Source organism: Pristiophorus japonicus, chromosome 11 (assembly GCF_044704955.1).
Source record: "Pristiophorus japonicus isolate sPriJap1 chromosome 11, sPriJap1.hap1, whole genome shotgun sequence".
NCBI classification, from domain to species: Eukaryota; Metazoa; Chordata; class Chondrichthyes; family Pristiophoridae; genus Pristiophorus; species Pristiophorus japonicus.
The window spans coordinates 193,049,964-194,203,396 of NC_091987.1; the positions used below are offsets into that span (position 1 = coordinate 193,049,964).

Sequence of the window (1,153,433 nt, forward strand, 5' to 3'; positions counted from 1 at the left end):
AAGCTAACAGTGTCCTTCCTATACACCGCCACAGCTAATAATGTTCAAGAGCAATAAGTGACTAAATTTTAATTTTCTTCTAAGTTACAGTGTTTCAATCAGCAACTTCAGTAACAAATAGAAAAATAAAATAAATTATGATTTTATATTTCTGGAACAGAGTGGAATACAAGCAACAGAAAAATACTTTTTTTTCTCTCCAATATGTACAACTAGCCTTTAGTCTCCACGTAGTCGGATGGCTGTAAAAGTGGTTTTTGGGCACTATTATTATGTGCCTGTCACTAACATCCTAAATGCACAAGGCTGTTTCTTTTTATCCATTTCAGTTGGGAATGGGAGCAGACAGTGCATACTGTGATCTCCGCTGGATTCTCTGCTATTACCTTGAAGAAACGGAACAATGACTGTAAATAATCTCACGATGATATGAATGTCTGCATTGTTTTTGCTGCTATTTTTATATTTTTCAGTTGAAAATTCTCCCATTTTTAATTATTCCCTTCACACCCCCCACCCTTTTTTTAGGCAGCTGATTTCCCAACTGAGGCAACTGAGCAACTGAACTGTCCCTAAGCCTCGGCCAAACATTATCTTTTCATGCCTTACAAAATCAGAACTAAAAGTGACCATTCACTTCCCCCACCCCTTTAATAATCTTCTGTACTCTGTAGCCTTTTCAATTTGTGTAAGGTAACAATCAGAGCCTAGGAACATACACATGAAATATTCCCTCTGCTGTTCTCCAGAAACAACATGTTGTCAAGGCAACATCCCCAGCATGCTGGCAGTGAGTGAATCACTGACTGCCCCTACACAGAAAGGTCTGTGCACATTAAATACCTTTCTGCAAAGGTCTAAATTTGACACAAGAGGCGAGGTGGAAGGCAAGTGGCATTTGCTAAACAAGGAGCAGCTCCCACGGGAAACATCTCGAGTGAGAAACGTTCCTTAACGCGAGCTTCCCTTCAGTTTTATGATCATAGATGCCTTTCCTTTAACCGTGTAAAGCAACCAGGACTTAATTCTCCAAGCAATGTCCTCACACAATTCATGTTGAAAATAAAGGAGTTCTGAAATATGTTATCAAAGAATACATAACGTTCAGTTGCTGTCCTTTCTGTATGGTAATTTGATTACAACGCAATGATATTCCATGCGGTTAATGCTGTAGTTGAGAAACCCAATAGGATTCAAGGGCAAAATGACCTCAAAATGCCATGCCATGCTGCATGAAGAGAGAAACATTTGATGCGACCTGGTTGATTATAAACCAAAAATTTGAATTAATTTAAGTTAGTTAGTAATTTTAATTTAATAGAAATAAAAATTGGGTGCTATCTATAATGGGCGGCAAATCCCCAATGGCAGTTCTACACCCAGGTGGCGTTGACAATCTATCCCAATATCACTCTCTGTCCGACAGTGAGTGAAATTCCTTTTTCAAAGAAAAATATGAATTCCCTGTTTTTCCATGTAATGAACGACCCATTGATAACATCATAGGATTTGCAGGCCTTTAAAGTTAACAGTTTCTAAGAATTTAAATTTTCTTAGTTGGTCATTAACTATCATTAATTAAGATTTCTTTTGAATAACATTTCCAGATTAGTGAAACTGACATGAAGTGACTTGAAATGGAGACCGAAACTGGAGTAGGAATAAAAAGGGAGGTCCAGTAAAACGTTTGGTCCAACTAATGCTTTGTGGAATGTCAGCAAGACTTCCTTGGATTTGTCGTCTGGATACACCTTCAATTTTGGATAAAGCCAAAGATTATTTTGAGAGGAGAAGGTGAAAGTAATGAGGAAACTGTGCAGCATAGGGAACTGAAGGACAGAGTATTGGTGTAAGAAGGAAGAAAGGAGGTATATTCAAAGGGGAGTTAGATGTGGCCCTTACGGCTGGGGGGATCGGGGGTGTGGAGGGGGAGCGGGAGTGGGGTGCTGGGTTTGCGTGGTCAGCCATAATCATATTGAATGGTGGTGCAGGCTCGAAGGGCCGAATGGCCTACTCCTGCACCTATTTTCTATGTTTCTATGTTTCAATGTTTCTAAGATGGAGATAGATAGATTTTTAAACGATAAGGGAGTCAAGGGTTATGGGGAACGGGCAAGGAAATGGAGTTGAGGCCAAGATCCGATCAGCCATGATCTTATTGAATGGCGGAACAGGCTCGAGGAGCCGAATGGCCTACTCCTGCTCCTATTTCTTATGCTCTTATGTAACGTTAGAGATTCTGATGAAATGTGTCTTGACAGATGCCACAGAGACAATGTGGATTGAGGTCAAGGATAGTAAAGTATTTATTATTTTTATAGATTTTCTGGACAGGAGGGGTGCATAAACCAGGTAATGTTTTGCAAATCAGAAATCTATAAGGCGGCCAGAACATTAATCATGGCGATTTCAATTACTTTGGTATCGACTGGGAAAACAGAGCAAAAGCTAAGAGTCAGTAGTGGATGGTAAAGGCACTGGTTTCTTACTCTGTTGTACAGCCTATACAGTCAGAAGCTATTTTGTATCTAATCTTTAATAATGATACAGATATAGTATAGAAGGTAGAAGTAAGAGAGCATCTAGGATCCAGTGGTCATAATATAATTTAAGCAGAAATGCTTGTGAGGATATTTAAAAAGAACAATGGCCCAGATTTTGCATTGTGAATAACGGTGGGGCTAACAACGCTCACCTTTATTATGGACATCAAGTTCCGGAGTCCGCACATGCGCAGTTAAACGCAGAAATCCGGACGTTGCTGTTCGAATTACCTTGCTCCTCCACAGGCTGCGCTATAACAGTACCTTGGCGATAGACTCGACATTGGAATACATGTAAGGGCGTGAGGTTGGGGTATTTACCATTATTACCCACTAAACATGCCAGAAAATGTTAGGGCTGGTGTATTCAGGTATAAGTGAATTTTTACTGGCATGATCATGTTACTATAAATTTAAATTCAGATAATGAATAAATCTGTAATAGAAAGCTAGTATCAGTAATGAAACTACCGAATTGTCGTTAAAAACCCATCTGGTTCACTAATGTTCTTTAGGGAAGGAAATCTGTCGTCCTTACCCGGTCTGGCCTGTTTGTGACTCCAGACCCACAGCAATGTGGTTGACTCTTAACTGCCCTCTGAAATGGTCTAGCAAGCCACTCAGTTATATAAGGTGGCTCACCACCTCTTTCTCTAGGGCAATTAGGGATGGACAATAAATGCTGGCCTTGCCGGCGATGCCCACATTCTGTGAATGAATAAATATTTTTTTTAACTTCCCTGGCACTGAAAATTTTATTTGAAGATTTAAAAAAAGAAAATAATGTTTGTTTTTACTTTTTCTGTCTGTCTCTTTTATCTCTTTCTCTTAATCCCATCTTTTGTCCCCTCTCTTTATTTTGCTTTCTGTACATGAATTAAATCTAATTTATACTTCCTGGTTTAGATTCTGCGCGTGTCAGTGAAGATTCTTCAATCTGATTGGTTGAAGAACCTTGCTGTTGCTTGCTTTGCTCACAAACACCACAGATCCCCTGTATAGGGTGCCACACTGCATCAAACAGCCGGTGACAGCAAGACTCCGTGAGCAGCTGTCAGTATAGTGATTGGTGAGCACCGTTCATTCACTGCTGACTGCAAAATCCGGGCCCTTGACACAAAAATGTTGGACTTTTTTAAGAACGGACTTCAAAGGTTAACAAAACGAGTTTAAAAAAATGTTAATTGGACCACAATAATAGTTGGAAGATCTACAGTAGGAAAGTTAATAGAAGATTATCGATTTGATTACCTCTCAACCTTCTAAATTCCCTTGGCCTTGGAAGGGGTACAGCACAGGTTCACCAGAATGATACCAAGGATTTTAAGGGTTAAATTATGTGGACAGATTGCATAAACTTGGCTTGTATTCTCTTGAGTTTAGAAGGTTGAAGGGTGACCTAATCAAGGTAATAACATCTTCTATTTTTAGAATATTACACTGTGTATGTATTATATCTACGTTTCATTTCAGAACTCCTCCATTTATTTCAACAAGCTGTCCGCATGTTGAACAAGAAATGCCAACCACCTCGAAAAAATGTCTGCTACACTTCATTCCCTAATTTCCACATCAATAAATACATCCCAAAGCTTTACCATGCAGCAGAGCAATTCTGCTAAACAACTATCTTAATATTCTACCATTTAGTTCCTTTGTACATATTTTCCAGGCTAATTTCACTTCCAGTTTCTTCTACTTTTCTTCAAAGTATACTTGACTTTCGAGTTGCATGCATCATTAATAAAGCATCTGTAAAAATGAACGTCTCAGTACATAAAAGATTGTTGCTACAAAGAGAAAGTGTCCCTATCCAACACTGTTGAGGCAGATGCCACACTAATTATACTGTTCTATAAATATATCTCTCATATTTATCAATTCAGAACTTTTTCTGAATAATCATTTTTTCTTTAAAAATGTTTCCACACCAAGCCAAAAAGGATTTAAATACAGAGGAGGAAGTCATTATTAAAGTACATTTGCACTTCTCTTTTGACACCGGGGATGTACTGATTACATTTGGATGATATGACGGAAAGGTCTTGTCTCTCGGTTTAAATTATTCAAAGGTTTAAAAATATTGCAGAATGTCATGAGTGGGATATTCTTGCAAGCCAGCATTCACTAACAAGTATTCCATTCATACCATACACGCCGATGTTAAAGGAATTTCAGATTGCGCTTTTTAGATTTTAACAGGTACTGTCAGTAGCGCAAAGGCAGTGTGAACCAAGAGATAGATGGGAGTCATACATTCCCATAGATATGAATCACTGCAGGCTGTTTATTGGATATCCCACCTGAGACATTGAGTTATGGCAGTTCTTTCACAAATGGGTCACTCCCATGAATTGATGAGCATCTCATTCATCTTTGAGAGATTGAAAGAATACCAATGCATCATCAACATTATTCCAAGGGTGATGACTTTTTACGTTGTAAATGAGCTTTTGCAGTTTAACGCACAAATCACAAGATTTGGTTATAATTCATTAGAGAACATTATCATGTTCGATATCAAATAGCATTTTATTGGCCAATCATTATTATGCAAGAATTCTGATACAACATTAAGTTGCAGGTTGAAAATTCCTTTTTTCTGTTGATTACTGAGCATCGTTTTAGGATTTCGCTAAAATTCTGTTGGCTTGCATCGGTTTGATGCACATTTTTGTCCACACAAAGAAATGCTGCTTCCTGAAAAGGAAAAGGCAGTATCACAAAGAGGGACAAGTTACAGCTGCTTGGGGCTGTCCTAAGTTGTGAAAGCGTAATGGTCAATGTGCATTCACAAGTCTTGTTTATTACTGAAGTCTGATAGAAGAGGGAAGAAAGTGAATTCTGGCTATCACAGTTATATATTTTTTATCAATAACCCCTGCTCACTTCACTTTCTCCCCAAAATATTTAAATATAAAAGCTGCTAAAGCTGAATAATTCACTTCCTGATTGTTTATTAAATGCTAGATTCACTGTGATAATGGAAATAGTCCATTCACATTTTACTAATTCATGTCTGAATCATGTCGAGGAGTACTAGGCTAAGTTTGCTATTGCAGTATCCATTCGGTTATCAAAGCTGATTAGATACTGTATATCAAATATCTAATCAGTTCTGAATCTGCAATATTCAAAGAGGTTCAACCTTGCAATATTAGACCAATTTTAATTTTGCTACATCCAACCAATTTCCTTGAAATAAAATTCAATCGATCCTCCGACTGGATATTGAAAGCCAAATAATGTAAACAAGTAACTGGATTATGGTTCTCATACAAACAGGCACTGACAATGGCAATAGCCTTGAGGTCAGATTGCTTACCAGTACCTAATGTATGGAGACCTGTTCTCTTATCGAACACCAGGTTTGATCTCCATGGCCAAACAGGTCACAGGATCAATGATGGAATTTTCTATCCCAGTGACAGAAGTTAGCTGCATGGGTAAAAACCTGCTTTATTGTCATTATGATTGTGCAAAGACAGTTACAGGGCTTTGCAAGTACAGGAAGCGGTGAAAGGACTGAACTAACCCATTTATGATCGTTTGACTCAGGCAACAAACACTTCTGGTAAACTACCAAATATGAAATTAAGAATCTGACTGACAACAGTGAAAAAAGCTAATGGGTTAATCCACTACTAAATGCAGGCTTCAGAAGAGAAAGCCCATAATAATCTTTTAAAGAATACGATTGTCAGTCCTGTTTCAGATGGTGTAACAATCTTAACACCATCTTGAACAAGATAATCCTTCACCTGCTTATCTGTACTTAATGGAATGCTCTACAACACTGGTTGGGAGAATTTCCAATATTTTGTTGCATACCTTTTAAATCCAGTTTGTCTCATTCATCGAATATACATCTATAAAAACTGGCGTTGGAGCAAAGGAGAAACCCATAAAACGTAAAAGTAATTTAAAGCCACCTTGCTCAGTGGCAATTTTGTTGAATCTATTTAAATAGAGATTAACAAAGTAACTGCTGGGGCATTTCAGCAGAAATAATACAAGGGGCAGAAGAGTATTAACAAATCACAGCAAGCATTATAAATCTTACTGTATGTGATGTATTACTTTCACTGTTCAGATGCACTGTACAAAAACAATAAACCTGACATGGCGCCATCTTAAGTGGTAGAATGAGATTGAGCAAATGTACCTATTAGAAACTGTGACATCGTAAAGCAGCAAAATCTTTCTAAGCACATATACCAGTTCACAGGATATATGCCATCATTGACTGACCTGTCACATTGATGTTCTGAAATCACCTTGGAGGGGATATGACATTATTGATGGGCAGATAAATGTTCCCCAATTAGATGTGTTATCATATTCTTGGCATAAAATTATTCCAAACTACATGTTTCTTCGCACCAATTTTTTCAAGCACTTAAACTAAGTAGGTTGGCAAAACAAAATATTGCCACCCTTTAAATAGACCTTTCAAGGGATATATATGAATACGGTGCTGATCATTTTAATTGTGGAGTAGAAAATAGCACTGTAGCACTGCTGTTTACACAACTGAGACCACAGGGTCTGTACTCGACTTCTCTAAGCAGAGAAACACATTCTGCACACTGATTCACAAATCTCGTCAAGTATTTTGTTAAACTAATAACTATTACTAGAGCAGGGTTGCCTGCCCATCGGGTTCTTCATGATCCACCTTATCCAGAATGGCCATTTCATCCTCAGGCTGGTGTCTGCACTTGTGAAACTCTTCTTTCATGGCAGAAAAATAAGCATAAGGGTCCTGATGGGAGTGTCTCTTCTTCTTTTGGAGGTAGAGAATGCCTTGGGGCTGGAGAACCTGAGATTCACCGGGCTGCTGGACCTGTGAGGTTGGAAAACCTAACCAAAAAAAAAAAATGTAGTTAGATACTAACTAAATCTCAGTGACAGTTGTGTGTAGTAGGCCTTAACTGCGTTAGATAGGAATTAAGTTTGGCCTTGCAAGGTGTTACCAATAGCAGTTGGTTGGGGGACACCATACATTGTAGGAAGTAAGTCTGCAAAATAATATTTTTTTTCTGTAGAAACAATAAGCCAGCTTCCCATTTCCAGCACAAGAGTTGAATTATTACAAATGCACAATGCTGGTAGAAATCGATCTTCAAATAGCCCCTTTTGCTAATTTTCTCACCTTCCCTTGTGAAGGTGCTGACTCTTGTTGGGTTCGGGTTCCATGTGCACCAGATGCCCTCCAGCATCTGGCCCAAGTGGATGGTCTTCATGTTCGAGCCTACACAAAGCGTTGGAAGATCATTCAACTGCAGGGAACATCACAACAGTGACTAATCCCATCCTCACCCAACATTTTCAAAGGCACATTGATTAGCAACCATAATTGGGAACCCTGACTACGTTTTCTTTCCTTAGCTCTGGGGTGACAAAGCCAATTGTTGAATCTCAATTGCTGCCCTGGCCAGAGTTCAACTAACCTAGCATATAGATCATGAATCCCGGGACCTGTGGGTCTGTATGATTCAGTTGTGCACTGCACTGCCTCCACCATTTGAATACTGGGGGCCCAAGAGGAATTATCTTTCTACCACAGTGCTCATGGTGAAGACACGGTAAGCTTATATCAGTAAATACAAATACCAATTGGTGGATTTACTGGTAGAGAAAAACAATTGAATCAACAAAATAAAAAAAAATGCTAGAATTTATAACCTCAATAATGATTCTATGCCTTTGGGGCTTACTGAAAAGTTAAGAGTTTTCCTGAGATATCTTAAGGTTGTATCCGCCATCATTTAGTTGTTTCCCTCATTTCTATGTATGCTTTTGTCATACAATGTAGCCTAGCTCAGAGGCCAGATCTGTTCCTAGCCTTATACAAATGTAGTTCTGTATTTTCCTGCTAGGAAGGAAGTCACAACAATTGTTCAGGGTAACCAATGTATCACGATTTCCTCTCCCCCTCTAGGGAAACACTTAGTCGCTATTCAACTGTTGCCTATGGTAGTCTGGTTGTTATAGAGAACTCACCAGCATGTTATGTCACCAGGTCACTCAAAACTTTACTACATCATAAAAACCCAGTAGGTGGTAAGACCGAGGATGGGGAATCAATTTTTTATAATGACGGAAACAAAGCTGAGCTTTGAACACTGGTAAATCCCGATGTTATTTGACATTATCTACAAACACCTGCCTCTTATCTAATTTTGATGGTAAAATACAGCAGTAGGGCAGTGGATGCAATGTTAAACCAGAGAACCCACTGCCTTAATGATATATGCTGTTGGCTTTCTACCACAGTGCTTATGGTGAAGACTAAAACACAATTGCAAGGCTGTATCAGTAAAACAGATAGCAACTGATAGATTTACCAGTGGTGAAAAATAATTGGGTCAACAAGAAACAAATATTAGAATACATCCTCAATAATTATTCAATGCCTTTAGGACTTACTGTTGACTGCTACTGAATACATTACACTGACTGTGGTCCCAAGTGTGTACTCTAAAATATGTATATTATATTACAAAGTCAGTTAGAAAAGTGCACGATATCAGCGAGCTGTCCATGGTACTAAGTATCGAGTAATATCACTGGTTGATGAAATTGCAAAATACAATAGGAAAACACCAATACCATCATATAGCGTGTAAGATAAGAACAAAGAAAAGTTTATTCATTTTTTCAAGCTGACCTCATTGTTTAAGTCAGAGGGGTGAACTTAAATCTCATGAAAATCAGAGAGCAGTATAACTAAAGTTGTAAGCAAAATCTCAAGCTTCAATATACTTGAGCCACAGAAAGTTAATAAATTGGATCCTGTTTTCTGCAGTTGATTAAATGCTTCTGTTCTGAGTTGAAGGCCGAGTCCCATGTTTGAATGAGCTGTTTTGCATTTACAGTAGCCTCAGAATTGGAAAGATGGAAATATTGCAGCAGAAATGTTCATGCCAGCAAGCATGCAAGGATGAAACGGTCTAGAGATGATTGCGCAATACCTTAGTTTCTAGACCTTGGTCGCATCACCAAAGGTTTGCAGTACAACTTGGTGCTTACGCGCGATGTGACCTTGGCCTGCAAAACATGAATTGTGCAATTAACCGCACAGCCTTTCCTCTGATAGAAATCATGCCACGGCTATCTGACCTGCTTCAAGAGAGAATATGCTCACGAGGAAATCTTTGAGCCACCCTCTCACACTCTGTATTGTGATTTCTTTCATTAAGCCATGCATTGCTTTCAAGATCTTTCGCCTAGTTAAATAAGCAAATACTGGCCAATTGTACTGGAAGGATGCAATAATTAGCTAGAATCACTTAGTCACTTCCAGTTTGCAATTTGGCATTGATTAATCATAGTTCACATGTTTTATGGTTGTTAAGGTTATATAAATTAGTAACCTTTTATTGTAACCATTGCAAGTTGGATATTTATGTAAATACCACTGGGAGAGGTACAGAGTATGTACATGAATATCAAGGCAAGACACAATATTACTAATTGTAATCTGTCAAGCCAGCCCAGAGAGATGAATGAAAATCTCTTTCTGATGGTGGTTAAAGGTCTAAAATGAAATGAGCTTGCAGAATCTCAAGTAATTCCTCATGGAGCATTTAGTTGCTGCAGCTTAATATCAATTGGACATTCTCATCCAGAGATGGCTCAAGGGTGGATAATACAGAAAATTGAACTATCATGGTAGTGCAATTAAGGGTGCAGCTCTGTGCTTGAGGTTATACTGAAGCATATTTTAGGGGGAGCACAGCAGAAGCTCTACACTGCTTATAACAATTGTGACAACTGATGTCGGAGTGCTTGATGTTGACACTGAGTACAAAAAGGAACCAAACCTGTCAGCAATAAGCACTTTGGTATGTTTTCACAGAGAAACTTATAGGCAGCAGCATAACATAAACTTCCCTAGCAATGTCAGCCCTCGCGCTGATGAGTACAAAGCCAAGCAAAGTTATTGCAAGCGGCATATTTGTGCAGTTTGAAATGTGCCTTTTTCTATTGTATTTACATGTATTCAGAGTTGACTATGTCAAATCCATTTTGAAATTATTCCAGTTAATTCAGGCAGCTCATTGATTTTAAAAATGATAGCTTTCAAAAACCAACCTTTTTACTTTCCTACAGCAATTAGGTTTGTGCACCATTTCAATTGTTCTGTTTTTTGCCTTTTCAAAAAAGTAGGACCTTGTTCTCTCTGAAATATACTTCTAGTTTTACAGAATTATTATTACCTGTCTGATTGAGAACAGGTTTTACTTGATGGCTTGTTACGTGGCTCTGAGACCTGTAGAAGGTCCTTGGCTTAAAGCCTATTCTGACTTCAGTCAAGGAAGGTAACGATATAGGTCTTAACATCTTCTGTTTAGGAGGGAGAAAATACGCTAGGGTTTTCCTGATGGTCGATATCCAGTGACGTTCCCTGGAAGTCTACTTGCATTCCTGTCAGATTATAGTAAATTCACCAGGATGAAGCCAGAGATGAGAAATTCTGGTTATGAGGAGAGACTTGGGATGCTGAAACAATTTCCACTGGAGCAGAGAAGTCTAAGAGCTTGAGAATATTCTCCTATTTCTTATGTTCTTATAGAGCTGTTAAGAGCATGGAATGCTTTACTACAGGGAATAGTTGAGGCAGAGCCAATTACATCTTTTAGCAGAAAAGTAGACAAACATTTGAATCAGAGGAAATATATGGCTATGGGGAGAAAGCAGAGTTGTGGGATTAGTTTTGCAATTCCATAGCAAAGAACTGGCACAGAGACGATAGGTCAAATGCCCTCCTTCTGTGCTGTAAATTTCTATGGTGATAGGTGGGGACAGAATTGATGATTTGTGATGACCCACACAGTTACATCACCTTTTGATGCTCAGGTTTATATATGAACATAGCCAATTGAGTGAAATATTGAAGGGCTGTCATCACTTGTGAAGCTCAACCCTCACATGAGTTGCTGCCTTTGTGCGTCAGATGGGACAACTGGAGGAGACAGAAAAACAGAACACACTCTGAGGAATATATTTCCTCACATAAAATAGAATTAAGCTTCTGAAATGAAGCACACAATTAGATGAAATGCTGAAATCTGCATGGTGAAGGGAAGCAGTGAGGAATTAAATGAAAAAAACACAATTTATTTGACAGAAACTCATGTATTTCTTATCACAGAACTCTATATACCAGTTGCATAAGCTAAAAAGAATCAAAACAGATTCATTTCCTTAATTATGATTTGAAGATTGAAATTCCCTTTTCCTTGAACTTTGGGTTGAAATTTATATAACTAGACAGTCTCAGGCTATCGAAGTATTGGTGAACCCAATGGCCCGGAATTTGCGGTTGTAAAATGGTGAGGCTGTCAGAGCTCACCGCTATTACTGTGTAAAACTGACAGAAACTTCTGTCGGCCGCGAATGCAATGAAACACGGAAATCTGGAAGTTGCTGTCAATGATACCATCCTCTTCCGCAGGGTGCATTGTTGGAATCAAAATAGAAATCACTGATTTGTCATGAACTTCAACTATTTATCCAATATTCTCATTGTACAAACCAATGAAAAAGTTAAACCTTCTTCAATCAGGAGTATCTGAGTTTTTAAATGGCATACTAAGTAATAATTACTGCTGAACAACCTCTCTGGCCCTGATAAACTAATTTTACAAGTGTGGAGTCTTATACCCTCAGAACATTTAAAAAACTGCAGATTTAAAAATATATATATATTTTTTAAGTTTGTGTTCTGATATTTAAGTTTTTCCCTTAACCCCATGTGTATGTCCCAATCTTTATTTTGCTTTCTTTATAAGGTTTGAATGTGATTTAAATTCTCTGCTTTTTACTTTCTGCTTTGCCGTCTGTGAGAATTCTTCAATCTGACTGGCTGATCAGCCTGTCTGCTGCCTGCCCTGTTATTGGATGCCACAGATCCCCTGTAGAAGGCACCAAATTCAAACTGACATTGGAAGAGAGGAAATCTGTGCTCTGGAGCGTGCTTAAACTTTGTGAGCAGCTTTGAGCGACGTCAATGGTGAGGCCTGTTCCTTCACTGCTGATCACAAAATCCGGGCCATTAAATTAAAATTTTAGAAGCACTGATGGTATCAGGAGATCTTAATCAGTAATTTCCACAGGGTTCTCATGATTGCCCACTGTACGTTTAGCGGAGGATCAGTGGGGACTCTGGAGATAACGTGCCAAAAGGCCCTTTTTGCCATTTCTCTGAGGATTTCCACCAATCTCCCACTAAAGTGATGGAAAGAGATCGGGAATCCCCCTTAGACATTCTACCTGCCCCCGCTCTACTCAACTGAGCATTCTGTTCAATCAATGCATGGCAAAAATATGCTACAATACATTAGGTTTTTAACATGTTGAAAGCACTACTGGGTTTAGCCAGGGTGAAGAGATGGATTATGTAGGGTTGAATTTCATATGAGAAAGGCTACAAATATGTTTTTACAAAAATTGCTGAATAGGTAGATCTGTAGGGTTACTAAAAAGAAAATACCACAACAATTAACGGGTAGAAAATATTTCACATAAGTCTAGTTTTAGGCATGATGTGGGCTGCAGTTAGACATGAGCTTCCAGTCTCGGGCCTGCCTTTGTGAAGTGCAATGCATGGCTGGCAGACCAGAGTTATATTGCTAGCTACTTTGCCACCCCGTCACATTATAATCGGCTAGAAAGAGGTTCTGCACACACGTGTGTGAATGTATGCACAGAGCTCAGTTTCCTACATTGATAATTTTTAATGAAAGGTTAACTCAGGGGAGTATCTATTCAGTAAAAAGTTTTAAAGGGTCCCATGCAGTCCAATAGATTACCGGTGCACTTATTTTGGCTTTTCGGCTGGTACAATTGCACTGAACTTGAACCGAAGTGAGACAGCCTCCTGCCATGGTTGCTTTTAGTGCACTTGGGTGTCACAGCGGGATCTGACACTGAAGTTATACTGCTAATTTCCACATGCACCCAAAACTACTTCAAATTGACCCAAAAATGGCAGTACAACTGTTGCCTTAAACTGAGAACTCAGTTGAACTGCATGATGCTGGGCGTTGGAAGTGTCCATAATTACAGTGGACACTTTGCTACTAACTTTACAATACATACTTACTTATTTTCTTTCCATTTAAACTTTTGTTCCTAACCCACTCGCGCCTCATACAAAAACCTCTGACTAAGAGGGCAGAAAGAGAACCACAGAAAAATAACTAGTATTTTGCAAAATGAGAATTTTAAATATATTTTCGAAAATGTCTTCTGAAAAATAGCAGCCAATGTTTGTTTTAGGCAGATATCAGCACTGCCCGATGTCACCTGCAAGAGGTGTGACAAATGTTTATAGTCAGGAGTTGGAACTCATTAACGTTCCGCCGTGGAGCTGCTCAAAATGCAGGAGCTGATCAGAGGGGCCCAGAAATCCTGTGCCTCGATAGTGGATTCCAGCAGGTCCAGGTAAATTAAAGTGGGGGTGGGTGAGGGGGGCACATCATCCTAGGGAGGATTGTGGCAGGTTGGGCATCATGAGGATTCATTTTCGTGGGACCACGCGGACCATTAATGCTCCTCATGACCCCACAGAAATCATTGACAGACAAACCTTTTTCATGAACTTTTCCTGAGTGCCCGGCAGTGGTGCCTTTATAGACTGCTGGTCAGGTTGCTCAGTGCAAAGTACCAACAGCCAGAACATGTGTGGTGGCCCTATTGACATCAAAGGACCTCCGTTTGCATGGGCTAATGAGGCTCCCATCTGTTTCGGGTAGGTGCGTGGGTCAATCATATCAAGAACCATACTAAAATCACAGCTGCTAGGACAGCAGCAAGAATGTGTTAGTCAGTGACGTGCCTCAAATTTCAACGCGCTACCACACCATTCCTGTCCAACAGAGCTGGTGTAAATCCGCCCCATAGTGTTCTAGATATAACCAAACTACTCAATAGATATCCTATTTTTGTAACAAAAACAGAAAATGCTGGAAATTAAGAGATTTTGATGTACAAAATTGGATAGATGCTTGTACCAGTGTAGAACTTTTCTATTATATTTTGTCCACTACTTATCCTATTCCAGTGAACCAAACACAGACAAACTTTTCTACTTAAAACAAACTATTTTGTGAGTTCATGTTTCCTAAGAGTAAAGGATGGTTGACTAGGTCAGATTTGACTTTAATGTGGCTTGCTTGATGCTTTCCTAGATTTTGTTCTGAAGTAAAAGCTAGCCCAATTATCTATTGGATAGCTTTATTCCACAATGAATTAGCAAAGTTTTTCATCAGATGAAGACAAGTCATACCTGAGTAGAACCTATCAAATTGATCAAAGTATCACAAAAGATATATTTTAGTAAAAATATCCCAAAATCTGAATTATAAGCCCTTTGGTGGAGAAATTGGCCTGCTTTGCTCCTCCAGTTAGCACCTGCGGGAGGTGGGAACGGTGTGCTAAGGGGTTACCGACCGGGCGCAGTGAATTCAGCGATGCCCATGAACTTCCCTGGTGGTTTTGCATTGGCGCTAACACTTACCGCCTCGCTCTCTTGCGCCCCGGAGATCGTGATGACAGCCAGTGCGTAGCGCCCCGTTACCACCCCAGATGCAATATTCGGTCCCGCCCCCTGCAGCATCACCAGGCTAAAACAATGGCAACTGCAGGAGGCGCTGTCACCTCGGCTGGCTGCTTGGGAAACGCTAATTAAAGGCAGTGGTGGTCAGGTAGGGTAACATTTATTTCTCTCCCCATTGTGGTGTTTTGTGTTTTTTTGGACCCCACGGTTGCTCAGCCCTGCGCACTTTTAGAGTGTTTGGAGCTGCTATGGACGTAGCACAGGTGCTGTGGAAATTCAATCACCGCAGCATTGGCCCTGCGCTTTCAGGGAGGGAAGGAGCCTGTACAGATGCCAACGCTGCACTGAACATTGTGCAGCACTCTGCCGATACCGCCCTTCTCACTCCCTTTAGCGCTCTAAGGGAAGTGATAGCGCTTGATTTAGCACTCCACTTCCCTCTTGGAGTGCTAAAGCGGAAGTTCCCATCCGCTGAAAATCTTTATCAACTGCCGAAAGTTATTGCCCCAAACGGAGCGATACGCAATTTCTAGCCCCGATGTGTTTGTATAAATCTTTTCATTATTCTTAGGGCTGTGATAGTAATGAAAAAAAAGGAACTAAAGCCTAGGAATGACGGGTTGAAATATAGATCCAATACATTTGCAAGGGAATTCCCTGCCTTCTCTTTCAAATGTGGCACTCACCTAATTACAGTAATTGGGTTAGTCAATAGGTGTTAACAGTGGATAGAGAAATGTTACATGAATGTGTTAATGCGCAATGTTGATATTGCAAATAAATATCTGATATCTGTGCTATCCTAAAGATACAAAACAGGCTCTTAAAATCTCTTGGCGAGATCTGAACGCATCATTCATTCATACTCAGATCATCTTCAAAGTTATCTAGCGCTCAGCCCTATTTTTGCTCAGTATGTCACTCACTGTTCTTTTGCCGTGCCTTTGAAGTGAGCAGGGTTGCCTTCTTGGGCTTTCGCACACGCTGATATCTCAGTACTTCGAAACTCTCAGGTGCAGCAGCCGCACCATGTGTATCTGGAGGCCTCCTGTGGGATCAAGAGAAACAGAGAAGGGGATGGGGAAAAATTCAACTTCAACAGTTAGTCAGTCTGACTTGCAATTGTCTACCATCATTGGACGATAGCTTGCTAGAGTAAAACACCTTGTACGATATTAACTACAGTACCTGAACCAAAATTTAACCATGTAGTTGGACAGACTGGGTCGAAGATATTCAATCAAGTAGAACCAATTAAAAAATTATCCCACATCCAAGCCACATTACCTGCACTCAGATAGTTTTTTTTTTTAAAGTGTTCTATTTTCTCACTTTCCTCCCTCTTCATCTCCTTCGGCCTGGTTGACCATCCTACCCAAAAAGAGCAGTCGGATGATGCACTCCCAGGACTCGGGCAACCCCTCTTTATGACCAATCACTTGGTACGGTAGCGCGTTGAAATTATTGCTCCATCCTCATCGGAAAGTGGTTGCCTTCTGCTGGGTGTTTTACTACAACAAAAATTGAGATCTAGGAGTCACCATGTAGGGAACTGCAAAGGCAAACCTCAACCTCTAACTGTCTATTGCATGGCAAGTTGGAGTCCAACTTGTTGTGTCAGTCTATCAGATGCTGGTTTTCTCTAAATAGGAAAGAACTTGATGGGTAGAAAATCATTACGGACCATTTTGGGTTGCATGGAGCATGTGCCCCAACTGTGAGGCCTGAGGCTCTCCTGAAATCGGGCCTCGAATCTCGTTTGCTTAATTTGGGTGAGCTAACAGCGCCTGTTGTGCTTCTACATTCAGCTCGCCTACTTTGCCTCCACAGCAACGGCCTGAAGGAAAGTCCCAAAATGAGGGGGAGGGGCCGAGAGGTAATGGGAGAGGGGCAATAGCAAATAGTGTGGCATTGGGTCAGCACTCCGCTTAGAATTGGATAGGCCCGCACCTGGTCCACCATCAACCAATTCCTGCATTGGGACCCAGAACAGGCGTGAGGTTCCTTACATATGTCAATGACAGATCCAACGCCGTTTTTTTCGATGGCTCTAAGGGACACCCAAGAAATGGCCCAACAAATTTTCGGGTTGGACATCTTTCAGATGTTCTTGGGTTGCGGGCACTGGTCCTCCAAATATTGTGTTTTGTTCCGGTCGATTTTTGCACCTAGAACTGGCACAATAAAGTCCAATTTTCTATTCTAGATTTTTGTTATTCTTTCATTCCAAAAATTCTTTGGAGAACTCAACATGATACAAACTGTTGAAACACAATAATGATGGGACACTGCTGGTTATATGCTACAAATCACCTCAATGGTTTCATGGACTGTTCCTCAGTTATGTATTATCTTTTCATCCCAATATTCTGTTGCCTCTTTTTTGTTTTATGTATTCCTATGCCACAAACCACTCTCAAATGGGAGGATAGGTTGGTGACCTGTTGCCACACCTCTGCCCTTGCTGCTCTTGAGTCAGGTGCTAGGAATGCTAGGGTGAATTTGTTTTCTTATTTTCTCTTTTCTTTCCTCTCTCTGAGGTCAGGTAACTCATCATGTAGCAAACACATGCGTAAACCCAGATCCTACAACTCAAAGAGACCTGACAAGTCATCGACCGAGTATGTAGTTGGTATGGGGTTGGTTCAAAGAAAATGGAAATTGATCAAAGACGTTAATGAAATTGAGCTTTGGTAGTTTCAGTTCTTCACAGATGTCAGAACAATACAATTCTGTTAAGGCTAAAAATGAAATGCAAGGCGACAGCGATGTCATTTAAAGCAACAGGTTGCCAGGTGAGGAGGCTGGCTCACAGGGAATGGAATGGAAGCGACATTACTGTACAGTGTTGGGAAACCGCAACATTACCACCAAACTAGACTACATCTTACCTGGAACTATTTCACATCATTGTTACAAACACTAAGCTTAGAAAAGGTGTGTCTCTATTTGGCATTCATCAATTAAATACATATTAAAATGGTCGGTGGGTTACAACATTCCATTTCATCTGACCCTTACTTTGTTCATTTTAAATTACCTGCAATTAATGCAATGACTGTAAGTGGTGCTGAGACCGGAATTAACAATGATGAACTACTATCACGCTAACTTTTAATTCTGTACCCAAAGCTGCCACAATAATATTAACTTGTCAGCCAACTTGCAGTTAATCTATGAAACTACTGGTTAACACAGGATTTCAGTTCCCCCATGGGGCCCTCATATAATGACCCAATGCTTACTCTTCCCCCCACAACATAGAGCATCATTTTGGAGATCCAACAACCTCCTGTGACTTCCCCCTCCCCACTGACCATAATTCTTGTTGATATGAATCCCTGGTACTATCAGTCCACCTTTTCCACCAGCACCTTCCCTCACCAAGCAGTTTTTTGGCTTCTCCACTCCCCTTCCCTCCTCACCCCTCCCATTTACCTCCCCCTATCTTGCCCCTGCCTTGGTCTTTGGTCCAATTATCTCCATGCCTTTTAACCCTCTGCTTGGTCTTGACTCCCTGTCTGCCGCACCATGGAAGATTTACTAGTAAATTTATTAAATATATTTCCTTTGTGTTCTCTAGACTTTCTGCTCAACTACGGTCTTATTTTTTGTCCAGGGGATATGGGTGTCATTGGCAAGCCAGAATTTAATTCCCATCTCTAATTGCCCTAGAAAAGGTGGTGGTAATCCGCATTCTTGAACCGCTGCAGTCCGTGTGGTGAAGTCCCACAGTGCAGTTCGCGAGGAAGTTACTATAAAGGATGTCATCATATAAATCTATAATTAATTATATAGTACAAAATTACTTATGGTGGGATTAACATCACACAGATGGGTGATACCATGGAGTGGCAGGGTTTGGGCTCCTGCTTATGAGTCTTAACAGAGAATGTTATGGAATTTACAGCACAGAAAAAGACCAATCACTCCAATTGGTCACTGCCATTGTTTATGCTCCACACGCGCTTCCTCCCACCGTACTTCATCTAACCCTATCAGCACATCTCTCTACTCCTTTCTCCATTACTTATCTAGCTTTTCCTTAAATGCATCGATGCCAGTCGGCTCAACTGCTCCACATTCTAACCAGTCTCTGGGTAACGAGGTGTCTCTTAAATTTCCTATTGGATTTGTTAGTGACTATCTTATATTTATGGTCTCTAGTTATGGAGAGAAACTGGGGTCAATTTTGACCAGTGCCCGGAAACCAGTTCCAGTGGCGAAGGGCCCCGGCTCCATGACCTCATTTTGTGTTGGAGATAGAATAGAATTGAAGTCAATGGAGTATAACATTGCGTGTGCCCGACCCTATGGGTTTCCTGCTAAATGAGTTAAGGTTAAAATTTCCCCCTCTACATTTTGTCTCTATAATCATTCCCACACTGTTGGCACTGACTTCAGATAATGAAAGTATTGATTATTAGAACAAATGGTCTCCTTTTTTAGTCATAAGGTCAGACAACATTTAAATAGATTGTGTGGAGAGATACAGAGCAGAAAGATCCCAGACTTGGTCCCTGGTTTGTACTGAGTTAGCATCTCAGTTTGCTGTGGCGGCAGAGATGCTATAATTAGCCTCAGCGCCCCGGGTCAGGGAGAAAAAAATAATCAACTCCCAATTATTACATAGTAAGAACTGCTGGAAAGTACGACAGGCGAGGATGAGATCTCCCATGCTGACAATCAGATTAGGTTAGAAGGATGACCACTTCCATGAGGTACCAGAGAGGAAGCCAACTCCACTTTCAGTCATCGCCTTCAGGATGTGAGGGGGTGAGGGCGAAATGAGGGGGAGCGAAGGAAAATTTAAAACAAGTTTCTCTAATCGCCTTTAGTCCAGGCTTTTTAACCTAATTCACCAAGCGGGAAAACCCATGAGATTGGGTGGAATGCTCGTTTTGCACCCCGCCTAATATTACTCTCCAATTTTTCAACAGAGAGTAAAATAGGACGAGGTGTAAAACCAGTGTTGTACCCAATCCCGTCAGTTTCCCCACGGGCAGATTGGGTTAAAATTGCCCTGATATTGCTCAGTCCCAGAAGTGTTTCATTCCGGACTCTAATATCTCCTTCTTTATAAGCCTGATAATCCTAAGCAAAGTTGGAAACATCAACAACTAGTATTAAGCAATCCAATGCAGTCTGAAAGGAGTTAAATTACTATAGCATCAGCCTCCAGTGGCAATTTCCCACTGCTGTACACATGATTATTTAAATGGAGAAAGATTGCAAAGTGCCGCAGTACAGCGGGACCTGAGGGTACTTTGACAATGAAACACAAAAGGAGAGTATGCAGGTACAGCAAGTGATCAGGAAGGCCAATAGAATCTTGGCCTTTATTGCAAAGGGGATGGAGTATAAAAGCAGGGAAGTCTTGCTACAGCTATAAAAGGTATTGGTGAAGCCACACCTGGAATACTGTGTGCAGTTTTGGTTTCCATATTTACGAAAGGATATACCTGCTTTGGAGGCAGTTCAGAGAAGGTTCACTAGGTTGATTCCGGGGATGAGAGGGTTGACTTAGGTTGAGTAGATTGGGCCTCTATGCATTGGAATTCAGAAGATTGAGAGGTGATCTTATCGAAACGTATAAGATTATGAGGGGGCTTGACAAGGTGGATGCAGAGAGGATGTTTCCGCTGATGGGGGAGACTAGAGCTAGAGGGTATAATCTTAGAATAAGGGGCCGCCCATTTAAAACAGAGATGAGGAGAAATTTCTTCATTCAGAGGGTTGTAAATCTGTGGAATTCGCTACCTCAGAGAGCTGTGGAAGCTGGGGCATTGAATAAATTTAAGACAGAAATAGACAGTTTATTAAACGATAAGGGGCTAAGGAGTTATGGGGAGCGGGCAGGAAAGTGCAGCCGAGTCCATGATCAGATCAACCATGATCTTATTGAATGGCGGAGCAGGCTCGAGGGGCCGTATGGCCTACTCATGTTCCTATTTCTTATGTTCTTATGTTATGTTCTTATTATTTAAGAAAGGACCATGAGGCACAGGGCCTTGGGTAACATTTATCATAGATGCCACTTTGCAAATTGAACCTTATTGATTGCATGTGACTTCATGTTGGTCATTCACTGTCAGCGATCCAGTTATATCTATTTTATCAAGTTTGAGTGGAGCTCTCTCAAACTAGTATGTAAAAATATTTAATTTCTAAAGATATCAAAATAGGCATCTTGAAGTACAGATCTAATATTAATAATCAAATGAATTAAGGTGTAAAGAGTCCAGCTACATTGTAAAATATTAGAGACCTAATATATGTGTATTCAAAATATTTATAAACTATATATTCAGGACATAGAGCACTTATACAGCATAGAAGTAAAATATATTTATGTTAAAATATTTTCTGTGCAGCACACTTAATAAAATGTATATTTTGCATAGAAAATATTATAGGAAGACTTCTGTTGTTTGCAATTTGTGACAAAACTGTCAAAAGACACATTAAAGCTCTCACTATGCAGAGCAAGTGGAAAACCTCCCCCTTAGAGACCTTTTAAATTGTGCATTTCATATGCCTGTTGCAAGTAGGCCAGTTGCATTGTTACTGAAACCTTCAGCGATCATATCTATTTTTGGTCACCAGGGTGAGGGCAATGAAGAAGGAATCATGCCTGCAACTAAGTAAAACAGAGATGTTTCAATATGAAAAAAATCATGTCCAGGAAAATGTATGTGATTTATTATTTAAGGAAAGCATTTAGTGGGATTTATCTGGTGATGATGGTAAGTAGCACATTGCCTTTTCCCCTCACAGGATTTACTTTACAAGCTGATCAAGACCAATGAGATGAACGGCTCCTCTCTAAAGTGTAAAGTATGAATATGAATGTACGAGTATAAAAGCATGTGTATAATCCTACTATACAGTGAAAATCTCCTTTGGTGAATCCGATATGATATTGTTGCATATTTATGGCTTAAGAGGGGCACTTAAATGGTCCCAGAGGTGTTCTTGGTGTAATATGACCCAACAGCTCCAAATTGCATATCATTTAGCATTAAAAACCAGTAGTTGCACAGAGAGGTGTAAAGAAATGTAAAAGAAATTGCTCTGGTGCAGTAGGTGATCTTTTGAGTTGAGTTTAAGGCAGAGGTGAGATCGTTCTGCTCTGCATCTGGACCATGCAATTCTTGATTTGGGTTGCTTGATGCTTGAAAAATTGAAAGAGAGTTCTATTTTCTAGCACCAACAGCCTTCACCATGAAGAGATAGGGTCACCATTCCTCTTGCCTCTACACAAACAAATGGTATTTGTCATGGTTCTTTTTAGATGTTGCATTTATTTATCCAAGGAAAAATTCATCATTATGAGTCTGGACCTACTAATTGTTTAAGTGGAACCTCAGTCTGTTTGATGTACCCGGCATTTGTTTTTAGTTTCATGTCACCAAATGGTATCCAAGGAGTGTTATCCAATGGGTCTAATGACCCAAACTATCTGTGGAAGAAACTTGGCCATTAAGTTTACTTTTGTTGTCCCTGCATCGTAACTCCACCCTACAGAGGTTTAAAGAGTGAACTGCTTGACTCATGGTCTTGAACCTCTGAATGGAGCTTTTGGCTGCTTGACCATTTTTCCTCATCATATCCAAAAATTATTACTATTACAGCAACACTGTGTAAATTAGAAGAAATATCAGGATTACCAAAAGTTAGAAATAAACACTCTTTTCACCTATTTGTGTGTGCTCATCAAAGTGAGGGGTATCGGTGCTGGGGGAAAGAAATAATTTTTGACATTTGCAGTGATGGAATCATATGTAAGCATTCAGGGGTAATACAAGGATGCTGCTACACTACTCTGTTACACGAGATAAGCCTCAGGATTGCATCTGCTATTTCATGAGCGTGACCCTCCCATGCCCTGCCCTTAATCCTCCAGCACAACCCTGTCAAGGCAAATTTTAAACTGTCATGACAACCCTGCCACTTCTCCATGAATTCATTTCCTACAGCCTGCACCACACAATTTAAATTGACTTTATGTACACTAACACACACATGGGAGTGTTCATCAAAATGGCAAATAACTATATCTGATACGTCCTTACTATACAGTATAAATGCACACGAGGCCTATGCTTGAGAGGTCACTCTGTGACCTGTCCTTTATTCCTCAGCACTCAAGTGATGAAGGTGGGTGGAGCTTCCCCTTTTATACCTGAAGGTCCAGGTTAGGAGTGTCTCCCACCTAGTGGTCATTGTTCTCACAGTGTACAACTTAGGTCAAATTATACATGGGTTACAATGCTGGTTGAATACATGACATCACCTCCCCCCCAAAGTCTTATTGGGATCACAGGTTGATTCTCTCTGGTGGTTTATGCTCTCTTGTAGAGCGCCTGAGTTGGGGCTCCGGTTGTTGGGCGCTGGCCTGAGTGTCTGCTGTTTGCGATGTCTCAGGCCTATCCAGACTGCCCACAGTGATTGGGCTCTCCTCCCTTTGGTTCCGGTGTTTGGTCACCTGTGGTGGAGTGAACTCGTGTTCTTCCTCTGCTTCTTCTATGGGGTTGCTGAACCTCCTTTTTGTTTGATCCACGTATTTGCGGCAGATTTGTCCATTGGTAAGTTTAACTACCAGAATCCTATCTCCCTCTTTGGCAATCACAGTGCCTGTGAGCCATTTGGGCCCTGCAGCATAGCTGAGGACAAAAACAGGATCATTTACATCAATACATCGCGCCCTTGCATTCCTGTCATGGTAGTCATATTGTGGCTGGCGCCTGCTCTCGACAATTTCTTTCATGGTGGGGTGTATAAGGGATAGCCGGGTTTTGAGCGTCCTTTTCATTAGCAGCTCTGCGGGTGGAACCCCTGTGAGCGAGTGTGGTCGGGATCTATAGGCCAACAGGAGGCATGATAAGCGGGTTTGTAGTGAACCCCCTTGGATTCTGAGCACCCCGTTTGATTATCTGCACTGCTCGTTCTGCCTGGCCGTTTGAGGCCGGCTTGAATGGTGCCGTTCTGACATGGTTAATTCCATTGCCTGCCATAAAGTCCTGGAATTCAGTGCTTATGAAGCACGGGCCATTGTTGCTGACCAAGACGTCCGGTAGACCGTGGGCGGCGAACATTGCCCGTAGACTTTCTACCGTGGCAGAGGCTGTGCTTGAATTTAAAATGACACACTCGATCCATTTGGAGTAGGCGTCTACTACAACCAAAAACATTTTTCCCATGAAAGGACCTGCGTAGTCCACATGGATGCGTGACCAAGGCTTGGCGGGCCATGGCCAGGGGCTAAGGGGGACTTCCCTGGGCGCATTGCCCAGCTGGGCACACGTGTTGCACCTGCGAACACAAAGTTCCAGATCTGCGTCTATCCCTGGCCACCAAACGTGTGACCTGGTAATTGCCTTCATCATGACAATGCCCGGGTGCTCATTGTGGAGTTCTCTGTTGAACACCTCTCTGCCCATCTGGGGCACGACTACGCGGTTTCCCCACAGTAGGCAATCGGCCTGAATCGAGAGTTCATCCTTGCGCCTGTGAAATGGTTTAAATTCCTCAGGGCATGCCCTGTACGTGGCTGCCCAGTCCCCATTCAGGACACATTTCTTGACTAGAGACAATAGCGGGTCTCTATTTGTCCAGAATTTAATCTGACAGGCTGTCACGGGTGAGCCTTCGCTTCCGAAAGCTTCAACAGCCATGACCATCTCAGCAGCATGCTCGGTAGCCCCCTCAGTGGTGGCTAGTGGGAGCCTGCTGAGTGCATCGGCGCAGTTTTCGGTGCCCGGTCTGTGCCGAATTGTGTAGTCATAGGCGGCTAACGTGAGTGCCCACCTCTGTATGCGGGCCGATGCATTTGCATTTATGGCCTTGTTGTTGGCCAAAAGGGACGTTAGGGGTTTGTGATCTGTCTCCAGCTCAAATTTCCTGCCAAACAGGTACTGGTGCATTTTCTTTACAGCATATACACATGCGAGCACCTCCTTTTCTATCATCCCGTAACCCCTTTCTGCCTGGAACAGACTCCTGGAGGCATAATCTACCGGCTGTAACTGACCCTTGACATTGACATGCTGCAACACACACCCGACACCATAGGACGACGCATCGTACATTAACACAAGTTTCTTACATGGGTCGTATAGTGTTAACAGAATGTTGGAACATAACAAATTGCGTGCTCTATTAAAAGCCCTTACCTGGCTGTCCCCCCAGACCCATTCGCGACCTTTGTGTAGGAGCACGTGTAGCGGCTCTAGCAGCGTGCTCAATTTGGGAAGAAAGTTACCAAAATAGTTCAGGAGCCCCAGGAACGAACGCAGTTCTGTCATGTTACGGGGTCTGGGTGCTCTCTGGATCGCTTCCATCTTGGACGCATCCGTCTGCTGCTACCCTCATCCCCAGGAATTCTTCCTCTGGAGCTAGGAAGATGCACTTCGCCTTTTTCAGTCGCAGCCCTACCCGGTCCAGTCTGCATAGCACCTCCTCCAGGTTGTGGAGGTGTTCTTCAGTATCGTAACCCGTGATGAGGATGTCATCCTGAAAAACCACCGTCCCTGGAATCGACTTGAGGAGATTTTCCATATTTTGTTGGAAGATCGCGGCGGCTGAGCGAATCCCGAACGGACATCTGTTGTACTCAAACAATCCCTTGTGTGTCGTGATGGTGGTCAGCTTCTTCGACTCACTCGCCAGCTCCTGGGTCATGTAAGCTGAGGTCAAGTTCAATTTTGAAAAAAGTTTGCCACCGGATAGCGTCGCAAAGAGGCCCTCCGCTCTCGGTAGCGGGTACTGGTCTTGGAGTGACACCCGATTGATGATGGCCTTGTAATCACCACATATCCTGACCGACCCATCCGCCTTGAGCACCGGCATGATCGGGCTCGCCCAGTCACTGAATTCGACTGGCGAGATGATGCCTTCCCTCAGCAGGCGGTCCAATTCGCCTTCTATCTTTTCCCGCATCACGCACGGCACCGCTCTGGCCTTGTGTTGTACTGGCCTGGCGTCCGGGTTTATGTGAATCACTACCTTGGCCCCCATGAAAGTGCCGATGCCGGGTTGAAATAATGAGTCAAATTTGTCCAGGATCTGTGAGCATGATACTCGCTCCACAGAGGAAATTGCATTGACATCGTCCCATTTCCAGTTCATGACAGCAAGCCAACTCCTCCCCAGTAATGTGGGACCATACCCTGGGACAATCCAGAGTGGCAACCTGTTCTTCGAATCTTTGTGGGTCACGACTACCGTGGCGCTGCATCGGAATGATCTGCTTTGTGTAAGTTCATAGCTGTGCGTCAATCGGCGATAATTTTGGCCTCCTGGCCTTGGACGGCCACAACTTTTCGAACTGTTTGATACTCATCAGGGACTGGCTGGTCTCCGTGTCTAGCTCCATTGATACTGGGATGCCATTGAGGAGCACTTTCATCATTGTCGGTGGCATCCTGGTGTATGAACTGTATACGTGCTCCACATGAACTCGCTGAACTTCAGCTTCCAGCGATTTCCCCCAGCGTTCACTTCTGCAATTTCTGCAGGTATTTTGCTCATCTCTGCAAACTCCGGCTGAGTGTGTGCCTCCACGCCTCAACATGAGCTGTTGTTTGAAACAAAAGGTCCCTTGCCAGTCGATCGTCCCTGACTGCCCCTGTGACTCTCCTTGAATGCGCCATTAACAGGTGTTGATGGCCCCATTGTCCCTTGCAATGGCGTGAATTGCCGTTCAGCTTGTCATTGTCTCTGTCGAACTCCCCCTCTGGGTTCGACTACATGTTGGGGCATGCCTGATTGCCCTTGTCTGCCTGGAGAACTGTGTGCTGCTTTAACAATGTTGAATCTCTGTCCCAAACTTTCCTTAACACAGTACCTCTCGTCTGTTCTGCTATTGGCCATGCTCGCGTGGTTTAAATCCCAGTTTCTCGTCGCCATTGATATGTCCTTACCATACAGTATAAATGCACACGAGGCCTATGCTTGAGAGAAGGTCACTCTGTGACCTGTCCTTTATTCCTTAGCACTCAAGTGATGAAAGTGGGTGGAGCTTCCCCTTTTATACCTGAAGGTCCAGGTTAGGAGTGTCTCCCACCTAGTGGTCATTGTTCTCACAGTGTACAACTTAGGTCAGATTATACATGGGTTACAATGCTGGTTGAATACATGACACTATCCCTCACAAAAGTGAAAGCAGTCCACTTTATCAATCCTAGTGACTTATTAAAGAGCAGCACTGTCAGGGTCTAGGAACAAGTCCCCGACTCACCCTTTTAATTGGGAAATGGTGAAGGGAAGAAAATCACTTCAAAATGGGGATGAGGAATTAAAATAAAATGAGGTCAAAATTAGACTTAAAGGGAAAGTGATTTTAACAGTCCAAAGCTACTCCAGATCTGATCATGATTTAAAAAAAATTTCAGGAGCAAATTTCCTGTGACTTTCTTTATTCAGACAAAAGGATTTCCTAAGATTTTTATCTTGTACTGATGAGTAGATTTCCCGTAGCATTGCCCATGGTAGTTTGGAGGATGTGCTGTTTTAGAACAGGAGCATAATATCATGTAACTATTGTGTTACTAAAATGTAGCTGTGGGAAATTGTTGCTCCTTCAAGGCCACAGGGCTGTGCATAGAGGCTGAATAGACTGAGCACATACTCATCTCAATTAGAAGTGAGGCTGACTTTCTTTTTTATACTTTCTCTTGTTTGACATAGAAATTTACACATAGGACAATGAAATCTGAAGTCTGAAGGACAACATGAGCACTAGATGCAACAATTAAGGTGAGTCAGAGGATACGCTGTTTTATACTATGTCATGTATAATATCAAGGCACTGATTTATGGAGTTTGAATAAGTGACATTGGGTAGCTAATCGTCTGGGCCTTGTTTTCAAGCTCAGAATTGGCACTGCGCAGCCAGCGTGCATCATTCACATGAACGCGTCTACGAAGCAAAATTGCTGGGGGCTCCTCTCTATCATAAAAAAGGCAGGCTGCTTCCATGATGAACACTTTGATTGGTGGATCACCGAATGATGGAGGGGGGCGGGAAAATCAGGCGTCTCTGACGCCATTTAAAGGCAACTTGCACCTCATAAAAGGAAGGGTTACTGCAGCTACAGGAAACATATTCAATTCAACTTGCCGAAATGGCAGGTGGAGGAGAAGATGGAAGGCCCCCCAGTTTTCGAACGCTGCACTGCAGATGTTGATGGAAGTGTTGGTGGAGATGGTGGGCAGGAGGAGGGATGTCCACTTCTCACCAGGCGGTAAAGGTCTCAAAACAAGCTGCTCGTTAGTAGTGGGTAGAGGTGCCAGGAGCATACCCCCATGGACCTGGCTGTAATGCAGGAAAACGTTTAATGATCTGACAAGGCCTGCTAAATTAAGACACCTAACTCTTAATCTCTCAGTACTTACTGCTTAACCTTGCACTAGTTGTAGCCCCAACAATTGCAACCCTTTCCTTCCCAATTGCCACCACTCTCCTCCAATCACTGCAGCGCACTTCACTCCTTCTGCTCTGAATGCCACTCTACACCCACAACTTCCCCCACTATTACTGCCTTCACCTACTAATTTCTCTGCCACCCTTCACACACCAACACCATTATTCTACCTTGACATGCATATCCTCAAAGCATCTCATTAGTCTACACCCAACATTCTCCCTTCTTTCTTGTAGTGGAAGCTCGCACGCACTAATAGGGAGCAGCTAAGAACATGAGCACTTCCATTGAGGAAGAAGTCAGAGGGTGGGGTTGGGTCTTGTCAGGGGGTGGCAAAACTGGAGAATGCGTCCTGCAGGGCTCTTAGCCATTTTGTCCTCTTTCCTTTCTCATTGAAACCTCATGCTCACACATTCTGCAGCACAAAGTGCAGCTGCTTTCAGAAGCCACTCAAGTGTCTCTGCTTACCCTCGACATTAAATGTTAAGTCTTGTCCTCTCTTCCCTTTCAGGTGCAGCACATATAGAGCCCTCCAGTGGTCAACGAGCTGGAGGAGGACCGTACCCATAAAGACACACTGCCACTCGACCTTACCCTAGCAAATGTCAGCTCAGAGACTGGTACCCTTTGTGGTTTAGAGGATAGGCTAGACAGATCTGCACCGGGAGACTTACACCCAGTACTAGTGCACAACAGTATGAGCAGGGAGATGAGACGGCTCAGGAAGCACCGCGTTGGAGGGAGATCTTGCATTCTAGAGCTGTTGCAGAGGGCAGAGGTGAAGATCTTGAGGGTGCAGCCTACAGAAGACAGCTGGACACCAGGAGCTCGTGAATGACATTGGCTCCTTGGGATAGACTTAGGACCCCGATTTCCATATTAAAGTGGGAGTAGCACCTGAAACAGGCAGGCACTTTGGACACCCAGCAGGAGGCCCCTTTCAAAATTGAGCTGGCTTCATCGCTGGTGTTAACGGGTGGGATGTCCACCAACTGCATTTTGAGGCTGTTACCGCTCCGTTAATGTCGGGCAAAAGCAGCCAAAATTGACCCCCATGTGCGGATATTGAAGACAAGGTCAGATGTGGTAGTGATGTCCTATAATCAAAAAGTTTGTTGACATTTGCTGTTTGGCTTATATGTGAAAGAGAGGCTACTGGATAGTGACTAGCACCTGTGGAACTGGACCCCACCCAGAGGTAAATGCTTCCGAAAGAGAGCAGAAAACCATTGGGAAAAAAGGGGGAGTAGAACAATGATCTGTTTGAGAGAGGCATGTTAACCACACAGCATCAGATTTACTAACAATCTGATCGGTTAATATCAATCACACTTTTATGGTATTTTAAAGCTATTAAATTCAAAAATATCAATAAAATTTAGACTATTTCTGTATTTATTTTACGGTATAGTTTTTGATCAAACATACTATATTCACAGTTCGCTCATTAATTTCTGGGAGGGGATCTTGACGACACAAGGACGTTAAATCTGCAGGAAGATGTGGAAGGTATCTACAGGTTAGTGGTGACAGGAAATTTCAGATTCCAACCAACCAGCACTCATTGTTTTCGTGACATCTTCCAAGGGAGAGAATGGCAAGTGTAAATTTATTCTCATATTTAACCCCATCTTTATAGATAACTTTTAGACACATTTACCAGTCTGTACATAGTGCCTGTAATAAAGAAGTCAGTTTGAGCAAATGAAATATAGTGAACATAAAAGCATGCAGGTATTAATTGTTTGACATGCAGTTTGAAAAAAACACATCCCGTGCTATAAACAAGCCAGTTTCAGTGTAGGAGGCAAATTTACAGAGCCACTTTCAAAAACATTTCTGTACGCCATATATAGCATTATTTTGACTCATGTCATTGCTACCAGAGAGGAAATGGTCCATTTATTCGGCTTTGATTCAAAAATTACTCCACAGGTTGAAATAACAGTGTTCCAAGAGCCGGTGCTGTCTAGTCTCCTTATATTTATTTCATTACTTAATGTGGGTGATTTGTTAGTTAATCTGAAGGATGGGTTGGTCTTGCTTTCACAGGAATGTACGGTCTTTGGGTAGGATTGAAAAAGGGCTCTCTCATAACATGGAATAGGAAGGTAATGTAATATACTGTGGTGTGGGCTGTATTACCAATTGGGTTTGAAGAATTCTTTCAGCTGCCATTCTTTGCTTATTTGAAATCTGTGCCACTTCCATAAGGTTACATGATTCAGAAAGTCAAAACCTTTTTACTTTCAACAGATCCATCGATAACAGACAGCTTATGATGCTTTTATTCAGTTTATGCAATATCACCTCATCAGTTCAAAAATAATTCCACTGAATTTCTTTTGACAGCCTCTAACAATTTGCTGCAATGCGAAATTAATGACAGTTAGTAAATGATTACACCGCTGTGCAATAGAGCGTCACTTGTATGTGTCTAACGACATAAATATTCATCTACAATGGGCTTCACCATGCTGACAGAGGGGGAGGGATGGCAGGATTAGGGAAAATGCTGAGGAACAATCACATTGAGCCACTCAGAAGACAAACGCAACAACGTTTAACTAGCGGAAGCATGCATTGCTTGAGCAGATGTGACTTTAAAGGGGAATACTTGAACTTTCAACAACGCAAGAATTTGCTTTCTTAAGTGATTTATTTTTCTGTTTAGCCATAACAGAGAAGACGGTAAGTCCAAGTGGATCAAAAGTGAGTTATGTCATGAATAACAGGGGATGGGGAGGGGAATTTCAAAGCCGCAATATGAATAGAGGTAAACATATTGATGTCAATTATTACCATTTGAAATATTTTGTTTCAGAAAGCCAAACACAGCAAAGTGTTTGTGGACCATTGGCTTGGCACTTAATTGGGTACGATAGTGGCAGGGCTTAACAGTCCTGAGAAATTACTGCCAGTCCTCCATGCCAAGACTGAATTGTGCAAATATCACATCAAAAATACAGCATTGTTTATGTTGTGCAATTTACACATATAGGTAGATCCCATTTTTAAAGTATTTGCATTTTCATGATGAAATATTCACTAAAAATCTATCACTTTGAACCACTGAACAAAGATCTGTCTTATTTGAACATATTTTACAGTAGACCACATAGTATGTTAAATGGCAGAATGGTTTTAAAAATAAAATTGATGTTTGCGATTGGGCAAATATTTCCATTTTCTTGGCAGCTGATTGACGGCAGATTTTGCACTGTGTTTTCTTGAAGATATTACTGTCTTTTCAGATTTTATTCAGAGTTAAGTTTAGCTGCCAGCATTGGCACATAATCTTATTAAAAGTCCACTGACACTATAGAATCATTCAGCACAGAAGGAGGCCATTCAGCCCATCGTGTCTGTGCCGGCTCTTTGAAAGAGCTCTCCAATTAGTCCAACTCCACTGTCACAGAGGTTAAAACAAATGGAACATGTAGTACAGCTCAATAAGACAATGGTTAAAGGCACTTATTTCCTGTGTGTTGTTCCTTACACTCCAATCTGCCAACCACACTAATGGTGGCTTTTATTTGTTCTTGATGTGCCCCAGGACGATCAATTGCTCCCGTTTACGAAATGACTGACCACAAGGGTCGGTGGATGGCTAAAGGGAGTGGGGGAGGAAATGAAAAAGAACGCTGACCAATTTGAGGCCCACCTTAATCAGTGGGGAGCTGGCAGCAACAATGTTGGGTTTGCGAAGAAGCTCGTGACTCGCTTTCCATGTCCATCCAACTGGAAGCTGAATAGGGCAGAGAGTTCATCAATTGGAAATCACATGGGAAACAAAAAAAAGGAAGAAAATTGAATGCAAAAATGGAAAATGATGGCAGGTCAATAACGTTCCAAGTATTGTATTCCCCTTTAAAGGAAAAATGAGTTTAAAAGCCCCACCTGCTGCCCCCCCCCTTTCAGACATGGATTCGACCCTTACCTATTGAGGTGTTGAGGACCTGGTCACAACAACACTGCCGTGATAGCTGAGATTAATCAAAAACAAAGCAGTTAAGACTCTGAATGATCCATTTAATTTGAAGAATATTCATTAAACGAATGAAGACATTCAGGTACACGAGCAGAATGCTCAATGATGTCAGTGGGTTCCACACACACTGCAACTGACATCGATGGAAATGGAACAGGATCTTAAACAAAATGAAAAAACACTTTCAGGTCATTTTTAAAGAAAATAAATACAGCGTTCTCAAGCACAATGACAAGACATGATAGCTTTACCTGCAACCCACTCGAAAAGGGAAAAATGGAACACTTATGTGATGATTGAGATCTTCAGGCAGCCTCGAGTTATAACGTTTCAAGATTGATTAATGTCAACCTTCAAACTCATATCATCACCCCCTGATCGATTGTATCTGGTCGAGTGGAGACCTGAGCTATGAGACCTGGAGTTCATATTGTGGCAAAGGACTAATTCAAATCAGCAATAATAAAGTAAAGAATTTTGGCTGACATTTCTATCTTATCTAAAGGAGAGAAGAATATATCAATGGCCTCAGTGTGTGCACTCACAGACCTAAAAGCACAGTGTCCTTCTGCAGCCCCTCCAGAATTATATGCAATACAATAAATAGTGTGACTGCTTTTCAAAGGCCTCTGATAAAGTTCCAAGAGTACTTCTTAAATTTCCTTTTCATTTGCATGCTTTCCTTCTTTGGCTAGGCTCCCTAATGAATTCACACTTGTGAAACTGTTCATAATAAGTATCGGCTCACCAACAGAATTGAACATAATTCTCTTTGCACTTATTAGGAGTAAAAAAACAATGCTAGGTTCAGGTGGACACAGAAACAAGACATCGTTCCCTACATTGGTCTGAAAAAGCTGTTATTCTATAGTCCTCTGACACCTTTACCATCCACCAACTGAAATTAGAGTGAGGTTTTCGTGTTCCACACTGTATATGCTTGTGCATTACCCGAGTAAGGAGATCAGTGTCACTAAGAAAATGTTAGTGTAGTTTTGTCCTTCGGTTTCGAGTCCACTAAGGAATGAACAAGGGATTGCCGGACATGACTCCACGTACAGTCAGGCTCTGGCTCCTGGTGTAATAGATAAACTTTCTGACTGCGCTGTAAGTGAAGTAATCTTAACAGGTGCAAGAGACTGGGGACAGTCACTCCATCTCTCTTGGCCTTGTGTTTCAATTCAACCCAGGACTGAATTGAGATTATTCCAGCCATTTCTGAACAACATGCCATCCAGAACAAGAGTATTATTAGTATGGACTTCTGAGAACATATTTTAGAATTGGTGGGCATAACTCAGGACTCCTATCCTAGGCATGTTTCTTCCTTGATGCTAACGTTTGGATTTCCATATTTAAGTTCAATCCCCGGGTGTCTTAACATTGGAAATGATGCATCCATATAATGGTACGGGCTGGTGCAGACCAGTAGTCGCGTATGTAGTAGATGGAAAAAAATCTAAGTATCATCTCCAAATGTAAAGAATCAACACAGCTGGCGTAACACCTTCCCTGATGAGAACAAACAGCTGCTTATGGGAGATATTTCTGAAGATAAATACTTAGTGGCTATATCAGTGTTCAGGGCAAGTGAAGTTGACATTAGTAATACTCCAATATTTACACCAGTGAGAGTGTAAGGCAGCTACCAGCCTGTCTAAATGCCCATAAGGCTGGGAAGCAATTACTGTTTTAGTGAGTTACATGGGATACTGGGCCTCAGAGGCCTGATATTACCATCTGAAAGCCAACTGGCAGCCCCAAAATTTCCAACTGGCCTTCTATAAAATACAAATCTCCCAAACTATCTGGGAGGAACCCTGATGACCTGTGCTGAATGTTCTGGCTCCCAAGTGTTACAGTTAAACTTTCTGACCGTACTCTTGGTCTACTCTATCTGGATTGGGATTGGTGATTGGCAATTGGCATAAGGGATTTGGGTGGAGAAATTGGGTGCATTTGCGCCTCCGTTAAATTCGGCGTGGGTTTAGCAGCGACGCTATGGCGTTGCGTCCTGATCTCCTGCGCCCGGAGATCATGACGTCATCGCTGTGCGCATCACCCAGTTAGTGCCCCGGCCCCTAAATTGGGTATCGCCACTTGAAGCTGCACCGAGCGCTAACAGCAACAGCTTCAGGGCACATGTACTGGGCGGCCGGTCGCTACTGAGGCGAAGATTAAAGGGGAGGTGGCTGGCTGCTGTGAAAAAAATGTACCCTTTTCGTTGCTGCGGTTTGTTCGCGGGGTCGGCGCCGTGATCATTCAGCCTGGCCCTCTGCTGATTGTGCGGCACCCCTGCTCCCCAGTGGTCCAGTTGGGTTGCTTCTTCTTTGGCAGAGTATACAACTTGGACCCTTCCCTTTAATTGAGGAAAGAGCCCCTCGTACGCGGCAGCGCTACGAGGCCCAGTGCGTAGCGCTGCTGAGGCGTGCACCCTGTTACACTTCCTTCTGGGGGCGGTAACACAAATTTAGCGAACGGGGCGGGACTTCCGAGCCTGGCGCAAAATTTTCCACCTCCCGGATGCCGATAATGAATTTCTGGAACTTGGTCTCCTCACAGATGCCTTGTAGGATTATAGCAATGACTGATTAAAAATAGAGTCTATAGCACCTTGGCCGGTGAGGGGGTTTATTTATTTATTTTAGCTATGCCTTAAAATTAAAGAGAAATGTGTGACTGTCTCAGTACACCATTGTACATTTCTTGCTTACTGATTCATGGAGGAGCAGATCATCGTAACCTGTAATGTAGGAGGTGTGCACACAGCCAATACACACGGAAAGGGGGGACTCAAATTGTTTACAGCACTGGAGCAGGCTTCAGCCCACACCATGTCGATAGCTTCACAAACAGCAGGCTTCACAGTCGGCAACATCGACAGGCCCACTGCACACGTGACTACACTTCAATGCAGTGTAGGGCCAGCATTCCACTCAGTTCTTTATGATGGTGATTGAAAATCTAGTTTCTTTTACGAAGGGAGTGATCAAAAGAAGAAAATCAGTTGAATCCAAAATAATGACTATGTTGCTGTGTCTGATCTATCACAGGCTAAAGGTCAAGGTAAATGGTTTTGTGGATAAGACATATACACATAGGTCAACAAACAGTTATGGATGATGGCATGGTTTGATCATGTCCAGTTCTTTATTTAACATCTAGACTATTAAATCCGAATGCACAATATCCGTCAGTTCCATTCTATGATAAGGAGACAGAATGTGGGCTCTTGTAGGGGAAGGCTTATCCTGCAAATTTTTGTCAATCCTCACTGAAGAGATAAAGAAAGACTTGCATTTATATAGTGCCTTTCATGACCACCGGGTGTCTCAAAGTGCTTTACAGCCAATGAAGTACTGTTTGAAGTGTAGTCATTGTTGTCATGTAGGAAAAGGGGCAGCCAATTTGCGCTCAGCAAGCTCCCACAAACAGCAATGTGATAATGACGAAAGAATCTGTATTTGTTATGTTGATTGAGGGATAAATATTGGCCAGGACACCGGGGATAACTCCCCTGCTCTTCTTCGAAATAGTGCCACAGGATCTTTTACGTCCACCTGAGAGAGCAGATGGGACCTCGGTTTTACATCTCATCTGAAAGACGGCACCTCCAACAGTGAAGCACTCCGTCAGCAATGCACTGGAGCGTCAGTCTAGATTTTTGTGCTCAAGTCCCTGGGACTTGAACCCACAGCCTTCTGACCCACTGAGTCACAACTGACACTGTGATGGAGTGGAGTGTAATGTAGATGGATCACATCTGTGGCTCTCTCTCTTCAAGTGAGAGTTGGACGTGTTTCTTGCTGGGGTGGATATCAACTCTTACAAAAGGTTGGTACTTCAAGGAATTGAGGGCCAGAATGATATCCTGAACTAGTTTTGATCGCCTAGATGGGCCGGAAAGGAATTTCTCAGATTTCGCCCCCCCCCCCACCCCCCACTCTAAAATTGGGTTTTTATCTGGTTTTGCGCCTCTCCCAACATATCACATAGTTTTGGGTGGGTGGGGAGTGTATATAGTGAGATATACAAGGTATCACAATCGTGTGGGATAGGCTGGATGGACTAAGGGTTCGTTACCTGTCTGCCATTGTTTGTATGTTCATAGTACCACGCCATGCTCTGCCTGGTAGCTCGAAAAATATCTCCATTGTTGATTACCAATTTTCCTTGGATACTGATGCACCCAGTCAAATACATTAAATAATATCCTGCCATCAATTAAAAATACTGCCTTTTCAGATGACAAATAAGGGGGAGGGGTGGGGGAAACTCAGTACTGAAAATAGAGATTACCTAGCTGTATACCAACTAAAGGCTACATGAAAATGCATGCACAAACTACATTTGACTATGAAATAATCTTTGAGGAGGAGGCAAGCAGGATCACTTTTTAAGGTGGGATTGCCTTCAAAATTATACATCTGTGATAGGACATTGGAACTGAGTCGATGTTCTAGAGTTGACTTGGTAATCTGATATCTGCAGCAGGAAGGTCAGCACTACTTCAGGGAGCTGCTGATTCACCAGGCACTTTGGCTTAGTGATGGAACATGGAAAGTTAAACCAGTCTTCCAGGGACAGTCTTCCCATTCAACTAAATTTAACTCTGCAAGCCAACGGTCTAATGAGGCTTGGCAGAACCAGGAGTGGGAAGCTTATCAGTGGTTTATGTTGGTAAGCTACACGGTTTTCGCCAAATTTCAGCAGTGATTGCACCTACACTCAGGGGAGGGGGTCTCGAAGCTTTGGCTCTTGGCCTATGTAAAATGTCAATGTCCCTGAGGAGAAGCAACACACCTCATATCAGGCATATACAAACTCTATTTATGTGGATTTACAAATTGTGAAGTTTTGAGCCTCAAGCATGATGATGGGTTCCCATGTGTTTCAGATATGGAAGACTAAAACCATTCCACTTGTCCTTTAAATGTTTGGTATTTTTCCAAATGAAATTTTATATCTTCATAGTAAATTTACAATTATAACACAGAATAACCCTTGTGTTACATCACCAACAGAATGCTGGGCATTGATTGGACACTACAAGGGGTGATCTCTGGTTCAGCATGTAGCTTTTTATTCTCCACAACTTAAACCCAAGACCACAGTAAAACACAAACTTGTTGAAGTAAAGGATTGGGCCTGCTGGGTTCTTGGAACTAGCCTGAGACCAACAAAAGGTAATTTTCCCATGAATTCCATCAGTCACTAAAGAATTGCAACTTCCGTCATTCAATCCTAGATTTAAATTGCTTAGACAAGATAGCTTTTGGATGGAATTCCTAACACTCTAATTCTACCACAAGCTGCCAATTTAACCTAGAACAATAGAATAGCACAGCACAGAAGGAAGCCATTCGGCCCATCGAGTCTGTGCCGGCTCTTTCGAAGAGCAGTCCAGTTAGTCCCCCGCTCTTTCCCCATATCCCTACAATTTTTTCTCCTTCAAGTATTTATCCAGCTCCCTATTATTTAGAAACAAAATTATGAAGAACAGATGAGGTGTTCTCCTTCTACTTTTCTAGAACCACCATTTTCTTTTCAAAGCAGGCCTGTGGATTATATTACAGACGAGCATTGACACCCACTTGCAGCCTGGTGTCTTATTTTTTTTGAAGCATTATTTCTAACACCGACAGATGCAATTGGCTGACTATCATTCCTGTCACCGTACTTGAACTCTCAGAGGCCAGTGGAACAGACTGAATTAATAGTGCACAACCATAATTAAATCATATATATTATGAAAAACATATCCAGAGATATTCAGGTAGGCATACTTCTTATAACACTGAAGAAAAATTAATGAGTTTTGCCCCTTTACACTCTTGGCTTCATAAATGGAAGACAATGCCCCTCAGCTAGAGGAGGGTCAGTGAAGACAGATATCCACCAGGGGGAAAAAGGATAAATTAGTCACTTTAGCAGAAATATTCAGTTTTCCAAATTACGTTTTGTATCATGCCTGCAACTGGATTCCTCAATTATACCAATTGTTACCTGAGATGGAAAAATAAATTTAAAAAACACTTCAGATGAATGCCACCATTTTAAAAATAGACAATATGAAAATAGATATGCATGTACAATGATGAATGGGTGGTACTTTAGAAGATGCAAATACATTCGAGATCCATAAACATTCCTGGGATGAGGAAAAAACTGGGTCAGAAATTAGAGATAGTACAAACCTGATTGTGTATCAAAGGTTTGACTCACATTTCTTGTAAAATAGTACAAGTTGCTCAGACACAAAGTCTGAATATAATATTGGTGTAGCGATAATGTTAGCCGTTTGGATCTACCTTATGTTCTATGGCTGGGATCAGCCTAAGTCGAACATGAATACATTATTTGAACCCTGGGTAGTTTACTCATCCCTAAAATGTCATTATGCATCATAAAAGAATTTTAGCAGCAATAATTCATAAAGAAAACAGCTGATAATCTTCCAAAATTACATTCAAGGCCATTTTGTAGATTATAAAACAATATATAAAGGAGGCGTAGGGAAAGAATTAGTCCACTGACTCACACTGAGAAACAAAGATATAAATTTGAGATAATATTTTAAAAATTATGTTGGGATAAATGAATTGTAATGTTTCATAATTAGCAGGGTGGAAGGTACGGGTTGACCTCGACTAGCTCCGATTAGATATCAGAACCTGAAGCCGGCTCAGCTAATGCAAAGCCTGATATGGAAAGGAGGAATCTTGGCACAAAATCTATATGCCATCGGTATTTAAAAGAATATGTATTCTTTCCATTTAGATAGTCCATTTGCTTATGCATTTGAATCAGTCAACACACGGGGATATGCTGTCCCAGCCCAACCTATCCCATTGCCATGTGCATTTCCCTAAAAATAGACTTTAACCTCCAGTCAGGTTGAGGATGGTCCTGCTGCCAACAGCAGTTTGAAATATTGCCTGATAAACCGGATGGGCAGTTTCCAATTTCAAGAAACTTCTGAACCTCTAAAACCAAAACAATGGATATCCCAATAAATACCCAATGATATCAGAGCTAGGAATAGGTACCTGTGAACCACATCATGCTAATATAAGGTTGCACAGGACACATACAGTGCCCCGTTTTGCAACTACTTTTTATCCCATCTGTTAGGAACACTGGCGAGAAAGGTAGTGTTAAGGAAGCGGTTATGTTAAAGACTCCATTTTGTAGCAAACAGACATCTTCAAGAAATGGCAGCAACAATGTTCTGGAAGATGTCCAAACCAACACAGACCCACAGGGACTCTCCGTGGCTGGTAGAAGTTGGAGTCATAAAGACAGTTGTCTGTTCTTTGTGCAGTTCTAACCTTCTAGTAGATATATCTGTCTTACAACTATACAAGGGTTTTTTTTTTAAAACCTCTCCTCTAGATGTAATCAGTTAGACTATTTCTTCAGCCCACCATAGACGTAATGAGTCTATATTTCACCCACTAAGGGATAAATGTGAGAGGTTGTAACGCAGAGGTAGGAATTTGAGGGCTGATCATCCTACTATGGAGCTGTGACTGTAATGTGAAGCCTTCTTCACCTGACACATCACCAAATATGTTGTCTGTGAGTATGTTGTCCGCCACTAAATTTATAAGCGTAAACCCTAGCGACTAGGACTGTCTTTCAGGCACATGGACAAATAAGGACTCTTTTGTCTAGGTCAACGCCCACTTTTCCTCCTCTGTCTTGCTAGATCTTCTTTGCATTATCGAGCTTCTGCGTTTATGAGACTATGACCACGACAATCATGCTTTCTAATCAACAACCAAGGGATGTACATGCAGTGAGGCAACTGTGAACATGTCCTTTTCCCCCCCTCTCTTCCAGATGAAATGCTTGGCTGAAATTGACAATTGTTCTCAACGGGGCAGATGAGCTTGAGTGACTGGCACCCCAATGAAATATGGGACCATCTGACTGGAAGGCAAGCACTCCACTTGGTACCAAAGCCACCGACAGCATTTTTTTTTTTAGAAGTTTAGTAACTTCATAGCTCAGATCTGAATGTTCTGAACTCTTCTGAGTTACAATGTGAGAATTGGGGACAGAATTAATGTGGAAATATATATTAAAAATTCAGATCACCTTAATATTTGTTAAAGAACATATGTCATAATTCACTCTAAAAGGAAAGTCACACAACTTGTCACTGCAGTGGCTCACCTCCAATCATCCTGTGAAAAAGGTATTACATATATTGCATTGGCTCTTGAATACAATTTTGTGATTGATTATCCTTTGGTTTATAAAAATAAATTCATAAAGCAGAACAATTTCCCTGCTGCAAGCACGCATATCATATTTTACATTGATTTGGTTTGGTTTGGTTCAGGTATGCTATGATCATCATAGATTAGAAATGACTATTTGCAGTATTAGTGTAAGAATGCATAACACATATGCATGAGAGTTCTATGCCCAATGTTGTAATAGATGTGCCAATTCAGTTAAAACAAATGAATTGATACCTCCATTAAAATAGCAAATAGTCAAAGTGTATATGGCATTCTAGGACTAATGTGGCAGACAATCATTTCTAGGATCATTAGCATTTGTGAGTAGATTATAATGTAGACTACAATCTAAATACTGACAGTAATTTCAATGACAACCCATCATTTGGGATAACAAAGGGAAAATGCTATTGCATGGGAGCCACATGCAATTGCTGCTCCAATATCAGGGCACTGTTACTGTCTATATAACCACGGGGTATTGTTCCAAGTTGGCAATGTTATCGTCTGTCCATTATAAAAAAAAAACAACAAATCCTGACATATATTGCATAAGTGGCTTTTGAGGAAGGGTTTAACAATAAATAATCTTCTGATGATTTACAATTGCATTGTAGCCTTAGCCAAATTTAGAATGTTATGTAGTCGTGACATCATTTAATGGTCTGTTTTGTTGGAAGCTCCTTCCCTGCCCAGCTTGACATTCAGGACCAACTTTATGAATGTGCCTTATTGGCCAGGAACCTAACCAGCTCCCTGCCCAACATTTGCTGTCCATTAAAAGGATGGGATGGAGAATCATGGGCAGTATGCTGTTGGGGCTGCCACCAATAGCGCGCACTCATAAAACTGGCTGTTTTTATCCTCTATATAATAAACCAACATATTGAACAGGATCCTGCAACAAACAGCAATCATGAGCTTCCAGTGAAAACTGTAGAGGGCAAATTTAAAACATCTGAGTTTCAAGAGTACTTCCACCCTAATCAATGTTGAAAGGTTAGTCTCAAACACTACATGTAGTCTAACTGGGCTCTGGGAAACTGGGGTTGCACCTATGCCCTTTTTATAGAGCTCTGCTCTGAAACATTCTTTATAGCATCTGAGAACAATTGGGAAATATTTTGACTGTTTGAACTGATTTATTTTTGCTCATGTCTAGTTTCTATAAGTGCCATCATACCTGCAATGTGAGATTCACCCACTTCAGCAGAATGAAAGACTTATATTTATGTAGCACCTTATCATGTTCATAAACAATTCACTGCTTTCCAGTGAAGTGGCAGTTTTTTTATCGGCAAGCACTGTGGCCATTTTGCACACAGAGAGGAGGTAAATGACCAGTTCATCTGCTTTTTGTTGAGCGGTGAATGTCAGCCAGGACACCACACGGACATTCAGCTCTTCTTCAAATAGTGCCACTGGATCTTTAACAGCCGCCTGACCCAGAATAAATACATGGAGGCCCTAAGTTTAATGTTTCATCCTAACTATGGTACCTCTGACAAATCCCCTCAGTTCTGTACTCGAACATCAGCTGAGCATATGTGCTGAAGTCCTGAAGTGGGCCTTGATCCCACGGGCTTCTGACTCAGAAGTGAAAATGGCACCAACGGATCTAAGCTGATCTTTTCATAAAGATGTGCAAACTTTGGCTTTCATATTTCATAGCTCACACGACAGAGATTCTGCCTGTGAGTCGATATGAATGTAGTTAGTCACAAATGGAAGGAAATGTTGCACTGGAACTTCCTGTCTGCTGAACCCCATAATCATAAGAATAATACAAATTAATGTTTTGGACACAATTCTGAAAAAGCAAAGCAGAATGGTATTAATCCACCATTTGAAAACTGGATGAACTAGATGCAGTTTCTGACACCAGAAGCTTTGCTCAATTGAATGCAGCCAAATACTAACTTAACGATAAATAACTTTAAAAACAATCTTATGTACAGTTAATAGAATCTTGGAACACAGGAATTCCACAATAACTGAACAATAATTAGTCATATGGAAGAAATCAAATTGGCTTTCCAACTGATCTGGATCAACATTCTTTATCAAATACCTACCCTGAAGTAGATAAGTGTGAAGGTGGGTGTTCATAAGGAGGAATGTCTTCACCTCTCCTCCTTTGGGAAGGGATCTGACTATAAAACTCGCTGCGCTCTGTTGCAGGAGAAAGGGATCCTGTGTAGCTGCCTGTAGAAGGTGTCAGTGCCATGTGAGGTCTATAACTGGGGCTTCCTCGTCTGCTGCCCTGGCCAGCAGTGCCGCTTTGTGCTGGTGAGGAGGACGGAGAGGACCTTCTGGATAAGCTAACGACAGCAGGAGGCTGAAGGGTAATTTCAGACATCTCCACAGAGATACCTGCAGGAAAGATGCCTCGGGAGAGCTGCATGACACTGGGCCGAGGCCGTGGGCGGGATGAAATCTCTGGGGAGGCGTGACGGGAACTCATAGGACTCTGACTCAAAGGGGAGAGCCGGGAAGGCTGTAGAACCACCTGGTGTAAACAGGCCTCAGTCCTTCTGCCTTGCCTAGGGCTGGGTCTGGGCCGGGGTCTAGGTTCATACCACCTGGTGTCCAGGCTGAATGTGCTTGTGCCACTAGGACCGGCCCGTTTGGCTGATTCAGTGTAAGGCAATGTGGGTGCACTTATACCATGGCTGGTATGCTTTAGCTGCCCATGACTGGTCTGTTGCATAGGTTGATGTGGATGTTTTTGAGAGAGAGAGACAGGTCCTTTAGTTTTGCTGGAAGCTTTGCCAGTCCGACTCTTTGGTGCCTCCAGTTGCAGCACGCTATGGTAGGGTGCTGGGACCTGGAGCGAGGAAGGGGGGCCACCCCTTGGAAGACCAGCCTTTGGCAGTGTACTCTCAGGTGTATCTTGATGGTGTGAAAACATAACTGGAGAGCTTTCAATGCTGCTGATAGACAATTCCTTCCTTCTCCATGGTTCAGGAGACCTCATAGTGGTTGGCGTGTGAGTCAAAGGCAGAGTGCTACTGGAAGCGACCAAATGCTGTATTTCAATATCTCCGTGATCCGCAGGGAGGGTGGGATGACCATACGATCCTTCAGCCAGTAGTAGAGGTGAAGACATCACAGAACTGAGGGGACTGATATCTGGCATGTAAAATGGCTGACCATCTTGGTCTACAGAGCTACTGCTGAGATAGCCATAAAACTGGCTTTGAGGGTAACCTTTGGCAGGTCGCCTGATCTGACCGGTGGCCTGGAGCCTGGTATCTAAGCCTCCCATGCTTTCGTCTGGTTTCTGGAACGATGGGCTGTATGCTGGTGGCTGTAAGTATGACTCTTGACTGGATGAAAGAGGTGAAAGTTGAGACTTCAAGCCCATGATGGCAGTTGGAGTTAGAGTCTCGTTATTCTCCTCGTCGGATTGCCGGAACTCGGGATAGGTATCCGACTCCTCTGCGAAAGGAAAGCCCTCAATCCGCCTCGTCTTCAATGATGTCTCCATCTCGGTGGGATCCATGATGAAGCGTCCATCAGGGCCTCTGCTGATGAGCTCGATGGGGGTGGTTACATCCGCCTCGGCCTCGTGCTTGGAGACGCTGTACTTCCTGCTGGTTATTGCTCGCTTTGTCTTTTTGTACAGGGACATTTCCCTCTCTCTGCCAGGACTCATCATCTTGGCATGTATGGCTTGGGCATCTTCAGAGGAGTCTGATGGAGCTCGAAGGGTCCTGGCGCTTTCAGGACTCACCTTTCCTGAGGAAGATCTGAGAGACCAAAATCAGAGGCAACAGTAACCCTGTATACTTTCATGTTTACAAATTTGTCATTGTCCAGTGAAGTAACCCATTATTTTATTGCTGTGGCTGGGCGTCACTAGGATTTAATCATTAATAACAACAGTGATTTAGTCTACTAATTTAATGAGTCATCAGTTATGAAGTTGTGGCAGTTAGAATAAATTTCATGATGTATTTAGCCCTCATTTGGGAAACATATTATCATCAGTTAAGCAACAATATAATGAAAATAATGCAATTTAAAATAATAGTCAAGAAATTTATAATTTGATTAATACTGCCAACTGATGCATGTTATTACAGCAATTGGATAGCAGAGCCATTTAGCGATGAATTAATGGCTCTTTTGTACTGCATATTGATCCGTACCAAACTACGCAGCAGGGCATCTGTTTATGAAAACATAACTCTAAGTTACCGCAGTATTTTTAAAGGTATTAAGAACAAATCCTCCAGTATCCTGTAGGAAAACTGTAAATTATACAGGGATTTATTCTCTCACTTTATAAAATTTAACAGGATCTAAGGATTTATCCAACTAAGGCTGCCAGACTCAATTCATTTGCAACAGGCACAATCAGAGGCATCATTATGGAATGACCATTTTATTCTCTATTCTATTAGTTGTAAATCAAAGTCTAGTGTTAGGCTGATGAGGGTTTAACTTTACAGTCTGACTACCATCTTCGAGAAAGTGTATCAAATCAACCACATCAATTTATCACACATGAACAAACACGGACAGAATTATAGAAGGGGCTGGTTACTTACGGGGATTCCACACTCTTTCGGCAGTGTGTTATTGAGAGAGGAGGATCTGGAGGAGAACAAGCATGCATATTAAGCAGCTAGAAGAGAATCAAACCATTTAGTATTACATATACTTTTTGTACAACAGGTGTGACCATAATTTAGACACATCAATGTTAATCACATTGCAGTGAGATATGTAGAAAAGAAAAAAAATACCTGGTAAGATAACACAGGCTGATTTTGATTTCGTCCGGTAATGTAAAATGGGTGATAGCGAGTCTGCAGCCCGGTTTATATGTCTGCAGATTCCATTGGAAAGATGAAAAAGGGGCTGCCGACATGCTATCATCCGTTACACTATCACACGTTACACCGTCACCCGTTACACCATCATCGTTGCACCGTCACCCGTTATACAATCACCCATTACACTATCACGTGTTACACTGTCCCCGTTACACCCTCATCTGTTACACCGTCATCTGTTACATCGTCCCCGTTACACTATCACCCGTTACACCGTCACCCGTTACACGATCATCCGTTACATGATCACGCATTACACTATCACGTGTTATACTGTCCCTGTTACACCGTCACCTGTTACACGATCACCCATTACATTATCATGTGTTACACCGTCCCCGTTACACTGTCATGCGTTACACCGTCACACAAAGTCAGGATCTACCCCATTGAGTCTATAAATATATGACAACACAATACTTCAATGGTCCTCATAAGAATGAACAAGTTGAGGTATGCCTCTTTCCGCTTCCATACATGTTCTTATTCCTAATACTTTAGGCAGTTGTGCCAACCGCTGTCTTTGTTGCAACTCTTCCAATTTGCTGGCCATCTCCCACAATAGTTGTACATTTGATTATGCGGGAACGGTACTGGTGGCACAGTGAGTAGTGCACACATCGTTCATCCGTGATGCCCGCATTCCAATATAGCTCAGACTGATGGATCTGTTTGCTCGCTGTAAGACTCCACGTGAAATAAGTTTGGGCAATCACATTCCAAGTGGGAGTAGGCCCATGGCACAAAATGGACCCTAATTTGGCACTAAATGAGCATTCTTACTTAGATAGACTGCAAGGACCCTGGAGTCAGAAATGGAAAATATCACAGGTGTTCTTCAGGTGCTCTTCTGTGGTTGAGAATAAGGCACATTGTGTAGAGTTGATCTTCTTTCTGCATCTGACCTGTGTAAGTTATTGATGCTAATATAGGACCATTGATTTCTCAATGGCATTATCCAGTTTAATGTCAACATTAAAAGGACACCGATTGGAAAACCAGGCATGGGTATCTGAACTGGCACTGTTCCATTTCTCAGGGCAAACATCCCTTAACTTGATAAGCACAAATCGTCACCAAGCAGAGAATAAAAGTTTGAGTTCTTCTTGAATTCCCTTTGCTGCCTCATGTTCTTTTCCAGTTATTACCATACTGCATAATAATTAGCATTTACATCTGCCTGAGAGAGCAGAAGGAACCTCAGTTTAATGCCTCATCTAAGAGATGGAACCTCTGACAGTGCAGCACTCCCTCAACACTGCACTGGAGCATCAGCCTAGATTTTTGTGCTCAGGCCTCTGGAGTGGGCCTTGAACCCACAACCTTCTGACTCAGAGACGAGAGTGTGCCACAGCTGACATTGTAATGTCTATAATGGCAGGTCAACCATATCAGCTGGCTAACAGCAGGAAGTTAACAGAAATCAATCGTGCTTTCATAGAACTTACAACTTGTCTAACCTGCTTAGAATACTTTACTGTAGTGAGGGCAAGGCAATGGCTATTGCATAACTTAATTCAGGAGTTATGAAGCCAGCCTCACTCAAATGGAATAAACACTAAATCATACCCATTAAATAAATATGTACATGGAATGTCAAAATAGTTTAGGTACAGATCTTTTTATTCTTCTGCATCTGCCTTTGCTCATTGAGCATGACAGCACTGGAGAATGAGCAAACTTTCCATTCTGTGGCCAGGTTCAGCAATTAAATTTGAATACAGGAATTGCTCAATGCAGACTTCACCTGCATGACCTTAACCGAGTGTCTTAATGACAAACTCAGAGCATCACCCCACGAAGCTCGAGTGTGTCCTACACTCTCTGTGGTCCTTTGAAAGAGCTTGGGGGCTGAAATTCTAATCACCAAGGTTGGGTGGGCTGAAGGCGAGTCGGAAGTGAACATTTTTAAAATCTTAGCACAACCCCAACCCGCTCACTTCCAGTTTTAACCAAGCCGGGTTGGGGGTTGGCAGGGCGGCCAATCAGCTCTCAGGAGGCGGGTCGGGGGGGGGGGGGCGGCGGCGGCCAATCCGCTCTCAGTAGGCGGGTTGGGGAGGGGGAGGGCGGCCAATCAGCTCTCAGGAGGCGGGTCGGGGGGGGCGGCCAATCCGCTCTCAGTAGGCGGGTTGGGGAGGGGGAGGGCGGCCAATCCGCTCTCAGGAGGCGGGTCGGGGGGGATGGGGGTGCGGTGGCCAATCCGTTCTCAGTAGGTGGGTTGGGGAGGGGGAGGGCGGCCAATCCGCTCTCAGGAGGCGGGTCGACCCACGCAGTAAAAGTTTTTAAGGAATCTGTGCGCCTCCATTTTGACAGGATTTAAATTTTTAACCCGTGGAGGCTGGGTTTCCCGAGAAAGAAGGAGGCAAGAAGGTAAGTACATTGACAGCACTGCTTGTGGGCCAGGAGGAGTGGGAAGGTCTTTATCTGGCCCAACAAGCAAACCTCTTCACAGACCCCGCGATCGGCCAACCCTCCTCAACCGCACGATCTCCAACACCCCCCACCATACCCCACGCTCCCGGACTCCCCAGAACAGAACTAGTATGTAGCTAGCAAGGAAATGGACATATTTTGTTTCAATTTTTCCCTTTCATTTTCTTCAAGAAAAGGCTTTTGCTAGGATTCAGTTCTGTGGAGAACAACTCTCTAGTGTTTGGTTAAGTGACCATTCTTCACGTGAGAGTCTGGCCATTCAGGGTTGGCAGGCTGATTCTCTCTAGAGGCTAACACAGTGAAACCGAATGCTGCCCTTTCTTGTCCTCGCCACAATCCAGACTTGGGGCTAATTTTGACTTTATACAGCAGTGTAAAGCATATGATACCAGCTTGGCTGCCCGTCATTGCAAACAAAAATCGGGAGAGGCGTTTAACGAGTGGCCGAGCCGATATCGCCCATTTCACATCATTGTCTAAAGCGAAAATTAACCCTTTGATTTCTTCCAACAGAACAACAATTAGGAACAGGAGCCATTCCTGATGCATATCCCCACTCCCTTCTTCAGCTGGTGAAACAACTGTAGCACCACCATCTTGGGTGAGATTAGCAAATTCAGCACAAAGCAAGACTGAAAGCTGAAAATTGCCTGGTCTATGTGGATCAGTGCCTTACCACAGAGTAACATTATTCACCGAGCCCTTGAAAGGAGTTCATGGAACGCTAACCACCAACCCTCTCTCCCTCCTTTTCAGCCCTATACAGTGCTCCCTTATATTTTGATATGCCCTTTCAACTGCACTGATCATCAAAACTGTACCTGTACCTCAAATTCCTCCTCAATTCCTGTTTATATTATTCCAACAGTGCTTAAAACAGTGAAGCCTGCCGAATACTATTGGTGTGTGTTGAGGGATTAACGGAGTGTTACTTTATGTTTTGGATAATTGCAACTACTTCAATACTTGCACAGCAGGCCATTCGATGGAGCGGCACAGCAAAAATTCTGACATTCAGCAGCGAAGTGCAATTAGGAGCCATTTAAAGAGCTGAAATAATGCTGGGGAGGTCAGGGCAGCTATCAACTGAGCAATATTATTGGACACTGCCAACTGAGGCAGCAAGACATAAGAAAGAAGGTGCCTTGCTAGAGCCCTTTGTGTCCTGATGACTGCATTCATTGGCCGTTGAAGAAATCTGCAAAGGTAAGCCAACAATACAACAGTTATCTGTCACAAGTACACATGCCAAAAACATCCTCTCTGTTAACCTTTAACCCTTAAATGCTGAAAATCCGTGGGTACCTTACCTAGATGAAGTACTGCTATAATAGAATCATGGCAAGGAACACTTTTGCTTGAACAGGGACACAGGATGTATGATAGTTATAACTAACAATGCATATGCCTTCACCCAAAGACTATGCATCCTCACTTTTTGAGCCAAGCCCCTGCGTGACACGGTCCCTGTGTTATACGTCTGCACTACTGTTCGTCTTGCAGGTCAAGAGGATCTTTGCACACCGCAAACAAACCCATGTTGGAGGTGGCCCAAAGCAATTTCAGTCACTGTATCCTTTTGAAGTAGTCACTCTTGAAATTATTGGCCTTGCCAGCATCCAGGTAATTCTGGAGGTTTCTTCTGAGTACCATAATGCTCATGTCAAATAACGTCGTCTTACTAAGTGACTGTCACACAGCCATGCTCTCAGCTTGAGTAGCATCACACAGAGTATGCATTGAAATTCGTGCTTAAAAGGTGGCTCTTTGAGACAACATTTTGACATTTTGTTCTTTTCTGCTTCCTTAGGAGTAGAACAGACTGGTGTCACACCCCTGAGTAAGTCATCACCTTGCAGTATCCTATGTCACTATCACCACCTCGGCCAGACACCAGCATAGCTACACAAACCATGGGAGATGTAGCTTGTGAAGTTCGCGAAGGTAGCACAGGGTGTGTCACAATGTGCAGGTGAGGAGGAGCAAGTGGTTGTGGTTGCTGAAGACAAGGGACTTTGTGGCTGGCTGGCCAAAACGAGGCTCCTGCCTTTGTTACACAGCTCGGAATTCAGACCTCACAGGGTCCACAGAGCAGGATTGTCCACGTCAGTCACTTGTGTCCGTGCAAGACACACTGGGAGGTCTGAATGGAGGACTCCACTACTTGGATTTGCACAGTCATCGATGAATAGTTGCACTGCAATCTGCCATAGTGCACGTGGGAACACCTATGGAATCTGCAATGATGACCAATACAAGAGCAGGTGGTTGGACATGGTTATTTTGCAGATTTAAGAAGTGGTACCTGGCGCACCAGTCCTTTCTCCGGCAACCCTTATTCTACAGCTAATTCCTTATTGCCACTTTCACCCTCCTGCCTGGCCATGCCTTCACTATCCTGTTCTTTGGTCTGCATGCAGCTTGTTTGCAAACTTGTAGCAGAGGACAATTAATTGTGAAAGTCATGTTAGGGGACGATTACACTGTAGGGTTTCTCCAATCAGTTGAGAAATGTAAAAGCACTGTTTGAAGATCCCAATGGTACATTTGATAATCATACTGTTTGCACCAGGGCTCTGACTCTGTCTTTGGTTGATGCGTAGGTGTCATGAACCAGGGTTGTAGAATGTATCCTGAGTCTCCCACCAACCGTCTGTCCGTTCTTCTTTTTCCTTCAAATAAGGGTGGCATGGCTGCTTTCCTTAAACTTAAGGCATCATGACAGCTTCAGGAGAAGAAGTTATTCCTCTGTATTATTCTGTGTCGGACATTGAGAGATTAAATTCCCTTTCAGTTCATATAGCACCGTTCATATATGCCCAACTGGCAAGATGGGTCCAATTTGGGAGAGCCAGCAGATATGTAGAATTATGTTGCTCGATTACATTGCTGCTGTTGGTCACTAGCAAACATGACGAAGTTGTGTTCAAAATAATCCTGCGGAATAATGGACCTATAATCTCCTTACTCCACCTGCTTGCTGCAAACTGGCTGAAACTGCAAATGTGCTCAGTGATAAACTGGAAAAAGCCAGACACATTAAAAATTAGGGCAGTGGTGACTTTGAACAGCACTAGCGATGCCATGCAGATGTTGGATCTTGTCTGGGCGTCTTCATTGGACAGATGACATGGCTAAATCAAGGTCTTCAGCCTCCTTTGTCATTCTCAGGTAGCTGTGCTTAGTACGGTAGACATGTTGTGCTGCATACAAGTGGGACATGACCACATGTCTTGCATGCTATCTGACATCATGGACAATCCTTTCCTGCTCTTGTTAGTCCATATCTGACAATTGTAATGGAGAACTGAATCCAGTACTTATAGTTTGTCAAAAAGTATAGGTGTCAGCTGAAGTACACAGCAGTTTACTTTTCAATTAAGATTTATGAAAACAGACGGGAGACTCTGCAGCAACACTGGTTGAATAGGAGAACTAGTAATACAGTGTATGTGCAATTCATTAGGCCATGGAGTGCTTTCCAATTAATTATCTATTATACTGGCAATATACACTGCTAAAATGAACTTTCCCTAAACAGCAATATGGCTGCATGAGCAAAGTTGAGGTCAACGAGGATCAAGGGGAAACGCCCCAGTGGCAGAAGTCACACCTGACACACGAAGATGGTTGTGGTTGTTGGCGAGCAATCATTGCAGCCTCAGGATATCATTGTTCCTCAGCCATCTTCAGCTGCATCATCAATGACCCGCCTTCCATCATAAGGTCAGGGCTTGATGATGATGCTACAGTTTTCAGCTCCAGTCAGAACTCGTCCGATAATGAAGCATTGCATTCCAGTCTGATATCTGGACAACGTGCAGGCTGGGGTTTTCACCTTTGAACCACATAAAATGTTCAACATCATCGCCATTGTCAAATTCCTCCACCATCAACATCTTAGGGTGATCACTGGCCAAAAGCTCAACTGGAGCAGCCATATCTACATTGTGGCTACAAGAGTAGGGAATAGGCTGGATAAGCTGCGACGAGAGGTTATTTTCCTGAGCCTTCAAAGCCTCTCCACCATCTATAAGGCTCAAGTCAGGATTGTATGGAACGCTCAGCACTCCCCTGACTGCAGCAGCAACAACACTCAAGGAGCTCAATGCCATCTGTAATGTATGTACGTGTGAGTAAGCTCAGGGGTATAGAGCATGGGCGCGGTTACATCCGAGCCAGGGTGTCCCTAGAGATGGAGAACGTGGTGTCCACCGGTACGCTCGCGGCCTTCCGTGAGAGGTAGGCGCCGGTGGGATTGGAGTGTATCATCACCCCCGGCAACCAAATTTTATTTTGATTTTATATGTTTTAAAGTTTAATTTGTTTTATTGCCGGGTTTTAGTGGCCCCCCCCTCCCTTTTTAGCCAGGGGGTACTTGTAAAATTTGTGTTTTTTAGTGCCCTATATAAAAAAAAAAGAAAAGAAAAGGCACTTGAAAAGTGTTTGGAGTGTCCCTCCCCTTTTAATCAGGGGGCACTTGACTTAATTGATTTTTTGTTTTGCAACAAAAGAGTTGTAGAGCACGGGCGCGGTTACATCTGAGCCAGGGTGTCCCTGGAGATGGAGCACGCGGTACGCTCGCGGTCTTCTGTGAGAGGTGGGCGCCGGAGGGACTGGAGTGCATCATCACCCCCGGCAACCAAATTTGAATTTGAATTTAATGGTTAAAATATCATTTGTTTTAATTTGCCGGTTTTAGTGCCCCCCCCCTCCTTTTAGCCTGGGGGTACTTGTATAATTTGTGTTTTAGTGCCCTCAAAACCCCGCCCCCCCCAAAAAACAAGGGGTCACTTGAAAAGTTTTTGGAGTGTCCCTCCCCCTTTAATCAAGGGGCACTTTATTACTGATCACAACTTAAAATAGTTGTAGAGCATGGGGCTGAAATTCACCCCCGCTGGAAAGCTGGCACCCCTACCGTTTTAAAGTTGGTTTTACCGTCGCGTGTGACGAGGTGGCCTCTTTGGCGAAATCCCGCTCTTTGGCATTGGGCCGGAAGTGCGGCAGTAAGTACTGTAGAGGGGCGGTAGTGGGGGCGGGACAGAGTCTCCGCCGCAATACTGATGTCCGTGCGCGTGTGTGTCAACACGTTTCTCCCCTCATTTAAAGGGCAGGGAACTAGCGAATATTTAGCTTCGGCCCACTGGGCCACCAGGGAGGGCCCGGCCGAACCTGGGGCCATAATTGTCCGGCCAATCGGGAAGTCGGCCGGCAAAAAAAGAAACATGGCGGCCGCGGCAGTGCGCCCACCTCTTGAAGGACCGCCGCGCTGCCGTGGCTCACAGAGTGAAAGGAAGGTGCACCAACAGAAAAAACGGCGGATCTATGATTTTTCCAGCTAAATTTCACGGGAGGTGCCGTGGAGGTGCGGGAGATGGGTGGTGCCCCCTTTGATGATGCACTTAGGAGAGTTGCCAGCAGCGGGGCGGAAGTGCGGACCGCCAGAAAACCTTGCTAGCGATGGTCATTGGACCGGAAGTCGGCAGCTGCTCAACTGCGCCGCCTGGCCACTGCATTCCGGCGGTAACGGGCCTATTGGGACCCTGAATTTCGCCCCATTGAGTTGTGAGTGGCTTAGCCAGTCACCTGATGTTTACAAGACTCAATAAAACCCCAGCCAGTTGGGTTCAGGGGATCCACGATGAGGCAGGTGGCTGTGAGCCTGGTGGATGAACTGGTAATGTGTAGTGTATTGTTAAACCTTTGCTAATATACCAACTAGTTCTTAATAGCAATGCGTTGCTGTGAATTCTTAAGCAAAGAACCCATGAAGCAAATACACGACACCATCCAGGACAGAACAATCTGCTTGATCAGCACCTTTGCCACTGAACTCAATAACCACCTCCTTCACCACCAGTACACTGCGACTGCACACTATCTACATGATGCAATGTAACAATTCGCCAAGCTTACTTCAACAGCATCTCCCAGCCCCAGGATCTCAACCATCAAGAAGGTCAAGAGCAGCAACGCCATAGGAACACCATCACCTCAAAGTTCTCCTCGTAGTCTCAGACTGACCTGACTTGGATATGCATCGCCATTCTTTCATCATAAGTGGATCAACATTCTGGAATTCCCTTCCTAATATCATTTTGGAAGCACCAATATCACAAGGTGTGCACAGGGTTTACCAACAGCTTCTCGGGGCATCGACTGATTGGCAATAAATGCGCCCTTGTGAGAATTGCTCACAGCTGAGAATGTGCCCTGGACAGCGGCCCCAATATTACGGAGCTGTAATGGTGTAAATATCTCCGGCTTTAGGCTTAGATTTCCAGGTTTAAGCATTGTAAAATATGAAAAAATCTTCTCCTCAATATTAAAAAAAGGTTGAAATGTTATTTTTATTTCGGATTTCCAGCACCAAGTTTAAAAAAAAATAATTAAAGAAGGAATGGTTCATTGTTAAATACCGTGTTAACAACTTAAAGATTTATTTGAAAATAAATATCCTCACTTTCTGTTCTACGCTGCATGAATGAATATTGATTAATGTAAAATAGGATTTATTTCCAGTTTACACCAATCGCACTTTGTTACATATGGACCGGAATCATAGAATGGTTACACTGGGCTCAAGTTCCCCCCCCCCGCCACTCCCCGCAAAAGCAGCGCACCTCTGTGTGGTCCGGCGAATTTCCGGTCGGAAAAGTGTGCAGAAAAATTAACTCACGATTCTGGCTGATCCTCGGGTGTTGTTTACCCGCAGCGTGGCACAGCACAATGAGAGGGGCGCGGAGCTAGGGCCGTGCTGGCTAAACAGAGCCGGCAAGGGGGCGTCTGTTTCAGTGCCGGCAGCGTTGCGCATGCGCGATGGTGTATTAACATGCATCTCTTTCCTGCCCCGCCTTAAAAGGCCGCGTTTAGCACCCAACACCCCCAGCCCCACCCCAGCCTGCCGCGCCCGCTTAAGATGCCACATTCTCCCGCACCTACCCCAGGCCGAAGGGACTCCCGCACGGACAGCTACTGCCGACTTTAGTTCAAGGTAGGATTTACTTCAGTTCTTTACTTGTTAATTTAATTATTTACCTCAGTTCTTTATTTTTTATTGAATGCTTATTACTTTTTATGCTTTGTTTGGTGCTTGGTGGTGCTTCAAATGTAGTTACTTGTGCCAATTCCTTAACTCTAGGTAAGGTTTTTCTGTGCGGACGGAAGTGCCAACATGCGCTGGCCTAAATTAGTTTGGAGAAACTTTTAGCTGGCCAAACTCACTTAAATGACCAAAACAGGCGTAAGTGGCTGGGAACGCCCCCTTTTGAAAAAAAAAACAAAACAAAAAAAAACCTAACTAACTCACTTACACTGGCGCAAATTAAATGGGCAGAATTGCAACTAAAAAGTTAGTCCAGGAAAATTAAGTTGCTCCAAAAAAAAAAAACAGAGCAACTCCTGGGGAAATTTGGGCCCATTGCGAGTTAGTTAGGTTTTTTTTTTTAAGTTTTTTTTTTCAAAAGGTGGCGTTCCCAGCCACTTACGCCTGTTTTGGCCATTTAAGCAAGTTTAGCCAGCTAAAAGTTACTCCAAACTAACTTAGGCCAGCGTGAGTGGGCACTCTTGTACGTTTAGAAAAACCTTGTGCTGACATAAGAAATCAGCACAGGCAGCCAGAGATGGGGGTGCGGGGAGGGGGGGGAGGGGCGGAAGGGGATGTTGCAAAGCACTAAACACCTTCACAACAACATTAAAGAAGCATAAATACATTTAAAACACCAAGCACTAAACAAAGCAGTACATTTGCATCAAGCACTAAAAGTAATAAGCAATTAATTAACAAATAAAAAATAGAAGGAACCCTGCACCTAAAGCACCAAGACCAAAGTAATAAGCAATCAATCAATCAGTAAATAACAAATAAAAAATAGAAGTCCTACCTTAGGGCATACAGCGGGCCGCCGATGAGGGAGCCCATTTGGCCAGGGCTAGGGACGGCCTGCTTCGGGCCCCTCCCACATAGTCTACAGCGCGCACTCTCAGATTCGGCTTGCCAGGAGCTACTGCACATGCGCTCAGACTCTAGTGCGCATGTGCAGAGGTCCCTGCACTGTTTTCAGCGCTGGGAGCTGGCTCCGTCCCCAATACACTGGGCCACGCTATGCCACGACTGAAGAGAGGCTGGGGAGCGGCCAGAATCGGGAGGAAGATTTTCGGCGCGCTTGGAGGCGGACAAAAGTGGCGCCCCTCGGGTGAGGGCGCCAGAAAAAGGGGTTGGGGAAATCTGAGCCCAATGTAACTAAATATGACAGAAAATAATCTAAAAGTCAAGATATTTCAAATATCAAATTGATGTGGATTTCTTTGCAGTTTCCGTTGTGGTGTCACTTTCTATTAAAACCAAACAGAAAATAAATAGAAGCATTTAACTTCTGTTGTATCTATTCTCATTGAGAAACTGTTGTCAGATGTTCACATGACACTCGTGTTTATACAGCTTGCGAAACCACCCCATGTTTATTCGGGACACTTTCACGAGCTGACGAGTAAAAAGAGTTGCATTTATATAGTGCCTTTCATGACCTCAGGAAGTCCCAAAGCACTTTACAACCATTGAAGTACTTTGGAAGTGTAGCCACGGTTGTAAGGTAGGGAAAGCGGTAGCAGCCATTGAGCCTGACTACTCCCAATCCGCAATGTGACAGGCCTGGTTTAATAATCTTCTCCAGTTTTTCACTCAGTTCGTGCTCATGCATTAGAGTGAAACGGGAAGCATGATTGCACCAAATGGCCAGTCACTGGCAGTGGAATGAATATTTAAGCTGTGCCTGTTTTGGGAAGCAAAATAAATTTGCTTGCAAATTGGTCGAGGCCTTGGATGTTAAGCTCAGGTAAACTTAAGCCAATTTTGATCTTGGGAGGTCAATTCATTTACATTTCAAACCAGATAATGGATTTGTCCGAGTCGAACCTCATTTTGTAAACTATGAGAGGCAGCACCATCGACAAGGAAGTGTAGCCTCCATCATATCGACATACTCCCAGTACTACACCATCCACCATCAGCAAGATCAATTAAATGATTTAATTCAATTGAATTTGAAACATTGCCCTGAAAAGAAGACAATCTATAAAATAAAGGTGACCTGCTCCAAGTTGCAGCGCAGAAAGAATGAATAATTTTGGAGAGCTTTGTATCAGACTGGTGGTACATGCTGAGTGGAAATCTTTCATCTGAACGTACATCACAGACTGTTCCAAACGGGTTTTATAAAGAGTGAATTTTAAAGGTATCATCACAATCAATTATTCAGTCTCTTAGTGAGTCAAACAATATCTGAATATTTCTTATAGGTTAAATATGAAAATCAATTATTTACTCTTTGATCAGAGCAAACATCCTTTCTTCCTCATTTCTCCCTGAGCCACTGTGTGTGTCCCAAAGGCTGGGATGGGGAGCTAGCTCTTGGACTGCTGCCAGCACTGGCCTAAATAGACTCCAGGAGCTGCAGGAGGCTGGTCCTGTGGAGTCACGTAACCTTATTTCCCCTCCATCCCGACATTAAGTTTTCACTTGGTTCCTTACTAGGCAGTGTGGCTGACATTAGAAACTCAATGGAGTAAAGATATGAACCCGTGTTCCTCTCTCTACTGGTACTGCACATCAATGCTCCAATTTACAGCATCACAGTGCCAACTTTGTTCATTTAGCCAATTTAAATTGCGATTTTCAGACAGCATGAGCGACTTAGCCTTTTGAGAGTCACTGTAGGCTTTTCTGAATGAAAGTATTTTAAAAGTACAGCTCCTGCTTACCCTTCTTTCTCTTGTTCTTCCGTTTCCGCTGCCTGTTAACAAAGCAAGCAGCCAAGGTACTGAATAAAATGGCTGCCGCCAGGAAGCAGATGGTGGCGACAATCCCAGCCACGACTGGCCGGGCCAGGCCTTCCTCGGGCACTTCGGGTGGTGAAAAGACATCTAAAACAGAGAATGTGTAAACAACAATGAACTTACTGGCCTTACATCTGAACAATTTCTAACAACCTTTAAGAGTTTGCCTCATACAGAATGTTCATGCGTCTCACCTGAACTAGAAACCCCAACTATATTACTTGGCTCACTGATCAGGTCCTGCATGACAGCCATTATACGGAATTCGTACCAGGAGTCCTGACAGAAAGAGAAAAAAAATATCTGCATCTCATTTCCGTCATCTGCAGTCTTTACACCAATATTACTTTCATAGTTCCATTTTCTTTTACTAGAACCATACACTTTATAAGAAGCAGAAGGCCTATTTGCCACTCACATATTTGAAAAAGAATTGAGTTTATTTGTGGTCACAGGAAACTTGAAGAGAAGCACTTTTCAAACATTAAAGCAGGTTGGCCAGCCGTTGACAAGCCAATGCCCCATCAGCAGCCATGTCACCATTCCGTTTCCAACAGCTGCCATTACTTTGGCATCTTGTCAGCTGTGGCTCAGTGGGTAACACACTCGCCTCTGAGTTGGAAGGTTGTGGGTTCAAGTCCCACTCCAGGAACTTGAGCAGATAAAAAAAAAATCTAGGCTGATGCTCCAGTGCAGTACTGAGGGAGTGCTGCACTGTCAGAAGTGCCATCTTTTGGATGGGATGTTAAACCGAGGCCCCATCTGCTCTCTCTCAGGTGGACATAAAAGATCCCATGGCACGATTTAGAAGAGCAGAGGAGTTATCCCCGGTGTCCTGGCCAATATTTATCCCTCAATCAACATAACAAAAACAGTTTATCTGGTCTTTATCATATTGCTATGTGTGGAAGCTTGCTGTGCGCAAATTGGCGTTTCCCAGATCACAACAGTGACAACACTCCAAAAAAGTATTTCATTGGCTGTAAAGCGCTTTGAGATGTCTGGTGGTCGTGAAAGATGCTATATAAATGCAAGTCTTTCTTTTTTTTTCTTTCTTAGAATGAAACTGCAAAATTATAATCAATCCAGTGCTGATGACATGCCCAATGGGCTGAAACTGGGTTCTTGCTATTGAGGGAGTGCAGCAAAGGTTCACCAGACTGATTCCAGGGATGGCTGGGTTGTCATATGAGGAGAGACTGGATCAACTAGGCCTTTATTCACTAGCGTTTAGAAGGATGAGAGGGGATCTCATAGAAACATATAAGATTCTGACGGGACTGGACAGGTTAGATGCGGGAAGAATGTTCGCGATGTTGGGGAAGTCCAGAACCAGGGGACATAGTCTAAGAATAAGGGGTAGGCCATTTAGGACTGAGATGAGGAGAAACTTCTTCACTCAGAGAGTTGTTGCCCTGTGGAATTCCCTGCCGCAGAGAGTTGTTGATGCCAGTTCATTGGATATATTCAAGAGCGAGTTAGATATGGCCCTTACGGCTAAGGGGATCAAGGGGTATGGCGAGAAAGCAGGAAAGGGGTACTGAAGGAATGATCAGCCATGATCTTATTGAATGGCGGTGCAGGTTCGAAGGGCCGAACGGCCTATTCCTGCACCTATTTTCTATGTCTATGTTTATAGAAGCCATTCAGCCCAGCAGAGAGAGAGGACAACAGGCTTAACTTATTCATGCGCCATGGATTCGATATCGGATCCCAGACATGAAATACGAGGATGTTAATCCACTGCACTGTCCAGTTAATGCTTAGTCAGTCCATGAACATAGAAAAAAATATTTTGAAAATGTTGAGGCAAATCTTCCTCTTCACCGCAGTGTGGTAATCGGGCGGAGCAGCTCGTCCGCCTGCTGAAATCAGTGGAATGAAAATCAGGCGGGTTCTGGACTGGGCGGGTGATTTGTAGCACCATGCGGTGACGATGAAAATTTACCCCATCACATGTGGTATTGGAGGAGTAAAATGATCGTCTGCTCTGCAGGTGGGATAACGCACAGCACGGCAGGTAACACTGCTACCCAATCCTAGCCGTCTCGCACTTTCTTCACCTTTGATACCTCATCGGTGAACAATCCAGTTGATGAGTCCCATTCTATTTCAGTTTTCTACAGTTAAAAAAATTACATATAATTCAGAATTACGACTTTAGAGACACTGGGGAAAATTTCGCTCTTCAGCACCTGGGGGTGGGGGAGGGTAACCTGGCTGAGTGCACCATTTGATGGTTCTTGAAGCCGCCCGAGTTTTATTCCATTGATTGCGGGTAGGTGATTCGCTCTGCCAGGTTACTGCCTAGGCGACGAAGATAAAAACATTCCCCACTGTTGGGTAATAAACCTTGAACTTTTTTTTTTAAGTGTAGATGGCCTAAGACACTTCTCCTGGTCTGACCTTGCTAAGAGATTGATTGCTACGACTAGTCAACAACTTCACTATCATTGTATCGTGCGACTGCTGGGATGGTAGAAGGCGAACTAGATGGACCTTGGACTGTTTCTGTCTAGCAATTCCTAAGTTCTTGTGTTCCTCCCCGTCTCTGAACATCCACAGGCACGATAGTAAGTCTATTGCAGTTGTCACTCTGCCATGCGTTACCTGGTTCACAGGGTCAGTTTGCAGGTGGATGCAGGAACAGCTCAAATTAGTTATACATATGGACTAGCACTTAACTGAAAAATCATTTTGCTTCCCTATTTTCAGTATTTTTGGTAGACTCACAACGATTGATTTTGAGGCCATTCCGCCTGGCAGGAATGGAGTGATAGTACCTCGAAAATGGCGGAGAATGACTTACTGCCCTGTTCCCACCGTTGCTGCGGCTGTTGCAATCGTCCCCAGGCCTACCACTGGGCAGTTGGAATGCCCGCCTCAGTCAGGCTCATTCAAAATGGCGTACATAGCAGCCGCTTACCATGGGCGGAGCGTGGACTGCCCATGGTCTGCTCAGCATCAGCTGCCTGTCCAGCCGAAGCAGAGCCGACGGGTACGCTGCTGGCTATTTCTGTGGGCCCGGGAGGGGTAGGACTTCTCCTCCGAACTCGACAAAACCAAGCCCCGGTCCCAATGTCACTCCGGTTCCCCACCCTCTCCTGGCCCCAGAGAGCAGCTGGAGCACCCAATATTGTGACGGGCTGAAATTCGGCCCATAGCCCGCCAGCCAAATGCTACTCAAAATGAACTGGGCCGTCCAGCAAGAATATCGGGGGGGGGGGGGGGGGGAGGGGTGGCGCGGGGAGGTGGCCAGCTCGAAATCCAATCACTTGAGCGGGGAAATCGACTCCACAATGTTATAGATTCTGTTAACAATTCAAGGAAGGCTGGTTAAGTATTGACAAATGACTGGGCAAGCACTAAAACCCGCAAACAATAGGTTGCAAGTGGCAGCAAACAGCTGTCCATACTGGAATTTGAAAATACCTACAGGGCGATTGAGAGGAAAATATTAATTTTTGAGCCGGTCATCATTATTTAAACCTCCCATCAAAACATTCGCTCCGTTTATTTTAGAAGCAGCTTGGCGATGTCTTACCAGAGATAGCTCCTTGGTCAGCAATTCGGTTTCAGTCCCTGGTATTGCTTCGTCTAAAATCTCCCACCTGTCTCCCAGATGGAACTCCATGATATAATGGGTGATCGGATAGCTATGGTTGGCCGGCGAGAGCCAAGATAGCAATACGCCTTGCTGTGTTCGATTGGCTGTTAGGCACCTTGGTGGAGAAAGCAGCACCAGTGGTTCTCGGGTGGCAATAGGAAAAGCTGAAAGAACAATCAAGATTATCGACCCTTCTGCTGCACGCATCTTTGTAATAGTGACAGTATCATGAAACACCCCCTCAAGCTGATTGTCAACGCACAGCCCCTGACATGTCCTGCATTACTCACTTCAGTGCTGAGACTAGAAAAGCTGGGGTTGATCTCCTTGGAGCAGAGAAGGCTAAGAGGAGATTTGATAGAGGTGTTCAAAATCATGAAGGGTTTAGATAGAATAAATAAAGAGAAACTGTTTCCATTGGCTGAAGGGTCGATAGCGAAGGGGGCACAGATTTAAGGTGATTGGCAAAAGAACCAGAGGCGACATGAGGAAAAACGTTTTTACGCAACGAGTGGTTAGGATTTGGATTGCACTGCCTGATAGAGTGGTGGATACAGATTCAATAGCAGCCTTCAGAAGGGAACTGGATAAATACTTGAAGGAGAAAACATGGCAAGGATATGGGCAAAGAGCAGGGGAGTGTCGGACTAACTGGATTGCTCTTTGAAAGACTAGGTGCAGATTCGATGGTCTGAATGGCCTCCTGTACTGTACTATTCTATGATTCTGTTAATTATTTTTTCACATGTTTCCACCATATCTCTTGCTTCCCTATTCTTCATGGGGTGTTGTCTCTATTCAGTCTTTGTACAGTTGTGGATGGTGGAGGGGGTGGGGGGGTGAATTGTTGAAGATTGAGCAAAATTTGGGTGTTTGTATCAGATCCTCGGTGTTCAAATGAACTTGAACTTTTCTCTTGCTCTTTTATTTAAGAAACAAGGTACGTGCATAAAGTCCCGAGCAGATGTAATTGTGCTTTTTAGAAAGCTTTCATACAAAACTGAGAAAAATCTAAGTTTAGTAGACCTCCCAAGCTCTCAGTGAGCGGGATGTGGTCCTGAGCCATGTAGTCCACAATGATCCAGATTTGATCTTGATCTGCAACCCGGTTGCCTAATCTTAACTAGGGTTCTAATTGGCCTCAAGGCCCCTGGTTAGCTGTGGCTCAGTGGTAGCACTCTTGCCTCTGGGCCAGAAGCTTGTGGGTTCAATTCCCACTCCAGTGATCTGAGCCCAAAAATCTAGCTGCAGTGCTGAGGGAGTGCTGCACTGTCAGCGGTGCTGTCTTTCGGATGTGACGTTAAACCGAGGCTCCGTCTGCTCTCTCAGGTGGACGTAACAGGTCCCGTGGCACTATTTTGAAGAAGAACAGGGCAGACCCAGGTGTCCTGGCCAATATTTATCCCTCGATTAACATAACAAAAAAAAAGATTAACTGGTCATTATCACATTGCTGTTTGTGGAAGCTTGCTTGTGCGCAAATTGGCTGCCGCGTTCCCTACATTACAACAGTGACTACACTCCAAAAGTACTTCATCGCCAGTAAAGCGCTTAATCTTAACTAGACATTGAGACTCACCACAAGAATGTTCAGCCATGAACTCATTGAATGGCGGTGCAGGCTAGAAGGGCCGAATGGCCTACTCCTGCACCTATTTTCTATGTTTCTATGAGATGTTCAGTGGTCGTGAAAGGCGCTATATAAATCCAAGTCTTTCTTTCTTTCTTCTCTCTTAGGAAGGGCAATAATCACCCAGCTTTGGACTTTCCTTGTAAGCATGTGTGTCGGGCATTGGGTGAGGGGAGCAGCTGGCACAGGTGTAGCTCTCACCCGATATGATCAAAAATTCTGTCAAATCTCATCCTCTAGGCTCACACATAAAAGACGGCTACCTGGGTAAACTGGCAAAACTCTGGAACTACAACAACATTGGTGAATACTGCCCACCTTCAGGAGAGGAGGGGATGAAAGAGGAGACAACTGGAAACAGAAATCTAAGTGGGTTTGGTGCCATTTGGTGAATACTATCCAGATCCAAACTTTAGAGGCTCAGTCTTTGAGTATATTCAAGACAGAGATCGACAGATTGTTGGCTATTAAGGGAACCAAGGGATTTGGGGATAGTGCAGGAAAGTGGAGTTGAGGTAGAAGATCAGCCATGATCTCACTGAATGGCGGAGCAGGCTCGAGAAGCCGAATGGCTTACTCCTGCTCCTAGTTATTATGTTCTTTAGCTCAGACATTGAGACTCACCACAAGACACTTCATAGCATTCCGATTGGAATTCTGACAAGTCAAGTCCCAGAACAAAAGGAATGATTAAAATATGAAAGTCAATATTGTAGCGAGATTACACCTTTGACCTTTGATACATCATGAATAGTCCAATTGATGTAGAATAATGGTATTCTATTTCAGTTTTATACATTAAAAAAATACTTATAAGGCAGACTAATCATTTTATGATGGAATGAAAATCAGGTGCGTTCTACAACGGGTGGGCGACCCGCTCGGCTACATTACTGCCCAGGTGGTGAAGGCAAACATTTACCCCATTGCTTTCTAATAAATATTTAATCCTTTTTTTAAACATAGTTGGTCTAAGAGAGCATTCCTGGTCTGGCCTCTCTGCTCCCTATCCCTGAAGTGCCGGGCATGATAGCAAGCCTATTGCAACCGTCACGTGTTACAGGGTCAGTCTACAGGTGGATTCAGGAACAGTTCACATTGAGAGGCACCACTTTCCATCCTTCCAGGTGACGAGTAATTCAACAGTAAGTCTTGCCATCTAGTGGTTACTCTAGGAACTGCTAAGAGTTCGAGTTAATGACGTAGCCAGGTTCAGGTGACAGTCCTAAAACTGAAACTTACAGCCATGTGGTTGCGGAGCAGGCACTTTCGTGTCTGGGGTTGAGAACTGCCAAAGTGACTCTTCTACGTTTAAGCACAACATTCAATACCAACACAACTTTCAGAAGAAACTCTTTCAATACCTGGACTGTAGCATTTTGTGTCATGCTTTTCCAGAGACTGTGTGAACACTGAATAAAACTCCAAAAAACCGACTGAGTACTGTTGGACATTTTGTTATCAGCCTTGGCTCACTGGTAACACTGAGTCAGAACATCATGGGTTCAATCCAGGAACTGAACACATAATTCAGGCTGACACTTCAGTACAGAGGGAGTGCTGCTGCATTGTTGAAGGTGCTAGCTTTCGGATATTAAACCGAGGACCTTTCTGCCCTCTCAGGAGAACAGTACTTGAAGATGATATGGGGAAGTCGCCTGGCCAATATTAATCTCTCTAGCGACATCACTAAAACAGATTATCTGGTTATTTATCTCTGCTGTTTGTGGGGCTTTGCTTTGGGAAAGTAGGCCGTCACATTTCCTACATTACAACCGTGAATACACTTCAAAAAAATACTTCATTGGTTTGTGAAGCACTTTTGGGATATCCTTATGGTGTGAAAGGCGCTATATCATTTATCATTGCAAATTCTTTCTTTTTGTACAGAAAGTTGTTAAAATTGAGAAAAGTGTACAGTGTTACCATCTGATGTAGCAAGTATACAAAAATAATATATTTCAAATAGACGTTTATTCAATTTTTGCGGGTGTGTGGGGGTGTAGGGGGCGGGGATGGGAGGCAGAGAAGGTAAACTCAGTTTATGGCTCAGCCAAAGGAAACCTGCCCGAAGATATAACGAGAGCTCGAGAACAGTTTGAGCTCCTATAAAATTGGTATCTTCTGCAATTAAATTTTTCCTAAAGTTTTGGCTTTTCATATTTTGTTTGTTTTAAGAAACATAACGAAACCTATTTGATGGGTAATGCAGTCATGTCACTGCGCTCGACATCATTAAATGTAACTGTGTTTACAATTCCGGGAAATTTTATCCTGATGATCCTCATTAAACATGCAACCACCGCCTAATATCACAACACTATTAATATGGGATTTAAGATGTACAATGTGTTCCATATCACGGAGATCATCGGCACAAGTTGCCAATTAGAGTGAGTAAATGTATGGAATGCACAAAGGAGGTAACAACAATTGAAGTGCTGAATCAGGACTATTGTACACATGCCCCGAGGGCTCTATTATTACATCCTTATCACTATGGGCACTCAGGTTTCTTACATCTCACCGATGCCAGACATAAGTTCAATTACTTAGCCTCCCGAACCACGATTATCTGAGATGTAATTCAATGACCAAGGGTGTATCATGCACGCAAAAGTCTTCCATTATTGGTCTGCAGTCAAAATATTAAATGTAGGATTTAAAAAAAATCGATATTCATTATTTTGGTATTTTTTTGTTTAATTGATTTTAATTTTTAGCTTTTTGTCAGCAACTCTTTTATTGTGAGACTCAGTTTTAGAGGTAGGGCGTGTTGATACTTCATTCTCCGTTGAGAACAATGGGAGCAGGCCTTAATTATAGAAATTACAGTACAAGAGGCCATTCAGCTCACTGCTCCTGTGCCAGTATCTGCACTAATCCCATTTCCCCATATCCTTTTATATGTTTTCCTTATCCAATTCCCTTTTAAATAATGTTATAGTCCCTAATTCAATAGTCACTTGTGGTGAAGCATTCCATGTTCTAATAATCCTCCGAGGGAGAATATTTCTTTAACTTCCCCTTTGTATCAGTGATAACCATCAGCTTATGTCCCCTTGCTCATCATCATCATAGGCAGTCCCTCGGAGTCGAGGGTGACTTGCTTCCACACTAAAAATGAGTTCTCAGGTGACTGAAGAGTCCAATACAGTCTCTGTCACAGGTGAGGCAGACGGTGGTTTAAGGGGCGGGTGGGGCCTGGGTTGCCGTGCACTCGTTCCGCTGTCGATGCTTGGCTTCAGCGTGCTCTCGGCAAAGAAACTTGAGGTGTTCGGCGCCTTCCCGGATGCTTTTCCTCCACTTTGGGCAGTCGTGGGCCAGGGATTCCCAGGTGTCGGTGGGAATGTTACATTTTTTCAAGGAGGCTTTGAGGGTGTCCTTGAAGCGTTTCCTCTGCCCACCTGGGCCTCGCTTGCCGCGTCAGAGCTCCGAGGAGAGCGCTTGTTTTGGGAGTCTCGTGTCAGGCATGTGGACGATGTGGCCTGCCCAGCGGAGCTGATCGAGTGTGGTCAGTACTTCAATGCTGGGAATGTTGGCCTGATCGAGAACACTGACGTTGGTGTGCCTATCCCAATGTGTCCCCTTGCTACCAATTTATCAACCAATGGATCAGTCTTCTCACACTCCCACTCTCATTCGATGTAAGCGTATGAATAGATATCTCACAATAATATCTGAGAAATTACAGACAATCTGAGTAATGTGATGGAACCATCATATTTGGAGTGGGCATTAATAACTATTACCACAATGTAAGGGGAATTCTACCCAATTTAAACCAGTATTTGCTGGTACCAGCCGGTCTGGCATCTATATCTGAGTAACAATGAGGGAGGGAGGCGAAGTAATAAATATGGAATAAAAGACAGCTATTGGCATTTTACCACAGTTTTGAAATGGTGGGAATGTCTTTGATTAGTTGTTGCGCACTACAGTTAACCTCCCATCCCTATACATTTTTTACACAATGTGTCTTCTCAAGCACATTCCCACACAATCTGAAAGAAATAAAGCACAATTATGGTAGCCTCGTTTTATAGCATTGGGCTTCTTCCCAGTAGCCACTCAACACTGAGGCAGCAATAGTAGCGGACCGTGTAACACCTAAAAATGGCTGAATCCATTGAATTTACTCAAACAAATAGTTCTGTGAAGTCTGTCCAACCATTTGCTGCTGTGTCATGTAAACATACAGTTCATTTGTTGACCACCTTGGAGATATTATTGCTTCTAATTCCTGCAGTGAATTCTTGGTAGGATATCATGTGGTTTACTGGAGCCCATGGCCGTACGATTCACGAGGAGAAATTGGTGAATAAACAATAAATTTAATGTCAGAGCCAGATTAAAAAGTGACGCTGCTAATGGCCACTTATGGCAATATGGTTGTCCATGGTGGCTTAAAAAGATCAATACACATATAAAGGCTCATAAGGATATCAAACCTATAGCATTACTTAACATGGAGCTAAACCAGCACTCCAGAACTGAACGGGATAGTACACACTTAGACTGAAGGTAATTTTACTCACCCAGTGTGTTCACAGTGACGACTTCACTGAAGGGCCCTGTGCCCAGTTTATTCTGTGCTAGCACACTGAACTGGTATGCGGTCTCAGGCTCCAGGCCCTCCACCAACAGCCAGGTAAGGCCTGTGGATACAGGCAGCGATAGCCAGTCATGGGGTCCCAGCATAGCCCTCTTTACCCTGTGGCAAATGCAGAACTAGATAGTTAGCGGCGGCTCTTGAGCGAGGTGCATGCTCAGGTCAGGTTGCGGTTTGAGATATGTTGAGAGTGAAACAGGTCTCGTGGAATGAAACAGCATTGAAATCATACAGTCTGTTACAGTGGTTTACCTTTCCAGCAGTTCATTTCATTAATGAGAAGGCTCTTCATTTAAACCTCTCCTGAGCTCACTAATTGAGCTACAGCATGCGTGACATATTTTTCCACTCGTTATCGAGTGGCAACACTAAGGATTTCCAGCTCAGACATCGTTGCAAATACTGGACTCCCTGACATTCCACTCAGGCACAACGCAATTCCAGCTTCCGAAGATCATCTCACTTCTGCATCAATTCGCTGACTACCTACCATCCTGGGCTTCTTAAAGCTAGACAGTTTAAAAGAAGTGACCAATATTAGATGTTAGAGAGGAAACATTCATTCCTAACGTTGACTAGATACCAATAGGGGTCAATTTCTTCATTTTTAGACATAAATTTGAAAAAGAGTTAAATGCCATAATTAAAATCTTATTTCTTGATGACCAGGTCTTGGTTGAATTGTCAGTCTTTCTTTTGAAAACATACAAGGGGAAGAATTCTTCTGTCGCAATGTGTAGCAAAATCACAACTCCTTCTTTCTGAAAGTGTTTACAGTGTACCGACACATAGCAACCTGAGCAATTCTTCCCCCACAGTAGTACATTGGAATTGGGGAAATATTTGAAGGAGAGAAAATTGCAGGGCTATGGGGAAAGAGCAGGAGAATGGGACTTAGTGGAGAGCTCTTTCAAAGAGCCGGCACAGGTACGATGGGCCGAATGGCCTCTTTCTGCGCTGTAAGAGTCTATGGTTTTATAATTGAAGAGGTGAAAGGCATAACTTAGTGTTGCTTAAAATAGGGGAGCAACAGGTTGCAGGGGTAGAGGCTAAATCCATGATGCAGTGATCATACATAGGCTCTGTATGTATAGGCTTAATGGGCCAAATGGCATGTTCTCACTTCATACTTTATGTAGGCTCTTAGAATGATTCACCAATACCTGATATTGTTGGGTCAGGACACAAGCCCCTGGGCTATCCCATGGCACATGCAACAATTCATTTTTCATAATATGTTGAGATTTATGGATCATGTCACTGGAAATTGCTAAGTGTAAGCAACCTAGTGACTATCAGTTAGCCTATTTTTATGGCACATAACTCTTAAATAACCTTTGACTTCCCTTTTCGCACATTTTATAAATGAGAAATTCAAACATTCATTGATTGCACAGCAGTAAGGAGGCACCGGTACAAACCTGGCATACTGGCTCATACTGTGGTTCTGGTGAAGGATGCTTAGCTCAAGCTGGCATGTACAGTACACACTGGGTAAAAGCATGCAGTTCACTCACATGTTCCACTTCCTCAGTTTGCAAACTGGGTCCACTTATACCCACCAGTGCGGAGCAATCCATATCTGAGAGCAAAAGGGGCTGAGACGCTTCAACAGCAGATCCATTGGTATGTGTATGATCCCCACATCAGTGCTGACTTTTACACAGTGTATACTAAAGATCAGTGTCAATGATAAAAGTTAGTAATGCAACTTAAATCTAAAAACTACGTGCAATGCAGAAATGTAGGAAAAATAGGAAGCACCGCAGTATTAGAGAGTGGGGCGTTGTACAGTGAGCATCCCTCAAAATCACTGGGCTCCAATATATTAAAATGCATTGGACTATCAATTTGTGTAAATACATCAGTAATTAAATTAATGTGACTCGGTACAGGATTTCAAATGTGACTAAGCTAAAGAGCCATTCATTATTCTATTAGTGACATATGAAAGCTTTGTAAACAGAAGCGCGGCACGCAATATTTGCTGCTGACAGCTTTGGCATTTATTTAAAACAATATATACCTATACGACAGCTACATCTCAACGGTTTAACTTGCAGCTGGTCGAGCAGCTGCTACATCACACGCAGTCTGCGGTCAATACGGCAGCGCTAAAGGCAGGGTTTTCCGAGCAAGCTGTTCCAAGACGAGACCTCGTCTGAAAACTCCCTCAAAATACCCCAGGCCACAAGCTGCTGCTGTGCTAACTATTAAAGTGTCAGCCTTGGCTCAGTGGTAGTGCTCTTGCCTCTTAGTCCGCAGGCCCTGGGTTCAAGCCCACTCCAAGGGACTGGAGCATAACATCTAGGTGTTACCTCAGCGATATTACTGAGGGATGGCATTTTAAACTTGTCTTCCAACTCAGTTGCACACAAGAGATCCTCTGTAACTATTTTGAGAACAGCTGGGGAATTGTCCATGTATCCTTCAGCCACCACTTAAAAAAAGAGATTTGGGACCTTCCTGTGCATTTGCCTACTTTAGCAGAGACTACACTTAAAAATTATTTAATTGCCCGTGCAATGCTTTAGAATACCTCGAAAGGCACTACACAAGTGAAAGCTCTTTCTTGTCAAGCTAAGCTTGTTTTCCAGTTACTTCCAGTTTCATCTCCAGCTTGAAGGAACACAATTTCAATTTGCTTTTAAGACCATTTTCTCCGGATGCTTAGATATGCAACGCAACGGGGGAGCAATGTGATGCTCGGTACAGTAGCCGGATTTAATTCACACTTGTGATCCTCACGCACTGGATTTATCAACTCAGCCTCTCTGTTATCTATGCCTTTATAATGTCTAGACTTGACTATTCCAATGCACTCCTGGCTGGTCTCCCACATTCTACCCTATGTAAACTAGAGGTGATCCAAAACTCGGCTGCCCATGTCATCTCGCACCAAGTCCCACTCACCCATCATCACTGTGCTCGCTGACCTACATTGGCTCCCAGTAAAGCAACGCCTCGATTTCAAAATTCTCATCCTGGTTTTCAAATCCCTCCATGGCCTCGCCCCTCCCGATCTCTGTAATCTCCTCCAGCCCCACAACTCGCCTCCCCACCCCTCCAAGAGATGTCTGCGTTCCTCTAATTCTTCCCTCATGAGCATCCCTGATTATAATCGCTCAACCATTGGTGGCCGTGCCTTCTGTTGCCTAGGCCCTAAGCTCTGGAACTCCCTGCCTAAACCTCTCCGCCTCTCTATCCTCCTTCAAGACGCTCCTTAAAACCTACCTCTTTGACCAAGCTTTTGGTCACCTGCCCTAATTTCTCCTTATGCGGTTTGGTATCAAAATTTTTGTCATAATATTCCTGTGAAGCACCTTGGGATGTTTCACTACATTAAAGGTGCTATATAAATACAAGTTGTTGTTGTTGTTACACTCCACAGTGAGCGAGGGAACGTTAACCTGGGCTGATCTCATATACTCCCTGGGAGACCAGCTCTGGAGAAGCAGAGAAAGGCCCTTGTTAAAAAGGGGCTAGGGGTAGGGGGGCGGGGCGGGGGGGGGGAAGCCAACACAGTCTCACCCCCATATATTCCCCCCTTTCTCCTGACAGACATGAGCATTTGCCCAACATTCTCAACCTGTCACCCAAGTGGAGTTCCAGTACTGCACCAACAGAGGGCAAGCTTTGGGTCTAATGGTACATGCATCTTGTATGTAGCCAGTAGGTGAATGTGTGGCATTAAAAGTAACCAATACAGTGTTGTCCCAGTGTTCTATCATTGACATAAAACCTGGGCAGAAGCTTTCCTCAGTGTGTTCATTGTAGCAACATAGATTTAGGATTTAATTAAACAAGAGTGCAATTTTACTCACAGGAAAGTGCCAACTTTTCCCTTGCATTTTGTGCTGAATGAGGAAATATTTGTGATAATTGCCTTTTAAATTACATGCCCCACTGATATAGACAGGATGGTGTTAATACTCACTGGAAACCAAATGTGGTTCTCAAATGGTTCAATGAGCGCAGAAGAAGAGCAAAGTGAAAGAGCCATTTGGAGCTGTGAGGATATCGACTGGAGATGATATTTTCTTCTTATACATTTTAATAGTTTGAAACACTGCTTCGAAATTGTTATGGAAAAACCTTTGCGACTCCCTCAGCTCCTCCATTTTTATGAGGCTCCCTTTCAGATCTGCTGCTCAAGGAGTTTTTGAAATGACAGAAGTAGATTTTCCAATCCAGTGCAAAGCACTCTCGCTGCATACAGACACTGTCCTTTGTGGTGGCTGCTGTGAAAGTCATTACGTGAACAGCTTTCCAATCAGTGGCGGCTTTAGCGACATCTATTTTAGTTAAATGTAGTAGGTTACTTTAACCTCTGAGCAGATCCTCGGTCAATAAACTACATCATTAGTACAGAGGCACCCTGAATGACAAGGACTCGTTGCTGATCTCTTAGCTGGTTATTCTGCTGCCTGACAGCTAATGCTTGAAGGTAGAGATTTGATTTAGAACAAAACACTGCATGACCTCCAGGAGATATTTACATGCATTATTTTTTTAATTTCAAACTGGAGTCGGTTCGGATTCTCAAAGTCAGACTTCACAAACCTGTTTTATTCTGCGCAAGGTGCTCTTTTAATGGCTCTTGGTCTAATCTACAATTATGGACTGCCTGCAGGGGCTTACAAATCACACCTTTCCCCCTCAATTTACAGCTTCCCTTCCCGTGTTTCTGCAGCCTCCTGTGGCTGTGAATTGAACAAACCGCGTGCATCTGTAAGCAGAGGTTAGCAAAGCTGCTGTGGGTTCAACTGAATGATTGAGGCGTGTTGGCTTTGAGGTGGGATGACTGTACTTCAGTCAATATAAAGTAGAGTTGACTGAAGCACGTAGCACCAAATAGAATTCGATATATACTCAAAAAGGAAAACAGGCACAGGGCTATGGAGAAAGAGTAGGAGAGTGGGACTATTTGGATAGCTCTTTCAAAGAGCGGGCACAGGTATGGTGATCAGAATAGTCTCTTTCTGTGCTGTATCATTCTATGATTCGCACAAGGACTAAAAGCTTCATTCATCTCTGGCGCTGTACATTTCATGACCGTATCAATAAAAGAAGAACTTGCATTTTTATAGCGCCTTTCACAACCTCAGGATGTCCCAAAGTGCTTTATAGCCAATGAAGTGCTTTTTGAAGTGCAGTCACTGTTGTAACCGACGTTGAACAAAGGGGATAATTTTAACCTAACTACTTCTTGGCGGGAGACTGACTGGATTGGGTTGGTGGCCCGTTGTACACCCTGCCGGTCAATGGAGAATAAAATTGGGCGGGGCGTAAAATGGGCGGCCAATCTAATTCCATCACTTTCCCACTGGGCGGGTTCGGCTAAAATGACCCGCTAGGTCTCATCGGCGAACACGTGGCGGTTTAGGATGGATTCTGGATTCTCACTTTCTGAATGGGAAGTGGTGCTTGCAGGAAGTGTATTGCAGGTGCACATCCCATGATTTTCTGGCTTTCATTTTAAGCGGTCCCCCAAAAAATCAGGGGCTGTTGTGACAGTGATTTACCATGATGCACTCCCTGGGAGTGGCATCTGTACTTTTCCTCCTATTGAACTGTAACAACCTCCCCCACAGCCACAACCCCTCCCCCACCCCCGCAACCACCCCACCCCCCCCTCTCCACCCCTCTCCACCTGCACCCTACCCCCCCCTCTCTACCCACCTCTCCACTCCTACGCCCCTCCCTCCCACCTGCCATTTACAAAGCCAGGCAGAGTTCAGGGCACCAGCACATCATCAAAATAAGCGTGCATGTGGAACTGCTGAAATGTCACAATGGATCTTTTCATGGTCCATGGACCCTGGATCTGTTCCAATGGCAGTAGGCAATCCATACAGAGCTACAATGCAGAAAGGGCAGTGTCGATTTGCGCTGGCAGACCGAGTGCTTCGATTGCCCGTGGCCAGAAAAACAATAGTATGCACCAGTTCATATTGTGGGACACGGTTATTTATGTTTGCCTGCATTTTGCCCTTGGCAATACGGGGAAAAATAACAACATTTAAGATGGCACTTCACGTCACTGAAGCTATCTGTGCCGCATTAGTTATATTGCAACTGGAGTCAGCGTTCCAGTGACAATGTTATAGTAAAAGAACATTGTAAAAAGATTTTCCCCATCAGTGGCTGTATGCCCTCAATAATCCTGTAGCTTTTCATCTGATTTCTCCTTCATGCATTGTCTATGTGCCATTAATATGCCTATAGTGCTATGCATTTTTGACAGGCACTGACATTCGGATATTGGTCAGCCTGAATATAATGCTGTAAATCTCAATGTGTGCTTCAGAAGCCATTTCCTTCGAGTCCAATTCTGTCAAAGCCAGCCAGTTTTCATTGTATTCACTTCTTTGACCCACTTCTCTGCATATTAAACACAACCGAGTCGAATATGATACAGCGCTGCCTTGTACACAACTTACAGCTGCAATATCAAACCGATCTAACACGATAGTGCATTGCTAATCTCTTACATTTTTTTTTAAAGTCAATAAATTCCATGCATATGAATGAGAGTTTCATTGTAACAGGGAGTTACAGCTGCGGGATCTCTTATTTAAAGCCAATGCTGCAACGATCAAAACCCCATATTTCCCTTTATACCACACACTGTAGGAAAAAACACATTTCTGATTTAGATGCGAGTTTAGGTGGATCAAGTTCATAATTTTGTATGGAGTGGAGTGGAGAAGCGATTTTAACTCTGCCCGCCTGGTGGGAAGGGGGTGGGTGAGTGGTTAAAATGGCAGTCAGGCAATTCCTGCTGCATTCCCGACGCGTTTCGTGCCCGCTGCCATTTTTACTGAAGAGTTTTCTGAAGCGTCAAGGCTGCCGGCCACTCAATTTCCGCTCACGTAGGAAGCTAACCAAGGGGGAGGCAAAGTGGTAACGAGTAATCATAGATAACGAATATTTTTGTTGACAACTTTTGATGATAGTTTCCGTGCAAAGTAGACACCGTTTCACCATAGGTTGAGAGTTCAGTTTTGTGTATACTTGCTTAGTTTTTGGACCTTGACTGCAAGGGATAGCTCTGATCACCAATCAACCACCCTGATGCATGCTACTGAGTCGTGAAGGCTGCTATAGTGGATTGCATGTTGGAAGGGCTGTGATTAGCAGGTATTCATGTGGAGGACAAGGTGACTGGCATTGCACACCAGCTTCACATTAATGGAATGAAAGCTTATCTTATGCACAAAATTGATGGGGTTCTCATATGAAGCTTTGAGTGTCACATGCATTCCATCAGTTGCCCATTACATCTGTGGGAACCCTACCAATCTGTAGAACTCAATACTCCTCTACCTGTCGGTTTCTCTAGTTCCATTGGGAAGGAAATGAACTGCACAGCCCTCAAAATAGAGTATAAGTGATCTTCTTTATACAATAGTTAGCTGCTGCCTGATTATCATCATCATCATCATCATCATCATAGGTAGTCCCTCAGAATCGAGGAAGACTTGCTTCCACTCTAAAAGCGAGTCCTTAGGTGGCTGAACAGTCCAATATGAGAACCACAGTCCCTGTCACAGGTGGGACAGACAGTTGTTGAGGGAAGGGGTGGGTGGGACTGGTTTGCCGCATGCCCTTTCTGCTGCCTGCACTTGATTTCTGCATGCTCTCGGCGATGAGACTCGAGGTGCTCAGCACCCTCCCGGATGCACTTCCTCCACTTAGGGCAGTCTTTGCCCAGGGACTCCTAGGTGTCCTGGCGATGTTGCACTTTATCAGGGAGGCTTTGAGGGTGTCCTTGTAATGTTTCCTCTGCCCTACTTTGACTCATTTGCCACGAAGGAGTTCCAAGTCAAATCTGCTGCCTGATTAATGCAGTAAACGTCTCCATATGCTGCCTGGAAGGGTCTAGCAGCAAATAAATTGAAGGCAGTGGTAAATTTGACTGGTACAGACAGTGCAAATCTGCTGGTGCCAATTGGTTACACGTTGCTGGAAGATCTCTCCGATTGCCTCTGAGGAGAATCACAGACATCTGGAGGTACTGATGTGCCACACAGTCTAAGTAAGGCCGCCTTAGTCTATAAACCCCGTTGAGTGGGCATCTCTATGTCAGAAACAAATGCTTACTGTAATGTCTCGCTCTGGATAGCTCCAATCTAACCTCTTCCACTTCGTAACATAGAATAAGGGAATTCCCACTGAGAAATCCATGTCCCAGTCCAAAACTACTATTTGGAAAAATAACTAAAAGTTTCAGCACAAAACCTGACAGAACTCTAAAACAGTTTAAGATGCAGGCAAAGTAACTGCAACCTTCAGCTGCAACACACAAAATGGCCTCTTCAATGCAATATCCACCTCGGGGATAACTTGGCGGAGCTCATACCAACACTTAAAGTGACGGTCAAAATCTGGGGCAGGTTTGGGGTGGAAGTTGAGGTGGGTTGGAGGAGCTGTCTACATCCACTTTACTGCACTGAGTTGCTAATACAACCCAACTACGCTGATAAGGGTATAAATGTATATTTATATCCCTTAAACATATAAAACTTACACACTGGTATAGACATTACGGCACAGGCCATTCAGTCCATTGTTTCTGTGCTGATACCAGCTCATTAACTGGGTTCAGTCTAAACCTATTTTCTTGACCCTTTCCTGTATCCTTTTATATTCTTCATTTTCAAAATACTTATACAATTCAATGTCATCAGTGTTGTAGGTTCTGCCCATGCAGTCACTTATACTGAAGCATTCCAAGTTGTGTAAAAAAAAACTTCTTCTAACTTACAGAATGATACCAGGGCTTAGATGGTTAAATTATGAGGACAGATTGCATAAATTTGGTTTGTATTCGCTGGAGTATAAAAGATTGAGGGGCGATCAGTTTGAGGTGTTTACCTTCTGGTTAAGCAACGCCTTGATTTCTCATTCTTATTTTCAAATCCTTCCATGGCCTCGCCCCTCCCTATCTCTGTAATCTCCTCCAGCCCCACAACCCCCCTCCCCTGAGATGTCTGAACTCCTCTAATTCTGCCCTCCTGAGCATCCCTAATTATAATTGCTCAACCATTGGTCGCCATGCCTTCTGTTGCCTAGGCCCCAAGCTCTGGAACTCCCTGCCTAAACCTCTCTGCCTCTCTACCTCTCTTTCCTCCTTCAAGACACTCCTTAAAACCTACCTCTGTGACCTGTCACCTGCACTAATTTCTACTTATGCGGCTCGGTATCAAATTTGTATCGTGTAATACTCCTGTGAAGCGCCTTGGGCAGTTTCACTATGTTAAAGGTGCTATATAAATACAAGTTGTTGTTGTCGTTAAAAGCATTCGATAGGGTAGATACAGAGAAACTATTTCCTCTGGTGAAGGAATCAAGAATGAGGGGAAATAATCTTAAAATTAGAGCCAGGCCATTGAGGAGGGAAAGCAGAACGCACTTTTCCAGAAAAAAAGGCAGTAGAAATCGGTAGTTCTCTCCCCCAAAAGGTTGTGGATACTGGGTCAAATGGAACTTTCACAAATCGATAGATTTTTGTTAGGCAAGGATATCAAGAGATATGGAACAAAGGCAGGTAAATGGAGTTGAGGTACAAATCCGCCATGATCGAATTGAATGGCGGAGTAGGCTTGAGGGACTGAATGGCCTATTCCTGTCCCTATGAAGATTTTTATGCTAGAAATAGCAATTGGCAGTAAATCATTTCATAAGCCTCTAACACAGTGACCAGTGTAATCCTGCCCCCATTCGCCTGTATTTTATTATTTATATTTTAGGTTTAATTTATACATTGTCTTGTGGTAAATAAAACTCCACTTACAATTAAATAATCTTTTCTTTAAGAGAAAGCCAACAAAGTTACGCCCCCCTTTACCCATGACCTGCCAGTCCTGTGGTGACCTGCCAGTCCTCTGGTTCTAGCTGTTCCTCAAAGAGACTCTGGCTTTCTACAAAAGACTATGAACTTAATGTACAAACTTGAGTTAAGTGCGCAATGTAATTTTGTGCTGACTCGTGGATGAAGATACTTCACTGCTATCATCTGACTACAATCCTTACTACATTATGACAGGACCGACATATGTAAAGTCACTGATACATAGGTTTGATTGGCATTACTTCTCAAATGCAGTATGTGTGTATGTTGACAGGTTTGGCTGTGTTAGCATTAGAGTAGCAATCATCTTTAGGTTGTCATATCCCACAGCTGTTGGGATGAAATTCTGACATATCTAAGGGATGAAGAATGCTGCCTGTTAAAATTTCTTCGTTTCCATTGTGATTTATTTTTCTTCAAAATTAGATCTATTTTCTGAGCAGAACTCGCCATTAGAGCTCTATATTTCTAAGCCCCAAGTTCTGGCTCTGTTTCGAATATGGTCTATTGTCATTGAGCCCAAACTCCTCCCTTTATCTTTGGGCTAGTTTTTGGATGGTCTAGTGGGTTAGGGAATTGGATAGATGCTTAAAATGGAAACATTTGCAGGGTATGGGGAAAGAGCAGGAAGGGTGGGACTAATTGGAGAGCTTTTTCAAAGAACTGGCACAGGGACCGATGGGCCAAATGGCCTCATTCTCTGCTGTAACATTCTATGATTTGAAGTCCACTGCACAGGACTGGTACCACTGGTGCTTTTGCTCAGAGAGACCACATGGATGGTTGATATTTGAATAGCCTTCGACTCCAGCCCAAACTGGTGGGACGAAAGTCTTCTGTTGGCTGCAATGGTTTGGATAGTTTCAACACAGCATTTCATGGGCACAAACCTACAGCTGTGATTGGAGGAAACAAGCAGAGGTCAGTGAAATGGGGACATAAATTTACCTCCATCATAAAACCGAGAGTATGCAGATGGAGCTAGCCAGCCTTTGCATTGTGTAGTTTCAGGCGAACCGTTGCATTCATCAATGGGGGACATGTCTATGCTGAGGAACAAACATTTTCTACTATTGACTAGATGTTTAGTATTTCAAAATATCAACCATCCCATGTGGTCTCTCAGAGCGAAAGCACCAAGTGATGCCAGTCCTGTGGACTTAGAATCATAAAATAATGATTTGCAGCAGAGAAGGAGGCCATTGGGCCCATCGGACCTTTGAAAGAGCTCTCCAATCAATCTCACTCTCTCTGTTCTTTCCCCATGGCCCTGCAAGTGTTCCCACATCGAGTATTTATCCAATTCGCTTTTAAAACTATGATTGAATCTACTTCCATCGCTCCTTCAGGCAGCGCATTCCAGATCACAATAATGGCATTGAAAATATCCAAACCTTTTTTAATTGATATCACTACTGCTGACAGGAGGCATTCAACCCAGCAGTCTGGGCTAGCTTTGAAGACTAACCCACAACACCATCTAGTTACTGCCCCCCAAGGCAACTTGCATTTTAATCGTGCCTTTAATGTAAAAAGTCACAAGGCTGGTCAGAAATAGGCGGAAGGAAATGGACAACCTTAAAATAGTGGACAGAAGAACATTTGTCAAAGTGATCAGTGTGATTATTATCCGGACATATATAGGCATATACTCGGGGGAATATTTTGTAACAATGATGGGCACAACAGTTTAAACTAGCCATAACTGAGCTTATTATTAGGGGGAGCAAGACAATTTCTTCATTCTTCACTCTCGTACTTCAAGGTACAGAACACACAAGCAAGCACTAACCTCATCTGGAGTAGCACAGAGTTATCCCTACATTATCTGAACAATGGTCTCTTTACTTCAGCTGAACTCTCACATGCCTTCTTTACTTCCCACACTATCATAATGACCGTTCCAACTAAGATCCTGCATTAATGCTAACTAGCTGAGTCTAGAGACAGTGGGTTTACTGTCCATTCATGTAATTTCAAAGAGACCACTTGAGAGCCAACAGAGAAAGGAAAGCATCACTTCGTCTGGCAGCGCTGAATTTTCAAAAAGTTGTGCTCAGTCAGGATGTTAATTTAAAAAAAAAAATTCATTCATGGGATGTGGGCTTCACTGGCAAGGCCAGCATTTATTGTCCATCATTAACTGCCCTTGAGAAGATGGTGGTGAGCCGCCTTCTTGAACCTCAGAGGGCAGTTAAGAGTCAACCACATTGCTGTGGGTCTGGAGTCACATATAAGCCAGACCAGGTGAGGACAGCAGATTTCCTTCCCTAAAGGACATTAGTGAACCAGATGGGTTTTTACAACAATCCAATAGTTTCATGGTCACCATCACTGATACTTTTTATTCCAGATTTATTGCCATGGTGGGATCTGAACTCATGTCTCTGGATCTTTAGTCCAGGCCTCTAGTAACATAACCACTGTGCTACAGTTCCTGGTAAAAGCTGACCAATGAAACTTTCCACTTCAAGCATCATGCACTCCCAGGTCAGGGACAGCACAGAGTTAATCTCCCTCCACTTTGCCCCAATCTCGACCTCAGAAAAAAAAACACTTACTATTTTTCCATGTTTCACACCAGGCATCCTGTGACCTCTCCGAATGAGATTGCCAATACTGGACTGAGATGGCCCAATGCCATTTCAGGCAGGACCCTTGAAGCCAAGAGACAGACGAAACGTTCATCTGATAGCCTGGGCTGGAGTTGAGCCCAGAGTTCCAGAGGTGAAATGTGCCTAACTTGTATCTAATCCGCTGCAGCTCCCAGCTGTGCTGGGTTTGAAACAAGGTATCCTTCTGTGGTATATAACACGATGGGATGAATTTCCCTGGGGTTTTCCCACTCATCCGCTGTTACTTTGGTGGAAGAGCCGCAGAAAACCTGGGAAAACGGCACAAATGCAGTTCATGCCGGATGTGTGTGAAAATCCTGGGGATATGAAACTGAACATATGAAATTGATGGGCAGGAAAAGACCATCGAGCCTGCCCCACAATATCTTTAATGTGAATTATAGAAATTACTATATTATAGATATAGTATAGTGTATAATCCTGAGAGTCTTTTCTTAAGGGAGATGGGGAACGAACGGACATTTTACTTTCTGCTCCCATGTCTTCAATTAATATGTTCCAATTCTTTGAACAATTAGTAGACATTGGTACGCACATGAATGACCTCCTCAATTCTACTTGTGGATTTCTTTGATATTGTCACTACACGTGGTTTGGGAATCATTGAGTGAATTACAGCACTCATTTATAATGAGCCAAAGTTTAAATCAGCAGTTCTGACGAAAGGTCATCGACCTGAAATGTTAACCCCACCTTCCTCTCCCCACACAAGCTGCCTGACTTGCTGAGTGTTTCAGGCATTTTCCGTTATTTAATATCCGGCTATTTTGACCGATTGTATTCCGGTACCCTTAAGCTGCTCTGTTGGTGGTTTTTAGCCCTTTGCTGATGAGCACAACATATCTTATAGCTCTCTTGCAAAGAAACATACTGGGCAAAAAATGTTCTCTTGTGTTCGAGGCGAGTTGTGTGTGAGTTGTTTGCTACTTATCCTAATTGGGAGAACATAAAATATACTCTGGTTATCCATCTTTCTTTTAGATATCATAAGTGTCTGGATTTGTTTTTTTTGTATCTTATGTAATATTTAGAATCCAAGCTATGCGGACAATTAGCTAGGTTTTATTTCGAATAGACTGCAGTGTAACGGCAACTGTGTATGCTGGACACCGGGATCAGTGTGCACCACGCCAGCCCCCACAAATACAATGATCCCCTGTCAGCACGGACCGTTTTAATAATGACCCCCATGTCATTTACTTTTTTACCTGTGAACCAACAAGTCAGGAGTTTGAGCGGAGGGAACATTTTCTTTGGCTGCATTGTGGATGCATTAAGAAATGTGAGATTATGGTGTCGCTCTACAGTGACAGGAGCAAGGCATCCCCCATGTTAGCAAACCGATCAATATCTTGTCAGATCTGAGTATCCTTGGCATCGTCTCTTTGTCTCTCATACTGTGCTCCGCCTCGCAAGTCATAACTAACGATACGACTGTAATTATAAATAGCTTGTAGCAATGGAGCGGCCCTAAGTGTAGCAGAGGGTGGCACCGGACCTTTAAGAGTGGTATTTTTGTGCTGGTATATCAAGGATCAAGTGTGCATAAAATGAGTGGTAAAATAAGTTAGGAGGCAGTTCTGAGGCACTACCATTTTACCTCCAGGATCAAGGCTTGAATTTAGCCTAGACAATGGGGATAAAAGCTATCGACTATTCGCAGGTCACAATGAGTCCGGACAGTTTCATTGTAACAAGGGTTAAGGAGCTCCACTCTCCTGCGAGCATAGCAGAACCACTCAACTAGAAAGGAATGATAAAGGACAAATGGAATGTCAAGGCAGTTAGTAAGCCCAAAAAACTATTGAGCCAGCACAGCCTGTTTGCTCGAAATCAGCAGCCTGCAGCTATACAACTGCCAAGCGATAACAGCACAGAGCAAATGATTGTAGGAAGCCTAATGCATACAGAGCAAAGATCGGAGAAGGAGAGGGCGGAAAGCAAAGCATGCTGGGATGACTCACACAGGGCCATACCAGACTGTGAATGTCTGCTCATATCCACCATCATAACCTGGGTCCCAGGAGGCGTTAGCAGAGGTCATCCTGGCTGTGACTCGAACGTTGGTTGGAGCGTGTGGACTTGTGCCTGCAAAGAGGGAAATAAAAAGTGACAACTTAGCTATCACATAATCACAGCTTATCTTACCTACAAAATCCCTCATCACGAGATTGATAATACATGTGTTCCGATGCTAGATCCCTAATTGAGAAACCAAAGAATGCAATCTCTCAAACATCCAGGATATAAATCAGGATGTTGATAGTTAAAAGGATAGGTAGGAAGAATCTTTTTATCCAAGGAGCAATAAAGCTGTGGAATAACTTACCAGGGAAAGCCTTTGAAGCAGACAGTATATATGGGTTTAGAAGATAATTAGCTACATTTCTGGAGAGAAGAGATTGAGGACCATGGTATGAGATTAGGGTAGGCTCCTTGGGCCGAATGGTCTTTTGCCTTGCTTTACCCAATTGGATCAGACCAGAAAGTAGACAATATAGAGTTACTATTAGTAACGTGTCCTGATCAGTGCTATTGGATCAACTTTTCACACAGGGCTTTCCAGAGTATAACAGAAAGTGACGGGCCATTTGCACGATCTTGGTATGAGATCAGGGTTGTAGGAAAATCAACTGACAGGAAGAGTGTGTCTAAATGAAAATAAATACCTTGGGGTCAATTTTCAGGAGACTGGTTCCATCAGGCGGGGGCTTGGGAGGTAGCTGGCTTGAAGCCGTCACCCATCAGGTAGAATTCATCTGAGGGATGACCAAATTTCACGGTCATTTCGATACCCTCGATGCATTCCAAGAAGCCCATTAATCATGGGGGGCGGGGGGGTGGTGGGTATCCCTGGAGTATCCAGGAATTAAAGATTAATCTCCAACCCATTGCTGTAAAATAATTGGAGCATTAAAAAAGTGTTCTTTTCATTTCCTTTGAACACTTTTGTTTACTAATTATGAAGGAATTATGAGGAAAAAGAAAAGGGTAAACAAGAACAAAATCACAACTATGTCCTGACCATTCTTGGAGGGTGTGACGCAGATTTTTAAGGGAGAGACTCCTTTTTAAAGATAGTGAGGGGAAAATCGGACATGGACGCAAAACGACCACGGTTCGGCAGTTATACGATCTGCCCCATATTCAAGCCCATGGACTACAATAGAACCGACGATCGAGCGTGCCGTACAGTGGCTGGCAAATGGGATTCTGCCCGTTTTGCGACCCGCCTGTGTTCAGTTTCACCCCCGGTTTCTCCTTGCACCACATACCATCGCCAGCTAGGTGAGAAGGTGAACTGCTCACTGGATTCCACCAGTACTGTTCGGAACCTGCCGTCTGGGAATGGCCCGAGGTGGCTTCCTGCATTTCCCTCGCCCCCCCAGGGACGTACCTGGCCTCTGCTCTGCACCTTCCCACGGTGGCACGCTGGCGATTAGAATGTGGCAGGCACCTACCCACTGTGAGCTTGGCACTGGGGCTCCAGTGTGCCGCCTTTCCATTCGCCTTGGCTCTGCTCATTTCGAACAGTCGTGCCAATGTAAGACTTGTGATTTTCACACACGCCGGGCTTGGTGTCTGCTTTTCTCAACAGCTGGGCATTGATGAATATTGGACATGGGATGCACAAGGGAGTTGAGAATGGCAGTGATTAAATCCTGCAATCACAGTCCAGTGATGTGCCTTATCAACCAAACTGCGTGCGGGTACTTTAGCATTAAATCAGCTTGACAAACGTAACCTTCTACGCGATGAGCTTGAACCACACCGTCACTGAGTATTTCTGTGTCCGTTAATAATCCCTTCATCAGCACAAAGCTAAACTTAGATTGGAACTTGGTGGCATCAATCTCGATCTGTGTCTGCATTGTAATTTTAATTTATTTTGTTCAGCTAATAAAACATGTCTTCACATCGCTGTGTGGTTGCAATACAGATGTTGCTCAAAAGGAATTTCAGCAAAATCACACCAGTGTTAATTGAACAAGCAAAAGCATCAAATAGAGCAGGCCATCTCTCATTCTTAATGGCTTACCAAGAGTCCCTGTGGACTCACGATTGGTCAGTAAAGGGGTACTGTAAATCCTTATGGAGTTTTTAGCATACCTCGTATCCAGGAATACCTGTTAGCAACTCGCCAAGGTTTTTTTGACAGCACCTCCCTAACCCACGACCTCTATCACCTAGAAGGACATGGGCAGCAGGTACATGGGATCACCATCACCTCCAAGTTCCCCTCCAAGTCACACGCCATCCTGACTTGGAAATATATTGCCGTTCCTTCATCGTTGCTGGGTCAAAATCCTGGAATTCCCTCCCTGACAGCACTGTGGGAGTACCTTTACCACACGGACTGCAGTGGTTCAAGAAGGTGGCTCACCACCACCTTCTCAAGGGAAATTATGGATAGGCAATAAACGCTGGCCTTGCCAGCGACATCCACATCCCATGAATGAATAAAAAAAATGAAAACTCAGCTAAGTTATTGACATGTTGATGTCTGTGCAGGAGCTGTACCTATCACAGTCTGTCTCCTGTTCTCTACTCACTAGGCATCGGCAGCCCTGTGGTACCTCACCTAAATGGCCATACCTCATCCCATTATCATCATAGGCAGTCCCTCGAAGCGAGGATGACTTGTTTCCACGCCAAAAAGGGATGAGTTCACAGGTGTTTCAATGAAGGACCTAATATTCCAGATCCCGAACTACATCGTGAAGGGTGGAAGATGCCTGCGCGTGGATATTTTTAACATGTGGTGGCCGTTGCACACCAGCCACCACACGGGCTTGACGGAGCTAGGTCTTGGTCCAGTGGCAAGGGTTAATCAAAGACGGCTGGAGACCAGCTCTGCTGCACGGACCTAGCGCGCACACATATCGCAGTGTGGGCTGGTCTGTGCTGTCCCAGGAGCCCCAAACTCACGCCTCTCCTGGGCCCTGGCCACACCTATTGTTCGCCTATCACCATGATTTTACAAACCTACATTGAACTTAAAATCTTCATCCTCAAATCCCTTCACAGCCTCCCCCACTCCCTGCCCCCCACCACCCAACCACAGTACCACTGCAACCTCTCCCAATGTTCTATCCTCTCCCACATCCATCGGACCTCTGAATCTGACCTTTTGTGCATCCCGCCCTCCCTTCACCCCATTAGTGACAGAGCTTTTTGCTCCAGAATGCCTTCTCCACCTAAAGAACCTACTCAAAACCTAACTGACAAAGCTTTTGGTTACCTCTCCTGACTTTGTATGGCTTGCCGTCCATTCCTTTGTAACATTGCTGTTTGTGGGAGCTTGCTGTGTGAAAATTGGCTGTCACGTTCCCACAGTATAACAATGATTACACTCCGAAAGTATTTAATTGGCTGTAAAGCGCTTAGAGACATCCGGTTCTCATGAAAGGCGCTATATAAATGCAAGTAATTCTTTTATTATTATTTTCCTTTATTTTTTTTTATTCGTTCATGGGATATGGGCGCACTAGCGAGGCCAGCATTTATTGCCCATCCTCAATTGCCCTCGAGAAGATGGTGGTGAGCCCCCTTCTTGAACCACTGCAGTCAGTGTGGTGAAGGTACTCCCACAGTGCTGTTAGGGAGGGAGTTCCACGTGCCGATGAAGGAACGCCAATATATTTCAAAGGTTCCTGATCCCATCTGTCACTAGATTACACACTGAAGTTGTCGGGCTCGAAATGGGAGTAGTGTGGAGCTGCAATATACTCAGTCTATCTATTGTCAAGCTTGTGACCCCGACACAGTATCAGAATTATTACACTCTTTGATATCAATTATTTTAATTGGCTAGAAGTTGGAAACATTACACGATGAACAATACCAATTTAGGAATTGCCGTTTGCGTGTGTTTTTATTTTGATTTGTATAAACACTAGCATTTGTATCGAAGCATCATGTTCCCATACACTACACTAGGCAGAGAAAACAACAGCACCCCTGCACTTAGAGCAAAACTGAGGCCCAGAGGGAGTGCGGCAAAGCATCAACAAATCTGTGCACCATTTCAAACATGGTCATGAAATTGGTCCTAAAGCACGGGGACATAATTTAGGTATAGAGGAGTCATGAAATGGAGAAGCGCCACTCCAGTATCAAAACACGATAGCAAATCACTTACAGCAGGGGGAAGCTTTTGGCCAGTGGGATAATTTCTAAATGACCAGTTCATTTTTACTCGTTTAGATCTTTTTCATGTTATTCCTCCTCTCCCTCGGTCCCTCTGGCTGAGGTGCTGTCCCTCAAGTCAAGACAGCAGGAGGGCAACCTATCGTGCCTGCTAGTGCCAGACACTAAGAGGGCAATGGCAGTGCCCGGGATGATTCACCTTCTGCTCCTTCTCGCACTCTCTGTTGCACATCTCCAATCAGGAAATAGCTATGGGGCATGGCCAAGGGGGCCATCAACCAGTCCAGGCAGCGGGCGGTCGAGGGGGTCGTTCAGCCCGACTGCCTGCCTCTCTTCCGCGGATACATTCGAGCCAGGGTGTCCCTGGAGATGGGGCACGCGTTGTCCACTGGTACGCTCGTGGCCTAAAGAGGGGCAGGTTTGGCAGATCATTATTCCTGGCTACAGGATTTTTAGACAAGATAGAGAGCGGGGTAAAAAGTGGCGGGGGGGGGGCTGGTGGTGGGAGGTGGGGTTGCGGTACTGATTAAAGAAACTATTACAGCGGTGAGGAGGGATATGTTAGAGGGATCATCAAATGGGTCGAATTGAAAAATAAAAAAGGGGCGATCACACTGCTGGGCGTGTGTTATAGACCCCTAAACAGTGGGAGGGAGATAGAGAAGCAAATACGTAGGCAAATTGCTGTGAAGTCCAAAAACCATAGGGTAGTAATAGAAGGGGATTTTAACTGTCCAAATATTGATTAGAACAAATTTAGTATGAAGTGGAATTCTTGAAATGCATTCAAGAGAACTTTTTTAGTCAGTAGGTAGCAAGCCACGAGAGAGGGCGGCCTTGGATTTAGTTTTGGGGCATGAAGCTGGGCAGGTTGAAGGGGTATTAGTGGGGGAGCACTTGGGTGCCAGTGATCATAATTCAGTCAGATTCAAGTTGGTTATGGATAAGGACAAGAATAGGCCTGGAATAAAAGTTCTGAATTGGGACAAGTTAATTTTGCTAAGTTAAGGAGTAATTTAGCCATAGTGGACTGGAAACAGCTACTTGTGGGTAAATCAGTGTCGGAACAGTGGGAGGCATTCAAGGAGGAGATCCGGAAGGCTCAGGCCAAACATGTGCCCTTAAAGAAAAAGGTTCGGAAAATTAATTCTAGAGCCCCCTGGATGTCCAGGGATTTACAGGGGAGGATTAAAAAAAAAGGGACGCTTATGTCATATACCACGGCTAAATACTTTAGAATCTTTAAAGGAATATAGAAAGTTAAGAGGCAAAAATAAAAAGAGAGCACGAGAAATTCTTGGCCAGTAAAATTAAGGAAAACCCTAAGATGTTCTATAAATATATTAAGAGTAAGAGGGTAACTAAAAATAATGGGTAGGGCCTACTAGAGACCATGAGGGTAATCTTTGTGTGGAGGCGGAAGATGTTGGTAGGGTTCTTAGCGAATACTTTGCATCTGTTTTCACAAAGGAAAGGGGTAATGCAGATACTGCTATTGAAGAGGAATGTGATATTCTGGATGAAATAAATATAGTGAGAGAGGAAGTATTAAGGGGTTTAGCAGCTTTGAAAGTAGATCAGTCCCCAGGCCCGGATGAAATGCATCAAAGGCTGTTGAGCGAAGTAAAAGAGGAAATAGCAGAGGCCTTTTCTAGTCCTCTTTGGATCTGGACATGGTGCTGGAGGATTGGAGGACTGCTAATGTAGTACCCTTGTTTAAGAAGGGAAAAGGGGATAGGCCGAGTAATTACAGGCCTGTCAGCCTAATCTCAGTGGTGGGAAAATTATTGGAAAAAATCCTGAAGGAGAGGATAAATCTGCATTTGGAAAGACAAGGATTAATTAGGGACAGTCAGCATGGATTTGTTAAGGGAAGATCATGTTTGACTAACCGGATTGAATTTTTTGAGGAGGTAACCAAGAGGGTCGATGAAGGTAGTGCGTATGATGTTGTATATATGGACTTTAGCAAGGCTTTTGATAAGGTTCCACATGGTAGACTGATCATGACGGTTAAAGCCCATGGGATACAGGGCAAAGTGGCAAGTTGGATCCAAAATTGGCTTGGAGGTAGGAAGCAAAGCGTAATGATTGATGGATGTTTTTGTGATTGTAAGGATGTTTCCAGTGGGGTTCCGCAGGGCTCAGTACTGGGTCCTTTGCTTTTTGTGGTATATATCAACGATTTAGATTTGAATATAGGGAGTATGATTAAGAAGTTTGCAGGCAACACTAAAATTGGCTGTATAGTTGATAATGAAGAGGCAAGTCATGGGCTGCAGGAGGATATCAATCTACTGGTCAGTTGGGCAGAGCAGTGGCAAATGGAATTTAATTCAGAGAAGTGTGAGATGATGCACTTTTGGAGGGCTAATAAGTAAATGGTATACACATTAAGCGGCAGGCCACTTAATAGTGTAGATGAACAAAGGGACCTTGGAGTGTTTCTCCACAGATCCCTGAAAGTAGCAGGTCAGGTGGATAAGGTGATTTAAGAAGGCATACGGAATGCTTGCCTTTATTGGCCGGGGCATAGAATATAAGAGCAGGGAGGTTATGCTTAAATTGTATAATACTTTGGTTAGGCCACAGCTGGAGTACTGCGGCAGTCTGGTCGCCGTATTATAGGAAGGATGTGATTGCACTAGTGAGGGTGCAGAGGAGATTTACTAGGATGCTGCCTGGGATGGAGAATCTTAGTTATGAGGACAGATTGGATCGGCTGGGTTTGTTCTTATTGGAACAGAGGAGGTTGAGAGGAAACCTCATTGAGGTGTACAAAATATTGAGGGGCCTGGACATAGTGGATAGTAAGGGTCTATTTCCATTGGTAGAGGGATCTATTACGAGTGGGCATAGTTTTAAGGTGGTTGGTGGAAGGTTTAGAGGGGATTTGAGGGGGGTTTATGCAGAGGGTTGTGGGGATCTGGAACTCGCTGCCTGGAAGAGTGGTGGATGCAGAAACCCTCACTACTTTTAAAAGATGGTTGGATGGGCACTTAAAATGCCGTAACCTACAGGGTTATGGACCTAGAGCTGGTAATTGGAATTAGACTGGATGACCTTTTGTTGGACGGCGCAGATTTAATGGTAAGTACTGCAGGGAATAGAATACGGCCAGGGTGATCTTCTGGATTAGTTTCGATCGCCTGGATGGGTCAGAGAGGAATTTTCCCATATTTTTTCTCCCTAAATTGGCCTTGGGTTTTTATCTGGTTTTTGCCTCTCCCAGGAGATCACATGGCTCTGGTTGGGGAGGAGTATAGAATGTTTCAGTATAAGTGGTATTGCAGTTGTGTGAGGTGGACTGGTTGGGCTAAGTGCTCTTTGCCTTTCCGTCATTGTTCATAGATTTATATGTAACCTTTAGGGCTGCTGACCAAGGGCCGTGCGGCTCTTTGTCGGCCGGCGCGGACACGATGGGTAGAAATGGCCTCCTTCTGTGCTGTAAATTTCTACATTTTTATGAGAAGTGGGTGCCGGAGGGACTAGAGTGCATCATCACCCCCGGCAACCAAATTCTAATTTGATGAAGGGTTTTTGTTAGTTAGTTAACAAATTGTTAATTTGTAGTTTCTAGTGCCAAAAGGAGGCACTTGATTTAAAGTTTCTACCAAAAATAGTTGTGAGAAATTACAGGTTTGAATCTACAGCTCTGTCCTGGCAGATGTTTTCGTTCATTGAGGATCTACGTTGAGTGAATTTTGATAACTGTGGTCTGTTCTTCCTCACCATTTAGCTCTGTACATTCAATAGCAAATTTGGCAGTTGTGTATGTAAGACAAATATCGCAATGCTCAGGCTCTGTATTTTCATGTTAATTGCAATACTGAAGTGAGCTTTCTCTCAGCACTATCTTGCTGCGTAAGCTAATGTGATTAGCAAGTGTGATTGAGTTGTGTTCCCAAGGGTGTTTGCATTAACCAGTGTCTACTGTGTAAAATCAGCATGGATCAAACTGATTTGTTTTAATATTACACGGAGGGGGTGGGGGCTTATCGCACAGGCAGAATTAACTCAGGAAACTAAAAGCCAGAGACGGAGATGAAAGTCTTCAACTAAAAATAGTCTTGAGTAGGAGTTGCACAGGCAATTGAGCTTATTTAGAAAAGAATGGTGAGTTGGGACATGCAGCATTAAAAAGGATATGAGCTGGTATTTGGGTTACAGCACAACATGGGACTTGTTGCATCATGGGCAAGAGAGCTTGCAGGACCACATGAGACATATGTACTTTAGAGCTCCACCTAATGAACTACTGCGGTAATGCAGCCATTGCTGCTTATACAATAAAAGCATCAGGTGACTAGGTAGAGAATGTACCACAACATAAACCAATGATCAATGAGACATGTTGGGATGGACGGATATTGAGGAAGTTACCACCAACTGACTTTTCTCGAACATGCTAAACAAAAGCTTCCTGCAGCATTGCAAGTAACATGAAAGTACTGAGGTTGGCCACTGGTCATACTCTACTGCCAAAAGTTCAATTGAAGTTACCGAGCTAAATTGTGATAAAAAACTGACCACAATGAGAGGAAAGTAGACCACAGTGATAACCATTCTGGTCTATTCCCGAATTTTCCTCTGTCACTTTTTTGTTATAGCTGTCAAATCAATTGTAATTATATTCTCTAATGGATCTTGAAACACAAAGCATGTGTGTAAAAATAACAATTCAGCCACAGAGATCCTCAATTTCAATTTGATTACCTACGGCCAAACAGGAAATGATGTACAATAACTTCCTTTAGACAGGTCTGATACTCCACAACTGACGGATTTGCCAAGAATTTCCAGTGGCAACACCAGACAGAAGTAAAGAAAGACTCACTGTAGTGACTGAGCTTTGAACATAATCACAACTACAGTTTACTATTCAAAAACGTGTTGTACCAAACCTGGATTTCATAGCCACTTGCCTGGAGAGATTTAATTATAACTGGCGTGTACTTCTCCTTTAAATACAAAACACTGGTGTTTGTAAACCCTAGGAGATGATACGATTATGGCTCAGCATGTAAATTAATTGGGCAAATATATGTACCGATGCGCAAAACAAGACTCAACATTTCAACATTCTAAATCACGCTCCACTTTAGCTCCAAGGGAGCAGAATAACAAAAAAAAATACAGTTCATGATGGGCATAAACTCTCATCTAAATTCCAGTGGCCAACTGAAGAAATGGTGACGGAACATAACCTTGACAAATGAGAGGAAGTGTGGAGGCAGCATTCAGTCAAGCGTGAAATTAGATTGAAAGCCTTTGCTGTAGAAGTCACTCTGCTCATAAAACCCACGTCGATAACGATTGGCCTGAATCCAAAAGTCTCTTTGACATGTTATCAAAAGGTAACTGGCCATACCTCCAGCTAGCAGCATACAGTGAGGAGGGTACGAATCGCGGACTGACATTCCAGTGTTAACAGCCCGACTGTTGGCAGAGAGGATTTCAGGTGGGAAATAAAATAACAAATGTAAACACAAGCACCTCGTCAACCGAGATGAAGAAACCAACGGGGAATTATGCTTAGACAACTCACTCAGACACACTGCTTGCTAGCAGATCAAGGAGTCTGTGAAGGGCACTTAATCCACTGTGACTGACATACTTCAGAGCTTAGAATTCAAAGACATTGAAGGCTGCCTTGACATGAAATCAGGAATTATTTTCTTGCAAAATTAAATTTTCTCTTTGTTGATGTAATGATGCCATCAATCAACACTGGTAACATGATGGGGGATGATTTCCTCTGTGGCATGTGTAACAAAATTGTAAACCCGCTTGACAAAAAGGGGTTTCTGATTTATTGCATGTAGCGCAGAAACATAATCTTCCCTCCCATGTTGGCTGCGATGTATGGACAGCTTTGGAGACAGGAGCAATCGTCAACAGCACTAATTTAAAAATAACTTGTAAAAAAAATGAATTAAAGTGAAAACTATAAACTCCTAATAAAGCAAGTGATGCTTTGTTTTTATTTTTAGATAGTGAGTGAAAAGTGGATTTATATCCTCAGAAAAGAACAAAAATTCTTAAATTGAAGGATTCACTTGGATTTTATTACTACAGACCTGCAGGACCAGGGAAAATGAGACACACTGGGGTTTAATTTCTTCTGCAGGATATTTTTGGCGCACTGGTTAATATGTTTGTGTCATTTTCAACACACAATAATGATTGTGTTAAATTAATGAGGACAAGAATTTAATGTGAAGAAGTTAACTAAAAGCAGAGCACAGAGGAAATGAAACTCCTTCACCAATAATCTTCTAATGGTTTATCCTGAAACTCATTATCCTGCTTAATCAAAAATACTTATTCAATGTCTGACTGAATTCTTTCGCTTAAAGTCCTTTTCGAATTAAAGTTTAAGTTCTTATTGCCTGCGATTAAAGGTGTAAGCTCTGCTTTTGCTGGCAGAGCAGTCATGTGACTCCATTTCATAGAATGTAACAACACAGAAGGAGGCCATTCAGCCCATCTTACCTGTGCCGGATTTTTGAAAGAGCTATGCGATTAGTCCCACTTTCCTGCTCTATCCCCATAGCCCTGCAAATGTTTCCTTTTCAAGTATATATAAATATACATATATACAATCAATTCCCTTTTGAAAGTTGCTATTGAATCTGCTTCCACCACCCTTTAACTTCACTTGCCTATCAGCTCCATGCTCAAATGTTCGATGCTCACACCGCAGTTAAATCCCAAACGGCAGTGGGAGCCTGAATTCTCTCACTAATGTACTGTTTGTACATGAGGGATGTAGCAGGCACTTACTCTGGGAGTCAGGTGAAGCAGTCATTTTGAACATTATCCCTACACCTTTGAGATTCCAGCTTAATGGGATTTTGGCTGTTAACGGTTCCAAGGCATTTACAATGGCTGTTAAAGAGAATGATATGAGCTCTTGACAGCTCGGAGGAATTCCGACGCACACTTGAGGACCTGAAATTCAGGATTCTCACAGGCAGTATCTGAAAATGTGGGATTATGTTGAACTTTGCTGGGTTAACCCTTTTCAGTATTGATAAGGTTGACACTGTTCTACCTTAATCAGGCAAGCATTGACTGGGGAGAAATCTCTTTTGTATGGGGTTGAGAGCTTGGGCACTCTTGTTCTACCAGAAGACTGGGAGGCGAGTTATTTCTGTGAATCTTTACGCTCGACACTCCGATACCCACAACCTGGCCTCCTCCCCAAGCAAGGCTGGAAAGGTGCAAGTTTGTTTCACTAAATTGTTTCTTAATGTAAACAGCAGAAATGTACAGGCGCACACAAATAGTGCATATCTTTGCAGATTGTGTATATTTATTTAGGATAGAATTCCTAGGTGATTTTTGAAAGCTGGGAAGAACATTCAAGGCTCTCAAAAGAATCTCTCACTTTCCGTTGAGAAGTAGCTTCAATAATTCATTGAATGTCACTGGGAAAAAAGAAAATCGGAGTTCAGAACAAGGTAGATTCTGGTGACTCCCTGTAGGTGTGACATCCCAATCAAAACACTATGGGGTAGACTTTTGGCACATCGTTGCCTATATAAGCGCTGAGATTTAGGCTATCGCCCATATTTGATGAAGTGGAAACTAGCGCCCGATTATCGCCGGCCCAACTTTCAGCACACATGAATGAGCTGCATCGCCCGGCCTAATTTAAAAAAAAATATGACGTTATCCACGTGCAAGGCCTAGAATAGTGCTGAAAATGGAAACTTGCACCGTATAATTGTACAGCCACAGCTGAGTAACAATTTGGCTGTATTTTCATTTGTTGTTAATGGTTACTGAGGTTTATTTGAATTCTTAAATCTAATAATGTATGGGGCAGCTGAGCTTTCAGGAACTAGTGCTATCTAATGTTTGATGATTTGGTCGGTGTTATTTACAGGACCTTTAAGGGTATCTAGATTGACTCTAGTCAGTTCACACAAGTAGCAATCCAGAGCATGCAGCATTTACACTATTGTGCACCGCAGACATCAAACAGAGTGCTGATGTCAATACTGTGACTTGAAAATCCTCATAATTGCTTGACTTATCATCGAGAGACAGGTGGGCACATTAAAGGCTCTTTCTAGCATGAGATCAGGTACCTACATTACACTGGAGTTACGGCAGTGCGGTACCTGCATCATAAGGCTGAGTGTTGGCATATATTCAATAGTGAAATGCTAATACTCCATTTATACTGCCAACCTGCTTCCAGAAAAAGTGGTTCTGCAGTCTGATCGGTTCCCATTGTGCTAAATTTGGCGGGAATTTACACAGTAGGCAGGTTCAGAGACCAGCAGAAACATCGGCGAATTGTGCACCTGCGAGTCTGCAGTTGCCCCAAATCACACCCGCCACTTTATTCTTTCGGCTGAGGACCTCCTCCGGTCTGGGTGGCAGGTCCAGAATGTCAGGATGATGCTACTGGCTAAACAGGTGGCCGGAGAACAAAAAATGGCAGCCTCAGTTTCCAGCAGTAGTCCTGGCCGCTACTTACCATGCAGCAGAGCAGATCTCCGGTCATAGAAACATAGAAAATAGATGCAGGAGTAGGCCATTTGGCCCTTCGAGCCTGCATCACCATTCAATAAGATCATGGCTGATCATTCACCTCAGTATCCCTTTCCTGCTTTCTCTTCACACCCCTTGATCCCTTTAGCCATAAGGGCCATATCTAACTCCCTCTTGAACTGGCATCAACAACTCTCTGCGGTAGAGAATTCCACAGGTTTAACAACTCTCTGAGTGAAGAAGTTTCTCCTTATCTCGTCCTAAATGGCTTACCCCTTATCCTTAGACTGTGACCTCTGGTTCTGGACTTCCACAACATCAGGAACATTTTTCCTGCATCTAAGCTGTCCAGTCCTGTCAGAATTTTATATGTTTCTCTGAGATCCCCTCTCATCCCCTCTCAAAACTATGCCCCCTCATGATAGAACCCTCCACCAATGGAAATAGGCCCTTACTATCCACTATGTCCAGGCCCCTTAATATTTTGTACACATCAATGAGGTCTCCTGTCAATCTCCTCTCTTCCAATGAAAACAAACCCAGACTATCCAATCTGTCCTCATAACTAAGATTCTCCATCCCAGGCAGCATCTCCTCTGTACCCTCTCTAGTGCAATCCTATAATACAGCGACCAGAACTGCACGCAGTACTCCAGCTGTGGCCTAACCAGTATATTATACAATTTAAGCATAACCTCCGTGCTCTTATATTCTATGTCTCGGCCAATAAAAGCAAGTATTCCGTACGCCTTCCTAACCACCTTATCCACCTGGCCTGCTACTTTCAGGGATCTGTGGAGAAGCACTCCAAGGTCCCTTTATTCAACTACACTATTAAGTAGCCTACCACTTAATGTGTATACCCAGTGCAGGACATCTTGGTAATCCTTGCCACTGGACCAAGACCTAGCTCTGTCAAGCCCGTGTGGTGGCTGGTGTGCAACGGCCACCACACGTTAAAAAAATCCATGCACAGGCATCTTCCACCCTTCAGGATGTAGTTCAGGATCTGGAATATTAGGTCCTTCATTGAAACACCTGTGAACTCATCCTTTTTTGGCGTGGAAGCAAGTCATCCTCGTTTCGAGGGACCGTCTACAATGATGATGATGATGACTTACTGCTACTGCTGGTGGTGGTTTTCTCAGCCCCTGGAGAAAGGCAGACCACCTTGCGTGTCTCCTAAGGCAGTGCTGCTGGCTAAAGCAGGGCCATAATATAAATGGGGCATGTTTGCTCTGTCACAGACTCACTCTGGCACACACGTGGCAGCATTCACGAGGTGGTGCATAAAGCTTCCTCATGCAGTGGTAGCATTGAAAGCAGATAGATTTACAAAGCATCCCGCTTAAAGCTCATTAAGTCATTGGGTGAATAACTTGCATTACACACGCCAAAGATCTTGGTTTTTTCCCTGCATGTTACCAGCTAACAAGTTGTCATTTTTAATCTATTAATTAGTGCCTTTGTGTTCTATAAAATTTACATTCTCTGCTGCTCTACAATAGAGATTGTAAATCACTTAATTTGTGAATTAGTAACTGTATAATTTTAAGTTTGTTAATTAAAATATCCTGTACTATTTTCCGATTACTGAATAGACTGAATGAACATTTCAAACAGTCAGCTTTGACTAAGCAGTTTGCCTATGTAATGTGACAAATGTTGCAACTCTGAAAACTGAGCTGAACTTTGCTCTGGTGAAAAAAAGTGTAAAATGGCCGTTTCTTCCAAGAATGTAATTTTGTTACAACCTAACAAAAAATAGCAGCAAGATCGAATGTATCTGAAACATAGCTCCTTTAATATTTCTCACCAAAACCCAGGCCGCGACTGGCGCGTGGGCAGGATTTCCTCATGTCTAATGTCTCCATCTTTGGCTCGGTGTCAATTTTTCTCTGATTACACTCCTATGAAGCACCTTGGGCATTTTACTATGTTAAAGCTGCTATATAAATGCAAGTTGTAGTTAAATTACAAACATTCTAAAACTGGGCCAAATGGAAGGCACATGCAACATTCAGGTACAAGGGAATAGGCTGCAACAATGACGCTAGTGCAATGCTTATAGGAAAATCAAAATACATGTTTACAGTTAGTTGTATTGCAGGTCAGAGATTTTGTGAGATTTAGGCATATGCCCAATTCTGTAAAAAGAGTGGGTGAATTTTGCTTTATTACTGAAACAGTTTGGTTTCCTAGAATGCAGGTGTAATAAGCGGTTTCATGAAAGGAACACCTAAAACATCAACAATGAATAATAGTACAACCCAGTTTACCAACTATACATTGGCCCCCAAACCAGCATTTAATTATTATTTCTGGAAACAACTAATTATACACACAGTTGTTCATATATGCCAGAATTCTGTAACACATGAAGTAGCAACAACTATATGCCTCATGATCCATGTGAATTAAATGTGTAGTGTGCGGACAAGTTATACCCTGCTGTACCTACCGATTACCGTTAGATGCGTGCTGGCAGTGATGCTTGTGACAACATTAGTAGCGACACATTCCCATTGTCCGTGGTCCTCTTTGCTGAGAGCTTTGAATTGCAGGCTGCCGCTTGGAAGGAGGTTGTGCTTGCTTTTACTGGGTTTCCCTACCTTCAAAAAGTCAACAAACCAAAGGCATACGTCAGGTCAGGCCAGGGAATTCCAACGTTCTCAGATCCAAACACTTACTAAACAGAATTTACACTTGCTTTATGTTTTATAATTATACATACATATTTGAAAGAAAAAACTTGCATTCATATATCACCTCAGGTTGTCCCAAAGTGCTTGCCAGTCAATTAAGTACTTTTGAAGTACAGTCACTGTTGTAGGCAAACGCGACAGCCAATTTATGCACGGCAAGGTCCAACACACAGCAATAAGACAAATGGCCAGATAATCTATTCTTTCGTGGTGTTAGTTGGGGGATAAATGATTGCCAGGAAACTGGAAGAAGTCACCAACTTTTCTTTAAAAAGTGCCATGGGATCCCTTCTATCACCCTGAGAAGGCAAATGGAAAACTGGCCGCTCGTACTTATCCTGGTTAGAAACCGCATCACATCTCAAAGTGCTTTGCATAAAATGAATTCATTTTTAATGTAGTAATTGTTGTTATGGAGGAGATTGTGGTGTCTGTTTTAGACAGCAGTGAGGAATGACGTTAATTTGTCTGGTATTGTCGGTAAGGGAGGGATGTTAGTGAGGACAATGGGAGAACGCTAGTTGCATCCTTAGGTCTATTGTACCTCTAGACAAGGTCATTGGGTTCTCAGTTTAATGTCTCATCTGACAGACAGCACTTCTGACAAAGCGGCACAATGTGAATAATTCACTGAATGTCAGCTTAGTTTATGTACTCAAACCCAGATGCGAACGTTAAGACTTGAGAAATCTTGTTGGTATGATTAATGGTATCCATGATTCTTACTGTGGTTCTTCTTATTGTTGCAGCTCACATATTAGATGCTTTGGAGGTTCACCAAACTCACAAAGGAACAGGCTGGACTTTGCTCTCGTAGGGAAGGTTGTAGCTTTATATGAGTTTGCAGAGCATCGTATGACTCAGAGAAAATCCAATTACATTAGTTTCATCGACTTAAATAATGTTTATGGCCTACTGCTTCTTGCAGCCCTCATGAAGCTGGAAAATATGGCAATAAATGGCCAAATCCTGGATTATATTTGTAATGTGCATTCCAGGATCCATGTTTCATGTAAGAGGAACTTATTTATCTCAAAAATGTGAAGCAACGTTATCCACGGTCACCCAGCCGATTCAATGTCTTCTCAACAATTTTTTGGATCGGTTTGAAAGGGTCAACCTCAGTGTCTGTTGTGGGCACTCCTTTTCACAGAAAGCACTGTGTATTTGGTGGCCTCACCGAGGGATCTAGTATGTTGTAGTGCGCTTTTTGAACAATGGGCTAGCCAGTGAGCTATGGTGCCTCCAAGTGTATTATCACACATTTGCATGATTCAAAGGTGTTGCTTGGAAAATACTCAGCCTGTTGACCAGATAGCCTAGCTCAATAGTGCATCCATCAGTAGGGTTTGAGAATAGTTCCAATCAGCTGCAGTGAACTCCCGATTTCATTGCTATCGTAATTTATGATTAATAAAATTAGTGAATAAATGAGGTTTTGATACTGTGTACATATCTAAGAAAAAGTATCAGCTGTGGCTCAGTGGGTAGCATACGCGCCTCTGAGTCAGAAGGTTATGGGTTCAAGTCCCATTCCAGGGACTCGAGCACGTAAATTTAGGCTGACACTCCAGTGCAGTGCTAGGGGAGTGCTGCACAGCCGGAGGTGCTGTCGTTCAGATGAGAGGTTAAACCGAGGCTCCGTCTGCTCTCTCAGGTGGACGTAAAAGATGCCATGGCACTATTTTGAAGAAGAGCAGGGGAGTTATCCCCGGTGTCTTGGCCAATATTTATCCCTCAATCAGCATTAAAAAAAACAGATTATTTGGTCATTATCACCTTGCTGTTTGTGGGAGCTTGCTGTGCACAAATTGGCTGCCGCAATTCCTACAACAGTGACTACACTTCAAAAGCTGCTTCATTGGCTGTAAAGCGCTTTTAGACATCCGGTGGTCATGAAAGGCACTATATAAATGCAAGTCTTTCTTTAATAGAAAATCAAAACCTTCCTTTTGATTGTATACTCTGGGAAATTTGTTGGTACTTGTTCAATTGAGAAACTGAATCATTTTATTCTTCATTTGCATGAAGAAAAACATTTTAAAAACTGTTCGAAAGGAAAGGTGATTTTCTCGATAACCTTCCTGCTGCACGGAATCACCTGGCAGGTGCTTATATGACTGTCGAAGCAGAGCCTGGAAATGGTCTTGTAATGTAATCACCGTCTGAGTTCGGGATGGAGCCAGGCATATTCTACTGCACTTTTGCATGTGGGTTAGTGACAAGGCAGCACGCAACAGACCACTGCGAATCGCACAAGTATAAAGAAGGTACAAGACAAGAAACAGATAGCCACATCAATTTCATCTCAGTTGTGTGCACAGATAGCTCAATTGAAGGACTGGAAACAGCCAGAAGAGGCCTGAACTCACTAACACCAGCACAGAATCAGCTTTGCGTCCCGAGCTGATCAGCATCTTACTCTCTCAAAAGCCGAATCCTCGCTGTCTTCCTGCTCCCTGAAGCAGCTGAGCTGGCAGATGGGTTCCAGCAGACATGCTTTCAACATTTTACAACTGATTACAAAGCATCTTCCATTTTACATTGTTACACGCTGCACCTTTGTTACTGCTTCATAAAACAGCCATTTGGGTAGTTTTTTTTAAACTAGGCAGTGATTTGCGGCATTGAGCTCACCTGGTATCCAAAGCCATATTGGGAAATCACCCAGGGGGAAGAGGGAAACAAAATAAGGTCTTAAAAATAAACTACCCTGCAGCATGCAATTATATTCTGTCCTCCTGGGAATGCGGAAAACAATATCACAAATCTTTTTAGGTAATGTACAGTCAAGAATCATACATGTAATTGTATAAACAACTAGGACGCATTCCAATTCTTAATACACAAAATTTCAATCTGCCCGTATTCCCTGAAGCCTTTTTTATTTTATAGAAAAATGGTTTAAATGAAACGGAGAAATGATCCGTCCCCTGGGTGAACATTTATACGCGCTGTCTCTCAGTTTTAAATGTGCTATTTTCCCGTTTATTAAAGCTGATTCTTGCAGATGTTAAGGAATATTAGGAATTATCTGCATTTAACAGTTAACGCCTTAGCTATCAATGTATAACATTTAATGGAAAGCCTCCTTCATATAAAATTGTAAAGTTTGGCCTACAAACCTAATTCACTGATTAAAATGTCTTTATTTTGTGGCAATTACGTGAGTGAGCGGGGAATTGGGACTAACTGAATAGCTCTTCGAAAGAGCCGGTGTAGACTTGATGGGCTGAATGGCTTCCTTCTGTGCTGTACTATTCTATGATTCTATCAATAGCATAGATACATTCAAGGAGAAGCTAGATAAGCACATGAGGGAGAAAGGACTAGAAAGGTATGCTGATGGGGTTAGAGAAAGAGGTGTAGGAGGAGGCTTGTATGGAGCTGTTGGGCCGAATGGTTTGTTTCTGTGCTGTAAGTACTTTGTAATGTTCGCCCCTTCTCTCCTGATGGTGCTGGCTTGAGCGTTTGCGCAGTTCCAGAGGTGTTGGCCTCCCTTAGGTATCTCTAATCAAGTGACCAGTTTTCATATATAATCCTGACTGACATTTCAGTGCCATACAGATGGAGTGCTACACTGTCGCAGGTGCTGTCTTTCAGAGGAAATGTTAAACCAAGGACCCGTCTGCCCTCTCAGATGGAGGTAAAAGATCCCATGGCGCTATTTGAAGAGGAGCAGGGCAGACCTCCCAGTGTCCTGGGCCAATATTTCTCCCTCAACCAACAACTAAAGCAGATAATCTGGTCATTTACTTCATTACTGTTTGTGGGACCTTGCTGTGTGAAAATTGGCTTCTGCGTTTTCCACATTACAACAGCGACTGAGTTCAAAATAAAAAGTATTTATTTGGCTGTAAAGCGCTTTGGCACATCCCGGGGTCTTGAAAGGTGCCATTTAAATGCAAGTCTTTCTTTATCTTTATCTATGTGCAGGATATTCAACAACGGCAGATCTCAATGTCTAGCCTGACCCTGCCCTGACCCGACATCCTCACACCTGCCCTTTCCGGTGTGGTTCACTGGATAACCATCAGGAATGGGGATCTGGTTGATTTTCCTTATGCTACCCCGGGGGTTTGGGGACTAATTGTAGCTGCCCAGCTGCTGCCTGACTAAGATCAGCCAACTCTGCACAGAGTTGGGAATCGGAGCATGGACCGGTTTTAAATCTGAATCAAATACATTTAATTATCTTACAGAACCATATAGTTAATCAAACTGCTTTTCTCAGAAGTCTATCTTTCCATCATCATTCGTAGTGCAAACTTGAACATAATTAAGTGCCTTTATAGCTGGCGTGCTCCACAGCAGTTGTAAATTGATTTTCCCAATGCACAGAGCAAGGAGTTATGGATGCAGAGCTGTTGAACGTTCTCCTTCTGCCATCTCTTGAGAAAGTAGCTCTTCCTGGCAGAAGTTGGATTGTGCACCCTGCTCCTCAACTCACGTTCCTTGAACAATCACAGATATACGACGAGGAGATGAAGAGCAGAGATCCACATGTGAGACACGCAAACATGGGAAACCAGCTGCGCTATAAAATAAACAAAATAAACTCCAAACAGATGACGCTCGGAAAAGCTTCCTCAACAGGGCAGGCTCCTTTGGGGCAGGAGGTCTAAAAACTCAAAAATCTTGCCATCTCTACATGTAAAAGCAATCACAATAGAAGAGTTCAATATGTTTGGGCAACACAGCACAGTAACGTGATTGTCCTGTGCAATGTTTGTACAATACTAAAAGGAATTCCATGAGTAAAGCACCTCGAGTTTGCATCCAGCTCTTGCTTAGATTTCCATGTTTTAATTCTTTCTCTGCAAATAAAGCTGGTTTCTACCCCACGTTCCCTCAAACCCTCTCCCATGACATCCAGCTCCTCTCTCCGCAATTACCAGTACCAAATTCATGGATATTTGAGGCATTTTAAAAAAAATTCATGAAGAAGCATCCACAAGGTGGAAGTTCTGATCATTGCCTGTAAAATAATCTCTTTTCCCCCCATCAAGTTATGGTGCATTATATGGCACCGTGTATTCCGTTCCAATGTTATTTTTTGTTTACGAGAATTTAAAAAAACCTTAATTCAAAAAAAGTTCAAATAAATCAATGATAATTTATTAAACACAGCTTGAGCATTAAGTTCTTCCAATTTAGCTTCTTCAGCGGGTGCAGGATCATTGCAAACATTCAGGAAGGGAGCTGGACAAGTCCCGAGAGGGGGCTGATATTAAAGAGTCACAGGATTCATTGTTGGAATTCATGAGCAAGGCCACTGATTGGCCATTTCCATAGAAACATGCACAGAATCCACCAATGGGATCCAGCAAACAATGTTCGAAGGCCCAGGATCTGATGTGATAAAAACAGAATTCTCTCACTCAGCCATGTGGCCTTGCTCATGTGTTCTGTAACTGACCTACAAGTGAAGGGCAGGCAGACAAGGCAGCGCCCCGACAGTTTAGTATGAGTTAAATAAAATAGAGAAAGGCTCAGCTACCTTCCTCCAGGAGATGACTGGGAATGGATCACCGGCAGCAGCACATGGAATGACCAATTCTCGGCCGACTTCCTGCCGATACTCCCAGCCTGGTAGCACCGTGAAGTAAGGAGGATCCTGGCAAACAGAAAGGGTTTGAAGTTATTTTTCACCGGTGATGTTTTACTTTCCATTGCTGCAAAGTAGCAATCATAGGAACTGTGAAAGCACAAATTGTCACTTATTATTTTAATTACCCAATATAATAATTCTCAGCCTATGATTTTCATTAAACTCTTTTTCTCTCGCTCTCTATATATACCATTTACTGTAATGTTCCCAATTTAAATGCTGAAGGCTTCCCATGGAGGTGTAATTACAATATGATAAGTTTAACCAAGGGACTTAGATTAAAGTAATCGGTCAATAACCAGGGGGCATAGAGTTAAAGTAATTGGTAGAAGGATTAGCGGGGAGTTGAGGAGAAATGTTTCCACCCAGAGGATGGTGGGGGTCTGGAACTCGCTGCCTGAAAGGGTGCTGAAGGCAGAAACCCTCATCACATTAAAAAGTACTTGGATGTGCACCTGATGTGCCGTAACCTACAGGGCTACGGACCAAGAGCTGGAAAGTGGGATTAGGCTGGGTAGTTCTTTTTCGACACTATGGCTGAATGACCTCCTTCTGTGCCGTAAAGTTGTATGATTCTATGGTTTACATAGGCACTTTACATTAGAAATATTGATATAGGAATTTATAATGGAAATATAAAGAAAAGTGAAGCGTACATGACATTAAAATTCAGACTGAATTACATATGCGCTCCCTGGTCCGATTATTCAGCCCTCGAACCTAACTTCATATAAAGACAACACTTGATCTTGACTCCCGGGGCCGTAATTTCCATCAGTGAGAAATTGGGGAGGGCACTTCGTATTAGCCAGAGATTTCGCACCCGGGAAGAGCCAGAAAATTCAGCTCTTTAACTCTGACACTGCCTCCCATCGCTTGGGGGCACTGTTGAAGGCGGTATCGGGGCAGGAAGGGGTTGGGAGCGGGGTGGTGTCCATCTCTGCGACGCGGACATGCTGCGTCGCGCTGACACGTCGCAAAGTCCCTCCCCTTCACTTAAAGGGGAAGGGCATTGCGAGGCCGAGTGAGGCCTCTGTGGAGTCCACTGGGCCACCAGGGAGGGGTTCAGTCGAACAAGCGGCCACCATTGTTGGGCCGACTCAGGAGTTGGCTGACAATTGAAACAAATTGGCGGCTGCGGTGATGCAACCTCCCCTTTAAAGGCGGCCGCACCGCCCACACTGGTAGCTTCAAGCCTTGCAAAGCTGTCGGGGTCACCGATCGGTGGTGGCTGTGCCCCCACGGGGCAATTTCCCCCGCAAGGCAGAAAAGGGGTTCCCGCCTGGCGGTAAGGGCACGCGGCCGACAATGGGTTGGAGGGCCGGCCGGGGCGGAAACGCAGGGTGCAATTGCACGTGGTTTGCACCCTCCGCCTGCCCCCGGTCAGTAAGGCCTTATTGACCCGTTAGCTCTTAGAGGCAGTAACGGGCGTTAAAAAAAGGGGCAATTTTGGATCCCCAAGTCCAACAGCATGGGAGATTATTTAGAAGTAAAATACTTGTTTTATTAATATGCCATTGTCGAATAGCCTGCAAATACTTGTGGTCCACGGTCAAAAAGGATGTCTGGTTGGACCTCGTGCTCGCCTGATCATGGTCAGCTTTATCCGTGCGTTATGAGCTTTCCCTTCAGCCCCACTTATGGTGATATTTAATGCACTGCTCAGTTGAATATCATCTATCTATCTCGCAATGACAACAGAATTACATATATATAGCACCTTTAATACAACAAAATGGCCAAACCACATCACAATTTGGGTTTGAACATAAACATGAGGAGAGGAATCATGGGAGGTGACCAAAGGTGAAATCGAAGGGGTCGCTTTTAAAGGAGACTTTGAATGTGGGAGAGATGAAGCAAGGTGGGTTAACTGAAACTGTGCCAGCATCACACTCTAATGCAGCCTGCAGTGCTTATCTATAAAGAAAACAATGTAAATAGCCTTTGCAGCACACACCTCACTGGAATGCACTTTGTGATTGTCTCCAAAATACAGCCTTACAAAGGGGATCTGGTGAACACAGTTACCTTAGCTTGCAAAATGGTAATATTAGAACTACAGGTCACAACCAGATCAGCAAATACTGGAAAGCAGATTAAGACAGCAGGAAACTAATACTTAATAAAAATGAATTATTGATATCTGTTGACATGAACTGAGTGGAAAGGGTATTTATAGCTCATCTTAACATCAATCATTGTATGCTTACAAAAAAAATATTTCAGCATGAGAATCTGTTTATTGTCCAGGGAAATACAAATACCTTTTAAAATGCTATTGATCAATATACACTACAGCTCATTCTGCCTGCTCATTGGTCCCTGTGCTGGGCTGCAATATTCTGATGCTCCGGTAGGTCTCATTGCATCGCGGTGATTAGCTGAGGCTCGCTCAAACTCATTACCAATTAATAGGTAACATTTCTCCTGAAAGATTCCAGTCAGTGCTTAATCAGAGGCTGCAAGCGAAGGCAGGCTTTGAAGGAAAAAGCCTTGAAGAACACACACACTAATTGTCGAGAACTGCTCGGTGATGGTTAGAATCCAGCATTCTGTTATCATGGACCATCCCCACCCTGCACCACGACCCACCGGGCTACATTCTTCAGGAGAACCTCAAAGCTAAGAGACTGAATCAACAGTCAAGTTCCACATCAAAAGGTGTTTAATGGGATGGTATTTCTACCTTTCAGATGTATTAAGCTTTCAAATGCCCAGATCTTTTCATTTGGCGTTCTTTTAACTTTTATCGCACACAGATCTTGAAATATGAAATGCTTGCAATTTTCATTCTATGTATCGGACAGAAAGTACAGGAATATGGAAGGTACAGGAAAAGTAGTTTCCTTCCTTAATCCTTCAAAAAGTCTCCCGACACAGTTACCCTCCTTTCTGCATCTTCACTGTGTTGCAGCGTCCTACTCTTGTCTGTACCATGACCTCATCTCTTAGGCGGTCCCTCGTATCGAGGGTGACTTGCTTCCACGCCAAAAAGGGATGAGTTCACAGATGTTTCAATGAAGGACCTAATATTCCAGGTCGCGAACTAAATCCTGAAGGGTGGAAGATGCCTGTGCGAGGATTTTTTTAACGTGTGATGGCCGTTTCACACCAGCCACCACACGAGCTTGACAGAGATAGGTCTTGGTCCAGTGGCAAGGGTTAGCCAGGATGGCTGGAGACCAGCTCTGCTGCACGGACCTAGCGCGCACACATATCGCAGTGTGGGCTGGCCCGTGCTGCCCCTGGGCCCTCGCTTCTTTTGGGCCCCGAACTCTCGCCTCTCCTGGGCCCCGACTACATCGCTCCTCAATCTCTCACCGCTCCTTCATCCCAACCTCGCCGCTCCTCTGCTGCTTGCTGCCTCTCCTGCTGTACTTGCCCATACTCCTCCGATCAGCGATTTGGATTAAGGTGACTTACAATCCAGTCGCCTAACTCCAAGTCATCGCTCTCCTGAACCGGCTCACGCTGTCCCTCATAACTATGGAATTGCTTACTATTCTCAGTTTTCTTATTCATTCATTGGATGTGGGCGTCGCTGACATAGCCCGCATTTATTGACCATCTCTAATTGCCCTGGTCATGGTCATGGTGAGCCATGTGGTGAACGTACTCCCACAGTGCTGACTTTCTCATAAGAACATAAGAAATAGGAGGAGGAGAAGGCCATACAGCCCCTCGAGCCTGCTCCGCCATTTAATATGATCATGGCTGATCCGATCATGGACTCAGGTCCACTTCCCTGCCTACTCTCCATAACCCCTTATTCCCTTATTTTAAGAAACTGTCTATTTCTGTCTTAAATTTATTCAATGTCCCAGCTTCCACAGCTCTCTGAGGCAGCGAATTCCACAGATTTACAACCCTCTGAGAAAATAAATTTCTCCTCATCTCAGTTTTAAATGGGCGGCCCCTTATTCTAAGATTATGCCCTCAAGTTCTAGTCTCCCCTATCAGTGGAAACATCCTCTCTGCATCCACGTTGTCAAGCCCCCTCATAACCTTATACAGTTCGATAAGATCACCTCTCATTCTTCTGAATTCCAATGAGTAGAGGCCCAACCTACTCAACCGTTCCTCATAAGTCAACCGCCTCATCTCTGGAATCAACCTTGTGAACCTTCTCTGAACTGCCTCCAAAGCAAGTATATCCTTTCGTAAATATGGAAACCAAAAAGGCCTCACCAATACCCTGTACAACTGTAGCAAGACTTCCCTGCTTTTATACTCCATCCCCTTTGCAATAAAGGCCAAGATTCCATTGGCCTTTCTGATCACTTGCTGCACCTGCATACTCACCTTTTGTGTTTCATGCACAAGTACCTCCAGGTCCCACTATACTGCAGCACTCAGGTACAACTGAGTGGTTTGCTGCGCCATTTCAGAGGGCAGTTAAGAGTCAAACACATTGCTGTGGGTCTGGAGTCACATATCGGCCAGATTTCCTTCCCAAAAGGACATTAGTGACCTAGTTGGGTTTTTACAACAACAAAAATGTCACCATTACTGATACTAGCTTTTTATTTAATTAACTGAATTTAAATTCCATAACTGCCAGGTGGGATTTGAACTCACATCTCCAGATTATTAGGTCAGGCTTCTAGATTGCTAGACCAGTAACATAACCACTATGCTACCGTACCCATGTACATGTAGTTTAAAAGCCAAGAGTAGCTTAATCATTACTTAACTTCCTGTATTCCGGTACATTCTGTTCGCTGCATTGAATAAAAATTGCAAGCATTTCATATTTCAAGATCTGTGTGTGATAAAAGTTAAAAGAATGCCAAATGGAGTCACCTAATCATTACTTAACTTATGCTAGTCTTCTCTCCTACTGTTTTCAACCTTGGTGGTGTCCAGCACCATGAACCTTAACCCTTCACCTCGGTCTCGCAACATTAAAAAAGCTGGTCACTTTTCCAAAAGAGTTGACCATCTACTATTTATAGTAAGCCAGTTGAAGATTATGAAGTAAAGGAATCAGTTGTTACATTTTGACCTCCTTTGGCTTGTAATGGAAAAACAAGGGATTGTTTTTCTTTCACCTATGCTATACCTAATTCTTACAGCCAGATATCACATGTGTATCGTATGGGAGCGATATTCAATTCCAGAGGACAGTCACCAACCATATTTCTATCGAGGTCAACAGATTACAGTAGCAGTTTTTTGGTGCTAATCTATGGCACTCTGTACATTTCTATGACTGTTGTACATGGATGATGGTTTTTCCATGAATGGGACTGGCCCTCTCACATATATTAGCTCTTCTGAGTTCTGGGGTGTGCAATGCAACTAGCTGTATATTGTACATGTATAGGAATTGCTGCCGAGACAACATTGAGCCACGCAGCACCATATGGGAGTGAATGGACACTCTTTCTCAATTGTTGCATGAGCTATACTCAACCCAGATCCACCACATCTCATGAGTGTCCCATGCATTGCTTTTCATTTGTTCTTTTAAGCTTTACAAACACACTAATGTAAAGAAGCTGAGCAAGACAAATTGGACAAGAAAACAGAGTATTCTTAACCATTGAACATTATTAGTTTGAGAGGATCCTTTAAACGTTAACAATTTGTCATTTGTAACTGTAGCTGGTGATATATTTCAACAGCCTAGCTTCTGAATAATGTACATTCATCATTTCACACGGACCCTGAATTCAGAGCTTCCATTTTAATTGAACTAATGAGCACTGCAGATGGTTGTCTGTGTGAGCAAAGAAAATCTTATTCCATTAAGCTCTAGACGAGAATGGATTAATCAGTTTGAGTTTACCTTAAGCACCAGTCGAGCAGGGGTAGATTGTCCCATGGTACCTAGAGTATTGTAAGGCACACAGGTGTAAGTGCCAAGAGCTTCTTCTGTAGATTCCTCCAATGTGATGGTCCCGTCATTGAGTAAATTCCAACCGTGAAACTGCCGGAAAAAGTTACTGCAAATGATGAAAACCAACCAACTAGGATACAAGCAGAACACCCTAGTAAAGCAGTATTTTAGCAAGTCTTTTAATATTGTTGCATCAGCTAGATTTTGTGCTAGATAGATCTTGTGTCAGGTGCCAGATAGATTTTGTGTCAGGTGCACACCCTACTGTGGTAGAAGTTCTTTCAGTTCAAAGGCAGGATTTCCTCGTTAAGCCGTGCCTACCGTTGGTGTAAATCCTATCAAGTGTCAGCTTGGCTCGGTTGTTAACACTCTCACTTCTGGGTCAGAGGTTGTAGGTCAAGCCCCACTGTAGTACCAGATCACATACTCTAGACTGAAACTTCAAATGAGATGTTACACTCAAGCCCCTTCTGTCTGTTCAGCTGGACATGAAAGATCCCACGGCACCTTTCTTTTGAAGAGCAGGGAGTTTTCGTGGTGTCCTGGCCAAGATTCATCCATCATTCAATACCAGAGAAACAGATGAAGTGGTCATTCAGCTCAATGTTGTTTCAGAGACCTTGCTGTGCAAAACTGGCTGCTGCATTTGCCTGGGAAACAGCAGTGACAACACGTCAAATGTAATTAATCAGCTGCGAGATGCTTGGAGATGGCCTGAGGCGTAATATAAACACAATGGGGCTGAAATTGCCCCTTTTTATAGTCCCTTTAGTGCCTCCGGGGGGCGCTGATGGGGCGCAATGGTGTTTTCGCCTAGGGGAGGCGGTCACTAGTGCCTCCGGAGAAATTGTCCCAGAGGTTTTGGGGGTGCTACCCTGGCAGCGCTGCTCCCCACGATTAGCGCCCTGGGCTGGTGGGTAACCACTGATTATGTCATCGCAGTGCGTGCCGACCTCTTTGCGGCCACCAAAGGGCCTGCAGGGTGCGCAGCTGCCCTCCCCTTTAATTAAAGCGGAGGGGTGTTGTAGTGCATTAGCGCTACGTGGGTGCTCCATGTGGTGCTGGCCTCCTCCACCAAAGGAAGAGGAGTGCCAGAGACAGTGCTCCGCTTCTTTTGAGGGGCATACGGCCCAATTCCACATCGGGGGTGGGATTTCCGGGCCGGGTGCAGGAAGTCAATTTCGGGGCCAATGTCTTTCTTTCTACGTATCTCTGTGTCTCCTACTCCAAAAACAACTTGAATGACCAAAAGATAGGGCTTTAGGGATAACTCGAGTGGGCCTATTGTTATCTGGTGGGTCTGATGCAGCAAAAACCCATGTTTGAGTGTTCTTCTTTGGTCCAACCACAGCAAAGGAAGAACAGCACCTGATTTAAGGATCACTTAGCTTTGTATTTCAGTTAACGGTTGCAAAGCCAAAATATATTCCTGTAACCATTGGCAACCAGCAACATGTTTATTTAAAGTTCACAAAAATAAAGTTCAGATTCACATTCCAGCCGAGACAGCATAGAAAGTAGGGTGTTCATTTTATTATCTTATGGGCATGAGTTTGAATACTGAAAAAAAAAATCGGACTATTTAAAATAACGCCAATTGACCATTTATATGTTGGATCAAGCCCTGCGGCCATTTTTTCCAGTCAATGCATTTTTCAATATGGCCGCTGACACTGTACGATTGCCTACAAACTAATTGGCTTAATACCAGAGTGCTAATCACACGGTGGAAAGGTCAGCTGCTTGTGCATGTCGACACTTTGCCTTTATTTGTGCGACTTTGGCTCAGCACAATAGAAATGGGAAAATAGGCCCTTCGATGTTTTAACAATTGGCAAAATGTCACTCCTGATTCCCTTTGGCAACTATCAAGAACTGATATGAAGTGCACGATACCAGCAGTAGACTGGTACAATGTCCATTGGGACGCTACAATAAATTGAGATCCATGGAATAAACTGTTCCATTTCAATTCAGAGTAGATTACAAAAGCGCTGAAGAGTTAATGAATATTCTGTAGTTCTTAAGGTGCAAAACAAGTTTATTAATTATGCGTGTCTGAATCGGGTAAGTAAGCATTAAGGAATACTCCTGCCCTGAGCAAAGTAGGCGACTATATATAACACATGATATATTTGCTGTTCATTTGCAACCCTCATACCTTTGGAATAATTCTTACTATTTAAAAATGGCTTCCCAATACTTTTTAACAATACTGCAATGTTGAGTGATCTGTTGCTATCTGTTAGTTACAGATCAGATTTAAATCTCCAGCTGAGAGATGAGATGGAACCTGGCAGCACAGAAGGTAAAATTTTCATTTTGCAACCTAATGGGAACGGATTCAAGAATTGGAGTAATTGACATTAGTAAGTGCCAGTTACACTTGGCACGATAGTCGTCACTTCTCAGTTGGATGGGCGCACCAGATGCCTTATGGTAGAAAACAATCTAATCTTGAAGGGAAAGGTTGGCATAAGCCGCCTCGTACTATGGCAAATTGTTGAGGACAAAATGGTAATGCTTCTAATATTGTGCAGAACTTTGGTTTCCTTCCAAGGATGCCCTGCTGAGGTGAGAGACAACTATAGGGCGAGTTGTGATTAAGTGAAGTAAATTTGGTGTGGAAAGTAGGCAGAGTGGTTCTGCCAGCTCACTGCTATGCATTCTATGGGCCAAACTTTGCCCAACCCTTTCTTTCGGCGCACTTACCTTAAGTGTGGCGACTTTGCGTGCTGGAAACGGCGGCGGAAAAAAATCCTGGCCGCTCTTCCAAGTCCCCAGAATCCCGGCGTGGTGTGCATTCTGAAGTGGGGGGGGCGGAGCAACAGGCCAGCGCCGAAAACAGTGCCGGCATCTGCGCGCATGCGCAGTGACGTCTGCGCACATGCTCCTGCCCTCCCAGCGTGTCCTGCGGGCTGTGAGCAGGACCCGATGCTTGCAGCCCCTATCCCAGGCCGAAGGGATACCCTGATCTCGCCACACCCTATCCCCGGCCGAGTGGCCTCCCGCACCGGCCGGCTGGCCCGTTGAGTTCCCGGGCGAGATAGAACTTCGATTTTATTTTTTATTTATTGGTTATGCTCGAGAGTTTTGATTGGAGGGAGGAGGAGAGTTTTGGGCAGGGGGGGGTTGGGGAGAGAAAGAGTATTTTGGTGGGGTGGGGGGAAGAAAGAGTGTTTCGGGGGTGGGTGGGGGGGGGAAAGAGAAAGAGTGTTTTGTATACCAGCATCTCTCTCTCACTCTCTGGCTACCTCCTCCCCCCGCCCCACCTCCGTGAATTCGCGGGCAATAGCTCGCATTTCCCTGGTCGCTCTGCGGGTTGAGATGTGGATACCATAATGTTGGTGGCAGTGATTGGTGGCAACACCATGGAAAGGGAGCCACTGAGTTGGCAATCATAAAGAATTTAATTAATATAGCGCCTTTCGCGACCACCAGACATCTCAAAGCGCTTTAAAGTCAATTAAGTACTTTTGGAGTGTAGTCACTGTTGTAATGTGGGAAACACGGCAGCCAATTTGAATTTGCACAGAAGCAAGCTCCTACAAACAGCTATGTGATAATGACCAGAAAATCTGATTTTTTTGTTATGTTGCTTGAGGGATAAATTGGCCAGGACACCGGGAATAACTCCCCTGCTCTTCTTCAAAATAATGCCATGGTATCTTTTATGTCCACTTAAGAGAGCAGACAGGGCCCCGGTTTAACGTTTCATCTGAAAGACGGCACCTCCGATAGTGCAGCACTGCACTGGAATGTCAGCCTAGATTTTTTGTACTCAAGTCCCTGGAGTGAGACTTAAACCCACAACTTTCTGATTCAGAGGTGAGAGTGCTACCCACTGAGCCACAGCTGACATTGACAATCAAATGGACAAGGGTGGATTGCAATTTAGGGATCGTGTTTGGGAGAGAGATAGTGCATGTGGCAATATTTTTTCCATTGTAACAAAAGGTCTAAACACTAGAGTGCCAGCGGAGTAAGTTTGAAGGGATCTTGGAGTGCCCTGAGAGGAAAATAATTTCACAATCAACATTTTTGCTTACCTTCCTTTACCAAAATGGCTGCTGGTTAAAACGTCAGGCTGCTCCACAGTGACACGTGCTGGCCACAGACTGCAACTGCAGCTAGACGGAAATGGCTTTTTGGCTATTTATTCTTAACCTGCCATTTGGCAAGTATTTATTCAGGATCTAACGTTACGTGAAGTTAACATTAAACATTTCTGTCGCAGAGCCATCTACATGTGTAACAGGCACTGCAGTTAAATGTTGTCGAATTTATGATGGGTTTGCCGATAGATAGAACCCGACAATGTAATTTGAAATGAAATGTCGCAACCCACACAGAAACTTTAAATTAGAAATTGTAGCCTGTTACTTGAGTGGCCATGGTGATAATTAAATAATCCAGGTTTTCCACTAAGTGTAAATAATTGTATTAATTTAAATGATTTGTGAATCAGAATAAGAATTTAAGAATAAAAGTAATCAAACACCCATGTTGTTTGCTCCACTGTTTAGACACTCATTCAAGACCTGCACCATTTAGTTTCAACCTTGTCACCAACCTTTGCTCTCTCCTCTTTGCTCCTGAAAACATTGACCATTGCTGGGGTAGTTTCAATTGCACCAACAATCCTCTGATACTTCGCCCTTAGTGACCACTCTTCACATGCAAGCGTCTGCAAGCGACTTGCTCCTGGAGAGCATCAGAGCTGAGACAGTTTTGACCTGTTGGCAGATGTCCGCACCCGCATACTTTGCAGAAGAGGCTGACGTCCAGCCTGGCTAATTCTTCCTCTCACCAGCCCAAGAGCAGGGAGGTCAATCGATGCAAGCTGAGACCAGCACAGACTGGGCATTGGAGATGTCTGGTCAGTGTGACTTACCATCATACTGGGTGGTCCATTTATGCACCCCATCCCTTCTGAATACCATTTCGAAACAGATTTTGGTCGATGTGAACTTTGTACTTGATTCACTGGTGTCCTCAGAAAGAATAATAGGGCAGAAACTGTGAGGCTCTGAGCCTCACTATCAGAAATACGGCTACAACCTTGCAGCATTGATTCCGCACCCTGCGGTCATGTCTGACAAGGTTCTGCATTATCATTACCGTCGAATGATTTCTGCCCCAATGTATAACAAACTACTTTCTGTAGCAGCTCAGCTTTGAGCAAGATGCAGTACGGCACTGTTGCTCACACGCTTTTGGTTAAGGGTCACTATTGCAATAAGCCGCACCAGAGTGATGGGAAATACACCTGTATCCATAAAACACACACAATTTCCTGATTGTCCCATCATGGATAGTTTCCATAGGGAGGCTAAACACTTGCCCACAGAAAGAGGGAAAAAAAACAATATAATCAATAGTTCTATTTTAACACAGCCCATAAATTGATCGATGGAAATTGAGAGAATTTTTTCCCCAATCATAAAAGCATAAGAATTAGGAGCAGGAACAGGGCATATGGCCCCTTGTATCTGCTCCAATATTCAATAAGATCATGGCTGATCTTCGACCTCAACTCCACTTTCCTGCCCAATCTCTATATTCCTTGATTCCTCAAGAATCCAAAAACCTATTTATCTCAGCCTTGTATATACTCAACGAATCAGCATCCACAGCCCTTTGGGGTAGAGAATTCCAAAGATTCACAACCTTTTGAGTGAAGAAATTCCTCCTCATCTCAGTCTTAAATGGTCGACTCCATTTCCTGAGACTATGCCCCCTAGTTCTAGACTCTGGAGCCAGGGGAAATAATCTCAGCATCTATTCTGTCACTCCCCCTCAGAATCTTATATGTTTCAATGAGATCACCTCACATTCTTCTAAACTCTAGAGATTATAGGCCCAATCTACACAATCTCTCCTCATAGGACAACCCTCTCATCCCAGGAATCAAATTTCCTCAGCTTATTTTGCTGGAGATCAAGAAAGAGAGGGGAAATAATACTCAATGCAAATTCAGTCACCATACCCATAATGGGGTAGGCTGGGAATTGAGATCCAGGGATATGTGGAGCCACAATTGTGTGAGGGTCATGAATGTAGAAGAGGCAGATCATATCTGGTCTGGGCCATATTATGAGCACCACTGCTGTAATGTATGAGGAAATATTTATTTTTGAATTACATTGGGCCGCAAATTGCACACCCGCCTGAAGAGGCCCCGCAAGTTCCGAGTTTAGATCCGGCACTTGCGATCTGTCAAAATTTATTAACGCATACGAAAGTAAAGGGCCTCCGTGGGCAGAGAATGTCCTTAAAACTTTTACGCCTGTTAAAAGCGTAAGGGCCAGAGTTTGGTCGACTCACTGATGGCTGCCGCCGAGTTTTCTCGGCGGTGTCGATGGTTTTTGGGTGCTCTCTCCTCCGAGCGAGTTTGGTCAGGTCCTCCTGCCGGCGGGGAGAGAAGACTGCTGGGCAAGAGTCCTCCCGCCCACTGAGTCCCCAGTTTATTCCGGGCGGTCCTCTGCTCCAGCAGGGGAAAAGACTGCCGCATGGAGGCAGGTCTGACCTCAACGGTAAGTATGAAGACCTGCAAGAAAAGGTTAGTCCACTTCTTTTCTTTATTTCTTCTGCAGGAATTTAGGTGGATGGGGTCTCCTGAAGGATTTCTGGAGTTTTTTTTTTATTGTTGTGAAAATGTTTTATTTTACCCATTCTATCCTCGGCGGTACTTTGCCAAGGATCGCATTTGCCGCCCAGAATTGGTGTGCAAGGCCCATTTTTGCCGCCGGGCGGTCTTTCCCATATTTTTTCACCAAACCTCTGCCCAAAGAACCATCATGGTCTTAGCGGTCCTTTGGATGGTACTTGGGCGGAACTTGGGTTTCACCAAACTCGGGACTCAAGAGTTTTAAACGATAGAAGTGTTAAATTTTATCACTCATTTTTATGTTAAAAACCCTGTCCATTAAGGTAAGTTTATTTTTAACCCTATTAAAACATATTAAAAAAAATCAAAAAAATATATTTTTTCTAAAACATTCAATTTCAATTAATTTTAAATAGGTGAGATTTTTTTTAAAATTTATGCATTGTGTTTCGGTGTTTTGGGGTATTCCCATTCATGGTAATGGGAGCTCCGTACAAATGGAACTCACCATTACTATCAATGAGAATACTCCATGTCCATTGGTGGACCAGGCCCATGTGATCCCAGTGACACGCTTACGCTGATGGGATACGTGAGCCGCTGCGCATCTAGGCCTCGGAGCCAAAGTATTCATTCCTCCGGGACCACCAGGTACATTCGTAAAAATGTTTGCGGTCGGACGCATCCGCCCACGGGAAGCCTCCGGCCGCAATTTCTGGGTCAATAATTTCTTTATTTATTAATCTATTTATCTCTTGAGACTCAAATGTTTGACTTTGGCAAAGCAGAGTAAATGTCATCAACTTAGCATGGGCCATCCAGTCACTGGATCTCACACTATGGTCCTCAGTACAAACTCAAGCTGTTGCCCATAAATCCTACAGTTTACCTTTTCAATCCTAAGTGGTCGTCCATCTTTGGTCCACTTGACTTGTGTTGCCGGAGGATCGGCATCCACCGGGCACTTGATATATCCAGGCATTCCAACTGGCAGATAAATGATGGCAGGCATGTTGACAACTCGTGCTGGATCTGAAAAATAACAAACAAGCTGGGGTCAAATCTTAAATTGAGGGCCGAATCTGTTGTCTTCCTGTGTCATGATTAGATGGTTCCTACACACCATATGTTTCTTTGTGGGTTTTTTAGTGCGTACATGACAAAATACCAGTGTTTTTTGCTTTGTTCTTACTCGTGTATATACAGAGAAAAAGACCCAAGCTAGTTATAAATACAATAGTCAGTTATACTATAGATTTTGTATTGTATCTTTCTTCAGCTGCATACAAGAAATAGGAGCAGGAGTAGGCCATACGGCCCCTCCACCCTGCTCCGCCATTCAATATGATCATGGCTGATCTGATCATGGACTCAGCTCCACTTCCCTGCCCGTTCCCCATAACTCTTTATTCCCTTATTGCTCAAAAATATGTCTATCTCCACCTTAAATATATTCAATGACCCAGCCTCCACAGCTCTCTGGGGCAGAGAATTGCATAGATTTACAACCCTCAGAGAAGAAATTCCTCCTCAGCTCAGTTTTAAATGGGCGGCCCCTTATTCAGAGACTATGTCCCCTAGTTTTAGTTTCCCCTATGAGTGAAAATATCTTCTTTGCATCCACCTTGTCTAGCCCCGTTATTATCTTATATGTTTCGATAAGATCACTTCCCATTCTTCTTAACTCCAATGAGTATAGGCCCAACCTATCTTCATAAGTCAAACCCCTCATCTCTGGAATCAACCTAGTGAAACTTCTCTCCCACAGCCATTTATATACACAGCCATTTGTCCATAGATTCCCAGCTTTCCCTACTTTTGTATATCGCTTCTTAAAAATAACACAAGCAACACCTTAGGAATTGAATGCTTGCTGTGAGACTGATGGCTGCTTTGTGTATATTCAGTAGTTCTGAATGTGTGAGAGTACATTAGGTTGTAAGTGTGAATTGCAAAGTGGGTCAAATTATTCAATCAAAACTACTGCCACGAATTACAATTACAAGTCCATTATTGTGATTCAATTATAATCTCTACTTTTTTGAAGCGTGTGTGTCTCGGTCGGTAACTGTGAGCTCTGAGATAACGCAGCGAGGTTTGAGGCAACCATGTAAGGTGGTAGCTGTGTTGAAGAGATACTGGGGGCAATTTTAACCAAACTCTCCGGGGGGAATACTGACGGGATCGGGCCCAACCCTAGCTTTACATCCTGTCCAATATTACTTTCCTATGACTTCAACGGAGAAATAAATTGTGTCGGAACGATGAGCCTGCTGGTCTTCTCAACCTTTTCCCATTGCTGCCATCATTGCACCCGATTCGATCAGTTTCCCGATGGGCGGGTTTGGTTAAAATGGCCCCCACTGTCTTTAAGCAAAAGTAATTGATAGTAAGAGCTGGGTGTCATTATATTGTGACAATTCACTGAAATAACATGGTGATACATCCCATTTTGATCTGCCATTCTGTTTTGTGTTAAAAATAAATGAAAAAGGGTTACCAAACACTCTTTCATAATTATCCTGCCTCTTCAACATTACCCAGGAGTTTGAGATTGTTTTTAATATAACAGGGGAAAAAACTAGCAGCAGCAACAATAAGCTCATCACATTGGGTTTGTGCGCTCCTAACCTGAAAGGAGCCAGGAGGTTAACGGTTCAAACCCAGGTGTGTCCACAGTTAGTTTCATGGGCTGAAGGTTAGTTATGCACGTCTAGTGATACATCGCGGGTAACCATGCTCTCCTGCAACTTGCTCGCTTGCCTTGGGGATGCGGAGAGGAAGTTTTCCTGAAATTGGCCACAGATTCTTTTTTGCCTCGCCCAGGAGCTACTGTGACTAGGCATTGGTTAGGGTGGTGCATGAGCTAACACCATCTAACAGGGTGAATATTGATGGGCCTGATGGTCTTCTCAACCTTCTCCCATTGCTGCCCCGGTTGATATGGCCAACGGCAGGGATTGGATGTGGGAGCTTGCAGACGAGTATGGATTAGCACATCATACTCTGCATTGATTAACTGAACGACCGGGGTTCAGGCCTGACTGACTCGATGACAGAATAGGTCATTGTGCAGTGCAGCAGTCAGAATCATGATGCTAACGCCTTGGACAATCGCACGATATATTTGAAGGTAAATCAATAAGAGTTCAAGGGTTTTGCTTTTGGCCCTCAAGTAAGTTATGGAACATTTCATTGTGATATATCTTATTTTAGAACAGTTCAGTTGACTGTTGGAAAGCAAAAGGAATTGTTCAATCAGTCAAGAAGTTAATTAGGCACGAAAAATTGCCAATCTCTTAGTTGTTACTGTCCATTACGCAGAACACTATACGAGGCCTGGCTACACAGCAATAAAGCTGAAACGCAGAACCACAATATAATGCTGTCAGGTGAGGACAAACAGGGACATTTAATCAACAATACTCGGCCTTTAGAGGGGGACATCGCTCCAGGTACCAGGCTTGGAAGTCAGCCAAACTACTCCCGTTAATTTTTTTACCTCCCTGCTGTGAGGAAGTAATGAGATTACAGTAAGTGCAGCAGTCAGTACTTCTGCCTCTCCAGCTCATATCTATCCGATTTAGAGCCAAAGTTAAAGCTAATGAGACTTATTTATATTCTGTGCTACGAAGAAATGTAATTACTTTCTTGAGTGAGACCGTGATATTTCATTCTAAACATTCAACAACTAATAATCAAACTGAAGTCTCACACTCATTGTTCTGAAGATTGTTATCCTGATGCTTGTGAGCAGCACATGTACTAGCAAGAAAAACTAGACTGAAGAGGAACTAAAATGTCTGTGATAAAGAGCAAGAACAAAATTACTGAAAGAGATGTGGCCACTGCTACTTAACTCTATACATTAAATTTATCAGCTGGGCCACAGTGCAGTTTGTGACTTTTTAATATGAATCACTGATGCAGTATGGTTAATGAAAAGAGGAAATCAACAAGCTTAGGGAGAACACCGCAGGAATGGGACAACAAGGCACGACAGTCAGGTGTGACCAGGTTCAGCTGTTGCCCAGCTTATTGAAGAGGTCATTCATGGACTTGGTCTATCTTATAGATTAATATTTGGAGAAATTTGGACTTCAGATTCAGAAGGTTCAAAATTCAGGTTTGCATCCTCCTAATGAAGCAGTCAGTGTGTTCCAAGGAGGGCAAACTCCTTAAAGGGTCAAAAAGTTTAACATATGGCACCAATTGCCTACCAGTGATCAAACACGTGCCCATACATAGAAACCCTACCCTGCACACGCCTAACATGAGGGTATACACAACACCCCATTACATTGTCAGAGTTTGCATGCCCAATCCCACCCCAACTCCTCCTCTCGTGCGGCCTGAGAGATTGGGGCATAGTTTTATTAGCACAGTCCAATACTCACTACACGCAGCTGTTGTGCATTAAACACACTGCATCCCTCAGCCCTGTCATTGATTGAAAACAGAGAGCTCCAATTTTCTGTACCTAGCACCCTGTGTGCATCAGTTACTGGAGCAGTAGGAGAAGGAAGAGGGGCAAAGACCCATGATGGCAGTTGCTCCAACCTGTTTATCATGCATTTTATGAGGCATCCCTGACGTGGGCGGGAAGCTCCTGTTTGTAACAGGCAGGAGTATTTAAATCGTATGTAAATGATGTGGGTGTGGCTTCCCAATGCCTCTTACATTACTTCCCAGGGATTCTGCCCCACGGACTGCACAAAAAACTGGGCATTCGAGGTTCTGGAAGATTTGTAAAAGGGCAACTAGCAACTTCTCCTTACCTCAAAGCAGCAGGGTTGTTTCTGTAGGCAAAAACAAAAGGGCAAAGAGTTTACACTGCTCTGAGCCTTCAAGCTCTGCAGCAGCATAAAACCTCTCTCCCCCCCCCAATATGGAGCGGGCACAGAATCCCTGATTGGTGGTCTTGCCTGGTGCACTCCCAAGCCAGTTAAATGGGTTGAGCTCGAAAATACATCCAGCTTCAGCTGAGCTCAGGTCAAGTGCGTGCATAAAGTGCATCGCCCAACTTATGCTGGCTTAAGGGATGGAGGAAGCAAGGAGCAAAATGGGGCCATTGCCTCGCTCGGTTGATAACCATGAAATGGATCTATTTTCCACCCCTCCAAGTTGATTGTCATGGATTAGATCCAATTTCTGGTCTAGCCAGTGACCTCTCAAATGATTGGCTGCATTACCCCCCCAACCCCCGAAGATCGTCAACATTAAATGTATCAATACCCCAGTAGATGATCACAGATTGGATGCACCACTTCTTCAGATACAATACCAGCAGATTTCCTTGGATTGGACAGATTCCTCCCCTCCCCCAGTAGACATGCCAGAATTCAAATGTAAGCTTTTTTTTGCTTTAAATAGATAAACTTTGGACCAATATTTTGGATTTGTGCACAATGATCATCTCTGGCTGGTGTCAGCAAGCTGTACACATGCAGTTCCAAAGCAGCCTAAAATTAAATCACAAGCTAATAATATAACAGCTTGCTTTAATAGCATCCTGGCAGCTTAGTAAAACCCAACGTAACAATCAAGCAAAAACAACAGCCGTTGCACTTAAATTTAAGGTCAGTCTAGCTTCACATTCTGGAGATGAAAGTGGAACGAACAGTGACCAAGATTCAAACCTATTGAAATTTGACTTTTCAGTGGAGAGTACAATTTAATTGTGTGGGTATGGAGTTCGGGATTCTCAATGGCAGGGCAATAACCATACTTCTTTTTGTTTTAATATTCTCATATTGTCTTAATAGCACCAACAAACATTATTAGAGGACAAATCTTATTTAAATTAATCTGGTATCATTCAACTTGTAAAAATATTCTTTCTTAAACATGGATGACACAGGCAAGGCCGTATTTGCTGCTCATCCCAAGGGCATTAGGAGCCAACCATAGTATGGGGCAGGAATCATGGGTAGATCAGACTCGGTGGGGCACTCGTGAACCAGTTGTTTTTTTATGACAAAGCAGAAACATTCATGGCTGTTTCTTACCTGGCGTCATCCACAATTTACCGGCTTTGTCACATGTCATAAATTGCCATGGTGAGATTTGAACTCATAAACCCTGGTTAACTAGTCCAGTACCACAATCACTAGGCTACCATTCCTAATTAGTGGGGCCGGGGGTCAAATTGGAGCTCCCACTGTTTTACTGAATGTTGCTCATGGATTCATGCGCTTTGCATCAATGTGAACTTCATTTGAAACAAACAGCAGCCGTGCCTCATTCTCCTCACTCTCATACACCTGGTAGGCATTTTAATTCTTTCAAGCAAGAGGGATTTTTGAAAAGTAAAACTTTTGATTGCATTATGTCCGTGGGTGGAAGAAGCGTCAACAATAGTAACATTTGACTTTTTCCAACGGTTTATAATTAACTTATTGGCATTCTGACAAACCACTTTCAATAAGAATTAAGAAATCAGGACCCAGCATATAAAAGAACACAAAATGTGATGGAACACTCGACCGTGTTAGACATAGCATGTGAGCGAAGTGTTTGGCAAAATGAAGTGGTTGTTGTTTGTTTGTATCAATGAAAAACAGCCTAGCAGCAGAAGCGATATGTTAGCAACATTTTGTTTAACAATCTTGAATAAAAAACTAAAAATAAATTGAACTTTTCTCTGTTACGTTAGGTATTGGATTCCCTCTTGCTGATCACAGCAGCATTAACGGAGTTTAACATGCTGATGTCTAGTGAATGCAGCATCATTGGTGCCAACCTCGAAGCAGTGCCCCTGATTGCTGGCTGCACAAAGTGTTAACTTCCAATAATCGCAGACCATTCGAAATAGTTGAAAGAAACATCCCATGTGATTGACATCTTGAAGTCTTTTTGAGGAAGGAGGTTTGATTAACAGTTTTGTCTGGGAACCAAGATCGGTCTTCGGCCTGTGAGGAGACAAGGCCAATGATTCTTTGTAATCCCTATCCTCAATATCCAGAATGGGCCTGAGATGACCACAAGGAGTTTTGACCTGTGATATCCCTGATAGTGCCATTGCTGGTTAAACAGATTGACTATTAAATCCACCTGTTGGATAACTGGACCTTCTTGCAGATTATGCTGCAAATAGATTGCAGTAATTTTGACATTGGACGATAGCGTAAAACAGGCGAGAACAATGGGTGTTTGATTTAGCACAGATTTATCATATTTGAGTCACTCCACCTAATTTAGATGTACATAAATGTGTTGTTGGACAACTGGAAGGGAATACAGTGTATCCCTTAATACTATGCCATTCTCATCAGTCAGTTATACTTGCAAATTCCCTGTTAAGCTTTCCACAGTTCAGTACACATCATCAAGTGAGATTAATGTCATTGGTAGTTCAGTAGTGGCTACATTGGCTTCTCTACATTGGGGCAGAAATTGCGGTGTCTTCGACGGCATACACTCAGCGTATGCTGTCGTAAGCCTTCTGAAAGGCCCCGTAATTTTCTGGTGGTTTGTCAAGGTACACCTCAACAGATCAAATGGACAGACTGGAAAATCAGTTTCGCTGGCAGAGAGTTGGGCTATTTGCTCAACAATTGCCCACAAAACTCTTACAAGCTGGTAAAAGCAGGCATAGGGCTTGCTTTCATCAGTGTAAGAGTTATTATAAATCTTAAATTAAACATTTAAAAATAAAAAAGGATGCACAAATACTTAAATTAGTTTATGCAAATATTGGCCCGGATTAAAATTATTTTTCAGAAATTACATTTTGTTGTATTTGGTGTAATATTTTTCATTACATTTGAAAATCAGAACATTTATATTTATTAGAATTGTCTAAGTTGTTTAATTATTTGGGGATTCCACTGCATGTCATGAGGGGATTCCGTTCGGAAATTACTGCAATGGAATCCGCCTTTGTCATTGGCGGACTGGACCCACATGTTCCCAGGGACGCTTCTGAATCACCTGAATCCCTGGGATCCTCGGGCCTTTACACAGGTGTATGCCTGGAGGCCCAAGACCCGAATTCTCCACAGCCTAGGAGTAAAATTCAGAAATGTTTTGTGGATCGGAGGTGTACTCTGGAGGTACTCTGGAGGTACACCTCCGACTGCAATTTTAGAACCATTATTTTCACAGTGGTGTGGAGCTGCAAGTGTAAACAGAATATTCGAGTCTGAAGTCCAAGGCTTTAATGGACATGAAAGCCACACACCATTTTCAGTGGTTGATTAAGAATATAGAAATAGTGCAAGTTAAATCCTTATGCCCTGCCCTTCAATCCCTCCCCGCAAAGACCACACTCACACTGGACTGTCAAGTAAGATGAGGCTGAAGGAGAACGACCAAGGCTGTTACTAGGTACACAGGTGTACTTCCCAGAATCTTCAGGCTTGACTTGGAAGATGATCAAGGTTCCATCAATCAAAATCCGCACCCTCAGCTTCAGATCACTGTTGGAGACAAAAAGAGGAACACAAAATGTTATAATTCTATTCAAAATGTACCAAGCTTTAGTCTTTCGGTGTGGTTATGGCTACAGATGGTCAGTAAGCACACCTTCACAGTATGCACACACTTCCATAGAGGGAAGTGACTGGGGCCCAGGAGAGGTGTGAAACTGGGGCCCAGAGGAGACGAGAACCCAGGGGCAGCACGGGCCAGCCCATACTGTGATATGTGTGTGCGCTCGATCCGTGCAGCAGAGCAGGTCTCCAGTCATCGTGGGTAATCCTTGCCACTGGACCAAGACCTAGCTCTGTCAAGCCCGTGAGGTGGCTGGTGTGCAATAGCCACCACACGTTACAAAAAAAAAAAAAAAAAAAATCGCACAGGCATCTTCCACCCTTCACGATGTAGTTCGGGACCTGGAATATTAGGTCCTTCATTGAAACACCTGTGAACTCATCCCTTTTTAGTGTGGAAGCAAGTCATCCTCGTTTCGAGGGACTGCCTATGATGATGATGAAGCACACCTTCAGGGAACTTAACATGGGTTGACACTAGCAATGTTCACTGGAAACATCTTTAGCCTACACAAACTTGCCCCTCTCTTCCAGTAAAGGAGACGAGGGGCCTTATGGGGAGCAGCGGTGAGTGGGGGGGGGGGAGGGGTACACTTACAGAGTGACAGTAGATACATTGAAAAGTTTTAGAAGATGCTCCAAGCATCTAAAGTGTGGGACTGGCTTGATGGACCAACTGACCTTTTCCTGCCCGCCATTTTCGTATGTTTGTATGTCCGTAAATAATAAAAGTAGATTATAAACTGCAACACACTCCGTGGTGTTTGATATATTTCATAATATTTAATGATTTAAAAATTATTTATATTTTTGGCCAGTTCTTTTTGTCGTCATCACGATTAAGGAAGTTAGTGCAGGGGAATGGAACCTTTTCCACTTTGGAACACACGGTCAGCATGGTCCAGATTCACAGTAAAGGAGTGTCTGCTCTGCACCAACAAAGTGCCTGTGCCCCAACTTCAGAAGAACACCTCCTGGCTCCACCAGTGGGACACTTCATAAGAACATAAGATGTAGGAGCAGGAGTATACCATTTAAAATCATGGCTGTTCTGATTTTCCATTTCTTGTCCCAGTTATCTTTTCTGATATCTCTCTGAAAGACAATTATGAATTCAGTTATCATTTTGTTGCAAATTATGGGCAGGTTTGTGCTAGATGTGCCTTAAATTCACTGACCACAAGACCATTGTGACAGTCACACAAAAAAAAGGCTGTGGTATTGAAGTGGTAAGCACACATACACTGCAACAGGTTTCCGTGACAGCAGATCAGTAAGAGACTGGTTAAGAGATTGGATAATCTGCCGTGCAAAATTTTCGGAAGCTATAATGATGAATTGGAAATGTTACTGAGACAGTACTACATAACATATCAGAAATAGGAACAGGAGCAGGCCATACGGCCCCTCGAGCCTGCTCCGCCATTCAATAAGATCATGGCTGATCTGATCATGGACTCAGCTCCACTTCCCCGCCCGCTCCCCATAACCCCTTATCCCTTATCGTTTAAGAAACTGTCTAGTTCTGTCAAATTTATTCAATGTCCCAACTTCCACAGCTCTCTGAGGCAGTGAATTCCACAGATTTACAACCCTCTGAGAGAAGAAATTTCTCCTCACCTCAGTTTAAAATGGGTGGCCCCTTATTCTAAGATCATGCCCTCTAGTTCTAGTCTCCCCCATCAGTGGAAACATCCTCTCTGCATTCACCGTGTCAAGCCCACTCATAATCTTATACGTTTCGATAAGATCACCTCACTTTCTTCTGATGAATTAGAAACCACACTGAAGAATTGGAAATGCTACTGATGAATTAGAACCCTTTGTTATAACTAAAAGCTCAATGCAAGAAGGAATATGCTGAAGTAGATTCACAACTTGCAGTCTGGGGATAAAACTGGCACTGTGGGTTGGCAGTCTATTATAGAAGCTGGCTGATTTTCATTCCATTGAAATGAAAGGAAATAAAAATCCGAGGGTTTCTATAGTGGTCCACAGTATGCGTTTTGCCCCCTGGCAGCAAGTTAAAAATCTACTTACCTGTTTCAAAACAGTAAAAATTAAATTAAAAAATACAAATGAATTCAAGGACGTATAATATTATCTCTGACATATGTAAAATGAAAATAAACATTCTTCAAACAAAATGTATTCAATTAAAATCTAATTCTCAATCTTCACCAAGAATTACCAACCCTTCATAATCCATAACTGAACTCAAACATCTGACCTCTAGGAAGGTATTGAGTGAAAGCTTAGCCTGGTGACCTTCGAGCTGGGCAAACAAGCCTGTCCCACTCGACTGAGATCCAGTTAGACTGATGGAGTTGAAATATGGGTCACTGTACTAATCAATGTCATACGTTGCATTTGTGCAGCTTAAAGTTAATTAAACAGACATGAAAGACCAGATCTACATTTCAGTTTAAATCTGGTCAAAAGATAAAACGTGGTATTGCTAGTCACTCTGGAAATACCATTGTTATTTTTAATAGGATCTCACTTTGTTCAGTAATATTTGTTAGAATTATTACTTTTTTGTATTTTGACCCCTAATATGTCGTTACTATACAGTACAAATGCACACGAGGCCCATACTAGAGAGAAGGTCACTCTGTGACCAGTAACCTTTATTAGCCAGCAATGAAGTGGAGAAGATGGGTGGAGCTTCCCCTTTTATACCTGAAAGTCCAGGTTAGGAGTGTCTCCCACAAGTTCACCACCTAGTGGTCAGTGTTCTCACGGTGTAGAACTTAGGTCAGTTTATACATGGATTACATAACATCACCTCCCCCCGAAAGTCTTATTGGGATCACAGGTTAAGTCTCTCTGGTGGTTTACGTTCCCTTGTAGAGCGTCTGAGTTGGGGCTACGGTTGTTGGGCGCTGGCCTGAGTGTCTGCTGTTTGCGGTGCCTCAGGCCTGTCCGGACTGCCCACAGTCACTGGGCTCTCCTCCACTTGGTTCCGGTGTTCGGTCACCTGTGGTGGAGTGAACTCTACAACGTGTTCTTCCTCTGCTCCTTCTATGGGGTTGCTGAACCTCCTTTTTGTTTGATCCATGTGTTTGCGGCAGATTTGTCCATTGGTAAGTTTAACTACCAGAATCCTACTCCCCTCTTTGGCAATCACAGTGCCTGTGAGCCATTTGGGCCCTGAAGCGTAGTTGAGGACAAAGACAGGGTCATTGATATCAATACATCACGCCCTCGCATTCCCGTCATGGTAGTCACATTGTGACCGGCGCCTGCTCTCAACAATTTCTTTCATGGTGGGGTGTATAAGGGATAACCTGGTTTTGAGCGTCCTTTTCATTCGCAGCTCTGTGGGTGGAACCCCTGTGAGCGAGTGTGGTTGGGATCTATTGGCCAACAGGAGACGTGATAAGCGGCTTTGTAGGGAACCCCCTTGGATTCTGAGCATCCCTTGTTTGATTATCTGCACTGCTCGTTCCGCCTGGCCGTTTAAGGCCAGCTTGAACGTTGCCGTTCTGAACTGGTTGATACCATTTCCTGCCATGAAGTCCTGGAATTCAATGCGAGTAAAGCACGGGCCATTGTCACTGACCAAGACATCCGGTAGACCATGGGTGGCGAACATTGCCCGTAGACTTTCTATCGTGGTAGAGGATGTGCTTGAATTGAGAATGTCACACTCGATCCATTTGGAGTAGGCGTCTACTACAACCAAAAACATTTCACCCATAAAAGGATCTGCATAGTCCGCATGGATGTGTGACCAAGGCTTGGTGGGCCAGGACCGGGGCTAAGGGGGGCTTCCTGGGTGCATTGCCCAGCTCGGCACATGTGTTGCACCTGCGAACACAAAGTTCCAGGTCTGTATCTATCCCTGGCCACCAAACGTGTGACCTGGCAATTGCCTTCATCATGACAATACCTGGGTGCTCATTGTGGAGTTCTCGGATGAACGCCTCTCTGCCCATCTGGGGCATGACTACTCGGTTTCCCCATAGTAGGCAGTCGGCCTGAATCGAGAGTTCATCCTTGCGCCTGTGAAATGGTTTAAATTCCTCAGGGCATGCCCCGTACGTGGCTGCCCAGTCCCCATTTCTTAACTAAAGACAGTAGCGGATCTCTATTTGTCCAGACTTTGATCTGACGGGCTGTCACGGGTGAGCCTTCGCTTTCAAAAGCTTCAACAGCCATGACCATCTCAGCAGCATGCTCGGTTGCCCCCTCGGTGGTGGCTAGTGGGAGCCTGCTGAGTGCATCTTCGCAGTTTTCAGTGCCCGGTCAGTGCTGAATGGTATAGTCATAGGCGGCTAGCGTGAGTGTCCACCTCTGTATGCGGGCCGACGCATTTGCATTTATGGCCTTGTTGTCGGCCAAAAGGGACGTTAGGGGTTTGTGATCTGTCTCCAGCTCAAATTTCCTGCCAAACAGGTACTGGGTGCATTTTTTTTACTGAATATACACATGCAAGCGCTTCCTTTTCTTCCATCCTGTAGCCCCGTTCTGCCTGGGACAGACTTCTGGAGGCATAACTACTGTCTGTAACTGACCCTTAGCATTGACATGCTGCAACACACACCCGACCCCATAGGACTACGCATCGCATGTTAAAACAAGTTTCTTACATGGGTCATATAGCGCTAACAGATTGTTGGAGCATAACAAATTGCGTGCTCTATCAAAAGCCCTTTCCTGCACGCTGTCCCCCCAGACCCATTTGCGACCTTTGCGTAGGAGGTTTGTGTAGCGGCTCTGACAGCGTGCTCAATTTGGGAAGAAAGTTACCAAAGTAGTTCAGGAGCCCCAGGAACGAACGCAGCTCCGTCGTGTTACAGGGTCTGGGTGCTCTCTGGATCGCTTCTGTTTTGGATACGGTAGGTCTGATCCCGTCTGCTGCTACCCTCATCCCCAGGAATTCTCCCTCTGGAGCTAGGAAGACGCACTTCGCCTTTTTCAGTCGCAGACCTACCCGGTCCAGTCTGCGTAGCACCTCCTCCAGGTTGTGGAGGTGTTCTTCAGTATCGCGACCCGTGATGAGGATGTCGTCTTGAAAAACCACCTGTGGAATCGACTTGAGGAGCGAATCCCGAACGGACATCTGTGTGTCGTGATGGTGGTCAGCTTCTTCGACTCACTCGCCAGCTCCTGGGTTATGTAAGCTGAGGTCGGGTCCAATTTTGAAAAAGGTTTGCCACCGGATAGCGTCGCAAAGAGGTCCTCCGCTCTCGGTAGCGGGTACTGGTCTTGGAATGACACCCGATTGATGGTGGCCTTGTAATCACCACATATCCTGACCGACCCATCCGCCTTGAGCACCGGCACAATCGGGCTCGCCCAGTCACTGAATTCGACTGGCGAGATGATGCCTTCCCTCAGCAGGCGGTCCAATTCGCCTTCTATCTTTTCCCGCATCACGTACAGCACCGCTCTGGCCTTGTGGTGTACTGGCCTGGCATCCGGGTTTATGTGAATCACTACCTTGGTCCCCATGAAAGTGCCAATGCCGGGTTGAAATAATGAGTCAAATTTGTCCAGGACCTGTGAGCATGATATTCGCTCCACAGAAGAAATTGCATTGACATCGCCCCATTTCCAGTTCATGACAGCAAGCCAACTCCTCCCCAGTAGTGCGGGACCATCCCCCGGGATAATCCAGAGTGGCAACCTGTTCTCCGAATCTTTGTGGGTCATGACTACCGTGGCGCTGCCTAGCACCGGAATGATCTGCTTTGTATATGTCCGTAGCTGTGCGTCAATCGGCAATAATTTTGGCCTCCTGGCCTTGGGCGCCCACAACTTGTCGAACTGTTTGATACTCATTAGGGACTGGCTGGCCCCCGTGTCTAGCCCCATTGATACTGGGATGCCATTGAGGAGCACTTTCATCATTATCGGTGGCATCCTGGTGTATGAACTGTACATGTGCTCTACATGAACTCGCTGAACTTCAGCTTCCAGCGAGTTCCCCCAGTGCCCATTTAGCCTCGTAGGGCTTACATTGGGCCTGTCCTCCTCGCACAACAATCTGGCTGCAGGCTTCCTGCACATACGCGCCAAGTGACCGCTGACGTTGCAGTTTCTGCAGGTATATTGCTGATACCTGCAAGCTCTGGCTGTGTGTTTGCCTCCACATCTCCAACATGAGCCGTTGTTGGAAACAAAAGGTCCATTACCAGTCGATCGTCTCTGACTGTCCCTGTACCTGTCCTTAAACGCACCATTAACAGATGCTGATGGCCCCATTACTGGCCGCATTGTCCCTTGCGATGGCATGAATCACCGTTCAGCTAGCCATTGTCTCTGTTGAATTCCCCCTTTGGGTTCGACTACATGCTCGGGCATGTCCCATTGCCCGTCTGCCTGGAGAACTGTGTGCCGCATTAACAATGTTGACTCCCTGTCCATTTGCTGCATTTAAACCAAGATTTTTGTCAAACATCATTCTGGTCTCTTCCCTGAGATAAATGTCTGGGCCATCAAAGCTGCCGTTTCCAGGGTCAAGTCTTTGTTCTCAATCAGTTTCCTGAAAACCCCAGCATGCCCGATGTCCTCAATGAAAATGTCTCGCAGCATCTCCGCTCTGCATGCATCTGGGAACTTACATAGGCTCGCCAGTCGCCGGAGGTCTGCCACGAAGTCTGGAACGCTTTGCCCTTCTCGCCGCCGGTGCGTGTAAAACCGGTGTCTCGCCATGTGCATGCTGCTTGCCAGTTTAAAGTGTTCCCCGATCAACTTACTGAGCTCTTCAAAAGTCTTGTCCGCCGGCTTCTCTGGCGCTAGAAGGTCCTTCATCAGGGAGTACGTCCTGGATCCACAAACCGTCAGGAGATGAGCCCTGTGTTTGTCGGCCGAATCCAGTCCCAGCCATTCCTTAGTGACGAAACTTTGCTGTTGTCACTCAATAAAATCGTCCCAATCATCACCAACACAGTACCTCTCGTCCGTGCTGTTAGTGGCCATGCTCGCATGGTTTAAATCCCAGTTTCTCGTCGCCAACAATATGTCGTTACTATACAGTACAAATGCACACGAGGCCCATACTAGAGAGAAGGTCACTCTGTGACCAGTAACCTTTATTAGCCAGCACTGAAGTGGAGACGATGGGTGGAGCTTCCCCTTTTATACCTGAAAGTCCAGGTTAGGAGTGTCTCCCACAAGTTCACCACCTAGTGGTCAGTGTTCTCACGGTGTAGAAGTTAGGTCAGTTTATACATGGATTACAATGACAGTTGAATACATGATAACCCCAACTTCACCAATAAGGATGAACCCACAATTTACAAAGTATTTACCCCACAGAAACAGGTCCATGCCGGTGTTTATGCTCCACACGAGCCTCGTCCTACCTCTTTTCATCTAACCCAACATATCCTATTCCTTTCTCCCTCATGTGCTCATTTGGATGTGGCTCAGTAGGTAGCACTCTCACCTTGGAGTCAGAAGGTTGTAGGTTCAAGTCCCACTCCAGAGACTTGAGCACAAAAATCTAGGCTGACACTTCAGTGCAGTACCGAAGGTGTGCTTCACTGCCAGAGATGCCGTCTTTTGGATGAGGTGTTAAACGAGGCCCTGTCTGTTCTTTCAAGCGGGTGTAAAAGATCCTATGGCACTATTTTGAAGAAGAGCAGGGAGTTATCCCCGGTGTCCTGGCCAATATTTATCCCTCAATCAACATAACAAAAACGGATTATCTGGTCATTATCAAATTACTGTTTGTGGGAGCTGTGTGCAAATTGGCTGCCGTGTTTCCTACATTACAACAGTGACTACATTTCAAAAGGTGCTCCATTAGCTGTAAATCGCTTTGAGACGTCCGGTGGTTGTCATAGGCGCTATATAAATGCAAGTCTTTCTTTCCCCTTGAATAAATCTATACGATTTGCCTCAGCCACTTCCTGTGGGTTCCACATTCTAACCACGTTCTGAGTTAAGAAGTTTCTTCTGAATTCCCCAATTTACAAAAGGATGTTGCCTTCCTTCATTGTACCGCCAGCCAACCTGAGATGTACGACTCTGGATACTACTCTAGATCGTCCTATCCAAGGAGGTGATATGTTCCCATACTCTTAACTGGGAAAAGTTCTTAGAATGGGGTCTCCCTCTCTCTTGAATATAAATAACAGCAGCCTCACCAGTTGTTGAGGTTAATTATCTTGAAATGATGGTGATGGCAGACATTACCCAGCATTCATCCATCAGCAACACTTGACATATATATGTATCAGAATTGCCGTTGTGTGTGTAACGTTGAGCTACCATAAATCTGAATGTGAGAGCTTTTATTTATTACTAAAATCCCGATGCAATATTCCAAAAAAGTAAAAATAAAAAAAACATTTAAGCACTATTTTCTCACTTTGATACATGTGAAATGAAATAAAATGTCTGAAACTATCACATCAAATTATCACCATCTCATTAACACACGGTGTAAAGGCACACACAGGGGCTGAGAGACCTACTTAACTGTGCTGCAACTAAATCTAGCAATAATCAAAGAGAGTTGTGCGCAAGTGGGAGGATGAACCAAGACACTGATAGTTTGGTGTTGGAATAATCTGGTACGTACACGTCTTTGAATTCATCATTGCTATTAGATTCCATGACCCACTTACTGATCTGTAAAGAAAAATATCAATTGCAGCCGAAAAGTTCCTTTTTGCTGATTCCAGCTACGATCGCAATGTTTTCTTTTCAAAGCTTTCGAATGACTATTTGCTGTACGATCAGCAGGGAGTCTCTTTACATAGAGTTAGGCCGAAGGCACAGTTAACATTTTAAATCTGCTCTCCTAGTACGCCAGGGTAAAGGTGGCACGTGTGCAGGCTGCTTTCTGGGACCTCACCCAAGTGATCATTCTTCACATGCAAGATCAGATAGTGATAGTAAGGCTATTCTGCCATGAAGGGCGTGAGCTAAGATGAGCCCAATCCAATTCTCATTCAATGTCCAAACATGTACTTTCCAGAAAAGGCCAAGTGAATGTTATCAGGAGTGGGGACCACGGTTGGTTTTTCCTTCCCCAGCCCAAAAGCCTGATGGCCAATTGTTGTGTCTGAACCGTTGTCCTACCCGAGATCAGCCTGCGAATCAAACTCGGAAACTTGTGGTCTATATGGCTTAGTACCACACCAGTTGGTGCGTTTGCCCACTAAGCCACAGGGAAGCCATAGTGACCATGTTTTATATAAATTCTTCATTCATTTAATGCTTGGCTATGTGTATTGGCGGGCTCTGGCCAACTAAACTGCAGTTAAAATCTTTACCCGTAAACCTTAAAAACGCTTAAACCTTCAAAAGAAAAGATAAATTCATAACAAAATCACCAACTTCCTTTCCTTTCCTCACTCAGTACTGTCTGATAATGACAGCCTTGTAATATCTATTGGCCTTCACAGTTCCCCGCAATCAACGACAACTATTGCTTTATAGGCTTGCTGTTATGACACCACAATCATTACTCCTCTTCTGCAAGTGTAACAACACATCAACTCCACAGTTTCACCATTGTGCCAGCAGAAAATGGACCAAGAACAGAATGCATCCCATGTAACTGAATTCACATTATAAATGTTGTGTTCCTAACACAGATGAGACTGCACACAGGGAGGTTAAAGTAACAGTGACCTCAGTCTTTATTAAGACACTCCAGAGTGAGGAACAGACCTTAGGGACCGGCTTAAGTACAGTGCTCCCAAGGGATGCTGGGATCCCTTGGGACTTCAGAGGATGCACTCCCTGGTGGCGGAATGTGGGAATGCATGCTTTACAGATACACAACATCACTCCCCCCCAAAGTCAAAGTGAAAACTATTTACAAGGTGAGGTGGTCGGGAGCCTTTCTTTCCCTGGTGGACCGCCTCGGTACAAATACTTGTTCTGATGTGTTGGCTGTGCCCTCGCTGGGCCCTGCAGGTCTGCTGGGTCCTGCAGGTCTGCTGGGTGAGCCTGGCCTCGCTGGGCTGTTGGGCGTGATGGATTCAATTTCCTGGTCCAGCGTGGTGTCGTTGATCCTTTGGGTGTGTGTTGTGGGCTCGAAAAAGGTGGTGTCTGCTGTGGGTTGTTCAGGGCAGTCTGTGAACCGCAGCCTTGTTTGGTCCAGGTGCTTTCTGCAAATTTGTCCATTGTCTAGTTTGACTACAAACACCCTACTCCCTTCTTTAGCTATCACCGTGCCCGCGATCCACTTGGGATCATGTCCATAGTTTAGCACATACACAGGGTCATTCAGATCAATTTCCCGTGACACTGTGGCGCGACGATCGTTTACATTTTGTTGCTGCCGCCTGCTCTCTACCTGATCATGCAGGTTGAGGTGAACCAGCGAGAGTCTGGTTTTAAGTGTCCTTTTCATGAGTAGCTCAGCCGGGGGCACCCCTGTGAGTGAGTGGGGTCTCGTGCAATAGCCGAGCAGTACTTGGGACAGGCGGGTTTGGAGTGAGCCTTCTGTGACTCGTTTAAGGCTCTGTTTGATAGTTTGTACTGCCCGCTCTGCCTGCCCATTGGAGGCTGGTTTAAACGGGGCTGAGGTGACATGTTTGATCCCATTGCGGGTCATGAATTCTTTAAATTTGGCACTGGTGAAACATGGCCCGTTGTCACTGATCATTATGTAAGGCAGGCCGTGGGTGGCAAATATGGCCCTCAAGCTTTCAATGATGGCGGTGGCGGTGCTTCCTGACATTATTTCACATTCAATCCATTTTGAAAAAGCATCCACCACCACCAGGAACATTTTACCGAGAAACGGGCCTGCATAATCGCCATGGATCCTCGACCATGGTCTGGAGGCCCAGGACCACAAACTTAGTGGTGCCTCTCTGGGCGCGTTGCTCAACTGAGCACACATGCTGCATTGCTGTACACAGGACTCTAAGTCAAAGTCGATACCAGGCCACCACACGTGGGATCTGGCTATCGCTTTCATCATTACTATACCCGGGTGTGTGCCGTGGAGATCCGAGATGAACGTCTCCCTGCCCTTTTTTGGTAGCACTACACGGTTACCCCACAACAGGCAGTCTGCCTGAATGGACAGCTCGTCCTTTTGCCGCTGGCACGGCTTGATTAGCTCTTGCATTTCAATGGGGATGCTGGCCCAGCTCCCATGCAGTACACAGTTTTTTACTTGGGACAGCAGAGGATCTTGGCTGGTCCAAGTCCTAATCTGGCGGGCCGTGACAGGTGCTTTATCATTTTCAAACGCTTCCATGACCATCAACAAGTTTGCAGGCTGCGCCATTTCCACCCCCGTGGTGGGCAATGGTAGCCGACTGAGAGCAACCGCACAGTTCTCGGTGCCTGGCCTGTGGCGGATGGTATAGTTATACACTTTTGTATGCGGGCTGAGGCATTAGTATTTATCCCCTTGTTTTCAGCGATCAGGGATATGAGGGGCTTGTGATCGGTTTCCAGCTCAAATTTGAGGCCAAACAGGTACTGATGCATTTTCTTTACCCCGAATACACATGCTAATGCCTCTTTCTCAATCATGTGTAGGCCCTCTCGGGGAAGCAAGCTCCTGGAAGCATAGGCGACAGGTTGCAACTTCTCCGCAACGTTATACACACCCGACTCCGTACGACGACGCATCACATGCTAGCACAAGTCTGTTACACGGGTTATACAATACAAGCAGCTTGTTGGAGCATAAAATGTTTCTGGCTTTCTCAAAAGCAATTACTTGGTTTTTTTCCCCATATCTAGTTCTCACCTTTACGCAATAACACATGTAGGGGCTAAGAGGATGCTTAACCCCGGTAGGAAGTTACCAAAATAGTTGAGGAGTCCCAGGAACGACTGCAGCTCCGTGACATTCTGTGGGCTGGGCGCATTCCTGATAGCCTCTGTCTTGGCGTCTGTGGGCCGAATGCCGTCCGCCGCGATCTTTCTCTCCAAAAACTCCACTTCTGTTGCCATGAAGGCGCATTTCGACCTCTTCAGCCACAGCCCTACGCAATCCAGTCGCTGGAGGACCTCCACCAGGTTTTGTAGGTGCTCGACGGTGTCCCGACCCATGACCAATATGTCGTCCTGAAAAACCACCATGCATGGTACCGACTTGAGTAGGCTCTTCATGTTTCTGTGGAAGATCGCTGCAGCCGACCGAATTCCAAACGGGCATCTGTTGGTAGATGAACAGTCCCTTTTGTGCGTGTTGATGCAGGTGAGGCCCTTTGAAGACTTTTCCAGGTCCTGCGTCGTGTAGGCCGAAGTCAGGTCAAGCTTGGTGAACGTCTTGCCTCCTGCCAGCGTCGCAAATAGATTGTCTGCCTTAGGTAGCGGGTATTGGTCCTGTAGCAAGAAATGATTAATAGTTACTTTATAATCGCTGCAAATCCTGACCGTGCCATCACTTTTGAGTATTGGAACAATTGGGCTGGCCCACTCGTTGAATTCCACTGGGGAGATGATGCCCTCGCGTTGCAGCCTGTCCAGCTCGATTTCCCTTATCATGTGAGGTACCGCTCGTGCCTTGTGGTGAATGGGTCGCGCCTCTGGCACCAAGTGGATCCGCACCTTTGCCCCGGAAAAGTTTCCAATGCCTGGCTCAAAAAAAGAAGGAAACTTGTTCAGAACCTGGGTACATGAGGCCTCATCGACATGTGATAGCGCTTGGATGTCATCCCAGTTCCAACGGATTTTGCCCAGCCGGCTCCTTCCAAGCAGTGTGGGGCCATCGCCTGGGACAATCCAGAGTGGCAGTTCATGCACCGTGCCCTTGTAGGTGACCTTGACCATGGCGCTGCCCAGGACAGTGATAAGCTCTTTGGTGTACGTTCTCAGTTTCGTGTGGATGGGGCTCAGGACTGGTCTGAGTGCCTTGTTGCATCACAGTCTCTCAAACATCTTTTGACTCATGATGGATTGGCTAGCACCAGTGTCCAAGTCCATGGCTACGGGTAAGCCATTCAATTTTACGTTTAGTATTATAGGTGGACATTTCATCGAAAACGTGTGCACCCCATGTACTTCAGCATCTGCCTCCTTTCTCTGAGGCTCGAAATTGCTTTGATCCACCATGGACCGATCTTCCTCTGCCATGTGGTAGTTAGCAGCTTTTGCAAAGCTTGCAGCTCGTCTGCAAGCTCGTTGGAGGTGCCCCATTGTTCCACAGCTCTTGCAAACATACCCTTTGAAGCGGCATGAATAGGCTGAATGGAAGCCTCCACAACGCCAACAACGTGTGAATTGCCTTGCATTCATCCTTTGTTGCGGACTCAGTCATCTGGGCCACCTGAGGCCTGCTGGCAGTTGCAGACTCGTGGTTTCTGCCCTGTACATTTCTGCTCGCAAACACAGTTCCAGTTAATTTATGAACATTGCTAGCACTTGTGTGTGGAGAGATTTGTTTGGTGTTATCACTGGTGGACATAAACGCCTATGCTATCGCAATGGCTTTACTGAGGGTCGGTGTCTCTACAGTCAAAAGTTTTCGTAGGATGGTCTCGTGGCCAATGCCCAGTACAAAAAAGTCTCTGAGCATTTGCTGCAGGTAGCCATCAAACTCACATTGTCCTGAAAGTTGCCTTAGCTCGGCGACGTAGCTCGCCACTTCCTGACCTTCAGATCGCTGGTACGTTTTGAACCGATACCTTGCCATCAGCATGCTCTCCCTCGGGTTAAGATGCTTCCGAACCAGTTTACACAGCTCCTCAAACAAATTATCTGTGGGTTTCACCAGAGCCAGAAGATTCTTCATGAGGCTGTAGGTCGGTGCCCCGCAGACCGTGAGGAGGACCGCTCTCCTTTTTGCAGCGCTTCCTTCTCCGTCCAGCTCGTTGGCTACAAAGTACTGGTCTAACCGTTCACTCTCTGAGAACTTCTCCAGGTTGCCCACAGTTTGCAGCCTCTGTGTGTTGGATTCATGTACTCGTCACCAGTTGTTGTGTTCCTAACACAGATGAGACTGCACAGGGAGGTTAAAGTATTAATGACATCCGTCTTTATTAAGACACTCCAGAATCAGTAACATGCCTTAGGGGCAGGCTTATGTACAGTGCTCCCAAGGGATGCTGGGATCCCTTGGGACTTCAGGGGATGCACTCCCTGGTGGCGGAACGTGGGAGTGCATGCTTTACAGATACACAACAATAACAAATACAGACCATGGCTTGATTTCACAGCAGTAATCTAATACCAGGGTTCACATGATAAATAATAATCATGGCAGTTTCATTCTCATAGGTTGTTGCATCATAAGAAGGTAAGAATTAAGAGCAGCAGGAGGCCATACAGCCTCTCGAGCTTGCTCCACCAATAGATGAGATCATGGCTGATCTTTGACCTCAACTCCACTTGCACACCTGATCTACTTTCCTGCCTGATCCCCATATCCCTTGATTTCCCTGGAGTCCAAAAATCTATCCATCTCATCCTTGAATCTACTCAATGACTGAGCATCCACAGACCTTTGGAGCAGAGAATTCCAGAGATTCACAACCCTCCGAGTGAAGAAATTCCTCCTCATCTCAGTCTTAAAAGACCAACCCCTTATTCTCAAACTATGCCCCCTAATTGTAGACTCTCCAGCTAGGGGAAACAAATCTCTCAGCATCTATCCTGTCAAGCCCCCTCAAAATTTTATATGTTTCAATGAGATCACCTCTCATTCTTCTAAATACCAGAGAGTATAGATCTAATCTACTCAATCTCTCCTCATAGGACAACCCTCTCATCCCAGGAATCAATCTAGTGAACCTTCATTGCACCACTTCAAAGGCAAGTATATCCTTCATTAGATAAGGAGACCGGAACTGTGCACAGTACTCCAGGTGTGGTCTCACCAAAGCCTTGTACAATGGTCGCAAGACTTCTTTAATTTGTACTTCAAGTGATGCTTTCAGAGATACAAGATAATGGATAGACAGGTCAATTACAGTATGATGTCCTGTGTTGGCATGAGATGTATGACTTGGAGCCAACTCGTGGCTACATGGTGCATGTTTGTAGTTCACTACATCATAGTGGACATGGAATTTCTCAGTACGTTATTTCTCAATAAACTGACAGTAATATCATAATTGTTAAACATTCAGTCTCAATCAACCAGAACAGATCTGGTGATTGCACGACAGCTATTAACTACTAAAAGCAAAGCCAAATTAAGTTAGACCAATGTCTTTACAGTATAAACATGGCTGCTTTGGAGTGGTTTCAAGGCAATGATTGAATCCCAGCACTCAGTCAATAGTTAAATCCCATCCCCATTTTGCTGTATACCACCAGAATCCCTTGACTTGATAACTGTCTTTTATCAGAGCCTGAGACACGAGTCCCTATAAGAACATAAGAAATAGAAGCAGGAGTAGGCCATATGGCCCCTCGAGCCTGCTCCGCCATTTAATAAGATGATGGCTGATCCGATCATGGCGTCAGCTCCACTTCCCCGCCCGCTCCCCATAACCCCTTATCGTTTAAGAAACTGTCTATTTCTGTCTTAATTTTATTCAATGTCCCAGCTTCCACAGTTCTCTGAGGCAACGAATTCCACAGATCAACAACCCTCTGAGAGAAGAAATTTCTCCTCATCTCTGCTTTAAATGGGTGGCCCCTTATTCTAAGATCATGCCCTCTAGTTCTAGTCTTCCCCATCAGTGGAAACATCCTCTCTGCATCCACCTTGTCAAGCCCCCTCATAATCTTATACGTTTCGATAAGATCACATCTCATTCTTCTGAATTCCAATGAGTAGAGGCCCAACCTACTCAACCTTTCATCATAAGTCAACCCCCTCATCCCCAGAATCAACCGAGTGAACCTTCTCTGAACTGACTCCAAAACAAATATATCCTTTCGTAAATACGGAAACCAAAACTGTACACAGTATTCCAGGTGCGTCCTCACCAATACCTTATATAGCTGTATCAAGACTTTCCTGCTTTAATACTCCATCCCCTTTGCACTTGCTGTACCTGCATACTACCCTTTTGTGTTTCATGCAAAAGTATCCTCAGGTCCCGCTGTACTGCAGCACTTTGCATTCTCTCTCCATTTAAATAATAACTTGCTCTTTGATTTTTTTCTGCCAAAAATTTTCACCTTACATTTTCCAATATTATACTCCATCTGCCAAATGTTTGCCCACTCACTTAGCCTGCCTATGTCCTTTTGCAGATTTTGTGTGTCCTCCTCACACATTGCTTTTCTTCCCATCTTTGTATCGTCAGCAAACTTGGCTACGTTACACTCAGTCCCTTCTTCCAAGTCGTTTATATACATTGTAAATAGTTGGGGTCCCAGCACTGATTCCTGCAGCACCCCACTAGTTACTAGTTGCCAACCAGAGAATGAACCATTTATCCCGACTCTCTGTTTTCTGTTAGTTAGCCAATCCTCTATCCATGCTAATATATTACCCCCAACCCAGTGAACTTTTATCTTGTGCAGTAACATTTTATGTGGCACCTTGTCAAATGTCTTCTGGAAGTCCAAATACACCACGTCCACTGGTTCCCCTTTATCCACCCTGTTCGTTACATCCTCAAAGAACTCCTGCAAATTTGTCAAACATGACTTCCCCTTCATAAGTCCATGCTGACTCTGCCTGACCAAATTTTGCTTTTCCAAATGTCCTACTACTGCTTCTTTAATAATGGACTCCAACATTTTCCCAACCACAGATGTTAGGCTAACTGGTCTATAGTTTCCTGCTTTTAGTCTGCCTCCTTTTTTTTGCTTCATTACATTTGCAGTTTTCCAATCTGTTGGGAACTCCCCAGAATCCAGGGAATTTTGGTAAATTACAACCAATCCATCCACAATCCCTGCCGCTACATCTCTTAAGACCCAAGGATGCAAGCCATCAGGTCCAGGGGATTTATCTGCCTTTAGTCCCATTATCTTACTGAGTACCACCTCCTTAGTGATTGTGATTGTGTTAAGTTCCTCCACCCATCTCCTAGACTATCCTCTGTCAGAATATTGTTAGTGTCTGCTACCGTAAAGACCGATACAAAATATTTGTTCCGAGTTTCTGCCATCTCCATATTCCCCATTACTAATTCCTGGTCTCGTCCTCTAAGGGACCAACATTTACTTTAGCCATCCTTTTCCTTTTTACATACCTATAGAAACTCTTGCTATCTGTTTTTATATTTTGTGCTAGTTTGCTTTTATAGTCTATCTTCCCTTTCTTAATAATTTTTTAGTCGTTCTTTGCAGGCTTTTAAAAGCTTCCCAGTCGTCTGTCCTCCCACAAGTTTTGGCCACTTTGTATGTCCTTGTTTTTAATTGGATACCTTCCTTTATTTCTTTAGTTAGCCACAGATAGCTATCTTTTCTCTTACACCCTTTTCTCCTGATTGGAATATATTTTTCTTGAGAGTTGTGAAATATCATCCACTGCCCTACACTTTAATCTATTTTCCCAGTCCACTTTACCCAGCTCTGCCTTCATACCTTCATAGTCTCCTTTATTTAAGCTTAGTACGCCGGTTAGAGATCCAACTTCTGAAAGGACCCTCCATCTGAATTTGAAATTCAATCATGCTATGATCACTCATTCCGAGGGGATCCTTTACTAGGAGATTGTTTATTAATCCTGTCTCATTGCACAGGACCAGATCTAAGATAGCCTGCCCCCTGGTTGGTTCTGTTACATACTGCTCAAGGAACCCATCCCTTACGCACTCTATGAACTCCTCCTCAAGGCTACCCTGATCAATTTGATTTGTCCAATCAATATGGAGGTTAAAATCACCCATGATTATTGCTGTTCCCTTTTTACAAGCCCCCACTATTTCCTGGTTTATGCTCCGACCAACAGAGTTGCTACTGTTAGGGGACCTATAGATTACGCCCACCAGAGACTTTTTCCCCTTATTGTTCCTTATCTCCATCCAAACTATTTCACCACTCTTATCATTTGAGCCAATATAATTTCTATTGCAGTGATTGCAGCCTTTATCAATAGAACTACCCCACCTCCTTTTCCTTTCTGTCTGTCCTTCCGGATTGTCAAGTACCCCTGAATATTTAATTCCCAGTCCTGGTCACCTTGCAACCACGTCTCTGTAATAGCTATTAGAAGCACTATGGATTCTCATATCAGGCAGCCATACATCTTTTGATTTGCGAATGTGCCTGTTCTTTTAAGCTCTGTACCAACATTACAAAGTTTTGTTGTATTTTGTTATGATTCCCTATAAAAAGCAATGTGTTCTCATATTAGACAGCCGCACATAATTTGCAATGCAAGATAGCGCTCTCTGTCTCTTTCCACTGTCACATTATTGCAGTTTTATGGCACCTTCTTCCAAATTTCCTACTGCACTCCTTTGTTTCAGATAGGAATGCGTCCGTACCAAGCTATTATTCAATAGAACATTCTAGTCTTTCAGAAACAATCAATCTGCAGACGGATGGCACATGCATTCTTCAATATTTATACCCTTTCTGAAGCGCACTACTTTTGACAGATGAAAGGGAAATCAGGAAATTTGGAGCTCATGTCAACTGAAGAACCTTCAAAGTACTGTACTGTAAACAAGGGCCAAATTCCAGCAGAATGACTCCACATTTGGATTTAATTCCCACCAAAATGACCTGTAACCATGTCTGCGTTCTCCACCCAAGTACCAGCAACCGCACCAAATGGTTCCAACATCAACCAGGTTGCAGCTTATAATCTGGCAATCTCCCTGCAAAATGATTTCATCTTTTTCGACTCTACCAGCTGAAATTAAACTACACTGAGTATTGCTGCATTACAAGAGAAGTTAATGAAAAAATGCAGGAAGCCAGCACCTGCTTACCATCATCATCATAGGCAGTTCCTCGAAATCGAGGAAGACTTGCTTCCACTCTAAAAGTGAGTTCACAGGTGACTGAACAATCTAATACGGGAATTTATCATATAGGTGGTCCCTTGTATCAAGGATGACTTGCTTCCACACCAAAAAGGGATGAGTTCACAGGTGTTTCAAAGAAGGACCTACTATTCCAGATCCCGACTATATCCTGAAGGGTGGAAGATGCCTGTGCGTGGATTTTTTTAACGTGTAGTGACCGTTGCACACCAGTCACCACACGGGATTGACAGAGCGAGGTCTTGGTCCAGTGGCAAGGTTTAACCAATTGACTGGAGACCAGCTCTGCTGCACGGACCTAGTGCGGGCACATATCACAATATGGGAATTACAGTCTCTGTCACAGGTGGGGCAGACAGTGGTTGAAGTGGATGGGAGCCTGGTTTGCCGCACGCTCCTTCCGCTGCCTGCGCTTGTTCTCTGCATGCTCTTGGCGATGAGACTCGAGGTGCTCAGCGCATCTCCCGGATGCTCTTCCTCCACTTAGGGCGGTCTTTGGCTAGGGATTCCCAGGTGTCGGTGGGGATGTTGCACTTTATCAAGGAGGCTTTGAGGGTGTCCTCGAAATGTTTCCTCTGCCCACCTGGGGATCGCTTGCTATGTAGCAGTTCCGATTAGAGCGCTTGTTTTGGGAGTCTTGTGTCGGGCATGCGGACAATGTGGCCCGCCCAACGGAGCTGATCAAGTGTGGTCAGTGCTTCGATGCTGGGGATATTGGCCTGATCAAGAACACTGACGTTGGTGCATCTGTCCTCCCAGGGGATTTGCAGAATCTTGCGGAGACATCGTTGGTGTTATTTCTCCAGTGACTTGAGATGCCTACTGTATATGGTCCGCGTCGCTGAGCCATACAGGCTTACCAACACTGACATAAAAGCATGCCAATAAAAAATCAAACTCCTATCATAATTGGGATCAAATTGCTAGTTTCCGTCTATCATTAAATCTGATTTTTTTGGGGTTGTACAAGCGGCTGTTTAAGTCACTGTCCAATATAAAGAAACATGGAACAGTGCACAGACTGCCCACATTTTATAGTCGCTCTGCGCAATTTTTCAACATGCATTAGCACAGCTTGTTGCTAATCCAATGCCCTGCAGCCTCCCTCCTCGCAAGAGTCAGACTTAAAGCAGCAATAATTAGTAAGCATCCTCTTTACAGAAGTAATTGTGGGTGATGTAACTTCAACGCAAATTATTTATTTATTCCTTAGTCTTTAGCTTTACATGTTCTTGCTTAATTGTACTGGCAACGCTACTTGCTGTGCCACAGATATACACCTGGGGGCTGAAAATCTGCAGGACATTCCATTGGTCTCCCATTGTAATTCCAATGGGAGACTGGTGAAACCATCTCGAATTTAAACCTCTTGCTGTGCATTTTGAGTGTGTTCCTCTATTACACTCTTCATGTTGACTATTACCATCTTGAAGATACTTTAAGGACAAATCCATACTTACACATGTCTTTTGTAAAACCAATTTTCATAAGAGTACTTATCTCTCACTCTTTGTTCCTTGCAACATGATCTGGGAGAGCAAGATATTCAAGGGAAGACAGGCTCTGATGATTGATCCATGCTGCTAAATTATTCATGTGTGTTGTCTGGAATTGACAGGGTTTCAAACGACACCTCCAAATGCTCAGCTCGTCTCATTCATTGTTGAAGATGTTCAATTAGCTTTAAAAACTATAAAGTGACCTCTATGCTGCCCTACTTCAGCCAACAAGACACAACCAGCGCAACCATTCAGTTCATACCAGTTTAGGTCTGTGACTGCTCTGCAACCTTGGTTACTGCTACATTTCAGCAGGTTGCAGAAGCTATGCTTCATTGGATGGGATATGTTCTCTGACTCTGGAAGTTTGCTCCAGCGAACGGCCTAGTGCACAACCAATAATTCGCATTGTTTATTCCATTCAAAGGCTAAAGGTTGAAAACTGGAGCTACTGACCCTTTTATTTTTAGCTATTTCCATAAGAATATTCTTTTCCTTCACATTCCTGTTACACATGACTGAGCCACATTACAGCCAGGGATTGGTGGGTGGGCAGATGACCAATCCCCATCACAGCCAGGGATTGGCGGGTGGGCAGATGACCAATCCCCATCACAGCCAGGGATTGGTGGGTGGGCAGATGACCAATTCCCATCACAGCCAGGGATTGGTGGGTGGACAGATGACCAATCCACATCACAGCCAGGGATTGGTGGGTGGGCAGATGACCAATACCAATCATAGTCAGGGATTGGTGGGTGGGCAAATGACTAATCCCCATCACAGCCTGTGATTGGCAGGTGGGCAAATGACCAATCCCCATCGCAGCCTGTGATTGCTGGGTGGGCAAATGACCAATCCTCATCACAGCCAGGGGATAAGCAGTCCGACAATCATGACCAATCCGCTGATGAAAATTTGGAGAGTTTTGTTCCTGTCGAGTTTGTGAAAGACAACTCAATAGTAGCAACAGCACACCAACACGATACTTGAACTGGCGTAGTTTAACACTTCTCAAGCAAAGCAAATAAAAATTAAAAATATCATTAAATTAACTGTGGAGTGAGCAAAACTTAGCATTGATGGCCCAATGAAGATTTAGTGATTTCTCCAACAAATTCAACCCAACCTTGATTTCCATTGTCCTGACCCAATGCAATCCCCAACTGTAACTCGCACATAGTTGGATTAACTTGTAAGTCATGAATGCTGGGTGTAGCGGGCCAGTGGGGTTAGTGGGTCCCGGCCACTACAAGGATCTTGGCATCCCACTGCAGCAGCTGGGCTTCCTGCCTGGGTGTTAAAATTCCCCCGATAGACGTCAATGTATGAACTTGTGACGGCCATATACAGGTACAGTAAGAATAGTGGAAATGCCCATTACCATTATTGATCACCAGTTTAGTCATCTTTTTTGTTAAAGAATGAAGGATTTATATAGTGCCTTTCACCATCTCAGGACATTCAAAAGTGCTTCAATGTAGTACAGGGAAGTATTTTCTGAAAGTGTATGAAATGCAACAGCTAATTTACGCACAGCATGCTCCCACAAACAGCAATAAAGGAAATGGCTAGATGATCTGCATCTCGATGTTGGTTGAGAAATAAATGTCGGTCAGCACACCAGGAGAACTCCCCTGTTTTTCCACCAATAGTGCCGTGGGATCTTTTACATCTACCTGAAGGGGCAGACGGGGCCTCGGTTTAACATCTCATCTGTAAGACAACATCTACCGCCAGTGCAGCACTCCCTCAGGGCTGCACTGGAGTGTGAGCCTGGATTATGTGCTCACATCTCTGGAGTGGGACTTGAACCCACAACCTTCTGACTTAGAGGCAAGTGTGCTGCCCACTGAGCTAAGACTGACAACCAGAACACCCAGAGCAAAACACACTCCTTTTTCTGTTTTCTTTATACCAATAAATTATAAACACTGCATGGTAGAACGACAATTACTATCACTCAAATATGTTAGCTTTTAAAAAACAACATCCAAACAAACTGAGAAAAATACAGAATTTGAAAGGCAGATTACAATAATGAGAGAAGCAGCGCATCTGAACATCTCTTAACACTTTGGAATTTGGTTTAATCATATCCAGATAAATGTGATGGAAATTTCCCCCTCCCTTTTAGCAGCTGTTATAGTCCTAAGAGAAATAATTTGGACAATCTCAATCCAGCTCCTGAAGAAGACATTGGCTCAAATTTGCTAATAACTCAGGACTAATTGGCACTAAATCTTTTAATAGAATTCAGAGAGCTCATAAAGATCTATCAGACAGGAAACACAGTGCTCCCCATCTCTAATGAGATCTTTGTAATATACAAGAACTCTGTCCAAACAGAATGAATTTCCATTGAAAGTCCATTTATACAGACTTTCCATAGTCACCAGTGAACTCATAAATGGCTCACTAAGGTTAGCTAGCATGTGCAGCATTTTAAAACAATTTAATTTGTAATTTGTTTCTCGATCTCTTTTTTTAGCTCTCAGCACTCTATCCTCCATTGCTGTGTGTGGGTGTGTAGTGTGTGAAAGGCCAAATGGGTATACTCACAGGAATGCAAGAATTGCTGGATTAAACAAGACCAAGGCTCATCGAGTTTGCCTTCTACCATCCTGGTAGTCGCATGAAACAATGATAATGGAGTTGTTGACTATTCATAGAAATCGATCTCTATCAATTAGTTGGCAGCAGACCCAGGCATGAGGCGAGGGAACCTCATTGGTGTAGAGCTTTGGGAACCATAAGTCCGAAGTCACCTGTTCCACCCAAGCCTGCACTCCTATACCTTTAATGATGCCACTCTGTTTTTGCTCACTTGGAGATGTGTGAGAGTTGCCCAGAAACTCTCCAATATGGCTGCTTCCTCTTTAGGGAATGGTTAACTTCTACTCTGTGCATCAAAATGATCGCATGCCTGGGACTGAGGGGTCACCTTGTGAGGGATAATGGGTGAATACCATCATCCCACTGTTCCCTATTAAAAAAGAAAGACTTGGATTTATATAGCACCTTTCGTGACCACCAGATGTCTCAAAGTGCTTTACAGCCAATGAAGTACTTTTTGGAGTGTAGTCACTGTCGCAATGTGGGAAATGCGGCAACCAATTTGCGCACAGCAAGCTCCCACAAACAGCAATGTGATAATGACAAGATAATTTGTTTTTGTTATGTTGATTGAGGGATAAATATTGGTCAGGACACTGAGGATAACTCCCCTGCTCTTCTTCAAAATAATGCCATGGGATCTTTTATGTACACTTGAGAGGGCAGACGGGGTCTCAGTTTAATGTCTCATCCAAACGACAGCCCCTTCAACATTGCAGCGCTCCCTCAGCACTGCACTGGAGTGTCAGTCTAGAATTTTGTGTGCACAGTTCCCTGGAGTGAGACTTGAACCCACAATCTTCTGGCTGAGAAGTGAGAATGCTACCCACTGAGCCACAGCTGACACAACGATTGAAGCAGATTGATGCTACAGTGACAATCCCACCATGCTGTTCAAATCCATATTGCTCTCAGCTCACAGTACTTAACTGAGGAATACTATACCCTGGACACTTTGGCATATCCAAAATCCACAAAAAGATGATCACAATAATGCTGACGTTTGCAACAAACTCAAATAGCCCGTAATTTTTACAAGGGAACGTGATCACACAAGTCGGCTCACAAATTTCTTATCACAAACCTATTGAAGATAACAGCAGTATCTTTGCACCAAAATCAAAGCACAATTAAACCCTATTGCATTACGTTTGTGTTGTTATGTTGAATGACTTTGCCACAGTTTTCACTGAGGAGATTGATATTGAGATTATAGAATCATTAAAAGGTGAGAGTAAAGTGTTAGTGGAGGTGAGTATTCAAAAAGAGACATGTCATTGAAGAAGTTATTCAAACCCCAGGTAGACAAATCACTGTGGTTTGACTGTTTATATCTGTTAGTACATGCTGGAGATAGCCACGCAACAGTTGAGGGAGAGAGAGAGACACACAAGGCCGGATTTTTGAGAAGCTAGCGACTGGGTTTTCGCCGCGATTTGACCCTCCGTGGCGAAAACCTGGTCGCAAAGCCCAGGCGGGATCCTCGGCTCGTTGTTTGTGGCGGCAATGGGACATACCACCGGGGAGAGGAGCGCCGACGCGCAAAAAAAAAGAAAATCTGCAAAAAAGGCAAGTTAAAGTTTAAAAATTTTTTTTTTCCAGTGGTGCGATAGATAAATGTCTTGTAAATGGTTTTTGAATGTTTTTTGGAATTCCCGCCCCGCCCCCCCCCACAAGCCTCTGTCGTAGTGCTCCCGGCCCCGGACTAAATTTGGCAAAACACACGTTTTTGCGCCGCAAATCCTTACCGATGTGCTCCGTAAAACCCGAAAGTTCAGTCTTAAAACGGTACCACAGTGAAAATGATAAGTTTCACGTATCGCTACTGTTTTCGCTGAAAAAACCCAAAAGCTGAAAATCCGGCCCATTGAGTTGCCTTAGCCTTGCAACAGCCAGTGTTCGCATTCAAAGTAAACCTTGGATATAATCATAAGAATGTTTAGATCAGAAATATTATGTTCATGAAAAAATGTCTGGAGACTAGAAGGGTTATGCTTAAAACAGCAAGGACACGGCATCTTACGTGCAAGGTTGTTGATGTATGTTGAAGAAAATATAGACTTGTGTCTCTGTACTATGCAGTAGCCAGAGATGACTACTGCAATGGGGAGTGGGAACTTATAATGGGGAACAAAGAAATGGCAGACCAGTTGACCAAATACTTTGTTTCTGTCTTCACGAAGGAAGACACAAATAACCTTCCGGAAATGCTAGGGGACTGAGGGTCTATTGAGAAGGAGGAACTGAAGGAAATTCTTATTAGGTAGGAAATTGTGTTAGGGAAATTGATGGGATTGAAGGCCGATAAATCCCCGGGGTCTAATAGTCTACATCCCAGAGTACTTAAGGAAGTGGCCCTAGAAATAGTGGATGCATTGGTGATCATTTTCCAACAGTCTATTGACTCTGGATCAGTTCTTATGGACTGGAGGGTAGCTAATGTAACACCACTTTTTAAAAAAGGAGGGAGAGAAAACGGGTAATTATCGACCAGTTAGCCTGACATCAGTAGTGGGGAAAATGTTGGAATCAATTATTAAAGATGAAATACCAGCGCATTTGGAAAGCAGCGACAGGATCGGTCCAAGTCAGCATAGATTTATGAAAGGGAAATCATGCTTGACTAATCTTCTGAATTTTTTGAGGATGTAACTAGTAGAGTGGACAAGGGAGAACCAATGGATGTGGTGTATTTGGACTTTCAAAAGGCTTTTGACAAGGTCCCACACAAGAGATTGGTGTGCAAAATCAAAGCGCATGGTATTGGGAGTAATGTACTGATGTGGATCGAGAACTGGTTGGCAGACAGGAAGCAGAGAGTCGGGATAAATGGGTCCTTTTCAGAATGGCAGGCAGTGACTAGTGGGATGCCGCAGGGCTCAGTGCTGGGACCCCAGCTATTTACAATATACATTAATGATTTAGATGAAGGAATTGAGTGTAATATCTCCAAGTTTGCAGATGACACTAAGCTGGGTGGCAGCGTGAGCTGTGAGGAGAACGCTAAGAGGCTGCAGGGTGACTTGGGCAGGTTCGGTGAGTGGGCAAACGCATGGCAGATGCAGTATAATGTGGATAAATGTGAGGTTATCCACTTTTGGGGCAAAAACACGAAGGCAGAATATTATCTGAATGGCAGCAGATTAGTAAAAGGGGAGGTGCAACGAGACCTGGGTGTCATGGTACAACAGTCATTGACAGCAGGCGGTGAAGAAGACAAATGGTATGTTGGCCTTCATAGCAAGGGGATCTGAGTATAGGAGCAGGGAGGTCTTACTGCAGATTCATAGGGCCTAGGTGAGGCCTCACATGAAATATTGTCTTCAGTTTTGGTCTCCTAATCTGAGGAAGGATGTTTTTGCTATTGAGGGAGTGCAGCGAAGGTTCACCGGAATTATTCCCGGGATGGCAGGACTGACATATGAGGAGAGACTGGATCGACTGGGCCTGTATTCACTGGAGTTTAGAAGGATGAAAGGGGGTCTCATAGAAACATATAAAAGTCTGACGGGACTGGACAGGTTAGATGCAGGAGGAATGTTCCCGATGTTGGGGAAGTCCAGAACCAGAGGACACAGTCTAAGGATAAGGGGTAAGCCAATTAGGACTGAGATGAGGAGAAACTTCTTCACTCAGAGAGTTGTTAACCTGTGGAATTCCCTGCCGCAGAGAGTTGTTGATGCCAGTTCATTGGATATATTCAAGAGAGAATTAGATATGGCCCTTACGGCTAAAGGGATCAAGGGGTATGGAGAGAAAGCAGGAAAGGGGTACAGAAGTTGCATGATCAGCCATGATCTTATTGAATGGTGGTGCAGGCTCGAAGGGCCGAATGGCCTACTCCTGCACCTATTTTCTATGGGGCCAAGTTTCGGCCTGAGTTGCTCCTTTTTTTTTGGAGCAACTGGTTTAGAATGGAGTATCTTAGAAATTGCAATTCTCAGCATTTAGTTTACTCCAGTTCTAGTCAGTTAGAACAGTTTCAGTTTGGAACAGATTTTTTTTCAAAAGGGGGCGTGTCCGGCCACTTACGCCCGTTTTGAAAGTTTAGGTAGTGAAAACATACTCCAAACTAACTTAGAATGGAGTAAGTGTAGATTTTTGTACGCTCAGAAAAACCTTGTCTACACTTAGAAAATCAGGCGTAGGTTACAAATCAGGCATACGGAATGGGGGGGGAGGGGGGTTTAAAGGGAAGTTTACAAACATTAAACACTTCAGTTTTACAAATAAAGAGCCATCATCAATAATAAATGATAAATACATCAATAAATCAACCAATAAATCAATCAAAAAAAAATTAATAAAAAATTAAAAAAATTAAAAAATCAATAAATAAAACATTTTCTACTTACCGACTGCAGCACCGGGAGTACCCCCCCCCCCCCCCCCCCCCCTCAGTGTGTCTCTGTCAGTGTCTCTATCTCTCTGTCTGTCTGTGTGTGTGTCTCTCACTTTCTGTCTGTCAGTGTCTGTGTTTCTGACAGCGAGGGGAGGGGGTGAAGGGGGGAGGGGAGAGGAGGAGGTGGCGGGGGAGGTAGAGGGGAGGGGGAGGAGGAGGAGGGAGGGGAGAGGGGGAGGATAGGAGGGAGAGAGGGAAGGAGAGAGGAGGGAGGGGAGGAGGCAGGGAGTGGAGGAGAGAGGGAGGGAGGGAAGGAGAGAGTGAAGGAGAGAGGAGGGATGGAGGGAAGGAGAGAGGAGGGAGAGAGGTGGGAGGAAAGGGAGGAGGGAGAGAGGAAAAAGGAGAGAGGAGGGGGGAAGGAGAGGGGGAAGGAGAGGGGGAAGGAGAGGGGGAAGGAGGCGAGGGAGAGAGGGGAGGGAGGAGAGGGGGAGGGAGAGAAGGAGGCTGAACGGCCGGGCCCGAGACTTCGGGCTGGATTTACAGGTAGATGGCGTAGGGGCTCGGGTCCGGGGGGTTTACGGAGGTCAGGGGGGGGTCGCGGAGGTCGGGGGGAGGGGTGGGAGAGTCGCGGAGTTCGGGGGGGGGGAGTTGCGGAGGTCGGGGGGGGGAGAGAGTTGCGGAGGTCGGGGGGGGGGGGGAGAGAGTCGTGGAGGTCGGGGGATGGGGGAGAGAGAGTCGCGGAGGTTGGGGGGGAGAGAGTCGCGGAGGTTGGAGGGCGGGGGGGAGAGAGTCGCGGAGGTCGGGGGGGGGGGAAGAGAGTCACGGAGGTTGGGGGGCGGGGGGGAGAAAGTCACGGAGGACGGGGGGGGGGGGGGAGAGTTGCAGAGGACGGGGGGGGGGAAGAGAGTCGCGGAGGTCGCGGGAGGAGAGAGTCGCGGGGCGGGGGGGAGAGAGTCGCGGGGAGGGGGGGGGGAGAGTCGCGGAGGACAGGGGGGGGGAGGGAGAGTCGCGGAGGACGGGGGGCGGGGGGGAGAGAGTCGCGGAGGTCGGGGGGGGGAAGAGAGTCGCGGAGGACGTGGGTGGGGGGGAGAGAGAAGCGGAGGACGGGGGGGAGAGAGTCGCGGAGGTCGGGGGGGGGAGTCGCGGAGGTCGAGGGGGGGGAAGAGAGTCGCGGAGGTCGGGGGGGGGAGTCGCGGAGGTCGAGGGGGGGGAAGAGAGTCGCGGAGGTCGGGGGGGGAGTCGCGGAGGTCGAGGGGGGGGAAGAGAGTCGCGGAGGTCGGGGGGGGGAGTCGCGGAGGTCGAGGGGGGGAAGAGAGTCGCGGAGGTCGGGGGGGGGGAGTCGCGGAGGTCGAGGGGGGGGGAAGAGAGTCGCGGAGGTCGGTGTGGGTGGGGGAGCAGAGGTCAGGTCGCCGGGGTGGAGGGGAGTGGAGGTTGGTGGGGGGGGGGGGGGGAGAGCGCGGAGGTCGGGTCTGGTCGGGCGGAGGTTGGGTCGCCGGGGGGGGGTGGGGGGGGGGAGCGTAGATCGGGCTGCCTGGGTGGGGGGGGGGGGGGGAGGGAGTGGAGGTCGGGTTGCCGGGGGTGGGGGGGAACGGAGGTCCGGTCGCCGGGGTTGGGGGGGGGGGGTTGGTGGAAGAGCAGGGGTTGGGTCGGGTCCGGGGAGCGGGAGTCAAGTCGGGTCCGGTCGGGTGGGAGGAGCCTTATCCAAACAGCCCCGGTGAGGCCATTCGGCCAGGGCTAAGGGCTGCGTGCTTCGGGCCCCTCCCACAGTTTTTGGCGCCTGGAGCTACTGCACTTGCGCGCCCACTGTAGCGCGTATGTGCAGAGGTCCCGGCACTGTTTTCAGCACAGGGACCTGGTTCCACCCCCCACAGCTCATGCTGCACCGCGCCCAGCTCCAGAGGACCTGCAGGGAGCCGGAGAATAGGTAAGTTTTTTTTAGGCGCACTTTATGGCACGAAAAACGGGCATCCAGGTCTGTGCTGCGCCGTTTTAGGCGCGGCCCGAAACTTGGGCCCTATGTTTCTATGACCATATAAGGCCATGCCAGTCCCAGTTTGATACGAAACAATGTATAAAAAATAAGTTCTTTGTTCTAAGGAGGAGAGAGAAACGAACCAGGATGAGCACATGTCTATGTTACAATTCACTGACAAAACTCCGTTTGTAAGTTGCGTTATACTTTGAAGAAATTATACTCCGCTGTTATAAAGTAGAAAAAAATTGATTGATTATAACCATAAGACTGAATTTGTTACTACTCAAGTGAACAACAGAAGGATGTTCAAAACAGCAATATTCAAGGATCCTGAGGAAAGCCAGAGAAGATATAATACAGACTCAGACAACAATTGTCCAAAATTCTTTAGTAACAGAAATTGTGTTTGAGGGCTGGAGAGTGACAAATGTGACATCACTTTAAGAATAAATAGGAGGCAATGATAAGGCAGGAAATTATTTCAGTTGTCAGCAAATTACTAGTCTACAATACAAAATGTAATTACTAAGCACTCAGAGATACAGAAGTTAATCAAAGCCAGTCAGCATTTCTGAAGAGGAGCTTGTGCTTGACCAACTTTATAGAATTATTTGAAGAAATAACAGATAAATAATAAAGGAAATGCAGTGAAATTGTTTATATAGATTTTTCAAACAAACACACTTTATAAGATACCACGTAGGAAACTTATGGCAAAGACAATGGCACAAGGAATGAAGGGGAGTATGGAATATGGACAGAGATGGTTTCAGGGGAGAAAAAGAGGGGCAAGGAAAATTGAAGTTTCTTAGACTGGATAAATATTGAGCCCTCTGTGTTGGGGCTGTCCTTATTTATTATATACATAAGTTATCTGGGCTTAGGAATCGAGGCAACAATCTCAAATGTGCTGATGACACCAAATTGGGGAGTATGGTAAACTGTAACGAGGATATTAAAAGACCATAGAAGAACATGGATAAGGTAGTTGGATGGGCAGATGTGTGGCAGATGCAGTTATTGTCAAAAATGTGAAGTAATACATTTTGGAATTAAGAATAGGGATAAGAAGTACACTTGGTCTTGCATCTCATGGCATAGAATACAGAAACAAGTATGTAATGTTGAACATGCACAAGATAGTTAGGCTGCAGTGAGTGTTATGTACAGTTATGAGCAGTCAATTACAGGCAGGATATATTAAAAAGTTGCAGCATAGATTTAACTATGATGCTACCAAGGATGCGGGATTGCAGTTAAGAGAGAGTTGAGAGGTTTGGGCTTTTTCATTACAACCGATAAGTTCAGTGGTGACCTGATACAGGTCCTGAAAGATATGAAGGGTTAATATGGTAAATAGTCATTGATTATTTTTCCTCAGCAATGAGATGGTGACGAGAGGGCATAAATTTAAGACAATCACAAAACCATTAGAGGTTGGGAAAAGGTTAGAACGTGGGACCCTGCCACAAACTGTTGACAAAACAAAGTTCATCAATTATTTTTAAGAGGAAATTAGAAAATTGCTTCAAAAATATGAAAAGGAATGACCAGGAAAGTGGGATTAGACGGGCCGCTCCTGTGGGGAAAACCAACAGCCCGAGCTGATAAACCCAAATGGCCCCTTCTGTGCTGTAACATTCTACCATTCAGTGAAATGGTGGCAAGTAGCTAGTTGGATATTTAGTTATAGGAAACAGTCGCGGTCGTGATATACAACAGACATGAAACTGATGGAGCTCTTCAACAAGCGGCTTCATTCCGGAGATTGGCTACTTCCCAGAGCTGAACTAGAGTGAACACTTCTAAAAAGTATAATGAAGAAACATAATTAGCACACTGACAAAGATTATGGCGCCAAATTCGTTTTTTAACGCCATGCGTTGCCACCGGAGAGGGGCGGCTAAGTCCTTACCGTCGGCGGCAACCGGGTTCCTGGGCTGCCTGGAAATTTAGTTGGGCGGTGGGGGCGGTGGCAAGACATACCGCTGTACGCTCGGCCACCACCCACGTGGTGACGTCATCAAGCGTGCAACGTCCCCTTGCCGCCGTGGCTGGGAAATTAGGTAAGGTGGCCTTACAGCCTGGGAACGCTGGTGGGACATCAGGCATCCTGGGGCCGTAGCGTCCAGGGAGCAAGGTAAGTGTTAATGTTTATTTTTGCATTTCAGTATTAATTGGATCAGTGGGTAAGTGTGGGTGGGGGAAAGTGACAGCAACGTTTTTTTTTTCATTTTTTTTTTAAACTCGCATGCTGGCAGCCTACCGTCGGGAAATTCAGTCGGACTCCTGCGATGTCGCTCCGTTAGCGCCCGAGGATGAGTGTGCAATGCCACTTTTAGCGCTGCTCTCTCATCTTCGGGCGGCAAAACTGAATTTTGCAGTTTCAGGCGGCACCTACCGCCACCGCCTCAAAAACGGCGGGACCGAATTTGTGACCCCTAAGTGCTTTATGACTAAAGGCCCTAAAGTCCATTGATCTTTTAATTGTAACTGGAGTGTTATTTCATTCCGTTATGCGGCCATTCAAAAGTGTTCACAATAAAGTTTTACTATAGCCAGATTCATTATGTCGATCAAGTCGACTAATATTTTGTTTATTCCAAGATTTCTGTGAAAGAAGAAATCTACCTGGGTTCTTTATGCCTTTTACTTTTACTTTATAACAGCTGTCTGTAGAAACTAGCAGGAACCATTTTTTTCAGAGGAAAGGTTGTATACCCTTTGAAATTTGTAGAGATTGTTCGTATTTAAAAGAAGTCAGTCCCATAAGACAAAACATTTGTGGAATGGGTTTTGGTGCAAAAATATCTAGCTGAATCATTTCAAGTAATGTGGTAGCAATTTAGTTGATACGGTCCCGAGTAACTTGGACACAACTGAACCCTGTGGCATTTCCCATCCAATAGGTAAGGATCATTATTTAAGGCCAACTGGCATTGAGGTGTTATTGATGTGTTTTAAAACTCATCGTTGCTGTGCCGCAAGAAACCTACACCAGCGTCACACGACTGCTGTGAATCAGGAATTATTCCAAATGGACTGCTCTGCCTCATTAATATTAACGAGCGCACAATGCAAAATTATTCACTGCACCAAGAGACAAATGAACACTGCCTGAAGCTTGGCTTGAATTTTTGCTCGACTCCAGCCCTGCAGCATTCACACCACAGGGACTGTAATGCAAAACTCTCTGACATTTACTACAGTAGGTGTACTAGATACTGTCAGCGCATCAAATTCAATTTCAAACACATGGGTTCGCATTTTTTTTGTCTGCCGAATTTTGTGCCAGTCTAACTGATACGCATTCGCGAATGCAGATTTGTTGCACCCCGAGACTTCAGGGATTTTAAAGTCAGATACAGCAGAGGCTGGCTGCAGAGTAAAGCACCCCTTATTCTGCCTTCACAAATGTCCCGTGGGCCTGAATGGTTCGACCCACTGCTGCCGGTGTGACATGCCGATTTTAAACATCAATTTTCATGGCCTCCCTGGGGCCAATTTTCACACCACCAAATCGCCGGTTACATGCTGGCAACGGCCACAAAGTGAGGTTGGGTGACTAACCGCCTCACTAATGCTGGTGCTCCAGCCCCCGTCATTTTCACAAGGCCTTCCATTGGGCGGCTGATGCATCTGCCTGCTTCAGGTAGTCGGCCTCGTCATTCTGCAAATTGGGGTCCTATGATGAACGTAGGACCCCGATTACAATTTGCAGGGACAGATGGGCGAAGCATGTGTCGTGCACAGCCCGCCCATGTGTTGTGGCATCATGTGGCCTAACCTGTGGTCCTCAGCTGGCTGCTCCAAAAATGGCCCCAGAAAAGTTTCTGGTGCAGTGAATAATTTTGCATTGTGCACTCGTTAATATTAATGAAGCAGAGCTGTCCATTTGGAATCATTCCTGATTCACAGCCTGTACTAGCCCTTGTCTGCCTTTGCCTCCCAGATTGCAGGCTGGCGCGGGGTCTGAACTGCCCGATGTTGTACCCGCCCAGTGCTGCTGAGCTGCTGCTGCATCCCCGTTTGGGGCGAACAACTTGCCGACGAGATTGGCTCGTGCGTCTTCACCCAATTGATGGGGGCCTCCCAATAAGTGAGAATTGGCCCCTCTGAATCAGATTGCCAACTTAGTGCCAGTTAATGCTGCACATGGGGGCAGGTTTACGTTGTGAAGTTGTGCCCATCAGAAACTGGAGGCACTTTGCCTAAATGCATTTACTAAAACCCCCTTACTGTCAGTAGAGGGGTGACTCCTTTCTCATCGAGGTGAAAGCATAATATGCTAATACACTGCTCTGTTCACTCCCTCAGCCAAACTGAGCCTGGTCTCCAATATAAATCGGATGCATGTTCTGAAGTCTGATATACTTTTGTTTAAATATGAATAAAACTGTAATTCTGCAATTTTGAACAGGAGTCACTGTTGATTAGCAGAAGGAAACTTTTATCAAGATCATTTAATAAAACTAACTAAAAAGAGAGGGAAAGGATTTATCCATACTTCCAACTGTTCATATGATCTGTACTCCTACTAGTCAACATCACTTAGACCAGCACTAATCTATTATTAGCGAAGTACAAAGCTTTAGAGAGCCAAACACTAATTATAGAAAGCCATCAATGGTTTCCAGACTGTGCCACTATAATCAGTATACTGCGCCTAAGTAGTTTAATGGAACTGAAAAGCAAATTAGTACATCTACAAAAAGATATTTTTTATGCAATTACCAGACTCGGGTATGTGATTGCATATGGGATCCTATCACAGCACAAATGTATCTGTATAGATATCAAAGAGCATCCTAACCTTACCATAATTCATGTATTAGAAAATAGAACTGATCCTACAACAGATATACAAGAGTATTGCAACTCACAAAGAAACTATAGGACACCTCAGCAAAATACTATCTTACAATTGATTGGTGCTATTAAAAACTTGGCCCTGTATCTTTCTTTTATCGGGAAATCAGGATGAAGGACCAAGGCTAAAAGCACAAGACACGAGAGAGGTTGAAAGAGTAGAAAATAATGGCAAGATAAATCCAGAAGTCATGGTGAAGTTTGTAAAGCTAGAAGACTGAAGGAGGAAAGTGTGGGAACTGAGGGACCATAAATCTTCCACAATTTTGAAGTCCTGGTAAAGAACCAGGTAGAGTAGGAGTGCATGCGAGAGAGCTAGAGCGCAAGAGGGAGAGAGAAGCGAGGGAGAGCGCTAGAGCGAGAGAAAGCACGAGAGCGAGTGAGAAAGCACGAGAGAAAGAGACCGCGTGAGCGAGCACGAAAGAGTGCGTGAGCAAGCACAAGTGCGCATATGAGCAGTCAGGAGAGAGTGCGTGAGCGAGCGCGAGAATGAAAGAGCGCAAGAGAGGGAGCGCAAGAGGGTGGGGAAGCGGGAGCGCTAGAGAGAGCGGGGGATCGGGAGAGTGATCAGGAACGGGAGAGGGAACGCGAGAGAGGGGGGGAGCGCGCGAGAGAGGGGGGGAGCGCGAGAGAGAGAGGGGGGAGCGCGAGAGAGGGGGGAGCGCGAGAGAGAGAGGGGGGAGCGCGAGAGAGAGAGGGGGGAGCGCGAGAGAGAGAGGGAGCGCGAGAGAGAGAGGGAGCGCGAGAGAGAGGGGGGGAGCACGCGAGAGAGAGGGGGGAGCGCGAGAGAGAGAGGGGGGAGCGCGAGAGAGAGGGGGGGAGCGCGAGAGAGAGGGGGGAGCGCGAGAGAGAGGGGGGAGCGCGAGAGAGAGGGGGGAGCGCGAGAGAGAGGGGGGAACGCGAGAGAGAGGGGGGGAGCGCGAGAGAGAGGGGGGAGCGCGAGAGAGGGGGGAGCGCGAGAGAGAGGGGGAGCGCACGAGAGAGAGGGGGAGCGCGAGAGAGAGGGAGGGAGCGCACGAGAGAAAGGGGGGGCTCGAGAGAGAGAGGGGGAGCGCGGGAGAGAGAGGGGGAGCGCGGGAGAGAGAGAGGGGGGGGAGCGCGGGAGAGAGAGGGGGGGAGCGCGAGAGAGAGAGGGGGAGCGCGGGAGAGAGAGAGAGCGAGAGGGGGAACGCGAGAGAGAGGGGGAGAGCGAGAGAGAGAGAGAGAGGGAGCGCGAGAGAGAGAGAGGGGGGGGAGCGCGGGAGAGAGAGGGGGGGAGCGCGAGAGAGAGAGGGGGAGCGCGGGAGAGAGAGAGAGCGAGAGGGGGAACGCGAGAGAGAGGGGGAGAGCGAGAGAGAGAGAGAGAGGGAGCGCGAGAGAGAGGGGGAGCGCGAGCGAGAGAGAGGGGGGAGCGCGAGAGAGAGAGAGGGGGGAGCGCGAGAGAGAGAGAGGGGGGAGCGCGAGTGAGAGAGGGGGAGCGCGAGAGAGAGAGGAAGAGCGGGAGAGAGGGGGAGCGGGAGCGGGAGAGAGAGAGCGGGGGAGCGCGCGAGAGAGAGGGGGAGTGCGAGAGAGAGAGAGAGGGGGAGCGCGAGAGAGAGAGGGGGAGCGCGCGAGAGAGGGGGGGGAGCGCGAGAGAGGGGGGGGAGCGCGAGAGAGGGGGGGGAGCGCGAGAGAGAGGGGGGGAGCGCGAGAGAGAGGGGGGGAGCGCGAGAGAGAGGGGGGGAGCGCGAGAGAGAGGTGGGGAGCGCGAGAGAGAGGGGGGTAGCGCGAGAGAGAGGGGGAGCGCGAGCGAGAGAGAGGGGGGAGCGCGTGAGAGAGAGAGGGGGGAGCGCGAGAGAGAGAGAGGGGGGAGCGCGAGTGAGAGAGGGGGAGCGGGAGCGCGAGAGAGAGAGGGGGGGGAGCGCGAGAGAGAGAGGGGGGGGAGCGCGAGTGAGAGAGGGTGGGCGCGAGAGAGGGGGAGCGCGAGAGAGAGAGGGGAAGCGCGCGAGAGAGAGGGAGAGCGGGAGAGAGGAGGAGCGGGAGAGAGAGCGGGGGAGCGCGCGAGAGAGAGGGGGAGCGCGAGAGAGAGGGGAGCGTGCGAGAGAGAGAGGGGGAGCACGAGAAAGAGAGGGGGAGCGCGCGAGAAAGAGAGGGGGAGCGCAAAAGAGAGAGAGATGGTGAGCGCGAGAGAGAGGGGGAGCACGAGAGAGAGACGGGGAGCGCGCGAGAAACGGGGAGCGCGCGAGAGAGAGAGAGGGGGAGCGGGAGAGAGAGAGAGAGAGGGGGAACGGGAGAGAGAGGGGGAGCGCGCGAGAGAGAGGGGGAGCGCGAGAGAGAGAGAGAGGGAGGGAGCGCACGAGAGAAAGGGGGATCTCGAGAGAGCGAGAGGGAGCGCGGGAGAGAGGGGGGGAGCGCGAGAGAGAGGGGGAGCGCGAGAGAGAGAGGGGGAGCGCGAGAGAGAGGGGAACGCGGGAGAGAGGGGGAGCGCGAGAGAGAGAGAGGGGGAGCGCGAGAGAGAGGGGGGGAGCGCGCGAGAGAGGGGGGGAGCGCGAGAGAGAGGGGGGGAGCGCGAGAGAGAGGGGGGGAGCGCGAGAGAGAGGGGGGGAGCGCGAGAGAGAGGGGGGGAGCGCGAGAGAGAGGGGGGGAGCGCGAGAGAGAGGGGGGGAGCGCGAGAGAGAGGGGGGGAGCGCGAGAGAGAGGGGGGGAGCGCGAGAGAGAGGGGGGAGCGCGAGAGAGAGAGAGGGGGGAGCGCGAGAGAGAGGGGGGAGCGCGAGAGAGAGAGGGGGAGCGGGAGAGAGAGAGGGGGAGCGGGAGAGAGAGAGGGGGAGCGGGAGAGAGAGAGAGATGGGGAGCGCGCGAGAGAGAGAGAGGGGGAGCGCGAGAGAGAGGGAGGGAGCGCGAGAGAGAGGGGGGGAGCGCACGAGAGAGGGGGGGAGCGCACGAGAGAAAGGGGGAGCGCGAGCGAGAGAGAGGGGGAGCGCGAGCCAGAGAGAGGGGGAGCGCGAGAGAGAGGGGGAGAGCGCGAGAGAGAGGGGGGAGCGCGAGAGAGGGGGGAGCGCGAGAGAGAGGGGGGGAGCGCGAGAGAGAGAGGGGGGGGAGCGCGAGAGAGAGAGGGGGAACGGGAGAGAGATGGGGTGCGCGCGAGAGAGAGAGAGGGGGAGCGCGCGAGAGAGAGAGAGGGGGAGCGCGAGAGAGAGGGGGGAGCGCGAGAGAGAGGGGGGAGCGCGAGAGAGGCGCGGACCGAGAGAGAGAGAGAGGGGGAGGAGCGTGAGAGAGAGAGAGAGGGGGAGCGCGAGTGAGAGAGGGGGAGCGCAAGAGAGAGAGGGAGAGCGCGAGAGAGGGAGAGAGAGAGCGGGAGCGGGAGAGAGACAGCGGGGGAGCGCGCGAGAGAGAGGGGGAGCGCGAGAGAGAGAGGGTGGTAGCGCGAGAGAGAGGGTGGTATCGCGAGAGAGAGGGGGAGCGCGAGAGAGGGGGAGTGCGAAAGAGAGGGGAGCGCGCGCGAGAGAGAGGGGAAGCGCGAGAAAGAGAGGGGGAGCGCGCGAGAAAGAGAGGGGGAGCGCGAGAAAGAGAGGGGGAGCGCGAGAAAGAGAGGGGGAGCGCGAGAAAGAGAGGGGGAGCGCAAAAGAGAGAGAGATGGTGAGCGCGAGAGAGAGGGGGAGCACGCGAGAGAGGGGGAACGGGAGAGAGAGGGGGAGCGCGAGAAAGAGAGGGGGAGCGCGAGAAAGCGAGGGGGAGCGCAAAAGAGAGAGATGGTGAGCGCGAGAGAGAGGGGGAGCGCGCGAGAGAGAGGGGGAACGGGAGAGGGGGAGCGCGAGAGAGAGAGGGGGAGCGCGGGAGAGAGAGAGGGGGAGCGCGAGAGAGAGGGGGGACCGAGAGAGAGGGGGGAGCGCGAGAGAGAGAGGGAGAGCGGGAGAGAGAGAGGGGGGGGAGCGCGAGAGAGAGAGAGGGGGAGCGCGAGAGAGAGAGGGAGAGCGGGAGAGAGAGAGAGCGGGGGAGCGGGAGAGAGAGAGAGGGTGGGAGCGCACGAGAGAAAGGGGGAGCTCGAGAGAGAGAGGGGGAGCGGGACAGAGAGAGAGAGGGGGAGCGGGAGAGAGAGAGAGAGGGGGAGCGGGAGAGAGAGAGAGAGGGAGGGAGCGCACGAGAGAAAGGGGGAGCTCGAGAGAGAGAGGGGGAGCGCGGGGGAGAGAGCGAAAGAGGGAGTGCAAGAGTGAGAGAGAAGCCGAGAGAGTGCGCGCGAGATAGAAAGCGTGAGACAACGCACAAGAGCAAGAGAGAGAGCTCGCGAACGCAACAGAGATAGAAGGCGTGCAAGCGCACGAGAGCGAGCGAGCGCGCGGCCGGGGGAGCAAGAAAGCGAGAGAACATTTATCGACTAGAAGTGAAATAAAACCCTTATTATGGTGAATGAAAATGGCAGTGTTTGGAGGGATATGAACAATTAAAGCTTGAGTAAGGAAACTCACTAATGGAAGAAACATCACATGTATTTAAAAAAAGAGTCGCCAGGGAGTGTATTTAAAGCTGTAACACACTGGAGAGTCAGATGCTATTTGCTCTCACAGCTAATGACATAATCTAAGGCCATTTTGTGTGCTGCACATTCCCAGACATCTGTTATTCTGCGTTAAGAAAAAAACCATAAGCAAGTGACTCGAGGCACAATTTCATTTGTTGGGTTAACTTAATTTAGGAAGTGACATTTTGTCGAAAGTTTACTCAGTTGGTGGCTAATTGTTCTGAATGAAAATGTTTAAAAATAAGGCCATTTAATTAATGCCGGTTTATAAACATATTTCTTCATTAAAGGGATTTATTATCCTGCAATAACAATGTGCTCCCTGGACAGAAACTGTAGATGCATCCAATTCAGGCGCATACAAATTTCAGGCTGCTGTCATTTCCGATTTTCAATAGGATCTTTGAAGCTGATGAAAAATAATGCTGAAGATTACAGCAGTCTGATAGTTTCAGTGCCAGGCTGCACCACTTCCAAGGTAAGAACTGTGGAGGTAGCAGGCTAGCTTGTGTCCACATGCAGTTTTTTCAACCTCCCAGCGATGTTGTAGTCTGTCACTATGGAGAGTCGGGGGAATATATTTCCGCATTGTTGAGGCAACGTCTGTGTAAATACATTGATCTATGAGTTACGATTTCATTACACACAGCACAGGGGAATCCTTCCCTTCTGCTGGGCTCCCACTGACACCACCATCGCAAAGACAGAAAGGGGTTTACACTGTGCTGATGTTTACTATAACAATTAGAAAGGCCTCACTTACCTCCCTGACTCGGTTCTTTAGGATGCTGATTTCTGAGTTTTTCCCCCCATTTTAAGCCCAGTGACCATGGAGATAATTACACCTTAAATCTTCAGTTTGGTGTGAAGCCATCTCTCCCCAGCACTGAGCCTATATTCCGTCATTTAAAAAATACATTTCAGGATGCGAGCATCGCTGGGAAAGCCAGCATTTATTGCCCATCCCAAGTTGCCCTAAGAAGGTAGCATAGCGGTTTAATACAACGGAGCGACTTGCTCGGGCACTCCAGCAAGCAGTTATGAGTTAACCACATTGCTGTGGGGCTGGAGTCACATATAGGCCAGACCGGGTAAGGACGGCAGGTTTTCTTCCATAATGGACATTAGTGAACCCGTTGGGCTTTTACGGCAATCCGATGGCTTCACTTTTACTGCAACCAGCTTTCTATTTTCAGATGCCACAGTGGGATTTGAACTCTCATTCCCTCAATTGTTGTGCAAGCTTCTAGATTACTGTTCCAATAACATTACCATTGCACTACTGTATCCCATTAATACTTGGTTCAGTTGACAGCACTCTCGCGTTCAAGTCCCATACCAAGACTTGAATGTGTGAAATAAAGAAGACGATGAGGTGATCTAATTGACGTGTTCATTAAAGGAGTTGATAAAGTAGAGAGAGAAAAACTATTTCCTCTGGTGGGGAAGTCCAGAACAAAGGGGCAGAACCTTAAAATTAGAGCTAGGTCGCTCAAGGGTGATGTCAGGAAGCACAGGTCCGAAATTCATCATCCGCGGAGGGACGGTTACTGCGGGGTTTGGGCGTTCGGGTACTTTTCCCTCCCAGAGCCATAATCAGTTCGGGGGGGGGGGGGGGGGGTGGTGGTTTCAGCGGTGCTCTCTTCCGCCGGAAATAGTGGGTGAAGCCGGAGTAAAGCAAGATTTTTGTGTGGGAAGGGAAGCAGTGGCCAGGCCACTGGAAATCAGCCGCCACCTGGATTCTCACCTATAAAAATGTGAGACTTCTTCAGGCAGTGCCCCCGCGAGGTATTCGAGTCGGTGCTCGAACGCCACACCGCTGGAGTGCTGCCGCGATCGGGGTCCTTTGCCAAGGAAATAGTTTCATTAAGTTTTAATGTGAATTTAAAATGCAATAAGTTGTAGTACAGGTTGAGCATCTGAAATTCGGTGTTCCAAAATTCGGAATGTTCCGGAATCCGGACACCGGGCCGATCCGTGACGGGGTCCTTTGGAAACCGGAAAATGTTCCGAAATCCAGACTCCCCCCACCTCGGCGACCCGACTTCGCCCCGGCACTCGGCGGCCCTACCTTGCTCCGGCACTCGGCGGCCCTACCTTGCTCCGGCACTCGGCGGCCCGACCTTGTCCCGGCCCGACCCTCAGCGACCCGACTTCGCCCCGGCACTCGGCGGCCCTACCTTGCTCTGGCCCGACCTCGCTCCGGCCCTCAGCGACCCGACCTTGTCCTGACCCGACTTCGCCCCGGCACTCGGCGGCCCGACTTCGCCCCGGCACTCGGCGGCCCTACCTTGCTCTGGCCCGACCTCGCTCCGACCCTCAGCGACCCGACCTCACTTCGGCCCTCAGCGACCCGACCTTGTCCTGACCCGACCTCGCTCCGGCCCTCAGCGACCCGACTTCGCCCCGGCACTCGGCAACCCGACCTTGCTCCGGCCCGACCTCGCTCCGGCCTTGGCCCGGCCCGACTTCGCCCTGGCCCTCGGTGGCCCGGCCTTGCCCCTGCCTGACTTCGCCCTGGCCCCGGCTCCCCCTTCTCGCCCTTACCTCGGCTGCCCGACCCCACCTACCTCAGCCCAGGCAAAGACGTTCCAAAATCCGGAAATATCCGGAATGGCCTCGGTCCCGAGGTTTCTGGATTTCGGACGCTCAACCTGTAATTGTTTTGGCTTCATTAAAGCTGCTGAGTGCTGCTCAGAGGTTTACACAGACTTTTGTACAACTTTCACTTCTGACTGTTTAGTGGAGGCCTGTAAGCCTCATTGTGGGCTGCAGAGACCTGCTGGGCAGGGTTCACCCTGAGGATGGGAGGAATGTTGTGAGAGCGACACCTGGTACACCTGGTCAGAAGTAGGTCAGCATGCAGGGGAAGGCGTCGCTGTCAGCACCGTGCAGAGAGGCAGCGGGCAAGGGTGGCAGCAGCCATGGCTGCACAACAGAGAGACGGGCGTGCAGATGTGCGCAAACCTGCAGCTAGAGAGGGTGGCCAAGAGGGAGATGGCATCAGGAGGAGGGTGAGGGATGCTGCCCCCCGCCCCCCCTCCAAATACTGGGAGAGGAGCCTTTCCAGCAAGAGCCTCCAGAGGAGCCCGAGAATGAGGAGGACCAGGGAGATGGCCAGCAGGCAGCTGCCAAGGGAGGTGGCCAAAGCAGACATGGGGGAAGGAGGCCCTACCCTCAAAGGGTCTACAGACCTCAGTTCTCCTTCCTCCAGCGCATTGATGAGCATAGAAACATAGGTGCAGGAGTAGGCCATTCGGCCCTTCGAGCCTGCACCACCATTCGATAAGATCATGGCTGATCATTCCCTCAGCAATGCCTGCGAAGGCTACGATTTTGGAAATAAGTAATCAGGGAGCTCTGCACTGTCCTGCGAGAAGATCTGCAGCCCCAAACTCAGGACTGCCCTCACTGTGGAGACCAAGGTCACCATCGCCTTGAATTTTTACACCACGGGGTCTTTCCAGTCTGCCACTGCAGACATTGGCAACATCTCCCAATTCTCGGCACATCGGTGCATCTGGCAGGTCACAGATGCACTGTACAGGAGAAGGGTCTCCTTCCCGATGACAAGGGACAAACAGGTGGAGCGTCAGGCCGGATTTGCCCGAATGGCAGGCTTCCCGAGGGTGCAGGGTGCCATTGACTGCACACATGTTGGGCTGAGGGCGCCACATCATCACCCCGAGATCTTTGTGAACCACAAAGGCTTCCACTCTCTGAACGTGCAGCTCGTGTGTGACCACCAGCATCGGATCCTGGCAGTTGATGCGAGGTACCCAGGCAGCAGCCACGATTCATTCATTCTGATCCAGACCAGTGTGCCCACGGTCTTCACCGGCCCGAATTAGGATTGGGGTTGGCTGCTTGGGGACAAAGGATATCCCCTGTCCACTTGGCTGCTCACTCCACTGCAGAACCCCAGGACAGTGCCAGAGCATGCAGACAATGACGCTCATTGTGCCACCAGGTGTATCATCGAGCAGTGCATAGGCATCCTGAAGCAGAGGTTCCGGTGCCTGGACCGCTCTGGTGGCACCTTGCAGTACTCTCCTGAACGGGTCTCCATAATCGTCTTGGTCTGCTGCATGCTGCCATTATGAGGGATCAGCCACTGGAGGTCGAGCTAGTAGTACCACCTGAGGAGGAGGAGATGCAGGAGGAGGATCCCCGTTGCCCCAGAGCTAGTAGGCGTCACCCCCATCGCAACCCTGCAAGGGGGGGTGCAGCTGCGTCTCATAGCTGCTCGCTTCAGATAATCCCATCCACACATGACCCTTCAGCTCCCACTTTCAATGGCCATCGCAATGAGTTCCTTAACGTAGAATTACCCACTGCCAAATGAAACACCTGGCCAGATATATGTGCCAAAAATAAAGATTTATCAAATTATCCAAATCACTGCAAAAACAGAACATAAAGAATATAATAATACTGTAATCATTTTTTTACCCCTGTGCATCTCACTATAACACCTATTACGTGTGACTACCCTAACACTACACCTAACTGTCATCCCTGTGTCTGCATCATGGATCCGGGAAGGTTGCTGTGGGGGGTTGTTGTCTGGGACCTACAGCTGTCCTTCTAGGATGCCCTGGAACACCTCTGGGCCTGGAAGGGCCGGGTGCAGACTGGCCAGCACCCTCCTGGGAGGGTGCATCCTCACATACATGGAGGTGCCTGACACCTCCCCCCGCAATCTCCCTCCATGCATTATGTACCGGTGGTCTGCCAGGTCTCCCCACGTCAGGAAACAGTATTCTTCTTCTGTCCTCCACACCGTCCATCAGTGTCTCCAGCTCCATATCAGTGAATCTGTTGGCTCTCCTTGCACCTCTTACACCAGCCATCCTTCCAAACTCCTTCCCATTCAGGGCCTTGCTGCAAACCCGGGCCTTTAAGGCCAGGGAGCAGCTGGCTCATTAGAAACCCTTACCTGCATGCTGAATTTCTCAGTGGTGATAACACTCAAATTAAGACAGCCACACCACTGAAAAAAACACTTTGGAAAGGTTCATTAGCGCTGGAACCCATTTGTTCACTTTTGGAGCAGAATATGGGGTGGCCCAGCCATGAAAGATTTTCGGTGCTAATGGCCACAGAAATGTGGGGGGAGCACCAGCTTTCCAGCTGTACTGAATTTTGGGCCCCACATCTTCACACAAAGGGTAGTGAAAAACTGGCACTTTCCCAAAAAACTGTTGAGGATACAGCAATTGAATATTTCAAAGCTGAGATTGATAGATTCCTGTTCGGCAAGGGTATTAAGGATTACGGAACCACGGCGGGTCGATGGAGTTAAGATACAGATCAGCCATGATTTAACCGAAGGGCGGAAGTGGTTCGAGGTGCTGAAGGGCCTAGTTCTGTTCAGTACTGAAGGAGTGCTCAATTGTCAGATATTGTTCTTTGAATGTCCATTGAAAGCAATGGAAAGAAAAATCGGGTGGCATGTAAAATGGGCACCGATCTATTCAAGTCAGCCTCCCACCAGGCGGGTTGAGCTAAAATGAACCCTACTGGGTTTGTGCCATTTTTGAGAGTTCTCTCTTTGCTCAGAGGTCCAAGGTCAAATGACCGGTGTTTGGTGGAGAGGTGTGACCTGGGCAAGCCATTCCCTAGGGCAGGCTACAGTTTCTGGCTGCTCTGGTCTGGCGGGTACTGGTGACACACCCGGTGTGGTGCTCTCTTGTGGTACTAAGGCGCCATCCACCAACTCTGGCAGGGTGAGAACTGGAGGGTACCGGTGGAAGTGATCGTGGGGCAATCAGTGGCATTGAGATCGGCAGATTCTAAGTCCCACAGTCTAAACTCTTTAAAAAAAATTCAGTATTTTACAAAATAGCAAATTTCAGAAACTCAACCTTCCCAAGTGGAAATCTCGGGATCACTCGATTTATGGACTTCGCTTGACGCTTGCGTTTTGTTGGTCCCCTCACCAGGCTTATGGATTTTCCAATATGGGCAACATTGGAGTGAAATATTGAAATGAAAAGTAGAAGAATGAAGATGTCAACCGTCTCAAATTGTACAGGCACTGTGCGAGACTGGCACTGGTACACAGGTATACTGACGTCTCGTCATAAAGGAAGGGCTGTTCCATTTGCCCTTGAGCTATACACAGTTTGGACAGTTTTCTATCTGAGATAGCAGAGACATGCATACCAGCAACCTCAGCAGCAGAGAGGCAGCCTAAAGCTCGAGGTTCGTGAATCTGTGGAATTCTCTGGCCCAGAGAACTGTGGAGGTTGGGTCATTGAATATATTTAAGGTAGAGATAGACAGATTTTTGAACGATAAGGGAGTCAAGGGCTATGGGGAGCAGGCGGGGAAGTGGAGCTGAGTCCATGATCCGATCAGCCATGATCTTACTGAATGGTGGAGCAGGCTCGAGGGGCAAAATGGCTGACTCCTGCTCCTATTTCCTATGTTCTTATAACCTTTCATAAGAATTGACCTAATTTTCCCTTTCGTGCAATATTCCATCTGCTTTGCATTTCTGGTATTTTGTTCATTTTCTCATCCAGTTTTCTAATATTTGTAATTTTCTTTTGACATCCTCAGCTTGTCCTGCTCTCAAACTGCATCTCCTTTTCTCCCTGGGTTTTTAACACTTTCCAAGACACAGGTGAACCACACAGCGCCAGACTCAAGCCAGCTGCCTGCTGGGTGCTGCAGCCATGTGCTGAATTCAGTTCTCTCGAAGTACAGAGGGTGGTTTGGAGACAATTAGCAACCAGGCAGATGAAAGCCAGGGTAAAGAACTTTTTAAAGTTACAAACCCATGAGCACAAATAGAAAAGACATTTCTGTCTATATTTCAGCTTAAATATGCTGTTTTTTACTTTATCGCTCAGTTTTCCTTAATATCTCAGAACAATCACGAATGTACAAAAAGGCACAAACCCGTCTTGTTGCCTAATTATTCTCTGCTCAGAATCTCAGAAAAAGGAACATTAGTGTTTTGATTCAAATGGTCTATGGGGATTATTTGCTGGTATCTCTGATTCATTAATGCTGTTTTGTAAGTGCCTGCCACTGTAATTACGAAAGTGCATTTAAAATGACCATGTTTGCATTGCAGCACAAAGAGATCCCGTTGAACGTGCACCCCCTGAATGCCACCACAAGATGGCAGGGTGTCCATGTTTCTGCCACTGGCTACTGGTAATATATTCAATTGGGAACTGTAGAATATACAACTTATTTCGCAGTACAGGTGCAACGTCCCGAATCCTCTGAAAACCGGAATTGTCCAAAAAACAGACATTTTGCGCATGGCTGATGGAGTAATCGGAATTATTGTCTGAAAACCGGACATTTTTGAGGCAAAACCTGAAATCCGGCATGGATTCGGTCGAGGACTCCCAATTTCAGACAAGGAAATCAAGTCTGAAATCCGGAATCCTCGACCGAATCCGTAGTGGATTTTGGGTTTTACCGGATTTTGGACCTCGCCGCTCAAAACCCGGCATGGATTCAGTTGAGAATTCCGGCATGCGCCTAAACCCGGAACCTGCGATCGGTCAAGAATCCGGAAGTAAATGGCCTCTGTGGGTGGAGATTAGCCCAACTCCTGTCCAGTGAATGCCCTTTAAATTCATCAGTGTAGGACTTTTAAAGGATAGAAAAATAAATTTTTTGCAATAATTTCAACATTTAAAATCCTATTAAATAAGGTAAGTTTCTTTTTAGACTCTTTAAAATATGTAAATGTATTTTACAAAAAATTAAATTTTTGTTTTAATAATTAATAAAATACAATTTTGATTAATTTTAAATAGGTAATGCTTAAAAATGAATATCATTTAAGTGCTTGTGTGTTTTTGAGGTATTCCCATTCATACGTACATACGGAACTCACACAAGTATGAATGGGGACCCCTCTACTTTGAATGGTTGGGCCAGCCCACGTGATCCCAGGGACGTGCAAAAAATGCTTAAGTCCCTGGATTACGTGGGCCTCTACGTAGCATCAGAAGTCTCCAAACCTCTGGGACCATCAGGTAAATTCTGCCCGCGGGAAGCCTCCGACCGCAATTTCTGGGCCATTATTTGGTTGAAATTTGTAGTTTTACTTGCATTTGATTGCCTCCTTTAGAAATGTAGGCTTTACAAAAAAATGCAGATTGTGCATGATTCAGTGAACGGTATAGACTCAATGAGCTGAATGGTTTTTCTCTTCATTCCACATTTTTATTTTCTTATGAAATTGCTCCCTGGTGTCTGATAATAATATGGCTTCCATTTTATGTGGCGGTTCTGTCCAGTTTCTGTGCCAGCAGTTCCCTGTGGGATGGGCACCAATTGTGCTGGCACACTTTGCCCTCTAGTATAAACACAAGAGGCATTATGATAGTGAAATAATCACTGCCAAGTTTATCAAGAAGCTCCGAGCAATTTATGATCAGGAATTTGTACATCTGTCCAGAATACGTGCACAAATATATGCAAATCTTGCAGTCAGTGAGTTTTGGAAGGTGCCAGTGTGCGTATACTGCTGAAGTCTGACAGAGGTGAACTGTGTTGTTGCTGAACAACTTCTAGCCTGTGGGTCAGAACCATCCACTGGCCTTGAAAACCGAGTTTTCCACTTCTGTACGTGACAGCCAGCAATGACTCACCCAAGGAGAGAACGGGTGAGCGCAGAAACCCGCAGTGAAAGCCTGATGGACTGATTTATTCCTTAGCTGCAGGAAGAGACAGTTCAACCATTTTCAATCCTTATTTGAGCCGTGAACTGGCCCTGTACACTTGCACAGGTTTGAGCTCCATGTCCACCTGGGCGCTCTGTGTAACGAAAATATAAACCCATTCATAAAGAACAGGTTTATGGTTATAGTGCACGGAGGAAGCCTTCCCCTATGTTTAGAAAGCTCATGAAGGGAATCCCAGGTGGTAGGGAGGGTTAGAAGCATGCAGCAACTCCCACAATATGTTGCTGCCTGGGTGCACATCTCAAAATAATTCAGTAACAATTTGGAGACTGATTTTTGGCTCATATGTTTGGCCAAAACTGTTAGCCAAACCATGCATATTTACATTAAAATTAGCTCTGTATTAATGGGTGGGATATGAGGCAACAGTAGAATTTCTCAATGCAGGAAAATCAAACCATGAGCTCTCAAGCCTGAGTGCTATAAATGACTCCTGTTTCAAAGTGGCCGTTTGTGCAAATTGGTTGAGGAAAGGATCGGGCTTGGTTGTGATGCCTCGCATGGAGAATAGCCAATGGGCACTAACTCACGATGAATGGCCAATTGGCTGAGGCGCTGCAGGGTGGCCAGCAGACAGTAAACCATAACACAGCGGGGGGGGATCAGTACCTTCAGGAGAGGAGTGCTGGGGAGGGGGGTGGGTAGGGGGAAGGGCTCAGTACCTTCAGGAGAGGAGGGCTGGGGGGGGTGGCCGTCAGGAGAGGAGGGCTGGGGGGGGTGCGGTGAGGGGGAGGGGGTCAGTACCTTCAGGAGAGGAGGGCTGGGGGGGGTGGCCGTCAGGAGAGGAGGGCTGGGGGGGGGGGGCGGTGAGGGGGAGGGGGTCAGTACCTTCAGGAGAGGAGAGCTAGGGGGAGGGGCTCCGTGCTTTCAGGAGAGGAGGTCTGGGTGTGGGGGGAGTTGGGGGGTGAGGGCAGGCCGGAGGGTGGTTAAGAATCTAAAGGGGAAATAAAATATACATGTCAAAAAATGCAAAAAAAAAGGATATAAAGGATCAAGTGCTAAAAAGCATTAACATTACTGCCACTAGATGAGAAGCCGCAGGAGAGAGTCACCTGCTGGGAACACAAACGTGAATCAGTACTTTAAAAAACAAGAACAAATCAAGACTTTACTTCTTAAAGAAGACGTTTTCTTCCTCCCAGAACCAGGTGTATGTCAGGTTGCCAGGATACGCTTCTGCCTGACAGGTGAAGAGGGCATCTTGGGATATGTTTACGGTAATATTTTCCGGTGGGGAGATGATGAAGGGTGGCCCTAGGAGACAACAGAAAAGAATCAGCAGGTTAAACATTCCAGAGATACTCACACGGCAGCAAGGATGAAACAACAGATCAGCCAACAACTGCAACAGAAGATTACAGCCAACAATAAAACCATAATTGTCGGGATTTTAAATGTTTTTTTCACATTGTGTAAGGGCAGACCGTGGAGATACTTTTGGAACATTGCACCGGGGTAATATATAATCCTTGTGAGCACAAGTACAATTTACTAAAAAAAAACTGCCCTTAACTTGCCCTTTCCATGATTGCGGATTGATCTCGGAACTGATACATGGAGATTCATTGCTTTCAAACCACGTGCTTTTCACTGGAGAAGCTCACAAATCACAGCATGGCAACGATTCAAAATATACAGCAAAATCCATTGGCTAGTTAGGCAGTTAAACATCTTGCTCAGGTTGCTTGAGCACGCTTGTTATCGCAGGCTGTACACCGGATGGAAGAGAATGGCTCATCTGTCAGCGAACCGCCTCGCTTTGCTCGGAACTTACTCCATTCAAGCTGGATGTGGAACAAACTTACTCTTAAAGGCAGACTGTCACCACTTGGAGAGGGATTTTCAATTGCTTGTTTGTGGAGCAGCCAACTGACACCGAACCAGAGAGCAGATATATTTAAATCGCAGATGGAAAAAGTACAAATCAAGTATATTCCAGTAAGGAGAAAAGGGGAGTATAGTGAAGGTTGGGCTTCCATAAATGAATAGGGAGATTAAATATAATTTGAAACAAAAAAAAAAGAGGATAATTACTGGGCAGTTGATACAAAGACAAAGCCAGAAAAAAATATAAAGAATATAGGAGAGCAGTAAAAAAATGAGAAAAAATGAGCAGAAAACATGGAGTAATAAAAATACTTTCTACGGGCAGTTTTGAAGCAAGCGGATAGTCAATGCAGGGTTACAATGGCAGAGAACTGGAGGAGGCAAGCTGGAGATCGAATGTGAGGGAATTTAAAAAAAAAATCAATCCAGGATGTGGGCATCGTTGGCAAGGCCAGCATTTATTGCCCATCCCTAATTGCCCTTGAGAAGATGGTGGTGAGCCACCTTCTTGAACCGCTGTAGTCCGTGTGTTGAAGGTACTCCCACAGTGATGCTTGGGAGGGAGTTCCAGGATTATAATCCAATGACGATGAAGGAACGGCGATATATTTCCAAGTCAGGATGGTGTGTGACTTGGAGGGGAACTTGGAGATGTTGGTGTTCTCGTGCACCTGCTACCCTTGTCCTTCTAGGTGGTAGAGGTTGCGGGTTTTGGAGGTGCTGCCGAAGAAGGCCTGGGAAACCTGGCTGGCAAGGAATAAAACTCTGACACACCGAATAAGTTTTCTCCAAGAAAATGAATATCGGGATTGTCGAACCAGCAGAGCGGAGTTCAGAACTGTTGGCAAAGGTTATTACTAAAGAAATTTATTCAACCTTAAGGCAGGCAAATCATAGGAACCTGATGGCTTACAGCTGAGGATCTAGAGAGAAGTTAGGGAAGAAGCTGTTTGAAAAAGAGGATTGTGCCTGAAGAATTGAGGATGGCAAATGTGACTCCTCCCTTCAAAAAAGGAGGCAGGGATAAATCAAGAAATGATAGGCCAGCTCATATCAATTCTTTATCTCTTCCTTTTAGGAAGTCCATAGAACTCCTGGACTAATAATCCAGAGAACGTAAATTCAAATCCCTTCAGAGAAGGAAACCTGTGCCCTTACCTGGTCAATGTGGTTGACTCCTAAATGCCCCTGTGAAGTGGCCCAGCAAGCAACTCAGTTATATCAGCACCTTCTCTCGCCACCTAGGAATGTGCTATATATGCCGGCCTTGCCAATGATGCCCACATCCTGAGAATTATTTTTTTTTTAAAGAGGTGGGACCACTTGGAACATGGGCTGGCCCTTAAATTCACTTCACCTGGCTTGCGAATAAAAAGCAGCCTTTACCCATCCTCCAGGCCCCAGGACGTTCAAAGAATATTCAACTATGGGAAAGATGTAAAAGCAATTGAAAAGGTGCAGGCTAGATTAACTAGGATGTTAACAGGAATAAGGGGGTGTGGATTGAGCAGGAGAGTGGAATTAGACTTTTGGCATGTCGAGAAAAACACTGGCACAGATTTCTTAGGTCAAACCTGTTCCTGTGCTGTAACACTATGATTCTATTCCTTGTGGACCCTGGTTTGAAAACCTATACACTGTAACACTTGATAGTATTGACCCAGTTCCTTCTAAAAGGGTACCAACTGGCTAACTGCTTTTTCTGGCATTCTGTTCCACATATCCACTCTCCTCTGGAATGTCTTACGTTTTTCTAATGTCTAATCTTGCTCAAGGTTTGTGAATTTCCCATCTGTGTGAAAGGTTTCTGAATCTTCGCAAACCTCTACAAATCTATTCCACTGGAGATCCCACTAGCAGCTAATTCACCCCTCCCACTCACAGTGCTAAAGATGAATCCTTTTCTCATTATGCAATACACAGGCTCATGACGTTAAGTAATATACTCCGACAACAGCTTTCACAAGCGCATCCAGCGGCAGTGGCAACGTATTCCGTGAGGGTAACGTGATCTTCTGACACACAGCAAGTTTCCTTCCCTTGTTCAGGTCTCCCTTGACAACATGTTCTGTTTGTTGACATGCTGCTCACAGATAAGAACCAGACAGTTCCATTAGAGAACACTATGAACCGACAACCTCTCCGCAGGAAGAAGACGACCACTTTGTGAAAGCCTCCACTTAAACCCTTGAGGATTCTGTATTGCCATCTCTCACATGAGTAAGCGACAATGTGCATTTGTTATCAGTGTTGATTGGCTGCCAGGTCCATCACATTGTTATTCGGACCACGGTGTGCTACGAGAACAGTAGGTGACACACGAGCTCTGCATCCTCCCCTGTAATGTATTTGCTTCATGGGGACTTTGCTTAAGAATTCATAGCAATACATTGCTATTAAGAGATAGTTGGCTTATTAGCAAAAGGTTTAACAATCATCCTACACATTACCAGTTCATCCACCAGGCTCACAACCACCTGCCTCATTGGGGATCCCCTGAACCCAACTGGCTGGGGTTTTATTGAGTCTTGTGAACATCAGCCTAAGCCACTCCCAACTCAACAGCTCTACAAACCTGTGAGCATATTCACAGATGCATACATTACACTCCTTTTCCTTTTGTAGAAGTTTGCGCTGGTCCTTACTGCCTTGGCTCGGTGGTCGCCTTCTCACCTCTGCGTCGGAAGGTCATGGGTTCAAATCCCACTCCAAGTGCTTTAGCATATAAACTAGCCTGACACTCCCAGTGAAGTACTGAGGGAGTGCTGCACTGTTGGTGGAGCCGCATTTCTAATGAGATTTTAACCGAGGCCCCGTCTGCCCTCTCAGGTGGACGTAAAATATCCCATGGCACTATTTTGAAGGAGAGCAGAGAATTTCTCCCCAGTGTCCTGGCTAATATTTATCCCTCAACCAACGTCACAAAAACAGATTATCTAGTCATTATCACATTGCTGTGTGCGAATTGGCTGCCGTGTTTCCTACATTACAACAACGATTAAACTTCAAAAGTACCTCATTGGCTGTAAAATGCTTTGGGACGTCCAGAGTTCATGAAATGCGCTATATAAATGCAAGTCTTGTTTTCTTTCATCCCTGAATACACCCACACATTTAAGCCGGAATCTTCCCAGCCCTGCGAGTGCGGGTTTGGAGGCGGGCCCGCTGTCAAAATGGCCGTGATTGGCAGCGGGACAAGATCCCGCTCTAAACCCACCTCCTGGTCTGTTTCCAAAGTGCCGGGTCTGGCTGCGGTTCACAGACCCGGCACCAAGTGGCGGGCCAGCCAATTAACATAATTAAGGGGTACTTTAAAGGTCTTTAAAAATAATTTGACCAGATACTTAACATTTATCCAACTTTTTCAGGAGCTTCCCGTTACTCAGGCTTCACGTCAGGTAAGTGTGTAGGGTTCTCAGTGACTCTCCATTGCTTTGACTAGCTGACAGCTGCAGAAGTGGTATAAAAGCTACCATTTCACAGCTGTTCACTTTCCAATCTCAGAAGCAGAAGCCTTCAAATTTGAAAGACACTTTTGAGCTGTATGCAGTGTTTGCAGTGAACTCTCCATCTACTATCCTTGGAGCAACTTCTCTCACCATTGACAGATCACTTCTGTCATCTCAACTTCAATCTATTGCATCTATTCCATCAGCATGAGAGCCCTTGACAAAATCTCACGTTGGCCCTCAGAATCCCACCACAATCAGCCCCAACACCAACATTGCTAAACACACCATCATCACCACCAACACCACCAACCTTCTCCTCAATCACCTGATGCTGTACAGGACACAGGGCATCAGCAATTGACCACATTGCTGCCCTGGATGCCAGGGATGGCCTCACCATGGCCACATTTACTTCACTTGATGTGATGCGCCAGATTGGCACCACCCCACACTAACACCACAAAGCATCCCTGCAATGCCCAAGCCATTCCTTTCACACTCATCACCATTGCGGGGGGGTACCCTTATGTCTCACCATTCACTGCAACTCACTAAGCCACTTCCAAAGGTTCAACTAAATCTGTCCAAGAACGCAAAGTGTTGAAAATAAAGATTTCAATGTTTGACTACAAATGAGCAGAATCTCTACATGAACATTGGCTAAAATATCCAAGTGTGTTGTTAATTGGTATGATTTGACAAGGATGATGGTGAGTGTAAGGGGTGGCTAGTGAGATGGGGATATGATCATATAAATAGAGAGAGAGGGATGGGTGGAGGTGCAAGGTAAGTTGGTGTGAGTAAGGATGTGCAGGAGAAGGGTAGGGAAGGCAGAGTGATGGGGATGTGATGAGTGGCACAGCAGGATGAGGTTGAGTATGGCTTTATAATAACATTTCCTGATCTACTGAGATAATTGAAAGGTTTGCGCCACTGCAGTAGGTCCTCCTGATGACATCCTTGCTTGTGTCCTCCTGTGCAATGTGCAACCAGGCTGTGTTGGTGTCCAGGGGAGGTCTCTTTTGCCCATTGGAAGGGAAGAGAACCTCCCCGCATGCTGTGACTCCCTCCATAAGCATCTGGAGGGTGTCATGGGAGAACCTGGGTGCAGATGTGCACCTTTGTGCGATGCTTGTCAGTGTTTGCTGCACCTCAATGCTGCAGAACACTGACCGAACAACTGTCAAAATTGATGTGACAATGATTCCTTTAAGGATACCAGCTGATGACGCGTCATAAGTGATGTCATCAGACTCGCTTCATTTTAATTGGCTGGGGACCTCGCTTAACAAGCCCCATCAACAGAAGAATCTTCACACAGTGCGGGCTGGAGCCAGGAGCGGGGTTGCCACCTGCCACCGACCCTGGCCGCCCTGGACTTGCCACGGTTGGCGAGATCGCAGACTTAACCTCATCCCACAGGCGTGCAGTCATATACAGAGAATTGAATAAACCTCAGCAATAAATGTCCTCGTCTTTCTCTGCTGAAATGTTCAGTTCTTGTTTAACTGGTTCCATGCTTGCAACTTGAGATTGAGATAAATAAACTAAACACTAATGAGACTCCATGGATGAATAAAGTCATAAGGGAACAACTGAGGGTAAGGAAAGAGGCATATGTTAAGTACCTAGACAGCAGTGGAGTGCATGATGAGGGAGAATACAAAGAGATTAGAGAAGTGAAAAAAATAGGAAGTCAAAGAGAAATTATGAAATTAAATTATCAAGGAACATAAAACAAAATAGTAAAATATTTTACAGGCACATCAATAAAAAAGGAAGGTTGGGATGGGAATAGGGCCATTAAGGGATAGACAGGATAATACCATAGGTAACGACAAAGAGATGGCAGAAATATTAAATAATTATTTTGCTTCAGTAGTTACCAGGGAGTTAGAACTGGTGGACATGACATTGGATGATGATATTAGTAATGAGATAAGTATATCTAAAATAAAAAGAGGAGACATATTAAATAAACAAATCAAATTCAAAGAGGATAGAACCTCTGGTCCGAATGGATTGCATCCACGCTTTTTAAAATAATTTAGAGAAGAGATAGCAGAGGCATTACTACACATAGTTAATCATTTGTTAGAAAAAGATGTAGTACCAGAGGACTGGTGGATAGCTAACATAATACCTATACTTAAGAAGGGGGATAGAACATGTCCAGGGAATTATAGACCAGTCAGCTTAACATCAGTAGTAGGAAAAGTAATGGAATCCCTACTAAAGGAAAAAATAGAAGAATATCTAGAAACCAAAAATATAATAACGAACAGTCAACATGGATTTCAAAAGGGAAAGTCTTGCTTGACCAACCTCATTGAATTTTTTGAAGAGGTAACACAGAGAGTAGACAATGATAATGTACCAGATGTAATTTATCTAGATTTTCAGATAAGGTACCCCATAATAGACTGATGAACAAGGTCAGAGAATACGGAGTCAGGGGACAAGTAGCAGAAAGGATAGCTAGCTGGCTTCAAGACAGAAACAGAGAATAGGGGTTAAAGGTAGCTATTCACAGTGGCAGAAGGTGGGTAGTGGTATTCCACCAGGATCAGTGCTGGGACCACTGTTGTTCACAATTTATATTAACGATTTAGACTTTGGAATCAAAAACACAATTTCTAACTTTGCGGATGACACCAAATTGTGGGGGGGGGGGGGTGGGGGGGGGGGGAGGTTGATAGAGCAACAAGGGGATCTCGTAGTATAAATACACAAAACACTAAAAGTTGCGACAAAGGTTAGTAAGGCCATAAAAAAGCAAACCAAGCACTAGAGTTTATTTCTAGAGGTGTAGAATTGAAAAGTAGGGAAGTTATGCTAAACCTATATCGAATCTTGGTTAGACCACACTTGGAGCACTGTGTACAGTTCTCATCATCATATTATAAAAAGGATATAGAGGCACTGGAGAGGGTGCAGAGAAGATTTACAAGGATGATACCAGAAATGTGAGGGTATACATATCAGGAAAGAGTGAATAGGTTGGGTCTCTTTTCTCTTGATAAAAGAAGGCTGAGCGGTGACCTAATACAGGTCTTTAAAATTGTGAAAGATTTTGATAGGGTGGATACAGAGAGAATGTTTCCACTTGTGGGGAAGAGCATAACTAGAGGCCATCAATATAAGATAGTCACCAAGAATTCCAATAAGGAATTCAGAAGAAACTTCTTGACCCAAAGAGTGGTGAGAATGTGGAACTCGCTACCAAGCTAGACAAGCATATGAGGGAGAAGGGAATAGAGGGTTATGCTGATAGATTTAGATGAGGAAAGACGGTAGGAAGCTCAAGTGGAGCATAAACGCCGGCATGGACTGGTTGGGCCAATTGGCCTGTTTCTGTGCCGTACATCCTATGTAAACAATTACAACTTATCTTCACACTTCTTAAGACTATTTCCATCTATTTCTTGAAATCTTGTATATGTAATACATGATATTAAGTTTCCACTGTTGTCAATCAGTTCTATGAGATCACGTGGTCAGCATGGATCAATAACTGGAAATAATTTCAAATGGCCCTGCAAGCTTCCCGTTCCTCTTTAATCCACCATCTGGAATTTTACCCATTTTGTCCAGCCTCTGCTCTGCATTTGGTCCAGGTTCTATTCCCTTCAAGGGCTCAGTGACGGCTCCAGTTCTGCTCACTGCCCTACCTCCCGGGCTCACCATGAGTGCTCAAGGTCTGGTTCCATTCCCTGCCTCCGACTGAGGCTCACCCCAAATACTCCAGTTCCACCTCTTTCTTTTCACCAACACTCACCCAAAGTGTCTGGTTCTGTTGCCTGCCTCTCATCGAGGCCCACCCAAACAATCCAGCTCCACTCTCTCTGTGTCAGCCTTGGCTCACCCCCAGCACTCCAGTTCCATTACCCACCCAGAGGATTGTAGCTTCATTCTCTCCCTCTCATTAAGCCCCAGCCAAGTACTTCGGCATGGGCTGTTCTCCCACCTCCCACGGAGGCCTGTCTCGAATATTCCAGCTCTATTCCCTCACTCCTAGTAATTTACAAGTGTCTGCTCCACAAGGGGTCCAAGCACCATTTCCGCTGCTCTCCCGAGCTCTATGTCCACTCTCGCTACTCTCCCCAGAACTGAAATCCACTCTTGGCCTCCATGCTACAGTCCCACCACTCTGATCCTTTCCACATGGCCCAATGTCGCTTTACGCCTGGTCTGACCGTATGGCCTGCTTTGCTGCAGCCCTGCTCACTGGGTCCTCACTGACCTTCTGCTTACAACTTAAATTAAGACTTGCATTTATATAGCGCCTTTCACGATCACCGGATGTCCCAAAGCGCTTTGCAGCCAATGAAGTACTTTTTAAAATAAAGTGCAGGCACTGTTGTAATGTTGAAATGTTGTAATTATCCCTTCTCCCTCTCACCTCTAATTGGAAGCTCCATTCTATCCCTACCTCCTCCTGGACTAGCAAGCCACTCACTTGTATCCAGGGTAACTAGGGTTAAATGCCGGCCTTGCCAGTGATGGCCAAATCCCAAGAATTAATTAATTTTAATTACCGGTAGTTAATTTAAAAACATGCACACTCTATTGGCTCCTGGCTCTGCAGTGGTTCAATCCATCTTGAAATGCAACACAGGAGAAATGATTTCATAAGAAATAGGAGCAGGAGTAGGCCATTTAGCCCTTCGAGCCTGCTCCACCATTCAATAAGATCATGGCTGATCTGATCTTGGCCTCAACTCCACTTCCCTGCCTGCTGCCCATAACCCTTGACTCCCTAATCATTTAAAAATCTGTCTATCTCCACCTTAAATATATTCAATGGCCCAGCCTCCACCGCTCTCTGGGGTAGAGAATTCCAAAAATTCACGACCCTCTGAGAGTAGAAATTCCTCCTCATTTCCGTTCTAGATGTGCGACCCCTTATTCTGAAACTATGCCCCCTAGTTCTAGATTCCCCCACATTCTGTCCATCTTTCTGGCAGTAAACACCACCTTGAAGCAGTTTGATAAATAAAAAGTGTGAATAAAATATACAGCAATAATCAATTAGGTTTAACCTGTCGCTGTGTTTCAGATCTGCTTCCACCATCACCATTGCACCTCAGAATCAATAGACTGCGATTTAAAATGCAGATTTTCAACATGGTGTGAAATGGTGCAAGGTCACAGATTGAGTTTGTTGCAATACTGTACCTAGACTGTTGGCACACTATGTTAAATAGTCAATAGGTTGTTAAATTCCCACTAATTTACTATCTACAGTGTTGGAAAAAAAACAGCAAGTAGGGATAGTCCAGCTATACATCACTACAAAGTGCACAGGCAGTTAAGAACCAGAAGTTTAGATTTCGATCAGGGCTTACTGTAGGTTTTGGGGTTAGTAGCAGATTGGCCAACATGAGTATCTTGGATAGATGAAGTTAGCCAAAATGAATACATGCTGCTGGGCACGTACACATAGTGGATTTCTGCTGACACAGAAAGACAATCCTTGAGCAGTTCAGTCAGGCAGGGGGAGATAAGATGGAAAGCAGAAATCCAGGCAGCTGTGGCAGCTTACAGTTAGCCGGAATGCAAACTAAATTAAGAATGAACAATAGAAGGAACTAGATTAAGTTAGCAAAGTGCGATTTTAATGAACTAACACGATTGACAGAAGGCAGGAAAGTTTAAGATTAATGGAAAAATACTGAAGGAAATTGGAATGAGCCCAGTCTAGCAGGATCAAGGCAACCTTGAGAAATATAGATAAGAATGGGTCTTAGTTTAACTCCTTGAAACAGTCAGGAAGTCAGGGGGCATGGCATAGGGGGTATAAAAACTAGTGCATCCTTGTTCAATGTGGGCAACTTAGACTGAAGACACGGAGGCCAAGCTCAGGGTATGCTACTTTCATCCAACAGGTTGTCTGCTTATAAGTATATAGATGTATATAACTTGCTCGCTAAATATGATTGATTGTATTCATATTTCTGAATAAAGTGTTGTTAAAACTATTAGGGGGTGAAATTGCCTCCCGACCAAAAAGTAGGCACACTCACCGATTCAGTAATGTTTTCTCTGCCCCAAATCTATGTGGCGGAGATTGGACCAATATTCAGCTCTTTGGCTTTCATTTCCGGTCGGGGCGGTGTTGAGGAGTGGAAGTGCCCTTGGAGCGAGGCGACCGTCGCTCCGAGTCATTAGCGCTGCTGTCGTGACGCGTCGCACTGATGTGTCACAACGTCCCTCCCCATCAGTTAAAGGGGAGGACCGCTGTGAACTCGGCAATTAATTTAGTTTGGCCCACTGGGCCACCAGGGAGGGTTTCGGCCGGGTTAGCGGCCCGGTAACCAAGAGGGTATGCCGGGCTGCATGTTGGCGGCCCGGCCGAACCCGTGGCCACCATTGTCGGGCTGACCTGGCAGTGTAAATAACATGGCGATCGCAGCAGCGCGCCCTTCCCTTTAAGTGCGGATGTGCCACCCAGCCGCACACAGCTTCCCGACTGGGTCAACTTCCCGACCGGGTCAAATTCCCGACCGGGTCAACTTCCCGACCGGGTCAACTTCCCACGTGGGGCGGAAAGGGGCCGCCGCTGGTCGGAAAGGGGTTGGCGCGTGCCCGATGGGGCGACAGCACGGACAGTGCGGAAACCCATTCCCGCCGCTCCCAGCCCGGGGCAATTTCGGACGGGTCAGCCCATCCGTCTGCCCCCGGTCAGTGAAACCGATAAAGCGGGAATGGGCCTTATGGAGGGGGGCAATTTTGGCCCCTTAAAATCTTACACTTACCAAGGAACAGTGAACTGAACATGACCCGCAGCATTTCCACGAATGTGGGCTTACAAAGATTGTCAACAATTAAGGGTTATAATAGTTCCAAATGTGAAGTGGTGGGGAATAGCAGACAATTAGTCTACAGCAAACTATAATTTTTTCTACTTTGGCCCAGCAATATAACCTAACTCCAGCAGACCGTGACTGTGTGACATCCAGCTTCCCACACCAGCCATTCTTAAGCCATGTTTTTACCAAAATGCGGGTAGTTTTTTTTTGCTGTAGGCCAGCGCACATCAGGAACAGAGCTACAACTATCCAACCCAAACTTATCTTCCTCAAGCTCCTCAGACCTAGCTTGGAGGGGGGGGGGGGGAGGGAGGAGAATGCCTGCCTGTCTGGGTTGGTTTTAGAGCGAGGGCCTGGGTCCTGGGGGTGAAAGGGCAGTGCACTATCCTATTGTGATGTGGATTACAGCACAAAGTCACAATATAACAGAGGAATGAGAATGCAGGATTGAAGAGGTTATCTGCAAGAGCCATTAGCTCAGCAACATCCTGACAGGATTCTCTTGGCACTTTAGTGTGAAACAAATCTTCAGTTACAGGAGCGAGGCTAATTGGCTCCAGCCAGTCCTTCATTGTGCTGAGGAAATATTGCAACAGTTAACCGCGTCAATTGCAGGCTTCAATTTACTAAAGTGTACTGTCCAAGACAATATCGGTAGATCATCCATTTCCTTAATAGATTAGAGCATCAGCGTTGGTATTCTCCAGACAGATGTGTTTCAATTTCCCAGAGAACATGTAACAAAGCGCATTGATTCTCGGCTTTGTGTAAAACGAGAGAATTTCAATACGGCAGAGGGACGATCACAATTACCTCGACATTAGTTGCAAATAATTTTAACTTCAATTTTATTTTGTAATTTCTCCCATTATTTGGCTCAGCATTTTTCTTTTTCCATTGTCTGACTGCACCATAAAGCTGGCCCACAGCCTTGCTCTTGGCTCTCTCCCAAGAATACACATTAGCCAATAGTTAGCAATCACTCTCTGATGCTTCTTCCTTCCTCCTGGGACTGCCTGGCCTCTGTTCAGCATCTCTTACCATAGGAGAGTGGAGATCGGTAATGCATCATGTGGTAGATTATGGGAATAAAGCCACATTCTCATTCTAAAGTGCAATGTGAAGGAACCTCAATGCGTTACATCGATACCAGTATCACCTTTTATTGTCACCATTTAGGTCACGTTCTACCCTCGAAGTTTCTTTGTGGCACTAACTATTTCACACTCCCCTCCCCCCACTCCCAGTTCTCCTCCCACCAAAAAAGATAGCTTCTACCCAACCTATATAGGGGCCGAAATTCTCCGTCCATGAAAGGACGGCTACCGCGGGGTTTGGGAGGCCGATCGTAAAAAATTGATCGGTCGCCAAGGTTGGGCGTTTCTCTCTCCCCGAGCCATATTCAGCTTGGGGGGCATTTGAATAGTGCGATCTTCTGCCGGAAACAGCGGGGTGAAGCCACGCTAAAGAAGTTAGTGTCACGGTGAGGTCATCAGCAGACGGGCCACTGGAAAACGGCCACACCCGCGATTTTCAGCTACAAAAACGGAGGACTTCTTCAGGCAGTACCCCAGTGAGATTTTCCTGTTGGTGCACGAACACGACACCGCTGGAGTTTTGCTGCGATCGGGTCTGTTTGGTCGGGAAATAATTTTATTATATATTAGTGTTTTGATTTCAGATTCCAGCATCCGCAGTATTTTGCTTTTGAAATAGTTTTATTCATTGTTTTGGCTCCATTAAACCCGCTGAGTGCTGCTCAGAGGTTTGCAGATATTTTTGTACAACTTTCAGGTCTGACTCTTTAGTGAAGTCCTGTGGGCTGCAGAGACCTGCTTGGCAGGGTTCACCCTGAGGATGGGAGGAGTGTTGGGAGAGCGACACCTGGTCAAAAGCAGGGCGGCACGCAGGACCAGTGTGTCCGCCGTCTTCACCGGCCCGAATCAGGATTGCGGTTGGCTGCTTGGGGACAAGGGATATCCCCTGTCCACTTGGCTGCTCATTCCACTGCGGAACCCCAGGACAGCGCCAGGGCATGCATACAATGACGCTCATTGTGCCACCAGGTGCATCATCGAGCAGTGCATAGGCATCCTGAAGCAGAGGTTCCGGTGCCTGGACCGCTCTGGTGGCACCTTGCAGTAATCTCCTCAACGAGTCTCCATCATCGTTGTGGTCTGCTGCATGCTGCACAACCTGGTCATCATGAGGGGACGGCCTCTGGAGATCGAGCCAGCAGTACCACCTGAGGAGGAGGAAGGGGGGAGGAGGCACAGGAGGAGGCGGAGGAAGATCCCCGCCGCCCCATCGCAACTCTATAAGCATCTCATAGCTGCTCGCTTCAGATAATCCCATCCACACATGACCCTTCAGCTCCCACTTTCAATGGCCATCGCAATGAGTGCCTTAACATAGAATTACCCACTGCCAAATGAAACACCTGGCCAGATATATGTGCCAAAAATAAAGATTTATCAAATTATCCAAATCACTGCAAAAACAGAACATAAACAACAATACAATAATACTGTAAACATTTTTTTACCCCTGTGCATCTCACTATAACACTATTACGTGTGACTACCCTAACACTACGCCGAACTGTCATCCCTGTGTCTGCATCATGGGTCCGGGAAGGTTGCTGTGGTTGTTGTCTGGGACCTACAGCTGTCCTTCTAGGATGCCCTGGAACACCTCTGGGCCTGGAAGGGCCGGGTGCAGACTGGCCAGCACACTCCTGGGAGGGTGCATCCTCACATACATGGAGGTGCCTGACACCTCCCCCCGCAATCTCCCTCCATGCATCATGTACTGGCGGTCTGCCAGATCTCCCCACGTCAGGAAACAGAATTCTTCTTCTGTCCTTCACACCGTCCATCAGTGTCTCCAGCTCCATATCAATGAACCTGTTGGCTCTCCTTGCACCTCTTACACAAGCCATCCTTCCAAACTCGTTCCCCCTGTAGTGTCTCTGCACTGTATTATAAAGTCACATGAGGCATATACTGCAGACAAGGTCACTCATGACCTGCACCTTTATTCCCAGGACCAAGGAGTGCTGAGCCTGCGTGCAACATCCCTTTAAGTACCTGGCTGACCAGGTGAGGAGTGTCTCCTACAAGTTCACCCCCTGTGGTCAAGGTGTGTATTTCACAGTTGTATACAGTGTACAGTGTTGTTACATATTGGTTACAGTTATGTGAAGGTTAAAAACATGACATCACCTACCCCGCAATGTCTTTGGGTCAAAGATTGAGTCTTTCAGGCGGTCGACGCTCTCTCGTGGAGCGCCGCAGTTGTGGCTCTGGTGGTTGAGCCGTGACATGCGTCTCTGTGGCCCGAGTTGGTTCCAGCCTGTCCGGGCTGGCCGCAGGGACTGTGCATGCTGTTGACTGTCCTTGTTGCTCATTCACTGGCAGTGGTGTGGTTGACATCCTATGGTCTATTTCAGGTTCCTCAGTGTCCATGCTGAACTTTTTCTTTACCTGGTCCAGATGTTTGCGGCATATCTGCCCATTGTTTAGTCTGACCACTATGACTCTATTCCCCTCTTTGCCTATTACAGAGTCCTCAAGCCACTTGGGTCCCAATGCGTGATTGAGAACGAATACAGGGTCATTGATTTCTATGCATCTCCCCACTGAGTTGCGATCATGGCACTCAATTTGAGACTGGCGCTTGCCCTTAACAATGTCCGACAGAGCAGGATGAATGAGGGACAGCCGCATTTTAAGCGTGCATTTCATGAGTAGTTCCGCGGGCGGGACTCCCGTGAGCGAGTGCGGATGGGACCTATAGGCCAGCAGGAGGCGCGATAGGCGGTACTGAAGGGAGGGTCCTTGGATCCAGAGCATGCCCTGTTTTATGATTTGAACCGCATGTTCCGCCTGGCCATTGGAAGCCGGCTTGAACGGCGCTGTCCTGACGTGTTTAATACCATTACCCGACATAAACTCCTGGAATTCATAGTTAGTAAAGCACGGGCCATTGTCGCTAACTAGGATGTCTGGCAAACCGTGGGTCACAAATACCGTGCGCAGACTCTCCACAGTGGTGGATGTCGTGCACGAATTCAATATGATGCACTCAATCCATTTCGAGTATGCATCAACAACAATCAGGAACATTTTTCCCATAAACGGGCCCGCGTAGTCTACATGAATGTGTGACCATGGCTTGGAGGGCCAGGGCCACGGGCTGAGGGGGGCCACCCTAGGGGCATTTCCCAGCTGAGCACACGTCGTGCACCTGCGAACACAATGTTCCAGGTCTGAGTCAATTCCCGGCCACCATACATGTGACCGGGCAATGGCCTTCATTAGCACGATGCCTGGGTGCTTGCTGTGGAGTTCCCTGATGAAAGCTTCCCTTCCTTTCTGAGGCATGACTATCCGGCTGCCCCATAGTAGGCAGTCGGCTTGGATGGAGAGCTCATCTATCCGTCTGTGAAACGGTCTGACCTCCTCGGGGCACGCTCCGTGTGCGGGTGCCCAATCCCCAGTCAGGACACATTTCTTTATCAGTGACAGGAGGGGATCGCTGTTGGTCCAGAGTTTGATCTGGCTCGCTGTGATAGGGGAGCCTGCGGTGTCGAAAGCCTCAACGGCCATGACCATCTCTGTGCTTTGTTCCGACGCCCCCTCGGTGGTCGTCAGTGGGAGTCTGCTGAGCGCTTTAGAGCAATTTTCGGTGCCTGGCCGGTGCCGTATGGTGTAATCATACGCAGCCAACGTGAGTGCCCTTCGCTGTATGCGAGCTGATATATTGGCATTGACAGCCTTGCTGTCAGACAACAGAGTTGTTAATGGCTTGTGGTCCATTTCAAACTCAAACCTTCTGCCAAAAAGATACTGGTGTATCTTTTTTACCCCATAGACACATGCGAGTGCTTCCTTTTCAACCATCCCATATTCCCGTTCTGCCTGGGAGAACGACCTGGAGGCATAGGCCACAGGTTGAAGTTGGCCCTCATCAGTACTCTGCTGCAACACACACTCAACCCCATAGGGTGATGCATAACACGTTAAAACCAGTCTCTTACAGGGGTTGTACAAGGTCAACAGCTTATTAGAACAAAGCAGGTTTCACACCCGATTGAAAGCCCGTTCTTGACAGTCTTCCCAAAACCATTTGCAACCCTTATGCAAGAGCACGTGTTGAGGCTCCAACAATGTACTTAAGTTCGGCAGAAAGTTCCCGAAGTAGTTTAAGAGTCCCAGGAATGGCCGCAACTCCGATGTGTTGCTGGGCCTGGGTGCACGACGGATCGCCTCCGTTTTGGATTCGGTAGGCCAGATCCCATCTGCGGCAACCCTCCTGCCCAAAAACTCGACCTCAGGGGCCAAAAAACACACTTGGGCTTCTTTAGTCGCAAGCCTACTCGGTCCAGTCGGCGTAGCACCTCCTCCAGGTTGTAGAGGTGTTCCTCGGTGTCTCGACCTGTGATTAAGATGTCATCTTGGAATACGATTGTGCCAGGAATGGATTTAAGCAAGCTTTTCATGTTCCTCTGGAAGATAGCGACCGCTGAACGAATGCCAAATGGACACCTGTTGTAAACAAATAGCTCCTTGTGCGTAGTGATGGTGGTTAGTAGCTTGGATTCTTCAGCCAGTTCCTGGGTCATGTAGGCTGAAGTGAGGTCCAACTTGGTGAACAGCTTGCCACCTGCCAGCGTGGCAAAAAGGTCCTCCGCTCTCGGAAGCGGGTATTGATCCTGTAGTGACACTCGGTTGATGGTGGCCTTGCAGTCGCCACAGATCCTGACCGAGCCATCCGCTTTAAGGACAGGAACGATGGGGCTTGCCCAGTCACTGAATTCAACAGGCGATATTATGCCCTCTCTTAGCAGCCTATCCAACTCACTCTCAATTTTCTCACGCATCACATACGGCACGGCTCTGGCTTTGTGGTGCACTGGTCTGGCGTCCGGGGTGATGCGTATCACTACTTTGATGCCCTTGAAAGTCCTGACCCCAGGTTGAAATAGTGATTCGAATTTCTGTAGGACCTGTGAGCATGAACTTCGCTCCACAGATGAAATGGTGTGCACATCCCCCCATTTCCAGTTCATCTCAGCTAGCCAGCTCCTCCCCAAAAGCGCGGGACCATTCCCCGGGACAATCCAGAGTGGCAGCTGGTTCTCTGATCCATTATGTGTGACCACCAAAATTTGCACTGCCGAGCACTGGGATGATCTCTTTGGTTTACGTTCATAATTGCGTCTCAATACGTTCTCGTTTGGGTCTGCTAGCTTTGAGTGGCCATAGTCTTTCGAATTGTTGGACACTCATAAGTGACTGTCTAGCTCCTGTGTCCAGTTCCATGCGTACCGGGATGCCATTTAACAGAACTTTCATCATCATAGGCGGCATTTTAGTGTATGAGCTTGGATGTCTGCCACGTGAACCCGCTGGACTTCAGCATCCATGGCTGTGCCCCAAGCATCCAACTGCCTTGCAGACTCTTCGTCTGGTTCCTCTGCCTCGTAAACTAACCTCACTATGGGTTTTCTGCACATTCTGGCCAAATGTCCCTTGAAATGGCAGGTTCTACAAATAAATTGTTGAACCCTACAGGTTTTCGCATTGTGTCTGCCACCGCATCTCCAGCATGAGCTGAGATTGTTGTGGACAAAGGGACTGTTACCATACATTCCTCTCTGATTGTCTCTTTGATTACTCCTGATCACTCTGTTGCTGTGTGTCAATGGTCCCATCCCGGGGCGCATTGTCCCTTGTGATGGTGTGAATTGCCGATCCTCCTGCCATTGTCTCTGTTGCTGTCCCACCCTGGAATCTGTTGCTACCTGGGCAGTGTCAAATTGCCCTTGCCTGCCTGCCTGGGCAGTGTCAAATTGCCTTTGCCTGCCTGCAGGGTTCTGTATCGCTTTTACAACATTAACTCCCTGGTTCATCGCCACGTTGAAACCAGGGCTGCGTGCGTAAATTATCTTGGTCTCCTCTTCCCCTGCCAAGAAGGTCTGAGCTATCAAAGCTGCCCTTTCCAAAGACAAGTCCTTGGTCTCAATAAGCTTCCTGAAAATCCCGGCATGACCAATGCCCTCAATGAAGAAATCCCTTAACATCTCCTCCCCTGCAGGCATCTGTGAACTTAGAGGCTGGCCAAACGCCGAAGGTTCGCAACGAAGTCTGGTATGCTTTGTCCCTCCCGACGTCTATGTGAATAGAATCGGTGTCGGGCCATGTATACGCTGCTCGTCGGTTTGAGGTGCTCACCGATCAGTTTACTGAGCTCCTCAAAGGTTTTGTCCGCTGGCTTCTCAGGTGCGAGCAGGTCTTTCATCAGCGCGTACGTCTTAGGCCCACAGCTGGTCAGTAGATGCGCTCTTTGCTTGTCGGCTGCTGCCTCTCCCAGCCAGTCCTTCGTGACAAAGCTCTGCTGGAGCCTCTTAATGAAATCGTCCCAGTCCTCATCAACACAGTACCTTTCATCTGTGCTACCGGTAGCCATTCTCGTGAGTCATTGATTCCCGTTTCCCGTCGCCAAATGTAGTGTCTCTGCACTGTATTATAAAGTCACATGAAGCATATACTGCAGACAAATTCACTCATGTGCACTCCCCTCAGGGTCTTGCTGCAAACCCTGGCCTTTCTCGTTAGAAACCCAAACCTGCATGCTGAATTTCTCAGCGGTGATAATGCTCAAATTAAGACAGCCACACTGCTGAAAAATCCACTTTGGAAGGGTTCATTAGCGCTGGAACCCATTTGTTCACTTTTGGAGCTGAATATGGGGTGGCCCAGCCACGAAAAAAATGTTGGCGCTAATGGCCCCAAAAAGGTGGGAGGAGCAGCAGCTTTCCAGCGATACCGAATTCCGGGCTCATAATCTCTTGAGGGAAAATATCACAAAAATACTTCCTGATGTGCAAAGAAGAAAAACTCTGGAACTCTTCCCAATTATGTCACTGACACCCATTTAAAAACTGGTGGGTACAGATCAGCTATCATCTATTTGAATGGCGCCACAGGTTAGAGGGGCTGAATGGCCTACTCCAATGTTCCTATACACAACAATCGAGGCCAATAATTTACGGTTTCCACTGAACCGTGGAATGGCATCCCCAAAGCACCAGTAAAAATCTCAGAATCCCATGTCGTAATCAGGATTCAACCTATTTAAGGAGCTTTTCCTCCATGGGCGACCAGTGGATGCTCGATAGGTGCAGCACATTACATCGAATGTAGAATTAGATCGATCTGCAGAGGCTTCAAATTTCCTTTATTATGGAGCAAATTTTGCTTTTCGCCCCCGGTGTCAATGAAGTACAATCGGTCATCTGCCTTTTCAGACACATGAACACTCAGTGCTACACCAGTGAGAAGGCAGCTGCCCCTTTTCCACCCCTGGGCCACGTGTATACCCTGGGGGAGCTCCAGGTGCAGATCTGTCCCTGGCTGGGCTCTGAGCTGAAACATTAGTAGGAAAATTGCTCCACACTTTTGAGATTGGAAGCTTTTGTCATGTCAGCTGTGGCTCAGTGGGTAGTCTCTGAGTCAGAAGGTTGTGGGTTCAAGTCCCACTCCAAAACCTTGAGCACATAAATCTTAGCTGAGACTCCAGTGCAGTGCTGAGGGAGCGCTGCACTGTCAGAGGTGTAGTCTTTCGGTTGAGATGTTAAACAGAAGCCCTGTCTGCTCTTTCAGGTAGATGTAAAAGATTCCATGGCACTATTTCGAAGAAGAGCAGGGGAGTTATCCCTGGTGTCCTGGCCAATATTTATCTCTCAATCAACATAACAAAAACAGATTATCTGGTCATTATTACATTGTTGTTTGTGGGAGTTTGCTGCCCTATTTCCCACATTACAACACTGACTACACCACAAAGGTACTTCATTGGCTGTAAAGCCCTTTGAGCCCTACGGTGGTCGTGAAGGGCACTATATAAATGCAAGTTTTTTTTTCTGGCTGCTGAAAGCTCTGGGTGGGGAAGAGGGGGATGAGTTGAAAAGGAAATCCTGCCCACCTGGGGCTCGCTTGCCGTGTAGGAGTTCCGAGTAGAGCGCTTGCTTTGGGAGTCTTGTGTCGGGCATGCGGACGATGTGGCCCGCCCAACGGAGTTAGTCGAGCGTGGTCAGTGCTTCGATGCTGGGGTTGTTGGCCTGATCGAGAACACTGACGTTGGTGCGTCTATCCTCCCAGGTGATTTGCAGGATCTTGCGGAAACATCATTGGTGGTATTTCTCCAGCGATTTGAGGTGTCTGCTGTATATGTTCCATGTCTCTGAGCCATACAGGAGGGCGGGTATCACTACAGCCCTGTAGACCACAAGCTTGGTGCCAGATTTCAGGGCCTGATCCTCGAACATTCTCTTCCTCAGGTGACCGAAGGCTGCGCTGGCGCACTTGAAGCGATGTTAGACCTCGTCATCGATGTTTGCCCTTACTGATAGTAGGCTCCCGAGGTATGGAATGTGGTCCAAAGCAGCGCCGTGGATTTTGATGACCGGGGGGGGCAGTGCTGTGTGGCGCGGTTCGTTTGGTGGAGGACCTTTGACTTACACTTGACTTTTGTCAGCACAGGTGCTGTCCCCATTGTGTCCCGTGAGGAAGAGCCAGAAACAGCGGTGGGATTCAATGGAGATGAAGACATGATATTATGGGTCTCTGCCCTGTACCAAGGTAACACCGATTCCTAAAGCACAGGGCAAATGAAAATCTCCCTATGCATTCATCGTAAACCAATACCTCGGACAATATTTCCAAAATGTAAAGGTATATAGCCCAAAAGCAAAACAAAAATCATGTTATCGCTAATTTTAATATGACTGAATGTGAACTAGTGTCAAGGCTCTATCATGTCGGCCTTTCATTCCTGTGACTGAAATATTTTACTCAATATCTTCGTGTAATAGTTCTCTCCATGAATTATGTAAATTTGATGGTTCTAAGATTGTGTGGAGCAAGGTTTAAGAACAGATATGAAATATCAGCTCACAGGGCAGATTTTAGCCTGGTCTAGTGAATAACGTACAATTTGCATTATCCTTTTCCTGTGCCTTTACGATTGTTAAAAATAGAACATTTTACCAGCACTGTGGGCATGAGTAAGATATTCAGCCTTTCTTTCCAGTGAAGTAATAAAGGTTGGATTATACTGGCTGGTGTAGTAATTACTTTTTTTTAATTATATCTGCGCAGCAACTCCTTACAAAAAGCAAAGGGGACCAGTAGCACTGCACCTACTGATATATTTACTACTCAAAGGAATCCTGTGAAATATGGCAGGAACTTTGAAGAGTTGCAGAATGGCTTTACTCCCAAATTCTTCTTTGTAAAGTCCAAAAATCTACCTCTTTGACCAAGCTTTTGGTCATCTGCCATAATTCTTACGTGGCTCGGTGTCAAATTTATTTGTTTTTTCTTATAACACTCCTATGAAGCGCCTTGGGGCGTTTTGTTACGTTAAAGGCGCTATATAAATACAAGTTGTTGTTGTTGTTGTCGATTCAATATTGTGGATGTTAAGGCAGTGGCTCGAGAGGGTTCCGTTGGTCTCCGACTGTACACCCGCCAGGAAACTGGGTCTCCACCGATTCTGGGATTTTCCCACCGCTTACAAGGCAAATGCTGTCGGGTGGTGGTGGGGGCGGGGACGGAGTCAGGAAGCAGGGACTCCCTATGCCGGGAGTTCCTGTTTTCTTGGCTTATTCGGGAGGCAGCGCAGTCTTGCTAGCAGATAAGCTGAGTGAGATGAGATGTACCTTCCCACAGATAGGCAGAAGTAAACCCCCACTGGGGAAAGTCCAAATCAGGCCAACAGCGCCCCCAAAAAAGGAGCAATTTCTAAAAATAAAAGTGTTTTGATTTCCCCCCTTCCCCACTCACATAGGGGCTTATGGCGAGATAGCCAGGGTAAGTGGGGTTGGTCAAAGCCCCCTCCCCTAATGGTGGGCAAGTGGCAGACTCTCCGGCTCCATGGGGCTAGCGGGCTCTGGAAACACATACGTAGTGGCGCTTGCACCGGCCGATGCCACGCGAATGAACTTCCTTCCCACGAACCCTGCAAAAACCAGCGGGTTCAGTGCTGGAGGGCATCGCTGGGCACAATCCTGGCCGAACAGCCAGGTATCAGGTATTTGCTACTACTGAATAAATTAAACAGAAAAAATATATAGTGGTGCGGCACCCCTGAATAGCATCTTTATTAGAATTTGGATCTGTTGGGTTGCAGTTTAAATGGGGGTTTTATTTCCTTTAAACAGAGAGGCAGGACACTAGAGTGTAAGAATGTGCATTATCCCATCCATGGTGTCTCTGGTGAGACCTGGCCCATCAGAGGCAGATGTAGAATGACAGAGAGGCACTTCCCAGAGGAACTGACGGAAGGAAGGGGGCATTTTGTTATTTGTTCATTAATGCCCATCCCCAATTGCTCTCGAGAAGGTGGTGGTGAGCCGCCATTTCAGGGGACAGTTAAGAGTCAACCACATTGCTGTGGGATTTGAACTCAAGTCCCTAGATCATTAGCCCAGGTCTCTGGATTAGTAGTCCAGTAACAGAACCACTGAACCACTATGCTACCATTCCCAAATCAGTAAGTGTACCAGCTGCCTCGAAGAGGCCAATTCAGGAGCAGAATTGAGACAGGTCAAAGAATGGGCCACATTTCCATCTTTTTTAATCGGGCAATGATAAATGGCGAGAGGGAACTTTAATGAAGGAGAAGAAAGTAATTTACAAAATAAGGGAATCTCTCCACACCCCTTTCTCCATGAAAAATAAATACTACAGTGGCACGAAGGCAGAGATATTTTCGATTCAGAGGAGTTTGAACCGGAGTGAGTGAAGTCTGGACTGAGAGTCACGGACATATTTGTAAGCAATGCCTTGTCAGTGCATTTCTTTACTGGGGCTTGCAGTTCAAGTACAGGTCAGCAGCAAATTTGCTCTGAGCAATGGATAGACATATGGATCACTGTAAGGAACAAGCTTAATCTTGTTTCCATTAATTATTCAGGATCTACAAATTGAGAAAATGGTGCATGATGAAAATTGTAAAAACGACTGGGTTTCGCGCTGTGCAATATCAGTCAGAAATATGCTTACCCCTACCTCAAAATAATGAATGAAGCAGAATTTCATATGGACCGACTAAATGTCTATTACTAATAAATATACTGAGCAGTATAATTTTAATCCATATGGATCGAGGGATCTTTTACATATTCCCCAGTATGCTCAGAGCATTGAGAATGCAAATGTGTTAAATACATACTTTTAGTAAGTGTTTTCTTGGAACAGTTGGGAGGCGAAACAGAAAGAGAGATGCTGAGCTGGATGGGGGGATGGGCAAGGGGGGCGGACGATTACGTCGGTGGGGAGAGTTTCAGCCGACAGTCCGGGTTTACCAACATGCTGTCTGCACAGCATGAGTCTTTTGTCCTCGACATGTTAATCCTCCGCCCGCCCCCTCCCCCCCCGACACACCCCCCCCAGAAGTTGGTCTGATTGACAAGCTTGGCTTCCAGTCGGGAGGGGAGGAAACTGGAGCAGGCAGGTCCGATCCCCAACATGGGGGTCTTTTTATGGGCTGGAGAGGGGTGGGACAGTGAGGAAAGCACTCCTGCTCCTCCTGGCCCACAAGCAGAGCTGTAAAGGCACTTAGCTTCTCGCCTCCCTTCAGCTGCCGGGTTTCCCGAGGCCTGGGAAACCTGGCTGCCCACCGTTAAACCTGCACCGGAGGTTAAACCTGAGGCTGCCAGCCCCATTAAAATATTTAAATTGCCAGTCCGCCTCCTGGAAATGGGTTGTCTGCCCGCCCCGTGTCCCACTTCTGTTAAAGCCAGAAATGGGCGGGTTGGAATTCAGTTTCAGATTTTTAACATTTTAACATCTGACCTGACCCCAACCCATTTTTGGGTGTTAAAATTCACCTCACTGGTTTGACTGAGGTTAGCAATAAAATCACTATTTATGGGATGATCTTAGAAGTGTATAAAATAGTACATGGTATGGAAATGGTAAATCGAAATATTACTTTAAATGAAACTGTGGGAGTAGGACAAGGGAACAGAGATTCAAACTAGTGAAAGCCAATTTTAGGACGGGTAACTGGAGGTTCTTCCTCATGTCAACATTTAGAATGGATTTCCAGATAGAGTGGTGGTGATGAAACTGCTGGAATGATTTCGATATTGCAACGAGGGACTGTGAAGTGCTTCTGAGTGGATGAACTAACATGGGTTGAATGGTCTTCCTCGTCCTTAATTATCTCGTGATAATTAAAATAACATGCCATATACACTCTGAAAGGCTGCCACCAGAACTTGGCGGGTTGGTGGTGGTATCACAATATTTCAATTTCCTATTGAAGTATTGCTGGACTATCATTTCTTTTCACAATAACAGTGATTATGGGCACGCTCTAGTTTGATGCTTTCTGAGCTGCTTCCTTGGAATTTCACTTCAGGGACGATGTGGCACTGAAGGTGTGTGTCCACTGGTGTAGACTGAACACACTGTACTCTGAGTCTTCACAGATATCAAAGAGATAGCTGGGCTGGAGTCAACTACAGCATATTGCATTTATATAGCGCCTTTAACATAGTAAAATTGCAAGTTCACTGTTAATCAGGCTGACTGTACGATGCTGACAGGAACATTAAGATGTAGTGTATATCAGATACAGAAGGAGTTTCATTCACTATCTCTTTACCAGTCTGTACAAAATAAACTATTCAGTTTAAAAGCTCAAATGTGTTAAAAGGAGAAGATTATTATACAAAGAGAAAAGTAAAGTATTTATCTTTTACATCTTCGCTGACGATTAGATGTATGGACTTCCCTGTACCAGTAAAAGAGATCCCCTTCTGGTCTAATCATACTGTACACCATTACTTCGAGCTGAGTCACGTGTTATTTCTATCTGAGTAACATGATACTTAACTGGGAGGTGACTGTTGGTGACCCACAAGAAACCCACTGGTAGTAAAATCAATGTATATTGAACACAGGAGATACAGAACGAATTTAGAGAATGATATTGCCTTGTGACGTGCAGAGGAATCACCGCCTGTACTGCCAGCGGGCAAGTCAAGTGATTTGATTACGAGAAGTCCCTGTCTGCCACAACACTCAATGCTGACAAAAAACATATAGAAAGTTAATGAAACAAATTCCCCCTCTTCTCCTTCTGATCGGCACCAGTGGCTAGAATTTATTTCAAAGCGGTAACACATCTCCAACATTCAAGCAGTTTATCCCTTGAGCCATCCTATACTTATGACTTGGGTGCATCGTTGCGCTGTTAACCCTTCCCATTCACAAGATCAATGTAACGGCAGCTTTCAGTCATGTGTTTCCATTCACATAAACATTGGTTGGTTGGATTTACTGACTAGGAATTGGGAAAATGAGTGGAACCACACAGGGAAGGCCCACACAGGGAAGGCCCACACATTGAAGACCCACACAGGGAAGGCCCACACAGGGAAGGCCCACACATTGAAGGCCCACACATTGAAGACCCACACAGGGAAGGCCCACACATTGAAGACCCACACAGGGAAGGCCCACACATTGAAGACCCACACAGGGAAGGCCCACACAGGGAAGGCCCACACATTGAAGGCCCACACATTGAAGACCCACACAGGGAAGACCCACACAGGGAAGGCCCACACATTGAAGACCCACACATTGAAGACCCACACATTGAAGACCCACACAGGGAAGGCCCACACATTGAAGACCCACACAGGGAAGACCCACACATTGAAGACCCACACATTGAAGGCCCACACAGGGAAGGCCCACACATTGAAGACCCACACAGGGAAGGCCGACACAGGGAAGACCCACACAGGGAAGACCCACACAGGGAAGGCCCACACAGGGAAGGCCCACACAGGGAAGGTCCACACAGGGAAGGTCCACACAGGGAAGACTCCATATTCTAGCAGCTGGGATACAAATGTCACATAGGACAATGGAAAGGATGCGATTGGCTTTATTGAATGCTGCAGCGAGGCGGAGGAAGGCCAGTGCGCCACGGTTACAGTCAGCGAGGATTCTGTGTGGCTTTGGTCAGGGCAGTCTTGGTGCTGCCAGTCGGTCGGAAGCTCGACTGAATGGATTCAGGCAGTCAATCTGGGCAAAGGTGTGCATGGCGCTGGGAGGCGAAGCGTGGACCTTCGAGAGGAGAGGAAGGTTAGAGTTGTGAAGGTGGTTGGAGAGGAAGGACAGGTTGAAAGTGGGATTTTTGAGGGGGTGATGATGACGTTCTGAAATTGAGTCGGACAGTATCGGAGCAAAGCGAGGCCCTGACAATGGTGACAATGGCGACAAGCACAGTGCAGAGAGATTCTGTTGTGCTCTAACGTACCAAGTTTTTATACTCCACATTAGAGATGGGCAATAAATGCTGGCCTTGCCAGCGATGCCCATATCTCAGGAATTAATAAACAAAAGTAGAAGTGGTAAGAAAAACCTGAAAATGCTGGAAATCTGAAATAAAAACCAAAAATGCTAATAACTCACAGGGGTGCCAATATCTAAAGAAAGTGAGGTTAATGTTCTGGTTGGAATCCAGTTCTGCTGAAGTGTCAACAACAACAACAACTTGTACATTAATGATTTAGACGAGGGGATTAAATGTAGTATCTCCAAATTTGCGGATGACACTAAGTTGGGTGGCAGTGTGGGCTGCGAGGAGGATGCTATGAGACTGCAGAGTGACTTGGATAGGTTAGGTGAGTGGGCAAATGCATGGCAGATGAAGTATAATGTGGATAAATGTGAGGTTATCCACTTTGGTGGTAAAAACAGAGACACAGACTATTATCTGAATGGTGACAGATTAGGAAAAGGGGAGGTGCAACGAGACCTGGGTGTCATGGTACATCAGTCATTGAAGGTTGGCATGCAGGTACAACAGGCGGTTAAGAAAGCAAATGGCATGTTGGCCTTCATAGCGAGGGGATTTGAGTGCATGGGCAGGGAGGTGTTGCTACAGTTGTACAGGACTTGGTGAGGCCACACCTGGAGTATTGTGTACAGTTTTGGTCTCCTAACTTGAGGAAGGACATTCTTGCTATTGAGGGAGTGCAGCGAAGGTTCACCAGACTGATTCCCGGGATGGCGGGACTGACATATCAAGACAGATTGGATCAACTGGGCTTGTATTCACTGGAGTTCAGAAGAATGAGAGGGGATCTCATCGAAACGTTTAAAATTCTGATGAGTTTAGACAGGTTAGATGCAGGAAGAATGTTCCCAATGTTGGGGAAGTCCAGAACCAGGGGTCACAGTCTAAGGATAAGGGGTAAGCCATTTAGGACCGAGATGAGGAGAAACTTCTTCACCCAGAGAGTGGTGAACCTGTGGAATTCTCTACCACAGAAAGTTGTTGAGGCCAATTCACTAAATATATTCAAAAAGGAGTTAGATGTAGTCCTTACTACTAGGGGGATCAAGGGATATGGCGAGAAAGCAGGAATGGGGTACTGAGGTTGCATGTTCAGCCATGAACTCATTGAATGGCGGTGCAGGCTCGAAAGGCCGAATAGCCTACTCCTGCACCTATTTTCTATGTTTCTATGTTTCTATTTATATAGAGCCTTTAATTTGTAGTAAAACGTCCCAAGGAATGTTATAAAACCAAATTTGACACTGAGCCACATAAAAGATATTAGGGCAGAAGAGTGTCTTAAAGGAAGAGAGAGAGGTAGAAAGATGGAGAGGTTTAGGGAGGGACTTCCAGAGCTTAGAGCCTCGGTAACTGAAAGCATGGCCAACAATGGTGGAACGATTAAAATCAGGAATGAGCAAGAGGCCAGGATTGGAGGAGCGCAGAAATCTCGGAGGGTAGTTGGGGTGGAGGAGGTTACAGAGATAGGGAGGGGCGAGGCCATGGAGGGATTTGAAAACAAGGATGAGAATCTTAAAATCGAGGCATTGCTTAACCAGGAGCCAATGTAGGCTGCAAGCACAGGGGTGATGGGTGAATGGGACTTGGTGCAAGTTAGGGCATGGGCAGCAGCATTTTGGATGACCTCAAGGGTTCAAGATGGGAAGCCAGCCAGGAATGCGTTGGAATAGTCAAGTCTAGAGGTAACAAAGGCGTAGATGAGGGCTTCAACAGCAGATGAGCTGAGGCAAGGGACGGAGTCGGGCGAGGTTATGGAAGTGGAAATGGACAGTCTTAGTGATGGCATGGTCAGAAGCTGATCTCAGGGTCAAATACAACATTAAGGTTGTGAGCAGTCTGGTTCAGTTTTAGACAGTTGCCAGGGAGCAGGGCAGAGTTGATGACTACGCAACAGAGTTTGTGGCAGAGGCCGAAGACAATGGCTTCGATCTTCCCAATATTGGAGAGAAAATTGTGGTCAGAGGCCTCCTTCGTATGAACACCTGCGATCCCCAAAAAATCTACAAAAGTACCTGATGGTCCCGGAAGGAAGGCAGGATTCCGGTCAGAGACCTCGATTCGCTGTGCAGCGCATGGGGAAATGTCTTTCACATACGTACATGTTGGAGTCACGTGAGCTTGGACCACCAATCACTAGGCAGTATTCTCATTGATAACAATGGGAACTCCTTTTTTACTAGTTCCTGTTACTATCAATGAGAAAACGCCCATAAACACCGAAACACGGCATAATAAATAAATAAAACACCTCACATATTTAAAATTAAATGAAATTTAATGTAATTAAATATTTTAGAAAAAAAATATAATTGTAGGAATTTTTTAAATGTGTTTTAATAGAGTTAAAAATGAGCTTACCTTAATGGACAGGGTTCTTAATATAAAAATTAGTGTTTAAACGAAATTATTTATATGTTTTAAAAGTGTTACTCTGATAAAAGTAAGCTATGCGCCTGCTTTTGCCAAGCGTAAAAGCCTGAAGGACATTAGCTGGGCATGAGTTGGGCACATAGCACAATCTCTCCCGTGCGGATGTCCTTCTCCCAGGGATGTGCAGAATCCGTACGGAGAAAGCTTGACAGATCGGAAAAGCTGGTTCTCGGCGCATGCGCATCGTGCCCCGAAAACCGGCTTTTGCGAGGCCTCGCCGGGTCCATGCGCACTCCGTACAGACCCAGTGAAGCCGGAATTTTCGGCCCATTTAGTTGGAGGAAATTTCTGAACATCCAGTACTGGATGTCGGACCAGCAATCAGACAATTTAGAGACAGTGGCAGGATCGAGAGAAGTGGTGGTCAGGTAGAGCTGGGCATCGTCAGTGTGCATGTGGAAACTGACGCTGTGTTTTCGGATGATGTCGCCTCTGAAACATTTGGATATTTCTCATCCAGACACTGACTACTCTGCAGTTGATTTCCAGCATTGTATTTTCTCACTATACTCCATATTCTAGCAGATTGGAAACAAATGTCTCATTGGAGGTAGGTTAATATCATTAACTGAGTGCAGCACTACACATGTTCCAGGGATAAATATTGAAAAGGTTCTATCAAGGAATTGGCTTTACATGACATTGTCTGCAAGCATTCAATATTCACCGTCAATGCACTGCATATCCTTTCATTGAACCGTTTTAGGTTATTCAGAGCCTCTAAAATGCACACCCTTCACAAGAAATGCAGGACTGACTTTCTGGAGAGATAAGCCTCATAAAACGGACTGCGAGAGCTGCACACAACAGCAGATAGTATTACTGTTATAAACTAAAGCATTGCAATCTTGTTAAATTTTACTTTGACACAGATACATTCTTGCTGTTTTATCTGGGAAAAATCTCCACTACATCAACAACATGACAAGAATTATTTAAACCACTCTTATACCATTTAAACCTGTGCACTCCTTCTACCAGATGCAAAGCAGTCTTGTTCGCAGTCTCCCTGCTTCGTGAGCTTCTGGCTGTGACTTCCACACTTTCAATTCTAACTAACCTCTGGCTATAATTACAGCAAATCTACTTTCAATGCTTTAAATACTGTTCCTATTCTGACCTAATAAAAGTTAAGTTATCAGAGTGAACTCTAAACACCTAGGTGCAGCCTTTCATATTTGTAAACATCTTGCTAATCCTATTAAAACAGGCATGTTTAGGGCAGTGGACAGGTTCGAAACTCCGAGTTCCCTCTTACTCTCGGTGTCTCTTTATGTATAATGCAGTTTACTTTTCTGAAAATGTTATACGAATCTTAAAAAGATGTTTTGATCGCGGTTTAGAATTTCCGGCAAAAATTCTGCTCCCGGTGCAGTGTGGGTAAGATTTGAATGGCGCATCCTACATCTGTTTAACAGCTGATGACCTGGCTGGAAATCCCAAGGCCAGTTCATTTGAATAAATCTACATGCTCCTTGGGAACACTGGACCAGCAATGGGGAGCATGTAGATGGAGAAGGTGCGGTTTTCTTGCAAAGCAGCAGCTCTTAAAGGGATGTTTGCATTTAAAGGGACGTGGCTACTTAAAGGGTAAGTGGTTGCACAAGGGGACAAACTTCTGTGAGCCTTAACAGTATCTCCAAATAGATTTTAAACAAGTTGCTTATGGTTGCTTGGCAGTTGGGGTTTGTGGGGCGGAAATGGTTTGACAGACAAAAAACAATGTGGAGGCGTGAAACAAAGTCTATGGGTGCGGCAAAGGGTACAGCATCATATCCCTGGCAGATGGCTGGCAAATGAGCAGTGTTGCTGCATGTTGAGTGAGAGGAAGGTTGCCCTGTTTGGCACTGACAGACATCCTCCCCAGAAGATGACAGTAAACTATGCCTGACAGGAGCTGTTGGGCAGACTCAGTCTTGTTTACAGTATGTACAGGGGAAAGACGAGAGAGAAGATGGCAAACTTTAAGTAATCTGACAAAGTAAGAGTATCCGACAGTTGATAAATGGCCCAAGACTGCGTGCCATAAATATTACCTGTCAAACGGCTCCATATTTACTTCCCACCTATGCAGAGCTCTCACATAATCTGACAGCGTTTTCATAGCATTTCATACATACCCTTACTCCAGCAGCACACATTCAGACTACAGCTCACAATTAGGCAAGTTTTGAAGCACTGACAACGTCTAAGGGTTTTCACATCAATATACAACACTACCAGCTGCTTGATGCATGCTGACGTACTGACACCCAATAAAAGCAAGGAAATTGCACCAAGTATTCAATCAAATATTTCTGCACGCATTCTGGGACCTTAACGAGACAATTGCATGCAATGTGCGCTTGCACTCCAGTACACTCCATCTGGCCAATCATGGGAGAGGGAACTGGTGCAACACATGCCTCCGGTTTGCTCGTCCGGTTTTCCAATCCTGTTTGGAGGCGGATACATCGAGTAAGAAGCACGGCCTCCTGATGCAGGGAAGTGGGACAGCTGGTGGGTAATTTATTTCATATTATCTTTGCTTGACTATCTGAAAGCTTGCACTAACTGGTATAAATGTAATCATTGCAATCTGAAACTGGCAGTGTAGGTGGTGCAAAGCTCTGGTGTTATCATCAACCAAACAGCATCCCACAACTTTGTCCATCACTGTACAGCAGCCCAACTCAATGGATTTGTCACACCCTCGTTACTGTAAATGGCATAAGAAAGAAAGACTTGGATTTATATAGCGCCTTTCACGATCACCGGATGTCTCAAAGTACTTTACAGCCAATGCAGTACTTTGGGAGTGACGTCACTGTTGTGACATAGGAAATGCGGCAGCCAACTTGCGCACAAGCAAGCTCCCACAAACAAATGTGATAATGACCAGGTAAGCATTTTTTTTGTTAGGTTATTTGAGAGATCAATATTGGCTAGGACACTAGGGCTAACTCCCTGCTCTTCTTCGAAATAGTGTCATGGGGTATTTTACGTCCACCTGAGAGAGCAGATGAGGTCACGGTTTAACATGCACCTGAAAGACAACACCTCCAACAGTGTAGCGCTCCCTCAGCACAGCACTGGAGTGTCAGCCTAGATTTTTTGTGCTCCAGTCTCTGGAGTGGGACTTGAACCCACAACCTCCAAATCCTCAAAAGAGGTTAAGCTTGGTCTCTGAAATTGGAATCTAAGGATTCAACATCCTTTAAATTTACAGTTTGAGTATTATGGCTAATGAACAGGCACAGAAACAGCCACTTCTAACTATCCAGTGACTCTCAAGTTACCAGGTTTGAAGCATAGCTACCAGAAGAATGCATACTTTGTCTTACTAAACTGGCTGAGATTTAACATATTCACCAGGAAGTCTTATACACCTTTCCTACTCAAGTACAATTTATCTGATCAGCACACACCCATCATGAGAGCATGTACCTACCTCTTTCCTCAGCTGATCCAGCAGATCACACAATGATTCTGGCAGGATTAGGCCGGAATGGCTGCAAGTTCCATCAGGACCCAGATGCACTAGGTCCCAGATTTGCCCTGGACTTTCCCATGGGAAAGAGCCTCCACCTGTCAGAGATGCAGCCACTAAAGTGGCGAGGGCAGGGCAAAGGATGGAGACTGCCTACGTTAAGAGTTCCCACATATTTGTCCTTGCAGGGACTCAGGGACACTTGGAGGCTAGTACAGAGAGTAAGAGGCATACGGCCCTTTTCATGGATGGGAATGGGTCCCACTGGAGGGGAGGGCGGGAGCGGGGGGGTGGGTCAGAAAGTATCCTACACCAACGGGATCAGTGGTGGGCACGACCCTGGTATAACTACTCAGGTCACACCCTTAGAAATTGCGGCCTCCAAGATTCAGGCTTAAACCCGTGAGCTCGGGTGGTCATGAGTTAGTGCACTATCCCTTCATTACTGGCTTGAATCCAACGGCAAGTGAAGGAAACAAAGTATCTCGGGGTGCAAAGTGAAATGCGTGTGCAATGATTAAATATTTAAGGGCCCCAAAAGACCTATAATTTGACACGAGGTCTCAAGCAAAGATGTCACAAGAATGCCCGGTGTGGGAAATGCATACCAGTCGAGGAGAGAATGCTTTTCTGAAGCTGGATCTCAGCAGAGGAACTTTATTTCTGACCTATGTTTATTTGAGGTGGGGATGCTTGATACTGATCCTGGGTGAAAAGGAGATAAATGTGGTGGAGAATTGCCTTGCCATTTACAGTGGGACTTGTGGTTTGTGGGGCAATCGCAGGAAAATAGGTGAGACAAAAGTCCTGTTTCGGGAAATTGCTTGACCCATGCCATTTTGCTTCCTGGAGCCCTCTGCTCTATTCTGTCTGGCAGTGACGACTTTCATTTGAAGAACATAAAAACTTGTGCACACAAAAACACTCCTGCATGAATTTATTATTATGCATCAATTTGAAACAAAACAACAAAAACAGCATCTATCACACTTAATGGCCAAGATAAGGGGAAATGGGCAGGACAGACAGACAGACAGACAGAGGTGGACCTTTTTTCCTCTGCGTATATAGAACTTGTACATTTGCTGGTGATGTTTTAGCATTTGCTGTCCAGCGTAAAGTACATGGGTGCATGAAGCATCGGTGGCAAACAGCTGCAACTGAACAACAGCTGCTCCTGTCTATTTCTCCACTTCCTTTTCTCAATCTATTCATAATGCTCCCATGGCACCTTCTACTGGTGTCTATCTAGTCTGATTTGTGAGGATTTTCCCAAGTGCACATTCTCTGTCAGTACATTTGTGTTTCTCCCTACGGGCACAATGAGTTCCCTACCTTTCTTCCAACATCAATTTATTTATCTACGATTTTGTGCAAGCATGACAGATTGCGCACAGTAACTGCAATTAAATGCGGATTTGGAATTGTTTCAAATAAACAGATAGACATTTCGTGCATGGAATTCAGTTTTCATTGTCTCTTAAATTGCTTCAGTCCATCTCACTTCGGAGCAATTACTTTTTGCAGTGGGCACAACGCTAGCTACAATCTGCATGTGGCACAAGCCCAGAAACACCAACAACTACTTTTCCAAGCTGCAATGGATATCGGTAAAAATATAATGAGATTATCACCAGCCCCAAATCCAATCCCAACCCCCTCACTCCTAGCCTCAGGCCCAACTGCAGCCCTGGCTCTGCCACAGGGCCCAGGCCTGGCTCGAATCCTCATGCAGACTCTTACAAAACCTGGACAACTCTTAGGGGCCGAACATGCTGCTTTATAAGAACATAAGAACATAAGAATTAGGAACAGGAGTAGGCCATCTAGCCCCTCGAGCCTGCTCCGCCATTCAAAAAGATCATGGCTGATCTGGCCGTGGACTCAGCTCCATTTACCCGCCCGCTCCCCATAACCCTTAATTCCCTTATTGGTTAAAAATCTATCTATCTGTGATTTGAATACATTCAATGAGCTAGCCTCAACTGCTTCCTTGGGCAGTGAATTCCACAGATTCATAACCCTCTGGGAGAAGAAATTCCTTCTCAACTCGGTTTTAAATTGGCTCCCCTGTATTTTGAGGCTGTGCCCCCTAGTTCTAGTCTCCCCGACCAGTGGAAACAACCTCTCTGCCTCTATCTTGTCTATCCCTTTCATGATTTTAAATGTTTCTATAAGATCACCCCTCATCCTTCTGAACTCCAACGAGTAAAGACCCAGTCTACTCAATCTATCATCATAAGGTAACCCCCTCATCTCCGGAATCAGCCTAGTGAATCGTCTCTGTACCCCCTTCAAGGCTAGTATATCCTTCCTTAAGTAAGGTGACCAAAACTGCACGCAGTACTCCAGGTGCGGCCTCACCAATACCCTGTACAGTTGCAACAGGACCTCCCTGCTTTTGTACTCCATCCCTCTCGCAATGAAGGCCAACATTCCATTCGCCTTCCTGATTACCTGCTGCACCTGCAAACTAACTTTTTGGGATTCATGCACAAGGACCCCCAGGTCCCTCTGCACCGCGGCATGTTGTAATTTCTCCCCATTCAAATAATATTCCCTTTTACTGTTTATTTTTCCAAGGTGGATGACCTCACATTTTCCGACATTGTATTCCATCTGCCAAACCTTAGCCCATTCGCTTAACCTATCTAAATTTCTTTGCAGCCTCTCTGTGTCCTCTACACAACCCGCTTTCCCACTAATCTTTGTGTCATCTGCAAATTTTGTTACACTACACTCTGTCCCCTCTTCCAGGTCATCTATGTATATTGTAAACAATTGTGGTCTCAACACTGATCCCTGTGGCACACCACTAACCACCGATTTCCAACTCGAAAAGGACCCATTTATCCCGCCTCTCTGCTTTCTGTTAGCTAGCCAATTCTCGATCCATGCTAATACATTTATATAACGCCTCTGGCTGCCTGAAAGCGGCCGCCACGGGTCGGTGTGGAATGGCCGCCGAGTATCCGCGGTGGGGCCGCCATTTTGAAAATTGGCCTTCCTCAAGATTGGAGCGGTGTACGGGATCACTCCATCCGTTTTCCCGCCATGGTGTGCATGTGCCAACCCCTTACCGACTGGCGGCACGATGACATCATCAGTGCAGCACTGATGCCTTGCAGCGTCGGTCACTCCGCTCCGTCCCCACTTCCGCCCCGCTCCAAAAAAAACCCCGAAGTGCTGAATTTCTACGGAATGGCTCCCCATGCATTGGGGCGGCCAGTACACTTTGAAAACGGTAGGTGGGCAATTTCGGCCCCTTACATTCTCGAAAGTGGTATACCCTTTTAACGAGGATTACATACATTGGTGGAAGATTTGTGGGAATGTTTTCAGTTACCAAAAAGTGCAAGGCCTAAGAAACCAGTCTCCTAAAGAGCATTACATCCAGTGACACTCTAAGCTTAGCTGACAGATCAAAAGAAATGCATGAATGCTGGACTTCTGAACTAAAAATTGCAAAATCCAAATTGATGAAGGCATGATGGATGCAGAGTATGTCCTCCATCGATTGGGAAAAGATTTCTGTCATATATTTTTTCATGTAGAACATTAGAGAGACAGGTGTACGCAAATTAAAAGTTGGCTTCAGACATCTGCAGCTGGGAAAACTGCACTTTTGTCTGGTGGGACAGAGTGGAATGTAGTCAATGTATGAAACTGCCCTAATTCATTCACATTTTCAATGAGAGGCAAACTGTTTGTGTGAGTGCAGTTGGCTAATTCAGCCAAATATACAGAAGCTTTGATCTAGACAATAACTGATGGGGGGGGGGGGGGTGGCGGGGGCAGGGGCGGGGGGTGATTTCCCCCAGAGATGGCCAAGATGGGGACTTGAGCTGAAAGGCTGGTTTAGCCTGTGTGCAAGATGCCATCTTGGTAAAGGAGTTTGTGCTAGGAACGGCTGCCCGGTGAATCATTAACCAGCTGATTACTACTTAAATTCCCTGCTAGCACTCATTAAGGAGTCTGTACTGCATTTTGGTGGCCAGCGCTTGAAGTAATGCCCGGTCCCAAGAGCAACCAGTTGATTGGAAGTAAACTAGTCATTGCAGAGTATTTCAAGTGATACTTAAAGGTATATCACCTTTTACTGTTCACTTGCTGCTGAAGGTTTGAAGAGAACTTTTGAAACACATCGGGAGACGTCTGGGACACTTTGTCAAGGCTTCACCAACACTCGAGCAACATTTATTCCGCAAATCCTCTGAGGACTTCACCTACAATAAAAGAGCAAGTGCAGTGCTACTCTACCTTATAGGAGTCACCAGGAGAAAGGGAGTACTTGATCATCGCCATCTTGCTAAGGGTCCCCCTTGGTCTGCAGGAGGAATGCAAGGAGGAGATGAGGCCGGGCAAAGCAGCACCAGCTGCTGCATGAGAGAGGGACAGGACGGGGAGGTGGACTCCATCCCCCCCTGCAGGTACAGGACAACCCTCTTCCTCTGGACCTCCTCCACCAGGACCTCCAGTGCAGCCTCCGAGAACCAATGCTCCCTCGAGCTCAGTCCATGGACCATCTGGACTGTGTCGCTGTGTGCCAGCCAGCCCACGCCACACCTTCAGTGGGTGTGTGGGGCCCACATACACGGCTCCATGAGATAGTGTCTAATTAGTGCTGGAGTGCTAAACCTGCAGGCGTCTCTGTTTTAGCACCTTCTGGCAAGTTCAAATTATGGTAATCAGCATTAGGACCAAAACTGCGTGCTAAAACCAGACTTTCAAACAGATGTGTTTTATTAGCACAGCACCAATTTAGCGTCTGTTTTCAATCTTTGGCCAAAATAACCCCTGCGGTCTCTTGGGCAAAAACCATTAGGAATAGTTACGACTGTTGGCCAGCATTTCGGTATGCATCACCACCGCTGGTCGGGGCTATAAATAGAGCTGGAGCGCCGGGCCCTGGAACATCGTGGCGGAGGTGCGGCGAATGAGGACACAGGGCCCAGAAGAGCCGAGGGCCCAGGGGCAGCACGCACCAGCCCACACTGCGATATGTGTGCGCACTAGGTCCGTGCAGCACAGCAGGTCTCCAGTCGTCCTGGTTAATCCTTCCCACTGGATAAAGGCCTAGCTCTGTCAAGTCCGTGTGGTGGCTGATGTGCAACGGTCACCACACGTTAGAAAAAATTCACGCACAGACATCTTCCACCCCCTCAACTGGAGTTCAGGACTGGAACATCGGGTCCTTCATTGAACCATCTGTGAACTCTCGTGGAAGCAAGTCATCCTCGTTCGAGGGACCGCCTATGATGATGATGTGAGTTTTCAGGGTTGGGGGAGGGGAGGGGGGAGCAGACAATTTCATTATATTCAATAGATAATCCAGCACAAGATGTGCTCGAGAGGAAGAGGAAGAAGTTTCCACATGATTTGCTCCTGATTTTTAGGAGCAACTGGTGTAGAACGGAGTATCTTAGAAATCGGAATTCTCATCATTTAGTTTGCTCCAGTTCTAGTCAGTTTCACTTTGGAACAGAATTTTATTTTCAAAAGGGGGCGTGTCCGGCCACTTACGCCTGTTTTCAAAGTTTCGTCAGTGAAAACTTACTCCAAACTAACTTAGAATGGAGTAAGTGAAGATTTTTGTACGCTCGAAAAAACCTTGTCTACACTTTAGAAAATCAGGCGTCGGTTACAAATCAGGCGTAGGGAATGGGGGGAGGGGGCGGTTTAAAGGGAAGTTTACAAACATTAAACACTTCAGTTTTACAAATAAAGAGCCATCATCAATAATAAATGATAAATACATCAATAAATCAACCAATAAATCAATCAAAAAAAATTAATAAGAAATAATTTTTTAAAAAAATCAATAAATAAAGCATTTTCTACTTACCGACTGCAGCACCGGGAGCCCTTCAACAGCGTGCTGGGATGCTCCCCCCCAGTGTGTCTCTGTCAGTGTCTCTATCTCTCTGTCTGTCTGTGTGTCACTCATTCTCTGTCTGTCAGTGTCTGTGTTTCTGACAGCGAGGGGAGGGGGAGAAGGGGGGTAGAGGGAGAGAGGGGGGGAGGGATGGGGGAGAAGGGGGAGGGATGGGGGAGAAGGGGGAGGGGGAGAAGGGGGGAGGGGGGAGAAGGGGGGATGTGGGGAGAAGGGGATAAAGGGGAGAAGGGGGGGAAGGAGATGGGGGGGGAAGGAGATGGGGTGGGGAAGGAGATGCGGGGGGGGGAAGGAGATGGGGGTGGAGAAGAAAGAGATGGGGAGGAAAGGAGATGGGGGGAAGGAAATTGGGGGGGAAGGAGATTGTGGTGGGGTGGGGGGGAAGGAGAAGGGGGAGGGAGGTTGAACGGGCCGGGCCCGAGACTTCGGGCAGGGCCCGTCCCCAGCACCAGATTTACAGGTAGGTGGCGTTGGGTCGGGTCGGGGGGGGGGGGGTGGTGGGAGGGAGGTCGTGGGAGGGAGGTCGGTTCGGTTCGGGTCAGGGGGAGGGAGGGAGGGAGAGGAGGGAGAGGGAGAGGGAGGTCAGGTTGGGGAGAGGGAGGTCAGGTCGGATCCAGTCCGGGGGCGGGGGGAGGAGCGGGAGCGGGAGTCGGGTCGGGTCCAGTCGGGTAGGGGGGGGGGGCGGGGAGCGGGAGTTGGGTCGGGTCGGGTCTGGGGGGGGGGGGGGGAGGAGCGGGAGTCGGGTCGGGTCGGGTCTGGGGAGGAGGGGGGGGGGGGGGAGGAGCAGGAGCGGGAGTCAGGTCAGGTCCGGTCGGGGGGGGAGCGGGAACGGGAGTCGGGTCCGGTCGCGGGGGGAGTGGGAGCGGGAGTCGGGGGGCGGGGGGGGGGGGGGAGCGGGAGTGGGAGTCAGGTCGGGTCCAGTCGGGGGGGGGGGGGGGGGAGCGAGAGCGGGAGTCGGGTCGGGGCCGGTCCGGGAGTTCGGTCCGGAGGCGGGAAGCGGGAGTCGAGTCGGGTCGGGAGGAAGCAGGAGCTGGCCGTGGGAAGCAGCCTTATGGACGCAGGCCCAGTGAGGCCATTGGGCCAGGGCTAGGGGCTGCGTGCTTCGGCCCCTCCCACACAGTTTCGGGCGCCTGGAGCTACTGCACTTGCGCGCCCACTGTAGCGCGCATGTGCAGAGGTCCCAGCACTGTTTTCAGCGCAGGGACCTGGCTCCGCCCCCTACAGCTCGTGCTGTGCTGTGCCGAGGGCCAGAGGACCTGCAGGGAGTTGGAGAATACGGAGGTTTTTTTTAGGCGCACTTTGTGGCGCGAAAAACGGGCGTCCAGGTCGGGACTGCGCCGTTCTAGGCGCGGCTCGAAACTTGGGCCCTTAATGTCTCAAGATTAACACCTGTGACACGACGGGCTTCTTTCGGCATAGGTATGCATTGTGAGAATGAGTGTTCACATTGCCTGGGTAGCTCAAATAGTCTTTTTGCACAGTCTGTGAGACCAGCACACGATGAATTAAAAGTTAAACCAGCTATGTGCTGAGCGTGTATTGTAAATTGTGTAAGGGGGTTTAACGCAAGGATATCTGCACTGGAAAGTAAAAGAGCAGAATGTGTGAGTCATTCAGCCATATCTGTAATGGTCTGGAATATATTAGTTTGATTACTTGTGTTTAGGGAATGAGAAGAGTTTTATGACGGCAATAAAATAATTAAAACAATGAAGTGCCTGGTTGGTCAGTATATGTTGTTATTATGTTGGCATGTATATGTATCTTTGATGCACTATGATTTATTGGTGGTATTATAGAATGTAGTGATCAAAGGTGAAATTTGTTAAAAGATTGTGAGTGAATGTGTGTTTAGCAGCTCGCACTGGAATCGTGAAGTGTTTGTCCCTGCAGCTCGCTCTCAAACTGGAATGGTGTAGTAGGAAAAGACCTGTGCACTCATATTAGTTGTGGATAATATGAGGTTTCAATAAAAACCTGATTCTGCATTGCTACAACGGAGTGTGTGTGTGTGTAATCTGGCGCTTAAAGCGACAAGATGGCAAAGAAGAAGAAAGCATTCCAACATTCATCTTCATTTCGGTGCTCAACATCTTGAGCCCGATTCAGGTCACTTTCTGGAATTAACAAGTGGATTTTGTCGGCAGCTTCGGAATGCTGATTGATCTGCGGTGAATTTCCAGCATTTTCTGTTCTGAAATGATGGCCATTTGTGCTGAGGGATGATACAGCGTTTCTCCTTCCTTGAGGTCAAACCACGTGGCTTACAGTCACCCAGACTTACAGCAAAAGAAGTGACGAGAGCACTTGACAGCTTCGAGTGTCATGCTGCACTGAGCCTTGAACCGAGCAGCAGAAGTCATAAAGCGGGCATTCTAATCACAGCATTACAGGGCTGCAGTGGCACAAGATAACCTCCAGGAAGGTTCAGTATGGTAATACTGACAGCGCTGTATTTCACTGTCCCCATTTCCTACAGTTTTCAATTATAGATAGGATCTCCTCCACTGTTTGTTCTTAAAAGCTTTTAGAACTGCAAACAATGAGATTGAGGCAATGAATTAAAATTAAAATAGCACTGTCAGCATTACTAGTGCTAGAGCTGTCATTTACTTAAATCAATTCTCAATCACTGATAGATGCAAAGGAAATCTAGAACATAAACCAGTAGCTCAAAGTTACCACAAAGGCCCTGGATTGTGTAAAGCTATGCACATTCACGACATAAACCACCCTAGTCAGAAGTCATGAAAATCATGAACTCTCTTTGCACCCTTGGGATCAAATCTACTCTAGATGGAGTGGGATGGGATAGGGTGGAGTGGATGGGATGGGATGAGACGAAAGTCTTCCCGCTGGCTGTGGGTGCCACATCAAATTAGTTGGAGAGGTCTCCATTTACCACCTAGTGGCTGGAGACCACAGCAAAAAACTGGTTTTAATTGCAATGCAAACTGCTTCTAAACAACTTCACACGTAGAGACCACAGGATGGCTGGGGGAAGGATGTACAAAACATCATACTGGCGCAGTGGGTTGTTCTTCTGAGGCTGGGTTAAGTGAAGTTTCCTTGGTATTTAATTTAATTTTGTTTGACCTGGGACCATTTGCTGCTGAGTCGAGGGTCTGAAAGGTATTCGATTGATCGGCGCTGATGTGCTAGCATCGAAAGCACAAAACATGCAGCAAAAAGTCAGCATCATCATAGGCAGTCTCTCGGAATCGAGGAAGACTTGCTTCCATGCCTAAAGTGAGTTCTTTGGTGGCTGAACAGTCCAATATGAGAGCCACAGACTCTGTCACAGGTGGGACAGATATTCATTGAGGGAAGGGGTGGGTGGGACTGGTTTGCCGCTCGCTCTTTCCGCTGCCTGTGCTTGTTTTCTGCATGCTCTCGGCGTTGAGACTCGAGGTGCTCAGCGCCCTCCCGGATGCACTTCCTCCACTTAGGGCGGTCTTGGGCCAGGGACTCCCAGGTGTCAGTGGGGATGTTGCACTTTATCAGGGAGGCCTTGAGTGTATAAACACAATGGCTGTCATTTCTGTGACGGTTCTCCCGATCGTCCAGCCTAACTACAGTGGAAACCAAATAAAAACAGACGTTTCTCCGAGGTTTCCCCCAACCTTCCATCACAGTTACGGTGGGAGATCGGGGACCTCGGCAGAAATTCTCATCAGTAAAGTATTAAAACAAAAAGTATGTTGATTCATTTCTGCATCAGCAATCCAACAGGATCTTGCTTTGGTATGATTGATGGTGTCCCTGGTAACCACAACAGTACTATGATAAAGGAAAGGTAACTGCCATCCTGATTTTAACTGCAGGTGGATTCCACGCTCAGGTCGGAGTTAAAATTGGAGTCAGGTTTCAATGATGTCAGTGGGCTGCAACATGCATATGTAAAGAAGGACCCTATTGGCTCCGGGCATTGAGGGCAGGTTACAATTGCCGATGTGCCGATAATGTTGGCTTTCGGACAGGTAAGCGCCAAGGTGATTTTAACTGCCCACCCGCCAGGTTTGTGCCGAATGAGTAGGGTTAACATCCGCACCCCCCCCCACCCCCCCGCACCCCTCCGGTCTGTTTAAGATTGGCACTGCAATCTTCTTACTTCTGTTGCCCTTTACTCAAAGTTTAAGGAGCCCTAAGTAAAGGTATTTCCCACGAAAATAAAAAATAATACACTGGGTATGACATATCATACTGAGAGCTTCTCTTCAACACTGACTGGTGAGGCTCCAGACAGAGTTGGGCAGCGTGTTTTAACCTAGAGTTGAATGCAATGAACATCAGGGAAGTTCAAGCACCAGCCTGGATTAAAGTTGTTTGAATCTATATTCTTAACCCGCACTAAAACCACAGCTACAAACCACTGAAGGGTTTCCCTGTTCCAAATCCATATAAAGCCAATAGTACTACTTATTGTGTGGCACGAATCCCACTGAGAAAAGTGTGATTCAAAGGCCTTACAGATATGCTTTGCACCCACTGACAGCACTTTAATCTTTAGCATGGCTACAGCTTCCAGATATGCTCAGGATAAAGGGCATTTTACACAATAGAACAATGAGTTCAGAAGATGAATACATGCTTCATGTAGACATTATGCGGTGTGGGCACTATTGATCAGCTCGGAGATTTGGCCTCAGTCTGACAGTCAGTGTCAAAGTTCACCCGGGTATTCTAACATTAATAGAAAATCCCTGACTGGCTGATAACCTACAGTGGTGCGGTTATCAATTAGTTTTCTCTGCAAAAGTTTTGATAGATATGTGAAGAGAAAAAGATTAGTAAAGACAAACGTAGGTCCCTTGCAGTCAGAATCAGGTGAATTTATAATGGGGAACAAAGAAATGACCGAGCAGTTGAACAAATACTTTGGTTCTGTCTTCACGAAGGAAGATACAAATAACCTTCCGGAAATACTAGGGGACCGAGGGTCCAGTGAGAAGGAGGAAATGAAGGAAATCCTTATTAGTCAGGAAATTGTGTTAGGGAAATTGATGGGATTGAAGGCAGGGCCTATATCCCCAGGGCCTGATAGGCTGCATCCCAGAGTACTTAGGGAAGTGGCCCTCGAAATAGTGGATGCATTGGTGATCATTTTCCAACAGTCTATTGACTCTGGATCAGTTCCTATGGGCTGGAGGGTAGCTAATGTAACACCACTTTTTAAAAAAGGAGGGAGAGAGAAAACAGGGAATTATAGATCGGTTAGCCTGACATCAGTAGCGGGGAAAATGTTAGAATCAATTATTAAAGATGAAATAGCAGCGCATTTGGAAAGCAGTGACAGGATCGGTCCAAGTCAGTATGGATTTATGAAAGGGAAATCATGCTTGACAAATCTTCTAGAAATTTTTGAGGATGTAACTAGTAGAGTGGACAAGGGAGAACCAGTGGATGTGGTGTATTTGGAATTTCAAAAGGCTTTGGGCAAGGTCCCACACAAGAGATTGGTGTGCAAAATTAAAGCATATGGTATTGGGGGTAATGTACTGACGTGGATAGAGAACTGGTTGGCAGACAGGAAGCAGAGAGTTGGGATAAATGGGTCCTTTTCAGAATGATAGGCAGTGACTAGTGGAGTGCCGCAGGGCTCAGTGCTGGGACCCCAGCTATTTACAATGTACATCAATGATTTAGATGAAGGAATTGAGTGTATTATCTCCCAAGTTTGCAGATGACACTAAGCTGGGTGGTGGTATGAGCTGTGAGGAGGATACTAAGAGGCTGCAGGGTGTGACTTGGACAGGTTAGGTGTGTGGGCAAATGCATGGCAGATGCAGTATAATGTGGATAAATGTGAGGTTATCCACTTTGGTGGCAAAAACACGAAGGCAGAATATTATCTGAATGGTGGCAGATTAGGAAAAGGGGAGGTGCAGCGAGACCTGGGTGTCATGGTACATCAGTCATTGAAGGATGGCATGCAGGTACAGCAGGTGGTGAAGAAGGCAAATGGTATGTTGGCCTTCATAGCTAGGGGATTTGAGTATAGGAGCAGGGAGGTCTTACTGCAGTTGTACAGGGCCTTGGTGAGGCCTCACCTGGAATATTGTGTTCAGTTTTGGTCTCCAAATCTGAGGAAGGACGTTCTTGCTATTGAGGGACCAGACTGATTCCCGGGATGGCAGGACTGACATATGAGGAGAGACTGGATCGACTGGGCCTGTATTCATTGGACTTTAGAAGGATGAGAGGGGATCTCATAGAAACATATAAAATTCTGATGGGACTGAACAGGTTAGATGCAGGAAGAATGTTCCTGATGTTGGGGAAGTCCAGAACCAGGGGACACAGTCTAAGGATAAGGGGTAAGCCATTTAGGACTGAGATGAGGGGAAACTTCTTCACTCAGAGAGTGGTTAACCTGTGGAATTCTCTACCTCAGAAAGTTGTTGACGCCAGCTCGTTGGATATATTCAAGAGGGAGTTAGATATGGCCCTTACGGCTAAAGGGATCAAGGGGTATGGAGCGAAAGCAGGAAAAGGGTACTGAGGTGAATGATCAGCCATGATCTTGTTGAACGGTGGTGCAGGCTCGAAGAGCCGAATGGTCTACTCCTGCACCTATTTTCTATATTTCTATGTTTCTATGTAAACTCTTGCGAGCAAAAAATGAAGGTGAACAGGAACTTGACTGTTATAAATCCACAGAAGCACGCACTGCACACCAGTCTTTAAAATGGCAGATCTTCCAGAACAGTCTGTGAAAGCTTGTGGAACTTCCAGCTTCTTGTCAGGTGACCTATCTTTTAGTAAACCCACTATTTGCAGTAACATAATACGTCCACAGTGTAGAGCTACAGACCTTACACTTCTCCCTCCTTAATGAAGAAGTTATTATAACAATAATTATCATACATAACTTGCATGGTTACATAACAAAAGATATGGACTTATTTTCCCATATTTACAAATTAAGCTTAACCACTTGTTTTCTGTATCGAAGAGGATACCTTCGCTCTCGAACAGAACCTTCCAAACATGTTGTCGAATTCAAACTCATTTGAGGCTGATCCAGAGGAAAGTTTTCCTCCAAGGGATGCCCTTGTTTTCCATTTGAACTCACTCTAACTTCAGACTCTTTGTTTTCCTGACTCGGACTCAGACTTAAATTCTGATTTTCTCTTGGATTTGTTTCCAGTACATTAGATGTAGGATATGCTACTGGTGTATCAAAACTATCTGATGAGTCAGAAATAATTGAATCATTCCCCCCCTTCAATTCCTTCCATGTCTTTAGGTAAAATATCAATGTGAACAAACCTAACCTGTCCATTATCAAACATCTTGAGTAAATATGTGCGAGGACCACATATCTTCACCACCCTTCCTAGTAACCACTTTACCTATTTATGTTGATGGTTCTTCATTCTCACCTTCTGATTTAATTTCACACTTCTCTCTTTTACTCTACCTCTAACATGATTCTCTTTCTGTCTTAATTGTGTCTCTTCTACGGACTGTGCCAAATTTGGTTTTAACAATGAGAATCTAGTTTGTGGCTGTCATTTGAGAAACAACTCTGCTAGTGTTCTACCAGTAATGGTATGAATGGTATTACAATACATAATTAGAAAATTAGGCAATTTGTGATCCAATGACAACTGTTGTTGCTTTGGATTTGAATCCAACATTTGTTTTATGAGAGCATGTTTTAAAATTTGTACAGTGTGCTCTGCTGCACCATTCGAAGCAGGGTGGTACGATGGAACCTTGGTATGTTTCACACCATTTTTGCTCATGAACTGTGCAAATTCTTCTGAATGAAATTGTGGTCCATTATCCGAAACAATTTCTTCTGGGAGGCCAAATGAAGAAAATTAATTTTGCATAATGTCTAATGTTTTACTTGTTGTTATTTTCCACATTGGAAACACCTCAACTCACTTCGAATGGCTATCAATCACAATGAACAATTGTTGTCCTTCTAGTTCAGCAAAATCGATATGTAGCCTTTGCCACAGCCTGGGAGGCCATTTCCATGGCTTTAATGGTACTGATGGTGGTTGCTTGCTTACCGATTGACATGTCGTACACTGACTCACGATGTACTCTATATCTTTATGAAGACCTGGCCACCATAAGTAACTACGTGCAAAACTCTTGGTCATGCACATTTCCAGGTGCTGGTCATGGAGGTCTCCTAATAATTTGGACCTGAATTTATTTGGTATAACCACTCTTGCACCCCAAATGATACAATTTTTATTGACTGATAATTCATTCCTATGAATGAAGAATGGATGAATATCTTTGTCTGTTACATGGTTTGGCCATTCATTTGCACTATATTCATACACCTTTGACATCACTGGGTCACGTTTGGTTGCTCTACCAATCTCTTCAGCTGTGTCTGGCAGTTCATCAATGTATGAAAAATAGAACACTTCTTCCCTATCGGGTGTAACTTATGATGGAGAAGGCAATCTAGACATTGCATCAGCATTACTGTGATCAACTGATCAGCTGTATTCAATATCATATGTATATGCTGACAAAATCAAAGCCCATCTCTGCATTCGGGCTGCAGCTAATGTTGGAACTGGGAACTTTGGATGGAGGATTGCTGTCAGCGGCTTATGGTCCGTAATGATGGTAAACTTATGACTATACAAGTATTTGTGGAACTTTTTGACCCCAAAAATGAATGCCAAAGCTTCCCTTTCGATTTGCGCATAATTACTGTCACTGGCACTGAGAGTGCGTGAAGCAAAAGCAATTGGTCTCTCCTCCCCACCACGTAATACATGAGAGATCACTGCCCCAACTCCATACAGAGAGGCATCACATGCTAGCTTAATCTCCTTAGATATGTCATAGTGAACTAACATGGTGCTCTCTACCAATTTGCTTTTACACTCCTTGAATGCTGTATCGCATTCTTTTGACCACTTCCAATGGATCTATTTTTTCAATAGTTCATTCAGTGGATGTAATATTGTAGCCAAATTTGGTAGGAACTTCCCATAATAGTTCAAAAGACCCAAGAATGATCGAAGTTCAGTGACATTCCTGGGAGTGGGTGCATTTCTGATTGCATCCAGCTTTCCCATGTTTGGATGTAAACCATCTTTTTTTACTCTGTACCCTAAGTACTCCACTGAGTTTTGAAATAACTCACACTTACGAGCAGACACTCGTACTCTGTGTTTCTCTAGCCGTTTGAGGACTTCATTCAATATGTTATTATGAATTTGCCTATTTGGTGCTGAAATTAGTATGTCATCTAAATAACATACTACCCCTTCAATACCTTGCAAAATCTGGTTCATCACCCCTTGGAATATCGCAGGAGCGGAAGACACTCCAAACGGCAGCCTATTAAATTGATATAGGCCTAGATGAGTATTTATAGTCATGCATGACTTGGACTCCTCATCTAGTTCAAGCTGTAAGTAGGCATTCATAAGATCCAGTTTTGAGAAGATCTGACCACCTGTTAGTGTTGTGAACAAATCTTCTATATTTGGCAATGTATTGGGGACATTATCCTCTAGAACCTGGTTTACAGTTACTTTATAATCTCTACACAATCTTACCTTACCATTGGACTTAGTTACAACAACAATGGGTGTAGTCCAATTACATCGATCTATCTTAGAAATAATGGCCCCAAGTTTCCACACGCGACAAAACAGGCGCCCCTCCGAGCTGGGCGCCCGTTTTTCGCGCCGAAAACGGCGCCTGAAAAAAAACGCGCTATTCTCGAGCGCTTTGCAGCTCGATGTCAGCTTGGCGCGGCGCGCAGGGAGCGGAGCCTACCACTCGCGCCGATTTTGTAAGCAGGAGGGGGCGGGTACCATTTAAATGAGTTTTTTTCGTGCTGGCAACCCTGCGCGTGCGCGTTGGAGCGTTCGCACACGCGCAGTGTGAAGGAAACATTGGCACTCGGCCATTTTTGTAGTTCTTTGTAGCTGTTCAATTTTTAACATTTTTTAAGAAAACCACATTGCCCTTCCATGATCAGCACTGAGGCTTCTTGCAGCAGTGAGAAGGCTGCAGGAAGCCTCAGAAGTTGAGGCAGCCGTTTCTCGACGGGCCCGACTGACGGCAGGGGGGCCTCCCCCCTCCCTGCCGTCGTGAATGGCTGCCTCAATTTCTGAGGCTTTCTGCAGCCTTCTCACTGCCTCCCCCCCGCTGCCGTCAGTCGGGCCCTCACTGCCTCCCCCCCTCCTGCCGTCGGGAACGGCTGCCTCCTCTCTGCCTCCCCCCCACTGCCGTCGGTCGGGCCCTCACTGCCTCCTCCCCGCCCCCCTGCCGTCGGGAACAGCTGCCTCCTCACTGCCCCCCCCCCTGCCTCAACTTGTGAGGCTTCCTGCAGCCTTCTCCCTGCCTGAAGCACTTTCACACAGGTAGGAACATGGTTTATTTAATCTTTTCTTTGCTTATAAATTTTTATTCAGGTTGGAATTATTTGTATAATATTTGTATAAGTATAACTAAGAATTTATTGTAGAATGTAATGACTTCCCTCCTCCCCCCCACCCCCCACCTCGTTCCGGAAGCCTAATTTGTACCCTGCGCCTGATTTTTTAATGTGTAGACAAGGTTTTTTCAAGCCTACAAAAATCTTCACTTGCTCCATTCTAAGTTAGTTTGGAGTACGTTTTCACTGTGGAAACTTTCAAATCAGTGGTCGGACACGCCCCCTTTTGAAAAAAAAATTCTGTTCAAAAGTGAAACTGTTCTACATGACTAGAACTGCAGAAAACTTAAATGTGGAGAATTGCGATTTCTAAGATACTCCGTTCTCCACCAGTTGCTCCTAAAAATCAGGAGCAAATCATGTGGAAACTTGGGGCCAATGTTCTCAGTCTCTAGTCTTTTGAGTTCTTGCTCAACTTTCTCCTTGAGTACATATGGTCCGGAACGTGGCTTGTAGTAAACCGATCTAGCGTCCTTTTCTACCCTGACACTCACCTTGAAGCCTTGGATCGGACTGTCTGTTTCACAGAACACCTTCGGATAACTCTTGATAACATCATCTGTTGATGCAAATCTTGTTTCAACATGGGAAAATCTCACTCCAATCCAGCTTCAGTGATCTCAACCAATTTCTTCCTGGTAAGGCAGACTTGTCTTCTTTCATTATTATTAGAGGCAAGTTCTGAAATTGATCCTTGTATCTCACCAGTACAGTGATACAATCTACCACAGGAATGTTCTCTCCCGAGTAGCCTCGCAGCTCCATCTCGGATTTCTCCAATGGGAAGTCACACAATTTGTCGAGATATAGCGATTCCGGTACTACACTCACGGATGCACCAGTGTCAATTTCCATTGGTATCTTGAATCCCGCAATATCCATGTGGATTTTGATACTTTTCGAATCGCTGTCCGTTAATCTCGTGCTCCTGATGACGTGTAACTCTGACATCTCCACATCCTGTTGTTGTTCTATGCTATGTAGTCTCTGGAGATTTCTACTCATAGCTTTGAAAACTGGACTTATAGCTTTGAAAGCTGGTTTACACTTTAGTCGGCATGCTTTCGCAAGATGCCCAGTTTATCTGCAGAAGAAACACTCTGCCTTCACATATGGACAACTTTGAGCAATGTGTTGTCCCAGGCACCGATGCTTTGTTCAATGCTTTGTTACAATTTACAGTTTCTGAGGGGTTGGACCCCCACCGCCTTTTACTTTGAACCTGCATGCGATTCACCTCAGTTGTCTGACGACTGTAATTATTAAGAAATTCTCGGGAATATTGGTCGGCCATGCCCAGCTGTCTGACAAGCAATATCAAAAGTCAAGTCAGGCATTGTCAATAACTTTCTTCTGATTGCATAATTTTTCATCCCACAAACAAAACGGTCCTGCAATGCTCGGTTTTGAAAAGTTCCGAAATTACAGTGAATAGATAGCATTTTTAATGCTACAATGTACTCACTGATATTTTCATCAGCCTTTTGATTTCGTATACTGAAACGATAGCTTTCAGCAATTTCTAAGGGTGCTAGATTGTAATGCTGCTCCAGCTTAGTTAAAATCTCCTTAAGCGTCGTGTACTTTGGCTCGGCAGGCACAAGCAGATTGATCAGCGTTTCATACAACTCAGGGCCAGCTTCAGATAAGAAAATCACTCTTTTTCGGTTCTGGTCAGCATTGTCTGGAACTTTGATTATGTTATTTGTAGTGAAATACATTTCTAGCCAATCCACATATGCTTTGAATCTTTCCCGGTCATGTTAAAATTCACCTAAATGCCCCATCACTCCTATAGGTGCAGCCATTTTGACTCTAGCAGTTCACACAGTGTGCTTGTAATTTACCTCGAATTTTGTAGCTGTTTCCAAAAATAGAGAACCTTCCAATGTCTCTCTGTCAGCTGGCTGAATCCTTCACCAACAGAAATGTCAGCTTTGTTCATCCAAAATATCCCATATTCACCGCCATTGTGATAAATCCACAGAAGCACATACTGCATATCAGTCTTTAAAATGGCAGATCTTCCAGAACAGTCTGTGGAAGCTTGTGGAACTTCCAGCTTCTTGTCAGGTGACCTATCTTTTATTAAACCCTCTAGGTGTAGTAACACAATACGTCCACAGTGCGGAGCTACAGACATTACTGCAGTTAGTTGGAAAACAAGGATAGAGGTGCCTGGGAAAACAAGACGACGTGGCAGAATATTAATGCAGGCCCAACTTGTGCTTCAAATGTTAGAGAAAGAAAAATACACGAGGGGCATGAGTTCTAACGGAGGATCAGCTACAATGTAACCCACCGTTGTGCTGAGGTTACTGGCAGAAGCTGGGATAACCATAAACAGTGGAGTTTGAGAGATTAGAATGATTCCAACAAGCGTATCCCCTTCAGAATGGGAGCAGGAACTTCCCTTCTATAACTTCCTGTTTAGGTCAGAGCCAAGCAAGAGTTAGATATATTTTTTTATAAATTCTTGCTACTTTCTTTGTTGACAAATCATTGTGTTGAAGGAATGTATTATTAAAAGAATGTAAATAATTCATTTACCAGAAGAATTGAACCTACACTAAATGCTGAATGAGGGAGTTTATAAGAACATAAGAAGATAAGAAATAGGAGCAGGAGTCGGCCATAAAACCCCTCGAGCCTGCTCCGCCATTCAATAAGATCATGGCTGATCTGATCATGGACTCAGCTCCACTTCCCTGCCCGCTCCCCATAACCCCTTATCCCCTTAGCTTGTGACATACAGAAGCAAACACTAACTGCTTAACTTAACATCCCTCTGTTTGCTATTTTGGGGTGGTGGTACTTGTGTATTTGTTAACATTGCAGCTATATTGTCTAAGTTTAAATTCACACCAGGCGAGTGTTTCAAAGTACTTTACATGTAAACTTTCATCTTTCAGCATTGTTTCAATGAGGGACGGTCTTGGATCTAGCCTGGAGGTGATGATGGTTGAATAGATTCCCATTGGTTCTATAGTTTAGTTCCACTCCAGCTTGTTGAGCGTGAGATGGAGTATTGCAGCAAGGAAAATCGAGAAGTGGGTTGGCACAATAACACAGCCTTGCTTCACCTCGGTCGGAAGTGGATTGGGTCTGTGGTGGATCCATTGGTCAGGATCACGGCTTGCATGTCATCGTGGAGCAGGCGGAAGATGGCGACAAACTTTTGAGGGCAGCCGAAACGGAGGTGGACGCTCCATAGACCCTCACGGTTAACAGAGTCAAAAGCTTTTGTGAGGTCAAAGAAGGCCAGTACAAGGGTTGGTGCTGTTCCCTGCATTTCTCTTGCAGTTGTTGTGCCATGAAGATCATGTCCATTGTACCTCTTAGTGGACAGAATCCACATTGTGACTCTGGGAGGAGCTCTTCAACCACAGAGAAAAGACGGTTGAGGAAGATTCTAGCGATGACTTTCCCAGTGGCCGACAACAGGGAGAATCCACTGTAGTTGCTGCAGTTGGACTTATCCCTTTTTTTAAAGATGGTCACGATTATGGCATCTCTGCATCTCTGAGCCTCCTTCCAGATGAGAGAGATGAGATCAAGCATTTGCGCCAATAGTGCCTCTCCATAGGTGTGGACCATATACAGTAGACACCTCAAATCGCTGGAGAAATACCACCAACGACGTCGCCGCAAGATCCTGCAAATCCCCAGGGAGGATAGATGTACCAACATCAGTGTTCTCGATCGAGCCAACATTCCCAGCATCGAAGCACTGACCACACTCGACCAGCTCCGTTGGGCGGGCCACATTGTCCACATGCCCGACACAAGACTCCCAAAGCAAGCGCTCTACTCGGAGCTCCTACACGGCAAGCAATCCCCAGCTGGGCAGAGGAAACGTTCCAAGGACACTCTCAAAGCCTCCTTGATAAAGTGCAACATCCCCACCGACACCTGGGAGTCCCTGGCCAAAGACCGCCCTAAGTAGAGCAAGAGCATCCGGAAGGGCGCTGAGCACCTCGAGTCTCATCGCCGAGAGCATGCAGAAAACAAGCGCAGGCAGCGGAAGGAGCGTGCGGCAAACCAGACTCCCCACCCACCCTTTCCTTCAATCACTGTCTGTTCCACCTGTGACAGAGACTGTAATTCCAGTATTGGACTGTACAGTCACCTGAGAACTCACTTTTCGAGTGGAAGCAAGTCTTCCGCGATTTCGAGGGATTGCCTATGATGAGGGATGATGGCTCCAATGAGGGTGAACCAATATAAATAACCTGCGATAGTACAGCCCTTCCCAAGGCTGCACAGCTAAAGACTGTGCCCTGAAACATAGAAACATAGACATAGAAAATAGGTGCAGGAGTAGGACATTCGGCCCTTCTAGCCTGCACCGCCATTCAATGAGTTTATGGCTGAACATGCAACTTCAGTACCCCATTCCTGCTTTCTCGCCATACCCCTTGATCCCCCTAGTAGTAAGAACTTCATCTAACTCCTTTTTGAATATATTTAGTGAATTGGCCTCAACAACTTTCTGTGGTAGAGAATTCCACAGGTTCACCACTCTCTGGGTGAAGAAATTCCTCCTCATCTCGGTCCTAAATGGCTTACCCCTTATCCTTAGACTGTGTCCCCTGGTTCTGGACTTCCCCAACGTTGGGAACATTCTTCCTGCATCTAACCTGTCTAACCCCGTCAGAATTTTAAACGTTTCTATGAGGTCCCCTCTCATTCTTCTGAACTCCAGTGAATACAAGCCCAGGTGATCCAGTCTTTCTTGATAGGTCAGTCCCGCCATCCTGGGAATCAGTCTGGTGAACCTTTGCTGCACTCCCTCAATAGCAAGAATGTCCTTCCTCAGGTTAGGAGACCAAAACTGTACACAATACTCCAGGTGTGGCCTCACCAAGGCCCTGTACAACTGTAGCAACACCTCCCTGCCTCTGTACTCAAATCCCCTCGCTATGAAGGCCAACATGCCATTTGCTTTCTTAACCGCCTGCTGTACCTGCATGCCAACCTTCAATGACTGATGTACCATGACACCCAGGTCTCTTTGCACCTCCCCTTTTCCTAATATGTCACCATTCAGATAATAGTCTGTCTCTCTGTTTTTACCACCAAAGTGGATAACCTCACATTTATCCACATTATACTTCATCTGCCATGCATTTGCCCACTCACCTAACCTATCCAAGTCACTCTGCAGCCTCATAGCATCCTCCTCGCAGCTCACACTGCCACCCAACTTAGTGTCATCCGCAAATTTGGAGATACTACATTTAATCCCCTCGTCTAAATCATTAATGTACAATGTAAACAGCTGGGGCCCCAGCACAGAACTTTGCGGTACCCCACTAGTCACTAGAAACGGACAAGTTGGCTCAGACTGTGGGACAAACAAGAGGGTTTTACAGTGAGGCTATCGTCACCTGTCCCCTAAACAGGTGCATCTGGACAATGAAGGGGAGAGAAGGCTGGACCATGTAGAAGTCAGTCAGACAGCATGTGCAGAGAGCTGCAGGAAAGCAGGGCTGCACAGCAGCATTGCAATGTGGGACTGCTCATTTGTCTTTCTGAAGGGATGCTTGATTGAACTTCTCATCACCAAACAATGCTTGGCATCAGAAATTTTAATCAATTCGAAGAGCTGATTTAGCTTTTGACTAATTGTGCATGAAATAGCAGTTCAATATTCAATCTCATAGTGTTAGCTCTCAGGAGTCCCCAGAGCTTCGGCAAGAAACTGAGCAAACTCACAATCTATTAGGGTATTTGTCTCAGTGTCGTCGGAGTCAATGTCTCTCTAACCCACAGGAACAAGGTTCGAGCCCATGTGAGGTATTAGCTTGCATTATCTCATTAACCCAGATAACCCGCTACATATGTGGACTGGCTGCAGAAAGTACAACATCTTTTGAGGGGTAAACATTTTAACGGCCTTGATGTCTGGATTCAATTCACTAAAGTGCAGTCTTTAAAACATTATCAATCCCTGATGTATTTGCTCGGTATCACCAGTGGCATATTTATTCAGCAAATGGACGAATCTTGTGTTCCTAGAAGAGACTGCCTGAAACACATTGGTCAGAATCCCCCTCCCCCCACTCCCCCCACCACCGCAAAAAATGGGTGGGTTTGGGGTTTGGGCGTGGGGGGCAGTTGAATTGTTAAAAATGGGATTCCCAATCTGATCCTGCCCACTTCCGGTTTTCAAGGGGTGGGATGGGGGGACGGGTGACTAATGCGCTCGCAAGGGGCGGAACGTCAATTTAAATATTATAATGAGGCTGGAAGACACTTTTTCAACCTCCATTTTGTTTTTAACTGCAAGTGGATGGGTTTCACAAGATACGTGAAACATGGCAGTTAAGCTGAGGCAGGGCTGCTGCACCTACCTCCTGGATCCAGGGCCCCTGCATAACCCACACCCCCCGCCATCGGAGACCCGCTCATGAGACCTCTGATCACATCCCCAGGACTCCGGGTCCCACCATGAGGCCTTCCCCACCCCCACCCCACTGATGATGCTGAGGCCAGCCCCGACCCGATCCTCTCTTCCCCCCCACTGATCCCAAGATATCGTTTTGAAAAACACTTGACAAAAATAATCAGATATTTCAAATCTCTAGCTAGTGACGCTAATTTCACTTCAGATCATTTTGGATTTGGATCAAACTATGAAGCCAAGCCCCAGTGAGACTTTCCGGGGTGTGTTTTAACAGGTGGGTTGGGGTCAGTTCAGAGGTTAAAAATTTTAAAATCTCAAACCCAACCCCGACCCACCCATTTCCGTGTTTAGCGGAGGCGGGACAAGGGACAGACAGCCAACCCGCTCCCAGGAGCTGAGTTGGCAATTTAAATATTTTAATGAGGCTCCAATTTAATCTGCATTGAAGGTTTAAGGGTGGGCGGCCAGGTTTCCCAGGCCTCTGGGATCCCAGTAGTAGCAGCAGGCTCCCGACCTGCTTTTGCATCCTGCACAGGAATTCTCCCCACCTGACTGCAAGCCAAGACTGTTGATCAGACTGACTTCTGGCCGGGAACCAGTCAAGGAGAAAAGTTGCAAGCTGTGGAGTTAACAATTGTCTGAAACTCCTAACACCCCGCCCGACCCGGCCCTGCTCCGCCCCGCCATCAATATCAGGGCCTTCAATTTACATTTGTGTTTAGGATACTGTTACTGTGTAATATAGGATGATACACAACACCCTTTCATGGCTGCACAGTGTATTGGTGCTGTAATGTTATTTGCCAAGAAGTGACAGGGTGTGATCACCCACATTTGAGTTTCCAATCCCAGATTTCCCATGGGAAAGACCGCTTGCGATATTTCCTGAGAAGGCGGAGAGAAAAAAAAAATCAGTCTGAAGAGCCATCTTCGGGTCTTATGTATTTTTGAGTGAGTAATGAGAGAATGGGCCCGAAATTCAGTATCGCTGGAAAGCTCCCCCCCACCTTTTTGTGGCCATCAGTGGCGAAAATCTTTCGTGGCTGGGCCACCCCATATTCAGCACCAAAAGTGAACAAATGGGTTCCAGCGCTAATGAACCTTTCCAAAGTGGATTTTTCAGCGATGTGGCTGTCTCCATTTGAGTGTTATCACCACTGAGAAATTCAGCATGCAGGTAAGGGTTTCTAATGAGCCAGCTGTTCCCTGGCCTTAAAGGCCCGGAGTTGCAGCAAGGCCCTGAAGGGGAAGGAGTTTGGAAGGATGGCTGGTGTAAGAAGTGCAAGGAAAGCCAACAGGTTCACTGATATGGAGCTGGCGACACTGGTGGATGATGTGGAAGACAGAAGAAGAATACTGCTGCCTGACGTGGGGAGATCTGGCAGACCGCCAGTACATAATGCGTGGAGGAAGATTGCAGGGGAGGTGTCAGGCACCTCCATGTATGTGAGGACGCACCCGCCCAGGAGGGTGCTGGCCAGTCTGCACCCGCCCTTCCAGGGTGGCGATAGGTCGACGCCTCCTAACTCTGGGGCAACAGGGATCCTCCTTCTGCTCCTCCTCCTCCTATGCCTCCTCCTCCTCCTGTTCCTCCGGTGGTACTGTTGGCTCGACCTCCAGCGGCTGTCCCCTCATGATGGCCAGATTGTGCAGCATGCAGCAGACCACGACGATGATGGAGACCCGTTGAGGAGAGTACTGCAAGATGCCACCAGAGTGGTCCAGGCACCGGAACCTTTGCTTCAGGATGCTTATGCACTGCTCGATGATGCACCTGGTGGCACAATGAGTGTCATTGTATTCATGCTCTGGCGCTGTCCTGGGATTCCGTAGCGGAGTGAGCAGCCAAGAGGACAGGGGATATCCTTTGTCCCCAAGCAGCCAACCGCAATCCTGATTCAGGCCGGTGAAGACGGCGGGCACACTGGTCTGGCGCAGAATGAACGAACCATGGCTGCTGCCTCCCTTGCCCGCTGCCTGTCTGCACGGTGCTGATGGCGACACCTTCTCCTGCATGCCGCCCTGCTTCTGAGCAGGTGTCGCCCTCCCAACACTCCTCCCATCCTCAGGTCTCTGCAGCCCACAGGACTCCACTAAAGAGTCAGACCTGAAAGTTGTTCAAAAGTACAGGGGTATGTGCAAACCTCTGAGCAGCACTCAGCAGGTTTAATGGAGCCAAAACAATTAATAAAATTATATGAAAAGATAAATACCTGATGGAAAATGAAATAAAAACAATAATAATAATAATAATTAATAAAACTACAGGAAACTCTCGTTTATCCGGATTGCTCGGGGATTCGGCAATTCCGTGAAGGCGAGTTTACAATTTAAATTTAAAACTTTAATGAATAAGCTACAATCAGCTACAAACAGTAATAAGGCAGTTAAGTATACAAAAGATGGACATTACCAGCATGCATGCTCCGCCGGACTGTAATCGCAGAGGGACGAATGCTGCACTAGGAGTGGTTGCAGGTGGCCTCGAGGAGGAGATTGTCTAGCTCCGGGGTTCCGGAGCGTGCTCTCTGGGCTGCGTTCTGTGCCTGGAACCTGGTGCCGGCACTGCCCCTGTTCCCAACGTCAGCGCCGGCCGCGAGAGACAGCGGCTGCAGCAGCGCACACATACACACACACACCAGCAAAGCAGGGGCAGAGGAGCGATTTGCAACGGAAGGATCTACAACAGGTGGGTGATTTGCTCTTCCAGGTTACCGTTCAGCTGGCAAAGTAGAAAATTAAACCTATTCATTGGTTAAAATGAACTCCATGCTAATCAAAACAGCCGGTGAGAAGTGGCGACGCGATATTTTAAATTCCGTTACAGCGCGTTTTCCGTTAGATCCGTATCCGGATAAACGAGAGTCACCGGTATATGAAAAGATAAATATTGTGGATGCTAGAGAATGAAATAAAAACAATAATAAATAATAAAACTTTTTACCTACCAAAGGGTCCCAGCGGTGTCGCGTTCTAGCACCGCATCGAAAACCTCGCGGGGGCACTGCCGGGAAAAGTCCTACCTTTTTCTCGGTGAATTTCGCTGTGCTAGTCCCTTTCCAGCGGCCCGCTTTACAGTGGCTTCACCGCGCCGTTTCCGGCGGAAGTGAACACCACCGAAACCCCCCCCGAGCTGAATACGGCTCGGGGGGGGGGAAGTACCTGGTCGCGGCGGCCCATCGATTTTTTCAATCGACCGCCCAAACTCCGCGGTAGCTGTCCCTTCGGGGATGGTGAATTTCGGGCCCAACAATTTTGAGAGAAGATTAATAGCATGGTTTCTTCCGAGCCTCTTTAGCTGGTGGAAAGCAGAAACGAACAAGAAGAATGGACTTGTATTTACACGGTACCTTATCAAATCTCTCAAAATACAGTCCTATGAATGAACATCCAATAAATTACGTTGGAGTGCAGTGAAGAATATGGACAAAGGCAGCAGCTATTTTGCGCACAGCAATGGCCCACAAGCAGCAATGAGATAAATGACCAGTTAATTTGCTGAATACTCACCAGGGTGGACCTTTTGCTCTTCTTAAAAGTGGCACAGGATTTGTTAACATTCCCTTGAATGACAAGAATGGGTAGGTGGGGGGCTCAGTTTAATGTGTCGTCTGAAGCACAGGACTTCGTACAATGCGGCACACCTCCAGCACGGCATTGGAATGCCAGGCTGGATTAGGCAAGTAAATCCTAGAGTGGGGATTGAACCCACAACCTTCTGGTTATAAAGAACGAGAAATAATAAACTGGAGTGAAAAAAACTGAAGTAAATATATACTCTGTATCCCAAATATATTCGGAGTGCCAATATTTGCATACTCCAACAATAGATTATAACAAGCAATGTTAATTCGGGCCAGAATTATATGCAAAGAAAGTTACCCCGAACTGACAGACAAATTGGGTCAAGACAATGTAAAGAAATATTCTGGGTTTGAATAGCTACATATTTCACTGAATTATATAAAACCGCTTTGACGCCCATTTGCAGCATATTACCTTCAGACAGCTGCATGGAGGTTATCACACAACTGCAAATGAGACTGTCTAGTATCTTTGCAGCTTCTGAATAAGGGTCCTCAGCATGACAATACAACAGGATAGATCTCCAGTTTTCTCTGATGTGTATGATACATATGACGTCTCACACAAAATTATATTTAGCACAAGAGTTTCAACTGACAAATCAATTTTGAAAATGCCAACACATTTCACATAATAGTGATATATTTTCAATACAATCTCAGTTTCTTGAAGTACTGGATACTACATTTTGGGGGTTCGGTCCTGTTAAACCCGGTTTCCGACCACAGAATAACTAGAGATTTCCAACACGGAATAATTAAACAGAATGGAAGAAATGCAAGGTACCAGCTATCTAGTGGTTCACAGTTCTTTCCGGGATAAATTTACAAAATCTCGTACAAATTTTTCCTGCTTCTGGCTGTACTTATTAAAATGCTCAAATGAAGTATTTAAATATTGAAACAAAGATAATTAACTCCAGCCAGAGATATGGGTAAGAGTTACCTTGAACCAACAAACGGGTGGTGTGTACAGCCTCTCCCTGAATACTGTAGGCTCGGCAGGTGTAGGGCCCCCGATCGTTCCGGCCCACCGATGAAATGGTAAGACTTCCATCGCTTACCTGTAAGAGATAAACAGTTTAGTATTTGGGGCTGCAGTTATAAACAATAAAGAGGCGATTCCTTTTTTTCCCCAATTTCCTGCATTCATTATCATCAATTTGAATTGAACCTATATTTATCAGCAACAGTTTATATTTATATAGCGCCATTAATGTAGTAAAATGTCCCAAGGCACTTCACGGGAGTGTTACAAGACAAAAATTTGACACCGAGCCACATAAGAAGAAATTACGGCAGATGACCAAAAAGCTTGGTTCAAGAGGTGGGTTTTAAGGAATGTCTCAAAGGAGGAAAGAGAGATAGAGGTGCGGAGAGGTTTAGGGAGGGAGTTCCAGAGCTTGAGGCCCAGGCAGCTGACGGCACGGCCACCGATGGTGGAGCGATTAAAACCAGGGATGCTCAAGAGGGCAGAATTTGAGGAGCGCAGTTATCTCAGGGGGGTTGTGAGGCTGGAGGAGATTACAGAGATAGGGAGGGGCGAGGCCATGGAAGGATTAGAAAACAAGGATGAGAATTTTGAAATCAAGGCGTTGCTTAACCGCAAGCCAATGTAGGTCAATGAGCGGGACTTGGTGCGAAGTTAGGACACGGGCTGCTGAGTTTTGGATGACCTGTCAAGTTTTATCAGCGACTTTTACATACTCTAGTAGATTGTGCGTGGGAAGGATAGTTACTGATGGGCATGAAATTTAGGCATATTCTGGCACCAGTAGGATTATACAGCCATAGAATCTTGCAGCACAAAGGAGGCCATTCGGCCCATCATGCCTCTGTTGGCTCTTTGAAAGAGCTGTCCAATTAGTTCCACTCCCTGCTCTTTCTCCATAGCCTTGCATTTTTGCTTTTTCAAGTGGATATCAAATTCCCTTTTGAAAGTTACCATTGAATCTGCTGCCACCGTTCTTTCAGGCAGTGCATTCCAAATTGTAACAACTCGCTGGATAAAAAAAAATTCTCCTTATTCTCCTTGGTTCTTTTGCTAATTATCTTAAATCCATGTCCTGTTAGCAACCCTCTGGTCAGTGGAAACAGTTTCTCCTTATATACTCTATCAAAACACTTCCTAATTTTGAAGACCTCTATTAAATCTCCTCTTAACCTTCTCTGCACTAAAGAGAACAATCCCAGCTTCACTAATCTCACCACATAACTGAAGTCCCTCATCTCTGGTACAATTCTAGTAATCCTCCTCTGCACTCTCTCCAAGATTTTGACATCCTTCCTAAAATGTGGTGCCCAGAATTGATCACAATTCTCCAGCTAAGGGCTAACCAGTGATTTATAAAGGTTTAGCATAACATCCTTGCTTTTTACTCTATGCTTCTATTTATAAAGCCCAGGATCACATCTGCTTTTTTAAAAAAAAGTCTTATTTGTCCTGCCACCTTCAAAGACTTGTATATGTGTACCTGCACCCCCTTTAAAATTGTACCATTTAGTTTATATTACAGGTTCGACATCACGGGTCCGGCAACCTCGGGACCGAGGTCGAGCCGGTTTTCGTGTTTTTCCGGACTTCGGAACATGTTTCTGACGTTCCGAAGTCCGGAAACGCCCGAGCCCAGATTCGGGTATTTCTGGATTTCCGGATTTCGGATTTCGGAAGCACGTCAGAAGCACGTCCCGAGTCCGGAAATGCCTGGGCCCAAGTTGCGATATTTCCCGTTTTTGGACGTCATCTTGTAGTTCTTCTCCTCGCAGGCCTTGTAGTCCTCGCTTCTTCGCAATGCATGGTAAACCTCCCTCTCTTGTTTTTGCAATGCAGAACGCCTGTACTCTGTAACTGTACTTAATGGGAGCTTCCCGGCCTGTATCTTCAAATTTGAAAAGGAATGTACTCAAAGCATGAAATATAATAACGGTTTTTATTTGTAAAACAGTTAAGTTATGAAATACAGTATAACAGTAAATGAAGGCTTTTATTTGTTAAACAGAGTGAAAATAAACAGGTACAGTTACAATTGGCTGGAGGTTGTGCTTGAGGTACAGGGCTCAGCTATGATGTCTGGGGCTGATGATGGACCAGCAATAGGATTATCAAATGTGGAAATTACCGGTGTAGTTTCACGCTGTAGATCTTGGGCCTTTTGTTGCGACCTCTTTTGAAAGATATTTAATATTGTTGTTTGTTTAAATAATTTGGGCTCACTAATCTTTCCCGAATTCTGTAGACCTGCAGTATTTCTTCTTCACTTATGAAGCTTCGTTGCTCTAAGGCATAAATTAATTCTTGACAAAGATTGATTGCTTTGTCAATCGGCACTTTTTCGACTTGATCACAGGCATCATCATCCTCAGTGCTTTCATCCTTTTCTTCTGGATGCAAAACCCTCTGCATGATTTCTTCATCTATCACTGCATGCACAATGGGAGCATCGTTTTCTATGTCCACGACTTCTGCGACATTGTCCTCAATCAATTCCTGCACAGCTTCGCAAGTCAGCCCTCTTGCTGAATCTAAAAGTTGAGCAATCATTGCTTTCTCCCTGGACACTCGAAAGCCTTGAAAGTCCTGAGGAGTATCATCAGCATCATCGTCAGCAAACATAGTTGATGGCCAGATGTTATGCCAAGCATTGACCAAGGTGTCTGCAGTTACCAAGTCCTATGCATCTGCAGCTGCCCATATGGCATCCTTGATAGAGAAAGCTTTTGAGAATGCTTTTATTCCCATGCCTGTGTTCACAGCATGAAGCAAACACTTCACAAATACGTTTTTGTGGAGACACTTCATCGATCTCAAAATTCCTTGGTCCATTGGCTGTATCAGTGATGTAACATTTGGAGGTCAGCAGATTCCATGGACATTATCCTTTACCAGAAGCTCAGCATTCGGGATGTGCTAAGCAATTGTCTAGCAGCAAGAATAATTTGCAGTTTACTTCAAGGCCAGCTTCCATGCAATGAGCACGTGTCTGAGGGACAAAATTCTTCTCAAACCAGTTCAGAAAGATTACCCTGGTTACCCATGCTTTCTAATTGGTATAATAATGCACTGGCGATACCCTCAAACCCGTGAAACATCTTGGATGCTGGCTTCTCCTAATGACCATAAGCTTACACTTGTGTGTCCCAGCCACATTTGCAGCAGCAAGCACAGTCAACCTATCCTTGGCGTTTTTTACACCTGCTGGCTGCGCTTCTTCTGCTGCTGCTAATGTCTTTCGTGGTACGTAACGCCAAAACAGTGCTGTCTCGTCAGCATTGTTCATTTGCTCAGGTGAAAGGTTTTCATCGGTAATTAGTTTGATGAACTCATCAATATAATTTTCAGCTGCCTCATGATGTGCTGAGGCTTTCTCACCACATACTTTCAGTTGCCTGATGCTATGACGCCTTTTAAATTTGGCTAGCCAACCAGAAGAATACTTGCATGGAGTTTCAATCCCCAGTTGTACATGGAATATTTTAGCTTGTTGCACCACCATTGGGCCAGACAAAGGAACCATTTCACTTCGCCTCTGTCACCACCACTCCATCACTGCTCGATCCACATCTTCACATCTCGGCTTATGCATACTTTTTCTCTTACTCATTTCCTTATGAACATCACTTTCCGCATTCTGTTTTCTGGTATCATAGATGGTAGAGAGTCCAACACTATATTCCTCACTCAATCTTCTCACTGAAGCACCTCTATCTAATCTCTGGAGTAACTCAACTTTTTTGACAATTGAAAGTGAACTATGCTTCCTCTTTCCTTTATCTGAACCCATTGGGGTACAGGTACCTATATCTGTTGGCCATTTTGACAGGTTTACAATGACAACACAAATTCACAATCTTTATCTGTGCAGATCTTTAAATCGGGAAAAACACCACAGCAATGGAGTCAGGTTGAGTGGGGTCTGATCATGGGATGTAGGTGGGTCATCTGGGGTAGCCCTATAATGTTTAATGCCACTCATTTTTTTTAAATGCTGACTTTAAAAGTACAGGTGCAGGTAGTATTTTTTAATTTCAGGTACATGTACAGGTGTGCAAACTTAAAATCGCGGTGAGGTTGGGTCTGCTCGGGTGAGGTCGGGTCAGCTCCGCTCGGAGTCATGGGGCGTGGCGATCGCATGGTTGCTGCTTTGGAGAGCTGCAGTGTGCTGTGTAGTTGGTTCTGGCCGGGGACTTGTGCGCGGGCGGGAGGGGACTTGCGCGCGGGCGGGAGGGGACTTGCGCGTGGGCGGGAGGGGACTTGCCCGCGGGCGGGAGGGGACTTGCGCGCGGGCGGGAGGGGACTTGCCCGCGGGAGCTCGGTTGGTTCTGGCTGAAGGGTCTGTGTGCTGTGCCGAATTGCTGCGGACCCAGGAGCAGCAGTGCGGTGACTGTGAAGACCTGGCCTGGAACAGGTAGGATTGGCGTTTTTATTCCTGCAATGTTATTAACTATACAGTAGTTGGATTTCATTTTTTGACCTTTCACTAGGCCCAGCTGGCGGTAGAAACGGTTTGAAAGGGTGTCCGGATTCTGGAACATTTTATGGATTCCGGATGACCCTGCCACCAATCAGTCCAGAGTCCGGATTCCGGAACATTCTGGATTCCGGAACTCCAGGTTTTGGAGGTCGGAACTGTACCTCATTCTTCCCTCCAATACCAGTTCTGGGTACTTGCACTGCACAGCTGATATTGATTACCCCTGAACTTGCAAACGATTCTCAATTGAGGAATAATGTGGCAATTATATCTCAGATAAGGAACTCATAGAGGGTGGGAAAATAGTAAAGGCAATAAAAAAGCTCAATAGGGTGGCTAAATCAAAACTCAATACTAATACAAGTCGATTAAAGTGGCACCCAATCACTCAGCTTGTCAACTCTCTGTCATTTGGCAGGAAATTTCTGGAAGATTACATTCTCCTGCCTCAGAATCATGATCCTGTGTGTACATGTCCTGCACTGGTTAAAAACCCCAGCATTACCTTTTACCTTATCTCTGCCTTTTGGATGAGACGTTAAACCGAGGCCCCGTCTGCCCTCTCAGGTGGACATAAAAGAACCCATGACACTATTTCGAAGAGCAGGGGAGTTAGCCCCAGTTTCCTGTCCCAATATTTATCCCTCAATCAAGATCACTAAAACATATTATCATTTTCATAATTGCCATTTGTGGAAGCTTGCTGTGCTACATTACAACAGTGACTAAACTTCAAAAAGTACTTCATTGGATGTAAAGTGCTTTAGGACATCTGAGGTCACGAAAGGCGCTATATAAATGCAAGTCTTTTTTTTTCTTTCTATGTTGAGCAAGTGTAAAAAATGAGGCCACAATGAAGTTGGGGTATTCCCAGAATTCACAGTAATAGCAAAGTCCTCTATGAGAACTAACAGTCTCACAGATTTAATAGAGGGCTCTCTCCATCACTCTGGATGCTGGGGTAACAATGCCAAGAGGAATGAAGAGAAACATGATGTTGTTGTTTGAACAACCCCTGGGATACAACCTGCTACTGTTAGCCTTTGTGAAGACAATGGTCACCTTGACTGTATGGACGCGGCTGAATATCACACCTCAAACAGTTGCTCAATGGAAAACACAGTGGCCCTGAATTTTGCGGTCGGAGAATTTCCGTGGGGAAATGCCTCCAATCCGCAAATAAAATGCCTGCGCACCTGGGGGTCCGGGAGGTACGGAGATTCGCGGTCCTGGGCCTTTCCGGGTACCTGCGGGTAGAGGCCTAGGTATCTCAGGGGTGCAGGCAGTTCACAAGTGCCCCTGGGATCACGTGGGCTGGCCCAACCAATGAAAGAAGGGAATTCCCATTCATACTTATGGGGATTCCTTCTGTACGGAAACCCCATGAACATGAATGGGAATACCTCAAAAGATACATCTACACATCAAATAAATTTTAAAAATTAAATATTTAAAATTAATTAACATGCCGTTTAATTAAATATTTAAAACAAAATGTAATTTTTTGAAAGAATAAATTTAAATGTTTTAAAGAAGCTAAAAAAACCTCACCTTATTGTTCAGCTTTGTTAATGTTTAAAGGATTGAAAAAATATACTTTAATGTTTTTTTAAACTCTTACTGGTAAACACAGGCGTAAGAATTTCACAGGCATTCGCTTGGCAGAAGTAGGACAATAGCCCAACTCTCTGCCCGCGGAGGCCCTTTCCCCGGGATGGGTTGGATCTGTCAATTCTTGACAGATTGCAGGTTCCAGGTTTTTGCGCATTGCGTGCAAAAATCCTGAACTTGCGCGGCCCTTATGGGCGCGTACGCAACTCATACACATTCGTAGAGGCCTCAAAATATAGGCCATTAAATTATAAAGAAGGTGGAATCCCAGGATTGGGAATGAAGCATTTAAAAAAAAATACAGTAAAATATTGATCGAAGACCTAGGGAAAAAGATTCATTTTCTCAGTGGAACATAAATAAGACAACACAGATAAAGCAGTTGCTTATCCTGTCATGTAACTGGACTGACTGACAGACTATGAGGAAAAAACATGGAAGAGTATTCTGCAGCACCTGTACTAAAAAGCTGAATCTGCACTTCACTGTCAATGGGCAGCAATGTCGTTGAAGCATTAAGTGATCTGAATGCAATTAGTTCAGAAATAATGAACAGATTTAGATCTCGGCAGATTTCAGACAAAGGGCAGAGCTCAAATGCAGATTTAATTTCTCACATCCAACTCTCCCAGATTCACAAATAAACATCACTCCTATGCGTACCAGAAACAATCACCGACTGATTGAGGGCTGCAACAGGACAAAAACGGCAGTCCGCAATTTAGGACATGGATAATCTGGCATATGATCTGGCAGATTCTTTGCGTTGCAGTGTCCCTGCAGAAATAGAGGACACCGGTTTTAAATTAATGTGCCCCAAGCAAGCCTGAAAGACCTTCCCCTCCCCCACTAACACGGCTAACAAGCGCCCAGCAAACGCTGCTGATGTTGCATTGATTAACTTAACAATACAGCTGGATAAACATCTGGAAGGGAACACGATTAAAGGTTCAGCTTAGACTGAGATGATTAAATAGTCCGTGAAGTTGTGGAGTTGCCGGTTGTGGGGCAGCCAACCAGGCTGGAAAGGAGGACCTGCGAGCACGGTTATTCTGGAGTTGTGTTTGATTAATTTGGGGGATTAGGGAATGTACACAAAGAACTTTCCTTCTTTTGGATGAGAGGTTAAACCGAGGCCCCGTCTGCCCTCTCAGGTGGACTTAAAGATCCCGTGGCACTATTTTGAAGATGATCAGGGGAGTTTTCCCCGGTGTCCTGGCCAACATTTCTCCCTCAATCAACATAACAAAAACAGATTATCTGGTCATTATCACATTGCTGTTTGTGGGAGCTTGCTTGTGCGCAAATTGGCTGCTGCGTTTCCCACATTTACAACAGTGACTACCCTCTAAAAAGTACTTCATTGGCTGTAAAGCGCTTTGAGATGTTCGGTAGTCATGAAAGGCTCTACATAAATGCAAGTAGTTTTTTCTTTCTTTCTTTCTTTCTTTCTTTCTTTCTTTCTTTCATGTAGAGGTCATGGTGGGGCGGTTTGTGTGTGCACTCTGCAGAGGGGATGAATAGTCCTTTTCTGCTTTTGTGCTTTTCTTTAACAGCTATGCTTCCAAACTAAATGAAATGTTCTTCTTTTAAAATCAAAGTCATGGACTTTTGAGAACAAGGGTCAACAGAATGAGAAACTGAACATGTTGCGACTCGACGCACTAATAGCGATTATATGTACTCTCAGACTATCTTTATAAGAACCAGCGGATGTCCTGCGGCATTGTTCCGGATGAGTTGAAGGGCACCCTGCTTTATTCAGGCAGCAACAAGTCATTAGGGAAAACAAACTCCTAATTATTGCTACAGTATCTTCATGTTTTGGTCCAATTACTCCCTGTCCTCTAACCATAATTCACCTGAAGATTAAATTTGGTCTTCACTCCATGTGTGCACTGGCAGAGGAAAATGACTAGTTTTCTTAAATTTTTAAAAATATTTTTACTACGCTAACATCTTAAATATGTAATAAATATACCACCAATGCTATCTCCGCAATATCCTGCAAATCCACTGGGAGGACAGATGCACCATCGTCAGTGTTCTTGACCAGACCAACATCCCCAGCATCGAAACACTGACCACAATCGACCAGCTCCGTTGGGTGAGCCACATCATCCGCATGCTCGATCGAACTCCCGAAGCAAGCGCTCTACTCGGAACCCCTGCACGGCAAGCGAGCCCCAGGTGGGCAGAGGAAACGTTTCAAGGACACTCTCAAAGTCTCCTTGATAAAGTGCAACATCCCCACCGACACCTGGGAATCCCTGGCCCAAGACTGCCCAAAATGGAGGAAGAGCATCCGGGACGGCGCTGAGCACCTCAAGTCTCGTTGCCGAGAGCATGCAGAAATCAAGCGCAGGCAGCGGAAGGAGAGTGCGGCAAACCAGACTCCCCACCCACCCTTTCCTTCAACCATTGTCTGTCCCACCTGTTACAGAGACTGTAATTCCCACATTGGACTGTACAGCCACCTGAGAACTCACTTTCAGAGTGGAAGCAAGTCTTCCTCGATTCTGAAGGCCTGCCTATGACGATGATGTTATAAACTATAATTCCAGCAGTAAGTGTATTGCTCAGTGTAGAATCTAAGATTGCAGTCAAAAGCAATTTGAATGGTTCCCCTTTTGCTCCTCGATATGGATAGCTGGTGCTGAATGTTAATTCCTGCTTGCCAATATTCAATTGTATTGTCTTGCTGTTTTATAATGAAGCATTTATATATGTGTAACGGATTAAATAAATGTGTACATGATCAAATCAGTTCAAAGAAATTTGATTATTAGGAAGTGTGACAGAACAAGTGCGACAGCGAAAGTGTGGTGGACACATGGCAAATGTGTATAGTCGTGTTAGTTTTATTATATCACTCACAAATCTCCCATACACTGTTCAGATAGATCAGAGAGGGAGAAGTTTCATATGGACAGGAAAATTATACCACGTAAAAGGCCCTGAAATTCCTGGGGTTTCTCCCAGTTTCTCACCATAACTCCAAAGCAAGCGCTCTACTCGGAACTCCTTCAAGCAAGCGAACCAAAAGCGGGCAGAAGAAACGTTACAAGGACACCCTCAAAGCCTCCCTGATAAAGTGCAACATCCCCACCAACACCTGGGAGTCCCTGGTCAAAGACCGGCCAAAGTGGAGGAAGTGCATCCGGGAGGGCGCTGAGCACCTCGAGTCTCATTGTCAAGAGCATGCAGAAATCAAGCGCAGGCAGCGGAAAGAGCGTGCGGCAAACCAGTCCCACCCTCCCTTACACTCAATGACTATCTGTCCCATCTGTGACAGGGACTGTGGTTCTGTTAGTTTAGCCACCTAAGGACTCATTTTTAGAGTGGAAGCAAGTCTTCCTCGATTCCAAGGGGCTGCCTATGATGATGATGATGAATGGGAGATGGTGGCATCCACGGGGAAATTGTGTAAGCGGCTGTTCTCTACATACTTTCTCTGGAGATTCTGCCATCTCCCGCTAGACCTATGGCAACGATGTTTTCTGTTAAATTGTAGATGCCTGTTCCTTTGAGGCTACAAAGTACAAATAATGTTAAGTAAATCATTAGTTCATTCAAAGATTAATTGTTATTCAAGCTGGAGATCAGAACCTTGGCTTTGTTTGCGGGAAAGTAAAGATGCGGATATTTTGGGTCCAGTATATTGTGCTCCTGCGGAGGTTTCCCTGTAGATTTGGCTGGATTTTCAGTCCTCTGCCGCCCCTGTTAGTGCCCTGGAGGGATGGCAATGGTGGCGGCAATGGTTTCTGGGCAGTGCCCCGCTGGGAAATTGGTTGTCGGTTTTGCGGGGGCGCTGAGCAGCACTGGCCGGGAGTGTCGAGCCGGCGTGGAACACCACCATGTTCGACTGCGCTTCAATTTTGAATTGATGCTGAGCCTCCAGCACCCCGTAGCGCGCCCCCTAGTGGGACCTACTGGAAAACCAGGAGATAGGAGCTGTCCCGGCGGCGGTGAGTGAAGTAAGTAATGAATGAGGTAAGTATGATTGTTTTGTTTCCTTTTATTTTTGCGATTTATGCTAATGTGGGGTGGTCAAGGCATTGGGAATGTTTTTTGTGTGTTTTGTGCCGATTTTTTTGTTCTTCAAGCAAACCTCTCTTAGGATACTCCGAGGCCTGCTCTTTAGCTCGGGATTTTCAGTTGCTTAGTCGGCCTAGCGCCTTAAAAGAGGTGTGCAACGCCTCCCTTAGCGCCCCGCTCCACACTCAGGGCCCAGCTGATGAATTTTGTGGCTGAGGACACAAACCATGTTCCGCCGCAAAATTTACCGCCCTGAAATGACCAGAACTGAAAATCCAGCCCATATGCTGCCTTTAATTTCTTTTCCAGTTGTGATGCAGAGATTTAGATTAGACAGGGTGTGACGTCTGAAGTCTGATAGTCACCTAAAGTATGATGAACATGAAGTGCAAACGTGCAATAAGATTTTCGCATTCTACAGGCAGATTTCCTTTGGCATTTCTCACAGTGACTGACAGCTTGTTTTATATAATTTAATGCAATGGGAGGGACCCTTCTAAATACATTAATGAAATAAAAGCAACTGTAATTGGGTCGGCCATTGAATGAAAGCGGCTTCCCCAAATTTATTCAGATGCAATTGAATAGCGGAACAAGTTGAAAGTGCTGAATGGCCAACTCCTATTGCTATTAAATAAAAACGGTGTTAACTGGGGAACAAGTTCTAACTACGTTAACCCAGGTTTCATGGCAGCAGGAGGATAAATCTGGTGAAGAAATTCAAATTAAATAAACTTGGCAGTGGAATGGAAGAGGAAAACTAAATTAACAAAGTTTCATGGGAAGCAAATGAAGGGGAATCATAGATAGTATAACACAGAAGGAGGCCATTCTGCCCATCGAGTCTGCGCTGGCTCTATCGTAGAGTAATCCAGTTAGTCCCACTCCCCCGCTCTTTCTCCATATCCCTGCAATTTAGGAACATAGGAAATAGGAGCAGGAGTAGGCCATTTGGCCTACTCCTGCTCCGCCATTCCATAAGATCATGGCAGATCTGGTCTTGGGCTCAGCTCCACTCTCCTGCCCGCTCCCCATAACCCTTCACTCTCGTATCTTTCAAAAATCTGTCTATCGTCACCTTAAATATATTCAATGACCCAGCATCCACAGCTCTCTGGGGCAGAGAATTTCACAGATTTACGACCCTCTGAGAAGAAATTCCTCTTCATCTCAGTTCTAAATGGGCAACCCTTTATTCTGAGACTATGCCCCCTAATTCTAGATTCCCCCACGAGGGGAAACATCCTCTCTGCATCCTTGTCAAGCCCCCTCAGTATCCTATATGTTTCAATAAGATCCCCTTTCATTCTTCTAAACTCCAATGCGTATAGGCCCAACCTACTCAACCTTTCTTCATAAGTCAACCCCCTCATCTCAGGAATCAACTGAGTGAACCTTCTCTGAACAGCCTCCAATACAAGTATATCCCTCCTTAAATAAGGAGACCAAAACTATATGCAGTACTCTAGGTGTGGTCTCACCAATACCCTGTACAGTTGCAGCAATACTTCTCTGCTTTTATACTCTATCCCTCTTACAATAAAGGCAAATGGATTACTTGCTGAACCTGCATACTAACTTTTTGTGTTTCATGCACAAGGACCCCCAGATCTCTCTGTACTGCAACATTTTGTAATTTCACTCCATTTAAATAATAATTAGATTTTTTATTTTTCCTGCCAAAGTGATAACCTTACACTTTCCCACATTACACTCCATCTGCCAAATGTTTGCCCTCTCATTAGCCTGTCTATATACCATTGCAGATTTTTTGTATCTTCCTTGCAACTTGCTTTCCCGCTCATCTTTGTAGCATCAGCAAACTTGGCTATATTACACTTGGTCCCTTCATCCAAGTCATTAATATAGATTGTAAATAGTTAAGGCCCCAGCACTGATCCCTGCAGCACACCATTAGTCACTGTTTGACAATCGGAAAATGACCCATTCCTCCTGAATCTCTGATTTCTGTTAGTTAGCCAATCCGCTATCCATGCTAATATATTACCTCCAACACGGTGAGCTTTTATCTTGTGCAATAACCTTTTATGTGGCACCTTATCGAATGCCTTCTGGAAATCCAAATACACCACATCCACTGGTTCCCCATTATCTGGGATGGCTGGACTGACATATCAAGAAAGACTGGATCAACTGGGCTTGTATTCACTGGAGTTCAGAAGAATGAGAGAGGAACTCATTGAAAAGTTTAAAATTCTGACAGGTTTAGACAGGTTAGATGCAGGAAGAATGTTCCCAATGTCGGGGAAGTCCAGAACCAGGGGTCACAGTCTAAGGATAAGGGGTAAGCCATTTAGGACCGAGATGAGGAGAAACTTCTTCACCCAGAGAGTGGTGAACCTGTGGAATTCTCTACCACAGAAAGTTGTTGAGGCCAATTCACTAAATATATTCAAAAAGGAGTTAGATGTAGTCCTTACTACTAGGGGGATCAAGGGGTATGGCGAGAAAGCAGGAATGGGGTACTGAAGTTGCATGTTCAGCCATGAACTCATTGAATGGCGGTGCAGGCTCGAAGGGCCGAATGGCATACTCCTGCACCTATTTTCTATGTTTCTATCTTTCTATCTACTTTGCTTGTTACATCCTCAAAGAACTCCAGCAAATTTGTCAAACATGATTTCATAAAACCATGCTGACTCTGCTTGACTGAATTATGCTTTTCCAAATGTTCTGCTACTGCTTCCTTAATAATGGACTCCAGCATTTTCCCAACAACAGATGTTAGGCTAACTGGTCTATAATTTCCTGATTTCTGTCTGCCTTCTTTTTGAAATAGGGGTGTTACATTTGCAGTTTTCCAATCCGCTGGGACCACTTCAGAATCCAGGGAACTTTGGTTGATTACAACTAATGCATCAACTATCTCTGCTGCCACTTCTTTTATGACCCTGGGATGCAAGCCATCAGGTCCAGGGGACTTGTCCACCTTTAGTCCCATTATTTTACCAAGTACTTTTTCTTTGGTGATAGTGATTGTTTTAAGTTCCTCCCTCCCTATAGCTGCTTGATTATCCATTATCGGGATGTTTTTAGTGCCTTCCACCGTGAAGACCGATACCTTGAAGACTCAGTCTTTAGCTCACATGCTGCCTTGTCACCCGATGACCATGTTTGCTCCTGCACAGGTGCAGGTGGCGCAGTCTTTGGCGGGGCCTTCATGGGCTTCAAAACCCAGAGGACATCGGCCAAGAGCATCTCAGCAATCCGAGCAGGGATCTGAGCAGCCTGCCACTACCTCTGCTGATCAGCAGTACAGCGGGTGCACCACGTAGGAGTAGCAGGAAAAGGAAGAGTAAAAAAGGAAGACTGTTCTCATTGGTGGAAGGGTCAAGACCAGAGGACACATATTTAAGGTGATTGGCAAAAGAACCAAAGGCGACATAAGAAAAAAGCGTTTTTGCACAGTGCGTGGTTAGGATCTGGAATGCACTGCCTGAAAGGATGGTGGTGGCAGACTCGATCACTGCTTTTAAAAGTGAGTTGGATAAGTACCTGAAAGAAAAACATTTGCAGGGCTATGGGGAAAGGATGGGGGAGTGGAACCAGCTGAGGTGCTCTTGTAGGGAGCTGGCATGGGCTCAATAGGCCGAATGGACTCCTTCCTTGCTGTAACCATTCTAAAATATTTGTTCAAAGTCTCTGCCAATTCCCTGCTCCCCATTATTAATTCCCCAGTCTCATCCTCTAAGGGACCAACGTTTAATTTAGCTACTCTCTTCCTTTTTATATACCTGAAGAAACTCTTACTAGCTATTTTATATTTCTTGCCAGTTTACTCTCATAATATATCTTCCCTCTCTTTATTATTTTTTTAGTCATGCTTTGCTGGTTTTTAACATTATCCCAATTCTCCGACTCCTTTTGTCTCCTTCAAGTATTTATCCAATTTTCTTTTGAAAGCTACTATTGAATCTGCACCCACTATCCACCACGTTATCAGGCAGTGCATTCCATCTCCTAAACATTCATTGCGTACAAATGTTTTTCCTCATGGTTTGGGTTTGGGGGTGGAGGGGGGGGGGAGCTGCAAAAGGAAATTAATTAGAGCTTGTGGGGGGGAAATTGTAAGTAAATAAATTTGGCAGCCAATTGGGAGAAAAAATGTAAAAAAAATGAAAGTGGAAAGGTTGTGGTGAGAAGTAAATTTGATGGTGGGCTTCAACAACACCCAGCCAGCAGGGAGGCAAAGAAAATGGCGGGAGCTTCTACGGCAGCTGGTTTCTCAGACAGAAGTGATTGGCACGGCAGTCTTGGGCCGATATGGATTTCTTGACAATGGTGGCGGGATAGTTCTGATGGTGAGCGTTTGCAAAGATGGATTACCAGGTAGTTATCATTTGTTACGCAAGGCAGCAAGGACTAAATAGCTGCTTGGGTTTCTCAGTCAGCGGTGATTATAGTTAAAGATGCAGATATGTCCCAATACTGCTGTACATAGAAACATAGAAACATAGAAAATTTGTGCAGGAGTAGGCCATTTGGCCCTTCGAGCCTGCACCACCATTCAATAAGATCATGGCTGATCATTCACCTCAGTACCCCTTTCCTGCTTTCTCTCCATACCACTTGATCCCTTTAGCCGTAAAGGCCATATCTAACTCTCTCTTGAATATATCCAATGAACTGGCATCAACGACTCTGCGGTAGGGAGTTCCACAGGCTAACAACTCTCTGAGTGAAGAAGTTTCTCCTCATCTCAGTCCTAAATGGCTTACCCCTTATCCTTAGACTGTGTCCTCTAGTTCTGGACTTCCCCAACATCGGGAACATTCTTCCTGCATCAAACCTGTCCAGTCCCGTCAGAATTTTATATGTTTCTATGAGATCCCCTCTCATCCTTCTAAACTCCAGTGAATACAGGCCCAGCCGATTCAATCTCTCCTCATATGTCAGTCCTGCCATCCCGGGAATCAGTCTGGTGAACCTTCGCTGCACTCCCTCAATAGCAAGAACGTCCTTCCTCAGATTGGGAGACCAAAACTGAACACAATATTTTAGGTGAGACCTCACCAAGGCCCTATACAACTGCAGTAAGACCTCCCTGCTCCTAAACTCAAATCGCCTAGCTATGAAGGCCAACATACCATTTGCCTTCTTCACCATCTGCTGTACCTGCATGCCAACTTTTAATGACTGATGTACCATGACACCCAGGTCTCGTTGCACCTCCCCTTTTCCTAATCTGCCGCCATTCAGATAATATTCTGCCCTTGTGTTTTTGCCCCCAAAGTGGATAACCTCACATTTATCCACATTATACTGCATCTGCCATGCATTTGCCCACTCACCTAATCTGTCCAAGTCACCCTGCAGCCTCTTAGCGTTCTCCTCACAGCTCACACCGCCACCCAGTTTCGTGCCATCTGCAAACTTGGGGATATTACTCTCAATTCTTTCATCTAAATCATTAATGTATATTGTAAATAACTGGGGTCCCAACGCTGAGCCCTGCGGCATCCCACTAGTCACTGCCTGCCATTCTGAAAAGGACCCGTTTATCCCGATTCTCTGCTTCCTGTCTGCCAACCAGTTCTCTATCCACGTCAGTACATTATCCCCAATACCATGTGCTTTAATTTTGCACAACACTCTTTTGTGTGGGACCTTGTCAAAAGCCTTTTGAAAGTCCAAATACACCACATCCATTAGCGTTCTCCTCACAGCTCACACCGCCACCCAGCTTAGTGCCATCTGCAAACTTGGGGATATTACACTCAATTCTTTCATCTAAATCATTAATGTATATTGTAAATAACTGGGGTCCCAACGCTGAGCCCTGCAGCACCCCACTAGTCACTGCCTGCCATTCTGAAAAGGACCCGTTTATCCCGAATGGTAAAAACAGAGAGACAGACTATTATCTGAATGGTGACAGATTAGGAAAAGGGGAGGTGCAACGAGACCTGGGTGTCATGGTACATCAGTCATTGAAGGTTGGCATGCAGGTACAGCAGGCGGTTAAGAAAGCAAATGGCATGTTGGCCTTCATAGCGAGGGGATTTGAGTACAGGGGCAGGGAGGTGTTGCTACAGGGCCTTGGTGAGGCCACACCTGGAGTATTGTGTACAGTTTTGGTCTCCTAACTTGAGGAAGGACATTCTTGCTATTGAGGGAGTGCAGCGAAGATTCACCAGACTGATTCCCGGGATGGTGGGACTGACCTATCAAGAAAGACTCGATCAACTGGGCTTGTATTCACTGGAGTTCAGAAGAATGAGAGGGGACCTCATAGAAACGTTTAAAATTCTGACAGGTTTAGACAGGTTAGATGCAGGAAGAATGTTCCCAATGTTGGGGAAGTCCAGAACCAGGGGTCACAGTCTAAGGATAAGGGGTAAGCCATTTAGGACCGAGATGAGGGGAAACTTCTTCACCCAGAGAGTGGTGAACCTGTGGAATTCTCTACCACAGAAAGTAGTTGAGGCTAATTCACTAAATATATTCAAAATGGAGTTAGATGAAGTCCTTACTACTAAGGGGATCAAAGGGGTATAGCGAGAAAGCAGGAATGGGGTACTGAAGTTGCATGTTCAGCCATGAACTCATTGAATGGCGGTGCAGGCTAGAAGGGCTGAATGGCCTACTCCTGCACCTATTTTCTATGTTTCTATGTTTCTCTCTTGTCCACTCTACTAGTTACATCCTCAAAAATTCCAGAAGATTTGACAAGCATGATTTCCCTCTCATAAATCCATGCTGACTTGGACCGATCCTGTCACTGCTTTCCAAATGTGCTGCTATTTCATCTTTAATAATTGATTCCACATTTTCCCCACTACTGATGTCAGGCTAACTGGTCTATAATTACCCATTTTCTCTCCCCTTCCTTTTTTAAAAAGTGGTGTTACATTAGCTACCCTCCAGTTCATAGGAACTGATCCAGGGTCGATAGACTGTTGGAAAATGATCACCAATGCATCCACTATTTCTAGGGCCACTTCCTTAAGTACTCTGGGATGCAGACTATCAGGCCCTGGGGATTTATCGGCCTTCAATCCCATCAATTTCCCGAACACAATTTCCCGCCTAATAAGGATTTCCTTCAGTTCCTCTATCTCACGAGACCCTCGGTCCCCTAGTATTTCTGGAAGGTTATTTGTGTCTTCCTTCGTGAAGACAGAACCAAAGTATTTGTTCAACTGGTCTGCCATTTCTTTGTTCCCCATTATAAATTCACCAGAATCTGACTGCAACTGACCTATGTTTGTCTTCACTAATCTTTTTCTCTTCATATATCTATAGAAGCTTTTGAAGTCAGTTTTTATGTTCCCAGCAAGCTTCCTCTCATTATTTTCCCCCTCCTAATTAAACCCTTTGTCCTCCTCTGCTGAATTCTAAATTTCTCCCAGTCCTTAGCTTTTCGCTTTTTCTGGCCAATTTATATGCCTCTTCCTTGGATTTAACACTATCCTTAATATCCCTTGTTAGCCACGGTTGAGCCACCTTCCCCGTTTTATTTTTACTCCAGACAGGGATGTACAATTGTTGAAGTTCATCCATGTGATCTTTAAATGTTTGCCATTGTCTATCCACCATCGACCCTTTAAGTATCATTTGCCAGTCTATTTGAGCCAATTCATGCCTCATACCATCGAAGTTACCTTTCCTGAAGTTCAGGACCCTTGTCTCTGAATTAATTGTGTCACTCTCCATCTTAATAAAGAATTCTACCATATTATGGTCACTCTTCCCAAAGAGGCCTCGCATAACATGATTGCTAATTAGTCCTTTCTCATTACACATAACCCAGTCTAGCATGGCCAGCCCTCTAGTTTGTTCCTCGACATATTGGTCTAGAAAACCATGCCTAATACACTCCAGGAAATCCTCCTCCACCATATTGCTACCAGTTTGGTTAGCCCAATCTATATGTAGATTAATGTCGCCCATGATAACTGCTGTACCTTTATTGCACGCATCCCTAATTTCTTGTCTGATGCTGTCCCCAACCTCACTACTACTGTTTGGTGGTCTGTACACAACTCCCACTAACGTTTTCTGCCCTTTGGTATTCAGCAGCTCCACCCATACAGATTGCACATCATCCAAGCTAATGTCCTTCCTTACTATTGCGTTAATTTCCTCTTTAACCAGCAACACTACTCCACTTCCTTTTTCTTTCTATCTATCCTTCCTGAATGTTGAATACCCAGCCTTGGTCACCCTGGAGCCATGTCTCCGTGATGCCAGTTATATCATATTCATTAATTGCTGCCTGCACAGTTAATTCATCCTCCTTATTACGAATACTCCTCGTATTGAGACACAGAGCCTTCAGGCTTGTCTTTTTAACACCCTTTGCCCCTTTAGAATTTTGCTGTAATGTTACCCTTTTTCATTTTTGCCTTGGGTTTCTCTGCTCTCCACTGTTACTTTTCTTCTTTCTATCTTTTGCTTCTGCCCCCATTCTATTTCCCTCTGTCTCCCTGCATAGGTTCCCATCCCCCTGCCATATTAGTTTAACCCCTCCTCAACAGCACTGGCAAACACTCGCCCTAGGACATTCGTTCCGGTCCTGCCCAGGTGCAGACCGTCCAGTTTGTACTGGTCTCACCTCTCCCAGAATCGGTTCCAATGCCCCAGGAATTTGAATCGCTCCCTTCTGCACCACTTCTCAAGCCACGTATTCATCTGAGCTATCCTACGATTCCTATTCTGACTACATGGCACTGGTAGCAATCCTGAGATTATTACCTTTGAGGTCCTACTTTTTAATTTAACTCCTAGCTCCCTAAATTCATTTTGTGGGACCTCGTCCCATTTTTTTACCTATATCGTTGGTACCTATATGCACCACGACAACTGGCTGTTCACCCTCCCCCTCCAAAATTTCCTGCAACCACTCCGAGACATCCTTGACCCTTGCACCAGGAAGTCTCGGTTGCGGCCACAGAAACGTCCATCTATTCGCCCTACAATAGAATCCCCGACTACTATAGCTCTCCCACCTTTTTCCTCCCTACTGTGCACCAGAGCCACCCACGGTGCCACGGTACCCTCAAAATTAGAAGAGCATTGCATTGTATTTTGCTCATACATCAAGATGACATTTTCATTTAATAAATGTTTGATCTTTGTAACGTTGCTTAGCTAAAGTGATAAATTAGGACCAATTACTGCCAAATTAGCGGGCAGTTTTGTATTGTGTCCACTGGGACTGCTTGAGTTTATTTTGCTTAAGAGCTTTAATTACCATCAGGAAGTTAAGACTTTTGTCCAGTCTGCCAGCGATGGATTTAAAAGCAGAAGGGAGAGACATCACTCTCATCTCTGATGCAGAAGCTACTGGCATCAAGCCCCACTTCAGGGAGCGGAGCACATAATCTGAGATGATATTTCAATCCTGAGGGCATGCCACATTGTCAGAGGTGCCATCTTTCAGATGAGGCGTTAACCTGAAGCGCTGTCAACATCTTCAGTTGGATATAAAAGATCCCATGGAACTGTTCAAAGAAGAGAAGGGACGTTCGACTGGTGTCACTCTTATCCCTCAACCAAAATTATGAAAGAAGGTTAACTGGTTACTTATCTTGTTGCTGTTTGTGGGACCTTGCTGTCAATATATTGTTTTGCCACATCGCAACACTTCAAAACGACTTCATTGAGTGTGAAGAACTTTGGTACATCCTGAGCACATGAAAGGTGCCATGTAAATATAAGATATTTCTTTCACTAAACTCATGTTCATGGCTATCTAGCTTAAAGTTGTTATCTGTGTTACAGTTTATGGCTCATCTTTATATCTTGCCATTAATTCAGCAGCTTCTCATGTCATTGTCCTCTCTCCCAATTTGTCCCCTCTTCGTATCAATGTCTTCTTTCCCTCATCGTGCATCCCTATCTACTTTTTGTTAATAATTTCATTCTATCATGTGTAGATAGTCATGCACTCATCAAGACCCCTAACCTCAAGCAAACCTCTTACATCTTTGATTTGCTAAATCTGCCTTCAAGAAGTTTGGTTTCCTCTTTCATGACAAACATTTCTCGTCCCCTGAACAATTCTTAACTTTCTATAAAGTAGAAGTTCATCCAAGGTTTGAGTACGACTTCCAATGTAGAGAGACTCTTGTAACACTCCTCTCGCATTCCTGGACAGGACACAAGAAACATTTTCTCATTGATGTTTGTGGGACCTTGCTGTTCACAAATTAGCAGCCATGTTTGTCTGTAGAACAATTGTGACTGCATGCCAAAAATAATGTCGTTAGTGTGAAGCACTTTGGGATATGAAGGTCACTATACCATTGCTAGATCGTTATTTCTTTCATTTGATATGTGATCACTATCTCACTGGGAGCCTCCAATCTCCTTCTCTCCCAATCATAATCTTTATGGTCTTTCTCTGTTTTTGGTCATCATTCTTCTCAAATGCATTTCCGTGTTCCTTCTAAGCTCCAAATATAACATCTTACACATTTTACCTTCTCATTTGTTGAAATCAAGGCTCATTTTAATCTCAGAATTGAATTCATCTTTTTCCCAGGAATTCAAAACCTGAACTTCTTTTTCCTCATAAAATCTTTAGACTTTTAAAAACCAAACTTGATATTACCTAATCACAACTTCTTGATTTACTTTATCCTCAATTTTGCTCTTTTCGCCCTTGGTGGCCTCTTGCATTATTCATTTTGAGCCTTCAATTTGGTTTCTCAAGAATAAAAAAATAAGAATGCCACATCAGGAGGAAGGTCTTGTAATGACAACTCATCGATCATAGCAGCATTTGAGAGAGCTAAATAATGCCACAGAATCTAAACCTGATTCTGCAATGACTGTTGTTTATCTTTAACATAATGCTACCCATAATGCTCGATTTCCAGGGCAAATTTTAAAAACTGTAATGTGCTGGATGGCAATCTGCACCTATCATTCCTGACACTGTGAGCTTCAAATCTTATCTAGGCCTTCAGGAGATGCAGTCATTTCAGTTCAAGGAACAGGGAATCAAAGGGTCACTTGATACAGGGAGCAGACGGTGTGGCTAGCCTTTGGGAATGTTATGGGAGTGGAGAGCTTACAAGAGTGAGAAAAAAATTATTAAAATTGGAGGAGAGGAATTTAGAAAAGGGCAATTTTAATAGTCAGGTATAAATCTCGAAATACTATTGAAAATTAACCTCAATTTGAAAAAGCTGTATATTCACATTCCTTCTGGGCATATATGTTGTATTCTAGAGATGAAAACATAACATCAGCACTTAGCTACAGCAGAGCACTGGCAATATTATCAGTCTGTATGTTAATAGTCAGGGTCTGTTCCAAGTAGCCCTTGCAGAATGTAGAACAGACACTTTTACTGATGTTGCACATTCACAGTTCACATGCGCCCATTAGGGGCTGAAAGCTCCATTCTGCGGATGCTCTTGGTATCTGATGCTAATTGGGCCACAACGCTCCGCACAGTGTGGCTGCTTACACAAAGCACACTTTATACTGAAGTTCACCAGTGGCTCTGCTGGTCTTCAGCAACCTCCTGTGTTCGTTCTGCCGAGTGTCTGGCACTATACTGAACAACTTCAATGTTCACCATTCTGACAGTGCATTATGATAAGGTCAAACCAAGTTAATTTTAGTTCCGTTATCCTCCTTAATCTTATATGAATAAATAATGAGCCTCCATTTTTATGTAGAAGAGCCGTACCTATAGTAACACTTGTAATCACTTGCTCACTTTGCGAGATGAGTAGATTTTATGGCAGAAAATGTTAAAAAGACATCCCTTTGACAAACAGTGAATTCAGATTCGTTCAGTATGTCAACATTTGAGACATATGTGACTATTTGGCAGTTAACTTTATAGATTACATGTCTTATTTGATTATATCATCAGTACTGGATCATCTAGTGATGGCAACAGAATTGGCACCATGCGTTTCTCACTGCCCTATATATAAATCAGCCAGCTACACATGATAAGAATCTAGTATTTTGCCGCAGGTGAGTGCGAGTGCGATTGTGAGCGTGAGAGTACACATGCGCGTAAGGTGAAGTGGGGGGGCTGGAATTAAAGAAATTAAAGTCTTGCATTTATATAACGCCTTTCATGACTTCAGAACGTCCCAAAGTGCTTTACAACCAATTAAGTACTATTGAAGTGTAGTAACTGTTGTAATGTAGGAAGTTGACAGCATTAGAATAATGCATTTTGTCTCCTTCACCTTCAAAGCAAATTACCCTCTTGTAGCACAAATGGAAGAGAGGGGAGTGAAGAAAATAGAAAAGAGTAAAGGGGAATCTAGTGGATAAGACATTACTCTTCAATTAACAGAGCAACCGAAACATTATTGTGAGGGATTTACTTCATCGTCAGAGCAGATTAACAGATGATTCTAGTTGAGGATCCCAGCTACACATTTTCTTAGTTCAACACTTTAATAATGACCCCTTGCTGCTTTGAATCTGCTCATCTCTGCACCACAGGGAGAGATATCAGACTGGCTGAGGTGCAGGGCACACTGATGTACCTGCTTCGAATTTCCACAGCTTGTCCTGTAGCTCAACCATGAATCAACAGATACAATTCTAGCAGTATGTCTGAGGAATCTGTTGTGTCCAATGTCGTGGTGCCTTACTCCAAGCCACACTCCAGTAAATAATCCATTGGAGTACAATTTAAAACTCAAATGACTTATCGGGGATAGAGTGGATTAATAAAGCAAATAATTAGCGGTGAAAACACTATGGGCTAGAACCTCCACTTTTTTTGCCTGGTTAACCCCCATATATCGCCCATTTTGGCACAAAATGGAAATTGGCGGGCATTTTTCGGAAATTTATTGCCAAGCGTTACTTTCCTCATGTCCTTAACGCTGAGAAAAAATATTACCTCCCGCCCACTTTTTTTGGGCGGAATCAGCAGAATGGACGAATTCAACGGCCATAATATTGTCCAGCGTTACTTTCCGCACAGATTTAACGCCGAGGTTCAATATTAACGCCCGCCCACTTTCTTTTGTCGTAAAGAGTATATTTACCGAAACTAACGGCCATGAGATCGGCCAGCATCAATTTCACCGTCTCGCACACATATCGCCCACAATATCGCTCGCCTCGACTTGCCCGACACCACCTGCCTTCGGAGACTGCGCTTCCACAAAGAGGTTATCACTGAGGTATGCCAGCTGATAAGGGCAGATCTGCAGCCTGCCAGCACCATCAGTACTGCACTGTTGGTCGAGGTCAAAGTCACTGCAGCACTGTCATTCTACGCCTCGGGTCCTTTTCAGGCCACAGCTGGCGACATTTGCAAACTTTCTCAGCATGCCGCATATTGCTGCATTAGACAGGTCACTGAAGCCCTGTACGCATGCAGGAAGGACTTGATCAGCTTGACCAGGAAGGAACAGAATGAAAGGGCTCTAGGATTCTCCAGAATTGCAAACTTCCCCAAGGTACACGGAGCAATAGACTGTACGCACATCGCGATGTGGGCACCTTTTCAGGATGCTGAGGTTTTCAGGAACTGCAAGGGATTCAACTCCCTGAATGTCCAACTGATTGTCAACCACCAGCAAATTATACTGGCAGTGAATGCTCCTGCGTGAGAGCACTGTAGCTGACTTGTTTAACAATGAGCCACAAGGTCAATGCTGGATGCTTGGTGACAAAGGATATGGCCTCGCCACCTGGCCTGATGACCCTCCTGCATGACACCCACACCAAGGCCGAGAGGCGATTCAACGAGAGCCACAGAGCAACTCGCAATATCGTGGAGAAAACCATTGGAGTGCTGAAGCAGCGCTTTAGATGCCTGGACCATTCAGGAGGCGAGCTCCACTACCAACTTGAGCAGTTAGCTCAATTCATGGTGGTCTGCTCCATGCTATACAACTTGGCTATCAGGAGGGGACAAGAATTGCCTGATGAGTCTGACAGTCCACCTCACCAGAGAGAGGAAGAGGAGGACGAGGAGGCGGACACTGACATTGGCTCAGACAATCAGGCTGATGCTGAATCATGTCCCCGCCCCCCACCCCCCCTGTAGACCGCATGAAAGGGCCCATGGTGGCATGATAACTGCAAGAGCTTTACATCAGGAGCTCATCAATGATCGCTCTGCCTGAAAGAACGTTGGTGTTATTTTCAAGGCTGACACACTGCTGGGTGTGCAGGTCATACATCAATGGTGGGTATCACCTTAGTGACAGTTAAAGTTTAAGTTGATTGAAGTTAAGTGTCATTATACCCTTTGATGTTAAGGAATCACCAGCGTGTAATGGTGCAGCTATCTGAGCCAATGTGCTACAAGATTTTGCTAAATAAAAAACATTTAAACCGAACATTTGTCTGAAATCATCAGTATTTCTGTACAAACAAAACCTGCTTCCCCCCTCCGCCCACCCCCCCCCCCCCACCCCGCTTCTCCTCCCCACCTCTACCTCTTCCCCTCCTGACTCCAAGCCGCCTGGCTGAGGAGGTCCTCAGGCAATGCTTCATTGGGGGGGGGGCGGGGGGTGGTGACAGCCGAAGTGCTGCTTGGACAGATACGGGAGAGGATGGTCCCGAGGTTGGAACGTGCTCCGAGCCAGAAGCAAGATGTTGATGCTGGCTCTCATGTGTGGTTGGCAATGGAGGTGCGTCACCTTGGGGTTCAGTGCTGCGCTCCGGGACCACTGGAAGCCCTCTGCCACCAGTGTTCCTGGCTACCAGCTCCAGGGCCTCCTCCATCCTTCCATGTTATATCTTATTTGTTGGACAAAAACTCCGTGCGTATGACGACACCATCCGGCAGCGGCTCGGCACCGAAAACTGCGCTGACGCGCTCAGCAGGCCACCACTGAGGGGGCAGCGGAGCAAAGCGATGAGATGGTCATGGCTGTCGATGCCTTTGACAGCGCAGACTCCCCCATCACAGCCCGCCAGATCAAAATCTGGACCAACAGAGAACCCCTCCTATCCTTGATTCAGAAAATGTGTCCTGACTGGGGATTGGGCGCCCGCACACGGAGCATGCCCTGAGGAGGTCAGACCGTTTCACAGATGGATGGATGAGCTCTCCATCCAAGCCAACTGCCTACTATGGGGCAGCCGGGTATTCATGCTCCAGAGGGGCAGGGAAGCATTCATCAGGAACTCTACAGCGAGCACCCAGGCATCGTGTTGATGAAGGCCATTGCCTGGTCACATGTGTGGTGGCCGGGAATTGATTCAGACCTGGAACACTGTTCGCAGGTGCACAACGTGTGCCCAGCTAGGTAATGCCCCAGGGAGGCCCCGCTCAGCCTGTGGCCCTGGCCCACCAGGCCATGGTCACGTATTCACGTAGACTACGCGGGCCCGTTCATGGGAAAAATGTTTCTCATTGTGGTTAATGCGTACTCGAAATGGATTGAGTGCATCATTTTGAATTTGTGCACGACATCCACCACCATGGAGAGTCTGTGCATGGTCTTTGCGACCCACGGCTTGCCGGACATCCTTGTTCGCGATAATGGCCCATGTTTCACAAGCTACGAATTCTGGGAGTTCATGTCGGGTCATGGCATTAACCATGTCAGGACAGCACCGTTCAAGCCGGCCTCCAATGGCCAGGTGGAACGTGCGGTCCATATCATAAAACAAGGCATGCTCTGGATTCAAGGACCCTCCCTTTAATGTTGCCTATCGCGCCTCCTGCTGGCCTATAGGTCCTGACCGCACTCGCTCACGGGGGTCCCGCCCGCGGAGCTACTCATGAAACGAACATTCAAAACTCGGCTGTCCCTCATTCATCCAGTTCTGTCCGACATTGTTGAGGGCAAGCGCCAGTCCCAAAATGAGTACCATGACCGAAATTCAAGGCGGAGATGTATAGAAATTGATGACCCCGTATTTGTTCTCAATCACGCTTTGGGGCCCAAATGGCTTGAGGGTACTGTAATAGACAAAGAGGGGAATCGGGTCATAGTGGTTAAACTTAACAATGGGCAGATATGCCGCAAGCATCTGGACCAAGTAAAAAAAAGGTTCAGCATGGACACTGAGGAACCTGAGGAAGATCATGAGATGGTAGTCACACCACCGCCAAGGAACGAGCAACAAGAACATTCAGCAGCATGCACAGTCCCTGCGGTCAGCCCGGACAGGCCGGAATCACCACAGGTGACAGACACGCATACCAAGGCTCAACAACCAGAGCCCCAACTGTGGCACTCCACGAGAGAGCGCAGACCACCCGAGAGACTTAACCTATGATCCCAATAAGATGTTGAGGGGGAGGTGATGTCATGTATGTAACCTGTATATAACACTGCAATACTGTATATATGTAAAAAATGCACACCTTGACGACAGGGGGTGAACTTTTGGGAGACACTCCTCACCTGCTCATCCAGGTATATAAAGGGAGGTCCCACGCAGGGTCATCACTTCTTGGTCCTGTGAATAAAGGTTCAGGTCATGGAGTGACCTTGTCCATAGACTGTGCCTTGTGTGGATTTGTGATATTGTGTAAGGACTTTACAGGGGGGGTCCCAGTGAGGAGCTGTTCGGGCGGGCCCCGCTGCGGAGTTGATGTTCGGATGGGCCCCACCATGGAGGTGATGTTTGGGCGGGCCCCACCACGGAGGTGATGTTCGGGCGGGCCCCGCCGAGGAGGAGGTGTTTGGGCTGGCGGGCCCTGTGGAGGAGGTGTTCGGGCGGGCCCCGCCGCGGAGGTGATGGTCGGGCGGCCCTCGCCGAGGAGGAGGTGTTCAGGCGGGCCTCGCTGAGGAGGTGTTTGGTGGGCCCCACCGAGGAGGTGTTCGGGCGTGCCCCGACGAGGAGGAGGTGTTCGGGTTGGCGGGCCCCGCGGAGGAGCTGTTTGGGTGGGCCCCGCTGCAGAGATGGTATTCGGGCGGGCCAGCGAGGAGGCCCCGAGGTGAGCAGTGGTGATGCGAGGCCCGAGGTCGGGCAGCGGCAGTACCCCGAGGTCGGCCAGGTCCGGATTCCGGAACGCCCCTGCCACCAATCGGTCTGGAGTCCGGATTCCGCAACATTCTGGAACTCCGGATTTTCGACGCTGCACCTGCAACTGGACTCGCAACCCAGAAATCATGAGTTCAAATCTCGCTGTGTCAAGTTTGGAATTCAATGAATCTGCTCGTTTGTGGGCTTAAACCAGATAAAATGACCATGCAAGCTGCTGTTTTGTTGTAAAAACTATCTCATGAATGTCCTTCAGGAAAGAGACGAGGCTCCCCTACCTGAATTGACGTGGTCCACATTCTGTGGCTGACTGTTAGTGATCGCAGGGTATCTCGGAATGGCAGTAAATACAGCCTTGCCAAGGTGACCTCAATCCTATCAACAAATAAAGATGTGTGGTGCGAGAACTCTGTTTCTCCACAGCCAGATGAGTGGTTAGGTGCTAACTCGGCTAATACAGATTTTTAAAGCTTTTTTTTTACTTTTCATATTTTCATTTGTCATGTTTGACAGCACATGAATATTTTCAAGCAAAATAAATTGGAGGCACCACCAGTGCCATCAATGTGCATTATTGTTTATGAGTAATATGAGGGCTGTGATCCACCCTGTACAGAAAAATATCTTGACACAGCCATAGATCAAATAATATTATATTATATATTATGTTTTTAGCTATGAAAAATAGCAGTCACTATTAATAACTGCATTTGTTTGTCAGTTGCGATTCCCTTCTGCTTTACACAGTGCGAATAATATTTCAAAACTGTTTTGGGGCTAACAGAGAATATGAAGAGCAACTACTCGATAATGCTGACCCACAGTTTGTCTTGTCCTCGCTATTAATTATTAAGAGAGTGTTGGCATCAGTACCTAAAAATCAGGTTTCTAATTTCCTATAAAATATCCTTTTCCCCATCTCCTTGTTGATATATTCAAAATATTTTTGACCAGTGTGTTCATGACATTTGGGGAAAAACTGGACTGAAAGCATGTGAGCATGACTGTGCAAGGAAAGATTTAAGGTACACAGTAGAGATGTCACAATAGCGAAGAACTCTAAATGGATAACCGTGGGGTGATTTTCAGATGCAACAGCGCTGCTGTCTGATTAATGCTGATTGGAAAACGTGAAGCTTGGCAGTGAGGGCACTTTTGGTGCTTCTATCACTACACTGGAGGTGAGAAGAAAGATTTATGATACAGCAGTAATAGATTACCACTCGTGAATGGAAAATGCCAAATAGATCAAACATTGGGGAGGTGGGGGAACTTGAAGCTAATCTTACATGAGTCAAAATGCCACTTTCCGTTTTTTCAAATGTATTATTCCACGAGTGGTACAACTCCAGCCGAAGCAGGCTTTAATACTTCCCAATGGATTAAACAAATACTTCCTGAGATTTATAACCGTATTTAAAACAGGCGGAATAGACTGACAGAGAGAAAAGTGTGAGGATGTGCTCTGAATAATTCTAATGAAATCTGACTCTTATTATATAGGGCCATAAATTGCGGTCGGAGGTTTCCCACGGACGAAAGTCTCCACCCACCGAATGCGACGCGCGCCTACCTGCGCACACGGACAATCCCGTTTTGAACCGGCAGAGTCCTTGGCAGCGCATAATGTCACGCCGCCCACAAGGCCGGTCACAAAAGCTCATTTGAATAGGCCCGCCCCCGATTTTTTAAACTGCAGTCTTGTTGTAAGGAGCTGCCATTACTATTAATGGGAATACCCCCAAAAACAAAGAAAACACTTTACATAAATAAAAAAAACACCTCACTTATTTTAAATTAATAGAAATTGAATTAAAATAAATCTTTTAGAAAAAAATGATTTCTTTGAATTTTTTAAAATATATTTTGATAGTGTTAAAAATAAACAACCCTTAATGGACAGGGTTTATACTGTAATATAAAAATTAGTCATACAATATATTTTTTTCTATCTTTTAAAACTCTTACACTAGTGACTGTCTGCCCCACCTGTGACAGAGACTGTAATTCCAGGATTAAGCTAAAAAAAATTCCAAACCTTCCCGTGATTGGACTATCATTTGACTGGCTCAAGGCAGGCTATCTTTGACATGAATATAGGAATAATATCACAGCCAAAATGCTTCACTGATTGCTTAGTTAGTAAATTCCCTGCCTAATGAAGAACTGAGCCGCACAGAGCAGGCAGATCCTGAGTCCAATCCCCAGTGTATGTATAATTTGTTGATATTATATGGGGCAGTAGTGTGTCAGGATTCGTTGTTTATATGGTCTACCTCCCTCCACTGCTGTCAACTGATGACAAAGATGCTGAAGATAATCCCTTCCAGGGAAGCCATTATTACAAGCAGTGTAAGTAATTCAATTTTTTCAGATAAAAGTATCAAAACTATATTAACAAAATACTGTACATTTACTGTGAGAAGCAAAGCTTTGGCATTGTTTATTTCTAATCCCAGTTGATTTCCTCTAAACAGTCTGCCCAGCACTGACGGTGATGGAGAGGCCCTCAGTGAAACCACCTTTAGTGGCTGAATAAAAGTAGTTATTTTACATGCAAATCCAATTCTTGTGCCTAATTGTGAGAGGCAGAGAGATGTGCATGTGTAATCAAAAAAGGAGCTCTTAGGGTCAAGTTTCGGCCCGAGTTGCCCCTATTTTTTTGGAGCAACTAGCTTAGAATGAAGTATCTTAGAAATTGCAATTCTCGGCATTTAGTTTGCTCCAGTTCTAGTGAGTGAGAACAGTTTCATTTTAGAACAGATTTTTTTTTTCAAAAGGGGGGCGTGTCCGGCCACTTATGCCTGTTTTGCAAATTTAGGCAGCGAAAACTTACTCCAAACTAACTTAGAATGGAGTAAGTGTAGATTTTTGTACGCTCAGAAAAACCTTGCCTACACTTAGAAATCAGGCAAAGGGCGGAAGGGAAGTTTACAAACATGAAAAACATCACTTTTACAAATAAAGAGCTATCAGCAATAATAAATGATAAATAAATCAATAAATCAACCAATAACTCAATCAAAAAAAATAATTAAAAAAAATCAATAAATAAAAAATTAAATTTCTACTCACCGACTGCAGCACTGGGAGCCCTCCAACAGCGTGCTGGGGCAGGCCCCCTCCCCCCCCCCCCCCCCCTCAGTGTGTGTCTCTCTCTCTGTCTCTGTCTCTCTCTGTGTCAGTGTCTCTCTCTCTCTCTCTGTCTCTGTCAGTGTCTCTGTGTTTCTGACAGTGAGGGGAGAGCGGAGGAGGGGGGGAGGGGGGAGGAAGGGAGGGGGAGAGAGGGGGTGAGAGGGAGGAGGGGGGGAGAGGGAGGGGGAGAGGGAGGGAGGGAGAGGAAGAGAGGGAGGGAGAGCGGAGGGAGAAGGAGGGAGAGAGGGAGGGAGAGGGAGGGAGGTAGAGAGGGAGGTAGAGGGAGGGAGAAAGGGAGGGAGAGGGAGAGAGAGGGAGGGAGGAGAGGGGGGAGAGAGGGAGGGAGGGAGGGAGGAGAGGGGGGAGAGAGGGAGGGAGAGAGGGAGAGAGGGAGGGGGAGGGGGAGAGGAGAGGGAGAGGAGAGGGAGGGAGGGGGAGAGGGAAAGGGAGGGAGGGGAAAGGATAGTGAGGCAGGAGGAGAGAGAGGAGAGGGAGGGAGGGGAGGAAGAGGAGAGGGGGAGGAAGAGGAGAAGGAGGGAGGGGGAGGGAGGGAGAGGAGAGGAAGGGGGAGGGAAAGGAAATGGGGGGGAGGGAGTGAGGGAGAGGGAGAGAGGGAGAGGGGGAGAGGGAAGAATGAGGGGAGGGGGGGGGAGAGGGAGGCTGAGTGGGCCCGGCCGACGAGAAGAAGCCGGGCTGAAGATTTTGGGCGGGGGCCGCCCCCAGCAAGAGCCCCGCCGAAGATGTGGAGAGGGAGTGGACTGGACCTGAGGGGGGGGGTGGGGGGGGGGGAAGGCGGAGCGGAGCGGGAGCTGGCGGGGGAGTGTCAGGCAGCGGAGCGTGAGCTGAAATGGGTTGCCGGGGGGGGGGGGGGGGGAGTCGGAGCTGGAGCTTTAGGAGGGAGGTGCATTCCAATCTTCGCTGCCCCAGTGAGCCCATTCGGCCAGGGCTAGGGGCGGCATGCTCTGGGCCCCTCCCCCACAGTTTCGGGTGCCTGGAGCTACTGCACATGCGCGCCCATTGTAGCGCACATGTGCAGAGGTCCTGACACTGTTTACAGTGTAGGGACCTGGCTCCGCCCCCCACAGCTTGTGCTGCGCCTCGCCGAGGACCTGGATCAACCTGGGAGTGGAGAATACCGAGGTAAGTTTTCGGCGCGGTTTTGAGCGCGGAAATCAGGCGTGGCTCGCGGGGCTGCGCTGTTCTAGGTGTGGCCTGAAACTTTACCCCATAGAAACAGAACTTAAACTAACTGCGTAGAACTCATAATGCCCAGTTTCATAGTGAAAAGTGCCTCTTAATCTGGGAGAAGTACATGTATTTATTTATTAATGTAACTGTGTATGTGGTGGGGAAAAAAGTACTTTTTAATCTATAACTGCATCATTTATTTACCAGGAACCAATCAAAAATACACTTATTTTGATAGTGTCAGCTATGGCTCAATGGGTAGCATACTTGCCTCTGAGTCAGAAGGTTGTGGGTTCAAGTCCCATTCCTGGAACTTAAGCACATAAACCTAAGCTGAGGGAGTGCTTCACTGTCAGAGGTGCTGTCTTTCAGATGAGATGTTGAACCGAGGGCCCGTTCACCCTCTCAGCTGGATGTAAAAGATCGAATGGCAATATTTTGAAGAAGAGCAGGGGAGTTATCCCTGGTGTCCTGGCCAATATTTATCCCTCAATCAACATAACAAAGAAACAATTTGACTGGTTATTATCACATTGCTGTTTGTGTGAGTTTGCTGTGCTCAAGTTGGCTGCCATGTTTCCCACATTACAACAGTGACTATACTCCAAAAAGTACTTCATTGGCTGTAAAGCGCTTTGACACATCTGGTGGTTATGAAAGGCGCTATATAAATACAAGTCTTTTTTTTTCTTTTATTTTGTTATCTGACATATATCTTGCAAACTTCTTTTCAATGGCTGTGTGCATTCCTCCCTCAGTTCCATTCTCCAGCACATCCTTGCAACAGGTCAGTCATCCTGAGCAACAGCATGCGAGTGCTGCTAGAATTCTATAAAGATCTTGCGTTTAGCGCATATCCATCCGACCTCAATGGGCCACATTACTAACTCTTGCACTGACAAACATGTAACCTTTGCTCCTGACTGGTATAAATACCATATTCTGAAACAGAAAAAAGGCACTGAAAGAAAAAGAAAGCAGTTATTTCCTGCTGGTTTCTTCTGTTCTTCATAACTTGGCCCCTTTCCAAGGAGAAGAGCTGGTAATTACAAGCCTCTCTCTCTCTCTCTCTCTCGAGGAACTTCCCTGAGCAACCCCAATTAGTCTCCAACACATCTCACCATTGCACCAAAAGAAGCCGCTGAGGAAGGGCCTTATAGGGGCAGACCAGGTTAAATAGTGGCCAATCTTAGCATCTAAACATTGCAACAAGGCCCATACTCAGACTACCCGAGAGCAACGTCACAAAAGATCAGTTAGTATTTGTTTCTTCAAGGTACAGCGCGAGCTGGTGCAGGAGAATGACGGCAGCGAAGAAGGACGTCATCAAGGTCCAGCTCGGTGATTGGAGCGTGGGCAGGTACATCGGGAGTGGCAATGTCGGGGCGAAGGAGTGGCCACTGGACCAACACCTAGCTCTGTCAAGCCCGTGGGGTGGCTGGTGTGCAACGGCTTAAAAAAATCCACGCACAGACATCTTCCACCCTTCAAGATGTAGTTCGGGATCTGGAATATTAAAACACCTGAAACATTGAAACACCTTTGAACTAATCCCTTTTTGGCGTGGAAGCAAATCATCCTCGTTTCGAGGGATTGCCTATGATGATGAGTATTTGTTTATTATTGATGCAGTACTAAAAGGTCAATGCCCACTATTTTTGCCAAGGAGGCGGTCGCTTAATAAATGCCGTGCTACTCTTCTTCAGTGTTTCATGCCAGAGGTACGATTATCAGTGTGAAAGGATTTCTGATGTCTCTGAAGAGACTCGCAGTTAATGGCTTTGTCCAAAGTGACAAGGTTTTGCCTGTGAGTGTCTCAAACTGATAGCCACAAGCAAAGCTATCTCATTAACTATGGCATTATTTAGGGTAATGGAGCAATCTATAGTTCTTTGTCAACGCCTTTTGTTTGAAGCTATTATCAGTGCAAGTCAAGAGTGCTGGTCTCAGAAGAAACGTTACCAACATTGTTTGTTTTCTTCTGATTTACTCCAATTAAAATAATTAATTCCGTTGATTAAATATGATGTTTAAAGATGGCAGATCATCGTACTAATTCTGCACCTAGGAGACTTTAACATGAAAATGTTCAATTGTGCATGTTCAGATTAAACTTAGACCTTGTACTTTGCCAAAAGTATCTAACTGTGTAATTTTCCTGATACAAAGCTAAAATGTTTGAATAGGTTCAAATTGGGGGAGTGGGGTTATATTATCTTGTGAAGAGCCAAATTATAATCCCAAATTGTGAGGGCCTAATAATTTCCAAATAACTTCACACAAATGACGCTCTAACAACAACTTGTATTTATATAGCGCCTTTAACATAATAAAACGTCCCAAGGCGCTTCACAGGAGTATTATAAAACAGAATCCGACACCAAGCCACAGAAGGAGATATTAGGGTAAAGAGGGAAGTTTTAAGAAGCGTCTTAAAGGAGAGAGGGGTAGAGAGACGGAGAGGTTCAGGGACGGAATTCCAAAGCTTAGGGCCATGGTAGCTGAAGGCACAGCCACCAGTGATGGAGCGATTAACATCAGGAGGCTCAAGAGACAGAATTGGAGGAGAGCAGATATCTCGGAGGGTTGTAGGGCTGGAGGAGGTTACAGAAATAGGGAGGGGTGAGGGCATGGAGGGATTTGAAAACAAGGATGAGAATTTCAAAATCAAGGCGTTGCTTAATGATCTAAATACCAATGGTTCACAAAACGCTGCAACATGAATTTGAATCGACTCCTTTTTAAGTCAATTTCCAACATATGTTGGAAATACTTCAGAATATATAGGGCATGAAATGAAGTAGGACTAACCAATTTAGGGGTTTCATTTATTCTTTGCTCCACTGAAAATGAGTTACATAAGAACCCATCATCAGATCTGTTTAACTTTATTCTGGGGACTTGTGCGAACGCAGAATCCAGCATCTTGAACATCCACCTGGCCTTCTGAGCTGAGCGGTCCTTATCCAAGAAGCTCCTCTGTTACTAGACCAATAGTTGGAGAGATTGGGTGTCATCTATCCTTAATTTAAATCGAATTCTATGTTAGCTGGTGTTGACAATTTCCGAGCACAGACATGCTCACCCAACTATGGAGGTACTTAGTTCATTTTGATGCAGGCAGAAAGGCCCATTACTATCGGCCCAGTGTCTCCGTGCAGAGTATGAAGTTCTAATGTATGCCTTAGCCCCCTGTATGCTAATATTCGTTTGGTTTTGCCTGCTTTATTGACTCTCTGTATGGCTGTCTAGGAATCGAAAGGCTTGGTCATTGTTGTCACCACACAAACTGCAGAGTATAGTTTTTATTTCTTTTGTATGCTTGACCTGAAAATGAGCACTTGCTCCAATATTATCTGGAGATGTGTTGCAGGTGGCGACTGGCATCAATCGTGTAGGCATCTGAAAACTTGAAAAAGAAACACAAGCCACTAAACCCCAGATTAATGCTCGATAGTCTAATGTCTATCTAATCTAGTCACTCCTGTTGAGAGGCTGGAGACATTGTTCATAATTTTTGATGATGAGATGTCTAACAGCAAGAGGAAAGAACATTTACTTGTGGGAAAATGAATGGTACGTGGTAAGTACATTATGTAGCACCACCTAACTAACTTCCCGCTGACTGTTTCATCATGTGTGCTGAGTATGTGGTTCCCTAGATCCTTTCATGCTAAGGTATATCCATGTTGTATATGGATTTGTGGGATGAATAATTGACGACTGCCTGCCTGTTCTGTTTCATTCCAATCAATGATGAAAATCCTATCTGCAATATCAGGATCTCTTCCAGTTATACTCATTTCGGTATTTTACTCTCTCCTCAACTAACTGTAGTCCTTCAATTGCTAACAATGATTTTAAAATGTAACCACTCCTGAATATGATGCCATTGCATGAATAGGTGTGACTGACTCATTGATTACTATTCTGTGGTGTTCTGGTATTAAACCTTTCTGAGCTCTTTGTTGGCTTCAAATGTGAAAAATGAAGGCAGATCTTTCAGGCAATGACCATGATATTGCCTGTTGATTGCTGCTTCTATGAGGTATTATGAACAACAATTTTTCGTGGGTGTGCACAGCACCATATATCATAGTCAGAGCTACCTTAATGCCATTACTGTCACTGTCTGATCAATGGTAGGGTTCTTAGTTTACAGTTCTGGTACAGATTCTGCAGCTACTGTATTTGTAAGAAAAGATACACAAAGATGTTTCTCCATGTGAGATTTCTAGCACTATTCTCTTTCTTCCTCGCTGCTTTGAAGTTCAAGAACAGTTTCATTCTCAGGGGGCAAATGATCTAATTTATATCTGTGTACGATATTGGAATTTTTCCTTACGTTTCTGAGAAGCGATCAATGATTATTCATTAAGAGAGTACAAGCACATTCTATTAATAACCATATTAAGTGATGTCCACATTCAGTTCTCAAAGCTCCCAGCTTGCTTACTATGCAGGGAGAGGTTCAAGGAAACCACGTTAAGTGTATTCTATGCATTTTGTCAAACGTTTGAATTGCTTGTTTCATTGCTTGTTTTAGAGCAGATAGTTTATGCTGACCAAAATATCAAAGTGATTTATCTCTGTAGACAAGTTTGTATAATACTCTGTGGTATTGTTTGAATTCTGTTTTATTCCACAGTTGCAAAATGAAATTAGGATTACATTTGTATATGGCAGTCTGTCCATTAGGTTAAATTGAATGTATGTAGAAAATACTGTTTGTTTTAAAAAGTTCTTAAACATATATTAAGAAGATCTTATTTACAACAACAACAACTTGTATTTATATAGCGCCTTTAACATAGTGAAAAGTCCCAAGGCGCTTCACAGGAATATTATGCAATAAAAATTTGGCACCAAGCCGCATAAGTAGAAATTAGCGCAGATGACCAAAAGCTTGGTCAAAGAGGTAGGTTTTAAAGAGTGTCTTGAAGGAGTCGAGGTAGAGAGGCAGAAAGATTTAGGCAGGAAGTTCCAGAGCTTGGGGCAACAGAAGGCACGGCCACCAATGGTTGAGCAATTACAATCAAGGATGCTCAGGAGGGCAGAATTAGAGGAGCACAGACATCTCGGCGGGTTGTGGGGCTGCAGGAGATTTCAGAGATGGGGAGGGGCGAGGCCATAGAGGGGTTTGAAAATAAGGATGAAAATTTTGAAATTGAGGTGTTGCTTAACAGGGAGCCAATGCAGGTCAGCGAGCACAAGGGGGGGGGGAGGGGTGATGGGTGATACATTACCTCACTACAGAAACCTGCCTTCTTTAACCAGTCGGGTCTATATATTGCCATCAACAATACTGACTCTGGAGTGGCCTAGCAAGCCACTCAGTTTATCAAACCATTGTGCAGCAGTCCAAGAAGTGACACCATCGTCTCAGGGTAACTAGGGATGGGCAATAAATGCTCGCTTTGCCAGCGACGCCCACATCCAGAGAATTAAAAAAAATTGCTTATGGAGAATATGCAGGAACCTACCACATTCCCTTATCACCTCAGAAGCAGAAAATAATATGGCCACTTGAATATTGTGCACAGGCTGAACTGCTCAGTACAATCAATGGGAAATGATGGCAATTCAACCTTCGCTTCTGTGGCAACACCTTGATGGGATTGTCATCCTGTGATTATTCCAGAGTAAATATTATTCCCAGTGTAAACGTACCACTTGTGTTGCATTATTTCAGTGAATAGAATAAAATTTGCCGTCTCAGACAAACTAGTAAAAAAAATCCAATGAATTACTTCCGAGAAGTAGCCCCTTAAACGGGTAAATTAACTTGAAGCTTCTCAATGAAGGGGTGTTTGCCATTTGTATTTTTATGTTCTGATTGAATATTTTATGTTAGGCATTTCAGTCGGTTATAGTTGAACAGAGTCATTGGGCTAAAAATTCGTTTGCTTAGCGCCACCCATTAGCGCCCGAGAGATTACTGCCCGAGCATCACGCTGTTAGTGCCTGCTGCAAACTTTATTGGTGGATTAGCGGCGACGCTGCGCACTCTAGCGCCACCCACTTGGTGACATCATGAGTGCGCAATGACACGTTAGCGCCGCGATCCCAAACTTCACTTCGTTCACCTGTCGAAATGCCCGGCGCCATCACCGTCAGGGACAGCAGGCATTCCGTGGATATTATAAATCAGGAGCCGGTGGGTGTTCAGTGTAAAATCTTTTACCATCGCTGTGATTCTGTGAGCTCCGATATACTGCTGCTGATGTTTCCAATGCTCCAGTTAACTTTCTCTCATTTTTTGGGTGGTCCAGCTGACCTCCCCGTTAGCTGCTAGGATGCCGGTTTCCGAGCGCCAGAACTTCATTATGCCCGCAGCAATACCGCCTCGTAACGCTCTAAGAGTAAAGTGGAACGCTTCCCTTAGTGCTCCGCTCGCCTGTAGGGGCGCTAATAGTGAATATCCCGGTCGGAGACGGTAAACATTGGCCGGCGCTAAAAATTAGCGCCCAGGCGGTGTTACCGCCTCATACTGGCTATAACGAATTTTTAGCCAATATTGAGTGATACCCTGTCACATACCAGTGTGAAACATCTGACTTGTACTGTGGCTCTCAGATTCTCCTTGACAAGAGCTCTCTTACGGTATTTATTAAGCTGCCCACTGAAAATTGGACGTAAAAGAAAAGAGCTGAGGATTCTTTATGAAGTCTTTGTTATCCATTCTCCCATGCTAGGATGATACAGTTTCCTAACCCCTGGAGGATATGTTTTATGCCCTGCTTTGAAATGGGTCATTGGGGTAAATGCCCAATGACAACCAGTGTAATATTGGTTAGCTGGGTGCACTTCTGCCCTGGAGAGGCTGGTTTACTACTAAACAATAGCAAAATATTTCACCCCGGTAAATTTACAAAGTGGACTGGCCTTCCCTGACTGTCAACAGCTAACCCTTTCAAAGCAGAAATGATTTATTTTGCTGGCTGCTGTGTAAACAGTTGGCTAGAAAGGTTGAGGCAGTCTTGTGGACGTAAATTATAGCAGGGGTAATTGATATGCAAGCTCTTATATCAGATCCATCTCTGTAATTAATGGCATAACAGTTCACATCTTCAGGAACTCATACCCTGATATCAGGTAATGTATTTAAGAAAGGAAAACCATTTCTCGTTCTTAATGGCTTACGTTTTGCATGCAGTTAAAATATTTTACAAAACATGCATATTTAGGAAATTTTGTAAGATTTTAGCAACCTTAAGATTACAAAACCATGGCAACAGGTATAAGCAGGATTCAGGTCGAGTCTCAGAACTGTGTCGTTCTCTGCAGCATTAGACTAGGTGATGGAGATATGTACTGAGATCATTTCCTGGTGAAAGGACCAGCTAATATTGTTACATGGTTGAGTTATAGAGGGCCCGAACTTGGTGGAAGCTAAGTTCTGCCCAAGTGCTGCCCAAAGGACCGCTGAGATACCTGATGGTACTTTGGGCGGGAGTTTCGTTAAAAAGCCCTTGAATGACCGCCCGGCGGCAAAAAAACGACTTACGCTGGGCGGCTGCGGGCGGGAACTCCCAATCTCGGCGGCAAATGCAATCCTCACCAAAGTGCCGCTGAGGGTTGAGTTGGACCCAGGGAGGAGGAGCACAGAAAAATAAAAATGTACACAAAAAGCACCTACTGGAAAACCTTCAGGGGACCCCATCCACCTGAATCGCTGTGGAAAAAAAAAGAAAAGACGTTTACTAGCCTCTTTTTGCAGGTCTTCGTACTTACCGTTGAGGTTAGACCTGCCTCCACGCGGCGGTCCTTCCTCCTGCTGCCGCCGACTCCCGCCCGGAGCAAACTGGCAGCTCGGCGGGCGGGAGGATCACCCGCTGACGTCAGTTGTGCGCTGGCAGACGTCAGCGGGTGATTCCCAGCGGTATTCCCCTCCTGCCGGCGGAAGGCCTCCACGAAACTGTCACCGAGGGGAGGCCGCCCAGCAAAACTTCGCGGCAGCAGGTGGTGAGTCCACCAAGTTCGGGGCCATAGTCTCTCATTCAGCAGGATCAGTTATAACCTCTTTGCTCTCAAGTCTAACTAGGTATAAAGTGCAAAAAATAAATACTGTGGATGCTGGAATCTGGAATAAAAACAGAAAATGCTGGAAATCTCAGCGGGCCAGGCAGCATCTGTGGTGAGGAAGCAGAGTTAACGTTTTGGGTCGATGCTGCCCGACCTGCTGAGATTTCTAGCATTTTCTGTTTTTATATTAGGTATAAAATGCATTTCATTACTGCTGACCTATAAATATTCCAATTCCAAATCCTATCTTGTAAAGACAGGGTTACTGTATATTGATCAGTGATGGGATCAATACAAACCAATTTATGTCTATACAGGGCAAATAGTTTATCTTTTCTTACAAGACCAATTATGGTCTTGTTTCTCGTAACATACTTTCCATGTAACTCTCGAAATGTCTCCATCTATTGGCTTCCTGTACGACTAACCCACATTTTTGGGCAGACTGTTACATTATCTCCGGGCTCAGGTTATGTGCTCATGAATCCTGTCTTTTTCTTGCTCGCCTTATGTTACTGTACCATCACTGTAGCAGGGACCGCAACAAATGTTTGACTCCTTTGGTCTGTGGTACTCTGTGAATCTATGGCAGAGTTTACCTGTAACCTGTCCTGAGTAAGTGTTTTCTCTTGATGTTCTGGAAGAGTGGAACAGACCACCTACTGCTGCATGTAGGGAAACAAAGGTATTCTCAGCAAGAGGCAGTTGGTAATCATCCCTACTGATAGGTCAGGGTTCCAATTGCCTAACTCTTATGGAAGTCCTCCATTTGACTATAATTTCTAATAATCAGTGTAGGTAGAACATTTTACACATTACAATGACCTATAAATTACGTGGAATTTGATACATCAGTTGTGGATCAATGGTAACACTCCTGCCTCTGAGTGAGAAGGTTGTGGGTTCAAGTTCGACTCCAGAGGCTTAAGCACAAAATCTAGGCCGACACTCCAGTGCAGTACTGAGTGAGTGTTGGAAGTGCCGTCATTCAGATGAGACATTAAATCTGGGCTCCGTCTGCCCTCTCCAGATGGATGTAAAAGATCCATGACATTACTTTGAAATAGAGCAGGGGAGTTCTCCCTGGTGTCCTGGCCAATATTTATCCCTCAACCATCATCACTAAAACAGATTATCTGGTCATTATCACATTGTTGTTTGTGGGACCTCGCGGTGCACAGATTGACTGCTGCGTTTCCCATCATCATCATCATCATCATCATAGGCAGTCCCTCGGAATCGAGGAAGACTTGCTTCCACTCTTAAAATGAGTTCTTAGGTGGCTGAACAGTCCAATACGAGAACCACAGTCCCTGTCACAGGGGGGACAGATAGTCGTTGAAGGAAAGGGTGGGTGGGACAGGTTTGCCGCACGCTCTTTCCACACTATGTTTCCTATATTACAACAGTGACTACACTTCAAAAGTACTTCATTGGCTGTAAAGCAATTTATGGCGTCATGAGATCGTGAAAGGCGCTATAGAAATGCAAAACTCTTTTTTTTTTCCTTTTTATATCCTTGCACTCTGTACTATGAAGCATTACTTTCACCACACAGTACAGGATCTATAGAATGGGCACAAAGTTAGTTAACGAATCACTTGAACAGACATGAATATATACCTCCTGATTAACACTGTTTGTATGGAGTAGGTCGGAGCGATTAAATCATAAATCCATTCTTCATAGATAGGTTTGCAATTTGGCTGCACCTCGAGTAAGGAGGAAATTGTTGAACTATGTTTCTATCCCAATAGGTCAGCTTATTCTGTAATCTTTATTCACTGACTTTCACTTCATTTTATTTTATTTCATTTGTGTCAACTGTCCAAGGGAATCCTAAAGTGAGGTTGGTCAAGTACGAGGAAGTACGTTAAAGAGAGCTTTGAAGTAACTTTGTCTAATTCTTACATGTGCAGAGGTTGGTCGATAAATATAGTTGTCAGCTACCAGTCAGTGTAATCACTGTTTAAATGCAAGGCAAAAATGCAATATGTAGGCAATCTCTCAACAGAAGTGAGCAAAACGTTTCTGCAATGCTTGATGCTGATTGCGAGGCAGGAAGATGACCTCAGGCAAAACAGCCAGGGGCAGCAGCTTTCACTGAGGCAGAATATCACTATGACATATCTGGAGAGAGATGTCACAATATAATATTAACGACTGGTACAATAATTGTTTAAAAGGTATCATGACATATAAATGATACTACTGCTGCCAGAGATCATTATCCCTTATAGCACTAGAGCTCCAGGGAATTCTGTGCTCTCTGGCCCAGACGTTATTTTTTAAGTATCAGCTCACACAATGTAACACCTAAACTCTCCATATATTACATTAATGCTGCTCAGATGTCAGGAGCAGTCTGATTAAAATATTATTAAATCTATATTACTTAAATAAATAATTTTAAATAACACATTTTCTTCTGTCTCTTGTCTCTCCTCCTCTGTTCCTTCTACTTTCCTGAGGCTTGCCTCGACTTTAGCCTTTAGGTTACATTATTTCGCTTTTCTGTAATTGGACCATAAGAATTAAAAGCAAGAGTAGGCCATTTGGCCCCTCGAACCTGCTCCGCCAGTCAATAAGATCATGGCTGATCTTCTGCCCTCAACTCCACCTTCCCGCCATATCCTTTGATTCCCTTAGCGCCCATAAATCTATTGCTCTCAGTCTTGCATAAGCTCAACGACTGATCACCCTCTGAGGTAGAGAATTCCAAAAATTCACAACCCTCTGAGTGAAGAAATTTCTCTACATCTCAGTCCTAAATGGCTGGCTTCTTATCCTGATACTATGAGCCCTACTTCTAGGCTCCCCAGCTCGGGGAAACTACCTCTTAGCATCTACCTTGTCAAGCCCGTTATACTTTAAATATTTCTCCAAGGACCAGAACTCCATTCCTGAGCTGGGGTCCATATCACTAAAGTTTGGTCCCTGATTAGGTGAATACTGACTCTAAAGTTCAGGACAACAAAGACAGATTTGGCTACGTTGTAGATGACAAGTTTTTTCGAGTAATGTTGGGTGCTTTGATCAGTGGGTTATCTTGTTATCGGTATCCTTGAAGATATCCTTCAGCCAGTTTTCTTCTAAAATGTGGTTCTCCAGTCAAAGCTTTTGTTATTCTGTCATGATTATTAAGGTCTACAATTATCCATATCATTTTATTTTGCCCAAAGATTGCTTACCTTGAGTAGACTAGGCCTATATTCTTTCTGAAGTTTAGAAGAGAGGTGATCTCATATAAAATTCTTACAGGGTTCGACAGGGTAGATGCTGGGAGGTTGTTTCCTCTGGCTGGGGAATCTAGAACTAGGGGTCACAGTCTCAGAATAAGGGGTCGGCCATTTAGGACTGAGATTAGGAGAAATGTCTTCACTCAGAGGGTGTTGAATCTTTGGAATTCTCTATGTATGATAGCTGTGGCTGCTCAGTCATTGAGTATATTCAAGAGGTCGCTAGATTTTTGGTTACTAAGGAAATCAAGGGATATGGGGATCGGGCGGGAAAGTGGAGTTAAGGTCGAAGATCAGCGATAATCTTTTTGAAGGACTGAATCTCCTGCTCCTAATTCTTGTGTTTTTAAGTATATTCTTTTCCATTCAAGAGTAATGGCAGTGATACTGTGCATGCTTGGGAGTTGCTTAAATAGGAGTTTTGATAACATCACTGAAGATCCTTTCACTGCAATCTTCCATGTAGGAATGGGTAAATATATAGATAATAAAAAACACATCATCGACTAGTGTCACGCTTGAGTCTGCTGCTGTGAACTCAGGCTGCAATCATTATGAGGCAGCCAGTAGCGGATAAGCTCAGCTTTTTGAAGGGATTTGTGCATAAAGCTGAAGAGTAAGACCAGTTCAAAACAATCGGCAGCATGTTTGTCGGCCAAGTATGCAGTTTGCAAAGAACTGAAGGCCCTACGGAGCACAAGTGGAACCAAATGCGTTAATCTAAAAGGAAACAGCTGGCCTGATGTTCACCTTGGTGAATCTGCTTAAGGTACTGCAGCTGATGATTGATTATTCACTATCTCTTACTGAATATTTTTGAGACTTGAATCTGTACATACAACAAAAACCAAAGAAAGTGAAGACATCTAACTGCTTTCATTATTCACAAAGGCTTGTTCATTTCTGCTGCGTATTCATGATCTTAGTTCAGCGTTAATAAACTGGCAATATTACAAGAGTTACAGGGCAAACTGGACAGTATGGACAAACATCAGTTGAAATAAGTTATGCCTGAGCACACAATACTTCATATTAGTAACGTTGGGCTTAAATTTAGTATTAACAAACATCAGTTTAGAAAGAGAAAGATATGATTCCTTGGTTACCTGGTTGATGCAACTCTCATTATTCTGGTTGTTCATACAGCACCAATTGCATCATCAGTCGATAATCTTTCTTGGCACTTACTGCACGGCCTCGAGAGCTTTCACCAAATTACTTTTGTTAAATCTTTGCGATAATCTTATGTACAACATGAAGCATATCAGTGGGTAACTGGTGCTGTTTGAACTTGTTTTCACATTGCCAAGTAAATGATCTCTGAAGGTTCTGCTTCAAGTAATGTGCCTATGATTCAGGTTATGGGCTTGAGGCTGTACTTTGACACAAAGGGTGATAAAAGTTTGGAACTCTTCCACACACAGCAATTGATGCTAGATCAATTGTTAATTTTAAATCTGAGATTGATAGCTTTTTGTTAACTGTTGTAGGCATTAGGCACCTGCTGAATATATCAAAACCTAGGGCAACGACACCTGTAGCATAAGGTTAGAACTACACCTGTAGTATAAGGTTAGAACTAAATATGTAACTCTAATACCATAAAATGGCTACCCGTGAGGCCTCAAGGGATTTCTGTTAGCTGAAATGGACCGCATTCCTGGAAACTGATAATTGTTGTTTCCCACACACAGGAATAACAAACAAATTCTGCAGATGTCTCTAATCATTCAGGCCTCCGAAGGAGAATGTTCTGGTGGATGTAAGAACAATACGACTCTGTAACAGGATTAAGATAAGGAGGCTACCCAAGGACAGTAAGATAAGGGGGGCCTGGACTATGTCTCAGGATACATGAGTCGTTCCTAGCAACACACTCCTTAGCAACACATCTCTTAGCAACACATGAGCCACTTTATGTTTAGAAACTAACTCTATCTATTGGTCTAGTTGAATTCATAATCTATATGATTGGATAGTATCCAGCCGAAATGGGTTGATGTAACTGTAGTATAAACTGTTGTAAAACATATAAAGATCCATGAAACCCTTTGTTCTGCGGAGAGAAGCCTGGATCCAGTCCTGAGGCTTCCTCCCCGCTGGCGTTAATAAAGGTCGCATTGTCGTTGGAACCGACTCTGAGTGTTGAGTGATTCTTCTGATAAAACACTAACACTAACAGTGGCGTAGTCGGCAGGATTTCCCGGAGTCGCTGGACGCCCTTGGAAAAACCCGGGTGAGTGTAAAAAACGATTTTTAATTATAAAGGGTGCTGAAGGTGGAAACTGGTTGATCGACACGAGGAGACGGTCTAATATCTCAAACGCCTAGCCTGAGCCTGAATTAAGAGGACTTTTGTCCCACATGACGGCCAGGAACCAAGTAGGCGTGGGGAACACACTTAGACCGTGGGATCGTGATACTGAAAGACATCTTCCGGACCCAGCAGAGTAATTTGAAATATACCCCGGGGTAGAACCACGCGGTGTACAGCAGCTAACGGAATCCAAACCTGTGAACAGGGTCGGACCAACAGGCAGAGCGGTGGTAGGTAGTCGTTAAGGATACGTAGAGCACTGCGGGAATTGCTTAAACGCGTTTTAAGAATTGTATAAGTTTGTGTAACAGCAGACTTGTGACCTGACAGCAGCCCAGAGACGGTCTACTACAAGTTGTGCGAGGTTAAAGGCAAACCTCTGAGAGTAGATTCCTAACAGTTCTACTCCTACCCAGGAATGGCCAGATAAAGCAGATAAACTCGAGTGGGAATCAGAAGGGTCCCTTACCCGCCATCTGGCGGAAAAGCAAAAGAAACTAATCGAGAAAATGATTAGAGCAGGATGGGATCCTCAGGACCTGCCAGCAGCCCAACGGGAATGGTGGGTGAAGGAACGGAAAAACCAATACCGGTAGTCCACTACAAAAGTTAGGTGAGGAATTATTTCGATAAAACTACGAATTCGCTGAAAGGTCATGGATCCAAAAATAGAGCCGGCCAAAACAATGAATAGGAAAGAAGAGAGACTGTTGTAAATGTCTGGTCGTTGAGTGAGAGTCCCTGTGTGATTTTGTGACTGCGGAATGAATTTTTATGTTGTCATGTTTCTGAAAGCCTGGTTGGAAGAGGAATGCAAGTGTCTGTTTATTTTAGCTAACCCTTTGTAGTGTTGTCCTGTATGTGGGAAGTTTTAAGACATTTTAAGTTAGAAACGCAGGTGTGGATTTATTCGGATAAGTTACGGAGCTAGGAAATGTACAAAGGATAGGTTTGTTGAGCAAAAGATAAAAAATTGATTACATTGGGTTGAAAGACATAAATTTAGTCTCGGAATGAGATAAAGAATGCCTTTTAAGAAAGCTTCGAGCTCAAAACAAAAAAAAAGGTTTGAAATTACAAAATTTGAATTGGGATTTTGAGATATTCAGAGAAGGCACAGAAAATACTGAGGTGGATTCAAAAAAAAAAAATTATTAAATTAAATCTGATCAGGTCAAACTCCTGGGTGAGTGGCGAGCTATCTGCGAAGGTGTAAAAGGAACTTTTGGAAAATGTTAAAAACAGCAAGCTTTAGCAGTTTAGAAGAGACATTTTAACGACTTTGAAACTGGAGCACTTTGAGATAACGAAAAGCAGCCCTCAAACCCTCAAAGCTGGACTCCATTCCAGTTATGGAGAAAAGAAAAAGATAAAGACGCCACTTTGAAAGTAAACAAATGATTTTAAATTAACAAATGTGTTTGTGATGGAAAAAGACATAACTTACTAAATACTAGTTGATGTTTGCTGTGAAAAAGATATCGGTTTAATTAGAAGAAAAAAAAATTGGAAGAGGTAAAAAACACTCTACATAGATTCGAATTTAAATTATGAGAAAGTTTCAATGCAGTTTGAAAAGATTTCCAAAATGGACAGTGTTTATCAAGAAAAGTCCCGAACAGTCTAAACAAGCAGGAGGGTTTTGAAGATCTAAGCTATGCGATCTCAGCACAGAAAAAAAAACTGGGAATTAGAGAATCTTACTGAATTCTTAAATTCTTATAGAAAATTGAATTTCAGTAAACAAAATTGCTATTAAAAATGTGTGGTCTCGTTTTAAATCAATTTAAAAAAACAAGAGAATTTTTCGGATGATTACGTGAAGTCACGTAATGACATCAAGCTTTCTTACAAACCTGTAAAGGAGTTAACCCTTTCCATTGACAGCTGTTTTATACTGGACATTATTAATTTGGATTTCTTAATAAAATAAAGAAGACTCACCTGACAGACAGAGGAAATAGTGGGATATTCAGAAAAAAATTAAACGGAACTAGCTGGTCAAGAGTTAAAAGCTAAGATAAACAGGCTGGAAGAGATGTTTAAAAAAAAAGGGACTAGACGGATAGTGCAGTGCGCAGCCATAGCACCATCACCTATGGCAATAGAGCCAATGTACCCCACAGTGGGTAGGTGTAGTCCACAAACCCAACCTAACGGTAAAGCAGACAGCGATGTTTGGAGGAATAATGGTGGCATTGGTGTTGATTGGAGTTTGGATAATATTTAGATGGGTCATCGTGCAGGCTCGAGCACAGCAGGCTCAAACGCAAAACCGACAGCAGCCCAGACAGGGACATGAAGTGATAGAGATGGTACGACTATAAAGAATATGGTTAACCTAATCCTTACCTTCGATTCCACAGAGTGACAGCGACACAAGTAGACCAGAACCTAACACCTGGTGACGACCAGGCTATCTGTTTAAAATTTTCAGATCAAACACTCACCAAGATGGGACCGCAGTGGTGACTTCGACACTGGGGACTCATGATACTGGGAACCTCAAGACCCACGCAAACACTGGATGGTACCAACGGATTGCAGCGCACTCAGGAAATAAACAACTACATGAACTATGGAGTCTTGTTTAATTTAACGGATGGAATGTGCATCCCAGCAGCCAAGGATTGGAGCAAGGACAGGACTTATTTTAATGCATGGTTACAATTAAATCCTAATAAGAACCGGGTATGTGTACAGTGCTCCACGGGTATAAGGAGCAGCTGCATTAAATGGAGAGATGTCAAAGGGCCCGATGAATGTACTTTCGGCATAATTTGCGCACCTCCGGGACAGTCCCAGCAATCAGTCATCTGCAAAAAGGGAGTGGGGCTGTGTGGGTACTACGAGGAGGTGTGGGCGGCTGCAATATCATTGTATGTATGCTTCTCACCCCCTCCGACACCACACCCCATAAGAACCACTACATTGCCCGAGGAACTGCCTTGTCCCATAACTACTAAGGGACCAGAGAATGGGATTGTAATGTACAACGAAGGGGAATTATTGTATGATAATGTTAAACATGAAATTGTGCCTGTCCTGATCAATATTTCAGGCATCCAGATGCCGGAATACTGTACAGAACAGTCAAGGAAGATGTACAATGTATTAAGTAAAGTTGTAATGCAGCAGGCTGCCGATGCAATGGGTGCAAGTAGATTCTGGGGACAGGGATCAGCCCCCAGGGTCAAGAGGGAAACAGTTAATGATATTGCCACCGTTTTCAATACAGGGACCTCCGTAGTAAACTCGATAGATATACAAGGGTTAAATGAGATGGTGGAACAGCTTAGAGGGGTGATGAAGGGGTTATTAGAGAGGGTGGAGCAAAACCAGGAAGACCAAGCCAACCTAGGAAAGGAGGATGCCGAAATCCAGTTGGATGGCATCTCAGTCCTGGAAGCTCACGCCAAAACCATCAATCATCTTATTGATAGAGAAAAAGAAGATACGGGAAAGCAAAGACAGGGGCAACTCTGTCACGCTTATGGTCTGTGGATGGTGGGACAGATCCGCCACAATCTCGACCAGATCCAACGCGGGGAAGTACCCGATTGGATAGACAGTTCACATTTAGCTCAGTTGGCTAACCAGAGGGGGACACTGGATAATTGTCCTCTGAAGGAACTGACCCGAGTATACCCAGCAATTCTAGATTGCCAGATGGGTAGGACTACTGGGATAGGGATAGTCCTGATGATCCCTATAGCCACGCCAGACTCAGGGCCGTTCCCCCTGTACCAACTAGAGAATATCGGAGTAATACGGGAAAATGTCTCCATACGTTACTATCTGACCACCACCTCTGCCGTTCGTCGAAACAACATACTTACCGGGATTTCCCTAACAGATTGCAAGCAAAGGGGGGGGAATCACAGTATGCCCTCACCCGGTAGGCCGAGGTGAGCTAGACGAGTGCGGGTTTAACCGAACCGACGGGTGCGTACTAGAAATAGTGCCCGCACACAGACACTTCGCGAGGGCAGGCTACGGAGGAAAGGGAAGATACTGCGTCTCTACCACAGAGCGTTCATACCAGTATAATGACCTGCAGTGCCCTATACCACAGCCATACTTTTGCTTTACGCCACTACGACCTGTCACGATCGGGCAAGCGCATATCACCCAGGTTAGGTGTCGGAAGTCCGAAGTTATTGAGGTAACCGATCAGCTCCATGATCATTTGCAGGATTATGATGAGCCAGATCAGGTCCCTATCCCACATCTAACCGAAGTATTACAAGAGTTGAGGCTCAGAGTGGATCAATCCGTAAATCTCGACCACCAACTGCAAACTAAAATCAAAGTACTGGAAGAAGATATCGATATAGACTTACAAAGTCAGAGTTGGTGGAGAAAGGTCTGGGACTGGGGAATAAATGTGAACATCCATCCTTGGATTCAAATAATTTCACACATACTGGTCGGGATACAATTGATCTTAGCAATAACATGGGGCATAATGGCCTGCCAGGCATGCAGGCACCAAGCACGACGAAGAGGGACCCATGACCGGTCCCCAAATACTAAACAAGCCTATCTTGTAAAGGGGAAGAAGGATTTGACCTTTGTCAATTTCATCTAAGCAACCGGGACTTCTGAAACCACGTGACTGGCCAGCACGTTGAGGCAGGAAGTACCGGGCCGTGCACAAAAACTAACAAGTGTAGGGCGGTCGGTTAAAGGGGGACTAAGACTAGCCCCTTTACCGAAAGGAGGGAATTGTTGTAGGCATTAGGCACCTGCTGAATATATCAAAACCTAGGGCAACGGCACCTGTAGCATAAGGTTAGAACTACACCTGTAGTATAAGGTTAGAACTAAATATGTAACTCTAATACCATAAAATGGTTACCCATGAGGCCTCAAGGGATTTCTGTTAGCTGAAATGGACCGCATTCCTGGAAACTGATAATTGTTGTTTCCCACACACAGGAATAACAAGCAAATTCTGCAGATGTCTTTAATCATTCAGGCCTCCGAAGGAGAATGTTCTGGTGGATGTAAGAACAATACGACTCTGTAACAGGATTAAGATAAGGAGGCTACCCAAGGACAGTAAGATAAGGAGGGCCTGGACTATGTCTCAGGATACATGAGTCGTTCCTAGCAACACACTCCTTAGCAACACATCTCTTAGCAACACATCTCTTAGCAACACATGAGCCACTTTATGTTTAGAAACTAACTCTATCTATTGGTCTAGTTGAATTCATAATCTATATGATTGGATAGTATCCAGCCGAAATGGGTTGATGTAACTGTAGTAAAAACTGTTGTAAAACATATAAAGATCCATGAAACCCTTTGTTCTGCGGAGAGAAGTGCCTGGATCCAGTCCTGAGGCTTCCTCCCCGCTGGCGTTAATAAAGGCCGCATTGGCGTTGGAACCGACTCTGAGTGTTGAGTGATTCTTCTGATAAAACACTAATACTAACATTAACCAAAGATATTCAGGGATATGGGCCAAAGCTGGGTATATGGGGCTAGACTTTCCACTATGATCGTTTGGGCGATATTTCCAGCCTTAGTGCTTTTTTTTTCAGGATTGCTGGAATATTGGCCATTTAAAAAAACGCTAGTTCCGCCTTTTTAATTTGGGCGATAGCCTTAGCGATATGAAATAGGCGATAGCGATGTATTCAGTCGTGCAATGCTGGCGTCCCTGTTAAGATTTGGACTGGGGTCGGAACCTGCACTCTTTAACTCTAATCTTGCTGAGAGGCCTTAAACTTAATCGACAGTATTAATTATTATTTAAACACGATTGAAAATTGGGGCCAAAGGAATGACTGGAAACAGACAGAGCGCAAACACTCGGCATTTCTACCACTTTAGTTTAGGAGAATTATTAAATTATATCACTGCTTGTGTGCTGTGAGCAACTCTTTAACTTGGGCACCGTCTCCTTTTTGGTTAGGTTGGTGGATGGGGCACGACTGAGCGCTGAGGGGTCTGGTCAGCTTTGTCCAGAATGTGTCAGTCTCTCCGGCTGCTGTCAGTCACACAGTGACCCAGCCTGGACTGGGGGAGAGCTGCCCTGGCTCACTGTCTGCTCTGGGGCACTTTGGGACATTAGTTCCGGCCACACGGAGGTCTCCGAGCACAGCCCAGGGACACGGTGCTCCCTCCCATTACGGTCCTGTCATTGTCGAGCTCACCAGCGGTCCTGATTCCCCCCAACCCGGGGGACATCTATCGATTCTAATAAGCCGCCTCCCTCCCCTCAGGCGCCGAATGGCAGAGCCCGTGGATAAGGTCTTTCCTGGAGATTGTATGCGAGATGTTTGGTGTCAAGCATTAGTTCCTAAACACGATCTCATCAAATATTTTCTCTGAACGTAAATGTTATAACCATGCACCCATCGGATACAAACCGTATTAGCATATAACATTAACGTTAACGATGAATAGCATGTGGGGTGACTAATTGTTGATTACAATATCTGTTGTGTTTCCGTAATAGTACCTAGTCAATTAGCTTATGCCATGCTCTTGTCATGTTTGCAGAGGAAGATATCTAAGAATCAAGCGAAGCGGAGGCGGACCGGAGGTGGGCCTGCTGATCTGCACCCTCTGACTGATCTTGCGGAGTGTGCCACAGCACTAGTGGGCAGGCATAATCGTTCTGCCACCCGTGGTGGTGCAGATCCCGTTGTTGCGCCACGTGAGTAATGTGTAAAGCAGTGGTAAACCAGTAGTAATTCAAAGTAATTTTATGCCATTTGATTATAATATATGAATGATGTAATGTTATGCATGCAGCTTCTGTACTCTTCTGTACTCTCATGTTAATCATACGTAATGTCTCTCGTTCACATTTATTGCAGTACTGTTGCTCCTCGTACAGATGCCTGCGCAGCACAAGCATTCTCATGTCTCCCCGTCTCTTCTACTAACCTCAATTATGTTTTCCAGCTCCCCAGGCGCAATGGGAGGCCCCTGGAGCATCACCATTACCACTGCAGGTCGTGCTCACCACAGGGGAAGAATAAGATACAACTGAGAAGAAGGAAAATGATGAGCCCGAAATCTCATCTGTAGTACCTGCGGCCACGTCATCCTCAACGGATGAAGTAACGGGGCCAAGCGGCTTGCGGGCGGCCACTCCGAGTTGTCCAGTGCCCACGCCAACCACCCGGAGATTGAGTTGGTGAGGTAGGCACGTGCTGCGACGGGCAGATGTCAACGAGGACATGGTGTCACTGTCGAGGACGAGCGTCGACATGGGTCGAAAGCTCCTCCAGACGGTTGGTGGGTTGACCGGCAAAATTGCCACACTATCTGCCAGAATATCGGAGGGCACGTGACAGATGTTTGTGGCAATGGGGCGAACGACCGACTCTGTCGATGCCTTGTGGCACGCGATAGTTTCAGGATACAGCACTGCATCCCAAGGTGCTGTACCACCAACCAGCACGACAGATGTGAGACAGGAGGAAGAAATTTCTTCTGACTTGGAAGAGCTTTCTTCGCAAACGTCTTCTCCTCGATCCACTGAGGTTATTCTGCCCTTGAAGTGTTCTGCTGCAAAAGGTCTTGGTCCTGTTACTAGGGGAATAAGTGGGAAAGTGGGGGTTGCAATGAGGGCGGAGTCAAGTTAGAGGAGGGAAGTAGGGGGGGGGCCGTATACTATTGTTTTATTATTATTATTTTAAAAAGATTGTTGATTGTTGACTGTTGGAGATGGTGCGAAGGTATTCTCGTTATATTATTAAAAAATGTTGTTCACTGTTGGGGTTTGGGAGGGGGGGGGCGTGGGGGTAGGTGTTATACGTGTTTGCTAAATACATTTTAAACCAGTTGTAAATTATTAAAAATGTTTATTTAACTTTACAATTGTTGTGAAGTGACTTCTAATAATGTATGGTAAAACCTCAATACAAGGGTTGCAAACAATGGCCAGGCCAGGCCAGGCCAGGCAAGGATGAAATGTAATGTAACTGTCACCAACATAACTTCACGCAAAGCATTCATTTCAGTTGTGTAACTACCACGGGGCTTTACCAGTGGTGTGGGGGGGGGGTGCATGGGGGCATGGGTTCATCGCCAGGCTGATTGTCCTCCCTGAGGTCCTCGTCCTCCTCCTTTCTCCTGAGGTGGACCAGCAGTCCTATCTGGCAATTGTGGTCCTCTCCTGATAGCTAGGTTATGCGACATACAGCACACCACAATAAACTCAGCGACCTGCTCAGGGTCATACTGTAAGTTGCTACCTGTGTGGTCCAGGCATCTAAAATGAATTTGTCTTTTCGACGATATTACATGTAGCTATATGGCTTTCATTGTAGCGCTTCTCGGCTTCTGTCTGGGGCTTACGCAGGAGGGTCATGAACCAGCTGGCAAGGCCATATCCTTTACCCCCAGCATCCGACCGTGACCTTGTGGCTGATTCATAAACAGGTCAGAGACAATGCTCTCACGCAAGATGTGCGCACCATGGATGCTCCCTAGTAAATTTGGATTTACTGCCATGATTATTAGCTTGTGGTCGAAAATGAATTATACATTCAGGGAGTGGCAACACCTCTGCATCCTGAAAAGGTGCTCACATGGTGATGTGCGTACAGTCTATTCCCTGCAGCTTGGGGAAGGTTGCTATTCTTGAGAACCCCAAAGCCCTCTCACTCTGTGTCTCCCTGGTCATAGGGAAATTTATAAAGTCAATCCTGCATGCGTAAAGGGCTTCAATCACCTGTCGAATGCAGCAATGTGTGGCGTGCTGAGAGATACTGCAAATGTCGCCAGCTGAGGCCTGAAAGGAGCCTGATGCGTAGAAGGAAAGTGCTGCAATAACCTTAACTTCAATGGGCAGTGCGATCCTGATGGTGCTGGTAGACTGCAGATCTCACTTAATTAGCTGGCATATTTCACTGATGACCTCCTTTTGAACATAAGAACATAAGAATTAGGAACAGGAGTAGGCCATCTAGCCCCTCGGGCCTGCTCCGCCATTCAATAAGATCATGGCTGATCTGGCCGTGGACTCAGCTCCACTTACCCGCCCGCTCCCCGTAACCCTTAATTCCCTTATTGGTTAAAAATCTATCTATCTGTGACTTGAATACATTCAATGAGCTAGCCTCAACTGCTTCCTTGGGCCGAGAATTCCACAGATTCACAACCCTCTAGGAGAAGAAATTCCTTCTCAACTCGGTTTTAAATTGGCTCCCCCGTATTTTGAGGCTGTGCCCCCTAGTTCTAGTCCCCCCGACCAGTGGAAACAACCTCTCCGCCTCTATCTTGTCTATCCCTTTCATTATTTTAAATGTTTCTATAAGATCACCCCTCATCCTTCTGAACTCCAACGAGTAAAGACCCAGTCTACTCAATCTATCATCATAAGGTAACCCCCTCATCTCCGGAATCAGCCTAGTGAATCATCTCTGTACCCCCTCCAAAGCCAGTATATCCTTCCTTAACTAAGGTGACCAAAACTGCACGCAGTACTCCAGGTGCGGCCTTACCAATATCCTATACAGTTGCAGCAGGACCTCCCTGCTTTTGTACTCCATCCCTCTCGCAATGAAGGCCAACATTCCATTCGCCTTCCTGATTACCTGCTGCACCTGCAAACTAACTTTTTGGGATTCATGCACAAGGACCCCCAGGTCCCTCTGCACCTCAGCATGTTGTAATTTCTCCCCATTCAAATAATATTCCCTTTTACTGTTTTTTTTTCCAAGGTGGATGACCTCACACTTTCCGACATTGTATTCCATCTGCCAAACCTTAGCCCATTCGCTTAACCTATCTAAATCTCTTTGCAGCCTCTCTGTATCCTCTGCACAACCCGCTTTCCCACTAATCTTTGTGTCATCTGCAAATTTTGTTACACTACACTCTGTTCCCTCTTCCAGGTCATCTATGTATATTGTAAACAGTTGTGGTCCCAGCACCGATCCCTGTGGCACACCACTAACCACCGATTTCCAACCCGAAAAGGACCCATTTATCCCAACTCTCTGCTTTCTGTTCGCCAGCCAATTCTGTATCCATGCTAATACATTTCCTCTGACTCTGCGTACCTCTATCTTCTGCAGTTACCTTTTGTGTGGCACCTTATCAAATGCCTTTTGGAAATCTAAATACACCACATCCATCGGTACACCTCTATCCACGATGCTCATTATATCCTCAAAGAATTCCAGTAAATTAGTTAAACATGATTTCCCCTTCATGAATCCATGCTGCGTCTGCTTGATTGCACTATTCCTATCTAGATGTTCCGCTATTTCTTCCTTAATAATAGTTTCAAGCATTTTCCCCACGACAGATGTTAAACTAACCGGCCTATAGTTACCTGCCTTTTGTCTGCCCCCTTTTTTAAACAGAGGCGTTACATTAGCTGCTTTCCAATCCGCTTGTACCTCCCCAGATTCCAGAGAATTTTGGTAGATTATAACGAATGCATCTGCTATAACTTCCGCCATCTCTTTTAATACCCTGGGATACATTTCATCATAACCAGGGGACTTGTCTAACTTGAGTCCCATTAGCCTGTCCAGCACGAACCCCCTAGTGATAGTGATTGTCTCAAGTTTCTCCCTTCCCACATTCCTATGGCCAGCAATTTTTGGTATGGTTTTTGTGTCTTCCACTGTGAAGACCGAAGCAAAATAATTGTTTAAGGTCTCAGCCATTTCCACATTTCCCATTATTAAATCCCCCTTCTCATCTTCTAAGGGACCAACATTTACTTTAGTCACTCTTTTCCGTTTTATATATCTGTAAAAGCTTTTGCTATCTGTTTTTATGTTTTGCGCAAGTTTACCTTCGTAATCTATCTTTCCTTTCTTTATTGCTTTTTTGGAATCTCAGCCTTCTAACGTACATGTTATTGGACAAGTCCAGGTTTGATCGCTTATCCCTGTGAATGCGTTGGGTCTCCTCCTCCTCAGCAGTTTGCCACCTCCTTAATTGGGCACATAATGCTCTTCAATGAACCTTCTCCCATCTCTATTCTGCAGCATGTGAGTAGTCATCAATACAGGTTTAGAAATTACAGGTCCCATCACTAATTGCCCTAATCTGTCTTCTTAAATTGTCCTCAACAAATACAGTGATTAGATGATTGGCAAGATTCAAAAATGCCCTTAAAATTACTCACAAATTATTTCTCCTCCCAACCACTTCAAGCAGCCTTTTATTAAAGATCCTCCGTGGCATCCATACTGCCGGGTTAAGGTCAGGTGAGTGCAACTTTTCTTCAGCGTCTTTTTGGGCCAGTGATCATTTGGGAGAATTATGGGTGAAAGTAGTGCTCGGCGATAATCTGGGTGATAATCGGGCGTTAATTTCCATTCTAAGCAATATTCTGGGTCTTGCACAAGGATGACATCATTTAAAAAAAATAGGCTGGGCGATGCAGCTCATTCCTGTATGCCGGCGATATACGGGCTATAATCGGGTGTTAGTTTCCATTTTTCATCAAATATGGGCGATAGCCTGAATCTCAGTGCATATATGGGCTAAATGGGCGCTAAATGGGCGATGATGTGCCGAAAGTCTAGCCCATGGAGTTAGGTCGCAGATCAGCCATGATATCATTGAATGGCTTAACGGGCTCGAGGGGCTGAATGGCGTACTCCTGTTCCTATGTTCCGAGGAGGCATCTCAACAAGCAGTTGTCCTTAGTTATTGATTGATTCAGTTAAGGCATATTCTATGGTATGAATAGAAGTATTTGCATATGTGTTGGCTGTAGAAAAATGGTATTCATAGCCATAGAGCAAGAAGTTTACCTCATCATGAAACCTTGGCAAAATTAACCATAACAAAAGGGAACCAATTTTGGAATATTGGCAACTCATAAGATCACCAACCAATACATTGAGAAAAGTTTTGGTCTCCTTATCCAAGGAAAAATATACGTACAATGAAGGTTCACCAGACTGATTCCTGGGATGGGGGTATTGCCCTATGAGGAGAGATTGAGGCCTATATTCTCTAGAGTTTAGAAGAATGAGAGGTGATCTCATTGAAACATATAACATTCTTACAGGGCTTGACAGGGTAAGTACAGGGAGAATGTTTCCTCTGACTGGGGAGTCTAGAACTAGGGGCTCACAGTCTCAGAATAAGGGGTCGGCCATTTAGGACTGAGATGAGGAGAAATTTCTTAATTCAGAGGGTGGTGAATCTCCGGAATTCTCTACCCCAGAGGGCTGTAGATACTCAGTCATTGAGTATGTTCAAGACAGAGAGCGATAGAATTTTGGCTATTAAGGGAATCAAGGGATATGGGGATATTGCAGGAAAGTGGAGGGGGTGAAAATTCAGATCCGCCTCTGTTGCAGAGTTAAACCAGGCGGAGCGGTAAACTTTGCTCCGGGAAATGGTATGTGTCTCCAGCTGCAAAATTTACCAGCTGGGCCGTGAGTTTGGAGCGGAGTGCTAAGGGAGGCGTTGCACACCTCTTTTAGGGCGCTAGGCCGGCTGAGCAAGTGAAAATCCCGAGCTAAACAGCCGGCCTCGGAGTGCACTAACAGAGGCCACCGTGGAGAAACAAAAACCTGAAAAAAAGACAACAAAAACATTCCCAATTCATTACTGATGTGACCCCAACATAAATTACAAAAATAAAAAAAATAAAAGCTATCACACTTACCTGAGGTAGAGTTGTGTACAGACCTCCAAACAGTAGTAGTGATGTTGGGGAGGGCATCAAACATGAAATTAGGGGTGCGTGCAATAAAGGTGCAGCAGTTATAATGGGTGACTTTAATATGCACATAGATTGGGTTAACCAAACTGGAAGCAATACGGTAGAGGAGGATTTCCTGGAGTGCATAAGGGATGGTTTTTTAGACCAATATGTCGAGGAACCAACTAGGGGGGAGGCCATCTTAGACTGGGTGCTGTGTAATGAGAGAGGATTAATTAGCAATCTCGTTGTGCGAGGCCCCTTGGGGAAGAGTGACCATAATATGGTGGAATTCTGCATTAGGATGGAGAATGAAACAGTTAATTCAGAGACCATGGTCCAGAACTTAAAGAAGGATAACTTTTGAAGGTATGAGGCGTGAATTGGCTAGGATAGATTGGCGAATGATACTGAAGGGGTTGACTGTGGATGGGCAATGGCAGACATTTAGAGACCGCATGGATGAACTACAACAATTGTACATTCCTGTCTGTCGTAAAAATAAAAAAGGGAAGGTGGCTCAACCGTGGCTATCAAGGGAAATCAGGGATAGCATTAAAGCCAAGGAAGTGGCATACAAATTGGCCAGAAATAGCAGAGAACCCGGGGACTGGGAGAAATTTAGAACTCAGCAGAGGAGGACAAAGGGTTTGATTAGGGCAGGGAAAATGGAGTATGAGAAGAAGCTTGCAGGGAACATTAAGACGGATTGCAAAAGTTTCTATAGATATGTAAAGAGAAAAAGGTTAGTAAAGACAAACGTAGGTCCCCTGCAGTCAGAATCAGGGGAAGTCATAACGGGGAACAAAGAAATGGCAGACCAATTGAACAAGTACTTTGGTTCGGTATTCACTGAGGAGGACACAAACAACCTTCCGGATATAAAAGGGGTTGGAGGGTCGAGTAAGGAGGAGGAACTGAGGGAAATCCTTATTAGTCGGGAAATTGTGTTGGGAAACTGATGGGATTGAAGGCCGATAAATCCCCAGGGCCTGATGGACTGCATCCCAGAGTACTTAAGGAGGTGGCCTTGGAAATAGTGGATGCATTGACAGTCATTTTCCAACATTCCATTGACTCTGGATCAGTTCCTATGGAGTGGAGGGTAGCCAATGTAACCCCACTTTTTAAAAACGGAGGGAGAGAGAAAACAGGGAATTACAGACCGGTCAGCCTTACATCGGTAGTGGGTAAAATGATGGAATCAATTATTAAGGATGTCATAGCAGTGCATTTGGAAAGAGGTAATATGATAGGTCCAAGTCAGCATGGATTTGTGAAAGGGAAATCATGCTTGACAAATCTTCTGGAATTTTTTGAGGATGTTTCCAGGAGAGTGGACAAGGGAGAACCAGTTGATGTGGTATATTTGGACTTTCAGAAGGCTTTCGACAAGGTCCCACACAAGAGATTAATGTGCAAAGTTAAAGCACATGGGATTGGGGGTAGTGTGCTGACATGGATTGAGAACTGGTTGTCAGACAGGAAGCAAAGAGTAGGAGTAAATGGGGACTTTTCAGAATGGCAGGCAGTGACTAGTGGGGTACCGCAAGGTTCTGTGCTGGGGCCCCAGCTGTTTACACTGTACATTAATGATTTAGACGAGGGGATTAAATGTAGTATCTCCAAATTTGCGGATGACACTAAGTTGGGTGGCAGTGTGAGCTGCAAGGAGGATTCTATGAGGCTGCAGAGCGACTTGGATAGGTTAGGTGAGTGGGCAAATGCATGGCAGATGAAGTATAATGTGGATAAATGTGAGGTTATCCACTTTGGTGGTAAAAACAGAGAGACAGACTATTATCTGAATGGTGACAGATTAGGAAAAGGGCAGGTGCAAAGAGACCTGGGTGTCATGGTACATCAGTCATTGAAGGTTGGCATGCAGTTACAGCAGGCGGTTAAGAAAGCAAATGGCATGTTGGCCTTCATAGCGAGGGGATTTGAGTACAAGGGCAGGGAGGTGTTGCTACAATTGTACAGGGCCTTGGTGAGGCCACACCTGGAGTATTGTGTACAGTTTTGGTCTCCTAACCTGAGGAAGGACATTCTTGCTATTGAGGGAGTGCAGCGAAGGTTCACCAGACTGATTCCCGGGATGGCGGGACTGACCTATCAAGAAAGACGGGATCAACTGGGCTTGTATTCACTGGAGTTCAGAAGAATGAGAGGGGACCTCATAGAAACGTTTAAAATTCTGACGGGGTTAGACAGGTTAGATGCAGGAAGAATGTTCCCAATGTTGGGGAAGTCCAGAACCAGGGGACACAGTCTAAGGATAAGGGGGAAGCCATTTAGGACCGAGATGAGGAGGAATTTCTTCATCCAGAGAGTGGTGAACCTGTGGAATTCTCTACCACAGAAAGTTGTTGAGGCCAATTCACTAAATATATTCAAAAAGGAGTTAGATGAAGTCCTTACTACTAGAGGAATCAAGGGGTATGGTGAGAAAGCAGGAATGGGGTACTGAAGTTGCATGTTCAGCCATGAACTCATTGAATGGCGGTGCAGGCTAAAAGGGCCGAATGGCCTACTCCTGCACCTATTTTCTATGTTTCTATGTTTCTATTTCTTCAATCACTTCGGCCGCCAGCTTTAACTGGCATTCCCACCAGGGTACGCTACAGGGCGGGCGTGATCCAAATATCGAACCGGTGTCGCAACCAGAACCAGAGGCAGTACTGTTCTGCTCTCCCCCCCCCCCCGTAAACCCAACACCGAATGTCCTGGCGGGCGCTGGAAGCTGGACACCCGGGCGCAAGTGCTTTCCGCCGCCATTGCCGCCCCCCTCCGGGATGCTAAGAACGGCGGCTAAAGACCGAAAATCCAGCCCCAGTTGAGGTAGAAGATCATAAGACCAGAAGAACATAAGAAATAGGAGCAGGAGTAGGCCATACGGCCCCTCGAGCCTGCTCCGCTATTTAATACGATCATGGCGGATCCGATCATGGACTCAGGTCCACTTCCCTGCCCGCTCTCCATAACCTCTTATTCCCTTATCGGTTAAGAAATTGTCTATCTCTGTCTTAAATTTATTCAATGTCCTGGCTTCCACATCAGTCATGATCTTATTGAATGGTGGAGCAGGCTCTAGGGGCCTACTCCTGCTTCTATTTCTTATGTTCTTAACTCACTTACTGGATATTAGCAATGATGTTGAATATTGAACAGGATGATATGATGTTTGCTGATGTGTCTCCTTTAAGGACAAATGAGAGTGCGTCTGTTTTTCTCCATAAGTAACGGACTACGAATAAAATCACGAGAATACGTGACTTTCAAACAGTCATTTTTTGCGAATGCAACATTGCTGGCAGGTCATTAATTAGAGAGAAAGGAAGCACTTTCTAATCTTTAATTAAAAGATGAATTTTGCCACTTGCTCATGCAAATCATCTCTTTAATTCAAAAATTGATATACAACACAAAGACACAGAGCGACTTATCATGAGTGCTAATGGCTTTGGTGCTGCATCAGAAGAGGGATTTCAAAGCGTTCGTTCTTCTTGTCGGGCCAAAGGACTGTCTGAGATGATTATGATTACTGTGGAGTTGAGATAGATTTTTTGTTCATCATTTTTGTGCATCTCAATTCATAGGTATTCCCAAGTACCGTTTGAATGCTTCTGAGAAACAAACACAATGGGGTAATGTCAGTTTTAATCATTTTGCAGTGCCAGTTAAGTCGCTCGTTGGAGTATCAGGCAGTCTTGTGTAAAGTTATAGAGTGCATGTTTTACTGGTAGCATGGGTTGGATCCCTTGCTTTATTTCACCGTATATACACATTGCCGTGTGCATTTACGTGTGCGCTTTTGTGGGTGCATGTTAGATTTTGGTTACAGCTGTGCAGTGCTGCTTGAGATGTCAGCTACGTAAAAAAAAATGTCACACTGTATTGTTCACAGTGAGGGATATTATAACTGATAGGGGATTGCAGAATAGAAACCGAACATTCCTAAAATGGTAGAATGTAAAATCTAAGGTGAGCGCTCAGGACACCAGGTTACTGAACATTTAAGTATGGAGGAAGTAATAACATTGGATGCTTAAAAGACACTCAGGGCTGGATTTTCTGCTCCTGGCTGCCTCTGTTTTCACCCCAGAGGGGTGGCAATGGCGGCGGTGAGCTCTTCTGGGTAGGCGGTAAGCTTCCAGCGCCCCGCCGGGGTTTTCGAGGCCGATTTTGCGGCGAAGCAGAGCAGCACCGCCAGGAAGAGCTGCGCCAGTGTGCAACACCCCTGGTTGTGACACCGGCATGGTTCTTGACTCCTGCATGACCCATGCGCCCCGCAGTGAACGCCTGGGAAATCGGACGGGGAACCGATACCGACTGCAGAAAGGTAAGTAATGCAGTGCGATTGTTTTTCTTTCAATTCTTTTTGCGATTTATGTTGTGGTGGTGTGGGCAATGTTTTGGGAATGTTTTGGTGAGGTTTTTTTTCAGGGTGTTTTTTGCTCCCGACCCAGCTCTTTAGCTTGGGATTTTCCCACGCTAACGACCAAGCGAGGTGTGCAATGCTTCCCTTAGTGCTGCGCCCCAGACTCAGGGCCCAACTGCCCAATTTTGCTGATTGAGGCGCAAACTATTCCCGGGCGCAAACTTTACCGCCCAATGCCATTAATGCCCCGAAATCTTAAAAGCTGTATTAACAGCCCTAACATTGCAAACAGCACACAGAAAGATTATCATCCTCCAATGAGTAACACTTACCCTGAGCCATAAGAACCTATTGTAATAAACTGTTTAAACAATATTATATACAAAATTCTTACATATATGGAAACCATCATTTTGTTAAGAAAGAGTGAGCTTGTGACTAAATGGTTTATGCCTTGGCCTCAAGAAAATCCATCTTAATTTCAATTTTATTTTTCAATCCCATTTAATAAAATGATTTAAAAAAATCATCTTCAGTTAGTTTTAGGGAAGCTCAAAAAGCAATACAATTTATGATGATAAAATCTTTTCGTTGAAAAATAAATGGCTTGCTTTTCCAAGCCTTTCTGTTCTGTTTCACCATTTATCTGAACAGCTTAAGAGTTTTTCAGCATGCAATGTGTCATGTTACAGTTAATTAGACAAGTGTTATCCTTTCAGGACATCATCTGACATTGTTGGCTCCTGCACAATGACAAATCTCTATTTCTTTTCTACAGCGTTGTCCGTCTCTTCCCTGCTGGAGGTGACTTCAAGCTTTCAGATCCCTAACAGCAGCAATAAGGCTATACAAGGTCACCTGGCTAAACCAAACTCTCCTGCCCTTGTCTTGTTCCAGCTTAATGCTTGTGGGCTACTGATTCCAGAGTTACTCCACATTCCGAAGAGGATGCAAGGTGAATAGCGAACACTGGGGGGTGAAAATTCGGTCTTCTGCCGCCCCGAGTAGCGCCCCGAAGGGACGGCAATGGCGGCGGAAAGCAGTTGTGCCCGGGCGGCCAGCTTCCAGCGCCCTGCCGGGACATTCGGTGCCAGTATCGACGGGGGGACGGAACAGTACCGCTCGGGTGAGGCGAGCCGGTGTACAACGCTCCTGATTGCGACACACACCGGCTCAGTATTTGGATCGCGCCCGACTCGGAGCAACCCGCGGTGGGAACGCCTGTGAAAGCTGGTATTCTAAGCTGTAGTGGCCACAGTCAGGTTCGTAATGCCGACCTGAGGTAAGTGTGATTGTTTAAAACATTTTTTTTTTGCGATTTATGTTGTGGTGGCGTGAGCTATGTATTGGGAATGTTTTTGGTGTTTTCTTTGTCAGGTTATGGTGCTCCGAGGCCGGCTCTTTAGCTTGGGATTTTCCCTTGTTCAGCTGGCCTGGCGCCCTAAAAGATTACGTGCAACGCCTCCCTTAGCGCCCCGCTCCAAACTCCACACCCAGCTGATGAATTTTGCAGTGGCAGACGCAAACCACTTGCCGGCGCAAAATTTACCGCTTCGCCCGGGACACCGCCCCAACTGAGGCGTGACCGAATTTCCACCCCAGTGAGCTTATGTTTTGGTGCTTAGTAATCTCAGCAGCATTCCTAGATATAAATGAGATGCCTGGATTTATTGGGAAAGCTGATGTGAATACGAGTGAGCTGCTGGTGCCCTCAATGGTTCAGTTGGTTAAGCCATTGGTCAGTGTGGAACTGAGCTATGCAGATAAGGGATGCCGCAAGTTCTGACCTGTGCTGAGGTGGCAGACCTCAAGTGTCAGGGGGTTTACAATTTGCCTCGGGGGGGAAAAAAATCAACTGGGTTCCTGCTCTTGATCAACATGCAAGGCCTCCCACTAGAAAATTCGAAAAGTAGGTACGGATGGATTGGACTTGGCTGTGGTACTCCCAATGTTTGACCAACTTCCCAATGGTTGAATAGTCAGTCATCTGACACATGAAAAGTAGGCCTTTTCAGTGTCTGTTGAATCTAGTACAAATCAAATCTTTAAGATATTACATTGGCGACGTGGGATCAGATTATTGGATACCCTAGCTGAAGTTTTTGTTGGTGGATGATCCAGCCAAACAGAGAGAATAGAGAGGTCCTTTGTGTTGCAGAACAGCTAAAAATCCAAGGTAAATTACAATGCTGATCACAGTAATGCTGATGCTATGTCTAGATTGCCTTCTCCATCACAAGTTACACCTGATAGGGAAGAGATGTTCTATTTTTCATACATCAATGAACTGCCAGTCACAGCTGAAGAGATTGGCAGGGCAACCAAACGTGACCCAGTTATGTCAAAGGTGTATGATTATATTGCAAACGGATAGCCAAACCAGGTAACAGACAAAGATATTCAACCATACTTCGTTCGTAGGAAATGTAGGAATGAATTATCAGTGGATAAAGATTGTATCATGTGGGGTGCAAGAGTGGTTATCCCAAATAAATTCAGGTCCAAATGATTAGGAGATCTTCATGACCAGCACCTGGGAATGTGCTTGACCAAGAGTTTTGCATGCAGTTACTTACGGTGGCCAGGTCTAGATAAAGATATAGGGCCCAAGTTTCCCCAGGAGTTGCTCCTTTTCTTTTGAGCAACTTGATTTTTCTGGACTATCTTTTTAGTTGCAATTCTGGCCATTTAATTTGCGCCAGTGTAAGTGAGTTAGTTACGTTTTTTCAAAAGGGGGCGTTCCCAGCCACTTACCCCTGTTTTAGATGTTTGGCCAGCAAATAGTTGCTCCAAACTAACTTAGGCCAGCATATGTTGCCACTTCTGTCCGCACAGAAAAACCTTACCTAGAGTTAAGGAATTGGCACAAGTAACTACATTTAAAGTACCACCAAGCACCAAACAAAGCACAAAAAGTAATAAGCAATCAACAAACAACAAATAAAAAATAGAAGGAACCCTGCACCTAAAGCACCAAAATCAATCAGTGAATAACAAATAAAAAATAGAAGTCCTACCTTCGGGCCGCCGATGAGGGAGCCCATTCGGCCAGGGCTAGGGACGGCGTGCTTCGAGCCCCTCCCACACAGCCTGCAGCACGTACTCACAGATTTGGCCTGCCAGGAGCTACTGCACATGTGCGCAGACTCTAGCGCGCATGTGCAGAGGTCCCGGCACTGTTTCAGCGCTGGGACCTGGCTCCACCCCCAATCCATTAGGCCACGCCGCGCCACGACTGAAGAGAGGCTGGGGAGCGGCCAGAATACCGATGCCTTTTTTCGGCGCGCTTGGAGGCGAACAAAAACGGCGCACCTCAGGTGAGGGTGCCAGAAAAACAGGTTAGGGAAACTCTAGCCCATAGAGTACATCGTTAGTCCGTGTACAAGATGTCAATCAATAAGCAAGAAACTACCATCAGTACCATTACAGCCATGCAAATGGCCTCCCAGGGTGTGGCAAAGGTTACATATAGATTTTGCTATGTTAGAAGGACAGCAATTGTTCATTGTGATTGATAGGCATTTGAAGTGGGTAGAGGTGTTTCCGATGCGGAAAATAATAACGCATAAAACACCAGACCATTTGCGAAGCTTATTTTCTTCATATGGCCTCTCAGAAGGAATTGTGTCTGATAATGGGCTGCAGTTTTGTTCAGAAAAATTTGCACAGTTCATGAGCAAAAATGGTGTGAAACATACCAAGGTTCCACCGTATCCCTGCTTCAAATGGTGCAGCAGAGCGCATAGTACACATTGTAAAACGTGCCCTCATCAAGCAAATGTCGAATCCAAATCCAAAGAAACGGCAGTTGTTGTTGGATAACAAATTGGCTAATTTTCTAATTATATATCATAATACTCATACAACTACTGGTAGAACACCGGCAGAGTTGTTTCTCAAATGACAGCCACAAACCAGGTTCTCGTTGTTAAAGCAAAACTTGGCACAGTTAGTAGAAGAGAAACAATTAAGACAGAAAGAGAGTCATGATAGAGGTAGAGTAAGAGAGAGAAGTGTGAAATTGAATCAGAAGATGAATGGTTAAAGTGGTTACCAGGAAGAACAGTGAAGATATGTGGTCCTCGAACATATTTGGTCAAAAATTTTGATCATGGACAGGTTAAGTTGATCACATTTTAAAGATGTGGAAAGAATTGAAAGTTGGAATGATTCGATTATTTCTGACTCATCAGATAGTCTTGTTACAAGTAGAGTACCAGTAGCAAATCCTATATTAGAAGTAATATGTCCTTACTATACAGTATAAATGCACACGAGACGCATACTTGAGAGAAGGTCACTATCTGACCAGTAACCTTTATTTGACAGCACTGAAGTGATGAAGGTGGGTGGAGCTTCCCCTTTTATACCTGGAAGTCCAGGTTAGGAGTGTCTCCCACAAGTTCACCACCGAGTGGTCAATGTTCTCACGGTGTACAACTTAGGTCAGTTTATACATGGGTTACAATGACAGTGGAATACATGACATCACCTCCCCCCAAAGTCTTATTGGGATCACAGGTTAAGTCTCTCTGGTGGTTTATGCTCCCTTGTAGAGCGCCTGAGTTGGGGCTCCGGTTGTGGTGCGCTGGCCTGAGTGTCTGCTGTTTGCGGTGCCTCAGGCCTGTCTGGACTGCCCACAGTGACTGGGCTCTCCTCCGCTTGGTTCCTGTGTTCGGTCACCTGTGGAGGAGTGAACTCTACATCATGTTCTTCCTCTGCTTCTTCAATGGGATTGCTGAACCCCCTTTTTGTTTGATCCACGTGTTTGCGACAGGTTTGTCCATTGGTCAGTTTAACTACCAGAATCCTATTCCCCTCTTTGGCAATCACAGTGCCTGTGAGCCATTTAGGCCCTGCAGCGTAGTTGAGGACAAAGACAGGGTCATTGACATCAATACCTCGCGCCCTCGCATTCCCGTCATGGTAGTCACATTTTGACTAGCGCCTGCTCTTGAAAATTTCTTTCATGAGGGATAACCTGGTTTTGAGCGTCTTTTTCATTAGCAGCTCTGCGGGTGGGACCCCTGTGAGTGAGTGTGGTCGAGATCTATTGGCCAACAGGAGGCGTGATAAGCGGCTTTGCAGGGAACCCCCTTGGATTATGAGCATCCCCTGTTTGATTATCTGCACTGCTCGTTCTGTCTGGACGATTGAGGCCGGCTTGAACGGTGCCGTTCTGACATGGTTGATACCATTTCCTGCCATGAGGTCCTGGAATTCAATACTTGCAAAGCACGGGCCATTTTTGCTGACCAAGACGTCCGGTAGACCATGGGTGGTGAACATTGCCTGTAGACTTTCTACCGTGCCAGAGGATGTGCTTGAATTGAGAATGTCACACTCGATCCATTTAGAGTAGGCGTCTACTACAACCAAAAACATTTTTCCCATGAAAGGACCTGCGTAGTCCACATGGATGCGTGACCATGGCTTGGCGGGCCAGGACCAGGGGCTATGGGGGGAATCCCTATGCTCATTGCCCAGCTGGGCACACGTGTTGCACCTGCGAACACAAAGTTCCAGGTCTGCATCTATCCCTGGCCACCAAACGTGTGACCTGGCAATTGCCTTCATCATGACAATGCCCAGGTGCTCATTGTGGAGTTCTCTGATGAACATCTCTCTGCCCATCTGGGGCATGACTACTCGGTTTCCCCATAGTAGGCAATCGGCCTGAATCAAGAGTTCATCCTTGCGCCCGTGAAATGGTTTGAATTCCTCAGGGCATGCCACGTACGTGGCTGCCCAGTCCCCATTCAGGACACATTTCTTGACTAAAGACAGTAGCGGGTCTCTGTTTGTTCAGACTTTAATCCGACGGGCTGTCATGGGTGAGCCTTCGCTTTCGAAAGCTTCAACAGCCATGACCATCTCAGCAGCATGCTCGGTTGCCCCCTCGGTGGTGGCTGCTGAGTGCATCGGCGCAGTTTTTGGTGCCCGGTCTGTGCCGAATGGTATAGTCATAGGTGGCTAACGTGAGTGCCCACCTCTGCATGCGGGCCGATGCGTTTGCATTTATGACCTTGTTGTCGGCCAAAAGGGACGTTAGGGGTTTGTGATCTGTCTCCAGCTCAAATTTCCTGCCAAACAGGTACTGGTGCATTTTTTTTACAGCATATACTTCCTTTTCTACCATCCCGTAGCCCCGTTCTGCCTGGGACAGACTTCTGGAGGCATAAGCTATCGGCTGTAACTGACCCTTGGCATTAACATGCTGCAACACACACCCGACACCATAGGATGATCCGTCGCATGTTAAAACAAGTTTCTTACATGGGTCATATAGCGTTAACAGATTGTTGGAGCATAACAAATTTCGTGTTCTATCAAAAGCCCTTTCCTGGCTGTCCCCCCAGAGCCATTCGCGATCTTTGCATAAGAGCATGTGTAGCGGCTCTAACAGCGTGCTCAATTTGGGAAGAAAGTTACCAAAATAGTTCAGGAGCCCCAGGAATGAACGCAGCTCCGTCGTGTTACAGGGTCTGAGTGCTGTCTGGATCGCTTCTGTTTTGGACACAGTAGGTCTGATCCTGTCTGCTGCTACCCTCACCCCAGGAATTCTATTTCTGGAGCTAGGAAGATGCACTTCGCCTTTTTCAGTCGCAGATCTACCCGGTCCAGTCTGCATAGCACCTCCTCCACGTTGCGGAGGTGTTCTTCAGTATCACAACCCGTGATGTGGATGTCATCTTGAAAAACCACTGTCCTTGGAATCGAGGAGGCTTTCCATATTTCGTTGAAAGATCGCGGCGGCCGAGCGAATCTCAAACGACATCTGTTGTACTCAAACAACCCCTTGTGTGTCGTGATGGTGGTCAGCTTCTTCGACTCACTCGCCAGCTCCTGGGTCTTGTAAGCTGAGGTCAGGTCCAATTTTGAAAAAGGTTTGCCACCGGATAGCATCGCAAAGAGGTCCTCTGCTCTCGGTAGCGGGTATTGGTCTTGGAGTGACACCTGATTGATGGTGACCTTGTAATCACCCCATATCCTGACTGACCCATCCGCCTTGAGCACCGGCACAATCGGGCTCACCCAGTCACTGAATTCGACTGGCGAGATTATGTCTTCCCTCAGCAGGCGGTCCAATTCGCATTCTATCTTTTCCCGCATCACGTACGGCACCGCTCTGGCCTTGTGGTGTACTGGCCTGGCGTCCAGGTTTATGTGAATCACTACCTTGGTCCCCATGAAAGTGCCAATGCCAGGTTGAAATAGTGAGTTAAATTTGTCTAGGATCTGTGAGCATGATATTTGCTCCAAAGAAGAAATTGCATTGACATCGCCCCATTTCCAGTTCATGACAGCAAGCCAACTCCTCCCCAGTAGTGTGGGACCGTCCCCCGGGACAATCCAGAGTGGCAACCTGTTCTCCGAATCTTTGTAGGTCACGACTACCATGGCGCTGCCTAGCACTGGAATGATCTCCTTTGTGTATGTCGTTGCTGTGCGTCAATTGGCAATAATTTTGGCCTCCTGGCCTTGGACGCCCACAACTTGTCGAACTGTTTGATACTCATCAGGGACTGGCTGGCCCCTGTGTCTAGCTCCATTGATACTGGGATGCCATTGAGGAGCACTTTCATCATTATCGGTGGCGTCCTGGTGTATGAACTGTATATGTGTTCCACATGAAGTCGCTGAACTTCAACTTCCAACGATTTCCCCCAGTATTGTAGGGGAGGACGAAAACCCCCTCATTTTACCCAGAAGGAAAAGGGCTGTGGGATCAGTCTGTGCTGTGAATTGAAACCGATACAGTTTGACCTTGGCAGAGCAATGATTGGACGGGGAAGTACACTGGAGGGCCAATGGTGGGACAGAGTCAGCCTGAAGCATGGGGCTTTCACGCCAATGGGAGAGCACTTGCTCAAAAACTGTGGGACTGACTCTCAGCCATTATCAGACTATTGTCTTCCCCATGTTTACACTATGGAAGGAAATTATGCAGACCTTTTGAAAACTAGGGAACCCAAAACAACCCAAGGGCTACAGGAGGCCAACCCAATCAACACCCATTCAAACCTTGAGTAGGTTAACATCAGTGGAAAAAAACCCGCAATAATCTAAAACTGCTGCATTTTTCAAAATCACAAAGCCCACCAATGGGAAGAATCGATTTCAGCAGGAGAGGCGGACTGGATAATCTGGCTATAAAAAGGGGTTTCTGACGTAGTGTGTGTGGTTCCCTGCCCTCGTAATCCAACAACCAGCAAGCCACTCGACACTGAAGGAAAACCAGTGTCCGAAGACACCGAAGATAGAAGAAACAAACCACCAGACTTGCAGAAGGCACATTAGTGAATATAACCTCTGGTCCCCGGAACTCCCAACTCAGTTGGGCCAGGAAAGGTGGGAGGTTGGGCATTGTACTGCTAAACTTGTGTAAAGATTTTCGTTGTGTCCGTTTAGTGGGATTTAGGAGGATTGTTTTGTTGATGTATTGCTGTTTGTTGAGATACACCTTGTCAAATAAATTGGAAGCCTTAAGTTCCTCTTGGAATCACCTTGTCTCAGTTCTATTGTATTACATCTCCTGATCGTGAGTCTTATGTCAGAACAGTGTAAGGGAAGCTAGGAGTGCCTTGAAAACGCTCAACTGTGTGTCACAGGCTAGGGAAGAAGGGGTTAGGAGTGTTTGACACTCACAGGTGCCTCACAGGCTAGGCATAAGCTGTGGGGACGCACGAGTCTCAAAACCCCTTCATAAGCTGTGGACACAGTCTCTCCAGGAGTGCTCTTGCAGCACTCAGAGTACCTCACAGGCCAGGCATAAGCTGTGAGGGCAGAAGCCCAGAGAGAGACTCCCAAGGCACAACAACACTCCCTGAAAACCCCTTACAGTATCCATTTGGCCTCGTAGGGCTTACATCATCCCCGTCCTCCTCGTACATCAACCTGGCTGCAGGCTTCCTGCACATACGCCCCAAGTGACCGCTGACGTTGCAATTTCTGCAGGTATATTGCTGATAACTGCAAGCTCTGGCTGTGTGTTTGCCTCCACACCTCCAACATGAGCCGTTGTTGGAAACAATAGGTCCATTACCAGTCGATCGTCTCTGACTGTCTCTGTAACTGTCCTTAAGCACAGCTTTGACAGGTGTTAATGGCCCCATTACTGGCCGCATTGTCCCTTGCGATGGCATGAATCGCTGTTCAGCTAGCCATTGTCTCTGTTGAATTCCCCCTTTGGGTTTGACTACATGCTCGGGCATGTCTGATTGCCCCTGTCTGCCTGGAGAACTGTGTGCCGCGTTAACAATGTTGACTCCCTATCCATTTGCTGCATTTAAACCAAGATTTTTGTCAAACATCATTATGGTCTCTACCTCCCCTGAGATAAATGTCTGGGCCATCAAAGCCTGACATCAGTAGTGGGTAAAATGATGGAATCAATTATTAAGGATGTTATAGCAGCGCATTTGTAAAGGGGTGACATGATAGGTCCAAGTCAACATGGATTTGTGAAAGGGAAATCATGCTTGACAAATCTTCTGGAATTTTTTGAGGATGTTTCCAGTAGAGTGGACAGGGGTGAACCAGTTGATGTGATGTATTTGGACTTTCAGAAGGCTTTCGACAAGATCCCCCACACAAGAGATTAATGTGCAAAATTAAAGCACATGGGATTCGGGGTAGTGTGCTGACGTGGATTGAGAACTGGTTGTCAGACAGGAAGCAAAGAGTAGGAGTAAATGGGTACTTTTCGGAATGGCAGGCAGTGACTAGTGGGGTACCGCAAGGTTCTGAGCTGGGGCCCCAGCTGTTTACACTGTACATTAATGATTTAGACGAGGGGATTAAATGTAGTATCTCCAAATTTGCGGATGACACTAAGTTGGGTGGCAGTGTGAGCTGTGAGGAGGATGCTAGGAGGCTGCAGAATGACTTGGATAGGTTAGGTGAGTGGGCAAATGCATGGCAGATGAAGTATAATGTGGATAAATGTGAGGTTATCCACTTTGGTGGTAAAAACAGAGAGACAGATTATTATCTGAATGGTGACAGATTAGGAAAAGGGGAGGTGCAACGAGACCTGGGTGTCATGGTACATCAGTCATTGAAGGTTGGCATGCAGGTACAGCAGGCGGTTAAGAAAGCAAATGGCATGCTGACCTTCATAGCGAGGGGATTTGAGTACAGGGGCAGGGAGGTGTTACTACAGTTGTACAGGGCCTTGGTGAGGCCACACCTGGAGTATTGTGTACAGTTTTGGTCTCCTAACTTGAGGAAGGACATTCTTGCTATTGAGGGAGTGCAGCGAAGGTTCACCAGACTGATTCCCAGGATGGCGGGACTGACATATCAAGAAAGACTGGATCAACTGGGCTTGTATTCACTGGAGTTCAGAAGAATGAGAGGGGATCTCATAGAAACGTTTAAAATTCTGATGGGTTTAGACAGGTTAGATGCAGGAAGAATGTTCCCAATGTTGGGGAAGTCCAGAACCAGGGGGTCACAATCTAAGGATAAGGGGTATGCCATTTAGGACCGAGATGAGGAGAAACTTCTTCACCAGAGAGTGGTGAACCTGTGGAATTCTCTACCACAGAAAGTTGTTCAAAAAGGAGTTAGATGTAGTCCTTACTACTAGGGGGATCAAGGGGTATGGCGAGAAAGCAGGAAGGGGGTACTGAAGTTACATGTTCAGCCTTGAACTCATTGAATGGCGGTGCTGGCTCGTAGGGCCGAATGGCCTACTCCTGCACCTATTTTCTATGTTTCTATGTTTCTAAGCCGGCGTTTCCAAGGTCAAGTCTTTGGTCTCACTCAGTTTCCTGAAGACCCCAGCGTGCCCGATGCCCTCAATAAAAAAGACTCACAGCATCTCCGCTCTGCATGCATCTGGGAACTTACATAGGCTCGCCAGTCGCCGGAGATCTGCCACGAAATCTGGAATGCTTTGCCCTTCTCGCCGCCGGTGCGTGTAAAACCGGTGTCTCGCCATGTGCATACTGCTCGCTGGTTTAAGGTGTTCCCCAATCAACTTACTGAGCTCTTCAAAAGTCTTGTCCACCGGCTTTTCTGGCGCGAGAAGGTCCTTCATTCGGGAGTACGTCCTGGATCCACAAACCGTCAGGAGATGAACCCTGCGTTTGTCAGCCGAATCCTGTCCCAGCCATTCCTTAGTGACGAAACTTTGTTGTAGTCTTTCAATAAAATCGTCCCAATCATCACCAACACAGTATCTTTCATCTGTGCTGCTAGTGGCCATGCTCGCTTGGTTTAAATCCCAGTTTCTTGTCGCCAATAATATGTCCTTACTATACAGTATTAATGCACATGAGGCCCATACTTGAGAGAAGGTCACTTTATGACCAGTAATCTTTATTAGCTAGCACTGAAGTGATGAAGGTGGGTGGAGCTTCCTCTTTTATACCTGAAAGTCCAGGTTAGGAGTGTCTCCCACAAGTTCACCACCTAGTGGTCAATGTTCTCATGGTGTACAACTTAGGTCAGTTTATACATGGGTTACAATGACAGTGGAATACATGACAGGAAGTACTAGAAACAAATCCAAGAGAGAGTCAGAATTTAAGTCTGAGTCCGAGTCAAGCAGACAAACAGTCTGAAGTTGAAGAGAGTTGAAATGTAGATCAACGGCATCCCTTGGAGGAAAACTCTCCTCACGCTCAGTCTATAATAAGTCTAAGTTCGACACCATGTTTGGCAAGTTCTGTTCAAGAGTGAAGAGGGCCAAAATTCACCATTCCCGAAGGGACGGCTACCACGGAGTTTGGGCGGTTGATTGAAAAAATCGATCGGCCGCCGCCGTTGGTTACTTTTCCCTCCCCGAGCCATATTCAGCTTGGGGAGGATTTGAACAGTGTTCAGTTCCGCTGGAAACGGCGCGGTGAAGCCGCTATGAAGGTAATTTTCCAGCGCCTGCGGGCTGCTGGAAAGCCACCAGGACAGGGATTTTCAGTTGCAAAAAGTTAAGACTTTTCCCAGTGGTGCCCCACGCGAAGTATTCAAGTCGGTGCTCAAACAGTACACCACTGGAGTGTTGCCGTGATCGGGTCCCTTTGGTAGGGAAATAGTTTTATTAATTTTAGTGTTTTTATTTCAGATTCCAGCATCCAATGTATTTATCTTTTAATAGCTTTATATAATTATTAGTGCTTTTATTTAATATTACATCATGCACTGTATTTATCTTTTCATAGCTTTATTAATTATTAGTTTTTTTTTTCAGATTCCAGCATCCACTGTCCATTTTCATATAATTTTATTAATTGTTTTGGCTCCATTCAACCTGCTGAGTGCTGCTCAGAGGTTTGCACATTCCCATGTACTTTTGGACAACTTTCAGGTCTGACTCTTTAGTGGAGGCCTGTGGGTTGCAGAGACCTGCTTGGCCGGATTCACCCTGACGATGGGAGGAGTGTTGGGAGGGCGACACCTGGTACACCTGGTCAGAAGCAGGGCGGCACGCAGGAGAAGGCGTCGCCATCAGCACCGTGCAGAGAGGCAACGGGCAAGGGAGGCAGCAGCCATGATTCGTTCATTCTATGCTAGACCAGTGTGCCTGCCGTTTTGACCAGCTCGAGTGAACATGAAATGGTGAGTACACCTACCTTTAAGTAGCGCTTAAAATCCACATCAATGACATGTTTGCTTCCAAACAGCTGGTCGCTGTTGGGAAAGGACGTTAGGATAAGTGCTAGCCAGCAAAATGCTGTGCCGCCTCTTTATTGAGCGCTAGCGGGTATTTTAAGTGGCAATCAACCCCTTAGGGACCCTCCGGGCGGCCGTAACTAGCGCAGGCTTCAACTCCTTTACCAAGATGGTGTCTTGTGCTAAACTGTTGTTTCAGCTCAAGATCCTATCTTGGTCACCTCGGAGGCATTTTAGTGCCTGAACACTCCGCCGAAAATTGCTCCCCCGACCTCCCCCGCCCCACCCCCCCCCCCCCCCCGCCGTCCCGTAGTATCTGATCATAGCTCTCAGAATCATCTTAATACACCTCACATTCAACTGATTATTTTGAGGTGCAGTGTCTCAGGTAGGCAAAATAATAAATGCTGTTTTTGGTGTTTTCCCACTTGTTTACAGACAACCCTTTCCCTATAAAGGAATCATAAAGAGCAGTGTAAAAGTGCAGTTGGGAATGTTGTTTTGAAAGGAGCGATCGAGGAAACACCAAACTTTGGAATTGACTGACCGGGAAGGGAGTGGGTGCAGTGGTGTAATATAACAAGCAGACATTTACACACGGACGGCAGTTATACCAATTTTGTTTTGAAATTAATGCATCTTCACAACAACAACAACAATAACTTGTATTTATATAGCGCCTTTAACAGTAAAATGTCCCAAGGCGCTTCACTGCCATATAAAAAGGCTTACAAAAACAACTGTACTCATGATTAAGGCAGAAGTACATATCTGCAGATCGTATATAAATCTTGAGTATCTTAATGTGCTTAAAGGGGCATCATTAGCAGTACCCTCATCCCCAGATCGAATTAATCACCATTGCAAATTTCTGCTAATTGCAACTGTTTGTAGGGCTTTTGAAGAGGCTTTTAAAATTAAGATTTTTTTTTAGGCACAAGGGCATTAATATGCACCTTTTAAAAATTATTAACTTTTTAAATTTATGAAGAAACTGATTACTACCTCAACTCCACTTTTCCGCCCTATCTCCATAGCCCTTGATTCCCTTAATGTCCAAAAATTGATTGATCTCAGCCTTGAATATACTCAACAACTGATCACTCACAACCCTCTGGGGTAGAGAATTCCAAAGATTCACAACCCTCCGAGTGAAGAAACTTCTCATTTCAGTCCTGAATGGTCGACCCCTTATCCTGAGATTATGACTCATCATTCTAGATTCTCCAGCCAGGGGAAACAGCCTCTCAGCATCCACTTCGTCAAGCCCTCGAAGAATGTTATCTGTTTCAATGAGATCAGCTCTCATTCTTCAAACCTCCAGAGAGTGTAGGTCCATTCTACTCAATCTCTCATCCCAGGATCAATCTAGTGAACCTTTGTTGCCTCTAAGGCAAGTATATCCTTCCTTAGGTAAGGAGACCAAAACTGTACACAGTATTCCAAGTGTGGTCTCATTTAAGCCCTTTATAATTGCAGCAAGACTTCCTTACCCTTATACTCCAACTCCCTGCTAAATGTCTGTAGATGAGTCCTGCATCTCTCTTCCCTTAAGGAGAATAAAACTCTTGAGCGGTGAAGTACTAATCACGAGTCACCCGGCTTCTCATACATATAAAGTATTACTGCAAGCCCTATAATTGCTTTATCTCAAGTGTTTTCTGCAATAGTAGTACCTCCCATTACATTTTTATAAAGAATTCTTAAGCCTGAAATTAAAAAATTTGTAATGTAAGGCCTGGAGACTTGATTAATGACGAGGCTGGAATTTACGTTTAGAATTTGTGTTGACAAACATCTGCATGACACTGTTGCACTGATATAGGACATTGAAGCCACAGTGCGTGGTGCAATAGAGTGTGAGGTTGTGACATTACACCCATAGTTCACCATATGGTGAATTCCCAATCTCAGTTCATGGGGGACTGTGTGGAGGCCAACAGCTCACCTATAGCTAAAATCCAACATAGTTCAGGCCAAAAACAAAGCTATGGGGAAGGAATTGACTTTGATTGATCTGTATGAGAATAGCAAAAAGAAGGTTCTGTTCTGGAACACATACATGGAATTGGATCTGCTGTCTCTTATGAAATGACACCTGGGAGTCCCTGGCCAAAGACCACCCTAAGTGGAGGAAGAGCATCCGGGTGGGCGCTGAGCACCTCGAGTCTCGTCGCCGAGAGCATGCAGAAAGCAAGCGCAGGTAGCGGAAGGAGCGTGCAGCAAACCAGACTCCCCCAATGACCCGTTCCTTCAACCACTGTCTGCCCCACCTGTGACAGAGACTGTAATTCCCGCATTGGACTGTTCAGTTACCTAAGAACTCACTTTTCGAGTGGAAGCAAGTCTTCCTCGGTTTCGAGGGACTGCCTATGATGGTGAAATGAAGCAGCCGTGTAAATGAAGATGACTAAAATTAAAACAGCAAGAAGTAATTGGAGGGCAGGAAGGCAGTGGACTGTGCGTACATAATCAGTGATGGTGCTCACTTGCAGCAATCTCCTTTAAAACATACAATACAAGTGAGCAGTCCGATTTCTTTTGGTGCCTTACCGCGTATTTCCGATTGTTCTCGAGCAGTATGTTCTCCCGCAGCCAGCTCACCACAGGTTTCGGGTTTCCAAAGGCCGTGCAGGTAAGGGTGATGCTGCTTCCTTCCTTGGCTTCCACATAGGGTGGAGGAGTTTCCGTGAATGTCGGGGGAGCTGAGGAGAAAAGCAAAGGAAACCGTCTGAATTACTCGACACCATGACCCAGCACCTCAGAACACTTACAAGTACCAGTCCGCAATTGTTCACTGGAGTCCACAGAGGGAACATGGCTCCTTCCATAATATCGGTTTAATTTCTACTCTACTACAACTATTTTGTTGTAAGACAATAAACAAGTGCCCCCTGATTAAAGTGGGGCGGGGGGGGGGTCACACTCCAAAAACTTTTCAGGTACCCCCTTGTTTTTTTGTGGGTTTTTTTGAGGGCACCAACACACAAATTATACAAGTGCCCCCTGGCTACAAGGGGAGGAGATGGGGGGGTGGGGGCACTAAAACCGGCACAATAAACCAATTAAACTTTAGACAAAAAACATCAAATTAAAATTTGGTTGCCGGGGGTGATGATGCACTCCAGTCCCTCCTGCGCCCACCTCTTGCGGAAGGCTGTGAGCGTACCAGTGGATCTACTCTACTACAACTCATTGCTAACGGAGACATGTGTTGAGGCCAGGAGCTTCCCTACAGCTTAAATCCAACATAGTTTGTCCAAAAAAAGGGGGAAAAAGAACTTACCATGGTTGATTTGTGTGAGAATAGCAAAGGGGATGCTTATGTTGGGTAAGTAACGGGAATGGTAGGGACTGTAATTTGAGGTTAATCTCAAACAATATATTTAATTAAAAGGTTATATCCAGTTACAGGGTTTGGTGGAGCCAATCATTTCAGCTACTGAACAGTGGAGCAGATGCACTGGGGGGATGTTCATCGTGCAGATGGTCTTGAGGAATGTTTGCTTTTGAACGCTGATATGTGTGTGATTTGTCTCTTATGTATGCGCGAGAACACCTCCGCAGGTCGGGAAGTATAAGGGCTGGAGTGGCCTACGCCTGCAGCTTCCAGCGCGAGCTGCTTCGTGTGTGCGACGGCTTCGAGGTGGGAGTATTGGGTGACATCATCAGGACCCAGGTCACTGTTTGGGGCATGGGCAGGGGCATCGGCGGGGCCCCGGTAAAGCAGAGGAGCGGGAAGGATGTGGCGTAGGTGCGGTGAGTGATCGAGGCGGAGGAGCGATGAGGGATCGTGGATAAGATTCGGTGGATGATCGTGGCGGAGGTCCGGCGAGTGTTTGGTGCGGAGGTGCGGCGGGAGATCATGGTGGAGGTGCAGCGAGTGCTTTGTGGCGGAGGAGCGCTGAGAGATCGTGGCGGGGTGCGGCGAATGTTTGTGGCGGAGGGGCGGTGGGGGATCGTGGCGGAGCTGCGGCAAATGAGGGCACGGGACCCAGAAGAGCCGAGGGCCAGGGGCAGCCCACACTGCATATGTGTGCGCACTAGGTCCGTGCAGCAGGGCAGGTCTCCAGTCGTCCTGGTTAACCTTTGCCACTGGATAGCGGCCGATGGACCCGTGAGGTGGCTGGTGTGCAACGGTCACATGTTAAAAAAATCCATGCACAGGTATCTTCCACCCCTTCATTTGGAGTTCAGGACTGGAACATCGGGTCCTTCATTGAAACATCTGTGAACTCTCGTGGAAGCAAGTCATCCTCGTTTGCGGGACCGCCTATGATGATGATGATGTATGCCACTCTATATCAAGAACAAGTTATACTGTCACCCATCACTTGCAAAATGCAGTGCACAGAATCTGAATAAAATTTCCAATGTATATGCACTATGCAGTGAGTTCAGAGCTGTGATCTAAGACCATAGTTGAGATCAATATTCTCATGGTGTACAAACTTCTCTCAACCCCCTTCATTAGATAATGCCCCTATTATACTCATTTTTATTATTCTACATCGAGATGGAAAAGTTGAAGAATCGGGTTTAGTACAATTTACTTTATCAAAGCCTTTCTTATTGCAAGTTATGGGTAATAAATAAACGCCTAAATCCCACAAAATACGTAAGAAATACTGTATTGGAAATTCCAGTATGTAATCTACAATAATTAGAGCATCAAGTGGATCCTCCCCTTTTCCTAAAATGCATGCAGTGGTAAGTTGAACCATAGCATTCATGTCAAGGATTTTATGTATACGGTGCCTTAACTACTTCACCTTGGGACTGTCCCGCACACTCCAGTCCAAAGCTAATCAATCAACAGCAGGGTGACAGTGCAGGACTGAGTGAAATGTAACTTCATTCTTGCCAGAGGCATCAAACACTGAGGTGGACATAGAGATAGATGTATTACGAACACTACTTTTATTCAACTGGAATTGCAAGGATGCGGTCAATGCCATCAAATGTTAAGTGAAGTTAAGTTAATTATAGTAAAGGTAGGTTGATTCTTAATGGAACTTGACAGAATATAATTCCATTGTACCTTCCTAACATCACAGCAACAGCTGCATTCCCCCCCCCCCCCCCGCACAGTAACACTAATAACAGGGTTACATTTAGTGACTAGGATTACAGTCCTGGTGAGCTGAAGTTCAAAGTCTTGATTCAGTGCATCACTCCAGGTGATGCAAGTATAAAATAATACAACCACCTGCTTATGGCACTGGATACTGCTGCACACTTCTGAGATGCTCTGGGGTGTATCTGCAGTGAGTTGTCAGCATTGTCTTCCTTCAACGGTCTTCGTTATTTCTACGAGCTAATCGGTCATGCACTGTATGTTATACTTTGATGCTGCCTGACCCGCTGAGATTTACAGCATTCCCAGAAGAGGTGAGGGCCCAGGGGCAGCACGGGCCAGCACGGGCCAGCCCACACTGCACACTGGGTCCGTGCAGCAGAGCCTATCTCCAGTCGTCTTGGTTAATCCTTGCCCCTGGACCAAGACCCGGCTCTGTCAAGCCCGTGTGGTGGCTGGTGTGCAACGGCCACTATACGTTAAAAAAATCCACGCACAGGCAATTTCCACCCTTCAACATGTAGTTCGAGATATATATTAGGTCCTTCATTGAAACACCTGTGAACTCATTCCTTTTGGACGTGGAAGCAAGGGACTGCCTATGATGATAATGACTTTCCTTGGTGCTTGAAAAGTTGTGCTGTTAGCACTTCTTAAACTCACTCTCAACTTCATGAAATCTCTTCTGGGAACCTCTGCCTAACTTTCCCTATACTATCCCTCTGTCCATTAGCCAGTAGGTGAACAGCATTTGACCTTGAATACCTTAAACGGCAATAGAGAGAATTCCACTTCAATTGGCCTATCTAATCAAAAACCAAAGATTCCTTTATAAAGTGTCAGTCAAGTACAGAAACATGTCTTAGAAAGGTGCAACTGTCAGTCTATGCTTGTCAAGCCTCCCCTTAAATCCATCTATACTATTCACCTCAACCACTCCCTGTGGTAGCGAGTCCACATTCTCACCACTCTTTGGATAAAGAAGTTTCTTCTGAATTCCCTATTGGATTTCTTGATGATGATCTTATATTGATGGCCTCCAGTTATGCTCTTCCACACCACTGGAAACATTCTCTCTGTATCCACTCTATCAAAACCTCCCATAGCCCGAAAGACCTCCACCAGATCACTTCTCAGCCTTCTTTTTTCAAGAGAAAAGAGACCCAGGCTATTCATCCTTTCATGATTATGTATACCCACGGATTTCTGGTGTAAATCTCGCAGATCTTCTCCGCACCTTCTCCAGTGCCCCCACATTCCCCCCACAATATGGCGACCAGAGCTGTACGCAGCACTCCAATTGGGGCCGAAATTGCCCACCTCTGGAAGCGAGGTGCACCTACCGGTTTCGATGTGTTCTGGCCGCCCCATGCATTGGGGCGCCCTAACCTTCGAAATTCAGCACTTCGGAGATTTTTTCGAGTGGGGCGGAAGTGGCCTCATCATGGGGGTGGAAGTGGGGGCGGGGCGGAGTGTCCGTCACTAGCGGGGTGGAAGTGGAGCCGAGGCTCTCAGTCATCAGTGCCCCGCTGATGACATTATTGTGCTGGCGCGCCATAAGAACATAAGAATTAGGAACAGGAGTAGGCCATCTAGCCCCTCGAGCTTGCTCCGCCATTCAACAAGATCATGGCTGATCTGGCCGTGGACTCAGCTCCACTTACCCGCCCGCTCCCCGTAACCCTTAATTCCCTTATTGGTTAAAAATCTATCTATCTGTGACTTGAATACATTCAATGAGCTAGCCTCAACTGCTTCCTTGGGCAGAGAATTCCACAGATTCACAACCCTCTGGGAGAAGAAATTCCTTCTCAACTCAGTTTTAAATTGGCTCCCCCGTATTTTGAGACTGTGCCCCCTAGTTCTAGTCTCCCCGACCAGTGGAAATAACCTCTCCGCCTCTATCTTGTCTATCACTTTCATTATTTTAAATGTTTCTATAAGATCACCCCTCATCCTTCTGAACTCCAACGAGTAAAGACCCAGTCTACTCAATCTATCATCATAAGGTAACTCCCTCATCTCCGGAATCAGCCTCGTGAATCGTCTCTGTACCCCCTCCAAAGCCAGTATATCCTTCCTTAAGTAAGGTGACCAAAAGTGCGGCCTTACCAATACCCTATACAGTTGCAGCAGGACCTCCCTGCTTTTGTACTCCATCCCTCTCGCAATGAAGGCCAACATTCCATTCGCCTTCCTTATTACCTGCTGCACCTGCAAACTAACTTTTTGGGATTCATGCACAAGGACCCCCAGGTCCCTCTACACCTCAGCATGTTGTAATTTTTCCCCATTCAAATAATATTCCCTTTTACAGTTTTTTTTCCCAAGGTGGATGACCTCACACTTTCCGACATTGTATTCCATCTGCCAAACCTTAGCCCATTCGCTTAACCTATCCAAATCTCTTTGCAGCATCTCTGTGTCCTCTACACAACCCGCTTTCCCACTAATCTTAGTGTCATCTGCAAATTTTGTTACACTACACTCTGTCCCCTCTTCCAGGTCATCTATGTATATTGTAAACAGTTGTGGTACCAGCACCGATCCCTGTGGCACACCACTAACCATCGATTTCCACCCCAAAAAGACCCATTTATCCCGACTCTCTGCTTTCTGTTAGCCAGCCAATTCTCTATCCATGCTAATACATTTCCTCTGTCTCCGGGTACCTCTGCCATAATGTCTCTCCCTTTCAAGTTAAAGGGGAGGGCAGTTGCAACCTCTGCAGCCACTTTAGTGACAAACATTGGAAGACCAGAGAGAGTTATGCCCGGGCCAGTGGCAGTCCGACTGAACCCTCGACCATAATTATCGGACCGACCTGGCAGTCGGCTGACAAAGCAAATAACATGATGGCCGCAGCAGTGCGCCCTCCCCTTTAAGGGTGCCGTGCCACCATGCTACAGGGAGTGTACTGACAGCAAAAGCTGACGGGGGCACCGATCGGCGGTGAGGTTGCTCCTGCGGGGCAATACCGGGAAAAGGGCAATTTCCCAAGGGGCACTTTTGCGAGGGTGTCCCCGCCGGTCGATAAGAGGTTGGCGCGTGCACGCCATGATGGGAAAACGGGCGGAGCAGTCCCGGACACCACTCCAAATGAGGAAGGGCAATTTCCAAAATGGCGGCTCCTCCATGGAGACTCGGCGGCCATTCTGATCCGTTCCGAGGCTGCCATTTTGAGGCCTTATTGGAAGGGGCAATTTCAGGCCCCAAATGTGGTCCAACCAAGTTTCGATACAGATGTAGCATAACTTCCATATTTTCAATTCTATACCTCTAGAAATAAACCCTAGTACTTGGTTTGCTTTTTTTTATGGCCTTGCCAACCTGTGTCGCAACTTTTAGTGATTTGTGTGTTTGTACTCTGAGATCCTCCTGTTCCTCTACCCCACCTAGATTCACACCCTCCAATAAAATGACCTCCCTTTTCTTCTTACCAAACTACACCTCACATCTATCTGTGTTGAACTTTATTAGCCAATTATATGCTCATTCTGCAAGTTTATTAATGTCCTCCTCAGTACTGACTAATGTCATCCTCAAATTTAGCATGTTATCAGTATGGCAATGCTCTCAGCCAGAATACTAAATCACGTGAGGGAATTAGTTTGGCTCTTCAGCAAATATAATAATTACCATGGTACTATCATTATTATTTCTATTTGCTTAGATTAATGTAGCTATATTTAATTAAATATACTTTTTTCTCTTTTCACATCTCTTGGAAATATCTCAAAGCACTTCACACAACACATTACTTTTGGATTATAATCTGTAAACAAATGTGGCAGCCATTTTGCACACAGCAGTATCCCACAACAACAACATCTTGCATTTACATAGCGTCTTTAATGTAATAAAACATCCCAAGGCACTTCATAGGAGTGTTATCAAACAAAGTTTGACAAGAACCACATAAGGAGATATCAGGGCAGATGACTAAAAGCTTGGACAAAGAGATAGGTTTTAAGGAGCATTTTAAAGGAGATAAAGGTGGAGAGGTTTAGAGAGGGAATTCCAGAAATTAGAACCTGAGCAGCTGGAGGCACGGCCACCAATGGAGTGATTAAAATTGAAGATAAAAAAGAGGCCAGAATTGGCGGAGTGCCGATATTTTGAAGATTTGTGGGGCTGGAGAAGATTAACAAAGGTAGGGAGGGGTGAGGCCATAGAGGAATTTGAAAACAAGGATGAGAATTTTTAAATCGAGATGTGGCCAGATCGGGAGCCAATGTAGATCAGTGAGCACAGGGATGATGGGTGAACAGATCTTGATGTGAGTTAGGATACAGGCAGCAGAGTTTTGGATGAGCTCAAATTTACGGAGGGTTGAAGATGTGAGGCTAGCGAATGGGTCAGGGTTTCAGCAGCAGATTAGTGGGAGCGGCGAGAGTGGTGAGTGATTGTGGAGCGACGTGATCGGGGCCCAGGAGAGGCGTGAATTCGGGGTCCAGAAGAGGTGCGAGCCCAGGGGGCAGCACGGGCCAGCCCACACTGCGATATTTGTGCGTACTAGGTCTGTGCAGCAAAGCTGGTCTCCAGTCGTCTTGGTTAACACTTGCCACTGGACCAAGACCTAGCCCTGTCAAGCCCGTGTGGTGGCTGGTGTGCAACGGCCACCACACGTTAAAAAAATCCACGCACAGGCATCTTCCACCCTTCGGCATGTAGTTCGGGACCTGGAATATTAAGTCCTTCATTGAAACACCTGTGATCGCATCCCTTTTTGGCTTGGAAGCAAGTCATCCTCGATATGAGGGACTGCCTATGATGATGAGCTGAGGCAGGGGTGGAGATGGGCGATGTTAAGGAGGTGGAAGTACCAGGTCTTGGTGATTGAGAGGATATGGGGTCGGAAACTCAGCTCCAGTTCAAGCAGCGATTAAACAAAGTCACCATGCATAACTTGGCAATTTTTTTTGCTTTTGACATCTACAACCTGCTGAGTATTTCCAACTTTTTCTATTTATATGTTAAATTTCCAGCAGTCTTTATATATATATACAATTCTAGGCACTTACTTTGCACTTGAGATTTATTTTGTTCCATCTTTTAAGACATCATTCCACCAACTGTCTGTGGATATGTCTCCTGGTTTTTCCCAATCTATATTATTAGTCTGGTAACCACTGGAAAGCCCAGAGCAATCTCTTAAGTTCTGCAATGATCTGCCTTTAAATCCAAAAGGTACTTGGGTCTTGATGTTAGTCAGCATACACTTAATACATTTAAATGTAATACGTTCATCAGCAACCTGAATGGGGGCATCAACCCATTTAAAATAAATGGGCAAATCTTTCTGTTAATGATGGCAAAGGAATTGCACATGAGCCTTTAGGTGTTTGCATGTTAACATCCACACAATGTAATTTCAAAACATGTTTGAAATAATTTATCAAAAAATAAATATTTTATTGAGTTTGATGCAATGAAGGGACTTATGAATAAAATTGCAATTCAGTTATATTTGTTAGAATTCTGTACATTGTATAATTATTTGAGGATTCCATTGCATATCATCAGGGTATTTCCTTCGTAAATGACTGCAATGGGATCCTCCTTTGTCATTGGAGGACCGGGCCTACGTGATCCCAGGGACGCTTCCGAACTGCCTGCGTCTCTGGGATCTGTGGGCCTGTACACTGTCGTATGTCTGGAGGCCCGAGACCGGAACGTTCCGCAGCTTGGAACGCCTGGAGGTACATTCTTAAATGTTTCATGGGGCGGAGTCGTATTCCGGAGGTACACATCCGACTGCAATTTCTAGGCCACTGATATCATCCAGGATTGGGAATAGCATACATCCTTTTAATATTCCTACTTGTTTTATAACCTTAAATTTACTATTTTTAAATGTAACATGATGTACTTTGGAAAATGAGACAATCAAGAACCACTGTTCCAGCAATTTGTGTGTTTTTTTAAATCACATAACCTTGAAACAAGTAACAGCGTGTGAAAATTAAACATGCTGGTGGAAGTTCATAGCTCATCACCACTAACTCTTAAAATAAAGTATTCCTCAGAAAATAATTGGTATTCTTGTAACAGAGTCTGAACTTGTGAAAATTAATTAGCAGCACTGCCTGCTCTTCCACTGTAAGTAAAATAAAAATCTAAATCCATTAAAATCAAACTGAAATTCACAATTTAATTCTCTACGCAATGTCAACGTTGATCTTTTAAGAATCTTAAGAGAAAGACTTGTACCTTTCTCCCTTTCAGAATAGTAACAAATGGAATAAAGTCCAAATGATGAAATCAATCATTATGAATTAGTGGGGAAATAAATCAAGGGGACAGCTCTTATTAAAAAAATGATCTTACATAAAAACTCCAAGTACTACGAAATGTTTGGTTTGAATGGCCTTTCCTGAAGAGTGTGGACTGAAGAGAATCTACACCAAGAATTTGATATTCAAGAGTTTGCTGTTCCTGCAAAGCATTATGAGATGTCTGAAGCCAGTATTCGCTGAAATTATCCTTTATCCCAATCTCACCATGACAAACCAATTTCATCGAACTATTCTCATTGTTTATATGGGCATATCATAATGGACAGGCTTATTTGCACTGTTTCTGACTGATTGGCACACCATATCACATGACCTGATTGTTGATTGGTCCTCTTGGAGGATAAGCCACACCCAGAAGATTCTCTGGAGTCGAGAATTGGAACCAACCAGCCCAAGTTCTGAGTGACTTTGCAAAGTATAATTCGAGCCATTTTGACTTCAGAACTCCCCTGCAAGCAGTCAGAGAGGATAGAGCTCCCAGCAAAAGCCTCCCAAACCCCTGTGCCCAGCCCTTGTTCATGTCTCCTCTCCCCAGCCGAAGTCCCTGACACCCCCAGCCCAAGTGCATGTTTCCCATCCCCAGCCGAAGTCCCTGACACCCCTAGCCCATGTGCATGTCTCCCCATGCCCAGCCAGAGTGCATGCATCTCTCAGCCAAAGGTGTGGGTCATGGATTGTTAACAGGTTTATTGGATATGAAATGAATAGTGATAGTGTTGTGACTTTCGGATTTCATCCACTGTGGGTGTAAAAGGGGTCGGAACCACGTGATACGTCTTTCCTGAGTTCCCTCTCTCCCCTCCGATCCCCCCTCCCGCTTCCCCATCTCTTCCCTCTCCATGTCTCTCTCTCTTTCCCCACCCCCGTCTCTCTCTCTCTCCCACCCCACCGTGTCTCTCTCTCTCTCCCCACTGCCCCCGCCATGTCTCTCTCTCTTCCCCCACCCCCCTGTATCTCTCTCTCTCCCCCACCGTATCTCTCTCTCTCCCCCCCGTCTCTCTCTTTCCCCCTGCCGTGTCTCTCTCTCTCCCCACTCCCCCCCATGTCTCTCTCTCTCTCCCCATGTCTATTCCCCCCCCTCGTGTCTCTCTCCCCCGTGTCACTCTCTTCCCCATGTCTCTCTCTCTTCCCCCCCATGTCTTTCTCCCCCCCATGTCTATCACCCCCCTTGTCTCTCTCTCTCCCTCCCCCCATGTCTCTCTCTCTCCCTCCCCGTGTCTCTCTCTCTCCTCCCGTGTCTCTCTCTCTCCCTCCCCATGTCTCTCTCTTTCCTCCCGTGTCTCTCTCCCTCCCCGTGTCTCTCTCCCTCCCCGTGTCTCTCTCTCTCCCCCCGTCTCTCTCTCGCCCCCCCTTGTCTCTCTCTCTCCCCCCGTGTCTCTCTCTCTCCCCATGTCTCTCTCTCTCTCCCAATGTCTATCTCCCCCCCATGTCTCTCTCTCTCCCCCCCCGTGTCTCTCTCTCTCCTCCCCCGTCTCTCTCTCTCCCCATGTCTCTCTCTCTCTCCCCATGTCCATCTCCCCCCCATGTCTCTCTCTCTCACTCCCGTATCTCTCTCCACTCTGCCGTGTCTCTCACTCTACCCACCCCCCCACCTCCATGTCTCTCTCTCTCCCCAGCCCCCGCCGCCTCTCTCTCTCTCACTCTCTCCCACTACCTCCGATGTTTTCTCTCCCATAGAAGGCCGCAATAATGCAAAGGCTGGAAACAATGTTTCAGCAGCGGACTCCATGCAGACTCGTCGGGGCCCCCACTTCTGATTCCGGATCCAAAGAGTCTGCGCATGTGCGAGAGGCATCGGGGCGGAGTCCAGAGGACGCAGGTGCAGAAAAAACACAGTGCATATCGCCACACTATCGGAATACTCTACATGTCCAAACTCTGTTTTTTTCTTTTTCACCCATTTGCTACAGAAAATCAGTTACTAAAGTGATGTTTCCTTAGCAACCACAATATCATCAATGAATGCGAGATCCAATTCAACTAATTAAAATAGTTCCTGCATTTGTAGCCATGACATATTGGCCTGGAATTTGCAGTGGTAATGACAGCCCTCTGAAACTGACTGTAACATCAGGATTTAGCGTATTCGCTCATAAATGCGGAAATCCTGATGTTGTGGTCTGTTATTCCCTGCTCTACCACAGACTGTGCTGCAGAACTCCCCACAGCCGGCAAACTGATGAAAACTTCCTCTTTTCCGCTCTAATATCACTATTATACACCCTGTAAAATGTTAAACCTTGTTGAAAGAGGTGTATCTGGGGTTTTAATGGCATAATGACTGCTGAACAACCGTTCTGGTCCTGAAAAACTAATTTCAAGTTTCTCCATTACGATAAAAATTACTAGATCTTTAAAGTTAAAAAAATAAATGTCTTTGAAGTTTGAGTATGATATTTCAGCATCTACCATAACCCCATGTGTATGCCCTAGGTTTTATTTCACTCTCTCTAATTTTTTTAAAAATTGAATGATAATCAGTATTTTTTATTTCCTGGTTTGCTGTCTGTGAGCATTCTTCAATGTGTTTGGCTGCTTAGACAGCTTGGTGACTCACTGCTAATGAATGCTGGGGATCTCCTTTTGACAGCACTATTATCAAATTAAGGTCGGGAAAGCTAAAATTTTTGCCGCAGAGATCGCAAGGTCTTTGTGGGCAGCTTTCTTCAAGGTCAGCAGCAACAATCGCCATCACTTCTCCATTGACCGCAAATTCCAGGCCATAATGATGATGTCTTCTATGACATTCTGCAAAGGGAGGGTGAACAGCCAGTTGTCGTGGTGCACATTGGTACCAACGATATAGGTAATAAAAAAGGGATGAGGTCCGACGAGACGAATTTAAGGAGCTAGGAGCTAAATTAAAAAGTAGGACCTTAAAAGTAGCAATCTCGGGATTGCTACCAGTGCCACGTGCTAGTCAGAGTAGGGATCACAGGATAGCTCAGATGAATACGTGGCTTGAGCAGTGGTGCAGCAGGGAGGGATTCAAATTCCTGGGGCATTGGAACCGGTTCTGGGGGAGGTGGGACCAGTACAAACCGGACGGTCTGCACCTAGGCAGGACCGGAACCAATGTCCTAGGGGGAGTGTTTGCTAGTGCTGTTGGGGAGGAGTTAAACTAATATGGCAGGGGGATGGGAACCAATGCAGGGAGACAAAATGGAGACAGAAGCAGAAGGCAGAAAGGAGATGAGTAAAAGTGGAGGGCAGAGAAACCCAAGGCAAAAAACCAAAAGTGCCACTGTACAGCAAAATTCTAAAGGGTCAAAGTGCAATATAAAGGCAAGCCTGAGAGCTCGGTGCCTCAATGAGAGGAGTATTCGGAACCCAGGAGAGGGCTCTGAGCTAGTTAGAATGGGTGAGAGCTCAGATGAACAGGACCCCAAGAAAGAATGAAAAAGGCAACAGGCAACAGAGCAGAGAAGCACTGGGGTAAGTGTAAACCACAAGGTGATAGGAAGGGACAATATGTATGAATATAAAGGGGCTGCAGGAGGGGGTCAAAACTAAAAATCATGGTTTAAAAACTAGTATTAAAACACTCTACCTAAACGCACGTAGCATTCGAAAAAAAGTAAATGAGTTGACGGCACAAATCATTACAAATGGGTATGATTTGGTGGCCATTACACAAACATGGTTGCAGGGTGGCCAAGACTGGGAATTAAACATACAGGGGTATCTGACAATTCGGAAAGATAGACAAGAAGGGAAAGGAGGTGGGATAGCTCTGTTAATAAAGGATGATATCAGGGCAGTTGTGAGAGACGATATTGGCTCTAATGAACAAAATGTTGAATCATTGTGGGTGGAGATTAGAGATAGTAAGGGGAAAAAGTCACTGGTGGGCGTAGTTTATAGGCCCCTATATAATAACTTCATGGTGGGGCGGACAATAATCAAGGGAATAATGGAGGCATGTGAAAAAGGAACGGCAGTAATCATGGGGGATTTTAACCGACATATCGATTGGTCAAATCAAATTGCACGGGGTAGCCTGGAGGAGGAATTCATAGAATGCATACGGGATTATTTCTTAGAACAGTATGTTACAGAACCTACAAGGAGCAAGCTATCTTAGATCTGGTCCTGTGTAATGAGACAGGAATAATAAACGATCTCCTAGTAAAAGATCCTCTCGGAATGAGTGATCACAGTATGGTTGAATTTGTAATACAGATTGAGGGTGAGGAAGTAGTGTCTCAAGCGAGCATACTATGCTTAAACAAAGGGGACTACAGTGGGATGAGGGCAGAGTTGGCTAAAGTAAACTGAGAACACAGACTAAACGGTGGCACAATTGAAGAACAGTGGAGGACTTTTAAGGAGCTCTTTCATAGTGCTCAACAAAAATATATTCCAGTGAAAAAGAAGGGCGGTAAGAGAAAGGATAACCAGCCGTGGATAACCAAGGAAACAAAAGAGGGTATCAAATTAAAAACCAATGTGTATAAGGTGGCCAAGGTTAGTGGGAAACTAGAAGATTGGGAAAATTTTACATGACAGCAAAGAATGACTAAGAAAGCAATAAAGAAAGGAAAGATAGATTATGAAAGTAATAGTTGCGCAAAACATAAAAACAGATAGTAAAAGCTTTTACCGATATATAAAACGGAAAAGAGTGACTAAAGTAAATATTGGTCCCTTAGAAGATGAGAAGGGGGAATTAATAATGGGAAATGTGGAAATGGCTGAGACCTTAAACAATTATTTTGCTTCGGTCTTCACAGTGGAAGACACAAAAACCATGCCAAAAATTGCTGGTCACGGGAAGGTGGGAAGGGAAGACCTTGAGATAATCACTATCACTTGGGGGGTAGTGCTGGACAGGCTAATGGGACTCAAGGTAGACAAGTCCCCTGGTCCTGATGAAATGCATCCCAGGGTATTAAAAGAGATGGCGGAAGTTATAGCAGATGCATTTGTTATAATCTACCGAAATTCTCTGGATTCTGGGGAGGTACCAGCAGATTGGAAAGCAGCTAATGTAACGCCTCTGTTTAAAAAAGGGGGCAGACAAAAGGCAGGTAACTGTAGGCCGGTTAGTGGGGAAAATGCTTGAAGCTATCATTAAGGAAGAAATAGTGGGACATCTAGATAGGAATAGTGCAATCAAGGAGACGCAACATGGATTCATGAAGGGGAATTCATGTTTAACTAATTTACTGGAATTCTTTGAGGATATAACGAGCATGGTGGATAGAGGTGTACCGATGGATGTGGTGTATTTAGATTTCCAAAAGACATTTGATAAGATGCCACACAAAAGGTTACAGCAGAAGATAAAGGTACGCGGAGTCAGAGGAAATGTATTAGCATGGATCGAGAATTGACTGGCTAACAGAAAGCAGAGAGTCGGCATAAATGGGTCCTTTTCGGGTTGGAAATCGGTGGTTCGTGGTGTGCCACAGGGATCAGTGCTGGGACCGCTACTGTTTACAATATACATAGATGACCTGGAAGAGGGGACGGAGTGTAACGTAACAAACTTTGCAGATGACACAAAGATTAGTGGGAAAGCGGGTTGTGTAGAGGACACAGAGAGGCTGCAAAGAGATTTGGATAGGTTAAGCGAATGGGCTAAGGTTTGGCAGATGGAATATAATGTCGGAAAATGTGAGGTCATCCACCTTGGAAAAAAAAACAATAAAAGGGAATATTATTTGAATGGGGAGAAATTACAACATGCTGCGGTGCAGAGGGACCTGGGGATCCTTGTGCATGAAACTCTTTTGAGTTAACCTGCAAAACATAAAACATGTATCCGTGCCACCCGACCTGGATGACACACAAAAGACATTTACAAGGCCCTTTTTTGGTTTTTTTGGGGGTTTTTTTGTGGGTTTTTTTTGGGCACTAAAATCAAATTTTTCCTTTTTCCAGTGCCCCCTATAAAAGGAGAGGGGGACACTAAAAGCACCGGCAATTAAAACAAATTAAACTTTAAAACGTAAAATCAAATTAAAATTTGGTTGCCGGGCGTGATGATGCACTCCAGTCCCTCCGGTGCCCACCTCTCGCGGAAGGCCGCGAGCGTACCGGTGGACACCGCGTGCTCCATCTCCAAGGACACCCTGGACCGGATGTAAGAGCGGAAGAGAGGCAGGCAGTCAGGTTGAATGACCCCCTCGACCGCCCGCTGCCTGGACCGGCTGATGGCACCCTTGGCCGTGCCCAGGAGCAGTCCTACGAGGAGGCCCTCGGACCTACCCGCTCCCCTCCGCACAGGGTGCCCAAAGATCAGGAGAGTGGGACTGAAGTGCAGCCAGAATTTCAGGAGCAGCCCCTTCAAATAATAAAACAGGGGCTGCAACCTTGTGCATTCCATAAAAATATGGAACACGGACTCTTCCAGACCGCAGAAATTGCAGGCGGCCTGGGAGTCCGTGAACCGGCTTAAAAATTTGTTGCACGGCACTGCTCCGTGCACCACCCTCCAGGCCAAGTCCCCGATGAATAGTGGGAGGACCCCTGCGTAGAGGGCCCTCCATCGGGGACCCCCGCCTCCTCCGGACGGCAAGATGGTACGCCATGGCGTGTCCGGACGGCCGGCGAGGATGGCAAAGTTGAGGGTGTGCAGAAGCAGCCCGTACAGGAAACCCCTCCGCGCGGAACTGAAAGGCACGGAGGGGATTTCCCCGAGGCGGCTCAAGTTGTGAGGCGCCGGCCCCCGAAGGAGGTTCCGGGGTTTGGCGCCGATGAGGAATTCCGTCCGGACGGGGGTCAGTTCGGACGGGATCTCCCCACGTGCTTGAGCCTCCTCGATGCACCTAACGGAGTCAGGGCCCAGAGCTGTTTTTAGCGACTCGATGGCATCGGCCGCGTGGCGGACGTTGGCAGAATTTAGGCGCCGCGCCAGCGTGTCTGGCGCCATCCAGCCCGCTCCTCCGCCATCGAGCAGGTCCCTGACCCTGGTCACCTCACCAGCCACAGCCCTCTCTTCCGACCGCCACATAAAACCTCGGCCGTGGAGGTACGGATTCCCGAGCAGCGGTTCCTGCAGGACGGCCGCCACTCCAGCCGGCGGAGAGCTGCGCTTGGTGGAGACTTTGTTCCAGACCCTGATGAGTTCCCTGTAAAAGACAGGCAGCTCCCGGAGGGCGGTCCTGGCACCCCCCAAGTTCACAAACAGGAGCTGCGTGTCATAATTGAGGTCGAGCTGCTGGCGGAAGAAATACCTCGCCAGAGCGCACCACCTAGGAGGGGGCTCGACGTAAAGGTATCTCTGCAGGGTCTGAAGACGGAAAGTCGCGAGCTGGGCGCTGACGCACACCAACGACTGACCGCCCTCCTCAAGCGGGTCCTTGTGCATGAATCCCAAAAAGTTAGTTTGCAGGTGCAGCAGGTAATCAGGAAGGCGAATGGAATATTGGCCTTCATTGCGAGAGGGATGGAGTACAAAAGCAGGGAGGTCCTGCTGCAACTGTACAGGGTATTGGTGAGGCCGCACCTGGAGTACTGAGTGCAGTTTTGGTCATACTTTACTTAAGGAAGGATATACTAGCTTTGGAAGGGGTACAGAGACGATTCACTAGGCTGATTCCGGAGATGAGGGGGTTACCTTATGATGATAGATTGAGTAGACTGGGTCTTTACTCAGTGGAGTTCAGAAGGATGAGGGGTGATCTTTTTGAAACATTTAAAATAATGAAAGGGATAGACAAGATGGAGGCAGAGAGGTTGTTTCCACTGGTTGGAGAGACTAGAACTAGGGGGCACAGCCTCAAAATACGGGGGAGCCAATTTAAAACTGAGTTGAGAAATAATTTCTTCTCCCAGAGGGTTGTGAATCTGTGGAATTCTCTGCCCAAGGAAGCAGTTGAGGCTAGCTCATTGAATGTATTCAAATCACAGATAGATAGATTTTTAACCAATAAGGGAATTAAGGGTTATGGGGAGCGGGCGGGTAAGTGGAGCTGAGTCCACGGCCAGATCAGCCATGATCTTGTTGAATGGCGGAGCAGGCTCGAGGGGCTAGATGGCCTACTCCTGTTCCTAATTCTTATGTTCTTATGTTCTTATCTTATGTTCTATAACTATGCTCAACAGAAATCAACTCACTTTCTGGCTATTTTTTAACCTTTCCAACAGACATAAAAGTAATTTGATTTATTTTTGTTTGTAGCATAACAGGATGCAAACATCACTGGTCACTGACTTTATTACTCATGTGTTTTTCCATAAGTAAACACACTGGATATTGACTGTATCCAGTGGGCTCCCTTGTGTGCCTTAACTTCATACAATGAGTGAGGACATTTGTTGCTAGTTTATCATCACTTGGGAATTCGTTTTTTGAAGATTAATTGATTGGATATATAAAGGGATTATAGTACATGCAGTATATATGGATTTTTAAAGGCACTGACAAGAGACTTATTAGAAAAATGTAAGCATGATGGTATAAGAAGAACGGTAGCAGCCTGCCCAGAAAGTTGGTTAATGTACAGAAAACAAAGAATTAGTGTGGTAGTTTGGTCCTTGGATTGGGGAAGGTCTGGACTTGGAACACCCCAGGGGTCAATGCTGGTCCGTTTTGCTTCTCAGTATATATAGATGATTTTGACTTGAGGACAAACTCAAAATTTACTGATGATACAAAAGTTCAGGGTTCGGCAGACAGTGAGGAGACTGTAAAACACTTTAGGAAGACACAGATAGATAATCAGAATGGTCAGAAGGACCAGTTGTGATTTAATGTTGACAAAAACAATAACAACTTGTATTTAAACAGCGCCTTTAATGTAGTGAAATGTTCCAGGGCGCTTCACTGGAGTATTATGAGATAAAAAATTTACACCAAGCCGCATAAGTAGAAATTAGTGCAGGTGACCAAAAGCTTCATCAAAGGTATGTTTTAAGGAGCATCTTGAAGGAGGAAAGAGAGGTAGAGAGGCGTAGAGGTTTAGGCAGGGAGTACCTTAGCTTGTGGCCTAGGCAACAGAAGGCACCAATGGTGGAGCGATTATAATCAGGGATGCTCAAGAGGGCAGAATTAGAGGAGCGCAGACATCTTGGGAGGTTGTGGTTACAGAGATAGGGGTCAAGTTTCGGCCTGAGTTGGTCCTATTTCTTTGGAGCAACTAGTTTAGAATGGAGTTTCTTAGAAATTGCAATTCTTGGCATTTAGTTTGCTCCAGTTCCAGTGAGTTAGAATAGTTTCATTTTAGAACAGATTTTTTTTACAAAATGGGGTGTGTCCAGCCACTTACGCCTGTTTGCAAGTTTAGGCAGCGAAAACTTACTCCAAACTAACTTAGAATGGAGTAAGTGTAGATTTTTGTACGCCCAGAAAAATCTTGTCTACACTTTGAAATCAGGTTCAGGGAACGAGAGATGGGGGGGAGGGGAGGGAGGTTTGCAAACATGAAACACATCACTTTTACAAATAAATAGCCATCATCAATAATAAATGATAAATAAATCAATACATCAACCAATAAATCAATCCAAAAAAATTAAAAAATAAAACATTAAAATATTAAAAAATCAATAAATAAAAAATTAAGTTTCTACTCACCGACTGCAGTGCCGGGAGCCCTCCAACAGCGTGCTGGGACGGGGCCCCCCCAATGTGTCTCTCTCTCTGTCTGTTTGTGTCAGTGTGTGTCTCTCTCTCTGTCTGTGTCAGTGTCTCTCTCTCTGTCTGTCAGTGTCCATGTGTTTCTGACAGCGAGGGGAGGGGGAGGAGGGGGGGGAAGAGGAGAGGGAGAGGGGAGTGAAGAGGAGAGGGAGAGGGGGGAGAGGAGGGGGAGGGAGAGGGAGAGAGGGAGGAGGGGGAGGGAGGGAGGAGGGAGGAGAGGGGGGAGGAGGGAGGAGAGGAGAAGGAGGGATGGAGGGAGGGCGAGAGGGAGGGGGGAGAGGAGAGGGAGGGAAGGAGGAGAGGAGAGGAGCGGGAGGGAGGGGGGAGAGGAGAGGGAGGGAGGGAGAGGGAGGAGAGGGAGGGAGGGAGAGGGAGGAGAGGGAAGGAGGGAGAGGGAGGAGAGGGAAGGAGGGAGAGGGAGGAGAGGGAGGGAGGGAGAGGGAGGAGAGGGGGGAGGCTGAACGGGCCCGGCTGACGAGAAGAAGCCGGGCCAAAGACTTTAGGCAGGGCCCGCCCCAGCAAGATGCCGGGCGGGCAGGCCCCACCAAAGACGTGAAGAGGGAATGGACCGGACCTGAAGGGGCGGGGTGGGGAGAGCCAGAGTGGAGCAGGAGCTGGGGGGGGGGGGGGGGGTGGTGCGGCAGGCAGGGGAGCGGGAGCTGGGGGTCGGGGGGGAGAGCGGCAGCGGGAGCTGGGGGTGGGGGCGGGGTGGGGGGGAGCCGGAGCAGGAGCTGGAGGAGGGAGGTGCAGTCCGATCTTTGCCGCCCCAGTGAGCCCATTCGGCCAGGGCTAGGGGCGGCGTGCTTTGGGCCCCTCCCACACAGCTTCGGGCACCTAGAGCTACTGCACATGCGCGCACACTGTAGTGTGCATGTGCAGAGATCCGGCACTGTTTTCAATGCCGGGACCCGGCTCCGCCCCTCACAGCTTGTGCTGCGCCGCGCCGAGGGCCTGGATCGACCTGAGGGACTGGAGAATACCGAAGTAAGTTGTTGGCGTGGTTTTGAGCATGGAAATCAGGCGTGGTTCGCGGGGTTGCGCCGTTCTAGCCGTGGCCCAAAACTTGACCCCATAGGGAGGGGCGAGGCCATGGATGGATTTGAAAACAAGCTGAGTTTTGGATCACCTTTAGTTTACGTAGGGTAGAATGTGGGAGGCCAGCCAGGAGTGCTTTGGAATAGTCAAGTCTAGAGGTAACAAAGACATGGATGAGGGCTTCAGCAATGGATGAGCTGAGGTAAGAGCAGAGATGGGCGATGTTACGGTGGTGGAAATAGGCTGAGTTAGTTATGCTGCGAATATGTGGTCGAAAGCTCATTTCAAGGTCAAATATGACATCAAGGTTGTGAACAGTCTGGTTCAGCCTCAGACAGAAGTTGGGGAAAGGGCTGAAATCAGTAGCTAGGGAACGGAGTTTGTGGTGGGGACCGAAATCAATGGCTTCAGTCTTCCCAATATTCAATTGGAGAAATTTCTGCTCACCCAGAACTGGATGCAACATGTAGATGAGAAATAGGAGGGGACCAAGAATGGATCCTTGGGGGATATCAGAGGTAACGATGCAGGGGGCGGTAAGAGAAGCCATTGCAGGTGATTCTGTAGCTACAATTAGATAGATAAGAATAGAACCAGGTAAGTGCAGTCCCACCCAGCTGGATGACGGTGAACAGGCGTTGGAAAAGGATAGAGTGGTCAACTGTGTCAAAGACTACAGACAAGTCAAGAAGGACGAGAAGGGATAGTTTGCCTTCATCACCGTCACAAAGGATGTCATTTGTGACTTTGATAAGAGCCGTTTCGGTACTGTGACAGGTGTGGAAACCGGATTGGAGAGATTCAAACATGGAATTGCAGGAAAGATGGGCACGGATTTGGGAGGCAACAACACATTCAAGGACGTTGGAGAGGAAAGGGAGGGTGGAGATGGGGCGGTAGTTTGCAAGGACGGGGGAGTCGAGGGTTGTTTTTTGAGAAGAGGGGTGATGACGGAGGGGTGATTTGAGGGAGAGGGGGACAGTACCTGAGAAGAGCGAACCATTAACAATGTCGCTCACATGGGAGGCAGAAAAGGAAGTTGGGTGGGCAGCAGTTTGGTGGGAATAGGGTCGAGGGAGCAGGAAGTGGGTCTCATGGACAGGATGCATTCCGAATGGTCGTGAGGGGAGATTGGAGAGAAACTGGAGAAAGATGTGAGGTCAGGGCTTACTTAGAGGAAATTTGGCCCAGTGGGCAAGGGGAAGGAAGGGAAGATGCAGAGGTGACCTAACAGATGGTCTCAATCTTAGAGACAAAAAAGTCCATGAGCTCCTCACACTTGTTGTCGGAGGTGAGGGTGGAGACTGGGAAGAGGGGTTTATTAAGACAGTTAGCAGTGGGGAATAGAAGTGGAGAATAGAAGCCAGGGTTTATCTAATGATTCTGGAATAGTGAGCAATTTTGGCAGTCGGGAGCAGGACCCGATAGTGCTTTATGTTGTCCAGCCAGATCTGGCGGTGAATGGCTAAACCAGTTGTCTGCTATATCCGTTCAAGTCTGCATCCCTTGGACTTAAGGGAGCGAAGATCAGGGTTGTACCAGGGGCAACGGCCAGGATTAGAGAGAGTAATTTTTTTAACAGGGACTAGGGCGTCAAAGCTGGTGGTGAGGTTGTGATTGAGCAGATCGGTAGCTGCAGAGATGTCATGGTGAATGGAAGGCTAAAGGCTGGACAGTTGAGAGTTGATAAGTGCAGTTGTAAGAGAGTCGGGAGAGAGTTTTTTCCAGGAGCGGACACAGAGGAGGTAGGGTTGGCGGGGGGAGTGGGGGGGGAGGGGGTAGGAAGTGGGATGTGGATGGAGAGCGATATAAGGAAGTGGTCAGAGATGGCCTTATCTGCAATTGACATGATGGGAGTAACGAGGCCACAAGAGATAGCAAGGTCGAAGGGCTGGCCGTTAATATGGGTTGGGGATATCACATGGAGGGAGAGATTAAGGGAGGAAAGGAAGCTAGTGAACTCAGAGGAGAGAGAGCATGATGAATTGAGATGGAGGTTGAAATCACCGAGGATAAGAAATCATTCGGTGCAGAGGGAGGAAAGGAGTGACAAAATATTTGTCATAACATTTTTATAGTACTTGGTGGGTGGTACGAGGTAATGCATTTTGGGATGAAAAAACAAGGATTGATGCTGCAGTGTGCAGATGAAGAAAGAGACCTAAGGATTCAAATACATAATTCCCTGAAAGTATGAGTGCAGATAGATGAGCAATAAAAAAGGCAAATGAATTTTTGAGTTTTATGAATAGGGGCTGAATGTATAAAAGTAAAAAAGTCAATTATAATTTTGCACAAACGTTGGCTAGGCCCCAGTTTGCAGTTTTAGACTCCCAGTTGTAAAAAAGGACATTGAAGCCATAGGCCTAGAAATTGCATGGAGCAATGTCCAAAAATCAATGAAGGCTTTTGATAGAGTGAATGGGTAAAGACTATTTCCTCTACTTGGGAAATCAGTGACAAAGGGTTTTCAGTTTAAAGCTGTCACTAAGAGAGAGGTGAGGAGAACATTTTTTTATGCAGAGAGTTGTTGGAATTCTTTGCCACAGGGAGTAGTTGAGGCAGAGACAATTGCATCTTTTAAGGGAAAAATTAGATAAATATTTGAAGCAGAGGAAAATACAGGCCTATAGGGAGAAAGTGAGGCAGTGGGGTTGATTTTGGCTCGCTTTAGCCAAGAGCTGGCACATGAGGGGCAAATGGCCCTCCTCTGTGCTGTAATTTCTATGTCTTTTTGGTATTGAGCCACATATGGGCCCCTATTTTGCCCAGCACTGAGCGCTAATTTTTCTGGCATTCAGGGTCAGTTAAAAGTGTCCCCAGTGTTGGGGCGCCAGCATCGACTACCAGCGTTAAAAAGCCTTTCTGGCCATAAGGCCACTTTCCCCAATAACGTTTTTTATTGAAACCACACACAGGTACAAGCAACACCATTGGAAAAAGCCTTACCTACACTTAAAGAAATCGATGCTGGCCCGCTCCTATCCCCGGCCGAATGGCCTCACTGGCTATTTTCTATCAACTTAAGGCACTTTGAAAATAATTCAGCTAAAAGAAAACTTACATTTAATGCTCCTCCTTCGTTGAGAGTACTGCAGGCAAGAAATCTTTAGCCACTCGCCTTTTCCATCAAAGTTCCAAGTGGCTAAAGATTTCCAAAGATTACTCCAAAAGTGCAATACTCTAATAAGAAGCCTTCTTGTTGCAAACGGCAGCCAAAATCAACACATCAACAGGAGGCATCCTTCAAAAAACACCCTGGGCAGCCTTTTCCAATTCTTCTATGCAGCCGACTCGACCCGCTGCTATCCCCGGCCGAAGGTCCTTTTTTTTCTGCGCATGCGCAACGAGTTGTTCTTTTCAAAAAACATTTTTTTTTAAACGTATGCGCAGGGAATTTTAGACACACACTGTTAGCACAGCTCCCCGAGATGGACTCGGGTAGCGCCGGTACGACAATCATGTTTCCTTTACAGGATACTTCCGATTTTTTCCCCCGTCGCTGACGGAGCTCAAAGAAACGTGCTACATATGAGTGGATGCCATCATTACTGATTGGGGAAAATTAGGGCCATAATTCTTTATGACAGCCCCGTGTCTAAGGACAGTTTAAAAACACTTAAACATGGACATCATTATTCTCTCCACCCAATTGTGGCCCTTTCCACTGCTACTTCATCCAAAATCAGGTGGAATAATGGAACAAAATCCACCCACTGAGCCTGGTGGTTTACAGGAATGTTCAAATAACTTACTTGGTGTCAAGCTGGAATCACATGCGAGAAACACTGTTCCCCAAACTGGTTTGTCTTTCTTTAGAAAATAGGAGCAGTAGTAGATCACTCGGCCCTTCGAATCTGCACTGCCATTCAATATGATCATGGCTGATCCTCTATCTCAACACCATATTCCCGCTTTTTCCCCATACCCCGTGATGCCTTTTGTTTCTAGAAATCAATCTATCTCCCTCTTAAATATATTCAGTGACTTAGCCTCCACAGCCTTCTGTGGTAGAGAATTCCACAGGTTCACCACCCTCTGAGTGAAACAATGTCTCCTCATCTCTGTCCTAAATTTCCTACTCCGTATCCTGAGACTGTGACTCCTTGTTCTAGATTTCCCAGCCAGGAGAAACATCCTCCCCGCATCCAGTCTATCCAACCCAGTCAGAATTTTATACGTTTCAATGAGATCCACTTTTATTCTTCTAAACTCTAGTGAATATAGGCCTAGTCGACCCAATCTCTCCTCATACGACAGTCCTGCTGTCCCAGGAATCGCTGCACTCACTTTGTGGCAAGTATATCCTTTCTTAGGTAAGGAGACCAAAACTGCACACAATACTCCAGGTGCGGTCTCACCAAGGCCCTGTATAACTGTAGTAAGACATCCTTGCTCCTGTACTCAAATCCTCTTGCAATGAAGGCCAACATACCATCTGCCTTCCTAACTGCTTGCTGCACCTGCATGTTTGCTTTCAATGACTGGTGTACAAGGACACCCAGGTCCTTCTGTACAGCGACACTTCCCAAGCCATCACCATTTAAATAATACTTTGTCCTTATGTTTTTCCTACCCACGTGGATAACTTTACATTTATCCACGTATTACTTCTTTAATACATATCTCATAGCACTTCTGTCCAGAGAATGGAACCCTTTGTGAGTTCAATTGAACTTAAATAGTAGTATTTAATAAAGCTCATTCCAATATCTTTCAGCGGCGAAATGGTCAGGAACCACAAAGTGTAAAATCAGTCTTCTGGTTCCAATCAAGGTGACTATAGGTCACTTAACTGTGTCTCACAATAATGCAAGAAATGTTATCTCTGGGGTTTTCACACTGACCATCCACTCAGACTGATGATGTGTCTGATCTTGTTGACTTCTGCGAGAAAAGCTGCGATTGTTTGCTTTGAAAGATTGCTCAACCAAACCTGCAGCAATTCATTTATTCTACAAATGTTTTATTGATATGCATCGGATATACAATTTCTTGGTAACATTTTATGAAATGTCACCCAACATCAACACAGTATGGGCCCCCTGGTTCAGCAGCATTGTAGTATGAGTCACATGGGGCAACAGCGCACAATATCCGTGAAGCGATATAAACACATCAGTTTGCACTCTGCTTTTCCATTTTTGCCTGCACTGCTCGACAACATCATGGAGGAGCTAACCTGACCCAGGGGGAGAAATTGGGTGCATTTACGCCTCCCGTTAGCATCCCGGGGGGGCGCAAATGACTTTGTGACAGGGCGTGGTGCCACTAACGACTCCCGCTAAATTCGGCGGGAGTTGAGCGGCGGTGCTACGACAGTGCACGCCCATCTCCTGCGCCCGGAGATCGTGATGTCATCGCCGTGCGTGTCACCCCGGCCCCTAAATTGGGTTTCTCCACCTGAAGCAGGGACTGCTTCAGGGAATGTGTACCGGGCAGCCGGCTGCTACCGGGGCGAAAATTAAAGGGGAGGTGGCTGGCTGCTGTGAAAAAAATGTGCCGTTTTGGTTGCCCCTCCGGTCGCAGTCTGTTGGCGGGGTCGGTGCTGCGATCGCCGAGCTCAGCACTTTGCCCAAGTGCCGGGCTGACTGCGTACCATCCCTGCTCCCCGGTGGTCCAGCTCGGTGGCTTCTTCTTTGGCAGAGTATACAGCTTTGGCCCTTCCCTTTAATTGAAGGAAGAGCCCCTCATACGCAGAAATATTACACGGTCCAGTGCGCAGCGCTGCTGAGGCGTGCGCCCCTTTGCCGCCCCAGGAAGGAAATGGAGCACTCCTTCCGGGCATAGTAACCCGAATATAGTGAGCGTGGCATGACTTCTGCGCCTAATGCAAAACGTACCGCATTCTGGATGTTATCGTCCCGTTCTTCTGGGCCACAGTGTCTTGAAGATGTTCTCTGACTGGCCCATTATACCTCCCTCATGTCAAGTTTCATGCTCTCTTTGTGCCTCTATTCCCCGTCTCGTCATCCAATGAATTCACCTCTAATTGCCTTACCAACTTGTCTCTGCTTCAGGCTCCCTCCCTCCCTCCCCATGCTAACTTTAAGCCCCTCTTTCTGACTCCCCAGCTTTCACTCCATATCCCCTGCTGCTCCCTCTTTGTTTCACTGGGACAGGGATCAATGTTCTTTGAGCATCTTTAAAGTCAGGAAAAGATTCTCTATCCTTCTCTGGTACCGAGGATGCCAGATTAGCCCTGCTTTTGTCATTGCTCTCAGGAACAACGCCAAGAGTGATGGTATCAGCAGTAGCAGATAAGAAACTCATGGTATTGCATAATGCTGTAATAAATTATTAGATTTTTCTTTGTTGATTAAGAAAGGGTGAAAGCAAACACTGAATGTAATAAAATCCATGTCTGGCAATGGAATGAATTCAACGTGGCTGGTCCCTGGAACATTGTGGGCTGCCCTGACCTGTGTGAGAACACCACTGCAGGTCGGGGCTATAAATAGAGCTGAGTGCCGGGCCCTGGAACATCATGGCGGAGGTGCAGCGAATGAGGGTACGGGGCCCAGAAGAGCCAAAGGCTCAGGGGCAGCACGGACCTGCCCACACTGCGATATGTGTGTGCACTAGGTCCGTGCAGCAGAGCAGGTTCCCTTGCCACTGGATAAAGGCCTCGCTCTGTCGAGCCCGTGTGGTGGCTGATGTGGTCACCACACGTTAAAAAATATTCACGCACAGACATCTTCCACCCCCTCAACTGGAGTTCAGGACTGGAGCATCGGGTCCTTCATTGAAACATCTGTGAACTCTCGTGGAAGCAAGTCATCCTCGTTCGAGGGACTGCCTATGATGATGGGAGCAGATGGAGAGTATGGAGGAGGTGGGAGGGAGGTTTGAGAGCGATATGGAGTGGGCAATTGGGATGGAGTATTTGAGGCAGCCAGCCAGCAATTGTACTGTCTGAAGCAGATTGTTAGGTTTAACATGCGGAGTCAAGCTCAGAGAGAAGACATATGGTAGACAGGCTTTCTCACTCTGAAAAAGCCATAACTCATCAGTTGGTCCTTAGGAATTTTGGCTCATACATGGATCAAAATATTTGTTTACACGGGGCGGTTGGCCATGATGGAGATTATTGAACAACAGTAATCTCATCACTGACTTTCCCATTACTCTCCTTATGTGATTCAAGCTTACATATGCACAAAGATCAGACGATACTAATTCTTACAATGCACTCAGGACAGTGAAAGCACAGCAGAATGTCTGTGTGCAACATGACAGGCTTTAAGCAACACGCCACAACAACATACTTTATGTGATAATGTTCTACCTCAATGTGTACTGAACAATCCCTCAAATTAAACCTCAGCAGGGTGGATTTTGACTTTGTGTGATGGTGTGAAACGAGTGATAGTGAGTCGGCAGCCTGTTTTACATCGCTCCCAGTTCTTATTTCCATTGACTTAAAAAAATGACGAGAGATGTAAAAAAGGCTGGTGACTCATCACACAAAATCAGGATCAGTAGTCGACAGCATAAACTGCAACTGAAAATCGAATTTTTCAAACTAGTATCCAAGCAATTTTCTGACAAGAAGCAGACTGCAGTTGTTGCGAGTGTCCCAGGAACGATTTATAAAGAAAAGTGTCAAGGTTCAATCTCAGCAGTTCTCGTGTGTCACTTGCCTTGTGTTGTTATCAAATCTAACTATTTCAAGAAATGAAAATAAAACTTGCCATCATGCAGCACCTTATCACATCGCCATCCCAAAGTGCTTCAGATACAGTGAATGACTTTGAAGGGAGTGACTGTTGTTACAAAGAGTAAGATCACAAACTGCACAGGACAATCGTAATATGGATAGAGTGGTGAATTTTGCTGTAAAATAACTGGATAATGTTATTATGTTACATTACAAATCCATTATTCGTCCAGGTCTTTTGTCATAAAATCGATATAGCTTTAGGTCATGTGTCACTAGCATTTTGAAACAGTAATGGAAGCACAACACCACGACAGTAAGAAAAATAATTGCAAGGACAATTCAAAACCCAAGATATTGATTTCATGGCCCTTGTTCTCATTTCTGAATTTCTCGTCCTCTTGATCTGAGTGATCTCCTCCATCTGTTTGTCCCACTATGCACCCTTACTTCTCTGGCTGGTGGCTGCTTCTTCACCTTAAATCACTCTACCTGGCCACTACCCGCCTCCATTAAAGATTTGTCTTGTGGACTGAGCTTCTGGGGATCCTTCTCTTCCTCAACATCTTTTCATCCTAAATTGCTGCCCTCTTTCTCTGGTCATTCACACATGTCCTGCAATGTTCACGCACATGACATTCCATTCAAATATTTTTTTATTGTAACTTATTTATATGAACTGAATAATCTTTCAGTTTAAAAATAAATAGTAAATGGTTTCTCATTTGTGGTTTTTAAAGGAGGATTTTAAATCAATCTGTGTTTATAATCGGATTTGGGGTGGAATGCTGCGAAATTGGTAGAGGGGGGTTGAATTGGCCGTGAGAAAGGAGGGAGTCTTGACTGGATTGTGAGGATTGTGGAATGTGGGATTTGAAATCAAGGATGGGAATTTTGAAATCGAGGTGTTGCTTAGCCGAGAGCCAATGTAGAGCCAAAGCGAGCACTGCGGTGATGGGTGAACAGGCAGCCAAATTTTGGATGACCTGAAACTTACGTCGGGTAGAATGTGGGAGGCCAGCCAGGAGTGCATTGGAATAGTCAAGTCTGTGAGTTATCTGTGTTCCTCTAATTCTGCCATCTTGAGCATCCCTAATTATAATTGGTGGCCATTGGTGGCCGTGCTTTCTGTTGCCTAGGGCCTAAGCTCTGGAATTCCTTGCCTAAACCTCTCCGCCTCTCTGTCCTCCTTTAAGACCCTTAAAACCTACCTCTTTGACCAAGCTTTTGGTCACCTGCCCTAATTTTCTCCTTGTGCGGCTCGGTGTCAAATGTTTTGTTCTATAACACTCCTGTGAAGCACCTTGGGAGGTTTTACTGCCTTAAAGGCGCTATATAAATACAAGTTGTTGTTGGATTATTGCTTTGTAATTCACCGGGAAGTTTCCATTATAAACTGTGCAAAGTTGTTCAGTGCTTGTGATATTTCCTGAAGAAACACTTACACTGCATTCGAAAGGTCATTTCTTCAGTAGAATCTTGTTGTGTGACTCCTTTAACATAATACCCTTTGAATTCCACTTTCGGTACAGGTCACACTTAAAAAGCTTTTTAAAGTAGCAATGCTGATGGTGATAGACTGCAGTTTGCAAACTAAGAGAAGTAAAGTAATTCAATAAAAATGGGAACTAAAGACAAGCCCATATGGGCTGGATTTTCAGTTGGAGGCTGCATCAGGCGCTAATGGCGGCGGGGCGGTAAATTTTATGCCGGGAAATGGTTTGCGACGGAAGCCAAAATATTCGGTTGCTGTGCCCTGAGAGTGGTGTGGAGCGCCAAGGGAGGCGTTCCCTAGGGCGCTAGGCCGGGTGAGCAACTGAAAATCCGTTGCCAAAGAGCGACCTAAGAGAGGCCTCATGGGAAAAAAAAGTTGGCACAAAAAACACCAAAAACATTCCCAATACATTGCTCACACCAAATAAAGATGAATTGCAAAACTAAAACAAAAAAATCACACGTACCTCATGCAGTCATTCCTTCCCTCACTGCTGCTGGTGTAGCTCTGACCGCCAGCTTTCTCTGGCGGGTTGGCGATGGAGCGCTACCGGGTCAGCGCTAAACAAATTTCCAGATCGGGATGATACCGGGGGCGTTGCACACCGGCGCGACACTCGCGGGCGGTACTGCTCAGATTCGCCACAAAACCAGCACCAAATTTCCCGGCAAGGCGCTGGAAGCTGGCCGTCTGGGTGGTAATCATTTCCAGACTCATTACCGCCCCTCCGGGGTGCTAACAGAGGTGCAGTTGAATCGAAAATCCAACCCAAAGTGTTTTAGCGAAGGACGTACAAAATGTGCTCATTGGGGATCAACGTCAGGATATCGTTCCCATTTTTTGCACTTAGTGTCAGTGCCAACATGCCAAGGTTAGATAAAGCTCGCTCGACATGACCTCAACATTATGCCTGAACTCCAACCTCAGAACAGTGACAAAGGCAAGAGAGAATGAAAGAGCAGGCATAAGATCAGCACGGAGAGGCAGGCAGGAAATGAGAAAAAAGCAACAAGAGAGAAAAAAAAGAGAATGAGATAAAGGAGCAAGTTAGAGCGACAGGAACAATAGGAGTGAGTGCGGGTGGAAGGAAGGGATTACGACAGACAAGCAGATAACAAGTGTTAAAGATAGCGCATGTAAGAGAGTGACACGTAATGAGACAGAGATTGAATGTGATGGCAGAGAGGAAGAATGGTTGAGCAAGAAGTAGAGAGAGAAAATAAGAGAGTGCAATCCGAATTTGAAGTAAATACAATCCCCACTGCATATAGAGGGTGTGTTCATGCTAATGCCATTTACCCGCTTAACGTGGTGTGTGGTAAAACCATTGGAATGAATCAACCTGAAGTCTCCACTTTCTCGAGTTGTTAACAATGTGAACAGCTGATTGAAGCTGCTTGAAGACCTGACTTTGCCTGAAATCAGCAAAGCCTTCAAATCGGTAAGTACTGAACTGCACTAAATAATCGGCACACTTGTAATTGATGCATAGAAACATAGAAACATAGAAAATAGGTGCAGGAGTAGGCCATTCGGCCCTTCTAGCCTGCACCGCCATTCAATGAGTTCATGGCTGAACATGCAACTTCAGTACTAATGACAAAGTTAGCCTCATTTGCCTGATATAGGTGGCTGGCCATAATAAGTGGTGGTGCAAATGGTGGGAACTGTGGTTGGAAACAGATTTGAAAATTTCTTCCATGGAATATTTGTAGTGACAATGGAAATATCAGTGGGTCTACTAGAATTAACTGGTTTAAAATGAATGGGTTAATGCTAGCATTATAGGAATGTCTCTGATCATTTTATATTTTACATTTCCAGCTGTTTGTCGGTATGCAGTTATATATTTGGCTCTTGACCTTTGAAAGGTTGGCTGCACCTGACTTGTTGGATAGATACAAATTGAAAAGGACAAGTAGAAGCAGGATAATAATTTTGGACAATGCAAGGCTTAATATGAAAGAAAGAAAACTAATTTACATTTTTATACTATCTTTCATGTTCTCAGGATGTCCCAGGATGCCTGCAAAATATTCTCGAAATTTAGACAAACCCAACAGCCAATTTGTACAAAGATGACCAATTGATCTTGATTGAGGCATAACCAGGAGAACTCCCTTGTTCTTCTTCAGATGTTGCCATGGGATTTTTTATATTCACCCGGGAGGGTAGATGGAGCCACGGTTTAACACCGCATCTGAAAAACCGCACTGTCTCAGCACAGCATTGAAGTGCCAGCCTAGATTATCTACTCAAGTTCTGGGGTGGGACTTGGAGCCACAACATTTCTAACTCAGGTGGGAGTACCACCCCTGAGCCACCTCGCAATCTGCTGTGGAGAGAAATTTATATTTACAACCCTTGTACTCATTAATGTCACACATGTTCCTATTACTTCAATTTTAGGCATCCAAATCTTAATTGTAAGGCCAATTCTTTAATTTTTATTTTCCTTTTTTATTTTATTTCATATCTCTGTGGTCACATTACTGAAAACAGATACATCCTCTGTAAAACCCATGGTCAATGAAGTCAATCTGAAGTTCTTAATCTGCAAGAATCTGTTTGACATAACTCACAAATGAAGTATTTGATCTCCATCTCTAATGCCCAATAATATTTGGTAAATTTAATACAACGTCTGTAGTTTGATGTTAAATGTGGGGAAAAAAAAACAGTATTTCTCCTTTATGGTTGAAACTGGTCCTGTGTTGGCCCTGATTTAACATTTGCTCATTGGTTAACCCAGTAACTTAATTAAATAGTACGTTCTCCTGGATTTCAATGTGTAATCGTAATGGTACAAAGAAAATGTCTCAGCTGTTACAACATTGTGCCACATATCAAAGCTTTAATTCTTGCACAAGACTGGTAGCAAATTGCTTTCTAAATGAGACAAGACAGTATTATTGGCTCGATCATTAAAAGCTAAGGAACTTGTCCAGGAACCAGCATGCATGCAGCATTTAGTTCTCCAAACTGCTATTCAATGGATAGATAAAGAACATTAAAAACTATTTTTCAAAAGGAATTTTCAGCTGTTGTGAAAACAGATTAATGATCCTTGCTATGTACTGTTGAAAACTCACACAGGCATTAGATGTGCTAGAAGTCACCACAAAGGATTCAACTGTACAGCCAGCCAGACAGTTTTTGATAATAATCTCACAAAAGAATGGGAGCCTAACTTGAAATACATAGGTACTGATCATCGATTAAAAACTACTACACATATATGCTCACTTGTCCAATGTCATTACGGACCAATCAAAACACAAGAACTGAGACATCTGTTGTTCTGTGATAATGTATATTGAGCATAGCACAGTCCTGTGAACGAGCACATGGCAAATCTTAATACATGTTTTATCAGTGTCACAGGCCATTAACACTGTTTGAGGATTATCAATTTTTTAAGAGTATTAAGCATGCTCCAGCTCCCAGCACAAAATTGCGTGCCAATTAATGTAAAATATTGCAAACCGGGAGTTTATGTCAGATACAAAACTAAATATCATATACTTTGGCATATCTAAGGATGTATTCTAATCGCAGGCTTCAACAGGCTATGTACCCCAATCCCAAATATCTCCCATTCTCCACGGGCCCACCATTTTAGGAGTCCTGCTACCCAGTCACACGTGTGGAAGAGCGGAACTGCCGGCTGTCCATCTCCCATCGCAACTCATGGGGACAGAGCCATTCTAATGCTTGGGGTGGGAGGCTGTGCCTTTTAGGACACATCAGAAGCACCTGACTCAATTCGACTGCAGATGTTGAGTGATTTACAACTGCTCTGACGGTGGATTGGAAGCCTTGGAAGGGCCAAAGAAAAGAACATGTATAGTTCCATCTTGAAACCCATTTGGGTTTCTTCTTCCACCATCCACATCCATATTGTGCAGCACATACTCACCACCCTTTCAGTAAAAAAAGTTACTCCTGCATTGCCTATTTTTCTGTTGTTGTCCTTAATTTGTAGCTGTTACCCCCTGTGCTTAAATTCTGTACTTACAAGAAATTTATAAAGCACCTTTAACGTAGTAAAATGTCCCATGGTGCTTTCATGACAGAAAAACTTAGTTAATTAAATTTGTCCAAACCTTTAATAATTTTAAGCACTCCTATCATAGTATTATATAGGATTACATACGATTACATAGGATATATGGCACAGAAACAGGTCATTCAGTCCAACCAGTCCATGCCGGCGTTTATGCTCCACTCGAGCCTCCTCCCGTCTTTCCTCATCTAAATCTATCAGCATAACCCTCTATTCCCTTCTCCCTCATATGCTTGTCTAGCCTCCCCTTAAATGCATCTGTACTATTCACTTCAACCACTCCCTGTGGTAGCGAGTTCCACATTCTCACCACTCTTTGGATAAAGAAGTTTCTTCTGAATTCTCTATTGGATTTCTTGGTGACTATCTTATATCGATGGCCTCTAGTTATGCTCTTCCCCACAAGTGGAAACACTCTCTCTGTATCCACTCTATCAAAACCTTTCATAATTGTAAAGACCTCTATTAGGTCACCCTTCAGCCTTCTGTTTTCAAGCGAAAAGAGACCCAGCCTGTTCATCCTTTCCTGATATGTATACCTCGCATTTCTGGTATCATCCACTCTTAGTCCCAGGATAGTTAACATTTCCTCACATGTAATTTCCTTAAGTTCTGGGATCAACCGTACCCTCTCCAAGAACTGAATATCCTTTTTGAGAAATGGAGTCCTAAAAGAGAACGCATACTTTAGATGTGGTCTCATCAGGGTCAAGTCCAGTTTTAAATTGACCTCTCTGGATTTATATGTTAAACCTCTTGCTATGTATTCCAACATTCTGTTTGCTTTTTTTTAAGCAGTTTGTAAACATTGTCCTGATGGTTTTAGCCATAGGCTGCTTTCTGGTACCTCATTCCAAGTGGTCAATCTTCTTTTCGAAGCGTAGGCCACGAGAGCTGGCCGTTTGGGGGTGTCACAGCCGAGCCCAGCCTCCACACGTGCCCATGCCGCAGCAGGGGGTCACCAGACAGTCTCGTCGGCGAGAACATGCAGAAATCAAGCGCAGGCAGCGGAAAGAGCGTGCGGCAAACCTGTCCCACCCACCCTTTCCTTCAACAACTATCTGTCCCACCTGAAACAGGGACTGTGGTTTTCGTATTGGACTGTTCAGCCACCTAAGGACTCCATTTTTAGAGTGGAAGTAAGTCTTCCTCGATTGCAAGGGACTACCTATGATGATGATGATGATTGCGGAACCCCAGCTGATTTGTTTACTTCCTAGACGAGGAGCGATGAGCAACTGGAGCTCCCTTTTCTATCACTCTGGTTGAGGTCAAGTACCTTAGCACACACTTGGGGATGGAGGCTGGGACGTCGCTGGTCTGTGTATGGCTCAGTTCCATCCCACAGAGCACAACTATCAGCTGAGCTACGGGGTGAATATCTTTTTAAAATTTTAACATCATCTAATGACCAACTAATTGAATTCCTGATACCTTGATTTGTAATGAGTTTTGGAATGTGCTGGAAATGGGAACTGGAAAATTGTAACGATAGTACGCGTTCTATTCTGAGGAAGCATTCGTTTTTGTAAATATAAAACCCTCTAGCATTTGCAGATTGCAGAGAGCCAGCCTGGCAGGTAGCTAATCAGAGAGCTAAGCTTACTGTTAGAAATACACGTCTTTCCAGGGAATTCTCAACCTTAATTGTGCAGAAAATTACACTTTATCCGAAAGAACGTGATGTTAATAACAATACATTATTACCGATTAAGCCTCATGCAATTGCATTGAATTATGCAACTGTATTCCTGTATCTCAAGTTGCACAGTGTACTGAGAAAGAGTCTGTCACACATTTGGGGAGACAACTCAGAAACTAATACAACGGAGTTCAAGCACGATCTTGATAGACATTTAAAACCTATTCTTTCCTTAAGGAAAGTGCGTTTCACCAGCCTCTTAATGGTCTATGGTCTACAGGGCAGTAGTGATACCCGCTCTCCTATATGGCTCAGAGACGTGCAATATATGCAGCGGGCACATCAAAACCCTGGAGAAGAACCACCTGTGCTGCATCCGCAAGATCCTGCAAATCCATTGGCAGGATAGACCAACCAATGTCAGTGTTCTCGCTCAGGCCAACATCGAAGCACTGACCATGCGCGAATAGCTCCGTTGGGCAGGCCACATTGTCTGCATGCCCGACATGAGATTCCCAAAGCAAGCGCTCTATGTGGAGCTTAGACACGAGCCCCAGGTGGGCAGAGGAAACGCTTCAAGGACATCCTCAAAGCCTCCTTGATAAAGTGCAACATCCCCAACGACGCCTGGGAATCCCTGGCCCATGACAGCCCAAAGTGGAGGAAGAGCATCCGGGAGGGCGCTGGGCACCTCGAGTCTCGTCGCCGAGTTCAAGCAGCAACCAAGCGCAGACAGCGGAAGGAGCGTGCATCAACCCAGGCTCCCCACCCACCCTTTCCTTCAACCACTGTCTGCCCCAGCTGTGACAGAGGCCATAGGTCCCGAATTGGACTGTTCAGTCACCTGAGAACTCACTTTTAGAGTGGAAGCAAGTCTTCCTCGACTCCGAGGGACTGCCGATGATGATGATGATGATAATTAATGGATGTAAAACTAGGCCCAGGTTGCAGGGAGGGTTTGTTAGAATTCCTTCTGAAAATTCTCTGGTGGAACACCCAGTATGTTAATGATGTGTAGCACTGATGATGGCTGTGCGTGGTGATGTTTTCTTCTTGGCCTGAGGGATTGGAAGATGTTGGCGAGGCTTTATGGTCTGCAGGACAGAATTGAGGAGCTAATGGAAAGGAACTTTTTTTGAAGAGAACTTCTATGAGTGTAGAGTAGAATGGGAGGCAGAATGCTTGATGCACAGTCCTCAAGCTTGAGTCCGAGCACTCTTCACCGCAGGAATCTATCTGCCAAATGTCGCTTGTCTGATCTTCCTCAGGGTGCCAAGCAAAGAATCACATGGCATTCGAGGAGATGACTGCAGTCATATCACCGCAGGCACTGCCAGGTGAGCACTGAATAAGATGATCTACCACAACACAGGAGCAACATTTGTGAAATGCTACACGTCAATATTGGTGAAATGGTCGGAGTACCACTTGTGATTGGCAGGTGGATGCAGAGAGGATGTTTCCATTGATAGGGGAGACTAGAACTAGAGGGCATAATCTTAGAATAAGGGGCCGCCCATTTAAAACTGAGATAAGGAGGAATTTCTTCTCTCAGAGGGTTGTAAATCTGTGGAATTCGCTGCCTCAGAGAGCTGTGGAAGCTGGGACATTGAATAAATTTAAGACAGAGATAGACAGCTTCTTAACCGATAAGGGGATAAGGGGTCATGGGGAGCGAGCAGGGAATTGGACCTGAGTCCATGATCGAATTAACCATGATCGTATTAAATAGCAGAGCAGGCTTGAGGGGCTGTACGGCCTACTCCTGTTCCTATTTCTTATGTTCTTATGTTCTTATGAGTAATACAGATTGCAAACCTATTCAAACATGGTTATTTTTAACAATGACATAGCTACAAAATGGCTCACATTTTCAAATATGTTACTCACAATGAGCAACACTTGGTTGGCCTGTATTAAGTTTGACCATCCCATCTTCCTTGATATAAAAACACGCAGGGAGAACAACAACAACAACGTAAATTTATATAGCGCCTTTAACGTAGTAAAACATCCCAAGGTGCTTCACAGGAGTATTATAAGACATAAAAAATTTGACACTGAGCCACATACGGAGAAAATTAGGGCAGGTGACCAAAAACATGGTCAAAGATGTTTTAAGGAGTATCTTAAAGGAGGAAAGAGAGGTAGCGAGGCAGAGAGGTTTAGGGAGGGAATTTCAGAACTTAGTGCCTTGGCAACAGAAGGCACGGCCACCGATGGTTGAGCGATTAAAATCAGATTTGGATGACCTCAAGTTTATGTAGGGTAAAATGTGGGAGGCCAGCCAAGTCTAGAGGTAACAAAGGCATGGATGAATGATGCACATTTTCACTGGACATCTAAGGAAATTGCAAGAGTTTAACAAAAGCAGGCTTGGACACCAAATTTAAAATTAAAACTTTTACTTTAACCACGCTGCACTACAACACTACTGCGCTACAAGAATACTATGTGACAATCGCTCATAAAAATATTTTATTAACAATCAAACTCATTGTTTATGTGTTACTGGGGGAGAGATGGAAACATTGTCGAATGCAAGCTTTCTGAGCTGCATCAGTTTGAAGGACCATCTGTTCCTTCAATGGTGCAAGGCAATTCTTGAGAAGCAATCATTTCAGCTTGAAGATTCATCTGGAAGCTGGTGTGACTGGTGTGGGAATGCGAACTCTTCTATAAAGTTCGCATTCCCACACTAGTCACAAAATTCCTTTTTGGTAAGGGTACAGGGTTTTAAAAAAGGAAGTAAAGGGGAATTCGTTCCCTCTGGTTTTACTATTGCATTTTGTCACTTTTGGAGGTGAGGGTGGAGATAATGCTGCGTCTTCCCACAGGGTGGATGATGGCATTTTGGCCCTCTTGAGCTCGACTGATATCCCATTATAAAGTTTCACAGAATTTTGGCTGCCAGCAATGTCATCAATATCTGGGCACAGCCCAAATTCTCATGAAACTTTTGTAGCACAGGTAAAGCACACACGCTGTGACAATGAAGCCGTCACTGAATGCGTTGCGCAGAACGACCGTGAAGATAGCCGCCCGCGGGAATGGAAAAATAAAAATTCAAGGTTTTCCAGTTGAATCTGTGCACCACACAGCAAGACATGATTCAAAAGCGCTCGACAAAAAAAAAGGAAAGCTGTGAAATAAAAGCAGATTGTGAACATGATGGAGATGCACAGCAGGGCACCAACATCTGCATGAAAGACAGGCTAACATCTTTGTGTTCTGATGAATGGTTCAATGCAAAATGTTCACTGGTTTTTGTCTCTCAGATTCTGTGCATTTCCAGCATTCTCTATTTCATTACAGCGTGCTCGTCAGCACACATTTAATATTTACAGCTCTTTGAAAAATAGAGTACAGCTTTCTTTCAATAAACCAGAAGTTCTGTTGCTTTATAATAGAACAGATGGCTCAGAACCATGGGCATGCAGGTTCAATGTCAGGGTGCCCAATACTCAAATATAGATGCTTTGTCTGGTCAGGTATCCCAGGGAGAGGGCCAAGCCACTCAATTTGAATACAAGCACCCTGTGAGTTTTATTTTGTTTATTCCGCCATTGTTCATAGGTTTATATGCAACCTTCAGGGCTGCTGACCGAGGACCGTGTGGCACTTTGTTGGCTGGTGCAGACACAATGGACCAAAAATGGCTTCTTTCTGCACTGTAAATTTCTATGTTTCTATGTTTTTATAGTTCCCACCACTTTTAGTGGGTGCGTTCATGCGAACACGATTCGCCCATTATACAAGATGTCTGCTATAAGATGGTAGCACTATATTTATGTTGTCGTCGCTCATCAGCTCCCTGAACTGCCACCTGAACAAACCTACTTAATGCCAGAACCTAGACTTGACCAAGGACTTATTTATTTCAGTCCTTTCCATCTCTTCTGGAGTGATCACTCTCCAGTGCTCAAGGACACCTCTTTGCAATGCCCCAAAGGAAAATGTACCAAGGCTGCAATTTCATGACCCTTTTGTTATTTCATATGATAATTAGATCAGCCATGATCTTATTAAATGGTGGACCAGGCTTGAAGGGCCAAATGGCCTGCTCCTGCTCCTATTTCTTATGTTCTTATATTATTAGATGCATAGCTCTAGACTAAATAGTGATGAATACTGAACAGCGACAAATACTAAACAGCGACGCTTCATAATCTGCATTGTGACTGACAGGCACTTCACCTGTAACCCCACTTTTTAAAAAAGGAGGGAGAGAGAAAACAGGGAATTATAGACTGGTCAGCCTGACCTCAGTAGTGGGTAAAATGATGGAATCAATTATTACGGATGTCATAGCAGCACATTTGGAAAGAGGTGACATGATAGGTCCAAGTCAGCATGGATTTGTGAAAGGGAAATCATGCTTGACAAATCTTCTGGAATTTTTTGAGGATGTTTCCAGTAGAGTGGACAAGGGAGAACCAGTTGATGTGGTATATTTGGATTTTCAGAAGGCTTTCGACAAGGTCCCACACAAGAGATTAATGTGCAAAGTTAAAGCACATGGGATTGGGGGTAGTGTGCTGACGTGGATTGAGAACTGGTTGTCAGACAGGAAGCAAAGAGTAGGAGTAAATGGGTACTTTTCAGAATGGCAGGCAGTGACTAGTGGCGTACCGCAAGGTTCTGTGCTGGGGCCCCAGCTGTTTACACTGTACATTAATGATTTAGACGAGGGGATTAAATGTAGTATCTCCAAATTTGCGGATGACACTAAGTTGGGTGGCAGTGTGAGCTGCGAGGAGGATGCTATGAGGCTGCAGGGTGACTTGGATAGGTTAGGTGAGTGGGCAAATGCATGGCAGATGAAGTATAATGTGGATAAATGTGAGGTTATCCACTTTGGTGGTAAAAACAGAGAGACAGACTATTATCTGAATGGTGACAGATTAGGAAAAGGGGAGGTGCAACGAGACCTGGGTGTCATGGTACATCAGTCATTGAAGGTTGGCATGCAGGTACAGCAGGCGGTTAAGAAAGCAAATGGCATGTTGGCCTTCATAGTGAGGGTATTTGAGTACAGGGGCAGGGAGGTGTTGCTACAGTTGTACAGGGCCTTGGTGAGGCCATACTTGGAGTATTGTGTACAATTTTGGTCTCCTAACTTGAGGAAGGACATTCTTGCTATTGAGGGAGTGCAGCGAAGGTTCACCAGACTGATTCCCGGGATGGTGGGACTGATCTATCAAGAAAGACTGGATCAACTGGGCTTGTATTCACTGGAGTTCAGAAGAATGAGAGGGGATCTCATAGAAACGTTTAAAATTCTGATGGGTTTAGACAGGTTAGATGCAGGAAGAATGTTCCCAATGTTGGGGAAGTCCAGAACCAGGGGGTCACAGTCTAAGAATAAGGGGTAAGCCATTTAGGACCGAGATGAGGAGAAACTTCTTCACCCAGAGAGTGGTGAACCTGTGGAATTCTCTACCACAGAAAGTTGTTGAGGCCAATTCACTATATATATTCAAAAGGGAGTTAGATGTAGTCCTTACTACTAGGGGGATCAAGGGGTATGGCGAGAAAGCAGGAATGGGGTACTGAAGTTGCATGTTCAGCCATGAACTCATTGAATGGCGGTGCAGGCTAGAAGGGCCGAATGGCCTACTCCTGCACCTATTTTCTATGTTTCACCAGGACAGAGGAACTGAATGACATCATCGACGGGCATGGCGACAGATTAGAAACCTGAGCTCCAGTAGATATTTCTTAAATTTTCTTTATGCTCCATTTCATTTTCCAGCATATTTCAGATAAGTTGCTGCAAAGGGTTCTCCCTCTGTGTAGTTCCCTGACTGTTTTATCCCTACATACAAAGAATGGAGCTACTTGGTACATATGTTCTTCACTCATACAATATCACAGTAAGCACAGCCATTTCTGTCCAAAATAAACAGAGCATTTCCCTCATTACAACAGTGACAACACCCTTAAAAAAACATATTTCATTGGCTGTAAAGCGCTTTGAGACATTCGGTGGCTGTGAAAATAAATATAAATCTTTCTTTTCTTTTTCCGGTAAGACACTGCAACCGGCAACTTTGAAATTGACGTTCATGCAAATGGTTAATCACTTTTTGGTCGATGTAAGCGACTGTCCGCTTTAAACATGGACCTTTTAAGCGGAGGGAACTGTATATATGTTTGATTGTCATTTCTTTTTCAAGCTTTTTCAAGAGAAAAATATTTAAATTTCTCTTGATCCAGCCATTTCTCAGCCATGAGAGAGATTGGTCAGAGACAAACGCTGTGACAATCAGCAACAAGCCAGCATGTTATAGTTAATATTCATGGCTCTTGTGTCTACTCCAGTTTAGCACAGCAGAAGCATCTATTGGTTGTTTTTCTACTGCATCTGTGGAGTTTATTTGGGCCTGTAACTACTTTAAATCTGCAGTGTGCCATTACTTCTGTTTAATTATGTATTTACAATTTAATACATCTGCTTGGCAGTTTGTACGTTAAGCCATGGTGTAGTGATTTGTTTTTTCCATCACTGCCAACGTTGAGGAAGAACACATGAGGGAACTTAATGTCACCAAGAGATAGCAATACAGTAAACAAGGGTTTTCAGTTCGATCCCAAATAACCTAGATTTAGGGGAGGTAAGGATAGTGTTCCGGTCACTGGGACTGAGGACTCAGCTGTGGAAGTGGCTTGAGACACTGAACCCAAGAAAAATATCTCGAGTTGGAACCCCAAACTGTAACACCCGCTACAAAAATCACCAAGATTTTCAGCAGGAATATGTTGATAGCAAGACTGCAGATGGCACTGTTGCAGCATGACCTTTTAACTCTAAGTTTGTTGCCGAGCCCATCTTGATAGCTCAAAGGGCCCTTGACATTCTCCTGGCTAGGGCAAGAGGGTTATCTTTAATGGTGACAACTTACCACAGTATAGCCCAAGGCTGTTATTGATAGTGACTGAACTGTTTAATATGGTAGAGCGCCGAGAGTCTACTGGGACCCGAACATAATACAATTCTGTGAGAGTTTCAAGGGTTGTTAGTTTTTAGGCAGCTGCAATTCCTGAAACAACCTCCTCTGGGAACTCAACTCCACCTCCCTTCCAATTGCGATCATCAGAGCGTGTTCGATAGAATGCTGAGGAAGAGAGTGTTCGAAGACCAGGACCCCAAATCTGGCACCAAGCCTATGGCCTACAGGGCAGTAGTAATACCCGCCCTCCTGTATTGTTTAGAGACATGGACCATATACAGTAGACACCTCAAATCGCTGGAGAAATACCATCAACGCTGTCTCCGCAAGATCCTGCAAATCCACTGGGAGAATAGACGCACCAACGTCAGTGTTCTCCACCAGGCCAACATCCCCAGCATTGAAGCACTGACCACACTCGACCAGCTCCGTTGGACGGGCCACATTGTCCACATGCTTGACACAAGACTCCCAAAGCAAGCGCTCTACTCAGAACTTCTACAAGGCAAGCGATCCTCAGGTGGGCAGAGGAAACATTATAAGGACACCCTCAAAGCCTCCCTGATAAAGTGCAACATCCCCACTGACACCTGGGGGTCCCTGGCCAAAGACCGCCCAAAGTGGGGGAAGACCATCCGGGAGGGCGCTGAGCACCTCGGGTTTCTTCGCCGAGAGCATGTAGAAAATAAGCGCAGGCAGCGGAAGGAGCGTGCGGCAAACCTGTCCCACCCACCCTTTCCTTCAACCACCGTCTGTCCCACCTGTGACAGGGACTGTAATTCCCGTATTGGAACGTACAGTCACCTGAGAACTCACTTTTAGAATGGAAGCAAGTCTTCCTCGATTTCGAGGGACTGTTTATGATGATGATGTACCTGCTGCACCTACAATTTTAACCATGTATTTTTTTATATAATGTTGAAATCTGAAACAACAGAAGACATTTTGTCACTGGCTGTAGCTCTGCTCTTAGGCCCAGTACAGAATCTTGTAAAGCAAGACGTCAAACCCTCTGGAGCAGAGTGTTGGATGTTTGTGATGTAACTCGTGAGGGGCAGCACCTGAGCAGGAGCATATTTACACTACAGCTTTAGGTTGTGTGTGAAGTGGAGACTGCTTTGTCCCAATGTAAAGCTATACTGTCAACACACTTTACATTGTTCTCACCTCCGTCTCCTTCCTCACTGCTGCACGAACCTCACCCTACCTTGGCTTCTCTTTCTCTCTCTCTCCACATATGTTTCTCCCTTTCCTCCTGCCTTCACTACTTTCTCATCCCAATCTGCTCTTTTGCTTTTAAATCCCATTCCAGAAATTGAGCACAAAATCTAGGCTGACACTCCAGTGCGGTGCTGAGGGAGTGCTGCACTGACGGAGGTGCTGTCTTTCTGATGAGACATAAACCGAGGTTCCATCTGCTCTCTCAGTTGGAGGTAAAAATTCTAATGCATTATTTCGAGGAAGAGCGGGGGAGTTATCCCTGGTGTCCAGGCTAATATTTATCCCTCAATCAATATCACTAAAACAGATTATCACATTGCTGTTTGTGGGAGCTTACTGTGCATAAATTGGCTGCCACGTTTCCTACATTACAACAGTGACTACACTTCAAAAGTACAGTACTTCATTGGCTGTAAAGTGCTTTGATACATTGTGAGATAGTGAAAGGTGCTATATAAATGTAAGTCTTCCTTTTTTTTCTCTTTTCCTTACTGCTGTGTTTATAACTTTCTCTCTTGGTCTCAATAACTGAGAGTGGTTCCGGGCATTGGGATCGGGACTGAGGTGAGTGCATGAGTTACACGTAGCATCAGGAGGGGTCTTTGGCTGTGAGCAGAAGCAGCAGCAAGATTGGCGCAAAGGTGAATGGGTAGGTTAGAGGTGGCTATGCCACCACGTCAGGGGTATGGTGGGAGTGTGCGCCAGTGACGCAGATGTGTGCTGGAGGCGGGGCCTGAGTGTCCCTGGTTTAATGGCTGATGTTCTCACGCGCAGCCTGTCAGCGGGAAGCTTCAACGGCACAGTCGCGCGTTCTCTGCGGTGCTTGGGGGCGGAGGGGTGAGGTGGGGGGGGGGGGGTTATTTTGAGGTTGGGGACATCTCTAAAATGTTTTCTGTACATTTACCACCCACAGCCAGCCTGATTGGCAAGCAAGTTGCCTGTGGGCGGGAAAGGCTGCAGCACAAGACCGAGCCGAGCTGGGAGATCGAATGAGGTGGCGGGTCCAATCGCGTGGGGATCGGTCGAATGTGGGAGGCTCTGATGGTGGTCGGGGGGGGCTTCAGATGGTGATTGCGGGAGGGTGGGGGGGTGCAAAGGGTCAGATGGTAGTCGGAGGCGAGTGTCAGCTGGTGGTCTAGGGGTCAGATGGTGCTCAGGGGGGGGTTCAGATGGTGATGGGGGGCAAGGGTCAGCTAGTGGTCTGGGGGGTCAGCTGGTGGTCGGGGGGGTCAGCTGGTGGTCAGGGAGGGGTTCAGATGGTGATGGGGGGGCTAAGGGTCAGATGGTAGTCAGGGGCGAGGGTCAGCTGGTGGTCGGGGGTCAGATGGTGATCAGATGGTTGTTATGGGGGGTTGGCTGGTGGGCGGGAGGTTGGAGAGTGGGCGAGGGTGTGGGATGGTAGTCAGGGGCGAGGGTCAGCTGGTGGTCGGAGGTCAGATGGTGATCAGATGGTTGTTTATGGGGTTGGCTGGTGGGCGGGAGGTTGGAGAGTGGGCGAGGGTGTGGGATGGTTGTCAGGGGGTCAGTAGCGAAACGTCCCAAGCTGCTTCACAGGAGTATTATGAGAGAAAAAAATTTGACACAGAGCCACATAAGGAGAAATTAAGGCAGGAAGAGTTAGGTTTTAAAGGGCGTTTAGGAGGAAAGAGAAGTAGAGGTGGAGAGGTCTAGGCAGGGAATTCCAGAGCTTAAGGCCTAGGCAACAGAAGGCATGGCCACCAATGGTTGAGCGATTATAATCAGGGTTGCTCAAGTGGGCAGAATTAGAGGAGTGCAGACATCTCGATGGGTTGTGGGGTTGGAGGATATTACAGAGATTGGGTGGGGCGAGGCCATGTAGCGATTTGAAAACAAGGGTGAGAATTTTGAAATCAAGGTATTGCTTAACCAGGAGCCAAGGGGTGATGGGTGGACGGGACTTGGTGTGAGTTAGGACACGGGCAATCGAGTTTTGGATCACCTCTAGCTTAGAATGTGGGAGGCCAGCCAGGAGTGCGTTGAAATAGTCAAGTCTCGAGGCAACAAAGGCATGGATGAGGGCTTCAGCAGCAGATGAGCTGAGGCAAGGTGGAGACTGGCGATGTTACGGAGGTGGAAATAGACGGTCTTAGTTATGCTGTGGATATGTGGTCGAAAGCTCATTTCAGGGTCAAATATGACACCAAGGTTGCGAACAGTCTGGTTCAACCTCAGACAGAAGTTGGTGAGAGGGATGGAGTAAGTGACTAGGGAATGGAGTTTGTGACGGGGACCGAAAACAATGGCTTCAGTCTTCCCGATATTCAATAAGAGAAAATTTGTGCTCATCAGAAATGGATGCCAGAGAAGCAGTTTGACAATTTAGAGATTGTGGAGAGGTCGAGAGAAGTGGTAGTGAGGTAGAGCTGGGTGTCATCAGCGTACATGTTGAAACTGACTCTGTGTTTTTGGATGATGTTACCAAGAGGCAACATGTAGATGAGAAATAGGGAGGGGGCCAAGGATAGATCCTGGGGGGGACACCAGAGGTAATGAAGCGGGAGCAGGAAGAGAAGCCATAATAGGTGATTCTCTGGCTATAAAGGAGAAATAGAAGAACATCTAGAAGCCAAAAATATAATAATGAATAGTCAGCCTGGTTTTCAGAAGGGAAAGTTTTGCTTGACCACCTCATTGTATTTTTTGAAGAAGTAACAGAGAGGGTAGACAATGGTAATGCAGTAGATGTCATTTATCCAGATTTTCAAAAGGCCTTCAATAAGGTACCCCATAACGGACTGATGAACAAGGTCAGAGAATGTGGAGTCAGGGGACAAGTAACAGAATGGATAGCTAGCTGGCTTCAAGACAGAAAGCAGAACGTAGAGGTAAAAGGTGGCAGAAGATGGGTAGTGGTGTGCAACAAGGATCAGTGCTGGGACCACTGTTGTTCACAATTTACATTAATGATTTAGACTTTGGAATCAAAAACACAATTTCTAAATTTGCAGATGACACCAAATTGGAGGCGATAGACAATACTGAGGAGGACTGCAACAAATGACAGGAGGACATTAATAAACTTGCAGAATGGTCATATAATTGCCAAATGAAGTTCAACACAGATAAATGTGAAGCATTACAGTTTGATAGGAAGAATAGGGAGGTCACTTATTACTTGGAGGGTGAGAGTCTAGGTGGGGTAGAGGAACAAAGGGATTTCTGAGTATAAATCACTGAAAGCTGCGACACAAGTTAGCAAGGCCATAATAAAAGCAAACCAAGCACTAGAGTTTACTTCTAGAAGTATAGAATTGAAAAGTAGGGAAGTTATGCTAAACCTGTATCAAACCTTGGTTAGGCCATACTTAAAGTACTACGTGCAGTTCTGCTCGCCATATTATAAAAAGGATATAGAGGCACTGGAGAGCGTGCAGAGAAGATTTACAAGGATGATATCAGAAATGCGAGGGTATACATGTTAGGAAAGAATGAACAGGCTGGGTGGGTCTCTTTACCTTGAAAAAAGGCTGAGGGGTGACCTAATAGAGGTCATTAAAATTATGAAAGGTTTTGATAGAATGTCTATAGAGAGAATGTTTTCACTTTGGAGAAGAACATAACTAGAGGCCATCAATATAAGATAGTCACCACGAAATCCAATAGGGAATTCAGATGAAACTTCTTCACCGAAAGGGTGGTGAGAATGTGGAACTCGCTACCACAGGGAGTGGTTGAAGCGAACAGTATAGATGCATTTAAGGGGAGGCTAGACAAGCATATGAGGGAAAGGGAAAAGAGGGTTAGGCTGATAGATTTAGATGAGGAAAGATGGGAGGAGGCTCGAGTGGAGCATTAATGCTGGAATAGACTGAAAAACTGTTTCTGTGTCGTATATCCTATGTAATCCTATGCAATGTAATAGTGTTGTTGGGATTTTAAACAATATCATGGGCAGCGGTATGGGATTTGTACACTGGACAGACAGGCAACTCTCACTTGCTGCAGTGTGACTCTCCCTCAGTCAGGGCCTCTATAATGTGGATTCCTCAGGTATGAGCTGATTGAAGCAGGACCGGCTGTTCCCCTGGCTGGAGAGTCTAGAACACTGGGATATCGTCTCAGGATAAGAGGTCGGCCATTTAGCACTGAGAGCAGGAGAGATTTCTTCACTCAGAGAGCTGTGAATCTTTGGAATTCTTTACCCCAGAGGGCTGTGGATGCTTACACGTTGAGCATATTCAAGACTGAGATCGATACATTTTTGGACTCTCGAGGCATCAAGGGATATGGGGATCGGACGGGAAAGTGGAGTTGAGGTAGAAGATCATCCATGATCTTATTAAATGGCGGAGCAGGCTCGAGGGGCCAAATGGTCTTCTCCTGCTCCTAATTCTTATGTTCTTAGTAGTGATGCTGGGACTGTAAGCTTCCCATCAATCCAGTAACCCTCCTGCTGACAAAGCCGGAGCGCTGCCTGTGTTTTAAAAAATAAACTAGCACACACTCACCAGAGTAGCAGCTGGTTGTACCAGTGAGAGGGGTCAAAGGGCAGCAGTCTACTTGCTCGATAAGACCAACTGGCAACGGTTTGGGCCACAGGCTGGGCATTTGACCAGACAACGCCACTCGGTGCTATTTTTGTAGTGAAGTTGCAATATAAAGATCAATCATTTTGTGCTACTGAAAGATATGGCCTGCCCACAATCTGCCACTATTTGGGATTGTGTGGAGTGGGCAGTTTCTTTATAATCAGGAAATTCCGATTTCCAAATCATAAACTCATCTTACTAACCGTTAGAACTGCATCAGTGAAAACAGTACTATCTGCAGGCAAAGAGTGAGGTAGGCAAGGATTTCACAGGAGGTTGGCCTCTTATCATTTTAACATCCTGTTGAGGTAGCACTCAGCTCTATGTCCTTGGTCTTGAGCCAGCATGGCCATTTGGCAGTTTTCCACAATAATGTGATGCCAGTTTGTGGACACCTTTCATGGTGAAGGGCCAGGAGCCAATAATAATCATCGTGGCTAGCTTTTGCACATTCTTCTTTCTATTGTTAAGCTTTTAGAAACAGAAACAAAAAAATATAGACATGCCGGAGGAAGTGACAGACCTGCAGTAGAAAGAGTCAGGATTGTCAAATTCTAGACTGACAGTACTGGGGGGGTGCTGCACTGTCAGAAGTGCTGTCTTTCGGATGAGATGTTAAATCAAGGCCCCATCTGCCCTCTCAGGTGGACGTAAAAGATCCCATGGCACTATTTAATAGAAGAGGCATTTTGGCCATTATTTATCTCTCAACCAACATCACCAAAACAGGTTATCTGGTGATTATCTCATTGGACCTTGCTGTGGGTAAATTGGCAACTGCGTTTCCTACACTACTACAGTGACTACACTTCAAGAATACTTCACTGGTTGTAAAGCGCTTTTTGTCAGTTGTCGTGGTACATGTAGGTACCAACGATATAGGTAAGAAGCGGGAAGAGGTCCTACAAGCTGAATTTAGGGAGCTAGGAGTTAAATTAAAAAGTAGGACCTCAAAGGTAGTAATCTCTGGATTGCTACCAGTGCCACGTGCTAATCAGAGTAGAAGGAGCAGGATAGTTAGAATAAATACGTGGCTTGAGCAGTGGTGCAAGAGGGAGGGATTCAAATTCCTGGGACATTGGAACCAGTTCTGGGGGAAGTGGGACCTGTACAAAAGGGACGGTCTGCACTTGGGCAGGACTGGAACTGATGTCCTGGGGGTAACATTTGCTAATGCAGTTCGGGAGTGTTTAAACTAATATGGCAGGGGGATGGGAACCTATGCAGCGAGATAGGGCGAAGTAATATGGAGTCAGAAACAGATGGTAGAAAGGTAAAAAGCAATAGTGGAAGGCCGAGTAAACAAAGGCAAGAATAAAAAGGGCCACACTACTTCATAATTCTAAAAGGACAAAGGGTGTTACAAAAACAAGCCTGAAGGCTTTGTGTCTTAATGCAAGGAGTATCCGTAATAAGGTGGATGAATTAACTGTGCAAACAGATGTTAACGGATATGATGTGATTGCGATTACAGAGACGTGGCTCCAGGATGATCAGGGCAGGGAACTCAACATCCATGGGTATTCAACATTCAGGAAGGATAGAATAAAAAGAAAAGGAGGTGGGGTAGCATTGCTGGTTAAAGAGGAGATTAATGAAATAGTTAGGAAGGATATTAGCTTGGATGATGTAGAATCTATATGGGTAGAGCTGCAGAACACCAAAGGGCAAAAAACGTTAGTGGGAGTTGTGTACAGACCTCCAAACAATAGTAGTGATGTTGGGGAGGGCATCAAACAGGAAATTAGGGGTGCATGCAATAAAGGTGCAGCAGTTATCATGGGTGACTTTAATATACATATAGATTGGGCTAACCAAACTGGAAGCAATACAGTGGAGGAGGATTTCCTGGAGTGCATAAGGGATGGTTTTCTAGACCAATATGTCGAGGAACCAACTAGGAGGGAGGCCATCTTAGACTGGGTGTTGTGTAATGAGAGAGGATTAATTAGCAATCTCGTTGTGCGAGGCTCCTTGGGGAAAAGTGACCATAATATGGTGGAATTCTGCATTAGGATGGAGAATGAAACAGTTAATTCAGAGACCATGGTCCAGAACTTAAAGAAGGGTAACTTTGAAGGTATGAGGCGTGAATTAGCTAGGATAGATTGGCGAATGATACTTACGGGGTTGACTGTGGATGGGCAATGGCAGACATTTAGAGACCGCATGGATGAAGTACAACAATTGTACATTCCTGTCTGGCGTAAAAATAAAAAAGGGAAGGTCGCTCAACCGTGGCTATCAAGGGAAATCAGGGATAGTATTAAAGCCAAGTAAGTGGCATACAAATTGGCCAGAAATAGCAGTGAACCTGGGGACTGGGAGAAATTTAGAACTCAGCAGAGGAGGACAAATGGGTTTGATTAGGGCAGGGAAAATAGAGTACGAGAGGAAGCTTGCAGGGAACATTAAGACGGATTGCAAAAGTTTCTATAGATATGTAAAGAGAAAAAGGTTAGTAAAGACAAACGTAGGTCCCCTGCAGTCAGAATCAGGGGAAGTCGTAACGGGGAACAAAGAAATGGCAGATCAATTGAACAAGTACTTTGGTTCGGTATTCACTAAGGAGGACACAAACAACCTTCCGGATATAAAAGGGGTCAGAGGGGCTAGTAAGGAGGAGGAAATGAGGGAAATCCTTATTAGTCGGGAAATTGTGTTGGGGAAACTGATGGGATTGAAGGCCGATAAATCCCCAGGGCCTGATGGACTGCATCCCAGAGTACTTAAGGAGGTAGCCTTGGAAATAGCGGATGCATTGACAGTCATTTTCCAACATTCCATTGACTCTGGATCAGTTCCTATGGACTGGAGGGTAGCCAATGTAACTCCACTTTAAAGGAGCGAGAGAGAAAGCAGGGAATTAAAGACCAGTCAGCCTGACATCAGTAGTGGGTAAAATGATGGAATCAATTATTAAGGATGTCATAGCAGCGCATTTGGAAAGAGGTGACATGATAGGTCCAAGTCAGCATGGATTTGTGAAAAGGAAATCATGCTTGACAAATCTTCTGGAATTTTTTGAGGATGTTTCCAGTAGAGTGGACAAGGGAGAACCAGTTGATGTGGTGTATTTGGACTTTCAGAAGGCTTTCGACAAGGTCCCACACAAGAGATTAATGTGCAAAGTTAAAGCACATGGGATTGGGGGTAGTGTGCTGACGTGGATTGAGAACTGGTTGTCAGACAGGAAGCAAAGAGTAGGAGTAAATGGGTACTTTTCAGAATGGCAGGCAGTGACTAGTGGGGTACCGCAGGGTTCTGTGCTGGGGCCACAGCTGTTTACACTGTACATTAATGATTTAGATGAGGGGATTAAATGTAGTATCTCCAAATTTGCGGATGACACTAAGTTGGGTGGCAGTGTGAGCTGCGAGGAGGATGCTATGAGGCTGCAGAGCAACTTGGATAGGTTAGGTGAGTGGGCAAATGCATGGCAGATGAAGTATAATGTGGATAAATGTGAGGTTATCCACTTTGGTGGTAAAAACAGAGACACAGACTATTATCTGAATGGTGACAGATTAGGAAAAGGGGAGGTGCAACGAGACCTGGGTGTCATGGTACATCAGTCATTGAAGGTTGGCATGCAGGTACAGCAGGCGGTTAAGAAAGCAAATGGCATGTTGGCCTTCATAGCGAGGGGATTTGAGTACAGGGGCAGGGAGGTGTTGCTACAGTTGTACAGGGCCTTGGTGAGGCCACACCTGGAGTATTGTGTACAGTTCTGGTCTCCTAACTTGAGGAATGACATTCTTGCTATTGAGGGAGTACAGCGAAGGTTCACCAGACTGATTCCCGGGATGGTGGTATTGACATATCAAGACAGACTGGATCAACTGGGCTTGTATTTACTGGAGTTCAGAAGAATGAGAGAGGATCTCATAGAAACATTTAAAATTCTGACGGGTTTAGACAGGTTAGATGCAGGAAGAATGTTCCCAATGTTGGGGAAGTCCAGAACCAGGGGTCACAGTCTAAGGATAAGGGGTAAGCCATTTAGGACCGAGATGAGGAGAAACTTCTTCACCCAGAGAGTGGTGAACCTGTGGAATTCGCTACTACAGAAAGTTGTTGAGGCCAATTCACTAAATATATTCAAAAAGGAGTTAGATGTAGTCCTTACTACTCGGGGGATCAAGGGATATGGCGAGAAAGCAGGAATGGGGTACTGAAGTTGCATGTTTAGCCATGAACTCATTGAATGGCGGTGCAGGCTCGAAGGGCCGAATGGCCTACTCCTGCACCTATTTTCTATGTTTCTATGTTTCTATGGGATGTCCCAAGTTCGTGAAAGATGCTACATAAATGCAAGTTTTTCTTTCTTTATATATTATATAAATAGAGAGTAGGAGCGACGGGATTTCAACTTAATTACCTCAAGCAAATAAAATGTAGCCACTGAACTTCAATTTCTGTGCAGCTTTCAATAGACAGACATATTTTGAATTGTACAGAACAGTGATTCACTCTCTGCAGAATCTGAGTACTGCCAAACATAGGTGCACAAACCACAGATGCACAGCCATCTGCTCCTGGGAGGATCACCTTGATTCACGTTGATTCCCTTAACCAGTCAGGACCTTATGTTAGGCTGGTTTCATAATTCAACACCAATTTCTCCTCATCGAGCTTTTTCTTCAACGCTGAGGCAAATGTGCTTTTGGGACACAGGCAATAATTATTTAATAAATAGTGATCTGTTTGAATGATGATCTGACATCACACGTGCAAATATCGCACATAAATTATTAAATTATGTAACAAACGTAGTTCACTCTTCACTCCAATGCGTGATACCAGCATCCAGCTGCTAGACTTCCAGCTGTCTTTTGAGAGTATGGTGCGTAAGCGGAGTGATCTTGTACATGGTGAGAAATCCCACTCTCAAACACCACATGCATGCACGAACATTTTAATCGGTGGATAACAAAGCAAACCTTTCCATATTTTTCCCCTCAGAAAATGATTATAAATAGCCAATATTTATCCCTCAACCAACATCAGTAAAACAGATTGTCTGGTCATTATCACATCACGTCACACTAACGCATGGCAACATCGTTCCCCTTCAGTTAAAGGGAAGAGGCCTAGCGAGGCCTATCGAGGCCTCCGTGGTGCCCACTGGGCCACCAGGGACGGTTCGGCCGGGCCCAAGAGGGGGTGCCGAGCTGCCTGTTGCCAGCCACTGGCAGCTCCCCGCCTCGCGAAGCTGTCGGGGGCACCGACCCGGTGGCTGCCACACTCCTGCGGGGCAATTTCCCACGGGGGGCGGAAAAGGGGTCGTGGCCGGGTGGTAAGGGGTCAGGGGTGCCGCCGACAGAGGGGCAGAGCGCCGGGTGGGGTGGAAAGTCGGGGCGTGGCGGAAACCTGTCTCTGCTGCCCCCGACCTGGGGGCAATCGCACATGGGTTGCACCCTCCGTCTGCCCCTGGTCGGTAAGGCCTTAGAGGCGGTAATGGGCTTTAAAATATTTTCTAAAATAGGTCTGTGTCTCTCTGAGAAGCCTAATTGATTTTATGTCTCAACTGTCAGCCAAGAGAATCTACAATCCTGCAGGTTACCACAGTAAACACCTGTGCCTATCATTCCCCGAACTGATCTTGTAATTTACAGCAAGACTGGCCATTCACAGCATGTGCCAGGACTTGCTGCTTATAGGCCCTTCCCTCTCCCTACTCCCCCCACCCTGCTAAATGATGGAGAAGCAGTAACAACCAGTTAAACCATTTTTAGGAGCTGTGAAAGTAATTGGAATTGTTATTTTTTTATGCAACATCAAACACATTCATAACATTTAGCACTAATGCAAAGGTCTTTGGTAAGGAAGGAAAGATTGGCAGCAATGATTTGTAAATTTCTAAGAGATGTCAGTTACCATTTTAAGTTCAATGTTTTGCGAGTCCGTCTCTCTTTCTGCCACTGTACATGCATCTTACAGCTGCCACTTAAGGGGCCCAAATTTCCCCAACCGCTTTTTCCGGCGCACTCTCCCGAGATGCGCCGACTTTGTGCGCTCAAAACGCCGCCAAAAAACGTACTAACGATTCTGGCCGCTCTGCTGTATGTCCCGGGTCCTGGTGTGGCGTTTCTCATGGTGTGGGGAGTGGAGCTACAGCCCTGTGCTGAAAACAGTGCCGGCAGCTGCGCACATGCACAGTGGAGTCTGCGCGCATGCGCAGTAGCTCCTCGCCCTCCCAGTGCGTCCTGCAGGCTGCGAGCCGGACCCGATGCTCACCGCCTCTATCCCTGGCCGAAGGGATGACCCGATAATCTTCAACAGCACCTCCCAATAAAACAGGGGTCAGCAGGCAGCAGTGTGGAGAGAACGTTGCATTTTGTGTGGGCACATGTCGAATCGTTATGACCCAACACTGTAAGTTTCTCCTGGAGAGAAGTCCAGTCCCTGGAGAGAAGTCCAGTCCCTCGGAGAGAAGTCAAGTCCCTCGGAGAAGTCCAGTCCCTCGGAGAGAAGTCCAGTCCCTTGGAGAGAAGTCATGTCCCTCGGAGAGAAGTCAAGTCCCTCGGGATGCCGAATTAGGAAGGTAGGACTTAAGTTTTATTTTTTATTATTTATTTATTTTTAATTTATTATTGGTGGTTTTTATGCTTCTTTAATGTTGTTGTGAACGGTGTTTAGTGCTTTGCAAGATCCTCTGTGCGTTCCCTCCCCCCCCATCTCTGGCTACCTGCGCTGATTTCTTAACTCTCCGCAAGGGTTTTCTGTGCGGCCACAAGTGGCCACATATGCTGGCCTAAGTTAGTTTGGCCAAAAGAGTCATAGATGGCTGGTAATGCCCCCTTTTGAAAAGAAAGCAAAACTAAAAAAAATCCTAACTAACTCACTTACACTGGCACAAATTAAATGTGCAGAATGGGGATTTTTAAGATACTTCAGAAAAATCAAGTTGCTCAAAAAAAAAACAGAGCAACTCCTGGCCAAATTTGGGCCCAAAGGGAGCATCTGTGTCAGCTGTGGCTCAGTGGGCAGTACTCTCGCCTTTGAGTTCGAAAGTTGTGGGTTCAAGTCCCACTCCTGGGACTTGAGCACAAAATTCTAGGCTGACACTCCAGTGCAGTGCTGAGGGAGTGCTGCACTGTTGGAACTGCTGTCTTTTGGATGAGATGTTAAACCGAGGCCCCGTCTGCTCTCTCAGGTGAGTGTAAAAGATCCCATGACACTATTTCGAAGAAGAGCAGGGGAGTTATCCCCGGTGTCCTGGCCAATATTTATCTCTCAATCACATAACAAAAACAGATGATTATCACATTGCTGTTTGTGGGATCTTGCTGTGTGCAAATTGGCTACCGCATTTCCTACATTACAACAGTGACTCCACTTCAAAAAGTACTTCATTGGCTGTAAAGCGCTTTGGGATGTCCGGTGGTTGTGAAAGGCGCTATGCAAATGCAAGTCTTTCTTTCTTTTATGTACAGGTTCTAACTTCAACAAAGTGCATGTGATGCTGATCACAGCCTGTTTGTCTGAGACGGTTTCAAAATTCAACTCATTTGTTAAAAGAAAATGAATGATAATTAGTATGATGAAGGACATTGGAGGTTTTCTGCCAGTCTGCCACTATAATGTCAGAAGGAGACTGGCATAACCCCCAGAAAAACAGTGTCAATGGATGAAGATGGCCACTCCTGTTATTTCTCTGGGGATTGCACCAATCTTTTCACAATCTTTTCTCTGGGGATTGCACCAGTCACTCCAGGAGTGACTGGGAGAAGCCCCCGTAGAATTTCAGGGCCATGGTCTCGGTCTGTGTTTCTCAGCTTGATAAGCTCCTCGAACCAAATAAATAAGTAGCTTTTATTTACCACCAATATTTATTTAGAGGCCATCAATATAAGACAGTCACCAAGAAATTCAATAGGGAATTCAGAAGAAAATTCTTTATCCAAAGAGTGGTGAGAATGTGGAACTCGTTACTACAAGGACTGGTTGAAGCGAATAGGATAGATGCATTTCATCAACATAGGCAGTCCCTCGAAATCAAGGAAGACTTACTTCCACTCTAAAGTCAGTTCTCAGGTGACTGAACAGTCCAATATGAGAATTACAGTCTCTGTCACAGGTGGGACACACAGTCGTTGAAGGAAAGGGTGGGTGGGGAGTCTGGTTTTCTGCACGCTCCTTCCGCTGCCTGCGCTTGTTTTCTGCATGCTCTCAGCGACGAGACTTGAGGAGCTCAGCGGCCTCCCGGATGCTCTTCTTCCACTTAGGGCGATCTTTGGCCAGGGATTCCCAGGTGTCGGTGGGGATGTTGCACTTTATCAAGGAGGCTTTGAGGGTATCCTTGAACAGTTTCCTCTGCCCACCAGGGGCTCGCCTGCTTTGTAGGTGTTCCAAGTAGAGCGCTTGCTTTGGGAGTCTCGTGTCGGGCATGCGGACAGTGTGGCCCTCCCAACGGAGCTGGTCGAGCTGGCAGGTGCATTTAAGGAGAGGTTGGACAAGCATATGAGGGAGAAGTGAATAGGGATTATGCTGATAGATTTAGATGAGGAAAGATGAGAGGAGGGTTGAGTGGAGCATAAACACTGGCATGGACTGGTTGGGCCGAATGGCCTGTTTTTATGCTGTATATCCTGTGTAATCCTATGTAAAAGTTTAGTTAAAAACTTAGTCAAATTCTACGCTTCTTCACACATGCACTGACTCCATTTAAAAAGCTACGGCACTCAATATATACTCTCCCTGAACAAAGTATTCGAAATTTGTCCCCAAGCTTTTCTTCAAATAATTTGAAAAACAACACAGCAGCGTTGCTGCTGCCATCCTACAGATGCTGTACGTTACTAAGAATCTTCAATATAAAGAAAGGCAGGGTTTTCTTGACCTTTACATGGAATTTACTGACCTCTAAATGATGTGAGCAGCTACAATTACCTGAATTCCCACAGGAATACTTGAGGAGTAGCCTTAAAGGGACAGGCCAGGTGAGCGGCGCTTCGGACTGCAAACTACCCCTGAGCAATGCCACTGGAGATCTGCTGCGAGTGTTTATAAACTGCCATCTCAGCCACTGCTGGCCTCCATCTAGTGCCTGCCGCAGAGAGTTGTTAATGCCAATTCACTGTATATATTCAAGAGGGAGTTAGATATGGCTCTTATGGTTAAGGGGATCAAGGGGTATGGAGAGAAAGCAGGAAAGGGATACTGAAGGAATGATCAGCCATGATCTTATTGAATGGCGGTGCAGGTTCGAAGGGCCGAATGGCCTTATCCTGCACCTATTTTTCTATGTTTCTAAGTGCGGCAATGCACGGAGTGGAAGCAAACCAGTGTTGATTTGTTATTTTTAATAGACACAAATCTGTGTTCGGCACTAAATTAACTGCAAACCAGATAGCAGCATCATTAATTTGGGAGTAAGGAGGTGTGAAACACCTGGCAATGCAGACAGCTTGCTGGTGCAGCACCATGGCTGCTTTAGTCTTAGTTACAATCCCCGAGTCCCCGCAGGCAATTTCAGAACACATTTGGAGTCCCTTAAACCAATTCTAACCAATACCTCTAATAGGCAATTCGGAAGGAGCAAAAATTTACGGAGATTATATACCAAGGTTGATGGTATCAAATAACAGAGGAATCTCTTTATGAGCATTTAAACATATTCCTTATATGAACGGAAATAGGAAAATAATTGGACAGTGTCAACTGTGACTCAGTGGATAGCACTCTTGCCTCTGAGTCAGAGGTGCTGCACTGTCAGAGGCGCCGTCTTTCGGATGAGACGTTAAACCGAGGCCCGGTCTGCCCTTTCAGGTGGGTGCAAAAGATCCCATGGCCCTATTTCGAAGAAGAACAGGGGAGTTATCCCCAGTGTCCTGGCCAATATTTATTCCTCAATCAACATAATAAAAAACACAGATTATCTGGTCATTATCACCTTGCTGTTTGTGGGAGCTTGCTGTGCGCAAGTTGGCTGCCGCATTGGCCACATTACAACAGTAACTGCACTCCAAAAGTACTTCATTGGCTATAAAGTGCTTTGAGACGTCCGGTGGTTGTGAAAGGCGCTGTAGAAATGCAAGTCTTTCTTTCTTTAAAATTAATATTAATCCAGTGATTTGGTGCAAAACTACTAGTACCATTGCTTAAAAGTTTAAAAGCAGTATGATTTATTACAGTCCTTGGACTCACAAATGTGATGAGTTTGCAGTCCTGATGATTCCTTTCACACGGGACAAGCAGATCTGACAGAACACCACTCACAAAGGATAAATGCTGCCTCAATCTTGATTTGCAAAGGGGATTTCTAGTTTTTTTAAATGTACTTTGCAATGGTCAACTGAAAAAGATGAAAGGATCTGTAAGCAAAGCAAGAAAGAGGAAAGACTTGAATTTATATAGCACCTTTCACGACCACCAGACGTCTCAAAGCATTTTACAGCCAATGAAGTACCAAAGCACACCAAATAAAAAGAACTGCAGCTTGAACGATGGGGTTTAATAAACAGCCAAAACCTCAAACTTTTGAACCTTTCCCACAGAAAAGGAAGCAGAACGATATATACAGATCTGGGTCAGAAGAAACATGGAACCAAATACGTGTAACTCTAAATTTTCCTTTAATATGAGTTTCTAAGGCACCATGCTTTTGAAATGATTGAAAATCTACTGTTTCGTCTAAAAAACTCTCAGGTCTAGAAATTAGAGCACGCCCATTTTTTGGAGCATGATTGGAGGGGGAGGGGCCCTCTGGAGGGATCCCTGCGCCTGAACGGATTTTGGGCCTTGAGTCTCATTATCTTTGAGCTGGTGAGCTGCGGGCATCTAATGGGCGTCCCCAGGCAGTTGCTGGCGAAGAGGAATGGAATGCCGGACCACTGCTGCAGCGGATGTAGCCATTAGGTAAATGTTTAAAGGGACTGCGGAGGGTCAGGCGCATAGCGGTGGTTGGGAGGGCGCGTAAGGGTCGACAGCAATCGGGGATGGCAGAGGCAGCGATCTGGGTGCGGGGCAGTGGCCCCTCCTGCTCCTCCAGGCTCCACATTCACATCAGAATATTCAAAAAATCTAACCTTGTTGATCGCAAACCTACTGTGGTCCCTTTAAGGACCACCTGTTAGGCCGCATGTGTATTTTCACTGACGCCATGTTCGAGAGCAGCAGCACCGGTACAATTGTCTATTTAGAAGCAAGTCGGGTGAGGAGGTTACTGATCAAGACTGGAGAACAATAGAATTGTGATACAGCCCTAAAGTGGAATTTCAATTTTGAAGCCTTGTGGAACAAAATATATTATGCTGCTAGTTCTAATGCACCTACATAAGGATCACATTAAGAGTAAATACTGTTTATACTAAGGGCGAGACCGCTTCAAAAATAAAGAAACATTTATTTGACAAGATAACATCCCAAATTGCTGAGGAGCGGGAGATGCATAGGACATAGTGTACTGAGACATCAGAAAGATCTTTATTAAAATAGAGATATCCTTTTATAAGCACAGTCGGTTGGTATCCAGCATAATGCATGGATAAGGATTAATAATTTGCAAAAGGGAAGGAAGTAGATGGTAGTTTTAAGTGGAGCTAGGCTGAATTGGAGGGAGGTATTCAGTAGGAGGTCAGAGATTTCCTCCCTCTCCTCTCAAAGCCTCCAATCTCCCCTCCCCCCCTCCACTGTCCCCTCTCACTGACTGCCATCAGCAACCCCATCCGCTCCCCCCACCACCCACATTGTCCTTCTCCTGATAAATATAAGGGATTAAAGGGTTATGGGGAGCGGGCAGGGAAGTGGACCCGCATCCATGATCGGATCAGCCATGATCGTATTCAATGGCGGAGTAGGCTCGAGGGGCCATATGGTTTACTCCTGCTCCCATTTCTTATGTTCTTATGTTCTTATATAGAAACATAGAAACATAGCAAATAGGTGCAGGAGTAAGCCATTCGGCCCTTCTAGCCTGCACCACCATTCAATGAGTTCATGGCTGAACATGCAACTTCAGTACCCCATTCCTGCTTTCTCACCATACCCCTTGATCCCTAGTAGTAAGGACTTCATTCAACTCCTTTTTGAATATATTTAGTGAATTGGCCTCAACAACTTTCTGTGGTAGAGAATTCCACAGGTTCACCACTCTCTGGGTGAAGAAGTTTCTCCTCATCTCGGTCCTAAATGGCTTACCCCTTATCCTTAGACTGTGACCCCTGGTTCTGGACTTCCCCAACATTGGGAACATTCTTCCTGCATCTAACCTGTCTGAACCCATCAGAATTTTAAACGTTTCTATGAGGTACCCTCTCATTCTTCTGAACTCCAGTGAATACAAGCCCAGTTGATCCAGTCTTTCTTGATAGGTCAGTCCCACCATCCCGGGAATCAGTCTGGTGAACCTTTGCTGCACTCCCTCAATAGCAAGAATGTCCTTCCTCAAGTTAGGAGACCAAAACTGTACACAATACTCCAGGTGTGGCCTCGCCAAGGCCCTGTACAACTGTAGCAACACCTCCCTGCCCCTGTACTCAAATCCCCTCGCTATGAAGGCCAACATGCCATTTGCTTTCTTAACCGCCTGCTATACCTGCATGCCAACCTTCAATGACTGATGTACCATGACACCCAGGTCTTGTTGCACCTCCCCTTTTCCTAATCTGTCACCATTCAGATAATAGTCTGTCTCTCTGTTTTTACCACCAAAGTGGATAACCTCACATTTATCCACATTATACTTCATCTGCCATGCATTTGCCCACTCACCTAACCTATCCAAGTCACTCTGCAGCCTAATAGCATCCTCCTCGCAGCTCACACTGCCACCCAACTTAGTGTCATCCGCAAATTTGGAGATACTACATTTAATCCCCTCGTCTAAATCATTAATGTACAGTGTAAACAGCTGGGGCCCCAGCACAGAACCTTGCGGTACGCCACTAGTCACTGCCTGCCATTCTGAAAAGTACCCATTTACTCCTACTGTTTGATTCCTGTCTGACAACCAGTTCTCAATCCACGTCAGCACACTACCCCCAATCCCATGTGCTTTAACTTTGCACATTAATCTCTTGTGTGGGACCTTGTCGAAAGCCTTCTGAAAGTCCAAATACACCACATCAACTGGTTCTCCCTTGTCCACTCTACTGGAAACATCCTCAAAAAATTCCAGAAGATTTGTCAAGCATGATTTTCCTTTCACAAGTCCATGCTGACTTGGACCTATCATGTTACCTCTTTCCAAATGCGCTGCTATGACATCCTTAATAATTGATTCCATCATTTTACCCACTACTGAGGTCAGGCTGACCAGTCTATAATTCCCTGTTTTCTCTCTCCCTCCTTTTTTAAAAAGTGGGGTTACATTGGCTACCCTCCACTCGATATAAATGATTTGGATTTCTATAGACAGTAACAGAGAGTTAAATTTTGCAAATGATAGCAGGTTGGTAGGGATCTGTGGACTCAAAGGAGACAGCAAGATTTTACTTGCGAGGAAATGCCCCAATGTTGGTTGGTGTCAAATGAAGTTTAAAACGAACGGATGCAAGACACTGCATATTTGACGTTAAAATAGAAGGCACAAGTACTATGCCAATGCGATTGAGCTTGCCGAGGAGGAAGCTGAAGGAGATCTAGAGGTGCTCGTTCTCTCATCGTAAATTGCATCCAAACAGTGTGAGGTGACATTAAACAAAGTGAACCAGGTAAACAGCGCCAAGGTGAGCTTCAGACCTTGTATAACTGAGAGTACAACTTTGGTTGTGCTTTGCCACGCATGAATTATTTAACTGTCAACTGCTTAATGATCTTTTCTATCAGAACAAAGTACATATTGCCTCTAGCCATCTCTAGTCGTCAGCATGAACTGCAATTCCAACAGAAGAAAGAAGTTGCTAGTCTAACTGTTTCTAGCATGGATTTATCTACGGTTACAGATAAATTATAAAATTAGGAGCAAGAATATGCCAGCCCATTTAACTTGCTTCAATCTTCAGGCCAAGATTCATGTTCATCTCCGTCTGGCTTCAGGAACAACCCCATATATCTGGGAATCTCACAGAATCAAAAATCTGCCCATTTATTTTTGGAATGCATCAACTCCCTTCAAATTTATTGTGCACAGAATCCATTCCATAATTTAACAGATCAAAATGTTGTGGGTTCAACTCGAGGTTGCAGGTTCCTTTTGGAGTTGCATCACATAGGGATCCATTTTAGGATTGAACTCTCCCAGGCCAGCGTGAGCAATTTGCTTTCTACCTGGAGAACTCAATTGCTGAGTTTACTCTAACGTTCTTTTCTCTTAATTCCATGTGAAGAATTAAGAGGAGAGAACGTTAGAGTAAACTCATCAATTTCTTCACATCTATCCCACAGATTCTCTTCACAGTTTTCAAAACTTGGTTCACATCTTTTCTCGAATTAGAATAGATATAGCTTAATTTGCCCCTCTGCACAGTGCTTTGATTATGACCCAGAATCATAGGAGCTGAAATTCATCACTTCACCGTCCGCTGCTGCCGCCGTTGCTCTGCGTGATCTGCCCAGTGCCACATTGGAGGTGGGCGGGAGGAAAGAGCCGCCGGGAACCGCCTGCTGATGTCAGCGGACGGCCTAGTGGTGCAACTGACTATCCACCTGCTGAGCTCCCAGATTCCTGCGGGCAGGAGTCGGCGGGACTCCGCGGCAGAACGGGGGTGGGCCGCTGGCTGGAGGCTGGTCTGTCCCCGACGGTGAGTATGAAGAACCTGAAAAAAAGGTAAGTGAACATTTTTTTTAAAATTCCACCGCAACTTACCTGGATGGGGTCCACTGGAGGTCTTCCGACAGTTTAAACATTTTTTTTAACTGCTGAATTTTTTTTCCCAGGTCTTCGACCCTCCGTGGGCCCGACTTCATCCTCAGCGGCATTTGGGGGGCAAGCGCTTCTGCCGCCCAGATTGGTGGTGTACGTCGTCCATTTGCCACCCGCCGACTTCGAGGGATAGAGAAAAACCAGAGGTGATAGACTTAAAGTCGCTGAATATCTCGCAAAATACCATCCGGCCTCAGCGGCCATTGGTGGCACTTTGGCAGCACTTGGGCAGGCGGAGGTCTTGATGAAAATCTGCCGCATAGAAACTTACAGCACAGGAGGAGGCAATTCGATCCATCGTGCCTCTTGTGCTTAGTCCTTCATCCCTGCTTTTTGTCAATAACCCTGTAAGTTTCTCGTCCTCAAGTACCTGTCCAACTCCCTTTTAAAATGATTTATGGAATTAGCTTCCAGCACCTTTTCAGGTAGAACGTTCCAGATCCCAACAACTCTGAGTGCAAAAAAGTACTCCTCATCTCCCCCTCGATCTTTTGCTAATGACTTTAAGTCTATGACCTCTGTTTTTTTCTCTATCTACTCTATCAACACCTCTCATCATTTTATAACCTCTAAAAGGTCACCTCTTCACTTTCTCTGTTCTGTTTCAGAGTCCTAACTTTTCCCAACCTCTCCTCATAAATGAAATCCCTCATCCCTGGTAACATCCTGGTAAACCTCCTCTGTACCTTTTCTAAGGCCTTTACATCTTTCCTGAAGTGAGGCGCCCAGGATTGTCCACAATACTCCAGCTGAGGCCTAACCAGTGATTTATAAAGTTCTAGATTTATAAAGACGTATTTCATCCTCGATCCTGGTTTTGAATTATCTTTACTAAATCTGACTTTTCCTACATGTGGTGATGAAAACTTCCAAATGTGATCTGAAATTTACTCTTATCTGCTTGGGTTTGTGCACTTAAGGGACTACTTTACCCAATATCCTTTTATGTAATTTGTGGCCCCTGCGGGTGATTGCTATTTGCCCAACTTCTGCCCAGCGAATGCCCGTGAAATTCTTCACCAGCGTAAAAGATTTTAAAAAACAGAAAAATAAAATGTTATCAATAATTTATACATTTAAAAACCTGTGAAATAAGGTAAGTTTATTTGTCATCCCTTTTGACATGTAAATTTATTTTTCAAAAAATGTAATTTTTGTTTTAAATATTTAATTAAATGTCATTTTGACAGTTGTTCTGATACAATGTGATAGCACTTCCAACATATTTTTTAGAATATACTGCTTATGCTGTCATTACCTTTAATAATTTTATGTGTATTGCCACACATTTCTCAGTAATATATGCTGTTTCTCTTCATGTGTGTAGTGTTAGGTATCGCTAGATATATTTGGACCATAACCTTCTCATCAGAACACATTCTACCTCCCAAAAACTTGGTGTTATTTGCAAACTTAATTTGCTTATGATCGATTGCTTTGCGATCAATAGAATGCTTATTTGGGCCTCTGTTGATCAATGGGGCATCCTTACTAATCAGGGATCTCTTGAAAGTAGACAAGCAGCAGCCAATAATGAGCATGTTAGTAGACGAAAGGTCTGATTAGTTAGGATCTATCATTGACCATGGTGGCCCCAGCAAGCATTCTATTGATCTCAAAAAAGTCATCATAAGCATAGGATCATAGCATGGTTACAGCACGGAAAAAGGCCATTTGGCCCGTCGAGCCCGTGCTGACTCTCAGCTAGTCCCAATCCCCTGCTCTTTCTCCGTAGCCCTGCAATTTTTTTCCTTCAGATACTTATCTATCTCCCTTTTGAAAGATAAAATTGAGTCTGCCTCCACCACCTTTCCCGGCAGTGAATTCCCGATCTTAACCACTCACCGCCTAAAAAAGATTTTTCTTATATTGCCTTTGGTTCTTTTGCCAATCACCTTAACTCTGGTTCTTGACCCTTCCCACCAATGCGAACAGTTTCTCTCTATCTACTCTGTCCAGACCATTCATGATTTTGAACACCCCTCTCAATCTTCTCTGCTCCAAGGAGAATAACCCCAGCTTCTCCAGTCTATCAACATTCCTGTAGTCCTTCATTCCTGAAATCATTCTTGTAAATCTTTTCTGCACCCTCTCTAAGGCCTTCACATCCTTCCTAAAGTGTGGTGTCCAGAATTGGACACAATACTCCAGTTTTGTCCGAACCAATGTTTTATACAGGTTTATCATAATTTCCACACTTTTGCACTCTATTACCTCTGTTTATGAAGCCCAGGATCTCATAAGCTTTTGTAACTGCTTTCTCAACCTGACCTGCCACCTTCAACGATTTATGCACACATACTCTAGGTCTCTCTGTTCGTGCATCCCCTTTAGAATTTAGTTAATATATCCTCTCCTCATTCTTTCTACTAAAATGCATCACTTCACATTTTTCTGCATTAAATTTCATCTGCCACATGTCCACCAATTTCACCAGCCTGTCTATATCTTCCTGAAGTCTATCACTCTCCTCCTGACTGATCACTATAAGTAACCCCACTTTTTAAAAAAGGAGGGAGAGAGGGAATTATAGACCGGTCAGCCTGATCTCGGTAGTGGGTAAAATGATGGAATCAATTATTAAGGATGTCATAGCAGCGCATTTGGAAAGAGGTGACATGATAGGTCCAAGTCAGCATGGATTTGTGAAAGGGAAATCATGCTTGACAAATCTTCTGGAATTTTTTGAGGATATTTCCAGTAGAGTGGACAAGGGAGAACCAGTTGATGTGGTATATTTGGACTTTCAGAAGGCTTTCGACAAGGTCCCACACAAGAGATTAATGTGCAAAGTTAAAGCACATGGGATTGGGGGTAGTGTGCTGACATGGATTGAGAACTGGTTGTCAGACAGGAAGCAAAGAGTAGGAGTAAATGGGTACTTTTCAGAATGGCAGGCAGTGACTAGTGGGGTACCGCAAGGTTCTGTGCTGGGGCCCCAGCTGTTTACACTGTACATTAATGATTTAGACGAGGGGATTAAATGCAGTATCTCCAAATTTGCAGATGACACAAAGTTGGATAGCAGTGTGAGCTGCGAGGAGGATGCTATGAGGCTGCAGAGCGACTTGGATACGTTAGAAAATGCATGGCAGATGAAGTATAATGTGGATAAATGTGAGGTTATCCACTTTGGTGGTAAAAACAGAGAGACAGACTATTATCTGAATGGTGACAGATTAGGAAAAGGGGAGGTGCAACGAGACCTGGGTGTCATGGTACAGCAGTCATTGAAGGTTGGCATGCAGGTACAGCAGGCGGTTAAGAAAGCAAATGACATGTTGGCCTTCATAGCGAGGGGGTTTGAGTACAGGGGCAGGGAGGTGTTGCTACAGTTGTACAGGGCCTTGGTGAGGCCACACCTGGAGTATTGTGTACAGTTTTGGTCTCCTAACCTGAGGAAGGACATTCTTGCTATTGAGCGAGTGCAGCGAAGGTTCACCAGACTGATTCCCGGGATGGCGGGACTGACCTATCAAGAAAGACTGGATCAACTGGGCTTGTATTCACTGGAGTTCAGAAGAATGAGAGGGGACCTCATAGAAACGTTTAAAATTCTGATGGGTTTCGACAGGTTAGATGCAGGAAGAATGTTCCCAATGTTGGGGAAGTCCAGAACCAGGGGTCACAGTCTAAGGATAAGGGGTAAGTCATTTAGGACCAAGATGAGGAGAAATTTCTTCACCCAGAGAGTAGTGAACCTGTGGAATTCTCTACCACAGAAAGTTGTTGAGGCCAATTCACTAAATATATTCAAAAAGGAGTTAGATGAAGTCCTTACTACTAGGGGGATCAAGGGGTATGGCAAGAAAGCAGGAATGGGGTACTGAAGTTGCATGTTCAGCCATGAACTCATTGAACGGCGGTGCAGGCTAGAAGGGCCGAATGGCCTACTCCTTCATCTATTTTCTATGTTTCTATGTCTGAGTTTTGTGGCATCTGCAAATTTTGAAATTGTGTCCTATACACCCATGTCCAAGTCATTAATATATATCAAGAAAAGCAGTGGTCCTAGAACCGACCCCTGGGGAACACCACTGTATACCTTCCTTCGGTCTGAAAAACAGCCGTTCACCAATACTTTCTGTTTCCTGTCACTTAGCCAAATTCATATCCATGCTACCACTGTCCCTTTTATTCCATGGGCTTCAATTTTGCTGGCAAGCCTATTATGTAGCACTTTGTCGAATGGCTTTTGGAAAGCCATGTACACTACTTCAACCGCATTACCCTCATTAACACTCTCTGTTACCTCATTAAAAAACTCGATCAAGTTGGTTAACTAAAATTTGCTGGCTTTCCTTAATTAATCCACGCCTATCCAAGTGACTGCTAATTTTGTCCCTGTTTACTGTTTTCTAAAAGCTTCCCCACTATCGAGGTTAAACTGACTGGCCTGTAGTTGCTGAGTTTATCCTTACACCCTTTCTTGAACAAGGGTGTAACATTTGTAATTCTCCAGTCCTCTGGCACCACTCCCTGTATCTATGAAGGATTGGAATATTATGGCCAGTACCTCCGCGATTTCCGCCCTCAATTCCCTGAGCATCCTAGGATGCATCCCATCAGCTCCAGGTGATTTATCTACTTTAAGTACAGCCTGCCTTTCTAAAACCTCTTCTTTATCAATTTTTATCCCATCTCGTGTCTTTGCTATCTCCCCCTTCACTATGTCTATGGCAGCATCCTTTTCCTTGGTGAAGACAGATGCAAAGTACTCATTTAGTATCTCAGGCATGCCCTCTGCCTCCAAGCATAGGACTCCTTTTTGGTTCCTACTCGGCCCTACTCCTCCACTTACTATCTTTTATCTATTTATATGCCTGTAGAAGACGTTTGGGTTACATTTTATGTTGGATGCCATTCTATTCTCATACCCTCTCTTTGCCCCTCTTATTTTCCTTTTCACCTCCTCTGACTGTTCTATATATAGCCTGATTCTCAGATGTATCTGCAACCTGACATCTGTCATACACACTCTTTTTCTGCTTCATCATATTCTCTATCTGTTCCGTCATCCAGGGAGCTCTGGCTTTAGTTGCCCTACCTTTCCCCCGCATGGGAATGTACCTCGACTGTACCCAAACTATTTCCTCTTTAAAGGCAGCCCATTATTCCATTCCAGTTTTTCCTGCCAATCTTTGATTCCAGTTTACCTGGGCCAGATCCGTTCTCATCCCACATGAATTGGGCCTTCTCCCAGTTAAACATTTTTACTCTAGATTGCTCCCTGTCCTTTTCCATAGCTAATCTAAACCTTGTAATACTATGATCACTGTTCCCTAAATGTTCACCTACTGACACTCGCTCCACTTGACCCACCCCATTCTAGGTCCAGCAATGCGTCCTCCCTCATCAGGCCGCAAGCATACTGATCAAGAAAGTTCTCCTGAACACACTTCAGAAATTCTTCCCCCTCTCTGCCCTTTAAGCAGATTATGTTTGCAACACCCTCCCGTTCCCTAGCACTCCATTATTTTAGTGAGAACATAAATAAAATTAACTTCACTGTGACATTATCTTTGAAGAGTGACAACATATAATCCAAATCTCTTCTATATTCACCAGTTAAATGGTTAAAGTTACAGCAGAACAGACAGCGAACATTTTAAAAGTAATACTTTGCATATTGATGGGAAACCATGGTTTTATCTGCTGCATTCAGACATGTTCCATATTTCATAAGATCCCTGAAATGAGGCTGGTGGCTAAAGTGGAAGTCCATAGGAAAAAGTAAGAAATTGGAAATTTGATAATGAGTTGGCAAGGTAGCAGGGCGCAGAAGGTAACAGTTACAATTGTGCAGCTATATATTGTCAAGGGTCCTGAGCACCCTGCTCTTAATGTTTATTAATGCCTCCCAGGAGGGTGTCAATGACAGGCATTTTAATTGGTGGGTGACACCATGTTACATGGGGCAGCAGGATGCTTCAAGGAGAGAGTAACCATTCAAAGAAAGGACTAAATAACCATACACATTGAATAGGAAACTGTATTTAATCTTGAGAAATAAATATCAAGGCATACTGGTGCTTAAATGGAAAATATGGTTACATGCTAAAGAATATATTGTTCTGATTGGTGCAGCAAGAAACATATTTGGGTGCAATTATTCGCCAAAATGTTGAAAACATTGGAGAAACAACACTTGCACAGTCTTTATTATGTTGTGTTTTGGCCCTTACGTTTATAAAAGAAAAAGGCTTTGGAAAAATGAATTATGGTAAATCTGGCCTTTCCTATTGATCTCTCAGACTAACTCCCCGAAGCCTTTATGTGTGAAAGTCATGAGCCTTCCGTTCTCATGCAATTACCTCCAGTTGCACTTATTTTTAAGCCATAATTTGTAAAACGTCCAACAATGGAGTAACTGTTTCTTTTTAGTGCTCCTGGCCCAGAGTTTTGCATGCCGAGAGCATATATTGTGAATTGGAGTCTGTACCCAATTAATGGGCCCATGTTTCCCCCCCCCGTAAAAACGGCGCATCTCCGTGAGGTGCGCTCACTTTCTAGAATAAAAAGGGCGCCGCAAAGTTACCTTTTAATTCTCCCTGCTCCTCAAGACGTCTTCGGCCTCGGCGTGGCGCAGCACAAGGGATGGAGGCGGAGCCAGGTCCCGCCGCTGAAAACAGTGCCGGGACCTCTGCACATGCGCGCTAGATTGTGCGCGCATGTGCAGTAGCTCCTCGCAGCCCGAATCTCTGCGACGCTGCGTGGGAAGGGTCCGAAGCACGTCGCCCCTAGCCCTGGCCAAATGGGCTCCCTGGGCATTGAAGATGTGCTTAAATAGTTATCGGGACTCGGGTTTCCTAGAAATACCCGCACCGATTATTGCTGGGATGATCCGATTAACTGGGAGCCCAGAAAACAACGTCTGCCTGAGATGCCTGAGAGGGAAATCTCTGGTTTCATTGACAGACCGACTGACAAACCACCCAATGGGAAGTAAGTTGGAGAGAGAGCCCACTCACTTGCTGTGGTCGGGAGTTACACAAACCCATGTTCGGAATCAGTCTGTGCTCCGTTCAGAAGATGGGCGCTCTGGCCACGGATACTTTAACAATGACCAAAGATCAGTAACAGGGCAGAAAACTCGCACACAACTCCTGTTGACAGACGCAACTTGCAGTACTCCAGATAAGTGGCTAATACGGGCTCGTGACTGAAAATCTCAGATGTGGGACTGGCCCGATATTGACGATTCTGAGCTAGACTCAGGATCCACATCTTTGAACATTCCCTGACAAGCACAGATTTCGGCAAAGTAAGGAGATGACACTTCAAGACCGACCTGCATATCCATGGGGAGCATGCCTAGACTGGGGGAGAAACGCCTGGCTTTTATTCCAGATTGGTTGGAATTCTAGAAGTGGAATCTTGCAATCTGGAAGCACCAAATTAATAAACACCAGTGTCTAGGTGAAAAATACGCCAATTCTATCTTGAATGTCCATGGGGCGAGGAAGACAGCGACTGATTGCCTTACATGCACAGGTCTCTCCCGCCCCTAGCCCTGGCTGAAGGGCTTTGCCGGTGCGTGCTCCAGTCGGCAAGTTAAGACTTCGTATTTTTATTACTTGATTTAATAATCATTTATTTTTATTAAAAAATTATGATGGTTTCTATGCATCTTTATGGTTAAAAGTGAAGTATTTAATGCTTTGGAAAATCCTCTAACTTCCCTCCCCCCCCCCCCCCCATCTCTGGCTGCCTGCGCTGATTTCTTAATTCACTGCAGGGTTTTTCTGAAAAGTGCCCACTTACGCCTAAGTTAGTTTGGAGTAAGTTCCAGCTGGCTAAATTTGTTTAAATGGACAAAACAGGCATAAGTGGCTGGTAACGCCCCCTTTTGAAAAAAAAACTGAACTTAAAAAAAAACTTAACTAACTCACTTACACTGGAGCAACTTAAATGGGGAGAATTGCGATTTTTAAGTTACTCAAAAAAAATCTAATTGTTCCAAAAAAACAGAGCAACTCCTGGGGAAACTTGGGCCCAATGATCCTAAGGTTAATGGACAGAATATCATGGTCTTATGAATTGAATGTGCGTGCCCAACTCACCCATATGCACTCCCAATTCACAAAGCTTCATGGCACGAGTGCTAAAATTGAAAATTTTTCCGAATGAATATTCAGGTACGCAACAAACTCATTGGGAAAAGGAAAGGTTGAGGGAAAGAAGATTGTAAAAATAACAAAGGAGATTAATAGTGCTAACAACATGGATAAAGAAAGATCTTGCCTTAATAAGCACCTTTTACGTCCTCAGGATATCCCCAAGTGCTTTTCAGCCAATTAATTACTTTTGAACTCCAGTCACTATTGTTTTGTAGCAAATGTGGCAGACAATTTGCAGATAGCAAGGTTCCACAAACAGCCAGGAGATAAATGACCAGTTGATCTGGTTTTGGTTGAGAGTAAAATGTTGGCCAGAACACTGGTTGGAACTCAACTACTTTGTCCAAATAGTGCTATGGGATCTTGCACATTCACCCAAGAGGGCAGCAATGGCCTTGGTTAAACATCTCAGTCAAAAGACAGCACTTCCAGCAATGTAGCACTAAAGCAACAACACCAACAATGTATCACTCCCTCAGCAATGCCTCATCATCATAGGCAGTCCCTCGGAATTGAGGAAGACTTGCTTCCACTCCTAAAGTGAGTTCTTTGGTGGCTGAACAGTCCAATACGAGAGCCACAGACCCTGTCACTGGTGGGAGAGATATTCGTCGGGGAAAGGGGAATGGCACTGATTTACCACACGCTCCTTCCACTGCCTGTACCTGACCTCTTCACACTCACAGCGTTGAGATTCGAAGAGCTCAACGCCCTCCCGGACGCACTTTCTCCATCTCGGGCGGTCTTCGGCCAGGGTCTCCCAGGTGTCAGTGGTGATGTTGCACTTCACCAGGGAGGCTTTGAAAGTGTCCTTGTAACGTTTCCGCTGTCCACCTTTGGCTCATTTGCCATGAAGAAGCAATGCACTGAAGTGTTAGCCTGGCTTATGCGCTCAAGTCCTGGACTGGGGACTTCAAAACCATAATTTTCTGACTCAGGCGAGAGTGCTATCACTAGCCAAGGCTGACACTATGAAAAAGATTATTTATGTATACGTAGAACAGCAGAGCTGAGGACACGCCTACAAAGTAGAAAACCACAAACTAAATATGATTTAAAGCAGAGACTTCTTCCAAGTTACAGCAAATAATTTATGGAGCCTTCTGCCGACTTGCACGAATTCTGCTGACTATGCTATATTAGTACGGCAGCTCAGTTTGATTCCTGTTTTCACAGTGGGTAAAGGGATGTTGGGTGGACAATGAGGCAGAAAGATGTTGTAACTCATCTGTAATGGTCCCTAATCCAGATCTAAATAATAGACAAAGTATTATTTTCTTATTCCTACCTATAAATAAGTTATTGTTATAATTCTGAGATTTGTGTGGTTGTCTGATTGTGCCCCATCCAGTCTACATTAAATGTCAGTGTAATGATCGCCGGTGGCATTGCTCAAGCGTCTTTAGGGGTGTGGAGTGCAGTTGTACGAGTACGGTTTCCGCTTGGTTGCGCGGTTTCTTTTGGCGCAATCCGCCTACGCGGAATATTAAGCGCAAATGACATTCAGCGCCAATCGAGATTACACGATCTTTTGCGCTAGTTTAAAAAACATTGCGCTGGAAGTAGGCCCCGCCCACAAAACTGGCCATGCCGTTAGGATGAACTAATCACCATTGGGAGTTTCCATTAATTGTGCTTGTTTGCGGGCCTTCGAGGAGGCTCTAAAAATTAAGCTGGTTCTTTTGGGTGCAAGGACGCTAATAGGCACATTTTAAAAGCTCCTGGGGGAGAAATTGGGTTACACCCCGTTTGCGGGTGGTAACTGAATTGGGGCGGGACTTCCTGTCCCGGTGCGGTGTCCCGGAGGTGCCAATGGGTGACGTAGGACAGGACAATTTTGGCCCCCTTGAATGTAATTTTTAAAATATCTACGAAGTAGTTGACTACTGTACTCCATTATAACACGAAAATGATTCTGTATATTTTTAAAAAGTAATTTTCTGTCATTTAAAATCAGGTCACCCACAGGTGGTGGATTGACACTGTGATTTTAAATGCTTATTTTCTTGTGATAAACCCATTTTCAGCTGTATTAATCAAAGTGCACCAGGTTATCACTCTTAAATATATCAAGGAATATTTTGTAAAGAAAATTATTTTTTTCAAGAAATTCCATTTTAAATGGCGGTCTGATTGCACTGGTTCGGGGCAGATTGTACGTTTGGCGATATGCAAATGAGCTGCAGCAGAAGCTCAGAAAGATAAAAAAACACTTCTCAAAACTGCCGCAAGTTGCACCCGTATCACCAATTGTGCCTGAAACGGAAACTCTAACCCGTAATGTTTAGTTAGCTGCTAGCATGTCTTGTCCTTTCACTGTTCAGATACTGCATGTTGGGAAGTTGTCCAAATATGTGGTGAGGTCAATCAATGAGGTTAATTGCTGTTTGCTGAAGGAAGTTTGCCAGATATGCGATGAATTTCTGGCTCCAGGTCACAAAAACGAAATCATGCCTTTCTTTCTCTGTTTTAATATACTTTGGACACTTTGATATCTGGCATGTAAAGTCTGCTGAACAACGCACACTCCAAACTTTTATATAAATATATATATATATATCTATTTTAATTTTCACTGTCTGAAGCTTATAGTTATAAGCCAGAGATAACGATTTACCTTGGGGATTTACAGTGTGTAATGATGTTTGCAATTCTTCCTGCTCCTTACAATCTTATCTCATTTGTACTGATCTTTGAATGAGTTCCAAAACCTTTTCTGTCAGTACTGTCAAGGGAGTTCTTTCAGTTTAATTTTTGTAATCCCAAATGATTAAAAAATGCATAAGTTACTTAATAAAAAATATTGGTCCCTTGGTTTAGTAAAAAGAAAACCCTTTTCTATTAAAATAACAGATTTTTTTTTCCAATCCAATTCTGCCTGATACAATAACTGGAATATTTTCATTGCAAATTGTCTTCAACTCATGACTGAAGCTTCAGTGTAAGCTGCCTTGTCCTTCTCTAAACTGATTATTTCAAGCCTGTCCCTGTACAACTAGCAGAAAATCACTCCTCTTACTCAGTAATTAAAGTGTCAAGGGGGTCATTGTTCTCACCAAATTCTTGGAAGCCTCATGAAGAAGATTAGAATAATCTTTCCTTCTCCTTCTGTCTATCACGCTGGTTCTGAAGAGACTCCGGCCGTATTGGAATGAGAACCCTCTTCCTTTCTAAATAGGTCAGGCAGTAACAGCCACTCGTCGCCTTTTAGATGATTTGAAACTCCCTCCTCACCACACCACTTCCCAGTTTAATCGGCAGGATTTGCACAAGTACATACTGTTAAGTGAGTTCAAACACAATTGACTTCAGGCCAACCCTTCTGTGCACAGTGGGGCGGGAATGATAATTTTACAGTGCAGTGAAAACTGTGACAGAGGTTACAGTACCTACAGTGATAATATTATTTTGAACTTGGTTCAGTGTTGTTTGTGATCCGAGATTGAATGGAAAAGGAATAACCTTAAGGTTCAAAGCACGATATTCAGCAGTGCAGTCTTTGCTAACAGACTCAATATTTAGTCTCTTGTTGGGCAGTCTGCATTAAACCAGTTGCCTCTGAGAGAAACATTGTCAGATGTTAATTGTTAAGCAATGCCTCGATTTCAAAATTCTCATCCTTGTTTTCAAATTCCTCCATGGCCTCGCCCCTTCCCTATCTCTGTAATCTTCTCCAGCGCCTCAACCCCCCCCCCCCCCCAGAGATATCTGCGCTCCTCTAAATCTGCCCTCTTGAGCATCTCTGATCATAATCGCTCAACCATTGGTGGCCATGCCTTTTGTTGCCTAGGCCCTAAGCTCTGGAATTCCCTGCCTAAACCTCTCTGCTTCTTCCCTCCTTTAAGATGCTCCTTGAAACCTACCTCCCAGACCAAGCTCTTGGTCCTCTGCCTAATTTCTCCAGATATGGCTCAGTGTCAAATTCTTTGTTTTCTAACACTCCAGTGAAGCACCTTGGAACGTTTTACTATGTTAAAGGCACTATATAAATACAAGTTGTTGTTGTTGTGGGAATATCGCTAAATGACATACTGAAACTGATATAACACTTAACTGTATCCAGATTTGACAATTGTCTTTTGAATTATTTGATTTTTGGATTTCAGTTTGGAAAGACTTAGGGCTAGAACCTCCACTTTTGAGCTTAGCGTCCAAAAATGGGCATTATTTCCGGCGTGGGTGGTAAAAAAGGGTTTTCAGATGTCGGCTTCTTGCCCATTCTGAAAACACCTAGTTTACATTTTTGAAAATGGGCGTTACCGCGAGCGATATCAAATGGGCGGTAGCGTTAAATTTTTCTGACCTTCTGCCGTAAAGTGTGGCTGTCCTTAGCAATGGCATGGCAATGCTCCATTCCTGCGATTCTGGAGATCAAGGGTCACCATGACATGCGCAGAAGAGGAAACAGAGAGAGAGGGAGCTCAGAGGGACTGAAAGCATGTGTAGCTGTGGTGTATGCTTGTTTGGCTGTTGTGGGAGGAACGACGGAGATTCACCAGCAGCAAAAAGCCCACTAAGCACCAAGAACATAGTTGGCACCGAGCTTTTGTCCAACAAATAACATATAAAATGGAAGGGATGGAGGAGGCCCTGGAGCTGGTAGCAAAGGTACACTGGTGGCAGAGGGCTCCCAGTGGTCCCGGAGCGCCGCACTGCACCCCAAGGTGATACACCCCCATTGCCAACCACACATGAGAGCCAAGGTCAATGCTGGATGCTTGGGGAAAAAGAATATGGCCTCACCACCTGGCTGATGACCCCCCTGTGTGACACCCACACTGAGGCTGAGAGGTGATACAACGAGAGCCACAGAGCAACTCGCAATATCGTTGAGAAAACCATTGGAGTGCTGAAGCAGCGCTTCAGATGCCTGGACCACTCAGGAGGTGAGCTCCAATACCACGCTGAGCAGGTAGCTCAATTCGTGGTGGTCTGCTCCATGCTACACAACTTGGCTATCAGGAGGGGACAAGAATTGCCTGATGAGTCTGACAGTCCACCTCACCAAAGAGAGGAAGAGGAGGACGAGGAGGCAGACAGACATCGGCCCAGACAATTAGGCTGATGCTGAAGCCATGTCCCCGCCCCCCTGTAGACCACATGAAATGGCCCATGGTGGCATGATAGCTGCAAGAGCCTTACGTCAGGAGCTCATCAATGATCGCTTTGCCTGAAAGAACATTGGTTTTATTTACAAGCCTGGGAAACCTTTGTAATGTAACCCATTCTGCTTAAACTGGACCTGCATAACATAGAATACGTGGGATAAAATTACTGGCCCCAGTGCCGCCGAGGATGGAGTCGAACCCACGGAGGGTCGAGGACCTAAAAATAAAAACTAGCATGCAGTGTTTCTTTTTGATTTCTTTTCATTACAAATTCTTCAACGGACAGTGTGTCGCTGCTGGAACCAATTTTATTCTGATATTGTGTGAAGCCCTCATTGGAGATTTTGGGGCTGAAATTGATCAACTTAGCGCGCACTGCCGCCGATATTCCTCTGGTTGAGCCGCCCTGTGCCACTTTCGACGTGGCCTGGAGCGGGCGGGAGGGGAGAGCCGCCGGGAAGCGCTCGCCGACGCCAGCGGACGGACGATGCGCGCAAGTAGACTCCCGCCCGCCGAGATGCCAGATTGGTGCGGCCGGGAGTCGGCGGCTGGACCGTGGTGGACCGCTGTGTGCAGGCTGCTCTGTCCTCAACGGTAAGTGGCAAAATCCTGTAAAAAAAGGTAAGTGGAATGTTTTAAAATTAGCTCTTTACAGGTACTTACCTGGATGGAGTCCCCTGAAGGTCCGCAGATGTTTCTATTTTTTTGTTGGTCTTCGATCCTCCGTGGGCCCGACACCACCCTCGGCGACATTTGGGCAGCAAGCGCCTCTGCCGCCGAGAATGAAACCTACCGCCTGCTGTCACCCAGATTGGCTGCATACGTCGTTGATTTGGCGCCTGCCGACCTTCGAAGGACCTCGGCGATGAAAACCCCGCCGAAAGTACCGTCCGGTACCTCGGCGGCCATCCGCGGCTCTTTGGGCAGCACTTGGGCTGGAGTTGATGCAGCCAGGAGTTGAGAAATTAGTTTATCATTCACACACAAAGCAAAAGTTAATTGAATATTCAATGTCTTAGCAATAAACTAATTGTGGGGGAAAACATCCATTTTGCCAGCGATGTATAAGGAGCCAAAGTTCTGATAATTAACTTTCTGACAATTATAGAACAGTCTGTTATGCAGACTGTCAATCTTCTGGCACATTGCAAGTCAGCCTTGAGTAAATTAGAATAACGTTGTTCTTTTATTCAATAGGAATGTAATTTAATTTGCATTTGTGCTTGTGAGTGGAGGTATGACATGCTGGCATTCCGCGGGACTAAAGCCTCCAGCCAAGTTTTATTTAGGGGCGGCATGGGTGGACTGATACATCAAGTCCTCTCTCATATGTTTATTTCCACATTTGGATTCAGTTCCGGTTATTAGTGTACCACTCTGGGCAGGCACCAAGTGGTGCCTTGGTTCTGTGGGGACCCAAGGTATTCCTTGCGGCAACTGGAGAGGCAGCCTTGCTCCTACTGGCTCACAAGGAAAGCTTAAAAAATTCACTTACCTGGGCATCTTCCAACCCCCATCATGTTTGCTGCCACCTTTTGCTGGTGGCTCCGAGATGGGGCGCAAAACTTTCTTTTCATGGTTAAAATATCCTTGGGTCAGGAGTACGTCACTGGACCCATGCCTGCCTGCGGCCAGCAGCCTGTCGGTTCCCAGGAGTTAAAATGATGGTGGGCGTGAGCACAAGTAGCTCCCGGCTATCACCTCTATTGTGTTCCTAACACAGATGAGACTGCTCACAGGGAGGTTAATAACAGTGACCTTAGTCTTTATTAAGACACTCCAGAGTGAGGAACAGGCATTAGGGGCCGGTTTATATACAGTGCTCCCAAGGGATGGTGGGATCCCTTGGGACTTCAGGGGATGCACTCTCTGGTGGCGGAACATGGGAGTGCATGCTTTACAGATACACAACATCACTACCCCCCCAAAGTCAAAGTGAAAACTATTTATGAGGTGAGGCGATCGGGAGCCTTTCTTTCCCTGGTGGACCACCTTGATACAAATATCGGTGTTGGTGTGTTGGCTGTGCCCTCGCTGGGCTGGCGTGTTGTTGGCCCTGCAGGGCTGCTGGGTGAGCCTGGCCTTGCTGGGCTGTTGGGCATGATGGGATCAATTTTCTGGTCCGGGGTGGTGTCGTTGATCCTTTAGGTGTGTGTTGTGGGCTCGAAAAAGTTGGTGTCTGCTGTGGGTTGTTCGGGGCAGTCTGTGAACCGCAGCCTCTTTTGGTCCAGGTGCTTTCTGCAAATTTGTCCATTGTCTAGTTTGACTACAAACACCCTACTCCCTTCTTTGGCTATCACCGTGCCCGCGATCCACTTGGGATCATGTCCATAGTTTAGCACATACACAGGGTAATTCAGATCAATTTCCCGTGACACAGTGGCGCGACCATCGTTTGCATTTTGTTGCTGCCGCCTGCTCTCTACCTGATCATGCAGGTTGGGGTGAACCAGCGAGAGTCTGGTTTTAAGTGTCCTTTTCATGAGCAGCTCAGCCGGGGGCACCCCTGTGAGCAAGTGGGGTCTCGTGTGGTAGCTGAGCAGTACTCGGGACAGGCAGGTTTGGAGTGAGCCTTCTGTGACTCGTTTAAGGCTCTGTTTGATTGTTTGTACTGCCCGCTCTGCCTGGAGGCTGGTTTAAACGGGGCCGAGGTGACATGTTTGATCCCATTGTGGGTCATGAATTCTTTAAATTCGGCACTGGTGAAACATGGCCCGTTGTCACTGACCAGTATGTCAGGCAGGCCGTGGGTGGCAAACATGGCCCTCAGGTTTTCAATGGTGGCGGTGGCGGTGCTTCCCGACATTATTTCATATTCAATCCATTTTGAAAAAGCATCCACCACCACTAGGAACATTTTACCGAGAAACGGGCCCGCATAGTCGACAGTTCTCGGTGCCTGGCCTGTGGCGGATGGTATAGTTATAAGCTGATAGCGCGAGTGCCCACCTTTGTATGCGGGCTGAGGCATTAGTATTTATCCCCTTGTTTTCAGCGAACAGGGATACGAGGGGCTTGTGATCAGTTTCCAGCTCAAATTTAAGGCCAAACAGGTACTGATGCATTTTCTTTACCCTGAACACACACGCTAATGCCTCTTTCTCAATCATGCTGTAGGCCCTCTCGGCCTTAGACAAGCTCCTGGAGGCATAGGCGACAGGTTGCAACTTCCCCGCAACGTTAGCTTGTTGCAATATACATCCGACTCCGTACGACGATGCACCACATGCCAACACAAATCTTTTACACGAGTTATACAATACAAGCAGCTTGTTGGAGCATAAAATGTTTCTGGCTTTCTCAAAAGCAATTAATTGCTTTTTTCCCCATACCCAGTTCTCACCTTTACGCAATAACACATGTAGGGACTCTAAGAGGGTGCTTAACCCTGGTAGGAAGTTACCAAAATAGTTGAGGAGTCCCAAGAACGGCCGCAGCTCCGTGACGTTCTGTGGCCTGGGCGCATTCCTGATACCCTCTGTCTTGGCGTCTGTGGGCCGAATGCCGTCCGCCGCAATCTTTCTCCTCAAAAGCTCCACTTCTGTTGCCATGAAGACGCATTTCGTCCTCTTCAGCCGCAGCCCTACGCGATCCAGTCGCTGGAGGACCTCCTCCAGGTTTTGTAGGTGCTCGACGGTGTCCCAACCCGTGACTAATATGTTATCCTGAAAGACCACCGTGCGTGGTACCGACTTGAGTAGGCTCTCCATGTTTCTCTGGAAGATCGCTACAGCCAACCGAATTCCAAACGGGCATCTGTTGTAGATGAACAGTCCCTTATGCGTGTTGATGCAGGTGAGGCCCTTCGAAGACTCCTCCAGTTCCCACGTCATATAGGCCGAAGTCAGGTCGAGCATGGCGAACGTCTTGCTTCCTGCCAACATCGCAAATAGGTCGTTTGCCTTAGGTAGTGGATATTGGTCCTGTAGTAAGAAACGATTAATAGTTACTTTATAATCACCGCAAATCCTGACCGTGCCATCACTTTTGAGTACTGGAACAATCGGGCTGGCCCACTCGCTGAATTCCACTGGGGAGATGATGCCCTCGCGTTGCAGCCTGTCCAGCTCGATTTCCACTCTCTCCCTCATCATGTGAGATACCGCTCGCGCCTTATGGTGAATGGGTCGTGCCTCTGGGACCAAGTGGATCCGCACCTTCGCCCCGGAAAAGTTTCCAATGCCTGGCTCAAAAAGGGAAGGAAATTTGTTAAGAACCTGGGTACATGAGGCCTTATCGACATGTGATAGTGCTCGGATGTCATCCCAGTTCCAGCGGATTTTGTCCAGCTCCTTCCAAGCAGTGTGGGGCCATCACCCGGGGCAATCCAGAGTGGCAGTTCATGCACCGTGCCCTCGTAGGTGACCTTGACCCATGGCGCTGCCCAGGACAGTGATAAGCTCTTTCGTGTATGTTCTCAGTTTTGTGTGGATGGAGCTCAGGGCTGGTCTGAGTGCCTTATTGCACCACAATCTCTCAAACATCATGCTGGATTGGCTAGCGCCGGTGTCCAGTTCCACGGGTAAGCCATTCAATTTTACATTTAGCATTATAGGTGGACATTTCATCGAAAATGGGTGCACCCCGTGTACTTCAGCACCTGCCTCCTCTCTCTGAGGCTCGAAATTGCTTTGATCTATCATGGACCAATCTTCCTCTGCCATATGGTGGTTAGCAGGTTTTGCAGAGCAAGCAGCTTGTCTGCAAGCTCGTTGGAGGTGCCCCATTGTTCCACAGCTCTTGCAAACATACCCTTTGAAGCAGCATGAATAGGCTGAATGGAAGCCTCCACAACACAAACAAGGTGTGAATTGCCTTGCATTCACCCTTTGTTGCGGACTCAGTCATCTGGGTCACCTCAGGCCTGCTGGCAATTGCAGACTCGTGGTTTCTGCCCTGTACCTTTCTGCTCGCAAACACAGTTCCAGTTAATTTATGAACATTGCTAGCACTTGTGTGCTGAGAGATTTGTTTGGTGTTATCACTGGTGGACATAAATGCCTGTGCTATCGCAATAGCCTTACTGAGGGTCGGTGTCTCTACAGTCAAAAGCTTTCATAGGATGGTCACGTGGCCAATGCCCAGTAACAAAAAAGTCTCTGAGCATTTGCTCCATGTAGCCATCAAACTCACATTGTCCTGCAAGTCGCCTTAGCTCAGCGACGTAGCTCGCCACTTTCTGACCTTCAGATCGCTGGTACGTATAGAACCAATACCTCGCCATCAGCACGCTCTCCCTCGGGTTAAGATGTAACTGAACCAGTGTACACAGCTCCTCATACGACTTATCTGTGGGTTTCACCGGAGCCAGAAGATTCTTCATGAGGCTGTAGGTCGGTGCCCCGCTGACCGTAAGAAGGACTGCTCTCCTTTTTTGCAGCGCTTCCTTCTCCGTCCAGCTCGTTGGCTACAAAGTACTGGTCTAACCGTTCAACATAGGCTTCCCAGTACTCACCTTCCGAGAACTTCTCCAGGATGCCCACAGTTTGCTGCATCTTTGCGTTGGATTCGTATATTCGTCGCCAGTTATTGTGTTCCTAACACAGATGAGACTGCACACAGGGAGGTTAAAGTAACAGTGACCTCAGTCTTTATTAAGACACTCCAGAGTGAGGAACACGCCTTAGGGACCGGCTTATATACAGTGCTCCCAAGGGATGCTAGGATCCCTTGGGACTTCAGGGGATGCACTCCCTGGTGGTGGAACATGGGAGTGCATGCTTTACAGATACACAACAACCTCAACCCCACCCACTCCACTCCTGGGCAGGGGTCCTATTTCCTTCTTCCTCCAACCTTCAGGCTTTTAAAAACCCAAATTAGGCATCGCTTGACCAATACTTACTGATTTACTTCATATTTTACTCTTTTCAAACTTGGCCCTTCATCTTTGTTTCTCAGTGTTTACATAGATCAGGAATTCACAGGATTTAGAAGTTACAATTGGACTCCGTGCCATCATCATCATCATCAAAGGCAGTCCCTCGGAATCGAGGAAGACTTGTTTCCACTCTAAAAGTAAATTCTCAGGTGGCTGGACAGTCCAATACGAGAATTACAGTCTCTGTCGCAGGTGGGACAGAGAGTCACTGAAGGAAGGGGTGAGTGGGACTGGTTTGCCGCACGCTCCTTCTGCTGCCTGCGCTTTATTTCTGCATGCTCTTGGCGACGAGACTCGAAGTGCTCGGCGCCCTCTCGGATGCACTTCCTCCACTTAGGGTGGTCTTTGGCCAGGGACTCCCAGGTGTCAGTGGGGATGTTGCACTTTATCAGGTGCCAATGGGACTAGGGATGGGTGAAATCAGCTAAAGGTATGCATCCATGGTGGAATAGGTTGCTGACCTTCACTACACAGACATAGGGCGAGATACTGGAAGGCAGCCAGTAACTGTGGAAACATACCTCAGCCTTCAGGAGAGGTGGTTTCGGAAACAAATGGATAAAATTACAGTGTCTAAATGAACACCCAAGTGCGCAGTACAGGAGTGATTCCCCAATCTCAGCTGGAAGCTGCGCTGGCAGGAAGAATGAGTGGAATGGACTTCTACGTTCTCTGACCCCCACACTCGTGGAGCTCAGGATCACCATGTGTATTTCTGCAATTTATCCATGACAACACAAGTTAACATTAAATGATGTTGTGCTTTACACATGTAAAATCGCCTATTTTAAAAAATTTGATCCTGGGATGTGTGCATCGCTGGCAAGGCCAGCATTTACTGTCCATCTCTAACTGCACTTGAGAATGCCCTTGAGCTGCCTTCTTGAACCGCTGCAGTCCACGTGCTGAAGGTACTCCAATACTGCTGTTAGGGAGGGAATTCCCCAATTTTGACACAGCAAAGATGAAGGAACGGCGATATATTTTCAAGTCAGGATGGTGTGCGACTTGGAGGTGATGGTGTTCCCATGTAAAGGTTGTGGGCTTGGGAGGTAGAGTCGAAGAAGCCTTGGCGAGTTGCTGCAGTGCATCTTATAGCTGGTACACACTGTAGGGAGTGAATATTTAAGGTGGTGAATGGGGTGCCAATCAAGCGAGCTGCTTTGTTCTGAATGATGGTCCTCGCGGAACCCAAACTGGGCATCGATGAGCAGATTATTGGTGAATAAGTGCCGCTTGATAGCTCTGTCGATGACACCTTCCATCACTTTGCTGATGATTGAGAGTAGACTGATGCGGCGGTAATTGGCTGGATTGGATTTATCCTGTTTTTTGTGGTCAGGACATACCTGGGTAACTTTCCACATTGTCAGGTAGATGCCAGTATTGTAGCTTGGCGAGAGACATAGCTAGTTCTGGAGGACAAGTCTTCAGGATGAGAGCTGAGATATTGTCAGAGCCCATAGCTTTTGCTGTATCCAGTGTGCTCAATCAATTCTTGATGTCACGTGGAGTGAATCGAATTGGCTGAAGACTGGATTCTGTGATAGTGGGGACCTCAGGATAAGGCCGAGATGGATCATCACTCGGCACTTCTGGCTGAAGAGGATTGCAAATGCTTCAGCTTTGTCTTTTGCACTCGCGTGCTGGGCATCATTGAGGATGGGGGCATTCATGGAACCTCCTTCTCCCATCAGTTGTTTAATGGTCCATCACCATTCACAACTGGATGTGGCAGGACTGCAGAGCTTTGATCTTGGTTGTGGGGTTGCTCATCACCACCTGCTCAAGGGCAATTAAGGATGGGCAATAAATGCTGGCCTTGCCAGCGATGCCCACATCCCATGAATGAATTTTTTAAAAGCATAGTGGTCCTCAGTTTGAAGACGGACTTTGTCTCCACAATGACTGTGCGGTGGTCGCTGCTACCAATACTGTCATGGACAGATGCATCTGCAACAGGTAGATTGGTGAGGACGAGATCAAGTAGGATTTTCCCTCGTGTTGGTTCTCACACCACCTGCTGCAGGCCCAGTCTGGCAGCCAAGCCCTTCAGGACTCGGCCAGCTCGGTCAGTAGTGGTGCTACCGAGCCACTTTTGGTGATGGACATTGAAGTCCCCCACCCAGAGTACATTCTGCGCCCTTGCTACTCTCAGTGCTTCTTCCAAGTGGTGTTCAACATGGAGGAGTACCGATTCATCAGCTGAGGGAGGGCGGTAGGTGATAATCAGCAGAAGGTTTCCATGCCCATGCTTGACCTGACGCCTGGGGCCATATGGCCTACTCCTGTTCCTATTTCTTATATTCTTATAAGACTTCATGGGGTCCGGCATCAATGTTGAGGACTCCCGGGGCCACTCCCTCTGGACTGAATGCCAGTTTAATTTCATTTCATTTAAAAACTAAAAGAGCAACACTGCTGGCATGGGTATGAATCCTGTGATAATGTTGAAATGTTATTTATATTCATCCGTTTCAGCCGAGAGGATGTTAAGTTGCTCAATGAATATTCATGTCAAGTTTCCCAGCAATCAGGAGTGCATACTGTCACACGTCTGCTGCACCGAGTGCGGTATCAGCTTCTTAATTAAAAGTTTAATATTTTGTCACCTTATTAAAAACAGGATAAACTGATTAATTTGACAAATGCCACTTGGCTATATTTAACAAGCAAATTAAGAGATACAAAAGCTATTCTTGCTAAAATGTACAGAACTAATTCAAACAAAAATTCAATGACCAAAGATGGACAATATTTTGCAAGGCTTTTTCTTATAGTTGTTGTATTAAATTTTCATATTCATCATATGTCAGTGCTGGAGAAGGGAACCAATTTTCAATTTGGTTTATATCTGGTTGAAAGGAATGGTAGCATAATGTTACATAGAAACATAGAAAATAGGTGCAGGAGTAGGCCATTCGGCCCTTCGAGCCTGCACCACCATTCAATGAGTTCATGGCTGAACATGCAACTTCAGTACCCCATTCCTGCTTTCTCACCATACCCCTTGATCCCCCTAGTAGTAAGGACTACATCTAACTCCTTTTTGAATATATTTAGTGAATTGGCCTCAACAACTTACTGTGGTAGCGAATTCCACAGGTTCACCACTCTCTATGTGAAGAAGTTTCTCCTCATCTCGGTCCTAAATGGCTTACCCCTTATCCTTAGACTGTGACCCCTGGTTTTGAACTTCCCCAACATTGGGAACATTCTTCCTGCATCCAACCTGTCTAAACCGGTCAGAATTTTAAACGCTTCAACAAGATTCCCTTTCATTCTTCTGAATGCCAGTGAATACAAGCCCAGTTGATCCAGTCTTTCTTGATATGTCAGTTCCGCCATCCCGGGAATCAGTCTGGTGAACCTTCGCTGCACTCCCTCAATAGCAAGAATGTCCTTCCTCAAGTTAGGAGATCAAAACTGTACACAATACGCCAGGTGTGGCCTCACCAAGGCCCTGTACAACTGTAGCAACACTTCCCTGCCCCTGTACTCAAATCCCCTCGCTATGAAGGCCAACATGTCATTTGCTTTCTTAACCGCCTGCTGTACCTGCATGCCAACCTTCAATGACTGATGTACCATGACACCCAGGTCTCGTTGCAACTCCCCTTTTCCTAATCTGTCACCATTCAGATAATAGTCTGTGTCTCTGTTTTTACCACCAAAGTGGATAACCTCACATTTATCCACATTATACTGCATCTGCCATGCATTTGCCCACTCACCTAACCTATCCAAGTCACTCTGCAGCCTCATAGCATCCTCCTCGCAGTTCACACTGCCACCCAACTTAGTATCATCCGCAAATTTGGAGATACTACATTTAATCCCCTCGTCTAAATCATTAATGTACAATGTAAATAGCTGGGGCCCCAGCACAGAACCTTGCGGTACCCCACTAGTCACTGCCTGCCATTCTGAAAAGTACCCATTTACTCCTACTCTTTGCTTCCTGTCTGCCAACCAGTTCTCAATCCACGTCAGCACACTACCCCCCCAATCCCTGTGCTTTAACTTTGCACATTAATCTCTTGTGTGGGACCTTGTCGAAAGCCTTCTGAAAGTCCAATTACTGGACTCATAATCCATGAGACAAGAGTTCAAATCCCACCACAGCAGCTGGAGAATTTAAATTCAATTACATTAAATACATCTGGAATAAAAGGCTAATATCAATAATGGACTAGTAACGGAACGTCGTAAAAACCCATCTGGTTCACTCCTGAAGGAAATCTGCTGTCTTTTCCCAGTGTAGCATATTCATGACTCCAGACCCATAGCAATGTGGTTGACTCTTAAGTGCACTCTGTAAATGGCTTAGCAAGTTCCGATGCTAATTTGTGCTGTTTGCCAGACTCACTTATTAAAACATTATTAATTGCCAAACTGCAAAAAACCCATTTAGTAGACAGGAAAATTAAAATTAGGTAAGCCACAGAGTGTCCTGGGGTAGGGTCACAGATAGGGAGAGCTGTTTTAATGGAAGAGGAACATCTTTAGTGATGATTAATCTGATGGACTTGGTGCTGGTGGAGCTAAATTAGTCAGAAATGAAGGGGTCGAAATTGCCCCCCGTCCTGTTTGGAGGCGGTAACCTTCCGGGGCCTGGACATTTATCGCTCGGCCCGGAAGTTGTGTCTCTGGCACAGAATTCGACCCTTCGCCCCTCAACTGAGGCGGAGCACTATCAGAGATGCTCTGCGTTCATGGAAGGGCACTGCCGGGGCGGTAGAGAGGCGCTGAGTCCGGAGCCCAGCGCCCCTCCCAGCCCGGCAATATCAGCTCCACATGGATGCTCCGCGTCGCGCTCGCGAGGGCAGGACGCCCCTCCCCTTCAATTAAAGAGGAGGGCCGCTGCGCGCTCTGTACTCCCATTGGTGGCCAACACCAGGGTCTCCCTTGACTGGGCCAACAGCCCGGCACCCATAACGGAGTGCCGGCTGGCAGGGTGGCGGGCCGGTTGAGTCGAGGGCCGAATTGTTGGGCCGATAGAAGAGTCGGCTGACAGAAAAATATGGCAGCCCATGGCGCAAGCGCTGTCCCCTTTAAGGGGCGCCCCGGCGGCGGATGTCCGCCAGCTTCACAACCCGCGAAGCTGGCGGTGACATTGGCCGACTCCATCCTCGCTTCCCACCGGGCAATTTCTCCCACGGGATGCAAAGGAGTCGGTGCAGGGCGGTGACGGGTTGGCACACTCGCCAATGATGTCATCGCCATGCTTGCGCCTGCCCCCTCCCTCCTTCCTATGAGGAGAGAATGAGTAGACTCAGCCTACATTCTGTCGAGTTTAAGATTGAGAGGTGATCTCAGTGACACATAAAAATTCTTAAGGGGATTGACAGGGTAGATGCTGGGTGGATGTTTCCCCTGGCTGGGGAGTCTAGAACTAGGGGTCAAAGTGTCAGAATAATGGTTCGGCCGTTTAGGACTGAGATGAGGAGAAATTTCTTCACTCAGCAGGTGGTGAATCTTTCGAATTCTCTACTCCAGCGGGCTGTGGAGGCTCAGTCGTTAAGTACATTCAAGATACGATCGATAGACTTTTGGATACTAAGGGAATCAAGATATATGGGGATAGTGCGGGAAGTTGGAGTTGAGGTAGAAGATCAGCCATGGTCTTATTGAATGGCAGAACAGACTCGAAGGGCCAAATGGTCTACTCCTGCTCCTATATCTAAGCTATGCTATACACTATCTGGGGAGCATGTGGTAAAAATTGAAAAACAGTCCTATTCCCCAGTACTGATGTTTATCACCTAGATAGGCACAAAATTAACCCATCATAACTGTATAAAGATAATGAAGTCCATAAGAAAAACTGGCACGCTTCGAAATGTTGCAACTTTCAGTTTACTGTCATTGTGAAACTCCCCAGGTGATAAAAGCGGTAACCAATCACGTTACTGATGAAAAAAGTATTTGATTAATTAAGCGCCTCCAGGCTACTGTGAATTTCAGCCTCTGCAGTGCTTCTTTTCAGCTTCAGTTCCATGTTTAATGAACACTGAGGCAACTGCCAAGGCTGTAAGACTTTGTATGCATTCATTATCACTACACTCATTACTGGGGGGGAAATCAGAGTAAGGTTAAACTACACTCGTTGCACTATGTACTTGTGGTTACAAGAGCAGACATGGATTTTCCTGTTCGACTTTTTGCTGCCTTTGCAACTTGGTGCACTTGCTGAAGGTTAAACCGAGGATAATCAGTCTCTCACGCTGCCTATATACATACAAAGCTTTTATTGCAGTGTCGAATGCTCAATAAAATTGATTTTCTATAAGCCATGAAAATACCTAGAGCTGAGAGCTCTTGAAAGAATGCACACACATATAGAATAAATGCTGATCTGTTTGTGAAGCCAGGAGCTTCTGCGTTCCAAAGGTGAATGAGTTCTTGAAGCTGGATGCCGTGGTGCACAAACCGCTTTGCATCTTCCAGCCAGTAGCGAGATGCTGACTGACCTTCAGATGGTGGGTTTGATCCTCATTTCACCATCAAACTTGCCAACTCTTCATCAAAAGTAAGTCTCCTGATGGCTTATTTTGTAAGTGGACCATATGCTATAATACTGAGCCACACACAGAATCAATGCTCCCTGTAAGCTGTGCTTTGTTCTGCACGGCTGGTTATTTTTACTGCGCGGTCCCTTTAAATTTCTGCACATGCGCGATACTTACAACGGCAAAGTCAGTGAGCGGCCTGTGCTGGTCTTTTCCCGTTCAGCTCAGAGGGAACATTGCCCAGAATACCTCAAGCTGTATGCACGAACTGTGCCAGGCTTGCCGATCGCACGCGAGGCCGTCACTACAGCTGAGCTCGGGAAGTGTTTCCATTGCTGATTTCTATCTAGTGAGTCGCTGCTGGAAGGACCATATCTACGGCTCACGTGGGAGGACCAGATTAGGCTTAGCTTTGGATTCTGTCAGAGTCATTTTATGAATGAAGTGAAACTATCTAATGGGAATGAAAGGTGATAATTCTGTGGGAGGGACTGATGCATTTTCCTGCAAGACGTGCAATACGTGTTACAGTTAATAATAAGTCTGGAGACATTCGCTATCTGGGTTTGTACATGAAGAATGGGCAAGGTTACTGGAGAGCAGCTAGTGGCTGTGGAACCAGACCCTAACATAAGTCGGGGCCTTCAGAGAAAAACTGAGACAATCCAGTCCCATACCAAGATATTATAATATTAAAAAAATTGTAAAAGGTTTGATTTCCTAACCTATGAAATTCAGTGATTTTTTTTTCCTATGGAGATTAATACCATAACTACGACAGCACCTCCCAAACGCGCGAGCTCTATCACCTAGAAAGACAAGGGCAGCAGGCGCATGGGGACACCATCTCCTCCATGTTACACACCATCCTGCCTTGGAAATATATCGCCGTTCCTTCATCGTCGCTGGGTCAAAATCCTGGAACGTCCTCCCTAACAGCACTGGGGGAGAGCCTTCACCACAAGGACTGCAGCGGTTCAAGAAGGTGGCTCACCACCACCTTCTCAAGGGCAATTAGGGATGGGCAAAAAATGGTGGCCTTGCCAGCAACGCTCACATCCCATGAATGACTCTAGAAAAAAGATAGGGTGTTTGGATAGGAGGAACATAAGAAATATTCTCCCATCTCAGGAATCAGTCTGGTGAACCTTCGTTGCACTCCCACTATGGCAACTATATCCTTCCTTAGGTAAGGAGACCAAAACTGTACACAGTGCTCCAGGTGTGGTCTCACCAAGGCCTTCTATAATTGCAATAAGACGCTTTTACTCTTATACCTCAATCCTCTACTTTGCCCCAGCAATATGGTTTGGCACTCAACTGAAAATAAGCATCCTCCCACTACATGACTTTTTCCATTTTATACACCAGTTATCATTGTATCTTCTCTGCAATGAGATAATATGATTATTTTGAAATATAGCAACTCAGCAACATAAAATGACCGATTACAATTTAATCAGTTTTCCAAGCATACAGGCCTCACCTTAGTCTGGCTGCCAGCAAACTATTTTTTTCTCCTTCATGTTCATACATTCATTCAATCACTCACCCATACACCATCAGTGGCAGATAATACCTCCTGAAGTAGAGTCAATGTGGGATATGCCAAGAGGTTGACCATTGGGAATAGGTGAGATGTATAAATGGTGACAATAGTAACAAGGAGGGAAAGGAAACTGGAGTTGGCATCAGAAGCCCAAACTGCGAGGAGAACCTAAAAGTGACAGAAGCCAAGTACAATGTGACAAGTGAAAGTGTGTCTTGTGGGGTAAAATTCTAGACAGCTGTGGCTCAGTGGTTAGCACACTTGCCTCTGAGTCAGAAGGTTGTGGGTTCAAGTTCCACTCCAGGGACTTGAGCACAAATTTCTCGGCTGACACTCCAGGACAGTACTAAGGGAGTGCTGCACTGTCAGAGGTGCAGTCTTTTGGACGAGATGTTAAACTAAGGCCCCGTCTGCTCTCTCACGTGGACATAAAAGATTCCATGGCACTATTTCGAAGAAGAGCAAGGGAGTTGTCCCCGGTGTCTTGGTCAATATTTATCCCTCAATCAACGTAACAAAAAAAACAGATTATCTGGTCATTATCACATTGCTGTTTGTGGGAGCTTGCTTGTGCACAAATTGGTTGCCGCGTTTCCTACATTACAACAGTGACTACACTTCAAAAGTAGTAAATTGGCTGTAAAGCGCTTTGAGACGTCCGGTGGTCGTGAAAGGTGCTATATCAATGCAAGTTTTTCTTTCTTTGACAATTAATCTACGGTCTGCACGTAATCAATCATTAATGTAATTTATGTAATTCATGAGCTAATGCTTGCAACCCTTTTTAAATGTCTTAACACCGGTGTAAACAAATAGAAATTAAAGTTCCATGGGTAAATCATGCTAAATCTTGTTAAGGACCAATTAAGGTGATTTTGTGCAGCAGAAGAACCAGGAATGTGCGGAAGATGAACAAAATGAACAAAATGAATATGTGGAGCCGCATGAAAAGTGAGAGAGGTGGGAGTCGGCGAGAGGCAGTGGCCTATAAAGGCTCAGCAGTCAGGCAGTCCGGGGAGAGAGGCGGGAGTCAGCGAGAGGCAGTGGCCTATAAAGGCTCAGCAGTCGGGCAGTCCGGGGAGAGAGGCGGAGCTTGTACAGCTCCAGCTGGGAGAGAAAGCAAAAAAGAAGTAGAAAGAAATCAAAAGGTGACGTCACAGCCAAGGGGGTAAGTGATTGGCTGGTGATTGGTAAGTAGCTTTTCTTTTTCTTTCTTTTTTATATCAGTCAGTAACTTTTAACATTGTTGTTGCCAATTTAAGTGTATCTAAGGGTTAAGTCATGGCAGGGGAGCTCGGTCACGTGATATGCTCCTCCTGTACCATGTGGGAACTCAGGGACACTTCCGGTGTCCCTGACGACTACATCTGCGGGAAGTGTATCCGCCTCCAGCTCCTGACGGAATTGGAGCTGAGGATGGATTCAATCTGGAGCATCCACGATGCTGAGAATGACATGAGTAGCACCTGTAGCGAGTTGGTCTTACCGCAGGAGAAGGGTCCACAGCCAGCTAGGGAATGGAAGACCAGCAGGAAGAGTAGTGCAAAGAAGGTAGTGCAGGAGTCCCCTGTGGTCATCCCCCTGCAAAACAGATACACTGCTTTGAGTACTGTTGAGGGGGATGACTCATCAGGGGAGGGCAGCAGCAGCCAAGTTCATGGCACCGTGGCTGGCTCTGTTGCACAGGAGGGCATGAAAAAGAGTGGGAGAGCGATAGTGATAGGGGATTCAATTGTAAGGGGAATAGATAGGCGTTTCTGCGGCCGCAACCGAGACTCCAGGATGGTATGTTGCCTCCCTGGTGCAAGGGTCAAGGATGTCTCGGAGCGGGTGCAGGACATTCTAAAAAGGGAGGGAGAACAGCCAGTTGTCATGGTGCACATTGGTACCAACCACATAGGTAAAAAAAGGGATGAGGTCCTACGAAACGAATTTAAGGAGCTCGGAGCTAAATTAAAAAGTAGGACCTCAAAAGTAGTAATCTCGGGATTGCTACCAGTGCCACGTGCTAGTCAGAGTAGGAATCACAGGATAGCGCAGATGAATACGTGGCTTGAGCAGTGGTGCAGCAGGGAGGGATTCAAATTCCTGGGGCATTGGAACCGGTTCTGGGGAGGTGGGACCAGTACAAACTGGATGGTCTGCACCTGGGCAGGACCGGAACCAATGTCCTAGGGGGAGTGTTTGCTAGTGCTGTTGGGGAGGAATTAAACTAATATGGCAGGGGGATGGGAACCAATGCAGGGAGACAGAGGGAAACAAAAAGGAGACAAAAACAAAAGACAGAAAGGAGATGAGGAAAAGTGGAGGGCAGAAAAACCCAAGGCAAAGAACAAAAAGAGCCACTGTACAGCAAAATTCTAAAAGGACAAAGGGTGTTAAAAAAACAAGCCTGAAGGCTTTGTGTCTTAATGCTAGGAGTATCTGTAATAAGGTGGATGAATTAACTGTGCAAATAGATGTTAACAAATATGATGTGATTGGGATTACAGAGACGTGGCTCCAGGATGATCAGGGCTGGAAACTCAACATCCAGGGGTATTCAACATTCAGGAAGGATAGAATAAAAGGAAAAGGAGGTGGGGTAGTATTGCTGGTTAAGGAGGAGATTAATGCAATAGCTAGGAAAGACATTAGCTTGTATGATGTGGAATCCATATGGGTAGAGCTGCAGAACACCAAAGGGCAAAAAACGTTAGTGGGAGTTGTGTACAGACCTCCAAACAGTAGTAGTGATGTTGAGGAGGGCATGAAACAGGAAATTAGGGGTGCATGCAATAAAGGTGCAGCAGTTATAATGGGTGACTTTAATATGCACATAGATTGGGCTAACCAAACTGGAAGCAATACGGTGGAGGAGGATTTCCTGGAGTGCATAAGGGATGGTTTTCTAGACCAATATGTCGAGGAACCAACTAGGGGTGAGGCCATCTTAGACTGGGTGTTGTGTAATGAGAGAGGATTAATTAGCAATCTCATTGTGCGAGGCCCCTTGGGGAAGAGTGACCATAATACGGTGGAATTTTGCATTAGGATGGAGAATGAAACAGTTAATTCAGAGACCATGGTCCAAAACTTAAAGAAGGGTAACTTTGAAAGTATGAGGCGTGAATTGGCTAGGATAGATTGGCGAATGATACTTAAGGGGTTGACTGTGGATGGGCAATGGCAGACATTTAGAGACCGCATGGATGAACTCCAACAATTGCACATTCCTGTCTGGCGTAAAAATAAAAAAGGGAAGGTGGCTCAACCGTGGCTATCAATGGAAATCAGGGATATTATTAAAGCCAAGGAAGTGGCATACAAATTGGCCAGAAATAGCAGCGAACCCGGGGACTGGGAGAAATTTAGAACGCAGCAGAGGAGGACAAAGGGTTTGATTAGGGCAGGGAAAATGGAGTACGAGAAGAAGCTTGCAGGGAACATTAAGACGGATTGCAAAAGTTTCTATAGATATGTAAAGAGAAAAAGGTTAGTAAAGACAAACGTAGGTCCCCTGCAGTCAGAATCAGGGGAAGTCATAACGGGGAACAAAGAAATGGCAGACCAATTGAACAAGTACTTTGGTTTGGTATTCACTAAGGAGGACACAAACAACCTTCCGGATATAAAAGGGGTCAGAGGGTCTAGTAAGAAGGAGGAACTGAGGGAAATCCTTATTAGTCGGGAAATTGTGTTGGGGAAATTGATGGGATTGAAGGCCGATAAATCCCCAGGGTCTGATGGACTGCATCCCAGAGTACTTAAGGAGGTGGCCTTGGAAATAGCGGATGCATTGACAGTCATTTTCCAACATTCCATTGACTCTGGATCAGTTCCTATCGAGTGGAGGGCAGCCAATGTAACCCCACTTTTTAAAAAAGGAGGGAGAGAGAAAACAGTAAATTATAGACCAGTCAGCCCGACCTCAGTAGTGGGTAAAATGATGGAATCAATTATCAAGGATGTCATAGCAGCACATTTGGAAAGAGGTGACATGATAGGTCCAAGTCAGCATGGATTTGTGAAAGGGAAATCATGCTTGACAAATCTTCTGGAATTATTTGAGGATGTTTCCAGTAGAGTGGACAAGGGAGAACCAGTTGATGTAGTATATTTGGACTTTCAGAAGGCTTTCGACAAGGTCCTACACAAGAGATTAATGTGCAAAGTTAAAGCACATGGGATTGGGGGTAGTGTGCTGACATGGATTGAGAACTGGTTGTCAGACAGAAGCAAAGAGTAGGAGTAAATGGGTACTTTTCAGAATGGCAGGCAGTGACTAGTGGGGTACCGCAAGGTTCTGTGCTGGGGCCTCAGCTGTTTACACTGTACATTAAGGATTTAGACGAGGGGATTAAATGTAGTATCTCCAAATTTGCAGATGACACTAAGTTGGGTGGCAGTGTGAGCTGCGAGGAGGATGCTATGAGGCTGCAGAGTGACTTGGATAGATTAGGTGAGTGGGCAAATGCATGGCAGATGAAGTATAATGTGGATAAATGTGAGGTTATCCACTTTGGTGGTAAAAACAGAGAGACAGACTATTATCTGAATGGTGACAGATTAGGAAAAGGGGAGGTGCAACGAGACCTGGGTGTCATGGTACATCAGTCATTGAAGGTTGGCATGCAGGTACAGCAGGCGGTTAAGAAAGCAAATGGCATGTTGGCCTTCATAGCGAGGGGATTTGAGTACAGGAAGTGTACAGGAAGAGTACAGGGAGGTGTCGCTACAGTTGTACAGGGCCTTGGTGAGGCCACACCTGGAGTATTGTGTACAGTTTTGGTCTCCTAACTTGAGGAAGGACATTCTTGCTATTGAGGGAGTGCAGCGAAGGTTCACCAGACTGATTCCCGGGATGGCGGAACTGACCTATCAAGAAAGACTGGATCAACTGGGCTTGTATTCACTGGCGTTCAGAAGAATGAGAGGGGACCTCATCGAAACGTTTAAAATTCTGACGGGTTTAGACGCAGGAAGAATGTTCCCAATGTTGGGGAAGTCCAGAACCCGGGGTCACAGTCTAAGGATAAGGGGTAAGCCATTTAGGACCGAGATGAAGAGAAACTTCTTCACCCAGAGAGTGGTGAACCTGTGGAATTCTCGACCACAGAAAGTTGTTGAGGCCAATTCACTAAATGTATTCAAAAAGGAGTTAGATGAAGTCCTTACTACTAGGGGGATCAAGGGGTATGGCGAGAAAGCAGGAATGGGGTACTGAAGTTGCATGTTCAGCCATGAACTCATTGAATGGCGGTGCAGGTTAGAAAGGCCGAATGGCCTACTCCTGCACCTATTTTCTATGTTTCTATGTTTCTATGTAAATGCATAATGCTACATACAAGGCAGATACCAATCCTGCGTTACCGTGATGGGCAAGTACTGCACATGCTGCAGATATCGTGAAGCGTTATCATTAATTACAAGCTCATCTATTACGGAGCAGCATTTCTTCACATGAGAAATCAGAACTAAAATGTGGCATTAAACCCTTCTGTAAGGGTGTTATTACATTATGAATTAATATGTGCACAGGTTCACCAAGTTACTATCAGGGCTGCCAAATGTATTAAGTATATTGAAATTCAATATGCTATTACCATGCTATGATTGTATTTTGCTTTTCCAAAGAATATAGGCTTTCAAAGTCAGGGCCCAAATGCATCCTTGAACATCAGATGTATTTATCTGAAAATATTTGGATCGGAAGAATGCAGAAGGAAATAGGATAGTGAAAGCACAGTGAAGGATAGTAAACGGTAAGGAGGTTATAGCAGTTGTGGAACTGAGACAGAAGATGTGATTTTCAAAATTAAAGTGTAAAGTCCTGTCCCCTCAATACAGATTCACACGAGGCATGTAGTGAAGTCAAGGTCACTCTGGACCTGCACCTTTTCACAGCTCTGGAATGCTGCACTTGCCTGAGACCTGCCCTTATATACCTGTCTCTTACAAGTGCACCCCTGGTGGTAAGGTATGCTGGTGGTTACAGGTCATATCTTATTACAGTCATGTATAGCATGTTAGGATATAGTTATATATAATAATGTAAGATACATGACATAAAGTTTTGTGATGAAGGATGAAGCTGGGTGAAAGGGAATTCACTGAAATTTATCATATTCTAGTTTGATGAAGGCCAATTCAGAATGCGATACATTTCAATGATTTTCTAGTATCTGTGTTTTTGTAGTCTATACTTTCTTTCTATTGATGTGTCCTCACTGCTTGACCAAGAGTGGGATTTGTGTAGCACTCTGTTCTCAGATTGCTAACTCCACCATCCTCGAGATAGTTACAGGAGCTACACAGAGTAGCAAGGTTGAGTCAACTTCCTCGTGACCCTCTCTTTATCAGGAATGCCTAGCCTCTGTTGGCATTTCCTCTTCATGATCTGAGGAACTGAGGGTGCAAACCTGCACCATCCCTCTACGTGTTGCAGCAGACTAGTAAATCAGTACTAGTAGGTTGCGCTTTTCCCAATTTAGCTCTGTTTGAGATTTTTAGAAATGAACAATATGTAAACTACGGTAAATTAGAAATAAAAACAGAAAATGCTGGAAATCTCACAGGTCAGGCAGCATCTGTGGAGAGAAACAGAGTTAATGTTTTGGGTCTGTGACCCTTCGTCAGAACCTGGTAAATTAGAAATGCTAGTTTATTAAGAGCACTTAACCAGAGTAAACATATTGGGGGTAATTTTGACTGGGCGCTGGTGTAAAATGGATGATATTGGATCAGCTTTCCTGATTTTCATTTCCATTGCTTTCAATGGAATGGCGAGATGCATAATGGACCGAGATGCATAATGGGCGGCTGATTCAATAACGGCCATTTTATACTATCGGCCAATGTCAAAATTACCCCATTGAGTTTACAAAGCACATTTTTATGGAGGTCCTGGGGTAGTACTAGAGAAACAATGGAGTGCATTTAAATTTCCTTCCACCAAGTTCCATTCTTCATCACAAAACTTTTATTCTGAAGATCACAATAAACAGTAATAATCGTCACTGATAAATACAACTACAGTACTTATTTTGTTACTGTAATGCTGCTTTAATCAACAAGATAAGCTGTTAGATAAGTCCTGAGATTTGGACTTATTTTTTACTTTTGAGGTTTGCCTCATCTCTGTGCTCAGGAATTGTCTTACGGTAACTCCTTCATAATCTGCACATGTATTTCCTCAGTTGTGTTTAATTTATCTAAAGAAACAAATGCCTTTACAGCTGTATCTGTATCTAATATGTGTGAATATTAGAAATTTGAGTACATCCATTTGATTCAGAAGAATGTGTTGAATGAACTACATTCGGTTTATATTTGTACTCCAGGAAACTCAGCTAAAGAACTGAAATATGGGAAACAATTGCCTTTTCCCAAGTTTTGTTCTGAAGAATTTAATCATTTTTTTTTACGAGACTTTGAACACAAGAATAACTGAGTGATGGTTATGAAGCAGAAATATAGCAAAATTTAATAATTCAAGAACTGAGGCTCAGCAGGAGTGTTTACATACCAACATCCTGGGAAGGCCAGTATAAAATTATTGGAACTCTGCAGCATAACTACTGTTACAGCAGTAGCTGTTGCAGCTGAAAAATTGAAATTTTCTTTCAAATATTTTGTGTTAAAAATGTTGAGGGATCATCATAAACATAGATAGAAGATCTCCTAGGTTCTGGTGCACTTAGGGTTTAGTCATACCGCACCGGATCATACAGGCCACTAAGGCCCAGGTTCGAGCCCCTGTCTATGCTGACAGCAGAATTAGAGGTGGTACAGTTGTCCTCAACACCCCTGGCCTAATAAAGGGAAACATCAACCATGGCTCATGCTCATCATTCATATCCTCACTTTCCTCTGCCAAAATTACCCACTACTCCAGAATTATACTGGAGACCAAAGATAACCCCTAGCTTCTTTTCTCCATTACCGACCATTTCCATAAACCCCTCTCCGCTGCCCTCCACCCTCCCTTCCAGCAATAAGTGTGAGGAACTCTTTGTGATTAAGATTGACACCATTTGTTTAACTGCTTCCACCTCTTCCTCTTGCCCACCAGGACAAACCCCTCAAGCTCTCACCTGCTGTAGTCTTGAACCCACATCACTCTCTGCTATCTCACCAATCTCCCTTCATGCCCTCTCGAGCTCATCTTGTCTTTGACACCCGTTCGCACTAAATTGCTAATTTCCCATTCTGGTCCCCATCTGGTCGGTAGCTGAGGTTATAAATGGTTTCCTCTCTTCAGTTACTGTCCTGCTCCTTTGCAAAGTTGCCATCATCACCCCCTTTCCTCAAACAAATCCAGCCTCAACTCATCTGTCCTTGAAAACTAATGCCCCATCTCCAACCTTACTTTATTCTCCAAAGTCTTTGAACATGAAGTCTTTCCCGCAATTCCTTGTGTGAATCGTTCCAATGAGATTTCTGCCACTGCCGGCAAGTCCGGCGACCGACAGGCCGTCCGCTCCACCAGATTACCACCCATGTGGTGAAGATGAAAATTTACCACAGTGAATACTAGGAATCCCACAATCAAATCCAATTCTGTCCTCACTTGACATATAGGGGCCAAAATTCACCGAGCCCGAAGGGACGGCTACCGCGAAGTCGAAAAAAATCAATCGGCCGCCGTGGTCGGGTGATTTTCCCTCTCTGAGCCATATTCGTCTCGGAGGGGATTTGATCAGTGCGTTCTTCCGCCAGAAACGGTGGGGTGAAGCCGCTGTAAAGGTATGTTTCCAACGTTGAGCTCAGCAGCGTGTAAGCTGCTGAAAAGCGGCCAGGACAGCGATTTTCACCTGCAAAAAGGTCGGAGTTCTTCAGGCAGTGCCCTCGTGAAGTATTCGAGTCGGTGCTCGAACACAACACTGCTGGAGTTCTGCCGCAATCGGGGCCCTTTCGTACAAAAATAGTTTTATTAATTTTAGTGTTTTTATTTCAGATTCCATCATCCGCAATTCAGATTTTCATATAGTTTTATTAATTATTAGTGTTTTTATGTCATATTCCAGCATTCGTAGTATTTAACTTTTCATATCGTTTTATTAATTGTTTTAGCTCCATTAAACCTGCTGAGTGCTGCTCAGGGGTTGGCACAGACTTTTGAACAACTTTTAGGTCTGACTCTTTAGTGGAGTCCTGTGGGTTGCAGAGACCTGCTTGGCAGGGTTCACCCTGAGGGTGGGAGGAGTGTTGGGAGAGCGACACCTGCTCAGAGGCAGGGCGGCACGCAGGAGAAGGTGTCGCCGTCAGCACCGTGCAGACAGGCAGCAGGCAAGGGAGGGAGCAGCCATGATTTGTTCATTCTGTGCCCAATCAGAGTGCCCGCCGTCTTCATCGGCCCGAATCAGGATTGCATTTGGCTGCTTGGGGACAAGGGATATCCCCTGTCCATTTGGTGCTCACTCCACTGCGGGACCCCAGGACAGTACCAGAGCATGCATACAATGAAGCTCATTGTGCCACCAGGTGTATCATCGAGCCGTGCATAGGCATCCTTAAGCAGAGGTTCCGGTGTCTGGACCGCTCTGGTAGCACCTTGCTGTACTCTCCTCAACGGGTCTCCTTAATCGTCGTGGTCTTCTGCATGCTGCACAACCTGGTCATCAGGAGGGGACAGCTGCTGGAGGTCGAGCCAGCAGTACCACCCGAGGAGGAGGAGTAGGCACAGGAGGAGGAGGAGGATCCCTGTTGACCCAGAGCTCGGAGGCGTCGACCCATCACCACCCTGGAAGGGCCGGGTGCAGACTGGTCAGCACCCTAGGAGGGTGCGTCCTCACATATATGGAGGTGTCTGACACCTCCCCTGCAATCTCCATCCATGCATTATGTACTGGCGGTCTGCCAGGCCTCCCCATGTCAGGAAACAGTATTCTTCTTCTGTCCTCCACACCATCCAACAGTGTCTCCAGCTCCATATCACTGAACCTGTTGGCTCTCCTTGCACCTCTTACACCAGCCATCCTTCCAAACTCGTTCCCCCTCAGGGCTTTGCTGCAAACCCGGGCCTTTAAAAAGGCCAGAGAGCAGCTGGCTCGTTGGAAACCCTAACCTGCATGCTGAATTTCTCAGTGGTGGTAACGCTCAAATTAAGACAGTCACACCGCTGAAAAATCCACTTTGGAAGAGTTCATTAGCGCTGGAACCCATTTGTTCACTTCTGGAGCTGAATATGGGGTGGTCCAGCCACGATAAAATTTTGGCGCTAATGGCCCAAAAAGCTGGGGGGAGCACCAGCTTTCCAGCGGTACTGAATTTCGGACCCAGATACTTCCACACATTAGAGCAGGAGTGACTGGATATGGACCAGGAGCATGAGTCTTTGCAAATCTCTCCCTTTACTAGGCCAGGGTTGTCGAGGTGACCTGGAGCACCTCTATTGTCGGTCTAGCTGAGGTCAACCAAGTCAACACAGACAGGAGATCGAATGTGAGGCCTCTGTGGGTTGCATGGCTGAGTTGCATACTGATGCCAGTGCACTTACCAACTTAGCCATCAGGGGAGTTGCTGGACTACCATTACAAGATTGTTCTGAGGAAAAAAAATTTCATCTTTGACAGATACCAGCTTGCCACCCCTCCCTGCATCTTTTTATATGTCAGGAAATGGCTTTCACATTGGTGCACTTTATGGGAGTTTTAAAACCAGGGTGCAGCACATACAGTGAAGTTATTGAAAAAAGCCAAATGATAAAAAAAAAATATAACAACTGTGGTAAAAGTAGTCTGACCCCGAAGGGTCAGTGCAGTGGACAAGAAAGAGTTAATGAGGAATTTATACAGCATCGGCATAATTGCCTCTTTTAGTTTTTACCACCGCCAGAAAGTGTAAATTAAGTAACCATGCAATAAAGCTTCATAAATTTGACACACAATTATTCTGAAACCATTACTAGCTCATGCCATGCTTGAGGATTGTGCCTTATCTGCAGAAATGCCGTGAAGTTACAAAATGCAGTTTTTGAAAAAAGCCTCAAACACATCATTGTGGATCTTCATTGGAAACCCTACGCACTTAAAATTGTGCATGTTTTTAAAAAATACGTATGGAAACAAAACTCTCATTTTAATTGCTTAGGGGTGCCATTTCCCCAACCCAAGCAGATAATCTCTTTGGATTAAATAGCCTTCCTGTTTTATTCTTTCATGAATCTTTGACTTTAGGCTATTAAATTTGAATATTTACACCAGGCTAAAACCTTCACTCTTTAGTACCAACAGCTGCCCTCAAAAAGAAAATACAACATTTTTAATGCTTTTGTTAAATGACATTAATGAAGATTGGTGCACTCTGGTCCCGCACGGCATTACATTGCATTGTGAATTAGATTTAACGATATATTCCCCTTGCGGGCCTTAAAGTACTCATATGATTATTTGGGCATTCAAAGGCCACGTACCACAGGGAGACAAAAATTAATAATTACAATCATTTTGCAATACATATTTTAATAAGGGGTGTAATGATTTCAATTACATTATTGTGCTGGAACTGGAATTTCTTGGGACTCTGTAGAAAAGCTCTATGTCGGAGTTAACTCATTTTCTCGTTCTGCGAAGTAGTGGTGAAATGTACAATGACTAATTTTCCCTCTGTTTCTTGTCCATGGTGTGGCAAATTACCTGCACACTACAGAGGCTTGAGGAGGGCTTGCAGCACGTTACGTATGAACATAGACCTCCCCATCAGCTACAAGGACAATAACACTTCGGAGGCGGCAGAGCAAAAGATTTTGTTCTCATTTTCTGTTTTAAAAAAAAGACAAGAAAAGAAAATAGTTCAACGAAGATCACAACGGAAAGGGCATGGGATCCAAGTGGCATTTGTGCATTTGCAATCCGAGTATGTTTGTTTTAAATTAGGGGTGTATCTTACTTTGAGCTTCCGGGTGGTGCCTTTCTCATGACAAAAGCAGCACCAAAAATGTGCTGTATAGAAATGTAGAAATATATCGAATTATTCATCCAGTGGCTCATCACTTCCATGTTGTTTATCAATAAAGTTCAGTGCTGGCGCCATGAGCAAAGAGGCCGATAAATTTTATGGAGCTAAGGGAATCAAGGGATAGTGTGGGAAGGTGCAGTTGAGGTAAAAGATTAACCATAATCTTGTTGAATGGCGCAGCAGGCTTGAGGGGCCGAATGACCTATTCTGGCTCCTATTTCTGATATTAGTATGTTCAAAGCCATGCTGTTAATGTTACCAGCAAGAACAGCGCTAAACAGAATAAAGCCTTGTCACAATCTTGTGAATATTCTCAAGGTACCACTCTGCCCAGATGCTCACAAATAGCATCTGTCCTGCACCTGTCAGAGCAAAATCAATTGCAATCTTTGCGAAGGTGACTGTGGAACCTGAAGTGAGTACAAGATTTTCACCCTCCATGTGAACCAGTATCCTTTGCAACGACCGTGCTTTGCTAAAAACTCACTTCTGAATGAGTCTGTGGGTAAGCACACAGCCTCGAGTGCTGCTCGCCATACTGATCAGGGCAGCCCCAAACGCAAGTGCTGGTCTGTGCTGACTTCGCTGATTTTGGCCCAGTTGGAGTAAGGGTGCGACGAAGGATGTCAATGCCTCCTAGGTTGGAAACGTCAAAAAACAGCCTAGATTCTCTCTCCTGCCTGCTATCCAGTGAACCTTACTGAAAGTGCAACTGCATAGGAGGCTCAGCTGCAGCTCAGGACCCGTGATAGCTTCCCGTGGGCCAATCGGCTGCGCACAATATCTAGGCTCACACAAGAAGAAAGGTCACATTTGAAGAGCTATCAAAGAATTGCTGATGCTGTGAAATAGTCGCCCAGCTTAAGTCAGCACCTTTAGAACAGACTGTCTCACTGTTCGATATCCTGTAAGGGCTGCAGCAATGCAATTCTTCTTACTGGGGTTTGACTTAATTTCCTGTGTGTTCAGATCTTGTAGGGTTACTGTGCTTGCTTTCTAATATAATACAGTGTAATTCTACACCACTCTCCCACTAGAGCTTCAGAAAGGGCTACAGGAATGTTGCTTGACAGGCGGTGGGCTGAGATAACGGTCTCTGGATCTACAGTGTACAAGTGACATTAGTAATAATATGAGATGACAGGTTCCTCTATTGAAGTAGACGAACAAGATAGCACTGGGCACCCAATGTCACCAAGACAAAAAGACGCTCTACAAATGCGAGGAGGGGACCACTAATACATATGGAGCGGAGTTTTCAACTTTGGCAGAGACCTAAAGCGGGCCAGAACAGGTCGGATTCCATTGGAACTGGGCAGGGTGTACAACAGGCAGCTGATCCACTTGTGTCTGCCCAAATTGAAAACTCAGCCCATTGTCTATTCAAAACCAAAATATGTGTTCTGACTTGATTTTCCGGAGTGATGATGCAGACAAAAACCTGCAATGCCCACTAGGTTTCAAGTGTACCGCTGGTCACGGCACAATCTCTCTCTCAGGTCACCCCGGGAGTGCACAAGGCCTTGACAGAGTGGTGAGTGGACAGACTAGCATTATGTTGCTTTGCGATTATGGGGTTCGACATTGTGTGGGCTCAAAGGGACACAAAATTGATTCCCACATAATGAGTTTGTGGTCTCACGCTGGGACGCCTGCAGATAAGGGAGGGGAGTCATTTCCTCTGCAGGAGGGAGTGGATGTCAGGAACTGCTCTCGTGCCCTTCCGAGTGGCCCTTTTTGGAGCAGTAGCTCAAGAGCCTCCAGGGGTGTTCACTTGGCCTCCCCCTCTGCAGAATGTCTCATAATGCCGGGGCAGAGGCAGTAATCGTGAGAATGGGGAAATAACGTAAAAATAGCGAGGGAAGGGTTAAGAAGAAAGGTTTGAGGGCAAATTCCCCTCACCCCTCTTCACCCTCACACTGAACAAGAATGCCAGGATGTCCCGTCCTCGGCTAGTACTCAGGGGTGCCTCAGTTGCTGGCTCAACCCCTGGCAGGGCCGAGCACCAGCAGAAAGGGCAGTGAATTGGAGCACAGTGCCAGGCTGGCAAAGGGGCAGCTCAGTCCCTCCCTGCAGGGAAGCTCTGGAAATCTCGGGGTAATGTAAGAGGGGCAGAAACCCAGCAAAACGGGTCTCTGCCCTTTTCCCCTGGCTTTTTTGCCCAGAGAAATGGGCAGTCCCCAAGGAAAGGATTAAGAGAACCTACCCTTTGGATATGGCAGATATCAATGCTATTAGTGGCAAGTATTTGTGGCTGTTAAACAAAACTGAAATGGTTAAAGCATTTGGAATGGCAAATCACGGTATAATCATTGCGCTACCATCCTTGATTCTCTGCATTGGGCAACTCTTAATGAAACCCACTGCCACTTTCAAAGATCAAACTTAATTGTTTCCGTTGCTTTCATCTGTTTATGTTAGATCCAGTTAACTTTCTCTCTTGAAATCAAGCAGCGTCAGTCTGTCCCTTCACTAAGCTGTAAATCTATTTGAAAAGGAACAACGTGGAATCAAGGCCATTCTGATTTGTTCTCCAATAGCCTCGATATTAAGAACCAGATTAGCACAAGCAAAATTGTCAAAGAAATTGTTTTCAGATACTACACCAGATGTCACGATAATCGCTTCCCCTCCTCCACTCTGCAGCGACCAGTTTTTAACAATAATGCCGGCCCCATCGCTGTTAACGGTGCGAACAGCTGATTGAAGCGGCTTGAAGACACGACTTTGTCTGGAATCAGCAGAGCTTTTCCATCAGCTAGGTACTGAGCTGCACAAAATAGTCAGCACGCTTAATACGTTTCAAGCAGTGCCTTTGTAACCGACGTCTATGGAGGTGATAAATGGTTGGAGACATTTGCCTGATATCGGCGGCTATCCAGACGCAAGTGGTAGGGACGATGTATAACGCACTGAAGTATGCAGTTTTTTGTAGCATCTCTGTACCATTACCATTGTTACCAATACTCCCCCGAATTTTTTTTTCGTTTGCACGGTCCCTTGAGGTGCTGCGCAGCCCATTCACAATTTTGTGGGAAATCTCCTGTAATAAAGCCGGAAAGTGACCTGGGCGGGACCTCCAGGCAGCTTAGCGGGAAATGTTGGTTGTTACCCTCCTACTAAGAAGCCTCTCCGGAAAACTCTGGGCTGCTTACCAGAAGAAAGATGAAGGTAGCAGTTAAACAGCATGACTCATCATCACCATAGGCAGTCCCTCGGGGTCGAGGATGACTTGCTTCCACACTAAAAATGAGTACTCATGTGGCTGATAAACTCATTTTAAATGGTAGAAGATGCCGGTGTGTGAATGCTTTTAACGTCGGGTGGCCGTTGCACACTAGCCCTGCATGACTGCCACCAGCCTGGCTATCCAAAGTCTTCCTGCTGCACGTCAACAACAAGAACTTGTATTCATATAGCGCCTTTAACAGAGTAAAACATCCCAAGACATGTCACAGGAGCATTATCAAGGATAATTTGACACTGAGCCTCATAAGGAGAAATTAGGGGAGATGACCAAAAGCTTGGTCAAAGAGGTAGGTTTTAAGGAGCATCTTATTGGAAGAAAGATAGGTGGAGAGGTTCAGGGAGGGAATTCCAGAGATTAGATCCTCTGCAGCTGAAGGCACGGTCGCCAATGGTGGAGCGATCGGGGATGAGAAAGAGGCCAGAATTGGAGGAGTGCAGAAATCTCGGAGGGCTGCAGGGCTGCAGGAGGTTACAGGGAGGGCGAGGCCATGGAATGATTTGAAAACAAGGATGAACATTTTAAAATCGCGGCATTGCTTAATCAGGCGTCAATGTAACTCAGTGAGCACAGGGGTGATGGGTGAGCAGGACTTGGTACGAGTTAGAATATGGGCATTAGAGATTTGGAGGATGGAAGATGGCAGGGACGGCCAGGAGAGTGTTGGAACAGTCAAGTCTGGAGGCAACAAAGAAATGGATGAGAGTTTCAGCAGCAGTTGAGCTGAGGCAGGGGCGGAGTCGAGCGATGGTACGGAGATGGAAATAGGCGGTCTTAGTGATGGCGCAGATATGTGCTTTAGCTTCCTTTATACAATGATTTGACTTGTATGATGGCTTCCTAATACCTATTAAATAAAGAAAAACACTTTAATGATTAAGATCTTTCAGCACCCAGGCAATCTGGTATTGGCACTGAGTCATTGATGAGTTAGCGGATTGCGGAAAGAATGCAGGGCTCCCATTCTTGATCATTTTTCACTGCTGGAAACATAGAAACATAGAAAATAGGTGCAGGAGCAGGACATTCGGCCCTTCGAGCCTGCACCGCCATTCAATATGATCATGGCTGATCATGCAACCACAGTACCCCACCCCTGCCTTCTCTCCATACCCCCTGATCCCTTTAGCCGTAGGGGCCACATCTAACTCCCTTTTGAATATGTCCAACAAACTGAACTCAACAACTTTCTGTGGCAGAGAATTCCACAGGTTCACAACTCTCTGGGTGAAAAAGTTTCTCCTCATCTCGGTCCTATATGGCTTACTCCTTATCTTTAGACTGTGACCCCTGGTTCTGGACTTCCCCAACATCAGGAACATTCTACCTGCATCTAACCTGTCCAATCCTGTTAGAATTTTATAAGTTTCTATGAGATCCCCTCTCATTATTCTAAATTCCAGTGAGTATAAGCCTAGCCGATCCAGTCTTTCCTCATATGTCAGTCCTGCTATCCCGGAAATCAGTCTGGTGAATCTTCACTGCACTCCCTCAATAGCAGGAACATCCTTCCTCAGATTAGGAGACCAAAACTGCACACAATACTCAAGGTGTGGTCTCACCAAGGCTCTGTACAACTGCAGTAAGACCTCCCTGCTCCTATACTCAAATCCCCTCGCGATGAAGGCCAGCATGCCATTTGCTTTCTTTACTGCCTGCTGTACCTGCATGCCTACCTTCAATGACTGATGTATCATGACACCCAGGTCTCTTTGCACCTCCCCTTTTACTAATTTGTAACCATTCAAATAATAATCTGCCTTCCTGTTTTTGCCACCAAAATGGATAACCTCACATTTATCCACATTATACTGCATCTGCCATGCATTTGCCCATTCACCTAATCTGTCCAAGTCCCCCTGTAGCCTATTAGCATCCTCCTTGCAGCTCACACTGCCACCCAGCTTAGTGTCATCTGCAAACTTGGAGATATTACATTCAATTCCTTCGTCTAAATCATTAATGTATATTGTAAATAGCTGGGGTCCCAGCACTGAACCCTGCGGCACCCCATTAGTCACTGCCTGACATTCTGAAAAGGACCCGTTTATTCCCAATCTTTGCTTCTTGTCTGCCAACCAGTTCTCTCTCCACGTCAATACATTACCCCCAATACCATGTGCCTTCATTTTGCACACTAATCTCTTGTGTGGGACCTTGTCAAAAGCCTTTTGAAAGTCCAAATCCACATCCACTGGTTCTCCCTTATCCACTCTACGAGTTACATCCTCAAAAAATTCTAGAAGATTTGTTAAGCATAATTTCCCTTTCATAAATCCATGCTGTCTTGGACCAATCTGGTCACTGCTTTCCAGATGCGCTGCTATTACATATTTAATAATTGATTCCAGCATTTTCCCCACCACCGATGTCAGGCTAACTGGTCTATAATTTTCTGTTTTCTCTCTCCCTCCTTTTTTAAAAAGTGGGGTTACATTTGCTACCCTCTATCCAAAGGAACTGATCCAGAGTCCATGGAATGTTGGAAAATGACCACCAATGCATCCACTATTTCTAAGGCCACTTCCTTAAGTACTTTGGGATGCAGACTATCGGGCCCTGGGGATTTATCGGTCTTCAGACCCTTCAATTTCACGAACACCATTTCCTGACTGATAAGGATTTCCCTCAGTTCCCACTTCTCGCTAGACCTTCGGTCCCTTCGTATTTTCGGAAGGTTATTCGGGTCTTCCTTAGTGAAGACAGAACCAAATTATTTGTTCAATTTGTCTGCCATTTCCTTGTTCCCCATTATGAATTCACCTGATTCTGATTGCAAGGGACCTACATTAGTCTTCACTAATCTTTTTCTCTTCACATATCTATAGAAGCTTTTGCAGTCAGTTTTTATGTTCCCTGCAAGCTTACTCTCATACTCTATTTTCCCCCTCCTAATTAAACCCTTAGTCCTCCTCTGCTGAATTCTAAATTTCTCCCAACCCTCAGGTTTGCTGCTTTTTCTGGCCAATTTATATGCCTCTTCCTTGAATTTAACACTTTCCCTAATTTCCCTTGTTAGCCACGGTTGAGCCACCTTCCTTTTTTATTCTTACACCACACAGGGATGTATATATGTCTTTTCTTCTTAGGCTGTCCCTCGCAGTCGAGGATAACGTGCTTCCACTACATTACAGTAACATTTTCATTTCCCACACCACCCACCTTGGAGCCTCTGAGTAAGGCACATCTATTGCCAATTAGGAACAGTTTACTGTGGGCCAATGCTTTTTAAGGATTTGGTTTGGATTACCCAGATCCATTTCAGCTAGGATCCTGACAATCAGCAGAGAGAGGATGCATTCAACCCATCAGAACAAGTTTGATTCAAACCTGGTTCCCAGAGGTACGAAGCCAATGTGCAACTCAATAAGTCCAGCATCCAATTTCCCCGGTGTCTCTCATTTATCCTAATTTCAGAGACTATCTAATTGAAAGAATACTCTTGTCTACGGTATTCAATCACTAGATATTAAGATTCATGTCATGTTTACCACAGCAAAAAGAGTGCTTTATTTTTTAGAGTCATTTAATCTGACTCTTGTGATTAGCTCCCTGTTCGCTATTTCTGTTGGAAACCTTTCATATATTATTGTTCTAATGAAGGTGGGGGGAACAAACCTGTGAAGCACATCAATGACTTAACTCATTCACAGCAGAAGTCAGCATTTGACAACATTCTAGATGTGGTTCTTATCCAGGAAACCCCCAGACGGCATCTCTATTCCAGCTGTGTACAAGTGATTAGAACTGCAGCAGATGACATGACAGTGATATTATGCAATGGACAATCCTTCAAAGCCACGTTTCCTCATACAGAAGCATTTTACAGGTACTTAAAGAGTATTAAGAACATAAGGACATAAGAATGAGGAGCAGGAATAGGCCCTATGGCTCCTCGAGCCTGCTCCGCCATTCAATGAGATCATGGCTGACGTTCGACCTCTACTCCACCTTCCCGCACTATCCCCATATCCCTTGATTCCCTTAGTGCCCAAGAATCTATCGATCTCAGTCTTCAATATACTCAATGACTGAGCCTCCACAACCTTCTGGGACAGAGAATTCCAAAGATTCACAACCCTCTGAGTGAAGAAATTTCTTGCAGTTACCGCAGATCCACTAACAGCTTACTGGCACTCAATAAAATGGCCGTTCCCTATGTGTGAGCACGAAGAGTGGATGCTGACAAATTGTGCCACTCACAAGAAGGCATCACGGATGATGCTCACTCAAAGTCCAAACACGCACATTTTCCAAAATAGGTCGCGTGACCCTGAATAGCGGCAGGAGCCCCGGGTGATATTTTTCCCCTTTTCCAGCCTGGGGACAGTAGGCCAATAGATCGATAGTTTCCCAGAGCTTCGTTGGCTAAAGTCAGCTTACTCAGCACAAAGCAGCGATCAAATCTAAGTTCTTACAATCTGTGAGGTCCAGCACCAACCCACATACAGCATTGACCCAGTGGACCAGAGAACACTGAATTTGACCTCCTCCGTAACGGGGGGGGGGGGGAAAAATACAAATGTTCAAAGCACGACTTTCCTGAGCTGGATTTCTCTTCTCATCATTTAGTGGTTTCCTGAATTCCTGACTGCGGCAACTACAGAGGAATCTCCCTGTTGTCAGCCACTGGGAAAGTTGTCGCTAGAGTCCTCCACAACCGTCTTCTTCCTATGGCCGTGGAGCTCCTCCCGGAGTCGCAGTGCAGATTTCATCCCCTTCGGGGCACAGCAGACATGATTTTTGCAGCCGACAGCTGCAGGAAAAATGCAGGGTACAGCAGCAGCCCCTATACATCGCCTTCTTCGACCTTACAAAGGCCTTTGACACTGTCAATCGCGAGGATCTATGGAGCGTCCTCCTCCATTTCAGATGCCCCAAAAAGTTCGTCACCATCTTCCGCCTGCTCCACGATGACATGCAGGCTGTGATCCTTACCAACGGATCCATTACAGACCCAATCCACGTCCGGACTGGGGTCAAACATGGCCCCAACCCTCTTCTCAATCTTCCTCGCTGCCATGCTCCACCTCACAGTCAACAAGCTTCCCGCTGGAGTGGAACTAAACTTAGAACCAGTTCAACCTTCACCGTCTCCAGGCCAGCTCCAAGACCACCCTAACCTCTGTCGTCGAGCTACAGTACGCGGACGACGCCTGCGTCTGCGTACATACAGAGGCTGATCTCCAGGATATAGTCGACGTATTTACTGAGGCATATGAAAGCATGGGCCTTACGCTAAACATCCGTAAGACAAAGGTCCTCTACCAGTCTGTCCTTGCCGCACAGCATTGCCCCCCAGTCATCAAGATTCATGATGCGGCCCTGAACAACATGGACCATTTCCCATACCTCGGGAGCCTCTTATCAACAAGAGCAGACATTGACGATGAGATTCAACACCGCCTATAGTGCGCCAGTGCAGCCTTCAGCCACCTGAGGAAAAGAATGTTTGAAGACCAGGCTCTCAAAACTGCCACCAAGCTCATGGTCTACAGGGCTATAGTAATACCCGCCCTCCTGTATGGCTCAGAGACATGGAGCATGTACAGTAGACACCTCAAGTCGCTGGAGAAATACCACCAACGATGTCTCCACAAGATCCTACAAATCCCCTGGGAGGACAGACACACCAGCATTAGTGTCCTCGACCAGGTCAACATCCCCAGCATTGAAGCACTGACCACACTTGATCAGCTCCACCTGGCAGGCCACATTGTCTGCATGCCAGACACAAGGCTCCTATAACCAGCACTCTACTCGGAACTCCTTCACGGCAAATGAACTAAAGGTGGGCAGAGGAAATGTTACAAGGACACCCTCAAAGCCTCTCTGATAAAGTGCAACATCCCCACTGACACCTGGGAGACCCTGGCCAAAGATTACCCCAAGTGGAGGAAATGCATCCAGGAGGGCGCTGAGCACCTCGAGTCTCATCGTTGAGAGCATGCAGAAATCAAGCGCAGGCAGCGGAAAGAGCGTATGGCAAACCAGCCACCCCTTCCCTCAACGACTATCTGTCCCACCTGTGACCGGGACTGTGGTTCTCGTATTGGACTGTTCAGCCACCTAAGGACTCAGTTTAAGAGTGGAGGCAAGTCTTCCTCGATTCCGAGGGACTGCCTATGATGATGACGATGAATTCTTATTCTAAAACTATTCAAAACTGCTTATGCGTATAGAAGCATCAGTAGGAAGAAAGATCCTGCATTTATATAGCGCTTTTCATGACCTTGGAACGTCCCAAAGTACTTTACAGCCAATGAAGTGCTTTTGAGGTGCAATCACTGTTGTTATGTAGAAAATGTGGTAGCCAAATTGCACACAGCAGGCTCCCACAAACAGCAATATGATAATGACCAGATATTCTGTTTTTAAGGTGTTGGTTGAGGGATAAATATTTGTTAGAACACCGGGTATTCCCCTGCTCTTCTTCAAAACACTGCAATGGGATCTTTTTGCACCCACCTGAGAATGCAGACAGGGCCTCGGTTTAACATCTCATCTGAAAGGCGGCACCTCTAACTGTGCAGCGCTCCCTGAGTACTGCACTAGAGTGTCAGCCTAGATTCTGTGCTCGAAAAAGAGACATTTACACCAGTATTAAACCACATTCCTTATTCCATCGACCAGTGGAAGCATTTGTTACAAACATTAACTAATTATTCACTACGGTGTAGAATTTTTCAATATTGACAAAAACCAAACGGTTCCTCAACACCACCGACGGGTTGCGTAGAATGACTGGGGACCTCGCTACAAAGTGCCGGAAGTCTGGAGTTCTTAATAAACTTGCACCCTGGGGATATTTAGGAACAGAACTCAAATGATTTTCTATGGATTAAATGTATTGGAAGGTGAGCTCCAAATGCAGTGAATGAATGACTGGAGGTGGATATATCTTCTCTCCTCTTTCAGTGCCTGTGCTGGCAGCTGGTTGCACCTGCAATATTCACACAGTCATGCAGTGAAAGAAGCTTTAGATGCAGGGCACAAATGAAAGATTGCCCAGGTCCATTAGCTAGTAGCTGAAGGGCTTTTCCTGCAGTGTCCATCATTCAGTCTGGCCAGAAATTCTTTCTCTGCACTGTCGTTTATTTGATCTGAAAAGTAGCTGGAGTGAACATCCCCCCCTTTTACTGTCAAGCTCCCAACCCAACCTCACACTGTTTTAATTTATGACTTTCTCAAATTATTATTAAACACCCACTCCTAAAAACCAAGACCAGCCGACTCAGGTATTTTCAGAGCAGCCCTCCTGACCCCTGGAATGCTCACTTAGTTGCCATGGTGAATGCAACAAAATGTTGCTCTTCTACGGAGACAATTTTATGGACGGGTTAATCTCTGTCTATTGGAACAAAAGGAAACGTGAACCAGTGCAGCAAGCTCTAGTCCCCTGCTTATATTAACCTGACCTCCCTATCTCTGTCATCTCCTTCAGCCCCACAACCCCCTGCAATATCTGCGTTCCTCCAATGCCGGCCTCTTTCGCATCCCCAATTTTATTCGCTCCATCATCAGCGGCCGTGCCTTCAGCTGCCTGGGTCCTCAGCTCTAGAATTCCCTTCCTAAACCTCTCTGTCTCTCCCTCCTTCCTTAAGATGCTTCTTAAAACCTACCTCTTTGACTAAGCTTTTGGTCATCTGTCCTAATATCGCCTTATGTGGCTTGGTGTCAATTTTGTTTGATAATGCTTCTGTGAAGCGCCTTGGGACATTTTATTATGTTAAAGGCGCTATATAAATGCAAGTTGCTCTTGTTGTTGTTGAGTCTGTAAACTACCAATTGCTCAAATAATGAAGCAGTCCATGCCCGCATGCAGCAAGACCAGGACGACATTCAGGCTTGGGCTGATAAATGGCAAGTAACATTTACGCCACTCAAGTGTTAGGTAATGACTATCTCCAGCAAGACAGAGTCTAACCACCACCCCTTGACACTCAATGGCATTATCATCGCTGAATACCCCATCATCAACATCCTGTGAGTTACCATTGACCAGAAACTTAACTGAACCAGCCACATAAATACTGTGGCTACAAGAGCATGTCAGAGCCTCGGTATTCTGCAACGAGTGTCTCACCTCCTGATTCCCCAAAGCCTTTCCACCATCTGCAAGGCACAAGTCATCCACTTGCCTGAATGAGTGCAGTTCCAACCACACTTGAGAAGCTCAATGCCATCCAGAACAAAGCAGCCCGCTTGATTGGCACCCCATCCACCACTTTAAACATTCACTCCCTCCACCACTGGCACAACATGGCTGCAGTGTGTACAATCTACAAGAGGCACTGCAGTAACTCATCAAGGCTTCTTCAACAGTACCAACAAACCCGCGACCTCTACCACTGAGAAGGACAAGAGTAGCAGGTGCATGGGAACACCACCACCTCCAATTCCCCTCTAAGTTACACACCATCCTGACTTGGAACTATATCGCCGTTCCTTAATCATCGCTGGGTCAAAATCCTGGAAATCCCTTGCTAACATAGAAACATAGAAAATAGGTGCAGGAGTAGGCCATTCAGCCCTTCGAGCCTGCACCACCATTCAATAAGATCATGGCTGATCATTTACCTCAGTATCCCTTTCCTGCTTTCTCTCCATACCCCTTGATCCCTTTAGCCGTAAGGGCCATATCTAACTACGTCTTGAATATATCCAATGAGCTGTCATCAACAACTCTCTGCGGTAGAGAATTCCACAGGTTAACAACTCTCTGAGTGAAGAAGTTTCTCTTCATCTCAGTCCTAAATGGCTTATCCCTTATCCTTAGACTGTGTACCCTGGTTCTGGACTTCCCCAACATCGGGAACATTCTTCCTGCATCTAACCTGTCCAGTCCCGTCAGAATTTTATATATTTTTATGAGATCCCCTCTCATCCTTCTAAACGCCAGTGAATACAGGCCCAGTTGATCCAGTCTCTCCTCATATGTCAGTTCTGCCATCCCGGGAGTCAGTCTGGTGAACCTTCACTGCATTCCTTCAATACCAAGAATGTCCTTCCTCAGATTAGGAGACCAAAACTGAACACAATACTCAAGGTGAGGCCTCACCAAGGCCTTGTAAATCTGCAGTAAGACCTCCCTGTTCCTATACTCAAATCCCCTAGCTATAAAGGCCAACATACCATTTGCCTTCTTCACCGCCTGATGTACCTGCATGCCAACTTTCAATGACTGATGTACCATGACACCCAGGTCTTGTTACACCTCTCCTTTTCCTAATCTGCCGCCATTCAGATAATACTCTGCCTACGTGTTTTTGCCACCAAAGTGGATAACCTCACATTTATCCACAATATACTGCATCTGCCATGCATTTGCCCACTCACCTAACCTGTCGACGTCACCCTGCAGCCTCTTAGGATCCTCCTCACAGCTCACCCCGCCACCCAGCTTAGTGTCATCTGCAAACTTGGAGATATTACACTCAATTCCTTCATCTAAATCATTGATGTATATTGTAAATAGCTGGGGTCTCAGCACTGAGCCCTGCGGCACCCCACTAGTCACTGCCTGCCATTCCGAAAAGGACCTGTTTATCCCAACTCTCTGCTTCCTGTCTGCCAACCAGTTCTCTATCCACGTCAGTACAATACCCCCAATGCCATGTGCTTTAATTTTGCACATTAATCTCTTGTGTGGGACCTTGTCAAAAGCCTTTTGAAAGTCCAAATACACCACATGCACTGGTTCTCCCTTGTCCACTCTACTAGTTACATCCTCAAAAATTTCTAGAAGATTTGTCAAGCATGATTTCCCTTTCATAAGTCCATGCTGACTTGGACCGATCCTGTCACTGCTTTTCAAATGCGCCGCTGTTTCATCTTTAGTAATTGATTCCAACATTTTCCCCACTACTGATGTCAGGCTAACTGGTCTATAATTACCCATTTTCTCTCTCCCTCCTTTTTTAAAAAGTGGTGTTTCATTAGCTACCCTCCAGTCCAAAGGAACTGATCCAGAGTCGATAGACTGCTGGAAAATGATCACCAATGCATCCACTATTTCTAGGGCCACTTCCTTAAGTAGTCTGGGATACAGACTATCAGGCCCCGGGGATTTATCAGCCTTCAACCCCATCAATTTCTCTAACACAATTTCTCGCCTAATAAGGATTTCCTTCAGTTCCTCCTCCTCTCGAGCCCTTGGTTCCCCGAGTATTTCCGGAAGGTCATTTGTGTCTTCCTTCGTGAAGACAGAACCAAAGTATTTGTTCAACTGGTCTGCCATTTCTGTGTTCCCCATTATAAATTCACCTGAATCTGACTGCAAGGGACCTACGTTTGTCTTCACTAATCTTTTTCTCTTCACGTATCTATAGAAGCTTTTGCAGTCAATTTTTATGTTCCCAGCAAGCTTCCTCTCATACTCTATTTTCTCCCTCCTAATTAGACCCTGTGTCCTCCTCTGCTGAATTCTAAATTTCTCCCAGTCCTCAGGTTTGCTGCTTTTTCTGGCCAATTTATATGCCTCTTCCTTGGAGCAGCACTGTAGGACCACCTTCACCACACGGGACTGCAGCGGTTTAAGGTGGCGGCTCACCACCACCTTCTCAACGGCAATTAGGGATGGGCAATAAATGCTGGCGACGCCCACATCCCAGGAACATATAAAAATAAATCTCACAGATCAGCAATTCTTAAATTGGTTCTTCAGATTGTCGTGACCTCTGATACTTTGGGTGCTGACAGAAAGAATCAGGCTCTTATGAGGAATGTGAAGGGAGGGCTGTGAGTTTATACAAGATTGTGGAGCATTGCAAGGCTCAGGGGAAAGCCTTACTTAAATTGCTTTCATCAATTTTAGTAAGGCTTTTGACCTTGAGGCTCGTGCAGGTCTCATCAAGAAGCTGAAAGCTTTGAGATTTATATGGCGCAATCCTGGATTTTATCAAGCATGTGAACTCCTGCTCCAATATCAGAGCAAGAGCAACAATTATTCCTTAACTGCGAACACCAAGACAAAAGTAACTGAGCAGTCATCTCATTTCTTGTTTGAGGGACTTTGCTGTGCACATGTTGGCTGCCACATTTGCTTACATATCAACAACGACGACACTTCAAAGCTCATTAATTGGGTGAGAAATGTTTTCGGACTTCAGGAAAACTGCTATAGAAATGTAAGTTGTTTCTTTCCAAGGGTAGATGAGAGACTCACTGAACTGATCTCTCTTGAAAGGGGTCGCAAGACTTCTGCCCATCGTAGTCAATGTCATCACCAACGATGTGTCAGATTGCAATGTAAGGGACTGTCTCAGAGTATCAAATCTCAAGGCTCTCACAAAGTGAGACAAATTAGAAATTGTAATCATTAAAACAATGGTAAAAGACTAGGAATCCCACGCAGAAAAAAACAGAATTTAATAAGATGAACAGGCTGGGTCTCTTTTCTCTTGAAAAGAGAGGTGAACATAAGAACATAAGAACTAGGAGCAGGATTAGGCCATTCGGCCCATCGAGCATGCTCCGTCTGCCATTCAATAAGATCATGGCTGATCTGATCATGGACTCAGTTCCACTTCCCTGCCCGCTGGGTGACCTAATAGAGGTCTTTAAAATTCTGAAAGGCTTTGATAGAGTGGATACAGAGAGAATGTTTGCACTTGTGGGGAAGAGCATAACTAGAGGCCACCAATATAAGATAGTCACCAAGAAATCCAATAGAGAATTCAGAAGAAAATTCTTTACCCAAAGAGTGGTGAGAATGTGGAACTCGCTACCACAGGGAATGGTTGAAGCGAATAGTATCGATGCATTTAAGGGGAGGCTAGACAAGCATTTGAGAGAGAAGGGAATAGAGGGTTATGCGGATAAATTTAGATGAGGAATGATGGGAGGAGACTCGAGTGGAGCATAACACCGGGATGGACTGGTTGGGCCGAATGTAATCCGATGTAAAGCACTGCATTTACATAGAATTATGACAGAGAGACAGACTATTATCTGAATGGTGACAGATTAGGAAAAGGGAAGGTGCAACGAGACCTGGGTGTCATGGTACATCAGTCATTGAAGGTTGGCATGCAGGTACAGCAGGCGGTTAAGAAAGCAAATGGCATGTTGGCCTTCATAGCGAGGGGATTTGAATACAGGGGCAGGGAGGTGTTGCTACAGTTGTACAGGGCCTTGGTGAGGCCACACCTGGAGTATTGTGTACAGTTTTGGTCTCCTAACTTGAGGAAGGACATTCTTGCTATTGAGGGAGTGCAGCGAAGGTTCACCAGACTGATTCCCGGGATGGCGGGACTGACCTATCAAGAAAGATTGGATCAATTGGGCTTGTATTCACTGGAGTTCAGAAGAATGAGAGGGGACCTCATAGAAACGTTTAAAATTCTGACGGGTTTAGACAGGTTAGATGCAGAAAGAATGTTCCCAATGTTGGGGAAGTCCAGAACCAGGGGTCACAGTCTGAGGATAAGGGGTAAGCCATTTAGGACCGAGATGAGGAGAAACTTCTTCACCCAGAGAGTGGTGAACCTGTGGAATTCTCTACCACAGAAAGTAGTTGAGGCCAATTCACTAAATATATTCAAAAGGGAGTTAGATGAAGTCCTTACTACTCGGGGGATCAAGGGTTATGGCGAGAAAGCAGGAAGGGGGTACTGAAGTTTCATGTTCAGCCATGAACTCATTGAATGGCGGTGCAGGCTAGAAGGGCTGAATGGCCTGCTCCTGCACCTATTTTCTATGTTTCTATGTTTCTATGTTTCTATGTTTCTATCACAAGATTGGAGGACAGTGATTGGTTCTTCCATTTTAATTGAATCACTGGACAGGGAATGAATCTCAAAGAAAGCTAATAACTGATTTAATTTGATTCAATTGCCGATTTTCGAATTATAACTTAATTTATAATTAAGGTATATATTATTTAATTTAGTTTAATTATAATTATTTTTTATTATACTGATTTTACTATTGTATACTCCTTATTGTATTATTTTTACAATATAATTTGAATTTATTTTTTTTTCGTTTTCTCACCTGTGTCTATCTGCGAACACATTATGCCGCTTCAGACCCGAGCCGTTAACCTCTTTTTACACTTCCTTCTCATGCTTTTTCTCTCGTTCCCTCAATGGTCAATATTTAATGTGTTGTAAAATTGTTGTGAAGCGCCTTGGGACATTTTACTATGTTAAAGACACTATATAAATAAAAGTTATTATTATTATTATTTATCCATAGATCTATAGTCACTGATGTTACATAAGAACATAAGGAGAGGAGTAAACCATTAGGCCCCTCGAGCCTGCTCCACCATTTAATAAGATCATGGCTGATCTGATCTTGGGCTCAGCTCCACTTCCCTGCCCCTCCCCATAACCCTTTATTCCCTTATCGCTCAAAAATCTGTCCATCTCCACCTTAAATATTTCAATGACCCAGCCTCCACAGCTCTCTGGAGCAGAGAATTCCATAGATTTACAACCCTCTGAGAGAAGAAATTCCTCCTCGTCTCAGTTTTAAATGGACGGCTCCTTATTCTGAGACTATGTCCCCTAGTTTTAGTTTCCCCTATCAGTGGAAACATCCTCTCTGCATCCACCTTGTCGAGCCCCCTCATTATCTTATATGTTTCGATAAGATCGCCTCTCATTCTCAACTCCAATGAATATCGGCCCATGCTACTTTCAGGGTTTTTTTGTGTTTGTTTTTGCAACTGTTGTAGATTATCAGATTGTGGTCTTGATACAAATCAACAGTAGTTTTCCGTAAATTCTGCACATTGTTCTGCTGTTTTTATAGCGCAGCATTGCAACATGCAGCATCTGTGCTGTTGCCAGAGGGACAACGGCAGCCAGAGCTGGTGTAAAACACTGCCTCTAGCATTCCACCCATTGCGTTCTTGGCCCTTACAGATATTCTCCTGACATTAGAAAAGATTTGGGGCTAATGGTAGTTGCAATTGTGATTGTTAATTAACCACGGGCAACAGAGCTGGCTGCAATGGACTAGATGCTCTGAACTACAGCAGTGTAGCGAGATGACTCCACTTCAGCTCCCAGTCAAAGTCTATCACTGGGCCCCTTGCATAATAACGAGTGTATCAGAACAATGACAATTGGTGGAAATGTTGGGTAGAATTGTCTCCTAGTCCAAATGTTCACCTTTTTATTGGGTTGATCCCCCAAGTACCACAATAGGATCAGTAGCAGAACATTTTGGACAGTTAGCAGCTGGAGAAAGGAGTTCAGCAGTTTTTTGGTGCAGAAAAGAGAGTGGGAAGAGCAACGTATCACAAGGGACAAGGTACAGGGAGAGAGCTGTGTCGTGAGGGATGAGGGGCAGGGAGAATCGCATGCCATAAGGAGCAGCTTGCTCAACACACCAAGAGGGGCTGGGAAAATGAAGATTCCTGTAGTGCCACAAAGGATAGAACACTCTGGACACTTTGAGACAGGAAACATGTAGAACGACATACTATGAGGGATATGGACCAAAAAGAGCAATGGTCACCGAGGGAGCAGTTTATTAGAAATGTTTTGATATTATTACAACACACTATTTTCCTTTCTCTGTCATCTGTGCATTTATTGATTAATCCCATGTACCGGAACAGTTACAAACTGAGATCAATGAAATATCTCCTAAATAAAGAATGCAATAGCTTAAAATACTAGAAGGCAATGGACACATAAATAAAAAAAGAAAGACTTACATTTATATAGCACCTTTCACGATCACTGGATGTCTCAAAGTGCTTTACAGCCAATGAAATACTTTTGAAGTGCAGTCACTTTTGTAATGTAGGAAACACGGCGGCCAACTTGCGCACAGTAAATTCTCACAAACAGCAATGTGATAACGACCAGATAATCTGTTTTTGTTATTTTGATTGAGGGATAAATGTTGGCCAGGACACCAGGCATAACTCCCTTCCTTTTCTTCGAAATAGTGTCATGGGATCTTTTACATCCACCTCAGTTTAACGTCTCATCCGAAAAACAACACCTCCGATAGAGCAGCACTCCCTCAGCACTGCACTGGAGCATCAGCCTAGATTTATGTACATGTTCCTGGAGTGGGTCTTGAGCCCACAACCTTCAGACTGAGAGGCAAGTGTGCTACCCACTGAGCCACAGCTGACACAGCATGTCGATAGCATGACACAGATAGATACACTGCAAAGCGATGAACAAATCAACAAACACAGGTTTGGAAGCCCATTTACGAACAGAATTAAAGCAATGCACATGTCGTGTAAATAAGTGCATTTTTCTGGGAGGCAGCGAGTATACCCAACCAGCACAAATAAGGCACATGCAGCACAAGACAGAGGGATAACCAGCCTTATTTCACAAATTAATTTAATTGACCCAACTCCCAGCCAGTTATAGCCTGTATCAGAATTCATCACAGTAATCGTAAAACGCGGCTGTGGAGGCTAATGCTAATGAGGAAGAGGGTGAATCACATCAAATAATTTTAAAACAGGCTGTTGACACAACAGATAATACAAGACAGATAGCTCAACGAGACTTAATTAAGCAATAACACTAAGACACAATGTCTTGGTTTAAAAGATTATTAATATATGATCGTGCATCCAATTTCTGATTGCATGACTAGCACACTACAGCACAACATGTGGTTTCCCTGCACCCCCAGGCATGTGCACCAAATGACACAGCAAGGACATACTGCTGTGTATTTCTTCACTCAGTGAAGCCTTTACTCACTCTTACGCAAACAAGTTTGTCTTCATGTCGTATAATTACTGAGTACAGGCAGCAAGGGGGAGGTGGGTAAAGAGATAGTCAGTTTCAGAATCTGTAACAAAATGAGCCGTGACTTTGGGATTCAATATAAGTAGGGAAATGTTGGCAAATAAATAGAGCTATAATCTACCTAATCAACTTAATTTACTGTCTCATCTCATAGGCAGTCCCTCAGAATCGAGGAAGACTTGCTTCAAATCTTAACATGAGTTCTTAGTTAGCTGAACAGTCCAATACGAGAGCCACAGATTCTGTCACAGGTGGGACAGACAGTCGTTGAGGGAAGGGGTGGGTGGGACAGGTTTGCCGCACGCTCTTTCCACTGCCTGGGCTTGATTTCTGCATGCTCTCGGCATTGAGACTCGAGGTGCTCAGGGCCCTCCCGGATGCATTTCCTCCACTTATGGCGGTCTTGGGCCAGGGACTCCCAGGTGTCAGTGGGGATGTCGCACTTTCTCAGGAAGGCTTTCCGGGTGTCCTTGTAGCGTTCCCGCTGCCCACCTTTGGCTCGTTGGCCGCGAAGGAGCTCCGTGTAGAGCACTTGCTTTTGGAGTCTCGTGTCTGGCATGCGAACTATGTGGCCTGCCCAGCGGAGCTGATCGAGTGTGGTCACTGCTTCAATGCTGGGGATGTTAGCCTGGACAAGGATGTTGATGTTGGTGCACCTGTCCTCCCAGGGGATTTGTAGGATCTTGGGGAGACATCATTGCAAGATCCTACAAATGTTGTTTTGTAGACACATTGAGACAATCAGCCATGAGCAGACGGTGTGGAGTTTGTTTCTGTCACCAGATTAACAAGCACACTTTCTATTTACTGCACTGTTTTTAATGAGCCTCAATGTAGATACATCTAATACTGCAAAGCAGATGCTTTATGAACTGCACCTTTGCTTCGCCTTCACTGTGAAGAACCTTCGGTGCCATGCTTCTCATTACATGTTGTGTCAGCTATAGCTCAGTGGGTAGCAGTCTCGCCTCTGAGTCAGAAGGTTGTGGATGCAAGTCCCACTCCAGGGACTTGGGCACAAAACAAATCTAGGCTGACACTCCAGTGCAGTGCTGAGGGATAAGACGTTAAACCGAGGCCCCGTCTGCTCTCTCAGGTGGATGTAAAAGATTCCATGGTACTATATCAAAGAGGAGCAGGGGAGTTATCCCCAGTGTTCTGGCCAATATTTATCAAAAACAGATTATCTGATCATTATCACATTGCTGTTTGTGAGAGCTTGCTGTGTGCAAATTGGCTGCCGCGTTTCCCACATTACAACAGTGACTATACTCCAAAAATACTTGATTGGCTGTAAAGCGCTTTGAGAAGTCTGTGATCATGAAAGGAGCTATATAAATGCAAGTCCTTCTTTCTCCAGGGTAAGTCTCTTCAGATGCAGATATTTTCCTTCAACCTCCAGTGAGACCAACAACGTACGTCAGCAGCCAAATTTATCAATATCCTCCTCTCCTATCCTACTACTTCTTCTCTTCCTTCTCCCCTCCTCTCCTCCTCTTCTCCCCACCCCCTACTTCATTCCTCTACTCCATTCTCTTCTCCCCCTCTTTTCAAATAGCAAATATTTAATTAATCCAGCTGCGGAGTGTGCAAAACTTTCAACTAATTGGGGAATGAAAAGTTGAAACAGTCTGTTTCATAGGGCCCAAGTTTCCGCCCCCTGTAAAAATGGAGCACCTCTTTCTAGAATAAAAAGGGCGCCGAAAAGTTACCTTTTAAGTCTCCCTGCTCCTCAGGACGCCTTCAGCCTCGGTGTAGTGCAGCACAAGGGGTGGGGGGCGGAGCAAGGTCCCGGCGCTGATAACAGTGCCGGGACCTCTGCACATGCGCGCTAGAGTGTGCGCGCATGTGCAGTAGCTCCTCGCAGCCCGAATCTCTGCGACGCTCCGCAGGCTTTGTGGGAGGGGCCCGAAGCACGGCGCCCCTAGCCCTGGCCGAATGGGCTCCCTGGGCATTGAAGATGTGCTTAAATAGTTATCGGGACTCGGGCTTCCTAGAAACACCAACACCGATTATCGCTGGGATGATCCGATTAACTGGGAGCCCAGAAAGCAACGTCTGCCTGAGATGCCCGGGAGTGAAATCTCTGGTTTCATTGACAGACCGACTGACAAATCACCCGATGGGAAGTAAGTTGGAGGGAGAGCCCACTCACTTGCTGTGGTCAGGAGTTACACAAGCCCATATTCGGAATCAGCCTGTGCTCCGTTCAGAAGATGGGCGTTCCGGCCACGGATACTTTAACAGTGACCAAAGATCAGTAACAGGGCAAAAAACTCGCACAGAACTCCTGTTGACAGATGCAGCTTGCCCCATTTAACAAGACTATGGGCCCAACTTTGGCCATTACTTGCATCAATTTTTTTGGAGTAAGTTGTTTTTTCTGGCGTAAGTTAAAAAATGCCATTTCCCCCAAAAAATGTGCTCCAGAGTAAATCAGTTAGGAACGATTTTTTTTAGGTCAGTTTTTTTTTCAAAAGGGGGCGTTCCCAGACACTTACGCCAGTTTTGGCCATTTATGCCACTTTGGCCAGCAAAAACTTACTCCAAATTGACTTAGGTCAGCGTATGTGGCCAGCTCTGAAAAACCTTGTGGGCAGTGAAGAAAAAGCAGCGATCATTCGGCAGACATTAGGGCAGGGATAGGGGAGGGAAGGGAACTGGAGAGGACCTCAGCAACCAAGCACCAAACATTGCAAGAAAAAGCTCAAAAAATTAAAATACTAATAAAAATGAAGTCAATCCAACCGGAGAAATGCGAACTGCTGGCCACGATGCCACGGGGGGGGAATAGCCAGAGAGAGAGAGATGCTGTTATACAAAACACTCTTTCCCCGCCCCCCGCCAAAAACACTCTTTCTCTCTCCCCCAGAACTCTCCTCCTCCCCCCCATACACTCTTGCGCTCCCACCCCCCAATGCCCCCCTCCGCAAAAATCTCCTCCTTCCCCCCCGCCATTGAAAACTCTCAAGCACAACCAATAAAAAAAAATAAAACGAAGTTCTACCTCGCCCGGGAGCTCAGCGGGCCGGCTGGCTGGTGCGGGAGGCAACTTGGCCGGGGATAGGGTGCGGTGAGATCGGGGCGTCCCTTTGGCCAGGGATAGGGACTGCGAGCATCGGGTCCTGCTCACAGCCCGCAGGACATGCTGGGAGGGCAGGAGCATGCGCGCAGACTTCACTGCGCATGCGCGCAGGTGCCGGCAGTGCTTTCTGCACTGGCCTGTTGCTCCGCCTCCCACTTCAGAATGCACGCCACGCCGGGACTCCGGGGACTTGGAAGAGCGGCCAGGATGGGGCCCCTATTTCCGCCGCCCTTTCCAGCACGCAAAGTCGCCGCACTTAAGGTAAGTGCGCTGAAAAAAGGGGTTGGGCAAAGTTGGGCCCTATGTTCTGGCTGTGAGAAAACACTCCAGGTAAGTGGCTGATACGGACTCGTTACTGAAAAGCTCAGATGTGGGACCTGCCCGATATTGACGACTCTGAGCTGGACTCAGGATCCACGTCTTTGAACATTCTCTGACAACCACAGATTTCGGCAAAGTAAGGAGATGACACTTCAAGTGCCTCCGCAGGGAGTGTGCCTAGACTGGGGGAGAAACGCACGGCTTTTATTCCGGACTGGTTGGAATTCTATAAGTGGAATGTTGCAATCTGGAAGCACCAAATTAATAAACACCAGCGTCTAGGTACAAAATACGCCAATTCTGGTGTGTGCTCCAGCTGACAAGGTAGGACTTCTAATTTTTATTACTTGATTTAATGTTCATTTATTGTTATTTAAAAATTATGATGATTTCTATAATGGTTAAAAGTGAAGTGTTTAATGCTTTGTAAAATCCCCTAACTTCCCTCTAACTTCCCTTCCCCCCCATCTCTCGCTACCTGCGTCTAATTTATAAAGTGTAGGCAAGGTTTTTCTGAGCGTACAAAAATTGACACTTACTCTGTTCTAAGTTAGTTTGGAATAAGTTTTTGCTGCCTAAACTTGCAAAACAGGCGTAAGTGGCCGGACACGCCCCCTATTGAAAAAAAAACTGTACTAAAACGAAACTATTCTAACTGACTAGAACTGGAGCAAACTAAATGTCGAGAATTGCGATTTCTAAAATACTCCATACTAAACTAGTTGCTCCAAAAAAATAAGAGCAACTCGAGCTGAAACTTGGGCCCATAGACTGAAGGCCAGAAATTCAACAACACAACGATCGATTTACATCCATCTTTTGGAGCTAAAAGTTTTCTTTTTGAGCGAAATAAATTCAGGGCTATTTTTCTAGTTTCGTCAGTGGCGTAATGCCATCCTTAAAAAATAAGGGTCGATTTTTTTGAGACCGTTTTTGTGACGTCACTCGGGATCAAACCTAACGATAATGCCGTTTTTGCGAGTTTCCCCAATAAGGATATTTTTTTTAAGGACAGTGCGAAATACCACTTTTAAAAAGCTTGCCTTATCTAGTCGGGTCTGATCGAAATCGACGTTAACGGCACCATCTTGGGAAATGGAGTGAAAAGTTAAAACTTTGGGAGGGAACAAAACCTATATTTTATATAAAAACCACTTTAAAAAGTTTACAGGATTTCCTACAAATGTATATCCAGCATTCTAGATCATTGCTGCTCTTTATTGAGGGGGAGTAAATGGTACAATACGGAGTGAAAGGTATAACCAATTTACAAAGGTCATTTAGAAATAGTAAATCACGATGGAAAGTTTCGGAGATGGGACCTGAACAGTTCAGTGTGGCCGAAATCTCTGCCATCCATAGTGGGAATCCTTCCAACTCGGGGTTTTGTGAACAAATCTCTCCTGTTTAATTCAGGCTACTATAGCTGTTAGTAGTTTAAGGAGCTGGGGCGAAATGCAAACAGAAAATGCAATTTAAAGATATGTTAAAATTGGCGAGAGCCCCGTCTTTTTGTGCTCAAATTGTGCCTCACGTTTCATTGAACAGCGTTACCCTGGTAACCTAAATGCTTCGAGTGTTGGGCATGCGCAGAACGGGCGTTATTTTTAAGGCGAAAAAAATTAGCTCCGTTTTAAGGCTACGCCAAAATTTAATAAACTTTTGCCGAAACGTAGGCTTTTTTTTTTGGCGTTATTTCGGCCTAAAAAAACGGCCGTTAATCGGAAATAACACCAAAAAATAGAGCTATTTTTCAATGTGGAAAGTTTGGCCTTGAGACTTTAATCCTGACTAACAGAGTGCTAGCAAAGGTAGGAAGCCCATAAACCATAATTCAGAATATGGCCACATCTCAGACGCTAGACGTGGGAGGAGATCCAAAAAATGTTTCATGAATCAATACACAAAACAAGTATGACCAGTATGCATGATGTCTTATTATGTTGAAGAATGACGTGTATTGGGGATGAGGGTAAAAGTGGGAGCTATTTAACAGATCAATGAAAAAAATCCATTATTCGCTAATGAAAATGAGACAGTACAGAGTGACGTACGGGTCAAGTAACACTGAAGGTTTGGCAGAGCTGGTAGATGCTAAATGCCCAGCAGGTGCAGGGTGGATGTCTGCATGTTTAATCTTCCTACAGTGGATGTTACAACACGTGCACTGTATCATGAGCAGCTACATCACTATATACCCATGGTAGTGCAAGAGATGGACAGACTTACATTGGCCAGAAAACTCTCAGGTTCAATGCACGGTCTGTGCTGAGATAGTTGCTCCCAGTTGGTGGTGAGAGTGTTCTAACTGGGTCCACAAAAGAAAAGACCTCAGGCAGAATTCACATTCCTGATCACTGGCTGCTGTCCTTCGATGCAAAGTATGCATATGTTGAGCGAAGACATAATGGGGTTGAGCTGTTATGCCTCGTGTAGTGGAATAGCCGGCCGACACTTAAGCTCCGGTTTTAACCTGGAGTGAGATTCAGACTGGCGTGGGGGAGGGGGAGGGGGCGGGGCCTTTTGATGTCCAGGTAATTTTAACTCCGGGGCCTCACCCGCGCGTCAGCTGCCTGCCCAAAGCGGCCGGGATGTGGCAGCTGGCCGGGATCGGGCATCCGGGAGTTCGGAGGCTGCCAGTGGCGGGCATTCGGTACTTTGTGGTGAACTGTCTCGGGAGGGTCCATGGGAAGGAAGAGTCAATCCTGGGCAGGGGGGAGCCCGCAGGACAGAGACTGCCTACTCGCCCTGTCAGAAATATTAGCCAGCAGGTAGATAATCTTACAATCTGGCGTCAAGCAAAATAATTACATCGGATCACATGCGAAATACGACACAGAAACAGGCCATTCGGCCCAACCAGTCCATGGTGTGTTTATGCTCGAGTCTCCTCCCGTCTTTCCTCATCTAAATCTATCAGCATAGCCCTCTATTCCCTTCTCCCTCATATGCTTTTCTAGCCTCCGCTTAAATGCATCGAAATTTCACTTCAACCACTCCCTGTGGTAACGAGTTCCACATTCTCACCACTCTCTGGGTAAAGAGTTTTCTTTTGAATTCTCTATTGGATTTCTTGGTGACTATCTTATATCGATGGCCTCTAGTTATGCTCTTCCCCACAAGTGGAAACATTCTCTCTGTATCCACTCTATCAAAACCTTTCATGTTTTTAAAGACCTCTATTAGGTCACCTCTCAGCCTTCTTTTTTCAAGAGAAAAGAGACCCAGCCTGTTCATCCATTCCTGATATGTATGCCCTCGCATTTCTGGTATCATCCTTGTAAATCTTCCCTGATCCTCGCCAGTGCCTCTATATCCTTTTTATAATATGGCGACCAGAACTGTACACAGTACTCTAAGTGTGGTCTAACCGAGGCCCGATACAATAATACACCCTTTCATCATCAGAGTGAAGCTTTCTGTTTTGCAGGAGAGTGTATCTATGTGCTGAGCTTTCACATGCTCTGCAAAAGAGCAGCATTCATTCGCGTATCCCATCTGCTCAATGGACACATCTTTTGGGGCAATTTCATGAGCAGAGCTTCATTCCATAGATTCTATAGCTGCGCTTTATGAAAGCACAGTATACCTCAAGTACAATGCATAGTGCTCTCCGCTACAATATCACATAGTGTAATGCCAAGCAAACGGCGTTCACAATTGCTTCTTGGTGATTTTTTTTTCTGTCTCCTGAACTCAACTGGTGAAATTGCTACTTACAAGAAAAGGCGTTCTGCTCATTGATGTGGAAGGCTGCTCAGTGAAGGAAAACGTCATTAAAAATCAGCCTTCCTCAGGTCAAGCTCCTAAATGGTATAATGAAGGAAGGCTCACTTAAAGTGACGTGCAGCTCCAAAATTCCCATTTAAATTTTACATGAAACATCACTAGTTGCTGCTTCTAGAATGAGATTTTATAACCCAATAAACACTTCCAACATCAGCCAATATTTCCCTCTGATAGGTTCATCTGAAACAATGGAAATGCTCTTGCTGTTTGGGGTACTCTGAATTTCAATGAGGAAGTTAAATTCCGGTGGCGTTTTATCAATTCTACAGTGTAATCAAAACAGTAAACTGCCGAACAACTTGATAAATGTTTACACCGAGAGCATTGGTTAGTAACCCGAGCTTACCTGCACAGCGGCAGATACCTGAATTGAGAGAATAGCAGTCATTTATATAAAATGTTAGCGGGGCCAAAATTGCCCCTTTCTCTAAGAGCCATGACTGCCTCAAAGAGGGACGGGACGGATGCTCTGCCTAGTCAGCATGGAGTCACCGACATTTGTGAAATTGACCTCCATTTTCTCCCCAGCGGTGCTCGTCACCGTACGTGTTGCCACCCTGTCGGGCATGCGCAATCCCCTGACATCATCAACGCGGCACTGATGTCAGCTCCTGACTACCGTCCCACTGCAACACCACCTCCGCCCTTCAACACCACCCAGAAGGACCAAAAATAAGCTGAAAATCGCTCTATTATGTGGATAAACAACTTCAAAAACGGTCAGTGCGCCTACTTTTAGTTAGGAGCCATTTCGGCCCATTATGTTTGTCTGTATAACTAGTTGTTGCAATCCCAATAACAATTCATTGTTTCGAAGTTCTTCCAGTTATATTGTGACAAAGCATTATATTTATTAAGAGAATAGTGAGGTGGTTTTTTTCCTGTCATCCTTAAATTGTTATGGTGGGGGGATAAATTGAAGAACATTGTGGTAATTTACTGAGGGGAAGAGAAAGGGAGGGGAAAGATCGGGTATACTTGCACAAAATTCCTAGAGACTAGCTTAAAGGCAGCAAAGCTCAGCTTCTTGCCCAGGAATTGTCAGATTAATTCATTTAGTAATGATCTGCCATTGCAATGCATTTTAAGCCTCAGAAACATAGAGCAATCGTGTATTGTGTAAAATAGAGATGAAGGGCCTTTACTCCTTCCAACGTGCCGGTATAATCGGCAGCTGTCGTGAGTGCAAAATATGAGGGTCAGACAACCTCGCAATTTCCCCCTTTCTTCCAACACCAGTGACTGTGAGATGCCACAAGGACTCGGGGAAGAGGTTAAAATGTCTTCCTGTTGGCAGTTCACATTTATACTGAGAAAGAACATTAGAGAAAATAGATATTAAAGACAGGGAAGGGGTTACATTGTGCTGGTGACTGCTTCAAGGGACCTTTCTCCAGATCGTCATCTACCTATGGCAGTGCCACCCGCTAGTGAAGACAAGAGAAGGTTCCCATTGGCATAATGGCAGGGGGAAGCACACATTTGGACTTCTGTTCATGGTAACACTACAGTCCGTATTAGTGCTTACACCACATCTGAAAGAGCATTAAAATCAGGATCGGTGCACCAAGCACCCACATCGTTATCCAGTAATCTTCAGTCTTTGAATATCTATTTTTCTCTGAGGTCCTGTCTCAGCATAAATGAGTGTTTTTGTGCATTGTCAGTAGCCAAACATTTTATCTTCCCGCACACCCAGAATTAGTACTAATGCCAAGAGAGGGGTAACATCAGAGCTGTTATTCAGTACATAAAAAACGTGATTTTGCATTACTAGGCTTGTAAAGCAGAAATACCAATTTGATTCAAGGTGCAAACATTCTCAAAATATATTCAGCATCATCAGTGGTCAGATTGTTCCTCGGCCAGTATAGTACATTCACTCTCATTTGAAAGATGGTGCCACGTGTTATACTGTAGCCTGGTTGGAAACACAGTGAAGCAGATTCGTCCTGGACAATGTCTTTTTTAAATGAACTGCTGTTGTTTTCAAGCTGGGCCAAAACCCAGGTGGGCTATAACTGCTGTTGAGCAACCAGTTGAAGTAATATAATGAAAGTCCCACATGCAATACCATAAAGGGGTGGAACATAGATCTGATCCCCACTTTGTGGGGAATCCCCGATATCAGGCACATGACTATGGAAAGTACTGAGTTCACAAAATAGATTTTATGCAATAAGAGTGTGGTAGATATTGGAAATGAGGGAGTTCTGGTGCTTCATAGACTTCATTTGGGATTTAATTCATACAAGAGAAGTTATCATGTTTCAGCAGGTGTCTTGCCAGTTGATAACTTTAAAATTCTTGAGTCAGGAAATCTGTATGAATTGCCGACATTACCTTGCTCCTGTCCGCACTGCAATTACCTTGATGCACAGATCAGGATAATTTCTTTTAAAACTTACTGTTTAATGACAGACAATTATTGATTACTGTCACCCAATCCAACTGCAGTTTTCATTGCATCAAAGGTTAAATGCATCAACTGTAAATGAAGGTACATGAGAACGACATTGAATCTGACTTTTACTGATCGCCGAATTCATCATTGTTAGGTACGGCTTAAAATAACTCATCTGATAGGGGGACAATGATGGAGTTCTCGAGCATGGCTTTAGTCATTTGCAGCGTGTTCCGACATTTGCTAGATAGCATTACTCACCATTTACTGTGACGTACACCCAGCTGCCATTGTGAAATGTGTCGTATTGCTGGTCCAACATAAGCACTTTGCACTCATACCACCCCTGGTCCTCTGAGCGGAGCTGGTCGATTCGCAAAGAAGCTTTGTCATACAGACTGGCACGACCTACAGAAACAAAACGAGAACATACGCGTTAATGTCAGAAGTTTCGGAATCCCAGGCCACAGAAGCTGATACAAATTCGCTCTGAATGAATGTAGTAATGGCAGGGTGTCAATTTCATTTTCTGGTCTATCACGTTATGAAACTAACCGCAGCAGCAATATTCGGCACTTTGAGGTCAAATACAGCAGTGCAGAAATCTAGTATAAAGCTCCTATAATATACCACTGACAAGTGTCTCCACCCTGAACACATAAGTGCACCCCAGATTGCACCAACGTGACTATTCGGCAACCCGCATTCCTTTTTCTATTTATTCTCCAAGTTCGATAAGAATGCAGGCGGAGCTCTGAGCTGTGTTAATCTTGACCACAGCGTTTAGTCATGGATTTGTGTTCACTGAACAATGTCGAAGCAGCCAAATCTTATTCTGGTATTTACTTTAACAGCCGTCCCCTCACCCTGGTCTGAAATTGAACCCAGATTCTTGGAGGTCAATAAACAGCCCTCGAATGCACTTTGCTACTCAACAGTTCTAAAACCCAATAGTTCTAATTGCAGGCAGTGTTGTAACTGAAGATGCAGATCTCTTGTCTTCATCATGAGTCTCAGCTGTGGCTCAGTGAGTAGCAAACTTGCCTCTGGGTCAAAAGCTTGTGGGTTCAAGTCCCACTCCAGGAACTTGAGCACATAAACCTAGGCTGACACTCCAGTGCAGTGCTGAAGGGGTGCTGCACTGTCGGAGGTGCTGTCTTTCAGAGGAGATGTTAAACCTCTCAGGTGGATGTAAAAGATCCCATGGCACTATTTTGAAAAAGAACAGGGGAGTTATCCCTGCTGTCCTGGCCAATATTTATCCCTCAATCAACATATCAAAAACAGATTATCTGGTCATTATCACAGTGCTGTTTGTGGAGCTTGTTGTGCTCAAGTTGGCTGCCGCATTTCCCACATTATAACAGTGACTACACTCCAAAAGTACTTCATTGGCTGTAAAGCATTTTGAAACATCCAGTGGTCATGAAAGGTGCTATATAAATACAAGTCTTTCTTTCTTTCATACAGAGGAAGTTTTGTTATCCATATAATACTAGCTGGATATGGGTAATAATCGACTGGTGATTATTTCTCCATAAGTCGACAGTAATGATACGACAAACAAATCAACTTATGTGAGAAAAATTGACCAAGAATTAATGAAATTGACTGTATCAAGTTACAACAGTATTTATAAAAATAATAAGGCAATACCGATTGAACTCAAGGGTGTAGGGTATAGGGCTGATTCCATGCTCGAGTGCCCCCAGTGAGCAGTGGCACCAACCTAGTGAAGCTACACTATATGTTCACCTGAAGGCTAAACACCTAAAGTAGTAGGTTACTGACAGAGCTAGGTGGTCCCACAACCAACCAATCAGAGAAAAGCCATGCTGCTCTACCACTGCCAGATGGGAAGGGGTGTGACAATTAGGCAACCAATAAGAAGAGGAGGCTCCACAAACTGCCGATCCTTAACGACAGCAGAGCCCAGCAAGAGATAAAGCTAAGGTATTTGTAAGCAACTTCAGCCAAAGGTTACAGATGGACAATCCTACTCGGTCACACCCGGAGTCCTCATCATTATAGATACCAGTGTTTAACCAACTCAGTTTATTCTGTATGACATTAGTAAGTAGATAGTGCACTGGACACACTGGATCCCCAGAACATATTTTCCATAAATACTTTCATTGAAGTTCTAAATTACTGCAAACCTGACCCTAAGTAAACAGTATATCAGGGCAAAATGGGCTCCAATTTCATGTCACATGTCTGTGACATGCTTCCATCAAGGAAAACACAAATCATGCTTTCCATTTGCCACATGGAGACAGGAAGCCATGTCAGCTGTGGCTCTCGCCTCTGAGCCAGAAGGTTGAGGGCTCAAGTCCCACTCCAGAGACTTGAGCATAAAGATCTAGGCTGACATTCCAGTGCAGTGCTGAGGGAGCGCTGCACTGTCGGAGGTGCCGTCTTTCAGATGAGACGTTAAACTGAGACTCCATCTGCTCTCTTACGTGGATGTAAAAGATCCCATGGCACTATTTCGAAGAAGAGCAGGGGAGTTATCCCTGGTGTCCTGGCCAATATTTATCCCTCAATCAACATAACAAAAAAAAGATTATCTGGTCATTATCCCATTTCTGTTTGTGGGAGCTTGCTGTGCACAAATTGGTTGCCGCGTTTACCACATTACAACAGTGACTATTGTTATGTATGCCATAAAGGTACAAACTGAGTACTGCTTAACTGAACAAGGTACAAGCTTGGCTCTGCTTTATTACGGCCCAAAGTGCCTGTCTTACAAAATGGCTGGCCTTTTATACCAGAGCAGCATCATGTGCATGCTGCTTAGTGGCCTCCAACAATGACACCATCTGGTGGCTATAAACAGCATGTACATACATGACAACTACAATCCAAAAATATTTCATTGTCTGTAAAGCGCTTTGAGACATCCAGTGGTCATGAAAGGCGCTATATAAATCCAAGTCTTTCTTTTTTAGCTGTATAGTTAGATCAGCTGTGACAGAGCATGAATGTGTTATTCTATTGGAAACAGAGACACAAATACACTTCCATGTGCTTTAAAACAATCCAAAAGCTCAGACATTGGTCAAAGTGCAATCCACTAAAATGTTGAGTTATTACATTGTTTTATGATTCTGAGCAATCCAGCATCAAATGATGAAAGACTAAGAACTGGCTACAGTTTTCAACCATATTCAGCAGCTGTTAGCTTAAAAACTGCATGTTGTAGACCGACTTACTTATTTTCCAGATGTTTGATGAGATCTTCTCTCAACTATTGAGTACCTGCTCTTATGGTACATGGGCCCTGAAATTCCGTTTTGGCCTTCCCGCGGGCATTTTAGAGAAAAAATACGCACCTACCTTAAGCTGCTGCCCACGTTCGACTTTCCGATGCTGAGGCCTCTCCTGACCGCCAATCGCAGCGCGTGCACGTCGATGCATGCACAGGCCGACAGTTGGAGTCACATGGCTCCAGGCAGCCAATCAGGTAAAGTATCATAGTAATAGGAATTCTGCAGAGTCCTAAACTCCTATTACTATGATTGTGATAGAGCCCGAAACACCCAAAACACTAATAAAAAATAGAAAATAATTACACTACATTCATTAAAATTAAAGTTATTAATGTCTGAAAAAAAAATAATTTCCCGATTTAAAAAAAAAGTTTTTAAAAATAAACTTATCATTGTGGGGAGGGTTTTTAATGATAAAATATGTTTTAATAACTTTATTTTTATATGTTTTTGTGATTTTTAAAACACTTGTGCTTGTAAAAGTAGGCTATGCGCCTGCTTTTTCAGGCACAAGATTTTTGAGGACATTTGTAAGCGTAAATATCGGAAATTTCCACTTACAAATGTCCTCGCTCCCGGGATGCGGCCATCTGTCAAACCAGAAACTTGACAGACCGGAAATGCCGGTTTTCAGCGCATATGCATTGTGCGCTGGAAACCGGCTTTTCCGATGCCTTCCTGGGTCCGTAGGAACTCCGTACGACCTGGGGAGGCCGGAATTGTTGGCCCATGACCTTGCGTCATCAGTGTTATGCAAAGCGTTGTCCGGTATTGTAGTTCGATGACAGAGGACGAGACGACCTTTGATCTAGCCTCGAAGCGAAGACGGTTGAACAGGTTCCCATTGGTTCTATCGTTTAGTTCCACTCCAGCGGGGAGCTTGTTTCCATTGGATTGTGGATGCTTTGATTGGGACTATTTTGAACTGGACCGCGAGGTACCACTGGGATAACCCAATGCCATCAGAACAAAAACATCACGACCAGTGCCCTCTTCAAGGGGAGGACACCACTAACATAAATGGTCTACCCAAACTGACATATATACAAAATTAAAGTAAAAATAGATCATACAGTTGAGGTTCTGCACTGCCTCCATGATCACGGAACATATCTCACGTACCAGTGGACACCGCGTGATCCCTATCCAGGATCACCCAGGTGCACACAGGGTCCCGGAAGAAAAACAAGCAGTTGGAGCAACATGGTAATGTACTGGCCTGCATTTTATCCATATTGTCTCTATTCCACTGCTAGATTTGGAAAGAGGAGTTTCTGTGTAAGAAGGTGGCAGCAATTTCATCTGAGACATTTAGTAACTATTCATCCTCAACCCAGGGGCTGTCTGTACACAACCTGGGCATAACTACCTGGGAATGCTAGACCGACTTATGTGTCCATTTTGGTTGGTCCTCAATTGGTGCTTAAGGGACCATCTGTAAATGCTCATGCACCTGTCTCCCTAATGGATGCAACAGCAGGAGCTCCCTGCCTTCCTCCAACAATCCACTTTTTAGTTCACCTTGTTCTGGATCTAAATGGGGACATAATAAATAAGTGTCTCAGAACAATTTAAATAGTGTTCATTTTTAAAGAAAAGTCCTTTTGCATCGAAATTCGGCTTGGTTACTTTCTAGTGATTATTAGTGGTAAATCATTTGGTTACTGTTTGATGAGTAAATATCAATCGGTGAACAGATTGATGTGGTGAAACTCGCCACAGTGTCTACCACACATGCTTACTTGCTTTGTGGTGATTGGAAACTCCCTGAGGGCACCCTCAAAGATGCACAACTTATGATTGGCTCAGGATGCAACGGTGGTGTGTGTGTATGGGGGGGGGTTCTATTCTTTACACGACTGATTACCTGTTTTATTTTTATTCATCGCACCTTTTTCAATAAAATTATCAACAAGAAGCATTTGGATCCAAAGATTTCACATGAATTATCCTGTCTGGTTTGTCGAGTTTCAGCGGTTCTTGGCTGAGCTATCGAGATGTGAGATCGCACGGAGGCAAGATGGATACAGACCACCTTCCACTACTGGAATCCCACCTTCTACTGGCCAATCACCAAACAGAATTGAGGATGGCTGGGAGAAAGCTCGCAACATGTGTGTTTGTCAACTCCATCGGCAGTGAGAGAACCATTGCGTGTGGACTGACAATATACAAATCAGTCACTGTGTTGTGATGAAAGCAACGTTTTTGTCCTGTGTCAAGTAGGGAAATTGCTGTCTTTATCTTGTATCTTTAAATAGCTAGAATTAAAATGGAAGATGTCGTCCTTTGCCCAGATTTCAGAATGGAGGCTGTAGTTTCGATGACCACACGACCAGACCAGCTCGATTGTTCTGGAAATTTTGTCAGTATACTGAGGTTTTATTCCAAGTGCTACATAGCATATACATGCAGATAGGCGTGAATAGTTGCTTATCAGCATGATATGCAATATCAACTACCATTATGCCACTAATCATGGATAATAGACAGGACTGACTTCAGAAGCACTCTTACAGGCTTTAGTCAAGGGTCTGAACTCCTAGGGAAGGGACGTTTCATGGAAACTCCCATTATCTATACAATATTGCTGTGTAAAAGTCTCTGAAAGAATATGCCATTCTAAACTTCTAATGCTCATTTTACAGTGGATAAATTGATCTGAAAAAGGATATTTAAACCCTTGCAAAATGCTCCTATTTTTGTTGATTTTAAATGTCAGTGCCTTGCCATGTCTCATTCCTTCAATCTATTGTGTAAATAAATCCAATTATTAATTTTAGGTTGTACACATTGCTCTGACAGCGTGGTATTTTCTGCTGTTCAACCGAGTCAGGAGAAATGTTGTGGGTATCTCACATTATTTCCAGCGTTCGATACTATAATTATGGGGCACGTGATCCTACATACAACACGTACAGCAGAACAGTTTAGTTCATAAGAAACTTGAAATCAGGGAATAGGAGAAGGAAAGAAAGTGCAAACAACAACAGCCATGGGGTGGGGAGGTGGGGGGGGCGGGGTGGAGAAGAGTGCCAGCTTAAATGGGAGAAAAGTGCTACAGTTTGCTGGAGGCGTGCAAGTGTTGCAGCTTGAACGGGGTTGGAGGAGGATATGAGTCCTAGGCTGAATTGAGGGAAGAGACAAAGAGACTCTTTGCATTTACTCAGTTAATTTCATGAACAAGCCTTATAATTTATTGAAATTCTATGCTCATGACCTCCAACAAATTAGCTCAATAACCAAAAACCATTGTGCCATGCAATGCAAAGGTTGATTGGCAAACAGCAGGCAGCTACTTAATCGCAGCATCAGTTCTTTTAAGGAATGCTATTTTTACAGCAGGCAAACTGTATTTTATAGTTTCTTGAACTCTCTTAGTTCAACTGAACTCTATTTATTTAAGAGATCTCAGTCAGCCATGTGGAGCCTTAAAATGGTGTTCCTTCACAGACCCTCTCTCTCAATATAGCTCCCTCTACCTCCGAGCTATAGGGCGCTATACAGTATATCGATACCTCCTAGCTAGAGGGCGCTATAAATTATCTCGTTTCACCTTTCCTTTCCTAAGAAACAAAAATGAATTAAAGTTAGCTTCAATATAAACGAGTAGTTAACTTCTTATGATTACATGTATTAAACAACTACAAGTTTAACAAACAACAAAACTCTTGTCTTATTAATACTTTATCCAAGTGCCCAGTGTCCATGATTTTTTATTTCTGTACAGAATGCTCCAGGTATTTTGGTGTCATGCGGATTCTGTTGCTTCGCCTCAAACTGGTAGTTTCAGTGGTGTTCTGTGCACCGATCACTTTAGTCCCTTTATCAGTGCTCTGAGGGGAAATATCAGGCAACATATCTCTGTTGTCGTTGAAGTGCTGTTTCGCGTGTTAGTTGGCTGTGTAGTCAGCAGATCGTCTGTGGGTGTCACTGAGATCTCTGGAGTTTCGATGAATGTCTCAGTGCTCTTTCTCAGATGTTTCCTATTTCTGCGATATTCATGGTCATCTTCTGTAATGATCTGATATGACCGAATGCCGACTTGTTTCTGAACCTGAGCTTTTTGCCAAGCTTTGCTTTCTCATGTTTGTTTGAGTCTCACTATTTCTCCTTCCTGCAGTATAGGAAGTGCTGTAGCACCTCTGTTGTAATGGTGTGCTTGTTTGGTATGGTTCCTTTCTTTGTTGACAATGACGTTGTGTGTGATTCTTGGTTTGAGTAGTTCATTTGCGATTGGGATGTTTGTCTTTGTGTGGCGATTGAGCAAGCGTTGTGCTGGTGAACTATCAAGGCCTTCAGTTGATGTGTTTCGCCAGATGAGAAGGTTCATGTCGAAGTCACCACAGTCTTACTTTGTCTTCTTGATTAACCGCTTTGTGATTTAAACGCGTTCTCAACCTTTCCATTGCTTTATGAATATTCTGGTGAGCTTGTTGCGTGATTGAATCCATATTCTGTGGCAAAGTTTGTGAACTGTTGTGAGTTGAAGGGAGGTCCATTGTCGGATTGAACCTTGTCTGGAATACGGTGGTTAGAGAAGTGTTTTTGAGGTGTTTGATGATGACAGTGGCATCTTTCTTTCCATGCAGATTGTCTATCTCGAAATAGTCCGAGTAGTAGTCCACTGTGCATAAGTAGCCTTTACCATCGCGTGTGAATATGTCACAACCAATCTTTTCCCACAGTCTCTGAGGGAGGTCGTGACTTATCAATGGTTCTTTTGATTGGCTCAATTGATAGGTGTTACATGTTTCACACTTTGAAACATAGTCTTTTATGTCACTGTTCAGTCCTGGCCAGTAAAGGGATTCTCTGGCACGTCGAAGAGTGCTCTTGACGCCGGTGTGAGCAGCATGAAGTCGCTGACGAATGTCGGATCTCAGGGATTTTGATATGACACAGTGATAGCCTTTGAAAACTATGACATCCCGTGTTGTGAGTGCGTCACAAACTTTGAAATATGCATGTGTTCAAGCGGGCATTCATGTGTCGTTTCTGGCCATCCTGTTGTGATTTGTTGTATGACCAGTTGTAGTGTGGAGTCACTTGTGGTTGCGCATTGCATGGTAGTCAGTCCTTGTTTGGAGAGTGGGAGAAAGTCCACCATATGGATGCATTCCACTGCATTTTCTGGCAGTGATCTCTTCACATTTTCGAGGTAGGTGTGCAAGAGGGTGTCTGCGAGGTACATTTCTTTTCCTGGTTGATACTTTATTTCGACGTCATGTTGGTTGAGCCGAATGAGCAGACCATGTAGTCGCTTGGGTGCTGCAGATAACCGCTTGCGTCGTATAGCACCCAAAGGCTTATGGTCTGTCCATAGCGTGATCTTGCGACTGTATACATATTGATGGTTTCGTTTTTCGTTCCATTCTGAAGACTTGAGCAAGCAGCTCCTTTTCAATTTGAGAGTATCGCGTTTCTGCTGGAGTGAGCGCTCGGCTCGCGTATGCAATTGGTTGTCCCTGTTGCAGAAGGACGAACCCAAGACACTTGCTCAATCCTTTCAGTTGCAAGTTTGTGGTCAAAGTGCCTGAGAACCGGAGAAACTGTCACGTGTTGTTTGATAGCTTCAAACGTTTTGTCTTGTTCTTCAGTCCATTTCCAGACCTTGTCTTTATGAGTAAGCCATCGCAGAGGCTCAGAGGTCTGAAAGATCTGGCAAGAATTTTGAGAGGTACTTTGTCATGCCAACATATCGTTGTACACCTGCAACATCCTGTGGTTTTTGCACTTCGTTGATTGTGACCACTTTGCTTGGGTCGGCTTTGAGTCCATCACTAGACAGTATGTGTCCCATGTATTTCACTTGGGAGCTCTTGTATTCGAACTTAGAGTTTAGTTTGATGTTTCGCTCTCTGCATCTCCTCATGAATTTGCGAAAGTTTGCATCATGATCGTGATTAGCCTCTTTAAGTATCTCACCGTGTCCAGTGATCAAGATATCACCTGCAATATTGTAAACTCCATCTAGAACAGTGACACTCTCGAGGTTCTGGTCTAGCTTCTGCTGGAAGATTTCTGGAAGGACTGATGCGAAATGGCATTCTATTATATCGATATTGTCCCCACAGAGTCTGGAAGGTTGTGAGGTAAGAGGACTCTGTGTCTAGTTCACATTGCGAGAAACCCTCCTTGCAGTCTGTTTTGGTAAAGAACTTTACATTTGACATCTGTGGCAAGATGTCATCGATCACAGGAAGTGGATATTGTCCCTGTTTCAGGGCATTGTTCAGATGGTTTTTGTACAGTCACTAGACTGGATACCCAGTCCGTTGGTTCAACAACTTTCGAGATGATTTGTCGATTTTCCAAATGATCGAGTTCCTCTTTTAGCGTTTGTTTGATCGCGATTGGCACCCGTCTGGGCATTACAGCTGGTGTCGTTGATTCATTAAGTTCAAAGTGAACTGTCCCTGGCATGTGTCCAAGTCCCTTAAACACAACCGGATACCCATTGTTGGCATCAGTTTTTGACGCTAGCGAGACGTTTGCCTTGTTCGTAGTTTGCGATTCGCGTGGTTCATTTACCACCGCGATATTCTGATGCTGCACTTTTATCAGTTGTAGCTGTTGAGCAGTGCATCAGCCAATCAGTGGTGCACTTTGGCTCTCAATGATCACAAAGGGCACAACTAACTTTTGCTTGTTCTTTGTATTTTCCAGTGCCACAGTACAAGTCCCTACCATTGGAATGGTTGCATGGTTGTCATATAGTGACAGTATTGTCTTAGATTCTTTTATCTCTGAGCGTTTAAGTATGTATCTAAGGGGTATCACATTGCATGTGGCCCACAATCTATTTGCATTCTTACCATTTGACCTTTAATGGAGAAGGTAGCCATAATCTTGTTAGGATACTTTCTGTCAGCTTTGTACTTGATTGTGTGATCAACTTTACCAAGCATCTTTACAGTCATGACTTCAAAATTAGAATCAGAACTCTCTTCATATAGTGCATGAACTTTTGGGTTGCCCTTATATTTAGGGTTATGTGTAGACTTCTGCCTCGATTCACTCTGCCTGCACTTTTGAGAAAAGTGATTTAGTTTGCCACAACTTGTACAGGTCTTCCCATAGGCTGGGCATTTAGTTTTTGACACTTCATGTCTTTTGCCACAATATCTGTAATTGTTCATGAACTCTTTGTCTGTGAAGTCTTTCGTTGTGGGTTGGGGTTTCTGTCTGACAGCTTTGACATCTTCAGAGTCTGTTTTAGTGAACTTCATGGATTTCATTTGCGCAACTGTGGCCTCTGTAGCTTTAAAGAGCATCACACATTTATCGAGTGTTAGGCATGATTCTTGCAACAGCCTCTTACGCAGAGTGTTATCAGATATTCTGCAGACTATGCGGTCTCTGATTAAATCATCCCTCAAATTGCCGAAATCACATGACGATGCTAGCTCACTCACTTTCACGCGATATCTGTCAAGCCGCTCGTCCCCTTGTACACAGTTGTTAAACTGGTACCGTTCATAGATGATGTTGGTTTTACCTTTACAGTACTCTTCCCAGAGCTTCAAAATAATCTCAGTTTCCTGCTTGTCTTCCTCTGATTTGTAGGGAAGATTATTGTGGATATCTAGGGTATCGCTGCCAATGACAGTGATAAATGTTGCAACCCTAACTCTATCTGGTTTTTTCCACAATATTTGTGATAATTTCATAGCTGTCCCACAGCTGGTTGAATTTTTTCCAGTTCGCTTTCAAATCGCTGGTCACCTGCAATGGAGGTGGGAGAGGAATGTGCGCGGGAGTTGGCACCATGGTGGGCATGATAGCTGGCTATAGTTTAGGACTTTGAGTTTGTCACATACATGTATACAGTTCAAATACCCAGAGGATTAGAACAAGTCTAATAGTAAAATATCGTAGCCATGTAATTGCAGAAAAACTTTTTCAATCGAGGCTCTACGATAACTTATGCCACTTTAAGTTTACTTTACTAATGCCTCTCAATTATTTTACAAGTTTATGACTATTTATCACCCTTCACAGATCCACCATGATGTGTAGGGAGCACGCCCTGCACTGCACAATGTCGATTTTGATCGGCTCGAAAAAATCTTACAGTAACAATATTTTGGTCATAGTTGCGTTCAACGAAAGATCAGAAGTTTCCGCTTCCGACACCATTTATTTTATCTTGAGCATTCTTGAACACTCTTAGTGCAACTTAACTTTATTTATTTGGGAGATCTCAGTCAGCCTTGTGGAGCTTAAGATGGCATTCCTTCACAGACCCTCTCTCTCAATACAGCTCCCTATACCTCCTAGCTAGAGGGCGCTATAGAATATATCACGTTGCACACACAACACTGCTACTTTCTCCACACAAAGCTTGGTGGGAATGTAAGTTGTGAGGAGGATGCAAAAAGGCTTCAAGGGGATATAGGCGGGCTAAGTGAGTGGGCAAGAACATGGCAAATGGAATATAATGTGGAGAAATGTGAAGTTATCCACTTTGGTAGGAATAATAGAAAATCAGAGTATTTTTTAAATGGTGAACAGCGGGGAAATGTTGGTGTTGAGGGGGACATGAGTGTCTTTGTACACGAATCACTGAAAGTTAACATGCAGGTACAGCAAGCAATTAGAAAATAAAATGGTATATTGGCCATTATTACAAGAGGATTGAGTATTAAAGTAAAGACATCCTAATGCATTTATATAAGGCTTTGGCGAGACAGGGTAGATGCAGGGAGGATGTTTCCTCTGGCTGACGAGTCGAAAACCAGGGGCCACAGTCTCAGAATAAGGGGTCAGCCATTTAGGACAGAGATGAGGAGAAATTTCTTCACTCAAGGGATGGTAAATCTTTGGAATTCTCTAACCATGAGGGCTGTGGGTACTCAGTTGTTGAGTATATTCAAGACAGAGATCGATAGATTTTTGAATATTAAGGGAATCGAGGGATATGGGGATAGTGCAGGAAAGTGGAGTTGAGGTAGAAGATCAGCCATGAGAGATTGAATGGCGGAGCAGGAACGAGGGGCGGAATGGCCTACTCCTGTTCCTAATCCTTATGTTCTTATGTTCCTTGTTTCCTTCTTAAAATTTCTTCCATGTCGTGGCCAACGTGAGCTCTAACATTCCATGCTCATTCACACTTTCATGTTGTGGCCAACATGAGCTCTAATATTCCATGTGCAATCATACTTTTTTAAATCATGCCATATTGTTCCTATTTATATTGATGGATTCAATTGTGGGCAGTGTTATCAACAGCTGCAAAGTCATAAGACAAGCGAAGCCCTTATTTTCAGCTAACCCAGCCAACGGTAACGGAGCTATTTTGGGTGGGGTGGCCACCTTATACCCCATCCCATTTTAGAATAAAATCCTTCGAGGTGTAAACCGAGCATCCAACCCTATCCCGTCCGTTCCCACCAGATGCGTTAGGTTAAAATCGGGGCCTTAATGTTTTGGGCAGAATCCTTCAAAAGGCCTGCGCCCAAAATGTAAGCTGTCTTTTCTCTTGTTAGATGCTGACAGATTTGTTGTGTATTTCCAACATTTTTCTGTTTCTAATGAGTAAACATAGCTGCGAGAGGCAGACTCAGTGGGAGGCTGACAGAGAATGTTTTTTTTAAACAGAGGAAAGGCAAGGAAGTGAATTTGGTGCAAAAAAGGAGTTGTTGGTCTAAAATAGTAAGCTCAAGGGAGGTATATGGGGAGTTTATCTTAGGCTAGATAGAAGAAGGGTTAAGGAGAAGGATGGTGTGCTGATGGTGCTGCGCAGATAAAGTCTGTCTGGGCTAAGTTAAGAAATAATAAGCGATCGGTTTCATACCACGAGCTCCGCTGGGCAGGCCACAGAGTTCGCATGCCAGACACGAGACTCCCAAAACAAACGCTCTACTTGGAACTCGTCCACGACAAACAAGCCAAAGATGGGCAGAGGAAACGTTACAAGGACACCCTCAAAGCCTCCCTGAAAAAGTGCGACATCCCCACTGACACCTGGGAGTCCCTGGCCATAGACCGCCCTAAGTGGAGGAAGTGCATTTGGCTGAGCTCCTCGAGTATCGTTGCCGAGAGCATGCAGAAATCAAGCATAGCCAGCGGAAGGAGCTTGCGGCAAACTAGTCCCACCCACCCTTTCCCTCAATGACTATTTGCCCCACCTATGACAGAGACTGTGGTTCTCGTATTGGACTGTACAGCCACCTAAGAACTCATGCTAAGAGTGGAAGCAAGTCTTCCTCGATCCCGAGGGACTGCCTATGATGATGATTAAATGGTATGAAAGAAGGAACATGCTAGACGTTTGCAGGGAAAGAGTTTCCAGAATACATCCAGGACAGTTTCTTTAATTGGTATGTTGCATGTCCAACAAGAAAGGAGGCAATGTTAGACCTTGTTCTAGGTAACAAATTAGAACAGCTAAGTGATTTGAAGTTAGAATAACATGAAGGATGTAGTAACCATAGCTTAAGTTCACATTGAAAACACAGTAAAATGTGTTGAACTGGAAATGAGGTAATTTCAAAGTGATGAAAGGGGACAGAGACCAGGGGCTCAATTTTCCCCAATGCCATTTTTTGGCGTACTGCAAGAGTTACGCCCGTTTATTTTGGCCCCGGCTACTCCAAAAAAATAACTAGCAAGTTTCCCTGTTCTATTTTCTGAAACTGGCGCCGCGCAGCGTGTCCTGTAGCCTCGGGTGTGCCTCGCTGCACCTGGTGGTGGAGCCTAATGTCTGCGCCGAAAAAATGATGCAACCCCTTCTGCGCATGTGCGGGAAAAAAAAAATGAAGTTTTTGACGTGACTGCTATGGGGCGCGCATGCCCAGTACAGCTCCCGGTCTGCTTTCGGCCATTTTTAAAGAGCCACTTGTGTGTGAAAACTTTATTTCACGTTGGAAAAATCGGAGCTGCAACAAAAGTTGCAAGGTGGCTCAAGGACCAAGAATTTCTTGCAGGATGAAGTAGAGGCACTGGTTACTATAATGGAGGCCAGATGGCACGAGATGGACACCAACATAAATTTTATCTTTCCTGTTGGTTCACCATCACAGTGTTTTTTATTTATTTTTTGCAAAAGTATTTTATTTTACATACAATGCCGAAACTAGCAACACATGCAAGCTCTTGGTACAATAATCTGTATGAAAATGTATATTCTGCGAGCTTATTTTATTTGTAGGTAATAGGTAAAAATTTCACCAAAAGAAATGAAGAAACGCTGGAACCAACTTGCAGAAGATTACTGTGCAATGGTGACCACCCCGAGGTCTGGAGGCCAGTGCAAAAAGAAGTGGCAGGATCTTGGTCAAGTAACATTTTCATTTTTGCACTGGAATTGCGAATATAAATGTGACCATCTGTATGACCCACCCAGCAGAAAGACACCCTCTCTAAAATGTTATGTTTTCGAACAGGAGGAGGCCTGGCAAATCTGCAGCCACTGACACCCTTGGAAGAGAGGGTTGCTGCTTTGATGGGCCCTGCCTGGAGAAAAGCAACCACCACTGCACAAGCTGGGCCCACACTCGAGGGAGAGGGTAAGTCCTGCAAATTCCACATTCTGGCTTTGCTAAATGTTAAGTACTGCGCGGGCTAGCCATGCTTCCCTTCATGGGAATGTCTCCGTCAGCTACGCTTCGGTTGATGCAATGTGGTTCTTCAAATGAGCCTGCTGCCTGCACTGTGTGAGCCTACTCATACCACCCACCCTGCCCCCTCCTCTGCTGCTAACCATTTGACTGTTGTGTTATATTTTTCAGAACTTGAGGCCAACCTTGACGAGGCTGAAACCGATGCAGAAGGAGATTCAGACGCGGTCGAGCCTGAAGAGGAAAACATCTTCCAATCCCACCTTCTAGAACAAGAGCATGGGGGTGAGGAGGAGGGGGAGCTGATGGATGAAGCCACCACTGTTGTACTCACTCTGGAGGAGGTGCAGGTGCCGTTCATTGAGGTGCCAGGCCCTTTCTTGAGTGGTACGAGTGTTGGTGGGTCATTCGATGGTCTCTCACAGTCCGAGGCTGGAGATTCCAGGGAGGTGCAGCGAGGCACACCCAGGGCTCCACCATCCGAGGCTGAGGGTCCCACTGGGATGCTGCGAGCCATACCCAGGGTGAGGAGGGGAAGGAGAGCTCAACAGCGCTCTCCTGAGGTGCAGGATCTAACAGATGTGGTTCAGATGATGGCAATGAGTACGGAGAGCATTGACCTTACACAATCACCCCTGGACACCATCAGTGGGTTGGGTGAGGTATCGGGACTGTCGGGAGAAGTAACAACACTCTCACAAGAATTGGGAACACTTTCCGGGAACATGAGGGAGGGACTGTCGCAGGCAGTGGATACACTGTCAGTGAACATGAGGAAGGGAATGTTGTAGGTAGTTGACACACTTGGTGAACATGAGGGAGGGAATGTCACAGATAGCTGATACACTGTCGGCGAACATGAGGGAGGGAATGTTGGAAGTAGTTGACACACTGTCAGGGCACATGAGGGAGGGAATGTCGGAGTTAGCTGTTGCAATAAGGGAACACGCCCAGAACCCACGCCCATTGACAGAATCAACTGCCACTCCCACTTCAATCCCCAAACTAGCCAAGCCGGGCCCTCCACATTACCACCTGCCCGCCCCCTCATCAAGAAGTGCACATTACCCGAAATGTTCAAAAGAATAAGCTCGGTACCAACCCGAGAAATGCTGTGCCACCGCCTGCGGGCAGGGGTGGAGTCACCAAGAACAAGTGCAGCAGGCGGTCTTCGAATAAGGTGAAGGAGAGATGGGTGCAGCCTTTCTTTGCTGCTGTTATTGTTATTATTATTGTTGTTACTGTTGTAACTGTTCTCAAATTAAAAGTCTTTTGTAAGTTATGTAAATTTACATATTTAAAAGTTTGTAAGTGATCTTAAAGTTTGTCAGTGATCTTAACTGAAAACTTTAAAATTTGATACCAGAATATTTTTATTAAAGTTAAGTTAAGTACAAACAAGTGTTTGTTAAATTTTTGAAAATATTTTAAATTATAACTGAATCATTCCCATTATTTGTTCCATTACTAACACAATTTTTTGAAGTAAAGAAGAATCATTTCCATTATTTGTTCCATTAACACAACACAACATTACAGAACAGGTCCAAACAGTAAACATGATCCATTGGGAACAGGTGCCGCTGAGCCTTCAGGCAGCAAAGCGTTCACGGATGAGCTGCTGGTGCAAGGCTCGAGCAGTCGTTAAAGGGGCACGACAGCCCGCCCTCCTCCGCCGTCGTGCTCCGGGTTCAGGTAGTTGTATGGCTTCCTCATCCTCCTCATCATCATCTTCATCTTTCTCATCATTATCATCAGCCACTCTCACCTCAGGTGGGTCTTCTAATACCAGCTGCTGATGCCTCATGATGGCTAAGTTATCTGTGAACTGATTGACAATCTCAGGGGAGTATTGCAAGTAGCCCGTGGAATGGTCCAGGCATCGGAAACACTGTTTCAAGATGCCAATAGTCCTCTCTATTATGCTGTGTGTTGCAATATAAGACATGTTGTATTCCCGGTCAGCTTCCGTCCGGGTTACGCGTAGGGGCGTCATGAGCCAGGTGGCGAGGCCGTAACTTTTGTCTCCCAGCAGCCAGCTCTATCCTTCTGGCTGCTGCTGAAACATGGCAGATATAGTGCTCTTGCGTAGGATGAATGCAACATGGGTGCTCCCAAAGTATCTCGCAACAACTGACATGATGCGATGCATGTCGTTACACACGAGCTGCACATTAACGGAATGGAAGCCTTTTCTGTTCCTGTACATCTCGGAATCATCCAAAGGTGCTTGCAAGGCGATGTGGGTACAATCAATGCAACCCTGTACCTTTGGGAAGCCAGCAATCCTGGAGAAGCCCACAGCTCTTTTATGCATTGTCTGGGCAGCCATTGGGAACTTTATGTAGTCATTCCTCCGGGCATATAGTGCAGCAGTCACTTGCCAAATGCAGATATGTCTTGCATGTTGAGAAATGGTGCACACATCCCCAGTTGTGGCCTGAAATGATCCAGATGCATAGAATGAAAGTGCAGCTGTAACCTTCACTTCAACTGACAAAGCAGCCCTCCTGATGCTTCTAGGTTGCAGGTCTGCTTTTACTAACTCACGGATCTCAGTGACAACTTCTTTGCAGAAATGCAGTCTTCGCACAGTCTGCATCACTCAGGTGCAGATATGAATACCTGTCTCAATATACTCAATGTGGGTAAGGCCTCCTGCCCATCATCCTACGTTCCTACGTGCTCTGAGGTTCCTCATGCAATGACGTTGAATCAATCGTCTCCTCCGCAGCACCATCATACAGAAGGCTTGCCTGAGGTATGGCATTGTCAGTATTGCCCCCATGATTAAATTGTACCTTTGCAAGAAACTCAAAACAGCAGAGCAAGCTTCTTTGTTGTCTCTCTCCCCGAGGTCGATGCCCTCGGCTGGACCACACCCTGGTCTGGGCATGCGCAATAGGCTTGCTTAGAACGGGAAGCTAGGCATTCAAATGAGGACATTTGGGGCAACGAAGTCCAATGCAATTCTTTAATTTTAGATTTTTTTCAAAGTACCTTCCCACCACCAACAGAACGTCTCCTCACAGGGGCTCAGTAAACACCACACCCCCACAACCCTGGGTTTCATTTGATGCTGCTGCATAGAGTAGGAGTTCTCATCCCTTCAGTTCAGCTTCCACACACACACCCCCCCACCCCGCCCCTGGGCTTCTTCTGAAGCCAACCTCTGAGCCCCTGTGTCCAGGCGAGGGACCCATTCTGCCGTCCGACGCTCCAACCCTCGAGCCCGGTTTGGGGACGTTCGGCGGTGGTGTGGCACTTTGAAAAAAAAAACAAATTAAACAATTGTATTAAACTTCAATTTTCTGCGTTTTAAGTTTGAAAAAATCAAGCTTGATGATGCATATTTAATAATTTCTTGACTCCCTCCAAAACTTCGCCTAAAAACAATGGCGTCTTTCTGCGTCGATTTTTTAATGTGCGCTGGTTTTTCTTAAGTGCCCAGAAGATTTTTTGGGAGTGGTCACATACACCGTTCTAGGAGAAATGCAAGTTGGCCAAATTTGCATAAATGTGAAAAACTGGCGCAGACATCAGGTTACACCCCCTATGACGCAAAAAAAAAAACAAATCTAAAAAAATCGTAACTAATTGAGGTACGCTGGTACACTTTTTTTGGTGAAACTTGGATATTTTAATTTAGTCCAAAAAAAACTCCGCGCCAAAACAACGGCGCAGATCACTGGGGAAAATTGAGCCCCACATTATCGATTGACGAAAAGTATAACAGAGTAACCAGCTGGAGAGAATTATGGTGCATTTACACTTAAGCCTAGGGACAAGGAATAAAACTCCCCCCGCCCAACCGTTTTCTGCACCTCAAGTCAACATGAAGTAATCCCTGGTCAAGGACAGTGAGGTTAGGTGCGGAGTAAAGCTCTTTCTGCACTGGCCCAAAAACATGCTTTAAGCCTATTCCCTGCTCCACCAAAGTGATATTTCTATTTTCCACACCAGCTCTGAGACTGCCATTTATTGCCAAAATTTTGCCTACAGACAGCCATTTATTAAAAACCGTGTCGAGTATCCAAAACCTATTTCTTAACAGCCATTTCTTCCTTCCGTAACAGCTTTCAAAGAGCGATTTTGATTCAATCAGTCTGGGATGGACTCTAGCAAAATGCACCATATTAGAATATTAGAATGTCCGCCAATTGAACATTACTCTGTGGCAGCCATTTTCTTCTGCAACAAAGCAGCGTGATACCTGCAGGGCAGGTAATTAGCTGATTAATTTTGATTTGAAAGTTCTGTCTGTAATCACAGCACCAGGTTTTGCAAGAAGCTGACTTGAGATGAAAGTCCACTTTTTATCTGTCAGTTCCTTGCTCCTTAGCACCCACCACTTCAACCCAGCCAATGAAAACAGCTGTCAATTATCACCCATTGTTCTCAACTGTGCCAAATATATGATCATTGCAAATAATGACAAATGCACCAACTGTACTGTGCCACTGCACTCGCTGTGGTATCAGTGCCAGCTATCAGTGCCAACAATGTCACCGGCAGATCACGGAGAGCTCTTTCAGCTATGCTAATTGTACCTGGCAACTGCACGATGTGTTTCACTTTGATAAACTACGCCCTCTGTGCCAAAATGTTATACTTGTGTCTGCCAACTTTGTCTATTTCTGTATCTGAAAGGAAAAAAATTATGCTTCAGAACTAATAATATTCATTACTACTTACGGGATTTCCCCAGTGCATTAGGCATGAATGCCTATAAATTCAATTTTAAATTAAATTTCAGCTGCAGGCTAAGAAATAATCAACAATGAAGTGGCCTCAACGTGTACTGAAAAGAAAAAGAGGAGTACAACACAGCATAGTCTGATTGTCTTGTAACCATGAGGCGAGTATCTTGGCACTGCAGCAACTCACCAAGCTTACTTTCACAGCCCTGCGACCTCTATCCCCGAGAAAGACAACAGGAGAAGTGTCCTGAGAACAGCAGCACCTTAAACGTTGCCTCTTAATCTCACACCCCATCCTCATTCCTCCATCACTGCTGGGTCAAAATCCTATAGTTCCTTATGGAACACCATCGTGGGAGCACCAAGCACACAAGGACTGCAGCAATTCAAGGAGAGGGTCCAACACCATGTTCTCAGGAAAACTAGGGATGGGCAATGAATGTGACTCTAAGAACCAATTTTAAAAATGGGTAGTGAGTATGGGAAATTGAACCTTTATGCATGTATTGAAGGGACAGGTAATGGTTTAAGCAGTCACTTAGAGTAATAAAGAATGAATTTGAAACTGCTTGTAGCATGTTTCCAAAGCATTAGGCTTTTAAGAGACTATGGAAGGAATCCTAAAGTTGATTATCTGAGTGGTAAAGAGCGGAAGTAGTCAGGTGTGTGGTCTAAAGTTAACTATTGCAGACAAGAGGTAATAGACTGCTAGTCACCCAGGTTTGTCATTAGGAAGAAAAGTGAGCATAAAGGGATATTCTTCAGACCCACACAGTTGCTAACTGAAAGATGTGTCAGCTGTGTGAAGAAAAGACGTGGGAAAATGTCAATTAAAGAGAAAAAAAGGCAACAGTACTTTAAGAGCACCTTTTCAAATATGTTGTGAAAACTGGCCAATTCAGATGATGCCATTGCCGTAACATTCATCTCTGAAAACACGCACTCCCGACATTTTATTGTCTTGGATTTTGCAGTCAACAGCAAAAGAAATATATGAATCTAAGCCTTGAAAATTTCGATTGGCTCAGCGTGCACAACGTTTTGGGGGCGAGAGGTCCATATTTCCAATACCTGTATGTGAAAAAAGTGCTTCCTGATTTCACTCACCCCTCAACCTTCTAAATCCAAGATAATACAAGCCACGTTTATGCAACATGTCCTCATAATTTAATCCCCTTTTGGGCTTGAGTTGGGTACAATCCCAGTATCATTCTGGTGAACCTTGGCTGTACCCCACCCAAGGCCCAAATATCCTCCCTATAGTTCAGTGCCCATAACTAGCACCATAGTCCAGATGGGGTCTGGCCAAGGCCCTGTGCAACTGTGAACTTCATCCTATGTATTCCAGCCCCCTGCACATAAAGGCAACATTCTATTAGCCTTCCTGATTACTTTCTGTACCTGTGCACTAGCTTTTAGTGATTTGTGCACATGAACATCCAAATACCTCTGATCTTAGTCTCTTGGCATTAAAAACAATTCTTATTCATTTTCCTTGGATCCAAAGTGGACAATCTCATACCTCCCCACATTGAACTCCATCTGTTACAGTTTTGCCCACGCACTTAATATCCTTTTACAATGTCCTGCTCCCATCTACACAGCTTATTGTGCCTCCTAATTTGGCATCATCTGTAAACTTGGATATATAACTCTCTATTCCTTCATCCAGGTTATTAATATATATGCCTGTGACACACCACTTGTCATATCCCACCAGAGTATATTCCCTTTATCCCTATTCTCTGTCTCCTACCTCCCATCCAATTGCCACAATGCTATCCTATATCTTCGACAGGTTGAATCGATTCACGCTGGCAACAATGGCCTTTAATCATTGATCCTGGCACTACTCCCTTTAACTAAACATTACTCAAAATCTTGCATTCTGCATTATAGTTCGGTTTCTATGAGAATCAGTTACAAAAGAATGTAGGAGAGTTGTTATTATAACCTATTATTGTCACCTAATCTATTTTCAACATTGCAATTATTGCTTGTTGTTCATGACAAATGTTGCCATTAAATTGTAAGCCTGAAAGCCATTTCTGTTTCAAGAGTCAGTGCCTGTTTGTGGCACACAAGTCAAAATGTTAACTCACTCAATTACATCTCTCCCCTTAAGTAGATTTAAAAATACTCATAATCAAAGGAATCAAGGGATATGGGGATTGGGCAGGAAAGCGGAGTTGAGGTCGATGATCAGCCATGATCTTATTGAATGGCGGAGCAGGCTTGATGGGCCATAGGGCCTACTCCTGCTCCTACTTCTTATGTTCTTATGTTATGTTCTTATAAAAGTTCAATGCACATTTTTTTATTATCGTCATTCAAAACATCATACAGAAGCATTTCAGAAATAAATATTGGGAGAGATGTAAAATGAGCTGCCATATCTCTACCATCCATTTTACACTAAGTCAAGATCATACCCCCGTCTTCAGACAGGCACGCAAGACCTCATGACACTTTTGGAAGAACAATGATCTAGTCATCCCTCAGCCACCATCACCAGAAACTGACCATCTGATCACCGGGCTCATTCACTGTTTGTGCACTGATTGCCTGCCATATTGACCTGCAAAACAGCAGTGACTACACTTGAAAAGTCACTCATTGGCTGTAAGGCGGTTTGGGATGTCTTGAGGGTGTGAAAGACATAAGATAGATGTAAACTCTTTGTTTCTCCCAATTTTGCCACTTAATGCTGTAAATCCCCCAAAAAGAAAGATAAAAGACAAATTTGATGTGCACATTAGAAGGACCATATAGGATGCAGAGACATACCAAGATAACACGGAAAAACAGTGACAGATGGGCCAGTATTGTCGATCCAACACTGAAACTCAATCCAAAAGTAAGTACAACGAATTTTCACGATAGCAGACCATATGACATGTTGACTATGGTATCAGGCTGAGTACTTTATTTGCCTCAGTTCTAAATGTAATTAGTTGCATTTATGGTAACGATAGATGGGATTGGCACTGCTCTTGTTCATGAGAATTACAGTGCGCACCTGCTTAATATGGCATTCCGAGTATTTCATTTTCCGAAACACCATGATCGTGTAGTGTCCACACAATAGTGAGATTATGCCACTCAAAACGGAAGCGTTGGCACGGGAGTGTGAAGGATTCCTTGACAACCAGCAGTCGTTGTCAGTTAGTTTTAAATCTACAAAATAATTTCCATTTTTATTGAAGATATATCAGGGCAGATTTCCATTAGAGTCCCTCATTAAATAAGGAGCAATGGGAGCTAATTAAACACGTTGATTTAGATTCAACCATGTGTTAACTAGAGTTCAATAAGGGAAGCAGTAAATACTTCCATATTGTAACAAGCAGACAGTATTGCTCTTATTCACTGCTGTGAGTAGCAAAAGTAACACGTTGAAAAAAAACTGTAAATTATATTTTTAGAAACCAGAAATTTTTTCCTTACACGGTGACCTACTTTAAATTTGATTCTCAAGGCTTATCAAATATTTTAAAAATGATTAAGTCAATTCTCTGTCCTTTCCATAGCAATGGTGTTGTATATAAGTTAATATAAAGCCTCATTATTTGCTTATTATCCTGCAGTAATAAGTTCCAATGAGAATTAGAGAGCACATTTCTCCCTGCACTGTGCTGGTAATTCATATGTACAGTTAGGTGGCATTCACTGCCACAGTAGATAAAAGCAATGATGTTAGCAATGATCAATGATCATGGCTTTTGAGTCATGAGCTGAAGGCTATGAAGTAGACAAGGGTGAGAAATATATTCAATGCTCTAAATTTTGTTTCTGGCAAAATTCCTGCGGAGGATATCCCGGGCTTTCCAGTTGGCTCAATAAATGGCGTGGCTAGCCAAAAACGATTCAGTTTGAGTCGAGTTTTAAAGTCCTGTCAGATTCAGTGAACAGCCTTCGACCACATAAATCTAGCCTGACACGCCAGTGCAGTGCTGAGGGAGATGTTAAACCGAGGCCCCGTCTGCTGTCTCAAGTGGATGTAAAAGATCCCAAGGCACGATTTCGAAGAAGAGCAGGGGAGCTATCACTGGTGTCCTGGCCAATATTTATCCCACAATCAACACAACAAAAACAGATTATCTGGTCATTATCACAGTACTGTTTGTGGGAGTTTGCTGTGCGCAAATTGGCTGCCGCATTTCCCACATTACAACAGTGACCACACTCCAAAAGTACTTCATTGGCTGTAAAGTGCTTTGAGACGTCCGGTGGTCATGAAAGGCGCTCTATAAATGCAAGTTTTTCTTTCTATTATATACATCTCACACATCAGTTCAGGCAGCTGACAATAGCCAGCAGGTGATATGCCGCTGTGTGTGAGTCCTACTTTGTAGTAATTCTTAAATGAGAGGAGGGGTACCTAATACTCAAGGATGCATTAACCTGCAAGTATTCAAGATCCTGACCTCACCAGTTGTTGCACGTCTCCTCTATAGTGAATACACCCTATTCGACCCGACTCTAGCACCACGATTTGGACGGAGCAATCAACATGTCTGCGGTAGCTATTAAATCATAGGGAGAGAACAGTTCCTCGACAGATAACCGCACTCCACCTTACACTAACCCATATTGGATGATCTCAACTAGGTCACTGGGAAATAAAACAGGCTCGTACTTATCACTGCTTGATCATGGATCAGAAACTACCTACTGAGCTACCTCTGTAATATTACTCAGTTGAAAAATAAATCATTTTCAACAAAAGACAGATTCTGTCTAAAATGGCTGTGGAGCGGAATTTCCCCATTCCTCTCACTGTAACATAGAAGCGCAATCAGCTTGTAAACCATTTGTTTTTCTGTAGAATATTAACTGGAACACAGTCAATGTGTGCCACCCAAGGCAAATGATAATTGATTACTGACAGACGTTTCATATAAAACAATGATTGCACGACTTATTTTCAGCTGATATAACTAGGTCATTAACACATTTGGCGCTTTCATCATGGGGCAGTGAATTGTTTGCCAGTGAGTGATTAATGATGCAGTCTACAGGACCAGTAGCATGCACGTCAAGGTCAATTTGCACCATCCAAGAGTGATCCAGGAAATAATTGTATACTCTGTCCTTATAACACAGAACCGCTTCTAACAGAATGCATGGGGGCTCCTGATACTTTAGAAAGCACCTATTTATGTTGCAGGGTGGATTTTGGAGTACCTGCAACACTGGAGAAACAACTGCATATTGTTTTCTGGCACAGGCCTTCCCCAGTATCAAAATCACATCGTTGGCCGAGCGCTCAAGCCATCCACTGCCAGAATCGAATGGCAGCCTGCAATGGCTCGTGCACGGGAGGCAGTCGTTTATGGTTGCCATGGTGGGGCAACATTATATAGGATGTACGGCACAGAAACAGGCCATTTGGCCCAACCAGTCCATGCTGCCGTTTATGCTCCACTACAGCCTCCTCCCGTCGTTCCTTATCTAAATCTATCAGCATAACCCTCTATTCCCTTCTCCCACATATGCTTGTCTAGCCTCCCCTTAAATGCATCGATACTATTCGCTTCAACCATTCCCTGTGGTAGCGAGTTCCACATTCTCACAACTCTTTGGGTGAAGAAGTTCCTTCTGAATTCCCTATTGGATTTCCGCTAACTATCTTATATTGGTGGCCTCTAGTTATGCTCTTCCCCACAAGTGGAAACATTCTCTCCGCATCCACTCGATCAAAACCTTCCATAATTTCAAAGACCTCTATTAGGTCACACCTCAGCCTTCTTTTTTCCAAGAGAAAAGAGACCCAGCCTGTTCATCCTTTCCCGATATGTATACCCTCGCATTTCTGGTATCATCCTTGTAAATCTTCTCTGCACCCTCTCCAGTGCCTCTATATCCTTTTTATAATATGGCGACCAGAACTGTACGCAGTACTCTAAGTGTGGTCTAACCAAGGTCCAGCATAACTTCCCTACTTTTCAATTCTATACCTCTAGAAATAAACCCGAGTGCTTAATTTGCTTTTTTATGGCCTTGCTAACCTGTGTTGTAAATTTTAATGATGTGTGTAATTGTACTCCGAGATCCCTTTGTTCCTCTACCCCACCTAGACTCACACCCTCCAAATAATAAGCGACCTTCCTATTCTTCCTACCAAAATGTAATTCCTCACATTTATTTCTGGGGGGGGAAAGCTATCACATGAGGTAATACTCCATGCCCCCAGGGGCATTAGTACCACATTGTGTGTAGTGCAGCAGGATCAATGCAGCAGAGGCTAGTGCCAGCAGCAAGGTTGTAATACAGAGGGAGGATAAGTAGAGACCTTTACTCAAGATAGAAATTCAAAAAGCGATTGAATAAAAAAGTCAAACATGGATCAAATGAAATTTTAGATGGGGGGGGGGAGGGGCCTGTGGGGAAAATCAGTTTACATATGAATAAACACGAGATATCTGCACTCCTCAAATTCTGTCCTTTTGAGCATCCTTGATTATAACTGCTCAACCATCGGTGGCCGTGCCTTCAGCCGCCTGGGCCCTAAGCTCTGGAACTCCCTCCCTAAACCTGTCTGCCTCGCTACCTCTCTTTCCTCCTTTAAGACGCTCCTTAAAACCTACCTCTTTGACCAAGCGTTTGGTCATCTGCTGTAATTTCTTCTTACGCGGCTCGGTGTCAATTTTCTTTGTGTGTCTTATAACACTCCTGTGAAGCGCCTTGGGATGTTTTACTAGTTTAAGGGCGCTATATAAATACAAGTTGCTGTTGTATTAATGTACTTTAGCTGCTAAGATGGAGCTGTGCTCAACTTTGCCTGCCCCTTTAAGTCCACTCTTCCAGTATTCCCTGTGTGGAAAATCTAAATAGGCACATCCTGAGGACAATTAGGGATCTGAAGAATGCCAAGGTCAGAGAAAAGCAGCGGGAAATAACTGGCTTTTTATTTTCTTCTTTTCTAATACATTTGACAAAATGCTCTCTGCATGAAGAAATGTCCCCCAACCTTTCTCCTCAGTCACTGGCTCCCCACCAAGCGGCAATAATCTTTCCCTATTCACCCTATCAAAATCCTCCAAAATTTTTAAAGCCTCTGTTAAATCTCCTCATAGACTTGTCCGTTCCTGTGGAAATAAACTCAGTATCTCAAGTCCCTCCTCATAACTACAGCTCCTCATGCGTGGTATCAGCCTGCTGGATCCACACTACACAATCCCTATGGGCTAGAGCCTCTACTTCTTTTGCCTGCTTAACGCCCACTTAACGCCCATTTAACCGCTGAAATGACATATAACGCCCATATAGTGCCCATTTTGGTGCAAAATGGAAACTAACGGGATTTTTTAGGAGACTTATCAGCGAGTGTTATTTTCCCCATGTGCTTAACGGCGAGAAAAAATATTACCGCCCGCCCACTTTTTTGGGGCGGAATCAGCAGGACGGACTTAACGCCGAGATTCAATAATAATGCCTGCCGACTGTTTTTGGTCGTAAAGAGCATATTTACCCAAACTAGCGGCCATGGAGATCGGCCACCGTCAATTTCACCACCTCGCACACATATCGCCCAGAATATCACCCGCTCAAAAAAACGGCCACAAAAAATGGAACTAACCGGGACGGACGCCAGCGATGTGGCTGGCATTTGTTAAATCCCACTCTTACGTGAGGAGCTGATATTGGAAAGATTTGCCTGAAAGAGTGCTGATGTGAGTGACAATGCTGACACACTGCTGTGTATGTGCAGCTCAGACATCAATGGTGCCCAGCACCTTGGTGCCAGTTAAAGTTTACGTTGATTGATGTAAGGTTGTATTTAACCCTTTCACGGTAAGGAATCACCAGTGTGCAACGGTCCAGCTATCTGAGACAATGCACAACAAGGTTATATTCAATAACAAAAGTTTGATATCAACATTAGTCTGAAATCATATGTGACACAGCCAATAACACCCAACCCCCGCCCACATCTCACTTTTCCCACCATTGACATAAATCACATGGTCAACATGTCCAGTAACACAGAATACAAAGGCAAAGCAGGAGCGTGGTCCCCAGCCCCCATACATTGCAACAAATTGCATACACCCAGATGGAGATATAACACTGCCATCACCTGCGCACATGCACCTCACTTTCCTTCCCCCTCTCTTTGATCTCCCCACCTCTATCCCTTCCCCTCCTCGCTCCATGGCGCCTGGCCAAGGAGCTCCTCAGGTGGTGCCTCATTGGGGGGGGATGAAGGCAGAGGCGGTGGTTGCACGGGTACGGGAGCAGGGGGTGCCGAGGGGGTAACATTCTCTGATGCAGAAGCAGGATCTTGGTCCTTGCTCTCATCTGTCATTCGCAGTGGTGGTGCGGAACCTAGGGGTGCAGTGCCGTGCTCAGGGACCACTGCCACCACTGTTACTGGCTACCAGCTCCAGGGCCTCCTCCATCCCTTCCATGTTATATCTTATTTGTTGGACAAAAACTCTGTGCCAACTATGTTCTTGGTGCTTAGTAGGCTTTTTGCTATTGGTGAATTTCCATCGTGCCTCCCATAACAGCCAGACAAGCACACATCACAGCCACACACGCTTTCAGTGCCTCTGAGCTCTCTCTCTGTCTCCTCTTCTGCGTATGTCATGATGACCCTTGACCTCCTGAATTGTGGGAATCGAGCATTGCCATGCCATTGCTAAGGACGGCCACACTTTATGGCAGAAGGTCAAAAAAATTTAACGCTACCGCCCATTTGATATCGCTCGCGGTAACATCAAGTTCGAAAATGTAAACTAGGTGTTTTGAGAATGGGCGAGAAGCCAGCAATCTGAAAACCCTTTTTAACGCCCACGACGGAAATAACACCCATTTTTGGGTGATAAGCTCAAAAGTGGAGGTTCTATCCCCAAGACTTTAAGGCCCTTTCAATAAATAGATGCCAGCTGTAGCTCAGTGGGTAGCACAATCGCTTCTGGGTCAGAAGGTTGTGGGTTTAAGTCCCACCCAGGAACATGGGCACTCCAGTGCAGTGTTGAGGGAGTGTTGCAATGTTGGAGGTGCTATCTTTCAGATGAGACATTAAACTGAGGCCCCATCTGCTCTCTCAAGTGAATGTAAAAGATCCGATGGCACTATTCTGAAGAAGAGCAGGGGAGTTATCCTCGGTGTCCTGGCCATTATTTATCCCTCAATCAACATCACTAAAACAGATTATCTGGCCGTTATCACATTGCTGTTCGTGGAGCTTGCTGTGCACAAATTGGTTGCCCCCTTTCCCACATTACAACAGTGACTACACTCCAAATGTACTTCATTGGCTGTAAAACGCTTTGAGACAATTGGTGGTCGTGAAAGATGCTATATAAATGCAAGTCTTTCTTTCTTTTCAAAATTGTACATATTATTCTAACTGTGGCCGAACAATTGGCTTGCATCAATATATTACTAGCTCTTTGCTTGATACTCTCAATATTAATGGAATGGAGTGCCCATTTCTTCATACTCAAGATTCTTCACTTCATTTTGGTGGCATTGAGCACAGGAAGAAAAGGGGAATAAAGTCAAAATGCAGAGTTAAAGGGGAAAGAAAACTTCAGTCATCTGTGTACAATCTTAACAGCATTGTTTATAAAAAATGCCGTAGCTGTTTTTGAAATGCGAGGAATGTTATTATTCAGTAACGCGCAGTGAGAAATTGCTGGCAGTTCTCACGCTGCTGCAAGGAGCCAGGATCCTGCTGGATGTGTCAAGTCAATGAATATTATGAAGTGATTAAGAATCAAAAACAACATGAACAGCAGTAATTAAACAGAAATTAACTTTTCAACAAAATAATGCCTTTTTTCCTCCCTCTCGAGCTCGTCCCATCCGCACCCTGCTTAGTTTAGCAGAATTGAGAGCTGTTCTTTACCAGTTCACCAGCCAGCAACCGTGAATCAAAGTTCACACCTTGTAAGTTCTTTCAGGCCAATATTCCCAAGCAGCTTGGGGCTCCCAGTGGTCAACTAATAGCTCTCAAAAACAGGCCAAACTCCTCTGGTCCAGTGTTTCAAACAGAGAAATGTTAATTCCTTGGAACACACTGGAAATTCTAACTCTCGGATATTTCACATGGGTACAGCTGAATCTGGATCGATGCAGAATACGTTTGTCAGGAAATGTTAGGTTTGGCTCAGAATTTCTTTATAATGGAATTTAGTGGAACATCCTGATCGAATTCTATGCTGGAGCGAACTGTGCAAATGCAATGTTCTTTTCCTTGGCTCCTTAACCCCGTCTTTATTCAAACATCCAGAACTTGATGTGCGTGTTGCTGTTACGTTGCAGGGCACTGAACAAAAACTTGCATAGTTCCAGTTAGTTATCATCCTATGTCCTAAATCATTCTGTGTCTTCTGCAGCACATTTAAAAGATGAACAAGAACAACCTGCATTTAATTGGAGCCATTTACAGACCCAAAACGTCCCAAGGCACCTCGCAGAGGTATCATCGGAAAAAAATGGAAAGCAAGTGGAAAGAAAATATTAGGAGTAATGACCAAAAGCTGGGTCAAAATGTGAGTTTTAAAGAGGATCTTAAAGGAGGAGCCGTGATGCGGAGTGGTTTAGGGAGGTAATTCCAGAGTGTAGGGCCCAGAAGATTGAAGATACAGCCACTAATGGTAGATTGAAAGGAGTGCGGAATGTTTCAAGCTCAGATTTGGAGGCACAGAGAGTTGTGTGGGGTGGGGGTGGGGCGGGGGTGGCGGGGGAGGGGAGGATGGTAGGGCTGAAGGAGGCTTCAATGAGGAGGCGAGGTCATGAAGGCATTTTAAACACGAGGATGAAAATTTAAAATTTGAGGCACTGGGGGACCGGGAGCTGATATATGTCGGGGGGGACAGAGGTGATGGGTGAACAGGACTTAGTGTGGGTAGGATATAGGCAGCAGGGTTTTGGATGAACTGAAGTTTATGGTGTGACAATAGCCCGAGGGTTTCGGCAGCAGATAAGTTGATGTACAGGTGGAGGTGTGCGATGTTACAAAGGTAGAAGTAGGTGGTTTTTGTGATGGAGAGGATATGGGGTCAGAAGTTCAGCTCGGGGTTGAGTCGTCGATACATAATATAGGAGCTAAAAGTTCTGTAATTGCAAGTACAGAGTGGTGATGTCAAAAATCCTAAAGAATAAAGGTCAAGTCGTCTTTGCTTTTTGGGATTTGACTACAGTTAATTTACTTACCAACACCTACGACAGGTTGAACCTCCCTTAACTGGCACCCTCGGGACCTGGCTGTGCCGAAGAGGAGATTTTGCCGAATAAAGGGAGATCAGCCCAGGGGAGGAGGAGGTCAGTGCCCTGGTCGGGCCTGAAATGTCGGCGGGCCCCTGGTGGGCCGAGTGTCAGCGGGCACCAAAATCGGGGTGGAGGTCGGCTGCGTTCTGCGCATTTCCCCCCAGCCACCAGAATCATGCCAGACGAGGGGTAGTGCCGGATAAGCGAGTCCCGGGTAAGGGAGGTCCGACCTGAATCATTTATAATATACATTATACGGGCAATCTTCCTTTGTAATTGTACTTCTTACCATGTATTCAACATAGAGGTTTTTATTTCAAGTATATAAAATGGAAAAGTAGTGTTGCGTGACACAAGGCAATGGGCATTATTAACATTATCAGGTCACAGCAGCTGAAGGTAAGAGAAAGAAAAAGAACATGCATTTATATTGAGCCTCATCGTGTCTTAGAAACATCCTCAAGCACTTCACTAACAATGATTTACTTTGATGACATGCGGTCACTATTGTTGTGCAGGCAAATATGCCTGCATGTTGCACAAAGCAAAATCCTACAAACAGTGATAGGATAAATGATTTGCTTTTGGTGATATTGGTTGAAACAAGAATGTTGACCAGGATACTGGGAGAACTCACTGCTCATGTCAGCTGTGGCTCAGTGGGTAGCACACTCACCTCTGAGTCAGAAAGTTGTGGGTTCAAGTCCCGCTCGAGTGACTTCAGCATATAAATCGAGGCTGACACTCCAGTGCAGTGCTGAGAGAGTGCTGCACTGTCAGAGGTGCCGTTTTTCAGATGAGGCGTTAAACCGAGGCCCCGCCTGCTATCTCAGGTGGATGTAAAAGATCCCATGGCACTATTCTGAAGAAGAGAAGGGGAGTTATTCCTGGTGTCCTGGCCACTATTTATCCCTCAATCAACATAACAAAAACAGATTATCTGGTCTTTAGCACACTGCTGGCTGTGGGAGCTTCCCGTCCGGTGGTCGTGAAAGGCCGTGAAAGGCGCTAATTAAATGTAAGTCTTTCTCTTCTTTCACATCCCCATGGCAACCACCAGAACAGGCAGTTGGGGCCTGAGTTTAACGTCTCCACTGACTTACTGGAATATGTAAGATAACCAGTGATATCCTGCCAGTTTACAGTGCAAGTAGATTATTGCTTCTGATGTGTGTTATGCTTTGACATGTGCAAAAGATGTATAGATTTTTTTAAAAATCGGCCTTTAATGTTCAGTGATTGCAGATGTAAATTGACAACTGAAGGTACAGGTGGATTTTTCCACTTTGGCAGAATCCTGACAAACTTTGATGAGTTAGGAATTCTACTCACTCCAATGTGCCACCACTGACCCCAGCTGATTTTGCAGGGATCAGGAGAATTAACATACTCTAGGCTTGCTAGCGATGAAATTCTCGCCTGCATTAGGGAACCCTCCGGGTTGGAGGAGAGCAAAATAGCTACAGCAGCCCTCGAATGGTATTCAGAGCATAGTGGCTGGCAGCCTCGGGTTTCCTGGATATGTATCTTTTCAAATGCATGGCCCAATTCTTCCATGGCCTATACAATCAATCACTCTTAGACTACATAGGCTGCACTGGTCCTCTCGATTTGAAATCCCCCACTGCTGCCATGGTAACAGGAAATAAGTCGAATAAGATAATCCTGTCACTTACCTGTCACGCTCCAAGTGTCAATCAGGAAGCTATGTATGTGATAGGAGCCTGTATTTGTATGTTAAATGGGCCTACCACCTGACTCAAGGGGAATTTCAGCCACCTTCAGCTTCAGATTATCAGACAGATTTATTTACTGTTAACAGACGGATTCCATCAAAAGTCTGATTTTTGCCTCAAATTCAGTGTGGGAGTGGAGAATCTAACTCACAGCACATTATAGAAGTGCAATGTATTACCCCCTTGGTAGGCTGTGATTTAGATAAGATTTTCCAACACCAAGAGGTCAGTACAGATAAATGGAAAGCAGTCTTTGTCCTTCACCATTAGGAAATGTAGATTTATCCAATGTTGGCCCATGAGAAGAAATGCAAAACGACTTGAGTTTTGAGATGGCAGAACATAAACTAATCTTGGTGACATTTTGAGAAGCACATTGTAAACAATGTTGGAGTTACTGTAGCATGTTTTTCAAAGTGAGCTACACTACTTTCCAAGAGATGTAGAACCACATCGTTTGTTCTGTCAGTATAGAATCTACATATACAGATTGACACTCTAAAGCACGAATCATCACAGAGCGTGTGGAAAATGGCAGATACTATGGAAGCATGGAGCAGGTGTAAATGTGGGATAGTGGTGAGAATATCACAATCAAGGTGCCAACATGTAATCATAGAGGGAGCTTTGAGTAGGTCAATCAAGCAAGTGATTTCACATGTAGTTTTAAACAGAAAACAGCAACATGACTTAGCGAAAATAGGAAGAAAACAGGGTCCCCTCTTTGCAACCTTTATACAACAAACGTAATCAAGTAAGAAACACATAATAATGAAATGTGAGGGTACGTTTTGCACAGATTTATTAAAACTCGGAGTGTAGTGAAGTGGTAAGCTTTGCGCTCACTGATTTCCAGCTGCACCAATTTCTCAGAATTTTCCAGGATCGGAAATATGTGGGTCAGCCCCCAGCCCAGGTCCTAGAAGTTCACCAAAGGGGAAGGAAAGGAAACTGCATTTTCCGGCATTTACAGGGTTCCTGGCAAAGCTAAAAGGTTGCAGGCACTCATAGGAACATAGGAACAAAAGGAGGTCATTCCGCCTTTCGAGCCTGTCCCGCTATTCAGTGAGCTCATGGCTGGTCTGCGACCTAACTCCATATACCCACCTTTGGCCATATCTTTTAATACCTTTGGTTAACAAAAAGCTATCAATCTCCGTTTTAAAATTAACAATTGGTACAGCATTATTGGCCGTTTGTGGAAGGGAGTTCCAAACTTCTACCACCCTTTGTGTGTAGAAGTGTTTCCTAATTTCACTCCTGAAAGGTCTGGCTCTAATTTTTAAAGAGTATGCCACTGTGCACTCAAAGGCAAATAGACACATTTGGGAGAGGGTGGGGTGGGGATGTAGTGGAATTTGTTCATGTTTAAAAAGGTTGTAAATATTGTAAATGTCCTCCTGAAGATTATTCGGAGGAAAACCCAATGGACAGCACAATAAATGTAGAGGCAGGAAATGAAGTCTGTTGATGAGTGACAAATGGTGCAGCACCAGAACTGCCTGTGTGGTGCCTTTGAAAGCGGTGGTGTTTAGTATGAGATGGGTGGAAGGAAGGTTGGTCTGTTTCAGGGCAACCTCCCCACAGGACAGCATTACAGCACGCCTGGCATGAGGAGGAAGCAAAACTATTGATGAGGAGAGGTGACTATCACTGTGGTGCAGTCTGTAGGTGTCTTTATAGCAGATGGCACCACAAGCTTCAGGCTGTTCCAAGTTACAGAGCCAGTTCCTCACGGTCAATGCCAGTTATGTTCCTCAGGGACTACAGATGTGTTTGTTGGCATAATGGTAGACGGCTGCCTGAATGCCTGCTGCCAACCTGCACACTAGAGATGGCATAACAGTGTCAGTCAAGGTCACGTTCTCCCTCTTAACTTTTATGCTGCCACCTCCTGTGGCAGTGTGGTCCTCTGGGGAGGGTGCACTGAAGTGCCAAACAGAGCGACACCTGTCATTTAATATCATCCACCACCTTACAATCTTGTAAATGCTTCAATTGTCATCTCTCTGGTGAAGTAGCAGACAACATTCAGCTAGTTTAGGTTCTGCATAAACATATTTTTATAAGAAAAGGAAAAAAGAACTCCCAAAAGATGTGTTCATAAAAATGCGAACAGAAAAATAACAGAAGCTTACACTACAAAAACACTGCAAAACACAAACAGGCCAAAATATCTCCGCTGCTTTCAAAGCTCCATCACTCATGCAGCTTTCCTTAGGCCAATGCCAAATGGGAATTGTGAGCTCCAGGCTCAATCACAACCCAAAGAGAGGCAATTGTGCTTGGCTTTATTTAAACGCATTATCATTTTAAAATTAAGTTATGGCTCATTATAAGCAAGATCACTTTAGTCTAAAAAGCCTGGCAGCACAGAAGTGGCGCAATCCAGTCATGTGGATCTCAGGCAAATTTTCCAGTCTCCCAGGCCTTGTGTTGTTCCCGCACCATCTTGGGACAGGACAATCTATCACCTGAATTGTGTTTAAGTTTAAACACTAGATCAGACCTGGAACTCTGAAATTAGCAATCCATTTGGACTCCCGTATCGGAGTCTATTATTTGGCATCGTAGAGATGAGATTTTCCCCTGTAAATTGCCCACGTTACAACAGTGACTACACTTCATTAGCTGTAAAGGCACTATGTAAATGCAAGTCCTTCTTTTATTGACAGCCAGAATAACCTTTACAATTGGTGATCGTGATGTTATCTGCAGTTGATTATTAGTAGAAGGTGACATTTCTTTTGTTTTTGCCTCTTCCTCCTTCTGAGGTCACATCATAGAATGTTACTGCACACACAAACAGGCCATTCATTTAATCAAGTCTACACAGTGCTTTCCTCCACTCGTCGCCTCGTCTAATCCCGCTCTCTTGCTCGCTCACGATAGCCTTTATTACTTCTCACATCAAGCACCACCATGAGGTGAGAAGGTTGGTTGGTGACCTACTCTCAGGTTCCATCAATGCTGCCGCTGAACAAGGAGATTAAGGAATATCTCTCTGTCTTCTTTTCCCGTTCTCTCTATAGATGACTGCCAGACTTCTGGTCAGCAATTTCTAACAGTGGCAATTTGGAACTCAGCCCATACAGGATTGTGGACAAAGACTTACATCCTGCCACTTTACAACAGTCAGTAAAGTAAACTCTTTTACAGAAATACAATACTGCATATATTATCTGGGAAGGAGGTACACCCTCATTTTAAATCTGAGGCTGCAGTCCTGACAAACCATCTGCACCAAGACTTTCTAAAGTTCCGGCAATTTTAAAGGTTTATAGATCAGCTCCACCAGTATCAACTGAAACATAGCAGCAACAATGAGATTTGGCAAAGCATGCAAGGAAAAAGTCAAGTTCAAGTCACAGAGAAATAAATTGCAAATCAGTTTAACAGACTGCTTTGATGAGGCTGGCATCAATCGTGAATGACTGGAGAAAACAGCAAACAAAATAATTGTGTGCCGGACAAAATACACAAACCCAAGAAGAAAAATAACCTTTCGATGATGTTACAAGGAGGAGCCCAGTGAAACAATCCATCCAACATCAAGACAATGGCGAAAGTTTCAGGGCTGGATGCTGGGTTTTGAAATGTAGAACTAAATATTTTGCGATGCTTCAGAGGCGTATAAATTGTTCGCCGTCACTACTCCTCTGAAACTGACTGGAACTTCAGGATTTAGAAATTGATATTTCAGCTACTACCTTAAAATGATGTGTATGTCCCAATCTTTATTTTACTCTATAAAATGTTTTTTTTAAGTGAAATGATAATCAGTACTTTTTATTTCTTGGTTTGCTGTCTGTGAGGATTCTTCAATGTGATTGGCTGCTTAGACAGCTTGATAACATCACTCCTTTTGTATGCTTGGGATCTCCTTTTGACAGCGCTACAATCACATTAAGGTTGAGAAAGCTGAACTTTTTGGTCACAGAGATTTGTGGGCAGCTTTATTCAAGGTCAGCGGCGATCGACGATTGGTAACTCTGGGTCTATAATTTTGACTAATAACTGCATTGACTACCTATGGCAGTCAGAATTACCTGAAACGTCTTTGGGTTAGAAATTCAATGCATTTGCGCCTCCCATTAGCGCCCCCGGGAGCGCAAATGCCTTACTGCCCTGGCGTGGCGTAAGGTAGTGGCGGCACTATGGCTTTACACCCCGATCTCCTGCACCCGCGCACATCATCCCGGTCCTGAAATTCACTTTCGCCCCCTGCAGCAGCGCTGGGCGAAAATACTGGCAGCTGCAGGAAGCGTGGATCGGGGGCCGGCCACTACAGGGGCAAAAATTAAAGGTGAGGTGGCCAATGAAAAAGAAAAAAAATCACTTACCTTGCTTTTTTCTTTTTTCTTTGCGGGGTCTGTGCCACAATCGCTCAGCCCGGCACGCTGCTTGAGTTCCGGGCTGATCGCGCACCACCCCTGCTCCCCGGTGGTCCAGGTAGGATCCTTTTTTCATTCACAGAGTCTGCAGCGTGGGCCCTTCCCTTTAAGTGAGGGAAGGGCTCCTTGGAAGCGCTCCACTTCCTTCCGAGGGCGGTGGAGCTTCAGCTTTCTCAACCTTAATTTGATTGTAGCGTTGTCACAAGGAGATCACAAGCGTACAGCAGGAGTGATGTTATCAAGCTGTCTAAGCAGCCAATCACATTGAAGAATCCTCATGGACAGCAAACCAGGAAATCCGAAGTTTTTGAGAGTGGCGAACGTAAGCGCCTGGTGCTAAGTTTTGCTTCTCCCAACTGTTACTGCCCCCAAATGGGGCGATAATGAATTTCACCCCCTTTGCTTCTTTCCTTATTATCTTGCAGTATAAGGTTTCCAGTACACAGCATTCTTCAAACGGGAGCACTGACAGTTCCGACAATTGCACTGTCTGCAATTTCTACCTATCATGCTCCGTAATAGTTCAGAAAACATTCATTCAGGCACTGCTGAGTACATAAAAATATCCTTGCAGTAAAATGAGATAACAGTCAGTATTTCTTTCCCCTCTGAGGTAGTCTATTATAATGTGACACTATTTATTTCTATATGTGAACATTTACTGTGGCTTAACAGTTCACTGCAGTAGAGCTCCAACACATTGTGCCATTGAATAGTAGAACTTTGGCTCACTCTGCGTTAAAAGATTACTGCACTTTGATTAAACGTTATAGTTTGTGATGTCATTGCAACCCCGTGCATTGTACTACTGCCCTATAACACTCTGCAGCCTATGTGTGATTCCAAACATAATCAATACTCCCTTTAAAAGCATCGGTGGAGACGTCAGTGATGTATTTATTATGGCCGTGAATTCATGGGTGAGTACAAGGTGCGCACACGCCTCTAGGGGCCCCGCAGGTTGGGGTTTAGGTATACAACACGCATGCGCCTAAACCCGGAATTTGCGACCTGGCAAGAATCCTCCTGACAGATCGCCGCATCTAGAAGTAAAGGACCTCTGCGGGCGGAGAGTTAGGCTATCTACCCAACCTCTGCCCCGCGAATGCCCTTGAAATTCTTCTGACTGATAAAAGCAGGTGTAAGGCCCGCTTTTATCAGCGTAAGACTTTTAAAGGACAGAAAAAGAAATTTTTTTCAATAATTTAAACATTTAAAATCCTGATAAATAAGGTAAGTTTATTTTTAGACCCTTTAAAATAAGTAAATTTATTTTTCAAAAAAATTAAATTTTTGTTTGAAATAATTAAATTCCATTTTGATCAATTTTAAATATGTGATGTTTCTTAAAATTTATTTTATTTGTTTGTGTGTTTTTGGGGGTATTCCCATTTGTACTTCTGGTGATTCTGCATACGGAACTCACCACAAGTATGAATGGGGATCCCCTACTTGGATTGGTTAGGCCAGCCCACGTGATCCCAGGGACGTGTGCAAATGGCTTATGTCCCCGGAATACGTGGGCCTCCATGAAGGCCTTCGCGTAGAGGCCCAGGACCGCAAGTCTCCGAACCTCACGGACCACCAGGTAAATTCGTAGAAATTTTTCTGGTCGGAGGCATCCGCCCACGGGATGCCTCCGACCGCAATTTCTGGGCCAAATTCCTGCATGGCCAAAAAAATGCATTTAGCAATTCTCTGGTTGTAATTATTTATTTTGTTAATACAGTTTTGGATCCAGTCCAAGATTTGGGAAACCAATTCAGAAAGAACTTGCATTTATATAGCGCCTTTCATCACCTCAGGATGTCCCAAAATCCTTGACAGCCAATTAAGTACTTTTGAAATGTAGTCACTGTTGTAATGTAGGAAACGTGACAGCCAATTTGCGCACAGCAAGCTCCCAGAAATAGCAATGAAATAAATGATCAGAGCATCAGTTTTTACATGTCATTTGTGTTCTAAAAATTGGCCAGGACACTGGGAGAATTCCCCTGTTCATCTTTGTATAGTGCCACGGGAACCTTTACACACACCTGTGAGGGCAGATACTCACTATTTCATTTGAAAGACAGCACCTTTGACAGCACAGCACTTCCTTAGTACTGTACTGAAGTACCAACCTAGATGATGTGCTTAAGTCTCTGGAGTGGGGTTTAATGTGACAGTGCCACAACTGAGCGAGAGCGGAGACCATTAATCCTGACCAGTTTGTCCTAGTCAAGCGGAGAACACAATGGGTCAACATGAAAACTAAAAGGTGACCAGCAAAGTCAAAAAAACGCTGAGATTTTTAGTCACCTTTTTCTTGAAAGGAAACTTCTAAATCTACTGTATTAGGCGGTTTTAAACATTTTTTAAGAGAATAGCGGAAGTGAACATCTTTGGATTCTTAAAGTGTCTGCTCAAAACATCTCCAATTATCAGCACAAACCACGAGACGCCAAGGTGAATGTTTCAGAGCTGCTCTGACAATGTCACGGTGCTGAAAGGGTCAAAAGTACATGTGCCTTTGCTCAGTACCTAGGGAGAACAATGAACTGTTAGGCAGATACATTTAAATACAATGGCCTGTCCCTTTAGCATCCAGAAACCATTGCCAGGACATTGGCAGATTTGATCCTGTAACATAGCTCACTGTGACTCAAACACGGAACTGCAGTCTCTTCAGAGCTCTTTAGTTTGTGGAACATGAGCCCCCAATGTTTCGGATGGAACATCACTATAATTCTAATTTCCATTTGTCAGGAGCCCAGGAGATAACAAGCAGCTTCTAAAGCTGTTACTTTAATGCGAAAACGAGGCACATCTATCACTGACGATACCCCTGAGAAAAAGACTAATGTTGTTACACTACATTTTTCAGAATTAAAAATGTAGCATTATGTTTAACATTATCTACTGTTGGGGATTTGGTTATAAGGGGATTGGGACCATAATATTGATGCTTAAGAGCAAGTCATTTAGTGATTGTTACGATATATGAAATTCCTAAATTTTTTGTAGGCTGCTCTTCCAGCCTACGGTGACAGAAAAGGGGCAACGTTAGATGACTGACTCTGATACAACTTCAGACAGAACGTGTATTGCAAGATACTGCATGTGGTTATGACCCAAATTATCCTGTATCCATTTCGCTATTGTGGGCAAGCACCAACCCAGCTACACGCAGCAGTGAGTGAGCTTGAGGAGGGAGTCCCAATTAATGGCAGAGTGCGCAGGTTAGGAGAAGCCAATGCTGGTGGGCAAAGGATGAGGAAGTCACTGACCAGATGACCACAAGTGCCGATTATGATGCTCCGCACTCTTCGAAACCTTGCCACCTGGAAAGAATCTCTCAAGCGGGCTCACTACCTCCTTTCCAGGGACAATTGGAGATGGGCAATAAATGCTGGTCTTGCCAGCGACGCCCACATTCCAGAAACGAATTTTTAAAAATGACGCTTTCCCACTAGAAACGGGGTGAAGGAGTTTCCTTTGCCACTCGTACGATGCATCTTTGGGCAGCCGATGGAGTGCTGCCTTGGAAATATCATGTGGCAGAAGTGCTTAGTGCAGTGGTGATCTTCATAGCCGTGGGAAGAGCTGTCCCCATGGTATAGGTTGTCTGCCAATCAACCTTGAGGAAATGGCATTGCTTTTTCTATAGCCTCCCTTAGGAAATAGAGATACATCTTCTTCAACATGCCCAGGTAAGAGCGTCTGATCTGTCTGCACCAGATACTGGGCTAAGAATGAGGTGTAATCTCATCAGCCTTTCTTGTCCACTCACGAACTGATTGTCCACGCCAAAATATGGGAGCACCACTGGAACCCCTCCCCCCCACCCCAGGGAATTCCCATGCTGCCCACTTTGCTTGCCGCAGGGGAGATCACAGCTGGAAACAAGAATGTGTAGGGAAAGGAGCTGCAAGTAACATCCTTACAAAGCGAAACCATCCAAACCAACACTGAAAGGTGCCACACATCATGATGAAGCCAACTACTAAAGGCCAGGCTATCCAAGCAGTCATTTGCCTGTTTCATATGGATAAGCAGCACTAGAGGAGAAAAAGCCTTATCCCAAATTGTGAGACTCTGCATTTGCATGTTGATTGCAGCTGTAATTAAGCTCACTAGACAGCAGCAGCAGCACCGCAAAAAGGTCAGAGCATCGCAAATCTGGCACACAGACCTCAGTGCCTGATTTCACGATCGTAGCCTGTTTTCACAATCTGCGTTGCCGACCAAAGGGAATATCGGAAGCACAGCCTTGCAAATTTTGCTTCATAATTTTAAATTTGGAGATTGCACCATCAGGTGGTAAGGAATTAATGGCCTAGACACTGGTTATCTTTAAAAACCTACCGATGTCACCGTGGACCGGAGTTAATGGTCACCAAAATGGTGGCACTAGCAAGACTGTTAAACTAGCGCTGGTGGCTAATTAACATTAGCCCAGTGCTAAATTCGCAGTGCAAGGCCGCTCCGGTGGTGTTTGTCCGACAGGAGGCCCCAATGTAGCATGGCTGTAGCGTCATTGCAGCAGGAATGGCCTTCTCTTAAAATGAGGCTGTCATTTCAGAAAGCAGTTCGGTTTCTTAAAGGGGAACGGCCTTCTGAAATGAAAAAAATAAAAATCATGTAAAAATAGGCAGTTTTAGCTCTTACTGCTCAACTGCCTTCTGGAAAAAAAAATTAACATTGAAAAGAATTCCCAAATGGGAGTCTTCAGCTCTTAAAGCTGAATTGCCTTCAGCACTAACACAAATGGCTCAGCAAGCCCGGGAAGGGACAGCCAGGATCTTGCATGCAGCACTCCAGCTTTGTGCAGGGTTAAACACTGCAAGACAGGCCCTCTACCCACAGGGGCCATGAGGCTCTCCAGAAAGAACGAAGTGGGATCACATCACCGAGGTCGTCCCAATGACCTGGCTCCAGTGCCTAAAGAAGCTTCATGGCAAACCAGACCACTGGTCAAGGTCAGTGAATACATCTTCAAAAGCCGTCTCCCACCAACTGCACCACTAGCTTCACACACTGCTCAATGCACGACTCCTTCTAATCCCCAATCACTAATCTACCAACACTCTGTACCAAACACGAGGCACATCTCCCATTCCTAGCTTCACCTCACCCCCTTGGAGGAGACAGTGCTGGCCATTCTTGGCATGAGAATGGCTGAGCCCTTGGCCAGCAGCAGGGCTGAAAGGATACAATATGCTGGTATCGTCATATGTTAGCCTTCATCTCACCTGCATCTCTCGCCTTCCCGCCCTCCCCCTCACCACAGCTCCACATTTCACACAGCCAAGAAATGCCGCCTGCTCAGCCAGTGGAGGAGGAGGAAGAGAAGAAGGAGAAGGAGAAAAAGAAAAACGCTCACTCGCTCTCACACTCCCAGCCACCAGATCCTCAAGGTCGACCAGCAAGGCCATTTGCAGTGTCCCCCACTGAAAGTCAGCAGTCTTCCACCAACCATGCTGCAGCCACTGGGGTGACATCAATATAGGCAAAGGCACACACAAGACACACGCTGAGGTAATGCATAGGATGATGAGATGATTTCTTGATGACATATTGGATGGCGAGATGTAAAAAGTTGGATTGGAAAGCTTGCTTTGTGTTGGCTTTTATTTCAGCATTGTGGCCAAGAGGACACTGTGATGGTCGATGATCAGAGGGAAGGTAAGGTGTGGGACAAATATTGAAAGGTGAATTGGGATTGTGGGCACTAGTATCACAGGTGAATGATTCCATCCCGGGTATCCCGGCCAGAAAGTGGCCGTCTGGGTTGCATCCTTCCTTCTGCGTCCTCCTCTTACTTCCCCTTCTTCAGCATCCTCCTCTTCCATCTGCGAGCTGATACTGTAATTCTAAAATAAAAGCATAAAATACTCAGCAGGTCAGGCAACATTTTGACCTGAGACATGAACTCTGTTTCTCTCTCCACGGATGCTGCCTGACCTGTTGAGTATTTCTGGCATTTTCTGTCTCCTCAGAGGCTTTATTTACCATCCGTGGCTTTCCAAGCATCCAGCAGCTCTCCCGACAAACTTAAAAAAACTATTAAAATGTATTGCACCAAGCCAGTACTTCATTAAAATTTTTAAAAATCCAGTGCAAAGCTTACCTGAAAGATGTGTGTGGCCCTTTAAGAGATGCTGACAGCGTCTCTGTCAGTCTGCTGCACGCACGCTTTTCAGAGCGAGCTTAGGACCCAGCGCTGAGTTGCTAAGGTTGAAGTTCGCAGACTGTGACATTAAGTCATCGTTGCACACCAACTGACGTCACTCTCTGCCCATTTACATGTCCAGGACCAGCGGCAGCGCTAAGACCCTCACCAAAATGGCGGCCGCCAAGTCCCTCACCAAGATAGCGGCGCTAGAGTGGCGGCCGCCATTTTACACCGGGAGAGCGGTGCAAACGGGTGGCGGAAAGTAGTCGAATTCCTGGGCCAATGTATTTTGAACATCCAGAATCGGAGTTTTTATAAATCTTAGGTGTTAAAATCCTTTAGCTTTTGAACCCTTATTCTCTAATTTTCAGAGACTTGAAATTCAACGTCCCTCTAAAGGTGACCACTTCTCTAATCCTAACAGTTATTGGTACCATCTGTGCTGCACTCCCACTGACCACTGCCTAGTACCACTGGCACAGCAGGAAGATGTTCAGATGATCCTGCTGTCTCTCAGTGTGGCAGGTCAAACATGCCTTTCTCGCTAGTCCCCCTCACATACTCCGCAATGGCAATGCACCAGTAGAACCAGCCTCACGGGCATCAGCTTTGAAGGAGGAGCCTGCAGCTGGTCCGACAAAGGATACAAGTGGTAAGAAACACAGTGGTGATAAGGTATAAAAATTGGCACTGCTGGTGGGGGAAGAAAATAAATATTGAAACACTTAAACAAAAAGATGTGCATTTATATAGCGGCTTGCACATTTTCAGAATATCCCAAAGTGTTTCGCAGCCAATGAATTATTTTTTGAAGTTTAATCGCAGTTGTCATGGAGGCAAATGCAGCAGCCAATTTATGCAATGAAGGTCCCACCAACAATGAAGCATTGATGATGAATGACCAGTTAATCTGTTTTGGTGGTTTTGGTTGAGGTATGAATGTTGACCAGGACATCAAGAAAATGTCTTGCACTTCTTCAAAAAGTGTCCACTCTTTTAAGTCCACCAACGGCCTGAGTTTAACATTTGATCCAAAAGACGGCCACTCGGACAATGCCGATTTCCCCTAGTATTGCACTGAAGTCTTAACTGAGCCAGCCAGAATGTGCTATCCAACTCCAAACTGATCTCCCTGGTTATCGGTGTGTACGAAACAAATGTCCAGCATTAAACCTGAAGCACTGGGATTGCTGCAGAAGCATACGTTTCATGGAGGCTTTGGGGTTGCCATATTTTTGGAGTTGCCAGTTATGATTTGGGCACAAGCAGAGATATGAACATAAGAATTAGGAGCAGGAGTAGGCCCCTCGAGCCTGCTCTGCCATTCAATAATATCATGGCTTATCTTTGACCTCAACTCCACTTTCCTGCCCGATCCCCATATCCCTTGGTTCCCCTAGAGTCCAAAAATCTATCTATCTCCAGCCTTCAATATACTCAATGACTCAGCATCCACAGTCCTTTGGGGCAGGGAATTCCAAAGATGTTTTCGTGAACTGACAAATACTTGCCCGTGCTACTTCCCGGGTTATGTTGCAGAAGTCACCCGCGTCTGCCTGAAATGACCATGTGCTGTAGAATTTGAGGCATTGATCATCTTCATCATCATCATAGGCGGTCCCTCGTATCAAGGATGACTTGCTTCCACGCCAAAAAGGGATGAGTTCACAGGTGTTTCAATGAAGGACTCAATATTCCAGGTCCCGAACTACTATGCGTGTGTGTGGATTTTTTTAGCGTGTGGTGGCCGTTGCACAGCAGCCACCACGCGGGCTTGATAGAGCTAGGTCTGATTATTGATCACCTTCACAGCCACTGAGAGAGCAGTGCGGAGAATGAGAATAGGTGAAGGCCCAGGGCCATAAATCATTGCCGTCTCAGGCTGGAGCAGCAGGAAACTGAGAGGAACCATGAAGAAAGGCGAAGTTGGATCAAACTAAGAACTGATTCTTGAGTAGAATAAAAGTGATTACACAGTGAAATTCAGTAAAGACGAGAGAATTATTGATGAAAGAAAATGAAAATACTCAAGGTGTCAACTAGAAGCCTGATATTTGAGGTACACGTTGACAAGCTACAGACAATGAGTTATGTTGCATTTACTCTGCAGTTTTAGCATTGGCATAAGGTGGTTGCTGCTTTAAAATGACTTTAAACTTAGAGGAAACAAAGCGACAGTTAATGAGAAGAATCTAAAAAAAGTAACTATGGAAAGAAATCAACCAAAAGAATAAGTAGCCAAGAATGAATAAAGAGGAAAGATCTGCAGCCAGCAGTGGTTTGGCCAAAGATAAATCACTGGTGAGGTTTGTGAAGTACAAATGAAGCTAAAGGAAAGAGAAATCCATGAATACTCAACGTGGAATATCATCTGGCTGGAGTACTCGTGATTTACACAGCTGGATTCTTGAACATTAAACTCATTTTGAGTGGATGCATTATGGGTTACGCAAGCAATTTGGTGCCGTGTGACTTCCCAAGACAAATCCTGCAAATTTCTACATGCTTGGATAGTGCAATTTTCTGCCCAATGCCGCAATTTTGCATGAAAAGCCCTGAAGGCAAAGCAAAATACGGGCTTCTGAGCAATAGAGAAATCATTTGCTGTAGAAGATTACTTGACCTAGTTATAGCAAAGTAAGAACAAGAAAAATACAAATCAAACCCACTCCTTCCACAGTTCATGAGCAAAGCGCCCCATCATAGGGGCCAAGTTTCGGCCTGAGTTGCTCCTGTTTTTTTGGAGCAACTGGTTTAGAATGGAGTATCTTAGAAATTGCAATTCTTGGCATTTAGTTTGCTCCAGTTCCAGTCGGTAAGAACAGTTTCAGTTTGGAACAGATATTTTTTTCAAAAGGGTGCGTGTCCGGCCACTAAGGCCCATTTTGAAAGTTTAGGCAGTGAAAACATACTCCAAACTAACTTAGTGTAGACTTTTGTACGCTCAGAAAAACCTTGTCTACACTTAGAAAATCAGGCATAGGTTACAAATCAGGTGTAGGAAAGAGAGTCGCGGAGGGGGGGGGAGAGAGAGTCGCGGAGGTCAGGGGGGGAGAGAGTCGCGGAGGTCGGTGGGGGGGAGGAGAGAGAGTCGCGGAGGTCGGGGGGGGAAGAGAGTCACAGAGGTCGGGGGGGTGTGTGGGGGGGGGGGAGAGTCGCAGAGGTCGGGTCGCCGGGGGGGGGCGCGTGGAGGTCGGGTCAGGGGGGGGAGCTGGGGGAGCGGGGGGAGTTGGGGGAGCGGAGGTCGGGTTGCCGGGGTGGGGAGAGCGGGGGTCGGGTCCGGTCCGGTCCGGGGAGCGGGAGTCAAGTCGGGTCCGGTCCGGTCAGGTGGGAGGTGAGCCTTATTCACGCCGGCCCAGTGAGGCCATTCGGCCAGGGCTAAGGGCTGCGTGCTTCGGGCCCCTCCCACAGTTTTGGGCGCCTGGAGCTATTGCACATGCACGCCAACTGTAACGCGCATGTGTAGAGGTCCTGGCACTGTTTTCAGCGCAGGGACCTGGCTCCGCCGCGCCCAGCTCCAGAGGACCTGCAGGGGGCTGGAGAATAGGTGAGGTTTTTTTAGGCGCACTTTGTGGCATGGAAAACGGGCGTCCAGGTCCGGGCTGCGCCGTTTTAGGCACGGCCCGAAACTTGGGCCCATAGGTTCTATGTATTAACCATTAGCAAGAAAAGTTTGCAAATTGCTCTTTGGCCCAAAGAGAATCAAACATAGACAAGTTGAGCTTCTTCCTGGAGTTTGCTTACTGAAAGTGGAAAGCCATATTCACAGTCGTGCTCTTTGATATGAAAACGTACAACTCATTTCAGAGTAATTTGCAACTCTGAGGCTCAAATCAGCTGGTGATATGATCCAAAGATGTCTTGCAGTATTTTATGTTACTTATTTAAACATTTCTTGTCATGGTGCATCATCCTTGTGCTCGCTGACTTACATTGGCTTCCAGTTAAGCAACGCCTCGATTTCAAAATTCTCATCCTTATTTTCAAATCCCTCCATGGCCTCGCCCCTCCCTATCTCTGAAATCTCCTCCAGCCCCACAATACCCAGAGATGTCTGCACTCCTCCAATTCTGCCCTCCTGAGCATCCTTGATTATAATCACGCAACCATTGATGGCCGTGCCTTCTGCTGCCTAGGTCCCAAGCTCTGGAATTCCCTGCCTAAATCTCTCTGCCTCTCTTTCCTCCTTCAAGACGCTCCTTAAAATATATCTCTTTGACCAAGCTTTTGCTCTCCTGTGCTAATTTCTATTTCTGCGGCTCGGTATCAAATTTTTAAATCTCATGATACTCCTGTGAAGTGCCTTGGAATGTTTGACTACGTTAAAGGTGCTATATAAATATAAGTTGTTGTTGTTTTGGTGCTGCTGTCAGTATACTCCAGTGCATAAGCTCTAATGTCTGAGAGCTAGCCTGAATCGGAAAGCAGAATAATATTGAACAAGAGTGGTGCCAGCTCTGAAGTGATAGAGTTCACGTTGAATTGGTGAATCGGAAAGCAATGCAACAGTGAATAAATGGGCCGGATCATTAAATATTACTGTGTCTGTACCTTAGCATTATTCTGTTCTTTGGGCCACCAGCTCCTTTCTTTTATATGGTACTAATATGGATGCGCAGTTGAGAAAATCTCTCGAGGAAAGATTGATTCTAATTCGACCAGACAGTAGCATATTTTTCCCCTGTTGACTACTGGCTTGGGCCCGAACGTGGGTTTCTTCATCCACAATTGTCAGCGCATCTTCCATCTAATGCTGCAGACATTCACTGAGTATTTTTAATCCACTATTCAGTCTCTCAAAGGTCAAAAATCAACACTCGCAATGTTGACACTCACATGCACATGACGTAACGCGCCGTGATGGTTGTGCACATGTTAATAATATTTTAATATTAAAGCTTTGCCATTTCAATTTTCCTTCTGCCGAACCCCGATCTCCCTTTCTTGCCTGCACAATAATCACAAAATAAAAATGCAAAGTCATCTCTGTGCATTGTTTAACATTGTGAGGAGATAGCACTGCAATACCTAATCTCAACACCCAGGAATGTCTCAAAGGGCTCTGTTATACAATCAATTACTGTGAAACACAGTCACTGTTCAAACAAATGCAACAGCCATTTTGTACACAACAAATCAAATTGAGACGAATGACTAATTACGCTGGTTTTGGATGATGGTTGAGGGAGAAAGGCACTGGGTAAACCCCTATTTATCTTTGAAAAGGGCCACGGAGCTTTAGAGACCAGCTGAACAATAGACAGGGTTTAACATTTTCATCAGAAAGACAGTACCTCCAACAATACAGCACTCCCTCAACCCAGATTATGCACTCAAGTCCCAGAGCGGAGCTTGAACCCACAGCAAGCTGACTCAGAGGCAAGAGTGTTCCCAACTGAAGAAAGCTGATTGTGATGTTCTGAAGGAAATAAATTATTCTCTTCACCTGTTTCCTTTTGTGCAGGTTACAATGCAGTGTATAGAGACATGCTTTGATGATGTGTCCTGTGAGTAAACTGCAGACATCTGTTGCTGAATTGAGTTGATACTGGCATCCTTCCCACTCCTAGCTGCCAGGGTTAGTGTTTAAATGCATATCAAGGATCAATACCAATTGGGAAACTCTCCCAGTTTGTACTGAACTCTTGACGTGTACATGCGTACACAGGGATGGAAAGTACACCAATTACTATTTAGGTCAATACAGACGCCCAAAAGATCATTCACGTGGGCTCTTCTAGAAACCCAACACAAAAGATGTCGATAGCTGATTTATCACATCCACAAATGCAAATATTTTTCCACAGTGAAAGAAAGAAAGACTTGGATTTCTATAGCGCTTTTCACGACCACCGGACGTCTCAAAGCGCTTTACAGCCAATGAAGTACTTTTGGAGTGTAGTCAGTGAGGTGTATTATGGAGGAGCATTTTACATTGAGAATACTTAAATATTGCCCACCAAATATTGAGCAATGTACCCTACATTCCTTTTTCACTTAGCAATATTGCACGGCAATTCTTACTGCTTCCATGCTTAGTGCAACTTCTCATGAGTCTGTACAAGAAAATGCCCATTGAAGTCCATGTAAAAGACAGACAGAAATTAAATATAAGATAGGGAAATGTGACCAAGAGCTCCCAGCACTGGGCTGCTGCATTCCACATGTTTCAAGACCAATGTGATTGCTGTTTTTATCATGTGAATGGCCCTCTCTGATATCACAAGAATCTGCTCCAAACTGCATGTGGTGAAATCAATAGGAAGGAAAGGACTTGCTTCAGACCAAATGCCAATTACAGTGAATCTCACTGTAACAGTAAAGGAAATTAAGCTTCCTTATAGTAAAGCAAATTTCTGCCATTGCAAGCTTCTGAAGACCAGCAAGGACGAAATCGGTTGGCTTACCAATTCGTTTCATGGAGTACCAATGAATAAGATTGAAATTCCAGGAGCCAGGATGAACATAGAATAGGCAAGTTACCCATGGAGAGCCTCTATCATTTAGGGCAGAATCAAGATCGATTGGATTTTTTCTCCATGTGGAAAGTGACCCAAATTCCGGTTATAGGGAGGGGAAAGGCAAGTCTACCTGCTCCACTGATGACCTGGGGCTGCTCTTGGAGCGTCTAAGAGGTTTTCCAGGCTACTTCAGAAGGGCCCAATTACCCTAAAAAATTAATGGGAATGTTTCCCTTTGTGGAAAATAAAAAATAATCGGTCACTTTCGCTTCATCCCATAAGTGCTTTGCAATCCACTATCTGAGCTGGCCTCCCACATTTAAATGGTCCTGTCCCCATAATTTGGGACAGGGTCCATGGGGCCAATTTTCCACATGGCCGATTTTTGGCGCAGTTGTAGAGATATGTCCGATTTTTTTAGTGGCCGACAGCGGCAAAAAAAAAGTTCCAAGTTACGGCGGAATACACCCTGAATTTGGAGTGGTGCAGATTGTCCTTAAGCTCTGTGGGTGTAGCTTAAGGTCTGCGCCATAAACTGAGGTTGCCAGGGTAACGAGGGATGCATTGAAGGGCTGAGGCTGCAAAGTGAAACATATGCCACTCCTATCCCGGGCCAATGCCTCCACCCCCCGTCCCTGGTGTCACTGCTATCCCAGGCCGAATGGTCCCCACCCCTGGTGTCACTGCTATCCTTGGCCGAATGCCCCCCCCCCCTCTGTCCCTGGTGCCGATGCCAATCCTATCCCAGGACCGAAAGGCTCCCCCATCCCTGGTGTCACTGCTATCCCGGGCCGAATGACCCCCCCCCACCCCACTCCCGGTGCCAGTCCTATCCCAGGCCGAATGGCCCCCTGCCCCTGGTGTTGAATCTTCAACTCCGCTAAACCAATGCCCTCTTCTCTGTGCCAATATTCTCTTCTCTCTGCACCGATTTTCTTAATTTGAGGTAAGGTTTTTCAGTACGGTGCACTGTACTATTTTTAAAAAAATGCTACTTAAAAAATGGTTAGAAATGGCGCACCTGGCAGGTTCTGCCCTCAGTGACGTCAAAAAATCGAGAACTTAAAAACTCAGACGTAAGTAGTTTAGGACGGCGATGAAACTTTGGTGAAACTTGCAGATTTTAGTCTGCTCCAAAAAAAACAGCGTAGGCCAAAAATACGGCTTGGAATGGGGTGGGGGGGAAATTCAGCCCACGCTTGTCTTGGCAGCAAGTGGACAATGATTCTGCTCCATCACACTTTGAGCAGTGTTGCAGCCACCCCAAAATTTGGTAGGCTGTATTTTTACATCTGCCACTTTCTGAGGATGAATGTAAGATCAATTAAAACTAGTGCTAAGTGTGTCTCGCTGAAATTTTCCAAAGCTGAACCTTTCAGATTTTGCTTTTATTTTTAAGTATCTTGGCCAATCAGCTCGGATAAAAGTTGGGGGCAGAGAAAGAAATAAGAGTGGAATATCAATTAAGATAGTGACATCAGCATTGAATGTCCCGGCACTAGTGCTGTAAATCTGAAATTCCTAACACACAAATTATTGATAGCTTTGAACATCAATATACTATAGTGCAGTTCAAAACTGTGAGTCATTCAAAAAGTACTCAGGAAGACTTTAAATGCTTTATTTTATCACATGAAGCATTTAAAATGCACCCTCAGAGTTCACACAGATGTAATATTTTAAGAATAATAGTGTATTGATGGATTTGATTTTTCCTTCAATATTCAATAGACACGTCTTAGAAGCGAGTGTGGGAGACGTACGATTATCACAGAAGAGGACAATTTTTAATTAACCTTTTTCCACCTTTTCAGATGCGATCCAACTGTTTCCCTCCATGAAATCTCTCTGCATCAGAACAGCAGGAAAAGCCCATTCCATGGACCTGTATGTTGCTCTACCATCTGCTGACAGGAATTAAACTACGGTTAGGCCAAATCAGCCAATCCTATTTTTTTCTCTTCAATTTATTTTCCCTGCCTAGCAGAAGTCTCTTAATGGGAATGCCTCCACCAGAAGAAAAATATTTCCTTCTGTTTTTGATCAAGCAAACATCATTACGTGTGTGACAGGCACTTCCGGCCATTGTTTGAACATAAGTGCCGAGCTACTGGCATAAGATCAACCCCTTGGAAGATCTGACCGCGATCGAGGGGGACTGGCCCACCGCATTACACATGCTGACAGATGGTGCGTGTGTTGGTATGTTGTGTGCGTGACCAGGTTATAACACGGCATGTACATGTTTGTGCATGCAGAGAGATTAGTGGTGCCAAGAAAAAACTGGAAAGGGACAAAGTAGCAGATGCAAAACATAACACCGAAAGATTCTACCAATACAATATAGCAAGAGGCCAGTCAGGGAGGGAGATAAAATCTAAGGGAGCTAAATGGAGGATGAAGAGATAATTAACATTATAAACGGCTACTTCTTGGAGTTTTCATACCGGGAGGGCACCAGCAATATGCCATCTGGACCTTTCATATAATTGAATCAGATTCTTGATAGGCTAAAGGGGATGAAAACCAATAAATTCCTGGGATGCATAACTCTGTCACAGGGTACTTAGAGGGACAAGGAAGGAGATTTATGAAGCACAGACAGTCAGGTTAAAAGGAGCTAATGAAGACTGGAAAATTCCGACAGGCAAATGTAGGTCACATATTCAAAAAGGGTGTCAGAGCCACACTGGGCAACTGCAGACCCATTAGCCTGACCTCAGCCATTGGAAAATGAATGGAATCACAAATCCAAATAAAATAGAAGAGTACCTGATAAATGAGAAACATGGCTTTGGAAAGGCAAACCCAGCTTGACAAATTTTGTGGAACTGTTTTTGAGGAGCAGACAACAGGGGAGGACCATATGATGTAACGTCACTTGACCTCCGTGATCCATTAGAAACTAAGTTAAGCGGATAATAGAGGGACGGCATGGCTGAAGCAGAGAGCAGTCCTATGAGGAGCTAACTCACAGTGGGTGCAGATACTGAGTGGTAGCCTTCAGGAGGTCCATGCTTTTCCTGCTATACATAAACACCCTAGTTACATTTGCAGATGATACCAAATGAGAGGTGGACTGTGGACCAATATCTTACAAGGAGACCTCATCAGGATATGTATATGGGCTGGTCAGAGGTGAATAAAGTTCAACATAGACAAATGCAATATACTGTTTATTGCAAGTAAAATAGGAGACATATATACACCATGGCAGTGTGATGCAATACATTGTAGCTGCCTAGTTCGCCACACAGGTTCAATTCCACAAGTGAGTGCCAACCAGCCACACACAGTGACTGCATCAACTTCCCTGAAATCTCCATCAGTGCAACACATATGCAATGCCTATGTGTGTCTGAGGAGGTGCAGTGGTACTCTGAATCTTGAAGGAGTCCATTACAGGTACCAATACAGACTTTACAAACATTGTCATAATGGTTGGGAGTTTCTGCTTTGGTGGAATCGGGGTGTATCTTCGGCTGGGCGGTCATTCTAACTGCGCCAATGCCATCTCCTTAATCGTAGCTGATCTTCCAGGATAATTTGGGCGGATTGTTGGGGGGAATCCCGGCCCAGGGAGTGAGGTGGGAGGAGTTATATCCTGGCGGCGGGAGGCATCATGCACCTGCTATGTTGGTGCAGAGGCAGCTGATGAAGGGGACATGCAAAATGTTGTCAAAGGCTTAAATTATATGGGACTTGGAGGTTGAATCCATCACCCCACAATCAACTCCCCTGTGGGCCCTTTTAGTGTTACATATAAAAGTCAGATAGCCAGGTGGTGAAGGATAGAATACTAGGGTCTAGACTACAGTCGTTTACATGCTGGAAATTGGCGCGGTCCCAGCCTGCAAGACCATCAGCAGGCCGGGGCCATTGGAGGGAGCAGTGTGCGGTGGCATACCACTGCAGGTAGCAGTGCATGCTGCTGCAGGAGGGCGACGGCTACGAAGCCAGGTCGCTGATTGCAGTGCGGGCAGGCACAGCAGGAGGGGCGATGGAGCGGCAAGAGTTGAGGAGGGAAGTGACCGGGGCTCAGGAGAGGTGTGAATCTGGGGCCCAGAAGAGGCAGGGCCCAGGGGCAGCACGGGCCAGCCCACACTGCGATATGTGTACACGCTCGGTCTGTGCAGCAGAGCTAGTCTCCAGTTAGTCTTGGGTAATCCTTGCCACTGGACCAAGGCCTAGCTCTGTCACGCCCGTGTGGTGGCTGGTGTGCAACGGCCACCACACGTTGAAAAAATCCAAGCACAGGCATCTTCCACCCTTCACAATGTAGTTTGGGATCTGGTATATTAGGTCCTTCATTGAAACAACTGTGAACTCATCCCTTTTTCGCGTGGAAGCAAGTCATCCTCTCTTCAAGGGACTGCCTATGATGGTGATTTGCAGAGACACACATTACATACTGTGAACCACTGAGCGAAATTTTCTCTACCTCCCCGAGCCTACTCCCATATATATGAACACAAGAGAGTTCCCAATTAATACCCACGACCTGAAAACAATTAACATTACACTCTTTTCCTCCCTTTGCCATAGCAACACTGGAAGCAGGGAATATGTAGATATTCCTGGAAACCAGCAATGTTTGGCCCAAGTACTGAATAGACAGAGGGGAACAGGGATCTGGCATGTGGTCTCTTGCCCACATCCACTCAAGTGATGCCTTGTTGTAATGTATTTGCTTCATGGGTTCTTTGCTTAAGAATTCATAGCAACACATTGCTATTAAGAACTAGTTGGTTCATTGACAAAGGTTTAACGATCACACTACACATTATCAGTTCATACACCAGGCTTGCAACCATTGTGGATCCTCTGAACCCAACTGGCTGGGGTTTTATTGAATCTTGTGAACATCACATGACTGCCTAAGCCACTCCCTACTCAACAGCTCAACAAACCTGTGAGCATTCTCACAAGTTACATACTTTATAGAGTAAATCTGGTGTAAAATCATACCTGATAGCTTTAAATGAAAGAACCAAAACCATGTTTATTATACTGATCAAGGGAGCTAGCTACAAAAATCTGATTAACTATTTGCTCACGTGGAGGGTAAGTGCCAACATGGGCTGACTGGGCAACATGGCCTGTTTCCATGTTGTAGCTTCAGTGTATTTCTATGTCTAGCATTAATGAACTTTTTAATCCTTGCAGGATTCCTGAGCCTAGGCCATTATTCCTTATCATTCATCTGCAGGACTGGATAATCAATAGCCTGCCCGAATCTCTAATGTTTCAAATCATCTGGGCTAGCAGTTTTATTTTTTGTAAAGATCATATCACAGTAAACCACCTGTGCCAGTGCCTCTTAGCATTAACCCCCGTGAAACTATGGGCTGGACTTTTGGATGTTTGCCGCCTCGGAGGGGCAGCAATGGTGGTGACACGCTCTTCTGGGCGGGTGGGCAGCTTCCAGTCCCCCGCCGGGGTTTTGGGGCCGGTTTTGGCGGGGTGCAAAGCATTACCGCTCGGAAGAGGCGAGCCGGTGTGGAACGCCCCTGGTTGCAATAACAGTTCAATTTTTGGTTCCCACCCAATCCATAACGCTCTGTGAAAGCGGGCAGTCCAACCTGTAGCGGCTGCAGTGAGGTAAGTAATGTTGACCTCAGGTAATTGTGATTGTTTTTTTTTGCGATTTATATTGTAGCGGCGTGAGTTATTTATTGGGAATGTTTTTGGTGGGTTCTTTTCAGGTTTTTTTCTCTCCCCAGGGCTCTCTTAGAGCGCTCCGAGGCCGGCTGTTTAGCTCGGGATTTTCACTTGCTCAGCCGGCCTAGCGCCCTAAGAGAGGTGTGTAATGCCTCCCTTAGCGCTCCGCCCCACACTCAGGGCCCAGCTGTCCAATTTTGCTGACTGATGCGCAAACATTTCCCAGGAGCAAACCTCCGCGCCGTCATTACCGCCCCACAATGAGCAAAGCCAAAAATCCAGCCCATGGGAAAGTAGTGCGACAAGGATACATGGATATAGTTTACGTTGCATGCTAAATAATCTCCAAAAGTTTAACTTTCAAGTAATGTTCTCAAAATACAAAGGCTTTTCAATAAAGTATAAATGTTTTACGTAAGATTGTAATGAACTTTACAACAATTAAATAACCTTCTGCTCACGTATCAGTCCTGAGAATTCCAGCACCACACAAGGGGCTAGAACCTCCACTTTTGTGCTTGTCGCCCAAAATTGGGCGTGATTTCCGGTGGTGGCTTTCAGATCACCGGCTTCTCGCTCATTCTGAAAACACCTAGTTTTTGAAAATGGGCGTTACCGCAAGCGATATCAAATGGGCGGTAGCATTACATTTTTCTGATCTTCTGCCGTAAAGTGTGGCCATACTTAGCAATGGCATGGCAACGCTTGATTGCCGCGATTCAGTAGGTCAAGGGTCATCATGACATGCGCAGAAGAGGCGACAGAGAGAGAGGGACCACAGAGGCACTGAAAGCGTGTGTGGCTGTGCTGTGTGCTTGTTTGGCTGTTGTGGGAGGAACGACAGAGATTCACCAGCAGCAAAAAGCCCACTAAACACCAAGAACATAGTTGGCACCGAGTTTTTGTCCAACAAATAACATATAAAATGGAAGGGATGGAGGAGGCCCTGGAACGGGTAGCCAGGAACACTGGTGGCAGAGGGCTCCCAGTGGTCCCGGAGTGCCGCACTGCACCCCAAGGTGGCACACCCCCATTGCCAACCGCACATGAGAGCCAGCAGCAACATCTTGTTTCTGGCTCGGAGCACGCTCCCACCTTGCCACCGCCCCCTCCCGTATCTGTCCAAGCAGCGCTTCAGCCATCACCCATCACCCGCCCCCCCTGCCCCCCCAATGAAGTAATGCCTGCGGACCTCCTCGGCCAGGCAGCTTGGGGTCAGGATGGTAAGGATAAGGGGTAGAGGTGGGGAGGAGAAGCTGTGGGTGGGGGAGGGAAGGGTTGGTTTGTACAGAAATACTTATGATTTCAGACTAATGTTCAGCTTAAATGCTTTTTATTTAACAAAACCTTGTAGCACATTGGCTCAGATAGCTGCACCATCACACTTAACTTCAATCAACTTAAACTTTAACTGTCACCAAGGTAATGCCCACCATTGATGTATGACCTGCACACCCAGCAATGTGTCAGCCTTGTAAATAACACCAACGTTCTTTCAGGCAAAGTGATCATTGATGAGCTCTTGACGTAGGCTCTTGCAGCTATCATGCCACCATGGGCCCTTTCATGCGGGCTACAGGGGGGCGGGGGCATGGCTTCAGCATCAGCCTGATTATCTGGCCCGATGTCAGCGTCATCCCCCTTGTTCTCCTCTTCCTCGCTCTGGTGAGGTGGACTGTCAGACTCATCAGGCAATTCTTGTCCCCTCCTGATAGCCAAGTTATGCAGCATGGAGCACAACACCACGAATTGAGCTACCTGCTCAGGGTGGTATTGGAGCTCGCCTACCGAGTGGTCCAGACACCTAAAGCGCTGCTTCAGCACTCCAATGGTTTTCTCCACGGTATTGCGAGTTGCTCTGTGGCTCTCATTGTATCGTCTCTCAGCCTCGTTGTGGGTGTCACACAGGGGGGTTCATCAGCCAAGTGGTGAGGCCATATCTTTTGTCCCCAAGCATCCAGCATTGACCTTGTAGCTCATTGTTAAACAAGTCAGATACAGTGCTCTCACGCAGGATGTGCACATCATGGATGCTGCCCGGAAATTGAGCATTCACGGCCAGTATAATTTGCTGATGGTCGACAACAAGCTGGACATTCAGGGAGTGGAATCCCTTGCGGTTCCTGAAAACCTCAGCATTCTGAAAAGGTGCCCGCATCGCGATGTGCGTACAGTCTATTGCTTCCTGCACCTTGGGGAAGTTTGTAATTCTGGAGAATCCTAGAGCCCTCTCACTCTGTACCTCCCTGGTCATAGGGAAGCTGATCAAGTCCCTCCTGCCTGTGTACAGGGCTTCAGTGACCTGTCTAATGCAGCGATGTGTGGCATGCTGAGAAAGTCCACAAATGTTGCCAGCTGTGGCCTGAAAAGAACCCAAGGCATAGAATGACAGTGCCGTGGTGACTTTGACCTCGACGGACAGTGCAGTACTGATGGTGCTGGCAGGCTGCAGATCTCCCCTTAACAGCTGGCATACCTCAGTGATAACCTCTTTGTGGAAGCGCAGTCTCTGAAGCAGGTGGTGTCGGGCAAGTCGAGGTAAAAATGCTTCTCCTTGTACTTGCAGGGGGTGTAATATCTGGTCCTCCTCATCTGTCTGTCATTTCGTACATTGGGCACATAATGCAATGCAGCGTTCCTTCGGCGATGTCAAGTCTGCTGCATGTATTTGGTCACCAAGAGAGGGTGAGAAAGGACAGGCCCCATTGCAGTAGCTCTCTGTTTTCCACCGATTGGTCACAAACAAGGAATGTCCCGACGGACACACCTCTTCAATTTTAGAGATGTTCACATCAACTCCAACAATCTGCAGAGTACATCCAAACTCCGCCGAGGTTGAAGCATAGATGTCTTTTAAAGGTCGCGACATGTGATCTAGAACATGGTGTCCATAACGCTGTGATTCGCTCCGGTTAGTTCCACTTTTTGTGGGCATTTTTTTGAGCGAGCGATATTGTGGGGGATATGTGTGCGAGGTGGTGAAATTGACGATGGGCGATCTCCATGGCCGCTCATTTGGGTAAATCTGCTCTTTACGACAAAAAACAGTCGTTGAGCATTAATATTGAATCTCAGCGTTAATTCCGTGCAGAAAGTTATGCTGGCCGATATTATGGGCGTTGAATTCGCCCATTCTGCTGATTCCACCCTAAAAAAGTGAGCAGGCAATAATATTTTTTCTCGGCATTAAGCCCATTGGGAAAGTAACGCTCGGTGATAAGTTTCCGAAAAATGCCCACCAGTTTCCATTTTGTGCCAAAATGTGCGATATATTGGCGTTATACGTCATTTCAGCAGTAAAATGGGTGTTAAGTGGGCGTTAACCAGGCAAAAAAAGTGGAGGTTCTAGCCCATAGTCTCATAGCCATGCACACTACAATAAAACTGCCTAACAATGCAAACATGCGCCTGCACACATTACCTAGATTGTAAATTTACTTGTTTTTCCTTATGGGATTACTTAGAGAGCCACACCAGCCTCCACCTTGGTACATGCTTGGTGAAATAAAAAAAATATTTAATTCAGCCAATCATAAGCAATCTTATTGCAGCTTCTTACGTAGGGTCATTGACCTGAAATTTTAACTCTGTTTCTCTCGCCACAGATGCTGCCTGACTTGCTGAGTATTTCCAGCGTTTTCTGTCTTTATTATTGCAGTTTGCCCTGGTTGCAGTGACATGTGGGAGGTAAAACAAGGTCACATGACCAAAGTTAAGGGGCGCTCATGCAGAATAATCTCACTGCCAACCCTGGGTGAGATTTTTACAAAATGAGAGGCTCCATTAATATTGTTCAGAAGGAATTTAATTCCACAAGAAACAAAAACTATCCTGTTATCTTGCGATTACTAATTGAAAGCTTAATTTTACAGAGTTCTTTTCATAATATTGTGGCGCCATCTGAATTCCTCTCTCTGATAGTCTAGTGGAGGCATTAACCCATTTAAAGTAAGTCATTATTTCAAGACTACAGTGATTATATCTTAATTATCAATCCTTCCCTACAATAATTGTGGAATACTTTCTACGTGAAGTACACTGGTTATTGATCCCAGTGGACACCCATTGTTAAGCAGAAGGCACTGTCCAAGAACTACTTGTTTGTTATATAAATAACAGATACACACGAGGGGGTGACTGATGACACGACCATATCTGTGAGCCCGGAATATACACTTCAAATTCACCGCCATGCTTTATGACATCAATTATATTACTGCTTCATAATCACTCCTGAGGTATACAGGAATGCCGACATAGTTTTTTAAAAAACTAACTTTTATTAAATTAATTTCAAGTGAAATACTGTTCCTGGGATAAGGAGCCACCTTTGCAGCCGATGTCAGCTGTGGCTCAGTGGGTCGCACTCTTGCCTCTGAGTCAGAATGTTGTGGGTTCAAGTCCCACCCTGAGTACTGCACTGTCAGAGGTGCCGTCTTTCGGATAAAATGTTAAACTGAGGCCCTGGCTTCTCTCTCAGGTGGATGTAAATGATCCCATGGCACTATTTTGAAGAAGAGCAGGAAGAGTTATCCCTGATGTACTGACCAATATTTATCCCTCAATCAACAGCACTAAAAACAGATTATCTGGTCAGTATTAGATTGCTGTTTGTGGAAGCTTGCTCTGTTTCCTACATTACAACAGTGATTTCAAAAGTACTTCATTGGCTGTAAAGTGTTTTGGGACATCCTGAATTCATGAAAGGCGCTATATAAATGAAAGTCTTTCTTTATGTACTTCTCAGCAGTGCACGAATGGATGTTTTCTGAGCACGATAGGTGGAAATTGAGAGAGGGCAATTGTCAGAACTGTCAGTGCCCCCCCCTCTAAGGACACCGTATACTGCAAGACAATAAAGAGGAAACAAAGACCTCTGAGATAATTCTGACAGCCAAAGGTGGTCAATGCAGTCATTAGTCAAAATTATTTAGTTCTACATTTGCTGTGCGCAAATTGGCTTCCGTGTTTCCTACATTACAACAGTCACCACACTTCAAACAGTGATTTCAAAAGTACTTCATTGGCTGTAAATGCTTTGGGTCGCCCCGAGGTCATAAAAAGAGCTATATACATGCAAGTCTTTCTTTTTTCAAATGGAGGTGAGTGGAATGGATTGCAGCCTTGCATGTGGTGGGTTACAGCAATCTCGCTACTGCATCTGACACTTGACGGATACACAGAATGGCCAGGCTTGGTGAATATACGGTGCTCAACACAATGAATGAAATGAATCACTTGAAAAAAAGTTACTGACAGTGTTAATAAGCAGAACTTTCTCCATGAGTGGGGATTTGGCTCACTTTGTGCAAGATAAAGGGCAGTGTAGTTCCCATTTCATTGGGCCCAAGTTTGGCCCTCCAGCTAAAATGGCACACCAAGCAGTGGGGGGCAGAGCCAGGTCCCGGCGCTGAAAACAGTGCCGGGACCTCTGCACATGCACGCTAAAGTGTGCGCGCATGTGCAGTAGCTCTTCGCCCTCAGAATCTGTTTGCGTGTGCTGCAGGCTGTGTGGGAGGTGCCCGAAGCAAACCGCCTCTAGCCCTGGCCGAATGGACTCCCTCATCGGCGGCCAGAGTGTGCAGAGCTTGCTATAGACTCTGTGCAACAGTATCCAGCTGCTAGTGTTTTTCTGCAGTAAAGCTTTGCTGAAAGTAGGACTTCTATTTTTTATTTGCTTATTTATTTATTGATTGATTATGTGCTCCTAAATTCTTGTTTGATTTACATTCAAGTTTACTTTTCATCTGCTTTCAAAAGGAATTCTGTAAAATAGTTTGGCTGAAACTCTTATTTACAGGATTTGCTATAATGTATTTGTTAGTTTACCAATCCATTTTTAATCTAGTTGTTTCGTGCTTTGTAAGTCTTGGTGCAAGGTACAGGTCCACTCAGCTTCCTTGCATTTTTTTATTTGTTATTGAATGCTTATTTTTGTGCTTTGTTTAGTGTTTGGTGCTTTAAATCTACTTATGCTTGTTGTTGTGAAGGTGTTTAGTGCTTTGCAAGGTCCTCTCACTTCCCTTCCTTCCCCCATCTCTGGCTACATGCACTGATTTCTTAACTCATCGCAAGGTTTTTCTGTGCGGCCACAGGTGGCCACATACGCTGGCCTAAGTGACTTTTAGCTCTCTAAACTTGCTTAAATGGCCAAAACAGGCGTAAGTGGCTGGTAACGTCCCCTTTTGAAAAAAAAACGAAACTAAAAAAAAAAACCTAACTACCTCACTTACACTAGAGCAAATTAAATGGTCAGAATTGCGATTTTTAAGATACTTCAAAAAAAATCTAGTTGCACCAAAAAAAAACGGAGCAACTCCTGGGGAAACTTGGGCCCATTGTGTGGTTAACTAAAAGATCAGCCTTAATGTGTAGAAATCACATGTAAATAACATGAAACTGACAAGGAGGTCTGCGATTAAATACAAAGATGATCTATTTATCTGTTAAGCTGCTTTTGATAGACAAATCCAATTTTATTCACTCTCCTGCTTCAGCAGCTTGCACAGTGATACAGTACTGCAAGGTCCCAAGTTACTTACCCGCTGATGACTGTATGTCTACATGTTTTTCTTTCTTTTTCTCTGTTTCTTTCCTCCTTTGCTGCAGGCAGTGAGGTATATTGGAGTTGCTTTTTTCACTGGGACTGCCTGCCCTCTGGTTTTAGTTCATTTTAACATCGATAAACTCACAGAAGAAACTGCCCAAGATATACAGCCATCATCGGCACTAAACAAATCGCTGAATGCTGTTTGGATCCACGAGATATCCAGTGAAATATCGTAGCGGTGATTCCACTGTCTCGCACTCCCAGGAAGAATTCGCACCCACCAGGGTTGGAGAATTGGGGCAGCCACATTTAACCTCACTCCGTGAGCCCAGCTCGCCACAGAGCGTGTGCAAACTCAGGATCAGCCCTCATATCTCAAATTTCACCAAACGGTATTCCTAAATTCTGGCTGCGATTCTTTCACACGGGTGACTTGTTAACTTAAGGTTACCCGAAGAACAGCCCACAAAGAAAATGGAAAAATATGCAAAAAAAACTTTTTTTTTAAATCAAGAAGGTGCCTTCTTGATCTTTAAATGTACCCAATCTATCAAACTGTAATTCATTTCATTGTGGTGTGCAGATATGACCCACTTACAACATCCGCCCCATTAACTGATAAGGGTTAAAGAATAATGGTCTAATTATGAAGGACATGGCTGGTTCAGTGTGTTGGAACGTTCTTTCACCATTGAGTGAGGTATGAATTAGCTCCACATAATGGGAATGAAAGAGACCATTAGCGTAAGAGGAGGCTTATGTGATGTACAATCACCGGCATCGTCTCGCTTTTAAAACGCTCATCCTTATTTTCAAATCCCTCCATGGCCTTGCTCCTCCTATCTCTGTAATCTCCTCCAGCCCCACAACCCCCCGAGGTGTCTGCGTTCTTCTAATTCTGCCCTCTTGAGCATCCCTGATTATAATCGCTCTACCGTTGGTGGCCGTGCCTTCTGTTGCCGAGGCCCCAAGCTCTGGAACTCCCTGCCCAAACCTCTCCGCCTCTTGACCTCTCTTTCCTCCTTTAAGACACTCCTTAAATCCTACCTCTTTGACCAAGCTTTTGGTCAGCTGCCCAAATTTCTCCTTATATGGCTCATGTCAAAATGTTTTTTGTTTTATAATACTGTGAAGCAATTTGCAACGTTTCACTACGTTAAAGGCACGATATAAATACAAGATATTGTTGTCATTGGCATAGACCAGTTGAGCCGAATGGATTGTTTCTGTACTGTGTAGTTCTTGGTACAAAATCTCTTCACTGCCCATATATTCAGGATGCCAGTGCAGTAATGGGTCTGACTTCTGATTCTGCAGAGGTGGCTTCTTCAATTCTGGTACACTGAGGGTTATCACACAAAGCACCAGTTCAGTTTTTCAAACTCTGCTTTTTACCCCCCAAATGTGCTCCCCTTCTTGTCCCCTTTCCTAAAGACGTTTAGAGGTACCATTGGCACTGGAGGGCTGTTGTGCCTCAGTCAGTTCACGAGTTCTCAAGGGCTGAACCAAGATAGCTATTCTTCCAATGAAAGTCACCGCAGTGACATCTCATCTGAGCATACAGTGGGGGAGAGGGTCCTTGCCAGTGTTCAGTAACGGAAAGCCAGACTGATTTTATCCCAATTCAGCTGGTACTTGACCTTCTTTTCCCCTATGCTTGTTATCTAGTGCATCTGAAATTGGCGTTCGGCCCTTTCCATATGCAAATCGGGGGTCGAACGTGTGTTTAATAGTGTCAGCCGTGGCTCAGTGGGTAGCAGCCTTGCCTTGGAGTCAAAAGGTTGTGGGTTCCAGTCCCACTCTAGAGACCTGAGCACAAATATCTAGGCTGACCCATTCGAGTGCAGTGCTGAGGGAGTGCTGCATTGTTGGAGGTGCCGTCTTTCCGATGAGGCGTTAAACTGACATCTGCCCTCTCAGGTAGGCATAAAAGGTCCTGTGGCACTATTTTGAAGAAGGGTGGCGGCGGGGGGGCGGGTGGGTGGCGGTGGTGGAGTTATATCTGGTGGCTTAACCAATATGTATCCCTCATAAAAAACAGATGATATGGTCATTAACATGTTTGTGGGAGCTTGCTGTGCACAAATTGCCTGTGGTGTTTCCTACACTGCAACAGTGATTACATTTTATATAGTGCCTTTCATGACCCCGGACGTCCCAAAGTGCTATGAAGTACTTTGGGACGTCCGGGGTCATGAAAGGCACTATATAAATGCAAGTCCTCCTTTTTTCTTTCTTTTCAGGCTCCCTGCAGTGGCGAATGCAGCTTTGTGAGGGGCTTAGCAGCCAAACCAGTGGCCCACCCAAAAGTAAGTCTTAATCACCTTATTGTTGAGTCAGCAGCAGCGGGAATGCTCCTCATGGCTTTACCTTAAATCGGTGTGCCGTTGCCCCTCACCCCCAATCCCCCCACACGGAATCTGTTCAAGACCTCGGCCGGTGCCCGAGTCGACCGAACTTACTTCCCTTCCACCACCCGCGAGCTGACTCTGGGCCCCGCAGCTTGCCGCCGTCAAACAAATGCGGCCGACGGATCAGTCTGCCGCGGTCCTGCCGCGGTCCTCAACAAGTCATGTGCGCTGTATCAGGATCGCGCCCTGATTCGGTCGCCATCCAACTCCAAGGCCTTGATCTCACTCATTGGCTGGGGAAAGGGGGGGGGGGGTCGGGGGGAGTCCGGTCCCCGATCCCCGGGGAGGAAGCACCCCGGCCCATCCCGGCCTTGTGGCAGCTGCCAGAAATCCCCAAACCCGGCCGGCCACAGTAAACCCTGCACAGCAGGTTAAAGCAGAGGCTTCAGGCCTCATGATCATATTTAACTAGCCAACCCGCCTTCTCATCCCGGTCCCGCCTGAGTAAAAGCCGAAAGTAGGTGGGTGGGGGGTTGAGTCGGTGCTTAGATTGTTAAACTTTAAATTCCCCTCCGCTCCGAACCCAACGTTTCCTCAGGTTAAAATTCCTCCCATGATCTTGTGAACCCTGTACATGTTTATCGGGTACATGGAGCATTGTAATTAAATGTCAGAAGGGGGGGCTGAAAAGTGAAAAGCATTTTATTATTCATTAAAATCGACTTTGTGGTTCAATATGTTCACTGTGTTTATTAAAAAATTACCATTAATTACTATTTTGAAATATAGGATCATAATCCACATTTTTAATAGGAGTCCCATGGGTAGTAGCCATGTAATTACAAGTGCTTTATTGGTATTTTAATACAAAATCATTTTTGTGATGTGTAGGAAATTGTTGATTCAGACTGGTGCTTCCTTTTTAGTTTGCAGCACTACTGCCAACTGCAAAAGCAAAGGTTTTTAGCTGGCCCTACAAGCAGAGACTGAAGCCCGATTTAAGGGTCTGAGTACAATCCGGACTGAGTACAATCAGACAGGATGAGTCTAGCTCATGCAAATAATCGAAATAAGCTCAGATAATGCTGGAAAAACTCAGCAGATCAGGCAGCATCTGTGGAGACAGCAGCAAAGTTAACGGGCCATAACATTTTTGACAGATCCAACGCATCCCCGGGAAAAGGGCCTTCGCTGGCACAGCGTTGGGCTACTTGCCCAAACTCTGCCCAGTAAATATCCATGAAATTATTACGTCAGTGTAAGAGTTTAAAAAAACATAAAATCAAATGTTATCAAACATTAATAACCCTGTGCAATAAGCTAAGTTTCTTTTTTAGCCCCTTTAATGACATGTAAATTTATTTTTCAAAAAATTACATTTATGTTTCAAATATTTAATTAAATGCCATTTTAATTACTTTTAAATAGGTAATGATTTTTTAAAGTTTGAAGTGTACGTGTATTTTGGGGTATTCCCATCATCATCATCATCATAGGGGTCCCTCGAACGAGGATGACTGCTCCCATGAGTTCACAGGTGTTTCGATGAAGGACCCGATGTTCCAGTCCTGAACTCCAATTCAGGGGGTGGAAGATGCCTGTGCGTGAATTTTTTTAACGTGTGGTGACCGTTGCACACCAGCCACCACACGGGCTTGACAGAGCTCGGTCTTGGTCCAGTGGCAGGGATTAACTAAGACGACTGGAGACCTGCTTTGCTGCACGGATCGAGCGCGCACACATATCGCAGTGTGGGCTGGCCCGTGCTGCCCCCGGGCCCTCGGCTCTTCTGGGCCCTGTACCTTCATCTGTCGCACCTCCGCCACGATCTCTCGCCGCTCCTCCGCCATAAACATTCACCGCACCTCGCCACAAACACTCGCCGCTCGTCCGCCCCGACCTTCCCACTCTTCTGTACCTGGGACCTGCCGGTGTTCCTGCCCATGCTCCAAAACGGCGACCAGGGTTTTAATGACGTCACCCAGGCGCCCATCTCAAAATCATCGCACACTTGGAGCAGCTCGCACTGGAGGTTGAAGTGGTACGCCTCTCCAGCTCTTTTATAGCCCGACCCGCGGAGCTGTTCTCTCACAGGTCGGGGGGCCACGATATTCCAGGGCCCGCTGCTCTAGCTCTTTTTTGGAGGGACAAAGCAACCACTAATGAGGGTGAGACTGTGACTTATTAACAGCATTAGTTATATAGATGGGACAATATCATAATATTCAAGCTTATAGGGATCCTCTTCTTTCCCTTGTTGGGCCAGCCCATGTGTTTCCAAGGGTGATTATGAACCGCCTGCACCCCTGAGATACGTGGGCCTCTACCTGCAGGTACCCGGAGAGGCCCAGGACTGCGAGTCTCCGTACTTCCTGGACGCAGGTGTCATGTATTCAACTGTCATTGTAATCCATGTATAAACTGACCAAAGTTGTACACCGTGAGAACACTGACCACTAGGTGGTGAACTTATGGGAGACACTCCTAACCTGGACTTTCAGGTATAAAAGGGGAAGCTCCACCCATCTTCTGCACTTCCAGTGCTGACTAATAAAGGTTCCTGGTCACAGAGTGACCTTCTCTCTAGTATGGGCCTCGTGTGCATTTGTACTGTATAGTAAGGACATATTATTGGCGATGAGAAACTGGGATTTAAACCACGCGAGCATGGCCACGAGCAGCACAGACGAGAGGTACTGTGTTGGTGATGATTGGAACGATTTTACTGAGAGACTACAGCAAAGTTTCGTCACTAAAGAATGGTTAGGACAGGATTTGGCCGACAAACACAGGGCTCATCTCCTGACGGTTTGTGGATCCAGGATGTACTCCCTGATGAAGGACCTTCTAGTGCCAGAGAAGCTGGCGGACAAGACTTTTGAAGAGCTCAGTAAGTTGATCGGGGAACACTTTAAACCGGCGAGCAGCATGCACATGGCGAGATACCGGTTTTACACGCACCGGCGGCGAGAAGGGCAAAGCGTTCCAGACTTCATGGCAGATCTCCGGCGACTCGCGAGCCTATGTAAGTTCCCAGATGCATGCAGAGCGGAGATGCTGTGAGACTTTTTTATTGAGGGCATCGGTCACGTTGGAGTTTTCAGGAAACTGATTGAGACTAAAGACTTGACCCTGGAAATGGCGGCTTTGATGGCCCAGACATTTATCTCAGGGAAGGAAGAGACCAGAATGATGTTTGACAAAAATCTTGGTTTAAATGCAGCAAATGGACAGGGAGTCAACATTGTTAACGCAGCACACAGTTCTCCAGGCAGACAAGGGCAATCGGACACGCCTGAGCATGTAGTCGAACCCAAAGGAGGAATTCATCAGCGACAATGGCATTGAATTCTAGGACTTCATCGCAAGTAACGGTATCAACCATGTCAGAATGGCACCGTTCAAGCCGGCCTCAAATGGCCAGGCGGAACGAGCAGTGCAGATAATCAAACAGGGGATGCTCAGAATCCAAGGGGGTTCCCTACAAAGCCGTTTATCACGCGTCCTGTTGGCTAATACATCCAGACCACACTCGCTCACAGGGGTTCCACCCGCAGAACTGCTAATGAAAAGGATGCTCAAAACCAGGTTATCCCTTATACACCCCACCATGAAAGAAATTGTTGAGAGCAGGCGCCGGTCCCAATGTGACTACCATGCTGGGAATGCGAGGGTGCGATGTATTGATGTCAATGACCCTGTCTTTGTTCCCAACTGTGTTGCAGGGCCCAAATGGCTTGCAGGCACTGTGATTGCCAAAGAGGGGAATAGGATTCTGGTAGTTTAACTTACCAATGAACAAATCTGCCACAAACACGTGGATCAAACAAAAAGGAGGTTCAGCAACCCCATAGAAGCAGCAGAGGAAGAACACGATGTAGAGTTCACTCCACCACAGGTGACCGAACATCGGAACCAAGTGGAGGAGAGCCCAGTCACTGTGGGCAGTCTAGACAGACCTGAGGCACCGCAAACAGCAGACACTCAGGCCAGCACCCAACAACCGGAGCCCCAACTCAGGCGCCCTACAAGGGAGCGTAAACCACCAGAGAGACTTAACCTGTGACGTTGTGAGAACACTGACCACTAGATGGTGAACTTGTGGGACACACTCCTAACCTGGACTTTCAGGTATAAAAGGGGAAGCTCCACCCATCTTCTGCACTTCAGTGCTGGCTGATAAAGGTTACTGGTCACAGGGTGACCTTCTCTCTAGTATGGGCCTCGTGTGCATTTGTACTGTATAGTAAGGACATATTAGCAGGTATGCAGGCATTTTATTTGCGAATCGGAGACATTTCCCCGCGAGAAGCCTCCGACCGCAAATTCAGAGCCAATGTTTGAAGTCGATGACCTATCGCCAGAACGAGAGGGTCAGGATGGGTCTGCCGAAAGATCATCGACCTGAAACAGTAACTCTGTTTCTCTCTCCACAGATGCTGCCTGACCTGCTGAGTGTTACCAGCATTTTCTGTTTTTATTTCAAATTTCCAGCAACCACAGTATTTTGCTTTTGTATCTAAATGCAGCGCCAATCTAAAAGTAACGTGGTCACTTAATGGAAAATAAACCACTTCCGAGGACAAAAAGTAGGCACAAAAATGGAGTCTGTGGCCAAGTGGACTTAAACCCTCTTTAATCTCTGCAGAAGAGAAGGTTCCAAGTTCCCCCGCCCACCCCACCGTGAGGTGCGCCGACTTTCTAGACTAAAAAGGGCGCCGAAAAGTTACCTTCTAATTCTCACCGCTCCTCAGGACGTCTTTGGCCTTGGCGTGGCGCAGCACATCCAGTGTGGGGCGGAGCCAGGTCCTGGCACTGAAAACAGTGCCGGGACCTCTGCACATGCGCGCTCCTCACAGCCCGAATCTCTGCAACGCTCTACAGGCTGTGTGGGAGGGGCCCGAAGCACGCTGACCCTAGCCCTGGCCGAATGGCCTCCCTCATCGGTGGCCCGTTGCATTCCCTAAGGTAGGATTTCTATTTTTTTATTTGTTATTTATTGATTGATTGATTGCTTTACTTTGGTCTTGGTGCTTTAGGTGCAGGGTTCCTTCTATTTTTTATTTGGTAATTAATTGCTTCTTACTTTTTGTGCTTTGTTTAGTGCTCTGTAAGTCTTGGTGCTAGGTGCAGGTCCGCTCAGCTTCCTTGTATTTGTTATTTGTTATTGAATGCTTATTTTTGTGCTTTGTTTAGTGCTTTGTGCTTTAAATGTATTTGTGCTTCTTTAATGTTGTTGTGAAGGTGTTTAGTGCTTTGCAAGGTCCTCTCATGTCCCTTCACTTCCCTTCCACCCTCCCCCACCCCACCCCCACCCCCACTCACCCCCCTCCCCATCTCTGGCTACCTGCGCTGATTTCTTAACTCACCGCAAGGTTTTTCTGTGCGGTCACAAGTGGCCACATACGCTAGCCTAAGTTAGTTTGGAGTAACCTTTAGCTGTCTAAACTCGTTTAAATGGCCAAAACAGGCGTAAGTGGCTGGTAAAGTCCCCTTTTGAAAAAAAGACAAAACTAAAAACAAAACTTAACTAACTCACTTACACTGGAGCAAATTAAATGGTCAGAATTGCAATTTTTAAGATACTCCAAAAAAATCTAGTTGCTCCAAAAAAAAAACGGAGCAACTCCTGGGGAAAATTGTCAGCTGTGGCTCAGTGGGTAGCACACTCATCTCTGAGTCAGACGGTTGTGGGTTCAAGTCCCACTCCAGGAACTTGAGCACAAAATCTTGGCTGACACTCTAGTGCTGTGCTGAGGGAGTGTTGCACTGTTGGAGGAGACATTAAACTGAGGCTCCGTCTGCTCTCTCAGGTGGACGTAAAAGTTCCCATGGCACTATTTCGAAGAAGAGCAGGGAGTTATTCCTGGTGTCCTGGTCAATATTTATCCCTCAATCAACATAACAAAAAAAGTTTACCTGGCCATTATCACGTTGCTGTTTGTGAGTGCTTGCTGTGCGCAACTTAGCTGCTGTGCTTCCCACAATACAACAGTGACTACACTCCAAAAAGTACTTGATTGGCTGTGAAGTGCTTTGAGATGTCTGGTGATCGTGAAAGGCGCTATATAAATACAAGTCTTACTTTACATGGGTGAAAGGATGGTGTTCTTATTTGGCACTGCAGGGCATCCTCCCCAAACAATGGCACTTTAAGAAATCTGGCAAAATAAGTCTGCCTAACAGTACATGTGCAAGATAGATGGCCTAAGATTTTAGGTCAAAAAGTGCTGCCTTTCAAGCTGTCCCACATTTACTCCTTGCCCATGGCACACAGTCTTACAGCTCTGTCATTATATCTCACCCATGTCCGTACCTCAGCAAGGCACACGTTAAGATGCGACGTGCAACTGAAAGCCTTGCCACACTCACATCCTCCAGGGGCTTCACACATTGAAGTATTGTCACAACTCCGCTGCACGATGCATCCATCATCATCATCATCATCATAGGCAGTCCCTCGGAATCAAGGAAGACTTGCTTCCACTCTTAGCAGGAGTTCTTAAGTGGCTGTACAGTCCAATACGAGAACCATAGTCTCTGTCACAGGTGGGACAGATAGTCGTTGAGGGAAAGGGTGGGCAGGGAGCCAGGTTTGCCGCACGCTCCTTCTGCTGCCTGAGCTTGATTTCTGCATGCTCTCGGCGACAATACTCGAGGAGCTCAGCGCCCTCCGGGATGCACTTCCTCCACTTAGGGCGGTCTATGGCCAAGGACTCTCAGGTATTAGTGGGGATGTCGCACTTTATCAGGGAGGCTTTGAGCGTGTCCTTGTAACGTGTCCTCTGCCCGCCTTTGGCTCATTTGCTGTGGACGAGTTCCGAGTCGAGCGCTTGCTTTGGGAGTCTCGTGTCTGGCATGCGAACTACGTGGTCTGCCCAGCGGAGCTGATCAAGTGTGGTCAGTGCTTCAATGCTGGGGATGTTGGCCTGGATGAGGACGCTGATGTTTGTGCGTCTGTCCTCCCAGGGGATTTTCAGGATCTTGCGGAGACATCGTTGGTAGTATTTCTCCAGCAACTTGAGGTGTCTACTGTACATGGTCCACGTCTCTGAGCCATACAGGAGGGCGGATATTACTACGGCCCTGTAGACCATGAGCTTGGTGACGGTTTTGATGGACTGATCTTCAAACACTCTTTTCCTCAGGCGGCCGAAGGCTGCACTGGCGCACTGGAGGCGCTGTTGGATCTCATCATCAATGCCTGCTCATGTTGACAGGAGGCTCCCGAGATAGGGGAAGTGGTCCACGTTGTCCAGGGCCATCTTGATGTTTGGGGGGCAGTGCTGTGTGGTGAGGACCTTTGTCTTACTAATGTTTAGCGTAAGGCCCATGCTTTCATACGCCTCGGTAAATACGTCGACTATGTCCTGGAGTTCAGCCTCTGTGTGTGCACAGACGCAGGCGTCGTCCGAGTACTGTAGCTCGATGACAGAGGTCGGAGTGGTCTTGGACGGGCCTGGAGATGGCGAAGGTTGAACAGCTTCCCACTGGTCTGTAGTTTAGCTCCACTCCAGCGGAGAGCTTATCAACTGTGAGGTGGAGCATGGCAGCGAGGAAGATTGAGAAGAGGGTTGGAGCGATGATGCAGCCCTGCTTGACCCTGGTCCGGACATGAATTGGGTCTGTGATGGATCCGTTGGTAAGGATCACGGCCCGCATGTAGTCGTGCATAGCCACTTACTGACACACAAGTTGGGCTCATTTCTGTCAATCTGCATATGGTCTTTCAACAACCAGTATCTCTGAATGATTTTTCTGCTTGAATCACAAATTTTAGGAGAACAGACCACAAATTGGAGAAAGGTTCACAAATTACAGTACCTTGACTCTCTTGGTGGATGCCACCCTGGACATTCTGGGACATCAGAGCACAAGAGCAAGGATCAGTGAAATTGCAGGCTTCCCCACAAACGTACCAACCTGCCCTTATGTTCTGTCCCCCTTCTCACTCACTCCCACACAGGCGTACACATAACCACACAAACATCTCACACCGTCTCTTTGAATGCAAGCTCTATTGAAAGGTGTACCATGAATTCCAAATTGTGTTCCTTTCTGTCATTGTAGGCCTAGAAGAGGAGCCCGTCAGCCCTGTTGTATCCCAGCGTAAGGGCGACAACACACAGCATTCTGTGCCCCTCTCCCCAACTTCTGCAGGCAGCAGCACAACTACACAAATCCTGACGATGGAGTTAGTGAGCTGGAGGCAGTCGCACTGGTTAAGGCAGAGTACACAGGTGAGCAGGAGTAAGTGGTGTGGGCTACCATGTACATTGATCTGCACACTTGTGAATCTACCATCTGGGGCAGTCCCCAGTCAGACAAAGTGACTGAACATGCTCCCCTTTGCAAATGAGTACTCTGCCACTTGCTTGATGCAGCCGACTGACTGATTTGGCATGGATTGACGGTGACGGCTTGGAAGGATCCAATGGTATACATGTTTGCTGCAGTAGTGATCTTTGGGGAAGAGGTGTCACTTGTGGTGCAAGTTATCTATAGGTCAGCCTCCAGAAGATGACGGAGCAATGTGACAGCTTCCTTTAAAAAACTGAAGACAGGTCTCCTCTGACACGCTCAGAGAAAGTGTTTGGGTCAATAATTGTAGGTCTTAAGGTAAGTATAATGTACTTACAGGTTTGTGGAGCTGTTGTCCGGAGGAGGCGGGGGTCCCCGCTGGAGTGTACTCTACGCGGGAGTCCTCCCACTATTTATTGGGGACTTGGCCTGGAGGGTGGTGCACGGTGCAGTCCCGTTCAATAAATTTTTAAGGTGGTTCACGGGTTCCCAGGCCGCCTGCATTTTCTGCGATCTGGAAGAGTCCGTGTTCCATGTTTTTATAGAATGTGTGAGGTTGCACCCCTGTTCCATTATTTAAAGGGGCTGCTCCTCAAATTCTGGTTGCACTTCAGTCCCACACTCCTGATCTTTGGGCACCCTGTGCAGAGGGGAGCGGGTAGGTCCGAGGGCCTCCTCGTAGGACTGCTGCTGGGCACAGCCAGTCCAGGCAGCAGGCAGTCGAGGGGGTCGTTCAGCCCGACTGCCTGCCTCTGTTCCGCGCTTACATCCGAGCCAGGGTGTCCCTGGAGATGGAGCACGCAGTGTCCACCGGTACGCTCGCGGCCTTCCACGAGAGGTGGGTGTCGGAGGGACTGGAGTGCATCATCACCCCCAGCAACCAAAGTTTAAGTTGATTTTAAATATTTTAAAGTTTAATGTGGTTTTATTGCCGGGTTTTAGTGTCCCCCTCCCCTTTTAGCAGGGGCCACTTGTATAATTTGTGGTTTTAGTGCCCAAAAAAACCATTAAAAAAGCCCACAAAAAAAACTCCAAAAAAACAAAATAAAAACTCAAAAAAGGGCACTTGAAAACTGTTTGGAGGTTCCCCCCCCCCTCCCACTTTGTAATCAGGGGGCACTTGATTTAATTGTTTATTTTGTCTTCAAGTAAAAGAGTTGTGGAGCTGTTGCATTGTGAGTGGCTTAGCCAGTCACGTCATGTTCGCAAGACTCAATAAAACCCCAGTCATTTGGGTCCAGGTCATCCACAATGCGGTATGCAGTTGTGAGCCTAGTGGATGAACTGGTAATGTGTAGTGTGATTGTTAAGCCTTTGTCAATAAACCAAATAGTTCTTAATAACAATGTGTTGCTATGAATTCTTAAACAGAGAACCCATGATGCAAATACATTACAGTAAGGATCGATCAAAGAGAAAGCCTGAGATTCAATCATACCGATCTTGCATTCGACTCTCTTTGCTTTCTGCAAGTGAAATACCAGCTGAAAGCATAACTATTATCAGAAAAGGAGCTGTAAATGGAATTGCTGCACTGCAGATTAAAGCAAGGTCATGAACAAAAAAAAACATGCTAACTTTATAAGGAACTTTGTAAAGTGACATGGAACTTTAAGACATTATTTTTTTAAAGGCCAGGCTTTCAAGACATTTATTTGAGTAGTATATCACTTAAATCATCAGATTTAGGTCAGAAACACTCAACACTTCCAAGTTATTTTACATTTGTAACAAAGTGTGACATTTAGAGTCTGATGGACAAGGCGGCCATACATAAACTGCTTTTACTGTATTTCTGTCAGATCTCCTGCATCATTGCTCATAATAAATCAGAGATTCCAAGGATATAGAAGTGGGGAAAGAAAGCACATTGTAAATGAAAGAATTTGCAAAAGAATTTGTAAGATGTTTTGTTCAGAAATGGTGAGGGCGTATTGATTAGTTCCGGGAAAACAAGTAAATAGCATTTCTCTTACCTGTTGCAGCTAGATCAACAGATATTGAAATACATATATACTATAGGTGCAGAAATAAACCTGTTATATGAACATTAATGGCTGTATCTCACAGAGGGTCATGTATTCAACTATCATTGTAACCCATGTATAAGCTGACCTAAGTTGTACACCTTGAGAACATTGACCACAAGGGGCGAATTTGTGGGAGACACTCCTAACCTGGACTTTCTGGTATAAAAGGGGAAGTTCCACCCACCTTCAGTCTCTTGAGGTCTTGGTAATAAAGGTAACTGGTCACAGAGTGACCTTCTCTCAAGTATGGGCCTCGTGTGCATTAATACTGTATAGTAAGGACATATCATTGGCGACGAGAAACTGGGATTTAAACCATGCGAGCATGGCCACTAGCAGCACAGAAGAGAGGTACTGTGTTGGTGATGATTGGGACGACTTTATTGCAAGACTACAGCAAAGTTTTGTCACGAAGGAATGGTTAGGACAGGATTCGGCCGACAAATACAGGGCTCATCTCCTGACGGTTTGTGAATCCAGAACATACTCCCTGATGAAGGAACTTCTCGCGCCAGAGAAGCCGGCGAACAAGATGTTCGAAGAGCTCAGTAAGTTGATCGGGGAACACCTTAAACCAGCGAGCAGCATGCACATGGCGAGACACTGGTTTTACACGCACCGGCAGCGAGAAAGGCAAACGTTCCAGACTTCATGGCAGATCTCTGGCGACTGGCGAGCCGATGAAAGTTCCCAGATGCATGCAGAGCGGAGATGCTGCGAGACTTTTTTATTGAGGGCATCGGGCATGCTGGGGTTTTCAGGAAACTGATTGAGGCCAAAGACTTGACCTTGGAAATGAACGGCTCTGATAGCCCAGACAATTATCTCAGGGGAGGAAGAGACCAGAATGATTTATAGCAAAAATCTTAGCTCAAATGCGGCAAACGACCAGGGAGCCAACATTGTTAACGTGGCACACAGTTCTCTCGGCACGCGAGGGCAATCGGACATGCCCCAGCATACAGTCGAACCCAAAGGGGGAATTCAACAGAGACAATGGTTAGCTGAATGGCGATTCATGCCATCGCAATGGACAATGCGACCAGTAATGGGGCCATCAACACCTGTTAATGGTGCGCTTAAGTACAGTTACAGAGATAGTCAGAGATGATCGACTGGTAATGGACCTTTTGTTTCCAACAAAAGGGTCTCTAGCTCATGTTGGAGGTGTGGAGTCAAACACCCAGCCAGAGCTTGCAGGTATCAGCAATATACCTGAGAAACTGCAACGTCAGCAGTCACTTGGTGCGTATGTGCAGGAAGCCTGCAGCCAGGTTGATGTACGAGGAGGACGGGCCCGATGTAAGCCCTACGAGGCCAAATGAATACTGGGGGAAATCGCTGGAAGCTGAAGTTCAGCGAGTTCATGTGGAGCACATATACAGTTCATATACCAGGACGCCACCGATAATGATGTGGAGCACATATACAGTTCATATATCAGGACGCCACCGATAATGATGAAAGTGCTCCTCAATGGCATCCCACTATTAATGGAGCCAGCCAGTCCCTGATGAGTATCAAACAGTTCGAAAGGTTGTGGGTGTTCAAGGCCAGGAGGCCAAAATTATTGCCGATTGACGCACTGCTACGGACATATACAAAGGAGATCATTCCGGTGCTAGGCAGCGCCACGGTAGTCATGACCCACAAAGATTCAGAGAACAGGTTGCCACTCTGGATTGTCCCGGAGGATGGTCCCGCACTACCGGAGAGGAGTTGGCTTGCTGTCATGAACTGGAAATGGGGCGATGTCAATGCAATTTCTTCTATGGAGCGAGTATCATGCTCACAGGTCTCATTATTTCAACCCGGCATCGGCACTTTCATGGAGACCAAGGTAGTGATTCACATAAACCCGGACGCCAGGCCAGTACACCACAAGGCTAGAGCGGTGCCGTACGTGATGCGGGAAAAGATAGAATGTGAATTGGACCGCCTGCTGAGGGAAGGCATCATCTTGCCAGTCGAATTCAGTGACTGGGCGAGCCCGATTGTGCCGGTGCTCAAGATGGATGGGTCGGTCAGGATATGTGGCGATTACAAGGCCACCATCAATCGAGTGTCACTCCAAGACCAGTATCCGCTACCGAGAGCAGAGGACCTCTTTGCGACGCTATCCGGTGGCAAACTTTTTTCAAAATTGGACCTGGCCTCAGCTTACATGACCCAGGAGCTGGCGAGTGAGTCGAAGAAGCTGACCACCATCACGACACACAAGGAGCTGTTTGAGTACAACAAATGTCCGTTCGGGATTCGCTCGGCCGCCGTGATCTTTCAGCGAAATATGGAAAGCCTCCATAAGACGATTCCAAGGACGGTGATTTTTCAAGATGACATGCTCATCTCGGGTCATGATACTGAAGAACATCTCCACAACCTGGAGGAGGTGCTACACAGACTGGACCGGGTAGGGCTGCGATTGAAAAAGGCGAAGTGCGTCTTCTTAGCTCCAGAGGTAGAATTCCTGGGAGTAGGGTAGCAGCAGATAGGATCAGACTTACTGCGTCAAAAACGGAAGTGGTCTAGAGAACATCCAGATCCCGTAACATGACGGAGCTGCATTCGTTCCTGGGGCTCCTGAACTTTTTTGGCAACTTTCTTCCCAAATTGGGCACGCTGTTAGAGCTGCTACAGATGCACCTACGCAAAGGTCGCGATTAGGTCTGGGGTGGACAGCCAGGAAAGGGCATTTGATTGAGCATGCAATTTGTTATGCTCAAACAAACTGTTAATGTTATATGATCCGTGTAAGAAACTAGTTTTAACATGCGATGCGTCGTCCTATGGGGTCGGGTGTGTGTTGCAGCATGTCAGTTACAGCCGGTAGCTTAAGCCTCCAAAATTCTGTCCCAGGCAGAAAGGGGTTACGGGATGGTAGAAAAGGAAGCGCTAGCATGTGTATATGCAGTAAAAAAAAAAATGCACCAGTACCTGTTTGGCAGGAAATTTGAGCTGGAGACAGATCACAAACCCCTAACGTCCCTTTTGGCCGACAACAAGGCCATAAATGCGAAATCATCGGCCCGCGTACAGAGGTGCGCACTTACGTTAGCCGCCTATGACTACATAATTCGGCACAGACCGGGCAGTGAAAACTGTGCCGATGCACTCAGCAGGCTCCCACTAGCCACCACTGAGGGGGCAACTGAGCATGATGCTGAGATGGTCATGGCTGTTGAAGCTTTCGAAAGCGAAGGCTCACCTGTGACAGCTCGTCAGATTAAAGTCTGGACAAATAAAGACCCGCTACTGTCTTTAGTTAAAAAATGTGTCCTGAATTGGGACTGGGTAGCCATGTACGGGGCATGCCCTGAGGGGTTTAAACCATTTCATAGGCGCAAGGATGAACTCTCGATTCAGGCCGATTGCCTGCTGTGGGGAAACCGAGTAGTCATGCCCCAAAAGGGCAGAGAGGTGTTTATCAGAGAACTTCACAATGAGCACCCGGGCATTGTCATGATGAAGGCAATTGCCAGGTCACACGTTTGGTGGCCAGGGATAGATGCAGACCTGGAACTTTGTGTTCGCAGGTGCAACACGTGTGCTCAGCTGGGCAACGCACCCAGGGAAGCCCCCCTTAGCCCCTGGTCCTGGCCCGCCAAGCCATGGTCATGCATCCATGTGGACTACGCAGGTCCTTTCATGGATTAAGTGTGCCATTTTAAATTCAAGCACATCCTCTGCCACGGTAGAAAGTCTACGGGCAATGTTCGCCGCTCATGGTCTACCGGACGTCTTGGTCAGCGACAATGGTCCGTGCTTCATAAGCACTGAATTCCAGGACTTCATGGCAGGCAATGGAATCAACCATGTCAGAACGGCACCGTTCAAGCCGGCCTCAAATGGCCAAACAAAACGAGCAGTGCAGATAATCAAACAGGGGATGCTCAGAATCCAAGGGGGTGCCCTACAAAGCCGCTTATCACGCCTCCTGTTGGCCAATAGATCCCCATCACACTCGCTCATGGGGGTTCCACCCGCAGAGCTGCTAATCAAAACCAGGTTATCCTTATACACCCTACTGTGAAAAAAATTGTTGAGAGCAGGCATCAGTCACAATGTGACTACCATGACAGGAATGCGAGGGTGCGATGTATTGATGTCAATGACCCTGTTTTTGTCCTTAATTACGCTGCAGAGCCCAAATGGCTTGCAGGCACTGTGATTGCCAAAGAGGGGAATAGGGTTTTGGGAGTTAAACTTACCAATGGACAAATCTGCCGCAAACACGTGGATCAAACTAAAAGGAGGTTCAGCAATCCCATAGAAGAAGCAGAGGAAGAACACGACGTAGAGTTTACTCCACCACAGGTAACCGAACACCGGAACCAAGTGGAGGAGAGTCCAGTCACTGTGGGCAGTCCGGGCAGGCCTGAGGCACTGCAAACAGCAGACACTCAGGCCAGCGCCCAACAATCGGAGCCGTAACTCACGCGCTCTACAAGGGAGCGTAAACCACCAGAGAGACTTAACCTGTGATCCCAATAAGACTTTTGGGGCGAGGTGATGCCATGTATTCAACTATCATTTTAACCCATGTATAAACTGACCTAAGTTGTACACCTTGAGAACACTGACCACAAGGGGCGAATTTGTGGGAGACACTCCTAATCTGGACTTTCCGGTATAAAAGGGGAAGCTCCACCCACCTTCAGTCTCTCGAGGTCTTGGTAATAAAGGTAACTGGTCACAGAGTGATCTTCTCTCAAGTATGGGCCTTGGGTGCATTAATACTGTATAGTAAGGACATATCACAGACTTTGAGTTTTTTTTTAACCAGAGACATAAGATGGACCCAATTTATGTCTGCATGCAAGTGAAAGGCTTTTTTTACTCGTATTTTTAGGATGTTTGCAGTGATATTGAAAATGGTGCTATCACTGCCTCATTATTATAATAAAATGGTAATGATGACCCATAATAGCTTCCAGCCAGTCGCTCTGTCACTGGGGATTTTTGAACATTAGGCATGATGCATATGCCACAGCTTTACAACTCTGATTTCAAAAGACCAGGTGCCACAGCTTTTTAAAAAAATCAAATAGGAAGAAATATGATATAATATAATTTTAACCTCTAATTGTACGTGCCCTTTTTGCTTGATTTTTTCCCCATTACAGGGATTACAGCCACATCCTGCAAGGAGCTGAATGAATATCACTAACGTTACAGTCATGGGCTCTGGGTGGTCATGTCATTTTAACTGTGTACATGTTAATTCAGCTCCTTTATACTATCAATTGAGAGGCCGCTCCAATCAGTTCCTGCAACAATCTCATCATTATTTGAACAAAAATGTTCAAAACAAAATCCATAGGAACAGATTCAAGGAATTGAATATTTTTGATATTGTCCTTCAAACAAAACCAATTTTTACCACAGAATTAATTACTTTATTTTATAGGATTAAATACTGTCTCACTGGTTGCTTCATCCATCACCTCGGAGTACGGTTGGGACTTCATTCCAGATCTACACCACACACGTTTAGTGTCACTAAAGTGTATTGAGTATATTCAAGGCTGAGTTTGATAGATCTCGGGAGCGAGGCAGAGGAGTGGAAAACTTCCATCAAACCAAAGCTTCCTTTACACAAGAGTTTCTGACCTTCTCTCCCCTGAGTCCCTGACGTTGGTTCCCCCGAGTTCCTGAGCTTCGCTCTCCCCTGAATTCTCCCAGATTTTTTTCCCCCAATTGGCCTGGCTTTTTACCTGGCTTTTTGCCTCTCCCAGGAGATCGCATGGCTCCGGGTGGGGTGAAGTGTAAAATGTTGCAATAACTCGGAGCTCCTTCATGGCAAACGAGCCAAAGGTGGACAGCGGAAACGCTATAAGTTCACCCTCAAAGCCTCCCTGATAAAGTGCAACATCACTACTGACACCTGGGAGTCCCTGGCCCATGACCGCCCTAAGTGGAGGAACTGAGCACCTCGAGTCTCAATGCTGAGAGCATGCAGAAATCAAGCGCAGACAGTGGAAAGAGTGTGCGGCAAGCCAGTCCCACCCACCCCTTCCCTCAACGACTATCCGTCCCACCTGTGGCAGGGTCTGTGGCTCTCGTATTGGACTGTACAGCCTCCAAGGAACTCACTTCAGGAGTGGAAGCAAGTCTTCCTCGATTCCGAGGGACTGCCTATGATGATGATGATCGCAGTTGTGTGGGGCAGACTGCTTGGGCCGGATGCTCTGTATCTGTCTGCCATTGTTCATTGTTCATAGGTTTAGATATAACCTTCAGGGCTGCTGACTGAGGGCCGTGTGGCTCTTTGTCACCCGGCGCAGACACGATAGCCGAAATGGCCTCCTTCTGCACTGTAGATTTCTATGTTCTAAATAGGGGCGGGAGTAGGTCATATGGCCCTAGGAGCCTGCTCCACCATTCAATAAGATCATCGCTGATCTTCGACTTTAACCTTACTTTTCTGCCTGATCCCTATATCTCTGAATTCCCCTAGAGTCCAAAACTCTATCTATGTCAGTCTTGAATATACACAGTACACTGCAAGGTTAGTGACACTAAGTTTGTGTGGTGTAGCTCTGGAATTAAGGTCCAACCATACTCCGAAACAAAGTCTAATCAGGCCTCTACTCCAGTCGGTGTCTGGTTGGGCCCGGATTTGAGATGCATTTACACTGCAATGGTTGCGACAATGGGAAGCAAAACTGCCTCACATAAATGCTGCATTAGTTGAGTAAGTGCACCCTGAGCTAATTTCAGTTTTGACGGATTCAATTCGGATTTGGCAGTTTTACTCTTGGATAAAGTGTAAACGAATGAAGGGAATCGGATGCGTACATGCATGCAATGTTGTCTGTCTGCAACCACGAGCTGGCAGAAAAATTATCCATCTACATTGTTACACTCTTTTGAGAATTTGACATATTCGTCTGAGTCCAAAGCAGAGCACAACCAAGCATATAGAGAACTTGTATTGGAATTCCACGCATGGTCAGTTGCCATTTATTTTGTACTTTGACAGTTTGCTAAAGGTAGAAGCACTACTCTTGACTGGAGGAGACGGGAGATAGAGCTGAAAATTAGTCAGCTTTATCATTTACTATATTCCAAATTGCTACCCGTCCTTGTACTTGTAACTTTCAATAGTAGAGATCAAAAGAGAAAGTACAAATGTTGGAAATTCAAAATAAATCTGTTGGAGCTACATGACAGGTCCATCAGCATCTAAACAGGAAAGATAGGTGCTATCCCGTCAGTGGTAACTGCTCTCTCAAACAAAACTTGAAGCAGTCTTTCTGGTTCAGATACTGATGGACTTGCTATGCACTTGCACCATTTTCTAACTTTCAATACAATTTGTAAGGATACTTTCTAAATCCTTTGATACTCCTTATTAAAATATCCCTTTGATTGCAAGGAATTGTACAAGCCAAAATGTGAAATGTTTAGCTACGAGCCAAACGCACGGGTCAGTTTTCTCCTGGCCAATATTTATCCCTCAACCAACATCACAAACAGATTATCTGGTCATTATCACGGTGCTGTTGTGGGAGCTTGCTGTGCACAAATTTGCTGTTGAGTTTCATACATCACAACAATGACTACAAAAATGTTTAATTGGCTGTATCAAAGTCAGCCTGTGTGATTGTGACAGTGTTAAACTATCCCTCCTCATGCTTCTCGACCTGTCTGCAGCCTTTGACATGGGTAACCCCAAGGATCTACCCTTGGCCCCCTCCTATTTCTCATCTACATGTTGCCCCTCGGCGACATCACAAATGTCCCAAAAACACGTCAGGTTCCATATGTACACTGACGACACCCAGCTCTACCTCACCACTACCACCACTACCCCTCCACTGACTGATTTGTTATACTGCATAGCCGACACCCAGTATTGGATGAGCTTAAATTTCCTCCAATGAAATATTAGGAATACCAAAGCCATTGTCTTTGGTTCCCGCCATGACTCCATCCCTCTCCCTGGCCACTGTCTGAGGCTGAACCAGACTGTTCGCATGACCCTGAACTAAGCCGACCTCATATCCTCTCCATTACCAAGACCACCTACTTCCACCAATGTAACATCACCCATCTTCGCCCTTGCCTCAGCTTATCTACTGCTGCAACCCTCATCCATGCTTTTGTTACCTCTAGACTTGACTATTCTAATACTCTCCTCCTGGTCTCCCACCTTGCATCCTCCATCATCCAAAACTCGGCAGCCCATGTCCTAACTCACATCAAGCCTCGTTCACCCATCACCCCTGTGCTCGCTGGCCTACTTTGGCTCCCGGTCCGGCAATGCCTTGATTTTAAAATTCCCATCTTTGTTTTCAAATCCCTCTATAGCCTCACCCCTCTCTAACTTTGTAGCTTCCCCCGGCCTACAATCTACCAAGATCTCTGCGCTCCTCTAATTCTGGCTCCTTATGCATTCCCTATGTTCTTTGCTCTAATACTGGCGGCAATGCCTTCAGCTGCCAAGGCCCTAAGCTCTGTAATTCCCTCCCTAAACCTCTCTGTCTCTCTACCTCTCTCTTCTCTTTTAAGATGCTTCTGAAAACCAACCTCCCTGCCATAATATCCCCTTATGGGCTTGGTGTCAAATTTTGTTTGATATTCACTCTTTGGGCAGTTTTACTACGTTAAAGGGGCTATATAAATGCAAGTTGTTGTCATTGTTGTAAGGCGCTAATATAAATGCATGTTTGTCTGTCTGTCCTTCTTTCTTTCTAATAAATGTGAACAACTTAAAGACCTTGACAATAAGGAGACTTACATTACCAACAATGTGAGAGGCAAAATGGAGCTGGTTAACAATTTACATGGAGCATCACATTGACAAGGATTTGCTTTTACTGAGATTACATAAATTGAATTCAATTCTGTCTAAAATCTAATAAGAATTAGTTGGATTCGTAAAGATGCACACAATTTTGTTCAACATTTACAGTACATCAGCTCGTTTATACAAATTATACACCAAAGATGTATTCTCAGTGCTGTAACCAAAGGAACGTGCTTAATATAGAGCTGTTAATCTTCGGTGCAAAAGCAATTTTTGACACACATCAATAGTCAATCTGGGAGTCAATTTAACCCCCAAAATGGATGGATTGTTTCAGGTGTGAAGTAAAAATGTTAAAAATTTTAAACACGGACCTCAACAAGGTTTTTATTTTCAACTCATGTCGGCCGGGTTTACCTGGCCTTGAGAAACGCAGTAGGTAAAAGGAAGCAAGAAGGGCTAGATCCATAAAGTAAGTGCATTTACAGCACTACTTGTGGACCAGGAGGAGCAGGACTGCTTCCTCCAGGCTCAACAAGCTAACCCTGTAAACACACCTCTTCCACATCTCCACCATCTCACCCCGACCCTGCTTTCAGTGACCCCCCTCGCAATCACTGACCCAACTGATCTCCACCCCAGTCGCTCCATTTCTCCCGCCCAGAATTTGTCAGCTTTTCCTCCCCCGTGTTTACCGGCCCCTCCCCAACCACGCTCTACCCACATGCAACCCCCCCCCCCCACCCACCTCCACTAAACCTACCTACTCCGTAATTGTGGCCTTGTGCCGCAGCTTTTCCCGCCCGACAGGCAGCCAAGCCTGTCAATCAGGCCGGCTTTTGGTCCGGGAACCTGGGGGAAACAAACTCCACCGTGTTCGGGGAAATCCGCACTTTCGAGTTTCTCCTTCCCCCGCTCCGAAACCACGCCTCGTAAAATATCGGGCCTTCTGTCTCCAGACCCTCCAGTTTACAAATATACTTTTTCTTATAGTCGTACATTTAAAACTTTTATCTTTTTGACCTCAATTAATTCAGTAATCGTAATGTGGCAGAGTGGCGCATCATTTTGATATACCAAATTATTGCATCAGTCATTCTGCATAACGGAAGTACTCAATCGCAGGAAGCTGAGGGGCACAGTGAAACAAAAAAAATCAGATGATTCATTAACCCCCGGGACCCTCACACACCTATTTAGAGAGCAGCCATAGCAGAGGGCTTGGAGACAGGGAATAGTGCATGGCACATGGGACGAGAAAGAACCTTTTAACAAAGGGGGTGGATACTAAACTGAGTGAGTTACACTTGGCCATGTGAGTGAATACAGGAGGTGCAATCTCCATTACACTGTCCACATTGATCCCTTATTGAAGGTCACAGTCAGCAAGGCTGGAGAGGAAACTCTGTGCTATTAGTGTCTGTTACGGTACAGGCCTTGAGTCATCAGTTTCTCATTCCAATGCCCTGACAACAGTTTCCGTAAGCAGTCCCTGTCCTTCATGACCTGAATCGTGCATCCTTCAGTTGCAGCACAAGTACTGTTAAAAGTTAACTCTAAATATGCTACATTCCTGTGAAGCACCCTGAGACATTTTACTACGTTAAAGGCGCTATATAAATACAAGTTGTTGTTGTTGTAGTACATTACTTACTGCAGTTTAAGTACAAATCTAGGCCCTCTTCAGTCTCTCATCATGGAAACTATCACATGCTAAACAGGCTTCAGACACACTAAAATACCGAATCAAATTTATTTACAATTAAATAATTTGTGGCAGTAAAGCTACTAGCCAAATAATAATGGTACAATTAAAGTGTAAGTATGCTGACCACACACAGCTCTATTTCTCAATTGTTTCTACCTGCTTTGAGACCTCCACAGGCCAGATGGCCCATGTGGCCCCTGGGGCAAGCGGCAAGTAATGAGGAGCCGTCTCCAGCTACTCTCCTCCTCCTTCCCGCCCCGACACCATGACACAATCTTCAGAGCCTTCTGTCAGCCGCTATCCTGCAGCTACACTCTCTCTTTCCTATCCAATATTCCAGCGTGGAGCCTGTGAGGAGGTGGCTGACACCAGGGGTGTGCGGGAGCCATCCATATGGTCTGGGGCAGGATAACTGCACGAGCCCATCCTCCGATAGGTGTTCTGCACCCCAAGTATATTGTGCGTGTCAAGGGCCCAGTGGATGCCTTGGTGGAATATTGGGCTTCAAGGAGAATTGATCAACATTAAAGCCTCTTTTAAACATTTAATAAAGTAAATATAGCTGTCAATCAATCATGATCAAAGCAACAATACTATTTTGACACAGTCAAACAATGTATATTCTAGTCACATTTTTCTAGGATTAAACCATGGCTATCATGAAGAAAACGGCATGGAATTTGAATGAAGAAGTACTCGCACACTGTTTGGAATCGTAGATGGTTTCACACTTCAGTGTCTACAACCAAAGGACCACAACATCTGTCAGCTCACGATAAACTACAATGTACAGTCCAATTACACCCAGCTAAAGGAGGGTGGTAGGTCAGACAAAGAGTTCCTGAACAGCCATTTTAGAATCTAATACAATGACTGGAATCCATGTTAGGTTTTTGTTACCAGAGCTTTTAAGTGTACTCACAAACAGTGACTTGCTTAAAATACAAAAGATATAAGACAGGATCTGGTATTCACACAGAGCACTTCAACTTTGCATTCAAAATTAATGAGGACAAACCTCAAAGCTAGCATATGTTTTCTTAGGACAACGTTATTTATTTAATGAAGATCTAGAAAGAGTACTAAAAAAATAGGAATTATGATTGTGGCCCTGAATGCTTTTGAGCTTCTATCGTTCTCCATTCAATGGCAGGCTGGTGAGCAGTGGAATACCTCAGCAGTGCACTACTCACTTACTCCATTGAACTTCACAATCTTACCCAGAGCACCAAGAACACAAAGCAGGAAGTGATATTAGGATAAGATCACCTCGGCCGACCAAAGCACCCATACATTATCTTTGCTGGGAGACCTTAAAAACTTACCAATTGTCATGTTCTGGACAACCTAACTGTAAAAATAACCTGGAATTGGAATCTAACCAAAAATTGTAGCCTGTGAATTCAGTAATTCTAAGCATGCTAGTGCAATATTCAGATGAGACAAGGTCACGTCATTCAATTGATCTGCGTTCCTTTGATTTCCCAGTGCAGTCCACATGGAAGTCAGTTACTGCTACTCAATCAGTTTTTTTTAAAAGTGTAAGGACATTTTGTTCTTGTCCAATTTGACTGTGTTGGTGTGCGTCCTCAATGCCATACTCATTTAATGTGCAATGTGTGATGCTGCCTCTCACGCAAGAATAGGTTCACTAGTGTCAAGGTACCTGCATCAGCTTCGACTAATTAGATGCTGCTTTTACTCAGGCATGATCAAGTTCATATTAAAGCTGTCCTTCCTGCCTCAGAGAAATAGAGAAGCTAGCAAAGGCCTGCTAGAAGACGAGTGCTCACTTTGGAATAATATGTGAAAGGGAGGACTGCGGGTTTTCTCAAAGTATTAAACACATATCTCTCACGCACAGATGCACACATTGCTTTGGCTCAAAAAAATGAAGCCACTGCTTCAAGCATTTGAAATCTCCACCACTTGAAAGTAAATAGATAATATTGGCGGTATTATTGATGCATTCCAAACAAATCTAGCTGCAACCCTTCTATCAGTCTGCAGACACCTATAGATTCCTCGTCACAACTACATAAATTGATTCATGGTTTTTGAAGTGTATTTTGAAGGAAAGAGGGACTTAAAAATGTTTTCTTTTAAAATGACCAGCTCTGGAATTATATTTCATTGGCCATTACCTGCTAATACATCCTCCAAATGTAAGCAATTTGGCTGCTCTTAGAACTACTTACAAAGGCCAAGAAACTGATATATTTCAGTCAGTGTCAAATGCTCTCTATCATCATGTTGATTGGATATGTTTCCAATTACAGGAGGATTTCCCATGGTGACGACTCAGAGAATGCTTTGGGTTAGAACTCTGGGGCGATAACTTTTGAAAAGCGAGAAAAGTAGAGCCAGGCGATAATCTTTTTTTCATGCTGGGAACTTCAGCTGTTGCGCTCCAAGAGGGAAGTGGTGCGCTAAATCAAGAGCTACCACTTGTCTTAGAGCGCTAAAGTGTGAGAGAGGGATGCTCGCGGCAGAGTGCTGAATAATGTTCAGTGCAATGCTGCTGGCATCAGAGGCTCCTTCTCTCACTTCGATTTTAAAATTCTAATCCTAGTTTTCAACTCCCTCCATGGCCTCGCCCCCTCCCTATTTCTGTCATCTCTTCCAGCCCTACAATTCCCTGAGATCTCTGCGCTCCGCCAATTCTGGCCTTTTGAGTGATTTTAATCGCTCCACTATTGGCGGCCATGCTTTCAGCTGCCTAGGCGCCAAGCTCTGGAATTCTCTCCCTATACCTCTCCGCCTCTCTTTCCTCCTTTAAGATGCTCCTTAAAAAAAACGACTTCTTTGACCATCTGCTCTAATATCTCTTTATGTGGCTTTGCGTCAAAGTTGGTTTGATAACGATCCTGTGAAGCGCCTTGGGACGTTTTACTATATTAATGACGCTATATAAATGCAAGTTGTTGTTGCTCTGCATAGTTTGCAATCAATTTATAACTCACTCTAGTTCTTTCCAACTGGTTAAACAATTATACTGGTCTGGATTTTCCGGGGCCTATGACTGTGAACGTGGTAACGGCCCCGCAAGTTATGGGCTTCTGCCGGCGATGCGTAAGCGTGAAAACCCGCAACTTGCGATCCGTCAAGAATCTTCTTATATTAAAGTGGCAGCAATAATGAGCACCAATGCTTAACAATAAAAATTCTCACTCAACACGATACGATTTAAAACATTTTCCTCAAATGAATTACAGATTGATTTCAGAGTACCGGCTGCCAAATCTATGGCCTTTGTGCCTTAACTGTTACACGACTCCTAATTCACGTAATGAAATCAACATTTGCTATAAGCTACTTTTTTAGATTCTGTTAATTTGCACACCCCCACGTAATCGTGTAGTTTCAAATGATTAATTTAAAAGCCTTCCCACGTTGGATAGGATTATGGTTACAGTCATAAAAGGATTATATTTTCAGTGGTTTACCCAACAGTCTTTCTGTAATATTTAAAATGAATGACTACAGTTTCATAGAAAGTCTAAGTTACCTTGGGCATTTCACCTATTAGGGATGCTAGCTTTTTTGTAATTGCAGCGAAAATCACTCATTTTGTGCAGTCTTTCACTTTGTCAATGTTCTGTTGGGGAACAAGCTAAACCAGGTTGAAGCAGGACAAATGCTTCTGGATTCAATGAATTGTATTATGCAGTTTTTCTCGAAGGGGTCGGTTTTAACCCAGAGCAGGTTTTGGGCGGGTGGGAGGTGAGGAGAGTGCGCAGTGCACCCGCTGGCCTAGATTTCAAGCCTGGGCCTGAGGCGCCTCATTATCACCTGACCGGCAGACTTCCCACCCGAATGTGTCGGGAACGGTGGGGGGGCCTGCCATTTTCCGGGCGTAACTTCCGCCGGGCCTCCTGAGGCCTATTTACAGCAGGAATGCACCTCTTAAAGGGAGATTTTATTTTTTAAATGTGGCCATCGCCTGCAAGGCCAGCATTGTTATTGCCTAACCCTAATTTCCCTCAAGAAGGTGGTGGTGAGTCGCCTTATATGGTACAACTGAGTGGCTTCCTAGGCTATTTCAGAGGGCAGTTAAGAGTCAACCACATTGCTGTGGGTCTGGAGTCACATATAGGCAGACCAGGTAAGGATGGCAGATTTCCTTCCCTAAATAACATTAAAGAAAAACTTGGATTTATATCGCGCCTTTCATGACCACCGGACATCTCAAAGCACTTTTCAGCCAATTAAATACTCTTGGAGTGTAGTCACTGTTGCAATGTGGGCCCCAGATGGGATTTTACGACAATCCAGTAGTTTCATGGTCACCATTACTGATACCAGCTTTTTATTCCAGATTTATTTGATTAACTGAATTTAAATTCCCCAGCTGCCGTGGTGGGATTTGAACTCATGTCTCCGGATCATTAGTCTAGGCCCCTGGATTACTAGAATGTTGACATAACCTTCTGGTAGATTGCTGTGTGGCAATGCTTCAAGAAGACTTTTTGCATCGATGAGTCAGAAGCAAATCCTTCGGTTCTCTGAGGCACTCCCTCAGAAGATCTGATGCAAGATCGGGTGTACTCTATATAAATGCAAGTCTTTCTTTCTTTACCAGAGTGGCAGGAAGATTTCAAAGGCAAACACACACCAGGCCTGGAGCGAGGCGGCAGAGATCGTAACCAGGGTCATCCCCCCAGGACCTGGGTTCAATGTGGGAAATGTTTTGATGACCTGCAAGAGCAGCAAGGGTGAGTACAGTTCTTATGCGGTCATTCTGATTTTGGGCGATAGTGTAAAATGGGCGATATTGGATCAGCCCCCCCCATTATGTACCTCTCCAGATTTCCCATTGACTTCAGTGGTATACCAAATTAATTCCCCCGAAGTTCTTAACGATAAAGAGGTTAAAAGTGGAATACTTTTGTGGTCGGGTAAAAAAGTTGCAGACTCCAGGGCATAAGGAAAACTGATAGCAATGTGCCTCAATACTCCAGGGGATAAGATGTATTAAAGACATCTTATTAAGGAAGCAGGACATTTGGAAAAGCATAATTCAATCAAGCAGAGGCAGCATGGTTTTATAAAAGGGAAATCATGTTTGACAATTTTGCTGGAGTTCTTTGAGGATGTAACGAGCAGGGTGGATAAGGGGGAACCAGTGGATGTGGTGTATTTGGATTTCCAAAAGGCATTCGTTAAGGTGCCACATAAAAGGTTACTGCACAAGATAAAAGTTCATGGGGTTGGGGTAATATATTAGTATAGAGAAAGGATTGGTTAACTAACAGAAAACAGAGAGTCGGGATAAATGGGTCAAACAGTAACTAGTGGAAGTGCCACAGGGATCGGTTCTGGGGCCTCAACTATTTACAGTCTATATTAATGACCTGGATGAAGAGACCGAGTGTAATGTAGCCAAGTTTGCTGATGGTACAAAGATGGGTGGGAAAGCAAATTGTGAGGACACAAAAAATCTGCAAAGGGATATAGACAAGCTAAGTGAGTGGGCAAAAGTTTGGCAGCTGGAGTATAATATGGGAAAATGTGAGGTTATGCACTTTGGCAGAAAAAAATAGAAAAGCAAATTATAATTTAAATGGAGAAAAATTGCAAAGTGCTGCAGTACAGAGGGACCTGGGGGTCCTTGTACATGAAACACAAAAAAGTTAGTATGCATGTACAGCAAGTATCATCATTATAGGCAGTCCCTCGGAATCGAGGAAGACTTGCTTCCACTCTAAAAATGAGTTCTTAGGTGACTGAACAGTCCAATACGAGAACCATAGTCCCTGTCACAGGTGGGACAGACAGTCATTGAGTTCTGAGTAGAGCGCTTGCTTTGGGAGTCTCATGTTAGGCATGCGAACTATGTGGCCTGCCCAGTGGAGCTGATCGAGTGTGGTCAGTGCTTCAACTCTGGGGATGTTGGCCAGGTCAAGGACGCTAACATTGGTGCATCTGTCCTCCCAGGGGATTTGCAGGATCTTGCGGAGACATCATTGGTGGTATTTCTCCCGCGACTTGAGGTGTCTACTGTACATGGCAGAGTTGAGGGCCTGATCTTCGAACACTCTTTTCCTCAGGCGGCCAAAGGCTGTGCTGGCGCACTGGAGGTGGTGTTGAATCTCGTCATCAATGTCTGCCCTTGTTGATAAGAGGCTCCCGAGATATGGGAAATTGTCCACGTTGTCCAGGGCCATGGATCTTGATGACTGGGGGCAGTGCTGTGCGGCGGGGATAGGTTGGTGGAGGACCTTTGTCTAATGGACATTTAGTCTAAGGCTCATGCTTGCGTACGTCTCAGTGAATATGTTAACTATATCCTGCTCTGTATGTGCACACATGCAGCCATCGTCCACGTATTGTAGCTCGACGACAGAGGTTGGGGTGGTCTTGGATCTGGCCTGGAGACGGCGAAGGTTGAACAGGTTTCCACTGGTTCTGTAGTTTAGTTCCATTCCAGCGGGGAGCTTGTAATTACAGCAAGTAATCAGGAAGGCAAATGGAACTTTGGCCTTTATTGCAAGGGGGATAGAGAATAAAAGCAGAGAAGTCCTGCTACAACTGTACAGGGTATTGGTGAGGCCACACCTAGAGTGCTTCATTCAGTTTTGGTCTCCGTATTTAAGGAAGGATATACTTGCATTGGAGGCTGTTCAGAGAAGGTTCACTAGGTTGATTTCGGAACTGAGGGGGTTGTCAGAAAGATCGGTTGAGTAGGTTGGGCCTATACTCATTGGAGTTCAGAAGAATGAGAGATGATCTTATCAAAACATATCCGACAAGGTGGATGCAGAGAGGATATTTCCACTCATAGAGGAAACTAAAATTAGGGGACATAGTCTCAGAATAAGGGGCTGCCCATTTAAAACTGAGATGAGGAGAAATTTCTTCTCTCAGAGTGTTGTAAATCAATGGAATTCTCTGCCCCAAAGAGCTGTGGAGGCTGGGTCATTGAACATATTTAAAGCAGAGATAGATGGATTTTTGAGCAATAAGGGAATAAATGGTTATGGGGAGCGGGCAGGGAAATGTAGCTGAGTCCATGATCAGATCAGCCATGATCTTATTAAATGGCAGAGCAGGCTCGAGGGGCCAAGTAGACTACTCCTGCTCCTATTTCTTATGTTCTTATGCCCACATGAAGCAGGACACCTTTTCAATTGGTGACTCAGTCTAAGAGGTGGCAAAGATAGTACTGGTAGATTAAATTGTCAACTGCCTCTGTGGATTGAACCCACTGGCAAGGAGCTGTGAAGCAAGCAAGTTATCATCATCATCATTATCATCATAGGCAGTCCCTCAAAATCGAGGCAGACTTGCTTCCAATCTAAAAGTGAGTTCTCAGGTGACTGAACAGTCCAATATGGGAACCACAGTCTCTGTCACAGGTGGGACAGACAGTCGTTGAAGGAAAGGGTGGGCAGGGAGCCTGGTTTATCGCATGCTCCTTACGCTGCCTACGCTTGGTTTCTACATGCTCTCGGTGACGAGACTCAAGGTGCTCAGTGCTCTCCCGGATGCTCTTCCTCCACTTAGGGCCGTCTTTGACCAGGGATTCCCAGGTGTCGGTGGGGATGTTGCATTTTATCAAGGAGGCATTGAGGATGTCCTTGAAACGTTTCCTCTGCCCACCTGGGGCTTGGTTGCCATGTAGGAATTCCAAGTAGAGCGCTTGCTTTGGGAGTCTTGAGTCAGGCATGTGAACAATGTGGCCTGCCCAACGGAGCTGGTCGAGTGTGGTCAGTGCTTCGATGCTGGGGATGTTGGCCTGATCGAGGACGCTAACGGTGTGTCTGTCCTCCCATGGGATTTGCAGACTGCTACAATTAATCTATCATTTCAAAACACAAATTCTGTAGATAACCTTTCCTCGGTGCTAAAGTGTGGTTATGCCAGTTATTTACCACCAGCCTCCCTCTTTACTCTCCCCTGCCTTCTTCTTTCAGTGCTTGTTATGGTAAGGATGACAGTATTGCAGTGCCAATCACTTTCCTGCTGTGCATCCGTGTAGCACTAATGTTCCATGCGCGGCCATGCAGCCTAAATTTGCATTGATGGCGTGGTACGGAACCTTCTCCAAGTTATTCTCGAGGCTGGGTGAATGGTTACTTGTCTGTAGAACCGTTATAAGCTCATACCCATTGTCTCATCAGTCTAACCGCCATTCACATTTCCTATTTGTGTAGCTTTGAAGCTTGTGATCGCAGCAACAAAATACCAAGCACTCAACAGTATGGAAGAACTGCCCAGACATGGTGTTTCACGGGATAATGGATTACAATTATTTCTGCAGACTGCTTAGCTAGTATTTTAGTTAACTACAACTGTGAGTGATTAATTTTTTCACCCTTTTAAATCTACCTCTCAGAGCAGAATTCCAATTCATTCAGGCAACATTAAGCCGAAGGATGGATGGGCACTAATCAAGTAATGGTTACACTGTTAATGCAACTACAGATCTATAGAAGGGGAATTACAGAATAATGGACTGTATGTGTGCTGCCTGACCAAATGGAGGCCAAGATGAATAATTGAATGATAAGACAGAAGACCAAACTAAATAATTCAGCCCATTCACAATTATTTCTATTCAGTCACAAAGAAAGAATTTCACATTATATATTTAACAATGGTTAGCACTCATGATTTCACAGCACCATTATGTCATCATCGAGGTACAGGTTGAACCTCCCTTATCCAGAACTCCCTTATCCAGAACCACCCCTCATCCAGAACCATTCCCGGCCACCGGGTGGCACATGCGCAGAACTCCGACATGAACAAATTGAAGTCCTTCATCGCTGCTGACACCCGCAATCGCTGGCCTGACCCCGCGATCCACCGCCCCCCCCCCCCCACCATGATCTCTTTGCCGCACTCCCAGCCCCAAGGCTGGCCAGCCCCGATATCCCCTTGCTCAGTACTTGTATCATCGAATTTAACGTGACCACCCCTCGTCCGGGAAAATCCCTTATCCAGAACAGGCCAGGTCCCGAGGGCTCCGGATAAGGGAGGTTCAACCTGTATCTGCAATGAAGACCGTCCAAACTCTGCTGAAAACAGGAGAATTGCTTCACTCAGTCACTCCAATGTCACCAAGTAACTACATGTGAACATATGAAATATGGCGGATGAATAAAGACCACCTGGTCCATTGAGCCTGTCCCACACAATTGCAATACTTTGTGTATCACAACATATTCACTCCACCCCACCCCAAACCATGTGATCTCCTGGGAGAGGCCAAAAAACAGATAAAAAACCCAGGCCAATTTGGGAAAACAAATCGGATAAATTCCTCTCCAACCCATCTAGGCAAACAAAACTAGTCCAGGAGATCACTCTGGCCATTAAATTCCCTACAGTACCTACCGTCTGTAAGAGTTTTAAGTTTTCCAGCATATAACTCTGGCATTTAGTGCTGTTGATAAAGTTTTTGATATGAACATAGTACAATGCGGTGTGATTTGCCACAAATTCATTAAGGAAAACCAACCATTTTAGGACAAAAATGCATTAAATGAGAAAAAGTAATGTGATCCGCCAGGCTCAGACCTTACACCGGTCTTGTACAATCTGCCCCATCACTGGCTCTACCCAAACTATATCATCTAGAGAGTTTTACTAAAATTCTCCTTCGCCTCAAAAGGTGATTGAGTAGATTTCCAGATCATCGGTTGACCTGACGGCCTCCATTGCTCAAACATGGTCGGTTGCTTTCCACACTTGGCATCTCCACGGTGCCAGCAGAACAAAAATAATTGTCTTCGATTCTAATGATCTTTTACTCTGCTGTGGCTGCCATTTTGTCATTTGACCTTACATGCGATGTGATGCACGCCACTTCAGAAAGATAAGCAAGGAAGCTGCACAAACCCCTTTCCTTTTTCAAACTTTTATTCATGCAAGTCCCATCACAAATAGTTCTGCCTTACGGGAACAGGAGTCGACTTGCTGCGCATGCATTATGTGGGCAGATTTAAATCCAATTTCGCTGAGCAAAGAGAGAAGAGTGGTGTGTTATTTGTCTTATCTGCATGCCGTGGAATGCTGCTTTGCTCAGGGAAAATCAGCTGGATGAAAACTTGCTCAAACTTAGTTTGAAAAAAAACAATTGGTGTGCTGGGGAATCTTTATGGGTCATCAAAGTGGGGGATGGTCACGATGAAGATTAGAAACGCTTTTCCACCTTTGCAACCACGATAGCAAAAAACACTCCCAGGTCAGGTACAAGTCATATGCAGAATTAAACTCCATCTACTCTGCCCCAAAATGTCTACTAACCCTAATATCAAATGAGCACCCTCTACCGTACCAATGTGATATTTCCTTCTCCAAGAACTGCCATCGGATCAAAGATATCAAATTGTGCCAAATTATAAACAATTGCATGCTTTAAAGTGTCCTCTGGAAAGTTAGCTGAGATTACCAAAACTGATTTCAATGAAACTCTCACATCTTTTCATTTGCTAAATGTTGTTTCAAAGAAGTTCAATTTCCTTTTTCATGCTAAATGCTTTCAACTCAAAGCCCAAGTCCATCCAATACTTGAACACTGCACCCCATACCTGCGAGGGCTCTTTTCATAACGCTTTTGCACTTCTGGGTTGGATACCAAAAAAAAAGCTCTTCATCTGTTCGGCAATTCTTCCCTCAATTCTAATTGCCAACCTCTCTCCACTGCAACCTTTCCAATCTCCCTCTAATTTATCAGTAGGACTGTAATCAGTGCTCCTCCCAAGCTGAACATATGCCACCTTGTGCACACTTCAATTTTCCTCTATCCTGGCTCTGTAAAAACCAAGCCTGGTTGCACAATCTTCTGCTCCAACTCATTTCTTCTATGTACTTTTAAATTACCTCCTAACAAGTTGGTCTTTCCTGCTGCAATCTTCAGCCTTTGAAAACCGAATCTTGGCAGCGCTACTCTCTGATTTATCACTTCTAGTCTGCCCTGTAGACCTTGATGAGAGCACAACACAATACCAAGTCATTCATTCTCATTTATCAGAAGTTCAGAAGTTCTGAAAGAAAGGAAAAAGAAAGAAACAAAGGAAGGAAGACTTGCATTTATATAGCGCCTTTCATGATTACCGGACCTCCTCAAGCGCTTTACAGTCAATGATGCATTAACCCATTTCAAAACCAAAGAGTAATTTTTGATAGTACTCCCAGCGTAGAGCATTTCTCAACAGGAGGGCACGTCCAATATGGAGATCAGTAATTTTATTAAATTTTCAGTCATTAAATCCATAACTGAAAAACTGGGAAGATCACCAATCAGGTGTGCTGTTGTACAAGGCCTTGGTGAGACCACACCTTGAATATTGTGTGCAGTTTTGGTCTCCTAATCTGAGGAATGACATTCTTGCTATTGAGGGAGTGCAGCGAAGGTTCACCAGACTGATTCCTGGGATGGCAGGATTGACATATGAAGAAAGACTGGATCGACTAGGCTTATATTCACTGGAATTTAGAAGAATGAGAGGGGATCTCATAGAAGCATATACAATTCTGACTGGATTGGACAGGTTAGATGCAGGAAGAATGTTCCCGATGTTGGGGAAGTCCAGACCAGGGGTCACAGTCTAAGGATAAGGGGTAAGCCATATAGGACTGAGATGAAGAGAAACTTCTTCACTCAGAGAATTGTGAACCTGTGGAATTCTCTACCGCAGAGAGTTGTTGAGGCCAGTTCATTAGATATATTCAAAAAGGAGTTAAATGTGGCCCTTACGGCTAAAGAGATCGGGGGGGTATAGAGAGAAGGCAGGAGTGGGGGTACTGAAGTTGCATGATCAGCCATGATCATATTGCATGTGGTGCAGGCTCGAAGGGCTGAATGGCCTACTCCTGCACCTATTTTCTATGTTTCCCCTGATGAAAGCAAACACTGTGCGTGGGCTGCAGTCTTCAAAGAGTGAACCTTCAGTCTCCGGGAATTAAAAGTTAGAGTGCTTGAGGCAAATATTTCAAATGCACACAGAGGGCAGCCATTCATGTTGCCAAAAGTACAAATGCTGCACACCGAGAGAAAGTTAAGAATGGTGCATGAAGGTTGTGAATAAAATGTGTTGATTTATACAGGGAACATGATAAACACTCGCTCCCAAAGTTCACATTCAGCTGGGTTGTAATTATTAAAACTTGCTGCTCGACTTACAAAACCGTGGAGAATTCACTAGCCCTGAAGAGCATGATTCTTCTCTTCAATCACTCTACTCAAGCAGTTACTCAATACATCTCACTACTAGTGGCAATCAGAACTGATGAGACTGCATTTGTATGGTTACAATGAGTGTTGGACACACTGGACTGTCTAAACAGTCACTGGACTGTCTGTGCAAATCACTGCACTGGGGCTGCATTACACCCTCGAAATTAGCAATGGGGCAACAGTTGCCCGCCAATTCTCCTTAGGTCCGTTCGTTTAGGAGCTTAGATATTATTCCTCAATTTAAACAAAAACCCATGTGTTCAAGTTTACAGATCCATGTCTCCTAAGCAATCTCGTCAGATCAAGGCTAAGTTGTATTGTCAGAAACACAATTCCACAATCCCCTAGCAATGAAGCGGCACTCAAAGGGAAGGTGACTCACGGTCCTGAAAGAACAGCTCCCTGCCAGCAATGCGGGAGTGCAGCATTAACACTTCAATCATTATTTAAATAATACATAGTCAACAATAAAACTGAATTGGGAAGCAAAGCTTGAATTTTCCTCAACGTTAGGAATTTTCTCTTTATGAATCAGCTTGGCTTGAAATGCCAATTTACCAACAAACCCTTGAAAGCAGATAGGCCCATTATGGAGAACATTTAAGCAGTAAAGAATAGCTGTTACTTAGAATTGAATACATGTATGGGTATTTGATCACTAACCAACAGGCTGAAAATAAATCTGAACAGGTCCTATTCATGGACTTGAATATCAGGGCAATCTAGGTGGGTTGAATGGCCTTTTCATATCTTTATTGTTTCTCTAAACTTTACCAGGCGTGCCATTGTAAACCAGCCTCCAAAGTAAGTAGTGCCACTTTTTGCTTGCTGGTTCTACCTGAGTCGGCAATGCTAGTTCACTTGTGCTGCTGCTGGGCCCACTAAATCAGAAAGCCCCCCAACTAAGGCACTTAGTCCAGCCTCAGTGAAAATGGTGCACACCTGCTGACAATATGCACATGGCCTTAACCCCAGGATCTGCGATGAGGTCAGGGACATGTCTGTGGGAAGGTGGAAGTTCTGCTCCAACCCACATCTAACTTCAACAGCACCCTTGCACCCCCTAGAATTTCCAGGCATTTGTTCCTATTCTAATAAACAGCAACTAACCGCTCTTCAAAATGCTTAACACTGTCCACGGCTCCAGATGCATTGAAATATAAGTCAAGGATCAATAATACAGGCTCTGATAACTTGTTTAAATATCAAAGTTACAAAGAAGCAACAGTTGATTGAACAGTAACACGATTTTGGTAAACATAGCCAATTTGCTGCTGAGCATTTTTTAATTGTTAAAATCAACCAGCTTATTACTAAAAGAAAAAAGGATATAATTACGTTTAAAAGATAAAAACATGCCATAAAAATGTAAGAAAGCATGAAACTAGAAACTAAAACAATCACCTATCTGCTGCAGCCATGTATAATCTACCTTGTCATCGACTCTAATTAATCTAATTAATCTTCTGAGGGAACATTCTGCATAAGTCTCTGATTCCCCTAACCTATTCCTGACGCAAGCAGAACATTAACCATTATGACGTTGAATGAATTATTTATCTCGGCTTGTACTTATACCCATGAGTCTTAATTTCTATGCCGGAGACTTATCCAGCTACTTTGTGATGACGTTCACCAACACAGCATCAACAATTGGTGTGCTACAAATCCCCTGTTTCGTGGGGAAAACAATCTTCTGCTCTCGAGTCTCACTTGAAACGTGTTCATTTTAAACCTGTGTTTTGTGCTTATAGTCCAAATTAAACAGCATTCTTGCATCTCTGTCACCTGTGCTGATCAGCAATTTAACGATCTGAATCTGTAATGGAAACGACTTCAAAGGTGAAACATCTGGAAACATCTTTTTCACATTTTTTCTGAAGCCTCTTGTGTGTTACATACTGTATATTGAAATGTGGATGACATTTTGCCATCTTCAGCCAAGGCTGAAAGCATTGGCAAATAAAAGATTCAAATATACGCAGCCAGTTTAAAAGAATTCAGTACTTGGGAGTGGAGGGCGGAGGGGTGGGGACAGTATCGGTTATCAGAGAATTGCTGGGTTTGATCAGTGTAATGTATTTGCTTCATGGGTTCTTTGCTTAAGAATTCATGGCAACACATTGCTATTAAAAACTAGTTGGTTTATTAACAAAGGTTTAACAATCACACTACACATTACCAGTTCATCCACCAGGCTCACAACCACCTGCCTCATCGTGGATCCCCTGAACCCAACTGGCTGGGGTTTTATTGAGTCTTGTGAACATCACATGACTGGCTAAGCCACTCACAACTCAACAGCTCTATAACTATTTTTGTTGAACGTTAACTAAATTAATTAAAAAAACATTAAAGCGAACCTTGACAAATCAAATTAAATTAAAATTTTGTCCCTGTTGAAATAATGCAATCCAGTCCCTCCGGTGCCCACTTCTCATGGAAGGCCGCGAACGTACCATTGGACACTGCATGCTCCATCTCCACGGACACCCTGGCGTGAACGTAAATCGTAGAAGAGAGGCAGGCAGTCGAGCTGAATGATCCCCTCAACCGCCCTCTGTCTGGACCTGTTAATATCCACTTTGGCCAGGCCCAGGAACAGTCCCACCAGGAGACCCTCCAACCTGCCCGCTCCCCTCCGCACCGGATGCCCAAAAATCAGGAACGTGGGACTGAAGTGCAGCCAAAAATTGAGGAGCAGCCCCTTCAAATAATTGAAGAGGGTCTGCAATCTCACACACTGAACATAAACATGGAACACGGACTCCTCCAGACCGCAGAAAATACAGGCGGCCTGGGAGTCCGTGAAACATAGAAACATAGAAACATAGAAAATAGGTGCAGGAGTAGGCCATTCGGCCCTTCGAGCCTGCACCGCCATTCAATGTGTTCATGGCTGAACATGCAACTTCAGTACCCCATTCCTGCTTTCTCGCCATACCCCTTGACCCCCCTAGTAGTAAGGATTACATCTAACTCCTTTTTGAATATATTTAGTGAATTGGCCTCAACAACTTTCTTTGGTAGAGAATTCCACAGGTTCACCACTCTCTGGGTGAAGATATTTCTCCTCATCTCGGTCCTAAATGGCTTACCCCTTATCCTTAGACTGTGACCCCTGGTTCTGGACTTCCCCAACATTGGGAACATTCTTCCTACATCTAACCTGTTGAAACCCATCAGAATTTTAAACGTGAACCAACTTAAAAATTTATTGCACGGGACTGCCCCATGCAACACCCTCCAGGCCAAGTCCCTAATAAATAAAGAGAGGACTTCTATGTAGAGAGCCCTACATTGGGGACCTGCCTCCTCCAGATGGCAACAACAGCTCTACAACTATTTCAAGTGTCCTCTGATTAAAGGGGGGCACTAAAACCGACAACTTAAACATATTAAACTTTTGATAGTAAACTTAAATCAAATTAAAATTTGCTTGCCGGGGATGATGATGCACTCCAGTCCCTCCGGTGCCCACCTCTTGCGGAAGGCCGTGAGCGTACCGGTGGACACCATGTACTCCGTCTGCAGGGACACCCTGGCTCGGATGTAACCGCGGAAGAGAGACAGGCAGTCAGGCTGAACGACCCCCTTGACCGCCCGCTGCCTGGGCCGGTTGATGGCCCCCTTGGCCGTGCCCAGGAGCAGTCCTATGAGGAGGCCTTCCGACCTGCCCGCTCACCTCCGCACAGGGTGCCCAAAGATCAGGAGTGCGGGACTGAAGTGCAACCAGAATTTGAGGCCCAGCCCCTTCAAATAATGGAATAGGGGCTGCAACCTTGCACATTCCATAAAAACATGGAACACGGACTCTTCCAGACCGCAGAAATTTCAGGCAGCCTGGGAGCCCGTGACCCGACTTAAAAATTTATTGCACGGGACTGCTCCAAGCCAAGTCCCCAATAAATAGAGGGAGGACTCCCACGTAGAGCACCCTCCATTGGGGACCCCCACCTCCTCCAGACAGCAACAACAGCTCTACAACTCTTTTGGAGGGAACAAAATAAACATTAGATCAAGTGCCCCCCCCCCCAATCTGGGGGACACTCCAAACTGCCCTCTTTTTCCATATTTTTTGTTGTTGTTTTTTTTGTTTTTTTGTGTGTTTTTTTTTAGTTTCTTTTGGGGGCATTAAAAATATATATTTTACAAGTGCCCCCTATAAAAGGGGAGGGGGACACTAAAACCCCAGCAATTAAACCAAATTAAACTTTAAAACATATAAAATCAAATTAAAATTTGGTTGCCGGGGGTGATGATGCACTCCAGTCCCTCCAGTGCCCACCTCTTGCGGAAGGCCGCGAGCGTACCGGTGGACACCGCGTGCTCCATCTCTAGGGACACCCTGGCTCGGATGTAAGCACGGAAGAGAGACAGGCAGTCAGGCTGAACGACCCCCTCGACCGCCCGCTGACTGGACCGGCTGATGGCCCCCTTGGCCGTGCCCAGGAGCAGTCCTATGAGGAGGCCTTCCGACCTGCCCGCTCCCCTCCACACAGGGTGCCCAAAGATCAGGAGTGCGGGACTGAAGTGCAACCAGAATTTGAGGCCCAGCCCCTTCAAATAATGGAATAGGGGCTGCAACCTTGCACATTCCATAAAAACATGGAACACGGTCTCTTCCAGACCGTAGAAATTGCAGGCAGCCTGGGAGCCCGTGACCCGACTTAAAAATTTATTGCACGGGACTGCTACAGGCCAAGTCCCCAATAAATAGAGGGAGGACTCCCACATAGCGAGCCCTCCCTTGGGGACCCCCACCTCCTCCAGACGGCAACAACAGCTCTACAACTCTGTGAGCATTCTCACAGCTACATAAATTACAATCAGCCCTGATTCCAGTATTGTCTAAGTTATGTAGTTCTGTGGAGGTTGTTTGCAGAATTCTCATAGTTGGTGTGGAGGTAAATTGCACATGAGAAATAGTTTACATGTCTAAAACACACTCTGTGGAGAACGGTAACCTGCTGCGATTGATGCGGTTGTGCAGAGGGGTGATTTACAAACTTGTGCTCCTGCCACAGAGCCGCCCAAACTGAGAATTTGAGTAGGCCTCCCCCCCCATCCCCTCAAAATAAATGGACACGAAATCACAGAGAGCACCCGCCCAAATTCCTGATTCTGCTCCCGATAGGCGAGGCTCAACGTCTGGCACACAATCTCCTAAACTTTATCCTGAGATGTCGTCCATTTTGTTCACAATTTCGAAGGTTTCTGTAGTCAGGTTTGTCAAGGCCTGCTGGTTTTTTTGATCCGTGGAGAAGTACAGTGACAACCTTTCTAGCTGACCCATCAGTTGCAAAGCAAACTTACATAAAAGCGGCCATCCTTGAAATGGCCATTTTGCGTGCTTTTGACAGAGAGCGTTCAATGCTTACTGACGGAGAGCGTTCAATGCTTACTGATGTCAACTGTCGGGAAGCTGTCCTCTGAATAACTCCTCAGGGAAAACACTGAAACAATTCACAGAAAAGCAGGATTTCCTCCCCCCACTCTTTTGCAAGTACGGTCAATGCTAGTAACCAATGTATACACATTCTGCTGGTCCCTAATGATGACACATCATCCATTGAAAATGCATCAATCAAGCATAAGAACATAAGAACATAAGAAATAGGAACAGGTTGGGTCCTCCACCATTCAATAAGATCATGGCTAATCATCGAGCTCAACTCCACTTTCCCGCCCGATCTCCATATTCCTTGATTCCCTTCGACTCCAAAAATCTATCTATCTCAGCCTTGAATATATTCAGAGATTCAGCGTCCACAGCCCTCCAGGGCAAATAATTCCAAAGATTCACAACCCTCTGAGTGTATAAATTCCTCCTCATCTCAGTCTTAAATGGCCAACCCCTTATCCTGAGACTGTGCCCCCTAGTTCTAGACTCTCCAACCAGGGGAAACTTTCATCTTCCAAGCATCTTTCACGTTAACCAACCAGAGCGATTAATTCCTGAATTTATTCACAGTTGAGTTGCTTACCTGCTCCCTTGGATGTAGCCCTGTGTGATACTTAAATTCATCACTTAAGACAATAAGGAAAGATTAATATTTTTGTTTTAAAAGGGCACCTACAGTATCTTCAGCTGCACTAATTCATTAGAAACCCATTTGAAAAGGTCAAGGAAAGTATTTGGATGAAAACCTATTCATATTGTGATCATCAGAGTCGAGAGCTGTACAGTAAAACCTTCCTTGCAACAGGACTCATGAGAGCAACATTAAAACTGGAAGCTTGTTCTAAAGGATACTGAACTGAAGTTATTGCTAGAGGATGCCAAACAAGTCTTTGTTACTACATAAGGGAATACTGTACGAAAGGGCTTCGCAAGTTTAAGTGGAAAGTAAATTTGCCTGGAAACCAAAAACATTGCTTCAGAATACGCTCCAGAACTTGTAATGTATTTATTTCATGGGTTCTTTGCTTAAGAAATCATAGCAACACATTGCTATTAAGAACTAGTTGGTTTATTAGCAAAGGTTTAACAATCACACTACATATTACCAGTTCGTCCACCAGGCTCACAACCACCTGCCCTATCGTGGATTCCCTGAATACACTGGCTGGGGTTTTATTGAGTCTTGTGAACACCACATGACTGGCTAAGCCATTCACAATTCAACTGCTCTACAACTATTTTAGTTGTATACTTTAATCAAGTGCCCCCTGATTAAAGGGGGGGGGGCGGCACACTCCAAAAACGTTTCAAATGCCCCCTTGTTTTTTTTTTGAGGGGGCGAGAAACACAAATTATACAAGTGCCCCTGGCTAAAAGGGCGAGCGGGCACTAAACCCGACAACTTAAACAAATTAAACTTTAGACATTTAAAATCAAATTAAAATTTGATTGCCGGGCGTGATGATGCACTCTAGTCCCTCCGACACCCACCTCTCGCAGAAGGCCGCGAGCGTACCGGTGGACACCGCGTGCTCCATCTCCAAGGACACCCTGACTCGGATGTAACCATAGAAGAGAGGCAGGCAGTCAGGCTGAACGACCCCCTCGACCGCCTGCTGCCTGGACCGGCTGATGGCCCCCTTGGCCGTGCCCAGGAGCAGTCCTACGAGGAGGCCTTCGGATCTGCACGCTCCCCTCCGCACAGGGTGCCAAAGATCAGGAGTGTGGGACTGAAGTGCAACCAGAATTTGAGGAGCAGCCCCTTCAAATATTGGAAGAGGGGCTGCAACCTCGCACATTCCACAAAAACATGGAACAGGGACTCTTCCAGAGCACAGAAATTGCAGGCGGCCTGGGAGTCCGTGAACCGATTTAAAAACATATTGCACGGGACTGCTCCGTGCACCACCTTCCAGGCCAAGTCCCCAATAAATAGAGGGAGGACTCCCGCGTAGAGAGCATTCAATTGGGGATCCCCGCCTCCTCCGGATGGCAAGATGGTACGCCATGGCATGTCCGGTCAACCTGTGGGTATACTCATAGGTGCATACATTATATCAAGGATCTGAAAGAGTGTGCAATAAATGTGACATCTAGCTGATATATTGAAGTCCTAAGTAGAATTTAAGGTCACAAATATAAGCTGAATTTCTCTTTGATATATTTTGGAAGGGCCAAAGAGGGCACAAAGCACAGTGATGAGCAGATAATCATGTGAATGGAAAAAAAACATTACAGATAAAGGAGACCTGAATGTGCCTGCAACAATGAAGTAATCAATTCATGAACCAGTGCTTCCAGACATTTTAATTCTGATCCCCTCCGTTCTGGCCTTCCTGTACTGTTTCGACCCTCAAGCACATAATTTGCCAGCAAAAATAGTACTTACAATGGCTGCTATAGACACTGAATTGAAACAACTTTTTAATATGGGGAAAAGAGCTAAAAAATGCGCAGGAATAAGATTAACAAAGAGAGGGTTCTCTACCTGCAGTGTGGAGTGAGTTGTAGTGACGTGTTAGGACTGTTTGGGGCAGTCAATGGAAATAAAAACCCGGAGAGATGCAAAACAGGCTGCTGACTCTCTATCATCCATTTTACACATTCACACAAAGCCAAGATCTACCCCTGTAATGTATGCAGTGTAATGTAGGCACCTGGGAGTATGTACTGGAGTGCATCATCACCCCCGGCAACCAAATTTAATTTGATTTTACATGTTTTAAAGTTTAATTTGTTTTATTGCTGGGTTTTAGTGTCCCCCTCCCCTTTTGTAGGGAACACTTGTATATATTTGTGTTTTCGTACCCCAAAAAACACAAAAAAAACACACAGAAAAAGGGGGGCATTTGAAAAGTGTTTGGAGTGTACCCCCACTTTAATCAGGGTGCACTTGATTTAATGTTTATTTCTGTTACAACCAAAAAGAGTTGTAGAGCTGTTGTTGTTGCTGGAGGAGTCCGTGTTCCATGCATATTTTGAATGTGTGAGGTTGCAGCCCCTGTTCCAATATTTGAAGGGGCTGCTCCTCAATTTCTGGTTGCACTTCAGTCCCACACTCCTGATCTTTGGGCACCCTGTGTGGAGGGGAGCGGGTAGGTCCGAGGGCCTCCTCGTAGGACTGCTCCTGGGCACAGCCAAGGGGGCTATCAGCTGGTCCAGGCAGCAGGCGGTCGAGGGGGTCATTCAGCCCAACTGCCTGCCTCTCTTCCGTGCGTACATCCGAGCCAGGGTGTCCCTGGAAATGGAGCACGCGCTGTCCACCGGTACGCTCGCGGCCTTCCGCGAGAGGTGGGCACCGGAGGGACTGGAGTGCATCATCACCCCCGACAACCAAATTTAAATTTAATTATTATTGTCTAAAGTTTAATTCATTTATTGTGCCGGTTTTAGTGTCCCCCACCCCCGCTTTTAGCCAGGGGGCAATTGTATAATTTGTGTTTTTTTACTGCCCTAAAAAAAAAGAAACAAAAACAAAAAAAGGGGGCACTTGTTTGAAAATGTTTGCTGTCCCCCCCCATTTAATCAGGGGACACTTGATTTAATTGTTTATTTGATCACAACTAAAAGAGTTTAGAGCTAAGAGTCCCTGTTCCATGTGTATGTTGAGTGTGAGGTTGCAGCCCCTATTCCATTATTTGAAGGGACTGCTCCTCAACCTTTGGTTGCACCTCAGTCCCACGCTCCTGATCTTTGGGCACCCTGTGCAGAGGGGAGTGGGCAGGTCGGAAGGCCTCCTCGTAGGACTGCTCCTGGGCCTGGCCAAGGGGACCATTAACCAGTCCAGGCAGCAGGCGGTTGATCAGCCCGACTGCCTGCCTCTCTTCCACGGCTACGTTCGCGCCAGGGTGTCCCTAGAGATGGAGCATGTGGTGTCCACCGGTACGCTCATGGCCTTCCGCAAGAGGTGGGCACCGGAGGGACTGGAGTGCATCATTTTAACAGGGAACAACATATTAATTTAAATTGATTTGTCAAGGTTCCCTTAATGTTTATTAGTTAATTTATGGATTGTTGTGGCCTTACAAAAGGGGGCACTTGGCTTAAAGGTATATTCAAATAGTTGTAGAGCTGTTGCATTGTGAGTGGCTTAGCCAGTCACATGATGTTCGCAAGACTCAGTAAAACCCCAGTCAATTGAGTCTAGGTTCTCCACGATGAAGTTTGCAGTTGTGAGCCTAATGGGTGAACTGGTAATGTGTAGTTTGATTTTAAAATCTTTGTTAATCAACCAACTAGTTCTTAATAGCAATGTGTTGCTATGAATTCTTAAGTAAGAACCCATGAAGCGAATACAGAACCCCTACGAGATGGATATCTCAGAAGTGTCACAGGAACAACATATTCTACTGTCAAACATTGGCATGCGATGCATATCATCAGGAGAGTTATTTGTAAATTAAAAGGAAAGAACATGATAAGTTGGCCCCTTGATGTTATAGAACCTGTTAATCGAAGAAGATCACAAATTATTTAATGAGCACTTTACAAATGTTCAATGATCCTGAAGTGAAACAACTTCAGAGTTCCAAGAACAGCTTGAAATGCAGTTTTGTTAATCACTTGTTACTGCTTCAATGACTGAGAAATAGCACTTCATTTGGGAAAGAACACGTGTTCTGCTGTAGGTCTTGTTTCTGAGCAAAACAGAGCTTTTGAGATCTGAATTCCCTTTGGCGTTTTGAAATCATGCATTACCTGAAAGCCCAGATCGTTTCCTGTATGGGAGTGACAGAGTAAACTACATTTGCACACTGTCCCAAGGTGGTTTGAGGGCTATAAAGCCTAAAGCCTATAATTCCACTTCCCCTTAACCATTCATTCATTTGTACAACCTGCATGCAAATATCTTTTGTATTTCTTCATGCTTCTGTGAAATCGCAGCACGATTCAGTGAGGAGAGTTCACAGATGAGGCGGCACTTGAGAATGAAAAGTGATTCTGTGTGATTGCACCCACTGACTAACACCCAAGGTGCAATCGAAGAAATCAGACACAGGATTTGATGCGGTTTGCAGGGCTATAATTTTCAGAAAGTATATGGGAAGCTGTAATTCCGTAGGGATTCCCACTGTAACTCTGATGAAAACCTGAGTGAAATGGCAGAGTCCTCTTTCTGGGAATTTCTAACTTGCCCTGTGAGAGGCAGAGTTCTCTGCCCACTGTTATCAGAACAAATGAGAACATCAGAAGTAGGAGCAGGAGTAGGCCGTTTGGCCCCTTGAGCCTGCTCCGCCATTCAGTAAGATCATGGCTGATCTGATCTTGGCCTCAACTCCAATTTCCTGCCCGCTCCCCATGACCCTTGCCCACCCGATGTCATTGAGGCAAAGCTAGAGGCAGGAACTTCCTATGCCAGGAGTTTCCAGTACTCATTCAGGATCTGGTGTATCCGTGGAGGCCGGTACGGTGAGTGAGTTGAACCATGTTAAGATCCAGATAGTTGAATATGGTCTCTACCGGTGGGATCCAGGCCAGGGAAGCAACCTGGACCCGTGATATTTTAATTGTACTGATTTTGCCCTCCCCCCTCCAATACAGCTCTGGGCTGCCATCAGATTTCCCAGACTTATGGTAGGTGGGTGTTGGAGGCACACCCTGGCACCAGTCTATCCCATGGAAGTTAATGCCTTCCCAATGAACTCACAAAGGCAAATGGTGTCAACGCTGGAGGGCACCAGTGACTGTGATCCTGGCATGACCACTGGAAGTGCAACCCAAGGAATTTCAGCCCAATCGAGTCCATAATCTACAATAAACTGTACGGCCTGCACCAGCAGCTGGAGTATTGTGTACAATTCTGGATACCACACTTTAGGAAGGATGTCAAGGCCTTGGGGAGGGTGCAGAGGTGGTTTACCAGGATGATAACACTGATGAGAGACTTCAGTATTGTGGGGAGATTGGAGAAACTGGGATTGTTCTCCTTAGAGCAGAGAACGTTAAGGGAAGGCCCAATAGATTCATTCAAAATGATGAGATGTTTTGATAGACCAACTAGGTAGAAGCGGTTTCCTCTGGCAAATGGATCGGTAACCAGATGTCACAGATTTAAAATAGTAGCCAAAAGAACTAGCGAGGAAATGAGGAGAATTCTTTTCATACAGAAACTTGATATAATCTGAAACTCACTACCTGAAAAGGTGGTGGAATCAAAAGCAGGAACCTTCAAAAGGCAATTGGACATGTCGGTGAAGAGGATGCATTTTCAAGGTTATGGGAAAAAAGCTGTGGTGTGGGACTAAATTGGATTACTCTTCCAAAGAGCCAACACAGGCACAATGGGCCCAATGGCCTCCTTCTGTGCTATAAGATTTTATAGCTGGAATTTTAATCTGGAGGCGGGTCAGGAGAGAGGGGCTAGAAGCGGTTGAGAAACCCGGGGTGACGAGTTCCCCAGAAGCTGTGCCGTGTTTAACGGAGGCCTCATGGTGGGGGAGAAGGTCAGGGGTGGGGGCAGGGGGAGGTTGGGGTGGTGGGGGGAGGTGATCACCGGCCTCATGGGAGTGGGGGGGAGGTGAGATGGGGGACACTGAATTCAGGAGATAATTCCTGGATCCAGCAATCCTCGCCTTACTTTAGCTGATGGGTTCCCCGACGCCTGTGGAACCCAAACAGCCAGAGTTAAACTTGCACTGGTGGTTAAGTATGAGGTACGCCGGCCTCATTATAATATTTAAATGGACGACCCGCTTCCTGGCAGTGGGTTGGCTGCCCGCCCTGCCTCCATTAAAACCCGATTTGGGCAAGTTGGAGTCGGGAGTCAGTTTTATAACACTTTAACCCAACCCCAATCCATCTGTTGTTTGGGGTTTAAAAATTTCCCTGTTTGATTCGAACATTCCCTTATTTACAGTGCTCTGAAATAACTCAGCTACTTGGGACTTTCTGGAGCAGGGTTTGAATATGGCGCTCTCTGACTCAGAGCCAGGAATGCTCATCATCATAGGCAGTCCCTCGAAATTGAGGAGGACTTGCTTCCACTCCCTAAGTGAGTTCTTTGATGCTGAACAGTCTGATACGGGAGCCACAGATCCTGTTATAGGTGGGACAGACAGTCGACGGACAAGGGGTCGGTGGGACTGGTTTGCCGCGCGCTCCTTCCGCTGCCTGCGCCCGACCTCTTCATGCTCCTTGCTTTGAGATTCAAAGAGCTCAACGCCCTCCTGGATGGACTTTCTCCACCTCGGCTGGTCTGCGGCCAGGGACGCCCAGGAGTCAGTGGTGATGTCGCACTTTACCAGGGAGGCTTTGAGGGTGTCATTATAATGTTTCCGCTGTCCTCCTTTAGCTCGTTTACCATGAAGGGGATCCGCATAAAGCATTTGCTTCGGGAGTCTCGCATCTGGCATATGTACTATGTGGCCTACCCAGCGAAGCTGATCGAGTGTGGTCAGTGCTTCAATACTGGGGGTGTTAGCCTGGGCGAGGACACTGATGTTGGTGTGCCTGTCCTCCCAGGAGATTTGCAGGATCTTGCGGAAGCATCGTTGGTGATATATCTCCAGCGACTTGAGGTGCCTTCTGTACATCGTCCATGCCTCAGACCCAGGAATGCTACCGCTAGGTCAAATGCTCGGTCTGGTGTTACACAGACATGGAAACATTCACTACCGTGAGGTTCATATACTAGATTTCACAGCATGTGTTCAGTCATTCAATTTCAAATGAACAGGAATCTTGAAATCTAGAAATTCCTTACTGTCCTTTCATGTCTGGCATTTGCGATCAAACCCAATCCCGAAGAAATGAAATGAAAGTCTCCCCTTGCTGCCAGCTGTAAGGGTACTTAAGTGAAATGAGTTTGGGCAATTTCATTCAGGATCGAAGTGGGTGAGATTGCCAGGTATAAAGTTTGCCATAATTTAGCAGTAATTGGCAGTGTCTCCAGCAGTTTTTTGTTGGCTGCTGTGGATAATGGAATTGTTGCAATAATGGAATAGGAGGTGCTCTTAAAAGAAAGAAAGACTTGGATTTTTAGCTCTTCATAACTATTACATTTTGGCATATTCTCTGCCGGATAACTCCACTGCTCTTCTTCGAAATACGATCTTTTACGTCCACCTGAGAGAGCAGACGGGGCCTCGGTTTAACGTCTCATCCAAAAGATGGCACCTCCAACAGTGCTGCACTCCCTTAGAACATCAGCCTAGATTTTTTTGTGCTTAAGTTCCTGGAGTGGGACTTGAACCCACAACCTTTTAACTCAGAGGCAAGGATGCTACCCACTGAGCCATAGCTGACACTAGGGTGAAGAAACATTGTTTGTGGACAGTGGGACATGAATATAACACGTGAAATGTCTAACCTGGGATTGCTGAGGCTTGGTGCTTAAACTGGTAAATGTTCCATGCCCAGACATTAGCATCCTTCATACTGTTAACCTGTAATCTATGCAGAAAATACCCAAGAGTTACTTAGCATAACCGACTATCTCGTCTGGTGAATCCAGACTTGCAGCAGTTGACAGATCCATTGGGATTTTCTGGACAATTTATCTTCGGGCAGTTCAAATGATCAAAACTTCTCATTTTAACATTTATGTGAAGAATGTGACGTTTCAAATCTTCAGAAATACCATCATTGTAAAGATAGTCCACGATCTGCTATCCTGTGGGACCGTGCTACCATCACCATCATCATCTCATAGGCAGTCCCTCAGAATCGAGGAAAACTTGCTTCCAGTCCCAAAGTGAGTTCTTTGATGGCTGAACAGTCCAATAAAAGAGCCACAGACCCTGTTACAGGTGGAACAGACATTTGTCGAGGGAAGGGGTGGGTGGGGCTGATTTGCCACGCGCACCTTCCGCTGCCTGCGCTTGACCTCTTCACGCTCTTTGCATTGAGACTCGAAGAGCTCAACGCCCTTCCGGATACACTTTCTCCACCTTGGGCGGTCTTCGGCCAGAGTCTCCCAAGTGTCAGTGGTGATGTCGCACTTTACCAGGGAGGCTTTGAGGGTGTCCTTATAACGTTTCCGCTGTCCTCCTTTGGCTCATTTACCATGAAGGAGCTCTGCATAAAGCATTTGCTTAGGGAGTCTCATATCTGGCATGCGAACTATGTGGCCTGCCCAGCGAAGCTGATCAAGTGTGGTCAGTGCTTCAATACTGGGGATGTTAGCCTGGACGAGGACACTGATGTTGGTGCGCCTGTCCTCCCAGGAGATTTGCAGGATCTTGTGGAGACATCGTTAGTGATTTATCTCCAGCGACTTGAGGTGCCTTCTATACATCGTCCATGTCTCAAATCCATACAGCAGGGCGGGTATTATTACGGCCCTGTAGACCATGAGCTTGGTGATAGATTTGAGGGCCTGGTCTTCAAACACTTATTTCCTCAGATGACCGAAGGCTGCACTGGCGCACTGGAGGCGATGTTGAATCTCTGCATTAATGTCTGCCTTTGTTGATAAGAGGCTCCCGAGATATGGGAAATGGTCCATGTTGTCGAGGGCCGCGCTGTGAATCTTGATGATTGGAGGGCAGTGCTGTGCGGTGCGGACAGGCTGGTGGAGGACCTTTGCCTTACGGATGTTAAGCGTAAGGCCCATGCTTTCATATGTCTCAGTGAATATATTGACTATACTCTGGAGCTTAGCTTCAGAATGTGCGCAGACGCATACTGTAGCTCAACGACAGAGGTTGGAGTGATCTTGGACCTGGCCTGGAGGCGGCGTAGGTTAAACAGCTTCCCACTGGTTCTGTAGTTTAGTTCCACTCCAGCGGGGAGCTTGTTGATTGTGAGATAGAACATGGTGGCGAGGAAGATTGAGAAGAGGGTTGGAGCGATGACGCAGCCTTGTTTGACCTTGGTCCAGACATGAATTGGGTCTGTAATGGATCCGTTGGTAAGGATCACGGCCCAAAAGACAGAAAGGAGATGAGTAAAAGTGGAGGGCAGAGAAACCCAAGGCAAAAAACAAAAAGGGCAACTACAACAAAATTCTAAAGGGTCAAAGTGTAATAAAAAGGCAAGCATGAAAGCTCGGTGCCTCAATGCGAGGAGTAGTCGGAACCCAGGAGAGGGCTCTGAGCTAGTTAGTGTGGGTGAGAGCTCAGATGAACAGGACCCCAAGAAAGAATGCAAAAGGCAGGAGACAACAGAGCAGAGTAGCACTGGGGTAAGTGTAAACCACAAGGTGATAGGAAGGGACAATATGTATGAATATAAGGGGCTGCAGGAGGGGTCAAAATTAAAAATCATGGTTTAAAAACTAGTATTAAAACATTCTACCTAAACGCTCGCAGCATTCGAAATAAAGTAAATGAGTTGACGGCACAAATCATTACAAATGGGTATGATTTGGTGGCCATTACAGAAATGAGGTTGCAGGATGGCCAAGACTGGGAATTAAACATACAGGGGTATCTGACAATTCGGAAAGATAGACAAGAAGGGAAAGGAGGTGGGGTAGCTCTGTTAATAAAGGATGATATCAGAGCAGATGTGAGAGACGATAATGGCTCTAATGAACAAAATGTTGAATCATTGTAGGTGGAGATTAGAGATAGTAAGGGGAAAAAGTTACTGGTGGGCGTAGTTTATAGGCCCCCAAATAATAACTTCACGGTGGGGCGGACAATAATCAAGGGAATAATGGAGGCATGTGAAAAAGGAACGGCAGTAATCATGGGAGATTTTAACCTACATATCGATTGGTCAAATCAAATCGCACGGGGGAGCCTTGAGGAGGAATTCATAGAATGCATACGGGATTGTTTCTTCGAACAGTATGTTACAGAACCTACAAGGGAGCAAGCTATCTTTGATCTGGTCCTGTGTAATGAGACAGGAATAATAAACGATCTCCTAGTAAAAGATCCTCTCGGAATGAGTGATCACAGTATGGTTGAATTTGTAATACAGATTGAGGGTGAGGAAGTAGTGTCTCAAAGGAGCGTACTATGCTTAAACAAAGTGGACTACAGTGGGATGAGGGCAGAGTTGGCTAAAGTAGACTGGAAATACAGACTAAACGGTGGCACAATTGAGGAAGAGTGGAGGACTTTTAAGGAGCTCTTTCATAGTGCTCAACAAAAATATATTCCAGTGAAAAAGAAGGGCGGTAAGAGAAGGGATAACCAGCCGTGGATAACCAAGGAAATAAAGGAGAGTATCAAATTAAAAACCAATGCGTATAAGGTGGCCAAGGTTAGTGGGAAACTAGAAGATTGGGAAAATTTTAAACAACAGCAAAAAATGACTAAGAAAGCAATAAAGAAAGGAAAGATAGATTACGAAAGTAAACTTGTGCAAAACATAAAAACAGATAGTAAAAGCTTTTACCGATATATAAAATGGAAAAGAGTGACTAAAGTAAATGTTGGTCCCTTAGAAGCTAAGAAGGGGGATTTAATAATGGGAAATGTGGAAATGGCTGAGACCTTCAACAATTATTTTGCTTCGGTCTTCACAGTGGCATAGAAACATAGAAACATAGAAAATAGGTGCAAGAGTAGGCCATTCGGCCCTTCTAGCCTGCACCGCCATTCAATGAGTTCATGGCTGAACATTCAACTTCAGTACCCCATTCCTGCTTTCTCGCCATACCCCTTGATCCCCCTAGTAGTAAGGACCTCATCTAACTCCTTTTTGAATATATTTAGTGAATTGGCCTCAACAACTTTCTGTGGTAGAGAATTCCACAGGTTCATCACTCTCTGGGTGAAGAAGTTCCTCCGCATCTCGGTCCTAAATGGCTTACCCCTTATCCTTAGACTGTGACCTCTGGTTCTGGACTTCCCCAACATTGGGAACATTCTTCCTGCATCTAACCTGTCGAACCCCGTCAGAATTTTAAATGTTTCTATGAGGTCCCCTCTCATTCTTCTGAACTCCAGTGAATACAAGCCCAGTTGATCCAGTCTTTCTTGATAGGTCAGTCCCGCCATCCCGGGAATCAGTCTGGTGAACCTTCGCTGCACTCCCTCAATAGCAAGAATGTCCTTCCTCAGGTTAGGAGACCAAAACTGTACGCAATACTCCAGGTGTGGCCTCACCAATGCCCTGTACAACTGTAGCAACATCTCCCTGCCCCTGTACTCAAATCCCCTTGCTATGAAGGCCAACATGCCATTTGCTTTCTTAACCGCCTGCTGCACCTGCATGCCAACCTTCAATGACTGATGTACCACGACACCCAGGTCTCTTTGCACCTCCCCTTTTCCTAATCTGTCACCATTCAGATAATAGTCTGTCTCTCTGTTTTTACCACCAAAGTGGATAACCTCACATTTATCCACATTATACTTCATCTGCCATGCATTTGCCCACTCACCTAACCTATCCAAGTCGCTCTGCAGCCTCACAGCATCCTCCTCGCAGCTCACACTGCCACCCAACTTAGTGTCATCCGCAAATTTGGAGATACTACATTTAATCCCCTCATCTCATCTAAACCATGCCAAAAATTGCTGGTCACAGGAATGTGGGAAGGGAGGACCTTGAGATAATCACTATCACTATGGGGGGTAGTGCTGGACAGGCTAATGAGACTCAAGGTAGACAAGTCCCCTGGTCCTGACGAAATACATCCCAGGGTATTAAAAGAGATGGCGGAAGTTATAGCAGATGCATTCGCTATAATCTACCAAAATTCTCTGGACTCTGGGGAGGTACCAGCGGATTGGAAAGCAACTAATGTAAAGCCTCTGTTTAAAAAAGGGGGCAGACAAAAGGCAGGTAACTATAGGCCGGTTAGTTTAACATCTGTAGTGGGGAAAATGCTTGAAGCTATCATTAAGGAAGAAATAGCGGGACATCTAGATAGGAATAGTGCAATCAAGCAGACGCAACATGGATTCATGAAGGGGAAATCATGTTTAACTAAATTACTGGAATTCTTTGAGGATATAACGAGCATGGTGGATAGAGGTGTACCGATGGATGTGGTGTATTTAGATTTCCAAAAGGCATTCGAAAAGGTGCCACACAAAAGGTTACTGCAGAAGATAGAGGTACGTGGAGTCAGAGGAAATGTATTAGCATGGATCGAAAATTGGCTGGCTAACAGAAAGCAGAGAGTCGGGATAAATGGGTCCTTTTCGGGTTGGAAATCGGTGGTTCGTGGTGTGCCACAGGGATCGGTGCTGGGACTACAACTATTTACAATATACATAGATGACCTGGAAGAGGGGACAGAGTGTAGTGTAACAAAATTTGCAGATGATACAAATAATAGTGGGAAAGCAGGTTGTGTAGAGGACACAGAGAGGCTGCAAAGAGATTTAGATAGGTTAAGCTAATGGGCTAAGGTTTGGCAGATGGAATACAATGTCGGAAAGTGTGAGGTCATCCACCTTGGAAAAAAAAACAATAAAAGGGAATATTATTTGAATGGGGAGAAATTACAACATGCTGCGGCTCAGAGGGACCTGGGGGTCCTTGTGCATGAATCCCAAAAAATTAGTTTGCAGGTGCAGCAAGTAATCAGGAAGGCAAATGGAATGTTGGCCTTCATTGCGAGAGGGATGGAGTACAAAAGCAGGGAGGTCCTGCTGCAACTGTATAGGATATTGGTGAGGCTGCACCTGGAGTACTGCGTGCAGTTTTGGTCACCTTACTTAAGGAAGGATATACTAGCTCTGGAGGGGGTACAGAGACGATTTACTAGGCTGATTCCGGAGATGAGAGGGTTACCTTATGATGATAGATTGAGTAGACTGGGTCTTTACTCGTTGGAGTTCAGAAGGATAAGAGGTGATCTTATAGAAACATTTAAAATAATGAAAGGGATAGACAAGATAGAGGCAGAGAGGTTGTTTCCACTGGTCGGGGAGACTAGAACTAGGGGGCACAGCCTCAAAATACGGGGGAGCCAATTGAAAACCGAGTTGAGAAGGAATTTCTTCTCCCAGAGGGTTGTGAATCTGTGGAATTCTCTGCCCAAGGAAGCAGTTGAGGCTAGCTCATTGAATGTATTCAAGTCACAGATAGATAGATTTTTAACCAATAAGGGAATTAAGGGTTATGGAGAGCGGGCGGGTAAGTGGAGCTGAGTCCACGGCCAGATCAGACATGATCTTGTTGAATGGCGGAGCAGGCTCGAGGGGCTAGATGGCCTATTCCTGTTCCTAATTCTTATGTTCTTATGTCCCCTCTGCTTTGGGGCTATGTTAATGTTGATGATGGATCGGATTAGGCGGTGGTCCGTCCAACAGACGTCAACTCCTGTCATGGCGCGGGTGATGCGCACATCCTTGCGATCCCTGGCTCGGACGATGACATAGTCAAACAGGTGCCAGTGTTTAGAGCGAGGGTGTTGCCACGATGCCTTGTATTTGTCCCTCCGGCAGAACAAGGTGTTGGTGATGAGGAGTTCATGTTCTAGACATTTTGTCAGGAGTAGGCTGCCGCTGGAGTTGGCTTTCCCTACCCCCTCTCTGCCAATCACGCCTCCCCAGAGGGCTATGTCTTTGCGACCCTGGCGTTAAACTCACCCAGGAGGATCAATTTGTCGCCTGTGGGGACAAGGGACGAGGATGTCTCGAGGCTAAAAACCCTCTTTAGCCTCATCCGTTGCATCGAGTATAGGCACTGATGACTGTGGTGCATTGGTTCTGGGATAGGGTAAGATGAAGAGTCATGAGGCATTCGTTAACCCCACAGGGGGAGTCTTTGAGGCAGTCGACCAGCTCATTCTTGACGGCAAAGCCGACTCCATGAAGGCAGCGTTCTGTCTCTGGTTTCCCTTTCCAGAAGAAGGTGTAACCATGTTCCTTCAACTGGCCTTCCCCTACCCGCTGGGTCTCACTTAGAGCTGCGATGTCAATGTCAAAACGTCTGAGTTCCCGGGCAACTATGGCAGTGTGGCATTCCGGCCTGTTGCTGTTGGAATTGTCCACGAGGGTCCTGACGTTCCAGATCCCGAACTTCATACTGACGAAGTGGAAGATGCCTGTGCGTGAGTTCTTTTAACGTGGGGTGGCCGCTACACATCGGCAACTACACGTGCTTAGCTGAGCAAGGTCTTGGTCCCGTGGCAAGGGGATCCAAGAGAACTGGAGACCAGGCACAGCTCTATAAGCCTAATTGCCTACAGCGAAGTGTTGGCCGCAAGCTCGGCGCCGAGTAGCGCCATTGATGGTAGATGGCCCGAGGTTTGGCTGGGGGGCAAGCATTAGGAAGGTGACTTCCAAAGTTATTTTAAAAGATTAAAATTGATGAAAATTCCCAATTTGTTTAAAAACTTTCTAAGAGTTGTTAAAAAGTCTAAGATGTAGATCAATAATAGGTTATAAAAGTTTCCCCAATTGTTTAAAAGTTAAGATTGATGAAAAGTTTTTTTTTTAAAAGAAGAATTAAAAGTCAAGTAAAAATTTTTAGGTGCAGGGATCCCTCCGGGCCAAGGTAGAAACGGGCCGTTGCAGGGGTACCTTCGGCCTGGGACAGAAGCGGGCCAGCGCAGGGCTCACACAGATCCGTCGGGCGCGCACACCGGATCGAAGACGGCTCCGTGGGTTTTTTGGCACCGAGCGACACCGAGCTGGTTGGGGCTGCTACCCTCACTCTCTTTGGCTTGTTGTCCGTTTTCCTTGGTGTGTGTGTACCGGGCTCGGGGACCCAGCTGTGTAACCCGGCAGTGCCAGGCCAGGCCCGGTTCCCCAGGCGGTCCCGATTTCCTGCTGTGTTTCCCGGGCGGTGCCGGGCTCGGTCCAGTAGGGTGCTCCTCCTCACAGTGTGGAGCCTCGCTAGACGGCTCGGGTTGTAAGCCTCGAACAGGAATCGCAGGTCGGTGCGAGGTTCCTTCGGCCCGTTGTGTAAAGGTGGGATCGAACTGAGCAAACCGTGCTACCACAACAGTATTGGTAACAAACTCAAGCTATTCTGTGCGGCTCCTGTAATGGTCATCTCCCCCATCCTCTACATCAGAAGCAATGACCATTCATTTACAGATAAGCTGTTGTAAAACACTGTGACCTTTTCAGGAAGCATCTGCAAACTAGGGGGCCACAGCGTCCTGCAGCATTTTATAAACTAGAAACATACATAGGAATTTCTCCCTGCACTCAAAACCAGTGCTGACATTTCTTCCCTGGAGTTAGGTGTTGGTGCTGATGAGACAACATCAGGTGATGTGCCAATTGATTCTGTCCTTCTTTTGGTAATCAAATATTCAATTGATTGCAAAAGCAACACATTGCGGATGCTGGGAATTCAAAATAAAAACAGAAAATGCTGGAAATACTCAGCAGGTCAGGCAGCATCTGTGGAGAGAGAAACAGAGTTAATGTTTCAGGTCGATGACCTTTCATCAGAACTTCGACCTGAAATGTTAACTGTTTCTCTTTCCACAGATGGTGTCTGACCTGCTGAGTATTTTTGGTTTTTAATTCAATTGATAACGTTCAACGAATTACTATGACTCTTTGTTGCTGCTTCTCTCTTGATGAAAACATTTATTATAGAATGCACCAATAAAATGGGGAATTTTATTGAAACACAATTTGTTTCCCCCCATCGCTCGACAGATTTCACATAAATCAGTTGGACTTCCTTCCTGAAAAACCTATTGATAAATATCCAAATTTGATCTGTTTTTCGGGAATGATGTCATGTATGCAACCTTCATACAACTGTAACCTTCATGTAACTGTAACCTTCATGCAACCACACTGTACACTGTATATATGTCCTGGAAATGCACACCTTGACCACAGGAGGTGAACTTGTGGGAGACACTCCTCACCTGGGCACTCAGGTATTTAAAGGGAGGTCCCACGCAGGGTCATCACTTCTTGGTCTGGGAATAAAGAAAGGTCACGCAGTGACCGTGTCTGCAGTACATGCCTCGTGTGATTCAGTAGCAAGGTGTAGGGACACTACAATGTCAGTCGCTTGATGAACAGGATCTGCAGCTGGTTTGATTGACTATGTGCGTGTTTAGTGTTATGATTCTAATTATAGAAGGGCCTATTCTCATCTCCTATTAATGTTTCTCTCCACTTTTCTGCAAGACTTGGGGCAGCCAACCACAAAGCAGCAAATCACCAACGACTCTCTGAGGTTGCTCTCAGCTCTTAGGCCGTTGCTTATCTCCCCAAACGCCTCACTGGGATGATCAAATTTCTTTACCGTAAAGTCCACATCAAAGACAATTGCAACTAAACCTCTGTAGACCAGTAAACATTTGTACTGCTTTAATATTTCACATCAAGAACATAAGAATTAGGAACAGGAGTAGGCCCCTCAAGCCCACACCGCCATTCAATAAGACCATGGCTGATCTTTGACCTCAACTCCACTTTCCCACCTGATCTCCATATCTCTTCAGTCCAAAAATGTATCTATCTCAGCCTTGAATATACTCAACGATTCAGCATCCACAGCCCTTTAGTGTAGAGAATTCCAAAGATTCACAACCCTTTGAGTGAAGAAATTCCTCCTCATTATGTCTTAAATGGCCGACCTCTTATCCTGAGACTATGCTCCCTAGTTCTACACTCTCCAGTTGGAGAAAATTTGTACATTTATGATCGTGTGGTGGGATTCTTTTCACACCTGTGCTGGAAACAGGTAGTAATTTATTTGTTGTTCATACATGTTCTCTTTCTCCAAATTCCATTGGGTCCTCCACCACTTAAAAAGGCATGATGATTGATTCATGATTGATGCATTCAGAGGAAACGTTACAAGGACACCTGATAAAGTGCGACATCTCCACTGACACTGGCCCAAGACCACCGTAAGTGGAGGAAGAGCATCCGGGAGGGCGCTGAGCTCCTTGAGTATCGTCGCTGAGAGCATGCAGAAATCAAGCGCAGGCAGCAGAAGGAGCGTGCGGCAAACCAGTCCCACCCTCCCTTCCCCTCAACGACTATCTGTCCGACCTGTGACAGAGACTGTGGTTCTCGTTTTGGACTGTACAGCCACCTAAGAACTCATGCTAAGAGTGGAAGCAAGTCTTCCTCGATCCTGAGGGACTGCCTATGATATTGATGATGCATTGCACATTCGGACACAAATTGGCATCCCAGCCTGCTACACTATGCACATAATCTGTGGGATATTAACCCGATCTGCTGAGTGTCTCTAGCAACTTCTGTTCCTGTTCCACATCACAGTATAATTGATTAAGGCAGAAGCTTATCAATACTTGACCAAATTATATTATGGCAAAAAATAGTAAAGTCAGCTAAATGGTATTCAATGAAGAAGAGTAATAGTAAAACCTGACACACGGTCAATAAGGTGCTGACAACCCATTGACAGATGTTATAATCTTCTCAATAATATAGACTATAATTTGATCACATTTCTAGATTTATTTGGACAGACCTCTGCAAAAATTTATCAAACTGACATTATTTATTCATTAATCTTGATTCTGTCAGTGATAGCCGACAAATCCAAAACAACCTGCACCTTTAAGATAGAAAAATGTTCCAAAGCACATCCCAGACAGGGAGTGAAACCAATGGATGTCAAGCTAAAGAAGAAGATGTTAGCAGGGCTAACCAAAAGCTGGGCCAAAGAGGTGGGTTTTCAGGAGCTTAATGAAGAAGAGTAAAATTGAGAAGAGGGGTTTATGGAGCTAATTCCAGTGTTTAGGACATAGACAGCTGAAGGCATGGCTACTAATGGCAGGGCATGGTATGCGATAGATGCACAAGGGGACACAGTCAAGGAACAAAGGGGCTGAAATTCAGGGTCCGTATAAGGCCCGTTTCCGCCGTTTTGCGGCGGCCATGCGGCGGATTCGAGTGGCCGCTGCGTTGCAGTCGATTGGCCACCCCGACCCAAATTCAGCTCAGGGACTTTTCCACCTGTCCCCACTTCCGCCCCACTGCTACCGACCGCCGCAAGCTTTCCCTCACCTCCATTTTAATCCACCCCAAATTTAGTTACAAAAATCCACAAACCACTGGACGGTGCCCCTGACAGCTTCTTCTGTCGGTGCACCTTCTCCTGTTTGTGTGTGGCATGGCAGCGCGGCAACCCTTCAAGGGGAGGGCCCACTGCCGCGGCCGCCATGTTGATATTTTTACTGGCCAATTTCCCGAGTGGCTGGCCAATTAATGCCCCCAGGTTCGACCGGCAGGCAGCCTGGCACCACCTCTTGGGCATAGGCCGCTGGCCCGGCCGAAATGCTTCCTGGTGGCCCAGTGGGAGTAAGTTTAAAAATGCCGAACGCTCTCCCCTTTTGACACTGAGTAACAGCGACAGAGACTCGGTCCCGCCCCAACTTCCGCCCCTCACCAGGATTTACCGCCCCAACTTCCGCCCCTCACCAGGATTTACCGCCCCAACTTCCGCCCCTCACCAGGATTTACCGCCCCAACTTCCGCCCCTCACCAGGATTTACCGCCCCAACTTCCACCCCTCACCAGGATTTACCGCCCCAACTTCCGCCCCTCACCAGGATTTACCGCCCCAACTTCCGCCCCCATTATGATGGACTTCCGGTCCAACGGGGGAAATAGTTTAAAGTGGAGAAAATTGCTCCAAAGGCCACCTCATTGCTCCCAGCGGAAAACAAAGGTCAAAAATCGTGGGTGTGCCAGCTTTCTGGCGTGCCTGAATTTTGGCCCCAAAGTATTCAGGGTGGGTGGATTGTAGGGCTGGAGCAGGTTACACAGAGAGGGTGGGGTATGGCCATGAAGAGATTTAAACACAACAATGATAATTTAACCTTTTCTCTCCTGCCCACCCCCTCCCCGCCCTCCCGCGAATCCTGCTCTCAACTGATCCCCTCCGCCTAAGTGCTGCTTGCCTCCCAAGTGCTGATTGAGCCTTTCCCCTCTTTCTCTGTCCACTCACACCCCCGAGACTGCTGCTCCTCTCCTCCCTCAGACGCCACTCCCAATTCCTTACAAGCTGACACTCCTGATATAATTGAAGGCACTGTACACTGAGGGAAGGAATTTCTACGCACAGTGAATTGTAGCAGAAATCACAATGTTGCTTTTTCTCATATTTTAATCCTTCCTTCTCTCAAGTCTTCCTTGACAGAGCAGGGACAACAGTCCCCAACCAATGCCACTCTGTAAAACTGCTAAGTGTGCATAAGAGGGCCTGAATTGGGGGAACAGTAGCATAGTGGTTATGTTACTGGGCTAGTGATCCAGAGATGGGAGTTAAAATCCCACCATGCCTGCTGTGCAATTTAAATTCAGATAAAAAAATCTGGAATAAAAAGCTATGAAACTACTGGATTGTTCACTAATGTCGTTTAGGGACGGAATTCTTCCGTCCTTACCCGGTCTGACCTATATGTGACTCCAGATCCACAGCAATGTGGTTGACTCTTAACCAGCCTCTGAAAAGGCCTATCAAACCACTCAGTTATATCAAACCGCTAGGAAAAAAACCTTTCACGTCATAGATATCAGCGGTTCAAGAAGGCGGCTCACCATCACTTTCTCAAGGGCAATTAGGAATGGCCGATAAATGCCGGCCTTTCCATCGATGTTCACATCCCAAGAATGAATTTTAAAAAGGTAACTGTTTCCCCACCCACCACTACCTCCAATGGGTTGTTGATTCACCACTTAGAATTTCCAAGACATCCTCTCACCAAAATCAGGATCACTTCACATGTGTACAGCCAAGTTCTCCACGCTGGTGTGTGTTGGTGCTGCAGTATATCGCCAGAACAGCTCTTCAATAGAAGGCTCCGCAGTGTAAAGGTTGGAATGCCAATGCAGAACACCCAGAAATGAACTGTCAATGTACAGTCATCTCCCACTAAATCAACAAGCAGAGGATCATTTGATATCCACTGTACCTTCAAAACAACTAAAAGAAATACACAAAATTTCCAATTACTTCCAAATGCCAAACTATAGATCTTCACATGAGTGAACCAAATGGAATTTGTGAATTTCCTGATTCACGTTGCTGACTGTGAATGCTACACAGTCACCAAACTGGGGTCTCTTTGTGAGAACACCAAGGGGTAGAAATTGCCCCCCCCCCGAAACAGGGCACTCCCACCCCGTTTCGATGGTTTTTACCACAGCTGCGATTCAGGTTGCCTCTTGAGCGACATTCGGCTCTTTGGATTTTTTTCTCTCCGATTTGGAATGCAATCATAATGGAGACGGTGACTACACCTGAGGGGCGGATACGTGGCGGTGACATCAACTGAGGGGCGGAAGTTGGGTGCGGAGCGGAGTGGCCGCCGCGATGATGTCACCACGGCGCCGCATCACCATGGGTCTCCCCTTCACTTAAAGGAGAGAGCCTCGTCATTATAAAGCTTCTGGCCACTGGGCCACCAGGGAGGGTTTTGGCCGGGCCAGTGGCCTGGCACCCAAGAGGGGATGCCAGGCTGTCTATTGGCGGCTCGGCCAAACCCAGGGGCATAATTGACAGCCCGACATGGCAGTCGGCCGACAAAAAAAAACATGGCAGCCGTGGCAGTAGGTCCTCCCCTTTAAGGGAAGCCGCACCGCCATTGCAGAAGGCCAGAGCCTCACTGGACCACCGGGAAAAAGCTTGTTTTAGGAGGGGTTAGATCGGCGATGCACACAGTGATGACGCGCTTAAGACGGATCGATAGCAGCGGAGCGGTGAGGGGTGGGGGGGGCGGAATCGGGGTACCACCGGGAAAACTCGGGATAGCAATTGGGCTATCAGCAGCCATTCCATCAAAATCCCACTCCGCAGTGTGGCCGCCGAGTTGCGGTGGTAACAGGCCTTAAGGAGAGGGGCAATTTTGGCCTGCAACTCTCCACACGCAATGGAAATCTAGGCTATTTCTCAACAGAACAGCAATGTCTAAAGATCAAGGTTCACATCACAGTATTGCTGTCAGCTGGATTATAAAATCCTACGATATGCTGTGTTACACAGCGTTACGATTCGTTTTCTTCAATTAGTTACATACCTGTGCGTTTTCATTTTCAGTGTTTATGTTTCCCAGATTTCTCATCAGGTAGTTACATTCCAGGCAGCTCTGAGAATATTGTTGAGAGCCTGGCAGGGGAGGTCATTTGAATGTGTTTCTAAGATAACGAGATTCCATCATTGGAAACCATTAATTGAAATAATGACAATTGGGGTAGAAATAGTTTACAGCCAAATACTTCTGTACCTGCTTCTGTCAAACCATTTTTACTGAGGAGCCAAGGCCCATAATGCAAGAATGGGCCTTGGATTTTGAACTGCCAAAGTTCAAAATTATAAAAGAGAAAACAGGTAAAGAAACATATGAGGATTCTAGGACAAAGGGAAGACCGAGGGAAGTAAATTTTGAAATCTTATTTCTGCTGTCCACTGCAGTTCAGATTCATCTGAACCATTCTCTGGCCTTTCATGCAAAAGTGCTCTGCTGAGTGCATCTCTGTGCTCTGATCTCCACCCTAACCACATCTTTCATTCAATAACGCAATCTACAAGCTCAAAATTTACTTGGTACTTGTAATTAAATAAATCAACAACAACAACAACTTGTATTTATATAGCACCTTTGACACATTAAAGTGTCCCAAGGCGTGTCACAGCAGTGTTATAAGACAAAAAAAATCTCATTTCATCTATGGAGTTGGGGATTTTCCAGTGAATGATATCCACCCGAATGAGATGTGGGGGCTTTGCCTCTGCTCGCGTGATTGGGTTCGATCGTATGGAAGAGAGGAATGGAAGCAAAGACCCATTCCAGTAATTGTCACAGTGGTTGTCCTGATCTTCGGAGGAAACCGTGGAGAACTGGCATAAACAACGGCAGATCTTGGAAATCCTGCAGATGTTCTACCCCGCCCCCACCCCCACTCCCATACCCAGCAAGAGGCTTTTTGGACCTGCTCCTCTGCACTGACTCTTGTTGCAGGAGGGACAGGAATCTGCAGCTGGGTTTCAGTGATTAAAACACATGGGAAACCTCACCAACATTCACACACAAAGGGCTCAATTTTCCCCAGTGATTTGCGCCATTTTATTTGAGCAGGCCGCTTTTTTTGGCCTAAGTTAAAAAAAACACAGCTTCCCTGATCAATTTGCACCAGCGTAACTCAATTAGTTTCAATTTTTTTAGCTCAGTTTTTTTTTCAGTCAAAGGGGGCATCATCATCATAGGCAGTCCCTCGGAATCGAGGAAGACTTGCTTCCACTCTAAAAGTGAGTCCTTAGGTGACTGAACAATCCAATACGAGAACCACAGTGTCTGTCACAGGTGGGACAGACAGTCGTTGTGGGAAAGGGTGAGTGGGACTGGATTGCCGCACGCTCCTTCCGCTGCCTGCCACCCGTGCCAATTCTGGCAATTTGGGGAAGTTTGGCCAGCTGAGAGTTATTTCAGTTCTTCTTAGGCCAGCGTATATGGCCTCTGCAGAAAAACCTTCTGGAGAGTTAAGGAAATCAGCGCAGGTAAGTGCAGCAAATGCCTGGACAGCAGCAGCAAGAGAGGGAAGAGGGAGGGGGAGAGAGGGAGAGAAAGGTGGGAAGCCTTTCGGGTATAGTTAGGTGCGGGGACCGGGAGGGAGGAGGTCATTTGACCTGGGCTAGGGGCAGGGGAGCGGACCGGGAGGCCACTCGGCCAGGGCTAGGAGCGGGGAGCGGACCGGCAAGGCACTCGGGGCTAGGGGTGGGGGAACGGACTGGGAGGCCACTCGATCAATGCTAGGGGCAGGGGAGCAGACCAGCAGGTCACTTGGTTGGGAGAATGTGGTAGAGAACCAGCAGGTCACTTGGTTGGGGGAGCAGACCGTAAGGCCCTTCGGTCTGGGATAGGGACGGGGACGGGGGGGGGGGGGGGGGGGGGGGGGAGGAGGGGGCGGGGGGGGACACTTTAATAATTGAAGGTAAGTTGCTGCAATGTATTATAATGTGTTTTTAAGTTGATGCAATGTATTATAATGTGTTGGGAGCTGGCTGTATGTTTCACTTTGCATCCTCAGCTCGCATTGTCTCCCTGGTTACCGTGGCAGCTCAATCTTTTTGGCGCAGAACAAGGCTCCACCCCCAAAAGTAAAGGACAGGTTAGGCTATGCCAAAATGAAGAAATCAAACGGGGAAATTTAGAACTTTTTTTGGGGGCGTATTTGGGCCCCCAATAAACGGGTGTGACTCTTCAAGTACACCCAAAAAAAACTTTGGGGAAAATTGAGCCCAAGGAAAGGTGCAGGACATAATACACTGTTTGCAGACAGATAGATTCATACCAAGCAGATGTACAGATCCCCGAAACAATCTCAATGACAAGCAGTCATACTTTGCTTCTACTTGTAACATGCTTATTTCCCTGTTTTGCGAACTGCACCATTTGCGTCCCTGTCATTGCCATTCTAAATTCAGTCACAGGACAGCGTAAAAAACGATGCTGCAGTCCTTAATGGGTCAAACTGGATTTTTATTTAATTTAGGGCTGGATTATTAATTGCAATAATCATTGTTTGCCAAAATGATCTTTCCCCTTCAGTTTTCTTTTGCATATTTGAATGAGTGTCAAATCAAATGCACAATGTGACACACCCATGTGACGAGCGCATTTACATTACTTCATTCACCTTCATATCAATTCAATTCCAACATGTCTGTTTCAATAAGGAATAGGTGGGGTAATGTAAAGAAGCCCATTTATCGAGAATAAGGATTTCTCTGGTAATGCTTCAGCTTTCATTCCATTCAGTGTTCGATAATATTCATATTATCAATGCACTATAGACAAGTTATGCAATAAAGCCATCAGACAGGACAGTAACATTTAAAACACTGAAATTTAATTTCTCCACCTGAACTAAATTTAGGGTAAACTCATTGAATAGACTTTCATCAGGATAGGAATCATCAGACATTTACGTAAATTTTGATGAACTGGGTATTGGTCCGAAAACAGTGGCTTTTTTTCCGATTCGTTCCTGGGATGTGGGCATCGCTGACAAGTCCAGCATTTATTGCCCATCCCTAATTGCCCTCGTGAAGGTGATAGTGAGCCGCCTTCTTGAACCCCTGCAGTCCTTGTGCTGAAGGAACTCCCACAGTGCTGTTGGGGAGGGAGTTCCATGATTTTGACCCAGTGACGATGAAGGAACAGCGATATATTTCCAAGTCAGGATGGTGCTTGACTTGGAGGGGAACGTGGAGGTGGTGGTGTTCCCAGGCGCCTGCTGCCCTGGAGGTGGTAGAGGTCGCGGATTTGGGAGTTGGTGCCGAAGAAGCCTTGGCGAGTTGCTTCAGTGCATCTTGTGGATGGTACACACTGAAACTTTCACATTAAATTTCATAACCTGACTACCCATCTGGGCAACAATAAGAAAAAACTGCCAACGCATGTTCTCATAAAGGGTTACGTCCGATACATTAACCTGTCCTTTCTGTTTCTGTGCTGATTGACCGGCATTTTCTATTTCTGCTATCTATTTGGGCAATTAGCTGATCTAATTCACTTGCCTAAGCATTTCTTTTACTGGCCCCATATCTGACAAAACCTTTGACACAGAACAGGAGTATCTATTATCTTACGGCCAAGAGCCAAGCCTTCAACTGTTGGATGATTGCTGCCATTAAACTGTCACAAGGTGACACCAGGAGTAGCTTGGTGCCGATGACAGGATTGGAGCCAAGGCATCTGTAATGTATTTGTTTTATGGGTTCTTTGCTTAAGAATTCATAGCAACACATTGCTATTAAGAACCAGTTGATTTATTAGCAAAGGTTTAACCATCACACTACACATTACCAGTTCATCCATCAGGCTCACAACCATCATCGTGGAGCCCCTGATCCCAACTGACTGGGGTTTTATTGAGTCTTGTGAACATCACGTGACTGGCTAAGCCACTCCCAATTCAACAGCTCTACAAACCTGTGAGCATCCATCCTCCATTCCTTGTCAACGCAATCACCTTGATCAACACAATATTTCCAGACTAAAGAGACTCAACTGACCCGTGTTCTATGGAGCATTGAACAGATGTCTCCTTGTATCTTGGCTCAGTATTTCCAAGGGCTGGGGGGGTGGCGGGGGCGATTTCTCAGGTGCCTTGTTTGTCACAAAATTGCGAATACGATTATAAACGTTTGCAATTTTACAATAAATAGCGAAAGAGCCAATTTTCCAAGCAAGTTATTTAACAGTTATGGTTAAGGGAGACAGGAGGAGATTCAAGAGTATTGTACTTCAATCTCTTACTGACTGCAAATGTTTCTTGGAAATGTATGTTCTCTCATCTAATACTGAAATTATATAGCATGGAAAGGATTAAATGATATTATAAAAATATCATGATTTTTCTCCAGTATTGTGTGGCTTGTTGCAAACTTGGAGAGTCAAGAATGATACTTTTTGGTTGCTCCTGAGTTCCACTCCAGAAATTCCATTCATCTGCCAATTTGGTGAAATACATTGTTAACCTTTCGTTGCCTTGGAGCTCGTCTACTTGCTACACAGCGACTTCTCCAAAGAAGTTGTGTTGCACAAAAGCTTCAGGATTTACAAACAGCTGTCATTGTCATCATAGCTTGTCACTCCAAATGCGTAGCCAAGTTCTAGTGCTGTCATTTATCTTGAATAGTTGACAGGATGTTGACAGGAGGAACTCCAACATCCCGCGTTCACATCTGGAGTCATTTCTCAGCTTCCACTGGGTCATATTGTCACCAATCTTTGCCAACTGAGCTCTCACTCGATTTAGGGTACATCAGTGTTTGAGGCCAGTGCCGGTAGGAGCCAGTGTTTGAGGCCAGTGCCGGTAGGAGCCAGTGTTTGAGGCCAGTGCCTGTAAGGAGCCAGTGTTTGAGGTTGTTGACCCCTCTGCTAAAGGGGAATAGGTCCTTCCTATCCACTCTATCTAAGCCCCTCAATTTTATGCACCTCAATAAGGTCTCCCCTCAGCCTCCTCTGTTCCAAAGAAAACAACCCCAGCCTATCCAATCATTGCTCATAGCAAAAATTCTCCAGTCCAGCCAACATTCTCGTAAATCTCCTCTATACCCTCTCCAGTGCAATCACATCTTTCCTGTAATGTGGTGACCAAAACTGCACGCAGTACTCTAGCTGTAGCCTAACTGGTGTTTTATACAGTTCAAGCATAACCTCCCCACTCTTATACTCTTATATCAAGTAGTTGCCATTACATTGGAATATTGTGATCAGTTTTGGTCTCCTAATCTGAGGAGGGACCTTCATGCTATTGAGGGAGTACAGCGAAGGTTCACCAGATTGATTCCTGGGATGGCAGGACTGACATACGAGGAGAGACTGGATCAACTGGGCTTGTATCCACTGGAGTTTAGAAGAATGGGAGGGGATCTCATAGAAACATATAAAATTCTGACGGGATTGGACAGGTTAGAGGTTGAATAATGTTCCCGTTGCTGGGGAGTTCCAGAACCAGGGGTCACAGTCTAAGAATAAGGGGTAAGCCATTTAGGACCGAGATGAGGAGAAACTTCTTCACTCAGAGTGTGGTTAACCTGTGGAATTCTCTACCGCAGAAAGTTGTTGAGGCTTGTGGGTAGTATAGTGGTAATGTTACTTATATAAGAACATAAGAAATAGGAGCAGGAGTACGCCATTTGACCCCTTGCGCCTGCTCCGCCATTTAATAAGATCATGGCTGATCTGATCATGGACTCAGCTCCACTTCCCTGCCCGCTCCCCATAACCCTTTATTCCCTTATCGCTCAAAAATCTGTCTATCTCCACCTTAAATATATTCAATAACCCAGCCTCCACAGCTCTCTGGGGCAGAGAATTCCACAAATTTACAACCCTCTGAGAGAAGAAATTCCTCCTCATCTCAGTTTTAAATGGGCGGCTTCTTATTCTGAGACTATTCCCCCTCGTTTTAGTTTCCCCTATGTGTAAATATCCTCTCTGCACCCACCTTGTCGAGCCCCCTCATTATCTTATATGTTTTGATAAGATCACCTGGACTAGTAATCCAGATGCCTGAGCTAATAATCTGGAGATGAGTTAAAATCCCGCCACAACAGCTGGGGAATTTAAATTCAGTCAATTAATAAATCTGGAATTAAAAAGCTGGTATCAGTGATGGTGACCATGAAACTACCAGCTTGTCGTAAAAACCCATCTGGTTCACTAATGTCCTTTAGGGAAGGAAATCTGCCGTCCTTACCCGGTCTGGCTCATATGTGACTCCAGACCCACAGCAATGTGGTTGACTCTTAACTGCCCTCTGAAATGGCCTAGCAAGCCACTCAGCTATATCAAACCGCTGTAATCAAGTATAACTCCCTCCCTAACACACCACACGGACTGCAGTGGTTCAAGACGGCAGTTCACCACCACCTTCTCAGGGCAATTAGGGATGGGCAATAAAAGCTGGCCTTGCCAGCGACACCCAATCTCATGAATGAATAAAATAAAATAAAATACATAACTTAGTTATCATTGCTGCCTCTCCTTAAAATTGTGCTGTTCAAAATGAATAACAATTGCTTTAACGACTGTAGGGAATTCCCCAGCAATTTTAACACACGTATTTGTTCTAAATATGTAAATCGGCTCAATATCATAGAAATACATTGAGCGTTCTCTTGCCAGGACTTGTTTCTCAGCTGGTGGGAGACAGGTAAGAGAGAAATAGCTTGTGATGTGACAGAAAAAGAAAGTTTCAAAAGGCATCAGAGAAAGTCAGTAGAATGGGACAAAATTGATCATTTGATCAGCGAGTCACCACAGGATCTGACTGGTCTCTTTCTGCGCTATAGAACGCGATGATTCCAGGCAGCTAGAGTTAAGTGAAGAGGGAGAGGGGTAAATACTTCAGTAAAAATAATACCGGAAACAAAGAGAAAATCATAATAAAATGGGAGACAGGTGGGAAGGGTTTATGTAGGCTTGCAGAATCCAGCTGTGCCTGGATTGGGTAATAAATGTCAGCTCCCACTGGCATCCGAGAATGAAAAGGCTGACAATCTGTGATGTGTTGATGCAGCTGGCCATTGACTGAGTCTGTGGCCGACTCTGCCTCAGCAAGAATTCATGCCTTGAACTGATCAGAAATGTTGTGCGTCCTCAGGGTGCTACAAACTGCAGGCTGAAAATGTTTTAAAATGTTTTTCTGGATGTACTTTACAGTGAACAACAATAACCTTTTCTGATGGTAATTAAAAGCCTGTCAAGATTCATTTAAACATAATAGGACTTTTGGATTTTTAAATTATTCTCATGTGCAAGTGATTTTTGAAAAAATGAATATTTTGTTGTTAAAAGTTTTGCGATTCAATAATTTTTTGCCTGAAGGCAACTGTCCTTTCCACTGCCCCAATTTTGTATTGGAGTGGGGAGGGGCTCCATTTGTTACTAACTTAATTTGTTGTGAGAATAGCTAGCGGGAATGAGAGAGTGAAAGAAGAGTGAGAGTGAGTGAGTGAGAAAGTGAGAGAGAGAGAGTGTGGGAGAGTGAGAGATGAGAGAGAGGGCGAGAGAGAGAGTGAGAGTGAGAGAGTGAGAGAGTGAGTGAGAGAGGGGGAGAGGGGGAGAGGGGGAGATGGAGAGTGAGAGAGTGAGAGAGGGAGAGTGAGAGAGAGGGAGAGTGAGAGAGTGAGAGAGTGAGAGAGAGAGAGTGTGTGAGAGAGAGAGAGAGAGTGTGGGAGAGTGAGAGATGAGAGAGTGAGAGAGGGCGAGAGGGCGAGAGGGTGAGAGGGCGAGAGAGAGAGTGAGAGAGTGAGAGAGTGAGAGAGAGAGAGGGAGAGTGAGAGAGTGAGAGAGTGAGAGAGTGAGAGAGAGTGTGAGAGGGAGAGAGTGGGAGAGTGGGAGAGAGTGCGAGAGAGTGAGAGCGAAGGAGAGTGAGAGTGAGAGAGTGAGAAAATGAGAGAGTGAGAGTGTGGGAGAGTGAGAGAGTGAGAGAGTGAGAGAGTGAGTGAGAGAGGGAGAGAGGGAGAGAGGGAGAGAGGGAGAGTGAGTGTGAGAGAGTGAGAATGAGAGAGAGTGAGAGAGAGTGTGAGAGGGAGAGAGTGGGAGAGAGTGGGAGAGAGTGAGAGCGAAGGAGAGAGAGAGTGAGAAAATGAGAGAGTGAGAGTGTGAGTGAGAGAGAGAGGGAGAGTGGGAGAGGGGGAGAGAGGGAGAGAGGGAGGGGAGAGAGTGGGAGAGAGTGAGAGCGAAGGAGAGTGAGAGTGAGAGAGGGAGCGGGATTAGGATTACTGCGGCGACCCCCAACTTGTGAGAGAACAACATTGGCGGGCGGGGGTGCAAGTATCAGAGCCAGCCACTGCAGGGAGTGGTGCGAGCTGACCCAGGAGTGCGATCACTTCTACAGGGCGACTGAACTGACATCAGTGGAGTCCAGGCAGCCCATTGGACTGCCCAGCAAGGGGCAGCGGTCGAGCCCAGCGAGGGGCTGAGAGCCGGGCCCAGCGGGAGGCTGAGAGCCGGGCCCAGCAAGGGGCTGAGAGCCGGGCCGAGCGAGGGGCTGAGAGACGTGGCCAAGCAGGAGACTGAGGGTCAGGCCCAGCGAGGGGCGGAGGTCGGGCCCAGTGAGGGACTGAGAGTCAGGCCCAGCGAGGGGCGGAGGTCGGGCCCAGTGAGGGACTGAGAGTCAGGCCCAGCGACGGGCAGAGGTCAGGCCCAGTGAGGGGCTGAGAGTCAGGCCCAACGGGGGGCGGAGGTCACCCAGTGAGGGGCTGAGAGTCGGGCCCAGCGGGGGGCTGAGTGTTGAGTCTAGTGGGGGGCTGAGAGTTGGGCCCAGCGGGGGATGCAGCATTTAACAGCAGTGGGGTCAGGGCCCGGGGGAGGCGCAACAGAGCTTGGTCTCCAGTCGTCTTGGTCAATCCTCGCCATGGATCAAGACCGAGCTCTGTCAAGCCCATGTGGTGGCTGGTGTGCCGGTCATCACACGTTAAAAAAATCCACGCACAGGCATCTTCCACCTTTTACGATGTAACTCATTGTAACACCTGTGAGCCCATCTTTGTTTGTGAAGAGCATCATCTTCGCTACGAGGGACTGCCTAGTAGTAACAGTACACAGGATTACATCGGATATATGGCACAGAAACAGGCCATTTGGCCCAACCAGTCCATGCCGACAATTATGCTCCACTCGAGCCTCCTCCCGCCTTTCTTCATCTCAATTTATCAGCCTAACTCTCTATTCCCTTCTCCCTCATATGCTTGTCTAGCCTCCCCTTAAATGCATCTTTACTATTCACTTCAACCACTCCCTGTGGTAGCGAGTTCCACATTCTCACCACTCTCTGGGTAAAGAAATTTCTTCTGAATTCCCTATTGGATTTCTTGGTGACTATCTTATATCGATGGCCTCTCGTTATACTCTTCCCCACAAGTGGAAACATTCTTTCTGTATCCACTCTATCAAAACCTTTCATAATTTTAAAGACCTCTATTAGGTCACCCCTCAGCTTTCTTTTTTCCCCCAAGAGAAAAGAGACCCAGCCTGTCCATCCTTTCCTGATATGTATACCCTCGCATTTCTGGTATCATCCTTGTAAATCTTCTCTGCACCCTCTCCAGTGCCTCTATATCCTTTTTATAATATGGCGACCAGAACTATACGCAGTACTCCGTGTGGTCTAACCAAGGTTCATTACAGGTTTAGCATAATATCCCTACTTTTCAATTCTATACCTTTAGAAATAAACCCTAGTGCTTTGTTTGCTTTTTTATGGCCTTGCTAACCTGCGTCATAAATTTTAGTCATTTGTGTAATTGTACTCCGAGATCCCTTTGTTCCTTTACCCCACCCAGACTCGCAACCTCCAAGTAATAAGTGACCTCCCTATTCTTCCTACCAAAATGTAATACTTCACATTTATCTGTGTTGAACTTCTTTCTGCAAGTTTATTAATATCCTCCTATAATTTGTTGCAGTTCTTCTCAGTATTGACTATTGGCCCCAACTTGGTGTCATCAGCATATTTAGAAATTGTGTTTCTGATTCCAAAATCTAAATTATTAATATAAATTGTGAAGAACAGTGGTCCTAGCATTGATCCTTGTCAAACACCATTACCCACTTTCTGCCTCTGTGAATAGCAACATTTTACCCTACTCTCTGCTTTCTGTCTTGAAGCCAGCTAGTTATCCATTCTACTACTTGTCTCCTGACTCTGCATTCTCTGATCTTGTTCATCAGCCTATTATGGGGCACCTTATTGAAGGCCTTTTGAAAATCTAGATAAATTACATCTAATGCATTACCATTGTCTACTCTAGTACCTCTTCAAAAAATTCAATGAGCTTGATCTAGCAAGACTTTCCCTTTTGAAATCCATGCTGACTATTGAGAGTGAGCGAGGGAGTGAGAGTGGGAGTGAGAGAGAGAGGGAGAGAGAGAGAGAGGGAGTGAGAGAGTGCGTGAGGGAGTGCGTGGGGGAAGGCGAGAGGGAGTGTGAGAGGGAGTGCGTGGGGGACTGAGAGAGAGGGAGTGAGAGTGGGAGTGAGACAGAATGCGAAAGGGAGTGAGAGAGGGAGTGAGTGAGGGAGCGAGAGTGAGAGAGAGAGAGAGAGGGTGTGAGAGACAGTGCGCGAGGGAGTGTGAGAGGGAGTGCGAGAGGGAAGGTGAGAGGGAGTGCGAGAGGGAGTGCGAGAGAGAGAGGTGAATAAATTTGTGCAACATGATGTCAACATACAGATGGGTTAATGTCTCCATTAAAATTGCAGACACAGGAATTTTATAACACATTTGTATGCTAATATTACACAGCACAATTTCAGCCACAAGCGATGTTGAAGGCCAGACCATCAGTATTTGATTCTAAAATGAAAATCCATAATAGAAAGCTTGTGACACTCCCCTCATGCCAGACAAATCATTTTATTTCGAAGGATTTAAAAAAAATTCACTTTCCAGAAAATCTAGCTTTGCTTACCGAGGGAGCAATAGAAGTTCAGTTAGCTAGCCAAGGGGGAGGATGATCCCTTTCAGACAGACTATATAAACCCAGACAGCTTTAAATGCTGTTAATGATCAGATGAGTTTTATTTCAGGCTGGCCTTTCCACCTGAACAGACTTGCCGTGATGTCCTCAGCAATGTCGGGTTACAGTATATGAACTATGGATCGAGATCCAGCTCTGATGGGCAGGACTAAGCTACTGGGGTTAAACTGTAGAAGCACTTGCCTCCCTTTGATGTAGGCTGAGGATCTTCAGAAAGAAAAGTGACAGAAAGCCAATGATATATCAAAAGCACAGTCAAGTAGGCCAGCGACGCAAACTAAATGCTCGCCAGCTGTTGGAAAATTGCAGTTTTAATTCCAACTATCCACTCAAGGAAAAGTTACCTTCCAGTTTTGCTGAACTAAAAAACAATGCATCTTCCAAACCTTCATTCTTTCTCTAGTTTCCCAAAGTTGTACAGTACATGTGTCACACCACATGGCATCTTGCCATTCCATACCATTTATTTAACACCTCGATGTACGACACGGAGCAGATCAGCAATGTGGTAACTGTATATGTCCTACCTGCATATTCAGGGTCCACATGAGGAGGGTAGAAGCCAAATTTGATGAATATTGGGATGGGGACTCCAAACTTAAACCACTCTACCACATAAGGAGGTTGCTGTCCCGTGACTGGGTGCACCACATCACATCCTAGAATCACGCTGTCGCCAGCACGGGCAGTCACAAACTGAGGCTCGTCCCTTGTACTGTGGGCACCTGTAAACAACAAAGAGTCAAAGGTCAGCTCTTCCAGGATGTGCAAGGCCCATATCCTGCCCTCATTCCTCTGGAGGTGAATACACTGCAGCGTTATTCTGGTATCTTTCAGAGCACACAGAACTGCAACTGTTGACTAGTACGGCATGCTTCTTATAAGTTGTAGACCGAATCAGATAGGATATGGGCAACACTGTAATAATGTGTCTGACTAAGCCATGCGTTGTTAGTAAAATGGTGGCAGCTGTGGCTCAGTGGGTAGCACACTTGCCTCTGAGTCAGAAGGTTGTGGGTTCAAACCCCACTCCACTTGAGCACATAAATCTAGGCTGACACTCCAGTGCTGCACTGTGAGGGAGTGCTGCACTGTCGGAGGTGCCATCAACCGAGGCCCTGTCTGCTATCTGAGGTGGACATAAAAGATCCCATGGTACTATTTTGAAGAAGAGCAGGGGACTTATCAGGCAGAGAATATGCCAAAATGTAATAGTTATGAAGAGCTATCCCTATACTCATTAATGATTTTAAGCTAAACAGGAAAGGTTTCTTCAGGCCAATACACAAGTTTATTTATGACCAAAGCCAATGCTCACTAATGGAAGTGATTTAGATTATGACAGTGAATCCAAACAATAGTTCCTGTTCTCTTCAGTATAATTTTCTACACAGACAGATCCATCAAAGCTCTCAGTTATTTTCCACAATCTCAGCAACACGTAAAACAATATGGGCTGGATTTTTGTTTTCATTCCGCCTCTGTTAGTGCCCCGGAGGGCTGGCAATGTCTCTGGATATGGTTAGCGCCCAGAAGGCCAGCTTCCAGCTGGATTTGTGGTGGTATTGAGCAGTACTGCCCGGGAGCGTCGAGCCGGTGTGCAACGCCCCTGGTTTCGACGGCGTTGTGAAATTTTGTTGTAGCGACACCCGTAGCACCCCGTGGTGGGACCCCCGGGGAAAGAGGTCAGGGAAGGAATGACTGCATGAGGTAAGTGTGGTTGTTTTTTTTTGGTTTACTTTTTGCGATTTATCTTTATTTGGGGTCAGTAATATATTGGCAATGTTTTCTGTGTTTAGTGTCCCGATTCTTTTTGTTACATAGCGGCCTCCCTTCGGGCGATCCGAAGCCAGCTCCTTAGCAACGGATCTTCAGTTGCTCAGCCGGCCTAGTTGCCTAAGAGAAGCCTGCCTTAGTGTCCACCCCACACTCAGGGCCCAGCTGCTGAATTTTGTGGCTGCAGACGCAAACCATTACCCGGCGCAACATTTATCGCCCCGAAAAAGCCTCCAACCGAAAATCCAGCCCTATTTCTCATAGAATTGTGAACGTCCCTGTCTTTGCTTCTCTATAGCCTTCTATTTCATCTCAGCTGCCGGAAACATGTATTGTAAATTCAGAGTTGCAAAATCATGTGCAGCATATGCCCACGTTTCCAATCTGTGCCTCCAGCAGAGGAATGTCAGAGAATTACCAGGCGTGGATGAAACTCCTCACACGCTGTGTAACACTTTCAACATGTGTGCAATATGTGCACTGTGGGTAATATGGGAGTACCATACATAACGAGGAGTATAGAAGTATCTTACACTTATCTGATTGATCCTTAGAAGTGTACGAGGCACAGCCAACAAGAAGGGAGCTCACATTCATAAACGTTACAGACTGATGCAAGGCATATCTCAATAAATACCACATGGAGGGAAACCAGCAATGTCAATACATTCCACACTGTACCATACCTACTTTTACTGCAGCACCACTATAAGCAGCCTTTCAGAGCAAATAAATGGAAAAAGTGAGTTAAACTAGTGCGCAAGATGTGCACTGTGGGTAATATGGGAGTATCTTACAATATGCGCAGTATAGCAATATCTTGTACACTGTGGAATATTGTGCTACCCTGTACTCTGTAAAGTGGTAGCACCTAACACACTGAGTAATACGGTAGCACCATGCAGACTGGTAGCATCAAACGCATTGCGTAATGCAATGGTACCCACTGCATATGGTGGTGCCCTACACATTATGTACTGTGGTAGCACCCTGCGTATCAGGTCGTGTGGTAATACCCAGTACACTGAGTAATACGGTAGTATGCTACAAAATACCTGAAAGTTGCTGATTGATAGTGATAGTCGGGGAGGCTGTCGTTGCTTCAGTCATGACATTATTGCATTTTGTGATGAATTTCTAATCACACTGCAGTGCAATAACAACTTCATCCCGAACAGATTTGATCTAAACACCTGTTGTACCAATTCAGATAAACGTGTAGGATAGTAAGTAAGCACAAGCATAAGGGGCATCCAATTAATGTGCCAGAGGTGTCAAATGCAAAATGCCATTGTCCATTATTAATAACACCAAGCACACTCTTATCTGATTGATCCTTAGAAGTGTTCAAGGCACAGTCAACAGGACTGGGCTCATATTCAGAAACGTAACAGATTTACGCACAGCATAGCTCAATAATTACCATACAGTGAGACCCAGCACTCCCAATACATTCCACACTGCACCATACCTGCTTTGAATGCAGCCTTACTATAAGCAGTATTTCAGTGCAAATACATGGGAAAAGTGGGTTAACTGGTCCTAAATTCCAACTCAATTTGCCATTATGAAATGATTCGAATTCCAAATCTGCAATGGCATGAGGCAAATCTATCTTAAGCAGGTCTTACAGTGATGCCAGTTCAGATGCTTTTGTCCAAAGTTCCCAGTGTCACCTGGTAGCAAAGTTACAATTCACAATCCTCACAGGCTAGCTGAATCAATTTTTCTTCTCCCCACCACCAGACAAATGTTCCCGAGACTTGAGTGCAGAAATCTAGGCTGACACTCCGGTGCAGTGCTGAGGGAGAGCTGCACTGTCGGAGGTGCCGTCTTTCGGATAAGGCATTAAACCGAGGCCCCGTCTGCTCTCTCAGGTGGACGTAAAAAATCCCATGGCACTATTTCAAAGATGAGCAGGGGTGTTATCCCTGGTGTCCTGGCCAATATTTATCCCTGAATCAACATAACAAAACAGATTATCTGGTCATCATCACATTGCCGTTTGTGGGAGCTTGCTGTGCGCAAATTGGCTGTGCGTTTCCTACATTACCATGGTGACTACACTTCAAAAGTACTTATACAAAAGCAAAATACTGCGGATGCTGGAATAAAAAGGTCAGGCAGCATCTGTGGAGAAAAAGCAGAGTTAACGTTTCGGGTCGATGACCCTTCGTCAGAATTCTCTCACAGATGCTGCCTGACCCGTTAAGATTTCCAGCATTTTCTGTTTTTACTTGAAAAGTACTTCATTGGCTGTAAAGCTCATTGCGACGTCCGATTATCATGAAAGGCGCTATAGAAATGCAAGTCTTTCTTTCCTTATATACAATTACTAATGGGTGAAACTTATGAAACTGAATTATGTTTTTTATTGTCCCTATACACAGTTTATGTGTATTCAGTTTATATAAATCATTGATAATTAGGGCGCATTACAATTACCGGACAGTACAACTAATTAGTAGACCTTCTCCACGCTGCATCTGATTAAATGAAGACTAAATCTCCTCTTAAATATAATACCTGAAGTCTTACAGCATCAAATTATAACCTGTTAAGTGTCTTCCTCATTCAAAGAAACCATGTCAACAACACATCACATCGCCAGTACCAAACCACTTTGTACAGCTCCTAAAGACAAGTTTATTAGAAAAGATCACTGGTCTTAATTACATCGCCAGGTACTGAACAGCAACAGTCCCAGCGACAAACGATCTCAGCAACCTTTACAAGCCTCAACACCCCCGACCCTCCCCCAACAAAATATCCTGCCAAAAGGTAGTGAAAATCATTCACAAGACAGAAATCATAGTAAGTAGAGCAACACATACATGTGGGAACGCACACAAAGGCAAAACCATATATAAAAGAATGGGGGAGGCAATATTCGGGGCAATTCCAGGATTTAGAGTGGGGCCAGAGGGAGACATAACTCATTTCAACAAAAGTAGTGCTTCTGCGGATATACAAACCCTAGACCAGTCCACCTCGGGACTTCTTTTGTACATGTCTGGTTCAGAAGCCATTTTGGTGAGGTTGCACATAAGAGATTTATAACAGGAATGAAAGTGCACGGAGATAACCTTGTGACATGGGATCGTAATTGGTGGGAAGGTAGGCGACAAAGAGTAAGGATAAAGGAAACGTTCTTTGATTGTAATAAATGGTGTTCCTCGTGGATTTGTATTGGTCCTACAACTTTTTACCATATATATTAATGACTTGGATGAAGAAATAGAGAGCTTATAGATGACACTCAGTTAGCACATACAATAAGTTGTGGAAATGGCATATAAATAGTTATGTTACTGGATTAGTAATCTGGAGGCCTGAATTAATAATCCAGTTAACGCAAATTCATAACTCATCGTGACAGTTTGAAATTCCAATTGGGGAAGAGATTTTGAAATCTGCTTAAAAAAATCTGGAAGTAAAAAGCTGGTATCAGTTTTTTTTTAAGTGACCATGAAGCTATCAAATTGTCATAAAAACCCAACCGGTTCACTGGGGAAGGACACCTGCCAATCTTACCAGGTTTATCCACATCTCGAGAATAATACCAAAAACAAGATGGAAGCAGGAAGTTACAAAGGTATATACACAGATTTGGTGGTTCAGCAAAATTAGGGCAGATGGAGTTCAATGTCGGTAAGTGTGAGCTCATCTACTTTGCATCCAAGAAAGACAAATTGGAACATTTTCTCAACAGTGAGAGACTAGGAGATGTGGGGAGTTAATGAGTTAAGATGTCATAAGAACATAATAAGAAATAAGAGATAGGAGCAGGAGTAGGCCATACGGCCCCTCGAGCATGCTCTGCTATTTAATACGATCATGGCTGATCTGATCATGGATTCAGGTCCACTTCCCTGCCCACTCCCCATAACTCCTTATTCCCTTATCGGTTAAAAAACTGTCTATCTCCGTCTTAAATTTATTCAATGTCCCAGCTTCCACAGCTCTCTGAGGCAGCGAATTCCACAGATTTACAACCCTCTGAGAGAAGAAATTCCTCCTCACCTCAGTTTTAAATGGGCGGCCCTTATTCTAATGTCTATGTACTCAAATCACTAAAAGCTAGTGGACAGGTAGAAAAAGCAATCAAAAAGACGAATTGGAATGTTTTCCTTTATCTCAAAGGGTTTGGAATATAAAAATGAGGAATTGATGCTTCAGTTATTGAGTCTTAGAGAGAACCCATCTGGAGTACTGCTTTCAGTTTTGGTCATTACACCTCAGAAAAAATATATTGGCCTTGGAGGGAATACAGTGTGATTGACCAGAATGATACCAAAGCTGACAGGGTTCAATTCTGAGGACAGTGTGTATAAACTTGATTTATATTCCTTGGAGCTCAGAAGTTTGAGGGGTGATCTAATGAGTTGTTTAAAATTATCAAGAGATTGAAAGGGTAGATATGGAGAAACTATTTCCTCTCGTGGGGAATCCTTAAAATTAGAGCCAGGCCAGTTAGGAGTGAAGTCAGGAAGCACTTAGTCATACAAAGGGTTGTGGATATGGGGAATTCTCCCCCCGCTCCCCCACCCCCCCGCAAACCCTCCTCCCTACCGCCCCCCCCCCCCCGACCCCCCAACCCCCGATTGTAATTTTCCAAACTCAGATCAACAGATTTTTATTTGGTAAGGAACAAGCTGGAGGGGCCGGATTCCACGATCCTATGCGATAGGTTCACAATTGCCACTTGGGCGGCATTATCACCCAAGTGAGAGTCTGGTGTCTGCCTCCTCTCTGTGTCTCCTGTGCAGTGAATGAAGCTAAAGTATAAACAAGAAAAAGCCTTTCATTCAGTCGTTAAACCCACTCCATCTGGAGGTCATATGCAATTTCCTGAATCAGTGAATAATTCAGGCACAATCAGCCTCCTGAGACCGAAACCAATTACAGGTAACCTCCAAAAAGATAAAATTCTATGAATGTCTCCATGAGCCCTAACGATAATCAGAACTCTAGCAATTTAATGCAATTTTATAAACCATACTATGCACACTAACTAATTACATTTCACAGTTAACTGCCCCAGCAATGCAGGAAACACTGGGCCTTAAAACCCATGAGCCCCAAAGTCCGCTCCCCTCAGAAACCGCCTTTGCTTTGGCTCCCTTTGAAGTTTTAAGATCCTCAAGGAGTCCAGGTTGTCATTCAGGCCTGGACTCCCATGGCGGGCCTCCTTGAACCAATTGCTATGCCTGTACGTCTCCTTTCTCTTGGTGTAGTAGATCATTAATACCCTGCCAGGCTGGGAATGCCTGGTTTAAGAGTTAAGGTGCCAAGCCATGCTCCCTCTACGCTGTTGGGCTTGTTTGGGACGGGTGAAGATTCCACCCTTTGCAACACCACACAGAAACATCTGTGGAAGGTCCTGACTTGATTTATGGCCCTTGTGCACAAATCTTTGAAGGTGGCAGGACTAGTTAACAAAACAGGTAATAAATCAGATGGGATCCTGGGCTTTATAACTAGAGGCAACAGAGTACAAAAGGCAGGATGTTATGCTAAACCTTTATAAAACACGAGTTCGGCCCCAGCTGGAGCATTGTGTCCAATTCTGGGCACTACACTTTAGAAAGGATGTGAAGGCTTTGGAGAGGGTACAGAAGAGCATGGTTCCAGGGATGAAGGATTAGAGTTACATGGATAGACTAGAAAAGCCAGTGCTGTTCTCCTTAGAGCAGAGAAGGCTAAGAGGAGATTTGATAGAGGTGTTTAAAATCAGGAAGGATTTAGATAGAGTAAATAAAGAGAAACTGTTTCCATTGGCTAAAGGGTCGATAACGAGAGGGCACAGATTTAAGGTCATTTGCAAAAGCACCAGAGGCGACCTGAGGAAAAACGTTTCTATGCAATGAGTGCTTACGATTTGGAATGCACTGCCTAATGGAGAGGTGGATACAGATTCAATAGTAACCTTCAAAAGAGAATTGGATAAATACTTGAAGGAGAAAAAAATTGCAGGGATATGAGCAAAGAGCGGGGGAGTGGGACTGACGGGAAGAGTTGGCGCAGACTCGATGGGCCGAATGGCCTCCTCCTGTGCATCACTATTCTATGATTCTATGATTCCTTCTGCTGCAATTATAGCAGAAGTGACCAAGATTTTAGGCCTCTAGGTTCTGAGGAAATATGGATCATGTCTCCTTCAGGTGCCATTCTTACGTTAGTATTAATCCAGCTCTTTTAAAGGAATTACTTACATACTATAGCGTTAACTGCTTTTACTGCAAGGCTAAGATAAGCTCGTACCTCTCCTCCACAGATGCACAGACTGACCACAATATAATCCACCCTCCCCAAACCTCCGGCAGAACAGGAGATTCTAAGTGCAAAGTTACAAGTTTGTGGGTTTTCCTCCTCCACCCCCACTTCCTCACCCCCACCCCCCTCACCCTCCCCTCCCCACCATCACCCTCACTCTACCCCTCATCCTCACCCCTCCACCCCCCCTCAACCCTCTCCCCCCACACCCCATCCCTCAACCCCCTCACCCTCCCTCAATTCCTCCCCTCACCACCCCATCCCCGTCACCCTCACTCCCTCACCCGACCCCCGTCCCCTCCCCACCATCACCTCACCCCACCCACCCCACCCCTCAATCCCCTCCCCCCACTTCCTCACACCATCCCTCAACCCCCTCACCTTACCTCAATCGCTCCCCCTCACCACCCCATCCCGGTCACCCTCAATCCCTCACCCCCTCATCCCCACCCCTCCACTGCCCCTCCGCCTCACTCTCACCCCCTCACCCCACAAGTACCATTTCTACAATAACAAAATAAAGATACTGTGGATGCTAGAAACCTAAAATAAAAACAAAAATGTCTGGAACCGCTCAGCAGGTCTACAATTCTGTGTTCTTATCTCAGTTTAGAGATTAAAAATCAATAAAAAAGAATGAAAACTCATGTCTGCAGCAGTTACTTGAGTATATGGACATATTTTGACAAAATGCTGTTTAACACGAGCTAACTACCCACTGTGAGCAGACTGAGTGTATATCCATCACAACAGTTACTCTGAGCCTAATATTGCCAATCAAAGCAGTACAATATTTTATTCATTAAAAACGCTGATGAAATAAACTGGATGTTTTATATTCATGCACTATAAAGGTTTAGAAGGCCGATCCTCGAGTAGCTGAGGGACACGCACATTTTAATGTAATTAACACATTTGTAAATGGACTGAAAGAAAAAAGCTATTTTATATCACTGGGGAATTTAAACAGTGTTTCTACATTTGTCTTGGAGAATGGCTTTGAAAAGTGTTTCTTCTAATAAATTAAATTGAATAAAGAACATACAAAATTATTGGAAAAAATCCTGAAAGACAGGATAAATCTGCATTTGGAAAGGCAAGGATTAATTAGGGACAGTCAGCATGGATTTGTTAAGGGAAGATTGTGTTTGACTAACCTGATTGAATTTTTTGAGGAGGTATCTAAGAGGCTCGATGAGGGTAGTGCATACGATGTAGTATATACGGACATTAGCAAGGCTTTTGATAAGGTCCCACATGGTAGACTGGTCATGAAGGTTAAAGCCCATGGGATACAGGGCAAAGTGGCAAGTTGGATCAAAAATTGGCTTGGAGGTAGGAAGCAAAGAGTAATGATTGATGGATTTTTTTGTGGATGGAAGGATGTTTCCAGTCGGGTTCCGCAGGGCTCAGTACTGGGTCCCTTGCTTTTTGTGGTATATATCAAGGATTTAGATTTGAATATAGGAAGTATGATTAAGAAGTTTGCAGACGACACTAAAATTGGCTGTGCAGTTGATAATGAAGAGGAAAGTCATGGGCTGCAGGAGGATATCAATCTACTGGTCAGGTGGGCAGAGTAGTGGCAAATGAATTTAATTCAGAGAAGTGTGAGGTGATGCACTTTGGGAGGGCTAATAAGAAAAGGGTGTACACATTAAGCGGTAGGCCACTTAATAGTGTAGATGAACAAAGGGACCTTGGAGTGCTTGTCCACAGATCCCTGAAAGTAGCAGGCCAGGTGGATAAGGGGGTTCAGAAGGCATACGAATGCTTGCCTTTATTGGCCGAGCAGAGAGGTTATGCTTAAATTGTATAATACTTTGGTTAGACCACAGCTGGAGTACTGCGTGCAGTTCTGGTCGCCGTATTATAGAAAGGACATGATTGCACTAGAGAGGGTGCAAAGGACATTTATTAGGATGCTGCCTGGAATGGAGAATCTTAGTTATGAGGAGAGATTGGATAGGCTGGGTTTGATCTCATTGGAACAGAGGAGGTTGAGAGGAGACCTCATTGAGGTGTACAAAATATTGAGGGGCCTGGACATAGTGGATAGTAAGGATCTATTTCCATTGGTGGAGGGGTCTATTACAAGGGAGCATAGTTTTAAGGTGGTTGGTAGAAGGTTTAGAGGGGATTTGAGGGGGGCTTCTTTATACAAAGGGTTGTGGGGATCTGGAACTCACTGCCTGGAAGAGTGGTGGATGCAGAAACCCTTACCACTTTTAAGAGATGGTTGGATGGGCACTTAAAGTGCCGTAACCTGCAGGGTTATGGACCTAGAGCTGGTAATTGGAATTAGACTGGATGACCTTTTGTTGGACGGTGCAGATATAATGGTAAGTACTGCAGGAAATAGAATACGGCCAGGGTGATCTCCTGGACTAGTGTCAATTGCCTGGATGGGTTGAAGGGGAATTTTCCCAGATTTTTTTCTCCTTAAATTGGCCTGGGTTTTTAATCTGGTTTTTGCCTTTCCCAGGAGATCACATGGCTCGGTTAGGGAGGAGTGTAGATGTTTTCAGTATAAGGGGTATCGCAGTTGTGTGAGGCAGACTGGTTGGGCTGGGTGCTCTTTGCCTTTATGTCATTGTTCATAGGTTTATATGTAAACTTTAGGGCTGCTGATCAAGGGCCGTGCGGCTCTTTGTTGGCCGGCGCGGACATGATGGGCTGAAATGGCCTCCTGCGCTGTAAATGTCTATGTTTCTATATTTCTAAAAGAGTGTAGGAGCTGTCTTTTATTTTGGTGTTGATTCCTTTGACAGGGCTGAGGAGCTTTTTATTTAAAGTTAAGTCGATCTCTTACATTTTTCATGATTTTACAGCTCTTATGTCCAGTAGGTACTAATCTGTGGTTGAAAGTGTGAGTTACTGCCTCAGTTTTCCATGGATATCATTGCAGTTTTTACTGATCCTGCATAATGATCAACAACAACTTGTATTTATATAGCGCCTTTAACATAGTAAAACGTCTCAAGGTGCTTCACAGGAGTATTATGAGACAAAATATTTGACACCGAGCCACATAAGGAGAAATGAGGGCAGATGACCAAAAGCTTGGTCAAAAAATAATAGGTTTTAAGTAGCATCTTAAAGGATGAGAGAGAGGTAGAGAGGCGCAGAGGTTTAAGCAGAGAATTCCAGAGCTTGGGGCCTAGGCAACAGAAGGCACAGCCACCAAAGGTTGAGCGATTATAATCAGGAATGCTCAAGAGGCAGAATTAGAGAAACGCAGCTATATCGAGGGTTTGTTGGGCTGGAGGAGATTACAGAGAAAGGAAGGGACGAGGCCATGGAGGGATTTGAAAACAATAAATGAGAATTTTGAAATAAAGACATTGCTTAACTGGGAGCCAATGTAGGTCAGCGAGCACAGGAGTGATGGGTGAGCGGGACTTGGTGCGAGTTAGGACATGGGCAGCTGAGTTTTGGTGACCTCAAGTTTATGTAGCATTGAGAACAATATCGGTAAGACAAAGGCTAAAGTCTGTGTTATGTACAGGCCAGCACATAGGGTGAGGCACGCATAGGCTGGAGTACGTGTTATAGGCAGAATAACACAAAGGATAAATCGTGCATTAAATACATAACATACAGGATGAAGCATGCAATATGTGCAGGATAACACATTGGTTACATGTGGAATAATATCGGGTGCATTATATGTGGAATGACATTGGCTGGAGTATGTGTCACTTGTAGAATACACATTGGGCGTAGCTTACGATACACAAGATATAACAGGCTGAAGTACACAACACATACTGGGTAAAACACAGGCTGATATACAGAGGGTAACAAATCGAGTGAAGCATGCAATATGTACAATGTAGCCCAAACTGGGGCGTGTGTACCAAGTACAGGATAACATGTAAGCTGAAGTGCACAGGGTAACACATTGCTACACGATATTACATGTAGGATAAGATGAAGTACATGCAGAAGACATAATAGGTTTCTTTCACTTTCTTTTTACAAAAGGAGAATGAGAAGTTACATTTCAATGCAGTAACAGTAATTAGCTATCAAGTGCACAGTGAAGGTAATTAGATATCAAGCATATGATTCGGACTGAATTGAAGTTGTACCAGGTGCAGTGGTTCCAAATGACTGGTACGTCAGGTGTATAGGCCCGATATTCTGATCAGCTGGTGTAGAGACAAGCTTGGCAGTAATTGGGCAGTTATTTTGTTCAGTTAAACTTTAAAGCCAAATGTTCAGATATGCTCCTTCTCAATTTATTGAGCTAACTTGTTCAATCATCAGACATGAACACAGCTAAGTACCCAAACAAGGTCCCTCTGATTAGAATCATAGAATAGAATCATAAAATGGTTACAGTACAGAAGGAGGCCATTCGGCCCATTGAGCCTGAGCCGACTCTCTGGAAGAGCACTTCAGCTAGTCCCACTCTCCGCCCTTTCCCCCTGGGCCTATAAATTGTTTTCCTTCAGGTACTTATCCAACTCCCTTTTGAAAGCCACGATTGAATCTGCTTCCACCACCCTTTCAGGCAGTGCATTCCAGGTCCTAACCTCTCGCTGCGTAAAAACGTTTTCTCTCATGTCGCCTTTGGTTCTTCTGCAAATCACCTCAAATCTGTGTCCTCTGGTTCTCGACCCTTCCGCCAATGGGAACAATTTCTCTCTAACTACTCTGCCTAGACCTCTCTATCAAATCTCCTCTCAACCTTCTCTGCTCTAAGGAGAACAATCCCAGCTTCTCCAGTCTATCCACGTAATTGAAGTCCCTCATCCCTGGAACCATTTTTGTAAATCTTTTCTGCACCCTCTCTAAGGCCTTCACATCCTTCCTAAAGTGCGGTGCCCAGAATTGTCATACAGCAATACCGCAGAAGGAGTTAATCGTAAAATTGGGACTAGAGGAATAAAACGGAGGAAGCCCCTACTGACTAAGCAGGATGTGGAATGTGTGTTGGAGGATGTTACCCTTAAGAGGACCTCCATTTTGTGAAATAAAATACATCAAGGATAAAAATCACACAAGGATGGAGGTCTGGGAGCAGAGCGTATGGTTTCCTGGTACTAATGCATAGACATCAAAAAGGGATCTCTCAACCACTTCCACACCATAAAATGCACAGTCCTAATTGGATGGGAATCCTGCCCCGAGGGAAATCACAAGTGTTGCAATTAGGAATTGGTATGAAGCATAAGAAATTTATGGGATGAAGCTTCAGCAAACGTCTATATATTTATTTTAATTATTTCAAATGAACTAATCCCATTTAGATTTTTGTATTCTTAATTCATTTAAAATGCTTTGATTGAATGACAGATTGCTCCATGACACATGGAATTGAAGGAAATAATTGGTCTTTAGTCATTTTGCACACTGCATTCAACGACTAATGATTATAATCGTATGTGAGTACATGTGTAAATATTTTATACATTTTCAGTGTGTAGAAGGGTGAAGGGTACCTTGAGCCACCTCCATGAGGAGCTCAATATCTTCTATGGATTTCTATGGTGCTGGTGCCGAGGCCGATCGCCGCCACAGCCCAATTATTGACGTGGCAATCAACATCCCGTCTACAATCCCTCAATCTTTGCGCAATAGTGTTTCGCAGTTGCTCAACCAGGCTGAATATGTCTAACATCTGCAAACACCTACCTTTATCGATGACTGCATTCGCTCTTATGTATCTACCCTTGCTTTCAGACCTGAATATCGGATAGCCTCAGCCAGAGCAGTTTGTAGCAATTGACATGAGAATGCTAATAAGGAATTCATCAGAAAATACTGCTGAATTAGATCAATGACAACAGAGATTCTCCTAATTAAATGACTTTCAATTAAGTCATTGTGAGCAAGTCTGAGTAAGTTAACATTTTACCTCTGGAACCTGGGTTTCAATTCAACCCAAATCTATGAAATGTAAATCCTCTCCTTCCGTTAGTTGTTGAGGGATCTCCATGGAATGTTTGGACAGGTTCAGCTCAGTCCTTTAGGAAATGGCCTACAGTATAAGACTTCACTAAACCTCCTACTTCTGTCAGTAGTTGACTAAAGAATGGCTTTGCTGGAGATCTAAGCGAAGGCTATCTCGCTGCCCTTTTTCCAGGTAAGGTGCGTGGCTGAAGCAGACTGGAGAGAAGGGAAGGGAAGGGGAATGAAGAATACTAAAGACAGCAAATGTAATGAAGACTGGTGGTGTACTGGCCTCACTATACTATCAAAAAAGTGGCTTCATTTGAGCCACAAGGCTGAAGCACTTTGTGTTATGTCTCAAATAAAGCAAAGTAACTGAGTACTGCAGACGTGAGTAAGTATGGCCTTAGTCTCTTTATTCTAACTCCAGAGTGTTGGTATAGCATGGGAGGCCTGCTTATATACAGTGCTCCCAAGGGATGCTGGGATTCCTTGGGACGCCAACAGATACGCCCCCTGGTGGCGGTAGAATGCTGGTTATATAGTGTTGCATACATAACACTTTGAAAGCTAGCTTCGAATAAAATAGACACAGCAAACAACTCCTCCCCCGATTGTATTATTATCTCTACAGGAGCCAGACGCATAACCCCAGTACCACTGCTCTAAAAGCCAAAAGGGATGCCCTTCTTTATCTGATCACATTCACTCCACATGCTACAGTAAATGAAGTAATAATCAATTAACACGAATAGCAAAAAAAAATCCTCACTGCACCGGTTAGGGTGCAGTCAATTAACAAATAACATTACAAAAGGCAGTCACTTATTGCACTGCAGTCAGCAGTTCAAAGTACAAGTCTGTTAGAAGTTGGCAGCTCCCCATCCTCTCATTATGAGCTGAGTTTTTTTCTTCTTCGTATCTGAAAGGATTTCATGGCCTACTGTTGGATGTTAGAATGCATTAATAAATGGCCCTGTGTAATCCATCCCCAGCTGCTTTCCTGCCCACACACAACCTCTTTCGATCACTGCTGTGGAGCAAGGAGCACATTCAAATAGAGAAAAGGCCATTGTAAGCCTGATCACTGACCTCGCATCCCAGATGGAGATGACTACAGTGCCGTAGCTTGTTTGCTTTTTAGGGGAGGCTTTTCAATTTTTCCCCTTTCTAAAACGGTCTTTTATTTCAATGTAGAGAGCAATACAGATTATGGCTTTTTAATGGGGAGAGATTGGCACTTCAGCTGCCTGAGAGGTGAGTGTGAAACTGAAGGGCGCTTAAATTGGATTCAAAACCTGTGTGATTTGTTGCTTTGTCAGTGAGCACCCACACAGAAAGCCCCTGTCCCACCCCAATCCATTAATTAGCACTGCAACGAGAGACCTTGTGGAATTAAAATACACCTCTATAATTTACACAGACAGGTGAAGGCACAGCCAACTGTACCCACACAACGTACAGAGGTCAAATATAGGAGAGAAACAGCAATGCGAATACAGTTTGTGTATTATAAGGGAATGGAATATATAGGCTGAACACACAGACAATCAGAGTGTAACCATTCCATATAGATCTAAATATGTAGAAATTGTTACTTTTTAAATACCAGGGCCGATAATACGATGACTGCTGACTGGAAAGCCAGGCATGGAGGCCTGAGTCTGCAACTTGCCCCCAAATGGGTGGGAAAGGCAGAGAGGGCCGACAGCCAGGCCACAAGTTGTGAGTGAGGCTAATTATGCACCTAATTATCAGTTAAATTAGACACCTGTCCCTTACTGCAGCTGGAGCCCCTGTATTCCAGGAGTGGAATTAAATTTCCTTCAAAAATCTTTGGGCGCCTCTGTCCACTGCCGCCTCCACCCTACCCCCCGCCCCGCCACGACCTTCCCCCACCCTGGTTACAATGGGCCCCAATGTGCCCCAACGCCCATTTCTCCTCATTTCCCTGCCCAGTGACCAGTGCTACATCCAGAAAGTGTTTGGCCCACGCCAGGCAGCCAGTCCTTCACTGGCTGTTAGTGCCCCCAATAATGCTGCCTTGGCGCTCCTGGTTCATTGTGTCAGAGGTGTCCAGGGCACCAGCAAATGAATGAATAGTGCTGACCTCAGCACAAGTGGCACATGGGCAGCACTGGTGCTGTCGGCGTAGTGCCTGAGTCATGGCATCTGTCCTTATAGGGACAGGAATCCAGCTGTGCACTGATATAGATATGTGATGAGAAAAAGATTAGTGAAGACAAACATAGGTCCCTTGCAATTAGATTCAGGTGAATTTATAATGGGGAACAAAGAAATGGCAGACCAGTTGAACAAATACTTTGGTTCTGTCTTCACGAAGGAAGACACAAATAACCTTCCGGAAGTACTAGGGGACCGAGGATCTAGTGAGAAAGAGGAACTGAAGGATATCCTTATTAGGTGGGAAATTGTGTTAGGGAAATTGATGGGATTGAAGGCCAGTAAATCCCCGGGGCCTGATAGTCTGCAACCCAGAGTACTTAAGGAAGTGGCCATAGAAATAGTGGATGCATTGGTGATCATTTTCCAACAGTCTATCAACTCTGGATCAGTTCCTATGGACTGGAGGGTAGCTAAGGTAACACCACTTTTTTAAAAAAAGGAAGGAGAGAAAACAGTGAATTATAGACCGGTTAGCCTGACATCAGTAGTGGGGAAAATGTTGGAAGCAATTATTAAAAATGAAATAGCAGCGCATTTGGAAAGTAGTGACAGGATCGGTCCAAGTCAGCATGGATTTATGAAAGGGAAATCATGCTCGACAAATCTTCTGGAATTTTTTGAGGATGTAACTAGTAGAGTGGACAAGGGAGAACCAGTGGATGTGATGTATTTGGACTTTCAAAAGGCTTTTGACAAGGTCCCACACAAGAGATTGGTGTGCAAAATCAAAGCACATGGTATTGGGGATAATGTACTGATGTGGATAGAGAACTGGTTGGCAGACAGGAAGCAGAGAGTCGGGATAAACGGGTCCTTTTCAGAAGCAGACAGTGACTAGTGGGGTGTCGCAGGGCTCAGCGCTGGGACCCCAGCTCTTTACAATATACATTAATGATTTAGATGAAGGAATTGAGTGTAATATCTCCAAGTTTGCAGATGACACTAAACTGGGTGGTGGTGTGAGCTGTGAGGAGGACGCTAAGAGGCTGCAGGGTGACTTGGACAGGTTAGGTGAGTGGGCAAATGCATGGCAGATGCAGTATAATGTGGATAAATGTGAGGTTATCCACTTTGGGGACAAAAACACGAAGGCAGAATATTATCTAAATGGCGGCAGATTAGGAAAAGGGAAGGTGCAACGAGACCTAGGTGTCATGGTTCATCAGTCATTGAAAGTTGGCATGCAGGTACAGCAGGTGGTGAAGAAGGAAAATGGTATGTTGGCCTTCATAGCTAGGGGAGTTGAGTATAAGAGCAGGGAGGTCTTGCTGCAGCTGTACAGGCCTTTGTGAGGCATCACCTGGAATATTGTGTTCAGTTTTGGTCTCCTAATCTGAGGAAGGACGTTCTTGCTATTGAGGAAGTGCAGCGAAGGTTCACCAGACTGATTCCCGGGATGGCTGGACTGACAAATGAAGAGAGACTGGATCAACTGGGCCTTTATACATTGGAGTTTAGAAGGATGAGAGGGGATCTCATAGAAACATATAAAATTCTGACGGGATGGGACAGGTTAGATGCGGGATGAATGTTGAGGAAGTCCAGACCCAGGGGACATAGTCTAAGGATAAGGGATAAGCCATTTAGGACCAAGGTGAGGAGAAACTTCTTCACTCAGAGAGTTGTTAACCTGTAGAATTCCCTACTGCAGAGAGTTGTTGAGGCCAGTTGATTGGATATATTCAAGAGCGAGTTAGATATGGCCCTTATGACTAAAGGGATCAAGGGGTATGGAGAGAAAGCAGGAAAGGGGTACTGAATGAATGATCAGCCATGATCTTATTGAATGGTGGTGCAGGCTCGAAGGGCCGAATGGCCTACTCCTGCACCTATTTTCTATGTTTCTATGACAAGACATGCTTAGACAAAGTTGTGAGGATGATACAAAGAATCTACAAAGGGATATAGATAGGCTCAGAGAGTGGGTAAAAATTGACAGGTGGAGTATAATGTGGGAAAATATGAGGTCATCCACTTTGGTAGGAAAAATAAAAAAGCAAATTACTATTTAAATGGGGGGAGATTACAAAATGCTGCGGTACAGAGGGATCTGGGGGTTCTTGTGCATGAAATGGAAAAAGTTAGCCTGCAGGTACAGCAAGTAATCAGGAAGGCAAATGGAATGTTGACCTTTATTGCAAGGGGGATAGAGTATAAAAGTAGGGAAGTCCTGCTACAACTGTACAGGGCATTGGTAAGACCACACCTGGAGTATTGCCTACACTTTTGGTCTCCTTATTTAAGGAAGGATATACTTGCATTGGAGGCAGTTCAGAGAAGCTTCACGAGGTTGATTCCTGAGATGAGGGGGTTGTCATATGAAGAAAGGTTGAGCAGGTTGGGCCTATACTCCCTGGAATTGAGAAGAATGAAGGTGATCTTATTGAAACATATACAATTCTGAGGGGGCTTCCTTGTGGGGGAATCTAGAACTAGGGGGCATAGTTTCAGAATAAGAAGTTGTCCATTTAAAACAGAAATAAGGAGGAATTTCTTCTCACAGAGGGTCGTAAATCTTTGGAATTCCCTACCCCAGAGAGCTGTGGAGGTTGGGTCATTGAATATATTTAAGGTGGAGATAGACAGATTTTTGAATGATAAGGGAGTCAAGGGTTATAGGGAGCGGGCGGGGAAGGGGAATTGAGGCCAAGATCAGATCAGCCATGATCTTATTGAATGGCAGAGCAGGCTCGAGGGGCCAAATAGCCTACTCCTGCTCCGACTTCTTATGTTCTTATGTAAATCGGGCATTATGAAGATTCTGAAGTCCGATTAGTAAGCAGATTAAGTTAAAGCCAATAATGGTAATGAGGACTTAAGGCAATTTTTATGCTCCCTAACAGCTCTGCAAAAACTGATGGTACAGACATTAAGGCTATAAATATCAGCTTGTAATTTTGATGTTGGTTAAACATGGCACCATGTGTATTACTGATGGCCTTAGAGCAACTGAAGCAGTGATGGGGAGGCAGAACCTATCATTGCATGTTCCATTCATGACGAATTCTATGAACAGACTAAAACCAATGAAATTATTTTTTTCCTGTTTAAGACCCAGAAGAATCGAGAACATTATTATGTATTACACAGTCATGTATATTGGTTACTGTAGCCTAGTGGTTTTGATTCTGGAGTAGCAACCCATGGATTGGGAGTTCATATCTCACCATGACAAGCTGGGAAACTGAATTCAATAAATTTGGTATAAAAACAGAAAATGCTGGAAATACTCAGCAGCTCAGGCAGCATTCGTGAAGAGAGAAACAGAGATCACTTTTGAGGTCGGTGACTTTTCGTCAGAACTGGAAAAAGTTAGAGATGTCACAGATTTTAAACAAGTGCAGGTGCAGAGAAAGACGGGGGTGGCGGGGGGGAAGAGAAGAAAGAACAAAAGGGAAGGTCTGTGATAGGGTGGAGGGCAGAAATGATTAAATAACAAAAATGATAGTACAAAGCAAAAGGATAAATTTCGTCATTTGTCAGCTAGCACCATGAAACCCAATTGGTTTACTACACTCCATCAGCGAACAGAACCTGCCACCTCTACTTGATCTTGCTTAAAAGTGACTGCTATATGGTAAACCCTTAATGCTCTCAGGGAAACTAGGAATGAGCAATAAATACCACCTTGCTTGCAATGTTTCCATGTAAGCTGCGCTTTATTCTGCATGGCCTGTTTCCTTCAGTGCGCAGTATTTACAATGAGCAGCCTACGCGGGACCTTTTCATTAATGCATGGCCTGAAGGAACATTGCTTGCCAGTGCCTCCCACATCTCAAGAATCTATAACAAATACGGAAGCACCAGTTATTATAATACTGATCATTTTCATCCATGTTGTGGTATGGTACAAATATTGCAAAGAATCTTCCATGCAGCACATCCATGCATTACTCTGATACACACACAGATGGAGGAAATAATTCTCCTTGCAAGTGGCACAAGCCGAGCTATTCTCTAGCAGGATGTGAGTGCCATATGTGACGGAACATTTCAGAAAGTAATGAGTGAGCAGTGATAGAAATAACCTCTTTACGGCTCTCTCTGGTCACTTTTAATAATCAGGTTCGAGTGCCAACTAATATGGTGGGTATATTGTGTTTAATCAGAGTTTAAGATGAAATATAACACATTAATTATACAGTAAAAACATATGATTGTGACAAGTAGCTGATACCGATCCGATCAGACAAACGTCTGGCACACGTGAGCAGTTCTCTGAGTGGCCTCTCTTCCTTTTGTCTAGAGCCTGCAGCTCTTTCCTCCTCCTTTGTGAGGACAAGCTCACAGGAGGTTACTTTTATTCTATTTTTAGGGGTGGGCCTGAAATGGGATATTGACAAGACCTTTTGGCCTATGGAGGTGACCCTAAAAACTCAGTACCTAATTGGGCTTTGAGTTCTTTGTCTCAATTCTTGAAACAAAGCCTTCCCTAAAGATGTCTCATGATCTTGTCCAGGACGTCAGTTGGTATCCTATTATTATTACACAAGAAAAAAAACCTGATGGAAACGTTTTTCCCCCTCAGGAATTAAAATCATCCTCAATTATTAGAAGATTAAACTCACATACTTATTCTAACACTATGTGATGACTTAAGTTCTTCGTAGCTGGAAATGACAATAATTCTGTACAATGCTTCCATTTGCTTAAAATCACTTGCAATATTTGTAGTGAAAACTCCTAAGTCAATAGTGCAATGGCTACGCTGGCTCACTTATTCATTCTCTCACCCCGAGACAGTTAATTGTGGATTGAAGTCTCACCTGGAGACAGTGCGCTCATACCCAATGTTGACCGTACAGATTTAGAAAATCATCTGATCGTTGGAAAAATGAAACCAGGACACCTATGATGATGGAACTAATATATTGGGAGTGGCAAGGCAAGATCTAACTCTATTACATACACCTCCGATAATGCATTTTCTCTGCCTGTCCCAAATAATTGCGCTAAAGAGGATCTGATTGTTTTAATCTATCTAATGGAGCAGCACTACGATGCGTGATGCAGTTTCTGAAACGCCTCCTCTTTCTTCAACATGGTGTTATATTGACTGTGAGAGGGGGTGGAGGGAATTTGAACTTGAGGTGTCAATCATATTTGCCTCAAAATGACCTTTTACAATGCACATTTCACTCTTTCTGGAATCCTTTCAGAAATGAAACAATTGATATTGGCAGCATAATTGCACCGTTGCTCATTGTTCTGCTGCACACCCTCTGTGCATGAATATGGAATAAAACTCCTGAATTACCTTTGACAAGGCATTTGTGATATTGCTCTGCACCAGGGGAACAGCTCACATATGGTGAAGATCTAAAACACAGGCAGGCTTGTTTGAGGCAATTTGCCTGTTAAGTCCAGATGGCAAATTGTGAAATATTACACCCTGAACCTAAGCACAACGGCAGTCTCTAAGGGTCACATTCTAACTATCCTTAGAAGCTGATGACTTAACCGGGTGCCAGTTCTATTTACTCGCTGAAACTGGCCATTAAACCACAAAGCACAGAGGACAGGACCAGGATGGATTTCTCAGATCATGACACAGAGGTGGTACAGAAATACTGCAGGATCCTTGCGGTAGATAAATATCTGCTTTGATTTAGGTCATAAGAACATAAGAACATAAGAAATAGGAGCAGGAGTAGGCCATACGGCCCCTCGAGCCTGCTCTGCCATTCAATAAGATCATGGCTAATCTGATCATGGACTCAGCTCCACTTCCCCGCCCGCTCCCCATAACCCCTTATCCCCTTATCATTTACGAAACTGTCTATTTCTGTCTTAAATTTATTCAATGTCCCAGCTTCCACAGCTCTCTGAGGCAGTGAATTCCACAGATTTACAACCCTCTGAGAGAAGAAATTTCTCCTCATCTCTGTTTTAAATGGGCAGCCCCTTATTCTAAGATTGTGCCCTCTAGTTCTAGTCTCCCCCATCAGTGGAAACATCCTCTCTGCATCCACCTTGTCAAGCCCCCTCATAATCTTATACGTTTCGATAAAATCACCTCTCATTCTTCTGAATTCCAATGAGTAGAGGCCCAACCTACTCAACCTTTCCTCATAAGTCAACCCCTTCATCCCTGGAATTAACCTAGTGAACCTTCTCTGAACTGCCTCCAAAGCAAGTATATACTTTTGTAAATATGGAAACCAAAACTGTACGCAGTATTCCAGATGTGGCCTCGCCAATACCTTATATAGCTGTAGTAAGACTTCCCTGCTTTTATACTCTATCCCCTTTGCAATAAAAGCCAAGATACCATTGGCCTTCCTGATCACTTGCTGTACCTGCATACTATCCTTTTGTGTTTCATGCACAAGTACCCCAGGTCCCGCTGTACTGCGGCACTTTGCAATCTTTCTTCATTTAAATAGTAACTTGCTCGTTGAGCGGTTGCATTGCCTTTGCAAATAATCCAAGGAGGTTTACTGAGATAATGGAATAGCAGTAAGTTGAAGATAAAGATTGGTCAGGCAAGCCACAGTTATTTCAAGTACACTGAAGATCTGCTGTGGCTTTGTTCCATAGCTGCAAAGGGTCAAATGGGAATGTTTGACCTGGTGTAGTCAAGCTAAGTTTGCCACCTGGACAGATCTTCAGCAGCACAACAGATTCTTTCAAATTGATACCAGCTCCCAATTGAATGTTTTGCCAACAAATACATAAAAAAAAACATTGCAGCCTTCAGAACCATTTGTATGCACATCTTTAGCTTCAACCTCCACAGCCAGCCCAGGAAACAGAAATAATCACAAGATTGAGAACAGCTCTTGCATCCACCTTGCTTGGACACAGGAGACTGCACAACTGGATCATGAGGTCTAAAGGTCAGCGGTTTTCTAAATCCAATCCCCCCGTCCAACGAATGTGTCTTCCTAGCACTCCAGAGAAAAGGATTGCCACCTCTATATTATCTGGCTGAAGGGAACACAAATACACATTTATCTCGACAATGTTATGGATTGGAGTCTAATAACACTTCTCTTTCTAAATGGACCAAACACTTTGAGGGTAATGGACGCATCAAGGATGCTTATATTATTGCTATATTATTGGCCCCAGTCTAGGTCAGATAATCTCAAATGACTGCAAGCTCATTTATGCTATGCATGAAGTGCTACGACAGATAATGAGCCAGAATGTACCTGTCAGACAGGTAATTAGACCACACTACAACCATTTTGGAGTCAATGGTAATAACATGGAGGTAGAGTTGGATGCTAGCAGCATACGTGTGAAAGCTGACCTCATGACTGTGGATGGTGTTACTGAGCGGTTGCATCATTAAGAAATAATATCCACAATGAATTGCTATATTATTGGCCCCAGTCTAGGTCAGATAATCTCAAATGACTGCAAGTTCATTTATGCTATGCATGAAGTGCTATGACAGATAATGAGCCAGAATGTACCGTCAAAATATCAGTGAGGCTAACGCTGCTCATCATTTTTTTATGCACAAATCACACACCAACTTCAGGTGAGGGCAGCTCTACGGTTAAAGGTGAAAATCCGCAAGTTACTGTCCAAGGTGCACCATCCCATCGTTAGCTTCCTGAGAATGGCCTCTCGCTGTCTGCCTCACCATTGGAATGTATTGAATGCCAAGAAGTTGCTGTACTTGCGCTGTAGATACAAACTAAACTCGGCACAGAAAGATAGGCCTTGTCCATTTCAGTCTAAGTAGTCTTTAATGGCATGATAATTACTGCCAAACAACTTCTCTGAAAATTTTACAAGTTGGAGTCTCATTCCTTCAGCTTTTAATTGTTGTTGGAGATTGTTTTTTGAAATTAATTGCACTTTTTAAGCTTTTTCTTTCAGTCTCTTTTTTTCTCTCTTAATTCAATCAACAACAAAGTTTTGCTTTCTGTACCTGATTTGACGATGAATTAAATATTTTAACTTACACTTTCTGGTTCAGACTCTGTGCTGTACATTCACAATGCTTCAATCTGATTGGTTAAGGAGATACACAGTTGCTTGCCCAGTCCACACAAGTCCCCGATGCCCTGTAGAGGCCGCCATGCCGTTTCCATCTCGCACTACCAGCAACGTGTCGTGCATAAGCTCATGGACATTAAGCCAGCAAGGGAAAGTATAACAAATGACATGCGCTGTTTCTTCACCAGTTACAATAAATTCTGTCATAATGTACATATTTGAAAAATCTGTAACAGCTGTGTTACACTGTTCACCTAATTCCATTAAATTATAATTATGAATTAATGTTAATTATATTGAATAAAACTGTACCCTCATTTTTGAAGAACAGCATCAAGTGAAGTGTAATCCACAGCAAATAAATTTCATTTTGAAATTCCTGTCAGCTCAAACAGATCACAAGATTATTCTGCCCATCTCACCTGATCCAGTCAGAATGAAAATCCACATTCTCTCCATCAAGTCTTCTAACTGACTCTGACTATTTTGCCTTCACTATCCTACCCAGAAGGCCAACTGTTAATCACTCTTTGCAAAAAGGGATTCTTCCTGACTTCTAAGCTAAACGTCCCTTTCACCAGTTTTAGTATCTTGGTTTACCATGAACTAGTGCTCTTTATTAATGTAATGTAGGCCTATAATATCTTGATTACTTTTATAAAGTCCCCTCTCAGCCACTCTTGCTCGAGCCTATAGAGCCCCACTGTGTCTGCTCTTTCCTGGCAGCTCAATACCTTAACCATAGGGATGCTCTCTCCACCACCATGGCTTGAATGAATGTTTTGGTGACCAAAGCTTAATGCAGTTTTCAAGGTGAGATCTGACCAGTGCATTGTACAATTAACAGCTTGATATCTTCTGATTTATACAGCTGACTCAACAATATAATTAAGGGTATAAATAAGGGAGGGCACTGAGCACCTCGAGTCCTGTCGCCGAGAGCATGCAGAAAACAAGCGCAGGCAGCGGAAGGAGCGTGCGGCAAACCAGACTCCCCATCCACCCTTTCCTTCAACCACTGTCTGTCTCACCTGTGACAGAGACTGTACAGTCACCTGAGAACTCATTTTTAGAGTGGAAGCAAGTCTTCCTCGATTTCGAGGGACCAGCTATGATGATGATTTGATGAGGAATGGGGTTGCATGTTCAGCCATGAACTTATTGAATGGCGGTACAGACTCAAAGGGCCGAATGGCCTACTCCTGCACCTATTTTTTATGTTTCTATGTTTCTATGTTTCTATGTTGATAATTAAGGGTTCTATTCACTTTCTTTATTGCTGACCCCACAACAGCAATAACCCTAACCCTAACCCCATGACATGTAGTGACATCATGACCTGTCAGAGGTAGTCTGAAATGTCACTTTATAACCTTCAGCAAAATTTGGGTTCATAAAAGGTATGTTTATTTATGCGACAAGATAGCATTATAAATAAAATTTGCACATTTATCTTCAAAATCCGTACTGAATTTTTACTCATCAAGCTTCTGTCTCTCCTCTGACAAGAAAACATTCATAAGAACATATAAAATAAGAACTAGGAGCAGGAGTCATCCTTTCTGTCCCTCGAGCCTGCTCCGCCATTCAGTGAGATCATGGCTGATCTTCTGCCTCAACTCCCCTTTCCTGCTCTATCCCTAAATCCCTTGATGCCCTTAATACCCCCAATCTATTGATCTCTGTCTTGAATATACTCAAAGACTGAGCCTCCACAGCCCTCTGGGGTAGAGAATTCCAAAAGATTCAACACCCCCTGTGAAGAAATTTCTCCTCATCTCAGGCCTAAATGGCCGATCCCTTATTCTGAGACTGGTTCTAGACTCCTCAACCAGAGGAAACATCCTCCCTCCATCTACCCTATCAAGCCCTGTAAGAATTTTGAATGTTTCAATGAGATCACCTTTCATTCTTCTAAACTCTAGAGAATTTAGTATGCATGTTCAATTATTAAGATTTCTTCATTTGTAATATTTCACTTCAAAATAAATTTTGAAAATACACCTTTATGGGCCAAAACGTGAATAAAGTTTTACAGCACAGCTATAATCTTATATCGGGTGATCTACTACCAAAAATGCAGTGCAGAAGAAAAAAGCAATGGGCCTGAAATTCCAGCCTTCTGGGGGGCATTGCAAAAGCCAATTTTCTGATCTGTCAATTCTGGCTTGACAGATCCAATGCATCTTGGCAGCAAGGACATTTGCATGGGCAAGATTGCGCTACTTAGAATTTAGCATCGAGTGGCTGGGTACTCGTCATAATGTAAATCAACTAGGACTGAGTTATTCTTTAAACATCAGCCGATTTCAGTAGAGGCAGCAACGTGAGCATTATATATGGGCCGAAGCGTCCTCAAGCTAAGGAGGGGAAATCTGCCAGTGTTCCTACTCCTGAACATTAATAAACACATGTGAAGAATGTGTGGGTGCAAATGCTGGTCGAGTGGCCACATAGGTACGGTATCAAAGGATGTTGGTGCCCGTGGAACCACACCCCAACATGAATCAAAAGGGGAAGGGGGGATAACATTTAAAAATTGATTTTAGGTAGGGTTTCATTCAATCAAAATCAAAGAGCGAGATTTCACAGATACCCAGAGAGGTTTCTTCCTATCTTGCTAATTGTACAAAGACATTTTTTTGAGTGGCTACTGGAACAGCTGGGACCGTTGAATTTTAAATGACCTTTTGCTACTTTTAATACACAGTAAAAACAATTTTTTAGTTCCTGGGATGTGGGTGTCGCTAGCAAGGCCGGCATTTATCGCCCATCCCTAATTGCCCTTGAGAAGGTGGTGGTGAGCCGCCATTTCAGCAGTTAAGAGTCAACCACATTATGGGTCTGGAGTCACATATAGGCCAGACCGGGTAAGGATGGCAGATTTCCTTCCTTAAAGGACATTAGTGAACCATCACTGCTAGTAGCTTTTATACCAGATTTATTTAATCAACTGAATTTAAATTCCCCAGCTGCCGTGGTGGGATTTGAACTTCTGTCTCTGGAGCATTAGTCCAGGCCTCTGGATTATTATCCATTAACACAACCACCATGTTACCGTACCCCTTGTGAGACAAGTGATGCATCATGTCATGGATCGCACTAATATATTTTCAAACTGGAATTCTTCAGATTGGCTTAAAAAAGAAGCAGAGACACGAACACACAGTAAGCTAGACGGCAGGACAGAATCACAGAATAAGCTAAAATATGTCTGTAATGTTGCTATTTCTGAATACAGAAAGGTTACTGCTGTCCTCATAGAGTCTAAGTGCTTTTCTGAGCTTGTTTTTTTTCCACATCTGAGGAAAACTGTGCCCGTCAGCATGTGCAGCATCCTCCAAGGGCTTCTCACTAACAATGCCACTTCACTGTGAAGCAGATTTAACTCTCTGCTAACTCTGTCCAGAACTGTTTCTAACAACACATCTTCATGCCCAGGGTCCCACTCTCATCTGGAACCGTTGGAATTATTTAGCAGCTGAAGATTTGTTTTGGCGATATTTGCCTATAGGGGGAGTGCAGGTTTTTAATGCACGCAGTGTAAAGATTGTCCAAATGGTATGTAAGGCTATTTATATATTAAACATTATCAGCGAGTTGCAAAATTCCATCTCAAAACAAAATGTTCGGCTTCATTAATGGAAAAAAACATTTTCAAAGAGCCAATATTTAACTGCAGTACCAGTTATGCTTGTAGGTGCTGCTGTAACAGGCATTTACAATGTTAAAAGACAATGCCCTAAAACAGTAGTTAGAATTTAATTATTGATGCATTAACCTGGGGTGTTATCTCTCCATGGCTTTCTAGGCACTGCCCACTGGATGGCTCTGCAGTTGTATGTGTGCTGTATCCACAATGTCTTAATGTAGGGCACGGACTTAAATTAGTTATAATAACAAGCAGTTGTTAATAATTGCGCAGTCCTATGAACGAATATTGTGGTGCACCCCTAGAGTCAAGGGTTATGGGGAACAGGCAGGAAAGTAGAGTTGAGGCCCAGATCAGATCAGCCATGATCTTATTGAATGGCGGAGCAGGCTCGAGGGGCTGTATGGCCTACTCCTGCTCCTATTTCTTATGTTCTTATGACCTTGCTGGACCCTGCATTTTCTGACTTTCCCTTTCCTCACCCACTGAGCATGTCTGCAAGGCCAACCACCGACTCTCTACCCTCTTTTGTTGAGTCCCCCTGTATTGTTACGGTAATCATGGCAGCTCCCGGTAGTGGTACTGTGTTCGCACGCCGTTGGCAGATGGCAGCCACTGTGAAAGCGTATCTCATCCTCTCTCTGCTCAGCTCCCCAATTAACTTGCCAGGCATCTCAAGCCCCTCACATGGCAACTCTGCTCGCTGGGTGTGTCCCCCCCCCCCCACCATCCCTCCCCCTCAACCTGAGTATCTCCTTGACGACCTGCAGACCAGCTATTACTGGCGAGTCTGCATCTGTAGCTCCCTCTTGTGGTGCCAAACCATTCTGCCCCTCCCTCAATCATCCTGAACAGCTCTTTCTATTCGTCCAACCCAGCTGCAAAATATTCTCTAACAGCGCACATTAAATTCTCCTCCTTCCTGGCTGGGACAAACCCCCACCCCTGTCAACAAATAACATCCTCCTCACAGAGAGGATTCTTGGGCCCTGGCAGGCATAAGGGCAGAACATGCTCCCAAACCCACAAGATTCTTGGCACTCTGACAGATTGAAGGTCCGTTTATCCCCCCGCGCCCCAATGGCTTGTATTTGCTGGTGCCAGTTGCCAAATATATAACCTGGGTGCTCCCTCCTCCACTGACAATTCTCCATACCATCACCCGCCCCAACAATGTTTCCATGGTTTTAGTTCCCCCTCACCTTACCCGATCTCCCTCCGCCCCATTCCCTTTCCCTTCTCTCTCTTTCTCTCTCTCTTGCTCCTTCTCTCCATCACTCCCATTGTGTCTCCTCCCCTCTCTTTTATTTTAGTCCCAAACATCTTCCCTCCCACTTACCCTGCAGCACTTGAATACAGCATTGGCTCCCTGTGTGCAGTCGTGGTAGATCAATTAGGATCCATGAAAACGTGATTCTGAGCGCTGAGTGTGTCCAGTATTTTTGCACCAACATTTTAAAAATTATATACACATTGATCATTTTGATATTTATACAGAGAATATCATGACCAGTGAAATACGTTCTAATTCCACTATCTTTACTGTTGCCTTTCTAATTATATTATATCTTGTGTTTTTTTTTAAAAAGGCACTCAAGGTGCTTTACCCCTCTGTTGCTCAGAGATACTGAAACCAATACATCAGTCCCAGATATGATCAGCTAACTCCACACATACAAGGCCTTTCTGGCCTGTGTTTTAAATCATACATCATTCTCGAAGCCACCAGGGAAATATAAAGAACTCATCTTAAACACCTCCTTCAGTCAACATAGATGCCACAGCACTTTGCCATCTTGCACACCTCTCTGTAGTTCCCACGTTCAACTGCCTGTTGACACGCTTAAAGCCCGATTTTAACTCCCACCTCTCACCCTTTTTACACGATAAGGCCTCCAGCCCAGAGGAGCAGGGGTCTAAATTAACTGGCAACATCATGTCCCATTGTGTGGTTGGGATGAGCACGCCATTTTAACCGCAGGCCTGACTAAGGACCACACAGTCTCCAAATCCAACCAGGAGTGATCCTCCAGGCCTCCTAAGAATAAGGCCCTCTCCTGCCACCGGGGTTTACCCACCGCAAACTTGACAACCCACCCCCGCCTTCACAATCCTGTGCCGGGGACCCTATCTGTGGATCCTCTATGGAAGTCTGACCCACCTCCCTACCCCCTCCGCCAGTTTTGACTCCTACTTCTAGGCCTCACGCTCCGAGGGCTGGACGATTCACCGCCCACTTTGGCCCCTGTATCCCCGATTCCTGCATCATTAAATTTGACTCTCTTGATTCAGGACATCTCATAGTAACACGTCTTGTTAACATCGGCTGATTCATTCAGCATTGATCGCTCCACCTCCGGTACAATGACCACCTCACAAACACTCATTAGGTGTTATTTTCATGGCTCTCATCAGCATTTAAATTGGAATTGCAAAATACATACCGTAAAAAAATGAAATCCCATCCCTTGAACTACATTTTAAAAACCCAAGAAATGATTCTTTGTTTTCGCCTGACTGGATTCTGTGAGTTCTTTAGTTCCTCCGCCCATCCCCATGGCGACCAGGTAAGCAATAAATCCTGAAGGACACAGTTCGGAGCATCATGTTAAGTTTTTAGACTGATTATTAAAAATAACCAAAGTGCAGAGCATAAAACGAGCGCTTTAATCTGACATGCACACCTGTTGTTGTGTCTTCCTGTGACAACGAAAGATTATAGACAGCGATGCAACATGTACAGCATGACCTCAAATTGCTTAAACACTTGGCTCTGCCCATGTCCTGGTGGAAGAGCCGTTCTCTATACTGACAGCGTTTATCCTGCTGGAGAGATTCCGCAGACAGTCACAACCTCTGCTTTCATTATCAAACACATGCTGTAAGCAGCACGTAACCAGGGGAGATATGTGTGGCTTCAAGGCTTTGTTGTCACTGGCCTGCAATCCTTCAGTTCAACCATCACTTTGAATCAACTACAGAAAAGCACGCTCAGAAAGTCCCCAGGAAAGAAAAGCGTTGTGGAAAATAAACACCAAAATAAAGGTCGAAGGCAGAGAGACTTTTTTTTGTTATTCGTTCTGGAATGCAAGGCCAACGTTTATTGCCCATTCCTAATTGCCCTCGGGAAGATAATGGTGAGCCGCCTTCTTGAACCACTGCAGACCGTGTGGTGAGGGTTCTCCCACAGTGCTGTTAGGAAGGGAATTCCAGGATTTTGACCCAGTGACGATGAAGGAACGGAGATATATTTTCAAGGTGATGGTGTTCCCATGCGCCTGCTGCCCTTGTTTTTTTAGGTGGTAGAGGTTGCGGGTTTGGGAGGTGCTGCCGAAGAAGCCGTGGCAAGTTGCTGCAGTGCAGGATTGACTCTCAGTACTGAGAACCATGGAGGATAAATAGAGTAGCAACTGAAACAGCACCAAAGAAAATGATTCAGTTCAGAGCCAGGAAAATAACAAGAATTAAATACACAGAAAAGAACAATTGCATTAAAACAGGAAGTGTCATCAGGATATTTTTCAGATGCCGCAGAACACAACAGAACCTAAGGAAATAGTAACCAAAGAATCGAAGTGCAGGAATCCAATTAAAAACCCAGTAGGAGGTGATGCAAAAAGACCACGGGACAAAATAATTCCTGAGGAGATTCAGACAGCATCAAAAACAGATACATTTAATTTAGAGATGGACTTTGTTTTTATTCCCTCCACTTTCCGAACTTCCTATAACAGATTATAGTTCCACAGGTTTTGGCCGACTTCTTGTACCTCATTCAAATGGTGATCGTTCGTGAGCAAGTGTGGTCAGGCCATTTAACTTTAGAGACATCACAATTGCACACAATTCTGCTCTTGCCCAGTGATTGCACATGAAGCCTTTCACTGGATACTAACTGAGAGTTGAAAGAGTCTCTCTCTCTAGCCTAGAAACACTGGTGCCAATTGTAGTTCCCCAATGCGGTCCTTGCTGAAATCAGCTCAAAATCGACACAGATCAGGGATCAAACCTGGGGCCCTTTTTGTCTATTTGGCTCTATCAAAGCAAATGATTCATTGAGCCATTGAGGGAAGCAAGGCAGACTAACTTAACATAGATCTGGAAGACAGGGTTGAATAAGAGTTGAACCAACTAAGAGATGGATAATCTGAAAGAGTCGAGAAGCAAAACTAAGTGCAACTTCAGAATGATCCTTGGAGGAACTTCAGAGACATGTATTAGAGGGCATTGTTGATTTTAAAGCAAATGACTACAATTGTGTGACTCCAAAGGTTTGATTTGCACTGGATAATTTTTTTTTAGTAATCTTAACTACATCCAAAAAAAGATACATTAAACCTCCATATAAACAAGAACATAAATGACAGCAAAGAGCCTGATCTTAAGGAAAGGCTTATTTTACCCTCTGTTTGCTCTTACAATTTGAATTTGGAACTTAAATATCTCTTCAATAAAGCTAATACACTTCTAAACTTCAAGAGCTGAAAATGAAAAGTATCTTTGCCGATGAGGACAAGAATCATGTCTTTACATACACTTTGGGCTGGATGTTCGCTCACTTTGCCACTGGGTTTTCGCCGAGATTTGACCCTCCGCGGCGAAAACCCGGGCGGCCGGATCCTCGGTGACTTGTTTGCGGCAGCGCTTCCACGTACCACCGGGGAGAGGAGTGGCGGCGTGCAACGATGCAGATTGCTTTTGAGTTGTACTTTCGGCTCTCTCCAGACCCGTACACCACGTCCAGAATAGCTGGTGTGCAACGGCCACCCCACGTTAAAAAAATCCACGCATAGGCATCTTCCACCCTTTAGGATGTAGTTCAGTTTCTTCTTTCGAAACACCTGTGAACTCATCCTATTTTTTGGCGTGGAAGCAAGTCATCCTCGTTTCGAGGGACCGCCTATGATGAGCGACAGGTCAAACCTGTCGGTGCAGCCCTGCCAGCAACGGTAAGTATGAAGACCTGCAAAAAGGTAAGTTAAAGATTTTATGTTTTAATTATTTCTCAGCAATTTAGTAGGTATGGGTTTTTGGAATGTTTTGTGAATGTTTTTTTGAATGTTTTTTGCAATTTGTTCCCCCGTTTTTCCCCCTCCCAAAACCTCTCTCGCAGTGCATTAAAGTTGCCGAAACTCGCCGCGAATCCTCGTGCAAAGCCGAGATGTAAAGGCCGAAAGTTAGGCCTAAAAACAGTAGCGCAGCGAAAACGGTAATTTGTCATAAAACTACCGTTTTCGCTGAAAACCAAAAATCCAGCCCTACCATTGGTCAGTCTCATACAGTATGAGGCTAGGCATTCATGCTTACCACTCTATTCCATTATGGACATCTTTGCCTTTGAATAGCCAATGTAGTTATCAGTGTCTGGAGGTTCCCTATAAAAGAGATGCCTATAAGAGGCTTGAATCCTACAGTAACTGTACCTGAGGTAAGTAGGCGACAGTTTATCTCCAAGAAATCTGCTTCCATTCAATTGCTAAATTAAATTTACCTTTTTCAGAGATGCACAAGGAAGCAAAATTTTAAGACATTGAAGCAATAGTAATTATGGATCAGTGTGAGGGAAGAGAGGCTAGTCTGGCATTGTTGGAGGAATTCTTTTGCAGTGTATTGGAACAGTAATCATAGTGTGGCTTTGTGCAATGAAGCCAGGCTGTATTTAATCTGTGTCTGATCTGATTTTTTTTATATTACTGAAAATGAAAGAGGAAATTATAATCATAGGATTGCGTCTGCTGTCAACTGCAAACATTTACAACCCACTTAGTCCCCTCAGTTTTTCTGAATGGAGTCGGAGGTGCTGTTATCTACAGACATTAAACACGATGATAATAGGCCATTGGCAATATGCTGTGCCACACAGCTGTGCAATTTTACCTCAAGGCGCTGTGTAATTCATCTGAACAAGTGCCTCCGTCAAAGGCCTGCAGTGAGGAGGCAGTACTTCAAATGAAGCCTTATCTTGGGGAACAGCAACGCGAGAAAGCCCCGCTCAAAGCAGCAGCTTCTGCTCACTACACACAGAGCATTTCACAGCACATGCCCCAGGCAGTCATGCACACTATATTACACAGAACCATAGAATAGTACAGCATAGATGGAGGCTGTTCGGCCCATCGAGTCTGCGTCGACTCTTTTGAAGAGCAATCCAGTTAGTCCCACTCCCCCGCTCTTTCCCCATATCCCCTGCAATCTTTTTTCCTTCAAGTATTCATCCATTTCCCTTTTGTAGGCTACTATTGTTTGCCCTCAAGTCGCCTCTGGTTCTTTTGCCTATCACCTTAAATCTGTGCCCTCTGGTTATCGAGCCTACCGCCATTTGAAACAGTTTCACTTTCGTTATTTTATTTAAATCCTTTATGATTTTAAACACCTCGATCAAATCTCCTCTTAGCTGTCTTTGCTTCAAGGAGAGGGAGAGCTCAGCACAGTCCAGGGTTACCAGGTAGTTTTTTGGCTCCTTCTACGGATGCACCATAGCAGACACAGACTTGTGCATCAGCAACGGAGAGGCGTAAAACAGCAGTGAGAAAATATGCGTCCAACCTTCAGATCTATTTTACACAAGTGTCCAAACTATAAAGCATGACATTTTCAAAAAGGCATTTTAATAAGGAGCTGTAAACATGTAGTTATTGCTTCTAAAAGGAAAATGTAATTTACCAATCATTCACCAGAAGTGTACAGATTTTTTTTTCTTTGTAATTAAAACAATTAGGAAATTGATTGGCTAATGCAGTGCGCCTCAACTTCCTCAGTGGCAGCGAGAGTGGCAGGCTCAATCAAGAGGCTGCTGGGAAATAGGGGTCAAGGTGCAGGTCAGCACAGAGTGCCGAGCTGCAGTTAGCTTGATGGAAGCTTTTAACCGAGTCTCTGATGAACACTAACACAGCAAAGACTTCATCACCAGCGCATTTCACCACACAAAGGGCGGTTTATCCAAAATGCATTCTAACCAGCAGACACAAAATGCAGCAACAAGAAGCTGACATTGAGACAGCGTGAGAATGTAAAGACATCTCTCCTTTTGAAGCATTCCAGTGGAATACACTCCTCCTTTGAAATGGTAGCTCTGTTGATATAACAATGTTGGAAGAGTCTCTATATTGGCGAGTTAACCAATAACGAAAAGAAAGACTTACATTTATATAGCGCCTTTCATGACCACTGGACGTATCAAAGCGCTTTACAGCCAATTAAGTACTTTTGGAGTGTAGTCACTGTTGTAATGTGGGAAACACGGCAGCCAATTTGCACACAGCAAGCTCCCACACACAGCAATGTGATAATGACCAGATAATCTGTTTTTTTTGTTATGTTGATTGAGGGCTAAGTATTGGCCAAGGTACCAGGGATAACTCCCCTGCTCGTCATCGAAATAGTAGCATGGGATCTTTTATGTCCACCTGAGAAAGCAGACAGGACCTCAGTTTAACATCTCATCCAAAAGACACCACCTCCAACAATGCAGCACTGCCTCAGCACTGCACTGGAGTGTCAGCCTATTTATTTTGTTGTGCTCAAGTCCCTGGAGTGGGGACTTGAACCCACAACCTTCTGACTCAGAGGTGAGTGTGCTACCCACTGAGCCACAGCTGACTCTGTGGGAAGAAGCTGACAGTGGGACAGTAAAGACGTCCCACATGATGAAGGCCTTCCAGTAGAATATGCTCCTCCTTTGAAATGGTAGCTCTGGTTGTCATGTATGTAACGTTCATGTAACTGTGACCTTCATGTAACAACACTGCATACTGTATACACCTAAGAAATGCACACCTTGACCACAAGGGGTGAACTTGTGGGAGACACTCCTCACTTGGTCATCCAGGTATATAAAGGGAGGTCCCACGCAGGGTCATCACTTCTTGGTCCTGTGAATAAAGGTTCGGGTCACAGAGTGACCTTGTCTGCAGAATATGCCTCATGTGAATTTATAGTAGTGTGTAAGGACATTACATTTTTGTTACATGAAGGTCACAGTTACATGAAGGTTACTTACATGACACTGGTGATATAACAATGTCCAATCACTGCGGGGAAAATTTTACCATTAATAACACCAGCAAAAACATCTTACTCTTCTAACATGAAAAACAATTCACCTCTTCCAGCCTGACAAAACAATCAAATGCAACAAACTCAAATATATCACAGAGCGTGTGACTGCGATTGGAACGTCACCATTGCTATTTAATGTTGTGATCCGAACTCCCATTTCAGACACAATTGTTTAAGTGTGTATTTAATGTCTGTTAAAAACCAAAAGCTGCAACCTTAAGAAAGAATGGGCATGGCCATGAGTCTGAACTGACGTGAACTTAAAGAAAATGAGATGCATCTGATTCACTTCAATTCGGTCTGGTGTCTCACCACTGAAGCACAATAAAATTACCAAAAGACCAGAAACAAAAATGTACCACTGAGGCGTGTGTTCCAGGGGATTTATAAAAAGCTGCCCAAAAGCTTCCTGGGATCACAGGGCAGTGAGTTACTGTGAGAAATCATTGACTGGCTTACTGGATTACACGTACTCCCTCAGTCTCCATTTAGCATGATGCTAACATTGCGGGACAAATTCAGAGCCTGGGCCAAATCAAACTCTCAACAGAAGGGAGGTGAAAGTTTATGGAGGAGGCACTCAAACGCCGGGGTTTGACATACGAGGGAGATCCTTAGGCCTCCTGGGCACTTCTTAAACCTACCCGCGTTTCATTGAAATGGAGAGTGCAGACTTGCTGGCCGTTCTCGGATACCTCTGCCACTAAATTCTAACTCCTGGGAGAGGAGCGTTTGAGGCTGGTTGATGCAATATGAATGCACATGAAGAGGATCACTGAACATATAATCACCGTATAATACGGACAACAGCTGATTCAATTCAAAATATGTTCTGCTGTGTTACTTGGCATTCATAAACCTGCAATTGTCGTAGCATCAGTTACTTTAATAACATTGTCTCAACATTTTCAGTTCGAATGATTTTTTCCAATCTACTGCTGGCTTATGCATTTTCAGGCACGAGGGAATAAAGTGTGATAAACGCTCCTCCGCCGTCCATGGTTGACACAAGCAGTCACGTGTTTTACAGGAATAGCCGGTGTTTGTGGATCAAAATCAGCACAGCGACCCCCCTGGGACTACCTCGACAGCACTGCTGCACAATGTCTAGTTCCTGCTGATGCTCCGATTTTGAACGCTCTGCCCGTTGTGGTGGCAACTCTCGGGAAATCCCACTGCAATGTGCAAAGGCATTCAGAACGGTAGCAGTAACAGGAGACGGAAGTGCAAGAGTAGTGCTTAGAATGAAAAGGGGATGGCGGGGTGGGGGGGGATTCCCAAGAGCAGCACTTTTCCTGGCCAATATTTATCCCTCAACCAACATAACAAAAAAAAACAAATTATCTGGTCAACATCACGTTGCTGTTTGTGGGAGCTTGCTGTGCACAATTAGCTACCGCGTTTCCTACATTACAACCGTGACTACACTTCAAAAGAACTTAAATGGCTGTAAAGCTTTCTATTGGAGGGCGAAGAGAGAGTTGAAGGTTTGAGAGTCGTACTTGGGGAAAGGGGGAGAAAGAAGATAGGAATGCCCGAAAGAAGTGCTGGGCAAAGGGAGGAAAGCCAGTAAAGCTTGAGTATGCACTGGGTGGGGGAGAAGGTGGGGGGTAGAAAGGAAAGCCTGTGAGCAGGAGTAAAGGGGAGCAGACATTGGCAGTGAAAAGGTGGGAGATAAAGAATGAATTGGGAAGGGGATAGAAAAGTGGCTGCAGAAATGAATAGGTTGGAGCAACATGTCTGCAAACCATAAGGTCTCTGTGGATAATAAGGGAACGAGTCGAGAAATGTTATTTATTTTTTTAACCTAAAAAACTTAAATCATGAATGCCACCATTTTCCATGGGAGCATGCACTGAACTCCCAAGAAGTCACCAGTTGGTACCAGGACAGCATTTGGAAGGAATCAATAGAATTCTAAGGGGGAGAAATTTGGGTCGTTTGCGCCTCCCATTAGCAGGGGAAGGAGCGCTAACGGGGCGCTAACAACTTTTCACCCAGGCGCAGCACCGCTCACGACTCCCGCTAAATTCAGCGGGAGTTTAGTGTCGGCGGTAACTGTCATGGCTATGTATTGTACAGCATCCTTTTACATTTACATTTTCACCCAAAGGTTGGTAGAAGTGTCGAACTCTCTCCCACAAAAATAAATAGATGCTAGGTCAATTTTTGCCAGACAAGGGTGTAAAAGGATATGGAGCCAAGGTGGGTGGATGGAGCTGCAGATCAGCCATGAGCTCATTGAATGGCGGACCAAGCTCGAGGGGCTGAATGGCCTACTCCTGTCCCAGATGGACCAACCTACACCGAAGCAAACCTTCTACTTTTGTTCAAGTCCAAGGCTGGTAAGCAATGCCCAGAGAGGCCAATGAATTGGGACCGTGGCTTAAGTTCCAATATTTTCTTTGATGTTGATAGAAATTCTTTGAAAACCAGTGCCCTTAAGTCACGGAAGTTAATGGAAAAAGATCATTTCCATTTCATGAACCAGACTCTGTTTTAGTTTACCAGCTGGAAAAATGAAAAATTAGACTGGTCTGGGCCAAAACAGGACAGGTGGCAATTCAGGAACATAGGACACACCTGCTGAAGCCAATAGATCCAAATAATAGTATTTTGCAGAAACAGGCCCATTTGCCTTCTAGAAACTTTAGCCTCAATTTGAAAGCTGGAGCAGGAATCGGGCTTAAGGGAGGGTGAGGAAGCACCAATACTCCCTGACCTTGGCAGCCTGAGGTCGGGCGATTTTAATTCCTGGGACACTCGGTTAAGTTGCGGGAAGGAGGTCTTTTGGGTGGGTCTCAAATTTGGATTGGTTGGGTGGGGGAAAAGGAGCCCAGGGCAGAGGATATTTAAATTTTCCTTGTGGGGCCTGGCTTCAGGTGGGTGTCCTTGCTGCCTCCTGAGATCCACGAGGGGGTCGAAGGTTAAGTCACCCGGCTGATTTCAACTGTTTACAGGAACCAATATAACTAGTTTCCGCCAGTCAGGTAGGTTTAAAATCCCTCTTTTTTTTTAGATAAAAACAATCTAGGGAACTAGAAATGGAATCAAGATAACTATGGACCATGCCTAATAGGAATCTGCCAATTAGTTTATAGAGAATAATTTCTGTAAAACATCAGAAACAAAAACCCCATTCACTGAGTTCCAGAACTGAACTTAATCCAACATTTTTCTTTGGGTAACAGCACAAAAGGCAACAGGGTCCTGGCATGACATTACATAAGTGGCACAGATCAGCCAGAGCAAAGAGTCTACAACACAAAACGCAATGTGCCAAGTAGATTCCACGAGCAGCAGTTTCCAGTTGCCAGGTTACAGGAGAGGCTGGCTGGGTAACTCCAACAACATCACACAACTGACGATTTACATAGACCAGTAGCACCACCATCGAGCTCGCAGCTATTCACCTGAGCCTGCAATTCAGTTTTATACCAGATCATCATCATCATAGGCAGTCCCTCGGAATCGAGGAAGACTTGCTTCCACTTTAAAAATGAGTTCTTAGGTGGCTGAACAGTCCAATATGAGAACCACAGGCCCTGTCATAGATGGGACAGAAAGTCGTTGAGGGAAAGGGTGGGTGGGTCAGGTTTGCCGCACGCTCCTTCCGCTGCCTGCGCTTAGTTTCTGCATGCTCTCGGCAATGAGACGCGAGGTGCTCAGTGCCCTACCGAATGCACTTCCTCCACTTAGGGCGGTCTTTGGCCAGGGACTCCCAGGAGTCGGGTGGGGAATGTTTCACTTTCTCAGGGAGGCTTTGAGGGTGTCCTTGTAATGCTTCCGCTGCCCACCTTTGGCTCGTTTGCCATGAAGGAGTTCCGAGTAGAGTGCTTGCTTTGAGAGTCTCGTGTCAGGCATGCGGACAGTGTGTCCTGCCCAATGGAGCTGATCGAGTGTGGTCAGTGCTTCAATGCTGAGGATGTTGGCCTGGTCGAGGACGCTAACGTTGGTGCGTCTGTCATCCCAGGGGATTTGCAGAATCTTGCGGAGACATCGTTGGTGGTATTTCTCCAGCGATTTGAGGTGTCTACTGTACATGGTCCATGTCTCTGAGCCATACAGGAGAGCGGGTATTACTAGTCATGTAGACCATGAGCTTGGTGGCAGATTTGAGGGCCTGCTCTTTGATCACTCTTTTCCTCAGGCTGCCGAAGGCTGCACTGGCGCACTGGAGGCGGTGTTGAATCTTGTTGTCAATGTCTGCCCTTGTTGATAAGAGGCTCCTGAGGTATGGGAAATGGTCCACGTTGTCCAGGGCTGCGCCGTAGATCTTGATGCCTGGGGGGCAGTGCTGTGTGGCGAGGACAGGCTGGTGGAGGACCTTTGTCTTACGGATGTTTAGCGTAAGGCCCATGCTTTCGTATGCCTCGGTAAATACGTTGACTATGACTTGGAGATCAGCCTGTAGCGTACTGTAGCTCAACTTGTACCACGAGAGCGGCGTTGGCAGGGATTGCGTTCCCAAACGCGCTGGGGCAAGAGCTTCACTGACTCTCAGCAAGATTAAGGATGCAGCTGCTGTTTGCCACAGTCTGTTTGGACGTGAGGTGCTGTGGACACTTGCACCCACAGAATCCATCATGCACTGACAACGCAACTTCCAAATGGGGCCTAAACAGGTGCTGCGAATGAAATCTTCTGCAATCTTCATGTTTTTTCCTATTTAATTATAAACCACTGCAGCATAAAGTGTGGAATTGCTTCATAACTGTTTTTAAAGAGAAAATGATTCTACTGATAAAATGCTGTAGAAATTGGACAAAAATATAGTTGCTTTATTCTCTCAGGTTTTGCATTAATTACTGGCTAATTTTTACAGTCAACTCTGATATTGAGCTCCAGGAGGTAGAGGTAGGAGCAGCAGAATTTAAAAACTGACTGGTTGGATTAACTGGATGTAATGCACCAATAATTATTTAAAGAAAAAAAAGCAAGTAAATGATCCCGTTTGGGATTGGCAGGAGAGTGACACTTTTATTGGTTTCATTCAGTCGATTGGGCTCCTGCTGGGAGACATAACCAAGCGATGAACTGTAGCTCTGAAGAAATTTCTGACATATGAAAGAGAGAGCACATTCAGGTTAATGCGGGAGTTTACTCAAAGGAAGGTAAATGAATACTCTGGAACTAAGCAGATTTCAAATGAGCCAAATCAATCGCTTACGTTTGCTGAGAAGGTTTCTGTTATGTGCTTATGTTCCTAAAGGGATCCTCATTTTAAAAAAAGAGAAAATTTGGAGCAGCCCAACACACGCAGCAGCCAATTTGCGCACAGCAAGCTCCCACAAACAGCAATGTGATAATGACCAGAAAACCGGTTTTTAGTGATGTTTGTTGAGGTATAAATATTGGCCAGGACACCAGGGATAATGCCCCTGCTCTTCTTTGAAATAGTGCCATGGGATATTTTCTATTCACCTGAGGTCTTGTTTTATTGTCTGATTTAACAGTGTAGCACTCCCTCAGAGTGTCAGCCTACATCTTTGTGCTAAGGCTATGGAGTGGGACTTGAACCCACAGCCTTCTGACTCAGAGGCAAGTGTGCTACCCACTGAGCCACAGCTGAATCAGGTATGTTGGGGGAGGAGGGGTAAAGGGACTAAAAAGCGGGGAGACAAATAAAACAAACAAAAAGTGAGTAAAGTTAAGAAAAAAATACAAATGGTTCTGTCTTTTCAGAAATATCATTACAATTTCAGGATGGTTTAAATGCTAGCAGAACCAAGAGGTTTCCAAGCTTTTCTGCATGGGAGACTTCCTGCAAACATCGAACACCTGGCGTCCCTCTATCCTGACTGCTAATAGTGCTCGCCTCACCAAGGGAAACAGTAGTATCATTACAGAACATCACGTTATTAGCATACAGCAAAAGGAATAATGGACAAGAGTTCTCACCTTTGGCGCAATCGGCGATCCGGGCCCAAAATTGTGTCCAAAATTACACTAGTTTTAAGAAGTTTGTTTTTATTTAAGTGTCCGCTCAAACTCATTTGCATATCGCCCAATGTAAAAGCTTCCAGGAACCAGCGCAATCAGGCAGCGTTTAAAAACATAATAAAAAAAAAATTCCATTATAAAATATTCTTCTATGGGCCTGAATTCGCGGCCCTTAAGGGCCCGTGTGATCCTCGCAAGTTCCGGGTTTAGACATGCGAAGCGCATGAGCCCAAATCCGGAACTTGTGATCTGTCAATAATCCTGACAGACCCACCGCATCCGAAAGTAAAAGTCCTCCGTGGGCGGAGAGTTGGATTCCTGCTCAGCGAATGCCCTTCAAATTCTTATGGCTGATAAAAGCAGGCTTAAGGCCTGTTTTTTTTTTATCAGCGCAAGACTTTTAAATTACAGAAAAATACATTAAAAAAAATCTAAACGTTTAAAATCCTGTAGTTTAAGTTAAGTTTATTTTTAGATCCTTTAAAATATGTAAATTTATTTTTCAAAAAATTACATTTTTGATTTAAATAATTAATTAAATTCAATTTGTTGTTGTTATTTTCAGTGTTTCTGGGGGTATTTCCATTCATACTCGGGACGATGCCATATATGGGAACTTATAAAGTATAAATAGGAATACCCCTACTCTGATAGGTTGGGCCAGACCATGTGATCCCACTGATGTGTACGAAACCCATATCCTCCTGGGATATGTGGGCCTTGACACAGGCCTTTACGTAGAGCCCCAGTACCACAAATCTCTGAACCTCCGGGAACACCACGTACTGTCATAGAAATTTCTGAGGTTGGTGGCATCTGTCCGCGGGAAGCCTCCGACAGCAATTTCTGGGCTAATATGTTTGATTAGCACAGCTGAAAATGGGATCATCACAAAAATATGCATTTTTCATCAGAGTGTCAATCCCCCAGCTGTGAGTAACCCCATTTTAAATAACTGAAAATGACTTTAAAAAACTATATTTGCTAGTTACATTGTTGTATGGTAGTCCGTTTTTTAGTAAATTAAAAAAAATATATGTTCAAAAGATTTTTAAAAAGTGTCCTTGCGCTTAACAAATGCTTAATTATAAAAGCCTTCTCGAAGGCCTGCAAATGGGCGCAATTAGCAGAAACTTGCCATGGTGATGTGTTTGATTGGGGGCGTGGCCATTTTTGTGGGAGGGGCCAGCTTCTAGCAAAGGATGGTGGAAACCTGATTTGCAGTGAATGTAATTTGTGTTTGAAATTCCTCGGTCTGCTGCACAACCTAGCGGAAACTCTAGGACAGGGGGCTGCTAATTCCACAATTCCACAATTCCACATAGAATAGAGAGTTCTTGAGATACTGTGCCCATGTTTCAAAATAGACAAAGAACTAATCACCTTGCAGATCCCCTGGGAGTGCCTCACATCCCCTCATAAACCTGCTTGAAAATCTATGCCTTAGAGACACATTTACACTTGTCAGACCCTCAGCAGCTATTCACCAGGAACAATGGCTTTCCACTTAAATGTGTGCTTAATATACAGATAAAAAATAAAAATATACCATAATTCATGAGCTCAGAATGTCCCAAAGTGCTTTACAGCCAATGAAGTATTTTTAAAGTGTAGTGACTGTTGTAACGTAGGAAATGTGCAACCGATTTGTGCACAGCAAGATTCCACAAACAGCAATGTGATAATGACCAGATACTCTGTTTTTGTTTAATAATATTGCTTGAGGGATAAATATTCGCCAGGACACCGGGGGAGAACTCCCCTGCTCTTCTTTGAAATAGATTGAATTAAATACATATTTTAATGAAAATTGTACATATTGCTTAAGGTCAGTCTGTGTGTGATGTTAAGCTTTCAGATCTCATCAACACCCAACTCCCTTTACAAAGTGTTAAACTAATATGGGTGACATCCATCAAAATGTTGGGGTCAGAACTAGGTTATATTTCATAAACTAAAAGACACAGTCAGCAGAAACTGTCACTGGATGAAACACAAGTAATCTTTCCCTTGATGTGTGATGAGCTGAGTGCATTTTAGAACTGCCCTTTCACCAGAAATCGGTTTTTGTTCTTGTCAATCTGGAGTATATCAAAATGAAAACATTCTGTGAGATGCTTGTGCCAGCATCAATATAATTGTGGTTTGGACGAGGATTTATCCATTGAAATAGGAATCGTTTACCTATTGGAAATGGCCTGCGCTTTTCTCACTATCACTCTGCCCTTTAAAGCCAGCACTTTAACTTGATAAATGTGAATGGAAAATCACCGAGTGCCCTCGCAGAGATGGTTATCGACAGAGTTCCTTCTTATGGGCGAGTGGATCACGTTCATGGAGCAGAGGTGCTTTTAGCCAATAAAAAACTTTTCTACAATTGATCTTACATGAAACAGACATGAGCGGACCAAAATTGCCCTTTTGTAAGTGTTCTGTCTGGCCCAATGCATGGGGCGGGTAATCCGGCGAAATTCAGGACTTCTTTTCCCCGGTCGGCGTGGTGCTGCGGGGCAGAAGTGCGGGCGGGTCGTAACGGCCCTCGCTCCAAGTCCTCAGCGCCGTGCTGATAATGTCGGCGTCACAGACATGCCGCGTTGCGCTGACACATCATAAAGTCCCTCCCCTTCAGTTAGCCCATCCCTCTGCCCTCGGTCGGTGAGGCATCTCCGCTCCATTCCTGCCTCTCAGAGGTTATGGAGGGGTCAAACTCGGCCCCAAGCATAGTTTATCTAAAGTTTAGCTCAACAGTAAGCCATATGTGTCTGCTAAGGCTGGTGCAATGGTTGCTGTAATTCAGATCAATGTAAGGAATATTAAAAGGTACAGTGGCACAATAATTACGTAACTGTAGGAAACTGTGAAGGTGGTTGAATATTAAAAGGTGGTCTCAGAGTTAAACACAGCCAGTTCAGAAACAAAAGCTTCTTGGCCTCTCTTTCGGAGAAAAACTGTCATAAAATAATTTGCCGGCGATGGTACAATTAGTGAAGGGAATTGTACTGATACAGGCAGAGACCTGTTGACTTGCTCTGGATGTTTCTCAATAGGACAACAATAAACACCAATGGCTCAGCTGGTTAAGGCAATGAGTGATCGAGTCAGACAGACAGGAATGTCCCAGATTGGTAAGCTAGCTGATCTCCGCTGGGGCAGTGGAAGGGGCACTGCATTTGGCTTCATCAATAATAACATGCATTCAATGTTCCCCGTAGTTTTTTGGGGGGGGTGTGCGGCCCCTTTAAGAAGCTGCACAGCCCATTCGAATGACCGCGGGCATGGTTCTTTGACATTAGAATGCCATGGAGCCTGCTATGAGGGACCTGCAGATCGCTGCGAGGCCGGACGGCTAAACAGCAAAGCTGCTTGTATTGATATAGCACCTTTAACACACTGAAACGACTCAAGGTGCTTCACGGGACTGTTAGCAAACAAAGTTTGACTCCGAGCCACATAAGGAAATATAAGGACAGGTGACCAAAAACTTGTGCAAAGAGGTAGGTTTTAAGGAGCGTCTTAAAGGAAGAAAGGTAAAGAGGCGGAGTGATTTAGGGAGGGAATTCCAGAGCTTATTGCCCAGGCAGCTGAAGGCATGGCATTGAGGATCTTCCAGTGTTCCCAATCATGATCGTTATCACTAATAACTAATCTTTTAAAGAGATGGATGTAGTAATTGTATCAGCTAAATATGCGATTAAAACCAAAATTAACCGATTAAAATTTTTAACCACAAGATTAATCACAATTAAATTTTTTAACTCACTGATAGGCCTACTAACCATTTCCCCTCTTGGAAAGTCTTCATACTATATAGGTGCTAACTTGTAGCATTTGTGCTCTTGCATTTTATTATTTACAATATTAAACATTTCCCCCCAGTGAAAGTATCTACATCAGCAATCTTTGTATTTCTAATTTCTGATTTGCAAGTTTTCTGCTAGTTTGGTGACATACTGCATGCAATAGAAAAGGTTAACTCAACATACTATGTCAGGTTAGACTATGATCACAAGATGAGGAGCAAGCGAGACAAACTGGTAAACCACCCATGCCAGAAAACACTTGCTCATGTAAAGAAAGATTAATCGCTGGAATGACTTTATGGGCAGGATATCAGGGGAAAGAAAAATCTTTGGAATCATTCGAGAGGCAGCCATATTCGAGAGGTATGGGGGAACAATTGTAGGTTTCTCATCTTCGCTGCCGGTGCTATATTCTGGCGGAGCGGATTGGCTGTTTGTTGTTGAACTTGCCAGACATACATTCCACAATAGGACCCATATTGGGCGGGTTCGACAATGGGTGGTGGATCTATTCCATTAGGTTGCCGCCTAGGTGGTGAAAGTGAACGTTACCCTTATTGATGGAGACATTGCATTTCATAGCTTCAATTTGCATCTTTTTAAACACAAAAATACCTGACAACACAAGTCACTGAAATTATACTCTCGGTGATAAAAATTGTTCAGCAAAGACTTGTGTAGGTGTAGTTCTCAAATATATATATTTAATGGCGAGTAGGTTTGAGTTTTGACAGGGTATGAATCAGCCTGTTAAGTGTTTCCCTTATTATTTCAAAGTATGCATTCTACAGAAGCACAAAACTCTATTATAAAAGAATTAGCCTGAGAATGCCGGGTGGCAATATTGAAATTTGTTAGCAGAGAGGCATTTTATTGAATAAAGGGTTGTAACAATGCAAGCCTTTCTTTGTTGGCAGGATATTCAACTGTGTGAGGTATCACAGTTGAGCTCAGTCCCATTGTCACCAGGTATGAACTTTCCAGAAAGGGTTGACTGAATAGAGCTGCCTTCGGTAGGGTTTAAGCGGTGACTGTTATCAATCGTGGATCTATAGCTTCGGTAACGTGCAAAAGAGCTGATCATTTCAGAGACGCTACTGTTAGCTTTCTTTGTCATTTTGGAGTGTTGCAGTTCATTAATGGTAGAATTAGGGTTGGTGGAGTGTGAAATGTTATACTTATTGATTTTTTTTCCATGTGACATTAATTACTTCTGGAGTGCACAACAGTAGTTTACATCTCTATATTTACCTCTAGTCGCTCATTGACAGTTTTTTTGTTGATCATTATACTTCATCCAACACAACATGTGATGTGGCTATTTGAAAATAAAGCACTTGAAGCAAACCACTTCTCTTTGACCTACATGGGCTATAAATAGAATCTACACATCAGGTTCCCACTGAACACCCTATTTCTCCAGTGAGAAAATCATACTGGAAAATATTCAAAGAATACAGCTTGTAACCAGTGTTCCTGTAAAACTGTGCGGCCGTGCGGCACTCTGAAGGTCCCGCGCAGGCTTTTATACGAGGAAAAACTGAGCATGCGCGAACATTGAATGGGCCGCGCAGCCCCTTAAAGGGTCCGTGCACTGTATTAAAAAAAAATAAGCGGGAACATTGCTTGTCGGGTTCACTTCATTTTGGAGCTTTCACTCAATTAGCGCAGGTGAGCCAGGGAGAAATCTTTACCCATTAGTTTTTTAAAATACCTATGGTTGTTTGTCTCCCTCAGTAGCTAAGACAAGCCGGACAATGTCTGTGACTGTGCAAATTGTTCACAGCCCATTAGAAGCAGGCACCTTTTTCCCTTTCTCTCATTTTTGCCCTTCCCTTCCTTAATTATATTATAATGCCGCTTCACCAGTACTAGCTGTCCTCCATTTCTTTCCGAAAGTGGCCATTCATGTACGAGCTGAGACAGACAGTTAGGCATAAGAACATAAGAAATAGGAGCAGGAGTAGGCCATTCAGCCCCTTGAGCCTGCTCCGCCATTCAATAAAATCATGGCTGATCTGATCCTGGCCTCAGTTCCACTTCCCCGCCCGCTCCCCATAATCCTTGACTCCCTTATCATTCAAAAATCTGTCGATCTCCACCTTAAATATATTCAATGACCCAGCCTCCACTGCTCTCTGGGGCAGAGAATTCCACAGATTCACGACCCTCTGAGAGAAGAAATTCCTCATCTCCGTTTTAAAGGCCTCGATTTTAACCCTCCGATGACAGGCGGGAAATGATCAGTGGGGGGAGGGGTAACATTTTTTTTAAATGGGGAATGCGTCCCAAACCCGCCACGTACGTGCTCATTGCTGTTTTTACAGCAGAAAGTTATGTGCCATCTGTGTGTCCCCTTGAGAGGCTGCGGCCTCCTGACGCTGGTTTTGCTGACCGTCTGACAGGCGGGCAAGGGAAGAAAAACATTATAATGACATCCTGCCCTTCAATCCTGCCTTGCCGGGTTTTCCCCACACTATCCCGTACCCTCCCCGTAAATATAGGGGCCTTAGCGCCAGGTTGTTCAACCATGGAAGCCATTACAGTGGAGCCCAATCTTGTCCTCCCTTAACATCTCCGCAATGCAATTTGCAATAGAGATCATGGGACAAAGATCATTGTAATGTATTTGCTTCATGGGTTCTTTGCATAAGAATTCATAGCAACACATTGTTATTAAGAACTAGTTGGTTTATTAGCAAAAGGTTTAACAATTATATTACATTACCTATTTGTCCACCAGGCTCACAACCACTAGCTACATTGCGGATTCCCTAATCCCAACTGGCTGGGGTTTTATTGAGTCTTGTGAACATCATGTGACTGGCTAAGCCACTCCCACTCAACAGCTCTCTAACTATTTTTAGTTGATATGTAAATCAAGAGCCCCCTGATTTAAAGGGGGGAACTAAAACTGACACATTAACCAAATTAAACTTTTGACAGTAAACTTAAATTAAATTAAAATTTGGTTGCCGGGGGTGATGATGCACTCCAGTCTCTCCGGCGCCCATCTCTTGTGGAAGGTGACGAGCGTACCGGTGGACACTGCGTGCTCCATCTCCAGGGACACCCTGACTCGCGGAAGAGACCCTCTCAACCGCCCGCTGCCTAGACCGGTTGATGGCCCCCTTGGCTGTGCCCAGGAGCAATCCTATGAGGAGGCCTTCGGACCTACCCGCTCCTCTCCGCACAGGGTGCCCAAAGATCAGAAGTGTGGGACTGAAGTGCAACTAGAATTTGAAGAGCAGCCCCTTCAAATATTGGAAGAGGGGCTGCAACCTCACACATTGAACATAGACATGGAACACGGACTCCTCCAGACCGCAGAAATTACAGGCGGCCTGGGAGTCCATGAACCGACTTAAAAACCGATTGCACGGAACAGCTCCGTCTCCCGCCTCCTCCGGACAGCAAGATGATACGCCATGGCGTGTCCGGATGGCAGATGAGGATGGCAAAGTGGAGAGTTTGCAAGAGCAGCCCGTACAGGAATCCCCTCCGCGCAGTCAACAGCTCTACAAACCTGTGAGCATACTCACAGGTGCATACATTACAATCATGGAGTAAATTTTCCACGATTTCAGCTAGGGATAGCAGTGCAATCCGGGTGGAATTGGCCAAAGCAGCGCAAAATCCGGGGAATTTTAAACATAAGTGAGTTACGCCCCAAACCACTTGTGTTCAGCTTTCCCGCGATCCTTTACGCTGGTTTAAGATTTAATTCGGCAGATCAGACCTCGCCCGCACCCCCAGGGCAAAATTGCGAGATTCCGATGATCAGGCTGGTTCGGGAAGGCTCTTCAAATTGCGTTCATTTTCTGAGGTGCACAGGCACTAGCAGACAGGTTTTCTCGTACCCAAAAATATTTAATTTACTAAAAAAACTGACTAGTGTACAATAATTAAACTAGTAAGTGCTTCAGGACAGTATTTTTAAGGCAATTTCAATGAGTTAAAATCAAATTACTCACTGGTGGAGGACTGGGCCGTCTTAGTAAGAATAATTATTTTGGATGATACGCCCATTTTCAGCTGTATAAATAAACCTGCCCCAGGTTACCACTCTTAAATACACCATGGATTACTTTTTAATGGAAAGAATAGAAAGGGAACAATTATGTTCTATTACACTGCCCGATTATGCTGGTTCGTTGAAGATAATGGGCCCAAATTTCCCCAGGAGTTGCTATTTTTTTTTGAGAAACTTGATTTTTCTGGAGTATCTTTTTAGTTGCAATTCTGGCCATTTAATTTGTGCCAGTGTAAGTTTTTTTTTTCAAAAGGGGGAGTTCCCAGCCACTTACGCCTGTTTTGGCCATTTAAGTGAGTTTGGCCAGCAAATAGTTGCTCCAAACTAACTTAGGCCAGAGTAAATGTCCACTTTTGTACGTTCTGAAAAACCTTGCGGACACTTTAGAAATCAGAGATGGGGGGAAGGCGGGGGTGGGGAAGGGAAATTAGAGGGAAGTTAGATGATTTTCCAAAGCATTAAACACTTCACTTTTAAAAATAAAGAACCATCATCAATAATAAATGATAAATAAAATCAATCAATAAATAAATCAATAAATAAAATGTTTTTAAAAAATCAATAAATAAAAAATTAAAAGTTCCTACCTCACCTATTGCAGCATACTTAGTCATCGTGTAAAATGCTGATACTATTTGAGAGACATCAAAGGGGTAAGTTCTGGCAGGGCTGATAATCCAAGAACAAAGGGTCCTGCCTCCTGAAAAGAGTGCTAGGTAAATACGTCATATATGTATGTTCCAAGTAATTAAGTTTATATTATATGGACTGCTAACATTATTTCCTTAGCACTGCAAATAAATTGGCCTAAATCTCCCGTGTACACGCTCCATACTGCCGTGTTGCCATGGGAACTGTTCAGGAAGGCAGCGGCCAGGCCTGTGCGGCAGGCCACTCAGCCTGGGATAGGGGTGGCGAACATCGCGTTGTCCTTTCAGCCAGGGATAGGGTTGCCGGAGCCAGGACACGCTGGGAGGGCCAGGAGCCACTGCGCACTCACGCAGCTGCCGGCATTCTTTTCGGCGCAGGGCTGTAGCTCCACCCACCACACGTTCCAATGCGCTGCGCCACAGGCCACAGGCCTGGAACCAACGGGGAGAATATGGAGATAAGAAATTGGCGCCGTTTCTGGACTACAAAGTCCGCGCACCTTATGGAGTGCGCCGTTCTAGCAGAGGGGGCAAACTTAGGCCCTTTATGTTTGTGATTATGCAAATGTGACCTATGAGCAATTTCGAGCACATTTTGGGTGAAATTTCCTGACTGTGCCCAAAGCAGCAGCTCTACCCCCAGAAATGCCAATCCTTGTTAGCTTTCAATTTCCCTGGTCCAGGGGGACTGAAGGCAATTGAAGTAATGCCACTGTAAACCGCAGAGCAGCTAATTCAGGTTTAAACCAGCAGCTTTCTCAGGGTATAGGATGTGTTAATGTGTTTGCTGATCAGGAATTGTTGAAAAACTTGTTCTTAAGCCATTGCATTATCATGTCAATAAAAACCTATTATGAACGATATTTCTAAGTCATTTAAAAAAAATGTTTCTTTTTTAAGTACTTATTGTTGCTAATCTGCTACTTCACAAGATTGTTTAGCTAAAAGGTCCCTCAAAAATAAATAAATACCTAAAAAAGGCAATTCAACAATTGGTGTCGGTATGTGCACAAATGTTTAATCCATGGTGGGCAAAACCAAGCATCTTCAGCACAGTTTTAAGTGAAGGTATCAGGAATAATGTGGATAATGCAATATAATGTGGATACGATGCAGGATAATGTGGATAGATGCAGTATAATGTGGATAAATGTGAGGTTATCCACTTTGGTGGCAAAACACGAAGGCAGAATATTATCGGAATGGCAGCAGATTAGGAAAAGGGGAGGTGCAGCGAGACCTGGGTGTCATGGTTCATCAGTCATTGAAAGTTGGCATGCAGGTACAGCAGGCGGTGAAGAAGGCAAATGGTATATTGGCCTTCATAGCTAGGGGATTTGAGTATAGGAGCAGGGAGGTCTTACTGCAGTTGTACAGGGCCTTAGTGAGGCCTCACCTGAAATATTTTGTTCAGTTTTGGTCTCCTAATCTGAGGAAGGACGTTCTTGCTATTGAGGGAGTGCAGCAAAGGTTCACCAGACTGATTCCCGGGATGGCAGGACTGACATATGAGGAGAGACTGGATCGACTGGGCCTGTATTCACTGGAGTTTAGAAGGATGAGAGGGGATCTCATAGAAACATATAAAATTCTGACGGGACTGGACAGGTTAGTTGCAGGAAGAATGTTCCCGATGTTGGGGAAATCCAGAACCAGAGGACATAGGTAAAGGATAAGGGGTAAGCCATTTAGGACTGAGATGAGGAGAAACTTCTTCACTCAGGGAGTTGTTAACCTGTGGAATTCCCTGCCGCAGAGAGTTGTTGATGCCAGTTCATTGGATATATTCAAGAGGGAGTTAGATATGGCCCTTGCGGCTAAGGGGATCAGGGGTATGGTGAGAAAGCAGGAAAGGGGTACTGAGGGAATGATCAGCCATGATCTTATTGAATGGTGGTGTAGGCTCGAAGGGCCGAATGGCCTACTCCTGCACCTATTTTCTATGTTTCTATCATCCACGGAGTGACGGAAAGTACACGGAAAACATTGCTTCTCATTCTCCGCTTTTCTCGCTACGGCGCATTATAATTATAGATGCAGGAAAATGTGCCGCATCTATCAATGGCGAGATTAACGCGCTAGAGAGTGATATCGCCGCTGCAGGAAAATCTGGGCCAATCTATCGTCCATTAGATGGTACAAGGCCTTATAAAATGGGGCATTTACTAGGAGCAATTCCACTAATGTGCTAACATAAGTAATAATAATAACATAGATTATATAGCGCCTTTAACGTAATAAAATGTCCTAAGGTGCTTCATAACAGTCTTACAACATGTTAGATGTTGACAAGGGAGGAAAAGAGAGAAAAAGCGGGAGAAGGAAATGTCAAAGAGGTTAATGGCTCGGGTCTGAAGCGGCAAAATGCGCAGATAGACACAGGTGAAAAAAAATAAATTCAAATTACATTGTAAATAATACAATAAGGAGTATACAATAGTAAAATCAGTATAATAAAGATTAATTATAATTAAACAAAATTAAATAATATATGCAATAATTATAAATTAAGTTATAAATTAGAAAATCAGCAATTGAAACAAATAAAATAGGTTTTTAGCTTTCTTTAAAATTAATTCCCTGTCCATTGATTCAATTAAATTCAATTCAACACATGGGAATATAATGGGATCAGATAAGACTATTGTGGTCCATCTGGACAGTCCCAAATATATCTACCTAAATTATAGTGTTACATCTAATGCACCTCACACTTTGCTACAGATACAAAACAATCTTTAAAAAAACTGAAAGAAACTTGGATTAATCGGCATTAACCGGGAGCTTGAAATTCACAAGTACTTTCCAATCTGCAAAGATCCCTCATTAAAAAGAAATTTGAATTCAGATTAACAACAATTGGACTTTGTTGTCCTCAAGGCACACTGATCTGTCTTAGCATCAGGATAATACATGGTGCATTACCAGTTATAACTAGGATATGGTGTAACACTGCTGCCATTGCAAACATGTCTTAACATCAGCAATGTAAGATCCAGTATGTAAAAACAAAACGCTGGAAATCTCAGCAGGATAGGCAGCATCTGTGGAGAAAAAGAGTTAACGTTTCGGGTCTGTGACCCTTCGTCAAAAATCCAGTAGCTTACTGCAATTGTACCAGAACCATTAAGCAACAAAATAGCCTCTAAACATTCACACAATTCCACGTTTCCAGGCTTCAGCCTTAAAGAGAAGACAGTTGGGTCTCAACTCATGTGAAATAACCTTTTACATTTCATTTGATGCATCTTAATTAGTGCAGTATAATTAAAGGCCTATTTCCACTTGAAGCCACACTGTCACAACACACAATAAGATTTTTCACTGTGTTCATCAGTGTTAAGATTCTTGGCATATATAAATTTTACCCAGGGTCACAGTAGAGAACCATTAACCACTGGCTTAAGAGATAAAATAACTGAATAGGCTTTCAACATTATTCTCGTGCAGTGAGGTAGGCAAGCATTGCCCTAGTCTTTCAAGGGGTACTCCATTCCCCCTCCCCAGACAGAAAAATGTGGGTAATTACTTTCTTGAGTGCCAAATATGGAAGCTTACACTAATGTCATTCCAGATCCCTACCACAAGGGGACAGATAGTGATGTGGTTGTGATTATGGTTTCCTCTGTAATCATTTTAAATAAGTAATTGCACAGTTTTGCCACCTTGAAGATGATACCAGACAGAGACGTGCGAGCCTCCGTAGCTGATGAGCTCTGTGAAGCTGTGCATTAAAGTGTCAACCTTTGGCTCAGTGGGTAGCACTCTCACCTCCGAGTCAGAAGGTTATGATTTCAAGTCCTACTCCAGAGACTTGTGCACATTATCCAGGCTGACACTTCAGTGTGGTACTGAGGGAGTGGTGCACTATCAGAGCTGCCGTTTTTCAGATGCCCCATGAGCCGAACCTAAAAGAGCAGAGGAGTTATCCTCGGTGTCCTGGCCAATATTTATCCCTCAACAAACATCATTCATTAACAGATTATCGGGTCATTGCTGTTTGTGGGAGCTTGCTGTGCGCAAATTGGCTGCTGCATTACAACCGTGATTACACTTCAAAAGCATTTTGAGGCATCCCGAAGCTGTGAAAGGCACAATATAAATGTGAGTTCTTTCTTTCTAAAAGGGATTTATTTGATCCCACCTACTCAATTCAGCATGGTGGGGGAATGTGACAAATGTGATCTTGTGCAACTCATTGTGGTATTAACATGATTAGTGTCAATGGAAACATGCTCTCCTCCTACCAGCCAGTCCTAGCAGAACAAGAGGAATTAATTAATTCCCTATTATTCGGGATAGTACAATTGTAATAAACAAAGGGTGGAATCAATTTTCTTGGTTTCATCTGACTGAACATTTGCTATTCAGATTCAATTTAAACTGAACTCCAACTCAAACCAAATCAGAATCTTCAAAGGAGGCTCATTAACTATATTAGAATTTCATCTTAATCAAGGACAAGATATTGACTTCTTCCAGCAATTCTGTTCAGTTACATTTAAAATAAAAGCTCCTTCCCTAACTTCTAAATTGGCAAACGATGACAGTTTAATTTCTATATTGAACCCCCCTTTCTGATGGTTTTCCCTCTCCTCACCACCTTTTAATGGACAGGTCAAAAACAACCAAATGAACATGGGGTAAAAACAGAAAATGCTGGAAATCTCAGTGGGTCAGGCAGCATCTGTGGAGGGAAAGCAGAGCCAACGTTTCGGCTCGACGACCCTTTGTCAGAACATGAACATGGGGAAATTGCGGTATTGGATAACAAATGATCACCCAGGAGGATGCAGAACATAAACTTAACTGTTTATGCAGGGCACAGCACCAAACCTCTGACAGCAATCACCAGCTTCCATACCATTGTATAGTCCCAAGTTACAGTATAACATACTTTCATAATAGGCGTAAATTGGTTGGGTTCAAGCCTTCGTTATATGCCTTGGTTTTTTTTCAGTGTTTGAGGCAGAAGTCGGTGAAACAGAGTCTAGGACGATCATGTTGATCAGGACCAGAGGGATTTGATTGGAGTCAAAACTGAAGCTTTCAATTCAAGCAGAATGAACTGCTCTTTACGGGCTTTGACGGAGCCCAGCAGGCTGGGTGTAACATGTCTTGAACCAGCGGATTCAAAATCTTCACAGCCCTTGATCACATTTTAACAATGTGTTCTGCAAAGTCAGAGAAACCATCAGCATTTTGCTGATTGCCTTCAAATCCTCGAATGCAAGTGTGGTACCGAGCTGGGACTAGGTGATGAGTGTGGGTGATGAAAGGTGTCCACTTTGTACAGAATCCCTTGTGTATAAATCAATTGCAGGGCAAAGACATCTATAAATGTAATAAGAACCACACAACTGTTGATACTTTCACTGCCCAGGATTGAGATAATGACAGCAAACATAAAAAGACATAGTTCCTCTCTGATATTACTTTCAAATAAATATTTTTGAGCCCTATTCATTAACTTTAAATGTGCTCAAATCAGATTGCATGGGAGCTATGTGCAATAGAGGAGAGGCATTTCTGACTCTCAACTCCAATGGTTTAGGAGACTAAGGGGCTGAAATTGTCCCCCGACTGGAAAGTAAGTGCATTTACTGATGTTGACGATTTTTCTCCGCCCCAATCCGTGGGGCAGATCTTGTGTTGATATTCAGCTTTGTGTTGTGCATTTCCGGTCGGGGCGGTGTTGAGGGGCAGAAGGGTTGGCCACCCCAACGAGTCATCATCATCGTGGCGCTGATGTCACAACATCCCGCCCCTTCAGTTAAAAGGGAGGGCCACTGCGAGCTCTGCATTAAGTTTAGTTGGGCCCACTGGGACACCAGGGAGGGATTCGGCCGGGCCAGTGGCCTGGCACAGAAGAGGGGGTGCCGGACTGCCTGTTGGCGGCCCGGCTGAACCCATGATCACCATGGTCGGGCCGACCTCGAAGTCGACCGACAAATAAGTCGACCGCCGGCAGCACACTCCCCCCTTTTAAGAGCGGACACGATGCCTAGGCACACACAGCATCCCGCAGGGGAAAGCTGTCAGTGGCGCTGACCGGTGGCGGAACGCTCCCGCAGGGCAATTCCACACGGGGCAATTTCCTGTGGGGGTCAGAAAGGGGGTCACTGGGGTCGGTGCGTGCCTAACGGGGCGGCAGCACGGGTGGCGATGAAATGCTATTTACTAGTCATGAGATGTTATTTACTAGTCTAAAAGCTTTTGTACATTATTGAATCAAAGCAGGCTGGACTGTTCATTCAAGCATCAACTATCCATACTATCTGTCCAGACTCTTAATGAGTTGTTGTGGATGCACTTTTTGGACAGCAGCAGAGTCCATTCAATTGCCTGAAGTTCAAGTCAGTTTACATTCCATGAGCTACAAAGATAGGACCATGTGCCCCAAGAGAGACATCAGGACTGGGGCAATAAATGGCTTGGTGATTGCAGTTGTAATCTACTGAGGGTATCTGTCCCTTGAACCCATCATTTTAGAGTGTTGAACAGCCCACCTCCCCCCCCCCCCCCCAAACCCCACAGCAAGATTTCTCAGGATAATGGAATGCACACCATTGATTTCTGCACCTCATGGGCCTTAATGGCATCTCTTACCTATGCACTCAAAGAGACAAGAGCCTAGTCTCTTCTATTGGTAATATTAGTGGACATAAACCTAATGCATTGATATGACACTCCTTTGACTATTGTTTTTGCAGAGTTTGTAGTGTACTCATCCAGACACTAGAGGGCAGATTAAGAGCTTTTTGTTGAAAACAAAGACAGTGCTGCAGTGTATAACTTGTAACAACCAAGGCCGTTCCCTGTCAATAATCTGTGTTACTAAATCATGGTATTAATTGAAGATTCAGATGGTCCTATGCCTTTGGTCTAGGAATCATCACTCTGCCAAAGTATCCTAAAGCTATTTGCTTTTGAGTCAATATGCAAACAAAGCAATTAAGAATGAACAACAGCAAACTCCAACCCAGCTGAGATTAGCAAAGAATTAAATGTATCTTGTGTTTTCTCAAAGGTAGGCCTTTAATCTGGGTATCACCAGCTGGGATTCAATGGGGAGAGCTGCTATATTACAACATTTTCAGCACACGTTCCTCTGAACAACAACAACTTTTATTTATATAGCGCCTTTAACGTTGTGAAACGTCCCAAGAAGCTTCACAGGAGTATTATGCGATAAAAATTTGACACCGAGTCGCATAAGTAGAAATTGGTGCAGGTTTGGTCAAAGAGGTATGTTTTAAGGAGCGTCTTGAAGGAGGAAAGAGAGGTAGAGAGGTGGAGAGGTTTAGGCAGAGAGTCCCAGAGCTTGGGGCCTAGGAAACAAAAGGCACGGCCACCAATGGTTGAGCGATTATAATTAATGATGCTCTGGAGGGTAGAATTAGAGGAGTGCAGACATCTCTGGGGGGGGGGGGGGCTGGAGGAGATTTCAGAGATAGGGAGGGGTGAGAGGCCATGGAGAGATTTGAAAATAAGGATGAGACTTTTGAAATCGAGGCATTGCTTAACCGGAAGCCAAAGTAGGTCAGCAAGCACAGGGGTGATGGGTGGGCTGGACTTGGTACAAGTTAGGACTCAGGCAGCCGAGCTTTGGATCACCTCTAGTTTATGTAGCGTAGATTGTGAAAGGCCAGCTTGGAGTGTGTTGGAATAGTAAGTCTAGAGGTAACAAAGACATGGATGAAGGTTTCAGCAGCGGATAAGCTGAGGCAAGGGCAGAGACAGACAATGTTACGTAAGTGGAAATAGACGGTCCTAGTTATGCTGTGGATATGTGGTCAAAAGCTCTTTTCAGGGTCAAATATGACACCAAGGTTGCAAACAGTCTGGTTCAGCCTGAGACAGGAGTTGGGGAGAGGGATGGAGTCAGTGTCTAGGGAACGAAGTTCGTGATGGGGACCGAAAACAATGGCCTTGGTTTTCCCAATATTCAATTGGAGAAAATTGCTGCTCATCCAGAACTGTCAGATGTCAGACAAGCAGTCTGACAATTTAGAGATCGTGGAGGGGTCGAGAGAAGTGATAGTGAGGTAGAGCTGGATGCCATCAGCGTACATGTGGAAACTGTCACCAAGGACCAAATGAAACCTAGAAGGGGGCCAAGGATAGATCCTTGGGGGACACCAGAGTTAACGATGCGGGAACGGGAAGAGAAGCCATTGCAAGTAATTCTCTGGCTATGATTAGATAGATAAGAATGGAACTAGGCAAGTGCAGTCCCACCCAGTTGGACGATAGTGGAGAGATGTTGGAGAAGGATAGAGGGTCAACCATGTTAAAGGCTGCAGACAAGTCAAGAAGTGATACATAAGGTTAACTTTCAGTATATCTTCAGCACCAGAGATATTTCAACAAATAATACAACAAGGTATTCCAGGTGCCTTGAATGTAAGCAATAATATTCTGATAACTGCATCCAGCCAAGCAGAGCATGCATACACTGTGTAGGTCGTGTTTATTTGCAATGCCAGATTTCTGATAGGTGTGACTTGTCCTCCAAGTGTGTAATTTCATCCTGCCTGCTGTAGACAACCCTGCAATGTTCAATTTGATCCAATCTACAGTCGTACAGCCTACAGAATGTGGAAGTCTAGTTAGCTTTGTGAAGATTGTCTGTTAATAATATTCTGCACTTGTAATTATAGTTGTCCTTAGCTGGTAAAATAAAAGGCTTTATACTCTAATTAGTGGGTAAGTTCATTCTTTGGAGTTTTATCTTTTTTTCCTGCTGAAAGTGATAACAATTCTTTAATTCTGAATGAAGGGACCATGTGTGCGGTCTGTGTGTGTGTGTGTGTGTGCTGTGTGGGTATTTTGCTCATAAGTGCTGTTCCCAAGGTTTCCCCGGAGTTTGTAGCTCTGGATTGTTACACATGGTAGTGCAGGTTCAGGCCGGCACCTCGTGTGGGAGCTGTGTGCGCTCACGCTCGCGAGGCACGTGGTTGGTAATGGCAACGCTCAGGAGCCGCGCACTAACCCCGCGCTGGGCCGGAGATTGCGGGAGGCGGCAGAGCGAAGAGGGCCCCCATGCCCTGACACTACCCAACCGCGGGATCCGTGCACACTCTGCAAGCGCCCAGAAGTCACGCGCAACTTCGGAGCGTTTGGCGCGACGTTCCCGCTAAGCTGCACGCGTGCGCGGCCGCGCAGTGTTCTGCAAGTTCCCGCGCAGGCCGCTCACAAGATTTTACATTGGAAGTACCGCGCACGGGCAGACATTTAAAGGGGCCGTGCAGAACACAATGCAGCCTGCAGGGAACATTGGTGTTGTGGTGTCGGGCCGGAGAGTGCGAGAGGCTTCAGAGTGAGCCGGGGTTCACTCGAGGTTTGGTGGTGTCGGGGTTTCGGCGTCCTTCTGCGCATGCGCGTTCTGATGGGGGCAGGATGTTGTTTAGGCCCCCCCACCCCCCCCCCCCATTTGGGCACATGCGCAGAAAGACACAGAAGACCATGCAAATAATCACAGTGCACTTTACAGGCTACCAGGAAAATGGCCTTACACTGACATACAAGATGTGTGAATCTGATAAAGAACACCTGGAATATTTTATCTTGGACTTCACGAAACAGGGAATGTCACCAGACCCAAAGAGGACTAACACAATCCACGATGCCACAGCCCCAAGTAATAAATCAGAATGTGCTTGTGTTCGGCATGGTCACCTACTGTTCCCATTTTATTTCCCACTTGGCTATAATTACATTGCCACTGCAAAAATTAACAACCAGAAATAGCATCTGCAAGTGGGAAGACCAACAGAATCATGTCCTCCTTCAGATCAAGCAATTGCTATCCAGACAGTGATGGCCTATTTTTGGACTAAAAGGGCGACGTAGATCTGTGTTGATGCCAGTCCTTTAGGCTAATGGCATGATAATTAATTATAGCCCTGGATCTGATAATCCTACTGACTATATATCACATCAACCAGATTCAGTTCTCAAGTGCGAGAGCTGAGAAATTCATTAATTTGTTTCTATACCCAAGGCAAATTGCTCCAGCTGATATCAAGCAGAATACTTAGAAGGATATTACATTGGAAGTGGAAGGAGGAGGATTTTTCGACACCTGGGAGTCCCTGGCCAAAGACCGCCCTAAGAGGAGGAAGAGCATCCAGAAGGGCACTGAGCACCTCGAGTCTCGTCGCCGAAAGCATGCAGAAAGCAAACGCAGGCAGTGGAAGGAGCGTGCGGCAAACCAGACTCCCCACCCACCCTTTCCTTCAACCACTGTCTGCCCCACCTGTGACAGAGATTGTAATTCCCGTTTTGGACTGTTCAGCCACCTGAGAACTCACTGTTGGATTGGAAGCAAGACATCCTCATTTCGAGGGACTGCCTATGATGATGACATGCTGTGTAGAATGGCATTAACCTCAATGATGGATAACTCATGGAAACCTCAGCTACCAGTAGCCTCCTTTCAACCTGTGCTGTTTATTGGTGTGTAAACACTGTGTGGCCACTTCCACCAAAAAAGGATGAGTTCAGCGGTGTTCCAATGAAGGACCCGAACTACATCCTGAAGGGTGGAAGATGCTTTTGCGTGGATTTTTTTGACGTTTGGTGGCTGTTGCACACCAGCCACCACACGGCAAGTGTTGCCATGCTGACAGAGCTGCAGCATTGATTGATATCTCTCAACCACAATGGCCACTGAAGCCCTCCTCACACCCAAACTGTAGTACCTAAGAATAGACAGTATTGTAGAAGAAGCTATTCAAATATTTCTCAGCTGCCAGGAGACAACTGTGGAATGCAACAGGACACGACTTGCCATGTCAGATCCAGCTTAAAGGAAGTGAGAGATGTCGCTTATTTATACAGATACTTGATCCAGAGGAGGAACTGGGAAATTTCTGTTGAAAACAAAGACCGTTGATGGATTGTGTGACATGCAACAACCAAGCACTTTTCCATAAAGACAGCAGTGTTACCCCATTTAACATAAACAGGCTCAAAACCTGCATTAACCTAATAGAGGAATGTCATCGGAACACATTAAGCATTCGGCAGCTAATATCACTGAAACTGATATCGAGGCTTATGTCCGTCCCACTTATTCCAAAAATGTGTCTACACATCATCTAGTGCAGGGGATGTCCAACTGCTTAGATCTGGGAGCTGGATACACCGTCAAAGCTAATGAATGGGCCACATATGATTAAACAAGATGCCAGCTCCCAAACACAAAAATGCCAGGCCCATCGATAAAGAAGTCAGAGCCTCAACTGCAAAAGAAAAATAGGCCCACATATACAAAAATCAAGGCCCCAGTAGGCAAAAAAAGCCTCCTGAGGGTACCACCAGCGCTGACTCCCTCACTGGGGGAACGGATCCCACAGACACTGACCCCTCGTTGAGGGATTCATTTCCATGGGCACTGACCTTTTGTTGGGAGGTGGGCTCCACAGGCACTAGCCCCTCGTTGGGGGCGGTTCCACGGGCACCGACTGCTCCCTGAGAGATTGGTCTCATCGACCATGTGAAGTCTCCCTTCTCCTTTCCCCACTCATTTGCCCTCGACATTAGCCTCATTGTCTTGTTCTTTCTCCATTACTAACGCTTCATTTCTTGTTTTGTTTCTTTCTTGCTTCTGTCTCCTTTTGTTTGCCTCCCTCTATCTCTCTCTCTCTCTCTCGCTCTGTCCTCTGGTTCTCACACTCATCTGTTCCTCTCAACTTCTTTTAATTATAGTTCATCTTTTAATAGATTTCATTATCTTCAAAGGTATAATCAAAGGCAATGCTTTGGAATCAAGGAAGACTTGCTTCCACTCCTGAAGTGCGTTCTTTGGCGGCTGAACAGTCCAATACGAGAGCCACAGACTTTGTGAAAGGTGGGACAGATAATCGTTGAGGGAAGGAGTGGGTGGGACTGGTTTGCCGCAGGCTCTTTCCGCTGACTGCATTTGATCTCTGTATGCTCTTGCCGTTGAGACTCGAAGTGCTCCACGCCCTCCCGGATGCACTTTCTCCACCTAAGGCGGTCTTCGGCCAGGGACTGTCAGGTGTCAGTAGGGATGTCGCACTTTATCAGGGAGGCTTTGAGGGTGTCCTTGTAACGTTTCCGCAGCCCACCTTTGGCTCACTTGCCATGAAGGAGCTCCGGATAGAGCATTTGCTTAGGGAGTCTCTTGTCTGGCATGCAAACTATGTGGCCTGCTCAGTGAAGCTGATCGAGTGTGGTCAGTGCTTCAGTGCTGGGGATGTTGGCCTGGACGAGGACACTGATGTTAGTGCGTCTGTCCTTCCAGGGGATTTGCAGGATCTTGCGGATACATCGTTGGTGATATATCTCCAGTGACTTGAGGTGTCTTCTGTACATCGTCCATGCCTCTGATCCATACAGGAGGGCGGGTATTACTACAGCCCTGTAGACCATGAGCTTGGTGGTAGATTTGAGGGCCTGGTCTTCGAACACTCTTTTCCTCAGGCGGCCAAAAGCTGCACTGGCGCACTGGAGGAGATATTGAATCTCAGCATCAATGTCTGTTTTTGTTGATAAGAGGCTCCCTAAGTATGGGAAATGGTCCACGTTGTCGAGGGCTGCGCCATGAATCTTGATGATTGGAGGGCAGTGCTGTGCGGCGGGGACAGGCTGGTGGAGGACCTTTGTCTTACAGATGTTAAGCGTAAGGCCCATGCTTTCATATGCCTCGGTGAATATATCGACTATATCCTGGATTTCAGACTCAAAATGTGCGCAGACACAGGCATCGTCCGCGTACTGTAGCTCAACAGCAGAGGTTGGGTTGATCTTGGACCTGGCCTGGAGGCGGCGTAGATTAAACAGCTTCCCACTGGTTCTGTAGTTTAGTTCCACTCCAGCAGGGAGCTTGTTGACTGTGAGGTGGAGCATGGCAGCGAGGAAGATTGAGAAGAGGGTTGGAGCGATAACGCAGCCCTGTTTGACCCTGGTCCGGACATGGATTGGGTCTATAATGGATCTGTTGGTAAGGATCACGGCCTGCATGTCGTTGTGGAGCAGGCAAAGGATGTTGACAAACTTTTGGGGGCATCCAAAACGGAGGAGGGCGCTCCATAGACCCTCATGGTTGTCAGTGTCAAAGGCCTTTGTAAGATTGAAAAAGGAGATGTATTAGGGATGGCGCTGCTCCCTGCATTTTTCCTGCAGCTGTTGTGCTGCAAAGATCATGTCCGTTGTGCCCCGTAGGGGACGAAATCCGCACTGTGACTCCGGGAGGAGCTCCTCGGCCAAAGGGAGAAGACGGTTGAGGAGAACTCTAGCGACAACTTTCCCAGTGGTTAATAACGGGGCGATTCCTCTTTAGTTGCCACAGTCAGACTTGTCCCCTTTTTTAAAGATGGTCACGATCACTGCATTTCAGACCTCCCAGCATGTTCTCCTCCCTCCAGATGAGAGAGATGAGGTCATGTATCCGCGCCAACAGCGCCTCTCCGCCATACTTTAGTGCCTCAGCAGGGATTCCATCCGCACCCGTAGCCTTGTTGTTCTTGAGCTGTTTTATGGCTTTGCCTACCTCGTGCAATGTTGGGGTTTCATTTGAGGTGGTGGCGGGTCGCATGCTGTGTGATGGAGTCGAGAACACTCGAGTCAAAGGCACAGTCTCGATTGAGGAGATCTTCAAAGTGCTCCTTCCAGCGGGCCCTGACAGTCTCCGTGTCCTTGATGAGTGTTTCTCCGTTCTTGGCTAGGAATGGGATGGGGCCTTGGGAGTTTGGTCCGTATGTGGCCTTGACTGCGGTAAAGATTCCTCGCACATCACGGTTGCCGGCCAGCTGCTGTAGTTCCTGTGCTTTCTCCATCCACCACCTGTTCTTTAGGTCCCAGGTTTTTTGTTGGATCTCAGCTTTGAGTCGTCAGCAATGCTGCTTTGCTGTTCCTGAGTTAGGTTGTTGCTTGAGGCTCAGAAATTCTCTGCGCTTGCGATCTATTAGTTCTTAGATCTCCTGATCATTTGCATCAAACCAGTCCTGGTGTTTTCTGGTTGAGTGACCAAGTGTCTCTTCACAGACACTGGTTATAGAGTCCTGGAGGGCAGACCAAGCGCTGTGGGCATTCAGCATCTCAGATTAGCTGTGAGGCGCTGGCTGTATAGGTGTCTCTTAGCTGGGTCCTTAAGTGCCCTGGCATTAACTTTTTTGCGGCACTGCTTCTGCTGTCCCCTCTGCTTTATAAGAACATAAGAATTAGGAACAGGAGTAGGCCATCTAGCCCCACGAGCCTGCTCCGCCATTCAACAAGATCATGGCTGATCTGGCCGTGGACTCAGCTCCACTTACCCGTCCGCTCCCCGTAACCCTTAATTCCCTTATTGGTTAAAAATCTATCTATCTGTGATTTGAATACATTCAATGAGCTAGCCTCAACTGCTTCCTTGGGCAGAGAATTTGACAGATTCACAACCCTCTGGGAGAAGAAATTCCTTCTCACCTCAGTTTTAAATTGGCTCCCCCGTATTTTGAGGTTGTGCCCCCTAGTTCTAGCCTCCCCGACCAGTGGAAACAACCTCTCTGCCTCTATCTTGTCTATCCCTTTCATTATTTTAAATGTTTCTATAAGAGCACCCCTCATCCTTCTGAACTCCAATGAGTAAAGACCCAGTCTACTCAATCTATCATCATAAGGTAACCCTCTAATCTCCGGAATCGGCCTAGTGAATCGTCTCTGTACCCCCTCCAAAGCTAGTATATCCTTCCTTAGGTAAGGTGACCAAAACTGCACGCAGTACTCCAGGTGCGGCCTCACCAATACCCTATACAGTTACAGCAGGACCTCCCTGCTTTTGTACTCCATCCCACTCGCAATGAGGCCAATATTCCATTCGCCTTCCTGATTACCTGCTGCACCTGCAAACTAACTTTTTGGGATTCATGCACAAGGATCCCAGGTCCCTCTGCACCGCAGCTTGTTGTAATTTCTCCCCATTGAAATAATATTCCCTTTTACTGTTTTTTTTTTCCAAGGTGGATGACCTCACATTTTCCGACATTGTATTCCATCTGCCAAACCTTAGCCCATTCGCTTAACCTATTGAAATATCTTTGCAGCCTCTCTGTGTCCTCTACACAACCCGCTTTCCCACTAATCTTTGTGTCATCTGCAAATTTTGTTACACTACACTCTGTCCCCTCTTCCAGGTCATCTATGTATATTGTAAACAGTTGTGGTCCCAGCACCAATCCCTGTGGCACACCACTAACCACCGATTTCCAACCCGAAAAGGACCCATTTATCCCGACTCTCTGCTTTCTGTTAGCTAGCCAATTCTCTATCCATGCTAATACATTTCCTCTGACTCCGCGTACCTTTATCTTCTGCAGTAACCTTTTGTGTGGCACTTTATCGAATGCCTTTTGGAAATCTAAATACACCACATCCATCGGTACACCTCTATCCACCATGCTCGTTATATCCTCAAAGAATTCCAGTAAATTAGTTAAACATGATTTCCCCTTCATGAATCCATGTTGCGTCTGCTTGATTGCACTATTCCTATCTAGATGTCCAGCTATTTCTTCCTTAATGATAGCTTCAAGCATTTTCCCCACTACAGATGTTAAACTAACTGGCCTATAGTTACCTGCCTTTTGTCTGCCCCCTTTTTTAAACAGAGGCATTACATTAGCTGCTTTCCAATCCGCTGGTACCTCCTCAGAGTCCAGAGAATTTTGGTAGATTATAACGAATGCATCTGCTATAACTTCCGGCATCTCTTTTAATACTCTGGGATGCATTTCATCAGGACCAGGGGACTTGTCTACCTTGAGTCCCATTAGCCTGTCAAGCACTACCCCCCTAGTGATAGTGATTGTCTCAAAGTCCTCCCTTCCCACATTCCTGAGACCATCAATTTTTGGCATGGTTTTTGTGTCTTCCACTGTGAAGACCGAAGCAAAATAATTGTTTAAGGTCTCAGCCATTTCCACATTTCCCATTATTAAATCCCCCTTCTCATCTTCTAAGGGACCAACATTTACTTTAGTCACTCTTTTCCGTTTTATATATCGGTAAAAACTTTTACTATGTGCTTTTATGTTTTGCGCAAGTTTACTTTCGTAATCTATCTTTCCTTTCTTTATTGCTTTCTTAGTCATTCTTTGCTGTTGTTTAAAATTTTCCCAATCTTCTAGTTTCCCACTAACCTTGGCCACCTTATACGCATTGGTTTTTAATTTGATACTCTCCTTTATTTCCTTGGTTATCCACGGCTGGTTATCCCTTCTCTTACCGCCCTTCTTTTTTACTGGAGTATATTTTTGCTGAGCACTATGAAAGAGCTCCTTAAAAGTCCTCCACTCTTTCTCAATTGTGCCACCGTTTAATCTCTGTTTCCAGTCTACTTTAGCCAACTCTGCCCTCATCCAACTGTAGTCCCCTTTGTTACGCTCCTTTGAGACACTACTTCCTCACCCTCAATCTGTATTACAAATTCAACCATACTGTGATCACTCATTCCGAGAGGATCTTTTACTAGGAGATCGTTTATTATTCCTGTTTCATTACACAGGACCAGATCTAAGATAGCTGCTCCCTTGTAGGTTCTGTAACATACTGTTCTAAGAAACAATCCCGTATGCATTCTATGAATTCCTCCTCCAGGCTACCCCGTGCGATTTGATTTGACCAATCGATATGTGGGTTAAAATCCCCCATGATTACTGCCGTTCCTTTTTCACATGCCTCCATTATTCCCTTGATTATTGCCTGCCCCACTGTGAAGTTATTATTTGGGGGCCTATAAACTACGCCCACCAGTGACTTTTTTCCCTTACTATCTCTAATCTCCACCCACAATGATTCAACATTTTGTTCATTCGAGCCAATATCGTCCCTCACAACTGCCCTGATATCATCCTTTATTAACAGAGCTACCCCACCTCCTTTCCCTTCTTGTCGATCTTTCCAAATTGTCAGATACCCCTGTATGTTTAATTCCCAGTCTTGGCCACCCTGCAACCACGTTTCTGTAATAGCCACCAAATCATACCCATTTGTAATGATTTGTGCCGCCAACTCATTTACGTTATTTCGAATGCTGCATGCATTTAGGTAGAGTGTTTTAATACTAGTTTTTAAACCATGATTTTTGGTTTTGACCCCTCCTGCAGCCCCTTTATATTCATACATATTGTCCCTTCCTATCACCTTCTGGTTTATACTTACCCCAGTGCTTCTCTGCTCTGTTGCCTCCTGCCTTTTGCATTCTTTCTTGGGGTCCTGTTCATCTGAGCTCTCACCCACACTAACTAGCTCAGAGCCCTCTCCTGGGTTCTGAATACTCCTTGCATTGAGGCACCGAGCTTTCATGCTTGCCTTTTTATTACACTTTGACCCTTTAGAATTTTGCTGTACAGTGGCCCTTTTTGTTTTTTGCCTTGGGTTTCTCTGCCCTCCACTTTTACTCATCTCCTTTCTGCTTTTGTCTCCATTTTGTTTCCCCTCTGTCTCCCTGCATTGGTTCCCATTCCCCTGCCATTAGTTTAACTCCTCCCCAACAGCACTAGCAAACACTCCCCCTAAGACCAGGTGCAGACCGTCCGGTTTGTATTGGTACCACCTCCCCCAGAACCGGTTCTAATGCCCCAGGAATTTGAATCCCTCCATGCTGCACCACTGCTCAAGCCATGTATTCATCTGAGCTATCCTGCGATTCCTACTCTGACTAGCACGTGGCACTGGTAGCAATCCCGAGATTACTACTTTTGAGGTCCTACGTTTTAATTTAGCTCCTACCTCCTTAAATTCGTCTCGTAGGACCTCATCCCTTTTTTTACCTATATCGTTGGTACCAATGTGCACCACGACAGCTGGCTGTTCACCCTCCCTTTTCAGAATGTTAATGCTGATGATGGATCGGATTAGGCGGTGGTCCATCCAGCAGTCATCTGCTCCTGTCATGGCACGGGTGATGTGCACATCCTTGCGATCCCTGGCTCGGACAATGACATAGTCGAGCAGGTGGAGTGAGGGTGTTGCCACGATGCCTTGTATTTGTTCCTCTGGCGGAACAGTGTGTTGGTGATGAGGAGTTCGTGTTCCAGACATTTTGTCAGGAGTAGGGTACCGCTGGAATTGGCTTTCCCTACCCCCGCTCTGCCAATCACACCTCCCCAGAGGGCTGTGTCTTTGCTGACCCTGGCATTAAAGTCACCAAGGAGGATCAATTTGTCACCCATGGGGATGCGGGACAGGGATGTTGGAACAAAAACTCTCTTTAGCCTCATCCGTTGCATCAAGTGTTGGGGCGTACGCACTGATGACTGTGGCACATTGGTTCCGGGATATGGTAAGACGAAGAGTCAAGAGGCGTTCATTAACCCCGCAGGGAGAATCTTTGAGGCAAACGACCAGCTCATTTTTGACAGCAAAGCCGATTCCGTGGAGGCGGCGTTCTTCCTCCTGGTTTTCCTTTCCTGAAAGAGGTGTAACCTCCACCTTGTTCCTTGAGCTGGCCTTCCCCTGCCCACCGGGTCTCGCTTAGAGTGGCGATGTCAATGTCAAAACGTCTAAGTTCCCGGGCAACTATGGCAGTGCGGCGTTCCGGCCTGTTGCTTTGGAATTATCCATGAGTGTCCTGACGTTCCAGGTCCCAAACTTCATATTAACGAAGTGCAAGATGCCTGTACGTGAGTTCTTTTAACGTGGGATGGCCGCTGCACACAGGCAACCACACGGGCTTAGCTGAGCAAGGTCTTGGTCCAGTGGCAAGGGGGTCCAAGACAACTGGAGACCAGGCACAGCTGTATAAACCTAATTGCCTATGGCGAGATGTTGGCTGCAAGCTCGGCACTGAGTAGCGCCAATGATGATAGGTGGCCCGAGGCTTGGTTGTGGGGCTGGAATTACGAAGGTCAGCTGTCCGCTGGGGTTCTGAGGAATGTTTTTAAAAGTTTCTTCCAAGGTTACCAAAGTTATTTAGAAGTTTGTATAAAAATTCTAAAATGTAAGTCAGTCGTAGGTTATAAAAGTTTTCTCAAATTGTTTAAAAGTTTAAAAGTTGATTAAAAGTTTAAAAATGTATTAAAAGTTGATTAAAAGTTTAAGATGTAGGTCAGTAGTAGGAATTCCAGCCACTCGAAGAAATTACGGCAGCTTGGTCCCTTGGGACGGTTCAACGTCGCCCCGGAGTCCCTTCGGAAGATTGGCCCCAGAGTCCCTCCCTTCGGCCGGTTCAACGCCGGTCCTGGAGTTCCTTCGGCCGGTTTTTAAAAATCTTGGATGATGTCCCGGTATAGGCCGTAAGCCCCAAACAGGAGCCGCAGGCCAGTGCAGGGTCCTTTCGGCCCGGGATAGAAGCGGGCTGGTGCGGGGTCCTCTTGGCCCGGGAACACGGGTCCTGATGACAATACAATTACAATATAATGATTGTAATACTATGCAAAAGTATAATCCTCACTTCAAAAGACATTTCCGCTGTAAACACAAGCTAAAGGACAAGTCTGGCTGGCCCACTAAAACCACACAAGGAGCCGGTGACAATGCTTCAGCTCTTTAATACTGCCCTGGAGCGCTGATAAAGCCCCACCAATGCACAAGTAGTCTTTTCCAGTTTTAGTCTGGGAACTTTCGATAACTTGGAAATGCTGAAGTCAGCTTTGAAACAAGCAAGAAGAAAGGAACCAGCAAGATCTTTGCAGGCTGCATGGAAGAAGCTCGAAGGTTGCATTTGGCCCACTGGCCAAGTCTTCGACATCACTAACTTAGGGCACCGTGAAATGAAGCAAGTTTCTCACTACTGCTGGAGCAGTTTGCTTGACTCTCTGAAGATTCAAACCCATTCTTCTCGGCTATGGGTCAATGTGAAATGCTCCTCAATCTGCATCTTTCCTGAAGTGGACATTTTGTCTGACCTGCAGCGAAGATGTGCGCCAAGGTAGATCACAGCAGTCTCTCAGCATCTGGAGAAGTTGAGCTTAGACGTGGTATCAAGAAGTCTTCCAGTTAGTAAAATAATCCCTGAGCAGGTTGGGGAAAAGCTTCCTATATCTGGAGTTCATGCAATGTTGAAAAATAATACAGTCAGGTGCCATAAGTATTGGTCACTAGGTCGAATCCATGACATTTTACGTAAATTTTAAAAGCAAGGAACTGGTACTGAGAGCGAGTCAATGGGAACTGAAGTCCCCAGTACCAGTTACAAGGCCTGAAATCCGAAATCCTTGGGACAGAGTCAGTGATGGTTTTTGGGTTTTGCCGGATTTCAGATGAGAAAATCAATAGTCTGAAATCCGGAATCCTTGGGACCGAATCCGTGCCGGATTTCGGGTTTTGCCAGATTCTGGACCTCGCCGCCCGCTGATCCTCCGCTCGCCGAAATGTCCGCTTTCCGGACAATTTTGGTTTTCGGATTCGTGACGTTGCACCTGTAATAAGGTACAGCAAAGCATTTCCTAAGGCAAGGGTCGCATTGAGTGGAGCAGAAGTACATCACAATGAAAAGAGTTAAAGCTTCAAATATAACATGTGTGGTTTCTGGCTCTATCATTAATACAGAACCTGCATAAAACATCTTCTCCATTACACACTCCTCACTGCAGCACCCTTTGGATCGGTTCCCAACACATCTGCTGCACCCTATTTATGAGAATTATTTTGATGTCCCCTTATATTCCTTAATACAAAGCAAAGTCTGTGGATTTGTTTTTATTTGTAGCGTTCCAGGAGAAAGATGACATGGTGCATTAAAACATTACTGCGGTTCTCAAAGGATTACTTCTGGCTGGAATAATGGAGGTACAATGTCTCCCGAGCTGTCAAAAGACCCATTAAAACTCAAAACCAAGCTGTCAAAATAACCCTCACCTACATTGTGCAAGATATATACAATAAGCTCCCTGCTGCTCGGAGGGCTGCGATATTTATCCTATCTGCCTCGTCCCCCACACAGCTCCGCAAGTCTCATCAATAATGGCACAAGGACATCATCTGCTTGTCAAGCCATGCTCCAGGCATCAAGCCACGATGCTTGCAGAGTTATGGCAGCCCAGTACTGTCAGCAGCTGTTTTGCATTTCAACACCATAAAATCTTTGTGTGCCTGCTCTCACGAGACAATGTGTGTGTGCGTGTGTGTGTAATGTGTGCTTACCATGAGCACAACATAAAACAACACCAACAGGCTACAAGGCAGTCACTGGCTCCTGTGTTCCATCAACAGATATACCAGCGAGCTCTTCCCGTAATAGTAAATCCATTGGCAGGATAGGCGCACCAACATCAGCGTTCTCCCTCAGGCCAACATCCTCAGCATGGAGATATTGACCACGCTCGATCAGCTCCGATGGGCGGGCCACATTGTCCACATGCCCGATACTAGACTCCCGAAACAAGCGCTCTACTCTGAGCTACATCATGGCAGGCGAGCCCAAGGACAGCAGAGAAAATATTTCAAGGGCACCTTCAAAGCCTCCTTGAAAGAAATGTAACATCCCCACCGACTCTTGGGAATCCCTGGCCCAAGACCGCTCAAAGTGGAGAAGCATCCGAGAAAGCGGCGAACACTTCGAGTCTCTTCGCCGGGAGCACGCGGAAGCCAAGTACAAACAGCGGAAGGAGCGTATGACAAATCAAGCCCCCCACCCACCTGTCCCTCCAACCACAACCTGCCCCGCCTGTGACAGAGATTGTAGATCCCACATTGGTCTCTTCAGTCATCAGGGAACTCATATTAGTGTGGAAGCAAGTCATTCTTGACTCTGAGGGATTGCCTAAGAATAAGAAGAAGTAACGGGGCATGGGCCCAGCAGATTAATCCAAACAAATTACTGGTGAAGAGTAACTGTAGAATCATTTCCGCACCTCTAGTTATTAGAGGAGAATCTCTGAACTACAAAGTACAGGCGGGATACACCAACCTACCTCATTATGAAAAAAGCCTCCGAATACAAGCTGCAGTCTATCCTATATTTCACACGTGGCTGAAGATTTCATCGCTCTGGAGACGGTTGTGCAGTGTGATACAGTGTGGAGGGCTCAAAGTGTACCTTACGCTGTTTGCAACATTAAGCCCTGTATGATTTGTCCGTCATTAGACTGTAAGTGTGCTGTTTAACTCCATGGAGTATAATCACTGGCACCCTATTGTATTATTCATTTCCCCATCTCTGCATCAAACCCAGCAATTTGGCAGCATCATCATGGAAGCTGGTTTTTATTTTCAAATCCTTATTTTTATTTATTTGGGCTACAATTTAGTTTTGTAACGTTACACTCATTTAATTTGTTCTCATTATGTTGGATCTGAAACAATCTACTTTGCTCTTTCAAATACTGTCTAGCCTGCTGTGCATTTCAAACATTTTCAGTTTTAATTTCAGATCTGCAGCATTTGTGGCTTTTAATCTTTTCTATAGCTATGGCACCCTCACTGTAGGAAGTGCATTCCTTGAGCGACAAAAATCATTTTACTGCCAATACTTTATTTTCTCTGCAGTGTTTCACTCATCACAGCTTTTGTTTTATTCATTCTCCCCGATGACTCTTGCATTCCTTCCGACTATCTTTTATTTATATAAAATTATAAAAAGCCAAAGTAGAAATGTGGATTGTTGCTCAGGCCTTCTTGTGTGGTTCTAAAGCTGCTAAAGTTACTGTAACACAAGCTGTGGGTCAGTACAGCAATCTCGCATCTGGGTCATGAGGTAGTGGGCTCAAAACCCACTTGAGAAACTTGAACACATAATCTAGGTTAACACGCCACTGCAGTGTGGAGGGAGTGCTGCACTGTCTTTCAGATGACATGTTAAACCCAGGCCCTGACCTCTCCGGTGGACGTAAAAGATCCCACGAAAATTTCGAAGAACTGCAGAGGAATTCTCCCGGTGTCCTGGCCAATATTAATCCCTCAATCAACATCACTAAAACAGATTATCTGATCTGGAGCATTGCTGTGCACAAATTGGCTGCTATGTTTCCTACATTACAACATTGGCTACACTTCAAAGGTATTTCATTGGCTGTAAACAACAGCAACTTGCATTTAAAATAGTAAAACGCCCCAAAGGGCTTCACAGGAGCAATATCAAACAAAATTCGACACCAAGTCACATAAGGAGCTATTACGGCAGGTGACCATAAGCTCGGCCAAAGACGTAGATTTTAAGGAGCGTCTTAAAGGAGGAAAGAGAGGTAGAGAGGTGGAGAGGTTTAGGGAGGGAATTTCAGAGCTTCGGGCCTCGGCAACTGAAGGCATGGCCGGCAATTGTGGAGCGATTATAATCGGAGATGCACAAGAGGCCAGAATTGGAGGAGTTCAGATATCTCTGAGGGTTGTGGGGCTGGAGGAGATTACAGAGATAGGGAGGGGCGAGGCCATGGAGCGATTTGAAAACAAGGATGAGAATTTTAAAATCGGGGTGATGCTCGACCAGCAGCCAATGGAGGCCAGTGAGCACAGAGGTGATGGGTGAAGGGGACTTGGTGCGAGTTAGGACACGGGCAGTTCATGAGCTTAGGTGTACGGTGGACCTTTGGCGCATCCTGAGGTCGTGAAAGGAACGATAGGAAGACATGTCTTTCTTTCATGTTTAATTCATTACTGCTCGGATAAAATGAGGAAAACTGTTCTTGTAACACTTTACCCCTCTCAGACCTGTTTGGTCCAAACGATAGAAAACCTTTAGCAGGGCTGAATGAATCCTCCACCACCACCCAGCCCCCAGCTGAAATCTGCACAAAGATTCAACCTGAGCCTTTTATAACTGCTCACAATCTCAACTTACTGATAACATTCCTCCTATAGCTGGCGATGTCCTCCTCTCGCAGGAACTAGCGGACTTCCTTTTAATCATCATCATCATCGGCAATCCCTCGAAACGAGGATGACTTGCTTCCACGTCAAAAAGGGATGAGTTCACAGGTGTTTCAATGAGGGACCTGTTATTCCAGGTCCCGAACTACATGTCGAAGGGTGGAAGATGCCTGTGTGTGGATTTTTTTAACGTGGGGTGGCCGTTGCACACCAGCCACCACACAGGCTTGACAGAGCTAGGTCTTGGTCCAGCGACAAGGATTAACCAGGACGACTGGAGATCTGCTCTGCTACACGGACCTAGTGCACACACGTATCACAGTGTGGGCTGGCCCGTGCTGCCCCTGGGCCCTCGCCTCTTCTGAGCCCCGATCACGTCCCTCTACAATCTCTCGCCATTCCTTTGCCCCGACCTCGCCGCTCTTGCTCTATCTGCCCACGCTCCAATCACCGACCTGGACAATGATGACGTCCCTCTTTGCCGCCGTCGCCCTCCTGCACCAGCTCGTGCTGTACCTTGCAGTGGTATGCCGCCACACTGTCCAGGGGCCGCTCCTTTTATGGCCCCAACAAGCCGCTGATGGTCTCTTTTAAAGCGCTACACATGTTTCAAAAGTTTGCTTCAAAGGAATATTCAGTGGCATCTAAGCTACCTCTTTTCCGATGAACTTTTAGACAAGGCCCCTAATCCTATGAAAGAAACTATCTGATTGGACAGAAATCCAATTGCTTTATAACTTAAAAAACTTCAATCAAACCCTCTCTAAGCTTGCATTTATCTGAAGTAAATAACCATAAATTTTGAAGCCGACCCTCACAGCTCTTTGGTATCATCCTGATCACCACCCTTTGCTTTCTCTCCAAACCCTTGATAACCTTCATGTGTAAAGACCTAAATTTGGAGGCAGTATTCCCAAGTGCACAGCCTAGAACCTTATATGGTCTAACTATAGTACTCTAATATGTCCTTGCTATACAGTACAAATGAACATGAGGCCCATACTAGAGAGAAGGTCACCCTGTGACTAGTCCTTTATTAGCCAGCACTGAAGTGATGAAGGTGGGTGGAGCTTCCCTTTTTATACCTGAAAGTCCAGGTTAGGAGTGTCTCCCACAAGTTCACCACCGAGTGGTCAGTGTTCTCACAGTGTATAACTTAGGTCAGTTTATACATGGATTACAATGACAGTTGACTACATGACATCACCTTCCCTCCCCCGCCGCCCCCCCCCCCCCCCCAAAGAGTCTTATTGGGATCACAGGTTAAGTCTCTCTGGTGGTTTACGCTCCCTTGTAGGGCGCCTGAGTTGGGGCTCCAGTTGTTGGGCCCTGGCCTGAGTGTCTGCTGTTTGCGGTGCCTCAGGCCTGTCCGGACTGCCCACAGTGACTGGGCTCTTCTCCACTTGGTTCCGGTGTTCGGTCACCTGTGCTGGAGTGAACTCTACATCGTGTTCTTCCTCCGCTTCTTCTATGGGGTTGCTGAACTTCCTTTTTGTTTGATCCACGTGTTTGCGGCAGATTTGTCCATTGGTAAGTTTAACTACCAGAATCCTATTCCCCTCTTTGGCAATCACAGTGCCTGTGAGCCATTTGGGCCCTGCAGCGTAGTTGAGGGCAAAGACAGGGTCATTGACATCAATAAATCGCGCCCTCGCATTCCTGTCATGGTAGTCACATTGTGACCGGTGCCTGCTCTCAACAATCTCTTTCATGGTGAGGTGTATAAGGGATAACCTGGTTTTGCGCATCCTTTTCATTAGCAGCTCTGCGGGTGGAACCCCTGTGAGCGAGTGTGGTCGGGATCTATTGGCCAACAGGAGGCGTGACAACCGGCTTTGTAGGGAATCCCCTTGGATTCTGAGCATCCCCTGTTTGATTATCTGCACTGCTCGTTCTGCCTGGCCGTTTGAGGCCGGTTTGAATGGTGCCGTTCGAACATGGTTAATTCCATTGCCTGCCATGAAGTCCTGGAACTCAATGCTTGTAAAGCACGGGCCATTGTCGCCGACCAGGACATCCGGTAGACCATGGGCGGCGAACAGTGCCCGTAGACTTTCTACCATGGCAGAGGATGCACTTGAATTGAGAATGTCACACTCGATCCATTTGGAGTAGGCGTCTACTCCAACCAAAAATATTTTTCCCATGAAATGACCTGCGTAGTCCACATGGATGAGTGACCATGGCTTGGCGGGCCAGGACAAGGGGCTAAGGGGGGCTTCCTTGGGTGCATTGCGCAGCTGGGCACACGTGTTGCACCTGCGAACACAAAGTTCCAGGTCTGCATCTATCCCTGGCCACCAAACGTGTGATCTGGCAATTTCCTTCATCATGACACAGAAGGGTGGGAAAAAGAGTGGGAGAGCTATAGTGATAGGGGACTCTATTGTAGATAGGAGTTTCTGCGGCCGCAACCGAGACTCCAGGATGGTATGTTGCTTCCCTGGTGCAAGGGTCAAGGATCTCTCGGAGAGGCTGAAGAGCATTCCGGAGAGGGAGGGTGAACAGCCAGTTGTCGTGGTACATGTAGGTACCAACGATATAGGTAGGAAGCGGGAAGAGGTCCTACAAGCTGAATTTAGGGAGCTAGGAGTTAAATTAAAAAGTAGGACCTCAAAGATAGTAATCTCTGGATTGCTACCAGTGCCACGTGCTAATCAGAGTAGAGGGAGCAGGATGGTTAGAATAAATACGTGGCTTGAGCAGTGGTGCAAGAGGGAGGGATTCAAATTCCTGGGACATTGGAACCAGTTCTGGGGGAAGTGGGACCTGGACAAAAGGGACGGTCTGCACTTGGGCAGGACTGGAACTGATGTCCTCGGGGTAACATTTGCTAATGCAGTTCGGGAGTGTTTAAACTAATATGGCAGGGGGATGGGAACCTATGCAGCGAGATAGGGCGAAGTAATATGGAGTCAGAAACAGATGGTAGAAAGGTAAAAAGCAATAGTGGAAGGCCGAGTAAACAAAGGCAAGAAACAAAAAGGGCCACACAACATCATAATTCTAAAAGGACAAAGGGTGTTAAAAAAACAAGCTTGAAGGCTTTGTGTCTAAATGCAAGGTGTATCCGTAATAAAGTAGATGAATTAACTGTGCAAATAGATGTTAACGGATATGATGTGATTGGGATTACGGAGACGTGGCTCCAGGATGATCAGGGCTGGGAACTCAACATCCATGGGTATTCAACATTCAGGAAGGATAGAATAAAAGGAAAAGGAGGTGGGGTAGCATTGCTGATTAAAGAGGAGATTAATGCAATAGTTAGGAAGGACATTAGCTTGGATGATGTGGAATCTATATGGGTAGAGCTGCAGAACACCAAAGGGCAAAAAACATTAGTGGGAGTTGTGTACAGACCTCCAAACAGTATAGTGATAATGGGGAGGGCATCAAACAGGGAATTAGGGGTGCATGCAATAAAGGTGCAGCAGTTATCATGAGTGGCTTTAATATGCATATAGATTGGGCTAACCAAACTGGAAGCAATACGGTGGAGGAGGATTTCCTGGAGTGCATAAGGGATGGTTTTCTAGACCAATATGTCGAGGAACCAACTAGGAGGGAGGCCATCTTAGACTGGGTGTTGTGTAATGAGAGAGGATTAATTAGCAATCTCGTTGTGCGAGGCCCCTTGGGGAAGAGTGACCATAATATGGTGGAATTTGCATTAGGATGGAGAATGAAACAGTTAATTCAGAGACCATGGTCCAGAACTTAAAGAAGGGTAACTTTGAAGGTATGAGGCGTGAATTGGCTAGGATAGATTGGCGAATGATACTTAAGGGGTTGACTGTGGATGGGCAATGGCAGACATTTAGAGACCGCATGGATGAACTACAACAATTGTACATCCCTGTCTGGCGTAAAAATAAAAAAGGGAAGGTGGCTCAACCGTGGCTATCAAGGGAAATCAGGGATAGTATTAAAGCCAAGGAAGTGGCATACAAATTGGCCAGAAATAGCAGCGAACCTGGGGACTGGAAGAAATTTAGAACTCAGCAGAGGAGGACAAAGGGTTTGATTAGGGCAGGGAAAATAGAGTAGAGAGGAAGCTTGCAGGGAACATTAAGACGGACTGAAAAAGTTTCTATAGATATGTAAAGAGAAAAAGGTTAGTAAAGACAAACGTAGGTCCACTGCAGTCAGAATCAGGGGAAGTCATAATGGGGAACAAAGAAATGGCAGACCAATTGAACAAGTACTTTGGTTCGGTATTCACTAAGGAGGACACAAACAACCTTCCGAATATAAAAGGGGTCGGAGGGTCTAGTAAGAAGGAGGAACTGAGGGAAATCCTTATTAGTCCTGAAATTGTGTTGGGGAAATTGATGGGATTAAAGGCCGATAAATCCCCAGGGCCTGATGGACTGCATCCCAGAGTACTTAAGGAGGTGGCCTTGGAAATAGCGGATGCATTGACAGTCATTTTCCAACATTCCATTGACTCTGGATCAGTTCCTATCGAGTGGAGGGTAGCCAATGTAACCCTACTTTTTAAAAAAGGAGGGAGAGAGAAAGCAGGGTATTATAGACCGGTCAGCCTGACATCAGTAGTGGGTAAAATGATGGAATCAATTATTAAGGATGCCATAGCAGCGCATTTGGAAAGAGGTGACATGATAGGTCCAAGTCAGCATGGATTTGTGACAGGGAAATCATACTTGACAAATCTTCTGGAATTTTATGAGGATGTTTCCAGTAGAGTGGACAAGGGAGAACCAGTTGATGTGGTATATTTGGACTTTCAGAAGGCTTTTGACAAGGTCCCACACAAGAGATTAATGTGCAAAGTTAAAGCACATGGGATTGGGGGTAGTGTGCTGACATGGATTGAGAACTGGTTGTCAGAAAGGAAGCAAAGAATAGGAGTAAATGGGTACTTTTCAGAATGGCAGGCAGTGACTAGGGGGGTACCGCAAGGTTCTGTGCTGGGGCCTCAGCTGTTTACATTGTACATTAATGATTTGGACGAGGGGATTAAATGTAGTATCTCCAAATTTGCGGATGACACTAAGTTGGGTGGCAGTGTGAGCTGCGAGGAGGATGCTATGAGGCTGCAGAGTGACTTGGATAGGTTAGGTGAGTGGGCAAATGCATGGCAGATGAAGTATAATGTGGATAAATGTGAGGTTATCCACTTTGGTGGTAAAACCAGAGAGACAGACTATTATCTGAATGGTGACAGATTAGGAAAAGGGGAGGTGCAACGAGACCTGGGTGTCATGGTTCATCAGTCATTGAAGGTTGGCATGCAGGTACAGCAGGCGGTTAAGAAAGCAAATGGCATGCTGGCCTTCATAGCGAGGGGATTTGAGTACAGGGGCAGGGAGGTGTTGCTACAGTTGTAAAGGCCTTGCTGAGGCCACATCTGGAGTATTGTGTACAGTTTTGGTCTCCTAACTTGAGGAAGGACATTCTTGCTATTGAGGGAGTGCAGCGAAGGTTCACCAGACTGATTCCCGGGATGGCGGGACTGACATACCAAGAAAGACTGGATCAACTGGGCTTTTATTCAGTGGAGTTCAGAAGAATGAGAGGGGATCTCATAGAAACGTTGAAAATTCTGACGGGTTTAGACAGGTTAGATGCAGGAAGAATGTTCCCAATGTTTGGGAAGTCCAGAACCAAGGGTCACAGTCTAAGGATAAGAGGTAAGCCATTTAGGACCGAGATGAGGAGAAACTTCTTCACCCAGAGAGTGGTGAACCTGTGGAATTCTCTACCACAGAAAGTTGTTGAGGCCAATTCACTAAATATATTCAAAAAGGAGTTAGATGTAGTCCTTACTACTAGGGGATCAAGGGGTATGGCGAGAAAGCAGGAATGGGGTACTGAGGTTGCATGTTCAGCAACAAACTCATTGAATGGTGGTGCAGGCTCGAAGGGCCGAATGGCCTATTCCTGCACCTATTTTCGATGTTTCTATGTTTCTATGACAATGCCCGGGTGCTCATTGTGGAGTTCTCGGATGAACGCCTCTCTGCCCATCTGGGGCATGACTACTCGGTTTTCCCATAGTAAGAATCGGCCTGAATCGAGAGTTCATCCTTGTGCCTGTGAAATGGTTTAAATTCCTCAGGGCATGCCCTGTATGTGGCTGCCCAGTCCCCATTCAGGACATATTTCTTGACTAAAGACAGTAGCGGGTCTTTATTTGTCCAGACTTTGATCTGACGGGCTGTCACGGGTGAGCCTTCGCTTTCGAAAGCTTCAACAGCCATGACCATCTCAGCAGCATGCTCGGTTGCCCCTCGGTGGTGGCTAGTGGGAGCCTGCTGAGTGCATTGGCGCAATTTTCGGTGCCCGGTCTGTGCCGAATTGTATAGTCAGAGGCGGCTGATGTGAGTGCCCACATCTGTATGCGGGCCGACGCATTTGCATTTATGGCCTTGTTGTCGGCCAAAAGGGATGTTAGGGGTTTGTGATCTGTCTCCAGCTCAAATTTCCTGCCAAACAGGTACTGGTACATTTTCTTTACTGCATATAAACATGCAAGCGCTTCCTTTTCTACCATCCCGTAGCCTCTTTCTGCCTGGGACAGACTTCTGGAGGCATAAGCCACCGGCTGTAACTGACCCTTAGCATTAACATGTTGCAACGCACACCCGACCCCATAGGATGACGCATCGCACGTTAAAACAAGTTTCTTACATTGGTCATATAGCGTTAACAGATTGTTGGAGCATAACAAATTGTGTGCTTTATCAAAAGCCCTTTCCTGGCTGCCCCCCCAAACCCATTCGCGACCTTTGCGTAGGAGCACGTGTAGCAACTCTAACAGCGTGCTCAATTTGGGAAGAAATTTAACAAAATAGTTCAGGAGCCCCAGGAACGAACACAGCTCCGTCATGTTACGAGGTCTGGGTGCTCTCTGGATCGCTTCCGTTTTGGACGCAATAGGTCTGATCCCGTCTGTTGCTACCCTCCTCCCCAGGAATTCTATCTCTGGAGCTAGGAAGACGCACTTCGCCTTTTTCAGTCGCAGACCTACCCGGTCCAGTCTGCGTAGCCCCTCCTCCAGGTTGTGGAGGTGTTCTTCAGTATCGCGACCCGTGATGAGCATGTCGTCTTGAAAAACCACCATCCTTGGATTCGAATTGAGGAGACTTTCCATTTTTCGTTGAAAGATCGCGGCGGCCGAGCGAATCCCAAACGGACATCTGTTATCCTCAAACAACCCCTTGTATGTTGTAATGGTGGTCACCTTCTTCGACTCACTCGCCAGCTCCTGGGTCATGTAAGCTGAGGTCAGGTCCAATTTTGAAAAAAGTTTGCCACCGGATAGCGTCGCAAAGAGGTCCTCCGTTCTCAGTAGCGGGTACTGGTCTTGGAGAGACACCCGATTGATGGTGGCCTTGTAATCGCCACATATCCTGACCGACCCATCCGCCTTGAGCACCGGCACAATCGGGCTCGCCCATTCACTGAATTCGACTGGCGAGATGATGCCTTCCCTCAGCAGGCGGTTCAATTCGCCTTCTATCTTTTCCCGCATCACGTACGGCACCGCTCTGGCCTTGTGGTGTTTTGGCCTGGCGTCTGGGTTTATGTGAATCACTACCTTGGTCCCATGAAAGTTCCAATGCCGGGTTGAAATAGAGAGTCAAATTTGTGCAGGACCTGTGAGCATGATATTCGCTCCACAGAAGAAATTGCATTGATATCGCCCCATTTCCAGTTAATGACAGCAAGCCAACTCCTCCCCAAAGTGCAGGACCGTCCCCCGGGACAATCCAGAGTGGCAACCTATTCTCCGAATCTTTGTGGATCACGACTACCATGGCGCTGCCTAGCACCGGAATGATCTCCTTTGTATATGTCCGTAGCTGTGCGTCAATCGTCAATAATTTTGGCCTCCTGGCCTTGGACGCCCACAACTTGTCGAATTGTTTGATATTCATCAGGGACTGGCTGGCCCCCGTGTCTAGCTTCATTGATACTGGGATGCCATTGAGGAGCACTTTCATCATTATCGGTGGTGTCCTGGTGTATGAACTGTATATGTGCTCCACATGAACTCGCTGAACTTCAGCTTCCAGCGATTTCCCCCAGTATCCATTTCGCCTAGTAGGGCTTACATCGGGCCCGTCCTCCTCGTACCTGGCTGCAAGCTTCCTGCACATACGCGCCAAGTGGCTGCTGACGTTGCAATTTCTGCTGATACCTGCAAGCTCTGGCTGTGTGTTTGCCTCCACACCTCCAACACGAACCGTTGTTGGAAACAAAAGGTCCATTACCAGTCGATTGTCTCTGACTGTCTCTGTAACTGTTCTTAAACGCACCATTGACAGGTGCCGATAGCCCCATTACTGGCCGCATTGTCCCTTGCAATGGCATGAATTGCCATTCAGCTAGCCATTGTCTCTGTTGAATTCCCCCTTTGGGTTCGACTACATGCTCGGGCATCTCCGATTGCCCCTGTCTGCCTGGAGAACTGTGTGCCGCGTTAACAATGTTGACTCCCTGTCCATTTGCTGCATTTAAACCAAAATTTTTGTCAAACATCATTCTCGTCTCTTCCTCCTCTGTCTGGGCCATCAAAGCCGCCATTTCCAGGGTCAAGTCTTTGGTCTCAATCAGTTTCCTGAAAACCCCAGCATGCCCGATGCCCTCAATAAAAAAGTCTCGCAGCATCTCCACTCTGCATGCATCTGGGAACTTACATAGGCTCGCCAGTCACCGGAGGTCTGCCACGAAGTCTGGAACGCTTTGCCCTTCTCGCTGCTGGTGCGTGTAAAACCAGTGTCTCGCCATGTGCATGCTGCTCGCCGGTTTAAAGTGTTCCCCGATCAACTTCCTGAGCTCTTCAAAAGTCTTGTCCTCTGGCTTCTCTAGCGCTAGAAGGTCGTTCATCAGGGAGTACGTTCTGGATTCACAAACCGTCAGGAGATGAGCCCTGTGTTTGTCGGCCGAATCCTGTCTGAACCATTCCTTAGTTACGAAGCTTTGCTGTAGTCTCCCAATAAAATCATCCCAATCATCACCAACACAGTATCTCTCGTCTGTGCTGCTAGTGGCCATGCTTGCGTGGTTTAAATCCCAGTTTCTCGTCGCCAATAATATGTCCTTACTATACAGTACAAATGCACACGAGGCCCATACTTGAGAGAAGGTCACCCTGTGACCAGTCCTTTATTAGCCAGCACTGAAGTGATGAAGGTGGGTGGAGCTTCCCCTTTTATACCGGAAAGTCCAGGTTACGAGTGTCTCCCACAAGTTCACCACCTAGTGGTCAGTGTTCTCACAGTGTACAACTTAGGTCAGATTATACATGGATTACAATGACAGTTGAATACATGACATACTCAATGGTCTTAGCATTACTTAAAGCCCATTTGCTGTAGCAACCCCACACTGCTAGTGCACCATCCATTAACAGTCTAGCCATTAAACTAAATGACAATAGACACGAGGACCAAAATGTTCAATGCGAAGGACTAGAAATGCCTGGTGATGATATTAGCATTTAAAGTAAGGAATTTAATACCTGCATCAATGTAGCAGACGAAAGAATATAATGTGAATATGCTAAACATCCAGCCATTAATATTACCAACAGGTATTTGGGAGCTTATATTCTCCAACATATAAACAAATGGTCATTGTTAGTGACTGGGTTGAGTATTAATTCTGAAAAATGACAGTGGTCCTATTTCAAATTCCATCTCCTGGTGAAATAATAATCAATTAAAATCAGGTATAGTTGCCCTCCCCTTGGCTTGAGTAGTGAGGTCTTGCACTGCCACTTAGAGAAACCCACTAGCTAAGAGGTGATTTCAATTAACATCCTTGGCTAATAGTCAAGCCCATCCATCCTCTGTGGACTGCATACGACAGACTACGTGACTGAATTTCAATACTGTCTGCCACTGAACCTGACCTTCCATTCTCCTCCCAGCTTCACAGGAAAACACTGTCCAGATAAATTATTGAGAGTGATCATTCTGCAATGCAGGGCTTGAACTCACCAACTCCTTGATTAAAAGATTTGCCAATCTCAAAATTTCTTTCAGAAATTCCACTGAGGTAAATAAACCTGCATAAAAGACGACACTGAGCCCTGGATAATGACAGAGGTGGGTTACATGTTTCAGATGGGAAACGTTTCCCACAGTTTTAATTCCAAGTTTCCCACCCGGAAGTCAGACTGATTGACAGGCTTGGCTTCCAGTCGGGCGGGGAGGCCTCCGGAGCAAACCGCAGGACCAGGCCGGTCTGACCCATGACCCCCGGGGGTGGGGTGTCCAATCCCCGACCCACGGGCCTTTAGATGGTGGGGGGGGAGGGGGTGAGCTTGGGGGCCGGAGGGAGCACTCCTACTCCTCCTGGCTCACAAGCAGTGCTGTGAAGGCACTTTACCTTCTGCCTGAAGCTCTTCTCAGCTCACTTTAGCTCCCGGCTTTCCCTAGGCCTGGCAAAGCGGCCGCCCACTGTGAAGCCTGCAACGCAAGTTAAATCGGAGATTGCCAGCCTTATGAAAATATCTCAATTGCCATCCCACCTCCTGGGAGTGGGTTGGCTGCCCGTCCTTTGTCCTGCCTCCGCAAAGCCAGGAAGTGGGCCGCTTGGGGTCGGGCTTCAGATGTTTAAAATGTTCACCCTCAATCCGTTCCTACTCCACCCGTTTTGGTGTGCTAAAGATCACCAAGTTCCTTCAAAGGGGCATCCATGAAATACAACTCTCAGAAACAGATATGGCTTTGGTCCCTTTATTGCTTTATACAGCAATCAGACCAAAACAGTGGCTTTATTACGAACCAGGAGTGGGATGATAGAAAGATCTCTCCCATTACCGTAACAGCTTGTAAAAAAAGAGCAAATAAGATAGCTATGCCTGCGTTATTCCTCATATACATGCTGCTTCTCAGAGGTAGCCCCATATGTATGCTGATGATTCCCAGCTTCATGTCTGCAGCATCACCCTCAGCTCCATGTGTGTCACAGTGCTGTCGATCTACTTGTCTGACATCAAGTCGTGCATGAGGCAGAACCTCCTCTAACTAAACACTGGCAAAATTGAAGCCATCGTATTTGGGCCTCGCCAGAAACTCTGCACCCCGGCAACCCCTTCCTCTGCTCACTCAGGCTAAACAATGGTGTCCATTTTGCCTCTCAGCTGAGCTTAAAAGCCAGCATCTAGTCAGTCACCAAGAGTATGTCCACCAATACAATATTGTCTGTCTCCATCTCAATCACATCCCATTGCTTTTGCTGGCCCAACTCGCTATCTCCAACAATCTCCTGGTCAGCCTGAGGAACTTGACCTGACACAAACACCGAATAATTTACAGATCTACTGCCTAAATACATCCTGTTCATCCATCATCCCTGTTCCAGCTGTCCTCCACTGGGACTTCATTTCCAAATCCTCATTCTCCATTTGCGTCATTGCTGCGCTCCACCTTACCTCTGCAAACTCCTCCAACTCTCACTCCCAGGTTGCACCATCTGCTCTTCTAAGTCTGGACTATTCCAAGTCCCCCTGACCACCATGGGGGCACCAGCAGCAGAGCCTGCAGCCATAAAGGATCTTGGCCCAGGATCTGGAATTCTCTTCCGAAACTCTTCCATCATTTCTTCATCTCTCCCCATCTTCAAAAGCCTCCTCAAAACCGATCTTGGCTTCAGTTACCTCCCTTAACTCTGCATCCAATTCCTCTCTGTTTAAATTTTCTGCTGACTTGTGAAGCATCTGGGGCATTTTCTTTGTCAATGCTGCTGTGTAAGTTTCCCTTCATTCTTGGTCAACGTACAAAAATTCTTCACTAATTGACTGATAAATATTTTCTCCACATTTATAAAGCAGAGAAGTTGAGCTGCGGGAGAGATGAGTTGCTGTAGCCTACTGTACACTTGGCTACAAGACAATAGAGGCGATCCCATAGCAGCCATTCATGGGCTTTGGCCCAAGTCATCAGCAGTTTATTGCACTAATAAAAATTCAGGTAACTGATTAATGTGATACACTAACTAGAATAGAATCCTGCAATCTCTAGCCAAGTGTACAGTGCAGACCCAGATATATACATGCAGGTATACAAGTCACCAAATTGGAAGCAAGCAACTTCTAAGTGTGCAGTGAATCCACCTGAAACAGGCATTAGGGTCCTTGAATCAGCTAATCAGAGGCTGTTTTACGATCCCGTTGCCAAATATGGTGGAATCCGGGCAGATTATGCTCGCACGCTGCTCAGTTTTTCTGCGTCTACTCTGGTCATTAAAGGCACCACTGGTGGCCGCCAATGAAAACATTCTGGGGGTGAAATACCATTATGGCCCATTTGCGGGCGCTAACAGCTGGGAGGTGGGACATTCTGCGCCAGGTGCCGAAGACCAGCCCCGCCCAAAAAATTCGGGTTACCACCCCCGAAAGGCAATGGAGCGCAAAATAATGCGTTCCACTTCCTTTCTGGGGCGGTAGTGCGGCGGGGGGGTCCGGAGTGGGATGCAGCGCTACGCACTGGGTCGCGTAGGAGAGAAGGGCCCAAGCTGCCATGCCAACAGCCCGGCACTCAAGCAGATTGCCGGGCTGAACGCTCGCGGCATGGACCCCGCAATTGTGATGCCAACGGGGCGTCGAAGAAAAACAACACTTTCTTTTTTTACATGGCCACCACCTCCCCTTTAAGTAGCGTCCCGCGGATGGCCTGCAGCTTGGTCCACGTCCCCTGGGACGAAAACGAGGTGCCGGGCACGGTGATTACATCATCATCGCCGGTGCAGCGGAGCAGGGCACTATGGGTTCCCGCTACCGATAAACTCTCATGAAATTTAGTGGGAGTCGTTAGCTGTGCCGCACAGGGGCCGAAAGTCGTTTGCGCCCTGCCCCGTTTGTGACCCCGGGAGGGGAGGGCTTTAACAGGAGGAGCAAATGACCCGAATTTCTAGGTTTATGTATATACTTTTTTACTTATCTTAATATGCAGCCAGGAGGAGAAGAAATCTCCTCCACAACAGTACTTTGGACCACTTGCTTGCCCCTTTCCCATTCCCCCACCCTGGAACTACCTGCAGCCCAGGACAGCGTCCGAGCCGACCGATTTTGTGGAGGCCCAGACCATTCAATCGGATCCCGATGCCTGATTGGCGTCTGTAGCATACCGTTTTATGGAAATAAGTCCCGAGGTCCAATTTGAAGCGGGTTTTGTGCCGATGTCTTCGGACACTCATTCCAGGAGCACCTATTTCAAATGTGAAAACCAATTTCTCGGCCACTGAAACACTATGGCATAAAGTATGGCTTTTTGGCTGCCTTACTAAAGTGGTGCTACATAAAATCATAATCACATCTGAAAGACCGCACTTCTGACAATGCAGCACTCCGACGCGATCTCAAATGCCTCCTGATCATACCATCCAGTTCAGTCTGTGTGACTCACACTGCAAAGTGCTTGAGTTTTATTTCACAGGTACCGTAGGAAGATAACACATCCTGCGTGTATTACACACTAAGTAAACAGTCGTATTGGACTGTTAAATCCGACGCAACACAATCAAAGTCTTTCGATAACAATGACAAACTGAAAAATAAAACTGAAATGCATTGTAAATGTCACTGGCACCTTGGAACTGTGACTGGGTTATACCTTTGTTCTGTAGTGTGAAAGTAGTCCTGGTAAGTCATTTGTCTCCTTTTGATCTGTTAATCCCCAGCATGATTCAATTTAAGCTTGCATTGCATCATGTGAGGGCATGAGAGCAGTTATGATGAAAACCCTTCATCAGAACAGAAAGGTTCCAAGAAAGTGAGGAAGCCACTTTAATATAGTTTGCAACAGACTATCCATAGAAATCTCAACTGTGAACCCAATTGCATAGCTCAGTGAGTAAATACACTATTGAGTAGAGTCCAGGGCAACATATGAAGAATGGCATTCAGGCAAAGTAGTGGAGGGCTGACTTTAGAAGCAGAGAAAATTAAGGGGAAGAAAAGCAAAAATAAAGTAGAAAATGGTAAACAACTTGAATAACAAAAACGAAGGAAGGAAAGACTTGCATTTATATAGCGCCTTTCACGAACACCAGACATCCCAAAACGCTTTACAGCCAATGAAGTACTTTTGAAGTATCGTCATTGTTGTAATGGTTGTAAAACATCTGAGCCAGGGTGTCCCTGGAGAAGGAGCATGGGGTGTCCACCGGTACGCTCGCAGCCTTCCGTGAGAGGTGGGCGCCGGAGGGACTGCAGTGCATCATCACCCCCGGCAACCAAAGTTGACAGTTAAAAGTTAATTTGTTTACTTGTCGGTTTTAGTGCTCCCCTTTAATAAGGGGGCAGTTAATTTATGCTGTAATGGAGGAAATGTAAGCAGGTGGAGCAGTTTGTAGCTGCTCTCGTAGCACTGCACATGGAATCTTAAAGGCAGATCCAGCTCGTAAGCACAATGTGCTGGTGCATCAAAGTGCCATAGATTTACAGAAATCATCATCATAGGCAGTCCCTCGAAATCAAGGAAGACTTGCTTCCATTCTTAGCATGAGTTCTTCGGTGGCTGTACAGTCCAATACGAGAGCCACAGACTCTGTCACAGGTGGGACAGATAGTCGTTGGGGGTAAGGGAGGGTGGGACAGGTTTGCCGCACACTCTTTCCGCTTCCTGCGCTTGATTTCTGCATGCACTCGGCGATGAGACTCGAGGTGCTCAGCGCACCTCCCGGATGCACTTCCTCCACTTAGGGCGGTCTTTGGCCAGGGACTTCCAGGTGTCAGTGGGGATGTTGCACTTTGTCAGAGAGGCTGGGAGGGTGTCCCTGTAACATTTTCGCTGCCCACCTTTGGCTTGTTTGCCGTGAAGGAACTCTGAGTAGAGCGCTTGCTTTGGGAGTCTCGTGTCTGGCGTGTGAACGATGTGGCCTGCCCAGCGGAGCTGATCGAGTGTGGTCAGTGCTTCAATGCTGGGGATGTTGGCCTGGTCGAGGACGCTAACGTTGGTGCCCTTTATAGATGCTGTAGCTACCTAGATAGCAATCCCACCTGGCCATCAGGGGAAGTGCGGAATAAAAGTGAGATGCGCCCTCCACAAGAGGGAAGAGCATGTTGGAGTCAACCTGCTCCACATTTGGTGGCCAGCTCTGGAGTGTATCGGCAGAGGAACCACTCAATTACCGATCTGGATTGCACAGAAGGATCTTGGTTACTTTTATCTTTGAAATAAAAGTAGCCATTGGATAGCAACATGATTTCACAACTGCTCCACTGCACACACGTTCCATTTACTTGGAAAGATCTATGAGCAAATGTAACGTAAATTCTGCCAGGACCGACTGCCAGTAGCTGGTAATCAATAAGATTCAGCGAACTAACATCAATTACCAGGAATGCAGTGATATGGTCTCAAGGTCCATGAGTTACGAGCTAAGCCATTTATAGTTAATGGCACCCTGAATACTGTCACTCATTCTCTTCACACCGCTGGATGTTGTATTAATCAGTTTGAAGGAATAGCACAATATTTCTCTGACACTGGACTATTTACGTGGTAGTTAACTGCTATTCAAAATAAGGACAGCAAGCAGTAGTTTAGTGCTTCCGTCTTTTGGATGAGACATTAAACCGAGGCCCTGTCTGCTCTCTAAAGTGAACGTAACAGATCCCATGGCACTATTTTTGAAGAAGAGCAGGGGAGTTATCCCCGGTGCCCTGGCCAATATTTATCCCTCAATCAACACAACAAAAATAGATTATCAGGTCATTATCACATTGCTGTTTGTGGGAGCTTGCAGTGCGCAAATTGGCTGCCGCGTTTCCCACATTACAACAGTGACTACATGTCAAAAAGTACTTCATTGGCTGTAAAGCGCTTTGAGACATCCAGTGGTTGTGAAAGGCGCTATATAAATCCAAGTCTTCCTTCCTTCCCCATAAGTAAGCTTTGTGTGCTCACTTTGGGTTGTGTTGAAGAGAGAAGTCCATGAAGTCTGACTGCAAACTGCAGACATGAAAAACCTTGCAGAATGAAGGCCCCATGGGGACATTCACCAACTTGTTTTGTTTCCCCTTTGAATTGTTTGGTTTCTGTGCTTCATTTCTCCCGATTCTCTTCCACCAACTGACACGCCCGACATCGATTCTGGATGAGAAAGACCAGCCCTCAGCAATTTCAGTGCTGTGTAGGCACTAAAGGTATCACTGGGAGTACCTTCCTCTGCCAGCTACCTCTGACCACTTCTCCACACACAATGAAACTGTGCTTTTTGTTGTCGAAGGTTTTTTGTTTAGTCAGTGAGTTTATGGCATAATCAGCTGAATTGACAAGAGTTACTGAGCTTGGCTGTGCGACGGTGCTGAACTCATTTCAGCACAGATACAGACATTAGCCACGGGGGTACTTAATAGATTTTTGTCATTTGCAGAATGTGTTAATTCAGCTCATTTGCATTGCCAGGTTGAGTACCTCACACGAGCAAGTATCCGTCCATAGAAATGAGGCAAAAGTATAGCGAATTAGAGGAAAACTCAAAAGAATACTATATTTAATATGTATTTAAATTGTGTTTTCAATTAAAACAGCAGTGATTGTGATATTTCTCCCTAAATATCTGCACATCGACACAAAACATTTGGGATGTAGAAATTTAGTGATGCTGAATTGCAATGTTATTTGAAATATCATTTGTCCTCCTTTCAGATGATTCTTCCAGACTCCGAGGGTTGACTGGTCTTGTCTGCTTATATAGGCTGCTGTTCTTGTTGCACCACTGCTGTCGCCGTTGGATACCAGGAGCTTGCATAACAACATGGGCACCCTCCCTCTCCATGGCCTTCGAGGATCGTAACCACTTCGTGATTGGTTCAGTGGAGACTAGAATCCTCCAATCCTGATGGTAAAGGTGGGCGGGTTGAGTTCCGAGTGTTGAGGAGATGGGAGGCAAACGTTGGCCTGAATTTTAGCAGATGTTTGAGACTCCAGCTCAGCTACTTCAGGCCACCCGTGAATGTAGTGAATCCATCGATTTTAATTTACTTCCACTACTTACTGGCTTACACCAACAAATGTCATTTTAATTTCTCCCAATTTCTCAGGTTAATGCAGCAAAAAAGCCTCCAGGGATTGGGCCTGTAGAGGTTTATTTCTATGCTGTTTCCAGAGCGGAAACACAGGCTGGTAAATGTGCACAAATCATCCGAGCGTTCACTGTGAGCTGCCGTTGGCTGTGGTTTATATTAAGGATGCACAGGTCACAATTGATTTTTGTCTATGACTGAAGCATTAACCTACAGCGTGGAGGACAATGGCTTTTCTGCTCGTGTTTTGGGAATGTGGTCTCCAATGGATTGTCTACTCGAAATCAATCCTTCTCCAGCCGAACTTGGCAGCAAAAGGTTCACAAATGCAGAATATTTTACAAATGTCAGTCCATAATGTTATTGAGCGATAAAACAGGCTGTCTTTCGCCCAATTCAGTGAGTAACTGAACTCAACTTTGCACTTCTAAGTGATGTACTGAATCGAACATTTTCTAAATGGTGAGAAACTGTGGTGAAGCAGAGGGATTCAGGAGTCCTTGTACAAAAATCACTAAAAGCTAGTGGGCAAGTATTAAAAAAATGATTTAAAAGGCTAATGTAATGTTAGCCTTTATCTCATGGGGGTTCGACTGCAAAGTTACGCTCCAGTTAGACAAGGCTCTGGTTAGACTGCACCGAGAGCACTGCATTCAGTTCTGTTCACTGCACCTCAGGAAGGAAATAATGGGCTGGATTTTCTGGTCCTTTGCACTCTGGGTCTTGCGCCGGAGTGGCGTGAAATGGGGCGGCGAGGTCTCCTGCGTCCGGTCGCGATCCTCCAGTCCGGTTTTGCGGTGGCGCTTAGCCGCGCCGAGTGTGCAATACCTCCTGTTGCGACAACGTCCGAGGAGACTTGAACCCGATCCGAATGCCTGGAATCGCAATGAGCGGTCCAGCCTTGCCGGCGGTGGTGAGGAAGGTAACGTGCTGTAAAGGTAAGTGCGAGAGTTTGCTCTTTTAATTTTATTTTACGATTTGTGTTGTGGTGGCGTGGGCAATGTTTTGGGAATGTTTTCGTGGGTTTTTTAAAGTTTTTTTCTCTGAATAAATTTATATTAATGCTGTCATTTTATGATTGAAATATTTGTTTTTCTTGATGACAATGTTAAACCATGATAAATAATTGGAATGGTTTTTATTTAAATCAGGAAAAGCTGATTGCATCCGCCTTGAAGCACTCTTTCATGGTCCCAGTACCACATCGGAAGTATTTTACAATGCTTTGATTCAGCTATTTGAATTAATAGTTTGCTTTTTTCCCTGTTACGTTCTGCAAGTTTCTGGTCAACAAAGTCTTCAACCTAAACCTTCCCAGAACAAGGACTCCACCCAACAACCTTCCCCCAAAAAGAGCTCCAAGAGAAAGCATCATGGAGCTGGAAGGGCCAGCTTCTTCACGGACTTTGACCAGAACACAGAGAAATATGTAAATACATGCCATGCTCAGCCTAGCGCAAGGTTGAAAACTCTAGTCTTGAAGCTCATGACCTGAAGGCCTGACAGAGACCTGATGAATTAACACAAACAGGCGCGTGACAGACTGGCAGAGGCACAATTGACTGATGGGCAACCCTGGGAGCCTACTCCACGGCCATCTGGCACTGCTAGATACCTCCGAGATAACAATTATTGTCATTCAAATCTGGCAATAGTTATAGCAGCTGATTCCACCTACATTTCAGCTGTCAACAATGCAACACTTGTCTCATCTAAAACCATTTGGAATGCCCAATCTTTCCCTTGCTCAAACTTTATTGTTGAAACAATTTTAATATAGGAAATATTATGGGGCCGAAATTTCCCTCCGCCCCAAATGGGCGCACTTACCGTTTTTTATGGGGCGGCGATTCCATCGAAATTCAGCTCTTTATTTTTTTGCAGCGGGGCGGATATGGTGTCGTCAACAGAGTGGAAGTGTGGGCGGGTCGGAACGGCCATTGCTCCGAGTCATCAGCGCCGTGCTGATGATGTCAGCGCGACGCGGACGTGATGATGCGTTACAAGGTCCTTCCCCTTCAATTAAAGGGGAGGGCCGCCGCGAACTCTGCAGCCACTTTAGAACATAGAAACATAGAAAATAGGTGCAGGAGTAGCCCATTCGGCCCTTCGAGCCTGCACCGCCATTCAATGAGTTCATGACTGAACATGCAAATTCAGTACCACCTTCCTGCTTTCTCGCCATACCCCTTGATCCCCCTAGTAGTAAGGACTTCATCTAACTCCCTTTTGAATATATTTAGTGAATTGGCCTCAACAACTTTCTGTGGTAGAGAATTCCACAGGTTCACCACTCTCTGGGTGAAGAAGTTTCTCCTCATCTCGGTCCAAAATGGCTTACCCCTTATCCTTAGACTGTGACCCCTGATTCTGGACTTCCCCAACTTTGGGAACATTCTTCCTGCATCCAACCTGTCTAAACCCGTCAGAATTTTAAACGTTTCTATGAGGTCCCCTCTCATTCTTCTGAACTCCAGTGAATACAAGCCCAGTTGATCCAGTCTTTCTTGATAGGTCAGTCCCACCATCCCGGGAATCAGTCTGGTGAACCTTCGCTGCACTCCCTCAATAGCAAGAATGTCCTTCCTCAAGTTAGGAGACCAAAACTGTACACAATACTTCAGGTGTGGCCTCACCAAGGCCCTGTACAACTGTAGCAACACCTCCCTGCCCCTGTACTCAAATCCCCTCGCTATGAAGGCCAACATGCCATTTGCTTTCTTAACCGCCTGCTGTACCTGCATGCCAACCTTCAATGACTGATGCACCATGACACCCAGGTCTCGTTGCACCTCTCCTTTTCCTAATCTGTCACCATTCAGATAATAGTCTGTCTCTCTGTTTTTACCACTAAAGTGGATAACCTCACATTTATCCACATTATACTTCATCTGCCATGCATTTGCCCACTCACCTAACCTATCCAAGTCACTCTGCAGCCTCATTGCATCCTCCTCGCAGCTCACACTGCCACCCAACTTAGTGTCATCCGCAAATTTGGAGATACTACATTTAATCCCCTCATCTAAATCATTAATGTACAGTGTAAACAGCTGAGGCCCCAGCACAGAACCTTGCGGTACCCCACTAGTCACTGCCTGCCATTCTGAAAAGTCCCCATTTATTCCTACTCTTTGCTTCCTGTCTGACAACCAGTTCTCAATCCATGTCAGCACACTACCCCCAATCCCATGTGCTTTAACTTTGCACATTAATCTCTTGTGTGGAACCTTGTCGAAAGCCTTCTGAAAGTCCCAATATACCACATCAACTGGTTCTCCCTTGTCCACTCTACTGGAAACATCCTCAACAAATTCCAGAAGATTTGTCAAGCATGATTTCCCTTTCACAAATCCATGTTGACTTGGACCTATCATGTCACCTCTTTCCAAATGCGCTGCTATGACATCCTTAATAATTGATTCCATCATTTTACCCACGACTGAGGTCAGGCTGACCGGTCTATAATTCCCTGTTTTCTCTCTCCCTCCTTTTTTAAAAAAGTGGGGTTATATTGGCTACCCTCCACTCGATAGGAACTGATCCAGAGTCAATGGAATGTTGGAAAATGACTGTCAATGCATCCGCTATTTCCAAGGCCACCTCCTTAAATACTCTGGGATGCAGTCCATCAGGCCCTGGGGATTTATCGGCCTTCAATCCCATCAATTTCCCCAACACAATTTCCCGACTAATAAGGATTTTCCTCAGTTCCTCCTCCTTACTTGACCCTCTGACCCCTTTTATATCCGGAAGGTTGTTTGTGTCCTCCTTAGTGAATACCGAACCAAAGTACTTGTTCAATTGGTCTGCCATTTCTTTGTTCCCAGTTATGACTTCCCCTGATTCTGACTGCAGGGGACCTACGTTTGTCTTTACTAACCTTTTTATCTTTACATATCTATAGAAACTTTTGCAATCCGTCTTAATGTTCCCTGCAAGCTTCTTCTCGTACTCCATTTTCCCTGCCCTAATCAAACCCTGCGTCCTCCTCTGCTGAGTTCTAAATTTCTCCCAGTTCCCGGGCTCGCTGCTATTTTTGGCCAATTTGTATGCCACTTCCTTGGCTTTAATACTATCCCTGATTTCCCTTGATAGCCACGGTTGAGCCACCTTTCCTTTTTTATTTTTACGGCAGACAGGAATGTACAATTGTTGTAGTTCATCCATGCAGTCACTAAATGTCTGCCATTGCCCATCCACAGTCAACCCCTCAAGTATCATTCGCCAATCTATCCTAGCCAATTCACGCCTCATACCTTCAAAGTTAGCCTTCTTTAAGTTCTGGACCATGGTCTCTGAATTAACTGTTTCATTCTCCATCCTAATGCAGAATTCCACCATATTATGGTCACTCTTCCCCAAGGGGCCTCGCACAACGAGATTGCTAATTAATCCTCTCTCATTACACAACACCCAGTTTGAGATGGCCTCCCCCCTAGTTGGTTCCTCGACATATTGGCCTAGAAAACCATCCCTTATGCACTCCAGGAAATCCTCCTCTACCGTATTGCTTCCAGTTTGGCTAGCCCGATCTATGTGCATATTAAAGTCACCCATTACAACTGCTGCACCTTTATTGCATGCATTCCTAATTTCCTGTTTGATACCCTCCCCAACATCACTACTACTGTTTGGAGGTCTGTACACAACTCCAACTAACGTTTTTTGCCCTTTGGTGTTCTGCAGCTCTACCCATATAGATTCCACATCATCCAAGCTCATGTCCTTCCTAACTATTGCATTAATCTCCTCTTTAACCAGCAATGTTACCCCACCTCCTTTTCCTTTTATTCTATCTCTCCTGAATGTTGAATACACTGGGCAACACATGTGGCAAACACTGGGCCACAAGGGGGGGCTTCGGCCGGGCCAGCGGCCCTGTGCCCAAGAGGGGGTGCCTGGCTGCCTGTTAGCGCCCCAGCCGAACCCGTGGCCACCATTGTCAGGTCGACCTGGCAGTCGGCCGACAATGAAAATAAAATGGCGGCCGCGGCAGTGCGCCCTCCCCTTGAAGGGTGGACACGTCGCCCAGCCACAAGAAGCTTCCCGCTGGGGAAAGTGGTCTGGGGCACCGAGCGGCAGCTGATCTGCTCCTGTGGGGCAATTTCCCGCAGGGCAATCTCCCACGTAAGGCGGAAAGAGGGCTAGTCGGTAAGAGGTCGGCACGTAAGAGGTCGGAAAGGTGGCTGGGGAGGTCCCGTACACCGCTCCAGAAAGAATGGAGGGCAAGTTTCAAAATGGTGGCCATTCCACACTGACCAAGCGGTGAGTAAGAACCGACCCGTGGCCGCAGCTCTTAAAGAAAGGAGCAATTTCGGACCCTATGTGTTTGATATTTTTATTGTAATCATAAGCTGATTCATTCTAAACATGTTTAAACGTTGCTATAAATAGGAAGCGAGAAAATCTTCCCTCCATTTGTAAATTTTCTTAAGTCTAATTCACCTTTCAAATTAATGAGTTACACCTTTTAATATATGACAGGCTTTCGTAATATCACCATATTGAAATGTGTCTATAATTGTGATTTTAAACTTCAAATTATATAACGAAGTGATCCAGAGAAAATATAATCCACTCTAAAAAGCCCACATGTTGGAATTCTGAATTATAAATAGAAAATGGTGGAAGCACACAGCAGGTTGGATAGCATCTGAAAGAGAAAATGGTTAACATTTATCAGAATTCATCAAAATGTGAACGTGACCTGCTGTGCATTTCAAACACTTTCCCTTTTTATCCCAATCCATTTGTTTTTTAAAGTTACAACTTAATCTTTCAAAGCTTGCAAATGTGTGTTATCTCTTCACCCTGGATCTACAGGGGTAGTGATGATGGGAAGAGATGACATGTCATGGGACACGCGTGTGCAAGTACAGGAATCTGGAGGACAATGCTATGACCAGGACATACTACGCCTGACAGACAAACATACCGCCATTCTCCATCCACCTCTTGATTCTTACAATAGCAATTGGTGGTGTAGAGAGGCAACATTGAGACGTCGAAAATAAATATCTAGTTGTCTGTGACCTTCCCTGCTGTTCCACAATAACTGTCATTGTTAAATATCCCATTGCTTGGATAGAGAGCTAACTCAGTCGCAGGTTATCTTTATAAATATATAGGGGCCGAAATTCAATAGCGCAAGAAAGCTGGTGCACCAATGGTTTTTGTCTCTCTACTTACCGCATGGATCTATGATGCACTCGGAAGGGCGATTTTCAGGATTTGTCCTGGAGGAAATGTGTCATAGTGGGGGCGGGCCATAGACTCAAAGGCAGGCTGAGGGGCTGAATATAGGTCGGACCAGGACTCTGCTGGTGTCAGTCAACGGTGGAGTAGTGGTGACATCACAGCGCATGTGCGTCACCACGCTCTCTCCCCTCCATTTAAAGGGGAGAGAATCTGTCATTCTAGATCTTGGGCCACTGGGCCACCAGGTAGGGTTTCGGCTGGGCCAGTGGCCTGGCACCCAAGAGGGGGTGTCAGGCTGCCCGTTGGCGGCCCAGCCGAACCCGGGGGGGCACTATTTTGGCAGACGATCAGGAAGTCGGCTGGCAAAAATAAATACATGGCGGCTGCTGCAGTGGGCCCTCCCCGTGAAGGGCTGCCGCGCTGCCGGGGCCGCACTCAGTGCGGAGAAGGTGCACCGACAGAGAAAGCTGTCTGGGGCACCGCGCGGCAGGGTAATGAGATTTCGACCCGAATTTAGGTCGGTTCATTTTTAAGCTGAGGGAAAGCGGCTGTGCACATTCTGATGGCGTGCTTGCGGTGGTCATCGGAATTGGGACCAAGCCAAAAAAATCCCTGACCTGAATTTGGGTCGGATCAGCAATTTGATGATAAAGCAGCGGCCACGGGATTCTGCCGAATGGCTGCCGCAAACGGTCAGTAACGGGTCTCTCTGAGACCCTGAATTTCGGCCCCATAATGTCAGACAATACATCCATTTCATAACGTGTACTGTTGAGAATTTCTACTATAGGATGCCTCTCAGTTCAACAGTGTGTGGGAGGTTCAGAACGGAGGTAAATAAATCTCACTGTTATTAAAAGCTTTCAAAAGTTATTAAATCACTCAGGGGAGGAAGAGAGAGATAAACTACTGAAGAACCAATTGACCACAGGCGGTTTGAGAGGATGTATTTTAATTGTGTATGTTTTTGGCTTAAAAAGGTTCCCTATACAGGCCAAGTAGTCCCAGTTGGCAAAAGGCTGCAAGACATGAAGCAAGATATTGGTTTCAGAATACCAACCACCATCAAGAATACCCTGTTAGCACAAGTAAAGGGGCTCGTCCTGACTGCTTAACAGCATTGTAAGAGGTCAGTTACTTGGATCTGTCCACACATGAAAAATGACCAGAGCAGCAAACAAAATGGATTGGGTCAGTGATCTGGAGCAATGCTCAAAATCTATAAACAGATAGATCATCAGGCATTACATAATCTGTGACATGCAGACAAAACCTTTGATTATTCTGTTTGAAGCTAACAATGAAAGTTGCAATATGTAGATAAGTAAATGATGTTCAAAGACACTACAGTTTACAATATCTGTATCCTGCCATTACTAAGTCTTTGTAATACTCTATGGACTATTCTTCTGAGAACACTTTGATTTCCAGATTTGAGCCTTACATAATATATTTTTTAAAAGATGAAGCGTCTGCTTTGAAATCTTTGGATTCATGACTTTAACCTAAAAGGTTTTTGGCCACAGTCAATTTGTATGAAAATTTGTATGTAGGAGGGCAACTCCCACACACTACAGTTAGCCCTGCGGTATTACAATGAAACACTTGTGAAGACTGTCCAATTCTTCAATGAATGGACTCAGTCAATAAATCAATGCCACGCCCAAGCCCATCATTTGCATTCGTCCACTTGTTTATAAGGGCAGCACAGCAATAATTTATCTTCCACGTCAGCCCACAATTCAAGCCCCAAAGAACTGCACAGTGGAGGATTAATCACTGTTAGTAACCATGCATTATTTCACAGTAATTATTCTTGTAATTCTAGAGAGAACAAATTGAAGGGGAGCACCAAACTCAACTAATATTAGTCCCAAAGAAGGTTCCCATGTGTACTCTCTGTAGTATTAAACAGAACACAAGCTGCATTATCATTTATCAAATATACTGCTACTCCAATGGTCTAAAGTTCCAGTAAAATTACAAATATGCACAACAGGTACATTCGACATAGCTCCATGCTGTCGAAGGAGCCTTATACACAGTTAATGGAAATCCTGTTGATGATTTTCTATCCACTGAAATCAATAGGTAGAACATTTTCTGATATGCACTGACACAGGGCCTGGCAAAGTTTATGCTATAGTACAATCACAAAATCATAAGACAACAGAGATGGAGGAGGTTATTTAGCGCATCTTTGCTCATCCATTAAAAAAAACAGCGCCCAATTGGATCATACAACTGCAACAAAAAAAAATAAAGAACTTACATTTATATAGCACCTTTCATGACCTCAGGACGTCCTAAAGTGTCACAGACAATAGGTACTTTTGAACTGTTGTACTGTAGGGAAATGTGGTGGCCAATTTTCACACAGCAAGATCCCACAAATAGCAACTGTGGCAATCGCACAAAGACCAATCTGACCAGCTAATCACAAGTTAGTTATACTTTGTGATGCTTTATAGTCTATCACTACTAATGTAACTATACATTAATGGCCGAGAATTTGCTAGAAAAATACCGGGGGTTCACGGAGCATGCTGTTATTGGTATGATAAAAAAAATTATCAATCTGTGGCAAGGAAGGGATAAATCGTGAGTTGTGAATCACTACAAACTGCTGGTTGATTTTCTCCGCTCCTCCGTTCGCCTCTCAAAAACCGGGAGCTTGCCATCAACCTCCTGTGAGTGTCGAGAAATTGCTGGATTTGTGCCGTAAATAAGAATTAATCTCGCTGCAGAAAGTTAGGGCTGGTATTTCACGGAATAAGTACCTGGTTAATGGGGTGATTTATGGGTCCCGACATGCCACTCAACCGCTCCGGCCGAGAAAGGGAACAATTGAAATTCTGAAGTCTTGCAGGTAGTAAATTGTTCTGAGAAGTTTTTTGAATGTTAAATTTTTTTTCTTACTTTTCCTTTCTGTCTCTTTCCTTTCTCTCGCTCTCTGAATGCAATCTTTTTCTGTATCTAACACTAAGCTTTATTGGTTAAGGAGATAGACCATTGTTCACCCAGGTCCCAGATGCCCTTTGACCTTATCTCACATTATCAGTTCACACTACCAGCAATTTACCCTGCAAAAATAATTGGAGATGAAGGTTGAGGGAAAAAATCCAATTCATGGCTCTAGCCATGAGATGCCTCACTCCAGCAAATTCGGGGCCAATATTGTAGAATCTACAGAGGTTAAGGTCAAATGTCACAATTAGCTTTATTAGCATCTCAGCTACTTCATGCTCCAACAGCTATGCAAGTACGCTCAGTATGCCTGCTACAGACATGAAAAAGTACATTCCGTTTTAAGTTAAACGATTCAGTACATATTATACTGAATAAATTCAAGGTTGTAATTTAATCTTTGCTTCTGCTGATATTACCTTGATGCCTTTTTATTGAATTCTAGTTGTGTAACTCACTCACAGGCATCAATTATTCATCAATTTAAAATGCAATACTTTACCTAAAATTATTTCTGCATTTGTCTTGCCATCACATTCTGAATGACTGAATCACAGATCTGCCAGGTATTGCAAAATATTCTTCACAGCTGGGACAATGGAAGGTTCAGTATTAATTGTATATGTCATGTATCTCACATTATTATATATAACTGTATCCTAACATGCTATACATGACTGTAATAAGATATGACCTGTAACCACCAGCATACCTTACCACCAGGGGTGCACTTGCAAGAGACAGGTATAGAAGAACAGGTCTCAGGCAAGTGCAGCATTCCAGAGCTGTGAAATAAAGGTGCAGGTCCAGAGTGACCTTGACTTCACTACATGCCTCGTGTGAATCTGTACTGAGGGGACAGGACTTTACAGTATACATTTTTCTTTTCATTTTAACCAGATCATTTTGAGTGTTTGGGAGATGTCAAAACATTTTACAGCCAATTTGAACACTGCCGTCAGAATCAACTGTGAAGGAAAATGCATCAAGCCTGAAAAGTGCAAATGTGGGGATGCATCTGAATGACTAAGCCAACATTTTGCTTGATTACCTTTGACGATCGGAGATTAATTATGCAGAACTTTACCTCAAGGAATTAGTAGGTAGGGTAGAGTTTGATTGGATAAAAGAGCTGAAGTCCAGAGGTGAGCTGACATCAAGGCAGCATTTGACCGGGTGTGGCACCAAGGAACCCGAGTAAAACTGAAGTCAATGGGAATCAGGGGGGAATCTCTCCACTGGCTGGAGTCATACCCAACACAAAGGAAGATGTTTGTGGTGGTTGGAGGTCAATCATCTCAGCCCCAGGACATCACTGCAGGTGTTCCTCAGGGCAGTGTCCTAGGCCCAACCATCTTCAGCTGCTTCATCAATGACCTTCCCTCCATCATAAGGTCAGAAGTGGGGATGTTCGCTGATGATTGTACAGTGTTCAGTTTAATTCACAACTCCTCAGATAGAGAAGCATTCCATGCCCGCATGCAGCAAGACCTGGATGACATTGAGGCTTGGGTTGATCAGTGGCAAGTAACATTCACATCACAGAAGTGCCAGGCAATGACTACCTTCAACAAGCGAGAGTTTAACCACCACATCTTGACATTCAATGGCATTACCATCACTGAATCCTCCACCATCAACATCCTGGGGTCACCATTGACCAGAAACTTAACTGGACCAGCCACATAAATACCATGTCAACAAGAGCAGGAGGCTGGGTATTCTCCAGCGAGTGTCTCACCTCCTGACTCCCCAGAGCCTTTCCACCATCTGCAAGGCACAAGTCAGGAGTGTGGCGGTATACTTTCCACTTGTGTAGATGAGCACAACTCCAATAACACTCAAGAAGCTCAACACCATCCAGAACAAAGCAGCCCACTTGATTGGCACCCCATCCACTACTTTAAACATTAATTCCCTCCACCACCGACGCACTGTGGCTGCAGTGTGTACCATCTACAAGAAGCACTGCAGCAACTCGCCAAGGCTTCATTGAGAACATCTCCAACACCTGCGACCTTTACCACCTAGGTCAAGGGCAGCAAGTGCATGGGAACACCATCACCTGCAAGTTCCCCTCCAAGTCTCCCACCATTCTAATTGGAAATATATCGTCCTTCCTTCATCATTGCTGGCTTACAATTTTGGAACTCGCTCCCTAACAGCACTATGGGAGTACCTTCACCGCAGGGACTGCAAAGGTTCGAGAAGGCGGCTCACCACCAACTTCTCGAGCAATTAGGGACGGACAATAAATGCTGGCTTTGCCAGCAACGCCCACATGAATTTAAAAAAACTATACTTGGTCTGTGGCAGTACCAGGGATTTTTGTTCTATGCCTTCTTGTACGATGTGTGGCACAGAGAGTTGGGTGAAACAGCAGTTAGTTCTTGCTTCTATCTTCACCAGAGTCTCACATTACAGAGCTGTAGAGTCCATCAATAACAATCATGGAATAGTCAATTAATGTATATTTCATTAATTGACACAACCCTAGATAACTCCTTTCAACCCATCAATACTTGAAATAAAATTAAGTTCTATGAAATAAAATTGATGAATTATTTGTAGAAAATGCAACCAGAATGAATTTACATTGAGTGCTTGAAAATAATCTTGCCCTTCCACACCATACAATACTAAGACTTCAGAAATCCTTAATGCTGCAAGACACAATGGCCCGTAATTTGTGGTCAGCACTGAAGATAAGGTGTTCGCCGCTGACATCAAAGGAAGTTGTCTCACGATCTCCGGGGCGAGAAGTTTGCCTTTCTCAATGTGCAATTGATTGTAGCATGGTATAGTCGGAATCCCCAATGAAGCATTGCAGTGATGTCAACAAGCTGCCTAAGCAGCCAATCACATTGAAGAATTCTCGCAGACAGCAAACCAGGAAATGAAAAGCAGCTTTTATCTGCACTTTCAAAAAATGTTACAGGGAGCGATAAAAAGTTTGGGACTTTCACATGGGGATAAGGTAGAATCTAAAATATCGTGAACAAACTTTAATCTTTTTGAAAGTTTAAAAAAAATTGTAGTTTTGATTAAAATGGAGAAATTTGACACTCCACAAATATAAAAATTAGTTTTTCAGGGCCAGAATGTTTGTTGAGCAGTCAATACAATTTTAAAACTCCAATTATACCTACGCCAACCAGGCTTAACATTTAATGGGGTATTAAACAGTGATATTAGCGTGGAAAAGCCCACACTTTCATCAGTTCCACTGATTACACTGATTGCCGGGGGTGGAGGGGTGTGTCCACAGCGCAGCCAGTGTTTGCAGTCATTACCCACCGCAAAATCCAGGCCAATCTTCTTTATGTTAGCTGTAATTATGTAACGTCATAATATTCCTTCCAACTCAAAGTAATACGAGTGACTCTAGTGCAGCAACACTTCACTTTACAGGAGTATAACGTTTCATTTTCATAGTGGACAGGCAGTTCATCAAAGGGGCACTGTTCTAAATATTTGAATTAAAAAATAAATTCTTGCTTTACCAACACGGTTATTCAAGATTGTTTCTCCATCTATCATTCTCCTGTTCCACTGCCAAGTGGGTGGCTGACTGGCTGGCCAGCCGCATCTATGTTGCCTTGAACTGGTCACAGGAAGGAATTAACAGGTTTGTGTAACAATGATTCACACTCACTCACTCTCGGATTTTTCCCACCCTTGGAAGAAAGTTGCCTCACTTCTAGTCTACATGTCCCCAGGCAGCACTCGCTGAGGTTGGGTATGCATCATGGGACATGGACATGATCACTTTATCACACACTACTTTTGTCTTCCGTCTGTTCAATACAATTTCACTGCCACATAGCAATGAATGAATTAAGCACTCATTAAACAGCTGCTGCTCAATAAAATCTTTGGGCAAAAAGATTTAAGTAACATTTATCTCATAATAACTGACACCAACTTCAAACGCAATTGCACAAGAGCGGGAACGGAGTGCCATTCAAGGAGCTGATCAATGAAAATTAAAGACTGGTAAGAACGTTGAAACAGTGTATTTTCTGATCTGATTTTGCAGTCAGTCCCTCCAGTTTTACCTCCATCGACAACTCGCTTTGGCAGTCCCAGTAAGTTTCACAGTCAGCAAGGTGTTTCCGTTCTGCGACGCCCTTCACATCTCCTCCCACACCATGTCCCCCGTTCCCACACCCCCCCCCAGTCTTCGCCTCTCCTTTCCTGAAGGCACTGGCTTCTGTGTCAGCTGTGGCTCAGTGGGCAGCACATTCTCCTCTGAGTCAGAGGGTTGTGGGTTCAAGTCACACTCCAGGAACTTGAGCACATAAATCAAGGTTGCCACTCCAGTGCAGTGCTGAGGGAGTGCTGCACTGTCAGAGGTGCCCTTTTCAGATGAAACGTTAAACTGAGGCCCAGTCCGCTCTCTCAGGTGGACACAAAAGATTCTTTGGCACTATTTCAAAGAAGAGCAGGGGAGTTATCCCTGGTGTCCTGGACAATATTTATCCCTCAATCAACATAACAAAAAACAGATCATCTGGTCATTATCATATTGCGGTTTGTGGGAGCTTGCTGTGTGCACAAGTTGGCTTCCGCCTTTCTCACATTACAACGGCGACTACACTCCAAAAGTAGTTAATTGCCTGTAAAGCGCTTTGAGACGTCCGGTGGCCGTGAAAGGCACTATATAAATGCAAGTCTTTCTTTCTTTCATGTTGGAGCTCAAATGCCTTCAAGTCACTCTCCAGTATTTCACTCAAGCGGTTATTCTTCTTGAGTGAGCCTTGATAGAGATTGCCTGTGGGCTAGTCCACTGCAGGGAACAGCCCCTGCTCGGCCCAGTTCTCTCTCCGCACGGATCACAACCAGGAGCAAGAGCACTCACTGATTCCCTTCCCCCGTTTTAGTACTCCAATTGCTGGGATGAGCTAACTCGGCCTAGATTAGGCTCTGAAACAGGCACCTTCTTGGTTTGTGTGGCTCAGTTCCAACACTGAGCAATGGACTTGCCAGCACAGTCAGCAGTAGAGCTCCAGGCACTGTGTCAGATTCAACACTCGTAACAACAAGACGATTGAGTGTTTCTGTATTGGAGTCCATCAGGACACCAGGACAGACGGCAATGAGATAACCTTAGGTCAAACATATCTTTAAGACTATTACTCAAAAACAGCATCAACGGGAAGCAATATTCTGTACTTTAACAATGTCACAGCCAATACATTTCAAATATTTGCCCAACTCCACATACATTTTGACAACAAAGGCACAATGTTTCTATGTTGCTCTAAAGATGACAGAAGAAACAGAATTGCTAAGTTTTGAGTGTTTTTCTTTGTAACAAAATCTCTGTATAAAATGTGTTTATTTCTATTCTGCATCAGAGCGCTCCAGCAATACTTGTGTTCTGTATCATAATAATTTTCTTTTGACTCCTCATCTCACACTCCCACTGCCATCTCTTGTTACTTCACTCAGACACATTAAACCATCAACAAGAGCCAGCGGTACTGCTTCAATGTGCTTTCAGCATCTGTCAGTGTAACATGCTGCACTGTGTTAAACAAGCCCTCAACTTGTTTGGACTCCATTCGAGCATTTGCTTTGTTTCTGAAACAGTGTCAACAACCTTCTGTAATAGAAGACTTTGAACAACTGGTTGAAGTGCACGTACCAAACTGCACTGTAACCATCGTGCCGCTCAATAAAATCACACAATTATCTTAAAAACTGCCTCACCAGCCAAAATATGTACTGTGCAAAAATGAGCACATTCTCAGAAAACTATCCAATGTCAACAACAACTTGCATTTATACAGCGCCTTTAACATAATAAAACGTCCCAAGGCGCTTCACAGGAGCATTGACAAACAAAATTTGACACTGAGCCACAGGAGGAGATATTAGGGCAAGTGACCAATATTTTAGTCAAAGAGGCAGACAGGTTTAGGGAGGGAATTCCAGAGCTTGGGGCCTCGACTGCTGAAGGCGCGGCCACCAATGGTTGCACGTTGGAAATCAGGGGTGAGCAAGAGGCCAGAATTAGATTGGTTGTATTATGGAGGGGTAATTCGGGTCAATGTTTCAGGCTTCCTTAATCGCTTAGTAGATAAAGACTATAAAGATCCCAGGTTTTACTTCTGATCTGCGTTGGGAGTTAAAGTCAGATAGTCACGTGGTGAAATATAGAACATTAGAGCCTAGTCTTTAGTTACTTACCAGCCTTTATTCTTGTTAGGTCTTTAATACTCTTATGAATGACTCCATGAGGTCTAGTGTTGTACTTGAGCTGTTGTGACCTTAGTCCCATTTATTATAACTCCAGAGTGAGGCATAAGCATGGTGGGCAGCCTTTTATACTGGGCCCTGCACACCTTTGCAGGTGACCCTCAGGAGGACACCTTATGTGACTATACAGTTAGTATACATGGTCTACATACATGACATCACTTCCCCCCAAGTCTTTAATGCAAATTGATTCATACATTGACGGTGACCTGGGCTTTGCTCTTCCTGGTTGACCATTGGCGGGTCGCTTCTAGCTTGGGTGGGTTGGTAGTGAGATTTGTTGCCAATGAAGGTCCCCGTAGTTTCTGGTTGTGAGTCCATGACTACTCCATTCTCCTCGCCCCCACTCAGAGATCGTGCAAATGGCCCATTACATGCAAGTTGCATTCAAGTTCATCACATGGGTTTTACTTTTACATCTTGGTACATTTGTTGGGTGGATTATAGTTGCGTTTCTTTTTGGTCTATGGGCGAGAAAGAAAGAAAGAAAGAAAGAGAGAGAGAAAGAAAGAAAGGAGAGAAAGAGAGAAAGAGAGAAAGAGAGAAAGAAATAAAGAAATAAAGAAATTCAAAGCGCTTTACAGCCAATGAAGTACTTTAGGAGTGTATTCACTATTGTAATGGAAGAGAGTCCTATTACCTGAATACAATTAATACCCAATTGCTATATGCCATTAAAATACAATGAACATTGGGAGTTGGCTGATCTTAGCCTCAGCAGCAGTATAACGCACCTTCTGGGACATTTGCGCATGTAGGCAGGTCAATCTTAGCTATGATGCATCCTGGGGTAAAATGGTATGTTGCTCACCATTTCTGGTCACACATGCAGATTGAGCACAGATAACGGGTGCCATACAGCACCCATGAAACCACACCACAGGACAATTCAGTTCTCTCGGAGAGGCGGGAGAGGGGACTCAACGTCTTCTCACAAAGGTGCTGAAACGTCAATTTATGCTGGATCTGTAAGACTGGCTGTCAATCAAACACATGCTGCAATGGTTTAGTCACTCCCCTCAGATTTCTTTTCTGTTTAGCTCATTTCAGCATATTAGCTCAGACAGTAATTGCAATTATAAAACTCTAGCCCACAGCATTTAACTGAGAGCTTGACAAAGAGTGCAGGAGTGTACTTGAACTTCTAATTTAGTGACAGCTTCCATTTCATTTCTTATCGACTACCTTTTGATTAACCAATCTAAGTAGCACAGTGCAGTCAGACCCGGAATCTGAGCAACTTCTGTGCTATGTTGTCGTACCACTGTGGCACATTTCCTTTCGATCATTGCAAGGATCGTGATAAGATTTCTCAACTGCAATAATGGCCGATTCACCGTGGACGGTGGTTATTGTAATTTTCACCTTCTCAGTGTTTGTCACACAGAGCGAGAGAGCCAAACGTTCTTTAAGATGGAATTCCTTGGGGGATATGATGTGCTTGTGAGTTATTTGGCCGGATGCCACTCAATGTCTTGTTGTGAACCAGCCCTGCTGCATACACTTGTGCAAGCAAACATACAACATTTATTTCATCTGAGCTTCCTGAACTACCTGCAAACCACATGATTATGTAGCAGATCATTTCCTCTGTAATTTCAAAGTTCTCATCCTTATTTTCAAATCCCTCCATGGCCTCGCCCCTCTCTGTCTCTGTAATCTCTTCCAGCCCCACAACCCCGCCCCCCCCCCCACCCCCCCTCCTCCGCTCCTCTAATTCTGCCCTCGAGAATCCCTGATTATAATCGCCCAGCCATTGGTGGCCATGCCTTCCGTTGCCTAGGCCCGAAGCTCTAGAACTTCCTGCCTCAACCTCGCCGCCTCTCTACCTCTCTTTCTGTCATGTATTCAGCCAGCATTTAACCCATGTATAAATTGACAAGTTGTACTCTATGAAATAAAGGACAGGTCACAGACTGACCTTCTCTCAAGCATGGGCCTCGTGTGCATTTATACTGTATAGTAAGGACGTATCACTTTCCTCCTTCAAGACGCTCCTTAAAGCCTACCTCTTTGACCAAGCTTTTGGTCGCCTGTGCTAATTTCCACTTATGCGACTCGGTGTCAAATTTTTTATCTCACAATACTTCTGTGAAGCGCCTTGGGATGTTTCACGACATTAAAGGCGCTATATAAATGCAAGTTGTTATTGTAATTGCACACAACATAGCAGCAACAGTTGACAGGAACAGACAATACAGCAGCAGTCCATGGTTCCGGAAGATTAAATCAGGCACATCTCCTGCTGCTGACTGCGATCAGTGAGCCCTACTGGATGTGAGGGTGTGTGGATGTCCGCTGGGAATAGGATTTGGCTTGGGAGTGATAAGCCCAGCTATAAACTAGGCCTTTGAGACTCACTGGGTCTGATTTAGTCAGCTGGCCTGACAGTCAGGGCACTGATGCCACTCCCTGATGCAGGTCTGCCCATTTGTCCCGGGCGATTTTATTTAAAAGGCCCTAAATTTTGTTTGATTTCATTTTTGTGGGGTCAGGGGCAATGCCCCTCTAAGCTGCGCAAGAACCTTGTGGGCTGCTGCCACCTAAAAGAAATAAAAACTTGGATTTATATAGCGCTTTTCACAACCACCAGATGTCCCAAAGCGTTTTACAGCCAATGAAGTACTTTTGAAGTGCAGTCACTGTTGTAATGTAGGAAACATGGCAGCCAATTTGTGCACAGCAAGCTCCCACAAACAGCAATGTGATAATGATCAGATAATCTGTTTTCTTATTTATGTTGACTGAGGGATAAATATTGGCCAGGACACCAAGGATAATTCCCCTGCCATTCTTCGAAATAGTGCCATGGAATCGTTTGCATCCACCTCGGAGAGCAGACAGGGCTTCGGTTTAACGTCTCACCCAAAAGACGGCACCTCTGACAGTTCAGCACTCCCTCAGCACTGCACTGGAGTGTCAGCCTAGATTTTTGTGCTCAAGTCTCTGGAGTGGGACTTCAACCCACAACCTTCTGACTCAGAGGCGAGAGTACTACCCACTGAGCCACAGCTGACACCTAGGGCTTGCTCTGTTCCGCAATCAGATCCCCCACCCCTTCTGCTCGCCAGCCGGCAAACTTGTCGGGATTCCTCCTCGTTCGAGCGGTGCAGCTCGCCAGGGCCAAGCCTCAAAGTGGCTCGGCTTTCCCCACTGGCCGGCATACTCAGCCACCCAAAAGTCAAAATCCACCCCACTGCCTAGCTTCAAAGCTCAGAGAATATCCACTCAGGCAAAGTACCAGATGGGGTAAGGTAGCAAAGAGTGGCAGACATGCGTACAACTCACACTATTGTAGTTAAAGCAATGTCAGTGGCAGAGAATGAGCTCAGTTCAAGTCGAGTGTTTGACCATTGACTTGAAGGAAACAGTCACTAAAACACTGCAGTTAAATACTTTAAAAATGTTATTTCTATCTTTTAATAAATTGACAAATTCCATGTGTTGAACTTAAAAATCTTTCGGTGCTGCTGGTTGTAGCTTTCAACCAGGAACCAACTTTGATTTGAAAAAACAAACAGCTGGGTGATAATCCAACATGCAGAATTGCCTGATTATAGCCTTGGGATATTGGGCCAGATTTTACTATAGCTGAGCATCTAGACCTACCCCTACACCCTTCAGCTCAAAGCAGATTTGCCCACAAAATTGCTGAAAGTGTGAGCTGATCAAGACACAGCGAGGAAAGGCCAGTATGTGGGACCTGAGTGAACAGGGCAAACAAATGAAACATAGAAAATAGGTGCAAGAGTAGGCCAATCGGCCCTTCGAGCCTGCACCACCATTCAATAAGATCATAGCTGATCATTCACCTCAGTAACCCTTTCCTGCTTTCTCTCCATACCACTTGATCCCTTTAGCCGTAAGGGCCATATCTAACTCCCTCTTGAATATACCCAACGAACTGGCATCAACAACTCTCTGCGGTAGAGAATTCCACAGGTTAACAACTCTCTGAGTGAAGAAGTTTCTCCTCATCTTGGTTCTAAATGGCTTATCCCTTATCCTTAGACTGTGTCCCCTGGTTCTAGACTTCCCCAACATCGGGAACATTCTTCCAGCATCTAACCTGTCCAGTCCCGTCAGAATTTTATATGTTTCTAAGAGATCTCCTCTCATCCTTCTAAACTCCAGTGAATACAGGCCCAGTTGATCCAGTCTCTCCTCATATGTCAGTCCTGCCATCCTGGGGATCAGTCTGGTGAACCTTCGCTGCACTCCCTCAATAGCAAGAATGTCCTTCCTCAGATTAGGAGACCAAAACTAACACAATATTCCAGGTGAGGCCTCACCAAGGCAGTGAGACCTCCCTGCTCCTGTACTCAAATCCCCTAGCTATGAAGGCCAACATGCCATTTGCCTTCTTCACCGCCAGCTGTACCTGCATGACAACTTTCAATGACTGATGTACCATGACACCCAAGTCTCGTTGCACCTCCCCTTTTCCTAATCTGCCTCCATTCAGATAATATTCTGCCTTCGTGTTTTTGCCACCAAAGTAGATAACCTCACATTTATCCACATTATACTGCATCTGCCATGCATTTGCCCACTTACCTAATCTGTCCAAGTCCCCCTGTAGCCTATTAGCATCCTCCTCGCAGCTCACACTGCCACCCAGCTTAGTGTCATCTGCAAACTTGAAGATATTACATTCAATTCCTTCATCTAAATCATTGATGTATATTGTAAATAACTGGGGTCCCAGCACTGAGCCCTGTGGCACCCCACTAGTCACTGCCTGCCATTCTGAAAAGGACCCGTTTATCCCGACTCTCTGCTTCCTGTCTGCCAACCAGTTCTCTATCCATATCAATACATGACCCCCAATACCATGTGGTTTAATTTTGCACACCAATCTCTTGTGTGGGACCTTGTCAAAAGCCTTTTGAAAGTCCAAATACACCACATCCACTGGTTCTCCCTTGTCCACTCTACTCATTACATTCTCAAAAAATTCAAAGATTTGTCAAGCAAGACTTCCCTTTCATAAATCCATGCTGACTTGGACCGATCCTGTCACTGCTTTCCAAATGCACTGCTATTTCATCTTTAATAATTGATTCCAACATTTTCCCCACTACTGACTAACCAGATCGCAGGATTGTGAAATTAACAGCGCAAGGACTGAGAAGGAAGTGGCACTTAGAGTGGGTGCATTCAACATCAAATCAGGTACAAAAAGGAAATAAAGAGAGAGAGGGAAGGAAAGATTGGATTAAGAGAGAGAGAGAAAAAAAAGACACAGAAAGGAAAAGTAAAAGACAATAAAAATGTAAAAACATTAAAAATCTCCAGCAGCAATTAAATCCTGAAGGAATGAGACTCCACACTTGTAATAGTTAATCTTCAGTTAATTTGTTTAGAAGGGATTCATCACAAATTTAGCAAACACACAAATGAGGATTGCAAAGAACAATCTTTGGCATAAAAAAGTTTAGATTCCGATTGCATGAACCTGCTTCCAAACCTGTTTGAATTAGCGATTCTGACAATAATTAATTAAATATAAGGAATAAGAACAGTGTTTTGAGCATAAAGCAACACGGTCATGGTAATGCATCTTCTACAAACTATAAACAAAGAAGGATCCAATTACACAGTCAAGCATACAACACATTCTATTCCACAGAATTACTCTTTGTTAAATGTGGCACATCACCAAAGATAAGAGGAATAGGAAAAGAGATGAGACAAACCATTATTCATTAGCGGGGGGATACCAGGTTTTGGATTTAAAAGCCTGGAAAGTGAAGGTGGACAGAGAGACTGAGGGAGATAAGGAGTTCCACACTTTTGAGTTCCTAGAACATTTGTAGCACTGCTTATTTTGAGCTGAAGAGGAACAAGAATAATTGACCAAAGTAGTAGCAAAATTGGAGAGACACGAGAAGAGGGAGGTCAGAGGTGAGAGAAAGATCACCTAACAGTTGGCAAGCTTTCGCTTACTGAATGTGAAAAAGATGAAAGTATTCTTAGATGTGAGAGTCACATTCAAGTCTTTCAATGACTTATGCTTACTAAAGAGTTAGGAACTGTGACAATGAAAACAGGTGTATGGGATGAAAAAGAAAATCCAGTTTCTTCAAGCTTTAGCAAGGGAGGACATACGAGACTTTCATTCGAGATCAAAGAAGACGGTAAAGGCAAGAATGTCAATAGATGAAGATTAAGAGTGGAATCAAAGAAAGGAAGCAGTAGAGATTGAAGAAATGAAGAAGAAAAACAACATAAACTTGGCAGGGTTCCTTTGGGTGGACACCAGCTGATGATATGGTCATGCCTGTCTGTGTTGGGCTCCCCATGGTTGGACAGCCAATTCATACTGGCTCACATTGACACACTCATTTTCAGTTTTCATTCCTCCCTCCCACTGAGGGAAAGAGAGGACAATCCAAAGTGAGGGATGGAATCCAATACTTCAAAATGAAACTCTGCAAATCTACAAACGTTGTCAGGTTAAACTTTTTTTCAAATAATAATTACTTTGAGAGTGAAAAGATACGAGAATGCATTGCTGATCACACCTTTCCATGAAGTTTAGAGAAACCAAACTAAAGTCAAGGAAAATCAGATTTCAGCAAACCTACGGGTTAGCAAGCTTGTCAACTTTGGGCTGATAAAAACAGCTAAAAGCCTTTCAGCCAGACAGGCCAAGAGGGTAAAAGCAGAAGGAACACTGGAGGTAGGTGAAAAGAAACGACAGGAACCTATTTATTAATCTTCCCTCTCCATCCCATCACTATCCGGTTCCTACAAAAGATTTTTTTTAACTAAGAATCCAAGAGTTCAGAAATAAAAACAAATAGGATTCAAAATTTTGAACTGCATCAGATGGAGGAACTACAGCTACAGCCAACACGGAGCAATCGTGTAAATGAGTTTCAGTTGAAAGTGTCTCCCGGCTTCACCAGGAGCTGACTGTATAATTGAACAACATCTCCACCCCCTAGTCTCCACCCTCCAGCCCCCACCCCTAGCCCCACCCCCCACCCCTCAACCTCTACCCCCAGCCCCACCCCCCGCCTCCCATCCTCCAGCCCCCAGCCTCCACTCCCACCCTCAAGCCCCCAGCCCTCATCCCCCAGACCCCACCCTCCAGCCCCCATCCCCCAGCCCCACTCCCAGCCTCCACCCCCCAATACCCACCCCCCACCACCACATTCACCCTCCAAGATCATGTTCCAAGAATTAACATCCCAAAAGGAAAAAGTGGAAAAAGCGCCAAATGCAAAAATAGCAATGATCAGCAGCACACTAAGCAGGACAATTGTGACAGTCACAAGGTGCAGAGAGCAGGCTGTAAACAGAGCAATGACTTCGTGCCTGACTCTACAGTCACTGCTGAACCATCAGCAGTCTGGAAGATGTTTATCAGCTATCCTTTCTAACAGCAATTTTATGCTTTGAAAGCAGGGCAACTGAAGCACTTTTGAATGCTGTAATGATAGCATTAAAAAAATACAGGGCTCTCATCTACTTTTGTGAATGATAATAACATGATTAAGAACTTCCAATTCATAGAAAAATGAGCTAGATTCCAATCATAAATGTGCTCTTTATTTAGCTCATTTGCTTTTGGCATCGCTTTCCCCAATATAATTACAATTGTTGTTTAAACATTTCACAAAGGCTATAATCTCTACAGGTGATTACAGTGGACACAGTATAACTTTGCTGTCTCTGATTCATATGGACTTGACATGAGTAAACATATTGCAGTAAAATCCACCCCTTTCTTTATGACTAGAAAGCATTAAAGACAGGAGCATTCACAGTGCTGGGGAATGGAGGTTGACTGAGTTTTATTTTACACAAGAGGGAGGCAGGGCACAGTTGCTTCAGCAGAAGCTGAGCAAATGTACTGCTAGTCATGTGCCTAGATACCCAGGGCAATGTCCTCTTCATGGGTGCACACATACTATTTGATACACAATCAGGAGAGACATAAATCTGCCTCCCTTTGCTCTCGCAGGATATTCAGATATGTTTAACCTACTCACATTGGTAATGTCAAGTAGTAGGTATGGTAAGTAGTGGGTGCGGTAAGTAACAGGCTGGCTTTCCGCCTGTTTTGTTAATGGGGCAAATGTGAGATTATATTTTATACTAGGTGGTATTTCCTTCAGTTTAAAAAAATCTAAGAAGTCATTTGAAAAAGTTAATTATAAGAAGAGAAAATAGGAAGTCAGAGCTGGATTCTTGATCTGAGAGTGACTTAAGTTTGAAAGAAAAAAATCTGGAACTGTGCAGACATCAAGGCACATAAAAGAGACTGCATACGCCAGGGGGAGAGAAATGGTAAAACCAAGGTCCTCTTTTAATGGTTTCATCAATGAACTGCAAAATGAAAAAAAACAATATGAACAAACCTGATTTTGCATTAACTTCAAAACAAACTTCCCACCTTTAGATCTTAGATTGAAACATCACAGTACACCAGGGACATCTCAGTGGAACTGGTATAAATGCTTATTGCCAACATTCCTATTTGATCTGTCAGCCAACTTTGTTTAATGCCACCCACTGGCATCGAAATGATGGTGCACAAAAGTATACATGCTACAGGGCAAGCATAGGGTTCAGGTCAAGATGCAAAGTTAAAGTGCAATTTCTACTGTAACTGTAACTTTCCAATCCGCTTTGCATTTCTCAATCAGACTTTCTAATGCATGCTTGGTGCAGTATTTTTCAGCCATTGCCATCCTTCATCAGAAAGCAACAGTCTTACATACATAGGATTACACAGGTTATACAGCACAGAAACAGGCCATTCGACCCAACCAGGCCATACCAGGGTTTAAGCTCCACACGAGCCTCCTCATCTAACTCTATCAGCATAACCCTCTATTCCCTTCTCCCTCATATGCTTGTCTAGCCTCCCCTTAAATGCATCTATAATATTTGCCTCAACTATTCTCTATGGTAGCGAGTTCCACATTCACACCACTCTTTGGGTAAAGAGGTTTCTTCTAAATTCCCTATTTGATTTGTTGGTGACAATCTTATGGCCTCTAGTTATGCTCTTCCCCACAAGTGGAGACATTCTCTATGTATTAACTCTATCAAAAACTTTCAGAATTTTAAAGACCTCTATAAAGTCACCGCTCAGCCTTCTTTTTTCAAGCTTAAAGAGATCCAGCCTGTTAAACCTTTCCTCATAGATATACAGGCCCCAAGTTTCCACATGATTTGCTCCTGATTTTTAGGAGCAACTGGTGGAGAACGGAGTATCTTAGAAATCGCAATTCTCCACATTTAAGTTTTCTGCAGTTCTAGTCAGGTAGAACAGTTTCACTTTTGAACAGAATTTTTTTTTCAAAAGGGGGCGTGTCCGGCCACTGATGCCTGATTTGAAAGTTTCCACAGTGAAAACGTACTCCAAACTAACTTAGAATGGAGCAAGTGAAGATTTTTGTACGCTTGAAAAAACCTTGTCTACACATTAAAAAATCAGGCGCAGGTTACAAATTAGGCGTCGGGAACGAGGTGGGGGGGGAGGGGGGGGAAAGGAAGTCATTAAATTCTACAATAAATCCTTAGTTATACTTATACAAATATTATACAAATAAATCCAACCTGAATAAAAATTTATAAGCAAAGAAAAGATTAAATAAACCATGTTCCTACCTGTGTGAAAGTGCTTCAGGCAGGCCTTTCAGGCAGCCGTTTGCCATCGGGACCGACCGACGGCAGGGGGAGGGAGGGAGAAGGTTGCAGGAAGCCTGAGTGCTTCAGGCAGCCGTTTGCCATTGGGCCCGACGGACGGCAGGGGGAGGGAGAAAGCTGCAGGAAGCCTCAGTGCTGATCATGGAAGGGCAATGTGGTTTTATTAAAAAATGTTAAAAATTGAACAGCTACAAAGAATTTGAATAGTCTCAAACAAGTGCATGTGTCCCGTTTATCACAGTCTATCTTTAATTACAGAATGCACCCCCTCACACACAGAAATATCAAGAAAATTAAAATACAAGCCTTTGCAAGGGTTCAATAAACAAATTTTCACTTTTTCTGCAGCACTTTTTAAAATGGCCGAGTGCCAATGTTTACTTCAGACTGCGCGTGCGCGAACGCTCCAACGCGCACGCGCAGGGTTGCCGGCACCCAAAAAACTCATTTAAATTGTACCCGCCCCCTCCTACTTACAAAATCGGCGTGAGTGGTAGGCTCCGCCCCCTGTGCGCCGTGCCAAGCAGACATTGAGCTGCAAGGTGCTCGAGAATACTGCGTTTTTTTTCAGGCGCCGTTTTCGGCGCGAAAAACGGGCGCCCAGCTCGGAGGGGCGCCTGTTTTGCTGCGTGTGGAAACTTGGGGCCACAGTCTTGGAGTAGGAGGAAATTGTTCAGTTACTGGATTTACCAGACCACAGCAATCGTGATAATAAATGTTTTGGGCTGCTTTAAGTAAAAAATAAAATGTGGTGTAGATGGTGATAAATTCTCTGCTGTTGGGTGAAACTCAATTTTGGCTGAATTTATGCCAATCTGAAATGTCCATCCAGTATTAGACGGAAGGGGATGGGGCTACCAAGCTGAAGGAATAGCATATCGTTTTTCTGCAGCTGTTAAATCCGCTAATTTAGCCAATTATCCGGAAGTGCATCAGGAGGTAAACTGCATTACTGAGACAGAATGTTACATATTTGCCTTTTTATATTAAGCCACAGAGCTTCAAAACAGGTTAGCCACACGCAAGGTTGAAGAACTCTTCATAAATGTTCAATTTCTAAAAGGCAAAATTGAGAGATTTTTTAGCATAGAGCTTGCACACAGAAATAAATGGTGAAGGTAATGCAACAGAACAGCATTATTAAAGCAAGGATGAAACAAGGTGATTGAGATCAATGTGAAGCAATTGAGAATTTCAAATGCACTCTGTGGAGTGGTGGATTTACTCAGAAATGACCCAGGAATGGCTGTTCATCATATTAATTCCAGACTGACGGCTCACAATGAATACAATATGTGCATCATCAAGGGCAGAAAGCCCCCGGGGTCCTGGGATGAAAAATAAAATGCAATCACTTGACCTAGTTAAAGTCATAAAGGGTAAAGTGCTGACCCAGAATAATTTCACAACAAGTTGAGTCAGATTTTGTCCAGTCACACCGATGCTCAGTAATACCTCACAACCCTGTCCATCTGTGGTCAGGTGGTACATTACACAACTCGGACTGGTAGTCAACTGTTTCTCTCTATCCCTGGTCATACTAACGTAGGCTCGCGGCCTTCAGCGAGAGATGGGGGCCGGAGGGACTGGAGTGCATCATCACCCCCGGCAACCAAAATTTTTATTTGATTTGATATGTTTTAAAGTTTAATTTGTTTTATTGCCTGGTTTTAATGTTTATTTATTGTTCTCTCTCAAGAGAACTTGTGGTTTTAGTGCCAAAAAAACCCACAAAAAAACTCCCCAAAAAAAGGCACTTATAAACTATTTGGAGTGTCCCCCCCTTTAATAAGGGGGCACTTGATTTAATGTTTATTTATTGTTCTCTCTCAAAAGACTGTAGAGCTTTTTGAGACACGCCATGGTGCACCATCTTGCCGTCTGGAGGAGGCGGGGGTCCCCGATGGAGTACACTTGATGCGGGAGTCCTCCCCCTATTTATTGGGGGCTTGGCCTGGAGGGTGGTGCATGGAGCAGTCCCGTGCAATAAATTTTTAAGTCACTTCATGGGCTCCCAGGCCTCCTGCAATTTCTGCAGTCTGGAGGAGTCCGTATTCCACGTTTTTACGGAATGTGCGAGGTTGCAGCCCCGTTCCATTATTTAAAGGAGCTGTTCCTCAAATTCTGGGTGCACTTCAGTCCCACACTCCTGATCTTTGGGCACCCTGTGCGGAGGGGAGCGGGTAGGTCCGAAGGCCTCCTCGTAGGACTGCTCCTGGGCACAGCTAAGGGTGCCATCAGCCGGTCCAAGCAGCGGGTGGTTGAGGGGGTCATTCAGCCTGACTGCCTGCCTCTCTTCCACGGTTACATCCGAGCCAGGGTGTCCCTGGAGATGGAGCACACAGTGTCCACCAGTATGCTCGTGGCCTTCTGCGAGAGGTTGGCGCCGGAGGGACTGGAGTGCATCATTTCAACTGGGAACAGAATTTTAATTTGATTTCATTTGATTTCATTTGACAAAGGTTCCCTTTATGTTCAATTGTTAAGTTGTGTTTTTGGTGCCCTTAAAAAACAAGGGGTCCCTTGAATGAAAGTTTCCACCAAAATAGTTGTAGAGTTGTTGAGTTATGAGTGACTTGGCCAGCTAGTTGGGTTCAGGGGATCCACAATGAGGCAGGTGGTTGTGAGCCTGGAGGATGAACTGGTAATGTGTAGTGTGATTGTTAAACCTGTGCTAATTAAGCAACTAGTTATTAATAGCAATGTGTTGCTATGAATTCTTAAGCAAAGAACCCATGAAGCAAATACATTACAAACACCAGGTCACCAGGGACTAGATGCAACCACACATCCACCTGATGAACGTAAACTAATGCGAAGGCTCTGAAGGTAGCAATGTATACGTACAAATCTATTCCTTCTGTAAAGGAGCAAGTGACCCAGAAAGCAATGTAATCCACAGTTGCATATTCACCAAATAATCCAAAATTGTCTAACTTGAGTCACAGATCTATTCCAATTCTATTTTTAAAAGCTAAATTTTCTATTCAAACCTTTATCCACATGAATAGTGGATTCATATTCGTTTTGCCTATTGGTAGTAAAGATGCTTTTTGCTGATTTATTAGCCCATGGGTTGACAATGATGGAGCATATTAAGCTCGACCAAGCTGTTGGGAAATGCTATGGTGGTTTTCAGTTCTGTGCAGCAATTTAAAGTAAAAAGACTTGCAATGACCTGTAAGGTTTGTGACACCCAGAACTACCTGGCTGGTAATTTAAATTCCCTATTAGTGGATCGAAAGTCTATAATCTGTTGCAGCAGCACCTTTACAACTTGAATGGCGATCAACAGGTTAAAAGGTGTCCTTTATTTACTATCCACAGGCAAATCCAGTGGCTTAGCATCTATTCTGCAGAGACCAAAGACAAAGAAAAAGCCTAAAATTTACAGCAGCAAATGTGTCGATAAAGACTTGCCAAATTGTTGGTTCAAGAAAATAAAATCTATTCGATGTCCAGTGGAAATGCTTTTGCAGTTTGCGAGTGAACGGGTGATAAAAAGCATAGCTCCACTCCACTGATTGCCACATCTGCTATTAAATTGTTTTGGTGCTTGTCAACTTGTCTGTCTCACTACTCAGCCAGACCATTCTGTTTGTACTTGATTGCTGGACCCATTCCATTTAAACTGGGCTTTGACAAGAAGACCATCAGCTGCAGGGTAGAAGGAAAACCTGCTGCCCAGTAATCCTTGACGGGAGCATGAGGAGAAAAATTATTTAAAGAGAAAAGTCAAGGCTGAAGGCACAATAGTGGGGAACCAAAGGTCTAATGAGAGTGAGGAACTTGAAGTAATTACTATTGGTAAAGAAAAACTACTGAAGAAATTAATGGGACTAAAAGCTAACAAATTCCCTGGATCTGACGGCCTACATCCTAGGGTTCTAAAAGAGGTGGCTGCAGAGTTAGTAGATGGATTAATTTTAATCGCTCAGAATTTCCGAGACTCTAGAATGGTCCCTGCAGTTTGGAAGGTAGTAAATGTAACCCCACTGTTCAAGAAAGGATGGAGAGGGAAGACAGGGAACAGGCCAGTTGCCTGATGTCAGTAATAGGGAAACTACAAGAGTCTATTATTAGAGATGTGGCAACAAGGCACTTAGAAAATCATAATATGATTAGGCAGACTCAATGAAGTTAAGGAAATCGTGTTAGTCTAATTTATTTTGAGTTTTTTTAGGGTGTAACTTGTAGGGGGAACCAATGGATGTAGCGTATTTGAATTACCAAAAGGCATTTGATAAAGTGCCACACAAAAGGTTGTTATACAAGATTAGGGATTGGGGGTAATATGTTAGCTTGGATTGAGTATTGGTTAAAGGACAGAAAACAGAGAGTAGGAATAAACGGGTCATTTTTGAGTTGGCAGGTTGTAACTAGTGGGGTGCCGGAAAGATCAGTGCTTGGGCCTCAGCTATTTACAATCCATATCAATGACTTAGATGAAGGGACTGAGTGCGATGTGTCCAAGTTGGCTAACGATACAAAGCAAGGTGGGACAGTAAGCTGAGAGGAGGAGGCAAGGAGGATGCAAAGGGATATAGACAGATTAAGTGAGTGGGCAAGAAGGTGAAAGATGTGTGGAAATGTGAAATTATCCACTTTGGTAGGAAGAATAGAAAAGCAGAGTATTTTTTTAAAAGGTGAGAGACCAGTAAATGTTGGTATGCAAAGGGATTTGGGTGTCCTTCTACATGAATCATGGAAAGTTAACTTGCAGGTACAGCAAGCAATCAGGGAGGCAAATGGTATGCTAGCCTTTATTGTAAGGGCATTGGAATATTAGTGTAAGGAAGTCTTGCTGCAATTGGACCATACCAAGAGTACAGTATACAGTTTTGGTCTCCTAACCTAAGGAAGGACATACTTGCGTTAGAGGGGGTGCAACAAACGTTCACTAGATTGATTCCTGAGAAGAGAAGGCTATCCTATAAGGAGAGATTGAGGAGAATGGGTCTACATTTTCTGGATTTTAAAAGAATGAGAAGTGATCTCAATGAAACATGTAACGTTCTTAGAGAGCTTGACAAGGTAGATGCTGAGAGGCTGTTTCCCCTGGGTGGAGTGTCTATATCTAGGGTTCATAGTCTCAGGATAAGGGGTCTGCCATTTAGGACTGAGATGAGAAGAAATTTCTTTACTCAGAGGGTTGTGAATCTTTGGAATTATCTACTCCAGAGGGCTGTGGATGCTCAGTCCTTGAGTATATTCAAGACTTCAGATTGATAGATTTTTGAACTCTAAGTGAATCAAGGCATAAGGGGATAGGGAGGGAAGGAGGAGTTGAGGTGGCAGATGAACTATGATATTGAATGGCAGATCAGGCTCAAAGGGCCGAATAGTCTACTTCTGTTTCTATTTCTTATGTTCTTAACTCATTAAACATTGAATATCATTTGAAGCTTTCAAAATTTGTGCCACCACCATCTTGAAGTTTTAAGCTGGTAGTAATGGCTGAAGTAAATCTCTAACTAGGTTGAAGACTTATCCTTCTCTCCATCACCATTGGCATGGAGCTACTGTCAAGGTTCACCCCTTATCCTGTGACTATAGCCCCTAGTTCTAGACTCCCCAGCGAGGGGAAACACTTTGGAAGTGCTGCAGTGTCAGAGGTGCTGTCTTTCGGATGAGACGTTAAACAGAGTTCTGCCCTCTCAGGTGGATGTACAAGATCCCATGGCACTATTAGAAGAGGAGCAGGGGATTTCCCCTGATGTCCGGCCAATATTTATCCCTCAACCAACAACACTAAAACAGATTATTTGCTCATTATTGCAGAGAGCCAGCATGGGCTCGATGGGCCGAATGGCCTCCTACTGTGCTGTGATGGTTCTATAATTCTATCTCATTCCTGTGCACAAATTGACTGTCATGATTCCTACATTACAACAGTGAGTACATTTCAAAAGTATTTCTTAGTCTGTAATGCATTTTGGGATGTTCTGAGACCATGAAAGGTGCTATATGAATCCAATGTCTTTTTTCTTCATTCTTTCCATGAGAATGGTGTGAGCCACTGTTGTTCTGGGCTCTTCCATTGCAATCAGGCGACTCCACTCCCCCAAACTTACCTTTCTGCCGCTGGATTGCCATCCGGGCCACAAGTGCCGGTTCTCGGCGCATGATGCCCATGTGCCGAAATCCGGCACTTGTGAACTGTCAGAATTTCTTTTGACAGTTCCAACGCATCCCCGGGAGAAGGGTCTTCGCAGATGGAGATTTGGGCTATTTGCCGAGTTGTAATAGATAGAAAATATAAATGTTATTACTTATTTTTATATTAAAAGCCCTGGGCTAGACATTGCACTTCACATCGCCCATCTATGGCCCATATAGCGCCCAAAACGGACCTCTATCGCCCATTTTGAGGAAAAAGTGGAAACTAGGCCAGAAATATCGACGGAGAAATAGGCCCCCAAGTTTCGGTTCACTTCGCCGAACTGATCGCCGAGCTGATCGCCCAGACAAGGCCCATCCCAACTTTCGGCACATCGCCATCACAAGACCGGGCTGATGTAAGGCCGAAAACATCGTTGAGAAATAATTGCTTTTCCCAGGCTTCACAGAAGGGAATGGGCACTACGGGCACCATTTTGAAGATTGGAAGAAGGGGGGAGACAGCCAAAAAGACATGTTAGATAGTTGTGAGTGATTTGTGTGTCCTGCATAGATACATCTGCTCAGATTTTTAAATATTCTTAATAGTATTACAGTGGATTAGGCATTTTTTATGGAATACATAGAGTAGTTTAATAGATTCAAGTTCATTTATAGCACTTGAAAATAATTATTGATAGTGATAGGGCCTATGTTTTCTGCACCATTACTCGTAACTGCTCACAAGCTGGTTTCTGAAAGGATCAATCGAAGAGTGGCAGAGAAATGCAGAGACAGAGACAGAGGAGGCGAGCGTACAGCCAATGATGGTACAAAGAAACGCAATCTTATTTCAACTTGTCTGAAAACGTGTGTCTAAGGAGGCTGCGCTTCCAGAAGGAGGTCATCGATGAGATCTGCCAGCTCAAGGGGGATCTTCAGCCTTCCAGCACCATCAAAACCGCACTGTCCGTTGAGGTGAAAGTTACTGCTGCCCTAGCCTTCTACGTTTCGGGATCTTTTCAGGCTTCAGCTGGTGACATCTGTCATATCTCTCAGCACGCCCCACACTGCTGTATTTGGCAGGTGACTGAAGCCCTTTACGCTCGCAGGATGGACTTTATAAGCTTCCCTATGACAAGGGAGGCACAGACCTGGAGGGCTTTGGGTTTCTCCAGAATAACAGACATCCCCAAGGTGCAGGGAGCAATAGACTGCACGTACGTTGCCCTGAAAGCCCCTTTAAAGAATGCAGAGGTGTTTCATAACAGAAAGGGATTCCACTCCCTAAATGTGCAGCTTGTTGTCGACTACAAGCAAAAAATCATGACAGTAAATGCTACATTTCCTGGCAGCATCCATGATGTGCACATCCTACGTGAGAGTGCTATCCCTGATCTGTTTCTCAATCAGCCAGAAGGTCACAGTTAGATGCTTGGGGATAAGGGATATGGTCTTGCCAGTTGGCTGATGACCCCACTGTGTAATCCCGTCACTGAAGCAGAGAAACGTTACAATGAAAGCCACATAGTGACACGCAACATCGTCGAAAAGACAATTGGAGTCCTAAAGCAGCGCTTCAGATGCCTGGATCATTTTGATGGCAGCCTACAGTACCACCCTGACCAGGTCGCTGAGTTTATTGTGGTGTGTTGCATGCTGCATAACCTGCATAAGGAGAGGACAACAAACGCCAGATGGGGCTGCAGGTCCACCTCCAGAAGGAGGGGAGACGGAAGAGCTAGCCGGCGAGGAGCAAGAGGAGGAGGAGGAGGAGGCTGGTGAGGACCTCGGTGGGGGACCAGCCTGGCGATGTAGCCATGATCCTATCACCCTCCCCCCCCCCAGAAGAACAGTACCTCGTGGGAGTTACACGGCCACAAAGCTGTTGCGTCAGCAGCTGATAAAGGAACACTTTGCATGAATTTACATTGGGGATCATCACATTTACATTTAGATTAACAATTACGTTTATACAAAAGTTGCATTTGATTTGAGTTACGTTTTAGCCTTGCCTGCACTGGCCTGTCCTTTGTAGTGCAGTATTTGCATTAATGCTTAACTCAAGTAATGTTATTACTAGAAAATAAAAATGTTAAATTATTCAAAATGCCTAAGTTAATTAACCTTATCAGAGAATGCACAACAATTGTTAAAATCATTAACAAAATTTATTACAAACAGAATTATTTTCAAACCCTCCTTCCCACCCACCCATCCCCGCCCAACTATGAACAAACATTTTAAGCAATCTAACATACAATGAACAATGATCTCTGCTCTCTCCTCTCTGACTCTGCCTTCCTCCACTCTCTCTCTCTCTCTGCCCCTCCATGTGCCTTCTGCGCATGTGTGGATGACCCCTGACCTCCCCCTGACCTCCCACACATGCAAGGCTGAGATGTTCCACATCACTGGAACAAGGCCCGTTTTGGGGGCGATGGCCACCTAGTGGAACGTCTAGACCCTGTCTATGAAGATAAGTATGTTTTTAACACTGTTAAAACATGTTTTTTAATTTAAAAAAAATATTTTTTTCTCTAAAACATTTAATGTAATGCAATTACTATTAATTTTTAAAAAGTGTTGTTTTTATTTATGTTGGTGTTCTATTTGATTTCAGGGGTATTCTTATTGAATTCGGAGTTCCCATTACTATGAATTAGAATACTACCTTTTTTGATTGGTGGTTCAGGCCCACGTGATCCCAGGCTGCACATAGGCTCCTGGAATACGTGGGCCTCTGCGCTGGACTGTGCAGCTAGGCCTCAGAGCACAAGTCTACGTTCCCCCGGGACCACCAGGTATTTTCGTTAAAAAATTTCTGTCGGGAGACATCTGACTGCATTTGTAGACGAATAAGTCAAGTTCCATCTTTATTACATTAGAATTCTGGGACTTTTTTTGGTGTTTTACGAGTTGCGTTCCATAATTACATCCATTTTTTATACGACAACGGAAAACTAACTGTAACCAAAAACCAAGCTCCTTCACTTGACCAAGTAAACTCCGTGAATCAGGAAGCACTCAACAACTGCTCTTGGTGGCCCCAGCGGTCATCTGAGATTGTGGGGAGGAGAGAATGATGTAAGAGTGGAGCTGTCTTCCGGTACTGTCAGTGGAAAACCAACGACCGAAAGCTCATTCCACGTATTTGTTTTTTTTACATTTTCAACATGAGTTATCGGGACACATGCCCATCTTATTATGTTGCTGAATTGGAGAAACATATGAACCACATTTTCATTAATGCACAACATTCTTTGAATAAACTGAACAAGAACATGTTTGGTTGAGTATTTTAGAGTTCTGAAAACTCCAAACTGCACTGTGGTCTGGTGGTTCCAACAATTGAGCCCTTTGACTTTGCACTGAGATTGATGAGTATTTCAGTTCCCAGGCAGCCCATTAGATGGAGCACCACACTGAGCTGTGAGCTATTCCTTTTCAGAGGAGGGAAAGAGGACATTGTTCATCTTGTTCCCGTTTACCTGGTGTGCTCTACTGAGTGCACTGCTGCTGAGAGTCATGGAAAGGTTTTAAATAGATCAGTTTAATTTTTCAAAAATATCAGTTTTCATCTTACAGCTCTGAACCCTTTCTCTTATTCTGCACAATGTTGTGCGCTATGATGCAATTCACAATCTGAAGCTTTCACCTTAAATTGGTTGAAATAGCTTTCTCTGGGTTCTCAAAAATACACTTTAGCTGAAATACATTTCAGCTAAATTGTTATCTTTAGCTGAACTTAAGGTCTTCCTTTCACTATTGGTTTTGAATCTGTTTTCCTCGGTGTTCAATGATAAACGTACTTTTCCTTTGGCAATTTCCTGTCTTCAGTTGTCCCCATGCTGCTTCTGTCTTTAGCATCAGCTGTGGCTCAGTGGGTAGCACACTCGCCTCTGACTCAGAAGGTTGTGGGTTCAAGTCCCACTCCAGGAACTTGAGTACATAAGAAAATCTAGACTGACACTCCAATGCAGTGCTGAGGGGAGTGCTGCACTGTCAGAGGTGCTGTCTTTCAGAATATTCATTAAACCAAGGCCCTGTCTGCTGTCTCAGGTGGATGTAAAAGATCCCATGACACTATTTCAAGGCAGAGCAAGGGAGTTATCCCCGGTGTCCTGGCCAATATTTATCCCTCAATCAACATACCAAAAAAAAATGATCTGGTCATTATCACATTGCTGTTTGTTGTGCGCAAGTTGGCTGCCATGTTTCCCACATTACAACAGTGACTTCATTGGCTGTAAAGTGCTCTGAGGCGGTTGTGAAAGACGCTATCTAAATGCAAGGCTTTCTTTCTCTCTTCATGCTCTCCTTTTTTTTTCCTCTTACCTATTCTCATCTTTCACTTTACTCTTTGGGTCTTCTGCACTCTGTTAAAGTCCATCAGCTGCTCAATCATTTTGAACTGATGTGCACGCTCCTGTCTTTAAATTATCGCTGGTTTTGTCCTCTTCTGCATCCATGTGGCCACCCAGTATGAGGAAGTCTCAAAATGCTTGCTCCCATTTTACTGCTGAGAATTGGCAATAACCTCAGCGCTGAAATCATGCAAAACTGGACAAATACAAAGCAAGGCTGAGGTCAAATGTGGACTACAATAGCTAGTTTTGAAACACCCTCCCAAAACTATGACAGACAATTCCCATATATTACTCATAACCACACAGCTGTAAAGTTGCGGCATGATATAGACATGAAGAACATGTAAGTGTCAGTCTGTGCAAAACATAGCCAAGAGTCAAAACAGTGTGCAATATCGCTGCACTGCTACAGGCTTTTGTAAATACATCTTTGGATCAAGGAATACAAAAGCAAAATACTGCCGATGCTGGAAATCTGAAATAAAAGCAGAAAATGCTGGAAATGCTCAGCAGGTCAGGCAGTATCTGTGTTAGTGACCTGAAACGTTAACTCTGTTTCTCTCTCCACAGATGCTGCCTGACCTGTTGAGTATTTCTCGCATTTTCAAGGAATCATCATCAGCATAGGCAGTCCCTCGAAATCGCGAAAGACTTGCTTCCACTCTAAAAGTGAGTTCTCTGGTGACTGAACAGTCCAATTCGGGAATTACAGTCTCTGTCACAGGTGGAACAGACAGTCGTTGAAGGAAAGGGTGGGTGGGACTGGTTTGCCGCACGCTCTGTCTGCTGCCTGCAATTGTTTTCTGCACTTGGGAACTACATGTGCTTTTCTTTTGAAATAATTACCAGGCTAAATAAAATATCAGCACACTGCTTCTGAACCACACACGTTTGGGGAGCAGGCAGGGAAGTGGAGCTGAGTCCATGATCAGATCAGCCATGATCTTATTGAATGGCGGAGCAGGCTCGAGGGGTCGTATGGCCTACTCCTGCTCCTATTTCTTATGTTCTTATGTTTAACATTGCAGGCTGACAGCTTGCTTCAGAGATAAACTAAGAACATTTGTTAGCATCATAGTTCCACAGGTTTCAGTGAAACATTTTCTGAACTAGAGGTTACAAAATACGGATCGCTCTAATGCAGCATATATTAACGTTCTGCCAATCATACCTCTCAACATTAAACATAGGAAACATAAAAATACAGATGTTATTTTGGATGTGAAATTAGCAAATTAACTTCAATGTAGATGAGTGCAAGGTGATACATTTTGGGAGGAAGAATATGGAGGCCACATACTTGTTAGAAAATAAATATCTAAATGGGGTAGAGCAACAGGATCTGGGGCTACAATACACAGATCACTAAAAGTAACGACGCAGGTTAAGAAGGCCATAAAAAAGCAAACCAAGCACTTTGTTTCTAGAGAGATAGAATTGATAAGCAAGAAGTTATGTTAAACTTGCTTAGAACTTTTCTTAGACCACACTTGGTGGACTGTGAATTGTTCTGGTCTCCATATTATAAAAAGGACATGGATGCACGGGGGAAGGTGCAAAAAATATTTACTAGAACGATACTACAACTGAGAGGTTCTAACTATCAGGAAAGATTGAGCAGGCTGGGGCTCTTTTCTCTAGAAAAGAGGAGACTGAGGGGTGACCTGATGAAGGTCTTTAAGATTATGAAAGGGTTTGGTAGGTAGATGTAGAGATGTTTCCACTTGTGGAGAACGCCAGAACTAGAGGCCATAAATATAAGATAGTCACTAATAAATCCAATGGGGAATTCAGGAGAAACTTACCCAGAAAGTGGTAAGAATGTGGAACTCACTACTCACTACCACAGGAAGTAGTTGAGGTAAATAACATAGATGCATTTAAGGAGAAGCTGGATAAAAACATGAGGGAGGAAGAAATAGAAGGATATGTTGATGGGGTGAGATGACGAGGGGTGGGAGGAGGCTCGTGTGGAACATAAATATCTGCACGGATCTGTTGGGTCGAATGGCCTATTTCTGTGCTGTAAATACTTGTAATATTTTATACATTGAATGCATTGCCAGGCTTTGCAAAATACCTAAAACAAGGCTGCGTCCGAACTTCAAGCTCAGCCATCTTTCTGAAGGGATTTAATGAACGGGCTGAAATGACACATTATTCTCTTCATTGTGGCTGGACTATGCTCAGTTCCCAGCTGCAGCAAAGAGGAGATGGAGAAGGAGACCCATTACATCAGGTCTCCATCCCCAGTACACTGCCCTGAGATTTCTGGAGACTGCTGTAACTGGGGTTAGACCTGCAGTAGCCACAGATCCACGACAACATGTTAATGAGGCAAGATGGGGAATTCCCAGCCCTCCTTCAAAAACCTGGTGGAGGTGCGGGGGGGGGGGCGGTGCGTGGAGGAGCTTGCACCGTGATGCACCGTAGACCAAAGGATCAGTCCAGACCTTGGGAGAACCCCAAGGAAACAAAGATCTGCAAGGCATTTAAGTATTTTACCCCTCCCCAGGATGATCTTTGTTGTGTATCTAAAAAGCATGCACTCCCATGTTCCCCCACCAGGGAGCGCATCCCCTGAAGTCCCAAGGGATCCCAGCATCCCTTGGGAGCACTGTATATAAGCCATTCCCTGAGGCCTGTCACTCACTCTGGAGTGTCTTAATAAAGACTGAGGTCATTGTTACTTTAGCCTCCCTGTATGAAGTCTCATCTGTGTTAGGAACACAACAACTGGCGACGAGTACACGAATCCAACGCAAAGATGCAGCAAACTGTGGGCATCCTGGAGAAATTCTCGGAGGGTGAGGATTGGGAAGCCTACGTCGAACGGTTAGACCAGTACTTTGTAGCCAACGAGCTGGACGGAGAAGGAAGCGCTGCAAAAAGGAGAGCGGTCCTCCTCATGGTCTGCGGGGCACCGACCTACAGCCTCATGAAAAATCTTCTGGCTCACAGATAAGTCATATGAGGAGCTGTGTACACTGGTTTGGGAGCATCTTAACCCGAGGGAGAATGTGCTGATAGCGAGGTATCGGTTCTACATGTACCAGCGATCTGAAGGTCAGAAAGTGGTGAGCTACGTCGCCGAGCTAAGACGACTTGCAGGACAATGTGAGTTTGATGGCTACCTGGAGCAAATGCTCAGAGACTTTTTTGTACTGGGCATTGGCCACGAGACCATCCTTCGAAAACTTTTGACTGTAGAGACACCGACCCTCAGCAAGGCCATTGCGATAGCACAGGTGTTTATGTCCACCAGTGATAACACCAAACAAATCTCTCAGCACACGAGCGCTAGCAATGTTCATAAATTAACTGGCACTGTGTTTGCGAGCAGAAATGTACAGCGCAGAAACCACGAGTCTGCAACTGCCAGCAGGCCTCAGGTGACCCAGATGACTCAGAGTCCGCAACAAAGGATGAATGAAAGGCATTCACACCTTTTTGGCGTTGTGGAGGCTTCCATTCAGCCTATTCATGCTGCATCAAAGGGTATGTTTGCAAGAGCTGTGGAACAATGGGGCACCTCCAACGAGCTTGCAGACGAGCTGCAAGCTCTGCAAAACCTGCTAACCACCACATGGCAGTGGAAGATCGGTCCATGGTGGATCAAAGCAATTTCGAGCCTCAGAGAGAGGAGGCAGATGCTGAAGTACACGGGGTGCACACGTTTTCGACGAAATGTTCATCTATAATGCTAAACGAAAAATTGAATGGCTTACTCATAGCCATGGAACTGGACACTGGCACTAACTAATCCATCATGAGTAAAAAGATGTTTGAGAGATTGAGGTGCAACAAGGCACTCAAACCAGCCCTGAGCCCCATCCACACGAAACTGAGAACGTACACGAAAGAGCTTACCAATGTCCTGAGCAGCGCCATGGTCAAGGTCACCTACGAGTGCATGAACTGCCACTCTGGATTGTCCCGGGTGATGGCCCCACACTGCTTGGAAGGAGTTGGCTGGGCAAAATCTGCTGGAACTGGGATGACATCTGAGCGCTATCACATGTCGATGAGGCCTCATGTACCCAGGTTCTTAACATATTTCTTTCCCTTTTTGAGCCAGGCATTGGAAACTTTTCCGGGGTGAAGGTGCGGATCCACTTGGTCCTAGATGGACGGCCCATTCTCGACAAGGCGCGAGCCGTACCTCACATGATGAGGGAGAGAGTGGAAATCGAGCTGGACAGGCTGCAACGCGAGGGCATCATCTCCCCAGTGGAATTCAGCCAGTGGGCCAGCCCGTTTGTTCCAGTACTCAAAAGTGATGGCACGGTTGGGATTTGCGGCGATTATAAAGTAACTATTAATCGTTTCTCGCTACAGGACCAATACCCGCTACCTAAGGCAGACGACCTATTTGCGACGCTGGCAGGAGGCAAGATGTTCACCAAACTCGACCTGACTTCGGCCTACATGACGCAGGAGCTGGAGGAGTCTTCGAAGGGCCTCACTTGCATCAACACGTACAAGGGACTGTTCATCTACAACAAATGCCCGTTTGGAATTCAGTCGGCTGCAGCAATCTTTCACAGAAACATGGAGAGCCTACTCAAGTCGGTACCATGCAAGGTGGTTTTTCAGGACGACATTTTGGTCACAGGTCAGGACACCGTCGAGCACCTATAAAATCTGAAGGAGGTCCTCCAGCGACTGGATCGCATAGGGCTGCGGCTGAAGAGGTCGAAATGCATCTTCATGGCAACAGAAGTGGAGGTTTTGGGGAGAAAGATCGCGGCGGACGGCATTCGGCCCACAGACGTCAAGACAGAGGCTATCAGGAACGCGCCTAGGCCACAGAACGTCACGGAGCTGCGGTCGTTCCTGGGACTCCTCAACTATTTTGGTAACTTCTTACCGGGATTAAGCACCCTCTTACATGTGTTATTGCGTAAAGGTGAGAACTGGGTTTGGGGAAAAAAAACCTAGTAATTGCTTTTGAGAACGCCAGAAACATTTTATGCACCAACAAGCTGCTTGTATTGTATAACCCGTGTAAAAGACTCGTGCTAGCATGTGATGTGTCGTCGTACAGAGTCGGGTGTGTATTACAACAAGCTAACGTTGCGGGAAGTTGCAACCTGTCGCCTATGCTTTCAGGAGCTTGTCTAGGGCCGAGAGGGCCTACAGCATGATTGAGAAAGAGGCATTAGCGTGTGTGTTCGGGGTAAAGAAAATGCATCAGTACCTGTTTGGCCTTAAATTTGAGCTGGAAACCGATTACAAGCCCCTCATATCCCTGTTCACTGAAAACAAGGGGATAAATACTAATGCCTCAGCCTGCATACAAAGGTGGGCACTCGCGCTATCAGTGTATAACTATACCATCCGCCACAAGCCAGGCACCGAGAACTGTGCAGATGCTCTCAGACAGCTACCATTGCCCACCACGGGGGTGGAAATGGTGCAGCCTGCAAACTTGTTGATGGTGGCGCAGCCCGCAGACTTGTTGATGGTCATGGAAGCGTTTGAAAATGATAAATCACCTGTCACGGCCCGCCAGATTAGGACTTGGACCAGCCAAGATCCTCTGCTGTCCCCAGTAAAAAACTGTGTACTGCATGGGAGCTGAGCCAGCATCCCCATTGAAATGCAAGAGCTAATCAAGCCGTTCCAGTGGTGAAAGGACGAGCTGTCCATTTAGGCAGGCTGCCTGTTGTGGGGTAACCGCGTAGGGCAGGGAGACGTTCATCTCGGATCTCCACAGCACACACCCGGGTATAGTAATGATGAAAGCGATAGCCCGGTATCGACACTGACTTAGAGTCCTGTGTACGGCAATGCAGCGTGTGTGCTCAGTTGAGCAATGCGCCCAGAGAGGCACCACTAAGTTTGTGGTCCTGGCCCTCCAGACCATGGTCGAGGATCCATGTCGACTATGCAGGCCCGCTTCTCGGTAAAATGTTCCTGGTGGTGGTGGATGCTTTTTCAAAATGGATTGAATGTGAAATAATGTCGGGAAGCACCGCCACCGCCACCATTGAAAGCCTGATGGTCATGTTTGCCACCTACGGCCTGCCTGACATACTGGTCAGTGACAATGGGCCATGTTTCACCAGTGCCGAATTTAAAGAATTCATGACCCGCAATGGGATCAAACATGTCACCTCAGCCCCATTTAAACCAGCCTCCAATGGGCAGGCAGAGCGGGCAGTACAAACAATCAAACAGAGCCTTAAACGAGTCACAGAAGGCTCACTCCAAACCCGCCTGTCCCGTGTACTGCTCAGCTACCGCACGAGACCCCACTCGCTCACAGGGGTGCCCCCGGCTGAGCTACTCATGAAAAGGACACTTAAAACCAGACTCTCGCTGGTTCACCCCAACCTGCATGATCAGGTAGAGAGCAGGCGGCAGCAACAAAATGTAAACGATGGTCGCGCCACTGTGTCACGGGAAATTGATCTGAATGACACTGTGTATGTGCTAAACTATGGACATGGTCCCAAGTGGATTGCGGGCATGGTGATAGCTAAAGAAGGGAGTAGGGTGTTTGTAGTCAAACTAGACAATGGACAAATTTGCAGAAAGCACCTGGACCAAACGAGGCTGTGGTTCACAGACTGCACTGAACAACCCACAGCAGACACCACCTTTTTCGAGCCCACAACACACACCCAAAGGATCAACGACCACCCCGGACCAGGAAATCGAACCCATCACGCCCAACAGCCCAGCAAGGTCAGGCTCACCCAGCAGCCCTGCAGGGCCAACAACACGCCAGCCCAGCGAGGGCACAGCCAACACACCAGAATAGACATTTGTACCGAGGCGGTCCACCAGGGAAAGAAAGGCTCCCGACCGCCTCACCTTGTAAATAGTTTTCACTTTGACTTTGGCGGGGGGAGTGATGTTGTGTATCTGCAAAGCATGCACTCCCATGTTCCGCCACCAGGGAGCGCATCCCCTGAAGTCCTAAGGGATTCCAGCATCCCTTGGGAGCACTGTATATAAGCCGGCCCTAAGGCCTGGTACTCACTCTGGAGTGTCTTAATAAAGTCTGAGGTCACTGTTACTTTAACCTCCCTGTGTGCAGCCTCATCTGTGTTAGGAACACAACAATCTTCAGATAGCAGGACCTTCTTGCTGCAGCTCTCCAAGCAGGAGGTGGGCCTGAAAGGTGCACAGCCCATGCAAATAGCCAGGACCAAGAACATTTGGTGGACTCCTCCCCTCATAGATGCAGCACTTCCCTGGTATGCAATGCCCGCCAGGCACCCAGTGGAGGCCTGGAGAGGAAAATAAGCCCTAACCTGTGGCATAAGTGCTTGTGCAGAAAACTAGGAGAGCTAAACCATATAAATGTATGTTATATGTGGAGACTTACATGCAGTGTGTTTTTGTTGAAGACGAGAGATGGTCAAGTGAGATATATTTCTCAGAAGGTTTTAAATGAGCACCCTTGCTTTCCAAAGCACTACGTATCACAAAACAGGGAACTTGCTTTAAAAATAATCAAGCAAAATAATTACAAGTTTGACCAGGCTGTTATAATAAAATGATGGTCCAAATGTGACTTGACTCTTGCTCTATTCTACTCCAACTAGAAGTTATAGGATTAGTCAGTTCTTCAAATTTGTTTAAATGACCATGAAATGGTCTTTACCAAGAAAAATGGCCAGTTTGTCAAACTATAAACAATATCCTAAAAACAGCCAATCAACAGAAAGACGCCCCTCATACTTCCTGCACTGCCCTGTAGCACCCTATCCTTTATTTCAGCACCATCGGTCCTTCACTTCCCCGCGTTTCATGGCTCTTCATAAGGCAGCAGAGAAGACTTTACTGCAATTCCTTCTGTCAACGTTCACATCCTCAAAAGGAGCTCTTGCCCTCTTCCATGATTAAAAACAATGTTGTGACGATCATGGTAGTAAACATCGAGATCATGTAGCTTCCCGTACTTCACACTCATGCAAGCTGGCAGTATAAAGACATCTCGCTCACACTGCTGCTAACTGCAAAGCGAGAGGCACATTATAAAAAAGGCACGAGTTCAGTGTGATTGCTGCCAGTGGAAGTAGGGGTGGAACAATTAGGAAATTAGACCTTGGACCAGTAGAGAATCTGGATCCTTTTGCAGCATGTGGTCAGATAGACATCCTTCTCATTCTTCATACTTCTTGGTTTACAAAGATCAAAAAATCAATCTTTTAATATCCACATCCGATTCATACACCATGATGTCTCTACTACTGATACACGGAGACAGATAATGATTTTACTAAAAACTAGACTTAAAAATCCTCTTACTACAAATAGCAATTTTCATTAAAGTTTATTCACTTCCATTTGGTTGCTGTTTTGGATGATATTTCTCAAGGGAAAGTAAGCAGACTTCTCACATGCTAAAACTTAATCTCAAAATGTGGAGTTCCGAGTATGCAATTCGTTATTTTCCAACCATTTTTCTTGTGAATGATAGAACTTAAGGGAGTCAAGGGTAATGGGGAGCGGACAGGGAAGTGGAGTTGAGGCCAAGATCAGATCAGCCATGGTCTTATTGAATGGCGGAGCAGGTTCGAGGGCTAAATGGCCTACTCCTGCTCCTATTTCTTATCCTCAGCAAATTACGCCTGATGGCCTTTCCTGGTAAAAATGGAAATGCCATTGAATCTTTTCACTCACCACTCAGCCTCCCCATTTGACACTGCTGCGTTTAAACAATTCTCTTATAACTAAACCAAACACTGGCTCATTCACACTGAACCCAAGTTACACTCTCTGTTTCCTAACCTGGTGTCCAGGCTGACACGACTACTAGTCTCGCGCAGACCCATGCACCAAGGAAGCATACAATATCATAACATTGGGTCGGCATAAATGTTTCTGTAATTAGATCATATATACTGATTCAGAGCAATATTTTGGTTCTGTAGACTGATGTTTAAAATAATTCTACATTCACTTTTACAATTTCACTCTTATTTTTATTGGGCAACATTAAAACATCAATTAAAAGCAAAGCCACACAAAGGTTGGTTTACACCTAAACATTTTAAATGGTATTCAGTTTTACAAAGTCAGCTCCATGGTTGCGTTAAACTTTGAGCGAAGGAGATTGAGGCCACTACAAAACATTGATAAACTGAGATAAAAACAGAAAATGCTGGAAATACTCAGCAGGTCTGGCAGCATCTGTGTAGAGAGAAACAGAGTTAATGTTTCAGGCTGGTGAACCTTGGTCATCGACCTGAAACATTAACTCTGTTTCTCTCTCCACAGATGCTGCCTGACCTGCTGAGTATTTCCAGCATTTTCTGTTTTTATTTCAGATTCCAGCACGCACAGTATTTTGCTTTTGTATTGATAAACAGAGATTCTTCCTCTCTTATCTCTCTCTTTCCCCCACCCCCACTCCCACCCGCCATAGATAGGACAAGCTTTGGTTGTGTTTTTGCCTGGCAATGTGGGTTTCCAATGTTCTTGCCTGCAATAGCATTAATTCGACTCTAGTAGAATGTGGAACTCGCTACCACAGGGAGTGGTTGAAGTGAATAGAATGATGATTTTAAGAGGAGGCTGGACAAGCATCTGAGGGAGAAGGGAATAGAGGGTTATGCTGATAGATTTTGATGAGGGAAGACGGGAGGAGGCTCGAGAGGAGCATAAACGGTGGCATGGACTGGTTGGGCCGAATGGCCTGTTTCTGTGCCTTATATCTGATGTAATCTTTTGTAAATTACAGTGGCGGTGACACACTACTCATACAGTCGGGGCCCCACAATAACCGAGTCCAGTCAAAAGCCTGATACGGGGACAGCTTGAGAGAGAACTGGAAAATTTACTCGGCACATTGGCACTTTTGAGTTAGACTAGTGTCAAAATCAATGCTGATCAGACTCGAAATTTCTGCTTTCAAAGCAATCACCACTGGCTTTTGTTTTTCCATTAGCCAAGATATTTTGTAAGTAATAAAAACCTTCTGATTGTGCTGTTGTGGTGGATTTTCAAAATTTAAGCAGTGTGAGGAGTCAGCGAATGCGCAAGCTGTGTGATCACGTCCAACTCTCGTTAGCCCAAGGGAAAACCCGGGATTCAATTACAAAATTCATTGATTGGCACAGTCCGTTTTAACAGCTGCACATCCGGAGAATATTGCTGACTGGAAAGGCTCTATAATGGTAATTGATCTTGTGTCAGTATGTTTTACACAAGAGATGAATTATTTTTTTTTGCAAGTGTGCTGGTTGGCGATGTGAATGCTTTCAGTCCCTGAGATAAGATGTACAGGTTGGTTCAATACTTTAATGTCATAGTGCTCGTTATTCATAGGCACATACTTGAGGTGCAATAATGCTAATGAAATAGAACACAATTAGCAATCTCATTGGCGTTGAAACCTGTTAAAATGCTGACTGGAACTCTTATTAAAATGTGCTAAGATTTTAAATTCTGAATACTTTATATCCTGCTCCAAATGACTGTTCCGCTAATGATGTTACAAGTTGAATTCTTGTCACTTTGGCTCAAGCTATAATTTGAAGGAACCATTAATACAAATAGAGGGAAGCCTCTTGGCTTTGGTTGTAACATTTAAGTACAATATTCAAGACTTTGGATCGATGAACATTCGGTTTTAGTAAGTTAGTTGGCAAAATTTATAGGAGCAGCAATATGGGTAGAAAGGTTGACAATGGAAAGGTTAAACTAGTGCAGTGCGGTACTGGACTATAGTGCCTGGCTGAACTTGGAGTTCAGACACATTAGGCTGAGGTGGGGAGCTTTGCACTGAGAGTTAAGTGGAAAATGATCACTGGCCAGCAACTGTCTACACTCATACTGCACAGCACAAACACACGCTATATGTGTGTCTATCTCAACTTTATTTTTTCTCCCCTTGTCCAGTCTCTTCCCACCTACATCCGTGACTCTTCTGACGCCCTCCGCCACTTTAACTGTTACCAGTTTCCTGGCCCGAACCATCTCCTTTTCACCATGGATGTCCAATCCCTCTGCACTTTCATCCCCTACCAGGATGGCCTGAGGGCGCTCCGCCTCTTCCTTGAACAGAGGCCCAACCAGTCCCCATCCACCATCACCCTCCTCCGCCTGGCTGAATTTGTTCTCACAATGAACAACTTCTCCTTTGACTCCACTCACTTCCTCCGAATTAAAGGTGTTGCTATGGGAGCCCGCATGGGTGCTAGCTATGCCTGACTTTTTGTGGGATATGTGAAACATTCTTTGTTCCAGTCCTAGTCAAGTCCCCTCCCTCACCTCTTTTTCCGGTACATTGATGACTGTATCGGTGCTGTTTCCTGCTCTCGCCCCGAACTAGAAAATTTAATTCACTTTGCCTCCAATTTCCACCCTTCCCTCACCTTCATGTGGTCCATCTCCGACTCTTCACTTCCTTTCTGTGACTTATCTGTCTCCATTTCTGAGGATAAGCTATTGACAAATATTCACTATAAGCCCACTGACTCCCACAGCTACCTGGACTACATTTCCTTCCACCCTACTTCCTTAAGGACTCCATTCCATTCTCCCAGTTTCTCCGTCCCGTTGCATCTGTTCTGACGATGCCACCTTCCATACTAGTGCTTTCGATACGTCTTCCTTTTTCCTCAACCAAGGAATCCTCGCTATCATGGTTGACATAGCCCTCGACCATGTCCGTTTTATTTCCTGCACTTCTGCTCTCACCCCATCCCCTCCCTCCCAAAACCACAATAGAGTTCCCCTTGTTCTCACCTTTCACCCCACCAGCCTCCACATTCAATGGATCAGACCCCTCCATTTCTGTCACCTTAAGCGTGATCCCACCACCAAACACATCTTCTCCTCCCCTCTCAGCATTCCGAAGGGACCGCTCCGTTCGCAACATCCTGGTCCATTCTGAAGTTACCCCCAGCATCCTCTCCCCTTTCCACGGCATTTTCCTGTGCCAGCGCAGGAGATGCATCATCTGCCCTTTTATCTCCTTCCTTCCCACCGTCCAGGACTCCAAACAGTCCTTCCAGGTGAAACAGCGATTTACTTGTACTTCTTGCAATTTAGTATTCTGTATTTGCTGCTCTAGATTAGGGAGATAAAACACAGATTGGGTGATCGCTTTGCAAAACACATCCGTTCAGTCCGTAAGCGTGACCCCGAGCTTCCGGTCGCCTGTCACCTTAATTCTCCGCTCCACTCCCACTCTGATCTTGCTGTCCTCGGTCTCTTAAACTGTTCCAATGAAGCTCATTGCAAGCTAGAGGAACAGCAACTCATCTTTAGTGATGCCCACTGGATCACTAGGGAGGGTTTCGGCCGGGCCAGTGGCCCGGTACCCAAGAGGGGGTGCGGGGCTGCTTGTTGGCGGCCCGGTCGAACTCGTGGCTGTTCTTGTCAGGCTGACTTCAGAGTCGGCCGACTATTAAAATAAAATGGCGGTCATGGTGGAGCATCCTCCCCTTTAAGGGCAGACCTGTTGCCCAGCCACGGGCAGCTTCCAGCTGGGAAATGCTGTTGAGGGCACCGACCGGCAGCCGATCTGCTCCCGCGGGGCAAGTTCCCTCACGGGGGAAAAGGGGTCACCGCCGAGCGGTAAGGGATTGGCGCGTGCCCGAAGGGGCGGGAACATGGGCGGGGCTGAAACCCGTTTCTGCTGCTCCTGGCCCCGGGGCAATTTCTGATGGGTTGGCACATCCGTCTGCCCCCGGTTAGAAAGGTGGTAATAGACCTTGAGGATGGGGACAATTTCGGCCCCTTTGTGTAATACAGCAGAAGATAATACAATCAGAATATAATCGCTCAACCATTGGTGGCCGTGCCTTCTGTTGCCGAGGCCCCAAGCTCTAGAACTCCCTGCTTAAACCTCTCCGTCTCCTTATCTCTATTTCCTCCTTTACGACGCTCCTTAAAACCTACCTCTTTGACCAAGCTTTTGGTCATCTGCCCTAATTTCTCTTTCTATGGCTTGGTGTCAATTTTTTTGTCTTAAAACACTCCTGTGAAGTGCCTTGGGATGTTTTACTGCATTAAAGGCGCTATATTAATACAAGTTGTTGTTGTTGATACTTCTTTTACTGTCCTTTTAGTTCAGGTTACAATCTATGTTGGATGAGAATTTAACTTATTAGCCATGCACAGCCTAAGGCTTGGTTCCATTTTTTTCAGCCCTGAAATCTGCAACTATTTACTGAAAACCACTCTTGGCGAGACTGCCTCACTGAAAAAAATCTTACAATACTGCAACAACGAAACAAAAACAACAAGGCTGCAAGCTCTCACCCGTCATATGTGGTACAGGGAAGCTATCTGACCTGCTGAGTGTTCCTCCTTTTTCTGTTTTGATATGATTATATGTGTTAATGTGAGCAGCACAGGGTAGTGCCATTATAATAGACACATTGCATGCAGTGATCTTGCCAACATAAAATCATAAAATATGCTATTTGTCACTGTTGGCATAATGGGTAGGGAGGGAAATCAAAAATTGCACAGCCCAAAACTTCCTGACCCATCCTCTTATTTATAGGGAAACACGAATAATAAATTGGATTTTGCGGAAAGGATTCATTTTTAGCAAAAACTGAGGCATTGGGCTGAATTTTCCGGGGTGGTAGCAGACGAGATGGGTGGCAGGTATGGTGGGAAAGTTTGTATTTTTGACAGCAGTCATCACACTCCCATGCGCCTTTCCCACAGGCGCATCTGTCATCGTGGACCCGACATGCAGCGGCAGGGGACCCAATTGAAATCATTATGAGGTAGTTTATAGGCACTTAAAAGCCTTTTCCCCCCTCCTTTTAAAATTTCCCTGCATGTCCATGAGTGTGGTCAGTGCTTCCGCTGGGCAGGCCACATAGTTCACATGCCAGACACGAGACCCCCAAAACAAGTGCTCTCTGCGGAGCTCCTTCACGGCAAATGAGCCAAAGGTGGGCAGCGGAAACGTTATAAGGGCACCCTCAAAGCCTCCTTGACAAAAGTGTGATATCACCACTGACACCTGGGAGTCTCTGGCCAAAGACCGTCCTAAGTGGAGAAAGTGCATCCGGGAGGGCGCTGAGCACTTTGAGTCTCAATGCTGAGAGCATGCAGAAATCAAGCGCAGGCAGCGGAAAGAGCGTGCGGCAAACCAGTCCCACCCACCCCTTCCCTCAACGACTATCTGTACCACCTGTGACAGAGTCTGTGGCACTCATATTGGACTGTTCAGCCACCAAAGAACTCACTGCAGGAATAGAAGCAAGTTTTCCTCGATTCAGACGGACTGCCTATGATGATGATGATGCATGTCCACGGGATTTACACAGCTCGGGAACCACATCTGTCAACTTGAGGCGTGAGTTTCGTGGCCATTGCTCCAGCTGATTACTTGACAGCATGGAAAACCAAAATAAAAACACGCTGATTCTGTTCTACTTGAAAAGCTACTGGTAAATGTTAATTCAGAAATTCCTGAAGGGATGAAAGTGCTACCCTGGATGGTGAGGGAAATAAATTTTTCACTGGCCATTCTCGGGTGTTGCCTTCCAACTCAAAAGTAATTGCAGCGAATTGATCTGCACTAGAAAAAAATGACATATACCATTTAAATACATTTTTGTGTTGTTTCTGGTCAGGTTTTTCTCACAGTATACTGCGATTGTCCAGTTACACATTAAATCAAGTCAGCAACCGTAACAATTTCATTCTCATCACGCATTCCACTGATTCAATTTGCTTTCAATCCCTGAATATGTCTAATTAAAGTTTTCAGTCTGAGACTTTATGGTGAATTTCTGCAGAGGTTCTCTCACTTGTCCATTGTTACCTTCAACGGAAGAACTGCAGAAATCCCAGAAACACATTGTAAGCACCACCTGCACTGTTTGTCAGGGATTCCGCAGCTCTTCTGTTGAACTTGCATAAGATTGTGGGGCCGAAATTGCCCCTTCCGATAAGACCTCTGGCCGCCTGAAAGCGGCGGCCATGGGGTGGCGCGGAATGGCCGCCGAGTCTCCGTAGCGGGGCCGCCATTTTAAACATTGCCTTTCCTCAGGGTCGGTGTGGTGTAGGGGACCATTTTCCCGCTCGGTGTGCACACGCCGACCCCTTACCAACCGGCAGTGACCCCTTCCCAAAATTGCCCTGCGGGAAATATCCCTCTGGCGGAATTGCCCCGTGGGAGCGATGCCATCGCCGGTCGGTTTCCCCGATAGCTTTGTCTGTCGGTGCACCTTTTGTTGGTCAGTGGGGCAACTGCCCTTAAAGGGGAGGTGGCGCTGCCGACGACGCCATGTTCTTTTTTATTGTCAGCCAACTTCCAGGTGCCACTCTTGGGTGCCAGGCCGCTGGCCCGGCCGAAACCCTCCCTGGTGGCCCAGAGAACCTATGTGAAAAATATGCAGCGCTCAGTGACCCTCCCCTTTAACTAAAGGGGAGGGATGGTGTGACCTGTCAGCGCGGCGCTGATGATTGGTCAGGGCAGCCGACCCGCTGCAAGGGCACTTCCGTCCCGCAACCAGAACGACTGCCCCGACCGGAAAAAAAATTCAAAGTGCCGAATATCGACGGCGTCTCCATTGTATGGGTTGCGGCAGAGAAAAACTTTCAAAAATGGAGGTGCACCCCGTTTTGGCAATGGGCAATTTCGGGCCCTGTAAATCCATCCCTTTACAATTACATTTAAAATCTGCTTAACTTTATGAATGACCTGTTCACACACATCTATTATTTGTACCACTTACTGATACAAAAGTCTACAGATTGGTGACTAAAGCATCAATAACTTCCCAATTAATGAACTTTTTTAATTATGTTCTTGATCGTATTTGTAGATGGCGTCATATTACTTAATAATTTTATTAAAATATTTCTTTGTCACTCATATATAACTTTTATTAAATTATTGTATCGTAAAGATTCAGCACCCACAATGTTAGATTCGACTTCAAATGTAATGTGGCCACGGTCCCTTTAAGAATTCCGAATGACATCACCAGACCCGCTCCAACTCATTGGGCCGGGTAACGCGCTGGGCGGGCTTAATAGGTCTCATTAAGCTAAGTTCATTTTCTACAGCGGGATGGAGCCAGCAGCGGGGTGGCAATCCCCCATGGAAACCGCCCGCACTGGACCCGCCGAGGTAGGCAAGATCCAGCCATTGTCTATCAAGCTTGAAAAATCAGTGAAAAAAAACAGTACATTAACTATGCGACTGTGAGCCAGATAATTTCTCTGGAGCAGGCTAAATGACTTCAACATGCAGCAAGTTTTAAGACAGATTTGCACAAACTTGCAATAAGTAGATTATAACTGCATCTGGAGCACACCTTATGCAGTGATAATTCGATTGAGTCACCCAGATAGGAGCAGGCATTTAATCAGAAAAAGGTTAATGTTCCTCATCCCTGCACAACCTTGACCTTAATGTAATTGAGTGGCTCGTACGAAGCCGAGAAGGTCAGAGTCAATAACAGGAAGCAGCTGAGAATCTGTATGGCAGTCTGTTCACGAGATAAAAGCGATGTTGGAAGACGGTCGGTCCAGCAACGTAAGAGCGGGTGGCAGCTCCACATAGCACACTGTCTGCCATTTCTCAACTGCAATTATTCGACTGGTACTGAAAGTGGTGGGAACAGTCAGCTCCAAAGGCAGCGCGTGTTTACAAGATGTTCATTATTGATGTTTTCCTTGCTTTGAATTCACAATGCAATTAGTTACAAGTAGCCCAGCTTTTAAATAACCAGCAGAAAATGAGGCCAAATCACAGACTGCTGTGTGCCGTGTATAGTTTGTTTCAGCATACTCATGCATAACTAGAGGATTATAGAGTGAATATTACATTATATCTCAGTAATGTCCATTCAATGGACCAATGCTCTGCTGTAGGTTTCAGTCTGTTTTCTGTTTTTCTTTCCTTTTTTAATATTAACATTTTCTTTCATTCTCCTGTGTCTACTCTATGGATCTCATTCCTGGATAGTAGTTAAGGCCACTGCCCTTAATGATTGACGACCAGCAATAAGGCTTTCAATCTATCGCTTCACAGATTCATTCCTAATAACAAAGATTATTATGAATTAATGGCAGCCAAAAAGAACTTAAAACCTTAGCAGTGGCAACATAACAAATGGATTTGTACCACCATTACTTTGGTTCTCTGTTGGCCTGCCTAATAGACCAGACTAACATGAAAGGTTATAAGCAACATCTAACTAACAAATCACAAAACATTTATACAAGAATAATTTCTCAAAGCCTATCATCACCTCTTATAATCACTAGCTCCTTACCTCTCTTTGTTCCCTCCCCATTATAGGTTTTTAAATCTAAATGTGGTAGGACCTCATTAATACCTCTTGATTTACCTCAACTTCTCCTTGATCTTTTCCAGTGTAGGTGCTGTCCTGCTCTATGGGCCTTAACTCTTCACCTAAGTTTATAAAAATACAGTTATACATCAAGCAATTGGAATAAAGTAACCAAACTGGAGTGGTGACTGGAGATGTAGAGTAGCCTACATCTTCCTGCAGCAATGAACCTCGCCCGGCACCAGCACATAATGTAAAATGGTGGGCAATTCCGCCATGATCTACCACTATCATGCAATCATAGAATGGTTACCGCACAGGAGGAGGCCATTCGACCCATCAAGCCCATGCTGGCTCTCTAAGAGCACTTCAGCTAGTCCCAGTCCCCCGCACTTTTCGCTGTATCCCTGCATTTTTTTTTCCTTCGGATACTTAACCAATTCCTCTTTGAAAGCCACAATTGAATCTGCCTCCACCACCCTTTCAGGCAGAGAATTGCAGATCCTAACCACTCGCTGCGTAAATAGGTTACTCCTCATGTCGTCATTGGTTCTTCTGCCAATCAGCTTAAATCGGTGTCCTTTGGTTCTCGACCCTTCTGCCAATGGCAACAGTTTCTCTCTATATACTCTGTCTAGACTCCTCATGATTTTGAACACCTCTATCAAATCTCTTAACTTTCTATTGCCCGACCTGTCCGCCGGAAAGCACGCCTCACACTGACCGCCTGGGGAATCGGCGGTCCAACGATCCCATCGGCGAAGAGATAAGTTACGGACTCCTAAGGTAGGTGTGATTGTTTATTCTTTTAATTTTTTTTGCGATTTGTGTTGTGGTGGCGTTGGGCAATGTTTTGGGAATGTTTGTGGGTTTTTTTAAGTTTTCCCCCCCCCCGCTCCACAGGCGTCTCTCGGATCGCACCCGACCTGGCTCTTTAGCTCGGGAGTTTCCCATCCTCGTGTCCAAGAGAGATGTACAATGCCTCCCTTAGTGTTGTGCCCCCTGATGCAGGGCCCAGCTGCACAAACATAATGACTGAGGCGTAAACCATTCCCGGGCTCTAATTTTCCTGCCCCGCCGCCATTATTGCCCCAAAAACATCAAAGCCGAAAATCTAGCCCTTGGACTTAAGTTCAGCCACACAGCATTATGAATGCCCAAATAAAATGAGTTTCGACATTTTGAATCCAGTTCCCAATAAATATTAATCCAAATCACAAAGCCACTCATAATTTAAACCTTAATAGGCAATAAGGATAGATCTGTTGGAAACCGAAATGTTAGACTGAGGCGCATCATTGGATGCTTTACCTCTTTGCACTGTCAAAGCATGCGGAGGGAACGGGTCATAAGAACGTAAGAAATAGGAGCAGGAGTAGGCCATAGAGCCTCTCAAGAGTACTCCGATAGTCATAGCATCTCACCTATGCTACTAGATCTGACAGACACTGCATTTACATACAAATACTGTATTCTGTGAATGCACACTTAATACATTTTCTCAATTTCACAATTCCTGGTCATATACATGAAGTAAATTATTATAATATGGAATTTATTTAATGAAGCATCTGAATAAATTTGGTTTGCTGTAGCGCTGTGCAAGTTGCTTGTGTGGTTCCTTCAGATATTGCAGACTGAGTGGTGCAGTGGGTTAGAACCTGGCCTTTCATAGAAATATTGAAAATAGGTGCAGGAGTAGGCCATTCGGCCCTTCGAGCCTGCACCACCATTCAATAAGATCATGGCTGATCATTCACCTCAGTACCCCTTTCCTGCTTTTTCTCCATACCCCTTGATCCCTTTAGCCATAAGGGCCATATCTAACTCCCTCTTGAATAAAGCCAACGAATTGGCATCAACAACTCTCTGCGGTAGAGAATTCCACAGGTTAACAACTCTCTGAGTGAAGAAGTTTCTCCTCATCTCAGTCCTAAATGGCTTACCCCTTATCCTTAGTCTGTGACCTCTGGTTCTGGACTTCCCCAACATCGGGAACATTCTTCCTGCATCTAACCTGTCCAGGCCCGTCAGAATTTTATATGTTTCTATGAGATCCCCTCTCATTCTTCTAAACTCCAGTGAATACAGGCCCAGTTGATCCAGTCTCTCCTCATACGTCAGTCCTGCAATCCCGGGAATAAGTCTGGTGAACCTTCGCTGCAGTCCCTCAATAGCAAGAATGTCCTTCCTCAGATTAGGAGACCAAAACTGAACACAATACTCCAGGTGAGGCCTCACCAAGGCCTTGTACAACTGCACTAAGACCTTTCGTCTCTGGCACTTGGCTTCAAATGCTGCGTAGACTGTTGAGATGTTTCCTGTTTGCTGGCTGGAAGTGTCGCATATGAAATGAGACTGAGAGATCTAAATCCAATTCCAAATATCATCACCCAGCCCACAGAACAAATTTATCCACTATTTCGGCATGAAGTGGCAAACTCACACAGATAAGCTACACACAACTGGTCTGTGGGCTGAAAAACTGTCACACTGCTGCAGTAGGGAGTGCTTTTCCGAGGTTGTGGGGCAGAGCTGAGGGAGCTTTAATAAGACCTAACTCTACCTGATTTGAGAACATTTGGGTGTTCCATTCCACAGGAAAAAAATCCCTTACCATGGTAAATATAAAATAATTGGGCAAAAAAACCAAAATGATCCTTTGTAGAAAATATGGCTGCCTGGATTGGAGCATTATCAGGTGGCTCTAAAGGAAAGGAAGGAGGCAGTTAGTGAGGAAATACAATGGCAGGCAGCACATGATCGGTCAATGGGAAGGGAAAGATTTTTAAGTTTTACTCGAGTACATTTGAATATACAGCTCAGAAAGTGGCAATGAGGTGGTACATAAATGATTCCTCCTTTGGTTGAAAAATTCCAGTTTGTTGATGAAATATCTTAACAGCAGTGCACACGCTAGCTTACATATCCATTAGATACGTACACAACAAGTCAATAAACATCTTTAATTCTCTTTATTGCACTCAAGATACAGCCTGTTGCCTCAATGATCAAAATTCATTCACACAAACTGCAATCATTTTCTCACTATATCAAGCTATTCAAATCTATTGACCCTAGACCCATCAATTTATAGCTCAATTAACTGCTGTCCAGTGATGTGCTCACCGCACTCCCAGAGTACACTTTGTAGAATAGATAATGGTCCAGATTTTCCTGCAGACTTGCGCCATTATAATAGTGCATTTACGGCATAGTCACCATAGAACATAGGATTACATAGAATTACATAGGATATATGGCACAGAAACAGGCCTTTCCACCCAACCAGTCCATGCTGGCTTAGTTCTTTCCTTTCCTTTATAGTCACCTGATAATGCTTCAATCCAGGCAGCCATATTTTCTGCAAAGGATCATGTTTTTTGCCTTATTCATTTTATATTTACCGTTTTGAGGGCTTTTTCCCCCTGGGGAATGGAACATCCAAGCACTCTCAAATCAGAATGGCGAGGAGAATGAGGAAGATCTGGAGTAAATGACTTGCACCATTAATTAAGCCACTCCATAGATTGCTGGGAATTTTGCACTACTCCTTGGTTACTCTCATCGAAAACAGTGAGAAGATAATAGTTCTGCCCACTCAGCATCATCATCATAGGCAGTCCCCCAAAACAAGGATGACTTGCTTCCACGCCAAAAAGGGATGAGTTCACAGGTGTTTCAATGAAGGACCTAATATTCAAGATCCCAATCTACATTTTGAAGGGTGGAAGATGCTGTGCTTGGATTTTTTTAACATGGGGTGGCTGTTGCACACCAGCCACCACACGGGCTTGACAGAGCTAGGTCTTGGTCCAGTGGCAAGGATTACCCAAGACTAACTGGAGACCAGCTCTGCTGCACAGACCGAGCACGCACAAATATCGCAGTGTGGGCTGGCCCGTGCTGCCCCTGGGCCCTCGCGTCTTCTGGGCCCCAGATTCATGTCTCTTCTGGGCCCCGGTCATTTCCCTCTATGGACTTTTGCCACTCCTTCGCCTCTCCTGCTGTGCCTGCCCACACTGCAATCAGTGACCTGGCTTCACAGCCATCGCCCTCCTGCAGCAGCACACGCTGCTCCCTGCAGTGGTATGCTAACGCACACTGCTCCCTCCAATGGCCCCGGCCTGCTAATGGTCACTAAAACTAATGATGACCACTAAGACGAACGATGATCACTATTTTCCTGCATTTAAGTCAGTTTTCATGCCACTGCTATTTAGACTTAAAAATACTGACGCTGGTGACACGGCAACAGAGTGATTTATGTGTACAAGTATGTGATTGTGATTGTGTGCAAACACGAGTGTAAGGATCAGGAGCTGTGAAAGGTGTGTCGATTCATTTGATGTTGGATCTGCTCATTGTATTAACCAGTCTGACTTCCATTAATTCCCATTCAGCTAATAACGGGCCGGGTAAAGATACAAAAATGATATCCTTCCAGGTACTCGTACCCCACCCCACTTCCAAAACATACCACACTATGCCCCCAGTCGGTGCTCTTCCTCTGAGTTCCCTGCTGGTTTCACTCAGTCCAATCGCTTTCAATGGTCTGGAATTTGCGGTCAGTGGTGAAGCAACGGCACTCAACGCTGACCTCGAATCAAACTGCCCACAAAGATCTAGCGATCTCTGTGGTATGGATTTCACCTCTCCCAACATTAATTTGATTCTGAAGCTAACTCAAGGAGATCTCCAGCATCCAGCAACAGTGATGTCATCAAGCTGGCTAAGCAGCCAATCACATTGAAGAATTCTCACAGACAGCAAACCAGGAAGTAAAATGCACAGATTCTAATTTACTTTTTTATAAATTTTACAGAGAGCGAAATAAAGATTGGGACATACACATAGGATTAAAGTAGAATCTGAAATATCATTGAAAACTTTCAAAAATAAATAATTATATTAAAAACATGTAATTCTTAATCATATTAATGGAAAAATTTGACATTGGACTAATATAACATTTGTTTTTCAGGGCCAGAACAGTTGTACACTATTGGAAACCCAGTTACACCTCTTTCAGCAAGGCTTAATGATTTAGGGTTTTGTGACAGCGATATTCCATCGTACTAGACAAAACTTTTGTCCTTATAAGTGATTTTGCTGATTGCTGGCTCTGGGGAGTTCCACAGAGCAACCTATGGCGGAGCAGGGAATGACTGACCGCAACTTCAGGATTTCCTCATTTATCCTCGCATGCGCTAAATCCTGAAGTTATGATCAGTTTTAGAGGGGTAATAAAGCTGAACGCTGGCAGTTTCACCGTCATTACCACCGCAAAATCTGGTCCAAAGTATTTTTTAAAATAATTTCCAGAGTTTCTTTACTGTTCCTTTCTAAACTAATTTCCAGGATGATCAGTCTCCGCTTTTGAATTATGGAGTAAAACCGATTCATTATTGTCACAATTCTACGAGTGAATGTTCAATGGTGAGGGCAATTTAACAAAAGTAGAAGTCACACAGTGATTCAAACCACAAAGATTGATCTATGACCAAAGTAGCCCTGACAGCCTGTGAACAGCGCCATTTGGCGACTGCCTGGTCGGAACCACTGCTGGGGTGTTTGTCATGTATTCAACTATCATTGTAACCCATGTATAAGCTGACCTAAGTTGTACACCTTGAGAACATTGACCACAAGGGGTGAACTTGTGGGAGACACTCCCAACCTGGACTTTCAGGTATAAAAGGGGAAGCTCCACACACCTTCATCACTTGAAGTCTTGGTAATAAAGGTAACTGGTCACAGAGTGACCTTCTCTCAAGTATGGGCCTCATGTGCATTTATACTGTATAGTAAAGACATATCAGTGTTGACCACACAACAGAAAGGAAATAGACACGTGACTTTTTGATTGTATTGTGTTTTGGTCTCTCTGGAAAAGCCAGGTCCCTGTGATAAGACTTTGTTGACACAGATGAGGGCCAGCGGAGGAAAGAATAATTTTGCACTTAATGTGAAGACTCCTCAAGCACAGCCAATGTGAAGAGAACATTTCAATTTAAATCCACTCGGTGTTGAACTTCTAAAAGTGTTCAACTGTGTTGTATTCAAACTGCATTAGCAGTGCTTTTTCCATTTCATAAAAACAGCTGGGGGCTGAAATTGCCCACCGCCGGAAACAAAGCGCACCTACTGGTTTCGTTGTGTTCTGGCCCTCCCACCGCTCCATCATGGGGTGGAAGTGGGGGCGGGGCAGAGTGACCGTCAATAGTGGGGCAGAAGTGAAGGCAGGGTGGAGTGACCGATGCTGCAAGGCATCAGCGCCGTGCTGATGATGTCATCGCACTGGCACGTCACAATGTCTCTCCCCTTCAGTCAAAGGGGAGGGCCACTGCAAACTCTGCAGCAACTTTAGTGGCGAACTCTGGGCCACTGGGAAGGGTTTCAGCCGGGCCGCCTTCACTTATTGTTTGCTTCATGAAATACTGGCAACCTCAGTTCTGCGCAGCTAGCATTGCAGTATTGGTAGATGTAATGGGCAGGGCAAGGTCAGCAAAGAGTGATGTTATTGAATAGAGTTTGTACAGAAGAAAGGTTGTAATCTCGCTATGGATGAGGCCCGTGTCCCCTTACAGCTACACTTTGATTATTCACTCTAAGTTAAACGTTTTTTTGGGGGGGTTGGGATATTAAGTTCAAGTATGTGAGGCTGGCCCTTACCTTTAATCATTCTATTTATTGTATTTATCTGCACTTCATATTTCAAAAAATATGTCTCTTACAGTTACGGCTAACTGCAGGATGAATTATGATCTTGGGAACGCTTGTGATTCTAAGATGATGTGATCCTCTCTGTCCTTCACCGAGATCAGCTCTCTTGTTATTTTTAAACTCACAAGCTTATCCCAATTACCTTTTTTCCTTGACTGGGCCCCCTGTTGATTATCGGGCCAAATTTGCGGTTTCTACAGGCGCGTATAATGTACATACACATCCAAATGCTGGTTCTTGGCACGCAATGCGCATGCACCAAAATCCAGCACTTATGAACTGTCAACATTTCTTTTGACATTTCCAATGCATCCCCGGGAGAAGGGCCTTCGCAGGTGGAGATTTGGGCTATTTGCCTAACTCTTGCTCAGCGAATGTCCTTCAAATTCTTACATCTAGTAAAAGAAACAGTAAAAAAAATTACAAAAAAAAAATTTGGCTAAAACCTTTAATTAAATTCAATTTCAATTAATTTTAAATATGTGAAGTGTTTTCCTTATTTATTTAAAATGTTTGTGTTTTTGGGGATATCCCCATTCATAGAAATGGTGACCTCCATACAAATGGAACTCACCATTACTGTGAATGGGGATACGCCATTTTCTTGGTTGATCCGGTCCACGTGATTCCAGGCTGCACATACGCTCCTGGAATACATGGGCCCCCACGCTGGACTGCACAGCCAGGCCTCGGAGCACAAGCCTATGTTCCCCCGGGACTTTTGGTCAGAGGTGTCCACCCGCGGGAAGCCTTCGACCACAATTTTTGGCCCATTATCTTATTACATCGCAATAGTGACCAAATATTTTCACCTCAACTCATAAGAGAATTTTAATGGTAAAAATTAGCAGTGTATTTTGTAGCATTTGTAAAGCTTTAAATTTCAGATGCAACCTGCAACACAGGAAGCTGTGAGGACTCCTAAAAAACTGCTGGGCAGCGGCCATCAATGGGAAGGTTTAAATGGTCAATCTGCTTCACTGCCCAATTGTGGTCACCCAATAACTGGATAAAAAACCATTTACGTTACTCGTAGAAACAAGCTAACAAATATTTTTGTAATGCACTGAGTGCTTTGATCAATAGAAATCAGTGAAGAGGAGTTCTGATGAAGGTTCTTCACTGTATGAGGAACAAACGATTGTACTATACCCAACAACATTGTACTGGGGGAAGGAGGAGGTGGCGGGAGGAGGAGAAGAATTCCTGTTGATAATTTTACTGAAATAGTCAGTGGGAGTACAATACAGGACATCCCATTTTGTAGTCACGCTAACTTTTTCATTAAAATTATTTACAGGAGAGACTTTACCCCCAAAGACTGTTTTTGCCCATCAAATGGAAGAGTAACTGAGCAAGAAATCAGAGAAACACACTCCTAAGTTGTGATCTTCAAGTCTTTGTAGAGTTGTTTATAGTGATCAAATACAGAATCCTCAATGTCAAAGCTCTACAATTTTAAAAATACCCAAACGGTTGCTGAGCCTCACGGAAAGGAAGATCCACTTCTCCCAACCTTACAGAAGGCTTGTGTTCAAATACTTTATAAATATTTAATTAACGCAGCTTTGTAGCATGCCCCAGTAGTGCATTTCATGCTGGCTGCTAACAGAATAAGGAAACAGAAGATGAGTCATTCGGAAGGATAAACAAGAATGCCAAACATCTCTGTGTGATATCTGACTAGCACAGTGGAAAAGCTGTATTCATCTCTGACTATAATTCCCATTTCCATCATCTTGCATCGCCATGAAACATACTGCAATTTTCCACATTACAATTTCATCCTAAGAGGTATCTCATGATAGCGAGTCATCTGAATGATTAACTTCACTGGGATATTTCTAACTTTCATTAGAAGGAGGTTTTATTATTACTGAGCAATTCACTGAACTTATAATCACGATTACAGAAGAATGCCAATCTATCTGCTGGAAATACAATCAGCTAGAGACTGGCCATGATATTCTTAATAATTATGGGTCCTTTAAGCAAACAAGAACAATCTGTTTGGATAACTGTTAAATATGTCCACTTCTCTGTGTAGTTAAAACACTTGAGCCCTGCTCATGCTCCCCCCTCCCCATTACCTCTCTCTCTACCCTCTCCTTCCTGCATTCAAGCTGCGACTGGCATCTTTAAATGCGACAAGCTAAAAGCGAAACTCTACAGGTCGAGCCAGAAATGGTAGAATATTTTTTGGGGAAAATTATCGCTGTGTTGTTTCTGTCATGTGTGACAATGACCATTAAGTAGGGGTGTGTATTTTGGATTTCTTTTTCAAATTTTGATAGCAGAAGTCAACCAGAGATAGCAGATTATTTCTTTGTATAACTAGCATTGATTGCACTTGACATATTGAGCAGCAGGTAGATAACACACAAACTGCAGAAAATTGTGTTCCAATGTATTCGTTTGTGCAACTTCCTCAGAAAAGGCCAACTGCAACAGTTCATTTTACAACACTGGAAAAGGCTTCTCTCTCTTCTTGCTGTGCCAATTACTTTAACTGCTATTTATTCTGTAAGTATTCATTCAGTTGCAGACAGCAATGCCAACTATCTATTGTACACCCACCATAAAGAGCTCCATATCATTGTTTTCAATTGGATTTGCCAGCTCCTCAAAAGGGTAAACAATTTAGATAACCCTTTCTTTGCCATGAATATATGCTGGTTGCTTGAAACTGTCTTTATTCCCTATTTCAGTCATGGCCTGAAATCTCTTTCTGCTTGGTATGTTGCGATAGTCATCCCTTTCCATGGGCATGGACATCATGATTGTTTGGCTTTAGACTCTCAATTCCATGACGGTGATAGAAGCAGGATAATGGCTTTAAACGTCAGAGGATTTTTTTCATATGAAGGTCTCATAAACCCTAACCAACATGAAGTCAACACTGTGACTCTTATAGCTCAGTCGTTGAATGCTCTGCTTAATATGCTCTCTCTTAGCCCTTTCCACTGATGGGACAGAGGCAATAAAGATGAGAAAATTACGCCAAAAAAAATAATTAATTTAAATATAGTTATTTGTTCATCCCTGTTCATTAAATGGACATAAATCACTGAGAGATTCAAGACTGAAAATATTACAGTGAGAATCATGCCCAACTTAATTAGTCATCTACAGCCTAACATCAAATATTTATCTTTAATCAGAGAATTTTGATTGATTGCACAGGCAGAACATCCCCCAGGTCCTTCAATGGACTCGCTCGATTTGGACAGCTTTAATCTCTGGTCATTATTCTGTTGCTGCCAACAAACCATCTGCATATTTAAGGTAATAAAGATCTTGTGATTTTCACTCGCCCTTATCCACAGAATCTCTCTCTTTAACCAATCAGTTTTGGATACTGGTCGCTAAGCAACCTCTGTGACACCAGGAAACCATCCTCTGAGGAAGTACTTGGAATGCATCTCTGGATTTCTTAATTTATTGAACTTAGTTTTACCAGAAGTTAAACATTTGATTAAATTAACTGAAGAAAACAAAAGCAAATCAATGCTTCTGTATCCACTCCAAAAAGGGCATGGCTTATAAGCATACATGGTTTCTGTTTGCAATCATTTCGTTTACAGTTTTCACTAATAAGAGATTTTGTTCAAACATTTCAAACAATGCCCAATGTTACCATTTTATAGAGGAGGCCAAAAAGACGCATTACATTTAAGGGTAGATTTTCTTCTGCTGGCTTTTTATCTAAAGCCAGAAGACAGCACAAGGTGTGTTGTACCTGCACATCCTGCACTATGTCAAATGTGCTGGATCTTCCAGGGTCAGGCCTCATTTAATATTCATGACATGCTCCTGGCCAGGAATGGGGCTCCCATTGGGATCTCAGGTTCAAATCTCACAGGGCTATCTGAACATGAACATGCTAGACAGTCATTTGACAAGTGCTCAGAGCATCCTGTAAAGTCTGGTAACTAAAATGTGGAAGAGTCCACCTCCCACATCTGTATCATGCACTTATCAGAACGGCACCCCGCATGGAATATATGCCAACTGCAGGATCATCTGCAGTGAAGGTCCTGGTAGCAGATGTCTCTGTGGGACTATTTCTAGTGAATGCTCATGCTGCTCATGCCTTTGGTTCCAATCTCCAAGAGGCTTTACTGTCCAGCCTCAAACTGCTGGGAAGCTAGATTAAGGGAGCCAAGAGCTGCCAAGAGGACTGCTCCCATGCACATCAGTGGACGTAGCGAGGACGTGTCTGGCAACAGGGCCTTGGCTGGAGTAAACATAAATGCAGTTGCTGTTCTACATCTCCAGGCCACGCAGGTCCCAAGCGCACATGTGAGAAATGTACCATAAAGCTGGTAGAATCTGCCAACCACTATAGCCTCAGTCATGGCAGGGGCATTTCATGACCCAGAACCCTTCTTCTTAGGCAATCCCCCAGAGTCGAGGATGACTTGCTTCCACACTAACATGAGTTCTAAGGTGGCTGATGAGTCCAATGTGGGATCTACAAACTCTGTCACAGGTGGGGCAGGTGGTGGCTGAAGGGACGGGTGGGTGGGGTGTTTGGTTTGTCATATGCTCCTTCTGATGCTTGTACTTGGCTTCCGACGAAGAGACTCAAAGTGTTCAACGCCATCCCAAATGCTTCTCCTCTACTTTGAGCGGTCATGGGCCAGGGATTCCCAAGAGTCGGTGGGGATGTTACATTTTTTCAGGGAGGCTTTGAGGGTGACCTTGAAGCATTTTCTCTGCCCTCCTGGGGCTCGCTTGCCTGTTTTGGGAGTCTTGTATCAGGCAGGCGTACTCCGTGGCCCGTCCATCGAAGCTGATTGAGCGTGGTCAGTGCCGCGATATTAGGGATGTTGCCTGAAGGTGAACACTCAGAACAAGGAAATCTGCCTAGAGAGGCTCTCAGAGTACCAGCAGCCATCCACCATACACACTCCTTACACAAAGGAAACACTGAGAAACAGCACTGGTCTAAGTTCAGGAAAACACACCATATACAGTAATCAAGAGATACGAAAGACACTTCCATGGAATCAAATTGGTTGCACTTGATTTCAACTTCATCCAGATCGTCCAGAATAGCAGATCAAAGGCTGGGAATCCATGGTAGTTGAGATAGTGCAGAGGGCATTGGTGATGGTGTGTCGTGTCACTGTACTGTGCACATCTTTACAGGAGTGAGGGTTGCTCAGGCACTTGGGTGAAGGTTTTTTCTGTGGGAGCCTGGTGTAGAACAAATGCGATTCTGCTGCGATGAGACAGTGAAGGCTAGATGATTACTGACCATGACTCATACCGTTAAAGCTTTGCGGCTCCACTAAGATGTTATTTGCTTCAGCAATTTTTTTTTAAATGGTAACATCCTGTTAAATGCAAATTTTGCCCAACTTGCAATTAAGTTAAGAAAATTGCCTTGATGGATACAGATACATTAGTATGTAAGTGCTAGTCACTAAACTCTGCTGATCTGTAAATGGCCACTTTGCGAAGAATCAAATTACAGCAGTTATGAGCTGTTGGTTTCACCTGTAAAGAATATTAGCTAGCAGCAGAGTGCATTGTTATTGATCTCATATCTTACAACACAGCTCTCTTTTACTCAAGAAAGGAGTATCATCATCATTTTTTAAAAATGCCAATTCTCCTCCAAAAAGGCCAAATTATTTTGTGCCATCACTGTACCGATACAGGTGCTACAGACCTATATAGGTTTTGTCATTGGGCACATTGCGCTATTTGAGGACTGAGAACATTTGATGGAGATACTTGGGATTCAGTATATGTCAAATGGCTAAGAGCAAAATCATTGGCGCAGAGTGATCTTTGATGGGTGCAAGGTGACCTTTGGCGTTTATGATCTGACAAGTTGATCTGACAAAGAATTGGAAAGATTGGCAACGAATAAAACATTAAAAAAAATTGACCTGCAATCTCCACCCGTATCTCAAAGTACTAAGCAGGATGGAGCCCCTTTAAGGAGGCATGTACAAAGCAAGCCCCCTACCCTACACCACACCCCCGAGAAGGTAAAATAGACTAACATGGGGGAAACCATTCATTTAATGGAAAAAACCTCCCGAAGCCCACACGGATAATGACTAAACCCCACAAAATCACCAACCTACTGAGGTAGCTACCCTGATGGTCCCAGTATCCAGATAACTTTCTAAAATAAATCTGTAAATGTTGCAATTAAAATCATATCAGTTTTTCAAGTGGAACATTCTATTTGAGCAGCTACTGCTGCTGACATTTTCACTTGACCTGACTATTACTGAGCCCGAGTGTGAAGGAGCTGGATTAATTTTAGCAGAGGCAGTCATTAACCCGCAGTGCTTCACTAATTATCTAACTTCAACAGTGTATATGTTGATTGAGTGCTATCACGCAAAGGGTCACTAATCCAACCAGTTCACTGGTTGATGCCATAAATGGTTGCTGTTCAGCCAAAAATAGTCTAAAAATGAAATAGGCAACTGAGATTGAGTTACTCCTCACCAAAAGTCACATTCTGCATGTCCATGGAGGCTGGCTTTACTGTTGCACAAATAAATTTCAATTTAAAATTGTGAAAGGGTTTGATGGGGTAGATGTAAAGAAGGTTTTTCCGCTTGTGGGGGAAACCAAGACTGGGGGCCATAAATATAAGAACATAAGAAATAAGAGCAGGAGTAGGCCACCTGGCCCCTCGAGCTTGCTCCGCCATTTAATAAGATCATGGCTGATCTGATCATGGACTCAGCTCCATTTCCCCACCTGCTTTCCATAGCCCTTTATTCCCTTATTGCTCAAAAATCTGTCTATCTCCGCCTGAAATATATTCAATGACCCAGCCTCCACAGCTCTCTGGGGCACAGAATTCCACAGATTTACAACCCTCTGAGAGAAGAAATTCCTCCTCATCTCAGTTTTAAATGGGCTGCCCCTTAATCTGAGACTATGTCCCCTAGTTTTAGTTTCCCCTATGAGTGGAAATATCCTCTCTGCATCCACCTTGTCGAGCCCCCTCATTATCTTATATGTTTCGAAAAGATCACTTCTCATTCTTCTGAACTCAAATGAGTATAGGACCAACCTACTCAACCTATCTCCATAAGTCAACCCCTTCATCTCCGGAATCAACCTCGTGAACCTTCTCTGACCAGCCTCCAATACAAGCATATCCTTCCTTAAATACGGAGACCAAAACTGCACGCAGTACTCTAGGTGTGGCCTCTCCAATACCCTGTACAGTTGTAGCAGGTCTTCTCTGCTTTTATACTCAATATAAATATAAGATAGTCACTAATAAATCTAATAAGAAATTCAGGAGAAACTTCTTTACCCAGAGAGTGGTGAGAACGTGGAACACGCTACCATAGGGAGTGGTTGAGTGAATAATAAAGATGCATTTAAGGAGAGTTAGATAAGCACATGAAGGAGAAAAGAATAGAAAGATATGAAGAAGACTTGGACTTGCATAGCACCTTTCACAACCACCGGATGTCTCAAAGCACTTTACGGCCAATTAAGTACTTTTTGAAGTGTAGTCACTGTTGTAATGTGGAAAACTCAGCAGCTAATTTGCAAACAGCCAGCTCCCACAAACAGCAATGTGATAATGACAGATCATCAGTTTTGTTGCTATGTTGATTGAGGGATAAATATTGGCCAGGACACCTGGGATAAGTCCCCTGCTCTTCTTCAAAATAGTGCCATGGGATCTTTTACGTCCACCTGAGATCTCAGACGGGACCTCGGTTAAACATCTCATCTGAAAGACGGCACCTCCGACAGTGCAGCACTCCTTCAGTGCCAGCTTAGATTTTTAGATACGGAATTATAAGCCTCAAGTTTGGCAGTGATGTCCACTACACCTACTTCTCCAAGTACAATCGAAACGCCGGGATTTCTCCAATATCCTGCTGTAAGATTGACAGAACTCCCAGTGAAACTGCGCAAATGTCCACTCACCATCTTCTGCAGGGTTTCCACCAATCATCCCTCAAAGTTACAGCAGCAAAGCGGTACAGCCCCTTTGGAAATTCCGGGTGCAAATCTCTACTTCAACAGTCCTTGCTTTGATTTTCTTGCAGTTGTATTCATGGGTTGAAATGTTGTGGAAGTGATAATTATTCAAGGTTTCGTGAACAGCAAACTTCCATTTGGAGTTTTGTCCCTTGTTAGACAGAAGTGGCTTCAAACCCTGACTTGGAACATAGAAACATAGAAAATAGGTGCAGGAGGAGGCCATTCGGTCCTTCGAGCCTGCACCACCATTCAATATGATCATGGCTGATCATGCAACTTCAGTACCCCATTCTTGCTTTCTCTCCATACCCCTTGATCCCTTTAGCTGTAAGGGCCACATCTAACTCCCTTTTTAATATATCTAACAAACTGGCCTCAACAACTTTCTGTGGTAGAGAATTCCACAGGTTCAAAATTCTGAGTGAAGAAGTTTCTCCTCATCTCGGTCCTAAATGGCTTACCCCTTATCCTTAGACTATGACCCCTGGTTCTGGACTTCCCCAACATCGGGAACATTCTTCCTGCATATCAGAGAACCTTAATTTTAGCTGTTTCGAAAAAGAACTGGATAAATATTTGGTTCGGACTGGGTCTGAGGTCACATGTATAGTTAGAGAGAGGGACAGCTGCATTCTCTGGAACTCAGTGATTCCTGTCCTGTTGTAACCAAGGTAATGCCATCTGAACATAACCTGCCAGGGTTGAAGGATAGATATCCCAGAGTTTTGCTCTATAACCTTTGCATCAAGCCCGTTCCTTCCACAGATCATGGGCATCTCCTCAATCCATTTTGTTACCTGAATGAAAATTCTGTAGAATTTCTTCTTGATCAAGAAGAAATTCTACAGAATTTTCATTTAGGTAACAAAATGGATTGAGGAGATGCCCATGATCTGTGGAAGGAACGGGCTTGATGCAATGGATGGACTTTTCCTATTGGGGCTCTTCCACTGGTTGGAGAAATAGGACAGGCCTGTCTATCTCATCTGAACCTTACATTCCTCTTGATTACCAAGTGGAGGGAAGGCAAGCTCCTACCTTGTTTCTGTAAAAGATGTCAGGTGACCATAGCTGTACACAGAAAAATTGCTGCTAAGATTAGATGAAGCAGGGTGGGAGGATGTGCACACATCTGCATTTTCCAGCGGGAGCCAGTTGACCGTAACAAGGAGCAGGAACTGTAGCTGATTTCCCCTTCCCACTCTCAGGGATATGGAAACCAGATGCTGCCCTGGCTGAAATCAGGTGACTCAGTGGTGACCGAGGCCCAAACTTGGAAACTTCATGATTTTTATGGCTCAAGAAGGGCAGTAATTAATCATCAAGGAATCTGAAGCTGCAATATTTACTAAATTCCCCCATGAAGCTGGACTACATCATAATTCTAAAAGGACAAAGGGTGTTAAAAAAACAAGCCTGAAGGTTTTAGTGTCTTAATGCAAGGAGTATCCATAATAAGGTGGATGAATTAACTGTGCAAATAGATGCTAACAGATATGATGTGATTGGGATTACAGAGATGTGGCTCCAGGACGATCAGGGCTGGGAACTCAACATCCAGGGGTATTCAACATTCAGGAAGGATAGAATAAAAGGAAAAGGAGGTGAGGCAGCATTGCTGGTTAAAGAGGAGATTAATGCAATAGTTAGGAAAGACATTAGCTTGGATGATGCGGAATCTATATGGGTAGAGCTGCAGAACACCAAAGGGCAAAAAACGTTAGTGGGAGTTGTGTACAGACCTCCAAACAGTAGTAATGATGTTGGGGAGGGCATCAAACGGGAAATTAGATGGTGCATGCAATAAAGGTACAGCAGTTATCATGGGTAACTTTAATATGCATATAGATTGGGCTAACCAAACTGGAAACAATACGGTGGAGGAGGATTTCCTGGAATGCATAAGGGATGGTTTCCTAGACCAATATGTCGAGGAACCAATGAGGAGGGAGGCCATCTTAGACTGGGTGTTGTGCAATGAGAGAGGATTAATTAGCAATCTTGTTGTACGAGGCCCCTTGGAGAAGAGTGACCATAATATGGTGGAATTCTACATTAGGATTGAAAATGAAACAGTTAATTCAGAGACCATGGTCCAGAACTTAAAGAAGGGTAACTTTGAAGGTATGAGGCATGAATTGACTAGGATAGATTGGCGAATGATACTTAAGGGGTTGACAGTGGATGGGCAACGGCAGACATTTAGAGACCGCATGGATGAACTACAACAATTATACATCCCTGTCTGGCGTAAAAATAAAAATGGGAAGGTGGCTCAACCGTGGCTATCAAGGGAAATCAGGGATAGTATTAAAGCCAAGGAAGGGGCATACAAATTGGCCAGAAATAGCAGCGAACCCAGGGACTGGGAGAAATTTAGAACTCAGCAGAGGAGGACAAAGGGTTTGATTAGGGCAGGGAAAATAGAGTACGAGAGGAAGCTTGCAGGGAACATTAATATGGACTGCAAAAGTTTCTATAGATATGTAAAGAGAAAAAGGTTAGTAAAGACAAACGTAGGTCCCCTGCAGTCAGAATCAGGGGAAGTCTTAATGGGGAACAAAGAAATGGCAGACCAATTGAACAAGTACTTTGGTTCGGTATTCACTAAGGAGGACACAAACAACCTTCCGGATATAAAAGAGGTCAGAGGGTCTAGTAAGAAGGATGAACCGAGGGAAATCCTTATTAGTCGAGAAATTGTGTTGGGGAAGTTGATGGAATTGAAGGCCGATAAATCCCCAGGGCCTGATGGACTGCATCCCAGAGTACTTAAGGAGGTGGCCTTGGAAATAGCGGATGCATTGACAGTCATTTTCCAAAATTCCATAGACTCTGGATCAGTTCCTATGGAGTGGAGGGTAGCCAATGGAACCCCACTTTTTAAAAAAGGAGGGAAAGAGAAAACAGGGAATTATAGACCGGTCAGCCTGACATCGGTAGTGGGTAAAATGATGGACTCAATTATTAAGGATGTCACAGCAGCGCATTTGGAAAGAGGTGACATGATAGGTCCAAGTCAGCATGGATTTGTGAAAGGAAAATCATGCTTGACAAAGCTTCTGGAATTTTTTGAGGATGTTTCCAGTAGAGTGGACAAGGGCGAACCAGTTGATGTGGTATATTTGGATTTTCAGAAGGCTTTCGACAAGGTCCCACACAAGAGATTAATGTGCAAAGTTAAAGCACATGGGATTGGGGGGTAGTGTGCTGACGTGGATTGAGAACTGGTTGGCAGACAGGAAGCAAAGAGTAGGAGTAAATGGGTACTTTTCAGAATAGCAGGCAGTGACTAGTGGGGTACCGCAAGGTTCTGTGCTGGGGCCCCAGCTGTTTACATTGTACATTAATGATTTAGACAAGGGGATTAAATGTAGTATCTCCAAATTTGCGGATGACACTAAGTTGGGTGGCAGTGTGAGCTGCGAGGAGGATGCTATGAGGCTGCAGAGTGACTTGGATAGGTTAGGTGAGTGGGCAAATGCATGGCAGATGAAGTATAATGTGGATAAATGTGAAGTTATCCACTTTGGTGGTAAAAACAGAGAGACAGACTATTATCTGAATGGTGACAGATTAGGAAAAGGGAAGGTGCAACGAGACCTGGGTGTCATGGTACATCAGTCATTGAAGGTTAGCATGCAGGTACAGCAGGCGGTTAAGAAAGCAAATGGCATGTTGGCCTTCATAGCGAGGGGTTTTGAATACAGGGGCAGGGAGGTGTTGCTACAGTTGTGCAGGGCCTTGGTGAGGCCACACCTGGAGTATTGTGTACAGTTTTGGTCTCCTAACTTGAGGAAGGACATTCTTGCTATTGAGGGAGTGCAGCGAAGATTCACCAGACTGATTCCCGGGATGGCGGGACTGGCCTATCAAGAAAGACTGGATCAACTGGGCTTGTATTCACTGGAGTTCAGAAGAATGAGAGGGGACCTCATGGAAACGATTAAAATTCTGATGGGTTTAGACAGGTTAGATGCAGGAAGAATGTTCCCAATGTTGGGGAAGTCCAGAACCAGGGGTCACAGTCTAAGGATAAGGGGTAAGCAATTTAGGACCGAGATGAGGAGAAACTTCTTCACCCAGAGAGTGGTGAACCTGTGGAATTCTCTACCACAGAAAGTAGTTGAGGCCAATTCACTAAATATATTCAAAAAGGAGTTAGATGAAGTCCTTACTACTCGGGGGATCAAGGGGTATGGCGAGAAAGCAGGAATGGGGTACTGAAGTTGCATGTTCAGCCATGAACTCATTGAATGGCTTTGCAGGCTCAAAGGGCCGAATGGCCTACTCCTGCACCTATTTTCTCTGTTTCTATTTTCGATGTGTCTAGAGCTGTCATAACCAATGATAAGTGAACAAAGGGCATAGACGAGAATGAGGCTGTACATACAATGATATGGGAGGGTGGGGGGGGAAATCACTGGGCAGATTAACAGTGCTCGGGTATAAATTCTTCGAAAGAAGCCGGGGTAGAAATTTGTCAGCACTTGGCATCAGTCATGAAGGGGGCAATGCGGCCCCAAGGCATGTCCAAGCCTGGAGCCTCGAGGTATCTGAATGGTGACAGATTAGGAAAAGGGGAGGTGCAATGAGACCTGGGTGTCATGGTACATCAGTCATTGAAGGTTGGCATGCAGGTACAGCAGGCGGTGAAGAAGACAAATGGCATGTTGCCTTCATAGCTAGGGGATTTGAGTACAGGGGCAGGGAGGTCTTACTGCAGTTGTACAGGGCCTTGGTGAGACCACACCTTGAGTATTGTGTGCAGTTTTGGTCTCCTAATCTGAGGAAGGACATTCTTGCTATTGAGGGAGTGCAGCGAAGGTTCACCAGACTGATTCCCGGGATGGCGGGACTGACATATGAAGAAATACTGGATCAACTAGGCTTATATTCACTGGAATTTAGAAGAATGAGAGGGGATCTCATAGAAAATATAAAATTCTGCCGGAATTGGACAGATTAGATGCAGGAAGAATGTTCCTGATGTTGGGGAAGTCCAGAACCAGGGGACACAGTCTAAGGATAAGGGGTATGCCATTTAGGACCGAGACGAGGAGAAACTTCTTCACCCAGAGAATTGTGAACCTGTGGAATTCTGTGAAGTTGTTGAGGCCAGTTCGTTAGATATATTCAAAAGGGAGTTAGAAACATAGAAAACATAGAACCATCAAAAATAGATGCAGGAGTAGGCCATTTGGCCCTTCGAGCCTGCACCGCTATTCAATGAGTTCATGGCTGAACATGCAACTTCAGTACCCCATTCCTGCTTTCTCGCCATACCCCTTGATCCCCCGAGTAGTAAGGACTTCATCTAACTCCTTTTTGAATATATTTAGTGAATTGGCCTCAACTACTTTCTGTGGTAGAGAATTCCACAGGTTCACCACTCTCTGGGTGAAGAAGTTTCTCCTCATCTCGGTCCTAAATTGCTTACCCCTTATCCTTAGACTGTGACCCCTGGTTCTGGACTTCCCCAACATTGGGAACATTCTTCCTGCATCTAACCTGTCTAAACCCATCAGAATTTTAATCGTTTCCATGAGGTCCCCTCTCATTCTTCTGAACTCCAGTGAATACAAGCCCAGTTGATCCAGTCTTTCTTGATAGGCCAGTCCCGCCATCCCGGGAATCAGTCTGGTGAATCTTCGCTGCACTCCCTCAATAGCAAGAATGTCCTTCCTCAAGTTAGGAGACCAAAACTGTACACAATACTCCAGGTGTGGCCTCACCAAGGCCCTGCACAACTGTAGCAACACCTCCCTGCCCCTGTATTCAAATCCCCTCGCTATGAAGGCCAACATGCCATTTGCTTTCTTAACCGCCTGCTGTACCTGCATGCTAACCTTCAATGACTGATGTACCATGACACCCAGGTCTCGTTGCACCTTCCCTTTTCCTAATCTGTCACCATTCAGATAATAGTCTGTCTCTCTGTTTTTACCACCAAAGTGGATAACTTCACATTTATCCACATTATACTTCATCTGCCATGCATTTGCCCACTCACCTAACCTATCCAAGTCACTCTGCAGCCTCATAGCATCCTCCTCGCAGCTCACACTGCCACCCAACTTAGTGTCATCCGCAAATTTGGAGATACTACATTTAATCCCCTTGTCTAAATCATTAATGTACAATGTAAACAGCTGGGGCCCCAGCACAGAACCTTGCGGTACCCCACTAGTCACTGCCTGCTATTCTGAAAAGTACCCATTTACTCCTACTCTTTGCTTCCTGTCTGCCAACCAGTTCTCAATCCACGTCAGCACACTACCCCCCAATCCCATGTGCTTTAACTTTGCACATTAATCTCTTGTGTGGGACCTTGTCGAAAGCCTTCTGAAAATCCAAATATACCACATCAACTGGTTCGCCCTTGTCCACTCTACTGGAAACATCCTCAAAAAATTCCAGAAGCTTTGTCAAGCATGATTTTCCTTTCACAAATCCATGCTGACTTGGACCTATCATGTCACCTCTTTCCAAATGCGCTGCTGTGACATCCTTAATAATTGAGTCCATCATTTTACCCACTACCGATGTCAGGCTGACCGGTCTATAATTCCCTGTTTTCTCTTTCCCTCCTTTTTTAAAAAGTGGGGTTCCATTGGCTACCCTCCACTCCATAGGAACTGATCCAGAGTCTATGGAATTTTGGAAAATGACTGTCAATGCATCCGCTATTTCAAAGGCCACCTCCTTAAGTCCTCCCATAATTTCCCCAACACAATTTCCCGACTAATAAGGATTTCCCTCAGTTCCTCCTTCTTACTAGACCCTCTGACCCCTTTTATATCCGGAAGGTTATTTGTGTCCTCCTTAGTGAATACCGAACCAAAGTACTTGTTCAATTGGTCTGCCATTTCTTTGTTCCCAGTTATGACTTCCTCTGATTCTGACTGCAGGGGACCTACGTTTGTCTTTACTAACCTTTTTCTCTTTACATATCTATTGAAGTTTTTGCAGTCCGTCTTAATGTTCCCTGCAAGCTTCCTCTCGTACTCTATTTTCCCTGCCCTAATCAAACCCTTTGTCCTCCTCTGCTGAGTTCTAAATTTCTCCCAGTCCCTGGGTTCACTGCTCTTTCTGGCCAATTTGTATGCCACTTCCTTGGCTTTAATACTATCCCTGATTTCCCTTGATAGCCACGGTTGGGCCACCTTCCCTTTTTTATTTTTATGCCAGACAGGGATGTATAATTGTTGTAGTTCATCCATGCGGTCTCTAAATATCTGCCATTGCCCATCCACTGTCAACCCCTTAAGTATTATTCGCCAATCTATCCTAGCCAATTCACGCCTCATACCTTCAAAGTTACCCTTCTTTAAGTTCTGGACCATGGTCTCTGAATTAACTGTTTCATTCTCCATCCTAATGTAGAATTCCACCATATTATGGTCACTCTTCCCCAAGGGGCCTCGCACAACGAGATTGCTAATTAATCCTCTCTCATTACACAACACCCAGTCTAAGATGGCCTCCCCCCTAGTTGGTTCCTCGACATATTGGTCTAGAAAACCATTCCTTATGCACTCCAGAAAATCCTCCTCCACCGTATTGCTTCCAGTTTGGTTAGCCCAATCTATATGCATATTAAAGCCACTCATGATAACTGCTGCACCTTTATTGCATGCACCCCTAATTTCCTGTTTGATACCCTCCCCAACATCACTACTACTGTTTGGAGGTCTGTACACAGCTCGCACAAACGTTTTTTGCCCTTTGGTGTTCTGCAGCTCTACCCATATCGATTCCACATCATCCAAGCTAATGCCCTTCCAAACTATTGCATTAATCGCCTCTTTAATCAGCAATGCTACCCCACCTCCTTTTCCTTTTATTCTGTCCTTCCTGAATGTTGAATACCCTTGGATGTTGAGTTGCCAGCCCTGATCATCCTGGAGCCACGTCTGTAATCCCAATCACATCATATCTGTTAACATCTATTTGCACAGTTAATTCATCCACCTTATTACGGATACTCCTTGCATTAAGACACAAAGCCTTCAGGCTTGTTTTTTTATCACCCTTTGTCCTTTTAGAATTATGATGTCGTGTGGCCCTTTTTGTTTCTTGCCTTTGTTTACTCGGCCTTCCACTATTGCTTTTTACCTTTCTACCATCTGTTTCTGACTCCATATTACTTCGCCCTGTCTCGCTGCATAGGTTCCCATCCCCCTGCCATATTAGTTTAAACTCTCCCGAACTGCATTAGCAAATGTTACCCCCAGGACATCAGTTCCAGTCCTGCCCAAGTGCAAACCGTCACTTTTGTACAGGTCCCACTTCCCCCAGAACTGGTTCCAATGTCCCAGGAATTTGAATCCCTCCCTCTTGCACCCTGCTCAAGCCACATATTTATTCTAACTATCCTACTCCCTCTACTCTGATTAGCATGTGGCACTGGTAGCAATCCAGAGATTACTATCTTTGAGGTCCTACTTTTTAATTTAACTCCTAGCTCCCTAAATTCAGCTTGTAGGACCTCTTCCCGCTTCTTGTTGGCACCGACATGTACCTAGATGTGGCCCTTACGGTTAAAGGGATCAAGGGGTATGGAGAGAAAACAGGAATGAGGTACTGAAGTTGCATGATCAGCTATGATCATATTGAATGGTGTTGCAGGCTCTAAGGGCCGAATGGCCTACTCCTGCACCTACTTTCTATGTTTCTATGATCCGTAATTGGGCCTCATCTAAAGAAATGAAGACTTGCATTTATATAGCACCTTTCACGACTTCAGGACATCTCAAAACTGTTTACAGCCAATCGTTTACTGGTCCAATTTGGTCTAATCTGATTTTACAAACAAATTTGAGATCATCCCTGGATATTGGCATTGTTTGGACTGTAATGCTTTCAATCTGTGGAATCATTCTGTGAAAAGAGCTGGATAAGTCAGTCCATTTGTGAGCCTCCATCATGGTGTTAAACAGTACAGTGATGGGCCTCTTATACAGCAGTCACTTCTTACCCAAACATCTGTCCACAGTCCCAATTCTCTTTTTATCTTGTCCTCCACTAGGATGAGATCCAGCATTACGGAAATCAAATCAAATCTTCTGCAGGAAAGAAACCAATGAATCATAGGATCACACAGCACAGAAGGAGACCATCCAGCCCATTGTGCCTGTGCCAGCTCATTGAGTTATCCAATTAGTCCCACTCCCCTGTTCTTTCCCCATAGTCTCAGTTGTGGCTCAGTGGGTAGCACACTTGCCTCTGAGTCAAAAGGTTGTGGTTTCAAATCCAACTCCAGGGACTTGAACAGTGCTGGGGGAGTGCTGCACTGTTGGAGGTGCCGTCTTTCAGATGAGATGTTAAACCGAGACCCTGTCTGCCCTCTCAGGTGGATGTAAAATATCCCATGGCACTATTTTGAAGAAGAGCAGGGAAGTTATCACCGGTGTCCTGGCCAATGTTTATCCATCAACATAACAAAAACAGATTATCTGGTCATCATCACACTGCTATTTGTGGGAGCTTGTTGTGCACAAATTGGCTACCGTGTTTCCTTCAACAGTGACGACACTTTAAAAGTACTTCATTGACTGTAAAGCACTTTGAAACGTCCGGTGGTTGTGAAAGGAGCTATATATATGCAAGTCTTTCTTTCATAGCCCTACAAATATTTCCTTTTCATGTATTTATCCAATTCCCTTTTGAAATTTACTGTTGAATCTGCTGCCACCATCCTTTCATACAGTGCATTCCAGATCATAGCAAATCGCTGTGTAAAATATTTCTCATCTCCCTACTGGTTGTTTTGCTAATTACTTTAAATCTGTGTCAAATGATTACCAACCCTAGTGCCGGTGGACACAGTTTTGCCTTAGTTACTCTATTGGAACCCGTCGTGATTTTGAACACCTCTATTAAATCTCCCCTTAACCCTCTCTGCTCTGAGGAGAACAAGTCCAGCATCTCCCGTCTCTCCACACAACTGAAGTCCCTCATCCCTGGTACCATTCTGGTAAATCCCCTCTGCCTCCTCTCCAAAGCCTTGACATCGTTCCTATTGACCCTCCTATTCAGAACTGCCCCAACGTCCTCCTGTGATAGATGAATATGTAATTTCCACGTACATGCTAATCAGAACACCTCAGGAGCTGTTTTTTCAATTCAGCAAGTCCTTACAAACATTCCCAAAATAGTCAAACTTCTTGCCTATCTGACCTACATCTCAGTAACTAAACGGCCTCATCGTCTAAGGCTTCATTGTTACAGTGGCTTCTTAACTGGGAATGATTCACTCGCAGACACACGTTCTGATGATCAAATAAATGTTCAACTTTTAGACATAAAACTTTAAGTCTTTTAAAAAATCCTGCCTTTTCCCTCGACCGTTTTTGATGAAATAGATGTAAATCACAGAACTCCGCCAGCAGACTGACCTAGTTACAAGATAGTCATGTCCAACACATGAAGGCTGATCACAGCAACTGCAGTGAGAAATGCAGATATTTGAAAATCATTTTATCTACTGAAGCAATCAGGCATCTCCTACATTACAGACAAGTGGGGGCGTTGCACTTCACTCAGACAATGACAGTGACAAGCTGAATGCCAAAAACTATGGTACAACACAAATTAAGCAGCAATGCACATACAGCAGCACAGGATAGCCTGTTTGATTGAAAGAGGAAAGCAGTAAATCAATTTTATATTGCTACATGACTAAGAAATATAATACTTCTGTTTTGTCACATACGGGAATGATAGCAGAGTGGTTATTGTTATGTCTTGAATAAAGAGTCAGACTAGATACTGCAAGCTCAAAGTAAGGTGTGACTGTAGTCCTTTATTACAGATCTCAGAGTGCCTCTCCAGCCTGTGGGGCCTTCTTATATATAGGTGCTCCCAAGGGATTCTGGGATCCCTTGGGCCTCCAGGAGATAAGCCCTCTGGTGGTTAGACATGGTAATTACAGGTTTACATACACAACAGTTATGTTACTGAATGAGTAATCCAGAAGCCGGGATGAATGATGCAGGGACACGAGTTCAAATTCCACTACAGCAGCTGGGGAATTTAAATTCAGTTCATAAATGAATCCAGAATAAAAAGCTTGTATCAGTAATGTAACTACTAGATTGTTGTAACAACCCATCTGGTTCACGAATGCCCATTAGAGAAGGAGATCTGCCATCCTTACTCGGTCTGGCCTATATGTGACTCCAGACCCACAGCAATGTGGTTGACTCTTAATTGCCCTCTGAAATGGCCTAGCACACCACTCAATTAGGAACATAAGAAATAGGAGCAGGCCATTTGGCCCCTCGTGCCTGCTCTGCTGTTCAATAAGATCATGGCTGATCTGATCTTGGCCTCAACTCCACTTCCCTGCCCGCTCCCCATAACCCTCGACTAAGGGCAATTAGGGATGGGCAATAAATGCTGGCCTTGCCAGCCAAGCCCAGATCCCGTGAATGAATAAAGAAAAAAAAATGACAAGTTCAAGTTTTAGTCTCAATAGAGACCGCACAGGATTCCTTTTGCTGATGAGTGCGGGTTTCTTCAACAGCCTGGGGATACAGCAACTTGCTGGGTACCAGAGAGGTGGGATTCCAGTTCGAATTGAACATAGGCCGTGTAATGCATTTCCAATTTCAACTGGAATCATTCGGAAAGATGTTCAGTGGAGAGGCAGCTCACTAGGAACTTGTACTAGACATTGCTAGACCCTCGGTCAGAAAGTGTGCAACAGACAAGATCGAGCAAAATTATATTCAATATTTTATGGAAACAGAAAGATTTTTTTTGTAGCTGTGAAGTCGGCTGCACTGTTTGTATTGGCTCAGGGTGATGCTTCGAAGTGCCTGCTCGCTTAGTTTGTCCCAGTTCTGAGACCCCAAGATATTTAACACCTATTGGATTCGGACCAAAGAAAATATCCAACTTTTGTTTTTGTACATCCTTAAGGTGAGGCAGGTGACTGCTGGAATTTGTCCATTTTCCTCTTCTGCACACCCAGTTCCAGTCACAAGAACTCCTAGGTCAGTTATAGTGAGAGAAGCACCGTCAGTTCTAATTCCCTCTCACTGCCTCAGTGTGAATCTTCCATTTGCTATCCCCGCAGTGCCTATGGTCTGAGAAACTGCTCATTTTTGCTGTATTTGAACTATCTCATTCTAAACATTGGAACTATTTTCTTTTCTTTGAAGATAGTATAGCAGTCACTCCTTGTCGTCTACTAAGGTGGAAACCAGCATTTGGAAATCAATTCATGTGGGGATTATCATTGCTCAGTACACTCCTTGCAATAAAACACCTACCAGTAGACACTCCCATCATAGTCATTCAGATTGCAGCATGAGGTGCGTAAATATGTTTGACACATTTTACTTCCTTACACACCGTGACAGTACACTGCTGCTCCATGCATCCTGAGTAAACACACCAAAATATGCAGCAACAATGTTCCAGATTTCTACATCTTCTGCAGGAAAGCAACCAATGAACCATAGAATCTTATAGTACAGAAGGAGGCCATTTGGCCCATCATGCCTGTGCCGGCTCTTTGAAAGAGCTCTCCAATTAGTCCCACTCCCCTACTCTTTCCCCATAGCCCTCAAAATCTTCCCTTTTCAAGTAGATATCCAATTCCCTTTTGCAAGTTACTATTGAATCCGCTTCCACCCCCCTATCATTTAATATGCTGTCATATACTTATTTAAATATTGCCACTCGCTGTGCTGGAGTCATTCCATTCACCTTTGAACTTTCTTTCATAATTTTCTGTACCCAATTCATTTGTGGTATAAAATGCATTATTAAGAGCAACAGGCTATAATTTATATCACATCTGCCACTTTACTTACAACTTTAGCATTCACAAGTTCCCATCACCACCGTGAGATTCAAGTTTGTATCAAATTATCTATTTAAAAGGACACTGAAACATCTTCTCCTGTAATATCCAGTAACAGTATCAACACTCTGAGCTCAGGAAGCACACATCTTGTATAAATAGAATTTTCCCTTCGCAAGACAACTTAAAGGTGTTTCCTCTCCATCACTGAGCGTCAACATTACCACACTTTGGGCTGGATTTTTGGTCTTCTGCCGCCCTTATTAGTGCCCGGAGCGGCGGCAATGGTGGCAATAAGCACTTCTGGGTGGCTGGCCAGCTTCCAGCGCCCCGCCAGGACATTTGGGGCCGGTTTAGAGGGGACGCAGAACATTACTGCAGGTGTGCAACGCCCCTGGTTGCGACACTGACTCAAGTTTTGGCTGGCGCCCGACCCATAGCGCTCCCTGCTGGGACCATCTGTGAAAGCGGGTGGTCCGAGCTCTAGCGGCTGCAGTGAGGTAAGTAATGTCGACCTCGGGTAAGTGTGATTGTTTTTTTTTTGGGGGGCGGGGGGGGTGCGGATTTATGTTGTGGTGGCGTGAGTTATTGATTAGGAATGTTTTTGTTGTTTTTTTCAGTTTTTTTTGTCCCCAGGCCTCTCTTAGAGCGTTCCGAGGCAAGCTGTTTCGCTCAGTTTTTTCCCTTGCTCAGCCGGCCTAGCACCCTAAGAGAGGTATGCAACGCCTCCTTTAGCGCTCCGCCCCACACTCACGGTCCAGCTGATGAATTTTGCTGACTGACTCGCAAACTGATCCCTGGCGTAAACTTTACCGCTCCGCCGACATTATCGCCCCGAAATGTGCAGAACCGAAAATCCAGCCCCGCCATCTTAAAATTGTGGCGCACTTGGACATAGAAACATAGAAAATAGATGCAGGAGTAGGTCATTCGGCCCTTCAAGCCTGCACCACCATTCAATATGATCATGGCTGATCATGCACTTCAGTATCCCATTCCTGCTTTCTCACCATACCCCCTGATCCTTTTAGCCGTAAGGGCCACATTTGACTCCATTTTGAATATATCTAACGAACTGGCCTCAACAGCTTTCTGTGGTAGAGAATTCCACAGGTTCACAACTCTGAGTGAAGAAGTTTCTCCTCATCTCAGTCCTAAATGGCTTTCCCTTATCGTTAGACTGTGACCCCTGGCTCTGGACTTCCCCAACATTGGGAACATTCTTCTTGCATCTAACCTGTCCAATTCTGTCAGAATTTTATATGGTTCTATGAGATACCCTCTTATTCTTCTAAATTCCAGTGAATATAAGCCTAGTCGATTCAGGCGGTAAATGTGGATGTTGAGGAATCAGTTTTAGTAAGGTGCAAACTTTGTGCGCCTCTTATTTAGTTTTGCTATTTCTAATGTTTTGTAATGTCGCAAAGCATTAAACATTGCAATGGGTAGTGGAACATGTTTCTATATGGACTTGTATTTACTCTGTATAGCCACCAGAGGGCTCATTCCCTGGAGTCCCAAGGGATCCCATAATCCCTTGGAAGGACAGGTATTTAAGAAGGCCTCACAGGTTGGAGAGGCACTCTGCGGACCTGCAATAAAAGACTAAGCTCACAGTGTTCAGTCTGACTCTTTCTCCACACACAACAACTGGCGACGTGATACAGATAGCGAACCCAAAGATGCAGAGAACAGTGGGCATCCTGGAGAAATTTTCGGAGGGAGATGATTGGGAAACTTTTGTGGAGTGACTCGACCAATACTTCGTGGCCAATGAGCTAGATGGGGAAGAGAGCGCTGCCAAACGTAGAGTGATCCTCCTCACCATCTGGGGCACCAACGTATGGTCTCATGAAGAATTTGCTCACTCCAGCGAAACCCACGGAGAAATCGTACAACGATTTGTGCACACTGGTCTGAGAGCATTTGAACCCAAAGGAAAACGTTCTGATGGTGAGGTACTGGTTCTACACCTACAAAAGATCTGAAGGCCAGGAAGTGGTGATTTATGTCGCCGAGCTGTGACGCCTTGCAGGACATTGCGAATTTGAAGGACATTTGGAGCACATGCTCAGAGACCTTTTTGTACTTGGCATTGGCCACGAAACCATACTTGGCAAACTATTGACTGTAGAGACCCCAACCTTGAGTAAGGCCATAGCGATACATAACAACAACAGTGACAATACTAAGCAAATCTCTCAGCACACAAGTGTTGCTACAAGTACTGTGAACAAAGTGATGTTGTTTTCGAATCGTAACGTACAGGGCAGGTCACACATACCTGCAGCTACACGTCCGCAGATGTCTCAGAGTCCACCTTCAAGGGTGATGAAGGCAAGGCCATTAACACCTTGTTAGTGCTGCGGGGGCGATCATCATTTCCATTCATGCCGATACAAAGGATACGTTTGCAAGGGCTGTGGAACAATGGGACACCTCCAACGAGTGTGCAGGCGAGCTGCTAAGCCTGTTAAACCTGCAAACCACCGTTACAGAGGAGCACAGATCCACGGAGGATCACTACAAACCAGAGCCTCAGATAGAGGAAGCAGAGGTACATGGGGTGCACACATTCACCATGAATTGTCCCCCGATAATGCTGAATGTTGAATGTTGAACTAAATGGACTCCCGGAGTCAATGGAACTGGACACGGACACGTGACAGTCCATCATGAGTAAAAAGACTTTCGAAAGGTTGTGGTGCAACAAGGCCTCAAGGCCAGTCTTAACTCCAGTTCTCATGAGACTAAGAACTTACACTAAAGAACTGATTCCTGTAATCGGCAGTGCTACCGTAAAGGTCTCCTACGATGGAGCGGTGCACAAGCTACCACTCTGGGTGGTACCGGGCGATGGTCTCACGCTGCTCAGCAGGAGCTGGCTGGGAAAGATACGCTGGAACTGGGACGACGTTCGAGCACTATCGCCTGCTGACGACACTTCATGTGCCCAGGTCTTAAACAAATTTCCTTCGCTGTTCGAACCAGGCATCGGGAAATTCCAAGGAGCAAAAGTGCAGATCCACCTCATTCTGGGTATGTGACCATCCATCACAAGGCGAAAGCAGTACTGTACATGATGAGAGAAAGGGTAGAGATCGAGCTAGACCGGCTGCAACGAGAGGGCATCATTTCACCGATCGAGTTCAGCGAGTGGGCCAGTCCTATTGTCCCAGTCCTCAAGGGAGACAGCACCGTCAGAATCTGTGGTGATTACAAAGTAACTATCAATTGTTTCTCCCTGCACGACCAAAAGCTGACAACCTCTTTGCAACGCTGGCGGGAGGAAAGACCTTCATGAAGCTGGATCTGACTTCTGCCGACATGATGCAGGAACTGGAGGAATCATCGAAGGCCCTCACCTGCATCAACATGCACAAAGGTCTTTTTGTTTATAACAGATGCCCGTTTGGAATCTGATCAGCGACGGCGATATTCCAGAGTAACATGGAAAGTTTACTGAAGTTGGTCCCGCACACCATGGTCTTCCAGGACGACATCTTGGTCACAGGTCGGAACACAGTTGAGCACTTGTAGAACCTGGAGGAGGTTCTTAGTCGACTGAACCACGTGGGGCTCAGGTTAAAACATTCGAAGTGCATTTTCCTGGCGCCTGAGTGGAGTTCCTGGGAAGGAGGATTGCGGCGGACGGCATCAGGCCCACCAACGCGAAGACGGAGGGAATCGAGAACGCACTGAGGCCACAGAACGTGATGGAGCTGTGGTCATTTCTGGGACTCTTGAACTACTTTGGTAACTTCTTACCCGGTCTCAGCACCCTGCTAGAACCATTACATGTCTTACTACGAAAAGGGGGTGAATGGGTTTGGGGCAAAAGCCAAAAAATGCCTTTGTAAAAGTGATAAAATTGTTATGCTCAAACAATTTGCTTCTGTTGTATGATCCATGTAAGTGTTTGGTACTAGCATGTGACGCGTCGTCATATGGCGTCGGGTGTGTATTGCAACAAGCTCATGATTTCGGGAAACTGCAACCGGTTGCTTATGCATCCAGGAGTCTGTCTAAGGCCAAGAGACCCTACAGCATGATTGAAAAAGAAGTGTTAGCATCTGTTCATGGGTTAAAGAAAATGCATCAATACCTGCTTGGGCTAAAATTCGAATTGGAAACTGACCATAAGCCACTTATATCCCTGTTTTCCGAGAGTAAAGGGATAAATACCAACTCATCGGCCTGCATCCAGAGATGGGCGATCACATTGTCCGCATACAACTACGCCATCCACCACAGGCCAGGCATAGAAAACTACGCCGATGCGCTCAGTAGGCTGCCATTGCCCATCGCGGGAGTGGAAATGGCGCAGCCTGCGGATCTAGCCATGGTTATGGAAGCATTTGAGAGTGAGCAATCACCAGTCAGTGCCCGGCAGACCAAAACCTGGACAAGCCAGGACCCCTTATTATCTCTAGTCAAAAGCTGTGTGCTTCACGGGAGCTGGTCCAGTGTCCCAGTGGAAATGCAGGAAGAGATAAAGCCGTTCCAGTGGCACAAAGATGAAATGTCTACACAGGCAGACTGCCTTCTGTGGGGCAATCGAGTAGTGGTCCCCAAGAAGGGCAGAGACGCCTTCATCACCTCCACAGTACCCACCCAGGCATCGTAATGATGAAAGCGATAGGCAAATCCCATGTGTGGTGGTCCAGTATCGATGCGGACTTAGAGTCCTGCGTTCACAGATGTAATACATGCTCACAGTTAAGCAATGTACCCAGAGAGGCGCCGCTAAGTTTCTAGTCTTGGCCCTCCAAACCGTGGTCTAGGGTACACGTCGACTATGCAGGCCCGTCCTTGGGTAAAATGTTCCTTGTGTTGGAGACACGTTACTCCAAGTGGATTGAACGTGAGATAATGTCAGCTAGCACGTCCGCTGCCACCACTGAAAGCCTGCGGGCCATGTTTGCCACACACGGCTTACCTGATGTCCTGGTGAGCGACAACGGGCCATGTTTTACCAGTGCTGAGTTCAAAGAATTCATGACCCGTAACGGGATCAAACATGTCACATCTGCCCTATTTAAACCAGCGTCCAATGGTCAGGCAGAGAGAGCAGTGCAAACCATCAAGCAAGGCTTGAAGAGGGTAACTGAAGGCTCACTGCAGACTCGGCTATCCCGAGTCCTGCTTAGCTACCACATGAGACCACACTCACTCACTGGGATCCCACCTGCTGAACTGATCATGAAAAGAGCACTTAAGACACGGCTCTCGTTAGTTCACCCTGATCTACATGAACAGGTAGAGAGCAGGCGGCTTCAACAAAGTGCATACCTTGACAGCGCAAATGTGTCAAGCGAGATTGAAGTCAATGATCCTGTATTTGTATTAAATTATGGACAAGGTCTCAAGTGGCTTCCCGGCACTGTCGTGGGCAAAGAGGGGAACAAGGTGTTTCGGGTCAAACTTTCAAATGGACTCACTCACCGGAAACACTTGGACCAAATCAAACTCAGATTCACGGACTATCCTGAGCAACCCACCTTGGATCCTACCTTTTTTGATCCCCCAACATACACACTAGTGGCAACCGGCACCACGGTTGACCACGAAGCATAACCCATCGTCCACAGCAGCTCTGCAGGGCCCAACACACCAGGCAGCCCAGCAAGGCCAGCTGCACAGCAGCCCAGCGCGGGCCCAACAAATGATTCAACAACACCAGCTTTCACACCAAGACGATCAACCAGGGCAAGAAGGGCCCCAGATCGACTCACATTGTAAATAGTTACACTATTGACTTTTGGGGGGGAATGTTGTTATATATGTGGACTTGTATTTACTCTGTACAGCCACCAGAGGGCTCATTCCCCGGAGTCCCAAGGGATCCCATAATCCCTTGGGAGCACAGGTATTTAAGAGACCTGCAATAAAAGACTACGGTCACACTTTACTTTGAGCTCAGTGTTCAGTCTGACTCTTTCTCCATACACAACAGGACACATCAGACATTATGACAAAACAGAATTGTGCATGCATTGTATTGCAGACGGGTATTTCTACTCAAATTCTGTCCTAGCTTTTTATTCTATATTTATGCCACACAGTCCCATAACTCTTTCACCAAGGGGAATGAAGAATGATTTTGTGAATGTATTGATTCCTGGAGACACGAGTGCCTAGCAACCAGTGACCATCTGCCACAATGCTTGCTAAAATAGTGCTGACTGCCCATTAATAATTAGACTGGGTTTGTATTGTCGCTTGAAATTTTTATTCTGCTTCGGCTCAGTTTCTGAGCAATGAAGAAATCTTATATAGTGCATAAGCGTCCTTCCCATTTTGTCTGCAGGAAAACCGAGGCTGTCAACTGAGATTTCTTCAGTTCATGACACTTATTAGTGCAACAGAGGCAGTATTTTCATTGATGCTTCAGCAGTTTTTCCAATACTCACTCACGGGTACACCAACCTGTCAAAGCAATAAGCAGCTATCAGTCGGGTAAAATTGATCCTATTGCGTTCAGGCAACTGAATGGGGGAAGGGAGGGGTGGGGTCACTTGGTGAGGCATCATCGGAGAGGGGGAAAGGCATAAAGTGATGGCGAAGGGGAAGAGGGGGGGAAGAAGGGAGGGGGAGGGTGAGAGAGAAAAGGAGGGGGGTGAGAGGGAAAGGGAGGGGGTGAGGGAAATGGAGGGGGGGAGAGAGAAAGAGAAAGGGAGGGGGTAGAGAGAGAGAAAGGGAGGGGAAGAGAAAAAGGGAAGGGGGAAGAGAAAAAATGGAGTAGGGGAGAGAAAGGGAGGGGGGAGAGAAAAACAGAGGGAGGGGGGAGAGAAAGGGAGGGAGGGGGAGAGAAAGGGAGGGAGGGGGAGGGAAAGGGAGGGAGGGAGTGGGGAGAGAAAGGGAGGGAGGGAGGGGGGAGACAGATATGGAGGGATGGGGGGACGGAGAAAGGGAGGGGGAGAGAGAAATGGAGGCAGGGGGAGAGAAATGGAGGGGGCGAGAGAGAAAGGGAGGGAAGGGGGCAGAGAGAAATAGAGGGGGAAAGGGAGGGAGGGAGGGAGAGAGAAAGAGAGTGGGGTAGAAAGGGAGGGAGAGAGAAAGGGAGGGAGGGAGGGAGAGAGAAAGGGAGTGGGGTAGAAAGGGAGGGAGAAAGGGAGGAAGGGGGAGAGAAAGGGAGGGGGGGTGAGGGAAAGGGAGGGGGGTGAGGGAAAGGAAGGGGGGTGAGAGAAAGGGAGGGGGGGTGAGGGAAAGGGAGGGGGGTAATATGTCCTTACTATACAGCATAAATGCACACGAGGCCTATACTTGAGAGAAGGTCACTCTGTGACCAGTCCTTTTATTAGCCAGCACTGAAGTGATGAAGGTGGGTGGAGCTTCCCCTTTTATACCTGAAAGTCCAGCTTAGGAGTGTCTCCCACAGGTTCCCCACCTAGTGGTCAATATTCTCACAGTGTACAACTTAGGTCAGTTTATATATGGGTTACAATGACAGTTGAATACATGACATCACCTCCCCCCCAAAGTCTTATTGGGATCATAGGTTAAGTCTCTCTGGTGGTTTATGCTGCCTTGTAGAGCGCCTGAGTTGGGGCTCCGGTCGTTGGGCACTGGCCTGAGTGTCTGCTGTTTGCGGTGCCTCAGGCCTGTCCGGACTGCCCACAGTGACTGGGCTCTCCTCCACTTAATTCTGGTGTTCAGTCACCTGTGGTGGAGTAAACTCTACATCGTGTTCTTCCTCTGCTTCTTCTATGGGGTTGCAGAACCTCCTTTTTGTTTGATCCACGTGTTTGTGGCAGATTTGTCCATTGGTAAGTTTAACGACTAGAATCCTATTCTCCTCTTTGGCAATCACAGTGCCTGCGAGCCATTTGGGCCCTGCAGTGTAGTTGAGGGCAAAGACAGGGCCATTGACATCAATACATCGCACCCTCGCATTCCTGTCATGGTAGTCACATTGTGACTGGCGCCTGCTCTCAACAATTTCTTTCATGGTGGGGTGTATAAGGGATAACCTGGTTTTGAGCGTCCTTTTCATTAGCAGCTCTGCGGGTGGAACCCCTGTGAGCGAGTGTGATCGGGATCTATTGGCCAACAGGAGGCGTGATAAGCAGCTTTGTAGGGAACCCCCTTGGATTCTGAGCATCCCGTTTGATTATCTGCACTGCTCGTTCCGCCTGGCCGTTGGAGGCCGGCTTGAACGGTGCCGTTCTGACATGGTTGGCACCATTTCCTGCCATGATGTCCTGGAATTCAACGCTTGTAAAGCACGGGCCATTGTTGCTGACCAAGACGTCCGGTAGACCATGGGCGGCGAAAATTGCCCGTAGATTTTCTACCATGGCAGAGGATGTGCTTGAATTAAGAATGTCACACTCGATCCATTTGGAGTAGGCGTCTACTGTAACCAAAAACATTTTTCCCATGAAAGGACCTGCGCAGTCCACATGGATGCGTGACCATGGCTTGGCGGGCCAGGACCAGGGGCTAAGGGGGGCTTCCCTGGGCGCATTGCCCAGCTGGGCACACGTGTTGCACCTGCGAACACAAAGTTCCAGGTCTGCATCTATCCCTGGCCACCAAACGTGTGACCTGGCAATTGCCTTCATCATGACAATGCCCGGGTGCTCATTGTGGAGTTCTCTGATAAACACCTCTCTGCCCATCTGGGGCATGACTACTCGGTTGCCCCATAGTAGGCAATCGGCCTGAATCGAGAGTTCATCCTTGCACCTGTGAAATGGTTTAAATTCCTCAGGGCATACCCCGTACGTGGCTGCCCAGTCCTCATTAAGGACACATTTCTTGACTAAAGATAGTAGCGCGTCTTTATTTGTCCAGACTGTGATCTGATGGGCTGTCATGGGTGAGCCTTCGCTTTTGAAAGCTTCAACAGCCATGACCATCTCTGCACCATGCTCGGTTGCTCCCTCAGTGGTGGCTCGTGGGAGCCTGCTGAGTTCATCGGCGCAGTTTTCAGTGCCCGGTCTGTGCCAAATTGTATAGTCATTGGCGGCTAACGTAAGTGCCCACCTCTGTATGCGGGCTGATGCATTTACATTTATGGCCTTGTTGTCGGCCAAAAGGGACGTTAGGGGCTTGTGATCTGTCTCAAGATCAAATTTCCTGCCAAACAGGTCCTGGTGCATTTTTTTTACTGCATATACACATGCAAGCGCTTCCTTTTCTACCATCCCGTAGCCCCTTTCTGCCTGGGACAGACTTCTGGAGGCATAAGCTACTGGCTGTAACTGACCCTTGGCATTAACATGCTGCAACACACACCCGATCTCATAGGACGACGCATCGCACGTTAACGCTATATGACCCATGTAAGAAACTTGTTTTAACAGATTGTTGGAGCATAACAAATTGCGTGCTTTATCAAAAGCCCTTTCCTGGCTGCCCCCCCCCAGACCCAATCGCGACATTTGCGTAGGAGCACGTGTAGCGGCTCTAACCGTGTGTTCAATTTGGGAAGAAAGTTACCAAAATAGTTCAGGAGTCCCAGGAACGAACGCAGCTCCGTCGTGTTGCAAGGTCTGGGGGTTCTCTGGATTGCTTCTGTTTTGGCCGCAGTAGGTCTGATCCCGTCTGTTGCTACCCTCCTCCCCAGGAATTCTACCTCTAGAGCTAGGAAGACGCACATCGCCTTTTTCAGTCGCAGACCTACCCGGTCCAGTCTGTGTAGCACCTCCTCCAGGTTGCGGAGGTGTTCTTCAGTATCACAACTGTGATGAGGAAGTCGTCTTGAAAAACCACTGTTCTTGGAATCGACTTGAGGAGGCTTTCCATATTTCATTGAAAGATCGCAGCAGCCGAACGAATCCCAAACGGACATCTGTTGTACTCAAACAACCCCTTGTGTGTCGTGATAGTGGTCAGCTTCTTCAACTCACTCGCCAGCTCCTGGGTCATGTAAGCTGAGGTCGGGTCCAATTTTGAAAAAAGTTTGCCACCGGATAGCGTCACAAAGAGGTCCTCCGCTCTCGGTAGCGGGTACTGGTCTTGGAGTGACACCCTATTGATGGTGGCCTTGTAATCATCACATATCCTGACCGACCCATCCGCCTTGAGCACAGGCACAGTCAGGCTCGCCCAGTCACTTAATTCGACTGGCGAGATGGTGCCTTCCCTCAGCAGGCGGTCCAATTCGCCTTCCATCTTTTCCCGCATCACATACGGCACCGCTCTGGCCTTGTGGTGTACTGGCCTGGTGTCCGGTTTTATGTGAATCACTACCTTGGTCCCCATGAAAGTGCCAATGCCGGGTTGAAATAATGAGTCAAATTTGTCCAGGACCTGTGAGCATGATACTCGCTCGACAGAAGAAATTGCATTGACATCGCCTCATTTCCAGTTCATGACAGCAAGCCAACTCCTCCCCTGTCATGTATCTTACATTATTATATAACTGTATCCTAACATGTTATACATGACTGTAATAAGATATGACCTGTAACCACCAGCATACCTTACCACCAGGGGTGCACTTGCAAGAGACAGGTATATAAGGACAGGTCTCAGGCAAGTGCAGCATTCCAGAGCTGTGAAATAAAGGTGCAGGTCCAGAGTGACCTTGACTTCACTACATGCCTCATGTGAATCTGTACTGAGGGGACAGGACTTTACAGTGGAGACGAGGATGGGATGGAAAGCCGACCAGAAGATGGTGGAGACAGTACCCGGGACACCGATGTACAGCGGGTCAACATGATCAATGGCCGCTTCTCCAACAACAGGACGCCTCCTATAATGATGAGGGTCCTACTCAACGGGATATCTGTCAACATGGAGCTGGATACGGGAGCGAGTCAATCTCTCATGGGCGCTCAACAATTTGAACAACTGTGGCCGCATAAAAGAGACAGACCAAAACTCACAAGGGTCGACACCAAACTAAGGACCTATACCAAAGAAATCGTACCAGTCCTCGGCAGCACCATGCTCTCTGTCACACACAAAGGGACAGTGAACCGACTTCCCCTGTGGATTGTCCCCGGAGACCCCCCAGCACTGCTGGGGAGAAGCTGGCTGGCAAAACTAAACTGGAAATGGGATGATGTCCATGCCATGTCATTAGAGGAACGGACCTCCTGCTCAACAGTTATAAAGCGATTTGAACATCTCTTTCAGCCAGGTGTAGGCACTTTCAAAGGGGCCAAAGTCAAAATCTACATCACACAGGATGCTAGACCGGTCCATCACAAGGCCAGAGCTGTACCCTATGTGATGAGGGAAAAGATTGAACACGAACTAGACAGGCTTTTGCGGGAAGGCATTATATCACCTGTGGAATTTAGCGACTGGGCAAGTCCCATCGTCCCAGTCATGAAGCCTGATGGATCCGTACGAATCTGTGGGGACTACAAATCTACCATAAACAGAGTCTCCCTACAGGACCAGTACCCACTGCCCAGAGTGGAGGACTTATTTGCCACATTGGCTGGAGGTAAACTTTTCTCAAAATTAGACCTCACATCTGTGTATATGATGCAAGAATTGACCGAGGAATCCAAGCTACTCACCACCATCAACACACATCGAGGCCTTTTCATGTACAATCGATGCCCATTCGGCATCAGGTCGGCAGCTGCTATATTCCAGCGCAACTTGGAGAGTCTGCTCAAGTCCATCCCGGGGACGGTTGTATTTCAAGACGACATACTTATCACAGGCAGGGACACCGACTCCCATCTCTGTAATTTGGAGGAAGTACTAAAGCGGTTGGATCGGGTAGGCCTACGAGTCAAGAAATCCAAGTGCCTGTTTCTCGCACCCGAGGTTGAATTTTTGGGCAGAAGGATTGCCGCTGATAGAATCCGCCCAACAGAGTCCAAAACAGAAGCAATTCGCCTGGCACCCAGGCCCCGGAATGTCTCAGAACTGCACGCCTTTCTCGGGCTACTCAATTACTTTGGGAACTTTATGCAGAACTTAAGCATGCTGCTGGAGCCTCTCCATGTGCTACTCAGGAAGGGGTGCGATTGGTTTTGGGGGGACGCCCAGGAACGCGCCTTCAATAAGGCACGCAACCTTCTGTGTTCCAACAGTGTTTTGACTTTCTTTGACCCAGGTAAAAAGCTAGTTCTCACATGCGATGCCAGCGTATGGGGTCGGGTGCATTTTGCAACATGTCAATAGTGCGGGCAAATTACAACCCATAGCTTATACCTCCAGGTCACTTTAGCGGGCGGAGCACGGGTACGGAATGGTAGAGAAGGAGGCGCTCGCGTGCATGTACGGTGTCAAAAAGATGCACCAATACCTTTTCCGGGCCAAGTTCGCATTACAAACCGACCACAAGCCCCTCACATCCCTCCTATCCGAGAGCAAGGCAATAAACGCCAACGCCTCGGCGCGAATTCAATGGTGGGCAATCATGCTGGCGTCCTACGACTATACCATAAAGCACAGACCAGGCACAGACGACTGTGCCAACGCGCTCAGCAGGCTACCCCTGGCGACCACGGAAGGGTCTGACGAACAGGATTGTGAGATAGTCGTGGTAATCAATGCCTTTGAGTCCACAGGTTCGCCCATGACGGCTCGCCAAATCAGAGCCTGGACGGCCAGCGACCCCACGTTATCCTTAGTAAAAAAGGTGTCCTATCCGGTGACTGGGCAGAGGCTCGCGATGCCTGCCCCGAGGAATTAAAACCCTTTCACAGGCGAATGCATGAGCTATCACTACAAGCAGACAGCCTGATATGGAGCAGCCGAGTAGTCATGCCTCTGCGAGGCAGAGAGGCATTTGTCCGGGAACTCCACCACGAGCACCCGGGGATCGTTCTCATGAAGGCCATAGCCAGATCCCACATCTGGTAGCCTGGTATTGACGCGGACTTGGAGCTCTGCGTCCGAAGGTGCACCATTTGTGCCCAACTCAGCAATGCCCCCAGGGAGGCTCCACTGAGCCCCTGGCCTACCAAACCGTGGTCGCGTGTGCATGTAGACTATGCAGGCCCATTCATGGGCAAAATGTTCCTCATAGTTGGAGATGCATTTTCAAAGTGGATCGAATGCACCATTTTAAACTCGAGCACAACCTCTACCACTGTGGAGAGCCTCGCAACCATGTTTGCAACGCACGGAATCCCTGACATATTGGTCAGTGACAATGGTCTGTGCTTCACCAGCGCAGAATTCCAAGACTTTATAATTGACCACGGCATAAATCACGTCAAGGCGGCACAGTTCAAGCCGGCCTCCAACGGCCAGGCGGAGAGAGCAGTGCGAATCATTAAACAAGGCATGCTTAAAATCCAAGGTCCCACGCTGCAGGGTCGCCTGTCGCGACTGCTGCTGGCATACAGATCTCGTCCGCACTCACTGACTGGGATCCCCCCCGCGCAATTGTTGTTGAAAAGGACTTTAAAAACAAGGCTCTCATTAATCCTCCCAGACATGCACGAAATCATTGAGGCAAAGCGCCGTAAGCTGACTGAATACCATGACAGAAATTCGAGGGGGAGATGGAATGAGATAGGGGACAAAGTGTTTGTACTAAACTATGGCAGGAGTCCCAAATGGCTTGCAGGGACAGTAACGGGCAAGGAAGGAAACAGGCTACTGGTAGTACAAATGGACAACGGCAAAACCTGCCGGAGGCATGTAGACCAAGTCAAAAGCAGATTTACCAACAACACTGCAGAACCAGAGGCAGACTACAATGTGGAACTCGCACCACACTTGGTGGGCAGACAGAGGGAACAACCTGAGGAAAGGCCAATCGAAACAGACAGCCCAGGCGAGATACCAGCAACCACACCCAAAGAAAAACAGACACCAAGGCAAACAACTGAACCACAACTCAGACGCTCCACACGAGAGTGTAGCCCACCTGAGAGACTGAACCTATAAAGACAATAAGACCTTGGGGGAGGGTGATGTCATGTATCTTACATTATTATATATAACTGTATCCTAACATGTTATACATGACTGTAATAAGATATGCCCTGTAACCACCAGCATACCTTACCACCAGGGGTGCACTTGCAAGAGACAGGTATATAAGGACAGGTCTCAGGCAAGTGCAGCATTCCAGAGCTGTGAAATAAAGGTGCAGGTCCAGAGTGACCTTGACTTCACTACATGCCTCGTGTGAATCTGTACTGAGGGGACAGGACTTTACATCCCCAATAGTGTGGGACCATCCCCCGGGACATTCCAGAGTGGCAATCTGTTCCCCGAACCTTTGTGGTTTACGACAACCGTGGCACTGCCTAGCACCAGGATGATCTCCTTTGTGTATGTCCGTAGCTGTGCGTCAATCGGCAATAATTTTGGACTCCTGGCCTTGGACGCCCACAACTTGTCGAACTGTTTGATACTCATCAGGGACTGTCTGGCTCCATTGATACTGGGATGCCATTGAGGAGCACTTTCATCATTATCGGTGGCGTCCTGGTGTATGAACTGTACATGTACTCCACATGAACTTGCTGAACTTCAGCTTCCAGCGAATTCCCCCAGAGTTAATTTGGCTTTGTAGGGCTTCCATCGGGCCCATCCTCCTCATGCATCAACCTGGCTGCAGGCTTCCTGAACATACGCACCAAGTGACCACTGACGTTGCAGTTTCTGCGGGTATGTTGCTGATACCTGCAAGCTCTGGCTGGGCGTTTGCCTCCACACCTCCAACATGAGCCATTTTTGGAAACAAAAGTTCCATTACCAGTCGATCGTCTCTGTCTCTGTAACTGTCCTTAAGCGCACCATTGACAGTGTTGATGGCCCCATTACTGGCCGAATTGTCCCTTGCAGTGGCATGAATCACCGTTCACCTAGCCATTGTCTCTGTTGAATTCCCCCTTTAGGTTCGACTCCCCCTGCCTGCCTGGAGAACTGTGTGCCGCATTAACAATGTTGACTCCCTGTCCATTTGCTGCATTTAAGCCAAGACTTTTATCAAACATCATTCTGGTCCCTTCCTCCACTGAGATAAATGCCTGGGCCATCAAAGCCGCTGTTTCCAAGGTCAAGTTTTTGGTCTCAATCAGTTTCCTGAAAACCCCAGCATGCCCGATGCCCTCAATAAAAAAAAGTCTCACAGCATCTCCGCTCTGCATGCATCTGGGAACTTACATAGGCTCGCCAGTCGCCGGAGGTCTGCCACGAAGTCTGGAACAGGTTGCCCTTCTCGCCGCCGGTGCATATAAAACCGGTGTCTTGCCATGTTCATGCTGCTCGCCGGTTTAAAGTGTTCCCCGATCAACTTACTAAGCTCTTCAAAAGTTTTGTACGCCGGCTTCTCTGGCGCTAGAAGGTCCTTCATCAGGGAGTACGTCCTGGGTCCACAAACCGTCAGGAGATGAGCCCTGTGTTTGTCGGCCGAATCCTGTCCCAACCATTCCTTAGTAACGAAACTTTGTTGTAGTCTCTCAATAAAATCGTTCCAATCATCACCAACACAGTACCTCTCTTCTGTGCTGCTAATGGCCATGCTCGCGTGGTTTAAATCCCAGTTTCTCATCGCCAATAATATGTCCTTACTATACAGTATAAATGCATGCGAGGCCCATACTAGAGAGAAAGTCACTCTGTGACCAGTAACCTTTATTAGCCAGCATTGAAGTGATGAAGGTGGTTGGAGCTTCCTCTTTTATACCTGAAAATCAAGGTTAGGAGTGTCTCCCACAGGTTCACTACCTCGTGGTCAATGTTCTCACGGTGTGCAACTTCGGTCAGTTTATACATGGGTTACAATGACAGTGGAATACATGACAGGGGGAGAGAGAGGGAGGGAGGGGGTAGAGAGAGAGAGAGAGAGAGAGAGAGAGGGGAGGGGAGAGAGCGAGAGCGAGGGAGGGGACGAGAGTGGGAGGGAGGGAGAGAGAGGAGGGAGGGAGGGAGGGAGGGGAGGGGAGAGAGAGAGAGAGAGAGAGAGAGAGAAGGAGGGGAGAGAGAGAGAGAGAGAGAGAGAGAGAGAGAGAGAGGAGAGAGAGAGGGAGGGGAGAGACAGAAAAAGAGAGAGGGAGGAAGGGGGGAGAGAGGGAGGAAGGGGGAGAGAGAGAGGGAGGGAGAGAGGGAGAGAGAGAGAGGGAGGGAGGAGAGGGAGGGAGTGAGGTGGAGAGAAAGTGAGGAAGGGGGAGCGAGTAAGGGAAGGGGGACAAGAGAGAAATGGAGGGGGAGGGTGAGAGAAAGGGAGGGAGGGGGAAGAGAGAAAGGGAGGGAGGGGGGAGAGAGAAAGAGAGGGAGGGCGGAGCGAGAAAGGGAGGGAGGGGGGAGAGAAAGGGAGGGGGGGGAGAGAAAGGGAGGGAGGGGGGAGAGAAAGGGAGGGAGGGGGGAGAGAAAGGGAGGGTGAAAGGGAGGGAGGTGGAAGAAAGGGAGGGAATATGGGGTTGGAGAAAGGGAGAGAGAGGGGGGAGAAAGTGAGGAGCGAGAAAGTGAGGGGAGAAAGGGAGGAGAGAAAGGGAGGGTAGAAAGGGAGGTGAGAAAGGGGAGAAAGGGAGGGTAGAAAGGGAGGTGAGAAAGGGGAGAAAGGGAGGGAGGGAGAGGTGAGAGAAAGGGAGTGAAGGGGGTGAAAGGGCGGGAGCGGGGGGTGAAAGGGTGGGTGGGTGAGAAATGCTGGGATCAGGAGAAAGGGTGGGGAGGGGAAGAAAGGTAAGGAGGGAGAGGTGCGGGGGGGAGTGGGTAAAGGGGTGATGGAGGGAATAGGGTGGAAAGGGGGGAAGAACATAAGAACATAAGAATTAGGAGCAGGAGTAGGCCATTGGGCCCATCGAGCCTGCTCCGCCATTCAATGAGATCATGGCTGATCATCTGCCTCAACTCCACTTTCTCGCACTATCCCCATATCCCTTGATTCCTCAATATCCAAAAATCTATCGATCTCATTCTTGAATATACTGAGCCTAAACAGCCCTCTGGGGTAGAGAATTCCAAAGATTCACTACCCCCTGAGTGACGAAGTTTCTCCTCATCTCAGTCCTAAATGGCCGACCCCTTATTCTGAGACTGTGACCCCTGGTTCTAGACTCCCCAGCCAGGGGAAACATCCTCCCTGCATCGACCGTTAAGCCCTGTAAGAATTTTGTATGTTTCAATGCAATCACCTCTCATTCTTCTAAACTCGAGAGAATATCAGCCTAGTCTACTCTATCTCTCCTCATAGGACAATTCCCTCAACCCAGGAATCAGTCTGGTGAACCTTCGTTGCACTCCCTCGATGGCAAGTATATCCTTCCTTAGGTAAGGAGACCAAAACTGTGCACAATATTCCAAGTACGGTCTCACCAAGGCCCTGTATAATTGCAGTATATAATTACTCATGTTGTTGGTTCATGGAAAGCCCTCACAGAAACAGTGGTGGATGCAGAATCCATTATAGCTTTTAGGATCGTAGGAACATGAGTCGGATATTCAGCCCCTCGAGCCTGTTCCGTCATTCCATGAGATCATGGCTGATCTGTATCCTAACTCCATCCACCACCCTTGGGTCCTTATCCCTCAATACCCTTGGCTGGCAAAAAAATCTATTGCTCTCAGATTTAAAATGATTAAATGAGCTAGCATCTACTGCTTAGTATCATTTATGGGACTTTCACACTTCTATGACCCTTTGTGTATAGAAATGTTTCCTAACTTCTCTCCTAAACAGCCTGGCTCTGATTTTAAGGTGGTGTTCCCTTGTTCTAGACTCCCCCACCAGCGGAAAATGTTTCTCTCTCTCTACCTCATCACACAGGATTACATCGGATATACAGCACAGAAACAGGACATTCGGCCCAACCAGTCCATGTTGGTGTTTATGCTCCACTCGAGCCTCCTCCCGTCTTTCCTCATCTAAATCTATCAGCATAACCCTCTATTCCCTTCTCCCTCATATGCTTGTCTAGCCTCCTCTTAAATGCATCGATACTATTCGCTTCAACCACTTCCTGTGGTAGTGAGTTCCACATTCTCACCACTCTCTGGGTAAAGAAGTTTCTTCTGAATTCCCCATTGGATTTCTTGGTGACTATCTTATATCGATGGCCTCTCATTATGCTCTTCCCCACAAGTGGAAACAATCTCTGTAGCCACCCTATCAAAACCTTTCATAATTTTAAAGATCTCTCAGCCTTCTTTTTTCAAGAGAAAAGAGACCCAGCCTATTATTCATCCTTTCCTGATATGTATACTCTCACATTTCTGGTATCATCCTTGTAAATCTTCTCTGCACCCTCTCCAGTGCCTCTATATCCTTTTTATAATATGGTGACCGAAACTGTACGCAGTACAAATGTGGAGCTCCAATTTCGTTGAAAATCCTAAAACCTCAATCAAATCACTCCTTAACTTTCTCTATTCCAGGGGATACAAGCCTAGTTTATGTAATCGCTCCACGTGGTCCTGGTAGTATTCTGGTGAATTTGGGCAGCACACCTCCCAAGGCCAATATATCCTTTCTAAGGGAAAGTGGATAAGCATTTGACAAAGAAAAGAATGAATAGGGAAGGGGATAGCTCATTCAGAGACCCGCCAAAGTGCAATGGGCTGAATAGCCTTCTTCCGTGCTGTAAAATCCCATCATTCCATGACCTGTTGCCAGGCCTCTCCCAATCCCACAGGACATGTGGGAAGTGTAGCGTGCTCAGTAGGAACAGGTGACGTTGGACCTATGGTACCCAAAGCTCTCCGGCCCGGGTCTGTTCATGGAATCATAGTATCATGAAAATTTACAGCACGGAAGGAGGCCATTTTGGAAGGGGAGGGGGAGAAGCGTAAAGGGGCGAGGGGGTAAGGGGAGAGGGAAAGGGGAAAAGGGAAAAGGAATGGAGCAATGGGGGAAGGAATGGCAAAGGGAAGGAGAGATGGGGGAAGGGGAGAAGGGAGTGGGATGCGGGGACAGATGGGAAGTGTGGGGAGGATGGGGAAGAGAGGAAGGATAGGAGGGAAAGGAAGGGAAATGGGGTAAGGGGTGGGGAATGGGGGAGGAAGGGGTGGGGCGGGAGGGATGGAAGTGGTGGGGTTGGCGCGAGGAAGTGCGGTGGGGGGGGCGAAGTAGTGGGGCTGGGGTGAAAGTGGTGGGACGCCGGGGGGGGGGAAGTGGTGGGGGAGGTTAGGAAGTGGCGGAGGTGCAGGGGGGTAGGAAGTGGCAGGGGTAGGGGGAGGAAAGAAAGTGGTGGGGAGCGGTGGAGAAAGTGGCCGGGCTGGGGGCGGGGGGGGAGGAGAAAATGATGGGGGCCGGGGAGTGGGGGTGGGGAAGTGGTGGTAGGGGGCTGGGGAATGGCACAGAAGCCATTGTTCATGGTCATGTGTCTTGTGCACAGTGCACTCACCAGTGAGAATATCAAAGTAGTAATGTAGCCATACTAGTCAATGTGTTGCACAACAACCTAAATGGAAAATAACGTGACATGTAAAACAGATTAATTTCATAAATACCATTTGACAGTCAGTCTCAAAATTACTAATTATACAACACTGACAAATTTGTGTGAATGGAGCCCTTGAGAATGTGGAGAGATTTTTGTTAAACTGTATTTAAAATAGACTCTTTGTTTTACATCTTGTTTTAAAAAAGCATCTTGCAAATTTCGAGATGATTGTTATCGAATTGCATTAGAGCAATGTGCAGAACTCAGAAACGCTGCTTAATTCAATTAAATCTTGGAATGACAAAAGAAAATCTAACTTCTTAACTGATTGAATTGTGTGAGGAAATATTGCTGCTGTGCTCAATGGATTAAAATAGATTGTCTAGTGGTCTGATGCACAGCATTACTGCTGGAGGCTCCAAAGAATTCAGCATCACAAACCCTTGCTTACTGTGCTGCTTCACTGCTGGTGGCAGCTCCGCAATTGGTACCAGAGTGGAGAAGACAGCAAGTATCACCAGGTTATGTTGGCCCATGCCTCCAACAGCAGCGCCCCCTTGTGACAGGCACAGATCCATACCCATTACTGCAGTTGTTTAGAACTGGATCTGGTGCAGTCGGGAACATCCCCCTGGCTAAATGAGGCAGTTTGAACAGCCTCAAGACCTGAAGCAGTTCTACAGTACCAACGCACCATCATCGTCCTGGTTGCAGTGGCACCATCAATGAAAGTGAGCGAAGGGAGGACAGTGCACGGGTTGAAAAGAGAAATTGTAAAACCTACAACTTACAGTGTACCGTCTACAAGATGCACTGCAGCAACTCACCAAGGATTCTTCGCCAGAACCTCCCAAACCCGCGCCCTCCGCCACCTAGAAGGACAGGGGCAGCAGGTGCATGGGAACCTCTAAGTCACACACACCATCCTGACTTGGAAATTTATCATCGCTGGGTCAAAATCCTGGAACTCCTTCTCTAACAGCACTGTGAGAGTACCTTCAACACACGGATGGCAGCGGTTCAAGAAGATGGCTCACTATCTTCTCAAGGGCGATTAGGGAGGGGCAATAAAGGCTGGCCTTGCCAGCGTCGCCCACATCCCATGAACGACTAAGAAAAAACTCAGTGGTGGTTCAGATGTAGATTAGTTCACTACAGTGGTTCAAATCCCACAGTGGCTGAAGGTTTGACTCCACCAGCCGCCCCATCCTGTATTTCATCCGTTCTCGCCCGCGCTTTTAACTGGGGCCCCACAGCAAAACACAGCCCATCTGCCTCTGGGGAAGCAATTGAATTCATGGGCCGCTGTACATGAAGCGGGTACTCGAGCCAAGGTCAGAGGGAAATCTAGGAGCCCACACTCGTGTAGGGTGGACCAAAACAGGCAAAATGCAGCAGGACCAGAACAAAACGGTGAAACAGCTTCCCTTTGTTCTGTTTTGTGAAAGGAATGGTTGAATTGTGTTCCTCATTACAATGAATATTGGAGCTTTATTTGTCCAAAATACTCTGCAGTCATATAGAACCTTGAAGAATTACCTTGCTGTTCCTGCTATGATTCAGTTCTGTGTTTGCAGCCAATTATATCAGAGACAAATGTATCGGCCTTCCAGTGTCATTGATTCAGGCTTGATGGGCCAAGTTAAGAGCAATTAGGACATCACTCATACCTGCTGTAAAGAGAGCAATCATGTACTGCTGGCTGCCACTCTGGTCTCCTCGGTCAAAAACTTTTGCCAAGAACAAATACTTCGATAATATGAGCAATCACTTTTTCTGACAGCAGTGATAACACCAGTGTCAAGTTGGTCTCTCTCAACATCCTGAAAAAAAGCCTTTATTGCCAACAGAGGAGCATTCAGCCATTAACAGTTAGGAAAGGTTTATTCTCACTTATTTCGATGAAGATTCATTATCAAGCAGCATTAAACACAGGAAGGACGGCACAGTTTTCACAACCGGAGCAGGTTGCACGCTCCATTTAAACTGGAAACGTCTCACAAAGAAAATTATTTTATAAATTAACGACAAAAAGTTATGGAAACTCATCGCGAACACATTGCGAAAATCATTGGCAGTGCATCCATGAACTCAGAGTGGCAATGTATGCACAGAATCAGGCAGCAATACATAACTTATACGTGCTTTGTTCTGAATATTAGGCACTTAAATGGAAGTTGACAGTTTTTAATATTAGTCAGCCAACATATCTTTAAACGAATTCTCGAGAACTGCATGCTGCTTGTGCTGTTAACAGCAGTTAAATGCTACTTTATATTCATCATTTGCATGCAATCTGTGGCTGCTGAAAACTTATTTTCCAAATGGCCCATCAGGTTCTATTAAGCTGCTTTTTGAAATCATTACTCCGTCACCGCTTCATATAATCCAATTTGAATACCGTAGTGTTGAGATCAAACAAAAAGTATTGTTTTTATTAAATAAATCTCTGCTAAAAAAGTATTGTCTAACTATGCAAAGATCAAATCTGACTAATACACCAGTGAAAAATGTCTAATGTTAAACATTTGTGGACAATGTATTTTTGGACCCTTTGAAATCTAATATCCACAATCAAATCCTCAAAGCCACAGGAAAACCGGTGTGAAGTTTCCCGGGCGGAAAGCTAAGTACAGAGAGTACATTCACAGGGCCCAAGCTCCACCAGGGAGCTTAGCTCAAAGGGAGAACAGGTTGGAGAACTGGCGCAGGTGTTGAAGCCCTTTCTTTGATCCGAGCTGTCACCAGAAGCAGCCCTGTTCCTGGTATTGGTGCAGCGATGTGGATGAGACAAGACTAGCATCTCCAACAACTCGGAGATCCAACTAAAGAGGTGGTTTATCTCCATGCCACTGACATCAAGCAAAGAACAGTAGCTGAACATCACCACATGCCACCATTTTGTTCTGTCTGCCGGCCTGATGTTGATCCCTCACGTTTTTCATAACTGTGTATGATTGGTTTTGACCAAGATGTATATGTGATTCTGGTATGAGTTTGCTCAATATTTCTGAGTCATCATCAAACCTTTCTTGCGTTTCATTGATGATTTACTTGTTCAATCTCATGCGTTTATAAAACAGTTCAGGCGATCTATCTGGGGAGATTGGTGGATTTCACTGTGCCACTTCTCCAATTGGTCCCACACTAGGAAAATTGTTCGACTGGCAAGGCCTTCTTTAGACACCCAGCAATGGCCCAATTTTAACATCACAATCTGCATGAGAATTTTCAGTCAGTGATAACAGATAGTTCATGGAAATAGGTAGGCCACAAAAGTAACTCTCCTCCTTTGGAATTCCTGGCAGATATGTACGATATTTAACAATGCAAAAGATGCATGAACATAACATTTACCGATTTCCTACACTCGAAAAAAAATATTCCATGGAACCTTCTCTATTGATCCAGCTCTGCTTTTCCATATGTAACGTGTGCTGTATTTTTTTCACCAGAGGCCAAGGAAGCACACAGCTGATCGAAGTATGATTCATCTCCCATCCTAGAATTCCAAAATTTCAATTCCCGTTCACTCCTATTGTGCACAGGTTCTCTTCTGGGCACAATCTCTATTTTACTTGAATCTATTTCGACAGCCACAGAGAGTTTGTTGGCACACACGAGGTGATGCAAAATATTTGCAAAGTGTGAAAGAACTACTAAGAGTTAGTCCAGAGCAAACAGGAAGTGTGAAGTTATTGATAAATAATCCATGGCTCTAGGCTAAATGCCACATGTAAATCCCAAAACCAATTAGAAAGAGCTTTGTCAGCTTTCTCAGGTTGTTCTAAGCAGCTCCCATCAACCAATGAAGGGAAAGGATGGTCTACTAAAAATAACTTATTGTACAAGTGGACATTTTTTCCCCGGTGAAACATAATTTAATACAATATCACACAGAACTTTATCCCAATAAAAGTTCTATTGTGACAGGAAAGGTCAATCTCAGTCTTAAAACCCTAGCCTTGCTCCTGATGTATATCGTATGGAGAAATATAATAGCAATTGATTTCAAACAAATTGCCACTTCACTTCAATAAACAGAATCCAAGGTGTTGAACTGCAATATGCCAGTTTTAATAAATGAGGATAGATGACCAGTACTGCATTGGAAGCGTCACCCCCTGTCATCATTTATACTTATTTAATAAAGATGCCTTCTCATTTCGAAGAGTAAAACCGTCTGTATATACCAGCACCATCAAATCACATCACTTGTTAGTCTTCATTAACTGCCTAGACTTCAAAGTTACAAGTGGCCAATCTCATTCGGCAAATTACACCTTGCAATCTGTGATTATTAGATATCCTTTCCGAAGGATCTCTCCTGACCCATGCAGCACCTTCTTAAAATGCAGATATAATTTATAACTTCAATGCAGTTCACTCCAGAGAAACACGTATGTGATGAAAGCAGAATTCTCAGCTAAGAACAAGAGCGGAGGTTTTACACTTCAGCGCTCCTAGCACCTTCATTTTAAATGGAGGACAAGTCACTGGCCCGAGTACACATTCCCCGATGGTCACTTCTGCTTGTCGTGGGACTATCAAAGTGTAACATCTCCCCTAGTTCCAGTCCAGCAAAACTTTCCCTTTTACTCTCGTTACATAGAAATCAGGCTCACCAAACCCTTCCCATTTACTCTCATTATATAGAAATCGGGCACATCAAACCCATCTCATTCACTCCCAGTATATAACAATCAGGCACACTAAACCCTTCCCAGTTACTCTCGTATAGAAATATGGCACAGCAAGCTATTTCCCATTCATTTCCAGAGTTCCAGTGTACCAAACCAATGCTCAGTTATTCCCATTGTATACATTTCATAATTGAAATACAATATAAATATTAAACATACTCGATTCCAACAAAGCAATATTTGCCAAAGATGTGCTTTTAATGCTCACATTAAATCTATACACAGCCTGCTGACTTTCCCATACAGAAGGCAACACGTTTGGAAATCTAAGCATTTTTATGTCAAAAATGTTCTTGTTTATTATTTCTCGTCTTGTTTGGATTGAATTGCTGAATGAATCAATGATGAAATGAGCTGAGATGGAGAGATTTGAAAGTTTTCTATTTTAATCTGTATGTTATAGAAATCCTGATCCAAGCATAAAAGCATTGGCAAACCAGTTTAGCATTTATTAGAATGTCTTTGTATCTGTATGTATTCTACAGAAAACCAATTCAATAACTGGATTTACTCACAATGCATTTCTTTGCTAGTTGTGAACTATGAAACAAGCACTTGTTCCCTAAATCGGGTGGCAAAATGTAGATTGTCAAGTACTCCCGGGCTTCTTTTAATTAAACCGCATATTCTACATTTAACTGTCTCACGGTCAGAATAAGGTAGAAAAGTTACAATCTCCCTGTTTTAAACAGAAACCTTAAAATAGTATAGTGTACAAAAGATGGAGTGAGGTATGTTAATGTTTTGCAAACTTTGAGCAAGGCCATATTCGGCACCATATACTCAGGTGCTCAATACTCAGACAGTCACAGCTACTCAGGAGACATTTTAATATCACCAAGGATAACGTGGACTTTAACAACAACTACTGAGACCAAGGGGCCGAAATTGATCAACTTACCGCCCATTGCCACCGGCTGCCGCCCACTGCCGCCGACATGCCTCTGCAACATCCGCCCAGTGCCACGTTTGACGTGGCCTGGAGCGGGCGGGAGGGGAGAGCTGCTGGGAAGCGCCCGCCGACGTCAGCGGACGGCCGATGCACGTAAGTAGACTCCCGCCCGCCGAGATGCCAGATTGGTGCGGGCGGGGGTCGGCGGGAGTTGGCGGCAGGACGGCGGTGGACCGCTGTGTGGAGGCTGCTCTGTCCTCAACGGTAAGTGTCAAGATCCTGTAAAAAAAGGTGAGTGGAATGTTTATAAATTACTTATTTACAGGTAATTACATGGATGAGGTCCCCTGAAAGTCCTCAGATGTTTTTTTTTTGCTGATGATTTTTATTTTTAGGTCTTCAATCCTCCGTGGGCCCGACTCCATCGTCGGTAGCACTTGGGCAGCAAGCGCCTCTGCCGCCGAGAATGAGAGCTCCCGCCGGCTGCCGCCCAAATTGATGGCGTACGTCGTTGATTTGCCGCCCGCTGTCCTTCGAGGGACCTCGCCAATGAAAACCCCGCCGAAAGTACCGTCCAGTACCTTGGCGGCCATCGGTGACACTTTGGCCAGAACTTGGGCGGGCAGAGGCCTTGACCAAATTCGGCCCCAAGAATTTACACGGAGAACAATGAGGCTGATTCCTAGGCGGCCATTTTAATCTGACCCGCCCTTAGGAGAACTGATGCGATCGAGTGCAACTCTGGTTTTACATCCCGCATGATTTTACTCTCCATGCACGTCAATGGGGAGTCACATTGGGCGGAGTGTAAATCCAGTGTTCCACTCATTTCCATGGGTTTCCCGTCTGCTGGGTTTGGTTAAAATTACCCCCCTAGTGTCAGAGAGAAAAGCCATTTGGAACAACTTGATAAGATAGGCTCCCTAGCTTTGAAAAGAAACATCTCAGAGGGGAAGTTTTACAAATGTAAAAGATACAGGGACAGGGAAAGTAAACCAAAATTAGTTCAGACCCCACACAAGAGGACACAAGGTTCAGGGTTATGAAGAACACATTCAGGGCAGACCTCAGAATGACAATGCGGGATCTCCCACAACTTTTTATTTTACCACAATATTTCGCACCAGTGGTTGCCTTGACTACCCACCAAACACGCCCGGCCATTTCAAACGGCAGTAAATAAATTCCCACTAAAAGTAGTAGTCAAAATATTGCACAGAAACAAAAGTGAATATTAGAAATATTTGGCAACATAGTGCCTGACAATACTTTAAACTGTCTCAAAAGCAAGGAATGTATGATATTTGAACCTTTTTAATATTAGATGAACCTAGGGGAGATGCTTCTTTTCTCCCCAGTCTGTCTCACCACTATGCTGTTGAAGCAAGTGAGCGGCAGAATAAGAAATTCCAGCAACACTTTTACTCTTCTAAGTATACTTTCACTATCCCAAATCAAAGCCGTCTTCCCCATCCAGATATATCAAAAACTTTACCCTTCAGGCAGGTAGAATATAACTCAAACCTTCCAGTATTTAATGGGTTTTGAGTGTCTTTGACATTTGATCTACATATGTTGGCTGATTCCTAATGGATATCTTGGCATCAAGTTCATGTTTGATCTCGAAAGTATACGAGAATTCCGAATACAATTAACCTATAAGTATAGGCAATTGGCAGTGTTGAGGGACCTGGCTCCCTTCCCCGAAACCAAAGCTTTCTCTCGGCAGATCTGTGTATTGTCCCACTTCACCCACACAAAGACGAGTTATTTTCAGACGACACCTAATTTAGTTCCAATTTTACCTCAAATTTCATATGAAAATTATATAATATAGAGATCCAATGGCTTGAAGTGTTCCAGTCGGGTAATATTTCTTTACATAGAGGGTAGTCACCAGCTAGAACTGGCTCCAGGAAGAATGGTTGAGGCCAAGGCATTGGACATATTATGAAACAGACAGATGCTGCACTCGGGGAGCAGTAAGGTTAGTATTCTGCAAGGATGAGATCAATGAGCCTGGAAATGCTTTCTTCTTCCAAACCTCTTGTGCTTCTATGGGCCTATAAATCAACATAGATATGTTGGAGCTCTCTACACCCTGCCATCCTCAATGTAGACCTCCATGTTGCTTCTACTTTGTCGTGAAGGCTAAATTTGAGTCATCAACTTTGAGCTGTCATGTGAACATGCTAATTTATTCATCAGTTTGCTGAGTCACAGTGACCTGTGATGCTCCATATGCTGTGCCTCCAGCTTTATTAGAGTTTTAAACAAAACTTATTTTAGGAACCAAATGTTCTTCAAGTGTTCTCAGGCAAGATAATTAATTGGGAGTGCTGTTATGCAAATAAAATTAATTCAGAGCAGATTCACAGTGTTACAGTCATTATTCACAAGTACATAAACTGGGCACTACAAACTCAAAGTGAAAGTTTCTAGGTTGCAGTGCAAGATCGAACCATATGCTTAACTTTCTAAAGGTGAGTTAACCTTCCAATTAAGCGCCAAGAAAGACCTTCCAATTATGCATCCAACACTGGGCAGTTTGTCAATTTTTAAAAAATCCATAATTCAGTTGCTGATGTCACGCCATCAAATAGAATTAACAGCATCCATTCTGCCATCAGGAGATATCTTAGTAACAGGAGGAAGAAACAAGGAAAAGAAAAAGAACTAGCATTTAAATAGCAACATTCAGATCCTCAGGGCAACCCCAAAGCACTTCACAACCAATCAATTGTTTTTGCAATGTAGTCAGTGTTGTTTTGCAGGCAAGCAAAACAGCCAATCTGTAGACAGCAAACTGCAAAATGAGATAAATGACCAGTTAATCAGTTTCTGGTGAGGTTGACCAAGTCATAAGAACATAAGAAATAGGAGCAGAAATAGGAGCAGGAGTAGGCCCTATGGCCCTTCGAGCCTGCTGCACCATTCAATAAGATCATGGCTGATCATCGACCTCAACTCTACTTTCCCACCTGACCTCCATAGCCCTTGATTCCCCGAGACTCCATAAGAACATAAGAAATAGGAGCAGGAATAGTGCAGAGACAGTGCCATGGGATGTTTGACATCTGCCTGAACAGGCAGAAGCGGCCTCAGTTTAATAGCTCATCCAAAAGATGGAACCTTTAACAATGTAGCACTACCTCAGTGCCTCACAGAAGTGTCAGGTTGCACAATGTGCTCAAGCACTGGAGTAAGCAGAAAAAAATAGAAGGGCAGGCGGCCTGTAGAAATTGGCACTGCAAGTGATAGGTCATGGGTTGCTGGCCTGAATTCAAAACGTGGGGATTTCTCAATCTACGTTAGACCATCAAGGGAAACGAACCGACACCTTGTTCCAGTGGTATACACTTCTTAGTCAGTTACAGAACAGGGAGGAATAGAATCATGTCATCTACCTGACTTGGATCTTCCAACTATGCTTCTGTGGAGCTCCATGACGATCGTCTCTTAGTTGCTTGAGGACACACTTAGAGTAATGATGATAAAATGGATTACATCCCGCCCACTGCAGGAGCACCTTCTATTCAGCAACATGGGACAACACTCACATCAAAATTGTGCATACATTCTGAGATGGGACAGAGGCAAGAGGGAAATATTGCAGGTGGGGTGAGTGAATAAAAATGCAACTTTTGTAAAACGTACACGGAATATTTTTCAATGGCATTCTGCAACAACTAAGGAAACAATTGCATTTGTGTTATTTTCAGAGCTTTCAGCCTCACATTTTTCAATGCCTGGATATCTCAGGAAAAACCTTAAGTATCCTGAAACTTTAGCCATCGATTGTGCACCACACTTGCGCCAAAATTCCTGAATGCCAAAAATCAGAGTGGTGCCACTAACAGCTACTCCATTTCAGCCCAGATCTTGCTGAGTAGCTCAGAAATGCCAAACGCTTTGAGCTCTGAATAATCAATGCATATGATAGTGAGTTTGATTGATTTCTCCTCTGGAATTTTCATTTCACACATCATCAAAAATACAGTGATCTTTCTTAAACTCCTCTTCAGTTCCTGTAAAATAAACTGGCAACGTGTAAATTATGCCATTTTCTTGCCGATATACTGCAAGGCAGCAGCATTTAAAGGGGCGCTGCTGTCAAACTGACCAATTATTCAGAGGGCTAATAATGGCAATGGAAATGCAAGCCCATGCAATTTTTTTTTACAATAAATCATGTTTGGACATATGTATATTTATAAGAATAGTTAAAGAAGAATGCAGAAATAGAAAAGCCATTCAGCTTATGAAACAGGCACTGACAATGATGTCCTTTCTGGGACCCAATCTAATTATTTAATTATTACCCTACCTCAAACCCACTCTTTTTTTACTCTAAATTGACTCTATTGAGTTGCTACTATGTGGCATCCAAAAGCAGCAAGAACCAAACCTTCTAAATTCTACAAAGCCCCTCCGCCCAACTATTTTGCCTTGGCACTCCTATCCACCATCTTGAACATTCACTCCCTGCACCACTGCTGCACCGTGGCTGCAGTGTATTCCAGCTATAAGATGCACAGCAGCAACACGCCATGGCTCTTTCAGCAGCACTTCCCAAACCCGTGACCTCTGCCACCTAGAAGGACAAAGGCAGCAGGCGCATGGGAGCACCATCACCTGCAAGTTCCCCTCCAAGTTACACACTATCCTGACTTGGAAGTATATCACCATTCCATCATCGTCGCTGGGTCAAAATCCTGGAACTCCCTCCCTAACAGCACTGTGGGAATACCTTCACCACAAGGACTGCAGTGATTCAAGTAGGCGGCTCACCTCCACCTTCTCAAGGGCAATTAGGTATGGGCAATAAATGCTGGCCTTGCCAGCGATGCTTACATCCTGGAACGACTTTTTTTTTAAATTGGCAATTATATTTTGGGATACTCGAGATAATCAGGCAAGAATCACACCTGCCAATCATTGTCATGCTATTGAATTTTTCTACTACAAAGCAAGATGCAGAACCACGTATTTGGATACTCGCAGTGCTGCCCTCTGCTCCATTTGGCAAAGGACGTTTTTATCCTGTGACAAATAGGGAGATTTGAGTCTTTATTTCAGTCTTTGAAACAGCTAGAATTAAAATATGAAGTTGTTTTCCTCGACCAAAATTCAACATGCGGGGCCACAGACAGGGTATGGTAGTGTAGTGGTTATGTTACTGAGCTAATAATGCATAAAACATGGATATCTATAGACCATCACAAAATTGAATTATGTAGCAAATTCAGAATACTGGAGTTTAAAATTCTGCAGTTTTAATTTTGCAATTTTCCTAATTATTCTACAACTAAAAGTGTTATGTCTTTAAAATGTGCCATAACTGATATGGTAATATTTAAAATACCACAGCAAACAGCTAAATTAGCTGGATAAATGTTTGTGGTGGCGATTATATGACAGAAATCTCATAGGCTTCTCAACAGCTGCAAAGCACAATCTCTAAAAGGGTTAATTGGCTTCCCTACATGTGGCATCTGCCAGTGGCTCATTGAGCATTGCATTGTTTTGGCAATAATTTTAGGAATAATTTTGTAACACATTATTAAGCACAGGCATCTGAAGCGCATCACCATTTTTCATGCTAGCTAGCCTACCCTAGGAGATGACATTCATATTAAGAACATGTTAACTAAAGCCATTTCAGAAATCATTGCTTTCCCCCTGAAATATTTCACCAGTTCATGCAAACCATCCATCGCCTCTGGGGTTTCCTTCACGGACCTTCCCTTCACGTATCAATAGGTGGTTAAGCTGAGAATACTCTGGACATTTCTATGTCTTAGAGGTCACTGAGACCATGCTAGTTATTGGTTTACAATATAGTTTTCTGGAAGATCATATCTGCGTAACCATCTCCAGTGCTTTCGATTAGAACACTGTGCTACTACCTATCAAAGGGGTTGACAAGTAGTTAGCTCTGGCTTTGAGGTCTCATGTATATTACACCCTTTCACAACTTCACTAAGTATTTTATGGAGCAAAGAAATGTTGCTTGTTGTGCAGCATTGTGCTTCCCCCGAACCAATGTGGTGTGGCCAATCATTCAAGGCTGCTTTTTGGGCAACCAAAGCACTATCTGCACACTATGGTTGTCTAACGTGACAAAATGTTTCACAGGTTCGTTTTCTTTCTGGCATATTTACTTCTTGTTATTACCACAGGAAGGTGTTAGCACTACTGGGGGTGAAATTGTCCCTTTTATTTGCCCCGTTAGCACCTCTGGGAGGGCACTAATGGGGCAGAAGAGACATTTCGCCCGAGGGAGTGGGGTGCTACTATCTCCCGGGAAATCGCTGGGGTGTTTGTGGAGGCACTGCGATGACCTCACCGCCCCGCGCCAACCCCATAATGCCCTGCAGGCCGCAAATCTGGCACAAGCTGGGTCACGGAGCTGGCCGACATCCGCTCTTGGGGTGCTCATTAAAGGGGAGGGCGCCAGCATCCTGGCTGCCATCTTTTTTTGCCTGCCGACTCTCGGATCGGCTCAACGATGGTGGCCCTAGCATGGTCCGGGCCGCCATTCTGCAGCTCGGCACTCTGTTTTGGGTGCCGGGCTACAGGCCCGGTCCCACACTGCCCTGGTGGCCCAGTGGAGGCAATCAGAGACCTTGCAGAATGTGAGGCGGCCCTTCCCTTTAAGCAAAGGGGAGGGGCTATGAAGCGCGCCATCACTACGCGGAGCATCTGCGTAGTGTTTGACTCACCGCCCCAGTAGCGCCCACAAAGGAAGTGAAGCACACGAGATTGCACTTGGCTTCCTTTGAGGGACGGTAAGGACAATTCCACGGTGAGGGCGGGACTTCTGCGCCGGGCGCATAAAGTCTTGGCCCCAGCAAGTTACCGAACCCAACTGGGACACAGGGCATTTTCGCCAAAAGATAACTAAGTTAGCAAGTACGTATTATGAACCAGTCAAAAGTTACTGTATGACTATCAATCTGAAATTAAATGTAATCAGACTCTAGAACAGCCTTGATATGTAAGTGTTGTATAATACTCTACATTCAACGTGATTTTTAACAGGCAGCCTCACAATCCTGATGACTTAACAATCAGTTTGTTGGCCAGGGCTGGACTGCCAACACTCATTGCCCATAACTGGAATGACACAGACACCTAGGCGGTAAGGAATCTCTTGAAATGATGCATAAGGCATCACAACTACATGGGACAGGCTAGATGGGCCAGCTGGACTTTTCCTGTCCCTCGTTTTTCATATGTTCGTAAAAACAGATTACCTGTTCATTCATTGTTGTTTGTGGGACCCTACTATGTGCAAGCTGGCTTCTGAATATGCCTACGAAACGATATAAATGCTTTTAAAAATGAATCCTTTGGTTGTAAAGCACCTTGGGACATTCTGAGGATGTGACAAAGTTCAATATAAATGCAAGTTGTTCTTCTTACAGAATGCTATTTTCCCTCCCCTAACCCCTCCAAACAGTCCATTAATCTAAATACTGGGTGAAATAATGCTACATTTTTTAGGAAAAGGTAATGGAGCATAGGGAGTAAATACTGTTGCATTTATATTCAAGAGACAGCAGTATGACACCATAATATGCCTAAATTAGCTGTGGTAGATTTTGACCTTCGTTTAAAAGCAAAATTGACCATTCACATGGGATTAGGCTCTTATTATGCTGAAATTTGACTTTATGGCCCTGAAATTCCAACCTTCCCGGGCCCGTAAGAAGTTTGTACGGACTCGGGAAGGCATCGGAAAAGCCAGTTTTCGACGTGCAATGCGGATGCGCTGAAAACCGGCTTTTCTGATCTGTCAAGTTTCTGGCTTGACAGATCATCCACAAATCGGGAGCGAGGACATTTGTAAGTGCAAATTTCCGATATTTACGCATACAAATGTCCTCAAAAGTCTTGCGCCTGAAAGCAGGCACATAGTCTACTTTTACAAGTGCAAGCGTTTTAAAAAACATAAAAACATATAAAAATAAAGTTATGAAAACATATTTTAATCATTAAAAACCCTCCCGACAATGGTAAATTTATTTTAAAACACTTTTAAAAAAATCGGGAAAATATATATATTTTTTTAAGACATTAATAACTTTAATTTAAATGAATGCAGTGTATATTTTCTATTTTTTATTAGTGTTTTGGGTGTTTGGGGCTGTTTCTCAATCATAGTAATAGGAGTTTAGGACCCTACAGAACTCCTATTACTATGATACTTTACCTGATTGGCTGCCCAGAGCCATGTGACTCCAGCTTCAGGCCTGCACATGTCCCGACATGCACACGCTGAGACTCGCAGTCAGGAGAGGCCTCAGCATCGGAAAGTCGAACGTGGGCAACAGCTTAAGGTAGGTGCGTATTTTTTCTCTAAAATGCCCGCGGGAAGGACAAAACGGAATTTCAGGGCCATTATCAGTATATCATTTAAAGCAAAAATTGAGTGTTAATTTTGTTACTGTTTCCCAGGACTAGACCCATTCCAAATTTTGACATGAATGCAACAATTACCTTCAGAAATTTCAGTTGTTCATTCCATTAAATTTAATGAGTGTATGATTGCCCTTTACAGTTCAGGTACATGTTCTGCTACCATCATCTTTCCAAATTTATCAACGTGGCACGAACTATTGAAAATTTTCCTTTTCTAGCACTCTTAGCATGAGTAATATTTGGGGCGAAATTCCCCTTTTCTGCACCTCCCGATAGTGCCTCTGGGGGGGGGGGGGGGCTGCTATTGGGGCGCCGGGGTGGGGGGGTGGGGGGTGATGGTGAATGGTGCTACGGGCTCTCAAAAAATTGTGTGGGAGTTAGCGGAGGCACAAATCCAGTAGCGCCGCGACCCGCGCTGGTAGCGCTCCGGGCTGCCGCATCTCCAGCGATGATGTCATCGCATACGCGCCGACTCCTTTTCGCCCCGCAGCAGAAATTGGCAGCGCCCCGTGAGGCTGCCGCAGGAGTTGACAAATAATCTAGGGGACACTGAAGGAGTACTGCACTGTCAGAGGTACTGTCTTTCAGATAAGACATTAAACCTTGCTATTATTCGAAGTCCTCCCCGTGCCCTAGGTAACATGTATCCGTCAACCAAGACCACCAAAACCATATTATCACACCACTTATCTCATTGCTGTTTTTGGGATAGTTGCTGTGCGCATATTCGCTGCCACATTTCTCCACGTTGCAACAGTAACTACACTTCAAAATTGGCTGTGAAATGCTTTGGAATGTCCTGGGGTCATGAAACGCACTATGTAAATTCAAGTTCTTTTTTCACTTTTTTTGTGCTGGTATCTTAGACCCCCGTAAGAGTAGCATACAGTACGGTTAACACCAGTTGAGATATGATATATGTCAGTTCAGGACTACAGAAGTGGTCCAATTTATCAATATGCTAGCAGCAGCCATAGAAAAATAGCTTTCAGTTGGAGTATGTGCCCTGGATTGACCTGTCCTGGCATTTCCATCCCCTTTACACATTTGTCAACTTTGCACATTTGTCATAGACAGATATTACTCATTAGAAAAATGACATAAACTCTTCTTGTACAAATAAAGACAGATCAGTAGAAGTTCTCCCAGCAACACCAAACCTGTAATATTATGTTTGGGTGGTAAGGATTAGAGGGGAGTTGAGGAGAACTTTTTTCACCCAGAGGGTGCTGGGGGGTCTGGAACTCACTGCCTAAAAGGGTAGTAAGAAACATAGAAAATAGGTGCAGGAGTAGGCCATTCGGCCTTCGAACCTGCACCACCATTCAATAAGATCATGGCTGATCGTTCACCTCAGTACCCCATTCCTGCTTTCTCGCCATACCCCTTGATCCCTTTAGCCGTCAGGACCACATTTAACTCCCTCTTGAATATATCCAATGAACTGGATAGTAGAAGCAGAAACCCTCACTGCATTAAAAAATACTTGGATATGCACCTGAAGTGCCGTAACCTACAGGGCTACGGACCAAGAGCTGGAAAGTGGGATTAGGCTGGATAGCTCTTTGGTCAGCCGACACACACAATGGGACGAATGGCCTCTTTTCTATTCTATGATACGATATATTGTTCCAGTGTCTTTATATTTGGGATTGTTTAATCAAATCAGAGTAGAATTCTCTGATTAAAAATAAATAATGCAAAAGCAGAAATGACATTTCTCTCCCATTTACTTTTCCTCCCCTCCTCTCCCAAAGTTCCAGTCAACAGCAGCCTTGCTCAGCTGCCCATTATTCCATGAGAGAGTTTGGGCAGTGGCTATTCATCATCATCATCATCATCACAGACAGTCCCTCGGCATCGAAGAAGACTTGCTTCCACTCCAAAAGTGAGTTCTCAGGTGGCTGTGCAGTCTAAACGGGAATTACAGTCTCTGTCACAGGTGGGACAGACAGTCGTTGAAGGAAAGAATGGGTGGGGATTCTGGTTTGCCGCACGCTCCTTCCTCTGTCTGCTCTTGTCTTCTGCATACTCTCGGCGATGAGACTCGAGTGCCTTCCTGGATGCTCTTCCTCCATTTTGGGCGGTCTTGGGCCAGGGATTCCCAGGTGCCAGTGGGGATGTTGCACTTTATCAAGGAGGCTTTGAGGGTGTCCTTGAAATGTTCCCTCTGCCCACCTGGGGCTCGCTTGCCAGGTCGGAGTTCCGAGTAGAGCGCTTGCTTAGGGAGTCTTGTGTCGGGCATGTGGACGATGTGGCTCGCCCAATGGAGCTGGTCGAGCGTGGTCAGTGCTTCGATGCTGGGGATGTTGGCGTGAGCGAGAACACTGACATTTGACTCCACATACATAATCCTCATCTTGTAGGGATGCTGAGAAATCAGGCGGCTTGGATCATTTTTTTGATCCCCTACCCAAGGACATTGATGCCAACTGTAGCAACTCAATGTCACCCTGGATGAAATTGTTAATTCAACACAAACCAAGACTCAAAATTCATGTACCGTACTATAAGATGCCTTAGCCCATTGAGGCATTGGGGAACCCACACACTTGAGCTTTAATACATAAATCCACCTGGGGAGATAGTTCAAATCTTTTCTGCAGTCAACATGACTCGGAACACTGGGAAGAGTTGCAACCTGGCAATTTTACAGAAATTGAATTGTTAATCTTCCACAGAAATATCAGAATCTAAGCCATGCACAGGTTTACATGTGGTATTTTCCTCCATGTTCCATATGCCACCTGCAGGAGAGAGGCTAGGCACCCAAACATGGCCATCGCCATTCCGAACTGGTTAGCAACAGGTGCACAAAACCAAATGAGGATCATACACCCTGCGGAGGCAAGGTTCTGATCAGACCTGGAATTCAAAATGAATCCTTGCACCTTGTGGCGACGTGCATCCGTTCTCCAATCTGCCGTGCATCCAGTGCCACACAACGTTGGCCTCCTCTGGTTCCTGATGCAAATCCAACTCTGTTTGACTGAACATTCGGATAAACTATCTATTAGCACAAGATTCACTCCCTTCCCTCTCAATTTTGGTTCATTTATTTGCCTATGTGTTGGCGCCATATTTGAAGATCTGATTCCTACCAAATTATTTGGTGTAATGTCTGCGGTCTGTGTTGCATATAGAAGCCACTCAACAAGACATGAGGAAAAATGCAAGTAAATCAAACTATGCATTTTATTATTTTATATATTTGTTAGTTTGCATTCCGAATCACAGTTCAGGTGGTTAAAAATGGCAATGATTCAAGGAAGAACAGTGGGGGAGGGTTAATTTAGGGTATTTAAATCCCTGCTCATTTATTGCACAGTTAATCATACAAGTGGGTTTTGTTATTAAGTGGGATGTTCTGTACTTGGTGTTCACACCAATTACTCACCACCTCTAGAAAGTACATGACGATACTGTGACATACTGGAGTAAGCCATGGTGACATCACTACACCCGCACACATTTGAGGTGTCAGGGAGAATGAACAGGTTGCTGCGAGAAACGCCGGGGAAAGTTTGTACTGCGGCTGGCGGCAGCGTGCAGATCTCCCCGGTGACTGGCGATGACAGCAATTTTTTGTTGTCCAGCGCAGAACATTCCTCATTTTAGCGGCTGCCAAAAATCACCAAGCTGGCTTTGCCTCTTTAGACTGGAGCCTGGATGTGTGACACATCCATTGCAGAACGCGGCGCTGAAATAGTTGCATTCAACCATTGAAACACTGCTTGCGAATTGCGATAAATATTGAAATACTAATCGACGATTTCACTGCAAAAATCTGAGAAGGGGACTGCGCAGACGCGATCACCTTGACACCACGCTGTTCACCTTTAAGAGCAACACCAGTGACCTTTGAAACTTCCGCTTTACTTTCATTGATCGCTGTAATGCGGGTTTCCAGTGTAACTGAATTCGATTCTATCGCAGTAACGAGCAGTGGGGCCCAGAGACTGAGAGTGTTTCACATTCAGGAGAACTTACAGGCAGGCGGGCCAGATGTACAATGCAAAGAGAGCGGCCGCACACAGCGGCACCGGGGCCTGTTGAAAAGAACGGATCGCTTGCAATTGAGTTAGAAATAACCTTAAGCCCCCTTGGACTTGCAGCTCCCCAGTCAAGTGCAACACTGCACTCCACCAACCGGCCCTCATTCCCGACCCGGGAACGCGTCTCAGGACAGAGGTTTGGGGCGATGCGATAAGGTTAGATTGCATCTGAATACCCGCTCTGGCTGGAGCGGCAACAGAGTGCCACGGTACAGCGGGTAGTCACCCTCAGTTAAGGAGCTATTTGTCATACAGGTCACATTTTCCTAAAACTCTTCCAATACGGATTTTAGCCATCAGAATATATCATACTGGGCTATAGGAGAGCAGGAATCGTCGAGACATTGCAACCCTCGGAAAATAGAAACGCTCTCCTTTAATTAACATTTTAGACAATCATTTGAAATTCCTATGTTAATTGTTGGAGTTTTAGACATCAAAAATCAGCTTCAGTAACATTCACCGAAAATAAATCAAACATGCAACTTTAATCATTTCATCGCGTCTTTTACATAAGACTAAACTCCCAGATCTCCTATTTCGCTGGAACCAAATATATTAACTTTCGCCTCTATCGATGCCGCGGATTCCCAATTCGAGCAGTTGTCCCAGAGAGGCACTGCAGCAATATCCATCCCCTCCCTGCAGTCGGGGCACCCAGAAGGAAGGGCTGGTCCACATGCCTCCGCTCGCAGTGGCAAAGTTGCTGAAACTGGCGCTGTCAGTGCACAGACCCCGACGCTCATCCGCCAGGGTATCAGGCGATGCGCTCCGCTCGGCAAGATGACCCCCTAAAGCACGCACCGTGCGGGGGGAACGGGAGTTAACAGGATGGCCCAACCCGGACAACTTCTGCAAAACTACGGCTGAAACTTTCCTTCCCTCCTTTCTAAAGCCCATAACTTTTGTGAATCTCTTGACAATAAACAGATATAAAGAGGGGAAGGAGGGGGGGGGGGTCACATCATTAAACCGAGCCCCATTTCATTTTGGATTATGAGCCAGTTTAATGCACGAGAATACTGTGGCATTCAAATATTTAACACAAGCAAATGGTTCTCATCCCCCCGCCAATCAGTTAAACCCGTACAGTCGCAGCATCAGTGAATAAACTTGGGGAGAATGATATTGAACTTCAACTCACCTTGGGCTGCCGATTCTCTAGTGCTGATTACACCCGCTAGCAAAGTGGCCACATACCAAATCATAGTACTGTTACCCCACTGTGTGATGTGGCAGGATCATATCTTAGAGCTCTTCACTTTTCCCTGGAAAAGCCCCGCTCTGACCATCAGTGCAGTGCAATCCTCCGCTGCTGTCCTCTTCATGTCCTGCCCATTCCTTCTTTCTTTTTCTTCTTCTTCTTCCTCTTTCTCTTTCTCTGCCTCTCTCTGTCTCTCCTCTCTCTGCCTGTCTCTGCCTCTCTCATCCGGTTACATCCATCTGGAATGCACTTGCACTCTCCCAGCCTCTGGCTCTTGCAGTTTCTCAGCGCAGAGAAAAAAAGACAGAGGGAGAGAGTGGGCTGGAAACCTAACGTGCTGGTTTGCCGGGCCGGGACCCGCCCCCTCCTTCAATTTCCCTCAGCCTGCTTGCTGATTGGCTCGGGCAAGCTGAGCTCCGCCGCTGATTGGTCGCGCACGCCGCTCGTCGGAGGGCGACGGGGCTTTGCCCGTTTCAAGGTGGGTTGAGGTGGAGAGGCTGGAGCGCCGCAGTATCATGCGCAATAGCAAGGAGCCGGGAGAGAGGAGGAGAGCATTTCCAGCGGCTGATCACTCACTCACACTCCCTCCCCGCCTTCTCCAGCCCTTCAGCCGTTAAAGGTGAACGGCACCGCGCTAAATCCTCCGAGGGCTTCCTTGCCCAGGAAGTAACACCGAAAGTTCATCCCATTATAGAAAAAGGCAAAAAAAAATCTCACAGGCGACATTTCCCACAGATGTACAATTGCAAATTAAAGCCAGTGTTCAGGTCCACAACTCACTTAATAACGGTTAAGAGCAAGAAACATGACTGCAATAAATGACATGTAATTCTCATGGGGTGTAATATAAATGTGTGGCTTAAGGTCATCCGGTGTTATTTTATCAGAGATTTAAAGACAAATCTTTTCGCAGGAATTGTGTAACACAAAACGTGCAGGGAAACGTTCAATAGGTTACAAGTAATGTAAGAGAGGAAATAAATCTTGATTTAATAGCTGGAACCCCACAATGTACAGTCTAACCTGGGATTTGCACGGATTATTCTGTTAACAGCAGTGAAAATATTTATCAAATAGCAAACTTCGTTGAAATCACGATTATAATGACATTTGTTTCTTGCTTTTCAAAAACTTCCAAATATGATATACATCTTTTAAAATCACAGTTTCAGTAGGTTGGCATGTCCAACATTTATTTTCCATTACAACAATGGGAATGCACTGTTTCAAATTGTATTTGAATAAATAGCTAAGGCACAGCAAAGGGATATTGACAGGCTAAGTGAGTGGGCAAAAATTTGGTAGAAGGAGTATAATGTGGGAAAGTGTGAGGTTATACGCTTTGGCAGGAAAAATAAAAATACAATTTAGCATTTAAATGGAGATATTACAAAATGCTGCAGTATAGAGGGACCTGGGGGTCATTGTGCATGAAACACAAAAAGTTCATCTGCGAGAGAACAGCTCCGCATGTCGGCAAGTATAAGAGCTGGAGCGGGTACCACTCCAACTTCCAACGCGAGCTGCTCCAAGTATGTGATGATTTTGAGATGGGCGACTGAGTGACGTCATCAAAACCCTGGTCGCTGTTTTGGCGCGTGGGCAGGAACATCAGCAGGGCCCAGGTACAGAGGAGTGGGAAGGTCGGGCGGATGAGTAGCGAGTGTTTGTGGCGAGATGTGGTGAATGTTTATGGCGGAGGAGTGGCGAGAGATTATGGCGGAGTTGCGTTAGATGAGGGTACGGGGCCCAGAAGAGCCGAGGGTCCAGGGGTAGCATGGGCCAGCCCACACTGCGATATGTGTGCGCACTAGGTCCATGCAGCAGAGCAGGTCTCCAGTCGACCTGGTTAACCCTTGCCACTGGATAAAGAACTAGATCTGTCAAGCCCATTTGGTGGCTGATGTGCAATGGTCACCACACGTTAAAAAAATCCAGGCACAGGCATCTTCCACCCCTTCAATTGGAGTTCAGGACTGGAACATCAAGTCCTTTATCAAAACACCTGTGAACTCATGGAAGCAAGTCATCCTCGTTCGAGGGACCGCCTATATGATATGATGAAGGCACAGCATAAATCAAAGCAACAACCTGCATTTATATAGTACCTTTAACATAGAAAAACGCCTCCAGGGAACTTTACAGAGGGAAAATCAGACACAAAATGGATCTCAGGAGAAAGAAGAAGGTATTAGAAGGGGTGACTTCAAAGATTTGGGTTAAGAAGATAAGAAATAGGAACAGGAGTAGGCCCTCGAGCCTGCTCCGCCATTCAATAAAACCATGGCTGATCTGATCATGGACTCAGCTCCACTTCCCTGCCCGCTCCCCATTAACCTCTTATCCCCTTATCGTTTAAGAAACTGTTAAATAGTGCCATGGGATCCTTTACATCCACCTGAGAAAGCAGACAGTGCCTCAGTTTAACAACTCATTTGAAAGACAGCACCTCAACAGTGCAGCACTCCCTCAGTACTGCACTGGAGTGTCAGCCTAGATTTCTATGCACAAGTCCCTGAAGTGGGACTGAACTCACAACCTTCTGACTCAGAGGTAAGTGTGCTACCCACTGAGCCACAGTTGAAAGTGGTGAAAATACTACAATTTATAAGGAGAACCTTAAAAGAGAGAGTAAGATGGAGGGATTCTCAGGGATGGGGAGACTGCAGAGCATGGGTAGATTGCAGATAGCATGGTCAGCAATGAGGGTCTGAAGGAAGGGTGGGGTGCACAAAAGGAGTGGTCAGGGAGGTAGTAGGGATGGAGAAAGTTACAAAGTTAGGGAGGGGCGAGGCCATGAAGGATTTAAATGCAAGAATGAGAATTTTAACTTGGAGCCAATGTTGACAAGCAAGGACAGGGTGAAGGTGAGTGAGACATGGTGTAGGATAGGATACGGGCTGCAGAGATTTAGATGAGCTGAAGTGGGTGGAGGATGGGAGGCCAGCCAGAAGATTTTTTTTACTTCATTCTCAGGATATGGGCATTGCTGGCAAGGCCAGCATTTATTGCCCTTCCCTAATTACCCTTGAGAAGGTGGTGGTGAGCCACCTTCTTGAATCGCTGCAGTCCGTATGGTGCTGTTAGGTAGGAAGTTCCAGGATTTTGACCCATCAACAATGAAGGAACAGCAATATATTTCTGGATCAGGATGGTGTGTGACTTGAAAAAAAAAGAAAGATTTGCATTTATATAGTACTTTTCACAACCACCGGACTTCCCAAAGCGCTTTACAGCCAATGAAGTAATTCTGAAGTGTAGCTACTGTTGTAGTGTAGGAAACACAGCAGTCAATTTGCACACAGCAAGCTCCTGCAAACAATAATATGATAATGACCTGATAATCTGTGTTTTTTAATGTTGATTGAGGGATAAATATTGACCAAGACTCCCCTACTCTTCATCAAAATAGCACCATGGGATCTTTTACATCCACCTGAGAGAGAGCAGGCAGGGCCTGAGTTTAACATCTCATCCAATAGATGGCACCACTGACAGTACAGCACTCAAGTATCAGCTTCAATTGTTGTGCACAAGTCTCTGGAGTATGATTTGAACCCACAACCGTCTGACTCAGAGCCAAGTGTGCTACCCACTGAGCCACAGCTGACACACAAGTGGATGAAAGGTTGGAGGGAAACTTGGAGGTGGTGGTGCTCCCATGCGCCTGCTGCCCTTGTCCTTCTAGCTGGTAGAGGCTACAGATCTGGGAGGAGCTGTCGAAGAAGGCTTGGCGAGTTGCTACAGTGCATCTTGTAGATGGCACACATTACAGCCACATTACACCAATGATGGAGGGACTGAATGTTTAAGGTGGTGGATGGGGTGCAAATCAAGCAGGCTGCCTTGTCCTGGATGGTGTCGAACTTCTTGAGTGTTGTTGGAGCTGTACTCAACCAGGCAAGTAGAGAGTATTCCATCTCACTCCTGACTTGTGCCTTATAGGTGGTGGAAAAGGCTTTGGGGAGTCAGGAGGTGAGTCACTCGTCACAGAATACCCAACCTCTGACCTGCTCTTGTAGCCACAGTATTCATATGATCACAGGAATAGTTGAGTCTGGAGGTGACAAAGGCATGGATGAGGGTGAGGCTGATTAGTAGCAGGTAATGTCTTTATGATGCTGAGTATATGATTAACTGAAGGAAATTGTGAATCGAGACTGGATGACGAGGACAGTGTATAAATCAATGTTGTTTCTCAAGAGTATTTTAGTGATAACTCTGATGAACTCACTGATGACTGAGAGAACCAGCTTAGAAAATTGAAATGAAAGAGTAGATTTATACTCAGTAGAAGTAATTTATTAAAGGAGAAATGCTTCGTGTCAACAGACTGACTGATGCAGCACCAACAGTTAAGGAATGGTCAGACAATTTGATTTCCTCCACACTCTGAGTTCTCAATCTGAAATGTGCTGGTATGGGAGGTAGGAAGCAAGGTCTTTGGTGGAGCGAGCCTGGATCAAATCGGCCGCAATTGATGCAAGCCCCAGGGAGACGATGGGAGAAAAGGGCTTTGGTAAACAGACGCGATCAGTGACCTGATGACAACTGCATCACATGCTGATACTTGCCACTGCAGATGCCTATTTTTTAATCCCAGTTTTAAAAAAAATATATATATTTTTTTGGTGCTGTCTACATCAAGGTGAAGGCCATCAGTTCCGGGAAATGAAACATTTTCCACATTTTGACGTCAGTGCCAGCACCAAGCAATCCAAGGCCAGGTGTAGATGCAGAGCAAAGCACCCTGTACTCTGCCCTAGTAATGTCATTGATTCTAACAGGGGAATGACACTGATACATTTCACTTTCCTACACTAATCATCCTTATAGCCTCTCTGAGTGAGAGTGCTCATTTGTTACTTATTAATACTAGATTATGGTCAATTTTGTGCTATAAAGTCACACCCACCAGTTAGCTTGTTGAGACTCTTAACACACTCATTTGCATTGGATCTTTACAGCTAACAGAGAGAAGAGACATTCATCCCATTAATTTGGGATGAAACCAAACCCAAGTCCCAGAGGTGTTAGATATATGTGCTAACACTCTAACCCACCCATCCCTTACCGTTATCTTAGCTTCAAATAAAAAAATTCTCAACAAAAAAATGTTAACTAAAAAAAGCAAATGGGCACGATAATAACTCAGAGGTGGGATCCGAACGAGGAGAGATAGCCACGACTAAAGCGCAACACCCTGGGATGCACGGGAATGTCTGATTTCAACAGGGATGCCACATTATTATTTTACTTCCAGGTTTTGCGTCTCGGGCCTAAGGTGCACCCACATGACGTGATTTCACCATGACTATTTATAGGGTCATTTCACAGATGTGCAATAGAGGTTTGGAGTTATGTGCATTGCGTTCTGTGAAATACAAAGTGAGAGATGGAATCAAGGAGGAAAAAAGCTGCACCCTGCAAGTACTGCTGGGTGTAGTAAGGGTGAGTAAGGAGGCCCTCTCCCCTAGCAATGGGAGAGAAGGGGGGGCAACCTGCTCCACAACAAAGTGGTTGGAGGTGGCCCAAGAGGTCAAGAGCAGGATTGTGATCATGAGGAATTGAATGCAGTGCAGGAATCATTTTAATGACCTAACCAGGTCAGGATAGGTGAGAAAAGTTGCATATTCATCTACCCCCTCTTTCACTCTGTCTTGTCAAGTCTATTCTATTCACCTCCTTGTCCTCCTCCTCCTCTCCATTGGAATCCTCATCAGATGAAGAGTGATGAGTGGCTTGTTCCTCCTTCACGTCTAGTCCGCACCGCTGCACGATGTTGTGCAGAACACAGCACACCACGATCATACTAGAAACCCTCTCTGGTGAGTACTGAAGGGCACCTCCAGATCTGTCCAGGCACCTAAAGCGCACCTTGAGCATACCAATGGCTAGCTTGATGACACATCCGGTTGTCATAGGATTGGCCTTGTAGCGCTCTTGGGGTTCATTGGTGGGTTTCCGCAGAGGTGTCATCAGCCAGGTTTGAAGGGATATCCTTTGTCTACTGGCAGCCACCCCTTCAGGATACTTCCAGCTACAAACAGGTCGGGGATCTTAGACTGCCGCAGTATGAAAGCAGCACGACAGCTGCCGACGAATGCTCCTGGTCGATCTGGTGGTGCTCGGATTGCCACGTGTGTGCAATCGATGGCACCATGTACCTGCGACAGATGTGAATCCGAGTGCCCATTCATTCTGGCTATTGTCATCAAAGGGGAAGTTTCCATACCTCCCAGCCCTGACAAACAATCCATCAGTCATCTGCCGTATGCATTGTAGTGAATCAAAAATATTGCTTTAACATATCCTGTTGACAAAATGCACATATATATGACTTTGTAAAATCATAATTATGCTGCACAGCCACCCAGTGACTCAAATTGATTTTACGTATCTGGCATTTTACTATTAAATAACTCATCCACTGCTGAAGCCCTCATCCATGGCTTAATTACCTCTAGACTTGACTATTCCAACGCACTCGCACATTCTATCCTACGTAGACTAGAGGTGATCCAAAACTTGGCTGCTCGAGTCGTAACTCACACCAAGTCCAGCTCTCCCATCCCCACTGTGCTCGCTGACCTACATTGGCTTCCGGTTAAGCAACACCTCAATTTCAAAATTCTCATCCTTGTTTTCAAATCCTTCCATGGCCTCGCCCCTCCCTATCTCTGTAATCTCCTCCAGCCCCACAACCCCCAGAGATGTCTGCGCTCCTCTAATTCTGCCCTCATGAGCATCCCTGATTATAATTGCTCAACCATTGGTGGCCGTGCCTTCTGTTGCTTCGGCTCCAAGCTCTCTGCCTAAACCTTTCTGCTCCTCTACCTCTCTTTCCTCCTTCAAGACGCTCCTTAAAATCGCTCTATTTGACACTTTTGTTCACCTACCCTAATTTTTCCTTATGCAGCTTAGTGTCAAATTTTTTATTTCATAATACTCCTGTGAAGTGCCTTGGGAAGTTTCACTATGTTAACAGCGCTATATAAATACAAGTTGTTGTTGTTAAAGCCCATTAAACTTGAATTTATAAATAAGGAGAAATACTCTAATATCTAGTCTTCATTCATGGCCGAGTGCCATTGTTGGCTGGGAGACCAATAACATTCGCCATGTAACCCAGACATCGTGAAAAATGGACACATGCCTGCACAGCAGGCCGTGGAAGCTATCAGAGCTATGACAAAGCAGCTCATAAACCCAGTGGACATAAATGCAACAGGCAGTCACAGCAGTGTACATAATTACTAGTACCACTTGCCAAAACCAATCCCTGGGTCACGTGTAGGGTCCTACATGAGACTCATTCATCGTCTTTTTCTATTACGGACACTGAATTATGTAGACTCAATGAATGCATAACTACATATTGTAGCTGCACAATTATGCTGAAAAGAAGTTGAATCAAATCTGATCCATTGAAAGAACAAATTGCTCCACTAGCTCAATGGGAATGTGAAATCCTGGCTAAGTTTCAACATATACCCTTATACTGAGCATGCCAATATAGTACCACCATTGTGTATAAAAGTGAGTGGGAGTGCCATGTTCTGCTGCATTTTGCCCTCCTTTGTTGGGGCTCCATTTATGGTTCTTAGAGCTCCACACATATGCACTGTAAGTCATGTGTACACAGACTTCGATTAATGCTGCCTCCAGCATTCACATTCTATTTTCTTCAGATCAAAGACATTCTCATTAAATTGTTTCATTTGTTCTTAGTTTTTTAAGTTTTAAAGTCAGGGAATTAAGTATATGAATATTTGACTGGTAGCAGTTAAACTGCAGCTGCCCGCAGAACAATTGAAGGCAGGTCACAATTTGGAAGTAGGCTCGTTTATAGAAACATAGAAACATAGAAAATAGGTGCAGGAGTAGGCCATTCGGCCCTTCGAGCCTGCACCGCCATTCAATAAGATCATGGCTGATCATTCCCTCAGTACGCCTTTCCTGCTTTCTCTCCATATCCCTTGATCCCCTGAGCCATAAGGGCCATATTTAACTCCCCCTTCAATTTATCCAATGAACTGACATTATCAACTCTCTGCGGCAGGGAATTCCATAGGTTAACAACTCTCTGAGTGGAGAAGTTTCTCTTCATCTCAGTCCTAAATGGCCTACCCCTTATCCTAAGACTATGTCCCCTGGTTCTGGACTTACCCAACATCGGGAACATTCTTCCTGTATTTAACCTGTCCAGTCCCGTCAGAATCTTATATGTTTCTATGAGATCCCCTCTCATCCTTCTAAATTCCAGTGAATAAAGGCCCAGTTGATCCAGTCTCTCCTCATTTCACAGCCCAGCCATCCCTGGAATCAGACTGGTGAACCTTTGCTGCACTCCCTCAATAGCAAGAACGTCCTTCCTCAGATTAGGAGACCAAAACTTAACACAATATTCCAGGCGAGGCCTCACCAAGGCCCTGTACAACTGCAGTAAGACCTCCCTGCTGCTATACTCAAATCCCCTAGCTATGAAGGCCAACATACCATTTGCCTTCTTCATCACCTGCTGTACCTGCATGCCAACTTTCAGTGACTGATGAACCATGACACCCAGGACTCGTTGCACCTCCCCTTTTCCTAATCTGCCGCCATTCAGATAATATTCTGCCTTCGTGTTTTTGCCCCCAAAATGTATAACCTCACATTTATCCACATTATACTGCATCTGCCATGCATTTGCCCACTCACCTAACCTGTCCAAGTCACCCTGCAGCCTCTTAGCGTCCTCCTCACAGCTCACACTGCCACCCCGTTTAGTGTCATCCGCAAACTTGGAGATATTACACTCAATTCCTTCATCTAAATCGTTAATGTATATTGTAAAGAGCTGGGGTCCCAGCACTGAGCCCTGCGGCACTCCACTCGTCACTGCCTGCCATTCTGAAAAGGACTCGTTTATCCTGACTCTCTGCCAACCAGTTCTCTATCCACGTCAGTACATTACCCCCAATACTATGCGCTTTGATTTTGCACACCAATCTCTTGTGCGGAACCTTGTCAAAAGCCTTTTGGAAGTCCAAATACACCACATCCCCTGGTTCTCCCTTGTCCACTCTAATAGTTACATTCTCAAAAAATTCCAGAAGATTCGTCAAGCATGATTTCCCTTTCATAAATCCATACTGACTTGGTCCGATCCTGTCACTGCTTTCCAAATGCGCTGCTATTTCATCCTTAATGATTGATTCCAACATTTTCCCTACTACTGATGTCAGGCTAACCGGTCTATAATTATCCGTTTTCTCTCCCTCCTTTTTTAAAAAGTGGTGTTACATTAGCTACCCTTCAGTCCATAGGAACTGATCCAGAGTCGATAGACTGTTGGAAAATGATTACCAATGCATCCACTATTTCTAGGGCCACTTCCTTAAGTACTCTGGGATGCAGACTATCAGGCCCCGGGGATTTATCGGCTTTCAATCCCATTAATTTCCCTAAAACAATTTCCCGCCTAATAAGGATATCCTTCAGTTCCTCCTTCTCACTAGACCCACTGTCCTCTAGTACATTCGGAAGGTTATTTGTATCTTCCTTCATGAAGTCAGAACCAAAGTATTTTTCAATTGGCCTGCCATTTCTTTGTTCCCCATTATAAGTTCACCTGAATCTGACTGCAAGGGACCTACGTTTGTCTTCACTAATCTTTTTCTCTTCACATATTTATAGAAACTTTTGCAGTCAGTTTTTATGTTCCCTGCAAGCTTCCTCTCGTACTCTATTTTCTCCCTCTTAATTAAACCCTTAGTCCTCCTCTGTTGAATTCTAAATTTCTCCCAGTCCTCAGGTTTGTTGCTTTTTCTACACAATTTATATGCCTCTTCCATGGATTTAACACTAAAACTTAATTTCCCTTGTTAGCCATGGTTGAGCCACCTTCCCCGTTTTATTTTTACTCCAGACAGGGATGTACAATTGCTGAAGTTCATCCATGTGATCTTTAAATGTTTGCCATTGCTTATCCACTGTCAACCCTTTAAGTATCCTTTGCCAGTCTATTCTAGCGAATTCATGCCTCATACCGTCAAAGTTACCTTTCCTTAAGTTCAGGACCCTAGTTTCTGAATTAACTGTGTCACTCTCCATCTTAATAAAGAATTCTACCATATTATGGTCACTCTTCCCCAAGGGGCCTCGCACAACAAGATTGCTAATTAGTCCCTTCTCATTACACATCACCCTGTATAGGATGGCCAGCTCTCTAGTTGGTTCCTCGACATATTGGTCGAGAAAACCATCCCTAATACACTCTAGGAAATCCTCCTCCACTGCATTGCTACCAATTTAGTTAGCCCAATCAATATGCAGATTAAAGTCGTCCATGATAACTGCTATACCTTTATTGCACACATCCCTTATTTCTTGTTTGATGCTGTCCCCAACCTCACTACAATCGTTTGGTGGTCTGTACACAACTCCCATTAACGTTTTTTGCCCTTTGGATTTCCGCAGCTCCACCCATACCGATTCCACATCATCCAGGCTAATGTCCCTCCTTACTCTTGCATTAATTTCGTCTTTAACCAGCAACGCCACCCCGCCTCTTTTCCTCTCTGCCTATCCTTCCTAAATGTTGAATTCCCAGCCTTGGTCACCCTAGAGCCATGTCTCTATGATGCCAATTACATCATATATGTTAACTGCTGTCTGAGCAGTTAATTCGTCCACCTCATTCCGAATACTCCTCGCATTGAGGCACAGAGCCTTCAGGCTTGGCTTTTTAACACACTTTGCCTCTTCAGAATTTTTCTGTAATGTGGCCCTTTTTATTTTTTGCCTTGGTTTCTCTACCCTCCACTTTTACTATTCTCCTTTCTATCTTTTGCTTCTGCCTCCATTTTATTTCCCTCTGTCTCCCTGCATAGGTTTCCATCCCCCTGCCATGTTAGTTTAACTCCTCCCCAACAGCACTAGCAAACACTCCCCCTTGGACATTGGTTCCGGTCCTGCCTAGGTGCAGACCGTCCGGTTTGTACTGGTCCCACCTCTCCCAGAATCGGTTCAATGTCCCAGGAACTTGAACCCCTCCCTCTTGCACCACTCCTCAAGCCACATATTCATCTGCGCTATCCTGCGATTCCTACTCTGACTAGCACGTGGCACTGGTAGCAATCCTGAGATTACTACCTTTGAGATCCTAATTTTTAATTTAGCTCCTAGCTCCCTAAATTCGTCTCATAGGACCTCATCCTATTTTTTACCTATATCGTTGGTACCTGTATGCACCACGACAACTGGCTGTTCACCCTCCCTTTTCAGAATGTCCTGTACCTGCTCCGAGACATCCTTGACCCTTGCACCAGGGAGGCAACATACCATCCTGGAGTCTCGGTTGCGGCCACAGAAATGCCTATCTATTCCCCTTACAATTGAATCCCCTATCACTATAGCTCTCCCACTCTTTTTCCTGCCCTCCTGTGCAGCAGAGCCACCCAGGGTGCCATGAACTTGGCTGCTGCTGCTCCCCCCTTAACAGTACCCAAAGTGGTGTATCTGTTTTGCAGGGGGATGACCGCAGGGAACCCCTGCACTACCTTCCTTGCACTGCTCTTCCTGTTTTACTATCTGGCTGTGTACCCTTGACCTGCGGTGAGACCAACTCGCTAAACGTGCTATTCATGTCATTCTTAGCATTGTGGATGCTCCAGAGTTCATCCACCCGCAGCTCCAGTGCTGCAATGCGGTCCGTCAGGAGCTGGAGGCGGATACACTTCCCGCACACGTAGTCGTCAGGGTCACCAGAGGCGTCCCCGAGTTCCCACATAGGACAGGAGGAGCATAACACATGTCCGAGCTGTCCTGCCATGACGTAACCCTTAGATAAACTTAATTTGGCAACAACAATGCTAATGTTACTTACTGATAGAGAAAAGAAAAAAGAAAAACTACTTACCAATCACCAGCCAATCACTTACCCCCTTGGCTGTGACGTCACTTTTCAATTTCTTTTTACTTCTTTGTTGACTTCTCTCCCTGCTGCAGCTGCACCGGTTACCCTGTCGCCGACTCACCAATGCTGGGCCTTTTTATAGGCCTCCCCACGCTGCCTCTCGCCGACTCACGAACTCCTGCTGCCTCTTGCCGACTCACCAATGCTGGGCCTTTTTATAGGCCTCCACATGCTGCCTCTCGCTGACTCACCAATGCTGGGCCTTTTTATAGGCCTCCCCACGCTGCCTCTCGCCGACTCACGAACTCCCGCTGCCTCTCCCTGAAGACACCACTGTGCCACCAGGAGCTCCAGTCTATATAGGAACAGGAGTAGGCCATTCAGCCCCTGAGGCCTGCTCTGCCATTTAATTAGATCATGGTTAATCCATATCATAACTCAACAACAACAACTTGTATTTATATAGCGCCTTCAACATAGTGAAACGTTCCAAGGCACTTCACAAGATTATTATGAGATAAAAAATGTGACACTGAGCCACATAAGTAGAAATTAGCAGAGACATCTCGGAGGGTTGTGGGGCTGGAGGAGATTACAGAAATAGGGAGGGGTGAGGCTGTTAAGTATCGAATAACTCCACGAGGCTAAGTAGAGAGAAAGCAGGAAAGGAGTACTGAGGTAGAATGATCAGCCATGATCTTATTGAATGGTGGTGCAGGCTCGAAGGGCCAAATGGCCTACTCCTGTACCTAATTTCTATGTTTACGGTGAGCTAGTTCAGGCATGACCTTACTCCAGTTTATTTACTCTCAAAGAGAGGATTCAACATTACTTACACGGCTTGCATGTGTCTCCCAGTGACCATTAGGACTCCGACAGTTGCGCCTTCCGTTGGCAGGTAAAACCCAGTTAACGTACATAACATCATTCCCCCCAAAGTCCTTGGTACAGGTTGTATTTACAAGTTGAGACGGTCCGGGGCCTTCCGCTCCCTGGTTGATCTTCTCAGTTCGAACCCAAGCTTGGGTGAGTTAGTAGGACCATTGCTGCATTGCAGAGCAGTCGGTCTGACAGGACTGTCGGGGATGGTAGGTTTGTCAAGAGTCAACTGATGTTTGGATGTGTGTTGGTTGGTCAATGATGATGTCATCTTCAATTTGTTCTGGGTTGTCTGTGAATCGCAGTTTGGTTTGGTCGATGTGCCTCTTGCACGTTTGGCCATTTAACAGTTTGATTACAAAAACCCTGTTCTCCTCCTTGGCCAAAACCGTGCCAGCAACCCATTTTGGACCATGACGATAATTCAGGACAAACACAGGGTCATGAACAGCAATGTCACGTGATACGGCCGCGCGATCATGGTAACATTGCCGCCATTGCCTTCTGGTTCCGACATGATCATTGAGATCCGGGTGTACAAGGGAGAGCCTGGTTTTGAGGCCTCTCTTCATTACCAGCTCGGCAGGAGGGACCCTGGTGAGAGAGTGGGGTCTCGTCCGGTAACTGAGCAGAATGCGGGACAAGCGGGTCTGTAGGGAGCCATGAGTCATGCGTTTTAGGCTCTGCTTAATGGTTTGGACAGCCCGCTCCCCTTGACCATTAGATGCGGGTTTCACAGACCTGACATGCTTGATGCCATTACGGGTCATAAACTTGTGCAACTCTGAACTAGTGAAACACAGACCGTTGTCGCTGACAAGGACGTCGGGCAGGCCATGGGTGGTGAACATGGCCAGGAGGCTTTCAATAGTGTCTGTGGACATGCTGGATGACATAATTATGCATTCAATCCATTTGGAGTAAGTGTCCACTACCACTAAAAACATTTTGCCGAGAAAGGAGCCAGCAAAGTCTGGATGGCCATGACCACAGACTCAGTGGAGCCTCCACAGATGCGTTACTCAGTTGCATGCAAGTGTTGCACTGATGCGCGCATGACTCCAAGTCCGAGTCAATGCCGGGGCACCAAACGTGAGACCTGGCAATGGCCTTCACCATGACAATGCCTGGATGGGTACTGTGTAAATCTCGCACAAAAGTTTCCCTGCCTTTTTTTAGCACAACAACATGATTACCCCATAACAGACAATCAGACTGAATAGATAATTCATCTTTGTGGCAGCTATAAGGCTTAATTTCATCCTGCATTTCCCTGGGAATGGCAGAGCAATTTCCATTTCGGACACACCTTTTTACGCTTGACAGTACGCTGGCTGGTCCAGGTCCTAATTTGGCGAGCCGTGACAGGTGACCCCTCGCTCTCGAAGGCATCCATGACCAGCAGCAAGTCTGTGGGCTGCGGCATTTCCACCCCGGTTGTGGGCAATGGTAGCCGGTTAAGCGCATCAGCACAGTTTTCAGTGCCTGGTCTGTGGCGGATGACATAATCATAAGCGGATAATGTCAGTGCCCATCTTTGGATGCGGGACGAGGCATTGGTGTTTATACCTTTGCTCTCAGAAAACAATGAAATGAGCAGCTTGTGGTCTGTTACAAGCTCAAACCGAAGCCCAAACAGGTATTGGTGCATTTTCCTAACCCCATATACGCATGCTAAAGCCTCTTTCTCTACCATACTGTAGGCTCTTTCAGCCTTAGACAGACTTCTGGACATGTATGCAAATGGTTGCAGTTTGCCTGATACATTAGCTTGCTGGAGCACACAAGTGACCCCATATGATGAGGTGTCGCAGGCCAGCACTAACCGCTTACATGGGTCATAGTGTACCAGTAATTTGCTGGAACATAGCTCTGTCTCTGTCTTGAGATTTGCCCCAAACCCAGTCATTACCCTTTCTCAGCAACATGTGCAAGGGCTCTAGCAATGTGCTCAAACTAGGTAGAAAGTTACTGAAATAGTTGATAAGACCCAGGATCGAACGCAGCTCCGTCACACTCTGATGGCCTCTGTCTTCGAGTCCGTAGGCCTGATGCCATCTGCTGCAATCTTTCTCCCCAGGAATTTGACTTCTGGTGCCATGAAAACACACTTGGAGTGTTTAGCCTGAGTCCCACTCTGTCCAGACGACGTAGAACCTCTTCCAGGTTGTGCAGGTGTTCGGTGGCGTCGCAACCGGTGATCAGAATGTCATCTTGGAACTCGACGGTTCTCGGGACGGACTTCAGCAAACTCTCCATGTTTCTCTGAAATATGGCTGCCACTGAATGAATTCTGAAAGGGCATCTGTGGTATATAAACAGTCCTTTGTGCGTGTTGATGCATGTCAGTTTTTTTTCGAAGATTCGACCTGCTCCTGTGTCATGTAAGCGGAGGTCAGGTCTAATTTGGTGAACAACTTCCCCCCCGCCAGCATTGCAAACAGGTCGTCAGCCTTGGGTAACTGGTACTGATCCTGTATCGAGACTTGGTTGATCGTTACCTTGTAGTCGCCGCAGATCCTGACTGTGCCATCACTTTTCAACACTGGGACAATTGCACTGGCCCATTCGCTGAACTCGACTGGTGATACGATTCCTTCCCGTTGAAGTCTGTCCAGTTCAAGCTCGACCTTCTCCCTCATCATGTACGGAACCGCCCGAGCCTTGTGATGGATAGGTCTTGCTTCCGTGAAGTTGCCAATGCCTGGTTTGAACAATGAGGGAAACTTGCTCAGCACTTGAGCACACGAAGTGTCATCAACTGATGATAAGGCTTTAATATCATTCCAGTTCCATTTAATTTTGTCAAGTCAACTCCTGCCGAACAGCATTGGGCCATTGCCTGGAACGATCCACAATAATAAATCATGCACAGTTCCATCGTACGATACCTTTACTGCCGCGCTGCCAATGACTGGTATGAGCTCTGGTGCAGGTACGCAGCTTCGCATTGATTGGGCTCAGTTTGGGTCTTTTTGCCTTAGTGTCCCACAGCTTTTTGAAAGCCCTCTGGCTCATTATTAACTGACTCGCACCCGTGTCCAATTCCATGGATACTGGAACCCCATTTAATTTAACTTCCAGCATTATCGGAGGACTTTTAGTAAAAGAATGTAAACCATACACTCCTTCATCCTGTACCACGGGTTGAGTTGCCTGTGCCGCTTGATCCATGCTGGATCGATCATCCTCAGCCACGTGGTGTGTCACAGCACGCTTGCTCAGTTGCGGACACATTCGCTGAAGGTGTCCCATTGTTACACAGCCTTTGCACATGTATTGCTTGAATCGGCATTGATGGGCCCAATGATAGCCCCCGCAACGCCAACAAGGCGAGATTTGATTCACCCCCGATGGTGGACTTTGAGCAGTTACAGGTCGTACGAATGCGAACGAGTAGGCCCTGCCATGTGCAACTCTGCCTTCCGACTATATTATTTTATGCACAGTACTTGCTCGTGAGTTTCGATGCTGGGAAGATACCTGTTTCGAGTTTTCGTCCATGGACATGCATGCCTGGGCGATCGTGATGGCCCTGTTCAGGTCTAGAGATTCAGCAGCCAGCAGCTTTCGAAGGATGACCTCGTGGCCAATGCCAAGCACGAAAAAATCCCGCAGCATTTCCTCCAATGCAGCTTCGAAGTTACACGGCCCAGCAAGACGTCTCAGGTTGGCGACAAATTCTGCCACGTCCTGGCCCTCGGAGCGATTGTGCGTATAGAAAATTTACCTTGCCATGATGATGCTTTCCTTCGGTTTAAAGTGGTTCCGAACCAGCGTACACAATTCATCGTAAGTCTTATCTGTTGTTCGAGTCGGAGAGAGTAGATTCTTGATAAGGCCATAAATTTTTAACCCACAAATGGTGAGGAGAACCGCCTTGCGCTTAATTGCGTTATCGGTTCCTTCCAATCCGTTGTCTACGAAGTACTGGTTGAGGCGATCATTGAAATCCTCCAAGTTTTCCCCTTCCCCGAATCTCTCCAAAATTCCAACAGACAAAGTTCATTGTCGCCAATTGTTAAGTATCGAATAACTCCAAGATGCTAAGTATGGTGAGCTAGTTCAGGCATGGCCTTACTCCAGTTTTTTTACTCTCAAAGAGAGGATTCAACATGGCTGCCAACATTATATACGCCGAGTGCACGTGTCTGCCAGTGACCATTAAGACTCCGACAGTCGCGCCCTCCGGTGGCAGGTAAAATCCAGTTAACATACATAACAGAGGCCATGTAGGGATTTTTGAAAATAAGGATGAGAATTTTGAAATTGAGGCGTTGCTTAACCAAAAGCCAATGTAGGTCAATGAGCATAGGGGTGATGGGTGAGTTGGTGCTAGTTAGGACATTTACTTGCCTTAGCTCCATATCCCTTGATATGCTTACCTAACAAAAATCTATCTATTTCAATTTACAAAGCTCCAATTATCCCAGCATTTTTATTGCATTTTTGGGAGCAGCTTGGCATAAATCTTGGTGCAACATTGGTCCCAAGCACACAGTATTAACATTGTTTTTAGAATGAAAAGTACCTAAATCCCTCGAAGGTCAAACCAAGGAGAAACTTGAGAAACATCACGAGTATCTCTTGTATGAATGGTTTGTTTTTTCAAAACATGCTCAGTTGATTACTGTAATTAAAGTGATAATGTGAATATTTGCTTCTGTGGAAGCAGAGGATGTCTGCTAGAATCCAATGATGGAGTCTGACACCGGAACGTTAAAAAGGTTGATTGTGGTATCACAAGACTTTGCGTCACTGTCATTAAGTACAATGATGGATACGGTGATGCATTTGTGATCCTGTTACTGGACTAATAACCCGAGAGAACATGAGTTCACATCCTACCATGGCAGTGCTAGTGGGACCATAAACGGAGAAATCTTGCAAGGAATATGCAAGGCAAGTGGTAGCTTTATTTGAGATTGCGGAACAACACACACTTAGGGATCTCTAAGCCTTGCCACTTAGTAATCTATATCCACATTTTCTGGGCTTAGATAATGTCCCTAAGTGTTCACTCCATACGAAACAAACAGAAACTGTACTTATGTGAATTCTATTATGTATAGAAGAACTCTACGAGGCTGAGTACTGTGAGCTAAACTTAGTGTGACTTTAGTCTTCTTTAATACAACTCCAGAGTGCCTAAACAACATGGCAGCCAACCTTTTATACTGGCCCTGCACATGTGTGCAGGTGACCATTAGGACTCCAACAATCGCGCCCTCTGGTGGCAAGTATTACATAGTTGCATACATAACAAATTCCTTAATAGACTGCAATGGAGAGTCTTAACTATGGTGATGGGTGTCCATGCACGTCAGATAGCCAGCTGATTAGAAGCAAACTTGTTTTGTAACCCATTGAAGTCCATTACATGTACTAATCACACTTTACGTGAAGAGCTTCCTGATATCAGTGTGAAATTTTCCTTTTCCTAGTTTGAATATTTGTCTCTTTGTCCTACTATCCTTCTCTAAGACATCTTTGCTTTACCATTTGCTATCTTACATACCCTGAAAAGGTCATCTCTCAGATGCTTCATTTCAAGGTAAAAAAGAAACAGAATTTCTCAAGCGTTTCATCAAAACTGAATCTCATGGATTTTCTCTGAATTGACTTCCGAGTTGAAATGTCTCCCTTATGCCTCAGTAACCAGAACTGGACGCAGTACTTAAAAGGTGTAGCCTGACCAGAGCTCTGTACAATTTTAGCATGACTCCCCCAACTTATACTCTACTGTTTAGGCAAGGTAGTTCAGCATTCTTTTTACTTTGTTGATTGCTGATCCGTAGTGATTGGTCACCTCTTTGAACTTAATCCTTACTATTTCAACACCAATCATTGGGTACTCATATTAACCATTTTTCTTCCTGTATCTAGCACAGTTGTACATTTTTAGTTAAATTTCAACCACTGTTAGCATACCTTCTGTATAAAACCTGTATAAAAAAAATTTTAGTATTCTACAATAATTATTTTTATAGTTATTCAAAAGTTTGTCATCATTCTGAGCAGACTGTTGCATTGGAGTTCCAACTACAGTCTTCTCATCATGTGCACACATTTTGTCCACCCAGATAGCTTCATCATTTGCATTTTCTTCCTCAGGTTCTCCACTGCTGGATTCAGATACCTTCTTCTTGCTCTTTTTCACATTCCTTGGCTTCTTTTTGTGGTATTTCTTCTTCTCTTTCTTTCTGTCTTGTTCACGGAAGTCACTTTCACTGTCAGACTCTGTTTCACTTTCTCTTGATTGCTTATGGCCTTTTCTTCTTCGTTTTTTTCTTTTTATGCTTCTTCCTTCCTCTGTGCTATGTGTCAGAAGGAGGTGGAAGGGTTCGACCACCTCACAGGCAGCATGATGGTATCACAACACACAGGTCATAGCTATTGACCTTTAAACTAGCTCTTCAATTGGAAACATGCCCCCCACATCCCTTAGTGAAATATGCTTCATTAACCCTGTGCCTACTATATGTGTACACAGTGAAAAGGTAGCATAGTAGTTATGTTACTGGACTAATAATCTGGAGACATGAGTTCAAATCCCATGGCAGCTGGGGAATATAAATTCAGTTAATTAAATAAATCTGAAATAAAAAGCTAGTATCAGTAATGGTGACCATGAGACTATCAGATTGTCATAAAAATTCACCTGGTTCACCAGTGTCCTTTTAGGGAAGGAAATCTGCTGTCCTTACCTGGTCTGGCCTATATGTGACTCCAGACTCACCCCACAGCAATGTGGTGGCTCTTAACTGCCCTCTGAGTTGTACCAAATGCTACAAAGAAGTATCACCACACGGGCTGCAAGAAGGTGGGTCAAAGGCAATTAGGGATGGGCAATAAATGCTGGCCTTGGCCGCAATGCCCACATCCCATTAATGAATTAAAAAAGAAGATCCTGATGAGATATTAAAAAGCTAGCAACAACTGGCATGGTGATGATGCAGGGTATCACCATAATTTGGAAGATAGCATGTACAGTAAAAATAAATTGTGTCATTGCATCAAACTGACTGTACGGGCAAAGTTTAATTGTACAGCCTGAATATGCAAATAAGCCACAACTTGAGAGCTCCTTGTTGCAACAAATAGTCCTCCCTGCAGCCTGGCACTGTTCCAGCTTTTCAAAACATTAATTTCTTACCTCGCGCAAAAGAAGTATTGGTTTGCAATAGTTTCTATTTCAGTGCAAAGTACAGGTTCAGTTTGACAACATGCTCTGTTAACATGCCCATGCTACCCACTGCGAGAGTTCTCCTCTCTGTCAGATCGGTGGAAAATGTCAATGTCAAGTAGAAAACAATAGGTTCATTTTTCAGAATCTTTCTCCTTATTTGGCTCAGTGATGGGTCAGACAATCCCACCACAAAGCGAGACACATTCCTAATTCTGCAATTTGTGGTTTCTCCTTTCCCAGCTTCGAGCATCAATATAGAATCAGGTTTTGCTACAGACCACAGCCACAGCAAGGTCGTTTACCAATTTAATACAATTTCAACAAAAATACGGAAAGATTTACTGCAGACAGTGTAAATTAAAAAGCGAGGAAATGATAAATCTTATACATGAAAATTCTGTGGCTACTTAGAGGTTTAACAGTGGTTTCTATCATTTTCTGATTATTGTTCACTATTTTTAGTGCATTCGTATAATCATTTTATATAACATCAGTGGTTTCACACTGGGAAAGGGTAATTGGATCATCCGAAACTGTTCAATTCTTTGAATGAAGTACACAAGTAAACTGAGATCAGAACAATTAAGCGATTTTAGCTTTATAAATAAAGCAAGTAATATTGCAATTAATAGCAGATAATTTTTCTAATTGAATACTCTGATGAAATCTAGAAGTTTATTTCACTACATTTAAAGAATTAAACAGCAGATAGGCTCTTTTGGAGAACAGTCACATTCCTGGTTGTACAAGTGTGAGGGATGGGCGATGGGTTAATTTCCTACCTTCGAGTGAGCCCGGAAAGGATGCACGACTGACTGTCCATGTATCATTGTGTCTGTAATAGTTTCAAATAACTCGCCTGCTAAGTAAAGAATTGGATTGTAAATGTACTTCAAATAGAGAACATCCTGCTATTGATTTTGGCAGCTCTCAATCCTGACAAAAATTGTGTAAATAGAGAGTAAAATTTAAAAATCTATGTGGAGGTAGCATTGTAGTAGCAGTGGTGGGAACTGTTTTAAGATCACAATAGTTACCACAGGACTACAGGTTTGGTGAAGTGATGGGGTTGAGGAATGGAGATGGGCACTTAAACATGGACAGAGGCTAGGTGTTGTGTTCATAATTTATTAGTTTATTATGCGGCATTAAGACCCTGCAGGAGCTATTCACAGTTGCTGCACTCATGCTGGTTCATGCAGGTTTGGGGATTCCATTTTTGGGTAGTATAAAAGCACAGTTAAGTTACATTTCTCTTGGTTCAGTTTGTCAGTTATTTACGCATACACAACATAATTTGGCGATGAGGATGACTCAAATTAACCTTTCTACCACCCCCCTCCCACCGCCCCCCCCCCCCCCACACCTTTCCTCTCCACCGGAGACCCTCCAATTCCGTGGCTGAGATGGATAAAAAGTTTTTCTACATACATCACGGTGAGTGGGTTAGATGGCGACAATGTAACATCAGCTCGCCGCTGTGCAATATTATCCACTGCCTCGGCACTAAAGGCATCTTTGGCCAAATCGAAGACACGGAGTCCTTCGACAAAATGGTAAGCACCCTAGAGAACTATTTTGGGCCAAAGAAAAGTATCATGATGGAGAGATACCAATTTCGTAAAAGGGGGCAAGGGAACGGTTTACCAATAAAATAGGACATCATTTCATTAACTGAACTGGCCACTATGTGTAACTTTGGAGCACTTACAGAGGAAATGATCAGGGATCAAATGATTGAGAAAACAACGACCCCCTGCATTCGGGAACACTTGCTAATAGAGGATGATAAATTGACATTAGACAAAGCAACTAGTTTGGCCATCCAAATCGAATCAGTGCTTTCCGATTCAAACCGATCAGATCCCCTGCTCCCCCGGTGCAGCAGACTGCAGCTACAGCCCATGTGCAAGGCATTCGTCCAAAGTGGAAATTACAGCAGAGACCCAGAGCTAGTAATAAGCCACCCACTATGGTTCGCAGGCTTAACTTCCACTGCTTTAACTGTGGGGACAAATCACACTCAGTCAAGAGTCCTAACTGCCCTGCACGTGGGAAGAAATGCTCTGCGTGTGGTAAAATGAACCATTTTGCAAGTGTCTGTCGCTCATCGCAGCATATTCGACATGTGGATAACCCCGATAGTGATGAACCCAGTATGATTTACACCATTAGTGAAATTTCGCTCAACCGGTTCGGGCAAATTCAAGGACTGTGAGGTAAACATTGATGGCACGCCTTGCTGCCTCCTCATTGATCTTGGAGTGAAAGTCTCCATTTTGAGCGAGGCTGTGTACAAAACCCACTTCATGCACAGTCAACTGCAGCCCGCAACTTCCATTCTACATGCGTACTCCGACTCCAAAATTGAGGTACTTGGGATCATATCTGTCCCGATATACTACAAGGACATAACATTGGAGAACTTTTCCTTTGATGTCGCGCAGGGATGAAGCCTCATGGGTGTTGACCTTTTTGACAAGCTTGGGTTCAAAGTTTATGGCCCAACCGGCACACCTGTGTACACGGTGAACTTTGACAAGCAGTATCCCTCAATCTTCACAGGGTTTGGAGCAACAACAAAATTCTGCCATCGTCCCCGCGTTGACCCTGCCGTCAAACCGGTTACACAGCGACTTCGCCGTCTCCCATTCGCGGTTCGCGACCAAGTAGCCGCAGAATTAACGTGACTCGAATCTCAGGGAATCATTGAGAGCATCGATTCTTCACCCTGAATCTCGAACTTAGTCATTACTTGGCGTAAAAATGGGGAGCTCCGCCTATGCATCGACCTGAAAGAGGTCAACATGGCCATCCATCATCCCCGACAAGTATCCTCTTGCTACCATTGACGACTGTCTTCAGAATTCCACGGCTCAATGGTCTTTATGAAACTCGACATGTGCCACAGTTACCTGAAAATACCCCTAGCGGAGGACAGCAAACCGCTCACGGCATTCACGATGCATGATGGTCTGTGTCAGTATCGACGCATGATCTACAGACTATCTTCTCCACCAAATGTATTTCAGAAGTTTGACACTTCTATGCTAGCAGGCATAGAGGGAGCTCTCAATCTGCTTGACGATATCGCCGTCCGTGGATGGACAATGGAAGAACGTTGGAAGAGCTAGACTTGCTACACATAACATTACACTAAATGCCGATAAGTGTACATTTGCTGCTGGAGAAATAAACTTTCTGGGCTACAGAGTCACAGCACAAGGTGTCAAGCCGATGCTTGATAACATTGACGCGATCCAGCAATTGCAGGAGGCTACCAATGTCAAACAACTTTCATCATTCCTCAGCACTTGCAACTTCTAACTGAAGCTGATCCCACACTAACGAAAAGACCACTAACATCCGACCAGAGCCAATGATGCCCATTTCATGGCCACAAAAACCATGGCAACAACTTCAGTTGGATATCTTCGGTCCAGTTGAAGCAGCTCCACAGCACCAGCGTTTCCTTGTCGTACATGACCTGCATTCCAAATGGCCAAAAATCGCTACAACATGTTCAATGACCTCATCAACGATCGTCACTATTCTGCAGCGTATGTTCAGGAAGTGGGGCCTCCCAGAGGTCATAATCACTGACAATGGACCACAATTTGTGTCCGACCAGTTTGCGGATTTCCTCACTCGTCATGCTATCTAGCATTGCCTTACTGCTCGGTACAATCCTCAAAGCAACAGAAGTGTTGAGCATTTTAATAGCGTCATCAAAGAGGGTTTGAAAGCCAACCTCACAACAGCCCAGCAGGATGGAACAGAGACATCGTTCTGTTTCCCAATCGATAACCTCGATCAAACACCGCAAGTTCCACTCAGTCTCAGCGTATCAGAACATGACCTGGCTATCTCAAGGACTTTGTTTGTTCATAGGCTGTGTTTTAAAAAGGGGGGAAAACTATGTTGTGTTCATACTCTAAGTTTGTTACAGAACACTTGACGGGCATTAGGACCCCGCGGAAGCTATTCACAGTTGCTGTACTCAAGCTGGTTCATGCCGGTTTGGGGACTCCATTTTTGGATTGTGATAAAGCACAGTTAAGTTACATTTCTCCTGGCTCCGTTTGTCAGTTATTTACGCGTACGCAACACTGGGAGAGTGTCAGAGCTGGGGAAATGGAGTCAGACTGATGCTGGGGATAGCGATAGCCCAGGGTTTGGCTCTGCACAGATCTAGGAGATAGGACAGACTGAGATTGGTGCTGGGGTTGGGAATGGGAGTGGAGCCAGGAGGTGGAGGTGAGATTGTTCTCCTTAGAGCAGAGAATGTTGTGGGGAAATTTAATAGGAGGTGTTCAAAATTATGAAGGAGTTTTGACAGAGTACATAAGGAGAAACTGTTTCCACTGGCTGGAGGGTCGGTTACCAGAGGACACAGATTTAAAGAACCGGGGCGAGATGAGGAGAAATGTTTTTAATGCAGCGAGTTATGATCTGGAATGTACTGCCTGAAAGGGCAGTGGAAGCAGATTCAAAAGCAACTTTCAAAAAAGAATTGGATAAATACTTGAAAAGGAACAATTTGCTGGGCTAAGGGGAAAGGGCAGGGGATTGGAACCAATTGGGTAGCTCTCAAAGGCACGATGGGGCAAATACTGATGCACAATTCTACAATTCCACAGAGAGCGCGAAGACATCGAGACAGATGAAGCAGGAAATTGAAGTGGACATTGTTTGCAGCACATTGCCATTAAAATATGTGAAAGCATTTGCATGAGAATTGTGGTTTCGACAACTAAAGAACTTCATATGTCAGGGGAAGCAGATAGCATATTTTCTGCTGTCTTAAAGATCGTTAAAAAAATGACTGCAATTGAACTATTGCTACTGATAATCCAGTGAGTGTTATTTGCTTGTAAGCTGACTAGGAAAATTGATGTTGGTTTTAAAAGCAGTAAATCTGCTACCATCCAATTTTTTTATTTCTCCTGTGTCCGCATCAGCAAACTAATTGGCCGGAAGTTGCGGTCGGAGGCTGCCGGGCTTTGGACACTGCGTAAAGGCCCACTGTTCCCAGGGACACAGGCGGTTCATGTGGGCCAGGTCCTCCAATCAGAAAGGAGGATTCCTCATATGCTTATGGGGATTCCATTTACGAACGGTTATCCCCATAGGCCTATGAGAAATCCCCAAATAATGAAATCATTTACACACAGGGATAAAAAGAAATGTTCCCATTTTCACATTTGATTAAAAGTCACTTTAATGAAGCATTTACTGTCAATAAAATAATTCGGAAACATAATTTTAAATATTTTAATCTGAGCCATAATTTACATAAACTAATTTTAAATGTTTGTGGATGATTTTTAATTTAACATTTTTAAATTTAACATTTATATTAACCCTTACTCTGGTGAAAGCAGGCCCTATGCCCGCTTTAACAAGATGTAAGGGTTTCATGGGCATTTACTGGCCAGTAGTTGGGCAAATAGCCAGCAAAAGTGATTTTTCTTTCAGTTCGGAGGATCTGTTAAGAGGAAACTTGACAGATCGCAAGTTCCAGGTTTACTCATGCGCTGCGCATGCGGAAACCTGGAACTTGCAGGGCTTTTTACCAGGCTTACGATACACTGTGTGTATGTCATCATCAGCCCTCAAAATTGGGGCCAATATCTGTGCTGTGGCGGCAATATTTTTGATCACACTAGGAGAATGTAAGGGAGCAGTAACATGGGGATAACATGAGCTTGTGTATTAGAGGCTCATTGAGAACAGCACATCGCATGGAATACAACCTATGTCATGCAAGGATACTTCTATTGGCTAATGGAGCAATGATCCCAAGCAGTAATGGTAATTCCCACATATGATTTACCATTTAATTGAGAGCTAGATGCATTCTAGAGTTAAACATAGGGTTAAAATGCTAGGAGTAATTAAGTAAACAAAATGGGGTATATACGTGTTGGCAGTTGCCAATCGAGCACGGGGGGGATAACTGATCTCTGTCGAGCTACATGTGGCACTTCTGCAGCTGAAGTGTGTCTCTTTGACTGTACTTTAGGGAAGGATAGAGGGAATAAGGCAAAGGAGGAAAGAACACATGAGAGACAAGGAGGATGGGCCATGAGAGAAAGGGACAAAGGGAAGAGAAAGGGAAAGAGGGAAATTTCAACAAGCGGTGGTAAACTGACAGAGAGTGATACAGACAGGGAGTGAGAATGAGAGACGGGGAGAAGGGGATTGATATAGAACCAAATAAAGGGGAATCTGGTAATATGAGTGAGAAGGGAATGAGGGAGCGGGGGGTAATGAAAGAAAGAATTGAAAGAGGACATTGAGAAAGTAAAATGCAGAAGTCAAGAAAATAATTGGAAACAAAAGATGTCAAAAGCTACATTGATGGGCTGGGTTTACAATATTTGTATTACATACTTGTAATAGTTGTAGTTACAATGAGAATCAGTGAGCATGCTGTTTGTAACTTCTGGTGCATTCACACTATAAGTTAAGTGTTGGTGCAAAGTGGTTGCAGCTTTTCATTGTCCTTCTAGAGAACAGGCCCAAACTGACTCCAGGGTGAAGTGTTCTCCAGAGAGTCTCTCATCTCTTCGCTCCAGTACCAGAGCAGGACTTGACATTGGATTAAGGCAGCATTTACAATATAAATGTAGGTCACAATTTTGCCGGTGCTCAGAGAGTGGGATCAGTGGCGGGTCAGCTGTTAAATTTAAAACGATTGTCAACGGGTTGGGACCCTACTGACAACCTGCCACCACGCTAGTCTCCAAGTGTCGGGTCTGTCAGCGCTGAACAGACCTGACACCAAGTAGCGGGGGAGGCAATTTAGGTAATTAAGATTGTTATGTATTCAAACCTCACCAATGAGTAAGACTTGCCACCAAGGGGCACACCTGTGGGAGACCCAAGGGTCACCTGTGCACCATAGGCAAGCAGGTATAAAAGGAAATTCACCATGTTGCTTCCTCACTTTGGAGTTACATTAAAGAGACCAAGGTCACAATGGTTTGAGCTTACAACACAGTCTTGTGGAGTTATTCTGAACTTAACAACTGGCGACGAGTTACAGATCACAAACTTTCACGCGGTAATGGCTGCTATTGGTATTCTTGCGAAATTTGTTGAGGGTGATGGGAAGCCTTCGTTGAGCATCACGACCAGTACTTCGTGGCCAACGAGCTGGACACGGCTGAGACGGCATTTGAGCGCAGGGCAATTATCCTCACCGTATGTGGGTCTTCGCTCCTAGGGCCAGAACAAAGCAGGAAAGGGGTACTGAGGTGAATGGCCAGCCATGATCTTATTGAATGGTGGTGCAGCTCGAAGGGCCAAATGGCCTACTCCTGCACCTATTTCCTATGTTTCTATGTGGCGAGCTTTATCGCGAACCTAAGACGCCTTGCAGGACAGTGCGAATATGCCGGATCTTGGGGGGTAATGTTGCAAAATTTTTCGTGTTTGGAATCGGCCACGAGATCATTCTTCACAAACTGCTGTCTGCTGAATCCCTAGATCTGAGCAAGGCCATCACAATAGCACAGGCTTTCATATCCACAAGCGACAAACAAAATATATCCTCACAGCATCGAAGCTCACCGGAAAGTACTGTGCATAAAGTAATGCCTTCAGCAGGCAGAACTATACATGGCAGGGTCTACACGACCGCAGAGGCCAAGCCTAGGGTGGCTCAGAGGCCACTGTGGGGTATGAATGTGTATCCATTAACACAATGTTGATGCTGCAGGAGCAATCATAGAGCCCATCAATGTCGATTCAAGCACTATGTGTGGCAAGTGCTGTGGAACAATGGGGCACCTCCAGCGACTGTGCAAACGATCTCTGACTCATCACTTGGCATGATCAGCAGAGGACGACCGATCCAGCGCGGATCACGATGAACGAGCAAGAGAGGCTACTCAACCGGAGGAAGAAGAGGAAGTGCATTGGGTACACACCTTCACCATCAAAAGCCCTCCGATAATGTTACAAGTTAAACTTAACGGCATTCCAGTCTCCATGGAATTGGACACGGGGGTGAGTCAATCAATCATGAGCCAGAAGGCTTTTGAGAAACTGTGGAGCAACAAGGCACAGAGACCAAAACTGAGCCTGATTCACACAACGCTCTGCACTCATATCTGTTATCGGCAGTGCGGCAGTGAAAGTATGGATTTTACCAGGCGATGGCACAACGCCTGTTCGGCAGAAGCTGGCTAGGAAAGATCCGATGGAACTGGGACAACATCAAAGCACTGTCTTGGGTGGAGGATGCCTCGTGCGCCCAGCTACTAAACAAATTCCCGGCGTTATTTGAGCCAGGAATCGGCAACTTCACAGGCGCCAAGATGCAGATCCATCTTGTTCCTGGTGCACGGCCCGTTCATCACAAGGCCCGAGCAGTCACATATATGATGTGAGAGGAAGTCGAGATCGAGCTGGACAGACTTCAACGAGAGGGAATCATATCGCCAATCGAGTTCAATGAGTGGGCCAGTCCAATCGTGCCAGTGCTAAAGAGCGATGGGACGGTCAGAATCTGCGAGGACTACAAGGTAACGATCAACCGAGTCTCGTTACAGGACCAGTACCCACTACCTAAAGCTGAGGACCTATTCGCAGGGGGAAAGTCATTCACCAAGCTAGATCTAACCTCTGCTTACATGACACAGGAGTTGGCTGAACCGTCAAAGAAATTGACGTGCATGAACACGCACAAAGGACTGTTCGTGTACCACAGATGCCTGTTCATGCACCACAGATGCCCCTTTGGGATTCGCTTGGCTGCAGCCATCTTCCAGAGGAACACGGAGAGTCTGCTGAAATCGGTTCCATGCACCGTGGTCTTGATCACTGGTCACAACACCACCGAACACTTGCACAACCTGGAAGAGGTTCTAAAGCCACTGGACGGAGTGGGACTCAGGCTGAAATGCTCCAAGTGTGTTTTACTGGCACCAGAGGTCGAATTTCTGGGGAGAAAGATTATGGCAGACGGCATGAGACCCATGGACTCCAAGATGGAGGCCATCAAGAATGCACCCAGACCACAGAATGTGATGGAGCTGTGTTCGTTCCTGGGACTCCTCAACTATTTTGGTAACTTTCTAGCAGAGTTGAGCACTTTGCTGGAACCCTTGCATTTATTGCTACGCAAAGATGATGACTGGGTTTGGGGTAAATCTCAAGAGACAGCCTTTAATAAGGCCAGAAACCTGCTATGATCAAAGAAGTTACTTATATTGTATGACCCATGTAAACATTTAGTACTAGCTTGTGATGCGTCTTCATATGGGGTTGGTTGTGTGTTACAGCAAGCAAATGTGTCAGGCAAATTGCAACCGGTTGCATATGCATCCAGAAGTTTATCCAAGGCTGAAAGAGCCTACAGTATGGTTGAGAAAGAAGCGTTAGCATGTGCATACGGGGTTAAGAAAATGCACCAATATCTATTTGGTCTCCGGTTCAAGCTCAAAACCGACCACAAACTGCTTCCTTCACTGCTCTCAGAAAGCAAAGGTATCAACACCAATGCTTCGTCCCGCATCCAAAGATGGGCACTAACATTGTCTGCGTATGACCACGTAATCCGCCACAGACCAGGCACTGAGAACTGCGCTGATTCCCTCAGTCGGCTATCCTTGCCCACCACCAGGGTGGAAATGGCGCAATCCGCAGACTTGCTTCTGGTAATGGATGCTTTTGAGAGCAAGGGGTCATCCATCACGGCTCACCAGATCAGGTCATGGGCTAGCCAAGACCCTGTGCTATCACTAGTAAAAAGTTGCATCCTTAATGAGGGCTGGTCGGCGGTTCCCGGGGAAATGCAAGATGAAATGAAGCGGTTCCACCGACATAAGGATAAATTGTCCATCCAATTGGATTGTCTCCTATGGGGTAATCACATGGTTTTGCCAAAGAGAGGCAGGGAAACATTTAAACGCGACCTACACAGTACCCACCCAGGCATAGTCATGATGAAGGCTATAGCCAGGTCGCACATTTGGTGGCTCGGCATTGACTCGGAATTGGAGACATGCGTATACCAATACGACACTTGCTCACAGTTGAGCAACGCACCCAGGGAAACCCCACTGAGCCTGTGGTCATGGGCCTCCAAACCGTGGTCCAGGGTCCACGTAGATTTTGCTGGCCCTTTTCATGGAAAGATGTTTCTAGTAGCAATGGACGCTTACTCTAAATGGATTGAATGTATAATAATATCATGTATGTCCACTGCCACCATTGAAAGCCTGCAGGCCATGTTCACCACCCATGGTTTGTCCGACGTCCTTGTTAGTGACAATGGATCATGTTTCACCAGCTCGGAATTCAACAAGTTCGTGACCTGCAATGGCATTAAGCATGTCAGGTCTGCCCCATTTAATCCCGCATCCAATGGTCAAGCGGAACGGACAGTCCAGCCTATCAAGTAGAGCTTGAAACGTGTAACGGATGGCTCCTTGCCGACCCGGTTATCTTGGGTCCTGCTCAGCTACCGGACGCATCCCCACTCGCTCACCGGGGTTTCCCCTGCAGAATTGTTAATGAAGAGAGCACTCAAAACCAGGCTCTCCTTAGTCCACCCAGATCTCAATGATCACGTAGAAACCCGGCTGCACTGGCATAACGCATACCATGATCGCGCGGCTGTATCGCGTGACATTGAGGTTAATGATCCTATGTTTGTTCTCAATTACGGTCATGGTCCCAAATGGATTGCTGGCACTGTTTTAGCCAAGGAGGGGAATAGAGTGTTTGTTGTTAAACTGTTGAATGGGCAAACGTGCAGAAGGCACTTTGATTAGACCAAACTGCAATTCACTGACAACCAAGAACAGTTTGATGAAGACTTTACCATCTATGATCCACCAACACACACCCAACCAGCAATCGACCTCACTGTCAACCACGAGGATGAACCCACCATGCCTGACAGTCCGATCAGACCAGCTGCGCTGCCGTGCAGCAATGATCTGACCAACTCATCCATATCAGGACTTCAACTCGGGCAATCGACCAGGGAAGGCAGAGTGCCAGATCGCCTCAACCTTTAAATAACTTGTACATAAGACTTTGGGCGGGGGGGGGGGGGGAAATGATGTTATATCGGCAAACCTCACCAATGAGTAAGACTTGCCACCAGGGGGCACACCTGTGGGAGACCTAAGGGTCACCTGTGCACTGTAGAATTTACCAATATTTCACAAAAGATTCCTTGTACCTTTCCCCTGCAGGGGAGAAGAATCTCTTTTTGGACTTTTAAAATGGAAGGAAAAACTTCGGGACCCAAATGAGTTTAAAGGGCAGACAAGGCCTGCAGGGGATAAAAGGAAATGCATTCATGAAGACCTACCCCCCACCCCCGCCCCCAATGTTTGGACTCATAGGAAAGGGGAACTTAATTTGGAACTCGATGAACATTTTGGTATCCTAGGAAAAACTCTGAGGAAGATACCTAAGAGCTTTACAAGTTTAAGATCTCTAAAGGAACATGTTGGAACAGACTGCCAGAACAGAGGGTGGGACTTCACTCAGGAATTGGGTATTGGAGCTAATTCAATTTGTCTGGGAGAATGAGTCGATCGATAACTAACAAGAACTGTGAGGCATAAAAATTTGCTCCCTGGGACATAAACGCATCAAAAGCTATCAGGCCAATCACCAGAGACCATTATTGGCATGCATGTGCAAATAGGCCTATAGAAATCATGGGCCCAGCCAAACAGCCCAAGAGTTTAAGCACTGCTTCCACAATGCCAACCGGTGATTTTCCACATTACCACATTACTGCTGAATGAGCCCGCCAAATTCAGGCAAAGAAGAGAACTCAAAACTAATGAGCAGCTCCCTTGAAACAAAGAGCTGGGCCAGATTTGGCGGGAGATAAGGAAGCCTTTTTGGGGTATATCTATTCCCAATTTTACAAGGGAAAAAAAAACAAAGCAGCAGGAGGTGGGGAGTGAAGAAATGGAGTAGCGGAGAAAACTACAATAAACCATCAAGGACCGACCGAGCATGAGGCCCACGAAATGGAAGGTTGTCAGCAACCAAATTGACAATCCGGGCCACCACAACCAGCGAAACGACCAACTGAAACCAACTTAGCAAAAACCGAAGAATCGACATTTATTTCCACTCTACGATCTACTTCTGAATGATCAATGGGTGAGAAATTACCTAAAAGAACTAACTAAAACTATTCCTAACCAAACAAAGTGGGTACTTACCCCATACATCCAAAACGTGACTTACCGCATCAGCGGATTCACCCCAACTGAAGACTACACAGTCTGAAGTCCTCTCCTCCATCCGGGGTACGGCTCGCCTAGAAGGCCAAGGGCAGCAAACCCCGAAACCGTGATTCACCGGCAATTGTCAAAAGGGATTGGTGAGCATAGCCCCTGAACCCCCAGAGATTTAACTTAGTTAGTTAGAGGAATTGGGAGGGGGAGGCTGGGATAACTTGTGTAAATGTATCTGCATTCTCCTCTTTACCCCATTTAGAGTTTAAGCTGTATTCTTTTCCCCACAGGCTGTATTTTGACAATTTATTCAATGTGTTGTACCCCTCAGTGTGTATTAGTATCACTATTCTGTGTGTGTTATTAAAGGTGTGCTTTTTACTTCTTTTTAAACACAATAAAGCCATACCTGCTTCCTACCTTGAAACCGATTGTCTGTCCAATTCTGTCACAGTCCCTTCATAATTTCAGAGTCTAGAACCAAGGGTGTGGGAGCGATTCGGAACTGCTCATATAAGGTCAGCAGGGAAAGCTGACCCCTGAAAACCACTCCTAACAGCACCCTGGGCAAGCAGGTATAAAAGGCAGTCCACCAGGCTGCTTCGGCACTTTGGAGTTACATTAAAGAGACCAAGGTCACAATGGTTTGAGCTTACAACACATTCTTGTGGAGTTATTCTGAACTTAACAAAGACCTTGTTAAGAGGCTATTAAAGATAATTTTGAGATGAACTTACCATTTTACCAGGTTTTCCATGAGGTTCCCGCTGCTTGGTGATCATGTCAGGTAAGGACGTCGGGAGTTATGTCACCATGAATTCATTTCTTTACCTGACAGCTGCAAATGTGCTATAAAATCTCCCCTCTCACAGCTGTTTACTTTCCAAGATCAAAAGCTCTCGCTTACTGCGTTTGGAAGGCACATTGAGCCTTATACAGGTTGCAAATGCTTGGAGCAATCTCTCTAGCCAGTGTCACCTCATTGAAACAAAATCTCCCACCGTTGACAGATCATTTATTTCATCTCTAGTTCACCTATCATCTATTACATTAACATCGGTGCCCTTGAAACTATCTCATCTTGGTCCTCAGAATCCCACCATGATCAGCCCCAACACCAGCAGCACCAAGTACAACACCAGCCTTCTGCGCAACCACCTGATGCTGCACAGGACACAGGGCATCAGCACCCGACCACACTGCTGCCCAGGACACCAGGGATGGCCTCACCATGGCCACATTTACTTCACTTGACACTGTACACCTTGGCTGCCACAGGATGCACACGTTGGCACCCCCCACACCAACACCATAAAGCATCCCCACCATGCACAAGTCATTCCTTTCACACTCATTACCATTGCGGGTTGTACCGGTAGGTCTCACCATTCACTGCAACTCACTAAGCCACTTCCAAAGGTGCACACAGATCTTTCCAAGTGATAAAAATAAAGATTTCAATGTTTAACAACACATTAACAGAAACATTGGTGAAACACCCAAGTGCCTCCCCTTATGTGCTGTTAGTTGGTATAATTGGACAAGGATGAGGGTGAGTGTGAGGGGTGGAGAGTGAGATGTGGAAGTGACAATATAGAGAGAGAGAGAGAGAGGGATGGATGGAGGTGCAAGGTAAGTTGGTGGGAGTAAGGGTGTGCAGGAGTACGATAGGGTAGGCAGAGTGATGGGGATGTGATGAGTGGCACAGCAGGATGAGGTTGAGTGTGGCTTTGCAGTAATGTTTCATGATCCACTGAGATCATTGAAAGGTTTGCACCACTGCAGCCAGGTCCTTCTGACGACATCCCTGCTTGTGCCCTCCTGTGCAATGTGCAACCAGGCTGCGTTGGTGTCCTGGGGTATCTCTTCCGCCCATTGGAAGGGAAGAGGACCTCCCTGTGCATTGTGACTCCCTTCATAAGCATCTGGAGTGAGTTATGGGAGAGCCTGGGTGCAGCCATGCACCTTTGTGCAGTGCTTGTCAGTATTTTCAGCACCTCAATGCTGTGGAACACTGACAGCACAACTGTCAAAATCAAGTTGGACATGGTCCCTTTAAGGAAGCTGGCTGATGATGCCTCATCAAATGACATCATCAGACCCGCTTCCTTTTAATTGGCCAGGAACCACGCTGGGTGGGCTTAACAAGCCCAATCAGGGCAAAGTCATGTGGGAGGCCAGGATGGAGACAAGAGCGTGGTCGGACCCTCCACCAACGTCGCCTGCCTTGCTCCCGCCTCGGTGGGCGAAATCACAGCCGTAGTGTCTGTGCAAAGGACTATAGCTTCACACAGGCAGTATGTAACTACACACTAAAACTCATAGGCCTTTGTTGGTAAGTAATTTATTTTTCTGGATCTTGAGATTTGAAAGGCTGGCCACACCAGCACGAGAGTGTACACTTGTCCTGTAAACCTGTTGCAGAGTACAAGCTTATCGTAGTGTTCTGCCACTCATATTACTACGATAAGTAGTAATGTAATTTTACAGCATACCACATCAACCTCAATACCAAAATAGCTCACACACTGCTGAAAATGGGAAGAAAGCATTTGTATTTTTAAAAAAGATATTGAGGAAGTATTGAGATCTCCTGTGGCACTGCTTACAGCAATGTATGGGTGATATGCCAAGTAGTACCATCAGGAACAGTGATTTATCGGCATTGAAGGATTACCTGGGAGCACAGGGAAGGCTCCAGCGTCTCGCAGTAAGTGGATAGAGTATCAGGGTTGAGCAGTACATTGAAAGGGAGGATCACAGGACCTGGGGCACAGGGGCCTCGGCTGTCCTGGGGCCCTGAAGTTTATGAACACTGTAGAGAAAGGTTTTATGAACATTGGAACTGGTCCTCGAACTTGTAATTACTGGATTTGGGATTGTGGGATCTGAAGGAATTCTGGAGGGAGCCCCTCGGGTTTGGAAGCATTGAGATGCTCCTGGGATCTGTGTACATTAAGAGCCTATCCTTGGGTTTTGGAGTAGAGGGGTGATACCACAGTCTGGGAACACTGAAAGTGCAGTCTAGAGATTGGGGATCATGGGGTCCATTTTCGTGTTAATATTGTGCTTTTAGTTTGTATGTTTCCTATCTCCTCACTTTCCTTTAAATCCTTCAAATTAACGGCAAAAATGTTGACAGCAAATGTGCAACTGTAAAATCATCACGAGTAAGGTTAATGTGTGCAGGAAATGCACGCAATATACAGGACCTACATTACAGATACAAGATAAAATAACCTTTAACTGGGAGTTCGTTAATTCGAGGGTTCAGGTGACATTTACCATGTTCTTGTTGTTTATTTAATTCAAACACTTCAACTGAATGACAATCTTTAAAATCATTCCCAGGTATTTATTACACAACATTAGGAACAAGTGTTGAATCTCTGAGCTGTGGAAATAATATTGTATTACAAGAACTTAATCACATCACAGTGAAACAGTAACATTACTACCAGGTTGACCTTCCCCAAAACAAAATCCATGAATACATTCAACATATGTTACAGAGTACTATATGGACGTCATGTTTAATATGATTTATATTTCTGCTCGTGTAACTCAGTTGCACAGTAACCTATGGTAGCACATCCTGCCAACCATGACTAGCCTGAGAATGGCAAATTGTGTGAGGTACTGGAGGGCACTTAATGCCAGTGGAACATTCCTCAATGTAAGTTCTTGTCTTCGAGAGAGGAAAAGAGAAAACAGGAAGGAAAAACACAAATTAATTCAAACAATTGTACTTTCGAAAGCTTTGCTGCAATTGTCAGGGGTTTATTGTTCTCTTATTTACAGTTTTTCCTTTTATACATTTTGATCAAAATTGTCATGTATTCAACTGTCATTGTAATCCATGTATAAACTGACCTAAGTTGCACACTGTGAGAACACTGACCACTAGGTGGTGAACTTGAGAGAGACACTCCTAACCTGGACTTTCAGGTATAAAAGGGAAAGCTCCACCCATCTTCTCCACTTCAGTGCTGGCTAATAAAGGTTACTGATCACAGAGTGACCTTCTCTCTAGTATGGGCCTCGTGTGCATTTGCACTGTATAGTAAGGATATTATTGGCGACGAGAAACTGGGATTTAAACCACGTGAGCATGGCCACGAGCAGCACAGACGAGAGGTACTGTGTTGATGACTGGAACGATTTCATTGAGAGACCACAGCAAAGCTTCGTCACTAAGGAATGGTTGGGACAGGATTCGGTCGACAAACGCAGGGCTCATCTCCTGACGGTTTGTGGATCAGGATGTACTCCCTCATGAAAGACCTTCTAGCGCCAGAGAAGCCGGCAGACAAGACTTTTGAAGAGCTCAGTATGTTGATTGGGGAACACTTTAAACCTGCGAGCAGCTTACACATGGCGAGACACCGGTTTTACACGCACTGATGACGAGAAGGGCAAAGCGTTCCAGACTTCATGGCAGACCTCCGGCGACTGCGAGCCTATGTAAGTTCCCAGATGCATGCAGAGCGGAAATGCTGCAAGACTTTTTCATTGAGTGCATCGGGCACGCTGGGGTTTTCAGGAAACTGATTGAGACCAAGGACTTGACCCTGGAAACGGCGGCTTTGATGGCCCAGACATTTATCTCAGGGGAGGAAGAGACCAGAATGATGTTTGACAAAAATCTTGGTTTAAATGCAGCAAATGGACAGGGAGTCAACATTGTTAACGCGACACACAGTTCTCCAGGCAGACAGGGGCAATCGGACATGCCCGAGCATGTAGTCGAACCCAAAGGGGGAATTCAACAGAGACAATGGCTAGCTGAACGGCGATTCATGCCATCGCAAGGGACAATGCGGCCAGTAATGGGACCGTCAGCACCTGTCAATGGTGCATTTAAGGACAGTTACAGAGACAGTCAGAGACGATCGACTGGTAATGGACCTTTTGTTCCCAACAACGGCTCATGTTGGAGGTGTGGAGGCAAACACACAGCCAGAGTTAGTAGATATCAGCAATATACCTGCAGAAACTGCAACGTCAACAGTCACTTGGCGCGTATGTGCAGGAAGCCTGCAGCCAGGTTGATGTACGAGGAGGACGGGCCCGATGTAAGCCCTATGAGGCCAAATGGGCACTGGGTGAACTCGCTGGAAGCTGAAGTTCAGCGAGTTCATGTGGAGCACGTATACAGTTCATACACCAGGACGCCACCGATAATGATGAACGTGCTCCTCAATGGCATCCCAGTAACAATGGAGCTAGACACGGGGGCCAGGCAATCCCTGATGGGTATCAAACAGTTCGAAAAGTTGTGGGCGTCCAAGGCCAGGAGGCCAGAATTATCGCCGATTGACGTACAGCTACGGACTTACACAAAGCAGATCATTCCGGTGTTAGGCAGCGCCACGGTAGACGTGACCTACAAAGATTCGGAGAACAGACTGCCACTCTGGATTGTCCCAGGGGACGGTCCCGCACTACTGGGAAGGAGTTGGCTTGCTGTCATGAACTGGAAATGGGGCGATGTCAATGCAATTTCCTCTGTGGAGCGAGTATCATGCTCACAGATCCTGGACAAATTTGACTCATTATTTCAGCCCGGCATTGGCACTTTCATGAGGGCCAAGGTAGTGATTCACATAAACCCGGACGCCAGGCTAGTACACCACAAGGCCAGAGCGGTGCCGTACATGATGCGGGAAAAGATAGAAGGCGAATTGGACCGCCTGCTGAGGGAAGGCATCATCTCGCCAGTCGAATTCAGTGACTGGGCGAGCCCGATTGTGCCGGTGCTCAAGGCGGATGGGTCGGTCAGGATTTGTGGTGATTACAAGGCCACCATCAATCGGGTGTCACTCAAAGACCAGTACCCGCTACCGAGAGCGGAGGACCTCTTTGCGACGCTATCCGGTGGCAAACTTTTTTCAAAATTGGACCTGACCTCAGCTTACATGACCCAGGAGCTGGTGAGTGAGTCGAAGAAGCTGACCACCATCATGACACACAAGGGGTTGTTTGAATACAACAGATGTCCGTTCGGGATTCGCTCGGCCGCCGCGATCTTCCGAAAAATGGAAAGCTTCCTCAAGTCGATTCCAGGGATGGTGGTTTTTCAGGACGACATCCTCATTACGGGTTACGATACTGAAGAACACCTCCACAACCTAGAGGAGGTGCTACGCAGACTGGACCGTGTAGGGCTGCGACTGAAAAAGGCGAAGTGCGTCTTCCTAGCTCCAGAGGTAGAATTCCTGGGGATGAGGGTAGCAGCAGATGGGATCAGCCTTACTGCGTCCAAGCCGGAAGCGATCCAGAAAGTACCCAGACCCCGTAACACAATGGAGCTGCGTTCATTGCTGGGGCTCCTGAACTATTTTGGTAACTTTCTTCCCAAATTGAGTACGCTGCTCGAGCCGCTACATGTGCTCCTACGCAAAGGTCGTGAATGGGTCTGGGGGGACAGCCAGGAAAGGGCTTTTAATAGAGCACGCAATTTGTTATGTTCCAACAATCTGTTAACGCTATATGATCCATGTAAGAAACTTGTGTTAACGTGCGATGCGTCGTCCTATGGTGTCGGGTGTGTGTTGCAACATGTCAATGCCAAGGGTCAGTTACAGCCGGTAGCTTATGCCTCCAGAAGTCTGTCCCAGGCAGAAAGGGGCTACGTGATGGTAGAAAAGGAGGCGCTCGCATATGTATATGCGGTAAAGAAAATGCACCAGTACCTGTTTGGCATGAAATTTGAGCTGGAGACAGATCACAAACCCCTAACGTCCCTTTGGCCGACAACAAGGCCATAAATGCAAACGCATCGGCCCGCATACAGAGGTGGGCACTCACGTTAGCTGCCTATGACTACACAATTCGGCACAGACCGGGCACCGTAAACTGCGCCGATGCACTCAGCAGGCTCCCACTAGCCACCACCGAGGGGGCTACCGAGCATGCTGCTGAGGTGGTCATGGCTGTTGAAACTTTCGGAAGTGAAGGCTCACCCGTGACAGGCCGTCAGATTAAAGTCTGGACAAATAGAGACCCGCTATTGTCTCTAGTCAAGAAATGTGTCCTGAATGGGGACTGGGCAGCCACGTACAGGGCATGCCCTGAGAAATTTAAACCATTTCACAGGCGCAGGGATGAACTCTTGATTCAGGCCGATTGCCTACTGTGGGGAAACCGCGTAGTCATGCCCCAGATGGACAGAGAGGTGTTCATCAGAGAACTCCACAATGAGCACCCGGGCATTGTCACGATGAAGGCAATTGCCAGGTCACACGTTTGGTGGCCAGGGATAGACGCAGATCTGGAACTTTGTGTTCGCAGGTGCAACACGTGTGCCCAGCTGGGCAATGCGCCCAGGGGGGAAGCTCCCCTTAGCCCCTGGCCATGGCCCGCCAGACCTTGGTCACGCATCCATGTGGACGATGCAGGTCCTTTCATGGGAAAAATGTTTTTGGTTGTAGTAGATGCCTACTCCAAGTGGATCGAGTGTGACATTTTAAATTCAAGCACATCCTCTGCCACGGTACAAAGTCTACGGGCAATGTTCGCTGCCCACGTTCTACCGGACATCTTGGTCAGCGACAATGGCCGGTGCTTTACAAGCAGTGAATTCCAGGACTTCATGGCAGGCAATGGAATTAACCATGTTAGAACGGCACCGTTCAAGTCGGCCTCAAACGGCCAGGCAGAACGAGCAGTGCAGATAATCAAACAGGGGATGCTCAGAATCCAAGGAGGTTCCCTACAATGCCACTTATCACGCCTCCTGTTGGCCTACAGATCCCGACCACACTCACTCACAGGGGTTCCACCCGCAGAGCTGCTAATGAAAAGGACGCTCAAAACCCGCTTATCCCTTATACACTCCACCATGAAAGAAATTGTCGAGAGCAGGCGCCAGTTACAATATGACTACCATGACAGGAATGCGAGGGCGCGATGTATTGATGCAAATGACCCTGTTTTTTTCCTCAACTACGCTGCAGGGCCCAAATGGCTCGCAGGCACTATGGTTGCCAAAGAGGGAAATAGGATTCTGGTAGTTAAACTTACCAATGGACAAATCTACCGCAAACATGTGGATCAAACAAAAAGGAGGTTCAGCAACCCCATAGAAGAAGCAGAGGAAGAACACGATGTAGGGTTTACTCCACCACAGGTGACCGAACACAGGAACCAAAGGGAGGAGAGCCCAGTCACTGTGGGCAGTCCGGACAGGCCTGAGGCACCGCAAACAGCAGACACTCAGGCCAGCGCCCAACAACCGGAGCCCCTACTGAGGCGCTCTACAAGGGAGCGTAAACCACCAGAGAGACTCAACCTGTGATCCCAATAAGACTTTGTGGGGGGAGGTGATGTCATGTATTCAACCAGCATTGTAACCCATGTATAATCTGACCTAAGTTGTACACTGTGAGAACAATGACCACTAGGTGGGGAACTTGTGGGAGACACTCCTAACCTGGACCTTCAGATATAAAAGGGGAAGCTCCACCCACTTCCTTCACTTGAGTGCTATGAAATAAAGGACAGGTCACAGACTGACCTTCTCTCAAGCATGGGCCTCGTGTGCATTTATACTGTATAGTAAGGACGTATCACAGATGATCAAACAGGGGATGCTCAGAATCCAAGGGGGTTCCCTACAATGCCGCTTATCACGCCTCCTGTTGGCCAATAGATCCCGACCACACTTGCTCACGGGGGTTCCACCCGCAGAGCTGCTAATGAAAAGGACGCTCAAAACCAGGTTATCCCTTATACACCCCACCATGAAAGAGATTGTTGAGAGCAGGCACTGGTCACAATGTGACTACCATGACGGGAATGCGAGGGCACGACGTATTGATGCCAATGACCCTGTCTTTGTCCTCAACTACGCTGCAGGGCCTAAATGGCTCACAGGCACTGTGATTGCCAAAGAGGGGAATAGGATTCTGGTAGTTAAACTTACCAATGGACAAATCTGCCGCAACCACGTGGATCAAACTAAAAGGAGGTTCAGCAACCCCATAGAAGAAGCAGAGGAAGAATACGATGTAGAGTTTACTCCACCACAGGTGACCGAACACCGGAACCAAGTGGAGGAGAGCCCAGTCACTGTGGGTAGTCCAGACAGGCCTGAGGCACCGCAAACAGCAGACACTCAGGCCAGCGCCCAACAACCGGAGCCCCAACTTAGGCGCTCTACAAGGGAGCATAAACCACCAGAGAGACTCAACCTGTGATCCCAATAAGACTTTGGGGAGGAAGTGATGTCATGTATTCAACTGTCATTATAATCCATGTATAAACTGACCTAAGTTGTACACCGTGAGAACACTGACCATTAGGTGATGAACTTGTGGGAGACACTCCTAACCTGGACTTTCAGGTATAAAAGGTGAAGCTCCATCCACCTTCTCCACTTCAGTGCTGGCTAATAAAGGTTACTGGTCACAGAATGACCTTCTCTCTAGTATGGGCCTCGTGTGCATTTGTACTGTATAGTAAGGACATATTTAAAATTATATTTAGAATCTAGCAAAAGTTAAGCTAATTGTTGAGTGCCAGCACTGTGCTGCGTTATCTCAGAGGCCTGGCTCTGGATCCACCTATGCATTTAAAGGTCTGAAGTGAAATGAGTCTGGGCAATCATCCCAGTTTCAAATTGAAATGTGTCACATCCCAAAACTACTTTGAGCTGATCCACAAACTGGTTTTTAAAAGAATATTCAGATTTTCAGAGTTCATGTCCTCCATTTTTAGTTTAAATTTTAAATGATGTGAGCTTCACAACTGGAGAAAAAAAAATTAACATTTTATGAAGGAATAGACACAACCTTTAAAAACCTGTTACTCATCCAGAAGCAGACACTTAGCAGCTTCCTTCTAATTGCAGAGAACATTCTCTTATAACTTCAGGCAACAGCCTTCTTACACCTCCAAAGTACAACCTCCTTATCTCTTTAAGGAACAGTTTTCTTGTACCTTTCAGCAAAAGTCTCCTTCTACCTACTGTGAACAACCTCCTTACAGTACCAGAGTAGATCCTCTTTTCACTTCGCGTTCTGAGAAGGATTGTGAAGGCGGATAGAGAAACGGAGAGGTTCAGTTACAGGGCTCCAAGGAGACGGAAAGCTTAACCTCTATTGGTGGAGTTTGTGGAATGCTGAGAGTGGAACTGCATGGAAGGGCAGAGTTGAAGGAGGTAGGTTGCAAGGCTGGAGAAGATTGTAGAGGTAGAGCGGGGTGTGGCCATGAAGATGAGGACAAGTATTTTACATTAAGTACAATGGAGGGCAGAGAACCATTGCAAACCAGCAAGGATGGGATGATGGATGAGTAGGAGAGGAGAGAAGCAGCTGAGTTTTGAACAAGTTTGAGTTTATGAAGAGTGGAGGCTGGGAAGCTGGCAAGGGATACACTGGACATCTCATATCTAATGTGACAAAACAGTCTCCTTATAACTCCAGGGAATTCTTCCTTATTTGGGCGTGAAATGGGGCAGAGGTGGTCTTTGCTAGAAAGTGGAAATAAGCTGTGTTGGTGATGGAATAGATTTAGGATTGAAGCTCAGCTCTGGGTCGATCAGGGTGCCAACATTCCATACAACCTGCTCAGCCTCAGTGATAAGGGTGCAGAATGTTATGGGACCATGTGAAACAGTGGCTTTGCTCTTTCCAATGTTTAATTGGAATAAATGTTTATGACTTAATGTCAACCAGACAGTCTGACAACATGAGATACAGGAAAACAACCTGCATAAACCTTTGGGACAACAGCACCATTGCTTCTCCAGGGAATAGACTTTTTACACCTCGAGAGAATTGCTTCCTTATACTTAGAGAGCAGCTTCCTTAAACTCCCAGGGAACAGCCCCCTCATGACTTCAGGAATTCGCCTCCTCACATTTCCAGAGAACAATCTCTTTACATCTCCGTGATACAGCCTCCTTACACTTCCAAGAAACAGCCATTTTACGTTCCCACAGAGGAACATCGCCAGGGAACCACCTCCTTAATCGTCCAGGGAGCACACCTTTTACACTTTGAGAGAAAAACAGTCTGTGGAACCCTCTGGGGAAATAGACACCTTCCCCCAGATGCAAGACTCCACCCTTTCCACCAGACCAAGAAAGAAACAGATAGGTTAACATGCATGTTACAAATTTCAGATCTTCGCTATATATATTATCTGATTTACAGCATCATCAATCATTCCCAGAAGCAGACCTTGCATTCCCTATGATCTGGAGAGTACCTTTACTGCCTGATAGCTCGTAGAACAACAGCATGAGCCAGGGTGTAACAATACGATCCCTCAGTGTGTACTGAATACAGTGATCCTGCATATGACACCATTTCTCCTTTCTTTCAAAAGACAGATTGAAAAATACTCTAGTTCGATGAGGCCAATTGTAAACAATAAACAGGCATATTGTACATGTAATAACTGGAATACTGTCATCACAACGAGTCTCCTATCACGCCATATAATATCAAAGTATGATTACAAAGTAAATATGATTGCAAAGTATTTACAGCACAGAAAGAGGCCAATTGGCCCAACAGGTCCATGCTGGTATTTATGCTCCACACAAAATTCCTCCCACCACCTCACCCCATCAACATATCCTTCTAATCCTTTCTCCCCCTTATCGAGCTTCCCCTTGAATGCATCTATGCTATTCACCTCAACTACTCACTGCGGTATCGAGTTTCACATTCTAACCACTCACTGGGTAAAGAAATTTCTCCTGAATGGATGTATTACCCAATGTATTATAGCGATGTACAATCCACTACTGCAATTAAGCTGTTAGGTAGGAAGCTGTGTATTTGAAGGTTGAAGTATCTTCAAGAAATGAGACTGACAATTCTGATTCTAGATAATCCAGCACTCTCTCGCATTCATTCAACCTCCACATATATAAGAATATAAGAAATAGGTGCAGGAGTAGGTCATTCGGCCCCTCGAGCCTGTTCCGCCATTCAATAAGATCATGGCTGATCTTCTACCTCAACTCCACTTTCCTGCACTATCCCCATATCCCTTGATTTTCTTTATATCCCCAAATCTATCGATTTCTGTCTTGAATATCCAAATGAATTACACCAAAGTGGTATAATAAGGAAAGCCAGAATTGCTATAGCACTCGTCATCCTGAGGTCTCAAATCCAGAAATGCTTTGAGAAACCAAGTAGATTATTCCATTTAACTGACTTGTAGATAGTCTAAAGAAACTCTGCATATTATTCCATGAGATGGAGTCAGAAACAGGCCATTTGGCACAACAGGTCCATGCTGGTGTTTGTACTCCTTGCCAACTATTATTGCCAATCAAAATTACCCAAACCTTTCTCTTGACACCTACCTCACTCCACAAGTCAATATTGCTGACCAACTGGCACTATATTTTACCATTACCGGCTGCATGCATTTAAACCTCAATCTAAATCTCTCTCAGCCTTCTCCTGGCTGGAGAGGAAGAGAGATCCTTCCGCTTCACTTGCTATTCCAAACACAAACCTACTTCAGGTTGTCTTTTCCCACTCAGGGAGAGAGGAAGCCAATAATTTTGTTATGTATGCAAATCTCACCAATGTGTAAGACTTGCCACCAGGGGGCACACCTGTGGGAGACCTAAGGGTCACCTGTGCACCCTGGGCAAGCAGGTATAAAAGGAAATCCACCATGCTGCTTCGGCACTTTGGAGTTGCATTAAAGAGACCAAGGTCACAATGGTTTGAGCTTACAACACAGGTTTGTGGAGTTATTCTGAACCTAACAACTGGCGATGAGTTACAGATCACGAACTTTCACACGGTAATGGCTGCCATTGGTATTCTTGAGAGATTTGTTGAGGGTGATGATTGGGAAGCCTTCATTGAGCATCTCGACCAGTACTTCATGGCCAATGAGCTGGACACGGCTGAGACGGCGGCAAGCGCAGGGCGATTCTCCTCACCGTATGTGGGTCTTCGATATATGGCCTCGTCAAAAATCTGCTGGCACCGGTCAAACCAACGAACAAGACTTACACAGAGCTGTGCATGCTGGTTTGGGAACACCTCAAGCCCAAGGAGAGCATCCTAATGGCCAGGTATCGCTTTTACATGCACCATCGCTCCGAGGGCCAGAATGTGGTGAGCTTTGTCGCTGACCTAAGACGCCTTGCGGACAGTGTGAATTTGCCGGATCTTTGGGGGAAATGTTGCAGGGTTTTTTTGTGCTTGGATTGGCCATGAAGTCATTCTTCACAAACTGCTGTCTGCTGAATCCCTCGATCTGAGCAAGGCCATCATGATAGCCCAGGCTTTTATATCCACGAGTGACAACACAAAACAGATATCTTCACAGCTTCGAAGCTCACCGACAAGTATTGTGCATAAAATAATGCCTTCAGCAGACAGAACTGTACATGGCAGGGCTTACACGACCGCAGAGGCCAGGCCTAGGGTGACTCAGAGGCCGCTGTGGGGTGTGAATGCAAATCCATTAACACCATGTTGGCGTTGCGGGGGTAGTTATAGAGCCCATCAATGTCGATTCAAGAACTACGTGTGCAAGGGCTGTGGAACAATGGGGTACCTCCAGCGAATGTGCAAATGACTGGGGACCGAGGGTCTAGTGAGAAGGAGGAACTGAAGGAAATTCTTATTAGGCAGAAAATTGTGTTAGGGAAATTGATGGGATTGAAGGCCAATAAATTGCCGGAGCCTGATATTATGCATCCCAGAGTACTTAAGGAAGTGGCCCTAGAAATAGTGGATGCATTGGTGATCATTTTCCAACAGTCTATCGACTCTAGTTTCTATGGATTGAAGGGTAGCTAATGTAACACCACTTTTTAAAAAAGGAGGGAGAGAAAACAGGTAATTATAGACAAGTTAACCTGACATCAGTAGTGGTGAAAATGTTGGAATCAATTATTAAAGATGAAACAGCAGAGCATTTGGAAAACAGTGATAGGATCGGTCCAAGTCAGCATGGATTTATGAAAAGGAAATCATGCTTGACAAATCTTCTGGAATTTTTTGAGGATGTAGCTGGTAGAGTAGACAAGGGAGAACCAGTGAATGTGGTGTATTTGGACTTTCAAAAGGTTTTTGACAAGGTCCACACAAAATTAAAGCACATGGTACTGGGGGTAATGTACTGACATGGATAGAGAACTGGTTGGCAGACAGGAAGCAGAGAGTCGGGATAAACAGGTCCTTTTCAGAATGGCAAGCAGTGACTAGTGGGGTGCCGCAGGGCTTAGTGCTGGGACCCCAGCTATTTACAATATACATTAATGATTGAGATGAAGGAATTGAGTGTAATATCTCCAAGTTTGCAGATGACACAAATCTGGGTGGCGGTGTGAGCTCTGAGGAAGATGCTAAGAGGCTGCAGGGTGAATTAGACAGATTAGGTGAGTGGGCAAATGCATGGCAGATGAAGTATAATGTGGATAAATGTGAGGTTATCCACTTTGGGGGCAAAAACACGAAGGCAGAATATTATCTGAATGGCAGCAGATTAGGAAAAGGGGAGGTGCAACGAGACCTGGGTGTCATGGTTCATCACTCATTGAAAGTTGGCATGCAGGTACAGCAGGTGGTGAAGAAGGCAACTGGTATGTTGGCCTTCATAGCTCGGGGATTTGAGTATAGGAGCAGGGAGGTCTTACTGCAGTTGTACAGGGCCTTGGTGAGGCCTCACCTGGAATATTGTGTTCAGTTTTGGTCTCCTAATCTGAGGAAGGACATTCTTGCTATTGAAGGAGTGCAGCGAAGGTTCACCAGACTGATTCCCGGGATGGCAGGGTTGACATATGAGGAGAGACTGGATTGACTGGGCCTGTATTCACTGGAGTTTAGAAGGATGAGAGGGGATCTCATAGAAACATATAAAATTCTGACGGGACTGGACAGGTTAGATGCAGGAAGAATGTTCCCGATGTTGGGGAAGTCCAGAACCAGGGGACACAGTCTAAGGATAAGGGGAAAGCTATTTAGGACTGAGATGAGGAGAAACTTCTTCACTCGGAGAGTTGTTAACCTGTAGAATTCCCTACCGCAGAGAGTTGTTGATGTCAGTTCATTGGATATATTCAAGAGGGAGTTAGATATGGCCCTTACGGCTAAGGGGATCAAGGGGTCTGGAGAGAAAGCAGGAAAGGGATACTGAATCAGGAAGGCGAATGGAATGTTGGCCTTCATTGCGAGAGGGATGGAGTACAAAAGCAGGGAGGTCCTGCTGCAACTGTATAGGGTATTGGTGAGGCCGCACCTGGAGTACTGCGTGCAGTTTTGGTCACCTTACTTAAGAAAGGATATATTGGCTTTGGAGGGGGGTACAGAGACGATTCACTCGGCTGATTCCGGAGATGAGGGGGCTACCTTATGATGATAGATTGAGTAGACTGGGTCTTTACTCGTTGGAGTTCAGAAGGATGAGGGGTGATCTTATAGAAACATTTAAAATAATGAAAGGGATAGACAAGATAGAGGCGGAGAGGTTGTTTCCACTGGTTGGGGAGACTCGAACTAAGGGGCACAGCCTCAAAATACGGGGGAGCCAATTTAAAACCGAGTTGAGAAGGAATTTCTTCTCCCAGAGGGTTGTGAATCTGTGGAATTCTCTGCCCAAGGAAGCAGTTGAGGCTAGCTCATTGAATGTATTCAAGTCACAGATAGATAGATTTTTAACCAATAAGGGAATTAAGGGTTATGGGGAGCGGGCGGGTAAGTGGAGCTGAGTCCACGGCCAGATCAGCCATGATCTTGTTGAATGGCGGAGCAGGCTCGAGGGGCTAGATGGCCTACTCCTGTTCCTAATTCTTATGTTCTTATGTTCTTATGAGTGAGTGATCAGCCATGATTTTATTGAATGGTGGTGCAGGCTCAAAGGGCCGAATGGCCTACTTCTGCACCTATTTTCTATGTTTCTATGTTTCTATGACTCACCACGTGGCAGACAGCAGAGGACAACCGATCCAGCGCGGATCATACTGAACGAGCAGGAGAGGCTACACAACCGGAGGATGAAGAGGAAGTGTATGGGGTACACACCTTCACTATCAAAAGCCCTCCGATAATGTTAAAAGTTAAACTTAATGGGGTTCCAGTCTCCATGGAATTGGTCACAGGGGAGAGTCAATCAATCATGAGCCAGAAGGCTTTTGAAAACTGTGGTGCAACATGGCACAGAGGCCAAAACTGAGCCTGATTCACACAACGCTGCACACTTACACCAAAGAATTCATACCTGTTATCGGCAGTGCGACAGTGAAAGTATCGTACAACGGAATGCTGCATGATTTACCACTATGAATTGTACCAGGCGATGGCCCAACTCTGTTCGGCAGAAGCTGGCTAAGAAAGACCAGATGGAACTGGAATGACATCAAAGCACTGTCTTTGGTGGATGATGCCTCGTGCGCCCAGGTGCTAAACAAATTCCCGCCGTTATTTGAGCCAGGCATCGGCAACTTCACAGGCGCCAAGATGCAGATCCATCTTGTTCCTGGTGCACGGCCCGTTCATCACAAGGCCCGAGCAGTCACATATATGATGCGAGAGAAAGTCGAGATCGAGCTGGACAGGCTTCAACGAGAGGGAATCATATCCCCAGTCGAGTTCAATGAGTGGGCCAGTCCAATCGTGCCGGTGCTAAAGAGCGATGGGACTGTCAGAATCTGCGAGGACTACAAGGTAACGATCAACCGAGACTCGTTACAGGACCAGTACCCAGTACCTAAAGCAGAGGACCTATTCGCAACGCTAGCAGAGGAAAAGTCATTCACCAAGCTAGATCTAACCTCTGCTTACATGACACAGGAGCTGGCTGAACCGTCAAAGAAATTGACGTGCATCAACACGCAAAAAGGACTGTTCGTGTATTACAGATGCCCCTTTTGGATTCGCTCAGCTGCGGCCATCTTCCAGAGAAACATGGAGAGTCTGCTGAAATCGGTTCCATGCACAGTGGTGTTCCAAGACAACATCTTGATCACTGGTCGCAACACCACCGAACACTTGCACAACCTGGAAGAGGTTCTAAAGTGACTGACAGAGTGGGACTCAGGCTGAAACGCTCCAAGTGTGTTTTCCTGGCGTCACAGCTCGAATTTCTGGGGAGAAAGATTGCAGCAGACGGCCTCAGACCCATGGACTCTAAGATGGAGGCCATCAAGAATGCAAGCCAGACCATAGAATGTGACGGAGCTGCGTTCTTTCCTGGGACTCCTCAACTATTTTGGTAACTTTCTAGCGGGGTTGAGCACTTTGCTGGAACCCTTGCATTTATTGCTCCACAAGGGTGACGACTGGGTTTGGGGTAAATCTCAAGAGACAGCCTTTAATAAGGCCAGAAACCTGCTATGCTCCAACAAGTTACTTGTATTGTATGACCTATTTTAAACGTTTATACTAGCTTGTGATGCATCGTCATACGGGATTGGTATGTGTTACAGCAAGCAAATGTGTCAGGCAAACTGCAACCGGTTGCATATGCATCCAAAAATTTATCCAAGGTTGAAAGAGACTACAGTATGGTTGAGAAAGAAGCATTAGCATGTGTATACGGGTTTAAGAAAATGCACCAATACCTATTTGGTCTCCAGTTCGAGCTTGAAACGTACCACAAACCGCTTACTTCACTGCTCAGAAAGCAAAGGTATCAACACCAATGCTTCATCCCGCATCCAAAAATGGGCACTAACATTGTCTGCATGTGACTCTTTAATCCGCCACAGACCAGGCACAGAGAACTGCGCTGACGCCCTCAGTCAGCTACCATTGCCCAACACCGGGACGGAAATGGCGCAATCTGCAGACTTGCTTCTGGTAATGGATGTTTTTGAGAACGAGGGGTCACCCATCACGACTCCCCAGATCAGGACCTGGTCTAGTTAAGACCCTGTGCTATCACTAGTAAAAAGCTGCATCCTTAATGGGAGCTGGTCCCGGGAAATGCAAGATGAAATTAAGCCGTTCCACCGACGTAAAGATGAATTGTCCATCCAATCAGATTGTCTCCTATGGGGTAATCACGTGGTTTTGCCAAAAAAGGCAAGGAAACGTTTATATGCGAACTACACAGTACCCACCCAGGCATAGTCATGATGAAGGCTATAGCCAGGTCGCACGTTTGGTGGCCCGGCATTGACTCCGAATTGGAGTCATGCGTATATCAATGCAACACTTGCACACAGTTGAGCAACACACCCAAGGAGGCCCCACTGAGCCTGTGGTCATGGCCCTCCAAACCGTGGTCCAGGGTCCACGTATATTTTGCTGGCCTTTTTCTAGGAAAGATGTTTCTAGTAGCAGTGGACGCTTACTCTAAATGGTTTGAATGTATAATAATATCATGTATGTCCACTGCCACCATTGAAAGCCTCAGGGCCATGTTCACCAGCCCTGGTTTGCCCTATGTCCTTGTTAGACAATGGACCGTGTTTCACCAGCTCGGAATTGAACGAGTTCATGACCGGCAATGGCATTAAGCATGTCAGGTCTGCCCCATGTAAGCCCGCATCCAATGGTCAAGCGGAATGGGCAGTCCAAACCATTAAGCAGAGCTTGAAATGCATAATAGACGGCTCCAGTTATCTTGGGTCCTGCTCAGCTGCTGGACGCATCCCCACTCGCTCACCGGGGTTTCCCCTGCAGAATTTTTAATGAAGAGAGCACTCAAAACCAGGCTCTCCTTAGTCCACCCGGATCTTAACGAGCACATAGAAACCCGGTGGCACCGACATAACGCGTACCACAATCGCGCGGCTGTACCACGTGACATTGAGGTTAATGATCCTGTGTTTGTTCTCAACTACGGTCATGGTCCCAAATGGATTGCTGGCACTGTTTTAGCCAAGGAGTGGAATAGAGTGTTTATTGTCGAACTGTTGAATGGGCAAACGTGCAGAAGGCACTTAGATCAGACCAAACTGCGATTCACTGACAACCAAGAATTGTTTGAAGAAGACTTTAACATCCATGATCCACCAACACACACCCAATCGACCTCGCTGTCAACTACGAGGATGAACCCACCATGCCCAACAGTCCGATCAGACCAGCCGCGCTGCCGTGCAGCAATGATCTGACCAACTCACCCATGCCAGGGCTTCAACTCAGGCAATCGACCCGGGAATGCAGAGCGCCAGATCGCCTCAACCTGTAATTAACTTTGGGGGGTTGGGGGGGGGGGGCGGGGCGGAGCGATGTCATGTATGAAAGCCTCACCAATGTGAAAGACTTGCCACCAGGGGGCACACCTGTGGGAGACCCAAGGGTCACCTGTGCACCCTGGGCAAGCAGGTATAAAAGGCAATCCACCAGGCTGCTTCGGAACTTTGGAGTTACATTAAAGAGACCAAGGTCACAATGGTTTGAGCTTACAACACAGTCTTATGGAGTTATTCTGAACCTAACAAACTTAAACCATGGCCACTCCCCCACCTCATTGTGTCAAGGATTGCCTCCCCAAGTTGTCAATCAAAGCTACCACCTTGAATAAGGAACCTCTTTTCTTTGGCACAAGAGCCCAAAATGGCATCGCTTGCTTAGCTAGGCCTCCTGCTGCGCTCAGTGAATAAAACCAATCCAACATTGTCGGTGTGAACCTCTTCAGAATGTATTAAGGGCCTGCCACATTGTTTCAAGTATTTTATGCAATTCTGATAACGATTTCATCGGATATCTCAGTTAATAAACCTAATTAACACAGATAACTTGTGTGTTCCTGGGAATTAACCCCTTTGGGGCCCAAATTTAGCTTCATAACAAGATCACATTATAAATTAACCCAATAATTTCATCTCAGCCAAAAGGCAAAATGGGACATAATAAAAAATAAAATGTAAAATATTTATATTTTAGAAACACTTCAAATGAAAATGAGAAATAAGGAAGCATGTAAATCGTTCCATTAAATTATGGTTAAAATGGCTGTAAAAAAGAACAAAATACCCATTTTGCCACTGCATCGCTATATTTGATGAAAGCATCAAGACATTTGAACCGTAATCAGATGAAAATGAAGATTGAGAATTTATTCATATCAATCCAATTTAGATTTCTAAATCTATTTGGAACTGGTAATTGGGCAACCTCAAAGGTCCTCTTGGGATGGATGGTGTGAAAAGTAGAAATACCAGGCTGGTACAGGAAAGGGCATTCTCTCGAGTATAGACAAAGGCACATTATGAGACCATGGAAAGTTGTTGAGTCCAGTTCGTTAGATATATTCTAAAGAGAGTTAGATGTGGCCCTTACGGCTAAAGGGATCAAGGGGTATGGAGAGAAAGCAGGAATGGGGTACTGAAATGCACGATCAGCCACGAGCATATTGAATGGTGGTGCAGGCTCGAAGGCCCGAATGGCCTACTCCTGCACCTATTTTCTGTGTTTCTATGTAACCTCAAAAGGTCCTCTTGGAATAGATGGTGTGAAAAGTAGAAATACCAGGCTGGTACAGGAGAGGGCATTCTCCTGAGTGTAGACTAAGGCACATTATGAGGGCAATGTCTTTTTGGCATAAATAGTTTGAAAGCTGTTGAAATTATTTCTGGGTAAAGTGCTGATGCTTCCAGGATCAGAATACCTCACTGCGAACAGAGGGTATGTGAGCACACATTGCTTACTGTTCTCTTTACAACACTGCAGGGTTTCCCTCAGCTTTCGAATGCTTGAATCTTGCCAGCTGCTTGTTTATTAGTTCTTGGCTGAGTTGCGAGCTGGGACAGCTCATGGTAAGTAGAGCATCTTGTCTCAGGGGGAAAGAAGCTTATGCCTTAGTGAGTCTATCCTCTGCATCAAGCATACCTCCTGTTGAGTGCCATTGGTGTTAATGTGGAAGAGCTTTTCACTCCATTGTTTGTCCTCCAACTTAAGGAGTCTTTAAGTAAATAAGACCCCATGTTTATCCAATGGATAAAACTAGGAAAGAACCAGTGGAAGAATCGACAGAAAAATCCCAGTAAAACTGTGAACAGTTTTGAATAATAAGAATCAATGACCATTGAATAATTGGTCACTAATATAGTTAAATCAATATAAAGTTGGAATTGTATTCAACTGAATTTCAAAATATTTCCAAAGGTGATAAAGGAAGATTTCTATAGTCTAGCCATACTGTTGGTGATAGTCTTAAATGGCCAACCCCTTAATTAAACTGAGATGAGCAGGAATTTCTTCACTCAGAGGGTTGTGAATCTTAGGAATTCTCTACCCCAAAGGGCTGTGGATGCTGAATCATTGAGTATATGCAAGGCTGAGATCGATAGATTTTTGGACTCTAGGGGAATCATGGGCTACGGAGATCGGGCAAGAAAGTGGAGTTGAGGTCAAAGATCAGCCATGATCTTATTGAATGGCAGAGCAGGCTCAAGGGGCTGTCTGGCCTATTCCTGCTCCTAATTCTTATGTTCTTATGTTCATATGTTTGCACGATCAATTTATGAGGGGTCTGGACAGAGAATGTAGAGAGAAACTGTTCCCATTAGAGAAAGGTTGAGAACCAGGGGACACAGATTTAAGGTGATTGGCTAAAGAACCAAAGGCGATGAAAATAAAAACCTTTTTACACAGCGAGTGGTTGGGTTCTGGAACGCACTGCCTGAAAGTGTGGTGGAGGCAGACTTAATTTTATCTTTCAAAAGGGAATTGGATAAGTATCTGAAGGAAAAAAATGTGCAGGGCTACAGGGAAAGAGCAGGCTTGAAGGTCGAATGGCCTTCTTCCATGCTGTAACCATTCTATGATTCTATGACCTTCCTTTATCTAATATTTTAGTGGGAGCTTTTACCAATTTAAAATAAACAGGTCCACTAATGTATTGGAGGCAGGAAAGTCACATGATCAGCAATAGTAATTTCCAATGAATGCCGTGTCTCCTTTCCTCTTTTGTTGTAATGTATGGCAGGGGGCAGTCTGTGAGCAGACACGCTGTGAACATTCAATCCTCCCTTTAGTGACATCATCTCTAGTGACATCACGGACTGCAAATATAGTGCCAGAGTTTAATATGTAATGTCGTCAGAGCTAAAATTCATGCTGGCACTGAAGAGGAAATTCTATACAAAATACTACAATACCCTCCGCCCCCACCCCTGCCCCCAACCCTCCGTCCTCCAGCCCCTCACCTTCTCTCCCACCCCCACCTCCCCACTCCGCACCAAACCCACTCCTCCAGTTGCTTCTGGCCAACACAAAAACACCAGAATATACTCGTTTATACTTATTCATATTTATTCGGAAAAGTGATCAAATACATTTCCCCTTAAAGAGAATCAAAATGAAAACCAACCCGACAGTGAAGCCCAACGATATGTAATTCTGGCAACGTTAGATCGCTGCAAATTATTCTCCTGTCTGAAACTCTTTTTGGATCCTCCTGTCTGAAACTCTTTTAGAGTCCCTCCTCCTGTCTGAATTCCTTTAATTCCTTTATAGTAGTATATAGCTGGTCCTCTTCCACTTAAGGTCTACACGTAGTGCTTTCATCAGCCCAACTTACTGCTCCACTCTATGTGTGTTTCCTTAACTGTTGCCAGAATCGTTAGCACCTAGTTGTGACAGTCAATCTGTCTGTTGGAAGTTAATTGTTGCTGATCAGCGATTGTAATGGACACCTATTAACTAGCTCACTGTTCGTACTCCCAAGTGTGCTATATCGGCTTAGTCACACCGATTATGTTGCTGGCTAATTCACATGTGCAGCAAATAAGTTTGTGTATATAAAAGAAATTTCACCATTAGTTAACCTTGTTCTATGTGGAGCAGATGCATCCCATTATCTCCATTCATTATGATACACATGGCCATCAGTGGTGCCCACATTCTGTCACCTTCCACTGATTTTGATTTTATCAACAGCCTCTTGGAAGAAGGGAACAGAGCAAAACTGATGATTTCTAACCTGAAACAATTATACCAGAACATATTTTTTTAATGAATTTAGCAGTCAAATATGGTTAGCCCAATAATATCAAAATTCTTGCAAAGAAAACACTCTTCTCCTGTCAGATGCAGACTAGGTAAGATTCATAGTAAAGGTGCCTCTAATTTACCCCCAAAATCAACCAATAACTTTGGTATCAATCTGACAGTTCCATCTCCTATATTATTTCTATCTCAGAGGCGGTCCCTCGAAACGAGGATGACTTGCTTCCACGCCAAAAAAAAAGGATGAGTTCACAGGTGTTTCGAAAGAAGAACCCGAACTACATCCTCAAGGGTGGAAGATGCCTGTGCGTGGATTTTTTTAACCTGTGGTGGCCTTTGCACACCAGCCACCACACGGGCTTGACAGAGCTAGATCTTGGTCCAGGAGTTTCTATCTATGGCCTATTTGAGTGAGATTGCTACTTTAGTGCCACATAGAAATTTACAGCACAGAAGGAGGCCATTCGGCTTGTCGTGTCTGTGCTGGATCTTTGAAAGAGCTGTTGTTCTTAGACCCACAACTCTACTTTTTGCCCGTAACTCTAAGTTCCTCATCCGCGGGTGGCTGTCTAACTCCCTTTTAAAATTATTTATGCTGTCAACTTCCACCATCTTTTCAGGTAGAGTGTTCCAGATCTCGACAACTTTCTGACTGAAAACATTTCTCCTCATCTCCCCTCTAGATCTTTTGCCAATGATTTTAAATCTGTGGCCTCTGGTTATTGACCCACTTACCAGAGGGAACAGCCTTTCTCTATTTTACTGTAAACCTTTCATCATCCTGAAAACTGCCATTAGGTCACTTCTTAACCTCCTCTATTCCAAGGAGAACGGTCCTGACTTGTTCAATCCCTCCTCTAAAGTCCTTTATCCCTGGATTACAGTTAGTTTTGTGCTGTGCATTCCTGCCCACTGGATACTGGGTTGAGAGAGCATAAACCCAATCCATATTACAGATTGAAGGGATAAAATGGCTCACAAAAATTCATCGCTTAGAGTTGTTGGAAAGAAAGGAACATTTCACCACTTGAGTTTGGCCGCAGAAATCCTAATAATGGAGAAATATTATAAGACTGATAGGTGACGGAAAATAAAAACTTGTTTAAATCTATTGAGCTGTGTTATGTTAACAGTGACATATGTCAAAATAGATTTTTTTTAACAAGTAATTATCACTTCTAATGACTGACATTTGGCAGATATAGGGCTGGATTTAAATAAGAGATTCCCAGAGGTGTAAAAACAGCATTCTAACCCACCCATCATTTCTTCGTGTCATTTTTCTCGTCTCAAATGTTAGCAGGTGTGAATCTATTATGACAGTGTCAAGTTGCCAAGTGCAAGGATCCCAATACAAGCAGAAAACATAGCTTACTCCGCATCAGAGATGCAATACTAGGCCATTCCTTGTGGCTATGCAGTAATGATTTCATAAGAGCTTCCTATTTTCTATTTATTGAGCAAGCAAATGGGAACCCAACATTCTCGGTGCAGGAGTCTAGCAAGGTTGAAGAGGGAGAGGTGAAGACAAGGTAAATCAAGAAGTATTGATCAAGGGACATCATACTTGGGTTTCAAAAGCCTGATAGGCAGGAAAATCTGAGGGAGGTGAGCTGTAGTTTTGGACTCCTTGAAAATTGGTAACCTTTAGCTCCAATGTGACTGACAATACAACACCTTAGGACAGTTAAGGGCCAAAATTGCCCCTTTCCTTAAGGCCTGTTACCACTGCAAATCGGCATCCACACTGCGGAATGGTGCGGCCGTCGACTTTTCGTGGAATGGCTACTGATAGATTCTCAGAAGGGCAATTGCGCTAAGCATGTCAGTCCAACTAAGGAAAAAGATAACATTTTAGCAAACCATGCATCAGGATTAATATCAGGCTTAGTGGCAGATCTCTACATTAATAGAACTACTGTGAGACCTGCTTTAATTTTCCGTGAATCAAATACATTATAGTTACCACGCTTTTTTTAATATGAAAAATAAAGTTAATTAACCAAGTGCATCTGCACTGTCTGAAGACAAATCATTTAGTTACTTTGGCTTTTCAGGAAGGGCGACTGTATAATACTTGGTGACTTGGGCACTTACTCAGTCCTCATATCCAGTTGCACTCTGAGACCGGTAAATACAAGAGTCCCTGGAACCTCTCAGAAAATGCAGTTTGTTTATAGTTTCCTTCATCACACAAAACCCATGTGAAATGCTCGCTCGTTGTAGCGTAACCTCATTGAAAAAATTATTATTGGTGAGATTGTTGGTGTTTGGAGCCAACTCCGAGAGTACCCTCAGATTACCCTATTTGCTAGCCCTGCTTCAGATTTACCTGTTCTGAACAGGACAGGTGTGTGAGATGGTTCATACTGGCTTTGTCTTGTGAAGGTGAAAAAAAGCTGCCAAAAATGCTCTCCATTGGCCTGTCAACAGAGCAGTATTATCTTGGAGGTGTCAATGGTTTGATTGCTGACTCACTTTCTTAGACACAATAGAAAGATATCTGATTTGTCCCCTCGGGTTATTCAACAGATTTCCTGAGGCTGCAATTCTACGTAATTATATATATTTATATGTAATATATATATATGTGTGTATATATATATATAGATATATACACACATATATAGACTGTACCTTTGACTCACGTGTTCTCGACTCCATCCCGCAGCATGCTACCCGCCACCACTTCAGTGAGACCCCAACATTGCATGAGATAGAAAAAGCCATAAGACAGCTCAAGAACAACAAGGCTACGGAAGCGGATGGAATCCCCGCTGAGGCACTGAAGTATGGTGGAGAGGTGCTGCTGGTGCGAATGCATGACCTCATCTCTTTCATCTGGAGGGAGGGGAGCATGCCGGGAGATCTCAGAGATGCAGTGATCGTGACCATCTTTAAAAAAGGGGACAAGTCCGACTACGGCAACTACAGAGGAATATCCCTGCTATCATCCACTGGGAAAGTTGTCGCGAGAGTCCTCCTCAACCGTTTTCTCCCTGTGGCCCAGAAGCTCCTCCTGCAGTCACAGTGCGGATTTCATCCCCTGTGGGGCACAACGGACATGATTTTTACAGCGTGACAGCTGCAGGAACAATGCAGGGAACAGCACCAGCCCTTATACGTGGCCTTCTTCGACCTTACAAAGCCCTTTGACACTGTCAACCGCAAGGGTCTATGGAGTGTCCTCCTCCATTTTGGATACCCCAAAAAGTTCGTCATCATCCTCCGCCTGCTACACGACGACATGCAGGCCCTGATCGTTACCAATGGATCCATTACAGGCCCAATCCACATCCGGACCAGGGTCAAACAGGGCTGTGTTCTCAATCTTCCTCACTGCCATGCTCCACCTCACAGTCAACAAGCTCCCCGCTGGAGTGAAACTAAACTACAGAACCAGTGGTAACCTGTTCAACCTTCGTCGTCTCCAGGCCAGGTCCAAAACCACCCCAACCTCTGTCGTCTGCGCACATACAGTAGCCGAACTCCAAGTCATAGTCAACGTATTTACTGTGGTGTACGAAAGCATGGGCCTTACGCTAAACATCCGTAAGACGAAGGTCCGCCACCAACCTGTCCCCATCGCACTGCACTGCCCCCTAGTCATCAAGACCCACGTCGCGGCCATGGACAACGTGAACCATTTCCCATACCTCAGGAGCCTCTTATCAACAAGAGCAGACATTGGCGACGAAATTCAACACTGCCTCCAGTGCGCCAGTGCAACCTTTGGCCGCCTGAGGAAGAGTGTTTGAAGACCAGACCCTCAAATCTGCCACCAAGCTGTAGTAATAACTGGCCTCCTGTATGGCTCAGAGACATGGACCATGTACAGTAGACACCTCAAGTTGCTGGAGAAATACCACCAACGATGTCTCCGCAAGATCCTGCAAATTCCCTGGGAGGACAGACGCACCAACGTTAGCGTCCTTGACCAGGCCAACATCTCCAGCATTAAAGCACTGACCACACATGATCAGCTCTACTGGGCAGGCCACATTGTTCGCATGCCAGACACGAGACTCCCAAAGCAAGCGCTCTACTCAGAACTCCTTCACGGCAACGAGCCAAAGATGGGCAGAGGAAGCGTTACAAGGACATCCTCAAAGCCTCCCTGATAAAGTGCAACATCCCCACTGACACTTGGGAGTCCCTGGCCAAAGACCGCCCTAAGTGGAGGAAGTGCATCCGAGAGGGCGCGGAGTACCTCGAGTCTCATTGCCGAGAGCATGCAGAAATCAAGCGCGGACAGCGGCAAGAGTGTGCGGCAAACCAGTCCCACCCACCCCTTCCCTCAACGACTATCTGTCCGACCTGTGACAGGGATTGTGGTTCTCGTATTGGACTGTTAGGCCACCTAATGATTCATTTTTAGAGAGGAAGCAAGTCTTCCTCGATTCCGAGGGACTGCCTATGATGATGATGATATATCTATGTACTCAGCACAATTGATTCTTAGATTTTCTAATAGTTTCAGTAATAAAGAATGTTTACACTCCACAAGTTTATTGTCAGTATCAAACCAACGTTGCTTGGCACATAAGAACATAAGGAATAGGAGCAGGAGAAGGCCATTTGGCCTCTCGAGCCTGCTCCGCCAATCAATAAGGTCATGGCTGATATAATGCTGGCCTCAACTCCACTTTCCCACCCACTCCCCATGACCCTTGACTCCCTTATCATTCAAAAATGTGTCTATCTCCACCTTAAATTCATTCAAAGACCCAGCCTGCACAGCTCTCTGGCGTAGAGAATTCCAAAGATTCACAATACTCTGGGAGAAGAAATTCCTCCTCATTTCCGTTTTAAATGGGGACCCCTTACTCTGAAACTATGCACTCTAGTTCTAGATTCCCCCACTGAACACAAATTTGTAGTGTGCAAGCACCATTAGTTATCACTGCACCATTTTTAGTAAGAGAAAATGATCACTGGTGGCTTGCTGCAGGCATAAACCTGCCCTCCTCACAGAGCACTGCCTCCCGATTATCAAAATTCACAGTGAAGCCTTGGACAACGTGGACCATTTTCCATACCTCAGGAGCCTACTGTCAACAAGGGCAGACATCGACGACGAGGTCCAACACCGCCTTCAGTGTGCCAGTGCAGCCTTTGGTTGCCTGAGGAGGAGAGTGTTTGAAGACCAGGACCTCAAATCTGGCACCAAGCTCATGGTCTACAGAGCAGTGGTGATACCCGCCCTCTTGTATGGTTGAGAGACATGGACTATGCACAACAGGTAGCTCAAAACACTGGATAAGTATCACCAACGCTGCCTCCGCAAGATCCTGCAAATCCATTGGCAGGACAGGCGCACCAATGTCTGTGTTCTCACTCAGGCTAACATCCTATCATCGAAGCATTGACCACGCTCGATCAGCTCCGCTGGGTGGGCCACATTGTCCGCATGCCCGATACGAGACTCCCAAAACAAGCGCTCTACTCGGAGCTTCGACACGACAAGTGAGCCCCAGGTGGGCAGAGGAAATGCTTCAAGGATATCCTCAAAGTCTCCTTGAAAAAGTGCAACTTCCCTACCGACACCTGGGAATCCCTGGCCCAAGATCGCTCAAAGTGGAGGAAAAGCATCTGGGGAGGCGCTGAACACCTCAAGTCTCGTCGGCGGGAGCAAGCTGAAAGCAAGCGTCGACAGTGGAAGGAGCGCACGGCAACCCAGGCCCCCCCACACACCCATTCCTTCAACCGCAATCTGCCCCACCTGTAGGTCTCGCATTGGACTCTTCAGTCACCTGAGAACTCATTCTTAGTGTGGACGCAAGTCATCCTTGACTCCAAGGGATTGCCTAAGAAGAAGAAACCCTTGGTACACACCGAGGACAGGAAGTTCCTCAGATATGCTCCCTTTTACAACCAAAACTTCACCAGAAGTGCAGCAGAGACCCAGTTGCACTTCTGGCGAAGTTACGGTGGCGGAGTGAAAGTGTCTTCTCTTGTCTCTGTCTATTACTCTTCTCTCTCTCTCTCTCTCTCTCGCCCTCTGTCTCCTCATGGAAATACTGAGCAGATCAAGCAGCGCATGTGGAGAGAGAAACAGACTTAACGTTTCAGATCGGGGTCATCTCTGCAGATGCTGCCTGACCTGCTGAGTATTTCTAGTATATTCGATTTATATTTCAGATCTCCAGCAGCCGCAGTGTTTTGCTGTTGTCTCGCTGCCTTCTGTCAGGCTCCCAATCGCTTGCTCTCTATCTGTGCATAGTGGTGGGAGCATGTGGAATGGCCAACACAAGTTCAAATCAAATTCTTCTCTCTCTGGAATGTCCTGGTTGCTGAAGAGGTATCTCGTTCATGGCTCACAGATTTGTTTCCAGGTTTTGTTGGCAGACAAGCAGAGAAGTTGTTTAATATGCAGGTTGTCTTTTACACGAATTTTAACCCCCCAAAACGGGTGAAATGTTAAAATTTCAAAAACCTCAATCCTGATCCCAACCCACCTCCAACCTGCCCACTTCCGCTCCCAGGAGGCGGGTTTACCATTTAAATATTATAATAAGGTTGGGAGCCTTTCAGGCTTAACCCTGGCCAGCCAGGTTTCCTGCGCCTTGGGAAATCCAGTAGTTCAAAGGAGGCGAGGCTTCAGGGAGAAGGTAAGTGCCTTCACAACACTGCTTGTGGGCCAGGAGGAGCAGGCGTGCTTCCCCCAGCTCTCCTGCAAGCTTACCTGCTTCCCTGCTGTCATGTATGCATGTTAATGTATGTACTGTAACACTAGACCACTGAATGTACCTTCACCCTGTATACACTATACCTGTACCACCAGAGGGTGCTGCTACTGGAGACCTAAGGGTCACCTGTACACTGCAGATAACCACGTATAAAAGAGAGCTCACCTCTTGGTCGAGGAGCTGCAATAAAGGACTAAGGTCACTACAGTTCAAGTACGATACCCTTACCTCGTGGAGTCATTATTAGAGAGCTTGCATATACTATGCCTGCCATCAGACCTACTCCATCCAAAGGTTCCCACCCACCCCCACTCCTCCGATTGGGGATCGCACCTCCCCGGCCCCCCCCCCCCAAGGTTTGGGTTCGGACCACCCTCAGGATTGGGCCCCCCAGAATCGGACCTCCCCCCCCCGATTGGGAATCGGTCCCCCACCCAGGTTTGGGGATTGCACCCTCGCCCCCCCCCAGAATCGGACCCCCACCTCCCGAAGCTCACACTAACAGCTGCAGGCTCCTTACCTGTGCTCCCCGCCCGACTGAATGCCAAGCCTGTCAATCAAGCTGACTTCCAGGCGGGAATCCTGTCAAAAATAAAAGACGCATGTTGTGGAGTCAAAAGTCCACACATGCTGGGAAACCGTCCGAAACTCTGCCTGCCTCCGCTCGGAAAACACGCCCCTGTCAATATCGGGGCCTGTGTGACTGAGTGGGAAATATGTAGCATATGCTGTGGTAATTGTCTGCGCATGGCACTACAGGGTTAACAACCAAACAATCTCAAGCCTTAGGATACAGTTTGACGAGATTGAACTCGAGCTGTCACCATGGAAATCGTGGCTGGCCATCCAAAAACTAAATTGGTAACACACAAACTTACTCTTAATAGACCCGCGTGATGACTCTGCTTATGTTGCTCCTTCCCCTAGATCAGAGAAATTGATAATTGCTCCATCATGACATTGCTCATCCGCTAAAGGTCACATCAGTTACACTGTGAAAATGTACGCTGTGCACAATTTCAGGGTGAGATTCTACACATTCAACTCCTTAAAGGGGCTTCTCTATGTGACCAGCTGTGATTTTTCAATCAAGGTTTATGCAGTGAAGACATTTTAAGTTAACCTCTGGTAAGATCACTTCCATTTTGACGAGCTTTTGTTGCTAACATGTTATCATAAAGGCAACAGGTTCATTTTGTCTAACTTAATAATTCTATGCTCCTCTACTCAGTAATTTACCAGCGATTTCACAGTCCATCAATCAAACTGAAAGTGAATCACTTCCAAGTTTGTTCAGTGTTTGGAGACCAAAATCAACCTATACCTTGAAAACCTGGGTTTGAATGGCCATAAAGAGAGTCGATGCCATTGTGCGATGACATCACAATTTATGCAATCAATTTTGGAAGGATTAAGAATTTACTTTTCTAGTTTCTATTATCCACAGGAAAGACAACCAATTCGTCAAATACATTTAATTATATTTTCACTTTTCCATTCCCTGTGGAAAAGTTACATAGAATGAATGTACAGCACATAAACAGACCATTCAGCCCAATTGTTCCGAGCCGGTGTTTATGCTCCATACGGGCCCCCTCCCAGCTCTACTTCAGTTAAACCCCATCGACATATCCTTCTATTCCTTTCTCCCTCATGTGTTTATCTAGCTTCCCCTTAAATACACTGGATCTACCACCCTGTGCTGGCCCGACTCTACTCTGCCTTTTGGAACCCAAACTGCAGAAGACTGAATTTACACTGAAGCCTGCGATGTGCATTTCAGGTTTCAAACCATCAAATGCTAAGGATCTTGGTTTTTTGATACAATCTGATGCTGTTACCCTTTATACTCCATCTTTAGTGTGAAGCATTGGTGTGTGAATGCATCCTCAGTAGAAAATGGGTATGAATAAAGTGTAGTGGCAAATTGGTATAAAGTGCTAATGGGCTATCCGTTTGTCTGTAGGGTTTCCACTGCATCTAAAATTGAATTAATGAAGATTAATGTGAAGTGAATGTAAAATCTGTGTTTTTACCCTTAAGGCCATTAGTAGGGAACTGGTCCAGCTTTTCTTAGCTGTATATTCAAATCAGAAATTATTTTATTTCAGATCAAACTTGGTGCAATTAACGAATAGGGAGATTTTCAGCACCACCACAGCTGGATAGAAACCTAGAAATATAGAAAATAGGTGCAGGAGTAGGCCATTCAGCCCTTCGAGCCTGCACCACCATTCAATAAGATCATGGCTGATCATTCCCTCAGTACCCCTTTCCTCTTTCTCTCCATACCCCTTGATCCCCTTAGCCGTAAGGGCCATATCTAATTCCTCTTGAATATATCCAATGAACTGGCATCAACAACTCTCTGCGGCAGGGAATTCCACAGGTTAACAATTCTCCGAGTGAAGAAGTTTTCCCTCATCTCAGTCCTAAATGGCCTACCCGTTATCCTATGATTGTGTCCCCTGGTTCTGGACTTCCCCAACATCGGGAACAATCTACCCGCATCTAATCTGTCCAGAATCTTATACGTTTCTATGAGATCCCCCCTCATCCTTCTAAACTCCAATGTAAAAAGGCCCAGTTGATCCAGTCTCTCCTCATATGTCAGTCCAGCTATCCCGGGAATCAGTCTGGTGAACCTTCGCTGCACTCCCTCAATAGCAAGAACGTCCTTCCTCAGATTAGGAGACCAAAACGGAACACAATATTCCAGGTGAGGCTTCACCAAGGCCCTGTAGAACTGCAGTAAGACCTCCCTGCTCCTATACTCAAAGCCCCTAGCTATGAATCCCAACATACCATTTGCCTTCTTCACCGCCTGCAATGACTGATGTACCATGACACCCAGGTCTCGTTGCATCTTCCCTTTTCCTAATCTGCCGCCATTCCGATAATATTATGCCTTCGTGTTTTTGCCCCCAAAGTGGATAACCTCACATTTATCCACATTATACTGCATCTACCATGCATTTGCCCACTCACCTAACCTGTCCAAGTCACCCTGCAGCCTCTTAGCATCCTCCTCACAGCTCACACCGCCACCCAGTTTAGTGCCATCTGTAAACTTGGAGATATTACACTCAATTCCTTCATCTAAATCATTAATGTATATTGTAAAGAGTTGGGGTCCCAGCACTGAGCCCTGCGGCACCCCACTAGTCACTGCCTGCCATTCTGAAAAGGACCCGTTTATCTCTCGGCTTCCTGTCTGCCAACCAGTTCTCTATCCACATCAGTACATTACCCCCAATACCATGCGCTTTGATTTTGCATACCAATCTCTTGTGTGGGACCTTGTCAAAAGCCTTTTGAAAGTCCAAGTACACCACATCCACTGGTTCTCCCATGTCCACTCTAATAGTTACATCCTCAAAAAATTCCAGAAGATTTGTCAAGCATGATTTCCCCTTCATAAATCCATGCTGACTTGGACCGATCCTGTCACTGCTTTTCAAATGCGCTGCTATTTCATCCTTAATAATTGATTCCAACATTTTCCCCTCTACTGATGTCAGGCTAACCGGTCTATAATTACCCGCTTTCTCTCTCCCTCCCTTTTTAAAAGTGGTGTTACATTAGCTACCCTCCAGTCCATAGGAACTGATCCAGAGTCGATAGACTGTTGGAAAATGATCACCAATGCATCCACTATTTCTAGGGCCACTTCCTAGGATGTAGACGATCAGGCCCCGGGGATTTATCGGCCTTCAATCCCATCAATTTCCCTAACACAATTTCCCGCCTAATAAGGATATCCTTCAGTTCCTCCTTCTCACTAGACCCTCAGTCCCCTAGTAGTTCCGGAAGGTTATTTGTGTCTACCTTCGTGAAGACAGAACCAAAGTATTTGTTCAATTGGTCTGCCATTTCTTTGTTCTCCATTATAAATTTACCTGAATCCAAATGCAAGGGACCCATGTTTGTCTTCACTAATCTTTTTCTTTTCACATATCTATAGAAGCTTTTGCAGTAGGTTTTTATGTTCCTGGCAAGCTTCTTCTCGTACTCTATAGGGCCATGGGAGACGGGGGTAATGGAGGCGGAGTTTGGAAAATTCAAACAAAGTCCCTAAATTTGTTCCAAATTATCCTATAACCCTTGCTCATTCCATACACACTTCGAGTAACATCTTTTGAGGCCGAAAATCCAGAGATTGTAATCCCAGTGGCTATGCCAGGATCATGCCTGCTGGAACCGTCCAGCATACTGGAATTTACGAGATGAATGGGAGAACACCGCATTACCACAGGACAGGTGGGCACAAGCATCTCTGGTACCCTCCTACCCATAGTGTCCAGAAATTTCAGGCCACTTCCTGACCCCAGCCATGTATCCCTTGGCCTCCCGAGCAAGGGGAGCTATCTGAAAAAATGATATCCTTCTCTGAGGGTCCAGACTCGTTCGCTGGTCTGGATTCCATTGGTGGTACCCACATTGCCCCTTGTGTTGGGTGGTACACCTCACCTAAGTGGATGTACCATCCTCCCGATAGGCTGGATTGCTACTGAGCCTAATGAGTTGGGACTCCTGGCATATTGAGTCTCCACCTCTGGCTCTGCTCCTCACCATTATTTGTCCTGTAAGGGAAGGACAGAAGTTCAACCCCTTACAAGTGTAAAGTATGCACCTGTGAGTATGCTCAAAGGTTTGTAGGGCTGATACATCCGAGCCAGCGTGTCCCTGGAGATGGAGCATGCGATGTCCACCGGTATGCTGGCGGCCTTCCACGAGAGGTGGGCGCTGGAATGCATCATCACCTGCGGAAACCAAATTTTAATTTGATTTCCTTTCTGGTAAAAAGTTAATTTGATTAATTTGTTGGTTTTAGTGCCCCTTTAGTCAAGGGGCACTTGATTATTGTTCTACCAAAATAGTTGGAGAGCTGTTGAGTTGGGAGTGGCTTAGCCAGTCACGTGATGTTCACAAGACTCAATAAAACCCCAGCCAGTTGGGCTCAGGGGATCCACGATGAGGCAGGTGGTTGTGAGCCTGGTAGATGAACTGGTAATGTGTAGTGTGATTGTTAAAACTAGTTCTTAATTGCAATGTGTTGCTATGAATTCTGAAGCAAATAACCCATGAAGCAAGTACATTACAAGGCAAAGAGCAAACTCCAAGAGATGGAGGAGGTTTGTTCCTGCAGTCTCCCGCCAGAACTCTCCATGGAGACAAGTAGAACTGCTAAGAAATATTAGCCCATTTATATGTCTGCATTACCAGCCCACCCAAAATGCCCAGAGCACTAAAATGTTGTACCTTCTATGTTAAGGCGAGAATCTGGGATTAAATAATATCCTCTTGAATGATCAACCTTGAGAGAGCCATCATATAAAATTAACTTGTCAAACGTTTGCAGCAGTTTAAATTCCCACGGCCACTCTGGGCTCATTTCCGTTAAATTTCTACAGGCTTCAGTAATCACACGGAGAATTCAGTCTTTATTATTCTTTCGGTTTATTATTATTTTTAAAAAACATGAAATGGTTCGAGATGCTGCTGCTCCCATTTGTTTTCTTACATATCCTCAATTCCTGACAGCTTGAAGAGATGATTGCAAATAGATTTAAATAAATTGTGCAGTCGGTAAATGCACTGTTTAAAATAACTGGGAGAGAACTTTCATTAAAACAGCAGACAGGGGAATTTGAGCTGGACACATTGAGTATTCATACAATAACATTGCGCGGTATAATTTTCAGGCTTATATTTCAATCAAATGCTTTGCCCATGACAAAGATGAATAAGTACATTATAAATCCTCACCTGATCTGACAAGTTTTACTCCATTTGCTTATTACACCACAGCAGCTACAATCTCATCCAATACATTTTATATAAACATATTAGTCTATCAATGCCTGACTGTTGACACGATAAAATAATTAACATGATGGTTAGTTAGTGAACTACGACAAACAGTAATTTTGTTTTGTAACTTATAGTCAGTGAGCCAGTGAGATATATTGACAAAGGCTTTTGTACCACACATTGCTACACACATAAAAGATGTAGCTGTACAAAGGATTTCAAGTGTTTGATAAAAGTATTAGTACGGTAATGTGAATAAACTGTGTCTTTAACATATGGTCATTATGGATTTCATTATAAGCTCCCTTAAGTTGTCAGTCATTACTGTGTACTCTATTCAAACATTAAAAGTGTGTAAGTGGGAAATTTATGCTGAACAGTGACAGACGTAAATATGCACATACAGGGTCTTATGGGTAAATTGGGAGTTTTAGGATAGTCTTTGAGCCACTTGACAACAATATTGAGCTTCCACAGATGGCGTAATGGACTTTGAAATTTATATTGGTTAAGTAGCTCATTAGCTGCAGGAGAAACATTAAAGGTTGATTATTACAGATGCGTTGTCATTTGTTTGGTTCCCTTCTGATAATGAAGTTAAATTCCCCAAATTGTCTGCTCACATGATTTTATTCATGGGTCATGAACTACAAAGAAAAACAGGCATTTCTCTTCCTTTTTCAAGAGAGTGAAATGTATAAAACATAATAATGGGCCAGAAATTGTTGGACTAGTGCTTCTCAAAGTGAGCAACGTGATTTGAACTTTATACTTTACCCTTCAGACTGCATTATATTTTCTGGAAGTGCCAGCTGATAATGGTGCAACGATGCCAATGTTGCATCTGTGACCTCATGAACATCATGCCCAATGGTCTATCTTCATAACTAATGACATGTAAGGATAAAGAAAGAGAGCGAACAACGGGGAAGGGAAAAAAGCTGAATTAGACTCAAATTAGATATAGGAAGAGAAATGAGGGCTGGAATTTTCCTTACCTTGGTTGGTCCGGTGTGGCCGGTATCCGTGGCGGGTCCTGATCCTACTGTTAGTTCCATCCCTCTGCAGTAAGTGAACTTACCTTAATGGGGTCTAGTAAGCCCGCCCAGCATATTACCTGGCCCAATTGGAAGGAGTCGGTCTGGTGATGTCATTCACGATGCATTTTAAGCTGGAATCTTTAAAGGGACCAAGGTTACATTTAATTTTAAGTTCAATTTAATGCAGTTGTTGCTGAATCTTTACTGTACAATAATATAATAAAAGTTATGTACGAGCGACAAAGAAATATTTAAATAAATTTAAGTAATATGACTCCATCTACAAATCCGATCAAGAATATAATAAAAAAGTACATTAACTGTGATGCTGTTGGTGCTTTAGTCACAAATCTATAGACTTTTGTATCAGTAAGTGGTACAAATAAAAGATGTATGTGTAGGTAATACATAAGATTAAGCATATTTTAAATGTAATTGTAAAGGGATGGATTTACAATCTTATGCAAGTTCAGCGGAAGAGCTGTGGAATCCCTGACAAACAGTACAAGTGGTGCTTACAATGTGTTTCTGGGATTTTTGCAGCTCTTCCGTTGAAGGTAACAATGGACAAGTGAGAGAACCTCTGCAGAAATTCACCATAAAGTCTCAGACTGAAAAATTGAATTAATCATATTCAGGGTCTGAAAGCAAATTTAACCAGTGGAATGAGTGATGAGAATGAAATTGTTATGGTTGATGACTTGATTTAATGTGTAACTGGATAATCGCAGTATACTGTGAGAAAAACCAAAACAGAAACAACGTAAAATTTTATTTAAATGGTGTATGTTATTCTTTTCTTGTGCAGATCAATTCACTGCAATTACTGTTGAATTGGAAGGCAAAAGTCGGGAATGACCAGTGAAAAATTAACCTTTACCAGTAGCTTTTCAAGTAGAACAATCTCCATTAATCTGTTAGTTGATGTAATAAGCGTGTTTTTATTTTGGTTTGTTTTCCTTGCTGTCAAGTAATCATCATCATCATCAAAGACAGTCCCTCGAAATCGAGGATGACTTACTTCCACTCTAAAAGTGGGTTCTCAGGTGACTGAAGAGTCCAATACGGGAATTACAGTCTCTGTCACAGGAGTGACAGACAATGGTTGAAGGAAAGGGTGGGTGGGGAGTCTGGTTTGCCGCACGCTCCTTCCGCTGTCTACGCTTGGTTTCTGATGCTCTCGGCGATGAGACTCGAGATGCTCAGCGCCCTCCCGGATGCTCTTCCTCCACTTTCTGTCTCTCTTTTTCTCTCTCTCTCAATCCACTCTCTTCCTGCTCCTCTCTTTGGGCTGAATTGTCCTAGCAGCAGCCGTGATCGGTTGCAGGTCGGGTGGGAAAGTTTTTTTTGACAGTGGGATGGGAACCTTCTGGCAACTCGCTCCTACGTACCTTTCCCACAGGCGCACCCATCAGTGTGGAGCTGACACAGCTTGCAGCAGCCGGGGACCCAACTGAAATCATTATCAGGTACTTTAAAGGCACTTAAGAGCCTTTCTCACCCTACTTTTTAAATTTCCCTGTTCGGCCACGGGATTCACACAGCTCTTGGGCGGTCTTGGGCCAGGGATTCCCAGGTGTTGGTGGGGATGTTGCACTTTATCAAGGAGGCTTTGAGGGCGTCCTTGTAGCGTTTCCTCTGTCCCCCTGGGGCTCGTTTGCCGTATCAAAGCTCTGAGTAGAGTGCTTGCTTTGGGAGTCACGTGTCGGGCATACAGATGATGTGGCCCGCACAACGGAGCTGATCGAGCATGGTCAATGCTTCAATGCTGGGGATATTGGCCTGAGTGAGAACACTGACGTTGGTGTGTCTATCAGCTGGAGCAATGGCCACGGAACTCAATCCTTAGGTTGACAGACGTGGTTCCTGAGCTGTTAAGGCTATAGGGAAATTTAACCCAGAACATTACTTCACATTAAACCTTGGGAGTAGAACTAGGGGATACAGATTTAAGCTAGAGAAGGGTATATTTAGGAAATTCTTCCTCGCTTTGAAGTGTACTTACAGTTATAATGTAGGGAAACGCCGCAAGCAATTTGCACACACCAAGGTCCCAGAAAAAGCAATGACGCACATGGCCTGATAACCTGTTTAGTGATGTTGGTTGAGGGATAAATATTGGCCAGGACACCAGAAGAACTTTGAGTAGCGCCAAGGGATCTTTTACATAAGAACATAAGAAATAGGGGCAGGAGTAGGCCATTTGGCCCCTCGAGCCTACTCAATAAGATCATGGCTGATCTGGTCTTGGGCTCAGCTCCACTTCCCTGCCTGCTCCTCATAACCCTTTACTCCCTTATTGTTCAAAAATCTGTTTATCTCCACCTTTAATATGTTCAATGACCCAGCCTCCACAGCTCTCTGGGGCAGAGAATTCCATAGATTTACGACTCTCTGAGAGAAGAAATTCCTTCTCATCTGAGTTTTAAATGGGCGGCTCCTTATTCTGAAACAATGCCCCCGAGTTCTAGATTCCCCCGTGAGGGGAAACATCTTCTCTTCATCTACCTTGTCAAGCCCCCTCAGTATCTCATATGTTTCAATAAGATCACCTCTCATTCTTCTAAACTCCAATGAGTGCAGGCCCAACCTACTCAACCTTTCCTCATAAGTCAACCCCTTCATCTCAGGAATCAACCTAGTGAACCTTGTCTGAACTGCTTCCAATACAAGTATATCCTTCCTTAAATAAGGAGCCCAAAACAATACGCAATACTCTAGGTGTGGCCTCAACAATACCCTGTACAGTTGTAGCAGGACCTCTGCTTTTATACTCCATCCCCTTTGCAATAAAGGCCAACATTCCATTTGCCTTCCTGATTACTTGCTGTACCTGCATACTAACTTTTTGTGTTTTGTCCCCTGTACTGCAGCATTTTGTAATTTCTCTCCATTTAAATAATAACTTGCTTTTTTTCCCCTGCCAACGTGGATAACCTCACACTTTCCCACATTATACTCCATCTGCCAAATGTTTGTGCACTCGCTTAGCCTGTCTGTAACCCTTTTAAATCCACCCAAGAAGGTAGACGGGGCCTCGATTAAACAGTTCATCTGAAAGTCAGTACTTCCAACAGGGCAGCACTCCCTCTGTATGGCATTGATGTGTCAGCTTAGATTAAGTGCTCACGTTTCTGGAGTGGGTCTTGAACTTACACCTCAGAGGCAGCGTACGGGGAGATGAATTCCCCATACGTACGGAAATGCTGGAGTCACATGGGCCTGGACCACCAATCACTTGGTAGTGTTCTCATTGATAAAAATGGGAACTTCATTTGTGCGAGTTCCCATTACTATCAATGAGAAACCCCCCTAAAACAAGAAACACAGCATAATAAATAAAAAAACACCCCACATATTTAAACTTAATTGAAATTAAATTTAATTAAATGTTTTAGAAAAAATATATATATTTTGGATTTAAAAAAAAAGTGTTTTAATCGGGTTAAAAATAAACTTATCTTATTGGACAGGGTTTTTAACATAAAGATGAATGATTAAATTAAATTTTTTTTTTTAAACTCTTACGCTGGTAAAAGTAAGCTATACGCCTGCTTTTACTAGCTGTAAAAGTTTGAAAGACATTCGCTGGGCAAGAGTTGGGCAAATAGCCCAATCTCTCCCGCGTGGATGTCCTTCTCCCGGGGATGTGGAGGATCTGGCACGAGAAACCTTGACAGATCGGAAAAGCCGGTTTTCGGCGCATGCGCATCGCGCCCCGTAAATCGGCTTTTACAAGGCCACGCCGGGTATATGCACACTCCGCATACACCCGGCGAGGCCGGAAATTTCAGCCCATTATCTTTCCGTGTTAGTCCTCCCAAAGCGCATCACTTCACACTTTTCCACAGTGAACTCCATCTGCCACGCTTCTGCCCATTTCACTATGTTGGTTATGTCATCCTGAAGTCTACAACCATCCTCATCACGATCTACTATGTTGCCAAGTTTCGTATCATCTGCAAAGTTTATAATGCTGCTGTCTACACCAGAGCCAAGTGGATAAGGCCATAAAAAAGCTAATGGAATACTGGGTTTTAGGGCAATAGGTATAGAATATAAAATCAAGAAGTAATGGTGAATCTGTATAAAAACTTTAATAAGACCGCAGTTGGAGTACTGCGTACAGTGTTGGGATCCACACTGTCGGAAGGATGTTGAGGTACTGGAGATGGTATAGCACAGATTCATTAGGATGATATACCATCTCCAGTACCTCAAGATCCTTCCGATAGTGGATCCCAAAACAGCACGCAGTACTCCAGCTGCAGTTTTACTAAGGTTTTATAGAGATTCATTAGGATGCTGCTTGGTATGAAGAAATTCAAATACTAAGAAAGACTTGAAAAATTGTTACATTAGAACAGAGGAGATTAAGGGATAATTAGAGGTGTTTAAAATTATGAAGGGAAGGGACAGAGTAGATAGAAACACTGTTTTCTATGGTTGACGGTCCAGAACAAGGGAAACCAAATATAATATTAAATGCAACAGCTTTAGGGACAATAAATATTCTTACACAGTGAAGCAGAGATCATGTCAATGTTTAAGAACAGGTTAGATAAGTTGATTGAATAAAAGTTAAAGTGAGATGGGAACAGGGTGGGCCCATGGGATTAAGATGACTGCTCATGTGGAGCATGAACACCAACATGGACTGGTTGGGCCCAACAGCCTGTTTCCATGTTGTAATTTCTATGTCATTCTATGAAATCAGTAATACCACTTATTGTACTCCTTGATTATTCTTCCATTACATACTGGGGCCAAAATTCAGCCCCGTCCGAAACAGGTCGCACCTTCCGCTCCTGAAGTGTTTTTTCCGCCACCTCGGATGAGGTTACCTCTTTCGGTAAATTCAGCTCTTTGTCTTTTTTTTTCAGGCAGACCAGAAGTCGGTCATACTGGGGTGGAAGTTGTGCGGTAAGCTGCAGATCGCCAACATGAGGGGTGGAATTGGAGGCAGGATGGAGTCACCACCATTGTCAATCATCAGCGAAGCAGCGATGACATCATGATGAGTGTGCGTCATCACGCTCTCCCCTTAACTTAAAGAGGAGAGCCTTCGGCATTTTTAAACTTCGGTCCACTAGGCCACCAGGGAGGGTTTCAGCAAAGGCCAGCGGCTTGGCACCCAAGAGGGGGTGCCAGGCTGCTTGTTGGCGGCCTGGTTGAACCCGGGGGCATAATTGTCGGCCCGACCTGGCAGTCGGCCGACAAAGAAAAATATGGCGTCTGCGCCAGTGCGCTCTCCCCTTGATGGGCCGCCGTGCTGCCATGGCTCACAGACTGAAAGCAAGGAGCACCAACAGAAAAAGCTGTCGGGGGCACTGCGTGGCAGATCAAAGATTTTTGGAGCTAAATTTTGCAAGGTACAGGAGATCAGCACTTTGGTCGGCAGCATCGGGGCAGAAGTGGGGACTGCCAGGAAATGCCCCGAGATGAACTCCGCTGCCGGCGGCCATTCGACTCCACCGCTTTCTGGTGGTAAGAGGCCTTTTCGGGAGGCTGAATTTTGGCCCCACTCTCTCTTGTATACAGTCACAATATAGTTTTACTGGTGGCTGAAGGGGCATCATTTACAAATAATTTATCAGTGAGAAAATTCAGTATGCATAAGATACAAGTGTGCAATGAGTTCAATTTGCAAGCACTTCTCACCTACACTGGCCTTCCCCATCAGATCTACCTGCCCCTGGAATGGACTTTCTGTCATGTATCCTACATGGTTACTGCTTGCACTATTATAAGGTGTGCCACCAGAGGGCACTGCAATGGAAGACTTGTAGGTTACCTGTACAGGTGTGCCTGGCCTGGTATAAAAGGCAGGCCACCAGGTGTGATCTTCACTCTGGAGTTATCAATAAAGAACTAAGGTCACTACAGTTCAAGTACAACACATTCCCTCGTGGAGTCATTATCAGAGCATCTAAAGACATAACAATTGGCCACGAGATTACGGACCTTCATGCGAAAATGGCTACCCCTGGTACATTGTAGCAGTTCGCCGATGATGATTGGCACGCGAGAGGCTCGACCATTTCTTCACAGCAAACGACCTGGCAGGCGACAACCCGGCCACACTGGCTGATAAGCGCAGAGCTATCCTGCTAACCAGTTGTGGGCCCACCATCTATGGCCTCGTCAGGGACTTGCTTGCGCCAGCGAAGACAAAGACCAAGACATACGAGGAGCTCGTAACGCTGATCTAAGAGCAACTCAAGCCCAAGGAGAGCATCCTCACAGCCAGACACCGGTTCTACACCCAATGATGGCCTGAAGGCCACGAAATCGCGAAATATGCTGCAGACCTCAGGAGGCTGGCGACACTATGTGACATCGGCAACCATCTCACTGAAGCACTGCGGAGCATTTTTGTCATTGGAATCGGCCATGAGGGCCTTCTTCATAAGCTACTGTCTGCGAATACCACAATCACACTGCAGAAGACCATCTCTGTGAGCCAAGCATTCATGACCTCGACCTGCGGCTCTAGACAGATGACTCATCCTCAGGACTCAAACCCGGCACGTACTGTGCACAGAGTGGCACCTTAGAGGCTGGACTGTAGAACCCGAACCTTCTCAGGGAAGAGAGAACAGGCCCCCGAGTCCCCTAACTCAGAGTCCGCAGAGGGGGGCTAGTCGAGTAGCTCCATGCTGGCGTTGTGGAGGGAATCACAGGCTCACCAGTGCCTTTTTAAAGACTATGTATGTAAAGGCTGCAGCACAAAGGGCCACCTCCAGCGAATGTGTAAGAGAAATATGACTCACTGTGTTGATGAAGAGTCTGCAGATAGCCATGAATCCAACGTGGATTATGAAACAATAGTCAGAGAGCCAGCTCAGCCCCCCTGATGAGGTATATAGCATGTTTACCTGCACCACCGAGTGTTCCCCTTTAAGGATGGAAGTCGAGATAGATGGCGTTCCAGTCTTCATGGAAGTGGACACGGGGGCGAGCCAGTCAGTAATGAATCATGAAGCCTTTGAGAGGCTTTGGGACAATCAAGCTGAACGACCCAAGTTGGTTCTGCTTCAGGCAAAGCTGCGCACCTACACCAATGAACTTATCCCAGTCGTTGGTAGTGCGGATGTAAAGGTACTCCATGATGGCGTGGTGCACAAGTTACCTCTGTGGATTGTTGCAGGTGATGGACCAATGCTACTCGGAAGAAGGTGGATGGAGAAGATTCATTGGAAGTGGGAAGACTTCATCTCTCCAGTGATCGACGTCCTGCGCGCTCAGAGGCAAAGCAAGCTCTCACTTGAAGGTGGACTCGGCACCAGAGGGCAGACCAGCACAGCACCCGAGGCACAGACCACCCAGCACGACTGCGTGGAGATGATCCAGCTGAGAGGACCCGAACGCACCTTCCAGGCTCCAGTGGCAGGACTCCGGAGGAAGAAAATCGTATCCAAAGGCGACTTCCCAGCTTCGGTGGCAGAACCCGGGGAGAAGAGGATCACCGCAGTCAACATCGTGGACGGAGGAAAGATGGCGCCCAAACCACGAGGTGATGCGCTGAAGAAAAAGATGGCGCCGGCTAGACCACGAGTGCTGATGGAGCAACACGTGGCACCAAACGGAGAAGAGGATTGGGGTAAATAAAGCAAGGCTCTCTTAAAGGAGACCTGCAACTCACATAAAGGCACAGTTCCACATTTTCAAACAATGTAAGAGCAACTGTGAGTTAGATGTTAAATGTGCAATTGATGATCAGAATTGTGTGCATGCAATAAGCAAAGAAGAGTCTCAATGTAACAGCAACTGTGAGCCAAATGTAAGATGTGAAATTGATGATCAGCGTTGTGTACATGCAATAAGCAAAGAAAAGACGCGCGATCGCGATCGGAGCTACAGGTTATTTACAATGAGTAATGAAACGTTGTGCGATGTAGGATTTCAACTGCACTCAGTCAATGCAGTGGACAGACACCCATCGGGAGCACACAGGTCCAGCGAGCTACCCAATGTAGTAGCCTGTGTCCCTGAGACCAGAGTTATGCACCATGGAGTGTGACCACAAGCAGCCAATACATAGAAGTTGCAGAGCAAGTGACCTCAGCAGGGCTACGGCACCGGTATCGATACCCTGCCCCTGATCGGCTCCACCTCTCAGGTACCCGATTGCACCAACCGCCATGAGCCTGAAAGAGCAAACAGTGCTACAGCGCAGCCCCAGACCCCATCGCCACCAAGGCCATACCTGGGAACGAAGAGTCACCCGCAACAGTCCTCCCAAAGGGAACCGGGACCAGCCAGGATCCCAAACCAAACAACGCCCAGGCTAGCGAGTCAGCAGCTCGCTAGACGACAGCTCCTCAGGGAGCAACAGCATCCCAGACTGCAAAGAAAGGACAGGGAGGTCACAGGCATCTGTGAACCTGCCCGACGCTAGGAGCAACGGCAACAGCCCCTAGAGCAGGCAACTTGAGCCAACTGGGTTCCCGCTGCCAGCACTGGGCACCGTGCCGCCCCAGACTGCAGGGACACCACCCAGCAGTTCTGGAACTAGCTTGTCCTTACGCACCGGTTACCGATCGGTGGTGGGGGGGGGGAGGGCGGAGAGAATGGAGTGGTCATGGACACACACTCTACTGCCAACAAAACACCAACAACTCACCCAAGATAGAAACGACCCGCCAAGGGTCAACCAGATAGAGCTAAGTCCAGAGCACAGTCAATGCAGAGGCAATTTGCACTAAAGGCTTGGGGGGAGAGTGATGTCATGTATCCTACATGGTTACTGCTTATACTATTACAAGGTGTGCCACCAGAGGGCACCGCAGTGGGAGACTTGTAGGTTACCTGTACAGGTGTGCCAGGCCTAGTATAAAAGGCAGCCACCAGGTGTGATCTTCACTCTGGAGTTATCAATAAAGGACTAAGGTCACTACAGTTCAAGTACAACACATTGCCTCGTGGAGTCATTATCAGAGCATCTAAAGACATAACACTTTCCCTTCACATTGATCCTCTCTTACATTGACCTTTCCCCCCTGTCCCCTCATTGACCTTCTTCCCTAACCTTTTCTCAATCATACACACCTTCCACCTCACACTCACTCTTCCCCTGCCCATCCCTATCATTGATCATGTGGCCTTGCCACAACATTGATCTTCCATTGCAGACTGGCCTTTCCTATCTGTAGAAGGCCAAGGCCACTTTAATAGTAATCTTGAAACTGGGCATTAGGTTACAGTGCTTCAGCATGCATAAGGATAAATATCAACGGTGAAATATGAATGGGAATTAACAGGCCGCAGTCTGCTTAATGTGATCCTGTACAGATTTGGCCTATAGCAACCAATACCACAAAGAGTAGGAGAGATATATTTTCTGTTAAAATGCTGGTAAATGGTATTTGACTGAGTACCTCTGCCAGCTGTGATAATGTTACAGCAGTTCTGATTACAATGCGATTGTAACTAGTTATTTTGAGGCACATTTTCTCAGCTGGTATTGTGGCCATTATATTATCTCATCTGTCCTTCTATAATTATCTGCTAATACATTCAAGCAACATTTTGCAGAAATAATTAGAATTGATCCCTGACCTTAGTCAGATCAATACTATTGATCCTAAAATCAAAATGACAAATTGAAATCATCCTTTTTAGCAATCATATTTTCAAAACAGTTAGTCATTGAGGTAGTAGAACATTATTCTGTGAATTAATAATTAATAAATGTTGGCAAGGCAAACACAAGGTCAAAATGTGAGGAATCTGAATGGATATTTTAGGAAGGAAACTGTAGAAAATGTAAAATCCAAGACAACACGACACCAAGAAATCCGGAGCTTGATATGATCAATAATTAGTCAGGATGCTTTTTGGACTTGGATTGGATTCAAAAGTAAAGGCAAAAAAGAGAATTATACAGCAATGATTCTTTTCCTTAAAACTGTTGGTTTAGGTTAAGTTTAAAGGATAAATAAAAGTCTCTTTATTTTAGTTTTCAGCCCATCGCTGTTTTCAAAGCAGTTGGAGGTTACAGAATATTTCTGTTCCTGAACAAGGCTACTGTAGATGTCAGTGTGTAAATTCCATTGTCATGCAAGTCTTTATAATCTGAAAACCTAGGTTTGTAACTTTTGTAATGGTTTGAGCAACCTTTTGATGGTTGTCAGTGGGCATAAAAATTGAGTGTATCTGCTATACAACAGGGTAGAGATCACAGATTTAACAGAATGTACAAGCATACTTTCACCACATTTCTCTCCCATTCACCCCTCCTTTTCTGAAGGCACTGACTCCTGCCGGACAACAGTTCAAATGCCACTGGTCACCCACCAGCACCTTAATATCACTCCATATATGTGCTTGAGCAGTGAACTTTGGCGGTCTATTCAACCATGTATCAATATTAGTGCAAGTCAACTACAGGAAGTTTTTTGACTGCTCCCTCTAATCTGGAAGTGTTTGTGTGATGGATAGCTGCATGTAGTTGAAATGGCTGATCAATAAAGTATATGTGTTTTTGTGCTTTGAATCCCTTTTTTCGTTTATCAACTTAATTCAATAACAACGCTACTTGACATTAGAACAGGAACAAACTCATTGGGCTAGAAATTCGTTGCATTTGTGCCTCCTGTTGGTGCCGCGGGGAGGGCGCTAATGAGGCGCAAATGCCTTACCGCCCGGGCGCGGTGCTGTCAACGACTCCCGCCATATTGGGTAGGTGTTTAGCGGCGACGCTACAGCTTTGCTCCCCAATGACCCGTGCCTGGAGATCCCGACGGCATCGTTAGCACCCCGGCCCCGAAATTCACTTTCGCCCCCTGTAGCAGCGCCGGGTGAAACCACCGACAGCTGCAGGAGGTGCAGATCAGGCAGTCGGGCACGACCGGGGCGAAAGTTAAAGGCCAGGTGGCTGAATAAAAAAAAAACTGATCTTCTTGTTGCCAGTCCTGATCCGGTTTCTCCGCAGGGTCCTTGCCGCGATCATTCAGCCCGGTACTCTGCTGATCGCGTGACAGCCACACTCCATGGTGGTCCAGGCAGATCCCTTTTTCTTCTGCAGAGTTGGTGGCATGAGCCCTTCCCTTTAAGTGAGGGAAGAGCCCCATGGATGTGGCCGTGCTGCTGAGGCGTCCCTAGATGGAAGTGGAACGCTTCATTTAGCGCTCCACTTCCTTCCGGGGCGATAATGAATTTCTCCCCCAATATGTTATAAAAGGAGAAACAGAAATTTCATAAAGGAAAATTTGAAGCCTGTTTTACTTTGGACTGGAAATATACATGTAGAGAGAAAGGGGCCGATATTGCTCCCCTCTTTAAGATCTATTATAGCCTCTAAGGCCTTTCCAACCGGGGGCAGGCGGATGGGCCGACCCATTAGAAATTGCCCCTTGGCCACTGGTGGTGGAAACGGGTTTTCGCCACGCCCTGTGTTCCCAGCCCTTTCCACCCCGCGAAGGAAATTTCCCCGCGGGAGCGGAGGCGCCACCGGTTGGTGCATCCGACAGCTTTTCCCAGTGGAAAACTGCCAGTGGCTGGGCGATGCGTCGGCCCTTAAGGAGAGGGTGCACCGCTGCGACCGCCATTTTATTTTAATTGTCAGCCGACTCTGAAGTCGGCCCGACAATGGCGGCCACGGGTTCGGCCGGAATGGCAACAGGCAGCCCCGCACCCCCTCTTGGGTTGCAGAGCTCGCAGCGGCCCTCCCCTTTAAGTGAAGACATGCTCAGCGAGGCGCCGATAACACCGCCCGCCTCCCACCCTGCTCCCAACGCACTTCGGCCCCTCAGCCGCCCCAAACACTGCCCCGACGATTTCTTCAGTAAAAAAAGGGCGGAGAATAATCATTAAATTCGAATTATCCGCTCCGTCTGGCGCAGAGGTCAATCTCGTCCCCAAGATCTGTTTATCTGATAAATATGGTACTGACTCGAAAGGTAATGCATTCAAATCCTATCATGGAATGTTGTGAAACTGAATCCAATGAATCTGCTAATTTGTAGGTTAAATAACCATTAAAGTTCCATATTGTTGGAAAAACCCAGTGGTTCAATGTTAGGAAAGGGAACCTACCACTTCTACCTAGTCTGGCCAACAGAGTGCTTCCTCTTCATGCCCTCTAGCAACCCTCTCATCATCAAAACTAAAGTGGTTTATGGAGAATGCTCACCACCTTCTCAGAGCAACTGGGGTTGGCCAATAAATATGCATTACTTCAGAACTAAAAGCAAAATGACGTGTTCAAATTTTAGAAGCTGGAACTTAGGCACACAGTAGCTGCAAGCTGTAGATTTAACTACTTATGACTAACTAATATGCTGACGTATCAAATGTCAGAATGCTCATAAACGACAAGAAAGTCAGATTTCAGCTAGATTGTGAAGCTATTGCCAGCTCGGCTCAGAGGTAACACTCTCACTTCCGAATTTCAATGTTGTGAGTCAAGCTCCACTCCCAGAATTGAGTGCAGTGCTGAGGGAGTGCTACATTGTTGGAGGTGCCGTCTTTCAGATGAGACGTTAAACCAAGGCCCCCGCTGCCTGTTCAGGTGAATATAAAAGGCCCATGGCATTTTTTTTTGAAGAAGAAAACCAGGAGAGTTCTCCTGGTGTCCTGGCCAACATTCATTACTCAACCAACACCTCCAAAACAGATGATCTGGTCATGTATCTCATTGCTGTGTGACAATGAATCATGAAAGTATTATGAGGATGGGTGGATTTATCAAAGCTCACAAAACAAGATGTTTTATGTAAATAGCAGAATGTCTTCAGAGGAGAGGGGAAGGTGGAAGGCATATTGTAGCTTCAAATTGATCTCAAGGTCCGACCTATATAATTTCTGGAGGGTGCATAAAAGCTCACTAAACAAGATATAGTGGGGATACCAGGATGTCTTTAAAGGCACTCTACAGATTTTAATTGATCCTATGGTCCCAACTACACAATTTATCACCAGGAAACTAACTCTAGGTGTAAAATAACTTGTCAAGGAACGCATCATTGCTCTGACTGATGGAGCCCTCTTCAATATTGATGGAAATGAAGGCAATGATAAAGTGTGGCTGTGCATTGATCCAAAGACTTAATAAAGTCTTCAACTGTACTCACAACTCACTTCAAACTAAGTGATATTTTGCCTTCAGTAGTAAAAGTAAACTATTCATAGTTATGGATGGAAAGCGTGGACTTTGGCATGTTGCAATAGATGAAAAATCAAGACTGCTGACTAACTCTACAATGCCATTTGGAAGATACAGATGGTTACATATGTCTTTTGGAATCTCTCCTGCTCCTAAATAATTTCGGAGGAGACTTCATGAGATACGTAAAAATCTGAAAGATGTTGTTGTCATGGTAGATGATTGGTAATGGGAAGCTCTGTTGAAGTGACGTCTATGGAAAGGTATCAAAGCAAATAAAGGATCAATTTCAATTCAGGGAACAAGAAATTAAATATTTGGCGCATAGAATCTCTGAAGATGGACTATAAATCAGATCCTGCTAAATGTGCAGCAGTGCTGAAGATGCCTTTTCCCATTGACAAAAAAGTTAGCTAGTTAGTCATTTTTGAAATGACTATCTGCATCAGTTTGTTCCAAAGATATCAGAGGTAAGTGCTCCTCTTCATGACCTACAGAAGAAAGAAGATAGTTTCACTTAGAGATTTTGAGCCACAGCTTGACATTCCTGCAAATGGCATACAAGAACGTCTTATGGAACAACATCTCACAAGGGACCTGTCACCATGAGAAATGTCTGGATCAGGATAAGAGGATCATCTCTGAAGCACTACAGGTGCGACCTCCAAAATCCGGAATTCCGGAATCCAGAATGTTCCAGAATCCAGACACCGGGCCGATCCGTGGCGGGGTCATCTGGAAACTGGAAAATGTTCTGATATCTGGACTCCCCCTGCCTCGGCGAACCGACTTCACCCCGCCATGACTTCGCCCGCCCCCAATTCGCGGGGCCCGACCTCGTCCCGGCCCCTTTCCCTCCCCTTTACCTCGGCTGCCCAACCCCACCTACCTCGGGCCAGACAAGGAACTCCTCCTCGGCAGCGGGCCCCGCCCAATCAGGTCCTTGAAGGCAGGGCCCCGCTCGAACATCTCGGCGGTGGGGCCCCGCCCGGAACAGCTCCACGGCAGCGAGGCCCCACCCAGCAACCCGAATAGCTCATTGACGAGCAGCCCCCTCCCCACCCCTTCTGACATTCCAAAATCCGGAAATACCCAAACCTGGGCATTCGTGATGGCAGAAAGACGTTCCAAAATTCGGCAAAACACAAAATCCGGAACGGCCTCGGTCCTGAGGGTTCCAGATTCGGGACACTGCACCTGTTCTACTAAAATGCTTTGACATCAATACAAGATATACTTCTACAGTGTAATGTATGTAAGATGATTGGAAGCACATCGCAGGCAAAAAGGTCAACTTGTGGCCTATGCCTCTAACTGAAACAGATAAATCAAGCACCTGGCCATTATTTTTGGTTTCCCAGGGCTCAGGAAACTCGGCATCTGAGTAGAGATTGGAGCAGAAAACTCCAGCAGGCAAGTGTTTTTTAGAGTATTCCTTGTTGGCCAGGAGGAGCAAGAGTGCTCCCCCGGGCCCTCAAGCAAACCTTTGGCCTCCCTTCTGCCGATCGCGGCCTCTCCTCACTGCCACGACTGGCTGATTTTTCCCCACTTCCCCTTGATCTCCGCCCTATACCTGTGATAGGCCGACCAACTCCCCCATCCCCCCAACCTTTCCCTCCCTCCCTATCGCTATGCTCTGACCCACAAAGCACTGATCACCAGTCCCAATCTTTCCCTCCTTCGCTCCTGGTTGCTGGTCTCCAATTCCCCCCCTTCCCTCACCCACCAAGCCCCGATCTCTCCTGGTCACCAGGGACTGTCCTCAATGGTCCCCAGCTGGGGCCTAGTGCTTGCTGGCATTCCCACCCGGTGACCGACCAGCCGGTGAATCTGGCTGGCTGCCAGATGGGAAATGGTGGAAGATAATATGGTCTTGCCGTTATATTTGGCAGCATCTCCGTGCCCCTGGGATTTCTGGTATGGCCCCCCCCACCACCACACACTCTCCACCCCACTACCATGCACCCCCGCTCCTTCTCCACCTCCCCGGAAATATTGGGGCCTTTCACACTTACAGAAGAGACATATGGTATGAGTTTGGTGCTTTCCTTGAGCCCAATTGTTTACACTGACTTCCGCCTATTTTACCTTTGGGTGATTTCTAATGAGATTCGTTGGAAATGTGAGGGCAACTTGACATCAGCAGAATGGGTGCGAGAAGGCTCACGTTTTCAAACCCAACAATTCATTCTTAGTTGTGCCAATGGTGGAAATTCCAGGCCCTGAAATTGGTCAGAATGACAATGAGCAAATAATGGCCAAACCCAAGAGAAGCGCCATCCCAAGTTGCCGTGCATTTCCAATTGGGGAGGAACTCCGTGTACAGGGTGGACTGATGTTCAATGGAGATCTGGTCGTTATACCCCTTTGGATGGAGGGTGAGATCACGCAAGCCATATTGGAAGCCAGCATTGCTTTCCGAGAGCTAGAGAAGTGATTTACTTTCCTCTGGTGAACAAGAACGCAGAGATATGCATCTTCCATGTATGATTTACGCCATCAGATTCAAGCCAAACAGCAAAAGGAATGCTTTTAGCCAATAAATACAGGAAAAATCCTGCAACAAAATAGGTTGTTATCTGTTTGAAGCAGTTGGAAGAAACAATGCCATATGTGCTAACTCTTTGATTTCTTTGAAGTAGACTGCTTCAAATTGGGGAAAGACACTGTAAAGGTGAAAGGTCATTTTGAATGCCAAAGGACGTTAGAATCAGACAATGGGCCACCATTTAACTCAACAGGATTCCAACAGTTTTGCACAATGAGTTCTGACATGTCACCAGCTCGCTAAAGTGTCCAGCGTCAAAGAACAGTGTTACAATTACAAAAGCACTCTGAGAGAAAGCACACAGAGGCAGCTCAGAGTCTTACCACTCTTACAAAAGCAAAATACTGCGACAGAAAATGCTGGAAATACAAGCTGGCCAGGCAGCATCTGTGGAGAGAGAAAAAGAGTTTGCATTTCAGGTCGATGACCTTTCCTCAGAACTGGAAAAAATTAGAGATGTAACAGGTTTTAAACAAGCACAGAGGCAGAGAAAGGGGGAGGGGAGGCAAGAGCAAAAGGGAAGGTCTGTGATTGGGTGGAAGGCAGGAGAGATTACATGACAAAAGGGATGATGGTGCAGGGCAAAAGTTGATGGTAATGGGACAAGTAAAGAAACAAATGATGAGTATAGAGGAGGAGCAAATGGGAATCATCAATAGCTGCTATCTGAAAAAATGGGGGCAGAGGTTCTGATCTGAAATTGTTGAACTCAATGTTGAGTCCGGAAGACTGTAAAGTGCTTAATCAAAAGATGAGGTGCTGTTCCTCGAGCTTACGTTGAGCTGCAGTGGAACAGTGCAGGAGTCCGAGGACAGAGAGGTCAGCGTGGGAGTGGAATGGAGAATTAAAGTGACAGGTGACTGGAAGCTCGGGGTCACACTTGGTGATCCGCAAAGTGGTCACCCAGCCTGCGTTTGGTCTCCCCAATGTAGAGGAGACCGCATTGTGAGCAGCGAATACAGTATACTAAAACACCAAAGGAGTGTCTGGGGCCTTGAATGGTGGGAGGGGAGGAGGTAAAAGAGCAGGTGTTGCATTGCCTGCACTTGCATGGGAAGGTGCCGTGGGAAGGGGAGGGAATGTTGGGGTTGATTGAAGAGTGCACCAGGGTGTCGCAGAGGGAACGGTCCCTTTGTAATTCTCAAAGAGGAGGGGAGGGGAAGATGTGTTTATTGGTGGCATCACACTGGAGGTTGCGAAAATGGCGGAGGATGATCGGTTGAATGTGAAGCCTGGTGGGGTGAAAGGTGGGAACAAGGAGAACCCGATCGTGGTTCTGGGAGGGAGGCGAAGAGGTGAGAGCAGAAATGCAGGAAATGGGACAGACATGGTTGTGGAGGGGGATCATTGGTTGAGGAAAAAGGAAGATAATTCGGAAACACTGGTCTGGAAGGTGGTGTCACCAGAGCAGACAGAGACGGAGAAGTTAGGAGAATGGAATATCCCCAGAAATTGAGAGAGAGAAGTTGAGGAAAGGAAGGGAAAATTCGGAGATGGAACATATGAGGTGAGAGAGCGGTAGAAATTGGAAGCAAAGTTGATGACATTTTCCAGTTTGGCGTGAGAGCAAGAAACAATGTCAATGTACCAGAAAAAGATGTGAAGGAGAGGATCTGAGTAGGGCTGGAACAAAGCCCATGAAAATACAGGCATAGCTAGGACCTGGATGGGTTCGCTTAGCATCACCTTTTATTTAGAGGAAATAAGTCGAGTGAAAGGAGAAGTTGTTCAATGCGAGAACACATTCAGCCAGCAGGAGGAGGATGGTGGAGGATGGAGACTCGTTGGGCCTCGGTTCAAGGAAGAACGGGAGGGTCCTCAGGCCGCCCTGGTGGGGGATGGAGGTGTAGAGAGATTGGCCTTTCATGTTGAAAAGGAGATGGTTAGGGCCAGGAAACTGGCTGAGGACATGGATATAGGTGGGAAGAGCCTGGACAAAGGACTCCAGTCTTCTTGCCTGATACTGTTCTCCATGTCAAATACTGGACAGCTCATAAGATTATTTAGCAAATGAACCTATAGCAAGCGGACTTTAGAAGCCAATGCTGTGAGTGATGTAAAAGTGACACTATCCCCAGGCCAGAGGTTACATTATGGTGTGGTCCAAGTATCTGATTTCTGCAACGCCAAGTGATTTGTTTATCCACTAAGGCATCGGGGATGCTCATAAATACTATTATTGCAAGGGGGATGGAGTATAAAAGCAGAGAAGTCCTGATATAACCATACAAGGTATTGGTGACGCCACACCTAGAGTACTGTGTGCAGTCTTGGTCTCCTTATTTAAGGAAGGATATATTTACATTGGAGGCAGTTCAGAGAAGGTTTACTTGGTTGATTCCTGAGATGAAGGGGTTGACTTATGAAGAAAGGTTGAGCAGGTTGGGCCTATACTCATTGGAGTTCAGAAGAATGAGAGGTGATCTTATTGAGACATATAAGATAATGAGGGGGCTTGACAAAGTAGATGCAGAGAGGATGTTTCCCCTTGTGGGGGAATCTAGAACTAGGGGGCATAGTTTCAGAATAAGGAATCGCCCATTTAATGTCTCATCCAAAATGCGGCAGCCACTTTGCGCATACAAGGTCCAAAACAGAAATGTGATGATTGTTTTTTAGTGATGTTGGTTTGAGGGACTAATATTCGCCAGGACACCAAGGGTAACTCCCCTGTTTTTCTTCAAAGTAGTGCCATGGAATATTTTACATCCCCCCCGAGAGGTTTAACGTCTCATCCGAAAGACCAGTGGTGTTTGGGAGGAACAGTTGTGGAAATCCGAATTCTTGCCAAGAGAGATTCAGGTTATAAGACTCTAGGACACAGGTGAAGCTATCCAGCCAGTCACAGTTAATAAACCACAGTCATGATGGAATGGGTCTGGCACCACGACTGGATCCTCTAATGGGAAAGGGTCCCAGTAACAATACGTCAACACTATGAATAACAAGCCCCTGCTACCTGTAACACTAAGAAATAGGAGAGTAATGCGAAAACCACAAACAATTTTAGCTATCAGTAATATGAATTATTAATAATGGAGATGTTTGACTTGATAATTGATAAAGATTTTATTGTTCTTGTTGATGAAGTGTTCTTTTTTCTTTTGAGAAGGAAGATGTATTGATAACCGATGTAACTTTGCATTCATAGTTTACAGAAAGTTCTTTGAGGTTAGAGGAGGAATTTCTTCGTGCTGAGGGTTGTGAATCTTTGGAATTCTGTGCCCCAGAGAGCTGTGGATGCTGAGTCCTTCAGTATATTCAAGGCTGAGATCGATAGATTTTTGGACTCTAGGGGAATCAAGGGATATGGACGTCGGGCAGGAAAGTGGAGTTGAGGACGCTGATCACCCATGATCATATTGAATGGCGGAGCAGGCCCGAGGGGCCAAATGGCCTACTCCTGCTCCTAATTCTTATGTTCATAGCTGTATTTTTCAAATTGGGTGTATCTGGATGTGCTGGGAATTAGCTTGTCTCAAATCTTCCCAGTGTAATGCTCACTTAAGAATAGATCCTTGTTTCTGTACACTTCTCTAAGTATACTGTATAATATGCTAGAAACATAAGTGAGGTGTATTGGCGGTTGTGAGCTTACTTTACATGTTTAGCTTTCATATTCAGCACAACCCTTCCCCTAGGTTTATTTGCATTGCAAGACAAAGAAAATAATGGCCAAAGCAATTTATTAAAAGCAAGGACACTATCTAAATGTAATGAATAATTATTATAGAATACACTACCTGATCCTCTGCAGGCAATTTGCTTGAAATAATTGCTACAAACACTTAACAATACATCATTGCACACACTCACAGATTCACAGTCCAAGCTTCAGGTCTGATGTTGTTACATTCGGGTAGTACTCATGCTGAGAACAAAACAGAATAAGAGAGATTTGGAACTGCATTAAGAAAGAAAGGTTCAGAACAAGAAGGGTTGACAGTAGCAATGAATAAAAGAGCAGAAGAGGCACTTGTTTTTTCTCAAAAAAGAAAAGAAGCCAATGTACTCCTCGTTCAAATGCCCTGCTCTGGACCTCCTTCTGGAGCAATCATCTAGTTGACTGTGCAAACAGCCAACATGGAATAACTTCTATTAAAGCTAATGAATGAACGTGTCCACTACAAAACTGGAATTGTTCCCTCATTTGGATACAAGTCTGCATTTCTCAAACATTACTTCTGCTATAATTTTCTCGGAACGTTAGAAAATTCTTCTGTAAAGTGTTTTCCTGTATTCTCATGAAAGGCGATATATAAATGAACTCATGACATGGATCATTCGTCCACGCTCTGGAATACTAGTCCAGTAACATAACCACTCTGCTACTGTGCCCCTTGAACATTACTGAATTAGTTGGGTTTTAACAATAATCCATGGCTTTCATGGCCATTTTATCAAATGGCAGTCTATAAATTACCAGATTTAATGAATCTCATTTCATAACTTGCCATCAAGAGATTTGAATTCATGACCTCCAGTACTATAATCACTATTAATTGTAGTCCAGAACCATAAACCACTATGATTGTATCTGTATAAATTGATCTTTTCTATTTAGGGAACATGCACAAAGTTAGGACTTAAGCACAACATTTTAGATGATGTATATTCCTCTATCACCACCTGCCATAGGGTCTGCCATTGGATGAAATTTATATCAGGAAATGATCCAGCTCTTGTAAAGGCTGTAAGTCAGACATTCAAAAACAGTTTGCTAGCTACATTTCTCTACCAGTAAGAAAGACTTGCAATTATATAGCACCTTTCACGACCACCGGACGTCTCAAAGCGCTTTACAGCCAATTAAGTATTTTTGGAGTGTAGTCACTGTTGTAATGTGGGAAATGTGGCAGTCAACTTGCACACAGCAAACTCCCACAAACAGCAATGTTTTTTGTTATGTTGATTGAGGGATAAATCTTGGCCAGGACATCGGGGATAACGCCCCTGCACTTTTTCGAAAGAGTGCTATGAGATCTTTTACGTCCACCTGAGAGAGCAGGCATTTAATGTCACATCTGAAAGACGGCACCATCAAAAGTGCAGCATTCCTTCAGCTCAATGTGCACAATTTAGATTTAGAAAGTGGTGCCTAAAAATAATCCCATTTAACCCATTGAAAATGACTCACTCATGCTCGTTGAGACTGAGCAAATCATTATTTTTGCAAATAGGAAGAATAGTTAATTTTACTCACTGAATTGGAATTATATGAATGTGGCACCAAACCAAGAAGATGATTGATCCCGTAAAGAAACAAAATCAAAAATTGATGGTCACGGGAATGTGGGAAGGGAGGACCTTGAGACAATCACTATCACTAGGGGGGTAGTGCTGGACAGGCTCATGGATCTCAAGGTAGACAAGTCCCCTAGTCCTGATGAAATGCATCCCAGGGTATTAAAAGAGATGGCGGAAGTTATAGCAGATGCATTCGTTATAATCTACCAAAATTCTCTGGACTCTGGGGAGGTACCAGCGGATTGGAAAGCAGCTAATGTAACGCCTCTGTTTAAAAAAGGGGGCAGACAAAAGGCAGGTAACTATAGGCCGGTTAGTTTAACATCTGTCGTGGGGAAAATGCTTGAAGCTATCATTAAGGAAGAAATAGCGGGACATCTAGATAGGAATAGTGCAATCAAGCAAACGCAACATGGATTCATGAAGGGGAAATCATGTTTAACTAATTTACTGGAATTCTTTGAGGATATAACGAGCATGGTGGATAGAGGTGTACTGATGGATGTGGTGTATTTAGATTTCCAAAAGGCATTCGAAAAGGTGCCACACAAAAGGTTACTGCAGAAGATAAAGGTACGCGGAGTCAGAGGAAATGTATTAGCATGGAAAGAGAATTGGCTGGCGAACAGAAAGCAGAGAGTTGGGATAAATGGGTCCTTTTCGGGTTGGAAATCGGTGGTTAGTGCTGTGCCACAGGGATCGGTGCTGGGACCACAACTATTTACAATATACATAGATGACCTGGAAGAGGGGACAGAGTGCAGTGCAACAAAATTTGCAGATGACACAAAGATTAGTGGGAAAGCGGGTTGTGTAGAGGACACAGAGAGGCTGCAAAGAGATTTAGATGGGTTAAGTGAATGGGCTAAGGTTTGGCAGATGGAATACAATGTCGGAAAATGTGAGGTCATCCACCTTGGAAAAAAAAACAGTAAAAGGGAATATTATTTGAATGGGGAGAAATTACAACATGCTGCGGTGCAGAGGGACCTGGGAGTCCTTGTGCATGAATCCCAAAAAGTTCGTTTGCAGGTGCAGTAAGGCGAATGGGATGTTGGCCTTCATTGCGAGAGGGATGGAGTACAAAAGTAGGGAGGTCCTGCTGCAATTGTACAGGGTATTGGTGAGGCCGCACCTGCAGTACTGCGTGCAGTTTTGGTCACCTTTCTTAAGGAAGGATATACTAGCTTTCGAGGGGGTACAGAGACGATTCACTAGGCTGATTCCGGAGATGAGGGGGTTACCTTATGATGATAGATTGAGTAGACTGGGTCTTTACTCGTTGGAGTTCAGAAGGATGAGGGGTGATCTTATAAAAACATTTAAAATAATGAAAGGGATAGACAAGATAGAGGCAGAGAGGTTGTTTCCACTGGTCGGGGAGACTAAAACTAGGGGGCACAGCCTCAAAATATGGGGGAGCCATTTAAAACCAAGTTGAGAAGGAATTTCTTCTCCCAGAGGGTTGTGAATCTGTGGAATTCTCTGCCCAGGGATGCAGTTGAGGCTAGCTCATTGAATGTATTCAAATCACAGATAGATAGATTTGTAACCAATAAGGGAATTAAGGGTTACGGGAAGTGGGCGGGTAAGTGGAGCTGAGTCCACGGCAAGATCAGCCATGATCTTATTGAGTGGCGGAGCAGGCTCGAGGGGCTAGATGGCCTACTCCTGTTCCTAATTCTCATGTTCTAAGTACTAAATTTTGTCATATATATTTTAGGTGATAATTAATTTACGTATTCTATTTGTAAATATGATTAATGGGGCTGAATTTGCAGCCCCTATGGGTGCGTATGAGGTGCACACGCCAGTAGGGGCCCTGCAAGTTCTGTGTTTAGGTATGCACTGCGCATGCGCTGAAACCCGGAACTTGCGATCTGTCAAGAATCCTCTTGACAGAATGTATGAATCTGCAAGAAAAGGACCTCCATGGGCGGAGAGTTGAGCTATTTTCCCAACTTCTGCCCAGCAAATCCCCTTCAAATTCTTACGCCTGGTAAAATCTGAACGATTGAGACTTCACACTTGCAAAAGTTAATTTTTAGTGCCAGAGAGGTTGTTTGGCAGTAATTAAGACTTATCAAGTTAAAACTTTACTTACACTGGAGTGGACAAGCTGTAATGTTTAGTGAGTATCTGTCAAGTAAGTACAGCACCCTCATGCTGTTCCATGTGTTTCAATGCCGAGTCTCTCGACGAGGTACTTTTGTAGCGCAAATAATGGAACAGCAGGGCAAGTCAGACAGCAATTTTCTGATTTTGACATTTAACTGCACAGGTACGGTTGCCAGAAGTTGCTGTCCAATTTACACTTTAATAACAGTGAGTGCTGATAACCTCACAGTTATTCTTACTGTGAAATCTGGGCCCATTCAGGTACAGACCCTACATCTTGAGAAAAACTCAATAACATTCAAAACGGAAGCAATTTATTACTGGATTATGCTGCGTTTATTATCCCCAAACTGGTTCCTCTTTGGATCTGGCGGCCTGCAGCACCCCAATATTTTCTATTCCACTACTTGTTGTTCGATCGTGGTTTAACTTTGATATTTGCACCCTGCTAGCTTCATCATAGGCAGTCCCTCGGAATCGAGGAAGACTTGCTTCCACTCTAAAAATGAGTCCTTAGGTGGCTGAACAGTCCAATACGAGAACCACAGTCCCCGTCGCAGGTGGGACAGATAATCGTTGAGGGAAAGGGTGGGTGGGACAGGTTTGCTGCACACTCCTTCCGCTGTCTGCGCTTGATTTCTGCATGCTCTCGGCGATGAGACTCGAGGTGCTCAGCGCCCTCTTGTATGCTCTTCCTCCACTTAGGGCGGTCTTTGGCCAGGGACTCCCAGGTGTCGGTGGGGATGTTGCACTTTATCAGGGAGGCTTTGAGGGTGTCCCTGTAATGTTTCCTCTGCCCACCTTTGGCTCGTTTGCCGTGAAGGAGTTCTGTGTAGAGCGCTTGCTTTGGGAGTCTCGTGTCTGGCATGTGAACAATAGTGATGATGATGATGATACCAGCTTGAGGAGGGTGTGTGGTAGTGTGTGTCTTTGTTCGAAAGAAAGAAAAAGACTGCAAAATTAATTTAAGAAAGTAATAAGACACAAAAGGGGTCATTTTATGTTTTATCCTGGGCGGAAACGGGTGATAGTGAATTGGTGGCTTGCGTTTGACCTCGCCTAAGTCTCAAAATGTGTTAATAACATAAAATGCAGATTTTATTCAGGAAACCCATAAGGAAATAATTCTATCTCTCCCACAGGATTTATCAAAACAGATCGACTTTATTCTGTAATTGTCATCTCAGGTCCAAAGTTTCAGCAAAACTATCTGCCACACTCTCCCCAGGCTGACCGTACCAAGATCTGGGCAAAGAACTTTACAATATTCAGTTACATCTACAAACAATACTCATCCAAACACTTCTTCTCAGAAAACCTTGTACATTCTTTTCAAGTATCATCACACAATACTCAGTCTATTGATGGCTCTGATTCACAGCAAAAGAAAGAAAGACTTGCATTTATATCGCGCCTTTCGCAACCACTGGACGTCCCAAAACGTTTTACAGCCAATCAAGAATGTTTTGAAGTGTAGTTGCTGGTGTAATATAGGATAACTGGCAGCCATTTGCACACAGCAAGCTCCCACAAACAGTAATGTGATAATGACCAAATAATCTGTTTTTTTAGTGATGTTGGCCGAAGGATAAATATTGGCCAGGAATATTCGAAATAGTGCCATGGGATCTTTTACATCCACCTGAGAGAGCAGACAGGGCCTCGGTTTAACGTCTCATCCTAAAGCATCTCCGACAGTACAGCACTGTACTGGAGTGTCAGGCTAGATTTTGTGCTCAAGTCTCTGGAGTGGGACTTGAACCCACAACCTTCTGACTCAGAGGTAAAGATGCTTTCAACTGAGCTGACAGAGCACACTTGACTTTTTTTTCTTGCTCAGTTGTTCTTGCTTGAAGCTTTGCAAAGCACATGACCCAAAATATAGTGACTAAGAACTGGTTCACACCAGTTGTTGTATTTAGTTTCATTGGGCCCAAGTTTCCCTCCCACTTAAAATGGCGCACCTCACCGACATTGTAGGATTAAAACCACGCCGAAAACCAACGTTGTAATTCTCGCCGTTCCTAGTTCCTTGCAGGCCCGTGGCGTGGCGCAGCAAAAGCTGTGGGGGGCTGAGCTAGTGCCGTGCTGGGTCAAGACAGCTGGCAGGGGGGCGGGGCTAGGGTCCAGCGTGTTTTTGATCGTCGGCAGTGTTGCGCAAGCGCGTTGGAACATGTGCGCATGCGCAATGGGTCAGCAACCTTGGCAAACGGCCATTTAAATGTAAGTTGTGCTCAGTGGGTCAGCTCAGTGATTTTTGGGTGCCTGAAGGAGTGGAAAGGAGTGCTGCATAGGTGCATGCAAGGTAAGGACTGTGTGTCTTGAAAAATCACTGAGTGTAAACTCAATACAGCAATGCAACAACGTGCACCAAGAACAAAGAATTTCTTGCATGACGAAGTGGAAATACGAGTTAATGTCATTGAGCAGAGATGGCAGGAGCTGGATACCAGCAACAGAGGTCGCACAAAAGTGGCACCCGAAAAAATGAATAAACGCTGGAACCTAGTTGCAGAAGATTGCTGCGGAGTGGTGAATACCATGAGATCTGGAGGCCAGTGTAAAAAGAAATGGCAGGACCTTGGTCAAGTAGTTAGTGTAAGTAATATCTTCATTTTTCAATGGAATTGCAATTGTAAATGTGACCATCTATATATGTCCCAGCCACCAGAAAGACACCCTCTCTAAAAAGTTATATTTTCATCTTTGCAGAAGAAATTGGCCCACAACAAAAGGGAAAGAACTCGAACAGGAGGAGGCCTGCTAAATCTGCACCCACTCACACCCTTGGAAGAGAGGGTTGCTGCTTTGATGGGTCCTCCCTGGAGAAAAACAATCTGTACTGCACAAGATGGGCCCATACACGGGGGAGAGGGTCAGTCCTGAAAATGCATCGTGAGCCTTCAAATCAACCTGCTGCCTGGCCTGCTATGTGCAAGACTACTCATGCCACCCATCCTGCCCACTCCTGTCCTGCTAACCATTTGACTGTACTGTTATAGTTTGCAGAACATGACACCGATCCTGAAGATCCTAGAGATCCAGAAGAAGATTCAGATGCGTACGATCCAGACCAAGGCGGTGGGGGGGAGGAGGGGGGCATGGATATGTGTTCAGGGGAGAATGTTGATCGTAATATGTATCAGTCCATAGTGCAGGGCCTCACTCTGCCAGACACTTCCATGAGTTCTGGTCCGACATTCCATGCTTTCATCCCCTCCCAATTCTTGTGTAGTGCTTTAAGTTCTGATGTGACATGCCATCATTTCTCCACGTACCCATCCGCGTTTAGTGATGTAAGTTCAGGTGCGACATTCCATGGTTTTACAGGTTCCGAGGTAGCAGGTCCCAGTGGTAGTGGTGGGATGCAGCTTGGAACACCCAGGGCCCCACCGTCCCAGCCTGCGCCTCGCACTGGAGGGGTGCCGCGAGGCAGACCCAGGGCGAGGGGAAGGAGAATCCCACCAGGCTCTCCTGAGATGCAGTGTGCAACAGTTGTGCCTGAGGTTATGGCATTGGGTGTGGAGACTAGTGTCCTTATCCAATCACTCATGGGCACTGTCAGTGGGGTGGGTGATGAGGTAATGGCACTGTCGGGAGAAATAGCAGTAATGACACGGGAACTGAAGGCGGGAATGCCAGAGGCAGTGCAAATGATGGCACAGGTCATCAGGGAGGGACTGTGTGAGGTATCTGCTGCAATAAGGGCACACAGCCTGGCCAATCAAATGCCACTCCTACTGCAATTCCCGCACCAGCCTCTGTAGAGACCCAAGCCCCCACCCCCCACCCCACCCCCCTACTCCCCCCACGTCCCCATCACCACCACCCCCATGAGGAAGTGCACATTCACCGAGATGCGGATGAGAGATGGGTGCAGCCTTTCTTTGCTGCTGTTGTTGTTGTTGTTGTTGATTTTACTGTTGTAACTGTTTTCAAATTGAAATTGTTTAGTAAGTTTTGTAACTTTACAACTTTATAAGTGATCTCAAAGTTTTTAAGTGATCTCACAGTGTGACTTTTTTCAAATTGAAATTGTGTTGTAAGTTTTGCAACTTTACAAATTTATAAGTGATCTTAAAGTTTTTAAGTGATCTTAAGAAGTCATATTAAAGTAAAGTTTGAGACAAGAATTGTTTTATTGCACTAAAGTGACGCTATGTCTAAGCCACACTTCAGTTGATGTAGTCAGTGTCTCAAAATTAAGCAGCATTGAGTTACATAGGTGGCCTTGATCCTGTGCACTTTTTTCTAGACTTGAGTTGAGAACTGCTCTGGATGCAGGTGTGATTGAACTGTAATGTATTGCGTTCGCTGTCATGCTGTTGGACAAGCAGCAGATTATCAGATCAAAAACATCTGTGGCCCAGTGACAAAGTAGTCCTAGGAGGTAGTATTTTTAGTGTTTACGTCTGATGTTCTTGTGTGTAATTATCAACTGTAAATGTTAACCAGCATCTCCTGGTTAATAGAAATTTTAAAAACAATGTAAATTTTAACTGCCTTTTCATTCCAATAAAAATTCTTGAACTGGTTTTCATATTTTTTTTCGCTTGGTTCTTTTACGAAGATCATCAGTACTTTTTATGTTCTATTCATTCAAGTTCTACACAGGTAGTTTCCAAGCATCTCCAATGTACTTTTCCTGAAAGATTTTACAGGTTGATTTTCCAGTCGCCATGGCTGGTGGAACAGGTAATTGGGCAGAGATCCCTCACTGGATCACCAATGAGTTCTGCACAAAAAATACAGGCACTTCATTTTAATATTAAACTCAATACTAACAAGGTAGCCAGCAGTATAGAAGGAATTGCCTGATTTTCCTGTGTTCACTTTTGTCACCGTAAAAAATGGGCTGAAAGAATGAAGTGGTTCAAGGGAGACCAGCGTACTCGGAGCACATATGAAAGTGGACTCTAAAATTAGATTCATGAAATCTGAATGTTTAATTTTGGGAGCGTTTTTTTTATCCCTTAGAGTAAGATGTAATCATTGCTAAAAAATCTATTGCACCAAACGCAGACTGCCCGTAAAGTAGACTGTCCCACAAGTAAAGGGAGAGTGACTAGAGCAACCAAAATGCCACGACGTGGGGAAAGAAAGCCGAGAGTACATCGCCGGTTCAGTCCCTGCGGAGCTCACGGTGGCCGTTCGCCGAGGTCCCGACAACGAACCGCCAGGCAACACCCGAGCCTGCAGAAGCTCCTCTTAAATTCGACTGCGGTGTAATGTTGCAAGATGGTGGCAAGTCCAATGCCGGTCCGGACAAGCAGTGGGGGAAACCAGCGGGAAGAATGGAGAGAGAGAGAGAGAGAGCGGCTCACCGTGGATAGACACACAGACTGGACGAGACAGAAGTCGAAAGAAGAGCCGCAGGCGAAGATCACGCAGGGGATCAATGAGCAGCGGGGACGTGCGGTGTGGAGCGGCAGTATAGACAGTATAAAGACGAGGGCATGATTTTTGTTTTATCAGGCCCCTCATCCAACCACAGACCAGCTGAACGAATAGACTAAACATGCCAGGGCCGTCCCTGTCTCAAGCTGACTGAAATGTCTTCTTTGTGCGGCTATTTTCTGGTGGCCGTTCAGCTGTAACACGACTCTCATCTGCTGACCCATCTTGCTCGGTTCCTTCCTGACAGATTGCATCTGGAGGAGAGCCGCCAAATCGGCCCTCATCCGGAGAGCCTTTAGAGTCGGAGAGCCTCGATGTGCTGCAGCAGTAATGAGCCTGCCGCTCCTAGCCTTGGCCAAAGGGCTAGCTGGTGCGTGCTGCAGTCGGCAAGTTAGGACTTTTTATTTTTTACTGATTGATTTATTTTTCATTTATCTGGATGATATTGTGAAGATGTTGTGATGAAGATGTTGTGATATGGTGCTGATGTTGTGAAAGTGTTTAGTGCTTCAGAATCCTCTCACTTCCATCCCCCCCCCCCCCCCCCCCCCCCCCCCCATCTCTGGCTACCTGCGCTGATTTCTTATTTCACCGCAAGGTTTTCCAGAGCGGACACAAGTGGCCTCATACGCTGGCCTAAGTTAGTTTAGAGTAACTTTTAGCTGGCTAAACTTGCTTAAATGGCCAAAACAGGTGTAAGTGGCTGGTTGCGCCCCCTTTTGAAAAAAAAAACATAACTAAAATAAAACCTAACTAACTCACTTACACTGGGGTAAATTAAATGGGGAGAATTGCGATTTTTAAGTTACTCCAAAAAAATATAGTTGCTCCAAAAAAAACAGAGGGGAAACTTGGGCCCCATATTATGCTGTGCCATACTTTAACTCCTGCATTTTACAGCGCTGCATAATGATCCCGTCTGTCTGCTAATTATGCCGTCGTTGTCACACTCAGGAAGCCTATAATTATTTACCCGGACTATTTAAATTGAGGGTTATATTAATTACCAAACTTTAAATAAAGGAAATAACCAGTTAACTATCAGAGCAGGTATTAATATTCCATCTGTTTACTTATAATAAACAGGTCCCATTAACAAAAAAGGGTTATTGTCATAAGATATGCTTTTTTTTCAGTTGACCTGACCAACTTCACGATTTTGAATTCTGCATTGATAGTCGCACTTGAATTAGAACCGCCTGGTTTGAACTCAGAATCTCTGCTTTACATCAAATTACAATATCTGTGGAACTGTATAAATTATTGCATTACAACCCAGCAAGCACTCTCAGATCTTGGCAACTATCCAGGCTTATACCCTTGGGTAGGCCGCCGGTAGGCCTACCTTGAAGGTAGTCTTTCTTAGGCTAAAAGTAGGTCAGATGTGGTGCAATGAGAATTAACTCCTTTATTGCACGTTTTAATTACTGTGCAGCACCACGTCGATTGGTGCAAATTAAAAATTATCTTCACAGTCTTTTTTAGTTCATTAATCAACTTGAACACGTTTATTAAGAAAGAAAGCGTGTCATTATCACGGTTGCAGCCATTCTTGTGATAGACTTATTAATGAAACTATTATTAAAATGGATAGCATTTCTGTAATGCAGTCATATGGAAACCATTTACCAAAATTGAAACTGTCTGACAGCTTTTTACATCTGCCTTTAAAAATGACAAGTTTTCATGACTCCTAAAGTTATATATTTTTTTTAAGTACAATGATACTCAGCTTTGGCAGTCAGTATATCACTGCAACCATTTGATTAACTTTTGTAACTTTTAATTTACCCCATAAATGATAATAAATTTGTGTTACTCTGAGAACACGCCTGATGTGCACAGCACGATAATTTCAAAACAAGGTTCCAGCCCTCCATATTTGCCCAAGTTGATTTTCTGCCCTGGATTGTCTGAACACTCCATACCGGCAAGGGGAAGGCCTACTCACCTGTCTTATCTTTGTTCAGCTGTCAAAACTAACTTGTTTTAGGACAAGTGTACGAAACTGAAAAGAGTAGAGGCATATTAAATCCACAGCAGGATAAGAAGCTGACAGAAATAAATGTGTAATAAAGCTCTGAGAATAGGAGGGATGCTAACCAAACCCAAGGTGTGTCAATTTTCCTGTCCATCCCACGGACCCTGAGCATTGATTATGCTTCAGTTGTACACAGCTAAAATAGTCCGTTAATCGAGGCATTTCTCCATGATTCTTTGCCGGAATCTTCCTGGCGCTGCGAGTGTGGGTTTGGAGGCAGGCCCGCTGCCAAAATGGCCATGATTGACAGTGGGGGGGAAGTCCGCTCTGAAACCGCCTCCGTGTGAATTTCCCAGGTGCCGGCTCTGCCTGCAGTTTGCAGACCCAGCACTCAGTGGCGTGTCAGGAAATTGAGATTGTTTAAGTCCTAACCATTTTATCAAGTTTTTTTACGAGGCTCCCGTCCCTCGGGGATCACGTCAGATGCTGAGTTCTCAACAACTCTGATTGGTTTGACTCGTTGACAGCTGCAGAGGTGGTATAAAAGCTACCATTTCACAACTCTTCAATTTCCAATCGTAGAATCTGGAGCCTTCATGATATGGAATACACTTTTCAGCTTTATGGAGGTTTGAAGTGTTTGGAGTGAAGTCTCTATCCAGTGTCACCTCCTTGGAGCAACCTTTCTCACCAGTGACAGATCGCTTCTGTCACCTCAATTTCGGCTGTCATCTATTCCAGCAGCATCGGTGCCCTTGAAAAAATATCACCTTGTCCTCAGAATCCCACCACGATCAGCCCCAACACCAACATCACTAGGCACCCCAGCATTACCACCAACAACATCAACCTTCTCTGCAATTACTTGATGCTGCACAGGACACAGGGCATCAGTACCTGGTCACTTTGCTGCCCAGGACGCCTGGATGGACTCACCATGACCACATTTACTTAACTCGACTCTGTACACCTTGGCTGCCACATGTTGCACCAGGTTTGCACCATTCCACACTAACACTATAAAGCATCCCTACAATGCCCAAGCTATTCCTTTCACACTCATCACCATTGGGGGAGAGGGGGAGGGTTACCATTATGACTCACCATTCACTGCAACTCACTAAGCCACTTCCAAAGATGCACATAGAAGGCAAAGTATTGAAAATAAAGATTTCAATGTTTGACAATGCATTAGCAGAAACATTACATCAGCATTGGCGCTAACACCCATGTGCCTACCCTTGTGTGTTATTAGTTGGTATAATTGGACAAAGATGAGGGTGAGTGTGAGGCATGGCTAGTGAGATGGGGAAGTGATAATGTAGATATAGAGAGAGGGATGGGTGGAGGTGCAACGTAAGTTAGTGTGAGTAAGGATGTGCTGGAGTAGGGTAGGGAAGACAGAAAGATGGGGATGTGATGCAGGTTGAGTGTGGCTTTGCAGTAACCTTGCGTGATCCACTGAGATCATTGAAAGGTTTGTGCCACTGCAGCCAGGTCCTCCTGACAACATCACTGCTTGTGCCCTCCTGTACAACGTGCAACCAGACTGTGTTGGTGTCCTGGGGAGGTCTCTCCGCCCATTGAAAGGGAAGAGAATCTTTCTGTGTGCTGTGACTCCCTCCATAAGCATCTGGAGGCAGTGATGGGAGAGCCTGGAGGCGATGCATCCGCGGCCCTCTTTGCAGTGCTGGTCAGGGTTTGTAGCACTTCAATGCTGTTGAACACTGACAGCACAACTGTGAAAATGTATGTGGGCATGTTCACTTTAAGGAAACCGGCTGATGCCGTGCCATCAAATGACACCATCAGACCCGCTTCATATTAAATTTCAAGCAACATTGCTGGGCAGCCTCGTAAAATCACCTGGACAGAGGCAGATGAAGAAGGGAGCGGGGTTCCAGCATGCACTTGAAGTCGCCCTCCTCGCTCCCAACCCAATATGAGGAATCGCGGCCATTGTGTCTGAATTGGTGAACGTGTCAAGTGAAATGAAACTGGAAAAGAAAAAGAAAGATTTACATTTATATACCGCCTTTCAAGACCACCGGATGTCTCAAAGCATGTTCACGAACACCGAATGTCTCAAAACAATGAAGTACTCTTGGAGTTGTAATATGGGAAATGCGACAGCCAATTTACACACAGCAAGCTCCCACAAACAGCAATATGATAATGACCAGATAATCTGTTTTAAGTCTATTGATTGAGGGATAAATGTTGGCCAGGACATCAGGGAGAACTGCTCTGCTCTTTTTCGAAATAGTGCCAGCTTTTACATCCACCTGAGACAGTAGACAGGGCCTCGGTTTAACATCTCATCTGAAAGACGGCACCTCCAACAGTGTAGCACTCCTTCAGCACTGCACTGCAGTATTAGCCTAGATTTATTAGCTTAAGTGGGACTTAAACCCACAACCTGCTGACTCAGAGGCAAGTGTGCTACCCACTGAGCCACAGCTGACACTTTGGGGCTGAAGATTAGACAATACTGGCTGCATTTTATGTCATTTAAATTTGTATTGGTTTTTGAAGATACAAAATCATCCAATATCATAGTTATTGCACTCTCACTGAGATATTAGGCCCAAGTTTCCACATGATTTGCGCCTGATTTTTAGGAGCAACTGGTGGAGAACGGACTATCTTAGAAATCGCAATTATCCACATTTTTTTTTCTGCAGTTCTAGTCAGGTAGAACAGTTCGACTTTGGAACAGAATTTTTTCTTCAAAAGGGGGCGTGTCCGGCCACTGACGCCTGATTTCAAAGTTTCCACAGTGAAAACGTACTCCACTAAAGTAGAATGGAGCAAGTGAAGATTTTTGTAGAACTGAAAAAACCTGTTCTACACATTAAAAAATCAGGCGCAGGTTACAAATTAGGCGCCAGAACGAGGTGGGGGGGGAGGGGGGGGGAAGGGAAGTAATTAAATTCTACAATAAATCCTTATTTATACTTCTACAAATATTATACAAATAAATCCAAACTGAATAAACATTTATAAGCAAAGAAAAGATTAAATAAACCATCTTCCTACCTGTGTGAAAATGCTTCAGGCATGGAGAATTCTGCAGTCAGCCTGAGGCGCCCGTTCTTCCCGCGGGGGAGGGGGAGGGGCCCGTTCTTTCCCACGGGGGGGGGGGAGGGGCCCGTTCTTTCCCGCGGGGGAGGGGGAGGGGCCCGTTCTTTCCCGCGGGGGTGGGGGGGCCCGTTCTTTCCCGCGGGGGAGAGGAGGCGCCCGTTCTTTCCCGCGGGGGGGGGGGAGGGGCCCGTTCTTTCCCGCGGGGGAGAGGAGAGGAGGCGCCCGTTCTTTCCCGCGGGGGGGGGGGAGGGGCCCGTTCTTTCCCGCGGGGGAGGGGGAGGGACCCGTTCTTTCCCGCGGGGGAGGGGGAGGGACCCATTCTTTCCCGCGGGGGAGGGGAGAGGAGGCGCCCGTTCTTTCCCGCGGGGGAGGGGGAGGGACCCATTCTTTCCCGCGGGGGAGGGGGAGGGACCCGTTCTTTCCCGCGGGGGAGGGGGAGGGACCCATTCTTTCCCGCGGGGGAGGGGAGAGGAGGCGCCCGTTCTTTCCCGCGGGGGGGGAGGCACCCGTTCTTTCCCGCGGGGGGGGAGGCACCCGTTCTTTCCCGCGGGGGGGGGGGCGCCCGTTCTTTCCCGCGGGGGAGGGGGAGGGGAGAGGAGGCGCCCGTTCTTTCCCGCGGGGGGGGAGGCACCCGTTCTTTCCCGCGGGGGGGGGGCGCCCGTTCTTTCCCGCGGGGGAGGGGGAGGGGAGAGGAGGCGCCCGTTCTTTCCCGCGGGGGGGGGAGGAGAGAGGAGGCGCCCGTTCTTTCCAGCGGGGGGGGGAGACGCCCGTTCTGCCCGTGGGGGGGGGGAGGGGAGAGGAGGCGCCCGTTCTTTCCCGCGGGGGGGGGAGGCGCCCGTTCTTTCCCGCGGGGGAGGGGAGGAGAGAGGAGGCGCCCGTTCTTTCCAGCGGGGGGGGGAGACGCCCGTTCTGCCCGTGGGGGGGGGAGGGGAGAGGAGGCGCCCGTTCTTTCCCGCGGGGGGGGGGGGGAGACGCCCGTTCTGCCCGTGGGGGGGGGAGGGGAGAGGAGGCGCCCGTTCTTTCCCGCGGGGGGGGGGGGAGGCGCCCCTTCTTTCCCGCGGGGGGTGGGGGAGGCGCCCGTTCTTTCCCGCGGGGGGGGGGGGGAGGCGCCCGTTCTTTCCCGCGGGGGGGGAGGTGCCCGTTCTGCCCGCGGGGGGGGGGGGGGAAGGAGACAGTGAGAAGGCTGCAAGTGCTGATGTGCTGATGGCAATGTGCTTTCATTAAAAAAATGTTCAAAAATTAAACAGCTACAAAGAACTACAAAACTGGCTGAGTGTCAATGTTTTTTTCACACTGAGCATGCGCGAACGCTCCAACGCGCACGCGCAGCGTTGCCGGCAGGAAAAAAACTAATTTAAATAGTACCCGCCCCCTCCCACTTACAAAATCGGCAGGAGTGTAGGCTCCGCTCCCCTGGGCGCCGCAACAGGCAGACAAGGAGCTGCAGAACGCTCCAGAATAGCGAGGTTTTTTTTAGGCGCCGTTTTAAGCGCGAAAAACGGGCGCCCAGCTCAGAGGGGCGCCCGCTTTTTATTGTGTGGAAACTTGGGCCCATTATTTTATACAAGACCGATCCTACTGTAAAATGAATTACTTTATCCATGATTAAACAATTCATATTCTAATGTGGACTGCTTGGATTACCATATTGTCACAGGAATCATTAAATTAACATTTAAATAATGTGCCGGATTTTCTTTGAAATACTCTCGCATACGCCATAGTTGTGTTCAAGCACAGGATTTGTTCAGTCTTGACTGGAATGGTTCTGCCTTCTTCTCACTGGAAATATGTAATGGTTAGAAGCTGTCATGAGTGTAAACAGGAGATTGAGTTTCATACTGAGTACTAGCAGTAAAAATTCAGTTTTCATTTAACCTCAAATTAACCCGAGTTCAAAATTATGTTTTTGTCTATACCCCCCCACCCACCTTTTTCTTTTTTTCTCTGTTTCCCATGGCAGCTGATAATTATTCCGCCATTCACACCTTATTTAGACTCATCTTTTGTTTCCTAACTTGTGCCATTACCTTCTCAATTTGGCCCATCATCCCTTTTGTCTCTCAAATCTCTCCTGCCTTCCACCCTATCACAGACCTCCCTTTTGTTCTTTCCTCCCCTCCCCCTTTCAGGGACCCTTGCACTTCCTTAAGAATCTGTTACATTTTGAACTTCTGCCAGTTCTGACGAAGGGTCATCGACCCAAAACGTTAACTCTGTTTCTCTCCACAGATGCTGCCTGACCCGCTGAGATTTCCAGCATTTTCTGTTTTTATTTCAGATTCCACAAACCGCAGTATTCTGCTTTTGTGCTCTATATACGTTTGTTTGTTTTATATTTTATTGATTTCTTTACACTTATTAAGATGAGGAATGAAGCCTTCTCCCATTATTTGCCTCATGATCTTAGAATAGAGGAGAGCAAAGCTTCCCTGTACTATACCAGCAATGTACCTTAACATCAACTACAGACATGACTTCCTAATTTGCAACACGAGCTATCTTTGTGACCTCTGTGAACAAGACTGGCCATTTTGGGTCAGTGTAGATTCATTCTCTCCATGGGCAGCATATGAATCCCATATTGGTGCAGGAATCATCTAAGTGAGGGTCGTGTCCTCTGGTTTCGATTAGCAGAATTTGTCTTCTGAGACTTGACCAAATTTCTTGATAATTTGGAAATTACTGGGGAATATGTTGTGAAGATTGATCATGTGTAATAGTATATCATCAATGTATATCATCTGTTATGTGTTCAACTCCCTCAGCCTATACACCATGAACATTTAAGGTTGTTGTTATATCTACTGCCAGAGCAGGAAGAAAGAAAAGGGGGCAGCAACAGCCCTGTCTGATTGTTCAGTAGAGGAATTATGTTGAGGGGAAAGTACCAGGGTTGGTGCAGACACTGGAGTCAGTGTTGAGGAGGGATATTGGCCTGTCTAATGTGGGAAAAGTGGCATCCTTATCTTCCTTGTGTATTTGTGGGATTGCGGTTGATTTGAAAGAGGTTGGTGGAGTCCCAGGACAACACAGGATATATGTTGGTGCACACCAATAATGTTCCATAAAATACAAATGGAGAAAAGAAAAAAAAATGCACACTGGACCGATTGATTGATTGCATTATTTCTAGGAGAGTAATTATTCAAATGTAGGCATTGCTTTTCAAAAGAGCACCTTCCTCTTGACTTCATAATAGCAGGGATTCAAATCTGCTTGTTGTTAAGGCAAGTAAAACACATTCCAGGGGAGAAGGTGTGTGTGTGGAGGATGGAAAAGAGGAAAGTGTCATCAATGCCACAGTATTGAAACAAAATAAGTAAATAAAACGTCCCATTTCAGTTTCATAACCCCCTCAACTGTTTCTATCTTTATTATGTCTCAGTGTTGTATTCATAGTATCTTGCTATGTCATGCTGTTTCTGTGTATTATCCATTAACTTTAGTCTGCACAGCAGAAAGGAGAATGTGGCAGGCATTCTACATACTCTCCAGAGCACTATACAGGAATTAAAGGGCAATTCTGTAGCATGCTGTTTCATTCACCGCACACAAAAGGTTTTGGTTTAAAGAAGATGCAATCTGTTTACGGACACTGGCCTGAAGTTTCCGCTGAGATATGTTGGTTTATTCCAGCGCAATCCGCCCGAAATTGTCCAACCCACCGCAAAAGACCAAGGAATTCTAAACGCAAATTACGCCCGGCCCAAATTGATCTTTTGCACTAGTTTAAAAAGAATCATTGTGCTGGAAGCCAGCCCCGCCCACAAAACTGGCCAGGCCCCCGGACTGAATTAATCAGTATGGACAGTTTCCACTAATTGTGCTCGTTCGCGGGCCTTCAAACAGCATCAAGGGGTATGGGGAAAATGTGGGAATATGGTGTTGAGATAGAGGATCAGCCATGATCATATTGAATGGCGGTGCAGACGCAAAGGGCTGAATGGCCTACTACTGCCCCTATTCTCTATGTTTCTATGTTTCGAGGAGGCTCTTAATTTTTTTTTCAGGCGCAAGGACATTAATGGGCACCTTTTAAATATAAAAAAATATCTAATTTACTCAGAAACTGACAAGTGTACACCAATGAAGCCAGGATTGCTTCTGTATAGACTTTTAAAGCCATTTTCAATGATTTAAAATTGGGTTACACACAGGTGATGAATTGACACATTAAAAATGATTATTTTTTGTGATAAAACCCATTTTCAGCTGTATTAATAAAACTGCACCAAGTTGCCACTCTTAAATATATCGAGGAATAAAAAATTATTTCTCCTGTACACATTTCACGAATTTCTCCCCCTCTTTGCCCATTACACTGTTATTTTCCCAGTGTGTATTAGGATAATTGAAGCCCACTATCACCACTCTACGGGCCCAAACTTGCCCAGGAATTGCTCTGTTTTTTTTGGAGCAACTTGATTTTTCTGGAGTATCTTAACAATCCCCATTCTGCTCATTTAATTTGCGCCGGTGTAAGTGAGTTAGTTAGGATTTTTATTAGTTTAGTTTTTTTTTCAAAGGGGGCGTTACCAGCCACCTACTCCTGTTTCGGCCAGTTAAGCCAATTTGGAGAGCTAATAGTTGCTCCAAACTAACTTAGGCCAGCTTATGTGGCCACTTATGGCCGCACGGAAATCCCTTGTGGAGAGTTAAGAAATCAGCGCAGGTAGCCAGAGATGGGGCGGTGGGGGGAAGGAAAGTGGAGAGAACCTTGCAAAGCACTAAACACCTTCACAACAACATTCATGAAGTATAAAAACCATCAATAATAAATAATAAATAAATAAATAAAAAATAAAATATAACATTTAAGTCCTACCTTCATACTCGGCCGGGGAAGTCAGTGGGCCAGTGCGGGAGGCCATTCGGCTGGGGATAGGGGCAGGAGAATGCAACGGCAGGCAGGAGAACTCAGAGAATGCACTGGCAGGAGAACGCACCGGCAAGCCCTTTTGGCCAGGGCTAGGGGCGGGAGAATGCACCGGCAGGAGAATGCACCTATGCTTGTGTCCCTGGTTACCATAGCAGCCCGATCTTTTTGGTGCAGGTCAAGGCTCCACTCCCCTCGGGTTAGGCTATGCCAAAGTGATCCTCAGGGGAAATTTACAACACTTTTTTTTGGCGTACTTGGGCCACAGAAAATCGGGCGTAACTCTTCAAGTACACCAAAAAAATATTTTTGGGAAAATTGATCCCTACAGTTCTTGCACCTTTCTGAAATTTGCCTAGTAATTTGCTCCTCTATCTCCTTTTCAATATTTGGTGGCCTATAGTATATTCCCAGCAGTGTAATACCTCTTTTATTGATCCTAAAATTTGACCAAATATATTCTGTATTTGAACCCTCAAGTACATCATCCCTTTCCAGTGCTGTAATACTAACATAGATCAATACTGCCAACCTGCCTCTTATTTTTTCATTCCCTATTTTTCTTGAACACTTTGTAACCAGGAATATTACGTTCCCAATCCTCCCCTTTGTAATGTATGCACCTGAGTATGCTCACAGATTTTCAGAGCAGTTGCAGTGGACAGGTCGGAGGGCTTCCTCATAGGACTGCTCCTAGGCATGGCTAAGGGGGCCATCAGCCGGTCCAGGCAGCGGGCGGTCGAGGAGGTCCAAGTTTTACTCAAAATAGTTGTAGAGCTGTTGCATTGTGAATGGCTTAGCCAGTCACATGATGTTCACAAGACTCAATAAAACCCGAGTCAGTTGGGTCTAGGTCATCCACGATGAGGTATGCAGTTGTGAGCCCAGTGGATGAACTGGTAATGTGAAGTGTGATTGTTAAACCATTGCTAATAAACCAACTAATTCTTAATAGCAATGTGTTGCTATGAATTCTTAAGCAAGGAACCCATGAAGCAAATACATTACACGTCCCTTCTTTGACCCAGATCTCAGTTATTGCCACTTTTCATAATCCCATGTGCAATTTCTGCTTGAAGCTCACTGACCTTATTTACCACGGACTATGTATTTATGCACATGAACTCCAAACCATCCTAGTCTGCCTTGCATTTCCCGCCTGTCTGATCCCTCCTATTTCTGAACTACTTTTTATTTTAATGCTGTTTATTTCTCCCAGTCCTCTATGCACCTTTTTTCTCCGCTCTAATGCTTCATTCTGGTGCCCCTCCCCCTGCCAAATCAGTTTAAACCCCCCACCACAGCATGAGTTAACCCCACCATAAGTACTGTTGGAAAAGCAGCCTTCAAACTTGCCCAGTTCAATATTATACAGAGGATGGTGATTCTTAAATGCCCATGCTGCCATGAAGTGAAATGGATTTGTTTTCAGTGTCACAATAACTCTTAGCAAAACACGACTTCAGCTTGGCACTAATTGACACTATTCTGGCAATCTCCTTCAGAGAATTTGGGAACTGGAGATTAGACTAAGGTGAAGAGGAAATCTTCTGCTCATGTGAAGAACAAGCACGGGAGAGCTCAGCTCTATATCTGGCTTTAAATCTAACCACAGATGCGTACTGCAAAGTGAAAGAACTGTTGAATTAATCAATGCTGCCTTCCTTCACCTTGATTAGTTAACAGACACAAAAATAGCTACTGAACCTGTAGGATTATTAATTCACAGAATTAAGGGGGAACTCGTGAATCTATCAAATATTAACGGGGACCCAAGTGGGACGAGCAATTTGATAGCAAATGTTATTGTTTGCATTATTGATTCAAAAATATGATATTTTCTTAAGTATTGAATATAAAGAGCTCTCAGTTCGTAGCAGGGAGCATCTTGCCCTTGTAATAGTTGTAGTGGAGAGGAGAGGGGGAGGAACGGCCGGTTATCGCACTGCTGATGTCATTTCCTGAGAGGGTTGCGTGCCAGCAGCCCTGGTGTTGAGCTCAGTTTGTGCGCTGTCACACGGCAGACTGCAGAGAGAGGCTGGATGTGATTGAAGACATAACCCCTTTCATCTATTTGGTGGGTAGTTCAACCCGTCAATGAAAGAAGCCAGTGTACAATTGTCATTTAAATCAAAAAATGCATAATTTCCATCTCGACGTGGAACACCTTAAAAGGTCCAATTGTGCTAGCTTTCAACAAATTCTCCATTTGTGCTGCAGAAAAGATCGCATTCAGTTTAAATCAGGATGATCCGAAGGGAGTATGTCGTTTCCCTGGGGTTTAGTACAGTATTATATTTGGAGTTGCCCTCATTCGGTGCCTGCATTAAATTACCAGCCTGATGCATGCGCTGTGCCTTTGGTCCCGGCTGAAAAGGACAGGTTGCCAGGTTAAGTATAAAGAAGCTGCTCTCAGGTCCTGAGGCGGGAGACTTTTGTTTTTGAAAGGTGATAAATATCTCGCTGTTTACATGTAACCATTTAGTAACAGATTTAACAATTGAGTTGCAACAAATGTTATTTTCAAATGTTCATGGGAATGAGGCATAAATACACTCGACTAAATACTTCAATACAATCTACTTAAATTACCTCTACGTCAGAAAGTTGTGGGTTCGAGTCCCACTCAAGGGACTTCAGCACATAAATCTAGGCTGATATTCCCAGTGCAGTGTTGAGGGAGTGCTGCACTGTCGGAGGTGCCGTCTTTCAGATGAGACTTTAAACCGATGCCCCATCTGCTCTCCCAGATGAACATAAAAGATCCCATGGCACTATTTCGAAGAAGAGCGGGGAGTTTTCCCCAGTGTCCTGGCCAATATTTATCCCTCAATCAACATAACAAAAACAGATTATCTGGTCATTATCACATTGCTGTCTGTGGGAGCTTGCTTTGTGCAAATTGGCTGCCATGTTTCCCACATTACAACAGTGACTACGCTTCAAAAGTATTTCATTGGCTGTAAAGCGCTTTGAGACGTCCGGTGGTCATGAAAGGCGCTATATAAATACAAGACTTTCTTTTACCTGTGACGTGCTGTGACATCACACCATAGAGGGGTACAAAATGATTGGCATCAACAACTTCCTATGCAGCGATCGCTTGGCTTCGGTTGAGGTAACCCCAACAGATAAAGGGGAAAGCAGTGCGAAAGAGGTAACCCTTATTATATAAAATAGAAATACATAACATTCAGAGTGATTTTCATTAAAATATTTAGATCGCTGACCTACATTGGCTCCCGGTTAAGCAACATCTCGATTTAAAAAACCTCACCCTTGTTATCAAATCCCTCCATGGTCTCGTCCCTCGCTATCTCTGTAATCACCTCCAGCCCCACAGCCCTCCGAGATATCTACACTCCTCTAATTTTGGCCTCTTGAGCATCCCTGATTTTAATCGCTCAACCATTGGTGCCTTCAGCTGCCAAGGTCCTAATCTCTGGAATTCCCTTCCTAAATCTCTCTGCCTTTCTATCTCTCATTTAGGATGCTTTTAAAAACCTATCTCTTTGACCAAGTGCCCTAATTTCTCCTTATGTGGCTCGGTGTCAAATTTTGCTTTACAACGCTCCTCAGAACCACCTTGGAAGGTTTAACTATATTAAAGGCGCTATATAAATTCAAGTTATTATTGAAGAAAAGAAACACACTAAAGCAGTGCTAAGATAATGGCTCTTCCTGGTTCTTATGAACTCTGATTGGTCCTGCTTCAAAGGGGACTAGGACACAACACGTGTCCTCCCTATTTTGCAACAGTTATCACACAATTTTTGAATATTAGCTTTTTTTTAATGTTCAAAGATCCTTCATGAATTATTCAAAAGAATTCCCCCACTCCATAAATGTAACAGGAGATTACCTTATTTAAAGTTCAAGTGACAACAATTTGGCGTAGAAATGATGTCTAAAAATGAGCCAGCAGTTGCACGCAATTAAGCGATGATTCCCCCGGTCAGGTTTTATTTTACCCACAACAGTGTGCCAGTCTCAAAATCACTGCCAAGTTATTTACATAGTTATTGACACGTCCAATTAAGTAGATTGAATCTGACAATCAAACGATCCATCTGGAAAATGTCTTTTGTACAGTGTGACACACCTAAATTGGGTTTTCAATTAGATGAGGAAATAAAATAGAACAACAGATTAGTTGTCATTGATATATTCATGCAAATAGAATTACTTCTGTCTTTAAAAATACTGTGCATTGTCTGATTATGGAGTTTGTCTGGCCCAAATAGATTACTCTTCTATAGAAACTATCGTCTCCCATCGCACGTCTAACTGTCTCTTGAATTGTTAGCATTTTTGTCTTCTCTACCCTACCTTAAAGAAGTCTATGCATTAATATTTTATTTGAAGTACTTGCTGACAATAGTCAGCAAAAAAAAAAATCAAAGTGTGACGTCACGGGAAAGCAGGTTTGTGATTGGTTGGTGAGTATTTCTTTCTTTTTTCTAAACTTGGGCACCGGTTTAAATTAAGAGCCATGGTACAGATTAAAAACTATACTTAGATAATTGGAATGTCAAAACTTGAAAACCTAATTAATTAAATAAAACACAATAGAGATGGCAGGGCGGGCGATGTGTTGCAGTTGTAGCACGTGGGAGCTGGTGGACACCAGTGTGATCCACGGCGACCACATCTGCAGTAAGTGTTGGCGGTTCGAGGAACTTCGGCTCAGAGTTGATGAGCTGGAGTCCGAGCTTCAGACACTGCGATACATCAGGGAGGGGGAGAGTTACCTGGACGTTGTGTTCCAGAAGGCAGTCACACCCCTTAGGTTAAATCATTCAAATTTGGTCCGTGGTCGGGGACAGGAGGGTGTGACTACGGGTGAGGCAGGAATGGAGATCCAGAAGATAGCATTGGAGGAGCCTCAGCCCTTGCTCTTGTCCAACAGGTACAAGGCTCTTACTCCCTGTGTGGATGGGAGCAGGGATTATGGACATCACCTCTGGGCTGGAGAGGAACTTGGAGTGGGAGGGGAAGTATCCAGTTGTTGTGGTCCAAATAGGTACCAATGACATAGGTAGGACAAAGAAAGAAGTTCTGCTGAGTGAGTATGATTAGCTAGGGGCTAAATGAAAAAGCAAAACCACAAAAGTAATAATCTCTGGATTACTACCTGAACCACGAGCAAATTTGCATAGTGTAAATAAGATCACAGAGATGAATGTATGGCTCAAAGATTAGTGTGGGAGAAATGGGTTTCGATTCATGGGGCACTGGCACCACTGGGATAAGAGGGAGCTGTTCCGTTGGGACGGGCTTCACTTGAACCATGCTGGATCCAGTGTCCTGGCGAATCGAATAACTCGGGCTGTAGATAGGGTTTCAAACTAAATAGTGGGGGGAGGGTTCAGGTGAGCAGAAATTTTAAAAATCAAAGAGAAAGGAGAAGGCAATAATGCAGGGCAGCGATAGGGGTAATGCTAACCAGAGTGTGACAGGAAGGGGCAGAGTGTATAAACACAAGAGTGCATCAGAAAGTGGGGTCAGAGTAGGGAAAAATGGTAAAAAGATAACATTAAAAGCTCTTTATCTGAATGCATGCAGCATTTGTAACAAGGTAGATGAGTTGACAGCACAAATACAAATAAATGAGTATGATCTGATCGCCATTACAGAGACATGGTTGCAAGGTGACCAAGGCTGGGAACTGAATATTTAGGGGTATTTGACATTTTGGAAAGATAGGCAGAAATGAAATGTTAATAAAGGATGAAATCAGTGCAGTAGTGAGAAATAATATTGGCTCAGATCAAGATGTAGAATCAGTTTGGATGGAGATAGGAAATATTAAGGGAAAGCAGTCACTGGTGGGAGTAGTCTATAGGCCCCCTAACAATAGCTACACTGTAGGACAGAGTATAAATCAAGAAATAATGGAGGCTTGTAAGAAAGGTACTGCAATAATCATGGCCGATTTTAATTTTAATATTGATTGGACAAATCTAATTGGCAAAGTTAGCCTTGAGGAAGAATTCATAGAGTGCATTTGGGATGGTTTCTTCGAACAGTACATGGGGAGTAGGCTATTTTAGATCTGGTAATGTGTAATGAGACAGGATTAATTAATGACCTCATAGTAAAGGATCCTCTAGGGAAGAGTGATCACAAGAATTTCAAATTTAGTTTGAGGGTGAGAAAGTTGGGTCTCAAACTTGTATCCTGAACTTAAATAAAGGCAATTACAAAGGTATGAAGGTAAAATTTGCTACAGTGGACTGGGAAAATAGATTAAAGGGTAATACAGTAGATAAGCAATGGCAGACATTTAAGGAGATATTTCATAACTCTCAACAAAGATATAGTCCAGTGAAAAAGAAAGACTCTAAGAGAAGGATGAACCATCCATGGCCAACTAAGGAAGCAAAAGATGCTATCAAATTGAAAACAAAGGCATACAATGTTGCGAAAAGTAGTGGTAGGCCAGAGGATTGGGACATTTTTGAAATCATCAAAGGACGACTAAAACGATAAAAAAGAGCGAGAAGATAGATTATGAGAGTAAATTAGCAAGAAATATAAAACCAGACAGTAAGAGTTTCTACAGATATATAAAACAGAAGAGAGCAGCTAAAGTAAACATTGGTTCCTTGGAGGACGAGACTGGAGAAACAGGGAAATGGCAGAGACTTTGAACAAATATTTTGTATTGGTCTTCAAGGTAAGGTCAAAAAGCATCCCATAATGGATAATCGAGGGGCTATAGGGAGGGGCGAACTTAAAACATTCACTATCACAAGAGAAAAAGTACTAGGCAAACTGGATGGTTCATTCTCTGGTTGGCAACCAGTAACTAGTGGGGTGTCGCGGGGATCATCGCTGGGACCCCAACTATTTACGATCAATATTAACGACTTCGGAGAAGGGACTAAGAGTAACGTAGCCAAGTTTGTTGACGATACAAAGATGGGAGGAAAAGCAATGTGTGAGGAGGACACAAAAAATCTGCAAAAGGACATAGACAGGCTAAGTGGCAGATGGAGTATAATGTTGGAAAGTGTGAGGTCATGCACTTTGGCAAAAAAAAAATCAAAGAGCAAGTTATTATTTAAATGGAGAAAGATTGCAAAGTGCCGCAGTACAGCGGGACCTGGGAGTATTTGTGCATGAAACACAAAAGGATAGTATACGGGTACAGTAAATGATCAGGAAGGCCAATGGTACCTTGGCCTTTATTGCAAAGGGGATGGAGTATTAAAGCAGGGAAGTCTTGCTACAGCTAGATAAGGTATTGGTGAGGCCGCATCTGGAATACTGCAGTTTTGGTTTCCATATTTACGAAAGGATATACTTGCTTTGGAGGCAATTCAGAGAAGGTTCACTAGGTTGATTCCGGGGATGAGGGGTTGACTTATGAGGAAAGGTTGAGTAGGTTGGGGCTTCTACTCATTGGAATTCAGAAGAATGAGACGATCTTATCGAAACATATAAAATTATGAGGGGGCTTGACAAGGTGGATGCAGAGAGGATGTCTCTACTGATGGGGGAGACTAGAACTAGAGGGCATGATCTTAGAATAAGGGGCCGCCCATTTAAAACAGAGATGAGGAGGAATTTCCTCTCTCAGAGGGTTGTGGATCTGTGGAATTCACTGCCTCAGAGAGCTGTGGAAGCTGGGACATTGAATAAATTTAAGACAGAAATAGACAGTTTCTTAAATGATAAGGGGATAAGGAGTTATGGGGAACGGGCAGGGAAGTGGAGCTGAGTCCATGATCAGATCAGCCATGATCTTATTGAATGGCGGAGCAGGCTCAAGGGGCCATATGGCCTACTCCTGTTCCTATTTCTTATGTTCTTATGTTCTTAATGGGACTAGAGATGGACAGGACCCCTGGACCTGATGGCCTGCATCCTAGGGTCTTAAAAGAAGTGACTGCAGAGATAGTGGTTGCATTGGTTGTAATCTACCAAAATTCCCTGGATTCTGGAGAGGTCTCAGCGGATTGAAAAAACAGAAATATAACGCCCCTATTTAAGAAAGGAGGGAGACAGAAATCAGGAAACTATAGACCAGTTAGCCTGACACCTGTCGTTGGGAAAATGCTGGAGTCCATTATTAAGGAAGTAGTAGCAGGACATTTAGAAAATCATAATACAGTCAAGTAAAGTCAGTATGGTTTTATGAAAGGGAAAACAAGTTTGACAAATTTGCTGGGGTTGTTTGAGGATGTAACGAGTTGGGTAGATAAAGGGGACCCAGTAGATGTAGTGTATTTGGATTTCCAGAAGGTATTCGATAAGGTACCACATAAAAGGTACTGCACAAATAAGAGCTCACGGGGTTGGAGGTAATATATTAGCATGGATAGGGGATTGGCTAACTAACAGAAAGCAGAGAGTCTGGATCAATGGGTCATTTTCAGGTTGGTAAACTGTATCTAGTGGGGTAATCAGTACTGGGGCCTCAACTATTTACAATCTATATTAATGACTTAGATTAAGGGACCGAGTGTAATGTAACCAAATTTGCTGATGATACAAAGATAGATGGGAAAGCAAGTTGTGAAGAGGACACAAAGAATCTGCAAAGTGACATAGATAGGCCAAGTGAGTGGGAAAACATTTGGCAGATGGAGTATAATGTGGGAAAATGTGAGGTTATCGACTTTGATAGGAAAAATAAAAAAGCAAATTATTATTTAAATGGAGAGAGTTTATAAAATGCTGCAGTACAGAGGGATCTGGGGGTCCTTGTACATGTAACACAAAAAGTTAGCATGCGGGTACAGCAAGTAATTAGGAAGGCAAATGGAATGTTATCCTTTATTGCAAGGGGGATGGAGTATAAAAGTATCGAAATCCTGCTACAACTGTACAAGGCATTGGTCAGACCACACCTGGAGTACTGCCATACAGTTTTGGTCTCCTTATTTAAGGAGGGATATACTTGCAGTTGGAGGCAGTTCAGAGAAGGTTCACTACGTTGATTCCTGAGATGAAGGGGTTGTCTTATGAAGAAAGGTTGAGCAGGTTGGGCCTATACTCATTGGAGTTTAGAAGAATAAGAGGTGATCTTGTTGAAATGTAGACTATTCTGAAGGGGTTCGACATTCTAGATGCAGAGAGGATGTTACCCCTCGTGGGGGAATCTAGAACTAGGGGCATAGTTTCAGAATAAGGGGTCGCCCATTTAAAATGGATATGAAGAGTGTTGTGTATGCAATAACTGTTAAACTGAGTACTGTTTAACTCCAAGAGGTATGACCTTGGCTCTGCTTTATTAAGGCCCAAAGTGACTAATATACAAAATGGCTGGCCTTTTATACTTGGGCTGCACACACGTGCATGCAGCCCAGTGGCCTCCAACAGTGACACCATCTAGTGGTTAGTGATCCAAAAAGTACATACCTGACAACACCCAACTCTGAGATATTAACACAGTCTTTTACAAATTGAGACGGTCCAGTGTTTTACGCTCCCGGGTTGACCGTCTCAGTTCAACTCCAGCCTTTGGTGAGTGTTCAGAGTCTGTTGTGACTGGTGGCTGGGTGGCTGATCTGGTGGGAGTGGCAATGGCCATGTCAGGGATTGAAAGTCCATTTTCATTGAACATGTCAGTGATTGAAAGTCCCGATTCACTCATGACCACTGAGTCCTCTGATGACTGGGGGTAGGTTGGTTGGTCGTCGATTGTCTCTTCCTCCGACTGTTCTGATTCGTCTGTTTCCGCAGCTTTGTCTGATCCATATGTTTCCTGCATGTTTGCCCATTTTTGAGCTTGACAATAAATACTCTGTTGCCCTCCTTGGCCATGACAGTCCCTGTGATCTGCTTGGGAACCTAACCATATTTCAGAGCATATGCAGGATCATTTACAGAAATATTGCGTGACACAGCTGCGCGATCGTGATACCCTTGCTGATTTTATCTTCTATATTCAACATGATTATTCAAGTCAGGGTGTATAAAAGATAGCTTGGTCTTAAGACCTCTCTTCATCATTAGTTCAGTAGGCAAGACCTCGGTAAGTGTGTGTGGTCTTGTCCTGTAACTAAGCAGTATGCATGACAGGCGGGTTACTCGCTTCATACTCTGCTTTATGATTTGGACAGCACATGCTGCTTGCTCATTGGATGAAGGTTTGAAGGTTGCTGACCTTACACGTTTGATACCATTGAGTTTCATGAACTCTTGAAACTCCTAACTGGTGAAGCACGATCCATTGTCGCTAACAACGATGTCAGGCAGACCATGTGTCGCGAACATGACACTGAGATTCTCAATGGTAGCTGTGGATGTGCTTGATGACATAATTATACACTCTATCCACTTTGAATATGCATCCACCACAACTAAAAACATCTTCCCCAGGAAGGGACCTGCAAAGCCGATATGGATCCTGGACCATGGTTTGGACGGCCACGACCACAGACTCAGCGGCGATTCTGCTGGTGCTTTGCTGAATTGCATGCCAGTGTTGCACTGATGCACACATGATTCTAGCTCAGAGTCAATTCCCGGTCACCATACATGAGACCTAGTGATAGCTTTCATCATTACAATGCCGGGATGTGTGCTTGACGCTCACGTATAAATTTCTCTCTCCCTTTCTTGGACATAACAACATGATTACCCCATAGTATACAATCCGACTGAATAGACAGTTTGTCTTTGCAACGAATGTAAGGTTTGGTCTCCTCGCACATTTGCTTGGGTATGGCAGACCAATCACCTTTGAGGATGCAATTCTTCACCACTGATAAAATCGGGTCCTGCTGGTCCAGGGCTTAAATTGTTGAGCCATGACAGGGGTTCCTTCACTCTCAAAAGCATCCATAACTAACAATAGGTCCGCTGGTTGTGGCATTTCCACCTCCGGTGTGGGCAACGGCAGATGGCTCAAAGCATCGGCACAATTCTCAGTGCCAGGTCTATGGCGAATGACAAAATCACAAGCGGATAATTTCAGCGCCCACCTCTGGATGCAGGATGAAGTATTGGTTTCAGAGAACAGTGAAATGAGCGGCTTGTGATCTGTCTCCAGTTCAAACCGAAGACCAAACAGGTACTGATGCATCTTTTTAACGCCATACACACAGGCTAGTGCTTCTTTATCTACCATGCTGTGGGCTCTTTCCGCTTTCGACAAACTTTTTGAAGCATACATGACTGGTTGAAGATTACCAGACTCATTAGCTTGTTGGAGTAATTCCATATGACGAAGCATGATAGGCCAATACTAAACGTTTACATGGGTCATAATGTACCAGCAGCTTGTTAGAGCAAAGCAGATTAGTAGCTTTCTCAAAAGCTCTGTCTTAAGACGCACCCCACACCCAGTTGTCGCCTTTTCTTAGCAGCATGTGCAGTGGTTCTAATAAGGTGCTCAATTTAGGTCGGAAGTAACCAAAATAGTTGAGTAGACCCAGGAACGAACACAGCTCCATCACATTCTACAGCTTGGGTGCATTCTTGATGGCCTTGGTTTTCGTGTCTGTGGGCCTGATGCCGTCAGCAGCAATTTTCCTCCCCAGGAATTCAACCTCTTGTGCCATGAAGATGCACTTCGAGCATTTCAGTCTGAGTCCCACTTTGACCAGACGATGTAGAACCTCTTCCAAGTTGTTCAGATGTTCCTCGGAGTCATGACCTGTGATCAGGATGTCATCTTGGAACACGACGGTTCTGGGAACGGACTTCAGTAGATTCTCCATGTTCCTTTGAAATATTGCTGTAGCTGAGTGAATTCCAAAAGGGCACCTGTGATAAATAAACTGTCCTTTATGTGTGTTAATGGATGTAAGTCTCTTCGACGTCTCGACCAGCTCCTGTGTCATGTAGGCCGTCGTCAAGTGCAGTTTGGTGAACGACTTCCCCCCCCGGATAGCGTTGCAAACAAGTCATCAGCCTTCAGTAACGGGTACTGATTCTATTTCGAAACCCTGTTAATCGTAGCTTTGTAGTCTTCACAGATTCTGACTGTGCCATCACTTTTCAGCACAGGAACATTAGGGCTGGCCCATTCATTAAATTCAACTGGTGATATGATTCCTTCACGCTTGAGTCTGTCCAGTCCAATTTCAACCTTCTCCCTCATCATATACGGAACTGCCCGAGATTTATGATGGACGTGTCTTGCATCCGAGTCCATGTGGATCTGCACCTTGGCTCTCGTAAAGTTGCCGATGCCTGGTTCGAACAGCGAGGGGATCTTGCTCAGTACTTGGACACATGTATCTTCCTCCGATGACAACGCCCTGATATCGTTCCAGTCGCATCTGATATTTTCAAGCCAGTTCTTGCCGAACAGCGTTGGGCCATTGCCTGGGACAATCCATAGTGGTAACTCATGAACCGCACCATCATACGACACTTTAATTGTGGCACTGCCAATCACCGTTATGAGTTCTTTGGTGTACGTGCACAACTTGGAATTGACTGGACTCAACCTGGGCCTCACAGCCATAGTATCCCACAGCTTGTCGAATGCCCTCTGGCTCATTATCAATTGACTCGCCCCCGTGTCCAGTTCCATCGATACCGGCACCCCATTAAATTTCACGTTGATCATTATCGGTTTGCTCTTAGTCCATACACTTCCTCCTCTGGTATCTCAGATTGCGTATCCGGATCCGCACTAGTCTGACTCTCATCCTCCACACTTGCTCATCTGCGGACACTTGCGCTGGAGATGGCCCACTCTCAGACAGCCTTTGCACCTATATTGCTGAAATCGGCACTGCTGGTGCCGATGATTTCCACCACAACACCAACACAGAGAAATCGGATGAATTCCTGCTGGCGGACTTTGGGCAGCCACAGGTTTTGTGTACACAGTCGCTAGGCCCTGCTATGTGCTGCTCTGCTGAACGCCGAATCAATCACATTTACAGTACTTGCCGAGTTTCGATTTTTCACTGATATCTGCTTTAGACTTCTATCCGTTGTCATGCATGACTGAGTCCAACGTCTCCACCGCCAGTAGTTTACGCAGGATCACCTCGTGATTGATGCCGATTACAAAGAAGTCCCGCAGCATGTCTGCCAACACAGCCCCGAGCTTACATGGTTCCACTAGACGTCTCAGGTTGGCAACGAATTCCGCCGCATTCTAGCCCTGTGAGCGAACATGCGTGTAAAATCTGTACCTTCGTCTGGCTTAAGGTGGTCCTGTACCAGTGTACACAATTCTTCGTACGTCTTCTCTGTTGGACTCACAGGCAGGAGTAGATTTTTTATTTGACCATAAATCTTTGGACCGCAAACCGCGAGGAACACCGCCCGATGCCAATCTGGGTCGCCAACCTCCTCCATTTTGTTGGCCATGAAGAGCTGACTCAAACGGTTCACAAAGTCTGCCCAATGTTTCCCTTCTACAAATCGCTACAACAATCCAATTGTGCTCATTTTTGCATGAAAAGGTTCTTGTTGCCTCATTGTCAAATGTTGTGTATGCAATAACCATTAGACTGAGTACTGTTTAACTCCAAGAGGTATAACCTTAGCTCTGCTTTATTAAGGCCCAAAGTGACTAATATACAAAATGGCTGGCCTTTTATATTTGGGCTGCACACACTTGCGTGCAGCTCAATGGCCTCCAACAGTGACGCCATCTAGTGGCTAGTGATACCAAAAGTATATACATGACAAGGTGGAATTTCTTCTCTCAGACGATCGTGAATCTGTGGAATTCTCTGCCCCAGAGAGCTGTGCAGAATGAGTCATTGAATATATTTAAGGTGGCGATAGACAGATTTTTGAATGATAAGGGAGTGAAGGGTTATGGGGAGCGGGCATGGAAGTGGAGCTGAGTCCATGATCAGATCAGCCAGGGTCTTATTGAATGTCAGAGCAGGCTCGAGGGGGAAAATGGCCTACTCCTGCTCCTAGTTCTTATGTTCTTATGTTCTGAACTTGCCTTTTGTTTGTACATATTGTTCCTTGTCTTCTGAGTGAGTTAACTTGAAATAGTGTGGCTGATTAAGCTTTCCTATTCAGTATTGTATACTTCTATAACATACAGATTAGCACCTTGGCTCTTAGTTTATTCTCATGTCTCTCACATGACAGAACTACTTCAAGTAGATATTGTTCTTAAAATACTGGGCTCAGTATGTAGAATCAGCTCCATTTTAAAACGAGTGGGATAAACGGATGGGGCTGCAAGTTGCTACTTGTGATATCTTCATAGAGCACAGCACATACAGCTTCCTAACATGGCAGGCAGCTCTCTCGGAAGTCTTCGGAAATCTGCCTGATTCTGTTTATTATTAACCCTGCACTTGCAGTACACAATGCGTCCACATCCACAGTGTGGAGCTACAAACATTACAAGCTTACAGACATTACACTTCTCCCTCCTTAATGAAGAAGCCATCATAACAAACATCATACATAACTTTCATGTTTATACATAACACAGGATATAAACTTTTTTTTTTCCATATTTACAAATTTAACTTTACCACTTGTTTTCTGTTTCGAAGAGGATACCTTCGCTCTCGAACAGAACCTTCAAAACATGGTGTCGATTTCACACTCATTCGAGGCTCATCCTGAGGAACGTTTTCCTCCACGGAATTTCCTTGATTTTCATTTGAACTCACTCTAACTTCAGGCTCTATGTTTTCCTGACTCGGACTCAGATTTTCATTTTGATTCTCTCCAGTACATTGGATTTAGGATTTGCTACTGGTATATCAAAACTATCTGATGAGTCAGAAATAATTGAATCATTCCCACCTTCAACTCCTTCCATGTCTGTTGAATATGATCAATATGAACAAACCTAACTTGTCCATTATCAAACATCTTAACCAAATATGTCCGAGGACCACATATCTTCATCACTCTTTCTGGTAACCACTTTAACCATTTATGGTGATGGTTCTTCACTCTCACCTTCTGGTTTAATTTCACACTTCTCTCTTTTACTCTACCTCTATCATGATTCTCTTCCTGCCTTAATTGTGTCTCTTCTACGGACTGTGCCAAATTTGGCTTTAACAACGAGTATCTGGTTCGTGGCTGTCGTTTGAGAAACAACTCTGCTGGTGTTCTACCAGTAGTTGTATGAGGAGTATTTCGATATGTAATCAAAAAATTAGCCAATTTGTGATCCAATGACAACTGTCATTTCCTTGGATTTGGATATAACATTTGTTTTATGAGGGCACATTTTACAATTTATACAGTGCGCTCTGCTGCACCATTCGAAGCAGGATGGTATAGTGGAACCTTGGTATGTTTCACACCATTTTTGCTCGTGAATTGTGCAAATTCTTCTGAACAAAATTGTGGTCCATTATCCGAAACAATTTCTTCAGGGAGGCCAAATGAAGAAAATAATTTTCGTAAAATGTCCAATGTTTTACTTGTTGTTATTTTCCACATTGGAAACACCTCAACCCACTTCGAAAGGCTATCAATCACCATGAACAATTGTTGTCCTTCTAACTCAGCAAAATCAATATGTAGCCTTTGCCACACCCTGGGAGGCCATTTCCATGGCTGTAATGGTACTGGTGGTGGTTGCTTGCTGACCGATTGACATACCGTACACTGACTCACAATGCACTCTATATCTTTATCAAGACCTGGCCACCATAAATAACTGTGTGCAAAACTCTTGGTAAAGCACATTCCCAGTTGCTGGTCATTGAGGTCTCCTAATAATTTGGACCTGAATTTATTTGGTATAACCACTCTTGCACCCCACATGATACAATCTTTATCGACTGATAATTCATTCCTACGAATGAAGAATGGATGTATATCTTTGTCTGTTACCTGGTTTGGCCATCCATTTGCAATATACTCATACACCTTTGACATCACTGGATCACGTTTGGTTGCTCTACCAATCTCTTCAGCTGTGACTGGCAGTTCATCAATGTATGAAAAATAAAACACTTCTTCCCTATCGGGTGTAACTTGAGATGGGGAAGGCAATCTAGACATTGCATCAGCATTACTGTGATCAGCTGATCATCTGTATTCAATATCATATGTATATGCTGACAAAATCAAAGCCCATCTCTGCATTCGGGCTGCAGCTAATGTTGGAACTGGGGACTTTGGATGGAGGATTGCTATTAGGGGCTTATGGTCCGTAACGATAATAAACTTACGACCATACAAGTATTTGTGAAACTTCTTGACCCCAAAAATTAATGCCAAAGCTTCCCTTTCAATTTGTGCATAATTATTCTCACTGGCACTGAGAGTGCGTGAAGCAAAAGCAATTGGTCTCTCTTCCCCACTACTTAATACATGAGAGATCACTGTCACAACTCCATATGGAGAGGCACCACATGCTAGCTTAATCTCCTTAGATATGTCATAGTGAACTAACATGGTGCTCTCTACCAATTTGCTTTTACACTCCTTGAATGCTGTATCACATTCTTTTGACCACTTCCAATGGACCTGTTTTTTCAAAAGTTCATTCAGTGGATGTAATACTGTAGCCAAATTTGGTAGGAACTTCCCATAATAGTTCAAAAGACTCAAGAATGAACGAAGTTCAATGACTTTCCTGGAAGTGGGTGCATTTCTAATTGCATCCAATTTTTCCATGGTTGGATGTAAACCATCTTTGTCTACTCTGTACCCTAAGTACTCCTCTGAGTTGTTAAATAACTCACACTTACGAGCAGACACTCGTACTCTATGCTTCTCTAGTCTTTTGAGTTCTTGCTCAACTTTCTCCTTGGGTGCATATGGTACGGAACGTGGCTTGTAGTAAACCGATCTAGCGTCCTTCTGTACCCTGACACTCGCCTTGAAGCCTTGGATCGCACTGCCCATTTCACATAACACCTTCGGATACTGCTTGATAACCTCATCTGCTGATGAAAATCTCGCTTCCACACAGAAAATCTTACTCCAATCCAGCTTCAGTGAGCTCAACCAATTTCTTCCTAGTAAGGCAGACTTGTCTCCTTTCACTACTATTAGAGGCAAGTTCTGAAATTAATCTTTATATTTCACCGGTACGGTGATACGACCTACCACAGGAATTTTCTCTCCCTCGTAGCTCTATCTTGGATTTCTCCAGTTGGAAATCACGCAATTTGTCGAGGTACAGTGACTCCGGTACTACACTCACGGATGCACCCGTGTCAATTTCCATTGGTATCTTGAATCCCACAACATCTATGTGGATTTTGATGCTTTCTGAATTGCTGTCCGTTAACCTCGTGCTCCTAATGACGGGTAACTCAAACATCCCCTCTTCCTGTTGTTGTTCTTCCATGCTCTGTAGTCTCTTGGGATTTCTACTCTTAGCTTTGAACGCTGGCCTCATAGTTTCAAAAACTGGTTTACCCTTCAGTCGGCATGCCTTTGCAAGATGCCCAGTCTTCCTGCAGAAGAAACACTCTGCCTTCACGTATGGATAACTTTGAGCAATGTGTTGTCCCACGCACCTATAGCACGACTTCAACGCTCTGTTAGAATTTCCAGTTTCTGAGACTTTGGGCCCCCATCGTCTTTTACTTTGAACCTGCAGGTGATTTACCTCGGTTGACTGACGACCAAAATCATTATTTAATTCTCGGGAATATTGTTCGGCCATGCCCATCAGGCTGTTTGACAAGCAATCTCAAAAGTCAAGTCATCCATCGTCAATAACTTCCTTATGATCACATCATTTTTCACCCCACAAACAAAACGATCCCTTAATGCTCAGTTTTGAAAGTTTCCAAAATTACAGTGCATCGATAGCTTTTTTAATACTACGATGTAATCACTGATTCATTCATCAGCCTTTTGATTCCAAATCCTGAAATGATAGCTTTCAGCAATTTCTAACAGTTTGGGGTTATAGTGCTGCTCCAGCTTCGTTAAAATCTCTTTAAGCGTTGTGTCCTTTGGCTCGTCAGGCACAAGCAGATTTACAAGGGTTTCGTATAATGCCGGACCTGCCTCCGATAAGAAGATCGCTTTCTTACGTTCCAACACAGCGCGGTTGTGGACTGCATTGTCTAGAACTTCGATTATGTTATTTGCAATGAAATACATTTCTAGCCGATCCACATATGCTTTAAAACATTCCCGGTAATGTCTATATTCTCCCAAATATCCCAATATACCTGCCATTTTAATCTCTAGCTAAACACCGTGTGCTGTATTTTACCTCAGATTTTGTAGCTTTTTCCAAAGACAGAAACTTCCAAAGTCTCTCTGTCGGCTGGCTGAATTCTTCACCAACAAAATTTTAGCTTTGAATCATCCGAAAAATCCCATCTCAGTCGTCAAATGTGATACCTTCACAGAGCACAGCACACACAGCTTCCTAACATGGCAGGCAGCTCTCTCGGAAGTCTCCGAAAACCTGCCTCGTTCTGTTTATTATTAACCCTGCACTTGCAGTACATAATACGTCCACATCCACAGTGTGGAGTTACAAACATTACAAGCTGACAGACATTACACTATTCCATGATGCTGTGTTGTGGGAAGGTAGGATACAACAACAACTTGTATTTATATGGCATCTTTAACGTAGTTAAACGTCCCAAGGTGCTTCAGAGGAGTATTATGAGATTTTCAAAAATTTGACACCGAGCCGCTTAAGTAAAAATTAGCGCAGGTGACTAAAAGCTTGGTTAAATAGGTATGTTTTAAGGAGTGTCTTGTCAGAGGCAAGAGAGGTAGAGAGGTGGAGATGTTTAGGCAGAGAGTTCCAGAGTTTGGGCCTTAGTCAATGGGGTTGCTCAACAGGGCAGAATTAGAGGAGTGCAGTCATCTCTGACCTTGTGGGGCTGGAGGAGTTTCCAGAGATAGGGAGGGGCGAGGCTTTGGAGGATTTGAAAATAAGGATGAGAATTTTGAAATTGAGGCCAATGTAGGTCAGTGAGCACAGGGGTGATGGGAGAGCAAGACTTGGTGCGAGTTAGAACACGTGCAGCCGAGTTTTGGATCACCTCTAGTTTACATAGAGTAGAATAAGGGAGGCCAGCCAGGAGTCCATTGAAATAGTCAAGTCTAGAGGTAACAAAGACATGAATAATAGCAGATTAATAATAATAGCAGAAAATAGCAGATTCGGCCGCCCGAGGAAAAGAGTGTTCGAAGATCAGGCCCTCAAACCTACCACCAAGCTCCTGGTCAATAGGGCTGTAATAATACCCGCCCTCCTGTATGGATCAGAGGCATGGATGATGTACAGAAGACACCTCAAGTCGCTGGAGATATATCACCAACAATGTCTCCGCAAGATCCTGCAAATTCCCTGGGAGGACAGGCGCACCAACATCATGTCCTTGCCCAGGCTAACATTCCAGCATTGAAGCACTAACCACACTCGGTCAGCTTCACTGGGCGGGCCACTTAGTTCACATGCCAAACACGAAACTCCCAGAGCAAGCGCTCTGTGCGAAGCTCCTTCGTGGCAAACGAGCCAAAGGTGGGCAGCAGAAACGTTACAAGGACACCCTCAAGGCCTCCCTGGTAAAGTGCGACATCACCACTGACACTTGGGAGACCCTGGTGGAAGACCGCCCTAGGTGGAGAAAATGCATCCGGGAGGGCATTGAGCTCTTCGAATCTCAACGCTGCGAGCGTGAAGAGGTCAGGCGCAGGCAGCGGAAGGAGCCTGCGGCAAATCAGTCCCACCCCACCCCCTTCCCCCGACGAATGTCTGTCCACCTGTGACAGGGTCTGTGGCTCTCGTGTTGGACTGTTCAGCCACCAAAGAACTCACTTTAGTAGTGGAAGCAAGTCTTCCTCGATTCCGAGGGACTGCCTATGATGAATAGCAGATTACAGCAGCAATATGCAGGGGATATTGAAGTCCCTGGTCTCAGTCATATTGGCAGCATGACTGAAACCAAGGGATATGGGGATAATGCGGGAAAGTGTTGAAGTAGATCAGCCATTGAATTAATTGAATGGCAGAGCAGGCTCGAAGGCGGAATGGCCTACTCCTGCTCCTATTTCTTATGTTCTTATGAATATGCGGCTTGACTGAGATAAGGTGCCATGACTGAGGAGAGACGCCGTGGTGTGATGTCACCTATTGCTTAATTGTCTGCTTTTATTTTCAAAGTTTATTTAAAAAAAATAACAGTACTTTACCAGGATGAATATACACCTTTAATATAAAAAAATGTACTGGTAACAAATACACCCATTAAAGAAAAAATTAACAACTTAAACATTTTTTTGAATTCAGATTCAATTGACACAGACTATTATCTGCAAATAATACCATTATTTCAATTTCTATATAAGTGTAACATCAGAAAAATCATGTTTAGCATTCACGTAGCTCTTCAGATCCCAGTGCAGATCTGGATGTGTATCACATATGTTTTAGACCACTACACTACCCTGGAGATCAAAGACCACTTTCTCTTTTATGATTCTAGACAGCAAAATATCCACAGTTACTGATAAAAAAATCTCGGCTGAGTAAGGAGAAATTAGGACTTAAATAATAGAGAAAGGTAAGTGAAGTTTCTCATCAACAAGCTAAGCCATGTTTTATATACAAAGGTATTTCTTTAAAAATGTATTTGCAGCAAGACTATTTGAATAATTTACTTAATTTCACTAAATTCTGGAAATATGGATTGAATTTTGATGGGTTGGCTTTTGTATCCTGTGTACTCAAATGGACATTCAAACATTTGCAGACAAAGCTGATCTTTTCTTTGCTTTCTTGTTTTATTTTCTCTTCGGGTTTCTCCCCTCCTCACCTCAAGATGCTGACTCCCTTACTGAGGGACAGTCCTACGAACAACAATCACTTTACACTCTCTCTCAGGTGGCCATTATTCATTTGAGAGTTTTGAATTTCCTTGGGGAGTTCTCGCGATTGTCCTCCAAGACTTCAAGAAATCACGGAGAAATGGCCTAAATGACATTTCTCTGGGGTTTCCGCAGATCTTCGACTGAGGTTACAACAAACAATCAGAGAAATCCTCATGGAAATCCAACCCGAGTGCTGGCAGGCTGTCCGGCAGTGGAGAACTTCATAACCAAGCCCAATCTATCCTTAACCAATGGCTACACATCTATTTCCACCAAGGGTCACTCTATAGGATAGGAAACAGAAACCCATAGAGGGAGTGCAACGAAGGTTCACCAGACTGATTCCTGGGATGGGGGGATTGCCCTATGAGGATTGAGTAAACTAGGCCTATAATCTCTGGAGTTTAGAAAAATGAGAGGTGATCTCATTGAAATATACAAAATTCTTACAGGTCTTGACAGGGTAGATGCAGGGAGGATGTTTACCCTGGCTGAGGAGTCTAGAACCAGGGTTAACAGTCTCAGAATAAGGGGTCGGTCATTTAGGACTGAGATGAAGAGAAATTTCTTCACTCAGAGGGTGGTGAATCTTTGGAATTCTCTACCTCAGAGGGCTGTGGATGCTCAGTCGTTGAGTATATTCAAGACAGAGATCGATAGACTTTTGGAGGTTCAGGGAATCAAAGGATAGGGGTATAGTGCAGGAAAGTGGAGTTGAGGTAGAAGATCAGCCATGATCTTATTGAATGGCAGAGCAGACTCAAGGGGCCGAATGGCCTACTCCTGCTCCTATTTCTTATGTTCTCTACCCTGGGGTGCAGCAGTAGTCGTCTTCTTGCTGTATTGGCCAAGATCAGCTGACTCAGCACAGACCAGGGAATTAAACCTGGGACGTTCTTGTCTGTACAGCTCAGAGATGGTGATTTTACCTCTCGGCCATCAGGGGAATCTAAGCCTAATGTTTATATTCTCCTAAGCCTGAAAGTCACCTTATTTCAGTTTACCTCTTAGAGTTAAGGGGCTAGAATTTCTAGTGGTTCACAGCCCGGTTTCTCGGCGGTATTGGCCATTTTGGGCAAGAACCGGGTCAGTGAGAAATTCCCCAGCTGAGTTACGCCGGCATTTTCGAGGTACTGTTTATTATGTATTTAACCCCTTGCAACCTGTGTCACACCACCACCAAAGGGCTTACCTGTTGGAGTCCCAAGGGATCCCAGCATCCCTTGGGAGCACTATAATAGAAACATAGAAACATAGAAAATAGGTGCAGGAGTAGGCCATTCGGCCCTTCTAGCCTGCACCGCCATTCAATGAGTTCATGGCTGAACATGCAACTTCAGTACCCCATTCCTGCTTTCTCGCCATACCCCTTGATCCCCCTAGTAGTAAGGACGACATCTAACTCCCTTTTGAATATATAAGCAGGCCTCCCACGCGGTACCTGCACTCTGGAGTTTAATTACAGGAGCTAAGGTCACACTTACTCGTTGCTTACAGAACTTAGTTTCATCCTTTATAATGAGTGTAACAATTGGCGATGAGGTAACGAACAACTGCGCAAAAATGCAAAGAACAGTCGGTATCCTGGAGAAGTTCTCAGAAGGGGACGATTGGGATGCTTTCATGGACAGACTCGACCAATACTTCGTGGCCAATGAGCTGGAAGAATGCTGCCAAACAAAGGGCGATCCTCCTCACCATCTGTGGGGCAACAACCTATGGCCTCATGAAGAATCTTCTAGCTCCGGTAAAACCAACAACCAAACCCTATGAAGAATTGTATACGCTGGTCCGGGAGCACCTAAATCCTAAGGAAAGCGATTTGATGGCAAGGTATCGGTTTTACACGTGTCAACGGTCGGAGGGCCAGGAAGTTGCGAGCTACGTCGCCGAACTAAGGCGCCTTGCAGGGCATTGCGAATTCGATGGATTCCTTGAACAAATGCTGAGAGACCTTTTTGTGCTTGGCATTGGCCATAAGGTAATCCTTCACAAACTATTGACTGTTGAAACACCGACCGAATATGAGCAAAGCCATAACGATAGCCCAGGCATTTATGTCTACCAGCGATAACACCAAACAAATTCCACAGCATAAAGAGGTTTCAGCCAGTATTGTGCACAAAATAACGTCATTTTTGGCAGGAATATACATGGCAGAACGTTCATGCCGGCTGCTGCATGACCTCAGATGACCCAGAGTCTGCCATCAATCGTTAATGCGAGGCAGTTAACACCTTGTTGGCATTGTGAAGGTGATCATCGGGCCCATCAATGCCGCTTCAAGCACTATGCGTGCAATGGCTGCAGCACAAGGGGACACCTCCAGCGAATGTGCAGACGAGCTGCAAACCCTGCAAACCCCACAAACCACCACGTTGCAGAGGAAGATCGATCCATGGTGGATCAGGCTGAACTAGAGACTCGAACCGAAGAGGCAGATGTGTACGGGGTACACACCTTCACCACGAAATATCCACCAATAATGTTTAAAGTTGAATTGAATGGAATTCCAGTATCCATGGAACTGGATATGGGTGCAAGTCAGTCCATAATGAGCAAAAAGGCCTTCGACAGGCTGTGATGCAATAAGGCACACAGGCCCAAGCTCAGTCCCATTCATACCAAACTAAAAACTTACACCAAAGAACTGATCCCTGCAATTGGCAGCGCAGAAGTCAAAGTCTCCTATGATGGAGCAGTGCACAAACTCCCACTATGGATCGTGCCAGGGGATGGCCCCACACTGTTCGGCAGAAACTGGCTGAGAAAAATCCGCTGGAACTGGGACGACATCCGAGCAGTTTCGTCCGTCGCTGACGCCTCATGTGCCCAGGTTCTGAGCAGATTTCCATCGTTGTTCGAGCCAGGCATTGGAAGTTTCCCGGGGGCGAAACTGCAGATCCTCTTGGTTCCCGGTACACGACCCATCCACCACAAGGCACGGGTGGTACCGTACATGATGCAAGAGAAAGTGGAAATTGAGCTGGACAGGCTTTAGCGAGAAGGCATCATCACGCCAGTGGAATTCAACGAGTGGGCCAGTCCGATTGTCCCGGTACTCAAAGGTGACGGCACGTTCAGAATTTGTGGACACTATAAAGTAACGATTAACCGTTTTTCGCTACAGGACCAGTACCTGCTACCCAAGGCAGACGACCTATTTGCGACCCTGGCTGGAGGAAAGACGTTCACCAAATTGGATCTGACCTCGGCCTATGTGACGCAGGAGCTGGAGGAATCTGCGAAAGGCCTCACCTGCATCAACACGCACAAAGGTCTGTTCATTTATAACAGATGCTCGTCCGGGATTCGTTCGGCTGTGGCAATTTTCCAACGGAACACGGAGAGCCTGCTAAAGTCGGTTCCACTCACTGTGGTTTTCCAAGACGACATACTGGTCACAGGTCTGGACACCATCGAACACTTGAAGAATATGGAAGAGGTTCGAAGTTGGCTAGATCGCGTGGGACTCAGGTTGAAACACTCAAAGTGTGTTTTCCTGGTGCCAGAGATCGAGTTCTTGGGAAGAAGAATCACAGCAGATGGCATCAGACCCACCGACGCCAAGACAGAGGCCATCAAGAACGTGCTGAGACCACAGAACGTGAGGGAGCTGTGGTCGTTCCTGGGACTCCTCAACTATTTTTGTAACTGGGTTAAGCACCTTGCTAGAACCCCTACATGTGTTACTGCACAATGGAGATGACTGGGTATGGGGGAATTCACAAGAGGCTTCCTTTTAGAAAGCCAGAAATCTGTTATGTTCAAACAAACTGCTTGTTCTGTATAACCCATGTAAACGATTAGTGCTAGCTTGCGATGCGTCGTCATACGGGGTCGGGTGTGTGTTACAACAGGCTAATGAATCGGGGATTTTGCAACTGGTGGCTTATGCCGAAGGCCGAAAGGGCCTACAGTATGATTGAAAAAGAAGCTCTGGCGTGCGTTTACGGGGTGAAAAAAAATGCACCAATATTTGTTTGGTCTCAAGTTTGAGCTTGAAACTGATCATAAATCGCTCATATCGCTATTCTCAGAGAGCAAAGGGATTAACACCAATGCCTCTGCCTGCATCCAAAGATGGGCACTCACGCTGTCAGCATTCAACTATGTAATCCGCTGACTATGTCCTGGAGTGCAGCCTCTGTGTGCACAGAGCATTGACGCAGGCATTGTCCGCATACTGTAGCTCAATGATAGAGGTTGGAGTGGTCTTGGATCTGGCCTGGAGACGGCGAAGGTTGAACAGCTTCCCACTGGTTCTGTAGTTTAGTTCCACTTCAGCGGGGAGCCGACGCATATGAAAGCATGGGCCTTACGCTAAACATTAGTAAGACAAAGGTCCTCCACCAGCCTGTCCTCGCCGCACGGCACTGCCCCCCAGACATCAAGATACACGGCGTGGCCCTGGACAATGTGGACCACTTCCCATATCTCGGGAGCCTCCTATCAACAAGAGCAGGCATCAGCAACGAGATCCAACATCACCTCCAGTGCGCCAGTGCAGCCTTCGGCCGCCTGAAGAAAAGAGTGTTTGAAGACCAGTCCCTCAAAACTGTCACCAAGCTCATGGTCTACAGGGCTGTAGTAATACCCACGTCTCCTTTATGGCTCAGAGACGTGGACCATGTACAGTAGACACCTCAAGAGAAATACCACCAGCGATGTCTCCGCAAGATCCTGCAAATCCTCTGGGAGGACAGATGCACAAACATTAGCGTCCTCATCCAGGCCAACATCCCCAGCATTGAAGCACTGACCACACTTGATCAGCTCCGCTGGGCAGACCACGTAGTTCGCATGCCAGACACGAGACTCCCAAAGCAAGCGCTCTACTCGGAACTCGTCCACAGCAAATGAGCCAAAGGCGGGCAGAGGACACGTTACAAGGACACCCTCAAAGCCTCCCTGATAAAGTGCGACATCCCCACTGACACCTGGGAGTCCCTGGCCATAGACCGGCCTAACTGGAGGAAGTGCATTCAGGAGGGCGCTGAGCACCTCGTGTATTGTCGCCGAGAGCATACAGAAATCAAGCGCAGGCAGCGGAAGGAGCATGCGGCAAACCAGGCTCCCTGCCCACCCTTTCCCTCAATGACTATCTGTCCCACGTGGGACAGAGACTGTGGTTCATATATTGGACTGCACAGCCACCTAAGAACTCATGCTAAGAGTGGAAGCAACTCTTCCTCGATCCCGAGGGACTGCCTATGATGATGGATGTAATCCACCCCAGAACTGAGCTGATGCTCTCAGTCGGCTACCATTGCCCACCACAGCGGTGGAAATGGCACAGCCTGCAGATTTGCTCATGGTGATGGATGCATTCGAAAACGAAAAGTCACCCATTACGGCCCGCCAGATCAGGACCTGGACCAGCCAGGATCCTTTACTGTCCCTGATAAAAAACTGTGTCCTCCATGGGAGCTGGTCCAGTGTCCCAGCGGAGATGCAGGAAGAGATTAAGCCATTCCACAGGCGCAAAGACGAAATGTCCTTACAGGTGGACTGTCTTTTGTGGGGTAATTGTGTGGTCTTGCCCAAGAAAGGCAGAGAAACGTTCATACGTGACCTACACAGTTATCATCCAGGTATTGTAATGATGAAAGCCTTGGCCAGATCCCATGTGTGGTGGCCTGGCATCGACTCTGATTTAGAGTCATGCGTGCGCCAGTGCAACACTTGCTCTCAACTGAGCAATGCACCCAGAGAGGCACCGCTAAGTTTGTGGTCGTGGCCCTCCAAACCGTGGTCTAGGATCCACATTGACTATGCGGGCCCATTTCTAGGCAAAATGTTTTTGGTTGTTGTGGATGCTTATTCAAAATAGATTGAATGTGTAATAGTGTCTGCAAGCACATCCACCGCCACCATCGAAAGCCTACGAGCCATGTTTGCCACACACGGCCTGCCTGATGTCCTTGTCAGCGACAATGGGCCGTCTTTCACCATTGCTAAATTCAAGGAATTGATGACCCGCAATGGGATCATGCACGTCACATCTGCCCGTTCAAGCCCGCATCCAATGGCCAGGCAGAACGGGCAGTTCAAACCATCAAGAAAAACTTGAAACACGTATCAGAAGGCTCCCTGCATATCCAACTGTCCCGAGTTCTGCTCAGCTACCGCACCAGACCCTACTCACTCACCGGGGTTCCACTAGCTGAGCTGCTCATGAAAAGGGCGCTCAAAACAAGACTCTCTTGTCCACTCCAATCTCCATGATCACGTCGAGGGCAGGCGGCATCAACAAAGCATGTACCATGATCGCGTCAATTTGGCATGCGATATTGAAGTCAATGACCCTGAGTTTGTACTCAATTATGGACATGGTTCCAAATGGCTTGCTGGCACTGTCATAGCCAAAGAAGGGAGTAGGGTGTTTCAGGTCAAATTGGCCAATGGACTAACATGCAGAAAGCATTTGGACCAAACCAAATTGCGGTTCACTAACAGCTACAAGCAACCCGAAGAGGACACCATCAATTTTGACCCTCCAACATACACACAAGTGGCAACCAACATCATGGTTGACCACGAAGCCGAACTCACCATCCCCAGCAGCCCGGCAAGGCCAGCTGCCCAGCAGCCCAGTAAAGAACCAACCAACTCACCCACACCTGCATTTGTACCAAGACGCTCGATAAGGGAGCGAAAAGCCCCAGATCGTCTCACCCTGTAAATAAGTGTAATATTGACTTTACGAGGGAGTGATGTTATGTATTTAATCCTTGGCAACCTGTATCACACCACCACCAGAGGGCCTACCTGTAGGAGTCCGAAGGGATCCCAGCATCCCTTGGGAGCACTGTATATAAGCAGGCCTCCCACACAGTACCTGCATTCTAGAGTCTAATTAAAGGAACTAAGGTCACACTTACTCATTGCTTACAGTACTCAGTTTCATGCTTTATTATGAGTGTAACACCGTTGGGGAGTGGACCGCCGGCGTTCACTGTCCACAGATCACCATGGTGCGATATGTGGCTCAGCGGTGACCCGTAGGTAAGTGTAGATAAAAAAAGCCCATGACAATCAACGGAGCTAGATGGTAGGTGAGTAGCCCTGCAAGAAAAAGGTAATTGGTTTTTTTACTCATTATTTTAAAATTCTCTTGTAGTGATTTAAGTTAAAAGGGTCCTGAAGAATGTTTTTATGACTTTTTATGTTATGTTTTCTGAAAAAATATTTTTAGTGTTTTTCTCCTCCTAGGCCCAACCCGCAGCCTTGGGGTAAATTTTTAGTAAATTTATTAATTATTGCCCATTTTCTTTAAGACCGCCCAATCGACCCAAAATTCCACTACTTCGCCGAGAATCAGGGTGCAATGCCCATTTTTTTTGCTGGGCGGATTTTTTTCTTTCTTTGGGGCCGGTGATAATCTTGGGAATTTTAGCGGTCTTTTGGGTGGCAATCGGGTGCTGGTGGGTTGTTAGGAAATTCTAGCCCAAGGTTTCTTAAATTTACTTGCAGGCTGAGGAACATATTTGCTTTCAATACTTTAAGCGTATAGTCTAAGGTTGCTCCAAATAGAGTTCTAAGGTGTCACAAAGCATTTAGCAGAGGATATTCGGATGAATAGTATGTAATATTTTCCTCTTTTCGTAATGTCAGGAGATGATGCATGAGACTCAGTAATGCGCGGTAACAGATGTAGCCTTAGGCTTAAAGCAATGTAACAATTTGTTATCACCACAGCAGCATTAACGCACATTGTTTCATTTACTATTTTTAAATAAAACATATTTTGTTGTGCTTTTTCAGTCAAGGTAATTGATAACATAGATTTTTTTTAAAATCCATTTTGTTCATTGCCTTTTCCAGTTTACATTTCACTTATTCATTGATACTGGCCTTAAAGATTACCCGGACTGCAGGATCATCGGTCAATGGTGAATTAATTCCCAATTATAATGTAATGAATCATTGACAATGGAAATAAAAATCAGGAGAGATGGAAAATGGGCTGTCGATTTTCTATCATCCGTTTTACACCATCATCAAAATTAACATCACTGAGCCGAGTGCAATCGCTATCCAATCAGCCGTTGTCCAACTAAGATTGACTCAAAGATGGATGATTTTCACTCATGATAGAAAGAATTGCATCCCCGTCATTGCTAACATCATCTCTGGTAGCAATTTTGCTTTATTTTGAGCTCTGGCCCAATTGATGCAACTGAATAATATGTTCTTGCCAAGTATCTCTGGTACAAAATAATAACAGATGACCTACCAGCTGTGTTGACGACATCACAAACCAGGGCTAGTTGGAATGTTTATGGAATATAGCTGACCTCTAGACCATTACTTCATGCTTAATGGGTTATACCTAACACATAATCATTGGAACTTAAAAAAAATTAGGATGCATTAACTACCAAAGAGCGCAAGACAGCTAAATGTACCAAATAAGTTGTGAATGCAATAATACAAAATATGCACACAATGCAACTATAACAACAATGATAATGCCCTACGCTCAGATTTTCAGTGTTCCGCTGATCAACTTCACTGCCTGGAGCCCCAGGCTCGGGCAGGTGATGAAACTGATGTACTGCATCTTATTCGATGCCCTCACAATTGTGCAAATTCATAGCCAGAACGCTAGGGGCAGCTGAAGAGTGTTTGAACTTAATTTGAACTCCAACCCACTTCTAAAAGCATGGCTGCACTCCACTAATCCCCACCAGAATGGAGATAATTGGGTAATTCACACCTAGAGATTGCTGTAAGTGACTGATGGATTTTACGCACATAATTTACGTAAGAACATAAGAACATAAGAAATAGGAACAGGAGTAGGCCATACGGCCCCTTGAGCCTACCCCGCCATTCAATAAGATCATGGCTGATCTGATCATGGACTCAACTCCACTTCCCCACCTGCTCCCCATAACCCCTTATCCCTTATCGTTTAAGAAACTGTTTATTTCTTTCTTAAATTTATTCGATGTCCCAGCTTTCACAGCTCTCTGAAGCAGCGAATTCCACAGATTTACAACCCTCTGAGAGAAAAAATTCCCCTCATCTCTGTTTTAAATGGGCAGCCTCTTATTCTAAGATGGTGCCCTATAATTCTAGTCTTCCCAATCAGTGGAAATATCCTCTCTGCATCCACCTTGTCAAGCCCCCTCATAATCTTATACGTTTCGATAAGATCATCTCTCATTCTTCTGAATTCCAGTGAGTAGAGGCCCAACCTACTCAACCTTTCCTCATAATTCAACCCGCTCATCCCCGGAATCAACCTAGTGAACCTTCTGTAAACTGTCTCCAAAGCAAGTATTTCCAAGCAAATATGGAAACCAAAACTGCACGCGGTATTCCAGGTGTGGCCTCACCAATATCTTATATAGCTGTAGCAAGACTTCCCTGCTTTTATACTCCATCTCCTTTGCAATAAAAGTCAAGATACCATTGGCCTTCCTGATCACATGCTGTACCTGCATACTATCCTTTTGTGTTTCATACACAAGTACCCCCAGGTCCCGCTATACTGCGGCACTTTGCAATCTTTCTCCATTTGAATAATAACTTGTTCTTTGATTTTTTTCTGCCAAAGTGCATGACCTCACACTTTCCTCACACATTTTTGCCCACTCACATAGCCTGCCTATGTCCTTTTACAGATTTTTGTGTCCTCCTCACACATTGCTTTTCCTCCCATCTTTGTATCGTCAGCAAACTTGGCTACATTACACTCAGTCCCTTCTTCCAAGTTGTTAATGTAGGTTGTAAATAGTTGGGGTCCCAGCATTGATCCCTGCGGTACTCCACTAGTTACTGATTGCTAACCAGAGAATGAACCATTTATCCCGACTCTCCGTTCTCTGTTAGTTAGCCAATCCTCTATCCATGCTAATATATTATCTCCAACACCGTGAATTTTAATCTTGTGCAGTAACCTTTTATGTGGCACCTTGTCAAATACCTTCTGGAAGTCCAAATATACCACATCTACTGGTTCCCCTTTATTCACCCTGTTCGTTACATCCTCAAAGAACTCCAGCAAATTTTTCAAACATGTCTTCCCCTTCATAAATCCATGCTGACTCTGCCTGACCAAATTTTGCTTTTCCAAATGTCCTGCTACTGCTTCTTTAATAATGGACTTCAACATTTTGCCAACCACAGATGTTAGGCTAACTGGTCTATAGTTTCCTGCTTTTTGTCTGCCTCCTTTTTTAAATAGGGGTGTTACATTTGCTGTTTTCCAATTTGCTGGGACCGCCCCAGAATCCAGGGAATTTTGGTAAATTACAACCAGTACATCCACTATCCATTGTGGATGTAATTATCCTCCATTATTTGTATGTAATTATTTGTATATAATTATCCTCCACTCACTGTAATTTTCTGTAAAACTAATCAATTTGTATTATTTAACTATCCTCCACCCACTGTATTTTGCTTGAGAACTCACCCTACTTTTGTCAGGAGAAGTTGATGTAGTTTTGGTCATTAGTTCTGCTTGCTGTAGTTCCTAGATCTCTTTAAATAGACTCTGTAGATTGTTTGCTGTCGTGCATTGTTTCAATAGCCTCCATTTGCTGAGTAAATAGACTGTTTGCTGTGAGTCCAGCCGTAAGTCCTGCCCTGCTGCCAACTCATTGGCTGACACAGTGGTGTCGATAGACCCTTGATAAAAATACTAGTTTATGTGTCTTTTATAAGTAGAATATACATTGTGATGCCTAACATAAGGAAAATAAATCATTCCTCCTAAAGACATTGGACCCGTCATAACTCCCTCTGTTACAAAAGCAAAATATGGTGCATGCTGGCAATCTGAAAAAGAAACCGCAAATGAAGGAAATACTCAGCAGGTCAAGAAGCATGTGTGGAGAGAGAAACAGAGTTAACATTTCAGGTTGATGACCCTTCGTCAGAACTCGAAAAAGTCAGAGATGTAACAGATTTTAAGCAAGTGCAGGGACAGGGAAAGGGGGGGAGTGGGAAGTACAAAAGGGAGGGTCTGTGATAGGGTGGAAGGCAGGAGAGATTAGAGAGACAAAAGGGATGATTGTAGAAAGCAAAAGGAGATGGTAATGGGACAAGTAAAGAAACAAAAGATGGGCAGGAAACAGTGTAAATGTGTATAGCAGAATCATCAACAGCTGCCATCTGAAAAACATAGGGGCAGAGGCTATTGCCTGAATTTGTTGAATTCGATGTTGAGTCAAGAAGGTTGTAAAGTGCCCAATAGAAAGATGAGGAGCTGTTCCTCGAGTTTACGTTGAGCTTCGTTGGAATAGTGTAAGAAGTAAAGCACATAGAGGTCAGAGTGGGAGAGGAGCGGAGAATTAAAGTGACGGGCGACTGGAAGCTCGGGGTCACGCTTGCAGACCAAATGGAATGGCAGGCAATGACTAGTGGGGTACTGCAAGGTTCAGTGCTGGGACCCCAGCTATTTACAATATACATTAATGATTTAGACAAAGGAATTGAATGTAATATTTCCAAGTTTGCAGATGACACTAAGCTGAGTGGCAGTGTGAGCTGTGAGGTGGATGCTAAGAGGCTACAGGGTGACTTGGACAGGTTAGGTGAGTGGGCAAATGCCTGGCAGATGCAGTATAATGTAGATAAATGTGAGGTTATCCACTTTGGTGGCAAAAACAGGAAGGCAGAATATTATCTGAATGGTGACAGATTAGGAAAAGGGGAGACCTGGGTGTCATGGTACATCAGTCATTAAAAGTTGGCATGCAGGTATAGCAGGCGGTGAAGAAGGCAAATGACATGTTGGCCTTCATAGCGAGAGGAATTGAGTAAAGGAGCAGGGAGGTCTTACTGCAGTTGTACAGGGCCTTGGTGAGGCCACACCTTGAATATTGTGTATAGTTTTGTTCTCGTAATCTGAGGAAGGGCATTCTTGTTATTGAGAGAGTGCAGTGAAGGTTCACCAGATTGATTCCCGGGATGGCAGGATTGACATATGAAGAAAGACTGGATCGACTAGGCTTATATTCACTGGAATTTAGAAGAATGAGAGAGAATCTCATAGAAACATAAAATTCTGACGGATTTGGACAGGTTAGATTCAGGAAGAATGTTCCCGATGTTGGGGAAGTCCAGAATCAGGGGTCGCAGTCTAAGGATAAGGGGTAAACCATTTAGGACCGAGATGAGGAAAAACTTCTTCACTCAGAGAATTGTGAACCTGTGGAATTCTTTACCACAGACTGTTGTTGAGGCCAATTCGTTAGATATATTCAAAAGGGAGTTAGATGTGCCCCTTACGGCTAAAGGGATCAAGTGGTATGGAGAGAAAGCAGGAATGGGGTACTGAAGTTGCATGATCAGCCATGATCATATTGAATGGTGGTGCAGGCTCTATGGGCCGAATGGCCTACTCCTGCACCTATTTTCTTTGTTTCTATGTTTCTGTGGAGGTGTTCCACAAGGAGGTCATCCAATCTGCATTTGGTCTCCCCAATGCAGAGGAGACCACATTATGAGCAGTGAACACCATATACTAAATTGCAAGACGTACAAGTAAATCGCTGTTTCACCTGGAAGGAATGTTTGTGGCTCTGGATGGAGGGAAGGGAGAAGGTACAAAGACAGGTGTCCCTCTATTACTTCTACTTTTGCCTGGTCCATGGCTTAGATCATCCGAATCTAGTGGGCTAGGTCATTTGCATAGCCTGGTCATACCACCAGTGCAGGCCCAGTCCTTGACAGGGTGTTGTGCCTCATAACGGACGGAAAACAGGTGTATCTGTAGGTCTGAAACTGTGGGACTGGCCAGCGAGTGAGTTCATTCAAAGATTAGTTGCTCTTCGGGCTGGAGATCAACACTCTGGCTATTTCTAAAGCCCAGAAATGGTATAAACCACTTACCTTTAAAATATTGGGCTCAATTTTCCCCAAAGCTGTTTTTTGGCGTACTTGAAGAGTTACGCCCGTTTTTTGGGGGCCCAAGCACGCCAAAAATAAATCTTCCAAGTTTCCCCATTTGAATTCTTCATTTTGCCGCTGCCTAGCCTGTCGTTTACTTTTGGGGGTGGAGCCTTGATCTGCGCCAAAAGGATCGGGTTGCCACGGTAACCAGAGACACAATGCAGGCTGAAGCTAAAAAGTGAAACATACAGCCAGCTCACAACCTGCACAGGCACATTAAAATATATTGCAGCAATTTACCAAGCATATTAAACATTGCAGCAACTTACCTCCATTGAATTATTAAAGTCCCCCTCCCTCCCAATGCTGGTGCCGGTCCTGATCCCCACACCTATCCCAGGCCAAATGACCTCCTCCCTCCCGGTCCCTGTACCTAACTATACCCAAAAGGCTTACCCCACCCCCCCTCTTACCTCTCCTGTTCCTGCTGTCCGGGCATCTGCTGCACTGATTTACTTGCCTGCGCTGATTTCCTTAACTTAACTCACCAGACAGTCTTTCTACAGAGGCCACATATGCTGGCCTAAGAAGAGTTGGAGTAACTCTGAGCTGGCCAAACTTGCCTAACTGGCGCGCGCATGGCATGTTACGCCCCCTTTGACTGAAAAAAAACAAACCTAAAAAAAATCACACGCTGGTGCAAATTGATTGGGGAAACTTGTGTTTTTTTTAAACTTAGGCCAAAAAAAGCGGCCTGTGCTAAAAAAAACGGCGCAATTCACTGGGGAAAATTGAGCTTATGTATTGCTATTTTACATAAGATTACATAGGATATACAGCACAGAAACAGGCCATTCAGCCCAACCAATCCATGCCAGTGTTTATGCTCCACATAAACCTCCTCCAGTCTTTCCTCAACTAAATCTATCAGCATAACCCTCTATTCCTTTCTCCTTCATATGATTATCTAACTGCCCCTTAAATGCATCTATATTATTTGCTTCAACCACTCCCTGTGGTAGCGAGTCCACATTCTTACCACTCTCTGGATAAAGAGGTTTCTTCTGAATTCCCTATTGGATTTCTTGATGACTATCATATATTGATGGCCTCTAGTTTTGCTCTTCGCCACAAGTGGAAACACTCTATTAAAACCTTTCATGATTTTAAAGACCTCTATTAGGTCATCCCTTAGCCTTCTCTTTTCAAGAGAGAAGAGATCCAGCCTGTTCATCCTTTCCTGATGGGTGTACCCTCACATTTTTGGTATCACCCTTGTAAATATTCTCTGCACCCTATCCAGTGCCTCTATATCCTTTTTATAATATTGCGACCAGAATTGTATGTAGTACTCCAAGTGTGGCCTAACCAAGGTTCGATACAAGTTTAGCATAACTTCCCTACTTTAAAATTCTATCCCTCTCGAGGCAAACCCTAGTGCTTGGTTTGCATTATTTATGGCCTTGTTAACCTGTGTCGATACTTTCAGTGATTTGTGTATTTGTATTTCTGGATCCCATTTAGATTCTTATTTTCCAAGTAATATGTGACCTCCGTATTTTTCTTACCAAAATGTAATACCTCACATTTATCCGTGTTGAATTATATGCCCTTTCTGCAAGTTTATTTATGTCCTCCTGTAATTTATTGCAGTCCTCCTGAGTATTGACAATCCCCCCAATTTGCCGTCATCGGCAAATTTAGAAATTATGTTTTTGATTCCAATGTCTAAATTGTAAATAGAAATTGTGAACAACAGTTGTCCCAGCACTGATCCTTGTGGAACATCACTCCCACCTTCTGCCACTCTGCATAGCTACCCTTTACCCCTACTCTCTACTTTCTGTCTTGAAGCCAGCTATCTATCCATTCTGCTACTTGTCCCCTGATTCCGCATTCTCTGACCTTATTCATCAGTCTATTATGTGGTACCTTATCGAAGGCCTTTTGAAAATCTAGATAAATTACATCTACTACATTACCCTTGTCTACTCTCTCTGTTAACTCTTCAAAAAAATTCAATTAGTTTGGTTAAGCAAGACTTTCCCTTTTGAAATCCATGCTGACTATTTATTATTATATTTTTGGTTTTTAGATGTTCTTCTATTTTCTCCTTTAGTAGGGATTCTATTATTTTTCCTACCACCGATGTTAAGCTGACTGGTCTATTGTTCCCTAGACATGTTCTATCTCCCTTCTTAAATATAGGTATTACGTTAGATATCCACCAGTCCTCTGGTACTACACCTTTTTCTAACAAATTATTAAATATATATAGTAATGCCTCTGCTATCTCTTCCCTAGATTATTTTAAAATGTGCAGATGTAATCCATCCGGACCAGGGGTTTTATCCTCTTTGAGTTTCATTAGTTTATTTAATTTCTCTTCTCATTTTATTTTAAATGCAGTTATCTAATTTTTAATATCATCCAATGTCATCTCCATCTGTTCTATCTCCCTGGTAAATACTGAAGCAAAGTAATTATTTAATATCGCTACCATCTCTCTATTGCTGCCTGTGGTATTATCCTGTCCATCCCTTAGTGGCCCTATTCCCATCCCGAACATCCTTTTTTTTATTTAAGCACCTGTAAAATATTTTACTATTTGGTTTTATGTTCCTTGATAATTTAATTTCATAGTTTCCCTTTGCCTTCCTTATTATTTTTTTGACTTCTCTCGTATTCTCCCTTATCATGCTTTCCCCTGCTATCCGTTATGGCTTTATTCATCCACGGTGTCTCATTAGTGTTTGGCTTGTTTTTGCTTTTTAGCGGAATATATTTTTCCTGGACTCTGTTGAACTCGTTTTAAATGTTTCCCATTGCTGTTCTACATCACTGTTGGCCAATATTGTTGTCCATTGTTCAGCTCATTAATCTTGTAATGTCCTGCCGTTTCTTAATGTCCTGCCTCTTCAGCTTTGATAGAGATTGCTAAAGAGACGAGATGCCTTTTTCTGGCTCTCCAAACATTTTCAGAATTTTTGGTCCCCTATTGTGACACTCCGTTTTAATTGGCCTCATCGTTTAAAACTTACCATGCTCTCCCAACACTGGTCTGCTTCCTCGACCCATCTGAATGTGCACCTGGTGCTGGGAATAATTATGCAAATGGCTTCACTGGCGAATTGGGTTCTATTAACACTTGGCCTTTCAGGTGGGATTTGACCAATTCTGAACTTTTTACAACAAACTTAGGCCTGTAAATTGAAATGGCCCCATTGTGTGGGGCCGGAAGTGTGACGGAGACTGAAATTTAACAGATTGAGGGACAGAAAATAAGGTGTGTTGGACAAGAACTGTGAACAAATGTATCATTTTTGATATACGATAGGTAGAAAGGTAGATATTTTTCCAATAGAAAAAGAAACTCCTTAACCTTCCCCTTTAAGCAAATAAAGTCAAAGGGCTAAAAAATTGGGTGCATTTGTGCCTCACGTTACCCCCCGGAGGTGCAAATGGGGCACAAATGCCTTTGAGACCAGGTGCAGTGCTGACATCGCCTCCTGCCATATTGGGAGGGAGATTAGCGCAGACGTTACGACATTGTGCCCCGATCTCCTGTGCCTGGAGATCAGAACGTCATTGGGTGCGCATCGCCCCGGACCCCAAATTCACTTTCGCCCCCTGCAGCAGCTCCAGGCAAACACACCTGCAGCTGCAGGAGGTGTGGATCAGGCAGCCAGCCACCACCGGGGTGATGACTAAAAGTGAGGGGGCTGAAGTAAGTTTAAAAAAAAAATTCCCTCTGTTGATTCCGTTTCCCTCGTGGGTTCCTGCCCGGAATCGTTCAGCCCCGCACTCTGCTTGACCTGCAGCAGTGGCCCTTCCCTTTAAGGGAGGGAAGGGCCCTTTGAATGCGGCAGTGCTGCACGGCCCATTGTGCAGCGCTGCCGAGGTTTCTGCCCCGCCCACTTCCTTTAGCGCTCCAAGAAGGAAGTGGAGCATTTGATTTAGCGCTCACTTCCTTGCTGGAGTGCTAAAGCCAATTTTTTGAGAGCAGGGGTACATTAGCGCTTGGTGCTAAGTTTCCCTGATTTCAAAAGTTACCGTCCCGAAATGGGGTGATGCTGAATTTCTCCCCAAAATCTCTTCGTGCCCAGATCTACAAAAGCCTTTTCGGTTAGTTATATAAACACTTTGTCCAAGTCTTCATTCTTTCAGCTCATTAATCTCATAAGCAGCAAAGCACAGCCATCTATTATTATGTTTATAATGAACCTCCTAAGATGTTTTATGTTGGACTAGGTATAGGGACCTGATTCAAGCAGAAACCACATTCCCATTTACAGAACGCTGCATTATTCATTATGATGAGTCGATACTCTCCACCCTTCAACAACTCCAGCTCACCCACAACTCTGCTGCCTGTATCCTACTTCACCAAGAGTGAAGTACCAAGTCCCTCGCACCCATCATTCTTGTCCTTGCTGACCTACATTGGCTCCCAGTCCCCCAATGCCTCCAATTCAAAATTCTCACTTTTAATCCCTTTGTGACCTTTCCCCTACCCATCTCTATAACTCCTCTAGCCATATAACCACAACCAACACCCCCAGATTCCGGCCTTCTATGCATCCCTGACCCCCACCATCCACCCCGCCATGGCAGCTGTCCTTTCAGCCACCTAGGCCCCATGATCAAAAATTCTCTTCCGTAAGCCATCCACCTCCCTCTCCTCCTTTAAGGCCCTCTATATAACCTACATCTCTAACCAAGCTTTTGGTCACCTCTCCTGTAATATATGCACCTGTGAGCATGCTCACAGGTTCGTAGAGCTGTTGAGGGGCTGCTCTTCAAATTCATATACATATATATTTCCTGTATTTAAAATATTTACGCTGTAAAGCTTTCACCACAGTCCCACAGTCCTTGATCTTTGGGCACCCTGTACGGAGGGGAGCGGGCAGGTCGGAAGGCCTCCTCGTAGGACTGCTCCTGGGCATGGCCAAGGTGGCCATCAACTGGTCCAGGCAGCAGACGGTCGAGGGGGTCGTTCTGCCCGACTGCCTGCCTCTCTTGCATGGATACATTCGAGCCAGGGTGTCCTTGGAGATGGAGCACGCGGCGTCCACCAGTACGCTCGTGGCCTTCCGTGAGAGGTGGGCGCCGGAGGGACTGGAGTGCATTATCACCCCCGGCAACCAAATTTTAATTTGATTAAAGGTTTTCATTACAGTTTTAAATTGTTAATTTGTGGGTTCTAAAGAGGGCACTTGTTTAAGTTTCTACTAAATAGTTGTAGAGCTGTTGAGTTGGGAGTGGCTTAGCCAGTCACATGATGTTTACAAGACTCAATAAAACCCCTGCCAGTTGGGTTCAGGGGAGCCACGATGAGGCAGGTGGTTGTGAGCCTGGTGGATGAACTGTAATGTGTAGTATGATTGTTAAACCTTTGCTAATAAATCAACTAGTTCTTAATAGCAATGTGTTGCTATGAATTCTTAAGCAAAGAACCCATGAAGCAAATACATTTTTGTCTGATTACCCCTCTGTGGAGCGCCTTGGGGCACTTTTCCATGTTAAAGGCACTATAAAAATTCAAGTTATTGTTATTGCCACCTCTCCATCCAATGAGGAAAGAGAGCTTTGGAAGCGGTGAAAGGAGCGATGACTTTTTTGTATTAAACATAAAAACAAGGTTTAGCATGAAGCTCTGAATTTTATCTAAAGCAACGTTTGACAGGAAAAATTATGTAGGTGACTATATTGAAGGAGTTATTTATTGAACTATACTGGCATCGATTTATTTATTTGTATAATTGTAGTATGAGAGAGAACACATCTATTTCTTCATTTACTTACTTGTAATGGATGAGGAAAATGCTGTTTCTGCATGTATGTTTTTATTTTCTAGACATTAAGCAAAAGGTACTGCACTGTCTCTATATACATCTCTCACACTTTCTTTCCAAATCGTTTCCGCAGCAATATGCACCCCTCCTCCATTTGCACATTCAACATGCTGACTTGCAACAGTTAAACCTCCCAAGCACTAGGAGGAATGTAGTGAGAGATCTGCCAGTGCATGTAAAACTCTATAGATATGTCTGTCACACTTCAGACATCATCCTTTGTATAAAACACTAACAAATCATAACTGATCATTCGATAGAAAATTATAGAGAGAGGAATGCAATCCACTTATAAGCCACTGGTAATTTGTATTGTGATTGTTAAACCATTGCTAATAAATTAATTAGATCTTTACAGCAATGTATTGCTATGAATTTTTACACAAGGAACCCATGAAGCAAATACATTTCACCTCCTGGTCTTTGTTATGTATCTAACTGCAGTTAGACCTTCGGGGTGAAATTGCCCTGCGACCCTATTGGGGGCGGTACCCTGCTGGGGCCGGGACTTCCCGTCCCCGCCGCTGAAATGGGCTTACCGCCCCTCAAAGGCAGTGGAGCACAATCTCGCACACTCCACTTCCTTTAGGGGTGGTTCCTGGGGCACTACTGGGGCGAGTACTGCAGCTCTACGCGGTTGCTCCATGTAGCACTGATGTACTTCAATGCTCCTCCCCTTTGCTTAAAGGGGAGGTCCGCTGCGCACTCTGCAAGACCTCTTACGGCCTTCCCTAGGCCACCAGGGCATCATGGGACTGGGACTGCCGGGCAGCACAATGGCATCCCGGAACATGCTAGGGAGCAGTTCCTCGAGCGGACCCGAGAGTCGGCAAAACAATTAAGATGGTGGCGCAGGATGCTGGCGCCCTCTCCTTTAACTTCTACCCCGCGAGCAGATGTCGGCCAGCTTTGTGACCCGCGAAGCTGGCATTTACATCCACTCACGCCAGCCTCGCGGGCCACAGGACAATGTACTTTGCGGGGCAGAGAGGGGTTGCGGCGCTGAGAGGTTGCGGTACACGGCAATGACATCATTGCGGTTGCACGGCAGCCCGGTGCGCTATCTGCGGCACTGCCTCCGCAGACTCCCGTGCAATTTCATGGGAGCCAGTAGTGCCCCCCCCCCCCCGCCCACCCCCGGGCGAAAAATGTCTTCCACTTTGAAAAAGAAGCAATTTCTTCCCCTTAAAGGGACAGGCTAGATTGAACACAGTTTTACCTTAGAATTATATAGGCATTATATAGAATAATATAGGCTACATGGTATAATGCTGTCATTATAAAACAGCTGATTCCCCTGCATACCATGAGGAAGACCACAGGAGAGCTCCTGGTATTATAAAAACTCAGCGGTTTGGTTCTCCCGACACTGAGTATCAATCAGTAAATCAATTCGTTCTTCAGATATTTTTTCCTCTTTTCTCGCCTGAAGGCGCTGACCTTTCCTTTACTGCACCATAGTTTCACGGATGTGGGCAAGCCTCCAGTACATTGGTCGAAGTGGCTATTTTTGATGTGCAAATCCAGGCAGTGAGTGCTGGAAGGTGATACGACTATGAAGGACATCACATGAGAATCTTGTCTTTACCCGATATCTGCAGCTTTGCATTTTCTAGGAGGGGGTCATTGGATAGCAATCAGGAACGTAACCCAGGGACACGGAGACCATTTATAATTCCCCAGCTGCCATTCTTCATCAGCTAACTCAGTATACATTTCCAAGGAACATCTTCCGCTGGACAAACCTCAAAATACCAGGGGGCCGAATTTGGTCACCGGCCATTTCTCGGCGGTCCCCGGGCGGGAGCTACTATTTTGCTGCCGCTGGCGCCGGGTCCCGTAGGGAGCCACCTTCGGCTCCATTGTGTGGGTGTCAGTGGGAGTGGCAGTCGGCGGGTGGGAGCGGGTGGGAGCAGGCGGGAGTGGCAGTGTCCGGCCGGCGTCACTATTGTGTATCAGTTGGAGGTCTCTCCGCTCGGGGATCTTCAGAGGGCCTCCACTGCGTGTGCGCGAGACTTCGTGTATTTTTTTTGTAGTTTTCTTCTACCGACATGATGTCATTTCGTGGCCGTTGGAGGCTGATTGGGGAACTGTGCATGCGCATAAAAGCAGACCACTTTATTCCACCTGTGAGTGTGAGAGGGGAGAGGAGAGAGTTGGAGGTTAGAGAGCAGAGAGGTGGCATTACAGAGTTTAAGAAGTTTAAACCCACAAGCTCTTCAGCAGCCATTCCTCTCATCATCGAGGATGAGTGGCCAGAAATCTTCTATGAAGACTGGCAAAACCAGGCCCAGAGTTCCGTGGTTCAATGAACAGGAATTAGAGGAGTTAGTGATAGAGGTGGAGCGAAGGTACAACGACCTCACCCGGGATGGTCATGGCACCAGCCCAATACTGACGAATTTGGATGGAGATCGGTGAGATGGTGACTCAATGGGCAATGTTGAGCTCCAGGTTCTGGACCTTGGTAAAGTGAAGTGCTTTTACCCTTGGGTATAAGACACACAATATAAGGACAGAAGGTAATGACTGATATGAAATAACAGTTCTGTACATGAAAGAGACTGAGGATTATTATATTAAGTGAAAGAAAAACAAAACAATTACATATTTTGACAATTTCTGTTCAGTCAATGAAATACCCTGCATATACAGTCTGGCTCTGTTCTGAAAATACTGATAGGGAAATTTTGAACTGTTTAATTTGATTTCATGGGGAAATGTAAAAAATAAAGATTAAACTAGGAAGTGTCAAGATTCAAATGGGATCAAATTTACAGAAAGTGCTGTACCCAGCAGTTTCTCTTTGTGCTGCAGTACAGATTAAACATGTTATAGTTCAAAGGAGCATTGAATATTCATTAAGTAGCATAAGAGTCAGGTTAAATATCATATCAACTTCACTATGTGATGAGCATGTGAGAAGTTTTGTTAATGTTCTCTTTAAATACAATACATTAATTAACCGTGATGACATTTTTGTTTTGAAGTCGAATTTATTGCAATCCAGCAAGAAAAGTGAAGTGTAATGGAAATGTTTCACATTTGCTCTCTGTACTCTCCTGTCCTGAATTATATCCTGTAAGTGTATCATCATCGTCATAGGCAGTCCCTCGAAATCGAGGAAGACTTGCTTCCACTCTAAAAGTGAGTTCTCAGGTGACTGAACAGTCCAATATGGGAATTATAGCTGAGACAGACAGGTGGGACAGACAGTCGTTGAAGGAAAGGGTGGGAATACTGGTTTGCCACATGCTCCTTCCGCTGCCTGCGCCCTGTTTCTGCATGTTCTCAGCGATGAGACTCGAGGTGCTCAGCGCCCTCCTGGATGCACTTCCTCCACTTAGGGTGGTCTTTGGCCAGGGACTCCCAGGTGTCGGTGGGGATGTTGCAATGTTGCATTTTATCAAGGAGTGTATAGTCCCATGTGATACAACTGTACAAAATTGGAGGAGTTGCTACCTGTTCTGTACAACACGTTATCTGGAAGAGTCAACTCGGAAAGTTTCAAATCAGTCACAGAAGGGAGACATCACTGGCCGTTTGGAGGTGTCCTCTTCCGAATCCAGACAGATGTTGTTCATGGTTCACTCCTAAATATAGAGCAGCAATTGGAGCCTCAGCAATACTTGCAGGAAGTACTTATTAAAATAGCAAACATAAAATGGGAGTAAATGAACTTACCAAAGTGACGCCTAAGAATGCATGGAACAAGTAAAGGTCATTGAGCTATTAAGCCTGCTCCTTGCCCAATACATCTTGCACTATTTCTAGTGCCCTGACTTCAGCTAAATTGTTGAATAACTACAGATTAAACTTCCAAGAAAATTAAATCGAGGTCTCTCCATGACTCTTGAAGGCAATGATGTAAATGCTCCAGCATCTCAACCTAACATTGCAACTTTCTTTCTTGAGCCCGAACCTGCTCCATTCTACTGATAGTTGAGGGAGTGCAGCGAAGGTTCACCAGACTGATTCTCGGGATGGCAGGATTGACATATGAAGAAAGACTGGATTGAACTAGGCTTATATTCATTGAAATTTAGGAGACTGAGAGGGGATCTCATAGAAACATATAAAATTCTGACGGGATTGGACAGGTTAGATGCAGGAAGTCTATTCCCGCTGTTGGGTAAGTCCAGAATCAGGGATCACAGTCTAAGGATAAGGGGTAAGCCATTTAGGACTGAGATGAGGAGAAACTTTTTCACTGAGAATTGTGAACCTGTGGAATTCTCTACCATAGAAAATTGTTGAGCTCAGTTCGTTAGATATATTCAAAAGGGAGTTAGATGTGGCCCTTACGGCTAAAGGGATCAAGGGGTATGGAGAGAAAGCAGGAATAGGGTACTGAAGTTGCATGATCAGCCATGATCATATTGAATGGTGGTGCAGGCTCGAAGGGCCGAATGGCCTCCTCCTGCACCTATTTTCTATGTTTCTATGTTTCTATAATTTTACAGATGAACACGCAAAAAGAAGGATGCATTAGTTTGGAACACCTAAAGCTCTGATTGGGTCCCCTTGATCACAAGACCTGAATGCTGATTGGTGCCCTTGGAGGATTTGGCACACCCCTCAGTTTCTCTGGGATGTGTAATTAGAACCGGCCTGCCTACATAGTCAGTGACTTTGCAAAATGAAATTCGAGCCATTCTGATTGCCGATTCCAGACAGAACGGAGCTCACTTGAAACAGACAGGGCTCACCCTCACGGTTAAGACCTTCTCCCATCACCCCAAACAAGTTCCTGCCCCCACCCTCCACAAGTACCTAACCTTCCTCACCCGAAGTTTCTGCTTTTCTCCCCCGCCCAAGAGCCTGACCATCCCCCCCCCCCCTCCAACCAGGCCCAAGTTCCTCACCTCCTCCCCACCACCCCTGCTCCTGTCCTCCTCCTCCAACCCGAATTCCTGACCTCCCCCTGTCCAAGTTCCTCCCCCGTGGATTCATAACCTTCTCCCCACGCTGTCTCTCACTCTCCCCACTCTCTCTCCCCCCACTCCCTCTCTCCCTTTCCCCCTAATCTCCCTCTCTTCCCCAGTCTATCTCTCTCTCTCCCTGCCCAACCACTCTCTCTCACTCTGCTCCCCACTCTCTCCCACCTCCGATTTCCTCTCTCTCTCAGAAGGCTGTGAAAATGTTCGTGTAGATAATCACAGCGATATTCTAGGCAAAAGTCCTGTAGATAACCCAAACTCCCCAGTAGCAGGCTCAGGCTCGAACAGCAGTGAGCTCCATGCTCAATAATGTGGTTTGGCCTCACTTCATATATCGTACTGTGCATGTGTGACCGGATCGAGCGCGCATGCGCAAAAATGGGTGGAGTCCACTGCGCGCATGCACCAAAGGACACAGAAATATTTGTGCAGATAATCACTCTGCAAAAAGATACGTGAGAAATGCAAGCCCATAAAACCCACCTTAGCTAGCCAGTCAATGATGCAACCATAAATATTATTCACCCATCTCCTCTTGCAAAAGGAGAATAAACAGAGAAGACAAAACCTGCAGCTAGTTCAAGAATAAAGCTCTCAGAGATTCCTCTCTAGTTCCCTGAGGCAATCGCATAAACTCCATCACTGCAGTTACAGAAATCAAAAAACAACTAACCAGCAACTTAGCCACATTGCTGGAAATATTCCCCTCTCGCAAGAACTTTCCAAATTCCTTTTAAAGTATTGCAGTGAACCCTTACTCACCACATGTCTTGCCAATTTATTCCAGAGGGTCAGGCTCTTGAGCAGGGGGGGGGAAGGCAGAAACTTAGGGTGAGGAAGGTTAGGCACTTGTGGAGGGCGGGAAATTGTGTTAGGGAAATGGATGGGATTGAAGGCTGATAAATCCCCGGGCCTGACAGTCTGCATCCCAGAGTACTTAAGGAAGTGGCCCTAGAAATAGTGGATGCATTGGTGATCAATTTCCAACAGCCTATCGACTCTGGATCAGTTCCTATGGACTGGAGGGTAGCTAATGTAACACCACTTTTTAAAAAAGGAGGGAGAGAGAAAGCAGGTAATTATAGACCGGTTAGCCTGACATCAGTCGTGGGGAAAATGTTGGAATCAATTCGTAAAGATGAAATAGCAGCGCATTTGGAAAGCAGTGACAGGATCAGTCCAAGTCAGCATGGATTTATGAAAGGGAAATCATGCTTGACAAATCTTCTGGAATTTTTTGAGGATGTAACTAGTAGAATGGACAAGGGAGAACCAGTGGATGTGGTGTATTTGGACTTTCAAAAGGCTTTTGACAAGGTCCCACACAAGAGATTGGTATGCAAAATTAAAGCACATGGTATTGGGGATAATGTACTGACGTGGATATAGAACTGGTTGGCAGACAGAAAGCAGAGAGTCGGGATAAACGGGTCCTTTTCAGAATGGCAGGCAGTGACTAGTGGGGTGCCGCAGGGCGCAGTGCTGGGACCCCAGCTATTTACAATATACATTAGTGATTTAAATGAAGGAATTGAGTGTAATATCTCCAAGTTTTCAGATGACACTAAGCTGGGTGGCGGTGTGAGCTGTGAGTAGGATGCTAAGAGGCTGCAGGGTGACTTGGACAGGTTAGGTGAGTGGACAAATGCATGGCAGATGTGGATAAATGTGATGTTATCCACTTTGGGGCAAAAACACGAAGGCAGAATATTATCTGAATGGCGGCAGATTAGGAAAAGGGGAGGCGCAACGAGACCTGGGTGTCATGGTACATCAGTCATTGAAAGTTGGCATGCAGGTACAGCAGGCAGTGAAGAAGGCAAATGGCATGTTGGCCTTCATAGCTAGGGGATTTGAGTATAGGAGCAGGGAAGTCTTACTTCACAGGGCCTTGGTGAGGCCTCACCTGGAATATTGTGTTCAGTTTTGGTCTCCTAATCTGAGGAAGGACGTTCTTGCTATTGAAGGAGTGCAGCAAAGGTTCACCAGACTGATTCCTGGGATGGCAAGACTGACATATGAGGAGAGACTGGGTCGACTGGGCTTGTATTCACTGGAGTTTAGAAGGATGAGAGGGGATCTCATAGAAACATATAAAATTCTGACGGGGCTGGAGAAGTTAGATGCAGGAAGAATGTTCCTGATGTTGGGGAAGTCCAGAACCAGAGGACACAGACTAATGATAAGGGGTAAGCCATTTAGGACTGAGATGAGGAGAAACTTCTTCACTCAGAAAGTTGTTGACCTATGGAATTCCCTACCGCAGAGAGTTGTTGATGTCAGTTCATTGGATATATTCAAGAGGGAGTTAGATATGGCCCTTACGGATAAAGGGATCAAGGGGTATGGAGAGAAAGCAGGAAAGGGGTACTGAGGTGAATGATCAGCCATGATCTTATTGAATGGTGGTGCAGGTTCGAAGGGCCAAATGGCCTACTCCTGCACCTTTTTTCTATGTTTCTATGTTTCTATCATAGAATCAAAGAAAATTATGAGGCAGATGGAGGCCATTCGGCCCATTGTGTCCGTGTCGGTCGAAAAAGAGCTACACCGCCTAATCCCACCTTCCAGCACTAGATCCATAGCCGTGTAAGTTACGCCTCTTTAAGTGCACATCCAAGTACTTTTAAAATATGATGAGGGTTTCCTCCTCTACCACCCTTTCAGGTAGTGAGTTCCAGACTTCCAACACCCTCTGGGTGAAAATATTTTCCTCATCTTCGTCATCTCCCCCTAATTCTTCTACCAACTACTTTAAATCTATGCCCCCTGGTTGTTGACCTCTCTGCTAAGGGAACCAGGTCCTTCCTATCCACTCTATCTCGGCCCCTCATAATTTTATACACCTCAATTATATCTCCCCTCAGCCTCCTCAGTTCCAAAGAAAACAACCCCAGCCTATCCAATCTTTCCTCATAGCTAAAATTTTCCAGTCCAGGCAGCATCCTCGTAAATCTCTGCACCCTCTCTAGTACAATCACATTTTTCCTGTAATGTGGTGACCAGAACTGTACGCAGTACTCAAGCTGCGGCCTAACTAGTGTTGTATACAGTTCTAACATAACTTCCCTGCTCTTCTATTCTATGCTTCGGCTAATAAAGGAAAGCATTCCGTATGCCTTTTTAACTACCTTATCGACCTGTCCTACTAACTTTAAGGATCTGTGGACATACACTCCAAGATCCCTCTGTTCCTCCATACCTCTCAGTGTCCTCCCATTTATTGTGCATTCCCTTGCCTTGTTGCCTCTCCCTAAATGCATTACCTCACACTTTTCCGGATTTAATTTCATTTTCTACTTTTCTGTCCAACTGACCACTTCATCGATATCTTCCTGCAGTCTAAAACTTTCCTTCTCACTGTCAATCACATGGTCAATTTTTCTATCATCTGCAAATTACTTTATTATGCCCCTTACATTTAAGTCTAAATCATTAATATATTTACTACAAAAAGCAAGGGACCTAGTACTGAGCCCCGTGGAACCCGACTGGAAACAGTCTTTCAGTCAAAAAAACACCCGTCAATCATTACCCTTTGATTCCTGCCACTGAGCCAATTTTGGATCCAATTTACCACTTTCCTTTGGATCCCAGCCATTTAGGACCTTGTCAAAAACCTTGCTAAAATCCATATAGACGGCATCAAACGCGCCGCCTTCATCCACTCTCCTTGTTACCTCCTCAAAAAATTCAATCAGCGCTCTGCAAACGGAATACTTCCTAGCATCTAACCAAACTCTTTCCCTATGGATTTTATATGCATGAATTTCCTACATTACAACAATGACTACACTTCAAAAAGTACTTCATTGATTGTAAAGCACCTTGGGATGTCCAGCAGTCATGAAAGGTGCTATATAAATGCAAGTCTTTCTTTCACTGCTTTCTTCTGGTGCCAGTAGCATTGGAGCCATAGTGCTCCATGCAAAATTTGATCGCCTATCTCCAAACCTATCTTTAAAAACTCCACTCCTGTTGTTGACCAGATAAATACGTAGTTTCTTTTTAAAAGGAGTTAAATGGCATTATGCATTTATAGCTTTGAAGAAAGAAAGATTTGGCTTTGAATCACCACATCATGTCTATCAGAAACATCATAAAAGGTGCTTCACATACAATGAATTACTTTGAAGTACAGAACCAAAGTCACTGAAGATAAAAGGGACTATCAAAAGGATTGGTTTGCTATGTCCACTATTGTGACAGGAAAATACATTCTTACAATCATCTATCATAGTTGAAGCTTGAACAATTAAGTATTTGCATACTGTCATCATGCTAATTGATAATGGTTGTTTTGAGAATTCAGTACAGATTATGCAAATATTTCCAGATCTGCTGCAATTTAACATACATTTTAGTCAATTAGGATTACAGTAATTCTAATTTATTTAAATATAAATGCAAGTCTTTTCCACACAACATTTTACTGCTTCCAACAATGAGGACAGACGCACCAACATTAGCGTCCTCGACCAGGCCAACATCCCCAGCATTGAAGCACTGACCGCATTTGATCAGCGCCGCTGGGCAGGCCACATAGTTTGCATGCCAGATACGAGACTCCCAAAGCAACTCCTTCATTGCAAACGAGCCAAAGGTAGGCAGCAGAAACGTTACAAAGACACCCTCAAAGCCTCCCTGATAAAGTGCCACATCCCCACTGAAACCTGGGAGACCCTGGCCAAAGACCGCCCTAAGTGGAGGAAGCGCATCTGGGAGGGTGTTGAGCATCTCGGGTCTTGTCGCCGAGAGCATGCAGAAATCTAAACAAAACGGTTGTCAGTTGTATGCTCCTGCATTCTACAATGGATATTCGGGCTCAAGTCCAAGTGCAGGCAGTGGAAAGAGCATGCTGCAAACCAGTCGCACCCATCCCTTCCCACAACGACTATCTGCCCCACCTGTGACAGAGACTGTGGTTCTCGTATTGGACTGTACAACCACCTAAGAACTCATGTTAAGAGTGGAAGCAAGTCTTCCTCGATTCCGAGGGACTGCCTATGATGATGATGATGTGCTTGTCTTAAATCAACTCCTGCAGCTTCATGCACTTTTAAAACAGTTAATCCAACCTCTTCTTTTTGTCTTTTAAGCTGTTTCTGTACATTTGTTTACTTGCAGGTGTTTTGCTCAAAGAGGTGTTATTATTTGGTGAGCTGCTGCCAGTCCTTGTAACACATCTTCGAGCCCCACTGAGCTCCCTAGTACATTCTGCATTCTTGCTTTTACCTTGATGTTTTCTCGGTTCCGTGATTTCGCCTGTTCCTCCTCACTTCCCTTGTGAATTATTTTCCTTTATTTCTCTAATCTTTGTGATATATTTAAAGAACATAAGGACATTCAGCTCCTCGAACCATTCCATAAGATCATGGCTGATCTTCGACTTCAACTCCATTTTCCCACCCGACCCTCATATCCCTTGTTCCACAAGAATCCAAAAATCTATCGATCTCAGTCTTGAATATACTCAACGACTGAGCATCCACATCCCTCTGGGGTAGAGAATTCCAAAGATTCACAACCTGAGTGAAGATATTTCTCCTCACCTCGCTCTTAAATGGTCAGCCACTTATCCTGAGACTATGCCCCCTAGTTTTAGACTCTCCAGCCAGGGGAAACAACCTCTCAGCATCTGCACTGTCAGGCTCTCTCAGAATCTTATACGTTATATGAGATCATCTCTCCCATTCTTCTAAACTCCAAAGAGTATAGGCCATTCTTCTCATTCTCTCCTCAAAGGACAATGCTCTCAGACAAGGAATCAATCTAGTGAACCTTTGTTGCACTGCCTCTAAGGCAAGTATATCCTTCCTTAGGTAAGGAGACCAAAACTGTACACAGTACTTCAGGTGTGGTCTCACCAAGGTCCTGTACAATTAAAGCAAAACTTCCTTACACTTATACACCAAATCCCTTGCAATAAAGGCCAACATGCCATTTGCCTTCCTTATTACTTGCTGTACCTGCACGCTAACTCTGTGTTTTGTGTACGAGGACACCCAAATCCCTCTGAACACCAACATTTAAGAGTTTCTCACCATTTAAAAATTATTGTTTTTTCTATTCTTCCTACCAAAGTGAATAACCTCACATTTCCCCACATTATACTCCATCTGCCACCTTATTGCCCACTCACTTAACCTGTCTATATCCTTTTGCAGGCTCTTTGTGTCCGCCTCAGAGCTTACTTTCCCACCTATCACCAGAAAACTTGGATACATTACACTCGTTCCCTTCATCCAAGTAATTAATATAGATTGTAAATAGCTGTGGCCCCAGCACTAATCCCTGTGGCACCCCACTAGTAACAGCCTGCCAACCTGAAAAAGACTCATTTATTCCTACTCTGTGTTTTCTGTCCTTTCATCAATCCTCTATCCATACTAATATATTATCCCAACCTATCTTGTGTAAAAATGTATTTTACTTTTCCTTTACTTGATTTTCATATTATAAATAATGGTTCTGCCTTAGTATCTCTCATTTTACTGCCTTATCAATGTGTGTGCCGATTAACTGAGCTATATTCTTTCACTGAGGATTGGGATCTCCCTCAGCTTTCCTACAACCTTTCTGTCCTTTATTACTATACCTTCCTTTCCATTCTCTTCTATGAAATCCCAGACCAATCTCAACTTGCGTCCTCTGTGATCTTGGCAGTCTGCACCTCCTGTGTGAACTTGCGTTCTGTCTCAGAACTTTATAATACCTGGATCTCAGCAAGATACTAAACAATAGTCCTTTTATTTCGCTCTGCATTTCTCTGATATGCTGCTGCTAATACCAGATTTCAACCCATATGTGCAGAAGTAGCTCCCATATTATTTTACGATAGTGTCGATCTATAGGCTCAAATTTAAAGGGTGACTGAAAGTTATTTCTACGACTTTGGCTGCAGGTCTTAGTAAACTTTAAAAAAAAACAAGTTTCTTTGAACCGGGCTGTTCAAGTATTCGTGCAGGCCAAGATTATTGCAAAATGGATGCCGCTCAGTAGACTTAATTTACTAACAAAAGGGACTTCAAATTCCATTGTGAATCCGATACCTTTGTTGACAACTCTTGGGTGTTATTTGGAGCTGTCATGTAACGTGAGCATTGTTGAGCAGCAATTTTTACCCAACTTATCTTACCTGATGTTTAGGGATTGGCTGAAGAAATCTTGGATCAAATTTTCCTCTGGGTATCAAGTTTAAAGAGAGAATGGATGTGGGTCAATAGCAAGACTGGAAAGGTGGGGATAGACTATGGCCCCGACACTGTTGGCCTTACCGCCCACTGCCGTCTGCTGCTGCCGAAATTTGCTACCGGTCTCCCCTCTGTGCCAGTTTCCATTTGGGCTGGAGCGTGTGGGAGGGGAGCACCGCCAGGAACCGCCCGCTGATGGCTGCTGGTGGCCAAGTAGCGCAAGTGGACTCCTGCCCGCCGAGCTGCCAGATTGGTGCGGGCGGGAGTTGGGGCCAGCAGGGGGAAGGACCACTGCGTGGAGGCTGTTCTAACCCTGACGGTAGATATGAAGAACAGAAAAAAAAGGTTAGTGAACATATTTAAAAAATTTTTTTTACAGCGACTTACCTGGATGGGGTTCCCCGAAGGTGTTCCGTTGTTTTTTTTGTAATGAGTTTTATTTTCAGCTCTTCCATCCTGCCTGGGCCCGACTCCATCCTCGGCGGCACTTGGGCGGCAAGAACCTTTGCCGCCGAGATTGAGAGCTCCTGCCCGCTGCCGCCCAGATTGACGGCATAAGCCGTTATTTTGCCGCTGGGCAAAGTACCGCCCGGTCTCTCGGCGGCCATCGGCGGTCCTTTGGGTGGCACTTGGGCGGGCCTTGGCTTTCACCGATTTCGGGCCCTATATGTCCAATATTACAGCTACTTGTTCCTGTGCTAAAATGGATTTAAGGAAATTAGCAGGGGAGGAAATCTGCTTAAGGACTGTTACCTGTTATCAATATTTTCTTGGAAAATCATGTGCAATTGTGTGTGGGGTGGGGAGGCAGACCCTTGAACTTCTATTCGGAGCTGGGTTTGGTTACCTGAAGCGCAGATGTAATGTATTTGCTTCATGGATTCTTTGCTTAAGAATTCAGAGCAACACATTGCTATTAAGAACTAATACAAAAGCAAAATACTGTGAATGCTGGAATCTGGAATAAAAACAGAAAATTCTGGAAATCTCAGCGGGTCAAGCAGCATCTGTGGAGAGAAAGCAGAGTTAATGTTTCAGGTCGATGAAGGGTCATCTCTCCACAGATGCTGCCTGACCTGCTGAGATTTCCAGCACTTTCTACTATTAAGAACTAGTTGATTTATTAACAAAGGTTTAACAATCACACTGCACATTACCAGTTCATCCACTAGACTCACAACTGCATATCTCATCGTGGATGACCTAGACTCAACTGACTGGGGTTTTATTGAGTCTTGTGAGCGTCACGTGACTTGCTAAGTCACTCACAATGCAACAGCTCTACAAACCTGTGAGCATACTCACAGGTGCATACATTGCAGCGAGCAAAATTTTGAAGCACGTAGGGATAGAGAAGCTTTGAACGAGAAGTAGTCCATTTGGCTTCTTGAGCCTGCTGTGGAATCTTGCCAGCCATAGTTTATCTTTATTATTTTCTCCCAGTTCCCTTTTCTGCATATTCTTTAAAACCCTTACCCGCCAAGTATATATCCATTGTCCTTTTAAACACCTCATTTGAGTCTGCATCAACATCTTTCTGGAACAGAACAGCTCTCATTCGCACAACCCTTTGTCTGAAAACATTTCACCCAGCTGAGTTTTTAACCGGCCTAGTGTGAATTTTAAGATTTATGTAAATATCAGGATAGTGAATTACTCTTTGAAAATAGTCTAAACCTACTGCTATCCAGTAACTACATAAATAATTCAGAAAATGGTGGAAAAACACGGCAGGTTCATCGACATCTGTAAAGAAACAAGACAGATTAATGCTTTGGCTGTGGACCCAGTGTCAGAGCTGCAGTTCTGCCAAAGAGACTACACAGAAAACAATAATCTATAGGGGCAATTGTGACTTTGGTGATATTGTAAAACAGGTGATATTGATTCAACTGCCTGCTTTACACCTCTCCCCATTTTTATTTCCATTGTAGTCAAGCACTGAGAAACTGGCTGTGTATTTTTAGCATTGCTTTCTTTTTAACACTACAGTTAAAGAAATGTACATTCGAGAAACAGAATTACAGAACCAAAATACTGTAATGGCAATAATTTCTTAACTGTGCCGTGCAGCGTATCTGTGTCCGATACATTGTAAAAGTTCAATTCTGGTTGGTTTGTAGGAAATGGTTATAAATAAATCCTATCTGTTTTCTAAGCTCACCTAACCCTGACTCTCACTCTAAAACAATATCCAAACGTTATTCCTAGTTGTGTGTGTGTGTTTGAATGCATGCATCAAACAATATCTATATTTTTACGTATGATAAGAAAGAAAAGAAAGATTTGCATTTATATAGCGCCTTTCATGACCACCGGACGTCTCAAAGTGCTTTACAGCCAATGAGGTACTTTTGGAGTGTAGTCACTATTGTAATTCGGGAAACACGGCAGCCAATTTGTGCACAGCAAGCTCCCACAGACAGCAATATGATAAGGATCAGATCATCTGTTTTTGTTATGTTGATTGAGGGATAAATATTGGCCAGGACACCAGGGATAACTCCCCTACTCTTCTTCGAAATAGTGCCATGGGATCTTTTACATTCACCTGAGATTTTAGAATAGGATTAGCTATAGAATGGTTTTGATAAACATTGCAAATTTATTTAAATAAATGAAATGTATTACTTATTGCTGGAGTGGTATTTTTTGTATTGAATTTGACAAAAATGATTTCAAAACATAGCATTTTGGTTGTGATACACAACCATTAGCACAGAACCATTACATGTTCAAGCATGTTAATAAGAAAAGGGAAATGAGAGATTTCCCATTATTCCCATTAGCATTATACAATGTTTTTTTTTAATCCTTTTTCTTTAACTGAATGTGACAAAATGCAAATAACAACTTTAAAAATTAAATGTAAATTCGATCAAGCTTCTTCCCAAATGCCAATTTAAAGAGCTTTGTTATAATATCTGATCAATAGTGTTGGGTATATTTGAATAATTCTTTAGTTCTCATTTAAATTAAATGGTTTAACATAATCTTAATAACTGCAATGTGTAACTAATGATGACATATAGATTACCAATAAACACTTATGTGAAATCCAATTCACAAAATGCAGTGATTGCCTTTTGACAGGTTTCAAGTGCAACAGAGCAATTGTCATTTGTCATAGTTTTAGTGTGCTGTAGTATGTGGCTGGAATTCTTCACAATGTGATGGAAACTCAATGCAAAATAATGAAATGCAATTTAAAAAAGAATTCTAACAGTCAGTTTCGATGCAAGATAATGGGAATTTCCCAGCACAATCTGGGCAGTCGGTCTATTGTACTCGATTTTAATTATCCTCTTGTGTGGTGACCACTCTCCTTTACAAATACATGACGCTGATGTATAGTTCAATGCCATCTTCCATCCAGGGTCAACCTTATCAATGATAAAATGTCTTTAACTGAGCACCAACTTTGCACACAAATTGAATCGTGTTATAATTTTAGCAGGGCAGGAAATATTCATTAAAATTTGCCAGTCAATAATTTCAATATGCTAAAGATACCCAATGGTATTGCTCACAGTGAGAGCATTGAATCTACCAGCAGAGGAGGAGTCCATTCGGCCCATCATTCCTGTGTCAGCTGTCCCATACATACATCTTCATTTTGGTATGTTTGTCTATTTCACATGTCTTTCTCTTTTTTTCTCCAACAATCATCCTCTGTAACACAGATCTATCTTTTTCTCCCTTGACAGGTTTCATATCAGCCCGCTCATACAGGTGTCCAGTAGCCTTTCCCCTCTCTGATCTGTTTCTCATTTTTTCATTGATTTCTGTCCATTTGCCGCAATTGCTCTGTTATTTGTCGCCCCAGCCCTTTTCAATGTCTTGCATTCTCCCATGATCTCTTACCTTAATCTATGGTCTGCTGCTACTGTCTGCTACAATGCTGTGTGTTTGATGACTTTGTTTCTGTCTCCTTGCTTTATCTGTTTACCTCTCCCCAGTTCTATCTTTGTAACATCTTCGGCTGATGTGTCTTTCCCCTAATCTTTTCGCTGTATCTATGGCTTGTTCTTTCTTAACAGCCCTTCACCTGTGTTTGTTTCCCTTCTCTTTCCCCTCTATTGGTCTTTACTGATTATATCTCCTACTGTCTCTGGTGATTTCTTCCCTCTCACTGTCTCTTTGACTGAATCTGTCTCCTTGTTTCTGATTTAGTGAAGGACGCGACTGCTGCCAACGAACCGCAAATGTTCTGCGCATGCGCGCTGCTGGTTCATCGCGGGAGCGGGCGCGTTAAAAATGTGTTTAAAAGGCCGGGAAGGGAGTGAGCTGGTGTGGAAAATCTGGGAAGGGAGTGAGCTGGTATGAAAACGCCGGGAAGGGAGCGGGCTGGTGAGAAAAATTCGGGAAGGGAGCGGCCGGTGTGGAAAATCCGGGAAGGGAGCGGGCTGGTTAGTGTGATCATTTTTAAAAAAGCAGAAGCATCATGCTTCCGGTTGTTGGAGTGCGGAGTACGTTTCTGCACAGCTCCCAGTTCCTTGGCCAAATACCCAGGTGATGCCCATTCTGTTATCGTCACCTGAACTGACATGTGTGCCCGGTGCTTCCCAATAGCGGGAATGGAAGCATTGGGATCAATCAAATACCTGCCTATTCCCTATGGATTGCAGATCCACTCAGTCATCGTGAGCTTCACTTGAACTCGTCTCTAGGAAGGAGATTTCCTCCACTAGTTTTGTAGGTTGGAATCTCTTTAATTAGCAGACATTAAAATGAACCTTTCTTTTTTTTTAAATGAGGAAAACAGATTGTTTTCATATGTACATTGATGTAGCAATTCGCTTTGGGCAACACTGCTCAGCATGCAGTCTCGAATCGGGCGCCTGTTACAAACCCCGCTGGATATTCAATTCTATTGAAGTCAATGGAACTGAATATCGGGCGCGGAGTATAATGGATGGCCAATTCAGTCCCGTCGAAGGTGAATTTGTGCTTCACTGATTTCAAAAACATAAAAAAATTTGTTTCTCAAACTTCAGATTTATTCAACCTGTCCTCACACAGTAGTTAAAGTAATCTGAAAGAAAGAAAGACTCACATTTTTATCAGCGCCTTTCACGACCACCGGACGTCCCAAAGCATTGTACAGCTAATGAAGTTCTTTTGGAGTGTTGTAATGTGGGAAATGCGGAAGCCCATTTGTACACAGCAAGCACCCACAAACAGCAATGTGATAATGACCAAATAATCTGTTCTTAACATAGAAAATAGGTGCAGGAGTAGGCCATTCGACCCTTCGAGCCTGCACCACCATCCAAAATGAACGTGGCTGATCATGCAACTTCAGTACCCCATTCCTGCTTTCTCTCCATACCCCTTGATCTCTTTAGCCATAATTCCCTTTTGGATATATCTAACGAACTGGCCTGAACAACTTTCTGTGGTAGAGAATTCCACAGTTCACAATTCTCTGAATGAAGAAGTTTCTCCTCATCTCAGTCCTAAATGGCTTACCCCTTATACTTAGACTGTGACCCCTGGTTCTGGACTTCCCCAACATTGGGAACATTCTTCCTGCATCTAACCTGTCCAATCCCGTCAGAATTTTATATGTTTCTATGAGATCCCCTCTCATTCTTCTAAATTCCAGTGAATATAAGCCTAGTCGATCCAGTCTTTCTTCATATGTCAGTCCTGTCATCCTGGGAATCAGTCTGGTGAACCTTCGTTGCACTCCCTCAATAGCAAGAATGTCCTTCCTCAGATTAGGAGACCAAAACTGTACACAATACTCCAGGTGTGGCCTCACCAAGGCCCTGTACAACTGCAGTAAGACCTGCCTGCTCCTATACTCAAATCCTCTTGCTATGAAGGCCAACATGCCATTTGCTTTGTTCACCGCCTGCTGTACCTGCATGCCAACTTTCAGTGACTGATGTACCATGACACCCGGGTCTCGTTGCACCTCCCCTGTTCCTAATCTGTCACCATTCAAATAATATTCTGTATTCCTGTTTTTGGCACCAAAGTGGATAACCTCACATTTATCCACATTATACTGCATCTGCCATGCATTTGCCCACTCACCTAACCTATCCATGTCACCCTGCAGCTTCTTAGCATCCTCCTCACAGCTGACACTGCCACTCAGCTTAGTGTCATCTGCAAACTGGGAGATATTACATTCAATCCCTTCATCTAATTCATTAATGTATATTGCAAATAGCTGGGGTCCCAGCACTGAACTTTGCGGTACCTGACTAGTCATTGCCTGCCATTCTGAAAAGGACCCATTTATTCCTACTCTTTGCTTCCTGTCTGCCAACCAGTTCTCTATCCACATCAAAACATTACCCCCAATACCATGTGCTTTAATTTTGCACACTAATCTCTTGTGCGGGACCTTGTCAAAAACCTTTTGAAAGTCCAAATACACCACATCCACTGGTTCTCCTTTGTCCACTCTACTAGTTACATGCTCAAAAAATTCTAGAAGATTTGTCAAGCATGATTTCCCTTTCATAAATCCATGCTAACTTGGACCGATCCTGTCGCTGCTTTCCAAATGCGCTGCTATTACATCTTTAATAATTGATTCCAACATTTTCCCCCCTACCGATGTCAGACTAACTGGTCGATAATTCCTGTTTTCTCTCTCCCTTCTTTTTTAAAAAGTGAAGTTACATTAGCTATCCTCCAATCCATAGGAATGCATCCAGAGGCTATAGACGATTGGAAAATGACCACCAATGCATCCACTATTTCTCGGGCCACTTCCTTAAGTACTCTGGTATGCAGACTATCAGGCTCTGGGGATTTATCGGCCTTCAATCCCATCTATTTCCCGAACACAGTTTCCTGACTAATAAGGATTTCCTTCAGTTCCTCCTTCTCGCTAGACCTTCAGTCCCCTATTATTTTTGGGAGGTTATTCGTGTCTTCCTTAGTGAAGACAGAACCAAAGTATTTGTTCAATTGGTCTGCCATTTCCTTGTTCCCCATTATGAATGCACCTGATTCTGACTGCAAGGGACCTACATTAGTCTTCACTAATCTTCTTCTCTTCACATATCTATCGAAGCTTTTGCAGTCAGTTTTTATGTTCCCTGCAAGCTTACTCTCGTACGCTATTTTCCCCCTCCTAATTAAACCTTTAGTCCTCCTCTGCTGGATTCTAAATTTCTCCCAGTCCTCAGGTTTGCTGCTTTTTCTGGCCAAATTATATGCCTCTTTCTTGGATTTAACACGATCCCTAATATCCCTTGTTAGCCACAGTTGAGCCACCTTCCCCTTTTTATTTTTATGCCAGACAGGGATGTACAATTGTTGTAGTTCATCCATGTGATCTTAAAATGTCTGCCATTGCCTATCCACAGTCAACCATTTAAGTATCATTCGCCAGTCTATCCTGGATAATTCACGTTTCATACCATCAAAGTTACCTTTCTTTAAGTTCAGGACCCTAGTCTCTGAATTAGCTGTGTCACTCTCCATCTTAATGAAGAATGCTACCATATTACGGTCACTCTTCCCCAAGGGGCCTCGCTTGACCAGATTGCTAATTACTCCTCTCTCATTGCACAAGACCAAGTCTAGGATGACCTGCTCTCAAGTTGGTTCCTCAACATATTGGTCTAGAAAATAATCCCTTATACACTCCAGGAAATCCTCCGCCACAGTACTACTACCAGTTTGATTAGCCCAATCTATATGTAGATTAAAGTCACCCATGATAAGTGCTGTACCCTTATTGTACGCGTCCCTAATTTCCTGTTTGATGCATCCCCAACCTCCCTATTACTGTTTGGTGGGCTGTACACAACTCCCACTAACATTTTCTGCCCTTTGGTGTATCGCAGCTCTACCCATATAGATTCCACATCATCCACGCTAATTCCTTACTATTGCGTTAATCTCCTCTTTAACCAGTAACGCTACCCCACCTCCTTTTCCTTCCTGTCTATCCTTCCTGAATATTGAATACCCCTGGATGTTGAGTTCCCAGCCTTGGTTACCCTGGAGCCATGTCTCTGTAATCCCAATTGCATCATATCCATTAACAGCTATCTGCGCAGTTAATTCATCCACCTTATTACGAATGCTTCTCGCATTGAGACACAGAGCCTTCAGGCTTGTTTTTTTTAACACTCTTTGTCCTTTTAGAATTATGTAATGTGGCCCTTTTTGATTTTTGCCCTTGATTTCTCTGCCCTCCACTCTTGTTTGTCTCCTTACTACTTTTTGCTTCTGACCCCTTTTTACTTCCCTTTCTCTCCCTGTGTAGATTCCCATCCCCCTGCTATATTAGTTTAAACCCTCCCCAACAGCACTAGCAAACACTCCGCCTAGGACATCGGTTCCAGTCCTGCCCATGTGCAGACTGTCTGTTTTGTACTGGTTCCATAATAACATAAGAACATAAGAATTAGGAACAGGAGTAGGCCATCTAGCCCCTCGAGCCTGCTCCGCCATTCAACAAGATCATGGCTGATCTGGCCGTGGACTCAGCTCCACTTACCTGCCCTGCTCCCCGTAACCCTTAATTCCCTTATTGGTTAAAAATCTATCTATCTGTGATTTGAATACATTCAATGAGCTAGCCTCAACTGCTTTCTTGGGCAGAGAATTCCACAGATTCACAACTCTCTGGGAGAAGAAATTCCTTCTCAACTCGGTTTTAAATTGGCTCCCCCGTATTTTGAGACTGTGCCCCCTAGTTCTAGTCTCCCTGACCAGTGGAAACAACCTCTCTGCCTCTATCTTGTCTATCCCTTTCATTATTTTAAATGTTTCTATAAGATCACCCCTCATCCTTCTGAACTCTAACGAGCAAATACCCAGTCTACTCAATCTATCATCATACGGTAACCCCCTCATCTCCGGAATCAGCCTAGTGAATCATCTCTGTACCCCCTCCAAAACTAGTATATCCTTCCTTAAGAAAGGTGACCAAAACTGCACACAGTACTCCAGGTGCGGCCTCACCAATACCCTATACAGTTGCAGCAGGACCTCCCTGCTTTTGTACTCCATCCCTCTCGCAATGAAAGCCAACATTCCATTCACCTTCCTGATTACCTGCTGCACCTGCAAACTAACTTTTTGGGATTCATGCACAAGGAGCCGCTTCCCTTCGATAGCTCAGTTGGTAGAGCGGAGGACTGTAGTGGAATACTCAGCAAAGTCATCCTAAGGTCACTGGTTCAATTCTGGCTCGAAGGAGCTAGTGTACTTTTACTCCAAAAGAGTTTCATGCACAAGGACCCCCAGGTCCCTCTGCACTGCAGCATGTTGTAATTTCTCCCCATTCAAATAATATTCCCTGTTACTGTTTTTTTTTCCCAAGGTGGATGACCTCACATTTTCCGACATTGCATTCCATCTGCCAAACCTTAGCCCATTCGCTTAACCTATCTAAATCTCTTTGCAGCCTCTCTGTGTCGTCTACACAACCCGCTTTCCCACTAATCTTTGTGTCATCTGCAAATTTTGTTACACTACACTCTGTCCACCTCCCCCAGAACCGGTTCCAATGTCCCAGGAATTTGAATCCCTCCCCCTTGCACCATTCCTCAAGCCACGTATTCATCTGAGCTATCCTGCAATTCCTACTCTGACTAGCATGTGGCACTGGTAGCAATCCTGAGATTACTACCTTTGAGATCCTACTTTTTAATTTAACTCCTAGCTCCCTAAATTCAGCTTGTAGGACCTCATCCCGATTTTTACCTACATCGTTGGTACCTATATGTACCATGCCAGCTGGCTGTTCACCCTCCCCCTCCAGAAGGCGCTGCAGCTGGGCTGAGAGATCCTTGACCCTTGTACCAGCGAGGCAACATACCATCCTGGAGTCTCGTTTGCGGCCGCAGAAATGTCTATCTATTCCCCTTACAATAGAATCCCCTATCACTATAGCTCTCCCACTCTTTTTCCTGCCCTCTTGTGCAGCGGAGTCACCCATGGTGCCATGAACTTGGCTGCTGCTGCCTTCCCCTGATGAGCCATCTCCCCCAACAGTACCCAAAACGGTGTATCTGTTTTGGAGCGAGATGACCGCGGGGGATCCCTGCACTACCTTCCTTCCCCTGCTCTTCCTGCTGGTCACCCATTCTCTATCTGCCTGTGTAACTTTTACCTGCGGTGTGACCAACTCACTAAATGTGCTATTCATGACATCCTCAGCATCACGGATGCTCCAGAGTGAATCCATGTGCAGCTCCAGTGCCACAATGCAGTCTGTCAGGACCTGCAGCTGGACACACTTCCTGCACACATAGTAGTCAGGGACACTGGAAACGTCCCTGATTTCCCACATAGCACAGGAAGAGCATGACACAGGTCTGGGCTCTCCTGCCATGACTTAACCCTTAGATTAACTTAATTTGGCAACCCTGCCAAAGGTTTCTACTGATCAGAAAAGTAAAAGAAAAAGATAAAATACTCACCAATCCACCAGCCAATCACTTACCCGTTTGGCTGCGACGTCACACTTTGATTTCTTTTTACTTCTTTGTTTACCTTCTGCCCCTGTACCAGCTGGCTCCTCCGATTGCCCGAACTCCCAAACTCTCGGGCCTTTTATAGGCCTCTCGATCTCCCGCTCCTCCGACTGCCCGAACTCCCGAAATCTCAGGACTTTTATAGCCCTCTCGATCTTCCGCTTCTTCTTCTTTTGTTATGTTAATTGAGGGATAAATATTGGCAAGGACACCGGGGATAACTCCCCTGCTCTTCTTCAAAATACTGCCATGGGACCTTTTACGTCCACCTGAGAGACCAGACCGAGCCTCGGTTTAACATCGCATCCAAAAGACGGCACATCCGACAGTGCAGTGCTGCCTTTGGAGTGTCAGCCTAGATTTTTTTGTGCTCATGTCCCTGGAGTGGGACTTGACTCCCAACCTTCTGACTCAGAGGTGAGAGTGCTACCCACTGAGCCACAACTGACACCTGAGGAAAATTCATTCCGAAAGGAGGCAAAGGAGCCACAGGAAAGATGGGATGAGCGGGGAAGCTTTAGCCCATCATACAACAACAAACCTCAAGTTTCTTTGGAAGCGAGACCTAGCATCAGACAACTGAATCCAGGTGCACATGATCTTTCAGTTTTCCAAAAGCGCAAAGGAATAAGAAAATTAGCAAGCAAATCTGGTCTATTTTTACACTGCTAAAAGTGGTTGTTAGTACATTTTATTTCCACTGTGACTATGGCATGAATATATGAGTCAACTAGATTGGCTAAATTAATCATTACTAACATATGGTGATGTGACAGTACAATTTAAGACGTGTTTGCAGAACAAAACTAGCTAAATATAGCTTCAGATATTTACAAATTGCTAAAAATTCAAAGTAATTTTGAGGAGCAAAAGATATAAATGGACAAACACAACACATTTGCATGGGATTCCACTGTCAGCTATTTTAACACGGCCATAATTTGCCGAGGTAGGGCTTCGAACAGTGTCTGCCATTCGTTCGATTTGCCCTTGCACGTTTAGTTTATTTTTTGCGTGGTTGCTGAAAGTGCGTGCTGATAATGGCGCAGTGAGAGAAACGGCATCTAGGACCCGAGTGAACAGGGCAAGCAAGCATGTATCTCCTTAACCAATCAGATTGAAGGATTGTGAAATTAACAGCTGAAGGAGTGAGAAGGAAGTGCAAATTAGAGTGGTAAATTCAATGCCAAGTCAGGTACAGAAAGGAAAATAAAGAGAGGGAAAGGAAGATTGGAATAAGAGAGAGGAAAAAAAGTGAGACAGAAAGGAAGTAAAAAATATTTAATTGTTTTTGAAATCTCCAACATTTAAACCCTGAATGAATGGGACTCCACAGTTATAATAGTTGATTTATAAAGTTAAAATTTTGTTTGGCAGTAATTATTACATCGTTAAAAGGTTACTTAGACTTGAACTAGCTTGACCTAACTTTCTGTGGTGAGTTCAGTTCGTATCTACCGCGCAAATACGGCATCTTCACGCCATTCAAATAGTGAAGCAACAGCAAGATGCTGCTTTCACGGAGTTAATGGCAGAGCTGCTTTTGTATTTCCGCATTTAACCGCGCATCTACCCCTCGCCTGACGTGCCCGCACTATTTGCGCATAAATAACACCGAGCGCCATTAGCCTCATCATTATTGGGATAGAAAATTCTGGCCCATAATTTATTTTAGAAACATAGAAATTTACAGCGCAGAAGGAGGCCAGTTCGGCCCATCGTGTCCGCGTTGGCCGACAAAGAGCCACACGGCCCTCGATCAGCATCCCTGAAGGTTACATATAAATCTATGAACAATGGAGGACAGGTAAAGAGCATCTGGCCCAACCAGTCCGCCCCACACAACTGCGATAACCCATGTATCGCAACATTTTACACTCCACCCCACCTGGAGCCATGCGATCTCCTGGGAGAGGCAAAACACCAGATAAAAACCCAGGCCAATTGGGGAAAGAATCTGGGAAAATTCCTCTCTGACCCATCCAGGCGATCAAAACTAGTCTAGTAGGTCACTCTGGCCATATTAGATTCCATTAATTACTTAACATCGTGTCTGCACCAGCCAACAAGAGGTTATCCAGTCTAATCCAACTTACCAGCTCTAGGTCCATAACCCTGTAGGTTACGACACTTCAAGTGCACATCCAAGCACCTTTTAAATGTGGTGAGGGTTTCTACCTCCAACACCTTTCCAGGCAGCAAGTTCCAGACCCCCTCAACACTGCATGAAGAAGATTCCCCTCAAATCCCGTCTGAACCGTCCACCAACCACCTTAAACCTATGCCCCCTCGTAATTGAACCCTCCACTAAGGGAAATAGGCCTTTGTTATCCACTGTATCCAGGCCCCTCAAAATGTTATACACCTCAATGAGGTCTCCCCTCAGCCTCCTCTGTTCCAAGGAGAACAAACCCAGACTATCCAATCTGTCCTCATAGCTAAGATTCTCCATTCCAGGCAGCATCCTCGTAAATCTCCTCTGCACCTTCTCCAGTGCAATCACATCCTTCCCATAATACGGCGACCAGAACTGCACATTGTATTCCAATTATGGCCTAACCAGTGTATTTTACAATTTAAGTATAATCTCCCTGCTCTTGTATTCTATGCCTCGGCCAATAAAGGCAAGCATTCCCTATGCCTTCTTAACTACCTTATCCATTTGGCCTGCTACTTTCAGGGATCTCCACTTCAAGGTCCCTTTGTTCTAGCCCTCCCAAGTTCTCACTTGGGAAGACCTCACACTTCTCCGAATTAAATTCCATTTGCCACTGTTCTGCCCACTTGACCAGTAGATTGATATACTTCTGCAGTCCATGACTTTCCTCTTCATTATTAACCACACAGCCAATTGTAGTGTCATCTGCAAACTTTTTAATCATACCCCCATATTCAACTCTAGATCATTGATATATACCACAAAAAGCAAGGGATCCAGTACTGAGCCCTGCAATAACCCCACTGGAAACATCCTCCAGTCACAAAAACATCCATCAACCATTTCCCTTTGCTTCCTACCTCAATTTTGGATCCAACTTGCCACTTTGCCCTGTATCCCATAGGCTTTTACCTACGTAACTAGTCTGCCATGTGGGACCTTATCTTTTGCTAAAGTCCAGATACACTACATCGTACGCACCACCCACATCGACCCTCCTGGTTAACTCCTCGAAAAATTCAATCAGGTTAGTCAAACACAATCTTCCCTTAAAAATCCGTGCTCACTGTCCCTGATTAAGCCTTGCCTTTCTAAATCCTGTCCTTCAGGATTTTTTCCAATAATTTTCCCACTGAGGTTAAGCTGACAGGCCTGTAATTACTCGGCCTATCCCTTTCTCCCTTCTTAAACAAGTGTACCACATTAGCAGTCCTCCAGTCCTCTGGAGCCATGCCTGAATCCAAAGAGGACTGGAAAATGATAGTCAAAGCCTTTGCTATTTCCTCTCTTGCTTCACTCAACAGCCTGGGATGCATTTCATCCGGGCCTAGGGAATATCTACTTTCAAAGCTGCCAAACCCCGCAATACGTCCTTGCTCACTATATCTATTTCGTCCAGAATTTTACACTCCTCCTCGATAGCCATATCTATATTGCCCCTTTCCTTTGTGAAAACAGACGCAAAATATTCATGAAGAAACATACCCACATCTTCCGACTCCACACACAGATTACCCTCATGGTCTCTAATATGCCCTACCCTTTCTTTAGTTATCCTCTTGCTCTTAATATATTTATACAACATCTTTGGGCTTTCCTTGATTTTACTTGCCACAAATTTTTCATGCTCTCTCTTAGCATTCCTAATATCCTTTTTAATTTCACCTCTGAACTTCCTATATTCCTCCAGAGATTCTACAGTATTTAACCATCGGTTTTCTGATCTAAGCTTCCCTTTTTTTCTTTATCCTCCTCTGTAAGTCACTAGACAACCAAGAGGCTCTAGAATTATTATTCCCACCCTTTTTCTTTAAGGACACATGTTTGGTCTGAGCCCTCAGGATCTCCTCCTTGAATGCCTCCCACTGTTCCAACACTGATTTACCTTCAAGTAGCTGTTTCCGGTCCACTGTGGCCAAATCACTTCTCAACTTAGCAAAGTTAGCTTTTCACCAATTTGGGACTTTTATTCCTGGTCTATCCTAGTCCTTATCCATAACTACCTTGAATCTAATGGGTTAATGTCTCGCCATAAAATCAGACAAAGGAATGTCCTGTAAACCTATTAAGTATCTGCCTGTAATATCACGAACAGTAATTTTTGGGCTCTAATTGCTGAATATTATTGTGAATTATTGTTGAATTTTGAGCACATAGAATGGACATGCAGTTGTTCAATGCTTTTCTCTTGTAAGCTTCCAACAGTTATCAAAAAGAAGAATCCTTCATCTCACTGGATCTTAGTCCAAATCCCGTAAGTGAATGGAAAGTAAATGACTTAACATGATACAGTAACCAGTCTCCAACTGTACAGCTCTTTAGACCTGGATGTCCAAATCAAAACCCTACCAAGGGATAACATTGGTGTAAAGTTGTGATTTCTGCCAGTCAAGTCCCAATTGACTCAAAGGTCAACTCAGTCCTTAGTTCTTACTAGAAAATGGAAGATTTCTATTGAAGTGAATGTCTTTGTTGTGGAAGATCTCACTTAATAAGCGAAGATCTCATTTGAAAAGCATTAAAATAGCATAGGAATTGTCACCTTCAGGATTAATGGTCAGATGCACTGACAGATACGAAAGTAGATGTTTTGCACTATTTCCAATTCCTTGTCCTGTTCGTTCCAATGTAGCAATTGCAATTTAACAACGCCTACTGAGGCTTCAGAACAAAATGGTTAGATCAAAACTGATTCACATAGTATGAACTGCTTTCAAATTGGATGTCAGAACAATATCACAGTGATTCACACAACTATACTTGACTTCTGTCATTCTTCTTTCATTTTGTATATCAGCCTTCAGATTCAGACATAAAACAAACATAGTTTTCATGTTATATAGAAATGACCTTTTTTAAAAGCTGCTCCAATGGATTAATGAGTTACATAAGAACATAAGAAATAGGAGCAGGGTTAGGCCATTTGGCCCCTCGAGCCTGCTCCGCCATTCAATAAGATCATGGTTGATCAGATCCTGGCCTCAACTCCACTTCCCCACCCGTTCCCCATAACCCTTGACTCCCTTATTTAAAAAAAATCTATCTCCACCTTAAATATATTCAATAACCCAACCTCAACAGGGGCAGAGAATTCCAAAGATTCATGATCCTCTGAGAGAGGAAATTCCTCCTCATTTCCGTTTTAAATGGGCGGCCCCTTATTCTGAAACTATGCCCCCTAGTTCTAGATTCTTCACTGAGGGGAAACATCCTCTCTGCATCTACCCTATCAAGGCCCCTCAGAATCTTATATGTTTCAATAAGATCACCTCTCATTCTTCTGAATGCCAATGAGCATAGGCCAAACCTGCTCAACCTTTCTTCATAAGACACTGCACACTGCACTGCAAGTTACTGCACTGCCCTGTGCCACCATCTTATATTTGATGCCCATTCCGTGTTACGTTAAACATTTCAGTTCGGGTGGCAGTCGGAGCACTGCGACTGACTTCAGTAGGCCATGGCTGGGAAGGGCCAAAAAATAAATCAGGTCGCTGGAAAATGTGTGTTTGTCGGGATGTTGAGTACGGATAGGATTGTGTTGGCTGCAATAACCTTCTCCCTGGTTGAGCAGCCTGTAAGCATTCATTGTCCAGAGTTACACATGAAGAATTGGTTGAGGTCGTAAATTGTTGACAGCACCTATTGAATTGTACCCCAACACGGGTTAGCATCTGCAGGAGAATAGGGCAGTAAAGGATTGTAGTCTACATATGCGGCGTATACGTTGTACAAATGAATTGTGTTCAAAGTGATCTCATGCCAACTATAACTATCCTCTTTAGCACATTAAAGGCTGGGTACTGATGCGTACTCCTGATGCAGCATACCTCACATTTCATTTGGCATGCCAAACTCATCGTTGTTGAGAACTGGCTCTCCTAATCGCTCATCTCCATTAACATTCTGCTGTCTGCCTCCTGCATGATCATTTCTGTTTTTTACAATGTTGGCAATGTTAAAGTAAAAAAAAATCATTTTAAAGTTTTTGATATTGGCAAATTCACTTTTCCTTTTATTGGAAATAAAGATATTGGAATAGTATGAATTTCTGATTACTTTGGGTGCCTGCAGCCACTGGTACCAAGAATCAGGCATTAGCTGCGATCATAGGGCCAGAACTCGGTCGTAGCCAAAGCCCGCCCAAGTGCAGCCGAAAGGACCGCCGATGGCCGCCAAGAGACCTTGCCAGGAAGGTTCCTCTAAAAGAGGTGGCAGTACCACCCAGTGGCAAAATAATGACTCACGCTGTCAATCTGGGTGGCAGCGGGCAGGAGCTCTCAATCTCGGCGGAAAAGGCTTTTGCCGCCCAAGTGCCGCCGAGGATGGGGTCAGGCCCAGGGAGAATGGAAGACCTGAAATTAAAAATAATTAAAAAAAAAAAACAATGGAACACCTTCAGGGGACCCCATCCAGGTAAGTCGCTGTTAAAAAATTTTTAAAAATATGTTCACTAACCTTTTTTTCCCGTTCTTCCTACTTACCGTTGGGGTTAGAACAGTTTCCACGCAGCGGTCCTTCCACCTGCTGTCATCGACTCCTGCCCGCACCAATCTGGCAGCTCGTTGGGCGGAAGGTCACTTCCGCTACTTGGCCGCCAGCAGCCGTCAGCGGGCAGTTCTGGCGGGACTCCCCACCTGCCCGCTCCAGCACAGAGGGGAGACCGGCAGCAAAACTCGGCAGCAGTTGGCGGCAGTGGGCAGTAAGGCCACCAATATCGGGGCCCTTGGAGGCCATTTGGCCCATTGTGTCCGCATTGGCCGACAAAGAGCTATCCAGCCCAATTCCACTTTCCAGCTCTTAGTCCGTAGCCTTGTAGCTTACTGCACTTCAATTGTATATCCAAGTACTTTTTAAATGTGATGAGGGTTTCTGCCTCCACCACCCTTTCAGGCAGTGAGTTCCAGACCCCCACCACTCTCTGGGTGAAAACATTTCCCATCAAATCCCATTTATACCTCTAACCAATTACTTTAAATCTATGCCCCCTGGTTGTTGACCCCTCTGCTAAGGGAAATAGGTCCTTCCTATCCACTCTATCCAGGCCCCTCATAATTTTATATACCTCAATCAGGTCTTCCCTCAGCCTCCTCTGTACCAAAGAAAACAGCCCCAGCCTATACAATCTTTATTCATAGCTAAAATTCTCCAGTCCACGCAACATCCTCGTAAATCTCCTCTGCACCCTCTCTAATGCAAGTCATCTGTGTGTTGATTCTTCCTTTTGGCCCTACAAATCTTTTGCAAGAAAGAATTAAGAAAGGAAAGAAATGAAGGAAAGGAAGGAAGAAAGAAAGGAAGGAAGAAAGAAAGAAAGAAAGAAAGAAAGAAAGAAAGAAAGAAAGAAAGAAAGAAAGAAAGAAAGAAAGAAAGAAAGAAAGAAAGAAAGAAAGAAAGAAAGAAAGAGAGAGAGAGAATTAATTAATTAATTAATTGCATTCCTATTGCGCAATTCAGAACCTCATGATGACCCAAAGTGCTTTGCAGCCAATGAAGTACTTTTGGAGTGTAGGAAACACAACAACCAATGGGCGCACAGCAAGCTTCCACAAGCATCAATGTGACGATGAGCAGATAATCTGTTTTAGTGATGTTGGTTGAGGGATAAACATTGGCCAGGCCTCCCCTGCTCCTTTAAAAAATATTGCAATGATATTGTTTATGTCCACCTGAGTGGGTAGATGGAGCCTTGATTTAACGTCTCATCTGAAAGACAAGCACTCCCTCAGCACTGCACTTGGAGTTAATATTGTTGTTAATAGCCTTATACTCATTCTCTTTGTCCAATCTGTCCTTTCAACCCTGTGATCCTGGTTTGAATCAGCAACTTACATTTATATAGCGCATTTAACATAGCAAAATGTCCCAGGCGCTTAACAAGAGAGATATTAAAAAAAACTTTTTTGATACCAAGCCACAGAAGGAGATATCAGGTCAGATGAGCAAAAGCTTGGTCAAAGAGGTAGATTTTAAGGAGCTTCTTAAAGGAGGCAGAGAGGTTTAGGGAGAGAATTCCAGAGTTTAGCGCCAAGGCAGCTGAAAGCACGGCCACCAATGGGTGGAGTAATTAAAATCGGGGATGAGCAGTAGGCCAGAACTGGAAAATTGCAGAGATCTCGAAGGCTTGTAGGGGTGGAGGGTGTCATGTATCTTACATTATTATATATAACTGTATCCTAACATGCTATACATGACTGTAATAAGATATGACCTGTAACCACCAGCATACCTTACTACTAGGGGTGCACTTGCAAGAGACAGGTATATAAGGAGAGGTCTCAGGCAAATGCAGCATTCCAGAGCTGTGAAATAAAGGTGCAGGTCCAGAGTGACCTTGACTTCACTACATGCCTCGTGTGAATCTGTACTGAGGGGACAGGACTTTACAGAGGGGGTTACAGAGATTGGGAGGGATGATGCCATGGAGGGATTTGAAAACAAGGATGAGGATTTTAAAACTGAGGCATTGTCAGACCGGACCTACTGTGCATGCGCGTGGCTGCACCCTGCATTAGTGCTTGCGATCGGAAAGCAGACCAAAATCACGGGGGGAAAAAAACGCGCATGCGCAGTAGGTTCGATTTTTCTCATGGTCGCAACTTTCGGCTCCGGTGCACAAATTCTGTCATGCAACACCAGAGTTAGGAATAACGCTAACGATCTTTACCGTTTGCCGAAAGTTGAACGCTCTGACGTTAACACTAAACCGCTGCTAAAAAAAAATGTTCTCCGCGATTATCACCCAGAAATTGGCGAAATCGCTAAAACCCCAAAATCTAGCCCTATGCCTCTATTTATGAAGCCCAGGATCCCGTATGCTTTTTTAACTGCCCTGCCACCTTCAATGATTTCTGCACAAATACCCCCAGGTCTCTCTGTTCATACACTCGCTTTAGATTGTCCCCTTTAGTTTATATTGCCTCTCCTCGTTCTTCCTACCAAAATATATCACTTTGCACTTTTCTGCGTTAAATTTCATCTACCACGTGTCTGCTCATTCCACCAGCTTGTCTATGTCCTCTTGTAGTATCTAGTAATGTAGTATTCAGTTGCCAGGCTAACTCAATAGGCCAAAAAGAATGGCTTGAATTGAAAGTCTGTAAGAATTCACACTGACACACTGGGGTGGGGATCGAATGGAGTCGACAACTCTGGTTGGACATGTTCCTGGAGGTTTTATCACATGATGCCCCACCCAGATAAACAGCCATTTTGTTTTTATCCTTCAATATTTTTGTAACTAATAAACAAAAGTGAAAAATACGCACCATTTTTTTACATGTCCGGGGCAATCCGGGAGGGTTGGCAGTGAGGATCGAGCTGTAAGGTTGCGGCACATCGTTGGAGCAACAATGTCCCTCACCTTGAACAGCTTAAACATTCATCACAAATGGTATTAATTGATTCTTATGTAAATGTGTGAAAAGAAAATTCCATAATTACAATACAGTAAAGCAACAAATTAACAAACACTGATTTAGCAATTTGATGAAGCAAATTAGTTTTGCAGTAATACATTAACTTTGGTGTTGGTGATGGCATACCATCAGAGTATGCCATCTTATTCCCGTTGAAATGGCCCGCAAGTTCTGGATTTCCACATGCGCGAAATTCCAGCGACTGGTCAGAAATTGCCCATGCAAGTCTTATGGTTGATGCAAACAGGTGTAGGGCCTGTTTGCATCAGCTCAAGGAGATATCTAAGGCTTAAATTAAACATTTTCATATCGTAAATTTTGAATATACACTGTATTGAATGAGTTTATGCAAACATTGGCCCAGATTACAGTTTGAATGATGTAAAAAATTATCAAAAATTTTCATTTTTATGGAGGTTGTTGGAATGAATAAAATTCCAATTCAGTACATTGTATAATTATTAGATTTAGAGATTCCATTGCATTTCACAAAGGGATTTCCTTCGTAAATGATTGAAACGGAATTCTGCTTATTGATTGGGACCACGTGATCCCAAGTACGCTTCTGAACTGCCTACGTCCCAGGGATCTGTGGACCGTTATGCTACCCTCCGCTTCAAGGCCTGAGACCACAACTTTTCACAGCCCAGACGCCAGGAGGTAACTCCGTAATTGTTTAGCGGGTCGGAGGCGTAGTCTAGAGGTACACCTCCGACGGCAATTTCTAGCCCATTGTATCTGGTCTGCCGAGCTAAATTGTCATCATCATCATCATAGGCAGTCCCTCGAAACAAGGATGGCTTGCTTCCATGCCAAAAAAGGATGAGTTCACATGTGTTTCAATGAAGGACCTAATATTCCAGGTCCTGAACTACATCTTGAAGGGTGGAAGATGCCTGTGCGTAGATTTTTTTTAAAGTGTGGTGGCCGTTGCACACCAGCCACCACACAGGCTTGACAGAACTAGGGCTTGGTCCAGTGGCAAGGATTATCCAAGACGACTGGAGACCTGCTCTGCTGCACGGACCTAGTGCGCGCAAATATCGCAATTGATGACGTGCATGTCTCTCCTCCGACCATTCCTCACACCAGTAAGTTAGTATTGGTCTGAACTATCAGTCACTATGTTGAATTTTCTATTTGTGAAGATGTGTCAACATTTCTATGACTATGGAATTAGTATGTGTTCAGTTCTAAATTTGCCAGGGATAGGAGCCAGAATTAGAATTCAAATGCGAAAAGTGAGAAACCATATGATTGTGCTCGAGGAGATGAAACATCTGTTTGTGAAAATAAGTGTCATCAGTGATGAGAGTTATTTTCGAAAAGAGTATTAGGGAACATTTATCTTGAACATTTTAAAGGGAAATCTTTCTATTTTCTCTACAGACAAAAATGTGGCAATTAGAGAGTTGAAGGCAGCCTGCCATCTGGGACCTAGATGGCATAAACTACTGCCAGACCGATATTCGTTAAACCCTGGACTCCTTAACCGTCTGATAACAAACTCACAACTACCTATTACTGTATCTATTTGGACCTCAGCCGTTGAATGTTATTCAGCTGTCATGTTAACATATCATTAAGCAGTTTGCAGCACCGTAATTAAATTGTTGTTAAATGCCTGGTTTAATTCATTTTAAGTCAAGTGTTTATTTACCAGGTGCTTTCAAAAAACAAAATATTATTAGACAAAAATAATCATTGCTCATTAAAATCCACACTCTATTTTTGCACTGGTATTGCAATAATTTTTATTCCAGTACAGTTTTCAACCAAAATATATACATTTTTCACATCATTCTCCTATGCAAACAGCACAGCACTACACATGTGCCTCCAGTGGAATAAGGGAGGCAATGAAACGTGGTCAGCAACTAAATACACATTATGTAATCAATAAGCTGGCAAACAGGTAAGAGCCAGTGGGGCCGAAATTGCCACCCGCTGGAAATGGGACGCATGCAAACCATTTCTGTTGTTTCACCACCACGGTGGATGAGGTCGCCTCTTGGGCGAAATTCCACTCTTTGGCTTTTTTTTCAGCAGACCAGAAGTCGCTCATAATGAGGGCGGCAGTGAGCACACTTGAGAGGCGGAAGTTGGGGGGGATGCGGAGTGCCGATGACATCATCACGGCACCGCGTCACCACAGCTCTTCCCTTCACTTAAAGGGGCGAGCCTGCGCGATTTTTAAAGTTGGGTCCACTGGCCCACCAGAGAGGGGTTTCGGTCGGGCCAGCGGCCTGGCACCCAAGAGGTTGGCCGTCTGGCCAAACCTGGAGGCATAATTATCGGGCATACACGGCAGTTGGCCGACAAAAAAAAACATGGCGGCATCGGCAGTGTGTCCTCCCTTTTAATGGGAGCCGCACCGCTATTTTAGTAGGCCACAGCCTCACTGGACCGCCTGAGAAAAGCAGGTTTTGGCACCAGACGGCAGGAGGAAGATTTTCTCGGTGGAATTTCGCCATCAGCGGGGAACAATGGCGATGCACACTTTGATGACGCACTTAGGATGGATCGGCAGCAGCAGAGCGATGGGGGTGGGGGGGAGTGCAGGTCACCGCCGGCATACTACAGGAGTGGAATTTTGATAATGGCGGCCATTACACGAAAAATCAGTGACTATTGCACTCCACAGTGTGACCACCGATTTCCGGTGTTAACAGGCCTTAAAGGAAGGGGCAATTTCAGCCCCAGTAACTCTTGCAACAGGGAGAATGCAAGAAATTGCGTTAAAATAACTGCACCCTGGTTCAATAGCAAGTCTACACAATAGCTGAAATAATTTGCCTCAACACAGTGTTTAAAAAAAGCCCTGCTCCATAGGATTTCAGATGTTGCAACCTTACTCCATGCCCTTTGGAGAAGCTAAGGATGCCACAAAAGACCCTCTTTCTGTTTCACTGATGATGTCATAGTGTCTCGAGCAACAGTAAGGAACAGAAACTGTGAGGCATCCTGCCACTGTGAGCCAAGCCAAATACAAGAGCAGCGTGCTGAATGGGGCTACAATGTTCTTGCCCGATTTCTGACCTGTGTTCGCTTCTCACAATGCTTGGACCTTATCAATTTCTGACCTTAAAAGTCAACGTAGACTGTTTTAAAGATTCATTCTAATCGTGTCAAATTCTCGGCGATCTTGACTTGCTGTTTGCAATATTTTAACACTTCAGATGTGCAGGTGATTTTTCTTGACTTTTATTGAACCAGATTATCGCATGAATGCTTTCTCAAATGCTTCAAAAAATTAATCAAAACTTTTTAAAGATTTGATCCATTTCGCATCCTTGAACTAACAAAACAATGCCATACATAAGCACTGGTAAGTAATAACACCATGGCTCTTGGGGTTTATAGTCGCGAAGTAATTGATGAACAACTAACATCCATTTCCCTCTAGTAATTGAAGTTATTGCGGGACAGGGTGGATAAGATTCACACACTCGATTTTAATCTCATAACGTTAATATTGTCACATTTCTACAAAGTAACAATCGTAGCTGATGATCTTCAGAGCAAAGTTTCGCAAAGCAATAACAGTAGAACGACTTATTATACTTTATAAAGTGCAGCATTAAGATCGCTTTAGCAGTGCAGAACTGACTGCAAGACACTCCCTGTAACAATGGCAGAAATAACATGCACTGCTATCTTGACTCACAGAGATCTTATGAGCCTTCAGTGATAAGGTTTGTAAGAGTCAATCTCTGGCTCACACATTTCTCACACAAAGTGGTCAACATTTCATTTCAACCTTATCTTAAGAAACGTTTGCTGGCCCACAAAGTAGGTATGCGTCAGAAATTTTGAGTCTAGTTCTAAAGCCTTATTCTACTCAGAATTTTTTTCATTTTTTTAAACTGAGTAGGTTCAAAAATTATTCTCCCATGTTTTCTGTCCAAGAACCTGTATATACTGAAGCCCACCTGTGGTCCTGCTCTCAAAGCCATAGCTCCAGATGAAATGTTGGAATTGCAGTAGACTCTGAATTGTGAAGTGTTCCCATTTCCCTATGTTTCACCTTCTAATTTGCACTGGAGATTTCAGAACTATGGGCTCAATTTTCCCCAATGTCATTTTTTGGCATATTGCAAGAGTTGCGCCGTTTTATTTTGGCCGACTACTCGAAAAAAATATCTAGCAAGTTTCCCCATTCTATTTTTTGAAATTGGCGCTGGGCAGCTTCCGGGGGCGGGGGGGTGGGGGGGGGGGCGGCAGGTGAAGCCTAATGTCTGTGCCGAAAAAACTATGTCCCCCCATTCTGCGCATGCACAAAAAAAAAAGGACGTTTTTGACATGACTGCTATGGGTGTGCATGCCTAGTACAGCTCCCGGTCTGCTTTCAGCCATTTTTAAAGAGTCTGTTGTGTGTGAGAACTTGAATTCTCATTGGAAAAATCGGAGCTGCAATACAAGATGCGACGTGGCTCAAGGACCAAGAATTTCTTACAGGATGAAGTGGAGGCACTGGTTACTGTAATTAAGGCCAGTTGGAACGAGCTGGACACCAGCAGCGGTCACATAAAAGTTTCACCAAAAGAAATGAAGAAACGCTGGAACCAACTTGCAGAAAATTACTGTGCAGTGGTGATCACCCTGAGGTCTGGAGGCCAGTGCACAAAGAAGTGGCAGGACCTTGGTCAAGTAGTTAGTGTATGTAATATTTTCATTTATTCACTGGAATTGCAATTGTAAATGTGACCATCTGTATGACCCACCCAGCAGAAAGACACCCTCTCTAAAAAGTTGTATTTTCATCTTTGCAGAGGAAGGCGGTACACAACAAACGGGAAAGAACTCGAACAGGAGGAGGTCCGGCAATCTGCACCCACTGACATGCTTGGAAAGCAGGGTCACTGCTTTGATGGCTCCTGCCTGGAGAAAAGCAACCACCACTGCACAAACTGGGCCCACAATCAAGGGAGAGGGTAAGTCCTGCAAATTCCACAGTCTGGCTTTGCTAAATGTTAAGTACTGCGCGGGCTAGCCATGCTTCGGTTTCTGGGGATGTCTCCGTAAGCTACGCTTCGGTTGATGCAATGTGCTATCATTCATCATGGTCCTTCATATCAGCCTGCTGCCTGCACTGTGTGAGCCTACTCATGCCACCCACCCTGACTCCTCCCCTACTGCTAACCATTTGTCTGTTCTGTTATATTTTGCAGAACTTGAGGCCAACCCTGACGAGGCTGAAGCCGATGCAGCAGAAGATTCAGACTCAGATGAGCCTGAAGAGGAGAACATCTTCCAATCCCACCTTCCAGACCAAGAGCATGAGGGGGAGCGGGAGGGGATGGATGAAGCCCACACTGTTGTACTCACTGTGGAGGAGGTGCAGGTGCCGCCCATTGAGGTGCCAGGCTATTTCCCGAGTGGTACGAGTGTTGGGACAGTCCATGATTTGTCACAGATCAAGGCTGGGGATTCCAGCGGGGTGCAGCAAGGCACACCCAGGGCCCTACTGTCCGAGGCTGTGGGGCCCAGTGGGATGCAGCAAGGCACGCCCAAGGTGAGGAGGGGAAGGAGAGCACTGTCCGGGAACATGAGGAACGGAATGTCGCAGGCAGTTGACACAATGTCAGTGAACAGGAGGGAGGGAATGTTTCAGGTAATTGACACACTGTTGGTGAACATGACGGAGGGAATGTTGGAGTTAGCTGCTGCAATAAGGGAACATGCCCAGACCCCGTGCCCATTGACAGAATCCCACTCTAATCCCCAGACCAGTCTCTGAAGAGGCCCAAGCCGGGCCTGCCACATTACCGCCTGCCCACGCCCCCCCATCAAGAAATGCGCATTGAAGTAAAGAAGAATCATTTCCATGATTTGTTCCATTAACACAACACAACATTACGGAAGTGCGAGGTGTTCGAAAGAATAAGCTTGGAACCAACCCGAGAAACGCTGCGCCACTGCCTGCGGGCAGGGGTGGAGTCAACAAGACCAAGCGCAGCGGGCGGTCTTAGAATAAGGTGCAGGAGAGATGGGTGCAGCCTTTCTTTGCTGCTGCTGTTGTTCTTATTATTATTGTTGTTGCTGTTACTGTTGTAACTGTTATCTAATTAAAAGTTTTTTGTAAGTTATGTAAATTTATAAGTTTAAAAGTTTAGAAATGATCTTAGAGTTTGTAAGTGATTTTAACTGAAAACTTTAAAGTTTGATACAAGAATATTTTTATTAAAGTTAAGTACAAACAAGTATATTTTGAATTATAACTGAATCATTTTCATTATTTGTTCCATTATTAACACAACTTTTTGAAGTAAAGAAGAATCATTTGCATTCTTTGTTCCATTAACACAACACAATATTACGGAACAGGTCCAAACAGTAAACATGGTCCATTTGGAATAGTTGCCACTGAGTCTTCAGGCAGCAAAGTGTTCACGGATGAGCTGCTGGCACAAGGCTCGAGCAATCGTTAAAGGGGCATCACGGCCAGCCCTCCTCCGTAGTCGTGCTCCGGGTTCAGGTAGTTGCATGGCTTCCTCGTCCTCCTCCTCCTCGTCATCTGCATCTTCCTCCTCATCATCAGCCACTCTCACGTCAGGTGGGTCTTCCACTACCACCTGCTGCTGCCTCATGATGGCTAAGTTATGCAGCATGTAGCACATAACAGTGAACTGACTCACAATCTCAGGCGAGTATTGCAAACAGCCTCCAGAATGGCCCAGGCATCGGAAACGCTGTTTCAAGATTCTAATGGTCCTCTCTATTATGCTGCGCATCGCAATGTGCGGCATGTTGTATTCCCAGTCAGCTTCCATCCAGGTTATGCGTAGGGGTATCGTGAGCCAGGTGGCAAGGACCTTTGTCTCCCAGCAGCCAGCTCTGTCCTTCTGGCTGCTGCTGAAACATGGCAGATATAGCGCACTTGCGTAGGATGAGCACATCATGGGTGTTCCCAGGATATCTCACATCAACTGCCATGATGAAATGCATGTCATCACACTCGAGCTGCACATTAACGAAGTGGAAGTCTTTTCTGTTCCTGTACATCTCGGAATCATCCAAAGCTGCTCGCAAGGTGATGTGGGTACAATCAATGCAGCCCTGTACCTTTGGGAAGCCAGCAATCCTGGAGAAGCCCACATCCCTGTCACGCATTGCCTGGGTATCATGGGGAATTTTATGTAATCATTCCTCTGGGCATATAGTGCAGCAGTCATCTGCTGAAAACAGATCTGGTTTGCATGATGAGAAATGGTGCACACATCCCCAGTTGTAGCCTGGAACGATCCAGATGCATAGAATGCAAGTACAGCTGTAACCTTCACTTCAACTGACAACGCAGTCCTCCTGATGCTTCTAGGTTGCAGGTCTGCTTTTACTAACTCACAGATCTCGGTTACAACTTATTTGTGGAAACGCAGCCTTTTGACAGAGTCTGCATCATTCAGGTGCAGGTATGAACGCCTGTCTCGATATACCCGATGTGGGTAAGGCCTCCTGCCCATCATCCTACGTGCTCCAAGGTTCCTCATGCGATGACATCGAATCAATCATCTCCTCCTCAGCACCATCATGTAGAAGGCTTACACGAGGTATGGCATTGTTAGTGTTGCCCCCATGATTAAATTGTACCTTTGCAAGAAGCTCAAAACAGCAGGAAAAGGAGTTAAAGTTTGTTTGTTCTCTCTCTCCCCAAGGTCGACACCCTAGTATGGACCATACCCAGGTCTGGGCATGCGCAGTAGGTTTGCTTAGAACGGGAAGCTAGGCATTTAAATGAGGACATTTGGGGCAATGAAGTCGAATGCAATTCTTTAATTTTAGATTTTTTTCAAAGTACCTCCCGACCACTGACTGAAAGTCTCCTCATCGGGCTCGAGAGTTGGCCGGCAGAATCGCTCCCTCGCCCAGATACAGGAGCTCGGCGAACACCCCCCCCCGCCTCTCCCCCCGGACTTCTTTTGATGCGGCTGCATAGTGTAATGGTTCTCATCCTTTTAGTTTGGCTTCCACACCCACACCCCCACACCCCGGGCTTCTTTTGAAGCTGAGCTCCCAGCTGCTGTGTCCGGGCGACGGACCGATTCTGCTGGCCGACGCTCCAACCCTCGAGCCCGGTTTATGATGTTCGGTGGTGGCGTGGCGCTTTGAAGAAAATCCAAAATTAAAGAATTGCATTTTCTGGATTTATAGTTTGAAAAAATTAAGCTTCATGATGCATATTTAATGTGTTCTTGACTCCCTCCAAAACTTCGCCTAGAAACAATGGCATCTTTCTGAGACGATTTTTTAATGTGCGCTGGTTTTTCTTAAGTGCCCAAAAGGATTTTTGGGAGTGGTCACATAAGCTGTCCTAGAAACTTGCATAAATGTGAAAAACTGGCGCAAACACCAGGTTACCCTCCTATAACGCAAAACAAACTGACCTAAAAAAATTCTAACTAACTGAGTTACGCTGGCACACAAACTTTTGCGTAAACTTGAATATTTTAATTTAGACCAAAAACAACGGCATGTGCCAAAAAAATGGCGCAGATAACTGGGGAAAATTGAGCCCATTAAAACTAGAATAGATAAAACCATTTTGTTTTTAACTGTGCAATGATTTTATCATTCTGTTGTAACTTAGAGATAGTCAGAGTCCAGGAACTTCAGAAATATTGATAGTGAGACTTGAGCAGTCTGCCAACTGAACCCATGCTTGACATCATGATAGAACTAGTTGATGGAATAGAAACATAGAAACATAGAAAATAGGTGCAGGAGTAGGCCATTCAGCCCTTCGAGCCTGCACCGCCATTCAATGAGTTCATGGCTGAACATGCAACTTCAGTACCCCATTCCTGCTTTCTCGCCATACCCCTTGATCCCCCTAGTAGTAAGGACTTCATCTAACTCCCTTTTGAATATATTTAGTGAATTAGCCTCAACAACTTTCTGTGGTAGAGAATTCCACAGGTTCACCACTCTCTGGGTGAAGAAGTTTCTCCTCATCTCGGTCCTAAATGGCTTACCCCTTATCCTTAGACTGTGACCCCCTGGTTCTGGACTTCCCCAACATTGGGAACATTCTTCCTGCATCTAACCTGTCTAAACCCATCAGATTTTTAAACGTTTCTATGAGGGTCCCCTCTCATTCTTCTGAACTCCAGTGAATACAAGCCCAGTTGATTCAGTCTTTCTTGATAGGTCAGTCCCACCATCCCGGGAATCAGTCTGGTGAATCTTCGCTGCACTCCCTCAATAGCAAGAATGTCCTTCCTCAAGTTAGGAGACCAAAACTGTACACAATACTCCAGGTGTGGCCTCACCAAGGCTCTGTACAACTGTAGCAACACCTCCCTGCCCCTGTATTCAAATCCCCTCGCTATGAAGGCCAACATGCCATTTGCTTTCTTAACAGCCTGCTGTACCTGCATGCCAACCTTCAATGACTGATGTACCATGACACCCAGGTCTCGTTGCACCTTCCCTTTTCCTAATCTGTCACCATTCAGATAATAGTCTGTCTCTCTGTTTTTACCACCAAAGTGGATAACCTCACATTTATCCACATTATACTTCATCTGCCATGCATTTGCCCACTCACCTAACCTACCCAAGTCACTCTGCAGCCTCATAGCATCCTCCTCGCAGCTCACACTGCCACCCAACTTAGTGTCATCCGCAAATTTGGAGATACTACATTTAATCCCCTCGTCTAAATCATTAATGTACAATGTAAACAGCTGGGGCCCCAGCACAGAACCTTGCGGTACCCCACTAGTCACTGCCTGCCATTCTGAAAAGTACCCATTTACTCCTACTCTTTGCTTCCTGTCTGACAACCAGTTCTCAATCCACGTCAGCACACTACCCCCAATCCCATGTGCTTTAACTTTGCACATTAATCTCTTGTGTGGGACCTTGTTGAAAGCCTTCTGAAAGTCCAAATATACCACATCAACTGGTTCTCCCTTGTCCACTTTACTGGAAACATCCTCAAAAAATTCCAGAAGATTTGTCAAGCATGATTTCCCTTTCACAAATTCATGCTGACTTGGACCTATCAGGTCACCATTTTCCAAAAGCGCTGCTGTGACATCCTTAATAATTGATTCCATCATTTTACCCACTACTGAGGTCAGGCTGACCGGTCTATAATTCCCTGTTTTCTCTCTCCCTCCTTTTTTAAAAAGTGGGGTTACATTGGCTACCCTCCACTCGATAGGAACTGATCCAGAGTCAATGGAATGTTGGAAAATGACTGTCAATGCATCCGCTATTTCCAAGGCCACCTCCTTAAATACTCTGGGATGCAGTCCATCAGGCCCTGGGGATTTATCGGCCTTCAATCCCATCAATTTCCCCAACACAATTTCCCGACTAATAAATGCACAGAAATAGATAATGGCCCAGATTTTGTGGACAGTGGCAAACGAACGGTGTTGGCCATTGATTACACTCTCACTTGCCCACAAACCTTCGTTGGGCTTTTGTATTGAAACTTGCAGTTATTAGAAATCTGAAACAGTGCGACACCCTCTGCAGGGGCTCTGGGGCCTGTGCCAGTAGGGTAAACAACTGTGCATCTCCTCATCTCCTTAACCAATCAGATTGAAGACACACAGAGGCCGAAATTTCCCTCCGCGCTTACCGTTTTGTAAGTGTTCTGCCCGGCCCAATACATGGGGCGGAGAATCCGGCGAAATTCAGGATGGTACTTATTTTTTCCTGTCGGAGCGGGTTGCAGCCGTCAGCGGGATAGAGCGGCCATCGCTCCATTTTGTCAGCACGTCGCTGATAAAATCAGTGCAACGCAGACGTGCTGCATCGCGCTGACGCGTCACAACGTATATCCCCTTCAGTTAAAGGGGAGAGCTGCTGCGAGCTCTGCATCTTTTAAGTTAGGTCCACTGGGCCACCAGGGATGGTTTGCCAGGCCAAGAGGGGTTGCCAGGCGAAGAGGGGTTGCCAGCCTGCCTGTTGGCAGCCCGGCCGAACCAGTGGGCAGAATTGTCGGCCCAACCTGGCAGTCGGCCGACAATAAAAAATAACGGAGTCACCGGTAGCGCAACCTCCCTTTAAGGCCGGACATGCCACCCCGCTGGGGAAAGCTGTTCCACGTGGGGGTCGGGAAGGTGGTCGCCACTGATCAGTAAGGGGTCAACGCGTACCCAATGCAGCGGGAAAACAGGCGGTGCGGTAACCCGTTCCTGCCGCTTCCGGCCCGGGGGCAATTCCGATCGGGTTGGCCCATCTGTCTGCCCCCAGACAGTAAGGCTTCTCCGCTTCAATCCCACCTCTTGGAGGCGGTAATGGAGCTTATGGAAGGGGGCAATTTCGGCCCCGCAGAATCTAAACCAGGGAGCGTAAGTTAGAATACTTAATTCAATATCAAATCATGGATTTAAGCAACCAACTCTTCTATTATCAGGCAGCAAGTTAAGTATTTTTCAAGATAGACGTTAGTGTTCTCGATCAGGCCAACATCCCCAGCATTGAAGCACTGACCACACTCGACCAGCTCCACTTTGCAGGCCACATTGTTTGCATACCTGACACAATACTCCCAAAGCAAGCACTCTACTTGGAACTCCGACACGGCAAGCGAGCCGAAAGTGGGCAGAGGAAACGTTTCAAGGACACCCTCAAAGCCTCCTTGATAAAATGCAACACCCCCACTGATACCTGGGAATCCCTTGCCAAAGACCGCCATAAGTGGAGGAAGTGCATCGAGGAGGGCGCTGAGCACCTCGAGTCTCGACGCCGAGAGCATGCAGAAAACAAGCGCAGGCAGCGGAAGCAGCGTGCAGCAATCCAATCCCACCCACCCTTTCCTTTAACGACTGTAAGAGACTGTAATTCCCGTATTGGACTGTACAGTCACCTGAGAACTCACTTTTAGAGTGGAAGCAAGTCTTCCTCAATTTCGAGGGACTGCCTATTATGATGATGCAGCTTCTGAGTACCTGCCGAAACGTTCTCAGTGTTAAAACATTTTTTTGAATCTTTGCCAATATTTCCATTGTTAGATCATGTATTTTGTCAGTGACTCAGTGAGGTGTTGGAAGCTGCTTGCTGTGTTTAATATGTCCTTACTATACAGTATAAATGCACACGAAGCCCATACTTGAGAGAAGGTCACTCTGTGACCAGTAACCTTTATTTGCCAGCACTCAAGTGATGAAGGTGGATGCAGCTTCCCCTTTTATACCTGAAAGTCCAGGTTAGGAGTGTCTCCCACAAGTTCACCACCGAGTGGTCAATGTTTTCACAGTAGACAACTTAGGTCAGTTTATACATGGGTTACAATGACAGTAGAATACATGACATCACCTCTCCCCCCAAAGTCTTATTGGGATCACAGGTTAAGTATCTCTGGTGGTTTACGCTCCCTTGTAGAGCGCCTGAGTTGGGGCTCCGGTTGTTGGGCGCTGGCCTGAGTGTCTGCTGTTTGCGGTGCCTCAGGCCTGTCCGGACAGCCCACAGTGACTGGGCTCTCCTCCGCTTGGTTCTGGTGTTCAGTCACCTGTGGAGGAGTGAACTCTACATCGTGTTCTTCCTCTGCTTCTTCTGTGGAGTTGCTGAACCACCTTTTTGTTTGATCCACGTGTTTGCGGCAGATTTGTCCATTGGTAAGTTTAACTACCAGAATCCTATTTCCCTCTTTGGCAACCACAGTGCCTGTGAGCCATTTAGGCCCTGCAGCGTAGTTGAGGTCAAAAACAGGATCATTTACATCAATGCATCGCGCCCTCGCATTCCCGTCATGATAGTCATATTGTGACTGGCACCTGCTCTCAACAATTTCTTTCATGGTGGGATGAAAAAGGGATAACATGGTTTTGAGCATCCTTTTCATTAGCAGCTCTGCGGGTGGGACCCCTGTGAGCGAATGTGGTCGGGATCTATTGGCCAACAGGAGGCGTGATAAGCGGCTTTGTAGGGAACCCTCTTTGATTCTGAGCATCCCCTGTTTGATTATCTGCACTGCTCGTTCTGCCTGGCCATTCGAGGCCAGCTTGAAAGGTGCTGTTCTAACATGGTTGATACCATTTCCTGCCATGAAGTACTGAAATTCAATGCTTGTAAAGCACGGGCCATTGTTGCTGAACAAGACGTCCGGTAGACCATGGGCGGTGAACATTGCCCATAGACTTTCTACGGTGGCAGAGGATGTGCTTGAATTGAGAATGTCACACACAATCCATTTGGAATAGGCATCTACTATAACCATAAAACATTTTTCCCATGAATGGACCTGCGTAGTCCACACGGATGCGTGACCATGGCTTGGCGGGCCAGGACCAGGGGCTAAGGGGGGCTTCCCTGGGCGCATTGCCCAGCTGGGCACACGTGTTGCACCTGCGAACACAAAGTTCCAGGTCTGCATCTATCTCTGGCCACCAAACGTGTGACCTGGCAATTGCCTTCATCATGACAATGCCCGGGTGCTCATTGTGGAGTTCGCTGATGAACATCTCTCTGCCCATCTGGGGCATGACTACTCGGTTTCCCCATAGTAGGCAATTGGCCTGAATCGAGAGTTCATCCTTGCACCTATGAAATGGTTTGAATTCCTCAGGGCATGCCCCGTACATGGCTGCCCAGTCCCCATTCAGGACACATTTCTTGGCTAAAGACATAGCGGGTCTCTATTTGCCCAGATTTTAATCTGACGGGCATAAGCTACCGGCTGTAACTGACCCTTGGCATTAACATGCTGGGGGTAACATTTGCTAACAGTTCGGGAGTGTTTAAACTAATATGGCAGGGGGATGGGAATCTATGCAGCGAGACAGGGCGAAGTAATATGGAGTCAGAAACAGATGGTAGAAAGGTAAAAAGCAATAGTGGAAGGCCAAGTAAACAAAGGCAAGAAACAAAAAAGGCCACACTACATCATAATTCTAAAAGGACAAAGGGTGTTAAAAAAACAAGCCTGAAGGCTTTATGTCTTAATGCAAGGAGTATCCGTAATAAGGTGGATGAATTAACTGTGCAAATAGATGTTAACACATATGATGTGATTGGGATTACAGAGCCGTGGCTCCAGGATGATCAGGGCTGGGAACTCAACATCCAAGGGTATTCAACTTTCAGGAAGGATAGAATAAAAGGAAAAGGAGGTGGGGTAGCATTGCTGGTTAAAGAGGAGATTAATGCAATAGTTAGGAAGGACATTAGCTTGGATGATGTGGAATCTATATGGTAGAGCTGCAGAACACCAAAGGGCAAAAAACGTTAGTGGGAGTTGTGTACAGACCTCCAAACAGTAGTAGTGATGTTGGGGAGGGCATCAAACAGGAAATTAGGGGTGCATGCAATAAAGGTGCAGCAGTTATCATGGGTGACTTTAATATGCATATAGATTGGGCTAACCAAACTGGAAGCAATACGGTGGAGGAGGATTTCCTGGAGTGCATAAGGGATGGCTTTCTAGACCAATATGTCGAGGAACTAACTAGGGGGGAGTCCATCTTAGCCTGAGTGTTGTGTAATGAGAGAGGATTAATTAGCAATGTCGTTGTGCGAGGCCCCTTGGGGAAGAGTGACCATAATATGGTGGAATTCTACATTAGGATGGAGAATGAAACAGTTAACTCAGAGACCATGGTCCAGAACTTAAAGAAGGGTAACTTTGAAGGTATGAGGCATTAATTGGCTAGGATAGATTGGTGAATGATACTTAAGGGGTTGACAGTGGATGGGCAATGGCAGACATTTAGAGACCGCATGGATGACCTACAACAATTGTACATCCCTGTCTGGCGCAAAAATAAAAAAGGGAAGGTGGCTCAACCGTGGCTATAAAGGGAAATCAGGTATAGTGTTAAAGCCAAGGAAATGGCATACATATTGGCCAGAAATAGCAGCGAACCCGGGGACTGGGAGAAATTTAGAACACAGCAGAGGAGGACAAAGGGTTTGATTAGGGCAAGGAAAATAGAGTACGAGAGGAAGCTTGCAGGGAACATTAAGATGGACTGCAAAAGCTTCTATAGATATGTAAAGAGAAAAAGGTTAGTAAAGACAAATGTAGGTCCCCTGCAGTCAGAATCAGGGGAAGTCATAACGGGGAACAAAGAAATGGCAGACCAATTGAACAAGTACTTTGGTTCGGTATTCACTAAGGAGGACACAAACAACCTTCCGGATATAAAAGGGGTCAGGGGGTCTAGTAAGAAGGAGGAACTGAGGGAAATCCTTATTAGTCGGGAAATTGTGTTGGGGAAATTCATGGGATTGAAGACCAATAAATCCTCAAGGCCTGAATAACTGCATCCCAGAGTACTTAAGGAGGTGGCCTTGGAAATAGCGGATGCATTGACAGTCATTTTCCAACATTCCATAGACTCTGAATCAGTTCCTATGGAATGGAGGTTAGCCAATGTAACTCCACTTTTTAAGAAAGGAGGGAGGGAGAAAACAGGGAATTATGGACCAGTCAGCCTGACATCGGTAGTGGGTAAAATGACAGAATCAATTATTAAGGATGTCATAGCAGTGCATTTGGAAAGAGGTGACATGATAGTTCCAAGTCAGCATGAATTTGTGAAAGGGAAATCATGCTTGACAAATCTTCTGGAATTTTTTGAGGATGTTTCCAGTAGAGTGGACAAGGGAGAACCAGTTGATGTGGTGTATTTGGACTTTCAGAAGGCTTTCGACAAGGTCCCACACAAGAGATTAATGTGCAAAATTAAAGCACATGGGATTGGGGGTAGTGTGCTGACGTGGATTGAGAACTGGTTGGCAGACAGGAAGCAAAGAGTAGGAGTAAATGGGTACTTTTTAGAATGGCAGGCAGTGACTAGTGGGGTACCGCAAGGTTCTGTGCTGGAGCCCCAGCTGTTTACATTGTACATTAATGATTTAGACGAGGGGATTAAATGTAGTATCTCCAAATTTGTGGATGACACTAAGTTGGGTGGCAGTGTGAGCTGCAAGGAGGATGCTGTGAGGCTGCAGAGTGACTTGGATAGGTTAGGTGAGTGGGCAAATGCATGGCAGATGAAGTATAATGTGGATAAATGTGAGGTTATCCACTTTGGTGGTAAAAACAGAGAGAAAGACTATTATCTGAATGGTGACAGATTAGGAAAAGGGGAGGTACAACGAGACCTGGGTGTCATGGTACATCAGTCATTGAAGGTTGGCATGCAGGTACAGCAGACGGTTGAGAAAGCAAATGGCATGTTGGCCTTTATAGCGAGGGGATTTGAATACAGGGGCAGGGAGGTGTTACTACAGTTGTACAGGGCCTTGCTGAGGCCACATCTGGAGTATTGTGTACAGTTTTGGTCTCCTAACTTGAGGAAGGACATTCTTGCTATTGAGGGAGTGCAGCGAAGGTTCACCAGACTGATTCCCGGGATGGCGGGACTGACATATCAAGAAAGACTGGATCAACTGGGCTTGTATTCACTGGAGTTCAGAAGAATGAGAGGGGATCTCATAGAAACGTTGAAAATTCTGACGGGTTTAGACAGGTTAGATGCAGGAAGAATGTTCCCAATGTTGGGGAAGTCCAGAACCAGGGGTCACAGTCTAAGGATAAGGGGTAAGCCATTTAGGACCGAGATGAGGAGAAACTTCTTCACCCAGAGAGTGGTGAACCTGTGGAATTCTCTATCACAGAAAGTTGTTGAGGCCAATTCACTAAATATATTCAAAAAGGAGTTAGATGTAGTCCTTACTACTAGGGGATCAAGAGGTATGGCGAGAAAGCAGGAATGGGGTACTGAAGTTGCATGTTCAGCCATGAACTCATTGAATGGCGGTGCAGGCTCGAAGGGCTGAATGGCCTACTCCTGCACCTATTTTCTATGTTTCTATGCAACACACACCCGACCCCATAGGACGACGCGTCGCACGTTAAAACAAGTTTCTTACATGGGTCATATAGCGTTAACAGATTGTTGGAGCTTAATAAATTTCTTGCTCTATCAAAAGCCCTTTCCTGGCTGCACCCCAGACCCATTCGTGACCTTTGCGTTGGAGCACGTGCAGCGGCTCTAACAGCGTGCTCAATTTGGGAAGAAAGTTACCAAAATAGTTCAGGAACCCTAGGAACGAACGCAGCTCCGTCTGGGTGCTCTCTGGATCGCTTCTCTTTTGGACTCAATAGGTCTGATCCCGTCTGCTGCTATCCTCATCCCCAGGAATTCTACCTCTGCAGCTAGGAAGACACACTTCGCCTTTTTCAGTCGCAGACCTACACGGTCCAGACTGCGTAGCACCTCCTCCAGGTTGAGGAGGTGTTCTTCAGTATCACAACCCGTGATGAGGATGTCATCTTGAAAAACCACTGTCCTTGAAATCGACTTGAGGAGGTTTTACATATTTCGTTGAAAGATCACGGCAGCCGAGCGAATCCTCAAACGGCCATCTGTTGTACTCAAAAAACTCCTTTATGTCGTGATGGTGGTCAGCTTCTTCGACTCACTCGCCAGCTCCTGGGTCATGTAAGCTGAGGTCAGGTCCAATTTTTTTTAAAGTTTGCCACCGGATAGCGTCGCAATGCGATCCTCCGCTCTCAGTAGCGGGTACTGTTCTTGGAGTGACACCCTATTGATAGTGGCCTTGTATTCACCACATATCCTGACCGACCCATCCGCCTTGAGCACCGGCACAATTGGGCTCATCCAGTCATCGAATTCGACTGGCGAGATGATGCCTTCCCTCAGCAGACGGTCCAATTTGCCTTCTATCTTTTCCCGCATCACGTACGGTACCGCTCTGGCCTTGTGGTGTACTGGCCTGGCGTCCGGGTTTATGTGAATCACTATCTTGGTCCCCATGAAAGTGCCAATGCCGGGTTGAAATAGTGAGTCAAATTTGCCTAGGACCTGTGAGCATGATACTCGCTCCACAGCCAACCAACTCCTCCCCAGCAGTGCGGGACCGTCCCCCGGGACAATCCAAAGTGGCAACCTGTTCTCCGAATCTTTGTGGGTCACGACTACCGTGGCGCTGCCTAGCACCGGAATGATCTCCTTTGAATATGTCCGTAGCTGTGCGTCAATCGGCAATAATTTTGTCCTCCTGGCCTTGGACGCCCACAACTTGTCGAACTGTTTGATACTCATCAGAGACTGGCTGGCCCCTGTGTCTAGCTCCATTGATACTGGGATGCCATTGAGGAGCACTTTCATCATTATCGGTGGCGTCCTGGTGTATGAACTGTAAATGTGCTGCACATGAACTCGCTGAACTTCGGCTTCCAGCGATTTCCCCCAGTGTCCATTTGGCCCCGTAGGGCTTACATCGGGCCCGTCTTCCTCGTACATCAACCTGGCTGCAGGCTTCCTGCACATACGCGCCAAGTGACCGCTGATGTTGCAATTTCTGCAGGTATATTGCTGATACCTGCAAGCTCTGGCTGTGTGTTTGCCTCCACACCTCCAACATGAGCCGTTGTTGGAAACAAAATTCCATTACCAGTTGATTGTCTCTGACTGTCTCTGTAACTCTCCTTAAGCGCACCATTGACAGTGTTGATAGCCCCATTACTGGCCGCATTGTCCCTTGCAATGGCATGAATCGCCATTCAGCTAGCCATTGTCTCTGTTGAATTCCCCCTTTGGGTTTAACTACATGCTCGGCCATGTCCGATTGTCCCTGCCTGCCTGGAGAGCTGTGTGCCACGTTAACAATGTTGACTCCCTGTCCATTTGCTGCATTTAAGCCAAGATTTTTGTCAAAAATCATTCTGGTCTCTTCCTCCCCTGAGATAAATGTCTGGGCCATCAAAGCCGCCATTTCCAGGGTCAAGTCTTTGGTCTCAATCAGTTTCCTGAAAACCTCAGCATGCCCGATGCCCTCAATAAAAAAGTCTCGCAGCATCTCCGCTCTGCATGCATCTGGAAATTTACATAGGCTCGCCAGTCTCCGGAGGTCTGCCACGAAGTCTGGAACGCTTTGCCCTTCTCGCCGCCGGTGCATGAAAAAACCGGTGTCTCGACATGTGCATGCTGCTCACCGGTTTAAAGTGTTCCCCGATCAATTCACTGAGCTCTTCAAAAGTCTTGTCCGCAGGCTTCTCTAGCGCTAGAAGGTCCTTCATCAGGGAGTACGTCCTGGTTCCACAAACCGTCAGGAGATAAGCCCTGCGTTTGTCGGCCGAATCCTGACCCAGCCATTCCTTAGTGACGAAACTTTTCTGTAGTCTCTCAATAAAATCGTCGCAATCATCACCAACACATTACCTCTCATCTGTGCTGCTAGTAGCCATGCTCGCGTGGTTTAAATCCCAGTTTCTCGTCGCCAATAATCTATCCTTACTATACAGTATAATGCACACGTGGCCCATATTTGAGAGAAGGTCACTCTGTGACCAGTAACCTTTATTTGCCAGCACTCAAGTGATGAAGGTGGGTGGAGCTTCCCCTTTTATACCTGAAAGTCCAGGTTAGGAGTGTCTCCCATAAGTTCACCACCTAGTGGTCAATGTTCTCACAGGGTACAACTTAGATCAGTTTATACATGGGTTACAATGACAGTAGAATACATGACAGTGTTCATAGGTGTTCCTTCCTTGTCCTTGTCCATGATTTTTCATGCCTTTGTAGCCCACCAAGATACGACCCACAGATTGAGAACTACAATTGTAGACATTGAGAGCAATGTTAGTCCTTCTACCTCTGGGGCAGGAAAAAGAAAGATCCGAGTTCTCACTCTTATTTTCGAGGTACGGAATGAGTAGGATTGGGGTCTGGGAACACTGGGAGGGTGGGGTGGTTGATTGTGATAATGGTGGAAGAGTGGATTTAGGGTATGGCAGCACAGTGATGATGGAGTGTAGGACCATTGGGGTAAGGTATTGCTGAAACTGAGTGTATTTTGGATGGGTTATAGGGGAGAACTGATAAATTACATTTATAGTGATTTTCTAGGGAGCTGGTTGGCTGTGTAGGAAAGGCATGGGGCTTTGGTGTGGCAACAGCAAAAGGGAACAAGGAGTAGTGAAAAGGTACAAGCAGCCTCGATCGGATTTATGGTTGTGATGGGGGGATTTCTTAATCGAGTTCCTCCTTGGGTGGCATGGAGAAATCTATAATATATAACATGAATACTGTTGAGCATTTGCCTTTCAAAGGCATTTGAGGCTCAAGATTGAGTCAGGGTTTGCAACAGGACAGATGTGGTTGCGGAGGAGCAAGACAGCTGGGGGAGCGGGTGTTAAAACATTAGCTGTTAGAAATGACAGCAGCGATGGGGTAAGCAATATCAGGCCAGAAACTTAATGTTAGGAGATCCAAGGTCAGTGGAAAAGAATACTATAATGCTGCCTATCTTGGAGATGTAGCTGAGAGGTGTGAGGTAATAAGACAACAACGCCATCTACCTTGGAGACCATGCTTGGAGGATTCAATCAGCGGTAAGTATAATCATGACAGAGAAGCTGGAGGCATGACAGAAATAGCGTGACAAGAAGATGTGATTAAATTTTACTTGATTGGAAGTGTGCAGATATACAAGCATTTTAATAGATTAAAGATGTGTAGTTTCAAGGTTACATTGTCTTTTTAAACTCATGTTGGCTTTAACAAATGGAAACTTCAGTTTTATTTTAAGCAAAGTTCTCTTCTTGTCCCTGGTCGCTGACTTGAGGCAGAAAACCTGAGACCCTCGCTGCTATCAGATATTTACAGAGACCTTTCTTCCTAACAACTGTTGTGGCTTTACCCATGTAAATAAAAGGTAATAAATTAAGACTGACCCAAACTTTCAACGAGGTGTCTTTTCATTTATGAGTTGATTCTCAGCTCTCGTTAGCAAAAGGAAAATATTCATCATTTCTTCACTTTCAAATGTTTGATATATTTTCTTCAACAATTTTTTTTGCACTCTGTTTTACATAATCTAATGAACAGAAATTTATCGGTGCAATAGTGTCTTTGCTAGCTTATTACCATACTGTCTTGTTTGATAGATGAGAAGTAAGCTTTGGTTATCTACACACATATGAGAAAGCTAAAGGAGAATGTTCATTAATTAATAATGGGGCAGTGGCTGCATCGACGCTAAATCTGCCCCTGTATTCAGTAAGTCTGGGTCTCTGGCAGGGTTGAGCACTGTGTGATGCCTTCATGACGATAGTCTTCCTCGCTCACCATCTTGTTTCATACACAAAGAATGGCCATTCCAGCAAGGTACCAGAGGCCTTATGGAGGCACATGTGGACCTGTAGCTCAGGATGAGCCAGCACCTTCAGGAGGGGAACAGAAGAAAAATTTCCACTGATGGCTTAGTGAAATCATAAACTACTGTTGTATCAATAGAAGAAAGGCTTTGGGAAGCCATCAGATGCAATACTCACCCAAGTAATACTTTAGTAACAAAGTCATTGCAGGAAGCAGTTTCACAAAATGGCATCACATGTTCAGCCTCAGCAATTATCCCAAAAAATCTTTCTGGGCTTATCTTTTTCGATGTAAAATATGACACCATTTGCAACATGCTGCTTTATGAATGCAACATCACAAATCACATCTAGCTGTATTCGTTACATTCTATCAATTAAGCCCCTCTGCTGAAAAGACTGTCAATAGAAATCAAATATAACTGTATCACAAAGCAAAACATCACAATTGCATGTGTACATGTGGAGATATCATGATCTCATAAGATTACATAGGATTACATATGGCACAGAAACAGGCCATTTGGCCCAAACAGTCCATCCTGGTGTTTATGCTCCATTCGAGCCTCCTCCCGTCTTTCCTCATCTAACTCTATCAGCATAACCCTCTATTCCCTTCTCCCTCATATGCCTGTCTAGCCTCCCCTTAAATGCATCTATACTATTCGCTTCAACCACTCCCTGTGGTAGCGCGTTCCAAATTATCACCACTCTTTGGGTAAATAATTTTTTTCTGAATTCCCTATTGTATTTCTTGGTGACTATTTTATATTGATGGCCTATAGTTATGTTCTTCCCCACAAGTGGAAACATTCTGGAGCCGAAATTCATCCCCGCCGGAAACCTTGTGCTCCTACCTTTTTCAAAGTGTTTTACCGCTGCTTCGAATGAGGTCGCCTCTTTCCTGAAATTCAGCTCTTTGTCTTTTTCTTTTAAGCGGCCAGGAAGTCGGTCATAATGGCGGGGCGGAAATGTGGCGGTAAATGCTAGTGACGGATTTTCCGCCGCTGTCATTCAACAGCGGAGCGGTGGTGCCGTCATTGTGCATCTATGTCATCACGTAAGGGGAGAGAATCGGTGATTATTTAGGATTGGCCACTGGGCCACCAGGGAGGTTTCGGCCGGGCCAGTGGCCTGGTACCCAGGAGGGGGTGCCAGGCTGCATGTTGGCGGTCCGGCCGAACCAGGGGGCACAATAGTCCGGCCGACATGGAGGTTGGCTGGAAAAAAAATTGAATGGCAGCGGTGGCAGTGGGCCCTTGACTTTATTGCCCGCTGCGCAGCCAGGGCAGACAGAGGAAATGAAAAGTGCACTGTCAGAAAAGGCTGTGGGGGCACCGCTCGGCGGGCATAAGATTTTTTGGGCTGAATTTTGAGGGAGGTGGGGGTCCCGGCGGTGCGCGCACTGATGACGCACTCACGGCTGCTCAGCAGCAGCGGGGCAGAAGTGGGGACCGCCAGAAAAACGTCCCTGCTGAATTTAGCTTGCTGTGGCCATTCGACCAGAAACCGGCGGCCGCCGAATCTGCCGCTTGGCTGCCACAATCTGGCGGTAACGGGCCTTATTCAGGAGCTGAATTTCGACCCCTCTCTCTGTATCCACTTCATCAAAATCCCCATTGTCAACAGAAATCCTGTGCATGGACACATTGAGAAATTAAATGGCTGGCCAACTGTAAACAGACCAATTCTACTGCAGTTCTAACACAGATAAGGCTGAGCTCGAAAATAAAGGAGTGCGGTTATTATATCGATTTAACCGTATTTTCCCAACACGCCAGCATTTTATGTAAGATTCACTGAATGTGTGCCGTGCTACAATGTTGGGTATATATTTAATTCACAGTCAGCCAATTTATTACACGATATAAACAATGTATGTATTTTGTGCTAAAGTGATTTAAAAGTTCATTATTGCTAGAATGTGACATGTGTTGGTGATTGGTTGGGAGCTAGGACCCAGAGAGTCAGGATAAAGGGAATGTACCCAGATCGGCAGTGTGTGACAAGTGATGTTCCCCAGGGATATGTACTAGGACCTCAGCTTTTCACCCTATATATTAATACTTGTTTGAAGGAATAGAGAGTTGTATATCTAAGTTTGCAGAGGAGACTAAATTGGAGGGACAGTAAATTGTGTAGATGGGAGCAGGAAGTTACAAAGGGATAGTGAAAGAAAGAAAGTCTTGCATTTATATAGCACCTTTCACGACCACTGGATATCTCAAAGCGCTTTACAGCCAATGAAGTACTTTTGGAATTTTGTAATGTAGGAAATGCAGCAGTCAATTTTGCACACAGCAAGCTCCCACAAACAGCAATGTGATAATGACCAGATAATCTAATTTTTTTAAATTATTGATTGAGGGATAAATATTGGCTAGGACACCAGGGTTGACCCTCCTGCACTTCTTCCAAATAGTACCATGGGGCTAGATTTTCCACGTATTTGCGTGCTTAACACCCACTTAACGTCCATTTTAGTGCTGAAATGATGTATAACGCCCAGATATCACCCATTTAGCCACAAAATGGAAACTGACGCACATTTTTCGGACACTTATCGCCGAGCGTTATTTTCCCCGTGTGCGTAACGCCGGGAAAAAATACTACCGCCCGCCCACTTTTTCTGGGCGGAATCATCAGACTGGGCGAAATCATCGTCCATAATATCGCCCAGTGTTAGTTTCCGCACAGAATGAATGCCGAGATTCAATAATACCGACCGCCCACTTTAATTTGTCTAAAGATCACAGTTGTTGAAACTAACGCCCAGGAGATCGCCCAGCATCACTTTCACCACCTCGCACACATAGCGCCCACAATATCACTTGCCCAAAAAACCGCCCGGAAAAAGTGGAACTAACTGGAACTACTTACAGGGTTATGGACACCATGTTCTACATCACATGTCGCATTATTTAAAAGGCTGCTATACTTCAATCTCGGGGGAGTTCGGATGTACTCTGGAGGTCTTTGGAGGTGATGTGAACATCTGAACAAACATCTTTATCATACTGTAAACGATTGGAATTTAATAGGTGTCTTCGTCAGGACATTCATTCTTTGTGACCAATCGGTAGAAAACAGATAGCTATTGCAATGCGGTCTGTCTTTTCTCATCCGCTCTTGATGACCAATTGCATGCTGCAGACTCGAGATGGCAGAAGGTATGCTCCACAGCATTATGTGCCCAATGTAATGTTAGTGTTAGTGTTTTATCAGAAGAATCACTCAACACTCAGAGTCGGTTCCAACGCCAATGCGGCCTTTATTAACGCCAGCGGGGAGGAAGCCTCAGGACTGGATCCAGGCACTTCACTCCGCAGAACAAAGGGTTTCATGGATCTTTATATGTTTTACAACAGTTTACTACAGTTACATACAACAGTTTACTACAGTTACATTAGACCAATAGATAGAGTTAGTCTCTAAATGTAAAGTGGCTCATGTGTTGCCAAGAGATGTGTTGCTAAGGGGTGTGTTGCTAGGAATGACTCATGTGTCTTGTAACATGGCCTGGGCCTCCCTTATCTTACTGTCCTTGGATGCTGTGTTTGGGTAGCCTCCTTATCTCAATCCTGCTACAGAGTCGTATTGTCCTTACTTTCAACAGAACATTTAGTCCTGAGGCCTGGCTGATTTAGAGACACCTGCAGAGTTTGCTTCTAGTCCTCTGTGTGGGAAACAACAAGTATCAGTCTCCAAGAATGCGGTCTAATTTCAGCTAACAGAAATCCCTTGAGGCTTCACTGGTAGCCATTTTATGGTACAAGTTACATATTTAGTTCTAACCTTATACTACAGGTGTATTTCTAACCTTATCCTACAGGTGCCGTTGCCCTAGGGTGCCTAATACCTACAACAATTCCCTCCTTTTGGTAAGGGCACTAGTCCTAATCCCCCTTTAACCGACCGCCCTACTTATGTTGGATTTTGTGCACGGCCCGGTACTCCCTGCCTCAACGTGCTGGCCAGTCATGCGGTTTCAGGAGTCCCGGTTGCTAAATCAAATTAACTAAGGTCAAATCCTCCTTCTCCTTTATTAAATAGGATTGTTTAGTATTTGGGGACCGGTCATGGGTCCCTCTTCGTTGTTCATGGTGCCTGCATGCCTGGCAGGCCATTATGCCCCATGTTAATGCTGAGATCAATTGTATCCCGACCAGTATGTGTGAAATTATTCGAATCTAAGGATGGATGTTCACATTTATACCCCAGTCCCAGACCTTTCTCCACCAACTCTGTCTTTGTAAGTCTATTTCGATATCTTCTTCCAGTACTTTGATTTTAGTTTGCAGTTGGTGGTAGAGCTTTACGGATTGACCCACCCTGAGCCTCAATTCTCGTAATACTTCGGTTAGATGTGGGATAGGGACCTGATCTGGCTCGTCATAATCCTGCAAATGATCATGGAGCTGATCGGTTACCTCAATAACTTCGGACTTCCGGCGCCTAACCTGGGTGATATGCGCTTGCCCGATCGTGACAGGTCGTAGTTGGCTGTGGTATCGGGCACTGCAGGTCATTATACTGGTATGAACGCTCTGTGGTAGAGACGTAGTATCTTCCCTTCCCTCCGTAGCCTGCTCTCGCGCTATTTCTAGTACGCACCCGTCAGTTCGGTTAAACCCGCACTCGTCTAGCTCACCTCGGCCTACCGGGTGAGGGCATACTGTGATCTCCCCCCTTTGCTTGCAATTTGTTATGGAAATCCCGGTAAGTATGTTGTTCCGACGAACGGCGGAGGTGGTGGTCAGATAGTAACGTATGGAGACATTTTCCTGTATTACTCCGATATTCTCTAGTTGGTACAGGGGGAACGGTCCTGTGTCCGGCGTGGCTATAGGGATCATCAGGACTATCCCTATCCCAGTATTCCTTCCCATCTGGCAGTCTGGAATTGCTGGGTATACTCGGGTCAGTCCCTTCAGAGTACAGTTATCCAGAGTTCCCCTCTGGTTTGCCAACTGAGCCAAATGGTTTTGGCGTGAGCTTCCAGGACTGAGATGGCATCCAACTGGATTTCAGCACCCTCCTTTCCTAGTTTGGCTTGGTCTTCCTGTTTTTTTTTTTCACCCTCTCTAATCTATCGAGTTTACTACTGAGGTCCCTGTATTGAAAAGGATAGCAATATAATTAACTATTTCCCTCTTTATCCTGGGGGCTGACCCCTGTCCTCGGAATCTACTGGCACCCATTGCATTGGCAGCCTGCTGCATTACAACTTTACTTAATACATTGTACATTTTCCTTGACTGTTCTGTACAGTATTCCGGCATCTGGATGCCTGAAATATTGATCAGGACAGGCACAATTTCATGTTTAACATTATCATACAATAATTCCCCTTCGTTGTACATTACAATCCCATTTTCTGGTCCCTTAGTAGTTATGGGACAAGGCAGTTCCTCGGACAATGTAGTGGTTCTTATGAGGTGCGGTGTCGGAGGGGGTGAGAAGCATACATACAATGATATTGCAGCCGCCCCCACTTCCTCGTCGTACCCACACAGCCCCACTCCCTTTTTGCGGATGACTGATTGCTGGGACTGTCCTGGAGACGCGCAAATTTGACATCCCTCCGTTTAATGCAGCTGCTCCTTATACCCGTGGAGCACTGTACACATACCCGGTTCTTATTAGGAATTACTTGTAACCATGCATTAAAATAAGTCCTGTCCTTGCTCCAGTCCTTGGCTGCTGGGATGCACATTCCATCCGTTAAATTAAACAAGACTCCATAGTTCATGTAGTTGTTTATTTCCTGAGTGCGCTGCAATCCGTTGGTACCATCCAGTGTTTGCGTGGGTCTTGAGGTTCCCAGTATCATGAGTCCCCAGTGTCGGAGTCACCACTGCGGTCCCATCTTGGTGAGTGTTTTATCTGAAAATTTTAAACAGATAGCCTGGTCGTCACCAGGTGTTAGGTTCTGGTCTACTTGTGTCGCTGTCACTCTGTGGAATCGAATGTAAGGATTAGGTTAACCATATTCTTTATAGTCGTACCATCTCTATCACTTCATGTCCCTGTCTGGGTTGCCGTCGGTTTTGCGTTTGAGCCTGCTGTGCTCGAGCCTGCACGATGACCCATCTAAATATTATCCAAACTCCAATCAACACCAATGCCACCATTATTCCTCCAAACATCACTGTCTGCTTTACCGTTAGGTTGGGTTTGTGGATTACACCTACCCACCGTGGGGTACATTGGCTCTATTGCCATAGGTGATGGTGCTATGGCTGCGCACTGCACTATCCGTCTAGTCCCGTTTTTTTTTAAAACATCTCTTCCAGCCTGTTTATCTTAGCTTTTAACTCTTCAATTTGTTTTGTTTGAGTATCTATTTCTTTATTGTATCAGGCAAGTATTATTACATAAGCTAGTTCTGTTTTTATTTTTGTTTCCTCTGTTAGGTGAGTCTTTTTTTCTGTTAAGAAATCCAAATTAATAATGTTCAGTATAAAACGGCTGTCAATGGAAAGGGTTAACTCCTTTCCAGGTTTGTAAGAAGACCTGATGTCATTACGTGACTTCACGTAATTATCTGAAAAAAAAAGGTCTTTGTGCCTTCAAAACTTGCTTAGAAATTAGGAATCCGTTAAACAGCATAATAAAAATCTTCTCATCAGGGATGACGGCATTTTAGAGTAAACTCCAATGTTTTCTTAACTTCTAATTCAAGTACTTGCCAAAGAATCTTTTTTTTTAATTGATTTAAAACGAGACCACACATTTTTAATAGCAATTTTTTTTTTTTAATTTCTCTCTCAGCACAAAATCTAAACTTATGTGCCAGTTCCATTTTCTATAAGAATTTAAGAATTCAGTAAGATTCTCTAATTCCCAGTTTTTTTTTTGCTGAGTTCGCATAGCTTAGATCTTCAAAACCCTCCTGCTTGTTTAGACTGTTCGGGACTTTTCTTGATAAACACTGTCCATTTTGGAAATCTTTTCAAACTGCATTGAAACTTTCTCATAATTTAAAATTCGAATCTATGTAGAGTGTTTTTTACCTCTTCCAATTTTTTTTTCTTCTAATTAAACCAATATCTTTTTCACAGCAAACATCAACTAGTATTTAGCAAGTTATGTCTTTTTCCATCACAAACACATTTGTTAATTTAAAATCATTTGTTTACTTTCAAAGTGGCGTCTTTATCTTTTTCTTTTCTCCATAACTGGAATGGAGTCTAGCTTTGAGGGTTTGAGGGTTGCTTTTCGTTATCTCAAAATGCTCCAGTTTCAAAGTTGTTAAAATGTCTCTTCTAAACACTAAAGCTTGCTGTTTTTAACATTTTCCAAAAGTTCCTTTTACACCTTCGCAGATAGCTCGCCACTCGCCCAGGAGTTGAACTGATCAGATTTAATTTAATAATTTTTTTTTGGAATCCACCTCAGTATTTTCTGTGCCTTCTCTGAATATCTCAAAATCCCAATTCAAACTTTGTAATTTCAATCTTTATTTAAAACCTTTTTTTTTGTTTTGAGCTAGAAGTTCTTAAAAGGCATTCTTTATCTCATTCCGAGACTAAATTTATGTCTTTCAATCCAATGTAATCAATCATTGCATGTTTTCTTTCGACAAGTAAATTCTTTTTTTTTAACCACCGGGACCATGTATTTTTTAATCTTTTGCTCAACAAACCTATCCTTTGTACATTTCCTAGCTCCGTAACTTATCATCCGAATAAATCCACACCTGCGTTTCTAACTTAAAATGTCTTAAAACTTCCCACATACAGGACAACACTACAAAGGGTTAGCTAAAATAAACAGACACTTGCATTCCTCTTCCAACCAGGCTTTCAGAAACGTGACAACATAAAAATTTATTCCGCAGTCACAAAATCACACAGGGACTCTCACTCAACGACCAGACATTTACAACAGTCTCTCTTCTTTCCTATTAATTGTTTTGGCCAGCTCTATTTTTGGATCCATGACCTTTCAGGGAATTCGTAGTTTTATCTAAATAATTCCTCACCTAACTTTTGTAGTGGACTACCGGTATTGGTTTTTCTGTTCCTTCACCCACCATTCCCGTTGGGCTGCTGGCAGTCCTGAGGATCCCACCCTGCTCTAATCATTTTCTCAATTAGTTTCTTTTGCTTTTCCGCCAGATGGCGGGTAAGGGATCCTTCTGATCCCCACTCGAGTTTACTACTTTATCTGGCCATTCCTGGGTAGGACTAGAACCGTTAGGAATCTACTCTCAGAGGTTTGCCTTTTACCTCGCACAACTTGTAGTAGACCGTCTCTGGGCTGCTGTCAGGTCACAAGTCTGCTGTTACACAAACTTATACAATTCTTAAAACACGTTTAAGCAATTCCCGCAGCGCTCTACGTATCCTTAATGACTACCTACCACCGCTCTGCCCATTGGTCCGACCCTGTTCACAGGTTTGGATTCCGTTAGCCGCTGTACACCGCGTGGTTCTACCTCGGGGTATATTTCAAATTACTCTGCTGGGTCCGGAAGATGTCCCTTGGTATCACGATCCCACGGTCTAAGTGTGTTCCCTACGCCTACTTGGTTCCTGGCCGTCACGTGGGACAAAAGTCCTCTTAATTCAGGCTCAGGCTAGGCGTTTGAGATATTAGACCGTCTCCTCGTGTCGATCAACCGGCTTCCACCTTCCGCACCCTTTATAATTCAAAATCGTTTTTTATACTCACCTGGGTTTTTCCAAGGGCATCCAGCGACTCCGGGAAATCCTGCCGACTATGCCACTGTTAATGTTAGTGTTTTATCAGAAGAATTACTCAACACTCAGAGTCGGTTCCAACGCCAATGCGGCCTTTATTAACGCCAGCGGGGAGGAAGTCACAGGACTGGATCCAGGCTTCTCTCTGCAGAACAAAGGGTTTCATGGATCTTTATATGTTTTACAACAGTTTACTACAGTTACATACAACAGTTTACTACAGTTACATTAGACCAATAGATAGAGTTAGTCTCTAAACGTAAAGTGGCTCATGTGTTGCCAAGAGCTGTGTTGCTGAGGGGTGTGTTGCTAGGAATGACTCATGTGTCTTGTAACATGGCCTGGGCCTCCCTTATCTTACTGTCCTTGGATGCTGTGTTTGGGTAGCCTCCTTATCTCAATCCTGCTACAGAGTCATATTGTCCTTACTTTCAACAGAACATTTAGTCCTGAGACCTGGCTGATTTAGAGACACCTGCAGAGTTTGCTTCTAGTCCTCTGTGTGGGAAACAACAAGTATCAGTCTCCAAGAATGCGGTCTAATTTCAGCTAACAGAAATCCCTTGAGGCTTCACTGGTAGCCATTTTATGGTACAAGTTACATATTTAGTTCTAACCTTATACTACAGGTGTATTTCTAACCTTATCCTACAGGTGCCATTGCCATAGGGTGCCTAATACCTACAACAGTAAGATGTGCCAGATCGATGAGGAGGACCAGACGTTATACCCCTCGCCAGTACAGGGAGAAACAGTCTTACCTCAATTTGCCCGACACCACCTGCCTTTGGAGACTGCGCTTCCACAAAAAGGTTATCACTGAGATATGCCAGCTCATAAGGGCAGATCTTCAGCCTGCCAGCACCATCAGTACTGCACTGTCCATCGAGGTCAAAGTCACCGAGTGTAAGGTTCGAAAATCCACGGCCGCATTTTAGTGGAACACCCTAAGGACAAGAAAACTACCATGGGATCGTCCTATACATTTTAAATGAACATTTTTGGCCAAGTAAAATCCTCAGACCAGGCAGGCTGGGAAACATGTGGGCGGATACAGACATTGTGGAGTCTGGCTCACAAGCGAGACAGAGGCACTGGCCAATGGGGGAAAAGTGCATTCTGGCAGGCCAATCAGGGGTCGAGTCGGGCCTGAAGCGGGGAGATCCTCAACCAATGGGGACTACCCGGCCCAGTTTGAAAATATGACTCACCCCTAATGAATGTGGACCATCATCTATCTAATTAATATGGACAGTGGACAATGGACCAGCAGATGTTGAGGCACCCATGTGCACTGAAACAATACCCTTGTCCTCACACCTACCGGAACCTGTGACATCTTCTGATTAAATATTCAAAGCTATCTCCCCACCCAAACTTACACAATGGACCACCAACTGAATTTGAGCACGAAAAGGCCAGGACTAAATTGGTTATAGGACCTACAGAACCACCGGGGGTGTAGAAGCAGCAGGGTGTGGAAGCAGCTGGAGAGGTTGGAGGTTTTGGAAGGTGGGGGAGGTTTTGGAGAGGAGGGAAGTTTTGGAAGTTGGAGAGCTTGGAGCTGGCAGCTTGCAGCTTGTATCTAGAGAGAGCGCTCTCTCCCTCTTGCTCTCGCTCCTGCAGTTCCGCAGACAAAGCCACCGAGACTGAAAACCAGCAGGCAGTGGCAGTGACTTCCCACAGCTGAGCTGAGCAAGGAAACCAACCAGAGGTTGGAGGTTGGAGTCAGCTTTTGGGAGTTGAGTCAGCTTTTCACAGGGCCCTCGCTCTGGGGAAGGTGTGCTTAACTACAGCAGCTTTTTGCTTAGGAGCCAACCGAAAGGCAAAGAGAAGAAACCGACGCAATATCGAGGAGGAAAACCGAACCGACCAACAATGTAAAACCCACCCCAGATGAAATAAGTGCCCCCAGAACCCTGGAGTTGATAGGATTGTGACTATAGCCCAAACCCCCTCACAGACTCAATTTAGGATAGGAATTGGTAAGAAGGGTGGAAGTGGGAGGAGGGGTTGTGTGTGAGTGGAATGTTTTAACCTCTTATTTTCCTCTTCCCTGTTGCGAGATTTTTCGTATTGTTGAGTGAGATTGTGCCATTACTGCTATTTATGACCTCTTCCTATGCCCTCTACCTATGCCCTCTATCTTTGTGTTTACTATTCTAAATAAACAACATTAGCCATTTTGTACTCTTACCCACTGTGTCTGGTGCCTCATTACTCACCCATCCTCATAAATCGCATGTACAGAACCTCAGGGGAGTGTGGATTCGAACCCACACCCCAAGCTCCCCTTGCAATGGCGACCATGACGGGACGTGCATTGAGTGAGGGTGAAGAGACAGTCAGTCTTGGTCGAGAGGAGTATAAAATGGAGGGTAGGATTGCTAGGTATGTAACAGCAAGGATAAACTGCTCAAGGAAGTGGGTGCAGGCGCTGCTGAGGGCTGAACGGCCTGAAGATGCAGCAGTCAGGTGTACCCAGAGTAAAGATCATAAAAGATCAGTGGAAAAGGCAGTGTGGCTGATTTACTTTCAGAAGCAAATACAGGTCTTGGACAGGTAGGTAGACGCCCTGCAGACAGAGTTAGCTGAGCAGAGAGAGGAGCTGGTAAAGACCAGCAAAGAAAGGGAAAAGCTGGGTCAGGATTTAAAGTGAGAGAGGCAGGAACAAGAGAGAGATGGAGAAAACTATCGCAACCACAGGGAGTACCTTCAGTCCCAGGTAACTGAGGGAAAAGGTTACGTCAGGGGTCTGCAGGAGGAACTTGCCCAGGCTCAGAACCAGGGAAGGTTGGGAAAGGGTAAGAGTCTCCAGCTACAGGCTGCGTTTCAGGCGTGCCACAGCAGGGCAGAGGCAGATCATTGTTCCTTTCAGGACGAATTGATCGGCTCACCCTGGCTCTGGCTGAAGCCAAAGCAGCCCTTGTTCTAGCCGGAGCAAAAGCTCTGGAAGTGCCCGAGACTCAAATCCCCACCCGGCCTGACACAAAATCTCTGGCCCAAGCTGAGGCAAAAGCCCTTGGCTGGGCTAAGAGCAAGGCACCCAGTAAAGGAGTGGTGTGCCTTATCAGCCCAGCCGAGGTACGGAAGGGGGAGCAGAGTGAAACAGGCTGTGGGGAGGAGGATAGGGAGGAAGAATCCTACAGGCCCTCTCCCACAGCCCCATTGGGGGGTACCGGAGGAGAGGCTGGAATCTAAACCTCTGGGACCAGCCCCAATGTGCCCCATCAGGCAGAGTAGATTCGGACCACCCGCAGTGGGTCAGGCTGAGGGTCCCCTACAGAACCAGTACATGGTTCCCCACATTGCGACCCAGCTATGGCAGATGATGGCCCATGTGAATAAACTTACCTGAAAAGGAGGCCTCTCTGTCCACTTTATGGAAGTAGAGCAGGTAGGAGACATAAATGACTGCGATGAGGTCGAACGGAGCAAACTGCTCCTGTTCTCACTGGACCCAGCCCTGTGTCAGGCTCTCTCTGCTGAGAGCAAGAGGGGTCAGCGAACAGTGGCCACTCTCCAGGAGGATATCCTGGAGGCCATGGGGTTGAACGACGGCTGTCCGTTCGACTGGGTACAGGCCACTGTCCAGAGACCCGGAGAGACCCCCCAGGCATTCGCTGATCGACTGTGGCCAGTGTATGAGGAAGTCAGTGGGGGGAATTTGGACCGAACCCAGCTGGATGCACACTGACGTGGTCATGCCAACCCTGTGGCTCGATTTCAGAGACCCCCAAGCCACAGAGAAGACGGTGCTGAGGCAGCTGACCCTCTCTTTTCGCAATGGCAGAATCGGGGGGGAGAAACCCACCAAGGGGAAGGTGTGTGAGATCCGCCCCGGCTCTGATAAGAGAGAGTAGAGGCAAGAAGGGAATTGGCAGGCAGGCAGAGAGGTGGCTTGCTACGGGTGCGGGAAGACAGGGCACATGAGGAGGGAATGACGGGATCTGAGGCAGGAAAAGAGAGGTCCACAGGCCCCAACCTCAGCCCCAGTCCCCACGGCCGCAAGCCCTCCCAAACCAGCTGTGCCCAGCCCTGCCGCCCCACTCGAGGGTCTCCTCGCGGCTCTGCAGTCACTCTTTACCCAGACTGGGAAAGTCGCAGCCGTGACCGGGGGCGAAGTCCCTCAGGCCCAGACCAACAGCCCCCAATGACTAGACCCCAAGGAACCCGTGTACCTCTGCCCGGTCACCTATGATGCGTGGAACAGATCACGTGGCATGATGGGGGTTGAGGGGATCCGGGGGGAGTATCTGCTGGACACAGGGGCCTCGTGCACCCTGGTTCATGTAGACGACCCGACCACCTCACCCCTATCCAGTGGGATCCCCTATTGCCTAACCAGCTCCACTGGAGAAGAACGCGAGGGCTTCTTCTCCAAACCACTGCAGATACACATAGGCACCCTCCACACCATGTGGAAGTGTGTCCTTCTGCCGTGGGAGGGAGTGGGTAAAGTTATCCTAGGGGCAGATTTCCTCAACGGCCAGAAAATTCTGGTCGACCTGAGGAACCACTGTCTGTGGGGCACAGCTGACACCGGGGAGGGGGAAGGTACAGCAGTCATCCAGGGGAAGCAGGGGAAGGGTTCCCTCTGCACTGTAAAGCCGAAGGAGGGATATGACCTCGGCGCTCTGGTAGACGGCACCCCGATAATCTTTCAGGCTTTTGTGCGGGCCAACCTGGCGGCATTTGCCAGGCATAAGCATGACTGTGGACGGGTAAATGGGGTCGAGGTCAGAGTAGATGGGGACCCCATGTTTAAGCCCCAGAAGCAGTATAATTTTCCCAGGGAGGCTGAGGCAGACGTAGAGGTTGCATTTGGATCTCTAGTCAGACAGGGAGTGTTGAGACCAATAGCCACACATGTGAACTCTCCACTTTGGCCGGTTAGGAAAACGGACAATTCTTGGAGGGCCACGATGGACTACCGAGTCCTCAATCAAAATATCCCTGCCTGTGCTCCCACAGTGGCAGCCGTAGCCGACCTAGTCGCAGCCATCCCCGTGTCCGCAGCCGTCTTTACGGTGCTGGACATCTCGAATGGGTTCTGGTCCATCTCGTTGCGGTGGGAGGACCAGTACAAATTCGCCTTTACATTCAAAGGACAGCAGTGTACCTGGAACTGTCTTCCCCAGGGCTTCCACAACAGTCCGAGCATTTTTCATCAGTGTATGGCTAACTGCCTGAAAGAGCTCAGCAGACCCAGACAGCTAGTTCAGTACGTGGACGACCTGCTGCTATTCTCCGATTCGGAGGAAGAGCACGGTCCCCTGCTGGCAGAGCTGTTGGGACTGCTGCACGAGGAGGGTTTTAAAGTAAACCCCAAGAAAGCACAGATCGGCCAGACAGAGGTAAAATTCCTGTGGCTGACTGTGCGGGCAGGGGAGAGAGCCATTGATGAGGCTAAGGGGAGGGCAGTTCAGGAGTTACTGGCTCCGACTACAGTTACAGGGGTGAGGTCGTTCCTGGGTCTGACCGGTTACTGCAGGGACTTCATTGAGGATTACGCAGCCATTGCAGCCCCCCTACTCCGGCTCCTGCGCAAAGGCGTGGAGTGGGAGTGGGATGAGGACTGTGATGCAGCGTTTACCCACCTCAAGGGAGACCTGCAGAAAGCTCCGGCCCTGGGAGCGGTAGATGAGGGCGAGGAATTTTTCCTGGAGGTAGCAGCCAGCGGGGATAGCTTAAGTGCTGTGCTGATGCAACAGCGTCACGGCCAGCTGAGGCCGGTGGTCTACTCCTCCAGGGTCCTCACTGAGGTTGAGAGGGGTTACTTAAACTGTGAAAGGCATCTGCTGGCCACCCACTGGGCTGTGAAGCGGTCGCAGGTGTTTACAGGAGTGTCCCCAATCACCCTCCTCACTCATCACACCCCCACTCAGATGCTGCTGGATGGGAGGATTAAGGATGGGACAGTGAGCAGCGCACGCATTGCTCGCTGGACCCTCCTGCTCTCACAGATGGATTTGAGAGTAAAAGGGATGTGTGAGCCCCGACTGGCAGCCAACATGCTGTACCCCAGGAAAGCCCACCGTTGCTCCGTTGAGGGGGTCTGGGACGTGGACATAGGGCTCCGGGCGGGGATCCACGGGCGGGAGATTTATGTTGATGGGTCCAGCACAGTGGTGGCGGGGGAAAGGCTCACAGGGTGCGGGATTTAAGATCCCCAGGCAGGCATTGCCAGGGCCATAAAGCTCCCAGCCACCATGTGCGCCAAGCATGCTGAACTGTCAGCAATCATGTATGTAGTCACCCATCCCGACGAACTCCCACGGCCCTATACTATCTGTTCAGATAATATGTTCACCTGCAATGCCTGCACAGACTACCTAGCCATCTGGTCCTGTCACGGGTATACATCTGCAGACGGTAAGCCCCTGGCCATAAAACCCCTACTGCAGCACATCATAAAGGCAGTAGGGACCGGGGCAGACATTAGCATTCACAAAGTAAAGGCCCATTACAAACATGGGCCCAGGGCTGCAGGGAACCAAAAGGCAGATCAACTGGCCAAAGAGGGAGCCCGAATGGGAACCAAGTGGAACCCGCTCGAGGCAGGCCCCATAGCAGCTATCCAGGGCGGACAGGGGACACAAGGGAGCGCAGGGGTGGCTTTGGCCCCGGACCTCCAGCAGGTACAGGCGCGAGATCCCGTCCTCAAGTCCGTCATGGACAAGCTGACTGTGGGAGAAAAGGTCGAAGGACCGTACAGAGGCACAGGCATCCATGTTAGGGAGAAGATGTTGTTTAAAGGAGAGCAGTGGATAGTGCCGCAGCAGCACCAGAGGGAGTTCCTTCAGCTGGCCCACGCAGGCCCTGGAGCCGGACACCCTGGACCAGAGGTCACCTGGCAACGGGTGGAACAGGTCGGGTGGTGGCCCCAGCTCCGGGAAGACACACGTGAATTTTGCGCGAATTGTCTTGTCTGTGCAACCAATAATCCAGATCCCCAGAAAAGAAAGGTGTCTCTAGGACACGCAAGGAGGGTAGAGGGACCATGGCAATCGATACAAATCGATTACATAGGGCCCCTACCTGTGGCTAAGGGAGGGTACCGGTACTGCCTGGTTTTGATGGACACTTTCACAAAGTGGGTTGAAGCCTTCCTTTGCCCGACAGCCACAGCAGCGGGGACCGCCAGGATATTGGTTAGGGAGGTGTTCTCCAGGTGGGGACTTCCATAGTACGTGGAGTCTGACCGGGGGAGCTACTTCACGGGACAGGTCATGCAGGCAACCCTTAAGGTGCTGGGGATTGAGGGGAAGTGGCACGTGGCCTACAACCCCGAGTCCTCGGGGCTAGTGGAGCGTATGAATAGGAACTTGAAAGAAAAACTCAGGAAGGAGACTGGGGATTCTCCGCAGAAGTGGGTGGAGAGGTTGACCCTGGTTTTGATGGAGATCCGGGCCAGCCAGTCGAAAAGCATGGGGTATTCCCCATACGAGCTCGTGACCGGAAGAGCCATGCGAACCACCACCCATGTACTTGCCCCGGTCCTGACGGAAGCTCAGGTAATCGAGGTGAATCGGGACCGCTTTACCAAGAGTCTGTTGGAGCACCTCAAGCAGATTCACTGGCAGGCGGCCACTAACATGGGGAAGCAGCATCAGACCAACCGATTACTGCTGGAACCGAGCAAACACCACGAGTGGCAGGTGGGGAACCAGGTCATGGTCCGCAACTTTGCCAGGGAGTCTTTGAGCCACTATGCATGGGGCCTTACAGCATTGTCGACAAGGCAAGCCCCATGGTATACATGGTCAAGATGCCCCGCCGGGTTAAATGGTTTCACATTAACCAATGTAAACTGTTTAACCCCAACAAAGCAAAACCTCGTGGGAAAGGGCAGCCCGGAGGGATAATCCCGACGGGAAGCCCAGGCCCCCAGCTCACCACTGCAGCCCCACCGATCCCACCACAAGGAGAGCAGTGAGTTGCTTCACAGGTACAAACTACCCACAGATTTGGGACCCACAGGAAGGGGGATTCCCACCTTACATATGGGACGAGGACTCACCTCCACCCATTAGGAGATCCGCTCGGACTCCGCAGCCAAGGGTGCCACCGTCCCTAGCAGCCTGTTTTACTTTCCCAAGAGGTACTCTGGGAAAAGGGCCGCGCAGGGCAGACAGCCAGTCACTGGACGTGACCCCGCAGCCAAGGTCTCCTGACAGGGAAGGGTTTGTACCGGAGACAGGGGCCACCGACAGTGAGGAGCCTGTCGGGGCTAGCCTAGCCTTCGGTGCAGACAGCCCAGAGCCTGCAAGCGAGATAGTGGCGGCGGGTCCCAGTAGTGAGTGGTCCCTGGAAGAACGAGAGTCTCCTGACAGGGAAGGGGTTGTACCGGAGGAAGGGGCCGCCGACAGTGAGGAGCCTGTTGGGGATAGCCTAGCTTTTGGTGCAGACAGCCCAGAGCCTGCAGGAGAGAGGGTGTCGGCGGGTCCCAGTAGTGAGTGGTCCCTAGACGAACTGAGGAAACGCTGTGAGAGTATCAGCTGCGAGTGGAACCCTTGTACAACCCAAAGCCCCCAGAGGATACAGGAGTCCCCGGCAGTGAGGAGCCTGCCGGGGGAATTTTCGTTGCTCCCAAGGGCAGTGAGCCATCCCTGGAGGGGGTGAGGGGCTGTACCAGCCCAGTAAGCACCACCCGAAGCTCGGGGGACACCTTGGCAGGGGAGACAGAGGGGCCGCGGAGGTCGGTCCGGCCCAAGAGGCCAAAGGGGAGATGGTCTCCCCCCTACATTCCCCCGCATAAAAGGAAAACCAAGGAGCATCCCAGGGATTAGCACAGCCACCCGGGAAGGGTGGCAAGCAGGTTAAAAAGGAGAGCAGTAGGTGTGTACAGATATATATAAAGATTTCTCTAGTGCAGTGGAGCTCAGGTGGCCTCTGCAATATAGGGAGTATAACAGTGAGGCTTTTGAGCCAATAGGATAGGGAGCCTGGACTTCTTTTTTTTCTCTCACTTCCTCTTTTGTGTAAGGTTTGTTTGTTGTTTCAAGTGTTTATTAGTTAAAACCCGTTGACTTCCACAGTAAAATTGCGGTTTGCGATCAGACCGATAGGCACACACAGTTTAAACCCGTGCAGGGGTACTGTGAGGTGTAGACAGAGTGGAAAATGGGGGAGGGATGAGCCAGGGGGCTCAGGGTTTTTGAACAAAATGAGATTTTGTCTTTCAGAAGAGGAACCAGAGATGAGGAAAATCCTGCTCCTGTGCACCTACATCAGAATGTGCATCGGCTACTGGGGAGAGACTGAAGAAGCCATCATTTTTGGATGCTCGGTGGGGGCAGGCACCGACTATCACCACAGGAGAAGGGACACCAGGGGTAGAGGGGACCGCAATATACACCCACAGGGGAAGGTGGCCAGGGTGGTTGGGGTCCAATTCCACTCGATACTCCAGCCACCCCGGGGTCACGTCTGGGGAAGCATCAGTCTCCCGCCCCAGCATTGAGGTGACCACATCCCGGGTTAGGGTAGTGATTGGGAAGAGGGTTCGCCTGACCTGTAAGGGGCACATCCCGGTGGGAAGGTGGTGGTGGCTCAGGAAGCTGAGCAAGGACGTGGGAAACCCGACAGCAGATTGGGAGAGACTGGACAACAGCACCTACCGGACCATCACGGGCACCCGGGGGGGAGTGAGTGTGTGTTGGGATAAATGGTGGGAGGCGGAGTTAGAAGTGTATGTGTGCATGTGGGGATCAGAGAAGATATGCCCGGCAGGCATCTCCATTGCGTTCCCTGACAGTGGCGGGATGAAGGGGATGGGATGGGATGGGACTGGAGCATGGTCGCATGCATAGTAAGCCACCCCAGCTCCATCCACGCCACCGAGTTAAGCGCACACCCTAGCCAGCCCCTGCCCACTGACCGAACCAACTGACACGGACAGATGCCCTACCACCATCCAGGGACCAGAGAACGGTTTGGTTTTGGTTCTCACGGACAAGCTGCTGTACCAGGGGGTCCACTACGCCATGGCCTCCGTCATCCTAAACATTACCGAGGTGCACCTACCTGAGTGGTGTCCAAAAGAGACAGAACGCCTCTACCTTCGAGAAATGTTCAGGACATTCTACGAGCTCGATTTTGGCTATTTGAATAAGACTTTGCTGTACCGTCTACAACCCAAAGACAACGTCAAACCGAAAAGACACAGAAGAGGGATCTGGAATGATGTTTTTACCGGTTTCAACACCAGGGCATCAATGATTAATAGCATGGACAATTATGTAGCACATTTCGGATACCACATTCCATTTTTACCAGAGCACCTGACAGATCTGTTCAAAGTAGCACAAAAATCCCAGAAACATTATTTCACCCTACAACAAAAAAACAGTAAAATTGGGAACCCAATTAGCTGACTTAAATTCAAGGCCCTGGTGGGATTGGAGGTTGGACGTAGAGGTCCCGTCCCAGGACCCCATCCTCTCTCACGCCCTGGTAGTGGCACAGCTGATCATTGGAGCCGATTTGCTGGCGATCTGCTGCCAGCTTAGGAGAAGGGCCGTCGTTTAAAAATTGAGAAAGCTATGCGAGAGGCCAAGTCAAAGGCCAAACGAAAAGGGAGGGCTAGCAAAGTCTATGCAGTATGACGGGACTGATTGTACGAGCCGAATGTATTGCACTATAAAGAAAAGTCTGTACCTTGTAAAAGGTCCATACCTCCCTATCTGTAATACTATGATGTGTGATACCATGTACTATTATGATTTTGGTGAAGGGTATTGGTTGAGAAGCATTTTTACATTTTAAGTATTGTATTGATTCCAAATGTATGAATACCATTGGTGTATTTTAAAGTTTTATTGTGGGTTTAGGTAAGATTTAGGGAAGATTGGCTCTGTGAGAGGGAAAAGGTTTTGTTTCACATTTTAAAAACACCCTGAGACAGAGTGTTTTAATAGGGGAGTGTAAGGTTCGAAAATCCACGGCCGCATTTTATTGGAACACCCTCAGGACAAGAAAAATACCATGGGATCGTCTTACACATTTTAAATGAATATTTTTGGCCAAGTAAAATCCTCGGACCAGGCAGGCTGGAAAACGTGTGGGCAGATACAGACATTGTGGAGTCTGGCTCACAAGCGAGACAGAGGCCAATGGGGGAAATGTGCATTCTGGCAGGTCAATCAGGAGTCGAGTCAGGCCTGAAGCGGGGAGATCCTCAACCAATGGGGACTACCCGGCCCAGTTTGAAAATATGACTCACTCCTAATGAATGTGGACCATCATCTAGTTAATTAATATGGACAGTGGACAATGGACCAGCAGACGTTGAGGCACCAATGTGCACTGAAACAATACCCCTGTCCTCACACCTACCGGTACGTCTGACATCTTCTGATTAAATATTCAAAGCTATCTCCTGCCCAAACTTACACAATGGACCACCAACTGAGTTTGAGCGCAAAAAGGCCAGGACTAAATTGGTTATAGGACCTACAGAACCACCGGGGGTGTAGAAGCAGCAGGGTGTGGAAGCAGCTGGAGAGGTTGGAGGTTTTGGAAGGTGGGGGAGGTTTTGGAGAGGAGGGAGGTTTTGGAAGTTGGAGAGCTTGGAGCTGGCAGCTTGCAGCTTGTATCTAGAGAGAGCTCTCTCTCCCTCTCACTCTCGCTCCACCAGATGAAGAAGCAGCAGTTCCACAGACGAAGCCACCGAGACTGAAAACCAGCAGGCAGTGGCAGTGACTTCCCACAGCTGAGCTGAGCAAGGAAACCAACCAGAGGTTGGAGGTTGGAGTCAGCTTTTGGGAGTTGAGTCAGCTTTTCACAGGGCCCTCGCTCTGGGGAAGGTGTGCTTAACTACAGCAGCTTTTTGATTCGGAGCCAACCGAAAGGCAAAGAGAAGAAACCGACGCGACATCGAGGAGGAAAACCGAACCGACCAACAATGTAAAACCCACCCCAGAGGGACCCCGAGCTGAAATAAGTGCCCCCAGAACCCCGGAGTTGATAGGATTGTGACTATAGCCCAAACCCCCTCACAGACTCAATTTAGGATAGGAATTGGTAAGAAGGGTGGAAGTGGGAGGTGTGGTTGTGTGTGAGTGGAATGTTTTAACCTCTTATTTTCCCCTTCCCTGTTGCGATATTTTTCATGTTGTTGAGTGAGATTGTGCCATTACTGCTATTTATGACCTCTACCTATGCCCTCTACCTATGCCCTCTATCTTGGTGTTTACTATTCTAAATAAACAACATTAGCCATTTTGTACTCTTACCCACTGTGTCTGGTGCCTCATTACTCACCCATCCTCATAAATCGCACGTACAGAACCCCAGGGGAGTGTGGATTCGAACCCACACCCCAAGCTCCCCTTACACGAGGCACTGTCGTTCTACACATCGGGTTCTTTTCAGGCCTCAGCTGGCGACATTTGTGGTCTGTCTCAGCATGCCACGCATTGCTGCATTAAGCAGGTCACTGAAGCCCTGTACGCAAGCAGGATGGACTTTATCAGCTTCCCTATGACCAGAGAGGTTCAGACTGAGAGGGCTTTAGGATTCTACTGAATTGCTAACTTCCTCAAGGTGCAGGGAGCAATAGACTGTACGCACATCACAATGCGGGCACCTTTTCAGGATGCTGAGGTTTTCAGGAACCGCAAGGGATTCCACTCCCTGAATATGCAACTCGTTATGGCAGTGAATGCCAAATTTCCAGGCAGCATCCATGATGCTCACATCCTACCTGAGAACCCCTTCTCCTTCCCCTCCTGACTCCAAGCTGCCTGGCCGAGGAGGTCCTCAGGTGATGCTTCATTGGGTGGGGGGGGGGGGGGCGGGGTGGGGGATGACGGCTGAACCGCTGCTTGGATTGATACGGGAGAAGATGATCCCAAGGTGGGAACATGCTCCGAGCCAGAAGCAAGCTGTTGTTCCTGGCTCTCATGTGTCATTGGCAATGCAGTGCAGTGCCGCGCTCCGGGACCACTGGGAGCCCTCTGCCACCAGTGTTCCTGGCTACCAGCTCCAGGGCCTCCTCCATCCCTTCCATGTTATATATTATTTGTTGGACAAAAACTCGGTGCCAACTATGTTCTTGGTGCTTAGTAGGCTTTTTGCTGCTAGTGAATCTCCCTCGAGCCTCTCATAACAGCCAAAAAAGCATACACCAGAGCCACACATACCTTCAGTCCCTCTTAGCTCCCTCTCTCTCTGTCTCCTCTTCTGCGCATATCATGATGACCCTTGATCTCCTGAATCGCGGGAATCGAGCGTTGCCATGCCATTGCTAAGGGCGGCGACACTTTACGGCAGAAGGTCAGAGAGATTTAATGCTACTGCCCATTTCATATCGCTCGTGGTAATGCCCAATTTCAAAAATGGAGACTAGGGGCTTTGAGAATGGGTGACAAGCCGGCGATCTGAAAATCCATTTTTACCGCCCACGCCAGAAATAACGCCCATTTTTGGGCAATCTGCACAAAAGTGTAAAATCTAGCTCATGGGATCTTTTACATCCACCTGAGAGAACAGACGGGGCCTCGGTTTAACATCTCATCAGAAAGACGGCACCTCCGACATTGCACCACTCTCTCAGCACTGCACTGCAGTGTCAGCCTAGACTGTTGTGCTCAAGTCCCTGGAGTGAGACTTGAACCCACAAGCTTCTGACTCAAATGCGAGATTGCTGCCCACTGAGCCACAGCTGAGAGATTAAGCGAGTGGGCACAATTGTGACAGATAGGGGTCAAAATTCTGTTTCTACCACCACCCGTTACTGCTGGCGGTAAGAAATTCAGTCGGCTTTTTGGCAGAGGCGCCAAGAGCTAACGCTGCGCTGGCTAATGCCACCCGTGTGGTGATGTCATCCAGCATGCAACACATCCTTGGCGTCTCTATCACAATATTTAGTTTCAAGATCAGCATTCCCGGCAGGCATTCTTACAGTCTGAAAAAAGTCGTGAGTAAACAGCGGAATCACAAGGGAAATGTTTTTCTTTATTTATTTCTTCATTGTTTTATTAGTTGTAACAGTGGGGAAGTGTGTGTGTGTGTGTGTGTGTGTGGGTCGGAGAAGTTTGAGTTTTTTTTTCTTTCTTCCCTGTTCTTCCCGTTTTTCTAGCATGGCGGCAGCCTCCCGTCGGGAAATCTAGTCGGCCTCCTGAGCTCCCACTCGAGGACGAGTGGTGCAATGCCACGTTTTAGCACTGCTCTCTCATCTTTGGGCGTAAAAATTGCAAGTGGCAGTTTGACGCCCGGCGGTAAAATCAGCATTCAGGCGATGACACTGCCTCAAAAACAGCCGCACCGAATTTCAACCCCCATAGAGTTCAACGTGGGGGTGTGAGGTCATCCACTTTGGATCCAAGATCAACAAATTGGAATATTTCTTAATGATGAGAGACTCAGAGAAGCAAAGGGTGACGATGTACTCAAATCATTCAAAGCTAATATATAGGTGCAAAAGGGCCAATTGAATGTTTTCCTTTTTTTCCCCAAGGGGGTTCAAATACAACGGGGAAGTTATGCTTCAGTTGTTTAGAGCCTTGGTCACATTCCCGCTGGAGTACTGCACACAATTTCAGGCACCACACCTCAGGAAGGATCTATTGGCTTTGGAGCGGGAACAGTGCTGCTTCTTATATCAGCGCTCAAAGGGTTAAGTTATGAGGACAGTTTGCACAAACTTGGTTTATTTTCTTTTGAATTTAGAAGGTTGAGGGGTGATGAAGTTAAGGTGTTTAAAATGATAAAAGGAATCGACAGGATGAAGATCCAGAAATACTTTTTCCTCTGGTGGGGAAATGCAACACATGGTCTTAAAATGAGAGCTTGGCCATTTAGGAGTGAAATCAGGAAGTACTTCTTCACACAAAGTACTGGAAATCTGGAAACTCTCACCCAAAAGGCTGTGGATGCTGGGTCAATTGAAATTTTCAAGACTATGATCGACAGATTTTTATTTGGTATGAGTATTAAGAAGTATAGATCAAAGTTGGGTAAATGGATTTGAGGTATAGATCAGCCATGATCTAATTGAATGGCGGAATGGGCTCGAGAGGCTGAAAGGCCTATTTCTGGTCCTACATTCCTGTGAAGGAGATGGGCAACCCTTGCGTTAATGGCCTGGCTTTCGAGATTTTTTGAGCTTACTTTATAATCTGGTGAGATCAGGAAGTGCCAGTCTTTCCAGAAACTGGGTTACTGGGCAGGAAGACAGCAGCCATCGATTGCACTGCTCAAATTCAGACATAGAAAGGGTTGTTGGAAAATGGGGGAGGCTCTAAGTAAAGAGGAAGGGTAGGAGTGGGATTTTCTATAAAAGAAACGAGGGTTGATTTTTCCGGAGGGAACAAGCAGAATTTCATGCTGATGTAGTGAGCAAGTGTGCAAGATTGAAAAATGCAGTCAGGCCAACAAAATTGGATACTGAGGTAGATGGGGGAGGGGCAATAGCATCTCTCAGCATGCCCTATAATCCGTCACAAATACACACCCTTGAGAAAAAGGTCTGCATGTGTTCAAGCATACAATCCTCAAAACACAATTTTCAAGTTGGATTTAAAAAACATAAAGTACATCCATTAACTGGAATTAATGGTTTCGTGGGAAAGTCAGCAACATGCTCTACACTATTTAAAATTTAATCAAATGAATGAATATAAAACCCATTTGAGCTTTTAAAACAAAAAAAAAATCCACTTTCACAATCACAAGCAACCTTCCAGCTTTCATATAGAGGTTTCATAATAAATGTTGTGGCTTAGAATAGGTCAGCAACTAGGTGTAAAAGTGGGGCAGCGTTACGGCAGATTTAGGTTATATGGCACAGAATGACATCACAGAAAATAGGACATCTTCTCCAAGCAGCGTAAGAAGTTATGGGGAGAGAAACAGAGTTAACGTTTCAGGTCGATGAACCTTCGTCAGAACTGGCGAATGTTCGAAATGAACAGATTCTTAAGGATCACTGAAAGGGGGAGGCGAGGAAAGAACAAAAGGGAAGGTCTGTGATAGGGTGGAAGGCAGGAGAGATTAAGGAGACAAAAGGGATGATGGGCCAGCTTGAGATGGTAATGGCAGAGGTTAGAAAGAGATAGTCGAGATAGGGTGTGAATGGCGGAAACGGTCATCGACCTGAAACGTTAACTCTGCTTCTCTTCACAGATGCTGCCTGACCTGCTGAGATTTCCAGAATTTTCTGTTTTTATTTCAGATTCCAGCATCCGCAGTATTTTGCTTTTGTAAAAGAAGTTATGGGTTGTGTTATTACCACTATAAGGAGCATTGTAATTGGTTAATTGTGGTCGCCTATTCAGTGGTGACTATATGGTTGCTGCGGGAACATTTGTTCAGCAAAGATTTTTCTGATGCACGTGTGAAAAGGTAAACAGCTTTTGTTTTGGAATATAAGTATTCCGCATATTCTGATGTACGCATATAAGGAAAGGGACTAGTCCCATAAATATTGTTTAAGAGGCATGTTGTCGCATGAGCTGAATTATGGCAGCCATATTGCATCATCATGTTTAACAAGTCATACAGAGCTCACTACCAAACTAACATAAGGGCTAAATGGTCTACTTCTGTTCCTATGTTCTTAACACTTGATCACTCACAACGGCTCTGTGATTCAATAGTGAATTCAAAGCTGGGTGGGTTTTAATACATCAGGGTCTTTTTTGGCACAAGGCAAGGTTAAGAGCTAAATCAGACCCCAACATGCTAGAACTTAAAAACGCATCTGCATTACTCCAAACAAGCACTCCACTTCCTTCCTGGAGGGCAACAGAATGGGTGGGGGGTGGGGGGGGTACTTGTGCAGTGATGCACACTGGACCATGCAGCGCTGCCACATTAGAAGGCTCCTTCCCTCCCTTAAAGGGTAGGGCCTTTGCTGCAGGCTCTGCATTTTGACCGGTGAGCTGGTTCCCGACGGCAACCGCGATCCGGTCTGATCAGCCCCAAGCCCTCCAGCAGAGTTGATCGGTCGTGGTCAAAGAGGAATCCAAAATAATTGAACAGCACCATTTTTTACATTTTATACTTACCTCGGCGACCTCCCCTTTAATTGCCCCCGAAGCGCCCGGCACCCCGATCGACGCCGCCTGCAGCTGTCGGCATTGTCGCCCGGCGATGTCACAGGGGGCTGAATCGAAGTTCGGGTCTGGGAGGCGACCGGGGCAATGCGCACGGCAATGATGTCACGATCTCCGGGTGCAGGAAATTGGGGCGCAACGTCCTACCGCTGCCGCAACCCCCCCCCCCGCTGAAGTTAGCGGGAGTTGTTCATCTCGCTGCGCACGGTCGGTAAGTCGTTAGCGCCCCGTTTTCGCTCCCCGGCGGTGATAACGGGAGGTGCTAAGCAGGCCAATTTCTAGGCCTCTGCCTTTAAACGAAACAGAAAGCCACAACAGATGAGACGTGCAAAGAACGAAGATGCCTCACACCCAATCTGAAGCTAAGTAGACGCCAAGAAATAACAGTGGAGATTGTGGGGCTGGAAACTGTTGTGGTGTAGGATCGTGCTCCTCGTACATTCTTACTCTGTCTGTCCCCATTTCTTCACACACTCGGGCACTTCATCATTCACTAACTTAGCATGTGTAAACCCCCCCTCGGGCTGTAGGTAGTCCCTATAGAATGCTATGTATTCTATAAAATGAATATCATATGTATTTTATATATTTTATTGCATTGTATGTAGTGTAATGACCTTTGCACCCGAATGTATTTATGGAACTGCCTTCAACATCCAAATGTTTTGTATGGAATCGCTGACAGTATCCAAATGTACTGAACTGTTTTCAAACGTATTGTGAAAAATTTTATATGAATAAATTCTATATTTTTGAAATAAAAATTAAATAATGTTTTCCAGCACCATGCAACACCAGGTTGCTCCTACTCAGCCTCCAATTCTAAGAGTAATTTCCAAGTGAATGCCCTTCCTTCAAACTAATTGTGGTGAAACGTAGTGGGAGCGTTAAACCCCCTGCAATGGCAGGAGGTGAAAAATAATTTTTAAAAATGCAAAATAATAAGGATAGATTGACAAAAAATTGCAAGTTATTAAATGTAACAAAAGCAATTCAGAATGCCATAAGCACAACGAAAATCTGTTTCCCCTAAAACAAGTCAGCGCACTTTTAAGAAAGCTCACTATGAAAGTGGAGGAAGAGAAGCTCCAAATGCGCCTGCTTTTAACTTACCGAGAGTGAAGTTGTCACTCCTCTGGGTAAACAAAAAATGAAAGTAGTGTAGCCCCAACATCATTAATACTGCCATCAAGAACCTCAAGCACAATCAGTGCGGTCCAGCCTTTAGCCTCCTTATGGAAACCATTACATCATCCCAGAAATGAGTAGCAATACAACCCCAACCTTAACCCCAAGCCCAAACCCAACCCTATCCCCAAGCCCAACCCTAATCCCAAGCCCAACCCCAACCCAAACCCAACCACAAGCTCAAACCCAACCCCAAGCCCAAACCCAAGCCCCAACCCCAACATCAACCCCAAGCCCAAACCCCAAGCCCTCCTCTGCACCAGTTGTTCACATGTGCACTGAGCACATACCATCAATTTTCCACATGACTAACTTTACTAACCTTTTTTCCCCTATTTCCACTGATTTATTCTTTTAAATATTTGGTGCAAACTCTTAAGTGCTGATATGTTCAAGAAATACAACCTTGAGGCGCTTCCAAGCCTAGCAGTGTGAGGGAGCTGAATTAATATACTCACAGCTGAGAGGACACAATTGCTGAAACATCCTGAGATAATAATGGTGTTGATGGAGATTAATTTGTTGTCCACACCATCAGACTCACACATGCCTCCCCGAGAATATTCCTAGTGTCATTGGCATTCACTGATTAAATATCATTATTCAAAACCTGTATAGAAATCGACACAGTTTTGTCTAGTTTCATTCTTGTTGCTTTAAGTGTCAACTGTTCTGCATTAATACTATTGAAAGATAACAATAAGAACCCCAAATGAAATGAATTCTGTAGATCATCAGTATAATAAATAACCTTTGACCTATATTAAGCAGTATTCATTACACCAGAGTTTAATCATTCTGCTCCCAGGAACGTGCCCTCTAGTGTTCCATGCTGAGATTATTAAGGAAGAAAGAAAGACTTGCATTTATAAAGTGCCTTGCACAAGCTCAGGACATGCCAAAGCGCTTTACAGCCAATGAACTATTTTTGAAGTGTAATCACTGTTGTAATGTAGGAAAGGCTGCAGCCAATTTGCACTCAACAAGCTCACACAAACAGCAATGTGATAAAGACCAGCTAATTTGATTTTAGTGATGTTGGTTGAGGGATAAATATTGTCCAGGACACTGGGGAGAACTCCTCTCTTCTTTGAAATAGGGCCATGGGATCTTTTACATCCACCTGAGAGAATAGATGGAACCTCGGTTTAACGTCTCACCCGAAAGACAGCACCTCCCTACTGTGAAGCGCTCCCTCAGTACTGCACTGGAGTGTCAGCCTAGATTTTGAGAGAAAAAGCTGCAGTAGAAATGATAAGAAACCAATTCAGCCAATAATCGTATTAAATTTTATCGGAATGCAAAATATCTTCCCGATATTTCAACATTTACAACTATGAGGCAGTTACCGTCACCTCATTACTTAATATAAATATCAGCTTCTTCAAAATTCATGATATCACGTTTCAGTTATGTACACTACTGTATATTTGTTCATGACATTAACAAAAAAAAAGGACTGGATGTTTGAATGTAAGAAATCTTAATCGGTTCTGGGCCACAGATGAGTTATTGGGCTTGACAGGTCAAGGGTCTTCGTTCAGTGGAGGCCCTTTCTAGTTTTACGTTTTCTTCCTTGATTGATCTGTGATGTGGCTGCATCTTTACATTTTGACGTTCAATTGGCTGAAACGCTAGCCTCTGAAGCTGATTTTCAGACAATCAAATATAAATTTTTGAAGCTATTTCCACCTCCAAAATACAGAGCTAGAAGGATTAATTATAGCTGCATTGGATTAGATCAGTTAGAAAGAAGATTAAAGTAATGTTAAAATAATAAAATAATAGGGTCGCATGAGCGAATGACAGAAGACAAGTGACCAGAAGTAAGGTGTGTGCTTTCTTTTCATTCAAAAAAGTATTTTATTTTGTAATTTAGAGTTAAATTGCAAAAATAAAGTTGCCCTTGACATTTTGAGTAGCTTTATTGCTGCATTATTTGTGTTTGTTTCAGTGTCACTAAAAACATAAAAGTGGCCAAATAAGGGAAAATAAGGGCATGTTTAATGCACTCGCCATTATTAGTGTTTAAATTGCCCAGATATTTGTGGCGAGGAGGAGAGACCCCGGGCATTGCGAATTGCCACGTTGCTTGGTGATCTGCGCCGCTCAGGTGTTAGCCTCATGAAAATGACAACTTGCTGTCATCCACCTCGTGAATTTCAAGGAATTGCTGCATTTGCGGATTAATTACAAAATACACTCGCCACAGAAAGCTAGGGCTGGTACTTAACAGCTTAAGGACTGATTTAATGAGGTGATTTATGCTCCTGCAATGCTACTCAACATCTCTGGCCCAGAAAGGGAACAATTGAAACTGTGTACTCTCATTCCTGCAGGTAATAAATTGTTCTTAGAGTTTTGTTAAAATGTTAAATGTTACATTTTTTCCTTACTTTTCCTGTTTCTTTTTATTCTCCCTCTTAATCCAATCTTTCTTTCCTTCTCTTTATTTTTCTTTCTGTACCTGGTTTGACTCTAATTCACCCTATCTTCTTCCTCATTGTTTCTCTACTTCTCTCTCAGTCCTTAAATCTCATGAGTTAAGGTGATAGACAGTTGGTCCCATCATTCGCCAAGGTCCCAGGTGTGTCGTTATCAGTTTTACTTCCAGCAGTTTATGACGCAAACATTCTTTATAGCTGAAGGGTGAGCTGAAAGGTTACTGACAGGGAATTCCGTGAGATGCCTTGCTCCAGCAATTTCTGGGCCCGCGATTTCTCCTCTGAGATGATGGAGCAACTCTGACACGTTGCAACAGTCATGTGTGGCGATATGAAAGGACATTTTTATTGGTTAAAAGCAATAACATCCTTGCACTTATATAGCGCCAACCATATCCTCAGGATGCTACAAAGTACTCCAGAAACCATTGAATTACTTTTAAATTGCAGTCGTTGTTGTTATACTCAGTGTTTTAATGTGGGACTCTTTCAAAGAAAGAAACAATAATTAACTTAAGCACAGCACAGTAAACAATTAAAGACACAGGACATTAGTCTAAAGGGTTTTTTAGACTTGATTAAATATTATTTCTGAGCCAACTCGGGTGAATTTATGAATCCAATAGGGCACTAAATTTAACAAGTAGACATTTTACCATAATAAGAAGAGGATGTGCTCATTATGTAGTCACCAGCAAAAAGATAAAACAAAGCCACTGTTTGAAATAAATTATGGAGTAAATCACTAATAGTACATTAAACAATTCTGCATTCAATATTTGGCCATAAAAAGGATCTCAGGGAGCCATGTTACTGTGCTTCTTCACTCTTGGCTATGTTATATTGTGTTTAAAATTGCAGCAACACATAACTGCAGAGACTGCTTTGATTTGCATAACCATGATTGTGCTTTCCCTGGTCAGTAGATGCTGTTGCTTTATATCAAGAAATGCAACTTTTAATTTGATGTGTTGTTTTACTAAAACAGACAATTCAGTGGAACAAAGTTTGTGTTTGAGCATTGCTGTATTGTCCATTTTAAAAGGGGAGATCTCTAAGTGATAGCAGATTGCACGCTGCTCTGCAGGGGACTTTGCAACATGTTGAAGGCCAACGCCCATCACAAATCTGATGAGGAAGCTCTGAGATTCTGGATGATCGCTGTTGAAAGGGAGTGACTTGAAGGCCATTTGGGTAATTCTCAACTTTGCTGCCTGGGTCGATAAGCTGGCCGAGCAGAGTGTTCACCCGTTGTGCCCACGAGATTGGTTTCAATGGGAGTTCTCCAACCTATGGCCCCTCTGCTACATAAGGTTAAGACCCAGGTGGCAAAGGTATATAACCAGGATTCAGTCCTTTTGCCAATCACCTTAAATCTGTGTCCTCTGGTTCTCGACCATTCTGTCAATGGGAACAGTTTCTCTCTATATATTCTGTCCAGTCCCCTCTTAATTTTAAACACATCTATCAAATCTCCTCTCAATCTTCTCTGGCCTAAGGAGACCAATCCAGCTTCTCCAGTCTATCCACGTAACTGAAATCCCTCATCCCTAGAATCATTCTCGTAAATCTATTCTGCATCCTCTCTAAGGCCTTCACATCCTTCTAAAGTGCGGTGCCTAGAATTGAACACAATATCAGGTGACACAGGTTGAAGCACCTTGTGGAAGATGCATAAAGGATGCATTTTTATACAGAAATTAATGTGTTGTCAAGCAGTCATGTGAGAAAGCTGGGAGTGAACAAAGGCTTAAAAATTCAGATCTAAAATACAGTTTTTCTCCAGAACATCGCTGCAACTATGTGAGATGTGCCAATCCTGGCGCTATAAAGCTACAGTTACAAAATGTCACCTGTTTCAGTTCCAATTTAAACTAATGCTTTTTCAGATGGCTTAACTTACAAAGTTAAGATTCACAAGGGAGAAATTCGGTTGGTTAGCCCTACCCACGGGGCAGTAAGTATCTCCCGCTGGAGCGCTGCGCTGTCAGCCCCTGCCGCGAACTTCAGTGAAGGTTTAGCGGCGGCACTGACAGTTTGCGCTGCGCTCGCTAGCGCCGCTCACTCGGTGATGTCACCGAGTGTGTAACACCTCCGCAGTCCCGCTCTTGCAAAATTGAGTGTTTTGCCTCCTGTAACGCCTGGCGCTCAATTCAATTCTATTTTTGATCTGGGCGGAGGAACGGTGAGAGATCGGGGCCCAGGAGCATCGTGACCGGGGCCCAGGAGAGGCAAGGGCCCAGGGGCAGCACGGGCCAGCCCACACTGCGATGTGTGTGCGCACTAGGTCCGTGCAGCAGAGCAGGTCTCCAGTCGTCTTGGTTAACCCTTGCCACTGGATTAAGACCTAGCTCTGTCAAGCCCGTGTGGTGGCTGGTGTGCAACGGCCACCCCACGTTAAAAAAATCCATGCACAGGCATCTTCCACCCTTCAGTATGTAGTTTGGGACCAAGAATGTCAGGTCCCTCATTGAAACACCTGTGAACTCATCCCTTTTTGGTGTGGAAGCGGGTCTTACTCGATGCGAGGGACTGCCTAATATTAACGCCTGATGCTGACACCGGCAGGGCAAAGCAGTCGGTCCAGCGACGATCCAGGGGTGATATCATCTGGAGCGCAAGGTAAGTGATGACATTTCACTTTTTCAACTTGTATTTATTTATTGCAGTAGTGGGGAAGTGTGGATTGAGGTTTTATTGAAATTATCAGTGGGAATTTTGTTTCATCTTTCAAAGATTGAGCAGGCTTCCTGCCCTATCGCTCTGTTAGAGCTGTATGAGGAGTGAGGAAGCGCTTCACTCTCCTCTTGGGACCAAGCAACTGAATATCCCACTTTCAGGCAGTAGACATCGCCTGCTGCGAAAGGTCGCGCCCCGGCAGCCTCACTGCGGGCGATACCGAATTTCTAGCCCACTGTTTAGCATTGTAGATGCCTGGTAAGTGTATGTGGTTAATGCAATAACTGTCTGCAAAACGTACACATTCAACAGGCGGAACAGAGGGCCTGTGTATTCGGGAAGAAACCCTAACATAGTGACATCTAAAACTGTAATGACAAATAGCATTAATAATTGTCAAATAAATCCAGGAGAGAGCTGAAGGTTGTGTTTTTCTTTCCACAATGTGCCCCACTTCTATAATTGTGGCCCAGCTTAGAAGGAAGTGTAAAACAGTGATAGGTGACCTGAACCAGTTTCTGTTCTATTTAATACCTGTTATAGTGAGTTAGTTGGTACAGTACTGGCACCATTTGTGTAGCAATGCAAATAAGGAGCTGGCAGTTTGGATCTCGTGGAGCGAGAGGTATGAAGTGCAGCTTGATTGAAATGTGCTGCTGGGGCAGCAAGTAAGCACATTGGGCCAAAAATGTGCAGCCCATCGCAGAGGCCCACGCATCCCAGAAACATAAGCGCAACCTGGGATCATGTGGGCCTGGACCACCAATGAACATGGAGTATTCTCATTGATGAGTTTATTCATGTACTAGTGAGTTCCGTTTGTACAAGCCCCCATTACTATCAATGAGAATACCCCTCAAAACACAGAAACACAACATAATAAATAAAAAAACTCACATATTTAAAATTAGTTGAAATTGAATTAAATTAAATGTTTTAGGAAAAATTTTTTTTTTTAATGTTTTAAAGATGTTTAAAATAAACTTACCTTAATAGACACGGTTTTTAATATAAAAATTAGTGATCAAATTTAATTTTTCTATCTTCTAAAACTCTTATGCTGGTAAAAGCAAGCCTTACATCTGCTTTTACCAGGCGTAAGAGTTTTAAGGACAGTTGCTGGGCAAGAGTTGGGCAAATAGCCCAAATCTCCGCCCACAGAGGCCCTTTACTTTTGTATGCGTAGGATCTGTCAAAAGAAATTTTGATAGTTTGCAAGTGCTGGATTTCGGCGCATGCACTTTGCGCACCCTCTTCGAGTGCGTGCACACATCGTACACACCTGGAGAGGCTGCAATTTCAGGGGCATAACAAAGGAAATTCAGCACCAGATCAGGCAATCCCTCGGAGGTAGCCTTACTCACACCACATGTCAAAAGTTTAGGTCAGAATACTGTTGGGGATCAGTAAGGTACCAGCCTTTGGCACGAAAGAATAAATTAACATATAAATAGCACTTTATTGTATCCTAAGGACATTTCAAAGCACTTCACATCTAATGAATGATTTTTGAAGTGGTGTCGCTACTGTGTAGGCAAGCAATTGTGTCACAAGATCCTCAAAATAACAAATGAGTTGAATAACGCATTAATCTGTTGTAATTGACTCTGGAGTGTTAGAATAATGAGAGAAATCACTGATCTTCTCCAAATAATGCCCCATGGATTTTTGTTATACATCCACCTGACCAAGACCTCGATGTGTCCTTCTCATCCTAAAGAGGTTATGCACTTTGGCAGAAAAAAATCAAAGAGCAAGTTATTATTTAAATGGAGAAAAATTGCAAAGTGTTGCAGTACAGCAGGACCTTAGGGTCCTGGTGCATGAAACACAAAAGATTAGTATGCAGGTACAGCAAGTGATCAGGAAGGCCAATGGAATCTTGACCTTTATTGCAAAGGTGATGGAGTATAAAAGCAGAGAAGTCTTGCTACAGTTATACAGGGCACTGGTGAGGCCACACCTGGAATACTGTGTGCAGTTTTGGTTTCCATATTTACGAAAGGATATACCGTATATACTCGCGTATCATGCGACTTTTGAAGACCTAAATTGTAACCTAAATTTGGGGGGTCGCATGATACGCAAAATACAAAATTTGCGGGTGTGAAGTGCTGGCCAAGATTAGGCTGTTAGGCTGTTAAGCAGACCGTATCCACGCTGAATCTCGGCAGGTATCTCCTGGGCTGGATTGCAGGCCTCTATTGTCACTTGTACTGTATCTTTGCTGTGGTCTAGAGATCGCCACCCACAACTCCCTCTGAAGTTTGTTGCATTATTAGAGGCTCCATCTATCTCAGCCCATGCTTCTTTTACCCGCAAACACAGTAGAGGCTGTGGCTGAACGACGCTAGTCAAGCCAGTTGGAATGATTGCTATATCGGTGTTCGATTCGCGAACAGCTTTCACAACAGAATCCACTCGATGTTTCATGATTCGGTTGTTAAGGTCTGTATTCGATTGTTGTTATGTGTTAGAGTACTTGTTACGTGTTGGGTACTTGTTAAACTTGTTTGAAAGCCTAGCCTAGTGGCATCTGGTATCTCAAAAAAGTGACTCGCATGATACATGAGATATATGATAAAATCATGTTTTGGGGACGAAAATTTAGGGGTCGCATGATACGTGAGATCGTAGGATACGCGAGTATATACGGTACTTGCTTTGGAGACAGTTCAGAGAAGATTCACAAGGTTGATTCCGGAGATGAAGGGGTTGACTTATGAGAAAAGGCTGAGTAGGTTGGGCCTCTACTCATTGGAATTCAGAAGAATGAGAGGTGATCTTATCGAAAGATTATGAGGGGGTTTGACAAGGTGGATGCAGAGAGCATGTTTCCACTTATAGTGGAGACTAGAACTAGAGGGCATAATCTTAGAATAAGGGGACGCCCATTTAAAACTGAGATGAGAAGGAATTTCTTCTCTCAGAGGGTTGTAAATCACTGCCTCAGAGAGCTGTGGAAGCCGGGACATTGAATAAATTTAAGACAGAGATAGACAGTTTCTTAACTGATGAGGAAATAAGAGGTTATGGGGAATGGGCAGGGAAGTGGAGCTGAGTCTATGATCGGATCAGCTATGATTGTATTAAATGGTGGAGCAGGCTCAATATGGCTTACTCCTGCTCCTATTTCTTATGTTCTTACGCTCTTATGCTAAAAGGGCATCTCTGAAAAAAACAGCATTCTCCCAGTACTGCACTGAATAATCAACCAGGTGTGGAGTTGGAACCTTCTGATGCAGAGTCAAGAGCGCTACCAAGCACCAAGCCAAGCTGACAATTAAAGTGTAAACATGCACTATAATAGGAACATAACTAGCTACATATGAGGCCTATTTTTCAAACTATTCTTCATTATGCGCTCTTACAAGTAGTCCCATACATGATTTTACGATGAATAATTATATTTCAATAATATTTTTTAAATTAAACATTTGTTTCAAATTCAAAGAATCTTGATTACCGAGCTCTTCTCTTTCATACCAAGTGAATTTTTTTCTACTTTTAATAAGCTGGCCACGTTTCCTCAGCAACAACCTCACCGTTATTAAGGAGAGTCAACCAATGATGATACTTGTTGCTGAATATGAGCTTAACTTAATTCAGCAAGCGTAGAATGAAGTCAGGGTTGCCAGAAAAAAATTGTAATTGATTAAAGGACTTATAAATCAAAATTGAATAAATTAGATTTATAGGTGGAGCATTGCTGTATAAACTATCCAAAAGGGATTTTTTTTCTGACTCATTTTCTTAGTGTCTAATACGTCGATATTTGTGGAACAGAATACTAATCTCAGTTAACTACCACAATATCACAAAAAAAGCACAAGCACATCCTCTTACTGGTTTAATCCTGGGTGTATTCTGTCTTGCACTCAGTTCCATTTGCCATTATTACTCTTGTCATTCTCCCTGATCTACACTGATGCCTATCCCCAACACCTTCAATTTAAAATTGTAGTCCTTATCTTTAAATCACTCCATGGCCTTGCCCCACTCTTTAGCCTCCTCCATCCCACATCATCCTGAACACTGCTTTTCACTGACTTACCCTTCATTCACCTCACCATCGATGGCAGGACCTTCAGTCATCTAGAAATAGAAACATAGAGAAACATAGAAACATAGAAACATAGAAACATAGAAAATAGGTGCAGGAGTAGGCCATTCGGCCCTTCTAGCCTTCACCGCCATTCAATGAGTTCATGGCTGAACATTCAACTTCAGTACCCCATTCCTGCTTTCTCGCCATACCCCTTGATCCCCCTAGTAGTAAGGACTTCATCTAACTCCTTTTTGAATATATTTAGTGAATTGGCCTCAACAACTTTCTGTGGTAGAGAATTCCACAGGTTCACCACTCTCTGGGTGAAGAAGTTCCTCCGCATCTCGGTCCTAAATGGCTTACCCCTTATCCTTAGACTGTGACCTCTGGTTCTGGACTTCCCCAACATTGGGAACATTCTTCCTGCATCTAACCTGTCTAACCCCGTCAGAATTTTAAATGTTTCTATGAGGTCCCCTCTCATTCTTCTGAACTCCAGTGAATACAAGCCCAGTTGATCCAGTCTTTCTTGATAGGTCAGTCCCGCCATCCCGGGAATCAGTCTGGTGAACCTTCGCTGCACTCCCTCAATAGCAAGAATGTCCTTCCTCAGGTTAGGAGACCAAAACTGTACACAATACTCCAGGTGTGGCCTCACCAATGCCCTGTACAGCTGTAGCAACACCTCCCTGCCCCTGTACTCAAATCCCCTCGCTATGAAGGCCAACATGCCATTTGCTTTCTTAACCGCCTGCTGCACCTGCATGCCAACCTTCAATGACTGATGTACCATGACACCCAGGTCTCGTTGCACCTCCCCTTTTCCTAATCTGTCACCATTCAGATAATAGTCTGTCTCTCTGTTTTTACCACCAAAGTGGATAACCTCACATTTATCCACATTATACTTCATCTGCCATCCATTTGCCCACTCACCTAACCTATCCAAGTCGCTCTGCAGCCTCATAGCATCCTCCTCGCAGCTCACACTGCCACCCAACTTAGTGTCATCCGCAAATTTGGAGATACTACATTTAATCCCCTCATCTAAATCATTAATATACAGTGTAAACAGCTGGGGCCCCAGCACAGAACCTTGCGGTACCCCAGTAGTCACTGCCTGCCATTCTGAAAAGTCCCCATTTACTCCTACTCTTTGCTTCCTGTCTGACAACCAGTTCTCAATCCATGTCAGCACACTACCCCCAATCCCATGTGCTTTAACTTTGCACATTAATCTCTTGTGTGGGACCTTGTCGAAAGCCTTCTGAAAGTCCAAATATACCACATCAACTGGTTCTCCCTTGTCCACTCTACTGGAAACATCCTCAAAAAATTCCAGAAGATTTGTCAAGCATGATTTCCCTTTCACAAATCCATGCTGACTTGGACCTATCATATCACCTCTTTCCAAATGAGCTGCTATGACATCCTTAATAATTGATTCCATCATTTTACCCACTACCGATGTCAGGCTGACCGGTCTATAATTCTCTGTTATCTCTCTCCCTCCTTTTTTAAAAAGTGGGGTTACATTGGCTACCCTCCACTCGATAGGAACTGATCCAGAGTCAATGGAATGTTGGAAAATGACTGTCAATGCATCCACTATTTCCAAGGCCAACTCCTTAAGTACTCTGGGATGCAGTCCATCAGGCCCTGGGGATTTATCGGCCTTCAATCCCATCAATTTCCCCAACACAATTTCCCGACTAATCTCTGAAACCTTTTCACCTTTCCCATTTCCTTTAAAAACCCAGCTCTTGGGCTAGACTTTCCACTTCACGTCACCCATCTATGGCCCATATATCACCCAAAACGGACCTCTATCACCCATTTTGAGGAAAAAATGGAAACTAGGCCAGAAAGATCACTGGAAAAATAAGCCCCCAAGTTTCGGCTCACTTCACCGAACTGATCGCCGAGCTGATCGCCCGCACATTGCCCATCCCAGCTTTCGGCAAATCGCCGGCACTTCGCCAGGCTGATTGCTCACTGAGAACATGGCTGGGTAATAGTTGCTTTTGCCGGGCTTTACAGAAGGAAATGGCCACTACGACGCCATCTTGAAGATCGGAGGAAGTGTAGGAGCAGCTAAAAAATCGTGCTTCGATAGTTGTGAGTTATTTAAGGGAGCTGTAGAGATAGATCTACTGAGATAATTAATTATATTTAATTTTAATAATAATAGCCTAGTGGATTAGGCACTTTTTAATGAAAAGTGCATTTATACCAAGTGAAAATAATTATTGAAAGTGATGGGGCCGAGTGTTAGACTGGGGCTGGAATAGAGAGAGTATTATAGACTGAGATTGGTATACAAACTGGGGCTTGTATAGATAGAGTAGTTTAATAGATTTACATTCTTTAGTGAAAAGTGCATTTATAGCAATTGAAAATAATTATTGATAGTGATGGGGCTTATGCTTTCTGCGCCATTACTCGGAACTGCTCACAAGTTGGTTTCTGAAAGGATCAATCGAAGACGTGTCAGAGAAATGTAGAGACAGAGACAGAGGAGACAGAGGAGACAGAGGAGGTGAGTGTACAGCCAACGAAGCTACAAAGAAACGCGATCTTACCTCAACTTGTCTGAAAATACGTGTCTTAGGAGGCTGCGCTTCCGGAAGGAGGTCATTGATGAGATCTGCCAGCTCATCAAGGGGGATCTTCAGCCTTCCAGCACCATCAGAACTGCACTGTCCATTGAGGTGAAGGTTACTGCAGCCCTAGCCTTCTACGTTTCGGGATCTTTTCAGGCTTCAGCTGGCGACATCTGTCATATCTCTCAGCACGCCCCACACTGCTGTATTCGGCAGGTGACTGAAGCCCTTTACACTCGCAGAATGGACTTTATAAGCTTCCCTATGACCAGGGAGGCACAGACCTGGAGGGCTTTGGGATTCTTGAGAATAACAGACTTCCCCAAGGTGCAGGGAGCAAAAGATTGCACGTACATTGCCCTGAAAGCCCCCTTAAAAACGAGGTGTTTCGTAACAGAAAGGGATTCCACTCCCTAAATGTGCAGCTTGTTGTCGACCACAAACAAATAATCATGACAGTAAATGCTACATCCTATGTTTCTCAATCAGCCAGAAGGTCACAGTTAGATGCTTGGGGATAAAGGATATAGTCTTACCAGTTGGCTGATGACCCCACTGTGTAATCCCATCACTGAAGCAGAGAAACGTTACAATGAAAGCCACATAGCGACACGCAACATTGTTGAAAAGACAATTGGAGTCCTAAAGCAGCGCTTCAGATGACTGGACCACTCTGGTGGCAGCCTACAGTACCACCCTGACCAGGTCGCTGAGTTTATTGTGGTGTGTTGCACGCTGCATAACCTAGCTATAAGGAGAGGACAATGCCAGATGGGGCTGCAGGTCCAGCTCCAGAAGGAGGGGAGACGGAAGAGCTAGCCAGCGAGGAGCAAGAGGAGGAAGAGGCGGAGGCTGGTGAGGACCTAGGAGAAGGCAATCAGCCTGGCAATCTAGCCATGGTCCCACCCCACCCCCCGAAGACCAGTACCAAGTGGTAGTTACGCGGCTGCTAAGCTGTTGCGTCAGCAGCTCATTTATGAACGCTTTTCATGACCTTTCATTGTGGATAGTCACATTTACATTTACAGTTAAGCAAAAGTTGCATTTGCGTAGAGTTACGCTTCTGCCTCGCCTGCAGTGGCCTGGCATTTTCATTAATGCTTAAATTAAGTAAACTTTTGTTACAATAATACAATGCTCAAGTTATGCAGAACAATTCTTAAAATGTTATGCTTAACGTAACTGAGAGAATGCACAATTGTTCAGCTCAAAAAACTATTTTACACAACTAATTATTTTAAATATTTAATCAACACCCTCTCCGCGCCCCCCCCAACCCCCACCCCAAACAACAAAGAACGAACAAACTTTAAAAAAATTAACAATTATTATGAAAAAAAAAATCCCCTCCCTACCTGCGGCCACATTTCCCTCCAGATCCTTTCCCACTCCGTGTTTTAACACCACCCGCCCGTTTTGGTCCCCGCAGACCGAGACACGAAGTTGGCGTGCAGCGGGCAACGACAAGACTTCCTGCCATGGTGGTGGTGTGGGAGTGGGAGACAAAGCATGATGATGTTTGTCTTCCGAGTCAGGAGGAACTGTATCCTCCATACTCGCTTGTGTGCTAGGGGTCGCACTTGGACCCAACACGACACCTTGGGGTGCAGCGCCGTGTCCAGCCAGCAACGCATGCCGAAGTGCATTGGTTGCAGCGGTCTGCTCTCTGATCCCCGCCAAGGCCTGTCATGCTAACTCAGTTTACATGACAGACCAGTTGGAGAAGTTTGTGCAGAACTGATGGAACCCCTGGATAAGTTCGCCACCTATTGCGACCGTCTCCCTGCACATGGGGATCAAGCACTCCGTCTGCCCTTCCGAGGTAGGCGATTGCTCACCTCGCTGACCCGACCTCTGTGGGGTCGGCGTGTGCAATATGTCACGCCTTGGCGTCGCCAGCTGCACACCGCTTGGTCCCGGTGCCTCATCGCTCTCAATTGAGATGATCGCAGGTTCTTCCCACCCCACATCAACAGTCTCCTCGTGCAGGAGTTCCAGCCCTTCTTCATCCTCCTCCTACTCCTCCTCCTCCTCTAGGCGAGGAAAGTGCTCAGGTTCCTCCAGCTCCTCTAGTTCCTCCTGCTCCATCGATTGAGAAGGTGAAGGTGCTGGTCCCGACTGCATCTGAACCAGTGTATCAGGTTTACCTTAAAAACTCATACGATGACATGTTTACACACCTTATTAGAACATAACAGTGAACATTACCAAGAGATGAAACATATCAATACTTTACACTACCCCAGAAAGCTGTAGCTGCTACAATCCCTGCTTCTTATGCCCTGATTCTTATGTATGTATGAAATGACATGTCATCATTCGTACATCATAAGCACATTACAAGTATATTGCATTTTGCATTATAATTACAGGACATTAGATAAGTTACATACTTAAGTTTTTAATACTGTTTTTAGTACAGTTCGACAAATTACAAATTACCCACGAGACGCATGGCTGGGTTCGGCCAGACCACAGGTGGTGGCCAAACGTCTTTCATGGCCAACCTGTGCAGCCACACAGCCACATGCTATTCGATTTCAGATAATGGCTGCAGCTGAGCAGTGCCCCCACCACCCCCGTCCGCTGTTGCTCGGCATGGTTGATAGATATCTTCTTTTGCAAATGAGAAAAGAACATGGCATGGCATAAACTAATGGACTAGATAGTATCTTGAGGTCACAACAGTTTAAAATGTTTAAAATGTTATATGATGTTGGTTCAGATCACTGTCCAGATCTTAACATGGTTTACATTTACACATTTAAGAATGACAATCTTAAATTCAATGCAGGAGATTCATTGTTATAATAAAAATTTGCATGCATGCATCAGTAAAATATTAAATATAAAATTTGAAATAGAAAATGCAACTTACTGTTAACATGGTTTCATTAACACAATAAAGAATGTCCAACTTGAATTAAATGCAAGACATTCATTGCTCTAATACAAATTTCCACACAAAAGTAAAAAATTACATATAAATTATAAAATATTAAGTGAAAATTACTGTTAACATGGTTTAACTAATACATTCAAGAATTAGATTCAGTGCAGGAGATTCATTGTTCTAATAAAAATTTGCATGCATCAGTAAAATATAAAATATAAAATGCAACTTACTCTTTCTGCAGCCACCAAGCTATTCCAGTGTTTTCCGCACTGGTCAGCCCCCCTCGCCTCATGTAATGCAGACCAAACCATGGCTGCAATCTCCATCCAAATTTTTCGGTTGACACAGGGTGGCGGTTTCTCATGCACACCCCGTGTCAAATTGGCCCACCTGGGATGCACCTCATCAACCAGGGCCTCGTTTGCCTCATCACGAAAGGGTTTACGCCTTTTCCTCTCTGATTCAGTCACCAAAATCATTTTCAGAATGTATATACTATTATACAATTATTTAGATACAATTATTTAGATTTAAATTTGATTTTTCAATTGGAATCACTGCAAATATATTGAGTCTAACCTTCCTGCTTCCTCCTCTATCAATTTCCTCTCTCTCTCTCTCTCTATCTCTACCCCTCCCTCTACCTTCTGAGCATGTGTGATGATCCCTGACCTCCAGAAACGCGGTAAAACCAGTCAGCCGGAAAAGAAAATCTCACACATGCACAGAAGGCCGTTGCTAGGGAAGCTTTTGACTTCCTCTTTTAGTGGGCGAATGTGACTTCGGTGAAAAATCAAATCGCCCATTCCACATCGCCGGCCTAAGGCCGAGTGGAAAATCGCAACAAAAAAAAATGGGCCATGTACCAGCGATCAGTAAGGCTGAGACGTCCTTCATCACTGGAACAAGGCCCATTTTTGGGGGCGATGGCCACCTAGTGGAAAGTCTAGCCCTTAGTCTCTCCCTTCCTGCCTTGGAGTGCGTTTTCCTTATGCTTACGCTGCGACAAGGCCTTGTGGGGTCAGATTTCCTGCAGCACAGGCATGAATTGTGTTGGGCCTCCAGACAGCTGATACTTGGGGATCATCTTCCACTGCCATTCACTCCTCTTCATCCATGAACTGTGACCCAATCTGTGCTTTTGTCAGCTGTGGCTCAATGAGTAGCACACTTGCCTGTGAGTCAGAAGGTTGTGGGTTCAAGTCCCACTCCAGAAACTTGAGCACAAAAATCTAGGATGACACTTTCAGATGCAACGTTAAACCGAGGCCCTGTCTGCTCTCTCAGGTGGACATAAAAGGTCCCATGGCACTATTTCAAAGAAGAGCAGGGGAGTTATCCCTGATCTCCTGGCCAATATTTATCCCTCAATCAACAGCATTAAAACAGATTACCTGTTCATTGCTGTTTGTGGGAGCTTGCTGAGCACAAATTGGCTCTCACATTTCCTACATTGCAACAGTGACAACACTTCAAAAGTACTTCATTGGCTGTAAAGTGCTTTGGGACATTCAGTGGTCGAGGAAGGTGCTGTATAAATGCAAGTCTTTCTTTCTTTCAAGCTCACCATCAACATCTTCTGGGATGTGTGTAGTTGTGTTTGTGTTTGGCAAAGGTGGTGCATGTGCCGCAGGGTATTGTGAGGCACTGGCTTGCTTGCTTGGGGACATTAACTGTGCTGCCTGCCTACTCCTCCAGGGCTACAAAAATAGGACAGGAATGTCAGTAAAAGTTCTGGACCCAAGAAGCACCTTCAAGCAGTCTTTGCATTTTGACATAATGTGCAGACCTCCCAACCTGATGCAAATATTCTAACCCTGTTCCAATGCATGCTGGTATCCTGGCCTGACATTTTCTGGGCTTTGAGCAACTGATGACAGCAGGTTGTTGAGCTCCTTTCTGGCTTGTATCCAAGGTTCTTTCAGTGCTCACTCTGTTTGATATCTCAAGGAGGTTCCTCATCGGCCATATATTCCAGCCCGCAACCTTGACGGCCATGACAGCGAACCACATTTCACGTAATCAGCATCTTGGACATATGCCCTGTGTTTATCAATAATGGTCAACAGGGATCTAACCTTCCCATCCTCTTCTTCAGTTGGCCCATATGCCACCATGGCTCATTTCTCCTTTGCATGCACCACCATTCTGCATTGCTCTCTGCTTGATGGGATGGGCTAGTCTTTGGTGGAGAGAGAGGACACCACAGGGATTGAATTGGATTGGACACTGACCGCACTAGAAACTTTTCAATTGAGCTACAAAAATATTAAAGTGAGATGTCATTTTTTTCTAACAGCAGAGCTAACTGAGTTTCTTTGAACTTTTCCTGGAGTTTCTCCAGGTTTTTGAGTGATGGTGTTCTCTTGTTTGAGGCAAAGGCTTACACCACTCAATCTTATTTCTATGTTAATGTCCAGCTCCCTGCCAGACTCAATTCAGCGATGGCCAGTTTCCTGCCAAACACAACTCTGCAGCCCTACCTGACCCAGCTCAGCACAGCCCAATCCTAATTAACCCCAAGTGAAGCAGAATTATAAATCAAGTAACACTTTTACAACAATTGCACAATTGAAACAAATCAAGTGCTAATCCTTATTCATGTTCACTTTTATATCTGTGCATTTTCAAGAGCAAAGCTCCATTGATGGTCTGTTGATGGTCCATGGAAGTGTCTGCTATGGCCATTTAAATGTTCTACCATGATCTGCAACATCTCGCAACAATAACAATAAAAGCTTGGTCAAAGAGGTAGGTTTTAAGAAATGTCTTAAAGGAGGAGAGAGAGGCAGCGAGGCAGAGAGCTAAATCCAGAGCTTAGGGCTCTGTCTCTATCTCTCTCTCTCTGTCTGAAGACCTGTGGCATGTATGTGCTCCCAGCATCCAATGTTACTGATATAGAGATACAGCGTATGACATCACACTGTCATTGCCGTTTCATTGGAATGCACCCACTTTTGGTCAGCCAGGCACTTTTATCTTTTATGTTAATCAACGATGATTGATGGCTGATGTCATCACCAATTTATAGGTAGAAAGAGCCCCATTCTTAAAGGGGCACAACCTATAAACTGTAAATTAAACAAAAGCTTTTAAAGGAAACTTAACAAATTAAATTAAAATGTTGTTCCCGGGTGATGATGAATCTCTCCATTCGTGGGTGGACACCACGTGCTCCATCTCACGGGTCACCCGGGCTCGAACATATCCGCAGAAAAGAGGCAGGCAGTCAGGCCGAACGAACCCCTCGACCTCCCACTGCCTAGACCTATTGGTGGCCACCTTGGCCAGGCGCAGGAGTAATCCTACAAGGAGATCCTCCAATCTGCCAGCTCCCCTCTGCACCGGGTGGCCAAAGATCAGGAGCATGGGACTAAATTGTAGCCAAACATTGCGAAGCAGTCCCTTCAAATAGTGGAAAAGGGGCTGCAACTTCTCACACTCCAAGTATACAAAAATCACGGATTCTTCCAGGCCGCAGAAATTAGAGGCGGTTTGAGAGTCCGTGAATCTACTTAAGTATTTATTGCACGGGACCACTTTGTGCAACACCCCCCACTTCTATCATTTGGAGAAGTAACACTAATAAATCAGCTGAGAAGTTGGCTCTGTCGGTACGGGCTCTCATCCCATTTTCTATCCTATTACACGCTGAAAAGTAAAAACAAGAGGAAAATCCTATGGATAGTGACAAAACAATGTCCCAATCAGAAGAAAATCGAATAAGATTCTCCTAAAACACCTGCTGAAACTCCCCCAAAAATATATCAAGGGAGCCAAAATTCGGAAAAAAGAAAAACATGAAACAAAACAAAATTCACTCAAGGAGGATAGATAGGAAAGCAAAGTAAAGGGTCACAGATTTAAATCAGAAACGTTTACAATATCAAGACAGGCAGTGTGACAACAGGAAGCAAAGAGTAGGAGTAAATGTGGACTTTTCAGAATGGCAGGCAGTGACTACTGGGGTACCGCAAGGTTCTGTGCTGGGGCCCCAGCTGTTTACACTGTACATTAATGATTTAGACGAGGGGATTAAATGTAGTATCTCCAAATTTGCGGATGACACTAAGTTGTGTGGCAGTGTGAGCTGCAAGGAGGATTCTATGAGGCTGCAGAGCGACTTGGATAGGTTAGGTGAGTGGGCAAATGCATGGCAGATGAAGTATAATGTGGATAAATGTGAGATTATCCACTTTGGTGGTAAAAACAGAGAGACAGACTATTATCTGAATGGTGACAGATTAGGAAAAGGGGAGGTGCAAAGAGACCTGGCTGTCATGGTACATCAGTCATTGAAGGTTGGCATGCAGGTACAGCAGGCGGTTAAGAAAGCAAATGGCATGTTGGCCTTCATAGCGAGGGGATTTGAGTACAAGGGCAGGGAGGTGTTGCTACAATTGTACAGGGCCTTGGTGAGGCCACACCTGGAGTATTGTGTACAGTTTTGGTCTCCTAACCTGAGGAAGGACATTCTTGCTATTGAGGGAGTGCAGCGAAGGTTCACCAGACTGATTCCCGGGATGGCGGGACTGACCTATCAAGAAAGACTGGATCAACTGGGCTTGTATTCACTGGAGTTCAGAAGAATGAGAGGGGACCTCATAGAAACGTTTAAAATTCTGACGGGGTTAGACAGGTTAGATGCAGGAAGAATGTTCCCAATGTTGGGGAAGTCCAGAACCAGGGGACACAGTCTAAGGATAAGGGGGAAGCCATTTAGGACCGAGATGAGGAGGAATTTCTTCACCCAGAGAGTGGTGAACCTGTGGAATTCTCTACCACAGAAAGTTGTTGAGGCCAATTCACTAAATATATTCAAAAAGGAGTTAGATGAAGTCCTTACTACTAGGGGAATCAAGGGGTATGGTGAGAAAGCAGGAATGGGGTACTGAAGTTGCATGTTCAGCCATGAACTCATTGAATGGCGGTGCAGGCTAGAAGGGCCGAATGGCCTACTCCTGCACCTATTTTCTATGTTTCTATGTTTCTATACTTTGATCCCAATAGGTTCTGTCCAAAGGGACTATTTGCATCTCAATTGGGACGAGTGTTCCACACACCATCCACAACATGACTAGATATCATTATTTTATATATATATATATATATATATAAAATACATTGGAAAAGTACAGTTCATCACATGAGTGATCATGTACAGGTGGAGTTTATTAAATGGATAACTAAATCAGGCATATGATTGAAACCCACTCACTAGCCAAGGAATGCTGGAGGGCAATGAATCAGAACATCCAGCAAGAATGTTATACAACATGTAAGGACAGGAAGCTGGAATAAATCTAACTTCTTGTGTATACTTCTCCTTGCATCAAGAAACGCTTTTATAACAATTGCACAATTGAAACAAATCAAGTGCAGATCCTTATTTATGTTCACACACATGCTTATCGTCCACTGTTTATTTTTATATCTGTGCATTTTCAAAAGCAAAGCTCCTTTACATTTAATGTGAAGACCATCTAAAGTTCGTATTAAATTAATACTGACATCAATGTCATTTTAGCACTGCACTGGCAGTACAACAGCTCTGTGATTTAAAATGATGCAACTCCACTGACTGCGGGTTAGATCATTGAAAAGTGCTGGTCTGACTCTTCATTTACATTGTGGCGGCTCATTATGAAAGACTGCCTTGACATCACAGTGTAGAATCTGGCCTCTGTCACAAGGCAGTGATAAGAATACAAGAAATAGAAGCAGGAGTTGGTCATTTGGCTCCTCGAACGTGCTGCGCCATTCAATAAGATCATGGCTGATCTGATCTTGGGCTCAGCTCCACTTCCCCACCCGCTCCCCATAACCCTTCACCCACTTATCATTCAAAAATATGTATATCTCCACCTTAAATATATCCAATGACCTAGCCTCCACAGCTCTCTGGGGCAGAGAATTCCACAGATTTACGACCTTCTGAGAGAAGAAATGGGTGACCCCTGATTTTTAACAATGCCCCGTTGTTCTAGATTCCCCCACGAGTGGAAATATCCTCTCTGCATCGACCTTGTTGAGCCTCCTCAGTATCTTATATGTTTCAATAAGGTCACCCCTCATCCTTCTAAATTCCAATGAGTATAGGCCCAACCTGCTCAACCTTTCTTCATAAGCCAACGCCTTCATCTCAGGAATCAGACTAGTAAACCTTCTCTGAACTGCCTCCAATGCAAGTATATCCCTCCTTAAATAAGGAGGCCAAAACTGTACACAGTACTCTAAGTGTGATCTCACCAATACCCTGTACCTTTGTCTTCCTGATTACTTGCTGTACTTGCGTACTAACTTTTTGTGTTTCATGCACAAGGTCCCTCTGTACTGCAGCATTTTGTAATCTCTCTCCATTTAAATAATAATTTGCTTTTTTATTTTTCCTACCAAAGTTGATAACCTCACACTTTTCCACATTATACTCACATAACCTGTCTATATCCCTTTGCAGATTATTTGTGTCCTCCTCACAACTTGCTTTCCCACCCATCTTTGTATCATCAGCAAACTTGGTTACGTTACACTCGGTTCCTTCATCCAAATCATTAATATAGATTGTAAATAGTTGAGGCCCCAGCACCAATCCCTGTCGCACCCCGTTAGTTACAGTTTGCCAAATGGAAAATGACATATTTATCCCAACCCTCTGTTTTCTGTTAGTTAGCCAAACCTCTAACCATTCTGATATATTACCCCCAACCGCATGAACTATTATCTTGGTGCAGTAATCTTTTTTGTGGCACCTGAAAATACAAATACACCACATCCACTGGTTTCCCCCTTATGCACCCTGTTTGTTACATCCTCAAAGAACTTCAGCAAATTTGTCAAACATGATTTCCCTTTCAAAAAACCAGGCTGATTCTGCTTGACTGCATTATGATTTTCCAAATGTCCTGCTACTGCTTCCTTAATAATGGACTCCAGCATTTTCCCAATGACAGATGTTAGGCTAACTGGTCTATAGTTGCCTGCTTTCTGTCTCCCTCCTTTTTTAAATAGGGGCGTTACATTTGCCTGAATGTGCCTGGATGTGGGACACTCGGCTTGTGTTCCAATGCATTTTCCGGCGGTGGGACCAGTGGTATTAGAAGTGCCCCCAGGGCCATTACTGGCACAACTGGGATTCCCTTTATCTGGCATATCTGGAAAAGGAGGAAAACTAATGGTGCCAGGCAGGTCAGACTACTTGGGAGCAAGCCTGGCTCATCTACCAGTGTCTGCAGACCAGCATCTGTAGACAGAGGTGAAAACACCTAGCTTTGAAACTGTAGTGTTGGTGGAAGCACCCATTCCCAAGGAATGGCATCAATAGGATATATGAACACTCGACTAACTGTAATGTTGGAGGCTTCCTCAGAAACAGCTCAATTACAGTGTGTCCTGCTTTCAGTGGAAGAAAGATGATATGCCAGGGTGATCAAGAGACAGCCTGGTCTGATTAGCCAGCAAAAGCTACCACCCATTCTTGCAGGCTCTCGCACATCTATCTGGCAATGACAGTCTTCTCAGGGTCTGGGTCAGCAAATGCCTTGTTAGTGTCAGCTGTGGCTCAGTGGGTAGCACACTCACCTCTGAGTCAGAAGGTTGTGGGTTCAAATCCCACTCCAGTGACTTGAGCATATAATTCCAGGCTGCACTGCACTGTCGGAGGTGCTGTCTTTCGGATGAGACATTAAACCAAGGCCCCCTCTGCTCTCTCAGGTGTATGTAAAAAATCCCATGGCACTGCCTGTATTTCGAAGAAGAGCAGAGGAGTTAACCTGGGTGTTCTGGCCAATATTTATCCCTCAATCAACATAACCAAAACAGATGATCTTGTCATTATCACATTGCTATTTGTGGGAGCTTGCTTGTGCACAATTTGTCTGCTACATTACAACAGTGACTACACTCCAAAAGTATTTCATTGGCTATAATGTGCTTTGAGACATCCAGTGGTTATGAAAGACGCTATATAAATACAAATCTTTCTTATGTGATCTGTTCGAAAGGTATTGGCAGCACCTGTGCAGTCTAGGACCGGCGCGTGCCATCGTCTCTTCTCAGTGGCTTGTCCCTTCAGCCTTGACAATGGTTCATAATAGGCCGAGATGTCTTCAAAGGCTTTCAGAACTTTTGTCCCCTTGTTGTGACACTGTTCTTTAATTGTCTCCACCCCTTTAAAAATGCTTTACATGCAACTTCCCCTCCCATCACTTGTCTGCCCTTTAGATGCATCTGAATGTACACTTGGAGTTATGTTCGGGAGCTGATCTGGGAAAATTCAGTGTGAACATCCCATTTCCACTTCAGTTTGTCTGAAATCCACCAATAGCCATTCTGGGTGGTAATAATGCCAAATGAAGAAAATCTTGGCTACATTATCTCATTGCGCATTGTAATCAGTGAATCTTACCAACAGCAGTTAGACCCTCAATCTCCCTTCACCCCCATCCCTCCCCCTCCAAGACGAGCACAGGCATGTTGCGTGTGTGTAATTGGTTGAAGTCGACCACACATACTGGGTACTCCAGATTCAAACAAAGCTAAAGGCACCATTGCAGACACACAGCCACCTTTACCTGTGCAGTGACTCTCCAGGTTTTAGAAACAAAACATGAAGTGCCATCATTATGGGCAGGCTCACCCTGCAGACATGAGAGGCGGCATCGTTTAATATTGGCTGCTGAAGGTTTAGGAAAAGCTCAGTGCGAGCTTGTTAATATTTTGATACATGTACTATTTCTGCAAGAGACTAGACCAGTTCCTTCACAAATAAATGCGCCAAAATTTACAGCTGGATTGTGCAATGTTCCTTTAGAATGTCACACAAATGAGAAATGTCCTTGGGTGAAGAAATGTTCAAAAGAGAAGAGTAAACCTACATCTAGGTTTATGCTGCACTTGAGGCAATTTGTTGAAATCTATGTACAGTAGAATCCGTTCATAAGGTTCTGATACACCACAGAATAATGGATATCAACGAGCCCTTATTGGATTATAATCTAATGCAGGGATAAAGATGACATCAAGGATAGCAAGAGTGACAGACAAGTGGTGTTGATGCTATCCGAGTCCTCCGATTAGATTAAAGACTTGAAATCACAGCCTTTAGATTATGTAATGGCCTGTAATTTCCTCGATTCTGCTCTTGCTCCAATGCCATAACTCTACCAGAGGTGCGGCACAAAGCTCACTTACAGGCATAAACTTCTGGCAAAGTTACGATGCTGGAATGGTAACAACTCAGGAAATTCCTCTACATTATTTTTCCTCAAGTTAGCACGTGTACTGTTAAAATCAAGGCTCACTGCACCTCTCGTACCTGAGCGCATTCTTTTTCAGGCCACATCGTCTCTTCTTTTCCCTTCAACTTTGCCATTGGCCGATACAATTGATAGCTGTCTTTCACCTAGATTTCTCAATCAAAAAATGTGTCATGTGAAGGTGAGAAATCTCTGTGAGGTGAGGAAGCTCTATATCAGAGAGCTGTGTTAAAAGAGAAAGCTGTGTGTGGTGAGGTAAGGAAGCTGTGCACATTTCGTAACTGCAATTTTTTGCCTATTTTTAATGTTTCTTGTGAAACAACAGTTAATGGAAGCTGTGGATGGTTTCTATGTTTGACAGTGTGGAGGTTGGTGTTCTGCCTCACACAGTTTCATCAATTCTTAAAGAAAGATTTTCATTTTAAAGAAAGATTCTTAAAGAAAGACTTGCCTTTCACGACCACCAATGTCCCTAAGCGCTTTACAGCCAGAAATACTTTTTGAAGAGCAGTCACTGTTGTATTGTAGGAAACGCGGCAGCCAATATGTGCACGGCAAGCTCTCACAAACAGCAATGTGATAATGACCAGATAATCTGCTTTAATGGTGTTGACTGAGGGATAAATATTGACCAGGACATTGGGGATAACTCCCCTGCTCTTCTTCAAAATAGTGTCATGAGATCTTTTACATCCATCTGAGAGAACAGATGGGGCCTCGGTTTAAAGTCTCATCCGAAAGATGGCACTTGTGACAGCTCTCCCTTAGTACTGCACTGGAGTGTCAGCCTAGATTTTTGCACTCAAGTCTCTGGTATGGGACTTGAGCCCACAATTTTCTGACTCAGAGGCAAGGGTGCTACCCACTGAGCCAAGACTGATAACATCATTCAGTCTGTATTGGTTATTCTAGTGAGGATATTCTGGCTGCACACAGTGGGCACTCTAAAAATTGACGCACCACCACCTACACAAAACTGTGTACACTCTGTAATGTATTGCATACTTGTCTACACTTGCACAGTAGCACTGTAAGCTGTGTGTGGTGGAGGGTGGGGGGGAGAGACAAAATATTCTGTTTGTCACATTATGCTTATCTACAGACACATCAATGGCTGTCTCAAGAGATTGGAGTTTTACCAATGATATTAATAGTGGTATTGATGTGTAGCATGACACTAGGTTCTGATGTGAGTTGATTAATGATCATTGTGTCACTTCCATGTGTTGCATTGAAATGCAGTGCTATTTCAGGACCTTGGACAAGTCTCAAGCCAAGTATGAATTCAACAGCTCTGCACGGGAAGTATTTACAATCCATCACTATATTTATTTCCAGGTAGCTGGTATTTGTGGAAGAGTATGACAGAAAACTAACTGTAGAAAATGCTGGGCTTCATCACATGGGCATCTTCTTAACCGCTCTCCCTTTGGTGTCTTAACATTTCCCCATTTAAAAGTGCTGCACAGTAAATGGTTACCGTTTCTTTAGCCCACTCTGGGTTTGAAACCGTGTTGCACTGACTGTCAACAAGGATGCCGACAGAAAGGTATTAAAGGTGTTTATTTCAATTTATTTCTCCAGAGTCAGACAGTAATAATCTGCACTCAGGTAATACTGGCGTGTCATATTGTATGAAAAAAGATGATAAAATAATATGAATAATGTAATTTTGGTAAATTTGTAGCAGGACCTATTTAGTAGGACAAGATCACCCAAAGGCTTCAAATGTATTGGCTAATATTTTTTATAAAAAGCACATGCCAATGAAAAGATTTTAATAGATGTAATGTGCCTCTGGGATAAATTAGTTTTATCAGAAGATATTTATCATTTTCTACCTTTTCCATTTATTCAGCTTGGAATGACATCAGTCATGGTGATCTGCTCCCAGACATTTGCCAATGCTTTTCTGGAACTGGCCAGTACAAGTTGCAGATCAGAAGCATGGAGTATTTTACCTTTTATTTCCCCTCCCACCTTGCAAGTAAGCACCTGGGGACCATGTATCCACTTCCACTGACAGCCTCCAAGGTTAGCAGTGTGAAGCTTGCACTCGAGGCATTGAACATTTTAAAGGTATATCAGTGTGCTCACTTCTGAAAGTCTGCTGCTTTTTAATCATCGTTAAATTCTAAACTATTGCAATGCAATGAATAAATTAAAGGTAAAATAGGGATAACATCTATAAAGATGCTCCGCAGCAAGTCGCCAAGCCTTCTTCGGCTGCACCTCCCAAACCCGCAATCTCAACCAGCTAGAAGAACAAGGGCATCAGGCTCATGGGAGCACCATCATCTCCAAGATCCCCTCCAAGTCACCCACCATCCTGACTTGGAAATATATCGCTGTTCCTTCATCGTCACCGGGTCAAAATCCTGAAACTCGCTCCCTAACAGCACTGTGGGAGTACCTTCACCACACGGACTGCAGCGGTTCAAAAAAGCGGCTCATCCACCTACTTCTCAAGGGCAATTAAGGATGGGAATAAATGCTGGCTTTGCCAGCAACACTCACGTCCCATGTATGAATTTTAAAAAAGCTTCTTTAGAAAGTGACTTGCTGAAAATTTCCCTTTTTCGTTATGAAAATACCTAGAATTTGAGACCCATGCATTCTTACAATGGAAGTATTCCACAGACCGAGTTTGCCTCATGTAGGCTATATTATCTGGAGCCATTTATCATTTCCACAGACCCCAAAATACTTCTACTGCAGAAGTACATTAGCCTTAATGTCAAGCCTTGCTGACGATCATGCTGGGGTGGATTAACGCACAGGCCTATGAGGCCAGTAGCTAGGGTCCTCCAGTAAATCTCACCGCAATGTAGAAAAACTGTATACAACTGCTGGATAAAAATACCATTAGAAGGGGTGAGGCAAAATCTGTAAATTTGTTACAATGGGCCATAATTTGCTGTAGCAGGGCTATGAACCCACGTCCATCGTTACTTACACTTGCCTTCGCCTGTTTAATCGCGATGATGTTTTGCCCACTAATTTGCTGAAAGTGCGAGCTGATAACAGCGCAGCGAGGGAAACTGGATATCTGGGACCTGAGTGAACAGGGAAAGCAACTGTGTGTCTCCTTAACCAATCAGATTGAAGGATTGTGAAATTAACAGCACAAGGACCGAGAAGGAAATGTAAATTAGAGTATGTGAATGCAATGTCAAATCAGGTGCAGAAAGTGAAATAAATAGAGGGAAGGAAAGATTGGATCAAGAGAAAGAAAGGAGAGAGAAAAGAAAAAAAAATGTATTTCATTAAAAAAAAATTTAAATCAACAATTAAAACCTGAAGGAATGAGACTCCACAATTGTAACAGTTAATTTTCAGTGCCAGAGAGGTTAATTGGCAATAATTAACAATTATCACATTGTTAAAATATACTGACACTTGAAATGACAAGACTTAACTCTTTGTGGTGAGTTTAGTTCCCATCTATCACACAAATACAGCAACTTCTCACCATTTAATGCATTTCCGTAGTGCTGCAGACAGTGAGATGCTGTTTTCACGAAGCTAATGATGGAGCGGTGCAACTCAGACAGCAACTGTTGGATATTTGTGTTCTACCATGTGTCTTCCTCTCGCCTGAAGTTGCTGTACCATTTGCGCATAAATATTGGCGGGCACCATTGGCCTCACCCATATTTTGACAGAAATTTGTGGTCCCATGTAAATACTGACATCTGCTGTCACAGTTTGTGTTTGTGATTCAATAAATTGGGGATCAGGAGGTGCAGAGGGGCCCTGAGTGTTCCTGGTGCCCAGGGATCCAAAGATTCTTAATCCGGCTCTGCTCATGAAGTTGGTTCTCTGATGTTTGATTGATGAAGAATGAAATGAAATGTCATTGTCCATCATCATATGTGTATGTGTGTAGTTATGCTGATAGAGTTAGATGAGGAAAGATGGGAGGAGGCTCAAGTGGAGCAAAACGCCAGCTTGGGCCGAATGGCCTGTTACTGTGCCGTATATCCTGTGTAATCTCTGGGGCTCAGGACAAGAGAGTAAGAAAGGAGGAGGAAAATGGTATTACGCCTCAGAATATTACAGTATAAATTCACAACTTCCTGCAGTAACATAATCAAACTATTTTACGAACATTATTATTCTACAGATATCCAAAAGCAGAAAAAGTTATCATTTATAAAGATATTTCTGAGTGTACTTAGACACATTAGTTTATTATACTGTACATTGTGGCTGAAGTTTACATTTCCTTATTTATTGCAGCAGAGCTGACCTTGAATGCATTGCTAATAAACCTGAAGAGAACAGTGTCTCAATGCCGGGCAGCAAGCACAATGGCCGTCAGGGCAGAGCTGAGAAAATATTACTTCTGTAGGTTGTGGCATTTGGAACTTATAAGTAAACAGCTGTAGTTCTTCCTCCAGAGCTGAGTCATTATAGTGGGCAGATGCTCTTATCTTCTAGGATGACACAGAGGCATGTGACACATTGTCTGTCCCCCTATAATTGGACTACAATATCCACTGTGTGGAGTATGTCAAGATGTCTGATTTCGAGACAAGAATGCAGGATGTACAACTCACCAGCTATCACTGAGAGTCAAAATGGAGAAAAGCAAGCACCAAGCAATAGTGGCAGTTTAAGCTGTTATGCGTTGCAGCTTTTGACCTGCTACATTTGTTGTAGGAGAACGGGCTTTACGCACCATAATTTATCGTTTCCTAATTAAATGTCTCCTCTCCAGTAAAATACTTGCGATTACAAATGATTGTATCTGATTGTACTGTCGTACTGATGTGATAAATCATATTTATGGGAACATAAGTGCCCTGAAACACGGACTCCCCCAAAAGATTTTTTTAAAAAGCATCCAAGTTAAGTAAAATATAATGCTATGGGCGCAAGTTTCGGGCCGAGCCTAGAACGGCGCAGCCCCGACCTGGACGCCCGTTTTTTGCACCTGAAAGTGCGCCAAAAAAATACCTGCACCTTCTCTGGCACCCTGCAGGTCCTTTGTAGCTCAGTGCAGCGCAGCATGAGCTGTTAGGGGCGGAGCCAGGTCCCTGCGCTGAAATCAGTGCCGGGACCTCTGCACAGGCGCGCTACAGTGGCTCCAGGCGCCCGAAACTGTGTGGGAGGGGCCCGAAGCACGCTGCCCCTAACCCTGGCCGAATGGCCTCACTGGGGCTGCGAGGATCAGGCTGCACCTCCCTGGTCCAGCTCCTGCTCTGGCTCCAGCTGGCTCTCTCAATCCCCTGCCAGCTCCCCCCCCAGATCCTGTTCCCCCCCAGCTCCCCCCCCAGCGCCCGCTCCCTCCCCCGGACCCCCCCCAGCTCCCGCTCCGACCACCCCCCAGACTCACCCCCCAGACCCACCCCCCAGCTCCCGCTCCGACCCCCCACCCCCAGCTCCTGCTCCGCTCCCCCCCAGCTCCCGCTCCGCTGACCCCCCCCCTCCCAGCTCCCGCTCCAACGACGACCCCCCGCCCCCCCAGCTCCGGCTCCCCCTGGCCACCTACCTTGCTGGGGGCAGGCCCCGTCCGAAGCCTCCTCCCTCTCCTCTCCTCCTCCCTCTCCTTTCCCCCTCCCTCCCTCTCTCTCCTTTCCCCCTCCCTCCCTCTCTCTCCTCTCTCCCTCCCTCCCTCTCTCTCTTCTCTCCCTCCCCCTCCTCTCTCCCTCTCTCCCCCTCCTCTCTCCCTCCCTCCCCCTCCTCTCGCCCTCTCTCTCCCCCTCCCCCTACCTCTACCCCCTCCCTCCCTCTCTTCCCCCCATCCTCCCTCTCCTCTCCCCCTCCCTCTCCTTTCCCCCTCCCTCCCCTCTCCCCCTCCCTCCCTCCCCCTCCTCTCTCGCTCCCTCCCCCGCCTCTCCACCACTCTCCCCCCTCCTCTCTCTCTCCTTCCCCCTCCTCTCCCCCTCCCTCTCCTCTCCCCCTCCCTCTCTCCCTTCCCCCCTCCTCCCTCTCTTCCCCCCTCTCCTCTCCCCCTCCCTCTCCTTTCCCCCTCCCTCCCTCTCTCTCCTCTCCCCCTCCCCTCCCTCTCGCGCCTCCCTCCCTCTCCCTCCCTCCCTCTCTCCCTCCCTCTCTTCCCCCCCTCCCTCCCTCTTCCCCCCTCCTTCCCTCTCCCTCTCCCTACTCTCCCCCTCACTCTCCCCCTCCCTCCCTCTCTCCCTCCCCTCCTCCCCCCTCTCTTCCCCCTCTCCTCTCCCCCTCCCTCCCCTCTCCCCCTCCCTCCCTCCCCCTCCTCTCTCCCTCCCTCCCTCTCTCTCTTCTCTCCCTCCCCCTCCTCTCTCCCTCTCTCCCCCTCCTCTCTCCCTCCCTCCCCCTCCTCTCGCCCTCTCTCTCCCCTCCCCCTACCTCTACCCCCTCCCTCCCTCTCTTCCCCCCATCCTCCCTCTCCTCTCCCCCTCCCTCTCCTTTCCCCCTCCCTCCCCTCTCCCCCTCCCTCCCTCCCCCTCCTCTCTCGCTCCCTCCCCCGCCTCTCCACCACTCTCCCCCCTCCTCTCTCTCTCCTTCCCCCTCCTCTCCCCCTCCCTCTCCTCTCCCCCTCCCTCTCTCCCTTCCCCCCTCCTCCCTCTCTTCCCCCCTCTCCTCTCCCCCTCCCTCTCCTTTCCCCCTCCCTCCCTCTCTCTCCTCTCCCCCTCCCCTCCCTCTCGCGCCTCCCTCCCTCTCCCTCCCTCCCTCTCTCCCTCCCTCTCTTCCCCCCCTCCCTCCCTCTTCCCCCCTCCTTCCCTCTCCCTCTCCCTACTCTCCCCCTCACTCTCCCCCTCCCTCCCTCTCTCCCTCCCCTCCTCCCCCCTCTTCGCTCTCTACCCCCCTCCCCCCTCCTCTCTCCTTCCTCTCTCCCCCCTCCCTCCTCTCCTCCCCCCCCCGCTCTCTCCCCCCGCTCCCCCCTCCATCTCTTCCCTCCCTCTCCGCTCCCCCCTCCCTCTCTTCCCTCCCTCTCCCTCACCCTCCTCTCCCTCCCCCTCCTTCTCCCCCTTGGCCTCCCCCCTCCTCGCTCTCTCCCCCCCGCTCTCTCCCCTCCCCGCTCCCCGCCTCTCTCTCCCCCCTCTCTCTTCCCCCCCCTCTCTCTCTCTCTTCCCCCTCTCTCTCTCTCTCTCTCCTCTCCCCTCTCTCTCTCTCTCCCCCCTCTCTCTTCCCCCCTCTCTCTCTCTCTCTTCCCTCCCTCTCTCTCTCTCTCTCTCTCTCTCCCCCCTCTCTCTCTTCCCCCTCTCTCTCTTCCCCCCCTTTCTCTCTCCCCTCCTCTCTCTCTCTCTCTCTCTCTCCCCCTCTCTCTCTCTTCCCCCCCTCTCTCTCTTCCCCCCTCTCTCTCTTCCCCCCCTCTCTCTCTCTCTCCCCCCCTCTCTCTCTTCCCCCCCCTCTCTCTCTCCCCTCCTCTCTCTCTCTCTCTCTCCCCCCCTCTCTCTCTTCCCCCCCTCTCTCTCTCTCCCCCCCTTCTCTCTCTCCCCCCCTCTCACTCCCCCTCCCTCTCCCCCATCCTCCTTTTCCTCCCCTCTCCCCCCCGCCCCTCTCCTCTCCCCCCCCCCGTCAGAAACACATAGACACTGACGGACGGAGAGTGAGAGAGAGACACACAGACAGAGAGAGAGCGAGAGAGAGACACACAGACAGAGAGAGAGCGAGAGAGAGAAACACACTGGGGGGGGGGGGGTTGGGGGGGGGGCGTACCAGCATGCTGTTGGAGGGCTCCTGGTGCTGCAGTCGGTGAGTAGAACATTTTTTATTTATTGATTTTTTAATGTTTTTAATTTTTTATTAATTTTTTTTGATTGATTTATTGGTTGATTTATTGATGTATTTATCATTTATTATTGATGATGGCTCTTTATTTGTAAAACTGAAGTGTTTAATGTTTGTAAACTTCCCTTTAACCCCCCCCTCTCCCATTCCCTACGCCTGATTTGTAACCGACGCCTGATTTTCTAAGTGTGGGCAAGGTTTTTCTGAGCGTACAAAAATCTACACTTACTCCATTCTAAGTTAGTTTGGAGTAAGTTTTCACTGCCTAAACTTTCAAAACGGATGTAAATGACTGGACACGGCCCCTTTTGAAAAAAGAAAATCTGTTCCAAACTGAAACTGTTCTAACTGACTCGAACTGGAGCAAACTAATTGCCGAGAATTGCAATTTCTAAGATACTCCATTCTAAACCAGTTGCTCCAAAAAAACAGGAGCAACTCAGGCCGAAACTTGGCCCCATAGTAATATATGTATTGCAATACATGTGTGTATGTATGTATATAATCTGTGTATGTATAAATATATATATATTATATATATATCTCCATGTGTATATATACAAGTGTATATAAGAACATAAGAAATAGGAGCAGGAGTAGGCCATACAGCCACTTGAGCCTGCTCCACCATTCAATAAGATCATGGCTGATCTGATCATGGACTCAGCTCCACTTCCCCGCCCATTCCTCATAACCCCTTATCATTTAAGAAACTGTCTATTTCTGTCTTAAATTTATTCAATGTCCCAGCTTCCACAGCTCTCTGAGGCAGCGAATTCCGCAGATTTACAACCCTCAGAGAAGAAATTTCTCCTCATCTCTGCTTTAAATGGGCAGCCCCTTATTCTAAGATCGTGCCCTCTAGTTTTAGTCTCTTCCATCAGTGGAAACTTCCTCTCTGCATCATCCTCGTCAAGCCACCTCATAATCTTATACATTTTGATAAGATCACCTCATTCTTCTGAATTCCAATGAACAGAGGCCCAACCTACTCAACCTATCCTCATAAGTCAACCCTCTCATCCCCGGAATCAACCTCGTGAACCTTCTCTGAACTGCCTCCAAAGCAAGTATATCCTTTCGTAAATATGAAAACCAAAACTGCATGCAGTATTCCAGGTGTGGCCTCACCAATACCTTATATAGCTGTAGTAAGACTTCCCTGCTTTTATACTCCATCCCCTTTGCAATAAAGGCCAAGATACCATTGGCCTTCCTGATCACTTGCTGTACCTGCATATTATCTGTCATGTCTTCTGATGCTCTAATAATGACTCCACGAGACAGTATGTTGTGCTTGAACTGTAGTGACCTTAGTCCATTTAATGTAACTCCAGAGTGAAGATCACACATGGTGGCCTGCCATTTATACTAGGCCTGGCACATCTGTACAGGTAACCCACATGTCTCGCACTGCGGTGCCCTCTGGTGGCACACCTTGTAATAGTATAAGCAGTAACCATGTAGGATACATGACATCACTCTCCCCCAAGCCTTTAGTGCAAATCGCCTTTGCATTGACTGTGTTCTGGGCTTAGCTCTATCTGGTTGACCCTTGGCGGGTCGTTTCCATCTTGGGTGAGTAGGTGGTGTTTCGTTGGTAGTAGAGTTTCTGGTGGTTTCTGTTTGTGTGTCCATGACCACTCCATTCTCTCCACCCCCAGCCGCCGCCCCCTCCACCCCCCCCCACAAACAGATTGTGCCGTTGGCTCATTACATTCATATACATTCAAGTGCAAAAAAAAATGTTTGCATTTACAGCATTGCATTCATGGTACATGCTTGGAATATTCTTGGAGTCGGTGCTGGGGTCAGCGACAGTACATGAGGACAAACTAGTGCCAGGACTGCTGGATGGTGTCTAGGTAGTCTGATGGTGGCGCGGTGCCCAGTGCTGGCAGTGGGAACCCGATTGGTTCAAGTTGTCTGCTCTTGGGGCTTTTGCCGTTACTTCTAGCGTCGGGCAGGTTCACAGATGCCTGTGACCTCCCTGTCCTCTGCTTGCGCCCCGGGTCACTGCTGCTCCCTGAGGGTCGTCTAGCAGTGCACAGGGAACTGCTGACTCGCTTGCCTGGACGTTATTTGGTTGGAGATCCTGGCTGGTCCCAGTCCCTTCGTTCCTGGTTGTAGCCTTGGTGGCGATAAGGTCTGGGGGCTGCGCCTTAGCGCAGTTTGCTCTTTCAGGCTCGTGGCAGTTGGTGCCATCGGGTGCCTGAAAGGTGGAGCCGATCGGGGCATGGTATCGATACCGTTGCTGTTGCCCTCCTGAGATCGCTTGCTCTGCAGCTTGTATATATTAGCTGCTTATGGCCACACTCCATGGTGCATCACTCTGGTCCCAGAGGCGCAGGCTACAGCATTGGCTAGCTCGCTAGACCTGTGTGCTCCCGATGGGTGTTTGCCCGCTGCATTGACTGTATGCAACTGAAATTCTACATCACACAACGTTTCATTACTTATTGTACATAAGCTGTAGCTCCGATCGTAATCGTGCGACTTTACCTTGCTTATTGCATGTACACAACTCTGATCAGCAATTACACATTTTACATCTAACTCACAGTCGCTGTTACATTGATAGAGAGTGTGGAACTGTCCCTTTAAGTGTGGTGAGTTGCAGGCCTCCTTTAAGAGAGCCTTGCTATCTTTATCCCAATCCTCTTCTTTGGTTGGTGCCACGTGTTGCTCCATCAGCGCTGAACCACGTGGTCCGGCCGCCGCCATCTTTTTCTTCAGCGCCTCACCTCGTGGTTTGGGCGCCATCTTTTTTTTATCCACGATGTCGACTGCTGTGATCCTCTTCTCCCCGGGTTCCTCCACCGAAGCTGGGAACTTGCCTCTGGGTCTGATTCTCTTCCTCCGGAGTCCTGCCACTGGAGCCTGGAAGGTGCGTTCAGGTCGTCTCAGCTGGGTCATCTCCACGCAGTCGTGCTGAGCGGTCTGTGTCTCGGGTGCTGTGCTGGCCTGCTCTCTGGTGCCGGATCCAACCTCAGGTGGGGGTTTGCTTTGCCTCTGAGCGCGGGGGACGTCGATCGCTGGAGGAATGAAATCTTCCTAGCTCCAATAGATCGTCTCCGTCCACCTTCTTCCAAGTAGCGTTGGTCCATTACCTGCAACAATCCACAGGGGTAACTTGTGCACCGCGCCGTCATGGCATACCTTTACATCCGCACTACCGACGACTGGGATAAGTTCATTGGTGTAGGTGCACAGCTTTGCCTGAACCGGGACCAACTTGGGTCGTTCTGCCTGATTGTCCCATAGCCTCTCAAAGGCTTCTTGATTCATTACTGACTGGCTCGTCCCGTGTCCACTTCCATGAAGACTAGAATGCCATTTATCTCGACTTCCATCCCTAACAGAGAACATTCGTGTGGTGCAGGTAAACATGCCATATACCTCATCATGGGGCTGAGCTGCCTCTCTGACTATCGCTAAATAATCCGCACTGGACTCATGGCCATCTCCAGACTCTTCATCAACACAGTGAGTCATATTTCTTTTATACATTCGCTGGAGGTGGCCCTTTGTGCTGCAGCCTTTACATACATAGTCTTTAAAACGGCACTGGTGAGCCCTGAGATTCCCTCCGTAACACCAGCATGGTGCTACTCAATTAGCCCCCCTTGGCGGACTCTGAGTTAAGGGACTCGGGGGGCCTGTTCTCTCTCCCCTGAGAATATTCACGTTCAGCCTCTAAAAGGCGCCACTCTGTGCACAGTACTTGCCGGGTTTGAGTCCTGAGGATGAGTCATCCGCCTAGAGCTGCAGGATGAGGTCATGAATGCTTGGCTCACGGAGATGGCCTTCTGCAGTGTGACTGTGGTATTCGTAGATAGTAGTTTATGAAGAAGACCCTCATGGCCGATTCCAATGACAAAGATATCCCGCAGCACTTCGGTGAGGTGGTTGCTGAAATCACATGGTGCTGTCAGCCTCCTGAAGTCTGCAGCATATTTCGCGATCCCTTGGCCCTCGGGCTGTCGGTGTGTGTAAAACCGGTGTCTGGCTTTGAGGATGCTCTCTTTAGGCTCGAGTTGTTCTTGCATCAGCGTTACAAGCTCCTCATACATCTTGGTCATTGTCTTCGCTGGTGTCAGCAAGTTCCTGATGAGGCCATAGACGGCGGGCCCACATCTGGTTAGCAGGATAGCTCTGTGCTTATCAGCCAGTATGGCCGGATTGTTGCCTGCCAGATCATTTGCTGTGAAGAAATGGTCGCGCCTCTCCACAAAGGCTTCTGAATCATCACCATCGGTGAACTGCTGCAAAGTACCAAGGTTAGTCATTTTCACGTGATGGTCCATAATCTCGTCGCCAATTGTTATATCTTTAGATGTTCTGATAATGACTCCATGAGACAGTGTGTTGTACTTGAACTGTAGTGATCTTAGTCCATTTAATGTAACTCCAGAGTGAGGATCACACATGGTGGCCTGCCTTTTATACTAGGCCTGGCACACCTTTACAGGTAACCCACAAGTCTCCCACTGCGGTGCCCTCTGGTGGCACACCTTGTAATAGTACAAGCAGTAACCATGTAGGATACATGACACTATCCTTTTGTGTTTCATGCACAAGTACTCCCAGATCCCGCTGTACTGCGGCACTTTCCAATCTTTCCCCATTTAAATAATAACTTGCTCTTTGATTTTTTTCTGCCAAAGTGCATGACCTCACACTTTCCAACATTATATTCCATCTGCCAAATGTTTGCCCATTCACTTAGCCTGTCTATGTCCTTTTGCAGATTTTTTGTGTTCTCCTCACACATTGCTTTTCCTCCCATCTTTGTATCATCAGCAAACTTGGTTACATTACACTTCGTCCCTTCTTCCAAGTATGTATATATATATAATCATATATACATATATATATATATATATATATATAATCATATATATGTGTGTGTTTATATATATGCGTGTATAATCTGTGTATGTATATATATATATGTGTGTGTATGTATGTATATATACAATCTGTATATGTATGTATATATATGTACATACATGTGTGCGTGTATACAATCTATGTGTATATAAAATGTGTCTGTGTGTATCCTGATGGTTGGAAATCCCTGAGGTCCCACTGTGCTGGTGTAAGTGCGGAGGAGTCGGACTAATGCCTGCTGAAATCGGAAGAGGTTGACCCTGTCAGAAATTCCAGGATCTACAAATTTAAATAATGTTATACTGGAAGAGTCTAGAACATCTGGGAAGGGGGCAGAACAAGGGTACAACTTCCCTATTTAAAAGGAGGTTAAGGAGCTAGGCAGGAAAAGGGACTGAAGTGGCAGGAGGTAAAGATATAATTAAAAAAGCGAGGTTCTAAGTTTCTAGTGGTTGATGTGGAAGTGCTGATATCCCAAATTAGAGAGCAGAGGGATGTCATTATTTGGAACACCAGCTGCCAAGAGCTTTATGGGAAGAAGTGGCCGTGGCTGCGATCGGGACCTCTCTAACCCCAAGGAACCCCTTGCAGCATCAGAAGAAGTTTAATGACCTTCCAAGGTCAGCAAAGGTTAGAGTGCTTTCAAATAAATAACAGGGTATGTAACAGAATCACAAAGAAGCACATTGCTATTCCCTGGAACAATAGTCAAGCATTGCCCTTTACGCCATCTTGTCCCAGAACCAATGTCATTTGGCAGCGCTTATGTGAATTGTCTCACATCCTGTGATGAATGGTAGCATACTAAAAAGCCTCACAATCCTACTCCCTGACATGTACCCTTACTATCACCCATTCCATGAATTCTGCATGTGATTTTGCAGGAACTGGAGGCTGCAGCAGCCAATTAACACTATGTATTCTTCCTGCAGAAGAAAACAGCACAGAGTGCCAGGGAACGATAACCTACTGGAGGAGGATGTGCCAACATCTGGCATTTGACACCATTAGAAAAGAAAGCAATGGCTATAATTGGCTTCCACTCTGGCCTGGCAGGTGGGGGTGGAAATGGCGGAATCTTTGGGTCATCAACGGGTACATGAGAACGTCTACTTTATCTTATTTAATGGTTTGATTTATTCTTCAAACTCTTCACCAACTATCACTTCCTCATAAGAAATCTATAAAGTAGCCAGTGCATATAGAATGCAGGTCAAGCACACCAAGGTTGACAGTATTGTAATTCCTCCAGAGGCTGAAAGCCATAAGGGAAGACTGGTGCAGTCCACTCAGCCTCTGACACAATTCGACGACATTGACCCACATTTAGTGATGAGCCAGAGGATGCAGAAGTGGAGCCTAATGTAGTTGAATGGAGGCATAAGACATGTCAGTCTCTGGCTGCAAAGCGACGGATGATGATCTCAAACATGCTGCGATAAAGATGCGCGAGGAGCAACGTATATAAAGGCTCTGCGTGGCCTCTCCCAAGATGTGTGGCAAATGGTTGGGATATTAATGAGGTCCAGTTGCCTCACTGTGCACTTACATCCGAGAGGGGTCCATCTCACTGTAGGGAAGTTTGGAGAAAGTAACAGCGGTGGGACCATTTGCAAACCTTCCCCTGCTTCGTGAAAGATCTAGGCAAGTCAGTCAACTCGATGTGGAAGTGTGAAATGAAGGAATACAGGTTGTTGGGCGACAGGAAGTTAATGCCAATAAGATTGCGAAGTACACAGGGCAAGTCATGTTGGAGAGCCGATAGGATATTAGGTTGATTCCCTCCCAGGGATTTAAGGATCTTTCTGATTCCATGAGATCTGTTCTCCCAATCATCACCAGCAGTCAGGATCCTGTTCCCAGTCCCACTGGAGAAGCTGGTGTGCATCCTTAGAGGCTGCTTCCCTTCATGGCAGCAGCACGGAGGCCCACCCCAGTAGCTCCGACAGAAGCCTTCCTCTTTGTAGGACCTGGATGCCATCATCATCATAGGCAGTCCCTCGGAATCGAGGAAGATTTGCTTCCACTCTAAAAATGAGTCCTTAGGTGGCTGAACAGTCCAATACTAGAAGCACAGTCCCTGACACAGGTGGGACAGATAGTCTTTGAGGGAAGGGATGGGTGAGACTGGTTTGCCGCACGCTCTTTCCGCTGCCTGTGCTTGGTTTCTGCATGCTCTCGGCGATGAGACTCGAGGTGCTCAGTTAGTCTGTCCCATGTCCATCCCGGGACCTGAGGATCCTGAGCGAAAGGCCACCTCCATCCCAAAAGGCTCACAATAGGCACCAGCCAGCGATAGCTCAGACCCCAGGTGGCAAATGTTAGAATAAGGCTGAGAATAACACTGCAGCCACAAGGGATGAGGGCGGTCGTAAAAACCAAATTGTTTTTGGAAATAGTTGTAATAAACTACTGGAATATTTGATGTAAAGACTGCTTGGTATTTGGTTCTCTTGTATGACAATGGGGAACAGGTCATGTTCAATGTTCCCTCTGATTTTTTTCGACGCCGTGTGGCCCTTTTAAGGGGCTGTTCGGACCAAAGAAAATACAGCGCATGCGCGGTTTTTACATTGTAAAGCCATTCGCTAGAGCGCTGCGCAGCTGTGCAGCTTAAAGGGAACGTTGGTCATGTTCTAATGTTGAGGCTAAGCTTTAGGATACAATGGCTAGCTGTGAGAAGCAAGGATTTTAATTGGCCGTGGAGAATTTGGTGAGAGGAGGCACATCTTTGATGGGCTGAGAATGCTCTATTCATCTGTGAGGGTGTGCTGAATGAGTTTGTCTCAGTTGTTGAGCAGCCATTGCCACTGCACCTACGTCCTCTCTTCAAGGGCTGTCTCTACAGCATCAACAGCGTCATCATCAGGCTCTCTGGCCTATCCGCCCTCAGTCCTTTCCTGAATGTGAAACCATGCTACATGCTAGCACAATCAGTGCTGGCTGCATACTGCGTGGCACCCCTGTACCTATCCAGACACCAGGTCTTCCAATGGGCATCCCAATGGCTTGCACATAATTTATCCTGGTCTTCGTGTGCAGTTCACTGGAATGGTCCTCTGAAGCACTGATGGTTCTATGAAGAGGCGTCATGAGTCATGGGAGTCGCATCACTTGTCACTCAGCAGCCATCCTGGCCCTTGCCTCTGCAGTTTTAAATAGAGCTGAGGCATTGGACTGACAAAGTCTAAAGTATTGCAACTGAGTTGCATATTTAGCGATTGGAAGGCTTTGCGCTTCATAAATATGGGCGTTTACATTTGGGGCATGCAATGCCACATAGGCGCAGCCCTGACAAATCTGCTATCCGATAATACTGAGAAATGTAATAGCTCTCTCAGTCATAATTGTATAATTGTATAAATTAAGCTGCATTGACAACTTCCCTTATAGAGCAGTGCACAGCAAAATGGCTGATCTGACGCAAATATACTCCACTTTGTTTTTAGGCATCACTTCTAAAACACTTGGGGGGGTGGAAATTCGGTTTGTAGCCACCTCTGCTCACGCCCTGGAGGGACGGTAATGGTGGTGGTGGTGATTTCCAGGCGGGCGGCCAGCCTGCAGCGCCCTGCCGGGACATTCGGTGCCGGTTTTGCGGGGGAGTGGAGCAGTACTGCCCGGGGGAGTCGAGCCGGTGTGCAATGCCCCAGTTGCAACACCGTCCTGTGATTTGGCTGCAGGGGGACCCGTAGCAGCCCGTAGCGCGCCCCGGTGGGACTGCCTGGGAAAACGGGCGGTCTGAGCTGTTCTGGCCGCGGTGAGGGGCGGAATGAATACATGAGGTAAGTGTGATGGCTTTTTTAGGGTTTTTTTTTTGCGATTTATGTTTATGTGGGGTGAGCAACGTTTTGGGACTATTTTTGATGACTATTTTTCCATGGGAAGCTTCTCTTCAGGCGCTCCGAGGCCGGTTCTTTATCTCGGGATTTTCAGTTGCTCAGCCGGCCTAGTGCCCTAAGAGAAGCCTCCCTTAGCGCTCCGCTCCACACTCAGGGCCCAGCTGCTGAATTTTGTGGCTGCAGACACAAACCATTTCCTGGCGCAAAATTTACCCCCCCGCTGCCCGAATTAGCCTCCAACTGAATTTCCAGCCCACAGAGCCTGGGAAGGAAGGCGTTAACTGGCTCAACACAAGAAGATGGCAAACATACCTATCTTGACTTTCGAGCTGAGCATTGTCATGATTCGAATCTCATTAAATCCACAGCAGCACAAATTTGCCTGGTCTATTAAGTCATTCTATTCCCAGCACAGTTCAATTCATATTTTGGTCAGCCGCACAGAAGACAAATCGCTGGCTATGACACAGATTCACTAATGAAGCTGTTGCTGCCAACTGCAGCTGTACCCCATGATTTTATACAAAATATTAAATTATCCCTTTACTTCTCAACCATTCCAATGAAAAATCAATGTAAAATACATTTAGGAATAAATACTTTGCTTCTTGTATGGAAATTTGTGGGGAATATATTTCTGCAGAAGACTGGCTATTAACCCTTTTGAAGACTCTGGCAGCATTTTTCCATCAAAATCTAAAAACACAACAAGATTACCTGTTTTTAACCTGTTTTATTCTGATAGATATTTTGAATTGTACTAAGAGGATAAATGGCTGGCCTGACCCGCAGGCCTTTTGCTCTCGAAACAGTCATTCAGTGATACCTGGGGGTGGAACAGCTTGACTCACCCTTCGATTTCCTTCCCTCAGTAGCACCTCATCTCCACTAACCTTCTCAGGCCGAGATCTTAAGTCTTGCCCTGTAGTAAGGCATCCCTGATGGAGCATGTGACTGCATTGACTAATATTTCAAAAGCACTTTAAAATGAGAATACGATATGGCTAATCTTTGCCTCTTTCACACGCTATAAATGGGCATACTCAGAAACTTGGAAGGGATTTCGTTTAGTTTTATCTCGGATACTAGTCCCCATAAGGTACATTGCTGGCAGGCATTATGAAGGTTGAGGAATGATTTTGTGAAATATTTCTCCTGGCCCACTGAGTTAGCCAACAGATTTAGTGCCACGGGTTGTGACACTGCCAAATATTTAGATTAGATGCTGAAATGTGTGATAATGGGTTACTCTGTGGGTATCTGTTACATTTACGTTATCTGCAGGAAGAGAAGGAGGAAGAAAGGGATGCCAGGCAGGCGAGATTATATCAGAAAAGAAGTGCGTTGACTTGCCATCACCTGCTGAACTGCTTCTAGAGGCACAGAGACTTACCTGGACAAGGCGGAGGATCAATATCTGTAAAGATTACTCAGGGGGCTCGAACAGTGTTGCAAGGACACCTGTGGCAGGCAAGTTAACCAATTTGCTCAACACATTTGGCTCTGCCTTCCTTCTGGCCTGACCTTCTGTATCCAGCAGCTCCACTCTCCATTTAGCTGCCAGGTTTCCCGAGCCCTGGGAAACTCGGCTGGCTCCCACGTGGGAGCCTGATTTAAATATTATAATGAAGTTCCTGCTTGTCTAAGATGGGACTCAGACATGCCTCGCAATCCTCCACCGCAAAAATGCCAGTAGGCGCATTCACGGCAGGTTCGAGTCGCATTTCGCGCTTTTTAATTCTTAACCGCCCCCCCCCCCCAACCCTCTCCCGCCCTCCCGCCCATCTTTGTGGTGTGGCGGTGGGGTTAAGATCAAATCCTATACATTTGTGTGGTTATGTCTATGCGTGTGTGGGAGTGAGTGAAAGCGACCAAGACATTAAGGGGGCGAAATTGCCCCTGGCCCAGAAGTCCCACCTCTGAAGTGGGATTGGACCGAGCTCCCCTGAACGGAAGTGGAGCGTTGAGCCCAGCGTCACGCTGAGGAGGCCGGTGCTACGCAGAACATCCGCGTCGCGCTGACACGCTGCAATGCCCCTCTCCTTCAATTAAAGAGGATGGCCGCTGTGCACTCTGCAGGCCCTTTGGTGGCCACCACTGGGCCAGCAGCCCGGCACTCAAAGCGGAATGTCGGGCAGCAATAGCGGCCTGTTCGATGCGAGGGCCGCCATTGTTGGGCTGACCCAAGAGTTGGCCGACAAATAAAGATGGCGATCCGAGGCGCTAAAGGCCTCCCCTTTAAGAGGTGCCCTGCCAGCGGATTTCCACCAAGCATTGACATCCGCCACCACCAGCCTCGCGGCCTGCGGGTCAACTTCCCCCGTGGGACGCAAAGGGGTCGGCGCGCACGGCGATGACATCATCGTTGGTTGCGCGCTGGCCCAGGCCGCTAAATCTCCAAGGCAATTTCCCAGGAGGCAGGCAAAAACGCCATTGCACCCCATTAGTGCCCCTGGAGGTGCTAACGGAGCTATAAAAAAGGGCAATTTTGCCCCCTAAAACTGCAAGATAATAGGCTAGAGCTTGGGGGTGGCTTCAATTTTTTTTAATCTCTTGATTGTCTTACAGGCTCGGGTGTGTGGGGTTCCTTCTAGAAATTAGCCAAGGATTTGTCATTTCTGAGCCCTCCTCCAGTCCTTGTATCAGATGCCATCTCATCATGCAAGCGGTCCCGAAATATTATAAGTCGAAGGAGAGCTGCACGAAGCTATCGTTCAGCATGAGTGTGATGAAGGAACTCTACAACATGCTGTTAGGTGGCGTTACAGTGCTCTTAAATGTGAAGTTCTTGGAAAATGGGAGTATGTAATTTAAATGGATGGAAAATTGGCTAGATTCCCTCATGAAGTGATATCTAACCTTTTGTGAAGCTGCTGTTGCCTCCTTGCTTAGGCCAGAGTTTAGTCACACTGAGGTCATTACCATCACTTGAAGGCCATGCCCACTTACCTCAGCAAGGCCAGTCTGACTCACGACAATGCATTGGTGCAAATAAAATACAACTGGGGTCAAAACCCAAAATAAGTTCTCATCAGCGACTGTGGAGTTGCTGATGATTTGTCAAACATTTAGACATCAGCACCGACTCTGCCAAAGTGGAACTCGGTGCACCTAATTGTGAGGAGGGCTGGACTCATCAAACGTTGTGAGGCAAGACCTCCCCTTTTGTTTAATTAATCTCTCTGTCCATGGGAAACATGTGCAGGGAGTCTGGCCAGAAATGCTATTGATTGGAACTTGAGCAAGCCAGCCAACAGCACTCAAGGAGCAGCAGATGGCGTTAATGTGGAGATCAGTTTTTGTAGTGCAACGTAATCCTTTAGAGCTGAAACAAATGGCTGTAAGGAGAGATGAGTGCAACTATACCCCATTCATGAATGACATTCTTGGAGGTTCTGCTGCAGGAACATAGCAACTTTAGGTTCAGGATTAGGCCGTTCAGCTCTTCAAGCCTGCTCTGCCATTCAGTTAGATCATGGCTGATCTGTACCTCAAATTCCATTTTCCCGCCTTTGCTCCAATGATGGAAGGTGTCATCAATATTATTATCACACGGCACTTACTCACCAATAACCTGCTCACCGATGCTCAGTTTGCATTCCGCCACGACGGTTCGGCTCCAGACCTCATTACAGCCTTGGTCCTAACTGATTTCGAGGGACTACCTATGATGAGGGATGAACCGAATTCCAGAGGTGAGGTGAGAGTGACTGCCCTTGACATCAAGGCAGCATTTGACCGAATGTGGCATCATGGAGCCCGAGTAAAATTGAAGTCAATGGGAATCAGGAGGAAAACTCTCCCCTGGCTGGAGTCATACCGAGCACAAAGGAAGATGGTTGTAGTTGTTCGAGGCCAAACATCCCAACCACAGGACATTGCTGCAGGAGTTCCTCAGGGCAGTGTCCTAAACCCAGCTATCTTCAGCTGCTTCATCAATGACCTTCCCTCCATCATAAGGTCAGAAGTGGGAATGTTCCCTGATGATTGTACAGTGTTCAATTCCAATCGCAACTCCTCAGATAACGAAGCATTCCGTGCCCGCATGCAGCAAGACCTGAATGACAATCAAGGTTAGGCTGATAAGTGGCAAGTAATATTCGAACCACACAACAAAAGAAAGGAGCGAGTCTAACCACCTCTCGTTGTCATACAACAGCATTACCATCGCTGAACCCCCACCATCAACATCGTGGGGTCACCATTGAGCAGAAACTCAACAGGACCAGCCATATAAATACTGTGACTATAAGAGCAGGTCAGAGGCTGGGTATTCTGTGGTGAGTGACTCACCTCCTGACGACCCAAAGCCTTTCCACCATCTACAAGGCACAAGTCAGGAGTGTGATGGAAAACTCTCCACTTGCCTGGATGAGTTGCTGCTCCAACAACACTCAAGAAAACTCAACACCATCCAGGAGAAAGCAACCCGCTTGATTGGCACCCCATCCTCCACCTTAGAGATTCACTCCCTCCACCACCAGTGCACCGTGGCACCATCTACAAGATGCACTGCAACAGCTCTCCAGGGCTCTTCATCAGCACCTCCCAAACTGGCGACCTTTACCACTTAGAAGGACAAGGGCAGCAGGCGCATGGGAACTCCACCACCTCCACGTTCCCCTCCAAGTCACACACCATCCTGACTTATAAGTATATTCCTTCATCGCTGTTGGGCCAAAAACGTGGAACTCCCTCCCCAACAGCACTGTGGGAGTACCTTCACCTCACAGACTGCAGCGGTTTAAGAAGACAGCTCACCACCACCTTCTCAAGAGCAATTAGGGATGGGCAATAAATGCTGGGCATGCCAGCGACGCTCACATCCAATGAATGAATTTTTTAAAATCCCATGATCCCTTTTCCTGAAAAAACCTATCACTCTCAGTCTTGAAAATTTCAATTGACCAAGCACCCAAAGTCTTTTGGGGGAGAGAGTTCAGAATTCTACTTCGCTTTGCGTGACAAGTGCACCCTGATTTTGTTCCTGAATGGCACAGCTCTAATTATAAGATTACGTTCCCCTTGTTCTTGATTCCCCCCCACAAGAGGAAATAGTTTCTCTATCAGTGCCACAAAGGAGGCTGGCTCTATTTGGGCAGAAGACCAGTGTTCTTTGAAACCTGAGATAAAAGCAGAATGGATGGAAGTGGCTGAGTAAGTGAATGCAGATGCCCAGATCTATTGGAGCTTGGGGCAAATGAGGAAGATGTTTGCTGGCATCATGAGAGTTTCCAGGGTAAGTGTACCCTCTGTTTTATATGTAAACTTGTATATGCTCTGTATAGCCACCAGAGGGCTCATACCCTGGAGCCCCAAGGGATCCCATAATCCCTTGGGAGCACAGGTATTTAAGGAGGCCTCACAGGTTGGAGAGACACTCTGAAGATCTGCAATAAAAGACTAAGGTCACATTTTACTTTGAGCTCACAGTGTTCAGTCTGACTCTTTCTCCATACACAATAACTGGCAACGAGATACAGATAGCGAACCCAAAGATGCAGAGAACAGTGGGCATCCTGGAGAAATTCTCAGAGGGAGATGATTGGGAAACTTTTGTGGAGCGACTCGACCAATACTTTGTGGCCAATGAGCTAGATTGGGAAGAGAATGTTGCCAAACGAAGGGCGATCCTCCTCACCGTCTGTGGGGCACCAACGTATGGCCTCATGAAGAATCTGCTAACTCCAATGAAACCCACAAAGAAATTGTACGATGATTTGTGCACACTGGTCCGAGAGCATTTGAACCTGAAGGAAAGCATTCTAATGGCGAGGTACCGGTTCTGCAACTGCAAAAGGTCTGAAGGCCAGGAAGTGGCGAGTTAAGTCGCTGAGCTAAGACGCCTTTCAGGACATTGCGAATTTGAAGGATATTTGGAGCATATGCTCAGAGACCTTTTCGTATTTGGCATTGGCCACGAAACCATAATTCGCAAACTTTTGACTGTAGAGACCCCAACCTTGAGTAAGCCACAGCGATAGCCCAGGCATTCATTGCCACCAGTGACAATACGAAGCAAATCTCTCAGCACATGAGTGCTGCTACAAGTATTGTGAACAAAGTGATGTTGTTTTCAAATCGCAACGTGCAGGGCAGGTCCCACATGCCTGCAGCTGCACGTCCGCAGATGTCTCATAGTCCACCATCAAGGGTGATGATTGCAAGGCCATTAACAGCTTGTTGGCGCTGCGGGGGCGATCATAATTTCCATTCATGCCAATTCAAAGGGTACATTTGCAAGGGTTGTGGAACAATGGGACACCTCCAATGTATGTGCAGGCGAGCTGCAAATCCTGTTAAACCTGCAAAGCACCATTTTGCAGAGGAGGACAGATTCACGGAGGATCATGATGAACCAGAGCCTCAGACCGAGGAGGCAGAGGTACATGCACACATTCACCACGAATTGTCCCCCGATAATGCTGAATGTTGAACTAAATGGACTCCCGGTGTCAATGGAGCTGGACACGGGCACGAGTCAGTCCATCACGGCAAAAAGACTTGCGAAAGATTGTGGTGCAGCAAGGCCTCAAGACTTCAAGTCTTAACTCCAGTTCATAAGAAACTAAGAACTTACACAAAAGAACTGATTCCCGTAATCGGCAGTGTACCGTAAAGGTCTCCAATGATGGAGCGGTGCACAAGCTACCACTCTGTGTGGTACCGGACGATGGTCCCACGCTGCTCGGCAGGAGCTGACTGGGAAAGATATGCAGGAACTGGGATGTCGTCCGAGCGTTATCGCCCGCTAACGACACTTCGTGTGCCCAGGTCTTAAACAAGTTCCTTTTGCTGTTTGAACCAGGCATCGGGAAATTCCAAGGAGCAAAAGTGCAGATCCACCTAATTCCGGAGGTGCAACCCATTCATCACAAGGCGAGAGCAGTACTGTACATGATGAGAGAGAGGGTGGAGTTCGAGCTTGACCGGCTGCAACGAGAGGGCATCATTTCACCGATCGAGTTCAACGAGTGGGCCAGCCCAATCGTTCCTGTCCTCAAGGGAGACGGCACCGTCAGAATCTGTGGCGATTACAAAGTAACTATCAATCGTTTCTCCCTGCAGGACCAATATCCACTATCAAAGGCCGATGACCTCTTTGCAACCCTGGCGGGTGGAAAGACGCTCACGAAGCTGGATTTGACTTCAGCCTACATGACGCAGGAACTGGAAGAATCATCGAAGGGCCTCACCTGCATCAACACGCACAAAGGTCTTTTAATTTATAACAGGTGCCCATTTGGAATTCGATCAGCGGCGGCGATATTCCATAGAAACATGGAAAGCTTACTGAAGTCGATACCGCGCACCGTCGTCTTCCAGGACGACATCATGGTCACAGATCAGGACACAGGCAAGCATCTGCAAAACCTGGAGGAGGTTCTTAGTCGACTCAACCACGTGGGGCTCAGGTTAAAATGCTCAAAGTGCGTTTTCCTGGCGCCTGAAGTGGAGTTCTTGGGAAGGAGGATTGCGGCGGACGGCATCAGGCCACCAACGCAAAGACGGAGGCAATCGAGAACTCACCGAGGCCACAAAATGTGACAGAGCTGCAGTCATTTCTGGGACTCCTGAACTACTTTGGTAACTTCTTACCGGGTCTCAGCACCCTGTTAGAACCACTGCATGTCTTACTCCGAAAAGGGGACGAATGGGTTTGGGGCAAAGGCCAAGAAAATGCCTTTGTAAAAGTGAGAAAATTGTTATGCTCAAACAAATTGCTTGTGTTGTATGATCCATGTAAGCGTTTGGTACTAGCATGTGATGCATCATCATATGGCGTCGGGTGTGTATTGCAACAAGCTAATGATTTTGGGAGACTGCAACAGGTTGCTTATACATCCAGGAGTCTGTCTAAGGCTGAGAGAGCCTACAGCATGATTGAAAAAGAAGCGTTAGCATGTGTCTATGGGGTAAAGAAAATGCATTAATACCTGTTTGGGCTAAAATTTGAATTGGAAACTGAACATAAGCCACTCATATTCCTGCGTCGAGAGGCGGGAGTCCGGGAGGCAAGTGGCCTACAAAAGGCCCGTCAGCGAGCAGTCCGGGGAGCATCGAGAGGCGGGAGTTCAGGAAGCGAGCGGCCTACAAAAGGCCTGTCAGCAAGCAGTCCGGGGAGCGTCGAGAGGTGGGAATTCAGGAGGCGAGCGGCCTGCAAAAGGCCCGTCAGCGAGCAGTCCGGGGAGGGTCGAGAGGTGGGAGTTCAGGAAGCGAGCGGCCTGCAAAAGGCCCGTCAGCGAGCCGTCCGGGGAGCATCGAGAGGCGGGAGTTCAGGAAGCGAGCGGCCAACAAAAGGCCCGTCAGCGAGCAGTCCGGGGAGGGTCGAGAGGTGGGAGTTCGGGAGGCCCAGCCAGTGCAGCTGCAGCAGGGAGGCAAAAAAGAAGTAGAAAGAAATCGAAAGGTGACATCACAGCCAAGAGGTTGATTGGCTGGTGATTGGGAAGTAGTTTTTCTTTTTCTTTTCTTTATCAGTAAGTAACATTTAGCATTGTTCTTGCCAAATTAAGTTTATCTAGCGGTTAAGTCATGGTAGGAGAGCTCGGACACGTGTTATGCTCCTCTGTACTATGTGGGAAGTCAGAGACACTTCCGGTGTCCCTGACAACTACGTGTGCGGGAAGTGCATCCGCCTCCAGCTCCTGACGGACCGCATTGCGACACTGGTGCTGCAGGTGGATTCACTCTGGAGCATCCACAATGCTGAGAATGACGTGAATAGCACGTTTAGTGAGTTGGTCTTACCGCAGGTAAAGGGTCCACAGCCAGCTAGGGAATGGGTGACCAACAGGAAGAGCAGTGCAAGGAAGGTAGTGCAGGGATCCGCTGTGGTTATCCCCCTGCAAACTAGATACACCGCTTTGGGTACTGTTGTGGGGGATGATTTATCAGGGGAGGGCAGCAGCAGCCAAGTTCATGGCACCGTGGGTGGCTCTGCTGCACAGGAGGGCAGGAAAAAGAGTGGGAGAGCTATAGTGATAGGGGATTCAATTGTAAGGGGAATATATGGACATTTCTGCGACTGCAACCGAGACTCCAGGATGGTATGTTGCCTCCCTGGTGCAAGGTTCAAGGATGTCTCGGAGCGGGTGCAGGGCATTCTGAAAAGGGAGGGTGAACAGCCAGTTGTCGTGGTGCATATAGGTACCAACAATATTGGTAAAAAATGGGATGAGGTCCTACAAGACGAATTTAGGGAGCTACATTAAAAAGTAGGACCTCAAATGTAGTAATCTCAGGATTGCTACCAGTGCCACGTGCTAGTCAGAGTAGGAATCGCAGGATAGCTCAGATCAATACGTGGCTTGAGGAGTGGTGCAGAAGGGAGGGATTCAAATTCCTGGGACATTGGAACCAGTTCTGGGGGAGGTGGGACCAGTACAAACCGGACGGTCTGCACCTGGGCAGGACTGGAACCAATGTCCTAGGAGGAGTGTTTGCAAGTGCTGTTGGGGAGGAGTTAAACTAATATGGCAGGGGGGGGGGGGTGGGAACCTATGTAGGGAGACAGAGAGAAGTAGGATGGGGGCAGAAGCAAAGGATAGAAAGAAGAAAAGTAAAAGTGGAGGGCAGAGAAATCCAAGGCAAAAAGCAAAAAGGACCACATTACAGCAAAATTCTAAAGGGGAAAAGTGTGTTAGAAAGATTAGCCTGAAGACTCTTGCCTCAACGCGAGGAGTATTCGGAAAAAGGTGGACGAATTAACTGCGCAGATAGCAGTTAACGGATATGATGTAATTGGCATCACGGAGACATGGCTCCAGGGTGACCAAGGCTGGGAACTCAACATCCAAGGGTAGTCAACATTTATGAAGGATAGACAGAAAGGAAAAGGAGGCGGGGTGGCATTGCTGGTTAAAGAGGAAATTAATGCAATAGTAAGAAAGGACATCAGCTTGGATGATGTGGAATCGGTATGTGTCATGTATCTCACACTACTGCATATCACTGTATCTTACCATGCTATACATGACTGTAACTAGGTATGACCTGTAACCACAAGCATACTTTACCACCAGGGGTGCACTTTCAGGAGACACTGCATACCTGGTCCACACAGATATATAAAGGCAGGTCTCAGGCAAGTGGGGCACTCGAGAGCTGTGAAATAAAGGTGCAGGTCCAGAGTGACCTTGACTTCAGCATGTGCCTCATGAAAGTCTGTACTGCAGGGTCAGGACTTTACAGTGGCGATGAGTTACGGGATCACAGAATCCACAGAATGGCTACCAATGGCTCAGATGAGAAATACAATGCTGGAGACAATTGGGAGGACTTTATAGAAAAGTTCCAGCAAAGCTTTGTAACCAAAGACTGGTTGGACGCCGATAAGGCAGACAAGAGAAGAGCCCATCTCTTGACCAGCTGTGGCTCGAAAACATACGCCTTAATGAAGGACCTGCTGGCACCCGAGAAACCAGCAAGCAAGTCGTTTGAGGAGTTGAGCACACTGGTGAGAGACCACCTGAAGCCAGCGAGCAGCCTACACATGGCCAGACACAGGTTGTACAACTACAGATGCTGTGTGGGCCAGAGCATACCCGACTTCGTGGCGGAACTTCGGAGACTGGCTAGTTTATGTGAGTTCTCCAATGAACTAAGGAGAGAAGTACTGAGAGACTTTTTTTATTGAAGGAATAGGCCACGCAGGCATATTCCGAAAGCTTATAGAGACCAAGAGCTTGACCCTAGAGGCAGCAGCACTGGTCGCACAGACATTCTTGGCAGGAGAAGAAGAAACGAGGCTGATCTATAATGCGGGTACGACAACTAACGAAACATCGGAACAAGGGGATCACAGCGTGAAATGAGCCGCTACTCCCACACACAGACAAAGGCAGGAGAGCAGGCCTTCAACAGCAGACAGTGGCACCAGAAGCCATCAAGGGCCACATGAACGGCCGTTCACACCTCATCAACCCACAATGCGAGCAATCAACAATAGACTGAGAGAAGCTCAAGAGAGATCAGCCAGATGCAGCTCATCCTTCAGAAACAAAGGAAGCGGGCTGTGCTGGAGATGTGGGGGAAGGCACTCAACAAGGGGGTGTCGATTTCAGCATGCTGTTTGCAGAAACTGAAACTAAACAGGGCATCCGGCTCGCATGTGCAGAAAAACAGCAGGTCGACTGGTATACGAATCAGAAGGGTCGGAAGGCGGACCAGAAGACAGTGGGGACAGTGCCCGGGATGCCGGGGTACAGCGGGTCAACACGATCAATGTCCACTGTTCTTACAACAAGACGCCTCCAATAATGATGAGGGTCCTACTCAACGGGATACCAGTCAACATGGAACTGGACACGGGAGCTAGTCAATCTCTCATGAGCGTCCAACAATTTGAACATCTGTGGCCGCACAAAAGCAACAGAACAAAACGACACCAAACTAAGGACGTATACCAAATAAATCATCCCAGTCCTTGGCAGCGCCATGCTCTCAGTCACACACAAAGGAACGGTGAACCGACTTCCCCTGTGGGTTGTCCCCGGAGATCTCCCAGCACTGTTGGGGAGAAGCTGGCTGGCAAAACTAAATTGGAAATGGGATGATGTTCACGCCATGTCGTCAGAGGAACAGACCTCCTGCTCAACAGTTCTAAGTCATTTTGAACATCTTTTTCAGCCAGGTGTGGGCACCTTCAAAGGGGCTAAAGTTAAAATCTACATCACGCAGGATGCCAGACCGGTCCATCACAAGGCTAGAGCTGTGCCCTATGTGATGAGGGAAAAGATTGAACACGAACTGGACTGGCTTCTGCGGGAAGGCATTATCTCATCCGTGGAATTTAGCGACTGGGCAAGTCCCATCGTCCCCGTCATGAAGCCTGATGGATCCATACGAATCTGTGGGGATTACAAGTCTACCATAAACAGAGTCTCCCTACAGGACCAATACCCGCTGCCCAGAGCGGAGGACCTATTTGCCACATTGGCTGGAGGAAATCTTTTCTCAAAACTAGATCTCACATCTGCGTATATGACGCAAGAACTGACCGAAGAGTCTAAGCTACTCACCACCATCATAACACATCGAGACCTTTTTATGTACAATCGATGCCCATTCGACATCAGGTCAGCAGCAGCTATATTCCAGTGCAACATGGAGAGTCTGCTCAAGTCCATCCCGGGGACGGTTGTGTTTCAAGGTGACATACTCATCACGAGCAGGGATACCGAGTCCCATCTCCGCAATTTTGAGGAAGTACTAAGTCAATTGGATCGGGTAGGCCTAAGAGTTAAGAAATCCAAGTGTCTGTTTCTTGCGCCCGAGGTAAAATTTTTGGGCAGTAGGATTGCCGCTGATGGAATCCGCCCAACCGAATCCAAAACCGAAGCGATTCGCCTGGCACCCAGGCCCCGGAATGTCTCAGAACTGCGCGTCTTTCTCGGGCTACTAAATTACTTTGGGAACTTTATGCAGAACTTAAGCATGCTGCTGGAGCCTCTCCATGTGTGAATCAGAAAGGGGTGCGATTGGTTTTGGGGGGACGCCCAAGAACGCGCCTTCAATAAGGCACGCAACGTTCTATGTTCCAACAGTGTTTTAGCCTTTTTTGACCCAGGTAAAAAGCTAGTTCTTACATGTGATGCGTCAGCATACAGGGTTGGGTGCGTTTTACAGCATGTCAATAATGCGGGTAAATTACAACCCATTGCTTATGCCTCCAGGTCACTTTCGCGGGCGGAGCGCGGGTACGGTATGGTTGAGAAGGAGGCGCTCGCGTGCGTGTACGGTGTCAAAAAGATGCACCAATACCTTTTCGGGGCCAAGTTCGCGTTAGAAACCAACCACAAACCCCTCACATCCCTGCTATCCGAGTGCAAGGCAATAAACGCTAACGCCTCGGCGCGCATTCAGCGGTGGGCACTCATGATGATGTCTTACGACTACACAATAAGGCACAGACAACTGTGCCGACGCGCTTAGCAGGCTACCCCTGGCGACCACAGAAGGGTCCGACGAACAGGACTGTGAGATGGTCATGGCAATCAATGCCTTTGAATCCACAGGTTCGCTCATGACGGCTTGCCAAATCAGAGCCTGGATGACCAGCGACCCCACGTTATCCTTAGTCAAAAGATGTGTTTTAACTGGTGACTGGGCAGAGGCTCGCAATGCCTGCCCCGAGGAGATCAAACCTTTCCATAGGCGCATGCATGAACTATCACGACAGGCAGACTGCCTGATGTGGGGCAGCCGAGTAGTTATGTCCTTGCGAGGCAGAGAGGCTTTTGCCCGGGAGCTCCGCCGCGAGCACCCGGGGATCGTCCTTATGAAGGCCATAGCCAGATCTCATGTCTGGTGGTCTGGCATTGACGCGGACTTGAAGCTCTGCGTCCGTCGGTGCACCATTTGTGCCCAACTCAGTAATGACCCCAGGGAGGCCCCCCTAAGCCCCTGGCTCTGGCCCACCACACCGTGGTTGCGGGTGCATGTAGACTATGCGGGCCCATTCATGGGCAAAATGTTCCTCGTAGTCGTCGATGCATTTTCAAAGTGGATTGAATGCACCATTTTAAACTCGAGCACCACCTCCACCACTGTGGAGAGCCTTAGAACCATGTTTGCAACGCACGGAATTACTGACATATTGGTCAGTGATAATGGTCCGTGCTTCACCAGCGCAGAATTTCAAGATTTGATAGTTGACCACGGCGTAAATCACGTTAAGACGGCACCATTCAAGCCGGCCTCCAATGGCCAGGCGGAGTGAGCAATGCAAATCGTTAAACAAGGCATGCTAAAAATCCAAGGTCCCACACTGCAGAGCCGCCTGTCGCGACTGCTGCTGGCATACAGATCTCGTCCGCATTCGTTGACTGGGGTTCCCCCCGCGCAACTATTGATGAAACGGACTAGGCTCTCATTAATCCTCCCAGACATGAATGAAATTGTTGAGGCAAAGTGCCGGAAGCTAACTGAGTACCATGACCGAAATTCGAGGGGGAGGTGGAATGAGATAGGGGACAAAGTGTTTGTGCTAAACTATGGCAGGGGTCCCAAATGGCTTGCAGGGACAGTAACAGGCAAGGAAGGAAACAGGCTACTGGTTGCACAAATGGATAATAGCCAAACCTGTTGGAGGCATGTAGACCAAGTAAAAAGTAGATTCACCAACAACACTGCAGAACCAGAGGCAGACTACAATGTGGAAATCACACCACACCTGGTGGACAGACAGAGGGAACAAACTGAGGAAAGGGCAGTCTCAACAGACAGCCCAGGCGAGATACCAGCAATCATACTGAACGAAACAGACAGCCCAGGCGAGATACCAGCAATCACATCGAAAGAAAAACAGGCACCAAGGCAAACAACTGAACCACAACTAAGACGCTCCACGCGAGAACGTAGATCACGTGAGAGACTGAATCTATAAAAACAATAAGACCTTGGCGGAGGGTGATGTCATGTATCTCACACTACTGTATATAACTGTATCTTACCATGCTATACATGACTGTAACTAGATATGACCTGTAACCACAAGCATACTTTACCACCAGGGGTGCATTTGCAGGAGACACTGCATACCTATTCCACACAGGTATATAAAGGCAGGTCTCAAGCAAGTGGGGCAAACGAGAGCTGTGAAATAAAGGTGCAGGTTCAGAGTGACCTTGATTCAGCATATGCCTCGTGTAAGTCTGTACTACAGGGTCAGGACTTTACAGTATGGGTGGAGCTACGGAATACCAAAGAGCAGAAAACGCTAGTGGGAGTTGTGTACAGACCACCAAACAGTAGTAGTGAGGTTGGGGACAGCATCAAACAAGAAATTAGGGATGCATGCAATAAAGGAACAGCAGTTATCATGGGTGACTTTAATCTACATATTGATTGGGCTAACCAAACTGGTAGCAATGCGATGGAGGAAGATTTCCTGGAGTGTATTAGAGATGGTTTTCTCGACCAATATGTCGAGGAACCAACGAGAGAGCTGGCCATCCTATACTGGGTGATGTGTAATGAGAAAGGACTAATAAGCAATCTTGTTGTGCGTGGCCCCTTGGGGAAGAGTGACCATAATATGGTAGAATTCTTTATTAAGATGGAAAGTGACACAGTTAATTCAGAAACTAGGGTCCTGAACTGAAGGAAAGGTAACTTCGATGGTTTGAGGCGTGAATTGGCTAGAATAGACTGGCAAATGATACTTAAAGGGTTGACGGTGGATAAGCAATGGCAAATATTTAAAGATCACATGGATGAACTTCAGCAATTGTACATCCCTGTCTGGAGTAAAAATAAAATGGGGAAGGTGGCTCAACCGTGGCTAACAAGGGAAATTAAGGATAGTGTTAAATCCAAGGAAGAGGCTTATAAATTGGTCAGAAAAAGCAGAAAACCTGAGGACTGGGAGAAATTTAGAATTCAGCAGAGGAAGACAATGGGTTTAATTAAGAGGGGAAAATAGAGTACGAGAAGAAGCTTGCCGGGAACATAAAAATTTACTGCAAAAGCTTCTGTAGATATGTGAAGAGAAAAAGATTAGTGAAGACAAACATAGGTCCCTTGCAGTCTGATTCAGGTGAATTTATAATGGGGAACAAAGAAATGGCAGACCAATTGAACAAATACTTTGGTTCTGTCTTCACGAAGGAAGACACAAATAACCTTCCGGAAGTACGAGGGGACCGAGGGTCTAGTGAGAAGGAGGAACTGAAGAATATCCTTATTAGGTGGAAAATTGTGTTAGGGAAATTGATAGGATTGAAGGCCGATAAATCCCCGGGGCCTGATAGTCTGCATCCCAGAGTACATAAGGAAGTGGCCCGAGAAATAGTGGATGCATTGGTGATCATTTTCCAACAGTCTATCGGTCTGGATCAGTTCCTATGGACTGGCGGGTAGCTAATGTAACACCACTTTTTAAAAAGGGAGGGAGAGAGAAAGCGGGTAATTATAGACCGGTTAGCCTGACATCAATAGTGGGGAAAATGTTGGAATCAATTATTAAGGATGAAATAGCAGCGCATTTGGAAAGCAGTGACAGGATTGGTCCCAGTCAACATGGATTTATGAAGGGGAAATCATGTTTTGTCAAATCTTCTGGAATTTTTTGAGGATGTAACTAGTAGAGTGGACAAGGGAGAACCAGTGGATGTGGTGTATTTGGACTTTCAAAAGGCTTTTGACAAGGTCCCACACAAGAGATTGGTGTGCAAAATTAAAGCACATGGTATCGGGGGTAATGTACTGACGTGGATAGAGAACTGGTTGGCAGACAGGAAGCAAAGAGTCGGGATCCTTTTCAGAATGGCAGGCAGTGAATAGTGGAGTGCCGCAGGGCTCAGTGCTGGGACCCCAGCTCTTTACAATATACATCAATGATTTAGATGAAGGAATTGAGTGTAATATCTCCAAGTTTGCAGATGACACTAAACTGGGTAGTGGTGTGAGCTGTGAGGGGGACGCTAAGAGTCTGCAGAGTGACTTGGACAGGTTAGGTGAGTGGGCAAATGCATGGCAGATGCAGTATAATGTAGATAAATGTGAGGTTATCCATTTTGGGGCAAAAACGCGAAGACAGAATATTATCTGAATGGCGGCAGATTAGGAAAAGGGGAGGTGCAATGAGACCTGGGTGTCATGGTTCATCATTCATTGAAAGTTGGCATACAGGTACAGCAGGCGGTGTGAAGAAGGCAAATGGTATGTTGGCCTTCATAGCTAGGGGATTTGAGTATAGGAGCAGGGATGTCTTACTGCAGTTGTACAGGGCCTTGGTGAAGCCTCACCTGGAATATTGTGTTCAGTTTTGGTCTCCTAATCTGAGGAAGGATGTTCTTGCTATTGAGGGAGTGCAGCGAAGGTTCACCAGACTGATTCCCGGGATGGATGGACTGACATATGAGGAGAGACTGGATCAACTGGGCCTTTATACATTGGAGTTTGGAAGGATGAGAGGGGATCTCATAGAAACTTATAAGATTCTGACGGGACTGGACAGGTTAGATGCCGGAAGAATGTTCCCGATGATGGGGAAGTCCAGAACCAGGGGACGCAGTTTTAGGATAAGGGGTAGGCCATTTAGGACTGAGATGAGGAGAAACTTCTTCACTCAGAGAGTTGCTAATCCGTGGAATTCCCTGCCGCAGAGAGTTGTTGATGCCAGTTCATTGGATATATTCAAGAGGGAGTTAGATATGGCCCTTACGGCTAAGGAGATCAAGGGGTATAGAGAGAAAGCAGGAAAGGGGTACTGAGGGAATGATCAGCCATGATCTTATTGAAGGGCTGTGCAGGCCCAAAGAACCGAATGGCCTATTCCTGCACCTATTGTCTATGTTTCTATATTTTCCGAGAGTAAAGGGATAAATACCAGTGCATCCAGAGATGGGCGCTCATATTGTCCGCATACAATTACACCATCCCCCACAGGCCAGGCACAGAAAACTCCACGGGAGTGGAAATGGCGCAGCCTGCAGATTTAGCCATGGTTATGGAAGCATTTAAGAGTGAGCAATCAACCGTCACTGCCTGGCAGATCAAAACCTGGACGAGCCAGGACCCCTTATTATCTCTAGTCAAAAGCTGTGTGCTTCACGGGAGCTGGTCCAGTGTCCCAGTGGAAATGCAGGAAGAGATAAAGCTATTACAGCGGCGCAAAGATGAAATGCCTATACAGACAGACTGCCTTCTGTGAGGCAATCGAGTAGTGGTTCCCAAGAAGGGCAGAGACACCTTCATCAGTGACCTCCACAGTATCCACCCAGGCATCGTAATGATGAATGCGATAGCCAGATCCCACGTGTGGTGGCCCGGTAACGATGCGGACTTAGATTCCTGCTTTCACAGATGTAATACATGCTCGCAGTTAAGCAATGTACCCAGGGAGGCGCAGCTAAGTTTATGGTCTTGGCCCTCCAGACCGTTGTCTAGGGTACACGTCGACTATGCATGCCCGTTCTTGGGTAAAATGTTCCTTGTGGTTGTAGATGCGTACTCCAAGTGGATTGAATGTGAGATAATGTCGGCTAGCATGTCCGCTGCCACCACTGAAAGCCTGCTGGCCATGTTTGCCACACACGGCCTACCTGATGTCCTGGTGAGCGACAACGGGTGATGTTTTACCAGTGCTGAGTTCAAAGAATTCATGACCCGTAACAGGAACAAACATGTCACATCTGCCCCGTTTAAACCAGCGTCCAATGATCTGGCAGAGAGAGAGGTACAAACCATCAAGCAAGGCTTGAAGAGGGTAATGGAAGGCTCACTGCAGACTCACCTATCTCGAGTCCTGCTTAGCTACCGCACGAGACCCCACTCGCTCAATGGGATCCCATCTGCTGAACTGCTCATGAAAAGAGAACTTTAGACAAGGTTCTCGTTAGTTCACCCTGATCTACATGAACAGGTAGAGAGCAGGCGACTTCAACAAAGTGCATACCATGATAGCACAAATGTGTCATGCGAGATTGAAATCAATGATCCTGTATTTGTGTTAAATTATGGACAAGGTCCCAAGTGGCTTCCCGGCACTATCATGGCCAAAGAGGGGAGCAGGGTGTTTCGGGTCAAACTTTCAAATGGACTCATTCACCGGAAACACTTGGACCAAATCAAACTCAGATTCACGGACTATCCTGAGCAACCCACCTTGGACCCTACCTTTTTTGATCCCCGAACATACACACCAGTGGCTACCGGCACCACAGTTGACCACGAAGCAGAACCCATCATCCACAGCATCCCTGCAGGGCCCAACACACTAGGCAGCCCAGCAAGGCCAGCTGCACAGCAGCCCAGCGACGGCCCAACAATTGATTCAACAACACCAGCTTTCACACCGATACGATTAACCAGGGCAAGAAGGGCCCCAGATCGACTCACATTGTAAATAGTTACATTATTGACTTTGGGGGGGAGTTTGTTATATATGTAAACTTGTATATACTCTGTACTGCCACCAGAGGGCTCATCCCGTGGAGTCCCAAGGGATCCCATAATCCCTTCGGAGCACAGGTATTTAAGAAGGCCTCACAGGTTGGAGAGGCACTCTGGAGAACTGCAATAAAAGACTAAGGTCACACTTTACTTTGAGCTCACAGTATTCAGTCTGACTCTTTCTCCATACACAACACCCTCCACTTGATAAATGTTTGCTCTTTGTCCATGAAGGATGTGACCCCAGTGAAAACACTTCTTTCTTGCACCCTCAGGGAGATAGCATGTGGAGAATTCTCATCTTTCTTGCAACACTTCATACAACAGAAGGTGCAGGGCATAAATCCAGTCACGCACATAGCAGTTCAAACTTTAGTTCACATAGAGTTGTACCAGCAGAAACACCAGGCTAGTTCATTTGCAAAGGGTGTTTGTGGGCCCAGTGGCACTTGGGTCCTCAGGTAGTTCCTATCAGATTCCTACATTTTTTTTTATTCGTTCCTGGGATGTGGGCATTGCTGGCAAGGCCAAATTTATTGCCCATCCCTAATTGCCCTTGAGAAACATAGAAACATAGAAAATACATGCAGAAGGAGGCCATTCGGCCCTTCGAGCCTGCACCACCATTCAATATGATCATGGCTGATCGTACAACTTCAGTACCCCATTCCTGCTTTCTCTCCATACCCGTTGATCCCTTTAGCTGTAAGGGCCACATCTAACTCCCTTTTGAATATATCTAATGAACTGGCCTCAACAACTTTCTGTGGTAGAAAATTCCACAGGTTCACCACTCTCTGAGTGAAGAAGTTTTTCCTCATCTCGGGCCTAAATGGCTTACCCCTTATCCTCAGACTCTGACCCCTGGTTCTGGGCTTCCCCAACATCAGGAACATTCTTCCTGCATCTAACCTGTCTAATCTCGTCAGAATTTTATATGTTTCGATGAGATCCCCTCTCATTCTTCTAAACTCCAGTGAATATAAGCCTAGTTGATGTATTCTTTCTTCATATGTCAGTCCTGCCATCCCGGGAATCAGTCTGGTGAACCTTCGCTGCACTCCCTCAATAGCAAGAATGTCCTTCCTCAGATTAGGAGACCAAAACTGTACACAATATTCAAGGTGTGGCCTCACCAAGGCCCTGTACAACTGCAGTAAGACTTCCCTGCTCCTATACTCAATTCCTCTCGCTATGAAGGCCAACATGCCATTTGCCTTCTTCACCCCGCCTGCTGTACCTGCATGCCAGCTTTCAATGACTGTTGTACCATGATACCCAGGTCTCGTTGCACCTCCCCTTTTCCTAATCTGTCACCATTCAGATAATATTCTGCCTTCCTTTTGGTGGTGAGCCACCTTCTTGAACCACTGCAGTCCGTGTAGTGAAGATACTCTCAGAGTTTGTTATGGAGGAAGTTCCAGACTTTTGACCCAGCGATGGTGAAGGAATGACGATATATTTCCAAGTCAGGGTGCTGTGTAACTTAGAGGGGAACTGGCATGGGATGGTGCTGCCATGTGCCTGCTGCCCTTGTTCTTCTAGGTGGTAGAGGTCACGGGTTTGGGAGGTGCTGCCGAAGAAGCCTTGGTGAGTTGCTGCGGTGCACGGTACACGCTGCAGCCATGGTGCGCCGGTGGTGGAGGGAGTGAATGTTGAATGTGATGGATGGGGTGCCAATGAAGCGGGCTGTTTTTTCCTCTAATAGGCTTCTTATAATCCAAGACTTCACACAACATACTAAAACAGCTCACTGAATATGACAATAGTCCTTGCCCTTCTCGGCAGAGAAGCTGTGAAATGGATTGGCAAGGGTGAGAAAGCAAGCACCTTGTCACCACCCAGCAAGCGTTCTCCAATTAATTTTGATCCTTCCCACATTTACTGTCTTAATCCTGCCTGCTGGGGTTGCAATAGTTGCATGACACACAAAATGTCTTTTCGTGTTGTTCCTCTTTGAAGGTATTTGCTTGGGGATACATAATAGATCGGCCTGGAGTTTATGCTCAGTTGCGCTGGTTTTGTCAGCGCAATTTGTTTGACATCGCTGTAACGGCCGCAAAAGATCGTGGAATTTTAATTGAAAGTTGCGTTCAGTACAACTCGAGTTTTCGCCCTCTTTTGCACTAGTTTTAAAAACGTCGTCCCACAAAACTAGCCACGCCCCCAGGGTGAATTAATTATTGTTGGGAGTTTCCACTAATTACGTTCGTTTGCAGGCCTCTGAGAAGGCTCCAAAAATTAAACTAGGTCTTAACTAATATGCACATTTTGAAAAGTTTAAAGAACTACTGGAGCCAAATCTAATTAGAAAATACTTCTGTATTTTAAAAATCATTTTCAGTCGATTAAAAGTGAGTTACGCTGTGATTAAAAATGCTTATTTTTTATGATAAACCCATTTTTGGATGTATTAATTAAACAGTACCTAGTGTTAAATATATCAAGGAATATTTTTTAAAGCAACAATTTTTTTTCAAATTATGTTTTAAAATGGTTCTCGATTGCGCTGGTTCATGGTAGATTTTGCATTCTGCAATATGCAAAAGAGTTTGAGTGGAAACTCGAGAAAAAAAACACTTTTCAAAATGAGCGCAATTTGGGGCGCAATTTGTACCAGAATCACCGATTGCGCAAAAGCGGAAACTTTACTTCCTTTTCCCTTTCTCCTTCTATAGGTTATTCTCAATATGAGGTGAGACTAAATGACAACATGGACTTTGGTACATCACAGCATGTTGCATCAAGCACTCACTTTGGCTACGCTGCCAGCACAGATCCAACACTCTATGGCAAGAAGAGGCAGCATTTGGATTTCCATCTATACTGTGCCTTCATGAAAATCCAGGCACTTCTTCACTATGAAGAAGGAAAAAAAATCTAAGGGCAAGTCATCTTTATGATACCATTTGGGAATCGGACTTGTACTTGATCAAGTAATATTTGCAGGGCCCTGGGGAAAGAGCAGGAGAATGGGACTAATTGGATAGCTCTTTCAACGATGGACCAAGTAGCTCCTTTCTATGCGTATAATTCTATGATTCATTAATAAAGACTATTATTACGCGTTTCCGAGTGATTGATTAGAGCACAGCTTGGCAGGAGGTCACACCCATCCTCTCAACTTGTATTATATTATAAATGAAACACATCAAAATGTTTGTAATGTTTTGGAATTGTATCTCTAATGAAATTGTGTTTACTTCGATTTTAGATAGTCTGTTTTCAGAGAGATTTACATCCAGACCCTCGCAAGCTTGACCAAAGAAACAAAATGGCAGATTTATTTTCTGAACATAATCCGGAATTTTGCCTACCTCGGTGCGGGCAGTCAGTGAGGCGGGTCGCGACCCCGTTGCTGGCTCCATCCCGCTGCTGAAAAACTTAACTTAATGGGGCCTATTCAGCCCGTCCAGCACGCTACCGGCCCAATTAAATGGAGTGGGTCTGGTGACATCATTCATGATGCATTTTCAGCTGGGATCTTTAAAGGGACCATGGCCACATTACAGTTGATGTTTAATCTAACGTAGTGCTGTCAGTGCACTAGAGCATTGGAGTGCAGCAAACACTAACAATGACTGCACAGAGGCAGAGGACTGTACCCAGGTTCTCCGATGACTCCCTCCATATGCATACGGAGAAAATCAGAGCATGCAGTGAGGTCCTCTTCCCTTCCGATAGGAGACCAAAACAGCCTGTTTACAGATTGCAGAGGAGGTTACAAATGGGGGACCTGGGTGCAGTGCTGCAAATGTTTCAATGGTCTCATAAGATCAGGAAATGTTAGTATAGAGCCGCACTCAACTCCATCCTGCTCATCACATCCCCATCACTCTGCCTTCCCTACCCTACTCCTGCACATCCTTGCTCACACCAACATATCTTGCAGCTCCACCCATCCCTCTGTCTCTATCTGTCTTTTGGATGAGACGTTAAACCGAAGCCCCGTCTGTTCTCTCAAGTGGACGTAAAAGATGCCCTGGCACTATTTCAAAGAAGAGCAGAGGAGTTAGCCCAGGTATTCCTGGCTAATATTTATCCCTCAATCAACATAACAAAAACATATGATCTCGTCATTATTGGATTGCTGTTTGTGGGACCTTGCTGTGTGCAAATTGGCTGTTGCGTTTCCTACATTACATCAGTGACTACACTTCAAAAGTACTTCATTGGCTGTAAAGAGCTTTGAGATGTCCAGTGGTCATGAAAGGCGCTATATAAATGCAAGTCTTTCTTTCTTCCTTACGTTATCGCATCCCCATCTCACTTGCCACCAACCACACTCACCCTCATCCTAGTGTAATCAATCATCATAATCATAATCATAATCATACATCCTAGTGTAATCAATCATACCAACTCATACATCCTAGTGTAATCATAATCATACCAACTCATACATCCTAGTGTAATCAATCATACCAACTCATACATCCTAGTGTAATCATAATCATACCAACTCATACATCCTAGTGTAATCAATCATACCAACTCATAAATCCTAGTGTAATCACAATCATACCAACTCATACATCCTAGTGTAATCATAATCATACCAACTCATACATCCTAGTGTAATCAATAATACCAACTCATACATCCTAGTATAATCATAATCATACCAACTCATACATCCCAGTGTAATCATAAACATACCAACTCATACATGCTAGTGCAATCATAATCATACCAACTCATACATCCTAGTGTAATCATAATCATACCAACTCATACATCCTAGTGCAATCAATCATCATAATCATACCAACTCATTCATCCTAGTGTAATCATAATCATACCAACTCATACATCCTAGTGTAATCATAATCATACCAACTCATACATCCTAGTGCAATCAATCATAATCATACCAAATCATACATCCTAGTGTAATCATAATCATACCAACTCATACATCCTAGTGTAATCATAATCATACCAACTCATACATCCTAGTGCAATCATAATCATACCAACTCATACATCCTAGTGTAAGCATAATCATACCAACTCATACATCCCAGTGTAATCAAAATCATACCAATTCATACATCCTAGTGTAATCAATCATACCAACTCATACATCCGAGTGTAATCATAATCATACCAACTCATACATCCTAGTGTAATCATAATCACACCAACTCACACATCCTAGTGTGATCATAATCATACCAACTCATACATCGTAGTGTAATCATAATCATACCAACTCATACAGCCTAGTGTAATCATAATCATACCAACTCATACATCCTAGTGTAATCAATCATACCAACTCATACATCGTCGTGTAATCATAATCATACCAACTCATACATCCTAGTGTAATCCTAATCATACCAACTCATACATCCTAGTGCAATCATAATCATACCAACTCATACATTCTAGTGTAATCATAATCATACCAACTCATAGATACGAGTGTAATCAATCATCATAATCATACCAACGCATTCATCCTAGTGTGATCATAATCATACCAACTCATACATCATAGTGAAATCATAATCATACCAACTCATACATCCTAGTGTAATCATAATCCTACCAACTCATACATCCTAGTGTAATCATAATCATACCAACTCATACATCCTATTGCAATCATACCAACTCAAACATCCTAATGTAATCATAATCATACCAACTCATACATCCTAGTGTAATCAATCATACCAACTCATACATCCTAGTGTAATCAATCATACCAACTCATACAACCTAGTATAATCAAAATCATACCAACTCATACATCCTACTGTAATCATAATCATACCAACTCATACATCCAAGTGTAATAAATCATACCAACTCATACATCCTAGTGTAATCTTTATCATAACAACTCATACATCCTAGTGTAATCATAATCATACCAACTCATACATCCTAGTGTAATCATAATCACACCAACTCATACAACCTAGTGTAATCATAATCATACCAACTCATACATCCTAGTGTAATCATAATCATACAAACTCACACATCCTAGTATGATCATAATCATACCAACTCATACATCGTAGTGTAATCATAATCATACTAACTCATACCTCCTAGTGTAATCATAATCATACCAACTCATACATCCTAGTTTAATCGATCATAATCATACCAACTCATACATCCTAGTGTAATCATAATCATACCAACTAATACAGCCGAGTGTAATCATAATCATACCAACTCATACAGGCTAGTGTAATCATAATCATACCAACTCATACATCCTAGTGTAATCAATCATACCAACTCATACATCGTCGTGTAATCATAATCATACCAACTCATACATCCTAGTGTAATCCTAATCATACCAACTCATACTTCCTAGTGCAATCATAATCATACCAACTCATAGATTCTAGTGTAATCATAATCATACCAACTCATAGATCCGAGTGTAATCAATCATCATAATCATACCAACTCATTCATCCTAGTGTGATCATAATCATACCAACTCATACATCCTAGTGTAATCATAATCATACCAACTCATACATCCTATTGCAATCATACCAACTCATACATCATAGTGCAATCATAATCATACCAACTCATACATCCTAGTGTAATCATAATCCTACCAACTCATACATCCTAGTGTAATCATAATCATACCAACTCATACATCCTATTGCAATCATACCAACTCAAACATCCTAATGTAATCATAATCATACCAACTCATACATCCTAGTGTAATCAATCATACCAACTCATACATCCTAGTGTAATCAATCATACCAACTCACACAACCTAGTATAATCAAAATCATACCAACTCATACATCCTACTGTAATCATAATCATACCAACACATAAACCCTAGTGCAATAATAATCATACCAACTCATACATCCTAGTGTAATCATAATCATACCAACTCATACATCCTAGTGTAATCATAATCACACCAACTCATACAACCTAGTGTAATCATAATCATACCAACTCATACATTCTATTGTAATCATAATCATACCAACTCATACATCCTAGTGTAATCAATCATACAAACTCACACATCCTAGTGTAATCATAATCATACCAACTCATACATCCTAGTGTAATCAATCATACCAACTCATACATCCTAGTATAATCAATCATACCAATTCATACATCCTAGTGTAAACATAATCATATCAAATCATACATCCGAGTGTAATCATAATCATACCAACTCATTCATCCAATGTAATCAATCATAACAACGCATACATCCTAGTGTAATCATAATCATACCAACTCATACATCCTAGTGTAATCAATCGTACCAACTCATACAACCGAGCGTAATCAGAATCATACCAACTCATACATCCTAGTGTAATCAATCATAATCATACCAACTCATACATCCTTGTGCAATCAATCATACCAACTCATACATCCTAGTGTAATCATAATCATACCAACTCATACATCCTACTGTAATCATAATCATACGAACTCATACATCCTAGTGTAATCACAATCATACCAACTCATACATCCTAGTGCAATCAATCATCATAATCATACCAATTCATACATCCTAGTATAATCATAATCATACCAACTCATACCTCCTAGTGTAATCAATCATACTAACTCATACATCGTCGTGTAATCATAATCATACCAACTCATACATCCTAGTGTAATCCTAATCATACCAACTCATACATCCTAGTGCAATCATAATAATACCAACTCATACATTCTAGTGTAATCATAATCATACCAACTCATAGATCCGAGTGTAATCAATCATCATAATCATACCAACTCATTCATCCGAGTGTGATCATAATCATACCAACTCATACATCCTAGTGTAATCATAATCCTACCAACTCATACATCCTAGTGTAATCATAATCATACCAACTCATACATCCTATTGCAATCATACCAACTCAAACATCCTAATGTAATCATAATCATACCAACTCATACATCCTAGTGTAATCAATCATACCAATTCATACATCCTAGTGTAATCAATCATACCAACTCATACAACCTAGTATAATCAAAATCATACCAACTCATACATCCTACTGTAATCATAATCATACCAACACATAAACCCTAGTGCAATAATAATCATACCAACTCATACATCCTAGTGTAATCATAATCATACCAAGTCATACATCCTAGTGTAATCAATCATATCAACTCATACATCCTAGTGTAATCATAATCATACCAACTCATACATCCTAGTGTAATCATAATCACACCAACTCATACAACCTAGTGTAATCATAATCATACCAACTCATACATTCTATTGTAATCATAATCATACCAACTCATACATCCTAGTGTAATCAATCATACAAACTCGCACATCCTAGTGCAATCATAATCATACCAACTCATACATCCTTGTGCAATCAATCATACCAACTCATACATCCTAGTGTAATCATAATCATACCAACTCATACATCCTACTGTAATCATAATCATACCAACTCATACATCCTAGTGTAATCACAATCATACCAACTCATACATCCTAGTGCAATCAATCATCATAATCATACCAATTCATACATCCTAGTATAATTATAATCATACCAACTCATACCTCCTAGTGTAATCAATCATACTAACTCATACATCGTCGTGTAATCATAATCATACCAACTCATACATCCTAGTGTAATCCTAATCATACCAACTCATACATCCTAGTGCAATCATAATAATACCAACTCATACATTCTAGTGTAATCATAATCATACCAACTCATAGATCCGAGTGTAATCAATCATCATAATCATACCAACTCATTCATCCGAGTGCAATCATAATCATACCAACTCATACATCCTAGTGTAATCATAATCCTACCAACTCATACATCCTAGTGTAATCATAATCATACCAACTCATACATCCTATTGCAATCATACCAACTCAAACATCCTAATGTAATCATAATCATACCAACTCATACATCCTAGTGTAATCAATCATACCAACTCATACATCCTAGTGTAATCAATCATACCAACTCATACAACCTAGTATAATCAAAATCATACCAACTCATACATCCTACTGTAATCATAATCACACCAACACATAAACCCTAGTGCAATAATAATCATACCAACTCATACATCCTAGTGTAATCATAATCATACCAAGTCATACATCCTAGTGTAATCAATCATATCAACTCATACATCCTAGTGTAATCATAATCATACCAACTCATACATCCTAGTGTAATCATAATCACACCAACTCATACAACCTAGTGTAATCATAATCATACCAACTCATACATTCTATTGTAATCATAATCATACCAACTCATACATCCTAGTGTATCAATCATACAAACTCGCACATCCTAGTGCAATCATAATCATACCAACTCATACATCCTAGTGTAATCATAATCCTACCAACTCATACATCCTAGTGTAATCAATCATACCAACTCATACATCCTAGTGTAATCAATCATACCAACTCATACAACCTAGTATAATCAAAATCATTCCAACTCATACATCCTACTGTAATCATAATCATACCAACTCAGACATCCTAGTGTAATCATAATAACACCAACTCATACAACTTAGTGTAATCATAATCATACCAACTCATACATTCTATTGTAATCATAATCATACCAACTCATACATCCTAGTGTAATCAATCATACAAACTCACACATCCTAGTGTAATCATAATCATACCAACTCATAGATCCGAGTGTAATCAATCATCATAATCATACCAACTCATTCATCCTAGTGTGATCATAATCATACCAACTCATACATCATAGTGCAATCATAATCATACCAACTCATACATCCTAGTGTAATCATAATCCTACCAACTCATACATCCTAGTGTAATCAATCATACCAACTCATACATCCTAGTGTAATCAATCATACTAACTCATACAACCTAGTATAATCAAAATCATTCCAACTCATACATCCTACTGTAATCATAATCATACCAACACATACACCCTAGTGCAATAATAATCATACCAACTCATACATCCTAGTGTAAGCATAATCATACCAAGTCATACATCCTAGTGTAATCAATCATAACAACTCATACATCCTAGTGTAATCATAATCATACCAACTCAGACATCCTAGTGTAATCATAATCACACCAACTCATACAACTTAGTGTAATCATAATCATACCAACTCATACATTCTATTGTAATCATAATCATACCAACTCATACATCCTAGTGTAATCAATCATACAAACTCACACATCCTAGTGTAATCATAATCATACCAACTCATACATCCTAGTGTAATCAATCATACCAACTCATACATCCTAGTATAATCAATCATACCAATTCATACATCCTAGTGTAAACATAATCATACCAAATCATACATCCGAGTGTAATCATAATCATACCAACTCATTCATCCAATGTAATCAATCATAACAACGCATACATCCTAGTGTAATCATAATCATACCAACTCATACATCCTAGTGTAATCAATCGTACCAACTCATACAACCTAGCGTAATCAGAATCATACCAACTCATACATCCTAGTGTAATCAATCATAATCATACCAACTCATACATCCTTGTGCAATCAATCATACCAACTCATACATCCTAGTGTAATCATAATCATACCAACTCATACATCCTACTGTAATCATAATCATACGAACTCATACATCCTAGTGTAATCACAATCATACCAACTCATACATCCTAGTGCAATCAATCATCATAATCATACCAATTCATACATCCTAGTTTAATCATAATCATACCAACTCATACCTCCTAGTGCAATCAATCATACCAACTCATACATCGTCGTGTAATCGTAATCATACCAACTCATACATCCGAGCGTAATCATAATCATACCAACTCATACATCCTAGTGTAAGCATAATCATACCAACACATACATCCCAGTGTAATCAAAATCATACCAATTCATAAATCCTAGTGTAATCAATCATACCAACTCATACATCCTAGTGTAATCATAATCATACCAACTCATACATCCTAGTGTAATCATAATCATACCAACTCACACATCCTAGTGTGATCATAATCATACCAACTCATACATCGTAGTGTAATCAGAATCATGCCAACTCATACAGCCTAGTGTAATCATAATCATACCAACTCATACATCCTAGTGTAATCAATCATACCAACTCATACATCGTCGTGTAATCATAATCATACCAACTCATACATCCTAGTGTAATCCTAATCATACCAACTCATACATCCTAGTGCAATCATAATCATGCCAACTCATACATTCTAGTGTAATCATAATCATACCAACTCATAGATCCGAGTGTAATCAATCATCATAATCATACCAACTCATTCATCCTAGTGTGATCATAATCATACCAACTCATACATCATAGTGTAATCATAATCATACCAACTCATACATCCTATTGCAATCATACCAACTCAAACATACTAATGTAATCATAATCATACCAACTCATACATCCGAGTGTAATCAATCATACCAACTCATATATCCTAGTGTAATCAATCATACCAACTCATACAACCCAGTATAATCAAAATCATACCAACTCATACATCCTACTGTAATCATAAAATTTACCAACTCATACATCCAAGTGTAATAAATCATACCAACTCATACATCCTAGTGTAATCTTTATCATAACAACTCATACATCCTAGTGTAATCAATCATAACAACTCATACATCCTAGTGTAATCATAATCATACCAACTCATACATCCTAGTGTAATCATAATCACACCAACTCATACAACCTAGTGTAATCAAAATCATACCAACTCATACATCCTAGTGTAATCATAATCATACAAACTCACACATCCTAGTATGATCATAATCATACCAACTCATACATCGTAGTGTAATCATAATCATACTAACTCATACCTCCTAGTGTAATCATAATCATACCAACTCATACATCCTAGTTTAATCGATCATAATCATACCAACTCATACATCCTAGTGTAATCATAATCATACCAACTAATACAGCCGAGTGTAATCATAATCATACCAACTCATACAGGCTAGTGTAATCATAATCATACCAACTCATACATCCTAGTGTAATCAATCATACCAACTCATACATCGTCGTGTAATCATAATCATACCAACTCATACATCCTAGTGTAATCCTAATCATACCAACTCATACTTCCTAGTGCAATCATAATCATACCAACTCATAGATTCTAGTGTAATCATAATCATACCAACTCATAGATCCGAGTGTAATCAATCATCATAATCATACCAACTCATTCATCCTAGTGTGATCATAATCATACCAACTCATACATCCTAGTGTAATCATAATCATACCAACTCATACATCCTATTGCAATCATACCAACTCATACATCATAGTGCAATCATAATCATACCAACTCATACATCCTAGTGTAATCATAATCCTACCAACTCATACATCCTAGTGTAATCATAATCATACCAACTCATACATCCTATTGCAATCATACCAACTCAAACATCCTAATGTAATCATAATCATACCAACTCATACATCCTAGTGTAATCAATCATACCAACTCATACATCCTAGTGTAATCAATCATACCAACTCACACAACCTAGTATAATCAAAATCATACCAACTCATACATCCTACTGTAATCATAATCATACCAACACATAAACCCTAGTGCAATAATAATCATACCAACTCATACATCCTAGTGTAATCATAATCATACCAACTCATACATCCTAGTGTAATCATAATCACACCAACTCATACAACCTAGTGTAATCATAATCATACCAACTCATACATTCTATTGTAATCATAATCATACCAACTCATACATCCTAGTGTAATCAATCATACCAACTCATACATCCTAGTATAATCAATCATACCAATTCATACATCCTAGTGTAAACATAATCATATCAAATCATACATCCGAGTGTAATCATAATCATACCAACTCATTCATCCAATGTAATCAATCATAACAACGCATACATCCTAGTGTAAACATAATCATACCAACTCATACATCCTAGTGTAATCAATCGTACCAACTCATACAACCGAGCGTAATCAGAATCATACCAACTCATACATCCTAGTGTAATCAATCATAATCATACCAACTCATACATCCTTGTGCAATCAATCATACCAACTCATACATCCTAGTGTAATCATAATCATACCAACTCATACATACTACTGTAATCATAATCATACGAACTCATACATCCTAGTGTAATCACAATCATACCAACTCATACATCCTAGTGCAATCAATCATCATAATCATACCAATTCATACATCCTAGTATAATCATAATCATACCAACTCATACCTCCTAGTGTAATCAATCATACTAACTCATACATCGTCGTGTAATCATAATCATACCAACTCATACATCCTAGTGTAATCCTAATCATACCAACTCATACATCCTAGTGCAATCATAATAATACCAACTCATACATTCTAGTGTAATCATAATCATACCAACTCATAGATCCGAGTGTAATCAATCATCATAATCATACCAACTCATTCATCCGAGTGTGATCATAATCATACCAACTCATACATCCTAGTGTAATCATAATCCTACCAACTCATACATCCTAGTGTAATCATAATCATACCAACTCATACATCCTATTGCAATCATACCAACTCAAACATCCTAATGTAATCATAATCATACCAACTCATACATCCTAGTGTAATCAATCATACCAACTCATACATCCTAGTGTAATCAATCATACCAACTCATACAACCTAGTATAATCAAAATCATACCAACTCATACATCCTACTGTAATCATAATCATACCAACACATAAACCCTAGTGCAATAATAATCATACCAACTCATACATCCTAGTGTAATCATAATCATACCAAGTCATACATCCTAGTGTAATCAATCATATCAACTCATACATCCTAGTGTAATCATAATCATACCAACTCATACATCCTAGTGTAATCATAATCACACCAACTCATACAACCTAGTGTAATCATAATCATACCAACTCATACATTCTATTGTAATCATAATCATACCAACTCATACATCCTAGTGTAATCAATCATACAAACTCGCACATCCTAGTGCAATCATAATCATACCAACTCATACATCCTTGTGCAATCAATCATACCAACTCATACATCCTAGTGTAATCATAATCATACCAACTCATACATCCTACTGTAATCATAATCATACCAACTCATACATCCTAGTGTAATCACAATCATACCAACTCATACATCCTAGTGCAATCAATCATCATAATCATACCAATTCATACATCCTAGTATAATTATAATCATACCAACTCATACCTCCTAGTGTAATCAATCATACTAACTCATACATCGTCGTGTAATCATAATCATACCAACTCATACATCCTAGTGTAATCCTAATCATACCAACTCATACATCCTAGTGCAATCATAATAATACCAACTCATACATTCTAGTGTAATCATAATCATACCAACTCATAGATCCGAGTGTAATCAATCATCATAATCATACCAACTCATTCATCCGAGTGCAATCATAATCATACCAACTCATACATCCTAGTGTAATCATAATCCTACCAACTCATACATCCTAGTGTAATCATAATCATACCAACTCATACATCCTATTGCAATCATACCAACTCAAACATCCTAATGTAATCATAATCATACCAACTCATACATCCTAGTGTAATCAATCATACCAACTCATACATCCTAGTGTAATCAATCATACCAACTCATACAACCTAGTATAATCAAAATCATACCAACTCATACATCCTACTGTAATCATAATCACACCAACACATAAACCCTAGTGCAATAATAATCATACCAACTCATACATCCTAGTGTAATCATAATCATACCAAGTCATACATCCTAGTGTAATCAATCATATCAACTCATACATCCTAGTGTAATCATAATCATACCAACTCATACATCCTAGTGTAATCATAATCACACCAACTCATACAACCTAGTGTAATCATAATCATACCAACTCATACATTCTATTGTAATCATAATCATACCAACTCATACATCCTAGTGTATCAATCATACAAACTCGCACATCCTAGTGCAATCATAATCATACCAACTCATACATCCTAGTGTAATCATAATCCTACCAACTCATACATCCTAGTGTAATCAATCATACCAACTCATACATCCTAGTGTAATCAATCATACCAACTCATACAACCTAGTATAATCAAAATCATTCCAACTCATACATCCTACTGTAATCATAATCATACCAACTCAGACATCCTAGTGTAATCATAATAACACCAACTCATACAACTTAGTGTAATCATAATCATACCAACTCATACATTCTATTGTAATCATAATCATACCAACTCATACATCCTAGTGTAATCAATCATACAAACTCACACATCCTAGTGTAATCATAATCATACCAACTCATAGATCCGAGTGTAATCAATCATCATAATCATACCAACTCATTCATCCTAGTGTGATCATAATCATACCAACTCATACATCATAGTGCAATCATAATCATACCAACTCATACATCCTAGTGTAATCATAATCCTACCAACTCATACATCCTAGTGTAATCAATCATACCAACTCATACATCCTAGTGTAATCAATCATACTAACTCATACAACCTAGTATAATCAAAATCATTCCAACTCATACATCCTACTGTAATCATAATCATACCAACACATACACCCTAGTGCAATAATAATCATACCAACTCATACATCCTAGTGTAAGCATAATCATACCAAGTCATACATCCTAGTGTAATCAATCATAACAACTCATACATCCTAGTGTAATCATAATCATACCAACTCAGACATCCTAGTGTAATCATAATCACACCAACTCATACAACTTAGTGTAATCATAATCATACCAACTCATACATTCTATTGTAATCATAATCATACCAACTCATACATCCTAGTGTAATCAATCATACAAACTCACACATCCTAGTGTAATCATAATCATACCAACTCATACATCCTAGTGTAATCAATCATACCAACTCATACATCCTAGTATAATCAATCATACCAATTCATACATCCTAGTGTAAACATAATCATACCAAATCATATATCCGAGTGTAATCATAATCATACCAACTCATTCATCCAATGTAATCAATCATAACAACGCATACATCCTAGTGTAATCATAATCATACCAACTCATACATCCTAGTGTAATCAATCGTACCAACTCATACAACCTAGCGTAATCAGAATCATACCAACTCATACATCCTAGTGTAATCAATCATAATCATACCAACTCATACATCCTTGTGCAATCAATCATACCAACTCATACATCCTAGTGTAATCATAATCATACCAACTCATACATCCTACTGTAATCATAATCATACGAACTCATACATCCTAGTGTAATCACAATCATACCAACTCATACATCCTAGTGCAATCAATCATCATAATCATACCAATTCATACATCCTAGTTTAATCATAATCATACCAACTCATACCTCCTAGTGCAATCAATCATACCAACTCATACATCGTCGTGTAATCGTAATCATACCAACTCATACATCCGAGCGTAATCATAATCATACCAACTCATACATCCTAGTGTAAGCATAATCATACCAACACATACATCCCAGTGTAATCAAAATCATACCAATTCATAAATCCTAGTGTAATCAATCATACCAACTCATACATCCTAGTGTAATCATAATCATACCAACTCATACATCCTAGTGTAATCATAATCATACCAACTCACACATCCTAGTGTGATCATAATCATACCAACTCATACATCGTAGTGTAATCAGAATCATGCCAACTCATACAGCCTAGTGTAATCATAATCATACCAACTCATACATCCTAGTGTAATCAATCATACCAACTCATACATCGTCGTGTAATCATAATCATACCAACTCATACATCCTAGTGTAATCCTAATCATACCAACTCATACATCCTAGTGCAATCATAATCATGCCAACTCATACATTCTAGTGTAATCATAATCATACCAACTCATAGATCCGAGTGTAATCAATCATCATAATCATACCAACTCATTCATCCTAGTGTGATCATAATCATACCAACTCATACATCATAGTGTAATCATAATCATACCAACTCATACATCCTATTGCAATCATACCAACTCAAACATACTAATGTAATCATAATCATACCAACTCATACATCCGAGTGTAATCAATCATACCAACTCATATATCCTAGTGTAATCAATCATACCAACTCATACAACCTAGTATAATCAAAATCATACCAACTCATACATCCTACTGTAATCATAAAATTTACCAACTCATACATCCAAGTGTAATAAATCATACCAACTCATACATCCTAGTGTAATCTTTATCATACCAACTCATACATCCTAGTGTAATCAATCATAACAACTCATACATCCTAGTGTAATCATAATCATACCAACTCATGCATCCTAGTGTAATCATAATCACACCAACTCATACAACCTAGCGTAATCATAATCATACCAACTCATACATCCTAGTGTAATCATAATCATACCAACTCACACATCCTAGTGTGATCATAATCATACCAACTCATACATCTGAGTGTAATCATAATCATACCAACTCATACATCCTAGTTTAATCGATCATAATCATACCAACTCATACATCCTAGTGTAATCATAATCATACCAACTCATACATCCTAGTGCAATCATAATCATACCAACTCATACATCCTAGTGCAATCCATCATCATAATCATACCAACTCATACATCCTAGTGTAATCAAAATCACACCAAATCATACATCCTAGTGTAATCATAATCATATCAACTCATACATCCTAGTGCAATCAATCATCATAATCATATCAAATCATACATCCTAGTGTAATCATAATCATACCAACTCATACATCCTAGTGTAATCAATCATACCAACTCATACATCCTAGTGCAATCATAATCATACCAACTCATACATCCTAGTGTAATCATAATCATACCAACTCATACATCCTAGTGCAAGCATAATCATACCAACTCACACATCCTAGTGTAAGCATAATCATACCAACTCATACATCCCAGTGTAATCAAAATCATACCAATTCATACATCCTAGTGTAATCAATCATACCAACTCATACATCCGAGTGTAATCATAATCATACTAACTCATACATCCTAGTGTAATCATAATCATACCAACTCCTACATCCTAGTGTGATCATAATCATACCAACTCATACATCGTAGTGTAATCATAATCATACCAACTCATACATCCTAGTGTGATCATAATCATACCAACTCATACATCGTAGTGTAATCATAATCATACCAACTCATACAGCCTAGTGTAATCATAATCATACCAACTCATACATCCTAGTGTAATCCTAATCATACCAACTCATACATCCTAGTGCAATCATAATCATACCAACTCATACATTCTAGTGTAATCATAATCATACCAACTCATAGATCCGAGTGTAAAAATCATCATAATCATACCAACTCATTCATCCCAGTGTGATCATAATCATACCAACTCATACATCGTTGTGTAATCATAATCATACCAACTCATACATCGTCGTGTAATCATAATCATACCAACTCATACATCCTAGTGTAATCCTAATCATACTAACTCATATATCCTAGTGCAATCATAATCATACCAACTCATACATCCTAGTGTAATCATAATCCTACCAACTCATACATCCTAGTGTAATCATAATCATACCAACTCATACATCCTATTGCAATCATACCAACTCAAACATCCTAATGTAATCATAATCATACCAACTCATACATCCTAGTGTAATCAATCATACCAACTCATACATCCTAGTGTAATCAATCATACCAACTCATACAACCTAGCATAATCAAAATCATACCAACTCATACATCCTACTGTAATCATAATCATACCAACTCATACATCCAAGTGTAATAAATCATACCAACTCATACATCCTAGTGTAATCTTTATCATACCAACTCATACATCCTAGTGTAATCAATCATAACAACTCATACATCCTAGTGTAATCATAATCATACCAACTCATACATCCTAGTGTAATCATAATCACACCAACTCATACAACCTAGTGTAATCATAATCATACCAACTCATACATCCCAGTGTAATCATAATCATACCAACTCATACATCCTAGTGCAATCATAATCATACCAACTCATACATCCGAGTGCAATCATAATCATACCAACTCATACATCCTAGTGTATTCATAATCATACCAACTCATACATCCTAGTGTAATCAAAATCATACCAACTCATAAATCCTAGTGTAATCATAATCATACCAACTCATACATCCTAGTTGAATCATAATCAGTCCAATTCATACATCCTAATGTAATCATAATCATAGCAACTCATACATCCTACTGTAATCAATCATACCAACTCATACATCCTAGTGTAATCATAATCATACCAACTCATACATCCGAGTGCAATCATAATCATACCAACTCATACATCCTTGTGTAATCATAATCATACCAACTCATGCATCCTAGTGTAATCATAACCATACCAAGTCATACATCCTAGTCCAATCATAATCATACCAACTCATACATCCTAGTGTAATCATACCACCTCATACATTCTAGTGTAATCAATCATACGAACTCATACATTCTAGTATAATCATAATCATACCAACTCATACATCCTAGTATAATCATAATCATACCAACTCATACATCGTAGTGCAATCAATCATACCAACTCATACATCCTAGTGTAAGCATAATCATACCAACTCATGCATCCTAGTGTAATCATAATCATACCAACTCATACATCCTAGTGCAATCATAATCATACCAACTCATACATCCTCGTGTAATCATAATCATACCAACTCATACATCCTAGTGTAATCATAATCATACGAACTCATACATCCTCGTGCAATCATAATCATACCAACTCATACACCCTAGTGTAATCATAATCATACCAACTCATACATCCTAGTGTAATCAATCATCATCATACCACCTCATACATCCTAGTGTAATCATAATCATACCAACTCATACATCCGCGTTTAATCAAAATCATACCAACTCATACATCCTAGTGTAATCAATCATATCAACTCATACATCCCAGTGTAATCATAATCATACCAACTCATACAATCTAGTGTAATCAATCATACCAACTCATACATCCTAGTGTAATTATAATCATACCAACTCATACATCCTAGTGCAAACATAATCATACCAACTTATACATCCGAGTGCAATCATAATCATACCAACTGATACATCCTAGTGTAATCATAATCATACCAACTCATATATCCTAGTGTAATCAATTATACCAACTCATGCATCCTAGTGTAATCATAATCATACCAACTCATACATCCTAGTGTAATCAATCATACCAACTGATACATCCCAGTGTAATCATAATCATACCAACTCATACATCCTAGTGTAATCAATCATACAAACTCATACATCCTAGTGTAAGCATAATCATACCAACTCATACATCCTAGTGTAATCAATCATACCAACTCATACATCCTAGTGTAATCATAAACATACCAACTCATACATCCTAGTGTAATCATAATAATACCAACTCATACATCCTAGTGTAATCATAATCATACCAACTCATACATCCTAGTGTAGTCAATCATACCAACTCATACATTCTAGTGTAATCAATCATACCAACTCATACATCCTAGTGTAATCATAATCATACCAACTCACACATCCTAGTGTAATCATAATCATACCACCTCATACATCCTTGTGTAATCATAATCATACCAACTCATACATCCTAGTGTAATCATAATCATACCAACTCATACATCCGAGTTTAATCATAATCATAGCAACTCATACATCCGAGTGCAATCATAATCATACCAACTCATACATCCTAGTGTAATCATAATCATACCAACTCATACATCCTAGTGTAATCAATCATCATCATACCAACTCATACATCCTAGTGTAATCATAATCATACCAACTCATACATCCGCGTTTAATCATAATCATACCAACTCATACAACCTCGTGTAATCATAATCATACCAACTCATACATCCTTGTGTTATCATAATCATACCAACTCATACATCCTAGTGTAATCAATCATATCAACTCATACATCCCAGTGTAATCATAATCATACCAACTCATACAATCTAGTGTAATCAATCATACCAACTCATACATCCTAGTGTAATTTTAATCATATCAACTCATATATCCTAGTGTAATCAATTATACCAACTCATGCATCCTAGTGTAATCATAATCATACCAACTCATACATCCTAGTGTAATCAATCATACCAACTGATACATCCCAGTGTAATCATAATCATACCAACTCATACAATCTAGTGTTATCAATCATACCAACTCATACATCCTAGTGTAATTATAATCATACCAACTCATACATCCTAGTGCAAACATAATCATACCAACTGATACATCCTAGTGTAATCATAATCATACCAACTCATATATCCTAGTGTAATCAATCATACCAACTGATACATCCCAGTGTAATCATAATCATACCAACTCATACATCCTAGTGTAATCAATCATACAAACTCATACATCCTAGTGTAAGCATAATCATTCCAACTCATACATCCTAGAGTATTCATAATCATACCAACTCATACATCCTAGTGTAATCAATTATACCAACTCATGCATCCTAGTGTAATCATAATCATACCAACTCATACATCCTAGTGTAATCAATCATACCAACTGATACATCCCAGTGTAATCATAATCATACCAACTCATACATCCTAGTGTAATCAATCATACCAACTCATACATCCTAGTGTAATCATAATCATACCAACTCACACATCCTAGTGTAATCATTTATACAACTCATACATCCTAGTTTAATCATAATTATACCAACTCATACATCCTAGTGTAATCATAATCATACCAACTCATACATCCTAGTGTAATCATAATCATACCAACTCATACATCCTAGTGTAATCATAAACATACCAACTCATACATCCTAGTGTAATCAATCATACCAACTCATACATCCTATTTTAATCATAATCATACCAACTCATACATACTAGTGTAATCATAATCATACCAACTCATACAACCTAGTGTAATCAATTATACCAACTCATACATCCTAGTGTAATCATAATCATACCAACTCATACATCCAAGTGTAATCAATCATACCAACTGATACATCCCAGTGTAATCATAATCATACCAACTCATACATCCTAGTGTAATCAATCATGCCAACTCATACATCCTAGTGTAATCATAATCATACCAACTCATACATCCTAGTGTAATCAATCATACAACTCATACATCCTAGTTTAATCATAATTATACCAACTCATTCATCCTAGTGTAATCATAATCATACCAACTCATACATCTTAGTGTAATCATAATCATACCAACTCATACATCCTAGTGTAATCAATCATACCAACTCATACATCCTAGTGTAAGCATAATCATTCCAACTCATACATCCTAGTGTATTCATAATCATACCAACACATACATTCTAGTGCAATCATAAACATACCAACTCATACATCCTTGTTTAATCATAATTATACCAACTCATGCATCCTAGTGTAATCATAATCATACCAACTCATACATCCTAGTGCAATCATAAACGTACCAACTCATACATCCTCGTGTAATCATAATCATACCACCTCATACATCCTTGTGTAATCATAATCATTCCAACTCATACATCCTAGTGTAATCAATCATACCAACTCATACATCCTAGTGCAATCATAAACATACCAACTCATACATCCTCGTGTAATCATAATCATACCACCTCATACATCCTTGTGTAATCATAATCATACCAACTCATACATCCTAGTGTAATCATAGTCATACCAACTCATACATCCGAGTTTAATCATAATCATAGCAACTCATACATCCGAGTGCAATCATAATCATACCAACTCATACATCCTAGTGTAATCATAATCATACCAACTCATACATCCTAGTGTAATCAATCATCATCATACCAACTCATACATCCTAGTGTAATCATAATCATACCAACTCATACATCCGCGTTTAATCATAATCATACCAACTCATACAACCTCGTGTAATCATAATCATACCAACTCATACATCCTAGTGTTATCATAATCATACCAACTCATACATCCTAGTGTAATCAATCATATCAACTCATACATCCCAGTGTAATCATAATCATACCAACTCATACAATCTAGTGTAATCAATCATACCAACTCATACATCCTAGTGTAATTATAATCATACCAACTCATACATCCTAGTGCAAACATAATCATACCAACTTATACATCCGAGTGCAATCATAATCATACCAACTGATACATCCTAGTGTAATCATAATCATACCAACTCATATATCCTAGTGTAATCAATTATACCAACTCATGCATCCTAGTGTAATCATAATCATACCAACTCATACATCCTAGTGTAATCAATCATACCAACTGATACATCCCAGTGTAATCATAATCATGCCAACTCATACAATCTAGTGTTATCAATCATACCAACTCATACATCCTAGTGTAATTATAATCATACCAACTCATACATCCTAGTGCAAACATAATCATACCAACTTATACATCCGAGTGCAATCATAATCATACCAACTCATATATCCTAGTGTAATCAATTATACCAACTCATGCATCCTAGTGTAATCATAATCATACCAACTCATACATCCTAGTGTAATCAATCATACCAACTGATACATCCCAGTGTAATCATAATCATACCAACTCATACATCCTAGTGTAATCAATCATACAAACTCATACATCCTAGTGTAAGCATAATCATACCAACTCATACATCCTAGTGTAATCAATCATACCAACTCATACATCCTAGTGTAATCATAAACATACCAACTCATACATCCTAGTGTAATCATAATAATACCAACTCATACATCCTAGTGTAATCATAATCATACCAACTCATACATCCTAGTGTAGTCAATCATACCAACTCATACATTCTAGTGTAATCAATCATACCAACTCATACATCCTAGTGTAATCATAATCATACCAACTCACACATCCTAGTGTAATCATAATCATACCACCTCATACATCCTTGTGTAATCATAATCATACCAACTCATACATCCTAGTGTAATCATAATCATACCAACTCATACATCCGAGTTTAATCATAATCATAGCAACTCATACATCCGAGTGCAATCATAATCATACCAACTCATACATCCTAGTGTAATCATAATCATACCAACTCATACATCCTAGTGTAATCAATCATCATCATACCAACTCATACATCCTAGTGTAATCATAATCATACCAACTCATACATCCGCGTTTAATCATAATCATACCAACTCATACAACCTCGTGTAATCATAATCATACCAACTCATACATCCTTGTGTTATCATAATCATACCAACTCATACATCCTAGTGTAATCAATCATATCAACTCATACATCCCAGTGTAATCATAATCATACCAACTCATACAATCTAGTGTAATCAATCATACCAACTCATACATCCTAGTGTAATTTTAATCATATCAACTCATATATCCTAGTGTAATCAATTATACCAACTCATGCATCCTAGTGTAATCATAATCATACCAACTCATACATCCTAGTGTAATCAATCATACCAACTGATACATCCCAGTGTAATCATAATCATACCAACTCATACAATCTAGTGTTATCAATCATACCAACTCATACATCCTAGTGTAATTATAATCATACCAACTCATACATCCTAGTGCAAACATAATCATACCAACTGATACATCCTAGTGTAATCATAATCATACCAACTCATATATCCTAGTGTAATCAATCATACCAACTGATACATCCCAGTGTAATCATAATCATACCAACTCATACATCCTAGTGTAATCAATCATACAAACTCATACATCCTAGTGTAAGCATAATCATTCCAACTCATACATCCTAGAGTATTCATAATCATACCAACTCATACATCCTAGTGTAATCAATTATACCAACTCATGCATCCTAGTGTAATCATAATCATACCAACTCATACATCCTAGTGTAATCAATCATACCAACTGATACATCCCAGTGTAATCATAATCATACCAACTCATACATCCTAGTGTAATCAATCATACCAACTCATACATCCTAGTGTAATCATAATCATACCAACTCATACATCCTAGTGTAATCATTTATACAACTCATACATCCTAGTTTAATCATAATTATACCAACTCATACATCCTAGTGTAATCATAATCATACCAACTCATACATCCTAGTGTAATCATAATCATACCAACTCATACATCCTAGTGTAATCATAAACATACCAACTCATACATCCTAGTGTAATCAATCATACCAACTCATACATCCTATTTTAATCATAATCATACCAACTCATACATACTAGTGTAATCATAATCATACCAACTCATACAACCTAGTGTAATCAATTATACCAACTCATACATCCTAGTGTAATCATAATCATACCAACTCATACATCCAAGTGTAATCAATCATACCAACTGATACATCCCAGTGTAATCATAATCATACCAACTCATACATCCTAGTGTAATCAATCATGCCAACTCATACATCCTAGTGTAATCATAATCATACCAACTCATACATCCTAGTGTAATCAATCATACAACTCATACATCCTAGTTTAATCATAATTATACCAACTCATTCATCCTAGTGTAATCATAATCATACCAACTCATACATCTTAGTGTAATCATAATCATACCAACTCATACATCCTAGTGTAATCAATCATACCAACTCATACATCCTAGTGTAAGCATAATCATTCCAACTCATACATCCTAGTGTATTCATAATCATACCAACACATACATTCTAGTGCAATCATAAACATACCAACTCATACATCCTTGTTTAATCATAATTATACCAACTCATGCATCCTAGTGTAATCATAATCATACCAACTCATACATCCAAGTGCAATCATAAACGTACCAACTCATACATCCTCGTGTAATCATAATCATACCACCTCATACATCCTTGTGTAATCATAATCATTCCAACTCATACATCCTAGTGTAATCAATCATACCAACTCATACATCCTAGTGCAATCATAAACATACCAACCCATACATCCTCGTGTAATCATAATCATACCACCTCATACATCCTTGTGTAATCATAATCATACCAACTCATACATCCTAGTGTAATCATAATCATACCAACTCATACATCCGAGTTTAATCATAATCATAGCAACTCATACATCCGAGTGCAATCATAATCATACCAACACATACATTCTAGTGCAATCATAAACATACCAACTCATACATCCTTGTTTAATCATAATTATACCAACTCATGCATCCTAGTGTAATCATAATCATACCAACTCATACATCCTAGTGCAATCATAAACGTACCAACTCATACATCCTCGTGTAATCATAATCATACCACCTCATACATCCTTGTGTAATCATAATCATTCCAACTCATACATCCTAGTGTAATCAATCATACCAACTCATACATCCTAGTGCAATCATAATCATACCAACTCATATATCCTAGTGTAATCAATCATACCAACTGATACATCCCAGTGTAATCATAATCATACCAACTCATACATCCTAGTGTAATCAATCATACAAACTCATACATCCTAGTGTAAGCATAATCATTCCAACTCATACATCCTAGAGTATTCATAATCATACCAACTCATACATCCTAGTGTAATCAATTATACCAACTCATGCATCCTAGTGTAATCATAATCATACCAACTCATACATCCTAGTGTAATCAATCATACCAACTGATACATCCCAGTGTAATCATAATCATACCAACTCATACATCCTAGTGTAATCAATCATACCAACTCATACATCCTAGTGTAATCATAATCATACCAACTCATACATCCTAGTGTAATCATTTATACAACTCATACATCCTAGTTTAATCATAATTATACCAACTCATACATCCTAGTGTAATCATAATCATACCAACTCATACATCCTAGTGTAATCATAATCATACCAACTCATACATCCTAGTGTAATCATAAACATACCAACTCATACATCCTAGTGTAATCAATCATACCAACTCATACATCCTATTTTAATCATAATCATACCAACTCATACATACTAGTGTAATCATAATCATACCAACTCATACAACCTAGTGTAATCAATTATACCAACTCATACATCCTAGTGTAATCATAATCATACCAACTCATACATCCAAGTGTAATCAATCATACCAACTGATACATCCCAGTGTAATCATAATCATACCAACTCATACATCCTAGTGTAATCAATCATGCCAACTCATACATCCTAGTGTAATCATAATCATACCAACTCATACATCCTAGTGTAATCAATCATACAACTCATACATCCTAGTTTAATCATAATTATACCAACTCATTCATCCTAGTGTAATCATAATCATACCAACTCATACATCTTAGTGTAATCATAATCATACCAACTCATACATCCTAGTGTAATCAATCATACCAACTCATACATCCTAGTGTAAGCATAATCATTCCAACTCATACATCCTAGTGTATTCATAATCATACCAACACATACATTCTAGTGCAATCATAAACATACCAACTCATACATCCTTGTTTAATCATAATTATACCAACTCATGCATCCTAGTGTAATCATAATCATACCAACTCATACATCCTAGTGCAATCATAAACGTACCAACTCATACATCCTCGTGTAATCATAATCATACCACCTCATACATCCTTGTGTAATCATAATCATTCCAACTCATACATCCTAGTGTAATCAATCATACCAACTCATACATCCTAGTGCAATCATAAACATACCAACTCATACATCCTCGTGTAATCATAATCATACCACCTCATACATCCTTGTGTAATCATAATCATACCAACTCATACATCCTAGTGTAATCATAATCATACCAACTCATACATCCGAGTTTAATCATAATCATAGCAACTCATACATCCGAGTGCAATCATAATCATACCAACTCATACATCCTAGTGTAATCATAATCATACCAACTCATACATCCTAGTGTAATCAATCATCATCATACCAACTCATACATCCTAGTGTAATCATAATCATACCAACTCATACATCCGCGTTTAATCATAATCATACCAACTCATACAACCTCGTGTAATCATAATCATACCAACTCATACATCCTAGTGTTATCATAATCATACCAACTCATACATCCTAGTGTAATCAATCATATCAACTCATACATCCCAGTGTAATCATAATCATACCAACTCATACAATCTAGTGTAATCAATCATACCAACTCATACATCCTAGTGTAATTATAATCATACCAACTCATACATCCTAGTGCAAACATAATCATACCAACTTATACATCCGAGTGCAATCATAATCATACCAACTGATACATCCTAGTGTAATCATAATCATACCAACTCATATATCCTAGTGTAATCAATTATACCAACTCATGCATCCTAGTGTAATCATAATCATACCAACTCATACATCCTAGTGTAATCAATCATACCAACTGATACATCCCAGTGTAATCATAATCATGCCAACTCATACAATCTAGTGTTATCAATCATACCAACTCATACATCCTAGTGTAATTATAATCATACCAACTCATACATCCTAGTGCAAACATAATCATACCAACTTATACATCCGAGTGCAATCATAATCATACCAACTCATATATCCTAGTGTAATCAATTATACCAACTCATGCATCCTAGTGTAATCATAATCATACCAACTCATACATCCTAGTGTAATCAATCATACCAACTGATACATCCCAGTGTAATCATAATCATACCAACTCATACATCCTAGTGTAATCAATCATACAAACTCATACATCCTAGTGTAAGCATAATCATACCAACTCATACATCCTAGTGTAATCAATCATACCAACTCATACATCCTAGTGTAATCATAAACATACCAACTCATACATCCTAGTGTAATCATAATAATACCAACTCATACATCCTAGTGTAATCATAATCATACCAACTCATACATCCTAGTGTAGTCAATCATACCAACTCATACATTCTAGTGTAATCAATCATACCAACTCATACATCCTAGTGTAATCATAATCATACCAACTCACACATCCTAGTGTAATCATAATCATACCACCTCATACATCCTTGTGTAATCATAATCATACCAACTCATACATCCTAGTGTAATCATAATCATACCAACTCATACATCCGAGTTTAATCATAATCATAGCAACTCATACATCCGAGTGCAATCATAATCATACCAACTCATACATCCTAGTGTAATCATAATCATACCAACTCATACATCCTAGTGTAATCAATCATCATCATACCAACTCATACATCCTAGTGTAATCATAATCATACCAACTCATACATCCGCGTTTAATCATAATCATACCAACTCATACAACCTCGTGTAATCATAATCATACCAACTCATACATCCTTGTGTTATCATAATCATACCAACTCATACATCCTAGTGTAATCAATCATATCAACTCATACATCCCAGTGTAATCATAATCATACCAACTCATACAATCTAGTGTAATCAATCATACCAACTCATACATCCTAGTGTAATTTTAATCATATCAACTCATATATCCTAGTGTAATCAATTATACCAACTCATGCATCCTAGTGTAATCATAATCATACCAACTCATACATCCTAGTGTAATCAATCATACCAACTGATACATCCCAGTGTAATCATAATCATACCAACTCATACAATCTAGTGTTATCAATCATACCAACTCATACATCCTAGTGTAATTATAATCATACCAACTCATACATCCTAGTGCAAACATAATCATACCAACTGATACATCCTAGTGTAATCATAATCATACCAACTCATATATCCTAGTGTAATCAATCATACCAACTGATACATCCCAGTGTAATCATAATCATACCAACTCATACATCCTAGTGTAATCAATCATACAAACTCATACATCCTAGTGTAAGCATAATCATTCCAACTCATACATCCTAGAGTATTCATAATCATACCAACTCATACATCCTAGTGTAATCAATTATACCAACTCATGCATCCTAGTGTAATCATAATCATACCAACTCATACATCCTAGTGTAATCAATCATACCAACTGATACATCCCAGTGTAATCATAATCATACCAACTCATACATCCTAGTGTAATCAATCATACCAACTCATACATCCTAGTGTAATCATAATCATACCAACTCATACATCCTAGTGTAATCATTTATACAACTCATACATCCTAGTTTAATCATAATTATACCAACTCATACATCCTAGTGTAATCATAATCATACCAACTCATACATCCTAGTGTAATCATAATCATACCAACTCATACATCCTAGTGTAATCATAAACATACCAACTCATACATCCTAGTGTAATCAATCATACCAACTCATACATCCTATTTTAATCATAATCATACCAACTCATACATACTAGTGTAATCATAATCATACCAACTCATACATCCTTGTTTAATCATAATTATACCAACTCATGCATCCTAGTGTAATCATAATCATACCAACTCATACATCCTAGTGCAATCATAAACGTACCAACTCATACATCCTCGTGTAATCATAATCATACCACCTCATACATCCTTGTGTAATCATAATCATTCCAACTCATACATCCTAGTGTAATCAATCATACCAACTCATACATCCTAGTGCAATCATAAACATACCAACTCATACATCCTCGTGTAATCATAATCATACCACCTCATACATCCTTGTGTAATCATAATCATACCAACTCATACATCCTAGTGTAATCATAATCATACCAACTCATACATCCGAGTTTAATCATAATCATAGCAACTCTTACATCCGAGTGCAATCATAATCATACCAACTCATACATCCTAGTGTAATCATAATCATACCAACTCATACATCCTAGTGTAATCAATCATCATCATACCAACTCATACATCCTAGTGTAATCATAATCATACCAACTCATACATCCGCGTTTAATCATAATCATACCAACTCATACAACCTCGTGTAATCATAATCATACCAACTCATACATCCTAGTGTTATCATAATCATACCAACTCATACATCCTAGTGTAATCAATCATATCAACTCATACATCCCAGTGTAATCATAATCATACCAACTCATACAATCTAGTGTAATCAATCATACCAACTCATACATCCTAGTGTAATTATAATCATACCAACTCATACATCCTAGTGCAAACATAATCATACCAACTTATACATCCGAGTGCAATCATAATCATACCAACTGATACATCCTAGTGTAATCATAATCATACCAACTCATATATCCTAGTGTAATCAATTATACCAACTCATGCATCCTAGTGTAATCATAATCATACCAACTCATACATCCTAGTGTAATTAATCATACCAACTGATACATCCCAGTGTAATCATAATCATGCCAACTCATACAATCTAGTGTTATCAATCATACCAACTCATACATCCTAGTGTAATTATAATCATACCAACTCATACATCCTAGTGCAAACATAATCATACCAACTTATACATCCGAGTGCAATCATAATCATACCAACACATATATCCTAGTGTAATCAATTATACCAACTCATGCATCCTAGTGTAATCATAATCATACCAACTCATACATCCTAGTGTAATCAATCATACCAACTGATACATCCCAGTGGAATCATAATCATACCAACTCATACATCCTAGTGTAATCAATCATACAAACTCATACATCCTAGTGTAAGCATAATCATTCCAACTCATACATCCTAGAGTATTCATAATCATACCAACTCATACATCCTAGTGTAATCAATCATACCAACTCATACATCCTAGTGTAATCATAATCATACCAACTCATACATCCTAGTGTAATCATAATCATACCAACTCATACATCCTAGTGTAATCATAATCATACCAACTCATACATCCTAGTGTAATCAATCATACCAACTGATATATCCCAGTGTAATCATAATCATACCAACTCATACATCCTAGTGTAATCAATCATACCAACTCATACATCCTAGTGTAATCATAATCATACCAACTCATACATCCTAGTGTAATCAATCATACAACTCATACATCCTAGTTTAATCATAATTATACCAACTCATTCATCCTAGTGTAATCATAATCATACCAACTCATACATCTTAGTGTAATCATAATCATACCAACTCATACATCCTAGTGTAATCAATCATACCAACTCATACATCCTAGTGTAAGCATAATCATTCCAACTCATACATCCTAGTGTATTCATAATCATACCAACACATACACCCTAGTGTAATCATAATCATACCAACTCATACATCCTAGTGTAATCAATCATACCAACTCATACATCCTAGTGTAATCATAATCATACCAACTCATACATCCTTGTGTAATCATAATAATACCAACTCATACATCCTAGTGTGATCATAATCATACCAACTCATACATCCTAGTGTAGTCAATCATACCAACTCATACATTCTAGTGTAATCAATCATACCAACTCATACATCCTAGTGTAATCATAATCATACCAACTCATACATCCTTGTGTAATCATAATCATACCAACTCATACATCCTAGTGTAATCATAATCATACCAAGTCATACATCCGAGTTTAATCATAATCATAGCAACTCATACATCCGAGTGCAATCATAATCATACCAACTCATACATCCTAGTGTAATCATAATCATACCAACTCATACATCCTAGTGTAATCAATCATCATCATACCAACTCATACATCCTAGTGTAATCATAATCATACCAACTCATACATCCGCGTTTAATCATAATCATACCAACTCATACAACCTCGTGTAATCATAATCATATCAACTCATACATCCCAGTGTAATCATAATCATACCAACTCATACAATCTAGTGTAATCAATCATACCAACTCATACATCCTAGTGTAATTATAATCATACCAACTCATACATCCTAGTGTAATCAATCATCATCATACCAACTCATACATCCTAGTGTAATCATAATCATACCAACTCATACATCCGCGTTTAATCATAATCATACCAACTCATACAACCTCGTGTAATCATAATCATATCAACTCATACATCCCAGTGTAATCATAATCATACCAACTCATACAATCTAGTGTAATCAATCATACCAACTCATACATCCTAGTGTAATCATAATCATACCAACTCATATATCCTAGTGTAATCAATTATACCAACTCATGCATCCTAGTGTAATCATAATCATACCAACTCATACATCCTAGTGTAATCAATCATACCAACTGATACATCCCAGTGTAATCATAATCATGCCAACTCATACAATCTAGTGTTATCAATCATACCAACTCATACATCCTAGTGTAATTATAATCATACCAACTCATACATCCTAGTGCAAACATAATCATACCAACTTATACATCCGAGTGCAATCATAATCATACCAACTCATATATCCTAGTGTAATCAATTATACCAACTCATGCATCCTAGTGTAATCATAATCATACCAACTCATACATCCTAGTGTAATCAATCATACCAACTGATACATCCCAGTGTAATCATAATCATACCAACTCATACATCCTAGTGTAATCAATCATACAAACTCATACATCCTAGTGTAAGCATAATCATACCAACTCATACATCCTAGTGTAATCAATCATACCAACTCATACATCCTAGTGTAATCATAAACATACCAACTCATACATCCTAGTGTAATCATAATAATACCAACTCATACATCCTAGTGTAATCATAATCATACCAACTCATACATCCTAGTGTAGTCAATCATACCAACTCATACATTCTAGTGTAATCAATCATACCAACTCATACATCCTAGTGTAATCATAATCATACCAACTCACACATCCTAGTGTAATCATAATCATACCACCTCATACATCCTTGTGTAATCATAATCATACCAACTCATACATCCTAGTGTAATCATAATCATACCAACTCATACATCCGAGTTTAATCATAATCATAGCAACTCATACATCCGAGTGCAATCATAATCATACCAACTCATACATCCTAGTGTAATCATAATCATACCAACTCATACATCCTAGTGTAATCAATCATCATCATACCAACTCATACATCCTAGTGTAATCATAATCATACCAACTCATACATCCGCGTTTAATCATAATCATACCAACTCATACAACCTCGTGTAATCATAATTATACCAACTCATACATCCTTGTGTTATCATAATCATACCAACTCATACATCCTAGTGTAATCAATCATATCAACTCATACATCCCAGTGTAATCATAATCATACCAACTCATACAATCTAGTGTAATCAATCATACCAACTCATACATCCTAGTGTAATTTTAATCATATCAACTCATATATCCTAGTGTAATCAATTATACCAACTCATGCATCCTAGTGTAATCATAATCATACCAACTCATACATCCTAGTGTAATCAATCATACCAACTGATACATCCCAGTGTAATCATAATCATACCAACTCATACAATCTAGTGTTATCAATCATACCAACTCATACATCCTAGTGTAATTATAATCATACCAACTCATACATCCTAGTGCAAACATAATCATACCAACTGATACATCCTAGTGTAATCATAATCATACCAACTCATATATCCTAGTGTAATCAATCATACCAACTGATACATCCCAGTGTAATCATAATCATACCAACTCATACATCCTAGTGTAATCAATCATACAAACTCATACATCCTAGTGTAAGCATAATCATTCCAACTCATACATCCTAGAGTATTCATAATCATACCAACTCATACATCCTAGTGTAATCAATTATACCAACTCATGCATCCTAGTGTAATCATAATCATACCAACTCATACATCCTAGTGTAATCAATCATACCAACTGATACATCCCAGTGTAATCATAATCATACCAACTCATACATCCTAGTGTAATCAATCATACCAACTCATACATCCTAGTGTAATCATAATCATACCAACTCATACATCCTAGTGTAATCATTTATACAACTCATACATCCTAGTTTAATCATAATTATACCAACTCATACATCCTAGTGTAATCATAATCATACCAACTCATACATCCTAGTGTAATCATAATCATACCAACTCATACATCCTAGTGTAATCATAAACATACCAACTCATACATCCTAGTGTAATCAATCATACCAACTCATACATCCTATTTTAATCATAATCATACCAACTCATACATACTAGTGTAATCATAATCATACCAACTCATACATCCTTGTTTAATCATAATTATACCAACTCATGCATCCTAGTGTAATCATAATCATACCAACTCATACATCCTAGTGCAATCATAAACGTACCAACTCATACATTCTCGTGTAATCATAATCATACCACCTCATACATCCTTGTGTAATCATAATCATTCCAACTCATACATCCTAGTGTAATCAATCATACCAACTCATACATCCTAGTGCAATCATAAACATACCAACTCATACATCCTCGTGTAATCATAATCATACCACCTCATACATCCTTGTGTAATCATAATCATACCAACTCATACATCCTAGTGTAATCATAATCATACCAACTCATACATCCGAGTTTAATCATAATCATAGCAACTCATACATCCGAGTGCAATCATAATCATACCAACTCATACATCCTAGTGTAATCATAATCATACCAACTCATACATCCTAGTGTAATCAATCATCATCATACCAACTCATACATCCTAGTGTAATCATAATCATACCAACTCATACATCCGCGTTTAATCATAATCATACCAACTCATACAACCTCGTGTAATCATAATCATACCAACTCATACATCCTAGTGTTATCATAATCATACCAACTCATACATCCTAGTGTAATCAATCATATCAACTCATACATCCCAGTGTAATCATAATCATACCAACTCATACAATCTAGTGTAATCAATCATACCAACTCATACATCCTAGTGTAATTATAATCATACCAACTCATACATCCTAGTGCAAACATAATCATACCAACTTATACATCCGAGTGCAATCATAATCATACCAACTGATACAACCTAGTGTAATCATAATCATACCAACTCATATATCCTAGTGTAATCAATTATACCAACTCATGCATCCTAGTGTAATCATAATCATACCAACTCATACATCCTAGTGTAATCAATCATACCAACTGATACATCCCAGTGTAATCATAATCATGCCAACTCATACAATCTAGTGTTATCAATCATACCAACTCATACATCCTAGTGTAATTATAATCATACCAACTCATACATCCTAGTGCAAACATAATCATACCAACTTATACATCCGAGTGCAATCATAATCATACCAACTCATATATCCTAGTGTAATCAATTATACCAACTCATGCATCCTAGTGTAATCATAATCATACCAACTCATACATCCTAGTGTAATCAATCATACCAACTGATACATCCCAGTGTAATCATAATCATACCAACTCATACATCCTAGTGTAATCAATCATACAAACTCATACATCCTAGTGTAAGCATAATCATTCCAACTCATACATCCTAGAGTATTCATAATCATACCAACTCATACATCCTAGTGTAATCAATCATACCAACTCATACATCCTAGTGTAATCATAATCATACCAACTCATACATCCTAGTGTAATCATAATCATACCAACTCATACATCCTAGTGTAATCATAATCATACCAACTCATACATCCTAGTGTAATCAATCATACCAACTGATATATCCCAGTGTAATCATAATCATACCAACTCATACATCCTAGTGTAATCAATCATACCAACTCATACATGCTAGTGTAATCATAATCATACCAACTCATACATCCTAGTGTAATCAATCATACAACTCATACATCCTAGTTTAATCATAATTATACCAACTCATTCATCCTAGTGTAATCATAATCATACCAACTCATACATCTTAGTGTAATCATAATCATACCAACTCATACATCCTAGTGTAATCAATCATACCAACTCATACATCCTAGTGTAAGCATAATCATTCCAACTCATACATCCTAGTGTATTCATAATCATACCAACACATACACCCTAGTGTAATCATAATCATACCAACTCATACATCCTAGTGTAATCAATCATACCAACTCATACATCCTAGTGTAATCATAATCATACCAACTCATACATCCTTGTGTAATCATAATAATACCAACTCATACATCCTAGTGTGATCATAATCATACCAACTCATACATCCTAGTGTAGTCAATCATACCAACTCATACATTCTAGTGTAATCAATCATACCAACTCATACATCCTAGTGTAATCATAATCATACCAACTCACACATCCTAGTGTAATCATAATCATACCACCTCATACATCCTTGTGTAATCATAATCATACCAACTCATACATCCTAGTGTAATCATAATCATACCAAGTCATACATCCGAGTTTAATCATAATCATAGCAACTCATACATCCGAGTGCAATCATAATCATACCAACTCATACATCCTAGTGTAATCATAATCATACCAACTCATACATCCTAGTGTAATCAATCATCATCATACCAACTCATACATCCTAGTGTAATCATAATCATACCAACTCATACATCCGCGTTTAATCATAATCATACCAACTCATACAACCTCGTGTAATCATAATCATATCAACTCATACATCCCAGTGTAATCATAATCATACCAACTCATACAATCTAGTGTAATCAATCATACCAACTCATACATCCTAGTGTAATTATAATCATACCAACTCATACATCCTAGTGCAAACATAATCATACCAACTTATACATCCGAGTGCAATCATAATCATACCAACTGATACATCCGAGTGTAATCATAATCATACCAAATCATATATCCTAGTGTAATCAATTATACCAACTCATGCATCCTAGTGTAATCATAATCATACCAACTCAAATATCCTAGTGTAATCAATCATACCAACTGATACATCCCAGTGTAATCATAATCATACCAACTCTTACATCCTAGTGTAATCAATCATACAAACTCATACATCCTAGTGTAAGCATAATCATTCCAACTCATACATCCTAGAGTATTCATAATCATACCAACTCATACATCCTAGTGTAATCAATCATACCAACTCATACATCCTAGTGTAATCATAATCATACCAACTCATACATCCTAGTGTAATCATAATCATACCAACTCATACATCCTAGTGTAATCATAATCATACCAACTCATACATCCTAGTGTAATCAATCATACCAACTGATACATCCGAGTGTAATCATAATCATACCAACTCATACATCCAAGTGTAATCAATCATACCAACTCATACATCCTAGTGTAATCATAATCATACCAACTCATACATCCTAGTGCAATCAATTATACAACTCATACATCCTAGTTTAATCATAATTATACCAACTCATTCATCCTAGTGTAATCATAATCATACCAACTCATACATCTTAGTGTAATCATAATCATACCAACTCATACATCCTAGTGTAATCAATCATACCAACTCATACATCCTAGTGTAAGCATAATCATTCCAACTCATACATCCTAGTGTAATTATAATCATACCAACTCATACATCCTAGTGCAAACATAATCATACCAACTTATACATCCGAGTGCAATCATAATAATACCAACTGATACATCCTAGTGTAATCATAATCATACCAACTCATATATCCTAGTGTAATCATAATCATACCAACTCATACATCCTAGTGTAATTATAATCATACCAACTCATACATCCTAGTGTAATCATAATCATACCAACTCATACATCCTAGTGTAATCATTATCTTACCAACTCATACATACTAGTGTAATCATAATAATACCAACTCATACATCCTAGTGTAATCAATTATACCAACTCATGCATCCTAGTGTAATCATAATCATACCAACTCATACATCCTAGTGTAATCAATCATACCAACTGATACATCCCAGTGTAATCATAATCATACCAACTCATACATCCTAGTGTAATCAATCATACCAACTCATACATCCTAGTGTAATCATAATCATACCAACTCATACATCCTAGTGTAATCATTTATACAACTCATACATCCTAGTTTAATCATAATTATACCAACTCATACATCCTAGTGTAATCATAATCATACCAAATCATACATCCCAGTGTAATCATAATCATACCAACTCATACATCCTAGTGTAATCATAATCATACCAACTCATACATCCAAGTGTAATCAATCATACCAACTGATACATCCCAGTGTAATCATAATCATACCAACTCATACATCCTAGTGTAATCAATCATACCAACTCATACATCCTAGTGTAATCATAATCATACCAACTCATACATCCTAGTGTAATCAATCATACAACTCATACATCCTAGTTTAATCATAATTATACCAACTCATTCATCCTAGTGTAATCATAATCATACCAACTCATACATCTTAGTGTAATCATAATCATACCAACTCATACATCCTAGTGTAATCAATCATACCAACTCATACATCCTAGTGTAAGCATAATCATTCCAACTCATACATCCTAGTGTATTCATAATCATACCAACACATACATTCTAGTGCAATCATAAACATACCAACTCATACATCCTTGTTTAATCATAATTATACCAACTCATGCATCCTAGTGTAATCATAATCATACCAACTCATACATCCTAGTGCAATCATAAACGTACCAACTCATACATCCTCGTGTAATCATAATCATACCACCTCATACGACCTTGTGTAATCATAATCATTCCAACTCATACATCCTAGTGTAATCAATCATACCAACTCATACATCCTAGTGCAATCATAAACATACCAACTCATACATCCTCGTGTAATCATAATCAAAGCACCTCATACATCCTTGTGTAATCATAATCATACCAACTCATACATCCTAGTGTAATCATAATCATACCAACTCATACATCCGAGTTTAATCATAATCATAGCAACTCATACATCCGAGTGCAATCATAATCATACCAACTCATACATCCTAGTGTAATCATAATCATACCAACTCATACATCCTAGTGTAATCAATCATCATCATACCAACTCATACATCCTAGTGTAATCATAATCATACCAACTCATACATCCGCGTTTAATCATAATCATACCAACTCATACAACCTCGTGTAATCATAATCATACCAACTCATACATCCTAGTGTTATCATAATCATACCAACTCATACATCCTAGTGTAATCAATCATATCAACTCATACATCCCAGTGTAATCATAATCATACCAACTCATACAATCTAGTGTAATCAATCATACCAACTCATACATCCTAGTGTAATTATAATCATACCAACTCATACATCCTAGTGCAAACATAATCATACCAACTTATACATCCGAGTGCAATCATAATCATACCAACTGATACATCCTAGTGTAATCATAATCATACCAACTCATATATCCTAGTGTAATCAATTATACCAACTCATGCATCCTAGTGTAATCATAATCATACCAACTCATACATCCTAGTGTAATCAATCATACCAACTGATACATCCCAGTGTAATCATAATCATACCAACTCATACATCCTAGTGTAATCAATCATACAAACTCATACATCCTAGTGTAAGCATAATCATTCCAACTCATACATCCTAGAGTATTCATAATCATACCAACTCATACATCCTAGTGTAATCAATCATACCAACTCATACATCCTAGTGTAATCATAATCATACCAACTCATACATCCTAGTGTAATCATAATGATACCAACTCATACATCCTAGTGTAATCATAATCATACCAACTCATACATCCTAGTGTAATCAATCATACCAACTGATACATCCCAGTGTAATCATAATCATACCAACTCATACATCCAAGTGTAATCAAACATACCAACTCATACATCCTAGTGTAATCATAATCATACCAACTCATATATCCTAGTGTAATCAATTATACCAACTCATGCATCCTAGTGTAATCATAATCATACCAACTCATACATCCTAGTGTAATCAATCATACCAACTGATACATCCCAGTGTAATCATAATCATACCAACTCATACATCCTAGTGTAATCAATCATACAAACTCATACATCCTAGTGTAAGCATAATCATTCCAACTCATACATCCTAGAGTATTCATAATCATACCAACTCATACATCCTAGTGTAATCAATCATACCAACTCATACATCCTAGTGTAATCATAATCATACCAACTCATACATCCTAGTGTAATCATAATCATACCAACTCATACATCCTAGTGTAATCATAATCATACCAACTCATACATCCTAGTGTAATCAATCATACCAACTGATACATCCGAGTGTAATCATAATCATACCAACTCATACATCCAAGTGTAATCAATCATACCAACTCATACATCCTAGTGTAATCATAATCATACCAACTCATACATCCTAGTGCAATCAATTATACAACTCATACATCCTAGTTTAATCATAATTATACCAACTCATTCATCCTAGTGTAATCATAATCATACCAACTCATACATCTTAGTGTAATCATAATCATACCAACTCATACATCCTAGTGTAATCAATCATACCAACTCATACATCCTAGTGTAAGCATAATCATTCCAACTCATACATCCTAGTGTAATTATAATCATACCAACTCATACATCCTAGTGCAAACATAATCATACCAACTTATACATCCGAGTGCAATCATAATAATACCAACTGATACATCCTAGTGTAATCATAATCATACCAACTCATATATCCTAGTGTAATCATAATCATACCAACTCATACATCCTAGTGTAATTATAATCATACCAACTCATACATCCTAGTGTAATCATAATCATACCAACTCATACATCCTAGTGTAATCATTATCTTACCAACTCATACATACTAGTGTAATCATAATAATACCAACTCATACATCCTAGTGTAATCAATTATACCAACTCATGCATCCTAGTGTAATCATAATCATACCAACTCATACATCCTAGTGTAATCAATCATACCAACTGATACATCCCAGTGTAATCATAATCATACCAACTCATACATCCTAGTGTAATCAATCATACCAACTCATACATCCTAGTGTAATCATAATCATACCAACTCATACATCCTAGTGTAATCATTTATACAACTCATACATCCTAGTTTAATCATAATTATACCAACTCATACATCCTAGTGTAATCATAATCATACCAAATCATACATCCCAGTGTAATCATAATCATACCAACTCATACATCCTAGTGTAATCATAAACATACCAACTCATACATCCTAGTGTAATCAATCATACCAACTCATACATCCTATTTTAATCATAATCATACCAACTCATACATACTAGTGTAATCATAATCATACCAACTCATACAACCTAGTGTAATCAATTATACCAACTCATACATCCTAGTGTAATCATAATCATACCAACTCATACATCCAAGTGTAATCAATCATACCAACTGATACATCCCAGTGTAATCATAATCATACCAACTCATACATCCTAGTGTAATCAATCATACCAACTCATACATCCTAGTGTAATCATAATCATACCAACTCATACATCCTAGTGTAATCAATCATACAACTCATACATCCTAGTTTAATCATAATTATACCAACTCATTCATCCTAGTGTAATCATAATCATACCAACTCATACATCTTAGTGTAATCATAATCATACCAACTCATACATCCTAGTGTAATCAATCATACCAACTCATACATCCTAGTGTAAGCATAATCATTCCAACTCATACATCCTAGTGTATTCATAATCATACCAACACATACATTCTAGTGCAATCATAAACATACCAACTCATACATCCTTGTTTAATCATAATTATACCAACTCATGCATCCTAGTGTAATCATAATCATACCAACTCATACATCCTAGTGCAATCATAAACGTACCAACTCATACATCCTCGTGTAATCATAATCATACCACCTCATACATCCTTGTGTAATCATAATCATTCCAACTCATACATCCTAGTGTAATCAATCATACCAACTCATACATCCTAGTGCAATCATAAACATACCAACTCATACATCCTCGTGTAATCATAATCAAAGCACCTCATACATCCTTGTGTAATCATAATCATACCAACTCATACATCCTAGTGTAATCATAATCATACCAACTCATACATCCGAGTTTAATCATAATCATAGCAACTCATACATCCGAGTGCAATCATAATCATACCAACTCATACATCCTAGTGTAATCATAATCATACCAACTCATACATCCTAGTGTAATCAATCATCATCATACCAACTCATACATCCTAGTGTAATCATAATCATACCAACTCATACATCCGCGTTTAATCATAATCATACCAACTCATACAACCTCGTGTAATCATAATCATACCAACTCATACATCCTAGTGTTATCATAATCATACCAACTCATACATCCTAGTGTAATCAATCATATCAACTCATACATCCCAGTGTAATCATAATCATACCAACTCATACAATCTAGTGTAATCAATCATACCAACTCATACATCCTAGTGTAATTATAATCATACCAACTCATACATCCTAGTGCAAACATAATCATACCAACTTATACATCCGAGTGCAATCATAATCATACCAACTGATACATCCTAGTGTAATCATAATCATACCAACTCATATATCCTAGTGTAATCAATTATACCAACTCATGCATCCTAGTGTAATCATAATCATACCAACTCATACATCCTAGTGTAATCAATCATACCAACTGATACATCCCAGTGTAATCATAATCATACCAACTCATACATCCTAGTGTAATCAATCATACAAACTCATACATCCTAGTGTAAGCATAATCATTCCAACTCATACATCCTAGAGTATTCATAATCATACCAACTCATACATCCTAGTGTAATCAATCATACCAACTCATACATCCTAGTGTAATCATAATCATACCAACTCATACATCCTAGTGTAATCATAATCATACCAACTCATACATCCTAGTGTAATCATAATCATACCAACTCATATATCCTAGTGTAATCAATCATACCAACTGATACATCCCAGTGTAATCATAATCATACCAACTCATACATCCTAGTGTAATCAATCATACAAACTCATACATCCTAGTGTAAGCATAATCATTCCAACTCATACATCCTAGAGTATTCATAATCATACCAACTCATACATCCTAGTGTAATCAATTATACCAACTCATGCATCCTAGTGTAATCATAATCATACCAACTCATACATCCTAGTGTAATCAATCATACCAACTGATACATCCAAGTGTAATCATAATCATACCAACTCATACATCCTAGTGTAATCAATCATACCAACTCATACATCCTAGTGTAATCATAATCATACCAACTCATACATCCTAGTGTAATCATTTATACAACTCATACATCCTAGTTTAATCATAATTATACCAACTCATACATCCTAGTGTAATCATAATCATACCAACTCATACATCCTAGTGTAATCATAATCATACCAACTCATACATCCTAGTGTAATCATAAACATACCAACTCATACATCCTAGTGTAATCAATCATACCAACTCATACATCCTATTTTAATCATAATCATACCAACTCATACATACTAGTGTAATCATAATCATACCAACTCATACATCCTTGTTTAATCATCATTATACCAACTCATGCATCCTAGTGTAATCATAATCATACCAACTCATACATCCTAGTGCAATCATAAACGTACCAACTCATACATCCTCGTGTAATCATAATCATACCACCTCATACATCCTTGTGTAATCATAATCATTCCAACTCATACATCCTAGTGTAATCAATCATACCAACTCATACATCCTAGTGCAATCATAAACATACCAACTCATACATCCTCGTGTAATCATAATCATACCACCTCATACATCCTTGTGTAATCATAATCATACCAACTCATACATCCTAGTGCAATCATAATCATACCAACTCATACATCCGAGTTTAATCATAATCATAGCAACTCATACATCCGAGTGCAATCATAATCATACCAACTCATACATCCTAGTGTAATCATAATCATACCAACTCATACATCCTAGTGTAATCAATCATCATCATACCAACTCATACATCCTAGTGTAATCATAATCATACCAACTCATACATCCGCGTTTAATCATAATCATACCAACTCATACAACCTCGTGTAATCATAATCATACCAACTCATACATCCTAGTGTTATCATAATCATACCAACTCATACATCCAAGTGTAATCAATCATATCAACTCATACATCCCAGTGTAATCATAATCATACCAACTCATACAATCTAGTGTAATCAATCATACCAACTCATACATCCTAGTGTAATTATAATCATACCAACTCATACATCCTAGTGCAAACATAATCATACCAACTTATACATCCGAGTGCAATCATAATCATACCAACTGATACATCCTAGTGTAATCATAATCATACCAACTCATATATCCTAGTGTAATCAATTATACCAACTCATGCATCCTAGTGTAATCATAATCATACCAACTCATACATCCTAGTGTAATCAATCATACCAACTGATACATCCCAGTGTAATCATAATCATGCCAACTCATACAATCTAGTGTTATCAATCATACCAACTCATACATCCTAGTGTAATTATAATCATACCAACTCATACATCCTAGTGCAAACATAATCATACCAACTTATACATCCGAGTGCAATCATAATCATACCAACTCATATATCCTAGTGTAATCAATTATACCAACTCATGCATCCTAGTGTAATCATAATCATACCAACTCATACATCCTAGTGTAATCAATCATACCAACTGATACATCCCAGTGTAATCATAATCATACCAACTCATACATCCTAGTGTAATCAATCATACAAACTCATACATCCTAGTGTAAGCATAATCATTCCAACTCATACATCCTAGAGTATTCATAATCATACCAACTCATACATCCTAGTGTAATCAATCATACCAACTCATACATCCTAGTGTAATCATAATCATACCAACTCATACATCCTAGTGTAATCATAATCATACCAACTCATACATCCTAGTGTAATCATAATCATACCAACTCATACATCCTAGTGTAATCAATCATACCAACTGATATATCCCAGTGTAATCATAATCATACCAACTCATACATCCTAGTGTAATCAATCATACCAACTCATACATCCTAGTGTAATCATAATCATACCAACTCATACATCCTAGTGTAATCAATCATACAACTCATACATCCTAGTTTAATCATAATTATACCAACTCATTCATCCTAGTGTAATCATAATCATACCAACTCATACATCTTAGTGTAATCATAATCATACCAACTCATACATCCTAGTGTAATCAATCATACCAACTCATACATCCTAGTGTAAGCATAATCATTCCAACTCATACATCCTAGTGTATTCATAATCATACCAACACATACACCCTAGTGTAATCATAATCATACCAACTCATACATCCTAGTGTAATCAATCATACCAACTCATACATCCTAGTGTAATCATAATCATACCAACTCATACATCCTTGTGTAATCATAATAATACCAACTCATACATCCTAGTGTGATCATAATCATACCAACTCATACATCCTAGTGTAGTCAATCATACCAACTCATACATTCTAGTGTAATCAATCATACCAACTCATACATCCTAGTGTAATCATAATCATACCAACTCACACATCCTAGTGTAATCATAATCATACCACCTCATACATCCTTGTGTAATCATAATCATACCAACTCATACATCTTAGTGTAATCATAATCATACCAAGTCATACATCCGAGTTTAATCATAATCATAGCAACTCATACATCCGAGTGCAATCATAATCATACCAACTCATACATCCTAGTGTAATCATAATCATACCAACTCATACATCCTAGTGTAATCAATCATCATCATACCAACTCATACATCCTAGTGTAATCATAATCATACCAACTCATACATCCGCGTTTAATCATAATCATACCAACTCATACAACCTCGTGTAATCATAATCATATCAACTCATACATCCCAGTGTAATCATAATCATACCAACTCATACAATCTAGTGTAATCAATCATACCAACTCATACATCCTAGTGTAATTATAATCATACCAACTCATACATCCTAGTGCAAACATAATCATACCAACTTATACATCCGAGTGCAATCATAATCATACCAACTGATACATCCGAGTGTAATCATAATCATACCAACTCATATATCCTAGTGTAATCAATTATACCAACTCATGCATCCTAGTGTAATCATAATCATACCAACTCATACATCCTAGTGTAATCAATCATACCAACTGATACATCCCAGTGTAATCATAATCATACCAACTCTTACATCCTAGTGTAATCAATCATACAAACTCATACATCCTAGTGTAAGCATAATCATTCCAACTCATACATCCTAGAGTATTCATAATCATACCAACTCATACATCCTAGTGTAATCAATCATACCAACTCATACATCCTAGTGTAATCATAATCATACCAACTCATACATCCTAGTGTAATCATAATCATACCAACTCATACATCCTAGTGTAATCATAATCATACCAACTCATACATCCTAGTGTAATCAATCATACCAACTGATACATCCGAGTGTAATCATAATCATACCAACTCATACATCCAAGTGTAATCAATCATACCAACTCATACATCCTAGTGTAATCATAATCATACCAACTCATACATCCTAGTGCAATCAATTATACAACTCATACATCCTAGTTTAATCATAATTATACCAACTCATTCATCCTAGTGTAATCATAATCATACCAACTTATACATCTTAGTGTAATCATAATCATACCAACTCATACATCCTAGTGTAATCAATCATACCAACTCATACATCCTAGTGTAAGCATAATCATTCCAACTCATACATCCTAGTGTAATTATAATCATACCAACTCATACATCCTAGTGCAAACATAATCATACCAACTTATACATCCGAGTGCAATCATAATAATACCAACTGATACATCCTAGTGTAATCATAATCATACCAACTCATATATCCTAGTGTAATCATAATCATACCAACTCATACATCCTAGTGTAATTATAATCATACCAACTCATACATCCTAGTGTAATCATAATCATACCAACTCATACATCCTAGTGTAATCATTATCTTACCAACTCATACATACTAGTGTAATCATAATAATACCAACTCATACATCCTAGTGTAATCAATTATACCAACTCATGCATCCTAGTGTAATCATAATCATACCAACTCATACATCCTAGTGTAATCAATCATACCAACTGATACATCCCAGTGTAATCATAATCATACCAACTCATACATCCTAGTGTAATCAATCATACCAACTCATACATCCTAGTGTAATCATAATCATACCAACTCATACATCCTAGTGTAATCATTTATACAACTCATACATCCTAGTTTAATCATAATTATACCAACTCATACATCCTAGTGTAATCATAATCATACCAAATCATACATCCCAGTGTAATCATAATCATACCAACTCATACATCCTAGTGTAATCATAATCATACCAACTCATACATCCAAGTGTAATCAATCATACCAACTGATACATCCCAGTGTAATCATAATCATACCAACTCATACATCCTAGTGTAATCAATCATACCAACTCATACATCCTAGTGTAATCATAATCATACCAACTCATACATCCTAGTGTAATCAATCATACAACTCATACATCCTAGTTTAATCATAATTATACCAACTCATTCATCCTAGTGTAATCATAATCATACCAACTCATACATCTTAGTGTAATCATAATCATACCAACTCATACATCCTAGTGTAATCAATCATACCAACTCATACATCCTAGTGTAAGCATAATCATTCCAACTCATACATCCTAGTGTATTCATAATCATACCAACACATACATTCTAGTGCAATCATAAACATACCAACTCATACATCCTTGTTTAATCATAATTATACCAACTCATGCATCCTAGTGTAATCATAATCATACCAACTCATACATCCTAGTGCAATCATAAACGTACCAACTCATACATCCTCGTGTAATCATAATCATACCACCTCATACATCCCTGTGTAATCATAATCATTCCAACTCATACATCCTAGTGTAATCAATCATACCAACTCATACATCCTAGTGCAATCATAAACATACCAACTCATACATCCTCGTGTAATCATAATCAAAGCACCTCATACATCCTTGTGTAATCATAATCATACCAACTCATACATCCTAGTGTAATCATAATCATACCAACTCATACATCCGAGTTTAATCATAATCATAGCAATTCATACATCCGAGTGCAATCATAATCATACCAACTCATACATCCTAGTGTAATCATAATCATACCAACTCATACATCCTAGTGTAATCAATCATCATCATACCAACTCATACATCCTAGTGTAATCATAATCATACCAACTCATACATCCGCGTTTAATCATAATCATACCAACTCATACAACCTCGTGTAATCATAATCATACCAACTCATACATCCTAGTGTTATCATAATCATACCAACTCATACATCCTAGTGTAATCAATCATATCAACTCATACATCCCAGTGTAATCATAATCATACCAACTCATACAATCTAGTGTAATCAATCATACCAACTCATACATCCTAGTGTAATTATAATCATACCAACTCATACATCCTAGTGCAAACATAATCATACCAACTTATACATCCGAGTGCAATCATAATCATACCAACTGATACATCCTAGTGTAATCATAATCATACCAACTCATATATCCTAGTGTAATCAATTATACCAACTCATGCATCCTAGTGTAATCATAATCATACCAACTCATACATCCTAGTGTAATCAATCATACCAACTGATACATCCCAGTGTAATCATAATCATACCAACTCATACATCCTAGTGTAATCAATCATACAAACTCATACATCCTAGTGTAAGCATAATCATTCCAACTCATACATCCTAGAGTATTCATAATCATACCAACTCATACATCCTAGTGTAATCAATCATACCAACTCATACATCCTAGTGTAATCATAATCATACCAACTCATACATCCTAGTGTAATCATAATCATACCAACTCATACATCCTAGTGTAATCATAATCATACCAACTCATACATCCTAGTGTAATCAATCATACCAACTGATACATCCCAGTGTAATCATAATCATACCAACTCATACATCCAAGTGTAATCAATCATACCAACTCATACATCCTAGTGTAATCATAATCATACCAACTCATATATCCTAGTGTAATCAATTATACCAACTCATGCATCCTAGTGTAATCATAATCATACCAACTCATACATCCTAGTGTAATCAATCATACCAACTGATACATCCCAGTGTAATCATAATCATACCAACTCATACATCCTAGTGTAATCAATCATACAAACTCATACATCCTAGTGTAAGCATAATCATTCCAACTCATACATCCTAGAGTATTCATAATCATACCAACTCATACATCCTAGTGTAATCAATCATACCAACTCATACATCCTAGTGTAATCATAATCATACCAACTCATACATCCTAGTGTTATCATAATCATACCAACTCATACATCCTAGTGTAATCATAATCATACCAACTCATACATCCTAGTGTAATCAATCATACCAACTGATACATCCGAGTGTAATCATAATCATACCAACTCATACATCCAAGTGTAATCAATCATACCAACTCATACATCCTAGTGTAATCATAATCATACCAACTCATACATCCTAGTGCAATCAATTATACAACTCATACATCCTAGTTTAATCATAATTATACCAACTCATTCATCCTAGTGTAATCATAATCATACCAACTCATACATCTTAGTGTAATCATAATCATACCAACTCATACATCCTAGTGTAATCAATCATACCAACTCATACATCCTAGTGTAAGCATAATCATTCCAACTCATACATCCTAGTGTAATTATAATCATACCAACTCATACATCCTAGTGCAAACATAATCATACCAACTTATACATCCGAGTGCAATCATAATAATACCAACTGATACATCCTAGTGTAATCATAATCATACCAACTCATATATCCTAGTGTAATCATAATCATACCAACTCATACATCCTAGTGTAATTATAATCATACCAACTCATACATCCTAGTGTAATCATAATCATACCAACTCATACATCCTAGTGTAATCATTATCTTACCAACTCATACATACTAGTGTAATCATAATAATACCAACTCATACATCCTAGTGTAATCAATTATACCAACTCATGCATCCTAGTGTAATCATAATCATACCAACTCATACATCCTAGTGTAATCAATCATACCAACTGATACATCCCAGTGTAATCATAATCATACCAACTCATACATCCTAGTGTAATCAATCATACCAACTCATACATCCTAGTGTAATCATAATCATACCAACTCATACATCCTAGTGTAATCATTTATACAACTCATACATCCTAGTTTAATCCTAATTATACCAACTCATACATCCTAGTGTAATCATAATCATACCAAATCATACATCCCAGTGTAATCATAATCATACCAACTCATACATCCTAGTGTAATCATAAACATACCAACTCATACATCCTAGTGTAATCAATCATACCAACTCATACATCCTATTTTAATCATAATCATACCAACTCATACATACTAGTGTAATCATAATCATACCAACTCATACAACCTAGTGTAATCAATTATACCAACTCATACATCCTAGTGTAATCATAATCATACCAACTCATACATCCAAGTGTAATCAATCATACCAACTGATACATCCCAGTGTAATCATAATCATACCAACTCATACATCCTAGTGTAATCAATCATACCAACTCATACATCCTAGTGTAATCATAATCATACCAACTCATACATCCTAGTGTAATCAATCATACAACTCATACATCCTAGTTTAATCATAATTATACCAACTCATTCATCCTAGTGTAATCATAATCATACCAACTCATACATCTTAGTGTAATCATAATCATACCAACTCATACATCCTAGTGTAATCAATCATACCAACTCATACATCCTAGTGTAAGCATAATCATTCCAACTCATACATCCTAGTGTATTCATAATCATACCAACACATACATTCTAGTGCAATCATAAACATACCAACTCATACATCCTTGTTTAATCATAATTATACCAACTCATGCATCCTAGTGTAATCATAATCATACCAACTCATACATCCTAGTGCAATCATAAACGTACCAACTCATACATCCTCGTGTAATCATAATCATACCACCTCATACATCCTTGTGTAATCATAATCATACCAACTCATACATCCTAGTGTAATCATAATCATACCAACTCATACATCCGAGTTTAATCATAATCATAGCAACTCATACATCCGAGTGCAATCATAATCATACCAACTCATACATCCTAGTGTAATCATAATCATACCAACTCATACATCCTAGTGTAATCAATCATCATCATACCAACTCATACATCCTAGTGTAATCATAATCATACCAACTCATACATCCGCGTTTAATCATAATCATACCAACTCATACAACCTCGTGTAATCATAATCATACCAACTCATACATCCTAGTGTTATCATAATCATACCAACTCATACATCCTAGTGTAATCAATCATATCAACTCATACATCCCAGTGTAATCATAAACATACCAACTCATACATCCTTGTTTAATCATAATTATACCAACTCATGCATCCTAGTGTAATCATAATCATACCAACTCATACATCCTAGTGCAATCATAAACGTACCAACTCGTACATCCTCGTGTAATCATAATCATACCACCTCATACATCCTTGTGTAATCATAATCATTCCAACTCATACATCCTAGTGTAATCAATCATACCAACTCATACATCCTAGTGCAATCATAAACATACCAACTCATACATCCTCGTGTAATCATAATCAAAGCACCTCATACATCCTTGTGTAATCATAATCATACCAACTCATACATCCTAGTGTAATCATAATCATACCAACTCATACATCCGAGTTTAATCATAATCATAGCAACTCATACATCCGAGTGCAATCCTAATCATACCAACTCATACATCCTAGTGTAATCATAATCATACCAACTCATACATCCTAGTGTAATCAATCATCATCATACCAACTCATACATCCTAGTGTAATCATAATCATACCAACTCATACATCCGCGTTTAATCATAATCATACCAACTCATACAACCTCGTGTAATCATAATCATACCAACTCATACATCCTAGTGTTATCATAATCATACCAACTCATACATCCTAGTGTAATCAATCATATCAACTCATACATCCCAGTGTAATCATAATCATACCAACTCATACAATCTAGTGTAATCAATCATACCAACTCATACATCCTAGTGTAATTATAATCATACCAACTCATACATCCTAGTGCAAACATAATCATACCAACTTATACATCCGAGTGCAATCATAATCATACCAACTGATACATCCTAGTGTAATCATAATCATACCAACTCATATATCCTAGTGTAATCAATTATACCAACTCATGCATCCTAGTGTAATCATAATCATACCAACTCATACATCCTAGTGTAATCAATCATACCAACTGATACATCCCAGTGTAATCATAATCATACCAACTCATACATCCTAGTGTAATCAATCATACAAACTCATACATCCTAGTGTAAGCATAATCATTCCAACTCATACATCCTAGAGTATTCATAATCATACCAACTCATACATCCTAGTGTAATCAATCGTACCAACTCATACATCCTAGTGTAATCATAATCATACCAACTCATACATCCTAGTGTAATCATAATCATACCAACTCATACATCCTAGTGTAATCATAATCATACCAACTCATACATCCTAGTGTAATCAATCATACCAACTGATACATCCCAGTGTAATCATAATCATACCAACTCATACATCCTAGTGTAATCAATCATACCAACTCATACATCCTAGTGTAATCATAATCATACCAACTCATACATCCTAGTGTAATCAATCATACAACTCATACATCCTAGTTTAATCATAATTATACCAACTCATTCATCCTAGTGTAATCATAATCATACCAACTCATACATCTTAGTGTAATCATAATCATACCAACTCATACATCCTAGTGTAATCAATCATACCAACTCATACATCCTAGTGTAAGCATAATCATTCCAACTCATACATCCTAGTGTATTCATAATCATACCAACACATACACCCTAGTGTAATCATAATCATACCAACTCATACATCCTAGTGTAATCAATCATACCAACTCATACATCCTAGTGTAATCATAATCATACCAACTCATACATCCTAGTGTAATCATAATAATACCAACTCATACATCCTAGTGTAATCATAATCATACCAACTCATACATCCTAGTGTAGTCAATCATACCAACTCATACATTCTAGTGTAATCAATCATACCAACTCATACATCCTAGTGTAATCATAATCATACCAACTCACATATCCTATTGTAATCATAATCATACCACCTCATACATCCTTGTGTAATCATAATCATACCAACTCATACATCCTAGTGTAATCATAATCATACCAACTCATACATCCGAGTTTAATCATAATCATAGCAACTCATACATCCGAGTGCAATCATAATCATACCAACTCATACATCCTAGTGTAATCATAATCATACCAACTCATACATCCTAGTGTAATCAATCATCATCATACCAACTCATACATCCTAGTGTAATCATAATCATACCAACTCATACATCCGCGTTTAATCATAATCATACCAACTCATACAACCTCGTGTAATCATAATCATACCAACTCATACATCCTAGTGTTATCATAATCATACCAACTCATACATCCTAGTGTAATCAATCATATCAACTCATACATCCCAGTGTAATCATAATCATACCAACTCATACATCCTAGTGTAATCAATCATACCAACTGATACATCCCAGTGTAATCATAATCATACCAACTCATACATCCTAGTGTAATCAATCATACCAACTCATACATCCTAGTGTAATCATAATCATACCAACTCATACATCCTAGTGTAATCATTTATACAACTCATACATCCTAGTTTAATCCTAATTATACCAACTCATACATCCTAGTGTAATCATAATCATACCAAATCATACATCCCAGTGTAATCATAATCATACCAACTCATACATCCTAGTGTAATCATAAACATACCAACTCATACATCCTAGTGTAATCAATCATACCAACTCATACATCCTATTTTAATCATAATCATACCAACTCATACATACTAGTGTAATCATAATCATACCAACTCATACAACCTAGTGTAATCAATTATACCAACTCATACATCCTAGTGTAATCATAATCATACCAACTCATACATCCAAGTGTAATCAATCATACCAACTGATACATCCCAGTGTAATCATAATCATACCAACTCATACATCCTAGTGTAATCAATCATACCAACTCATACATCCTAGTGTAATCATAATCATACCAACTCATACATCCTAGTGTAATCAATCATACAACTCATACATCCTAGTTTAATCATAATTATACCAACTCATTCATCCTAGTGTAATCATAATCATACCAACTCATACATCTTAGTGTAATCATAATCATACCAACTCATACATCCTAGTGTAATCAATCATACCAACTCATACATCCTAGTGTAAGCATAATCATTCCAACTCATACATCCTAGTGTATTCATAATCATACCAACACATACATTCTAGTGCAATCATAAACATACCAACTCATACATCCTTGTTTAATCATAATTATACCAACTCATGCATCCTAGTGTAATCATAATCATACCAACTCATACATCCTAGTGCAATCATAAACGTACCAACTCATACATCCTCGTGTAATCATAATCATACCACCTCATACATCCTTGTGTAATCATAATCATACCAACTCATACATCCTAGTGTAATCATAATCATACCAACTCATACATCCGAGTTTAATCATAATCATAGCAACTCATACATCCGAGTGCAATCATAATCATACCAACTCATACATCCTAGTGTAATCATAATCATACCAACTCATACATCCTAGTGTAATCAATCATCATCATACCAACTCATACATCCTAGTGTAATCATAATCATACCAACTCATACATCCGCGTTTAATCATAATCATACCAACTCATACAACCTCGTGTAATCATAATCATACCAACTCATACATCCTAGTGTTATCATAATCATACCAACTCATACATCCTAGTGTAATCAATCATATCAACTCATACATCCCAGTGTAATCATAAACATACCAACTCATACATCCTTGTTTAATCATAATTATACCAACTCATGCATCCTAGTGTAATCATAATCATACCAACTCATACATCCTAGTGCAATCATAAACGTACCAACTCATACATCCTCGTGTAATCATAATCATACCACCTCATACATCCTTGTGTAATCATAATCATTCCAACTCATACATCCTAGTGTAATCAATCATACCAACTCATACATCCTAGTGCAATCATAAACATACCAACTCATACATCCTCGTGTAATCATAATCAAAGCACCTCATACATCCTTGTGTAATCATAATCATACCAACTCATACATCCTAGTGTAATCATAATCATACCAACTCATACATCCGAGTTTAATCATAATCATAGCAACTCATACATCCGAGTGCAATCCTAATCATGCCAACTCATACATCCTAGTGTAATCATAATCATACCAACTCATACATCCTAGTGTAATCAATCATCATCATACCAACTCATACATCCTAGTGTAATCATAATCATACCAACTCATACATCCGCGTTTAATCATAATCATACCAACTCATACAACCTCGTGTAATCATAATCATACCAACTCATACATCCTAGTGTTATCATAATCATACCAACTCATACATCCTAGTGTAATCAATCATATCAACTCATACATCCCAGTGTAATCATAATCATACCAACTCATACAATCTAGTGTAATCAATCATACCAACTCATACATCCTAGTGTAATTATAATCATACCAACTCATACATCCTAGTGCAAACATAATCATACCAACTTATACATCCGAGTGCAATCATAATCATACCAACTGATACATCCTAGTGTAATCATAATCATACCAACTCATATATCCTAGTGTAATCAATTATACCAACTCATGCATCCTAGTGTAATCATAATCATACCAACTCATACATCCTAGTGTAATCAATCATACCAACTGATACATCCCAGTGTAATCATAATCATACCAACTCATACATCCTAGTGTAATCAATCATACAAACTCATACATCCTAGTGTAAGCATAATCATTCCAACTCATACATCCTAGAGTATTCATAATCATACCAACTCATACATCCTAGTGTAATCAATCATACCAACTCATACATCCTAGTGTAATCATAATCATACCAACTCATACATCCTAGTGTAATCATAATCATACCAACTCATACATCCTAGTGTAATCATAATCATACCAACTCATACATCCTAGTGTAATCAATCATACCAACTGATACATCCCAGTGTAATCATAATCATACCAACTCATACATCCTAGTGTAATCAATCATACCAACTCATACATCCTAGTGTAATCATAATCATACCAACTCATACATCCTAGTGTAATCAATCATACAACTCATACATCCTAGTTTAATCATAATTATACCAACTCATTCATCCTAGTGTAATCATAATCATACCAACTCATACATCTTAGTGTAATCATAATCATACCAACTCATACATCCTAGTGTAATCAATCATACCAACTCATACATCCTAGTGTAAGCATAATCATTCCAACTCATACATCCTAGTGTATTCATAATCATACCAACACATACACCCTAGTGTAATCATAATCATACCAACTCATACATCCTAGTGTAATCAATCATACCAACTCATACATCCTAGTGTAATCATAATCATACCAACTCATACATCCTAGTGTAATCATAATAATACCAACTCATACATCCTAGTGTAATCATAATCATACCAACTCATACATCCTAGTGTAGTCAATCATACCAACTCATACATTCTAGTGTAATCAATCATACCAACTCATACATCCTAGTGTAATCATAATCATACCAACTCACATATCCTATTGTAATCATAATCATACCACCTCATACATCCTTGTGTAATCATAATCATACCAACTCATACATCCTAGTGTAATCATAATCATACCAACTCATACATCCGAGTTTAATCATAATCATAGCAACTCATACATCCGAGTGCAATCATAATCATACCAACTCATACATCCTAGTGTAATCATAATCATACCAACTCATACATCCTAGTGTAATCAATCATCATCATACCAACTCATACATCCTAGTGTAATCATAATCATACCAACTCATACATCCGCGTTTAATCATAATCATACCAACTCATACAACCTCGTGTAATCATAATCATACCAACTCATACATCCTAGTGTTATCATAATCATACCAACTCATACATCCTAGTGTAATCAATCATATCAACTCATACATCCCAGTGTAATCATAATCATACCAACTCATATATCCTAGTGTAATCAATTATACCAACTCATGCATCCTAGTGTAATCATAATCATACCAACTCATACATCCTAGTGTAATCAATCATACCAACTGATACATCCCAGTGTAATCATAATCATACCAACTCATACATCCTAGTGTAATCAATCATACAAACTCATACATCCTAGTGTAAGCATAATCATTCCAACTCATACATCCTAGAGTATTCATAATCATACCAACTCATACATCCTAGTGTAATCAATCATACCAACTCATACATCCTAGTGTAATCATAATCATACGAACTCATACATCCTAGTGTAATCATAATCATACCAACTCATAAATCCTAGTGTAATCATAATCATACCAACTCATACATCCTAGTGTAATCAATCATACCAACTGATACATCCCAGTGTAATCATAATCATACCAACTCATACATCCTAGTGTAATCAATCATACCAACTCATACATCCTAGTGTAATCATAATCATACCAACTCATACATCCTAGTGTAATCAATCATACAACTCATACATCCTAGTTTAATCATAATTATACCAACTCATTCATCCTAGTGTAATCATAATCATACCAACTCATACATCTTAGTGTAATCATAATCATACCAACTCATACATCCTAGTGTAATCAATCATACCAACTCTAACATCCTAGTGTAAGCATAATCATTCCAACTCATACATCCTAGTGTATTCATAATCATACCAACACATACACCCTAGTGTAATCATAATCATACCAACTCATACATCCTAGAGTAATCAATCATACCAACTCATACATCCTAGTGTAATCATAATCATACCAACTCATACATCCTAGTGTAATCATAATAATACCAACTCATACATCCTAGTGTAATCATAATCATACCAACTCATACATCCTAGTGTAATCATAATCATAGCACCTCATACATCCTTGTGTAATAGAAACATAGAAAATAGGTGCAGGAGTAGGCCAATCGGCCCTTCTAGCCTGCACCGCCATTCAATGAGTTCATGGCTGAACATTCAACTTCAGTACCCCATTCCTGCTTTCTCGCCATACCCCTTGATCCCCCTAACAGTAAGGACCTCATCTAACTCCTTTTTGAATATATTTAGTGAATTGGCCTCAACAACTTTCTGTGGTAGAGAATTCCACAGGTTCACCACTCTCTGGGTGAAGAAGTTCCTCCGCATCTCGGTCCTAAATGGCTTACCCCTTATCCTTAGACTGTGACCCCTGGTTCTGGACTTCCCCAACATTGGGAACATTCTTCCTGCATCTAACCTGTCTAACCCCGTCAGAATTTTATATGTTTCTATGAGGTCCCCTCTCATTCTTCTGAACTCCAGTGAATACAAGCCCAGTTGATCCAGTCTTTCTTGATAGGTCAGTCCCGCCATCCCGGGAATCAGTTTGGTGAACCTTCGCTGCACTCCCTCAATAGCAAGAATGTCCTTCCTCAGGTTAGGAGACCAAAACTGTACACAATACTCCAGGTGTGGCCTCACCAATGCCCTGTACAACTGTAGCAACACCTCCCTGCCCCTGTACTCAAATCCCCTTGCTATGAAGGCCAACATGCCATTTGCTTTCTTAACCGCCTGCTGCACCTGCATGCCAACCTTCAATGACTGATGTACCATGACACCCAGGTCTCTTTGCACCTCCCCTTTTCCTAATCTGTCACCATTCAGATAATAGTCTGTCTCTCTGTTTTTACCACCAAAGTGGATAACCTCACATTTATCCACATTATACTTCATCTGCCATGCATTTGCCCACTCACCTAACCTATCCAAGTCGCTCTGCAGCCTCACAGCATCCTCCTCGCAGCTCACACTGCCACCCAACTTAGTGTCATCCGCAAATTTGGAGATACTACATTTAATCCCCTCATCTAAATCATTAATGTACAGTGTAAACAGCTGGGGCCCCAGCACAGAACCTTGCGGTACCCCACTAGTCACTGCCTGCCATTCTGAAAAGTACCCATTTACTCCTACTCTTTGCTTCCTGTCTGACAACCAGTTCTCAATCCATGTCAGTACACTACCCCCAATCCCATGTGCTCTAACTTTGCACATCAATCTCTTGTGTGGGACCTTGTCGAACGCCTTCTGAAAGTCCAAATATACCACATCAACTGGTTCTCCCTTATCCACTCTACTGGAAACATCCTCAAAAAATTCCAGAAGATTTGTCAAGCATGATTTCCCTTTCACAAATCCATGCTGACTTGGACCTATCATGTCACCTCTTTCCAAATGCACTGCTATGACATCCTTAATAATTGATTCCATCATTTTACCCACTACCGATGTCAGGCTGACCGGTCTATAATTCCCTGTTTTCTCTCTCCCTCCTTTTTTAAAAAGTGGGGTTACATTGGCTACCCTCCACTCCATAGGAACTGATCCAGAGTCAATGGAATGTTGGAAAATGACTGTCAACGCATCCACTATTTCCAAGGCCACCTCCTTAAGTACTCTGGGATGCAGTCCATCAGGCCCTGGGGATTTATCGGCCTTCAATCCCATCAATTTCCCCAACACAATTTCCCGGCTAATAAGGATTTCCCTCAGTTCCTCCTCCTTACTAGACCCCCCGACCCCTTTTATAACCGGAAGGTTGTTCGTGTCCTCCTTCGTGAATACCGAACCAAAGTACTTGTTCAATTGGTCCGCCATTTCTTTGTTCCCCGTTATGACTTCCCCTGATTCTGACTGCAGGGGACCTACATTTGTCTTTACTAACCTTTTTCTCTTTACATATCTATAGAAACTTTTGCAATCCGTCTTAATGTTCCCTGCAAGCTTCTTCTCATACTCCATTTTCCCTGCCCTAATCAAACCCTTTGTCCTCCTCTGCTGAGTTCTAAATTTCTCCCAGTCCCCAGGTTCGCTGCTATTTCTGGCCAATTTGTATGCCACTTCCTTGGCTTTAATACTATCCCTGATTTCCCTTGATAGCCACGGTTGAGCCACCTTCCCTTTTTTATTTCTATGCCAGACAGGAATGTACAATTGTTGTAGTTCATCCATGCGGTCTCTAAATGTCTGCCATTGCCCATCCACAGTCAACCCCTTAAGTATCATTCGCCAATCCATCTCAGCCAATTCACGCCTCATACCTTCAAAGTTAGCCTTCTTTAAGTTCTGGACCATGGTCTCTGAATTAACTGTTTCATTCTCCATCCTAATGCAGAATTCCACCATATTATGGTCACTCTTCCCCAAGGGGCCTCGCACAACGAGATTGCTAATTAATCCTTTCTCATTACATAACACCCAGTCTAAGATGGCCTCCCCCCTAGTTGGTTCCTCGACATATTGGTCTAAAAAACCATCCCTTATGCACTCCAGAAAATCCTCCTCCACCGTATTGCTTCCAGTTTGGTTAGCCCAATCTATGTGCATATTAAAGTCACCCATTATAACTGCTGCACCTTTATTGCACGCACCCCTAATTTCCTGTTTGATGCCCTCCCCAACATCACTACTACTGTTTGGAGGTCTGTACACAACTCCCACTAACGTTTTTTGCCCTTTGGTGTTCTGCAGCTCTACCCATATAGATTCCACATCATCCAAGCTAATGTCCTTCCTAACTATTGCCTTAATCTCCTCCTTAACCAGCAATGCTACCCCACCTCCTTTTCCTTTTATTCTATCCTTCCTGAATGTTGAATACCCCTGGATGTTGAGTTCCCAGCCCTGCTCATCCTGGAGCCACGTCTCCGTAATCCCAATCACATCATATTTGTTAACATCTATTTGCACAGTTAATTCATCCACCTTATTGCGGATACTCCTTGCATTAAGACACAAAGCCTTTAGGCTTGTTTTTTTAACACCCTCTGTCCTTTTAGAATTTTGCTGTACAATGGCCCTTTTTGTTCTTTGCCTTGGGTTTCTCTGCCCTCCACTTTTCCTCATCTTCTTTCTGTCTTTTGTTTTTGCCTCCTTTTTGTTTCCCTCTATCTCCCTGCATTGGTTCCCATCCCCCTGCCATATTAGTTTAACTCCTCCCCAACAGCACTAGCAAACACTCCCCCGAGGACATTGGTTCCGATTCTGCCCAGGTGCAGACCGTCCGGATTGTACTGGTCCCACCTCCCCCAGAACCGGTTCCAATGCCCCAGGAATTTGAATCCCTCCCTGCTGCACCATTGCTCAAGCCACGTATTCATCTGAGCTATCCTGCGATTCCTACTCTGACTAGCACGTGGCACTGGTAGCAATCCCGAGATTACTACTTTTGAGGTCCTACTTTTTAATTTAGCTCCTAGCTCCTTAAATTCATTTTGTAGGAACTCATCCCTTTTTTTACCTATGTCATTGGTACCAACGTGCACCACGACAACTGGCTGTTCTCCCTCCCTTTTTAGAATGTCCTCCACCCGCTCCGAGACATCCTTGACCCTTGCACCAGGGAGGCAACATACCATCCTGGAGTCTCGGTTGCGGCCGCAGAAACGCCTATCTATTCCCCTTACAATTGAATCCCCTATCACTATCGCTCTTCCACTCTTTTTCCTGCCCTGATGTGCAACAGAGCCAGCCACGGTGCCATGAACTTGGCTGCTGCTGCCCTCCCCTGATGAGTCATCCCCCTCAACAGTACTCAAAGCGGTGTATCTGTTTTGCAGGAGGATGACCACAAAGGACCCCTGCACTACCTTCCTTGCACTACTCTTCCTGCTGGTCTTCCATTCCCTCGCTGGCTGTGGACCCTTCTCCTGCAGTAAGACCAACTCGCTACACGTGATACTCACGTCATTCTCAGCATCGTGGATGCTCCAGAGTGAATCCACCGTCAGCTCCAACTCCGCAACGCGGACCGTCAGTAGCCGGAGGTGGACACACTTCCCGCACATGTAGTCGTCAGGGACACTGGTGTTGTCCCTGTGTTCCCACATGGTACAGGAGGAGCATATCACGTGACCGAGCTGTCCTGCCATGACTTAACCCTTAGATACACTTAAATTGCCGACAACAATGTTAAAAGTTACTGACTAATAAAGAAAAAGAAAAATTACTCACCAATCAGCAGCCAATCACTTACCACGTTGGCTGTGACGTCACCTTTTGATTTCTTTCTACTTCTTTTTTGCCTTCTCTCCCAGCTGAAGCTGCACCGGTACGCCTCTCTCGACGCTCCCCGGACTGCTGAGCCTTTTATAGGCCGCTGCCTCTCTCGACTCCCGCCTCTCTCGACGCTCCCCGGACTGCTGAGCCTTTTGTAGGCCGCTGCCTCTCTCGACTCCCGCCTCTCTCGACGCTCCCCGGACTGCTGAGCCTTTTGTAGGCCGCTGCCTCTCTCGACTCCCGCCTCTCTCGACGCTCCCCGGACTGCTGAGCCTTTTATAGGCCGCTGCCTCTCTCGACTCCCGCCTCTCTCGACGCTCCCCGGACTGCTGAGCCTTTTATAGGCCGCTGCCTCTCTCGACTCCCGCCTCTCTCGACGCTCCCCGGACTGCTGAGCCTTTTATAAGCCGCTGCCTCTCTCGACTCCCGCCTCTCTCGACGCTCCCCGGACTGCTGAGCCTTTTGTAGGCCGCTGCCTCTCTCGACTCCCGCCTCTTAATCATACCAACTCATACATCCTAGTGTAATCATAATCATACCAACTCATACATCCTAGTGTAGTCAATCATACCAACTCATACATTCTAGTGTAATCATAATCATACCAACTCATACATCCTCGTGTAATCATAATCATACCAACTCATGCATCCCAGTGTAATCATAATCATACCAACTCATACATCCCAGTGTAATCATAATCATACCACCTCATACATCCTAGTGTAATCATAATCATACCAACTCATACATCCCAGTGTAATCATAATCATACCAACTCATACATCCTAGTGCAATCAATCATACCAACTCATACATCCTAGTGTAATCATAATCATATCAACTCATACACCCTAGTGTAATCATAATCATACCAACTCATACATCCTAGTGCAATCATAATCATACCAACTCATACATCCTAGTGCAATCATAATCATACCAACTCATACATCCTAGTGTATTCATAATCATACCAACTCATACATCCGAGTGTAATCAAAATCATACCAACTCATAAATCCTAGTGTAATCATAATCATACCAACTCATACATCCTAGTTGAATCATAATCATTCCAATTCATACATCCTAATGTAATCATAATCATAGCAACTCATACATCCTACTGTAATCAATCATACCAACTCATACATCCTAGTGTAATCATAATCATACCAACTCATACATCCTAGTGCAATCATAATCATACCAACTCATGCATCCGAGTGTAATCATAACCATACCAACTCATACATCCTAGTCCAATCATAATCATACCAACTCATACATCCTAGTGTAATCATAATCATACCACCTCATACATTCTAGTGTAATCAATCATACCAACTCATACATCCTAGTGTAAGCATAATCATTACAACTCATACATCCTAGTATAATCATAATCATACCAACTCATACATCGTAGTGTAATCAATCATACCAACTCATACATCCTAGTGTAAGCATAATCATACCAACTCATGCATCCTAGTGTAATCATAATCATACGAACTCATACATCCTCGTGCAATCATAAACATACCAACTCATACACCCTAGTGTAATCATAATCATACCAACTCATACATCCTAGTGTAATCAATCATACCAACTCATACATCCTAGTGTAATCATAATCATACCAACTCATACATCCTAGTTGAATCATAATCATTCCAATTCATACATCCTAATGTAATCATAATCATAGCAACTCATACATCCTACTGTAATCAATCATACCAACTCATACATCCTAGTGTAATCATAATCATACCAACTCATACATCCTAGTGCAATCATAATCATACCAACTCATACATCCTTGTGTAATCATAATCATACCAACTCATGCATCCTAGTGTAATCATAACCATACCAACTCATACATCCTAGTCCAATCATAATCATACCAACTCATACATCCTAGTGTAATCATAATCATACCACCTCATACATTCTAGTGTAATCAATCATACCAACTCATACATTCTAGTATAATCATAATCATACCAACTCATGCATCCTAGTATAATCATAACCATACCAACTCATACATCGTAGTGTAATCAATCATACCAACTCATACATCCTATTGTAAGCATAATCATACCAAATCATGCATCCTAGTGTAATCATAATCATACCAACTCATACATCCTAGTGCAATCATAATCATACCAACTCATACATCCTCGTGTAATCATAATCATACCAACTCATACATCCTAGTGTAATCATAATCATACGAACTCATACATCCTCGTGCAATCATAATCATACCAACTCATACACCCTAGTGTAATCATAATCATACCAACTCATACATCCTAGTGTAATCAATCATACCAACTCATACATCCTAGTGTAATCATAATCATACCAACTCATACATCCTAGTGTAATCAATCATACCAACTCATACATCCTAGTGTAAGCACAATCATTCCAACTCATATATCCTAGTGTATTCATAATCATACCAACTCATACATCCTAGTGCAATCATAATCATACCAACTCATACATCCTTGTGTAATGATAATCATACCAACTCATGCATCCTAGTGTAATCATAATCATACCAACTCATACATCCTAGTGCAATCATAATCATACCAACTCATACATCCTTGTGTAATCATAAACATACCAACTCATGCATCCTAGTGTAATCATAACCATACCAACTCATACATCCTAGTGCAATCATAATCATACCAACTCATACATCCTAGTGTAATCATAATCATGCCACCTCATACATTCTAGTGTAATCAATCATACCAACTCATACATCCTAGTGTAATCATAATCATACCAACTCATACATCCTAGTGTAATCATAATCATACCAGCTCATACATCCTAGTATAATCATAATCATACCAACTCATACATCCTAGTGTAATCATAATCATACCATCTCATACATCCTAGTGTAATCAATCATACCAACTGATACATCCTAGTGTAATCATAATTATACCAACTCATACATCCTAGTGTAATCAATCATGCCAACTCATACATCCTAGTGTAATCATAATCATACCAACTCATTCATCTTGGGCAATCAATCATACAACTCATACATCCTAGTGTAATCATAATTATACCAATTCATACATCCTAGTGTAATCATAATCATACCAACTCATACATCCTAGTGTAATCAATCATACCAACTCATACATGCTAGTGTAATCAATCATACCAACTCATACATCCTAGTGTAATCATAATCATACCAACTCATACATCCTCGTGTAATCAATCATACCAACTCATACATCCTGGTGTAATCATAATCATACCAACTCATACAGACTAGTGTAATCATAATCATACCAACTCATACTTCCTAGTGTTATCATAATAATACCAACTCATACATCCTAGTGCAATCAATCATACCAACTCATAAATCCTAGTGTAATCATAATCATACCAACTCATACATCCTAGTTGAATCATAATCATTCCAATTCATAAATCCTAGTGTAATCATAATCGTACCAACTCATACATCCTATTGTAATCAATCATACCAATTCAGACATCCTAGTGTAATCATAATCATACCAACTCATACATCCTGGTGTCATCATAATTATACCAACTCATACATCCTTGTGTTATCGTAATCATACCAACTCATACATCCTCGTGTAATCATAATCAAAGCAACTCATACATCCTAGTGTAATCAATCATACCAACTCATACATCCGAGTTTCATCATAATCATACCAACTCATACATCATAGTGTAATCATAATCATTCCAACTCATTCATCCTAGTGTAATCAATCATACCAACTCATACATCCTAGTGTAACCATAATCATACCAACTCATACATCCCAATGCAATCAAAATCTTACCAACTCATACATCCTAGTGTAATCAATCATACCAACTCATACATCCTAGTGTAAGCATAATCATTCCAACTCATACATCCTAGTGTATTCATAATCATACCAACTCATACATCCTAGTGTAATCATAATCATACCAACTCATACATCCTTGTGTAATCATAATCATACCAACTCATGCATCCTAGTGTAATCATAATCATACCAACTCATACATCCTAGTGCAATCATAATCATACCAACTCATACATCTTCGTGTAATCATAATCATACCACCTCATACATCCTTGTGTAATCATAATCATAGCAACTCATACATCCTAGTGTAATCATAATCATACCAACTCATACATCCTAGTGCAATCATAATCATACCAACTCATACACCCTATTGTAATCTTAATCATACCAACTCACACATCCTAGTGTAATCATAATCATACCAACTCATACATCCTCGTGTAATCATAATCATACCAACTCATACATCCTTGTGTAATCATAAACATACCAACTCATGCATCCTAGTGTAATCATAACCATACCAACTCATACATCCTAGTGCAATCATAATCATACCAACTCATACATCCTAGTGTAATCATAATCATACCACCTCATACATTCTAGTGTAATCAATCATACCAACTCATACATCCTAGTGTAATCATAATCATACCAACTCATACATCCTAGTGTAATCAATCATACCAACTCATACATCCTAGTGTAATCATAATCATACCAACTCATACATCCTAGTGTAATCATAATCATACCATCTCATACATCCTAGTGTAATCAATCATACCAACTGATACATCTAGTGTAATCATAATTATACCAACTCATACATCCTAGTGTAATAAATCATGCCAACTCATACAGCCTAGTGGAATCATAATCATACCACCTCATACTTCCGAGTGTAATCAATCATACAACTCATACATCCTAGTGTAATCATAATTATACCAATTCATACATCCTAGTGTAATCATAATCATACCAACTCATACATCCTAGTGTAATCAATCATACCAACTCATACATCCTAGTGTAATCAATCATACCAACTCACACATCCTAGTGTAATCATAATCATACCAACTCATACATCCTCGTGTAATCAATCATACCAACTCATACATCCTAGTGTAATCATAATCATTCCAACTCATACAGACTAGTGTAATCATAATCAGACCAACTCATACTTCCTAGTGTAATCAATCATACCAAATCATACATCCTAGTGTAATCATAATCATACCAACTCATACATCCTAGTGTAATCAATCATACCAACTCATACATCCTAGTGTAATCATAATCATACCAACTCATACATCCTAGTGTAATCATAATCATACCAACTCATACATCCTAGTGTATTCATAATCATACCAACTCATACATCCTAGTGCAATCATAATCATACCAACTCATACATCCTTGTGTAATCATAATCATACCAACTCATGCATCCTAGTGTAATCATAATTATATCAACTCATACATCCTAGTGTATTCATAATCATACCAACTCATACATCCTCGTGTAATCATAATCATACCACCTCATACATCCTTGTGTAATCATAATCATACCAACTCATACATCCTAGTGTAATCATAATCATACCAACTCATACATCCTAGTGCAATCATAATCATACCAACTCATATACCCTATTGTAATCATCATCATACCAACTCATACATCCTAGTGTAATCATAATCATACCAACTCATACATCCTACTGTAATCAATCATACCAACTCATACATCCTAGTGTAATCATAATCATACCAACTCATACATCCTAGTGCAATCATAATCATACCAACTCATGCATCCGAGTGTAATCATAACCATACCAACTCATACATCCTAGTCCAATCATAATCATACCAACTCATACATCCTAGTGTAATCATAATCATACCACCTCATACATTCTAGTGTAATCAATCATACCAACTCATACATCCTAGTGTAAGCATAATCATTACAACTCATACATCCTAGTATAATCATAATCATACCAACTCATACATCGTAGTGTAATCAATCATACCAACTCATACATCCTAGTGTAAGCATAATCATACCAACTCATGCATCCTAGTGTAATCATAATCATACGAACTCATACATCCTCGTGCAATCATAAACATACCAACTCATACACCCTAGTGTAATCATAATCATACCAACTCATACATCCTAGTGTAATCAATCATACCAACTCATACATCCTAGTGTAATCATAATCATACCAACTCATACATCCTAGTTGAATCATAATCATTCCAATTCATACATCCTAATGTAATCATAATCATAGCAACTCATACATCCTACTGTAATCAATCATACCAACTCATACATCCTAGTGTAATCATAATCATACCAACTCATACATCCTAGTGCAATCATAATCATACCAACTCATACATCCTTGTGTAATCATAATCATACCAACTCATGCATCCTAGTGTAATCATAACCATACCAACTCATACATCCTAGTCCAATCATAATCATACCAACTCATACATCCTAGTGTAATCATAATCATACCACCTCATACATTCGAGTGTAATCAATCATACCAACTCATACATTCTAGTATAATCATAATCATACCAACTCATGCATCCTAGTATAATCATAACCATACCAACTCATACATCGTAGTGTAATCAATCATACCAACTCATACATCCTATTGTAAGCATAATCATACCAAATCATGCATCCTAGTGTAATCATAATCATACCAACTCATACATCCTAGTGCAATCATAATCATACCAACTCATACATCCTCGTGTAATCATAATCATACCAACTCATACATCCTAGTGTAATCATAATCATACGAACTCATACATCCTCGTGCAATCATAATCATACCAACTCATACACCCTAGTGTAATCATAATCATACCAACTCATACATCCTAGTGTAATCAATCATACCAACTCATACATCCTAGTGTAATCATAATCATACCAACTCATACATCCTAGTGTAATCAATCATACCAACTCATACATCCTAGTGTAAGCACAATCATTCCAACTCATATATCCTAGTGTATTCATAATCATACCAACTCATACATCCTAGTGCAATCATAATCATACCAACTCATACATCCTTGTGTAATGATAATCATACCAACTCATGCATCCTAGTGTAATCATAATCATACCAACTCATACATCCTAGTGCAATCATAATCATACCAACTCATACATCCTTGTGTAATCATAAACATACCAACTCATGCATCCTAGTGTAATCATAACCATACCAACTCATACATCCTAGTGCAATCATAATCATACCAACTCATACATCCTAGTGTAATCATAATCATGCCACCTCATACATTCTAGTGTAATCAATCATACCAACTCATACATCCTAGTGTAATCATAATCATACCAACTCATACATCCTAGTGTAATCATAATCATACCAGCTCATACATCCTAGTATAATCATAATCATACCAACTCATACATCCTAGTGTAATCATAATCATACCATCTCATACATCCTAGTGTAATCAATCATACCAACTGATACATCCTAGTGTATTCATAATTATACCAACTCATACATCCTAGTGTAATCAATCATGCCAACTCATACATCCTAGTGTAATCATAATCATACCAACTCATTCATCTTGGGCAATCAATCATACAACTCATACATCCTAGTGTAATCATAATTATACCAATTCATACATCCTAGTGTAATCATAATCATACCAACTCATACATCCTAGTGTAATCAATCATACCAACTCATACATGCTAGTGTAATCAATCATACCAACTCATACATCCTAGTGTAATCATAATCATACCAACTCATACATCCTCGTGTAATCAATCATACCAACTCATACATCCTGGTGTAATCATAATCATACCAACTCATACAGACTAGTGTAATCATAATCATACCAACTCATACTTCCTAGTGTTATCATAATAATACCAACTCATACATCCTAGTGCAATCAATCATACCAACTCATAAATCCTAGTGTAATCATAATCATACCAACTCATACATCCTAGTTGAATCATAATCATTCCAATTCATAAATCCTAGTGTAATCATAATCGTACCAACTCATACATCCTATTGTAATCAATCATACCAATTCAGACATCCTAGTGTAATCATAATCATACCAACTCATACATCCTGGTGTCATCATAATTATACCAACTCATACATCCTTGTGTTATCGTAATCATACCAACTCATACATCCTCGTGTAATCATAATCAAAGCAACTCATACATCCTAGTGTAATCAATCATACCAACTCATACATCCGAGTTTCATCATAATCATACCAACTCATACATCATAGTGTAATCATAATCATTCCAACTCATTCATCCTAGTGTAATCAATCATACCAACTCATACATCCTAGTGTAACCATAATCATACCAACTCATACATCCCAATGCAATCAAAATCTTACCAACTCATACATCCTAGTGTAATCAATCATACCAACTCATACATCCTAGTGTAAGCATAATCATTCCAACTCATACATCCTAGTGTATTCATAATCATACCAACTCATACATCCTAGTGTAATCATAATCATACCAACTCATACATCCTTGTGTAATCATAATCATACCAACTCATGCATCCTAGTGTAATCATAATCATACCAACTCATACATCCTAGTGCAATCATAATCATACCAACTCATACATCTTCGTGTAATCATAATCATACCACCTCATACATCCTTGTGTAATCATAATCATAGCAACTCATACATCCTAGTGTAATCATAATCATACCAACTCATACATCCTAGTGCAATCATAATCATACCAACTCATACACCCTATTGTAATCTTAATCATACCAACTCACACATCCTAGTGTAATCATAATCATACCAACTCATACATCCTCGTGTAATCATAATCATACCAACTCATACATCCTTGTGTAATAATAAACATACCAACTCATGCATCCTAGTGTAATCATAACCATACCAACTCATACATCCTAGTGCAATCATAATCATACCAACTCATACATCCTAGTGTAATCATAATCATACCACCTCATACATTCTAGTGTAATCAATCATACCAACTCATACATCCTAGTGTAATCATAATCATACCAACTCATACATCCTAGTGTAATCAATCATACCAACTCATACATCCTAGTGTAATCATAATCATACCAACTCATACATCCTAGTGTAATCATAATCATACCATCTCATACATCCTAGTGTAATCAATCATACCAACTGATACATCTAGTGTAATCATAATTATACCAACTCATACATCCTAGTGTAATAAATCATGCCAACTCATACAGCCTAGTGGAATCATAATCATACCACCTCATACTTCCGAGTGTAATCAATCATACAACTCATACATCCTAGTGTAATCATAATTATACCAATTCATACATCCTAGTGTAATCATAATCATACCAACTCATACATCCTAGTGTAATCAATCATACCAACTCATACATCCTAGTGTAATCAATCATACCAACTCATACATCCTAGTGTAATCATAATCATACCAACTCATACATCCTCGTGTAATCAATCATACCAACTCATACATCCTAGTGTAATCATAATCATTCCAACTCATACAGACTAGTGTAATCATAATCAGACCAACTCATACTTCCTAGTGTAATCAATCATACCAAATCATACATCCTAGTGTAATCATAATCATACCAACTCATACATCCTAGTGTAATCAATCATACCAACTCATACATCCTAGTGTAATCATAATCATACCAACTCATACATCCTAGTGTAATCATAATCATACCAACTCATACATCCTAGTGTATTCATAATCATACCAACTCATACATCCTAGTGCAATCATAATCATACCAACTCATACATCCTTGTGTAATCATAATCATACCAACTCATGCATCCTAGTGTAATCATAATTATATCAACTCATACATCCTAGTGTATTCATAATCATACCAACTCATACATCCTCGTGTAATCATAATCATACCACCTCATACATCCTTGTGTAATCATAATCATACCAACTCATACATCCTAGTGTAATCATAATCATACCAACTCATACATCCTAGTGCAATCATAATCATACCAACTCATATACCCTATTGTAATCATCATCATACCAACTCATACATCCTAGTGTAATCATAATCATACCAACTCATACATCCTAGTGTAATCAATCATACCACCTCATACATCCTAGTGTAATCATAATCATACCAACTCATACATCCTAGTGTAATCATAATCATACCAACTCATACATCCTAGTGCAATCATAATCATACCAACTCATACATCCTCGTGTAATCATAATCATACCACCTCATACATCCTTGTGTAATCATAATCATACCAACTCATACATCCTAGTGTAATCAATCATACCACCTCATATATCCTAGTGTAATCATAATCATACCAACTCATACATCCTAGTGTAATCATAATCATACCAACTCATACATCCTAGTGCAATCAATCATACCAACTCATACATCCTAGTGTAATCATAATCATACCAACTCATGCATCCTAGTGTAATCATAATCATACCAACTCATACATCCTAGTGCAACCATAATCATACCAACTCATACATCCTAGTGCAATCATAATCATACCAACTCATACATCCTAGTGCAATCAATCATACCAACTCATAAATCCTAGTGTAATCATAATCATACCAACTCATACATCCTAGTTGAATCATAATCATTCCAATTCATAAATCCGAGTGTAATCATAATTATACCAACTCATACATCCTACTGTAATCAATCATACCAATTCAGACATCCTAGTGTAATCATAATCATACCAACTCATACATCCTGGTGTCATCATAATTATACCAACTCATACATCCTTGTGTAATCGTAATCATACCAACTCATACATCCTCGTGTAATCATAATCAAAGCAACTCATACATCCTAGTGTAATCAATCATACCAACTCATACATCCGAGTTTCATCATAATCATACCAACTCATACATCATAGTGTAATCATAATCATACCAACTCATTCATCCTAGTGTAATCAATCATACCAACTCATACATCCTAGTGTAATCATAATCATACCAACTCATACATCCCAATGCAATCAAAATCTTACCAACTCATACATCCTAGTGTAATCAATCATACCTACTCATACATCCTAGTGTAAGCATAATCATTCCAACTCATACATCCTAGTGTATTCATAATCATACCAACTCATACATCCTAGTGCAATCATAATCATACCAACTCATACATCCTTGTGTAATCATAATCATACCAACTCATGCATCCTAGTGTATTCATAATCATACCAACTCATACATCCTAGTGCAATCATAATCATACCAACTCATACATCTTCGTGTAATCATAATCATACCACCTCATACATCCTTGTGTAATCATAATCATAGCAACTCATACATCCTAGTGTAATCATTATCATACCAACTCATACATCCTAGTGCAATCATAATCATACCAACTCATACATCCTAGTGTATTCATAATCATACCAACTCATACATCCTCGTGTAATCATAATCATACCACCTCATACATCCTTGTGTAATCATAATCATACCAACTCATACATCCTAGTGTAATCATAATCATACCAACTCATACATCCTAGTGTAATCAATCATACCACCTCATACATCCTAGTGTAATCATAATCATACCAACTCATACATCCTAGTGTAATCATAATCATACCAACTCATACATCCTAGTGTATTCATAATCATACCAACTCATACATCCTAGTGCAATCATAATCATACCAACTCATACATCCTTGTGTAATCATAATCATACCAACTCATGCATCCTAGTGTAATCATAATTATATCAACTCATACATCCTAGTGTATTCATAATCATACCAACTCATACATCCTCGTGTAATCATAATCATACCACCTCATACATCCTTGTGTAATCATAATCATACCAACTCATACATCCTAGTGTAATCATAATCATACCAACTCATACATCCTAGTGCAATCATAATCATACCAACTCATATACCCTATTGTAATCATCATCATACCAACTCATACATCCTAGTGTAATCATAATCATACCAACTCATACATCCTAGTGTAATCAATCATACCACCTCATACATCCTAGTGTAATCATAATCATACCAACTCATACATCCTAGTGTAATCATAATCATACCAACTCATACATCCTAGTGCAATCATAATCATACCAACTCATACATCCTCGTGTAATCATAATCATACCACCTCATACATCCTTGTGTAATCATAATCATACCAACTCATACATCCTAGTGTAATCAATCATACCACCTCATATATCCTAGTGTAATCATAATCATACCAACTCATACATCCTAGTGTAATCATAATCATACCAACTCATACATCCTAGTGCAATCAATCATACCAACTCATACATCCTAGTGTAATCATAATCATACCAACTCATGCATCCTAGTGTAATCATAATCATACCAACTCATACATCCTAGTGCAACCATAATCATACCAACTCATACATCCTAGTGCAATCATAATCATACCAACTCATACATCCTAGTGTAATCATAATCATACCAACTCATACATCCTAGTGTAATCAAAATCATACCAACTCATACATCCTAGTGTTATCATAATAATACCAACTCATACATCCTAGTGCAATCAATCATACCAACTCATAAATCCTAGTGTAATCATAATCATACCAACTCATACATCCTAGTTGAATCATAATCATTCCAATTCATAAATCCGAGTGTAATCATAATTATACCAACTCATACATCCTACTGTAATCAATCATACCAATTCAGACATCCTAGTGTAATCATAATCATACCAACTCATACATCCTGGTGTCATCATAATTATACCAACTCATACATCCTTGTGTAATCGTAATCATACCAACTCATACATCCTCGTGTAATCATAATCAAAGCAACTCATACATCCTAGTGTAATCAATCATACCAACTCATACATCCGAGTTTCATCATAATCATACCAACTCATACATCATAGTGTAATCATAATCATACCAACTCATTCATCCTAGTGTAATCAATCATACCAACTCATACATCCTAGTGTAATCATAATCATACCAACTCATACATCCCAATGCAATCAAAATCTTACCAACTCATACATCCTAGTGTAATCAATCATACCTACTCATACATCCTAGTGTAAGCATAATCATTCCAACTCATACATCCTAGTGTATTCATAATCATACCAACTCATACATCCTAGTGTAATCATAATCATACCAACTCATACATCCTAGTGTCATCATAATCATACCAACTCATACATCCTAGTGCAATCATAATCATACCAACTCATACATCCTCGTGTAATCATAATCATACCACCTCATACATCCTTGTGTAATCATAATCATACCAACTCATACATCCTAGTGTAATCAATCATACCACCTCATATATCCTAGTGTAATCATAATCATACCAACTCATACATCCTAGTGTAATCATAATCATACCAACTCATACATCCTAGTGCAATCAATCATACCAACTCATACATCCTAGTGTAATCATAATCATACCAACTCATGCATCCTAGTGTAATCATAATCATACCAACTCATACATCCTAGTGCAACCATAATCATACCAACTCATACATCCTAGTGCAATCATAATCATACCAACTCATACATCCTAGTGTAATCATAATCATACCAACTCATACATCCTAGTGTAATCAAAATCATACCAACTCATACATCCTAGTGTTATCATAATAATACCAACTCATACATCCTAGTGCAATCAATCATACCAACTCATAAATCCTAGTGTAATCATAATCATACCAACTCATACATCCTAGTTGAATCATAATCATTCCAATTCATAAATCCGAGTGTAATCATAATTATACCAACTCATACATCCTACTGTAATCAATCATACCAATTCAGACATCCTAGTGTAATCATAATCATACCAACTCATACATCCTGGTGTCATCATAATTATACCAACTCATACATCCTTGTGTAATCGTAATCATACCAACTCATACATCCTCGTGTAATCATAATCAAAGCAACTCATACATCCTAGTGTAATCAATCATACCAACTCATACATCCGAGTTTCATCATAATCATACCAACTCATACATCATAGTGTAATCATAATCATACCAACTCATTCATCCTAGTGTAATCAATCATACCAACTCATACATCCTAGTGTAATCATAATCATACCAACTCATACATCCCAATGCAATCAAAATCTTACCAACTCATACATCCTAGTGTAATCAATCATACCTACTCATACATCCTAGTGTAAGCATAATCATTCCAACTCATACATCCTAGTGTATTCATAATCATACCAACTCATACATCCTAGTGCAATCATAATCATACCAACTCATACATCCTTGTGTAATCATAATCATACCAACTCATGCATCCTAGTGTATTCATAATCATACCAACTCATACATCCTAGTGCAATCATAATCATACCAACTCATACATCTTCGTGTAATCATAATCATACCACCTCATACATCCTTGTGTAATCATAATCATAGCAACTCATACATCCTAGTGTAATCATTATCATACCAACTCATACATCCTAGTGCAATCATAATCATACCAACTCATACATCCTAGTGTATTCATAATCATACCAACTCATACATCCTCGTGTAATCATAATCATACCACCTCATACATCCTTGTGTAATCATAATCATACCAACTCATACATCCTAGTGTAATCATAATCATACCAACTCATACATCCTAGTGTAATCAATCATACCACCTCATACATCCTAGTGTAATCATAATCATACCAACTCATACATCCTAGTGTAATCATAATCATACCAACTCATACATCCTAGTGCAATCAATCATACCAACTCATACATCATAGTGTAATCATAATCATACCAACTCATGCATCCTAGTGTAATCATAATCATACCAACTCATACATCCTAGTGCAACCATAATCATACCAACTCATACATCCTAGTGCAATCATAATCATACCAACTCATACATCCTAGTGTAATCATAATCATACCAACTCATACATCCTAGTGTAATCAAAATCATACCAACACATACACCCTAGTGTAATCATAATCATACCAACTCATACATCCTAGTGCAATCAATCATACCACCTCATACATCCTTGTGTAATAGAAACATAGAAAATAGGTGCAGGAGTAGGCCATTCGGCCCTTCTAGCCTGCACCGCCATTCAATGAGTTCATGGCTGAACATTCAACTTCAGTACCCCATTCCTGCTTTCTCGCCATACCCCATGATCCCCCTAACAGTAAGGACCTCGTCTAACTCCTTTTTGAATATATTTAGTGAATTGGCCTCAACAACTTTCTGTGGTAGAGAATTCCACAGGTTCACCACTCTCTGGGTGAAGAAGTTCCTCCGCATCTCGGTCCTAAATGGCTTACCCCTTATCCTTAGACTGTGACCCCTGGTTCTGGACTTCCCCAACATTGGGAACATTCTTCCTGCATCTAACCTGTCTAACCCCGTCAGAATTTTATATGTTTCTATGAGGTCCCCTCTCATTCTTCTGAACTCCAGTGAATACAAGCCCAGTTGATCCAGTCTTTCTTGATAGGTCAGTCCCGCCATCCCGGGAATCAGTTTGGTGAACCTTCGCTGCACTCCCTCAATAGCAAGAATGTCCTTCCTCAGGTTAGGAGACCAAAACTGTACACAATACTCCAGGTGTGGCCTCACCAATGCCCTGTACAACTGTAGCAACACCTCCCTGCCCCTGTACTCAAATCCCCTTGCTATGAAGGCCAACATGCCATTTGCTTTCTTAACCGCCTGCTGCACCTGCATGCCAACCTTCAATGACTGATGTACCATGACACCCAGGTCTCTTTGCACCTCCCCTTTTCCTAATCTGTCACCATTCAGATAATAGTCTGTCTCTCTGTTTTTACCACCAAAGTGGATAACCTCACATTTATCCACATTATACTTCATCTGCCATGCATTTGCCCACTCACCTAACCTATCCAAGTCGCTCTGCAGCCTCACAGCATCCTCCTCGCAGCTCACACTGCCACCCAACTTAGTGTCATCCGCAAATTTGGAGATACTACATTTAATCCCCTCATCTAAATCATTAATGTACAGTGTAAACAGCTGGGGCCCCAGCACAGAACCTTGCGGTACCCCACTAGTCACTGCCTGCCATTCTGAAAAGTACCCATTTACTCCTACTCTTTGCTTCCTGTCTGACAACCAGTTCTCAATCCATGTCAGTACACTACCCCCAATCCCATGTGCTCTAACTTTGCACATCAATCTCTTGTGTGGGACCTTGTCGAACGCCTTCTGAAAGTCCAAATATACCACATCAACTGGTTCTCCCTTATCCACTCTACTGGAAACATCCTCAAAAAATTCCAGAAGATTTGTCAAGCATGATTTCCCTTTCACAAATCCATGCTGACTTGGACCTATCATGTCACCTCTTTCCAAATGCACTGCTATGACATCCTTAATAATTGATTCCATCATTTTACCCACTACCGATGTCAGGCTGACCGGTCTATAATTCCCTGTTTTCTCTCTCCCTCCTTTTTTAAAAAGTGGGGTTACATTGGCTACCCTCCACTCCATAGGAACTGATCCAGAGTCAATGGAATGTTGGAAAATGACTGTCAACGCATCCACTATTTCCAAGGCCACCTCCTTAAGTACTCTGGGATGCAGTCCATCAGGCCCTGGGGATTTATCGGCCTTCAATCCCATCAATTTCCCCAACACAATTTCCCGGCTAATAAGGATTTCCCTCAGTTCCTCCTCCTTACTAGACCCCCCGACCCCTTTTATAACCGGAAGGTTGTTCGTGTCCTCCTTCGTGAATACCGAACCAAAGTACTTGTTCAATTGGTCCGCCATTTCTTTGTTCCCCGTTATGACTTCCCCTGATTCTGACTGCAGAGGACCTACATTTGTCTTTACTAACCTTTTTCTCTTTACATATCTATAGAAACTTTTGCAATCCGTCTTAATGTTCCCTGCAAGCTTCTTCTCATACTCCATTTTCCCTGCCCTAATCAAACCCTTTGTCCTCCTCTGCTGAGTTCTAAATTTCTCCCAGTCCCCAGGTTCGCTGCTATTTCTGGCCAATTTGTATGCCACTTCCTTGGCTTTAATACTATCCCTGATTTCCCTTGATAGCCACGGTTGAGCCACCTTCCCTTTTTTATTTCTATGCCAGACAGGAATGTACAATTGTTGTAGTTCATCCATGCGGTCTCTAAATGTCTGCCATTGCCCATCCACAGTCAACCCCTTAAGTATCATTCGCCAATCCATCTCAGCCAATTCACGCCTCATACCTTCAAAGTTAGCCTTCTTTAAGTTCTGGACCATGGTCTCTGAATTAACTGTTTCATTCTCCATCCTAATGCAGAATTCCACCATATTATGGTCACTCTTCCCCAAGGGGCCTCGCACAACGAGATTGCTAATTAATCCTTTCTCATTACATAACACCCAGTCTAAGATGGCCTCCCCCCTAGTTGGTTCCTCGACATATTGGTCTAAAAAACCATCCCTTATGCACTCCAGAAAATCCTCCTCCACCGTATTGCTTCCAGTTTGGTTAGCCCAATCTATGTGCATATTAAAGTCACCCATTATAACTGCTGCACCTTTATTGCACGCACCCCTAATTTCCTGTTTGATGCCCTCCCCAACATCACTACTACTGTTTGGAGGTCTGTACACAACTCCCACTAACGTTTTTTGCCCTTTGGTGTTCTGCAGCTCTACCCATATAGATTCCACATCATCCAAGCTAATGTCCTTCCTAACTATTGCCTTAATCTCCTCCTTAACCAGCAATGCTACCCCACCTCCTTTTCCTTTTATTCTATCCTTCCTGAATGTTGAATACCCCTGGATGTTGAGTTCCCAGCCCTGCTCATCCTGGAGCCACGTCTCCGTAATCCCAATCACATCATATTTGTTAACATCTATTTGCACAGTTAATTCATCCACCTTATTGCGGATACTCCTTGCATTAAGACACAAAGCCTTTAGGCTTGTTTTTTTAACACCCTCTGTCCTTTTAGAATTTTGCTGTACAATGGCCCTTTTTGTTCTTTGCCTTGGGTTTCTCTGCCCTCCACTTTTCCTCATCTTCTTTCTGTCTTTTGTTTTTGCCTCCTTTTTGTTTCCCTCTATCTCCCTGCATTGGTTCCCATCCCCCTGCCATATTAGTTTAACTCCTCCCCAACAGCACTAGCAAACACTCCCCCGAGGACATTGGTTCCGATTCTGCCCAGGTGCAGACCGTCCGGATTGTACTGGTCCCACCTCCCCCAGAACCGGTTCCAATGCCCCAGGAATTTGAATCCCTCCCTGCTGCACCATTGCTCAAGCCACGTATTCATCTGAGCTATCCTGCGATTCCTACTCTGACTAGCACGTGGCACTGGTAGCAATCCCGAGATTACTACTTTTGAGGTCCTACTTTTTAATTTAGCTCCTAGCTCCTTAAATTCATTTTGTAGGAACTCATCCCTTTTTTTACCTATGTCATTGGTACCAACGTGCACCACGACAACTGGCTGTTCTCCCTCCCTTTTTAGAATGTCCTCCACCCGCTCCGAGACATCCTTGACCCTTGCACCAGGGAGGCAACATACCATCCTGGAGTCTCGGTTGCGGCCGCAGAAACGCCTATCTATTCCCCT

General features: G+C 44.6%; 1 protein-coding gene, 1 long non-coding RNA gene and 1 other non-coding gene across 3 annotated transcripts; 2 read left to right on the forward strand and 1 right to left on the reverse strand.

The window, feature by feature from the left end:
* Window positions 1-6,992: 6,992 nt before the first annotated feature.
* On the reverse strand, window positions 6,993-784,233 carry igsf9bb (immunoglobulin superfamily, member 9Bb). The gene is made up of 20 exons (XM_070894384.1): window positions 783,900-784,233; window positions 574,602-574,799; window positions 439,075-439,221; window positions 309,275-309,426; window positions 232,082-232,199; window positions 172,541-172,682; window positions 123,937-124,082; window positions 116,552-116,694; window positions 109,002-109,142; window positions 103,097-103,213; window positions 97,353-97,503; window positions 82,210-82,321; window positions 67,668-67,843; window positions 61,437-61,663; window positions 58,087-58,171; window positions 57,818-57,979; window positions 45,338-45,383; window positions 42,857-44,533; window positions 16,038-16,159; window positions 6,993-7,406 (listed from the first exon to the last, which is right to left on the reverse strand). Exons 1-20 carry the CDS (start codon window positions 783,961-783,963, stop codon window positions 7,180-7,182), a joined length of 4,353 nt encoding a protein of 1,450 aa, XP_070750485.1. The 5' UTR covers window positions 783,964-784,233; the 3' UTR covers window positions 6,993-7,179.
* LOC139275898 (uncharacterized) lies at window positions 701,251-714,738 on the forward strand. The gene is made up of 2 exons (XR_011595783.1): window positions 701,251-701,310; window positions 713,758-714,738. It is a non-coding gene; the product is annotated as an uncharacterized lncRNA (long non-coding RNA).
* Window positions 784,234-951,602: 167,369 nt separating the features above from the next.
* trnay-gua (transfer RNA tyrosine (anticodon GUA)) lies at window positions 951,603-951,694 on the forward strand. Its single transcript is given in 2 exon segments — window positions 951,603-951,639; window positions 951,659-951,694. It is a non-coding gene; the product is annotated as a tRNA-Tyr (tRNA).
* Window positions 951,695-1,153,433: the final 201,739 nt, after the last annotated feature.

Bases quoted from the DNA above. Each gene is read 5' to 3' on its own strand.
- igsf9bb (XM_070894384.1), bottom strand. From the start codon at position 783,963: ATGATTTGGTATGTGGCCACTTTGCTAGCGGGTGTAATCAGCACTAGA. The intron at 172,683-232,081 runs GTAACTCTTACC...GTTGTCTCCTAG, and splicing joins CACCCGTTTGTTGGTTCAAG to GGCCACCCTTCATCATCTCC. The intron at 124,083-172,540 runs GTAAAGTCTTGA...TGTCTCCAACAG, and splicing joins GAAAACGTCTTCTTTAAGAA to TGATCTGAAGCTGAGGGTGC.